Genomic DNA, 1002800 nt, shown 5'->3' with positions numbered 1-1002800 from the left:
CTAGAATAAAACACTCAAAGTCAAAAATGTTGCGGTATCACCTGGGAAAAAATATAATGGACAAAAATTTACAAAAATCATCATCATCATTAGTCAACAATCCTAAGATTGGTTTGACCCAGCTCTCCATTTCTCTCTCTCATCCGCTAACCTTTTCATAGCTACATAATTCTTCTCTTTTACATCCTTTATAACCTGTCCTATGTAACTCGTTCGGGGCCGTCCCTTGCCCTTTTTCTCTTCCACTTGTCCATCAACGATTATCTTCATCAGGCCATCGTGCCTAAAAATGTGGCCAACTAGGTTGTCCCGTACAAATATCATAAAGGATTGAAAATGAAGTGATTGAAATTGGAAATGAAGTGGGGCAATAGCGGCCCAGTGAGTAGAATGCTAGTCTACAGGCCCCAGGCTCCCAGGATCAAATTCGGGTGAATTAAATCTTTGAACGCCTCACCAAAAAAAAAATCAATGCGGAAAATGTAACACAAAAACTTAATGGTGAATTTTACATGGAGCCCTTTTGTACTGTCCCCCGCGTAATACAGAAAAAAGTGTTATTGATAGATTCACTGGAAGGCATCAACAATAAGGTAATTAATCCCTTTCAATGAAGTAGTATGGAGCCCAAGCTAAGGAAGGTACTTAAACTTTGAAGTCACGATAATAAATACTTCTTCAGATGACAGCTGAAGCATTTGGTATGTGAAGTTCACAAATAATTAAATTAAGACCCTGCCCATAGGAGATGTGACCGAGGAGTGAAATCTTTAAAAGCTTTCATCTTGATGAGATAACATCGTGAAGAAAAAAAGAAATATTAAGGTGAAAAAACAACTAAACAACAGCTGGAATGTAAGGAATGTAGCCAAATATTAGAGCTAATATATCGACCTCAATGGTGGCGGGTAGAAGTCCTTGCTCAGCATACCGAAGGCCGTGGGTTCGAGTCCCAGCTGGATAGGTCGCCCCCATGTATGACACGAATGTGTATTATCATCTATTGTGAATTGTCGAAATTCCCGATATAAAGGCCTTATTGTGCTGGTTTCGGGGTAATTGAGATAAATAAAATATGCAACGGGAAAAAGACACCAAGCAAGATATCATGTGACAAGAGTGGTTCAATGCGGAAATTAATCGCGGAATAAACATATATCGTCCCATTTCCAAGGGAACCATAGCTATTTAATCTCCAATTACCATGAAAACTGCACACTGCACACGCCAACAAATGAATCAATATTTTCAGTGTCTAAATACGATTTTTAGAATTTTTATTGCGATGTTTTGTCTTTGAAAAAGCCAGATTTCAAATCCACATCAGGGGTCATCTCCCCTCAGTGTCAAAATGGGTAAATGTATTATTTTTCCGTTTTCGATGCTACATCGCGGCTCGGTTTGGAGCAAAAAAAAGTATTTCATCGTGTAAATGTATCCGGTCTATTTACATTACAACTGGCCATGTCGAAAGCTTGGATACTATGTTCCAGTCCCTGAATAAGGACGAAAATTGAAAAAATGATTTTAAATGCGCTCGGTAAGGATAAAAAAAATTATGTTAATGAGTTCGGTTAATGAGTAACGGTTTAGGTGACATACGCTGTCGATTTCTACTACAACAAAAAAAGTGATTGCATAAGAAAAACAGACCGTACTATCAATTTTACTAGAGCTCGCAAAAGCAGCACGCAGCTCGCTGCATCAATATATGCTAATAGCACATATTCAAACATTTATTTGAAAGTTTTGGAACAAGCTATGAGTTAATAATATGTTTCCTGTTCAAATGGTCTAGTAACAAAGAGAATCGTTACACACTGATATTGGCGGTGAGAGGAAAAAATCTGAGAATCATGCTGTAATCGAATACAATAAATTAAATGTAATAGTAAATGTAAATCTACTCTAAAAAAAATTCATTAAGAACAAAATCACTTTCGGCCTCTACACTAAAAAATAAACTTCGCTCACTTGAACAGAGGTTAATTATATACATTTCGACTTAACGCAACATTAAAGATAGTCTGGTATATGTTATGTTCGCCAGATATTACAGAATAGGCTTGCCTAATTATACTGTCCCTAGCAATTTATTCAATCTTGAGGTTGGAATTAAATTATCGGACACAGCGGTGCGTATCAAATAAGACTTTCAATTAATAATACATTAATATTTTTATTCAAAAATGTTTCCCGGGATTCGCACCGGGTGATGCTTGGAGACGCTTTAACAAAGTATTACCCGAACTCTACAAATCTCTAGAAACATTTTCACATCCATTTCCTCGATAAAATCTAAAATCATTAATTGATATTATATCCCTTTTTCTGAAAATATTCTACAATTTTCCATTTTCTAAATCTCTAATCTGCGGGATGAATAATGTATATAACCTTACAACTTGGTAAGAGAATGAAAGGGCCAACGTGCACGAGTGATAAACATGGTTGAACGTATCCATATACTGACACCGAAAAACGATGAAATGCCTACCTAATATGTTAAGCATACTAGGTGAAAAATAATATCTTTTTCCAAACACCCCATAAGTGAATAAGCATGGTACAATATAACCGTAGACATTTGAACCTGATAGTTATGATTACGACAACGTGATACTCGCATTTCCACTACAATATGGACACTGCTATTAGTAGGCGAACTAAGAGATAAATTCATGCGGGGGCAAGAATAGAGAGGAAAGAGAAGTTCCATTCCGCCATCGGCCTCGTGGTTCCGCATCTTCAGCGTTCCTCATTCCCCGAGAAGGATCTTCCAAAAGCCCTGTGGAAACTGGAAGGATGAGGCGTCAAGGGTCGGGGGTAGGGGAAAGCGGATCATGGGGAGAGGGAGATAGAAGAGCAGCTTAACCAAACATCCTCCCTCATTTCCTTCTGTCCACACTTACATGGAGATCCTTCCTCACCTCCATTACCCCTTCCTCCACGGCCACAACAAAAACGAGAGGCGAAAAAAAAGAAGATGGAAGGCGTCAAGTTTACTTTCCCCTTAATCAAGTTGACAAGTAACGTTAAATGAAAATTATGACATTATTATATTGCCTCTGCCCTTGTCCTCCTCCGTCCCCCGTTTCAACACATCCCGTCGTCGCAGGAACACGAGTAGTAGTTCGTTTCATGTGGACCGTTGAAAAAAAAATGAAGACCTCTCCCCGGCCGCTAGGATGGACCGCTCTTTGTGTCTCGCAAAAAAATCCACTTTTCGCTCCCTACTTCCGGCATTCTCGTTCGTGGAGTGGAAAAAAAAGCGAGGGAAGCGAGGAGGTAGGCACAAATGCATAGAGTTTAAAATGTATGGCGCGGTAAGGTGGGAAAGGAGGCGGCGCGGATCTATACCGACAACATTCAATATAATGGACACAAATATAATTACCGTGTCTTGGTCGGAAAGAGTCTCTACAAGTAAACGCATGATTCCTAACCTCTCTCAGATTTTTCCAACGTCCTAGTAGCAGTTCCTAGGCTTCGCACGTTTTCACACAAAAAAACAAAGATTATTTTTGTAAAAACAATTTTTGTTATTGGGTATAGATGAGGCAAGAACCTAAAAGTGATACATAAATAATTACGGAGACTTCCGCGGTGAGTTGATTGGTGATAGTTTTCCGGGTTCATTCCGCGTTGATTCTTATTTTTTCGTGCGTTCCATCTCCCGAAACTGTCGTCCATAAAAATAAGAATCAACGCGGAATGAACCCGGAAAACTATCACCGATACATAAATAACTCTGTTTTTATTTGAGAAAGGAAAGAAAGCCTAAAAACCCGAGATTTATACCTTTAATGTCATATTAGCGACGTATAGGTCGTATAATAAACTTTGCCATAACAACGAGTCCGTAGATACAGTACGGTGGGATCTTAAATGAAGGGTGTCACTAAGTGGATTATTTACAAGTCGGACGGTACATAGCTTCCGTTGGTTTTTCCACCAAAATGACAGAAAAGCGACGATGAGCTTTCAGAGAAAACAATTTTTCCTTGTATTGCATTTACGTACTAATCACTCGTTTAAGTTCAGCTTAACGCCATTGTTTACGGGTCAATGTCGCGAGACAATGATTAATAAAAATATTTATTTGCCTCCAAAGAAGGATATTCAAAATATGAATTCTCTACGTATTTCAGAAACATAACTAGACGTCACATTTTGCAGGTATTCATCTCATCTGTGCGTGAATTGAGAATAAGAATGTATTTTTAAATATGTGCGACACCCTTTCGGAAATAAATATACGATAAAAACATGAAATTATCATTTCATTCAAAAGGGTCCCATCATTTTTTCTCCATATAAGCAGAAGTAAAGTACTTAAGAAGTCACGAAGTGATTCAGAGTGAGATCCTTTCATTTAAAGCGATTTCAAACACATCATCTGCGGGATCACCCTTCCAGCGGCACCGAGAATATAGCGTCTATTTGTGATAATGGGAATCGTCACATATTATCTCCTACTAAGCCGACAGGGAGTTTCCCACACAAATTCATCGTCCAAGCCTTCCCATAATGCACATTTTAATGGCCACTGGGCCTCCCAAAGAAGGTTCTAATACAGTTGAAATTCTTATATGGGGAAGAATGACTCACTCGGTCAGTTAACGATCAAGTGTCCTCATGAGACGAAAATGGACTCGGGTGCCATCACGTCCTAAGGCCGAGAGGTCGAGATAGCAAAATCCCCTCATCCCAATATCCTACACCCACAACATTTCACCCTGCCATGAAGAACAAACCCGGTTCTCAGTCACCGAAAACAACATACCTTTATCAAATACTATACTGCGAAATGGGATGAATAGCAATTTCAAGCACACCTACTTCTATGAATACATGAATCATTGATATGCAGTATTTAAACTATGCTTCAATCGTATATTTTATATATCTATAAATATAGTACAATCTAATATAATTTATCAGTAATAATTTATGTATCTATAAATATAATCACTGTTTAAACATAATCGCATGATGTCAGGTTTCTATTCATATCGTTTTATGTTACTTAGAAAATATGATCTCTAACAAATAAGATATAGACATAACTCAGGTACTACAGAAGACGTACGGACTGCAATTACGAAAAATTCCCAAATCAGTAGAGAACGATAATGCTCCACAAAATTGCCAAAATCTGTTTTTAACGAAAAACTTCCTCTCTTAAGAAGAAGAATATCTGAGCTGACTCAAGAAATGTTGAATGGATGAATTTACCCTGTTTTCGAAATAATTGGGATGATCACAGTAGCTGTAGATTCACTGGAGGCATCGGCAACATTACGATATCCTTATTTTGCAGTTGTATGAGAAGTATAAGACTTTCATAAATGATAATTTTGAATGGCAGTCCCAGAAGTAAAGATTATTTTCCAGTCGCACGATTTTCTTGCAATACAATTCACCAAACTCTCTATTTCAAAAATATAATCAATTTAAATGCCAGGACCTTCCAAATGACCTCCAGCTCCATGGAAAAGCTGCGACGATGGAACTCACTAGACCAGTTTTATTTTTGTCTTAATTATTTGACACATTTCAAAAATATCCTGTACTTTAGATATGAAAAAATATATCTTAGCACCAGGGCCGGTTTAAGCGGTAAGCTAAGCCCGCGGCCGCGTGGAGCGCCAATCAAAAGGGGGTGACTAAGATCTCAGTCCAATTTTCGGTTGTAATCAATCTTGAAAGCTGGCTTACGCTGTATTTATTGATTTTTACACATTTTGTACTCTGAATTTTCGTAAGTAATTTGTTTCTAAGCTCTAAAAATATCACATTCAATATATAAAAGCAAGCACTTTATAAGTTCACGCTGATATTTAAGTCTCGGCCCTTATTTCTAAAGAATTTGTATTTATTTTATAATGTATCCATAGAGAATCCCTACTACCTCTCTGGTTATTTTTTAGGTGGGGTGCCGCAATATTGCTCGCTTAGGCACACTAGAAAAGTGTCTAGAAGCTCTGCTTAGCACCTGTACTTTCAGGACATCAATAGAATATAAGGTTCTATTTCATTCACCCAGAAAATTTCAAGATGTGAGCTTGAACTTTAAACAAGTGATACAAGAGAATCAAAACTAAATTAGACCCGGTGGAGCGGGAGTGATGCGTTCTCCCAAGGCCGCAAAGTTGACCGAAAGATCGGGCATGAACGCTACCACTGTCGCCGAATAAACTGCATGGGGTATAAATTCAGAGGTCAACGCATAGTTTGGAGCACCTAAAAACTAATACTACCAGAACCACAAGATGTTATAACCTTTCCAGTTGGGGGGAACATGACCCAAGAATCCTTCACTATTCTCGAGAGACAAAAATAGAACCAGTCTAACGCCTTTAAAAAGAGGGGAAAGGGATAGAAGAAGATAGAGGTTGACGGAAGAGGCGTCACCTACGGTAAACGGACAGAAAGGGTTACATGGGAGAAAAAAAGGAAGTGGGAGATGATGGAGTAAGGTTGTCAGCAGTAAATCCCTCCGTGCTCTAAGTTCCTAAGAGGAAGCGGAAGGAAGGGTGCAACAAGGCGAAGGAAGGCATAGTGAAAATGAGGGGTTGGACTACGGGGACCTCTTAGCTTTCGGGAAACGATTTTTAAGATGCAAGAGCGGATAGGAGGGGAGAAACGGGAGTGACAGATTAAGGGACATAAAACGAAAACAGAGCTCCTCTTTCAGATGCACGATATGCCGTTGGTTCTCCCACGAAGGGAGAGGAGGGCAGACGCCGTGAAGACGGTAGGGCGGGAAGGAGAGATTGGACAGTGGTGATGGGTCCAAGTCTGTCCTTATACCGATGTCGGTCAACGTTCGCCCGAGTGAATCAATCGCGAATGATCGATCACTCACGGTGTCCAGCCTATCAAACCAGAAAAACCCATGTATAATTCCATGTTTTCCTGGGAAATTTTGCAAAATGCAGGTTTTTTTTCAGGTTAATCTTACGAGATTACTGCGACGGATAAGAATTTCAAACTCCCAAAATTACTTCAATACTTTTAAGTCATCATTATCATCAATAATCAACAATTCTAAGATTGGTTTGACGCAGCTCTCCATACAAACTTTTAAATAATATAATATTTATGCATTATTTTCCGTTCCTAATTTAAAGACTTGCACTTAATGTATTCCCATACCACTGAAAACAGCACATTTGGCCTTTTACATCGGGATGTTTAACACATTTAACCATTACACATGCACGAACATCCATGCCCCGAATAGGGGCAACCAACCCAGGAGGGACTGGAACCCTCGACCTCTTGCTTGGCAGGCGAAGACTGTACCCAGCCACCACCTGGCTGGCTAATTAATTTATGAATGTCTCTCTTGCCACCTCAAGACATATATGGATAAAAGAGTATTCTAGCGCTTGAATATTTCAAGCGGGTTCGAGAAGGCGGTGGGAATATTGTTGTGTCACGTGTTTTCATTGTTCGTGTGTATAAGTGATTTAAATATTCGGAATTTACCCCAGCATCATTTCGGAAGGGAATGAAACTTTGATGTACACCGTCAAAAACGCTTTAAATATTCAAAAGTGTTCCATTTGACGGATGAGACATTGTTGAGATTGGTTAAGTGGCGCAATGAGTCAATATTGTATTAAAGTATTCTAAATTTCAAAAATACAACGATAATGTGGTTATTTTTCAACGTTATCGAGAAATCATACAATTTATATGCATTAATAGGTATGCATTTCGATCACATATTTAATGTGACACATGACAACTATGACTGTATGGCAAATGCCAAAAATGTCAGTCGTGCAGTTTGGCAAATGGTCATCAGAGTATCAGAAAAAATTCTTATATTTATGTATTATTTTATTAATTTAAAAACTTACACTCAGAAATAGAAATTTTACACTTAATTTATGAATGTCTCAGTTGGCACCTCAAAACATTTGTCATGATTGAAAGAGTTATTAATATAAATATATTTTTCCATGAAGTGCAATTTAAAATGTAATCAATGCATTGTAAAGCTTACATAAACATAAAATTATCTTTATTAAATTACGATAAACACATTTTAGGCAAAAAAATGGGTGTTAAAGTGGCAAAATTTTATGTGAAATGAATTTGAAATAAAAGATTGGGCCGTGGGTCAATATTCATCTCGATTGCGACTGATTATGTTCTAATCCTACAACTAGCAATAGATGAGCTGCTTTTGAGTAAAATATATGCCATAATTATAACATTATTTAACCATCTAATTTATGGTATATTATGAGCTAGTAACTTAATGGAAGTGTTTGACATGCCGGAAACAAGCCCAGAATTGACTTACGTTATTCATTATTCTCGCCCAAAATGAAAATTTCAAAAAAAGAAAGAATGAAATAGAGGGAGAACAAGGAAAAAGTACAGACAATATGGGAATGTAGAACACAATTCGAGTGAAATCTCTAATGGGATTTTCAAAAAACAACTTGCACAATGATACGAAATAAATACACTTCAGGGATGTCCTAAAAAGGACTAGTAGGATATATACGTGAACTCACAATATGAAATACCACGATTGTCCAAGGCGTCTTTTTTTCGGATAATTTCACCTGCCTCCCCGATCGCGAGTAACTGAGCGACCATTACCTCTCGCGAAGGACGAACAAGAATGAACAACGTCCGTTGTCTATCACGAGCGACAAACGATCACTTTCGATAGAGACTTTCCAAACAGATCGTCCCGTTCCCTGAGTGAGTCTGTTTAATGAACGATCACACAGACGAACTCAGTCGCTCATTTCGGAGGTTTGCGACCGACCCGTTGCAAGTTGAGAGGGTACCCGAGAAGGTTGCGGAAGCAGGACCCGCCTCCTTCTTAACCCTTCTTCGGCGAATGTATTATGAAAATGCTCTTGGCTTGATGGCCGTCGCATGGAGAATTGATGGATCGGGTGACCTGCTGGAGTCGAGTTGCCCGTGCTCGAACAAAATGAAAGGAGAATGTCTAAAAGAAATGATCTTAGGCGGAAGCGGCATAATTTAAATTGAACGAATCTTACCAAGAGGAATTTTAGCCATTTTATTTCAAAAATATTTTTTTATTCCAACTAATTATCAAATGGATACAACAAAGTTTAGTTGACCATTATGACGACAATAAATTATTAAATACAAGAAAGGCATTCCCTAAAACGCTGCGTCATTCTCCACATTTCTCCAGTAAAATTTATATTTATCTCAATTCTCCATAATAAATAACCACCTCCATTTTCAATGCACTCACACTCGTAAAATACCCAAAATACATATCCTATCCAAATAATGTTCAATCACGCAACACAATTGTAACAGTGGGTGACCGAAAACCATAGATATGAAAAATGATCGTGATAAGTACGGATTTAACGCGGCGAATCCTAAACCCTTACGTGAGTTAATGTTTGAACTTGATTTTCAGCTTATTGAATGGTCAAATTTTCGACCTCGGCTTCACCCCAGCTGTTTTTTGTTCACAAAGTTATAACTGATATTACATGAATTGATATCAAACTGACAGTACAAGTTATGAGGTCCAATATTAATAGAGATTTCACAACTCTGAAAAGCCAGCCGGCTCTCTCTACGTGAATGGGAACTCTACAGCAGACACTGATTTCAAAGAGAAAAGGTAATAATGAAATTCTAAACAGCTCGCAACTGCGGTTCATTTCTCTTCAACCCTTTCAGTCATAGTGTCCACTAAAAGATAATTTAACATTGGGGGATTTTAACCTCCCAATGCGAATGTATACCTATCCATAATTCTGGGCAAAGGCCACAAAGTTTAGATAGCGAACCATACCAAAACATTTTGGCAAAAGATTTCATGGAGCCATAATTAAGGTTAATAAGCGAAAAAACAATAATTTTCATCTACACAGAGAAAAAAATATCTGACTCAAAGGGTTAAAATCTGGCACATAATGTGACTCCTAAACCATTAACAGAATCCATTCGTCTTTTAACCAAGCCGTCACCCATCTTAGCACAAAGAATGGGTGAAATAAATAGGAAGATCTTTTCTCCCAAGAGTATAAATATTACCGTTTCCAAACGCGGGTGATAAAATCGAAGAAAACCTTCTTCGATTAGATAGACTTCTTTGGATAGACATCATTTAAGCTCCTTCTGGGTTACGACAAAGGAAAAGATGTTTTAACGGATTCCAATCATTGGTATGGTAAGGAGGTGAAGGACATTCTCGGTAAATTGCTATACGAGGTAATGGTGGAGAGAAAAACGACGCTGGTGTAGGCCTTTCCTATCACTGAAAGTCACTAAGGGAACCACAACTTAAGGAACCCACCAAAAGACTTGCTGTACTTGTAGTGACCTTCGCATTACACATATGCATGAATTCCCTTGAAAATGCTCCACCATTGCCGCGATCTGAACTCGGGTCTTCAGGATACTACGCCAACTCTAACCACTTAACCAACCCGACCCCCTCACTAGTTCCTCTTCCGAAACGTTTCATTGCAATGAATACCATTTCGGGGTCCACTACGTGGATATTTTCATATAAATACGCAATTATGGATAGAATAAGTAATTTTGCGGACTTATAACTACTAAGAACTACGATTGATGGATACTCACAATATCAGAAACTATCATGGCGAGATCATTACTGTTTCTAGTGTTTGATTTGTCCTGAAAAAAGATAGTTAAATTTTCAAGTACATTATAGAAATTTACTCCAACGCACCTTCAATGCAAACCGAGCTGCAGTTCTTCCCTCCTGTTCTTTCGCTCTCTTATCTAGCTAGCTTCCCACTTAACATCTCGGGGAGAATCTCCCTTAAAAACTGGCAAATAAAGAAATACACTACCGGGAGACAAAGACCATAAATATTATGTAATAGACTTCGCTACCGACTACCTTACTTCTGAGACAACAATGATATAGCAAGAAGCTACAGCCACGGGTAACTTTCTATTGCGATGAAAGTGAGTTACAGTTAAATTAACATATTAGATAAACATATAGTGGGTGAATAATTTGACGTGCCGCAGTGAAATTTTCCTAATTTTATACCACCTACCTTTGATCTACATAACTTCAGATCGATTAAAATAAGGTTAAGTTTTTAGATATAAGCAAAATGAATTTTAACGTTAAATAAGGCATGAGACCAACGAAAATCCCGCAAAAATTAAGCAAAGGACCAAAAGCGAAGGGCAAAAAAATCTCGATTGCCATTTGAGAGATGGAAAATGAGTTTTTTCGCAAAAATATAATACAAAAATCTCAAAAAACTATAACTGAGCTATCGAAAGTCAGTAAATTGATCTTAAAAATCATTTACAAAAGTTCAAATTCCATCCACCACAGTTGAAAACCATTTCCTAGAGTGTGGATGATTTTAAGTCAAACTAGTGACTGGAAGATTTTTTCTAAAACAATTGGACGATGAAACAATTACAAAGAAATTCCATGAATATTATATATGACTAAAGCTAATATTGTGGAATGAATATAACTTCAAATTCACCGCCTAAAAGTCACATTTAAGAGCGCCTGGCCTGCCTACATTGCGACTAAGTCCGTCATAAAATCGATTCTGTTTACGCAAAAAATACGAAGCCAATGGAGGCTTTAAACGTTAATCCTCTACCACTCCCCCAGGAAGAAAAATGGTTTCTAAAAATCATGTTTTTCTTAATTCGTGAAAACTCGTGTAACAATTGATGAGCAACACGAAAAGTCTTCCTTAACCGCACTTCCCTGCCAATTGACTTACACTTCTTTGTTCGCAAGTTACATAAAAAGCGGTATCACTATAATGGAAAAACTTAAGCAATAATGCACACCCAGGTATATTCTTAGAGAATATGCTGTAATATTTGAACGCATTTAACGGTTGGCGAACTTAATCAATAAGCTAACATACAGAAGTGTATTCCCATCATAGAGAACAAAATTGAAACTCGCAAAAACGATAATGCGTATCCACTGACTACCGCTTTTTATGGCAAAATAATCTTAAATCTTGTTAATAAAATACGGCGACCCAAACATACATGAATACGACTGCTGTTAAAATAATTATAGAAGCAGAGTAATTGGGAGGACATTAGGATTCCAGCCTTTCATTCAACGGCCACCAAACGGTAACCGCCTTTCGTGCGAAAGTCACTGTTTTTTACCAATATTTAAACAATGATAGGCGCATCAATATATTTATCGTTTCTTAAATATACCAATAAATTACTTCACTAGACTTATTTGGACTCCGGCTTTTTCTACATTTATCCTTCCCTAGCGTGCCCTATTGAGCAAAATGTTCTCCTTTTTTGGCCTCATTATAACAGGCTCGGATTATAATAAGACTGGCTCAAAAAGCCTATCATAGAGTTTAAAACAAACTTCAAAAATATCACTAGTTAATGAAGCATTGATTACTAAAATAGGGCTAATTAAACCACTTTCCTCATAAGACGATGGATGAAACTCAAATGCACTGTATTCCTAGACCATCAAATTTGAAGCGTTTGAGAATGAAATGAGGAATATAAAAAACCCTGACATAATGCAATCCATGATTCAGACTGGCAGATTCTCAAACCCTAAGAGGTCAGCTAACAACAACATAAATAACACGTTCAGCCAACAACTGCATGAATTTTAAATAACATTACATTAATGTTGCCCTAGATATTGCCAAATGGGATAAAATTAACCTAACCATCAATCACGGCTAATTAATCATAAATATTTATGCTCCCTTTCCACCTTTCTCCTAAAAAGGAGTCTCATTGCTTTCATTTCCTCAATTTTCCGTCGACTCCCACGGTTCAATGGCACCTACTCCCACCCATCCCAAATCCTTACGTCATATCCCACAAAATACCTCGGCACACACATGGAAAATAGAGCAGAGGAGGCTATTTGTTCAGCGCAGTAGCAGTGTGCCATTCCCAGGAGATCCTAGCCGTGGAGGCAAAGATAGCGAGAGAAATATTTACGACATGCACGATAAGGCGAACTCTGTGTCTCGAGAAGTTGAGATCCCTACATCTTCCACTCCACAGCACCTTCGCTAATGTTTGATCTAAGTTGCAAGAAATGTTTCCAGCCTTGTTTCGTCGCCTGGATACATTTTGCTTGGTATTTTACGTAAATCACCCATTTCCTCATCAGTCAGGTTAATGGAAAATTATAACGTGAGAGAACATCCGCCAAAGGACTACCTGATGCGGGAAATGGGTTTTAGTGCGACAAAACCTTGCAGGATCCAGACTGAAGCAAGAAAAATTATATGGACTTAATGTAAAATTCAGAACAGGTAAATTGATGTCGAAACATATTCCATTTCATATGTTCACAAATGTTTCAACAAATGCTTCCAGCCACGACGAGTCACCAGGCTACATTTTGCAATACAAAGGTTTCATTTCCTCGCTTTTCAGGCTACAGGAAAACGTAGACATACCTACCGACGTGGGCATCATAAAACTGAAGCCATCGATTAAGCAAGATAGGAATTAAGAATAAGGTTTCCCTGCAGTACCCTCGAAGTTTCAGGGAAAACAAAGAAAGGATCAATTCATTTAATCAATTCAAACAATTTGAAATGCAAGGTTGAAAACATAATTGATATCTTTTCTACGAATTTTTTACATTGATTTTCAAAGAGGGAGACCACCAAGCGCTTTGATAATTGAGGGATGTCGTAAAACTTTTTTTTTAAATGAGTATCAGTGCTAGTACTAATAGCGACGTGATTGGACAAATAATGATTGTTAAAGAGCTTCATGCTGGCAATATCATAAGAAAACACCGAGCACGCATGATAAAAATTTGCAATAGGGCTAGTTGAAAAACCAACGAGTGGAAAACTACCGCATTGAGGAAAACGATACACATTCTAAATATAATTCACAAAAGAAATTGTTGTTTTGAAAATAAGAAAATGCAATGTATCCACTCAATTTATTTTAGCACGGCGCGTTTCGGTGGTGCGACAAGTTCCAACGGCATTCCCAAAGTAAAAGGCAGCTCCCTCCGATACTAACCAGAAAAATATTCGACTATGCATGCACATGATCAAAGGGTTAACTTTTTTCCGCATCAGCAAATAAGACAGTACATTTGAATCATAAAAATTAACTGTGGAGCAGCAAACTTAACCTGGTTTATCTTGGTTCTGGATTATAATTTAATACTTGATTGAAAAATTGCAGCAGAATTCCTACATTTAATCTCCAAGGAAAGCCCTATGACGGAAAAAGGTATTCCGAATTTTCATTACATATTGCCGAAATAAAGAGGAAATTCTGTAGAGGGAAATTACAATAATGGACCTTTCCCCACTTTATACAGAGATAAATCTATGGCGATGTCACAGCTGGTTTCATTTCGGCAGCCACCTGACTGACATTTCTGAAAAAGGTAGAGAGGTGTAGCGAAGATTCTTTGAAATCAGGGACGGGAAAGAACAAAAAAAAATATTAGACTAGATATTACACCAAGACATACTCTGAGATTAATCACACGCCGAGACACAGCCTCGAAGGGGGTGATTGATATGATAAATGAATGATAAATTGATAAAATGATAAAATTGAATGATAAATTTGATAATAGGCTTAAGTCATTAACTATTGATAAAAACATGATTTCTTGAGGTAAATACAACGCCATTCAAACATTCAACTCCGGGTAAATATGAAAAAAAATTGGCAATGTACGTGGAAATGGAGAATACTTCCATTAAACTTTAACCAATCAAAGAAAGTGCAAAACCTATAAGAGTATTGAAATAATTTTTGGCTATCAAACGAACCGGGGAAAATTGCTGTAAGGATTTTCCACAATGAGGTTCCATATTCCAATTTCATTCGAAATATAAATAAATATTGCAGGATAGAAATATTCCTACATTTAATCTCCGAGGCAAAGCCTGATACGGAAATAGGTATTCCGAATTTTCATTTCATATATTGCGTAAATAAAGAGGAACTTCCGCAAAAAGAAATTACAATAATTGACCTTCCTCTGCTTCTTACCGAGATAAATCTATGGTGACGATACTCTTGGTTCCATTTTAGCTTTTACTTGCTTACTGAACAGTAAAAAACGCACACATGACCTCCTTTGTCATTCACCTCTCCTGATAATCATTCAATATCATTCTGCGTTCCAAAAATAGGCGTCAGAGAGCAAGGTTTTTAACTTCAGGACTGCAAAGGGTAAAACATTATTATGCGACCAATTAGCATCTCGCGAGGGGAAGCAAGACCAAAAATACCATCCACAACATCACGAAGGCAGACGGTGGGCAGCCGAGCATTAATATTGATGGGACCCCCCAGCCATCATCTGCGAAGCCGGTCATGCGCCTGTCCACTCAATGCAGAACAGGGTCTTTTGATCTCCGGGGTCAACCAATGCCCACGTATGTTCCACGCTCCAGCTACGCTATTCTTTTCCTCCCGCCCTCTTAATCCATGCACACGCATCTGCTCTCCAACCCTATCTGCATCTCCGATCGGCAAATGCATTTCCGGATCGCGTGAAGTGACATCCCCCGTCACGAAAACCATTGTACCTACCAGCCCAACGCATTCACTTCCACACGAGACAAACCTCTCAAGATGGTAGTTCCGCGACTATGAGATTTAAAACAAATACTCTCTATCTATCTATTTTTTTAAGTGCTGCCATCACAGACGTCATCAATCGGGGTTAAACACCACAATTTGAGTACACAGAATTTGGATGATTCTATCCCTACGTTTTCAAGCTAAGATTTTCCCAACAATTTGAGCCGTCTGTAGTGAATTTCCCAAGTGACTAAAGGGATATCACTTCAATTACAGTATTCATTAATGGATAACTATAGAAGTACAACATTAACATGTCTCATCATTATCACTGGTCTACAATCCTAAGATTGGTTTGACGCATTACCCGCTCAATTCTCCTATCAGCTAATCTTTTCAGACTTACATATTTCTTCTCTTTCACATCATTCTTTACCTGTTCTATATATTTTGATCGAGGTCTTCCTGTTCCGTTCTTGTCATCAACTTGTCCCTCGACGATTGTCTTCATCAGGCTATTATATATCAAGATGGTGCCTATAAGAGGTTGTTCCGTCTTCTTATCAAGGTGATCACAATGCTTACAGCCTCTCCTTCTCTTCTTAAGACTTCCTCATTACTAACTTCGCCCATCCATTTGATCCTCAGTAACATGCCTACACTTCATTTTTCCCTGATTCAGATTCCAACTCGGAAATAATAACGGTTTTTTGTCAGGATGTGTCCAAGTGTCCGACAGAAATGGAATTTTTAACCCTTTCTAACCCAGAGCTACTTCTGGGAGAAATAAAATTTCACGATTTTTCATTTTGAAAACTTGAAAAATTTGCCCTCAATTATAATTATCTTGGCTGCTAAACATTTCGTCATTAAAATTTACACCACGAAATAATGCGTAGGTAGTTTAGATATTTCCTAAATAGAGATGAAAATGTATACATTTTTGATGTTGCTTAGAAGCAACATTGGGTTATAATGGGTTAACCCGGTGGAAATAGCGAGAAACATTTATCGATCTATCTAGTATTTGTAGTATCATAATGCTCTTCTTGTCGCCCTGAAAGATATCAGATTTTCATTGCTTTCGCAATCTAAGCCTCGCTCGTAGCCTCCAGCCGCTACCAGCCTAATTCGTGTAAAAGCTGATTGACGCCGAGTAAGTTTTGCGAGCATGCCGTCGATAGATGTATGGATATTATTATTACAGGTAATCGAAAGGTTAAGGTCGTTTTAAATGGAGTAAAACACAATCATTCTACGAATATTCCGGCATATCACCATTCCCACACTAAATTTCCTTTTCAGCGGGGCACGAGGTATCTTTCATATCATGCACGCGCACTGTTCTGCTGGAATTTGAATTAAATAAACACTAACTCTTAATAACTTGAAGCTCATGAAGGTAAAAAGGGGGAAGAATGACAAACCAGTCTTCCTGTCCACACAAGCTACAGGGAGAAAATTTTTAGCGGAAAAAATGCATCAAAATGATTTATTTTAACGAAAAAGTTTAAATTTTACGACGCGGCGATTAATTAGTTAATTATAAATGCTCGGTAGATTTTTTTATTTACTTAATAACGTTAATTTATTTGAGTAAGTATGCCTTTGTTATGGTAAGTTTGTTAAATCTTTGTTTGGAATGTAGCCATTTTGAGAGTGAAATAAAAGAACAGTGAAGAAGCAGATTGTGTTTGTTTAAAAAAACAGAATATTTGAGAGAGGAAGCAGCTGATTCAGTTTTAAGAAGTTTTGTTCCCTTAATATTTGCTAATGATTATCTGACAGCTACTTTACGGCGATACTCGAATATCGAATGGCTGAAGTATCATTCATTGTCACCGCTTCGTGAGAATCAAAGACAGAACTTCACCCCGTCTGACGACTGATTGATAAAAATTGAAAGACTGATTACTATCTGGTTGATTATTTCTGTCAAGCTAAATGACATTAGTTCTACATCTAAATCTATATATTACCCCCCGAGCCGCCTTAATAAGCGTATGGCGGGGGATGTTGAGACAACAGCCGTTTACAAATAAAAAGGAACAGCTGTAACGAAATTACGCCTAGCATTTATTAAAGTCCTTTATAGTTCGGGGGAAAAATGAATTCCCATATCTATCAGTTCAGCTAAACATCTCTCTTAATTTACAGTTTCTGTCGGATCATTATTATACAGTGGGGTTCTAATATGATGTTCTCCGTGTCGCTCCTAAAGATATCTATTCTGAATTGCTCAAGCAATCTAAACCTAGCGCGCAGCCTCCAAGTCTCTAGCGGCTCCCAGCCAAGTTCGTCAAACATAGGGGTAACGCTTTCTGTACGCCCGTGACAGTTTTTGACGACTCACGCAGCTATAATTTGCATATTTTGTTAAGTTCACGGAATAAGTCTTAGTGAGCCGGATGCCATATGCTCTCTATATATTCAAATAGTATCCAGACGAGTGCGAAATAGAACCTCTCTTTTACTTTTCCATCCGAAAATCTTCCCACTATACGCCTGACGAATCCTAGCTTCTTCAGGGCTCTGCCACAAATATTTCTTATCTCCCCACGATAGGTTCGAAGTCATCGTAATTGAACTAGTTATTGACTCAAGTAATTCTTCGAGGATGAAAAAATGATCGACCCAAATACAATCACTTTCGGTGGCTCCATTTGGAAGATTAAAAACAGAATTTAAAGAGCATTTAGATTTACCTAGAGAAAAACTGAAACACCAACTTCAAGGCGTTAAGTTGAAGGCTTTATATAGAATCCTCTTAAAAGGAGAATAAACAGCGATAAAGGCGTCGGAGACAGTTACTGATATCTTGGGAGATACATATAAGCTTTTCAAAACGGGGCAAAAAAGTGGCAAAGTGGAGAAACAATCCGAAAGGATCAGGCAAGGGAAGGATTGGGAGCATGCCAACAACTGTGAACACAATAACTCAAGTCGAGGGTTACACGGTGCGTTAGTATCAACACATCTCCGTGCATAATCGAGAGACATATAAAGGCAAGGTCATGTGGTATGATAAACGGTCCAATTTGGACACAACGTAGGCATACCAATCCCACACACTCCAACGATTAAGTTACCTTGGAGACGCTAAAATACGCTCGGATAATTTGTCACGCCTACTTTCTCTACGCACACTCCCCGTCACTCGAGACGCTAAACATATTCCCAGGCCGCTACTTCAGATTTTTTAATTATATTTCTGAATAACTATAAACTTTACGCCAACATACAATCGATTTAATAGTCGAGATTTAAGAAAGAATTTTCGAAATGAATATTACGATCATTATACCATATTAAGTATTATTAATAATTGCTATCAACTTAAATTTCATAAAATCACAATGGCCTACCTTTAAAACTTGATGCGTTTGCCTTTTGGAGTCTCGGAGGAATTACCAAGCATACATGAGATTAAAGAGAACCTAGAGGAAAACTGTAGCACCAACCCCAAAGTGTAAAAGACATTAAATGAATAATAACGACATATAATACATAAGGCATTAAATAAATAATAACCGGAACTCAGCAAATTTAAAAAAATGCTCTTCATAAAAATAACTTTTGCTAATTTCTATGCTCTTAATTATTTTGACGACCCTAAATTAAAAATTATTTGGTGCTGAAATTGTACAAAAATAATATATGGAAAGGATTGATTTCACTAACTAAGACAAAACAGACAAAGGACGGACGGTTTGATTAGAGTCTGAGAAAGTGGTTTACGAACAAATGCTAGAGAAATAAAACCAATTTCAGCAGTTCTTAAATCCTCTCTCCACAGTACCTAATGAAATCAATAAATGCCCATTCCAGGATCCACGTTTTATAATCCCAAGTTAGATCTATTTAGCATCAAAAACCGAAGTAAAGGAATACTAATATTTATAGGCTTCTCGTAAAAGGAACGTTAGCCGCCGTTAAACTTGAGCGGAGTAAGCAGTAAGCAGGACGACAAAACTTTTTTTGGGGTATCGCCCAATGCTTCCCACAACGGCGCCATCTTTAGGATTCACGCCACCTTCACTTATTATTGCCAAGAAAAAGTGACCGGCGTCGATCAGGAAACGTTGGGGTATTCTCAACTCCGTCGACTTCAAGAGGAATAACCCTCAAAGTTTCATCATAGAGGCCTCATATGAATCGGCAAAAATTTCATCCACATTCAGCCAAGGGTCAATACAATATATATTTTACGCTCTAGGTGTACTAAGATTACAATCTACACGAAAACAATTCAATTTGCACGAATAGGTCAATTTACAGCAGATATACATCGATTTTTAAGGGGCGTTCGAAGTTTCACCAAAGGAATTCTGCAGTAATAGGTCGGTTAGGACCTTATCAGGCCATTATGATTATGCAATAATCGGCATAATATTCGAGTAAATAATTATAACTAAAACATGGTTACGTTAAAATACTTCTAGGGATTCACCAGCATTGTTGAATCACCCTTTTATCACCTTGAGAAAGTAAAAGAGGGAAATAAACATATTCCGAGAAAATAATCTTGAGGAATTGGTGTAAAAACGGAGGCTATAGGCATTTATAATTTAGGTTATTATTAACGTTTGCTTACTCAAATTAGCGAAAAAATTATCGACTCTCACTCCGATTGTTTTACTGCCTTCTCATCTAATTTTAGCTACGAACCCTAACTTTTAACCAAAAGCGACGGAAGAAACGCCCAGCTCGCAATTTTCGAAGATAATAGATAATTAATCATTCTAAATACACATCGAAAATGGATACGTAGGATACATAAGATCCATGAATATTGCCACTGTGTACGATTTATACACAACTCATGAAAGAACCTAATGCGTTATTATGCATAAAATAATTTGAAACAGCTGCACACAAAAATGCATACAAATAAAAGGAAACCAGGAAGTAAAATCTGAGGCTCGGTAAACCTTAAGATTGCATATAAATGGTGTTATCAGTGGTCCACATACATGACCACATGGAAATATTAGAATAAAAGACAAGAACTCCAAAATAAAAAAATATTAAGTACAAAATTCACTAACTCTTTATAAACTTTGTGGTATTCCATTTTAAGTAATCCTAATTAACTTAAAAGTATTAAGTTGTTCGAAATGGCCATGGCCCGGGACTAACTTCGATGACTTCGGCTCCGCATCAAAACACTAACGAATAGACATAAAAGTAAAGGAATTTAATCCGTGACGCGAAAATGTAAATTGCACTTCTTGCACGAATTTATCGAATGACTCCACTTCAATATTCTGTCCATAATATTGGACGGCATTCAGTTTGATAACCAATCCATGAGCAGATATTTCGAAGGGGAAAAATCATTTGACCATGGGATGCGAGTCTGTACCCCAGTCTACGAAAATGATTTCCAATGAGGTGTTCTCGCAAAGAGTGCATTTGCGAGCATTTATGTTAACAAAGGGTTTACTTCCGTTCAACCAAGACGAAGGTTACCACTGTTTCCCTAGTTTTTTCTTCCGTCCAAAATTCTTTGCTATTACATACACTGACTAGTTTGGCAAACACAAAATGGCACACTAAATTCGATTAAAATGGAATTCTATACTTTTCGAGGAAAAAAATAATTACGGACCTACGGTAGGTAAACGCAGGGCAGGTATGTCCCTCCGCATGCCCCTATGATAGAGCCATCCAACCGTGGTAAGAAATGAAATGTCGCCAAAGCAGAGGATCAGTGGGAGAGGATTATCGGGAATTTAAATAAAATAATTGACCCAGAAGAAACAAAAGCTGCTATAAATAACGTAATCGCCTACAAGAAACTTGCCAGTCTCGACGCGACGCTGTACTACGATGCTAAACATGTCAGATGTGAAAACGAACGATGCGGAAATATAGTTGCCTACACCGATAATGTCATTTCTTATAAATTTGAAATGATTTTATTCATTATTAATGTAGAATTTGAGTTTAGTAGTCATTAATAATGTTTCTATTTTTTGTAGTGCGGGTCCCTCCACGCGCTTTTATTTAGCCTAGGAGTTATTTCTGCCCGAGTGAACCATTTGTCATCATAAATACCACAAACTGGTGGTAAAAACTAAACTGGAAACTAAATTTATACTAACTTTCTTCCTGTAAAACACAGGCCATAGCGTGAAACAGTCGGACATGTTTCCAAAATCAAGTATCCATCAATCAATCAAGAAACAATTTGCTGCCTTAGGGATATGTCTCCATATCGTCCGCCTCTCTCCTCATAAAACCGAAAACGTGCACAATTGTAATGTGAAACCACCTTTCGCCAATTCACAAGACTGAAAACGGGAAAAAATAAATGCAACCATCTCGGAGTTAAAAGTCCTCGTTCCAGAGGAAAATCAGTCAAATCCGAAACCAAAAATCAGATCTCGGACCTTATATATGAGACCAAAAAAATTTCCTGGAAACGCGGCGATATTAATATTGGTGGAAAAAAATTTGAGGTCCTTCTCTCGAAAGAACCGCACCCAGCTCGAAAATTCTCAAGGGTGAATGCCAAGACCATCTGTATTTTATCGCCGACGAAAAGCAGGAGGTGTCGTGGATGCCATGTCTGTCCTTGAAGATCCTCTGCGGGAGTGGCCACGAGGTAGGCGGGACGTAGTGTGTGGGGGGAGGGGATAAAAGAATTAAGCGGAGGTAGAAACAAGAGATACGAAGAGAGAGAGGGGAAACGAGGCTGGCACGTTCCGAAATTATGATTGAATGGGAGCGGTATGGGAACGGAGAACGGGTCGTATTTCCCACACCGCGAATAACTTCCTGTGGATAGCTGTTTGAAGCACTAGGATTCGCAAAGCAGAACAGTGGAAACGAATAAAGTGTGTTTTTGTATGTAAAGCAGTGACGCCGATGTGGGGTGATCCGTCCCATTTCGGTTTTTGAGGCTCAAATTCCCAAAGGGCTAAAATGGATATTCGATATAATTCAAAGGTGACTGATGCCCTATCAAGGATCGAAGAACTTAAATTATTACGAAAATAATGTTGTTTAGTACTAATAAATGGTCATTTATTTTCAAATAAATTTTGATTTTTGATAATTAGGGTTTAAGGCTATGTAAAATAAAGCCCCAGTGATAAGAAGAGTGGGAAATAAGGGAGATATTCTGAACATTCTGCAAAGAAGACGGGACAACCTAATCAGCCGCATCATGATCACGAAGAATGATTCTCTGATAAATAAAACTGTCAACGGGCAAACGGACGGTAAGATCTCCGAATGAAAACCTCGAATTAAATATAAACGATGTGATATCGAGGATGTAACAGAGACCACATGCGTAAATAAGAAAAAGTTAGCTGATGGGAGAGTTGAAAAAAGAGGTACTATAGGTTCCAAAAGCATGCATCTATGCTCCACTAACAGGTTGAATTAATACGGCGAATTTCAGGTAAAAACTCAGGAGGGTTGGAACACAATGCGCAAGAACTTTGGCCCTCACTCGAATGGGACTGCGTCAACGACAGCCTATGAGAAAGGCTTGCGACGGGATTATAATTCCTAGAGTCAAAAAGCAGAACAAGGAGCCCCAGCGAAAGGACGAGGAGCAGATGATCCTCGTGTCCACGCTCGCAACAATCGGGAGTTTTATCTCTCGGGCTCTCAGTCTAGACAACAGCTCTCATTCCCTATTTAGATTCCAATTTAACACTACCTTTCTTCGATTATGGCTAATTGACGCCACGGACTAGACTGTGGCGCGGGCAGAGTGGAAATCATTGATGACTTATGATTCGGCACCAAGTCCACCTGAATATAGATTTTTATGCATTTTTTCGTCTTCGATGATTGCCTGAGCATCGATTTCATTCTTTCAACCAACACATTTTTTGCGTATTTTTTCATCCCGTGGTTTCTCGAAAAATACGTAAGAACTCATAAGTCGTATTCTCCTAAGCAACACAATATAGACTGGTGTCATTATTGTAATTTCCTGATGTTTTTATATGCATTCTGGGATTTTGAAGTGACACTGGACACCATATATCTCAAGAGTAAACGAATCCATCGGATCTAAGTAGGGTTGAGTCGATTCCAAATGTCGATTCCACCGATTCTCGGGTACGGAATCGGAATCGAGAATCGATCGCCTAAAGTCGATTCCGATTCCATCGATTCCAGGAAGATAAATATTTAAAATAGACTATAAGTTTGGGGCATAAAGACCGCCACACACCTGAGCCATTGTGCACTGTGCATTTTTAATTAATAATTTGCCTGAAACAGTTTGAGTGTTTATTATTTTATTAAAGCTGAGGATATATTTTAATACTAATTCGCTATTTTTAATAAATATACTTTTAATTAGCCACTTAATTGTCTTAGTGATTGTATTCCATTCAATTCTTAAATTTTAATGACAGCAATGTTACAAACAAATCAATATCCCACCAATTAGTATAAATAAGAATCGATGGAATCGGAATCGAGAATCAATTTGAAAGAATCGGAATTGGAATCGACTCATCCCTAGATCTGAGCATATTCTACGAAGATACATGTAATCACTTGCGCTGGCTGAGACGTAATATAGGATTTTGCCGATTCGAGAACGCTCTGAAAATCGCTCTTTTTACACTAACCCTGAGGTCAGGAAGAAACGAGGCAAGGGTCAATCAGGCCCGGAACTAGGGCGGGGCAGAGGGAGCACGTGCCCCGGGCAGCAGGTTTCAGGGGGGGCGTCATAATTTGTGAAAGTTTATTATAAAAATGTCATTTAATTATTCTATTCGAAATTTTTTAACAATAATTATTATTTCATACACTATTTTGCAATAGTACAAATAAAACTTTTCAATATCAAAAATAGGTTGCGTAATTTCAATTACAGCATCCCAAAAAATAGCTTACGGATGTAATATATTTTAGTGTTGGGGAAGGAGGGAGCGAGGGGAGATAAGGGGAAGAGGGGCGGCAATTCATCTTTGCTCCCCCTGACAAAACCCCCAGATTCAGCCCTGATGGAAGCAGGGATTTTGCAGTGGCATTGGAAAACCATATCTGTCAAGAGGGAACGCATCCATCGGATCTACGTACATTCTACGTAGATATGAGTGATCAGTTGCGCTAACTGAGACGTGATAAATGGTTTTGACGATTCGATCTCGGTAGTATGCTCTGAAAACTACTTCTTTTAACAATTACCCTGAGGTCAGGATGAGGCGAGGAAAGGGTCAAGAATAAGTCTGAGCACTAAAGAGCAAACTAAGCTGGCACTGAAAATCCTTCGAGAGGTTCATTAGACCAACAGCTCCCTCGACCGCCGAGCTCAAGTCTTATGCCAACTCCCATCCTTCCCCAATTCCAAAAGCCATCACTACCTTCCACCCACTCCGTAATCCATTGTTCTTGGCACGGCAAACGCCCAGTAACCCTGCCCGACAGCCCTCAAAGGTCCCGCACGGGAAAAAATACGTAAAAGTATTCCCACTCTGGACTTAAATGTGCGCCTCAAGTCCAAAGCGCTTTCCCAGGACCCCCTAGAGCGAGGCTAGAGAACAATTATGCTGGGCGGACAGCTGAAATGATTGAAGTAGGACCTCCCAGTGAAGCAATCTTCTAATGCCTCGCCCATTCATATGCGCTCACTCAAAGATGGCTCACTTGGCCATCAAAATCCGAGACAGAGCAGTCCCCACGCGAAGAGTTGCGAGACTGTTTCATATTTAATTCAAGCAGATTAGGTGGGGAGGTCCTCTCGAGGAACTTGCGAGGCTGGAAACAAAAGGCTAATCTGCAGGCAAAGAATTCTTCGAGGATGGAGGTTGACCCTAAACCAAGGCCGAAGACAGGAAACCAAGATGAATAATGCACCTTCATCGTTCAGAAATCAGTCAAGACTAAACTTCCACCAATGACGATAGAAACGCATGAATTTCTATAGCGAACGGACACCATTTTCGGCATTTCTTATTCCATTGACAGAATTGCAGAAAACGAGCCAAAAATTGTTTCTGTCTGATAGTTACGGAGAATTAAATTGAAAAAATAGGTCCGAATACTTATTGATAAGTATAACGAAATTACCTTTTCAAATCCACAAAAAAATGACAAAAAGCTATCTGATTTTCGATGATGAGACTTAACGATAAGAATTTTTATAGATAATATCCGCGTCTAAATAAATTAGAAGAATCCCACTCCAGCAAATATCTAATAAAGGGTATGAAAAAAGGTTTTTGTTTTCTTTCCACTAACTTTCCAGAAGTTAAAACAAAAAAAATATTTTCGATAAATTAATTTCGTATTAATAAGCCATACCTACCCCTCAGCTGTTATCATGCCCTGACAGTGCTCCAAGAAGAAAATAATGCAATAATACTACTATTATCCTGAAGGAATAATTATAATAACTCTAAGTCCACTACTTTTACTACTGATCTTTCTACTAAACACAACCAGAGATAATCATAATTTCACTAAAAGTGAAATATTATTCGCCGCCCTTCCTCAGATACATAGGATAATAAAGCCACAAAAAGAGGTATTCGTGACTTCGGCGGAGAAAAACACAAATAAAAGAGGAAATTGGAACAAGCACTTTGGATTGGAGAATATCGACTCAAAATTTAATGCTAGGTTTTGAAGAATACCGTTCATTAACTGAAGGTATAACTAGATCCAAGGGTGAATAGGATGAGTATTATCGGTAACATTTGGGATAGTGCCCACTTAAAAAAGCATGAAATGATCACGGTTAGGGTAGCGAAAAGTAAACTACCGTTTAGGAGAAATGAGATGGAGATATTTCAGGGGAGATATTAATACGAGGATGGGCGCCGATTTCCAAATTTGCTGCAAAAAACTGAAATAATTAGCAGTGAAAAAGGCACAAATTTTGAAGGATAAAAAATAGCGAATATGCTGAATATTACTTATGGGTATAGTAGTAAAATATGAGAGATGAAAAAAAATATTAATAAGAGAAGGGATTTAAAGAACTCATGTTTAAATAACCTGGGTACAAGGAATGGCGTAGCTTCTTTTTGAACCCATATTTTACCACGCATTACAGACTAGAGTCGTCTTAAATACGGATGAAAATTTCCCTTGGACTGAACAGAGTAATACAACATTACTCATACTCATAACGAATAGTCACGAAACTGTACCGGGATATGAGAAATTCCTTATCTTCGATCTAAACCATGGATCCCAAATAAAATTATCTTTTTTATATATCCCTAAAATGTAGTAAGTACATTACCTTACGCAACATTTACAAATGCATCCAGTAGGTACCTTGCGCTATTCATTCGGAATGAACATATTGAATCCATAGATGAAGTCGATATATTGCCAAGGGCTTGCAAAAATGATTTTCAGAGAGCCAAATGAATAAAAAAAGCTTCAAAACATAAAAATGAAAGCTCTAAAATATTATAATTTAAACAAAAATGACGACGCAGGCGTGAAACATTTCGAAGCCAACTAATTTTCATGCTGAGCCGAAAACAATTATGTCTTCATTGGGAAATTAACTGCTAGAGGCTATCAACAGAAAAACGAAACCTCTATAGAAATATGCAAATCACCTAGAGGAAATGCCACAATGGGCTGGAGATGATGTATTTTAGCAGCAGCGCCGTAAGCAACTTTTTCTGCCCCAAACAAGTAATTAACGTCCAATACAAAGATGTGAAATAAATATCCTAAACGAGGGCTCTATAAACAGTATCTCAAAAAACTTTCACGAATTATGACTATATTCATAGATCCAATTTACAAAAGAAACAAACTTAACGATATCGATAAGTTTACTTACATAAAAAGATAAGTAGATTAACGTACACGAGAAAAAAATTATTTTTAACAATTCACAAAAGAATGATAATTATTTTTATCAAAAGAGAATAAACTGATAACAAAAGAGAGCCAGCAAATCCAATTTATGAAAAAACTACAACGGTCATTATCATGCCATAAAACCATATGATGAAAATTGTCCATAGAAACAAAAACCATCCGCTACGAACAAAGCAAAAAATTCAATGAATATGACTTTTTGTCAGTGTTATGACACTGTCAAAATTGCGTGAAATTTGGGATTCTATTTGAAGAGCAAAGTTAAGCACATAATTATTCCTCAAAGAAATTGTACAGATCACACATACCCACATCATTAAGGAGCGCAGTATGTTACTCCATTGTTCTTTCCCAAAATATTTCAACTATTTGTATCCTTAGTAAATAATTTACACAATCGAAATTTTGGTGAAGACGAAATTTCTTCCTTAATGAGTACATACATGGAAAATTAAATCACCCTACTAAACACACGTGTCCTGCTCCGATTCCTCCACGCGCACGAGCCTCAAGAGAGGTCATTCCCCATTCGCTCTAATTAAGTCAATTAGCTATTTCTACGGACGAGGGGTCAATAACGTAACCACAGAATATCTAGACTGGCATGCAACGCACATCACGGATGATCTCGTTACCGCAAGATAAAAGGAGGAAGTACTGCTACGCTCTTTTATGCCTTGATGAAAGTGATATCTGGGCCAAGTGCATGGATTCCACTCTTTCTTACAGTCTCTTTCACTCACGCCCAATCGTATAGACGAAACAATTATCCTAAACAATTTTTTCAATGGGAAAACCAGAGATAGAGAAAAAAATAGATTGTTTCGAGAGTATTATGCGCTATACAACAATATTAATAATAACATCCCTCCACCATTAAAATTTTAAAACTTTTCGTCGAGAAGTAATTTTAATTCACATTAATATTTCAACCCATGATAGAGTAAAATAAAAATTGAAGAAGGTAAAAAATTTAACCTTTTCTTTCGAGATATCATGAATAAGAGATTATACAGGTTTTTAAAGGAAAGGTATAGATTCTCGACCAGAAAAAATACAAATATACTCTCAGGATAATAGAACAACTTAATATCATAAATATAAGTTGAATTGTAAGATAAGTGAGCCCTGATGATCATCAATGCAGGTTATAAAATATTATGACGCTAAAAACCTTTACCTTTAAAGTTGAATTTGTTGAACCAAAAAATTTGAAAACGAAAACATTCTTCACAAAGACGGTATCGAGCTTTAACTTATTATACTTCTCTTAACATGCAAGCGTATCAATTTATATTATTACAATAGCCTCACTTCAATAAAAAAAACCTTAACCAAGAGCAACATCTATACGGAGTAGAGTGGAATTCCAATTACGTAACCTCTCTGAGAGATAACTCGATACTCCTCTAAGGCTACCACCGCTTTTCAAGAGATAACGCTACGCCAGTAAGCTAATTCCATATGCTTGAGAAGACCATAATCGACCACAGGATAGCGCATATTGCAACAAAATTCAAAGAAAAACCACAGAAAACGTGGGGGTACGCCTCGAGCTGCACTCCATTTCCTGAGCGTACATTTACCCACAAGTAGCTCCTCAAGTTTCCGCCGCACCCGATTTTCCATTATGATTCATTTGATTTCTCAAACCTTCGCCTATCTAGAACTGGTAGTATCTCGCAAAAAAAACAGGCCGCTGACAAAAACCCAACGAATTACAGGGGCGGATCAAAGATTTTTGAAGTGAGGAATCGCAAACTCACGATTTTGAAGACAAACAGGACAGGACAACAGAAATAATTTAATTTAGCTCTCCTCGGGTAACAGATATAGGATGGAAATAATAAAAAATCAACACAACAAACACTTTCTCAAAATTTAAATCGAACTTCCATCATTTGTATGATTTTCACAGATTAACGTTTAATGAGTCACCCGAGAGAGCACTGGAAGAGCGAAAAAATTCCTCTGTGCGAATTGTACGGAAGTAATACGAATAATACATATGAAATCGCCGCAAACTGGACTCGAATCAGGTATTCCATCAATTTATATCGAGGTCTCGATTTAATGAAAAAGATATTAAAAAACAACAAATTATGGTGTTCATTCGACTAACATAGGTTAGAGTTCGGCCAAGCCGACTGTAAAAATACACAAGGTACGTTCCGCAACTGCCTTTTAACATGATTTTCTGAAATTAATCCCATTACAATGTCTTCAGCGGCTATTGTATCATTTTTCAAACATTAGCTAAATATACCAATATTTTGCTGTTATATACCTACCTCAAGTGTACTAAAAAATGAGCTAACACCAGTATAGCTAACAGATTTTTGAAATTCATTGCACAGGAAGACAATAAAATTACTTCTCTTTATAGAGAACCAGAATAAATACAATTCCTTGACTCAGTGAATACACCAAATATATCCTTTTATCCATAAACTAGCAACAAGTCTAGTTGGAAAACACTAAAATTATTTTATGAAGGCACCAAGGAAAAATTCAAGAACACGTTTAAGTATCATTCACAGGCAAACGGAAATTCCTAAATATTTCACAGGAGCTCACAACGAAGATTAACATTTTTATGATGATTTGGAAACGCTCCCCGGCACATTAATCAATGATCCGTAATTCATTCCACAAATTGCACGAAAACCACTTTCCTGGCGCTGAATTCGCGTGGGTAGCCACAAAGTCCTCCGATTTTTTTTAACCTATGCGGCAGTCGATAATTTGAACGAACCTTTTCAGTGTAAATCCCTCAGAGAACAAATTATCCAAAAAATTGTAGCGCCTCAATTTAACAAAACACACCCCAATCTTTCGTTACCTTTTATAGACATGGTGGCGACATCACTAATCAACTAATAGGACCAGGATTTTAAAATCAATTAATGTAATGACACAGAAGGACGTTTTTTCATTTTCTAAACAAGAACCTCAAGGGGGAATTTTTTTTCAAACTTAATAATACATTAAGAGAATTTAAATTTCAGGCATTAGATTACAACTTCCTCGCACATGTTTTCTGTTTTAAATAAAATTCTTCAACTCAATTCTCAGCCGCAAAACCAAACTTTTGAAAATTAAGGCACGTCAATTAATGATACTTCCAAGTAACAAACTTTGAATTGACAATTGAGAAAAGCTGTAGAATCAATAAACTGCACTATTAAATGCATGTTAATAATAAACAACTATTTTTATTCACCACAAAATTTCGCTCAGAAGACTTTTTCTACTATCAGGTGTCAACTTTATCAGTGATGACCGTTCACCACGCATCGGACGAAAACGGCATGTTCGACAGACTTTAGAATGCAAAACAGGTTACAAAAAAGAAAATCGAAAGAACCTTCCCCGATAAAAATAAGTGATTTTAAAAATAGCCACATGATAGAAGGGCAAAGTAAACCCTAGAAAGTGGAGATGCTTGTAAGACGCCGACCGGAAGTGGTCAATGGAATCTGTGAAGTTGTTTCACCACAGTAATGGAACACTTACGAAAAGCCATCAACCGATACAGTTAATAAGCCGAACAACCGAACTAAGGGTTTCCGCGGGCGTTCCAGGATTCCAAACCAATCACAACTCTTGCGGAAGGCCAGCTATACCGTTAAATCCCGTGGGGGAAAAAAACAAACTTCCGCCAACATATCCCATGGCTACGAAACCGCAACCTATATAATGTCTTCCTGATCGAGTTTCATAGAGGGTCTCGGAAGGTCTGTGACCTCATAATATGCACGTACTTTCGACGATCGAACTCTAGTAGGGTAAACCTCGAAGAAAACCACTGCCCCTTATAAATTTGTTCCGTATCGCTAGTCACGGGTGGGTTATAAGATCGGCCCGCAGGTCCGAGTAAACTTTACACTTCGACCGCTAAATAAACAGCCCCAATGAGGAAAAATAAAAAAAAGCACGCGCAACCATGATTCATCGGTCTTCCATAACAACCCAACATCAATTAAATCGATTCATCCACCATGCATTCTTTTCTTCCACTGTTTTCGACGGTTTAGTCAGCTTCAATTTGGCATTAAAAATAACCAAATATTAAGGTCCTTAAAATTTACCTCACCTAAAATATAATTCTACAAGATCATGATTATTTAACTTAACAAATTCCAGCCAAAACTGAGAAGTTACCAGAAAAAACTAGCGCCAACACTCGAGAAGACCTTTTCATAAAATTGTGTTCATCACCGTCTCCACCTAATAGGTGACAAGATTAAAAATTGCCACCATATTTCGCCATATGTACGGCAATATATTCCGGCTATTAATGGATCATTCATTAATATTTACAAAGATATGGTAGAATGAAGTTGTGTGCGAAAGCGCGGTGTGGTAATGGGTAAATTATAGAGCTACTGATCAAAAGGTCCCAAGTGAAGCCTTATAATACGCAAAAACAAAAATCATTGCAGGACGAAGATACGGACCCTCACATTCAAATTATGAAAATGAGTAGGAAATTATATTATTAAGTCAAAATAGTAAAATTCCATACATCCTCTGATTCGAAAGATCCGTCACCTATCTTTCACAGATGCAGTATATTTTAAAGACTCTTGGCAGATGAATAAAATTATAACATCAAACAACATCTTAGCATCTAACTTCATCAAGGGATAATTCAGAGTTGAAATGAATTCCATTGTGATCAAAATTTATAAAAAAGTAAACTCAGCAAATGAAAATTTACAGCACTTAATTAACAGCATACAAAAAACACACATAGGAGATCAATTCACAATTACAGAAACAAATAATGAAACCCACAATACACTACGAACACTTCCATTCCAACATCCTTGACAAAGAACAGCTGCATGAGTTAGTTGCAGGCAGACTCAATGATGACAGTCAATTCACTTCACCAGAATGGCGAATCACATGGTATGATTTCAACATAGGGAAATCAAGTCAGAAAGGTGGGATGTCGACACGGAAAGAAGAAAACGAAGACGAAAAAAAACTGATGGAGTATTGAACGAGTTTTGAGAGATAACCCAAACCTCGAGTGCTACAGTCAATATCAGAAGCGTCTGACAAGTATTCACACTAGCCCTCATTAGAGTAGATAATAATGACTTCTTTCGCAATTTTTAAAATGACGATTGTAATAGTTTTTAAAATATAGAAAACCTTTTTTTCTTTTTCAACTTATCATCTACATATTTCATAAGCATTAAATTAGGGATATTATCTCTCCCCCGCGTAGGCTTATATCAAGTAAAAGTTCATTATTGCAGAGGATAATTATTGTAAATAACTACCTTGTAAGAAAGTAGGTACTTACATTGGAAAAGCGCTGTCGGTATATATAAACTCCACCAAATGCTGGCATGGGGTAGATCCATTGGCAAAATAATCATAATTTTGAATAGGGTCACAATCAACGTAAACTTGGGATCACTATTTCTTTCCGCTCACTGATTAGTGCAGTAGAAGCAAAATCATTACGCTTTTCATCAACCTGAATAAGAGGAAAAAAATTCATAAGATTTTTTGTGAAACTTTCGAGCATTTTAATAGTAATTATCGGATGAAAATTTCTTATCATATAGGTAAACTACGTTTAACCGTTACTTAGAGATATTACATGATTTTAAACCGACACTAAGTAAGATATATTCGACATTTTTAGTTTACCCTTACTTTAATTTCAACAACTAAGGGACAGAGGAAGTCCCTACGGATTAGTATTACCGAGTTGCAACCTGCTGGATATAATAAAAAAGTGAAATGTTTCCTGGGGTTCATTCATTTCAATAAAATCTACCGCAAAAAATAAAATAAGTCATTATTTAACAGTAAAATTGTTTTCATAGAGTGGATTTTCTATATTCTTTCACCGCCTGAACAGTTTTCAAATTATTTACATCAAGGATGATGTTCGCCATAGTAAATATTTGGCTTATCCGGGATCCGAACCCGAATTTCACACTTTAAATACTGTTAACTATTACCTTAGACTGAAGTGCAAAGCATTGAACCGCTTGAAGGGCTAGCCTGGAAATTTTTTCCATTAAACGCATAAAGATTTTACAAACCGGGCAACGAACGTTACGGTCATAATTTTTTATACGGGTAGATTTTTTTCTACACGTATGGCAAGGCCGTAGCAATCGGAGAGTCTAGGGGTCCGAATCCCCCCGAAATGTTAATAACATACGGACTAAAAGTTAAACCCCTCCAAAAGCATTCCCTCCCCAAATACCCGTGCAATATTTTATTGACAACGGTCTTATGGTATACCGACAGTCCCTTTAATGAAAATCTAACAAGGTCGTTATTAAATCAATCTAAGTACAACCACCAACGACTATGTCGATTAGCGCTCTTGCTATTTCATGCATATTGGTAATTCAAGACTCCAGAAGCATTGAGCCACGCATTTAAGCTCCATTTATGTCAGTGATTCATTGTTATGCCATAAATAGGTACCTATTCATCTGCGAAAAAGACAATCTTTAAACTAAAACATGGAAGCCTTTATCATAATTTTAAGTTCAAATTATAAACGTCAATGAGGTGATTGCGCAATTATCTCGTTAAATGCAACGGTAAATACTGGTGCCCAAAAATCTGAACATTTGTTTTTAATTTAAATAAATATAGATCCTAGATAGAATCTAGATAAGAAAATTGAATTTGGTTGAAATTTTCAAACGGTAAATTTGAGAATTAATCCTATAATGAAACCGCCTTACCCATGGAAGTAATAAATGCAGGTGTATTTTCCCTATATAAAGAATTTTTCTAATTTTTTCCACGAATACCTAGATGACGGATACTAGTAACAGATAGCCTAAAATTTTTGTTTCCTATTTAATGGGTGGAATAAACTCTACAATAAATGCAACTCTGTAGAAGTTGTAGATAAGAACATAATTCAATTAAACGTGGATACTTCCTAGTTCAAGCCCCTGCGATGATTTCCTCAAAAACTGTGGCGGGAATGAAACGTTAATTTCTTGGGATCAATAAGAGTAAATTCAGAAATTCTTTTAGTTCTTTGAATTCAACAAATTAATTCTCAACGATTCATGAAACGGATTCTGGAGTTGTGAAATGACATAGTGCTGAAATCATAATAATTTTCAGGTATCAAATGCAAAATTATCTGAAAATTAAGACTTCAAAAATAAAGTCATTTATATTTTGCCTTTCGGTGAAGGCAGGATAGAGGAGACCTTTCTCGGCTCTCATAAATTAATATCTCGAGTCCATACAAACGACGTACGACCCTTTCACCTGAGTTCATTACCGGAGCATCCATTCCAGTACTTTATGACCTAATTACAGCAATCTCGGTATCCGATTACCAGCTATCAACGGTAGTCGTTCAATAGAATGAAAGTAATATTTTACACACGATGGAACCTTTTGTATTCTAAGAAGTCTTTCTTATGTAAGCGCCTCCTTCTCACATGAATCTAATGGCAGAGAAGTGGAACAATAGTTCGAAAGTAGTGAATTAAGTCAGCAAATGTTGATTCCAGCTCTAGCGATCCAATATCAAGTAGCTTGGAGGCGGAAAATATCACCAAGGGAGGAGCAATATACATATATTAATGTTCTATGTTACAATGTGAAAACGGGAGCATGAACTACTCCATCCTATGTCGCTGGCATTTCACCTTTATCAAACAGAGGTGGGGTTATAAGCAGATAAAAGTTTTACAATTACTAGAGGAAACGTTAAATGTCAGTTTATAGCAACGATGGACAGTTTGGCCATCTTTAAATACGAATAATTCGAAAAAAATACTTATCATTGTCTGAATATTATTATTATTCCCCCTAAAACAATATAGATACTATTTTTTCTTCGTGAAGAATATTTTTCTTGTTATACATTTACGGGTAATTAGATAAATTATTTAAGAGCAAATTATGAAAATAAAGACAATTACCCGTGGCTAAAACTAAAGAAAAAACAGAAATTCTAACGATATGTAAACCATTATCATTGGAGGTATCTTTGACTAAGCACCACGGTTCTTAGTACCGGGGTTTTAACTTTTGATGACCAATCAATACTGTCCAAAAGATCAAATTGTTTCTTGCTCAATTTATCAGTTTGACTATTTTTAATTGCAATACTACCTACGGCGCTATTCTGCGACAGTTACAGTCCCAACATTCAACGCAAAATATGTGTACTCCATTCATACACCCCAGTAAACACAATGCATTGCGGAAACGTTGCAAAAGGGTTCCGCGAGATTGCAGGATGCAGCTAGGCGTTGGGCAACATTTCTGCGACGTCCTAATTACGCCGCTGATACACTCCTTTGGTCTGAAAACTTTATAACGTAATATTTTAGCCAGAGGATATACATATTTAAATCCGATTCATACTATTCATAAGAAAATGATTGTATGTGAGAGAGGAATATTCACTAGGTTGCTACATGTTGACGGTCGCTTAGCGGTGTTATTTGGACATAGTTTTCTCCAAAGATATATTCAAATATGGGGTTATTAAAACGTTTTAAATCTTCTGAAGCAAATTGGCTCTTACAAGAAAAATTTTGTTTCTCGCCCTTAAGACAGTTAGTAAGAAGAGGTTTAAATAACCTCACCAATGGAGTGTTTGGCATGATGTACTACATCTTCACGGACGATATTGGGAGGCTTTTTTCATACTTAGGGAATTCAAAGACTGACATGAGAAAAAGGTAGTTTAGCACCACGTTAACCTGTGCCTGCATTTTTGGTGCATTAATTGTCATTGAATGGGTGCTTATTTGGGGAATAATAATTATCACCATCCTGCAATTGAAATCGAAATCCTTCATTTCATATGCATTTCGTTTAAAGCCAATGTTGGCATCTTGCATCCAAAAAGATGTTAAGGAGAAGGTAATATATTGGCTGAGACATGCCAATTCAAAGCAGCAAAGAAATGAGAAGAAAGTAAAAAATCTGCTTTGTCATAAATAAATATTTTTTTCTTTAAAGGTACATTGTATTATTTTAAAGGGTCCATAAATTTTGCAAGTACGCTGCAGGAGTTGCCTAAGTGCTGCAAATATGTTTCACCAGAGGTTGCAGTTACGTTGCAAAAACGTGGGAGATAGGACTTTTGACTGGTTTTGCAACGTTACCAATACGTTGCAGCAACTCCATGTTGGTTGCAGCGCAATGTTTCTGGAACGTTTGAACAACACTTTTGGTTTACAGGATTCAGTTGGCCTTCAGATTGCCTTCTTTCTCCTAGCACTTCCTTTTATGTCGATCAAGCCACTAGAGGAGAATTATAAATCCCTTCGAGAATCTAAAGGGTGGAACATTCAACAGGAATTTGGTGGAAGGGTAATTAATCTTTACTTGTGAACATGAAGGGGGAAAATCTACCTACAAAATCCTTTGTCTTAACAAAGTAAAAGGACCTATTTAGTCGAAAAAATAAAATAAAGTGGATGAGGATATGAAATTGCAAAAACACATTATTCACCTTAGAATACAAACAATCGCATTACCTTGATAAGTGCCAGAGTATCAGGATTATCACAATACTCAATTAAAGCGCTACCATAGCCTGAATGAACCACGCTTAATTCAAGTTTTTACCACCAGCTGTCCTGGGATAAGTTGTGGCTCAACAGAAGGTGAAAAACAGAACCTAGAAAGATAATTACTTGAGTTAAAGAAACATCCTCCAGCGATGATGTAAGTGAACGAAAAGCCTAATCATTCGCTACTGTTTCGCCATACAATCTACCACGCACTGGCGGATTAAGAAGGCATATAATTTCTGGGACATTGAGGAGGTGATAATTTTTAAGGTGGTTCTCCAATAAAAGTTTTTATTTCGCTACCTTAAAAATCGATCAGAAAAAGTAATCCATGAATACGTAAAAAGCACTTGCATATGCATTTCATAACTCAGTCGCATTGTCGCCGATGGGTATTGCATACCACCAATGCGCCGGGAAAGTAACTCATGATCTCCCACCAAACAACGACCTTAATCCGCCCCTACCACCGCACAGTGGCGAATCCCACAGGAGCGAGATCAAAGGGGATCAGTTGAACCCCCGACCCCATCCCTACTGACAATAATAACAGAATAGGGTAGTTTCCTTCATCAAAGAAAACGAAAGGCATGGATTGCGATTCGTTACCCACCATCAGTGCATTCATGATATACAAATTATTTGGTTTTAGAAATACGGGTTTAGATGAATGGCATTGGTCAATTTTATCCTCATTTGAAAAAGGCCAGATTGGCGCCCATGCGATGCCACTCCACGTGACGTCACAGGGACCAAGTTTCTATGAGTAGATAGGAGTTCTACATCGTCTGAGATTACCAATATGCATGCATGCCCGCATGCATGAGGCACAAAGCTCAGGGAAACATGTCTTAATAATCACCTATTAAAACTGGCTAAGGTCGGAAAGTTTTCTTCGTTTGATAAGGCATTAATAATCCTTATTTAAGCCAAGCGCTACCAGCTAGCAGAGTATTCTGCTACCTGCTAGCATCCTGCGTCGTATCAGCGCTCAAAGCCTCGCCCCAAGGTCACCTCACTTGTGGCAGCGGGAACCAAAACGACGTCACACGGAGTTTTCCCAGCATTCATACTTAGCCGTCGCGTTTTCGCGCGCTTGAAAATTTTCACTTTTCATTTAATCGCGAAAAATAGATATCGTCATTTAAAAATCGTGAAATACGTACTCCGGGGAGTAATAATCTTTCGATTTAGGCAATAAAAAAATAATAGGAAACCACCCTATTGGCGGTATTCCATTATTTCCAAAATTTCTCAGTAGTATGGTACATACTCGTACATAGGCAGGTTACCCTTAACTCTCTTAACTTTGCTGTATTTCGCCCTTTATTTCTAATTTCCTACATTCAGACTCAGATAGGCAGAGGTAAATAATCCTCAAAGTATTAAAAACATTACAATATGACCACCAAAACACTTGCCCGACTTTATATGACCTCAAAAAGGTCTATGGCAGTCTGTGTTATTCCACGTTATAAACATTTTGAAATTCAAGATCTTGAATTATAAATTCATGAATTCAATGAGTCCTTCAATAATTTATTTCAGTTCAGATCTCTCGAATTAGATAGCGTAAAAATATCTCATAAACGGAGATAAAAATTTGGATACTTCTGATGGTCACGCACAAATTTCTAACCCATAACCTTCCAAGGGGCGGATTAACGTCGTTGTCATAGTGGGGACGGTTCAATAAATATCGTGGCGCCTTGGTGGTATGCAATACCTCTCCGCAACAGTGCGTCTGCGGTCTGATACGGGTAGGAAAGTGGTATCCAGTCAGTCATAAACTATTTTACACGCTTTTTCTTGATTTGCTTCATCGATGGAATCTTGTGATTGATTTCTAGCCCACTTCCCCTTGACGTATCGGCTTGATTTTGCACACTTGCTCGCTTCTGATGACAATACAGTATGTATTCAGACATTACAAATTTTGTTCGTTGTGTTCTAATCCATTAACTAAATTTCCACATGAGAATAATTTTCAATTTTCTCAATAGATGGCGTCAGTTATAAATTTTTCGCCAAAATTTGCTTTGACAGCTCTAGTTTCATCGATTATACGATTCACCACTAAAAAGAAGAAAAGAAAATTAAAAATGATTGAAAGACACGCTTTTTCAATAAACAGTACGAAATGCACTAAAAAGTAAAAAAAAAAAGGGTTTCATCACTCGGAAAATATATACCAACGTACAAGGCTTTTCTACACTAATTTGTAATGGATCTAATCAACACCTACGCTTTACTCCCCGAGTGATGAAAATCTCATTTTTTACATATTAGTACATTTTATAGAGTTTCTGGAAAGAGCGTAATTTTTAATCTTTTTTTTGCCTTATTTTAAATTTAACATAGTTCTTTAAGCTAATGAAATAAAAAATTTCATTGGAAAGCTTCCTTCAAATTAAAATACTATAACTTTTCCAGAAGAAATGGGGGACGGCAGCCCTCCCTCCCCCATTAATCCGCCACTGAACCTTACCGCGAAAAATTGGAAAACTCTTCAACAACCGTATATCAGACAGCGCGGCGTCACAGACTATCCCGAACACGAGAACACCCCGAGGAGCCGAGAGGGCTATGTGGTCGCGGTAAACGGGGTTCTTCTCTTGACCATCACGAAAGGTTAGTACGTGAACAGAAGGGGATCCACCGCTGCCAGGGAACTAAAGAAGAAAAGAGCCGCTACAGCGGTCAGCGGCTACCCATTTGTTGGGTAAGCCAAGGGTTCCTCCGTTACATCTTGGTTTCAAGAGACATTATTGCAAGTCACAAGGAAAAGGTTATGAGCAGGGAAAATATTATTAAAAACGTACGCGGGTACTGATGGGTAGTTCGGCTATGAAATCTGAAAAACGGGGACCTTGAAGCAACGGAGGATTGAGTCCTTTTAACACTTTAGAGCCATCGGAAGATGCTGAAAATAAGGTGGTTTCCAAATATTTTTTATTGCCTAAATCGAAAGATTATTACTCCGGGAGTACGAATTTCACGCTTTTAGATTTTTAAATGACGATATCTATTTTTCGCGATTAAATGAAAAGTGACAATTTTCAAGCGCGCGAAAACGCGACGGCTAAGTATGAATACAGGTAACTCCGTGTGACGTCGTTCTGGTTTGTGTGACGTCGTCGTGACGTGTGACGTCGGTCTGGCTTTAAGCGCTGATACGACGCAGGGTGCTAGCAGGTAGCGGAGTACCCTGCTGGCAGGTAGCGCTTGGCTTTAATAAGAATTATTAATACCTTATCAAGCGAAGAAAACTCTCCTACCTTAGCCAATTTTAATGTGATTATTAAGACATGTTTCCCTGAGCTCTGTGCCTCATGAATACATTGGTAATCTCAGACGATGTAAAACTCTTATCTACTCGTATAGAAACTAGGTCCCTGTGACGTCACGAGGAGTGGCATCGCTTGGGCGCCAATCTGGCCTTTTTCAAATGAGGATAAAATTGACCATTGCCATTCGTCTAAACCGCTATTTCTAAAACCAAATAATTTGTATATTATGAATACATTAACGGTGGGTAACGAATCGCAATCCATGCCTTTCATTTTCTTTGATGAAGGTAACTACCCTATTAGTGGGAAAAAGAAACAACGAACGTAAAGGTTTATCATAAAATTGCATAAAAAATGAAATTAGAGGAGTAAGAGGGAAAATAGGATATGCCTTATAGAGAACATTCCGACCCCCCTGAAAAATAAAAACATAATTACTTTGCTTCAGAAAATATAACAACACATTGAAAAATCATGAATTTACCAAATATTTATTTGAAAAATGAAGTTTTTTCGACTATGAAAAGTGTTAATATTAGTTTAAAACCCTCTTCTTAGTATCCTGTTTTTCAAAAATGTTCCCCAGTGGTTTTGGACCCCCCCCCTCTCCCGAACGAAATTCCTGGCTACCCAACTGCTGAGATACGTGGGTATATGATAAAGATATTAAAAGACATGACAGGGGAAAAAGTGTAGGGAAGACTTCGGGTACACAATGTGAACCGATTACTGAAGGGCATGACCGGCACAGCAACGATTTGATAAGAAAGCATTAAAGTGAGTCGTTTGGAAATCTCATGTAGAATTTCCTTAAATCTCTGCCTAAAGAATGTTTTCTGCAGCGAATCAACTAATGAGTCACGTTGCCGTAATGCAAACCCCCTGGTGAGGTTGGCTGATCCCTGAGACGCCTCCAAAAATGTGGTGGTTTTTTTTAGTCGGAAACGGAAGCAATATTCACTGCTGCTTCACGCTTTAACAGCTTTCCGGAATGTTGTTTTGAGATAAATCTCAGTAAGTTGAAGAGTAAGAAAACTATTACACTACTTCAATTGAAAATATCAATCAAAAATATGATCTATAATTTTGTTGCAACTTTAAACAAAATACCCCCCCATAACGGAAAACCTAGTTGACATTAACAGTAATACATTTAAAAATGCATAAAAGAAGTTTATAATGACACTCCTTAATTTAAGCACAAAATAAACAGCAAGAGCTTGGATTTCGAAGTTTCAAGAGAAAATCGTTAACTGAAGATTAACAAAATAATAGTTCAACTGTGAGCCACAGCTAATTATTCATCCGGATCAACAAAAGAAATGAATATGCGACAAGCCGATGTTCTGAAACTGATTAAAGTAAACAATCCAAATTTCTACTTCCGGCATGAAAAAAGTATAGTTGAAAATTTGGTCAGTTTTTTTAGATTTCAGTGATGGCAAGAAATGGAGAAGAACACCGCCTGCAATACGCCCGGGAGGAAGAGTTGCGACCGCCGACGATGAACGGCTATTCCTCCGCCATCATGAGAGGGCGATTGGGGGACCCGGAGAGTGGTTTGAGGATGAGGCCAATGACGAAGAGATTGCAGATCCCCTACGACAGCCGTGAACGGTCGACAGACGATATGACGGCAGACACCCGACGCCGCTCAGTTGGGAGCCTTTCCATACGCGGTCTGCACCGCAGGAAAAAAAACATTACCACCACCACCGAGCGACCATACGGAAAAAGTCCCGCGGGTCGGCGATGGCTATAAGATCTTAACTTTCCCTTTTATGTCTTCCGATCCGCGCGGCAGCGGTGCCCGTTGATTGAAGGGTGGTGAAACGGTTCTCTAATTGACGCAGATGCTCATTGTGGGCGAGAAGAGTTGGCGAAAGCCACCCTCCCTACCCCGAGAGGCATTTTAGGTCAAGATTTCCAGCTGGTTCGTGTCTTATGGGGTGGTTAAATACGTCCCTCCGATCGCGACCGTCATTTCACTCGATTCGGCGCCGGGATAATTTGAAATCGATGGAGTGAAGTCTCTGATTAGACGATCGGATATTCAAAGATAATGGAGTTGCTGGAATGAGCGACTTTCTGAGTAGGACGAGCGTTTCAACCTCATTTTGCCCTTTCAAATTCCTTTCAGAAGATATACGGAAAATATGGTTCCGGGAAATGGAGCTGCAGCCCATTATTATCTTCCCCAAACAAAGGCATGGTTCCATGGGAAATTTCCAGAAAATTTTCACCGTGATGCTAAAAAAAATTGCTATCTTAACCTCAAAATATTAACGCATCAAAGCTTGAGTAATACGTCGGAGTATTTTCATTTGGAGCTCAACACCTAGATGTTCTTGAATAGCACTGTATGCTCTCTATCGCAATTAATTATGATTTCTTTTCATATAAACTATATTCAAAATGTAGTTAAATTTTATCTTCAATTTACTATACCGTATATTAAAAATTATTTTGTACTGTTAACTCATAAATAAATTTAAATAGGTAACATATATCAACATTTGCTATCTACATAGGCATTCTGAGCCGTAATTTCCTTGAATAACAAGGGCTGAATTATTTATGACCCTATGTGCCCCCGCGCACTGTCAACTTTTACAAAGCAACTATTCAGTAGCTTTGTGGAAGTTCAAATGAAACACACAGCATTGTAAACAGTAAAAGTAAAAGTTGCCAGTGCGCGGGGGCCCTATAATAGAAACAATATCTCAGATATTATGCATTCAAAATGTAATTCAAATAATAAAATAAGAATTCCTGACATAAAACCTACTGTTCAGTTAAAGCTGTTTCAACAGTCTTGCAATTCTGGAGAAGAAAATTATTAAGCATTGAAAATTGTTATAATATGGCATTGATGTCTGAACAAGGTATTATTAACATGCATTCAATATGATTAGAAACATAATATAGAAAAATTTGGATAAAATGAAACACTATAGACAAGATAGTGGTATCAAAATGATGAGCTGTGGATTAAGCTGCAGCATTTTCCTCATAAAATGCATTGGAAATGTTTGGCTAAATAAGACAACTTAAATAGGTGCATTAAATTTTTCACTAGGATATTTTGGTGATTTTTAGGACCGTAATTTCCTGCAATACTTCAGCTGGGACAGAAAATCTGGAGCCAGAGAAAGAACTCATAAAATGGAATTAAGAACGAGAAATATTTTTTGAAAAACCGGTATATCCCAGGTTTTTTTAAAATTCAAACGAAGGACTTAATTGGTTCCATTGCTGCAATTTAGCAATTTCACATTCATCTTGGTTGCATATTCTCATATTAATTTAAAAATAGATATTACTTTAGATTATTAGATATTTAATGGAAAAATTTTTGGAAACATTTTTGCTTGGCCCATCACCCCTAGATCCAAAGCTCAACAATTCATTCTCTGTGCCACTGAAATGATAAAAAATTCAGGATGTTACAATGCCAAGTATGTCGGCCTAGTTCACAGATGACACCAATGACAGCAAACCCCCTTCTAGGCAAAGTGCGGGCAAACATAAGTTTAATACATTGGTGATACAATTTGTAGTTGGTCTTATACACATTGTCGAAATGTGAAACCTATAATTGAATTTCACCGGTACAGATGGTATGCAGTTTGAAAATTTCTGAGAAATTTTACATGGGCAAATTCTTTGAAGATGGACTATTTAAAGAAGTTCCTGAGAAGAAATCAGATGTCAATGAGCTTTGCTTAAAAATTTTACCACCACGGAACATATCCCTTCAGTGACAACATTACTGAAAATATGAAATATGTGCTATGAGGAATCATTCAGCATAATGTATCACCCAAACCAAATTAGTAAATACTGCTAAAATGAAAGCCAGAAAAAATAACTTTACCATCAAAGGGCTGGTGAGTAATTACATAAATAATTTCTTGATAACGTGGCCAATACCTTAAGTTTGCGAGCCATAATCAGGCACCACCACCTCTAATGGTATAACAATCATATAAAATTTGAGTAACTGCAAAACCAGGGATTTATAATGAAATCCGCCCTGTCTACCAATCATCAAATCTTCTTACAGCATGTACCGTATTTCTCCGAATATAGTCCCCCCCCCCTAATTTTGAGGCTTCAGTTTCGGAAAAAGTTAAAAAAATGGATTTGAATATAGTCCCCCCCTTTACTTTTACCACGGGCATTTTTGGAAAAAAAGGGGGGACCATATTCAGACATATACGGTATGATTTAAATCACGTCCACAGAAAAAATGAAAACAATCAAATAAACAATGCAATTTTTTTCCACTTTTCCAGGGGTAGAAGACTACATTACAATACAAAAACTACTTCCAAAAAGGAGAAGAACTACAATTAATGCAGAAATGTTAATTACCAAAATCAGTGAATTAAATTCACTTCTGTAGGTGGTGCCGACATTACTACAGTTCACTCTCAAACATCTGGGCTAGGAATTTCTATTTTCTTCGTGAGAATAGACCATATGTGCCACCTATGAAAAACATCCTAAGATTAATAAATTATTTATGATTAACATAACTTATATGCATTATAATACTCATAAAATCAAAGTATTGTTATACCATGAATGTATTCCAACGCTTAAAAGATGAAAAAGCAAAAGCTGCAGCTCCGTTTTCATGAGTTGGTGTCTTAATTAGAGTACTAGTTGATTTATTCAATCAGAAGGAATCTATCAATATTAGAAGGGATCCCTCAAATTCGTTTAAACAACAATGAACCATAGGAAGCTGAAGCAGGGGGCCACAAGTAATGCAAAGCTATGATTACCTCAGGATAAGTTTGTGACATCAATTTATCTGCAAAAGGGTTAGGGCCATCAGTTTTAATTGGAAATAGCTCGAGAAATAGGCTACAGATCAAAAAGCAGAAAAATATGGGTCTCTTTATTTTTTCTAACTATCAAAATTGATCACATAACAAAATTGGTGAATGAGCTCACTCACTTTTCACTTCCACCATATAGGTGGATGACCACATTTTCACTTTATGCCTATACATATGTTCAGCTATCTCCACAGCATAAGTGCAAAGGGACATTATGGGCCAAAATGAGGTCAAAGGATAAGTGATCCTAGGATGGGTGAGTGGATTCCCAATAGGAGTGAGCAAGACTCTCGACCACCCACAAGTCTCAGCGGTCACGACGAGACCTAAATTTCTCGGCATTGACGAGACAGGAGTCTTGGAGCGGCGAATCTAGAGACTCTTTGGTCATGGCAGAAATTACAATATCTATTTTAGATACTGATATTAATTTAATGAAAAGGTAATTTAAATAAATGATATTTCCTAAACCAACAATACATAGTTATAATAAAAGATCGACATGGACAATTTAAGCAAAATAAGTTGGTATTTAATTGACTAGAACTGACTGGTTGTATTATATTACTGTAAAAATAATCATTGATGTAACACTTAATTTTATACATCAAAACTGTATACTAATTTTCATTTCAAGCACCTATAATGGTTTACAAATAAACCAAAATGTAGAAAAATGTTGTGCTTCAATTTGAAGTCCTGCACTTCAAGATTCAAATTTAATATTAAATATAGAGGTCAGGAAAAGAAAAAAAAACTCAAAGTATTTTTCAAACCTCTTGTTGAGTGCTCAATTAACATCAAACACACACACATAAAATATTGAATGTAGAGCAGGGACGGATCCAGTATTTCTTTCTGGGGGGGACACAAGCAAGGCCGTATCCAGAATTTTGTTCAGGGGGAGGCACAAGGATATCTCGTAATACAAAACAAATGCAATGATAATGAGACCGTATTAAAAATCTTGCATATTTTTAAGGGCCTGGGGGGGGGCACGTGCCTCCGTGCCCCCCACCCCCCTAGATCCGCCTATGATGTAGAGGATAAATCATTAATCATTTTCATTGGGTGAATAAATCCATAAATATTGTGAAGGATAACATAGTGAACTCTATCACCAATCGATTGTGATAATCATAGGAAATTCTCGCCTTACCAGGGAGTCTCAACAGGTGTCGAGAAGTTTCATGAGGTCAAAACTTCTTGAGTCCCATCAAGAGTCCCAACTGAGAGGCAAGACACTCGCTGCACTGAGAAATTAAAGTCTCATCTTGACCGCCGAGATAAGACTCTCACACAGCACCAATTCCCAAACCTGCTGTCTGTCAAGACTATTATGCATCTTCAAGATCCATACTCTCCAGACCTAAATCTGGCTAGTCGATAAACAGCACCCTTCACTAGAGTGGACCTCGGGGATAAGATGATTGGATCTGCTGCACAAGTCTTCATCAGGATTAAGCCTGGCTACCATATGACCTCTGGTTTTATTTAGCTTAACCAATGCATGCAAAGCTCGCAGGTACACCTCATCTCTTGACTGTTCATGAAATCAGCGTAGATCAATAAGGTAAAATTAACACTTCTTCTCGGTCTACATAAGGGAGAAAGGTCTCTTTGCCTATTCCTAGATTGATGGAGGAGGCTATGTTGAAGAGCACTAATTGAGATCCAGAGGGGAGCACCTCAGCCATCCAGGCAGAGGCCAGGATATTCACAAACCCGGCCCTGCTTCCAACCCTACAGGAAAATAGGAGGGCTTTCATAGAACTCCTTGGAGTACCCCTTATAAGAGGCACCAAGGTCCATCATGGAGGCAGGTATGCCTACTTACAAAAAATTTTGGGGGGCCCAAACCGGGGATCTTACCCCAGGAAATTTTATAAGTAGTGAGTTTTAAGTTTTTTGAGTATTTTAGAAGAGTCATATGATCAACATTAGAACCCTGATGACTCGAATCTCAGTATCTGGACACTCCAGGGAATATCGACAAGCCTGACAAATTTTTCCTCACACCCAAAACGAATTTTTGAGGGGGCTCGGGCCCCCTTAGGCCCCATGGAGTCGGCATCACTGCATGGAGGTAATCTCCAAATTATTGCAGTGCTGATGAGCTGCTTTTACTTCCCACTGACAAGGGGAGACCACGCACCTTGCTCCGCCTTTTTCAATGCCATATTATTTATGGCATTCGGAATGGCAAACACATCACTGAACTGATAGGTTTTGAGGATGGTAGAAAGTGTAGTCTTTATATCTCTGCGTTCGAAATAACACTGCTTTAATACCTAATCGCCGTTATGATGCTAAAAAAATTTTCTCACGCCTATGTTTGCTGCAATTAAAATTAGTGAAATACTTGTCACTGCATGATCAAAATGAAGATTACAAAATATACTGCCCAGAACCCTGGCCCCCCTGATGACAGCCGGAGACACTCACCTCTAGACCAACTGACCCATCTGTATGAAGCTGCGTTATTTTGGGATTATATAGCGCTTGTTAAAAATACCGCTCGAAAATTAATTAATTTCAGTCAAACTAAGGCCCATTCAATGGAACCACTTGCCATAAAAAATACAGAATTGAAAAAGGCAGAGCAAGGTACGTGGTCTCCCCTTGTGAGATAAGAAGCCTATTTTAGCAACCTAAGCATAGCTTGGCCACCAGGAGGGAGAGGGAAGGAAAGGAGAAGGGAGAGGAAAAAGAGGGAGAGGTGAAGGGCTACCAGAACTACCAGGAGATGCCCTTCTCACCCCTCTTCCCAACCATTGAAGTGTGTACTGCTTGCAACATTTGTGACCAGCAGAGGCCCTAAACTGGGTGCAGAGGATGCAGGGATCCTGAAGGTTGCTACAAAATGGAGCCGAACCTCTTGGAAAATTTCTGATGGTGAGCACCAGGAGACTAAGAAGGCAAGGCCCTCCTATGCTGAGGTCATCAAGGGCCTCAAAAAGATGGCCGCTGTGTCTCACAACTACACAGAGAAGGAAGTAAATGAGGAGTATTTCCCAAAGATTGAGGGGAAGTTATGGGATGCTATTCCATAGGGCCAGAAGCTCTAAGTCTTTGAGAGCACCACACTCATTAATAGGGCTGAGGAGATCGCCCAAGGCCATTACTGCCACGTGGCTGGCAGAGGCCTCTGAGCAGATTAGTGCTGTTGAATGGACCATGCTCAAGTGCAAAGAAGCACCAACCCCATAAAGAGGAAGCATTTTATGGTCTGGGTCCGAGCGAGAGACCAAATGCTTCTTGAGCAGCTCAAGTTCATCAGAGGCAGGTGATGCCCAATGACATGTGTTTTACCTTGGTTGTGGAAGAACCGTCTGCTTAATTCATCATTGGGGCTAGTATCAGGATGTCCATTGGCCTGAATAAAGTTGATATCACCTTCTCCAGTGAAGTAGGAGGCATGGATAAAGATTCGAAGCCACCTCAGGATGAGACTGCTAGGAGCAGTAAGGAGGAAGGAAAGAAGTAGCCATTGTGGTCATTCTTATGTTCCAAACGAATTTCCAGCATTCCAGGGCAACCTCAGTGGTCCTGTAAAGGTTCCCTAGCAAAGGTAAGCCCATCACTGTTCTGATTTAGGAACCCTGAGCTTTCCAGGTTAGAGCCTTGGGAGTAAATACAAGAATGGGAAACATTGTCTGTCACTCCAATGTTGATAGACCTAAGGAACGTGTCCATGTTCATGGGTGGAGTGCAAAGCACATATCTGAATATACCTTTGTTGACCAGACAGCCCATGAGAGTCCCTAGCCAAGCTATCAAATAGCCCATTGATAAGATGTGATTGGACTGAGGCACAGGGTAAATACATATGTATAGTAACTTTTTTTCGTCAAGAATCAGTAAAAAAAATGGCTATTGCATAAATGATTTTCAGATACTTTTGTTGTGTCAAGTTACCAGCTAGTTACCACTTGAAAAAGAATAATGATCACAAATGTTTATTGATAAAATTTTGTTTTCGTGGTACATACTCTTCTTTTATCACTAGCAGGGTTACCACTCCACCTAAATAATGAAATTCATTGTTTTTTCCAGGTTTTTACGGTCTCAATGTCAAATTCACGGTCCGCTAATAACCCAACAATAAGACAATCACCGGCCGTATATTAACTAAAAATTAACGTACGCGACAGACGCCGTGAATGTAAACATAGCAATGAAAAGTGATATGTGTTATGACGTCACCTATCGTTTGCAAAATTCAGGGCCGACTAAAGGCCCAACCCAACCATGCTCTTACCCGGATGCTGAATATCATGGAATCCTTTAATATGCGAATGCCCTAAGGACCTTCTTCCATCTGGACACCGGAAGTCCTTTTTAATTCCTCGCCGAGAGATTGTTTTTTGTGCACCACAATGTTTTATTACCACACAGTAACCAAATTTCCCTTACCCAATCTTTCAGAGATCCCGGAAAATATTTTATTAAAATTGTTTATAGAAAGTAATAAATCGAAAAATCAATTTCATATAATTATAATGCACTTGCTTTGAAATATATAAAGACAAAATAAATACCTGCTGAAACACATTATTTTCACTTTCACTTTATTATTCACATATACTCAAACGACAGTGGCGTAGCCAGGGAGGGGGTTCGGGGGGGTCCAGACCCCCTCCCTGAAATATAAAAATATATATTTTCTTTCATTAACCCTTTCGCACCAGGCTCCTTCACGGGAAGTTGCTTTTGGCTGTACGAAGGCTTTGAGAATTTCCTTTTCACCCTGTACGGAGTTTTTTCTCGGCTAGGAATTGTCCAGATAGTCACTTCCTCCACTTAATGACCTTTCCTTGCGGAGTGCCGGACCCCTTCCTCAGCAACTGGGCAAACATAATCCTCGGCCCTTTTCCCGAAGGCAGCCCATCATAGCGTTTTTTTGCGGTCAGTTTATTGTTACGAGTGCGATTTATTTTTTTTTAATTGTTACTATTGCAGCAAATGTCAGTTCATCAATGTATACCTTTCATTTTGCAATGCCTATAGAACTTTTAAACGAATTTCTACGGTTATTTTTAGGGTTTTCAGCAAAAGGGCATTATATCATAGACCAACAAATATTTTAAAGGGAATGAAATCTTTCAAAGTTCCTAGCATACTTCTAGGTGTTTACGATTTATGATATTAACATATTTTAGATCCATGATGCCCAAATCCACACTCTCCTCATTCCCGTCTGCTCTCCTCGAGTTCTCTGAAAACATGAGAAAGAAACATTTCAAATGTTTTAGAAGAATATTTTCCGAGATTCCGAGAAGAGTGAGGTTATCATCTTCCACATACATATTTCAGTATGAGGATACTTGCACCAATCTACTCTTGGGTGTGCCATTTGGAGGGTAATAAGTTTTTCCAAGAAAGCATTAATGCACTAATGTGTCCCAAAGTAAGCCTGTGAGGTGAACAGGGCAGACCACCTTAATGTAACCTGACCAGAGAACCAAGATATGAGAGTAATTACCAGGGTAGAGCAGTTCTCTTTCCTGCAATGGTATGGAATGCTTCTCACAGCATGTACCAACATAAAACATTCCTTATTTGTACATTAAATTTACAAATTATTAGGATATGCATTAATTACTATTTATAGCGAAATTCATTTATAATTCATTTGTATTCAAAGGCTGATAAGAGGTTATTAAAATTGTCACTGTAGTTTTGGCTCACGACAAAAAACTGAGAGAATCATATTTTATTGCATTATGAGGGCTTTTTTTTCATAGAGGAGTTAAATCGGATATTGTATCGAATTTCACCGCAAATGTACACTTAGAATGTGGCCAACAGAGTAACGTATATTTTTAGATGTAAATCATTGCAATATCGGTCCTATAAACTTGCTAGTAAGTTTTAAAAATAACAATTAAACATCTAACCTTAGTGTCTCCAAAATTTGTTCTAGGTGATGATCAACTCCGTTACTGTGAGCGCTGGAGTTCCGTTTAAAATTTGGAACCGATCAGCAGAACATCCAGAATGTGATTCTTGGCAATGATTTTCAATAAATGCAACATGTACGTTTTTAGTTATTCTAACTTATAAACAAATAAGTGACCATGACCACCTTCCTTGAGTGGGACACTAAGTGCCGGAATGGGCCGAGATAATCCCCACTTGGACAATAGGAAAGGGTCAGACCTCTCGCGCCTAGGGACCCTAATGGCGGTTGGGACCCACTTGGCATGCTCGACTGCAAAACCGCGAAAACACGGCCTTCGGCCTTTTGCTTCGAAAAATTCAAGCCGTGAATACACGCCCTTCGTAGGGAAAAGGTTAAAGAAAGCAAAATATTGAAAAATCATGAATTTACAAAATATTTCTTTAAGAAATGAAGTTTTTTCGATTATGAAAAGTGATAAAACTAGTTTAAAACCCATTACTTACTACCCCGTTTTTCAAAAATTTTCCCCCCAGGTTTTGGACCTCCCTCCAAACAAAATTCCTGGCTATGCTGCTGTCAAACGAGGTGAGCGCAGTCATAAATTGAAAGCCAATTTACCATAGAAATGTTTTCTGAAGTAAAATTCCAATGGCAAACTCATATTTCGAAGCATATGGCATATGCCCTCATTTTGTGTGGGAACCGACAACCTAGTTACATAAATGGTTCATTCTGGGTCTATCAGAAATGCAAGTTATTTCATTGTACTTTTTCGAATACAAGTCCATCCCAAGCTATCACTAAAATTGAGACGCTTAGACAAAATAACAGACTTCCACCATTAAAATGGAAAATATCAGTCAATGTATCGTCATATAGCACGGACCAATTACTACACTTCGAATATTTGTGTGTAGATAATTGCATAAACTAAGAATCTGCACGTACTAGTCCTTGAAACATGTTTAACATATCAAATTTGATCAGTCAATCATAGCATTATTATCAACATTAAGATATTTTTAAGGTTTCATGACAAAATTCACGGCTTTTTCCAGGTTTTTTCACGGTAGACAAAATTCACAGCTTATTCACGGTTTTAAGGTTTTAACGGTAGAGTGGGAACCCTGACTAGTTTATAACACTCTCATTAGGATCAACATGCTCTTTGACTGGTAAAATAGGCATTGGCTGATTGTAATAAACCAAGAAATTTGCCATATCATTGCAGCTGCAATGAATTAATGCAATGACTTTAATAGACCACATAAAATGACAAATTTAAGACATGGGTTTAGGCATAAAAGTATGTTAATTTGACACAGGATCATAAGATTAATTCAGTCCTCTACTAATAGGATTGATAGTGTGGCATTTTTTAGTGTCCCCCCCCCAGAAATTCCTCCAAACTTATCCGCAGAACTTCTCCCGCTAAGGTTTTTCGCGCAAAGGATTTTCGCGCAAAGGCCCTTCCACAAAGGCCCTGTCTCGGAAAATCCTGTCTCCAGAAAATCCTGCCACCGGTGGCGCGTCTGGTTGCCTCGGCTAATAGGGGCCTTACTCTAAGTTACCTCTAGTACAACAACACAGCATGCAATATCAATGAGACTACCAAAGATAATAATGCCAACAATAATGAAATACCATAAACATTTTAAGTAAGATGAAAAAGCGATTTCAAAGCTAACATTCAGGGAAAATAATGGAAAAAAACTACAAATTGAATATGCACAGTAGGCTAAAAGATTATAGTAAGGTAAAGGAATGAAACCATAATACATATTTGAATGCAGAATTATTTTAGAAAGTTGTCAAGGGATTACAGTAAAACCTCTATGTAGTGAACCTCTTTACATCATAAACCTCCATACTTCATACCACCCCTACGGTCCCGTCAGATTTACATGTAAATTTATAGGCAAACCTCTATGTAGTGAACCTCTTTATCTCGTAAAACCTCCACTTATCATTCCAAGGAGACACCCCTGAGACAGCCTAACTACCTCTGCAAATCATACAGAGACAACTAGAGACCATTAATGCAGCCGCGACTACGTACATGGAATGACATTTTCAGCAATAAATGTTTCAACCTTTTTTTTTTCTTATACACCTTTAACCCTTGAACGTACCTGGTACGTTTGCACGGCAGGCTGCTGTGAACGTACTTTTTCTTCCTCCCTGCTATGCACTATCGCCGAAGCACTTCGAAGGGTCCCTAATCCGGGACACTTTCCTTTACGAGCTCACCCTCGCTGGACCCTCTCTTCGACCCTCCGAGCCAGGGGCCTCCTTCCCCAAAAATGACCGCTCTGACTGCATTTTGAAAATCTATCAATCAATGCGATAATCAAAAAATGATTGTTTGCATCGCACTCCTGCCAATCAAGCAATCAAGTACGTCTTTGAACCGTGTTTCTGCGATGAGAAATAATGATTTTGTTAACTTTGCTAAAATGGCCAATTTCCAGTGGTCCGCAGCCACGTTTTTAGCAAAGTCATTAAAGCCATTTTTAAACCACACACCCAAGTACGACACCTCTTCAGAAATGCCAAGGATAGGACGCCACTTCAAATTGAAGGAGTATACGAAATCCCCTGCTGATCGTGTGAGAAGAAATACATCGGGGAAACCGGACGAACAGTCAAAACTCGGATAGAAGAACACAAGCGGGCCATTTGACTGGGTTACCCTTCAAAGTCAGCCGTAGCAGAACACGAAGCCACCGGACATGCGATCGATTTCAAAAAATCAAGAGTCATCGCGAGGATTAAACATTTTAAAACGAGACTCATCCGCGAGGCCATAGAAATAAAGAAAAACAAGAACAACTACAATAGAGATACCGGATTAAGAATCAGCAATACTTGGAACCCAGTCATCCGCAACATTTCGTTATCTTCCCCCTCCAGTCCTAACTCCCCACACCCTCCGCCCACCCCTCCCACCTGAAATATAAAAAGGCAGCAAAAACCCAATCCTAACATTATTCCCTTGAAAAAGTGACCAGCAGTCGGTCGCGAAACGTCGGGGCTATCTCCATCACGACACGCGGCATACACCCGTATGTGACTTACTTTTAATAATCATGAGCCGCGAAAGCTTCAATCAAGAAATAAAATTGTTAATTTTCATCACAGAAACACGGTTCAAAGATGTACTTGATTGCTTGATTGACAGGAGTGCGATGCAAACAATCATGATGCACAAGGGTTAAGAAAAAGTCTTAACCTTTGTGCATCATGAAGGAGTTCCACCATGTTACGCCAACCACCATCGCATTCACAAACAATCATTTTTTGATGATCGGATTGATTGGTTGATTTTCAAATTGCAGTCAGAGCAGTCACTTTTCGGGAGGGAGGTCCCCTGCTCGGAGGGTCCAAGAGACGGGCCAGCAAGGGTGAGCTAGTCCAGGAAAGGGTCCCGGATTTGCAACCCTATGAGGGTGTACCACGCCCATCCTGGAAGTACTTGCTCCATGGCCCAACGAAATGCATTTTAACCTTTTCGCCGCATGAGAGGAGAAGGTTTTCGGAGATTGAACGGCAGTGAAAGGGTGAATATGCTGAAATTTTCACGTTAATCATTAGTTGTGGCCATTTTGTTACAAATGAGAGCAAACCTAACAGTAAATAAGAAAAAAGGTATCCAACTATCCTGATTAAGTGACTGTTGAATTAAGAGAGATCACATTGTTTTCTCTTGAATCATGCAATAGCACTCGCTTTCTGTAATTATTTAATAATAAATACATGTTCGCTAATGCATGCATGTTTGTTTAAAAACATAAATATAATGGTTTGAAAAACAAAAGTGCATACCTTGGCACTGGAAATTCATTAATCTAATATTAATGAGGGAAGATAGTCACCCTATGTAGCCTTCACACATCACTCTCAACACTGATGAATAAGTCTTTCAATACAAATGCAAAATATGACGAAAAACTCTCATCAGACAAACAATTTTATACATCCATTGACAACTTATAAAAAATAGAAAGTTTTGAAAACCATGCATGGTTTATACATATGTTGACATAATATGAACAAAATAGGAATAAGTATTACTGAGCAGACACTTTTCACCATTAATCAGCCTGATATGGGTAGTTCAAGTCCATTGATGTCAGCCTGACTGAATTCTGACATCAACTATATCTACCAGAATACAGTCTGTACAGGGCCGACTCACTTGGCTTCACGGAGAGCATACACTGATACTATTTTTTTCTTTCACTGACGACAGCCTGATGTCAAATAACATCTGGCAGCTCTAAAACGATTCTATGCGTGATTAAATAAAAAAACGCAAAGATATCAACCATGGTATGTACCTCTTGTGAAAGTCTACACTCATGATACAAAAAATTCCACCAGCAATATGTCCAGCATATTATAATGGTTCTACCAGGCCACCTTTAATTTCAGTCTTCACTGATAAAGCATTTGTTATCCACCACAAATAAATTTATTCCACACTTAAAAAAGGCATCTTACTGGTGGTGCACATCTACTGAGATAACATTTTCTAGATGCAAAGCAAATACATATATTGATTCAACAAATTATAAATTTCCCTATATTAGAGCACCACATGCACACCTCACTACATAGAATTAAGTTACTACCGCTCAGAAATCTCTGAACTAGTTTAAGTAACACTAATTAACAGCATTCACATTTTATCCCAACTTGTTCATTTAGTTACCTGTCTTTCCTGTTTCCTTCCACTGCAGATTCCAAAGCTGGCCAACTGACACCATTTCGTGGAAGTTTGGACTGAGCAAATGGATAAATCCAAACTAGAAACCACTTATCACCGAGCAATTCCTTAATATTTTGCTCAACCCCGTAATCATAATCCATTATATTGTGTCTTTTTTCATAGGTAACGATTCCCCGCAATAGAATTGTTCCATGAATGTAGAGAAGTGAACCTGAGATAAACATGCCAGCCACATTTACTATATATAGGAAGACAAAAAACGATGACGGTGAGGCATCGAAGCCATAGACAAGCATGGCCAAGGGGCAAAGCACCTGAAAAATCATAATATTATTAATTACAATTATTGGTCCACACCGCTCACACTAATAATCAACAATGAAAACTGAATTAATGGTACTCTAAATGAATATTAACCTTCATTATTGCGATGACGCCCCAGGTAAAGTGCTTCCATATGAAGGCATTGTTGAATATAGTTGCATACATTGTGGCAATGAACAAATTCAGAATGAACATTAAGTAATACCTATGATTGTAGTGTCCAATGCAGCATCCCGTGAAAGGACAGTGATGCTCCCTTTTAAGAATGCAACATCCACATATGTCACAATGCCAAGATCTTGGAGGAGCAGGTAAGTCGCACGACTTGCATAGGTGCCAACCTCGATACACAGAATCACTAGTTTGCTGAGCAAAATTGTCCTTGCTCAGGCTCGTATCACATAGAAAAGTGGCCATAAAGTTGCTTGTAACATTAATCATGACTAGAGTGCCACAAAGAAAGTGAAATGTATGCCATAGAGACCAAGGTGTGTAAACCGTAGGTAACACGATAAACAACTCAAACCAATACATAACAGGTATTATAAGGAATATGAATGAGAATGACAATAGGTCCATAAAGGTCTTTGGGTAACACTTTTTCCGTATCTTCATTTCTTTATAATTGTAAATACAACACAATGTAGCACTAGCTTTAACTTAAAAAATAAATTTCTACATTAAACTTACACGGAGAAACATATTAAGTATTCATTCCAGCCGCAGTCAATAAGTAAATAATTTCAAAAGAATTAACACGGTTCCACAATTTCAACTTTTTAATGAGACCATTGTTTACAGCAGCCTCCGTACCATTATGTCCACAATAAAATGTAAAAACAACAACTCGACCGTGGAAGCACACTTGAATCTGCTTGGCATCTTTCCACTTACGGCAAGGTACGAAATATTCCAAATAATCTCTTCTCACGCTATCTAAAACGAAAATTATCTACAAAGGCAGCCGCCAAGATCATTTTTAAGATAATAAATGAGCATCGTTTTAAGACTTTCAAATTTAGCGCGTTGACATCAACTTTTCGAACAAACGATTTCTGCGATCATTCAGCGATGTAAGAAAACGGAGTGGAAAGATATGGTTGGGTTAGTTTTTACATAATTTTTTCGTTATATATTCTTGATTTTTTATAAAGGAATGCGATATGCATAATTATTAGTGTCTCATGATTTGACTGAAGCATTAATTCTTCTAGCTCGCATGTACGCCTTCCTTCATACAGTTAGCACAAATTAGTGACTTGCAATAACATTGACATCAATAATCGCTCATACATTTTTTCTTATTTAATATTTACATTGCATTGCGGAAATTTAGCATTTTCATTAGCTAAACCGAGAGTTTTTGACACTATGCCTACTTTGTTCCAAATGCAATTGATCATTAACTATCTCCTTCAACATAAATTTGTTTTTAAACGAACGTGTCCCAACTCTTGCAAAAGAGATTTTAATAAGTCAAATTTCACAGGTAGAATTATCGGGATAAGTTCGTTTTATATAGTATAGTTGAAAACATCGTGACTTCATAACCAATCTTTGAACATGTGGGAAAGGTAAGATAAGGTTTAGGACATGGTAAGGTTGTCATCACTTTTAGGGTGATATGGAAGTGAAAGGATTTAAGACAGCCTTTAAGTCGATTTGGCTTCCATAAAGCATTTTTTAATTTTATTCCTTGCCATATTACCAGGGAATAACGAAAGTGGACATTGAATCAATAGGGAATAATGAAAGTTATGCCTCGAAGTAATTGCAATTTTCTCATTTGTAAGTTATTTTAACAGGCTTTATCTCCCTTTTGAAATGTGAAAACTGTGATTTCATGGTTGATTTTTGGCCTCTTATACTTAAGTCTCACACTGTAGGGAAGGCAAAAATATGAAATTACAAATACTGGTAACACAAAATTTTATTGGTAAAATGATATTGATGTGTCTTAACAAACAATATAGCTGAAAGGCTGTTTTATTTTGCCATTAAAATGTCATACTACATGAGAGAGACAGAGATACCACACTTTGTTGATGTGCTCTTACACCTAAAATGCAAACTGATGCCAATCACCTAGGGTGCATCTGGTCTTTAGCCCTGTTCATCACAGTTTAACCTGTTTAATTATGAACCAGAACAATCCATAATAAGTCTCATCAATAAAAACTCCAACTGAGCATCAATCTTATGAACCATGGATAAGAGCCTCAAGATAATATTTTTGACTAGAGATGGATAAGGTTCTTTGCCATTAGCTATGATTTAAAAAAATAAGCTTTCCTTAACTAACGGTATGGTAATATCAAGTCAATTTACGAGAAGAGTCTATCCTTGAATCTTGAAGGTTCTCACTGAGCTCTTCTGGATGAATATTTTTAAGTATTTTTTATCAATTTTTACCTTTTTTCCTAATAATCCATGAAACATATATTTATTAATATATCCAACAAGTGATCCTCATCATAAAATTATTACAAACTGTCACATTAACCCTTTCAGTGCAGTGGGTCATTACATCAGCTTTTGCCGCTCGGGTGAAAAGTGTGGTGGGCCGGCATATCAGCTCTTATGTAGTACATTATTTAATTTGACCTAACCTCTGACATTGATATATTTTATTTCAGTAAAAGTAATATCTACCTATGAAATACTTTATCATCAAAATAAAACTCAGTTTTAAAAAAGTTTAAGTAACTAATCTACCAGGTGAGGGTATGGCTCCAACATAAATTTTGTTTATTACCATGGCCTTTCCCTTTCTCTCATGAATATCTTTCTTCAACTCCATATTAGAATTCATAGTTTTCATTTTATCCATGAGCTCCCTTGCTTGGGTATTCTATCAATGAGCTTCCCTACATTTTGAATGTTTCAACCCTGTGAAGTGCTGTTTCAAATCAGACTTAAAACCATCTTTTTATTTACACTCTTTCATAATCCTTCTATCAAAAATGCTTTCCTATACATTATACGCTCCTTGCCAAACAATTCTCTTCTTAATGTTCTAAATGCTTTTCTAGTTTTCCTCTAATCATGGTTCCCACCCAAACTGAAATATAAAATTCACGGTTTTTTCCAGGTTTTCACGGTCTAGATGTCGTCAAATTCACTGTCTACAGAAAAACCATTTTAGGCAGAAATATTGATCGCGTAACAATCATCAGCCGCAGTTTAACTAAAAATTTAACAAACGCGACAGACGCCGTAATAGCAAACGCAGCAATTATTTATTAATTATTATTATTTTTATTAATTTTATTTGTCCAGAAGATCATATATTACAGTGAGCCACAGAACATAGATATAGGACACGTCATGAATGTTAAATGAATCATAAAAATGTAGCATACTGAACAGTACGTAGATGTAACACTATGAAAGTGCTACCTCTCTTGACGTCGCTGGTAAAATTCAGCTCTGGCTTAAGTTTGTGAGCAGGAATATGGAGGGACCAGGGTGCCAGGGGATTTAAGAAGTGTCTGAACTTTCACCAGGGTTAATGAACACTTTGGTTACCAGTCTTCCGGCTTTGGTGCAGGCTTAAAGTCAATGTGTCGCCATGGCACACGGACTAATAATTACGCTTAGAATATACGTGCACAGATAAATGTGTGGACAGTGTCTACGCATGACTGACTTTGAAACATGATCAACATATCAATTTTTCTTTTGCTCTTTCAATCGTAGTTCTAAAATCAAGTTTGAGAGATTTTTAAGGTTTTATGATGAAATTCACTGTAGACTAAATTCACGGCTTATTCACGGTTGAGTGGGAACCCTGTCCAATTTACTGCCTCCATAGCTACAGTGTTTGGGGAAGGCCTACAATATTTTTCCTGACTTTGAAGGATGGATTTCCCCTTCCTGCCTGAATCCAACAAGTGATCCTCATCATAAAATTATTACAAACTGTCACATTAACCCTTTCAGTGCAGTGGGTCATTACATCAGCTTTTGCCGCTCGGGTGAAAAGTGTGGTGGGCCGGCATATCAGCTCTTATGTAGTACATTATTTAATTTGACCTAACCTCTGACATTGATATATTTTATTTCAGTAAACGTAGAAATAATTTGTCAATATTAACCAGTTTAACCTCAATAATAAAAAAACACACTTATGTAATGTATATGTTATAAAATAGCGCTGTATTTTTTTTACCTACTTGCTACATTTTATAAAAATACCCTCCACATTTCTCGCCAATATCCCAAGAAGAAGGATAGCACTAAGAAGGTTAAATCTCTCTCACGATTTTTTACAGGCCTCAGTTATGAAGAACAAAGCTTAAAAATGGGTTAAACCAAAACCTTGAAACCTAAAACCTCATCATCATGAGTCAAAATTCCAGGTACAAATTTTCCGAACTATGTGGCGTTTATACAATAGGAAAAAAAAGAAGTGAGGGCCGTTTCAAAACCTACATATCAAATGTGGACATTCGCTCTTGGAGTGCAAGTAAGAATGAAAGAAGAGAATTTTTTCAAGAATTCATCATCAATCCAGAAATTTACTCAAATGTAAGTTCATACTAAATAATGTCAATTTCAATGCAAACATTACAGAAAATTTGAATTGAAATAATTACTAACAAATCTTAAGCATTGCAAATATCTTAGAGAAGAAGTGTTGTCTTGACCATTAGTATTAATGTAGATATCTTCTTTTCTGGGGTAACCAACCAACCTCAGACAAGCATGTGCATACCAAGATATTATTTTAATTAAGCAGTGTTATAAAAGCTTCCATACAGAATAAATTAAGGTGTATAATTTTAAAAAATGAAAGGTTTAGGGAAATAAAATAACATGACAGAAGACACATGAAAAAATTTATGCAACAGCTGTTTCAAAATCTGGGAATATTCATGAAAATTTCCATTGCTGAAGATACAAAAAAATTTTTAATTGCTTACAATAATATCCACTTCTTCTTTTAGGAGTTTGGAGACATTTATCTGCCATCAGCTATTGCACTTGCGGGTGCATTACTTGCAAAAAAAAATTCTGACATCAGGAAACTGTCAGCAGCACTAGCTGCGAACGGTATTGACGTAGATGGAGTTTTGGAGGTAGGTACTGGATCAGTTATTGCATATTAAGTAAAGCACAGAAGGTATTACATTTACATTTATTTTATTTACATTTCTTGCTTTAGATAAATAAAACATATTCATTAAAAATAATACAGTCCTTGATTTCAATGACAGTCTGAGTTGTATTGCAGCTGCGTTTTCCATGATTTAAGAACATTCATTCCATATTCCATGCTGTTAAAATCAGGGGTGCTCATCTCCCCTATTATGAAGGGTCCACTCCCCAGACTAGATTTGGAAAAATTAACTGATGAAAGTCAAAGCTAAAACAGTAACTTTTATGCTATACATTATTTATTTATTCAGATCCTTTAAAAAAAATTCATTCACCTTAAAAATCTACTCCTTTCCAATTTTGATAAAATACAAGCATAAATGCAAACTTCAAGTTCAAGAATATTTTTCTAACTTTTCATTAAGAAGTTTGTAAACCTTAATAAATTCCTTAATTCAGAATTGGTGTTGGACATCCATTCTCTCCTGTCCAAAAAAAGAAGTCCTGCAGGACTAAAAATCCTTTCACATTGTGCTGATGTAGCAATACCAGTATTGTAATCAATACAGATATATCTGATATTGGTTGAGAGTTCATCACCAGTGATACACTAGTGAACATATCTTACTGCTTCCTCATCTGCGGTTGAAAGCTCCTGCCTTTCAACCGCATCCCAAATCTTTGAGTGGTCTCATACATTATCATCTAAGGTGTGTTCCTAAACTTGGGTGGTCAATCCACTGAGCCCAACTTTTGTTTGGATGCACAACTACACTGCTATATTGCTTTCTTTGATTAAATTTTATTTTCCCCTTTATGCTGGACAAGCTGTGTGCCTAAATTCGAACAGAACGACATATACCAGAATTTAACTAATAGAATTTATAAGTTGACCCTAATAAAAGCTAATAATTAATTAAATAGTTAAGTACATTTTTACAACTAATTTTAATTTATAAAATTGTCAATCCGAAATTTGCCATAACGTAGTATAGCATTCACCTTTATAATTCCCCAAAATATTTATACATACTTGTAATTTAGCACGGCATTTAGCAACAGTTTAACCCTGGCAAAAAAACCACCTGAAGTTTTCACACAAGTTAAAATCTGCCTATCTGAAGTTTTTCTGCATAAAAGATTGGTTTCCATTTTTTCAAGGTTCATTATTAATGTATTCAGCAATGATATCAAAGATTTTGGCAAATTCAGAGTTGTTTCATCTACGTCTACAAGCTAACCCGCTACCTGCCTCAATAGGAATGTGGCAGGAGGCGTTGGGGCATCATTTACATATAGGAAAGAAATGCTCAAACCATATAACAGATATTTATTGAAGTCCTTTATTGATTCAGGGAAAAACAAATTCCCAAACCTATCCGTTCGGCAACATATCTCTTCTAATTTATTATTTATGTTTGACTGGGAAATGTGGTGGAATTCTAATGTAATGTTCTCCGTGTCACTCTTGAAGACAACTATTCTCAATTGCTCAAGCAATCTAAGCCTAATGCTCATCCCCCCAGTCTCTAGTGGCTCACAGACTAATTCGCTTAGCATCTGTGTAATGCTTTCTCATGTAATTTTCTGAGTTTTTGCCAAAATAGGGATTGCCAAACAATGTAAGGATAGGCAGTCTGAAGACACCCAGGCAGTACATTGTAAATCATTGAGGTAAACTGGAAGGAAAAAATAAGGGAAATTAAGCACTCTTTTCTTATGGGTTTCTTGCAACCATGCTGACAAACATCCAGGGTAGGGACAAAATGGAGGCCTAACTTTAGCACCTCCTTAGATATTGTTATTATATCGTTTAAGAGAATTAAGGTACATATTTATGAACATGAAGAATGTTTCTATTCCTATTTCTACATATTGAGGAGAAATTACATAAGACCATTATTTGAAAATCATTCACATTTATACATAAACTGATGGCTACAGAAACCAAGGTCATGAGAAAAAAAAACATGTTCTTATACAAACAGCTATGCATACTATTACCTACTTATTAATAAATATCTTGTAAGGAAATATTAAGTGACTTGCTCAGTGCTGACAGATTATGAGATGGACAGTTATTAACCCATAAATTTTCTATCCCGTTATCATGAGATAATGATCCATAAGTACTTCAAATCAATTATCCAGGTAAAAAAATCTGTCGTGGCCTTTATACAAAACCAAGTAGCGGTGATAAAATCAGGGACCAGCTGTGAGGAAGCAAGAATTGGGAAAGGAGTGAGACAAGGCTGTGCTTTGTCACCCATAATTTTCAACATTTGCACCGAGAAAGCCATTCATGAAATCAAAGAAAAGTCCTCAGGAGGGAAATAAATGGAGAAAAATTAGCAAGCTAAGATTTTCCGATGACATAGCCATCATAGCAGAGACAGAGAAGGATTTGAAAAATATTCTGGTTTAAATGTGTAGGATACTGGATAGATATCAGTTGAAAATAAACACAAAGAAAACCAAGTATTATAGTTTGCAGCAGAAGAGAAGAAGTCAGGACTAACATTAAAATGGGGAAACAAAAACTGGAGGAGGTGGATGAATCTATTAGGAAAACTAGCAATGGGAAAAGCAGGAAAGAAATTATCAGCAGAATAGCTGAGGTGATGAGAGCATTCCACCAAAAGAAATATCTACTTACAGCGAAAAATTTAAACATAGAAGTAAGGAAACAGTTTATCAGAGCTTACATTTGGAGTATGTCTCTGTGAAAGTGAGGAATGGATAATGATAGCTGCGGAGAAATCAAGGATAGGGGCCTTCGAAATGTGGTGCTATAGGAGAATGATGAGGATAAAATGGATCGACCAAGTCAGAAATAAGGAAGTCCTAAGAACAGCAGGGGGAAAGAGAAGCCTCATGACTTTATAGAACATATCTTGAGACATGATTGCCTGATGTAGACAACTGTAGAGGGAAAGGTAAATGGCAAGAATGGAAAAGGAAGACCTGGAATGTAATACATGGAACAGGTAAAGGAGGATGTGAAAAGGAATAAATACATAGGTGCGATAAGGTTGGCTGATAGAAGAATCGAGTGAAGAGCTGTGTGAAACCAATCTTTGGATTGATGACCGGCGATGATGGCCTATATTCAAAATATTTGGCTTCCGTTAATACCCTTAACAATTATGTTTGAATCTCCACAGTTAATTTGAGAGAGGGATAGTAAACCACAAGAGTGATTTTAACATTAAAATATTGCATAGGTACTTATGATAAAAGTTGCAAATCCCATTATCTAGAAATTGGAATATTTTTAAGATATTTGATTTCACCAAAACCATGAACATATTATTAACGACTTGACAAATTTAAAATCTTCCCAGATGTTTCAACACTTTAATAAAATGTGAATTGTATCTTAACGCCAATTGTGCCTCTACTGCTGATCTTGGTAGAATTTAATCTCCTTCCTCCCTCACCTACCCCACACATTCACTTCTGCCTATTATCCTAAATGGAGGGCCGGTTCTAGAGATTTTTTTAGGGTAAGCAAAAAACATTCTGGCCCCCCACCCCAAAAAGATAAACTGAAAGGTAGTATGGCTTCTCTCTGGCTAAATTCAAAATAAATACAAATATCATAGGAATAAGGTTTGAGACTAAAATATCAGCATGAACTTATAACATCCTTATACATTGAATATTATATTTTGAGAGCTTAAAAACCAGAACTTTAACACCCTCTTTTTCCTGGCACCCTAGGTGGCCGAGTACTTTGCTTACCTCTGAGTCTTCCCCCACCTCATGGATATTTATGAGAGGCTTGCACAAAATATTTATGTTAGTTGGCTCTCCCCCCTTAAAAATGACACATTATTGTTGAAATCCATCGGGGTAATTAAAAAACTGTGTAGAAAGTACAAAGTAGTTGCCTTTTACCATGTTTGATTTATATGTCACTACATCCAAAATATATGCATTTAAAAGCCGCACTACATGAATTCCAAGGATTTTTGGGGACATTAATTACTAATTTTCATTAAAAGACCCCGCACCAACCAGAAAGTGGAGCGGAGCAGACTGAGGATGAAGGCACAGCTTATTTCCCTGAGCAAGAGAGCATAGAAGAGCTGGTCTCCTTTGAAGCACCTGAGTCAACAGAGGTTGAACAAGAGCCAGAGGACAGTAGACGATCCTCTTCAACAAAAAGTCAGCAATTAGAAGAGAAAAGTAGCAGATCTTCTTCAATAATAAGGGAACAATTGGAGGATGCACCTAGACAACCTTCAATTGAAAGTGAGCAACAACCTGATGATTTAGAAGAACAACCATCAACAGAATTTGATACTCCACTTGAAGGTCAAGCGACAGATTCATCATCCACAGATAAACAAGAACCTAAGGAGCAGATAAGGCAACCTTCAATTGAAAGTGAGCAACAACTAGATGATTTAGAAAAACAACCCTCAATAGAAATTGAATCTCCGATTGAAAGTCAAGAAAGAGATTCACCATCCACAAGTGAACAACAGCCTGAAGAGCTGAAAAGGAAATCTTCAGAAAATGTTGAGCCACCACCCGAAGAACTGAAAAGGAAATCTTCAGCGAAGGTTGAGCCACCACCTGAAGAACTGACAAGAAAATCTTCAGAAAATGTTGAGCCACCACCCGAAGAACTGAAAAGAAAATCTTCAGAAGATGTTGAGCCACCACCCGAAGAATTGAAAAGAAAATCTTCAGCAAAGGTTGAGTCACCACCTGAAGAACTGAAAAGGAAATCTTCGGCAAAGGTTGAGCCACCACCTGAAGAACTGAAAAGGAAATCTTCGGCAAAGGTTGAGCCACCACCTGAAGAACTGAAAAGAAAATCTTCAGAAGATGTTGAGCCACCACCCGAAGAATTGAAAAGAAAATCTTCAGCAAAGGTTGAGTCACCACCTGAAGAACTGAAAAGGAAATCTTCGGCAAAGGTTGAGCCACCACCTGAAGAACTGAAAAGGAAATCTTCGGCAAAGGTTGAGCCACCACCTGAAGAGCAGAAAAGGCTTCCTTCAACTGATATTGAGCAAAAGTTAAAGGATGAAAGAAGACTGACCCCCAAAAGTGAGGAATCATTAAAAGGCACATTTCAACAGCCTGAAACAAGTGATGAACCAAAAATGGCTGATGAAAGCCAACCTGTATCAAAAGAGGTGAAAACAAAAGAGAGCATTTCAGAAAATTCAAAGATATGTGAACAGGTTCTGCAGGAAATCAGAAAGAGCATGGCAGAATCCTCACAGCAAAATGAACAAGCATTAGAGGATATTAGAAGGAGCATTGAAGAATCCTCACAGCTAAATGAACAAGCATTAGAAGATATTAGACAGAGCATTAAAGATATCTCACTCCTAAATGAACAAGCTCTAGATGACATTAGGAAAAGCATAGCTGAATCCTTACAGAAAAGAGAACAAACTCCGCAAGGCATTAAAAGACTGCCTTCAACAACAAGTCAGACCGATTCAGAGAAGGAAGAAACTCCACAGGATATAAAAAGACAGCCTTCAACAACAAGTCAGACCCATTCAGAGAAGGAAGGAACTCCACAGGATATAAAAAGACAGCCTTCAACAACAAGTCAGACCCATTCAGAGAAGGAAGGAACTCCACAGGATATAAAAAGACAGCCTTCAACAACAAGTCAGACCGATTCAGAGAAGGAAGGAACTCCACAGGATATAAAAAGACAGCCTTCAACAACAAGTCAGACCCATTCAGAGAAGGAAGGAACTCCACAGGATATAAAAAGACAGCCTTCAACAACAAGTCAGACCCATTCAGAGAAAGAACAAACTCCACAGGATATAAAAAGAGAGCCTTCAACTACAAGTGAAACATATTCAGAGAAAGAGGTTGAACCACAAGCATCTACAAAGAGTGAGCATGAAATTGAGGAAGTTGAAAGTGATCTTTCATCGAAAAGCATAGAAAACACAGCCGATGATGAAATATATCCTACAACTAGTGAAGATGTGCAGGAGGATTACGTGAGATATCCTTCTGTGAAAAGTGAAAAGGAACTAGAAGACTATGCAAGGTCTTTGTCTATGAGTGAACAAACATCAGAAAAAGATATAAGGCAACCTTCAACATTCAATGAGCTGGATGTGAAAGATGATGTTGAGTATCATTCAGCAGTAGAAGAAGATGAGATAGAAGAGAAGCCTCCCTCTACTCCTCCTGAGCAAGAATATAAGAAGACACCAGATTTAGATTTACAATCAAGAATAGACTCCTTAGAGAAGGAAAATGAAGAATTACACAGAATCATCTCTGATATGGAGTTAGAACGAGACAATTTAAGGAATGAGGTAATGAGTTTAGAAGAAATGACAAAGAGCCTTCAAAAACACGATGCTGAAAAGCATCAAAAACCCGATGGAGATGCGGGTATGAAGGGTGAAATGATGATTGAGGATTTGATTGCCGCCAAAGAAAATGATTCAGAATTTTTAAAAGGGCACATATCCAGGCTACAGTTATTTATGGATACTATCGCATGCATAAGCAAGGAAAGAGATAGCTTGAAAAATTATGCTCAGAAATGTGAGTGCATGGAACAGGAAATCTGTAAATTGAAACAACAGAATTGTGAATTAGAGAGAGACCTGGAAGAAGCTGACGATGAGATAGAAGACTTGGAGAAGGATCTTAAGGATGCCAGGTGTGTAGAAAAAAACCTACGAGAAAAACTATGCCAATGTGAACAGAAAGTGAATGCAGAACGGCGGAGGTCAACTGATTTAGAAAATTCTATGTCAGGGAACAGTCAGAGAGCAGATGCACTAGAAAGGTAAGCAAAAATCACAAGAAATATGAAACCATTGTGTTTCAATACTAGTTCTCAAAGATTATGAGAGAGTCAACCTCCCATTATCAAAGAGTATTAAGAGAACAGAATAATTAAATCCAGAATATTCAAGACATAATGTACGAATGAAAAACAGAATGCTTGATGCTAATTTGTATTTTTATTAAATTCAAAACTAGACAGTTGATTCATAAGAGCAGTGGCGTAACTAGGAATATGCTTTGGGGGATAGGATGGCCTGGGGTGGTGACCCCTCTCCCCGGGAAAATTTTCGAAAAATGACTTGCCTGGAAATGCATTTTACATCATTTTGGCTCTTAAAATTTAACTTCCATCAGATGAAGTCAGTGGCATAGTCAGGGGAAGTGTCCGGGGGGGACCAAACCCCCCTCCCTCCCAGAAATATAAAAACACAATTACTTTCCTTCATAAAAGAAAAAACAAAATTGTGAAAAAAGATGAATTTACACAATATTTCTTAAACAAATTAAGTTTTTTTTTCAATTATGAAAAGTGTTAAAATTAGCTTAAACCTTGACTTAGTACCGTTTTTCAAAAATTTTCCCCTAGCCTTGGATCCCCCTGAACAAAAGTCCTGGCTACACCACTGGATGAAGTTATTTTAAGTCAAAACTAGAAAATAGTTTTAAATATTTTTTATTTCTGTGAGACTTTGGGGGGTATCTATCCCCCAATTCCCCTCATAGTTATGCCACTGCATAGGAGGATGACTCATAAATCATAATTAATGGAGGTTTCTGAGCTAATTGATGAAATATGTATCTAGCAACTAGATGATCTTTTATCGTTTTTTCATCACATAGTGACTTAATTGTACGAATGAATGAATATGTATACCATTTGATTCTCACTGTCACATTCTTCTCTGAATTTTTCTCATTTTAGTCATAACTTCCAAATTTATCATTCAATAATCAACCTTAAGGCCCCTATTAGCCGAGGCAACCAGATGCGCCACCGGTGGTGCGTCTGTTGGCGCGTGTGGTTGTCTCAGCTAATAGGGGCCAAAGTGGACTGCGCGGTTGTGGGGCTCAGGCGACTGGTTTCGGTGGAAAGTCTGGTGGGGCATATGGTTGCCTCGGCTAATAGGACTCATTTGATTCTATGCCCCACGACTGACCAGTTCCACCGGACGCGCCACTGGTGGCGCGTCTGGTTACCTCGGCTAATAGGGGCCTAACTTCACAGCTTCAATTAATTCCTTAACATAGCAATTATTCATTGCCATTGTTTGATAAAAACAGAATCCATCATGAATAAAAATCTTGATACATAATACCAAAAAAGATAACAATTTAAATGCGGGTCACTTTCATTACAGAGAAAGAGATAAAATGGCAGAGGCACTGAAATCGGTAGAAGATGAACTGGCAAGAATGAAAAAGAAAGAAGAGGAGGAAAATGCAAGGTGGAAGAAAGCCATGGCAGAGTTGGAGAACACAGTGAAAGACCAAGAATCTGAAAGAAATAGGATGTCCATCACATTACAGAAAATGATAGATGATGAACTTATCACATTGGAAAGGGTAAGTTAAGCAGCTCCTTAACATCAAGACTTATTTAAAAACAATCTTTACAAATTGAATGAAAACTAAACTATATATGTTTTTCCAGATAAAATATTTATTAGATCACTACCATGGTTTCAACGCACTGAGTCATCCACAGGCTTGAGGATGGCGCAGTGCGTTGAAACCATGTAATTGATTGCGTTGGTGTCTCATAAATATTTTATGTGGAAAAAGTTGATTTTCATTCAATATGAATAAAGTCCATAAAGTAACGCCTCAAACCATCAACATCTCTACAAATTATGCGAATATGAAAAGTAGAGCAACAACACGATATGCAATTGTGCTCACAATTTAAACCATTACATGGGTAAAGACTGATTATACAGGTAGTGCCGGTGTTACGAGCAACCTGTCTTTCTTTAGTGAAAATGGGTCATTCATTGTAGGCAAGGAGGTTGGAATATAGTGGAGGGGGCACCAATGGTTCCGAGCGTGGAGCAAAGTGTGGCAGGAATGGGGGTGCTTGGGTAGGATAAGCCACACCTACTTTGGCCAAAACATTGGCAATCTCATGAGGGTTCATGAGTATGTTTTGGTGAAATTTTTGGTTATAACTCGTTAATGCATTAAAATACTCTATGGAACACATGTAGTAAATCTACTTTAATTACTTTATTGGTAGGCTTCGCGAGGCTATGTCTCAAACATATTTTCCCAGGGAAAATTTATTGTCAATCACCACGGTAATGTTCTACAACCAGCTAAGCTGAAAATAAAATTACGCACTTATACTGGCATTTAATTTTATTACAGCCAATTGAAATCTAAAAATTACAGTAAAAACGTACATTTTCAAGGATATCCCCACCTGTCAAGTGGCTAACAGGACATATTTAAATTAACAGAAGTATCGCAAATGATGGAGCGCTTCGATGACAATCACCAGCTAAATACTAGCAATTATGGTTGTATATTTCACTTCATGTAACGCATTTGTAGAACAAAACTTAGCCAACACAAAACATCAGTCAATAATTCCAAAAATTGTCAAACTAAGATGGCGAAACTGTGACACGCTAAAAACTCAGAAACGGTGCCTCCAGATATTCCAACCCCCTTGATTGTAGAACTTACGAGCTAAGTACAAGCTGTACAAACCGTCAGAACAGATAAGGAGATGTACAGGAACTGTACACGAAATTGCAGCCACCAATTCACTAATGCCTGATGAGAAGCTATCAAACAGAACAGTTAACACAGTTTCCATGAAAACTTCACTAAGAGTTGGTGAGCTGCTCCTGAATATGCATCCCTTATTTTTTAAAGGAGTAATTTGAGAATAGCCGAGCATAAATAATACAGACCTTGAGCAAAGTCCCAGATTTTAAATTTTCAGATCAATGAATCCTCAAAGAATTTATCAACCTTTCAGAAAAATGATATATGACATTATTGCTAATGACCAGTGATGCCCAAGGTTAATCAAATACTGGTCCGCTTTGATCAAACAATATTACCGTAAATGAAAGGATTCTAAGTTTCATATTTCTGAGCAAAGCCGCACTGGCTTTGATGTTTTTGAAAGATATCTGAGAATTTATCTCCCTTATGAAGATTTGAAATAGGAATTTTCCTTTTGCTACTCAAACTATGTGAACCAAGCTTAGAGCATTCACATGGAATGCTCATCTGGTAGCTTGAGATCCTGGAATGTACTGTGTATGATTACAGAATACATATTTAGGAAATCTCATGCATGATTAGTAAGATAAACTCTCTCATAATTCTTCATAGGATTATTAAAAAGTTTCCTAAATATTTCAAGACCTTACTTCAACACTTGGTAAACATTTCATTGACAACTTTCAATTTCAACAACAAGTTGGGCCTGTGTACAACCATGAAAGGCTTGAAAAATAAATAGCAAAGTACACTGAAAGCTCCTTCATGGCCTCCTAGAGGGGGATAGATGGCAGGTTGCGCAATGGAAATAAATTTACAGGAAAAAATTTGGCGGAATTTTTAAAATGATCTGAAATTATAAGAGCTATGATAACAGCATGATCAAAACTGTTTAGAGTCAATTTTAAATATTTGAAGACCTCAAACATTTGATGGTGTGCTTATTTAAGGAATTCACTATTATCAGCTAATGGAAGGACTACAGCCTTAGCAGGACTGGTACCACCCACTGCATATATGTAATATCTTCACCCATAAAAACACTTTAAAATGCTGAAGAAAGAATTAAGAATTATTTTTGCTTTTCCATTGAATAGATTGAGTGAAGAGTTCTCGGGATTGCCACTGGGTTAGGAACTGCATTACTGCCAAAATTTCTAAATTACTGCAGTGCCTGACCTGGTGGCTATACCGAGAACTCTTCAGGCAAAACACTGACATAATGTTAACATAACAGGTCAAATGACCAAGCTCTTACTAATATATAACATTCCAATCATCTCTAGTATTAACCTCAATTATTTATTTCCACAGGAAGCTGAGCGACAGGAACTATGTAATTTGAGAAGAGCATCAGTGGATAATGAAAATTTGATGGAGAAATTCAAACAAGAGATGGAAATATCTAAATCTACTTATGAAACTGATGTTAGCCATTTACGAGAAAGCTTAACAAGCAAAGATGGGGATTTACTAAGGATGATTACGGAGATCGAGAAATTGAAAGAAATAGTAAAATCTCTGGAAGATAAGAGGCATACACTTGAGCAACTAGTTGGGCACCAGAAAAGAGAAATTGACGAACTGAAAGATAAACTAGATGTAAAATCGAAAATCGAACAAGGAAACATGGAGCTTTCAGTTGAAGACATGGAAATAAAAATCGACTATGGCGATAAAAATAATAGCAGCTACATTTTAAAAGCCTCTTCTTCAGAAATGGAAAACACTGAAAAACCTTCCACAAGAGAAAAAATGTTATCAATCCCAGTAAAGCTGGGTCCATGTGCTGAAAAGAAATTGCTGAACAAAAAAATTTATGAGGCCAATATTTGCAACCAAGCATTTATTTCCCGTTTTAATTGCTTAACCAAGAGCCAAAATACTCAAGCTGTGAAATTTGAAGTATGGGAGAGTGAAAAGATTATTCTACCAAAATGCATTTGATTGAGCTAAAGAGTGTGAACACAAATATATATTTAGATCCTTTTCATTTGTTTTTTTTTTTTTGCTTTCAAAGGGTTTCAAGAGAGAACAATTTGTATAAAATGTAACCACTTTCAACGCAGTAATTTATATCTTTAAAAACTGAAAAATACAGTGATGATATGAAATTGCAATCATTTTTAAAGCATCCCTTTGAATCACTTCTTATCACAAAAAGATAAAATAACAGTACCACACAATCACACTTGGCATTAGATGGCTGCTACAGGCCTAAAAACAGGCAGAAACCCCAATGGTCACTGTGACCAACATGTTTCTGAGACTGCATGTGGATTCACCCAGTTTGAAGAAGTACCCATCTAGGACAGACTAGCCAAATAACCTCCTGCCTACTGAGTAGTCAGCACTGTAGTAAATTCAACTTCGAAAGGTCAGGGTGATCACGCACTTCGTTACGCAGAAAAGTGAAAAAAATAATGAAAATATTTACAATTTTCACCTGATGTAAGACTTATGGCACTATTTATATATTACTCAACATTACCATTGTTTTAAGCTGGAACTCTATGTAAATTTGCAATAATAGGGATAACAATATGCAGAATTGGAAAATGTAAACATGCATTTCAGATTTTAGAATTCATAATTAATGAATAAAAAAAAAATTAAACAGTCAATTTAAAAACCAAATATCACACATGACAATTACTCTAAATTCAGCTGATTCAGGAAAGATATAGCAGATGTTTGACATAAAATAAACGATCGCTTTTCCACAAATATCTTAATATGCATGATGCATTTTGTCTTACAGAGTCATCATCTGGTACAAGGCATCATTGTATGTTAGAACATCACATTTGTACATTTTGAGTATGAAGTGGGGAGGATTTGACAAGTTTGTGGAAAGGGAGTGAAATGGAAGAGTGGTGGGGAACCAGCGAGATAACAGAAAACTAAGGAAATATGGAAAAACCTGGGCAGGATGAGGGATATAGTAATAGGTGTAGAAGAACAAATTGGAGAAAAAAACAGGGAATTGAGAAGGCCAAGGGGTATCGATAAAAAGGGGAGGGATGAATAAGAAAGGGCATCCTTTCTTTCATCCCACTCCTTCAGAATCTTTCCCTTTGGCCATTTCCCTGTTTTTTCCCCATTTTGATATTCCACAATTCTTGAATTTAAAATTATTTTCATATGTTTTATATTAACCATCAATTTTTTTATTTAGTAGTCTTGTCTTCTAGAATCTAAAATACATGTTTCATTTTTCGAATTCTGTTGTTATTCTCATTCCTGTTACTGCCACGTTAAATAGAGTTCCAGCTTATAATAGAGCAAATGCTGTGTAATAGCATAGAGCAAGTATATAGTTCGGTAAGTATATAGTGCGTAACGGCACTCCTTCTTTGCAAACTTTCAGAAGTCCGTAAAGTCTGGGTAGTTTAGGAGCACTTTCAAAAAAATCACGAGAATGCTTAGGAGAAACCTTGTGGTGACCAGATACACCTCCGTCACCAAGATAGCAGATTTACTCAGTAATAGTGAAGACAAATTGCCCGAAAGCAACCACGAAGGGGTATATGAGATGAAGTGTGATTCTGGCCAGGCATACATCGGCCAAACGTCTAGAGCTCTTAGATGCTGCCTTCAAGAGCACTGGAGAGCCATTATTAACAGGCAGTTTCGTACCTCAGACATCGATGAACACACAATCTAAATGTGGAAGAAGCAAGATTGATCACAAAAGAAAGATGCTATTATTAAGCGTCCTGCATTCTACACTTCAGACCTGTAGAAGCAAACAGCAACATTTGCAAAACATGTCATTGAGAGAACCTGAAAGCAGTCAATCATCAATTACAACCAGATTGTGCTATTCCAGTGCATGAGATAAAAATATATTTATTCACCTAAATATTTCTTATTGTGTCCACAGCTTCCAGGTACTAAGAGCAAGGCCCATTTCAATGTTCTGGCCACAGCTTTCATGAACAAATGCTTCAATGAACTCATCCACCACTAGCCGCATACGTAGCCGTTGTGTTTTTGAGCGCTTGACAATTTTCACTTTTCATTTAGTCGCGAAAAATAGATATCGTCATTTAAAAATCTAAAAGTGTGAAATATGTACTCCTGGAGTAATTATCTTCAAATTTAGGCAGTAAAAAAATAGGAAACCACCCCATTATTGCAATATATTTGTAGGCAATAAAAAAAACATTTTTAACTTAGGTCTTTATTATAAGCACCATAGCAGACTGGAAAAACTTATTTGAAACAGTGGTAAAGAACTTAGATGAGTGCATTAATATAGATACAAAATTTAAAACAACAAATTTTTATTGGTTTATTGCACAATTTTCAAGGTAAATCAGGTATGTTTACCACAGCTCAGGGAAATGGAATCAATTTTCAATTGAAACCACAAGGCTTGAATAATTCTGGAAATACTGTCGCAAAAGCCAAAGAACAAAAAGGTTTACAGCCCATTACTATAGCATGAATGGAATGAAAATGACATCATACAAGCACCACTTCTCTACACAAAATTATCAATGTAGCCTTATTCCCCCAAAAACAATATTTTACAAATACATTATTATAACATGGAAACTTATAAGTAGGTACTCAGAGGATAAATAAAACCAACTTTGACTACTTCTTCTGTGATGGAAAATATCATTTATAATGATTACAACACCAATCATTTTCAACTCAAGCACTTAATCACAATAATCAGAGCAGATATGGTACAATTATTGGATGAAAAATGGTTTGCACACCTACGGACCCAGAAATGAATCCAGGACAAAATTAAGCTTTTTTCATGAAACGCCTCATCCATACTTGAGAGTTCTGAGGAGAGTACTTCATAGAGCATTTCAAGTGCAGGGGGATATAAAATTGCAGAATCCATGGTACCTTGAACTAGGAAGAGATAAATGTTAATGGACTGCAAATCTCAACCCTCCTTTCATTTCTTAAATAATACTTCCTTGACCTCCATCTACATGTCAATAACACAATAATAATAATAATCGCCTTCACTTACAGCCAAGCAAAAGTAGGCAAAATTTCAAAATTAATAAAAGAATAAAAAAAACATGGTATAAAACAGAAGCGTATTCAATGAACGAGGAAATAATTACTGTTGGTGGCATACAATCACTTGAGTAATCACCTCATTCTGAATCATTTATTTTTTATAATGAACAAGCTTTTTCTCTTATCCATTCTGGATATTAGCATGTACATTAGATAAACTTTGGTGCTGATTAGTATGTATGTATTAAAAATATGCAAATCACAGTAAGAAGCACAAGAAGCCATTGACATCACAGCAAAACCTCTGCCAGCCAATCGGGGATGGATACATATATTCATTTGATAAATACTGTAATGTTTAATGTGTGATTATCTGTAAGAGCAAAACCAACCATGGATGCCCACATAAATGTAGCTTTACTTGTAAAATTGAAGTACTTGAATTCATGCATCACACACCGATGAAAATTGGGTTTCTGTACGCTAATGGTTTGCCCAACAAGAGCCTATCCAGCACATAATAAAAGTACATATGTAATATTTCAGTCATGCCATGTGAATGGCAATAAATTCACATAGATTGCAACAAGAAAAATTTCCCTGGACCGGGAATCAGACAATGGATTTCTATGACATTCCATAGGAATTCAGGAATATCAGCTAAGTCATTCATAGGAATAGCATAGTGGTCAACTCACTGGCTTAGAAAGCCAAAAGTCTGTGGTTCAATTCCGGGTCCAAAGGAATATTTTCCGTGGCAATTTAAGTGAACAGTATTTTACAAGGCCATCAAACATTGAAGAATCAAAGACTTGTGAATCAAACCCTCTATGGATCAGCAATGCATAGATGCATACCTTGCCAAAGGTAGATTAACATGGTACCATATACGATTCAATTTTCATTACGTATAGATATCCTATCGGTACTGATGCTGCAGTGTTCAACATAAGTAAAGCTTATATACATTATCAGTTTGCATGGAAATTTACACAAAATATTTTAGTGAAATTAAAAAATGGGCAATAATATAACAAGTATAACAAATGTTGGGTTATCTGTCCTCAACTAGGTATCCAATGATAGTGGGTACAATCATATAAATAATAATAGAAACCAGGATACAATAGAGAAATGTGGCAGAAATATATACTCGACAGGCTTTTATGTGTCACACAATTAAATGCATCATACCTTTGAAGCCACTCTTTCAGCATTAAACTTCCAAAAAGTTAGCATGAATATCTCACTGCTATTACTACTTGGTTCAACAACACTGAAGGAAATTCAGACAGTTGAAAACCTTACACATCTTTCAGGGTACAACATACAGTAAACGGAAACAATATCACTTAGGTGAGAAAAAAATTTAGCATTTCTCAGTTAGAAGAGAAAATTAACAGTTCTCAGTTAGCTCTTTTTATGCACCTATATTGATTCACATGGCTTTATTAGAACACATACTGAAAACTTCTTCATAGGGGAAGGTTTCCCTACAAGATATTTTATTCAAGATACTATGTAAACACTATTTTCCTCATCTCAATTTTAAGTTTTCCAGATTTTACATAACTTTTATTGGATCTGAGCACAGAGTAACTCTATGGTCTGAGCAATTAATTCATACGAAAAAACTTCATCCATTATACCCTTTTCTTGATTTGCTTTTTTAAGCGAGTCATTTTAAAAGAATAGAAAAGAAAGAGGCATAATAATTGTACTAACTTATGAGGCTAAATTGATTAAAAAAAAGAAAGCAGCACAACATAATGTTGAACTCTGATATCAAGAGGTGAATCGAAGATGGTGTGATAAATTCTGAGTCAATTTTTGAGAATTACCAACAGAATGTGTAAAAGCTGAAGCAAATGCATAAACAATATTTATTTTATCATCATGATATATCCTCATTTTCGTATGTTCCTTGCATCTTAATTTCCTCAATATATATGATTAATGAATGTAAACTTAGACCTCTGGCACAGTGATCTTTACAGGCATTTGGCCTATTATTAGCCTATCTTAACTTCATCTTTTTAAATCCAAATCCTAAAAAATATGAGCCCAAAAAACACTCACTCAGAGATTCGACCAGAAGATTGGTTCCTGAAGGACACATTGGAGGGATTGGCACACACCAGACAGCCCCAGGCATGTGACTTTCAAACAGGGGCTACTCCTTTCCCTAGCCGCCCATGCATTTCAAGGATTTTTGTTTGGAGGTTTCTGAAGGCTTCACCCCACATTTTATCCCTCTAAACTTCTAAGAGCAGCCCAATGCTCTACCCACTAGGTCACCATGCTTCCCATTGAAAGGTTACACCATGTGCTTCCTACCCTGATAGAGTGATATCCACACACCATTGACCTAGTCTGGGGTCAACACAAACCAACCTTCAAGTTAAATCTGTGAGTGAGCAAGAATGATAGAACAATGACATGGCATGAAAATCCAGATTGTGTTCCTAGCAACTAACAATGGCATAAGAACGGCTTGAAAACAAGATCAGCAACATCAGTGGACAAACAGAAAACCTCCAACAGTATGATTTTGCATAAAATTGACACAATAAGAAAACTGAGCTCACATCTGCATCACACCAAGCATGTAGATCCAATGCATAAATCAACCCAAATTAAATTTTCCAAATGCCGAATAAAATTTAAACTGCTAGCAAAACAGAAAGGGGTCAAACTAGGCATAGGGTATGAATTTGAAGATCACATCGGATCTTACCATATTCATGAATGCATGAGTTGATTCAATCTATAGCTATTCAAAAAGGGAGGGAGTAGTATTTAGATGATTTGACCAAATTTATAAATTAGACTCAACTGATTCACAAGTTACCGTTGTTTACTAAGTTTACCAAATGATATTAAAGATCTTTCCAAGATTTTCATGCACACTTTTCAAATTAATTTTAATATGTATTTTCTAATCAATAAGAAGTGGTGTGCAATTGAAATGCCTGCTGTAAGAAATCATTCAGGATGTGAAATATGGATCAATTTTGCACACAAGTTTGGCACTAAATATCAAATCATTTCCTAACCTTTTTTTGACGTTTCTTCGTAAGCAAAACACCATATGCAAGTGTGCCAACTTCAGACATTGCCATATGAATGAGAGAATAAGTATAAAATTTTATAACTAACTTGTCACCGTGGTATCAAATGGAAATCTTATGATTGAATGTTGGCTTCAATTTCATGTTACTGCAAGACCAGCTCAATACCTGACCACGACCAGTGCTCTAGATATTCCTACTTATATGGTCACCACTCACATACCTCCCGACAGCCAGCAAAGGCACTTCTGTCCCTGCCTTGATATGCAAAAGGTACCATTTGAGATACCAAGAAAAGAATGCCAGAGAAGTAAAAGAAAAATAAGATAAACCATGGGGAAGCAATTACAATATCACAAGGTAAAAACTAGGCACTGGAACTAGTAACAGAGTTATGTTAATTGAGAAGCAAATCAGAGAAAACAACAGCCACTCCTCTGTTAACCCTTTCCTGCAGGTAACTACGAGAGGAAAACATTTTCAGGGCTAAGAGTAGCATAAGAATATTATAAACCTTTCTGTATGGAGCTCTTTTTTGGGGAGGAGTTGCCTTGGTATTCTTGCCTCTCTGAATTGGGACCCAACTCAATGGGTCGCCCGGCCATTACCACGACTACTGAAGTAGACCCTCTAACCCCATCTGGGCAGAATTCCACAGTCAGCTCATTGTGTTAACAGTGTTTTTTTTAACCAAAAGTTGCTTTTGATTTCAATAATTTACTCTTCTATAAGAAGGACTAACATTTTTTAAGTATTGTGAAATTTTTAACAGATTTCTAGCATTGTTAAAAACAAAGTGAACAAAAGGTACAAGGACTATGACTACAAGACTAATACTGCACAAGTCTGTTATTAGTACTGCTAAAACTTTGTTTAAAAATTGCTCACGCACAGAAGAAAATGATTTCAAAGTATTGACAGTTGGAATATGGAACAAAATGTTTCTTAGCAAAAATCATTGGCAATGTAACCACTTCACAATGAATCACTGCAGAGGAGGAGGATCATGAGTAGGAGGGTCAGACTTATTTACCAAGGAGCGGCCCTAAGGTCTCACTAAACTGGGTCCCAGGTAGGGCTTGAATGCATCTGACCATTGCTACCCTCAGCTGTCACTTCCTTTCCTCCGAGCAAGCTATAGCCCACGTACGATTGTTTGCATTGAAAAATCCAAGCCAGCTAAACCCGACGTTAGGTCTTCTGCATATAAAAATTCTCATCAGCTCCACCCAACATTCGGCATGTAAGGGTTAACAAGAGAAGAATAATTTTACCTAATAAAGCACTCAATATAAATAAAAGTATATGGGTAAATAATGATATTAGAATCAAGGCTGCAAAAAGTTTTCTGGAAAGATTTGTACGGAGTTACATACACCAAGGCAGAATAGCCAAACTTGAAGTAGCAGAAATGTAGTTTTAGGGATCTTTTACAAAAATTAAACAATGGAAAAAATTTTGAGCTAGTACTGAACTGAATCCATATAGAAAGAGAACATTGGAAAAAAATGGAAGATAAGAAAAGCAACTGGCTCATTTGACACTCCAACATGATGCCTTCATAAAAAATGCAGAGGGATATAAAATAGTAGATAAAAGAGGAGGACCAACAACTTCATACCTTTAAGTACAGGAGATGCAAATAAGATGTGCCATATTAAGTGAAATGAAGAGAGTGGATGAAGAGATGGACGGTTGGAAGAAGTTGAGGGTGCAATGACAAGGATAAACCTTGATCACAAGAGAACTATGTAGGAATGTTAAACCTAGAGATAGTACTTTAATAGGAATTGCCCAACATATAGCTGATAACCCCTAACCAATTAAGAAAAAAAAAGATGGAAAATATTTTCCCATTATTAAAATAGTGGTGCAGAATTTATTTATCCTCTTCTAAAATCAGGCAGATAAAAAATCCTGTTCCCATGAAAGTATACCGGGACTAGCCACGGTGATAACTTTTTAGGGAGTCACCTGCAATGCACAAATAGTGCGAAAAATCCACAGAGGGATCCGGAAATCGAGGGATCCGGGTTCGAATCCCGGTCAAGGCGAATGATTTTTCCTCTGTGGATTTTTCGCACTATCCTGTTCCCAATTTTACAAAATGATAAGTCTAGTCAGAATTACAGTGTGCTCATTAAATAGGAAAACATATATTGAGTTGAATTGGGTTGGTTATACAAGGGTTGAATTGAAAGAGAGCAAACAATTTGTTCTACAATCATTTTGTGTAACCTCAGATTCATATGAATTTGATCACTAAACCTCAACTTATTCTAAGGTGATGTATGCATCAAGGCAGTGGCAGATCTATGGGCTCTAGCCCATCTCCTGGGGTATACAATTTACACTAGATAGAATGGTAATTTTTTTCCGACCCCCACCACTGCTGGAATATTTAACCCCACTTAGCCCCCCTTTGTCCCTATCCTGGATCTGCCACTGTATCAAGGTATATTAGTAATCAGCAATAGGGATATACAGTGCAACCTCGATATAACGACACCCCACGGTGCACTAATAAACACTCGTTATAGCGATTTGTCGCTTTACCGGAGGTGGAGCAAATAATAGCCAATATACCTCTTGCGAACAGATATACAGGAACAGGAGTGGTGCGGCGACAGATAAACATCTATCCGATAAACGTAAGCATAAATCCAGACGAAAGGCGATGTTTTTTTTGCATCACTAAATTTCCTTACTCAAACAACGACTAACTATTCGAACAATTTATAAGCGCCGCACTGAATAAAAATCATGCAAAGCATTGTTTCGTCAATCATTATATTTATCGAAAGACAGTTTACCACATACATTTGAGACTGAGCACTCCATTAACTTCATTTCTAACAGATCGCTAGCAATTACAGAGGTTAAGGAGTCTTGATGAAAGTCTTCCGGCGGTGAAACCCTCGCTATGGCGAGAGCCAACACCGAAAGGGTCTCGTTAAAACGAATTTTTTAACACGCTTATTATAGGGTCAATTGACGGTGCATCGGCTATCTCTCGTAATAGCGGGGGTGTCGCTATAGCCCGTACTCGCTTTAACGAGGTTCCACTGTATTTACAACTTTTAAATCATTAAAATGTCTTCATGTATAGAAATAGAATAAATATTGTTCCCAAAAAAATAATCACGAGGAAAAAAATTACTAATCAATAAAAAATTTATCAAATACAGCAGAATTTGCTCAAAATACTGATTAGAAGCAGCAGAATTTTTACATTTAATCCAGACATAATTCGGTGGAACTTATTTAAATGAAAATAAATTTATTTGGTGTTTCCACAATAACCTCACATTACAACAACCTGGGTTTTAACGTTCTACAACATATGACCACAATACTATTATAGAATTTCAAAATGGGTTATTTTGAAAGATTAATGTGGAATGAGTAATATAAAGATTTCATGTCCACCCAGTATTAACACGGATTAAATTAATAAAAATATCTAATTAAAAATGGACAAATTTTCAAATAAGATTTTTAGCCACAACTGAAGAGAAGTGATTAAGAGAAAAGTCCTAAATTTGAGATTTTTCAAATTGCGAACATGTAATGGTGCATTGATAACCACAGGTATATGGCAGCCATATACTAGAAATCTATGCGTACAACAATATCTACTTAATAGTCGATACAATCTAATACCTGAGCTTCCCTCAATTCACATATAATTATAGAAACTATTCGATTAAAATTTTCAATATTATTGAAAAAATATTTAACACTACAATAGAAAAGACTCAAGTATTGCTCACTATTGACTTCATGGTCTAAAGGTAGATAACATCAGTAAAAAAGTCTACTAACATTATTGTTAGAATAATGCTTTTGTAGCTTAGCCAAGGGCAGTACATGGCTTTTCAGCTACACTACAGAGGATATGACTACACCCTAAATTTTTCATGCGTACAAAGCAGTATTAAACATATATTGAGATTTTAGTGAAACCAACACATTTACTTCCCACAAGATGCAATAAAAAACTTAAAGACTTTCAAAACAGTCGTACCTGTAGGATCTATTTTAGCACGAAGAAAAACCTTTTCATCACTCTCAATGATAATTCATGATTGCAATGATAATTTTGGCAAATCAGCCTCAGTCATTTGGGCCTGTGCCTCTACCATAAAAATACTGATTAAGATATTATGTAGTAAAATATTTACTAGACACAATGGCCATCACACCTCTTTTAAACATTCCCGCAACTTAAACTGAATTAATCTATAAGAGTTATGATAAAGCTTTTAATGCCTTGAGGCATTGTTCGGGTAAAGGCATCATAATCAATCACAGGCTACAGCAACAAGCATAACAAATGGAAGCTCATTCAAATTTAAAAATTTCATATGATACTACTCCTATTCAGTAAAAATGACTTCCTCATACATTTATGAAGACACAAATCAACACTGTATCGATCCAAGGCATCAAGTCTATCACAATAACGGGAATATTCAGATCCTTATTCAGGTGGAATTTTTAGAAATAGTGATATATGAAAATTTATGCACAGAGAATGGCAATTTACAAAGCATTATGGACTCACAAAGAATTATGCTGCATCATACAATGTCAGCATCAACCCTGAAGAGAGCCTGATGAATAAGCCACTGCAATTAGGAGAGAAGGCTCCCGAGGATAAGCCTTCAATACTCCAACACCTATTCAGTTTCAACATCACACTGAAACGTCCGGTACGCATCCTCCATGAACTCAGTAACAGAATTACTGAGGCAGCGGATTGCTTGGAAAAAGGCAGCCACAAGAAGGGAAAGGGACAAGGAAAGTAACTTGCTTGGAAGTAAAAGATCATTTGCAGATGATTCCGAGGTCTCCCCATCAATAGAATCAGTGGTACTTACTCGATGCCTCAGATCATTTTGACTAGCACATGATGATTCTCTTTTATGCTTCGAACAACCTAAATGACTGCTGGGACAGCTACTTGGTCCACTGACATCCCTCTCCACCAAACTGTCCACCTTATTCATGTCTTGCTCAGAGCTGCATGGGCTCACCGATTTTAGGCACTCAATTCTGGAGTTCACGGGGCTGGTAGTGGCATGGGGAGGGCCTAAGCACACCACAATGCACTGTCTACATGTCCCATTTGGGTGAGCAGCAGGATTGATTTCGAATCAAGGCGGCAACTGAGCGTTACTCTGAGCATACACTTCCTCAGCAGATTCACTAGCACCAATGAAGGCCTCACCACTGATATCGGTAACATATGGCCGCATCATTTCAAAAGCAACCGTAACCTATGAAAAAGAAAGTTTGAAAAAATTAAAAATTAATATAATGGACCATTTGAGCTTACAAACTTACTACAAAAAGAGCACTACATAATATCTTCAATGGTTTGCTAGCCAACTCAGTAAACCTCAAATTCACATTAAAACTTAAAAAAATAGATTTTATAAACCCTGACCAGTTTAAACGCGAATCATTCCTAAGGGAATTGAGAATGATTTATGAATGCTGAAACCAGTCATGGTTTAACAAATAAAAAGTTCTGTGAAATTTAAAAATTTGAATCTATTTATAAAGATTAGGCAATACCCAATTTAATATCTTGATAAAATTAATAAATCTTTTGCCCTACGATTAAAATTGAGGAAATAGCAAAGTCTGAGGGCTACTAACAATGGAAGCACAAAATTTGCACCTATGAACATAGGCCGCTTCTAGCACTAGCGCATGCCCAATAAGTTAAAACCAGATACATAGGTGTTAGCATAGTCCTAGTCTAACTGCCAAGATTGAATAACATGATTTCCATAATCAAAATTCTGTCCTAGCTCAAACATGTCTACCACGTCGACTCACATTAGACTGAGGAGTATTCAATAGACACACTAGGGATACCTTCCTCTGCAATGCAGTATGTCTTCCACTTCCCTCCCTTCCTATCCCTTTCCTTCCCCTCTTTTGATGGCTTAATCCATTGGGGAGCCGCCTCGTTTATGGTGTATAGTTACATTGCAGCATATGAGAGTACATACTAGGGATTGAACTTTTTCAATTTAGTTTCTGTCCAGTTTTTCACTAAACCTTTCCAGAAATAATACAAATACTTCTCTTGCGCTCATGGAAACAATTAATGAATCGTGGCACGATGCTAAACCATCTTTTAATACCAAAAATTGATTCCATTCGTCTAAATTTGCTGATATTAAAGTGATGAAATGTAATAATATTGCATATTTCATTAAGTCTCGAATTTTTATTTTATTTTTTATTTTATTCTCAAACCACCGGATACAGCTCTTATTGGCCATTTTATACCGGAGTATTCAACAAATGTAACAAGTAAACGTACACGAACAACCATGCCCTAGACCGGGGAAACCTACCCAGGTGGGACTCAAACCCGCGACCTCTTGTTTGGCAAGCAAGGCGAGGACATTACCCCGCCGCCACCGAGGCCGGCGATGTTTCAAAATGCATACAAATGACGAGTATTTTGTTAATAACTAAAATTATATTGTTAATATGAACTGTGCTTAATATAGTCTTGGGGTGTAAGTCAGTGAAATGAAATGCAAAATGTTAGCTGATGTTTCGAAAATTTCATCAAGGCCATGAATAATTGTTACCACAAATTAATACATGAAGAGATGAACAATTTTTACAATGATATTTTTTACAATAATTAGAAAAAAATGCAATTGTACATAAATGAATATGAAAATACAAGAATTTTGACATACCTTATTTGTGCTTTGTGTACTGATTGTAGCAAGGTTAGCAAAATATCATGGATACCATCAACTTGAAATAGGTAAATAAAAATAAATTTTACTGAGGTTGTTGAAGTATGATCGTAATGTAAAAATTATCATTGTAAAAATTGTTCATCTCTTCATGTAATAATTTAAAGTATACCGGGACTAGCCACGGTGATAACTTTTATGGATGTCACCCGCAATGCACAATCGTGCGAGAAATCCACAGAGAAAAAATCATCCGCCTTGACTGCGAATTTAAGTACAGGCGGTCCTCGACTTTCGTACACTCGACTTTCGTACAATTCGCACTTTCGTACGTTCAAAATTGACACCTTTTACTCGACTTTCGTACGCTAAATTCGGACTTTCGGACGTTGGTCTGCAATTTTTTTAAAATTCCTGCGATATTTATTGCGCATCCCAACATTCAATTGTTTCAAATGCCAGTATCGGCAGTACATATATGCAAACAATACGAACGTATATAATGAAGGGAACTGTTGGTAATTGACTCTAATCTAGGTGATTTATTTGGGAGAGAGACTGCCTGCTATAGGCTCCTTTATCAAGAGAAGGAGAAAGCCTTAATTGAAGATATTTTCAAAAGAAGTTGACTAGACATCATCGAATAGCTTTCAATAAAACTAGTAAGACCTTCTTTCTAATTGTGTTTTTTCGTTTGAGTGCTGTTTCATTCATGTAAACCTTCAGCAACGATATTGCACGAAATATCACCCGAATTCCGTTTGTCTTTTTTGAATAACATGCGGAATATACGCGATCACGAATGTCACCTGCCAAATATCGAATTTTGGTGTAAAAATTAAAAGGTATCCAGAGTGCGGGTTCAACAAATACATTTTGTTATGCTTCTTGATATGTCCTTTTATTTATAGTGGACGTAATAAGTGGAATGTCAACTTAAACGCCAAGAGGAAGTTTCACTCGATAGCCAACGGAGTTCTTGTTTTTTGAACTTTTATTTGCATTTTCTGCGTATTTTCGAAAGAAATTAGATGATTTGAGGAGTTTTATTAACATATTATTAAAATTAAGTCAATTGAAATGAATTCCGTGAAAAAAAAGGTTTTAGTACGTATATTCCGCTCTTTTGGAACGTAACCCCTAATTAGTATGGGAGTATATGGTTCGACTTTCGTACATTCGACTTTCGTACAAGTTTTTGGGAACGCATTGTGTACGAAAGTCGGGGACCGCCTGTATACCGGGACTAGCCACGGTGATAACTTTTACGGGAGTCACCCGCAATGCACAATTGTGCGAAAAATCCACAGAGAAAAAATCATTCGCCTTGACCGGGATTCGAACCCGGATCCCTCGATTTCCGGCCGAGTGCTTTAGCCAGTTAAGCTACCGAGGCGTCATTCTTCCCTGTGGAAATTTGTGGACTATACCGGACAAGGTGGTATGGACTGCTGAGCATATTATGCGACGAGCAGTCCAAATCGTGCGCACGGTGCCACAGCCAGAGAGTATGTGGATTTTTCGCACAATTGTGCATTGCGGGTGACTCCCGTAAAAGTTATCACCGTGGCTAGTCCCGGTATACTTAAATTCGTCAAAGAGAGAACACCTATATGTGTTCAAAGTTCAGACTTTACTCTCCGGCTGTGGCGCCGTGCGCACGATTTGGACTGCTCGTCGCATAATATGCTCAGCAGTCCATACAACCTTGTCCGGTATAGTCCACAAATTTCCACAGGGAAGAATGACGCCTCGGTAGCTTAACTGGCTAAAGCACTCGGCCGGAAATCGAGGGATCCGGGTTCGAATCCCGGTCAAGGCGAATGATTTTTTCTCTGTGGATTTTTCGCACGCCTTGACTGAAATTCGGACAAATATCCGTAGTGTCCAAAAATATACACAGGGAAGAATGACGCCTCTGTAGCTTAACTGGCTAAAGCACTCGACCAGAAATTGGGGGATCCGGGTTTGAAGCCCAGTCAAGGCAAATGATTTTTTCTCTGTGGATTTTCGTCTTCATGTAATAATTTATTGTTACCATTACTCATAGCCCTGATGAAGATATTTAAAATATCGAAGCATCAGCAAATATTTTGCATTTGATTTTACTGACCTACACTCCAAGACTATACTAATTACAGTTGAGGACTTCAAATCTGGAAATTTTGTCGCACTCTGGCATGTAAATGCCCTGACTAGTGTTGGCGTCAAAATGATGTGCCGCTGCACTTTGAAAATTTACATCTAGACTTCAGTGCATGCCATAATAATGAATAATACGTCATTTTAAATAAAATTTTATTCTAAATTCTGATTTGTTTTTTGTTTTGTGAAAAATTCAAAAATCAAGACATGCGTGTGCAATAAATAACCCCGCGAACCATAAAATTAGCCGCTTTGTCAACTTCATGAGCTTTGTAACTCAACCCAGGGAAAACTACTATGTCTATAACATACAACTTCCACAACAAGTTGCAAACATTAATGTAAATTAATAATGTGGCTTTTATGTATTTTTAGGAAGCATATTTTGCTGTAAAATAATTAAAATCTTTAAACAATATCTAGTGCTACAGTTTAACGCGAAAGAAAAAAATAACATTGATAGAAACACTTCTCAATTTATTTTAAATTTTTCTATGATCCATAATCTATAAAAATATTGATATTTGTGAATTTTTATAACTTCTATTAGCGCCATGTTGCCAAACGGGGGCACACCGGTCCAGTGCTGATTACCAGGAAGCAGTTTCACGCATAAGAAGTGGCAACGCAGCATTTGTTTGCTCCGGCATATTTTTTTTAAAGCCCATATATAATCTATGCTACATAAAAATCAAGTAATTTCGGATTGCTGCACGGTAAATGATATCTGTGAATGATTCTGGAGAGCACTAAAATAACAGACAATGTGCAAAAATAATATCAAATTGTTTGATTTACATGAATCATGAAAATTACATGAAATTTTTAAGAGTGAAATATTGGATTATTCGTGCTTTCCATAATTCGTGCCACCTCTACCCATCATTAGCACGGATAATTGTAGTAGGATGTATGATATTTTTCTGCAGCCCTCATTTTTGCTCTCTGACAACGTTGCTCATAATTTTGCAAGTGGTCAATATTCTAGTCCTAAAACAACATAATTTCATTAAATTCAAAATCTTCCAATGCAAAAATAAGAGGAAACCAAACTGACACGATAACGGGAACCCTCTCCTTCATGTAACAGGCACAATAGGTACTCAATTATCCAAAGTGCTCATTTATTTTTATGTCGTAAAAACTTACTCTAGGCTCCTCAATTGAGATTCGTCGAAACTCCGGAACAAACGAGAGGATGTACAAACAGAAAGCACAGGCAACCACCCATTCGGATGCTGTACTGGCAACATGAAGGCCCCATCCTCCATCTTCTGGATACCACTTCCTGGGATCCGATCCTACAAAAAAAATGGTATTAGGCATCTATGGGCATATTGTTAAAAGGTAAACAAATCCTAGCCCATTATTGTAATCAGAATTAATCATAGACATTCCAGTGGAGAGAGAATTTCTTCAGGGCTCAATATAGCAACCTAGATTACTTACACGGGAAAAAAAAAATAGGTCTCAGAATTCATTTAAACTTTGAAGTGTTATCCTCCATTATGACCTGTCCTCGAATCACCCCCCATAAGGGATTATATAACCACTAGCTTAAACAAGAAATGCAGTTAAACATTTGCTGTTCAAATGTATTCCCATAAGAACAATTTCAGTATACTGAACCGTAGTCCAGAGCTCAATTGCCAAGCTGATGTCCCAGGATAGTCACGTATACTCTACCCATATTAACCAGAATCTTATTCACATCCTTCTCTGTCTCTGCTATGAAAGCTATATCATAGGCAAATTGTGGCATGCTAATTTTTTCTGCATGGATATTCACTTCAAATGCATCTCCTGTCATTGGAAAGTTTCTGAGTAATTTCTCTCAATATTTCAAGAATTGTGTACCAATCCACATTGTCAAATACCTTCCCTGAGTCCACAAAAACAATGAATGTGGGGTCGTACTTTTCCATTCTCTTCTCAATGAGGGTCCTTACCCACGTACTCATCTGCTCTTTGTTCTGTTCTTCTATAGATAATCCTGGAAAGTATCTTCAATGCATGGGTTGTCGCACTTATGGCCCTAAAATGTTCACAGTTCTCTGCTCTTTGTCTCTTGGGATTAAAATTTTCCTCTCAAAGTCCTTAGGTATCTCACCTATTGAATATGTACTTCACACTTATGATTTTGTTCAACACATTTTCTCCTGTATTTTTAACTAGCTAACTTTGACTTACAAAAAGTATTGGGGGGGCCCAAACCGGGGATATTACCCCCGGAAATTTTATAAGTAGTGAGTTTTAAGTTTTTTAAGCTTTTTAGAAGAGTCATATGATCAACATTAGAACCCTGATAACTCGAATCTCGATATCTGAACACTCCAGGGAAAATCGACAAGCCTGACACATTTTTTCCTCACACCCATAACGAATTTTTGAGGGGGTTCGGGCCCCCTCAGGCCCCATGGAGTCGGCACCACTGCTAGCTACACTGAAATATCATCAATTCCACGTGCTTTTTCCATCTGCAGAACTTTTACTGTCAAATTAAATTCTTATCTTTGGGGCTCCCATGTCATCTTTATCAAATTCCCTTCAATTTTCAATAATTTCATTTTAGGCTGTTTCCTTTGCTCAACTCTTCCAAATATTCTTTCCATCTCTTCACTTTTTCTTCATTTTTAATGATTAGTTCTCCATTTTTTCCATTAATTTAAATTTGCATCTTATGCTCCTTTCCTCGAAGAGGTTCCTCACCATCCTGAAGGCAACCTTTACTTTTCCATACACAAGACACTTAACGTCTTCACAGAAATTTTTCATCCACACTTCAGTAGCCTTGTTTGCTCTATGAAATATCTTGTTTCTTATTCTCTTGTAACAATTCTGTCTTTCCTCAGTTATCGGATCTTGTACTGTGTTCTTTCTTCAATGAGATTTAAGACTTCCTGTGTGATCCGGGTTTTTTTTCATAACAACTTTTCTTCTGCCAAGAACTTCTGCAGCTGCTGCCTGTAGTCCACTTCTAATGATTACCAGCTCTCTTCCACTGATTTTTTAGTCACATCCTCTCCAATTTTGTTTTCTACAGCTTCTAATAATGCCAATGTTTTTCACGGTTTTCTTCAACTTTTTAAATTTTAGGAGGAATTTAATCATAACTCGGTTATGATGATGTCAATATCTGCTAAGGAGTTGCTTTTGCAGTCCTTTACCTGATTCCTGAATCTTTGTTTCACTATACGGAAGTCAATTTTTCAAATTTCTAATATCTCCCTACATTTTCAATTTTTATCTTCTCAGCACAGGATTTTAGATAATATGCAGGTAACTACTATCCTGTGTTCAGTAAAAGGCTCATGTAGCCTTTCCCCTCTTTCATTTCAGTTTCCTTATCAATATTCTATGGATATTATTCCATCCTGACCTTCACCAATAAAGGCATTCCAGTTGCCTAAAACAATAAAAAAATTGCACTAAAATAATACAATTTTCATCCATAAAACTTTCCCCGTGATTATTTCATTTTCTTTGCGAAAACAATTATTTCTAATTTATTGCACATTTTCTTGATAACATTGTATTGTAGGTATTTTATGAACAGGCACTCAAACCAATTTTTCAATGCCTGTAATTTCATGAAAAAAAGGTCTTACTGGACCACAGCAATATATTTACTCATCAACATTATTATGCAGTCAAACAGCTAAACCAATCTTAGTACATTACATTTACAAAGAACTGACACGCTTCTACATACTATTTACCTTCCCATTCCAAATCAACAAGCTTTTCAGCTCCTAAGTTATAAGGAAAGCATTGTTAAGTCTTCCACATGAAGGAAATGTACAGGCTATAGCACATTAAATTATACTTACCATGAAACAACAAGTGGGAAGCAACACCTGTAATACTGAGAACCACAAAGAAGATGGTGCATATCACAGACAAAATTATTCGCACATGGGCCAACCACAATCCATCAACAAATGGGTGTATATGATATGAAGCAAAGGCCTGAAAGATAGAAGAAAAATGCAAAGCCAATGAGAACAAAAGCTAACGATTTACATAATAAATTAATCAAATAACAGATTAACATTTTTAATATCATAAAGGAACTAGAACAGAACCAGTAAGAGATATACCTGCGTCCAAAAGTACAGAGTTCCCATTCCAAAACAAAGAAATGCTCCCGTGAGATGAACAACAATAACATTCGTTTCCTGAAAATTGGCCACAATGCTTAAACCAAGGCAGGAAATAAGACCTATACACAAAGACCAGTGATTAAGCCGTATTGACAAAGGTACAGGTGATGCTGGCTGATAATTATCAGCTTCCATGCGAGGAAATTCTTCTATCTCTCGATAGCGAACATAAACACAAGCAGCCACTGGAAAAGAAAAAGACTTAATTAAGGACATAAAAAAACAATTATGTATCACCAATTCATCATAGACTATTTTAAAGAAATATAGCATGAAGAGATGGAAGAAGGTACAGGACATTATAGGGTGTGGCTTATCATTTTTTTCAGATTTTAGATTCCAACGTTCTAAAATATACTAAAGGTTGTGAAATGATAAGGGTCATCATTTCACCATGTCATTTTATCCAGGTATGACACCTACTGACTTGGATTTTGATGAAACTTGGCAATTTTCATTCTTCCACGTAGATATGAAACAGTGTAAAATATTTCTTGGCTATCTGTGCTAGTGTTTTTTTACATGACTTGCTTGATTCACATATTGCCTCAGGTCAAAATTTGATGTTTTATAGAACCATGATTTTGATACAAAATTTTCTAAAATCTTATGAAACATCCGAGTTTGGAGAATTTTCAGTATCCCTTAGGATATTTTTCAATTAGTATTTGTAATCCTCATGGCTTCTACAGTAAACCTCAAAATTTCAAAAGAATTGGATGAAAAGTATGGTGGAGACTAATTATTTCTCTCTGGAGGTACAATTGCCTCTGGAAACTGCATTCATTGAAAAACTGCAGTTTCACCCAAACTTCAAATGGTCATGTAAAAAACACTAGCACAGATAGCCAAGAAATATTTAAAGGCGATGTCCCACGGTCAAATTTGCATCAAAATTTGATGCAACTGACGCACACCCTGTCCCACTGTCAAAATTTCATCCAACTGGCTTTTGGTCCTATCGTTTGTACAAATCACCGTTTTGTCCAAATGGATAGGACAGGTTCTAAATTTTCATCCAATTGGATGAAACCAACAAATCACAGGGCCTTTGACAAAAAAGCATTGCCAAGCGCTGACACACAGGCCACATAGGTTAAACTTATTTATTGTCTGCATTAGCATTTTAATATATGTATATGTATATATGGACACAAAAATAAACTTTGTTGTATTCCACACAGTATGCATTAAAAACCTAACCGATTTTCACCTTTTCAGGTCATTATCATTATCGTAAACCTCTAGATAAAGACCTAAAAAGATCGAAACCGGTTGAGTTTTTTCATTAGTGCTGTATGGAATACTAAAAGGTTTAGTTTTGAATTAATGTCATCATACCGCGAAGTGGATTCTTAAAACATTATTTCAAATATATATACGTTCGTGATTGTCTATTTCATCGCCTGGTGTGGTGCTAAAAGTAAATATGAGCAAAAATTGGTCTTGATAGACGATGGAAACTCTCAACTAGGAAATCCGTAATAATTAGTTGATCTTTAATAAGAAGGAACCGATCTTTAGAATCAAAATACAAGGAGGGATGTTTTGGAAAGTATAAAACTTAAGGTATCGAGGCCGAATTCTACAGGTTAGCTTTGTGGAGGGCATACAATGCGAGCAAGCTAGCAGCTGGAGAAATGACTAATATGGACTGACGATTAACCTGTGAAACACTACAGCTGCCCGTTTCTATCTCTATGATTATAGGATAAGGACCTTATGTATGCAACTGCTAGATTAGGAGAGAAAAAATGTGATTTAAATGCACGTTTACAGCACTATTCATAACATCTTCTCAACCACAATGTCCATCATTTATTAATAACATTTTCGCCGCGGGAATAAACTGCCTCACGTTTGTATCCTGCCGTTTTATTCCGCCCTCAACCTTGCTGATAAGGGACATGAAAATATCATCAATTATCGATAACATCGGCGACCAACTCCTTCTCCAACATGTTTAGCATGCTTATTCCAACGCTTTCAAATGTTCAAGAGGTCTGTTCAGACAATTTCGCCTGCTAAAAAATACAATCCTTCACTTCCACAAGCTTCCAAATTTGTTTACATAAATATCGTCTTTCGTTTGTTTTTCGTCCAAATGAGATGCATCGTGGGACACCCCCGTCCAGTTGCATCAAAATTTTTGGACAAAAATTTTGATGCAAATTTGACCGTGGAACACCGGCTTTACACTGTTTCATACCGACATGGAAAGATGAAAATTGCCAAGTTTCATCAAAATCTGAGTCGGAGGGTGTCATGCCTGGATGAACTGACATGGAATGACCCATAACCTAAAAAAATAATTTTGATTGTTTAACATTAGAGGTAGCTCACGAGGCCAAAATGACTTAATAATAATTTTCTTCAAAAAGTGAAAGTATGGGAAAAACCAGAGTAATTGCCTTTAAACTCAGTCAACCAAGAAAATTTTTAGCCGGCAATCTGAAAAAGGGACTACTTTTTCTGCCATATGAATTTGGTATAAAACTCATTAAAACCCAGCCTCTTATATCGGATATATACAAAGCATCCCAAGGTTTTTTGGACAAATTTATAAGCTTTACTTAAAACTCAATGAAAATTACTATATGAATGTGTTAAAAGTAATTAATTGGAATTCAAAATTTTACAACATTATTAAATATTTTACTATAAATTTTAAAATATTTTAATTATTTGCTTAAACCAGCTAATAGATCAGCCACCGGCATTCTTTGCACCTACCCCTAGACTGATACATCAGCTGACTGGCAGTTAAGGGGTTAAATGTCGAGAATACACATCCTTTGCCATCTAAAGGCCTGTTTACACGGTACATTAACACATACGGGTTAATGTCTAAATGTATGAACGCCAATGTGCACCGTGCAACCACCCAACTTGTGCGAATGCATGGACAGAAAATAGAACCTGTTCTAATTTGGTTCATGCATTCGTACATGTTCCGTTCTGGTCCACAAAAATCATTCACGCAAACGTACTGTAGTATCCAGCAGCCATTGCTATGCGTGAGCCGGCACGTAGGCATGCTAGTCCAAAGCGCAAGTCTACGATATGACCCGCTCGTGATCGGCAGATGTCGGTCCAGGGGTAGATAAGAGGGTTTTTTGGACCTTCCCTTGGGGAAGATTAAAAGGGTATGCCTAGCTTGGCTCGAGGCTGAGTCGTGGCGCGGCATCTCGCTGTGGTGGTCACGGCCAAGAGGCCGGGGACATATTTGTTCTTTTCAAATTACTTCATATTTATTCTTAAAGGGAATGAAGTCACTGCTTTTTATTCAGAGTGACTCCTTTTTATTTCCGCCACCTGATCCTTCCATTCGAGAGACGTTCGTATTGTCGCTAATATCTCGTTCGAAGACGAGCGGGATACGACATAATAAAACTGGTGTCAGGTGTTCGAGGAAGCGGATTGATTGGCAGTCTTAATTGGCGTCGCAGTCGAGGACTCCATCACTCCCTGAGAGCTGTCGTCTTTGGAGAACACGGAAGGATCAACAGGAGTCGCCCGTTATCAGCCAGGAGGGAGCGTTGCCTGTGCCACCGAGGGGACCTTCAGAAAGAGCCGGACGCACCAGAAGAGAAAAAATTGTGAGTAAGCCACACTTGGTCCTCTAATTCCCCGCAATTCCCTCATTGTGTAAAGTGAAGTAAATAAGAGTGTTAAGATGGCCAACGCGTTGCTATCTTCTGAAAATGGCGATTATTGCAGTATCGCAGAAGCGATGAAAATTGTTAGTCAACCCTTTGATGGAAATAAAAGTAAATTACGGGAGTTCGTGGAAAATGTGGATGTAGTATTTGAATTAGTAAATCCCTCTCAGCATGATAGACTTTTAAAATTTGTGAAGGCGAGAATAACCGGTGACGAGATCAAAGTTAATGGTGCGAGACCTTACTCATACATGGGCGCAAGTTAAGGCGATTTTAGAAGAGAATTATGTAGTTAGGCGAACTCTTGACTTTTATGCTTGTGCCATGTTTAATGCAAAGCAGCACAAGGGGGAGAGTATTGCGTCTTGGGGCTCGCGCATTGATGCTATGCAAACGGAATTGCGTGATGCGGCTCGCCCTGTGTTGAATGAGAGCGAAGAGGCTGGTGCCGTAGCATTGGTGAATCATTTAGCCAAGGCCTGCTTCATTCAGGGGCTGGAGAATGAGCGGATCCAAACCATAGTGCGAAGTAAAGGGGAGGCGCTGCTATTGCCAACTGCTGTAGAAGTAGCTCTAGAGGAAGAAAGCGCTATACTGTCTGCCATTGAGAGGGGAAAATCATCTGATGCTCGAAGTCAGTTACACTGCGATAATTGCGGAAAGCGGGGCCACCTAGCTAGCAAGTGCTATTATAAAAATAAGAAGCCCTGCGAAGAAAAGGGGATAAGGAAAATAGAGGGAATGAAATGCTTTCGGTGCGGGAAACAGGGGCATATGGCGAGAGAGTGCCGTTATAAAGTGAGCACGCAAGGGTCCTTCTCCGCTGGAGATAAAGAAGAGATAAAAGAGGGCCCGAGAGGTTTCAACCCGAAAAAGCCTAAGCAGATACACGTCGGCAGCATATCTGAAGTCGGCGATGGAGATTCGATAACGCTGCACTGTCCTGAAAGTAAAAGCGGAAAGTTGTGTCTTTTGCTGGACACAGGTGCTGACGTAAGTTTAATAAAATCGTCAGTATTGAAAAGAGGGACTAATTATTATCCCGCTGAGAAAGTGAGGGTGAAAGGCATCACAGAGGATCTCATTGCCACAGAAGGAAGAGTGACCTTAACGCTAGAAGACCAAAATAAAGAGGCCATTTTAGATTTTCAACTCATTGATGGCTCCCGTTTCTCTCTGAGTTTTGATGGAATTATTGGAAGAGATTTACTGAGGGAATTAGGAGCTGTAATATACGTTGAGCAAAGAAAGGTTTTCATGAGAGGGTTGCAACTTGAGATGGATAAGAAAAAGAAATTGGAATGTGATCCCGTCGTGGAGCGAAGGATTAGAATCCCCGCTCGCTGTGAATGCATAGTAAAAGTACCTACTACTTCCAAAGGAGAAGGAGTATTAGCAAAGGAGAAGTTAGAAGATGGTGTGTATCTGGCTGAAGTTCTGACCATAGGGGTGGACGGAGAATGTACGGCCAGCGTAATGAACACGACCGATAAGGAGGTCGAGTGTAAATTGTCTCCAAGGGTATTGCAAAAAATTGAAATAACTTCCCAAGGCGCTTCATCAAAGCTTAAAGAGGGTGGAGCCAGGAGAAATGAAATTTTAAAGAGAGAATTGCAATTAAGCCACCTTTGTGGAAGGGAATCGGAAGACTTTTTGGATTTATGTCAGAATTACAGTGATGTATTTTTCTTGCCGGGCGATAAACTAACCGCTACTACGGCAGTGGCCCATGAAATTCCTACACCATCGCGAGAAGGAAATAATGCCATTAATACACGCCCTTATCGCATCCCCGAAGTGCACAAAAGGGAGGTAAGCTGGCAAATACAAGGCATGCTGCGAGATGGAATAATTGAACCCAGTAAGAGCGCCTGGAATTCACCTATTCTGGTAATTCCTAAGAAGGAGGATGCCTCCGACAAGCAGAAATGGAGAATTGTGGTGGATTACCGCAAATTAAATGATGTGACGGTGGGAGATGCATTTCCGTTGCCCCTCATTACGGAAATATTGGATCAATTGGGAAAGGCCAGGTATTTTAGTACATTGGACCTTGCTAGTGGTTACCACCAAATCCCTATGGCAAAAGATGATCAACACAAGACGGATTTCAGTACGTTTCAAGGTCACTATCAGTTTAAGAGGATGCCGTTCGGATTAAAGGGAGCGCCTGCTACTTTTCAAAGATTAATGAACACCGTCCTAAGTGGCTTGCAAGGCTTACGATGCTTCGTGTATTTGGACGATATTGTGATCTTTGGCAATGATTTTCACTCCCATAATGACAGGTTAAAAGAAGTCTTTGGGAGATTGAGGGAATATGGGCTTAAATTGCAGCCTGAGAAATGTGAGTTTTTAAGAACTGAAGTTAATTATCTGGGGCACGTAATTTCGGAAGAGGGCGTGAAACCCGATCCAGGAAAGGTGGAAATGATTCATAAGTTTCCACGGCCGAAAAATACTAAGCAGTTGCAGAGTTTTCTGGGATTAGCCGGTTACTACAGGTGATTCATCCACAATTTCAGTCAAATTGCGAGGCCCTTGCATGAGTTGCTGAAAAAGAACGCGGAGTTCGAGTGGGAAGGAGAGCAAGAAGAAGCTTTCCAGAATTTAAAGGGAATTTTGATGACGGAACCGATATTGCAGTATCCGGATTTCTCTCGCCCTTTCCTATTGACTACGGATGCCAGCAATAAGGCATTAGGAGCCATTTTATCACAAGGTACGCCGGGAAAAGACCTGCCGATTGCATATGCATCGAGAGCATTAAACAAGGCCGAGAAAAACTACTCCACCATTGAGAAGGAGTTACTAGCTATTGTTTGGGGAACACAATACTTTCGGCCATACTTATACGGCAGAAAGTTTACAATAATAACTGATCACAAGCCGTTGACTTGGATTTTTAATGTGAAGGATCCAAGTTCGAGGTTAATGCGATGGCGAATTAAGATGGAGGAGTATGATTATGAAATCATATACAAGAAAGGGAAGCTAAACTCAAAGTCGCATATGGGCGATAGAAGCCTCAGAGAACGAGTCATCGGAGGTCGAGACTCGTGAGCAGATGAGCAAGGAGAGGAAGGAAGAAATTCTGCGAGAAATACATGATTCACCCGTGGGCGGCCACCAAGGAATGAATCGTATCGATCGAATCGAAATTGTATCATAAGTGGCCAGGGATGAAGAGGGAATAAAGTCACTGCTTTTTATTCAGAGTGACTCCTTTTTATTCCCGCCACCTGATCCTTCCATTCGAGAGACGTTCGTATTGTCGCTAATATCTCGTTCGAAGACGAGCGGGATACGACAGTACATTAACTTGTACGTATTAATGTATCGTGTAAACAGGCCTTTAGATGCGAAGCCTAGACGTGCATACCTTGTTTAGAATGCGTAGAGAGTCATTTTTTTGTCCAGTTTTTGCACGTGGATAACCATTTTGCAAAAATGAAATTTTTTTTTAATAACACACCTGCCTGCTTTATTAAATTTTATGGCAGGAATGAAATGTAGTAAGTTTTGTCAAAATCTGAGTCGGTAGGTACCATAATGGGTTCACTTGTGAGAAAATAAATACCTACATTGCATTATTATTGTGATTAGTCCTATTGTGAAACCCCAATATGTAAAACAACCTAGCTGATTAAAAAAAAACAATGCGAACCTCTAGCATATTTTCAGAGACTAAGATCGAAAATGTGAGAAATCCCCTGAGGTTAAACTAATAAAATTCTGTGCACAGGATACGATGGTGAAGCTGATGCTAGAGAAAGAATATAAGGTGAAGAAGACAATACTGGTTTTACTATAGTTAATATGAGAGAGGTTTGGAATGGAACTCGAATGGTTCTAGGATAACAAGGTTTCTATGCCAGTACAGATAGTCTGTGCGTTACTTAATGCTACAGCTCCACGAGAGATCATTAATATTCACGGAAGGAAGTTAACATATTGGCCAACAAATGTACACGCAATCAATGACTCCATTGCAAACTACTACATATTCCCACATACGAAACTTCTCAAGTATAAATAACCGAAATTCTAAACTGAGAGCACTTCATATGTTAGAATAACAACGATAACGTATTCAAATGCTTACCTTTTATTGTAAATGCATGTGCCAGTAATTTAAGCCGGGATATTATATAAATTAATGCAAATTGACAATGATGAAGCATATAATGTTAATTATAACAAATTTAAAACATTAACAATCGGATTAATGGAAATCAACAACTCTTTTCTTAGGTATAAAGTGAATTATCAACATAACTAAGTCCACTTACATAAAATTGAGCCCATGTTGATCAGCTGACCAAATACACAACTCTCCGGGGAATATGTTGCTGCATCACTGATGTACGGGAAATTAGGCTCGACATGGCCTTGCAAAACTGCAGCAATGTAGCTAGGGTAGATAAATCATAGAAATCAGTCAACTACTGCAAAGTAGTCTCATGGGAAGCACGGAATACGCTTAGAGAGCTACAATTTAAAGACTAAGCGGGATAAAATGGAATGAGCTAAACCATTTCAGAGAAAGATGAACTTAATTCAAAACGCTAAACTCATCTTCACAATTAATTAATCCATTGAAATAAGATATACGTACGTGCCAAGAAACGTCGTGGGAAAAAGAATAAAAACAGCAATTGGTATATAATGCAGTTTCTCGAAGGTCATTTTAGGGGCAGACTAAATGTCACACGGATGGTAAGCCAGCGTCGACCTTCACAGGAAAACGATCGTGCATAAAATCACTTAATACTCATACACCCTAAGCACCGGCAACAACGGCATACTTATCCACAATGGTGTATGACTATGACATTCTAATATATAAAAGACGACAGAAAATCTGCACAGTAACGGACAAGAGATTGCCGGAAATGCATACCACACGTTATTCCCTCACGAGTAATCACTCATTATGACAGCACTGAATGGAAATATTAGAATTGCCATAATTATGATATTCTATCACAGAAAGATAAGAAACTCTCTGACGGATTCCCACTTCCAGCACCCTTGCACCAATGTGGCGAGGACTCCAATCAAAGAGCATTTTAATGAATCACGTCAGGTATTTGGAGGAGTATATGGATGTTGGAACCACAACATTTTGGATAATCCGTTAAATGTTTACATTAAAGGGAATTTCGGCAGAAAGAAACATATTTTTCGGGAACAGTAAAATTTACTGCATTGTTGACCACTCACTAGTCCTCTGGATTGTTGATAATACAATACAAACTAAATGAGGGAGTAGTGTAGAGAACTGCCATCCAGAGGACTCTAGTGTATAGCGATATAATTTCCCATCTTACATCCTTGTTTGCATATTTACTTCTTTGCACTGAAGAAGATGCCCTCTTCAGGGTGAAATTGTAACTCAATCGTATTTCAGTTGTTTACGTAGATGAAGATGGGAGAAGAGATTGCTGAATGTAAATATATAATGTATTTCGAATGTTATTATTTGTGAATCGATGCATGGTTTCGCAGAAACGTTGAATATACGGCCTTCTCAATATTCTGGGTTTTTATATTTATTGTTTGTGATCCAAGACGACTGAGGTTTATAAAATGGAGATCAGTGGTAAAGAACATTGTTTACCCGTCGAGATATTGGACGATTTAAGCAGGTTTGGGATTTTGCAGAAATTCATTGCCATTTCAAAATAGCTAAAGTTTTAATCGCCATGACTTTTTCACAATTGGCTCTATTCTTGTAGTCGTTTCATCATTAACGTCCCTGAAGAAGAAAGGAAAGATATCGTCAGGCTTTGTTTTCAAGTAGAACTAGCTCATTGGTTCTATTTAGATTTCTACTGTACTACTGATCCAAAAACTTGCAAACCCTGTGGAATGAAGGAGTTTTGCACGCATATTTTCCAGGTATGATGACGAAGTTATATTCTAATAATCATTCAACGTGATGTAAAAATCTACACTCTGTAGAATATTTACCTTCCAAACGTACTTTTCTCTAATTTCAGCATATCCCAACATTGAATCCACATGTGAAGGATTTGGATTCTGTTTTGGCGCAATGGAGAGAATACAAACTGAATGTGCCCACGTACGGTGCCATCCTGTTAAATAAAGACTTATCTCAAGTGCTATTAGTTCAAAGTTATTGGGCCAAAGCATCTTGGGGATTCCCGAAAGGCAAAATCAATGAAGATGAAGATCCATCACATTGTGCTATTCGAGAGGTAAATGTTTTCATTTGCAGTACCATTTAAATGTAATTGAAAAGTTTACTTAAATGTTGTTTAATATGAAAGTAGGAGTGCTTGTGGAATGGCAAGGTTTACCTGAGAACGGGAAATGGTCAGAGAAATAGTGGATCTTTAACTTTTATTTATTATGATGATTGGCTCGAGAGACAGTAATTTTTTATAGGCAAATGGCAGGTATTTTTTAGGTGCAAAAAACCATGAGAAGGTAAAAAATTTCTCTGATTCTCACATTCGTTATTGTTTTCCAAATTATCTTTAATAACACGGCCTCTCATGGCAGACCGGCCTGATAGTAAACATCGACGTAATATTATTTGCTTGGATTTTTATGAGAACGATGATATCGGTCCAATTGAAGCCCTTATTTTCTCAAAACATTAAGAAATGATGGGAAAAATGTCGTGGCTGCCTTCCTTGTAGCCTTTGGTTAATAAAAGAAATGCAGCTCAAGAATTTGAACTTGTATTAGTATTGATTAGTTATAACTCTACCACTGCCCTGCCAGAGTGGAAATCATGAACTGGTTCAAGGCTGGATTTTAATCTAAGGTAATTTGTATCAGGATTTTTCTCAATAAAGAGATCGAGGAGGTCCAATATGGTGGAGAGTGGAGGCAATTGTATTACCAACTTATAATATTTGGTTTTAAGTATTTTTCTGGAAAGAATTTCTTGCTCAAATGTAGTTAAAATCATGGTTGGAAATTTTAATTTCTTCAATTGAAATTCACGTAGGATTAGGCCCATGCTGGACCCCTTCTTACGGCGGGGGATGGCCATGGCCAGAGGGCATCAGCACTATGCAGGGGGAGGACTACGGAGGGGTCGGGATGTGGAATATAATAAATAAATTTTAATCTTTACCCTCCTGATATTGAATTGAATCTTACCAGATTGAATTACATATGTTAAATTTAATAATTATTTTGTGTACTCCAAACGGTGTTGTGTAATTATGATGTTAAATGAGACTGGATTGAAATCAAGTTAACTGCTCAATGTTGGTATTCTGACTGTTAAATTTGTCAGTTTGGGAACTGGAGGGTGCCAAAGATTTCCAGGCTGGAGGGTGCACCGGTATACGTCCAGGCAGCTCAGCACGGGCCTGCATAGGATAGGACAATGGCAAGAGATATTTTATAAAATATCTGTTATCCTTTTCAAACATGCTCCCTGTGTAGTTTCAGAAAAAAAGTATCATTTGAGTTCCAAGCATAATTCTCGTGATGCCTCCTTGCCAGAAAATAAAAAACTATCAGCCCTCTCTGGCTCTCTTTTTTTAATAGTGTAGTTTCCTTCATCAAAGAAAACGAAAGGCATTGATTGCGATTCGTTACCCACCATTAGGGTATTCATAATATACAAATTATTTGGTTTTAGAAATACTGGTTTAGACGAATGGCAATGGTCAATTTTATCCACATTTGAAAAAGGCCAGATTGGTGCCCATGCGATGCCACTCCATGTGACGTCACAGGAACCTAGTTTCTATACGAGTAGATAGGAGTTTTACATCGTCTGAGATTACCAATGCATGCATGAGGCACAGAGCTCAGGGAAATATGTCTTTATAATCACCTATTTAAACTGGCTGAGGTCGGAAAGTTTTCTTCCTTTGATGAGGTATTAATAATCCCTATTTAAGTCAAGCGCTACCAGCTAGCAGGGTACTCTGCTACCTGCTAGCATCCTGCATCGTATCAGCGACTAAAAGCCTCGCCCCAAGGTCACCTCACTTGCGGCAGCGGGAAGCAGAACGATGTCACACGGAGTTTTCCCAGCATTCATACTTAGCCGTCGTGTTTTCGCGTGCTTGAAAATTTTCACTTTTCATTTAATCGCGAAAAGTAGATATCGTCATTTAAAAATCTAAAAGCAATAAAAGAAATAATAGGAAACCACCCTATTAATACTGCTCTCAATGTTGCATGGGGAATGGTGTAAGTCAATGGTAGTTGTGAAAGTGGTCTCCATCCCTATACTGGAATTTTGGAAAAAATGTGAAATTTCTGTATGATATTTGTCATTTTCAATTGCTTATTTTACCATTAATTGATGAAATTTTCCTTATTGTAATATTAATCAGTAAAGCCCCATCCTGGTTTTTCTCCTTGCGCCTAACTGATTCACATTTAAAACAGGTCTTTGAGCAAAAAAAAAATGTTTTAAGGCTTCTAGATTTACCCTAGATCTTTTATGGGGGAGGGGCTGAAAAGTATAATATGCATGAACAATCAAGTCAGGGGTGGATCCAGAATTTCTTTCTGGTGGGGGGACTACAAGCAAGGCCGTATCCAGGATTTTGTTCCAGGAGGGAGGAGGGGGGGGGGGAGCACAAGGATTCCTCGTAATACAAAACAAATGCAATGAAAATGGGACTGTATTAAAAATCTTGCATATTTTTTAAGAGTCTAGGGGGGGCACGTGCTTCGTTGCCCTTTCTCCCCCCCCCCCCCCCCCCCCCCTTAGATCTGCCTATGAGTCAAGTAGCGAAGTTGCGCTATTGTAGGGCATAAACTTTGTCCGTTTGGACATATCTTTTAATTTTAAGTCACAAATAGACTACTTTGAATGTATGGGTGGGCAACCTCAACAAGCATGACATGACATCCTGGAGGCTGCTCAAATCTCCTGCTGCTTGCTGAAAATGGAGCAAAATTCATGTTTCATGCATCTGTTGATGATGTAATACTTAATTGCTAAACTATTGATAGGGAACAACAATTACAAAATATTATTTTAAATATAAATAATCAAATGTCTACAATGAGTTTGTTTACCTAGACCTGAAATCACAATTTATTAAAATGTTTGATTGATGGAAAGAAACATAAATTATGACAAAAAATAAATTTCAGGCAATTATTTTGCTTTTGCCAATAAATTTTTTAGCTATTGAGTTATAGATCATTGGCAAAAGAAGCAACATGAAAGATGGTCCATTCCTGGCTGGCGGCTAGGAGATGTAACTAGCCTGCCCACTGAAATGTTCAAAATAATCAATTTGTTGTGTAATGGTCACTTATACTCCAATGGATGAATTATTTATCCCACTAAAACATGGCTAAACTGAATGTATTCAGAATGACCACTTATTCATGTTTAAATCGGTTTTCAACCCCTGTGTCTGACTGTCCCTAAACTTTCACCAATGAGGGTTAATTTAGAGACCTCAGATTTTTTGGTACTAACTTTGGGTCAACTCCACGACTTTTTTCATTGGGATAAGTTTACCCAAAAAAATTGATTTCTGTGATCTACCCCCATGTGCACCAATGTATAAGCCACTCACACATGCAAACCTCCCTGAAGACTACATAGTTACTTCTGATGGAGGAGACTTGTCATATTCTTTCTCAAGTTTCCCATGTAAATTTTACTTTACTCTAGGAATTATTTGAGAATTTTCATAAAAAGTCTGAAGTGGCTTTACGGTGAATCCAAGGTAGAAGTAGCAGTGTTTTTAGCTCAATTAAATTATCATTATGTTTGTTGTGTAGATGCACTCCACTCAAAAACTATTTTAATAATTTTCAGGTTTTGGAGGAGACTGGCTTTGACATTAGTTCTTTAATGGACAAAAATGAATACATTGAATCCACTGTGAATGAACAGTTGATTCGACTCTACATAATTGCTGGTGTGCCTAAAGATACTGTATTTCAACCACGAACAAGAAATGAAATTAAAAAGGTAGAATGGTTTCCAGTTGCTGATCTTCCATCTAACAAGAAGGATATGACACCGAAAGTTAAGATGGGGGTGGGGCCAAATTCATTCTTCATGGTGGTGCCATTTATGAAGTGAGTCGTGAATCCACAGCTATTTATGTATTTATTTTTATGTTCTCCCACTAATTCAAGGGAAAACACTTTTACAATACATTGATTACCAATTAGAACATACAAAATACAATGCCTATTGTCTAATCTTTACCTTGGGTGAGTTTTTTAATGAGTTACTTTTATTAACGAAAATAATGCCCCTTAGCTATACTGTACAGTAAGTCCTCTACTTACCAATATTCGACTTACGAACTTTCAGAGATTTTAACATTAAAAAATTGAAGCGTGTGTGTAATTTCAAATTTGACGTCCTTCATACGCAATGCGGTGTGGTGTAGAGGAATTTGCTTTTTGGGCACAGTGTTAACAAAGTACAGCAAACTCCCAATTATCTAGGCGATTGATGGGGAGAGACAGCATGAATAATCAGAAAACGCAGATAACCCAAGCTTTCACTTAAATAACTTGTATTATTCATAATTTATGTAGAACAAACAATATATGTTATTATTTATTCTGTTATTTTAGAGTGCTCTCCGGTCTTAGTTCCTTATGTTCTCTAACTTTGTCATTATTAACACTAGAAATCTGTTTAAAATTCCACAATGCTTAAAAAAATGTTGGTAATTCCTTTAGAAGAGTAAATTATTGAAAATCAAATACAATATTTGGTTGAAAAATACACTGCTAATGCAATAAGTTGACTGTGGATTTGTGCCAATATAGGGTTAGAGGGTCTAGACAAGTCAGTGGCTGGGGTAAGGGACAGGCCTTTAAGTTGAGTTGGGTCCCAAATCTGAGGAACGAAATACCAGGGTAACTCTGCCCTAAAAAAGAGGTCTGTACAGAGAGTTTTAAAATATTCTCATATTACTCGTAGCATGGAAAACGTTTTCCAATAGTAGGTGCCAGCAGGAAAGGGTTAACGCAAAGTTGTAATGCTGTGTTGCATTCTACAGGATAACTTCACTTTACGTCGCCTTGCTTAGGTTTTTAACGCACGAATAACTTCAACTCATGAACAAGGTCTTGTAACACATCTTGTTCCTATGTCGAAGGCTTACTGTATATAAATATTGGGTAAGTTAAGGGATGGGGAAGGAATGGAGGTGAAGGAAAAGCTGCGATATTCAGCATAATGGGACTGGAAAACAAAAGAAAATATGCTAGCTCATTCACTCAGCTAGCGGATTTGCCCACAGAACAGATTTTTGAGCAAATGTCTCGAGCAAACCCTGGTTAGTAAACTTTTCACTTATGAAAGAGGTTTATTTTTTTGTTCTGATTATGTTTAAAAGAAAGTTACCACATTTACTGTCCTTTTTTTGGTAACAAAATGAATAGAAAAAAGTAAACTACTGTGTATGGTGTGACTAAAAAATTAATGACACTGATAGAAAATCTTGCTGTGGCAGTGTGGAAAATAGAAATTTTGTTCATGAAATTCATGCCATCACAACCAATGATCTGTATTTTCAGTTACAATATTTTGGAATTTCAACTCATATTGTCAAGGCTATTTCTTATCTATCATTTTAGTTATTTTGAATGAATATTTAATTTCTAATTTTTTGACATTGATTATTCATGCACACAGCAGCATTACCTGCTACTATGAACAAACAGTGGCATGATGCCATAAACCTGCAAGAAACAAGTATCTTGTAGGCAAAAATATTTTGCTGAAAATTGCAGAAAAATTTAGCTTTGAATACTTAGTTGATCAGGTGAATTCAACTGTCTGTCATTTGAGTTGTGTACTAGTTGAAAATTTATATTTGTTTTCCTACCAATATACCCTTATACGTAAGAAAATCTTCATTTATTTTTCAAATTCTCGATTTCAACTTTTCCCTTAAACCATAGCTATTTGTCCCACGTCCTAAGTCCTAACTATATGTTCCAAATGTGCTCTTTCTATTTTTTGTATTCTTTCATTTGATAGATGAATGGGATAGGTAAGTTATTGCAAGAAAGAGTCTTCCTCGTTGAGCCATTTTCTTATAGCTTAAAAATGAAAAAATGCATAAGTTACCTCCAACTTTTTGTGAATTAGTGATGTCATTTAAGTTTTAGTTCATTAAGTCATTTAGAGAGATCCAATCTTTGACAGAAAGAATTGCTCATTTGTGTTTATGACAACAAACCTCATAAAATGCATACAGAAGACCATGAAGTAGGCGATGGATTCAAAAATGGATAAGATTGGTTGTCTCTGTTTTTCAAACCCTATTGCAATGGACCATAATGAAACAAAAGCGAATAAGCCAATCTAATTCTTAATGCCAAACTATCATTGCCATTAAGTAGGAGAAAAAAATTTAGGTCATTATGAATGAATACATATTTTGTATCACAGGAAATAAGATAACATCTTTATGGTGTCACATGTTTTACTCGCTTATAAAATCTAGTAAAATTGTGTTCGTTAATATGTAAGCGTGCATGCTGAAAACATATCTCCCATATCCTTGGAATCATCTTACGTTCTTAGCCCAAAATCAAATACTTTCCACCTTTACTGAAAGGAATAGTGTTAATGAATTCAAATGTTGAGGCCTTCACTTTGTAGAATTCCATATTTAATGTTTGGAAAGGAAAAGCTAAGCAATTTCCTTTCCAAACATTAAATAGCGTTAATCCTTCTTTATGGCATTTGTTTGTTACCTGATTAATGAAAGGCCCAAAATAAATGTGGGGACAGCTTTTCTTAATGATTGTTTTAATTTCAGGAGATTAAAGCGATGGATCAGTGATAAGCAACAAAAGTCCTCTGACTCCTCTAGGCGACGCAATAAGTCAATGAGTGATACTGAACCGACAGCAAACAAGTCAAAGAAGCAGCAACAGCAGTTATTTGCAATGGCCTTACAGGTACATCTTTGTTTCTCAAAGTACTAACTTGATCATTTTCTATATTCAGACTGTCCCATAGGTCGTGTGTATATTCATGCTAGGCAATGTTATTTTTAAGTCATTGGAAACTCCTATGTTAAGTATGTCGATAATTATGTCAGAAAAATAATCCAGTGAATTATCCAGTGCCTGTGGTTAGGGTTACCTCACATTTGCAACTCACAGCAAGACAGTTTTTATGAGATGGTGGAGTTCTCGCCTTAGCATGACTGCTGTACTGAGCCCCTAGAGATTCTTCTTTATGGAGCATCTTTAAAGGACATTCATTAAGAAGGATGTCGCGGATAATCACACACTCTCAGCACCAACCTCTTTTGACCCTTCCTAGCGGGGACTCCGCATTACCACGGAGTCAGAGGGTAGTTGAGCTCCCTCCTTTTGGGGTTTATAACCCTACCAGCAGCATTGGTTTGCGGTCAATCATGCTGTGTTTATATGAATTACCAATATGGATAATTGTTGCGTGAACGTAAATTGCAGACTTCAAATTGAATTCCTCATTTTATTCTGAGAATTGTCAAATTTTGAATGAAGCTCTACCATCAATATTAATGCAGCAACAATTTCCATGTTGATGTTTATACTGAAATCGAGATATAAGTTAATATTTATCGTAGAATTTCGTTTAAAAAATTGTAAATGCTGCTGAAAAGACAAAGAATTCAATTCTTAGTTTATAGTTTTGAGAAAGGAACAAATATTTATTTTGCAAAAGTCTGGTTAAAAAATTGAATGACCACAGTCCCTTACCGCTAAGAGGGGTAACATAAGACAAGGGGTCTGGGTACCTGCTCCCGGATTTAGGGTAAAGCCTAAGCCCCTCAGTGGTGTTGGTTCCCAAAACAAAGACATCGCACACCCGCAAATAAAAGGGGGAGAGCTAGGAAACATACATATTCAGCATTCATTCACCTGCAAAGGAAAATCTCTGACGAAAGTTTGCTGCTTTCGTCTCCCGGGTCAAGAAACGTCCAGACACATATTTTCGTCTTAAGTAGGGAAAAGGTTAATCTTGGTTATAGCATATGTAAAAGATGGACGTTGAGTAAAGGCATAGCCATATTAACTGACCAGTTCTTGTAAGATCGCTGATATCAAGCAATGTTGGATGGAACGTGATATAAGTGTACTTAGGGAGAAAAAGTATCTGAACACATTTTGTATTGCCATTATTGGTCCTTGAGAAATTTATTTCCTTTCTGTTTAAATATCATTATTAGGTTGATTTACAACCAGAGGAATTAAAGCATTCCACTCAATCTTCTTCTTTTCACTGCACATTCAAAGACAATACTTGCTGCTGGGATACCCTAAGAGGGATTTGCATGGGTCACCCGAGTGCTGACATATTAGATAATCCTTAAGATAACTTTGAAATGTCATATCTAACTCTTATGTCAACTATTCTTCACATTTTTCCTTTACCGATCCATTCATGTTCAGCTTTTTCTTCATACATAGCACTTTCTCTTCCAGTCAGGCAGGGTCTAACAATTCACTTGCTCTTAACCATACAGGAACTAGTGCAAATGACACTCAGGGCGGGCAAGTAGCATGTATTGTATAGTCTCTGCCTTAAATGGTGAATAGAGGAAGATGATGTGACGTGCTGGAATTTCCCTTGACAGAATTTGACCTAAGAGTGGCATGCCTTCATAAAGGATACTAATTTATGTACAGACTGAAAGTGGCTATCCAAACTTTGTTGCTATACAAGAATGGAAACCAGCAAATAGAAAGGTGTACCCATGCCAGTGATGACCATTCAAACCTCAATTACAAAGCCTTTATCCTTTGTCAGATAGTGACGGGCTCTTTAGACATGTGGTTGGCTGAATGAATCAGGAAAGGTCTGGGCTACTGATCAAGGCCCCCAATGATTAAATTATATGCAAAGGATATACATTTTTTCTTGAATGTGACCGCTAGCTTCCTGCTATTTGTGCGGACTTTTGGTATTTCAAGATTTTTATTTGATGCCTAGACTTAAAAACATTTGAGTCATATTTGGCCCTCACTTTTCCTGAATTTTCTCCATCTTCGGGTCTTCCTCCAATACACCATAATTTGAAGGGTAGGAAAGGTAGCTTGGCCACGGGTGAAAGAGTGTCTGAAGTTTGAATGGTGCTTTTGGCCTCAAAAATTCCGTAAAGAGCCCAAGAAATCATCTTACTCTGAAGAAGTTCAGTGAAAGGCACCTGCCTACCTGCAGTGAAAGTGTGAGATTCGATCCCTGTGGCTTGGTCCAGGGTAAATTTTAGCCTCATTCAGCCATACATACCTTCAGTTTGAAGCTCTGAGCGAGTGTCCCTCTAGTTATTCAAATATCACAGGATTACATTATATCATTCCATGTCATTAATATTTTATCTACATCGTGTTTCATGCTAAAAAAAAGCTTAAAATTTCTACCAACTCATCGCAGGTTCAGTTTCAAGCTCGACCAGTTTGAATGATTACTGATTAAATCTTTTATTTGAAATCTTATTTTGTATTCTTCTTTGAGTAGTACTACATAAACCCTTAACAGGTAAACTTTGTTGCTCTGTTGATTATAACTGAGCTAAAAAATTGGTGTTTCAATCAAAGCCTTTGAATAGGCAGCTAAAATTGATCGTAAGATCATTTCACTGGTGTTCCCTTCATATGTTATGTGAATGAAATTATTTAATCTCGTTTATTATGAATGTATTTTCAGTGTATCAAGAGAAAAGAGTTAATTTGCTTTCTTTAGACCCAGGTTGAAATAATTGCTTATTGCCATTATTCAAATAAATATAATCCCTGTGATGTTATGGCTGAAAAATAAAAATTATAGAGTGTAAAATTATTTATTAATTGCTGCATATTTTTTCCCCGAATCTAGAATGAAGTTATGGAGTCTCAGGCTAATCGTCAGCACAAGGTTCCGAATAACTCTCCAACTCAAAGAAATGGCCGCCGTCAGGATAATTCAAAATCTCATGCTAAGAATGGTTTAAGAAGACAGCTATTCAATGGTAATTATAGTTATTCAGTGGGATTTGTATCTTATGTTTTTTATTGTTCTGAATTTCTGATTCCATATCAGATATACTGTAACAATACATTTTTCTGTTAACAAGTTGACAGCCACGATGATGTGGAAATTTTCTTGTGGTGCAATTGGTGTGTATATCAGTCACATAGCATGGGTTCATGACTCAGAAGTGTAATTACTGATGAATCTAACATGAATTTTACTATCTCATAATGACCACTTTGGTCACAATCCATGCCATAACAATTGGTCCTGGTCACCTGAGGTTTCAGGAATCCTCTGGGATTTAGTTACTCCAGGGCCGGTCACTTGGCCAGATGGCATATCGGCAACTTTCATGGCCAGTCACTGTGACCAACATGTTAATGTTCTCAAATATTTTCTCATGCAGGTTTTGGGCTGGTTTTATAATTGTGTGTCCAGTACAGAAAATTAACTTTTCCTATGTCTGCCATTTTAATTTATAAATTATTATTATTTATTATTATTATTTTTAAAATTTATTTTATTGCCCAAGTTTTACAGCATAAAGCATTAATTTCAGTCAGGGTTTTGCAGTGGTCCATGACCTGGCAGACTTCCAGGTTCTGCTGTATCTTGCTTTCAGAGGCTTGAGCTTTTGCCTCCATTGCAGGCAGCATTGATATATTCAGGAAAATGACCTCCTTTGAAGTTCGTCAAGAATTTAACCACCATGACATACAATGTAGAGAAACAAGTAATGAAATTCCTTCATCTGAAGAGAGACAAAGAGTGGAACAATGACCCTGAGTAGGAACATGAGAGCACACAAGGGAGAGAGGATGTTGGCTTTTAAATCCTTGATGAGCTCCGAAGGAAGTCATAACCCTGAAGATGCCACCTGCAGCAGAGGCGAAAGCTTGAGCCCGTAAATTCAAGATGAAGCAGAAGCAAGCAGAACCCAGAACCCCTCCAAAGCATTAAGCTTTCTTTTTGCAAACTCGAACATTTCACTGATGATGACAAGTGAACTGGAAGAAAGGCGAACTATGGTCATTGATGAGTTACATAGGACAGGTTATTAGGGGTGTAAAAGATGAGAAATACATTAATGTGAATAGGTTGGCAGATAGGAGAGTTGAGTACAGAGCTGTGTCAAATCAATCTTTGAATGGCTGACGCATGATAATGATGATAAGCAGTTGTTGGCTGTAATATAGGTAACCTTGTTCCTGAGCGCAAGTATGATATAAATTAAATTGAAGAAAATAGTGTGTTGTGATTTTCGCTCAAACTATTTTGAGGTTGTATTATTTTTACTCTTTCAAATATGCAGACCTAAAAATAATCCATAAGTACGTAATTGGTACAAAAAATGTGCAGAAAATTCTCTTTTAATAAATGTGAACGAATAGGGTGGTTTCCTATTATTTTTTTATTGCCTAAATCGAAAGATTATTACTCCTGTAGTACGTATTTCACGCTTTTAGATTTTTAAATGACGACATCTATTTTTCGCGATTAAATGAAAAGTGAAAATTTTCAAGTGCGCGAAAACGCGACGCGTAAGTATGAATGCCGGGAAATCTTTCCGTGAGGCATATTTCTGGTTTTCGCTGCCGCCCTGAGAGGTGACCTTGGGGCGAGGCTTTGAGCGCTGATACGACGCAGGCTGCTAGCGGGTAGCTGAGTACCCTGCTGGCTGGTAGCGCTTGGCTTAAATAAGGATTATTAATACCTTATCAAATGAAGAAAAATTTCCGACCTTAGCCAGTTTTAATAAGTGATTATTAAGACATGTTTCCCTGAGCTCTGCGCCTCATGCATGCATTGGTAACCTCAGACGATGTATAACTCCTATCCTCTCGTATAGAAACTAGGTCCCTGTGACGTCACGTGGAGTGGCATGGCATGGCCACTGTACAGTGGAACCTCGTTAAAGCGAGTATGGGCTATAGCGATACCCCCGCTATTACGAGAGATAGCCGATGCACCGTCAATTGACCCTATAATAAGCGTGTTAAAAAATTCGTTTTTACGAGACCCTTTCGGTGTTGGCTCTCGCCATAGCGTGGGTTTCACCGCCGGAAGACTTTCATCAAGACTCCTTAAACTCTGTAATTGCTATCGATGTGTTAGAAATGAAGTTAATGGAGTGCTCAGTCTCAAATTTATGTGGTAAACTGTCGTTCGATAAATATAATGATTGACGAAACAATGCTTTGCATGATTTTTATTCAGTGCGGCGCTTATAAATTGTTTGAATAGTTAGTCGTTATTTGAGTAAGGATATTTAGTGATGCAAAAAAACATCGCCTTTCGCCTGGATTTATGCTTACGTTTATCGGATAATGTTTATCTGTCGCCGCACCACTCCTGTTCCTGTTTATCTGTTCACAACAGTTATATTGGCTATTATTTGCTCCACCTCCGGTAAAGCGACAATTCGCTATAGCGAATGTTTATTACTGCACCGTGGGGTGTCGTTATATCGAGGTTACACTGTACACAAATACGATCAATGTGTAGATGCCAGATATTCATTCACTGAGTAAAAACATTTATCTTGAAGATAAGAGCTAACTTTTGGTTTGAACACCGAAAATCTTTCTTCCTTTTTTATATTTAGTGGCAGACCATTATATAACCTTACACACATTGCATGGGGCCCTTTCGAAGTTGCACTTAGATTTGACAATGAAGACAAAGAGCGTGGTCATAATAATTTTATAACAAATAATGCAAGAATTTGGTGCTGAAAACATAAAACAAAATGCACAGAGTGGGCATGAAAAAACAAAAAGCAATATTGAATAAAATGGCTTCATTTACCCTTTTGCTAAAACAAAGTACAATAAAAGAATATCATGATAAAATGGCTGAGGACAATGTTATAATTTGTCTTGGAAAAACTTCTCCACATAATGGCAGACTTTATTATGCAAACACTTGTTGAGTTTTCTCTTGAAAATTGTGAGGGTTATTGTGTTTTTCAAGGATTATGGCATATTTCATGGGAAATATTATAAATCTTTGACATAGACTGGTGAGTTCCTCACTCAGCTGAAGTCAGATTATTACTTTATCTGTGGCTATTCTCTTTTCCTTGTGTCAATTGGGTACGAATTGTGCAATTTGTGAGAAAAAAGAAGAATTCTTTATAAATATAGCACATTTTTAAATATAAATACTCGGAATAGGAAGTATTCTGAGATCTCTATGTAACATCTAGACTGTACATAGTATGTTTTCTTCCAATGCAACATGGAATATAATTTTTCTTATATCTTGTTGTAGGAGATGAAGACAAGAAGGACAAGGGTAGACAGCAAAATCAAACCCAGAGAAACCTTAGTAATGCCAACATCAATGACTTTCGGGCTCCCTCGTGGATGAATTTTAAATTCAACCGATCTGCGATATTACAGTGCATAGAGTGATTGCTCAAAACAATGGTCATTTATTATGTGATTGGATCTTTTCCATTTTTTAAATTTTGTGTATGTGATTGCTCTCTGACAAGTGTAGTCGTATGCATTTTTTACAGGAAGATTAATCTTTCATCTAAGATGATCTGGAAGAATAGTTTAAGAGTTAGTACTAATCCCCTAAGCTAACTTGCTGGATCATGCTAGTTAGTTGCTTACAGGTAGAGAAACTTTGCACCGTATGATGTTTATGTTTCTAGACTAGCCTTAAAATTGCTAAGAATTCCATCAATTCTCTATGGATAGCCTTCTAAAGTAATTTATTTAATTGATTTTGTGCGAGGTGTGGTAATTAAAAAAAATTTTTTTTGGGCTTCCACTTCCTCTTCATGTCAGAAGTTTCTTGAGGTCTCTTGCGACCTAAAGAAGCTGGCAGGACTTCCAGAAAAACTTGTCATTAGATTTCAGACAATGTGGTTGAAGCCTGGAAAACACCATGGCATCAATTTATTTATCACAAAGCATTCACTGCTATGTTGGAATCACCAGCATAATCCATAGTCTTAGCAATTTGGGTTGTCTCTATACAGTCTGACTTATGAATTTCCCACCTTTGAAATGTGATAAATCTTAACATTTTTTGCTTATTGTTTTGTGCATAGTTGCATTTTGACTTTCATCAGTATTACCTCACTAGATTGTAGTGAAAATATTTGCCATTGAGTTTATCCAAATGTGCCTGTGTGCAAACTTAATGCATTTTTTGATTTCTTGGAAATTTTTCATGATTTTCAAGGAAATGTACAAATTGTAAATAATTTGTCAATTCAGGAGATTTATTTTTTTATCTTTAACCATTGATCCAAATCAAGCAGCGGTTATTGTAGTATCTCAAGTTTTAAAGTAAGCATATCACTATTTGTTATTCAATCTTTTGATTGCTCTCATTTACATTGAATTTTATTTTTACGGCAAGGAAGTCATGAAATTTGCTGTTTTATCATTTACGTGCCTTAAATATTAACTCATGTGTTAATTTGAAGGTATTTTTAATCTTAAGGGTTACATTATATGCTACAATGTTGTGTTATCTAGTTTACGGCAGCAAATATCAATTTAATTTGTATGCAGAATATAACCACTTTTCAAATGAATTATGTTGCTCTATACATTAATGTAACCTAAAAATTAAAGAAAAAAATATAAGGGCAATTACATAAAAGATAATAAATGTAATTTTGTCTATTTTTGTGATTGTGTATGCATATACCTATGTACTTAAATTTTATTGCATGTTATGAAAGCTATGAATCGGCAAAAGATTGAAATATTATATATTGTGAAATGTTGCTGAGTTTCATGTTGTATGCATATGATCCTTTTTCTTTCTCAAGTTTTGGTGAAAACTTCAAAAATATTTAAAATATTTCGCTTGAATATTCATCTTCTATGATTTGTGTATGTTCAGCATTTTATAATATATTCGCAGTGACCAAAACTCTGATCAAGATCTTAAAGTATCTGAAAAAATTCAGTTTCTAAAGTATGATTTTATTTTTTTTCGCTCAGAAGTAGTCTAAATACCTAACAGGAATAATTAATGTTACTCACATCCTGGTTGACTCGTGAATTTTGTTACTGTGCGTTTGAAGAATCTGTAGAGTTATATTAATTCTTTCTTTGCATATCTGGTTTTTCATGTTTTTGAAAAATTGCCATTTTTAAATGAAAATATAAAAGCAATATTTGGTTCCTAGTCAATCGTCCCAACTCAAGTCAAATCAATTATTTGTGCATGGGGTTTTTACATTTTCCTGAAAGATTCTTTTATGATGATTGTATCTAAGTTGATTTTGACTCCCTAGTAAGTCTTGGTTGCTCAATACATTGATTTTCAAACATCTGGGTTGGAGTGAAACTCTGTGGAAATGAAAAAAAAATATATCAATTTCATCAACTCTGTCCTTTTAAGGAAAAATAATAGTTCATAGCTTGCTTCTCAGTTGCAAACTTAACAATATACTATCAACTAATTGGTGGGTCCTCAAGATTTGATTATACTGAACTGAAAAGATGTCTGCAATGGAGGATCAAATTTGACTGTTCTTGTGGGACTGCTCTTGTGGGACTTCTTTAGGGAACTGCTCACACTGCAATTTTGAATCTGCAAAACTCTGGGAAGGTTGTAGATAAACCCAAGCAAGAGTTCTGGCACACGAGGGCTTATAATTAAATAATATGTTCACTGTCGAGGAAAACTTTGTAGTAGCTGCGGTAAAACTGCTCAAGTGACTCAGAAAACACACTGACAGAAGCTACTCCAAAAGAGTGATATCAGTATCACATGGTAAGATGGTAGCCAAATTTTAAGTTGGAATTAATTTGCAGGAAAATGTGTTGGATTTTGGTCATGTATTGGAAAGTAAGCGGCTTGAAATTTTTTTCTGTTATATTTGGTGAGTTTTCTGTGAATCTTGGAAAGTTGAAAAAAATTATTTTCTTGACGAAATAAAAAGTTATCAATTAAAACTGCCATTTCTTGTATCTTTTTCTCAGGGCGTTGTAGAATTAGCTGATGGTTTCCCTTAAGCCTTTTCCTCAGAATGCTATTTAAAGTTTAACCCATAGAATCCTGGAACATTTTTATGTTTTGCAGGCTGACTGCATTATTTACCTGAAATTTTTATTGCTACCTGCATATCTTGCACTTGGGCACTTTTCCTCACTGAAAGGATTGCTAAGGGGCTTAACTCTACCAGATTACCCCTCATGGCCGGGAGTGCCCCCCGCACAGGGTGTCTCTTTTTCACTGGCTGGCAGCTAAAATTGTGAATTGCAGCAACCCACGGGTTAATTTAGCAAGCTTATTTCAGGGAACTTTAGGTTTGGTACGAAATGTTATTTGTCTTGATATTTATGTCTATGTATAAAATCCATTGATAGGCGACATCACCACCATTTGTTCAGTGGTTGGGTTACAGCTGACTAAATATACATTTTAAAAAATTCCATTTGATTTCTTATTGCACCATTGATTTCCAACTTTATCGAAGAATTTTTTATATACAGAAAGATTTAATTGGATTGATATTCCTTGGATACATTTCTATGCATACATTATACTAAATAATACATCCCCAAGTAGTTGGTCTTCCTGCAAAATCATATTGTTTTCATAAGGTCAATAGCATCCATTTAATTATGTTTATCCAATTGATCGATTTGTCTACAGCTCCTTAAATTCCTCTTTTCCTTGAGCCAATGTGTGTTTTTTCTCCTTTCACTGCCAGCAGGTTTCGGTATAGTATTAATTAATCGGCCCGTATGATATGAGTAAGAATTGGCATTAGCTCATTCACCCTACCAACAATTTACTGAAATAATTAGATTTTGTTCCTTTATAAAAATTGTATTCATCATTCATTAGTCTTCCATGGTTTTAAGCCCCAGTCATATCTTAAACATTGGTTGGCAATCTAGATGATACAAATCAAATTAAGTAAGCACTAGAAATAATTAACAATTTGAAATAAATACAAACTTTCTCAAAACAGTCAGCGGTCTACCCACATTTCAGTCACAATGTCTGTTTCTGTGGCAATAAAAGGTTTTATATAAACGCGTTGCTGGTTCTAAATCTTGTTATCATAAGGTTTTACAAGTTGGGGTATGATCTTGGACTTCAGTGGAGGAACTGGGTGTTTTCTGGATAGTGGAAATTGGAATGTTCTTGAGAGTATATTGAAAAAATTCTACCAGTATGGATAAATTTAACTATTTATGATATATGCGATGCAAATGGCGCATACGGTTGCATATATTGCGCAAGAGAATGGAATTTGGAATTCACTGATTTAAAATTAGGCGGGAACTCTGCTCAGAGGGGCGGTTCATTGAAGTTTTGTGGAGGGAGGTGATAGTGTAAACTTCTCTCACTCGGCAAAAACGAAAGGTTTACCAAACATCAACATTTATTTATGGACTTAAAATTCTAAATTATCTAAATTCGTCATCTGCTGCACGTCTTGAGCTAACGGGTGGCTTGAATCCGACGTCAACGGTCAACCTTCGTTCTTCGCCGCACTGTTGATATCGGAGATTAGGCATCTGGGTTGGAGTCTACGTCGAGTCGACGGAAAGATGGCTGCAACCCTGACGGCGGAGCAAGAGCAGGTAGGCAAAGTTTCATTTTCTTAGGTTATTGCGCTAAATTCAACATTGTGAAGAATCAAAGTGTTCACTATTGTGGACGCTCGTCATCAAGCCCTAAAATTCGCGGAGCGTAGATTCTGGGTAAAGATATTAACGTGATTGCACTAGTAGTGTTGATCATAGAAAATATTTTTTGTATCTGTCTGCCGTCTCAATTTTTTTCTGTGTGTGGAAGCTTACTGTGCGAGCACTACATACGTAGTATTTTTCATTCTCCATGGGTTAATTCTTTTCTCATGTAGTTGGTGAGCTGTCAGTTCTTTAAAGTACTTGTGATTTAGTTTATTTTCGATGTACCTTATTTATTTGAGAATTTAGCATTGAGTTTCATTCTAAATAAAAATGGGATATTACTCATCACAAGCGGAAAAACTGTCTATATTCCTACGTTGACTTCGAAGCAGAGAATTTCGTAGGAATCTGAAGCTCGTCTAACGGTGCCTAAGAGACCATCAGTGGTTTGATAAAACAATTAATCGTTTTTTATGCATGCAATTTTTGTGTTGTTGTTTTGAACGTGTGCCTTGATGATCTTGTTCATTCGAAGTTGCAGTCGTGAATAAGTTCTTGGGATTGTCATTGCTCGCCACTCCCACTTGGCACGATTACAAAAACAACCTGTTGTAAGTCATCGCACCGTTGCTCATGCTTCTCCCCCGTACCGATTTTGTAATCGTCTTTCTTTGTTTTATTCCGTTGTGGTATAGGCTGGAGTCTTCATTTTTTTAAACAATAAATGTGTAATCCTTTCTTTTTCGCATAATGTGTATTATGTAGGATAATAATTGAAAGTCTGCCCTCCCTTCTATCGAGTTCTTTCTTCCCCCTGCTCCTTCGATGAGTCCGACAGCGCTTTCATCATTTTCCCATCTGCGTCCGGTCATCCCATCCTTCCTTTCGTTTCATGAGCGTAAGTTAGGTTACACCTGCCCTCTCTCTCTTTACATACGGTCTGATGGGCTGGCAGAAATGTGCATCAACAATCACTGTATCCCAACGTTTCCTAGCCTTCCAAATGATATGGTGTCCCAGTTATTTCAGCACGCGTTTACTCATCGTCATAATTGCCAGTCCCCAACCCAAATTGACGCAGATCTCCTCACAGCTCTCGTAACGTGTAATATTTTCACACTACGTGGTTCCTCTCTTCCACTAAATTCAGCTTATGTTCCATGTATTTCATCGGAGGACTTCCTTTGCCGTATTTTTACGTCCGCTTGCCTATTGACGATTGTCTTCTTACGGTTGTCTTAAGTCTTACCTTTTTTCAGTATCTTTCATAACTTCTTCATTATTGACTTCCTTGATCAATTTTATTGTAATCACTCCTCTATCTCGGAGAAACCTTAACATTTCGGAGTTCATTCATATTTTAAAATTAATAATGCCTTAAATCGACCGTCGTCATTGCTACTTCCGGTGTATGTACTCCCATATTTTATAGTTCACCAGTCTTCTCCTAGATTTTGAAGCTCCGCCCTTATCCGTCCTCTAACTCCGGAAGTTGTCATTCACACCCCCCTCTGGGCTCCCCGCTTCATATGAGACACCAATGTAGGTTCCGTCTTTGTAAGGTGACACGCCGTCCCTTTCCTCTGCCCCCCCCATGAAGGCAACGTTATAGTACACCGAGCCATCGTCCAAGGTTCTTGTCACATTGTAGTGAGAAAAGATTCGGCGTGGCCGATTGTCGCGGACTTGCCTCGTGGAATGTTTTCGCGTATCCCTTTTCTCGTCCTCATTAAGTCGACGATAGCGGTGAATGTCCGCTTAGGACTTCATGTGTAGCCCCCTTTTTGTTCTTCATTTCTCTTGTGTGCTAATTGAGGTATAGTAAGAGCGTCACGCGAGGCCCGACATTTTTTTTGGACGTTTTCTCTCTCTGTCTTGATGCGTCTTCGTGTCTTTCGCCGTAAAATTCACAAAAAACCGTGTACCCTATTCTCTCTTCCATTGAGAAAAAATATCGCGTGAAAAATTCGGTTCATGTTCCCTCTCCAAAGAGAATCCGGCATGCTTTTCGAAATTATCTCGCAGGAATCCATGGAACCTTTACGTCGTGAACACTTTAGGTACCCAAGACAAGAAATGATGGCACATCGTGAATCTTAGGATTTGGAGAGGGTCGTCAAAATTTCCGCGAAGCAATAAGGACTGTCCCCCGGAGTGAGTCCCCACACTACAGGCTACAGATAGGCGGTATTCATATTAGTACATCATTTTAAATACTTCGCGGACAAGTTTCGCAGTGACAAAAGAGGTGCAATGTGCTTATTCATGTGATATAATCTCTAAGTATTGCGTATAAATTTATAGCCGCAATTATACCTAATATCCTACCCATTCACAGCTTTTTTAAGAGAACTGTCAAAAAATTATTTTCCATAATTCGTTTATTGCTGTGGTATAGTCAGGAATTTCTTTCGGGGGGGTCCAAAACCAGGGGAGAATTAAAAAAAAATACATGTTACAAAGTGGTGGATTTAAAACTAATTTTAATACTTTTCATGATCGAAAAAACGTCATTCTCCAAAGAAATATTTTGTAAATTCATGATTGTTCAATATTTTGTGATGGAAATAATTGTTTTTTATATTTTGGGGGGGGGGGGGGGACGGACGGACCCCCCTGGCTACGCCACCGATTGCTTTTTCGGGAAGATTACAGACTGCTGTATCGAAAGTTGTTGGAAAAACATTATTGAACGAATATTTTCAAGTGTGATTTACTATTAATCCATATTTATGCCCTCGTATTCCTCATTTTCCCTTCCATCAGAATGGCAACATACTGCTCTGTCTGGTGTTAAGTTGGTTAAGTTAAATAATTCTGATCACAAATTTCCAAATATCCCAAATTCAGTATTCAGTTGGGATAAGAATTCTTTTTATCTAGCCACAGAGGTGACACTATCCCATCAGCAGGCGTGTGTCAGCTTTGAACCGTATTTCTTTGTTGTCAACAAAGACTCAAAATCGCATATGTTAAAGATTATACTTCCCTCTCAGTTATGGCTTTTGGTGCTTAACGTGCAATTTTTTCCTGCAGTAATGAGAGATTGCCCGCATTTTATAATATACTGCGTGTAACTACAGTTAAAAATGTTTTTGTGGGGGAGGAAAATCTATTTTCTAACGTGCATTTCAGCTGTCGATCCCGTTTTATTTATTAATAATGCCTGCATTTTTTTGTCTATGTGCGCATGCGGATTCGCACGCCAGGTTTGGGGTAAGCGGTCCTCGAGTGTTGTTTCCCTTACCTCTTTCCATTTATGAGAAAAGTACATTTAGATATTTGTAAAATAAATAATTGTTCATTGTAAAAAAAATTGTATCTATAGTTTATTATGGAAAGGTTAAATTTTTGTTTTTATCCCGATTCTGGAAATACAATAAGGGATTTAAAATTTACAATAAGGGATTTTGACGTATATTTTCAGAAGGGTTTTCTTTTGAGGAATTTAAAAGAAGTTGTCAAGAATTAGTAATAGAATTGAGAAAATTGATGGGAAGTAATTTGTACTTGTGGTCTTTGCGTGGTAATGGTATTTTTTGTAATATGGATGGAAGGCAGCACTACCAACTTCACTCCATCTTCAGTCTACTGCCGTCGAAGTAGGTCATTCTGTGCTGAATATCGATGCTTGTGCGTATGTCTGCGTGACAAATCAAGAGGGGTCGTCCCTTTAATTCCTGCAGTATTGTAGACCTATTTTCCCCTCTCGTAAATGGTCTTCGAACGCCGGTCGATATCCCATTTTTCCCCATGTATGATGCATACGTTTTATTCTTCCTTTCGTCCTATCAACCTGTTTGAAATATCTTCGTGAAAAATATTACCATCTCTTCTTCGTCTGCACTAATATTGTAACAATGGTAGTCGCGTAAATGGAAAACCTAGAAAGTTGGGGAGTGTTCCGGACTTATCCCTTGAAAATAAATAATTGCCAGGGGAAATGACGAAAAATCTGAAATGAAAATATTTGCTATGGAATATTACAAATTTATTTTTCGTCATCTTTTTACTCAAATGTTAATGATAATTAAATATCTAATTCCCAGCGTGCCATTAAAGTGGTCCCCAACAACTGTTCAAATTAATTTTTTGTTATATCCTGATTTTACTCAATATGTTTCAATTTAACGCTTCTAAATCGAATTTTTATCTCCTGGAGGAGGGATTGTGAAAAAAGTAAGTTTTATTTTCATGATTTCTGCGAGGAAAGCTCTTCTAAATCGTTAAAAGAATTATTAATCATTAATTTTAAGAGAGTAAAATAGTAGAAGTTATCACTTTAACAACATTAGCGTGATAATATCTCCCTAGCAGAAAATGCGGCAGCTATTGCCTTCAAATTAATTCCAATCAGTAATTAATGGAGTCGCCAGTAATCAATTACTTAATACCTGTATATAATTATCAGCGTTAATTTGCTGCTTCGTTGTATATGCTTTGGATACAACCGCGTCGATTTTGTTCATTTAACACGAAAATTTTAGTTAAATTAATATGATTCTGAGTGATAGATAAATAGTACTTACCTATGTAATATTTATGCCTCTTCTCCTTTAATATCACGTTTTTATCACTTCATGAGTTGAAATCTGTGAATATGTTGTACCAGCCAAATCTTTTTATCATTATATCGCATCAGGAATTTTAATCCAGTCTCTTTTGGTTAATTCATTCAAATAATGAACTTGATTGAACATCAAAGTAACCATGAATTGAGCTATTTGAATGATTTTACGGAATTTACGGCGGCACAATTGGCCAAGTGGAGATAATCTTTGCGTTCAACGTGGAGGTCAGTGTTTTTGGGCGTGTGGTTTATTGGCTCTAGTGCATCTTCGGGAAGCGTGACCGTTTGGGAGTCCTTCGTTTCACATTTTAAAAGCATGCTATCTGATCATTTAGGGATGGCGTGACCATGAATGTTGGCACTTTTCACGGGTGTCGCCTATTTTTCATCTCCAATGAATTCTTTTTTCCATTAGTACCTTTTTTCTGGAGGAAAAATTGTAAATTTTTAATTATGAAATTTGGTCACCTTAATTTAATTCACAATCTCCCCCAATAATTACTTGTTTGCTGACGAGCCCTAGTTCTTTATCCTACTGCATTAACATGCTCCGGCGTAGGTTAATTAGCTTATTATCTACCAATTGGCTTTCTTAATTGGCACGGGAAGTAAACTGCTACATAAAAAATAAATAAGCATTAAAATTAAATTGTGTGGAACAAGTTTACTGTCACGTCTGAGATTAAAAATAACCCTGTTTTAACTCTCAAAAGATGAAATAATGATCAGTTGATTCTCTTTCTGCAATTCTCGATTAATCTCGGTTTAATAGGGGTATGGATATGGAAACTAATAGTCCCAGTGGATTAATTTATAGATAAGGAACTGTAAAGAAACAAACCTATTCGAAGTATTTCATTACGAAGTATTATGTTGTGCGTTGACTGAAGTAATGTTTCCGAGGCACAATCCGTTGTTATTTGTTGTTATAAGGGGGTAACAATATGGAAATTAGAAAAATTAGCTTCTCACAAGAAATCAAGATACCGAAGGAAACAGATCAATTGAAATTCAATAGTGAAGCTGATTTTTCGTGAAATATTGAATTTAAATTTGTGCTAATTCATTTAAGGAAATAACCTTAAGAATTTTTTAACGTTTAATTCCAATGTACACGCCTTTTCCCAATTTTATACTTCTTAATGCTTAAATGATATTGTATTTTACAACCATGCTTACAATTAGACGGGCCGGCAATACCATAAGTAATTATGTAATAATTATGGTTTTCAAATGAAAATCCCTGAAATAACATCATGGGAAGCCCAGTTTTTTTGCGTGAATCAATGAGGCAGTATTACTTTTAGATGAGCGTATTTTCAAACTTTCATGAATATTTCTTTCGTGTATTGGTGGAGAGCCTTGAAGCTCGCGTTGGAGAACATACCCAGGCACGAGGACTTAGTTGCGTGCGGTATCGAGTGAGTTTTCGATTACATACTCCTAAGGCTCTGTGATCACATGACGAATTCTAATTTACGACTTCATGAAATTTTTTGCTATAAGTATGTACTGCTTCCACACTATGTATCCTTACGTTATCTATCTAAATTAGGTTACATATGATACAAACTAGTCTGTAAATTAAATGTTCAATTTATGACTTTTTCCAACATTATTAGTCGTTCCATTATTAATTAGTCGTCGTCATGATCATTTCAATTTACATGTTAATAATTCAGATGTAGGAATAATTTTTTAATGACTCTGATAGTAGTGCGGTTAAAGTGTCTTCATTTATTTCCTCCGTTATTGTCAAATTATGTACTACTTTTTCTTAGTTTTTTTCCTCAAAGAGCATTAATGTTTTAATTTTCGTCTTCATTTTTTTATTTTAAAACGTCGCTGTCTGAAGCCAGAGAAATTTGTGTGTATTTTTTGGGGAAATTTTTAACAATTAACGTGGAGATACCGATTTTAATGATCATAGACGACGTAGTTCAATTATAGGGGTATTTTTCAATATTTTCCTTTCATAGTATTAGCTTTATATCTCTTTTGAACGTTATTGAGAGGAAGCATGTAACTTCAGGTCGTATTTTGTCTTTTTCCTGACTCGTTGCTCGTTTAAAACTCGAGTTATCATCTTGATAATACTCGAAAGCATGATTGGACATTTATTAGTACATATTTGCTCATACTGAAAAGTATAAATTTTGCATCCAATAAAATATAAAGCTGACATTTTCAATGTATATAGTTGTTTCAGTATCAATGTGGGAGAATTCGAGCATATTACGTAAATTAAGAGTTACTGGCAATTTTCCACTAATACTTTAATTTTCCTTTCGTGACCGGTGTCAATATTGTAACATGCGGGTTTGTGTTATCTTCACCTGTAGTGAATATAATGCAGGATATATCGAAACCGGTCGTGAAAGAAAAATTAAATTATTTATGGAAAATTTCATGTAACTTTAAATTAATTCACTAAAATTTTCAAATTAGAGATAGATGCAAATGCTAACAAGGTTCAAGTTTGCTTTGATGAACACATAGAAATGTATTGATTAAGATCAACGCGTTTGGCTCATTGGGTATGTGAAAGGGAATAGAGATAGGTAGGTACTCATTATTTGACGTGCCGCAGGTACGTTACAAGCTGTCCCGGTAAACCAAGTTCACCCCAGCCAACCAGTTAACAATTCTAACATTATTCTGCTCATTAGTCTATGTTGTGGGTGTAATGTTTAAATGGAATAGCCTCTTTTCATCTAAATCCGGCCCTGCTGATAATTCAAGACGATAGCATTAGTTTCGAACGAGGAAGAATCTTTTATAAGATTGGCGCATATGTTTCTGTTGGCATTGTAATGTGATGTTTGTGTGAAAAGGAAACTTAAATTGAACTATTTTTAAACAAATTACATGAAATGATTTTACAAATTGCATATAAGTATAAAGATCAAAACATTATTATTTTTTGAATTACCATATTGGATTTTTGGATTGGATATTTGGATTTTCTCATTTTTTTGTTTTTCTTTTTGCTTGAAATCTCAGAAGCGCATTTCTTTAATTTTTCCATATTTTTGTGATCCTTTCTTTTTTGTGAAGTAATCACCCAAATGTTAAAAAATATTATATTATCTATACTTAAGATAATATATACTACTAATATATGTAATAAAGATAAATAGATATAATATACTACGACTCTAATATAATATTATACTATCTATGCATGGCCTATGATTAGAAGAAGACGTACGAAAGACTCGTAGAATAGGTGAGCATTGAGGCAGTGTATAATCGATAAAACATTTTCAAATTGGCACCGGGTAAGGCTGTTGAACGCAAGCGTATCGATGAGAAACTCCCTCCAGTCTTAGCCCTGATGACGATAAGATAGTTTCTCATCGATACGTTGGCCTTAAACAGCCTTACACGGTGCCGAGCCCGAGAAGATTTTACCAATTGTATTCGCCGGACATATTTGCGATCCTTTATTACTTTATAATTGTTAATTGTCTCTAAAGTGTAAATTTATGTCCTTAAGCATTGAAATTTTCTCTGTTTGAAGAAGAAGTAACTGCTGTAGAAGGAATGATTTCTTTACGTTGATTTGTTAACTGGTTGACAGCTTATTGTAAACGCGCCCTTGGCGCGGCCATACGGCTGGTTGGATTGAACGAGGAATACGTCGCTGAAGAAGACTGGTTGAGCGGGAGCGATTCGTCCCTGAATCTCATGAGTTGAGTGAAGCTTTGAAGTAGAGTTCCAGGATACAGGACCAGGCTGGATGTGGTATCGACTGACTTTTCGGCAGCTCTTAAAGCATCGCGATAAAAAAGACTGCGAAGAGGCCGGCGCGGTCGCGGAGCATGATTTCGAAAGGGCGGCCTTCTGCCCTCGCCAACCCCGAGGCTGGAGTGGGGAAGGATGCACCAATTTAGCACCCAGAACCCATTCAAGGGGAATGGGGAGTGGTGGGAGGGGGGGGGGGGAGGGAAGAAGCGTGTTCCTTTTCCGCTACCGCAGGAAACATGCCGTGACGGTCTGATAAATATATATACGAGCTTTTTTGATGGATTGCGAGCCAATGCTTCCTCTCTTGCAGGCTTGTGCTGCCGCGCAACGTATAAGCGACCATTGCACTTGGATATGCAAGAAATTAAGGTAGCACAGTACTTCGGCGAGAAACGTCTTTGTAGACCATTTCCTCTTCGTTGCATAAAGTTTGCGTAGGTTCCCTTGGAATTTGATATTTTTGATGGATTGCGAGCCAATGTTTCCTCCCTTGCAGACTTCTGTTGCCGAGTACGGGGTAACGACCGTCGTTCTTGGATGTACAAGAAATTAAGGGGGCACAGTAGCTAGGCGGGAAGCGAATTTGCAGAGCTGTACAATTTACTTTTCATTGCATAAAGCTTGCGCGAGTGCCCTTTACATTTGATGTTATTGTTGAGTACAGTGGCGCAGCGAGGGGGGGATTTTGGGGGTAACCCCCCCCCCCCCAGAGCTCAGAGAAATTTTTAAGTTTAATCCATTTTACTTAATTGCATTGATATTACTAATAGAATAGTGTAAGGATTTACAAAATATCCCTCAGAAAACTGTAAAACTCACCATTTTGACCAATTTATCTTAAAATTCCGCAATTTATTAATTTGACACCTACCGCTTATCCTGGTGGGTATTCTATACCACACACCCCGGTATTAGTTGCACCTAACCCCCCCCCCCCCCCCCCCCAGCCTTAATTCCTAGCTGCGTCCCTGGTTGAGTTTATAGGCAAAGAGTATATTGAGGAATTTAAATTTCGAAAACTGCCAGAAGGAGAAGAATCTAAGCTGAAAAAATATGTGCATTAAAGATGCATAGGTCTAAGCGTGTAGACGGTATAGTATACATGAGTATTGGGTGTAACAGTAATAACCATATCCAATGCAAAGGAGGGAAGTGTGCTGTTGTTACGGGAGGATTTTCAAACTTTTGACATAATTTAAGCGGTGGCCTTGTGGAGAAAGAGACTATAAAATATAAATGAAAGTTTTTGCAGTTTTTCAACGTGCTTCCTTCGAATTTTCGCCCCTTAAAAGACAGGCCCTACGTGATAGGCGCAAAGATTGGTCTATCGCATTCCTAGTAAAATCATAATACGCCGCAGCATTTTATTATGATTTAGCTTCATCATGGAGTATACGAACGTATGGGTAGAATTTTTTTCTCTAATGTTTCCTCGCCATTTGACAAAAACAAATAGAAATGTTCATTCTCATAATCTCTGCTGTATATTTATATATTTATATTATGATTGTAGTATTGATATTTTTCAAGCAAATATCGGAACCATTCTTTTCTATTGTTTAGTTAGCGTTACTCTCTCCGCTGAGGTAATATGCCCTCGTAAAGGCCAATGTAATGCGCTGGAAGAACATTCGATATTTTGACTTTGGTGTGAAATTGTTTCACCTGTATAGTTTTTAGTGTTGTTTTCGATTTTAGAGAGGACAACTATTATGGAACGCTAATGTAATGCCTACGTATGCAACAGGATCAAGTTTGTTTGGGAATGGAAAAAAATTATTTTTAAGTTGCTTCAATTGGATTCTTGCGTAAAAAAATTTTCCGATACCTCTTAGATATTAACTTAGCTTGCTTGGGAAAGGTGCCAATCATTATATTTACCCTTAAAGTTTAAAAATAACGCGATTTTTTTGTGCCATGGAAGAAAATTATTTAATGGAAACTGCTAATTCACATTCTTTGTATGCGGAATGTTTGAATCGTTTTCAACAGCATATCATCTGCTGCTGAAGTGGCAGTCACGGTGTTTGAAGGAGGTGGAAAGCATTCGAATCTCCTAAATTACGGTAGTCCGTGTATTATCATTTTGATTGTCCTCGTTTCGATTCCATTGCAATGCATCGCCCTTAAAATGTTTGGAGGTGCGTTCAGGCTCTTTAGCCTGTTCACATTCATTGTCGAATTAGAATAACTCTGCAGAAAATACCACTAATATCATCTTCAGATTCTAATAGCTCTGCTGAGAAATACAATTGTCAGTTGCAACGAAATTATGAATTTAAGTTCAAGTGGCGGTATTCCTCATCGTTTTTATTAAGATTGCTTTTATCTCCATACGACTGCTGTGAAAATTAGATAAAAGGCTTCGGAGAGGGTTTCTTAGCATAAAAGAAGCTCAATTGAAAAGATTTCAGTTTAGGTAATCTTTTCTCATAATTGTTACATTTTTAAGATTTCCTTGGCATGCACAGATCTCATCGCCATGTGCCGTCCTGTACGTATTGGGGAGAAGACCGCCTAGTATTCAAGGAATGTTGTTTGCCTTTTTTAAGGTCAAATTTTAATAGCTTTCACGGGAATGCAATAACTTCTGTAGCGCATTCTTAAGAAATTGTCTGAATGAAATCACGCATTAAAATTCGGGAGGTGTAATTTCCGAGAAATGTTATTATGTTTATTTACCTTTCCTTATGACTTCGGTGATGGACGAGAAAAGACTGGATGGGTTCGAGATGTGGATGTGGAGAAAAATGGGGAAGGTGAAGCGGGCGGAGAAAAGAAGGAACAACGGAGTGTTGGACTTGGTGGGTGAGGAGAGAAGGCTTTTTGATGAGATACGGAGGAGACAGAAGGTATTGATGGAGAGAACGGAGTGGGGGGAGTTTTGAATCCAGTGTTAAAGGGTAGAATGTTGAGTTAACGGGCGAGAGGAAGGAAGAGAATAGGATTTTTAGATGGAATGAAAGGGAGGAAGTGTTATTGTGAATTGAAGAGGGAAGTCCATGAAAGGAAGGGATATTGCCAGAATACCCCATAAATATTCCAGGCAAACCCTCCTTAATGGGTGGAATACATCAATTATAATAACGACGTATGTGAAAGTATAAATCAAGCTTGGTTTCTTAGTTAGGCTTGGTGCCCTAACATGAGAGCCGAGAGGAACTCGGTTACTGCGTAAGATAGCATTTTAGGTTGTATCTAGTTACGATTGTTAGGCAAATTTTTAAAATACAAGTCCTTCTATATATCTCTTCGCTATTTACCGCCCTGAAAATAATTTGGAGAGGAGTGGCTGGTGTACAGGAAATGTTACCCGCCTTTTTTAAACCGTTGAATTTTAATAACTCTGTGAGGAATTCCATTATTTTTGTGGCGCACTCCTAAACGATCGTCGCAACGAAATCGCGCATTAAACTTCGGGAGGAGGAGTTCTCCAGGGAATGTTATTACGATTACTTTACTTTCCTCGTGGATGCAGTGAAAGTGGAAACCTGTGCTGGTGAGTGGGATAAAACGGCCGCGTCGATTCTTGCGTGGAAGCGTTTAAAGAGAACATCCTGCGGAGGATATCCGCTACTGCATCTGCTCTCCTCTTTTAAATGCTTCCCCTTCCGCCGACCACCGTTCCCCGGTCTCCGAAGTTTGGAAGTGCTCCCGTGCGTTTAGTGATTTTTTTCCCTGTATGAGTTTCCTGCTTTTTCATCGCCACACGAAATGGACACGTCGAATATGTGCCGCAGTCCATTTACTCCAAAGCAAGAGGACGTTCGATACTTCGTGATAATCCGCGAACGGAAATCCGACATTCGATCGAGCATTTGCTCGAAAGCCTTGAAACCCCATCCTAGCGTTTCGTGTCCTGACTTATATCTTGTTGTTTGCCATACCGTTCGATGCTGAGCGAAGTAATGTTTCGGAATTCAATAGTTGTGTAATAGGAATGAGAGTAAATCGAAATTATTTGTTCAGTCACTTTAGAGATTGCAGCAGCGCTCATACATCTTGCTCTAATTCTCGTAATACCTTTGTTTTTTTATTAGGCAACCATTGATTTTGTGCGTAAATATGCGGTGGAAAACAGCATTTAGATTTTAGAGGAATTCAATTTCTCCAAGGTTATTTTCATGCTTCTTTAGGAAAATGATTTACCTTATTGGACGAAGAAGACTTTAATTTTTCCGCCGATTCGCCTACAGCTATTTGATTCTTTCTTTTCGCTAATCATTTTTATGCAGTAATTATCTCGTCTTCTTGAAAATTACTTGGCTTCTATCGTCTTTTGGCTCACTGACTGCATGTGTGGTTCACTGAATAGTATGACCCTTGGTTGATTTAAAAGTCTCTTGTTTTGTGTCCTTGTGCCATAATGGCGCCTTCGCTTGTATTCTATATCTCCAGGTTGATTTATTTACTTTTACCTTTTTTCATTATTTTGGAATTTGGGTGCGTTTTTGGCTTCCTGGGGAAAATTCAATTGTTGGTTGGATATTTTTTGGTAGCGAAGTTTGGCGTCCAATCCTGAATGGGTATCATTAATTCTCTCCTCCCTCGGGTAAATACTTAGGCTTGTATTCGGGTGAATGAGTGTGACGTTTCATTCGGTCCGAAGTTGTCCGAAGAAGCTGCGCTGAAGTATCCGGGAAAATTTATTTGCTGGACGTTGCATTGAGTCTGTTCCTTTCGTAATCCTCCGTCCCGTGGATCTTGTTCACCGTTATTAGCCATAATTTCGCAGGCTTCGTACGGAAATATTTACCGTATTTCGCGAGGGAATGGAAATATGAACTCGCCCAGGTTTTACATAATCCATACTTGACTTGAGTGAAAGTGAATCCTAAATTTGAATTTACTATATCTGTGGCAAATATTTCTCTATATTTACTTACGACTTGAGTGAGAGAGAATCCTAAATTTGAATTTACGATATTATCTGTGTCAAATATTTCTCTATATTTCTTGCCACTTTTTACCTTTTCGGAAATGACGAAATTTTTAGAAATGTATGTTAACATGCCATTAAACAATGAGTGCTTCTTTTTTAACAGCATTAGCCGTGAAACATAACCTTTAGTGTGGTATTCAGAGATGAATTGATAGCCTTTAATATGTTTTTAATATTTGGAAATGGGAATTGGAAAGATAATTTCTAATAAAATGTAGGCTGGGAAGGGAGCGAGTTATTGAATGTTTCTTGTTAGTATGCTGAAAGTTTTGATGGTAGTGTACAGCAATATGATTTTCCGCTTCTAGAATTTGATAACCAATTTCATGTTTATTTTTGTATCATTTTTTAAGTGTTGGCTTGAATCTGTATTGCATTCATGGTAACACCACGTCCTTGGTGTGTCAGCAAGTTTTATCGCTTTAGGAACGTTCGATCATGATTAGTCGGTGAAGAAGTCAACTGAATAATGTTTTGAATGTCCATTTTTTGCATTTTTATGATTTAAAATGAAATTATTTTATTTTACTTCCTTTTTTCCCGGGTTTAATATAGCTTTGTGGCTTAAGAAATTAATAAATTCCAATTTTTTACGTGTAGTTTGTGAGTAAAATATGCTTCTTCAAAAGCGCAGAACATTATGGTGTGAGTTATGGCGTACTCCTCCGACCTATGCTTTTCTGAGAAGATCCCTGATGGGCTGATTTTATTCGATATTATTTTTTATATTTAGCAATAAGATTTTTTTTACTTAGAGCGAATTTAAATTCCGGTCCTATTTAATTTAAGATTCTGGAAAATGGATTTTTAATATTCATATTTTACCAGCATTTTAATTAAACCTATTTCGAAGGTTTTAAATTACTTTCTCCTATTTCCCTAATGGTAACGGCATTGTGTTTTAAAATCACGAAGAATGAAAGGTATCACTATAGGATATAGTTCAAGGCGTTAATGTATTTTATTATAGTTTCCATAAAAATTGTATTTTAATAAATATTTGGGCTTGATTTAATGGTAGGCATCCATTATAGGAAGACTGGTGGACTTCTCCATATGATTCGTGGATTATAAGATATTGTGGAAAAGTGCACCAGTTTTCTATTATTTTCCAAAACAATATTACCATTATTAGGAAGTTGTTGCGTAGCCACATTCATAACTCTGTTTATTTTTACTGATGCGGTTGAGTTGGCGGGGATTGCATAAATATTTTATAAAGCATAAATATTTTATACAGCATAAATATTTTGTAGTACCGCCGACGAGACTCGATCTTGAAATCTAGGCATTGGAGCAGAACACCGTAGCCACTGGGCCATGGTAACATACATGTATTCGCATGATGGTGTGAAGGGAATTCAAAGCCAAATGCATTGATAACTACCGATCCTCGCGCTACTAGTTACTGTATTTGAAGTGCGATTTAATGCGCGGGGACCGGGTTCATATTAGGAGTCCTATTGTTACCTAGTGGAACCTCCTATAGCCTATATTTCTGAGTACCTCGATAGCCGAGGTTGTTAGGGCGCTACTTCATCATCCTCCAATATGTAAGTTCTTGGTTCAAGACCATGTGAAGGCTAATTTTTTGCCGGCCTCGGTGGCGGTGGGGTAAAGTCCTCGTCTGCCAAACCGTAGGTCGTGGGTTCGAATCCCACCTGGGTAGGTGGTCCCTATTCAGTGCATGGATGTTTGTGTTGTGTATTGTTTATCCTCCGTTGTAAAGGCCTTAAAGTGCTGTTTACGGGCAAGTTGGAAATAAATAAATGTATAAAAGACGATGCCTGTTTGCCTGTCCGATAAATATGTATTTCCATACGGCTGCACGGATTGCGACCGAAGTTAGTGCATAGGTAACATCTCCTGCTCCCTAACCCCGTAGTGTTACTTTCGGTTGCGTCCGAAGCGTCATTTGCGTCGTTTTCCCATTGTCGTTTGCAACGTCACGTCATACAGCTTCTGCGGTTGGACATCCTGCCGGGTAGGCACACCTATTGACACGCTCATAGAGAGAACATAAAAATCCTATGTTATCATGAAATCCAAGTTCCAAGTTTCCCACTTCTCTTGGCACTATCCTTCCGGAGCATTGCCGGGTGGCCTGCTAGTAATATACAGGGTGTCCCATTTATCTTGACCACCCGAAATAACTTCTTGTTCAGATGCAAATTCAAAAATGTGTCAAGCAAATGTTCTTTAGCCGTCAGAGGGACATTAATTAGCATGATTGCCTTCCTTGTAGATTTGTTATTTACAAAGATATGATCAGCAGTATGTCTTTTTTAAATGGCACCCTATATTTTTTAATTCGGCAATTCATTTCCTCTCCTATAACTCCCCTGTTCATATCTTTGTAAATAACAAAGCTACAAGGAGGGCAATCATGCTGATTAATTTTCCCCCTGACGGCTAACGAACATTTGCTTGAGGCATTTTTGAATTTGCATCTGGACAAAAAGTTATTTCGGGTGGTCAAGATAAATGGGACACCCTGTATAAACTATATGGCAGATTCCTTCCGTGGTGCATCTTGTACATTCGATTGTTTTGACGGCGAGCTGTCAGATTTCGGGGCGCGGCCTTTTTGCTCTCACTTTCTGCGGCGAAGAGTCTTATGAATGGAGGCGAGAGAGTTTTCGGGTAACGAGGTCTTCCGTGGCTTGGCACTCGGCCTTTTTTTTCCTCGCTCGTCGCAGTTGTGGGAGCGAGCCAAATCCCTTCTCTTCGACATTTTTTGTTTTCGAAAGAATGAACGGTGTGCAGAGGGGCGTTTGGGGGTATCATCAGTTAGCGCGGGGATGATGCCTTTGCGATGTGGAGTCAGTTTCCAAAAGGTCATACCTTCGTGCACATCAACTCTCGGTTTCTTCACCACCGCTCTTTGTGTTCTCGAAGGTATTCGCCGTAGTGCGTCTTTTGTTTACTTCTCGTCACTCGCTTACCTACCGACAACCGTTTCTCAGTTGTTGTCGTCTGAGAGCTGTGCAATATGCATTATTACTCCGTTTCGAATCGTTGTCGATACTTTCTATTTTTTTTGTGGAAATCAAATTTTTTATTAAATGTAAGTAATTCCATTGCCTATCCATATGAGTAGACCGAATTTGTGACTTCATATAATTTATTTTGCTTTGGTTATTTTTTTAAATAAGTGATGCTGTCGAAGAAAGTATACAGAAGTGGTAGATGTACCTTTTCACCACCACTATATAGCTCTTCAAAATTACTCGTATATGCGTATTTTTTTCCTTTTCTTAACTTTCATAACAAAAAGTTACTGTCCAGATGTACCCATTACACAGTGGCGTATTTTTAATTAATTTTTCAAGTAGCTTTTAAATTCTTTCGTGAAATTTTCGAGGAAGCTGATTTATTTCTTAAAAACTCGATGCGAATAATCAAATTTCTAATTGATATGAAGGGACTGATTTTTTGACTTGGTACTACACTTTACTGCGTACTTTATTTCGAGGTAATATTAGCGGATGTACTCAAGTAAGTGGTTGGGTATCAACTGTATGCATGTCCTGTTGTAATGCCTTCGCGATGTAGCGCCGGTTTTCAAAGGTCATACCGTCATGCACGCCACGTCTCGGTGTCTCCCCTACCTCTTGCTCTTTGTATCATCCCAGGCCTTCGCCTTCGTGCGTCTTTTTTTTCCTTCTCATCACTTACATCTTGTTCTTGTGACGGAGTTGTGCTTTGTGACTTCATTTTTCAAGTTACTACTACCTACTTCTCTTTTGATGGAACTGATTATTTTATTTAGATGTAATTAGTCAAATTACCGATCTGTGCGAGAGGGCAACTTTTGTTATTAATATGTACTTACGTATGTATATTTAACTGTTTCTGTAAGACAGTTTCTCAAATGTTTTTAAGAGTCTTATGGTGATGTACTTTGAATAAAACTGTTATTTTTTAAGTAAATCTTTTAAAAACCACTTTAGCAGATTTTACCATTAGGTAAATCTCCCGAAATCGATTTTTATTAAAAGATTCATTTTCCAATCCAACATATTATGCAATGTATGGTGCCAAATTCTATAGATTTGGTCTGTGATGTCTGTTGAAATTTTTTATTAATTACAGTATGTGTAAAAGTCTGTTTCCGTGTAGGTAGAGGTCTCAGGATTGATTTTAGAAGAGTCAAGGGAAAATTTGTCCGTTTGCATCGTTTGGTCTATCGATTCTTATGCTTCTCCGATTCCCGTCTGCTGCCTTCTGAAGTGTTGTGACTCTCACCGATTCACTTTCTCACGTATTTTCTTTTGTTTTGATTCCGTTTGATGCGCATTCTTCCGTTTCGCGATGTCTGCTTTTCCTGTCTGTTTTATGCTCGCTTTTGTGAATAATTTTTTTGTGGCTGCGTTTCGAGCCCGAGAAATTTTGTGAATAAACTTCCAATCGATGGTTCATCGTATGTTATTCTATGCTTATTGATTTTTAGAGCTCGACCAGTTTTATTCAAGTTTTTTTTTGCCTTGCAGTGGATGTGCTGTGTGTGAGTTTGTTGTAAATTTGTATTCATTAGAGGATGCTTGTAGTGATGCATTTTAATTTAAGAGGGAACGCCGCTGCCTCCTCAGCATTTTATATATCAATAGCTCTGTTATATTTAAAAAATCAGTACTTGTAGTGACTAATAAAGCGGTCGGAGTAGCCCAACGGTTAGAGCATTGGCTTAACTACGGGGAACGGGTTCAAATCCCGGCGAAGGAAAAAGATAGAGGAATGCAAACGACGGACTTTTCTCTTCCCCACCATGTATCCTATATCAATATGCGGTTACCTTTTCATTTTCCGTTTTGCGTAGAAGTGAATCGGGCCCATAACTACGACAGCTTTGTTTTAAAACGTCCCGTAAATACTCTATCGCATGTTTGAAAAGACTGCTGGGGACTTTTAAAAACTTAATTCTTCGTATGAATAAAACATCAATTTTTTTTCAAGTACGTTCAGTATATGTACATGCTGCCTTTACGGCTGATGGGCACGAAAAAATGAAGTGGTAGTGCAATTGAGGTAATAATTATGGTCGAATACGGAACGCTTTTCATAGGGAATCATTAGGGTGAATTAATAGTATGTTGCTATCATTAAAAGAAAATATTGTTGCGGTTGAGGAAATATCCTTGTTTCTTCGGTGAATTTCAGAGAGTAGTCGGTACTTTGGAGCGTTAATATTTAAGGAACTGGAGAAAGACAAGGAGACATTATTTTTACCTTAGTTTTTGTTTTAGTCTCTAATTCTGTAATTAAAACGAAGTTTTACCCAACTCCTCGATAACGTATCCCTCTGACTTTATAAATGCCATTAGTGCCAATGATGTTAAAATAATATTTTTTCTATTATTAAGTGAAATATTACTGCTATATATAAGTGTTGTTTATGGTTTTCTTTTATCCATTTTCGTACAATTTTCATCTTCTTAACGTTCATAGTCACCTTTTTTGATAAATTGATAACGTTTTACTATCTATCTTATTGGCAAATCTGTCTGAGGCTGTCAGTTTTCAATGGCCGTAGCTCTAGAGTCCCTCTCGCGTTTTGTACCAAGGTAATTGATCTTTAGTGTTTTATGAGGATTAATTCGGTGGTTTGGTCGTCTTCTGTCCTTATTTCGGATGCTAAATTTAAGCCGCTGTATTTGTGTATGATAGAAATTTCATGGCTTTCCTCGGTGCCTTAATTTGATTCAGTTTTTCTCAGCCCGACGTTTCCTAAGTGATGACAATCTTCCCTTTGTATTTCTCCACTCAATATTGGCCAGGCTTTCAAAATTAGGGTCTGAAGGTGAATTTTATCCACGGAACAGAGATTAACTTGTTTTCTGATAATTGAGGAAGAGCGAAATTAAGTCCTTACTTCTCAAAACCCAATGTTTTTACTAAAGAAGACCTACTGGAAGTTTTTGATGGTTTTAAATTAAGTGCAGTGTCACCATTTACATTTCTATATTTACCTTTGGTTCTTTTACTTTTCCTCGTTTTTAATCTACATCGCCAGAGGCACATTCCATGTTTTGTGTCTGTTTGTAATTCGTTTAGTGAGAGATGTCTTTGCATAGCCTATGCATTTGCAGTATTTTTTCAGACTCTATATCCGCGTCCTAACTCGCCAGTTAGGTGCCTTAATACTGAGGATTGTTTATTATGCCATATTGGAATGTGTCCTTTACCACTTGGGTCTCAGAATAAATATAAACACTAGCGTTCAAATAACCAGAAGCCAAGGCCAACATTGAAACCACAACTTCAGTATCACTATGGGGAATGGAGTATTTTTCCTTTATTGTGAGTGTTAATTTAGTGAAAATGAAATTTCCTACGGAATTAAAAAGTTGAAAACAAACACTGTTGGTGTAATTAGTCTGTCAGATCCATGACATGAACTCTATTAAGCTGTTTCAATCTTGGTCCCTTACGCAGTAGCAGATTGTCCCCCTTGTTCATATTTTCTCCTGTTCATATTTTCTTTTCTGTTTGGTTGAATCAATCGCCAGAATTGGAAGTGTATCCTTTTTTGTGTTTTCCATTGCTATATTTAAGAATCCTACGATGTGAATTATTTAAGTATTACTTGACCGAAGCAAAGGTAGATATTGCCGGATATTTTATTGTAGTCCAATGTTTAATATGAATGTGCTGAGCTCGATCCATTGTGCATTGTTCCGTTTAAATATTGAGCCTTTACAACCATAAATTTCATGGCATGGGAAATTGAGCTTTCAAGGCTTCATTATGAAGTTTATTGTTGGGTATTTCGTGTCAGAAAAATTAAGCTTTGTTATGAAAGTGTATTTAAAATATTTTGACACTATACAATCGTTTATTTGCGTAAATGTTTAGTAAAAAAATGAAAAACACTTTTTACGCATCGAATGTGTCCAAATTCAGTGCCAATTATCTTAATAAAATATTTCCCAGATAGCATAATCTACCAATCCGTGCATATGAATTATGTCGTGATCATACAATAGATCGCAAAGTCCATGAAATAATTCCTTTTTGAAGTATTTTTACTGAATTAACCTTTTTCAAAACTGCATAATTCCCCTATAAATCTCAACCAATATTTTAAAATTATTTCGCAACTTATATACAGACGATGGCTTATTGTGTGTTGCAACAAACTGGAATTATGCTATTCGCGAAACCGACTCTTCAATTTTAAAAATCATTATAAATACATTATGTGCTAAACTATTCGTTAACGTGACAGTTAATATTTTGGAATGAGCAAAATTTTATTGGAAAAAGAATCTCGCGGGAAAATTTAAGTCTGACAGTGCAATGCTAACCTAATAAGGTTGTTTAGATCCTTGTGATTCATTTATCTCCCTGATGACTGCGTTGGTGGTGCGCGTTCGTTTGCTATACGTGCATGCGGCTACCTTTAGAGACTGTTGCGAAGGTGTTCAGCAGGTGTCCGTTTCCCTTTCCCCATCTGGTGTCTTTGTGGACCAAAAAAGACCGGAACAGCTGGCGACCTAAGGGGCGTGATGCCATTTGCCTTGGCACATGGCTATTTCTTTTTCAGTAAGCATTTTGTGCGAAATTATTGGAGGGACTATACCTTGCGTATGTCTTTTAGATAAAGGCATTTGTGTTGATGTTTCACTTGAATTTCAGATTATTCTTGCATTAGCGTATTGAGTGAGGGTAAAAGTTACATTGAACTCAATTTATGATATTTTGATGTTTTTATTGTGTTCATTCATAGAACTGCAATATTTAGGAAAATATGGTTTACATATCTTCTGTGAAGCCTTCGGAGGCGCCTCCCGGATCCTTGGTGAACAAAAAAAAAAAGAGATAAAAACAGTCCTCTCAGTACTAGGTAAACTCACTGAGCGACTGCATTTCTTTGATTGATATTCAGCAATACTCTTCATCATTACCCAATCGAGTTGTTTTAAGTCGAGTTTTTTAAAACTGATGTTTTAAGAGGACGTTCACCTTCCGAAGTGGATATCTCGACCTTAAGGACCTTCCACTAATCCGTATCCCCATTTCTTTTTCGCGCGTTCTCCAAAGTAAAAAAGTTGACAATCATAATAATTTATCGCGCGTGCTTGACAACAATGTGCTCTTAAACCTCATTGGGTGCTTTCCATTCATGCGACTCATGAGTCGACTTGTGTCGGCTCGCGGCATTTGTTTATAACTCTCCTATTCCTGTGCGTTACCGTTTGTTGACTTGTGTCACAACAGTCGGCGACACACACCGAATGGAACACGAAAACTGCGACGCAAGTCGACTTGTGTCGACGTGTGTCAATGAATGGAAAGCACCCATTAAGCTTCCTATTTCAAAACAGGTAGAGCTACCTGTTTAAAGGGATTGTGTTAGTCGTGGGAGTAAAGCTTCAAAATTTCACATGCGGTTAAGTAACACCGTCCTTTCCCTCTCATATTAGGAGGTAGTTTAAATGAATAATCATCATGATGATATAATTATCCTCATATGCTCGATGGAATGTAGCTGCAAGTGATTGAATTAAATTTACCCTTAAAAGATTCCCTGTTCGAGCTCCAGATTAAAAAAAATAAATATTATCTGACATAAAAGTGGAAAAATACGAGTTGCCCTGTTTGATAGTATGGAGGACTAGATGGATTTGTTTATCGTAAATTTTGATGTTCAACATAATATGTAGTTAATACGAGCATCAGAATATGATGCCGATCACCAATGTCGCATTTTTATTGTGACTAACAATCCAAAATTTAGATAGTTCTACTTGCATTATTTGACATTGAATTTGAGATTAAATTATTAAATGAACAAGTTGTTATAATTAGTTTAAAATATTATTTTCAAAAATAGTTATAAATAGTATGCGTATTTTGTGTTCATCTATATCCCTTCGTGTTTCGGAGTTAAATATGTCAATTAGCCTTTTTAAGGAACAAATTCCGGAGTGTTCTTGCCGTGGAATTTATTGGGGAGTTGAATTTGTGCGAGTAAGCCTTATTAATTGCTATATATTTGTTTTAATGGTGGCGTTACTTTAATTTTTGTTTGCATTGGGTTTCTCATTACGTTTATTTCTCAAGCCCTAAGTCCAAACGTCAAACCGCCGACTACCGCTGAAAATCAATTAGAGAGATATTGCTGCATCATGTGACGTGGGACGGTGACGCACTTGAGAATAAGTCGCTCGAGGAAGTAACCGGAAGATGAATGTACAATGGCGTGATTCCTTTTATTCATACAGCCATCAAGTTGTTGCGCTTTTTGTGTGGGTTGTGAGTAAAACGCTGGATGTGACCGTGACTTACAAGGTGTATACTGCATAGTCGACTTGTTAGTGGAACTCCAGCTGTGATTCACCCAAGTTTTTTTGCCTGAGTAGCTTGCTTTTTTCAATTTGCAACATTTTTGCGTGGTTCACAAGAGTATCATAATTCATAGTGACTAGAAATAGAAATATTTGACTGATATGATTTTCCGGAGATTGAAAATTCTAACAACTTTACAATTATGCGAGGAGAAAAGGCCTGTTATCGCCAATTTACAAGGGTTATTCAAGGCATTCCTCCGACCTTTCTTGATGATGCAAGTTTATGTAAATGATAAATTTCTCCTAGTTGTATCTTCGCGCTTCATCGCGGTTAAATATTTTTTTTACGTGTACGTGATAACCGACCCACAGTTGAGCAAAATCACAATTACATAGCTGCTAATTCAAAGTAAAATATGGCATAATTAGAATCCCTTATGGGTACCGCGAGTATTGGACAGTATTTTTCCATCATAGCCATGGTTTGGGGGTCCCGTTCCACCGTGCGGCGTTCCTATTCATCAACGACCAATAGTGCGAAATAATCATAAAATCAACAGTTGACAATTATCTCACAGTCAGCTGCTGTCTCGTTCATTTACATCGTTGTTGATGTATGTGGTTTGTAGATGTGGAGTATTGAAATTCATTTCGTTCCGAGGAAGAAGTCTTTACGGGAGAAAATTATTGCTTTCTCTCTGCATTGTAGAATACCTATTGGCTGGTCTTTGCAACTAGCTTAAGGTGATTTGTGGGTTTAGTTCCTCAGGCAGAGAAATATTCACGAGCCACAGGTCCCTAACCCCTCCACGCATTGAGTATGCAAATTTCGTTCGGCTCTCGAAGTGTAGGTATTTATACATCAAGGTCTAGCGATCGTCTGCACATCCTCATCTCGGCAGGAGCCCGGCTTCAAAAACTCACTATTCAGCACTGTTATTCTTTATTGACTGTTATGAATTCCATTCGCGAATTCCTTTTTCGATGTTCATAATATTAATAATTTTATGCGGCGTAACTCTGCCAGGGAATGTACCTACAATGCATATTTCCTCTTTCTTGTGCTCATGTTCTTAATTTAATCTGCCTGTCCTATTTACCATTTTACGATGATGTACATTTTTCCGCAATTTCGTCGTCCAAGTCAAGTTATACTGGAACATATTATAGAAAATATGCAATGGAAATGGTTTGTGTAATAAAATGGAAGTGGACATTTTAAAATTCATTTTATACCATTGCAAAATCTCTTGTAACTATGTCGATCTCATCTTAGAGTGGTTTAAATGAATTTATCGCATCAACCACCACCTAAAGGAATTGTTAAATACGTGGAGAAAATGTGATGTAATTCGTTTAAGGTGTACATATTTATAGTGGCAGATGTTGTTCAGCCCTCAATGGTAAACTGTGACCCTCACAAAAATTCTGTGCAGCCGTAGTATTAAGGTATTAATTAACCAAAGGTAGTATCGGACGATTCCCTTGTCGCCTTTCGTTGAGGATAGTGTAATGCGGACGCAGGGTTTCTCTCCACTTTTTCTCCCGCATTCTTCTTTAGGATATCGGTCGCCTCTTTCGCAAAGTACCAATACCTACTCAACGTAAATGCCGGAGGAACCTCAGGCGCCGACATTAGTTCGGAGCGCCAAAGATTCACTGAAATCGTCTGGTTTCGAATGATATTAATATAAATATACCCTCGGTGATGAAGTTAACGCCCCTGTATTTCGAAAAATTTTGAAGGGACGATTCTTCAAAGTAGGTGAGTACTTGTACTGTCTTGTATACTTTTTCAAAAAGGGTGCCCCGGCAAAAATGGTGTTGCTTTTCGGTGGCATTCCGAATAATTAAGGGCGCGGCGACGCGTCGTCACGAACTGCCCGCGGCGCTATGAAAGGTATATCAGGCTCTAATTATATTTTACATTCCTATCGCCACGGTATCAAATAAATTTGTAAGAAGCACGCTGTCTCCCAAGACGTCGTACTTAAGTGTGTGAGTAGTGGCGATTTCAATTCTGCTTTAGTTTTTTTGCTTCGATTAAAATAAATACTATTATAGAACACTTCTTATATCGATATGGGCAGTGTCTTTGTGTGGAAGGAGTGAAGAGAATGCCATAGGCCTCACTCGCTCGTTGACTCAACCCGAAGGTTAGTTTGTTGAAGTGAGGGTAGAGCTCACCCTGAACTAATCCACAGCCGTGTGAATGTCTCACTTTCAGGGTAGGGTGGCCTGTTCCTTTCCTTGAGCCTCCTCGTACTTCTAGGGTTTTTGTGTGGGGGTTTTCGAAGTCTTCGTTCAGATCTCAAGGCTCCGCAGGAGATATTTGAGTTGTGTTTTCCCCAGCAGTTTGAATTTGCTTGCTAGGGCCGAACTGCGACTCAGAAGATAATCTTGGACTTAAATATGTACCGAAAATTACTTTTGTGTGTGATGGATGCCTAAGCTTTTTATTGATGTGGGAAGTATGAGGATATTGAAAACGGATCTTTGAATGCGATATGGGAAATCGAAGTTTGTGAAGATGATGGCATATTGAATATTCGGGTTGTTTGAGGAAGGGAGGGAAATATTCGGGTGACGTACGGAGACGCAATAAGAATTTGAGGTAGGCAGGAGAGGGTCGAATACGTAAGGGAGTTGGAAGAGAAGGTATTGCGGTGTCTGAATGGAATGGAGGGATCGTAAAGGAAGGAAAATCTCCGGTTGGAAAAGTAGTAGGTTAGAAGGAGTGCAATAAAATGGATGTAAAGGACCCGAAAAAGTGGCGGAATTTTTGGCAGGCTCCGTCCCAATTCCTTCCTACCTGTGCGTGTGTTTGGTGAAGGTGGTCTGGCGCGATTCCCGGAAATTAAAGGAAGACTACGCGCCCTTGACGAGCGATGACTAAAGGAGTAAAAATGCAGAGCTTATTAGATTCTCTTGAAGGAAGCCGACCTCTGATTACTCGGCAACTACCTACCTCCGAGGTTCTTTTAGCTTTCACCGCACCTGGAAGATTGGCCTACGTTGAATGAATGTGTCACTAAAATTCTCGTTTATAATACCATCCGATACTGGCGAGTTTCGACTGTTAATCCACGAGGAGAAGGAAATAGGAACTATACATTTTTAAAAGTATTTTTTGGAACGTGATAGCTTTTAAACTGCAGCACAGTGTCGTATATAATATTTCGGAAATGTTTAATGAAGCATTAAATTTGTGTACTGTCACTTAAATTACGGCATTGCACGAAATTGCATAATTTTTAGGCGACAGTAAGTGGTTTCAGTATTCCGGGACTAGCCAAGGTGATAACTTTACGAAGTCACCCGCAATGCACAAATTGTGCGAAAAATCCACAGAGAAAAATCATTCGCCGTATCCGGGATTCGAACTTGGATCTCTCGATTTCCGGCCGAGTACTTTACCTAATCAAGCTACCGAGGCGTCATTCTCCTCTGTGGAAATTTTGTTTTCGGATATGGTCGTCAAATATCCACAGGGGAGAATGAAGCCTCGGAAGCGTAACTGGCTAAAGCACTCGCCCTGAAATCGAGGGATCCGGGTTCGAATCCCGGTCAATGTGAATGATTTTTTTCTTTGTGGATTTTTCGCACAGACAGTAAGTGCGTTAAAATAACGTTGTAAAAAATTCGTATATAACCGTGGAGTAAAGGTAAGGCGGTAGAAATGGAATCGTGTGACAAATTAAATCATTTCATCGCCACTAACCTTGAAATTAGGTGTGAGAATAAAGATGCACAGGTTCAAGTCCCATTTATTTTAGGTACCCCTAGACGATGAATCAAAGACGACCAAACAGGCCATGTAACTAATTCACGTAGGTATGCCAATGAAATATACATATGTGCGTTATAATATGATATACCCTCTTGAATTTTGAATTTTTAATACCATATTGAGTTATGTACTCGGCCATTTCAAAAGAATACAATAATAAGTGAGATAGGATTTGTTTCACAACTAGCCAAGGAACGCACTTTGGTTTTTCAGTAATAATACGTTAATTGTCCGGAATATGTCGGAGATTTCGAGTCTCGACAGGGAAATACCAGGGGAAATAGTCGTGCTGTGAGGGAAAAATCGTGCAAGGGAAATGGGATTCCTGAACGACACACCCAAATTGCTCGGAAATAAATTAATCCGTTTATTTTGTCTTCTATTCATGTGAATTTGTCTATAAATTGATAATTGAAAGTTAATTTGCCGTGAAATTAAAATTAGAATGTTCAATTTTTCTCTCAGCATCATGTTACTGCGGAAAATAGTTTCTGTCCAGGTAATGTCATGGAATTTCTTTTTCACAATATTATCACAATTAGGAAATAGATTGAATAAAGATCGTAGACTTTCCCGGCGAATAATATTGATAAAATCTTCTCGGGTAAGGCTATTCAAGGCCAAAGTTTCGATGAGAAACTCCCTCATTGTCATCAGTGCCAAAACTGACTGATTTTTTTCATTAGGACTTGGATTGATTATCTCTCTTATGAAGTTCTTATCTTTCATCCCGTTTTCGGAGACCGTATTGGTGGTTCGTCTGGTTGAGAATAGCATGTGAAATTGTTTCCGCGAGTAGGTGAGGCAAGGGAGGAAGGGCAGGGGGCGCCACTGAGCTGGCTTCCCTCTCTGCATCCGCTGGACAGGAGGAGTGGGGCCAAGTGTGAGAGAGACTCTCCGGGAAGCCACCGGAAGCGGCGGCGGCGGTAGTGCTTCCGAGAAATAGGCGCGGGGGGATGTGGGGGGGGGGGGGAGCGGGGGAAGTGAGGCATCGGCCCCTGGATGTGGCGCGAGGGGGCGTGTGCTCAACTAAGAGCCTTCTCCAATGTCGCGAAAAACTACGCACTTAAGCCCCCGTGATTTTTTCCCCATCTTAGCTCCTCTCCCAGGTTTCGTCTTCGGTTACCCGGGTTACCTGTGATTACCACTGTTTCGGGTTACGTTGACTTAAGCCGTTTCGGAACTTTCCGAGCGTATTGTTACCTGCCTTTTTAATTAGTCTGTACGAACCGTATTTAAATGTTACTGTCCGCTCTCGCTGTCGTTTTTAATTTCAGGTTCTTCATTTAGTGCATGAATCAAGCGAGATATGCCTTGGAAAAACCATACATTGAAAATGATTGATGTGGTATAAGGAGGAGGCGACCGACAGCTAATGTCATTTTTCGCCGTGAGGGAAGGGTGGAGAGAAACCCGGCGTCGGCATTAGCTTACTCCTAACGAAAGGCGCCAAGGGGACCTCGGTTTAACGTCCCATCCGACGGACGGAGTACTGCACATGCCATCCGCAACGCACTCAAGCAGGGATCAGCCAGACCCAGAAAAATATCTGCTACCACCGGGATTTGAACTCGGACCGACTGGGTGGGAAGCCAGCACACTAGCCATCACTCCGACCCGATCCCCCAATTTGAGAATGAAATGGTTTTGAACATTAAAAATAAAGTTGTTTAACAAAATACACGAATGAAGATAGTTGGAAAATTTGTTTCGCGAAATTCAATAAACTTTGTGTAAGAACCAATCGAAGTAGCGTGCCCATGCCATCCCGACGGGCTTTTGGAAATCTTAGGTGAGATCTTCTCTCATCATTAAGTAGCCACGAACTTTTTTAAAACTCTAAATTCTTTTTAATGAGTGTAGTATCAATAATCGAATTTTATTTTTTATAGACCCTGCCGACTTGCCGTTAGTCTGTGTGCGTTTTCATCATTGTACTGAAAATGGTTTTTTGTTTCATACATACGCGTATGTTAAAAAATGTAATCAATTCCGTTTATAGTCATCAAAGCGTTGGTTATGTTAAGGAAGCGTCTTTAAGTGTTGGGTAACTTGCCATCAATTAGGTTGTGAAGTAATGGATTTACTGTCGATTATAAGAACAATTTGCTTATCAATTGGTTTTATCTCAAAATTCAGGGTTCGATACGTGCCAGTTAAATCATGCTAATAGAAATATCTAAATTTTGGAGTGTTAGTTACAAGATAAAGGGGAATTTGGTGATCGATATCATAGTATGATATTCGTGGCGGTGTTCCAAACGAACTAATATTCGTTAAATATTATACGTAGTAGATATTTTTTAATTATTGATTAAATTACTATTGATTAAATTTGATTATTTATTTATTATTGATTAAATTTTCCTCTTAGGTTACATTACTCGCTCCCTATTATTTTTTGATTCTTGGTTTGTTTATGATTCTTTGTCTTTTTAGATATACTTCTTATAGGTTGGTGTGAGGCTTAAGATTCTTTATGGTCTAAATCTGGACCGTAGTCTCCCCTATCATTGTGGACAGCTTTGATTACCTGGAAAAAAGTCTCCTGTCGAATCGTGAGAGGGAGTGAATAGCTTTAATGGGAGTGAATTATGGGGAAGAGTTCGTGGTAATATTGGACCAAAATGGATTAATTTTGTTGCTCGTCCATCTTATTCCTAGAATCTGTCCATCTATTACTCCCCACCTTCCCTCATCTATCCGTCTCTTTCTCCCTAATTCTCCGAATTCTCATTTTAGTGACAAACAGTAGCCGAATAAATCTTGCCTATCGTTTCCTGTTCTTTCATCAGTTCTTTCCTCTCATTATATCTTCTTCTTTCTTCCAATTACCATCTTCTTGTGTCTTTCCTTCTGTTCTACGGCTCTTTTCCTTTCTCTTCCATTACCGGTAACACGTCCAGCAATTAACCTTGGTCTTCATCTACTTGGGCAGCTTTTACAAGAGTTAACCCCATTACCTCCCGGTGATCTTATATGAGGGGTGAGAAGCCAAGGGGTACAAGTGATTTTCTTTCTAAACAGAGTTTGGTACAGAAGTTCATAAAAGAAATTTACAAAAACCAGGTGGGCAGGGGATACGAGTCATTCTATGTTCTGTGCCGACATTGAGTGGAAGATCAGATGCACTACTAAATATTCATTTTGTCTCGCATGTTTTCTTTACATAATTTCTGTTCGAACTCTGTTTAGAACAAAAAATCTCTTGTACCCCTTGGCTTCCCACCCCCTCATATGAGATATTTTAAAATTAACAGGTTTCGTAATTATCTGTAAGCATATTTGCATATCTAACCCCCATGCTATGTGTATTTGGTATATTTCTCTGATATCCACATGAGATTTTAAAACAAGGGCGTACCCAGGATCCAAAATTTGGGGGAGGAGTGGGGCAAGCCATGGTTGTTCAAGTTGTTGGTAAGATTTAAGCATGGAAAAGGTGAATGAATCAACATTTTAAGGAAACTGTAACAGCTCTGTATTAGTTTTTAAATTTAGTTACTTGAAAAAATATTATTTTCCTTAAAGACATTTGCGATTTTTGCTTCTAAGGGGAGAGGGGGCAGCTTGCCCCCTCCTGACCCTCGCTGGGTACGCCCATTTTTTAAAATTTTTCATTTTTAATTAATTGATATATGGCTTTCGCCTGAAATCTGTTAAATTTTTGTGATCTTATGTGATATCTCAATCGCGATTCACCTTACGAAAATTCGTATGGTGAATCGCGATTGGAAAATTTTTTAGTTGGTTGAGAAAGGAAAGGAGGTAAAAACTATTTCCATTTAATGCAGTTGTAGCTTTTTATGACTTTAAATTAGATAATTGAAAACCCCGTAGAATTAATGGAGTTACGCATAGCTTCTTTCGAGTTTACAAATTTAGTAGAAGTGTGTGGGAAAGATAAATACATGAATGTGTTTGATGAGAGGTGTGTTTGCATACCTTTGAAGCCACCGTATATTAAATACCTACCTCATTTCATTACTCACTCTATTTGCAGTTTAAAGAGGTCGCGCCACTGACGTTTTATACCAATTATGTCTTTTTGCTTCCCACATCCTGCTACCAGCGTTCGGCATGTAATTAGACGTTCTGCTTTTCCTCTTACCGTTCAATTTGCTGCTAAATACTCAGGGATCATTCCCCCATCCATTAATATGGTTGTGTAAATTAGTATTCCCTCAGCTCTAAAATTATTTCAAGGTTATATGTGGCAGTGTTATCATGACAGTTGAATAGTCTCATGCTGTATAATATCCCCGTTGCAAATACATCACGGTGAGAAAATAATAAAAGGTCAAAGAACTAATTCAAATAAAAGTTAAATGTTGGGTGACAATTGTGTAGTAAGATTGGTGGAGTATAGTGATTAACTTTAAAACCACACAGTATTGTAATGTCCACATAATGCTGTGAAAATCATGTAGACAGCCTTGCGTTCTTTTCAGGTAGGCACTCAACCTGATGTTGTCGGAATACTGACGAAAGAGTAATTGGAGGATTAATAAGTAAATCTTTCGTTGCTCTATTATTTAGTTACTTAACGTTTAATTTTTGCGCTGGGATATCAACCAAAACAAAGGCTTTCATTCTGGAAGGCACTCAAAATTTCTACCGTTTTTTCATCTCGTTTCTCACTTTTAGCTATTGTTAATTGAAGGCCTAGTAATTACCTTTTTTGTTCCTTGTTGTTGATGTTATGTTTATTTGTTTTTTAAAACATTAGAAGTGGATATAACATAATATTTCATCCTTTAAATGTATGAGAGTTCAACGCTGCGTTTATTAGGATACGTTTACGACAGTCATAATTTTTGAAATTGCTTTTCTCGAGTAAACTGGACGAATTGGCGTGTTTATTTAGTTAAATCATACACCTTCCAGTTGGTGGTCCTGTGGACCTTAGTGTGGATGAAATTCTGCCATTATATTCCTTCCTTCGTTTTCCCTCAATTTATTCCTCCCAGGGTTCAGATTTGTTTTCATTCCGAATGGATTCAGAATTTATCGTCGTCGGTAGTTTACCAAGGTCTCTCGACATTGATCAGAGCCGCTGTAATGTTTATTTTATTTTTAATTCTGAGGAAGCTTCTCGTTGACCAAGGTTCTCGCTCGTGCCATGTTAGGAATGTTAATGTTAGAAACGAGGCGTCGCACGGCGGTAAAGCTGCGTGATTGGGATGGAAATCCGCTTGGGTAGTTCGTCTGGGAACGGCCGGCCGTTGGGCCTCTCGGCGCCGCTATGAGGAATGTAGCGAAGTGAAAATTAAGGCGACACTGCTTCGATGAATTCAGCGTGAGACGGCGGGAGCCCATATTTTCCCTCGTGTTTCCGCGAAAAATATGATTTATGACGGTGTTGGGTTAGTGATCAGGTGCAAAATATTTTCGAGGAATGATACTGTGTGAGTGACGTGACGGATTATCCGAGAATCATATTCCGCCTCAAGGAAGGATGAGGTTGTAGAAATATGAGCGCGAAAGCGTCATATCACGCTAATATGGCATTCACCATTGGTTCATTTGCGTATATGTCTATCATTTTGAATCGTAGGATGGCACGAAAACCAAAGGTTGAATTTATCCATACGCTTCTACTTAGAATTCATTATGAGTGCTAAGTTTGTTTGGTGTTGATTATGATTGATGTCTTAAATCACGAATGTTAAAAAAGAGGATCCTCAAGTTGGCCTCAAAATGTGTTGACACTCACCGCGCGTTTAAATGGGTTTACAAAAGTCGCCACTCGCGTCGCTGACGGACAAAGTGATCCGAGTTTCGCGGGAAAATGAGGTATAATTAGCGGTATTAACCGAAATATGTATACATGATGATGTGATCTATCATATTAATTAATTTTCAAAGCCATTCCTCGGAATCAAAAGCACTATACTGCAAAATATTGGAAAAAAGTGGATCGCATTGCAGTCATCATTACGCAGCTGACATTTTTGAATACCGATTGAAATGCGACCGATGTGGCAACAGAAATCCGCCTCTGTGAGGTGGCGTTGGGCCTCCTCAGTGCAGTCCGCTTGTCCGAACCGTTTCCCAGCGTGTGCCATCAGTGAAGGCTTTACGAGTTCTGCATCGGATAATCTTAGTGGATGCCTTGGCCATTGGAAAGTTGGTTGCAGTCGAGAAATATTTTTGTTAGATTCAGCCGTTGAAAACCCCTCATTTTTGTGAATTTTTCTCGAAATATTGATCTATGTTAAAATTGCATCTCATTAATAGCGATTTTTACTATTTTAATAATTTTATTCCTACCAATGTGGTTTCGATTACCAAGTTTTCACGAATTTCACTTCAGTTTTCTCCCGTAAGTTCCCTTCATCGTTTATTCCGTTCAAATATAAACATAATTCGTCTCATCCTAGTAAGTGACTTCAAGGATCTTTTGTATGTTTTGTTTTGCCACTAAAATATACAAAAGACCTATTTTGTTTTGTTATTGACTAAAAATTTGAAGGAATCTTTCTCTGGAAAATTTTTAATTTTGAAGTCGTTTGCAATAACGGTACTTCCTATCGTCATATTTGATCTTGAACGTGTTTCTATTTGTTTCTCTATAAAATTTTATTTAAGTAATTTCTTTTCAAATCTTAACTATTTTGAGGGGAATATTACGTTCCAAATAAAAATCTCTGTTCCGAACTATGAAAATTAAAGGAAAGTTCTGTTAAAATTATAAATTTCGAGGCACTAATGTACTAAGTGGATATGTTTGTACAAATCGCAGGTAAAGAATTGAATTGTTCTCTAGCTACGTTTATAAATTTATTTTACGACGTACTGTGATAAAGAGCCTTTTCAAAAGGTCCAATTCGAAGAAGTAAGTTAACTTTAACTTTGGTTCATGGTGAAACAAAGCCCAGTACTATTCCACAAACTTTTATTAAGACAATTGTCTTGATAATGACGGTATAAACGTCGAAACTACGTGACAGATAATAAAAGTTTGTGGAATAGTGCGGGGTTTTGTTATACCATGAACATTTCATCGTTCCACCAAGTAGCGCCCAAATGAGTTGATTTTATTTCACTTTGGTGATGCAATTTTTTTGATGTGGTTAAAAATAGCGAAAATTTACGTGCACAGAAAATCAATTCAATAGTTAAATCTGTAAGTGACGCCATATTCAAATGATGTAGTACTTGGTAGTACTTCTATACTTGTGACAGCTATTAATTAATGGGCTACATTACGTGTCTTGTGACCTCCAAATTAAACCCCTGCTGCTTATATATGTGTGCTGAAATCCCTGAAATGCCACATTTGTCTCTTAATATCTCCTTTCTCTGCTTGGTTAAGGTATTTAGCATAGTATGGCCACGTGCAAAATTTGCTCAATGCCAGTGCACAAGCACCCGTTGATTGGCAAGTACTACCTGTTCGTTTTCTCTCTGTGATCATTTGTCTTACGGTTTGAAGAAGTCATTGACGTGCTGGTTCATCCCGTTGCCAATCGCCAACTGGTACCCCCTACATTCTTCGGGATTGTACTAATTGACGCAACGCGGACGAAAGTTTCACACACATACGATCGCGTGAGAATTTTTTTCGCGTCCACGGTGGTGCTAGCGTTTGAGAAATATTATTGGTGGAGAAAGGATGTCGTCACGAAAAACGAGACATGCATGAGAGAGCTTATTTTCGCGTGATGTAATTAAAAAGTCGCGGAAGGATTATTGACAGCTTAATTTCGTTGTCCACTACCGTCCCGTGTTTTGTTATTCATTAGTCATCCAATGAATAAAACTCCAAATTCTACAGATGAAGCATTTATAAACGAATATTTGTAACATTTTTGGTAGTATAAAAATCTTTCGTTCTCTACAGTTACCGCAAGATCAATTGATTAAATGATTTGCAATGTTATATATGAAACAGTGTCAGCATTTCTCACTGGTGTCGCTTGTCTCTCTTGTTGGTGGTTGGTATAACCTGCGGTCATGAACCGATACGCCCCTTAGTTTACTCTAGCACTTGTGCCCGGGTAAGCATAGTGACATTTAACTGTTTTCTTGATTGCGGAAAATATTTTCAAATTGAATTCCTTACCCTTTATTTCATCCCGTAATATTTCATTTAAATTCGCTATTTTGGAAACTTTCGTTATACAATGCATTTACACGCGCTACTAAAATACTCATGCAGTTGCAACGATGCTGTCGTTGGAGTATGATGCGGATGGTGCGGGACAAACAATCCATGAATTGAAGCTCTTCACGATCTCATGTATTGGTACCTATATACATAGCAACAAAGCATGTTCTATTTACGTCCAGGAATGTTATTACGGATGTACACTATTGTGCTAGGCCAGTTGCTGCCGGGCAAAACTTGTACCGTTATGTTGTATATGTTCGTCTTCTTTACCTGTTGTAGCTTTTGTGTATGACCCACCCTCTGCCGATATTACTACTGAATTGGGTGCGCGCGTATTTGCCTATGGCTTCTAGATGGTCGTCTTTCGCTATGGGGTGCGATTCCATGACCCGACGTAAGTCATCTGATAGCACCTTTCCAATTTGGGAGGAACCAGGATTAAGGCAGATTTTCGTCTCCAGGCTCTGTATGGGGATAAGGCCCGGTTTTTTGCGATCGACTTTTTCGTTCTGAGTTGGCGTTGGGAGGGTTTTCGGGTCCGAGTTTATCCCGTGGGATATCTCACGAAAAGGGAAGTCGTAACTTACTTAAATATCTGGTGATCCGAGCGTGCTCGGATACTTCTAGGGGTGTGGTCATTGAAGAGCCTCTGCCGATAAACGCAGTAGAGGTATACTTATAATTCCCGTTAAAGTTCAGGTTATCCATGCGTATTGGGTAAACGATCTTCTAGGAGGATCATAATGAAAAAAATGCATTTAAATGAGAAAAGGTGGCAGTGATTGGTTATGACGATTGGTGCTACGCAGTTAATTTTCTGCAATTGAGTCAATTAAGTTAATGCTTTTCGTTTAAAAAATCTAAAGTCAATTATGTGTAATAGTTACAATATCTTTTGTTTTTCAATTCAAAAAGGTATATTTTAAATTATAGATTTCTAAGATCCCCTTCAGGATAAAAATTTTTAAATGGAAAATTCCTCTTTACGTTATCGATTGCCATTAAAAATATTATCCTTCTATATATAGTGTTCTTTTAGATAATGTATTTAAAAAACGTATTTTGTACAATATCATTCGGAAATGATTACATGCAGTGGAGAATTTTTAATTTCGTTTGAAATTTAAATAGTTTTCTTGATGATCTAATTTGTGCAAAAGTAAATAGTATCGATAATAGTTTATATAGGTGTATTACCTTGTACCTTTTAAGTACTCATTGTTTCAATCTCTTAGTTTGTTTTGGATTAGTGAGGATTAAGCTTATTCCAGAGTTAACGGCAGCGCGTGATTTTCTCAAATTCCGAGTAGAATAAGATTTAGTTCCTTTCCATGGGTCATATCGCTCCTCGAATTAAATTTATTTTGGAGTACGTGAAGACATCATCTTAAACTTTAAACTAAGAACCTTCCCGCCAGATGCCCACAAGGTTAAAATTCCTCTTGCGTTTCAGAACGAGACAATGAGTTAATAAATACTGTCACTGAAATAAAAAAACGTCATAAGTTTACTGAACATGGCGTTAAAGTCAGTGCAGATCACTGAAAGATTTATCTTCCCATTATTGTTTCATAAAAGCTGAGGTCATGGATTCTGTCCGTGTAAAGAGGGGTATGTGTTTTGTTTCTGTAAGAGGAAAACTAGGGAAGGGTCTTAGGTCGGGAGTGGATTGCGGTGACGTTGCTTTGTTTTTGACTTTTTGATCGCTCTATTGATCGCATAAGTAAATTGGGAATGAGTTTGATTTATATGTTGAGGTGTTACGTTCGCGGAGGGTGTTCGGTCATCGAGAGTTTGGAAGTTAATACATCGTTGGTGCCTGAGTTATGGGTGTGGAGAAGGGTGGAGAAAGCGAGAAGGAAAGGCGGAAATGAAGACAAATGAAAGAAGAGACAGGCGGAAATTGAGAAAAGCCCCAATCGGTGGGTTTGGTCAGGAAGGGACTGATAAGATTCGTAGCGGTGATGTTCGGCGGAGCTTTTGATTATAGTGGGATGGGTGTTGGTAGCCGTCGTTGAAGATAAAATGCCGGGAAAAGGGTGGAAAGGGGATGGAAATAATGGCATGCCAGCAGGCCCGTAACTAGGGCGGGGCAGAGGGGGCACGTGACCCGTGCGGTAGATTTCAGGGGGCGGTATAATGTGGAAAGTTATTTAAAAAGGTTATTTAATTATTCTAATTAAATCATTTAGCAATAAATATTAAAATATCAATTATTAAACAAAAATATTCATTAAACTTTTAAATTGTAAGCATTCAGTGTGTTATTCCAACCACCGCATCTCAAAATAATAGCTAACGGTTTATTATATTTTAGTAATGGGGGAGGAAGAGGAAGGGAGAAATGGTGATCAGGGTAGGGGGGGCGACAAACTGAATTGCCCCCGTGACAGAAGTCTTAGTGGGGACCTTTTCATTTGCCTTTAGTATCACGCGCTAGCGTAGCATAGTAAAAAATTCGTTTGTATGGTGTCCAAAAGGGTGCGCAAAGTATTTGAAAATGGTGTAATAGCCGAAACCGGTAATAAATAGAAACTGTGTATTTTGTGGAAGTAACAAAGTGTTTTCATTGTTAATATGGAACCCCTCCACCACGTAAATGCTTCAAGTTTTGATTTAATTACCTGAACTGTTTCGAACTCGGGGAAGCGTATGGTCATTTTGGATTTAATAAGTCTTGGCGGATCTCGTTTTTTTGCGTGGTTAAGCTGGTGGCCCGGGAAAGGAATTGGCCTCCTAATGTTTTAGCTCCGGACCAATAATGTGTGAATACTCGCGAAAGGAACAGAAACGGGTTCTTGATTCTGTTTACGGGTTACGGGTTCTGGTGCCAAATTACGGTCGAAAAACCGAGGGTTATAAACGAAAATGAGTCTTTTTTTAGGTGGGGCCTAGATAAGATACGCTGTCTAAAACTCTTTCTCCCGTCAATATTAACGTTATCATTTTCTTTGGTTCTGGAAATATGATATGTATGAATGACTTGAGGCCGTTAAGTTACTTGAAAAAGTCTTTAAAAAAACTCAGTTGCCAACGCGACCGAGGAAATTGAGTTGTCCTTACTTCTCTCCCTATATAATTAGAATAAATGTAAACGCTATTTCAATTAATGCGCCATTGCTACTCGTAAGTTATTTTTTGCCTGCCTTTACTTATTTTAGTTCGTCAAAAGGGCCGCATTAGCTTCACCTGGCTTTGTAGTTCATCTCGAGTAATTAAGTGTCACCGAGGACTCAAAGGCTACCTTGCATCACCCTGTGTGATTATATCTTGCCGCTCGTAGCTTACATCACGGCTTCTTTAAGGAGAACGTCTTATTTCTTTCATGTCCTCGTAGTAACACTATGCTCAGTGCTTGAAAGGTACTTCATGCGGGTTACGTCTTATCGCTATTTTTTTAATGGTGATTTGCATCTCTGACACCACTTCAAAACTTCTGCACTTAACTTTCGTGAAACGTTCGTGTAGTGAAGTAGGTACTTGATTTCGTCCGAGAATTAAAGCTGAAGGCAAAAATTTCTTAATTTTTGTCCCACCTAGTATATATGCTTTTATCTTCATAACTATTGAACTGAGAAATAAATTTAATTCAAATTTTCTAATCTCCGCATTTTGAAATTGGCATTTTGACTCGGGTTATTTTCCATTGATTGTTTTTTGATTGCTGTGGCTAATTTTGATCTGCCACGGTTCGAGGTAAACAAGCTATCTTTGCGATTGAAATTTTTTTGTATTGCTAAGCACATTGAATTACCACCCATCCCAAGACCATTGTTTACTTGGAGATACTTCCTGTAGCATTTTAATAGACATGTCTCTGGATTAATTTATTTGTATTTTATTTTCCGCGTATATATTGCTATTTAAGTCCCATCCAGCTTTTATACGTTAGCTTTTATTGTTCGCCTTCATCTACGTACTATCCCGCGAGTGGACGCAGTAAGTTTAAGGTAGGGGTTGATACGTCACCAATTGAACTTTTCAAGTTATTTATTAGTTTGATTGATAATGAGGAAGTGACGAAGCCGGTGGGCATCTTATTGGTAACTGTGAATAGCTGGGAATATATTTTGTTTTTATATGAGGTCATTGATTTTCATTCCTAATCAAGTTTTTGCGCACTCGGATATCATCTTGTGCCCCAATTGGATAATGGCTGGGAAGTATGCCAAAGGCCGCTCGGGCCGATTATGTGTGGATAAACCATATTTAATAGGAAGATGCTGATGATGCCGAAATTGTAGTCTACAAGCCAACTGAAGTGGAAGGAAGCCTTAGAAATATACAGAGATTAAACCAGAACACTGTTTCAGCACTGTTCAATGTGCGATCTGTATTCGGTACTTCTTCAGTGTTCATACCGGTAGGGGAAGACATGGATATTCCAGGGTGATAAAAGTAGAGATTGGAACTCATTGGAATGGAAGGGTAATGGTCTGGGAAATACTTCAGAGGCATAGAAAAAAATTAAAATCGTGGTCGAACGGGCGTAGTGTTGCTCCGTTCGAGTGGTTAGGTGGTCGTTTTATTGACTTCCCGGGTGGGCGGCGGTGGGTTGCGCCTACTTAGCGCAACTTCACTTTATTTTTTATACTTCTGCTAATGCTCGATTTAAATTTCACAATAAAACTTGCGATATTATTCCAAAAATCGCTCTTAACGTGTGGTTTGCCATTCATAAAAAATCGGAGCAGTTTTTAAAATTCTGACTAGAAACTAGGGAAGAGTCAGAAATTTTTTTAATGGAAATGTGTTTTTGAAGCCTGTTATTTTCCACTGTGTGTTAACAAACATCGTAGGAGTAGTTCGAAGGATTTGCTGACGTAAGGAAGTTGTTTATGTGGGAGTAGAGAATGCTGAATGGGCAGAGCTAGCATATGGTCGGAGTTGTGGTCTTTTATGAAGGATTAGGCTTTCTAGTGGATTATTCTAAAGTTTTGCGTATGCGATGGTATTTAATGGTCGATGCTTGCATCCCAGTAGTTTGTTTACGGAGGGATTTGGTTCGGGTTCTTGCGCGTCATGGTTGATGAAAGAAATACCTACTGCTTGCTCTTTCATTGGGTGCATACTGGAATGAATTCTATGGTCGTGAATTGCAATTGTTGTTAAATTGATTTAATGTCAGGAATCATTGTTAATTAGTGAGATTTTTGAGGTTTTCAATGCTTTGACTATTATTCCATCGCTCGAAACGCTGAAAAGTCTACTTATCAATTCCTATCTTATCTCCACTTTAGTCGTGAGGTAAGTTAACGAACCTTTTTTCACTATGGAGGGTCCACATACTAGCCTCTTGCTTTAACGACGATTATTTCAACTTTTCAATGAAAATTTGATTTATTTAAAATTATGAGAACATCCTTTTTATGAGAATTCATAGTTATTAGTCATCATGTCGTTGATTGTTAGGGCAAAAGTTGCTGCATTTCTCGTTTTTAATGCTAGAAGATCTTTGTTGAGCAGAAATCTCTCGTACGGTTATGGAGGCGGATTGAAAGAAGCATTACTTCATTTTTAAATTATTATGTCCGTTTTCGATGTTAAGCTAAAGTGGAGTTTCCTGGAAATTTCCCTTATATTCGATGCGATAAAAAATAAATTTTATCTCTTTATCATCAAATCTGAAACGCTTATTTAGTACAGTAATAAAAATCTCGAACAATTGTTTTTTCGATATTGAGGCTTTTGTTGTGCCCCGAAAAAAAGAGTCGCAGAAATGCTGTCTGCTGTTTTCGACAAACATCTACCAATAGCTGACTACTCGTGAGCATTTTGTACTCGGTGCAGATTGAAACACTATTTACTTTCTGGAGGCTTTCCGTTATTTTCTTCGTTTCAAAACGATTCTCCGTACTTCGATTCGTGCTCATGGTGGCATTTATTTCTGGGAAGTGCTCGGGTGCAGTTTTTATTCCGTTTAATCCGTCTACTGTCTCTGTCAGCCTCGAGTGAGAACGTTTTCCTCAAGAGACGCCTCTGACGTGCATGATCATGCGAAGAACTCAGCAGTCATGCGATGTATCGTGGTCGCGGGTATTTATCGGTTTGAAATCTATGACATCAGTTAGGAATGGCCTGAAAATTGTGCTTATCCCTTATTCCGAAAAATAGTTATAATTTTAGCAACTATTTCAATATTTCATTTTGATCTACCGATCAGCTCTCTTGAAGAATGAGAAATCATTCTGCTTTAAAACTCTAGAAGAAACTTAGATTTTTTTATATTTAATAATTTGCCTTTATTGCATTTTTAAATCAGGAACTTCTAAGCCGCATGGCTTGTCAGAAGGCTCCGTAGTATTCATATCAGCGGCATGTTACATAGTGGAAAATAATATTAACATACATAAAACAGAACTCAAAACACATCTCATTGGAAAAAGAAAAACTTAAAAAACCTGTAACATGAATACATTTGCCACAGTATAACATAATATTGCAATGATATAAGTAAGAAAAATTCACAATGATCACAAAAATGTAACATATTCATAAATATAGTGCTAAGTTTTAAGGGATTACAAATTCACAATATCATTAATTAACCACTCCTTGATACTTTTTAAAATGTCTGCCATTCTTTTTAAATTTCTCAATTGGTTAGGCATACAATTAAAAGTATATGGTATAATATATGTAAGCAACCTTTTTCCATATAAAGTTTGATAATTATAAGTTATCAGCATATGAGTATTTCTTTTAGACATACAATGGGTATTCATTCATGGAACTTGATATTCTTTCTTAAAATAATTTTACACAATGATTAACCATTTAAAATGTATCTACAGTTAAAACATTATATTTTACTCAATTCAAATCAATGTTACCACAATATGAAAACCCAGCCAAAGCAATTGATTTTAAAATTCTTTTTTGGTTTCTAATTATTGTATTTAACAGTGTATTACAGGCCATTCCCCAAACTGTGATTCCATATCTTAGTATGCTCTCAACCATTGCGAAATAATCATTAATTTGATCTTTTTAGGTACAATTTGTCTGAGCATAAACATTTGATAAGCCACCGTTCTTAATTTTTTATTAATTTTGATAATGTGAAGAGGGAATTTGAAGTGCTCATCAATGATCACACCAAGATAAGTGCACTTTTCTGCCTGGTCCAATGATGGACAGTTGCAGTTATTAACAAGATCAATATTATTGTCATGAATGCATTTGTGGGAATGGATTTTTACATTTACCTGTTTCCTCATTTTACTCATTGAGGATATATGCATCATCGACGTTTTATCTTTATTTATAATTAAATTATTGACAATTATAAAACATAGAGGAATAGTTATTATGTGAGAATCCTATTGAATTCGAAGTACGTTTGCAGGAAAAAAAATGAGTTACGGCGGCCTCGAATAGTTCGAAGAAATGGTAATGTTAAAGGAATTAAATTGACTTAACTACTTATATTGCTGCAATTGCGTTGAAAGTATTTCACATGTGAAGGCGTTAAAAATTAAAAATTATCGGCAAAGTTACTTGTTTTGAATTGTGTAGACGTGAATGAATATCATTTAAGTTCTACTAGGCTGTCTTTCTAGTTGAGGAATGCAGAAAGCAGCGATGAGGGCATGCCTGATGAAAAAATTGCTCTAACAGTCTAAGTTGGATGGATCGTTGCGTAACTCGACAACAAGCCATCAGATCATGTCGTTAACTATGAGCGCAGCAATTGCTGTATTTCCTTTTAATGCTTGAGCAGTTTTTACGAATTGTCTATAATTTTTATTAAAGGTCATAGATGATGAAAAAACGAGTAAAACTCAGTAGCCTTGGTAGATGATATAAAAGTAAACTTAGCAACGCTTTACCGACGTCACAAATCAGGGATAAAATTTGAAAATTCACTGAAGGTAGACTAAAACTTGTTCATACTCTACTTATTTCTAGAACCACTGGTATTAGTAGTATTAATTTTTTTGGCTGCATCTTTTATGATTATATTGAAAAAGAATGTGTCTTATTATTGCCGGGTGAAGTTTTGAGAGTGAAGTTCGTTCAAATGATTTTCAATATTCGTGGAGTCATCGTAATCGGATTTACAATTCCAGGCTAAACAGTTTTGCCCATTTCCTTCGTAACTTTTGAACTTCAGTGTTTCAAACAAAATTTTCTTTAGCTTTCTCAATGAAGCATCCTCGTATTTTGAGTTTTTAAGGTCGCATTCTCTCTGTTTTCTATTTGACAAATTGCAGTGACGGCGGAAGCTATTTTTTGTGAGGAGGAGGATGACTGTGACTTGAACTCTTCTTAATCGTCTTAAAAAGGTTTATGAAAGTTTGCATGAGTTTATTCAGTCCAATGTGGACTTTTTACTGGAAGGAAGTTTTTGACGATCCCAAGCGTCAGTTTAACTTACCTACTTTGATAAATATTCTATTAATTTCTTCCGTCTTTTTTTGACGATTTATGCCGGATCGGGTTTGACAATTTCATCGCTTTAGTCTTCTTATATGTAGTTCTTTATCCTTTGATGGCGCAATCCTATTAAATGACTTCTTTTCGTACTGTAAATAATCCAAATTTGGCTTCCAGCTACTAATATGTAGATGGAAATGGCTAATTAACTGGACCCACTCAATTTTATTAGTGCCCGTGCGCGACATTCATACTTTTTGGGGTGTGCTTACAGGGGATCACTCATAGTGTTTACTAAGTTGGGCCTAAAATATTTTTAGTATCGAAGTCTTGTTTCCTATTGTTGATGATAAATGGAAAATAGAAAAAAATCTTAAAGGCTTATTCAATAAAAATCCCGATTGACTCATTCAACAAAGCTGAAGCATTCTCAATTTTTGGTAAATATACATGAGTCTGCCTTATGGCCAAAGGTTCAGCGTACCTTACATTTCATGTATATTATGGGCCGGATTCATCGTATTCCAGAATGAAGATATGAAGAATGAAATTCCAGAATGGAGATAACAAGTGAGAACAAGTGAGATAAAAGTGTGCTTACTTTTTCATAATTTTCTGTAATTACCATTAAATGTCTATTGCTACTCCATTTCATGGTAGTTCTCTCACAATCAGTTTTACTATATCATTTTTTTCGTTTATTTTCACTGTACGGATTACTGGCATGTCTTATTTTGCTTGTTATGAATTTGATTCTGAATGACGTAAATAGGGCAAGTTTTTGTAATGCTTAAAATTGGAAATATATTTTTTTTCCTTGCGCTTCTATTTGGGCTACGTACTCTTTCTTCCTGAATCTCTGGGTTCGTTAATTTCGCTGTATCCTCACGGATCAATCTCTTACCGTTGAGGTTTATCATGCTCAGAGTTCATTTTTTCTCTCGGTTTCCTTTTTGGAAATTGCTGCGAACTGAAATCAGGAGCCCGAAATTGTGTTCTTCTTTCATCATTCCATTACCTTCCCTGAGTCTCAACGTAATAATCTCCCTTCTCTCTAGATGAAGCATTTTATTTTCTTTCATTCCAATTTTGCTTGCGCTTCCTCTTATTGATTTTGTTTTCCTCTCTCCGAGTTATCAATATTTATAGTTGGTTTAGATTCCGACCTCCTTGGCTTGGCTCATGGTAAAGTTAATGCTGGATCATTTTAACTTTTATTTTACTATCGCGCAAAGGACATTTTGTTGCCTTTTGAAACAGTTTACTGAATATGTGATGTTCTTCTCAAGTGTACATGATGGTAACGTGGCCCTGAGATTTATTGCGGCTGAAGGTACGGATATGTGCGAATTGTTCATAATAAGGCAGTTGAAAGGATTCGGAACGATAAATTACGATTGAGGTAATTAAAGAAAGTAATAATTGCTTAATTAACTTTTCTATGAACTTTTCGATTTCGCTTAATGGCAGGCATTTCCAATATTCCAATCAATTCTATTCCATGGATTGAGTTCTGCGTAAGATGATTTAGCTGGTTTCATGTAAATAGCTAGTCGAATCAATACTCCCCAAGCCTTATGGTGCTGGATGATTTGAGTTTGAGAACTGATCCCTTTTCAATTGAAAACGGATATACATAAGCTTTCCGCTTCGTATTAAGCTGTCTAAATCTACTTCCTCATAGTCCCTTCTTTATAACCACCCACGATCCTCCTCCCACTTCTCTTTGAATGTTCTGCTTAGGATATATTTTCGTGGACTGTGACAATCTCGTCATGTTTGGTTATGTCAGTCATCATGCAGTCAAAGAGCCATATTGTTTTCACTTATTTCACATGTGCCGACGATTGGCTTCTTTTTATTATATTTGATCTGTATTTAATATCTTTCTTCTGGAACTGAATAGGAAGATAATTAGGTATTCGATGATTTACTAACGAAATGCATTCATTAAAGAACGACGATTTCGAACAAAAAATCTGGTTGTTTTACTAGCAGAAGAGAAAAAGCCGAAACCAGAGATCGTAGGCCATTGCCCTAGTTAAGCGAGTTTTTTTTTCAAAATTACCTGCAAAAAAGGTTATTGCGTAGTCAATATGTATGAAAAATTAAACTTTGTTTTTCCACAGAATATTTTTATTAGTACACCACCATGGTTTAGACGGAAAAATTTTAGGAAAAATTTTCTCTGGAAAAACAAATTTTAATTTTTCATTCAAAATGAGTAAATTCCTTAAAGTTTTGCTAGAAACCATCAACTTCATCTAGTCAATATGAGTTGTTGACATGTAACGGATCAGTACTATGAGAATTAATGACTTAAGAGAAATAAAAAGATCGATATTAACAATCTCATGTTAAATATATGCATAAAAAATAATTACACAAAGAATAGTGTTTAATACAATGACATTTTGTTTGTTACATCAAATGACTATTAAACTGCTTGTGGAACTGATTTACATTCACGTACTCGTGAGAATTTTTCATTATTATAAATTACTTAAATACGGTAATACAGAATTTAAGTACTTAAGGCGAACCGAAATTTTTTTATTAGTGTTATATATTTTTTCTTTCTCTCCTCATTTTTACACACATACTTTTACAATTTTTACATTTTCGGTTCGTTTTTCAAAGTTTTCTCTTTTTGTTAAGGCTACAGATTCATGTTCCCTAGTATAAAGATAAGAGGTTATCATGTAAAGCAAAGGTTCTCAACCGGTGGTACGCGTACTCCTTGGGGGTACGCCGAAAATAATCGGTAATGGTGGACGCCAAGAACTTAGTATCTCTTAATCAGGAAATATGTATGCATATAATATGGGGTTTTTAAAACGAAGTTTCTATTGGTACAATTATTTATAGCTATAAGTTTCACCGACCCGTAGTGAAAGTATGTAATAAAATGTGCTCGTTACATTTATGGGGGTACAATAGTTAGTTAGTTAATATTAGTTATATGCATATAAAGGGGTACGGGATGGAAGAAAAGGTTGGGAACCGCTGGTGTGAAGTAACCCTTTTCAGGTGATGTGGCAATGATTATTCTCATCCAGTCGGTGACTGTTGTCTGGGGTAATTCTGGAGCATTTTGTATCCTCGCAGTCCATTTGAGAAATGCACGAGCCAAACATCGCCCTATTGTGTTTCCCACACGATATTCCCTTCCAGCTTTTCGGTCCGCTAAGGAATTCATGGAGTGACGTAATTTAGTTCCTGGACCAGATTGAGTTCGTCAATAGCATCAGGTTCAAGGCAACTCTCTGTTCAAGGAAATGAGTGTGCATTTTGATTGCTGGCGTGTATAATGTTTCCCCCTTGATAGCTTTTCTTTTTTCTAATTGGTTTATTTTTGACGTTCAGCGATGCCCTCTGGCACTCTCAAATTCTTTAATAGCCGTCGCCGCTATGTACCCGGTGGTAAAAGGAGTCAATTGAGGTCAATCGGGAAACTGGCCGGGTTCATTTAGTCCGTCCAGTATTCACGTGTACATAAACACACGAAATATGCCGTTCTAGGCTATTATTGTTCTCAGGATGTGCATATTGAGGGGTTATATATTGTTAGCAATTATACTTGGAGATCTTTTGAACATTTCGTATAAATTTGGGATTGTGTGAATAAGGTTTCATTGCCCTTTTCCTGTGTTTAATTCATTTTTATTGCGTATCAGTCATGGAAAATGTGCATCTAATTCAAATTTATTGCCTTTAATGTTCACATAACTTTGGCTTGGTTGGTTTCATATATCTTTCAATTTAATTTCTGTATGTGGTATTTTCCGCGTTTAGTATTTATCATTTTTTCGGCTGAAATTGGCGGACGCTTTTTCGATCCTGTAAGTTTAGTTTTCTGTTTTTGACGGAGTAAGTGGAGTCTTTTTATGTGATTTATTTTACATTTCATGCACCGTAAAATAAAGACTTTGTTGTACAAAAAATAAGTAGGTTGGCATTCAAGCATATGCCTTTTATCTTATTTACGCTTGAAATGCAGCGAATTTCTAGACCTCTTGCGGCCTTATCCCTTCTCTGGAAATGATGTATTGGCTTCATTTATCTTCGTCACTGGGAGACGGTTAAAAAAATGCCAATTCGTGTCTCGTTTGCCCTGGCACAATGACACAGTGATTGAGGATTTCCGTGTTTTCTTTTTTTACCTCTCAGGATTTTAATCAAAATATTTTCGCTGTGGGTCCCTTGTAACTCCCGGAACTTAAATGCGTAAAATATATATGATCTAACTAGTTATTGACTTAAAGCAACCGCGTAGGCTGTGTGATATGAAGCCAATTGTAAATTTCAGGTACCTCAGGTCAAATTATCAAGGAACTTGTTTTCATGAATGTTCGTTTAAATTTTTTGAGGTTTCCAAATCTTTTTAGGAAAATCTGTCGTTGGTTTCTGCTTGCGACTTTTCACGCTAGGCGAAGTTGCTGTATCGAAATAGGAATTCTTCCTCTTGGTAAAAGACTAGGGCGCCATGAAAAAACGTCCGGTTGATCAGGAGAACGTAAGGCGATTATGTTGCGTTGCAAAATTTTATGCAATGGAAACACTATTAATTGCTCATATTTTCCATAGAATTGCCCTGAAATAGGTATTTTTGTGCTAATTTTATTAGCCATTATTTTTTCCATTCTTGTGAAACTTTCCCTCATTTTTTATTTGGAAACATGAGATTAAGATTTAGGAATACAACGGGGTCATAAATTTATTTAATATACTCCGAATTATTTTTTTTGTTTTAATTCATGCGGCTATTTATGAACGTAACGCTGTGTTCGGTTTAGAGGTTCAGACTTTTATATTAGACGTGAGCAAGTTCTGTGATGTATGTGAACACTGTCATTTGAAACCATTGAATGGTGACTAATGGAGATGCTTTCATAAAAATGCTGTAGAATTGCATTTATTTGATGTTAGATTTACGTATCTATCTATATATCATAAAGTCCCCTAACGACCACTCATTCATTCACTCACTCATACAAATGTTTGGGGTGAACGAGACGAGACACGACAAAAAGTCTTATGAAGACCCCCTCTAAAATTGCCTGGAACCCCAGGAAAAATTATGAAAACTATAAATTTCCAATTATTTCTCTGTCTATTCATATGAAATTGAGTATGGGGATTAGTTCAAAAAATGGCCACCAAATTCCAGTGGCGGCGTGTCAGTCATACAAGCAAACAATCATAGCAACATATTTGTTTATACAAACAAGAGGAGCTAAATTGGGAAAGAAGATAAAGGAATTAAAACGAAAGGATGATAAAGATAAGGTAGGATATTTACTTAGTAATTTTTGAAAAGTTAATCTTTTAATGGCTTCTTTCCGTATGAACAAAAATTTAATCACATCAAAGCGTATTCAAAGGAAAAGAGGAGAAATACAAGGTAAACAAACCTTCCTTTAAAGATAGGTAGGTAAAAATGATTTGATTTTCATTCGTTGTGATGGCGATAACGTTTTATTTTTCTTTACGTCCTTTTTCTTTTACTAACCTTTTTAATGTGCAATGTTATCCGTGAGCTGGTGCATCAATGACAGTGGATAATAGAATATGGAGAATACGTGCGATTATAGAATCGAAAGTGTGGTTGTTATTAATTCCATAGTTTACAAGTGTACATAATGTAGTTCCCCTCTTGTTGCCAATACACGGTTGCAGTAGAAAGATATCTAAACAACCTTTCCTTAAAAGATAGGTAGGTAAAAATTATTTTTAGCGTTTTATTTTTCTTTACGTTCTTTTTCTGTTACAATTTTTTTAATGTGCAATTTTATCCGTGAGCTGGTGCATCTAAGGAAGTGAATAATAGAATATGGATGATAAGTGCAATCATAGGTATTTCTTATTCAATTATTTGTCTTACGAAAAGCACGTTTCATTGAGTGACTAAGTTATTTAGCTTAAATATATTCTAAATCATGACATTTATGATGACTTGTTCATTAAAAGTTGTCATCTGCTACTCACCAGATGATTTAATTTCGCATTATATTGCATACTAAAGCTGTAAGGAGATGTTTGTGTATACCGACTCATTAAAAAATTTATAGAGGTTTTCCTGGAGTGGTATCATTCGCGATCATGACGAATAATTGTTCAATAAAATCATCATTTCTAAATTAGTCACACTAAGCCCAATTCATGCTAAGGATCTCCACTTATCAATTAAAATGTAGTTTACTGTAGTTCATTGTATTTCGTAAATTCGTTATGTTATGATATTAAGTAGTTATAAATTGAGTGTTACAGGGGAACATGCTCTCGACGTTATTTTGTATTTGAATTGAATAAGTTAGAAACTCTATCAGACTCATAAAAATCCATTTTATTTTCTTAGTCCCTCAGAAAAACGTTCCTCTTCAATAATATTTTACTTTTTATTGTAACCCACGTACTATACGCTCGTTTTACTTGAAAGTAGAAATATTACTTATATCTAATCTAGCCAATTGAAAAGTAAAAGATCCGTAAGTAGCAAGCGGCATACAAAAAGTATAAGACCTTCCATAGCGACCAAAATAAGGCCGAAGGGGGTCTGGGGGGGCAGAGCCCCCCCAACGAGCAAAGCGAGTTTTAATATATAATTGTCTGCTTTTTGATAATGATATCCGCTGAAACTTATCGTGGGTTGCCAAATGACCCATGGTTGACCCATGCTTATTTATTTACTCATCACAGGGAAGAATGCTTGATAGGCGGGGGAGGAATAGGATTATAGGATAGGATTTATAGACAGAATCAAAGGGTCTAGGCCGTATTGTGATTTGATGAGGGAGATCCAAGATGATAGTTGGGACTCCAGGGGAGCTTTTCTATTAATCCATGCGAAACTGGTAGAATAATTAAATGATAATATGATAATGATGCATTTACTACTACGTTAACCGTGATTTTTTTTTACATTGATACAATTGATTGAACGTTTTAAGCTATTGGATAGAATACTAGGGCATATTTTCCCTTGATCACTCTTATTAGCCACACTGAGTGTCTTTGTTTTCCTTTCGGGAATGACCCAAAGCACTCAACGAGCGTAGATCAGTTGGCAATAGAATCAAATACCTCGAGTTCGCATCGGCACAAGGTTACTTGCCGCGTGTACGCACGGCAGTTCTCATTCCATTGGCGTCGCGTGCCGAAACACATTCTACCCTCCGTGCATAATGGCTTAGTGCATGCGTGCCGCAACGGCTCGCAATCATGCCGGATAAAGCGTGCATTCATTATTCGTGCGCGATCGGCCTAATCTCACTCATCTGGTGGAAAAATCTCGTATATTCTGTTTTCCCCCCGCCATCCGACACGGAAACAATAAAATTCCTCTCTACAAAAGGGAGTGATTTTTTTTAAAGTGATGGAGTGTTGAAGTGTTTTTTTTTTGGTGAGAGGTTAAAAGTGCGTTTTCGATACGATCATCCAAAAAATGTATAATGAAATATATAGGGCAGTTCCTCTTTTCAAATCGTAACCCCCGTCTGATCTACAGCTGTGATTTATCAGCGCACAGCCCGAACTGCTGGTGATGGGTCCTTGAGATTTTGAGAAAATATTTATGCTATGGAGAATAGGCGCGCTTGGGATTCGTACAATAATCAATGTTTTGGATTGTTTACTTTGTCAACTTTATTTTCAATAATAATGTTTCCTTGGAAACGAGGCGGTACTATGCCAATCTTACTTCTTGTTTTTAAAGGAATATCACCGTCTGCAACGTATGTGCACTTCCACGGTTATTTTTTTGCTAATTTTTACAGTGCCTACTGAAATTGTTCATCATCATCAATAGTCAACAATACTAATATTGGTTTGACTTAGCTCTCCATTCCCCTCTCCTAAGCGCTCGCCTTTTCACAGCGACGAATTTCTTCACTTTTACAATTGAAATTTGTTGACTTTTTTTAATTTATAAATTATTTTTACTATCAACACCATTAGCTTATTGAGCCCACGTAAACAACAGTTGCCTTTTTAATTAGTTTTCACCAATTCCGGCATCGGTGGCGGCGGGGTAAAGTCTTCGCCTTCCAAACAAGAGGTCGCGGGTTGAGTACCGCCTGGGTAGGATTCCTCTACCCAGGGCATGGTTGTTCGTATATGTTTAATTGTTAAAGTTGTAGAATATCCCGATATAAAATGGCCAACATGAGCTGTATTATGTGTTTTGAGAATAAAATAAAAATAAAATAAATCGTACCGCTGCTCCTTTTTTTACTCTGAATTTTTAACACCCCCGCTGAGAATAGGTGGTGATTTTGGATCGGAGCGTCCGAGAGAATGGATTTCAATGTCGCTTTCGCTTTTAAAATTCCGCCTCGCAACCGCCACACCCTCCGCTCTTTCAGTCCTCCTCTATGTATCCTACCCCCACACCACTTTTCATCCCCCTCCCCCGCGCCTTTTAAAGCAATAGTGGACGCATGCGCACTGGGGCTCCCATCATTTCGACACGGGGTGGGGGTTGGGTGTCGAGGTCTCGGCGGGGCAACTCGGGCTTGTGCTCCCACGTCTACGTCCGGACCTCTCACGTGCTGATGCCAAAGCGTCCATTCCCGCGTTTTCGCTCGCCCATAATCTTCGCTTGATCCATCTCTGTCGAATTCCCATCGCTTACGCCCCCCTTTGCTGTCTTCCAGGGAGAGGGGAGGGTGATCTAAGAGGTGGAGGCGTAACGCTGGACGCTAGTATTAAGCCGTTTGTGGAGTACGAGAGCGTGGGGGTTGAAGGGGGCGTTCTCTTCCCCGTCGGACTGCTCCAGGCGGCGTCTGCTTCGCCGTGTTTTGCGAGTGGGAGTTTTTCTTGCGGGGGCGGCGGGGGGAAGTGTTCCAGGGGAGGATGACGGCTCGTTCCCCGACGCTGTAGTGTGCTGGAAGCGCGCCTGTCGTCAGGTCGTGTCCGTGTTGGCTTGGTGTGTTATGTGTAGCTCTCGGGTTTCCAGCTAGGAAACAGCTCCGAACTGCTCCGACGTTTCGTTGACGTAGCTCGTTGTCATCACAGGGTGGATGTATTGTTGCCGGGCGCGTCTCGCTGAGTGTCATTGTTGTGGGTGAGGTCCCATTGTTGAGAGAGTTGTGCTGCTTCCTGGAGGCTATTGTTGTTGCAGTCGTAGCGTGATTTCGTTCGTGTTTCGCTTGTTTTTGTCGCTAAACTACTCCGACGTTTCGGTGACATAGCCTGACATCATCTGTGAGGGTGAATGTGTTGCACGTGTTGTTGCTGGGTGCGTGCCGCAGGAACTCTCCCGTGCACCATTGATATCTTTGGTGAAAACTCATTGTTGAGAGAGTTGTGAAATTTCCTGACTATTGTTGCTGGTTAGGTGTGATTTTGGTCGTGTTTCGCTTGTGCTTTCGCTGTCTGAAGGTGTCACATCAAGGCGTAGATATCACACCTGAGAGTGCAGTACTGCTCACGTGACGTGTTTTCCCCCTTCCCCTGTTTGTGCGTGCTTATAGTGCCACTCACGAGACTGGAGTTCATTGTCGAGATCTAACGCCGTTCGCGTGACATAACTTTCGCTCTCTCGACGTCTTTACGTTCGCCCAATGCCTGGTATCGTGAGTACGTTCTAACGCTATCGAGACTTATCGTCATAATAACCTTCCAGTAAAGCGAACTCCACTCTTGCACATCGCTGTGAATGCTGCGTATCGTGCATCCGTTTATTTTAGGCTGTTCAGGCGTCACTAGTTTTGTCACTGTTTAGGACTAAGCATCCGTATTTACAAGCACTCACTTTGAGTTGTGCTCTTAATTGACACCGCAAGTCGCATTTTCCCCTGTCTCTAGGGTAGTGTCGGTGGGCACCAGTGAAATTAAACTGAATTTAGATGTATCTCACTTCGTTTTGAGCATCCACGTCGTGTTCATTGTTAACGCTGCAAGTCTCATTGTTGACGCTGTCGTTAGTTTAGTCACGCCTTAGTTTAAGGCACCCGTGACTAACCTTGCTTGTCATCGTTTTTGTGTCCTCAAGACGTCTGGTCAGTGTCGATTGAGCATCGGTGTCAATTGGTGGTTCTTTCCCAGTGCTCGTTTGGGACCCGCTCCCTCGTGGCCTTGTCACCCGGCAAGTGGTCGGGACCCAAGTTCCGCCTTTGCGCATTCTTTCTTAATCTCCTCCCGTCCCGGTGGATTGGTCCCCCCTCCTCCTCCTCATACCCTCCTCCATCCGTCCCCCTTCTCTAACCTTTCCCAACTCCCGAATCAATCCGAGGGAGTCTTTTTTTCCTCCTCCGGAAACCACGAAACTGAAGGGGGAGGGATAGAAGAAACTGACCGTATCCCAAATACGATAGGAGGAAGGACAGATAGAAATATACATTTTTTCGATATCTCTTCCTGCATTAGTCGCCCATGAGCATTCCCCAGAAAGGAGTGGACTATAAGAAACCGTCATACGAGACATTATCCTTCTTGAGAATTATTGTTTTGCAGTGACACATCACTTCGCGTTCTCGTGCAGTCGAGTCTTCTGTCATCGTGTGTGTGAGTTTTGTGTTATACTTTCTCATATTGACTCAATTCTGGGGTGAATTTTTTTCATCTTTAGGAAACTCCTCGAAGAGCGAAGGAAAAGGGCAGGAAATACTGACAGTATCCCAGATAAGGTTGGAGGAAGGACAATATATATAAGGGCAAACATTTTTCCTTTCCTACATATTCTGGATGTCTTGATCCCTTCTTCTGTGTGTTGTGAACTGTTGTACTCCAGTGATGCATTAATTCACATTCGCAACAGAGTCAAGTCTCGTGTCCAAGTGTATATTCAGTGTCAATAGAAGAGACAAGATCATAGACACAGTAGGAGGAAGGATATATATTTCAGCTTCTTTTCCTCCGTATGTCGACCAGAGCAAACCATCCGAAAAGAGTGAACTGGGCCATTCCGTCTTAGGGAACTTTCCCTTCTCGAGAAGGACATCGGCTCCTTTTATATAACAGTGATATTCATAAACGTTGAGGGTCAAGTCTCGACGTGTGCTGTTAAGTGGTTGAGTGTTGGTTCGTGAAGTTCCCCTGATCACTTCTCCGGCCTGTCTCGCGATGATGGAAGCCAAGGAGGTGGACGAAGAGGTGGCATGCCTGTCGGGCAGCGAAGGCGACGCGACCGGAGATGACTTCTCGGACGCAGAAGCAGAGCCTCCGCCTCGGGCCGAAGGCGGGGACTCCGCTGCCGACGGGTTGTTGACACCGCAGCAGAGAAGGGTCAGTCGCGTCTCCACTCAAATCCGCGCGTGCCCCCCTCCTCTATATTATATTTACGTCATGTGTCGTGTTAGAGCGTGCGCCATCGCCGCTGGTTTAGGAATACAACGTGTGCCGGACGCCTATCGGAAACTCAACCGCGCGATCAAAGTGTTGGGGGATATAGTTTGTTTGAAAGTTCATGACCCTTTAATGGGTACCATTGAAAAATATAGCAAATAATATTTATAATATATTGTTTTTAAAACAGTTGAATTAGTCGTACCTTAATCTTTGCAACATCAGTTATAATTGGGAGCCCTATAAAACGTTTATTATGACTACCATCGTTTGATTTTTGGTAATGCATGAAGTTAATATGATATTGCACGGAAAATTGATACATAAAGTTTTTATGGTGGTATTAGGCCCTTGAAAATATCTAGTTGTTACGTTAAATATTACAAGGTAGTTCTCTTTTCTTCACTCAACCGCCAATTTTATTTACATATTTCAGTATGTAATACTGACAGACTCCGTTATAAATAAACGGAATGAATCGTGTAATTTCGGTCTCAAGATGGATCATTTTATTTCATTTATGATGAGAATTGTTCATTACGGTTGATTTTGAGCTGTTAATTTTTTGGCAACGGCTTAACCAGGTTCGTCTTTTCATAAAAAAATGGAAAATCGTATGTTGACGTAAAAATTCTCTCGGCCCGTGTCGTCACTTCGGTCTTCTTTTCTTTAGTTCCAGACCGCCTTTCCTTACTCGCTCCCTGTTTGAGCGGTGAGAGAAATAACGCAATTAGCGCACATTGGACAGCACCGTTTTTTTCTTCCCTTCACCCGAATTTTAAAGACTTCGGTATCTCGTGGAGTTTAGGGGGTTGAAGGTGGTTATTTTAGAAATAAGCCGTTTAAAAGGCGTCCCGAGTAATGATATTATGATAATCCTGAAAATTTCCTTTTGCACTGTAAGGGTAGGACGTAATAAATGTATGTAGGAAAAGTTTATTTGGTATTGTTAAAGTCTTCAAATTAAACAAATACTTAACTGTCACGCCCTTAGGTCACTCGCTGCAATTCCGTTGGTGCACATTATTAGTCCATTCCGCGAGGAATATCGCATTGATTAAAACTTGTTATTTTCCTGATGAATAAGTTGTTAAGTTGTTGAGGATATTTAGTTATTTTTAGTGGTATTGGGTACGGAATTCGTGTATTTGTTTGGAAAATTTTCACGGGAATAGGCATTTTTTGAAAATTTCAAGAAGAAAATATCTACCTCGTTTCTCGTAAAGGCGTCAATTTATCACTCCTAAATTATCTATTTTTTAAGCCTTTCTTTTATCGAGTAATGATTTTTTAAAGTGATTCTCACTTTTAGGAATACAGATTCATTCCATCATTCGCATGCAGTTTTGGGTGCCAGCACGCTTATTTTTTAAAACTCCTCTCCTTTGGAAAAGGGTTGCCTTTTCGACATATCTCTTATCTGTTGGATCTCGTTCGCAGGCCATAAGATCTTTCTGGAGGCAAAGTGGGGCCGCATTGAAATTCGTAAATGAGTTACGGTTGGGCAAAACGCCAGAGGGACTCGAAAGGAAGCAAAATGAGACGGATATATGTTCACGTTACTTGCTATGGCAACAAATTCCCCTGATACGGAAATCGAACCAAGGACCTTTGCATTTCCGAAAGCCATAGGTCCATTGTTCGATTCAGAGGAATTTTTCCGATAGCAATTGATTTTAATTTGGCCGTTCAAGCAGCAGGCTTGAAATTTCCACTACCTATTTTCCATATCCAGTTGTTCTTTGTGAAATTGTATGCATTTTAGAGAGTTTTTTTTCAACTTTGCGTGTGAAGTACGGAACGTATCTCTCATTTTTTACCATGCGATTATTGATTGTTATGCCGCCGTATTTTTTTCGAATACTGTGTCAGTGATTGTATGAAGTGGCAAAACATTACGTACTAGGAGCTTAATGTTATTATTTTTAATTTTTTTTTCGAGTTCTACTCACTTTTTTATGTAGAAAAATATCTGACATTTGGCGACTTAAGTTCCTGAACTTTTTAGAAGTTAGAATATGCAGGTATACTTTCAACTTTTTACTTAATCCGACAGAAGTTAACGTACTTACTAAGTGTACTCTTTTTTCAGTAAAAGTTTCAGTACTCTTTTTTCGAAAGCTAGCGGTAAAAATAAAAATTTCGCTGGCACAGACAGCGTACCAAAGAATCGCAGAGTGATATGATTTTGCCTGAAGATCAACTTTTCGAGTTGAATTTGTTTTTTATTTCAAAGGTTATGAGTTGCGATTTAAGATCTAGGATTCTAGGATCTAAGATTGAAATTCATTCCATCTGGCAAGCGGGGAAAGACTATGTTTGAAAATTGTGCAATCTAGTTTTTCCATTAAATGACATCAGTGGCCGTTTTTTCTTTTTTTTTTCTTCTTTATGGTTCTTTCTCCAAAATTATATTGGCTTCTCGCAGAGAAGACTGCAAAATGCACTTACATCCTAAAATTTTACCACAGAAATTAGAAGTTTATAAATTGTGCTTAAATATATATTATGGATAAATAATTGAAAATTTGAAAAAGATGTCTTAATATGTTTAACATCTATTTTAGAAAACGTATGAAAATTATAATGTATATTTTTTTTAAAGATTTTCTGAGAAAGGCTATTAGGCGTTGATTAAGTTATCCCACTGTGTTCCAGTCCGAGATGGGTCGAGTAACGTCAGGTAATAGGTGGAGTATTTCTCCGTTCTTTTTTCCCTCTCTAATGGTGGTATGAGTGGCAGCGATGCATACCTCTTGGGAAACATTTCATTTTCCCCGGAAACCACTTGACAGCTGCTTGGTAAATTACTTCCATAGACATTCATTTTGGATCGTTCAGCTTTTCACTTTTTTTTCTCTTTTTCACTAAATTGAAGTACCTACTCGAGAGGAAAAAATGAACTATAGAAGAGGCTGTCGTTACAAATTACATCCCCAACTTTATTTTCAATCGTACGAAATGTTTTTGCTCACTTAATTGTATTTTTGTTTTCAATTAATTCCCTAACGTTGCTTTTTCGGATCAAATTATTGTTTCGGCCAAAGTGGTCGGAGGAAATTGGATATCTCATTCATCCGGACGTGAATTTGTCTGAGTGGGTGTCTTATCCATCTCCTCAGTCGTCTTGAGTTCTTTCTTTTTTATGTCTGTCGTGTGTTTGTGGGCCTTATCTATCGACACTCATGGTTTATTTACCAATTCGATCGATGAGGATGCCCAAAATACACTTTCAAGTTTGCCTATCCATGATATTCACGCCTCATCTGTGGTTTGGGTTCCTAAAGAATTTGTTGTTGATGGATTTGACTTTAGAGAATCTATCGCCGTCGAAGGGCGAGGGTGCGGATTAACTAGATACGGAACCTATCCCGATGGTTTCGTTCCTGTAGCTAGGTTCCCTGTAATAAAAGTGTGCGATTTATATCCAGGATGTATTGTATTTGTTTTGTATATTCCAATTGACGTTTGACTTTCCTAACTATTGAAAGTACGTTCTGAATTTTCGTTAATGTATTCATGCTCCATACATTTTGTTTGACGGTATTTTTTCATTTATCACTTTTAATGCATTTCTTGAAGTACAAAAAGTGCCTGGTTTATTATATTTAAGGGATGGCCTCCGTGTTCCCACTGCTTAAAAAACTTTGCGCTGTTCAGTCTTCGTCTCAGAATCTTCGGTGTTGTTTCGTCTTGTCAGTGGAAGATTAATTTCGAAAACGTTCCTGTTTTCTTCGCTAGGTCGAAGTCATCTTTGGCCTTAGTAAGAATAGTGGAATTTTATTTAACGAACTAAATAATGCGGAAGGGAACACGAATGCTTGCCTTTTGTACCCATTGCCCGTATTCGTAAGTCCGTAGCCATAAATATTTTTCGGAATGGGGGATGACCTGGGGAACAGATACATCATTCTGTTATTTCATTTGGAGAGGATACACCATTATGTCTTCCAAACATTTCGAGGGAGAAGGGGGGGAGGAGTTTCGAGCCCCTCTACCTCTCGTAGTGGCCTTGATACATGATATATTTTTCATTTAATCAATGTGTGAAATTGTTAGCAATGTCGATTTAGTCAATTGGATCACAGGTATTGAAGAATTTCAATGCAATTCAAATATCTATAATTTGCTAGCAATGTGAAATTTATTTACAAGTTGGTACATGTAAAACTTTCGTATAATTTAGATTTTTTACTCGTCTCTACTTTTAGGTTATTTCTTGGATCATAGGTCGTAATTATTTTAAACATTGGTTTAAAAACCTTTTAAGGCCAAGTTTCTTCTTCTTCTCTTCCATTATCAAGTGCAAGGAGATGTTTGCTCTGAATTACTTGCATTCCCTGGAGGAGTTTCATTTGGGGGGGGGGGGAGGGGGTGAGCACGTAAGACTATATTTCCCAAGCATTCCTAATTAAATTATGAACTATTTGGAAGTTTTTCTTTTTTTTCAGGTAATTTTATTTTCTTAAAATTTATGCAGCTTGTGCCCAAATTTATTCAGAAATATTTTCCACATGGTATGAATTTGGTTCGGGGCAAATCAACTGTTCGCGAGTTCACGTCGTGGAATGGTGACGTGATGGATTCAAAAATAAAATTTGTTATATTTCACGCAGTATTTATTAAAAACTCAACCGGTTACGGCATTAGGTCATTATCAACAATTAATAGAAACTTTCGTCGATAAAAAACAAAGTTTATAATAATATTTTTATATACTTTATTTCCTGTTTGTCATCTTGTCCGGGTCAAATCTTGCAACTCAATTTAAACCCACTTTTCGAATAGCTACAAAGCTGAAATTTCCATGGTAACTAAGAACCAGATTAAAATTCAAGCACTTTTTTATAATTTTAACAGTATATCGATTCTTATTCAGAATTTAAAATTGATTATGGAGATAAATCCAAAAAATTGCCACCAAAATCGGATGTCGTTGCTGCGATCATAGAAAGGAACAAGAATGATAGAGTTATAACAACAAATTTGTTTACGAATTAAGTATTATCGTAGAAACGTACGCCCAATGTTATTCGTTGTATATGGGGCAAATAATTTAGATACTCTGTCCGGCTCATAGGAATTTTTTTGCATTCCTTTCTATTCGGGATAAAAACGTTTTTTATAAAAACTTATTTTTATTTCGTATTGTTATTTTTTAAATTTATCTTGGTGGGTGAGGAGAGGCAGCTTTTAGAATAAATACGGAGGAGACAGAAGGAATGGATGGAGTGAGTACTGAGCGGGGAGGGGAATTTGAAAACAGTGTTAGAGGGTAGAATGTTAGGTAAACGAAGGGGAGGAAGGAAGAGAATAGGATTTTTTGATAAAATAAAAGGGAGTAAGCCTTATTGTTTAGATTGAAGAGGGAAGAGCTTGAAGGAAGGGGAGGCTCCCAGAATTCTCTTTTAATTAGTCCATGGAAACCTACCTTGATCGGTAGAATACTTTAATAATAATAATAATATAATTAATTTATCTGGGTGGGTGAAAAGAGGCGGCTTTTAGATGAGATACGCAGGAGACGTAAGGTATGAATGGAGCGAGTACTAAGCCGGGAGGGAATGTTGAAAACAGTGTTAAGGTCGTTTTACACGGTACATGGAATTGCGCAATCTGACGTACGTGCGAGGGCGCAATCAAAATTGCGTCGTGTAAAACGGTGAATTGCTAGAACGCATGCGAGAATGCGTGGACTTGAGATGGAAAAATAGCCCCTGTTCTAATTTCGTTCATGCATTCGCGAAATTCTACGCCATTTTAGAAATGAATGCAGCTCTAACCTGCGCAAATCCGTGCCCCGTGTAAAACGGCCTTTATAGGGTAGAATGCTAGGTGAACGAGGCAGAGGAAGGAAAAGAATAGGACTATTAGATAGAATGAAAGGGAGTAGGCCTTATTGTGGATTGAGGATGGAAGAGCTTGAAGGAAGGTGAGGCTCCCAGTATACTTCTTAATTACCTCATGGAAACCTACGTTGATCGGTAGAATATTTTTATAATAATCGGTTCGGATCATTTCACTTGCACTGTGTTTGCGGCCCACCCAGCCCCGCTTCGTGCTTTATGGTGGCGTGGTCATTCGTCTGGATGCCACTCTCACTCGGCTGGCGTGCGATTAGCGTCTTTACCGTGTGCGGGAATATCACTCGCCCACTCGTCTCGTCCCTCCTCACCGGTTTTCGTCTCGCGCGACGCCAACGGTGTGCTCCGGAGGGCGTGTTCCTCTTTCTCCCACGCGCCCCGCCGTGTTGCTGCCTGCCCCATCCTCCTCCTCTGGCCTTGCTCCGGCCTCCTCGGAATTCGTAAAGTGTTTGAAATGGGAGTCTCAAGTCTGTCTCCTTTCCTAGCTAATTTATCAGCTAAATTTTTTAACCGGCGGATTTTTTTAAAAGTTTTAACTATTTCTGTTGGTCATGTGTATTTTCATCGTGAGATAGTGAGTGAAATGGAAATTTTACCCCTTTTCTGTGGAAAAACTTGGAATATTGGAATTTATTTTCCATGATTTGTCATTATGTAATAGTGAGTGAATGAAATTGAAACTTCCCCCCTTTTCTGTGGAAAAACATGGAATATTGCTATGTATTTCAGTTTCGTTGTGAAAAAAGTAGAAAGTTGACTTAACGTCTACTGGTAGATGACAGGATTGGTAAACCTGCAAAGACGTAGAATATGAGAGAAAATGAAAAAAGCTAGAAAAGAGATATTTGCTGTCCAAGTACAATGGTGAATTTTTCTCAGCCTCTATTGCATCCAGATACATCTTTGATTTTTGAATACATCATTCCCGAGACGTCACCAAGTGGTGCTCCATAACAATTGAAATTCATTTTTATATCATGATTATATTTCACCTAAGTATAAGATCGGCTTTACTTCAATCACGTGCTTATCTTGTGTGAAGATGAGTATTCGGTCAATTGAAATTTCCAAAAAGGAATCCTGCGAAAGAAGTCGGACCCTTGTTAATGTATTTTACACTGCTATTTGAAAGACCATGTCGGATTTTGTCTGTATCACAGTATAAATTTGTCTGTTGTAGTCAATACTTTTCTCTCTCTAATGCCTGTTAAATTTGGAGAAATCAATTTCTTTGATTCGTTTGATATGGTTGAGTGAAAACTCAAAAACTATTACAGGCATGTGGCTTGGAAGTTTTTTGTGGATTTATTTACCGTTTGTATTTAAGCGATGTTTATTTTTCGATCGCGAGTTTTAAATGTCATTTGTAAGAGTTTTGCCTAGTCTCACCGCCTCGCTAACACTCGTACTTTGCTTCAACTCGTAGGTTAGTTCGGGTCAGTGAAGTTAGACCTCATCTCGCACTGAGCCAAGGGAGTGTGTTTTCCTCTCGTATAGGATAGATGGGCCACCTCTCCACGCGATGCTTTTGTTTGGGAGTGTGAAAAGAGTTAATCCGGAATTGAGCGTGGAGTTCTTCGATTAGTAGCCATACGTTCTATGCGTCAGGACACCACGACCCATTAGCCGATCTTATACCCTTTCAATCCAGCTTCATTGTTTTGCGGATTTAAGAGTCAATGTCATTCCTATGCGGGCATTTGATAACTTTTACGCTTGCTCTCTGATGTGTTTGAAACTGTATAAGTTTAGAATTTAGTGGAATTGGAGCGACTCATGAAGAGAGGTGTTAAGACGGTTATAAGCAGTTGTTGACTCGCATTGTAGTCTCTCGGACGAGATTGATGCATTGCGATTTAAAAATAATGCAAAGGTGTATTTTTCGCGGAATGAATAACCGTTAAAAATGTTCGTTTCTGATGAACTACTATGCATAATAAGCCTAAAATTTTACGTTAATTTATTTTAATGATAATTCATAGTTTTTGGAAATGTAATGTGACTTACATGTTAATGTCAATGTAAATTATTTGATATCAAGGGGATTTACTGTTTTAACGTACATCTTCGCGTCCATCCATTCCTTTTCTTGGAACGGCGATTTCGGCCGATGCATATGGCAATATGGGTGTGATAGTCGTTCCTGTTAATGGCCAATAAAACCCACACATGGGATCCGAATCATCCTTTCGCTAGAGATGTTATTGGGTCGTTCTACCAATAAAAGTAAGATCTGGCAGGCAATCTGTCTTTTATGCAACGCGATGCTCGTAAACGTTACTCCCTCGTTTTATTTCATTCTTAAGTTGGAAATTGTACCTCTCACTTGAAGGAATTTCAACATCTCTTTCAAATCGAGCAGAAACACTATTTTCCGGTTCTTGGAATTCTTTTACCGATGTAACCCCCTTTGTCTATACTACCTAACTCTCTGGGGTACCTGTAAGTGTAAATAGTTTTCTTTCATTCCATTTAACTCTTTAAAGCTCACCTTTTGGCAGTGGTATAATTCTCAGAGTAAAACAAGAGCAATACAAGGTATAAATGGGAAAAATCCCACGTCACGTGATCTCGGGTGGGTCTGATTGGCTGATTCTGACGATAGCGTTTCGTTCCATGTCGTTTCTTTTGATTGGCAATTTTATTTCCATTGAATTTAATGCTCACTTACAGGAAGTATTGGTATTGTATCGATGTATAGTTGTAAATATTTCGCTCGCTCATTTTTCCATGTCCCATGTAATACTTAAGTTGATGTTGTTAATATTAGCCTCAGTTTTTTTACATAATGCAATCGCCTTGAGTGTTCTTGTTATCTAATTATATGGTGTACTACCTTACCCATTAGTCTCTCTTTATCGGTTTATTCAGTCCATTTTCGCTGTCTGAACCTCGTTATTTTCCTCCTACTATCCTCTTAATACCTTAAAAGAAAAAGAGAGACGAATTTGCTAGTAGTAATTAATAATGAAAAACACTTTGTTACTTCCACAAAATTCACAATTTCTATTTTATTACCGGTTTCGGCTATGACACCATTTTCAAATACCTAGTAATACCTAGTAATAGCCGAAACCGGTAATAAAATAGAAATTGTGAATTTTGTGGAAGTAACAAAGTGTTTTTCATTATTAATATGGAGCCCTTCCACCACGTAAATGCTTCAAGTTTCGATTTAATTGCCAGTAGTAAATAGGCTTGAATATTTTATTTATTGAACCTTTTGGGCTACTTGAGCTGTTGGTATGAGTTTTTTTGTACTAATGGATATTGCCAATTGTGGCTTATCCATTCTTGATAGATAGTGGAAGTGATATATTTTAGATGTACCTACGTTCAAAATCTGTCACTTTGACCTATCGGAAAAAAGTGAATCTGAACCTTACTGAATGAACTTGCGGTGAATTTAAATGAACGGATTAATTTATATTATAGTTGTAATCAAAATTCGTAAGGTTATATCGATGTTATCATAAGACCCTATGTGAAAGCTCAATATCAGGTGTAATTTATTTAAAGTATAGCTTGGGAAGTCCAAATTTTCGTATCGTCGTTATTTACAGTGTATTTAGCAATTTTAAAACAATGACATTTAATTCCTTTCTCTTGGAATCTCATTAGTTGGAAATGGAAAAAAACGTGACGTCCTCTCAATATTCTGCCTTCATAAATATTCCTTCCTTTTCTGATCTCACTGACGCGTCATATCTATCGTTTGATTGGTCAGTATCAGACCCGGCTCTCGGAAGTGTGAATTTGGTTTGCGGCGAATGCGAATTAGTTTGCGAGTCATCGTGAAAAGCGTCGATTGCTATATCCGCGGCATTTCCTGTTCCCGTTGCGGGAAATTATAATTCCTTCCGTGCACGAAGGGAAATGAATCAGTTGACCTCAAGTGATGCGGCGGGTGCGTTTATTTCGTGATAGCGCCGCGTATGGAAGTTCTCTTCGATCTAATTTGGTTTTGGTGCGCCTCTACGTGACTCACTGATAGTGTGATGTTCAGGATAGTGGTTTTCTTTCGCGATAGTCCGACCACCAGTGCGAAGAGCCGCCAGCTTTCGCTAATGGTTTTCGAACTTTTTTCTTTCTCTGTTCTAAAGTTGCTTGGATAGTAGGTACTCGTACAAAAAGCTGTCACTGTAAATCCGTCTTTAACTATAGTAAATATGATTTAAATCTTCACGTTTGCAGGAAGTTCTCTGGTTTGGCTTATCCGATCTAATTAATTATCATTTTAAGTAGTGGCTATATGTAGGGGAACTTGTTGACTTCGTTGTTATCCTATAATAGTTTCATCATGGCAATATAAAACTGAGGCTTAGCTTAGTACTTCGGTAGGTTGGACGTTTCTCTTACGCACACGAAGTGTGTGAGGTTAATTTGCCGGCCACGCAGTGGCTTTCTGTTAAAGGGTGCCGAGGTTGTCTTGCGAAATCATTTCTCCGTATTAAATTTCAAGTAAGGTTAAGGGGTACACACATTTCGCATTCGATGACAGATCCTGAGAATAAGTACAATACACTATCTTAAAAGTGTTCAGGAGAGGTAGAAAGCGGTGGAGCAGCCACGTTGCCTGAGGGAAACCAATTGCTTCGATAGTAACTTCGGCAGCCTCCGCCCCTCCAAAATATTATTCTCCTTGTGGAAACTACCTACGATATATCTTCTGAGGAGACTATTTATTCGATTGGCATCTATCCTCTGACTCTCCAATTTTCGATATTGTTACCTTTCATAATTCCTGCTTATAGCTAAGGATGAATTTCACTTGCAGCACTATGAACAAAAAGTACATAGCTGATTTATTGAAATTTATGGTTTTCCTGTTGTGCGAATTGAAACCAAAATATCATTATAGAAAACCCGCATATCAAAGAATACCACTTTAGTTTCCCCCTTAGCAAATTTCTGGCTGCTTGCCTGCGGTTGAGATATTAAATAAATGTGTTTGGAAAGAAGAAAAGTGTTAGCTTTAAAGCAACGAAAAAGTTGTCCTGTCTTACCTATTTTCTCATTGCTCTACTGCGTCTTCATCTGACCGTTTTTTCTTGCTGTTAATCAAGAATACTCTTAACTCTTGTGGTGTAAGAGTAGATGTTGTTGTTAGTCGGTCAACTGATAGGGGTTGGGAAATGCTACGTGGGATCGCTCGCTCGCGTGGAGAAGGTTGTGGGCGGGAAGGAGCCGCAATTGAATCGGCTTATGCTCTTCTCTTACTTACAAAAGAGTTTCGAAATCATGAGGCGAGGGTCAGCGGTAGGTGGTGCGCATAGCGTGGAAAACAGTCGACTTACGTTTGTAATTCTCAATTCTCCGCTCATCCGCCTTCCAGGTCGTTTTTGAAGTGAAATGCCTTATGCAAGTACATTTACTCGACTGGCCTTGTACACACACGCTTCATGCACTCGATTGGACGAAAATTGCGAGGTAAAATCATTTTCTCTTTCTGGTTTTGTATAGCCTAACTGAATGAAATTTTTTTCAAATGAAGTAAAATAAACGAATTTTAAAGTATGGGAAATTTATAAAACTACGAGGCGTGTCTTTAAGTATTTTTTAAGTTTAAGTTTTGAATTAAAATAAAAAAGCAGTACACTTTTTAAAACTTATTTTTGCACAAAATAACATACTTTAACCTGTTTTTCAACGTAATTTCCGTTAAAGTTATGGCACTTATCGTATCGAACAACAAGCTTTTGTATACCGTCGTCATAGAAAATTGTCGTCTGAGTTGACAGACACTGCAAACTGTTGTTTTTACGCTTTCCTCGTCATCATGGCGCTGACCCCCTAGGTGTTTCTTCAGATGAAAAATATACGTGGTCACTTGGCGTTAGGTCGGAACTGCTTGGAGCAATATCAAATTGTTACCAACCAAATGATACTATGGTATCTTGAGTTTGGTTGGCTGCATGTGGACTTAAAAAATGTGCCTCATGTTGTAGAAGGGGGAGGTGGTTGTGGAAGCTCACTTCGCTCCAATAGTAGATTATGAAAACTAGCGCCAAAGCGTAGCGCCGGTTTAGGAGAATTTTAGTCTTAGTGTAAATTGAAGCTTGTAGCCAAAACATATTGCGGGAAATAGCTTGGAACATTAAAACTCACTGAAAGCATTCTAAAAATTCCAAGTTAGCGAAGAGAAATCGTAAACAAGAGAGGAATATAAGTCATATCCTTCTACTTCTTTTCGAAGGTGAAAACCGGCTTTTAGGCAGTAAGCATATTAAGTCTCAATGAAGTCTACTCCGCAACGTAACGAGGGGGCCGCATTGTGGCCTCACCTGGGCCAAGTTGAATAGAAACCAAAGTCAAGTCTGCTAATATCATTTTATTTTGTCGTTGTAATGTGGAATATTTCAGCTCTGCCGCGTAAGACGCGCTGAAATTCACATGCATTTTCATGGAACAAATTCTCGGGAGTCAAACCACGGACGTTTCTCTTACTGGACCACTACAATATCCTGCTTTCTTGATTGCATGGCAATTTTACCGATGTCCGTGGTGCTAGGTGCTTAGGTCCCTTGCTTTGCCATCCTTAATATACAACCAGGGTTGAATACCTAGCAGGATAAACCTCGGTTAAAATTACGATAGAATTATGGAATATGGAAAGTGCAATTTTTTGCACAGTGGGCCGTAGAACCAAAGGTCTGTGCGTCGATTGCCGGTGTAGGAGAATTTGTTCGTTGCAACTTTTTAAAAATTTTTAGTGAAAATTCTCTCGATTTAAATTATAAGCTGTCAGTACTTGATGTTTCACTTCCGGTTACCATTTCCGTGAATGACACATTTCCTTCCGCGTCTATCCATTTTATTTTTCAATGTTTCGCCAACGTTCCAGTTGGCGGAATATTGTCCAGTGATATGAATTAACACGGAAGGAAACCCGGAAGAATCGCTGCCTACCGTCATAATGTCCGTGGAAGCCTACTTGGATACTTTGGAAATGACACTTTTCTTTTATGTTTCCTGGAGATCTAGTAGACGTAATTGACTCCGTCTTCAAGTATCCCAGCAGCGGTGAAGGAAATGCCTCCTCACATCTCTTACTGTGAGTGCGTTGCTTGGAGACTTCTAGAGCGTTATTGCCGACACTCATTGTCGCTGCGTCCTCGGTCATTAATCCGTCTACGTCGAATTTTGCATTCAACTGGTGGGATGCCGTGTGTGGCTCTGTCACGTGACGACGCGTCTGCTCTCCGCGGAGGATTACGATAACGGAGCGTGCTTCGAGTTGAATAAAGCGCACCTGTCTCTAATTAAGACTCCTGGGAGGATGCGGTGCCTGCTACGGAGTTCTCAGCTGGGAAGTTATATCGCCGCGGGATTGAAGACAGGATGGAGTTCTTTAAATAAAAAAATGCCCTTTCTTCATATCAGGGTATGACTTCATGAATAGTCAAGACAGCACGCGGCTCCAGACGTCTCAATTAATTTGATTTTCTTTCATCACTTTTTTCACTCGGTTTCTACATCACAAGTGATTCCTCCTTTGTAAAGTGTACGTGACTAATAGAAGAAATCCCGTCAATATTTTGGAATTCTCCCTGAAAAAAAACCATCCCATCTGTTTGACGTGAAATACGAAAAGAATCACGATTTTCTATTCTTCCCCTGGAGAATGGGGTTAGATAGCGTTCGAAAACTTACCTACACCTGTTCTTTTCTTAGTCATGGAAGTTTATTTGGGTTTCCGACTTAATTAATGGGTAATAAGTTGCCGATGTTCCGGGGTTCGTTGGACTCCGTTTTAGGACTCGAGTTTCTGAACTTGGGTTACCGTGATATCATCTACTCGTCGTGCATGGAACCGAATAGCCTTCTGTAGCGCAATGCGCAGCCACCAATTTAAAATAATAAAAAAAAGCCACTTGGTACTTTTCCACAATAACTGTCACTTTCCCGACTATTTTGGAATTGTCTATCTCATACGAATGTAAAATACTCGCGATCTGTTTTTCTGATTTCCGTGAGCAATCGTAGGTAGGCTGGGGAAGATAATTGCCTCCCTGTCAGTGTTTTCACACTAAGGGTTTATTTCGGGTTGAGTAATACCCTCGCGTATATAAATAAACTTCCGAGTATAAATTCTGAGTGAATGAGTGATGCGTAAATGATAGAGGTGTATTTATTGTAGGACGCGACTAATGGGCTCGTTCGGACAGCTCCTCCGGAGGGCACGTAGCACCAAGCTAATGACCAATTTCTTCGTAAAATTCCGTTTTATTTTAAATAAAATGATACACGTATAGCAAGACCGCCAATTTACAGTGCACTTATCATAAAAAATGAATTAATGAGATAATTATAATTACAAATCAAACAGTAACAAAACAAATCAATAGCAACATAACGATTACGTTGACCTCAGTATTAAGCAAGTTATAGAGTCATTATGCGTGAAATGAGATGATGCCAAGTGTGTAAAAAATTTTATTGCTAACAAAAACTAATCACTGTTAGTCGGGAGAGAATTTATCAGGAGGGAAAGTCGGTAGAATAGAGAGCGCTTATTTACTTAATTATAATAATTTTCAAATCAATGGTCGTTCATCAAAATCATAGTATATTTTTTCATTTCTGTGTATCAATTTGGTTTACAATTTCAAGTTTTCTATGGCTCTCGGGGTTATTTCACAGGGTTTGGTCCTATGATATCCATCGCGTGTTATCATCTTCAGTGGAGTGTTACAAATTTACCCGGCCAATTTCACCTCTTTAAGCCTTAATTTTTATAGGATTGGTGTTAATACCAAGTAATTGGCTTGCTACACATTCCTGTCCCACATTGATTCCGTTACCGCCTTAATCTTATTTTTCGGGAACACTTCTTGAATTACCCTTGGTGCTGTGCGTCTTGTTGGTGCTCTTGAGAATTCCTTCGTTTTTCTCCGTTATGCTTGTCATAAACTGAGGAAAAAGGAAAATATACCCAGTGGCAGTGTACAATCGGCTCATTATATTTAGAATAGTCACTTATCAATAGCCTGAAAAATCAAGGAATGAGCGAGTCTGCTCTACTACATTATGTTTCAGTTCCGTCTTCTCTGCTACCGTTGACCCCGAAAAAAATATTCGTGAGCAGTAACTTAGCGTAGCGTCGGCGGCGTGAAGGAATTCATAGCCGTTGATCCTTGAACTGATATCACCCATGTCGTGTTCGGAAGGCGGAAAATTTGTCAGTATGGCGTTGATCTTGATTTTCGAGCCAGCTTCGTTTCATTTTCTTTGTTTCACTCTCACAGCGATGCTTTTTTAGATATTATGTCCTAAGATATAGTAAAGATGTTCCTGATTCATGATTACGACTGGATTATTTTTCACTCGTATACCCTTCAGACGCTGACGAATTGCGGTACTTATGCGTTGTTTGTGGTAGACATTATTTCGCGGAAAGCATGAAAATATCCCATTTAATGTTAGACAACGGAAAAAGAATTGTATTCGCGGAAAATTTTAATTTCTTGGCAAATGTTTGGATTTAATGGGCCTATTATTGAAATTCTTTGTCCTATATTATATTTAATTACTCTAGTTACTCGAAATGTCAGGGAATAGACGTTATAACAAGTTTAAAGAAGACCATACCTTCTTTATTTTCACAGTGACGGTCAGTTTCATTGACTGGTGAATACACCGTTTACGCTTCATTTAATTCCTATAGTGCTATTATCGGATCTTAATTTGTACTTAATGCTGCGAATTAGTTTCGTTTCAATTATTTCGGATGCATATTTTTCATCATTTATTCTCGTTACCAAGAAGGAGTTTGTATCACTTTTTATAATTTAGATTCTTCTGTCGATTATTCTGTTTATATTTCTCCCCTCTGATGTTTTTGACGTATCTGGTGGCCTTATGGTAGTAGTAGTTTGCCCTAATCCATGCAAAAAGGGTTAATTACTGTGGCAAGCAGTATCAGTTGCGTGGCAGAGTGATTGCCTATTTGGTAGAGCATTTACCCTAGTCCAGGATGGACCATAATTCTATAGCCTTAATCAACCATCAGGTTGTAACCCTGATAGAAAGCCTGTTAAGTAAATATCATTATAGTATTCAACATTTAATTTTTTATTGCATCAGTCTTTCATATTCGCAGTACTTCTTTGTCTGTTGTGGAGGCTCCTGATATTGTGCAAGTGCTTCTTTTAATTTCGGTTATTTTACTTCCTCATTTCTAGCTACCATTAATTCTGTAGTGATCGAGGTTGTAGGGGTTCAAAGTTCCTGTGATAGGTTTGGGATGGCCATACCCTAGAGCGAAGCCATTCTTTAATATTTTTTGGCTTTTTCTAATCCCATCCTCGGGTTCATTTGAACTAAATTTGACAAATTTGTATTAGTGCACCGTTGTTCTATTTCTCAACCTTTTAAAAGGGAGTAGTAAGTAAAAGTACGTTTGGAATCTAAATGTGACTCAAATGTTGAGGTAGACATAGTATTTGTATAAAGCCAAGCTCTTTCTTACCAAGCTTTCCCTGCCCATTATTGAAAACAATATCTGCTTATAAGTATTTATTTTTGTTTAATGTCCTTATGTAAGAATGAATCGCATCTAAAGCCACAAAGCTGTGTTGTATAAGCAAAGATAATGAAAATGGAGTAGCGAATCGACCTGATGGATATCACTTATCGTATTGCCTGTTCCAGTTTCTGTCGCACAATCAAAATGAAATGATGGAGACTTGGTTTCTAAAATCAATATTCCATTTGTAAATTGAAAACCGGCCGCTCACGCTTTTGCTAAAAACGGCATTAAATTAATTGGCTCCAATACATCGACATTTGTGTCCATGATTAAGATAACATGGCTGTGGATGGAAAGCTTTTGTTCCCTTAGCTGTCGATGTTTTTGTAATTTTACTGTATTTCCGGGGCCGTATCTCTTCATGATTCAATCTCATTCATTTTGTTCATGGCGTTCTCCTCATCCCAATCCTTATGGTGAACGCATTTGTGTGATCAAAGTGCGGTTGTACAATAACGAGATGTTCAATTTCCCACAACTTCACTCAGCTAATACATTTATGAAAGTATTTTCTGTCCTCGGTAGCCACTCCTGTTTGACGACGATTCTCCCAGTCCATTCCATCCTTAGCTACCGCAGTGTTCACCATTTCTTTTCAAATGCTCTTCTCTGCCAATCCATCTCTTTCAATGTAAGTCCCAATGCTTTATGAAGGAAATATAGATCTGGAATACCAAAAGGCTTGCGTGAGGAACGTGACGCGAATAGTTTATGGAAGGATCGGCAAATCTGAATATTTCATTCATTGGAGATTTTAATTGCTTCCATTTTACGTGGGATTTGTGCCATGAATTTTTTTTTATATTTTTACTCCATTCAATGTATTCTGCAATTTGAGAAAATCTGAAATTTAGCCTGTGTTCATAGTTGAAATTCCTGGTTCGAATTTCATTAATTTGAAAATTCGCTGAAATTTGGACGAAATAAAACGCTGAGGTTGATGTTTTTTAACTCTTTCTTTTAAAACTCTATTGCTGAAGTAGGCATCAAATTATTAAGTAAATGTATTTGAGTCGAGATCTCCCTTTTCCATTCCTTCCATCCATTTATCCCTCGACAATTGTCTTCACAAGGCTGTTATGCCTCAGAATATGGCCGAAGAAGTCGTTTCGCCTTCTTATTAGGGCTTTCATAATGTTTCTCTCATATTCTTCTTAGGACTTCCTCATTGCTCAATCGGTATACACATTTGATTTTCTTCATTCATCTTTTGCACCACATTTCGGAAGCCTTCGCCCTTCATTTCATTGTCATGCCTCACTTCCGAGGGGAAGTGCACTCAAAAATATTTCTGATATATGTGTCCTTTCGTATGTGATTAAATTTCCCGCTAGGCGTTGATACTTCTTTTTGTGGAATTCTCTCTTCGCCTGGACTATTCTTCTAATAATATTTTCCTGCTTCTTCCATCGTGTGTTATTCTGCTTCCCAAATAACTGAATTAAATTACTTCTTCCAGATTTTGTTTCCCTGTTTTATTGTTAGTCTTATATTTTTTCATCTCACGACGGCAGCGGGGTGAAGTTCTCGCCTGCCAAACAAGGGGCGCGGGTTCGAGTCCCTAGGCGCCCCTCTAGGGTGCCCGAACCCAGGCCATGGTTGTTCGTGCACGTACAATTGTTAAATTTGATGAAAACCCCGATGTAAAAGGATGGAAAGGATGCAATATGTGCTGTGGGAATTAATAAACAAATTTCTTTGTCGACAACGGTGAGCCGCATTTAGCGTTTTGCTATACTGCGCCCTGAACGCCGCCAACTCTCTGACCGAAAGAATAATGGAGTTAGCAATGGTGTAATCATTTATTTTTCCCGATGTCGTATGGTATCATTCTTATTTTTTGGACTGCTTGTGCTCCCTACCCCATGGCTTCCGCTCGTGTCATTTAATTCATCCCTCCCTCTCCCGTGAAACCATATGGCGCGCTTTTATGCGGTTCGTATTCTATTCTCGGCGCCAAATGGTCGTGATCTGTGGTTTCCTCGGTTTTGTCTCAGGGGGTCGGTGAACTGTGGCAAGCCAGCATAGTGTTGTTTTTTGTTCACTAATCATGTGCTATATTTTATGAATTGGATGGATGAGGCAGATACTTTGTGGAGATCCATAATGAGATATGAAGTGAAACACTTTGCGCTTTCCCAAAAAATAATAATTTTTATGTTTAATAACCATTTTTATGTGGAAAGTACAAAGTGTATCACTTCATATCTCTGATATATTTTAACATTATCGGTTTCATTTTTAAAATGTCATGTGGCTTTGTCACAAAAAGTTGATCCTTTAATGAATCTAAATGAACCTGTTAGTATTTTTTTCTATTAATATTAATAATAGAAGATATTATTATTATTGATATTAATATTTTTATTGGTTCCTGAGAACAAGTTTTACACGAGTATGGAACAAATCATCATGCCTATTGCCAGGCAGCGCTGTAAGGGGTGCTGGGATCGCGCGCAATATATAACAGTAAAATTTTACAGAAAATGGGCCAAATAATATAAGCACACCCAAGTAAACAGAAATAGATTATAAACTATATTGAAGCATTGAATGGAACATAAAGTAGTGCAATAAGAAATTCATTTTTCATCTGGCAGTGAGATGAGTTCATCAATGGCGTTGCATTGATGGTTTCATTGATAAATATGTAATTTCGATTTTATAGTGCTGATGTTTAACATTTATTTCAAGCACCTGAGTAGATCACACAAAATTTTTACTCCAGTATAACCCCGGCTCCTTGAAAACAAGGGTGAGTTGAGGGTTGTTAACACCCTCTAGTGCTATGCTGATGAACATCAGCGTTTATTGGTAGATTGAGCAAAGCTTTATTTTGAAGCACAAATATTATGATATCAATATATACAAAGATGGAAGAGGGAGAATGTTAAGATTTTGGAAAATAAATGGACAATTGCTTATTCTTGAGATCTTTGTCATAATTTTTAGTTCCTAATTTTGGAGATAGAAAAGGCGATACATATGACGTGAGGGTCCCCATACAGTAATGAAGAATTTTAGCCGACTGTGAATAAATGCATGGTATACCTTAAAAGCTTAGACAGTGTCAACAATGATCACTATTTTCCTAAGGCGGTAACAGCCTGAGGTAACATGAGCACATAATTATCCACCTGAGTTTTCCAGGATATTACAGGAAAGAGTGGACGACTTAAAAGAAGATCCATTTAGTTTACATAGTATTCAGGAAACAATCTTTTTTTGGCGTTGGTGGAACAAGATGAATGTAGTTCTTTCATTGTTGATAAAAACCAAGTTGTCATTATCCATTTGCTCATGCTGACGATTTTCATTTGCACCCTGGCATGATTTAGGGTTGTGGAGGAGGTAAATTGTGCAGCATCATCAGTGTATGTAAATACTTAAATTACGTTGATGACATGGGAAACTCCGAAGAATTAACTCATTTGCGCCTAGAAAGAGAGCTCGAGACCCTGGTCTAAGAAAGCTTTTACTCCCCCTAGCTAAGCAATGCGGTCCCTGAGTAATAGCTTGTCTTGCACTCACACTGATAAAAAAAATCTCCGCTCAAAACCACAACAATGGCGTCGATATTCTGTTCTAGCCTTATCGCGTTCATACGAGTGATACGTCCCGGAAATCGATTCTGTTCTACTGCGACGCTGGAAGGGCATTTGTCTCCGACGGTCGTAATAGAACGAAATAGCTGTGTCTCCTCGTGGAATGGCATACCATCGCTTGAACCCTTTTTCCGACATGGAATGCAGTTCTCGTCGTCGTAACCGTGTCACCTCTTCTTTTGCTCGACGTTGGCAGGTACGTTTTGGATCTTCGAGTTGACATCCGAATTTGAGCGAGCGATTTAGTGATTATAGGAGGTCTTTCTGGCGTTATGTGGTACATGTACAACATAGGTATTAGCCTACACGAACGAGTAGATGTACAATTTCTGAATTTTAGAATTGTCAAGTAATGTGACAGTGTCTGGAAAGTCTTGTTATATTGGGGATAATGACAAAATCTTATTTTTGTGAAAGTCAAAAACTGTTTTTCTTCATCCTCTTGCGCTTAGTTCTGACATACCTTAAGTTTGCTTCATTTGATATATGGTTTTAATTTAGTGCTAATTAAACAGTTCTGTAATATTGGTAAAGTACGAATATTTTGCTTAATACGTGTTATCAAGCAATATGAGAAACTGTATTCAGGGAAGTTCTGGATCAGTCGAGGGAATTCAGATTGATATTTGACCTTGTTTTATTGACAGGTCGCATCGAAAGATAGGTACTTAGCTACTACAATCTCCGAAGTTACATGAATTAATAATCTAACCTTTGACTGTGGTAAAATGTATGACTCTAAATTTCAGTGGAAAATTATAATAATATTTTTGTTTGTTCACTATGCGCAACTATTCGAATTCGTCAACGGTGATTTATATTGATAAGTTATGATCAAATTTACCTTAAACTATTTCGTATGATAAAGCGGTCATTATAATTTATTCGAAAAACAATATGCTGCTTCTGAGCTGCCTCCCCGATACACATCGCCATCGCGCTGGCCGTAATGGTCTTTGGATCGAATCTCGCGACTTGCAAATGCATCTCGACGAATCGTTACGACACGCCCTTTTTCCTTTCACTTCATCCCTTTCGGAGGAGCAATGGGAGGTGAGGGGGAGAGGGAGTTCGTCTGCTCTTCGCCTTTAAAGATGACTTTTGAGGAAGGAGAGTGGAGGAAGGGAGAAATGAGAGTGGGGATCTGAAGGAAGGAAGGAGAAGTGTGATGAGGAATGGTGAGGAGTATAGCTGAAAAGAGAGGAAGAGGGAGACAGAAGCAGGAGTCGAGAAATGCTATGGCAAAAGGAGAAACCTGCGCTTATGACGTAATCTATTTCTTTCTTTGTTTTGCCTTTCTATCTTTACCTTCTTTTGAATTCTATGGCTTTCTGTCTGTAAACGTTCCTTCCTATTTAGGCTTCCTTCTTCCATTCATTACTATTCAAAATGTATACCAAATTTTGATCCCTCATTTCATCCCTCATCTACCTCGCACCATCTCTATCTCAACTTTCCCCCTTCTCCTGAGTCTACCATTCTTTGTTATTTACTTGATAATAATGTTGAATATTATCTTGTATATTGTTGTTTACGTTTTGCTTACTATTAGTCAATTGGTTTCTTTGTTATTGTGATACCTCTGTTATTGGCCTCATTCTTTTTTTGGACTGCATTAAATAAGTAAATTCCCACAATATCTGGAGTGAACGAGTCAGCCTTGGCGAAGTGGTACCTAAGTATTTGCAAGCTTACTTTCAAATTAACTACTAATAATTAAGTATTGATATCTAACATTAAGGTATTTTAACTGTTTTAAGTCAACCACAATTACTGCATCGCCTCATTTTCAAATTTGTTGCAGAACTTCTTGTAGGGAATAATTATCTTTTAGGGCAAAACATTTAAACACACGCAATTCAATAATGATTCCATCTAAATCCATTTAAGCTGTGGGAGGAATTACATTTCGCTTTTAAATAAATATTTTTATGTTCCTTTCCTCTGGTAGTGATATGACTTCACGTGTGCCCCACATAAAAGCTGTGCTCGATTGAACCTAGATGCTAAGCGTTGAAACCGGTCAAGCTTTAATGAATAAGTACGTCGAATTTTATTTTTCCACATACGATTTGGTGTGCCTGTATGGCGTGACGTATTGTCTTGGAATCCCAGGAGTAACTTTTGTTTAGGTTTCCTAAGTGCGGGACCAATAGGAATTCACATATACCATCGCCATAGGGTGGCTGTGCATATACGCACGCGCAATTTGCGTTAAAAAAATTCGTTCCTATAAAGCAGGTCTTAACCTGGAACATCAACATAAGCAGGCGAGTACTTCACTCCGCCATCACCGATGTATTGAAATTATACGTGTAAAAGCATCTTTACTCGGTGCACGTTATTGTGCAGGTTAGTACTGCATTAATTTCTCATTATGGCATGCAATTTCGCTAATCCATGAACGAAATTCGAACGGGCTGCGCCTACGCCTTTGACTTCGCCTTCGTACACACGTCAGACTATTGAGCTATTACGTGAAGTGGCCTTAACATTATCCTGGGTGGCAAAGGTTCTGGTCAACAAAGTTGAGCCAGCATTGGTTGAATTATTAAGACCGTTTAACACGGGGCATGTCATTGCGCAGTTTAGCACTGAAAAGATATTATGAAATTGCGAGAATGCGAGCTCAGAATTAGAGCAGGGGCTATTTTGCCAACTTGCATCCATGCATTCTCGAATACGTTCTTACAATTCACCGCTTTACACGACGCAGTTTTGGCTGCGCCTTCGTACACGCTTCAGATTGCGCAATCACGTGCCCTAAGTAAAACGGTCATAACATTCTACAGCATGGCAACAATGCTGTTATAAAAATTTAACCTGCAGTTGTTGAATTTTGACACTCGTACAGCTGCCTAGCCAGGGGGAGGGTCCGGGGGATCCGGACCCCCCTCCCGAATTATAAAAACAATTATTTTCCTTCATAAAAGAATACAAAATATTGAAAAAAGTTTTTTTCGATTATGAAAAGTGTTAACATTAGTTTTAAACCAATTACTTAGTACCCTGTTTTTCAAAAAATTTCCCCCCTGGTTTTGGACGAAATTCCTGGCTACGCCACTGCACTCCTAGTAGGTTCCTCCACGTGGATGACTTGATTACTGAGAAGGGAAATACCTGGAAGGTTTTGGAGGTAGGCAAAGGGGTGTGAGATGAGGTATGGTGATGTTGGGGTGAATGGGAGAATGGAGGGAGGGAGTGAAGCAGGAGTCGAGTTAGTCGTTGGCTTAGCGATTTTCGCCTCCCCAGCACCCTGCCTCCAGCAACAAGGCTTTTCTACCTCCTCTTCCTCCTCTGGGACTAATGAAAAAATTACTGTTTCACGTCGTCGCCAAGTTGGGGCACCTCCTCTCTGTAAACTTTTGCCGCAAAAATAATACGGGGAGCAATTAAGGTGGATTCAATTTGGCCCTTGGAGCCACGAGACTGAAGTAGTATGCTGTTGGCGTGGCGGAGTGCTTTCCAGCGTCGACTGCACAAGTGGATCACTTTTAAAGAACTATAAACTCTACGTGTTACCCGGTGTAGCCACGCATTTGCAGAAAAAATATGTTTTCATGTTTTGACGAGGCGATTTCATTTCTTTTCTCTGTTATTTCGCCATGACCTTTTTGCGTTTTCTGTGACGATGAAATGCACGAAAAGCGTGGAGATTATATTTTAATAGATTGAGCGGATGAGTTTCATTTGTTCTAAGTACCCATATTCTGGAATGACTTAGCAAATGTTAAAAAATGGGCAGGTAAGGTGAACGGTTTACAGAGGTGTATTTCAGGTAGCATAATTTCAGGCAGTTAGAAAATCCGTAAATGTCGATATTTTCAATTTTATATGCTTTTAAGTTTGTGGTTGGTAAATGAATCGTGAAAATTAGTATGCGTGCTGTTTTATTTTTTATGAAAATTTCTCTCGAAAATGCGATTTCCGATGAATAACTCTTCTTTAAAATTCTCTTAAAATGTTTTAGGAGTACATACGTATATATATTGTGAAATATTTCATTGTGACTTTGGCAGCCTTTAATATCAGTGTATGTTATCTAGATAATAAGGAACCGTGTAGGTTTTTAGTTCGAAAAATTGGATTTGTAACTTTGAGAATTTCTCCCAAAAAATGCGATTTCCTATCTACAACTCTTCGAAAATAGGCAGGATTTGTTTGTTAGCTAAAATTGACCTATTTCATTTTGTTCATGTTTAGAGCTGCATAATGCCTCGTTGTAGGGGTACATATTTTGCAATATTTCTTTAAGTCTTTGGCAGACTTCAATGTCAGTGTATGTTGCCTTGATAATATGGAACCATGTTGGTTTTTCGTTCGAAATGTAGAAGTTATAACTTATATGCGAGGATCAATAAGTCAGTAAGATCCCGTATCCTCCTCGGCCATGGCGTGTTGTATAAAATACGTCGACTTTTAAATTTTTTACCGCTTGGCTAAGTGAAATGTTATTCCAATTTGTTCAGTGCTTCCTGACAAATGATAGCATCTTAAAGAATTACAAATTAATCGCTAATGCTGTTTGTTAACATCTAAATAAGATATGAAATGATGGTACTTTGCACTTTTTCATATAAAACTTTATTTTAACAGAGTCGACATGTTTCACTGCACTTGAAGTCTTGATTATGCTGCTGTGGTAGCTGCAGCTGGCATACTGTAGTGTATTGAAACATGCTGACTCTGTTGAAATAAAGTTTTATGGGGAAAAGTGCAAAGTACTATCACTTCATATCTCATAATGGATCTCCTCCAAGTATCTGCCACTTCAATTCAATTTAACATCTAAATAACCCGTAAACACGAAAATCAGACCAAAAATAGCGGCATACGTCCCGGGACTGAGAAGGTTGTTATGGCCCGTTGATCTTTTTATCGTACGTTGGCTCGTGTTTGTTGCTCGATTAATCCTCTCCTCAAGATTATCCCTTCCTCCTCTCTTTACTTTTTATCTCTCCCGACTTCAAATGGTATCGGAAAAGAAAGACTGAATGCTGATCCCTCGAGTGAAACGGATCGCTCTTATGCGTTCTCGCGACGGAAAAAGGTCTTCCCCAGACGGCACGCGGCTTGTCTTCTCAGATTCTGGTTCGAGCTGTGATGATCACGGTCTTTCATCGAAAAACAGGGCTTTGAAAAAATAAACCGCCCGTGCCGCCGTCTAGCGCTCGTGTTCCTACGTGTGACGTTTCCTCTGCGCGAGGATGAGGTTCTTCATCTGTTGGTGCGCGGGAGCGTGGAAAAAAAAAGAGTCGGCAAACCTGTCGTGTCCCGCGAGGGGCGTCCCTGAAATTAATCTCACGGGCGCCGATAATCAATCCCTCCGAATCGCAGATGAGTCCTTCCCTCTCTTGTTGGCCGTGTTCCGTTGCGCTCAGCCGATGCTCATTTGTCTCTCGTCCGTATTTGCGAGCGCGCGCCATTGTCGACGGCAACGCGTCCGAAAAATGTGCAAGGATCCTTCTCCGACTGGGTCACAAAAGACTCTTTTGAAAAGAGGAAGCCGGGGGCGATGAAACTCTCTCTTTCCTCGCGTTTTATTTCTCTCCAGCACGTTCCCTTTCTCCTTTTCGATCCTTTCCCTTCGGTGGACGGTTTAGAGGACTTTGTCCCTTTTTTCGATCGCGCTGGGGTCGTAGGAAAGTTGCGCGTGTAAATTAGGTACTGCACGCGTGTGTTACACTTGAATGAATTCTTCTCGGGTCTCCAGCAGGTTCGTTCCTGCATGTTGGGGGCAACGTTTCGCTGGGAGACTTTCCCATCATCTTCAGAGCTGATGTATCATCAGCCCTTTGATTCAATTCTTCTCGGGTTTCCAACCGGGTTAGTGTCCGTATGTTGTATGCCGACGTTTCGTTTGGAGACATTCCCAACTTCAGGACTAATGATAGGGCTGATTATTCATCAGCCCTGAAGATATTGGGAAAGTCTCCCAAAGAAACGACGGCCTACAACATGCAGACACTAACCTGGTTGAAAACTCGAGAAGTATTCAATCAAAGGGCTGATAATTCATTCAAGTCATTCACAGAGAATAACTCAGATTATTCATGTGTTACATTTGTAATATCCACTATAGAGTAGTTGTGATTGATGCAAGATAATGCACAGCAACTTTAATTTTTTTATTTTGAGCTCCTTTTATCGCACAAGATCTGAGGCTTTCCTGGCGTACAGCTTGGATTTTAAACCGTGCCATTGTTTCCATGTTTCCTGTATTTCGTTGGTAAAGTTTTTTGATTGGAAAGGATTTCGTTTGAAGGGAATTCCTAAGATACCGTGACGAAAATGGAGACTTTGATGCGGTGTAAAACCCGTGAGTAGTTTGCTCAAGCGATAGAAATCTAAGTTATCGCTCAAGTACCGCATGAACGTTGATACCTTGGTAACCAAAGGTTTCAAATGAAGCTACACGTTTTATTGACAAGGAACCCGAAATGAAGTGAGAGTTTAAGATTTTTGGGAACTTGTAGCATTGAACAATATCCATCTATAACAAGTAATTATTGCCAAACTCTTTTCTTTTGTAGGACGTCTTTAGGCCTTTAAATTGTAGCGCTTTCCAGGTTAAACAAATCTTATCAATAACTCAATTGCCGTCTGTAACATACAAGAGCGGTCAGGAAACGAATTGCGGTTCACCAGTTGGGGGCCACTGTGCTATAATGTCAATATCCTCGGCAAGGGACTATACGTATTCTGCATCAAGTGACCCGAACCCTTTCCAAAGTCTCAACACATTCCCTTTAAAGAGGGAGAAGAAGGCCTTTCTCGTTTTTTTTACTGCAGTCGTGATTTCTCTCGTGTTTATATCAGTCCGTTTCCTTGGAGAAAAGGGTTCTCAGAGTGTCTGTCGCTCTTCGGCATCGTCCTTGGGGAGGAGATTGGGGTGGGATCTCTCTGTTAAAGGATTTCGGGACCCTTAAGGAATTTCATGCGGCGAATGGGAATGTATAAAAAAGGAGGGAGAAGTGGGAGAAAGCCTTGGAGAAAGGAAGGAATGGGGAAGGAATTATATGGGAGTCCCAAGAGGGAAGGTCACGCCGCGAAATATTCGTCATTCTCTTTATTCCGCCTGTTTTCCGCTGCCGTGCTATCTCTTCCCTCCTCTTGTCTCTGTTGCAGCAATAAATTTTACTGCCCCCGTAAGGGATAAACTTATCCTCCCTTTTCAATAAAATGGGACACGTTTGAGTGCATATTGTTGATAAAAACAGTATTTAGGGTATTAGAAAGGACTTAGAAGTGAAACTCTGTTCGTTGCGAATACGCCAACATAAATTTTCTTTTGGGTCGTTTTGTATAGGCCTTTCGGAATATGAACTATCATCTCAATGGTTCCGCCCCTCCTTTTTTGTGTTGATGTTGGTTTTTATCTTTCCCATCAACGTTACATGCAGAAAATACACGAATGCACGTAGAATGCAATTATTGTGTGGCGAAAGGCACCCTTGAGTTAATGCTCTCGGAGGGGTTTTCACCGATCAGGTTAAAAATATAGCAGGCTGGTACATATCAACAGCATAAAAATATTTTAGTGAATTTTTAAATAAAGCCCTGGTGCAATAAAATTTGAAAGTCTGCTCATAAACTGCCACCAGATAACATAACAGAATCAATGATGGGGTAATACAAGAAACAAGGCATTGATGTGAGATAAAAATGTGTATGTTGTAAAGCAGCAAATTTACCACATACATCCCAAAGTTACGTAAATGACCTTATATTAAAAATAATCCGTAATATCTTTTCTGGAAAACAATCATTTTTGTAATTATTTTAGAAATATTTTCTCCGACTTCAACGCGGAAAGGCTGAGTGGATGGCAATTAAATGTATTTAGGGCACTCTATTACAAAAGTATCCCAGTGTAGCTTCATTAATATATGTTTGAACATAAACTTTATAGCTTGAAAGTAAAACGTTACATTGATAAAGTCAAAAAATTTCTCTGTTTGAAAAAAAACGTAGATATCTGGAAGAAAATGATTGGAGGGATAATGTGCAGTATGGTTTAAGTAAAGGAAAACTGATAACACTTTATTTTTTCCCATTACCAATCTAATAATTTTTTCCACTAAAACAGGGTACATATGTATATACGTCGTAGATTTTTCGTTATCAATAGAAGTTTCCCTCTTCCCCTAAGCCTTAATAACATAAATCGCCTAACCGCAATTCCCTTCTCTGATTCCGAACATCCATCCCCTCCAAATGTGACGGTACGTCATGATATCCGTTTCCGTTAACTTTTCGTTTCTCTGGTCGATTCCTTCCGGAGGAATTTCCGTGAGGCTTGATAAAATTCCATTTCGTATCTATCTGCGTGAATCCGCGTGGTTGTCGTCGTAACGATTTCCCTTAGACCCGATGCCACGTGCCACGTATGCAGCTCTGTGTCCTACATCCTCGAACTACCTCACGTGGCAACGGAGGAGGATAGAAGTTTATTATCAGTTGCTGAGGTACTTCGAAAAATTGGACACATTCATCTACATGTGCGATTGAATCAAGGCTAATGCAGATCGTAATCAATTTTGAAGGTTGAAAGATTGATTGGACCAATATGATGATTAATTGATTCATTGCAAATTTGCGATCTAATGATGAGGAGATCTCTTACTATGCCTTGCTGACTCAAATTCCAATAATTATGTTCGCAATATAGGTTTTATACATGTGTTTTCGACGTGGTGTTTATGACTTGTAATTTTCTACTGTTAAATGATTAAACGCTCACACAGGTTCCGACGCATTTATTTCATGATAATCACGTTGAAATTCATTTATAAAATTTCAATTTATTGAAATTCATTGTTTTGAAGTAAGTCATTTTTTGGAGAAAAGTTGCCCAGTGTTCATGATCAAATGCAGCGACAGTGGTTTTTCTTCTAATCGGTTGAAGGTATGAAGAATCAGATCTGGAAAGAGATCCGATTTAGTAGGCAATATTGAAGGAGGGTTATTATCAAATTCATAAAGTTTTTTAAATCATGGATTGAATCATGGATGGGAGGGCGCAAAAGGTACCTTGAGTTACCTTTACTTTTATCGTAATAAAAAATAATCAAGTCACATCAAAGTTTAAGAAGGTTTATATTAAAGTGATTAGGCAAAAATACAAGACATTGCCATCTTATGATACAAAAAAGTTACAATTGTGGTTCTTCAATGTTTGGCAATACGGGCGGCCCCATAAGAGGGGGGGCGCCCACCATCTGTATCCGCCACTGGAATAGCCATCAGCATTTTCATCGGTGATATTGTGCTTTTATCAGGAAGAGTCCTACGGGTCGGTTTTGCAGAGAGCAGTGGGTGGACTGGGCTTGCTTCTTTTCTAGCGAGTGTACTTTTGAAGAGCTTATTAATTAAAGAAGCCGGATAATGATCAATAATGGAGATCATAAATACTATTTTACGAAATTCTTGGCGTAGAAGGCGGTGGTGTGTTGTGAGTTAGATAGTCTCCTCAAAGACGAGCTCGGTGCCGTCGTAGAATCTGAAATTTTTATTTTTATTATTACTTAATTGCCAGTTAATCGTGTAATTTTTTTATTTTATGTATTTATTTCCACACTTCCGAGAACTGCACTATTGGGCCTTTACATCTGTGTATTTGATTACCTTTACAAACAAACGTGCTCAAATATCCATGCCCTGGATAATGGTATCTTACCCAGGCGGGACTCGAACCCGCGGCCTTTGGTTTGGCAGGCGAAGGCTTAAATCCCGTCGCCACCGAGAAGTTTTTTTCCGTTAGTTTTGTGCGAGGAGCTACCTTTATAGGCCGTTTTACACGGGGCACGGAATTGCGCAGGTTAGAGCTGCATTAATTTCTAAAATGGCGTGGAATTGCGCAAATGCATGAACGAAATTAGAACGGGCTATTTATCTCGCATCCACGCATTCTCGCATGTGTTCTAGCAATTCACCGCTTTACACGACGCAATTTTGATTGAGCCTTCGCACGTACGTCAGTTTGCGCAATTCCGTATACCGTGCAAAACGGCCTTAATGATACGTCGACCTTTGAATTTTAAAGAAAATTGTTTTATGCTTACTCCTAATGACAGATTACCGTCTTTCATGTGCTGTATCGTATCTGAGTGACTTAAATGGCTACCAAAGACCTTCGGGAGCATCCGAGCGTTAAGGGTTACAAAAAAAACAACCTACGTCCTTGCTTGGTTTGCCATTGTTGCCACCTTAACTCATTGCTCGATCCTCCTCTAATTTATATCTATCGTCCATTCCCCAGTATCGTGATAAATGGACTCCCACTTCCTCTCCGTTTCACTCAGACCCGCATTTCCAGAGGCCCTTCGACCCTTTCGCCTCTTTGGGACCATTTATTTCCTCCCCAATCCCGCGAGAGAAATGGACCAGAAAGGGCCACTTGTTTTTCCTCGCTTAAGTCGATCCTTTCAAGCTTCATGAAGATGGAAAGGTATAATTGTGCCTTCTCCTTTAAAAAAGTTTTTTTTCCGCAAACGAAAACACGGGAGTGTTTGGGAAATAACTGCGATATTTTTCAATTTATTCGCTATTTTTCTGTCAGAAATCTCCATTTTTTTATAATTTCGATACTTCTCACCTTCTGCCTCTAAGTACAGGGTTATCGTAAAAGGATGGTGCCGTTTTAAGCTCGATTTAAATGAAAACAGAATTACTCACGATTTGTGTTTTCTATTTTTCGAGCTTATCGTCTCCATTCTTGCGAAATTAATAACTTTAAGTATGTGCGCCCTTCAGTCGTTCGAAAAGAGAGAAACCCGGCGTCGGCAATAGCTTATTCCTAACGAAAGCTGCCAAGGGGACCATGGCTTAACGTCTCATCCAACGGACGGAGTGCCGCACTTCCTCAAGGCACTCAAGCAGGGATTGGGAAGCCTCGGGAAAAATCTCCGTCACGCTATCCCTACTAACTTCCTATGGATTACTAAAAACCGCACGATTATTTTATGATATCCATGTGTAAAGATCATTCACAATAGTGTAGTTTCCTTCATCAAAGAAAACGAAAGGCATAGATTGCGATTCGTCGCCCAACATTAGTGTATTCATAATGTACAAATTATTTGGTTTTAGAAATCCCAGTTTAGACGAATGTTAATGGTCAATTTTAACCTCATTTGAAAAAGGCCGGATTGGCGCCCATGCGATGCCACTCCAAGTGACGTCTCAGGGACCTAGATTCTACATGAGTAGTCAGGGGTTTTACATCCTCTGAGATTACCAATGCATGCATGAGGCACAGAGCTCAGGGAAACATTTCTTAAAAATCACCTGTAAAAATTGCCTATGGTCGGAAAGATTCCTTCGTTTGATAGGGTATTAATAATCCTTATTTAAGCCAAGCGCTACCTGCCAGCAGAGTACTCTGCTACCTGCTAGCAGCCTGCAGAGTATCGGCGTCATAGCCTCGCACCAAGGTGGCCTCACACGGGGGCAGCTGGAACCAGAATGACGGCACACGGGATTTTCCCAGCATTCATACTTAGCCGTCGCGTTTTCGGGCGCTTGAAAATTTTCACTTTTCATTTAATGACGAAAAATAGATATCGTCTTTTAAAAATCTAAAAGCATGAAATACATAATCCAGGAGTAATGATATTTCGATTTAGGGGAAAAAAATTAGGAAACCACCCTGTTATTACAATGAGGTTTTGTAGAACATTGCATGAAAAGAATTTGAGGCTAAACATGGAAATGGATGGGTTCATGCTTGAGCCCGTGGAACAGATTAACTATTTGGACACGGTATCATACGAAAACGGACTCAGAAATAATGGTATCAGAAAAGAGGCTTGCGGTAGTAAAATTGGTATTTATGAAAGGAAACGGGATGATGGGAGGATTGTTGTGGAAAAGTGTACAAAAGGGCTATTGAAGAGCCTGAACGCAGGAATGCAGTTCTTTTCGTTGCGGATGGATGCTGACGACGGAGGGCTAGAAAAGAAAGACTATAGTCTATTCACATGTCTCCGGGTGAGCTTTCGTGAGAGCCCGGTCACTCTCGGATGGCTTCGCTGATGGGGTAGGAGTAGTACTGAGAGAGAGAGAGAGGAGGAGCGGACATAACGTTGCCAAATGTACATAGCCACTCTACTGTGTCACTGAAAACGTGTGAGTCATGGGTGGCCACAGGCATTTTGGCCCTGGCGCCGAGACAGTATACCTACTCATTTGGAAGGCTTTGGAGATAATCCTTTAACAGAAGCCCATGATATTGTTAGCCATGGCGCTGAATTAGGCACCGTTGGTGGAAGGCATACTTAGTCACATACAGGGAGAACGCTTGAGGTTTGGCAACATTGCTCCACGAGCAGATTCACTATGTTCACTCGGCGGAGGTCTGAGAGCGACTCACTGAGGCCACGCCTACTTTTTGCTGATTGGCAAAGGCAAAGTCACATGTCGAGAAACTTTCCCTCCCCTCATCTCCACTCGCTTTGGCCTCACCAGCTCACCCACAGAGATAAAATGAACAGAGTATAGTGGCGTCCGAGATGTACGCGTGCAGGATAATGGAAGTTAAGTGGACGGAGTAAAAAAGAGGAAGTGCTAGTCCTGGAGGAGATACGGAGGAGTTTGAGGGTTTGGATGTTGAGAGTACTAATTAGGGAGATGATGCTGTAAGCTGTTTTTGAAGGATTTATAGGTAAGCCGGGAAGAGGGAGTTATGGAATCGAGTTTACAGATGGTACGTAAGGGAATAAGGTTTATTTTGAATTACGGAGGGTAGGCAGTCTAGCTTGATTCGCAGTGTTCTACGTACGTAAACCTATCGTCACCAATAGAAAGCATTTATCGATAAAAGTTATGAATATCAAGCGTATCCACCTAGGAAGGCTTAAGATCATTAATTTTACTAGTAAACGCCGAATCAAATAAAACTATGGAGATTGATATGCTTGATTTGTTTGTTCTATTCTTGCAGCCTGTCATCATATATATGGCCACTCGTGCCTCTCCATTGACAGACCTTGATCGCATATGGACGCTGTTATTCGTACCGTTTCATGGAGGTGTGACCTTTCTCGTCTTAGTTCATCCTAAGCTGTAGGTCAAGTGCAAGTGTCGCCTTTGATGAGTGGAGCTAAGGCCAAGAAGACGAGATTGAATTCGAAAGACATAAATCACTATCCAGATGCCATACGATCGGCATGTGCCGGCATTCTATTTTTCCATTCCAAGGTATCCGGTCTCCAAGCGACAGACGGTGGTGCAGAGCCTTTGATTCATGGCTATTCGTGCTAAAGATAACTCATTGGAGTAATTGGAGAAACTTCAAAATATTTGATCACGCAATTTAAATCAGGCCAGACTCTCATATTTCCTAATTTTATTGAATTCACGGTCATATTGTATTATTTTCGGATATTAGAAGTAACTGTTAACTATTTGATTCCGGATTAAAAGAAGCGACCATAATCTAACGATTTTCCCTAAAGTTACAGCAATCAACGTAGTCTGTAACGTGTCTCTGCTGAAATAACACGAAGAATTAAAAATTGTGTAATGAGGGATAGAAAAACCTCACGACATGTGAATATTAATTTTCAATCTCAGTGATATCGAGACGCATGTATCGTATTTCGTATTAAGACGAAGATCGTTGCTGTGTGTCGAGTGACGTCCTAGTAAATGCTATGGAGGAAGTAACATCTACCACTCTTCAGAAGCGTGCTTCCTTACTGGGTGTAATCATTCATCTTGATTCATGGCCTATGTCCCCTCATAATCCCAAAGCACTGATTATCTTCCCTCCTTATAGCAAAACTCCAGCATTCCTCCCTTCAACGAATGATTTAGATATTCCTTCGCCTCGCTTTGCGTCCTTTAAAAGGGGGATTCTACGAATTTAGCTCTTCGAACTAGCCCTTTATGAAAACAATATGCATGGATTTGCATCACTCTGATTTAAAATTATATTAATTCTCATTTTCGTTGAATAATTTTTAGTTAGAAATATTTAGGTGAAATCGTGGGGGAAATACTTTGACCGAAAAATTTCTCTGTGTTTAAGTTGCAGCCTACAGCTTTTTTTAATGATGTTTTCGTTACACCGTAAGTTATTAGCGCACGATATTACGATCGGATTCAATAGTGCCACACAGTCGAAATCCGCTGTATCCAAGTCTAAAAGAAAACGTAAAACCATAATTTTTTTGTCTTGGTTACCACTTGGACTATGGTATAATAAATATTTGTGTAAATTTTCTTTTATAAATAACTATGGACTTGTTCCTCTTATGAGTAATAATTGTAGGTAAGGCTATGAGATATCTTCAGGTTCACGTTTTCTCAAAGAGGGACACAGTATTTTATGTTTTTTGGGAATGAATGCCGTCATGTTCTTCCGTAACTGTCATGAGAACATTGTACTTGCAATCGTAGGTACCCTGTAATGTCCCGTGTATCTGGAACTAGTCAACTACTTCCAGTTTTTTGTAGGCCTCGAATCGCTTCCTGCAACGACGGACCAAGTTCTTTCGGATCACGAATATATTTCTGGTGATTCCGAACTTTTCGGGACGACGGCCAAGTTGTATTTCCCTTCTCCATTTGTAGGAGCAGACTTCAACAGGTTTATACTCGTAGCCAGAAACTGAACCATTCGAATCATGGAAGGTAGCCTACCTACAATGTAAAATTGGGCGCAGTTTTACCTTACCCTGATTGCGCTGAGTATTTCATCCTCTTCCATAAATTTTGGCTCGATAGTGAAATGGGGAAGGTTGGGATGATGAAGACAAAGATAAAGAGGCTGTGCTGGGCGGTGAGGGTGAAATGGTGGAAGAAATAAGTTGCCCGAGTTGGTGCCTGGATGCCTAAGGGCGAGGGGAATTTGGAAGTCCCTTGTGATAACGATAAGAACTACGCGCGTTTATTGGGACGGAATCAAGACCAGTAAGTCCCATCTTCAGTCAAACCCCGCCTCGTTCAGTGTATATTTAGTATGCGCTTTGGAATCCATCTTTAATTTTAAACTTCGCATAAGAAATACTGAAATAGTTACACAAAAAAACGATTAATTACTAAAATTAAGTTTTTAAGGTGAACTAAATAGCAATCGTTAAAAAATTGCTGAGTTAGTTATGTATTCATATCATTGAAAAATATCTACTTATTAGGGAACGCGTTAGTATTAAGAGTTCAGTCCTTTCCGGAAAAAATACTCCTGGAAAACAACCACGTGAGAAGCGGTATCGTGGAACTTACTTATAACGTGTTGATTAGAGCATGGTTACGCATTAAATACCTGGAAATGCACTTAATATCCAGGAAAAAGAAACAGGTACAGATGTGGTTAATGAATTCGACCTAACGCGAGAATTATTTAACTATAACTAAAATGTCCCAACGCACTTTGCTTCCGTCCCAAATAGTGGCCTCTAAGGGTAATTTAAGATTTAAATGCATAAATTTTGCATATTTATGTTTGCTTTGAATTATACCTGTTCCAATCCATAAGTTTTAACGGGTTGCCTCTAAATGTTTAAGTCATGCAACTTCATTCACCAATATCATTTGGGTTTATACGTATCTGTGGCTCAGAAGCCTATCTCAGGGTCCGTATTTAACTTAGGGTTGGTTTTATTATCATGTCTATTTAACGTTTTGGGTTGCGGGAAGACAGTAATCTTATCAATTGGGTCATTAGTCCAACAGGCTGTTATATTGAATTTATTTGATTTGCTGTGGTTGTCAAATTTTTAAAAGTTTTATAGTTATCACTGAGTCGTCTTACAGTTAGCGCTAACCAGGTGTTATAAAGGTGCCCCTTTGAAGTTAATTTTTTTACTGAGTTCCTCAACGAGGGTATGTGCAGAAAAAAGCACTACGTTCGAAGGTTTACGCTGATGGAATGAAAGGTGTCTCGAAATTAATGGACCCCACTCTGCCCCTAATGCTGTGGACTCATGGGATAGTAATGCGTGGATCCCTTGCTCGTGGAGAGTCTCCGAGATCGATAGCGACCGTAACAACGGGAGTATGAAACCTCGTGGTGGCCGAAGGTAGATGTAGGCTTTTCCGGTAGTTTATACTGGTGAAGTTTACGGTTTCCCTTTTACCAGGTATTTCCCATTCCGTGACGGAGGCAGATGCGTTTCACGTCATTATATGACAGAAATAAAGTGTGTACGTTGACCAATTTGGTATTAAGTATGTCTTCATCAAAACGTGGCGTTATGTGCCGGCATAAATTTTTTCATTAGCTACAAGACTCCCATCCAGTGTCCAAATAGATTTTTGTGGCTGTATAAAATTACTTACGCAAGTCGGAGAACTAAATAGTTGGGGCAATTGATGACAGAGAGGCTCAATGTTTGATTTGGACGAATGATCCAAATTAAAAGTTTAATAATCCTCTTTAGCTAATATGTTGGTACCAATAACTTATTGTTGCGTAATTTTAAGTGCAAGAATACTGTGATTAAAAATTTATTGAAAAAAGTTTAAGTGAGGGCTCGCTTAGTTAAATGAAATTTCATGGTCTGATTACATAAGCGAAAGTTCCTTTTTCCTGGTTCTCTCCGGAAAATTGTGCCGATGTTATTTAATACATATTAAAATAACGAACATGTAGCGATTTTTGAAATTTCAAATGCGGAGTTCATTCTCTATTTTATTTATTTAGCTTCGTTGCCCTGAAAAAAGCAAAACTAGGCATTTACATTGGGAAGGGTTAGTGGCATACTATCACGGATAATTACGTTTAATAAATTCCAACCGCAAATTACAACGGACGATAACAAATATCTACGCCCTAGATTGGGGCAACCCACCCAGACGGGACTCGAACTCGCGACCCGTGGTTTGTCAGGACTTTGTACCGCCGCCACCCTGGCCAGCGGAAGGTGGAAGTGGAGGCTCTAGTATTTGCTTTAGTAATTTCATGTATGGAAGCAATTATTTTTGTAGTCTTTTCTTTTCCCTAAATACTTTATGTAAGGTCATTTCGTATGTGTTGACTGATTAACTTGGTTGTTGTTGGAGAAGTTACAAAAATCTTTTACTGATTAAGCTGAATTTAATGTTTGAAATAGTAGTAGGTCAAAGTTTTAAGTTTCTTTCTTTAATAAATATTTTGGTACTTATTTAATTTAAGATAAAAATTTAAATCATGCGTTAACAGTTACTACTTTCAGAACGGATTTTCTTAATTCCGGAGATTTTAAGAAATTGCTACCTCATTTTAATGCTATACTTCTAGATCCATGTTTTTCACGGAAGTCTTTCTTGACGAAAGAAAGATAAGGTGAAAACAGAGAAGCCTGTCTCACTTCCCAGTGGTATTTTGGTTAAATTAGGAGCCCAAATTCGATTTGGTCAGCATTCGGCTAATGGTCGAATAAAATCATCCAAATATATCAATGGCGAGACAATGAATAATTTTAACGATTGAGAGTTAAAATCGAAGTTTAGACAAGGCGAGACAGAGATCCTTTGAAAAATGGAAGCTATATTACATTAACTGATTTTTAACGGGTCATTTCAATCGCCCATGTTACTACCGTTGTAACATCAGACAATTGTCTCTTCCAAAGACCTCTTTATCCCTTTCAAATTAAAAGTTTATTTTCTCGTTTCGCTCCTTCAAGCTCTTTTTTCAATGGCCTCCCTCCCAACAACTCCTTCGCAACATTCCATCAGCATTCATTCAAGATAAACTGTTTGAGAATTTGAATTTCCCACAGTCATTGTATTATGTAGTTATGAGTTGTTGGCGCCAAATGTATTGAGTGATAAGCGCCACTGAAGCATTGCATTTTTTTGTTGTATTCCTCCATTTCGTCTTCTCTCGTGTCAGATACCTACTGCCCTGCCGAGAGCAAACATGCGGAGCTACCAGAAAGAATAAACCAGCTGCCGGAGAAATGTCTTTGCTTATTCCTTTTAAAGAAACATTCATTCAATAACAGTATTCAAATGAACAAAAATAAATATCAAATGTTACATCGTTAATACCAAGTATGGAGGTTGTGGTTAATGTTTAAAATGGTTCTTTTTTGTTCCTCTTTCGATTTTCAGAAATGGATTAATGTTGTTGCCAATACGTTCTGGCGAAACGAAAGAGAACACGGTTACCAACCGAAGCGAAATGTTTCCTTCTCGACTCTGTTTTCTGACTGCCTATGTGGGTATCTTCGTGGAAGAGTAATTAATATAAGCATGCGGAAGGGCTTCGCTGCCTCTTAAGCACTTAAAGAGTTACGACCACGCAGCTCGTGATCGTTTCCCTCGTAGGAAGACGCTCTTTCAATGGCATGGCGTGCCGGAATGATGAGGCAAATGTCTTACGTTGCCTTGATCTCAATCGATCAAAGGAAATTATGCAAGTTTGGGACCTGGTGGAGAGCGATGCAGTTTTTCTGGATGTAAAATGTTTCCACTAGTTCCGGGCTGAGAACAGATTATGCGCACTCTATGATGTGCCCATGGGGCGCTTACCTCGTACTCCTGCGAGAAGTTCTCTGCAAGGAAAACTCAGTACAAACAATTCTATCAGTAAGAATGAGGAAGTAACATGACCTTTGGATGGAAACTCAGCTACCAGCAGGGATGCTGACTTACAAAAAATATTGGGGGGGCCCAAACCGGGATCTTGCTCCGGGAAAGTTTATAAGTGGTGAGTTTTAAGCTTTTTAAGCATTTTAGAAGAGTCATATGATCAACATTAGAACCCTGATAACTCGAATCTCGATATTTGGACACACTGGGGAAAATCGACAAGCCTGACACATTTTTTCTTCACACCCATAGCGAATTTTTGAGGAGGCTCGGGCCCCCTCAGGCCCCATGGAGTCGGCGCCACTGGCTACCAGGCCTAGTTTATAGGATGCCTGTTTAAGCCGTGGGTTTGGAGCACTGTTAACGAGCCAAATAATTACATACACCCTATGGTAAGCATAAAATTGGTAGCGTTCCAGTATTCATTTTTGTTCTACTTCTGATTCACTGATATTTTACTTCTAGAAACCTGCTGGAATCTCAATATATGAATTTCCAGGTCCGACGGATGAAATTTAATGAGAGAGATACTTTGCCGACAGAACAGGAATAGTTAGTCGTTTTTCCCTCGAACAATTTAGGACATGTTTTCTTGCACCTCCCACCATATGCTTGGTGAGGCAGGTTGCGGGGTAGTTTGTAGATGTAGCATCCCAACGGTTTTCCTACACGATGATTGTTACCGAAGTCGGTGGGAACACTGGCTACAGAGTGAATTAAATTTTTCCTGTTGACTCCCAGGACTGCTAATAACATTTTTGTGAAACTTTCGTATAATGTGTGGTACCCCGTGAATTAAGTGTTGAATGCCATAAATACTCCACTATTTGTTTATGCTGGAGTTAATCTTAGCAACAAAGAGTTTTTTTTAGAATATGAGGTGTGTTGCTATAATTTAACAGCCTTCGCGTTGATAGCCTCTGAAGATGATGGTATTCGATCGATCCATGCTGCCTGATGATGATGATATGTGCGCATATCTTTCGATTAATCTCCATTTATGGCACTCGGTATTGAACCAACCCTTAACTACCATGAGCATGATCCCACTTCTCACTCCAGCTCTAGAATACGCTTATATCCAGCCTCAATGCAGGCGTTCTTGCCAAGGAGAAGACACACAATTTATCGGGTTTAAGTTATTTTACCTTGTAAATTCTCTGATTATGTCATGTAGATGCATTCACTGATAGCCATTGATATAACAGTGAACTTGGCTGAGAATCTCTGTGTGCTGTTCTCCTAAGTAGTAATACAAACCCTTACCGTTTTGATGTAGAATGATTATATGTATCGTCTATTTAAGCGGTATATTTTAGATATTGTTTTCCTGTAATATTTTGAGTAATTATTTTTATTTGCATAATCACATCATAGTCTCCTTAAAATCAAATGTATTTAGGATGGAACCGATAACCTATGGCGCTCTCCACGAAGGCCGAGCTCCTTAGTTGTCGTGGAAATTTGACGCGCCGTATCGCACTGAATCTGAACACGGATACTGCAATAGTTGATTCTCCAGTCGTCCGCTATATGTGCTGTCAACCACCTCGCACTTGAATGGGTTAACCAAAGTCGCCTCTCGCGTCACTGACGGTCATAGAGATCCGAATTAACTTTGGAAATAAGCTTTAATTAGGTTGTTAGAAATTTATGTTCGGGATGACATGATCTATCAAATCCATGACATTTTTATGCAATTCCTTTAGGTGTCAAATTTTGGATGTTAAATATTGAGAAAAATAATGAATCGTTCTACACTCATCGTCGCGTTGAAAACCGATTAAAGTGTTCCCCGAAGTGGCAACAGAAGACCTATTCTATTTTGTTACTTTGGCTGCCAATACAATGAATCCTTCTTAACAAAGACCAATGCCTTCCGCAGTGTAGCGGTGATATAAGCTACCGGGATACACGGGTTCAAACTTTTGTTTTGCCGACGTTTTAGGGTACAAATCGCTCTCCTTCTTCATGATTAATACTGATTACTATGATTTTGGCTCAGAATGGAGAACGGCACGCTCTCTGTAGCATCGGCGACTATGCAAATTTTGATCCAGTGCTAAAATCCAGCATTCACAACCTTCTAATACTAAGCGAATGAAAAAACCCTGGCCTCGACAACGAACGGCCGCTTCGGAAAGAGCAAATTTTGTAATATTCAGTGCATAAATTGGATCTGTATTTTATTAAAGTTATTTTCGCAAAAAAGTCTGTTTTTAGGTTTCTAAGATACGATTGCGACTCAAACTTTTGTCTAGTTGTAGTAAAAATACCTAATATCAATCGTAACGAACTTAGTTGATGTCTATCACTGCATGTGCATTTGATATAATTGCAACTTGGTTGTTTCCAGATCTGCCTTAATGCCATATGATGTTTTGAAACAGCCTACTATGAATTTTTTTTAACACTAACGAAAATAAAGTCGTTGGTATTTTACGAATGACCCAAGTCATCGGTTAAATCACCGAACCAACTTTATTGTCAGGCCGAAATTGACTCGAATTAGTGATTGGCTGATTAAGAATCATACGCAGTAGGATTGGGCGCTGGAATTTTTTAAAGTGTCCGCATTCCCTCGGTGGTGGCACGTGTTGTGTAGGCAGCGCGCCTTTAAAACGCGGAATATTAGATCTCCGTCATATCTGAGTCCTCTCTTACGGCATCGATCTACACTCAACTCTCACCCACCCCTGCCCTCAAACCCCTCTCTCTTGTGCTTTCTCTCTGCTCTGTCACCCACCCTCACCCCCCAACCTCTGAATATTAATCAAATCCCTTACAGGAGGTCCACCCATTTTGTCCCGCGAACCCCTTCATGCCGGATCTCATGTCTTCATTTTTTCACCCGTATACCATTACGTCCGCTCGGTTCCTTATATGTAAAAGTCGGACCCATGGAGTTCAGCGAAAGTTTGTCGTGCGTCCGCTCCTACTCACTCTAGTCTGTGTCACCCTGGTGGACTGAGTTCAATTTAACTCTTTTTTCGCTTATTTTGTCCTTTTCTTCTGCATCTGTATTGTTCTCTCCATTTGATTTGGTTTTTCCCTTCTCCCCTCCATGCCTACCTCCTGAAAACCTGTGCACTTTTATAAATTTTCCTTTTCGGCGATCTTCTTCGAGTGACTCCTCGATAATCAGTGGGCTTCATATTTCCTCTTTACGTTTTGTTTCTTTCTTTCTTGCTATTTTGTAATTTTCTCGTAGTTTAATTAGTTAGCCCTGCTCCGCTCCATACAGGCCCGGAACTAGTGCGGGGTAGGGCTAACTATAGTTTTGATCTTTGTCGTAATAATAGGTATATTGCTTTCTCTGATATTCTTCGGGCCATTTTAATGGAATAACGTTCCTGGATGGAGAAGGGTGGGAAAGGAAGAATTGAGTTTTGCGAATTTTTTTTTCTTTTGAGATCTTAACAACCCTGGCACCCACCAAACTTGTATTTTCATCATCTTTATAGTAGTACAATCCTAATATTGGTTTACTGTAGCCTTCCATTTCTCTCTTTTCCGAGCTTTTATCTTCAGTTCCCTGATTTTCTTTTTCCTCGCGACTTTATTTATCTGTCCCAAGTATTTATTTGTGGGTCTTCCTCGCGGGGCTTTTCATTCAAATTTTCCCTTTCCTTTCAATTCCTCACGTAATTACACTTGCCTTATGACTTGCCAACCCACTGGATCATTCTCCAACGTATGGTGCTCCACAATGCCCTTTCTTCTCTTATTCTTTTGTAAATCTCCTCGTATCGCACCCAATCCCATCGTATGGTCTCCTGCCCCTCCTAGTATGCGTAATTTACATGGCAACAGAAGGGAGCTCATAGTAACAAAATATTTCCGAGTTACGTAGCAAGTAAGTGCCTTTGTAATTTTGTTCGTTCGGCATCGTCATTGGAGCCCGTAGCAGTTTTTGAAGTTTTAATGGTATTTCTGAAAAATGTGAATTAGAAAGCTAAAGCATTTTAACGAAAGTCAGTGAAGTGCAGTGGGTGGATCCGGCACTTGTGGCTTATTTTTTTTTCTCGATTATCCCCGAAAAGAGCACATTTTGGCAATTACATCGGGGGTTTCAACAATTAACAATAGACAATCACACACATCAACGCCCACGGTAGGGGCAACCTATCCAGACGGGATTAGAACCCGCGAACTTCTATATGGTTGGCTAGTACTTATCCCCACCGCCACCGAGGCTGATACTTTACATTGATCCCGAGGTAAGTATAGTCGTTAGCGCTTATAAAAAATCATTTCAAGCGGAATCAATCAGTAGCGGAATAAAAAAAAAACATTTCAAGTAACGCAGAATTTAAAACATCTATAACTTAAATTATTTTCGCTTGGTGAATTCTACATCGTTTCTCCATGGTATCTCGACAAGTTCATCTCTCAATGTTCGTAATACCGAGGCCGATACATGTCTGTTATCCCAAGGTAATTTATTTCGTTAGGGCTCATAAAAAAATCTGCGGATTAAAAAAAATTCAAGCAACGTAAAATCGAAAACGTCTATTTTAAAAATTGTTTTCCCCGTATTACTTACACATCGTTTTTATATGGAATCTCTTAAAGTTCTCTCAAAGTTCGCCTACACCCTCCTATTACAGTGCGTATGCTTCAATCTGTCTCCCTCCCGTCCTTCGCTACTCGGCGGGCCCCGTCACATGGCAACAGAAGGGGTAATATGTACTTGGGTGCAGCCGGCGCGGCGCTAGCAGCGGGTGGCCATGTCAGAATCCTTTCCAGATCACTCCTCCTTCCGTACCCTGCCTTCCCTTCCCTTCACATATAACTCTCTCCGCTCCTTTCTCTTTCTTTATTTCATTTCTCCTTCTGTCTCGAAAGTTCCGAAGGCCATTTCGCACCATGCTAATTTCGGTATCTGCTAATCATCGAAGTGATTTCAGCATGCCATGATGTATACCAACTATTAATTATTATCATAAAGTATTTTACTGATTAAGGTAGATTTCCATGGAGTATGTAAGAAGCATTCTGGCAGCCTCCCCTTTCTTCATCTACTTCTGTCTTCAATTCGCAATACGGCCGGCTCTGTTTCATCTTATCTTAAAATCCTATTGTCTTCCTTCCACTCCTTCGTTTACCTAATACTGTTTACTACATCCCCTCTCCGCTAAGTACTCGCTCCATTCAGACCTGTTTCATCAGTATCTCATACCCTGAGGAAAATTAACACGTTTCCTTAGGAAATTCGAATTAAAACTGAAATTGAGCCTTTTGAAGCATTTAAGTTCTTGAAGCACAATGAGATGTTGAATATATCTTTCCAGTGATTATATTGAACGTCATATAACCTCACGCATTAGGCTGCGGTTAAGTGTACAGAATTCATAACTTCTCCCTACCCTGGAGAGTGATTTCATGAAGAATTTCAACTACTCTCATGACTCCAGCATTGTTAGGGAAATATGAATTTGAAGTAGTTTGGCAAGTCCATTGAAAATTCTTGGAAAATCCCGAAAAAGAGCTTGTATTTCATCTTCTAAAATTAGTGGAAACAATGGCACCCTGAAAATAGCTCTGAAGGAAATGTCTTCATATCCAAAATTAAGGAAGTAATTTGATTATCAGTACTGAAACGAGGGAAAACTGGGATAGCCATTTTTCATTGGATTTTACCGGTGCTGGCGTTTTGACATATATCCTGATCTCTCATATCGTCATCACTCAAGCAATAATTCCTTAGATATTATCCTTTGTATATTAAATCCCTTACATTAAGTAGATCTAACACAATAATATGGCGAATTTTACATGTAATGCATAGCTCCCTGAATTTACGGATAGCGCCACTATGCACTGAAATCAATGTCGTGTAAAAACTCATTCCAAAGAAAAGAATTATATTTTAAATCTGAATAAAGTCCCGAGTGTTTACTTACTCATTTCAGCATGTAATGTATTAGTGTCCACTTATCGGATTTGATCTGCTGTGTTTCCACCATGGGGAGAAATGTTTTTCAGTGGAGAAAATTAACTTTTGGAAAACTCGGAGGGATTCGCCAACTTAATTCGCCGGTGAAACACAGGTTGTAATGTATTCATTAGCATAGTGTAAAATGGCCTTACTCGTTCCGCATTCAGAATCCCTTCTCTGGTTCGCTTCCAACCCTTTGGAGGTCTCTTGTCTACCTTCCATCTGTCGTGATTGCCTGAATAATGCTTGGGTAATCTGCATTGACAAGAGCCTGATTTCGCGCCAAAGACTGGAACTCCGTGAGTTAGGGTTTGCCCAAGTCCAATCTTGGATTCAGAATGGGTACAGCCGAGTTCCAGCTACGGTTAATTATTCACTGTGTTAACTTTCGAAAGAGTTGAGGGATGTCAGTGTGATGAAAGTCCTTATGGTTATCTCCGAGCAAACAGTCGACATAATATTATATGCCCTACCAGAGTCTGCCTTATCCTCATCACCTTCGTTTTTTCCAAATTGTGGAATAATACAGGTATTTGGCGATTTCCTATCCTAATTCTGTGATTTATCAGAAAAACACATGTCATCGTATATGGAGGCCTGTAATAAATGAGATATTTTTCCCTTCAATATTCCTCGGCCCTGTTAATTTCCTATTCAACCGTTTTTATGGATCTCGGATACGTTTAGTGCGTATAAATTGTCTCTCATTTAATCGATCCTTGCATTTTATTCTGAAAAAGATGCTTAGCGAGTGCAGATATTGATAATTTCCCCTACTTGTAATTTTAGGAATCTCAAATCCGGCCCCGTGTATATTGGGGAAAGGAAAACAGTTTAAAATAATATTGAGGTTCAATTTTTTATAATCGCATCTATATGAGCGTGTCGGAGAAAATATGAAAAACAGCCTATTTTTGTATTTTATAGTCGTTGAAGTTTAATCTTTACCGTTAAAAAGCCTGTAATTATCGAATGTCTCATTAATTTTTTGGGTGTGGCGTTAATAAAAATCCTGTTAATACAACTACCGAAAAATTATAATTTGCCGGTGGTCGAATGTTGCGTTTTTGGAAAAATGTCGGTCACGAATCTCCTGGTGTTTCCTGAAAACTAAGGCTGACTGTAAATCCTTTCCCTTTCTATATTCTTACCTATTCATCATCCCGCTCCTTGTCCCTTTCGTATTTTTCCAATTATTCTAGTGTTTGTTCGCTAGTTTCCTGATTCATCTTTAAAAGCGTTTAGTCTTCCATCATCTAAGGACGAACTGGGTTGTGGCAAGCTTGGTAATTTTTCTCTGAAATCTTTATTTTTATTGCAGAATGTTGGAATTTCATCTGCTAAGTTTACCCAAACCTACTCAAGATTCAGCCAAATATTAGCGGAGATGGGATGAATATTGTGCGCCCTAGCTTTGGAAGGGTCTTGCCATTAGTGCCGATGTGCGTGGAATTGATTCTAAGGAGTGAATATTGGTAAATAGACAGGATATTACTGTGGCGAAATTCAATTTTAGGCTGTTTCCGAAAGTGTCAAGGGTTCTGTCGTCACGGGGTAGAAAAACTTAAGAAGATTAGAAGAAAGAAAAAGATGTTACGTCAAAATCATATCTTCAGTAACAACTTTGGCAATGAAAATGCAATTGATGACACGATTTTGACGTAAAGGAGTCAGTGGAATTATACAAGAATACAGTTTTGCCACCTTAGGAAACGAAATAAGTGTGAGTTTTACCGTCACTACTTTCCATTGATTAGAAAATTAGGAGTATTCAAAATACGATTGGTTTAGCCGTAATGAGGCATCAACTTAATTCTTATTGTTCTGGCTATCGATTTCTTTTTGGTATGTTGTCAGAAATTATGTTTAATTTTACTTAAAAATTTTCATGCTGACATTTCACTATGTTTAACTTACTATGTTTAATAATTTATTGATTTTCATTTGATTTGAATTTTATTGTTCATGTATGAGAAAAAAATTAAAATTTGTGTGCACATCGAGTTCAGCTATCCTCATGGAAACTTTGGCTGCGAAATTTTCCGTTTGAAATCAAAAACTGCATATTATGGCTGCGGCATGAAGTCCGATATGTGCTTGAGTGATTTCTGTTGACAAAGAAGCTTGTGGCCGTGAAGGAGGTGGAAAGAATTTTCCGTATAATGCTCTAGCATATCCAAATCCGAATGAGAATTAATTCTAGTTAATGACAATGTCGCTGTTGATTTCCGTTACTACTCCAGAAACAAGCGTGTTTAAAAAGTGTAGTGTGATCAGTGAGGGGTAAGAAAAATAGATACGACTCGCAGTATCTCCACCGCATACACGGACGATGTAAACACAGCCGGTTTATCTGCATTAATCAGTAGGAGCTTTTCTTGCGACGCGACAGACGTTAAAGCGATAATGTCATTCCTGCTTCAATGAAAAATCGATCAGGAGAGCCCTTTCTCAAAAAATCTAATTATGGTAATGCCGTTACGACTTCCTTTCCGAGTTGATGGGAGAAATGAGTTATCTGTTTAAAATGATGAGTCTTAATTTTCCATATTTAAGTCTCAAATTGATGATCCTTTGTGATTTATTTTTGAATAAGGTTTCTTCATCTCATTGACTTGATGTTTGTGAGGAAAGTAAAATCTGCAATGCAGGCAGTAGAGACCGCTACAGCGTATATCCATTTATGAGAGTACCATCATAGAGTTGTAACTATCATTAAAGTATATTTACGGTGTTTGATTACTCCGAGCGTCCAGGAAAAAGTTTCTAGAATGAATCGTGTTTGTAGATCAGAAAAGGTTTCCATGTCAGTAGAAGCTAAGTATCTAATATCATCGCTTGATGTATTGATTCACCAATTATGTTTGAATGTAAATATATCAGAAAAAATTTATATAAAAAGCGATTAGGGCCAACCTTTGATGTATGGAGAATGTTTAGGGATGGTATAAGCATAATTCAATGAATGTATTTAAATATGAATAAAAGTATTATCAGAGAGGTTCATTCAGTACGAAATTACTTTCTTGAGACTTTTTTTAGTACCGCATTTGTTAGTAACAATGCTTGGTTGAATCCGCATTAGTTGATTTTGTTTACGCCCATATTAAATGTTTGATTCTTGTAAGTGAGTGTATGTGAAAATTTAACTGCTCTAGAGAAATCCTTGTGAAAACGTTTTTTACAAAACAAGAATCAAATTTTTTTGAAAACTCATGGCTGAAGGAAATGGGATTAATGGTTAAAGGAAGGAATTTTTTAGCTTTGTCTAATTTTATGTCCTCATTTCGTCACTGAGACAAATATGGTATATTCAGTGAACAAGAGTCTTGGCTTCGAATGTGCTCAAATTTCGCAAGCGTTACCTACGTCTAAAATCAAGCTAATAGTAATGGTTTCAATAGCATCTTGTAAATTATTCGTGGACTTCGAAATCACGTTATTTTCCTTGCTCATAATGTTAAGACCAATAATAATACTTTAATTTGGGATGTTGAGCTATTGAAAATGGAGTATGTTGGAATTTTCCAAATATGGAAACTATTGGGATTGAATCATTCACAAATTTTTATTATAGTCAGGGCTTTAAAAAAATAATATCATTGAATGGTTAATGCCCGAAAAAATTACCTGTGAATGTATGATACTACTTGTACTATTAGTCCTCTTAGAACTCCTACATATAACTTACTATCCATAACATACTACATATGAACTGTTTTATTTTCGTTCCAAAATTTCTTTCCGTCTTATTTGCAATTTTTATGGCTTTTTTCATGGGATTTTGTGAGTTATTCTGCAAAAGTCCGTAATTTGCATTATCCTTGAAATAGGTTGAATAAAATCAATGATAGTGTTGCTTATATTTAATTAATTATTACTACCGGGATAAGTTTTAGACTTCGAAAGCCTGAAATTTTGTTTTAATTTGTGATTTGATATTCAGTTCATCCTGTTTATAAATTATGTGATGCTTGAAAAAGAGCCGTTATACGTAATATTTCGAACTTCAGAAATTAACGTTTTTTAGTGGCCACCACGTGTATTTACGGGCAAGTTTACTCCTTTCCGCAGCAAGCATACCCTACCATCCTCTCACGTTTTCACCGTTTCTCTTCCACGTTCCTCTAATCCTCCTTCCCAAATTTATCCGCACCCATATCCCAGCGCGTTTCCCAAATCCCTCGTTCCCACCCTCCTTTATCCTTCTCTCTCTCTCCATGTTCCCATTCTTTCCTCGTCCTTTCCCTTTCTTCTCCTGATTTATTAATGCGGACGCTCAACGCGGGTTACGCGAGACTCAATTTTCGACCCATTCGATTCGTCGTAAAAGCTCCCGAGAAAATAAATTCTCTTGTTTTTTCTTCTTTCTTGCCTTCGTTCTTTTTTTTATTTTATTTTATTATTATTTTTTTTTTTTAAACATCCTCTCCACGTGGCTAATAGAGGTTCAACGACGTGCTGGTGTTCCGAATGGGTTGTAACAGGAAGAGCTAAAACTCTCATTTTTCGCAAGCTCCACCCTTGGATTCACGTCTATGTCCGCATAGCTGACAAGACTGCGTGCCACTTAAACGGGAAAGGTTTTTTTTTGTGATAAAAAATAAATTTTTTTTTCTCAAGGATAAAAAGTTTTTTTATCCTTGAGAAAGTATAATATTGTGGCAATTGTGAATTATCATTTTAGGCTGCTTTTAATTCAATTGTTAAATCATATCTTTTAATTTAATTTTGGATGTTGAGCAATTGAAAATGTAGTATCTGGGAATTTCCCAAGTAGGGAAATGATTGGGATTGAATCAATCATAAATTTTATTACAGTCAGGGATTTAAAAAAATGAAATCATTGAATGGTTAGTGCCCGACAAAATTAACTGTGAATGCATGAGACTACTTCTACGATTAGTCCTTAGAACTCCAACACATAACTTACTATCCATTACATACTACATATGAACTGTTTTATTTCGTTCCAAAATTTCCACTATACAATAGTGAATTATTCCACATAAGACCATAATTTACATTAACCTTGAAATAGGGTGAGCAAATCGGTGATAAATGTTGCTTACATGTAAATAATTAATACTACCGCGATAATTTAAAAGTTTTAGAGCTTTTTGTTATGTTTTTCATTTGATGTATGATGAGGCCCGTCATTTCCAAGTGACCGGAGAGAGGCAGATGATATTGCTAATACTTGAATTATAAATCATATGTACGTTTAGCGATAAAAATGTAATTTTTGTGTGCCTATAAAATTATAGTGGTATAACATATTTTTGATTTTTTATCGATCGAAAAAAAATCTTTTTCAAGAAATTTTGTGCTCATGTCAATCTACTTTATACTAATGTATTTCTTTTTCATTTTTGCAGGTGAGTCTACCATTCCCTTGTAGATCCTTAGCTGTTGTATTCCCTGGGTGGTTTTGGATTCGGTAAAGTGGTGGCGCACGCCATTCTATGTTACTATTTTTTTAGACGTATGTTTTTCTTGAAATTTGTCGTTTTTTATAAAAAGTTCTTGATTTTTAATTGGTTTTTTATCTGATTTAACTTTAAAAAGTTAAAAATGATCTTTGCTTCTTAAATAGTCCCTACGCAATAAAGGTCTTAACGGACAGGTTTTTCAAAACAGATTTTGTCATTGGTATACAATCTAAATTGTAGCTTTAAAAATGTTTAAAAACGGCTTTGTAAATTGTATGCTTGGAATTTAAACAAAATTTCACGGCATGTTTTCTAAAAAATTTTTGTAACGACTTCTTTTAATAAGCAATTTTAGTTAGTAATTTTACTTTGATATTTATCGATTTTTAAACTTTTCTTTTGAACTCCTGAACTAAGTTGTGAGAGCCGTTGTAACAGTGGTTTTCAGTATTTGCATAGAAAACAGTGAAGGGCTTATTTATCTCTCGTTAGTTTTTTTGTGACATTTAATTGAACCGAGCGTAGCAGCTGAAGCTGAGAAATAAATCTAGTTTGCTATCCTTCGCATAATCTTAGCGCCGTCTTCATCGGTGACGCATCTTCCGTGCCATTTGGCTGCCTTAGCACATTAATATCCTGCTCACGTCGCAATTAGTCTTTCATTTTTTATGCTTACTTTGAAATCTCTTTGATAACGTATCGCACGGTCGTCCCACGTAGTCCACTCCACGTTGTTCAGCTCTGCATCCATGAATAATTGATGCATTAGCTTAACTGCTGGCCATCGACGTGGGGCGAATAAAAGTGGGCAGCGAGTGTAAACTCCTCTCACTTTCCAATTCTGAAGCACTTTTCCCGATCTTCCCATTTCGTCGGTCTAATAGAGGAAGAATCTCCCCATTTCACTTTTATTACTCCCCTACGCCGGAGATGGCGATTTTTTTTGGTGATGTGGATTGACAAAATCACAGAATAAATGGGTACTTGAATGATTACTCGCGAGGTATCTCATCGAGTGATAAGCATGTAAGAGTTTTTATTTTTATAGAGGCATGCTTTAATAGAAGGTAGTAGTAATTTAGGCAGTTCAACTCCAGTAAAAGGTAGATCAACTCCTCCATAAATGAAACGGCAAGAACACTCCGGAATTTGTTGCTTAAATTGGCAAATTTACATATTTACCTCCAAGACACAATGGAATATAAAAAAAAGCCGAACAGAAAATAAGCATACTTTTTTTATCTAATTATGAAAATAATATTTTTAGCTACATATTTTGTGTTGAAAGCAAATTGAACACCAAAATTGACGACAAACAAATCTATGTAGCTGAAATAAAAGGTAGTTGCACTTTTCCGCAATTATTTTATTGCGTATGACGCGTTTCGGATCACAAAGCCATTGTTTGGCGCAAGACCTGATGGACCTGACGTCGAAGGTCTTGTACTAGATGATGGGTCTATGAGCCGAAACGCGTCGTACGCATTAAATAGTTGTGAAAAAGGCAACTACCTTTTACTTCAATACGTCGGACATCCACTATATCACGCGTTAATCAGTTGAATTATTAGTGCAATTACCTGCAAAAATAAACCGTGATAGTTTTGCTTCCTTGACCAGTTGGTGTTTGATTTTTTTTTGGAGTCATGACTGTCTTTTACCATGGCTAAGTTTCGAACTAATTGCGTCGAAACCGTCGAAACTAATTTTAAATTAATCAATAATTAAACATAAACGTATGAGTTTCGCCATTTTGCTTTGGTATCCTCAGGGATTTGAAGTTTTGGGCTGAAAACCGATTTTATGCATGAAACATAAGTAACCAGAATCGTAAGTGGTTAGAGTAATCACAGTCATCAGCCCCGGATTTTTGTTTAAACCCAGCTCTCTCCTCTCATTGTCTGTCTTCCGTCCTTTTCACTATAACGTGGACGTATTATAAGTATCTTTTAATTTACTTCCTTCATCTACTGTTCTATGTAACTCTCCCGAGGGCTTAGTTGGCTCTTATTCCCTTCGTATATATTTTCTATAATTGTACTCATCAGATCGTCATGTCGTATCATGTGAATAGGATGAGGTCATTGCATGCCTACTTTCTGCAAACGTTGAAACCCGGATCAAGTTATTAATTTAAAATGGATGTTTTATACGGTCTATTCAATCCATTTATTGTTATCAAATTCTCGCGGTACGAGGTGGTTTAGGGAAACGAGAAAATCTTTCTACCTTTGAAAGGTAAAATTGATACGCCTGTAACTAAGATCGGGGTGAGCCCTACCCTCCACTATCCAGTCCGAAGCCGTGGAGTTGGTTGATACTAATTATTTTACTCCCTATAATTCTCCGCCTCATTATTTTTCTTATTTATTTAAGACTTCTCTTAAGTCGAGAATGTAGGACAAGTAGTGTTCTATCGCTGCGGAGAAGAGAAAAAATCGTTTACTTCCAAGCCCTGGATGGTGGAAAATCTACTCAGGAGGGATTGGAACCCGAGACGTTATATGTCAGCAAGGACTCGAGACTAAGGACTTGAGATGATGAGATACGCCTAAAAGGACGCATCACCCTCGCTGTAGCTATACTTTTTTTGGCGTGTTTCTTGATTAAAATATTCTGGCATCTAGAAATTTTCAGGGCATTTAGAAAAGATTTGTCTACATGTAAAAACTATCTCTAATACGAAAATTGGCCTCACTTTTTTCTCTCTGATATAAGTTTTCTGTACAGGGTACATCACGAGGAAACTGAAATACTTCAGCAGGTGATAGGAGAGACATTTTTAAACAACTCCTTAGTTACTGAGTTACATTTTTTTGGATCCACATTGCAGTTACCGTGAAAACGATTATTCTTGTGTATCCAGCCTTTTCGATATTTTATTTGATATTATGGATTATTAAAGACATAAAATAATGATTGTATGAAAATGTGCGATTGTAATTGTCTGAAAAAATTAATCTTTGAGCTTAATTATTCGAGAGTTATGAGCTAGTATCAATTCGATACGATTGCGCAGTCGTGCCCATTTTGAGATTGTTTCAGACAATTATGATAGCACATTTTTGTCCAGCGTTAATGATTCTATGTCCTTAAAAATCCAGAACAGCAAATAAAATATCGTAAAGGCTGGATACGCAAGAAACACCGTTTTCATGGTAACTACTAAGTGCATCAAAAAAAGTTTACGTTGCCACAGCTCAGTAACTTAGGAGTTAAGACCCCATGTTTATAGGACGAAAAATGCTTAACATTCTTTCCCGTACCACCTCTTAAAATATTTCAGAAACCTCCTGAAACACCCTGTGTGAGTTTAGGGTAAATTTTAAATGTTTTATTCGCTTATCCTTGGAAATCAGACCGGTCGAGTGGGAGTGATGCGTCATCTTAAGAAATGTCATCCTGGAGTCAGTCAAGGGTTTCACGGGGAGTATGTTTTGCGGTGTTGGATGTCAGGGATCAGCGGCACTGCCTTCTTGTCTTCTAGTCACGTGTGTCTGGGAATGAAGGGAACGTGTATCCTTAAGCCCTTATATCAATGTTACCTCCGCGTCGCGTCGCCTGGGGCATTGACTCAGGGATTCACTTCCATTTCCATTTGCGAGTCGAGCGAATGCCGAAATCTGAAAGGATGTGCCTGGAATGAGCCTCGAGTAATCGTTTCGGTTGATATCCTATTTCGTGGAATGCTCGCGATGCACGTAAGCAATTTTTAGTAGAGCAATGCCATGTATCAGCGTCGAGAGATGCTTTTTTTCGGAAGCGCTCGAGTTTTATACGATGCGCGGCGAAAATAAAAGTTTCTTTCTGAAACATTATACCTATTGGGTAATATTGTTCATCTACATCTACAGACTTCCCCGTAAGCCGCCTCAATTGGTGTGTGGCGGGGGATGTTAGGGCACCGGCCGTTTACCCATAAAAAGGAAACGGTCTGACGAAGTTAGGTATACTAGCATCTGTTAAATTCCTTTATCGTGGTGTGGAGGGGGGAAACGTGGGGACATTGTTAGTGTTAGTTGTTTTGTTTTTTGTCAATTGTTAGGGTTAGTGGCATTTTATTTCGACGATTTCAATATTTGCCGTAATTTAGGTTAGTTTAATAAAGTATTCCAAGGAAATTATTAAATTGTGTTTGTGATAACTGCCTCATATTTCGTAAATTAATCGTCTTATATCTTAAAGGGTATACCTTCTAGGCTTTTTACTGATTGAATTTCTTCAACCATGATCACTCTATTTAAAAAACCTGCTAAAGGAGCCACTTTCATTTAATAAATAACTTTTGTAATTCGAACACCAATAGATTTCTGAAGATACTTGTTTAGCAGCTAAAATCAGAGGCCGTTATTAATTCTTTCCCCGTGGTCTTCTTTCTCATGGCTGTCCCTGTGGAATAAATCGGTGAAAAGTTTTTAAATTAAAAACTTCTCAGAGTTTTCCAGAACTAAGAAAGTTTTGTTTTTAATGGATTACGTCTCCTGCTTGGGAGACGTTCAATTGTCTTTGTGTACCTTTATTCACCGATTTTCCGCTCCCCAGTTTAAGTGGCTTATCAAAGGCTTGTAAGTTTTGAACTTAGGTATTAATTTCCGGTAAATTCAAACTCCGAAAGAAAGGTAAGGAAAGGGAACCTTTGGTTTTAAAAGTCTTCCTGGCTAGCGAAAGTCAGTATAATAGATGCTGACCTTTATCTGGCCTGTTTCATCATATACTTATATTCATCCGTCATTTCGCGAGTTCCTTCCTCGTTGGTATTTGTTTGGCCTGGAATCATTTAAATTCTGTTTCACTGAGAACTCCTTTTGGCCTACAATATTTTTTTCGCCCGATCAATCTATTGCTTTCACTCAAATCTTCAGTATTATTTACGCGCCATCATTGAATTTTGTTGCGCTGTTTTAAATTCAAACCTCATAGTGAAGCTCGAGTGAATATTTGACGTTCTTATTCGTGTTTCTGAAGTGCGTGCTAATTTTGTGCGCCAAAATATTTTTTCATATCACTGAAGTTTTTTCTGACTTATGATCTCTTTATTTTGTCTGCCTCTTCATTTTTTGCGGCAATACTCGCGCAAATGCATAGTCCTCGGGCTACATGGGTAAGAATTGAAATGCGACGCAGCCTTGAAATAAGACTTCTGTTTTCTGGGACGAATTAGTCGCTTTCATGGGAACAGCTCTCTGTTTTCTCTTGTATATTTTTTTCATTAGGCGGGCTTATTTCCCTCTCCGCTGTTGCTCTCCGCACAAATGGATTAAAGACGAACTACTCTTCCGGGAGTTGACGTATAATCCAGGCTTTTCTCTCCCGGTTGGAGGCGTTGTGCGAAAGAGAGGAAAAAAATCATCATTTCACCCGAAGTTTGGACTTCTAATCCTGTATTTTTTTGCTTTTCGTAGCCTTATATTTTTACGCGCACCGTACCGAACTCCACCTAGCTTATCTGTTGAGGTCTAAAAAAGGATGCTGGATAGAGTGGTAGGACGACGTGATGGGTTTGCGAGAAGAGAAACACTCATCAATTGGTGTATCTCCATGCAGCCATCTGGACCACCTTCCATGGTTAAAGCCTATCTAGGGCTCTCGTTTTAATAATGACTTGGTGCTAGGGCTGTGCGAGACTCTCGACCACCCGAGAGTCTCGACGGTCGAGACGAGAATTTCGTTTCTCGGCATTGTCGGGACGAGACTCGGCGCGGCGAGAGTCTCGCCTGGGTCGAGAGTCTTGACGAGAGTCGAGAAGTCTCGCCCCTTCGAGATTTCTCGACACTCGTCGAGATTCGAGGCTCCTCCAAAAAAATAATTCTATTTCTATTTCACACATTGAAATTAATTTAACAAAAAGATTATTTTAGGACATGTTATATGTTTCCAAAACCAAAAATAGTTGTAATATTAGATCGACATTGATAACTGAAGCATATTTTATTGTTTAATTAACCAAAATTGACTGGTAGCACATGCACCTTAGTTACCATAAATAAACATTGCAGAAATAATTATAAAAAAATTCTATATAATTAGACTATGATCTCTTCTTTTTTGTTAATTTACAAGCGAATGCTTCCTTTTTATTATATTACTCTAGTAAGAAACATTAATGTAACCCTTTAACATGCCTTTGTATCAAAATTATATGCTCAATTTCATTTTGAGCCCTTTATGGTTTGTAAATAAACGGAAACGTCGGCAAAATTTTCATTTCAATTTAAAGACCTAAGGGCCAAGATTCAAATTTTATATTAAATATTGAGGTTAGGAAAAGGAAATAATTTTTTTTTTCAAATTTCTCGTTGGTAACTCTATTAGCATCATGCACAATCTTTAAAAAAATTGGATGGAGAGGGTAAATCATTAGATTACATATTTTTATAATTTGAATAAATCCGTTCAAGTCGTAAGAAATACCTTAGTAAACTATATCGTCGACTGATTGCGGTATTCATCGGAAATTCTCGCCTTGCCCGGGAGTCTCGACCGGTGTCGAGAAATCTCATAGGGGCGAGACTTCTCGACTCTCGTCAAGACTCGCCGCGCCGAGAGTCTCGTCCCGACAATGCCAAGAAATGGAATTCTCGTCTCGACCTCCGAGACGAGACTCTCGCACAGCACTACTTGGTACTCAATGCGATGAAAATTATGGTTCCTGTGCGCGTTGAGCGGGAGTAGTTGAAGCTAGACGGAAGTCCGTCCCAGCCTTCCAAATATGTCGGACGTTAGTAAAATACTTCCATCGCGATATGATATAACACCTCAATTGCATTTTTCCGACAAAACTGTTTAATAATGATGAATGAATGACAACGTTAATAATCGCAATCGATATAGTCAAGGGATTCCGAAATCGGGATTCGAACCCAGGTAGCCCGCACTCATTTAATTTTATTATAGCAACGGATGTCTATCGATTTACAGTAATAAAGTATATTTTCAATGATATTCCCACTAGTAAAGTGGCTAACAGACATAATGTTAATACGTTAATAGAAGTATCGCGAATGATGAGAAAAATCCATAAACAATCAAGGGCGAAGTACTTGTGATTGTAGTAGTATTTTTCACACATTTTAGTGCATTTTCAGAACACAACTTAGCCGCATCAAAGTATCAGTAGGAGACTTAGTCCAAACACTGTCAAAGCAAAATGGCGAAACTTTGACCGCGCTAAATACTCGGAAACAGCGCCTCCAGATATTCACAACCTTCTTGGTTTAACTATTCCGCTTACATGTCCATTGAGGCGGGTTGCATGGTGGTGTGTAGATTTATTGCTACGTTGTGCCCTTATACTTCGTCTACTTTTCTCTCCTCACCTTCCGTTCCATCTCCGAGTCTGTCTGATTCCTCTCCCACGCACTGCTTCTCTCTTTACTGTGTGAGCCCCTCCCTGAGAATCCTCGCACTCCTACACATTTGCCCCGCCCCCGAAAGCAACCCACACCACCGTTCTTTTATTATTTTGACTCCCACTGCTCTTCCTGGATCACCTTGCCCGCCCTACCCATTCATTCCTTTGCGGGGTCATTGTGTCTGACTTCCAGGCTCAGAACTTGGGCGGGGCAGAGAGGGCACGTGCCCCGGGCGGCAGATTTAAGGGGGTGGCAAATTTTGAAGTTCATTTTTAAAAGTTATATAATTATCCTAATTAAATTATTTGACTACAAGTGTTAATTTATAAGCATAATAGTAAATAAATAATAAAATAATAAGTAAAGTTATGTTAATAAAACTTCTTAATTGCAAACGTACGGTGTGTAAGATCAGCTACCGCATCTCAAATTAACAAAATATAAATAAATTTTTATAAAAAAAACTAATATGTTTTTATCGCGAACTATAAAGAATGCTAGTTAATTTTTGTTCAATCAATTTTTCAATGAAATTTTATGTGAACAAACTTGTGGTAATGACTATTATTCTCGCTCCTTAAAATGATCTCAGCGCTGCCATCGGACTTTGGTGGTCATTTTTTGAACTAATATCCATATTTATTTTAAATTCCGAATAACAATTGAGAAACTGTTAAAATCACAATAAAAGCGTCAGAATATTGCATTGTCAACTGGTTCTGAGTTGTCCTGATATTTTCAGCTAAATAGCTAATCGGAAAGTGGGTAAAAATTGAGTTGCAAGTTTTGATCCCGACTAGATGACAAACAACAAAGCGAGTTTATTAAAACGTTATAAAATAGTTTACTTATGTATCATATTTTAGAGGTATGGGGAGGGAGGGAGGATGAGGGGGGCGTGGTCGGTAAACTGATCTATGTCCACCCGACAAAACTCCTAGTTCCGGCCCTGCTGACACCCGAGAGCTTTCCTTCCCTCTGCGGCGTTTTCTAATCGCCTAGCGTGTCGCCACATCGTCTGCCACCGCCTCCGCCTCTTTTCTTGGGAGTTGTGACTTCATCGATGGATACTTGCTTCGTCACTCTTCATTTCGATTCGAAGCGAGAGAGTCAGTTAGTCAAGAGTCTTTCGACCCGTCCCACGTCGTGAAGCGTCCTGTATCATCGCCATTCTCAGTGTGACGCGGGATAGTTACGTGTAGGCGTTCTCTTCTCCTCAGAAGCCTTATGAATGTCGTACGCATTTGGCGGAGAGCATTTATTTTCTGGGAAATTGGAAAATATACCTACCGTTAAATCTGAGTCTGTGTATTTTAATTAGCTCCGTGGGTTTCGACTCTCATGTTATAGCTGATGTTTATTAATACTAATTTTGGAAGTACGTAAATTTCTTTGCAAACCTAAACGTACTTATTAATTTCAGTCAGCTGTATGTTTGGAGTTCCTCCGAGCCCAGGCAGTCTTATCAGAAGGATTGCCTATAAATAAAGCCGTCAGTGAAACAGTTTTGGTGTAATTACGAAGAAAATCGTGATCTCTATGAACATAAATAAATACCTGTATAATTTTTTCATGTAATATTTTTGCGTGACGCGAATCCAGGTATCGGTTATCAGTATTTTTACGTCCAAATTATTGATGCTCCATTTTATATACATATGTTATTTCTTTTTCCGCTTGTTTCTCGTCCATACATTTTGTCTGTATCGATTGCATGTTTTCTTGAGTTAATGTTCTGTTACCATTTGGCATCGATACAAAATGTCATTTGCTTTGCCCTCCTGTGTTTATGTGGCTATCCATTCCGATGTGTTTCATTAGTTGAAAAATTAGAATACTGTTGGCCCGCTATGCCATATTTCCCATTTACATCACAAGGAGCATTTATCTCTTGAAATAACCTGGAGTGTTGTACTTGATGAGAATGTAGGTCAATTTCTTTTACCTGTTTTCGGTGTTTCGGTTGATCATTTTGAATCTATTGTAGGCGTGTAATTCGTAGAGAGAATATTTCCTTCTCCCCGTTTATACGATCCCATGGGAAAATCGCTTTTCTATGAAATTTCTCGTAGTTGGAGGAACGAGTTTTTTTTACTCCGTTTTACTTGGGAAATCCCCATAAGAGTTTTTATCCCGAATGTTTTATTTTTGAGTTCATTTTAAGCCCACGTGTGCGCCGGTTATCCATTCAGCAGAGGTTTTCTTCTCGACCGTGGAACCTCGAATACTGGAGCCGCTGTTTAGTGCGGACTCGATGGTTTTAAAATGAAACCCACGTTCATGGGAGATCCTTTCATGTTTTTATCCCGAATCCAATTTTGTTCTCAATTCTTTCAATTATGATCCTATACGGTGAATTAGCGCGTGGCGGTTGCGTTGACCTCCTTATCGTGGATCCATATGCTTCATTTCATGCTCTATCGTTGTACGCTTCGTATATTCCTGGCATGCATGCACTGTCCGCCTCAGTTTTTCCTCAACGCACGGATCAGGCCGTCATTTAATTCCTTTTCAGTATTTAGCCGTTGTTAATCTTGGTCCATAATTTCATCCCACAACGTAACTCCTCAAAGCTCACCATTGAGAAACTCCTGACTTTTATCAATCAAAATATACTGCTGGCCTGCATACTGCATGGGTATGAATCTTTTCTTTGATTATAAATCTCCCTTTTGTTCATGTTATCCTCATCACTTAACTTCATGGCAATATATGATAAGGAGTATAAAATTGATGATCGCAGCTTATAACGTCCCCCCAAGGAATGTGGGGATAACTTTTTATAAGTAAATTATGCTTATGTTTAATTTCAACATTTAATTTTAATATCAAAATGCTTATATTTAAATTCAACTTCCAAGACTGGGCTCGTGGTAGTAGGAGCACACTTTTTAGTTGTAAATACGTTCTCGTGGTTTCTCCTGTACTAATTTTAGCTAATAATATTTTTGAAAGCTTTTAGTTTAATTTCATTTCGACACAAAGAAAAGTTTCAAGTAATTAGGCACCACCTGGTAATGGTGTAACCAATGTCAGGGAATTTTAACTTGAATAGAAAGCCCCGTTCACAATAACTTAACTCTGCGTTGCTGAATTGGAAACCACACCTAATAATATAGATAAAAAATTCCGCCATGCATAGCTCAGACCGTGTATTGGTCGTAAAATATTTTTAGAGAACTTTTCATAGTTGATATCAATTCCAATAAATATTTTTATCTTCCGTGTTTTTGTCTACTTTCGAAAGATATTTGATTTTATCTCTACCGATGTCTATTCCAAGTTGAGTTTTGCCATTGAGAATTGTTGTGAACGAGTCTTTAGGGTCTTCTTGAGTCTTTAACTCCATAGTTAAGACAAGATAGGTCAAGGTAGTTGTTGTGAATGAGACCTAAAGTTGTTAGCAATCCTAGTTTATTTTTACGTTTGCCAAAGTTTTTGTTTGTTTGAAAAAATGAAGTTTTTTTTAAATCCCGGATTTATTTTTACGTAAATCGTACTTTCACAAAAAATTATGTCAATAAAAATCCCGTCACCTCGTGAGGTTCGTTTAGAAAATTGTCCACATTTAACGTGTTAAATCTTATTTTTCCTTTCGAGAAAGAATTGCCCGTCTCCTCCTCCTGTCTCATCTTGGCTGTCCTCTCTCTCTCGCCCTCCTCAAGTCCTCCTCTTGCTTCCCTTGTCTCTCTTTTCAATCCCTCTTGTCTCTTCATCTTCCTCTGCCTTTTCTCCGTCCCTCTTTTCTCTCGCCCGCCCTTTAGAATTCATTCTTTCGTGTGCCTCCCCACTGTTCCCTACTGAATCCTTTCCATTGCTGCCAAGGCCATTTTAACGCCCTCCTTCCACCCTTCCCTTTTTTTCATTTCACCTGGAAGACTTCGTATTGGAGGTGTGTCGTTCACAAACGAATCTTTCAAAATGATCGACTCTTGTAAGCGAGCTAGTGACTCTTGTAAGTGAGTTGACTAGTTTTTTTGAGTGTGGTTCCTTTGCTATTTTTATATTCATGAAGAACTGAATAGATTCGGGTCATTTTTATGAGGTAGGTTAATTGCACGACCTATTTTAATACATTTTGTTTTATCCTCTGGTGCACTATGTCCTTTATCTCCACCTGAAGATAAAGAAATGAATTGCAACAGTTAGTGATATTGTAGTGCCTGTGTAAAATTGCCATAGCTTTTATTTTATTAATATGTAGGCTGGCCTCGGTGGCGGCGGGGTAAATTCCTCACCTGCCAAACCGAAGGTCGCGGGTTCGAGTCCCGCCTGGGTAGGTTGCTCCTTTCCAGGACATGGATATTCGTGGACGTATAATTGTTAATATTCGTATCCGATAAAATTTATTCTAGGTTTCGTCATGAGATAAAAATCATTTTATAAGTGTGGTATCCGTATTACACATGGAAATATAGGTCACAATACGACGAAAAACCTATGTTAAGTTCAAATAGTGCTTTTTTCGGTGGTATGGCAATAAATAAAAATAAAAAATTTCGAAATTACACGTAATGAAGCCTCAAACAACTTTCCAAATTCGTTAAGAACGATTTGAAGAGCCAAATCATTGCCGTGAACCAAAAAGAAGAACCGAATCATCTAGATGACCCAATATTCGTACCGCTACTGCTCAGGGAGGAAACGAAAGGGGATTTCTCATTCGCGACGAGACCGTCTTTTTTTCTCCTCTCCCTTCGTCCGCCTGTCTTCGGGTTTTATCATCCGCTGCCGGGTCATAATGAGGCCCTCTCGGGTGGCTTGTGTTGGTTAATCCTTTACGGGGAAGGTACGAGGAGGGTGGGATGTAATCGTGCTCGCGGATGGATGAGAAGACTTTGTGTCTCACTCGGCGACCGAGATTCTTCCTTGAATGAAACATCCTCCCTCTTTCTCTCCTTTTGCCCTTCTTCTCTTGTCCAGGGTGGCCCGTCTTACAGAAGTGAAATTCCCGAATTTCTCGAGATTTTCCCGAGTAAATGGATTTTTTTAGACTTAATTCCAGAAGTGTTTGTTTTCCTAGCTGTTTCGCAATAAATACTAACTTGATTTCTGTACTAAATGTAATGTTACTGTGAAGGAGTTGTCAAAAGGTCACTGGAGGAAACGTTTTGGGGTTTTGTTGATGCATTCCTCACTGTCGGTTTTTGGGGTACTGAATCGGTTTTTTTTCTCATTGATTTTTTTGCTTACGGGTGAAAAAGTGAAATGAGCTTAATAACTGTTATGTGTCTCTTGTAGTCTATAAATCAGAGCAATAAAATTTTCATTGGTAACGCTTCCATTCAAAAGTAAAATTAAAGGTATTTACGAGAGATGGCGAATATTATTATATAGGAAGTATAATTTCAGGGCCCACAGCCGTTTGTATAACGAGAGTGAAGAAGTTTATGAAATCTTAGTACTTCTTAGAAGGTATTTTCTTAATTTACTCTTTTAAAACTTAGAAAAAATGGACTTCCGTTTGTAATAACATATTTTTTATGCGATGTATTCAGCGATGTTAGCGATAAAGTGCCGCCGGCAATATTAATTAGTGGTTTCAAGCAATTTTCATAAACAGGATTATCGTTATTTTTTAGGATATCGTTACATTTTAATAGGATTGTATGTATTGTTTTAGAGCTTTAAAAATTCTTAACATGCACATTTACATGCAACCCCGCAAGCCGTTTCAATGTACGAGCAAGGTGAGGACGAGTTTTTGTACACCAATCATTTATAAAAAAACAGAAGAGTCAAATTGGAGTGATATTTAGTAATTTCACCTAGCAACGAATTCCTATACCTATCCCTTTGGTAAAATATATCTCTTAATTTATCGATTGTCGGACCTAGAAACAGTGATGTTCTTCTTGTCGTTATGAAAGATATCTGTTCTCTATCGGCGATAAAAGTTTTTTTTTATTTAATCTAGCTTTCTATTATAACGGGAGCTTTGAGTTTCTAATTTTCTCCCAACATGTCATGAAATTTACGGATCTGTAACTTCCATCGGAAACTCGAGGGAAGTCCCGACTTTTTCCCGGTTGTCTGAGATTCCTGGGCGTTTTCCCGGTTATCCCGTATTTCCCGAGTGGGTGGCCTCTTTGGGTGTGACCCTCTCGCTCTTTCCACTCACTCTCCTCTCGGGCAGTCCTCATTTTCCCTGAAAAAAAGATGCTCTCGAATCAGGAAGGCACGAACGACGTCTTGACCCCGAACTAGTTCTCGCTCGCTTTGATCGTCTTTTATTTTTAATCGGTTTGAATGCGATTTTCAGTCCTCCTCATTGGGCACAGTGCTGCTCAAGTTCGCATCCTTTTTATTCATACGTTCGAGTCGCTTTAAAGCCATTCGAAAGAATTCTTTTTATCTGCATTCAAGTCCAGGCGCTTGAGTGGAGGGTTCTCAGCATCGCCCTACGCTTAATGAAGTAGAGGTGTCCGGTCTTTGGTAGACTGATAGATATGTGTCTTTATACGGGCGAGGTTGAGAAAAGAACTCCCCTCTTTTATCTAACCCCTCTTTAATGTCATTGTGTACGTATAAATAAAGGCAAATAAACATTTACAATGAAAAATATACAAAATTCACTATTTGTGAAATGTCAGACCAGATAAACAAGATATTAATGATGAAAGGTTACAATTTCACTTCTATGTGTGGAAATTTTGTGTTAAAAAGATTTCTGTTTGTGGGGAAAAACATGTGGTTGTAGGGTCTCTGTAGGAGTAGGTAGCTGCCTGTGACGTCATGTTCGGGAGTGCAACCACGTTTATGATATTATTTTAGACATCTAAACATAACAGTTAACAATCATGGCGCTGGTCCTCACTCAATTCACCTATCAGCTAATCTTTTCACTCCGATGTAGATCCTCTGCTTCGCATCCTTCACTAACTTTCCGTACATTTTCTTCTTGGCCTCTCTTTGCTGTTCTGCTGTCTATTTGTCCTTCAATAAATGTCTTCATCATATCGTCATGTCTCATGATGTAGCCCAATATGTTTTCCCGTATTTCTGTTAAGGTTTTTATAGGGATCCTCTTTTTTCTCATTCTTCTCATTTCTCATTCGACTTCCTCACCACTCACTTGGTCGATCCATTTTTACGTCATGAGTTTCTGAGTGTGCATTTTACGTGTGTGGCACTAATCTTCCTCAGCTCGGACTGCTTTCCTCATGGAGATTCCCCGGAAACAAGCTCAGCTTCATCTGGAACGTTTCCGTGTATCATAAAGTACTCTATGTCTGTATTTACTTGTTGGGCGAATCTCTACTTCAGTCTGTTAGCTTATTCTTAAAGAAGATGATGGTAAAATAATTAATTGCGAGTAGCGTGTGTTGACAGATGTTCTAATTCTCGTTTGACATCAGGGCTGGGGCGTACTATGCTTAACCATTCGTTTGTCATCTCTTTTATTATCTTGAATAGCTTTTGCTTGTATATAATATTTTACAATTTTTCATGGTCATCCATTCCGTGATTCATGGAGATGATGCGTCTGAATTTTTCTTGTTGTTACCCCCTCTTGCTTTAATTTATCTCCCGATTTATTCATGTGGCGTGTATTTCTTCCACGTGTTTAACGATGCATGGACGAGATGATATGAATTAATGCGTTGGCTTGAATTGATAGTGTTGGAACGAGTGTTTCTTGGCTGGAAGCGTCCCGCCAGGTCGATACCACGTTTGCATAACAAGCGGGAGTCTTTCGCATTCACTGAGTCATTCTGATCTCGTTGCAACTGCTATTGATTTGTATTCATCATCTACTAAAACATGAACTTATTCTTCCGCAAATGAAGCACTTCGTAATATTTCGTATCTCTGTTCTTTGTCCAATTGGTTTTATCGCATACGTTATCAAGGCGGCTTTTATGAAGACACGGTTCCCTTGTCAAACGAGTGTGTTGAAATCTGTCGGGCGAATCGAATATAAGGGGAATGCTACTTACAATTACTTGTTAGTATTTAAAATACAGTCAGATTACTGTGTATATTTAATTTATCCACCGTTTAAAATGTAGAATCAGGCGGCTCTTTGAATTACGTTTTGTATGTTTGCACGAGTGTAGTCCTTGAGTTAGAAGTATGCCAAAATGTTTGAAAACACTTTAAATACGTAATAAATATTGAATGGTTAACCTTTTGTTTTGGACCTTGAAGTAAACGGGAGATGGCTCTTCTCCGGCTTTTGCTGCATCAATTCGCGCTCTATCGCGCATGTGGTAATAATTTCCAAACGGCCGTGCTACACCGGCGTGAAACTTACCGCATAATTACTCCCAATTAACTGCGCCTCATCGCCTCCTTGCCTTTGATTTATGAGACGAGGATGGGGCTCGAAGCTGTGTCGGTAGGTAATCGTTAGATTAATGTCTGTTGGTAATGGTTATAGGCAGTGTAATCGTATTTGTGGTGTCACGTATTGGTTGGAAAAGGTTGATAAGTGTGAAATGTGGATACTGTACCTGAAGGAATTCCATTTGTTAGGCGACATAGTGTGACTCTTCTATTGCCTCTTTTTGTGATTATCTTAACAATTATATTCATTCGTTTTCACCCTTAAATGACTACGTTGTAAATTTTAAAATTGCGAACGAGTCAACGTAGAATTGAAATTAATCTTGGATTATGGTCTTCTATTTAATATGGGATTGGATTCTTGGTTCCCTATTAAATTGATGGATCTAGGAGTTAAAGATTAGCTAATTCATTTTTTCTTATATTCAAATTTATTTACCGAGGGTCAATGTTTCATATTCGATATGTAAAAGTATGGTTAAGTATAAGGAAGGAGTTGTTTTTGGAATTCGGGGCGAACAAAAAATATTTTAATTATGTACACGAAAAACTTGAGTTCTGATATTTTATCTTTCTTGTTTTATTCCTCAAAAAGATATTAAGTATTCTGATGTGTGGAAAAAAAACGTATTTATGCTATGGATATTGCTATGTCTGCTCCGTCTTCTCAATCGATAAATAAATCGCACTTATACTCTGGTTGTGAAATAAAACTTTAATTTTCACTCGGCAGATGCTTTGCTGCGCCGTCTAACGGGCGTCATTATTTTAACTGGAGTGATAAAATTTACTAGTGGGTGTCATACCTACGGTCAGTCCGCGCGATATTAACCTAAAAACCACAGGTGGCTTGATGATTAATTTATTCTATTCCGTCAGAATTTTTTTCTTTGCTCTCGACGTATTTTTTTGAGGTAGGCACGTAAAAATGTCAGCAATGAAAATTTGTGGTCACGGTATGAAATGTGGAAAAATAGCAATTTACACACCTGATTTAGTGGTCAATATCCACTGATCCTTCCAAAAACTTGTAAAATTTTTTGAGTGGTTTGTTTGTTTATTCGCATTTGCCTGTGATCTCGTAAAATTCAGCCGATCATTTTGTGGCGATAGTTTTAATGGAAATTTCCCTTTATTTTTTGACCACGTTATTTACAATTTTTGTTTACACTGCTTTCTTCAGTCTCAACGGAAAACTAGGGGCTCTTTTCTAGTTTTAAATATCTTCATACGCTAATCCCCTTTTACTAGTGTGTGATGATTAACTCGGTAATGTCAGGTTATTATGATTACCGCTGCGTAGCTGGTAATGGGTTGTATTTCTAGGCACTTGTGAATTTTAATCCGCCTTAAACCGATCGTTGAAAATAATTATCGATGATATTTTTCACTTTGGATTATTATTTTAATTTTTGTAGGTGAATATTATATCAATTGTCATGCTATTTCAACCAGACCGTAATTAATTTGAAAGTTTTCACTGGAGCGGTACTTTTTTTACACGTTCCGTAATTATTAGCATGAGTGGATTCATCTACAATTAGCCTTGCGGAAAAAAGCGTCATTTAACTTCGTATTGTTGTTACACTAGGATTATCATCTGGGTATTAAATTACTCCATTTTTATTTTCATTAAAAGCAGGGAACTGATTTAATGAGGGATATTTAATTAGACTTTGTGATATTATTCTGCGCTTATGGTGCCAGTATTTATAACTTAACTTAATGTGGCGGATGTTTTTCAATTTAAAGCTTAAATGAAAATAATTGTTCTGTCTCGTTCATTTGCATTATGTGTCAATCCTCGCAATCCCTTTCCGTGAAAGAATTATATTACTGTGATTTAAAAGCTTATGATGTTGCAAAGTAAACTCTTGCTATAGAAAAAGAGTGCTAGTAGTGTAGGACACTGAATAATCATCTCCCTACTCACCGATATTAATTAATTAATTTTTCTACATTTGGTAGTTGTTTGTATGAGGTTAGAGATACAGTTGTTGTCTGCCTCAGTTACTTATATAATGTTTGGAATCTAGTAATATAACTTAGTGATAGCAGCTTTTTAGTCGAAGGTCGCCGGCTCGATTCATGTAACATGAAGGACTCAAAAATAGAATTTTCATGTAACATTTCAGCTTTATAGATCTAAATATTTCTTCCTCTTCAGAAAGACGCTCTAGATCAAGGGAATTCAACCCGCTGCCCGCCGGCTAATTTCTCTCAGCCCCTTGAGGCCAAAGAAAATATTGTATCTCGCCTCACAATATAAAATATATATCGACGCGCTCATAAAAAGTAATCAATGTCAAAAATCACATTTGTTAATTGAAATTTTTAACCAGTAAAGTGTATTGCAATTTGAAACTATATGTTTTTTAAAATTTTATTGATGCGGTGGTAATGTGGAGCATTGTGACCCCCCGGACATTGTGAAATCGATATTTGGGCCTTGCATTGAAAAAGGATGAAGACCCCTGCTCTAGATAATTTCTTTTTCTTTTCCATCGTCTTGAATGCCAACGTGACTTCTTGAGAATTAAATTGGTTATTTTAGGTGAGATCTGGTGGTACCCTTCCAGTATAAAAGAAATATATTTTGCGGGTTCCGATGAAAAGATTTTGCGTAAAAGTGGAAAGTGCGAACTGAGTTTCATTTATGGGGACTTCTCACTATATTTGCGTATACAAACGGAAGGAATTTGTCGTGTCAAGGACTTTCGCATACCGTTCCCATTTTCCATGTCCCGGGAAGTCCTTCTGTGGGAACTCGTATCCTGGCCCCTTTATCAGCTGATTATGCACCGTGTCGTGCTCGAAGTCGGAGCTAATAAAACCCTTTTTATGTGGCAGACAAAAGGGGTGAGGAGGGGAGAGACAACCGAACCGATTTCGCGCTCTCAAAGGGAGAAAGGTCCCTGAATTATTCCGCCCCCCTCCCTCCGTGTACGTTCCCGCCACTCTGACATCGGAGTCTACCAACACACAACACCAGTGCTCTCGCCGTCTGGCTCCCTTGCCGTGTTCCGTGTTGTGCACTCGAAGCCAGCGCGCCTCCCACTGCCGCACTCCGCTCTATCCCCGCTCTGCCTCCTTCAAACATAACGTGAATACGGGGCGATAAAAATAATTGTGTATGTGCCTAGAAAAATTTATTAATGTAAAGGGATTCATTCACGAAGCTTTTCTCGATAATATGTTTCGAACTAGTACAAGTTGCCAACGTATATACAAGAATTGCCATGAGAAAAAAATCCCCTGGACCGGGAATCGAACCACGGACCTTTGGCTTTCCTTTCGATCTAACACCTAGTGCCATGAGCATCGGTATAATTGCCATGGGAATTAAATAACCTGGATAGCGTGGTGGTCTGCGCAGTGGCCCGGAAAGCCAAAGGTCCGTGGTTCGATTCCCGGTCCAGGGGAATTTTTCCTCATGGCAATTCTTGTATATTTCACCGCCGTTCACGCGGCAGGGTTAGAAATATTACAAATTGCCAACTTATGTTGTCGAAAATTTGTATGCATTGAAAAAAATTTGAAGATACAAGCGTGATGGAGTGGAATTTTTCCATATTGAAAGAAATACTTGCAATATTTCACAATTATTAAATTTATTCCGACCTAGGTTTCGATGCTGCTCTGTTTCTGGTCTTCTTAGTGAGCCGGGAAGCCTAAGAGTTCGTGGTTCGATGCCTGGTTGAGGTAATTTAGCCCACGGCCGTAATCATTTATTGTTTTTCAAACTCTTGCCAAGCTTGATGGGAAGAGTTATCTTTCAGCTAAAGAAGCTCCGTTGATCCATTGTTATTACTTCTCAGTCTCTGTTCTTCGTAATGGGGTGGAAGGCGTGAGGGTACAAGGTTCAATTCCCGGTTCGTCTTAATATTTTCCCGTGGTAATTAGCATTCGTTATATGCCGTTTTCTTTCCCGGATCGAAGAATTTTCTCTTTGGCAAATGAAGCTCTGTTTATCCATTGTCGTGCATTGCGTGTCCACCCCCACCGCGAGGTCTGCCGCCCGTAGCACGGTCGTCTACTCCCCCCCACCTACCCTTAACCCCGTCGCGTGTGCGTGCTGTTGCCTTTTGGAGCAATCCTTGCCCCCGTATTGATTGCGCTCACTCGGTTTCCACCTCCCCACCCCCTCTCTCGTATTCCTCCCTCCACTCCTCCCCTCTCCTCCTCCCCTCGCTCAACCAACACTCCCAACTCAACCACCTCTCCCTCAAAGGCCCAGGCTTTCAGTCCCAACCACTCGCCGACGCCGCCGTGCCCAAAAAACCAGGGTTCGAAGGGTAACTAGCGGTACTATGTGGAGCGTTACCGGTTGCTATCAGTGTCCCCCTCGAGAAGCGCTACTTCTTGGAGTGGGCAGTTCGGCGGCTGCTTTGTAGTCGCTACTCAAGGTTAAGAGCTTTATGGGAGGATAATCGTACTCTAGCAGCGGGCTGGCGACTTCGATTGGAAAGTAAATTACAGGGATGATATAGTATATCGATAGCTATGACTACATACGACAAATGAGTACATTATTGCTGCGTACGGCACAAAGTGCCCTCCTTAGAAGTATGTTTTGAAATGCTTTTAAAAAATAGCAAAATAACAACTCGGCCACATTTCAATATTTTGTTCAATTTTATATTTATTTATTTCTTTGAGTTTCTCTTGGCCTCAATTTTTAATCGTGAATAGTGTATTGGAGTGAGGTATTTAAGAATTGAATGCAAAAATTTTACATCAATATTGATAAACAAATCATATTAATTGCAAAAAAAGCCCTGATGAAGGTATAAAAAAATACCGAAACGTTTGGCAAAAATCTTGCATTTAATTCTTAGAGACCTACCCTCCAAGACGTTATATATTTAATGAAATTTTTTTCTCAAATTGCCGTGGTGGATCCTCACAAATGAACTTGATATCACCGTGTCCAAAAATCACGGTTATGGGCAGCATCCGGGATTACTTGGGGCGATACCGTTTCCTTTCGGCGTCAACTGGAAAGGACTGGCTACTTTCACAAATGATAAAACGACTTTATTTTCTTCCACGAATTTATTTTTTTGGTACAACATGTTTCAACCTCAAGAGGTCATTTTCAAGTACAAAAATGTTTAGCGTGTCGTGTAAATTTATACCCGGAAGGTTGGACGGGGAAAGTTAAGTCCCTTAAGTCCTCCTTAAGTCCCTTCTGGGTATAAATTTAAACGACATGCTAAAAACTTTTGTAATTGAAAATGACCTCTTGAGGTTGAAAAATGTTGTACCAAAAAATAATTCCGTGGAAGAAAACGAAAAGAAAACGAAGTCATTTTGTCATTTGTGAACGACAATTTCCAACAAGTTGAGCCGGGAACCATTGAAGGACTTTCGTGGAGGTTGCTTTGTTTTACCCACTCAATGGTTATTAACACCGCGCTTGATTTGCAATGGTAATATTTTCGTGCATTTAATTCTCTAAATAACTTGCTGAGGAATTATGGTCGGCTAAAAATAATTCTTGCTATTTACAAGTTACTATATGCTTCCGCAAGTATCTAAAAAGAATCGTGTAGATTCATCTCGGAAGTCGCTATCAAGAGGAAACTTGCACCAGGAGACATTCCAATGTCATGAGCCAACTTGATGATAACATTATCGCACAATATGGGTTCGTTTACGGCTGTGTTCCCTTTTATCCATGAGCTTAAGCAAGCAACATCTGTGGAGTAAAAATTATAGAAGTTTATAAGGCTTTTAATCGATTATTCATTCGGATTTCGTCCCTCTAGGTGATTTTTACTCGTTTTCAACTCACGCTATCATTCTGAATTTTTTAGAATGTATAAAGTAAACCCTTTTTTATATTTTTCATGTATCTCAAAAATAAAAAAATGTTAAAATACCGAGGTAACAGCTTTCAAATTTAGACACAATCCAACGTTGACATTTGTCTATTTTATGTTTCTTGAACATGTCTTTTTGCATTTTTTGTTGTTTTTGAAAGCCTACTTCTACGTCTCTTTTATTATAATTTTACTTTATTTAGTTTCAATAGAAACTTGACTATGTATTTCTATGCAAATATTTAATGTATTAAGAAGGATTACATGGAAAATGGGACTTTCTGGTCCCAACCTCGCCCATTAAAGATGAATTATTACTATCAAGATGTTAGAATTGGTTTTTAACGAGTAATTAGTGACGAAAAAAGACGGGTCTGGGGGGAGTGGTGCGACCTCTTATGTCTTTTGTTTGAGAAGCGCTCCGTACTGCATCGCGATAGTTGAGGCGACGCCTATGGAGTAGCGTGCGGTAGCGAGTAAGCTCCGTTGCCAACTTTCACCCCCGAACTCCACCCAAACCCCTCTCTTGTGAGTGCCCGCGCTGACCATTGGTTGGGGAGGGGTGGCTCCCAACTCTCTCCCACCCCTTCCGCTGGTTTTTCGTGGGTGGGTCCCGGGGGAGGCCGCGGCTGTCGTCAGGGACCCATCCCCCGTGAGAAGCGCACAGTCTGCCGCTCCCGACTATCTGCGGTTGTCTTTAGCGCCGGCGCTATTGTCTCCGCTCGTCCCGCGTGACTTCAATTAGCCCACCGCCTCGCTCCGTCAACCAACTTCGACTGATAAGCCTCCTCCTACCTCTGCACCTGCGGCCCATATGGGATTTTTCCCTTTTCGTGGATTGTTTCGGAGGTTGCTTTGTTTTAGCCAATCAAAGTTATCAGAACTAAGCTGAATATGAACTGGAAATAGTTTTGGGCGTGTAACTCTCTAAATAACTTGCTGAGGAATTGTGGTTGACGGAAAATATGTAATTCTTGTCGCTCTTTACCGGCCGCTCAAGCTGGATTGGAAGCAAGATTGTGAGATTTCGTTGTGTGCTCTGTTAATCTTTTTGTGTGAAAAGTTGAAAAAAATATAACCAATAGCACTGCTGCATTCTCATTATAAAATGGAACTAAAATTTAAAATTATGTATGACGTTGGTAGGGATATACCTAACATGCTCAGCTAGTCGATCAATCGGCCTTTGAGATTATTGTGAATGGTAAATGAAGATCAGCGTTATTTTCCGCGAGATTTTTGAACGCTAAAATCCCGCCCGGTGTCTATTTTTCTCTCTTTTTCAAGAGAACAAACAGGTGGTGGTTATTTGTCAATTAAAGCTCCATCTGTTGGCGACCCTCTAGCCAATGGTCATGTTCCTCCAAAGACCATTGTGACAAAACAGTAGTTTGAAATTAAATAGGCCCTGTAAATGCGCCACAAAACTTCCCAGGGATGTCTCTAAACCCTGGGAAATTTTGAGGAATGCGAAAGGGAATATTGCTCATGTCTCAGTCTATTTAGGTTTGCCTGTAGCGCGGGCGCCATTGTCACGGCTCATCCAATCCCATGCTTCCTTCCCTCGTGCGTCTCGATTCCAATTACTCCTCCGCTCACCGTCAACTAACTTCGACTAATAAGGCACTGGCTTCAGCGCCCATGTCTATAACCTACTCAGCTTCTACCTAATTCATCATAAGTTTGAGTTAACCTATCGAATTTCATGTTTTGTAATTTTTGTCCCGAACAAAAAGTTTTAGTCTCAAATGCAATTTTGAGTTCGTCTTGAGAATCCATAGATGTTTTCTTTGCCTTGCTGCCTCCAAGGATATCTCGCTACGAAGCGTGTTGCAGTCTTCGAAGCATTTTAATTCAGCCCGTAAAATGTATCTTCTAATAGTAATTTTATAATTTTACATAGTTGAAACATTGTGGTGAGACTGTGTAGCTTAAAGTTTGTCATTTTATTATTTATCAAAATGTCACAGTACAAAGTGGTATTTTCGTGCGTGCTAGATTTGCCACTTCGAATATGCGGTCAGCGGGCCGATATAGGCTGCCAAATTCTGAGAGCCGATGTATAAAAAGTAAAATATCATCTCGAAATCATTTGTCATCTATTTTAATGTAAACAATTTACTTTTCTTGCTACGAAAGAAAAGTAGATAGAACGGCGATGACGTCGACGAATGATGTCATCTTTGGACCAATATAATTTCAAAATTTGCTATTTCGTTAGTAGTGATATTAAAAAAACATGTCAAAAATTAATTAAGAAATGGCAGAAGAAAAGAGCTAATCATGAAAAAATAATTGTGTACTTAGCGTCATCAACTTATTCATTAGGCATCTCTTCATGTGTGAAATCCGCAACTTATATTCCGGATCTTCATATATTTTTCATCGTTCTGAAATTGCAGCATGTGCTAATAAACTTAGACTTGCATTTCATGGATGATCAAGTATGGACTGTTAAGTTTCTCCTTTCCGTGTATTCAATTTCCTTTAAAAAAATTTAAAAATACGCCCTGATTCGTAACACGAGTTCATAAAATATTGAAAAAATCAAAGATGAGACCATTTCAAGCGGGACTGAAAAGGTATATCTAGCAATAAGTGTATTACCCCGTTTGGAATCTGGCGATGAAGCGATCCTTGATCTGGAATGTATTTTTCGCTCCAGTATGTGACGAGTGGACGTGAATAGAAGTGCTGCCGGCGTGAGAAACTCTTTCGGCATGGCGATAGAGTGCGGGAAAAAAAAGAAGTCGTGCGAAAGGTATCCCCCCCCCCCCCCCCTTATATCGATTGGTTCAATGGAGTTTCCTCGTGCCAAATGCGTGCGTGATTGGCTCTCGGTGTTCAATCCATATCGATCGAACGCGTGGTGCATCGCCGTCTCTCATGGCGAAAATTCCGTGCGAGCAGCTGATTAAAACTTTGTTCCATGAATAAATTACCTACGCGTTTCATGCATTATAACGTTAGCGACGTATTCACGAGGTATTCCTGGGTATTCATGCGTGAAATCCGTATTGTGTGGGATTTTCATGTTTTTTGCTACCCTGCGCTAATGTCTTTTGTTGGGTAATATGCCTCTTTTGTATTGCGATACAAACCGCCGAACAGGTATGAGCCATACTACGTTTTCATAATAAAAAAGGAATTAAAGTTGCAAAGAAATGATTTGGGAGAGTAGGGCCACGAGCAAGCTATTTTACAACCCAATTTGAATTTTGTTTCCTCTTTCTTTTATTGCCATGGTTATTAATGATTTGTTGAAAAAGATTTTTGAATGCTTCATAACGGCGTTTTTTGGCATTGGTTCCATTTTTGTATCATCGTTTGGTTTTAATAAACAGAGGTAATAAAGTAAACCGTAATAATTGTCATTATGTCATGTCAACCAGAAAAATTCCATTTTTTATATTGGTTCATCTATTCACTCTTCACATGAAACGTGAGCTATTTACTCATAATCAATATACTCTTTTTATGTGAAGGTATTGTTTCAACTTGAGTCTCCATGGCAAAAGTTTTAAGTTTTAACGCAACTTTGAGTTCGTCTTAGAAATTCGTAAATGTTTGGTTTATCCTAGAGTGTATGTCGTCCATATTTCGCATAGAATGCTGTAAATAAGTGGATCACCTGTCATCAAAAATACTACGTACATGAAGTATGGATACGGTATTATGCAAATGAACGAGGAACTTCTTAAATGAATGATGTTCCCAGTTCTTCTTACTCAGTCCCACGTGTCTTATCCCCTTAAACACAAAAAAAGGAATGACATATCTGAATTTAGTCCACTGCGATTTTGGCACATGAGAGAAAAACTGGTTCTTATAGTAGATTACTTCGTGGGGAAAATTGCATTTCCTGTGCCGGGAGAAAAAAATGTTTTTGCTTTAGTAAAAAGCGGTGTGTGTCAGATAAATCCCGTCGCTGGGGCAATTTATTTATGCCAGAGAGATCATCTCGCTAGGGAAGCTTTAATAAAAGCGCAAAACGAGGAAAACATTACCGGATTTCACTTGCCGCTCTCATATATCTCCGGTGAAATGAGGATCCTACGCTTTAGACAGTTTTTTTCAAGTGAAAACATCTCTAAGCTCACCTAGCACTTCATATATGAGGAAAAAAGGCAAGCTCGTGATACGTAGAAAACCCGTAACGCTGGGCTTTCACCTGTTTGCTGCCCAACCTACTCGGACGAAATAGTATATTGTGTATCACGATAGTGGAGTTATGCCTACCAAAATAGGATTTTTAGAGTTAACAATGGCTTAAAGTGGTTTTTTCATAATCATATTGCAATTTTACTCTTATAAAGAATCATTGACTATCGTGTAATGGTTTTTCAAATTACATATAGATTATTTCCTTATAAAATACCCGATCAAATAGTTTGCTGAATGGAAAAGCTCTGCAGTGAGTTGTCCTATTATTCGATTTTCGTTAATTATTCGTAATTCTCCGGAAATTACATAATATTCTCAATGTCTATCAATTTTTTCTTCTTCAAAAATGGAGATTTATTGGTCACGAGGTTGGAGTATGCATTTAAAATTTGAACTCATGAGTTTTAATAGAAAGTTGCCGTCTGATTTTCATTTCATTTTTTTGGCTGCTCGATTTGCACCACTTCATATAAGAGGGAGGTTTGGTTTGGTCGATTCGAAAAATGCTACGTGTAAATACAACTTCACCTGTAGAATAACTTAAATGATATTATTAGAATGCTTTCATTATTATTCGTATTAGCTCCTCGCATTTTAAAGAAAGTAAATTTTTTTAATTGCCTTGCGGTGTAAGCCTTTATATGAATCTTCATGTTTGAAAAGTTCCCTTACGTCGGCCAGTCCCGTTTTTTAGCCGCTGCGTGTGGGTGGATGGTATCAAATTGCCCGCACTAGCAAACGAAGAAGCGGCTCTTTTGGGGGGAAACGTCACAAAACATCCTCGGGTTCTGTCTTCCTCAAATCCAAAGCTTCTGAGTCGCCCACGCCAGCGCGCGTCCATTGTTTACGAGCATGACCACTTCCACCTCCTCGTTCCTGAGCCCTTCCTGTTCTTCCCGCCTCGGGGGATGATACGTCTCCGCTAAGTAGTGCATCATTCACCCCGGACAGTCTCTCTCGGATGAGTAGAACAAAAAAGTAGTACTCAATTCAGCCCTTTGGCGATAGTGCGAAGCAAAAAAAATAAACTGCATGCTTGGAAAATATGGAATAGTCGGTCTGGTGCTCCACATTTCGGTAGCCGGGTGCAATATCGAGCCAAGGCCTCCGGGAGGTTGATGTTCGAGAGAGAAAAAAAAGTCCTTTTGTACATCCTTTCTCCTCATGCAGCCCCGTCAGTCATTCCCCTACCCCTCACTCCAATTCTCTCTACATCCCTCCATCCGCTGTGTATACAATGGCCCCGCAAAACAAACCGCTTCCCTTATACCTTTGTGCTTGGGTCGATGGGACAAAAAATCCTCCCTGCAGCCACCTTTCCCCTCTCTTACATCCCTTGAGCAAGTAAACGTCACACGAGTGGTTTTCCCAAATTGGGTGAATCCTCATCTCATCCGTTGTGAGGAAAGGAAGACGAGAATGCGAGTGACTTGGTGTGTGTGTGTGTGTGTGTGTGTGTGTGTAAAGTGCGGAATCAATTAACTACCACCCCGAGTTCAGCGTTAATGGATTTTTCAGTGAAGAATATGAGGAAGGGAAAATCATTGTTGTTTTCTTCACCAGAGCACGGTCTCCTGTCGTGGCAGGAGGGGAAGAGATTTTGTTATCGATTCGGTCTTTTTGCGTCCCGAGGAAATTTTAATTCATCCACTGCTATCCAGCCTCCCTTTCCACTCTGCACCGGCGCCGTCAGTCTATCTATTCATTTCCGGAGCGTTGCTCGTGTTAGAAGAATCATCATCCCACTGGTAGTGAGCATTTTTGAGGACTGTCCCTTGTTCGCCATGCTCGCAGAGGATTTTGCAGCTGCCTTGTCTGTTTTGCTTTTCAAATGGATCGTAAGCGCGGTAGCGTTTTTAAAGCGATGTCCGCATTCATTCTTTGTAATTTTAACCGCTAATTTTCCTTCAATTTTTATTCCTTTTTATTTTTGGAAATAATTTGAGTTGTTCTCATGTGTTTTTATGGCCTTGTGTAGTTATTTAATTTGTTTACTTATTCGTGTAAAAGTATCGTATTACTGGTGTGAAGATGAGAAGGTATGAATTATGAATTCAAACTTTTTATATTTCTCAAGAATCACTCTATTGTTCGTTGGAGGTAGAACATATCTTGCCAACTTTGGAATCGCAGTCGCAGCACGTCTATAACCAACTTAAAAAATTGGGCTGCCGTTTTCCAAAGAAACAAGCTAAGTTTTGAAATCTAATTACTTCTTAGTGATATTGTTTGTATTGATTTTTTTATTACTTACTGTTAAGAAGAGTTATTTTCCTTTTGATTTCTATTATTCCAGGTTATATATTTTTCGAAGGATCGGAGAATATTTTTTTCGCGTTAAGTTTCGATTAAGTTCGCGTAGAAATCCTATCAATGTTTATTGCCATTTGATTGAAATAATTTTACTATATTTTCCCATCAGATTTTCCTCAGGTAAATAAAAACCATCTAGATTTCCTAAGCGATAAAACGAATAGTAGCACTATGTCAGAAGTGGAATAGTTAAGAGTTCCTCAATGCATTTTTAAAATTAATTTTAGCCCAGCTGTATTTTTTCCCGTATTATACAGTTGAATTCGAATTCATTTTCAACCCAAGTATTTTTAAAAGCAGTTATTTGGTAGGTCGTGTGAGTAAGTCGAACTTAGTTGGTGACATAGTATTCTTGACCTGATTTCTGTTATTTGTGGTCTCAGTGATCTTAATTTATACTAGTCTGAAGGTGCAACCTGTATAGTGCGAAGCTATTGGTCAGGTGTGAGTCGAGATGTTAAGTTTTTATGAGCTGATTCAATTTTTTTACGAAAAAAAATTCTATTTTCGCACGCCTGCTCTCGGGCTGATTTTAAAACCAACTATGGTACCTCTATTTAGTAGTGTTTTTAAGTGTGTAATAATCGTCAGTCGTAACCAAAACAATTAATATTTGTCTTCTTCGCATTTTTTTTCTTTCGCACGGATTGTAGAATCGTGTCAATTAATTCACTGAAACTTAGCTGAGGCTTGAGAACAAATTTCTACCGAGTTCATTTTTTTTTGCTGGTGCAGTTCATTACGAACTTCTTGCGTTGTTACTTCCTTGGATTTGTCCGAACTGTATCTTTTTATGAGGATTAAGACAGTAAATTTATTTTCAAAGGAACAAAGAAATTCAGTCTACCTTTTCGGTCCATAGCGCGACATTTCCGTGGGGCTGTGAATTCATATCACCTCCCACCGTGCTAACCCATTCCTTTCCCTTGAGAGATTTTCAATAGGTGTTTATTCAGCGACCGGAATAGGAGTTATGTCAGGGAATAGAGTAATGGAATCCCTTCTCCTTTGGAATATGGGTTTATGTGCGCATGGTAAGTTTCCTAGCCGTAGTGCCTCACACCAAATATAAACGGAGTGCTTGAAGTAGCTGTGCCTTATGCAAAAACTATTGAAAAAATTCTGACCTACTACTTCGATATTTTCTTCTTCGTAATGAAACATAATCTGAATCTCAAAATGGGTGAAATTGCGCAATCGCATTTTTCTTACTCGCTCAAAGCTCTCGTTTAATTACCCTCAAAGATTAATTATTTCAGGCAATATTCGCACATCCAACCTTAATTATTTAATTTCCTTAAAAATCCAGAGTATTAAATAGAAAGTCGATAAGGCTGGATACCCAAGAAGCACCGTTTTCACGGTAACTGTAAAGTTCATCCAAAAAATTGTTTGCGTTGCCTTAACTCAGTAACTAAGGAGTTTCGAACCTACGTTTATGGAATATATGGAATTTGAACCCCATGTTTATGGAATGTCTTTTTTAAAGCTTAAAATTGTCATCCCTACCATCCCCTGAAGTTTCCTCTTTAAACACCCTGGAAATATTGCGTAAATTTCAAGGCGATATCGCAAATTTTAAATGAATTATACATCACCAAATAGACAAAATACGTTCTCTCGGGCGGGCGGTATGTGTGAAGTGTATACCCTTAAGCCTTCGCGTGAGAACGGTACTCGAGGATTGTCTTCAATGGAAAAAGGTGTTGTGTGCGAGGGGAAATGGGATTGCGGAATATCTTCCCGACACGTTTATGTGCGCATGGTAGGTTTTTCCCGCATTAGTGCATGGGAGTAGGTACCCGCGCTTCGGTCGTGGGAGGATGGAACTCTCGCCAAGGAGCGATATGCAAGCGGAAGTTACGCAGTTGCCCCTCGCTTCCTCCCGCCTCCCCCGGCAATGACATTGTGACTTGAAATACGTATCTTCCGTGGCATGACTCGACTTCCATAAAAACCCCTCCCTCTCTTTCGACTTGCTCCCCGAGTCGTTAAGAAGTGCTCCCGTATTAAAAATACACTGCTCAGGTTCAAGCGGCAGGTGTGACGACCTTTTAAGGACTTTCCGTCGCGATTGAACTGCTCAAAACGGCGGTGGGGATTGGCTCGCCTTATTTCTGTGAACCGTATATAGGGAGGTGTATCGTATTTTGTGCTTGATTCAAAATGCTGGGAATAATATCTGCTAGGTTGTGAATGAGGCTCCTAGGATATTTTTTACGAACAGTTATTTAGATTTTAAGTTTCCTCTTCTCACAAACAATACAGTACACAAGCCACGCAAACATCCGTCATTTTTATTACTTTTGACAACATTGGTAGTGGTGGCAATTAGCTACCGGGACAATTTTTTCATGCGCCTTCGGCGCTTCAGATCGTCTGCAGAGGCTCCTAGGATGATACAGAAATGTTGGTTTTTTCATGCGGTTGAAAATTTTTTGCTTTTGATTCGGGACTATCCATCGGGACTAATTGTAAGAAACTCAAGACAAACGCACGTATTTTTTTAAGGGTAATGTAAATAATATTTTATCAATATCAAGTTTTGATTTCATTGGTGAAATCTGTTTATGTTAAAAAATAAGTAGTGGTGCACAAAATGTGGGAAATATTATGATTTAAATAATGTTTTTTCCTTTTTTTTGGAGTTGACGATTTCGCTATTTCAAGTAACTAAAGTATCTTGACTTCAATGTCAGTTTTCATTCGATAATTACTCAGAAGTAGCGTGGAAACGTGCTCAAGTTTTCTTTTTATCATGATGATAATTGTAAATCGAACTTAATTTTTTCTCACAACTACGTATTCTTGATGTAATCAGCCTTTTTTTTCTGTATTCAGTCCAGAATCACCGTAAGAGATTATGTAAAAATTCTGATTTCCCAAAGAAGTTTCCCTAAATTATTGCACGGAAAGCATTATATTTTTATTGCCAGCCGGGGAAGTAGAAAAGCATGTTTTGGAATTTTCATTAAAATTGCAAGCCCTCATTCCGCGATAGAACATGAAAGGCATGCAGGTGCACGAAAAACCTCGCTGCAGCTCGTCTCAATTTCCCGTTTCGTCACTTAACGTTGGCGCTGGGACTCTCAACATTATCAGTGAATTCCGAGGAAATGTTGGATTTTTTCAGTTATTTTGAGATATTGTTTGTGTCAGTTTTTGTAATGGAAAATCAGACTTAAAAACTCGCTTGATTCGTTCTTCAGTATGCGTTCATGCTGTTGGTTTTAGAAAAAAATATTTCTCGTAATAACTGAGAAGATAAGAGTCTTTATCGTCCGATGCCGACAGACCATCTTTCCATGTATATAAATGAGGATGTATGTTTGTCTGTCCGTTATGTATTTCCATACGGCTGCACCCATGGCAACTAAAGTTTGTACGAAGGTGTATTTCATGCTCCCAAAGCCCATAGGGCTACTTCTGGTTGTGTCCGACGTATAATTCGCGTCGTTTTCTCATTACCGTGAGTATATCACGTCATACAACTTTTTTTGTAGGACATCTTGCCTGGTAGGCACACGCCTTGGCACAATCAAAGGAAAATATAACTCAAAGGATTCTACACTTAACCATTAATCCTCTTGGTACAAACCTTTGTGCTGAGGCATTCATTCACAGGACAATTTAGCTCTGCGCACTTACGGACGCAAATAATGATCAATTTTGTGGAGCGGGGTTTAATCCCATCCGTAGTATACGGAAATCGTTTTTCCATTGTATCCTGTTACATACGTGCCATACCTGCTTTGTTCCTTTGCCTGGAAATCCTGTCATGTGATCATGAATTCAAAGTTACAAGTATCCCACTTCTCTGGGTATTATCATTCCCGAGCTACACCGGGTGGTCTGCTAGTTATCAATAAAAGTAGCATTCATCAATGCACAAAACTGCAATTTGGGTTAGTTCACTATCGTTTCCGCGTTGGTGAAAACTCAAAAGTAGGGTAAACTACCCAGTTATTGGCACTTTAAGGACCTTAACGAAGAAAATTAACTCTTGTGACCGTTGTGTCACAACTTCAGTTTATTTATAACTTGCCTTAGATCTGAGAGACATGTTGCTTTAGTATTCCCATGTTAGCGATTTATATTATACATACTACTATTTACTAAAAATAATTGTTTAAAAAGTACCATAATCCCAGTTATTGGCACACTTTATCCAGTTATTGGCACACTGTATTCCAGTTATTGGCACACCAGATTTTCATGCACTGCTTAGCACATTTTCTTTTAAGTTATAATATAATAATGAAATATAGCCTTTTTCAGCTACTGAATCGATAATTATCTTACCTGTAAGTATATTAAAACAATGAGAGGTGGTTAAATATCTTAAAATGAAAATCCAATGATTTAACTCTAAAATTTTGCGTTTTAATGATTTTACGCTCAAAACAAATTATTTTTGGACCGTAAAAGTAAAACTTTACATGTTTAGTATTTATTTAGATTAATATTTGTTTTGTCTTTTCAAAATATCTATAGATCACTTTGGGAAGTACTGTCCTCAGGAAACTCATAGCATTCATGACAAATATATAGATTAAAGACAGTATCATCTGAAAGATGCATTTGGTGTGTTTTTGGGACTCAATTTAGGTGATACAACTTCTTGCAACTACTGCATTCAATTCCTACCTTCTTTTGCCCCACAGTGGAGTTACACATACCATTGGTAAATTCCTTCCACTGACAGGTGTGAGTACGACTTTTCTTCCAATGCCAGTGAACGATGAGATTCAATGGCGAAAGACTTTAGACATTGTTTTTGTGATAGATAATAGTTGGTGAACGGGGGAAATGATCTCTACGGCCTCTATAATAGAGGATTCAAAAGGGGGTTCTCAATTGTGTGTGGCGCAGCAGGAATTTCAGATAATGCTGCCTCAGTCTCCACAGAAATCTATCGGTAGTCGTATATTCTGTGTTATGCTGGTTATGTACAAGTACAATTACTTTCTCACCCGTTCCTTCTTCCTCATTCTCCATCAATTTGCATTGTAATTTGATAGCGCTCCCACAATCTATATAGAACTCTGAATTCCTCTCCTTTTCCCAAATTTTGTTGAATACTTTAAAAATTTTCACTTTGCTCTTCCCCAACCATCAAAGAAAAATCATCTTATGGAAGTGGATTCATCTTACAAACTGAGATATTCACACTGACTTTGGATGAACGCTTTCCTAGGCACTTAGAATAATCTATTGCGTCGGCATTCCATGTATATAGACCTAATGCCCTGAAACCATTCTTAACTATTCTAGACAAGTCAATGTTGTTCAATATAGCTTAAAGAATGGGAACAAAATCCTCTTTTTTATCGGCGTTAGGGTTTTTGGTCTATTCGAGTACGGCATCCTTCCGCTTAGTCTTTATTGGCCTAAAGGCAGCCACATCAGCGGGTTGCAATATTTTTGTAGAATTTTGGTACAGAGCAATTAGAATAATTTGAGATTCTTTGCATAGCGAACTTCGGTGGCATAGCAGATGGGTTTTGTGGCCATCTACAAACAACACTACTGGTAATGGGATTTTATTTTCCAAAAGATAAAGATGAAAAAAATTCCCAATAAATTTAAAAAACACTTCTGACCTCATCCACCCATTGTCACTGCGCCCTATTCCCCATTTTTTAGGAACCTTTTGGACTATTTTATTAGGGATCCTCTGAAGAAGGTAGATGACCATCGGAGGACACGTATTTCCTGAGGATGAAAAGGTACTTATGACGGTCAGCGTTGCCTTCACGTGACGGTGGGGGTAACTTCATATACATTTTTTGATTCAGAGGGGCAAGCACTAAGTTCTTTTCAGGGCATGACATGAAATAAGTTTAGTCGCCAATTAACACGCTATTCAGATCAGAGAGGATATCAAACTTGCTTTGTTCTTTAAGAATGTTCTCCACAGTTTTAAACCAGCCTCTGATATATATAGGATATCGCTCACGCATGCACTTGCATCAGTTCTTCTCCTTCAAATGAACGGTAAGAAATTTCAGAGTATCTGCGTAAAAAGCCATGGTACCACTTATTATCGGGAGTATTGCCCTTAAAAAGATTTCCGTGATTATTTTGCTCGAATTCTTTGACATTATCCCTTATCAATTGTTTTGCTTGGAATTCTTTGAAATTATTAATTTGACTATATCCAATTATTGGCACCCATTTTTCTAGTTATTGGCACCCATGCCAAGTACTGGTTGCACTCATTTCTATGAGCCAAAATATAAAATACACATTTATACTAGCAATACAATGCATTTGGCGAACAAAATAACTATATAACTGTAGTTGATGAAATTTCCAATACTTGGCACCCAGTGCCAATCACTGGAATATAACAATATTTACATACCAGTGATTGGCACCCCATAAAAATCAATTTTAATTACGATAACAGGCTCTAAGTAAAAAACATCCTCATTGAGCTATTACTATCACTACAAATATCTAAGTTTCATACTATTTAATGGTTTGATATTGATAAAAAACGCATCCAAATGAAGTAACATTCTTAATTTTCCGCTAAGAAAACCTCCAATTTCTCCAAAGAATATGCAGCACTTGGTTATATGGTCCACAGTCACTTCTCAAATGGTGTAAGGTGGACGGAACCGCTGACACATATTAAGTAAACTTCTTTGCTTCTAAATACAGAAGCATCCAAAATGCAATGCATCTCTGTCTCTTAATATCACACAGTTAATTAAAGAGTGCCAACAACTGGGGGGGTGCCAACAATAGGGTGTTCTACCCTATGTCTTCGTATATTCTTTCCTATGTATCTATATTGTAAATGCCGTAACGCATTGTGTTTTCACGCAAAGATAGAGGACCAATCCTTCAATTGGGAGTGGTTGATCACCTATCTTTGTATGAAATAACCAATCTCGCTTTGGAAGCGCTGGGCTCTCCTCCGATGTAGTGTGCCCATATATAAATACAATGTTCCGGTGCAAGCTTTTGCTAAGACCACCCATGAAACCGTCGTTTGAGCCGTAATTATCAACGTTTATTCTTTCCGCCCGCTTCCCATTCCTCCTTAACTCAGATGAATCCATATTTCCGAGAAACCTGTTTTCTTGAAGGTGACTTCAAAGTCAGTTAAACGAGATTATTTCCATAGGCGTAGATATTTTTGAGTCGGTAGAAAAACTTGCTGCAGTATATGCTTATAAAAAACAGTTTATGACCCGAGAATTTTGTTCTGAGGAAAGAATGTACTTTTTTACGCAATAATATATTTTAAATTCTTCATTTATCTTAGATATTCTCAGAAGTTTAACTGTCAAGGGAAGCTAATGGCTAATTTTCTTGCGCTTTTTTATTCAGCCGGTGAAAAAATATTTAGGGAGAGTGTTTTTGACTAAAGATAATTGCGTGCTTTTATTTTGCATACCTAATAAGTTTAATGTATGCGAATGAATGTGAAATGTTTCAGACTCTACCGGCCTTTCATGAATACTTGGGGATTGTTGAATTAGGCGCACACTTTTTCCTTTGTTTGTAATGAGACTCCTGTAGTTGGCGGGTGAGATATTTTTTTAGTCCTCTACTCGCATGAATGTGACTAAGGACTCGGCTTAATCTCGTTTCAACTCTGCACGCCGTGTTGCTCTTTTCAAGATTTCATCTTTAACCCGGTAAATATTTATCAGAGCCCATTTTCCGCGTGGACCAACGCATAAATGTGTTTTTCTGGTCGAATCGGCGTGGCAGTGTCTGGCCATTACGTGTGCATTTTACGGGAGTCGCTTTTTCCTCCGAGTGTTTTTTTATCACATAAAAAAGGATGGGAATGTTGAACCACTTCTGGTCATAATTTTTTGGCGAGGTAAAATATCTCACAGCGGCAGAAAAAAATTGTACGTTTTTTTTGAGCTTCATGCCAAAGATTGAGCGTGATACTTAGAGATATTTTTTCAAAATTCTGCGACGTTGCTTACCTTTATTACGGTTCCTCCGGCTACGTTTATTTTTCTACTTTTCCCACTTTGCATAAGAGCCATCGTGTTTATTTTCAGAGGATCGGAGTGCCATCTCAAGTTAATATTGGGAAAAAGTTGAATCTCTCAAGAATGTTCCTTAAGTCAAAAACTTGGATGGAAGTTTCACAAAAGTTCCCTCTTTGGTTGTTGTTGGTCCAGGGCTTTCAGAGTAGGAAAATTTCATCAATGCCTTTTCATTCTCTCTCTCAGCCTCTGTTGGAATCGTATTCCTTCCTAATCCCAAGGTTGCGCGTGTCCCTGCCTAGAAGAAACCGCTATAGAAAGAGCGCGAAAAGAGGCTTGATTCTCAAGGTACGTGTTTCGACGGTGTATATACCTTTTGGCGTCTCTCAATGAGTGAATGTGAGAAATGAAATAAAATTTGTAATACACCAAAAACTTAAGGTGGTATAATAAATGCTAACGAAGAATAAATAATATATTAGTACCAAATTTAAGTAAGCCATTGGATCGCGTGGTAAAAGAATATCCAAGATAGAATTGCAAAATATATTTGAACTCACAAGAGAAATTTCGCCGTGTTATGGGGGAAAATTATTCGTTTTTGGTAAAGTAAAAATAAAATAAGAGGTATACTGTTAGGAAAACCACAGAGACCACGGCCACCACACGGAACTGTATCTGGAGATATGTCACATTTCCAAGAGCCAGATAAACAAATGCAATAGGCTTTCACTACTGACTAGAACACAGGAACTTCACTACTTCACCAAAACCAAGCTTAAACTGGCTGTAAAAATATATATATATATATATTTTATAAAGGAAAGGTGCCACTGGAATTACCCTCTCCTTAATGCCTGTTTACATGATACATTAACGCATACGTGTTAATGCCTGTTCGCATGAATGACTTTTGTGGACCAGAACGGAAAACGTACGAATGTATGAACCAAATTAGAACAGATTCTATTTTCTGTTCATGCATTCGTACAAGTTGGATGGTTTAACGGTGCGTCTTCGTGTTCATTCGCTCGTTCATACATTTAGACATTAACTCGTTCGTGTTAAAGTATCGTGTGGACAGGCGTATACAGTCAGTGGCAAAGCTATTTTGGTATTTTGTTCGGCGATTTTCTATTTGAAACCACTGTGCGCCGACTCTCGTACCCGACAGAGAACCCATGAAGACTTAATTGAAATTTGTAGTCATGTTAGCGATGAACGCGAAATTTCATAGCATCTCTAAGTTCATGGTCCAATGGTCATGTCATGATACCCGCCTGCGGGCAATGTCAGGTTCCAGCTTAAGAGCGTCTACAGCCACCGCATTACGCGTGAAGATTAAATAATGCTTATTTCGTTTGTTAAGTGGTTGGATACCGAAGGAAGGATAGATCCGTGGTTCAAATCTCTGAGAATGCATCGGCGAAAAAAAAAATCCGTAGCGCGAGGCGATTCAGGGAAAGGAGCTGGCCTCCTAACAGTTTGTTCATTATATTAGTTACCCAGTTATTCAACCGAAGGTTGGTTATTTACAACCCCATTAAAATAACCACGTTAACGGAAAACGTGAAGTTACATAACGCCGCCATTTCGTGACATACGCTTTATGTTGAGGATCTTTCGATAGGTAGCGATTTGCGCATCGGAGTATTCTATGCCGAAGCGGAAGTTTGGCGCTTGAATCTTGAGTGATGGTCGTCTTTGAGGCGTGTTTTTATCCCCACATCTCCTATATTCCGTCCCTGGAGCAGACTGCTGGAAAATTAAGCGTCCCCCACGGAGGGATGAGAGATTAAGGCCCTTCCCGAGGGTATTTAATTCATGAAAATCGCCCTTCCCACGGAGTAATTAATGGCTGGCAGACGTCTGCCGCCTCCTCATCTCGTGTTCGATGTAGCGCGAGATGCTCCTTGTTTTGGTGGCGGAGCCGGTGTGTAGCGACTCCAGGGCTCCGTGAACCCCCCCAGGGTCCCTCGGGCAATCTTCTCATCTAATGGGGTGCCCCATCGCTAATTAACGTGACTTCATTTGCGGTGCACGTCGCGAAAATCCAGGTGAGCGCCACGATTCTATTATAGGAAGACCCTACTTGATTGAGCAATTCAAAACTAATTCTTACGTTGTGTTCACAATGAAAAATGCTCGTTACAAAACCACTGTTACAGGATTTTTGCGGAGGATAATTTTAAATTATTTAGCTCAACTACATTCTCAGTAATTTTGTACTTAGCTAGGGCAAAATATATACTTTGAAGTGCTGCCGTCAGCTCCCTCTGCTCCCACCTGAGAGACTGCAGTTCCTGGAACATCTGCTGGAACAAATTCTTCAATCCATGGTTGACTCATTCTAACATAAGTTCTTGCTAAATGCGATGGTGGTTGGCGTAACATGGTGAAACTACTTCATGATGCACAAAGGTTAAGAAAAGACTTAGCTGTTTCACAAAATAAAATATATGATACGCCAGATGATCGAAACCGGTCGCAAATATATTTTATTTTGTGAAACAGCTAAGTCTTTTCTTAACCTTTGTGCATAAGTTCTTGCTCTGTGGGCTTTCCGGACGATTCTATTATAGGAAGATCCTACTCGGTTGAGCAATTCAAATCCAATTCTTACGTTAGAATAGACCGTTTCTTGAATTCACAATCCTTACAGGCACATTGCGTTTTGTTTTTCGCTGGGTGTTTTAATTCTATAGATGATAGTTTACACGAGGACCGTGAGACATATTAGTTATTAAAGTTGTCCATAATGGAATTAATAAATTATGAGGATATTACTTGTTATTGATAAAGAGGGTTATGGCCTAGTGGGTAGAATGCTTGACTGGTGTTGGAAGGATGCCTGGTTCAAATCTCTGGGAAGGCTTCGGAACAAAAGGGTCCTCGTTATGCTATGTGGCCTTGGGAAAGGGCCTGGGGCAGTGTGCTTGAAACCATTTGGAATTATTCCGATCGCATTTCATTCCGAATGGATGATTCTAATTGGTTTCAAGATTATCGGAATTTTTTGCTTTTGAAAATTTTCACTCCTAAAACTCACTACGATAGCTCATATCGTCATTGGGTTGAAATTTTCCAAGCAAAACAAATTCCGCTCGCATTGCTAACTAATCTGAATCAACCGTTTGGAATGAAAACCAATTGGAATAATTCCGATCAGTTTCAAGTCCACCCTACTTGGCCCCCTACCCTGAATTTGTGACTATAACTCGCAAGGAGTGAGATCTACCCTCAGCTAACCGAACTAACCAAAGGTTGAATCACTGGGTGGGTGATTTGTGTGTTGAATACCCAGCTGTTTCTCTTTTTGTCATCTACTTGTGCTAATATGGCGTTAAGTTCAAGTTTATATTTCAAAAACGAATAGAGGTATGGATATGTAGGGCGGGAAGGGAAGGTTTGTCCAGGCTGGAGATGGTGGAAGGTAGGGAAGGGAAGAAATTAAATACAAGAAAGTTTCGAAATTGTACATTTTTAAATTCCATCCCAGAAAATGGCAGTGTGGCAAGCAGTGGACCTCGCTATATTTTTTAACTACAGATGGTAAAGGACATATGTTTGTTTCTTGAGACCGACTTTTTATTTATTTATACCAGGATCCTCCATTGCGTGAAATCATTTTCTTTGCTTGATTATACATTTCATGTGAAGGCTTGAATTTCATTAAACTATTCAATATTAGGTCTCGGAAAATTCGTAATATTTATTAGTTACGGCCTTTTGGACACACGTCAAGGTATTTTTTTAAAACTGTAATGTCCACGGCAATCTAAAAATTTTGGATACGTTAACAAGTGTCGCCAAAGGAACCTGTGTAAAAAAGCTGATTTTCAAAGACGATTTTCCATAAAATATAACTTGGAAAGAGTATTTAATGTGATGCATTGTCGATACAGTGCATGATGCGCGTATTTTGGGAGCATCATGAAAATGACAACTTCGTATTTCGGTAGCTTCGTAGGATTTCTACGTGATGAAGTACTTGTGTATATTACCACTCCTCTGTAGTTTCAGTCGCTAATTTAGCGGGGATAAAGTCATTTTTGTTACTTTAAAAAAGCAGGTCACCCCCAGTGTATTTATATCGTCATTTGAATACTTTATCATGATTGATAGCTTTGACACGGTTGTAAGTATTATGCACGGTTATAAAGTTACGCCTCTCGACGGCCGACCCTGTCCCCATACCCAGATGGTGGTTGACCCTAGTACTAAAAAGTACCTACAAGAAAGTTGAAGAGTCGTGGAAGGTTATTCGGGCATTCCACCGGGTTAGGTTCTCCAACTCCATCTCGGCCGACGTTTCTATGAACGAGTTGTCCGTCGTCAAACGAGTCATCCAGGACATCATGCCCTGATGACGGTGGACAACTCGTTCATCGATACGACGGCCGAGATGGAGTTGGAGAACCTGACCCGGTGGAACGCCCGAATAATCTTCCAGGATTCGATACGCCGGGAAATCCTGCGATCATTCTTCAAAGTTGAAGAGGCTCAAACTGAAAATGTAAGCGGGTTAATTTTGCCAAAATTTCTCTGTAATGTTCAGACATATATTTATTTAAATACAATAACTTAAAGTGGTAAATTTAAGATATGATATTAATTAATTAAGATATTATAATTTGATTCAATAATTTAAGATATTATAACAATTTATTCTTTCTGCCTTTACAAATTCGTTTTTTTATCTCCCCGTGCATTGTCTGGAACTAGGCGTTGTTGAGGATTTCCTACGTGACCCTTCTCTTACTCCCCGCTCTGTGAGAGGACTTACTGCTGGGAATGTTTGTGCTTCCGTCGATAACTGGGTGCTCTGCCCTCTCGTCAAAAAAAATTAAAAAAATTCTCGCTGCTTACCTTGCATAATATGTGCTTTTTTCAAGGACTAGTACATTACGAGGAGCTGACTAACAAAGAAAAAAATCACGTCCATTGTTCTTGGTTTTTCTTACCGTGTGGTTGATTCCCCTTGGCTCCTCCACCGCGATCAGATAACTGGTCGGGTTACGAAAGTAGGACCCGCAGGGAACTCCGACCCACTTATCGTCGTGGTTACATTAGTGTCGTCATCATTTCTCCCTGGTCCACTCGTGACGCTAGCTGAAGTGGGGTTGCTCTGGGTGACTATTTGTTTTTTTTTTAATTTCACGTACGCGGGACAGGCGTTCAGGATGACTTTCACTTCAAAATATTAGCGGTAAATATACTATATTGCAGTATTAAGTGTTGACTAAGTTAGTAGCTTTGCGCATCGATTATTGGTCAAGTTAATTAGTTAATCGAGAGTATTAGCATGTTTTTCTATAACATTAAAAGGGAATAAAATGTACCAGTTTAAGTGACTCAATATTGCGATCCAACGACCACTATTTTTTACTACATTCCGCTTTAATTACTGTTATTATGGCATATTTACATCCTTTCAGGATATATCAATAAAAATGCTTTACGTTTTACTTATTGCGCTGTTTTTCTAGAAAACTACAAAAATATCAAAATAGACCAAAAATTATTCTTGTGTATAATATTTTCTCCTCATAGCTGATAGACTGTTGCAGTGTATGGGAAGATTCCTTAGTTTCGGGGAATCATTTTGTGTTACAGTTCTAAAGAGAAATTTCCTTGGATTGGTTTGGAATATTTTAAGCATTCCTTCGTAATTACAATGCCACATATGTGTTATAGATCAGTGTCATTTGCAGCATCATTTTCTACACTTTATTATTATGCTACCGCTTTTGGTATCACATATCCGCGAGAATAAAAATGGGGAGCTTAGTGGCCTGCTAGGTTCGGCGTTTGCCTGTCGATCATAGGGTCACAGGTTCAACTATCGAATGAATCTTTCGGACATCCTATACCGGAATCCTCATTGTGTGAGGCGACCCAGGGAAGGGACTGGGCTATTAATGTGGACAAAAATATTAATGTTCACTACTCTATTTACCCTTAAATCTTCATGGTCATAGCTTAATTTGTAAATGAGCAATGCGGCAGAAAGAAATGACATTCCCTTCTGTAGCATGTAATAAAAGATGCAGAATCGCATTCGATCATAAAATATCTTCCACCTCTTCGCAACCATTGCATGATATCTTTGTTTTGGGAGTGGAAAAAATGGACGTAATACGGGAGTTCTTGCGGGAGTTATACATCCTCTTACGGGGCGCTTTCTGAGGACGACGTATCCTGGATACCTCAAGAGGAAGTATCACAATAGATTGTCAACTTTAAGCCCTCCTCTTGTTGTTAGGGCGGAAAGCTTTCTTATAATGGAAGAGCGTGGGCCTTACACAAATGACGAAAGGATGGCGAGATCATTACTGTTATCCACGGGTAAGAAATTGAGCAGAGAGGGAGCTATGACGCTCTGAAAAAGGTATGTTTTAATTAAGCTTATCATCCAGAGTTATAGACAACATTTAGTCCCTTGGATTGGTGAGTTATGGTACAGTTATTGGAGTTATTACCTACCTTAATGCTTAAAGTACTCCCACCGAAGATCCTAAATTATCCTAAAATCATTGTTACTTTTTGGTATCATAAAGTTTAATACGAACAGTACTTCCTTGATTGTCTGTTCGGTGTCACGAGTTTACGTAATATTTTATCCTTATGTTGTTATATGTGTGTTATAAATCTCCATTTACTTGGCGTTACCATGATGATAATATCTCAGGTATTTAATCTTTATCAAAAACTCCCTTGAAGACGTTTACTAGGTTTTGCACGTAGTGCACTGAGAAAATTATACCCTATATAATATCTGAGAATGATCGAATATAGGGACGTAGTCACGCAATGGTTAGACCTTGAATGCAGCTCAATTGTATCCAATTTGTGTATGCACTGCGTATTTTTTGTTCCATATTTCCATCAACCCGATCATAAATGGTCTCCTTTCAGCTTCCTCTTATCACATTGTCATTGTCGCTGCCTTAGCATGTCTGTATTTTATGACTACCTTAATCGATTGAAACGCTTCGTATCCCAGAAAGTAGATTTGGTCGTTAATCTGCTGCGACATATCGGTGTTCCTGTCCCATAACTCTTGAATGTAGGGTATCTCGGAGGAAATAGTTCCTAGTTATCTTCAATGTGACGCTTGATAACGACAGACGGTTTGTAGCGCGTTTAAGCTTCCTCGCGCCATGCAATTATTGCAACTGCTGAGAGCGTGCACATAAATCGTTGCTACCCTTATCGTGAGTGAAGTAGTGAGGAAAACAATTAATTCAATTGGTGTTCAATTAATTCCTGGTTCACAGTCAAAGTTACGAAAACGTAAGTATTTTCATCAGGACTAAAATGCAGAACAGTTTAGGTATAAACAGTGAAGTTCAGGCTTATAATAATTTTTAAAAGAATTAAAATTACGTGACGCGAATATCAGTGCATGAATTTTATGGCAAAGACTGTAGTCTTGTATGCATAAATAGATTTTTCTAAATAAAAACTATCAGTTGGCATCTAATGCTCTATGAATAAGGAACATTTTCGAAACTTTGACTATGATTATGTGATTATGAATTAATCAAAGACTGATGAGTAAAACTCAAGAAAGTGAGAGTTGTATGGATAGTGGCCTAGAACTAGTGGCTCTGAGACGCATAATTACAATGTTTAAAATTTTAAGACGTTTCGTACTGATTATTATACAATTTACAATAAGCTTTATTTTATACCGGAGTAATGTATTTGCCTCGGTTATAAATATACCTTTCGTATCCTTTTTTCTGGGAAGCCCTGCGTATCTAAATATGCTTAATCGCATCTGCGGCCTGGCTATATCCCTGGAAAATTACTGGGTGAGAGCTTTCTTAAAAAAAAAAAAGAAACAAAAAAATACGAATCGAGCGTTGGAGCGCTCGAATTTCCTGGTTTAAAATCAATCTGTAAATAGCTCACTCACTACTTGTTGCTCTACAGCTTGTTGATTCAAGAAATCCAACCCTAGGTCTCCTCTTCGTTCCCCTGTACGACAACGTATTTTTTTCCTCAGTCTCCCTTCTCTCACTACTCCCACATGAATCTCTTCCTAGATAGACCCCATTTTTGGCAACACTCGGGAAATTCAATTTCCAGGATAATGGTAGAGGCGATCCTCGGTGAGATAAACCCTTTCACGGTCGAATAATGGGGATTAATATAGAGATCTTTACCCGATACTGCAGAGGTAATTGATGCATTTAGTGAACGATAAATATTTATATTTTCGAGATCAGTTTGTTAGATGATAATATGTTAGTAGTCGAATAAAGCAAAGCGCCTCGCCGCGTTATTCCTTAAATATTCAAATATTTGAAATTCTCGGAATGAATGAAGTAGGTTTCATCATTTTTTTGCGGTCCTTTCAAACCAACACCAATATTAATTACAATCGCCTAAAAAGGCTGTATTTCCTGGAGCATAGAGAAAAAGCATTGATCTCTTATTTATCTGAAGCTGTATTAAACTGTATCATATGTTAAAAATATGCAGGAGCATGCAAACTTCTCTCTGCAATTTTCTGTGAAGGACATTATTTATATGACCGAGGTTATGCATACGGTTATCCATATTTCCGGTGAGGTAATTAGATTGTTGAGACTAGCCCATGATATAATTGCATTGTCGACAACTCAGTACCCTTGGATCCCGGTTAATCCAATTTATTTGATTTATTTTTCGAATTAATTCCCTAGGAGAGGGTGAATTTCTAACATTATGTTCTCGGTAATTAGATTGTTGAGACTAATCCATGCTATAAATGCAATGTCGACCTCTCTATACCCATGACTATTGGTCAATTCATGTGATTTATTTTTTTTCCCATTTCTTCCCTTGGGGATTGGTATAATATGCCTAAAATTATATTCCTAGGTAATTAGATTGTTGAGACTCACCCATGCTATTATTGAAATATCGACAACTCGTATCTATACTAATAGAACCTGATCAATTCAATTGATTTGATTTTTTGCGAGTTTCTTATATAAGCGTGAGTACATATCTAAAATGATGTTCCTAGGTAATTAGATTGTTAAGACCCACCCATGCTATAATTGCAATATCGACAACTCTATATCCATTGATCCCGGTCAGTTCAAATGATTTGATTTTTTTACGATTTTCTTCCCTGGGAGTGAGTTCATACCTAAAATTATCTTCATTGAGGTCTGTTGTTTTTTCGCTATCTGGATACCTGGGCGAATGTTCGTGAAATATTGTTGGTTTATTAGTTCGCATTGGGGAAGCCCCCTCATTCCTTCAACAAACGGATTCTCTCGCTCTCAATTTCCTCGAGAGCCTTTCCCGCTGTTTCCAGATAGGAAAATGAAATTGATAAGGCCGCTCACGGAGCGATGACCTCAACTCTTCCCCTCTCACTCCCCTTTGATCCCCGCTTCAATCTTTCCCTTCATCTGTGTTCTAAGCGAGGATCGCGCATGTCGCCATTGTCGAGTGCTCTTGTCATTACTGTTGAAAACTCTTGGCACGCGGGCCCTCGGTGTAAACACAGGGTGAATCTGCAATACTTCAGGAGGTGGTAGGGGAGACAATTTTAAGCATTTTTGTTGGCAAACATGGAGTCGCAACTCCTTAGTTACCGAGCTATAACAACGCAAGCATTTTTTGAGTGCACTTTTCAGTCACAATGTAAACGGTTTTTCTTGGGTATCAACATTATGTTTAATACTCGGGATTTTTAAGGACTTCTAATAATGAAGGTTGGACGAAAAAGTGCGATTATAATTGCCGGAAACAATTCATATCGAAATGGGTGAGATTGCGCAATCGTATTGTTGGTACTCGCTCAAAGCTCTCGTTTGATTAGGCTCAACACCGTGCATACGAGAGCGATTTTCGGCGTCCTCGCATGGGACCAAGATTGGAATAAGAAAATCCGGGTTTGTCTCGCCTGGTTCCTTCTTGCTTACGCTTTAGTGAGCGTTGCCTTCCTTCATTAAAAGGCTCTCCCTGAATGAGTAAATTAATCAGAACTTAACTGACTTTATCAACTCATGAAACGTGGGCGGTAATTTTCTCGACGTACGAGAATGACTGAATGAGGAAGATTTTTACTTCATTGTAAACTATCTCTCTCCTCTGTCAACTATCTCTACCCTCTGTCTACCGAACACTTATAATGAATTGCGATATCTGATCAGAATGAACGCTCTCATTTCATTTGCTATTCTTTTCCCATCACGGAAGTTGGCGTTTCATTGCTGACCTAACCCTAAGGCTACTGCAAAACTACATTGAGCGCTCTTGTTTATATTTGCTGTGAGTGTTTACCTCTTCAATACCTCTTCAAAGTTGCCAACTTCTCTAGTATCTCTGCTCCTTCGGAGCAGTTTTGATGGAATAGAAATATAGTGACGCCAGAATAATTTTGCGCTAGTTTTTTCTGGCGCTGTCAAGTGACAAAATCAACCTAAAAGTTGTACGGAAAGATTTTTATTCATAATAATGTTCATAATTTGATTAACTAATGCAGTAAACCTCTATAGAGTGGCTGAAAAAGGTTAAATAAATGGGCTTCCTTTTCTTCGAAAAATTTAGCGTTCAGCTAATTCGATGCCAACCTCAGGCACTCTTTGACATATGTTTTTAAGATTTTTAACGACTATTTCTTTTCGTTTGGGATGAGGGTTGCCGCATAAATATCGATCTTATATAAAAATGCTTTCGCACCTCGCAATATTCTTGCTGCTAGAAGTCGTTGAATATCCTTTCAGGGCGCCTGAGCCCGCAGCCGTAGGATGGAGTGAGACGGATTTCCTACGCCGATTGTTTCCGTCTCACAGCTGCTTAATTTCGCTCGCGTTAATCGTGGAAAAGTCTCTGCACCCCCGCTGAGCGTTGCCTTGACCCGGCAGTGAACGGTGCCCGTGAAGAGAGAGCTCTTCTTTTTTTCAAGTATGTACTTGCGGAATGGAACGAGGAACGTGCTCGGTAGTTTATTTATTTTTATTTGGCTGCCGACGTCTCCTTGCATACTCTTGTTCTCATTAACCTCGAAATCTTTGAGATGCAACGAGACGCAGAGACATGTTTGTAGGAATCATTTTCTCTGATGGTTATACTGTTTGGCCGATTCCTTCTCGAGTGTAGCCAGCCTTACAGAAAACCTGTAATGTGAAGGAATTGTATCGTGTTAGAAAAGTCCACCAATTTTACGGGAAATAAAAAATGACTTTACAGTCTTCAAATACTTTTATGTTGTCTCAGTTTTATCTCGTTCAGATAATAGGTTCATAAGATTTTAGTAAGTTTTGCATATTTTCTGCGATTCAGGCCCTAAAAATAATCAGTGTATTTATATTTTTAATCTTGAACTGCGTGTCCTAGTATTTTCGTCAATCCTAAAGATCTTGGTATTCCGTAAAAGTTTATCACGAAAATTTATGGAAAATTGTGAAATTGTTTTGTTAATACTAATGAAGGTGGGGAATTTTTAGATGGATTTTTGAGTAGTCACCGTGTTTTTGGTGTAATGAAGATTACACGACTGATTACTCTTCATATTCTTCCTGGTTTGCGTTTTCTGTGTAGAAGTCGCCGAGAACACAAACCAGAGTTAAAGATCCTCTGATATTTTCCTCCAAATTACTCCGAAAGTAAATAGCACGAGGGATTAATTTTTCAAGAAAATTTAAACCCTCGTGCTAGTGTCTATAAAGTTGACCACAATGGCTGTCTTTGGCGATTAAACTTCGAATTCACTTTCTACGTGTCGCGTTGTCTTGTGTGCGATGAGATCTTTACTAACCGTTTCTACTGGACCCTTACCAGGCATCCTTCGAGAAATAGTTTCGAACTGTTGACCAATCTTGCGTAAAAATATCGTTGAGGTTGTTATTAGATTAAGGTGGATAGAGTGGAGGTCTTTAACTAGACGATAGTGATAATAAGTCTCGTATCGGGCGTTACAGTGACTGTAAACCTCATGAGTTAATGCGGTCGTCGGCAAATTAATTTTCAATCGCGGAAGGTAGGAATCCATTTTTGCCTAATGTCGAGAATGAGGAAGCTCATTATTGCTTCATAGTGTAGGTCGCGCGACCAGATCACGTTGTCTGCCATCTTCCCATTGGGTAGACATGTGAGGGTGTCATTTATTTGCGATAAGCTTTCTTTTTAAGCCTTATCGAGAAAATATTTTTTCACGCTCTCAAGCCCCTACAGCTAGAATGTCGGGCTAAATATAAGATGTGATCATATGAGTGAATACCGCTTTAGAGTAGTTGCCTTCGCTAAGTAGTTGTGAAACGAAATATACGTGGTTCTGGATTTTATCCAAATAAATGAATCCCGCGTGAACTTGATTTTCGTTTGCACATTTATCCCCACTTAGCGCCTTTCCTACAATCACGTTGTAGTATGATCTCATATAATTCATATTTGACTATGGGGATTTGATGTCCTCGGTATCATGTAAATTTGGTTGGTTGAGCCTAATATCTATTGTAATTGAAGTTTACAAGTAAATCACATACATCTCCATCGACCATTCGTCATGTGTGGCCTTCACCCTGTTCTTATCTTCCTTCCGTGTTTTTTATATTCTTGTACTACTCAGTTAAACATTCAACGGTTACGGAATGTGAGACATAGCGCAATATTGTGTGTATTTTGTCATCGGACCAAGTAGAGCGATTTTATATTTTTTCGATTAATAGGGTAGTTTCCTTCATCAAAGAAAACGAATGGCATTGATTGCGATTCGTTACCGTCATTATTATTATTATTATTATTTCGTCTTATTTTTTCAAGCGAATTTAGGACATTGTTGTCCTCTCTTCCAATTAACTTGATGAACAATCACAAGCATCCATGCCCTGGATGGTGATCAATCCACCCAGGCGGGATTCGAACCCGCGACCTCTAGGTTAGCAGCCGGGGACTTTACCCCGACGCCACCGAGGCCGGCAATTAGTGTATTCATAATATACAAATAATTTGGTTTTCGAAATCCCAGTTTAGACAAATGTTAATGGTCAATTTTAACCTCACTTGAAAAAGGCCAGTTTGGCGCCCATGCGATGCCACTCCACGTGACGTCACAGGGACCTAGTTTCTATACGAGTAGATAGGAGTTTTGCATCGTCTGAGATTACCAATGCCTGCATGTGGCACAGAACGCAGGGAAACATCTCTTAATAATCACTTATTAAATTTCTCATGGTCGGAAAGTTCCCTTCGTTTGATATGGTATTAATAATCCTTATTTAAACCAAGCGCAACCTGCTAGCAGCCTCCATCGTAGTGGCGCTAATAGCCTCGCACCAAGGTGGCCTCACACAGAGGCAGCCGGAACCAGAATGACGTAACACGGGCTTTTCCTAGCATACATACTTAGCCTATGTTTTTGCGCGCTTGAAAATTTTCATTTTATCGCAAAAAATATATATCGTCATTTAAATATAAAAGCGTGAAATGCGCACTCCAGGAGTAATAATCTATCGATTTAGGCGATAAAAAAAAGAAACCACCCTATTACTGTTTTTATAGTATCATAAGTGTGGTGGAGTCCCGCACTATTTCAATATAATTCCTGCCCTTGTGTTGGTCTTTAGGCAAATATAAAATAAGAGCTTGCCTTGCTTTGAAGTAATCGGAAGCGGAAGCCCGCATTGAAACGGCATGTTGTTGTTTTCGTAGAAAAATGAATTTTTAAAGCATTGAAAATTTTTTTTTATAACAGGTTCAATATAATAATCATTTGATAATAATCATTCATCTTACGATAGTACTGGATGTAATGGAAAAAAATTTCAATTGGTATAAACGATCTATATCTCCAATACAAGAGAAAAGGGTGTGTGCAAACATTTTATTTTATTTTCGAATGTGAAAGAATTTGAAAAATTAAAAGAAACTCATATTCTACCGATTTTCGATCAGTCACTTACTTCTTGAGCGACGGAAAATCCACGGCATTGATCTTTTCACTAATAAGTTGGTGACTTCACCAACCCATGTCGAGCAGGTCGCCGCTTCTCCCCCACTAGTCGGCCTTGTCCAATGGCTGCGTCTGGTTGTTTTACAATATTTGGAACAATTCCTAACCTCAATTAAATGTTCACCCAGAAAGAGTACAATAGCTGGAACTCTAATTACGTCACCAACTCATACCTAGCAGGTCGTCGCTTCTCCACAACCTCTCGGCCGTGACCACGCCTGTTTCTTTATTTACTCTATCTTTTTAGCAATTCCTTACTTCAATGAAAGGTTCACCGAGAACGATTGAACAAACTGGGACTCTAATGATGTCACCAACTCATGCCTAGCAGGTCGCCGCTTCTTCACCACTACTCGACCTTGTGGAATGGCCGCGTCTGGTTCTTGCAATTCTGGATCCTTATAATCTTTCGAGAAATCCCAACTTATGAAAACTGTACGGCATTTTTCGCTTTTTCACGTATTGCACTTACGAGCGTATGTCGGAATGGAAATGGTTATTTGGCGTAACTTATCTTTCCCATCCAAACGCCTAATGATTTTAATGAATAAGGACATAGGTTCTTGAGTGAATGTCCCCATCATGTTCTCGGTGGAGCAGCATCATAATCAGAGATATCTTGTATGATATGTGTCACTATGTGGTTTAAGTCCTTCATATTAGTTGAATGAAACATTGTAGTATTTCCTCAGGATTTATTTGAACACTTTTTTTGTTTCGTTATTATTGGTAATGTTGAAAAATTATTAGTAATGTTGTTGTGACAACGACATTCTTATTTCGGAAAGGTCGGGTTGGGGAAAATCGCGTGGATTCGCATTATACTGTTGTGCACACTTGCAGAGGAGCCAATTGTCAATCACACCCAACGAGGCGCCATCCAGTCGTATTGCTAACGATCGTTTTCTGTTTATTTATTATTTTGGCGAACGCTACCAGCAGCAAAGGCAAAGCGCTATCGTGAAGGGAATGCGAAAATATCGTCTGATTGATAGAATCGTATTCCCTGCTGCGAGAATTGCTGGCATTACGAGACCGGCTTGCTTCGGAAAAAAACATGTTTCCGCGTAATGGATTCTTACTTGTCTCATTGAGCGGTTCATTCTCTAATGCACTGTCCAATGGATATCTTATGTATTCTCCGTTGTGGCGTAGCACAAGTTTCTTCCGCCTGCCGTAGTGGCCAACTTTGCCTTTTCACTGCGAACCATGGTAGTATTCGAACGACCAAGTTTTCTGTAAACAGGAAAATATTGAGTTTCTACCATTTTTTTCGTTAAAATTTCAAATTCTTGCTTATTAAAAGTTAATTTGCCGAAACCAGTTTTTATCCCTTATGAAAAGAGAATCCTTTTTATCAGTACATTCCACAGTAAAATATGCATCTCCGATTGTTACTTAAAGAAAATTTGGAGTTAATTTTGGCTCTCAATTCTCAGTATTTCAATTCTCTTGTGTCACACAGTGGGTTAAGGAAGCAAGTATTAATCGAAACCTATGGGTATCATATATTCATTCAGTGATAATAGAAAGTCATTATGCAAAGCATGGAATATGTATCATTGTGCCAAATAGTAAGTGGCTCAGTCGCTAAGAAACGTTTCAAACAATTTCGGTACTATTACGGTAAAAATGGGTAAAATAATTCATTTTTTCCGCCGTTTTTATAGATTTTGATGTCCTTTCTTGTGCAATATTTCTATATTACAGGCTAGCCACCGTATTTTATCATCGTAAGCCACGCCCTGAGGCTCAATAGGTTCTATGTGAGTGTCTAAGTGTCGCAAGGTTTTCGTCTGCAGATTCGTGTATTCTCTCACGCGACTCTTTCAGATGCGTCGTTTCCTGGAAAAACTGCGCGCCGCTTGATGAAGGCATAAGGGACTCGACGCTGCTTACGTCGCCATTCTCAGAATGTTTAATAACCGTGAAATTCTTCCGAAGCAGATTCGCTGGTGAAATAAGAAATACGCAACTCTTACTGCAAAACACGTGATCAGTATTAAAAAGATATATTGGTCATAATGTAATTATGATTTTGTACAACTTTGATATAAAATAAGTGTTGCGTTTGAAACTCTTACCCGGCCTTTAACAGTTTTCATCTGGTTTATTCTCCAAATTCTATCATAATTGCTGATGAGTTGGAATCTTATTTATTGATGTTTTTAATACTTTTATCTCTTCTGATGACAACGTAAACATTATTAAAATCATAAAACTTAAAGCTTACTTTTGCTGTGGAAAAGTTTAAATTTTTGATTAATTTTGGTATGTTCCTTATTTGTCAGTGGTTAGAACAAATATCTATCCAATTCAACAAAGTGGATGTCTTATTTTTATCGTTTACATGGGACGTGAAAATGTATTGTGGTTCCAAAATTCCGTACGTGACGCAATGAAAGATTTCTGTTGTAAAAAAACCCATCTCAGGATATGAAATCAACCCCCTTGTTCGTTGTTTTCAAGTTCATTCCAATGTTCGGTAATGAATTTATTAATGATGGTAGAAGGAGGCATATTCCTTTTCCTAAAGGCATATTCCATATTCCTAATGTGTTATAGCTATGTATTTCCTGTCCTTCCCAACTCTTGTGGTTTTTTGAAGGTCTTAAATTTTTGCCGGTGAGATAAATGAATTTCATTGAAGAAATTAAAATCTCTCTTTTATAAAGTTTAGTGACAGGGTGGGCAAAGCATCTATACCTGTACTCATCATTATCTTCTTTTGCTTAGTGTTTCCTCATAGGCGTGAAGAATTCTTGCCTTAGCGGAGCGGTTAGATCTTTTTCCTCGTAGAAAAATTGCCTTAAAAGAACTCCGGAAATGGCCACTTAGATATTTTATACGATGTTAACTGTTGCCCAAGCCAGATATTGGTGTTAAAGGAGGGGTTTTAGTATATCGAGCCCAAATATCTCGATATTGCGCGTAGGTTTCTAGCTAGTCGCGAAAGCATAGTATACATCGGCACCTCGTTGCTCATTCGAAGCACCTGTGTGTACATTTAATAAATTAATTAAATACTTTAATGAGGTATTTTACGTCGATAATAATAACAGCACTATTGTAAATTGTATTGGCTTATTGCTGTTTCTGCCGGGCGGAAGTCCAAATTATTGAAATAGGTAATTAATTTAAAAAAATGTTTTTTAAAGCTTTGTGCTTATGCAAAACGCTGTTCCAAAGCCATAATTTATGATTGAAACAGTAGCACGATCACTCTCGTTCTCAAAATATTACCGAAATTATACTTTAATACCTAGAAATTGATTCCAATATCGGGAATTCAGGCTATAAAAATGATTGCGTCCTTAATTTCGATTTTCTTCTTGATAAACTTTTTGTTCTTCCAGTCCAAGTATCACAGCACAGTAGATAATTCTATCATTGCTATCGTTGCATCTACGATTATCTTTCGCTGTGTTCGTTACTGTTACTGAATGATCGAGGAAAGGCTATCATTGATTCGTCGTGGATTGTTGATATTTCGTTAAGCCTGAATCACACGATCATTTTATCCGTCATTTCCTAGTGATCACTATCGCGATCACTGGAGTGATCACTCGCAAATGATCGTCGCCGGCAATTGTTTTTCGTGATCACGATCGTGATGAGGATTCCCATCACTATTTTTCATCACTCGTCCGGTCGCTTTTTCCGTCGCTAAAACCATCACTAAAACCCCATATCAGCCAATCGGAACGCATATCCGTATGGAGCGATTGGAGCGCAACGTTTGACAATATTTGGAACGACATAGATAAACAAACATATAAATTCATTATGCGGGTCCTATGAGAACGATCTGTGATATCGAAAGCGATGCGAAAGGCGACGGCGGGAGGGACCGTGTGATTCAGAAAAATGATCACTAGAGCGATCACTTTTCCCGTCGCGATGAGCGATCGCTCTAGTGATCACTTTTCGCGACGAAAGAAAATGATCTTGTGATTGAGGCTTTATTTAAGTGGTCCATATTCTGTCTCCATTTTGATGGATTTGTTTTCCATTTACGCTGGGTGTGGCGCTTGATAGCGGTTGGTTTGGACCAGCTGCCCCGAGTGGGACGGGCACTTTCCTATCATCGACTTTCGAAAACTTTCCGATAAACTGGGCCGGGAGATGAAGTCGTTCCCCATCCAACATTAGTTGTGTTTGAAATTTTTTTCTGGTAGTCAATATGGCACATTGATTGAACTGTATTGGGAACGTAGTTCCCTTCAACATAACTTAATAATCATATTTATTTGGAGCTTTGTTATTCTTTTCTCCATTGCAGTTAATTCACTATATTTTTTTAGAATATTTTTTAGCTGTGCTGAGGTAACAATGTTTAATATATAGTATTAGTGTTAAGCTTTAACAATGCCTCCAAACCTAGAGTTATAACGGAGTTTATACAGCGTTTAGAGAGGTCATTGTAGCCAATATTCTGCATATTTTATTCATGGATGGGCTTTACGCACCGTATATTTAGAATTTACTTCGTTTCAAGAAAGTAACTTATCATTAAAGGGTCTGTACGGGTTGTGGTAGTCTACTATGAACGTTTTACGATTCACCCGGGTCTCTCCTCTTCACATTGATCGAACCTTAATTCGCATTAATACCTATTCCCTTTCATTTTATCAATACACCCTTTTCTCTTCCTCTACTACCAACGGTTAGCTATAATCCTTCTTTCTAACTTGGTTCTCGTCATTTTCTCCTCTCAAAATTTCCTTTCATAGCCCACTAAGTCTAGCTATATCCCTTATTAGCAATCCCTTGAAAATATTTTAAATTTTCTCCGTGATTTTAGTCATGTATTAATTAATTTTTAATGATCTTTTCTGAGGTAGTCCACTTCGTCCTTGAATCGGGTTTGAAATTTATTCTCCACTCGTACGTGTGTCCTTGGATATTATTATTATGGTACATCCCAATGAGAATAAAAACAGAGAAGTAGGGAAACAACTCTTGAGATGCTACAAATGGATCATGTTTCTCTATGGAATCGAGGCTTGGACGTTGACTGCAGCAGAGAAGTAAAGAGTGGAAGCATTCGAAAGGTGGTGCTAACGAAGAATGATGAAGATAAAATGGATCGACCGCGTAAGTACTGAGGAAATGCTAAGAAGAGTGGGAGAAAAGAAAAGTCTTCTGAAAACCGTAATGAGGAGACGGTAGAACTTACAAGTTGGCCGCATAAAGAGACATAGAAAACAATCTTAGAAGGACAGGTGGAAGGGAATAAGGACAAGGGACGGCCCAGAATGAGTTACATACGACAGGTTATAAAGAATGTAAAAGAGAAGAATTACGTTATGAAAAGGCTAGCGGATAGGAGAGAGGAATGGAGAGCTGCGTCAAACCAATCTTATAAGGCCGTTTTACACGGTACACGGAATTGCGCAATCTGACGTACGTGCGAAGGCGCAATCAAAATTGCATCGTGTAAAGCGGTGAATTGGGAGAACACATGCGAGAATGCGTGGATTCGAGACGGCAAAATAGCCCCTGTTCTAATTTCGTTCATGCATTCGCTCAATTCCTCGCCATTTCAGAAATTAATGCAGCTCTAACCTGCGCAATGCCGTGCCCCGTGTATAACGGCCTTTAGGATTGTTGTCTAATGATGATGATGATGGAAATCCCTATTGGGATAGTCAAAACAGGTAATCTTGCAGTGCTGTTTCAAGGGATATTGATTGATTGCTCCGGCTCGCTGGCCTTTTCAAAAATCAACAAGTGCAGATCACGATCTTAATGGAGAAGTTGAGCCAGGCGAGAGGCGTGAGCTATGAGGAATGTGGCCTGATTTTCGAAGGTGTTTGGCGTGGAATAATTTATCAGTCTGGAGTGTAGACTAGAATTCATTTTTCGGAACCTGAAAGGAGTTTCACTAGTTAAGAGTCAGTGTGGCCTCAGGCTATGTGAGTGAAATTGGTTTCGTGGTTTTAAAGTTAGGGAAATAGCTCGCCGTACAATGGAGAAAAAAATAAATATTTAAATTCTTCTGTCATAGATCCTAGAATTTTTGCTTTTAATTTCGTGTCCTGCGTTTGAAATATATCCAGAGCTTTTTTGGTAAAATCAACTGAGTAACGATTTGCGGTTGCAATTTATGCGATAATTATTTGTAATCGTTTTACTATCATAAATTTAACTGTTATTGGTATTCCACTCATCGCTTCTGAAAGTAATCGGTAATTTCTCGAATAATCTTCCTAAAACCATGAGCCATTAACTTCGTAAGTGTATCTAAAATAACTATACCACTTTTCCTTCAGGCAGTTATAGGTAAATGCATCTATCATTTGTTGCTATCACATTGCAGCTGAAAAAAAACCGAGCGATACATTCCCTTGCGTTATCCTGATAATACATTTTCAGAAATTTCTTTGTGTAGGAACTGAAGCTGTGCCAGCAACTGTGGTCATTTCATTTTTGAAAATGTGATTACAACTCGTGAAGTGTGGAAAACTAGAGAATGTGTTTATATCCCTTCACATTAATTATTTTACGCAAAGTGATCTCGTCGATCTTGTGTGGCCCTATTAAATCCCAGTTTTTATTTACTTAATAGTACGTGAATATTCCCTTTTACACGTCCGGGCGTTCTTGAACCCTGCATTACCCAATTGGATGTTAATTGCTCTCGAAACAGTCTCCGAGACGATGCACGGTGATGAGGAATACACTTTTTCTTATTCAGGGTTCACACTCAACCGTGAAAACCTTAAAACCATGAATAAGCCGTGAATTTCGTCTGCCGTGAAAAATCCTGGAAATAGCCGTGAATTTCGTCATAAAACCTTAGAAATCTCTCAAACTTGATTGTAGAACTACGATAGACGGATTAAAAGAAAAAAGGATATTTCGATCATGATTCAAGGGCGAGTCACGAGCAGATACTGTCCACTCACTTACCTGCACACGTGTATTCGAAAGTGCAACTATTAAATGATCCGTGTGTGCCATGACAGCACATTGACCTTAAGCCTGCGATTGGAAGACGTTAACCCTGGCAAAAAATCAGGCACTTCTTCACTTTCCTGCCACCCTGCTCTCTCCATTTTCCCACTCACACCCTTTTAGCCGGACATGAATTTTGCTAACGATAGGTGACGTCATGAGAGATAGCACTGTCATTGGTCCGTTTGCATTCAAGGCATCTGTTGCGTTTGTTACATTTTTAGTCAACGTGCGGCCGATGATTGTTACGTGATCAATATTTCTGCCTAAAATGCCTTATCTACAAACCGTGAATTTGATGACTTTTAGACCGTGAAAACCTGGAAAAAAACCGTGAATTTTATAATGTAGTTAGAGTGGTAACCCTGTTATTGTTCCTCCATTGTTAGTTGTTACGCCTTCTCGCCTAATTTTTCTTCGCTTATCTTCATTGACATTGTGACCGACTCCCTCGTCCTGTTTGGTATTCATGAATGCAGATTTTTGACGAAAGAAGTTGTTGGTTCCACGCCGGAAAGACCGTCCATACTCGTGAAGCTGATACTTTTCTTTCTCATAAATTCTTAATTGGTATGATTGAACCTCCCTTTTTTGTCATTCGCATATTCTATTCTTGCATGTACCTCTTTATGCTGTAATTTTATTTATTTTTCACGATTTCAAAAAAGCGTCGTGAACCCTCTCGATACTACGAACGTTTTTCCAGTAGCCTCCTAACTCACTTCATGTATTCAGTACCCTTGTATTCTCCCCATGATTCGCCCTCATCATTGGAAGTTTCTGTGAAGTTTGCTGAATTGTTTTTAGAAGCATCACCAGTGTAAAGTATTTTTAATTCTGGAAATAAGTGGGAGGGTTTAAAAGAAATTTTATCGGCTGGCTATGTACAATTTGAATGGGTCGGTATTGTGATGACCTCCGTAAGACTTATGATATAACAAAGTAGAAAGAATAGAAAGAAATAACTAGGAGCCTTACCTTCGAAAGCATTGTCTAAATGACTAAATGTGCAATTTTCTGGCTTTACTAGTGGCAAGGTATCTGCAATCCGTTTTCCGAACCCTGAATATCTTTTATCTTCGTATGAATATCGTCGTCGCGTCGAGACAAAATCTCTGATTATGAGTATAAAAATAAGTTCATAGGCGTTTCTTGGTTGATATTTTAATTTTACTGAGAATATAGCGAGTCTGTTAGAAGAAGCTTTTATGTGTTTCCCTTTTCAGAAGCTTTTATGTGTTTCGGGTTTGTGAAAGCCATTCTCAAGGATATAAAAGGGTGTCTTAGAATTACTAATAGTCGACACTCACTAGTCCACACTAATAGCCGTGGTATTTTAATTTAAGTTTTTTTTTGTATTCATGAAGAGATTTTTTTTTTCTTTTTTTAAAATTTTCAGGGTAATTTGATGTTGGGGTCACCTCATACTTCCGCGGTGGAATCGTGACCTCATAAGGGCTCTTCGTGAAGCATAATATTGTTAACCGCTAATGATCTGGCTATTCTTAGTGCTTTCCTGCGTGCGAGGAACGAATTGCATATTACATACGTTAATGGCAATTCGATGACTCTTCTGTCTACATATTACCCTTCAAGCTGCCATAATGACCGTTTTTTATGGCGTTGTAGGACACCAGCCGTGTGCCTGATGAAGGGAACATGTAATTATACTTGAGGTGTGCTTTTGGGGTAATTTTACAGCACCCTAATGTGTAATTATTTTTTATCGACTTTGAAATTAGATGAAATTTCGTTTCCTTCGGCTCTCTAATTTAATGCGACCTTAAAGTATGGTTGAATGCAAAATTATATCCTTTTTTGTCGCAAATAACTAATAACAGAAAGCCTAAGCTAATGTATATAATCTAAATCTAACCCTCTCTGGTATTAGAGCAAATACTTAAGATTACTCGATGGTCTCGTTGCTCCCACTTGCTACGAAGCAATCTCCCGCGACCTCGATTTCCCGCACCGGAAAATTGGCGTCAGTTGTCGAAGCAATTTGTTCATCGAGTCTCCTCCCGGCATGCCTAGATGTGCGCTTGATGATATCGCTAAACGATCAAAGATTCATCCTTCCGTTGGAGCGCAATATTTCACGGTGACGTGGGAAGGGAAGTGGTCAGGTTATCGGGGTTTCATTTGTGTATATACGTCCCGGGGGCACAGGCCGCAGACAACCGGTAATCTATAACTCATTGGGTCTACCTTCTCTTTTTCACTCCGAAAATCGCCCCCGGCGACTTGAAATATTGAAATACTTTAGTTTATGCTTTGGCAGGCTTGGAGCGATTGCAGCAAATTTCGAATTGAATCGATGGGTGATGAGGATCGATAATTCATGCCGTGAATTCTCTGCTATTTTTCTAATTTGGCTCTAAACCTGCCATAAATCATATAGGACGTTCAGCCTTTACCTATAGAAAACCTGAAAAGCCAGGGAATTTCATTAAGTATGGAAACCCATGCCTTATCTGAGAAAATCCCGAAGAATCATCTTTGCTCTTTAAGCCAAATGATTATTTTTCCTCAGCATTGGTGTCTATGAAACTTGGACGTAGAATTCTTTTCATGTCATTTCAGTGATGCTCCGTTATTTTTGCTATTATTTTAGTGCCTTAATTTTTTGTATTTGTGTCCAAAGTTAATAATTAACTGCACTTAATCACTCTTCATCTCCTCTCAAGATAAATATTGGGTATTGTATGTTATTGATCAGAGTCACCACCCTGTGTAAGTAAGGATACATATTCACTTCTTATGGTTTATGTATCTTATGAATGCATATTTCTGTGTTCTTAACGATATGACTACACCAGGAATTTTTAGATGGTCTTTGCTTACGCCGGCATAGCCTTCGTAAGTAAAAAAATATTCTTTAATGTACTCGTTTCATTGAAAATACCGAAGGATTTTATAGAATTACGTAGTGTTGGATGTAGCTAAATGCTTTATGGTGAAACTTTTGAGTAATAGTCCAGTTCCACTTTATTCAACCGGCATAGTATTTATTGTCGTTCACGCATGAAAGAAATGGCAGAAATGCGATGAGTAAGCGTGATTTTTCTTGTAGACTGCCGAACTTTCGCGCCGTTGTCATAAGTTGTAATTCACGACTATCAGTATTTTATACCGATGTAACTCAATAGGCTAAGATCTTTCGGTTTTCATACTTGGTGAGGTTTTCCATCTCTTCTTTCAACGTTTCGACGAGCGACTCGCTCATGGACGTCTTCTTATACTAATCAATCCCGTGAGATCGAAAAAGAAGTTGCGTTTTCTCCCAGTGAATAATGTGGTTATCATGGATTCTGTGCTTAGCCACTGCACATCTCAACCGGTGTGAGACCCGAGAGAAATGCACATATATTTTACTTAAGGCATTATTTCGAATTTAAAGGTAATATCACGGCTTTATAAATGCTTTTGCATTGCTTATTGGCGCTTAAACTTATTCATAAAAATAGAGTATTGCCCTTTTTTCCATCCAACGACAGTGCCAATCCCTGGTATTAGGTTTCGAGATTAACGCTCTTGGCCGAGGTTGTATGGCCTCTACAGTTATCGAGAAAATAATATAAGGCAATTTGTATTCCGACTCCACTCTGCAACTCAGCGTCATGTTACAAAAAAATTTTTTCTTTACTTCCAATGAAAATAAAACCTTTTATTTTTTCGCTTGAAGACCTAAAGCACTCATTGATTTCGGGAAATGAAATGTGGTGGTGACGCCCTTGCATCCATACACGGGTAATTGGTCACGAACTGCATGGAACCGAGCTATTTATATAAGGTCTCCAAGGGTTGTAGTACCTTCCGCTGAGCCAGTATCACATGATATTTCTTCGCTCGCGAGACTTAGCGTATACAATGGCGAGCACTTTATATACCCAAGGACGTAACCTAGTGCGATTGGAGTCGTCCTTGAATAGTTCTCGCGATCATTCAGCTCGTTCGGGGAAGTGGTTTCAAGATGGCAGAGTTCCATTGAAAAGGAAGACATTCCTTTAGAGGAATACCGTAATTGCTGTTATTTAGTCGCTGTGTCTTTATAGTTGCTCTGTTCTAGCCGCCGCGTCGAGGCGGATGAATTTGTTTATGTCAGTTCCAGTTTATGGGTCGTGGAAATAATTGATTTGTATTCAAAAAGCCATCTTGGGTCTTCTACCGGGATATTATTTTTTACTCTGATGTTTTATTCGTCTGTAGAATGGATCCAGAGTTTCTCTCCGAAACGACAGCGAAAGCATTACGGCGGGACACCCGAGAAGAATTCCTGAAAATGATTCCCCAGGATAATAATAAATCATGTGTTACTTGTATTAATGATTTTTTATGAATGAGAATCATTGATACGTAAACCAAGATGAAGTTCACGATGCTACGTTACCATGGAAAGGTTGACGCTTTATAAAAGAAATGCAGAAAACATGGACTATTGATAAAACTCAAGAAACTTAAGAGGTTGACCTGGATAATATAAATGCGAGGATTGACATGATACTGTCTGGAAACGTAGTGGAGGAGGTATATCAGAATACCTAGTTATCAAGTGTTGCTTGTAGAGTATCGGTTACATTGGTCAAGACATAATTATTTTAATGTCCTTACAAAAATGAAGAAATTGCTATTATTTTTATGATAAATTATTTTTGTAAATATATGGTAAAAATCTGATAATGGCAACTTGGTTTCAAATCTTACTGGATGCGTGTGTCAATGTTATTGACAGAAAGTCGTTTTTAGCATAGTATGAAGTGGGAAACTTCGGTTTGGGCTATCGGCGAATGCGTTTTACCATAATACGAACGTGTGGATTTTTGTCTGTTTTTTGTACGAGTCCTATGTCTAATAATGATGTATTTTCACACATATGATATTAATCCTGTAATATCTTTCGGAATATATGTTCTATTAGTTTTTATTTCCGTAATTTGCGTATGCGCCGATTGGGTGTGTCTGTATCGAGTGCTCTATGCTTTAGTGATCTATGCTATGAAGTACCCAAAGTGAATTAACTTATGCATTAATATATATTTTGATATCCTGTATTTCCTGTTTGAAAGAAAAATAAAAAATCAATTACTTTTTACTGTTAAACGTAGTGATGTATAAAGAGCAAAGGAATATGATGGACATTAATTTATTATTATTTTTTATGATGGACATTAACAGGCTACCGCTATTCCGTATACGTTTGAAGTGTTCTCGTGAATCAGATAAACCCATTCACGAGATAAATTGAGGAACTGGGTGAATCATATGTTTGTGAGCCACTTGAGGCTATCACTAGCTCAGTATGGATTGTTGAGTGCATCGAACTGTTTTCCCTGTGCCCTTCCATCGTACATCTTTTGCGACGTATTTAATGGTAAAGGTAGTTGAAATTGGAGCCGTTTTACTGGCTTCATTGGCTGCGATTTATGAACTTACTTTTCTCGTAATTTTAGATTATTTTAAAGAGTAGCCTTCGTGCCTCAATCATTTCGTGTCTAAATTTATTGTTAGTATCACTCACCATAAACATTCGGAATTTACTAAATCTGATTTATTGAAGATTCAGTTATTTTCTGTCCAATGGGATATCGATGAGCATGTTTTCGGTGGCTTGTTATAAATTCTATTAGAAATAGCGCAGAGGTTTCTTTAACGCCAATCGCTTAAAATTTGGATAAAGATTAGTTACGTTTCGATATCTCAACGTTTTATGGATAAGAAAATTTCTGTCGTTAAAATGATGATTTTTACCTTCATATTAATTAGAAAATAGTTTTTAATGACATATTTTTAGCGTGAATGATATAGTTTTTCAAAAAATAAGAAATTATTTTGAACGGAAAACGTATTCAATTTTTTAACTTCGGCTTGTTTATTAAATTTTTTTTGTTCCTGTAGATTATCAGTGGTAAACAATTCACACTGCCTCTTCAAATAGAAAACATTGATTATGAAAGGGCTTCATTAGGTTTTCTGCCTATGTATGTATGCCGTAGAAGGCATACTAGGCGAAGAACAATTAAACTGCATCTGACTGAATTTTACGTATGCCTTGGGGAACTTGGGAAATATCGTCTGCATTAATCGCCTTAAGGGATATGCTGGTCGAGAAGTTTGATACCACCTTATACCTTGTAAGTGTGTCGTTATCGGAGCCGTAAATTGTTTACCAAAGTCGTTATTTCCAATCTTTTGCTGTAGCCTCTTGTACTCTGCCGGTAAGACTTCTTTCATGGAAGGACTCGCCTTCTCTGTACAGTGCAGCGGTATTGGTGTCGCTATCTTTTGGTGTGCACCATTGGAATTACAACCAAAATGTTGGTTTATCGGAAAATATTCTTACTCGATTCTCTTGGAATTCGTTAATTTTGTTGGTATTGAAAGATTCAAGATATTCGAATCTGCATAGTTCATAGTCAAATGGAAACATTAGGATTTTTTTGAGCTGTGAAGTTAGTTTTGCCAGTTGCCTTTTCGAGGAAATTTCCCTTTTGTCGTCAGTGGTTCCGTTGTATGCTCCATTTTTTACTTATTCTGCGTGAAAGTTTATATTCTATTCCGAATTTTACTGGATTTTTAAAAAATTTTATGTTTGATTTTCATTCGGATCAGAATGTTTACGAGGTTCGTCTTCAATTAGAAATTTAGTATACAGGAATAGTAATACAGAAATTTAGTAGTAAAATACATTGTGTTTAATTCGAAATAGGGTTAGAATTGGGAATAGGATTGGAATAAAGAATTCGAATCCCCACTGAAGCATTTAATGCCTATCCTATTTTGTTTACACCTTTTCTTTTTCTCCCTCCTCATTATTCTATTTGACATCAATGGCTCACTATGTATAAATTATTTTAGTATTTGGTCTTAAAAATTCCTCTTTGGATGTCGTTGTACGCAAATAAATGGCGTGAAACTGTATATTAATATCATGTTTTTTTCCCACGAAGTTATTCACAATTCGGTCCGCAAAACTTTTTATGAGGGAAGTCTCGGAAATTAGTTCCCAGACGGAATCATTTCGATTGCTTTTGTCGCATTCCGTAGGAAATTGTTGCTTTCGATAAGGGGCAATAAACACCTTTATATTTCGTTGCCAGATTGGGTGTTGGATATCCGGCTTATCGTGAGGACTCGCTCTTTTTTTTTTTAGTTACGTTTTCTATGTTTCTTTTTGACCTGCTTCCGCGAAAGAGGCGTGATCTATGAATAGGGCGCGGTGGAAATATCGTCGTTTTATTTTTGGAGACCGGATGAGTGCTCTCTGGATATATGAATGGTGGAACCAGCTGAAAACCAGACTCGGAGGCTGCGTTTGTTTCCCGCTATTATGCAAGTTCGCGTGTGGTGATGGTTCTTTTCGCCGGAAGTTCGCTGGAAATGATAGTGAACTGTAAAACAAAATCGTGAAAATTTGTAGCAGAGTTGTCCCTGTCCGCGACAATGTATTTTCTTATTATTTTGGTCTAATAATTTTCAGTTAAAATTTACTCATTAATTTAAGTCATTATTAACCGTGAGGCATTCCATTGTAAGGTTTCTTTATTTATTAAATTCGTTAATTTCTTTTCAATTTTTGTGCATTAAATAATTTAAGTAACACTTCCGTGACTCTGCGGGGTAACTGAGTTGAAATTGAATAAAAGTACAATGCAATAAATTTTATTATAATATAACTTCAATAGCGCCTATATTCTACATGGTACCACCTTTTGTACTTGTATTTATTTTCATAGCTTGTTAGTCAATGTACAGTTACAATAGCATAATATGAAAGATTCCTGCCATTTCGCTCAAAATAAATCTAAAAACCTAAATATAGGCTACAATTTATTTATAAATTATACAAAACAGGATATTATATCATTAAAAGATGAGCCATGGTGTTTAATTACAGGAAAGACTATAATAAAACACATAATAAATGGGGCACCTGAGATACCGCACACAATCGTTCGCGTAAGTTTTCTTGGCTCAGTCACGGAAGGGTTAATATTATAAATTCTTTAATTTACGCCTGATGATAATGATTACTCATCGAAACCCTTCGTCGCTTTATTTAAAAAAGAAGTGATATAAGTAGGAGTTAACTAACCAAGAAACTTTGTAATTATCAGTCAACTATTAGACAACTCCTTGCTTTAGCTGCCATTGATAGTTGATTGTTTAAGTCGCAAGGACTTTAATAACGAATTTAAGTATACCTGGACTAGCCACGGTGATAACTTTTACGGGAGTCACCCGCAATGCACAATTGTGCGAAAAATCCACAGAGAAAAAATCATTCGCCTTGACCGGGATTCGAACCCGGATCCCTCGATTTCCGGACCAGTATAGTCCACAAATTTCCACAGGGAAGAATGACGCCTCGGTAGCTTAACTGGATAAAGCACTCGGCCGGAAATCGAGGGATCCGGGTTCGAATCCCGGTCAAGGCGAATGATTTTTTCTCTGTGGATTTTTCGCACGACTTTAATAACCACGGTGCATTAAATACATTCACTTTCCTACGCTTGTCAGTACGATTCCAAGCAGTTCATAGAATTATTAATGCATCAGTAGAAGTAATATCGTCAAGGAAACGGCATCGGAGTAGTATGATTTACCTTCGTGATGAAATTGTGATTGATTGGTACATTCCACTGAATATGCAATATTTCTATGCCAGTTTTTTTACTTACTCGGTCACTTTTAAAAACCGTTGTTCCAGCTGAAACCCTATTTGGTACTTCATGTAATAAAATATGAAATCTCATTCTAAACGTTATTTTATCTTAAATGGATTCCACAAAATTACGTTTAACGTTATTTAAAAGAATGGAAATATTGTGATGAGTATCCGTGGGAATAATTGAAAGGATTCTTTATTTTCTTACCTGTGAAGATTGGATAACTGAACGAAGTATTTTGTGGTGATCTCATCCTTATTTCCTTTTTTTAGGACATTAGGAGCAAGGCTTTGGCCTCAAAATAATTTAGCTACCTCAAACAGCCTCGTTGTTTTAAAATAATAATATCATTCAAATACGGATTTAACTGAGGCATAGAACAAATCTGGGAATAAAAAGCTCTCGGGAGCAGTATATAAGCTGTAAATTGGAAAAGAGGTGCGGAAAATGTAAGTGACAGTTCTTGATGGAAAAGCCTCGGGTGAATTTCTTTGCACGTGTGGGAGCAGATAAATGGAGATCAAAAGGAATCGGTTGCGTTGGGTGAAGCAGAGAGATGTATTTGACGGATTTTTTAAAAATTTACATTGTCTACACAGTATATCATCTCTGAATCCAAATTCCAATATTTTCTGCGCTTACCAATGTCTTATGCAGCCTGTCATTGTGGCATAAAATGCTAGCCTTGAGAATAACAAATTATTACGTGCTTTCATTTCACTTTATATGCATTAATCTCAACTTATTTGGAATACGTTATGTTTTTTGATATATGAAATTCAGTTTGTTGTTGCCACTCACTCTCGACTAGCTGCGCTTGCGGCCTGTGTCATTTGTCGATGAATCAATCTGCGAATATTTTCATGTCATTACCCTCTGACGAAAAACATTTTTTCCTGAGGGTATTGTCGCATTCGGGAAACGATTTTTAGTTTAAAAAAATGCTTATCTTTTGTGGCTTGGTAGCTTTGGCTGTGCAATAGATTTTTTTCCATATTATTTCACTTAGAAGTCAATTAGTCGTCTGTGTATAATAATCTGTGTGTCACGCTCTCCCTTTAGTGAAGTTGCGGGAGTTTTCCTCAAAATGATTAAGACATCATTTAAAAGCCTTTTCAAACCTTTTTGTATGTTTCCATTGATGCTCGCGCTAATCCGTTTCTAACGAGTGCCTCTCTCTGATGCCTTTGAATATGGTGGACTGCCTTCAGATGTTTTAGTTGTTAGTTTTTTCCTGGAAAATTCTCGTATCAGAATACGTCCTTCAAAAACGCTTCGAAGAAAGTGAATGACGGCTGACTGACTTCTCATTAAAGTAGATTCTGCCGAGCGCACTCCGCATACACGCCAATTTTTCAAGGAAGGGCCCATCATTTTTCGCTGATAACTGTGCGCAAAGCTTCCCAAAGGTTAGCTGAATTATGTCAGATCCATTTTTTCTTCCTTATTTTAATGGCTTCCGCGGTCTCAGGGAAGGCAGCGATGGAGAATTTACTAAGAAAAGGTAACCGAGTCGGTGAAAGTAATTCTAAAATTTAAAAGCATTAACGGGTACTCACTACTCATTGAATTATGAATAAACTAGTTTTCTGTGTATAGTTACTTCTCATAGAGTATTTTGAAACTCAATAGGAGGTTTATGAATTATTTAAGCTACAATTTAAACATATTATATTTAGTATTCACAAATGATGATTGAATTTTGCGAACAAATCCCTGGTTAAGCATTGAGATGAAGGGATCATTTAGGATAATCATTAGATCTAACTCGACTTTTTTGGCTTAGTTTGTTTGCAGGGTAATGGTGATAAATCAACTATTAGAGGAAGTTGTAGAGTAACTGTAGAAAACAATGAGATTAACAGTAATACTTGCGTTTTTGAAAGTGTAACTACCAAATTCCCTAAAATATAATCGCTACCCTTAAACTCCATACTCTCCATCTCTGTTTCCCTTGGAATTTTTAGGGTCAAGCCATCATAACATTTCTAATTATTTCCTACGCATAGAATGTCGGTTTTGAGTTGATAATCTTTCAAAATGTGTTTCACACCAATGGCTATGGCAAAGAGCCTGCGTTTATGCACACGCTGTGCGTACATAAAATAAATAACGTTAACTTAGAATCTTTTGTAGGAACTCCATGTGGAGAAAGTAATAAACGCTTAAATGCCGTGTTAAATAAGTGAGGATGTCGCCCAGTGGACGCACGCTGGAGAATAGAAAATAATAAACCCTTTCGTATCTCTCCCCTTTCCTTTCTCAATCCCTTTACATGGTCTTTTAATCTCCCGTCGTCGTCGCATGTAGAGGTCTTCTCTCCTCATATCCCTTTCTCCATCCTTTTACTTTCGTTCGTTCCCCCGCGCTTGAGGGGGAAAAATGCGCTTTATGCACGCTTTTCGGAGTGCATTTGTTTACTTCCGCCGCCCCGCGTGAGTGCAGGCGCGAACGCTCTGCCGAGCGCCCTTCAATCCCGAGTGTAAAGCGTCCCCGAAAATAGTGCCACCTCAAGCATGTGTGAGATGAAATCTATACGTGCTAGGGTAAAAAAGTCATCCAACGATGAATGGGGGATTGTCGTGAAAACATCCCGTATTTTCCATTGGTAATGAGAGCGAACAATCCCCTAATTTTTTTCGTTAGGTTTTTTTTTATATTTTCGTCAAAGAAATCCGTATGACAGCGTGGATTAGGCATTTAATTTTTTCTTTAAATTTTATTTCCAAATTTGGTTTAGATTCAGATTTTCATGGAAAAAAATTTTATGAATAGTAAATTTTTCTTTCATATTCATTTAGTCTGCAATGTTTTCAACCGTGACAAAATTCAGCTTCAATATTGTATCTTGCATTTTTTGTATAAGCGTGCGACAAATCGACATTGGTAGGTTCCTGCATTAAGTTAACAGACTGAAACCTTCATGGTGGGAAAAGAGAAATATTTGTTATGACGCGAGGAAAACAATGACCGCTTATGAATAACCAGTTAAAACATTATAGTTGTTGGCGCTGAATGTTCGGAGGAGGGGTGTTTGAGAACTTGCCTGCATTGTAAATTAAGAAGGATATGCTCATACATCTCCAAGGCTAAAAAAATGAAAAACGTTATTTCCTTGATTCCTGAAAGTGTAATCTGATGTTAAATCTCCAAAAGAACAATATATCCGAGTATATTTTGGGCGGTGTCATTTTGCGCATATGCTCTCAAAATCAACTTTGCTATTACTTTCTCCTTGCATTTTAGGGGTAAATGATTTCTACCCGTGTTTAACACTCGAAGAAGTTGCATTATTTCGAGCTTTCTTGGTATAGAGCTTCCTGTCTCCACGGGGTCATGACCTTCGTTAATCCCATGAATCCGCCAAGGAAAACTGGAAATTTATTAAAATATTCTCGTGATTTAAATAAATAGATTGATTATATTTTTCAGAACAAATTTATCATATTGTTTCAAAGTGGATTTTGTCTATCCAAATATTATTTTGGGCGGAAACTTTTTTTATAATGCTGTAAATATTTTAGTTCTAATAGTAAGTGTCTTGAAGCGAAGATTGGTGCATCTTTCTTTTTTCTCTGACATTGAAGCGTACGTATGAATTAAATACATATTTTTTTGGCATAGAACTTTTTAACATTTATTTTTATCAGTACTCTTATCACCCGTTTAAAAAAATCTAATTCTGAGGCCATTTGAAAATCTTTTCATGTCATTTTTATTAGTAATTTAACTACTATTTTTCAAATATAAGAAACAGTCATGAAAGAAATAATTTTTCTTCTAAGCATAAGCGTAAAAGACTAGGGTTTCTACCTCAGATACGTGAGTTTTCTATTAAATCATATTTAATCCTAAACATGAGAGATGTTTGAATTCCTGGAATGTTTTTATTTTTGTGGAGATCAATGTATTTTCCTTCTGACCATAAGTACAAAGCGGTGTCGTAACTAGGAATATGCTTTTGGGGGCATGGGATGGACTGGGGTGGCAACCCTCTCCCTCCCAGGCAATGGGGGTCCGGGAAAAATTTTGAAAAATGACATGCGTGGAAATGCATTTTACATCATTTTCGAATTAAAAATTTAACTCTAAGCAGTCGAGTTATTATGCGTCTAAACTAGACGATAGTTTTTAATAATTCTTTTATTTATCTGAGGCTTTCGGGGGGGGATGTCTATCCCCTCATCTTCCCCCATAGTTACGCCACTGGCACAAAGAGTTAAGGGTGGGAGGATAGCATAGTGAATTCAGGAGAGTGTATCTTAGTTGCGAGGTGTAAGTTTTCAAAGTCCTTAAATGCTTTTATTTAATGGCTCATTTTTTCACTGATTTAATCATTTTACATATTTATTTTCACAATGCTTTTTCGCATGTATGAAGCAGTTTTTTTTACGTTGTCGTTCAGGACGTCAGCCTTCGTTTCTTTAATGCAGAAGTGCAAAGAAGTGGGAAGTTTGTGTAGGGAATGCATAAAGGCGTACCTCAGGTGCGAGGGTATTTCCCTCGGCTGAATGTGCACGGGCAGTGCAAGGAATAAAGAGGGAACGAGACTCATTCGGGAAAGGCTAAAAGAGGGGTGGTGTGGGTTTATAAAAAGATATGGAGAAAAAATCGTGTGAGTGGAAAAGCCCTTGAAGAGAGGAGGAGGAAGCTGCGTGAAGCACTTAACCCTTCCCACCCCTCACCTGGCTCACCTTCCCTTCAACCCTTTAGCTGCGTCTTTTTCATCCCTCCCCTTCCCCCTCGTCCCTCCCTCCCGGACAAAGGAAAGCTGATAAGTGCGTGCTGTATATGAGGAGTTGAGGGGGCCGTACTCCGGAAGGGTGTATGGGAGGGAAGAGCTATGCTTATAGACCCCAGGGGAATTGAACGCGTATGTTCTATCCACGTCGTTTGTGTTATACTCTGGGGGAAACTGTGGCTATTCCATAATACGTGGCCTGTTCGAAAATTATGGTCCAATTATTAATTAGTAAATAAGTACTCAGTACCTTTATCAGACAATTTTTGAGTATGTTAAAACGAAAATATTTTTATCGATCAAATGGTTTAGCAAATACATAACTATTTTTTATAAACAGTCGCCGCATGCATAGTTTTTATTTAGAAAATCATCTCTTAGTGGAAAGATAATTTAATTTAACACACGAACAAATAACTGAGTGTATGTTCATCAAAACCTCAATGGTACTTTCAGAAAAGTTTCCTTTAGGATGGTCTCGCGGGACTCACACTTCGGAGGACTGTTAGCTGGCTTTAAATAGCTTGCATGACCATTTTCACCATCATGTGGTATTTTTAATTATTATATTGGTTTTCATCGCTTAAACGTCGTCCACATGACAGCTTCACAAATCAGATGCGAAATTTTAGTGCTCGATAATATTCGGGTGCCTTCTAAAGGAGCCGTAACGTTTTGATTGCCTATATATCACTACTTCGTTTTATGTGTGCATCAAAAGTTCTATTAATGTATGTAGAAGATTTTTTGTTGTTCAAATATATTAGTATTACGATTTCTTTATGAAGATGATCCCATCAATAGGCAAAAGTCTCTAATGTCACCGAAAGCTGGTACCTGGTTTTGCATCTAGCAAATAGATGTTTAAAATGTTAAAGGGGTAATAAAAATGTATTATTATTATCGTTATATTTCCATGAAATCGTTTTACATAGCCAATTAGTGAAGCTACCCACCGCGCAGATAATAACGCACTCAAAGGATGCGAAGCGACGAAAAGCCTTATAGACAGTCGCCCCATAATATAGTTTTTATTTATTTATTTAGTTTTAGTGATCATAACTCATAACATCCTTAAACCAAATGGAACGTATAAAACATTTCCCTCAAAATAGAAGAGATATTTCTCGTATCTACTATGATATTTTAAAACTTATAAAGAGCTTCAGGGTTGCAAAAATAGTCTTGACCACCCTTGATTTCAATCCCATGCCCCGCGAAAGCCTTCACATAGAAATTAGTGTCGTTTTGAGTAATTCTCTGCAGGGAGTGATTGATGGGAGTTGAAACTTGTGCGATCCGTGATTTTCAAGTGATCTCAGGCTATCGCATTCTGCCCGCACCCGGTACGTCTCCCGCGGTTACGAAAGAGGAAGGAGGTGGGCGGAAGGTGAGGGGAGGGATTTCTTTGAGGACGATGCGACACGTTCCGTGGGAAACGGAAGGTCCGCGTCGTTCCTGCTGCGTGCTTCGCTTCGTCCTTTTGAGGAAAGGAAGCCGAGAGAGGGTCGGAAAAAGAGAGGAGACGAGAAAAGGGGGCGTGGCCCTCGGGCGAAGGGAGGGAATTCCTGCGTATGAAAAGGGTACGGCCAGGGTTAAAGGGGGTACTCTACCAAGGCGGAAAGAGTGTCGCTCGGGATGTTAAAAGCGGCGAATGGTCCATTATCTTTGCACAAAAGCATCATGCCGTACTGATATGTTTAATAAGTAAGTTTACAGTATAGAACATGAGAACGTATGTGTCGAGATATTTTTTCACTTATGCTGCCACTTATAAAAATGTAAAGCGAAAGAGACATGTGGCTATAGTAACTACTTCTAGGCCTGGCCTGTGAGAGACATCATATACAGTATTGCACAATATTTGATTCGAATATGGAGGACCCAACCAATATTTTATGCATTTACAGCGTACCAATGTTTGTGATGAAAATCTGTATGAAGTCATCTTGAAAAATGAAGAAAAGATACTTTATTTGGTCGTTATGTTTTCCCCCAATATTGACTCTAAAATGCAAAATTTTTCTTAATGACTGCATCGATACACCCTAGCCTCTGAATATCCTGAAAATTGGAAGTACTCCTGCACCTAAGTTACACCGCAAAATGTGGTTCTTCGGTAGTCTGAAGAGGTGGAGTCCCCTCTAAAGGGATGCTATCATATTCGAAACGGGATGTATTCATGGGCAGAAAGGGGTTTTGTGATTGAAGAAAGATTCGAAGAAGTGCTATGAGATATTGTGGTGGTCTAGAGGGACGCTTTCTGCCAAGCTCCCCTCATTCCATGCTCTGCCTAGAATTTCGAGTATCTTTGTTGGGGTTGTCCCTGGGCTTCACTCGGGATTTGAACCCGGCTCTCTTTGGTGGTGGAAACTCTTCATAGTTGGCAGCTGCAGTCGTAAATGGGACAAAATTTATCTCAATTATCTGAAAATAAATACTTTCTCATTGTACAGTAAACCGTTTGCCTACGGGTGATGCAAATTTTGGGTATGCACTGCAGGTTACCGAAGTACATGAACTCGAGTTTGAGCCTCAATTACTAAGTAACCAATGTGAAATAAGAATTAATAATAGTAATAATGATAGTAATAGCTTGCTAATAGTAATTTAAAATTAATAAATAATATCTTTACTTAAAAATCTGAAGAATCAATATTTTATTTGGTTTATTTTCCATTTCAATGTTAGTTATTGTTTTTATTCTAGATTGAATATATGTTTCTTTATTCGCTAATGAAAAAATGGCCGTTTATTGTTATATTTCAAAAGGGATTGGCCTTTAAGAATAGTGTTCTGTTTTTATTTTGTTGTCAGACAAATACAAGTATCAACTTAAAAATAAGTTCATGTTTGTATCAGCTTTTGAAGCAATGTTTTTTGAAGCGAGGAATAGTTAAGGATTTGAAGGAGGTGGGTTTTATGTGCGGAATTGGACGGTTCGTGGGTTGGGGAAGGGAAATGCGAAAAAAGAAGGCGGAATGTAAAAAGAGGTTGGGGGGGGGGGGGGTGCGTCGAAGCACGCTCTCACAATTGGAGGAGTCCTCGAGGTGCAGCGGTTGTCATGGCAACCCACCCCGTGCGTGCGAGTGCCGCAGTGGCAAGTCTCATGTTTCCCTTTCGTTCGTTCTTCCACTTCAATCCGCGCCCTCCTCTCTTCCACCACAACTCAAATACCCATCCCTCATTCACCCTCATACCTCGAGTGCCCACATAGTATGTATGTACATGGATAAGTATGCATACTTGCGACAGTTATTAAACCTTTCTAGCCTACAGCATGCTTCTGGGAAAAAATGAATTTCAAGACTTCTCATTTAATAGAAGTGAAAATTTTCTACTCAATTATAATTATTGTCGCAGCTAGATGTTTCACCATTAAATTTTACAGCACTAAAGAACACGCAGTTTAAATCTTTTCTGAGTGGAACTGAAAATGTATAAATTTTTCATGTTACTCATTGCTCAATCTGACGTATGAACGAAGGCGCAGTCAAAATTACGAGAATTCATGTATGCGCGATGGCAAAATAGCCCCTGATCTAATTCCGAGCTTGCATTACCGCAATTTCAAAATGGTTTCAGTGCTAACCTGCGCAATGACATACCCCGTGTTAAACGGCCTTTACAAATTCGTATACGTGTTTTTAAAGTTTCTTGCAATAATTAGTGTGAAGATGTAACAGACAGCACTGTAAATTTATTAGAACGAACTAGGCCTTGCTGAAACCTATTGAAGGATGTGAAACAGAAGGAATACGTAGGTGTGAAAAGATTAGTAGATGGGAGGATTGAGTGGAGAGCTGCGTCAAACCAATCTTAGGATTGTTGGCTTATGATAATGAAACTTACTGAGAAAGTGAACAGAGTGTTCTGTAAACATTTTGTGTATAAATGTCCCCAGTGAAATAAATGTACCTACCATAATTCTTCAGCGAATGCATGAGTACATTTTTGTGTCTCTTTTTGCGATAGCAAAAGTTAAATGCATTTATTTAAAATCAGTTATAATCTGAGATGCTTTATGTAAGTATAAATTTTTTGCATACTCTTTATTAATTTATTACATTGCAATGGTTACATGCTTCGAATCGGCGGTTATAAAATTCTTGAAATTAATCAAGTACGTAAGATTACGTACCAATGTTGTCAAAATATGAATATTTAAACTGCATACACTTTCTGTATATATTATAGAGGCCATATTAAACAAAGATTTGCAAATGAATGGCATTTTTATGAAAATGTATGGAACAAATTTGCGTACATTTTGTCCAAGCATAGGTTTGCACTGAGGAAGTATATTTTATGGTAACTTGCGTAGAGTATCTAGTTTCGCACATTGTATTTCCTCTAATATCAACTGAATGTCTAATAATCATTGATGAGCACTCCTAGACTTGATTTGACGCATCAGTCCGCTCAGTTCTCATACCAAGAGTCTTCCTATCCTACGTAATGTATGTAAGACTTTCTTAATTTTTATTTCTCATCCCCGCGGAAAGATATTAAGTCCGATCCCACTCTCTTAGTGGATGCGACGGGAGAGATGAGATGGCTGAGTGCTGAGTTTTATGTAAAATGAAAAAGAGAAGAATCCTCCAGGATACGCTCACGTTGCGTGAGTCTGCCCTCATTTTTTTATCATTTATTCGCCGTTTTTTAATTAGTGTCGCTCGAGAGGCGTGATGCGTGCCGTGTACACACGCCAGAACACGGCTTTTAAAGGGCGACGGAGTTTTTTTTTACTCACTGCATCTTTGGAGGTCTCGTCGTCATGTCTCGGCGATAACTTTTCCGATGCGTTCTGAAATCTCGCTCGGAATGGCGTGCACTTCACCTGCGTTTAGGGGTGACTGGCGATCTTGTGTGCATGATACTCCGTTCCCCTCAAATTGACTGTACTTGTCGTGTTCATGAATTGATAACCGTCGAGTAGCAAGAGGATGGAAGATAGGTGGAAGAAAGTTTCGACTTCGTCAGTTATAGGTTTTGAGGAAACTTAGAAACAGTCCCTTAAATTCATGAAGGAAGATTAAACTTTATCGTACTTTTCTACAAAATATAATGTGATTGACCGGCGCGGCGTGCTTCTGTACCAATATGTACTAGGCAGTGAAAAGCGTCACGCGTACGTAGTAATTCAATATGCCTCACAAGAGCAAAAAATCTTAGTCATTGAATGGTTGTGACTATCTTTGATATTCTGGTACTACCATAGCGATACCTCCACTGCAAAAACGCTCAACAATCGCTCACCGAATCAAATCCGCTCATCTAGTAGCCCAAAAATACGAATCCGCTCAGCTAGCAGTGTCCGGAGCATAAACCCTCATCTCCTATTCTCGAAGCTTGGAAAAGGAGCGGATTTGATTCGGTGAGCGATTGTTGAGCGTTTTTGCAGTGGAGGTATCGATAGGTAATCCACCACTACCTTTAGTATTTTTTTCTGTTGAGGCGCCAGTTTAAGTTTCACCTTTGCATTTTTATTGTTAGTTATTTTTCACCTTGATTTATTAGTTTTTCTGTTTCGTTTTCACAATTGATGAGTATCGAAGTGATTTTGATGTGAGCGTAGTAATCGATTTCTATCACCTAAATTCCTCTAAGAATTATGGCTGTGCTACATGCGTTTGCTTCTTTTCCTTAGTTATAAATATATTTCGATAAGATACCGAAGTGCGTTGAGGCAGCATAGGGGCGGGGAAGAGAAGCGCCATGCAATTACGTAACGCAAATTAGAGAGAGGAAAACCGAAGCTTACTTATCTTTTAAATTAAATTTTACATACAATGCTTAAGTATATCATTTTAATTTATTTTTAAATGTACCCTCTTTTCATTTTTTCTGGGACTACAGACTTGGACGTATTAATTGCGTCCTCTCCCTCTTGAAGATATTTTATGGGCGCCAATGTGTTTATGTGTAGTGAGTTGATTGTGGTCCATAGTTGTCCCTGATGCGGCGTGGCTTGTATCAAGTAACCACAGTCGCTTTGTCTTACGCTCTTAACCTCAGCATCCTTGAAGTGAGTCTCCTTCAAGCCCCTTGAAGGATCCCATTAGGGTGACTGAGTATGTCGTGTGGTTTCGTCGGTTACGAGTTAATTTTCCAGTAAATTTCCATATTCTCTGTGCCTGTATTCATCGGCTGTTTCCCGCTGTATTGGTATTGATTTGGTTTGCTTTTCTTGTAAATCTACCTACTTTTACAGTGATGAAGAGCTCATTACTGTTAAAGATTATGTATATATTTTACCCTCTGATTTCTGGCTTTTTTCCAAATACCACAGCACTGTTGTCCTCGTCCTTTTTCCATTATATGTTCCTATCCCTTTCTTTCCATACCTTGCTCAATGAAAGTAGTATATATATGTATTTATTGACCGAACCTCCAGGTAAAGTGAAATAATTCTATTAACTCAGTCGTCAATAAGCATACTCATTAAATAAAATAATATGCTGGAATAACCATTTCCCTTTTTGAAAGGTGTTGGTTTTCTTTTCCACTTTATTGATATTATTAGATAAGGTTAAATTTCATTTTAGTCAGTGTGAAATTTGGATTCATGTGTTTTAGACTACGTGCGTCACAACTAATACGTAAAATTCTAATAGCGTGATTCAGTGTATGAGCTTTCAATGTGCGGAAGGGATTTCGATTCAGACTTATGTTCTATCAGTTTCTTTTGCACTCGCTGCCATACACCTTGGAGAAGACTCTTTCGGGACTGTATGGAAGAAGTCGTTATATAAGTGGGAGTCGCCCTCATAACTCCCTTCGCGTCCGAATGTGGGCCGTTCCATTCCCGCCATTGGTTCGCCCGTTGATGAAATGAATCCGAATGAGGGTGCACGCAATTATCGCCGGGGGCCTATTAGGTGGCGCTGACTCACCGTTCGTCGCCCACTGACCTTCGCCGTCGGGAGAATGAAATGCTTCGAATTGCGACGTTTGTCGTGACATTTCACGGAAGGGGAAGCGCTCGTCGGTCCGTGACGCCACATCCCGTCGGGGCGCCTCCAGTCTGTGATTATTATTTTGTGTTGTTTTTTTTTGCGCAAGAATCCTCGTCTTTCGCCTCAGAAATCTCTGCGCGAGAATTTCCTTCGCGATCGCTTTCTTAGGAGAGAGCGTAAAATTGATATACGTGCTAACAGGTGTTTTCGAAGTATTGGTCAACTAAGGGGTGTGAATAACAAATAAGTTAATTTTCATTAAGTACTTTTATATTAATCTATATAACTCTTTAAGTATATTAATGAGGATATCTGTTTGTCTGTCCGCTATGCCTTTCCATACGACTGCATGGATTGCGATCAAAGTTAGTTTATAGGTGCTTATCATGCTCCCAAAGCCCATAGTACTACTCTCAGTTGTGTCCGACGTGCCCTTTGCGTCATTTTCCCATTACAGTTTGTTGCGTCACGTAATACAACTTCTGCGGTTGGTCATCCTGCCGGCTGGGCACACCGCTTGACACGCTCAATGAGAAAACATAAAAATCCTAGGTGATCATGAAATCCGGGTTTACCACTTCTCTGGATACTGTCCTCGAGCAACGCCAGGTGATCTACTAGTTGATAATATATATTTACCTATCGCAGCTCGTATGGGTAAACATTTGTTTCCTTGTAATATTTCGAAGACTGCCACGTGAATGGCAGTGAAATATCCATGAATTACCATGAGAAAAAATTCCCCTTGACCGAGAATCGAATCACGGACCTTGACTAAGTTATTTTCGTGTTGTAAGTATGTAATTATCCCTGAAAATCGTTTAGCAGACGTAATTAAAATCTAACGAGTGACGACCTAGGTAAATCCAGGGGCGGTCTGGCCAAGTCGGCTGGTCGGCGATCGCTTACTTATCGCGAACTTATGGGCCCCACACAACGCTCGCGTCTATTGTGAAGCGTGTATGAAATGTGCAATAAATAAAGACTCGGATGTTACTTGAAACAAAATTTTTTTTTTGCAATTGTGAAATTCTAATTTTTCATTTATTTGCTTTATTTACAAAATACTCAAAATAGAAAGGCCTTAAAAAATTAATAAAATAAAGTAGTCAGAAGAATAAAGAGAACTTGATTCTTTTATGCAAGGGTTATTCGAGAAGCTTATTTTAGAGTTTTTTTTTAAAGATTTGTAATATTCAATTATATAATCTGTGAAATTTCACTTTTGACAGTATTTTTTTCTGACGAAATATCTATTTTAATCAACTTTTATCTAGTTTATAAGAGCCAGGGTAGCGTCAAAATACATTTCCGGGCATGCAATTTCCTAAAATTTTGCCGGGGAAGGGCCCCATCTTGAGCCCGAGCCGAGGGCCCCCATTCACCCCAGACCGCCCATGGGTAAATCCTTTTAAATCCGTGGTGAGTGAAGGCATATTTTGTGTCCGACTGGGGGAACCTCTTTGGTGATATTCGTGAATTCAGTCATGAATTCCAATACAGCCCAAGTCTACTCGGAAGGAATTGTGGATGAGTGGTTTTTTGTGTATTTTTGGAGATTCCAGAGATGTTGCTTCGATTTTATTTTACAATTGGTGGACATTGTATGAAGTGACATGCATTGGGAAAAGTCGTGCTGTTGGTCTGTATAGGTTTGATTATGGGCAGGGAAAATAGTTTGTTTCAAATCACAGCTGAATGGACATGGGCTGTTTTTACACAGCGTTAATTTATAATAGTACAATCGACACTGTTATTTTTGGTGAAGTTGAAATATATCTCTGCTCTTTATCCACTTCTTATTGTCTCTTTGGTTGTCATGTATAGTCCCCGCGACAGTATTGCGGTGTTAATTTTCAATTACCTTTATGTTCGTTCTCACTGTTATATTTCTGTCTCGATGACTTCATCACTTCAATGTTCTATTCATTTATAACATAATTTTGGATTGTTATATCCTCCATTTTATTAGTCAATGATCATTAACTTTCTGATTCTCTGTGTATCGTGTAGTAATCGAAATACGGCGGAGATCCCTTGATGTGACTTTCCCTTAATTTTAGAAGTGCAGTATTTAAATTATTCTATAATTGCCCATGTCTCTAAAACGCTAGAGCAAACGCTTGAAAATTTTGAATCAAACTAGTGTGTTGTAATTTGAACAGTTTATAAGTTTTTGATGCTAATTTCTTATAACTTTAATCTATTGGACGATCCTGTGAGCCGTTTGAATTCCCGCGTCTCATTTCGAAAGTGCAGGCGGTCTTGCGCTTGGTCCCGTGAGTTTTACTTGTGCTGCCATCTCACGGGGAGTTCTCAAAACACGTGCACCACGAGCCGCCCGAAGAGGGCGGTATTAGCGGGAGCGGTTTAGATGGCAATTTCGCAGCGATACTAAAATTGTTGCGCGCTCTTTTGAAATACTGAGGCCGCAAGCATTGCCTTTAGCATACCAGTTAGAGGAGTGTTTTTGTGAATCAACCACTGGCTAATAATAAGTAATTAATTGTAACTAGAAATTCAGTGCCCGTTGAAATGTTAAAAAAAGGATTCTTATTGAACATTAGTGGATGGTGGTCACAGCAAAAATTGGTGCTTTTTTATGAATTAATTAATAAAATTACTACAGTTATATAAAATAAGCACATATTCTGGCGCGGTGTAGTTACGATTTTTTTCCTGTTTTGACGAGTCTGGGGTAAACATAAGTGATCAGAATTGTATTTTAATTTATTAATCACCTGCCTTGTGACGCATTCTGTCTATGAAAAGCTATTTGTTTTTTTTATTGACATCATCGATCATTTTGAGCGAATTAGAAAATTAATGCAATGATTCAATACTTTGTTACTTGAGTGGTTTAAGTAAATTTCATAGACCACTCCTACCAATTGATTGCTCCTAGTGCAATAAGGCATCTTATTTGAGGGTAAATTCACCCTCAATTAATTTACAGATCATGCATTAAACACATATTACGCGTGTGTTCGTAATATTTTGCTGCCCTGCTAGTTCATCTATGATGTTATAATGATTAATAAACCCATGGATATAAAAATTGTGACTATTTATGAAGTTTTCTATGCATAAATGTGATGAATGTATTTTCTTAGTTTCTAGAATTGTTTGAGTCACAAGCAGGTAGAATTCATGAAGGCTATTGAAATTACTCATGCTGCTATATGCCACAGATATGTTTCAAAACTTGCATTAAATAGTTGCTGAGATAAAATTAAAATGGGTGTTTTTGTACTACTGCATTTCTTGTGATAATATTGTAGCTCGAAAAAAGTTGCCCGGTGAAATCATATTAAATATATCACTGAAAAATATTGCAATGTCTTCTTTCATCAGTAATTTTTCTTCAACTTAACTTTTTGTGCAGATTGTGAATTCTTTGATTAAGTAATGGAACTGTTGTTTCTACCCCCTCCATACTTGGTAGAATGTGACCCTTGCTATTAAATGTGGACTGCATGTGACTATATTTATAACAGTATATATAAATATACTATTGTGATCATTCAAAGTTTATAAGTAGAACTTGTTGTTTGTTTTTCAGGCCACGAAAGAATTTTTGGAAGCAATCAATTGCATCCGAGGAAAGAGATCTGTCAGCCCAGTGTCATGGGGGACAGCTGTTCGGTTTCTGTGGGCCAGGAAATGGGATGTTGGCCGTGCTGTGGCCCTCCATGAAGTTCATGAAGCCACCAGGAGGAGAGAAGGCTTAACCTGTTTCCATCCCGGCCATGAGCCCTTGCATTCTGAACTTCGGACTGGAAAATTCACTATCCTTGTAAGTAGCCAATACCGCTGTAGTCCCTTATACAGATTCAAAGCCAAAAATTTGCTTTGAGGGGTGTTTGCTTGGTGTGTGGGTTGACTATAATGGTAATGGTAATTTATTGTCTATTTGCAGAAGTTGGAAAACCATACAATTCATTAAATAAGCTATTAATTTTGTTGCTGAAATGTATTGCCGTTTTTGGATTTTACCAAAGGGAGTCTACACTCATTCTACCTGCTAATGGTGTTAGTGATAGTTAGCTCTTAGTGATTTTTATTCATCAGCTTCATACTCTTTCTGCATATTTATCACTAAATGTTGTCCTGTTGCAAAGGGGATTTAAGCCCTTTTCCGAACTGACGGCGGCTGACCTTGAGCGTGCTCGAAACCCACCCACTCTTCTAGCCAATCACAACAGAGCGACAGGAGAAAGTGTGTTGGAGCCCGCAGTCTCTCTCCGAACTCCGAGCAGTGAAGATCGCTCTCCAGCTAGCAGTGTTGCCAAATCGAATCGCTCAGCGTTCGTCCGAGAATCTTTCACTGCCCCAAAATTACCGTTATTCTCAAGGCTGGCAACGCTGGTCGGCTCGATTGAGGGGAGTGGAGCAGAAAAGGGAAGGGGATGGAGGGGAACGGAGAGGTGGAAGGGGCAGCGCTTCTGATTGGCTACTTGCTATTTTCCACCCAGCCGCCATCAGTTCGGAAAAATGGTATAATTATGGATTTTTTCCTCAACATGTTTTTTGGCAAACACTATGAAATGTAACTACATATATATGGAAAAATGGAGCATCAGAGAATAAGTGCCTCTGGGCTAGTGGTCTCCTCAGAAGATGTATCATGGTTAGAGGCCATAAGAGAAAAAATTGGGTGTAGAGGTGGTTGGAGGTTCCCAAACCCCTATCCCCAGCTCTGTGCCTGCCATAATCTTCCATTTTTTTCTTCTCCATTATCAGAGTATTGCTGTATAAATGATATATTGCATAGTAATATGTGAATTTTAGTGTACTACTGAGTTACATCAATAGAATGTTTGAAATGAGCATATGAATGCCTCTCTTGTTATATCCATTGACTGGTTAACTCATTATTGTCCTGCAATTTCATGGTTGTCTTGGTTAGGCAAAATACTGGGTTCCAAAATTTTATTTCTCTATTTAATTGACATTTTTATTTTCATTTCTGGGATTTATTTGGTGATTTCATGATGAATATGACTGCTAATGTGATTACTGGGACATGGGTGGCAATACTTAGCCTGAATAGTTAGGGACTTTAATGAGACTGTGACTATTTCTGTAGTAAAAGTGTAGTTTTTTCTTTATATTCTGCCAGTTTTGATTGGCAGATGGAAATACCTAGCTTGGCAACCAATCTTACATATTGTAGCTTGGTGGGTGAATTATACAAATCTTTCATAGTGTGGGAATGCAAATTCCATTATTTTTTTGGGTGAGAGGCAGCACCGAGAAACTGATTGGTTTGGGTAGTCTTTATGTACACCGAGTATCATAGGCTGCCATAGCTTCTATTCTTCTTCCCTAATACATCCAGGAATGACAGTTTTTCCATTGTGAGCTTTATAACTGGCAATTCTGATATAGCAATTTCAGGAGTTCCCCCTAAAACTGTGACTAAATGACAAACATGTTTTCCTCACATCACAGCTATTTTGATTGTTATTTGTCATATATTGAGGGCCTCATTTTCAAGTTACTCCATGTAAAGATTTGCTGTTACTGGTGACATGGGTGAGACCAAGTCCATGTGTTGCATTTTAGTCCTTAGTACTTTGTAATCTACAGAATAAGTGAATTTTAGTGGCAGTACTAATAAGGGGTTTTCAGCTAGAATTACCTCTGGGATGGGCTTTCTAATGATATCCCTTTTTCTGGGGTCAGAGCCTGTTGGTAAGTGAGATGACCTCGGACATAACCAAGATTTTATCTATGTTGATGGTGGTGCATTTAAATTTATCAATGAAATTGGAGGAGTTTTTAACTAAGGACTGAATACTCCCCACACATAGTTGGTTGAAATGACTTACATTTGGGAAGCTGATTGGCTGGGACACCAAATCTTCCCACAATTGGACATAGTGAAACTATTTGCTTATTACTTTTCTATTGACCATATAATCTTGTTGGTTAGGCATTAGGGAGGTGAAGACTGATTTTATCTTTTTTGAGGAATGGGTTATCTCTTGATAAGCTGTTTTAACCTTCCATTAACGTGAACCTTAGAATATTGTAAACCTAATGCTGCCATTATATTTTAAAGTAGGGCTGACTTCAGATACATTGGGTCTGTTTGGAGTCGAGAGACTTTCTTTTTGTAGTCCTTTTTTCTATCAATTAAATTGATGGATTTTCTAAAAATTATTTGAACTTCTCATGAGAGAGAAGAAATTGTTGGACAAGGGCAACTTGATACCTCGTATAATAGGGTAGTTTCCTTCATCAAAGAAAACGAAAGGCATTGATTGCGATTCGTTACCCACCATTAGTGTATTCATAACATACAAATTATTTGGTTTTAGAAATCCCAGTTTAGACTAATGTTAATGGTCAATTTTATCCTCATTTGAAAAAGGCCACATCGGTGCCCATGCGATGCCACTCCACGTGACGTCACAGGGACCTAGTTTCTATAGGAGTAGATAGGAGTTTTGCATCGTCTGAGATTGCCAATGCATGCATGAGGCACAGAGCTCAGGGAAACATGTCTTAATAATCACCTATTAAAACTGCCTAAGGTCAGAAAGTTTTCTTTGTTTGATAAGGCATTAATAATCCTTATTTAAGCCAAGTGCTACCTGCTAGCAGCCTGCGTCGTATCAGCGCTCAAAGCCTCGCCCCAAGGTCACCTCACTTGCGGCAGCGGGAACAAGAACGACATCACACGGAGTTTTCCCGGCATTCATACTTACAATTAGCCGTCGCATTTTCGCGAGCTTGAAAATTTTCACTTTTCATTTAATCGCGAAAAATAGATGTTGTCATTTAAAAATCTGATAGTGTGAAATACATACTCCAGGAGTAATAATCTATCGATTTAGGCAATGAAAAAATAATAGGAAATCACCCTATTCTATGGAGAAATTTCTTCTATTCTTGGGCTATAAGGGGTACTGCTTTATCTTTGGGGTTGTTTATAAGGCTTTACCTTGCGGTAGATGGGTTCTTCTACAGTTATAAAAATTCTGAAAACAATATATGCATCTTCTATCATAAGTGATTGGTGGGTCAGTTCTTTTCTTAACATTTGGGTACCTAGGTGTCCTGTGGTACTAAGTTGAGCTCTGAATGTTATTGTATCTCAAATAATCTCTCAAAATATGCATTACTGTCAGTCAAGTTTCATACAGGTGGGTATTTGCCAGGAGTAAATTTCAATGGTTGAGCTGAATAATTGTAGGATAATTATGTTGACTTTCTAATTTACTAAAGTGAAAATATCTGAAGACAAGAAAATCCAAATGCTTATTCTGATTGGAAAATATTAATATCCTTAGAACTGGTTTTTCGATTGATTTGGCAATTACAGTAAAACCTCTTTACATCGTAATGGAGGGGACCAAAATTTGGGCAATTTGATGTATGGAGGTTCACTATAGAGAGGTTTTAGGGGTAGGCACCATTTTTTCATATCCTTGGGAAATGAAAGGTGCTACTGTCTTTTAAGCCATTATATTAATATATTTAAATATATAGGTATGCATAAGCGAACATATATTTACAATTTAATGATTACACAAAGGTAAAAGTAAATTGTTCAAGAGGCCTTTTTAGAAAATAAATTAGTTAATGGGTTTGCTTAAAATTTTTTTCGAACTCTTTCGAAATAATGTTTTCAATTCTATGAGCACTTTTTAATGTCATTTTCACCATAAATAAATCACTAGCTATTTTCGTTAATGCCTTTTGACCTAAGAAATAATTTGCTGGTCTATGAGTTGTAATTTACTAATAGTGTTCGGAGGAAAGAACAATAGTTTTATATTTCTAAACATAATTTCTTCATCCTCGTATTTAACTGCCTGAGTTTTTTTATTTGTGCAGCCTATATATACAGTTTCTTCTGTTTTTCCTCGGTTGTTTAAAATAGATGTGAGTGTGAATGAAGGTATTCCAAAGGTCACTGCCTTCTGCCTGTCCTCGTTGATGGCTAGGAAAATGGCTAATTATGTGGTAATGTCAAGCAGTCGCCTTCTTTTATTTCTCGAAACCATCATCAGCCTATGATTAATTAAGTAATTTTCATAGTTTATGGCAAATAATTGAAAATACTCCTTATTATATCTTTAAGAATTGATTTATCATTCTTATAACATGCGACTTGTTAAAGAATATAAAAAAATAAGTAAACACGTGACAACTGCAAAAAATAGACAAAAAATTGAGCGTAATTTTGAAAATTTTGTTGAATTCCCTCTCTCCAAAATACAATGCATGTAGCGTTCCGAAGAAAAACTCTGTCGAGGGCACACAGAAACGCTAGGCCTGCGAAAGGACGTAATTTCCCGGTGAGAATGCTGGGCGAACTACTTCAGAATGCGGCGGCGACGGTAAAAAATTTCATTGCCCTACCGCGTTTCAGCTAATTAGCTGTCTCCTTCACCTAACATTGTCGCGCATGGATTGATGTTCGTTCAGTATTGCTAGAAATTGACGTCCCAGACTCCCGATGGAAGAGTCAGATTTCGCGGTATAAATACGCAGGCAAGACATATGACTGTCGCTACGCGCAATAAATTTTAAACTACGATCGTTCACGAAAGCATCGAAAAAATTACCTATGCAGTAGTAAGAAAGTGCTACACCGGGAAATATGGGAATAAAATAATTGCGAAACTGTATTTGATTTATTTCAAGTCGCGGAAAATTCATGAAATGTTTTCATTTCAGAAGCGGAAGTAGCAATGCGGTCGAGTAATTCTGTCTCCATGGATGGAAGTGAAGTTAGTTGAAATATTTCCGTCAGTAAGTGATTATAGGCTGCGCTGGTCGCCTCTTTTATTAACTGAACATAGTATGTTGTAGGCACTTACAAGAAAATAAAGCCATCAGTAAAAGAAAGCGAGTGCTATCGCGCGATTTGGACCATGATTTGAGAGAAAACGATGTGTTCCGTCTTCATTTACCGTCACTTAATATATGATTAGGGTAGTTGGATACCCTAAATAATGGTTAACGTGAAAATTATTAAAGGTGTATAAGAAAAAAAATAAGCGTGAAACATTTATCGCTGAAAATGGCATTCCACGTAGGTAATCGCGGCTGCATTAATGGTATCTAGTTGTCTTGGTACGATTTGCGGAGGTAGTTAGGCCGTCTCGGGGCTGTCTTGTTGGTACGATATATAGAGGTTTTACGAGATAAAGAGGTTCACTATATAGAGGTTTGCCTATAAATTTACATGTAAATCTGACGGGACCGGAGGGTTGGTACGAAGTATGGAGGTTTACGATGTAAAGAGGTTCACTACATAGAGGTTTTACTGTAATACTGAGTTATTTCTAAGTTAAATTTTTGCATTACGGGTTAGTGCACTTATCATTTCCAAATTCTTCAACACTCTACATTTTTTTATAAAATACTTTTTTTTAACTTAACTTTGAATGAATACATATGAACAATTTACAATTTCCATTGGTAAATTATTATACAAGTGAATGCCCATTTCCTGTGGTCCCAGTTTCATCTTTTGTGTTCTTACGGTTGATTGGTGTATTTTGTTGTGACATCTGGTTGAGTGAGATTGGTAATTCAAGTTATATGAGTATTTATTTATATTTGTTCTTATATATGTCAATAATGAAAATAAATAAAGACAGGGAAGAGGTTGTATTTTAAGACTATAAAATATTGGAGTAGTTCGTGAGCAGTAATGCTGAGAAGCCATAATTCTGATAATTTTTTTATGTTTTAAATATAAAATTTAATAGGTGGGAAGACCCCAAAAAAATGATACTGGATAATACTTTAGAATAGAATTCACCATAGTAGAGTTTTAACGAGATATCAATACTCGAAATTGAAATATCATTTTGAGGATATAAATGTCTTTTAACTGTCATTTGCATTTGGATTTTCTTTCCCCCAGAATTTCTCCTTACCATTGTAGTTCATACTCTAAATTCATCCATTTTTTATTTATACAGCCTACAAGGGATGTGTCTGGAGCCGCCATAGCTGTGTTCACTGCCCGCCTACACTACCCTGTTGTGTCAACACACCAAACTACTCTTCAGGTGAGGATACGTTGTCTTCAGTCTCAAAATTATCTATTTGATTGAGGATCAATATTTGGTTCCCTATTTGATGGCCCTAAATTTAATACCTGTAGATTTTTAACTCGGCTGTTTTCATGAACCTGATGCTCAAATTTCTTTTAAAAAAACTATTGGCAGAGGGTAAGAAAGGACCTTTGATAATTAAAAATCAACCAGGAATATCCATCTAATTTAAAACGATGATATCCAGGGGTACATATTGTTAGCTTGTTATACTTTTAAAGTTTTTATTGAAGTGCTGCAATAATTCAAATTTCAACTCGAGTAAATTTTTTAGAGATATGTTTCGATTACAATTTCACCCATATCAAATGGTTGCACTGCAACTCTTTAGTAGTTTAGATTAATGTTATTATAATCTGAATCATTATTATTTCTACTAAAGATATAGATAAGTTTATGTATGGATAAATTCATGTCAGTGTGATAATGTGTTTTCCTCTTAGTAAACGGAGTATGTAATGGATGAAGGAAAAGATAATTTTCTTGCTTCTTTTTGTTCATTCTAATTATATAATGATAATTAGAGGCAAATGTACTGAGATACTTTGGAATAGAGGTTATTTTACATTTGTTATCAGAATACTGCATTTCTGGTGGCAACGGGAGTCGATCAAATAATATGCATAACAATCATAAAATAATTGTAAATACATTGCACTGTCAGATGTTTTAGTAATTTAAAGGTATGTATAGTTTTTATGTTCATGAATGGAAATAATCAGTATCTCTTGGAACATTTTCATATATTTTTTTGGAGAAGTCCCTTTAAACCTTGTGAGACAAATTTTTCCAATCACCTCAGTTTCAATCAGGATACAGAATTATGAGGATTTATTTTGGCACAAGTAAAGATTATGCCTCATAGAATGTAGTGGAAGTTACATACAATTGAAAGAGAATAGTTATAAAAAAGGGACTCCAAGGTGGAAATGCTGATGTGTTGGAAAATAAGGGAAATTTTCCAAAGGAGACAAGAATCACAGTATAAGAGGTTCAGGCAAAAGGTCCTAAAAGTAAGGTTGCCCCATATATACCTCTTTCACCTGTTAAGTGGCTGACAACCAATAGCTTTTCTGCAACTTGTAATCTATGGCATAGCAATATGATTTCGTTCTTTCTAATTTGCTGTGGGATGGTATAACTTAAATTTTTCACTAGGTGAGCGTTAATTATTTTCATGGGTATCTAGGAAAAATCAGTTTGAGTGAAATAGAGTTTATGTAGAGAATTTTTTATTATTTTCATAATTTGCCTTTTAAATTCTTTGGCGCCAATCTATTAATGCACAGCATCTGATTTATAAGGCACTGTCATGCTATTTTTTTGATTGATCATGATTTATTATGCTCCTCACCTACATCTTGAATTCCTCCAGTCTTTTCTCATCCTCTTTCCTCAGTGTCCATGTTTCCACTTAGTAAAATGTTTCCCCCCAGATCAGACTCTTCACTTGGCTACTTTTCTTTTTACTCTCTTACAATCAGTCACTATTTCAATATTATCAGTGCTTGCAATCCTTTCACCAACTGGCCTATCAATGACTGTTTATCTGCCAATCTTTCCATTTTAAACATGAACTTAACCCCCTCATATAATTCATCGCACCCCCTTCCCCTCACCATTTCCTCTGCATGCTCGTTAAGCAAAGAATGTTGTTGTGGACAGCCTTGTCTCATTCATTGGTCAATAAATGCCAACCCTCTCTGCTTTGTTGGAAGCCCTCTCCTGTGCAGTGTGAGCCTTATACAGATTTTGATTGAGTCCCATATCTCTTCATTTGATGCCTATTTTCCTAAAAATAGGTTCCAATGAAATTAACCCAGTTAATTTTATGGCATGCTTTTATCAAATCCATGAATATCATTGTATATCACGGTGATATTAGACTCTCCTGGAAATATCATGGTCATGGCTCAAATAGGTATGTAATTGTTCACCTTCATCTCCATTCATGAATTATATTCCTCAGTACCTTGTTTTTCCAAATTTGGTATGAATTAATCGGGAAAGCCCTTATTTTCTGCCTCTTGGTCTGAAGTACAAGGGAACCAATTAGGCTTTTTACTGCAATCACTCTGTAGCTTCATGTTAGAATTTACAAATGAAAGGATGAGGGTGGGAAACTGCTCCCCAGATAATTTCTGGCGGAATAAAAAATGGCTCTGATAAATTATATTTTGCTGTGTAAGTTTTTATATCTCATGTTAAAAATTTCATGCTCATGCATTTTGCAATGGTATTTCTTTTGTATCAATTTTTCTGAAGAGATTCTCTGCATCATCATCCATTCTCTCTAAATGCCTTGTTAATAGGGAACTGCCCTCTCTATCCCTCCCTTCTATTCAAGGATCTTAATGTATTTCTACCCGCCTGCCATACATTTAGAATTATCCAGTCCTTACTCTGCCATGGATTTTAATCTTCGAGTCTGTGTGGCCAACTTTTCTGAAAATAAAGGGTTCAGGGTTCTTTATCTTTGAGAATAACTATAATTAAGGGAATAAATGCCAAAGAGCTATGAAATGAAAAGTTTGAGCATGAGAAAAACTTGAGTATCATGCAAAATAGATCACCAGTGTCTACAGAAAAAGACAGTTCTTCCCCTAGGAAAAAAAGCTTTGGAGGTGATGGTATTCATTAAAAGAAATAATCATCTAGCACTTAGGCTTTCCTAGAATCCTGGATCTTTGGTACAGCGGTTTTCAGGATTCATCCAATGTATTGTTTTATGTGAAAAAATTTGTATAGCTAGACTTGCAGCTTTCATCAGGTTAACTGAATATTTTTTGATCTTACGCTTAATATCAGTTTTGGACCTGCATAGTTGTTGGAATCTTAATTTTAAAATCCATTTAAATTATTCTCTTGTTTTTGGGATGATGTGGGGATGAAGTTGGTACAATTGGCTAGAGTGATGATGTCTTCTAAGATGGAAATTTGTATGTATGTTTTCAACGATGAAAGAATGGACACTAGTGCCATTAAAAATTGGGCTGGAAAAATGACTGGAAAAGATTGAAAATTCTTGATGAAAGAGTATTACCTTCAAATATTGATCAGCTGTATGTAGATGTAGAAAGTATGGAGATGTAAACGGACAGCCAAGGCATACAGTGTAAAAAAATGTGCGAAAATATATTTATTTAGTGTAATATAAGTACATAATTGTATTTGATGATTTAGTGTCCTATATAGTAAATATGTATATATAGAGAAAAAGAGGTGAAATCAATTGAGGTAGGTGCTGTGATTCCATGTATGAATAATGAGATAAGTGAAGCTTTGAAGGTTGAAAGTATGGTGACTGATAACTGTAATTATGTATGGTGGCATAACTCAAACTTTAAGGATCATGCACTTGATGCCATTCAAGCCTTACTTTTATTTTTGTTTTATGCATTGTTTTCTATCACAAAATGATTGTAGCCAGGAGGAAATACAAACTTTTTGTTGAGTGGATGTCTTTTGGGAAAGCCCAGAAAAGTTTGAATTTCTTATTGATTGATTTGATTATAATCAAACCATTGATTTGATTATAATCTTATTAGAATTATTGTCTGTCTACTACTGAAACTAAGGTGTCCTTGTAGGGTACATCAGACTGCAGCAAAAAGTCCATGGGCAGCATCTTTCCCATCTTCTAGGGATTATGTCAATGACAATAACCACTTTCAGAAACATGAGGGAGGGTGACCAATGGATTTTGTTAAATCTATAGAACGCTTTATTACCATCACTATGTTTTCTTTTGGGAAATATTTGGTGTATTTTGTGTAAAAACTGGTTAATTGCGGATCAGGAGATGGTATGATCACCTGTTATTTTATTCATGTCATTTAATACAGGAATGCCTTGCGTCTTAGTGATTGCGTTGGAATTTTATATTTTCCCTGATTTGATGTAATTTTTTTCTTAATTTTTCTACAGGGTGTTGTTTACCAGCTTGATGTAGCCCTGGAGAGTATAGACACCCAAAGAAATGGCCTTATTTTCATCTATGACATGACTGACTCCAAGTACTCCAATTTTGACTATGACCTCAGTCAAAAAATACTCACCCTTCTAAAGGTAAGTGCTGGAGATGCCAGTTTTTTTCATAAGTAATAGTTGGGCCCCTATGAGTTAATGTTCTGTTGACTTGCTTAAAATATCACTTTGGCGGATGTGTTAACATTTTTTCCTTGAGAATTTTATTGGTGTTTCTAATGGCTATTCTTAAGCAGTAGTGATATGTATGTGTCAAAATGCACAGAGATTAATTGTGGATTTCCACACAATTTGTGCATTGCAGGTGACTTCTGTAAAGTAATCACCTTAGCTATTTATGGAAAACTTAAATTAAGTAGAGAATTCATTGATAGAATTTCATTGGAAGGTGAGGAAGGAATGAGCGAGAAAGGTTTAATGCTAAATATATTTTGCATGGAACCAAAACAGACCTTCATAAGAATGAGGATGGAGTGCAGGGATATAAACACTAAAGGAAGATATTCATTGGGAGAAATCGTTTGACTTATCCAATATTCAAACTCAACCCCTGGGATATCTAGAAAAGGACTCTGATAATAACGATCAAACTACAAACCATCAGTGTTCTAAGGGAATTTCCAAATTTATATTTCAGGGAAAATCTTAATTAAGTGCAGTGATAATTGTTTCTGTGACTCTCTTACTCTGATCTTATTTTTTCATTATTGCCATTGGTTCTGTGGAAGTCACCTATTTATAGGCAATGCGTAAGTAGAGTTTAGAATTTTTTCATGATTTTTTGGAAAGATTTTGAAGAGTCAATTTACGAAGGATTAGCAGCAAGTTCTTTGATTGGCAAAGGAGAATTAATGGTGGTTGAGAGATCAGCTAGAGGGAGAGTGGATTATCGAATTACATTCCTCCACAAGAATTTGACCACCGACCTCTTCATTCTGGTGGCAGTGTTTGCCTTTTGTTGTTTGGTCAAGTGACCAGATCACAATGTAATGATTTAGGCAGATTTTTCTTCATCTTTTTGATTGTAGGTGAAGTACACATCCCTCACAAAACCAGATTCTTAGAACCTTTCTGTGTGGTAGCTACCGAATCGTGCAATAAAGCTAATAAGGTGGTGGTGTAAGTGTATTCTTTACTCGATATTGAATGGGTAGTAAGTCAATCCATTTCTTATTGATTTTTGTTCCTAAGTTTTAGCATGAGAAAATATCTTGTCATTTGTTAGAAGAGGTTTTATGTGCAAATTGGTAGCATATGGAGTCGTTAAATATCATAGATGTTCTACTATTTGTGATGCTTTATTTGTCATCACTTTTACCTTAACAGTACCACATCCATTACCATTTTGTTTCGAATTTGAGGGAGGCACCTGAAGCTAAGATAATTTGCAATGTAAGGGAAGGGTTTTGTAGGATCTTTGAATAGATATTCACCATTAGCATGCTTGAAATGTCAGTTTTAGAACCAAATCTCCAAATAATAAATTATATGCTCATATACCACAATAAAGTAATATTCTTTGTTATCTCGGAGGTGAAATGTACTGGAAACTCAATGTATGCATTTGTATTTTATGTCATAGGGAGGGAAGTAGGGTCTGGAAAGGGGACATTTACCCTCCCTGTTGCTCTCCCAGTAGGTGTGCTTGACTTTGATCATAATTATTCTAATCAGTTGTCATTGTGAGCAGTTGATTCCTATTCGTAGCTACCTGATTGGAATTAGGGTACATATTTGAATTTTTCACTTGTCACGTAATAACAATCGGTCTGTGTAGTTCTAGGCTAACGTCAGGGCTAACAAGATCGATCACCATTCTACAGTATTGTTTCTGTTTTGGAAATGCATACGTTGGTAAGTCCCCCAGTTCCTAGATGAATATGCTGAGTTTGGAATAATTTTACTATGGTATTTGTCTGGGTAATCATGTATTCAGTACTCTAATAATCTTTCGGCCCCTGAAGATAGTAATGATTATTTTTGGCAAGCCCTGGATATGACCTTGTCTCAGTAAAAGGAAAGCACGGAAGGGTTTATGAATGAGCATCCTATCCAATGGGAGTGTGTAATGAAATGCCTGCATCTTAGCACGTACTTTGGGTGTAGGCTTCATCCCAAAGTCTCTGTCACCATTACTATTTCAATCTGATTCTTTCCTTTAAAGCCAATTGTTAGGCCATTATTCAACTTGGACTTCTTACTATTTGCAGTTTTAATGACCTCTCCCATTGCCTTTGTTGATGTTGAGTCAGTGAGAACTTCTGGAATATAATTGTGAAATAAAATCCGAAGATCCAAATTTGATGTAGTGGAATTTTTCCATATTGAAATAAACACTTGCAATTTTCGGTGATTATAAAATTTGGAATGAGATTTTATAATCGTGGAAAATTACAATTGTTTATTTCAACATAAACATTGTCATACTTAAGACCTTAATGTATTTGGTTTGGTTTTTAATTAATTAATGAAAAAAATGTTAATGACAAGGGTATTATCGATGGCAATTAAAATTAGTTGTGGACAACTGGCATCCATTTTTAAATGTTCAGTTTGTGTAATGGTGCTGGGTGTTAGAGGAGTGGTATGAATGTTAGAAAGAAACTTGGCATTTGTTCTTGTTTAATAAAGGCAGGAAGTGCCGAAGCATCCACTGTTTTACCTTGCTTGAGGGGGAAGATGAGAAGCTTACTTACATACTTTTAGAGAAGCTGAAGTGTTTTAATGAAAAATCTCCATGATTCCATAATTTTACACATTGCATAGCTAGCACAATCAGAGCTATATTCATGGGGATCGGGTTGGTGTGGTGGCTAGAGTATTGGCTTCCCACCAGGCAGGCTCGGGTTCAAATCCCAGCAGTGGTAGAGAATTTTCAGAGACTGCCCGATCCCTGCTTGAATGTTGTGTGGAGGACATGTCAAGCGCAACACTCCGTCCGTCGAATGGGACATTAAGCCGTGGTCCCCTTGGCGCCTTTCGTTAAGAGCAGGCTAATGCTGATGCCGGGTTTCTCTCCACCCTTCCTTACCTACCCTTCCCTCATGGTGCAAATGACCTCAGCTGTCGGTCGCCTCCTCCAAATACCATACCATGCTATATTCATAATGGATACAGAGAATGCAGCGAATGGGAAAATCAGGAATTATGAGTGAATTTTTTGTTTGAAATGTTGATACTCATTGATATTCAAAATGAAAAATAAACAACCTTGGTAACTTTTCACTGAAAATTTTTATTGGTACGACGCGTTACAATGCTGAGTACCAGAAAATGACGCCTCAGTGTTGAAATGCATCGTACCAATAAAAATTCCTAGTGAAAAGTTGCCAAGGTTGTTTATTTTTCATTTCAACATGGATTTTCACAAAGTTAAAGCTTAATCAAATGATTTCAACGTATCAATATTCGGTTGTTGAGTAAGGTTTTCCCAGTGCTTGAGACAGTTTTGCGTCTGTAGACTCATGAAACACCCCCTTGAGCCCACGTTTCCCCATTGTTTCAGATGCTCTGAAAATGTCTAGCTCTCTTTACTCAAGTAAAATTCAAAACACGAAGAATAGTAATATTTCAAACCCTGCTGCGTGAACGGCAGTGAAATATACAAGAATTGCCATGAGAAAAAAATTCCCCTGGACCGGGAATCGAACCACGGACCTTTGGCTTTCCGGGCCAATGCGCAGACCACTACGCTATCCAGGTTCTTTAATGCCCATGGCAATTATACCGATGCTCCCTCTTTTATATGATCTATATGCTTGGCAAATAATTGCATGCATTTATCGCCTGCATGATATGTGAATGAAATTAATTGAGACAAACCTCAGTCATCCTCTGCCATTCCAAGCCAGGCTCTAAGCTGTGGCTGATTAAGGGAGGGGGTTATCAATCCCCAGAATATCAGAGAATATGGTGTCAGGGTATTTCTGATGAGGATTTCCATAGTGAGGTTTAATTCGACTTCTTCTATTTATGTTATTTGTGTTTTTCATTGCATTTTATTTTCTGAAGGAGGTCCCGCAAAAGTTCGTTTTGTTAAGGTGATATGGCTATCCCCAATGTGCTCTTTAAAGTTTTGTGCACCGAAGCATGGACCATTATCCACCCCTGTTGGTTTCTTGTTCATTTAACATAGAGCGTTCCTCTTTGTAGATGACCTCTATACCCATTAGAAAAGCCTGTTTTGTGGATTTTTTTTCTTCTTGAATGAATGATATGAATTGAATGATATGTATTCATTTAGTTCGTTATCAAATTTTGGAGGTAGGAATGCATTAATGATGAATAATTTTTTTGTTGTATCATATCATGTTGAAGTTCAGACATTATTTTAACTTGAATCATAAGTTCTGTAATGATATAACAGTCAGTTCTTTGCTGTAGGGACTGCAGGACAGCTTAACCATCAGGGAATCATAATTATACCCTCGTATGGTTGGAAGCGGAGTTATAGATGGCTGGATGCATGTTTATATTGTGTAACTAATGAAGAAACTGCATTCAGTGTCGATATAAAATTTTCAGGAAGAATTTGGATTGTCACCTCTCAAAAAATCCATATTGACCAGGGAATAACTCTTCTAAATATTCCGTGATGGGAATGGAAATTGGTCATTTCTGCTCTTATTTCCAGTAATTACCCGTGAGAGGGTTGGTCTTTATATACTCTCTAAGGTATTTACTGTTTTATTTCATTTTGTGAACAGTCCAATGTGTTTTCTTTTTCCCTTAGAATAATATTTTTCAATACCAGTGATGAGGAAATTTCAGGTTGGGTGGTGAGTGAGTAAATTGGGATGAATTGGAAATTTTCAAATGAAGCTTTACTGCTTTTGGGATTTCATCCGTGTGTCATAATTGTGTCGGGTAACATATTGGCTGGCTTTGCAGTAAGCTTCTTCAGGTGCATGAGGATAAGTTCGAATAGTGATAGGTACGTGATTTCCAACAGTAAAACAACTTGCAAGCCCTTTTTTTCTCATATTATAATTCCATTATTTTTGGAATTCCATGTGGTGTTATAATAGATTGTTAGTTATTGGCAATTTTCAAAAAAATATTTGTTTGTATTTATGGAAGATTTCCTGGAACTTTTAAATTACTAATATACTACTATTCCGCCCGATTAAGCGTAAAGCCTGGCTCCATGCCTCTGTGGTATAGTATTTGTGTGGTGGTGGTAGTAACGTTAAGCCATTATACATTGAAGTTAAGATTATTTATTGAAGTTAAGTGCTCACCGTGACCTTGCTTAAAATTATTTCGATGCATATTTTTTAGGATCGGAATAAGAGATTTTTTCCAGAATTATCTCAGTTTTTTGTTATTTTCTCTTCGTGCTAGATATTTCTATATCAATTGATGACACTGATTTTGTAGTAGTGGGATGCTTACCTCCTCGCAGGTTCCTTAATAACCATCTTCGCCGTGACTTCCCTTTCCTCCTGAGACCCCTCCGGTCAATCCGTGATACCCGCTGGGACGTAATAGGGTGGTTTCCTTTTATTTTTTATTGCCTAAATCGAAAGATTATTACTCCTGGAGTACGCATTTCACACTTTTAGATTTTTAAATGAGGATATCTATTTTTCGCGATTAAATGAAAAGTGAAAAATTTCAAGCGCGCGAAAACGCGACGGCTAAGCATGAATGCCGGGAAATCTCCGTGTGACGTCGTTTTGGTTCCCCCTGCCGCAAGTGAGGTGACCTTGGGGCGAGGCTTTGAACGCAGGATGCTAGCAGGTAGTCGAGTACCCTGCTAGCTGGTAGCGCTCGGCTTAAATAAGGATTATTAATACCTTATTAAACGAAGAAAACTTTCCGACCTTAGGCAGTTTTAATAGGTGATAGGCGCCAATCTGGTCTTTTTCAAATGAGGTTAAAATTGACCGTTATCATTCGTCTAAACTGGGATATCTAAAACCAAATAATTTGTTTATTATGAATACACTAATGGTGGGTAAGGAATCGCAATCATTGCATTTCGTTTTCTTTGATGAAGGAAACTACCCTATTGATGGGATTGTTGACCTTTGAGAGTTTAATCCCTGGTGCAGTCTATATGCTGCCTGCGGTGCCCTTTCTTATCTGCTTATTGTCAATATACCGACCGAGCGATGCAAGCTTCCTCCTAATTTAGAGCATAAATTGCATTCGGAGATCCAAACAGGTAGGTTATTTTTGCGTACTACGTTGAGGAATATTTCAATGTTATCTTCGGTTCTATTCAGCCTGAGCATCGGTAGGGTATCTAGTTTGAGTAGTCAGTGTGACAGTGTTTGAAAATAATTGAATCACCTTGGAGATTTTAGAAAACTGTGTCGTGAAAATTACCACCTCCGTTTTCGGTTCTAACGATTTCGATTTTCGTTCCGGGTGTGAAAGATTGTCCTGAAGATGTATCTGCAACTCCCAGAAACTTCACTAAATTTCGTACTTGCTCCGCTAAAACTTATTTTATTCTGTCTTATCATCATTGCCTGCCGTTAAACACTAATATTGAGCCACTTACGTGAGAAAATATAAGATAAAATATCGGAATGTAGTACGTATTTCAGTACCATAAGCCGATGATTATGATTCTCACTTGAACCCCTCTTCTCGTCTCGGATTTCAGTATTTTTTTCATGCAGACTGTGTAATTCTTTCTAACTGCGGGACTCCAGTTACGGTTTCCACAGTCCTTTTCTCTCTTATACACGTCGGTCTTTTTTCTCCGATATAGGTAACGTACTTAGTACCTCCTACCAATCGAAATAGGATAAACCGTGATGATATTATGCATGAATGGTATGGTGTGGTATTTAGAGGAGACCATCGAAAGCTTAGTGCCATGAGGAAAGTCAAGGGAGGGGTGGGTGGAGAGAAACCTGGCGTTGACATTAGTTTGCTCTTAACGAAAGGCGCCAAGAGGCCACAGCTTAACGTCGTATCCGACGGAATAGTGCTTTAGGCCCGTTTCACATGGATGCGGACGGTCCGCGCTACGCGCGCGGATGAGGTTTCATTGATCTTAATGGAAGCTTACACGTGAGTGCGGAACGTCTGCACGCAGAGGAGCCATCCGCGTGGCCCCTCCGCCCCGCCGATCATCCGCGCGCGTACGGGCCACAGAGAGAGGTTTGTTCTTACACATGAACGCGGACGGCTGATGCGGACCAAGCAGATATGTCAGTAGGATCATGAAAATTATATTTCGTATCTGTGATTACTTTCATGGGTTTCGTTTTGTAAATAAAGTATAGAACTATTTTTAAAGCGAATCGCATGACTTGTGTATACATTGGTCGTTAATTATGCCTTTTCAAAATTGGTTATTTTCATTAGTGGTATTGGTTTTTTTCTGTAGTGAGGATGGAGTTTATTCGATATTATCCCCTACGCTCACTCTCCAGTGCCAAATGCTCATTTATTCAAAAGATCAGTTTATATTTCGTCGTTAAACTATTTTTTTTGGTCAAGTGTACATTTACTTTTCAAGCAATAGCAAAATTTTGTGGTGTGTTCCCATTTGGGAACATGATTGAAAACGCTTGAAAAAATTTTTGTTCGGGTTTTCTAGCATAATATCTCAATAAGTTCTAAAATAAATTCGCATTATTATAATATTCTACCGATTAAGGTAGGTTTCCATGGAGTACGCAAGAAGCGATCTGGGGGCCTCCCTTTCCTTCCAGCACTGCCTTCTTTAACTCACAGTAAGGCCTACTCTCCTTCAATCTATCTAAAAATCCTATTCTTTTCCTTCCCCTCCCTCGTTTCCCTAACATTCTACCCTCCAACACCATTTTCAACGTCCCCTCACCGCTAAGCACTAACTCCATCCATACCTTCTGTCTCCTCCGTATCTCATCTAAAAGCTGCCTCTCCTCGCCAACCATATCCAGCACTTCGTCGTTCCTTTTCCTCTCCATCCATTTCACCCTCTCCATTCTTCTCCATACCCACATCTCGAATGCCTCCAATCTTCTCTCGTCTTCTTTCCTCAGTGTCCACGTTTCCGCACCGTAGAGAGCTACACTCCAGATCAAACTCTTCACAGGATATGCAAAAAAATCATAAAAATCAGTTGGTAACTTAGTTCAGTCTTTAAAGGGTTAAGGTCCATAGGTTACTCAAAGACATTCCGTCTCGTACTAACGATACCAGCCGCGTCATATGCTTTGGATGCTATTGTTTTCTCATTGGTACCCCAGTCGTCAAAATCTTCTCCCAATATCCATCATTCTCCTTTTGGCCCTCACTGTCCTCCTGGACTCTGCAGAAATAGAATTCTCGGAATACGAACGTTCGTGGGACCGTTGATAAAACATTGGGGCTGCATCCTGCACGTTGTCGGACCTGTGAATCTCATTTAGGATTTAAACCTCCACCTTGACTTCCTGACCGCGATGCCAATGCGCAATGGTTTCGGAGTTAAAAATATCCCTTTCCTCCCGCTTGGTACCGCATGCACGCAAAATAGCCGGCCAGCTCATTTTTATTTCAATCATCAACTCAGGCTCATTTCCATAAACTTCTCTTACATTTAAGATGCCGATCGTCTATCGCGATGTCTGTTTCTTGATGAGCTGGCCTTATACAGCCTCCCATGACCATTCTGGTGGTGGCATTTCTGTGATATATTGAATCGATATGTTTTACGTTATTGCTATCACGATTTGAAGGTTCAAGGTGACCAGTCATCAGAGGTGGGTTCTGAGAACTTTTCATTGGTGGGACTAGGGGAGTCAGGGGTGGATCAGGCAGGGCCCTACAGTGGCGGATTAAGGGAGGGTGGAATAAGAAAATAGCATTACCTTCAAATATAAAAAACATGGTCTTGTTACTTATAGGTTAATCATTGAAGTCAAGGTTTGGAATTTCGCCTTATTAAATCACTTACTCTTTTAGTACATGGTTAATATAATGGATAGTTTCGTCCTCAACTTTGTGAAAATCCATGGTTGATTTTAGAATTAAAATTTGTACATGACCTATACTCCAAAATCATAAACACTACATTGTTGTAATAATAAGGAAGGTCAGGAGAAGAAACTGTATTCATTAAAATTTGTACACGATTTTATCTTTACCCACGTAATGGAAAAATTGAGAAGATGGTAATCTCTCAGGAGGCCATCGAATTCAAGCTTTTATTTTACATGCAGAACGAGCAAAGTTTTAATGATAATCATAAAGCAACTTGTGTACGCGTGTCAATTCTCAGGCGCTCTTTCGCAGAGAGGTATTGCATACCAATTAGGCGCTACGGAAAGTGATGGACCCTTCCTCCAAAGCAACGAACTTGTTCCGCCCCTGAGGCCCTTAGGATTTTGAATTCATGTAAAATATAGTGCTGTCTATATTTCTACTAGTTGGAGCCTGGTGACCCAGCAGGTAACACCCTTGTTTACAGGTTCTAGGGTCCTGGATTTATAGACTTCGAACAGCCCAAAAACATAATCTTCGCCTAGTGGCCCAACCTCATGGATAAAATCCATTATGAGCAAAATAAATGAACGGTGCCAATGGATTTTCTGAAGCTCGTCTCCATTGCTCAATAGCCCAACCATTTCAGTGTCCGCGCGTGGTTTTTCTTTGCGGGTGGTTGGAGAATGAAAGTGGAAAGTAGCTGGAATGTTGCGTGGGAGGTGGCAAGTGGTGGGGTTTAGATTTCCGTGCGTCTCGATTGCCGCAGGAAATAATTCAGTTCGCGATTCGAGGAAGTCCATGCAGCCGGGTGGATGGAGGTTGGGGTGCTCTCGGGAAAGGATATACTCGTCGCACCCTCCCCACTCTCTCATGAAGTCAATACAGTCCATTCTGTTGCCGTTTCCGAGAAGCACCGAAAAAGCTTCCTCCGTGGAGAGCGTAGGAGGAGGAGGTATGGAATGGGATGGTTGGGCAATGTGGGATAGAATGAAATGCGACAGTTTTCCTGGTTTCTGTCGTCTCTCTCTGGGATACTCTTGTCTTTCTTATCATGGATATTACTCCCACGAACAGCAATCTTTTTTGCACAAAATTTTAACATGTACAAGTGAATATTTTTTACATTTCATCCTTAATATCTTGTTTATCTGCCCTGACATTTGTCTTATAGTGAATATTTCAATTTTAAAATCAGAAGAATTAAGCATGATGGGGTGGAATTTTTCCATATTGAAAGAAGCATGAAATTTTCCACCATAAACTTTTACTCCCGACCTAGGTTTCGTTGTTACTACATCTTAAAGGTAAAAAATAGTTTCATATATTTGTACTATTTTGAACCATTTTTTATCTTGAAGATGGTGTAGTAATATCGAAACCTATGTTGGGAGTAAAAGTCTATAATCATGGAAAATTGCATGTGTTTCTTTCAAAATATTTGTATTGTATATTTTTATATTGCAAATGTTTGTTTACCTTAATATGCATGTATGCAATGACCATAAGGGTTAGGTGGTTGAAGGGATTTTCTGTGTCAACCTCACCCGAATAAAGAGATCTATCTATCTTCTTAAGTTTTATACCCACAAATGGTATGCTGTATTAGCACACCCTCCACCCCCCGGGTTTCGGTAAATGTTGGATGCTAAATTTGCACATCCCGAATTTGGCGGTTGAGTGCTGATTCTGTAACCAGGAAAAGTTAAAAATACACGATTGGGGGCATAGTTAGGATTTGCAATAATTATCTCATATAATGCTTGAAGAAAAAGGGTTCATGCCCATGCGATCTTTCCATTGCCGATTTCAATGGCGCGGAATCCAAAATTTGCTCCCTCACGCTTCAATTGAGTTTAGTTTAGCATGAATGTAATTTCAGTTTATAGTAGGGCCTTTGTGTATGCATATACGATCGTATGCCATGATCCATTATGACGTCAGCATTGATCTCCACAGTAAAAAGAGTAAATGCAATTCGTTATTTTCATGTAGCAATTCAATTTGGTTTGTCTTCCTCTCTGCTTCACGTGTGTATCTTTAGAGCTCTAGTGTTTGATATTTCTCGTCGTCGAATCAGACAGTATGGAAGAAATAGAAGCTTCTCTTTTGACTGAGGAGGACTCAGCTCAATGTGTTTTCGGAAGCGCTTTCCGATTGCGCAGAGGTCGGGATAAGGGGCGCAGTAAGTTCTTCCCCCGTTCTCAAAATAGAATTCGGAGAAACAAGGAGCGGTTTTGGAGTTATTTATTTTGCGTAGCCAGGTCTTAAGCCTAGGGTAACATAAGAAGCTTTTGGTCCGTTTTTCGTGTCCTTATGCAGATTGTAATTCTTTTAGATACATTTTTCCCCAATACGTTTCTAGATAGAGGTACCATAGCGCTTCATAATTAATTTACTTTGATTGTTGGCAGGCCCACGGCTGCTTTGCAGAGAACTTCCTACTTAAGAAATAACAACGTAGTCTTCTTTTTCCTTATTTTTAGCGGCATCTTACCTTAGTTACTCTCTTCGTTTTTTACGATGCCAGGTACCGTTATAAATCATTTCTTACTTGCATATTTGTCGATTTAATTTGTGAGTCTTGTATCCGCGTAATTCATTTTTGATGTATAACGCCGGCTGGGTATTGTATAAAAAATACATTGTTTTTGTATCCATTCTACTCTTAGCAAAACATTGAATTAAAGAAGGCCTTCGGATTAACAGTGGATTTTATGATATTGAATAAATTTGCGACTATAAGATTATAGTTTGCTGGGAGACAAGGTGAAAGCAGCCTCATTATGTAATGATCTATTAATTTAGGATAGGTCATTAATAAGTGGGATCATCAATATCAATAATACGAATAAATAGCACATTCTAGGGAATCATTTTAAATGGACTTATCAACGGTTGTTTTGAAAATGAGTAAATTGATTTTTAGATTCAAAGAATCATATGCCTCCACGGTGAAAATAATTAGCTAACAATTGCGTGAGATGATAATAATGATGAGGAGAAATTAAAATATTCAATGAAAAGACATTATCATGATCGCAAAACGTATTTGCTTTTCCTTTTTTTGTTAATAGTTTACTCATGATTTAGTTGTACTAATGCTTGAACTTAATGGATTGTTTTGTGTATCCATTCTCTTAAATTATCTTTAGAATGAATAGATTTTCCACAGCTTTACAGTATCCAGGGCATTGCATCATGACAGAGCTATAAAATGTCGTGGCCTGCAAAGTCTTTCTTCTTTCTGATAGACGCGGTTATTTATAATGTGGCTATAATATGTTTATTTTAGAAAATGAAAATTTTTAGGAGCTCAAAAAGGAAATTAATGTTATTTTGAAAAAAGGATTCCTTTATTTTGCTGATTCAAATAATCATTTATGCATACTTCGAATATTCAGTTGAAATTTTTATCCAAGAAAAAGGAACTGATAGTTTGCTATTATTGGTATTTATTTTAGTGGAGTAATTTAATATTTCCTCGTTATAAATTTATTACCCTAGTTTTGGCTGATTCTATATCAATGCTAGAGTATCAAGATAACTATTCACATATTGTTCTCGCTTTTAAAGATCCGACCAAATGTGTGCCGTGTGTGGGAAAAGTACTGTTGGGTTCAATGACTTGGCTCGCAAAAAATAACAGAAGCACGATTTTTTCCGCCCTCGAGGATAAAAAGGTGACTATCGGAAAAATTTTGTTCGATAGCCCGTCAGGACTGAGAGCCTAGGGGCGGTCGAGGGGAAATGGAGGGTGGGGAACGAATGACTGGAACAAAGGATCGGACAAAGTAGGCAACGTGTTTTATTTTTTTGATCCCTTTGCGACGACTCGTGGTATTGTTCGAAAACCGCGTTTTTACCCGCAATTTTTTTCCCCTTAAAGAGCTCCAGAGATAACGTGTTCACTGCAGGCCCGCTGAAGAGTTCTTCTCTGTTTGGAGAAATGGGACGTTGGACTGTTTTAAAGGACGACTTGAAGACGGATTACGTTCTGAACGCCGACCAAGACTCTTTATAGGAGTCGTGAATGGCTTGCTGTGCCGTGCTTTCTGCCTCTTCCGCATGTGGGTATTATTCGTTGGGAGGATTAGTCTGTGGCGTGTGTTCTTATCCCCCCTTTCGTTGGGGAACCGTTTTAATTATTTTTTTCAGTAATTGGGCTGGGCGCAGGTAATCGAGAAGATCCCTGGGGTGTTGGAGATTAGGATATTAATTTATCTCCTGCCCGAAGAGAAAGGGAGATATTGAAAAGGGTGCGATAACAAATGCGATCGTTTTTTTTCCGCGATTCCGCGATTGGGAGATGGAAGCGCAACAGATTCATCCGTAAAAAGAAAAAAATAGTCCACGCAAATTTCCATTTTTATGTGGAAATTCCTATAGAGATTACTCATTTCAGCGACGTTTCTGATAGTGCTTCCAAGTATTTTTTTCTTCGAGTGCTTTAATTAGCATCGGCCTTTCCTTTTTTGCCCATGGGACAATACGTTAGAATTAAATTGAAAACGGTCATAATAAAAGAATAAAATTTCAGGATGAAGTATTTCACGTTCATTTTTTTGCGTAGGTGGGCATTCAATTGATCTGTTTTCCCTTATGTTTTTATGAATAGAATTTCAGGGAAAAGGATTCATTATTCATTTTTTGCTTACAAGGCATATTGAAAAATGCTTTGCTTTTGTTAGGAATAGGCATTATTGAAGTGCTAGAACCCACCCATTTGATATTTGTAGAGCATTCGCTGTAAAATGGAACAAATTACGTCTTCTGGCAGTCTCGTCGGTTATTCTGATGGAGCCGGTTCAACTTCTTGTTCTCTAGTTCTCCTCTAGTTCTTGACGGAATCAGCTCTGATGAAGTGGCATCAGGTGTTCCACATGGAAGCGTGATCGGCTCCCTTTTGTTCATTATATACATTAATGACCTCTGCTCCCGAATTAGCAGTAAAATAAGTATATTTGCAGACGACGCTGTCATCTATCTTGAAATTAGTGATCACTCTGGCTATGAAATTCTGTCGGACTTGAACAACATTCATTTGTGGAGCCAAGAGTGGGGATTCGAACTTATTCTGAGCAAATGCATATCGGTACATTTTTTGCAGAGTTCTCACAACTATAACCATACTTATGCTGTGGATGGTATTAGCATAAAAGCGACATACGAAGTGAAGTACGTGGGAGTTACGATAACCTCGAACCTCTCGTTGGGAACTCATATAAGAAATATTTGCGGCATAGCCCTGAAGAAATTAGGATTCGTCAAGCGTATTGTGGGACGATTTTCGAATGAGAAAGTAAAAGTAAGGTGCTATTTCACACTCGTCCGACCACACCTTGAATATGTAGCGAGCGTATGGGATCCGGTGCAGAAAGACTTATCCGCGAACTGAACAAACTACAAACGAAGGCTGCACGGATCGTCAAAAACCGCTACGGGCGTACTGATAGCGTTACCCAAATGCTAAGCGAATTAGGCTGAGAGCCACTGGAGACTTGGAGGCTGTGCGCTAGGCTTAGATTGCTTGAATAATTGAGAATGGATATCTTTAAGAGCGACTCGGAGAGCATAATATTAGAGCCGCACTATATTTCCAGGTCCTACAGAAGCGATAAATTAAGAGAGATGTTTTGCCGAACGGATAGATATGGGAATTAGTTTTTTCCCCGAGCCATAAAGGACTTAAATAAATGCTAGTCATAATTTCCTTATAGCACTTCCTTTTTATGTACGGCTGGTGTCCTAGCACCCCCTACCAAACGCCTTATAGGCGACTTGCGGGGTATTATGTAGATGTAGATGAACTTATTGCCATTTTAAGTGCAACTTAACTGTCGTTTACTACGACCATAATTCGTGTTAAACCGTGAGCCCAATCGTGGTTAAGTAAATATTCGATGTCCCTCATCCCCTTGATATCTTCCCGGGTAACAGTACGTATCGAACGCGTGCATTGAATGTCTAAAAATGTCAGCCACCACCTCAAACGCGCGAAAAGTATTTTTGTCGAATCATTATTTATTATTGACAAATTCATGCAAAATGCTGCCAATGACCAAAGTTGAATGTAACTTTCAGCGTTTTCCAAACAAAGTATACTCTTCGCTAATTTCATGAAAGGTATGGACGATATTTTCCGATGCGTGCAAATGGACGGCAAAATGTATGCTATCCACCATCCAAGCCCTTCCCGAAGAAAATTTCTTGCTACATGCCTATTTTTGTTGCTTAATCATTCATTAATCATGTATTTATGTTTCGTGATGAAAACAATTACTTTTTCAATCTCATTATATACTCGTCGGTGTGTGATAATTATATGGCTTGAAAAAAGAGTTGATTACACGTATTTTACGCTTATTAGTGGGCACTTATTCATTTATGCCAGGCGCATTTGTTGTTGAATAAATCGTGGAGCAATTTTAATTTGCCATCCCCATACTGTCACTGTAATGTTCAGTCTGGACTATCTTTTTCGTGTCAAGTTTTTTGGACACGCACTTAGCTAACGTATTTGCATGTGGGGCCATGTCGCTTAACGGGGTTGGTCTGAGAAGGTGAATAACATGTCATTTTCGTGAAAATTCAAAAGATTACTTTTGTAATGGTATCTCATCTACCGAAGGCCACAAAAATAACTTTCCGTGATTTATTTTCTGGAAATTTCATTTTTAAATAAGTGTTATTACTCCTGCTCTTGGGGCGATACTTGTTTAAGTTTGCGAAAAATATTGATTATTTCCATAGTATGTGTGTCTTCAAAAAAAACGGACGCAATATTCTCAATTCCATAAGGATAAATATAAAAATCATACTTTCATTCGTCTCCGGATTACTTTATTAACGTGTTTTTAGTTAGATCACGTTTGTTAACATGAAAATGGCGGTGTTTAACTGTAAAAGGTATTGACTAAAATATAATATAATGGTCTAATATAATAATACATAATAGGGTCTAATGATCCGTGTTCCCTGGACCCTAGTGTCGTTTTTTGACCCCGGTGGAAATGTCTATGGTGGCAAAACATTTTTTTAGCATGTACGAAAAGTGTTTGTTTTGCACCGCGCATTCGCGTACTTACCTCCTTAAGAGGACACTCACTCCCGGTATTTTTAGCGACAAATTAGTCGTTTTAAACTTACTCTTTTTATGTTAAAATTTACAGTGTGCATAGACTAGACCCTTGTTTTGATTTTCTTGCATCTGAATCTTTAAATTTTACATAAGTATATTTTCAGATGAAATGTTATTATTTCGAATGAAACTGGTAGTGTCTGGTGGAACCGATGCATCATAAATGAAAGATATCTTACTAGTTTCAATGAAAAGCTTCATTTACTACGCGACCGGTTTCGGTGCTTTCATAGCATTTTCAAGTATCACTTGCAAGATCTCTTTCAATTATAGTATTATTTTTTAGAGAAACCGGCAAACTTTGAATAAGATAAAATGATGACTTTGTTCCACGCACATGGCAAGTACCATTCCTTACTACGTATATTGCGGAAAAAGGCTCCTCTTAGGAGGAACTCTTTCTTGGGGTCACTGACTCGTTCCCACCTGTAATTATGCTTTAAGTGTGTCACTGCACAACCAGACAACAATGCACAACGCTGGTAGAGGCACAAGAGAAACTTATACTGTCCGGAGAAACCAACCAATATACATTTCTTTATTAATGAAAAAAAAAGAAAAAAAATTAATTCAAGATAATTGTCACTGCTCTGAGCTACATTGTTTTACGTGTATATATGTACTTTAATTACCGAGAGGATTTCAAGAAAGTAACGTCAGTTTTGAAGGAATAATCCGTCTCGAAAAAAAGAGGAAATTCGACGTGTCCAGGGGGAGTGATGCGTTCTCTTAAAGGGTGTCAGCTAAAAATACGGATGCAGCCTGCGAGGTGACCAAGACCTTGCGTTAAACAGGCGTGGGTGCAGGAAAATAGAAACACCATCTGTGCCACGGACATCCGCGGGAAAAGAAGGCTCTTCGTCAATTAAGCCCACTTGCATAAACTCCGCGCGGCTGTATTTTTTTACGTAGGGGTACGGCGTTTCCACGGTTAACCATGACACGGAAAATGAGCGCGTGAATGCGGAAAATTGCGTGGTAAATGTTCTCAAGGAAGGAAATAGGTGGGAACCGCGCTTCGCTTCAGCTGAATCGAAATGCAACGCAAAGATATGCTTGTAGCAAAGGAATGGGTATGAAGTTATCCCAAAATATAAGAAGCCGGGAATATTTAAAGCCGGAAATGTCAATATGAATGGCTGGGTTTTTGCTTCTTCGGCTGGTAGGCTAAAGCTTCTTTATGCATTTCCCTTTGTTTATTACAAACTATTCCATCAATTCCATCTCCTAGGCTGTACTTTTATTGTTGATTCCTTTTACACGGCCATCATTAAGTAGTATCTTTCCCCAGAAAAGGGTTCATCTCTTTTAATTTTTTTCGTTGAAATTGTTAAATTTTTCGCCAAAATTCTTAACGGAGACATCAATCGATTTGGAAAAAAGTGTAATTTCCCAATTTTTGAGGAAGCCTTGTCGGATTTTCGATATAAATCTCTTAAAATATACAATTAGGATTATGAAGAATATTCTCAAAAATCAGGTCATTTGTGTAAAATTTAGCGCACTTTCAAATTCCGTATATGCAGTTACAATTAATTTTACCAAATAAAGGAACACATCATTTCTTGGTGTATAAAGTTAAGTAACAGTGCCTAAGTTATATTCTCCAAGGCTTGAGATGGCCATGAAAAAAATATTTGGCATAACTAGATTGGAACCCGGATCTCCCTATTGCCGGTCAGGTGATTTTTTTTCATTTCAAATTTCATCCTTGTTGTATACAGCTTTGCACCCATGCGCGCGACAGCGTACTAATTAGTCAAGTACTAGTAAGCCAATTTTTTCATGCAGTGCTTTGGAACAATACCTAAGGTCTAATATTCACCTCGTTTTTAGGTCCTAGCAACCGTTTTCGGGGATTGAAATATTTTAGCCGGGTGCTCGTGAGCCGCAGGCATTCATGGCTGATTGGTCATGCGCCCCCTCATTGCCCTACGCTTTCCCCGCCAGCAACTTCTCTGAAAAGATGCGAAAGGGCAATTTCCTGGTGGCAGTAGTGGCAGAATGTGAATTATTCGTACCCTACTCCCCAAATACCTCTAATTTACTCATGTGTGTATTGAGCCGTGGGCGTTAATATATTTACCGAAAAATTAATGCTCGAAATGATGTACTTTTCATTGGAAATAACATAATAGTACGCCACATTCATAAGAAAAAGTTCCTGATTTCGTTAATACCGGCGACGGTAGCGGTGGGGTAAAGTCCTCACCTGCTTAAGAAGAGATCGCGGGGTCGAGTCTCGCTTGGGTTGGTTGCCCTCATACAGGGGCTGGTTGTTTGCGCTCGTACAATTTTAAACTTCTTGAAAAACTCTGATGTTAAGGCAAATAAAATGAGAATAGAAATAAAAATAATAAGCGAATTCATTTAAGCAGTCGCAGTGGCTACAATTGCAGTGTGTAAAAAGTTATTTTACCAAATGGTAGATCAACATTTTTCTCATAACACCCTACTAGATAATCTTTGGGTTCCAATGGTGATCGTCCTGAGATATCAGATTATCTTCCTCACATAGGTACGTTTTCGTGAATGCATCTGTCACGCACGCGCGCGTCTGGACGCGTCGTCCTTCGCGTGAACTGTTCTCATGAAAGCGATCCTATGCGTAGGCGAACCTACGCGTAGGAGACTCCCGCCCGCTATCTTCAGCAGAGAAGCGACAATAAAACAAATGAAACGTGACGATCGTGAATACTTCCGCTGTAGCAGTACTGTAATTATCTTTTGGGGATCATCTAACCTTATTAAGTATAATTCTTCCATTTTCTCTGCGAGCCCATTGCTCTCATCCATGTGTCAATATGCAGTAGGTACAGGGTGTGATATTTGTCTCATAGAGACTGCCGACACATATTTCGCTGCGAAACACATTGATGTTACTACTCAAACTTCAACATTCGTAACCTCTGAGAATCATCGGAAATTATAGTTCTCCTTACCTTCCATTCCAAGAGATACTCCTATCTCCTCCAGGCTTTATATTTAAGATTTCTGTTTCGGTATCTGTATTCTCTGAAATTGTTTACGTAAGTATATTTCTTTCTAACTTCGGATGTAATGAATTCATCAACAGAGAGAAGACTCACGCAAGCAGCCATGTTGGCGAGTTCAATGCGTTTCGCGCGTGGATAGTTGAGAGGATTTCAACTTCGGGCGACGCGTCTAGCGCGAACTCACGTGGAAGATTCCAGGCTTCTGATTGGCTAAAGATTCCGTTTTCTTCGTCTCAAACGCGTCCATGAAAATGTACCTTTAGGGGTTTTAAGGTGTGTTTACACTGTGTAACATGTTATATAAACATGTTACATGTAGCATTTGTTTTATCTAACATTTGTTTTATAACAAGAGTCCAGCGGAGCCAAAAATGCACAAATACGAGTAACTTGTTACAGATTCACCCGTCAACTGGCTATCCCCACCATGTGCCTCACCTCTTTTCTGTAACATGTTACGCATTTTCCCACTTCGTGCGGAGAACCAAAAACTTGTTATGTAACACGAATTTTTTTTTGTAACACAATATCAATGTAACTTGTTACACTTATCTGTAACTTTTTCGTACAAAAATGTTGTATGTAACTTCTTTATATAACATGTTACACAGCGTAAACGCACCTTTAGGGATGACATGGTGTTTCAGGTATCCCTTGTTGTTCATCCTTAGGCGTAGCGGAAATATGTATGAGCGTAAACCCTCCCGCCAATCCCTGGAACAATATCCAGGAGTAGATTTTCTACCAGGAAAGACGCACCGAATAATAGGCTGTCGCAAATACTCCCTCCACCTTCCTCCAGATTAATTCAGTTATTCTGCCACACGATTGATCCCATGGATAAACATGGAAATTTTGCTTCCGCCCACATCGAGTTACACATGAATAGGGAACGCTAAAATAAAACCGGAGTTAGACCTGTATCTGGAGTTTTCCTGTTAGGAACATAATTTTCCACTCCCCAAACGCGGTCATTACGTTGCGGAAAACCATCCGTGTGGGAGACGCTATTTCTTTTCAAGGTATTTCCTGCCTGTCCCACGGCAAGCTGCTTCTCAGATTGTGAGAAATTATTCTTGAATAGAGTTGAGAGATTCAAGTTCGAAGTATTTTACTTCAGTAACTTATTCAATTGATGCCGATAAAAAAATAATAGGGAATGAGAGGAAATGTATGCCTTGCTCTTTTGAAATAATCAGCGAGTGGCGTGTAGAGATGCGAATTTTGTAAGCGGGATTACCTTACCTAACATTCGCCCCTGATTGGACTACGATTAGGAACTCTTTAGCTTTGGTTTGGCTCGATCGCGGAGCGTATGCACAATGACGAGAGGCGATCACGCCTGTCAGGACACTTAAGTAAAATATCCGTCAAATTCAGCCGGGTTATTTCCTTTGGCTGAGTAGCAATAATTAAAAGTGAAGGGTTGATAATGGAAGGGGGGAAAGCTCAATACGAGTTTAGATTAACTCATTGAAAAACACCTATTCCGGATCATAAACATAGTATTGTGTATGGAGGCCATATCCTCGCGCATGATTCATTAAATTGTTTCACTCTACATAATTATTTTCTCATTTTCCTTATGTTACGTGTTGAGTAAATACTGAGGTAAAGCTATCATATTTAAGATACAGGTATGTGTTTATTAGGGCCTACCGTATTTACGAAGAAAATTCTAAGATGATGGCCTAGATTTTTTAGCGAGTAATACGCCACGGAAAAAGGTTGAGCAGGAAAATTGCATCACCGTAGGGACATCAGTGTCTGACTTATAATTTTCGTTGTGAGATTTAGTTCCATTCGTCTCGCACCTGGCTTGCCGGCTCTTGTAAATTTATACGATGAAGGTTACCACAATTAACTCTGTTCATTTGAGTTGAGTTGAAATTAGTCCCGAAAATAAGAAATCTAACTCAAACTCCTACTTGCTGGCTCTTAGAACTCAACTCTACGAGGAGACACCTATAAGGCGACTCAATTTGAGTAGGGACTCATTAATCACCTATGAGGAACCTAACGTTATAACCAAGTGGCATTTGAGTCGGGATCAAAAGTAAAGTACTGGAATACGCCCCACGGTTATCAATCGATGTAGGGGAATTTTGGCGCCATCGGGGGTGGTGGGTCTGGGCTCTGCCATGTTGAAGGGTTGGGGGGAAGGACTCGAAAGACTGTGACTCCACTTAATGGCGAAATTGAGTCCAAGCCTCCATTATATACTCTCCCTTCACCCCAACAAAATATCCTCGCTTTTTATGCCTCTGTTCGCGAAGAGATTTGACAATGGGCTCCGCGTTGGGGGGGGGGGGGGGGGGCGAAGGTATTCCGGGTAACACTGCGAGGGTAGGGGGTGAGAACATGGTGGAGTATTTCATTGGGGAGTCGTAGTATAGCAGCTAAGAGGCAGGGTGGAGTGGAGGAAAGAGCCACTCCGTGAGGGTGGCCAAGTTTTTTAATCGTCAAAAGGGATTTTCCACGGAATAAGTAAGCGCGTAGTTAAGCGCCCCAAGGGGATAAGCAGAGTCCATAATAGGTCGCAAATACACTGAATATCTCTCTTCGCGTCCGCAATTGGCCGGAACTTGAGGAAGCTCGATATTGGCCGGATATTACACGATAATTATTGCTAGCCTCGGTAGCGGCAGGGTGAAGTCCTCGCCTGCTAAACTGACGGTTGCGGGTTCGAGTCTCGCCTGCCTCTATCCGGGGCATGGATGTTCGTGTACGTTTAATTATTAAATGTTATGAGAATTCCGATTTAAAGGTCAAATAGCGCTGTTTTCGTTGGTATGACAATTAACAACAACAGCAGTAACAATAATAATAATAATTAATTAGAAAAGAGGTTATGGTATAAGGATATGACTCAGAGCAATGAGCGACTTACCCCCTAGATTTTTTTTCCAGTTCTAGTCGGGTGGTTTGAGGATTCGATGTTGACCGTAGCACGGCGTTACAGCTACGGAGAGCAGACCTCATAAACCAAGGAAAATATTGTTGAACTAAAATAATTGCAGACAGGTGTCGCCAAAAAGGCACAAATGTCTCACTGCCCTCTTTCGGCCATGGAAATGAAGTTCGCTAGTGGCGCGAATACCAAACGTTGAGGTTAAGAAAAATGCGGAACGAGCGCGGACATTCCAAACATGGAAGTGGCTCAGCAGAAACCTATAAATAATTATAAAATACTTATTTATTCTATGAAAATGATCCCGGGTACCTAATGTAGAAATATGTACAGTAGAGATGGGGAGTTTCCGAACTTGCTCACTTAGTTATTCAACCCTAAGGTGGGTTTAGACAGGTGAGAGTAAGGATCACCCCAGATTAAGTCAGAGTCGTGTGAATTTCACGCAGGGTTGGGGACTATACCTTTCCCCGGGTCACCTCGCATCTCGAGAATTTAATTTGCCAGTTTCCGAAGGCTTCACCCGTCTACTAACTACGCTACCCCGTTACTGGATTATAGGTGCAACATTTCTGCCGCTACCGGGATCCGATCCCTGACCCCAACATGATGGACCTCTGACTCAAGTACTTCAGGGTAACACAGCTTTTCGGAAGTCTGGGTAACTTTGGGTTTTGGTGGCAATGAAATGTCAGAGAGAATGGATTATTCATCTGGAAAAAACGTTTATTTTGACGTTTAGACAGTTTAAACATACCGCCTTGTGCTAGTTGTCATTTCAATGTCTCTTCGTGTTCATTCTGTTAGTAAGGTAGCTGAAGATAGTCCAGTCTCACTCAAACTGAAATTGGTATTTTTCGTTAAGTAATAAAATTAATCGTGTGTTTACTAGTTTGTTCAATATTATTTTATTCAAATGATACTCCAGATTTGTTAAATTCGTTTGATTAATACTTCTAGTATTATTTTCGTGTTTATAGTTAAAAGCGCTCAATCATATTTTTTTCGATTGTAGATATTTTAACAATCCGACAAATGCATAATATGAAACGGGATGAAAATTTTTGAAAGCAGCCTGAAAGTCGGGTAATTTCGACTTGATATTTGAGTAGATATTACTTTTACCGCACCCATACTTACTATACTACTTCGCTTCTCTCAGCAATAGTAGAGTGCGAATTGTTTTGCCTCTCAAACGCGTGATCAATCTTGGACATCCACACCGGAAGCAAAAATCGCTTCAATTATCCTTACTCCTAGGTATTTTCGTGTTTTGTGGATAGAATGATGGAAGAGAATAATTTCGGATGTTTTAATGGTATTGTGTTAGCGGTGAGCTCGACACCTGGGGGGTTAGGAAAATGCCATTAAAGGGGACCATTGTAAGGTATTCTTTAAAAATCGAGAGAGGGATTGAAATCCGTTGGGATACTTTATCTTCAAGCCTTTTCGCGCATTTGGGTGTCCTATCTTATTCCACTCGATGGATTTCTCTCCCAGGATACGTGTGCCATTAGTCTTTATCTCTCGTTAAATGGAAATAAATGGTAAAGTGAACAGCATATGAGGTAATGGTCCGGAAACTTTCGTATTTGCTGGGAATGTTAGAAAAAATATTTTAATGGATTGTTCCTGGTGAAACAGTTACTCTTTCCAAATGAGTTGGCATCTTTTTATTATTCATAAAAGGATCAGATCCTTTTTAAACTCATTAGCAGTTCGTAATTAATATTCCTCTTCAGTGGAAATAGGTGCTGTATGAAACGATGGTGAAGATAAATCGTTAATAGTCTTTAAATTAGCGTACTTTTGCTCTCTTCTGCAGATTGAATTGTTTACCTTCAGCTCGTTGGTAGAGGTCATCTCACTTGTTATCGTGAGGAATATTAATCCCCGCCATCTGACGTACTGAGGTACTTGTGTAAAACGATTTCTAGTCTCGTCGGGATAAGCTTTTCTTGTACCGTATCCTCGAATGAAGTTTGGTGATTTTATAGGGACGTGTAGTTCTTTGATTAATGTGGCGATACGCTTGACGTAGGGTTAGTAGAGATGTTTGCTTATTTTTACTGCTGAAGGCTTTTCCAGACCCTACCCAGAGAGGCAGTTCGCTCACAGCGTACCTTAAAAAACAAGTATCTAATAAAATTGATGGTTTGAGCCGTAACTTTGTGAAATCGGTTCAATATGACAAATGAAAAAGAAGAAACTTTGTTCTTTCACATGAAATGTTTATTCACACATTTACACGACCATGGTGTCAACGTAAGACGTCATCATCAGGTGAACTCTACAGAGGTCCATCACATCAATTTATACCAGGCTTGGAGGAGGAGGAAGGAAGGTAACTAGGCTGAGTTCACCTGATGGTGACGTCTTGCGTTGAAACCATGGTCGTGTAAATGTGTGAATAAATATTTCATGTGAAAGAACAAAGTTTATTCTTTTTCATTTTTCGTAAGTATCTCATAATTTTTGGCAATTTATTCGCGAGTAAGGTTTCAATTTGCTACCTTCCCACTTCCTTCAAGCTTGTCAAACGTGGAGATAAGGTAACACTCAATTTTTTTATGGAGAGAACATTGGAAGTTGTGTGTAGTTTATTAACATTTTTGCGGAGTCTTGCAAATAAAGTCATTAACATTTATGAAAACGCGTGATTGTAATATTATGTGAAGCCTATGGCCTTAGCTTAATTGTTATTAAGACTCGTATAAAAAATGTGTGGGGAACTTAGGTGCACTGTAGGATATTGAAAGGCATCCTTTCAATATGTAACTAATCCTGTTCGCGAACATTTGCACCTGTATTAAATGGGAACATAAAGGCCTCATATTTTTTCCTTCGTATAGATTCCCACATCATCAGCCATAATGCTTACTCATGTGCGTGTTCATGAATAAATACGCTATAAAGCCGTTAGTGATAAGTGGACGAATGCATACGTATCGCCGATCACGTCTACTTTGTATGCGCTTTTGCCTTATGCTGTGGCACAATTCTTTCCTTCCTAGCCCATAAGTGTTGGAGTTAGAATTATTTTATGATGCTAATGAGAACGATAAACGAAGGGACTTTTTTATTGGATGCGTTCGCCTTGAGCGTTCTACTCCCGGCGGCATTCCTCCCGCTCCCTCGGCTGTGTCATTGACCGCATTTCTTTGAGCGTATCACGCACACGACAATAATTCGCCCTTGCGCCCGAGTGGTAGCCTGATTTGCATGAGAATTGCATCCGATCTCCTCAAGTCTTAAATGTCCTCGCCGGTAGTGGTGTCTTTCCGTGAGTCCGCTCATAGTTTTCGACCGCAAGGTTGGCCCACGACACCGTGACCGCACGTTATGTCTCGCCCGCGTGTAACCGCGTGTTGAGTGCGGTGTATTTCCGTTGCAATTCATCTGTGCTCGTGGCCTGAAGTCTTCATTTCAGCTTATGCGCGCCCTGATTTTTCATTCCACAGTATAGGTAATAGTACGGTCAAAACTCGTTTTCATTCGATCAATGGTACGGCCGGGCCTAGCTTGAAAATTAGCGATGGAAGGAATGGCATTTTTTTTAAGACTCACGACACCACGATTACCGAATCAAGTGGAATGTATGCTACGATTGGCTCAGTAATTTGGAGTATGGAAGCAATTATCTCAAGGGATCGGGTTGGTGTGGTAGCTATAGTGTTGGCTTCCTACCCCGTGGGCTCGGGTTCTAATCCCGGCGGTGGCAGAGAATTTTCAGAGATTGCCTGATTCCTACTTGAAGGTTGTGTGGAGGACATTTCAAGGACAACACTCCGTCCGTCGGACGGAACGTTAAGCCGTGGTCCCCTAGACGCCTTTCGTTAAAAGCAGGCTAATGCCGACGCCGGGTTTCTCTCGACCCTTCCCTCATGGCGCAAATGACCTAAGCTGTCGGTCCCCTCCTTCAAATACCATACTGCATTTATTTCTGCGTTTAACGAGTTTTCCTAAGCTTTTGCGTTCACATTCATAGTATCTTCATGTTTGTGTTAGGGCTTAGCCACAGTGGCTTATCTGTTCCCTCAATAATAGTGTCGGCTAGGTCTTGTGGGTCACCATAGGTAGTTAGGTATTTGGAGAGATCTGCTGACAGCTTAGCTCATCGCTGTGAGTGAAGGGAAGGAAGGGTGGAGAGAAACCCGGCGTAGGCATTAACGTGTTCTTGATGTAATGTGTCTAGGGGATCACGTCCTAACACTTCAATTACTAATGATGCAATATTACGTTCAGGCAAAACTTCGTGGAACTACGGGCTACGCAGTATTACCTCTGTTCGAATATGATCGTCTTTTATACTAAAGCCGTAATATTACTGTCGGATATTTACCGATAATTGTTGTTTAGACGAGTTTGTGCATAGAAAATACACTACCTACATGGTAGAGTCTTAGGTATGGCAGTTTGTGTCAAATGTCTATGTGCTGTAGTAAAATTACTAAAATTTCCTAACATTTTTAGTAATTTTTAGTAATACGTTATATACCTATGTAAAATGTTAACGTACCAACCGACCGACGGAGTTTTGCGCTTGAATTGCCCTCCACGCAATACTCAAGCAGGAATCGGGCAACTTCTGAAAAGTGTTCACCACCGCCAGGATTTCAACTCGTGTCGTGAAACCATTACTCTAGTTACCACACCAACCTGATCCCCCTAATCATGCTTTTACCGTAATTCTCTTTTTCCAGTCTGCTAGTGGCTGGTAGGATAAACAGGTTGACGCAATGGATCATGAAAGGTCTAAGTGTCAGGACACCTGACGGAGGCCTTCCCAACGAAGGCAAATGACATCTTAAAGCTTCACAGAAAATAAAATCCAAAGATTCAAGCGTGAAGGAATAGAATTCTTCCATATTGAAATAAATACTTGCAATTTTCCACGATTATAAAATTTATTACGACCTAGGTTTCAATGTTACTACATCATTTCCAAGGTGAAGGTTTCAATGGTAATACACCGATAAAAAATACACTACATAAACGCTCAAATATCACCCACCGAATCAAATCCGCTCATCTAGGAGCCCAAGAATACGAGTCCGTTCAGCTGGCTGTAGCCGAAGCATAAACGCTCATTTCCGAAGCTTGGAGAATTGGAGGTGAGCGCTTATCGAGACCTCCACTGCACAAACGCTCAACAATCACCCACCGAATCCAATCCGCTCATCTAGTACTATTAGGGCTATTAGATGAGCGTATTTGATTCGGTGGGCAATATTTGAGCGTTTATGCAGTGGCGGAATCGGCATATTAACATTGAAATCTTCACCTTGGAGATGATGCAGTAACATTGTAACCTAGGTCGTAATAAATTTTACAATGGTGGGAAATCGATAGTATTTATTTCAATACTTTTCAGAAAAAGCCCGAGGAGAACAGAACCTAACAATGCTTTTTTCCGCTCATTTTGCTCAATCTGCTAATCAGTAGATTTTTCGGAGGTTTACAAAAAAAATATTTCCGTTTCACATAAAAATTTTTCATTTTCGTGGTGGAAAGTTCAGCATTGATGTGAGCAGTATTTATGCGTAAGAAATCTCGTGGCTTCAAATGCTCACCCTAGCTATTTGACATAATGCGGTCGCCTCTATGATTATTTTTGTTTGCATTGCCAACGCTGTATGTACGAATGGGGTGTTTTTCTCATCCGCAATCTCAAAAAGGGATTTTTCTTTCATCATGTTGATTTTTTCTTCTTTTGCGAGTAAGCAGCAGCTTTATTTTTTTTTCCTCCCAGAGAAACCCATTTCGTGTAGACTTCGTGTGAATGAGGTTGTTATCGATTTTGTGATGGCTGAGTTTGTCGAGCGTTTTTGTTGAAAACGTCCGAGAAATGTGCAGTCGGAGTGTATGCGGACTCTATCTAGGCCATGGAGAATTTGTTTCATGTTAATTACCAGGATTCATTAGTAACCTCAACATGAGCTGCACCCTTTTACATTACAGTAACTTTTTGAATACTCATCGAATCTTAGGTGTTACACCAGCTTCATTCGAATATTTTTCTGGATGCGGTTTTTTTTATGGTGATGCATTTTAGGAATATGAATTATTTATCCTCAAAATGTTGGAAATCAGCTGTTTGCTGAAAAAAAGCGTTTTCTGCCCCAGCCTAAGCGTATATTTTGTATTGGAGCATCATATTTGCATTTTAGAATCATCTCTTTGAAAGGAAAAATTCTTAATAGAGCATTTCGTGATTTACTTGGACTGAAAAAATAACTTTTCGATGTTATATGTTTATTGAAAATGTAGAGGCATTTGCCATCGGTTGAGTGGCGTATAAGAATATTTCAGAAAACAGCATCGTTTTGTCCATTCCACTATTTAATTACTCTGGTAATATTTTCTGATTTTCATATTATCAACAAGAGAATGGCGTCTTTGCATTATTTTATGAAAAAATCAATACCTTATGCTGAGAACGGCATGCTCAATGGGTTAATTTGAAATCATTCTCGGAGGAATAATTTTGTCACAAATCACATAAATGGCTTAAAAACGCGGAAGGAAAACACATATTCGAAAAATCGTTTGACTTCAGCGGGAGGAATAAGTGGTTTTCTCGATGAGAATTATTCGGTGAACATCTCGGACAGAGTTAGTGACGTCATCTACTTTTCTGTGGAAGAATTACGGCCATCGATTTTTCTCCGCGAATATCTAAACTATCAGGCGAGGGATCGAGAAACGATAAAACAGGGTATTTTTATAACGTGCTTATAAACTCGTCTTGTTGTTTGTCATCTTGTATGGTTAAAAATCTTGCTACTCAATTTTAACCCTTTTACCGATTAGCTATCTAACTGAAATTTCCAGGATAACTCAGAACTAGGTAACAATGCAATATTATAACAGTTACATTATGATTATAACAGCTTATCGATTTTTATTCAGAATTAAAAATTAAATACGGAGATCAGCTCAAAATGGCCACCAAAATTGCGATGGCGGCGCTGCGATCATTAAAAGGTAGAGGAAAGATTTACAAATTTGTTTACACCAAAGTTAATTGAAAATTAGTCGCTATTAAAGCGTTTTTAACAAATATATCATTTTTATTATTACAGTCTTTATATCAACTCACCAACCTGTCTGTTTGTTTGTCTGTTTGTTTGTCTGGTACAAATCTTGTAACTCAAATTTGACTCACTTCCTGTGAAGCAAAAACGCTGAAATTTTGCACACTTCTTCATTTCCGATGACAATACATGAAAATATAACTTTTTCTCTCCAACCCCCCTTTAACCACCCCCCCCAAAACATGTTTTTGATCTAAGAAGTTCCAAATGGTCGATTTTCGTGTTTCGTGGCATTTTTAACATAGGGGTAGGCATTTAAAAGCATAGGGGTGGCATTTTGAAACATAGGGGGCTTACCATTCACTGAAAATTTAATAAATATAGTGACTTTTTTAATACGTCACTTTTGGTTTTTCGGGGTCACTGAGTTTTTTTGCTTTGTGTCATATATAAACGTTGCTCATCCCCTGTAATCTAAATATAAAGGCTGGTTTTTAAAAAATTTTTTTTTATAAGAGCTTATTTTTTGTAATATTATAATTTAAAATGTGTTGCAGTTGGGAAACAAAGAAAGAATTGAACGCGCCCATTTCTCCGTTAAAAATCTTACTTGCCCGCTTAACATTTCATTTTGTATTTCACTCCTTTTGTTTCCTAACGCTCACTTGTGTGCGCTCTCAATAGTTCATTTTTTTGTCATTGAATATGAACGTCGTTGGCGTTTTAAAATGCTTCTGCATCTCTTTTCGTCTTGAGTGGGATGATATGCGCCCGGTTTGTTTCATCCCATTCCTTTTTTTCCCCTTTCAGAAATCTCGGCTTTGTTCCAATTCCTCCAAGACGCATGGCAGGCTAAATTGCTTTCCGTAGCCATTCTGATGACGTCTTTCTCTTCAGATATTGAGATGGGGATTTCGTGGGGGAATGGGCAATCTCCCTGTCTTCGGATTCCTGTGATGATTAATGGTGTATACACCACAATGAATTATTTAACTCTGGCTCCATTTTCAAGCTTCACTCGCTCAGCTAACGCTTTTGAACTTATACTGTAGTTTCTTGCAAAGAAAAATCCCACTGGAAATTGCATGAGTAGAGTATATTAAATGAAGAATTATTTATAGCTTCAGTATCAAGAAAACTTATTGTAACATTTTTACATTGAAACATTTTTTTTTTGTATTTCCGGTGAACTTGCTAAATTGTTGGCACAGAGTGTTAAATAGGATAGTGATAGCAGGTGAATTTGGCTCCTATGTATATATTTAGCTTTGAGAAGTCAAAAAAATTCAATTTCTGTTAGTTCATTTATGGTGCGACTTGGAAGATGCGAGGTAGTAATTTTTTACCTTGCCATGCAGTAAGAATCTACGCAGGAATTTCTTCCATGATTTGATATCTGCATTACATTAGCAGTTTCGCGCGTTACTTAAACGGAGTTCAATTTTCAAATATGGTATTTTTAGTAAAATAGGTTTTCAGATTCATATTCCATCACTTCGCATTCAAGGCTTAGAAGTTTTAATGCATGTTCCCACTACTAAGGACAGAATGGGTCGAATCAATTTAATTAGTGTATAATTTTCTTTAAATTTATGAAATAATTGGATGAATAAATTAATCCGGTGTTAAAATTAAATTTTTTTTTATTACGCTGCTATTATAGTATTTTTTACGGTGTTTTATTATTACTAGGAATCAGCTACTGTGAAAAAGTATGAGACCGTTCTTAAAAGTAGGCGATTTTGTTCGCCAGTTCTCTAATGGAGGAACAGTATTGCATAACGTCGACTACATATTCTACTTCGTCATTTTTTCGTGTGGTGACCGTGGCCCCTTATCTTTATTTTAGCCTAGTATTTTTTCCTCTTCTATACGCACCCCGGATTATTCCCTTATTTTTTTTCTGTATTTCGCCACATTTATTTGCGCTGAAAAATCTTTACGGTTTCAAATACAAACAGCACTTTTGGTAGTGTTGGTATTTTTCTGCTGGAAAGATAGAAAAGATGTTGCGTTTTTAGTCTTTGTATCATTAAAAAAATCATAGCCGAAGTCTTTTGCGCTCCGCAAATCCAAATCGCAATCATCGAGGGTTGTATGGAACTGAATGTTCTGCTCGATATCTTTCCCGCATCCCACGCCGATAGCGTTACTTTTTGTCCATATTTATAGACTTCTCCGGTTCTCGCAACCGAGGGCCCTCGCTGATTATTCCTATCAAACATTTTGGTTTGCGTAATTACGGGATAATTGGGTGAGCGGTTGATCGGAATCGTGTTACCGGCTTTAACGTTGACGACCCCGAGGGTCTCCAAATATCAGAGAATTTCTCCTAAGAATTGTTGTTCTGGGGTCACATTGGAAGGCTACGGTTTATCTATGTGGGCTGCTCGTGTAATTGAATCTCGGCAAATACGGAGGCTCAGTTTGGGGGAGTGAATGGATCCATCAGTGACTGCCTGTTACAACAATGGGGATCGTGTTATCGTGGTATACTATACATACAAGGGGAAATAGTTTTTCATAGGTATTAATTCGAGAATAAAGCTATTTCGAGTTTAAGCCTTTGGGAGAATACTGACCAGTTAGAAGCTGCGCTGAAATTTCTTTCACGGCATGATGTTGGCATCAATTTGAAATTGTATGAATAGGGAAATGTATTTTCAGATTCATATTCCACTAAATATTGGCGTAACTTTTTTTAAATTACTAAGTAATTGGAACGATAAATAAATCTGGAAATCTTTAAAATTTATTCTTTAAACCACATTTTACCATTCTCGCGGTGATCGCATCTATTTTCTTTTAATCATCGTGGTTCTCTTTTCAGATTTTTTCTGAAATTTAATCTTTCTTCCCTCCTTCTATTTTCGTAATCAAATATGATTTTAATCATTCATTTTAGTTTCTCAAGTACAGTGGTAAAATATGGTAAAAAAAACTTATCTCTAATTCTTTTTTCATTTTTCGCTTGACCGCTTCGAATAATTGTCTGCTCCACGTTTTCTGCCTGCGTTAAATGCGGAGGTTCAAAAATAGCAGTCATCATGCTATCCTGCCTAGAATCTTCCTCATAACCTTGATTACGTTGTATTGCAGCTGAACTTGTGTTTGCCGTAGTTAATGAATATTTTGAACTATTAATCTCCTGATAACCTATTTCATTAAATATGGGTGTCACATTTGTTCTTCCTCAAGCAATGTTGATTTTTTTTTGTTTCATACACACTAGTAGATTCGAAGAAGAGTAATTTATCCTATAATTTCGAATATTTATGTTACTACTCCCAGTAATGCTGCTAATTCCTATGTTCTACGAATGTAATGCTTGGTAAAAGTCTTGAGGTTTGCTTAGGCTACCGAGATCTTTAATTATATCTTGGAAAAAATATAATAGCCATTGTTAAGTATTTTTATTTATTGATTTTGTCATACAGGACTATAAGGATGGATAATTTTGACTTATTCTTACGCTATTGTGCAAGAAATAATTATTTTACTATCAAAGGAGGAGTTTATGAACAGGAAGGAGCTTCTGAGAGGTTCGCTATCTATGAATTTAAAGAAAAGGTTAATGATGAGTCTGATCTAGAGTGTAGCATTCCTAGGTGGCACTGGTGTAGCGCTTTACGGTGCAGAAACGTTGACACTTAGGAGGACGAGAAAAGACTGGAGGCTTTGGAGATGTGGGTGTGGTGAAGAATGGAGAAGGCGAAGTGGACCGAGAGGAGGAGGAACGATGAAGTGTTGGTCATGGTGGGTGAGGAGAGGCATCTTTTAGATGAGATACGGAGGAGACGGAAGGTATGGGTAGAGCGAGTACTTAGCGGGGAGGGGATGTTGAAAATGGTGTTAGAGGGTAGAATGTTAGGTAAACGAGGGAGAGGACGGAAAAGAATTGGATTTTTAGATAGAATGAAAGGGAGTAAACCTTATTGTGAATTGAAGAGGGAAGTGGTTGATGGGAAGGAAGGATCCCAGAACTCTTCTCATGTACTCCATGGAAACCTACCTTAATCGGTAGAATACTTAATTAATAATTGCAATTTCTATGAACTGGAGACTTCAGTTATTTATAGAGATGCATTTTTTATATGATAGTCTAGCTTCTAATCATAGGGAGGTATCCAAATTAGTTGACTGCTTTCTTTGTTTTCCATGTTTAATTTGGGGCTTACGTTTTAATCTATGAAGGGGGGAATGAAAGGGGAGTATTACCGGATTTTGTGAGCTGAGACTGGGGGTAAGGGGGTGAACGGCCTCAAAGAAGCTCTTTACGAGTGGAGGAAGTGTACGAGTCTCAAGAAGGGGTAAGAGTGCTCGAAACATTCATGGACGTGGCTGAGACAGAAGGGGCATGCGAGGAATTGGGCATTGTGAAGGCAGTCGGATGAGGGGATTCTGTTTTCTAAGCCTCCCATTGCTAATTGGGCTATTTTGACTGCTCTCACGACGGTTGAGAGGTTCAATGAATTAACGGTTAAAAAATAACACATTAATAGGACTACACCCATATTTATTTTGTCACTGAATGCTATTGTTTTCACGGCTTGGGGCTACGTGTATTGCTAGTAATTAGTGTATTGAGGTGCAGTTATGATAACTTCCTGCTAACTTGTTTGATAAGGGCAAGTTGAACCACTTCCCTGTATTGTCGACTTGAGGACTATAAATATTTCTCAGCGAAATATTTATATACATAGTTGCTTTTAATATGATAAAATATAAAATCCTGTCGATAGTCAATTTATTTACCTTGCATGATTGTTACATTATATCACTTTTGTGTCATAATTACTTGTTTGGGTTTTTACCTTGAATTCAATGTACTCGATTTTATGGCATTCATCAATGAAAGAATTGATTATGTTTTCTTCTAAAACTTCAGAGAATGTTGTTGTCATTCTTTGTTCTGGGTCTTAGGAATTCTTGGTAAACCTTTAAAATTAAATAAAAAGGTAGCCACTAAAATGCATTATTTTCATGTACTTCTCAGAGTATTATTTGAGGGGAGTTCGATATATTATCCTTAAAAAGTGAATCCAACGTCAACGACGCCTGTACAGGTAATTATAATTATAGATAATCGAAGAGATACTAAAAGTAATAAAATATTACACCCGCTAATTTTTTTACGCCTGAAATGGGATATGAGCGAGGGCAATCAGGTAATATTAACCGCCTACATAGCATTACCGCTCCAAAATCATGGCACACCCACGCTTGTGAAATGATTGCGCAGTAAAAGAATTAAATTCAAGGTCCACTAAGGTCATGTAACAAAATCTGGATCCTCCCCGAGTCGTTTATGGTATCTGAATACCCTTTAGCGAAGGAAGAGATGGGAAGAAAGCATTTAGATGTCCAGGCCATGTCCATGGAATCAAATTCCCTTTCAATTAAGCCATATTTTCCGCTCTGTCGCGAACGATTTTATATTTTTTTCATCTCTTCCCAATTTTATTTTTCCGGGTAAGGCCAAAAGGCATCCCAAAAAGACCCTCGTGGGCGTTTAGAATGATATCTTTTTTTGTTCTTCAGCGAAATAAGAAATCGATTTCGGATCGTCACCGCTAGTTGGCTTCTGAGATACGAACCTTTTGCGATGGAAACGGATGCTATTAATGACCGAGAGGGAAAGGGCGGTAAGAACTGAGGGAAACTATGGTCGAGGTCGTGTTTCGGATTGGGAATCGGGAAGAGTGGACGGGAGGTGGTCCATCTATCCGTGGAGTCATTTCTGTGGTTAGACCCTCGGCCGAAAGGGGAAGATAACACCCCAGCAATCCGCTCCAAAATCGCTCTCTCTTTCTCTAGGCACTAATTTCAGCCCGCGAGAGATGACCGAAAGGATATCAGACACCCTACCATGTATTGGAAAGTTATTGACGTACAAAGGCATTGCTTTTGACTGCGAACTACTCCGATGAGCGCCAACGGATCCTGAGAATCGGTACCGCATGAGAATATTTATAAAAAAAGTAATAATTACCGCACGAGTTAATTATAATTTTGTATGTTTCCAGGTTAGGCATTTTCTTGCTAAAATTTCAGTAATATAACATATATCAGACTGTTTCCCGTTCCTCGCCTGAAAACGGAATGACCCTTTTGAAGCTAGCAAATGGCCGCCATTTCTAAAAGTTTCTTTTTTTGTTTATTACTTATATTTTGAGAATAAACTTTCGAATGAAATATTGACGAAATATTGTAATTATTTTCATCCACAGACTACCACGCAGGCCGCCTCAGGCGTGTGGCGAGGACATAAGCCGTTGACAAATAAAAAGTATATGCTACATATATAATAAAACTTGCATTTATTAAAGTCCTTTACTTTTAGTTGGAAAACGACCTTCCAAACCTATCATATGCGACATGAACATTCAGTACTGGTTGAACAGTATTAGATATCATAAAAATTTGAAACGTAAATATTGTGTTATTTCTACGAGTTTTAAGGTAAAATACACTATCGTGCGACAGAGTTTTGTGGTCTTGTCATTCCATTTCAATTTCTGCTTTAGATTTAAAAATATTTAAAGAACCGTGGTATTTTAATGTTTATGACTGATTTGAGATAATCCAAACGAATTTTTTTATTGTTCACCCAAATTATCAAATACACCAAAGAATGAAGTTCGCCACGAATAAATATTTGACTTAGCCAGAATTCGAAATCGGATCTCCCAATTGCCGGTGTTGTAAGGAAGGTGTCTGAGTTTTTCTTCTCTTCATGTAAACAAGTAATAACCCGCAGAAATGATGATTCGTATTATGAAACACGGCGCATTTTAAAGGACATGCGCTCAAGCTTAAAAATGATCAACTTTGCATCTAAAGTAGATGATATTAATACTCTTTGGAAAAACTTTCAAAATTAGCGCGGCGGAAACTCGGAAACACATCGTTATAGAAATCTTATCATGAAAGGGTTCACCGTGCTTTGTTGTCGCCCTCGCAAAATGGCGTAATAAAAGTAAGGATGATCACATCAACTAACCCTAGGGAAGCTTGCCAGGCTAACAGCTTAAACACACTTGTTATTTCTGCCCTTTGAATAGAGGACATACCGGGATCGTTGTCGGAGATCGCGGATGGTGGTCACACGATTCCGCGATCAACTAACAAGCACTGGCTTCGGACAATTTTGAGACGAAATATGAACGTAACACGGGGACGAACCTTCGTCATTAGCGAAGTAGGCCGCCTCGTTAGTTTTACCAGGAAAGTCTAATCCGCGAATGACGGAATCGTTAATCGCGTTCCCTGACCGCCTTCATAAGACAAAAGGACAGTGATCCCCGCTCGATGATAAAAATTGCGCGGAATCTCGACCTAAAGTTATTTTAGGCATGTGTGGAGGCATCTCAGCTACTCTATTTTCATGTTTTAATTGTGTAATTTAATTAATATTAAAATTTTTGGAGTATGAAAAGCAAAGTCGACGGCACATTTTCTCATGACGGCTAGTTATCTTGCTGTTGTTATTGTAACTACTTTGCTATACAGTAACCAATACAAACTTCATTTTCGACTGACTATGTAACGGTCTGCATCAACCTTACATTAAGGTACCTCTACAAATGCGTGCGGTGCAAATTTATCAACTCCGGTAATATTATACTGAGAGAAACGTAAATTAACTGCAAAGTTTAATTAATTTTCTGTTGTGATGAAGTTCCACAAAATTTCGGCCGTTTCAAACCTTTTATCAATATTATTCGGTGTATAAACCGTACTCAGACCAAATTAATTAGTTCACATTTGAAACTGGCTGCATTAAAACTAATTCCTAATGCCTAAAGGAAATGACCTCTACAAACAATACCCGCTACATATTAACAAAAAAACAGATTGACATTATATTAATGTTCGACGTGGATGCTTGAGTCCTGTATTTTCGTAGACATTGACTAGATAGACAGAATTTTCTTAGAGGATTGCTTTTAAAACCTTTGGAGGACCCAAAGCTTGTGTGGTGGTTTCTACTAGGTCAAAAATCCCGTGGACTGATAGATTTGAAAAATATGTACTTAGGTAAATGTTAATTGGTTTTCCACTGGTATCTATTCAATTTTTTTCATTTTGATTATTACTTTGTCGTTGAGAAAAATGGCCAGAATCGGTTTATTCATTTATTCAGTTTATTTATTGTAGTCGTATTCATGTAATAAGTGTATTTATGTTGGTCTAAGTTTAGAGGTGTCATGCAGAAGATACTGTTCCCTGAGGATTTCCATCTTGTATGTGAAGTTGCTCAGTTTACCGATCGCCTGTCGCCTCTTTGCTCCGTGATTGACCCCATAGAAAAACGAGGGGAAACGCGGCTAGGAAGATTTTTTTGACGCTTAATTGCTGCTCCTTAAAACTTAAAACAATAAGTGAAATGTTTCTTTCCGTGCATAGTCTTTAATCGTGAGATGAAATGCTATGTATTCGCTAATGATAATAAAAATGAGTAATTCTTATGCCTTTTTCTAGCGGGGCATTACGAGGTTGGCACATTTAGGTAGTGGCGTAGCCAGGATGTTGCATTGAGGGGTTCACCGGAGACTTCGGGGCCCTTCCGAGTTGTATCGAAAACACCTCAGGGCTAAGTGGGTTCCTCCCCCGGAAAATTTTGGGATTTTGATGCTGAAAATGTGATTTTTAGGACTCAAAAACAGTAATATTGTGCGAGTATTTATTAAGAAATGTGTTAAGGTCATCTTACTCGTTTTTAGCGCCCCTTTTAAAGGCTCGAGGGGGGTGTTATAACCCGGAAACCCCCTCCCCCTGTGCATTGCATCTAGGCGAGGCGAATGCATTTATTGAATAGCTCTTCGACGAAACTCCTCTTTGCCATCCCTGTAACATAGTGAATTATGTATTAATTATATTTTTATGTGTTTATTTCGATGTCCTTGAGTGATTAATTTTTTTTTCTATTTTCAGGTAAGTGTGATCCATGAGTTTTCATTAGTGATTGAGAGTTTCCAATGCTTGGGAGTTTAAGTCTGTGAGTATAAACAACAGTTTTTCGCCTTTTGCCTGACTGAAATGTATCCAATTTTCTGCTCTTTGATGTGACAAATTCTCTCATCTTAAATTTGGTACCCTCGCATTTCAATGTATTGATTACCTTATCATCATTCAGTTCACATATGTCTCCCTCAACCTCATGTCCGTGTTTTCTTCGGAATAAATGACAGTTCAACCTTTGAAACGACTGGTACTTGACGTAAATGTCTTCTATTATATCTGGATTTGTAGTGTTCATATCTTTTGATGCATTTTAATAGTTGCGTTCCTAAATTTCCATTTTGAAGAGATTTTTGTGAAATTTACTCCTTGTATTTCCTCTCGGAATTGAAAGTATTTTTCCCACCCTATTTGTGTAGGAAATGCAGATTTAAATTTTTAATTGAAGATTAAGTTAGGTTTTAGAATGCGAAGATTTTCGTGATTTATTTCCTAAAATAGTATTCCTCATAATCGAAAACAGTATTGAGGTATACATTAGTTTTCATAGGTTGTCACAAATAGTCTACTTCAGTTTCTACTAACAATAAGTTTCCAAATTTGGCCTGAATAATCGCAAAATTTTAAAATAAGTCTGGTGGCAGTGGTCAATGGTATGCGATTTTGAAAAAAGTTCAGCTCTTAGACCCAGATATCGATATGCAGGTTTATCAAATTTTATCCCGAAAACAAATTTTTTTCGTACGATGCCATGAGCATCGTCAAATTACAGTATGTTTTTTTTCACACAAGCTATATTTTGTAATTAAATCAACGAATTCGGTGGTTGGAAGTGAAAGATAGGTTGCAAAAAATATTTCGCCTTAAATAAATTAATGAATGATATAAAATTCGAATGTTGCTGCCCACTTATAGAGTTTGTGACGTCATTAGGCATCTGTGTCACTCACTCGCTCACAGGGAACCGCTCACTGAGGGAAGGACTTGCTCACATGAGTGTAAATGACAGCAATTCAAATTAAGTCAGTGCTGAAGGCCGAGGAGTAGTGAAAGCGCGGTGACATGCTCAGCAAGAGTTCCTGACGTCATCACATTAGCTGAGAAAGTGTTAATGCCAAGTATTTTTCATCGCAAATTGCTGGAGAAATCGGTGACGATAGATAAACGGACGAATACAGGTCTTTTTGTTGAAGTTCTTCATTTCCGGTTACTACCGCGTCTGTTGCTTTGGCGATAACAGTTTCGCTAGCACTATTGCCAACGCCTTTAAGTCGAAGAAGATGAGAAACTGTTTGGTAGTAACCTTCACGGTATAACCGGAAATGAAGAACTTCATCGCACTCCGCAGAAATCTCCGTTCTCAAGTATTTTTGTTGGAGCAGCTTTGCTTCCGGGTTGTCCTCCGCGTCGATTCATCTTCCTGAGACAGTTTCGCCGGCATTGTAGAAGTCGTCTTTAGGCTTGAAGTGTCGGATGCAAGTTTTTCCCGTCTTATATAAGCCTTGGTTTTGGGCAGGTTCGTCACAATTGGTGGGTTTTTGGAGTAGTTTCTCCAGGCGTTGGAGAGCGGTTGTCCTCCCTCTTAAAATTCGGTGTTTTGGCTATTTCGAAAGCCTCTCGACTTAGAAGAGTGAATGAGCCACTACTGAACTACTACGCGGAAGCTTCCATCAACAACTGGTCTTTTTGTTCTTTATACTCCATCATGATCGAATATGGAGAGGAAACTGTTGTACCACCCTATTTCGACACAATTTACGAGGAAATTAACACCTGGTTAGGCACGCGCATTCCTCCCCGCGGATCGAAAGAGGCGTGCGAAATTACGCCCTTCAAGCGGATCGTGTCGCTTCCTCCTGGCGTAGCGTCGCGGCGTCCTCGGAAGATGCCGCTATGGTAGGCGGCAGCCAGCCTCCCCCTGGGGCTTCGCATATTCGCAGAGCAAAGATGACGAGGCATTCCGGTGCGTGTCATGAGGGCGGTGAAAGGTGCGGTTGCCCCGAGGCGGGGGAGTTGATATATTTTTATTTTTTTTCGGAGAAAAGTCGAGAGGGAGGATCAGAGTTAAGTGGTCGTGGGCGGGCGTGGGATGTGTATGCGGCAGCAGCAGCGACGGCGGCGGCAAAGCAAAACATGGGAAATAAAGCGTGGGGATTCCGGGGCACGCTGTGGGTGTCAGCGGCAAAAACTCGGTTCGGTAAAGCCCGTCACATTTTGATGGCAGAGGAGGGAAATTTTCGTCTTTCATCGTTTTTTTGGCGAAGAGGAAATAAAAAAATGTGTGGAAAATGCATTTGTGTGTCAAATATAAACGCTAGCAGCAGCTTTACCTCCCGTTATTTCGCACACTAAGCTCTCAGTGATGCGGTATTCGTTTTGCAGTTTGTTTTCGCCCACAAATGTTCACCATTTTTTTAATAACTTGGGTGCCATCCCTTATATTTCCCAATCTGATGGTACGAATGCCAATTTTTTTCGTGCGTATATAAACGTAAGGAGCAGCATTAGGTACCCCCCCCCCTTATTTCGCCCACTAAGCTCTCAAAGTGCCCAATACCTTTTGTCATTTAATTTCGGCCGCAAATTTTCAAAATTATTTATTTAAAAACTATTGTACTATCTACTTGTTAGCCTAGCAATAAGAGTCATCAATGCCATACTTTTATCAAAATGTTATTTATTAAGAGCATAACATTTTTTTGTATTTTTTATAATTTTGATCTTATAGCTTTTACCTAGAATGTAATAAAAATATTCATTCATACTATCCCTGATCTTCCTCAATCTGATGGTATGAATGGCGATATTTTTTTCGTGCATTTGTGTGTCAGATATAAACGCAAGCAGCAGCATTACCTCTCCGTTATTTCGCCCACTAACCTCTCTGTGTGCGCTATACGTTTTGCAATTTATTTTCGGAAAATGCATTTGTGTGTCAGATATAAACGCTAGCAGCAGCTTTACCTCCTGTTATTTCGCACACTAAGCTCTCAGTGTGCGGTATACGGCAATTTTTTACAATTTTTCAAATTGGGTGCAAACCCTAATATTCCTCAATTTGATAGTGCGTGTGGCAGTTTTTTCGGTTATTTTTTCACCGAGCTTTCTGCGTGTTCTATATTTTGTTCAATTTGTTTTCTAACGTGAGTTGGGGCCAATTTCATATTACTAAGCTCCGCCCCTTTTATTCCAAAAATATAGTGCTGTCATATGCTTCTGATCATGGTCGATCTGTTTTGTTTAAATTAAATAATGACTAATGCCAATTTTTTCTGTGTGTTGCATATTATACGACGACGATTAAAAATATTATTAACAATATTTTGTTTAATAGTATGTAATGTAGTGTGGCCGTTCGATATAATCCAGTCCTCCATCCATTCAAATCATCCAGTCAAATATCTCTTGAAGGTTTATACCATTTCTTTTTGAAATGTACCAAAATAACATTGTCATTTACCTTGTATTTAGTATATTTTCTCTTTTGCATTCAAATCGCGGAGGAACCCGTACGGCTTTATTTAATGATATTATCTATTAATATTGTAATTCATACTAAACCACGGTTGAAGAGGTGGACTAGTCGATATTTATCGTAGATATTAAAGAGTTTATTTCTTAGAGTATTATGAAAACTCCTGAATTGGTACAGCAGCCCTCCAATTTCTCCTACTTTACCCATGCGGGTTCCTTCCCCAAACTTGTTGACGTACTGTTTAGAATTTTGCTTATTTTTCCTAGTCTGCAATCGATAATGCTGCGATAGCAACCAGTGTGACATTTGGTCTCTTTCCAAGAACGAGAATTTTTACTGTGATATACTTGAATCTCGCACGATAAATTGCAATCTAATCACATATACTCATACGTTTCAGTGTCCATGATGATACCATTATTATTAAGTTCAAGTTTGGTTTCACAATTTCACATGCACATTGTTTATGTAGCGTTGGAAAATAGAGATCTTCGTAGGTTGTGATAAATGCGTACGTGTGCTACATTTTTGAGAGAGTTCTTGGAAAGGCCTAAATTCTATAATGTCAAAGTGAGCCCCGTGTTACTTATTTTTGCGGGGTAAAGGAAATGGGTATATCTGTGCCATAGGCTTTTGGAAGTTCTCTCCGTAAAATACATCTTCCCTTTTTCATTAAGGAAATCTTGTCGATTTCATCGGTATGGAGTTCTGGTGACTCAAGGCTGTTTGTTTGTATTTTTTTTTGAAAAAGGAGTTTGTTAAAAAGGACCTATCTCATTCCCATTTGCGCTTTCTTTCTGTCATAATAAAGGTTCGTATTATATTTTTTTAATTTATTTTATTTTATTCTCAAGCCACCGGATACAGATCTAATTGGCCATTTTATACCGGGGTATTCAACAAATTTAACAAATAAACGTACACAAGCAACCATACCCTGGACCGGGGAAACCTACCTAGGCGGGACTCGAACCCGCGACTTCTTGCTTGGCAAGCGAGGACTTTACCCCGCCGCCACCGTTATATAGAAAATCTTGCCGTTTTCATCTTTCTCTATTGGTTACTTGGTCCATGTTCATGTGGAGCTAGTGGGCTCGCTTTGAAATCGTTCCGCTGCATCCACCCATGCGGCTCGCCTTTGGTCCAATTTGAGAAAGTATCCCGAGTGGCAATAAGTATTTCTCGTCGGAAACTGGACATCCGAGTGCATTAAAAGCTTTAGTAGGGATTTGGGTCGACAGGCAGACTTCAAAGTGGATTGAAGGCAAGCAGCAGTAATAACAGCTCTGGCTTCGTTCTCATTTTTTACCAACGTTCCCTGTGGATTAATGGAATTCTCCGAACCGATAAATCGAACGTCTGAAGACCAGAGTAACGCGGCAGGAAAAATCATTGCAGCCCCACGAGTAATGACCCTCGTTCTAGACCTTTTTCGGTTCGCCTCCCTCGCTCTAGTGCTCTACGAACCTGTCCATTTCGGTGCAAAATGGACGTTTCTTTTTCTTCACCCTCTATTGCCCGATCGTGGTGGATATGACTGATGTAGTTCTCTCTTCATCGATTTTTACATGCTTATCGTGTAATAGTGAGTCCCGCAATCGGCAGGTTGTCGAGCTACCTTGACTTATAATGAGGGTTATTTTTGATTTTACTCGCAATCCACACCATTAATATTGACATTGACTATTATTATAAAAAATATGGTTTATTTTGGAATCAGGATAAAGAAGCTGGTTTAGAAGTTAGCCAGATGTTGCTTAACTTATGAAATATTTCATAGTATTCTGAACCTTGCGTGGTATTGTGAAATGATTGGGTACTTATCAAATCAGCTGTTTGTGTGAGTTTACGCCGTTGCTGATTCCTACATTAAGCCTTCACTGTTGTTAAGAAGTTATTTGCCACCTGAAATGCGATCAATAATAATATATGTAGTTATTCTCTTAATGTATTGTTACATTCGTATCATATAGTGTGTCGTTCGTATCACATAGTCGGGTGCGTATTCGACGAGTTTTCTACATTTCCTACAATGCGATATGTTATTTTTCGTTTTAATTATTCTTAAAACGATGGTTCACTATTATTATTATTATTGAAAATGCGATATTTTCAGGAATCAGGACATTAACTAAACAATTAATCGTGATAACGTATGAAACCTTGCGTAGTATTCTGAAATATTTGGTTTCATATCATTTCGTTTTTGTGATTTTTTTATGCAACAAGGCTGTTACCGATGCGTTCAGCCTTCGTTTACTGAAGTTAATGTCTCAATTGCCAACCCCAATGGGATTAATACGAGTCAACGTGGTTGCCGGTATTAAAAAATAAGTTTATACGTGTGTATGTTTAACCTTTTACATATCTTGACCGGATATTTTTTACGTTAAAATATGATCGTAATACCATAATAGTCACCTCCTCCTCCAGTGTAGTTTCCATAATTTACTGAATGATATTCGAGATATAGATCCACAATGTCTGCAAATGTTCGTGTCAAACTTGTTATCACTTTTTCAGTTACATCAGACCGGACTGGGTTTCTAAGGTAGGAAAAAAAATAATCTCAGCTCGACAGGAATTTAGACCTACTTCAGTATTGGTATTCAGTATCTGAAAAGAAGAGAGTTGCTAAAATTACCCTTAAAGTTAGTTCATAAGACGATCTTATTTCCGTCGCAGTGCTGCATCGTGTGGTTCAACTTTCTGCGAAGCGGTCACTGTCGCGGATGCAAAAAAGGGGAATGGGTAGGATGAGGATTAGTGAAGGGTTTTAAGTCCTGTGCACGACTTAGGTCATTAATAGGGTGCGGGGAAGGCGCTGCTTTTGGTGTTTCAGGTTCAAGCAACGGTGGGCAGGCGAGGCTCGTTCATGGGAAGAAGTGAATTTGTAGAGCACCAATGCATTAAGTGTTTCATTAACGATTTTCTTTACACGACGAAGATATTTATTTATTTAAACCAAAACAACAACAAGGCCTTTATATTGTATTATATAAAAATAATTTATTATAAATTATTTGTAATTTATAGTATATTGTGTAAATATGATAAAAACAAGTATAAAAATAATCTCATGCATAGCAATGATTTTTAACAAATGCATTATATAATAAAAGGGGGTTATCAGGAAGAAAGGGGTTTGCAGTTGACTGTTGAAACTGCTTGCGGAGGCAAAGAGGTCAAGAGAAGAAGAAATTAATCGAAAAGGGGAGGTAAAGGGTAGAAAATGCATCTTTACCAGAGTGATTGCCGCGTAGATATTCCATTTTTTCCTTCATATCATACCCTCCCTTTCTTCTCCTCATGTAATATTCCTGTAATGAAGTTATTGTGTTGTTTTGTGTCTCTTACTGATTGCAAATGCTCACCGATGTTGTGTTACGAACTAATTTTATAGTCAATGAATAATAATTGTTCTTTTAGAAAGAGAACAGTGTAATTCCAAAACACTAACACTTTGTCCACACTTACGGTTTCTTTGGGTAGAAGTATCCTCTGGTGAGGAAATTATGTATGACAGAGGAACAAAGGAACAGCAAAAGATGCCATTTCCTCGCCCGATGATGCCAGTTCGTAGGGGTACATATGATCTTGAACAGTATTGGTTAAGTATTTAACCTACAAATTAGATTACATGCTTTGCGTAATCAGATACAATTTAGAAATTCTATTAAGTGACGGATGATAAGTTTATTTTATATTGTTTGAGGTCGGTACGCATGGTATCAAATAATAATTAAATATAAAAATAAATATTAATAAATAAATAATGATAAAATAAATATTTAGACCAGATTTAGAATGACGAATGGAAGATTAACCAAAGTGAATTGAGAGAGCTAGCTTGCGAAAGAGAGTAATGAAGGAGAGAAGTCTATGTATTTTTAAACTCGCCGAGTGATTCAATGCGAAAGTTAGTTTGGATAGGTGAGAGTAGAGCTCACACCAGACTTACAAGTTGAAGGCTTGTTAGAAAGAGGCATGTATATATCACACATTCAGGATAGGGGGGGGGGGGGGTAACTTCTGTCCTTGGGCCACCTCGCTTTTCGAGCATTTCACTTGGGGGTGTCCAAGGCTTCACCCGGGATTAGAACCCGAGACCCTTTGATCAGCAGCCAAGCGCTCTACCCACAGGGCTACCGCATTCCCCCGTTGCCTGTCTCAGCACTGCAATTCCGTGAATGAACGAGGTCCATCCGGGCATTGTGGGAACGAGGCACCGGCGGAATGACGCGCGTATTCCGAGTCGATACATTTCGATAGCCCTCGCCTGCCAATAGGCAAAACGAGGCTGGGGAGGGGAGTGTGTGGGGAAGGGGAGTAGGGGAGGGTGAGGCGGAAGTGGAAGCTCTTGCGTGGGAGTCACAGAAGAGAAGGTTAGCCAGGAGGGAAGGGGGAGGAGGGGGGTGGGAGAGAGAAAGAGAGAGGTAAGAGGGGCGAATAGTTGAGAGAGGGGGAGGATTGAGTTTTGGCGTACGGTCGTCATGACAACTCGTCGCCTTGGCAACGGGAGGATTGTAGTGGGGGGGGGGGGGCGTGGGTTTACTCTTTGTGTGCCCCTGGCTCCATCCATACCCCTCTCCACCCTCCGTATCCCGACAGCAGCTCAGGGTAGGTCTCCCGTCGTTGCCGTATCGCGGGCACCGCCTGCCTACATGTTCCAGTTCCCCATCTCTTCCTTCACATCGGTTCCTCCATCGCCCCAGTCAGATGTGTTCGGTCGGTAGCTTCGCAAGGTATACCACTCCCCACAGATTCGGCTTCAGACAGGAAGCAGGTGAGGAAGTCGGGAAGCTCCTCATATTTTGTCTAGTAAAGCGATAAAATACACACGTACTGGTGATCAAGCATCGTTCATAAATAGAATACATCCTAAATTATTTTTTATAATAAATTTATTAATGTTATGTTTGATTAATGTTATATTTGTTATGTTTGTTAATTCCTTCTGCATAAATGTAAACCTGTAATTCCTGTGATTGCTGAACAGACATAGTTTCTCAAATTCCTTTTTGCTCCATATGAAACTAGTTCCTGTTTCATGTCTAGTTATATATTGAGTGGAAGTTGTTTTTGTAGTATGCAGAATAGTATTTATTTTTTTGTTTAATTTAATGTTTCTGTTGAAGTTCTTAGGAGCCGATTATTATTTATTCTACTTTTATAATAGTTAACGCAAGCTAAATTTTTATCAAAACATTAATGACATGGGAATTTACCAGCACAAAGTACAAAAAATGAATTCACATATGCGTCTAACTTTCACAAAATCATGAACCTTCAATGGGTATGTAATGGGGAGGGGTAAACAATGAGTCTATTTTTAAGGGAAGTTGCCACTGTTGAATGACATTTTTTTAAACGTAATATTGATTAAATAATTTGGAAACGATGCATGAAAAATGTTCGCCCTCTTCGGAACGATTTATTACTTATGCTTGCATAATTTTGCGTTTTTTATAAAACTCATCAAAAAATATGTGCCTTCGTTTTAGATATTATCTCAGACCGAACCTGGGAGTACAATTTACAAATATGGATAAAAATTATCGTTACTGTGCGCTGTAATTAGCGTTTGTAATAAATGAAGTTCAGCACAGTTCTGTTCGTAATGTTTCTGCGAACATCTATGTGCCTAAATCCAGGCTCTCAAGTTGCCTACGAAAGGTAGTTTGAACTGTACTATTTTATAAAGGAATTCTCTATAGTCTTCCAATGTCACTATAGAAAATGTGATTTAACAAATCTCAAAATGGGTGAGATAGCGCAATCTTATAGTTGATAATCCCTCAAAGCTCTCAAACCGTTTTCATGGTAACTGTAAAGAACACCCCAGAAATGTTTTCGTGCCATAACTCCGTAAGTTAGAAGTTGCAACCCCATGTTTATTGACAAAAAAATGCTTAAAAGTGTCTCCTAAAGTAATGCAGATTCCTCCTGAAACACCCAAATCTTAATTACCTCACTCATTGGATAAATGCCCAGAGCACCTAGCTGAACCTATTTGTTTATTTATTCCCATTCCATCGAAAACAGCTCATATTGGCCTTTTTCATCGGGATTTTTCAACCATTTAATAGTTATAAGTGCACAAAAAACCATGCCCTAAATAGTGACAATCTACCCAGACGAGACTCGAACCCGCGACTTCTCATTTGACAGGCGAGGACTTTGTACTACCTACACGTGCCAGTTTTCTTTGCGCCCTCTTCATATTTCTCTGCCTCCCACATCGTGCTATTCAGACCCGGTGAAACTGCTCTTCTTGTGTTCGCTGTGAAGCTCCGCAAGGAGAACCGCCGTCGATGGTAAAGGCTTCGGCGCTTGAGGAATCCATTATATACGCTCTCGTATTTGCCGACGAAACAGACCTCGTTCCAGGAATTCCATCGTTCCCTTCTCTCTCTCTCTCTGTGCTAATTAAGTTTCCTCTTTTTATAACTTCTGCAATTCTTCCCACGCATCGAGTCCATTGGGGGAGAGATGGGAATTTATCAAAAATTCATGGCTGTTGAGGAAAATTTGGATTTTGCGGTTAGGCGAGACTTGATTAAGATATTTGCGTGAAGGTGACATGATATAATTTTTCGTGGAAACGATTCAGTTTGTTAGGAGTTATGCACAACATCTTATGCTGTGGACTGTGTGATTGATGAAGTGAGTGATTTTGTTACACCACGTAATTTTGGAGTAATGTAGTGATTCAGTAACTGATTATAGCCATGACCATCTAATACAAAAAACTTCTTTTTATGGAAAAATTTCGCGTATTTTTTTAACCTTTATAGTGTTTCCACTTATCTTGCTGGAGGCTCCGTACTCTTCAGGAGAGCTTAGGAGTTTGAATCAACTCTCTCGGAGCCTCTAATATGAGAGAGGAAACGTTAGTTAAGTGATCAAAATACGCGGTAATTTGCTGGGAGTGGGATGTTATTCTGTTGTTTCGACTTAAGTCATTCGTATTGATGGTGAGGCGAGACGAGATTTCTAAGTCCTTTCCTCCATTCAACACCTTGTCCGTTAGTTATTATTTTTTCACAATTATCTTTCAGAGCGACAAGGAGAATATCATATTGAAGCCCCACTCTTCTTCCAGGTCCGACAGAAGCGATAAATTAAGAGAGATATTTTGCCGAACGGATGTTTAACGAAATTTGTTTTTCTCCAGAACAATAAAGGATTTTAATAAACTCTAGGCGTAATTGCGTTAGAGCATTCCTTTTTATTTGTTAACGGCTAGTATCCTAGCAACTCTCGCTCCATGCCTAATGAGGTGGCTTGCGGGATGTTGATATGTGCGTGGAGAAGAAATCTATTCTTTGCGAAATGTGAGTGAGTGAGAACACAAATCCAGTAATTTTGTCGGGAATAAGATGTAATGTTTTTGTACAATTGCTCGATAAAAAAATAAAAAATAGCTAAAAATTGAATTATTAAAAGCTGAGGAGGCACATTAATGAGAAAAATATTGGATTATAATTTGTGGAAAAAGGTCGTACCTCACGATGAAATACTTAATAGTGTATTCCGGGGTTATTTTGTTTCGCAGGGTGATTGTTCATTTCCTTGTTTGATTTGGAGTTTGGTTTTTCTCTTCACTCTCGGTAATAGTAATGTTTGTCTTTATTGTTTCCATTACAGCATGTTATTTTCATTTCTTGAAGCGTGGGTAATGAAATCTCTTCCCTTGAGCCCCTAGTCCTGGGTGTGACGAGAATGGTCGTTAGCTTGCTCTTGTGAGATCGTGTGTTTTGCACAAATGCATGTGTGTATCAGAACGCAAGAAAAGAGTATCGTTGCCCTTACTTAATATCTCTCGTTTCATCGTTGAATTCGAAGCTGAACTTACAAATCTTGTGCTAGGTCTTGGAAATAGTAGGTAATTTAGCTGGCGAGTAATGGCCGTAGGATCGCTTAATCTGCTTTGTAGTGCCACCTCAGATATTGTGATTCACGAATTTTTGTGTCTACCGCTATTTATAAAAATATTTTGATTCAAGACTCAGCACTTTAGTGGATAAGTCGATAATTTCTTAACGTATGGTGAAAGAAATGGCCTCACTTAAAGTATTATTATTATTTTTTTTTAGTCGCTGCCATTTTCAATTTTTATGTTAAAATTATTACGCTGATTATTTTCTTAAAAAATTAATGCATGAGGCTGTTAGGAGTGTGGGTGAGAATTCTTTGATGATTAATGATTTTAATTTTGTTCTACTAAAAGTGAAGAACAATTTATTCGTTACCATTGTTCTGTTCAATGCTGTGGTGTGCCTTAAACTCCCTTTCTTTCTCGTCTTGTCTAGATTTGTGTTGTTTTTTCCATTTCCTAAATTATTTTATGGCGTTTCGTTTTCTTTTAATAAGTTTTGAAAGTTCTTGAGGCCATCAGCGTAATGGATTGCTTTCGGGGAGCTTAGCTGTCATTTACACTCGTAGCTTAGTGCTACGTCATGTATTTTACTGGCTTTCGTAAGAAACCTTTGTATTGCCTGACTATGAAATTTCTTTTTTTGCCATTTCAATTCTGTCGAGGGCAATCGTTGTTTAATTTTGAAATCAGGGGAACCCGGATGTTAATTCGGTACGTACGTCTTTGAATAAAAATACCATTTTTTGCCTTTTTTCTCAATATGTACTGTTCCGTTTTTCCATTCAATAAATAATGATACTTAGTATTAGAGTACTTTACCACTAGGAAATGTTGACTCACATAATTTGTAACTCTATAAACGCCGAAAATCTCTATTTCTTAGTATTTAGTTTTTAGCCAGAGCAATTGAGATTAGGTATTTCCTAAAACCTTGGAAAATCGAATACAGTTCTATTTGTTTATGTATTTGTTTAGTTAGAAAGTTCAATAGCTATTATTTCATAAGGAAATCCATTGGATATGGTCGTGTATTCTTTCTTATACACATCATCAGTGATTTAACCCGGGGGTTGATTGGAAATATGCAGTTAGAACTCACCCCAGATTAAGACGAGCTGTATCACACATTCAGGGTAAGATGGCGAGTGAGTTCACCCGACTCTCTCTTATCCCAAGGATTTTTTTTGTGCCTAAAATTTTCACCTGGATTAGAGTAGAGCAACCTTCGATCAGTGACTAAACTTACGGTTTTCCAATAGATAATCACGCTCCCCATACCCATTAATTAATTTCTTAAATAGCATGGATATCATGAGAGTAAAAGTTCGTTAGATCCTGCATGTTATTAGAGAAGCAGTAAATAAATATCCTGCCACCAAGGTGGCCATTATCGTTACCTAAAAACGACATGAAGTGCTGTGTTTATTGATCTGTTATGCCTCGTTCAGATTACGATTGTCCGAGCGATCGTTCTAACGATAGTTGACCGAACCCTGTATGCATTTCCAGGCAATAGTTCACGTTGCCACTTTACGATGGTTAGGCGCTGGGAGACCGGAAGAGGAAGCGACAAGAGAAAGACGAAAATTTCGTGAAACTCCCTTCGCTCTATTTCTTTTCATGGATTTGTCCAAGAATGTGGCGGAAGAAAAATTATTCGTTAAATACACGTTGAACACCCTTCTTGAACACAATATCTTGACCCTGCATTCCTCAACAGCCTTGCTAATTCGTCAATTTCTCGTTCACTTTAGATGTCAGCACAGCAGTCCTACGATTGCTGGAACAATCGTAATCTGAACGAGGCATTAATGCTGTCGGCTGTGAGCACAATAATTGGTAATAAAAGGGTGGGAAATAGCTTATTTTGCCATATGATAAAACAAAGTCGGTTCATCATGACAAAAGTTATAAACAGCAGGACGTTTTCAATTGGAATCATTCATCAGTATCAGCTGTAGGATCCTGAACTTCTTTACTATCCCGTGCGAGCTAACCACCCGTGCTTTAAAGTGGCAACGACCGCAGCTGCCATATGTCTACCCTAATAGCCGTCCGCTGGGGATGTTTCTGCGACTGGACTTCCTAGAGCAGAGAAACCATAAAATTAGGGGCTGGGGAAAGAGATGAGTGGCGCAGAAGGTATCGCTGTAACGCTGTAAGAAGGTAACTAGAAACAAATGATCCGGTGACGGAAGTAGACACGATGTGGTAAATAGATGAAAATACGAAACATTTTTTCTCGCCTCCTCCATTTAGATTCCAGATGGATAGAAAACTATCTTTACAGAATAATTTTTTAATGCGACCGGTAGAAGGCATTTGTATGTGCAGATTTGTGTTTTACTCTTATTTCTCAGTGAGTCCCTTGAGATAGGCAGCACGAGTGGAACGCATTTATTTATTTATTCATTACCAACGGATAACGCCATTTTACAATTGTTATCAACTGAAGAAAGCGTCAAAATGACTACTAAAACATTGAATAAAAACTAAATTCACAGTACTTCACAAAAATAATTGTACAATAATCAAGTGACTCCAAGCAAGACAGGGGAGTGGATGATGATTGTGATTAGTTAGATAACATTAGGTATAAAAATTTTGACGCATGTACAACAATCTTTCTGATTTTCAGAATGAATTACTTTCCTCTTTATTAGGGATCTGGCTGTGAGTTGGTACTAAGTGGCGTGCTTGCTAAGGTTCTGCTGTGTACTTGCATGAGGAGCTCATTAACGTCGTATCGCAGGTTCTTATTTTTTGTGTATTTCGCACCTGGAGGTCCCTCGTCCTTTCTGCTTTTTATGGAAAATGAGGTTATCACGAAAACTTTTTGAGTATCGTTGAATGCTTTTTTGCACATATGAATACTATTTTGCTATTCCAAAACAACTTTGATCGTCGAAATTCTTCTCTTTCGTTGATGGAAAGTAAAAAAAAAATAACTGTCTATAATGGGCAACTCTTTATTTCCCAGGCAATAAAATATATACCTAAGCCATGAAGTATATATTGTGGTTAACAAGAAATGACTCGCCTCGTATTATGAAACAGGCTAAAAAAATCACAAATAATCCGTGTGGCCTTCTCGTAGGATTTAAAAGAGAATTACCAAAAAAATACATCATGAAGCCGGACGGGGAAAAGCGTGTAGAGTTCGGAAAGAGATTATGTATTTAAAAAATAGTTTCGGAGTCATTTGAGAGCAAATACAAAGGGACTATGTAAATTTTGAAGACTGCCATTTTTTTTGACAACCCTGGTGAGCCACATCGGATTTGTCCTGGGGATGATGTGGAGGGGGTAGGCACTAGAGAGAGACAGGGGGCCGAGCTAGGCTGAAGCAAAAATACGAAAGCGTGACTCGTGCCTACTTGGAGAGAGAGAGAGAGAGAGAGAGACCATTTTAACGGTGGACCTGCGATGTAACGCTCCGCGAATAGCACTTTGAAGAACTGGGTCAACGTACCCCAGGAAGAAGAAGAAGATCACTTCCTATGTACTTACGTAGGTACGTTTGGGGTGGAGACGGCACGTCTCGGGTGAAGGATTCGTACGTCCCCAGTAAAACTTTCGGTTTTCGCTTCGCGGGTTGACGCCGGTTGATGGAACCGTTAACGCGCCTCGCTGCATAAATTTCAAACCTCTTCCGACCGCTTCTGGCGCGCCCTCAATCCGTTATCATCACGGTTCCCCTCATCTCCACGCTTCACGCGAAATGCATCGCGAACGGTGAAGTACCACGACAGAATTCGTCTCTATTAAAAAAAAAAAAAAAAAAACGGTCCTTAGGTAGTAAGGCAGTTTAGTGCGATCTCAGTGGCGTTGCCACGGGGGTGTGGTTTTCCAGGTTCCTCCCCTCTTGAGCCTTTAAAAGGGGAGTCAAAAATATTGTATACTTCATTTCAATTTATTTACTCGTACATAAAATTACTGTTTTTTCAGTCCTAAAAATCACGTTTTCAACATCAAAAATTCTAAAAATTACCCCGGAAGGACTCTTTTCTTCCTTTTTAGCATCTCACGAGGCATTTTTCTTCTTCCTTCGAGTAAGTATGGTGCTTTTGAACTTTTTGTTTAAGGTTTTCGGCTAAACTTTGTGGAACCAAGGCAATTTGGTTTCGCTATTTATATATGATTACCCTACCTGGTTACCTTGATAATAATACAACTTGATGATCTCCCCTCCCAACTTGATATAGTTTCCTTATAACGACGACGTCACTTAGTTACTCAGGTTTTTCCACCGAGTCACGAATGGCCATTTCCGATCCAACCACAGTCTTCCAATGTTCTCCCTCCGTGTTTTCTCCCGTAAAACACGGAACTCCTCTCTTTTCCATATACATTACCACCTGTGTTTACATGTGACTCAGAGATCCCTAACCTACCTGTTACCGACATTTTCATCAAAGCTAATTCTCTGTTCATATAGCACCATCTATGTCATAATTTACAACTGCCATTAACAAACTTACTCTTTAAACTCCTCTTCTTTATCTCTTCACACCCTAAATTACAAAACAGAGCGGATGAGGAGGTCATGTAAGTGAAATAATACGTGATATCTGAGTGCATTTAAATTGTGTTTTTTGTTGTTATTTCTTGTTGCACTTAATTATTAAAACTTATGTTTAAAAATCCAATTTAAATGGTCCTATATACTGTTTTTGTATTTAATTAAAATAAATATAGGAATTAATAAAGATCAATATCGAGGCCATCGTCGATGGTAATACATTGCCGGTGTGTAACGTATTACGTGAATTTTATTTCCCCCAAAACATTTTTTCCGATTTAATACACCCACAAAATGTTCCCATTGCCTAATGCATGGTCAATTTGTAACGTACAACGTGAATTTTTGTATTTCCCTCAGCACTTTTTTTTCGATTTCATAAACCCAAAATTTTTGTCCGTTCCCCGATGTATGCATGAAGCATCGCATGATTTTGGTCAGATTGATATGCGGCTTCATTTTCCTCCCTCCCAAAAAAGGATCGAAAACTTTTCGTCACGTAGGAGACGTCTGTCGTTTGCTTCGGTAAGATTGAAATTTTCTTCCAACTTTTTTCCTCATTATTTCCTCTCCCCTCTTAGTTGCTGGAGGCTCTGGAGTTTGAAGCACCCTCCGACCTCGAAGGTTCCCGTCTTCTCCTTTGGTTCGAGCCGCCTAATCCCCTCTTAGAAGTTTGTCGTCTTCCGTATGGTGAAGATTCCTCTTCGTCTAAAGCGACATACTGGGTGTCTTCGCCTCCCTTTTTTTATTCAGTCTCCAGGGTGATCCCAAGCTGCTGCGTTTGAGATTTTCTCAATCTTTCCCGAGTTTATCTCTCGTGATCTTGCGAATTCATGGCTCTTCAATCGCTAATTAATCTTCTTTCTCTTTTCAATTCACCGTCGCGATGGCTGATTTACCCTGGAAAGTTGGCCAAGAGAAATACGCCCGCGTATTTAACGAGTGAAAATGACATAACAGTACGGGATGGATGTTTTCTCGTGTGGGCGTGGTTTTCCCACCGCACGCATTAATGACCGACCGCCTTCGTTTTTCACAACGGCGAATTTACCCAAGTTTACATACCCAGTCTCTCGCGGATGAATTTTTAAGCGCGTATTTGAGATTTGTTTTACTACCCTCTCTTATCCTTTTTGATTATAAATTGGTATAGTGCGAATATTTTTCGCGCGGTGACAAAACTTGATAAACTGTACGCCAACTTATGTAATTCCTAGTTTCAAACCTTACTTTGCCAGTGTAATATATTTTTAATTTCAATAGGGTAGTTTCAATCGTCAAAGAAAACGAAAGGCATTGTTTGCGATTCGTTACCCACCATTAGAGTATTCATAATATACAAATTATTTGGTATTAGAAATACCGGTTTAGACGAATGGCAATAGTCAATTTTTTTCCTTATTTGAAAAAGGCCAGATTGGCGCCCATGCGATTCCACTCTAGGTGACGTCACAGGGACCTAGATTCTAATCGAGTAGATAGGAGTTTTACATCGTCTGAGACTACCAATGCATGCATGAGGCACAGAGCTCAGGGAAACATGTCTTAATAATCACCTATTAAAACTGCCTAAAGTCGGAGAGTTTTCTTCGTTTGATAAGGTACCTATTAATAATCTTTATTTAAGCCAAGCGCCACCAGCTAGCAGGGTACCCTGCTACCTGCTAGTATCCTGCGTCGTATCAACGCTCAAAGCCTCGCCCCAAGGTCACCTCACTTGCGGCCGCGGGATCCAGAACGACGTCACGCGGAGTTTTTCCCGGCATTCATACTTAGCCGTCGCGTTTTCGCGCGCTTGAGAATTTTCACTTTTCATTTAATCGCGAAAAATAGATATCGTCATTTAAGAATCTAAAAGCGTGAAAGACGTACTCCATGAGTAATAATCTTTCTATTTAGGCAATAAAAAAATAATAGGAAACCACCCTATTCAATCCTTTTGTGAAAATCTAGCTGTGCCAATTACAAGGTACATTTAGTGCAGAGTAGACGAGTAGATGACATTTTTGGCCCTTTTAAGTGGCAATGCTTAATACCAGGGTTGGAATAATTAAATCTGTCGGTTAATTAAATTTGCCGGCTCCATCACAGATCAGCCTCTTTAGATTTCTCATTTCATCACCTCAACATGTTTTCTTCTCTTTACAAACCGCGCTCTTACCTACCTTAATAGAAACTCTTAAGGTCAATAAGTTTACTATCAATGCATTGTTATTTATTTAAATTTATTATGTGTAATTGTGTTCGTACTTTTTAAGTTTTTTATACTGTGCCACTATAAATGGCAACTATGCTGTTTGTAGACTATTTTATAAAAAATTAAATAAATAAAATGTGCTGCAGGAAGAGTGGTATTGTCATTTTAACTTGTAACATGCATGATTTCAGCGTTAACTCTTCTATTTCAGACTTGTAAATTTACTGAGGTTTTATCATGTCTTAATTTTGCTAAATTCCTCTTTCCTTATTAAAAATTCGCACACTTACTACGAGAACACCTTGTGTTGCGCGTTTCTCTGCTTCAAAGGTTAGGAGGTGTTGAAGGTGTTCTTAGTGCCATTATTATAAGCTGGGAAATAAGTCGACTTCCTTTTAACTTCCAGTTTCCTCAAGTCCTTTCTCAGTGTGTAGCTGAGGAATTTCAGTGTCAAAGGGCTTGCGGATATCCCTTCAAAATTTCCCTACAACGCGGCCTTAATATACGCGTTAATCTTGTTTTCTTGTGTATTTTCAATGGTACTGCATACTGGAGACCCAATTCCATCCCATAGAAGGCTGATTTCTGTTGCCACTTCGGTGGCATTTTAATGCTTTCAAAAATGTCCGCAGCGCGGTGATAAGTGCAATGCGATCCACTTTTTTTCCAATATTTTGCATTATACTGTAATGTTTGTAATTGGAAGGAATGACATTGAGAAGTTATGAATTTGATAGATCACATCATCATGTGTATAAATTTCGGTTAACACCCTTAATATAACATAAATTAATATCCCCGTGAAACTCAGACCACGTTGTCCGTCAGCGACGCGAGTGGCGACTTTAGTAAACCCAAACCCTTTCTAGCCCAGAGCTGCTGAACACGTCGTTTAAATCTTTCCTGAATAGAGCTGAAAATGTATAAATTATTGATGTTTCTCCAAAGAAACATTGGGTATTAATGGGTTAAATGCGCTGAGGGTGACAACACATTTAGATTCCAATTTGAGAATCGTCTTTTGTAACATTCGCGCGTATTTCCATGGCTTTATGTGGCTATCGCCTGCATTGTCTGTCTTTCTACCCTTCGCATCGTGTTCCATTCCGTCTACTCTCCCTGCTGTTCTGCGTGGATCATTTTCACTTCCGCCTGGCCTCTTCGTCAGCCGACCCCTCATTTCCTTTGCAGTTCCCCTTTTCATCTCTACTTTCACCTCACACCTACCTACCTCTGACTTCTCCTCACCCAGTGCCATCTGTCTTTGAAAGGGGACTTTATTTCTTCTTCTCTGCGCTGTTCCTGCCTCCTTTGTTATGCAGCGACTTATGGTTTCCATATTTCCACAAAAAGGGTGTGTTATGTTCTATATGTACATTTCGCTCTTTACCTAATATATGTTCTTTACATCCTGACACCTTAAATACTGTACACATTTTCAATTCTTTTTATTCTTCTGTTTCAACTCTTTAGATGGCTGCAGACCACTCTTCTCTACTTTCCGTTAGTTCATATACGCCCTGCTATTCGTACATATGTCATAATTCTGCTCATGTAGCTTGATGGTAGTCTTCAAGGCACTGAAAACAATTCGTACCATCTGTTTTATCCAGCAGTCATTCTTTTCACTTGACTATCATGGTATTGGGAATGGCCTATTATCAATACACCAATAAGTACCACCTCTACCAATTGATACACCTTGAAAGGAAAATGTTATGCTTGAAGAGCATTTGTTCTCCAACAGTGAGGACGCAAAAATTATCTAAAGAGGATTTTTGTGCCGCTGTCCTACCATAAAATAGAGCGCTCCGGTTTGTTCCATCTCGCTGGGTGTACATTAAGCGCATACGTGTGATGAAGCGATGCAGTATGTGTCTTCATATCATAAATTTACGAGACTTGGGTGCTGCAATTTATTCGAAACATCCGATAAAGCTCGTCTTTCCTGAGTAAAAAGTCTATTCTCCTGGAATTATTTTCATTATTTAAAAATTAAAAATCCTTAAATGCCGCATTATACCACCCATTTGTCGTAAGAGGTGGAATTCCTTGCTGGGGTTATATTATTGGGACAGACCGTTTTTTTTTTTAGCATCATTTTATTCCTTGAAAGTTGCTCATTAATATTTCACATTGCAGAAAAATTCATCTCTTATGCTCACTCTATCATAATGAAGGCAATCACTGTAATAATCTTTTATATTTTATGTATATTGAGCTGGTTGACGTGAGGTATGGAATAGACCTTTCCATCGTGAACATTTAATTGGATTCCCGATCCGGTATGCATCGAGTCCTACCATTAAGAAAATTGGCTCTGTTGGTCGAGTATTTCGAAAAGGGTAAAGTATTTCTAGTCGACGGATTTTCGTATACGCTCCCTGGAGTATTATTAATTTCTATATCGCCATTAGGAAATGTACGTAATTGGTAATTGGCATCACAAAATTCGTGCTATTCCCATCGTAGCGTGGGTGATTGCATGTAAATGTGAATGAAATCACTTACGCTGCGATGAAGAAACGCACGCATTTCTAATATGAAGAATTATTGAAATTTTAGGACATTTCAAACATCATGATAGCCAAGAAAAAAGAATTATTGAAAGAAATAATTATGAAAGTTGCATCTCTCTCTTTTTATAAGCATTGTGTTTGTGAAAATACATTTGTAATTGCTTCTTGTTGTTGCAATCGGATCATACTAGGCTGTCATATCAACCTTGCGACGGTAGGGGATTGGTTATCCATATTAGAATTTATCCACGGTTTTCATCAGTGAAGTCTTTTAATAGTTTTTAATACTTATTCGTGTTTGAATGGATGCGAAACACCCTCGCATGTTTGTTTTTTGGAAAAGGATGCACAAATTTGGATCTCCAAGGTAACTTACATCAAAATCGTTACTATGAGATTGAGGGTAAATTCTTTGCATCACATTTTAGAATGTACCGTCCGATATATACTGATTTCACGCATGACCTACTCCGTTTCATTCGATGATAAACTAAGGATATACACCATACAGATTAGTCATGAAATGTTTTTTTTCTATTCACGCTTTTCGAGATCTTTTGCTGAGTTTATCACCATTTAAATTATCTCTGGCGATTTCTGTTGTAGTATTTCGTACCTAATAACGCATAAATTAAGATTTCGGCGAGAAGTTCATTTTACGATTCGTTAATAGCAAAGCTCCTAATATCAGTTGTTTGAGAGAGTGACCCCTGTTATGCAATTGTAATACACGCATTTTTAATGCTTCGACATGCTTCGGAAGATGAGCGAATATAAGTTGCGAATGGTTAAAAATTATTGATAGGATAAATAATGCGTGGAAATCCTATTTTTTAAATTAAGAATTGGAACAGCACAATAAGCAATATTTTTAGATTATTTCGAAAATATATTATTAATTCTCACGTGGTTGAATTAGAAAGTTTTTTTTTCGTTCTAATAGGTCTTTACCTTCCTTTCACCGGATGCTCTTAATAAATTTCAAATTCTAATCTGAGTGAATGGCCCCATTTTCTGCGCTTCGTGAATGTATCTTCCCTAATATTACATTTACGTTAGAACTTTCTCGGTAGGTTTTTCACGCTCCCATATTGTGTGGGCGTTTTCTTGCAGTTGAGTTTTATGCAATAAGGAAGAAATTCAATATCCTTAGCTTTTCCCACGTTTGTTCCCATCTTTTTACGCTCGGTAAATGTAACTTTGATCACTACGCATTGTGTTGTTGTTATTTTTAAATCATACTTATATTCCTCTATTGTTACAATTTTACTGCATTTAAGTTCAAGATTAACTTAACGGTGTATTCCTCTGCAAATATTCAATGTATGACGAGGAATGGCTGGGCAGTATTTAAATTTCAAATACAAGTATTTTTCATTATGTATTTGCAATGATGACCTGATGACCTGATGATGACGTCTAACGTTGAAACCATGGTCGTGAATAAATAATGTGAAAGCACAAAGTTCGTCTTTTTAATGTTAATTATGAATCGCTTTCAACAAGTTACGCCTCTAACAATCAATTTTTTGCAATGCATTTGTTATTTGTAGTTGATATTTCATGCACGACCTGAATTTATGTAGTATTTTGTATTTCAAATACCTATTTTTGGTATTTTCCCAATATAAAATATAAAATACATCTGCAACATAATTTTGGAGTAGCTCTGATAACACTTAGATTACTTCGTTTTCGTTGGAATCGATTTCTTCATGTTTGCGACCATCCATAACATGCCAAGGCGGGCTATATTTTTTATGATGTCATACAGTGGCGTAACTAGGAATATGCTTTGGGGGATATGAGGGAGGTTAGTGGCGGCTCCCCCCAGGAAACGGGGATTCAGGAAAATTTTTGAAAAATAACATGCCTGAAAATGCATTTTACATCATTATTTTCTCTTAAAATTTAACTTTTAGCAGACGCAGTTATTATATATCAAATCCAGACAAGATTTTCAAATAATTTTTTGACTTCTCTGAGGCTTTCGGGGGGTGGGATACACCCCCTCATCCCCCCCATAGTTACGCCACTGATGTCATAGTTTCCATACAAGTGTATTTTATGTTTTAAAAGGTAATATTATATTTTGGAGTTTATTTTCAAATGCCCAAGTCAAATTTAACTTAAGGATGGACGGCGATATTTGGTGACAGGAAACATAATAAAGGTACACTGTTGTATGATACAACTTCTGTGGAACATACAACAGTGTATCTTTATTATGTTTCTAGTCAAATTTATTTTATATTTTGCATTTCAAATTCATTTGGAGCGGTATTTTGAATTTCAAATACTCCTCGGCCTGTATTTTTCCCAGCCCTGTGACGAGGGTTAGACGGAAGATGGAACTATTTAGGCTCAGTGTCGCCCAATAAAGTCGAATTATTATCATAAAATTGAGGACGCGATTTGCCTTTTCGTTCTTCTGTCTTGGATGGCGATTCTATTCTTTCGTTCCACTCCCCTTTCTCCCGGTCCTGTCTCTTTCTCCCTTCGTTCTATTTCCGTATTCGCCGACCTTGGCGCAAGTGAGTGTTGGGGAAGAGAGGGACTCATCGGAGGAGCTAAGGAGTGCCTCTCTCTCTCTCTCTCTCGCGCTCACATGCGCTAACTCACTCGACGGAGGGACAAGTGTGAGACAGCCTCTTCTGCTTCCTCATGTCTCTCTTCCCTCGTGACACCGGGGAGGCGGTCGGGTCACGTGGCCGTTGCATCCCTGACCTGGCATCACCGACACGTATTCTGTCCGTCCATGCGCGCCTGGTATGCACGGTGGCGCCTGTATTTCACCTCGTGCATTAACACATCATCCGTGAGATTACCGCTGCGTTATTCAAAGTATTTTCTGTGATTTTTATCTAGTCATAGTTACTGGGATGCCGACTTACAAAAAATATTGTGGGGACCCAAACCGGGGATCTTGCCCCGGGAAATTTTAGAAGTAGTTAGTTTTTAGTTTTTTTAAGCATTTTAGAAGTCATGTGATCAACATTAGAACCCTGATAACTCGAATCTGGGCACTCCGGGGAAAATCGACAAGCCAGACACATTTTTTCCTCACATCCATAACGAATTTTTGAGGGGGCTCGGGAACCCTTAGGCCCCATGGAGTCGGCGCCACTGCATATATATTACCTCTGGATGGTCATCGCTGATAAAATACCCGAAGTTAATATGTTTTTGGGAATGATAATAACAATTGAATTTTTTAACAGTGGTCCTGTGGTTGGTCGCGCTTCATTTCTCAGATTACCTTCCACAGGAGCTTCTGATGCTCGATTAGTCGCGTGGAGCGTCTCTTTTAACTAGAGATATGCCACGGATGGTAACATTTTACAGTAGGTACATACTCAAATTATATAAATAATAGTCGCTTAAGAGAAGAAATAGGAAATGTACAAAGTAGGAAAGATGGCATTAGCTTCCCTTTTGAGTTGAAAAGTCACCTCGGTTGTTTATTGGAGATTCACCAGCCTTTTAAAAAGTAACTTATGCTAGATGGTGCCTTATGGAACTCCTGCTTCAATTATTCACTCGGCCGGGATTTGAAATTGCAAAGTGACCAATATTTTCTGTTCTAAATAATTTTCTAAAACTGAACTGCATCCTTTTTTCCGTGTAAATTTTCCACGAATACCGAAACACAGCTGAAATAAATGTGAATCGATGACTTGGAAAAATAGGAGTTGCTAGAAGAGGTAATATTGACGTTAAATTCTCGCAAAAAGTAGAATCACCACAACTTAAAAAGGACGTGGCTACTCTACGGAGGCTCCAACGAGAAACAGAGAAGATAATTTTAATTACAGTCCTAACTTAATTCTAATTCCAAAACGCTACTTAATGTACTTGCTCCATCTACTCACGATAAAAAATAGTAAATTTCTATTTTATGTAGTTTCTAACGTCGATCACTGTCTTATCTTAGGAATAATATTTATTGCTGGTAAAAGGTGAGGTGGGACATATTAATCATGATAAAAATGAAAGGCCTGCTATCTTCGTACTTTTACTTTTTTGGCGAATTAATCATGTGGCTGAAGTCAAATCACGTTAGTTACATGAAAATAACTTTACGGTTGGCTCATAACGCATAATTTTATACAGTAATTGAGTTGAATTTTCCACGATGTGAGTTCAACGATTCTGCTTTTTGTCATCATCGGATTTCATGTACGTAATAACAGGTATTTTAAAACAAATACTGTGATATTAAGTGCTAAACCCTCACGTCACCACGAAACCTCCTTAAAAAGTCACCTTAGACTTCGAAGAAATTTTCACGATGGACCTTTTTCTTTGAAATCTCTGTTGAGCGGCTTCAAACTCGTTATATCCGCAGAGGTAACGTACACTCTCCGCTTAAAGCCTGTATCACACGGTACTTGACCTCGTGCAAGTCTGAGTATTCTCGCGTGAACAAGATTACCATACCGTTCATAGAATACTCGAGCCTGTCCTTGGTGATATCGGGGGGTACTTGGACTCGATCAAAGCTTGTGTGTATGTTGCGATGAAAAGCTTCATTTTTCACCTTAGAGTCCGGAAGCGCTGATACAAACACTTGACGATCGAAATGGTTAGATTGCTAATATCGAACTCGATTGGTCCGCATGAACTAATTCGTGCTCTATGCAATGCCAAATTAGCAACGCGCTATTTGGAATAACTAGGTTACCAGATGCCATGGATAAAAATAACATTTGACACCTTCTGACACATGAAATAAGGAAAAATATAAAGTGGTAATGAGGATCTCCACTGAAGATGTAATGGTGTTGGGAGAAGATGTACTAGAGCCTTAAATTGCATACAGCATATGGTGAAAATGTGAAAAAAAGATGAACCTCTGCGCTATCCTTTAACAAGAAAAACAAGCCTTTCTCATCTAACCTTAAAAAATTACAGGCTAAGAGAAAAAATATAAACTTATATTCAGAGTAAATTAAATTTTGCACGACCGGTATCGTCGCGGTATGACATCTCTAAGCGTTCTGATTATTGCTAGAGAGTTGTAGCCATTCAAGTAGCCGAAGCTCAACCTTTTCGGGAGCATGATATCATCTTCGACAAATGTTAAACGAAATTCTTATAAAATTTTGTTATGGTAACTTATTTTTAGACGAAATGGGCCATTGACAGAAAATTCGACGATGACGAATAATGAAAAAGGTGTAGGAATCGTTATCATTTTCTTTATCCGTGAGCATGATAATGTCTGAAAGCCATCAATTGACCCATTTTTTATTTATCGATGATCTTTTCCATGAAAGGTGGTCGTGTGATTCAGACAATACCGTGGTAAATTTTTACTCTTGATAATTACTGTTTGACCTCCATCTAAAAACTTATACTTTTTTGTCCAAAATTTATGTTAAATGTAGCTATTTTTATAAAAAAATGTTTGTTTTTATCATCAACGTCATTTTTAAATATTATTTTAGGTATACGTTTTCTATTCACATTATATATTCGAGGAAAAATGAATTTTTTTTCGTTTAAAAATAGCTTTGTGATAATTCTATTTCTTTTTCACTAGCTTGCTTACATCGAAATTATAGCTTATGGTATTATATTTTAATGTGTCCATTGGAAACTGGTAAAGATCAGGGGAAGTGGGAAGAGTTCAGACTACTACGTTTGTGAACTGATATCATCAGGACCATGATGGCAAGACCGGATGGAATGTATTGGCAGTCAGGTCAAGGGCCGAGTGTTTCACACTACAGCATTAGCATGCCGCCTCGGACAAAATCTCGTGAGCATTCTCCCTTCATTTGACAGTCAAATTGACGGTCGACTTCTAGAGTGATCTCTGCTTACCATGCTTCGTTTTTGCGAGAAGGGAAAGATTTCTCGAGACATCTGGAAGCCCGTGACCGTAAGTTGTCGCGTCACCGGTCTGTGGTCATGGGTGAGGCGCTTTAGGACTTCAGAATATCTAGACGGAGCGTCTGCACCCTTTACCTGTGGTGGAATATCATCATTTAACATTTCCTCATATCTAATTGATCATTATTATTATCATTATTATTGACCAACCCTGATATGCTATCGACAGATCCAACAATTTTATTTTTCACACTCAGCTCACTATGTCATGCATCTAATAATGACCCCGCGAGCTTAAGCGCGTATTGTGTTTGGTGCAATTTTGTAAAAGTTCTTGAAATATTTCGTTAATCCTGATTAGGATTCGGCAAGGCTCTCCACAGATGCTCCACCAGCTGATATTGGCATGTTCACTAATTTATTCTCTCGTCTTTCATCACTTGTCGTATGTTACTCAAACGGGAACAATTTCGGCTCTTTACCCATCCCCTTGTCGTCTGACTATTATCTAAATCACTGCATAATGTCTCACGACGCAGCCGATTGAGATGTCCCGTCCTAGTAAAGGTGTACGTAAAGTAAAAGCTTATCTCAAGTGCACTCCAAGAAAAAGGCAAGAGATATTTTCTAAGATGCGAATTAAAAGCTAAATTTGGGTCAATAGTGTTCTCCTCTAATTACAATTTTATTCTTAGACTTATTTCGGAATTTATTCCTCCTCGGCACCTTTAGGATGTGTGGTAGATGTTGCGAGGTCACATTATGTGTCTTTCACCGCAGTCAGTTTAAGTAGGCCACGTTTTTGAGCTTCTGAGTGACTTAGTGATATTTTTACAGCGGATACTTCTTCATTTAAGTATACGTTCATTCCCCCAAACTATGAATTGAGTTACTATCTGCGATTGTATGAAAGATCCTAGTTCTGAAATAGAGTTTTTTGTTATAAAAGAAGCAATTCTTTATTAATTTCATTATAGCTATTATTATTGAAGGTATTTACATACCTGTATTTATTTACTTGGAAAATTGTGCTAATGCTCCCTATTCGTGCCAATTTTCACGTATAAATTCCACATTTAATTCGCAGTAAGGCCGATTCCCTTTCAGTCTAAGAATTATGTTTAAAATGGAAGTTGAATGGAGGTTATTGTAAATTATTCGTGGAGCTTCTGTGTCGGAAGGTTGAGAGGCCTGGGTAATAAGTAAAATGTTGCATGTAAACCTTCTTGAAACTCTTTAATACCCTTAACAATTATTGAAAGCAAATAAAATTATATTAGCCCTATCTAAGGTGTATAAATGTACGGAACGTTGACAAAAGTTTGCATTTAAAAGTCTCCAATTCCTATTTTCCCAGACACTGAATCAACGTTGAACATATAGGTCAAGGGAAAGAAAAAGTAACTCTAAAATATTTTTTCAATCGGTGTTAATCATTCTATGTGACATATATTCCCTGATACTTAATACTTAATTTCACTGTGTAATCTAAAAGAACTTTGAAGTTGAGGGCTTTATGGTCTAACGAATGGTTTAGTATTATTTGGAAATGGAATTCGTAGCCTTTGGCCAACCCGGACGAGGGAAGCGGCATCCGCCTTCGCTGATTCTTTTGCCTTTTCTCCCTTTCTTCCTTTTGGCGTGGTCTATTTGAGGATGATTTGCGAAGCGCTTGGGGTGTAGCGTATCCTACTGAGCTTTCGCTGCTACTATCAGCATGGACCTCAGATCGAGGGAAGGATTAAACTGCTTGCTTGAATTATTTATCCTGGGATCGATTGAAAAATAATTTTAACTCATTCGGCCGTCCATTTCCAAAGGGAGTTTTTCACCTTCTAAGGGTAGAAGGTTTAAAGAAATACATGTATATTTTTACGAGCGTGCTGCGCCCGCTCCCAGCGGGCTTCCCCCGCTCTTTTCAATGCAGGTCCACAGAGGGATAGGCACGTTTCTAATTTTAAAATGTAGAAAAAAAGGCAGGGTCTTATGTACAAATTTAATTGGAATGTTCATGTACAAATTGAGGTCAGAGGACATCTTTAAACACAACATTGGAAGTAATTACACTATCCTCTGTTAAACGCTCATGATGACTCATACTTACGTATCAACAGGAGACTTGAATGTGGAATCAGCCGTATTTTGATAAAAGTTATTTAAAGAATGCGAGATATTGTTGCAAATGAACAAATGTATGAGTTCGTGCGCCGTTAACGTCAGGAATATTTACCGGTTTTTGTTTTTTTGTTTTTTTATTATTTAAAAACCAATTTTAGGAAACAATAGCAATATTTGCGAAGTAAGATATGCCGTCGCATGTTCTCTGATAAATTCTGTGCATTTTGGTACCTTATTTGTAGAGTTTGGTTGCGTATAAGTTGAGAAAAAGGTATCTAAACAGTATAAATAATATAGAAGATTTTTATCTGTTGCGCGCTGATGAGGTTATGTACTTTTAATCGCACTGGCGATGTAAAAATAAGAATCCCTTTTGATTTGTCGCAAGTACTCGTCGTCCAGGTAGCCGTCGAATATCACTATATCCTTTGAATATGGTGTTTCAAGCTTTCATTAGTCCTTTGAGGGCGTTTGAATCTAACGAATGACTAAGTATTTTTGTTTGGAACGGCATCAGTGCAGCCAATCAGGTCCTCGCCTTTTGGCCAACCCGGGACGAGGGAAGTGGTATCCGCCTATCGTCAGCTCTCTCCTTTCATTTCGTTTCCTCATTTTGTCCTATTGCGCGAAAGAGACGGACAGTAACTAAATTTCACGTTTTTGGTTCGTTAACTGTAGTTGGACAGCGAGTGGGCCCCTTTCCCAGGTTGTTTTTAGCTGACTTTCTATTTTTTCAATCAACTCCTATTTGCCTGCGAAGCACTCGTATTTTTAAAAGTATTGATGTTTAAAGTATTGACGTGCAGAGAGGATGGGTCGTTGACGTTGAAACACGTTGTTAAATTGGAGGGACAGATCTCACACTTTAAAGTCACACTTGAAGTAACTTAACTTATTTTTTCCCAGATTGGTTACTAAAATATTCCATCCATAACAGCTCAGTCTGCGCGTCAATTGTGACATCGGATTGTGAAGATTTTCATTAGACTATGTGACTCAGCGACGTAACGGTCTTTGTTGCTGCTGATTAATTTCAAGAGAAATGTTTCCTTTCCTCGACTAATTATTGTGCAAAGTCAGGCTTCACTTTTTTTTTAATTTTCTGAAACAGCAGACATTGTGCAATGTTTTCAACTGCATAGTTACGCCAGGTAACGCCCGTTCATAGCTACTTAAATTTGCGTAACTTATTATGAACCAGGCCAGGGCACGGCAGATCGCGTCATATTCCTTCAATCACTGCACAAACCTCGATTCAATGTGGAAATCGATGTTAGAGGACGTATGATAGGTAATTTGTCTCTCTATGACTAAGTATATCTTTCTTGGTACTGGTAACTCTCAAGAGAAAGGCACTTTCTCAAATAATGACTAACTTGAGTCATGTGACGCTATTTTAACTGATAGTGAACCAAAAGACGCTCATTTTGTACTTGTAGTTACGCCAGCCTGGCTTAAATTGGCGTAACTGTGGAATTGGAAGCTCACAAAGGGTGTCTGTTGGTTCAAAACAACTTACGGTGGCGTAACTCGGCTTTGTTTAGTCATTAACAGAGAAAAATTCTGTTTCTCTCGACATCAGCCAATTGCAAGGAATAGTATTTGTCTATCGAAAGAAGAATGAATTATCTCAACTTAAATCGATTTGGCGGTTGATGCGTGGATCGTGATGCGATTGAAGTAATATGTCATTTAGTAATCTGGTTCATGATACTTCAAATTACGCCTAGTTAAGTTGCTATGAACGGGGCATTACATATGAATGTTACGTTTAGCTTAATCTATGGGCGTGCTTTCACCTCTTGCTAAATTAGTAGGCACCAACCTGCGATGGTTAATTTTATGCGAAGTTAGGGTTGTTGAAATGGAACGATCGCCCAGCGAATCATTTTGGCAGGAGCCTCGAGGTGAAATCACTCGTCTTCAGTTTTGCAATCCGAGAAGATCTGTATCTCTCTACTGATTGTATCTATACCTCCAGACAGATTCGGGTGCCAATCTTAACCCTTACTCATTATGCGTGGCTTGTATTCGTGTTAATTAAATTTCAACCTGGCGATACCATCTGATTCCTGCATCTCCTTGAGTGTGACTATGGTGCCATTGTATCGACAGTGTTTTTTTTATCCGATCGTCATCAGCCAAGTTTCCCCTAATATCCCGTTTCATAGCTTTACATGGCGATGTAAGACTGATTCTTATGTTATGGCCCTTAATTTCTTACTTTGTCGAAATTTCATGCAGATAAGCACTTCAGATTTTGTCGGTCCGTTTCCTCTCCTGAATTTAGCTCATTAGCATCTTGTGCTTGGTATCTAATTTAGCGTGGATCTGTGTGAAAAAATAGTGCTTTCCCTGCGCTGAGCGTTTCCATCTTTAGACCTCCATTCTCATCTTTATGGCCGTGTCATTAATGCATTCAAGGCAAAGTAATTTCTTCTTAATGTTTTCGTAACATTGAAGAAACTATTTAAATGTTTTCCCAACGTCTTCCGGGTTTCCCTTGCGACGTGCATTGCTTAAAGATGAGGACATATCCGGTGGCTACTAGGAAGGCGTATCGTTGGAGAGCGAGAAGAGTTCGTTGGACGCTTGTATGGTATGGTATTTGGAGGAGGCAACCGACAGCTTAAGCCATTTGCGTCATGAGGGAAGGTAGGTAAGGAAGGGTAGAGAGAAACCCGGCGTCAGCATTAGCCTGCTCTTAAGGCTCCCGTATACCTTGACCGAAAACTACGCTGCAGACGTCTGGGTAAATTCGTCTGAGGACTCTGTTATTCTTCTATCCACATGATGTTTGAATGTTTCTTTACAAAGAAGAAACATTGATATTTAAAAAGAAAATCGTAGTTTTTCATTTCTCGTTTTTCACGCTGCAATATTGACCACGGAAAAACACTAAATTCGGCTAAATTGGCTGCCTGCGAAGGCGTGTATGATGACAGAACCCAAAATTTTTTACGTACATTTGAAACAATAATCCTTTATCTTCATATTAATCCATACCATTTTAATTTACTCCTCATAGTAGAGACACTAAGTCAATTCATGCGAACCTTTGCACGCTATTTTGGGTATGGAGGGAAGGGTTGAGAGAAATCCGAAGTCGGCATTAGCCTACTCTTTACGAAAGACGCTAAGGGGACCACGGCTTAACGTCCCATCCGACGGACGGAGTGTTGCGCTTGAAATGTCCTCCGCACAACGTTCAAGAAGGGATCAAGGGCAGTCTCTGAAAATTCTCTGCCACTGCTGGGATATGAACCCGAGCCCAGAGGGTGGGAACCAACACTCTAGCCATCACACCAACCCGATCCCCCTTGGACGCTTGTAACATGCTTGTATGTTTTGGCTGGCAGGGTTTCCATCAGGACTGAAGAAATCGGTGGCTGACTGAACTTGGACCTAAATGAAAATCCCCATTGATATTTTCTAATAGGTTTAATGCGTCAAGTTAGTTGAATAGTTTTTATGTACTTAAAGAGTGGCTAGATCTCAGATAAGTTAAAAAGGGAAATTTAGCATCTTCCCGCGGACTTTTTGCAGTCTTTATCTCAATATAAAAACGCCCAATTTTTTGCCTAATTTCACATGTTCTTCCAATCATTTTCTGAAAAAACAAATAGGAGTAATAATATAATAATAATAATAATAATAATAATAATAATAATAATAATTTTATTTCTCCACACACAAATTACATGACAGTAACAAATTTGAGTAATTTTAGGTAGCCGCGAAGGATAACCTGTTTGAGGCTACCATCCAAAATAATAATATTTATGCTTTACATATAGTGTAGTTCATTTTGTGTTACCTTGATAATCTATACAACCAAAGCTTAAGTGCGTACATGAAAAAAAACAACCAAAGTACTATTTATAATTCATTTACAACAGTATTTGTTCTACACTTTCTTTAGTGAGAAGCCAAGAATGTACATAATTAAAAGTAGCCGTTAATTAATAAAGGTTGCATCTCATGTTTGGATATGGCTTTAATAGGCTGGATGAACGCGTGAAAGTGAAAAATACACTTCGTTGTTTGTTATTTAGGAGCCGAAAATACTCTACGTATAAGATGTATGTGAAGACACATGCAGCTGCAGACAAGGCGAAAATTTATCAGGGTAAACATCATTTGCCTCGATCGGGATCTGGGTTTGAATCCCTGCAAATTATGTTCCCATCTGTGGAATCCTCCTCTATTTTCTACGGCGAACATCGAGGCATTGTATGAAAAAAATAACCTTGAGTAATTATGATAGAGGGGAAATCGGCCTCTGCGTTTACGACCAAGGTTGAAATGACAAAATTAGACGTCTGGTAATGAATGGGCCATGATGATTCCTATTGGCTTAATTCTCTGATAAGTTTGTTAACATGTTATTTACTTCGATTGGTGCGTTTATTGGATTGAATTTAATGAAGGGTGGATTGTAAAGATGTTAATCCTTTTCGTGCCACTGGCCGATATATCAGCTTTGGCTTCACGGGCGAAAACTACCAAAAGCCGATATATCAGCTCGAGCTCAAGCACGATCTAAAACCGTAATAAGTTAATTTTTCTTTTATCCTTTATCCAGTGTGAGTATTAGTATATTACATCGAACAAATTATTCCTTATTAGAAAAAAAACATCACATTTTTATCTAGAATAGTAACATAATATCGTTTTTTTAAATAACGTTCCACAAAATTCTTAAATTTGCAACGGCACTTAGTATCGCCTAATTTCGGTGGGACTAAGAGGGTTAATGAAAAGCATCTATTTATATCATTCCATTATCTTTCCCATTTCCCGTGATAATACCAAAGTGTCAATGTCGGTCTGAGCTCTTGGTTACCACGCACCTACCTTGAGCGCTCTTGTAAACGTTTACTCGAAGCACAAACCCGGACGTTTGAGCCCTGTGCGTAACGTTCCTCAGCAACTTCTACCTCATCACTAAATGCTTCATGAGTGGTCGTCCGTTTACGCTTCTCTTTCGCTTCGCCTTTGACCTCCGTTCGCCCATATGCGCCGTGTTGCCGACACCTCTTAAACGCCCTTCTCATCTTCTCGTCTCCTCAGTGTTCCACTCAGGCCCTCCCTCACCATTTGGCGCGACCGTTCACAAATAGAACCAACCCCCTCTCGATGAACGGAAAAACTCGTCGGAAAATTCCGAGGTGAGTTACAGCTGGATATTTGGCTTTTGTTTTCCCAGAAGAGAAGGCTATATTTTGTCCTATGCCTGTTTTTTTGCGACAGTCGTCTTTTGTCGTCATTCATTTTATGTTTCGTAGTGTAGCTGTATATATGAGGCTAAGGCAAAATATTGGTTCCCTAATAATGACTAAAACCCGGACCTACCGCGTCACATTTTTTCATGTTTTAGTTTTTTTTAATGCTTTCTAATCAATTTTTACATCAGTAAGCTTTGCCATTCATTGAGTTTATCTTCCTTTTGAGTATTTACATCAGCTGTTCTACGTGTAACAGGGAAAGCTTGTGAAATAAATCCCAGTTTGGCATTTCATATACATCATCCATATTTGACATTTTGGCAGAGGAATTATTGGATAGAAATTGAAACTTTAAAAAAATCATCCGCATTAATTGATAAAACAAGAAGTAACCATTCAAAAAGATGGCGACTATTATGCATGGGTTGTAACCGTGCATTAAAATGCCGTGATGGCAGTGGTCCGAGTATATGTTTGTACTAAATTCCACTATGATGATATGTTCAAAGGGGCGTATCTGTCACTATTGGTGGGGAACGAATCGCAATCAATGCCTTTCGTTTTCTTTGATGAAGGAAACTACCCCATTGCGTCGACCAATAACGTCGTATGAACGCATGTTCCTGAAAAAAGACGTACAGGTTGAATTTTAATTATTAATTGTAGTAATCCTTCGAGCTGTTTTTTCCCCTTCAGAAAGTCAAGAGGTGTGCCTACCCGGAAGGATGCACTACCCCAGAAATTGTATGACGTGACCTAACAAGCGGTAAAGAGAAAACGACGCAAAGGACGCAATCGAAAGTAGCACTACGGGGTCCAGGAGCATGAGATGATGCACCTACGTACTAACTTTGGTTGCAATCCGTGCAAACGTATGGAAATGATTTACGGACAGACAAACAGACATCCTATTTTATATATATGTTGCGCGAATATTTTGGCCGCCGTATAACACGCAGTATGGTCCGTAAGGTGACGGAGGAGGGAGAAGGGAAGAACTGTGGACTTGAGGGGACTTGACTTTTCGTTTTATTCGACCTGGCCCGGGTGAGGCCACAATCCGGCCCCCTCTTCCCCCGGGCCAGGGCTCTCATACAGAATGTTCAGTTCATTTGGCGCGCAGGCCGATGGACATTGTCATGTTAATTTGCTGATTTAGCCAAGTCAGGAGGCAGGTTATAACGTAACACCCTCTTTCCCCAACACCAAAGGGGAGAACTGGTGGCCTCCAGTAGAATATATATCCAACAGAACATATAGCAGAGGGGAAAAGAACATTTAAAAAAAAACGCAAAATAAGACTGAAAAAATTGAAAAAAAAAATATATAAATATTTATTTATTAAAAAAAATCCACTGCAAGGGGGAAAAAAAAGAAATAGTATATACTATATTCCATTAGACTATGCTTTAGTATTTCTCTATTTTTATAATATTCATGTTGTGGCAATAACAATGCCACCAATTCTCAAAGTTATTCTATTGTATTTTCAAATAATCTTAAAATTATGCCATGTCTACTGTCTTTGAGTTTCTTTTTTCTCGCGAACAAAACACTACACAGACAACGATACACACACGCCATTACGATTATTACTATGTCAACTGGCTGGTTAGGGTGAGCAATCGCTCACCGGTACAGCTGCAGAGTTCGCGCCTTCGGCGCGGTGAATCCATGTGTTTGGCTTAGCAGAGGGGAAGGACGGTGACGGAGGGGGGAAGAGGGGAAGGGCAGTGAGGGATAGTGTGCGGGTGGACGGTTGTAGAAGGAAGTCTGGATAATAAAAGTGTGAAAATAAGTGTTTTTGGTGTCCTTCATAACATATACATATATATGGATGGGTTTGGTTATTATGGACACGTAACTTTTATAACATACATATTTACAAGATGTTATTTTCAATGTGATTGCTTAAGTTTTAGGAAAGCATGCTTCAGAGAAAAGGCAAAATACGAGTGGTCGAGCGAGAGTTGTGCGTCCCCTTAATACGCAGCTTCCGTCTGCTCCTCTTTGCCCAGTCGTCTCTCCGGGGCACTGCTTCCGCCCACTTCATCTTCTGTGGCTCGCCTTCCACTCTCCACCTTATTGTTGTCTTTGCCTCCCACTTGTCCTCCACTTCCTCTTCTTGCTTCTTCCCCTTTCGCGTAGCTTTTGAGAGAACACATCTTCTCTTCCTTATTCCTTTCCCCGGGGCTCCGTCCATTGAACCAGGGTGGTTACCCGCTCGGAAATTCCAGGAAAACCAGGAAAAAACCCGGTAAGTAGAAAATAGTGCCCACTCGAGGTAATTATAAACTAGAGAGCTCAAGTTGGCTCTCTTCATCATTAGTCAACAATGCTATGATTGGTTTGACGCAGCTCTCCATTCCTCTCTCCTATCTGCTAGCCTTTTCAGAGCGACATATATCTTCTCTTTTACATCCTTAACAACCTGAACTATGCAGCTAATATTCTGTGAAAATTATAATAAATTAAATAAAATAAATTATTATAAATAATTAAAATAAATTTAAATATTTTGTGAAACAGCTAAGTGTTTTCTTAACCTTTGTGCAACCTGAACTATGTAATTCATTCGGGGCCATTCCTTGCCCCTTTTCCCTTCCCCTGTCCTACTATGATTGTTTTCATCAGTCCATCTTGCCTCATAATCCTCCTTCCCTCTCCTCTACATCCGATTTACTATCTCCATTCTTCTCGAACGCCTCCTGTCTTCTCTCGTCCTACTTCCCAAGTGTCCATGATTCTGCTCCGTATCCAATACCTTAGACTAACTCTGGAACCCCCAACTTAGGTATTGTTATGGGGCATGGAAAAAAGAGCCAATAGAATGCTTAAATCAGATTATCGCGTCCTCATACTTCTCCGTTGTGATCATTAAATTTAATGAAAATAGAATTTTCAATCAAAATATTCAATAAGCAAAAGCTATCTTCTTAGTCAGTCATTAAGATTTATCTGGGATCGCATAATCTGGAATTTTGTCATTTAATTCTTAGTTGCATACGCAGTTGTCCATAATCGCTCTTTTATATTTCATATTTACGTTTTTTCTTTCGTTTTATTTTCTCTCTGGATGGCCACTCATCTGGAAAACCTGGAAAGTCAGTGAAAGCTATTGCGCCTGGGATGACATGGAACTTAAGGGAAAAAGACAAAAGTAACCTACTAATGATATTTTTCCACTTAAGACAAATGAAGATTTTTCCTAATGATAATACTATGTAATCCCAGGATTTTTCTCTATAGTCTCAACAGGTTAACCTCTCGAAGTCCTTTGAAAATGTTATGGTATATAATTGATATTGAGACATCGTGTCATTCTGATGCCACTTCTTCATTGTTGAAAATGTACTACCACGTAAGTGGCATTATTGATCTCATTTTGTTGACAATCGTGTCGCATGCAATGAACATGTGGGTTATATGATTTATTGGCTCTAGTTAGATATAACTGACGTGTATTTTTCCTTGTGAAAAGTGGATGAAGAAGGCTCGTAGCGCTGCGAGTGGCGACTTTTAAAATTTTAATGCGCGCGGAGAGAATGCAATTCTAGTGGCGGACTTGAAAATCCTTTAATGTAATCTGTATCATCTCAGGCTCAACTTTGTGGAAGTTCATTTTAACGCAAATGAAATCAAAAAGCTTTTTTTATTCCACACATTTAAGGCATGACTATTTTCGACGCAAGATCATCAGATCATCATCAGTCACAAAGAGTCGAATCGAAGGTATGGTTCTTATACATGATCCAGGTGATGGGGGAGGTGGAAGGAAGGTGGAGGGGGTGGACACTTGTGGGTTTGAGGTGTGGGTAGGAGAGGAGAGGGTGGAGCGGAATACCGTTGGTAAGTTTGAGTTTTGAAGGGTTGTTGTTGACTGAGGTAGCGGTGAGGGTTTCCATGAGAGTGGGGGGCGGTGAATAAATACGGGTGAATGCTATTTCTGTGAGGGTTAACAAAAATAACAATCATTAAATAGCTTTGATTCGGCCCTTTTCATGTGATGATGACGCCGCTGCGTCGAACCTACTGGCAGTCATACCTTAAAACAGCGGTTCCCCACCGGTGGTACGCCGAAAATAATCTGTAACGGCAGACGCTGCGTTCCCTAAAGGCTGTTTTACGCGGTACACGGAATTGCGCAATGTGACGTACGTGCGAAGGCGCAATCAAAATTGCGTCGTGTTAAGCGGCGAATTGCTAGAACACATGCGTGGATGCGAGAAGGCAAAATAGCCCCTGTTCTAATTTCGTTCATGCATTCGCGCAATTCCACGCCATTTTAGAAATAAATGCTGCTCTAACCTGCGCAATTCCGTGTACCGTGTAAAACGGCCTTAAGAGTAGCCTGGAAAAAGTGGCTCGTCGTAAGTCTTAACCAGGAAATACAAATGTATACATAGGATATGGGGTATTTAAAACAATTTTTCTAATTATACAAGTATTTATAGCTAAAAGTGTCACCTACCCTTAGTGAAATTATGTAATGAAGTGTGCGCGTTATATTTTTGGCGGTACAGTATTAGTTATGTACAAATTGAGGGGAACGGGAGGAAAAAAAGGTTGCGGACCGCTGCCTTGAAAGTTGACGGAATAAAACAAAGTATTTTATTATTATTATACATTGCTGCAAATAGGCTATTGCCTGGTAGCAGCATTAGATGTACATGAATAACAAATGTGTATATACCAAGTTTCTACCTATCTAATACAAAGTTTAGAAACAGAATAGACACCCACGGTAAAAATAATACTCTAATTCTAATCTCATGCAGCTAAGAATTTAACATTGTCCCAGTAAACCAATTTCAAACGATCCATTAATTCTAATATAATACAACTAAAAAATGAACATTCATTAACGCTCAAATGTAATATTCGTGGCCTTGGCTGTCCTGGCATGACTTCGCCCACTCGAGTACTAGCAGAAAACTACGGCGCCATTCCCTTTGTCGTCCCCCGTGCGACGAGATATTCGGATCAAAAGGGGACTGGCGCGGAGTGGTCGCCGCGCGGACGGGTGGCAAGGGTGTAGCAGTGGCCCTTAGGGGTGTGTGCGTGAACTCGCCCACTCTCTCGTTCGCCCACTCAGCACCTTTTGTGCCCTACCTAACCCTAACACCGCCCACACGGGCCGGTAGTTTCCGCCTCGAAGGGCGTTTCGGCGAGAGAATTAGCGAAAAATTAAGTTATATAAATGAGGAGGTCCCTACGCGTAATTGAGTTTATGTCATTCTGATGACAATTTCAAAATTTTCTCTTCTAATTCCGTTTTAATAAATACCTATCAATAATTTGGATTTTCATTCTGTATTTTCGATTGTTCGAGGATATTATATGGAGCAATTAAGGAGGTTCCACCTATACATTGAGTACATGTAATGTATGTGAAAATTGAATTTAAAAAATTTCTATTCTAATAGTATTTCATCTGCTTGTGTTAAAAAAATTGGGGCTCTTCGTGTTGTATTTTTTAACATAAAATTTGAAAATCAAAATTTTTTCTGTGGCTATTCCTTTTTGCTTAAAATCTTATTAGCGGAAAAAACCTTGTTTCCGCAAAACCAACAGCAGCATTTTCCCCTAAAACTAATGTTTACAATTATAAGTTATTACAATGACCATGATTAGTATATGAAGGAATGAGTTTGAAATGTAATGCCTTTTCCATTCGTATTGCGTTGAGTACTGGACGTTCGTATGAATAGCCATTCAACTTTCGATGAGCGTTGTTTTGCATTGGTAGTGAGATAATTAAACATTTATGGATAGGGCTTTGCTTTGGTGAGCAAGAAAAATGTAAATGTATTAGTATATGTGGTGTTCTTCTTCACCACTTCTTATAATTCGGAATTATGTTATGGAGGGTTGGTCAAATAAAAGCCTTTCTTAAAAACCTTCAGCGGAAGGCTTGGTACAGTGAAAACTTACTTCTTTCCTTCATCCAAGTCTTCGAAGGAAGGTTAATAAGTTATGCTTAATTTTTCCTCCATACTACCGAATGTAAAAAATGGGATATTATTTTTGTGTTTTATGTGCCGTAATTGATATTTTTTTCACTCAATGGATTTTTATAAATGAAAGCAAAATTTATTCTAATAATATGGGCAAAGTTTTGAGCAATTCAGTCAGAGTTTAGCCTCTAAAATCCTGGACGATTTTTGTATTGCACCTTTCATGAAATTTTTACAATACTCTGTTTGGGATGGTTTTGTATTTACCGTAAATATAATTCGTACGGTCGCTAAGTTAATTTTTGCTAATTTTTGAAACTTCGTTTCATTTGCTCTTTGCATGTCCATTTTCTGTCGCGTTCAGCATTTCGTTCCTCTCCTTTTATATTTTTCCAAGTGAATCTACTCCCTATGCGAGTCCTCTTTCCATTTTTCTCTTTTGCCTCCCACGTGCCAACCTCTTTCCCTTCTTTTCACTCCGTTCCAATATCCGAAAACGCCAAGATCAGCCGCTCTTCCTCTTACACATCGGGATCCGGTGAAATTCCCCTGGGGGAAGGTTTCGCTCACAGATATTCCAGGACTTGCAATAGAATGGAAAATAAATTAAAAAAAAATGACTGTGGTTGTATCGGAAATTTCGCCTCGAGCTGGGAGTAGGCGATATTTTTTAGATTTGTCTCACAAATTAATTGAATACTCTGGGCCGCAGTGGGTGAATTTTAGCTACCATAACTGCGTTTGTTTCTGCATCTTAGTTGCTCCATTGAAATTAAAGATTGGATGTAAGTATTTTATGCTTATTCAGGAGCCAAGTGGTTTGAATACGAAGTAGTAGCGTTTTAGATCTTTTCGAAACATTTTACACGCTATTTAATGCGTTAATATCTTGCAGAGTTATTTTTCAATTTTCATTTATTTAGACCGTTTACGATGCTGTGTCACTCAATATAAATTCGTTCGTGAATTTGTTGTTCTAAGGTGGAGGCATAGAATCAATTGGAGGGACGTGGCTCTCTAGTCCTTACCCGAATAATATAATTCAAAGTAATTTTTTTACAAGTTATATTGCTATTGTCTATTACTATCATTCAATGTCATAGCTCTATTAATCGGTGGTTTTGGGTGTTAAGTTTCTCAGGAGGCAAAATTCTCACTAGTAAAAGTTACAAAGAGGTATTTTTCTGTATATTATTGAATTACGAGTATATTGTTGGCATGAAAGTTATTGCGCTTATCATAAGTTTTCCTCCAGTTATTATCGGTTAATTTGCTGAAGTCATTTCTGGCCAAGTCACTTTATTAACCATTCCCCCTTTGCTGTAAATATGGCGTTTAGCGTTGTAAAATGACCTTACGTGTAATCAACATATCCGTCATTAGCAAATTTATGTAAGGTACGGTCAAAACTTGTTGGCTATTGAATGCGCAGAACTTCAGCGAGTTGAGGGGTGCCAACTGACAACCGCTCTGGGGCCCCAAAGTTTTAAGCAGACTTTTCACGCTACCCTCTTCCCTTTCCGATGAACCTCCTAGAAATTTATCTCTTAACCAGGAGACGCTAGTAAACCCAAGCATAATTTTTTATCTGATTTTACTAGCACTTATTAAACATAATTTATTTTTCATTCCAATCATATTTACGTAAATATGTCAATTAATCATTCCGAATGACTTCCAGGGTTAATTTTACGAGTGCTATACGCAACTGTCTAACCCGTCCCTTTTTCGTTAACCCTTTATCTAGGGTTCAATTACCCCTAGTGAAATCAACCCTTCTTCTAGGGTTAATTTTGTGAATACTCTACGCTTATGTCTAAACCGCCCCTTTTTCGTTAAAATCATAGAGTTGAGTGGTGCGGAATGGCTCTATCTTCTGTACACTATCCTTGGGTTCATCGTTGTACTGACGCTGCGCAGTATTTGTCCTAGTCTACTTCCGTTGTTTCCGTCGAAGCCAGGGAAATATTTTTCCCGAATTTCCCCGCATTTTTATTTGTTATTCCTTACAACCCTTCTTTAGTCCTCTCCTCTTTCCGAACACCCTTCTTCTGTCCGCGCTCTTCACATCCCACGTCTCCTTCACTTCCTCCATTTTTCCCCTGAGAGATCTCGTACTCACTTCCTTATCTTTCTTTTAGATGAACTCCTTGTAAATTTACCACTGAGCGAGTACACGCGAGTCGTACCATGTGTGTTTATTTAAAGTAATATTATTATCCATCTGACGTCATGATAAGACACTATGCTGCGAATATTGATATAGAATTTTATAGTGTAAATCATTGACCTGGTGTTAATTACGGAGGATTGTTACGAGCATTATATGCTGATGGAGCATCATTTTTATTTATTTGCATTTGTTTACGTATTGGCCGTAAGGTTTACTATATTCATAGAAGTATATGCACACCTGATCAGTATAGACCAACTGAAGTCAGCTTTCGTTTATTATCCGTGATAGTGAATGTAGTACGAGTGCTGAAGTGGGATACCCCGAAATCAATGTTGACGGATTTGAACCGTGAAAGATTGGTAATTTGACGAGACCTGAATAATCGAAAGAGACGGATAATAGGCAATACAATATATGTAGCCGGAATGTGGACATTTTGCTTCGTAATGTGGAAAATATTTGTAGGATTTACTTGTTTTACTTGTTGCATTATTTACGCACGTATTTAGATTCATATTATTGGGATTATCGTCCTGTTTTTGGAGCTTCAGTATTGTTTTCCTTCAGAATATTCTTCGAAATTTTTTAACGAGGGAGGAGGAAAGAGCGCCAGTACCGCGTAAACTGGATATTGGAAGCCGAATAATCGAGATTTTACTGTAGTATTTTGGACTTTTTTAATCCGATCATATGCAGTAAAAGTATGCCCAATCGTCATAGCGAAACCGTAGTTACGACTTTTTTTTTGCTAAGATAAGGTGTAAATCATTTCCGTTTTGATATAAATACGGTGTGTAGTGGTATGAAAATTGGCTGTATCGAATCCAGATTTACTCTTGTCGTTTCTACTGATTCCGGAAAGGTTGTCCTGTCGGAATTTTCATTCATCCATGCAACCCCTCCCCCCTTGGTCATCATTCCTCATCCCCTTCTTGTGTTCGCGCACTTCTCCTCCTCTTTCGTTTCTCCTTCTTCCTGTTTTCCTTCCTTTGAGAGCTCATTCACATTTCCTCGTATTCCTCCCTTAAGAACCCTCCAGGAGTTTACCACTAGCATGAGCGAGGAGACTGAGAGTCATCACTGCATGTTTTAATGTAATGTGATAGTACGTGACGAAACCTGCTACGTCGCCATGAAACTTACTGTGGAGTTGACCAAAGTGCTGCTGTTTAACGCATTCGTTTTTCGTTATGAACATATCTGTACCTCGGAGGTAAAGGGCACTGTCTGTTTTCCTTTTTTTTCTGGAGAGCATTTTTAAGATAAAAAATGTAATCAGCAACTACTAGAGGGTTAGGTAAAAAAATAATAAGATTTTTATATAACAATGTTATTGTTATGGTAACCTAACCTTCTAGTAACTTCTGATTATTATTTTTTAATCGTATAATTACTCTCCTGAAAAATTAGGAAAACGGACATATTGTGCTTCACCTCCGAGGTGTAGATAAGTTTAGTGCTGAAAAATGTCTATTTCGGAGGCACCACTCCTATGGAAAATCCTCATACTAATCCTGCGCAATGTTATGTCCCTCCTGTTGTTTCTCCTGATGCGGTCTGAATTTTTCCACCATTTTTATTTTCATACAAACCAATTGCTCTTCATTACCGTCCTTTCCACCCATCTCTTCCTACATGCTTACACCTCACCTCCATTTACTCCTTCACTCCTATTTTTGGGAGAGAACTTGTATGCACTTCCTCATCTTTATTTTCGATGAACTTCCTGGAAGTTTACTGCTAAGCGAGCCATCTCATGCCTGAAGTTTTAAATTTAAGTAACTACCATTCATCGAACTAATGTTATCGGTTTTATTTCGATTATATGGAGGATAAATATCCTAGTTTATGTTTGAGAAACCTCTCTAAGGTCGTCTTTTGCCTACGATAATATCTGGTGCCTTATTCGGTTCAAATACTCCAGGAACTATACCTTATTCGTTATAAACATGGTTCCAGTGGTGAAAAATTGCTACTTGGTCGACGCACCATTTAAGGGTACCTTCGTATATCACTGAACATGCCAACCTCTTATTTTTCTCAATTCTGCTGATTCTGGAAGGATGTTCGTATTTGAATGTTTCCACCCTTCTTTATTCTTCCTTTGAACCCTTCCTCCTCTGCTCATTATTACCGTCCTCTCCTCATTCCGCCCGCCACTTCCTCTTGTCCGCACACTTCACTTCCTCCGTCTCTGCCTCCTCATTTTTCGGGGCCTTCTTCTCCCTCTTTAGAGAGGGCGCGCGTAAACACTTCCTCATCTTCACGCACGCCCTTGTCGGTTTGTTCCGCTCCATCCAACGCGCCTCTCTCGCTGACACGACGACACTTCGTGTGGCTCTCCCTCTTTAAGTTGCGGTTTGCCGCCACGCCCACCCCCTCTTTCGCTCCAATTCCCTTCCTCTCCGGCGGCATTGTCGCCTGGAGCGCATCACCAACCCCGTCTTCCTCGTTAATGCTCCTGAAACGTAGGCTGCCTGTCATTCGCACGTGTCAGGCCCGGATATCAAGTCGAGATCGTCAGCAGGGTGTCCGGTGACCGGTAAAACTGGGAGAATCGGGAATTATACGTGAACATTTGGTCCCTGGAATTATGCATGAATTCTTCATGAATTTTTGCTCCGATCTGGAATTACAAAATCTTTTATTTCAAATTCATTTCACATAAAATTTTGCCAGTTTAACATCTTTTAATCATTTCAAAATCTTTTATTTCAAATTAATTTCACATAAAATTTTGCCAGTTTAACATCTTTTAATAATTTCAAAATCTTTTATTTCAAATTAATTTCACATAAAATTTGGCCTGTTTAACATCTATTTCTAGTTGTATCTTTATTTTATTTAATTTTTATTTATTTAAGACAATTTTATATACACATATGCTGTAAAATGTTTTGATTACATTTTAAGTTGCACTTTGTGAAAACATATATTCATCTATATAGCGCTATAAATTATGACTAATGTCTTGTGGTGCCAAGTGAGACGTTCATGAATTAAGGGCAAAATTCCTATTACTAACAATAAGTGTGTCGTTAAATGAGGAACGTAAAATATAATATTATTGAAAATTATCGAAGTAGTTTTTGGCATTTTAGAATCCTTATCTATCGCAGTATTCAAGTATCATTAACAGGGAATATTGTAAAATTTCCCTGGAAAATCTGAAAGTATGCGTGAATTTTTCCACTTTGATTGGTTGGACACCCTAGTCAGGGTATGTAATCTCTCAAAATGTCATTCATTATCCCTTTGCGGTCCAATTTGTTTTATTTCACGAAGTCTGGCTCAAATTGATTTTTAGGAAAAAAAAGAAATAATTGATAGGATTATATTATGATAATAATATATTTTTATCGCTCCTAAAACATTTTAAAATGTCATAGATACTAAACCAAGTTAGAGTTACCTTCCATTAGGCTGAGAATTTGGTTTGTTCAGTGTTACACGAAGATTCCCTAAAATGGTGACTCGACGAAGTAGCAATTTTTCTCTACTCAACTCCATTCATGTAACGAAATAGGCATGAGTAATGCATTTCGTTATTTTTGGCGTTTTAAATTTTCCTATTTTCATGTTAAAAGTAAAAAACCACTGTTTTTAATGTTATGCATTTTCAATCAGAGAGCTATTTCTTTTAAAATTTTCTGAGTGTGATATCTCTTGAAACATTGCCCTTGCATAACTTGCCTTGTATAATCACAGTGCCTTGAGATATCGAACTCAACTCGACGTTGGACCTGAAGCTAGCTCAAGGCCTGGCTAATCGGTTACGATGATGCTACCATTCCTTCAATGTGTAGCGTACTCTGAAGCAACGAGGCTCTTACTTTTTTAGGCAAAACTTCGCTAACTTCCTTTCTGTACCCGACCTTCCATCACTTCCTGCTTTCCAGTGACTGACTGAATCAACCCCGTGACTTATAGGTCTGTGAGTTTCCGGCTTCCAAAAGCGTTTACGAAAACTGTGCTTTGTGGAAAGGGCAGGTTAAACCGGACCGGCCCGCGTAGTAATCTGCGGAAATTTTATAGATGCAGTTGTTCGTGGTGAGAGTGGGGAAAATGACAGGTTGTGAGATGGACCGAAACTTGTTTAGCGAAGCTGAAGAGCCCTTCCAAAGGTGAATGGCAGAGATGGTCTCATGGAGTAAGCAAAGGAAGCGTAGATGAGATAATAATGTCCATTCTGGATGTCATAATGCTGAAACAGAGGGAGTAAAATGCTATGAGTGATTCAATATTCGTTTGGACGACGAGAGACCGCTGTTTAGAAAATAAAAATTTGATCAGAAGAGATGGGAACAGAGTAAAGAGCAGCTGAAAATGTATTCCTAGTAAACAAAGATCCTATTTTTACTAGATAAGGACTCTTCATTGCGTCTAAAGCAGGTGATTAGTCGCAAATTCAGCACAAAAGTTGACGTAATTATTATAACGTAATTTTGACGTAAGAAAGAGTCTAGGTATCTACTAGCTATTATGCCATTTGAGTTTATTTTAAACGGACTTAAGGCTGAATTGAGTTTGCGCGTTAGGAGGTGCATGAATGTGGATCCATAGCTAAAGCCATTAAATAATATGGTACAAAGTTCACGGACCTATCGATTTTTAAAGCATTTTGTGGATTCGTAGTTTTAGGAATTCCTTCCAAAGGGTAGTGGTAATTTAATTGGTTAATAAAATTGGTTTAATTGGTGCATGGAGGAAGAAAATAAAGAAAAATCAAAGATGAAGATAATTTTAGAAAAGAAAATACCAAAATTGAGGGAGCAAAAGGTTAAGAGTTATTAGCTCGATGTTTGGCTGCTGAGCGACCGCTCTTTCGGTGCTGAAATTGAAGAATTGATGGAATAATTTGGGAATGTAAGATGGTAAGGAGAAGTTAAATGTTTAAATGATATTACGCTATAAAAGGAGCATAAATGCTAGACCTCAGTTTAGCCCTTTGACTCAGTAGGCATTAATTTCACAGACCCATAATTTATTGAAAAAAATTGTGGATAATTTATTTTTTAATCATACTGAATAGTATGAAATCCTATTATTTGGTGTTCATACGATGATACTGGACCCAAGCCTCGTAGTTCGGCATCAGGGGCTGTGTTTTGAATCGCCTTTTAAATGATATTACTCCCGTAATGTCGAGACGTTCGGTATCATGTGAGCCAGTTTATTGTCTTATTTAAGTCTTATTAACCTTTCACACTAACATAAGAGCAAAGTACGGTTGAAAATGATGATGTGAATCTGTTCTCCAGGGACCCTATGGTTCCAATAATCAACCCAGTATTTATTAATTCCCATTAGTTGAAATATCTCGATTTTCTTTAGTGTAATTAATTCTCTCGTAATGTGTATAATACTTTTATAATAATTAATATATGTTTTCCTTTATTCCAGGTAAGAGCATCCATTTTCTCTTCCGCGAAATCTAATTCGTAAGTACTCACCCGTATGGGTTTGCTATTCTCCAGCTCAATTGGGGTTTTCTGCAGGACCAATTCCGCATCATTACTGTTTAGATGTTGTATAAGTTTTATTGTATGCAGCAATTTAATGATAGAGCCAAAGGTTTTGATTGATAAGTCATATTTTTTTCAATTTTTTTGTATTAAATCTGATTATTTTTCTTTTTTTGACATTTTTTTGTTATAGCGTCTGTCCTAAAATCCGTTACAGGCGATATTCATCCCATTTATTTTGCGAGATTGATGATATGCTCGACATATTTTTTAAGTAGGTCCAGTGGCGCCGACTCCATGGGGCTTGAGGGGGCCCGAGCCCCCTCACTAATTCGTTATGGGTGTGAGGAAAAAAGTGTCAGGCTTGTCGATTTTCCCTGGAGTGTCCACATATCGAGATTAGAGTTCTCAGTGTTCAAATGTTGATCATATGACTCTTTTAAAATGCTTAAAAAACTTAAAACTCACTACTTATAAAATTTCGCGGGGAATGATCCCCGGTTTGGGCCCCCCCAATATTTTTTGTAAGTCGGCGTCCCTGAGTAGGTGATAGGATTATTGAAGAAAAGGTAATGCACGATTCGTAGCATCCACCTATTTTTAAATGCCTTATTTCAACATTAACTTACATAATAACTAACCATAAAAGCGGTACTAGAATGTATCAATGGCTGCAATTTCCACGTAGGTATTTATGATATCTCATTCTTTAACTTAAAATGATTAAACATTATGCATAGCTTTCGCTAAGAACCGATATTTTATAGACTAGGAGAATCGATATTTAATCTTATTCCATCATCTGCATTTATTCCTCTCCACTCGCTATCAATCTGAATGTTTGGGAATGCAAATATTCTGCAAATCCTGTTAAAATACGCGGATCAAACAAGTTAATCACTACCTCTTTTCACTTAAGTAGATAAATGGTGATAAAAATATATAGATTTGGAAAAGCGCAGTGTAGAAGTGTCTGATTTCATTTTATGACGTCGCGTATTTTCTCTGCAACAACCGTTTCAGGCAAAGTTTCACTTTTTTATTCGCCGCTGGAAATGAAATTGATGTTTTTCATATCGTCCCTTTTAATGTTTTTTTTCTGTAAGCGAGTCGCGCTGGGGTGTGTTTGATCTCTGTCCTGTGTACATTTCGAACCCATCGCCAGGACACTTCGAATGTTAGCCTCGGGATCTCGTGTCATCCAAACCTAAAAATAGTAGGTACTTCGTGCCTTCATTTTGCATGCAAATTGTTTGCTGACATTTTTTTTCCTTAATTAAGACGAAAATTAATATTCTCCGACATCAATATTATTAATATTGATGCTTGGTTATCTTGATGCAAAAAAAATATTATCTAAGTGTAAGCTTACGAATTTACCTTGTTTTTCCATGCGTTTATAAATAAAAATCTATATATTTGTGCATAAAACTACAATGCATTATTTTTTGGCGTTGAGCGTCAATTATTTTTTAAAATTTTTTAATATATCTCATAATAATATATCTTATGTTTAATATATCTTATAAAATATATATCAAGTGTTCAGGCTTCACTTGGTGGAATCACATTTTGGAGTGCGTAATGACTCACTTTTTTCACCAAGACCTCTTTAATGACTATCTAATTGTCGGAGTAATTAAGTTTTGTGTAACATTGCAAAGTGAGCTATTTCGCACTACATTTCATATAATCTTTGGTGTAAGTATTTTTGTTCTGCTTCGAATTATTTGTAAGTGCCCATGATAATTCTATTAAAATCGAACTGTGTCGGAAAAATCTTAAAGGATGTTCAATAATACGCTAGGGATTCTGTTTTTCTGTCAGTGATCACGTGACCTTAGGGCATTTCTCACTTTTATTTTTAATTCTACGCTCCCATTTCCAAACCCGCGCTCTATATCTTCGCCTCCCTCGAGCGGAAGTCTAATATCTCTCTTTAAGAGAGCTGCCTAGTGTCTTTCTCGCCCCTCTTCTATTCGAGGGAAGGGGTCGAACGGTGTTGGGGGATCCCCAACGAGGGAGGAAGTCGATTATGTGCACACTTCAGCTCCAAATCCGGATTTATAAATCCTGGTTTTATTTTGAAAATTCTTGGCGGAAGTAGCTCGGCGCAGTTCCCCTATTTCGGGGTCCCCGTCCGCTTGAAAAAGTGTCTCGGCCAGCCGGTTGAATTATTCAGTGGACCGCCCTAGAAGTTGATGTTTTCAGTGTGGAGACTGTCAGGAGTCGCGGGGGGAATTTTCAACATTCGTTCCCATTTTAGGAGCGGCGCGTGTCTAATGCCACCGGCGTTGATGTCTTGCCATTGACGTTTTTGTCCTCACCGGAAATGTTTCGTGCTGTGGTACGTCAGCCACTAGCTCAAATGAAGGTAATTCTTGAAAAAAGAAGATGAAAAAAGATTCCAGTGACTCGGGAATCAGTTCCAAATAGTTGCAATATAAACTTGCGGGACTCGTCATCACCATATGCTATCTCGCTAGCCATCTTAATATTCATGTGGCGGGTGTTTGGACAGTAGTTAGTGTGCGTAAAAATAAAACATATCAAATATTTAGGTGATTATTGTGTTTTGCCTTTGTCATTATTTTAATTTAGTCCTTTGTGGTCCGCGGGAAACAATAGCACTCTTATATATCGGTGAAGTCTCTCTTTTACGAAATATCTTTTGTCGGACCAGGAAATAGACCGCCTTTCCATGATGTTGTCTTGAAGGAAATGTACCGCCTTTTTTCAATCTGGATTACGTCTGTTCTGATTTGTCCTAATAATCGGAGTTAATTGCATAGCCTCTGAGTCTCAAGTACTTTTCAACCTTGGGCTTGCAAAAGGTGTGTAACTTTTGAGGTTAATATAAATTGACAATCGAATATTGTAATGTATGTAAATATTATTTCTTCAAGCGTATGCATTATTTTAAGCGACTTCTTTTAGTGGAGAGGCTAATTATTTTTATCAACATTAAATATGGAAAGAGGAGAATAAAATACAAGTATTTAAATCTGACTATAATCTCTTCCCTTTTTTGTTATATACATACAATGTGGATTTTTTATATATTCTCATTCAAATGGTGATGAATCCTTTCTTAAAGAGGACAAACTTAAGTGATAAATAATGGATTCAAAATCAGATTAATTTCAGACAGTGGTTGCTTCAGAGTCTCATTGAGATCTTTCCGAGGCTCGTAAATGCCTTGAGGCTTCATTAACTCAGCCTATCTCGTCGAATTTTTCGGTCTTATTTCGAAATTGAATGCATTTCGGTTGCGACTGTTTTAGAGCGGATATTTTTGAAATCTTGGCTCGCGAAAAAAAATTCTGGTTATCTACCAGCTCGATGACTTGTCGGGAGGAAATTTTTCTCGAAGTTTTGTGTGGCTGGTGCTCTCTCCCATCAGAAGTGAGGAAGTTTAAATATAGACCGCGTGCGGTACTGGTTTTTCATCTGCCTCTTCATCGGAAATATTGCCACGGCCAACGTTTGGTCGGATGTGTCAACTTGTGCTTTTGTCGCGGAAAGGTTTCGAGCCATGGCTAACTAGCACCAAGTCCATGTCAATAGATAACTGTTGCTCTACAGTATGCGTCGAACCTCGGCCAACACGGCCGGACGCGTGAATAAATACATTTAGCTATTATTACGGGAATAGGTATTTCTGAATTACTGTTGATGTTGACTGAACAACGGTCAAAACCGGTCGAAAAGGAGATGTATAAGATTTTTTTTACCCGGAGCGAAGAAGCTCTTTTATTTTCTTAGCTTTGTTTACTCCTTTTTGTAATGCCAAGAAAAATACACGCTCTCAGTTGATAACATTTGTTTTTGATTCTTCATCGGAGATATTGCCGCGGCCAACGTTTGGTCGGATATGCTGATAGATAACTTATGCTGTTGTTGCGGAGCCAACACGAGCCATGTTTATGTTAATATATAACTGTTGCTGTTGTCTAGAGTAGGCGTCGAACCTCGGCCTGACGTTTGAATCAATACATTTATCTGTTGCCACGGTAATCACTATTTCTGAATTGCTGTGAATAAATAAAATTTGCCGTTGTCACGGGAATAACTATGTCTGAATCATTGCTGATGATAAATGGAAATGGTCAAAGCCGTTAGAGTAAAACATGCATAATTTTTTAAAAGTCTGGAGTAATAAAACTTTTTTTATTGTAGTCACACTGTTTACTCCGTTTGAAATGCCGGGAAAAATAAACGCTCTCAATTGATAAGTTTTGCTGTTGTCTCTTGAAGGCTTCGAAATGGAGGCGATCGATGTCTCAGCCTCTGGGGAAATGATTGCGCTGGAATTATGTCCCATATTCTGTCCCTTTCATGTACGTGTGTTTGCTCCACTTAAAAAAAGAGGAGGAGGAAAAGGCGTGGTGTGGCTAGTAGTTCGCCGACTCGGATGCAGGGGAGGTCCTGTACCAATGGAATGTTTGCTCCCTGAATCGTCGCCGTTCATTTCGTCCCTGGCCGGGAATACGCCCTTAGGGCCCCTGGCCTCCATAGGGAATGAATGTGCTGGTTTGGCTACGACCCGCATGTATATATGTGTCTCTCGTGAGAACGTGACCTCTTTCAGGATATTATTCGAGTTGCACTTCATCTACCTTTTCATATATCCTGCTGCCTAACCTTAAGGGTATGTGTCATGGGGTGAATATTCGCTAAAAAGGCTCCGAGATACATGTAGCGAAAGGAAATGGTACATGCTTCGTCATAGTTGCCCTACATTACACAGTTAGGAAGTGGGGTCGTAAATATATTATGACGCGTTCTCAGTCATGGTCTGGAAAAACTTATTTCATGCATGTTTCTTTGAAATGTTTTTGGATCCTAAGAAAATTACGAAGGTACTACGTCAAAGTTACGTTTACTTTGTTCGAATATGAAGTAGGTGCGGCGTATCCTTCAATTTTTCTTGAACGTGGCCTTTCAGGCCTTACGTATCTCAGCTTTCTGCGAAACATTGTGAACATTTTCAGTTCTTTACGTCATTTCTTTATGCTGTGTCAAAATCGACTCATTTTTTGAAGAATTGTGTAGTATGAACGCGATTTTGTGCAAACTTAAAGTTTCGAAACACATAAGTGTCATAAAAATTACATCAATTGTATGAGTGGGTTAATGACGTCAGCACTTAGTCTTTCTCGTGGCTAGGAAGTTTCATGGATTTGCTGAACTGTAACCGTCTGTCGTTTTTTTCCCAACGGAATACTCCGCTTATCATTCTTCTGCGGCGGGTAACCATTGGAAGAGTACTGGGCCGCGTGGCTCAAAGAAATCCTTGACGGTATGGATTAGTGGTGGCTGGTAGGAGGATCTGCTGTCACCACATTCATTCTCCAAGGTCTCCTCTTTGTCGGTAGCAGAAGACTCCCGGCGCAGGATCAAATGTTTTCTAAGGGATACGGTAACCAGGGTTCCCACTCAACCGTGAAAACCTTAGAACCGTGAATAAGCCGTGAATTTCGTCTACCGTGAAAAAACCGGGAAATAACCGTGAAATTCGTCATGAAACCTTAAAAACGTCTCAAACTTGATTGTAGATCTACGATTGACGGATCAAAAGAAAAATAGGTCAGTCACTCGCAGATACTGTACACGAATTTATCTGCACATGTATATTCGAAGCGCAAATATTGGTCCGTGTGTCATGACGACACAGACCTTAAGGCTGTGATTAGACGACCTCTAACCAAAGTTATCATTAACCCTGGCGAGAAATCAGACACCTCTTCACTTCCCTGTCACCCTCCATTTTCTCACTCACAACCTTTAGCCGGCCCTAAATTTTGCTAACGATAGGCGACGTCATAAGAGTACTCTCATTGCTGCGTTTTGCATTCCCGGCGTTTATCGCGTTTGCTATATTTTTAGTAAACGTGCGGCCAGTGATTTTTATGAGATCAATATTTCTACCTAAAATGGCTTATCAAACAGACCGTGAATTTGACGCAATTTAGACCGTGTAAACCTGGAAAAAACAGTGAATTTTATAATTTAGTTAGAGTGGGAACCCTGAGTCACGCGTCCCCGCCCACAGAATAGACGGGAGTGCTAAGTCCAGCCTTCTAATTTTCCATTTCTTCGGGTCGCTAATTTCATTGCATCTTATTTGTCGTGGAGTGAAATCGAAAAAAACGGAGAAAATTCTTAATTGTTTGTTTAACTAAGAAGTTAAAAATTAGTATTTTTACTCATAAATTATTGGCTATCAATGAGTGGAGTATCAATTTTCATATCCATTCGCCGTTGCCTAACTACAGGGACGTAAACGTGACCTTAATTCCAAAGAGGCTACTGCATTCAGTTTTGATCGAAAACCTCATAATTTAATTAGATGTTGACTGTCTTGGAATTATTTTATTGGCTAACAATGTTTACTTTTTTATTAGAGTATTTTTTATTTTAATTTATTTTAATATATTTTCAATTTTTTATGAATATCCTTCTCAAAAATACTGATGTGGATTTCAGGCGATTAAAAAAATGCATGTATCTTACTTTTAACGAACTTCTATGTTCCTGTCGAGTGAATTATGCCATGAAATTAATTGCAAACTTATAAAGACGAATTGGAAGACATAAAAAATCCGTTCGCAACGGCGAAAGTTATTCTTAATCTATATATTGAATGTCCGGAGCTGGTATTCATGCCCTAAGTTAAAAATTCTAAGCTCAAATAAAAACAGTGTATTTTAGTTTTTTTTCGGACTATTTCGATTTCAGACTCCTTTGAGACGGCGGAAGTTTCCATGGTGGCTTATAGTTCTACTTCAACCGGCATATAATTTATCCGTACGATACAGTATAATCCCGATTTCATGGAACCGAAAGCGCTCATGATGTAGGGGTGTGATATCTATCGGTTGTATCATATTTCTTTTAAAGCAAGTGGCATTTATTTAGGCAACATTGTAAGTAATTGAGTTTTCCTGGTTTTCATTTAATTCATTTTAACTGGAATTGACGCATTAGTTCACGAATAGCGGTGATAGCTTTTCTAAGGAATGAAAAAATTGACATTACAATATTTTCCCAACTATAATTTTCCTTATTCTAGAATGCTCGTATTTTTTAGCATTGGTAACTAATTCATTTCATTTACGAAAGCCGCTTACGATTGAAATTATTATTGTTTTCAACTGTTATGAATTTTAACTATATTAATTTTCCAAGAGTGCGCAAGGTCGGTGTTTCTTGGAGAATACAAGGTATTGTGGTTGAAGATAGCGTTTAATCCGTCGGAATGTTTTCAGATTCCTTTATATTGTTATTCACAAGAGTTTGGGTTGGTCGTTGATTAAAATAGAGACAATTCATTACTGTATATTAAATTCATTTGCTTAATTTTCTCCGGATTGTGTAAATTGTATTAATTCCATAATCATCATATTCCAAGCTTTTTTAGAAATTAAATTCAGTATCTGCGTACTTAATGCTAAATTTCATTTTTGAATGTTGGATTGGAGATTGCTCTAAAATATTTTCTCCGAATTAATATCGGCTAATTAATTAACTCGTAACCATATTTTCCGTTATTGGAGTTTGCTTGGTTTCGTTTTTATTTATCCTGTGTGATATTTTCCTCTCAATATTGGTATTAATTATTCCAATATAATTCTAGAGGCCTTACTGCTTCACATTCAATTATATAAAATATTTGTACGATTTCCTTCATGTAAGCATATTTTAATGATTTGCGTCGAGTGCATTATTTACTTTCACATCATATTATTGGTAAAGTTAATAATTAATGAATTTAGGGCATATTGTACATCGTGAGAATTAATTTCTCTAATATGTTTTCGGCGATTGACTGCAAACAGGAATTAATCAGAATCTACTTGCTAATATTACGTGAGGTCAGTATTAGTGTGAAATGGCGATTTTATTTGAGAGGTTTGACAGGCTTTATTTTGAATGCCCAATGGTATCAGTTGGTAGAGGGCTAACCAAATGCGGTTGAAATTAATGCTTTGAAGGAACCTGCTGGTACCTACTGTCACGTATTTGTTGTATTTTGTCAAGTGCATTGTTGTATTTTTTAAATCCTTACTTTTGGCTAAATGTGTGGCTAAAAATGACCCCATAATTTATTTACGTACGATATTTTCAGTGGCAGTTCTCCGAACTCCTTACATTATTTGTAAGAAGGAATTGCAGCTCCTTATTTAATTCCGTAATTAGTTAAAATGGTAATCTGGATTATTTCCTTTGAAGTAAACGCTTTGTGTGTGTGTATACCATCGTATGAATGTTTTGTTTTTGTGTTTTAAAGTAGCTGGGTAAAATGTCAAGAGAATTATTGTGTTTCTTAATCCATATTGCTTTTGGGTTTTGCAGCATTCTGAATTCTTAGATTGTGGGAACACGTGTGTTGCCTTTTAAGCTTCTTAAACTCCAAGTGACCTTTCGTATCCTATCAACTTGGGGGATTATTTTGGCCTGGTGGTTCAAATAAAATTTAAGGACAATGCAGGAAAGGACTTCTTGTTTCGTGGTTCGATCATGGTGGGTGGGTAGATCTGCCAAATTGCAAAAATATAAGGTTCTGTCGTATAGTTATCAATTCCAAGAAAACCTTTTCTTTTCTCTCTGTGCAGAAGCCGTAGTCATTTTTTTCTATCTCGATAGCATTTCTCAAAAACTGTCACCATCCTTAACCGTTTCATACGAATACATATTTATTACATTTCTTCGTCATTTTTGAGCTGAATCAAATGAAGAAATATTTATTTTCTTGTTTCCGCTATACTTGAAAATTTACTGCAGTGCATGGTTTTATCAGAATCTACTTGCTAAGAGTTTTTCTGTCTTTTATAAATGAGACACATTAGTCACTCCCCATCTTTCTCTCAATCCGAAGACTAACCCTACGTTTACAAAGCGCAAGATTCATGGAAATCGCTTATTTACCTCATTTGCCCAAGTTTTGGGATAGTGATTTGATAATCAGTCACCCGTTTGGACATTTTACTATCCAAATGATGCTGGTTAAATTAAATTCTAAGTCTTTTATATGATGCTGAATATCAACACTGTGCCACGTTTCAGCCTTGAGGTAAACCGTGTGTAAAAAACGTCCATTCAAATGGCCGCTAGGTCGTCGGACGTTTATTACGATGTTATTCAGTGATTTACGACGACAGTTGTTACTCAGTGATTTTTCTCTAAAAGTAGTATTTTCTTTGTATTTTCGAAGCGAAATGTATTGCAGCAGGTTGCCCTAAAAGATTCTTTCCCGTTTAGCTCTCTGCATTCCTTTTTGATCTCGTTTTAGTGTCTTATACTCTTTGTTATCGTCCTTCTATTCTGCTGTTCCTTTCATGTTTTGGTGGAGTCCTAATTCGCATCCATTTGTGTTGCATTTGCTTTGCCAACCCCAAAATCCAGGCAGTGAATGCCGTTGTCGTTTGCCGCTCGTGAGATCAATTTAAGTCGTACAAATTGGGTGAGCATTGGCCCAAATATTTAACTAAAGAGAAAATAAGGAAGTTCGTTTCAGAGCGATTTAATTTTTAACTGTGGAAACTTTATTAATGGAGCTTAGTTTTATTCATGAATATTATCTGAAATAAATTTTAGGCCATCCATACAAATTGGTATCGGTCTAGAATAGCATGTTTATTAGAATATTTCGAATGAGCATGGATTTGACATGCTTTGAAACCTCACACCGTACATATGTAGTCCCTTCGGAAGATGGCCTGATGCGCTACCTGTTAGCTTAACCTTGGGAGAGGGTATCTTTATTCTATTGTGTTAAGTGTGTTGGTAGTATGTGATCCTAAGTAATATCGTGTAAAATCGTGTATTTTAAAGATAGTTTTTTGTATCATAAATGAAATAAAAGCTATTGAAGGTATTGAGCATGCTAAATACTTTATAACTTTAAGAAATAAATTATGGAAAGTGACATATCAAAGGCCTTCTTCTCATATAAGCTATATCCTTAAACGTTTGGTCATGTAAAATGGATTAACCTATTGACAATCTAGATAACCGCATTTAAATTTATTAAAAAAATCACGGTTTTTTAAACGGTCGTATCAACCACAAATGTAATATATATAGGCAATCGTCATCCTGAAACTTAGCGTCCATGTAAGGACAGTTGAATAATTAAACATTTCATTCTCGATGTTGACATTCGTACATTGTATTCAAATATGTGTGAATAAAGTAGAAGTGCGGAATTTTTGTACCCAAAACGCGGCATCCCATCCAAAGCGACATGAGGCTCTGACCGGGAAGGAATGCTTTGGTATTTCCTTTGAAGTGGATCTCATCGTCCAGCCTGTCTCCCATCGTTCGTTGCTGTCACGGAATACTGGCAGATCTTTTCATTTGCTGCCCACGCTGTGCGGATTACATTATTTCGTGTGCGTCTGCTTTGTTTTCCGGTGGAACCCTTTCAGCCATTTGCTCCCTAATTAAATTCCCTGATTAAAACTGTTCCTCTGTTCGGAGTGGGATGGTATCCAAGGAAGCGCCCTGCTGGGGACGGAAAGCCGTAAACGCCGAAAGCCCTTATATGCCCCCCTGGTCACGCGTTCGCATTGATTGCGTGGGAGATTTTCCTGATGTTTCTTTTTTTCCGTCCTCCTGTCGGGCGCTATTCTCGCTAATCGAATGTGGGGCCTCGGAATGCATTCGATTGTCTCGCAGAATGCAATTTGGAGAATATTTTCCGTGCCACGGTCTTCGTCGGACGCTCGGGGATATGATTGTGTAACGTAGTATCCAAAGTACGGCATGGAACAAGTGACTTTGTACGCAGTCACGCGACCAGGAGTAGTTATGTTCACCGAGAATGAAATTCGCCATGAAAAAATTATTTGACTTTTCCGGGATTCGGACCCGGATTTTCGCCATGGAAGAAGATGGCTTGATTATGTAACTGGTCGCATTCCTACCGGTAATTTACATCTACATAATACCCTGCGAGCCACCTCTAGGGTGTTTGGCAGGGAGTTATCAATCACCAGCATGCAATAGGATTCCCACATGCACACCACATGGTACAGAAAACGTCACACATAATAACAAATTATACTACCACATTCATTTATAGGCAAAACTTGCCATCTACTCATTAAGGGTATCTGCCAATGAAGGTAGAACACTCATAATATGCTGTTAGAAATAATAAGAAAATTCAGAAACATGCATTAAAGTATACATAAGTTAGTAGGCGACAATACAAGTGCTCTAATCCATTTGTGAGTTCTAACGCTGCCGTAATAGTCTCTTATCATCGGGTTCGAATCCCGGCTTAGCCACGTGATCTTTTCATAGCGGATTTCATCCTTCGTGAATATTGTGAGTGGTATGTTTGGGCAAAAAGATGTCTCCCTCTTGCCAGTTAATTGATAATTTGGGGTGACAAAGTTTGAGTATAATTTAGGAATATGCGTTGGTGTTATCGTAAAGTTACTGTAAAATAGTATTCATTTGTCGCTTCTAAATTTTTGTGGCTCAAGGCGAGATTAAATATTTTAATGGTCCTCTTTTAATTGAAAAATGAGTACCGAAAAGAGTATTTGCTGCACGAGTTGAAATTTCTCCATGGCCACGGTTACCTGATTACAATTCCACAAGCTCCTCTCCATATTTCTAATAATCCTGAGAAATACCCATTTTAGAGAGAAATACCTAATTACCATCGGTTCATCTTTGAATTGGCCTACATAATGACAGGGTAAGAAAACACCATTGATGAATTTACGTTTAGTAAGATCATTTTTCGTCTTTATCCTTTTTTACCTTTTCTACTGTCTATTACCATCAGTAATCGGTGACTAAAAATAGTGTGTATTAATAATCCAAGGGACGTCCATGATGACCTTAGAACTGTAGTATGTCATTGGCCATTGGTTATTCATGTTCATAATTGTCATCAATTGTCGATAACCAACCACATTCTTCTGATGCAGCTACGATGGTCAAGTTTTAGGATGGCAGTCCAGATTTCCCTTGTTTATAATCATCTTCTTTCAATTGGAAGCTGGTATACCAAAAATTGACAATTTTAACAAGTAACAATGGCATCCATGGAGGAGATTACTCCGGCATTCGAATGGTTGCCATGGAGGAGAGTACCCGGTGGAGCCCCCGAACAGCCCTCACTACCAGCACACTCCGGGAAAGCATAAGATCTTTTTTCATTATCTTTTTTCAATTAAAAGCCTGTGTTTCATAGATATAAAATGTTTTGACCGTTAATCAGCGGTAGATCGTCGTATAAGCAGATCATCAACAGTTGATTTACCAGTTGCCACGGAATTGATGCTGTCGTGTCGTGCCATCAACATCGAAGGACATCATCGACTAATCGAACCATCGAACGAGCCCACATTCCTGCGTGTGTCGGCGGTGGGTCAGGAAGCCCCCCTTCGGTCCTCAACCCTGGCACCGACCACACTAGGCGAAGGGTGTTTGGGAAGGGGTTTCCCCGTCCAAACAGTATCATCAGGCCAGCCAGCGGGGAAGTTCTAGATGGTTTTGGATCCATCCAGCAGTGAGGCATTTTCTCTCCGCTTCGCCCCCTAGCGTATTGATTTCGAAGCGAGCAAGTTGTACACAGAGGGCGAGGGAGGTCGGTCGGGTGGTAGGGGGTGAGTGTGGGGAGTTGGGGATAACTTGCACGGAAGGGATGCGAGAAGGCGAGGGTGGCTTCGGTGTTTCGCGCCCGTCCAAGCGGGGGTTGGCTTATCCGATGCGGGGTGAAATATCGCCACGTACGATTCGATACGTATCGACGTATGATATCGATGCACAATGAAACCTACTTCCGACCACTGTCTGACTGACCATTCAAATTTTACAGTGTGAGCAATACGAGATACAAGAAATAGCCTTAGAATCGAGTCCCTGTGTAATCGTCTGACTCCCTAGGAAAAGAAAAGTTTCTCGGGTTTTCCACCGGTTAATATTCTTCATGTTGCGTATCTCTTCTTAATACGTAAGAATAATAAGTTAATGTTCTTCATGTTGCGGGGCATGAAAAACATTAACCGGTGGAAAACCCGAGAAAACTTCCTGCACCCGGTAAGCCGGAAAAACCTACGCCATAGGAAAATTTTTCTGTGTTGCCAACTGCCTCTATGCCTCTTCTTTTCGGGGGATTTGGGGTTTAAAAAAATCGATTGTAATCGGGATTTTTATCATCGCGGATACCACTTAAAAGTCGATTAGTTTCGATGTATGATATCGCTACTATATTAGACCTACTTTCGGCAACTGACTGATGCCTCGTTCAGATTGCGATTGTTCCAGCAATCGTTGGAACTCTCGTGCATTCACACAACGATTGTTAACAAAAACCTGTACTGCCCTCTAGTGCTGACATGTAAAGTGATCGAGAAATTGACGGTTAGCAAAGCTGTTGAGGTATGCAGGGTCAAGATATTATTATGTTCAACGTTTTTTTACTGAATAATTTTTCTTCCGCCCATATTCTTCCTTCGTAGGATAAATCCACGAAAAATAGAGCGAAGAGAGTTTCACGAACTTATCGTCTTTCTCATGTCGCTTCCTTTTCTTCCCAGCGCCTAACCATCGTAAAGTGGCAACGTTCGGAACTACGTAAACTATTGCCAGTGCATGCATTCACCCCGAAACGTCGGCAGCCATGGTAGAAATTACCCGGTGGGGTACCTGAAATGCCTTCTCTACAACTGAAACGATTAGTTTCGGGTAGATATATCGATATATCGACCGATGCTGCATTCCCCATTTGCGACTCTTTCAAGGTTGTGAATCTTCTTCGACTCAGCGCAAAGGAAGGTGGCGTCGGATGGGTTACGTCGTCGTCGTCGCCAGGGGAACGCGGAGAGGGATGGTGCAAGGGGTGGGTTTCAGGGGCGTGCGGGATGAGGGATGGTGTCTGCAGCCTCGTGTGTTGTATGGGAAAGAGGAGGTTGAGTGAGGGAGGGTTGCATTTGTGCGTACGCATGGGGGTTGTTCGGCGGGGCACTGCAAGAATGAGTAATGAATGGGCCGAGAGAGAGCAAACCCAGTCTCCAAACCAGGGATCCTCGCTTTAGTCTTACCCTCACTCCTTGAAAGGCACGTAGGCAGAAATTTGCTTCAGTGAGTGCTTGGGTGGTGTGCGGGGTACCTAGGTAGGCAATTCATTGTCAATTCCTACACATCAGAAAACAATAAATTAATGTATAAAATCGTTTTAGGATAGATTAAGTTGAAGTTCGATATATCATGAATATTCGATCTATTCGTGGAAGTTCGATGTATCATGAATATTGGATGTATTCTTGGAAGTTCGATATATCATGAATATTCGATATATTCGTGGAAGTTCGATATATCATGAATATAATGAATTACGAATAATCATGATATATCGAACTTTCACATGTGATACATATGATAAAATGTGATATTGAAATATATCATTAAATAACAAAAATGGTAATTTCCACCCTTTTAATGCAAAACTCAACAACCGATCATGGTTCCAACACATTTTGTTATTTTCCAGGAGCACCTTGAAAATGACATAATGTTAGATGACAAAATGGGTGGTTACCGTCAACCAGACAAGACAACCATGACAGAATGTTCAAGGAACTCCTTGAAAATGACACAAAGTGTTGAAACCATGGTCAGTTGTTGAGTTTCGTATTAAAAGTGTTGAAATCACTTTTTATGTTTTTTATCATGGCCATAAATTAATAATAAATAAAGAACAACTCATAAAGTTGATAAAGAGCCGGCGGTGTGCATATATTTCACCAACTCTCTTAAAGGACTACATTTATCCATCTTTTTCCCCTCTTCGAGCGTCCATTTCAAAATTCATCTCTTCTTCCGTTTCGTAACTAAGGTTTCAGTAATAAGATATTTATGAATTTGCGCCTGATTATGATGATTATTCATCGAAATCCGGGTCGTTTTATTTAAAAAAAAAAGAGTGGTGTAATTAATAGATCGCTGAAATCAATCGAGTACTGCGCAGGACGGCCAGATTTGTGATGAGTTGTTACGACAAAAAGTGCTGCGTTTCCAGTATGCTACACGAGTTAAGATGGGACTCTTTACAGGAGCGCAGATTCATTTGTATAAAAAGTAAAAAAATAAAGGAATTCTCGGTAAATGCCCAAAAAAGGTGAAAGAAATAAGCTTATATAACTTGGAATATGCTGCTAGCGTATGGGACCCTTACGAAGTAGGACTAATAGCTGAAATCAATCGAGTACTGCGCAGGACGGCCAGATTTGTGATGAGCTGCTGCGACAAAAACTGCAGCGTTTACTGTATGCTACACGAGTTAAGATGGGACTCTTTACAGGAGCGTAGATATAAGTATATGATTAACTTAGTTGGGAAATTCGAAGAAGATGTTTTCCCAGACGAAGTGAATCATATCCTTCGTGTACCATCGTACAATGGTAGACGTGATCATGAGAAGAAAATAAAATGAATAGACTGCAAATCAGAGAGATTTTAAATGCCATTCTTCCCTCGTATTATTAAGGATAACAACGTTGTCTCAATTGATAGGATTAATGGCGTCACTCGATAGGGTGACTCATTGCATGTTTTTTTCCATAGTTCTAACATTGCATGTATTTACTCTAGGAATTACTTACCATTTGCAAGTTTTTTTTATGAATAAGCATGTTTATTTTGCTAGTATGCGTAATATATCTATGACCGTACGGTGTGCATGTGGCGGTCCCCTTTCATACTGCATGTTGGTGATTGGTCACCCCCTGCCAAACTCCCTAGAGGTGGCTCGCAGGGTATTACGTAGATGTAGATGTAGATCCAGGAAACCGTTAAGCAAATTAAGTTAGCTCTAAGTTTGCATTTCCTCGAAGTCTGGATTAATGGAAGGTTTGTGCCAAAACACCTTTTTCCCATCAAAAGTATATTGTCATCTCTGTTGCATGCTCAGTCTCCATTACCTGTATCTCCATTTCAGGACACGTAGCACGAAAAGTTCGCCTCGCTTAGCATCGTATTAGGCGCGTGGCTACCGTTACTCTCTTCAGAATCGACTCGGGGCTCGAAGGGTTTGGAGGACGAACCCCCGTGCTCCATCCCAAAGGGGTAGGGGTGGGTGTTGGGGGAAAGGGGTTGCACATCCCCTTGCGACCCTGAAAGAGGGGGAAGAGGTGGCCACGCTCGAGACGAGACAACCCCTCCAGGAATACAAGCGCTGCTCCCCCGTACCCTTATAGGATGAAGAAAAGGTTTGGCTGGGAACGAAGGGGGGAATATGGTTTTAGCATAGGGGGTGGTTGTGACTCGAATCCCTGAAGTCTCCCCAACACCAATTCACGGTTCGTGATCCTGGCTGTTGCGTATTAACGTAATCAGTTTGTGGTATCTCTGCGTCGTCGCGGAAATAATTGGGGCTGAGCCGTAAAAAGGGAAACTACTTGAGGGACTGGAGAAGTTCAAGGTGTCGACGATGATCGAGGGAGTAATGAGAGGCGAAGGATTATGGCACTGCGTTTGGGATGGTAGTTTAATAATCACCCTCTTGTTGGCTGTAGGGTACCATGATTCATTTTTTTGGAATTATTGTTGTCATGTTCAAGGGTGTAATTCGTAAATATTGGTTTGATGTTGATTGGGATTGTATTATACAACCACCTAATTATTTTGTTATTATTGTGTATAATTGTAACTTTATTAAATATTTATTGCTTGTTGAGTTCAGCTTTTTATTTGTGGCGTTCTTCCTAAAGTTAATGAATATGCTTAGCATTTTCCTTTATGTTTCTTATATTGGTATGTTGTTTTGTGAATGGCGGAGCCTTTGGCAACAAATAAATAAACTAAGGAAACCGCGGTTGGAACCGGCCCGTTCTAACGATATGCATTAATAAAAAAATCCAATTTATTGCTGATGAAGTCTTCTCGGGAAATCAGCCGGGTCAGGATGGACATTGCTACCAACGTTTCGACGGCCTTCTCTGCCATCGTCATCAGGGCCGAAGCAGGACGATGGCAGAGAAGGCCGTCGAAACGTTAGCAGCAATGTCCATCCTGACCCGACTGATTTCCCGGAAGACTTCCTCAGTAAGATTCGCCGGGAAAGCACCAAATCCTTCCCAATTTATTTGATGAAGACGTTTTCATTTTTTCAATAGTCACTTTTTTTAATTGTTGGTTTAATATAAATTATATTCCTCTGCTTGCAAACTTTCACTCATTGTTTCAGTCTGAAGGTTGGTTGGAGTAAATGGGTTCGAGCCCGCCTATAACCGCCTGTGGCCTACCCTTATAGGGTAGGCCACAGGCGGTTGAATTTCATACGTTCGGTGTAGGAGCATTCCCTTTCTTTGGGTCAACTCTCACGGCGGGGATATCCTTAGGGGTGTCAAAGGGATTTACGCGGTTCTCTTAGGTAAATAGCCAAACGTTCAATCCACTGGGCTACCTCGTTCCCTTTTGCAATCGTTAGCTATGTAATTACAGTTTTCAAGTATTCCATAATGGCACCCTTAATGCTGATTTTCTTTTTACTTCCTCGCAATATCCAACAGAACTCCGCTAAGGCGTCAACGAAGAACCGTGTGGATAATTGGAAACTGAATCGGTTCAGGAAAAGTTAATTGGATATGCAAATGAATTGCATTTTGATACCGTTAGATTTGAAGTACCCAAGTCTGCAGGATTCTTTTTTAATCGCAACATAAGGGGCTCGTTCTTTTATATTTAAAGTCAACCGTTGCTTAGGACTCCGATGAAATTTTCCTGTCCTCACAAGTAATTCCTGTATACTTTTATTAGCAGTTATATTCTAAGTCTACTTAATTATTCTTATTTCTTTGAGATTTAGTCATTCCAACCGTAATGTATCTATCAAATAACGTCACGTTGTAGATTGTACTCCAAAATGTACGAGATTTATTACGTTACCATTCGGCAATTTTCAAGATTTTATTCGGCTCGTTTTGGGATGAAATTAGTTTTTGATATCTTTTCGGTGCCCGATTTGGAATTACTTAAGGAAAAGAACCTAATGAGGTTCGCGCTGTTTCTCGTGAATACGGAAAGTTAGGATTTCAAGACAAACGGCGGCGATGCGGCAGGCAGAGTGGCTTAAGTTGCGAAAAGGATGGAAGGAAAATGTAGTGGGAAATAGGACACAGTGATGAGGAACCTTTCAAGTATATTTTTAGTTAATTCTTATCAATAAGTGAAAGACTTTACTAGTCCCTAATTAAAAGTCTCCTGATTAGAATGTTGCAGTGAATAGTTATGTACCTTTTGGGTTGAATGCTTAAGTAACGCGTGTACGCTGAACTATAACTTTCATCAGATAAGTATGTCTTGAGCTGGTACCAAGAATTAGCTTGGATGAGTTTCAATAACTCATTAAAAATTTATTTATAGCTAGTTTGGAGATCCGGCGACAAGTTAAAAAAAGGCTAATGACAGTCGCTTCTTAAAAATAGTTAATATTCATGGTGTTTAAAAATATTCTCCAATATTTCATTGATGAAGTTCTATGTTTTTTCAGGATTCCCCATATTGCAACCTTAATTCACTGTTAACAAGTAATTAATACTATTTTTGCCTGAATTTTTCCCGCTGTATATTTCGGTTCCCTTCGCTGACGAATCCGTGGTCTTCTAAAATCAGATCACGTGGATTACCTTCCAGAATAGAGTTTTTATTTATCTTGCGGAATTAGGATCAAGAAATTAACTATTAGAAAACGGGGAGTTGAGACTTCTAGTAATTGTTGCAATTAGTAACGCTGCAATAACTATTATGTCGCAAGATAATCGCCACTTGTAAATTATTTGCTTTTACCCAGTTACCCCCTTGATCTATCCTTCCTTCCGACTGATTTCCTTGAAGATTACGGTCTCGTTTGCCTTCTTTTATATGTACGCTGTTGAGGAACGCTAGTAAAATCTGAATTCAACGTGGGAATTAATTGGAAATCCTTATTATTAAAAGAGATAATTCAATGGTAATGTTTCATTCACAGAGGAGGCAGAAATGATAATTTGAGCATGAAGTACTACGGTGATTTTGGAAGAAAATTAGGCTATGAACGTAACGATCTAGATCACGCCCCATGGCACTTAAACAACCTATCATTCTTGGGAACGAATGAACTTTCGCCAACTAGAAAATCAAACAAACATCGGCCCATTGTTATTTTGGATTTTTTTCTTTTGCCTGCTGGTTTGTGATTTTGTGAGTTTTTTTTGCTGTGAAAACCCCTGTAGTGTGGTAAAATTTTGAAATCCAAAGTTTGGAGTTTCGGGAAAAAAATCGGAACGGGAAATCTCTCCAAGTCTACGAATGCAACGAACGGTATTTTTTTTCTATCTTCTTGTCTATGAGCAGCCCAAGAGCCAAAATATTTCTTTTGCTTTTCCTGGAGTCATATGTAGGCTATTTGGGGCACATTTAATGATTGTCCATATGTACCCATATTCATAGATTAAGTATTAGAGGTTGCCATATAGTATGCTACTGATTTTTTGTTCCTACCGCGCATCGTTTGAATCGTGGCCCACGCTGTCGCTATGAACATTTTTTCCCTTTTTCTCTTCTAGCCTCAACTTCCTCCGCGGTCTCCATTCCCACTATTCTTATTTGCTCGCCACCCACCCACTTCCCTCCCATTAAAAAAATATTCATAGGGCCACGTGTTTGAATCGACGCGCGGCATGGCTTCCGTTTGCGTTTCCAAGGATACGGAGAAAAATTTGAGGGCCAGCAGGCGTCGGAAATGACCCGCGCGGAGAATTGCCACTTGCCTCCCCACCTTCGACTGCTCATAACGCGCACTCCTTAATTTCCGCGCTAGTACTATTGCTCGTGTGATGATCGGGAGTTCGATTCCGTAAGACGTATTTGCCGTTACTCTTGTTTTTTTTTGAATGGGCACATAGTAGCTCAGCATGTTCATCAACATTGGTCAACAATCCTTATATTGTATAAGATTTCTTTTATATGGGTGTATTATATTAACTATATAATTCAAGAAAATGTGTTTTGGGGCATATGTATTGGGGTCGTCTCCTTAAAGAAGTTATTGAGATCAGGCTGGAGAAGAAGAACTTGAATCGCTAGTATATATATAATAATCGGGGCTGGGCAGTATTTCGAACACAAGTATTTTAAAATACGTAATTGGAATACATTTGTAATTTGTGTCGGGTATTTCAAGGACACGACCTGAATGTATCTTGTATTTTGTATTTCAAATAAGAAATTTGGTTTTTCCCATTATAAATTAAAAAATACCTTTGTAAAATACTATTGAAGTAACTCTGATATTTTTTCTGTTATTCTATACTTTTCTATACTCTATTTCTGTTTCATTATGCTTAAGAGATCACTTCGCTTTCGTTAAAATCGTTGTCTTCATGTTTGCAACGGTGCATAAAGTGCCAAGGCAGGATATATTTTAAGGTCTCTTAGTTTCCAAACAAATGTGTTTTTCATTTCATAAGTTATTCAAAATTATATTTTTTAGCTTGTTTTTCAAATATCCAAGTAAATGGTATTTTGTCTTTTGCATCTCAAATACGTTAGGAGCGATATTTTGTATTTCAAATACGCCTCGGTCTGTATTTTGCCGAGCCCTGATAAAAATCAGAGGTTGGAATCCGTTTATTCGAAAAATAACGGAAATAAGGAGAAAAAAATGCCGCCCGGATTGATTGAATGGGTAAGCGCAGGAAGGAAGACTGTACGTGGGTGGTTTCCTATTATTTTTTTATTGCCTAAATCGAAAGATTACTACTCCTGGAGTACGTATTTCACGCTTTTAGATTTTTTAATGACGATATCTATTTTTCGCGATTAAATGAAAAGTGAAAAATTTCAAGCGCGTGAAAACGCGACGCGCAAGTATGAATGTCGGGAAATCTCTCCGTGCGACGTATTTCTGGTTCCCGCTGCCGCCCTGTGAAGTGACCTTGAGGCGAAGCTCAGCGCTGATACGATGCAGGCTGCTAGCGGGTAGCTGAGTACCCTGCTGGCTGGTAGCGCTAGGCTTAAATAAGGATTATTAATACCTTATCAAACGAAGAAAAATTTCCGACCTTAGCCAGTTTTAATAAGTGATTATTAAGATATGTTTCCCTGAGCTCCACGCCTCATGCATGCATTGGTAACATCAGACGATTTATAACTCCTATCTTCTCGTATAGAAACTAGGTCCCTGTGACGTCACGTGGAGTGGCATCGCATGGGCGCCAATCTTGCCCTTTTCAAAAGAGGGTAAAAACGGACCATTGCCATTCGTCTAAACCGGTATTTCTAAAACGAATTAATTTGTATAATATGAATACACTAATGGTGGGTAACGAATCGCAATCAATGCCTTTCGTTTTCTTTGATGAAGGAAACTACCCTATTCATTACCGCTCTGAGGACGATGGAAGAGTATTCCATTGAAATATCATCTAAATCTTTTCTTACTCGGTTAGACACCCGAGAATTATTTATTAATCTTGACATGATTTTGACGCAGCTCTTCACTCAGTTCTCCAAGCAACGTATCTTTTCTCACGTACGTATTTCTTCTCTTTCTCATCTTTATTTAACTGACCCAAGTATTTTATTCTAGGTCTTCCTTTTCCATTTTTCCAGCCTTTATATCAACTCACCAACCTGTCTGTTTGTTTGTCTGTTTGTCTGGTACAAATCTTGTAACTTAAATTTGACTCACTTCCTGTGAAGCAAAAACGCTGAAATTTTGCACACTTCTTCATTTCCGATGACAATACATGAAAATATAACTTTTTCTCTCCAACCCCCCTTAAACCACCCCCCAGTCAACCTATAGCCCCCCAAAACATGTTTTTGATCTAAGAAGTTCCAAATGGTCGATTTTCGTGTTTTGCGACCACAGTAAAAGTTATCCACCATAAAATTTCCCATCTTTTGACAATTTAAAAGCATAGGGGTGGCATTTTGAAACATAGGGGGCTTACCATTCACTGAAAATTTAATAAATATAGTGACTTTTTTAATACGTCAATTTTGGTTTTTCGGGGTCACTGAGTTTTTTTGCTTTGTGTCATATATAAACGTTGCTCATCCCCTGTAATCTAAATATAAAGGCTGGTTTTTAAAAAAAAATTTTTTATAAGAGCTTATTTTCAGCTATTTGTCCCTCGAAGATTGTCTTCATCAGGCCATCGTGTCTCAAAGTGTTGCCGATGAGGTTGGTCCGTCTTCTTACCAATGGTTTCAGTAGTCATCTCTTCTCTCTTGTTCTTATTACGCCTTCTTCATATTCACTTACTCCGTCCATTTGTTTATCATCATTCTTCTGTAGCATCACATTTAGAATATATCTGCCCTAATTTTTATCATTGTTCATGCCTCTCTTCCGTAAAGAAGCTTACTCCAAATGGAATTTCTGATGATTTTTTTTCTTACGCCTTTGCGTTGATTTCCCGCTGTAAATAGGTATTTCTTTTTGTAGAATACCCTGTTCGCCTGAGCTACTCTAATCATAATTTCTTTCGTTCTTCTTTCATCGCTAGTTATTCCGTTTTCCAAATAACAAAATTAATTCATATCTTCGAGTTTTAACGTGCTTATATAGGTGAAACGTTAATATTTCGCTGTTTTCTTTTGCGAAATATACTCTGCGTTTGTTGTGTTGCTGTCTGAGCATGCATTGGTGTGAACAAGATTAGGTCTGTGAACATTCGGCTTGAATGCTGAAATAATGAATCCCCCGATCACGTGGTTCCCACCCTCCCACTTGTATGGGAGGATCGCTGATTGACTTTTTCCAGTAATAACAAAATATTTTACTTGCATTGACCGTTGAAAATTCTACTTTCATTTAATTAAGCCCTCACGAAATAGGAGTATCAGGATTTTAATTAAATCTCTTTATAAGTATTTGTGTACTAAATACTTCCGATTTCCAATTTGATATACTATTAGAGTATCAATGTTGACTTCAGCTTTTGTCTTTTGCGTAATCACCCTATGCTTATTGTGAGCGATGATCACTTGTAAATTTTCTTTCACTATACTGAAATTTCATTCGTGCTCGTTATTTTTTCAGTTTGAGTTAGTAAATTCTCTTTACTTTTGCCTATATCTCTACCGTTGTATATGCGGTGCTACATTCGTGATACTCATTTTAATTGCTTAATTTTTATTTAACACATTCTTATCTTAAACCCTCATCCATTTTTTAAAATCATTTTTAATCGTCTTGCCTTTGATTCCTTCATTTCTCTCAAGAAAAAATATTTAATATCCCCAATTTTTTCAATGTAAATGTCCTTTCCTCATCAATCAATCATATTTAATGTGTTTGTTCATTTTTTTAGTCACTCGGTCACTGTCAAGATATTGGCTCAACTCACTCCTACTTATTTTCGACTGCCTTATCCTCTTTCATTGATTTTTTTCTTTTTAAAATTATTTTACCTCCAGTGCATACGCCGCGAGTAAGCAGTAGAGGCTCCGCGCAAAAATAGATCTATTTTATGCTATTACTATGAATTTTTTATCTGTTTTTTTTTGCCAATCTGTTATTCTTAAGAAACAGGCTGAACATACTGGCCCTCATCCGTTCTTTGCCCGAGTATGTATTAGCTTGAAGTGGTGAGTTCTTGGAATCATGTCGGCTGCATTTCCGTGGAAGAGAATATTCGTTCGTCCCTCTCCTTTCGGTCCGCGGTTTTGAATCTATTTAATATAGTGAGGTCGCCCATTTCTAAGTGCACGGAGAAAGATGTGCGTAAAGATCCTCTTCATTTACTATTGCGGCTTTTTTTTGTGGAAAATATAGTATGAAATTCAACCCCCATTTTTTATATTCCTTGCGATGAAAGAGGGGTGAGTGAAGAAATATAACTTAAGTATACATTACTGCGAAAGATATATGCATCACTATGAAAATGAGAAAGAATGAAGTCCAGGATTTTATGGAATGCAATATAGCTTGTACTCTCAACGGTTCCTGGTTTATAAGTTCCACCATAACCACACACTAAAGTGGGATGTATTCATTGGTAAATTTATCCTACTAAAGGTATATTAACTAGAATGTTTATTTTTTAAACGATATATTGCATTAAGTATCATGAGAGATGAAGCTCTCAATGAATTCTAACATCCAATCAACGTTTGATCGACGACAAAGTGTGTTATGTGGGGTCTAGGAATAGTCAAGAGTTTTTCCTGTCCAATATTATCCCCTTTAGTTGTTCCTGTTCGAGTGTTTAATTTGGAGTCTAGTTCACTCTCCTCAATGTATGTATAATCCCCCTCTTTTCAATGTTACGTCATAACTCTCAGTCTCGTGGGTGCTTTCGGTGAATTCAGTTACTCTGGTCGGGCGTCCAATGAGGGGAATTTTCATGCGCAATTCAAGCGTTAGATAATTCTCATTTGATTTTTCTATATTATATGTCCATCTAATGTATTTTTATTCATTCGAACATGGTACTATGCCCAAGATATGAGGAAAATGTCGATGTAGTTGGACTCATCTGTATTTTGTTTTGTGATTACATTTTTCGGACATTGAATGATAATATAGTAGCATTACTTTGTTAAATACATATGTTTTTTAGGAATTTTAGTTTTAGTGAATAATTATAAACCAAAGGCAATTCCTTGGCTGGATTGACTATCGTAATTATTTTTTGGAATAATATACACGTAATTTATAGTTTTATGAATCATCATTCATCATTTTCATTTGATAAATCAATATATTCCTTCTTTGTGCGATTAGGCGCTAATTGTGGATGCGTTGTGAGTAGTCTTCCTTAAGAAACGCTTTGTGGACTTGTACTCATATCGTATTTTCTATTTATCATAACGATAGAAATGGGGTAAAATGCTAACAAATATCAAATAAGCCCTATATTTTTTACCGCGCAAGAAACCCAAACATGATGGTAAGCCACTCGATAAGATGGTTTTATTTCTCTCGAGCCAATTTCTTAGCAGAAATTTATGATCAAATTGCAATACGTAAATGGTAACTTTTTTCTATCGTTAGATCCGGCTTGAAAGAAAAGTCTTCTGCCTATTCTATTTTCCTGCTATCCGGCGTGTTTTTATTTTGCCTATGCACAGGTTCTCAAACGGCACGATGTGCTGGGGAATGTGAGTCGAGCATTCACCGAAGTTGTATAAAGTTACTCATAATATTCTGACTTTTACTATGGGGAATTAGGAGTCTTCCAGTAAAATTTCACTAGGTTTCCTGTCGCAAGTATAAGACGAGGAAGTAACCATAGTAGATGAGTTCCGGGAATAGTGCTCTTCTCAGAAGAATTCCCAATACTGCATTTGCTTCGCGAGTCTTCTACGAACTCAAACCTGGTTTATTTCGTCCTCTGGTATTGAAATTAGGATAATTCGTTGTTATGTGAAATCAATACATCTTGAAAATAGTATGGTAAGGGTGTTGTATTTAAGTTGAAGTCTGAATTTTTCTGGGTGGATTCATTCAGTGAGGTTGTATTTATTTTGCGTTGTTTTCATATCCTGTGGGGATGTATGTTATTCAAATAATTTTTTATTACTTTTCTTTATCTACGATTTCTATTTCCTTTCTCCAATGGCAAAGATTTAAAAAAATTGCCCTAAAAATCACCCCGTGAATATGTCTGTCGGATCCTCTTTTCTTATTGTTGTTATCGTGTATTGAATTCGAATTTATTGTAAAATGTCATGCTCTGATTTTGAGAGAATTAGTTTTGATTGTGTATTTTTTTATCGATTTCAAAGGGCTACGGCTCTAAAGGTATTAGAATGTGATGTAGTTACTCGTTAATATTCAATTTAAATTAGTGTTAATTTCCTCTCGCATGACGGAAGTAATATCTTTCTATCGATCTATTTATTACTGTACTTAATTCATTCACACGACGCCTTAAGCGCAAACATTCAAATAAATTCGGAGGTAAGGAAAGAGAGGGAGGAGCATATAATAGAAAAAGGAGGAGGACAACGGTGCTATGTATGTGTATATTGAAAGGATGTATATTGAAGGGAATATAACCTTATGCTTCTTTGAGGGCTTAGGAAAGATAGTGTTGACAAAGGATGGTAAGGAATTTCTTCAGTTTCGGATTTGTAGAGGTTTTGTCGGAATTGGAACCGGGGCCACGCGCTTGGTAACTCAATACAATACCCATTAGTTCATCACCTCGTAAATAAATGGTTTTGTTTCTGTAAAATTTTAGAAAATAAATATTTTATTTTAATCAATCCTCCTCTTTTAATTCCATTCATGATCGACGTGTAGTAATCATATTCTTATGAGATACAGTGTTGAATTATGTGTCATAGAGGCATAAGTATATATGCATTGTAGAGTCTTACCATATGAGTTTGGACGTTGAAACATATTGATATTGGTTTGCTGCGCTAGGACTTCCGAGTGCTCGAGACAGTTTTGCTTCTATAGGCTATCGAAACACCCTTATGAGCTCACGTTTCTCCATGGTGTCCGACCGGGAAAATCATGACTTTTTCTCCAACTTTGAATTTCAAAATCGTTTATTTCTATTTCATTTACATAAATGTTTGCTTGTTCAGCACCCATTTTCTGGCCTGAAATGTGTTTGTCGCAATTTTAAGAGCAGTAGGTCAGTAGAATTTTTACAGCCGCATCGAAACGTGGAATATCAGACATGACAAGGGAATCAAAATGTCTTGTGCTCTTGACTCTGGTAAGATTCGAAATCGTGAAGAATAGAATGCCAGGTGGCGTCAACATCTACTTATGAGTTTAAAGCAGCTTTTTTGGTTTGCATTGAATAAATATAGATGAAGTCTTTAAATTAGGAACGTAAAATAAAACACAAATATAATTATATTTTAAAGTATTGAAGTAATTTTGTGTGTTCTTAAATTCCTATCTTTCGCAAGTATTCCCATAAGATTAATCTGAAATTTTGTACAATTTCCACAAAAAATTTGTTATTATGCATACATTTGTTCAGCTTTTATTGGCTGAACTCCTTTTTCCCCCTCAGTATGGACCTGAATTTCCTTCTCAAAGAAGCAGGAAGCCATATTCAACCATATTTTCACTGCCAAACTGTCAGCTCGGCGACGAAAATCCCTCAGGCTATGCTCAAATTTAGCTAAACTTTTTCTGGCAATTTCCTCAGGGAACAGATTTCCTTCAAATTGCCATAGAAATGTGACCGGAATAAATATTATTTAATTAAGTCTCCGAAATGGTTCTCAAGATTAACCTCTCGAATGAATCCTTAACTCGTGCATGAAATTTAGCCCAATTAGTGACGGGTCAGTAGCCACAAGTGTAATTTCATCCAACCATTGATTCGATCTGAACTTTCTATTAGAAATATTTTGAAGTGCTCTCATGAAAAAGTCTTACGCGGTACAAACACTCCGTTGCTCGTAACGTCACGCTAGAATCTTGAGATGAAAATATCTCCCATCGCATGAAGGGAATCATTTCTTTCTATCGTTTTATTACTGAATATTTTAAATGTGTATTGAAGGGAATATGGCCTTATGTTTCTAAATGGGCTTAGGGAAGATGGCTCTATAAAATTTGAATCAATGAAGTGCTCTTAGACTTCAACTACATACTTTTCGTAGGTACAAGGAGAGAAAGGATTGTCTTACGTCGAAAATGACTTCGTCGTCGTCATTACCTGTATATTATAATGATACCAAGATTTTTTTCATGTAAGGATACATTTCGTCTCACTTGTTTTTATGTTTGATGAAGTTCGTTCCTTTAGAAGGCAAATGTAAGTATAATAAGTGTGCTCAACCCAGATTAAAATTTTGTGTTCAATGTAATTACCGGCCTCGATGGCGGTGGGGTAATGTCCTCGTCTGCTAAACCGAAGGTTGCGAGTTCAAGTCCCGCCAAGTGGCCTCTATTCAGGGTATGGGTGTTTCTGTTGTGCATTATTCATTTTGGAATCCCCGTAGTAAAGTAACCCTCGTTATGCACTGTGCACGGGGAAATTTTAAAATAAATTATTTTCGTTGAAAGGAAAAAGCCTAGCACCTCTCTTCGTTTTAGTGGACAACTACTGAGAGTGTACCTCCTTTTTTACGTGGCATCCTTAATGCTGATGGCGTGACTTGAAACTTTACGCCCACATGTTCAGATGTTCTTTTATAGAAAAGGGTATAAATTTCCCCTTGAGATGTTTATGCTCTGCTATTAACCGTTCAGAGGCATACCGTGATAGGTTTTTTTTTTTGGACTGATATTCTATGAGGAGAACCGGGCTCCGTAGACATCAATCATGTTCAAGGGTCTATACGTACCTACTAAGTAAGCATGCGGAAACATTTCCCTTGTGTATCGACCAGTCACAAGATATTTTAAAATCTTTTTCCACCTAGATTAGATGGAGGCGTTAGTCATCTCATGACGGTACTAATGCTTGTTCTCAAATTTGTCTTTTTTTGTTTTGAGTTATCTCGGCAATATATAAGCCCGTTTTAATTTCCGTTTTAAATCGAAAATGTACCTTGGACTATATTCTGGATATATTTATTGCCTAATTACCCTTCGTAGTGATATCTTCCGCCCTATTGTTAACCCGATCGTAGAGGTCAAGATCTTGGCCTCAGCTTTGGATGACCCAATTACTACTTATCCTCCACCGTTTTGAAATAGAAAGAAATTGTATTGCTTTCCTTAGCTTTATTATGATCTTATTTTTATTTTTGTGTATTTGTATCAAACCATTCCATTGGTGCTCCTTAGGGATTATATTTTTTTCCCGGAGTGAATACCGGAGGGAAATCACGGTATTTACATAGTAGACATCTGACGTGAAATCTTTTGTATTGCAGTAACAACTTTTTCCCGTAGTATTCAACTGCATGATTGGATTTCGATTGGATACGTGAAAATTGTTATTTTACCGCTATTAGATTCCATAATTAGCGAACATTTCATTGTTTAGTGTCGCTCAGAATCCTCTGGATTGTCGATAATAACACACAAAAAACTGGGTCTATCTCACTTTCCCCCATAAGAAAATTTCTCCCGTTTAGGAAACAGTTTTCCAAAAAATGTTGACTTCTTCACCACGAGTTTGTGCAAATTCAAAAAGGATTTATTTGCATGTTCTAAATGAAGACTTTTATAAGACTGATATGAAGACTCTTATGAGACTGTTACTATGAAGTTATCTGCATATATTTTGAGTTGTTGCCATGCAGTGTTCAAAATTTTTTATGAAATGGTGTTGACCGTTGAATAAATATTATTATTATAAGACTCTATGGAGACGGAAGAACAAAGATGGCGGATTTCTCAATTCCCATAGTGGAAGTACGACTCAACCTTATGAGGGAGTGGTGTAGAGAACTGCCATCCAGAGGACTCTGGTGTAGCTTAATTACCGGATTATTTTGGCTTCTGCATGTATAATACCATTCCATTGATTCTCCTTTGGGATCATGTTTTCTCAGTGAGGATACCGGAGTAAACCCACTTTTTTCATGCAGTACCTGAAATCATATTTTGCGATATTTTAGAGCCAGCTTCCTAGTACGAGCATTCTTGGAGCTAAAGCTTGAAATATCGAAAAGCGTTGTGATAACCTCTAGGGGATATTATATTCCATCAAGGATATAGCTCGTGGTATTACTTGGTTTTTCATTTCCGAGTTTCGATTCTGGTAACACACCTACGTGGATAACGAAGTGCTTAGTTTCTACCAGCATGCATGCTCTAGTTCCTTGATGGACCTTAATCAGCCTTGCTCGAAACCTTCATTTAGTCTGTGGTGCATGATCCTGTCACAGTGATATAGATGATTCAATTAAAATCTTACCCCTGGGGATCAAAAGCTTCTCGTTTTCCAACGCCCGAGTGTAACGTATGCAGCAAGTTTCCGGGATAAAGGGAGGCTTAGCCTTTATGTTCCTGTAATCTGATACGCCATTTTCCTCTGCAATCGCCTAACGAGAGCGTTCCCGTCATGCGATGTGGTATTCCCTTGCTTTCCGGGAAGAATATTGTCGAGCAACCTTCCTCTCCAATTAGATGGTAAATTTTACTTCCCATACGTTATTTCGTCGTCAGGCCATTTCTTTAAGTAAGGGAGACACCAGGTGTCTGAATGTCTTCCCAGAGTGCTGTAAATTGTACAAAATAGTCTTAACCTCGCTTAATTCCGCTTTCTACGTAATGCCGGATTAAAGAAATCGCGAATCTACTTATAAAAAAGATGGTCTCAGGTTTAAAGATTTTACCGAAGTACCTTCTCTGAGATTGAATTAACATTTTCTTGGTACAGGTAAATATTGAAGGAAGTGTTCTCCTTATTCCGTAAAAAATTCGAAATGAATGAGAGTCAGTTTTAGACCGACGCACACCTGAGCCATTGTGCACTTTAAATTATTAATTTAACTTTTTATGTCGGAAACAGTTTTATGGGTTAGTTATTTTATTAAAAAGTTTATATTAATATAATACTAATTCGTTATTTTTTTAAATAAACTTTTTGGGTCACTTAATATCATTGTTATTTTTTCCATTCAATTTTTGAATTTTGAACACAGCAGTGTTATTGACTAATCAATATCCCAGTTGTCAGTATGATTAAGATTCGATCGGATCGAGAATCAGAAATCGATTTGAAAGTATTGCAATTCGAATCGGAATCGAAAAAAGTGGAATCGACTCATCCACGTTTTAAAATATTAACCATAGGCGCCGCGGTAGAATAATTTTCGGTTGGTGCATTCTGTGCCGCCCTTGAGGCGTTTTGTTACTAGATCCGGCGATGAAGCTTTTGTTCAAGCAGTAAAACAATAGTAGTTTTGTTAAAAAGAACTTTTTTGTTGTTCATATTTGTAATTTTTTCCTTTTTTTAGTACGCTGTTCCTTTTCAAATTTTAAAAGTAGTCGATACTATAATTTCCCACAATTTTCAAGTTGCCGTTCCTTGCACCCTTCTCCCGGCGCCCATGAGAGTAGTCCTTACAGAAATCAAGAAAAAATACGATAGATCGAGAGGAAGTTATGCGTTGGCCTAATGATCCCAATATTTTATTTTCTATTTAAATTAAATATCAGCATCTAAGCTTGAAAGTTTTTTTTTTCAAATTAACCTCATGGCAAAAGTTAATGGACGTGTGACCTCCATAACTTAAAATTATTTTATGTCCCCGGATGGTGTAATTGTCATAGTTTATATAACGAGTTCTCGCTCAACCATTGTTGGTTTTAAGGAGCGGGTTTGTTGAGTTGGATACGTTTTTGTGCATTGACCGTTGGATGAGACTTGCAATTTTATTTTCATAAGATTAGGTCTTTCATGCGAATGTGATCATTCTCATGATTTCTTTTGCGCTGGCATTGTGCCTATCCTCTTGGACATTCTTAGCCTGGTCGGCCGGTGTTGCAAGATTTCAATATTCCTAGAGGAGAGATGAAAATTTACATTCAATAAATTGATAGAGGTGTGGATGTTAAGTTAGCGAGCAAGTGAAAGGAAGAGAATAAATTTGCCAGATAATATGGAAGGGAAAAGCCTCAGAGTGAATTGAAGAAGGAAATTGATTGCTGGAAGGGAACGGGCCTGGCTAAGTTGCAAAATGTTCATCGTAATTTAAATTTAGCGGTATAAACCTTTAGTAATGATGATTCTTGCTCAGGGATTCCATCCGAAGGTTGGTTGGGATAGGTGAAAATGGACCTCACCTCCGATTCTGCCGCAATCTTGGTGTTAATTTAACTCAGTAGTCGCGATTGGGGATGGAATTCTCTTCCCCGGGCCACATTGCGCATCAAGGATTTCATTGCGGGTTTCTGAGATCTTCATAGGGGAATGATCCCGTAACCGTTTAATCAGTAGTCGAGCGCTCAACCCTATCTGGGCTACCGCGGTAATAATGATTCACTAATGCACTCCCGTAACTCTGAAGAAGAAAAGGTGATGCGTGAAATGGTAGAAAAATTATTATCAATTTTGATTCACCCGATAATACTGTCCCACATCCCAATGTTAATTGATATAATCGAAGAAAAATCCTCGTTTCCTATTCCGATTATAAATATTTACCTTTTTACATTGAATGGCCATTTGATTGGATAGTTATAGTTATTGTCCGTGAATTTTTAATTTCTTAATCTAATCTCTAATTGAACGCTCAATGACGCTATTTTATTTGACCTGTAACTATTATGTGTATATCTTTCCACATCTTTCTCCAGTGCTCCGATGCACCCGTACATGCCACTTAATGGATTAAATTACTTTCCCAAAATAAATGCAATGCGTTGGTAGTTGTGCTGCCCTCTACCGGTGGAAAACTGAGATAGACATCACCAAAACGCTTTTCTTCGCGAATTTTATGGCCTTCATACCCACTATTGTACTCTCGATTTGCACTCAGGAAAATTAAATCTGTACTTAAATCGATCTTCCTATAGAGCGTATCTTTCCACTATCTACCCTCTGTACTAATGGATGGATGGACTTCTCCCGAATAGAAATACTTTACGTTGGCAGTCATGCAAACCGCTATTCGTCGAAAATCATGAATATTAGTCACCATAATACTTTTTCTCGATCTATATGGCCTAGTTGAACGCTTAAATACTTTCTATTTGAGCGTGATAAAGTGATTTTAAAGATCTGTATTGTAATATATTTCCAAAAATGCGTCCCTTAGCAATCCATCTCAAACATAACATCTGAACTAAATGTTGGGAGTATAACGCATCATTCTGAATCTGAACAGAGCCTTTGACACGGTAGAAATGCCCTAGTGTAAGCACATAACCAAAATTCTTTTTACCCCTCGAGATTTCATTGATCACTCCTGCCTTGATTAGATCAAAGCTTTTCCTCTCTAAAGGGGTGGGGGTAGAGCGTCTGGCCTTGCACCGAAGGGTCCCGGTTTCAGCAGTCTATTGAAGCCTTTTGGCACACGCTACTACTTCGTGGTTTGGTGGTAAAGAATGCCTTGCGGTGGTAGAGAATTGCTTCCCTCATGTCGCGAAAGCATGCAATTCGCTCCCCTCTGATGTTGTCAAGGGTGAGCTCTACTCCATTCCAGCCAAACTTGGAGTAGAAGCGTTGAGTGAGTGATGTTTTCTGTGGTCTATATAACCGGTATTGCCCTCTCTAATTGAACTCGAGAAAATGACATTTTAAATCGATCCTTGATGTAATATCTCTTTCTGCAATTTATCTCCAAGGTTCAATCTTTTACTGATGGAGGAGTTCTAATGGACCTATCTTTTGAAAAGGAATTGAATGCTTGGGCTCTTAGTATTTACTCTCCCTCGTTGAAGACTTCGACCCAACGAAAAGCCCGAATGGATATAGTTCTCTCCTTGAGTTTTATACTCTTAATAACTCCTGCTGTCATTATCCCTGTGAGAGTGTGGCAGCTTAGTGAGTTTAGCCACCAAACTAATTATCCTTCGTTCAAATCTCAAGGTTTCTCACAACAAATTCCTCGTGGTGAGCGGTGACTTCTGTGGCCGAGATAACCGATATTGTCTTCTCTAATTGAACGGGGGGAAATTATATTTTAAATCTATTCGTGATTTATTACTCCGCAAATGGTTATCTCTCCTCAATTTATCTCCTTAGTTCCATCTTTATCAGATTGAGGGGGAGTCTTATGGATCTACCTTCTTCTGAAAAGGAATTGTGTGCTAGTACACTAATATTTACTCTGCCTCGTTGATGAATTCTACCCGATGGAAAACCCGAATGGATATACTTTTCCCCTTGTGCTCTTGATAACTCCTGCACTCGTTACCCTTGTGAGAGTGCGATAGCTTAGTGAGTTTAACCCCTTGCGCTGAAATGACGAGTCTAGTTCGTCATGAACTTCCGGCGCCAAATCGCGCAATGACAAGTGTAGCTCTTCAGAAGATTTTATTAATTTGATCACCACTTAGGGGAACATTATGAATATTTTAAAATTTTAACAGAGTTAAAACATCCACAATTTTCATAAAAAAAAGTCGTATTCCTTGAAACATGATGCATTGGAAATAATAAAATGATTTTATACGAGTAGCGATAGCTCTTTCCTCGATGTATTTAACTAGATACTTTACAATTTGAAATAATAATCACTTTTCATTTCACTATTCTACGTTGATTACAAACAAAATAAGACTTCATTACCAAATATTACATTTCAAAAAAGCAACGGAAAAATAAATAGAGGATAGAAGCACGATATTCAGAAATTAATTCAAGTGGAAGGGGTTAAGCACCAAACTAATTGGCCTTCGTTCAAATCTCAAGGATTCTCACAACAAATTCCTCGTGGTGAGCGGTGGCGCATGAAAGGGAACTGGCTCCCGCACCATGAATGGATGAAATTCGCATCCCTTTGGCGTACCCCGTGGCGAGCTCTACCCACATCCATGCCATCCTTCTCGTAGGAAGTATTTTTGTGAACGATGATTTCTGTGGCCTAGATAACCGGTATTTTCTTCTCTAATTGAACGCAAGAAAATGATATTTTAAATCGATCCGTGCTTCATTGCTCCCCAAATGGATATCTCTCCGCAATTTATCTCGAAGGTACCATCTGTATTAAGGCGAGGGGATGTTCTAATGGATTAAAGTATGCGCGATTCCCATGAGTTTTCGAGACGTCAACCCATTTTGCATTTGCGAGAAAAATGAAATCCCCGAGACGGTAGTCGTCTCGAAATGCTCTCGCCGTCTTATGATCATTATTATTTTTTCAACAGTCGCATTCTGGAGATCGTTATGCAACGGGCTGACACACTTTAGATTGTTTTCACTCACTGTTCCTCGCGTGAGCGCCATGATGATCTACCCGCCCACCTCCTCGCATGAACTAACTCCTCCCATGAAAGCGGAGTTTTTATCCGCCTAATTAACGTCTAAAGTCGCAAATCGCGATTCTGCTGCCCCGCGAACCGTCTCGAATGCTCATTGCTCCCTCTACCAGTCGCGACCCATATGTTTCTCTACCCGCTGCTATCATGCTTTTGCGCGAAAATATCTCTTAAATATTTATTCAGCTTTTTTTTATTATCTCAGCGAATATACCTCTAGCCAGCAATGGTGTGGGGAAGCGGAATAAAAGTATCTGTTTCACCGGTAACTATTGGATTTTAGTTCATTTTACCGTAAATAGTTACATTTTTTTTGAACCAATGTATCATCAAGGGTAAGTAAGCTGCAAGGCTAAATCATACGGCCACGTGAGACTAGCTTCATTAGCTATTAGATGATGCTGTTGCCGGAAATCATTTAATTTTTATTAATTATAGGTTCGGTAATAGGGTGGTTTCCTATTATTTTTTTATTGCCTAAATCGAAAGATTATTACTCATGGAGTACATATTTAACGTTTTTAGATTTTTAAATGACGATATCTATTTTTAGCGATTAAATGAAAAGTGAAAATTTTCAAGCGCGCGAAAACGCGACGGCTAAGTATGAATGCTGGGAAAACGCCGTGTGACGTCGTTCTGGTTCCCGCTGTCGGCGTGTGAGGTGACCTTGGGGCGAGGCTTTGAGCGCTGATACGATGCAGACTGCTAGCAGGTAGCAGAGTACCCTGCTAGCAGGTAGCGCTTGGCTTAAACAAGGATTATTAATACCCGATCAAACGAAGGAAACTTTCCCACTTTAAGCAGTTTTAAGAGATGATTATTAAGACATGTTTGCCAATCAGGCCTTTTTCAAATGAGGTTAAAATTCACCATCAACATTCGTCTAAACTGGAATTTCTAAAACCGAATAATTTGCATGTTTTGAGTACTCTAATGTTGGGTAACGAATCGTAATCAATGCCTTTCGTTTTATTTGATGAAAGAAACTACCCTATTGACGTTGAAATTTATAAACGACCATTCAATCTCGTTATACAACTTCCAACGACTTTTCAAAATGGTTAATGAACTGCAACTCCAACTCTCTTAGTACCTTTTTATTTTTTAAATTGTAATCAGTACTCTTAATTGATTACATTTTTTAAAAGTAGCTTTAATTAATCCACAATTATGTATTTGTAATTTTCCAATAAAATTTAAAGCGTCGAGGAAAAGGACAAATATGTAATTATGAATACAAATAATTTCCATGAAGTGAATCCTGACGTTGCTAAATATGTACGTTATTAATCCCAGTAACTTTTTGTCGTTACATCACTCATCTTTGCTTGCCAGGTGGATTGTCGCGGTTCTTTTGTGACCTGATAGATTGGGCCAGTAGAAGTTTAAGGAAACGGGGCTAGAGTATAAATCTCAGTGACCGTGATGCGCCAGAGGATAATGCGAGTAGAAAACACGGTCTCGTTAGTTTTGATGCGCACGAATCACGAATTACCCCAATTTGGGTATCCACTTGGATCCTATTTATGGGAGAGCGTTAAGATTTCGAACAGGTTTAGAAATTTTGAAAATAATATACGTGTGGACGAACAATTTTTGTGATTTTACCTGTTTAATACGTGTTGCGCGTGAGCTAATTTTCTTGCATGCCCACTTTGCGTTATAATTATGAGTCATCCCATCACGGTTCTTCATTTCAACTATTCTAATGGATATTTTGGTCGCAGGATTTATCAAAATTTGTGTACGAGTGAATATTCACCTCAAGCCAAACTCTCAGTCTTCTTGCGAAAATAAAAAAATGCGATGTATCCCGTAAAATTCATCTGTTCATTTCCTAGCATTCTATGATGCACCATTATTTTTATCCATTCCATTTTCAACGAGAGATATTAGTAAAACGGATGTCGCATTAAACTGGAAATTTTAACTTGAAACAATCCTTTCTAAATTGGCAATCGATCTTATCACAGGATAAGATTTTTCGTTGTCTTACCATTTACACTATCTAAACTATTTAATTCAATACAAAATATATTCATTATTTTTTAAGATATGTTCCCGCCTTATTTTCTTGAAAATTGCGCTAGAACGGCTTTACTGCGAGATCTTGAAAGATTAAGGCAAAGAGCTCATCCAGGCGTGTTACAGCACCTACCACCTATGAGAGAAATCTTTTTATTTAATTTATATATTCTGATTTTGTTCTACAGCAATTCTATGTGGTCAAAAAAAATTTTATACGGATCTATGAACTGAAAAACTGACTTTGGCACCCTTTAAAACCTCAGGGTCGACAAGTTGGTTGTCATGATGGCCCGTCGTTTAACTCTATGACCGTTGACCCCCATTGTGCCCCTAGGATGTCAAAAAATCAACAATACGGGTCTATGAACTGCCTAACCGACTTTGGCACCCATCAAAACCTATGGTTTGACACGTTGGTTGTCATGATGGCCCGACATTTAAATCTATGACCTTTGACCCCCATTGTGATCCTCGGAGGTCAATTATTGAATAATTCAGGTATTTGGACAATACCAATGACTTGGGCACCCTATAAAACCCATGGATCAACACCTTAGTTGGTCTATTCTCTTTGCCACCCTTATGACCTTGACGGTGACCTTACTGGGTCAACGGTTGAATTTTCGTATATAAAAGTGTTATTTTCGGGTTTCTCGTGTCCGAAAACCTAAGAATTGACATCTTGGTAAATGAAATTCAGGCTTTTTTCTATCTCGATTTTTTTAGCATTGAAACCCCATAAGGCAAATTCAAATTTTTGGTTTGGACCCACATTGTGAGGTCAAGAGGTCAAAATTGTAAAAGTTTGCTTTCATTCAATAAAACTTAGCACCTTTCCCCATAAGTGTGCCAATTTTCATGAATATTGCTCGTTGCAATGTCACTAAAATTAAAGTTCAAAAATGACACACGACCCTTGGGACAGTCTGTATAATTTACATGGTATGTCTAGAAGAAAATAGTGTTTAACCTAACGAAATACTTATGTAATTTACGTTTCTGCAGGTTGCAAAATAATGTTTGTATTTGACACACTCATTTCATCAAAATAGAGTGGTTTTTATTTGACGTATGTCATTTTTTTAAAAGCTGTGTTGGAATAGTGGGTGTTAGAACTGCTTTCGTGTTCAAGGTTCATTTTAATATTTCCCTAAATCTTTTTTGTGACATTTTTAATTATCACCTATAATGTTGAGGCATAATGAATATCGGAATAACGTGTTTGGTGGTGTGGAGGCTCAACTGTTGTATTATGAAGTCATACAAAAATGCCCTAATTCCTTGTTTAACCACCTAATTTTCAAATCTCGTCTTCAGTATCTACGTTTCAATGTCGATGGTGAATATTTAGATTTAGCAGTGACATATAGTTGACGAAATATCGCGAGGATAAGGGTAAGAGGCTTGACGTAATACATGCAGGGTTATAAAATTATAATTGAGTGTGAAATATTTACGCAGGAGAGAGGGAAGAAAAATATGTGACGAAATGAGGTCTCGTCCAGATTGAAAGTCGAGCGGACATTTAAAAAATAGCAGAAAGGGTGTCACATAAGTAGTCCAATGCTAAAAATATAAAAGCCAATATCTGCGTGTTGATTCTTTGATTCTAAGGTTTCTTCTTTTCCTCACACATTATCCTACGCTTCGGCTACAAAAGCTATGCCTTTGTACACAAAAATACACAAAAAGCCCATGTCTCTTGAACTTAAACTGAAGAACCTTTTCATTACATATCTTAAAGCATATTTTTTCGGATTGTACATGCACAGTGCTGCTCGTGATGCGTGTGACGCTAGTGATGCCGAACAAACTCCTCATGAAAAAGCATTGATTCCTGGGAGGAAAACTTTTCCCCAGAAAATAATCTTATGTGCATATACGTCGAAGATTATACGACAGCCGAGAGTTACCATTCTATTGGGAGCACGAGCTGTTCACGCTGCTGATTTTCGATCTTCAGATTGAAGTGCTCTCACTTTTAAATGTTATTGACCGATGCCCACGTTTTTCCTGGAAACTTTTCGCAGGATTTTCGTACATTTTTTAACATAAGTGTTCAATTTTTACAGTATCTTATTAACTTAAAAAATGGGGCTAATATTAGTGCTCTAGCGTTTTTTGGTCGAAAATCTAGTTACTTTTGAGAATCGCGTCGAGCCGCGCTGATTTTTACGTAAAATATTTTTTATAATTGCTAGGTATAGGGCTCTAAGGATCCATTTTCTGGGAATATCCTGAAGAAAAGCCATAGTTATTGAAATTCGACAGCACGCGGCACTCAAACTCACTATAATAAACCATAGCTTAGTTAGCCATTGATGCTAAAACTCGGTCACAATAATGGAGCTACTTGACAGACGATGCTGTACGCCGCTCAAGGCATCAGCTGAAGTCCTCTGAAAATGACTGAATACCAATATTTTATTTTATATCGGAATATGTGCAAAATTTGAAATGTGATGATAGTCCTTTTTGAAGTAAATTAGCTGTCGCTCAGGGAATCAATATTTTGTAATCTAAATAACAGTTCCTCCCGAATAATGTGAGGCCATCAAAGCATTTCCTAGTTTCCTCCCAAGATTTTTAGATGCTTAATTTCATCGCTTCACTCGGACAGGGAATATCATCACACCATCGTTTTGAGTTCATGGAGTCAAGTAATTTTTTTTTTCCCCCGTGGCTGAATGGCTGTTTGCCTGTTTGCAGAGAGATGTTGACAGTCCTCTGCTGTTACTTCAGGGTTACAGCAGCTACTATGTTCAAACAGATCATTATTTAGTGCAAGCCTGAGGGAAGGCAAAAGTGATTCACCAGGTCAGTGGCGTAACTAGAACTTGGCTTTGGGCGCTGAGATTGAATATCAGCTTGAATATCGCTCTACTCCGGGAATTAACACTTAAAACTTTGATTCATTTTAGGTATATTATTTAAAGAAACCTCTTATAATTCGTTAATAATGCTGTAACAATTTGAATAAGTTAGAGAGGCTATTAAAACATTAAATTATTGGATTTAAAACAAGTAGGATTTCTCTGATAGGAATACTTTTTTATTTTTAGGGCTCTAAAAGGGGGTGCGGAGGTTCTATTGCTGTCATAGTTTGGCCACTGTACCTTGTAGAATAGACCTCTGAGTACCATGTTTCTGATTGACTAACATAAGGGTCTCCAAACTTTTCAATGTAAGTGCCATATTTTATATTTCCCGTATTTATGCGGGCCGATGGATTAAAAAAAAACTCAGTGCCAGTAATTTCATTCCAAAAATTAGAGTATAAACATATAAAAATTTAAAAAATATCTTCTTGGATACGAGCAGGATACACTAAATAGAATCCTGCCTTTAGTTTACGCAACCGAATTAGTGTGACGAATGAGGCTGTCGTTTTAACTTATTATTTTATTAAAACCATGTTCCAGAATATATGAGCCAATTGTAAGAATTGTACGTAAACGCAAAGGGATTTGTTTGGTGGGCCGGATGAAATTATGTGTCGGGCCGGATGTGACCCGCGGGACATAGTTTGGAGACCACTGGACTAACACAAAGGGAATAACCCGCCGAAACATGCAATTGCCACTGTGTGTGACGCACAGAAGAAGAGAAGACCCCCTTCTGTCTGCCTTCCAGATCTCACGTCTTCCCCTCCTAACTCATTAATAATGTCACCCCGCTGAGAGGCAGCAGCCGTGTCTTTCCCTCGACTTTCCTAATTCCTTATTCTTTGAGACCATATTGGGGCACTTCGGCGTCCTTACAATTAAGGTCGTTTCTCCTCGCCCACCGTCTACTCCCTCAAGAGGCGATTTCCCAGTCAGCCTATCTGCCTCCCACGTCCTGGTCTTTGGAGAAATTCCGCCTTTTGTGTGCAAAATAAATATAGCCGCATTCTCGAGGGATGGGCGAAAACTCTCTTTCATTCTGGCAACTCCCGCCTCGTCTCCGTTGGTGGTTCGTTTTTCCTGATTCATTAAAATAATTGTGAATGGAAGTACGAGACCATCTTTACTTGAGTTGTTGTTTCGCCTTATCATATTGATTTTGTATGACTTAAGGGAAGCAGACGTCGGAGTGCTTCTTCAGTTTATTTATTCGGAAGGAAATAGGCAGTTAAAGAAAAAGGTTTCGTGTGCTCTCAGCTTTCGTACAATGTCTTTATCTCATGTTGTATACCCTGAGCAAACAGCTAATAGAAGCATGTACTATAGATTATCGTCCTTTATTTCATATGGATCGTATTTCTTAGATTAACCTATACATACTACCCCGCAAGCCGCCTAAAAAGGCAGGGGGTGTTAGGACACCAACCATCAACATATAAAAAGCAAATGCTCAAACAAAATTATAACTAGCATTTATTAAAGTCCTATATATTTGAGGGGTAAAACAAATTCTATCTATCCGTTCGGTGAAAAATCTCTCTTAATATATCGCTTCTGTCGGCCCTGGAAATATAGTGGGACTATACGAGGATGTTCTCCGTGTCGCTATTAAAGATATCTATTCCCAATTTTTCAAGTAATCTAACCTAGCGTGCAGCCTCCGATGGGCAGGGTGTGGGTAATTGGGAGCGAAATATTATGGGATTTATGAAATGGGAGTAGTCATTTGAGTACCATATCTTTGATTTATTCTCTCTAGTTTATTTCGATTGCAGCTGTTTGCATCCGTTTAAAATCAATTGAAACCTGTGTAGATCTATGTGGGCTGTAAGATTCAGACAAAGAGCTAGATATGTTGTGTTTTCGTCCAGCTTTCATGGAAATATATTTTTATTTATTCATGCATTGCGTCAAACTTTCACAGCCTTGGTGGCGGCGGGGTAAGTCCTCGGCTACAAATTGGGAGGTCGCAGTTTCGAATCCCGCCTGGGTGAGTTTTCACCTCCAAGGGCTTGCACATATATGCACATGTCAAGGAGGTTAAAGGCAAGAGGGGGGCCTTAAAGGCCCAAATTCGTCTGATGAATAAAGACAAGATCATTTTATTGTTATCATTGCCGTTGAGTAGTGTCTTGGAGTATAGGCGTCGAAGATTTTAAATCCAAAATTTTTGCCAACATTTCCTTATATTTATGCATCCTCATCAGGGCTTTTTTTTGCAATGAATTGGATTTCTTTATTTTCCAGTTTCCTCCATGTCTTCAATGAACTAATCCAATTCATTGCAGAAAAAGTCCTCATGAAGTTGTATAAATGTGCCGAAACTTTGGTAAACATTTACTTTAAAATTTTTCAAGACCTATACTCCGAGACACTAATCAAAGTTAAACATTAATCACGTCGAGAGAAAGAAAAAAACTTAATTATTATTGTCTGCTCCGTGTATTTGTTCGAGGTCTTCCTTCTTCGTTCTCACCCTCCACTTGTTTCGTGACGGTTGTCTTCATCAGAGCATTACCCCTCAAGATATGGTTGATGAAGATGTTCCGTGATCTTCTCAAAGTTTTCGCGAGTCTTTTCTTCTCCTCTCCCACACTTAATACTTATATTTTGATCGTAAGTAGCAAATGTTGTGCCCACCTGGAGTGAAGTTCATTCAAATAGGGTGGTTTCCTATTATTTTTTATTGCCTAAATTGAAAGATTATTACTCCTGGAGTAGGTACTTATTTCACGATTTTAGATTTTTAAATGACGATATCTATTTTTCGCTATTAAACGAAAAGTGAACATTTTCAAGCGCGCGAAAACGCGACGGCTAAGTATGAATGCTAGGAAAACTCCGTGTGACTCCGTTCTGGTTCCCGCTGCCGCAAGTGAGGTGACCTTGGGGCAAGGCTTTGAGCGCTGATACGACGCAAGACGCTAGCAGGTAGCAGAGTACCCTGCTAGCTGGTAGCGCTTGGCTTAAATAAGGATTATTAATACCTTATCAAACGAAGAAAACTTTTCGACTTTAGCCAGTTTTAATATGTGATTTTTAAGACATGTTTCCCTGAGCTCTGTGCCTCATGCATGCATTGGTAATCTCAGACGATGTAAAACTTCTATCTACTCGTATAGAAACTAGGTACCTCTGACGTCACGTGGAGTGGCATCGCATGGGCGCCAATCTGGCCTTTTTCAAATGAGGATAAAATTGACCATTAACATTCGTCTAAACCGGTATTTCTAAAACCAAATAATTTGTATATTATGAATACACTAATGGTGGGTAACGAATCGCAATCAATACCTTTCGTTTTCTTTAATGAAGGAAACTACCCTATTCTCTTGGAAGGAAGCACCCCCGTTGTGTGGCGTGAAACTTTGTGTCGACCGGTTGCGGTCTATCATCATCCACGTGCTGCGTTCTCTCTCGCCCTGATGAAGCCGTTAGCCTGTTTGTCGCCTCCTCCCTCTTCCGGATTTCTTCGTCTCCTGCTCACCCCTTTCTCCCTCTCCATTCCTTCCCCTCTTCGATGTTATTTTTTTCCATGCTCCACCCTCCATTGCCTTCCATTTTTCACTTCCTCCGCGCTATTTTACCATGTTCTATCATACTCGCTTTCTTGTTTGTCCTTGTTGGGGGCGTCCATTAATTACGTGCGGTGATTTTTTCGATTTCTGATATGTTTTTCGAAAACTTATTTTCGTTTTCTCAACGATCATATTTGAAATTTTCCTTAATGAGGGCATTTTTCTTCTTTTTAATAAAACGTAGGTTTTTATAAAATATCATTTTTTATATTGTCGTATTAATTTTTTCTTCCTTAACCTTTTCAACTTATGAAGGTTTCTCAATTAAGCGAAGGATATGTCATTTTCACGACTATTCCTATATATGTGATTTTTATGTTTATTTACCGGCTCAAATTTCTGGAATATCATGATGATGGGGGTAATATCGACTATAATTTTCTCATCATCATCACTTGTGAACAATCCTAAGGTTGATTTGGCGCAGATCTCCACGAGGGAAAAGTATTCGTTTTGAAAGTTTCATTCGTAACTGAATGTGCTTTAATTAATGTTCTTTACCATCCTTGGTTCTCTACTTCCTATTTTCATTTTCATATTAAAATTTTATTACCGTTTTCTTTGATGATACGTAAGGATGAATTGGAAGCAAAGGCTTACCTATGAGGATAGTGGATGTCGCTATATTTTTCTTTCTAGCATCAATGAATCTCACGTATGGAAGCATATTATTGAAGCAACGTGAAAGAAAAGTTTTGTATTACTTGTCGTGAGGGAACCTTTTCTACAGTCGGCGTCAAAATGATGTGCCGCTGTACTTTGCAAATTTATATCTGGACTTCAGTGCATGTCATAATAATAAATACTACGTCATTTTAAATGATATTTTATTCTCACTTCTGATTTATTTTTTGTTTTATGGAAAATGAAATATGTAGACACGCGAGGGCAATAAATGACTCCGCGCACCATAAAATTAGTCGTTTTGTCAACTTTGTAACTCAACCTAGGGAAAACTACTATGTGTACAGCATTCAACTTCCACAATAAGTTGCAAACCTTAATGTAGATTAATAAAATGGCTTCTGCGTATTTTTAAAACGCATATTTTGTTGTAAACTAACGAAAATGTTTAAAAATTATCTAGTCCTACAGTTTACCCTGAAAGAAAAAATAAAATTCATAGTAAAACTTCTTAATTCATTTGCAATTTTTTCATGATCCGAAAAAACATGATTTTTATGTAGTATAGATTATTACAAAAATTGCCTGCGTTTACAAGTAGCCTATCTACGACAGCTCCCTTTAACCCACGCTTAGTGAATAGAAAAGTGATCCAGTGCCATAATGCAGTATCCAGTATTAGTAATTTATTTTCTCACGATTGTTTTTTTTCATGTTATTGTGAAAATGACGTGCCAAGATCCTGAAATATCTGACGGAACAAATAAAGATATTCTAACCTAGACGTTTCCATTTCTGATGACTCAAAGGAAAATTAGTGAGTCCTATTTATCCTTCGATAAGGTAGCGCTATCCATGTAACCTTTCATATACCTGCGATGCTGTCGCTTTTTACTTATGACAAGATATCGGTTCGTCCTTTCTGCGTGATGAAATAGATTCGTGGCAATGGTGCGTCGTTTTCTGTTTTACACTCCATTTCTTTCATCGTTGTCATGAGATTACATCGCTTTAGAAGGTTAGAATGTTTCCTTTTTCAGTCTAAAATGGAAAGTACCATCAAAATGCTGTGAAATCTAGATCTTAAGTCACAAATTTTGTAGAACCTGGCACTACACTTTCATCGTCCGTTATTAGCGTCAAAAGACAAGGTCAAATAAACTAATACTGTATAAAATCGTTTCGGGCTTAATTTTGTGGAGGTTCGCTATATCCATAATGAAGAACAGAAATGGCAATTTCCACACCTTTTTAAATTTAAGACTCTACACCGACCATGGTTTCAACATATTGTGTCATTTTCAAAGTTTTTTTTTCCCCTTGAAAATGACACAATGTGTTGAAACCATGGTTGGTTTTTGTGTTTTGTGTTAAAAGTGTGGAAATTACCATTTGTGTTCTTTATTATGGATAAACTAATACTGAATTATTATTAACTATGTCGATATCCATGTGGACATATGTTATCGTCAATGTCGAGCGATTCTCACTGCTGTCACTATTATTCGGGAAAAGATATCGATTTTGTCCTTTCTATCTTATGAATGGAATCACCGTCAACAGTGTGTCATAGCCGTATTCTGTAGGTTTTATGCTCGCCATCTACTATCGTCTCCCAAAAGATAACATCGTTCCAGCTGTGAGTAAAATTTGCAATTTGTTTTGGGGAATGAGATAGGGGTGGGAGTAAGAGAAAAGGAAGAGTGTCAGCGATGCTTTGAGGGGTTGAGAATAGTATCTCTTGCCATCTTTTCGAACGGCATGAAAATAGCTTAAGAACCGGACGGTATTCTGTAGTATTAACTTATAACGAACGTTATTGTTCCCATGGTTGCACCACTCGATATATCCTTTTCCCCTGACACTAATCCATTCTGATACTTTTTGAGGAGTGATATGCGTCCATAATTTCTTCGATTCCCCACCAATAAATGGAAGAAATCTTTGGAAGAGTGTGTGAAATTCTTAAAAATAATTGTCATGTGAGACATGACTTTCCGTCTCGTTTTAGGTTTATTAGTGAAAAATGAGAATCACTTTGTAAGATTTCTCATTATAAATGGAACTCGAACTGTGCTTTAATCTTCTCCGGAAGCAATAAATATCGTATGGTGGGACTCTACCTAGTTATTTTCAGTGTTCATAATGGGCGTTAAAATAAGCTGAAACGAAGGCTACAAGGTATTTTTTTTTAACTTCGGTTGTGTTCGTGTGAACATGTTTCCTTCAATTTTCAGTATCAGACTACATGATACCAGAGAGGAGAATCCTCGATGATACTTACTGATATTTCAGTGTAAGGCTACGTTATATTCTCGATAGTACATCGATTGTTTTGCATTCTGTGGATTGAATTGGGAAATCAGCGCAATTGTGCGTCGTTTTCGTGTTATTAAGGTAATATTTGTATCTGCTACCGTCGTTCCAGAAAGCGTACATCGTTCGAGCTCTGGTTGCGTGGAAGAATTTGAAGTGCTGGGATGAATTTAGGGAAGAGAGAATTTGAGGGGGGGATCAGCGTTGTTTGGGCAAGAGAGAAAAATGGGGATCGATACATATTCTCCACTCTTTTTGAACAATTTAATCGGATATGCTCTTTTGCACTTATATTATTGCCGAAGAGCAGACATTTGCGGAACCTCAGCAGCGCATTTCAGTATGTACAGGGGTACTCCCGTAAAAGTTGTCACCGCGGCTAGTCCCGGTATACTTAAAATTAGCATTTCAGTTTGCCGGTAACTATTCTTTTCCCTCCTTCATTACCTTCCAATGGACTATTTCGGTGACAAAACCGATTTTAGTGACATAGCTACGTATATAATATCGTCAAAGGGTCAGCATAAATATTAAAACGTCAGTGGAAGAGGGGAAAATTCCCGAAATGAATTACCATAATAAACTATCTCAGCATCCTTAACTTTGAATTCTGGCCATATAGACACATTCCTTTCTTCGGATTATAATCCTTAAGATACACTTAACATTTTTGAAAAAAAAACCTGCAAACTTACTTATGAATCAAGGCATAAAACCGCTAGTCGAGACATCTGTCTCGCTATCTGGTTGCCGAATAACGTTAGCACATTTTTTTCTTTTTTATTACCAGATATCGATTTTGTCAACTCTGCGTGATGAATAAGATTATCGGCAACAGTGCGTCGTATTCTGTATTATTCTCCCCTGCTGACATCGCTGCTAAAAAGTTAATATCGCTCCAGTACCAGTTGCGTGGAAGAATCGGAAGGGGTGGGCATAATGTAGGGGGTGAGTTGGGCGGGGTCGCATCTCCCTTTTTATTACATTATTATGAGACACATATTTTCCCTCGAGTGCTTTTGCTCGTCCATAAGGTACTGCGGAGGAAGTTAATGTAGTCACGAGCAACCTTCTTCTTTGTTGCCATGGTTTCGCTACTCACTGTTATCTTCGCGCCTGGCGGTATATTCCGTTGTTGAAGCGACGTGCAATCGTAAAAAGTGACCTCAAAAAATGGACAGTAATGAGATGTATCAGTCTTAATCTGGTGGAATTCCCTCAAATGAAAATGAAACCAGTCGTGTTTGTAAAAGTTTGTGGAAAATTGCCAGTTAATTTCATTTTGCAACGGATAATGACGAAAAAAATAAGTAAAATACTTTAAGAGGGGCCTAATTTCTCGAAATGATCATTTATCTACCGATGAATTTTTTAGCCCCACCTCTGTTCTGGTGGATATATTTTTCAGTTTTCATTGAATCACTGCGTGGGTGTTGTTGTGTCAATTATTTTAGAATAATTTCATTCCTTGAGGTTTTTATTGCACCAAAAGTGTCAGGAAATAGGTACACCATGTACGAAATAAGGAGCAGGTACACACACCCGTCGACACAGTCGTGCTATTTGGTTTTTGAGACGCTATTCAATTCCACCCGTCTGAGTTCGGTCACTTTCTCATCACATTAGCAAATTTGTCATTTCTCACGAGATTGGTATCGATTTTCTCCAGTCTGCGTGATGAATGAGATGAGAAGCAGCAGTACGTCGTATGTTGTACCCTCGGTTGTACTTATCTCTCTCCTTCTGACATCGTTGCCAAAATGTTAACATCGCTCTAGTCCCAGTTGCGAGGTGGGCGGAATGATAGGGGAGAAGAAAAAGTAGGTGTGGAAGGGGTCAGCGTTGCTTAGAGAAGGAGGGGTTTGCGAGGGGAGGGGGAGAGTAGCATCTAACCCATCCTCCTCTCCCGTTCCCACGTGCGGACTCCCCCCACCCTCTTTCGCGTCGCCGTCTGCGCATGTCCGCTTATCCAGGGGAGTAGCGGAGAGATGTATTCCGCGCGGAGGGGATAGGCAGCCGAAGTGAGTCAGTCAGTCGGTGCGAGTTGCGCCGAATCGGCAGCCGTGGTGGTCGTGTCACCCCGTGCCTCTCCGGCCCGTGCTTGCCGTGTGTGTGACCATAACGTGTGCTCTGTGTGTGTCTGTGCTTCTCTCTGCGTGCCAGTAAGGCCACGCGTCCAGCGTGTGCTGGGGTGAGGACCATACCAGGAGCGGGACCCGGAGGGGAAGAGTGTAGTTTGGGGAATGGTATCCTCGATGTAGGAGGGAGGGGTTTACTGTGCTAGTGTGGTACAGCTTTGGAGTGGGGTTAAGGGGGGTCCGCTTTACGTTTTCGAGGGGGGCATTAACGGCCAGGGGTGAGGGCGGCCCAGGGTTTTTCGGAGGGAGGATTTTCGGCTGGGGGGGGGTCTGGTGGTAGGATACAGTGCGTCCCTTTTTCCCTCCCTGCCGTTTCCCAACCCTCTCTCTCTGCGCAACACGGGGTGAAGGTTTCCTCCCCCCGTCCCAGGTCCGTTTCCTCCCCCCTCAGCATCACCAACCTCCCTGAGTTCCCCTCTAGCCCTAACCTCTTTACCCCTCCGCCCCTGTAGTTTTGCCACAAGGGAGATAGAACGAAGGCGAGATCCAGGAGATCAATGTGACGGGGTCGGCTGTTGGAAGATTCGGTCCGAGTTTGTTCCCCTTGCTTTTTTTTATAGAACTGTTACCAACTCCAGTGTGGGACTCTAGTTCAGAACTCGGGTCAAAATTCGTCCCATTCTCTCTCGCGCCCCTTCTTCCTGTTGTGCGTGACGTGTTGCTCCTCTTCCGTTAAGCACGTGACGCTCGAGGCACGCGTCTGAAAGGTGTCTGATGACACCTTAGGGAATGCAGTCATCCGTGTTTTAGTTACCATATCACTCGCAGCTTCTCTACGGAGCCAATTCATCTTCGGGCCAAAGTTTATCCGTTTCTCAAAAAAAAAACCTTTTTTCATTTTTGAGTTCCCTGTTGCTGTTTGGAGGTGAAGCACGTGAAAACTCTACTCTCGTTTTTAGATGTTTCTTAACTGCTAGGTATGCAGCCTTTCGTGTGATAGCTCCCAACCGTTCGTTCCAAACTCATCATCTAGCCAAAGTTTATCCTTTGCTCTCACTCCCCTCCTTGCAGTTCTGCATGCCGTGTTGCTGCCTGGCCGAGTGGAACGTGATACCATTAGGCATGCGTGTAAGGGGTGTTTGGACATTTAAGGGATACAGTTTTTTGTGCTATAGTCACCATATATCTTCTAATTCTCCCTTGCAATCTCGTTCATAGCTCGTGTTCGGATAAAAGTTAGCCCTTATCTCCCAAACCTCTTTCTTACTGTTCCAATTACTCCTGAGGTAGATGAAACTCAAGCCCTAAGGGTTTGCTGGAACAAAGGGGGTGCTATAATTCGTGTGTGATGTGCGAAGGAAAGCCCTCGTAATATTTTCCTCAACTTCATCCCCAGTTTTCCGTTCAGCCTTTCGTTGATGTTTCTGTCGGGATATTTTCAACGCCATTCCCCCAGGATTCCTCCCCGATTGTGTTTGTGAGTATTGAGTGTGGATTTTTCAAATATAATCTTACGGACGAAGCTTAGAAGTGTGGCCGGTGTCTGGGGCGTATTCTCCCGACGCTGCGTCCGTTTCAAGCCCCGTGCTTCAGGATTGCGGCTCGTCAGTGGACGCGAAAGAGACGACGCTCCACCGCCGATTTTTCTCCGTGCGTCGCCGCTCCGCGTGTTCTTTTGAGAGCGTCGTTCCCCTGTGGTCGGCCGACGCGGAAAGGTAAGCCCCTTGTTTTTTATTCATGCGTCCCATACGCGGCTTTCTGTCTCCCCCTTTTTCTTTTGGCATCTCTTTCGGGATTGATCCCACTTTCAATGATGGAAGTTGCATCATTTTTTGGACGATTCGACTCACGAAATTCCTCGTTAACTTGTTACTTTGCGAGCTCCTTTAAACACCATGAAAAATTATAATGTGCCGTTTTGGAAGAAACACTTGCAATTTTCCATAATTATAAACTTCATAATTATAGGTACAAAATAGTTTTAGCTAATACTAATAGGGATATTTCTAGGAACTGTTTTGTGCCTTGAAGGTGATGTGGTGACATCGAAACCTAGCTCGGGAATAAAAGTTTATAACTGTGGGAATTTTCAAGTGTGTCTTTAAATATGGAAAAATTCTACTCCATTGCGCTTAGTTCTTCTGATTTTATATTATATACCGATTATTCCTCTTTTTCGAATCATGGAATTGTTCACACGTTTCCCCTTGCCACATTTCATAAACTAATCTGATATGATAAACAGTAAATAGTGTGTATATAGCCTTAAACTGATGGAAGCGTAACATATTTTCGCAAAAACTGGCAATTTTTCTCGAACGAGTTTCATTACTCCCTTTTTGATGCTTATTGTAATCATTGTCACGTCATCAGTTGACGATATTCATATTTATATGAATAGAGACAAGAGGTTAATAATCCACCAAAATCGCTTTATTAATAAGAAGCCGCATGTACTGCCGTCTTTACGTTTAACTGTTTGTATATTGTTGATCCCAATCCATTACGTTTGCTCAGTTTCATTTAGATAACTTAAGAGAATACCGTTTACTTGATTAGTAATCCATCGCTGCGTACTTTAAGAATTTGCATAGAAAAATGTGGAACTGAGGGTGTAACTTCCGGTTCCCGATGTATTTCTAGTGTTTTCCGTAAAACATCCGTTCGATCATTGTACTTGTCCCATCAAATTCCGTTTGAAACTAACCTTCGTCTCACGCATAATTCTTAGATATTAATATTTACCGTTCACATCTTCAGCATCTGTTGATATATCGAGCACTGGGTCTCCTGGAATCTTATTCTTGCCTGTCATGCTGATGGCCCAAGTCTCGGGCCTACAGGTGAATTCCATGGAATGAAAATAGGTCTAATTTAGGAGAGTTTATATTTTATTACAGTTAATCACAAAAACACTCGATAAGCAATCATAAATTCAAATGAAATCCTCTGAGCGAAGGTTACGGTGTAGTCTTACAAAATGCAGTGAATTTTTCTCGGGTTTCCCGAGAAAACTTCACTGCAATTGTTCGCCGGGAAAAAAAAACAAAAATTATCTTACAAAATGAACTCTGCAATTCAAAGAGGAGAACATCCTGCGATTGAAGGTTATGTTGGATTGTATCCATTCAAGGTTCACTCATGCGAATAGAAGCCGCCATGCAGTATGAATTTTTTTACTCATACTGGGTTCATTCTTCCACTATCCTCTCTTTCAGGGAAAAACGAGCCTTTTCACCTCTTGAGGAAGAGTCTTATCTTTCATAAGCTCCGTTTGAGCCAGGTGAACAGAACCGTTTCCTCCTCCAAATATTTTTTTCTATATTCTTGGAAATATCATCGTCGGCTTAAAAATAATCTGTTGAAGATCCATTGCACCGCGTGTCCTGATAGTAACGTTGGTGTAGCGGTATGTATTTGGAAGGTAACAGGCAGCTTGCTCTTAAGCGAATCTCATTATTGACTTCCTTGAATGTAATTGCTTATTTATGTCCTTATATTTCTTTGAATTTTATCGGTGATTAACATATCCAAACCAGGAAACGTTCCTATTTTTTTCTTGAACGGAACAGTTGTCATAGGCAGGTGCAGTCCTTTTTCCATAACTGCCCTCAAATTGATGCCGGCAGGTGCATTTGATATTTATTCCATAATTACTATTTATAAATTTCAGTGCTATTGTTGAGAATTTCTTCCCATTTCAATGGCTTCATACTACGCGTATCCCCAGTTCCAATTTTCAACGTCCTTATCTGAATTTCAGTATCCGGGATAAAACTCATTAAAAGTGCAGTAATGAATTGAGGTGTATTTCAAGTACGTCAACTATTTTTTATCATCTACCCAAATCAAATAGTGCTAGTTCAAGTTTATATTTGTCGCGTGCCTAATGTGAACCGTACTAATTACGCTACGATGTTAAAACCTCGGCTGGTCTATGAAAAACTTGTGAAACTCGATAGTTTCGATTTTAATTTTGCTTCAGCCGTTTCAATAAGTGGTGTCTGTATTCCCTAATTACCGTCTCTCTCCTCCACTGCTCTGTTCTTTTACCTCGTATCTGTTATTAACTGTATGTACCCTAAAGTTTATGAATAATATTTTAACTAGACCGGACGATGATAAGTTAATTTTTGCTACTCATGGTGTCTATTTTTGGTAAAGGCATGCATTCGGTTGAAGTTAGTCTTAATGGAATATTATGCGAATTTCACCGGTCTGTCCTCCTCCCTCATTCGACCTTCCTTTTTGATACCAAAGAAGGCCTATTCCCTTTCATACTGCATGTTAATCGTATTCCTTCCCTCCCCGTTCCTTGCTTTCCTTATATCCTTTCAACACCAACACCTTTCTTTATAACCTCTCCCCCTGTAGTAATCGCTCCATGCAAATCCCCTGCCTCCTCCATATTTTCTTTTGAAGTCTACTGTCATCACCCACCATGTTTAGCACTTTCTCTATCCTTTTATTTTCTGTAAATTTTATCTTTTCCATTCTCCTCGGCACCAACATCAATAACGCCTCTTTAGTATTTTCTCTTCCTCTTTCCTCAATGTTCACGTTTCCTCTTACTACTGTGATACCCTCGATCAACTAATTGGAATGGTGAACAAAACTGCTCTGTTTTACTATATTTTTGAACAGCTGATCAAACTAATCTCTCCTCAAATGGTGGAATTCTTTGAGTCTACTGATTTCTCGTTTGCTCTGATTTTTTTTTTTTTTTTTTTTACGCCTTGGGGTTCCTTCGCTGGAATCCAACGCGTGGTACGCGTCAGCCACAATGGTTTTTTCATCTCGACGCCAAGTCTCACTCGAGTTCAAGAGTGTTAAGTGGAACGAGCAGGTGTTGCGGTCGAAAGTCTTATATTAATTTCACTGTAAACTGGAACTGCTGTATTAAGTGACGCATGAATGAGTTTCTACGTGTTACTCATCGTAAGCGTCAATAAAGGCTTAGGTAAAGTTTTCAATGCGGAAAGTTCGTGAAATAAGCTATACTCGATTCAATTTCTGTCCTGGTCATTATTTTACGACGATAAGTTACCTAACAGGATTCAAAGGCAGTATTCAAGTACTTCGTTGACAATAAAATGGTGGCAAATGATATAGCTGTATATAATCCACAAAACTATGTATTGAAACTATAATTCCCCGGTGAAGTAGTTGAAGTGTAGGCATTCTCGATAACAAGTCGTGTTCACTCCAAATATTTGGCAAAAATGCGTTACAGCTGTATTTGAGTGAAAGTAACGATTACAATCAGGAAGCAATGAATAGATTACAAGTTAGGTATTCAATCTTTGTAAGTCTTCGTAATTCATGATCGTTGAATTTTCCATAAGCGAAGAAAAACTGTTATTTGTCGTCGACCTAATGCCAATTGACAGGAGATCATTGTTAATGTCCGCCCCCTAATGCATGCAAGTCTCCGACTCGTCCGTTCTAATGTTTTGAATTACATAGTTTTAGACATATGTAATATGTTGAACTAAAGTGGACAAAACGTCTGAGGCAATTTGACGAATCGATTAATATTTACATATTTATAAGTTAAAAAGTAAAAAAAAAATCTTGTATCCATTCACATTGAATGCTGATTGATGTAGATACCTTTTAGAATAATAAGTTTGAATAAATAAAGTTTAGTAGTAGTGAAGTGGTAACATTTAAACCTTGGTTGAATTATTAGTCGTTTCAGGCGTGATTTAATAGAAGTTTCCTTTACTTTTGATTGCCTTGGTTGAATAATAAGTTATTTATGCGAAAAATTTCCACTCCGTTACGAAAGTCCTCGGATTTTTCGAGATCTTTTTATTTTGAGCATCATCGAAGCTAATCCTTATGCGATTCGTTAAGTTATATATTCCAAAACGTAATGATTATTCGCAAAAATTACGAAAAAGGGGTTCTTTACCGGTAGCTCCGTTTTAAGTCTCCCATCGTATCTGGTCACAATGGCTTTTATTGTATTGGCCATAGGTCTCACTCTAGCTCGAAAATGTTAAGTGGGACGGGCAGGTGTTGCGCAAGGCACGCGTCGCCTCTTGTCCTAGTAGCCGCTGACCTCTCGGCGAAAAAGGCAATCGAAGACAAGAGGTGAAAGTGATCTTTGGGGGATGGGGCCGGGTGGCTGCTGCCCGCCGCGGGGCGGCCTCGTCAGCATCGGAAGAAACTTCGCATCTCCACCTCGGAGGAGGCACGCGAGTGGTCATATATGAGGCTATCATGTCGGCAGGATGATTTATCGCGAGCGACCAAGTTCCTTCAAGGACGTTCCTTCGCAACTGAGCTATTCAAAACAATTACTTTTAGCATATTTTGTAAAATTATTTTTGCCTCCATGGATCAGTGATGGAAGCATCCATCGTTTCTATCCTTGATGGACCGCGAGGGCCTAACACCTAGTACCATGAGCCTCGGTATAATTGTCATGAGAATTAAAGAACCTGGATAGCGTAGTGGTCTGCGCAGTGGCCCGGAAGGCCAAAGGAATATTACGGAGGGAATTAATCAATGAAACAGCAAGTGAATTGAAATAAAAGCAGTTCTTACGGGCGGCAGTTAGTGGAACCACTACACAATGAAGTAATACTGTAACCTTCTAAGTTTCACAGCTATAAGTTTTGTTGTTCCAATCCGGGTTTCTCCTGATACGGCATCATCGGTTACACTTCTCTATATAATAGCATACCATTGGTTTGCTTACTAATGCGAACCCTTGGTAGATACATTAGGTAGCTATTATATTTAGGGAAAATACATATATGTTGTTTCATTTCATTTGTGGAATGAAGCTATTCGGTATCTGTGTATGTACACGGTGGTATTGAATAATAGACTTTCAAAAACATTTTTACTGTGCAAAAGTTAAAAATGTAAAGCTACTTTAATCAGGTCATATTATAGCTGGTAAATAGTTATTCATGACCACTTTTCATAATGGGAATTCTCTAAGTCTTCATAGAAATGAGATATTCTTTATATTAGTATCAAACGGTAAAGAAATAGTGAAGACCGCGTCCTGCCTAGCGAAAAATATTTTTGGCTGCTTAAGGGGGTTCCACCGTGTCTGACCTACTCATCTTGGATTCTATTCGCTTATTTTATTCTAATTAGTCAAGCTTTCGTGTATAACACCCGTAGAAGTTTCAAACCAAGAAAGTGCGTATCTAATGTGGTTAACGTAATGGACGGACTTAAATTTTTAACTTCCGTCCTTCAAGCTTAGCCCACTGTATTGATATTTTATGTGAAAGCGTGATTTAAAAATGACATCATTAGAAATCCATTAGAGCACCTAAACGAACCATAGCTTAATACTACGTATGTATGAACGCATGCTCTGTCTACTTTTCCTCTGACTCTTCTATTGTGTCTGTATGAAAAATTCGAAAGATGCCTTCTCATATTGTATTCTTTATATTTATATTTTAATTCATCCTCGTATTGTGTTCTAATGGAAAGATAAAGGATCGATCGTTTGAATTATATTCATAGCTTTAAGGTTTCGGCTGAGGTAGCCAGCCTCCTTAAAAAAGCAGTTGCCCGGGGGGAATCTTTTTTGCGAAGTATTGTTGGAGAGCGGACGATGATCTCCGAGGTCGGATCGCTGCCGAAAAAGGCGAGAGAGATGGAAGCAGTCCGTTGCTCATTCAAGAGTCCGGTCGACAGTCTTTTTAAAGCCCTTAAGCCGAACCATGTTTACCTGGACGGTCTGATCTCACCATTCTTAAATTAGCCACCTGCGATGTGTTGGTATCGTATTGATGTGTGTATTTCATGTCTTAATGAAATGCAAAACCTACGACCATATACTAAGTGATGAAGAAAATAAGAGACGATCTAAATGAACATTTTATAAGGAAGCAAGCCAAATTAAATAGATTAGCGGATGGGAATATGGTACCGTGCTCAGGTTTGTTGACCAATGGAGACCAGCTTGAAAACGGCACTTCTGTCCAGTACGTTTTATTCTTTTAGCGGTTCGTCACGAAGGTTGGTTTGGGTGTGTGATGGTGAAACCTTCCCCGGTATAAGCCGCAGGCGTTTGAATTTTACACATTTGTAGCTCCATCCTCTTGGCCACTTGACAACGCGGAGACATTTTTTTGGGGTGTTCAATGACGTCATTCGAGTTTTGAACCCATAACCCTTCAATAGGCTAGCGCTTAACCGACCTACCACGCTCCTGTGCACCGTGGTAATTGGTAATTATTAACTCCAAAATCCAACACGACAATATTTTCAAGGTATTTTCGAACCGGTATGACTGTGTGCAGTTACTGGAATGAATGTTATACTTTTGTAAAAGAGAGGTTAATTTTATAAAAGCACTCTATACTTTGGAAAAGTATTTTAACTATCTGAAGCGTCGGAGTAATGACTAGCCATCGATGTAATAGCCAGTGATAGTGTTGACTACATTAAATGGTTGCGAATGCCGCATGCTTGCCCTGGATATATTAAATATATTTATGAAAAAATGAAGCTCTAAGAGGCAATTTGTATCCACTAGAGATATTTTTCTATGGAAACAGGCACATTTAAATGTGTCTTGAAGTTATTCAGCTTTTAAATTTACCTCAATTATCGTTTCGTATTCTTCCTTTCCTAGATCCTCATCCGCCTAGGATAGTTTTGTGTAGATATGTAAGTAGTTTCAATCAGTAGTGAATGAAATATAATTTTCATTTGATGAGCTTGGAAATCGTTGACTAAAATCTCAATGACCCGAAAAAGTTTTATTTTTTCAACCATGCGAGAGTCTCAATGAAGGACTAAAATCTACTTGACAATCGTTTTTCCATTCTGGGGATATGGACTGCATATCTTTCCATTAGTCCGTTCTAATTATTTATTTTAACTTCAGCTTTTTTAAGGTTCTTTTTTTCTTCGACAGGCTTTTTGCTTCAATTAGAGATACTTTCTCCTTTACGTCTTTCTTGGTTTTGATAATTTTTTTTCCAATTTTTTTCCGTTGAATCATATGAGCATGCAGTTCTTGCTTTGCGTTTAGTGTATGTACTCTCATGTACTCTATTCCGAAATCACGCAAATCCGTCTGCGTAGGTGGGTTAACATGTGCCAAAAATGACTTTTATATTTTTACAGTATCTTTTTCTAGTTTCCTCTCTTCATTCACTTCTTACGAAACTTCAAGGACTTGTTTTCCTTTCCTTTCGGCTTATTTTTAACCCTATTATTCACATTACTGTCGCTTCTATCCAAGCATTCACGGTCTTCTCGGCAGTTGGCCATTCTGAGCTCCAGTCGTAGGTGCTCAGGGCTAAAGTTTGCTAAGCTATTTTTTCATGCGTTGTGTAACATATTTAGTAAGATCCCATCTTTTTCTGTCCTTTTCTTTGCTGTGCAATTATTTAATGATTTTCCTTAGCTGTTTATGAGATAATGGTTTGAAATTCCCGTTGTGTAATAAAATGTAATAGATTTCATTACATCGTATTAGAGGATATTTGGAAATGGTTGCTTACGTCTTGAATAAGGTGAATAGCAATCTAGAAATTGTCTCTTCTCATTAATTATAGTTGTTAGATTAAAAAAGGAAAAAAATCGTAGTTTTAGTGCAGTAGGCGTATCAAATAAGCATTGAATGTGGAATTGAACCCTAATATCTCAATTTCGCAATCCCAATTATCTATCCGTCCCGTCATGTCCTTACTCTGTCCTCATCGTTTTCATCTGCCCTCAGGGAGCTATTTTATAATGCCTGTAGGACGTAGGTTCGTTTCATTCCTCATCGTAAATACACTTCTAAACCCTCGCAATCTTCCTGAATCTTAAAATCTACTGGGTTATTAACTTTCCCCATCGTATCTTTCCTTGTCCTCTTTCCATTTTTGATACCCTGGCTGAACTTCGCCAAAGGTCTACTTCTGTGGCTCGTAATTTATCTGTCTCACACTCATTATTTTGCGTTGATTAGTGTTTTTGAGTATAGGTCTGTAAGAATTAAATGAACAATATTTGGCAAACGTTTTATGCCTTCATCTGGGATTTTTAGCAATGAATACGATTTGTTTATTGATACAAAATTTTTGATTTATTATTTGTTTATTTAAACAAATCGTATTCACTTAAAAATACCCAGGTGGAGGTATAAAAATAAACCGAAGCGTTGGCCAAAAATTCTTTAGTTCTTTAGGACGTGCACTCCAAGACACTAAGTAACGTTAGTAATTGAGGTCAAGAGAAAGAAACAAAGACTCATCTCAAGCCCATTTTTCGCTTCCAGAAAGAATTTTATATCCCTCTCTTGGTTAATTCATATGATTTTTCTTTTCTTTATATTACTGCTTTCTATTTTGAGGTACAATATTCCATCCACTCTGTGATACACGCAACTCCCCTTGTTGAGCGTAAAGCCGTCGGAATGACAATAGACACAAGTTGTGGTCTGTGAATATGGGGATTGGCCGGGAATCTTTACGGCTGTTATTGTCCTCCCGGGTGGTGTAGATCGCGTGCCAAGCCAATCGTAAACCGTGGCACGCATTCCTTCTCTGCGGCATGCGGGTTTTGTGAGGAGGGGGTTGCTCCCAACCCCCTTGGTTTAGCTCCCTCTCTTGGGTTGCCAACTTACAAATTTCTCTCGGAGCCACCCTCCACAAAATCGCCTGGAGGAAAATCTCTCGACATTCGGGAAAAGTCCTACAGTGACATTATACCCTGCGTAAGGGCGAAAAACTACGTAAGGGCGAAATGATCAGCCTTAGCTGAGTGGAGTGCTATCACAAACCAATCTCAGGATTGTTTACCAGTGATAATATCTACATCTACATAATACCCTATAAGCTACCTCTAGGGTGTTTGGCGGGGCATTACCAATCATCAACATGTAGCATGCAAGAGGACCACCACATGCACACCGCACGGTCATAGAAATATTGTGCATATTAGCAAAGTATGCGTGTACATCCATGCAAGGTTAGAATTATGGAAGGAAAAAAACATGCAATGAGTCGTACTAGCTAGGGACGCCTTTAAATATATTATTTGAGACACCGTTTTTATCCTTAATAGTACGGCGAAAATGAAATTTTAAATCTCTCCGTTTTACGGTGTATTTCTTTTATTTTCCTTTCGTGATCATGTTTACCATAGTACAATGGTGAACGTTGGATATGTTTTACGTCGTCTGAGAAAGCATTTCCTCTGAATTTACTATTTAGTAAATTTAGCCTATACTTCGATCTAAGCTCCTGTAAAGATTCCCATCATTACTGGCGTTAAGACGCCAAAACTCTTAAAATGTGATTGTATATGATATTAGTATGTAAATAGGGAACATAATGTGTCATCGTAATCCTATGCCTTCTCGAATCAGACGATTCTTGTTAGCAACTCTTTACCTTTGTAAGTTGGCACCCCTGACCTCGCGAGTCTGATTGAGGTGCTCGCAGCACGCCATATGGCATGGTCTCCCCTCTTCTGCGATTGTTTTCACCTGTCACCCCCTAACCCCTCCCCCAGCTCCCACCCATCCCCCCTCTCGCTTTAACGTGAGCGCGTGGGACACGCGTGCCTGGACCGGTGGAGTGAAGGCCATTCAAAACGAATTTCGGGAGAGAAAATGTGGGGAAAAAACTCGTCACTGTGATGATGACAAATGGGCGCTGCGTACGCTGCTGTGCCGTCTCATAACGAACGAAAACCACAGCAGAATGTAGTGTGATAGGTGCAGTAGACAGTATATTAGTCGTGGTACTGTGAAGTACAATGAGCCATAGAAGAACGGTGGGTTTTTATTATCTTGAAAGTGAAACTTTACGTGGGAACTTAATGATAGGAATAAAATAGAGTTGAGACAATGCTGACTTCGTAAAATTATAATATTTATAGTTATCGTGATGGCTGAAGGAAGAAGGATTTGGGTTAGGCGCTCCGTTTTTGGTTCACTTTGGCTCCATAATGCGATATTCTAGTGTTGACTGAAGATTTTATATTTACCCCATTAATTCCCTCAGTTAATTGTGGTATGGTTTCGTGGGAGGACAAATGCGTTGAATGTTACGGTCTATGATCACTTATTGATGGTCTTTCATATTGCGGCAAATATTTGCTACTATCAAAATACTATTATTGTGACGTGCCGAAGTTTCGATTTTTACTTAACTATACCCATGCATGACATTTAAATTTTGCAGTTGCTTATTTTATAGAGACTCTTGTTGGGATGTGCGGAAATATTAATGAAAACAATGTAATATACCATATGGATTTCGATGCATTTAAAACATCAACAGTGAAACACCTCCATTTGAAAAAAATAACGAAGTATTCTTTTTATCATAAAGGAGGCCAGGTTTAAGGTGATGTGAATGAATTTCTATAATTTTATGCCGTATTATTTCATTTGCTTATATAATGCCCAAAAATTGGATGCTTGTAACCCAGATGACTAAGATTTATCAGTTGATATTCAGCATTTAGTTTTGGCATGAACCCTTAAGTTTTGTTTCATTTGAGAGCAAGAAAGAGATAGGACGGTATATCATAAGTGTTACGTTCTCTCTTCGAGGCAAGTTCACCAGTTATCCTTTGGCTAAGGAAAAAATTTATTCGATATTTTCTGAGGTTCCTTTGCTCTTGAACATCTCATGACGGAACATTTTCGCATATTAGGTTTAAAAAACAGTTTTTCTTTCATGTTTGATGCACATTGTTGCTAAAATGCTTGGCAATAATTATTAGAATATGAAATATTTGATGCTTTCATACCACTCTATCTTCTTAATCTGTATAATCCGACTGTAGTGCCATCATCATGCTACTATCGTGATTTGGCTTCAATCACAGCGGTGTCAGTATTCATTTCATAATATTAAAAAGAAATACTATTGTGATGTGCCTACGTTTCCATTTGAACGTAAGTCGTATAGTATAATTAGCTTTATGTCAGTTTTTTTTCTGACAAGAGTATTTTATATTCTAGTTATACTCTGCATTTTTCCTATACGTAGACCATCATTTATGTTAGAGCCATTAAACAAATTCTGATTTGAAAAATTCAATATCCAGGTAATGTTGCTTTCGAACCCCAAGTTTTAAAAAATCATCATTCGTTTAAGTACAATCAGAAAGCGTCTCTTTGAATTTTCATGAAAATAACATTCCCTCCTCTCCTTGATGGAAGGCTCCATCAGCAGAGAACTTGGACCGGCGCAGCTGTACCTACGTGACAACGACCTTGCCAGGACGGGTGTGGAATCTACCCCAATCCCGTTTAGAAGCAGGCCAATAGCCACCGCTGGGAGGGGGAGAATGGGATTGGATGGGCGGGAGTATTTTTGGTGACTCGTGCTTCGTTTTCCTCATTTCCATAGTCTCGTCATTAGTATCTCGGAGGGGTTTCACTCTTTTCTTTCAATCGCCAAAATGGCTTCCATTCGCCGCCTTGCGCCATCCTATTTCGAGATTCGCTGACACTTTCAAGCAGGGATGGCAGTCGAGTCTAAACGAGAGTAAAAACCAGTAGGATTTCAATAGTTTCTACATCTACATAATACCCTGCGAGCCACCTCTAGGGTGTTTGGCAGGGGCTGATCAGTCACTAGCATGTAATTGGACTCCCACATGCACACCACACCGTCCAAAAAACGTCCCGTATAATAACAAACTATACTACTATATGCTGTTAGAAATAGAATATAGAATAGAAATTCAGAAACATGCATTAAGTTTTACATAGGTTAGTAGGCTACACTACAAGTCATGCAATCTATTTACGAGTTCTATTGCTGCCGTTATAATCTCTTATTGATCGTGGAAAAAATGACATTCGGAATCTGTCTGTTCTGCAATCTATCTCTCTTATTTTATTTATATGATCTGATCTTCCGTAGTACGTTGGCGTCCGCAAGATATGGTTAACTTCGTCAGAAAAGACAATGCTCTTGAATTTATCTAAAAGCACGAATACAAGGATCAAGAACTTTGCTATTTCTTGATCCTTGTATTCGTGCTATTATGGATTTCCACCAAATTGCGCCCTCTACGATTAATTATCTAAAAGGTTTAGTCTATATTTCAATCTACGGTCCGACAGAGATTCCCATCCGAGTTTATCTAAGAGGTCAGTTACACTAGCAAGACTATCGTAACGACCTTTCACATACCTGGCAGCTCTTCTTTGCACGCGTTCTAACTCTGTTATTAAGCCTTTTCATGAGGGTCCCAAACACTGGCAGCGTATTCCAGATGTGGCCTAACGAGGAAAAAGTAGCTAATTTCTCTCACTTTGTCGTCGCACATCTACATAATACCCTGCGAGCCACCTCTAGGGTGTTTGGCAGGGGTTAATAAGTCACCAGCATGCAGCATGCAATTGGACTCCCACATGCACACCACACGGTCCAAAAAGCGTCACGTATACTAACAAATTATACTACCGTGTGCTGTTAGAAATAATAATTGAATTAAGAAACATGCATTAATTTTTACATATCTTAGTAGGCTACACTACAATTCATGCAATCTATTTACGAGTTCTATTGCTGCCGTTATAATCTCTTATTGATCGTGGAAAAAAAGACATTCTGAATCTGTCTGTTCTACAGTCTATCTCTCTTATTTTATTTATATGATCTGATCTTCCGTAGTATGTTTCGTTTCCGGGAGCGAAATGTAGAAGCGAATCGAAATGGATTTAAACCCGGGGAGCTAAACTCAGGGTCGAAACGAAATCGGAAACAAAACTACTGCGGGTCGAAACTAAACTAAAACTCTGGGACGCAACGAAACACTGATAATGTTTCGCACCGGAGGGACCACGTGATTCACCTTCGAACGGTTTAGTTTCGGCCCACATACTGAGCACAAAGTATGGTTGAATGAAGCAGAGGTTCGGCCTACCGCCACTAGATATATAGGGCATTCATATATTTCACACTCTACAGTCTGCCATGAAATGGGTCGAAACTATTCCTTCTTACCCCCCTCCACTCAACTTTTGTGGGATCGAAACTTAACTATGAGCAGCAGAGTTTCGATTAATTTAGTTTCGCTTCCGGAGTAAAGTTTCGTCCCGGGTCGAAACTCAACTCCAGGGTGTTTTTAATTTCGTGCGGGAACGAAAGTAAACGCAGGCCGCGTATTCTCGTTTCGCTCCGTGTCGAAACGAAGCGTTTTAGTTTCGTTTCACTTTCCATCAATGCTTTCAAGCCAGTCGAAGTGTGTATGATAAGGATCTACGTAATTCATGTTTGCTTCTGTTTATAATTTTTTTCCAGAGTATTATTAATGCTAGTTATTTTTGATGATACTATTGAGGTAAACATAGCACGATGTCATTGATGATCCGTAACATAAAAATGTATTAATAATAATAATGATTTATTCACTCCCAACATTTTGATTGTACAGCTGACAATAACTGAGGAGAGGGAGATTTAGGTGGCCTCCAAGGTCATAGGACCATAATTGAGCCACCGGCAAAATTGTTTGCCAAAAAGATAATGCCGTTAATACTACGTGTGTTGTTAAGGAAATAATATCAAAGTAAGTGTTCTATAATTTCTTGAGAGAAAAGCCACTCTTTGGCAAATCTTTAAATTTTATTTGGGAATTTAATTTATTGCAGCGGGCAGTAAATTAATTAACATGATTACTGTTTTATTTGACCATTTCCTAAATCAAATTACTCTTTTTCCTTTTTAATGGTAAATGTGTATATTATTGAACAAATTATAGTTGGTTTACATTGGTAGTAAGTGAAATAAATCCTTGATTCTCATCCATAGACTCGCGAATCCCATCATAACGCTGCTCATTTCAACAGATACATTTTTTGACGCATTTGATTATAGGCTTGTATTATTTATTGATGGTAGTATGTAGAAGAGTTTCTCAATATAAGCATTTTTCATGACTTTCCTTTAGTCATTGAAGCTATGAATATTTTTATGATACAAGAACATGGGATTTTGGAGGGAATGGGATATTTTTGCAGATAAGGCGAAAGCTGTCCTGAAGGAAATTATATTTCACTCAGAAAGCATAAGTTCCCTCAAAGTATGATCTCAGTGCCGTATTGTATGCGTAGCGATCGCTATGTTATAGCTTCGACGTTGTAACGGGCCATTTGAATTGAAGCTTTTGGTGTCACCAGTGGGCTTGGGTGGAAGATGCAGTGTCCATATTTGTAATGTATACCGCAAAAGAAATACCGACGCGGATTTTCTCTATTGTCTACATTGTGTTGAGTACCGTAAAGAAATACCGACGCGGAATTTTCTTTTCGGGTGTTGTGTGCCCCGCGAGAGTGTTTTGTTTCGTAGGTTTTCGAACGGACCGTTCTCGGCGCTGCCAGCGCTTCCCCCGTTTTCCGATTCCGTCCTCTCGCGGTGACGCCATGCGCATCCGGAAGGGAGGCGTGAGATGAAATTTAATAAAAAAAAGAAGCATCGGTGGCCGAAGGGGGTCACGGGGGACATGGCGGAAGTGGTTTCGGCGGCAGGGAAAGAGGGCGTGTCGCAAAGGGGTCTTCCTCCCTCTTCGGACACGCTTGCTAGTGACCCGCCGTGCTCTTCCATTCCATTTACGTCTTTGAGATTCGGCCACCCCTTTATCTCTGTCCCCTAAGAACCGTCCCGGAAACTGTTGGTGGGACGACAAAAATTGACCTTCGTATTGGATATTGGTTAGTGAAATGAACTAACTTGTTGCCTTCGATTTTTTTAAAAATTTTCAGATAAAAATATTTTGGCAATAGAATTATTTTTTGTCACCCATGTTGTCATTCATGATGCGTTGCAACTGTGTACATATATTACATAAAGTAACCTATGCTAATTGTCCGTAAAAAAAATTTATTGATGTAAATTTATACTTCTTGTAGTGTAAATACGTCGATGAAATGAGTGAAAATTAAAGTAGAATTAGGGATAGAGACGGAGGAAATGGGATAAAATCTAATGAATAACTGAGGATTTAAGTATTTCCTAAAATTGGTTTCTTAATTTTTCCGGAGCCAGTTCATGCAAATTCCGTTGTGCTGGTAGTGTGATTAATAAAGTTCTAAAACTCACCTACGCAGCAGAATTCATAGTAATAGCACCTGGAAAACGAACGAATCCTTGAAGTTGTTTTTATGGTGAACGAAAAAAATGCTGATTCCGGCAGAGGAACGAAGCATTCCATTACTGATTTTAAGGAAGCGCGGAGGTGAAAGGCTTTTTTTTGAAAGGATTGATCATTTTGACTGAGCAGGGAGGGGAGGGCGATGGGGCAGGTATATGTACTTCGATTGAATGCTCGGCCATCTGTAAACGATGGGGATAGGTGGTCCAGGAAACCGGAAGTGGACGCGTATATGTGGGCTCGGGCACGGATGAACTGGGAGCAGTCATGAGGGGGAAAAGGGCGTAATCGAAGTATCCGGTAAAGGGGATGGAGTAAAGACTTCGCAGGTTTATCGGAGCATCGGATGGGTGCGTGGAAGAAAATATATTAACACCGGCTACTGCACGACGCCTGGAAAGGTGAAACAATCAAATCTGTGCGGCAATGAAAGCGAGAAGGGTGGTTAAATGATCAGTAAGTGCGTAGCGCATGGCGTCCATCCCTTTTTATGATAACGAAATTAGCAAAACGATGATGAGCGTCGAATCAACAATGTCTTACTCCTGGTTATAATTCACCTCGAAATACCCCACTTTGGGAAGGTATTATAATTTCACTTTTTCTAGCCCTTGTTGTTTTTTCGTGACGTATCACTATGATAAACTTAATAATAAATATTGCTCCACTCCACTCATGATTTAATGACTACTATACTGGTTTCGAACTTTTGAGGTCATTATCAAGAGGTAACAGAACAAATCGATAGACAGACTAGGAGGTATACATATGCATGCAAATACACCGCCTCGTCTGTTTTCAATGAATAATGTGTGAAATATATCAACGTTTATTTTTAATGCATTTTGTCACCATTTTACGAACCACTGAACTCGCGAACTATTGATTTCATACGTATCGTAATTTTTAGCTGGCGCCGTGAAATTTTCATGGTATGCAGTGTAAGCTCCTGTCAACGTTTTTCTTCATATCAAATTCGATAATATTACTTCAAATTTTCTCAGTTTAAAATTTTTGTACTTGTTGTTCAGGAAAATTTTGGCGAAGGTGAAATCTATAGTCCCTGAAAACTTCAATATGATACTTTAAGTTTTTAGCGATTAATAACTCAAATCAAAGTTATACAGGTTAATCGAGATTGATGCGTCCTCTTATGGTGATTTCAGCGTAAAGCGAAGTATGTGTCATTTTCATGAAAAATATGAAATATTTTATCATTTTTATAATTTAACCCGGACTTTTTTTCGATTACGGTTCATTTTCCCCAAAACTGGTGTTCATTTTCATATTCATTTAAAATACATCAATTCTGCTTCGAGTGTGGTAAAAAAGGAGACTTTTTTCGCTTTTATCTTTTGGATATTATACTTTAAAATCCACAGCATCTAATGTTTATTAATTTTACAATCGACACGTTTCGCACGTATCATTCTTAATTTTACGCTTATTTAAACTGCAACATGAAATAAATGTAATAAGAAGTTGCACGAAGTTTGATAGATTTGGAAGTTGTTCATGTGAGTACAAACAGTGTTTTTTGATACTTAATACTTTCTTGAGAAACGAGGCAATAATTATTATGCTGAGGCCTGATGTTCATTGTTGGCTATTTATGCATGTGACACTCGGGGTGTTTGGAATCACTCAATCCTTAAAGGTTGCAGTAAGAATACATCTTAAAGCTTTTTATGTGGTGTTAAAAGGCTGCATCAGGTCGCCATAAAATTTGCAAGTAAATAAGGAATTTCATCGTATTTTTCCTCCTCCTAATGCAAAAATACGCCCCACGGATATCGTACGCACAATTTTAAGTGAGCATATTGCAATGGTTTCCACGAAACAATACTCCTTTGCACTAAGGCATTTAACTTTCTAAAATAATAATATCTTTCGTTCATTCAGGGATGTTTTCGAGAAATAAGTTTCTTTGTTTCGTTAATAACTGCAGAGTTCAGAGTATAATGGACGGGATGATAAAAAAGGGACAGAAATAATACTTATACGGCAAACCGGCCATTTTCTGCATTGTTCCCGTGTATGAAATTCCTTTTATGAGGAAGCTATATAATAAAAAGGAAACGGACTGGGGATGATGATGGTTTGCGAGGGCGGGGTTTTAAAAAAAGATCCGCAAACCGGCCACCATAGCTCGGCTTTTCCACGCTATATCCCATCTCTCGCGGTGCGTGAAATTGACGGAGAAAAAGAAGCGGAAGGCTCGGGTCACGAGAGTCGGCAAAATAAATTGCGAAGACAAAAGAGGAAGACTGCCCTCCGGGAAAACAGCAGCCCAAGGGGACTGCATAGAGGAGGCCCAATCGGGTAGTTTCCTTCATCAAATAAAACGAAAGGCATTGATTGCGATTACTTACCCACCATTAGTGTATTCATAATATACAAATTATTTGGTTTTATAAATACCGGTTTAGACGAATCCGGCAACGGTCAATTTTATCCTCATTTGAAAAAGGCCAGATTGGCGCCCATGCGATTCCACTCCACGTGACGTCACAGGGACCTAGTTTCTATACGAGTAGATAGGAGTTTTACATCGTCTGAGATTACCAATGCATGCATGAGGCACAGAGCTCAGGGAAACATCTCTTAATAATCACACATTAAAAATACCTAAGTTCGGAAAGTTTCCTTCGTTTGATAAGGTATTAATAATCTTTATTTAAGCCAAGCGCCACCAGCTAGCAGGGTACTCAGCTACCTGCTAGCGTCCTGCGTCGTATCAGCGCTCAAAGCCTCGCCCCAAGGTCACCTCACTTACGGCCGCGGGAACCAGAACGACGTCACATGGAGTTTTCCCATCATTCACACTTAGCCGTTGCATTTTCGTGCGCTTGAAATTTTTCACTTTTCATTTAATCGCGAACAATAGATATCGTCATATAAAAATCTAAAAGCGTGAAATGCGTACTCCTGGAGTAATAATCTTTCGATTTAGTCAATAAAAAAATAATAGGAAACCAACTTATTCCATCCCACTGAAGGTTGATTTTTGTTGCCACTTCGATCGCTTGTTTAATCGGTTTTCAAAAATGTCCGCGGCGCGGTGATGAGTGCAATGCGTTCCCTTTTTTTTAAATATATTGCAGTATAATGTTTGTAATTACGAGGAACATCAATGAAAAGTTATGAATTTATTGGAGCACACCATCATGCATATAAATTTCGGTTTAAACACCTAATTACACCTTGTTTCCCCGTGAAACTCGGTCTACTATGTCCGTCAGCGACGCGAGTGGCGGCTTTTGTAAACCCATTCAAATGCGCAGTGAGTAACACCACATTTTGAGGCCGACTTGAAAATCCTCTGTTGTAATATTCGGGAGGTGAGATAGCAATAACAGGTCCGATTGTTTCATTACATTGTTTCTTATTTTTGGGGTAAAAAATTTATTTAAAAAAACGATTAACGGCAAAAATTTAGCTATTAGCCTTTTTTTTTATTCGATTTTAACTTTTTAACGTTCAATTGAATTTTAAATGAATGCCCAGACTTTCTTCGGGTAATCTGAAAAATAAGTTTGACTTCTGCGTTTAACTGGCTGTGTCAACTTTTAACCAGGAAAAGTGGTGTTGTGATTTCTGCAGCAACGCTATTACACCGGAATGGTTTAGCTCCCATCAAAGCTAACCCCGTTGTAGGACAGAATGGACGTACATTCACTTTTCCTGCTCTACGCTTTTGAATGGCTGCTCCGCTGGAAGTTCCCAGCTCAGTCCGCGAAACTAATCCACACCAAGCTCCGAGTTTTGCGATACAAACCCCAGGACATCAATAGCGACAAGACCAGTCACTGCTTCCAAAACAACTGAAGCTGAACAAAAAGGAAATGGCAACGCGCGCATACCCAAGAAATACCTACATGCCACTCTCAGCAGGAGCTGACTATCCCATTTTAACTCTCTTTAACTTTTTTTTCAACTTCAACTGATTCAGGAGTGATACAATGAAAGTTCGACACATTGAAATGAAAGGTCGTTGCACTTTACCACCACAATAATTTAATGTAATTGTCGTGGAAAAATACCGTTACATTTCATTTCAACTTGTGGTTTTACTTCGTGGAACCACGACTTACAAAAATAAAGAGTAATCGGTACAGTCCATGGTTTATTATTGACCAAGGCTCGGACTCTCTTTCGTTATTATCGAGGTATATATTAAATTCACATAAAAAAGCTTTTACTCTTTATATGATCTAACATTTGCAAAAGTCACATAAATGCCAACCTGTTTTTCCTGTTATGTTCATCTCCTTACATTCACCAGTTTTTGAAATTTGTGAAGAGTGTTTTGACTAATTATAAAATGTTCCCCACCTCCAAGTAATTTTCAGCATATTTTTCATAATTTTTGATCCCACTGCTACACTGGAAACGTAATCTTCTCATGAAATTAAATCTTCATACAAAATTGAAAGCCACCTACTGGCCTGGATTCTGCAATTAATGCACGAACGAGGAGAAGCAATTGAGATCACCAGCTTTTGTTCGCCAACAATGACGCATGAGAGTTCATTACGTCATTACTACTTTTGTGCCTGAATTTAGGCCACAAATTTTCGGTTGAGCCCCATAAGAGTACGCGACTCAAGACAATAAACAAGAACAACCTCGATTCCAAAGGATTCAGAATTCGCGGAGCAATTGACGGGGTACTATTTTTTATTAAAGGACTCCGTTCACTACTTTTTTTTTGGTCCTTTCTGCCACTTTTTTGCCCTATTTTTTTCCAACTCAAGCACGCAATCGAGGAGCTATGGGCGAAAATGAAAAAAAGAAACATGATTCAGAGCGCGCGAGTCGGAGTAGGTAGACAATACAGTGATCTCGTAATAAAAAAAATACCAGTTGCGACTTCGCAGAGCGGGCTCCTGAGAGTTGGCTAAATGGGCGAGGGAGATGGGACATGTGATCTCGTAAAAATGCCGTGGAACGATCGATCCTTGCTACTAGGGTGGGTGCAGGAGGATTACGTAAGGGTGTGCGGGTGAGATGTTGAGCTCGGGGGGAAAGTAGATGCGAGGGAAGAAGGCTAGAAATTGCCTGCTAGGGATAGCATCAACCCGTCCCGAGCGCTAGGAAAATGGGTTCTCCAGGTTGTGTGAAGCGTTCTATGAAAGTGTGGTGAGAAAATGTAGCAGTCAGGGGAGTGGTAGACTGAAGTGAAAAAAGTTCATGGGGATACTGATGTGACTCTTCCATTCTCTATTATATATTGTGACCCATATTGTTTAAAAAGGCTTCTCTATAACAAATAAAATCCATCTATGCTAAATAACAAAATTAAGGAAGAAACTTCATCATTATTTTCTCAACCCGTTTTTCGATATATTTTTCAAGCAGGCCGTATCGCCATTTCCATGTGTCTTGCGCATAATGTGTACACCAAATGCAGCTGCTAATAACAAAAAAAATATGGCTTCATGGCGAGTTAAATCAAATTATGATTTCTATGCTATGGCGTTCTATTTCAAAATGAGATAAAAATTACACAATATTATGTGTATATCCTAGCATTTGTAGACATTTTGCGGATACTTAGACAAGTATGGCCATAAGATCTTACGTATAATGCGTATCTTCGATGCAGTTTTCATAAAATATTTCATGGAATGTCTCTCGGTTTGTCCCTTCTTCTACGAAGTACAGGCACGGAAGCAATTGGAATAGGGTGGTTTCCTATTTTTTTATTGCCTATATCGGAAGATTATTACTCCAGGAGTACGTATTTCACGCTTTTAGATTTTTAAATGACGATATCTATTTTTCACGATTAAATGAAAAGTGAAAATTTTCAAGCGCGCGAAAACGCGACGGGTAAGGAAATCTCTCCGTGTGACGTATTTCTGGTTCCCCCTCCCGCCTTGTGAGGTGACCTTGATCGAGGCTCTGAGCGCTGATAGGACGCAGGATGCTAGCGGGTAGCTGAGTACCTTGCTGGATGGTAGCGCTTGGCTTAAAAAAGGTTAATTAATACCTTATCAAACGAAGAAAACTTTCCGACCTTAGTCAGTTTTAATGTGTGATTATTATGAGATGTTTCCCTGAGCGCTGTGCCTCATGCATGCATTGGTAACCTCAGACGATGTATAACTCCTATCCTCTCGTGTAGAAACTAGGTCCCTGTGACGTCACGTGGAGTGGCATCGCATGGGCGCCAATCTGGCCCTTTTCAAATGAGGATTAAAATGGACCATTGCCATTCGTCTAAACCGGTATTTCTAAAACGAAATAATTTGTATATTATGAATACAGTAATGGTGGGTAACAAATCGCAATCAATGCCTTTCGGTTTCTTTGATGAAGGAAACTACCCTATTGAATTCCATTCCTTTATATCTAGAGACTGCTTCTCATCACATAATATCATTCTTCATATCAATGGAGTAAATGTAATTAAGATTGTTTTTTCATGGTCGAATGATGAAAAATGCACTCATCTCTTGTGATATGACGCATCTTCTCAGAGAAACATAATTCAGGGCGTCCAAAAGATTTATTTAGAGATGATTCGTTTCAAAGTAACCTCCCCGAATCATTCAATCACTCACAGAACGGATCATCTCTGAATCGGATGGAAAACGTACCATCATTTAATTCGAAAACATAGGGAGGAGACGAATACTTGTCTTCTCGTCCCTCAAGCGGACTCGTTCCGAATGAACGGATCCACACTGAATGGTCCATCTCTAGCTGCTACCTTAAAGGCCTTTTATGCCCCAATAAAACTGAGAAAACCATCCTCTGGCCCGCACACCCGGCCCTTGCGCCATCATCTCGCTTGAACCATAAAGCCTCCTGCCGGCCCTTACTCTTTTCCACCAGCATCTCCTCTGCTCTCTCCCTTGCAGTTTGGTTCGGGCTCAACCCTGATCCCTTTCCGGCCAAGGGGCATGAGATTTGTGTGTACCTTCCTTGCCTCTTCTGTTTGACTTAGCGCGTGGGTTTGGGTTACGCCGTCGGGTTTATCCCTTCAAGGGATGATGCGGAAGCTCCACGCGCTACTGCACTGCAAATCTGGCCATCTATAGGGTACAAGCTTTAGCTGAGCTAGGGTTACTACAGGGAAGTTTTGGTCGAGAAACGTACTTGCCAGGATGGTCATTTGTGGTACATATTCAGCGTAGATTCTGATCGTGCGTGGCAAAGCACTATTTCATGCAACAGCGAACTAGTCTGAAGTGCTACGGAGCAACGTGCAAATTTGAAATTGGTATGTGTCGCACGAGTGTAATGTAGTTGAAGATTCAAATAGAAGGAAGATGTCTTATGGGTGGCATTATCAATCGGATATTTAATTGTGGGAGATCTAGGTTCCTATCCCGGATAAATGAAGTGATTATCTCCGTGGCAAATTCTATCCTTGGTGGAGATAATTCTACGAATAATGCTTTAAGTCATCCCATGCGTATTTTTTGCTCTTTAATTTGGCACGAGATGGCTTAATTTTTAGCTGTTTTCATATTCATGAGGAGTAGGTAATGCTTCGGAATATTGCGCTGAAGCTCATAATTATGACAACCGCTTCATTCCTTAGTGAAATCCCATATGTTCATTTTTTTCATAATTTTACCGAGGTAAACATTCTCTTCACCGTCAACCACCCATTGTTTTGTGATTTATGCCTTCAGGGCTATCCATTCCACTCCTTACGTCGATTACGTAGCCTTTAAACTCGGTCTAAAAAGAGGTTCATTAAGTCTTCTATTCATAAACGCCTCTTTTGCGAAAACTATTTCTTTTTTAATTCTTTCTACTGTGTCCCTTTTCATTTTATTTGCTGCCTATATTGTTTACTTTTTCCAATTGAAAGTTTGCTGAGCCTCAAATTCTGTAATCTCGACAAGCGCACAACCGCATAACTTTGTTCTCTTGAGGATATAATTATGCATCGGATTAAACCCCGAGTCACACGTGCAAGTGCATATAAAACCGCCGGACTAAAGTCTCGTGCACGCCTGCAGCGACTTTTCTGAGTAGACGGAGGTGTGAGAGGGAGGGTTTGAAGGCGAAGAGGCAGGAAAGAGGACTTCGCACCCAAAATTGCTCCGCGGGAGCAGTTATATTGGCGGAGTGGTCCGCGAACAAAGGAAAAGGGGGATGATTGGAGGCAAGGCTGGGAAACTTGCGGAGGCGAAAGTGAAGAGTTGAGGGGAGAGAATGATTTTGAAGATACATTTTATCGCGTGGAAGAGAGTGAAGGAAGAAAGGTGGCTATTTTTCAACATTGGGATCTCGTAATGGAATTTGGAGCAGAAATACTGATATTTTCTAATTTTTCATTTCGGAATTTCGTTCAGCATTGATGCTGTGGCAATCAGCTGAACTGATGAATTGATTTTAAGTGCGAAAAATATCTTGTGATTTTCAAAATTAAGAAAGAATAGGTGTGGATGCCATGAAATTATCCTGCTCTCTGTGCAAAAACACGGCTATACCTACTGAAATCATGCTATCTGCAGTACATTCTGATGGATTACCTGAAATTATACCATCTCTACTTTTTCAAATTGTTTTTTTGTTATTCTTGTCTAACAGCTGTACATTTTACCGATCCACTCCAATCGATTATTTGGGTATTATTGCTAAATGCTATCCCCCTATATTTAAGGAATATTATAATAATTATTCCCATGCAATGTAGGATATGGAACCTGTGAAGAATCATCGCGAAATAACTGCAGAGAAGTATAAATGCGCTCGGGAAAAACCGATAAAAACCCGGGAATTTCATTTCCAATCCTTTATATCGCGCGAAGGAGTGCGAAAGAAGGGGCCGAAGTTGGGAGGTTGAGCACCCTCGGAGGGAAGGATACAAATGGGGGGCTCGCGAGATGTATAAGGGCGGCGCCGGAAAAAAATGACGATCGTTCCGCGAAAGAGAAGTCTAAAAAATGCGGAAACGGTGGAAATGGAGGGCGACTCATTCCTTATTTCCGTTCCGTCGCCTCAGTACGCAATTCCGTTGGAAGGCGTGGCATTGCGACACTACGCAGATAAAAAGCATTCCCAAAAATGTACCCATACAGCGAACCTACTCGATATGGTGGCCTTCATTCTTTTAGGTAATTACAATACATGTCAAGAGAAGCTACAAAATGCGTGTTTTTGTCTCCTTTCAAACTTTCGATCATCCTGAAATTCATTGAGCATTTATTGTAGTCACCAGTCAGCATAGCTGAAATATGAAAATTTTTAGCATATCTCTCACATAAAATTCACAAGTTTGAGATAACGGCAATTGTTTTCGTGGTTATGATGTGTGTAATCTGAATATTTTTTTTGTAATCTTCCCCCTATAATCACAGAAACGACTTGGCAAATTTTCACAGTAATTTTATTTTGCCGGATAGGTTTCTTCAAGAGGATGACGCTATCCAGTTGATTGAGAAATAATATTTACCTGAATAATGACATCCATGATGATTGAGGAAAACTTGAGTCGGAATTATAAAATTACTGTGAAAATCAGAAAAATTGTTTCCATGTTTATGCTATTCAGATACTTCTTCACTAGTTGAAAATTGACTCACTGCATATGTTTCACGGAGCTAAAAGCAGCAAATTTTCCCTTAGTAAATCCATGAAATTGTAGAAGCCATGACGAAATATACCTTGTTGCACGTATCGTATGTTCAGTTTAAAATATTCGGAAACTGTTTTCATGGATGATCAAATTTTATATCCAGTCATCAATAACTTTAGAAAAGAACGTTTTCAACAGTTTAATTAAAAAAGGCTTTATGCGTGTTATTATATTACCATTTCGACTTTAATCCTACAAATTAGTTTATCCCATAATCTGACACACACATTTAATATTTATTGAATATTTCGTCTATAGTTTGTCATAGGAATGAATATTTTGTTATTTATCCTGGAAAAGTTTTTATGTGTTCAAAAAGTCGCATTCTGTAAGCAATATGCTTATCTTCTGATGACGATACGATGTTTACCAAAGCGTGTGCCTCGTGTAATTTAAAACTCCGAGAAAAGGCATGGTTCATCTTGACCGTATTTCTGCGGCATTCCCTTTCGACGAGTTGTATTTTTGTTTTTATTTCCTGAGGTTGTGTTTTGTCTCCTTTCAAACTTTCGTACATCTTGAAATTTTTCGAGCATTTATTGTAGTCACCAGTCAGCATAGCTGAAATATTAAAAGTTTTAGCTTATCTCTCACGTAAAATTCACGTGTTTGAGATAAAGGTAATTGTTTTAATGGTTCTTATGTGTGTAACCTGAATATTTCTTGGTAGTGGCGAATAATTATGCGTCAGTAAATTTGAATGACCAAGCGGGACTGATGTCTCCTCTGAAAGCAGTAACTTTTTCTTTTATATTTGTACGGTTTCGTTCATCGTAGACCAATGAACGCGCGGGTTGCGGAGTAACTGGGTAAATTTCAAGTCAATCCTTCGAAGCATCTCGTCGAGTTTCCCATCATCCGAAAAAAATGAAATCCAACTATTATAGATGTCCCTGGTGCAAAGCAATAACGGGATAGTCACCGCCTAAAAAAACTCCGTCACGAGTTCTGGTCCGAGAAAACTGTCGGTTTCGCTACTCTCCTTCACGCCTTATGGCTTACTCATCCATCTCTCCACTCAGTGAATTCACTCATTGCTCCAAGCTAGACCCTCCGATGTAGATACTCTTTCTGAATTATGTAGCATCTTACTAACTTATCCAGTAAACGACTCTGTGGTTATTATCTTGAAATATTCTTTCATGATCATTTGATTTCCGATTTTACTCGTCAAAGTTACGATAAAAAGTAATTATTCGTAATAATCTTACTAATAATTGTTTATTTCAAGCTTTTAAAATGATAATGGTTGTATTTTTATGTATGACTTTGTATTTATTCGTAAGTTAAAAGGAGGAACACAGGATTGGTAAATTGCGAGGAGACAGTTTCTGAAGGTTAGAGTTAAAGAGAAAAGGTCGTATTAATGTGAATGTAAGAGTAAGCACGTTTCTTCGCATTCGTGTTACAATCAACTGTTTCCTTAGCCGAGTAGCATTTACGATTTTTTCTGGAGTTTTTATTTTTTCCGTATTCGTGCATAAACTTCTTATGGCAGTTAAAAGCCAAAATAGGGAATTGCATGTTTAAAGATGTCAGCTATTGTAATTTATTTTTTGCCGAAGTGAAGCTCGTCAACACCAAAAATTGAAGAATCAAAGAGTTTTCGAGCGTTTACTTTTTCGGAAAAATGTTATTTGGAACTCGTGGAAAGTGTGGAAGACGTTAGAATTGTAACATTTCTGTGAAATAGTGTGGAAGGCAAGGGAAGTAAAATGAAGGTAATTTGGCCCCCAAAAGAAATTTCGATGAATCCAGACTGTCAGCCCCCGATGCACATTACCAGCTGTATCCATGGGGGAGCTGGGTGAGTTTAACCCTTAACTACTGGCGCGAGGTGATGGTATATCCCCAGGCTGGTAAATTTGTTGATGTCTCCATGCTTCTGGGTTTCACCGCGTGGATTTTCTTTGCGACGACAGTTTCTCCGGTATTCCAACCGGCGGCTTCAGGTTGATCAATTTTTGGTGACTTATATAGTGCATTCTTGTCGCCAATTTTCATGCTGGATGCTGATTGGTCCACCTCCTTTTTTCTCGTCTGGCCCTCTTCCACGAGTTGTGGAGAGGGTAGCCGTCTTCTATGTTCATATTTTCAGGTGTCTTGAATATTTCGATAGCCTCCTTTATTAGTCTGGGATAATATCTATTTTCTTTTGCAACAACTGTTGCTTCGTCAAACAGTATCTGGTGTCCGGGTTCACTCCATGCATGCTCCGCAATGGCAGAGAGCTGAAATTGCTCATTTCTTGTGGCTCTTCTGTGTTCCTGGATGCGCACTTTCGTTGATCTACACGTCTCTCCTATGTAGTCTTTGCCACATGAACATGGCACCTTATAGACACCCTCTTGAATGTCGTGTGGCAAAACGTCTTTTGGTGAATTTGTTGTTTACTTCCAGAGTGATTTGGCAACATTGCTTACCTACTTAGTAGCTTCCAGTCTACTCCCCCCTCCCACCAAACTGGTTTTTGTCAGTCTTCTAACCCTTTTGAAGGGTAAACATTGTGCAAAGTATGGACTCCGGGGACTCGGTATGTCCCCGCACCACTAGTTGCATTATAGATTCCTCGTTTTTTTCATTTAAGTAATTACCATTGTGAAGTGAAGTGGTGTATATTATGGTTGGAAGAAAATTACTTTGCTTTTCTACAAAACACACTTCATTGCCGACTAGTTTCGGTACACTGTACCATTTTCATGACACTAGTCTTCAAGACTAGACACTAATGGTACAGTGTACCGAACTACTAGTACTAGGACTAGTCTTTAAAATGGTACAGTGTACCGAAACTAGTCGGCAATGAAGTGTGTTTTGTAGAAAAGCAAAGTAATTTTCTTCCAACCGTATAATGGAATTCTACAAAGTAAAGGCCTCAACAATTCAGTGCACATGGTGTATATTACTTTTATTTTGCATTTTGTTTTAATAATTGAATTATGAGTTCCCAGGACCTGAATGAAGAGAAAATTAAATATGAGTTTACGTTTTCACAAAAAATGCAAGGTTTTTCTAAAAATATGAAAAAAATGTATTAAAAATTGAAAATATCCAAATCTAATAATCTACATCTACATAATACCCTGCGAGCCACCTCTAGGGTGTTTGGCAGGGGGTGATCAATCACCAGCATGCAGCATGCATTTGGACTCCCACATGCACACCACACCGTCCGAAAAACGTCCCGTATAATAACAAACTATACCACTATATGCTGTTAGAAATAGAATATAGAATAGAAATTCAGAAACATGCATTAAGTTTTACATAGGTTAGTAGGCTACACTACAAGTCATGCAATCTATTTACGAGTTCTATTGCTGCCGTTATAATGTCTTATTGATCGTGGAAAAAATGACATTCGGAATCTGTCTGTTCTGCAATCTATCTCTCTTATTTTATTTATATGATCTGATCTTCCGTAGTACGTTGGCGTCCGCAAGATATGGTTAACTTCGTCAGAAAAGACACTGCTCTTGAATTTATCTAAAAGGTTTAGTCTATTTTTTAATCTACGGTCCGACAGAGATTCCCATCCGAGTTTATCTAAGAGGTCAGTTACACTAACAAGACTATCGTAGCGACCTTTTACATACCTGGCAGCTCTTCTTTGCACGCGTTCTAACTCTGTTATTAAGCCTTTTTCATGAGGGTCCCAAATACTGGCAGCGTATTCCAAATGTGGTCTAACGAGGGAAAGGTAGCTAATTTCTCTCACTTTGTCGTCGCACTTTCCTAATATTCTTTTAACAAAATCCATTTTACGATTAGCAAACAACTGTTTCCAACAGTTTAAACTTTCAAAAATGCATGGTGGTTTTGAAAAAATATCAGTAGTTAAATTTAAATAAAAAAGAAATTAAAGAAATAATTTGGGGATCTGCTATGTCCCCACGCCAGTACTAACGTCTGAAAAAACCACGCCGGTAGTAAAGGCTTAACTCTTTTGGCGACCGTGTATGTATGACGAGAAAGGGTTAGGAACAGAAAATCGAGTTTAGGGGTAGATGGAAGCCACTCTCTGTCCCCCCCCGTTTGAAGGGGGAATCAGGATCGTTCGTTGGCGCAGGGAGGGTAAAGAGTTTTATGGGATAATCGGGTCGCTTCCAGAAATACGAGCGTTCCCGTGAAGGGTGTGCGAGGGGAGATTTTTTAATGCGCTCCTAGAGTCGCACTCGAAAACGGGAACTATTAATGGACTTTTTTCTCTCCGGTGAGGGTGGGATCTGAGATTGGGACGGTGGAGTAGCAAGCATACGAATCAGGCAGTGAATAGCGTCGTGAGAATTGCTGGGAGCCAAGGGTACTCCCGTAAGAGTTCTTTTTTTCCTGCACAACAATGAAAGAATGCACGCGTCCCTACTTCTACGTCTCAAGTTTCCCACACACTATCCCAAAAATTCCCAGTATTTCCTACTTTGAATATTCCACATTTCCATGGTCCAATCGTAGTCTCCTCGACGTAATGTGTGATTTTCATAGAGATACTGAAGTACTAAACGTACTAATGCTAGTAGTAAAATAGACGATGCTTGTTGCAATTTTTTAAACCTTAATCGATGTCTAGGGTGGCGCCAATCTCTTTTAAATAGTTAATTTAACACACCATGTTATAAATATCATAGCATATTATATATTTTAACCAAAATTTATTATTGTTGTTGAAAAGTTAGTATTCCACATATCAACCAGATGGATTGATAACCTGGCCCTTATGTAGTGTCGAGTGTATTGTAGTGTAGGACCTACTTTTCAGGAGGAACCTTGAAGTAAAGAAGAGCGTGCATGATCGTTGCGCCGTAATCAGAGGCAGAGACAGAGACTATTGATGGATTTTTTTTCAATCAATTGATGGTGGGATCGAAGTTACAGTAACAAGGAGACGAATCGGCTGTGAATAACCTCTTAAGAATCGCTGCTAGCTACGAGTACACCTGCTAGAGTTTTTTTCTTAATAATGAGAGATTTCATGCGTCACTACTACTTCGACTCAAGTTTCTCGCACACGATCTAAAAAATTATCATTATCTCCCGCTTTCCCATATTTCTCCGTTCTAATCCACTCATCTTTAACATTTTTGTGGGGAAAAAAGCCTGTTTATTACAATTTCAAAAATTTATTCGATTTATAGCTTAGCGAAGGACTTCTTGAAACTGAATATTGATTACCTTATATTATTAAATCCTTAGTATTGATTATTTTGAGTTTCATTTGAGTTTATTCGTTTGAAGTGTGTATTAATCTCGTGGTTGCCAGGTGGAGTGTTGCTTTGCTAAGCGTGGATAGTAATTGACCTTCATATTAAGAACACGCATTTTATTTATGGAAGTGATTACCGACACTACAATAGCCGATAAGATCATAGCGTATGAATATTAAAAAGTTTATATAACGGTATTAAATGTGAATAGAATGTAGTATTGAGGCAAGTTCAGTTTTGCGTGTAGAAGTCCATTTTTATGAGTAAATTTAGTAATTGAATTATTTCTCCCTGATAGCACCACTGATTTTCCGTGGAAAAAAAGGGAAAATTACCCCTAAATGGAAATAATGACGTTTTAAATTCACCTGTAATTGAATTGCTCGGAATAGCCAAAGGAGAGGCAGTAAAGGAACACCTTACGCAAGGCGGTGCTTTATGAAACGATCAGGCGAGATGTAGTTTAGGAATCCTGAGAATCCAATCAAATATCCGTTTGCGTGGCGATAAACTTGCTCTCGAGTTTACGTTTTATTTTCATTTCTCGAGTAAAGTCCTCGCAGCCTCTTTCATCATCTGGACCCACTCTATAAAAATCAATCAGCCGTCCTCCACACCGCTTCTGATAAAAGCGGTCCCGCTCTCTGAAGAGCCATGTTCGATTGCGGGAATGTTTACGCTTCTTTCTTTTTTTTTATTAAGCGGAAACCTGTTTTCGATGAGCATGCCGGAGCGCTGAAATTGGTCCTCGGGAAGATTCCTGCCAGCGTGCTTTATCGGAATTCGATTTTGATTCCAGTCTCGGGCGTTGTACTGTACGGCAGCGCTGGGGTCGTCATGCCGGCGCTTAAACCACTCGAGTTGGGGGAAAATTGAAGGAATGACGGTCATAAAGTCATTCAGCGGAATGTTTCCCAGAATTCCCTCGTCCGTTGAGGCAGTCGAGAGGGGTCAAATAAGGGAAGCGGAATGCCTAAGGCGAGGCGTATGATGACACTGCACCCACGTCCGTCATTACAAGCGTTCTAAAGCAAACAATCATTCGCCCACGACTATTTGGATTCCATATTGTTTTCCATTCAAGTAGATGCGAAAATCTTCGATCGTCAACGTTGGCAGAGGGAATGAACCGTATGAAGACCGTATGAACTCTTCGTCTTAATTACTTCTGGTCTCGGCACTAGCTCATAACTGTGGTGTCAAACTACTCTTCTTTGTTCCGAGGCGCCCAATCGTGATGGTATTAGCGTTTTAACTGGTGAACTATTTAATTTGAAAATTTCCCGATTTTTTCGACGTTGGATACTTCACCATGATGGCATTTGGTCCTAGCTCTATTTAGTTTCAATTCGCATTTCCTAACAAGGCTGATGCATGACGTTCGCCATAATTTTCAAATACCTGCTTTTTTCTGGAATGGTGAAAATATTTTTATTGCATTACTTTTCCTTTATTAAGATTCTATAGTATAAAATTATTATTTGCTGTGGATGGAATGCCGCATGGAAATTTATTTACATGCCCTATGCTACACTTCATGTAGACCTTGGATACGTTGTGCGCTCCTGACGTAAGCGTGCAACCTAATTCGAAGTCATTTGTCGAATTATCACAATTTTCCTGATAATCTCGAAGGAGCGTGGTTTTTGGTTGCCCGGTTACTGCCGTTATTGCCGTTATTTCATCTCCCACTTGATGTATTGCTGATATCATTATCACGCATTAAAATTATGCGTTGAAAATTACTCGCGATGACCTTGTCTAGACCTGAGCGATAATACATCAATTTCTTTGGAATTTTTAAGCATCGCGAAGATGATATTGAGTTTTGGAAACTAAGATAACATCGAGCTATCACAAGCCATCGTCTTAATCGCGAAATACCGTATTTTTTTCGTCATTCTCCTATTGTTGCGTTTTTATTTAGGACTTGGTAAAAATCGCTGCCATCTCGATGTATTAAAAGCGTCATATCGGCATATCAATTTTCAGGTATTGTCAACATTGAAAATTACTCACGGGGACCTTGTCCAGACCTGAGCGATAATTCATCAATTTCTTTGGAATCCCTCAGCATAACGAAGGCGGTGTTAAGTTTTGGAAATCAAGGTATCATCAAGCTATCACTTTTCTGTTGTAATCGCGAGATAACGAAATTTTTTGTTATCCTTCTATTGTCACGATTTTATCTCGGACTAGTTAAAAAACGCTGCTCTCACGATGCATTAAGATTATCATATCGGCATATCCATTTTGAGGTAATTATCGCCATGTCCGTAGGAAGCTTAAGCCTTATCATACGATAATTTTTTTCACTGCCTTAAGAGTACAACTCCAGTGAAGGCGGAAAAATGACCGTTTCCAGCAATCATTTTCCCCGATGGTTCGAGGGATGGGATATCCATTTCTTTTTCCATCACGGAGCACGTCCCTTTTTCCATCGCTGGAACCATAGCTGGCGCCGTCCCTCAACCAATCAGAACGCATGGTCACTAACACGTAATTCCGCAATCCGGCGAATTGCGTAGTGTAAGGCGGTGAAAAGTTTAAACGCATGCGAGAATGCATGGATGCTTTATGGCAAAGCAACATTAGACCCTGCTCTAATTCCGAAATCACATTCTCGCAATTTCAACAAATGTTTTAAGTGATTACCTGCGCAGTGACATGCCCCGTGTAAAACGGCCTCTCAAGGATCTATTGTTGTGCTACGGGTCGCATAAATTTAGCCTTTTTCCTGTGATCGTGTGATTCGGGCTTAACTCCACAGGAGACAGTCCACATGCGCGGTTGCACTCCGCATCCCTAAACTACATATTCCGCATCGAGGATTTCTCCATCTTTCCCTCCCTCTCTCCCTCCCTCCACTCGCGGCCCCTAGCCAGTAAATGAGTCACTAGGAGCGACCGTGCGCACTTCGCGCGCCTTTAGCCGTCGCATAGTCTCCCCTCTTCTGCCTACTTCTTATCCTCCCCAGCTGACGCACGCCTACCCACCTTCTTTCGTCCTCTTTGTCTCTTCTTCTCCTTGCTTTCTCTCCGCCCAGTCATCCGTCACTTCCCCGATCCAGTCCTCCTGCAAGCCGTGCGGAATAACACGTCCGACTTAAGATGATGCGGGTGAGCAGCAAATTGTCTGAAAGGCGAATTTTTCCGAATCGTGTATCTTATTATCACGATTGTCCTGATAATCGCGATAAAACGTGATTTTTTCGTTAACCGGGTATTGTCCCTATTTTACCTCCTGCGTAATGTATGGCTGATATCAGTGTCGCCCATTTAAATAATCATTTCGAGTATCAACATTTTCAGGTATCAACGAAGTTGAAAATGACTCGCGAATTGTGTGAAAGGTGAATTTTTCCGAATCATGTATCGTATTATCACGGTTGTCCTGATAATCGCGATAAATTCAATTCAATTTCAATTGGGAGTCAATTGCATCCTGCATGCTGGTGATTGATCTCCCCTTGCCAACACACCCTAGAGGTGGCTCGCAGGGTACTATGTAGATGTAGATAAAATGTGATTTTTCGTTAACCGGGTATTGCCTTTATTTTACCTCCCGCGTGATGTATTGCTGATATCAGTATCACCCATTTAAATTATCACTTCGACAATCAACATTTTCAGATATCACCTACATTGAAAATTAATTTCGGGGACTGTGACCAGGCACGAGCTATAACACATCAACTCCTTTGGAATTTTTGAAATCTAAATTTTAAAAATCGCTTAAAAAGCAAACCCTGAAATCCAGTCGGATAGGAACAAATCGTTCATTCAATCAGGTAATCGTCGTCTGATTTAATAATTTTTCGGTGTCAAGAATTTTTCAGCGCCTTACTCTTTATTCAACTTCGGTCCTTTTTTGCTGTTGCTTTTTGAACGTTTAATCTTTCCTGCTTTCTCACAGGTTCATTTTATGATAATGTGTGGAATATATCACGTATTGGTTGGGTCATTTGATGCGTAGGAGCACCTAGGAGGGATCGTGGTAGCCTAGTGAGTCGAGCGCTTGGCTACTACCCAAGGATTCAAATACTAGGTCTTAGAGCTATCTTTTGGAGGAACTGAAGATATTTTTTTCATTTTAGAATTGGAAACGTAATTTTATTTAATAAGCACCTTTCGGTTATAGAAGCGATTAATTGGCATGGCTATATAATCTTATACGTTTCGCATCGACCTATTTTGAAGTTATTTCGCATTAAATTTATTATCCAGATGCATTTCAGTGCATTCTGACCACAGAGGACATCATTCACTTAGCGCCATCTCTCGAAATACACGAAGTGTCAGGTGGACATCGAAAAGAACCCAGAATGGGTGAAATTCCGCACGTCTGTGACTTAGTCTTGGGAGAGCTCTACTTTTACCTATTCACCGCCAACTCCCGGGTTGAAAAACTCGGCATTTAAGCCGTGTTACGTTAAGTTATGAAGTAAAATTTCTGGAGTAATTATCCTTTTACCGCTGTACCTTTAATTATTATTCATTTACATCAAGGAGAAAGACACTAATATCACATGTAAACCTTTGAGATTGAGAAAAGTCAATATTGGCGCAGTTTGACGACATTTCATTCATCTAAAATCAAAATTTGGAAGTTGACTTCTAAAATGGATATTCACCTGTACGATTACGCCGGAATGGCGTGATAGTAGGTATACCAGTATATGTATAGGTTTGGATATCTCAAGCTCCAGGGAGGTGGGGGCCTCGCTGCGGGATTTGGGCTTCTTTCGGCACTTTCCTGTCAGTCACGACGTTGAGGGAGAGAGGAAGCAACTCTATCGTCACGTCCTCGGTTTGATTTCGACTCAACCGCGCGCGTGCACCGACCAATTTAGTCTGCTTCATCAGCGGCCGGATCCGACCGTCGCAAACCCGCGTCAACAATCTAATGGATTGAAGACGACCAATTTCAGTGGTAAACACTACCTCGGTGGGAAACGTTTCAAACGTTAAAACCGTAATAACGAAAAATAATGACAACTATGGGTCCTCTATCTTTGTATTTAATCTGTACAAGATTGCACTAGTGAAAATAACAAAAACATGCTTTTCTATGTTTCATATTGCAGCAGGCATCGATGAAAACGGAAAGTCAAACAAGGGCAGCATATACATAAACATGGGAAAAGTATTGATTTAAAAAAATGAGTATAGTGTCCATAAAAGCAGTGCTGCATACTCCTTTCATTCGAAGGTAATGACCATTGTGTGAAGCTTAAACGTGATACTTTTCTCGTTGGGGCCAAATGCCTACTGCTGTATGCTGCTGGAACACTTGTTGAAAAAAACTGAATGTTTACTAATTTTGCCTCAACTTCAATGCAATAATGAATTGTATTTAATAATGACAGCGCGTATATGTCTAGCTGAAAGCTAAAATTACCCTAGCGTTAATGGCAAACAGTGAAGAGAGGAATAATAATGCATCCCTTTTCTTCGTGATAGTTAGACCCCTTAACAGTGTATTTCAGCTGGCGGATCTGGCTGCGCTTTATCCGGAAATCTTTACGCCCTGAATTTTCCAAGCCTGAATCACGCTATAATTTTTTTCTGTCCCTCTGAATGATAGCACCCATTGCTGTAGTTTATTTGGGACGGATACTGGGATAGCTCTTATCAATTTCGTATTTTTTTGCTCAATGGTCGTCTTTGCCGTGTTTTTTTTTTTTAACGTAGTTCGTCTTTTTTACCTTATTTCCTCCGTATTTACCCTTCTCCTTCCTTCGAAAGCCAAGCTTAGCTTTATAATCACTCTTTGATATATTTAATACCCAATTAATCGCGTCCTCAGATTTGAAAAATAACGGAACTTTCAATTATAAAGAAACGTAAACAAATCCATCGTAGAATATTTTGCGCCTTAATCGATGTTTATTCTTGTGTTTAGAGGATGAAGTTGGCGTGAAAAGTAATATTTAGGTTAATATATTTTTCGAGAAGTCTTCGGGAAGTACATAAATAAACCAGTATGCTTATGGTATGATATAAGTTAAACTAATCGGCTTTTTAAAATTCATACCCCACTTTATATAATCTCCCTGCATCTATTTACTACTGACCATTGGCTTTTTTCACCAAAAGGCACTGCAATTTGTCTGAATTATATGTCGTCTTTGTCACTTCGGCGGATATTATCGCTGTTATTGTCACGAGTTTTATCTGAATAACTCTGATAAGTTTTAAAAGGTCTCCCCAACCCCGTTTGACTACAAATTTGCGGAATAATTTACCCAAGGGTGAGTGTTGTACGCCCTGATTTTAAACTCATTAAATCTACCACCTTGGCTATTCATCTTGTTTTATTTACACTGTATTTTGTCTTGTGGGGATTTCCATAGTATTCAGGTCCCTGTTGTTTAAATACCTGTTGGCTATGATGCCTTAAATAGCAATGCTACCTGTGCTTATAAAGGAGCATGACAGAAAACCGTAAATTAAAATGTATCTTGATCTGCCTCTTTTAGTTAGTCTTTCTTGTCGCTTTGTGACGGTCGGAAGAGAAAATTGTGAAAATCGTGCGTGCTAAGCAGCATTAAAAAAAAACTGTATTTTCGTGCGGATAACTGAGAATTAACTTCCCTGCGTATATTTTCCTCTTTGATATGGAGAATGTATGAACGGTTGAATAAAGAAATTTCTCCGTCTGCCTCCCGTAATTAGGCTTTCTTGAATGTGTTTAGCGTGTAAGGAGAAAGGTATGACTAGAATGCATGTAAGTAGCATTCATACGGGTCATTTTTTGCGTAAAACTATGAATTAACTTTCTCGCGGCAAATTAACCTCATTTCCACTCGGTTGACTCTTGGCGTGAGTTAGAGATTTGATGGTTCACGTGCACTCAGTGGGTAGGCCCATTGTCACGGGCAGACGGGTGTGCTCTTGTAGAAAAAAATGCACATCGGAGCCCGCTCTCCTTACGGCCAGATTGCGAAGGTTTCGCTTTTTTTCGCATTAAATCCGTTTCAAGAGGGTTGCGTGGAGACTTTCCTCTCTCATCTGCCCCCAAAATGAATATGTATCAGCGTCATGCTTGGAATTAACCGTTGCAAAAAAGTTCCTACTAAAATTTAAAATTAATCGTTGATAGAGATGTTATTAGCCTGAGGAAACGTAGAATTGTCATAGAGTTCGAAATTTGTGCGTGAAAATTAGTCGATGGAGAAGATCTATGAATTGGTCCCAACTAATGGTCGACCACCCCCAACTACGCAATACTGATGTTCTTACATCCCCCGCCATACACCCTTTGAGGCGGCCTGCGGAGTAGTATATGGATGTATTTCTAAACTTCAACCATCGATGTAGAGCATGGAACCGAAAAAATCATGAGGAAGGGCTCCGTTTTCCACCAGCAGAATATACGCTTCTGTTTATTTAGTTGTCATTCAATAAATGTCTCAGCAAAATTTAAGAGTGATAGTGCTATTGACGTGTTTTCTTAACTTCATTTGTACTAGAGTTTTAACTGCTCTTGTAAGATCACACTTCTATAGGAAAATGGCATAAAATTCTTTTCCTCAAATTTCGTGCCACGGTGGTTAAGAATTTAATCACATGTTTAATTTTCACTGATTACCTCTTTACAAACGTGTTGATTTCTAACACCACGAGACCTGTTCGAATTCGGGTTTATAATTTTCCTCTGTGCAAGTAAAAGTTACTACGGTTTATTTCTTTTCTTTGTCACTAAAGTTAATCATAAAGATAAAGAACCTGGTACATTAACTACCTGCCTCGAGATAAAAAAATAAATGGGAACATTTTTACTTTTGACTACAATTAGATACTTTTGTAAAAATTATCTTCTACCTTCGACTAGTATAATTTTGAAATCAATGGTTTGCGAGTTCACTTTGTGGAATTTTGACATGATAGATTAAAAAGTTGTAAGTAAACTTTGTTGTATTCCACTCATTATTTATTTAAAAAACTTTCAGTAAAAATGAAGTTAAGAAAACACGCCAATATCATTATCTGTAATCAATTTTGCTTATTACGTACTATTATAAATTTTCAGAGATCAACTTCAACCTAAATGTGTTTGGGTAAAGTTTCCGTCTGTGGTTATCGTTGAAAAAAAAATGCGCATCAGAGCGCGTTCCTTGCGGCCAAGCGGTGAAGGTTTCGCTTTTTTTCCCGCATTCAAATCCGTTGGAAGGGTTGCTCCCGAGGCTTTCGCCCTCATCCCCCAGGATGAATATGCATCCGCTTATAACATTCGGATCTCGGCTAACGGTTGTTTAAACTGTTCCGCGCCCTGATACGATCGCTGCGCAGGAAGGTAATCCAATTAAAGCCGAGACTTCATTAGGGTCCTTCCCTCTCCCCTCGAGTTGGGTTTGCAAATTGCAGTAGGCCAAGCGGGATTGTTTTTCGCCTCGCTGGGCCCGAAGCTATCCCATCCCACCGTTCCCTGACCCCCATCCTCGGTTCTGGGGACTCGAATCGCGATGTATCGATGTGTATCGATGCTGCTACGGCTACTGTTCATTTGGGATCACTTCTTATCGATTCTGATACCTGTACCGAGGATGTCTGCATTGCTATCTTATGAGTTTTAAATGGTAATTACAGGGGTTGAAGGAATAAAAACTTTGCCTTTACCGCATGGTGATCTATTTTGTGCGACCGTGGTCAGGCAAAATAAATAACCATGTGGTAAAATCAAAGTCCTACTTTGAAGGATTTCCACCAAGTCACGCGCGCTACTATTTTTTAAATGGTAATTATTGTGAATATTTCCATGAGTGGCGAATAGAAGAAAATATGCCCACTGTTTTTAAAGGACACATACACTAGTCGTATTTTGACTCATTAGTTATTTTTCTACTGATTGGATAATTGGACTATTATGAAGTAATTTAACGATATTAATAAGTACGCCGTTTTCCTGATGAGAGAGATTGGCATGTTGAACTCGGAAATGGCATGCTATGTAAACTTTTTATGGTGTGGATTCTGGTTTATAGAAAGGAAATCGTGACCTGATTGAAGAGTTGCATCATTTGGTACCGTAATGATTTTCACTGTTTTAAAACGCTTTTGTTGGAAAAATAGCCTGGAAAAGTCAGGGATGTTAGTTAGATGCTTAAGCGGCCACCCTGCATTTCATCAAAAAGAAAATTTTTCCCCAACAATGTAATTCGTTTGACCACTTAACAGCCTACAGTTATGCATCCCATGTTTCATAAATATGGCATATGCACGTTCCCATACCGTATTTCCTACTGATTCCAAGATGTTTCCATGGAAACGACGCGTTCACCACTGTCCAGTTTCTGATCTGACTTATTTTTTGAGCGGGATGTTTTCGTAGCTTCTTTGTTGCTTTTTTTAATTTAAGAGGTAGCGGTTTGAGAAGGGACTGAGCTGAATAAGACAGCGTAGCTACGGAATTGGCCCGCTCTTTTTAGGCCCGCTCCCCAGTTTGTCGCCGGGCAGACAAACGGGAGCCTCCTATTTGAAGTGCCGTCCACAGCACCTAGATGGAGAGGGAAATTGTTTCCATGGAAACGACGAGTTCACTACTTTCCAGTTTTATATCTGACAAATTTTTTATCGGGATGTTGAGGTAGCTTCTGTGTTACTTTTTTAATTTAAGAGGTAGCTATTTGAGAAGGGAGTATGGCAAAAAATACAGATTTGCTTCGGAATTGGACCGTTCTTTAAGGCAACCCCCCGGTTTGTCGTCCGGCAGACAAACGGGAGCCTCGTATTTGAAGTGCCGTCCACATCACCTAAGTAGAGAGGGAAATTGGTCTAACCAGGGTTTTATTCTCCAATATGGATTGAGCAGCCTCCTCTGAAAAATCGTCGTCACAGGGATATGAACTCAAGCCCTAAGGATGGGAAGCCAACATACCCGCCACTACTCCAACCCCACCTTCATTGCTCAATTGACGCTAGTTGTCACCTGCAAATACCAGCCAGTCAACCTAATTCCGATCGCCGTTGTTTATAATGATGCAGTGCGATGCGTGCCACCGTGTTGAGGCGAGAAATATCCAACCCCGGTGCGCGATATTGGCATCGCGTTTTGAGCCCACGCGTGTTGGCTTCCTGCCATTGTGTCATCGATTGGAGAGGCGTGCCACTCGAGGAGGCGTTGCGTGCCCACGCAGGTGAGCACGCGCCAAATGCGTGCCAGCCATGAATTAATATGCCCCGTCGCCTCGCGCGGGTGACGTTCCGACCGATCGAAGAGCCGCCAGTTCTAGGGCGCGCTGTCGAGAAATTCCTCGCTCGGTTCCGTAACACCACCCGCATCAACCCGCCAGACTCGGCTGTTCTATTATCATTAAAGCACAGGTTCTCCCCGACTGAAGAGCAGGGTGCGACTACGTGTTTACGGAACAGGTCCCGAGTGCTTGTTCGTAGGCCGGATAGGTCGCAAGTCGGAAATGATGCACACAGGAGTGAAGTTATCTACAAGCCAAAGTCCAGCTTAAAAAGTTGCTGTGCCGACTGGCGTAGATTCTCTTTGTGAATTACACGTACGTTTCACGCACTATGCTTATAAACTCAGTCTTTTTCAGCCATAACGCAAAAACTTTAACTAACAAGGGGAGACCACGAAACTTGCTCCTCCTTTTTCAGTGCCGTATTTTTTATGGCCTTCGGAATGGTGAACACATCCCTGAACTAGTAGTGGTTCCGTTGAATGGGCCTTAGTTTGGCTGTAATTAATTAATTTTCATGCGGTACTTTTCACAAGCCAGGTATAGTTTCATGATATCGCACAATTCAGCAGGCGGGTCAGGTGGGATAGTGGTAGTTTTCGTTTTTTTTTCGTAGGCGTTTCCGGCTACCACCCAGAGAACCAGGGTTCGGGGCTTCGTGATGGATGTATGTTTTTTTGTCTTCATTGTGATCATACGGCGTCAACATTTTCATTAAGTTTAATTGCGACAAGCATAGACATGAGACGTTCATCATCATAATGGCGTTTAGGTATTTAAGCAGTGTCATTTCCAAATAATGTAAGATCTAATCATTAAAAGAGAATGATTTGGCTTACACCAAGCATGAAATTTCTTTTTACTTGCCTATACGGGCTACGAAACGTTTGAAATTCGTATTCACCTAAGGTAATCAGGTAGAATTTGGTGGAATGATATAATTGATAGTAATAAAAGTGGCAATTTTCCGTGAATGACGTAGTGCATCGAAGCCGTTCTTATTAACTTTATATTTGTGGAAAATTGCCAGTTTTATGATTATCTTCCGTATTCATTGATTTATGTACACCATAGATTTAAAGGGTGAACTAGTAACAATAATTTTTTAAATTTTTTTGTAATAGTGACCCACTGTTTTTAAAACCCATGATCAGCTGGGAAGCTTGGAAACTCATAATTATCGTTCAAACAGATACATCCGGAAATCATTGAAACAGCTTACATTTCTGATACAGTCATTTAAGCATGTTTCTTTGGTTATTCCTGGTTTTATTTAATAGTTTTTCGTTGCTGCATAATGGGTGTTTTGCATTACTTCTGTGTAGCTGTATCGTTTTCCAAGAATATTTGTTAACTTATTGTTTGACCTATGGACTGAAATACTATTATATATCTTATTAAAATCTAATTAATATTTGAAATTTTAATTATGTTATTCATTAATTAATGATATACTTTCTCTCTATTTTCAGGTAAGTTTTATCCTTGTGCCGTCACTGATTGTGGAGAATTTCTTGACCTGGGCAGTCATTAATATATGTGAGTACAAAATAGGAATCAGTGGAAAGAAAATTGTAAACTCGCGATAAGAAGAATACTGATGTCAAATCAAGTTTGAGTTAAAAATAAAGTTATTTCTGTATCCGCTAAATTGAATCTGTCGGAGAGAAGTCTTGCTCTCGTCATTTTCGTTACGCCATTCCGTACGCTTAAATGCTCTGTGACTGCTGGATTCCATTTCTAAGGAGACTCATGCAGTCATTAACAGGGAAAGCTTTTTTGAGGCGTTTGTTTTACGGTCTTCCTATTCTAAGTCGATCTATTTTTTTCTTCGGGTATTCGGTGACTGCGTTCCCAGTTCACCATTGTCGACATTAGCCTATAATTAACGAATATAACTGAACCGAAATTCATTATGCTTAGTTAATGAATTTTTCGCAAATGAAAGCAAAACGTCAACGATTGTAAGAGTAAATGATGAGCTAGACTTCCCGTGTCCCGACCCATTATTCTATCACCAAGATCTGATGTTTTAATAGGCCCTCGTAATGTTGATGGCTATAGATCTTTTTTCATCTTTGATCGCAAGTAGTATTCTCGGGAATCAATGTCAATGTGGGAATATCATACTAGTCTTGAGGAACTAGACACATTTTTAGGTTGTATATACGGTACCTTAAGGGTCAGATTTGTGTCATTATGATATCAATACGTTGTTTATTGTGTCACAACGCTTTGGATGAAACGGAGGAGCTATCTCAGGTAAATGAAGTGAGTGACATCTTAATTAAATGCAAAATATCTTCTTCACTATATTTTATGGGCGGTCTCGGAAGTAAAAATGAGGGTTTTAATGAAGATAATTTGGAATACGTGTCGATAGCCAGCTAAATTCTACGAGCAGTAATGTAAGTGTGCCTGCATGCGCTATTGCATTATTTTTGTACTGATAAATCGGAAAGCAATATGATGGGGTTCAAACTACTCATTTTTGTCATAAGACTGAATGCTATGTAGTTCATTGAGAGTACCGCTCCATTGATGCGAAGTTAACAAAAAAGGCTTAAATGGTAAAATGTATCGATTGTTTAATATGCAGTCTGCGTAGCTTAAATATAATTTTTGGGACAAAAACGTTTTCCGTATGAACTGACTATTTTTAACGGTAGGTGTCACCCTTCGTTGCAGCTCTTCACCACTATTCTGATTATTTACCCCTTGGTTCGAGAAGCTTATGTGCGCTTAAGTAAAGCTTCGCTCGATCAGAGGGAAATGTGAACTTAGTAGCATAAAAATATCTTAGAAAAGAACAACTCATTAATCGAAGTTTTCGATAATTAAATGTCAGCAACGGTGTAACACATTTAATATAAAAATGAAGAGCTCATTAGCCATAACGTTAATTATCCGAAATGAAACCTGCCTTACCAAAAAAATTGTAAGAAAATTGTTGCTATGTATTAATTTCAGTTATATTTTCTTTAATTACCTTAATATTATTTAGATTTAAATGTTTTCTGGCAAAGAGTTCCATGGTTACCGAGTGAAAATAAAGAATGAATTTTCATTCAGTGTAGTTCAATTTAATGGAATAGGTCTTCTGCCTTCCGTGTTACATGTTTTATGAATGGTATTAAATATTATCTGTGCCAGCAAATAATATCGTAAATGGTCATCGTTCATTTTACATGAAAAGGTAGATTTCATCTTGTATCACATTCGTGCTTTGCTAGTCAACCATATTAGCGATCGATAATATAGTCACGTATTATCTATCGGTAATGTAGTAATGTCATTTTTCACGTATAATAGAGAGCGACCATTAGCATTTTAAGTCGCTGCATTTTCTTATCAAGGCTACTTTAAATATCAGCGCTAAATATTGATTATTTATAATTAAGGTGTGGATGCAATAGCCTTTGTACTAATTTTACCGTAATCTTACTGGCATTTAATTTCAGTTGCGCTTTTTATTGTGATTAACCCCTTCAAGCCCAGTGTTGCTCATGAGCAACGTGAAGAAACATCGTTTGCAAATCTGTGCACTATGCATTATCAAATGTGTAAGGAGATAGTTATGAACTACCGGTCATTTTATGTTGCAAAATGGATTGGTCAAATATAAAGCTGCTGTTGAAAATTGTGATTGACCTGGAAATGTTCATATTTTCCAAATGACAAAACTTCAAGTACGATATTCCCAGAATTAACGCTGGTTTATGAAGGGTTTAAAAACGAAATATTCTCATTGTTATTCAATAAATTCCCCCAGTATTACACTTACCGTTCTTCTCCTGACCTTGGGGGGCTTTGTGCCCTTTGACGAATCGGAAGCGATGACCGTTACGTGGTGACACCCTTATGTTCACGTGAGCTGCGCTTGTCCCCTTGAGGGAGTTAGAAGGGCTTCGCATTAGGGGAGTGTTATTTTACCCTCACTTTTTCTTCTTCGCAAGCTTTCACTTCCCTGGGAGACGAAAACAAGGGATTACTCACTTTTTTTGCCGCCAAAACTCCCTCATAAGGGTTTCCTTCGCCAGCATTTTGGCTGAGGTGACCATCAGCCGGAAAAATGTAGAAAATAGCTACCTTAGCAGGAGCGAGGGTCTATCGTGCAAGGCTTTTGGTTCACCGTTCACTTTCTCTTATAAAAGCTCGCTCTATTTGTAGCTGATGTAGTTTACGCTTTTTTTGTCGTATGAATAGCTTAACACTTAAGGTATCGTCAAGGGGACTGCGTAGAGGAGGCGCAATTCTATTCCATAGAAGGTTATTTTCTATTGCTAGTATTGGTTATCTATTACTATTCGTGGTTATCTAATTGAAAATTTCAATGTATAGAATAGCCCTTTGTCAACATTTCCTTGTCACCCAAAAAATTTACCTTTGAGAAAAAAGCTGGTTAACTGGTAAACTGAGAGGTTAACCTCTCCTATTTAAGGTACCGGCAAGTATTGAAGGGGTTAAAATGTATGTCCTGTGACAATTTTAATGTGAAAAATTTAGTTTTAAAGAGAGGTATTCTGTACCAGAAAAGGCCAGTCGGGTGGGAGGGATGGATCCACATAAGTCTGTTAATACACGAGGAATTCATTTCACGTACATTACGATGCGTGCAGCCATTTGTGCACTCCAACTTGCCTTTGAAAAAGTTACTGCTGGCACTACTTCTTCTTCACGAATTTAACCATTTTGAACATTTGGAATCACAATTTGTCACGCATTGCACGGAGTGGACGTGCATTCAAACTAAAAAGACTCGTGAGATATGAAGTGAAACACTTTGCACTTTCCACATAAAAATTTATTAAACTACAGTATGCACTGATTGTAGTTTAATAATTTTTTATGTGGAAAGTGTAAAGTGTTTCACTTCATATCTACTTCATATCTCATAATGGATCTCCACAAAGTATCTGCCTCATCCAACCAATGCATTAAAAAGACTCGTGTCGACCCTTTAAGGACGTATGGAATTTATGTTTCTTGTAACCTATCACCGATTGATGAAAGATCATACGCACCTCATCCCTCGTGATGCCAGTGAAAAAATTCTCGCATATGTGATTTATTGAATTTCGTAGGGTCATAACGCCTCCAGATTGAATGTGTCATGTTATTATCGTATTCGGGCCTCTGAAATTAAAAAAAAATTATAAATTAATGCTTATATTTCCAGAACTGACTTCATCCTTAAAGCCATTGAACGTAGCCTAAAATTGTGTGGAATTTCGTTGAAATAGGCCTGGGTGATATCAAAAGTTGAATACCTGGACGCGAAAATTTAATTTCTATTGGCGATTACGATAGCTAATTTCGGGACGATAGCTATCGTTTTTTTGTGCCGGATAAATGTAAAAATATCACGATCAAAATCGTAGTATTTCAACGGATAAAAGATAACCTGCCCGATGTGTGAGATGCATATGTAACTTAGTATTTATCGGGCGGAAATTTTTTATCAGATGATATTTCACGATATTTTATCGTTATAGATTTATCTCAGGAACTTTTAATCTTGCTATCTGGCGATGTATCACGACTTCCGGTCAGCCACGCAACGTCATTGTTACGGCCGATAGTCTAATACTCGTCGTGGAGTTAATGTTTCACTACCAGCATTTAACCGTTATGGGAATTGACAGTTTTGCATACCTATAGCTTAAGTTCCGTCTGTGATATTGTCATCGATGAAAACAGGGGTGATATTTTCCTTTCCGTAAATCTCTTTGGAGAAGTTACTTTTCTGTATTCGAATTTAATTTTTTTTAATCCTTTCTGTGTATTTTTTTCTTAGATTTTAATCTTTACATGTATGCTTACATCCTACATTGTTCTATTCGTTCTTGCTCACTTTTTTCCCTTTTTTATCCTTGAAGTCCTCGTCCGCGTTCCTGTCTCTCAGCCATAAATGGCCGTCTTGGCTGCGTCTTGTTATTTCTCCTTTTCATTTTCACCAGCAGCCCTTCCTACTCCCTTACAGTGCTGTCCTCTTAATTTGCCTTGATGTCAATCCATTGAACCCTCCACATTCTTTTCTACGCTCGCGTTTCAAACTAATTCAAAGGCCATTCGCCATGTCGGAATCGTGACCTATCTATTGTTGGCATCTGTAATGATTGTTTCCTTTCTTGAAACGTCACTGCTTAGATTATATTCTTCATCTCTAATGATTATTTATTTCTCTTGACCTCTACGAGTATGAAAAGTCGGAATACGTAGACACATGCGGAAGAGCGTGGTCATAATCTGAAGTTAAGCTTTCTGAAAGCTCGACTTGATGATGATAAAGCGATTACCTCCTTTATTTCCTTAATCCATCGTTTTAAAGAAATAATCTTATTTTCTTAAGTCGTAGCTTTTTAGGAATTTTGAGGTAGTAATTGTATTCAGCAATATGGAATGCTTAGACGCGGTTTTCCGAAACTAATGGACCGTTTAATCGATTGTATTTTTCGATGATATTAAAAATATGTATAAACTTACAATGTTTAGGAGCGTAGCTCGTAGGGTATAGCGTCGATGGGTTGCGGGTTCTTAGTTCGGATGAAAACTATGGACGATTGAAAGTTTTCAAATCATTTGGTGGCTCAGGCAAACGCGAGAGCCTCCTACTCCTGATGTGTTAAATTACATTCCAGTGGGTTTGTCTAGAGTGAGCTCTACCCTCTCCTGTCAAAACCTACCTTTGGGTTGATGGCCTGGGTAATATTGACTTCGCGCAGTGGCAAATCAAATATTTCCTGTTTCGTTGCTTTCACAGCTACTTATAAGCGATTCTGTGATTATGTAACCATTGTGTCGGCACTGGTAGGCATAGCGTAAATATCTTTTACTTGCTCTTTCTTGCTGCAAATTGTTTGATCATTGCGTAAATAAGATTCAGATTTAAAATAAGAGTTAAGATTTTTTTAATCTGATAATTTGTATATGCAATTAAATTAATATGTGTCGTTAATTTTTTCAGATTTTTAATAATTATTAAATCCAGGTTTCTACTGCTCTATAGTCATTACCATGGTCGGTTATATAAAAATCTGTGAAACGTCACCACGCTGCAGCGTTGATCTTATTAGCGCTAGATGAAAATCATAAGCGCCCTGGTGATTTGCATCTATCGGGGAGTTTCACAGAGTAAAGCCTGCCACCCCTAAGTATATTCGGTTTATTCTTTTTAGAACAGCCTGTATTTTATCTGGAGGATTAGTAAAAACATTTCTGTCACCATATGACCGTAATAGATAGATTTGAGATTAGGCTCCGATGGACATAGACGGAGTTCATTGCATCGCCTTTTCATCTTAAATCGTTATTGATTCCTCGTCTCTCAAGTTGTATTATCAAGATAAGTATTTGGTTTATCTATTAGCTTTAAAGATTCCAACTTACGTTAAACTCTCTACGTTAAAATCTCCCGCTCCCAAACTTTTTCCTGTGCGAATTTCAACCTTTTCATTTGCAAAATTTTCTTTCATGCTCTCATTGACGACATGGTGATTCTTTTCAGAAGTGTGGCAGTTCGTTCACAAGCTCTTATTCGTTAATTAAAGACGTCGCATATGTCTTATTCGCATCATTCTGTCATTCGTTTTGTTTTTGTTTTAGCAAGAGGTAATCGAATTACTGTGATATCATGTTTTTTTTCAGTTACCTCGTAAATTTGTGTGGGAAGTTGCTTCCTGCGTATTCCGGAGGCTGCTTTCTGTTGGGGCAAAACGTAGCGGATCTTTTTAATTCAGCGTCAATTTCAGAAATTCCGTAATTCCATTTGTAATAACTCTTGATTTTTAAAATTTTTTACTATGTACTTCTATTTAGATTCGGAGATTATCGCGGCGTTGATTAGATGATCTCTGCATTCCATTCGGGTTTTCACCGCGTCCGTTGTGTTTTGGCGACAAGTTTCATCCTTCGACCTGAAGACGCTGACTGCAATGTCAGCGAAACTGTTGTCGCCAAAACACAACGGACGCGGTAAAAACCCGAATAGAATGCAGAGATCATGTACTTCTATTTATTTTCCCCCCTTACCGATCGGCTTTATTCGTTGTATCGAATTCATGCCTCGCCAAAATAAGGTCCCTCGAACTGCGCTATTATTTACCCTGTCAATACTGTCTAGTGCCCAGTACTTTAGCTTATACCGACGTAGGTTTTCTCTACGTTTTCCTGAGAATTGGATATGGAACTGGCAGGAATGGGGGTGTGATCCAATTGGCTAATAATGGAAGAAATGTTTAACAAACTTCATCACTAGTAAATAATGCGCCATCTGTCGCCCATAATTTTTTTCCTCCAACAAGAGTGGTGGAGTTTTCCCCGTATTCTTAGGCCTCAGTATGTCATCATAGTGCATCATGGAAGGTATACTGGGAAAGTGAATGACTTTCGTTATTCTGCTACAATTTTGCTTCAAAGATCCAGCATTTTTCATGTCTTCCGTAGTTTTTGGTCATATTGCTCTCATATTATACTGAAGAGTGTATTTTAATGAATGGGGTAGTGTTATTGTTCGTATTTGTTAGCATTTTATCTCAAGCGCCGAAGTACCTACTCTATGTTCGCTCGTTAACAGACTAAAATAATTTAATGAAATAAAATATAATGTGATTTTTATTTTCTTGACCGAAACAGTGTGATCACTCAGAGTAATTAGTTCAATACGCTAATTGTGCAAAATTTTCTGATTTTGTTAAGTCTCAGTGGTGCCTTCCACATAACGCGAAGCATAGACTTGAAAGGAAATATACAGTCAAAAGAAATCAGAGAAAATTACATTAAAAATGCAATACATGGGTAACAAAGTGTGTTGGAGAGTCAACATGGCATCACAACATTTTTTTAAATTTATATTATGTTGCTTAAACACCAACCGTCGCTGGTCACACAATGGCTCGCACGTGAAGGCCGATGGTTTTCAAGTGCTAATTTTGAATTGGCCATTATGTTCTATTCGACCAAGACTTCTACACTCCCGCTTAATTATAGCTCTGTTGAAAACGTTGAAAAAGGCTATCGATAGGGCACATTGTACTTGGACTTTATCATATATCATTGAATATTCTTGGAATCACTTTGAATAGTTTTCTAAATGATGAGAAAATTTGCTCAAACTCTCATTTCATTCCTCACTACCGGTGATTAATGATTTGAAAGGGTAGTTTTGATGAAATTGGGAACCTTTTTGACTATCCTTATAACTTTTTCCATCAGATAAATGGTGTGAAAGTTTCATCCCTCCTATTCTCATCTTTGAAAGCATTGAGATCTATCTCCATAACGACGCAATTATTCGTACATAGACTTTAATCGTGGCGAAGTCTTTCAGTCCTTTGTTATGATTGGATCGCATCTGCGAAGGATTTTTTTTTTCAAAACAAAATTCAACCGCCCTTTTAACGGCTTGAAGAGGAACTAAAAATATTTTAAGAAGTGCATGTCTGCGTTCGTTTCTATTTTCCTTTTTGTCCATGGCTATTATTTTAAGTTCTCTGACTCTCTCTAGATCAAATGGGTTGATATTGAGTCCTTTATTTGCGTTCTTCAACCCCGGCTTTACCATTTTTTGTAATGCGAGACACGCGGTAAAAATATTCTTAGATGAGATGGCTTTCAATTTATTCTCCGAGGAAGTTTGTTTGGTTTTTTTCCGAGCGCTGTATGAGGTTTCTCTAGCTCTGGTGAGCTTACAATCAAATTTTATTAATTATATATTTGTAATGACTTTTTCGTTGATATTTTAACTTTTCCATATCATTTCGTTGGATTGCAATAACTTTTCCTCGAGGTGAATGCTTACGTTTTGTGTGTTATATCCAACCAAATATACCTCCTCCCTCCTCAACTTCTCTTTTTGTAGCATTCCTTAGTTGTTCGAACAGATAAATGGAAATGGAATATTTAAAGTGACTGTCTCTCGCGATAAGTGCCATAGCACGATGGCGCTCCTTATGCGAGTCTATATTAATGTCATTTTAGGATTGTATATTTTGTATAAATTAGTACTGAACTCCTAGCTAACTCAAGTAGTCTAGTCATAAAGTAAAGTCATACATTTAAATGTGAAACCTCATGTGTTAAAATTTCCCTTGAGTTTTTTTTTAATATTTGCATTTACTTGTAATTGAGACATCATTTTTTTCCTATGATCGAAAATCCCTCGGAAATTTTTAGCATAGCGCCTATAAAACCGGTTGGCACTCTTAAGCCACAATGCCGCTTGAGTTTCCACGATTTTCCTCCTAAAGATTCCTTCCAAATAATTCTTGACTTTCTTTATTGTAACGCAATTTTAAGGCTATTCAAAACTAGCGAAATCATAGGGGAGGTACGTGTGTTGTATGTAACAACCTTCCGTCGGTGATACTTATCGTGATTCACTTACCTATTTTGTTCTTTTTTATAGCTAGAATTTTTTCTGCAAGCCTGGTGTTTGTCGGTCGAAGGTGGATATTCTTCAGGTGATTGCTATACGTAATTGGTTGCTTGTAAAAATGTAGAAGCGCTAGGGATGTTAATATTATTGAAAAATGTTGGGGAACAGGAAATCATGAATTAGCCAGGGAATATGTTCGCGTCTGGCAGATGCCGTAGAAAATTGTCCTCTGTTGGGAAACATTTGGTAGGGTCAGTGTATTGGTCAGCGGCCAATGCACCACAACCATATGAACTGTCATATTTCTGCTCACCGTATCTTCCTTTCGTTATTTTTTAAAGTAATTAATTAACACGGATGTTTTTTCTGTGCTTTCATAAAAATTAACATTCTCCCACAATTCTCACTGCTCTGTGAACGATATAATTTGCAGGACTCGGTGGGGGCGGGGTAAAGAACCCGCCTGCGTAACTGAAGGTCGTAGGTTCGAGTCCAACCTGGGTAGATTGCCCCTATCTAGGTCATGGATGTTAGTGTACGTTAAATTGTGATTTTTTTCATAAATCCCGATGTATAGGCTAAGTAGCGCCGTTTTCGGTTGTGTGGCGATAAATAAATTAATAAATAATCTACGAGGAAAAATAATTTTCCGGAATATTGTAGTTACAATGTGTATACATTGATTAAATCTACGACGAATAATATTCTCATTGTGTTGTTGCTTCCAATGCGAAATGTTTTGGTTAATTGCGCAGCGTGGCCGAAACACCCTTGTTCTATAAATAAACACGAGATACTCGCCTTTATCTCCATCCCCGTCGCCCCTTCCGCGGCCAGAATCGTGTGCATTTTGTTCCGCTGCAGAATCGCAGTGCTCGCAATGAGTGAACACGGAAAAGGTGTCGCGTCCGGAAAGTGAGGATAAGAAATACTTATCGACAATGTTTCGGAGAAAGAAGAAAGCATCGACCCGCGATGTGTGCTTGCCGACAGAACAGTCGCAATCTCTCCCTTTCTTAGTGAGTAAACATATTGTTTTTTAATGGATAACTTCAAGCGTAACTGCGTGAAACCTTTTCATAATGGAAAATAAAAGAATAAAATTGTTAGGTTTACTAATGCATTTAAAGAATCGCGACCCGGGTCTGATAACATGGTTGCATCTTCAGGTCTGGAGATGTAACTATGTTATAAAACCCGAGTCGTGAGTTAAATATATTAGTGAACCTAACAAAAGTTTATTCTTTTACTCTCCATAAAGTCTTTTTAATTTACTGACTGGTTTCAGCTACATGCTTTTTATCTCAGTCGGTCGTCAGCTCATCCTGTAAATTCCTGTGGTTTGCCTTTAAATTTGGCTGGTATATCTGTCTCTTTCACCAGTCCTGTTTTTATCTCTTTCTCTCTGTATATTTCCTTCATTAGTTCTTCTTAGTGTGAAATATCGGCGTAAACGTTTTACTTGTTATTCTACGTTTATTTCCCGAGTAATCTCACAAAGTCTATCGCCCTCATCCCAACCTTGCTTTTTTATCATTTTCCTAGGAAGTGTTCTATCTTCTCTTATTGTCATTTGTACTTCCTTATTCCTCTTTAATCTGTTAGAAATTGGGAATGGATTACAGCTACCCGTTATGTCAAATCTTCCATAGTTTTCTTCCTGGCTTGTCAGTTATAGGTATATTGATTTTTGTGTATAATAGGCGGGCTGTAATAGCAATACACATTTTCATAGCATACTTGAGTTTCCTTCTAGGTGAGCACTCCTTGTAATTGTCCATATCCTCTAATGAAAATCGTCTATAGCTAATTACTATACCGGGGTTACAAGCGGATGGCATTGGCGGAAATAATTTGTCGGCCGTCATTCGGGACGTGCGGTTGCTCGTGGTTGGCACTTGTCAGAGGGCCATCGAAACATTCTCCAGAAGCCAGCCATTTGGCAGCCAGTTCCAGCCAAATCCAAAAAGCTATTTAATTTTAACATTTTCATTCCTTTCATCGTGTTTTTCATGACGAGGAGTAGAAATATGCTTCATAGGTATCGACGTGCATCAAATAATATTTCCCATGGATCGGAATTTATTTTCTGATTTTATCATTGAAATGTGTTGTGATAACCACATTTAATTCAAAAGCATATCCTATTCAAATTAAAAAAAAACTTTTGCTTTGTATTTGTGAACATATCAACCCACAACATCTCGTTTTCCTAGCGAAGTGCTAAAAATTCGATGCTCTAAGAATCATTCACCATACAATATGAAGTTGAGTGATGATTTAGGTATGGTTTTTCATTTGGGAATATTCTTATTTCAACAGACATGACTTAGAAAGGTTTTTCCGTCTTAAGGTATGGAAGCTCTTCTGCATTTCGGTTAATTCTTCAATGACATTGAATGTACGTGAGCAATCCTCATCAAGTTACGCCTGTGCCAACTCTCGGAGTCGGCGTTTTGTGTTCTCATGCCATTAGTTTTATTGAATTCAATCCGAAGACTTACGGCATTCAGTACGGTATTGATTTCAGTATCATATTCTTTATCTTTCGAGTCAATTTAAGCTTTGATTGCTTTCTTCAAGGTACGGTGCACTTCGTAGTTAGGAAAGTATAAGTGAGGTTGTATTAAATAAATGAAACAGAAATAAAACTAGTTCTGGTTCGAAGGAGTCCGTAAGTGCTGACTTGATTTCATTTAACGTGCTCGAGAAAGGTATCTTTTCCTTCGCATTAGTCGCATCGTTAATAACGATTCAAAGTAGAATTAAATGAAGGAGATAGGCAGAAATATAAGGTCAATATCATCGATCCGCTAAACGATGCTTTTTTCATGGTCATGCTTTATGGGTTATGTACGGAGTCGTATCAGGCGCCGTAGAAGTTCAAAATAAAAGAACACGATGATTGCTAATGGGATTTCGAATATTTTCCTGAGAAAGCGGCTCAATAAATGGGCTTTTTTTTCTCGTATTCCGTCATGTCTTCATGCCACTGATCAGTTTTCCAGTCATTTGTTCGTATTTTTCTATGTTCAGTTGGATTTTTTGCCCATTTTATCTGATTAGCTGCTCATTACTTGGGAAGTGACCTTTATTTGTCGCATTAAGTTTGTCATTCACTTATGTTTTTGTACTTAGCTTCCCACTCTTTATATGGAAATGAAAATTTCTCTTCTATATTTCGATTAATTTTTTTTTAGAATGATATATTTCTCTGAGATTAATTGGCAATTTGATGTGTTCGAAATCAAATTTTCACGGCAAGAACAAGTTGTCTTTTCAGCATTTTAAAATGATTGCTGGGCTTGTCCTTTTAACTTTGCGGTTATGGATACATGGATACGGATTTACATAATATGAAAAGGATTGTTATACATTTACGTGATATCAAGAGCAGAGAACTACGGACCTGTGGCTGCGGAAGTAATAATTTTTTCGAACTGAATGGAATTTAATCGTGAAATAAATCAAAGGCTTTCTCGTCAATGATTTAAAGGGTTTACTACTCCACCACAATATTTTATTTTTATCTTACTATGGCGCACAAGTCGCGGTATTTATTTACGTACCTTGGGTTCTCATTTTCCCATGATAGACGAAAAAAGCTTACACGTAAATGACTCAGGACGAAGGGATATTTTACATTCCAGTTTTCATTGATTCTTGATAAATTGTAATAAAATTAAAGGTTCTCGAAAAAAGGACTAGTCTCGGGTATGAGTATTATGAGCATTTTCGGTATCGGGTTGAAAAAGAAACATGAAAATGTGTCAGCGTAGTACTTAAGGTTTGAGACAGGCATATCGTTGCGCGTTGGAATTTATTAGGAATAGAGTTAGCCTATCGGTGATAGGCGTGTCTATTACTTGCATAGTACTACCCCAGAATTTTGTCAGTTATCTTTTTTACCTCTCAAATATAAATATTAAAATTATATTTAACTAATTGCTTTATTAGTATTTTTTCCAAGGTTTTGCGAGTACTTTCGGTAATCCAATGTAAAACGAGTAAAATATTAAGAGAAGCGGGCGAGAGCGGGCTCAATCTGCAATCGCGTTAGTATTTATTGGCATATCATGCAGTGTAGCTGTTCACAGTTTTACCACCTGGAAAAGGACCACACATTAACCAACGTTTCAGTATTAAAATCGTTCATCAAGTCCTGACTTTTCGGAATCGGAGATGGACATTTTAGCGAAATTTGTTCTCTTGATCTGATTGCATACTTGAGAATGACTCTTTTCAATTAACTTGATCGGTGTTAGTTTTTCGGAGTAAACTTTATTGTGGTAGGTCCATAGCGACTGGATCTCCCAAAGCAAATATTTTTCGAATATTTTGCCAAACGGTTTTTATTTCACATGTATGAAATTATTTTTTATGTTAAAAAGAAAAACAAGGGTACCCTCTCATAATGTGGACAGTTTAATATTTTTAGCTTCTAATAATACCTTGTCAAGCTGTATGAGCTGAACGCAGCTCCATTTTGATAAGACCGAAATGATCTGACTTCATTCATAGAAATCACTTCCTATTAACTCCATTGTACTTTGATGTTTTCAAAACGCTTCATTATTCCCGTTAATCCTGTTCCTTTACGAAATTTATGTAGGTTATTCATCAAAGCGAAATTTAAATTGTAGTTGTTGAGAACAATTAGTTCAGCATGTCCCTTTTAGTTCATTAATTCAATTGATAGGATGTCGTCCAACATCGCCACAAGAGTGTGTGTAAAACTTCTGATTTTTCGAATGCAGTTTTCTGGGGAAAGTGGAAAGCTCAATTTTCATCGGAGGTATTTGGAGCACTATAATGGGAGCATATTTTGGAATTTTCATTAAAATCACATTTCCTTTGTTTTTCTATGGTACCTTCGTTAGCAAAGGGTAAATAATATTATCACGATATTGATGACCTCTGTGAGGTTCGGGCTTCGGTTTTTCAAGTCCCTCTGCCTTTCTTGGAAGGTTGTAGAGCATTGACCCTGTTGAAACGTCTAGGAGATTCCTTTTATTTTGATACCATCTCCTTTTTTCAGTATAATTGTACATAATGCGATATTAATGTGGGCGTTTGGGGCCCATATATTTTGATTATAAGTTTTCTTGGAATTCGTTATCTTGAGTTGGTGAAATGTGGCCGATTCTTCGAATTAATTGACGTGCGCTACCAAATCAACGTAAAATATCTGAATCTATTCTCACGATTTTTTGGAAATCTGGCGATGAAAAATTTTATCCAGTTGATGTATGATTCATTTAAGTCATCACTTTTTTTCGAGGCATTTAATCTTTTTTTATTTACTGGAAGATTATTTTTGCGTTCAATTTTTATCACCATTCACGGGATTGCGAACAAGGACATCGATTTGCAAAATGTGTAAAGTAGCCAATTCACTTGTAACATTCATTGGCCAATTGCTATGGAGTGGTGGCCTTGTGGTTGAAGATTTTTTGTTCTAGGAAAGCGTCCCGATTTTACATAAGCGTACTTTATAACTGCAATAAAATTGCAACTGCAGCTAAAACTGCAGTAAATTTCAGTGCAGGTTTTCGCGGGTAATTTTCTTCTTCGAAGCTAAGGCTAAACAAACATATTCTAAGATAAATCTTTGATACCTCGGTGAAGTCAAAATTCAGTATAATAGTAAGAAATATTTAATTGTTCTGCCTCAAAAATTAGTTTTGTGTATCTCTTTTATGCCTTAATGTTTACTGGTTGATATCTGATTTCATGATGGTAACGGAAATGTGGATAATTTTTCTTTTCTGTAAATATATTTTCAATGTCAAATTTTTCTTTAAAAATGCATCAAATTATGCTTGGGTTGAACGTTTGAGAAAATAGAACAAATTAAACACGTTTTCTAATACTGCCATTATAATTTTCGCATCCCATCTTCGTGAAAATATATGATGCATGGCGATAGGGTCTTCATTGTCAAGCTCATTTTAATTTGGTTCGCTTTTAATTGATTCGATTTTAAGGTTTGTTGACATAGAGTAGGGGTAAACAATTTCTGAATGGTTTTCGTCACTTTTCGGTATTACTTATTTTATACTGGACGCTCAAAATAGCACACACAGCACTTGCATTGGGTTAACAACAGTTAAAAATTCTTTCATAAATAAAAAAAGAATAATTATTGAAATAATGCATAGAAACAATAAACATACCATGGAAACTACAGAATGTATCTTTTACACGTTTCACAATGTATCTTCTACTCTTCTCCTTCAAGATTGTTTTTTCCTCTTGCACTTACAATTAGAACAAATGTGCTCAAAGTGTATCACTCAACTCCTCCTGAAATCTGGATACATTATCCTGAGGCACCCAATATTTTATGTATCGATCAATAATAAACGTTTGGCTCATCCGAAACCTTATCTGGTTTACGCTCAGTTGTCTCTATGAGGCTCAATACCTCGGTGGAAGTTAGTGAGCTCTCACATGTCGGATATGGTGCTGTAATTTGGGTTTCGATAATTTATCGCGGTACTTGGAGCGAGTTTTGACGCTTCTCCTTGCATACTAAGCATTCCTCATCCTTCAGCGATGCGGCTGATATTCTCGGAAGTGACATTATCTTTTATGTCGCATGCAGAGGGCGCTGCCTCAACCTTATGCCAGACAGTCAAAGCTTTTAATCTACGATACCGTTCTCCGTAGTCTGTGCTTTCGTCAGATTTTTATGAAGCCGCTTTTCTGTGAACCCCCCTCTTTTTCCGACAGTGTTAAACCTGGCAATCTTTGTGATCTCTGGAAAACTATAACCGCCTCAGCCGCTTCCTACAGTGGAGCAAGAAAAACTCACATAAATCGCGTACCACCATAGCAACCCGTAACCTGTGCAAAAGTTGAGAAGTGGTATTTATTTTTTCTTTTCCAGCCCTCGTATTAATTTCGTAAGTAATCGTTTCTTAAGGGTTTATCGGATATACTCTGTTAGAAACATGGTAACCTTTTATTTTTTAGAAAACTTTGGGCTGCAATTTAGAACTATTTTTCTAAAAGAGTGTTTGGTATATTATTTTCTGTGACCGCTTTCACTCTGTCAAAAACATTTTGGAGTAAAATAATTTTTAGATGGTATATGAATTTTGGAATGAAAATGACATAAATTATGTGGTTTGCTGTCACGCGCTTGGTTGCTAAGATTACACCAAAGGAAGAAATTCGCTGCCAAACGATCATTATATCTGACGTGATTACAACCAAAATAAAAACTGATAACTGGGAAATCCGTTTGCGAGTCCAGGGGAAGTCGAATAATTATTGTGGCAACGAATTTCTTCCTTCGATGGTTATTCCATAGCTTTATTTATCAATTAGCACATCATAAATACAAATGAAGGTTTATTTTGATTTCAGAATAATCTATTTCCGATGATCGTGGCTAGAATTACTAGAATTGTAACGGGTTAAGTGTGCAGCGTTGGTTAAAATAAGGATGAATTGATTCAAAGAATTACTCTTTTGCCAAAAACACACGAGAAGTAATTTTTTAAATTACCTATAATGTCAATAAAGGGAACTGGAATTAGCATATGCTTCATTCATATGCTTATGGAATTAGCATATGACTGAAGTTTTCCGCACATACGCTTAAGACTTTGAAAGACGCACTCACACGTAATGATGTAATCAATGAGACATGAAAGTTTCGAGTGAAAACAAACCCGTCAGACTAAAATTCACTATTGCTGTAATGACTGAGACTTAATTATTGGAAAAATCATAATCAAATGGTTATTTACATACTGTTTTGGGAAACCAATCGAAATTGTGTGCTTAAAAACATTGAAGAACATTACGAAGTTTCACCTTATACCTATCTGACGAAGCATGCATTTATATTTAAGGGAGTTTACGATTGAAATGCTTATTTTCTGATGTTTCAAGCCTATATATGAGCCAATAGTGAAGCGTGGATTTGTATAGACGCGAGCATCGACGTTAATGGATTTTTCTTTCGGAATGGGGGTTTGAAAATTTCTTTTGTATTGGAGGGATACCATTGGACGGAAAATAATCGAGTTCCAGTCCCTCTCATTTATTAATCGAAGGTAATGGAGCAATCAATGCACGTTTTAGAATCTGGAGAATTACCATTAGTTAAATTTAAAAGAATTTTTCTCAGGTTATGTTTAATGTTAAAGCTTTTGTTTTGTCGATCAGTATTTGATTTTCACCTGGTATAACTTAAGGGCGTCTCACACGAAGCTTGTCAGTATTGTAGGTATGGTTAGTGGGGATACTTATCTCTCAGCCTTAGTATCGCTTCAAAATCAGTTTTTCATATTAATGTAGTATCTATAGGTATGTATCTTCATGTAGTATCTGTACTTTTACCGCTGCTGCGTATCCCTGTATGGCCTATCATGAAGTTGTGAAGATAGAAAGCAATGGCGTTCATTGCTAAGTGAACTGCGCACATTAAGCAATGGAAAACTCCCATTACTTAAAGCCCGCGATCAAGTGCGTCTGTTTGCAATGACTATTGGATCGATTCCAAGTAAGTTAAAGTATCAACCATGGAATTGTTCTCATGTGGATTTTTTGATGGTTGAATATTTTTCATTCTTTCGATTCGTTAGAATAATCCATTTTGCCCACGGGAAATCCCATATGCAACATTACACGTTCTCGGATCTGTATGCTATTTAAATTTCCTAATTTTGGTGGTCAAATTTGTCCCAATGGCTTCCCAACTTATACTCTTAGGTATTTTCCATTTAATAGTTTCCCTTAGGATCATAATATAACTCTTGTTGCGCCAGGATTAGTAGATCCCTGTGCACTTCGTAATTACCTACATTGCGAGCCATATTTTGTTTAGATTTTCTCAAATGTAGGAACTCCTCACACCCAGTTGTCATTTTATAGACATCTCATCATTCAAGTCTCGGTGGCTGACTCTGGGAAATAGATCCAAATAAGAATGCTACGAATCGTCATTTTTTTGTAATCCCCAACTCAAAATATTCGAGTTCATAGTTATTAGTGATAATCAATCCCTCGTAGCGAAGGTAAATTAATTTACGTTTTCGGGGATTCTCCATTAGACATGTCAGAATTGCGACTGTGAAATCGACAAATTTGCCGACTGGCTGAGAAGGCTTTGAGAGCCTCTTAGGCGAAGGTGGATTGTACGTTCCATTTATATTATTTTCAAAACTTTTTTGAAGTCTTCATACCAAATGGAGAGGATTCGTATGGGTATTTTTTCGCATTATTTACTTACCTTGAATTGATCGGTACTCTTCTTCATATTTTTCTTTGCTAACGTGAACTCTGGTCCTTAGTTTCGGGTGTTAAATTCTTACGGCTTTTGTTTCAGCTGTTATTCGTGAGTAGTATACGCAGTAAAATGTTTCTAAATTAGAACTAAATGGACAGCCTTCAGATGTTATGAATTCATAAGACTTAATTTATCAGATAAATCTCTCTAGACTGGTGATTTGATTTTTTTAAATCCCTAATGCAACGATCCGAGCTCTTGGCTGAGTGATTATGAACCTCTCAAAGCGATGGTAAATTAATTTATCCTTCCGGGAATCCTTCATTTCGCATTTGAGGATTGCGAGTGTAGGGTCGATGAAACCGTAGGCAGGCTTGAGGACGTTATTGGAGCCACTTTGGCGAGTGCGGGTGGTTATCCGAGGGAATTCTGGGAACGGGGGAGGATATGGTGCGCTGCAGGGGGCTCACGGGATGAGGCGAATTGGAGAGTAGGGGTGGGGGAGGAGTGGGAGTGATTCTGGGTAAGCCTTTGAGTGAAGGGTGAGCAATTTTTAACTGCGCCCTCGAGCTGTGACGACGATGAGGAAGAAGAAGAAACATCCGAAGCAGAACGTACGAGGGAGGAGCGGGTTGGAGAGAGAACGGTATAGGTTGCCAATTTTGTTCTGGTTAATTCCTTCTGAAGACGCATCACTCCCTTTCGACCCGTCAAATTAGTCCTTTTTAGAGTAGTATTGCTCGTTTAAAACTTTTTCTATCATCTTGAAATTTTCGGAGTACATCTTTTTATTCATGCATCTGTTACTCAAATATAGAATAATTTAAGTATACCGGGACTAGCCGTGGTGATAACTTTTACGGAGTCACCCGCAATGCACAAATTGTGCGAAAAATCCACAGAGGAAAAATAATTCGCCTTGACCGGGATTCGAACCCGGATCCCTCGATTTCCGGCCGAATGCTTTAGCCAGTTAAGCTACAAGTTTCCACAGGGGAGAATGACGCTTCGGTAGCTAAACTGGCTAAAGCATTCGGCCGGAAATCGAGGGATCCGGGTTCGCATCCCGGTCAAGGCGAATGATTTTTCCTCTGTGGATTTTTCGCACAAATATAGAATAAATGAATCTGAGCAATACAGGAGTATTACTCGTTAGAAACCTTTTCTATCATCTTGAAAATTTCGGAGTACATTTAGCTCATCTTTGTCTTCATTCACATGTTTTCTTAATAATTGAATATGAGAAATACTGAGAGGAGTATTGCTTTTAAAAACGCGGAAGTGTCAAAGGTTCGACCGTGACTGAAATTCACAAAAAAAGTTGCTGCTTCTGTGTATTTGTTTAGAGTTTTTCGTTAATGGATTATATCTGAATGACAGTAATGAGAAAATAAAGAGACACGGGATGAGGAAAATTTGATCCTAATACTTTAAGTAAAAATATAGCGTTTGTGAACTTTATGAAGCGTTTGTCAGAGTAGTTTGTAATTTTCGATTTTGTAATGAAAGTAAAAGGAACAGATCGTTTTTCGCATGTCTTTCAAAGGGTTATGGTAAAGAAGTTGGAGCAAAATAATTTTATTCTTCAATATTTTCTTCCATTTGGCATCTTCTCTTTGAAAAATTCCTTGAAACGATGTGTATGATGGTGATTTCTGTTGAGCAAGAGAGTCATTTCACCATCGTCATTATTTCGAACGTATTAGGTCTGGGATGAGAATTTCCTTTCATTCGACTCGCAGAGGCCACAGGGAGGCACTGCAGGGAAGTTTCGGGGAAGTGTACCGTGGGGGAAGTGTACTTGTGAAACCCGTCGTTTATCTTTGCGAATCATAAAATCATGACCTCACTTAGAAGTTACATTCTTAACTGGCATTCTTCAAGCGAAAGCCGAGAGAAAATAAAAGATGATACAAACTCTCGCAACTGTCGGCTTTCAGAATTCCTATTGTGGTGATAAAGTAATGTTCATCTTCCTTTAATTTAGTGCCGAGCAATTGTGTGAAACTTAAGGCTATTGTAAAACTATTTTAGGCAATTTCTTAGTGATGGCAAAATACGAGATAATGATATATTCGTATATTCATTGCATATCGCGTTCGCGAGAAAGCGAAGAGAATTTCAATTCTCCATTAGTTTCCTACCTCCATTCGTGAATCTAAGTTTCGATTCGTGGATGGAGGATGTAATTTTGTTTATAATTCGTGATTTATGCGTTTTGAGGCAATTTTCAGCCGGGGTGAAGAGGTAGGTACAATCATGGTTGGGAAAGCTGGTAGTAAATATCTAATTTTTTCCATTGGATTTTACGTTTGCAGTGTTCATTCCTCACGCGAGCACGCCATATCTTATCGAGCATTCGTTCACTGATTCCTGCTGAACTTGAGGGTGTGACAGGAAGGAGATGGCTTGCAAAGTGATGTAAGCGGCGTTAGAGAAGAGGCTTTTAGGTGCGTTATTCCATCCATTCCGGGACGCGAGCATTTCCCCGCCTTGATTTCCAACCATGAAAAGTATGGAAGATTGCGTCATCTTTCTTCGCAATCTATTTTTTCCAAAAGGGAAGGATTCAAGGATCGAAACGACGTTTCTGGAAACATGGAGCTGACTCATGGAGTGCTCACGCTCAAGAAAGATTATATCCAGATGGATTCATGCATTAGATTTTGCTTGCAACAGCTGTTTACTACTTGCTATGTCTAATTCTTAGGGCCAAACGTATAAACGAAGCGTATGTGAAAGGTGCAATAAAAAAATGCTCAGATTACTTGAAACAAAATTTTCTGTGACTATAAAATTCTACGTTTCCATTATTTGCTTTATTTGCGACAAACTCAGCGTAAAAAAAGTATATAAAAATAAATTAAATAAAGGCGTTATGAGATAAAAGAAAACCTGATACTTTTTTGGAAGGGTTATTCGAAAAGGTTATTTTGGAGGTCTTTGAAATTTCAGTGCAGTTTAGAGGAACAAATTCACCAAATAGATATTAGAAACACAATAAATTATTAAGTTTTATAAGCTGTGTAATCCCCACTTTTCATTTTTTTAATTGCTTTTGCTAATTTTTAAGTGCCAGAATATCGTCAAAATTCATTTTTCGGGGACGGACCCCCGAACCTCCCAGTAAGGAAGGCGATATGATGAGCCACAGTCGAGGGCCCCCAATCACCCCAGACCGCCCTGCGTATGAGATAGATATTTTCGAAGCATATGGCTTTGGTGTAGGCATACTCTAAAACACACCAAAATCGCTCTCGCCATCTCTCGGTACGAAATTAGAGCATCATTCTCTCGTCCCGTGGAAGCGAGATTAAAATTTGGAACGGAATCCCGGGATTGTGATGCCTGATATATGGAGCACTTCCTTCTTCATTGTTCTCCTCGTTTGTCGAGTAACTTCTAAAATTAGTCATCTTATATTTATTTTAAATCGCGATGTGATTCATCTTATCGAAATGCTTTTGTGAGATATCCTTTTAGGTTTTTTTTGCGAAATTGTGCTGGTATGAATGGGAAAATTGCTAAATTTATTGGGATCTTATTATTAAATGTAAGTGTATCACTAAAACATGCTGCTTCGAAAATCCTGACATATGCGATGTAAATCATAAGAGAAAATGAAATATATCGATTTAATTTCTTATCGATATATCTTCATTTTGAAGACCAACTGATCAATATATTTTATGTCCATTTGGTACATTGCTGTCATAACATTTTGTATATGTTTCTGACCTGTAGCCATCATACTAACGATGCAAATTGCATCGATCGATATGCACATTTGTAAATTATAATACGCTCAATTTTATTGGGTTCTAGAATTGATTATAAGTATATAAATTGCAATTCGCATCGTAATTCCAATTCTGTAATGGTCATTATTAATCGTGAAAATATTTTCAAATGCTGTGATTCGAGTGCAAAAACTAGGTTAACTCATTCATTTGGAAGATACACTAAGACTGTGGCGAAAAAAAGGTTTACCCAGCCGAGGATGAGCACATCGGAAGAGTTTAATTGGCTTCGCGCAAATTATTCGCCTCAAGGTCTGACCTGGCCCTGGAATCTGCACTCCCCAGTGTAGTGTATTTGCTCCCATGGCTCCACTCTGCGAATTGATCCTGGGCGCCCGAATCCAGGACATTCCCTCGAGAATCTAGGGTGTATCTATTTATCTACGCTACGGGGCAGCAGCAACTAAGCGTTTGCTTTCACGTTGATGGCGTAAACATTTGCGTCCAACTCGAATACCCCTCCGATGTTTATTCTCGGAAAATGACGACTGTTCGCTTCTGACCTCGTGAAATTTTCTGCCCTGCAAGTTGAGGAGGTGCTAGTTCATTCCAAAGAAGTTTGATTTATGCTACCAGTTGTTTATATTTTGAATCGGTTTTCATAAATGTCCGAAGGGCGTCGAAGAACGCTGAACGATAAATTTATCTCCAATTTTAGCTATGTGGTATTTGCTTTCGCGATGAATTGTGTTAAAAAAAATAATCATTCGATAAATTTTATCATTTCGAATTCAAATTTCGGATGAGAAGACCTAATTATAACTTATTTTCCCGTGAAATGGATATTTTTTAACCGTCAACGTCGCTATTGGCAACCTTGTGAACCCATATAAATGCGTGATGGGTGGCAGCACAATTAGAGGCTGAACTCTAGAATGCACTGTTGTATTTATTAGCATCCTTTAGCTTCAGTAGTATCTGATTTAGCCATAAAGAAACGAATGTAATGCCATTTCCTTTAAAATTTCTAAGTAGACCCTACCCCATGTCTTTTAACGATTGCTATTTAAGTTAATCGGGCTTTCCAGATTATAATTGCTTGTCTTCCGCGAAGTTTTCAATCGATCATATGGAACCTCGTGAATAAGCTCGAAAAGATATTAACAATCAGAATGCACTCATCGTTTTGACTGGAAGTTAAGGCATATTCTCCCGTAATATTAAAATAATGATCAAAATTCAATTATGCATCCTCACTTTACTATATTTTGTTTACTTTTTTGCTGTTTATAAATTGGTTTTGGTAATTTTATCCAAAAATAAATTTATTAAAATGAAGACAGTGCTTGAATATTACATCATCATCATCAGTCAACAATTCTAAGATTTAAACTTGATTGTTTCCGGCTTTACTTTGTGAAAATCCATTCTTAATAATAAAACGTTATTGTACTTTTCCACACGATTTAATTAATACGACCGGTTTAGTCGCAGAGGCGACATCATCAGGTACATAATCCGTTATAATAACAGTTATTTTGTTCTTGTTTATCTGGTTGCTATTACGTTGGTAGGGGAGGGTTAAATTCATTCATCCATTCATAATGAGCATAAGAAACGCTGGTGCAAACTGAGTTATTATGGAAATATTTCACAGGCAACCGCAAACCTTTTTCCCAGAGAAGACTTTAAAATAGCATATTATAACGCATCTAATTTAATGGCGTTATTATGCAATACAAAAGATAAAATTGACTTAAATGATAGAAGTGGCATTTACAGACTCAAGTGCAGTGACTGTGAGACCTATTACATAGGCCAGACTGGACGTTCGTTCCGAGTAAGAGCAGAGGAACACGGAAGGCATTTGAGAAACGGGGAGTTAGAAAAATCGCATTTTGCGAAATATCTATGGGAGAGTGACCACAGGAGCAATTTTGTTCCGGAAATTCTCCACCTTGAGGGAAAGGGAAGAAGGATGGACTGCTTGGAGGAGTTGGAGATAAGGAAGCATATAAAAAATGGAATTTTAGCAAATGAAAATATTTTTGTAAACTATTCCCCGCTCTTGGAGATTCCCCTGAATCTGAGTGACGCTCCAACCCCAACGCAACCCTCCCCTACCAACGTAATTACAACCAGATAAACAAGAACAAAATAACTGTTATTATAACGGATTATGTACCTGATGATGTCGCCTCTGCGACGAAACCGGTCGTATTAATTAAATCGTGTGGAAAAGTACAATAACGTTTTATTATTAATTCTAAGATTGGTTTGACGTAGCTCTCCATTTCTCTCTTCTATCCACTAACCTTTTTATAGCGACGTATTTCTTCTCATTTACATCCTTTATAAACTGTCCTATGTAACTCATTCGGGACCGACTCTTGACCGTCCCTACATATTACATGTATGAAATACTAATGTGTAATGAATTTTCTATCTGTTCTTCTTTTTCTATATTCTCATATTTTTTGCTATCGTCATATAACATTGTTTTTTTAAGTCCTTGCTCTTTGTATTTTTTACCGTGAGCTGGAACTTTATTTAATTTAAGGGGTATGGGCCGAATACGAATAAGAAATCTGTCTATGTGCAAAACGTTTGAATTAATTTTGTTTCGATTCTTTTAATCGCCATGTGGCAGCCTTTGTCGCTGTCTGATATGCAATTTTCCGTGTTCTTATCTTAACATTGTTTCGATCTGCGACTTCGCGAAAAATTTATGGGTTGTGATACCAAAAGCAAAAGTGTACACAGCTTTCGCGGATGGCTTCCTAGGATTTGTGTTGCGGATCATGCTCCTCAGCCGAAGAAAAGCCTTGTCCAGTGAAATTTTCGGCCGCGGTCTTTTCTTTGACCTTGGCAGGTGGACACCTGCATAAGGGAAACGTGTGGTAGTGTTCTGATCAATAAATATTCTGGGGAAGCACGTTGATCAATTCCTCTAGTGGATATTAAGTCCATCTTTCAGATTCTAAAACGCATTTTAAGGTCATCTTCCCTTAGTAACTGGACTTGAAAATAGGTCATGGTTAATTCCAAGTGTTAAATTGATTTTTTTTGCCTCTAAGTAAGCCAAAAAGGTTGCTCTAGAAAAAACTAAGTTCATGCTGTACAGAGTCTAAGATAGTAAACATGATGTAAGTTGGTCGGTTTCTCGTATATATTTTTATTCAGTGGTCATTGATGCGTGAACAGGCCAAGGATTATGCCTCACAACGATTAATATACGTAAGAAACACCCACTTCGTGACTTGACTAGCTTTCAATGAATTATTTGATACATGTTTGATTGTAGCCGCCTTTTAAGGCCCGCTGGTTACATAGGAATAAGTATATTTTTTCTCGCCTTTTATGGGACCGAAATGAGACAGCCTGAGTTGTCGTTTATGGTTAGGTCTCAACATCTATGGATAGTCATATCATATCTTTTTGTTTAATTTTGGTTTTTGAATTCTGTTACCTCATTCTCGTATCCCTTGCTGTTGCCAATTATACCCAGAGTAGTATAGCTAGAGTATTTTACGTGTGTGGTGAAATTTCCGTGCTTGAATGTAGTAGATTAATAAGATGCTTTTACAGTATATTGAGGAAAGGTTTGGAACTTAGTTTCATTTTCCTTGCGGCATAAAGTAAACCGTCTTTACTATATTTTCCAGAACGCTAGTATATAATGTGTTTTCATACCTATGTGAATGATATTATCTGTTATATCTTGGAAAATCTACCTGTCGAAGACATTATGTCTCCGTCAAATCGAGTTTTAATTGGTTGTATTGCTTTTCAATCGTTAACTTCATATCTAAAAAGTCCTATACGTTTTCTCAAAGACAGGTACAGGATACCGCACGAAGGAAATAAATTATAGAGAATGTTGCATGGGATATGTTTGTTTCTTTATATTCAGATCGTGAAGACTCGATGTCAGTTGTCTTGGAACGAATCATAGCCACAATCCTCTACAATCGGAATACCAGGGATGAATAACTTAGTATTTAAGAATTTTTACGGGAGGAAATAACAAAACTCCGTTGGGAACAACCAAGCGAGTCATGCACACTGTTTGATTGAGTATAACATGTGTAAAAATTGCCCAAACTGCGATTTAGCCGATACAGTGTAGTAGCTCTGGCATCAGAACCTTCCAGTGATAAAAAATATAGGTATCATGGAACCAATCTGTGTATTTTACTTTCATGGGCACGATTATTTTCGTTTTGCTATTTACGTTTCGTCTGAACTTATATTTTCATCGAAACATTTTGGCTCACGTGTATTAGTCGTGGTTAAGCGTTTAATAATAGACGACTCCGACTAAAATTTATTTGCTCCTGAATAACGAAAGTATATTTAAAATTTTTGAAATGTGTTCCTTCGAGTTATTTTTTTATATATTAGATATATACCCTAGCTCACAGAGTCATAGTACTCTCACTCCCTGTTCATTATGCAGCGTATTCTGAAAAAATATATCTGTTCTTCCATATAATCTTTCGATGTTTTGCGGTGGTTTTGCAGAGTAAAAAATAAATGAACGAAAAAAATTGAAACCCATCTTCATACTATCGTTAGCAATCCCAATTAGCCTGGAGTTTTAAAGTATGCTTATTTTGAGCAGTCATAACGAGCACGTATTTGGTGCGCGCTGTCGTTCAATGGTGGAGAGTGTTCAGCTTTGTCCTAAAGTGAAAGTCGCGCTTGAGTTTTTCAAAAATCTCGCTGTGTACGTAGTGGAGTTTTTCATTCTCAGCTCCTCCCTGACCTTTCTTTTATAGATAGTATACTCGAATAGTTGAGTACTCGATTGCCACGAAGAGAAGGCCGAAATTAGCGGGGAGAGAGGGGTAAGGGGACGAACCCCCCCCAACTTTTTTTAGAGATTCAGTCCCATCCCCTCCACATGTTCCCCCCTGAATGTACCACCTCTCTAGTGGATCCCCTCCCCCCCGGTAATTTTTCTGGATATGACCTTGCACGTATATGCGAATTCTAGACAGTTCAGTAGTCGGCTTCGAACGCTTGTCGCGCTGAGACTGATTATTTCTCCTGCGGCTGGCTCCGATGTCCCTTCAATAAAACTTTTATGTCACATCCGCCACTCGAAGAACACGATTGGCAAGGGATTAAAAATTATTTCGAAGATGACTTTCATGTGTTATGGTATTCAAGTATCTAATTAAAATATATTATAGGCAAATCCGATATTATTATAGCTGAATTAAAATATACCTATAAGTATTCTTATTGTTATTGAGTATTAATATTAGTGTTAAGTATCTTTACTATCAACCGCATGCAACATGAAAAATACGTACTTCCAAGCCCAGGCGTTGTGTTTGAACCGCTCAAAATTCATTCCTTCGAGAAAAAATGACCTTGGAAGGGTTTAAATACTTTTTTAAGTGCTTTATTATCTCAAACGCCGCAGCTTAGTACCTTAAGGACCAGTAATTCTCGCTTGGATTTTTTTAGATTCGAATTCGTAGGCAACCTCCAAGGTTTTATACGAATCCGAATCTAGATAATTCCGAGCGGGGTACTTCCACTAGACCAGGAATCTAACCTCTGACCACGGCACAATTGCCATGGGAAATTAGGAACCTAAATGGCTTAGTTATCTGCGCAGTGGCCAGAAAAGCCAAAGGTCTGAAGGAGAATTTTTTCTTATGGCAATGTCTAGTAGCTACAGGTTCTAGAACAGGGCCTTAATGATAGTCAAGTACCCCTTGGAAATGATTGGAGAAAACTTAAATTTTTGAGTGAAATGATATCTTATGATTGGCATATTAATTCCCAGCCCACGTCTAATTTGAACTCGTTTTTCCTTCTCTCTTGTCTAAAGGTAAAGGTAAATATCGGTTAAATTCATAGGTAGCTGGGTAGGTATCACGCATTTCCTTTGTTTTATAATCTTTAATTGAAAATTACGTAGAGTATGACAGATTGATACAAGTATTTGAGTTTCAAATCTATGTGTACGGAGATTACAAAAAGATTTATTGTTTTTTCATTACATTATAAATAAATGTGAATGTAATAGTCTGGATAATGGAATATCTATGAATGTTCCAAATAGCAAAGTAAGGTAAAAGGGGACTTTTTACATTATGAATTTTAAAAGTGGCTTTCGTAAAAATGCCCCTTTAAAGAGAATTTGTAATCCCTTTAATACACTGTGAAACAACCTGAATTTATTTGAGCATCGAAGGAAATTTTGCTCGGAGGTGATGGAAATTTCGTAAAAAATGAAGTACTGAATCAAAAAAATATATGTACATTACCAGTCAGAGTATATGTTATAGAATTGGTAAGTTTGTTATAACAACTCTTCCTGTAATTGTGTGTGTAGGTACATTGGACGTGCGTTAAACGCAATAAATAAAGAAAATAGTGGACCAGTGGACTGCAAGAAATGGTCCGAGCAAAAGAGGAACTTTTTGAAATTCAATTCATTCAGAAAGCCAGGGAAATGCGCAGTTATCCGTGGAACTCCATTTGGGATCAAGGTCGGATAATTATTGATGCCTGCAAGCGAGGCCCTTCCCAAATTCTCCGTCCGAAGACATCCGCTTTAATGCACTTCACGCTATCACAGTTCCCAAATTTGATCTCCTAAGTAGCTGGAGGATAAATGTCGTGTCTTTCTTGATAGCCGCTCTGATGTAATTGCAAATATGTTCACTGTCTGGGTTCACAGCTTACCCAGCGAACGCTTTAATCTCTATTTTGTCTTCTCAAATCCAACGAACCTTACGTCGTGGGTGTAGCTCTTGGGCGCTTCAAAACAAAAATATGTGCTCGAAATTCTAGATGGCATAGGGAAAGTAGCTGGCCTCCCTACCCTGAATATGCGACATTCACATGACTTCGGCTTACTGTGGGGTGAGCTCTACCCCTCATCTATGCAGACAAACGTTTTAGTTATAGTAAATCACTTTGCGTGTGAGAAGCACCTTGGATTTCTTTTAATCCAAAGATAAGGATAATGTTCGTATCCAACCAAATTTACCATCCCCTCAGTCGATTTTGCCGACATATCGTTAACATTGTCCACTGGAGGACGAATTTCGAAGAAAGAAACCATTTCGTATCACCAAGATTCGAAGCCATGAATCTCTTCGTGTTGCCCTGCGAAATGTGCTTCCAAAGTGTTCGACATGAAATCTAGAGGAGGTTTTTTGAACAAGTTGTTGCTGGAACTATTGCATGACCGTGTAAAAAGTCCTTTGTGTTATGTGAGGTTTTTCGAATGTTATGTTTTCTCACATTCCGTCATCATCTTTCTCTAAAATTCTTTTATTTTGTTTTGAATTTTTATTTTCAAGCCATATATTAGAGGCTTTAATTCATCTGCGTCATGAAGAATGAAATATTAGTGACAGCGTATGAATTTAGCTTCAGATAAGTACAGAAAATTTTCTCGGGTTTTCCACCGGTCTGAAATCATTCAGAAGATCCCCTGAGGATGAACAGAAAGTCGCTGCTCGAAACTTCGGGAGACATGGCGAACATCAACCGGTGGAAAACCCGAGAAACTTTTCTGCAGCTGATACGCCGGTAAAACCTAAGGTCATACTTCAGACATGTGGTTTGAATTTCGAGGATTTCTTGAAAATCACCCGTAATCTGGTTTAACCTAATTATTGTTTATAATATAAAAGTAGCTGGCTTGTAGTACGTTTTTTTCTGGAAGCAACTGGTGCCAAATGTGTGCTTCGAAGGAAGCATGTGCCCCCACTGGCTACTGCGATTATATTTATCGCTTTTAATCATCGAAAAATATTATTCTCTAATGTATTGGTAGTTTAATTAAGCAATCGTTATTAGTTCATTTTATTCGTTCGATTTAGGGGTGAAAGGTATGTATTTTAGTTAGTAAATGTAGTGCTGATTACGTTCTAGGCTTTTAACCTCATAGGACCAAACCTTCAATGGAAGCTTTCATGGCAATGACTTTTCTTTTTACTTCTAAAAGCTTTATGCAACTGTTGAAAGGCAAGCCTCATCGATGCTTACGAGAAGAAAAAAAGGAATCATTTGTCAATGAATCGTCGCATTGCCTCTCTCATACCATCAAGTGAATAATGGGACACTTTTTCAAAATTGGATGGCTTCTGCTGTCTCCCTTCGTGCTGTTATTCATGGCCTTTCGATTAGTCTCTTCCATTATGATTGCCCTTGACGTCACCTCGAAACGTCAATAATTTCAAGGTGTCTTCGATTCCTTTATAGATCCTAGAGCTGTCGATTTTTGGAATTCCGAATAATAAATGCGACAGATCAATACTAACGCTCTACTCCTCTTACATAAATTATCTCCTATATGACGACTCCTAAGTATATGTTACTTTCGTTTTCGAGGAGAAAAAATTACGGAACGCGATAAATAATTTATTTGATGAGCAAAATTGTATCATAGAACTGATGGTTATCGTGATGTGCGTTTATTTTTTCAGTTAGAACGCAGGTTGGGAGTTAAAGAAATGTTAAAGCAGACGGATTATCCCATTTTATCAACAGAAGGGTGCTTATGTTATCGAGGAAAGTGGAAAAAAAGAGCAGAGTGCATGGATAGAATGAAGAAGAAAAGGTTTTATTGTGTTCTTATTGTGGAACTTTAATTGTAGATAGGGGCTCTTAGGTTGTTTTTCTGTCGTTAACATTTCAAATAATGCGAGATTGACGAAATCGCTCCCGAAATGTATGGGGAAATATTCCTAATGGCCCTGAATGACGTAAGGCGGGAAATTCATACTTCAGAATGAGCTTAAGGACTAAAATCAATAGCAAGAAGTTAACTTCGCAGATTTTTATGGCACAAATAAAAATACACTTATAAAGTGGATACTTACATTAACCTTTATACCATAATGAGTAGGTTACTCAAAGGGTGTGATTACATAGTCCTCTCCTCAATTTTCCTATCGCTTAATCTATCATATTACCATATTGCTTCTCTTCTACATGCTTCATTTCCTAATCTGATGCAAAAAGTGTAATACAGATCTTTCTTTTTCATTCTTTTCTAAACATGTAATTCCACTATTGAATTCATAAATAGCCGATGCATGTACATTTTATGACTATGATTATTGCACATATGTCTTGAGCCATTCACCTGACAATACTTTGTGAAATGGGTAATATTTTGTGAAAAGAGATAGAATTTGACTTAAGATGGATGCACTACGATAGCTTACATTAATGTCAGTGCTTTATTTGCTCACTTCGAGTTACGCTTGCAGCAATGTAACGAGCGTGAGAATGCACTTCACGTTTCTCCGCTCAATTCGGTGACTTTATTCTCTCGACTTCGCGTTCTATATCGCGTCTCCACGGTCAACAAACCACGAGCCTCTTTTTATTCACGGGCGAAGAGAGAAGTTCGCTATAGTGGAAACTATTTTCGTCGGTGTCGGCTCGTCTGCGATCCTTGTGCGTTTCGTAACAATGGAATTGACCCACATTTCTGGCATCCCCGGGGGATGGGGCATAAGATAACTAGTGGGAGGGGGTGGCCTCTCAGTCAGTAGCAGTGACCTTTTTCAACCTTGAGGTGGCGTTATCTGGTGTGGACCCAGCGGCCCGTGGTTTTTCGGACCGTCTACTCAACCTCGCGTCCCGCGTTGCTCATTTCTCTCGCTGCGATCTCTCGCCGGCACCTCGATCCTGTAATGTCGCCAGAAAACAACTGTGCGAGGTTTTGACCACGAATTAGAGAATTCTCCAGTCCGCCGCTAGAATTGTTGACGCTCCGCGCGCATAAAAAAGATTTCAAAATCGCCACTCGCGGAGCTATCAGTCATCTATATCAACTTTTCACGAGGGTAGTAATAATTAACTGAACCTATAAATCATATAAACCACGCACTTAACGAATGCGAGAAGGTAGTAAACTAAAAAGGACTACTTCCACCTCGTTTAATGGCGAAAATTACACTTATACATAGATACAGCTTTTTATTAGGCGGCGCCTAGTGGTGGCCGCCTAGTGGCGCCGCCTAATAAAATGCGCGCGAAACGGCAACAGATATAACGCTTAATTGCCAAGTAAGGAATACCCTTGCCGAAAAGAATCACTGAAAACTTGTTTTTGGCAGCGTTTAGCTTCGTATTATAGGTGGGCTAAACGGTTGCTTTCCTGAATCGAGTACAAATAATCCTGGTACATTTCAGTATCAAGCACTGAGTAGCGATCTCTTTCCACTCGCGATTACTAATTTTATCAATACCACCGACGATTCCTTGTTCTCGCTTGTAATTTGTACTCGAACTTTAGTTTTTAATTATTTAGGTAGATCTAAAAAAGCGAGTGCACCCAACAAACCGAGGTAGATCCGGAAATAGACAATTATGAGCTAAATTAATAGTTGATACTCACTAAGAGCTCTTGGAATTATCAAGTTAATTTGGAATATTTTCTCAAACATTAGGAATAACGATAATATATGACTTAGCTTCCGATTTTGCAGGATGGAAGCCCCTAGAGCACAGCTCTTCAACGAACACAAGCCATCGCAATAGGCGTGTGGCGGAAGGTGTTAGGGCACCAGCCATGAACCTGCGCGATAAAAAAAGTTTTGTGTTATGAGGTATTGTTAATATCAGCTGATATGGTACATTCAGGGGTGGTTCCAGGAATTTGATCATCTGGGGTTCAATAGGCTAGTTGGGGGAGAGGCTAAGTAGGAATCTGGATCGAGGAGCTTCGATTTCATTTGTAATGAGTACTCGACCGTATTTGTCGTACTTTAAAAAGTATATCATCTTCGTTAGTTATATCCATACCCTTTAAGTGTATGAAATCATAAAGTAAACGATGATTTTTTAAAGATAACTTCATAATGATTACATATATGGGTATTTTGTAGGAGACCATATGTAGCTCTCCTGGTCACCTGCTCACTTTTTGCTTTGATGAATAAAGCGTTCGTTGGATTTTGGTTCAAAATGGGTAAGATTGCGCAATCGTATTGTTGATAAACGTTCAAAGCTCTCGTTTAATGAATCTCAAAGAATAATTGTTTCAGACAATTGTGATCGCACATTTTCGTCCAACCTTAATTATTTAATGCCCTAACAAATCCAGAGTATTAAATAAAATGTCGGAAAGGCTAGATACCCCAGAAAAATTGTTTTCATGGTAACTGCAAATTTCTAACAAAAAAATGTTTGCGTTGCCATGGCTCAATAACTAAGGAGTTGCGACCCCATGTATACGGATAAAAAGTGCCTAAAATGGTTTCCTTAACCACCTCTTGAAGTATTGTAGATTCCTCCTGAAACTCCCTGGGTATAGGCTTTGAATTCCGAAACTCCTTGCTTGTAACATCCTCTGCGTGCTACTAATAAGTTGTCCTAGGGGGTAGTTAAAATGAGTTGTCATGAACTTCATCTCTTCTCCAAGGCAAAATTAGGTCTCGGATGGAGACCATTTAATTAAAAAAAACAGAGGTTTTTAATGAAAATGTTATTTCAAAATAATTTTATGACTTCTCGTTTGTCGAACAGTTCAATTTTTATCAATCATCTCCCTTCGAAATGTTGTAATCATTAAGAGTAGGATGAACGTAGTCAACACTCATGTTTTCCCCAGAGTATTAGCGTGCCGCATGCAGCTGCGGTTCAGTAATGAATGTTTTCCCGCCACTGCGGCGTCGACCCCGCATTAATTACGGCATTTCGCAATGCGTTATTCAGATTTAAAAATTTTCCTCCCTCTATTGCCCCGGCTGTCTTTTCCCAACAAACAAAGGTAGATCCGGAAATGCACATTTATGACCTAAATCAATAATTGATACCTACTTGCAAGCTCCTGAAATAATCAATTAAGATGTAGAATATTTTCTTCTACATAGTACATAACGCTACATGACTTTGCTTCCGACTTGGCAGGATAGAGACCCCTACTTCATGTCTTAGATTTATGTTGTGATAGTATTTCCCTCTCAATGTCAGGATATCTTGTCTTCCACATGTACCTCTTGGATGTCGTTAGAATGTATGGACGTATCCCTTATTTTAAAAATGAAACCGTTTGGTTCGGTATCAACTTTTGATCTCGAATGAAAAGCGCATGAAAACGAATGTGATTGAAAAGAAAAATTAAACAAACTATACTATTACATATTCATTTAAGTCAACACTTTTAAATATAGTTAGCACTTTATATTCCATTCAATCATAATATGCAAACGAATGAATCAAAGGCAGTTACCGCTCGTAGAATTTATTTCTGGGGGTGTTGTAGCTTACGTGATTTTCACGAACACTCCTCCCTTGTAGTGCGGCAATTATACTCCAATATAGACGTTATATAGGATCTATATGTAAGAGTTAAAGGAAAAGGTTAGTGAAGAGTCTGATCTGGAATGTAGCGCTTTACGGTGCGGAAACGTGGACACTAAGGAAGGAGGACGAGAGAAGACAGGAGGCCTTCGAGGTGTGGGTGTGGCGAAGAATGGAGAAGGTGCGGTGGACGGAGAGGAAGAGAAACGACGAAGTGCTGGGTATGGTGGGTGAGGAGAGGCAGCTTTTAGATGAGATACGGAGGAGACAGGTGTAGGTGGGGGGAGTACTTAGCAGGGAAGGCATGATGAAAACTGTTATACGGTAGAATTTTAGGTAAACGAGGGAGGGGAAGGAAAAGAATAGGCTTTTTAGGTAGAATGAAAGGGAGTGGGCCTTATTATGAATTGAAGAGGGAAGTGCTTTATGGAAGGGAAGGCTCCGAGAATTCTTCTTTAGTACTCCATGGAACATTACCTTAATCGGTAGAATACTTTAATAATAATAACAACAGACGTTCGAGTACTAGGATACCAACTTTGGTACCCGATTAACCTGAAAAGTACTTAGTACCCATATATATCGTCGGGATACCTGAGCAGCATGGTGAATTCATGGATACTGAGACGAGAAGGCACTTGTCAAGTCAATTTTTATGTGTCAGTTGTTCTTCTTTACTTAATGCAGGTACCTGAATGCCTCCTTGACCACTCCTACCTCACTCGACCTAGGAGTGAGCGAAATGTTTTCGAATTCCTCCTGAATAGGCGAACAGGAGCACTACTTCCCAGAGACACCTTAATACCGTGACTGATATTTGAAAACCAAGGCGATAAATGAATGCCTTTATAGGTGGACCGATACCTCCCAAACTAATGTGGATAGTTCCTGAGGTTCCTGAGAATGCCTCTAAGTACGCTCTATAGCCTCGAAGAACTCGAGAATACTTTCGTACTTTCGTAGCTCTCATTCGCCCGCATAGGCTCTCCTAACGCGGGGTTGGCTGTTCGTTGTTCAGAGTGCTCGAAATCCGGAAAAAAAACTCCCAAGTGTCCTGAATGTCCTTTTAATTACTGGTCGTGGCCTAGTCGTGTCGGTCGTCTAGTCATGGTTTTATTTCACAGCGTCTTATTGCCAGTGACGCGAGATTCGTCGTGGGAATAGCCATCTCTCGGTGGTATTCGCTTCAGTATATTTATACACATCCAGTCGGGAGGTATTCGTTCAACTGTATGGGTATTCATGTGTTCTTCTAGGTGGTCGTGTTCCTATCCGTGTACTTAGGAACCAACCTGGACACTCGAGTGGCATCTTACTACTCGAACCCCTCTCCTCGGAAACATCTGACACACTACGAATACAGCGCGGATGTCTGGATTATTTCCGCTGCTTAATACTTTATTCCACTTGATTCTCAGTTCCCTAGAGGAATTCGTGAGTATCGATAGTACATACTATCATGTTTCGGCTGTTTTATGGTGCCATTCCAAAATATGGGAATTGAACACTCTGGTATCCGGTGTCAGGATATATTGTGGCAGTGCGTGTCATTATCATGGGGCAGTTTTAGTGCCATGCACGTGTTGTGACCGTTAGGTAATGAAATATTGCTGCGTGTTTAATTAAAAAATCATGAGTACTTGAGTACCTGTATGGGTACTCGATTACCTGTGTGGGTACTAGATTACCTGTTTTAGTCTCGAGACTGTCTGGGAACTTGAATACATGCACTCTTTTTACATTTGGCACAATTCCGCCCCTCTCGGCGTCTCGACTCTTCATCTTGTATATAGTCCGGTTTGTCTGCCGCTCTGCGGCTTTTCCGCGCTCCGCGTGCCCCGTGGTCGTCCTTCGGGGCCGTAAACTGATCGATACTCTCCATAATGTGTGCTAGAGTGGTGTTTTCGCCTGCGAGTGCTGGTTGGGTTGTTGTGGCCCCAACGCGGTGAGCGTGTGCGGCCGGCGGGGAGAGATTATACAAGTGTGGGCATTCACTGTTCCCTCCGCACTGCTTACGTCCATTGTGCGAACGTCAGCGTGAACATTGAGAGGTACATGGACGATATGTGGCTTGTCGAAAAACGCCTCAAACATGATACCGCGATACCCACAGGGATATCCGAGAACTCTTCTCATCCGAGTGTTCTCTTGGGTATTCGAATACATGGGTAAGCGTTAGTACTCTCCCACTCAGTAGTCGAAGAAATCTAATCATTGCTGAGGTATTCAAGAATAGATCTTTTATCCACGTCAGGTCGGGAGTTATTCGTCTAATAGTCTGTATATCTATCAGAGATACGAAGTAGCGGAGTTAAAGAAATAGAATTGTCGGTGACGATTACATTTCAGACAAATTGTAATTGTATCTACGTTTACCAAAATTAACTATTGCTAGTAATATAATCATTAATGTATGAAGTAACTCATTTCTTTCTCTCACTTGTTGTACCATCAACCGTAAGCCAAAGACCTCGTGTGGATGCGTAAGATCATCTGTAATCGCTATACTGTAGCTTAACCGAAGAATTATATGTAAAATTATGGATTTGAATTAAATTCTGAATATTTTTTTAGTTGTAAGTATAAGTAATACACCATGCTATAGGTCTCCATCAATAAACCTCGTAAAAAATCATCGGAAGGCTTTATGGCAAGTAACTGTCTATTTAGTTCATTAAAAATATTTGATGTTCGCACTGATACAAGTTTAAAATGTAACTGTAACTAAGCTAATTAACTTTTTCTTTTAATTCATCATATGGTATATAGGTATTCGTATGGTTACCCAAATATGCATTGATTCTTTATTACGTTCCTCGAAAATTGAACCCTTGTACTCTAGTACATATGGCACCCTCCTGTTCTCATGTTTCCCAACTCGCAGCTTTTGGAAGTTAAAGAGCGAGTTTCGATTGAATTTCGTATTATCTCGAAATTCATGGAAATAATCTCAGTAAACGTGGCGAGAAATGCGGAAAATCATTTTTTCTGGTACAGTATGCGTTGATAAATCTTTGAAATTTGAACGTCCCACTTTAAAAGTGTCATTCAGATGATGCTCGATAATTAGTGAAGTTAATTTTTATCTTGTGATTTTATTAAAGTCGATAAAAAAATTATGCTTACCCGATCCTAATAATGTGTCCATCGTCTTCGAAGATGAGTAAATCGGTAAAATACTGGTTGCGAAATAATGCGGAAAATCGTGAAATTAGACTTGAAAGGCTGGTAAAGTCATGAATATAAGACTAAATATATATATATATATTTTTTTTTTGATCATAAGGTCAAAATCAAATGCCGGGCGCAGAGGACCAATGTTAAAAAATTTTCATACCTGAATAAAACAATTGAAGATTGGAACAGATTGCCTGCAGAGTTATTTGAGCCCTTTCCTAATAATGTAAAAATATTTAAGAAAAAGCTGAAAAAGTATTTATTTTTTTAGAAATTTTAATTAAATTTTAAAATTTGTACAACTGTCTAGTTGATATGTGACTTTGTGGGGATGTTGTGTTTTTATTTTTTGTATATACATGTTACCACCTGGCCAGTTGCCAAATTGTAACTTATGCAATAATAATAAGAATAATAATATTAGATTGATACTTGTGTGGTTGAGGCAGTAGACAGAAATCAGTTTCGGAGTGGGGGTTTATTAGGCGGGGTACACTTGAGAACGTGTCTCCAAATCTTTTGTGGGGGTTTTAATCTCTTGACCGCTAGACCTACTGCCTTGCTTCAGCCTTCTAAGTGGTTACCCTGAAATGGAATTTACGGAGCCTGGATATTCACTGATCCCTTCCCCTCTTTAGCAGTTGGCTATTAACCACTATGGTTCGCTTCTACGGGTGGACAGGTACTACGAAAACCAATCAAGTGGCTAGAAAACGTGGCCGATCTTGATTCGATCTGAAGATGGGACTTTCTAGTCTCTATCTCGACCAATAAAGACGAATTATTTTTATTTTATATTATTATTATCATCATTAGCGAAGTTGGAGCGCTTCAGCTATGAACGCAGTAGGAATCGATTGTAATGGATATGACGCAAGCGGCAACGTTGGTTTAACTAAGCAGGCAAAGAATGTAGGTAATGCTTGCCTTTGTCTCCAATTTTTTGCTGTTGAGGGAGCGATCGTAATCCAGAATGTTAGTATATTCTGTCATAAAAAAGAGATATTGAAAATATTTCCCTTCGCCACCAGTATTTCTATTTTTACGCCTCTGGCATCATGAAGCATTATTGCACTCTTGGAAGTCTTTTTGTGTGGATAATAGTGGAGAAATATTGATTTTTAAGCTATTAACATTGCATTCAATTGCGATGTGTTTACCCAGCTTAACATTAATATTATTAGGAATCGATGATTATTATATGCCCTAAGTGGCAACGTTGATTTAGCTGCGAAGGTCAAGTGTTTAACTACTGCTTACCTCTCTTTAATTTCTTGTTAATTAGGGAGCAATCCTGGCCCAAAAGTATAGGTTCATTTTCTTACAAATAAGAAGAGATGAAAATATTTCTCTTTCGCGCGTGGTATTTATATTTTATCCACCTCTGGCATCGAGAAACTTTTTGGCACTAGTGGGGGACTTGTGTTGATAGTAGAAGCGAGATATCGTTTTGACCTACTATCATTGTTGCCAACTTCAACGTGTGAGCCAAGCTTAAAAAGACTTATGCCTCCCGTTCTACTTGCCTTTTTGGCGACGTATTATCGTTTAAAATTTTCGCTATAATCCTGAATTTTGCTGTTATAATATTTAAAGTAAACCCCCATTAACATTTGCGTGTATCTCATATTTCCAAAGAGTAGAAGGGCATTTTCTCGTATGCTTAATTTTTATATTTGAGGTGCAGTAAAGTTTTTGAATTCAGATGCTACCATCCGAAGTTATTTTGAAACATAAGTTAAAAAATATCCCTAAAATTTCTTCTTGAAAATGCCACCACTTTGCGGAAATGCGTTCGAATCGCGACATTATTTACAGGAGCGGGTTCATCGCAATTTTGCACGTTTATGCTAGATTCTGGCTGGTAGATGATTGAACCCAACTATGTCGTTACCAACTTACGACCGATCCGACCTCTGACCAAGTATTCGGAACGTATCCTGCTCGTAAATCAGGCCCTGCACGTTTTACTCTGTACGCTATGAAAATTGAGCAGAAAGAAGCTTACGAGGGGATATTTGTGTTGCATTTAAAAGAAAAGGCTACAATGCCTTTGTAGTGAAAAGTTTGATCTGGAGTGTACGGCTTTACGGTGTGGAAACATGGACGTTTAAGAAGGAGTATGAGATGAGACTGGAGGCGTTCGTGATGTGGGTGTGGAGAGGAATGGAGAAAGTAAGGTGGACGGAGGAGGAACGACGAAGTGCTGGACCTGGTGGGTGAGGAGAGGTAGCTTCTTGATGAGATAAGGAGGAGACAGAAGGTATGGATGGAGCGCGCACTTAGCGGGAAGGGTATGTTGAAAACAGTGTTTGAGGGTAGAATGTTGGGTAAACGAGGGAGAGGAAGGAAGGAAATAGGATTTTAGATGGAATGAAAGGGAATAGGCCTTATTGTGGATTGAAGAGGGTAGTCCCTGAAGGGATTGTAGACTATGAGTACTTCTAAAGTACTCCATGGCAACCTATGTTATCCAGCAGAATAAGGTTTGCTTCCATGGAGTAATAAATAAATAATACGTCGAGTTATGTGAGAAGGTATCCAGATGGTACATGCAGGCAATTGTTCCTCTCAGCTTACTCATATTTGGTTCTTTGGGCCCTAATAAATTATAAAAGTCTACCAATGCGAAGTAACGTATCGTGTATAACTATTAATTAGAACTAAAAATAAGGACCTCCAACTTTAGAATGCAATCACAATTCATAAACTCAACCTTACTGAAATTTGACATTCCAGTGAAGACCATGGGCGTCCCTGTCAGGGGAAGGGGGCAGCTGGCCCCTTCTAGAAGCAAAAATAAGAAGTCTTTAAGGGAAATAAGGACTGGATGAAACGAAATTTTTAAAAAAACTTTAAACCCGCGAAAAATGATAATAGTAGTTATAAGCATGGTACTAAAATAAAAATATATTTTTTTCAAGCAAGTAATTTTAAAAGCTTATAATGCGCTGCTATAATTTTCTTAAAATATTGGTTTCATTCACTTTTTCCTCGCTAAAATGTTACAACTTGAGCGACCATGGCTCACCCCTCCCCCTAGTTTTGATCCTGGGTACGCCCTTGGTGTAGACTGGCAGAATATATCTTCTCCAATAAAATACCCCATTCAAACCTACTTAAATCGGTAGAATACTTTAATAATGCCATGAAAATTTCCAGATAATAGTGTAATTTTTTTAAAACGGTTGACACTTCGTGAAAATAGGCAAAATATGAGGGACAATATATTATATAATCGGGATTACGTGAGGCGTTTATGGGGGTTGGGGATCAAGCTGATTCTCATCTGATCTCTCGTGGGGGAGAGAAGGGGTGTGTCACGTAATTTTTTTCCGCAAGAAACAGTGAAAAGTGCGATTATAGGATACGATCTAAGTAATCATAAATACAAATAATTAAACAAAGTGTTTATTTTTATAAATACAATGCAATGGAGTATAGATTATGTAGCGTATTTACACTGAAAATACACATTTTTAAATAATCTCACGTGAGATTGGAGGGACATCTCATCATCTCCAAAATCACCTCACGTAATTAGTGGACGCCCCCTTACGCGTCCTCATGGTAGACAACATCTGTTGTGCGGACGTTACGCCCCCCTCTGTCCAACCATATCTTCTTGTCCTTCTTCCCCGCCGTCATGTCTCGCAGAATTGATTCGTAGAGCAGTCGTGGAAATAGGTCGGCCGAAAGGAGAGGTTTCGGTTGAGGCCACAAGAGGCGAGAGATAGAGAGGTCTTATCTAGGTCACGATCCACCTCCTATCTGGAATCCCAGGCTCATTTTTTTCTCTCTCCACATACGTATCTATTTATATGCAAATCCACCCGCCTCGTTCTCGGCTTTTTGAGTCGATTTATTTCGTCTCCCCGCCATTCGCTCGAGAGCGCACTTACGTCTGGTGGTTTATTATTTTCATGGTCTCCCCAGGGACGCGTTCGCCATTCACTGTATACCTCGGGAGCGTCCCTCGCTGTTATATTTTTTTTCTTTCACATTCAGACTGCCTCGATTAAAAATTAAGTTCCGCTTATGTTCCTCCCTGTGCAGCGAACACATCCTCTATGGTTTTTTTCCCTGGTGATTAAGAGTTATGCAAGCGAGATCGTGTGATGAAAGTTGGCATTCGCTTTTCATGGATTAAGTTTCATCTCGCGTCTCCAGCGAGCGTGATAGTGCACACATTGTTAATAACCGGAGGTAAAAATGTGGTAGCACATCCGTATGGATTTTCTAAATAGTTAAGAGAGTCCATACGGGCAGAAGTCACATTCCACATTCGCCATAATTTTTCTCCAGCTCTTTTTGAAGCGATCCACTTTTTCAACTATACTTTGAAATGATTATGTTGCAGTTTCTCATCTCTCAATTAATTGAACACCAAAGATTTTTCAGGTCTCTCATCTCCTCGATTTGGATCGGTGAATTTAGAGCTCACCCCGTAATGAGTCACAGGGGTGTGAATTTAACATACACATTTAGAAAAAGCAGGCCAGTTATTTTCCCTGGGCCGCTTCTTTGCGCGAGGAGCGTTTTGTAAGAGGTAGTAAGAGGTATATCAAGGCTCTCGACAAGTGCGTACCCAGGATCAAAACTAGAGGGGGGCAAGCCGTGGTCCTTCAAGTTGAAACACAGAGAAGGTTAAGGAAACCAAAATTTCAAGGAAATTATAACAGCGCTTTATTAGTTTTTAAAATGACTTGCTCGAAAAAATATTTTTATTTTAATTACGTGTTTTATACTAATATCACTTTTTTGGATTATAAGAAAATTTGCTCTAAAACTTTCGTTTTGATCTAAATTTACTTTTGCCTCTTGGGGGGTGGGGGGGGGCAGTTGCCCCCCGCTGGGTACGCCCATGACTCTCGAGACTTTAACCTGGGACGCTTTGGTCGTATGACAAACGCTTTACCAGCTAGGCAACCTGGCTCCCCCATTCTGCTTGTGAATGATGCATACTGTGTAAATTCTGAGGATGTCTTCCTGAATGGCGTGTAATTACTCTTTGTACATGTTTGCAATTCCCCTTGTTTTAGAACTCCTCAAATTGTCTATTTCTTCGAAAGTCATTGGTTTTTGAACCTGTCCTATTTCTCCAGGAGGAGATAATTTTGTCAGGAGTGGGTACCCTTAATTATTCGAAAGTTGTCAATTAACTCTTTTCGACTGACAACTTACAATTAGTATGTACGTATTTTCATTCTCACCATATTGAGTTTACCGCACGTACGGCCTTCGAGAAAATATATTCCTTCATCTCCTGTGTCTAATATCATCACCCTTCTCGTACGTTTCTTAAAAGTTCTCTTGGTATTTTTACGTAAAAAATCGTGCTCTTCGTTATAGCGCGGAATACTTTTCAAGATCCTGCTGATATAATTTCTCTAATAAAATAAAGTTCTGAATTATAAACACGTTTTCCACCTTTTAAGTATAGATGGTGTCTCATTACCTTTTCGAACTCATCACCCTACGCCAAGAATTATTCACGTAATTGTACACCCAAAAATATTTAAAGATTGACTGATGGAGGAAACATAGGTATTCTTTAAACACTGGGTAGATAAGCTATCTAACCAATTTCTCGTTTGTGTGTTTACCTTATCTAAATATCCTGGTTCCAAGGGCTTGTTTATCGATTTCGCTCTCGCATTCAGCTGTGGATATTTTTAAATATAGGAAAAAAGGATTAAAGTTACAATATTTTGGATTCAATGGATGTGCAGTTAACTTCCAGAAAGGCACTTAATCATAAATTTGATTCATTTTGGAGCATGGGTTAGTTTCATTCACGATGTTATAAATAATCCTTCCGCTTTTTTCGCTAAACCTAAAAAATGCCGTAGTTAATGTACGAATAGCTGTGTAAATAATCGTTTTATTGACAAGGGTTAAGGTTTAGCAGACAAGTGTTTTTTAAGACTGCGGATTAATTTTCCTCTCACCAAGAATGCACCATTCAAACTTCTAGACCTCGATCTAGTACCTTAGCACCAAACTAGTACATACATCCTCTACCTAGGACTTACTATCTACCCAAGGTAACCCAATATCCGCCTTCATATCCATCTTTATTCATTACGTTCTTATACCAATCATTCTTCTTTCAAAAGAGAAATAGTCTTACAACTTTTCTATGCTAAATTAGTGACCTAAATAGAACATAATGTATTTTTGAAGGTAAATCAGTTAGCCTTATCTCTCGGAGTTGGTGTAGTTATTCTTTCGTCTTTCCACTTGAGCCTGTGAAAGGAACTTTCTTATTAGTCGTCGTTGAAATATCGATTCACGTCGGGTCGTAACAGCTTCTCTCTTTGAATGTCCAGCATTTTATTTTTTTATTCATTCCTTCTCCAAAGAAATCTGAAGGCTGCGAACGCTGTCAGATAAAGGGCTGTCAACATTCGTTCCATCGGCTCTGACGGGCCTATCTCTCCATTTTCAAATTTTTTTTTGTTATTTCCTTTTTCATCCAAGAAATAATTTCGTGTCATTGTGATGGCACGAAATACCTGGGTGCTCGCCTCATGATAAAAGTTCTGTATTATATGTCTTTGATGGATGTCATTGATTAAATTTTCGCTTACGCTATCATTCATCATTATCTTAGCAAAATGAGTGGCACATATCTTTTATGGAATATTTGGAAGTGAATCTTTAAAATCGAGACAAATTCTCCTCTAAATTTTGCGTTTGAGTTACATTCGAGAAATATTCTGATTTTTTTAGTCTTGCTCAATTGAAGTTCAATTCATTGACAGCCATCGAATGTTGTATTTGACATCCGATAGTCTGTGTCCGCATGTTTTTTGTTGTTCCTGTGACCCAAGAATTTACGCTGTAGCTTTCGTCGCCATTGCAGGTGAAATCATCAAATCGTCGAAATAGGCGGTTCAAGGCAAAATTCTCAGGAGGCAGTTGAACCCAAAAATCTGTGAAGATATCAATCTCCGCGAAATACTACGATTGATATTATCAATTTTCCTTGCTAATTTTGCTGTTGAATCAGTTTTTAAAATTCTCTGCCTCACTTCGGGTAACTATTGTTCAGTTTTCTTCTGGTTCGATCTGTTGATTCCGTCGGACCAAAGTCCATTTCGGAAAAAAAGAAAATGTATTGCGTTAGGTTATATTTAAATGTTCCGCCGTTGTGTTCAATATGGGTTCCATGCTGTCCTCATGGCTAGCCAATGTCCTGTGGTCTCTCAGAAGAACCCTCAAAGTTAGGAATATGTATGTGTTGGTTGCGGACATTTTGGGAAGAGATAAAGGAATAAAATCATTTATATGGGAAACCGTATAAATTTTGGGGTTTCCTATTTCGAGAATGGAAAAGTGAGGGAGTAAATAACCGTGTGGATATTTAAGGAAGATACCTACCTAAAGATCGTCTAAATGAATACCGTGCGAATATGAATATTAGGGTGTCACAATTTTGCTGGGGATGATTAATCGTCAGCGGCCGTTTCATTTTCAATGGTTATTACATCCTCGAATCAGGATATGCTCACTGACCCCGACGAAGCAAAAAGAAAATTTTAGACCCAGCATTGATGAATGCCTCAAAATTGAGCTCTATTGTTGGCTTTGAGGGTAAAGCTAAGGAAATAACCCAGGAAACTTTGGGTATTAGATCAGTGAAGGATAGATAGGATAAGTTAAGAATTCCTGATTATGGCAATTCGAAGAGAATCACCGTATTTTGTGGCTATTATTTTTTATGGATATTGGAAAAAAATGAATTGCAAAAATGAGCCTGTACAATTGGAATTGGTCCAAATTTATGAGGCAAAACTCCATTTAGAGCCTAGAAAATTGCCATAACTACTAACATAAAACCTAGAAAAAACGGGCAAGTAATATTTGTTGGACACCTTTCTGGCGTAAAAGTAAGATTTGTGATTTTTTGCCATATTTGCAATAGGTACGACCTATAGCAAGTAAAAACATATGCGGCGAAATACAGCTGCCCCACCGCAATTCCGGTAAAATAAGGCATTGCATCGTGTAGGAGTTGAATTAGCCTACGTGGTGCAATTTGTTTGCTCTCCCTCTGAGGAAAATTCAATTGTCGCCGCGAAAGCTTATTAATTTTTCCACTCAATTCCATATAACGCACTTCCCTTTTACGTAAAAATAAAGACGCCGCAATCTCAGATTTCATGCGCGTCAATTCTTAACGTTTTAGCGCCGTGGAAGACCTTTCATATTTTAGAAAAAAATCCGCGCACCGTGGAAGGTTTTCAACTCCGTCTCGCCTATTTGTTTAGTTTTTTTTTCGAGCTCCAAGAGAAGAAAATAAATAAAAATTTGTCCTCGTTTTCCTTCAAAGCTCTGCGCCATTTGGTTTCGTAAACTTCTGCGCTTCGGGAGGAATAAAAAATTTATATGTATGGAAGGGAGAGAGAGAGAGAGTCTTTGATGCGGTATTTTGGAGAGATTATTTCTTGGTGGAACTGCATGTGAATTCAAAGCGCGCCGTTATAATCGCGGGTCTCCACATCGCGAAAATCATGCACGGTTTATGTTTTCGTCCGTGTTTTTTTTCTTATGTACTTCCAATTCCTCTAGCGCGCCGTGTCGAGGTATTCGTTTAGACCGCGCGGTTGAGCGTGAAAGCTTTGTCCACGGCGAGTCATTCGCACCTGTGCCCTACGCTGATTGGCGCGCTTTAGCCATTGAATGGCCGCGCATCGATCCAAGTGGGAGCACGCAGAACCCGCGCGCCCAATGGCGTGGTGCAAGACTGCCGCCAATGTCCACAGGAAAACACCGTCGCATGCTTCTCTCGCTCTGCCTCTGACGGGTAGTCCTCCCACCGCAGACGCCAAAGATCCTCTCACTAGGTCAGGGATCGCTTTCGGATCACCCATTTTCATCAGCAGATCATAGTCGGTGACCGGAAATTTGAGCTAGAGTGGAAAGGAAATATCTACATGGAGAGTATGCGTTCTATCTCTGACGGCCGGAGAGTATACGTTGTATCTCTGACGACTGGCCTCCCACCGCAGATGCAAAAAATTCTCCTGCCAGGTCAGGGATCACTTTAAGATAACCCATTTTCATCAGTTGTTTATTGCAGTTTATAGGGAGTTTTGGCGAAAGTGTAAAGAAAATATGATAGAATGCATTGTATATTGGAGGAGGTGGGATGATGGACTGATTGACACAGGGGCGCAGCAAGGATTTAAGGTTAGGGGGGGTTTAGGTGCAACTGATACTAGGAGGTCTGGGGGGTATGGAATACCCAATGGGGTAAGCAGGAGGTGTTGGGACCCTCCCCTGAAAATGTTTTATGTAAATGGTTCAAAATTGAGTTTTTAAGCTTTCTAAGGGATATTTTATTGATCCTTACTTTATTCTATAAGTAATATTGATCCAATCAAGCAAAATGGATTAAACTTAAAAATTTCTCTGAGCTCTGGGGGGGCCAGGGGTGATCCCCCTAAACCCCCCCCCCCTCGCTGCGCCACTGGATTGACGGTGCAGTATTTAACTAGGGAATCGATGTTTGTTGTATCATGAATCACCAGGGAATCATGGCAAAATAATTCACCAAATGGGAGCACTTAAAACTCCCCAAACCTGTAAATATTTTGGCACCTATGAAAATATTCTTACTTTCTGAAGATTATTCGTTGAAATTTTCACTCCCTTTTGCTTCCTAGACAAAGTAAATGGGTTAAAATTTGGTATATCTCACCTTCCAACTCTCCCAATATATTAGCATATCACCCCCAAAATTTGGTCCTGGGGCCCTATAATAGCGGGTCATGAAATTCTTGAGTCTTGTAAATGACATGATCCAGACCTCAAGCTCTCAACATTTTATAAGAACGCCATTCTATTTCATGAGGTTTTTCAAATACTCCCACAAATATTTTGTGAGTCCTCCACTTGTAATACTATTGGTTACGGCTGCTAGGCATTGGCATTGGTTTACTCACAAGACTAGTTTTGTTCAAGTAGGTCTCATAGAATGGTAACAGGCCTGCTTGGTCTTTCCATTTTATGTATTCAATTGAGCTTTCTAGCACCATTAAAATGTGTGGTCCACAGGGAAGAGTTGCTTATGGAATTTCCATCACCATAAATTTGAATTGTAGTCAACTAATGGTTTTAATATCACTGGTGAATGGAATTGTCAGTATCAATGGCCACTTATTCTTAGAACATAAAAGATGGGGAATCTAAGTTGCATAAAAGATGGGTTTTGCAACGTTAAGGTTGATGCATTTCTGTCACTGTTTTTTGTTTTATTGAGCTTGTGGAACTTTTATGGCTCACAATATTGTTGAGAGTTTTAGTGGGGCTTAGTGGGTGCTAGTATGTCACTCAAATTCATAATTATTAAAAATTTGAATTTCTTAATATTTTGGAAAAAATATTGTGTGATAAAATATGTATGACTGTGTATTTATACATTTTTTTTTTTACTTCTAGGGAGGATATCCTGCCAAGCTGAAGAAGGTGTTAATAGTCACTGCACCTCTTTGGTTTAAGGCTCCCTTCAAGATTCTAAGGCTCTTTGTGAGGGAGAAACTTAGAGACAGAGTCTACACAGTCAGTGTGCCTCAGGTAATTCAACTTTCATTCTTCTCAGTGCCATTTTTCTTGTATTTCTAGATACCCATGTTTACATTAGCTCTTTCTCAGTAGGTTTTCGCAGGTTTTTCATGCCCCTTCTTGTGTGGGCATTTTCTTGCAGTGGGTTTTTCCAACAAGGACAAAAGTCAATATGATTAGGTTTTTCCCACGTTTGCTCACATCTTTTTACACTTGGTAAATGGTAACTGTGTTAACTTTAATTTTGTTTGTTGATTAAAAATCGTACCTCTATGTCTCTTGATGTAATTTCTCTGCATGTAATTTCATGAGCAACTTGACAATGTATTTAATTGCAAAAATTTTAATGTTCGACCAGGGGTGAGATGGAAGATAGGGAAATAGTCCCAATCTCACCCATTAAAGACGAATTACTGTTGCAATTACCACTACTACTACCGTATTTACTCCTGTAAGCTGCATCCTCGTGTATCATGCGCACCCCCATTTTTGGGTCAGCTCGTCAGGAAAAAAAATTTCCTAATGCTTTTTGGGTGCGGTCTAATCTAGGAACTCGTGATTTGTTGCTAAATCGATAAATTTACGTTTCCATGGTTCCAAGGTTGAATAATGTTAGAAATGTAATTCCTGTGAAGGTTTTTCTAGTTTTAATGCTAAACTCTGGAGAAATACATTATAAGAATTTGAGGGAAAATGGAACTCGGCTTAGATTAAAATTTGGAGGATTCGTGGAAGCCGTGCACCCCATTTTTTTCCCTGGGATTTCCGGAAAAAAGTTGCGCGGCTTCTACGGGTAAATACGGCATTAGTATGGTGATTGGTGTGATTGACGGAATAATTTTATGTCAATAATATTTCTTAGCTTAGTTGTCTTAGCACTAGATTTTTGTGAGTGATTTTCTGATTGAGATGTTCCTTTACATTTCAGATACTATTTCATATTCATAGAATGTATAAGAGGAATTGAATAAGTAATTCAACACTTTTTTTTCTGAAACAGGGGTTATTTTATTCAGCATTCAAATTAACCTTGTTATTTCCCAATCTTTTGACTACGCAACACTATTTTTCAAACTAATCTCCATTCAATGCTACGGCTTGACAGCACCTTGAAAGAAGGGCCTCTGTGCCTGCACAATGCCATTCCACTGGTAAATGTCAGAGCCAACACGTATATCATCAATAACTTCTTCATTATCCCTGTTGTGGCAATGATGAAACATGCATTGCTCAACAACTCAATGGGCTGTTGTCCACTACTGTATCACTGTCAGTGGCGCCGACTCCATGGGGCCTGAGGGGGCCCGAGCCCCCCTAAAAATTCATTACAGATGTGAGGAAAAAATGTGTCTGGCTCGTCAATTTTCCCCGGAGTGTCCAGATATCGAGATTCAAGTGATCAGGGCTCTAATGTTGATCATATGAATCTTCTAAAATGCTTAAAAAACTTAAAATTCACTACTTATAAAATTTACCGGGGCAAGGTCCTCGGTTTGGGTCCCCCCAATATTTTTTGTAAGTCGGCACCCCTGATCACTGTAGACTTGCTGCAAGCACATGGGCGTACACAGGGTCAAAACTAGTTTGGGCAAACCGTGGTGGTGCAATTTTTAGCATTTTAGCACAGAAAAGGTTAATGAAACCAAAATTTTAAGAAAGTTATGACAGCGCTTTATTAGATGAAAAAAATATTTGCTTGAAAAAAACTAATGATTTTTATATTAGTTCCATGTCTTATACTAATATCATATTTCTTCAAAAGAAAATTTGTTCAAAACTGTTGTTTTGAACTAAATTTATTTTCGCTTCTAAGGGGGGATGTTCCCTCCCGCCCCCTGCTGGGTACCCCCATGTGCAAGCACCTATTAATATCTGATATACTCTGGTTTTCGCTAAAAGAACCTTAATCATTGCATGTTGTTTGGAACATAGCTCCGTTACAGATGCTATTTTAACAGCTTGGTATTACGTGGACATCTATTGGAAGTTAATGCAACTATACGAGATGATGTGTGAATGTTTGAAAATGTTCTGCAAGAAATGCAGAGTTTTTTCAGCAAAATTTGCCGTGAAAAAAATGTGTATTATTACTTATTGAACTCACCTTGTTTCTTACTGGGTAAGAATCTATTTTTCTATCTGATTTCGATGTCCATTAGTGACTATTAAAAGAGGCAACAAATAATTTGTGTTGGTTGCGTCAATCTAAAAATTTTTAAGATGCCCATTATGGAATAGTTGATTTTGGGTAGATACCATGAAACTATTTCTGGGTTAGCAGTGTCATTTGACTTTAATAATATCTGACTTTCCATAATGATTTCTGAATAAAATAAAGTTGTCTTGAGCAGTAGCATCCCAACATGATTGTGACCCATACATACCAGCATGTTTGAAATCCTTGCCAAGACTGTCCTAAGGACTATCTAAAGACTATGTTAAAGGAGTGATTTGGAGGAGACTAGGTGGAGAAGAACAAAGAATCTCAGGCTTGGAATGTTAGGATAATGGTGACAGCTGGGAAGTTATAAAATACATACTGCATCTTTTCATGTACCAGGGGCCCTATTCTTCAGGGCTATATGTCATACACGAGGGTAAGGGGGTCCTATTGTGGTGGTTCCACCCACCAAAGTTGCAGTCATCATCGTTTATCTTGTGCACAAGCAAGTTGCTGATATTGGTGGCCAGAAATTGAAAAAGCATGTTCATTATTACTTGGGTAGCAGTAGCATTCTGTTCCATTACGTGTAATAATTTAAATGCTCTCATTTTTTCCTCTTTATTATGCATGTTATGCAGTGCCATTTTTGTATTATTATTTTTCTGAATTCATTGCCTATAAACAAGGTTTGCCTCATACATGAAAGTGTTTGTACATAAGAGTATAAGGCAAGAGGAAATGGAAAATACAATGAGGAACTTGCATGGGTCGTAGATTGCTCTAAAAACTATTTTGAATAAGTCAAATGGATACATTAGGTCGCAAAAATACCTTCAGTTTCTCCATTCAACATCAAAAGAAATAAAAAAATTGCATTTAAAATCGAGAAAAATTTCTCTGAGCCGACCACTGCGCGAAGACACCCGAGCGTTGCCGAGGCCAGGCGTGACGTCATAGGTGCCTAAACAACCGTAGGGAGTAGGGAAATACGCTGAGCGCATGGTGTAAAATTTGTTTTGAGGGAGTATTTAGCCGCTCATCGTCATTTTATTTTGTTCTGTTATTCTTGGGCAAGTTTTCCTATTGCTATTGTGCCTAGATTATTTCTTGGGATATTAATAATGTGGCATCGGGATGATGAAGTACAAGCGTTTCACTTCGTTTGTTTTGGTTATCAGAAAAATGGATGATAACGTTGCCACTCGTTCGAATAGTACACCTGAAATTCATCTACGTCTACATAATACCCCGCAAGCCGCCTAAAAGGCGTGTGGCATGGGGTGTTAGGACACCAAAAATTGATGCCACGACCCTCATGGAATTTGTTGAGACAAATTATTGCTATACGTCGGCGGCAAATCGAGTTGTAAAAGAAACTTGTAATACTGGAGGATAACGATCGTAAGCTGTGCTGTTGACATTAGAGTAAGCTGTGCTGTTGAATTTGGCAACGCCGGATTAACGGAGAAGGTAGTCCTATCCGTCCTACGGTACGAATTCACAGCAAAACAGTCTGCACACAATCCACATGTGAGATCGCGAATCGGTTCCGCTGCCAACACACACAAACAAGCTACAACCTATTTCAATAATATAGGTAAATCCATAAACAATATTCTAGCATATACCATAAAAATATAGTGGGGAATAGGCAAATACTCTTATCAAAAACTGGATGTCACTATCACATTCTTATATTCATCACGTACAACTTACAATAACAGAACTCGTTATGATGAATACAACTATTTATTCACTGATTTAAACCCTTAAATTAGCCCACACAAGTGACTCTCACTACTATTCGTTGAAATAATGGAATAACAAACTTCACACACAGCTTTTATTTCAATAGCGTGATCGTGAAATGTCATATCTACGGTGAACAACGGAGATTAGCACGCCACTGACAATTTTTACACTACTGTTAGACATTTATCGATAGCGTAATAGCACTTTTTACAATTCAATCACGATGGAACACTGATAACTCTTGGCCGATATTTTTCAACCTTGTCAAACTTTGTGCATTACAACCACTGGCACTGTGATTATTAGCAGTAGCTTAACGGGAGATGTCACGTTGAAAATAACACTATTTTGGCACAAAAATGTTCCAAGATGTCTCCAATCAGCGAGCAAAAGTTGCATTGACTGGAATTCACCCCATAATACAAGCACAGACAGTCCTAAACCACGAATTCTCCGGTACCTACGAATAAACGGATGAAGTTATTGTATATAAAAGCTGAGCGGACATCAGTAAACATCAAAATCGTTCTAATTACATACTTAAATGAATGATATGCCGTCGATAACATCAACTTACAATTAACGTATCCCCCTTCCAATGGCCTTGGCTCAGACTCCTACAACGATGTTATTTAGGTATTATCAAATTTTTGGTTTAACTGCTCCAGTTTTATATTTTATGCCCTTACTCAGATATTAATATTATAAATAGTGCAAAATACGAGGGCTTCCAAGCCTCTATCGTCGGATATTTATCTTTAAATATAAAATAATCAACACGTCTAACAAACGAAGCTCTCACAACTGCTGGCAACTATTACAAACAATCACAACAATAGCTTCGCGTGATGTTTAGGCACCTTTGACGTCATCGAGGCTTCGTCGGCAGTGGCTTGGGGGGTGAGGGAGTTTTTCCCGCGCTTTAAAATTCGTTATATTTATCATTAAATATCTCGCGAACGAAAACTCACATTTACATGCGGTTTTCTTTGTTGTATTCAGAAAATAATTTTCTGTCCGCCTATGAAATAAAAAAAATTCATGCAAGTTCCCCATTGTATGTTGGGGGTTGTGTGAGATCAGATGGCCTACTTGAGTGATGGGTGCATAGGTAATACTAATTGTGAGAGAGAAAGGATTTGATGAAAAGTCATGAAGTGTGTATCACATAGGAGTGAGAGTTATGGTGTTTAGATGATCATGTGTTTTCTATTATGACCCCTAGTTTTCTCTGTGATCCAGCCCCCAACAACTCCTGAATTTTCTTTTTTGTAGCTGAAATTTCATTGCATATTATGTTAAGCTATATCACTTTCTATTTTTTCAGCAAACTTTAACTTTTATTTTTTAATATTCACTTTTATTTTTTTCCACAGCTGACTGTCCATATTGCTCGAGACGCACTTCCTCTGAGTTTGGGAGGTACCCTGAAGATTGACCACGATGCTTGGCTCCTCCAGTGTGCCAAATCCATGACCAACCGTCAGCATGAAGATGCTGAGACTCTCCATGGATCCCTGGAATCTGTTCTGTCTGGGGATGCAATTAATAACATTAATCGTTCCGAATCGAATGTGCCGTCCATGACTGGGGATTATCTTGTGAAGAGGAGGACCTATCAGGTTCGTGAAGTGTACTATTATGCTAATTAATTTGATGCATGAGAGTTTTTTTTAACGTAAGTTCAGTTTCGATATTAAAAACTACTAAATTATTTGACAGAATCTTTCTTCTTTGAAATAATGAGCATTGGTACATACTTCGTAATTCCACGTAAAAAACTTTATTACATGATCCATGATTTGTCAAGAATAGGGTAGTTTCCTTCATCAAAGAAAACGAAAGGCATTGATTGCGATTCGTTACCCACCATTAGTGTATTCATAATACACAAATTATTTGGTTTTTGAAATACTGGTTTAGACGAATGGCAAGGGTCAAATTTTATCCTCATTTGAAAAAGGCCAGATTGGCGCCCATGCGATTCCACTCCACGTGACGTCACAGGGACCTAGTTTCTACACGAGAGGATAGGAGTTATACGTCGTCTGAGGTTGCCAATGCATGCATGAGGCACAAAGCTCAGGGAAACATGTCTTAATAATCACCTATTAAAACTGGCTAAGGTCGGAAAGTTTTCTTCGTTTGATAAGGCATTAATAACCCTTATTTAAGCCAAGTGCTACCATTCAGCAAGGTACTCAGCTACCCGCTGGCATCCTGCGTCCTATCAGCGCTCAGAGCCTCGATCAAGGTCACCTCACAAGGCAGGAGGGGGAACCAGAAATGCGTTCCTACTTCCGCGTCGCGTTTTTGCGCGCTTGAAATTTTTCACTTTTAATTTAATCGCGAAAAATAGATATCGTCATTTAAAAATCTAAAAGCGTGAAATACGTACTCCAGGAGTAATAATCTTTCGATTTAGGCAATAAAAAAATAATAGGAAACCACCCTATTGACCTCATGTGTTTCATTCATAAGACTCATTCTCATCATTTAAATAGTCAAGCAAAGTCATGGGTGGGAGGAGAGGTAATTGGGAGGTGTTATAGAATAAGAGTTATGGCCTGGGTCCAAATCCTGTTTCATGTATGTCACCATAACCCCATGGGGTTGTAACGAATGATAGTTCGGAAATAGCAAGCCTGTGCACTAAGCTTCGAGTTTATTTTCAATCGCATGGTCAATTACTTCAGAGTTTTCTTATTATTCAAGAAAAAGACTCGCTCAGGTGGTATAACATATGCTGCTTTATCAAAGAGTACAGCATTGTGAAGATATGGAATGGGGAAAAATGTCATTGAGGTGAAAAGGTTACTAATGATAAGGCATAGATGAGAGGTTGGGAATTACGGAGGGTAAAGAACTACTGCTGTTGCATTGTATGTGCAACAAGAATGGTGCACATGTTCATGAGAGCAGAACACCTTGTGTAAAGAAACTTGTTGAAAAGGGTGTTTGTACTCAACAGTTATTAATGAAGGCTGCATTTTCTGGGTTTCACCGAGTCGTCGTTGTGATGGAGACAACAATAACATCACAATGATGACATAGTGAAACCAATAAAATGCAGCCTTCATTACCATCACACTGTGGAAGCCTTCGCACCAGCTCAATAGATTTTTTTGCTCCTTTGCTCTTCCCTTATGCCTTTTCTACACGCTTGCCTCAGGGCCTGGGATCAGCTGTCCTAGCGGCTGATCTTGCCATGTAGAGGGGTTACCACGGCTCAGCTGAGGGGGTTGGATCATCTCGCCTTTTAGTTAAACGCTGTGCTGTTGTCATCACCTCTCTCTCATATGGCGTGTGTATTTGGTTGCATTTGGTTTTCTTCTGATTGTGGTTCTTCTCACTGAGCTCATAAATGACGAAGTCAGTGGTGCGTGCTAGAAAAGGAATTTGTGAATGAGACAAACACCCTAACTAGAATAGTATAATACGTTCCCAGTGAGCAATAAATTTGAAAGCCTTTACCGTTGTTGCCTTCTCATCAGCAGTTGTGCCATATTCTCGGGGTTACCTTCATACCTATTCCATTGATGATCCAAAACAGTCGTAATATTTAGTTAACAGAGCCATAATATAACAAATATATATTTAAGATTCTTTTTGATGTAAAAACTTCAAAACTCTCTACTTAATCGCATACAAAACCTGAGGAAGCAATATGTTATTGTTCTAGCCTACGAAAAATCATCTTCAATTATTCTAAATTCATCTCCTTCCAAAGAAGTGCCTCAGATATCAACTCGGGAATTCGCTGATCTGCCAAAATAAATCTGGTAATTATCTGCTTTGCTAGAACTTTTCCCCCTTTTCCCGGAAAATGCTTCAGCACTCACCGATTCTCAAGTGTTCTTAGGCTTTCGGTTCTTGCCATCAGATGGCGAGGGGTCAATTTAAGCCTCTCGTTAAGAATGGGTTCGCTCTGAGCGATTCAGCTGAGCTGATCCGAGCATGTAGAACAGGCATTAAATATTTTGTGTTTTTCAAGGGAATGTGATTAGGTTATATAAATGTGTATGATACATTTAATAAGATCAAAGAGTAAACACTTAGATAACTTTTCCGCAGAAAATATTTAAATAATTTAACTGACCATGGCTTCATCACTAAGTGCCACTATCGAGGATTTAGTATGCCGTTATGCAAAGGAGCATGACAATCTTAATGGGTAGAGCGATTTGATGCTCTTAGGGTCTTCGGTTCAAATCTCCGGTCTATGCTTTGGACACACCATCCAAAAATCCTTTAAGTGCAAGGTGTCCCAGGGAAAGGAACTAGCCCCCTCACACTGTATATGTTAAATCACATGCCTCTTGCTATAAATGGGGTGAGCTCTACCCATACCTATTCTAACCAACCTAGGGGTTGAATCTCTGAAAGATAGGGTAAACTGGAATTCTGTTTATATCATTAATAGTGGGTTTGGACACTGCGACTGTGGTTGATTAAGCTATTTCAATTGCTTTTGCCGAAAATTTGCCATAGCTGTTAATTTTTGACCTATTTGATAATTTTTCGGCGAAGTTAAGCCTAATACTTTGATATACGTGCATGTAGTATTGATATTTTTTTTCTGTGCAGGCAAACCAAATGGCTTCGGAAGTGACGTGCCACGAGGAGAAGATGGAGTGTGTTGTGGGTGAGGGTTGCCAATTGGCCAGGGGGCTGGTGGATGGTGAATCTGAAAATGGTGTGGATCACGAGATGGGAGAGGACCTTAAAAATGGTGCCAACACGGCAAAGAGGAAACACCCCAATTTCCCTCCGCCCTTGACGTGTGGTCGTGATGACAACATTGTTGGGCAGAGGGAAGAGGAAGAGGAGGAAGAGGAAGACATGGAAATGTCTGCAAGGGATATGAACAATGGTAATTTTCTTTTATTAATTGGGTTCCATAGTGACTGAACAACTCAAAACAAATATTTTGTTCTCACTTTCATGGATGTTAACCATTTACAACTAGTGCAAGTGATAGTATTTTAATTTTCATCACTGTATATGGCCTGGTTGCAAATTTCAATATTGTGTTGCTGTTGCCCTGTTTCCTATTCGGAATGGAATAATATCACTTTACCTATAAACATTGACAGACAATGCACTACCTTTAACTCCTCCACTCCACTCCACTGACATATGTTAATACAAGTAGGAGAGTGATAATACCACATTTAGCAATGCTAATACTTATGTTTATTGATGTATCTAGATTCCTATTCCATCCACATGTATTGGTGTCAAATTTCAAGGTAGTGCATCGTCTGTCAATGTCTATAGGTATAGTGACATTATCCATTCCGAATGGGAAACAGGGCAACAGCAACACAATATTGAAATTTACCACCAGGCCATATACAGTGATGTTTCTTTGTATCCAGACACTCCATCAACATTGACAGGCAACACTCATGTGGCAATACATTGTCTTCAACTTTTGACCTGTGTGAATGTATTTTTAAACATGAGAAAGGTTTAGAAGTACATAGGTCCTGCAGGGCTATTCTACTGAACGGGGCCATACGTATGGCCGGCCGTAACTTTCTTATGGTCTGACCCGAAATTACGGCCTAAACCGATTCCACTCTCGAGGGGCCATATCGTATGGCCCGGCCAAAAGTCTTAACGCCCTTTCTGCAGGCGAGTATGAGAATTATAATTGGTACTATAAGTTTGGTTCACTTTTTTATATACTAGTCATTTTTTTGAGAAGGAAGTTTGTTCCAACGTGAATAAAATATTAATTATATGTTACTTAACCGAAATGGACTCTTATTAAAGGATAAATTTGGATTTTCTTTAAACACTAATCTAGCGGCAGACGCTGAAGATCTTTAAAACAAGTGAAGAACGCAAATCACGGGCGAGAAGAAGCAGAAGAAATTTGTACCGTGCAGTATTATAATATTCGTGAATTGTGCATGTAATGGATATAGTTAGAACATGACATCCTATTGTAGTTCTAACCCCCTTCCTCTCCTTCCAATGGTGTAACTATTGTCTCATGGCTGCAATCATTTGCCCCCAAAAGCCTTATAAATCCAGCCAATGCACGAAATCTAAAGATGAAATTGAAACTTTAAGTTTCATCAATTTTATTATCAGAGGCTTAATTTCGGTAGCTGTATAAAGTTAAAACATCAATATGAGACTATCATTCTTTCCTTGATTTGTGGACGACATTTGTCCTTCACGCATCGACTTACTGAAGATTGCCTTACTGCCAAAAAAAATTCTTGCCCTATGTTTCTTAGATATCCTCCCTCATGAACCGTTATGCTACGAGAATCTTAAAATATAAAACATATAATAGCGGATATTTCAAACTACCTACATCTTTTCGAAACAAGTAAGGAATCTGCTAGCAAATGTAGCACAGAAAGCAAATAAAAGCCGGCTCCGGGAAGAGGAACGGGCCCGTTCCTCCGTTCACTTTAGCAGAGCATCCGTTAAAAGTATTCCTAACTTTTTAACTACAAGCAAACTTTTAGTTCATCCGCTATATCTACTTAAAAATTAAGTAACAACTTTTGACGCACGGAAATAGTTAATGAAAACATCATCATCGTACGCGAACGGATTACCTACACGTATCCCGTATCCTCCTTATGAAATCGACGTCTTTTTTAAATATATCTAGCCAATGCCCGTTGAATCTGTATGTGCTCACCCACAATATTCATATATTTCTTGAAACAATCGCTATGTAATCGATGACACTTCGTAAGTTTCTTTTATAACACCTTAGGCGAGCAATGTTATTTCGTATGGCCCGTGTTATGACCGCCTCCTAGGCAGGCCATAATATTACGGCCTTTAGGCCATAGCTACCGCCCGACTTATGGCCTCTCGCTCAGAGTAGAATCGCTCGAAGCCATACGTATGTCTCGAGGCCGTAGTTATGGTCGATTTCGACTTATGGCCCGGCCATACGATTAGTGGAATAACCCTACTGGTATCAGTTAGTGTACCTGTGGATGAATAATTCTCAATGAAATCTTGTGTTGTAATCTCCCCAAGCTGTACTTTATAATCTTTGTACTAAAAGTAAAAAAATCTTTCTAATTTATTTCCCAATTCTTTTAGATAATATTTAAGGATGTGCAAGTACTCAAAAATTCAAGCTGAGTCGAGAAGCTTGGTACTTGATTCGAGTGTTTCAAGTACGTTACAAATGTCGAGTAGTTTTGGTTACATAGCTGGCGAGGCCAGTAGGTTCAGAAATCTGCCGACAGGAGACGCTGTCATCAAACTCATGTAAGAATATCACTTGCTAAGTTTATAAATAATTCTATTGCCTTGGCTTGAGAGTTTTAGCTTGTTTTACAAGTGACAGTCAACTGCTATAGCAGTGGACTTGGGTGCCCAATATCTTTTCGCCAGTATTGGTGGCCAACCCTCTTCCGGCCTGGCTGCGGTGTATTCGGAGTGTACTGCTGCATCCATCATACTTTCATAGATAATGATAACTTCAGGCTTGACTTTGTGAAACCTTTCCATATTTGAACTGAAGGAATAAAACTTTGTAAGGTTCACTATTATATTAATATGGGCACGACTCTGGTTTCATAATGTAGTTACATCACCCGTAATGTAGTCACATAACATAGTCCAGTCACCTGAAGATGTAACTACATTACCAAACCCGGGTCATACCCATATTAATATAATAGTGAACCTTTCAAAGTTTTACTCCTTTATTTCCTTCAAAGATACTATGTATCATTTTGTTAGTTTTACGACTCAGCATCACCACAATTAAATTTGCACAAGTGAATTGAGGCAAAGTTATTTTCTAAAATACAAATTCTTACTCAAATCAACTTGAGTCTGAGCTCTGGACCTCAAGTTAGATTGAGAACTCAAGACTGAACCAGGTTCTGGCATGGTTCCATGAGTGACCTTCCTATCAATTTAGCCTCTTGTATCAGTGATGATGAAGCAAGTGTCCAAGTAAAAGGTATGAAATATATACTATATACGATTTCAGAGGTCTTTTTTCTATGTCTTATGTTGTGTTTTTAGATGCCATGCCACGCATGCCTCCATTATATTCATGTCTATGCGTACACAATATTTGTAACTATCTTGACCGTGTGTGTATACATTCTTATAATGACACGTGGAAATTTAATAGTTATTGTACCTGCTAATGAGACTGCAATGATGTTTTTGAGAAAAAAAAACATGTGAAAATCTTTCATTGGTCATTATAGATGTAATAATTATTTCATTCATTGAAAAGGTATAACCTTAAATTTCATAGTGTATTCTTGTTTTCTGTGTTGAATTTCTGGTTGAATTTCTGGTTGAAGGATGGTTTGGTTAGACCAAAGCTGATCCATGGAAACCAATGTTTTGTCTGCTATTTAAAACTTTTTCTTATCTTATTTTTTTGGCTAGTAACATTCCTAAGCTTGAACAGGAAATTCTTTCCTTTATCTTCCATTGTTGAACTTTAATTTCATTGAGACTGTAGCAACCGGATTTTATTTTCCCTCTCAGTAGCTATGGCATTCTACCCATGTTTTTATTGTTGCATTAAAGGTAAAAACATTTTAGAGCCCATTATTATATTTGATGGTGCTGGGTATAAGGCTTCTACTTTCTTATTTTAAGATGAAAGGTATTTGTTCTAGTAGAATTAACTTTATTGAATTTTCTTCATGGATTCAATGAGTTTAATTTGCATTTAAGAGGTTGTTTCTACATGACCTTGACTAGATGGATTAGAATGTATGCATGTAATGACATTTTGTTTTTCTGAAAATGATAGGTTACTGATTATATTTTTAAACACCCTGGCTCTATGTGTTTGGTCTTAATATTGTACATTGTTTTCATCCTATATTTCAGAATTCCTGATTGTCACTAATGATTTTATATATTTATCATTAGGCACTCCATCTCCTGCTCCAGCCCCTTCATCTGCCAGTAGTGGCTTCTCTGATGATGACAGCCTTCACTGTGGTGTTGGGGGTCAGGATGGACGTTCTGGGGGTGGTGTGGCTGGTGGCCATAGTGGTGGGGGAGGTTTAACATTAGAAGAATTTGTGGAGCAAGTTAGGGCAAAAGGAAGGGTAGGACTAATTCAAGATTATACCCAAATTCGTGCCAGACCTCCTGATGGAACTTTCAACCATGCGAGGTAAGAAGAAGACTTAGGAAGTGATATCAAGTTATTGTTTGTCCAAAGTTTGCTGCTATTGTTATTGTCAAAACCATAGGTTGGGATGAAGCTATTTTTTGACAATAATTACCTTTTTCCACTCTTCTAAAGTATTGACGGATGATTTGAAAGTAACCATACTTCTACACTCCCATGTTAGAGGGTATAGTAATTTTTTGTTGCATTAAATGTGTTACTTGAGATTTGCTTTGCCTAGCAGCGTAACAATTATGATATTTCCCTTATAGCGCCTGTGGGACAATCCATCAGCTTGGGGGTATGTGTAAAGAGTGCCAAGGGTCATTCTATCGGATGGATTTTTTTACACTCACGCCTTTTATTTTTTGTTTCATGTAGCTTTGGTAACTATTTTTAGTAACTGTCATGCTTTAACATACCCGTAAATTTTGGGAGAAAATGAAAAAAAAAATAGTTTCTCAAAATGCATATCAGGCTTTATGTAAATTTTTAAGTGCAAACCTACAAATTCACCAAAACAAGCCGTGGCATTCTTCAGCATACCGGGCAAAATAGGCTGGCACTAAAAGGGTTAAGCAACAATTGATTGCTATTAATTACAAAAATTCAATGCCTGAAACATACAGTAAAGTCCCTGTTATCCGGTCCAATTGTGGGTAGAGGCGGTACAAATATTTCCGAAAACCACGCATCTGTGGCTGCGAGATCACGGATGCAGAAAGTTTGCACGAATGCTTCAAAAACATCTGTGCGATGTCGTAAACTACTCTGTCAGGTTGTCACATCTCGCTCAATAGCCTGAGATGCAATCAACCTGGGATGACACAACTGCAGCGGGGCGCAGTCTATGCAGGCGCGTGCCTGGATATGACTCATGATGCCTGTACTTCCACTTCTCCCGCTGCCTTCACTTTTAGTATTCCCTTCCTCCCCAGTTTGACCTTGACAAGTCACAGCATAAACATGCCCGAGCACAATGTAATCTCTGGTTTCCTTGGGCCATATTCAACCCCATGCAAGGCCACGGTAAAAATCGCGCATTTATGATATGAAATATACATTAAAAGATCATATACAACAATTTTTCTTGATTTACAATCAGTTAACCATTTAAGAATCTTCTAAAATCAATCAAGATATTTTTCTAATCCTAATAACCTTGAAACATTCCTTGTCAGCAAGTAAATAAAATGATTCCATTTTATGAAGGGAATTCTAATAGAAACGGTAATCCAGGTGTAGCCTTGCATTAAAATGCCTATATCCTGGTGCTTTTGCGTCCATTTTTTTTCTGTAAAGATTGTGGAAAATATCGAAGGAGTGTGAACGTATGCATGGATAATCCGCAACACGGATTAACTGCAGCTGGATTATCGGGAGTCTGCTGTATTTAATATGTACAATCCTTCACAAGTGTAAAATATTCTAAATAAATGTAGTATAACATGAGGTAACAAAATTGTTGTACATGTAAATAAATGGTTTGTAATCAAACTCTAAAGTTGGACGCATCTTGTTCGTGTAATTGAAATTTGACTGTAGTGATTCAGAGATTCTGTTATCTACTGTTCAAAGATTCAGTCTTTAGGTGTGTGAACAAGGTCTTTGAAGTGCTCTAAGTTTCTGTTTACTCTCCAGAGGAATATTGTGGACACAGTCTATTTTTTTGTTGAAATGAGCAGTATGTCATGATTATGTTAAAATGGGAAATGTAGTACTCAAAGGAGGAATGTTACACAAATTATGCCTCAATATTTTTCATAGTTTAACCAATTATTAGTGTGTTTTTGGAAGTGCCAATACATGATCAAATTTACTTGATTTCCTGTTCGCTTGATGACAAAGGACAAGAATCCCATCTGAATACATGTTTACTAGGGATGGTTGGATTGGATGCTTCGGATCCAAATTTGCTGAAGGCATCTGATCTGGATCAGAAATTTTAAATTTAAGCTACAGTGAATGCAGTATCCCATACGAGGGAGTGGAAAGATTTTCGATTCTACCTTTGCATTCGGCGTTGCACTGCAATGCTTGGACTACTTATGAACCATTTTGTTTAAAAGCTCTCGTATGAGTTATGCTACAGAATTTCAGCAGCAAAAATTTTTATGCCAAAATACAACTGGCATTTAGTGTGATTCTTACAAAGAGATTGAACAAATATCGGATAACAACCACGTCAAAAGTGATTATGTCGCAGATAAAAAAACACCCTCAGCCATCCATTACCCCATGCATCTGATATTTTATTTCCTTTCCAGGACCACACAGTCCATAAATCATTATCTTAATGAAAAATATCAAGTTACAAGAGAACAATAGAAGGGTGTTTCATAAGTACCCCATCTCACCAACTGACCTTTTTCATCTTACCTGCTTCAGTTCTCTGTTTCTGGAGAATAAATGCTAGTTGTGTCACTTACTGGACCCGAATATGTCTCGATAGTTTTCGGCAATTGGATGACGTGCGTGAGATTCAAGAAAGAATGAGAGCAAAAACGTCGCATTTCTAGCATATTTATTTTTTTAAGCTCAAATTAATTGTCACAAGGTTTATTTTGTTACAACGAGACCATACCAATATTCAACATTGTTCAAGCAGCACAATTTTCAAAGAAACAGGGGTAGCATCAGTACTGTCAAACAAGAAGATCCGGCCTGGAAACGACAACTTTATAGATCACATAGGTCGCCCGGCTTCCCATTGAAGGCAACGACGTGACAAAATAGCAAGATCTAACATGTTCGTCCTTGACTCTCTCATTCATCGTGACGTTGCGTGAAATACGAAGGGATTGCTTTCCTTCCCCTCCACCTCTCCTTCACCCGCTTGTGCTACCCACCCTTTCCTCTTGCTGAGCGGTCGCCTTGTTCTGTTCCCACAGCTCGTCGCACGTGGTGCTAATGTTTTTCTAAACATTGTTAATTGTGTTGCAGATTGCGCAGTTGCTATTTAATTGAATGATATACCGATAAAAATGTCTTTCATTGCGTAGAAACATTTTTATTGACTTAAAGAGACATTGGCATCATGTGCGTGGACTGTGACATGAAACTATCGCGAGGAAGTGGAAAATCCACCTCACCGCAACTGAAGCATTTGTGGGTGAAACACAAGTCAGTATGCGATGAGAAAAAATAAAATTCTGGGGAAACTTATGTGAGGAATATCAAAAATCAGTCAATGGTTTATCCGAAGATTGAAACTTCTTTTCATTTCCAAACGCAAGCGTAACAGTGTAACATGAGTGTGTAAAGATTTTATTGTTTTTAAAAAATAATTTGAAAGCTTATAAAAACGATTTTTAATCAGTAAAATGTTCAGACGTGTATGTAAATCTAAATAGCATTCCTTTTATTGTATTTACCCAGAAGAAACTTGAATATTACTTCGTTTTATGGCAGACTATTGAAAATGCATTAGGATCGGAAAATATCCGAAGATCTGGCTCCAAAAATCAAGGATTTTTGGAGCCAGATCTTCGGATATCCGATCCGGATCCGGGTTTGAAAAAAATCCCGGATCCGTCCACCCCTAATATTTACAAATTACCTCCAAAGAAAAAGACATCTAGCATTTATTGCCAAGTTAAAAAAAACAGCATCGAATTTTCTATAGTGCCCATAGTACTTAAGTAGATGCTAATGGAAGTGAGATATTTTCTTCATTGGAGCTCATTTGTGAATTGTCATGTAAGATTGTGGTCATTTCTCATCAAATTAACTTGCCTATTGATGCTTTCAAAAATATCCTTCTGTGGTTTTTTCTCCTTTCATTTTTGATTGCTATGCAATTTGCAAGGTAGAATTTTCAGAATAGAATGTAAATCATTTTTAAAATTCTGATATTTTAATCACAGCTGTTGCAAATTATTGAAGAAATCACATTTTTTTAATCATCATTTTTTATAGGCTCAGGGCCAACCAAGCGAAGAACCGGTATACTGATGTTCTTTGTTATGACCATAGCAGAGTTCTCCTCTCCCAAATAGATGAGGATCCTTGTAGTGATTATATTAATGCTAATTTTGTGGATGGGTACAAGCAAAAGAATGCATTCATCTCTTCACAAGGTAGGTGATAGCATTTCATGTAGTGTACTATTTTTTACATTTTCTGTGCTCTTAGATAATAGGAGTACTTAGATTACTGGATAAAATATAGCCTCCTGGTGTGTTAATAATACACTGCATATGAATCTTACCTCTTTTTGATTGAATTTAAATGAGAATTAAAAATTGCTATGATAAATTATTTATTTTCTATAATTATTTTAGTGAAGCGACTCTAATATGTTTGTTAATGGAATTAAGGAAAGAGTAAAACCTATTCTATTATGTCTCAGGCAAGATGGTGTGGAAGCAATATATTACTTCTCTTGAAAAAGATTTATATTTAATCTGCTATGGTACTTAGAAACATAATTAGGTCAATATGATGTTGTAAGAAGTGAAACTAGTTGGATTAAATAAATTTTAAATTATAAGTTTTATTGTAATATTTCAAGTTCTGAAAGGGAGAAATGCTAAGGGGAATGTTTTCACTTATTGAATGCTCAAGGAAAAGTCAGTATAATAGAAGTAATGAAAAGGGTCTAAAGGATACTCGCACAATGGAAGTAAATGGCATCTTTATCAAATTATGCTAAACAAATGATAATGAATTTATCATCTTAATGAGTTTGTTTGCATATTTCATTGAATGGATTCATTCTTCATGAATTGCATTGGCATTCAAATTCAATCTCTCAAAGCTCAATCAATCATTTTTGAAGGAGATAGTTGAAAAAAATGATGAGTGCTGGGAAATTTGACAAGAGAGCTGGAAAAGTGGGATTTGGGTGAATAATTGTGATATTATTTAAAGATTTTATTTAGGAATTTAGCTGTTTAGAGGAGTACATATTTGAATTTTTTGGAAACTCCCAGGGCATATACTTGGTTCGAATAATATCTTTTTCAAAGATCCTAAAGGAACATGTCACCTTGTTCAAGATGTTTGCACACTGTCTCCACATTTGCTATGGATTTCTTTCTGATGTGAAAATTGGGGGCAAACACACAAATGAGCAAATAGTAAATAAGTAACATCCAATACCCACAATGTATCATAATTTATGTAAATCAAATAACATATCATTCATTATACATATAGCCATATATTTTGTTTTGCATCAAGGACTCACTGAGATCTTCTTTTTAGAGGTGATAATATCAATGTACTCATATTCCGAATGCTCCATGCGCTCCAGCAAACTGTCTCCACTCAGGCGAGGCTTGGCTGATCACAAGGAGCTATGCAATCTCTATGTATGTAGACATGAAGCTGACTCCCGAGGGTTAAGTGTAACTATGTATATGACTGTACTGCAAAATTTTCAGTCCTAAAGAGAAGGCAACTTAGCCACTCACTTCTAACTAGTGAAGCACTAAATAAGCAGATCAATTTGAATAGCTGGTAGGGAGTAACAAAATATCCTGAGAAGATATCACTTCATCAGTAACCTGACAAGCGAGATTTATAGCATAACTTGTAAATTGTTACCTAATATTCTGTTTTTGGAAAAAAATGGATGGATCATCTGCCAAGAAGCTCAACTGTGAGGAAATCTAGTTTTGCTAGAACGCTGAGTCTTGGTCGTACATATTTTGCCTTTTATGACACATAGTAAATACTTGGTTTCATTTTTGTCAAATAATAGATGCCGGAAAGTGATACATCGAGACCATGATCTGCAAATGATCAATGCTAGAAGGATAGATCAGGGTTACATTGTATTCTGTAAATTTCAATATTTTTATCATCTTTTAAATTTACTTTCTTCTCCTTGAGAAAAAATATTTTTGTGGCTCATTGATGTGATAGCAGCACCCAAAAACATACTTTTCTTCATGACTCTCCGTTGTACTCTACAGTAGCTATAAGGAGTAGTATGGGAAGAGTGGCTTTTTAGTTAGAATTGGGCTGGGGGAATGCACACTCAGAATACTACCGCAATATCTTTGGAATATTCCCTTGAATGCGACCATGGCATTGTAGCTCTGTGAGTGCTCAGTCATTTATCTGAGAGGTCTTTTCAGCCACTGCTTGCCTGAGTACACATCGCTGATTGATGGGAGCTCAAATTTTAGTTCTAATGGCCAATGGTATGTTGTTGAATGATTCAAAAGCTCCTACATAGTGTTCGAACTACATTACCCTTTCAGGGAGACTGAGAATATGCTATGAAGTGGTCTGCTTCCATGCTGAATGAGAGCCCTGAGCTCTCACTCCCTCTGAATGAACACAATTTGAAATTATATTGCTATTGAATTATCACTGGAAATGGTTAATTAATGTACGGCCAGAAAAATAAAAAAGAGGTCTGATTCTGTTTGCTTGAACATATTTGTTCTTGTCATTGTAAGCAGTTGCAATATGGAAATCAATATCATTAAAAAAGTAGTAATTATTTGAGTGACACAAGTATTGAAAGCACAAAAAAATCATGTTCATTGATATTATCATGTGTCTGGCATTAGCTGATACCAAGAATTGACAACATGAGAATAATACCAACATTTTGTTTGCTTCTTCTAAAATTTTAGCCACATTAATTGCAAGTGCAATTGAAGGCTTTGAGATTTTTAAAACTATTTTTCAGTTGTTTTTGATATATCTATCATGAAACATTCAGTATCCTGTAATGTCGTTGATACTGCCTGCTTCTATTTAGTCATATTGCAGTTTTGTGTATTCCACGTATACATATATGTTAATGTTGCAGCAAAGATTGGAAAAAAATCTAAAACTGGGAAATCATAAACCAGGGTCTGCTCAATTTATTTTTACGTTATTTAGAAGGGTACCCAAGATTAGTATTCTACTGAAATTAAATAGTGCATTTAATAAATTGTCACTAACTTAGATTTAGATTTTCTTTTTTTTTAGCATTGTGATTAACTAATTTCTCTGCCCTGTAGGTCCATTACCTAGGACTTATGAAGATTTCTGGCGAATGATATGGGAACAACATGTGCTAGTAGTTGTTATGACTACACGTGTTATAGAACGTGGTAGAATTAAGTGTGGACAATACTGGTCTCCTGAGGAAGGTTCCTCTGTAACCCATGGGATGTTTGAAATTACTACAGTCACTATGGAGCAACATCCTGATTACACCATATCTTCTCTCCAACTGAACAATACCAAGGTAGTGCAAAATATTTATTTTAATCACTACATTATCAATAATGGCTGAAGTGGATCATATCAATGGGTAATTACTGTAATTAGCCATTAGGTAATCAAGTAAGCCTTATGTCACTATGAGTTTGTAAAGATATTTTTCAAGTTAATGCATTATAAAGTGACTTTGGCCCAGTCATGTCAGCCAGGGCAAACTATTCTTTTGTAATATGAAGCAAAGACCACAGAATTTTGCAGACACTAAAAAGCTTGAGCAAATATAGCTCTTAATGTAGTATTTTAACTTTTAATGTAAGTAATGCATTATACACTAACGTAGAAGATTTCAGAATAAAAATTTTGAAGACTACAGTAATCAGGGCAGTTTGCTGTACACTTAATAAAAAAATGGTTCATCATAAAATCATGGCCATGCTTATCGTTTTATTTCTAGCTGGAGGAGTCCAGAGAAGTGCGGCACCTGCAGTTTACCTCATGGCCTGATTACGGTGTCCCTCACAGTGCTCTGGCCATGCTGCAGTTCTTGGAATGTGTCCGTCTTAATCAGAGTGAAATGGTCCAAGCGCTTAGTGATACTTGGGCTGGCCACCCTCGTGGTCCTCCCATTGTTGTGCATTGCAGCGCAGGCATTGGTCGAACAGGTGCGTTTCTTATCCAGTTTTCAAGGCTACAGAGTTAGAAATGTGACTATGCTACCCTTTATATGTTAGGAACAATGTAGGTATGGTAAGTCCTGAGTAAATGCAATATCCAATCAGTCATTGTAGCTTATTAAATTTCGCTCCTTATGTTGTAATTTTAAATGATTATAATTTTTTTATTGATGATTAATTAATAAGTTTTCATATTTGATCAGTTGTGTAGGTATCTGGTTAGTGAAAGCAATAAACCTCTCGTAGTTGAAATTTAGTGTATAAACCTTTATGAAGGAATTGAAATTTCAGTTTTCTGCAGAGAACTTTTTGTTAAAAGCTGAAATTTATCTTTCTGATGTTTTTTAGCTTTAATGGTGGAATTATTGAAGTTATGGCTACATGGTACATTCATTTCCCATAATTTACTTCCTAAAACAAATACTATCGTATCTAGCAACAATTTCCTGGTAGCAAAGGGAGTTGGATTAGAGTTTTCTGTAATACGAGTTTGTCCAGGCTAGACTTAAAGCCTATCTCACAGAACTATTAATTTTTAATGGTAGAGCTTAAGCTTACTCTGAGGTAGTACATACTTATGTCTTACTGAAGTTATTTAGCTTCTAAATTTCTTTCTTGGACTTTGGACCCTCTTCATGTGATTTGTCATTGTAATAATCATTTTCAGCAGTACATAATTACCATTCTAATTTTAGTAGGTATCATTGAATTGGTGTGACAAATTTGTTCTAAAATATTTTCACTATCTAATATTCGACTATTATTCACTTATTTAATTAGAAATATAATCATTCCCATTTACAGGACCCAGCTATGTCTACATGCATGTATGTTTATTGCATTGTATGAGAATGTATAAGATGTATGAAATCTAATCATGTTGAGTATATGTATGCGGAATTCAGCAGGTCAGTTTATTTACGCCATTGTGCACTTTGCATAATGGCTCAAAAAAACTGACTGCATAATTTGATCCAATGAGAGCAGTTGTCAGTTATTTTGAGGGTAGGGAGGAACACTTCAAATTTAAGGAAACAGCAAAAACTCAGTTCCCTTGTCATATGACCATCTATGATCCAATTACAGTGTAGTTGGCATGATGTTATCCCTCATAAATTTGGTTACTCTCAGATGACATGAATCTGCATTCTGTGCTTTCAAACCTCAACTGCTTTTTCAGCCCATGATATGCTGTGCTTTTCTGTTTACTTAATCATCTCATAACCTATTTCCTTGTACTTGATAACTATATAGTCATTCCCTTCCATTCACTCTCCTTGTACTAATATTGATTTCAGGTACATAGCAGGGGGAGGAAGAGGAGGCTTTTGGGGCTGCTATTGTCTGACTCTGTTTTTCGATGTATGTCGTTACACTTCATAATGTCTGCCAATGACCAGTGATGATTATAACTTTTAGCATTATGCAAACAAAATTTATAGCTGATTTAATGAAATGTATGGTTTTCCAATGGGTGAATTAAACAAAACATCAGTAGAAACGACCCGCATACATCCAAGTTCCTCCAAAGCAAATTACTGGCTACGTACCTCATTCATTGAGGTTGATGACATCACCATCTCCTGACTAGTAGGTCATTGCATCTCAGCCACTCCTAGGTCTCGAGAATAGGCATTTTGTGGGTTGTTTTATACACTCTTGTCAGCATTCCCTTCCTTCAATGAGGGATTCTCTCTGAAGAAATTAACAAGCTGAAAATCTAATGATGTCTCTAACTTATGAAAATTGGGCTGCAACTTCAGCATTGTTTTATTTTTAAATTATGGTAATCATAGAATTAGAAAGGTTTATTTTTCCTCATGTCTAATTGTCCCTTCATCTACTGAATTCATTCAATACATTGTGATTTCAGAGCTGAGTTGACGGCACCATTTACTCCTCAAGAAAGCATTAATGGAAACTGATAACTGTCTAGCTTCTGGCTAATTGTTATCATACAAGTAGAATAGTGGAAAAATTTCTGTAATAGATATCCTGAAGGCCTAGTATGAAGCCCATTGAGGCTCAAATTCAAGGGCCTTTATCTTAAACCTGAAGTAAAATAATACACAACATTAAACTAGCCTGTAAACATTCTATTGTAATATATTTACTTACTCCCTAACCACATACTTATGAGACTTTTTAAAAATTCACAGTTTTGAGGCCTCAGGCCCTAGAATTCAAACCTCCGAGGTCATTTTAATATCCACGTAGCTATGGATAACATGTTTGAATAAGAGAAAAAAGTCTCATTTGACTCCTCACTGGAGGTCTTATAAGTTTCTATGGGCTTAAAGGACCCCTGAGGCAATTTTTCGTGCATAGATGTGAACCATGTATGATAGGTATCTTCCAGATTGGGTTGGTGTGGTGGCTTGAGTGTTGGCTTCCCACTCTGTTAGCTCAGGTTCAAATCCCAGCGGTAGCAGAGAATTTTCAGAGACTGCCTGATCCCAGCTTGAATGTTGTGTGGAGGACATTTCAAGCTCAACACTCTGTCCGTTGAATGGGACGTTAAGCCGTGGTCCCCTTGGTGCCTTCCGTTAAGAGCAGGCTAATGCTGATGCCGGGTTTCTCTTCACCCTTCCTTACCTACCCTTCCATCATGGTGCAAATGGCCTAAGCTGTCGGTCGCCTTCTCCAAATACCGTACCATACCATATTTTTCAGCAAAGTTTTGGCTCTGTGGTGAAAGAAATAAGTTAGGAATATACGTACCTGAAAATGAACATGAGGCGATTGCTTGCAAACCATGGAAAAAATAGAATTAATCAAAAATTAGATGTGAAGAGGAGAACTCATCTAAAAATGCTTTGTAAATCATTATTTGCCTCCTTTAATGAAATTATTTGCCAATGCACTGGCAGTTATACTGCAACCATGCACACCCCTTATTTCACGTTTACCTTTTTGGAACCATCCTTACTATTCCTCTTGACATTTTTTTTCAACTATATTAGCAGTGATCACACAATGCCGTTCTCCACTGCAGGTATTTTTCAGATGTTTCAGGGGAATTTCTCCCGTATTATTCATTAAATTAATGAGTAATGAGTGTCATGGAGATATTCTTTGGTGATAAGGCTATGTTAGACTACAATGGTCTGAAATGTGTATCTTGCACCGAGATATTTTGTGTCAGGTTGGAGTTCCCCACTCATGCCAAAATGTCTAGCACCAAGGTCGGCCTCAGCATAGTTGTTTCACGCTAAGATGAGTGCTCTGAGATAGCTGTGCCAAAATGACGTGGCCTAAGGAATATTGAAGTTTGCATACTTTAAATGTACTACATCTTTAAAAAAATGGAAACAATTCCTTTTTAAACTTGATCTGGCATGACAATGTTATGAAAAGGGGCTTGATTTATGAGCATATTTGGAGTAAATTATCGATTTTATCTTAGTCATAGGATGTTAACTTTAGTTCTCTTATGAATATATATCAAAGATATATTTTTTGAGACTGATGCGATTTTGTTACAGTATTTTCTACAATAGGATACTTGTTTTTTCTGAAGCACGTCTGCTTGGTCCAAGAACTTAACAACACAATGGGAGGAATGCTTGGCTGGGTGCGGTCAAGCAGTCAAATATGACTCTTCAACAGTGTGCATAAGCCGTGGTAGTAAATCATGGTAGCGCCCGCGTTACAATGTTACTAATTTGAGGCAATACAGTCCTGTGCTGAGGATAGAGGAGGGTATACTTCAGGAGGCTCTCTCATCAGTTCTTTCATTTACCAATAGGCGGTAAAAACTCATAACAATTGAGTCATATTCATATATTCTAGAATCAAATTATGTATGTTATTATTTCGATCACATATGGGATCCCTCTCTACCCCAAAATTCAATTTTTTAGGAGCAGTCAAAACTTATTGCCATTTCTACTTATGTCAGTCACTGTTTTTGAGTCAAACTGATTTATGAGATTTTTTTCTTTAGCATGCTGGAACAAGCTCCATGATGTTGCCTGTTTTATTTTCTTCATTTGGAACCTACACAAGTTTTCCATTTTTAATTGATACATATATAGGGGAAAAATAGGTGTACTATTTCTCTGTGACCAAACCCAAGTGATTGAGTTTTTGTGCGATCTAAATTGACTTGTCGCTTTGAGTTCTTTTCAATGGGTGGGTCTCCTAACATGAAGAGATCTTATAATCTCTGTGTTGGTGGGTTGTAGAGATTTGTGAGCACTTAAAGGCAGACTTGTGCCCATCCTCTTCTGGGACCCGTATAAATGCAGCTTTTGGGACTATTTCATCTCCCATTCTAAGAACATGCCCAAACCATCGCAGCCCACTTTCTTGTAAACTTTTCTTGGTATCCTTTGACAATCTTCATGGTTTTCCACATCGCTTTATTCCCAAACTTCTTATTTCCTGACTTTTTTTAGCAATGAATTCTGTCCCTTGCGCTCATTTGAGATATTATATCTCACAGTTATGACCGTAGATAATGTGCTGCTTCTCTGTGACAATGTGTACAGTCAGGGCACTTCTTCAGTATTGATGTAAGTTTATATATATCATTGTCATGGTACTTTCCAATGATTTTGAAGGATTTCAAGTGGCCATAATCATCATTATTCTTTATTGCCTCATGGAAAAAATTTGGTGATTGTGCTGATGTCTTAAGTTAGTAGTGCATGTTTGTTGGTAATTGTAATCATAAGAGACAGTCAATTCAATCAAGGCTGATGATATTGCGGAATTTCTGTTTCTTTTCTTAAAGAGATACTTCGATTTTGATGAGATTTTTTTAATTTGATGTAATACTACCATGTTGTGAAAGCTGTGAAACGTGTTCATAATGGAGGTTTCTTAAAATTATGCCTTGTGGAAGACATAATTCTTTCCAATGGTAGATGACAGTGATTCCTCATAAAACAAATGCCAAACATGAGTGCACTGTACATATACCATCCTATGTGTTTCAAATTTCAAAGCTTTTAAAAACTTCGATAAATGATTGAAAAAATCCTTTGAGGATTTTCACTCAAAGTTGTACACATGCAAAAAATATAACAATGTGTTTCTGATAATGATTGACCCTGGAAAGAGACTCAGGAAAGGAAAGACAAGGAAAGAGTTTCAGCATTCTAGGACTTCAAAGGAGGAGAAATTGGTTAGCTTGATTCAATGTGTAGTGGCTTTATGTGGGATCAGGGTATTTGCAGCTTTGTTGAGGGGATCAGGTAGTGGAATAAGGGTCCTAGGGTGCAGTAGGAGATTAAGGAGAGAGGGCAACAACCCTCACAATTTATGGAAAAATTGAGGAAATGGTAATCCTTGGGATGACTCGTTAATGAAAGATTTTATTTCTCTTCCATAATGGGCAATGCTCAAAAACAAATAGTGAATATATAATATCCACTTGTCTCATACCACCAAGGCACCAGAGAAAGTAATGAAAAAAACAATGGCCTTATAATCCACTTCCAGCAATAGGCCATAGGATTTCTCCTTGCCAGGAAATTTCTTGATCATCCTCTTGACAAGGTGAAGGTGGAATGGTAGGACCAAGGAACACAGATAATTAACAAGGAACACAGGAATGGAGGAGGTAGAAGAAATGGAAAAGTAGAGTTATAAACAAATTTAATAGCAAAAATTAACTTTTACTATATCGCAGTATCACATAATAACACATGATGCATTTTTAACAAAATTACAGCCATCATTAGGCCTCATATGTGGTTCTCTTCTTATTTCCTTAAGATTATTTTTTTTCAGTAGATTGAAGGTAGAGTTGTGGGATTTACTAATGTTGTCAAAACGTAGCCTTGAAAGAGAGAAAATATGGGATGATTTCTTGAAGGGGCTGGACATTGATAATTGGCATGCTAGGAACTACCTCTTGTCACGACCCATGGAATGCACGATTCAAGCCTAGTCATCAAATCACTTAAGCCTTGTGTCTCTACCCCACCCTAATATTTTAGTTAGAAAGATAAGTATTGCTGATACTGGTGACTGGTAGGAGTTGCTGGTATAGGTTGTGGACTCTGTCAATTGTAGTTCTGCCATTTTTGCCATTTCTCACTACATAATTGATTTGGATGCTTTTTTGCTCAAGTGTCCTAAGCTTGATGTCCTGTGTGGCTGTCCTATAATTAGCAATAAATCTTGAGGCTAATCGGTCTATGGAGGGGAAAGTGTGCAAAGGGTGAGAACTTATGATAAAAATACAATGAGAAGGGAGAATGTATATGCCGCAAGGGGAATTTATTCCTTGAATTAAATTTATTTGAATGGACATATGGCCATTGAGAATAGATACTGAAATTTGAGGATCGCATGCAGGAAAAATAGAAAATGGTTTCAAATTTCAACAAATTTAAAAAGTAATCTTTAAGTTTTCTTGTAATCATTTAAATTTAGCTAAAATTAACTGTAATTGACCCCAATAATTTTTCCAGTAATGAAGCCATCACTATGGATTTGAGCATAAGTAGAAAAAGTATAATTTTCTGCTGCTCCTTATATCTGGTTCTGATTCATTGGTCATATACAACCTAAAGTCATTGAACAGTGTTGAAAAAGTGAATTGTAATGGTGACAGAGGGATATTAAATTTTTGATGTTCATAAACAAATCCAATGAAAGTAAAATTTAATAGGAAATTGGCCGTAAAATTTCAATAGCTTTTTCTTGTGATATTAAAATTTGTAGGCCATATATGGTATGTGTATGGCTTCCCAAGGCTATTGATTTAGTATCTTTTCAAGGCTATTGATTTAGTATCTTACCAAGGCTATAAGTAATTATTTTCAAATTTAAAACGTATAATTATTATGCAAGGCTAGCCTTCGACTGCAGCCTAGATAGCCCTTTAGTTGACGAGGCCCTGACTATCACATCATCTGTATCACCTAGTGGTCTCAAAAGATTCATTTGTTTTATATTGATTTGCTGTAAACATACTTTTCGTGTTTCTGTGTTATTTAGGTGGTGCTTAAAAATGATTTTATGGCCTAAGAATGATTTGCATTGTTAGTGATAAAATATGTTTACAAGAATGGAGGTAGTGGTGTCCTCGCAGTTACTTCAAAAAAATGTTTGGGACAAAGAATTCTCCCCTTCTATAGAGTTACGGTTATAACCATAATTTTGTTCAAACACTACACAAATATATCCAACTAAATGTTTTTGACTGAATTTATTTGTTCACTGGGTGCATTGAAGGGTAGCGAGGATGAAGAGCTCTTGTTCACTACGAGAGCTGACCACTACAAAGCATATTCTCAGCCTCCCTGAAAGAAAAAAGTGGAGTGGGTGCTACATAGGGGCTTTTGAATCACGCAGCAACACACTGTTGGTTGCCTAGAACTAATAATTTAGCTCCTGCCAATCATCAACCAGTGGTCAGGCAAGTAGGAGCTGAAAAGACCTCGCATAGAAATGATTGAAACTCACAATGAGCTGCTATGTAGCAGTCGCATTCAGGGGGAAATTACACAACTGTTGTGGTAGTGGTCTGAGTACTCAATCTCCCTGAATGCTACCACCTAATACCACTGTTTTTTCAGAAGTTTGTTGACCTCATCGTAAAAACTTCACTAATACAACCAGTCATGATAATCTAAAAGTTTTTTATTTTCCCCTTTATTGAGCAGGTAGCAAAATATCGTGATTGATGGTGGTCGGTATATCTAGGGAATACAGATGAGAAAAACTTATTCATATGTATTTATATAACAGGGTAACTTCTTTTTTGCATTGTTCTATTGTATAATATCCAATATTTTACATGAATTTCATCTGGTCCGTTCCTTTACCACTTCATTCTCTATTATTACCACGTTATTTCTCTATTTCACATTTTACTTGAATTTGGGTTTTTGTTGGCAGTTCCTTTAGAAGTATGAAAAAGAGGTTTCATGTAAGAAATTTGCGTTATCATTGTGATAAACTTGTTATAAAGCCTGTGGCTTATGCACTGAAACCTTTGGTGAGATAGGCGAGTCACTTACCTCAAATGGCTATTTCTCTGGGGCTTTCTTACTAAAGAGAGGATATGATTTTGCCATCTTCACCAAATTTCATACCCCTAGCATAGCATATTCCCTTGCCTCTATTATGTGCAACAAGGGGTCGTCATTTTTTATACTCACTGTACTGTGGAGCTTGGATTATCCATTTCAACGGAGGACATATAAACAGATTATTGAAGGAGATTGATGGTCTATTTATGATATCTTTCCTCGCTATTTTTACTTTGGTTTCTGTGTTATGCTTTCTCTGCATCTTTGGCTCCTATTCGATTGCAATGTTTCACTGCTTTTAGGTGAGAAGTGTGAATAGATAAGGTTTGGGGGAAGGCAAAGGAGTAAGTCCACGGAGGGAGAAGATAACTCGGTAGTTCGATAGTAGAACACCTGGCATGAAATCAGGATATTTGTGTCCAAATCCCTGGCAAGGCAAATTTTTCTTCCCCTTTGGAATTTTTGAACTTGAAGTGCCCTTTTAGGTGACGTCATAAAGGTACACTGCTGGCTAGTCTGTGGATATTTCCTTGAATAATAGTCGGGGAGTGTGTGGGAGACAGACTGGGGAAATGACAGATGTACAATGTAAGGCATAGTTCATAGAATGCTGGATAATCAAGTCTCAACTGTACTGTATTAAGCTTCTTCAAATGCAGAGCAGCCACTCTGTGGTATTGCAGGACATCATTTTTATATGCAAATCTAACCCCTCCTACCATTTGTTTTGGCCTATGAGGAAAGAAGCCAAAGCTATCTATATTTGTTTGTATTAATGTTGTGATAATTTATTAGTTTGACTTGGGATTGAGTTGTTGGGTCCTTTATTTTATACATCTCAAAAATTGAGGGCTTTTAGTCGGCAATGATAATGACATTTTTGTTCTTACTTTACAGGCACATTTTGTACCTTGGATATATGCCTCCGTCGTCTTGAGGAAGAAGGAACTGTTGATGTCCAAGGAACTGTTGAACGCATAAGAGCCCAGCGAGCCCACAGTATACAAATGCCTGACCAATATGTGTTCTGTCACTTGGCCCTCATAGAGCATGCACTTTCCCAGGGACTTATACCTCCCCATATAGATCTCTCAGGCTTTGATGACTCTGCTGATGTTGACTCAGAGTGAATGAAATGAGTGCTACCAAGACAAAATGGTTCCTGTGGATGCTTAGTTTCAACACCTGTTTTGCTAGAGGTGTCGCAAGGTCCCTGAGGTTGTGATTTATTCCATTCTAATGGGATCAAGAAACAAGCACATTCTTGTCCAAAGTTTGTATAAGAACAGCAATCAATATAAGTGTGTGAGATGGACTCATTAAGAAAACAGGATGCCTTACGATGTTGCAGCATTTTTTAGGGTGAAAATTTTACTTATGGAATGCAACCATCTTGTTTGGTGCTCTGTGAAATGATGGATTTTTATGAGTCTCACTACTTTGGCATCAAGAGTTACGGGCCAATTAAGATTGTGATATCATTTCATATAGATTTGAGGAATCTCGTTCCTAGACCCATTTAAAATTACTTAAATCAGCGGGTTCGATGATTGAAGAACCTGTACCATTGGTACATCTTGTGTGTTCTGTATATTTATGTAAATATGTCATACTTCATTCACCTTATCTTTTCCATCACATTGAATTTATTTTATCTTAAATATGTAATTTATCATATCATATTGTGAAGTACATTAATGTTACTTGAAAAATATTTGTAGGAACTCAGGATAGATACCAAAGTTCCTTTCTTGGGTGAAGATATGAACTAATATTTTCATTTAACCTTAATTCCTGTGTACCATCATTGAAGGCTGTTCCTGGCAGAAAATTCTAAGCCTCCATGGATAAGGATTGTTAAAATTCCTTGCATATCAAGTAATGATGGCGTGACCTTTGTTTTTATCCATAGTTTTTAATTCAATTTCTCCGGCTACCATTGCAAAAATTTGTTTCCAGTGTCCATTTGCTACAGAATAAAAATATTTGTTCATAAAATGTAAGACTGAACAGATTTGATCATAAATAATTTATTATGAACATGTGTAGCAATCAATATTATTATTTATATATTTTAATAAAATATTTAAAATGTCCGGAATTATGCACTGACTGTGAAGTACCTATGTTGAAATAAGCATTCAATTTATATAGAAAGGTTATAAGTTGGTGCAACCTTAACATGTTAAATGGCATTGTAACTATACCTAGTATATGTGAGTGGCAGATGACAATAAGTGTAATGTCAATTCAAATTTGAGGATGACTGGAATGCAATTGAGATTCCTGTAGTCATCGTCGATTTTTGTCCACTTAACATATGGTGTAATTGTACGTCACCTCCAGTGAAGAGAAAACTGGCAAAACTTCACCACAATATGTGATTTTTCCTATCCGTGTCAGCCATTCCTGACGAAATAAAAGTAAAATATGAAGTTCCAATTTTTAAATTCACTGTCTTTGACTCCACAACTGCCTTGAATATCAATTAGCTGCGTACCTCGAATTACGTCACATTAGTCTCGCTAATAATATGTATAGAAGGCGCAGAATATATAAATATTATATACGCATTTTAACAGCACAAACGAAGGACATAATGTGGCACTAGGATGAGAGCAGTTTTTTTCGTCGTGCTTAAATTACACACTCAGAAGGTAAGACGGACAGATGACTCCGAGATATGATTCATAAATGTTATAAAAACTCTAGCAGAAAATATATAAATCAAAAATAACCACTCATTAATAAGATTGCTAATGCTCTCGAGACTGTGAATCACAAATGTCAAGTGCATGTCAGTTAACGTGCAGACCTCGCGACAAATTATCATCGAAGAGAGAATAAATACAACCATAAAGTAATGCTAATTAATTTTTATGAGGTAAAGTGGCATATATCCTATTTTAGAGTTCTATTTTCATCCCATTTAGAAATTTTAACACGAAAATTTCCTCTGAAAAACATCTTGCGCTGAAAACAAATGAGTTGCGAATTGTGTGGGAACCTATCCTTCGATAAGAAAGTGGTAAATATGGCAGATAGTGAAGAATCAGACTCGAGTCCTCCCAATGAACATCAAATAATGAGAAGTAGTAATGGTACTGAGTATAATATGTCAGGACCTCGTGTGGTTACAATTTACAAGACAGAAACTGGATTTGGATTTAATGTCCGTGGACAAGTTAGTGAAGGTGGTCAGTTACGAAGCATAAACGGAGAGCTTTACGCACCTCTACAGCACGTCAGCGCGGTGTTAGAAGGAGGAGCTGCAGAAAAAGCCGGAATCAGGAAAGGAGATAGAATTCTTGAAGTGTAAGTCATTTTGATTTTCTTTCTTTTGAGTGATTTATTCATTTGTGCTGTGGAACGCAACTGACGCAGGTAGTAAGACTTGACCGTTGTCGCCTGAGGGTTCAGTGCACTTTTAGGGCTTCACTCAGACCTCTAATAGTTTTTAGCTAATAATGGCATGAAAACCCTGTGGATGTGTAGATTTAAAGTATTATGTTATTCTTCGATGTTATTTCTGTTACAAGTTCTGTTTGCTTGTAACATACGCCCGAGTACGACATATTCTTGGTTGCACAGTTGCCAGTTTTTTAACATTGGAGTTTATCATATAATACATGATTGGAATCTGCATCTGTTGAAGTGAACATTTTTATTTTTGTTTCCCTGTCAAACGTAAAGTAATCTTGAATTTGATTGCCTATTGGCCAACGTAGCTAATTGGCATATGATTACATTGGCATGTGAGCTTTAAAATTGTCTCTCAGCAAAAGTCTTCGGTTTAGGTTTGTGATAGATTTCGAAAGTTATTCTGTTTTGTTTTGTACCGTAATTTTATGCTTGATGAGTTGTGATAATGGAAAATATGAGTTTATCTCTTGTCATTTGCGAAGACATTGTTTGAGTTTTCAGCATGAGCATTTTTCTGTTTATCTAATTTCCTCTTGGTAACTTGTATTTATATTTCCATTAATTTGACCCAAGTTAACAATATTTAATGGCTGCACCCCATGTTTGTTACAGGGCGAGAATTTATGACATGAACATAATTTTGATTTTCTTATCACCATGATGTATTGTATAAGTCTTCATAATTTTAGTCCATAATTAATATAATGTGGTAGAATGCAATATTTATAACGAAAAATTGCCTTTTTACCTTGTGAATAGTTTGAAATAGCATTTTCTTGTGGCCTTTAATTTCGTGATTACCTTATCCTTACCTCGTATTACCTTATCCCATGCGTCACAAGTATAGGTATGAATTTGTATAATTACCGATTTATTATTTGTTAAAATAATATGTCAAGTGTTGTATGGATTTCCATCTTGTTTTATGTATGATTTAAGTATTTATTGTTCTTAAAATCAGTTGGTTTTATGGTATAATTGTAAGGGCTTGGTGAATCATTAGGAAAGGTTACCCTACCCTTCCTCTTGTAAATGAGGCATTGTTTACTAATTTTCGAATGTTTTCTAATTGCTGTTGTACCTTGAATTCTTAGGTTGTTCCAAATCTACTCCAATCCTAGTTTGTTTGAAGGAGAATAGGACAGTTCTGAGACAAGGAAGTTATTACCACGAATCTTTAAAAAATATGAAATTAGAGATGTTTTTCTAGTCATTTTTGGGACAGATAAATTAAAATTTATGTCACTTTATAATTTTATCCTTGTTTTATTTAGAGAAAGCCTATCCATTGTCGTCAATTTTGCCACTAGGCATACCGAAATCCATTATGCCATGTCACGACATGCACCCTATATTAGAATGTTGTGTGGATTTTGCAGTGTTGTTTGTGAATTTTACACTTCTAACTGCCTATCGATAATGTAATCATTAATAATCAGCTGGAAGTATTTGGCATGCAGGCCACCGGCTGTTAGGCGTATTTTCTTTGCGGAAGTTTATTTCGATCATGTTCATGCCTTAAAGTTTATTGTATTTTCCGCTGTTTCTCCAGAGTGGTTCTTCCCCAATGCATTGTATACGTTGAGACTTATGATCATGGCATTTTATCTCACCCTTATTGTTTTCGTTAAGTCTTAGCCCCGACTTTTCATCTTCAGGCCAGCGTTGGCCCTTATATCGATTGAAACCACCCGCAGCCCCGCCCCCAGCATGTGACGTCACTTAAGAACGGCAGTGTAATGCATAATGCTTCCCAAGACGATAAGAAAATAATGCTCGAAAAAGCTTCTCTGCTGGCATGTCTGGGATTCTATCCGTCTTCATCGAAATCTCTAAGAAGCGATCTAGCCGTCCGATCTTCAAGCATTCATACTCATGCATAGGGTGTCGTATTTTTTATTGTGATGTCTCCTTTTCCCCGCGGCAATATATTCAGAAACGTGTCTTACCTGTCTGCATGGTTATATGTTTTGTACCAAATTCGATTGTTGAGTCTCTTCGACTGTTGTTACTCTTCAGTCGCTATTCGATCTCTTGCGCTGGAATATGCTTTTTAAATGACCCATTCTCTTCAATGAATAGTTTTTTTTCATGGTGAGTTTACGTGAGTACGTTTACTTAAAAAAATGTGTCTTCACGCGAACTTTATGCAAAATAAATCATTTCTTAAGGGATAAAGTGTGTAGGTACCCATTTTGTTTGGCTACTAAAGGTTTCCCATAGGTATTCATTCAACTTCGGACTTTCTTCGGAGTTCACTTCTTTGTTTTCAATCTTTCGCAAAGGGAATTGCCTATTCCTGTGGTGAAATCTCCCGGGGTAGAAGCTCGAACTTGATTGCCTTACGTTCGGAGATTCCTTTTAATATTCAAGAGCGAGTGTTCTAATTCCTGAAATCCGCTTGGCTTCTGATTTTTTATATTTAACCCTGTGAGCAATTGTATTTTAACCATATTCCACGGGCTACTGTGTATCATAATTTGCGTCAAAATTCGTGAGCCTTACGCTCCTTTATCATCGTGAATCACTTAGGAAATTACGAATGCCGGTATATTCCGAATTATAACTAAGAATTAATCCTTAGCATTTTCCTTTTTATGTGGTTTCTTCACTTGCGCAACTGTTATATTAGTATTGTTTTGGATGCCCATTTTTGTTAGAAAGGGGATGTTTGAAAGATAACACAAATTTTTTTCTCCACCATAAATATTATGAAAAACTTGTAAATCTGAGGGAATTTTCAAATTGACGCTAATTGGCCGCTGGACACCCTAAATATAAGCATCATTTGCTATGCCAATTGTCATTACCTCATGAAGGAATCAGCCAAGTTTTACAGAGTTTGAGTATTTATTAAAATTATTGTTCAGGGAATTGTTTTGGTCTGAATGGAATAAAAAATTGAATGAATGCTTCAGCATTTGTCTAAGTATCTGAACGGTTAATAGAAAGTGCCTTAGTTTCCTTGCAGAAAAATTATAGTCTTTCGATGTGTCCTCCTTAATTGTATTTTGCTGCGAGTAAGTTGACCACAAGTCGTATTTACATTGCAGAGGAATTGCAGACCATTGTTTAGCTGGTGTGGAGGATACCATTTTGATTTGAAGGTGATATATTATAATGTCGATATCTTACAAATTAGAGAAATAACATTTTATGATATCATACAAATTACAGAGATTACAGCTTATCTACTGGCGCACAGGAAGTTTTACATATATTTTAAGTGTATATGTTTTATCGTACACTTATACGAATTAGGCTGGGTGTCGCTTGTGATTCGGGGATTACGCGCTAGGCTTAGATTGCTGATCAATTTAGAACCTATATCTTTCAAATCGACAAGGAGAACATCATATTAAAAACTCCCAATATTTCTGGGTCCGACAGAAGCCATAAATTAAGGGGGATATTAGCCGAATGGATAGATGTAAGAATTCAGTTTTTCTCCTGCACAACATGGGACTTTAATGGGTACGCGCTTCCTTTTTTTTGCAATGGCTAGTTCCTAACATCCTCCGCCACACGCCTGTTGGGGCGGCTTGCGAGATGTAGCTGTATATCTGCAGTGATTTGTTTTTTATTATTTCCTCCATTGGGGTTTTATCTATGTTAATTAGTCGAGTGCAATATTGTGACCGTTTTGACTGGGAAATATGAATAATTGATATATTTTCAATTTCATTTTTCCACCTGTGCGATAAATACTTTCAATCAGGGTATCTGTTTCCTCTTTGGCACAGCCAGGGTTTGGAATTAGGGTGCGCTAAGCCTTCTGAGACCGGGGCTTTCGATTGTTTCGGTCGTTTTAAGTATGAGAAAGTCTTATTTTGCATTTTTAAACTGTTATATAAAATGATTTAAGTACATTTTTCCTTTATTTACCTATTTATTTCCATTTTGCTTTTATTTAACGTTTCCTACCGTTTGCATTGAAAAGTTTAAAGAACCTTCACCTTCGGCTTTGCTTGTGCATATGTTAGAGGTTTATGCATGGGATATTTCTCGGTTGATTTAAATACTATTCAATCACTAAGCAACAAATATAAAGTTTTTGCATGCAGAGCTTTCTTGATAACTCGAACGTTTCCATTCAATCTAGCTTTTAGATAGAAAGTACACTTCATGGTACTCTCTGCCCACCCTTAATTTTAGAGAAGTTGATATTGACGTAATTCTATTGCCAAAGGAAATTCTTGCACGAATTTGCATTTACTAAAATTTTCGTCATTCCTACCGAAAAAATACGTGCGAGACCGAGAATTGATTTCCAAGTACCTTGATAGAAGTCTCAGGCTAATATTGATCTCTATCGTATGAATTATCTCTTCTAAGATATAAGGTCTCCTTTACACCCTGCGATAGTATCATTTATCGCCTTCCTCACGATACCTACCTGGACTATCGCTTCATGTTCGTGACTACATTTTCTGCCTCTTTATGTATGTTTGCGTCAAATATTAGGATTTAGCTGAATGCAAAGTGCGCTTACGTCTTCCGTTACTTTTTTCTGTCAACTCAGATAATTATATTCAATGGAATATATTTATATAATGCCCATCTTGACGGAAGGGAAATTTAAGTTAAACCTCGTGTTAATGAATTATGACCTTTTTCCCTTACTCGATGCCGGTAAACAGCGAAATCTTCCCAAAAACTTCGACTAATTATTGATGCTTAAATTTAAGTCTTTGTTACCCTTAGCGTGTTGGAAAGGTCTCCAAAACAGGAGAGTTATTAATGTTTTTAAGTAGAAACATGTGCATATTTCATTGTCGGTTTTGATGTAATTTCGGTCGTTTACAATAAATATGCGCAAACATTTTACAAATTGCCGCAACAAACACGGCGTTTAAAAAACTTAGGAATTTTTTTGATTGAATTTGGCGAGCGATCATGGAAGTCCTTCTCCTGAAGTTACTTTTTGTTTACCCTAGAATAATTATTAAATAAGAGATAGTGGTGGTCCTTCAACATCGAAAGATATCAATTGAGTGGCAGGTACTCGTCAGATCATCATCAATCTTGTGTGTGATTTAATAATAAGTAATCTACTATATTAAATATCAGCATGATAATTAGCGATACCATCAGTTAAATTTTTCTTATTTCTGATTCCAATTATTATCTCTGCGGTGGTGCTATGAAATCCTACATTGTGATGGCGTGGTTTATAATAATTTAAATTTATAACGCTTTCACTCTGTTCTGAGCTGTATATATCTGTTGTTGTTCTAGTTGGTACCATTTCCGTTCATCTCCCCATGCAAATTACCTATGCCATGGTATTAAGCGTTTTGTGTCGGGTGTATTTTGTATTAAAAATGATCTACTGACATATGGAGGATTTGTTCGACAGCGGTGGTCATGTGAGCCGTGTTTGGAGGAAACCTGGCGTCGTCGTTAGCCTACTCTAAACTAAAGGTTCCCAAGTGACCAAAACCTTATCATTCAGTTCGACGGAGCGTGCTGAATCCTGTTCTTGAGGGAATCTCAACCTGGGATCGGGATTACACTGATAAATTTCCTCCACAGTCGGGACTTGATACCGGGTGATCCGTTTTAGAAATACGTTACGATATCATATTCCCTTTGATAAATTTTTCGTTTTTATTACACCGATGTTAAAACCTGTATTTAAAACCCTGTATTTCATCGTGCCAGAATCAATGTCCTCGTTCGTGCTGTGCAAACAACTACCATTGGCCCATTCAGTGATGCCACCCAAAGACTGACTTGGGTAGGCGAGGGTTGACTTTACCCTGGAATATGGCAAAGGCCCATGAATTCCTCACATTCATGGTAGGGAAGCCAATTCCTTTTCGTGTCCCATCTACGACTTGGAGGATTTTAGTTTTTTTTCGTGTTCAAAGGCTTCATCCGAGATTTGAACGCGAGACTCTTCGATCAGTAGCCTTACCCACTAATGCAAACATGTTTGTAACGAGCACATTTGGATTTTATCCTCAAACTTTCGGTAAGTTTCGCGAGAAAAATTCTTTTTCGCGTGTTCCCCTCGATGATATGCGATTCCCCAATGGAACTTGCGCGCTGCGTCACTCTTGCCAAAAGTCTCCCGCTCCCCTTGATTTACGCACGTGCCATAGAAAGTACAGAAAGCAGCGTTCGGTTGGTAATCACTGAAGACCAGGCATCTGGCTGTGATTTTTTTTTCATTTGCCCTAGACGAAACTGGGTATCGAGTTCCTGTTGGAACAGCCGAAACGAAATGCTCTGCCGAAGAGATGACTACAGTCCTCACGCAAGTAATGCAACAGTCGAAACTTTGGGAACTTAATGAATTAATTTATGCAGTTATAATTTTGTGATATTTTGTTTATACCTGAATCACACGATCATCTTTTTTCGTCGCGAAAGTGATCACTATCGAGATCACTTTTCCCGTCGCGAAAAGCAATCGCTCTAGTGACCATTTTTCTGAATCACACGATCACTCCCGCCGTCGCTTTTCGCATCATTTTCAATATCACAGCTCGTTGTCATAGGACCCACATCACGAAATTATATAGCGTGTTTGTTTATTTATGTCGTTCCCACAATTGTCAAACGTTGCGCTGCAATCGCTCCATAGGGGAATGCGTTCCGATTGGCTGATATGGGGCTTTAGTGACGGTTTTAGCGACGGAAAAAGCGACCGGACGAGTGATGAAAAATAGCGATGGGAATCCTCATCGCGATCGCGAAAAACAATGCCGGCGACGATCATTTTGCGCAGTGATCGCGATAGTGATCACTTTCGCGACGAAAAAAAATGATCGTGTGATTCAGGCTTTAGTAAGGTGTATGAAGAAAAATATAAGTTTTCAATTCCGAAATACCTATGCCACCCGTGATGGGGGCAAATAAAACTTCGAAATTTGTTCAGCTTTCATTATTTTTGTTATTTCTCCCAAATTACGCGTTTTATTGGAGATTATTCAATTATGGAGGAATATGCAACCCCCAATATTTTTAAAATTCATTCAAAAAATAAGTTTGTTATTGCCTACTGAGTTAAAAGATATTCAAATACTATCTTTATGCAGCAAAAGTTAACTTCTGGCTATAAGTTAGTCAGAACCTTGCCGAAGTAGTCCGTAGATGGTAGCGCGTGCTGTAGATCTCTTATATCTTAAATATCTAGTGGAATATGGGGCAGTATATCGGTTCATTTGGTAGAACTTCGGCTTTGAAGAAGGTGTGTCCCGGGTTCATCTCCCACCCAAAATCTTGGCCCTACTAGGTAGGAACTGTGAAAGGAACTAGGTAGGCTGTGAAAGGAACTCCCCCATGCCTTAGTGTGTTGTATTTGATTTGATTTTAAGGCAGTATTTACTCAATGGCTTTCGAACCTTTGTGTATCCTTGAAATTGTAGTGTTTTCCATTCTCTTGACCTCGTATTGAATGGTGTATTTTCGTGATGATTCAGGTATTTCCAGTCGAACCCTTATAATTGATATCCTTTGATCTGCGACAAACGTTACTCGTGATGAACATAAATTGCGGCAAGTTCTGTCGCCTTGGCTCTTTAATTCATACTGTGGTGGTGTATACGTACCTGTTGTGAAAATTTATCAACAGTGGCTGTTTAATAGTTGTTTGCCGTAATCCAGATCGGTTACATAATAGTGCATCAATTTAATCATAGAAGACGGTTGGGAGGGCAAACGGAGAGACAAACCTGCCGTGACACCTGCTGTTTTCTGTTTTCAATGCTGTTGGCTGTCAGTCGTAGAAAGAGTCATTTACTGATTATAGAACGAGTAAATTAATCCAGAAACTTATCCTATTCACTTATTCACCTCAGAATTCTCTTCTTATCTTTCGTAGATTCTGTCTTGAGATATTCACCTTTCGTGAGTAGCTCTTTTAGTCTTCGTTTACTTTAAGCTCATGGTTTTGAACCGTTATATATTTTTTATATTGGTTATATTTATTTGTGATTTGATACAAGGGCGTACCCAGGGTGAAAACTACGGGGGGGGGGGGGCAAGCCATGGTTGTTCAAGTTCTAGGTAAGATTTAAGCATGGAAGGGGTGGATAAAATCAACATTTTAAGGAAACTGTAAGGGTTCCTTATTAGTTTTTAAAAATCATTTGCTTGAAAAAATATTATTTTCCTTAAAGACATTTGCGATTTTTGCTTCTACAGGAGGGGGGGGGGGGAAGGCTGCCCCCTCCTGCCCTTCGCTTGGTATGCCCATGATTTGGTATAATTTATTTATTAATTTTCTTCAGGTCGTTTCGGAATACTTTTGCTGAAAGTATATTTGTTTCGGTGGCTGTTTGATATTCATCTGGCCCTTAAAACTTCCTTTTAGTCGACATTGAATGTACTCAGTAAACCCGGTTGGGACACTAGCATAATGATCTACTCTAAGGAGAAAACTGATGTAATTAAACCAATCGTGACTGAGCAAGGAATTGTATAATGAAAATAAATGATTCCGTTGTCCATTGTTATGAAAATATTTCTTAATCTCAAGAGTCTTGATAAAGCTTCTCCTCTTTCTTTGACGGTATTGGTTTTGGATGTTGGTTTACCGCCAGCAAATTCATTTTTGGAGAATTTTGTAATGCAACGGGCCTCTACTTAGGTCTTTGGAGACTAGATGTTTGTAAATGAAACACCTGAACTATTCTAAACGGCCTGAAATTGATAGCTGCCTCAAATGATTACGTCTAGGAAAAAATATTTTCTTTGGAAAACAGACGGTGCTATAATTCATCAGTTAATAGTGTTAAATGAGTGCATATTATTAAATTAGTACATAATGTTCATTTATAACGTGGTATTTCATTTCCTCTCAGTTTGTTGTTAAGTTTAAGGCAATCAAATTTTACACGCCATTACAAACTTTACCGGAGAAAGATGGAGAAATATACCTGGGTTACAATTATTGCGAATTTGGCTGGCGGGGACTTCTTCGAAGACGTCGCATCACGTACGACGTGGTTCAGTCGTATGACTCAATTGTCTGCTGGCGAACTTCTTCCAAACTCAATTTTCGCAAGGAGTTAGTTGCCCCGTTTGAATTGAGCTCAATTTGGCCTTCCTGCCGCAACTCGCTCGTCTCAAGCGTCGTGGAGATATACGTAAACATATCACGTGCCAAATACGCGTCTATTATTGATTGCCAAAAGAAGACCATTTTTTTACCTCTACCATTATTACACTTGTATTGTGAACGATTATTTTGTATTATAGTATATTTTGTTAAATGAACGCCTCACTCCTGATCCTGCTTTTTCGTGGCGTTTGTTTATTTGAATCTTAATCCATTATCTTGAAATTATCAGGTAATACATAGAGATACGTTCATCATCACTTGTATCTCTTGTTGTAAGGAAGGCGTTAATCACGAAAAACTACCATATACGATCGGTTGAGCAGGGAGCGTTGCAACTTCTTAAGCCTGTACCAGATAATGGCTCTGTGCGCCGAATCGCGTCGTACGAATTAAATTTTTGCGGTAATGTGCTACTACCTTTCATTTCAGTAGTCTGGTTTTATTGTCGGTGACACTTTTTTATTTTTTCCTGTCATGTTCGAATTATGCACCTGTTCAGCCATGGATGGAGGTGTAAAGCTTCCGTTACTAGGAGGGTCTTTTATCAATCTGTGGTATTTATAACCTAAAAAATGTAACATAATTGTTCGTTTTTGTATCGTATATGTTTCACCATGTTGACTTAGTTACGTGAGCGTTTGGGTTGCGACAGAGGGGGATTCCTAGTGACGCATTCGGATTGTCCCGGTAAAATCATTTCTAGGCAAGGTGGTCTAAGAAGGGAAATGGGCCCCATTCCAGGGCCCCTACAAATAGGACTGCATGGTACTAGTTTTAGCTTGATTTTGGTTGCCTCTTCTGGCGTTTTTTAATTGGGTTCCAAAAGTGTCGACAGGGTGGCTGTGAGTGCATAGCGATACACTTATTATCAATATTTAATGTATAATATTTTCAATTATAAGGAAAAGCATTGAAAAGTAATTATTTTGGTAGATCACAGCATTACAAATGTGAATGTCAGCCAAAAACCCGTAGAAGAGGTTATCTTCGTAGAATTCGGATCGCTCTGGCTGGAAGCGGTACAGGTGGCGACTTTAGTAAACCCATTTAAATGCGTGGTGGGTGACAACTCATCCATCATAATCCCTAGTGGTGATCCCTACCCTGGCTTGTGGAATTCACACACCTGTGGATAGGATTGTGTGGTGGCCTTGTGGCTAGGGCGGTCGGCTTCTGGTTTGTGCTATGATATCCTCAAAGAGTGTGTGCGAGGTGCGATTGGGAGAGGAACTGGCCCACTAACCCTGAATTAGTTTTTTTCTCACTCAAGTTGATTAGAATGAGGTAAGCTCGTCCTTCCTCTACCTTAAACTTGCGAGTTTTCTTCCACTGACTGTGTGCCTTATGTGGGTTGGAGCATTATTAGTATTTTATACGCCGTAAATAAATGGTGCACACCATATTAGGCCTCGTCTGATTATAAAATCTATGAACATACATATGGAACGTACGCATAAAGTATGTACACGCATCCACCTCTTAAATTTCACCCATATTTCATTCATAAAATTCTTCAATTGAGGGAAAAGCTGTAATGTTTGGTGTCAACTACCCAAAAGGTAGTTTCCTTCATCAAAGAAAACGAATGGTATTGATTGCGATTCGTTACCCACCATTAGTGTATTCATAATATACAAATTATTTGGTTTTAGAAGTCCCAGTTTAGACTAATGTTAATGGTCAATTTTAACCTCATTTGAAAAAGACCAGATTGGCGGCCATACGATACCATTCCACATGACGTCACAGGGACCCAGATGCTATACGAGTAGTCAGGAGATCGTCTGAGATTACCGATGCATGCATGTGGCACTGAGCTCAGGGAAACATCTCTTAATAATCACTTATTAAAATTGCTTATGGTCGGAAAGTTTCCTCCGTTTGATAGGGCATAAATAATCCTTATTTTAGCCAAGCGCTACCTGCTAGCAGCCTGCATCGTAGCGACACTTATATCCTCGCACCAAGGGGGCCTCACAGAGCGGCATCCGGAACCAGAATGACGTCACACGGGCTTTTCCCAGCATTCATACTTATCCGTCGCGTTTTCGCGCGCTTGAAAATTTTCACTTTTCATTTAATCGCGAAAAATAGATATCGTCATTTAAAAATCTAAAAGCGTGAAATACGTACTCGTATGCGTATAAGGAGTAATAATTTTTGATTTAGGCAATAAAAAAATAATAGGTAACTGCCCAATTGCTCTTATTTTCCAGCTTCGACCGTTGTGATTGATTGCTTCTCAAGCCAGCTGGCGGTTTAGGTGGGATATTGTTGTCGAAGTGGGAGACGAGAAATTTTGACGCGTCCTTGCTTTCTATTTCAAAGTTATCCGCCTTAAGGGACGGATGCTGCGAGATCTTTTGTTCGACCTTGGAAGCAGGTGCTGTGTTGTCTGGTTGGGGGAAGTGCAGTCCGCTGGCGATTAATGGTGGCTTATTCCGTGCACGTATACCCGAGTCGGACTCGTTTCAGGCGTTCGAGATGCCGTTTCCGTTTTCTCAAAAATTTCGCGAGCATCTTGGATTGTTTCCGCGAATAAGTAAATCTGCTTTAGCTTTTTCAATGCATGCACAATTGCTACTGAAACTGCTTCCCTACCAATACGTTCACTTCATGTATTAATGTTAAATTGGATGTGGGTGCAAAGAACTTTGGCGAATTCCTTCATTTAAAATTCAATGCTTAGAGGTGGTGGTTTCCGGCGACACTTGTGGAATTTGTTGGATATTTTGAGTGAATGACTTGAACTTTGTTTTTCCGCGGTCATAAACTATGGTCTTGTTTTAACAAAAAAAGTCTGTGGAAAAACGAAGTTAAATATATTCATTCAATGTTTAGAGTTTAATTTTTTATTTTGGTGATTTTCTGTATGAGTGGTGGTGAATAATTGGATGGAATCTATGTAACTAACCGTTTAAGGTAGGTTGGTGTGGTAGTCGACCGAATTCTTTCTCCTTGAAGAAAGGTGCTGCTGAAACTCCAATATTTCTGTTAGATCTTATTTTCCCAGCGCATCACGTGCAGAAAGGATTCTCGGTGATTGGATACATATCTCCCCGCGTATCGAAGAACGACTTGTTCTTCGAAACGTCGGGGGATGTGCAGCCAGTTACACGGTGGAGAACCCGAGAATCCTATCTCCTCTATTTCTGTTGGTGGCATGTATCCTAACTCTCAGTTTCCCGTCCATTTTCGTATTCTCCTTCTACCTTTCTTCTCGTGCTAAGGCTGGACTAAAACTATGACTTGCACTACACGTGAATCTTGGATATCTTTCGTGAAATTTCTCGCTGTTACTTTATAATTTCCCCTCTCATGCCATTTAATAATTTACTGCGTCGAAATCTATCGTGTATTTAGTAATTTCTAGGTTACTCGTAAATTTTATCTGAAATTCTGTTATACAGCGTGGAGTTTTAAATTATTTTTGCCTTTACGTTTAAAAAATTTATTCATCGCATAGTATTATTCACTGTCATAAAAATAATGCTGAAAATGTACAATCGTGGGCACAGAACGCATTGGCTCTAGTTAAAGGGAAGCCGATGTATCATTATCTTGATAAAAGTGTTAAATGCATCGTGTTTGTCGAATCCCATTCAAAATATACTCCATACTAAGTGTTCATAGTTTTAAATTGGAAAATCACGTGATACTTTTGGATCGACATGCTGTAAACAAATATTTTTTCTGACATTTCACCTCATAGTTGTGCATTTCCGTCAATGAGTATGAAATTACAGGTATAATTTTATTTCGAGTCTCCTGTTATGTCCTATGCATCCATAGCTGCATCTTAACTCGCCTTTGTTTTCCTGTGAAGAAAATTTCGTGCAAGTGAATTATTCCAGAATTTTCTTTTTCTCGTCTAGAAGTAGCGTGTTTGTAGACCGACTTCTGTGAATCTCTTTGCCTGTGTCTTGTAGGAAGTAGGCGATTTTCTTCTTCGCTCGCATTTGCCCTCGCGGACCATGGTCGTGTGACTGGTGTTTAGTTTGAAAAAAAGTCCATTTCTTGCGATGGTCGGTCTCCTTGTCAGCTGGTGTTTATCTCCGTCTCAACGCTACCGGCTCGAAGCGACTTTTGGACCGTTCTTATGGAAACTGAGTCGTGAAATAAATTTCTAGTGGTACCGATTACTCATGTAGTGGACTGCAAACTTCTTGTCACATGCATATTCCTCGAAAAAAAATTTTATGAAGTAGCAACTTGGACAAAATTGGAATGAACTACCTTCTTTACAATGTCTAATGCTTGGACAAAATTGTGATAAAATAACTTATTTACAAGATCTTAGGAATACCTACTTGTTATTAGTTCAGTACCACAAAGTTGAAGGGCGATATATCAGATTGCCAAAAAATTAGGCGCGAAGTACCATTGCTATTATATTAGCTCTCAGCATTATGATGATTGAAAAACACATAAACCACCAAAACCAATGGAGAATGTTTCCTGATTAACTTAATGGACCCCGAATCCTGACTTCTACGTACCAGAAGTCAGAAGTCAATTGCTGTTTTGGATTTGCTAATGTAGAACAACATGACCAGAATATTCATTCAAATTCACAAACGCTGAATAACATTCATCAAGACTCCTTTCTTTCTCAAGTCTTTCAATGTTAGTATCACATGAGAATCTCCAAAACATTTTTCTCAATCTCTTCGTTTGGAAATGTGTTTACGTCTGCTATCTTTGCACTCTGAACTTGTATTTTGTAGAGCTGGATGTTTGTATGTACTATATCAATGCTCTGGCATCTTTAGCAGCAAAATTTGTTCGGTGGGAATGTATTTCTTGAACGTGACTTATAAAATTTGGTATTATTTTTACGAAATTCCAGTATTTCTGATTCCTGTGGATCATGTTGAGTTTTGATTGCATGAAGGCTGAGTTTATGACATGAAGAGCCTTGGGTTGAAGCTGTGATGCAGTTGTCGGAATTTGTATGCGATTTCCCACTGTGAAATTCGAGGTCGGGGTAATTAATATTAAAATGGTGGTCCTCTAAAACCAGTTTTAAGACCACAATTAAACCAGTCTCTATTAAAGAAAAACTTACGATCGAATTGTAGATAATTAGCCATTTTCCTTCACATCTTGATTTCTGAAAATTGTTTTTGTCTGGAATATTTGTTGTGAGTGTCGCTAATTTGCTGTAAACTTGATATTTTAATCTCAAATCAACGTCCGATCATGTTTTAATGCAAATGACAATCTATTTGAAAAGGTGTATTCTATTTTACCATTGTACATGATGACAAACGTAATACCTATAAAGATATTTTTTAATTTTATTCTGTATGATCATGCAAATGTGTGTGATATTCGCCATTCATTGTAGATATTTAAATAAATAAAAGATCATAGCACTTTTCCGCAAGAATTTTTAATGCGTACAACGCGTTTCGGCTCAATGAGCCATCATCTGGTACAAGGCACTTCAAAACGAACTTCAGTGAGCCGAAACGCGTTGTACGCATTGAAAATTCTCGTGGAAAAGTGCTACGATCTTTTATTTATTTAAATATGTTTAACTTCCACCAATTGAATCCTGAATCTGTTGAACTTATTCATTGTAGAATTGACGATGGGCATTGTGAGAGTCAGTAGTCACAACCTTGCCTTACTGATGGCACAGTAAATTCATTTTTACATAGCCTGGGCGAAATGTTTTGGTGCCATAGTTGACCTTGTACATTTACAGTGTTCACATATTTCTGTTGACAATCCGAGCAGAATTAAAAAAAATTGTTTTGATTTATAATATCTTTATATTATATGTGTATTGCATTTTGGAGGAAGACGATATAATTAGGACTTCTCCTTTGCGCAATTTCATTCCATCTTCGCACTGGTCTTTAATGGTTGTTCTCTCATCATCAGCACGTGGCAAATTGGAGCATCGAAGGCTACGATCAAGCATAGATGCTACCAGATAGTTTGATTAGTTCAGGTTTTTGTTGTAAAGCAGGTATTTCATCACAACTTTTTCGAGTAAATAACAATGACAAATAGTTGGTATCTAAAATAACTGATTTTTTTCAAGGAATACGTGTGTGATAAGAATTTTAATACCTCTGGATTGGCATTTATTTGCCCTAGATTAACGGCTGTAAACCGTGGTAAACTCTAAGGAAATCGTACCTTCCTTTTCTCAGGTAAGCGTAGCTCCGGACTATCTTCACATCATTCATGAATCCGATATGTTCTCTTCCCTCCTAACTCAGCGTTTGGTATTTTCTTTCATCACGGACTTCAGCATCCCCTCCCCCTTCATTATCTCCTCCATTCAGGAACGGATTAAGGTTGTCCTTTCAGGAGAGCTTCTCAACTTTTTTGGACCCCTGAGGGTTGTACAATGCCTCCACGAAATGAGGATTCGGCAAGACATCCCTCGGATATCAGGGCTGGAGATGCATTCGCGTCGTGCAAAATCATTGTAAATTCCACCGGTGGAATAAAAATTCCCTTTGGAGGCTAATGATTACCTTCTTTTCTATTTACTGAGGAATTGTGGATTCCTGGTGGGAGGGGCGGTCAAGTCTCGGCTTTCCTTCATTTATCTTACTACCCTGCCACATACAGTTTGTCCTCTCCTTATCGCTTCTAAAAGTTTCCTCTCTCCCAATGGGAAATTGGGAGGGTAAAACTACGCAACGGGAATATTCAAGAATATTTTTTATTGGGCCCTGTTGAAATAATTAGGGAAGTCGTTCCGGGTTGTGAAATTTATCTCTGTTTTATGAAATTTCATAATGTGCTCTTCTAATTCTACTTCGTCGAATGACTGTCTAAAACAGACTTACTCGCTTATTTTCGCTACGGTAAGTCCACGAAAGTTTGACTAGACACCCCTCGAGAAAGAGGAACAGGAAACGCATGTGCGTTATGTACGACCATGTTATTTCAACTAGTGGTTTAGAAACTCGCTTTATACCATTTTTATGTAGGCTTTGTACTTATTTGTCGTATTGGGGTGAGATTCTTGATTAATTTGTGTTGCCTTTGAAAAACATTATATATGTCGCAATATAACATAACCTGATGAAATAATGTGTAGGCTCGTACAGGACTTCTTTTTGAGTAACTAACAAATGATTGCTGTAAGTGAAGTTCAATCACATTAGTTATATGAGAATGGCAATACGGTTGGATCAAATGTTTGAAGAAAATCAGTGTCTGAAAAATGGAAAGATTGAATCACATGTATTTTACGGTCCTTAATTTTGTTTTTTTTTTTTACTCTGTTGTGTCCCATATACAGCAAACGTTTAAAATATTACCCGCGAAAAGTATTTATGTTGAATCTTTCTGCCGTGCTCCTGCCACAATAATTGAGACCACCGTTGAATTAACGTCTTTTTCTACGTATTATCACATCATCCTCCTTTCATTTTCTTATGTTTAAAATTGCCGATGGCTATTCGTCAGTAAAAACGTCGAACTTACCTCTTTTGGCAATATTAAGATTCTTTCTCAAGGAATTTTTCTCAGATTGCACCGTCCTATATAATTTGTCACTATTCTTTTTACTAAATACCCGAATGCATTTAATTCATTCTGCGTCATTCTTAATGCGTACGTGACTGCACTCGGTGTTTTTATACACTGAAACAGTTGGGTAGCCAGAAAGCATACGACAGAATATTTCTAAATATTATTTTTCTTCAACCTACATGGCACGATGCCAGTTTCTATTATGCACTGCTTTTTTTGCTATTACAAGCGCGGCTTAAGTCCTGGTATAAGGTTCAACAGTGCTTGTGGCTTCCTTGAAGCCTTATTTCCCTTACGTTGCCAATGTTGATGAAAGCTTCTAGTACGTTGAACCTTCGTAAAAATGCTGTAGGAATTTGGATTTGTAGTTGTCTGCGCATTTTCCTGGAGCACTAATGGTCTCTGGTTCAATTCCCGGTATATATATTTATATCTTTTTCATGGTATTTGGTGTGTATTAGCGAGTTGAGACGAGGTTTCCGTCGTAGACTTTGATGTCAACGTGTGAGATGAGGAAGTTAAAATGATTTCATTTCACTAAGAGGAACTTCATTCCTCAAGTGGTGTTGGAAGTTCCTATGTCCATGACGGAAAGTAATAATAATGGTTACTTTCTTCGCGAAACAATACTTAGTAGTGTTACACCTTTCCAAATAGTTAAGCCTTATGCGCTTATGCACGTAACTTATAATATCGCTTTTTTCACTAAACAGATCGATCCCGCGCCATAGTAGGAATCTTTAGGGATCATCGTCATCATCCCTATAATCTAATCCAATCCATCATCCAATCGTCATCCTTAGGGGCCCTTGTTTCAGTAAATAGGTATGAAGCGGGTTATTCACAATGTGAGGTAAATTACTAAATTTCTTCTAAAAATCTTCATCCGTTCCATATCTTACGAAGTAATGGTCAACGCTGATACCAAACGCATTTATACAATTCTAAATTTTAACGCTGACTGCTATGAATTAATTGCATCAGTTATGTGTGCACTCACTCACTCGTATTCCTTATTTTACCTGCCCATTATCTCCCATATTTATTCAAACATTTTTATTCCTTTGTCTTCCTCTTTTCCTGGCTCTCTCCCGGATAACTCCAATGCCATGGAATGTGTTAACTTTTTAAAATATATTTTCGCTATTTTAATTTCAATCAATCTATTGTATATTTTAGGGGTCTATTCTTGTTCATTAGTTGGTACTCAAGGGTTGACCTTTTGAAAAACCTTCAAACGAATATTTAAGTGGAAAGCGATCTCTGTTGCCTTGCTTGAGTGGTAACTGAGGTTGTGTTGCGAACTAGAATTGACCCCCCATGTCCTGTTCGCTGTAATTAAATCCTTAGTGATTGTCATAATAGCCTATAATTGTACCCTTAATAAAGAAACTCATAACCTTCGTTTTTTGAAGTTTAACGTTAGACGTATCACTGGCTCTTTGGGAAATGTTACTGTGTACATATGCATTGGAAACAATTTTATTATTGTTCTTCCTAATATCATAATCAATCCATCCATTTACTGTGAATAGTAGTTATACCTGTATTTGGTCAGCATCACTTGAATGCTGCATAAGGAAAACGGTTATAAGGTCATTACGAATTAACTGTTAAACATTTAAAATGTAACTGATGAAACCTATGAAAAACATATAATCTCTATGACGAAGTGGCTGTCCTGAACTGAATCCATACTTAATCGTATTGGCATGTGCCGAGTGTTGCATTTTTAGAAGCCAATTCCTGCTTCTTAAAAAATGGCTTACGAATTCAGTTATCAATTGTAAATGTATACATTTCAATATCCTTCAATATTAAGCCATTGAAATCAGTTAATTCTCTTATGGGCAATTTGTATATCATTTCTGATAAAATTTATGCTATAGTGTAAGTAGTTCGTAGTCACGGAAGGGTTAATTGTTATTTTCAGAGTAAATTAGTACATAATAGGAATTTTCCAATACCATTTTAATTCATATGACCGGTATCCAACCACAGACCAGGTAGAATAAAAAATGACTGACTCTAATACGAAATGTATTGAAACCGGTCGTGTGAATAAAAGTATTTGGAAAATTCCGTGTTAGTTTTAATGTGCTACATTTTAGAAATACACCGTATAAAGCATGGATTGACTCTTAATTTGTAGTCATAGGTTACCAAAAGAAAAAAAAATCTTTTCTTTGGTTAAAACTAATGCTACTTTTTCGGTGTAAAAATACGAGTATCGATGCAATGACAAAGCAATTTGACCTACCAATGCAAGAAAATTTCTCAATGCATCCTGAAGGCCTTCGAGGCGTTGTTTTGTGTGATATCAAGCTTTTCGTATTGAACCGCTGCGCTACCTCCATGATGTTGAGTGTGTTCTGCAATATGTTGTGGGGTGTGTTGCAGCATCCATCTTAGGTTCGGCAGTGGACACTCCTTCCGACCTAATGATAGGTGCTATGATGCACTCAAAGCGTCGTCGTGGTGAAGACACGACGCTGTGGAACATACCGGAAAGCTCGACTTCATGGCACAGTTACCTGTGGAGTGCAACGTAATGACGACTTTTGAAGCATAATTTAATTTGAGTGGGTTGGAAGGCAAGGGGTACAAGTGATTTTTTTCTCAACAGAGTTAGGTAAAGTTAACGGTAAGAATAAATACACAAGGACTTGGTTGCCAAGGGAAACGAGTGAGTCTCTGTTCTGTGCTGACTTTGATTGGAAAATCAAATGCACTACTAAGTATCTAATTGATCTCGTTTGTTTTCTATGCCTTATTTCTGTACCTAACTCTGTATAGAAAAGAGAAATCACTTGTGCCCCTTGGCTTCCAACCCACTCATTTCTGTGTTCATTCTAAGTCCCCTTCCCTAAATGTGTGGCACATACTAGCCTGTGGTTTAATTCGGGTGTTGATCTGTCCTACCTAGACAAAAAAAAACCTGTTCGAATCACCGAGTGAGTGAGTGACAATTTATTGGTAGGTTTGATTTCTCAGTCAAAACTGTATAGTGGAGAAAAATTGTGTTACGAAATTTTAACCGTGGATAGCTGATGCTAGTAGGAACTAAAATTACCAATGATTAGAGATACGTGAAAATAGCACTTTCATTTTAATTTTATAGCACTTTCAATTACAGTATAGAGCATTTAGTAGCATCAATTTTTTTAATTTTCATGATGTAGCACAAGTAGTTGACGACAAAGTGTGTGAAACTCAGTTAGTTGAAAAAAAAATACGGAATAGTTTAAATAATTATGGATATAACAATAACAAATTAAGGGATAAGGCATAAATATACTAATTAAAAATGATATTAGTAGCCTGAATACCATTTACACTAGTTGAACATCAACATTGAACAAGTTTCAAATCTTTCTTCCTTCAACCGGTCGCGTCTGTCAGCCACAATTAGATTGTAGTGGCTGAAAAATCTCTCTGCACCCACGATGTTTACTAGTGTCCAGATTGTGTGGAGTGCAGCGTTATCAAACTCAGTTTTTTCTAGGCAGATGGCAAGAAATATTTGCTCAACATCGCAGAAGCTACCAGGGTTCTCTCTCAACCTCTCTAGTAGCTGCCGATAAAAATACGTTCAAGCATCTATGAAGCAGTAAGGCCCAACGTCCTGTGGCGTACCGAGGGGTGGGCTCGGCACTAAATTTACGAATTTTGCCATCGAAAAGGCAAATTTGCTGTTTGAATATATTTATGTCCAGTCATCGCGCCATTATCGCATTTATCGCATCTGCGATTTTCACGTATCACCACCAATGATGTTTAGGTCTAAAATGCAGCCTTTTTTAACTACAGTAACTTTTAGCCAAACGCTCCGATTCCCCGCAAGTTTGCTTTATTGCCGAATGCTGTGAACAACTAATGACCTCGAATGCTTTGCCTGTCAGAGATGGCGATGTATCCAAGGCATCCGGCAACACGGCAAACTCACGGCCAATCGAAGCGTTGGCTCAAATTTTATGTAAATATTTTCCACCTTAACATCATCAGTAATGTGAGTTCCTACCGGCATCAGCTACTCAATGTTAAAATTTCGTGGTACAATTTTTCTACACTGCGAGCATTCATACCATCCTTTAATCATTGTCATCATTCACCAAGCCGAAGATTGATTTGACACACCTATCTATTATTTCTCTCATCAGCTAGTGTATCGACGCACAGTTCTTCTGTTCCATTTCCATCACGTGCAGCTCTGTGTATCTCATCCTAAGCCTTTCTTGTTCTTTCCACATCCAGCCGTCCTCAAACGATTATTTTCATCAGACCATTGTGTTTCATGATGTGAACGATTAAGTAGTCCCTTCTTCTTCCCAAGGTTCTTTAAATACTTCTTTTCTACTCCTTTTAAAACTTCCTCCTTATCCATATAATCTATCCATTGGATGTATTAGTCGTTTAAGTGTAACACCGCATTTCGAAATCTTCCAACCTTGATTTTGCAGCTTCTCGTCATGGTGCATGCTTCACTACCATACGGAAGCTTGCACTGAATGGAAGTCAAAGCAATGAATATCACTTCTACGCTTGTTTAGGTAGACTTTTCCTTTTGAAGAATGCCGTCAGCGGTTGGGCTATTCTACTGACTTCGCTTGTTCGATTCTATTGTTATCATAAAAATCTAGCTTACTTAGTTATTTCATGCCATTTTAGGTAATGTAGTTACTTATTTCTTGGCGTAATGTCTATTATAGTTCCCCCAGTCTATGAATTTAGTGGAAATTACTTATTGTAAAGGCCTGTTTACGCGATACGTTAACACGAGTTAATGTTTGTTTGAATGAACGATTGTTCTGGACCGGAACGGAACATGTACGAATGTATGAACCAAATTAGAACAGTTTCTATTTTCTGTTCATGCGTTCGCGCAAGTTGGGTGGTTACACGGTGTATTTTCGTGTTCATTCACGCGTTCATACATTTATACTTTAACTCGAATGGGATAATGTACCGTTTTAAGGGGTTTTTACAATATGTGGGCACTGAAGCCTTTTTATTATAAAAACATTCTTCGGGTTATGCCTTCAGTCGGCGTTACCAGTGGAACTCTCCCGAGTGTATGGAGCCGCCTTTAGTTCAGTGCTACTGCAGCACAGGGAGGATCGAAACGGGATGCGGTCTCTGCTTTCGGGGACTCGTCAATTGTGGCCCGTCTTGAATTGGAGGGGGTTTTCCGCCGCGGGAGGCGGGGGCGGACCGCTTTCAATCTTGATTGGATTGGCGGACGACCTGATGGGACGAATCACTCCTCTCCGTCGAGGGTTGGACTCGTTATTTTCATCCGGATTCGTTATTTATCCTTAATAGTAGTATGAGATTACGGAATAATACACAGTATTTATGCAGCGAATGAAGTAATTAAATGAAATATCTTCTGTAAGAAATACGCTCGATAGTTTCAGGCTCAATTATGTGGTTCGAATGATACCTTTCCGGGGAATTGATAGTTGGTAGAGTTATAGGGTATCCCACCGCGTCCAAGGGTCGATGGGCACCTGCCGTCGTCTTCATGGTCTTCCCCCTGAAAATGATGGCAATATATGCTCTTGGAACGTTGGAAGAAATCAATTCATGGACCCGGTGTGATACCCGAGAACTCATCTTACTAACTTAGGAGAAGTTGAATTTAACATTAAACAGTAACTTGGTTTCCTTCCACAGATGTATTTTCTTGGTACAGCATGATTCGACGTATTGGTTCCATCATGTGCTTCAGGTACCAGATGATGACGCAAGTAAACCAAGTCACTGTTGCATTTGCAGTGGAGGAAAAATTAGAATTTTGATTTAGGGTATTCCATACTATGTAATTAATTTTGTAAATTCCTCCGCGGGATGGACTTTCTATAATAATTCTTCCAATCACTATGAGTAAACTTTCACAATCACAAAAACAACTCATTTATAATAAACCATGTTAACATTTCTGGAAAATCAAAAAGTTGTTCATGTGTTTATGATTATTAATCCCTTGTAGAAGTTGGTTCGTAAATGCTTTGCGTCAGAAAAAATACCCCGTGCAGTGTATTAAAATCGTGCTGTTCCTTTGCTGTCTTAATTTCTAGTCCGAAGCCTATTTTTCTGTTATCCATGTTATTTTTCTTTCTGAGATACTTTCATCCATGATTCTTGGATAAAGTTAACGTAAAGATGTAGGAAAGCGCTGATGCAAATGACTATGTCACAGCGCATTCGATATAGGCCGTTTTCATTTGAAATTAAGGAAATAGCCCGCTAATTGTTCCGTTATTTTTTCTATGAATGTAGTTAAGAGGACTACAATTTAACTCTGATGGCTCTAAAAGGTTACTCCTGTAATTTATTGCATTTTCCCCCTTGATTGGACTTGAGTTACGTAACCGCTAACATAGGATCTTGTTGATGCAGAATTTTGTTGATTTCGTCTATTTCCTAAATTTTGCCTTTGGTGAAATATTACCTCTTCAATTTGGTGTAGTAATTTCATATTTTTATATACATCCTAAGACTTGTACAAAGAAAAATGCGAATTAGGGGAGGTCTAGTCGAGTTTTAGCGTCATGGTAGTACCTTAGGTGTGACAGAAAATGAAATAACCTCTAAATTTCTGATTATTATCTTTTTCCTAGGCTTTACCATTTTGTAGTAGTATGTTTGCTTTACGGGTGCGTCGACATCAGAGGTCATTTTGCACCGCACTGTATCTAATGTTAAAATTTTTATTTACATCACTTCATAAACTCGAGGAATCTCGATATTCTTGATTTTTTCAAAATGGAAAAATATTATAGAAAAATGTATGCTTACTGAATTGTATACTTAGATTTTGTACAGAAGACCAGTTATTTTCAAAAATTTTATTACCCGGGTAAGGCGGTCAGGGTCGTCACGGAGCATGTTTAATCCCACAAGCTCCATCCTATTGCGCCATATTCGATACAAGTCATACTCTGTCAGGAAATGTCTCGCCCTGATTACGGAGTAAGGGGGAAAAATGAGATATCTGACAAAGAGTTTCATTGCTTGTTTATAACTTTTGAGCAGGTTATGTTCATCTCGCTTCATATTTATTTATTTCCCACTTCCCTGTAAAGAGCGCATTGTGGCCTTTACAACGGGGTTTCAACATTAACAAAGGACAACACAAACATCCATGCCCTGGTTAGGGACCACCTACCCAGGCGGGATTCGAACCCACGACCTACGGATTGGCAGGCGAGGACTTGACCCCATCGCCACCGAGGCCGGCATCCGCACTTTTGGTGTTGAAAGCATATGGGAATACCGTTGGACTACACGCACACCTTTAATAGTAACATTATTAATCAAAATGCTGTAGGCAGTGAAATTCGAAGTTATAGCGGCGATCATTAAATCTCTGCAGTCAGAAGCGCAGTCGGAAACCTCATCTCGTCGGCCCAGCTCCATGGCTCGGCAGTAGTTTCCACAAGTCATCGGCGTCGACGGGATTCTGTTATTTCCTGCTCTCCTTCGCTGGCGAAAACCGCCCGTTAGGAATACGCCCCATCCCGGTCGCCTCTGGAAAATATCGCCCAACTTCCTTAAGGTTGCCATTAAAGGGAGAATGCTAAGTTGGCGAGCGAGTATGGGCAGACGTCTTGATCCAATTAAACCCGTGTAACTTGGCGCAAGTTTCGCACCAGTGATGTATAGCACGCAATTAGCGATATATTTTCCGCCCAGTATTTCTTTCGGGTGCATTCCTTTGTTGCCAGGATGCAGTATTAGCTTTCCAAAAATTTAGATTTACCGCAAATTGGATTTTTGTTATCAAGTTCCACGTTAATGATCCATGGGTTTCTAGCGGTACTCCTATTTCTTAACGATAAACGCACGCTATAAATTTTTATTATTTAGCGTGACGAAGGATGTCGTGTTTTTTTGACGATTCCAAAATTTTACCTTCGCGTCACGCACTATTACGTTTCTTTATGAAATAGGGTTCGCCCCGTAGCATTTTTTTGGAATTATCCTTGAAAATTGACTTATATGTAATTGCTCTTATGAAAATGCTTGTCCTTATGTTTAATAGGTATTAGCATTTAGAATAGTAGTAGAAGTCGCTTCGACTGAGAAAAAAAGATACTAAGTCAACCGTAAGGTATGAGTTGGGTTAAAACGAAAAGGGTTGCCCAATAGCTAGTTCAAACAAAAAATAATTTGGTTAGTCATGAATTTATTGCTCAGGATACCTTTTACCCTGTATTATCAAACGGTATCGTCTATAAAATAAGGATTAAAAAATACGTTCGAGAAGTAGGAATTAAATACATAATTGTTTTGAACCAAGTAATCGCTCGTGAGGAACCTATGCATGTAAACGATAACGATTTTGGGACTGGAATTGTCTAGCATCTAGGTGCTAATGGTCGAAGGACTTCGCGCGGAAAATAGACTGCGGATAGTCTTTAAATTGGAAATTTTTGCCATAGAAAGTTTATCTCAAATTTTCTGTTGTTACATCACACGTATTTCATGTCGTATAATTCTAATTTATGATTCATAGATGATATGATTAAATAATATATGATATAGAATCCGCGCGGAAACCCAAGAATAGTTTATTTTGCGATTTTATGTTGATCCATTCGGCTTAAATGAAGAACATTATGTTAGAGGTAATCATGGAGTATACACCAATGACAAGGAATATGTTTGCCGGCCACCAAAGCTTCAGTAATGGAAGGATTAAAACTATCTGCAATCTTACTTTGATTAGGGTGGTAGGATCTTTCATTATTCAGTGCATTCATTTCATATTAAACTTATGGTATTTTTAGTTGTTATGGTCATTGTTTGGGGGCCAATCGGGTAAGGAGTTCACCAGCTCAGTTATTTTGTGGACACCATTTTTAATCCTTAAGCTATCGAGGAGGAAGACTTCAAGATTTCCGCGTTGTATTTTTTTTTCTTATTCGCTATTCTTATCTTACTTTCCTGGGCCTAGTTTGTCGATTTTTTTGTATCAAGAAATATATTTTCCTCGAATTTTAGTACGTTATCGTTTTATCTACTATTTCAATCTACTTCCTCGTGATTTTATCAAGTTTCTTAAGCAGTCATGGAGCAATGATAAGGTTACGATAGCTTTGAGGGAGAGTAATCAAGTTCATTGAGCTCATGTTAAGTTCATGGAAGTTGTATTTTCAATACAATAGTATTCAATTGTTCATGGAAGTTTCCCCGGTGTTCTGATCGTTATTATCCGATGGCATACATGAGAATTAATAATTGAACAATTTTCAGTCAGGGCACTTTTTTCAGCGAGACGAAATCGTAAAAAAAAGGGGATGAATGAAAATTTATATCGTGGAAATATCTATGAGACCATTAATTATACCGTGTTCTAATATATTTTTCACTCTTATATTCTTAATTGTTATTTGATGGTAATGAAATGATGATCTTGGTTGTCGGTGAGTTGGCAAGCTCGAAGGGCCAAAATTCACGAATTAAATTGGAAAAACTATTTCTATTTATGTCCTGATAGCAGTATTTGCTTTCCGATACGAAGATTATGCTCTTCCTCGGGGTCAAACCTATGTTTAGAGGTGCTAACGACAGTCCCCTCTGGGATGGCTATTGATTAGCCCCCCCGAATGAGGGTCTACGTACGCTATAGTTGAAAATTGATGCTTAATTTATTCATGCACGGCTTACATTCCTAGATAATCATTCTTACGCTCCATCTTCATATTACGCTCTGATTAACCGCGGTCTGTTTTGCCAAACTTAGTCGTCTAGGGAAGACATTTTATAATCATCGGAATTATACTGAGATTCGAACTCGGATCTCCCAATAACCATTTAGGTGTCCGTGTTAACTGTTACTGCGCCAAACCATCATTCTGTGAAGCGAATTTCATTTTGGTCTCCTGGATTCACATCTAACCTAAGAGTGATGATTAGCGTTTGTAATTGGTGACGTACATTATCTACATAAGTGTGATGTGGGTTCCTGGTCTAGTTATTGTTTGGCGGCAAAATTTTTTACCCTTTTCCTCTCTTCATGTGCTTATGTCCTTGGTCCTTGCTTGTGACGTCGTTCAACGTCATTTTAATGTAGCTGTAAGATTTTGGCTTACCTGGCCCGGTCATTGGCCGAAGCGGGACTTCCTTGTTAGCAGCTTACCCCGGAGCAGAAGCGAGCCTTTAGTTCTCCATGGCCTCTTGTCTCGTCTTGGTAAACATGAATCATCAGCATTCTAGCTCGGGCGAGAAATCGCTTTTGCAAACATCACGCGCGGGTTAGTGTTTACCGGGTATTTTCTGATCGCTTATTACAAAGATTTTTAAATTTCATGATTAGTGTCTTTGACGTTGCCTTTAGGTATTTTTCGTGACGCTCACCCCGTTTCTGCACAAAACTTGACCTCCTAGACGTGGAATAAAGTTAATCGTGTAATATTGTGCGCATTTTTTCGTATGTTAAATACTTAGTCTTCATGTAAATGTCCATCGGTTGGTAATTGTAGATATCCTTATGCTTGCTTAGGAAGAAGGTTATTTTTCTGTAAAGATATTTCTTTCCCATGATATGCAAATGTTTGCTAAGTACCTAGTAAGTGGGCGATAATTAAGTCTCAGCTGAACGGCTGGTAAACATCTCCTATGGTAGTCGTAGGCGCTTATTTTCTAGAAGTCTTGGGGCTTATTCAGTGAAGGTATTTCATCGTTGGCGAGTGAAACCATTTAAGTGCCTTTCCATTTAGTTTTTGCTATAAGGGCATTATTTTGTCGGTTTACTGTAATGAGACTCTAGGGGATAGATTGAAGACACTTTTTCGTTTCCTGAATCGACTTTCCACGGTCTCTCTCTCATATAGTGTATGGAAATTTTTTAATTATATTTAGAGGCGAAAAAAATGCATAGTGATTTTTTCCAATGGTTTTATTTATTTCAAATTCGGAGGCTTTCAATGCTATGTTATCGATGAAGAATTGCCTTGGACGTTTATGCCCTTAATAATGGCGCCATGGATTCGAAACAGGGCTGATATAGGGACCCTAAGTTTTGTGATAAATCAATAATTTACGTATTTTTCATACCAATACGCTTGTAGTATATTATAAGAGTATGTTTTTTGGTCATGTGCGTTAAATTCCTTTTCGCACAAAAATGCTTACATCCAATGGCGTTCTACTTATTTGCCAGTCATTTGATATTATCTTGTTAGTCTGCGGTATTATGCGTTCCTTAGTGCAATATATTTTCCTTAAGAAAGAAGGTGAAGTTTGTCATGAAATAATGTGGTTTACTTTGCTGGTGAAAAAAAACTTAAGCTTGTTGGGTTGTTATCTCTCAAAGAACTAGGCCTTGTAACTAGCTTATCAGGAAGAGGAATGTGGATGGGTAATTCTTAAGGAAGAATTATCGGTGGTCACCATACGCGAAATAGATAAGAAACGACTGGAGTGTGCATTGTGAATTACAAAATTTTGCTGTCAAGGCGTGTGCATGGTGGGGATCTGAATACGTTTAACCTGTTGGGAGCAAGATCAGCGTAGACGGAAGTAGCGTTCTGTTAGCTTACACTAATCCTCTCTGATATTATGTATTGGAGGAGAGGGGTCATTCCATATATTTATTGACATGTAGCGTATTCAACTATTTCAATTTTTCCTGGTGAATAATATTCAGGAATTCTCCTCGGGCTGTACACCAGGTTAATTCAGTCGCATCTGCCGACGTTTCGTAAAACGACTTGTCTTCCAATCTCAAGGCGTGTTACTGTCTGAATGTCCAAATTCACATTCACATTCAGACAATAACACGCCTCGAGAATGAAAGAAAAATTGTTATCCGAAGCGTCGGCCAATACGAATGAATTAACCTGGTGTACAGCCAGAGAAGAATTCCTGAATGTAGCGTATTCGTTTTTAAAGCTTTTTTTTCCTACGAGATCCGATATTATATCATTAGCATGTTAGTCTGCATGGATTAGCTGTTCTTTACTGTAAAGTTATTATTTATAGTGAATATTAGTTGTAACTATTTAAAGGATTTCTTAGTTTTTTAAATCACTGCACTAACAATCCTCCATGTTTTCATTAACGACTCAAAATCTCCCTGGTTGTGAATCAAGCCCGCCGTTAAGCTGTCGAAAGAAAGCTAAGCATTGTGCGTAATGCCCAAAATTGTCGTGCCCTAAAATTTTATGAGGATTTCAGTAATGCAAATCTTTGTTGATGTCATTTCATTATGCTTTTTATTCATCGTACAATGTTGAATTTTGATTGAAAATTCTTGATATCTCGTTTTATTTTATCTCTTTTCCCTGCTTGGAAAAATGGAGTAAATAAAGTGAGATTTTGATGATTATTATAAAGGAGTTCATCACTTTGAGATGCGTTTAGTCGGAAAATTGTAAATACGGTTGCAGCGTGTCAATATAAGCTCCCTTCGGCAGGGGCATCATGCGACCACTGCTGCATACCTTGCTCAGCATTTGAACGTGAGCAAGCCTTGGTTTATTTTCCTGCATTTTTGGTGTTACTGAATAACTTTAGGTTAGAAGTAATACTTAGCGTATCTTTTCCCCTTAAGATATATGTTGGCAGCCTGCCGATTATTCGTCTTCTTAATTAGATAACAAGTACATACATCCAGTTATATGTTATCTGTCACCACGTGCATGAGAAATCGCAGGTCTTTCATCATTACATATCTATTTATGCTATATTTGGAAGTATTCGTTGCTTAAATTTGAATTTAGCTCACTTTTTGTCACTAATCGATGGGCATAGTACGCCTTTTTATCGTAATATAAATTGGATATGTCGTGTTTGAGCGATTTTAACTTTTTATTTTTCGAATTTCTTCCATTTTACGACCATAAATTAACTTCTGCTTGCTTTTCTTAACGCAGAGCACGTTGATCACATTAACATTCTGGGCTCAAGTAAAAGATCAATTGTATACGAAATATTGTTTTCACTCAAATCATCTAGTTAAGTTCCCAATCATTTTATTTTAGTTTTCTATATCTAAGTACTGTCATGTGGATGCTGAAAGCAAACTTCCGAAGATTATAGATGACAGAATGTTACAAAGTATAGGTATTTTATTTGGTGTACATTTTCTTTTGTGGACTATTTTTTTATTCATCGCGTGGGTAGATACTTCGCCTTCCCGTTGGAATATCGGAGCATCGTATGTAACCGCTGACCCGAAAGGTTCCGCGTTTCAAAGGTCAGTGCACAGTGTCAAAGCTTTGCGGGGGCCGCTCTGTGGCGGTTTCCTCCAATTCGGGAAATCGGATTCGAGGTGGGTTTAAATCCTTATGCGTATGGCGTCGAGTTCATTTCAGCGCACTGAGGCCGTTTCGTCGCCCGTGTTGAAACTCGTTACGGGTTTCGGTTGATCGGACTACGCCCGTTCTTTCGGCCAAGCCGCGCGACCGTGAATGAAGAGGAGTGTATTTATGAGAGTTTAAATAAAATCCGAGGATGCAATACTACTGTTATTACTATACATACAAGAGCAGATGTAAACTTCACCTTCTATCCTGCTCATCGTAAAACTTATTTCCAGAAATCATTCCAGGTTGTAGGATCCAATCTCTGGAATAATCTATCAGATTAAATAAAAAATAATCTTTTTTTAAATAGCTTAAGGCAAAATTTTGTTGCTTACCACCTCATTATAACATATTGGTGATATGAATAAAAATGTACATTTTTTAATATTTCTTTGATGGCTTGTTCTTTTCTTCATTTAACTTATCTGTGGCCTAACCACCTGAGCCTAGCACGTAGCGGCTACCAGCTTGATTCATATAGTTAGCTGTGCAACTCTCCCTGTTCTTAGCGCAATACTAGGCAATTTTTTTATTTTTAAGGAATCTATGCATAGTATGACCTGAGATAAATGTTCATATTTAAGATCCTGTTTATTATTGAATACACACGTTATGAAATCAAACTGGTCGAGATGAAGTGGCGCGTACTTTTTAACGCCCCTGTAACTCTGAATTTTTAATCACATACTCAGTCGGTCGTGCGACGTTATGCGGGAGATGAGGGAACCACTGCCGCAGACAAATGTTTACGAGACTTTTTTTTGGTATATTGTTGCAAATTATGTCGGCCTCAAAGAAGAAACATCGTCCGTAGCATTAATTTTGTGGTGTAAATCGTTGTCCCCAAAATTAATTGATGATTTACTCATTATTAGCCAACAAATCTCATTTGTAGGCTATTCGTTGAAATAGTCCTACCTTCGGACGACAGACAATTGAATCCATTCGCTAACCATTCATGGATGGGAGAAAGAGTCGAAAGACAAGATTGTAACGAATGGAGATATGAATATTTTTATTGCTTCAAAAGGCAAGAATCTTGAAGTTCTGCTAGTTAGGGAAATGGCTGTTTTATAAAGTGCTTGCGTTTCTTTTAAGTTATTCATTTCTTCCGATCATCTCAGACCATCTCCGACCTTGAACGGCATTACCTAATTCTGGCGCGTTCGTCACAACAGCTTTTGAAACTGTTGACAAACCTGGTTCTGATTTATTCCGCGCAGCGGCGTTTCGGTTAGTAGTTCCTGCTTTGATCGCTGCTTGATTGTCCCACTGCAAAAGGTTTGGGCTTGCAGATTAATTTTTCGATGATATATCTATCTCTATTCATCACTTCTACTCTCAAGTCATGATGCTTTCAACTATTTTTCTCTACGTGCATTGTACATCAGAACAAGTATTTTACCTGGAAATTACGCTTCAAAGTATGTATTCATAGAACATGGATAATTTAATTTAGGAATAAGCCTTGGGAAAAGGATTCATTTTTACTTTTTTTTTAGCAGGTATGGGAATTATCGATACGGATTTTTATCAATATGTCACTACATCAAGGGTGAAATCAGTATGTTGATGAAAAGGTTGACGCTGGTATCATATTGCAGCTAGACATTGTGGATTTACCAAACGAAGGTTATTTTATTTATACGTAAAGATGTATACATTCATCTGTAGTTTGAATGTAGGGTGCCTTCGGGAATAAACATGATATCGTATGGGAATTGGAATGGGTATTGAATTGGTGTCAATGGAGATAATAGTAACGGGAAAGCACTTCTACCCAATACATTGAATTTTGTTTCATAAATATTTTCTTATCGAAGTTAATCACCAATGCATTGGATCTTTGCTTAGAACTAAGAACTACCGATTTTAATTTCCTGAAAACAAAGTGTCTCATTTATTCCAATTCACGTACATGAAAGCTATGTTATGAATATTTATTCTTATATTTAATGATAATGCTAGTAAAAAAATCATCGCATCGATCTTATCAGATTTATTTCTTCTGCATATAATCAATTAATGAACTTTTTATCTAATTAATCTTTAAAGGGGCTTATTAGCCATTCAAAGTATTATTTGCTATTGCAATATTTCCTTTTAGTTATTATACCTCATATGATGCCCTCGAATTTATTCAAATATCCTGTCTCTTTTATATATATGTTACTTTTCAGACGGCTCTCGTGAATACATTTCGTATTTTCGCAGTTTCTGCCGCAACTTTTTGCGATTTAGTTGTCAGGAAAAGCTGAAATGAATCAATTATAAGATTTCTTTGTATACCCTGTCATTTCTTTTCTGAGTTTATTGCCTATTTTCCTCAATCCTTTACCTTGATAATTTAATTTCTCTGTTCATGAGCCTTTTCCTTCGATTTTTTGCTTATTAGATAGTCCGCTAGTTACTTTTCTCTTGATCACGCTCTAATAGTCGTTTTAGGCTCCAATACATTACACTGTTACATTGGTCGTTCGTTAGTATTCATCTGAAGCGGAGTATATTCAATATATATATTCAGTTATTCGTTATTGTTTTGTTTATGTTGCAGGTTCTATCCGTTATTTTGAATTGTTCATTCTAAAGATAGATGATTTAATTAATTTTCATGTCATTTTGTTAGCCATATTTTTATTGACCAGGCGTGAGTGGAGATGACTTTTCTTAGGTTTGTAGACTTGAATTTCTCAGCAGCTTCTTGATGCTGTTGAAAAACTTCACCATCTTTCTCTTATAAATGCGCAGTTGAGCCGTCCTCTATGATCCCAATTATCGGTAATCTACTGGGAAATATTGATATTTACCCGTTACTCAGTTTGTTCCATAAACCTCCCGTCAACAAGAAAATGTAGACTCGAAATGGAGTACCTTTCAAAGAAGTTATGGATTTTGCGTCGTTTAGATTAAGTGGTCGTTCCTCTACTTTTTATTTCCTAACTATTTTTTAAAATTATGATGCTCTAGGATTAAAGGGGATCGGGTTGATGTTATGGATGTAGTGTTGGCTTCTCACCGTGGGCCTGAGTTCCAATTCTGGGGATTGCGGAGATTTTTCAGGTACTAACCGATCAGTTTTTCAGCGCTCTTCGAGTACAGCACTCCGTCCGTCGGGTGGGGTGTTACGCCTTTGTCCCTTTGGTGTCCTTAATTAAGAGCTGGCTAATGCCGACGGACCTTCAGGTTTATCTCCACCATTCATTCCCTACCATAACAGGTTTTCGCAGGTTGTTCACACCACTCTTCTTGTGTGGGCGTTTTCCGGCTGTGAATTTTTTTCCAGTTAGGACGAAAGATAACATCTTTAGGTTTTTTCCTCGTTTTTTCGCACCTTTTTACCCTTGTAAATGTAAAATCGTGCACTTTGCATTTTTATGTTACTTTTTAAAAGCGTACTTCTATGTCTCTTTCGTTCTAATTTGACTGCGTTTTTTTTAGAGTAACTTGACAGTGTATTCCTCAGGAAATATTTCATGTATGACGAGGGGTTAGATGGAAGATTGGACTTTCTAGTATATGTCTCGCCCAATAATGAGGAATTATTCTTATTATTATTCCAATGGCGCACCTAAGCTGTTGTTTCCTCCTCCTATCATCTACTAACCCCGTGGCTTTATTCTCTCTGGGCACCCGAAGTGGCGACCGCAATAGCAGCAATTTGGGAAAGTCAGGGATTCCCTGGTGACCCCATGGTTTTCTTATTTTTCGATTTTTCCCTCTATTTCTTTCCAATTTTCTGCTATCTGGCCTCCATCAAGCGTCGCCTGTTCGTCGTCTGACGTTAATTGCTACCGTGTCGTGGCCGATTGCCCGGGAAGGGTGTGGGTAGGAAATGATATGAAAAAGGAAACGAGTGGGTAGATCAGCCATTAATGACTTAGATATCGGATATCGCGTCAGTCATCGCTGTTGTTTTTGTAAATACTCGTTCGCAGCAACTTAAGTCGGCGACGTAGTTGAGGCCTAGGTAAGGGCGTCCTCTAGTTCGAATTAATGACGTGCATCTCCTCTTCAAGTAATACCAACACTTGGTTCTAAGTCTTCGCGTGAAATCGATAAACAGTATTTCTTGATTGAATATTTCGCGGCTCATGGTTGTAATCTGATATACGGGTGTATGCCGCGTGATGCACGATGAAAATTGGCGTAACGTGTCGTGACTTACTGGGAACTTGGTCACTTATTCATGGGAAACATATAGTTTTTCCCGTGTATTAGTGACCGGCAATGGGTCACGCAACTTCGGACCAAAAATTCTGGTGCATCACCCGGCACAAAACCGTCTGTCTAATTATCAGTAATCAATTATGTTTGTAAATATTAATGAATGAAACTTCTTCTTACCCTAGGATGGGCACACGAAAACAAGATGGTAAAGGATAAACGAAAATAAAAAGATTCCTGTTGCTTCCTTCTCTTGAGAAAGATGGGTTGCGTCCCATAGAACTTTGAGTCGACTTGTACTAGAGTAATCTCCATATTTTTATTTTTTTAAAAGATTTTCTATCTTTTTTGTATGCCCACCCTAAGGCATGAGGAATCATCATTTATTGCGCTCGAGTGAGTCACTTTCAAACGTGTTTATGTATTAACATATGGATATAGTATACTATGTGCAAACGAATTCTAATAGGTTTTTCGAGGCGCGTTGGTGAAAGAACTGGAAACATGTATTCGTACATTCCATACTCTATCTGGAAATTCATATTGTTTCCAATCAAAGTTTTATGACTGATTTTTACAAATTATTGCGTGGCGTATTTCTTTTTAGAATGGAAACAAATGTTTTTCATTTTAGGGGCAGAACTACTTAAAAGCATGTTGAAAATCGAGAAGAAAACGTTAGTCGGAAGTCTGGTTTTCCTCAAATCCTGAGTTGAAATGAACAATACCTCGTAATGACGGCTCAGATCTTTCTTTCCTATTGATATTTTGCAAAATGGAAGTCCCTAGAACCAATTTTCAGCTGCGGAATGGGGTATCGTGATGGCCAAGAGCGACGCTTTTTGCCGAGGAAGTGAACCCCCTTGAAGAAGCATTCAATTTGAATTATTTCCGGTCTGGTAAGGAAAATCCCTCAAGTTTCACCGCCAGATCTCATTTATATTTTGCTAAGTGATTGGAAATGGATACCCATGAGGTGTAGTTTTTGTTTCAGCCAATGACGCTCAATACTTTTCGAGATACTTGCGACGGGAAGTGTAGGAAAAAAATTCCTTCAGTATATGCAACCCTAAACGCAACAATAGACCCTTATACTCTGTTGCTACGACGAAAAGCACATACTTTGTATGATGGTGCAGCGGACTGCATGAATAACTAGGCGTTTCTTTTACTTTCCGTCGCAAATATCTCGAAAAGTATCTAATCCTTGCGAATGGCCAGGATGTCATTATCTATCAATCAGTCATGTCAGTCAATGTCATCATCTATCAATTGTCCAAACGTTTCCAAAATTACTAGGTAATCGATGACGCTGATATGTGGTCCGTGCTGTGATCGGTGGGAAATCGAATGACCCGAGTAGGAATAAACCTAGTCACGTGAACCGTTGAGGTTCTGGATGAGGCCTAAGGATTACTGCCAATTTAAGAAGTCTCGACTGTACGGATTATTGACACTATCTTGTAAAAATGGGCTAATTAGAAAGGAAAGGAGCCTCGAATAGAAATATGCGTGCTCGTCTCGAATCGATAATGCAATTCGCTTTCGAAAAATCAGTGCAACTCCAAGCAAAAAAATTCAGCAACCTAAAGAAAGTCAACTCAAGTGTTGGTTTGACGCAGGTTTCCTGTCTATTTATATTTCTGTTTGGACCTTGAATAAGGAAGATGAGAATAGGAATGAGGCGGTCAATATTTAGGAAAGGCGGGTATCTCTGTATGCGAAGAGGAAAACGGACGAGGATGTTCTCGATAATTGGCGCTGTGCAAAACTATCGTGTGTGCTTTGGAGACAAGGCGGGTAATTCGTAGAAACGCTGACTGATGTGGGTGCAATGAAATGCGATAGGAAATTTTCCATTGGCGGAATTGGGAAAGGAAAAGAGATTCTTTAACGATGAATATTGATATTAGTAATTTACACATATTTTATCCTGATGCATGTTATTGATTTTTAGTTATTCTGTATTTTACTTTAATTTATATATTTCTTTCTAAGTTTACTCCTGAATTAACGATGAGTTCGGCGAGAGAAATAAGGTATTTTCATGCTTTCAAGGCAAAAGGAAGCTCTATGAATGAAATGGCAAAGTCAACGTAATCTCAGGAAAAAGAGACGCACATGGTTACGGTGCAGGAAAAATGATATATATAGGCATGTATATCAGCAACAAAGATAAATGTTAGCCATATTAGAGCATCGCCTATGCTTAGAATGCTTTGATTTAGATTAACTTCAATTATTTCAGCGCTAGCAACAGAGACCAGACCAGAATACTCACAAGAAACAAAGCAGTTATAGCAGATTAACACCAACCTGAGGCATTTTTATAAAATTTTACCCGGTGTGAAAGAAGTTCAAGGTCGTTGTGCATATGTATGATGTCGAACTTACCCGCATGAATAATTTTCCTCTCAATATTCGTCTTGGTTATGAAAACATTCCCTTGACTGCAACGCATTCTAAGCATAACAATGCTCTAATATGTCTAACATCTATCTTTGTTGCTGATATACTGTACATGCCTATATATATCATTTTTCCTGCACCGTAACCATGTGCGTCTCTTTTTCCTGAGATTACGTTGACTTTGCCATTTTATTCATAGAGCTTCCTTTTGCCTTGAAAGCATGAAAATACCTTATTTCTCTCGCCATCAAAAATTTAACGACTGGTAGGCAACGATTTTCTGCTCCAAGTCTGTTGTGAAACTGCTATAGGTCTGTATTCTCGTATTCTGTGTTTTATGTCCTATCACGGGGTTTTATATGACTCAAATTGCTTCTGTAAGGTAAAGTGTATTATGCCGTTGACGTCTTAGGGAATGCGAAATCGATTGGCGTGCCAATACAGTATAATGGAAGCAAAGGTATTAATCAACAGACATATTTGTTCATGCAAAGTTGACACTCTCAACAGCAAAAGTAAATATAAGTTTTTTATTTACTATTAAGCTATGAAGTCCATTCAGAGCAGTGATAATTTATGTAGATTAAAAAAAAACTAAACTTCTCCTCAAAATTTAGTCCTTACTCAGTCAAATGATTAATCGCTTCTTGTGAAACAATTTCCCGTGTGTATTCGAATCAAACCATCGATGTATGGTAACGGTTGTCATAGTTTTAGTGATGTGTTTTTTTCACGTCGAAATCTCTTCAACCTGTCGTTATGGTACTACGAAACGCTGCTATAGTTTCTAGTATTGTACTGATCATAATCCGATTTTTATCTTATTCGTATTGTAGCAATTTGTCGTTCTAATAGTTTATAGGATTACAATTTGTTAGTTCATTCAAATTCTTTATTATTTAATTCATTTATTTTGCACACTTTCCTAAAGCATTTTTTTCAAAGCTTAATTCTGCTGAATCGGGTGTCCATAAATGAATGCAAGACCGTGGATGAGATGAGAAGGTCATCTTATTATTATTATCTGGACCTTAACTCGGGTAGGCTTCGCAAAGCCTAGTTTTGTTGACGAAAAAGCTATAAAAATTATCAGGAACCTGTGAGGAATGGAGTCGAAAGGAAATTGGGTGTGTGGCGAAAATTTTTGGTTGATTTCCATTGCCCTAGGTTGTATTTTATTTAGCAGGTACCTACTCAATTGTCATTTGAAATATCTCCCCTTAGTGTTAAATAATATGTCTTCTGTGTTCAAATGTCTGTGAGCTACGAAAAACAGGCAGGAATCGAAAATTGTCCTTTCTATAAAGTGTGCTTTGCATATTTCATACAATTAGTTTTTGATTTCATTGTTGGCTTGCTTGTAGAAAAGGTGGGCTCAACATCACTTGCTTCGTCATTGGCTCTCGGAATTAGAAGAAGTTTCCTCTCTTAAAATTCATAATTTGGATGTTTTATGCAGGTAATTTTCCTTTTGTGACCTATATTCCATCTATTCTTGGTCCAATAGAACAATATATCCGTAGGTAAGTCAATGTATAGGCAAGCCAAGCCACATCTTCGCTTCTCAATTTTTTTTTAAGTTTCAAGTGACGTCGAATGTGGGGCTTTGTTTTTGACATAATTTTGAAAAATCCAACTCACATTAAAAAAAAAACATTTTACGTATTAATATCAACCTTTTTCATTACTGAAGAATGATCGCAGGCTTTCCCTGCGTATCGAATCGTGGAAGATTATTCGGCCATTCCACCGGGTCAGGTTCTCCAACTCTCTCTTCTCAGGTTCTCCTCAGCCGACGTTTCGATGGGCAACTCGTTCATCGAAACTTCGGCCGAGATGGAGTTGGAGGACCTGACCCGGTGGAATGCCCGAATAACCTTCCATGAATTTGATTACTATTACAGGCACTAATAAATCTTAGAATTAACACGTATAAAAGTCAGCTAGAATCAATTTGAGCAAAATTATAGGAATAAATTTTGTCTTCGCTCACCTCGCTTTCACAGGCAATATTGGTAGAGCCGATTTGCAATTTAATGAAATGATGTCTTGCAACTTAGTTGAGGTAATGACACCATTGCATTGAGTTCAAAATGAAGCTAGGATTAAGAATAGAAGGATCAACAACTTTGCTATTTCCACATAGTAATTTATTAACACCGACCATGGATTCGTTACAGAGTAACATTATCAAGGTGATAATGTTACCTTGATAATGTTACCTTGATAATGGTACTCTGTAACGAAACCATGGTCGGTGTTAATAAATTACTATGTGGAAATAGCAAAGTTGTTGATCCTTCTATTCTTGCGATTATGGATTTCCACCAAGTTACGCCCGCTACGATTAATTATATGAAGCTAGGAGTGTAATTAACGACCCAGCCTTCCTCTGTGAGAGAGTAATGTGTACGTAAAGTAGCCCCGAAATCTGTCATAGTTACCATTGATGTCACAGTAACCCCGTTTTACTGTAGGTAGTGCTTGTAATCGTTACTTCTGAGGGATGCGAATTAAGGTTCTTCAGGTATGGTACCGAAACCCATGTGAAGGCGAGAGTAGGTTGGAATTTTGGATTGGCCTTTTGCGTCATGCTCATTCTAGGAATATACCGGAAGTGAGCTGTTGGAGATATCTCTTATCGGAATATTTCGGGGTATTTTACGTAATACTTGCGCAAGTAAGGAAAGAGCTTCAAAGTCGCACGCTCTAGGTCCAGTGTATCTCTAATCTGTAAGCATGTGATTTGTGCCACTTCATTTTAAGCGTCGAGTTATTAAAATAGAATTTTGTTTCTCTTCGTATGATATTTTAAATGTAAGCCCTCTTAGGTTGAATTTAGACGTGGTATTTGCTTTTAATTGTATTTACAGCGAGAGTAGTCATCTTATTTTATCGATAGGTAGTTACTTTCAAATCCTAGCGAGAATAAATTTTAAAATATTTTATCATGCAAAGAATACACTGAACTAAAGAAGAGTATCATCAATCCTAGAATAAAATATTGAAAAATACCGGAAAGTGAGTCAATGTCATTAATCTCCCAAACTCCGTCACTAAACGTTCCTCGACGCATAGGTATCACTTCTGGTTTTCATTTGACGTGAAATCCTCTGTTGGCATGAATAGGGTCACTTATTGAGGAGTAGACTACATACATAAAACTAATCTGTTGACTGAAAAATGTTGAAAATGATATTTATGTGCACATATCTGGTGTTTTTCATTCTAGAGGTACAAATTCATATGATTAACACGTTAATACTGCAGCGCAAACATAGGAATGTCTTTTTTATTGAACTTGCTTATATATAAAATGTCACTCATTTCCGTTATTTTACCATAAACGTTTTCCTTGTAGACTCTTCAGCGACACGTAATAGTTGGATTTGACTGGCCATTTCATGGAAGCATTGTTTCAGAGGTTTAAGGGTTTGTTTTTTAATCTACGCGCTGTTTTTCGCTCTAATGCAAGGCATATCTGTTGGCACGAAAGAAGAAAGGACTTGTGTATACTTTTACTTTTAAGCGTTTTTTTTCAGAATTTTGTGATTTTAAGGAAATCGGAGTTTCATTTGTATGCTCCTAAGACACCCCCATTTGTTTAGCACATTAAAAGATTTTTGACCATGGTCTGATGTTTTATTATTCATTACACATGAAGGTGCATTATTGGGGAACGTGGTTTTCGTGTGTAGTGTTGGATTACGGATCGGTCCTGATGTTTGCATTGTGGAAATTCACCATTTTTTTCGAATAGAGAACTTGTGGGCCGTTTCAATTTTTGTCATTCTATATAACGTTAAAGCTGGTTTTAGAAGTTAAGTTATGATAAAAGACTCACACTCAAAAAATTTTGGATTCATCACCACTTCATTACCTTTGAATAATTGGTTTGTGTGGTTATAAGATCGTCTCTACCTTCCGTCATTGCTACAGAAAACATCTCCATTTTGTTCTCCGGACTATAATTTATTGATTACATCGATTTTGAGAGGAGATGACGGAAATTGTCCTCCGTAGTGCCGAGGAAAACAATTTTTTTCTGTGTCCGATGTGACCTCTGGAAAATTTAATGAATTAATCCTCTGTGCCTTCAGAATTAAATATGCACGCAGGCCTGAGAATAGATTCAAGGCCACGAGTCGATTCTAAGAGTTGCCAGATTTTTCCCCCGGCCCTTCTTCCCAGTTGTCATTCTTTCAGATTGTGTTTTTCTTGTGAATGGTTGATGATAATTCGTTGTAAATGTGGTATGTTTGGCTGTGTGAGTTTAATAATCTCCGGAAATCGCATAAGATTGATGGAGTAAATTGCGTTAAATTGAAAAAAAAAATAAAATAAAAAAAATAAAAAAAATGGTTGCATAAATTCACTTATTCTGTGCTCGATATAGCAAAGCACTTCGATTTTAATGATGGGGCTCGCTTCTCTGTGACTTCATACACCATTTTTCCTCTTTCAATATTTTCGCCGATTTTCCATATAAATCCTAAGTTTTAATGCTATGACGTTAGAATCTAAAACTATAATTGTCGAAAGACTAGCTGACGGCAGGAAGTAGTCCGTGTGCTGCTGGGGAATCGGAGAGTACACATCTCCCTGAAATGTCTGAGAAATAATTCAACGAGTGTACCCCTCTGAATGTACCCCCACCTCCAAAATATAACCCTTTCCAACGCTCCAACATTTCTCTGACTACGGCCTTGGGTAAAGCGTCAAGGCAACGCCATATTGGGTGGAATGTATGGAACATGTGATTAAGGATGTGAAAGATAACTCCTTATGAGTGAAAGAGGTCGGACAATAGGGTAGTTTCCTTCATCAAAGAAAACGAAAGGCATTGATTGCGATTTGTTACCCACTATTAGTGCATTCTTAATATACAAATTATTTTGTTGTAGAAATCCCAATTTAGGGCCCACGCGCACTGGCAACTTTCATAAAGTTTAAATGAAACACACGGAATTGACTGCGGCCCCGCGTACGGGTTACTTTTTAGTTGCTGAACTAAAAAGTCGCCCGTGCGAGGGGCCACAGCCAATAGCGTGTTTTTCATTGGAGCTTCATCAAAGTAACTAAATAGTTATTTTGTAAAAGTTTCTAGTGCGCGGGGGCCCTTAGACGAATGTTAATGGTCAATTTTATCCTCATTTGAAAAAGACCATATTGGTGGCCATGCGATGCCACTCCACATGACGTCACAGGGACCTAGATACTTTACGAGTAGATAGGAGTTTTACATTGTCTGAGATTACCAATGCATGCATGAGGCCCAGAGTTCAGGGTGGCACATCTCTTAAGAATCACTTATTAAAATTGCCTATGGTCTGAAAGTTTCCTCCGTTTGGTAGGGTAATAATAATCCTAATTTAAGCCAAGCGCTACCTGCTAGCAGGGTTCTCTGCTACCCACTAGCAGCTTGCATCGTAGCGGCACTCATAGCCTCGCACCAAGGTGGCCTCTTATGGCGGCAGCCGGAACCAGAATGACGTCACTCGGTCTTTTCCCTGAATTAATGCTTAGCCGTCGCGTTTTCGCGCGGTTGAAATTTTTCACTATTCATTTAATCGCGAAAAATTGATATGTTTTAAAAGACTATAGGCATGAAATACGTACTCCAGGAATAATAATCTTTCAATTTAGGCAATTAAAAAAATAGGAAACCACCCTATTGCGCTGAGAACTGCGTCCAATCAATCTTAGGATTTATACACACTAAGGATAAAGTTCGCCTGGAAAAATATTTCACTCAATCTGAAATCGAACCCGGATCTCCCAAGGCATATGGCCAATTACATCACCAAGCTCCCTTCTCAGATTAATTTCTGGCGATGGTGATGAAATGTAGGTATATTGTCTAATGCTGTTGGAAAAACACACCTTAAGGATTCGCATTCACTACTATTGGCATATTTGGATTCAAGATACGCAAAAGATACACCATTCACTCTTGCTATACGTAAATTTTCTAGCCTAGCGTGCTGGCTAATTACACCACCAAGCCAACTTCTCAGATTGCTGTCTGGCGATGGTGTAAAATGTATATTGTCTAATGCTGTTGGAAAAGTACACCATTCATATTTACACACACAAGTTTCATATTCATGGCTATTGACATATTTAGATTCAAAGTAAACGAAAGTGAAACTATGCACACTTGATATCCGTAAATTGTATAAGCCTTATAGAATGCTTCATTGAATGATTAGAATGAGTGGTGTGCAGTCTCTTGAATACGTATAGATAGGGTAAGGGTTGGAGAGATTTGAGAGGTTTGGAGAGGGGTAAAGTGGCTACCACGAAACTCGAAGAAGGGGCAATGAATTGTAAGATTTTACGCGTGGATGCTGAGTGGATGAAGTTAGGGTTAGAGCTCGGGCGATGATGTGTCCTAACCGTCCATGTCCAACCCAGAAGTTTAATTTCGGCTGATGAAGCTCTAAACTATGTACGGAGTGGCCCATCGGTTGTAATTTGTTAGAATACGCTTGAAATAGTTCCTATTTTCGCTCATATCCACCACATTGTACACATAATTAAAAAAAAAGATGCAATGGAGACACAAACTTTTTTATTTAAATAATCTTGGTGTATGTGTAGTGATAAAATCGTTTAATAACAGCTCAGCTTGGAACTCCTTACGAGAAAAAGCGTATCGGGTTGGATGATTATTGTGAGAACTGCGTCATATCAATGTAAAGATTGTTGTCTGGCGATGATGATAAAACATATATCGTCTAATAATGCTGCTGGAGAAGCACGCCTTTAGGTTTAAAAATAAATATGTGCTTATTCATTAAAGTCCATTTCAATCCAGCCTTTGGTATGGAAAAACGTATCTGAGTATTGGCAGTCAATGTAACTATCTTTTCGCCTCTGTGACATTGTTTGAGTCAGTGGCGTAACTGGGAATATGCTTTGGGTGGGGATGAAATTATGGTGATGAGCTGATGCAATTATTATGCATCAAACCCAGACTATAGTTATAAATATTTTTTTTATTTCTGTGAGGCCTTGTTGGGATCTATCCCCTCATTCCCCCATAGTTACGCCATTGGTTGGAGTATTTTATATTTTTAGGCAAACAAAGACTTATATTAAGACCTAAACTGAATTAAAATCGTATGAACAGAATCAAGTGTTTACGATGCTACAGTATTTATGATAAGTCGAAAACGAGTTTTGGATTTGCATCGCGCACTCTCGGAGTAACCTCCATAGCGCGATCTTTCAAGCACTTCCGCGGCCTTCCGAAGAGCTGAGTGGGTGCGTCTGAGAGCCACTTCCGGGGAGAAAAAACTTCCCCTTCCCCACAAGCCGTCTCCTGGCCACTCCCAGTCGATGCTCTGCTCCCGTTGTCTCTCATTCTGTGGTGGCCTATCGTGCAGAGAACTTTTTTCATACACTGACGGCCAAGGTACTCCTCCTGGACGAGCATATGGAGTCGCTCCTTCAAGGGCTACCCATAACCTTCACTCTGAGAAAAGTAAATGTATGATCCTCAGATAATTTTGAAAGGGAAATAATCTCCTTATATATTTCTACTGTATAGATACCTTTTTCTCAACTTATACGCAACCAAACTCTACAAATGAGGTACCAAAATGCACAGAATTTATCAGAGAACATGCGACGGGATATCTTACTTCCTAAATATTGCTATTGTTTCCTAAAATTGTTTTTAAAAAATGGCCCTTGATATTTCTCTTAGGGGTTGAGGCGATCCGCCATCTTAACGTCACGCACTTGCTCCATGGTGCAGAGCAAACCTTTATTTCAGGATATTTAATTGATACAAATTTAGTTTCAGATGCATATTATTATATTTATTGCAATATAACGTGCTTTCAACGTATTATTTCAAGTTAACACAGAAAGGTTTTGGACTCAACACGTACTCAGTTTATGGCGAACCATTTTCTGTCTCTCTTTCTCTGGCCTTAATATTTTTGTAAATATTATGGAAAACGCTAAACAAGTATTAACAGAGGATAGTGTAATTACTTCCAATGTTGTGTTTAAAGAGGTCCTCTGACCTCAATTTGTACATGAACATTCCAAATAAATTTGTACATAAGACCCTGCCTTTTATTTCTGCATTTTAAAATTAGAAACGCGCCTATCCCTCTGTGGACTTGCATTGAAAAGAGCGGGGGAAGCCCGCTGGGAGCGGGCGCATCACGCTCGTTTACTTTATTTGCGTATACAATTTGGTCCTTCTAAGCCACAAGAAGTGTCAGAAAGTTCCATTTATATTACATTGTGGCATATTGCTACCATAGCATTTATATGAAGTATAAAATTTTAATTTTATAATTTAAATCATTAAAAAAGTATGGTATTAAATTTTTTAAGTTATATTGAAACTAAAATAGGAGGAGAAGGAGTTAATGTTGCTTACAAATGTCAGTTGATTATGAGAAGTTGCATGTTCATAGTTACGCTAATTACCATTGTTTCTCTACACACAAGTGTTTCACACAATATCAACAAAAGCGGTCAAATTGGCTATTGTAACTCTTTAAGTCTGAATGTTTTTAAAAATGGAATCAATGGGACCCAAGATACCATGAGCCCAATTTTACCTTGAAATGCTGGGATCCTTTCTTTTTTGTCAATTATTAATTCGCAGGCAGTGAAAAATTGTTCTGTTGAAATTTTCAAGACTTACCTTGATTTTGATGTTGTGAGTCTCGTCGAGGCTAATTGGTTCATCAAGGTGTAAGGTTATAATTGTATCGGAAGAGGTGGAGGAATTAGGCGCCATATGTTGGCATTCGCTATAACAAACCCTAGTCCTGTTAATTTTTAAAATAAATTGAAAAAAACAAAAACAATTGTTTCTTGAGTACTATCGTTTATTGCGCTTCAAATAAAGTTCTGATTTTGTAACACAGTCAATATTTTCTGAATTTGATTCGTATTTTAGTGATTTCTTTGGAGACCTTGCCGCAAATAAATGAAATACCATTGCGGTTTCTAGTTTCCATTTAGCATTGGTAAAATTGCATTGATCCCTCTTCATGAAAATAATAGATTTTTAGGATTCTCATTATTTTTGTGTTTAGTTAGCTTGTTTTAGAAGTAGTAATTTTCATCTGAGAAATTTTTTTGTGTTTGTGTTTTTGCGCATTAATTAAATTCATTCGAATCGTAATGAAATGAGGTTATTATGTACATTTATTTTGAATAAAGTAATGAGATATTTCAAACATTCTCGTCACCGCTGAGTAAATATTTCGTTTTGGAAAAAGAAGGATTAATTAATGACATTTCATTTCTTTTTATGACGGTATTGACGAGGAAATGAACGGATAAAATCTATTCTTGCTTTAATAATTCAACGAATCGAAATTAATAATGATATATTTTATTTCCTGTAATATTCCCAATTCCCGTAGTATATATTTACACTTATTGGTGTTTTCGGAAAACCGGTGAAGCCCTTTTTTTCATGGTTTTGGTTTGTTTACATAAAGCTGATGCATTTCATCCTGTCCTATCGTTTTAGATTTTTCTATCATCTTTATAATTACGGCAAAATGGGAATTGGACGATATGACTGTGGGTCAGAAAGTAAAGCTGGAAACCTTTTAAGTGAAAATCCAAAATATCCTATGAGATGTATCACTATCTCTTGAATGGGCTCGTTCTTTACCCCGCTAAGGTTATTTCATTCGTAAATATTTCATTTCTGCGTCATTTTTAGGTTATATTTTACATTTCACTCCTCACAGGGGGCACATTGAGTGGATGGCGATTCGTAGTTACAGAGCAATGTGAATGTTTTGCCATTTCTTTTACGTTACTTGGGTTTGCGACCTTGCCGTTGTGGAGTGGCTTGCGCGTTCTTATGATCCTAGAGCTGCACTGGCGGGCTTAATTCACAATTTCTCTTGTTATGGCCACCCATACCTGAATTGTTAAGGGTAAGAGATAGGCGAATGGTAGTCCGTGCGATTGTTTCACGAAAGAAAAACATGTTGAAATGGGTATGGGAAACCCTAAAAACTACCTCTTCCCTGAAATCATGATGGATGGAATATTTGAAGGATCTGTATTACAGTAGGAACAGGCAGAAAAGATTGAAGTTAAAAGGGAAAAGTGCAGTGGAGGAGGATAGTCTTGGACCGGGGATATTTGACGCAGAAATCGAGAGAGCCCTTCGTGATATAAATGCTAGGGAGCGGTGGGCGTGGAAATTATCCCGTGTGAGCTTCTGAAGCATGTAGGGAGGGATGGTAAGAGAGGGTTTTTCGAACTAGTACGCAGGATCTATGAAGAGGGATGTTTGCCGAAGGATTTCGAGGAAACTATTCTAAATCTGCCAACGAGAAAGAAATAAGCTGCAGAATGCGGAGATGGTAGAACAATTAGCTTAATATTGCACGAGGCAAAGTGGAACTTAGGATTTTAAACGGATGAATGGAGGCTATATCAGTTTGGTTTCTGAAAAGTAAAGTGAACTCGAGATGCAATAGCGGTAATGAGGTCCCTAATGGGGAAGAATCTAGAATATAACCAGAGCGCCTGCTTCTGGATTTTGAAAAAGCTTCTGATAAAGTGGATTAGAAAGTTAATGGACACACTCAAGAAAATAGGCGTAAATCAGAGGGTTAGGCCACTCATTCTGTATATGGCCTAGACTGCGCTTATGGGGGCGGCGGACGGAAAATCGGGGTGGACAGGCATTGGGCGAGGAGTGAGGCAAGGCTGTCGACTATTGCTGTTGCTTTTTTACGTGTACGCTTAGGAGATGGTGAGGCAGGCGTGGGATGAGCTGAAAGCAGTAGTTAATGCCGGGGAATAATGTTTAAATCGGTGAAGTTCGCGGATGATCAGGCGTTGATTAGCCAGTCAACGAGAGGGGTGCGGGATACGGTGTATTCGTTGCGAGGAATATGTCATGAGGATTAATCTCAATATGACCAAGGTAATGCGGCTTAGTGAAGCATCGCGAGCTAGGAATGACAGACTCAAGAAAAAAGTAGGTGGGCAAAATCTTGAGCAGGTAAAGCAATTCAACTGTTCGGGCACAATTAGAGGAAAACGGATGCTGCATTAAGGAAATGGAAAAGTGTCGGACGTGGTGGTTGAGGAGAGGCAGATTCTAGAAGAGATACGGAGAATACAGGTTCGATTGAGGCGAATACTGAGTGGGGATGAGGTGTTGAAAACTGTGTTGGAGGGTGGTGTGTTGGGTAAACGAGAGAGAGGAAGGAAGAGATTAAGATTTTTGATAGAATGATAGGGAGTAGGCCGTATTGTGAATTGAAGAGGGAAGTCCAGGGAGGGAGGGTGGACCGCCAGAATACTAAATTCTCAATGCGAACCCAATCCTTCAAACCCAAACCTCCTTTAATCGGTAGATTACTTTAACAACAATAAATCATTGTTGAAAATTATAAAACAAGTATCAACAAAATCGATTTTTTTAAACAATGCCCGAACTTGAAATAATTTTTTTACGGAATTGATAAAAAAAATATGTGCTCAATATATATGATAGCGTTAAGGCCCTTGGGACGCATTTGCTTAAACTTCCTCGAAGTTCCTCCTCTTTGAATAGAAGTGAACATATTGCTACAGTAGTGAGCAATGAATACGTTGGGGTGCTTATTCGAATTTCCGGTCTTGCGGAAAATTTTATCTATCAACTGGGAGCTCCAATGGATTTCGACTCTTCCCTGTAAATATGTATATTTTGTTTTTTGTCCATGATTTTCCGTGATTTAACTGCATTTAATCGAATTTCTATTATCTGTAAATATGATTATGCTCCGATGCCGCCTATTTAGTCTTCATAAGAACTCTGCATCCATGTCTATGTTATACTTGTACGAGTTATATGTAAAATAAGGGCGCTACGGAAGGATAAAAGGAAGTTTTAATCAGCTGGTGGACAGCTGTCTCATCGCTCAGTGCGTTATATTTTATGTGCGATAAGTTTATCTCTTCCTGCCAGAAGTTAATCTTGGTTTAAAAATAGATGCGGGTATGAGCAATGAGTGTTTATTAATTGATGCATGTTATTTTATTGTATCTGTAACACCCTTCATTGATGACCTTCAGTGATGGCATTTTATTTTCAACTTCCCCGTAACATCATATAAAGGCCTTTAGAACGGAGGATTTACAAAGCAAAACACAAACATCCATGCGTAAAATTGGGACCACCTACCCAGGCGGGATTCGAACTGATGACCTACGGTTTGGCAAGGGAGGACTTTACCCCACCCCAACCGAGAACGGCATCCCCTTATCGTAAAATTTTCTGAAATTACTTTCGTGTCACTCATAAGCTCTTACCAGTCATATTTCGTAAGGGGAATGAAAATCAGCAGGATGAAATTTTATGAAGCATAGGTTTCAATTTAAGTGTTTCATGTTTACATATTATGGTGTCGTGTTTTTCGGATAAACATGACTTTCAGATCTGAAAATCTTCCGTAACGCATTTTTATGCGAAACTATTTGAAAAGTGAAGATTTGAGTTAATGTGAATGGTATTGCTAATCGCCAAAACTTTGAATTGCCTTAACTGTTTAATCTCTTTGACTTTTGCTTGCGGTTTTGAGTGTTTAAGGAATTTCTTCTCATCTTAAGGGCTTTTAATTTTTAATTGATTTTAATATATTAAATACATTTACAACACTTTGTGCGGGGGAGGTCTGGGGGCCCCGGACACCTCCCACCCGAAATATAAAAACACAATGACTTTCCTTTATAAAAGGAAACAAAATATTGAAAAATCATGAATTTAGGAAAGATTTCTTTGACAAATTAAGTTTTTTCGATTCTGAAAAGTGTTAAAGTTAGTTTAAAATCCTCTACTTAGCGCCCTTTTTTTCAAAAATTTTCCCGCTTGTTTTGGACCCCCACTCCCGAACGAAATTTCTGGCTACTCCACTGTCTGAAGATAAGGATTAAATTTATTAACCGTTAGCAGTGATAATTTTGATGTTTTAATCGATAATGACACTCATGCGTTGAAACTGGCGAAGTGAAAAGTATAAGTTGTTGAGCATTGTAGTTGCTTTCTCTCAACCCAATATCACATCTGTGCTGACGAATTTCCCGGAAAAATGAAAAGTATTCAATACAACAATGTTGTCGTTCATAACTCAATAGGCCTGAAATTGCATTTCAATAAATGAATTCGGTAAACGGAATGGGAAAATAAGCTGCAGCGAAAATAGTCCTCGTTCGACCAATCTCTGGTATGATTAGAATAAAAAAATCGTGAAAAAACAGCCCACTTTTCTTGAGCCGATGTCTTCATTATCCGGACAACCCGGAAACCTAGCTGCGCCGACTTCATTAGAGTTTGGATTCGTGTATTCGTTGGGGGAGAACCGCTAATTTAGGGAAGGAATTGCTCACTCGAAACAGCAGCGAACAACTCAATGCCGATGGAAGAGAAGTAGCTGAAAAGCGGTGATTCGGTAGCTTCGTGTGACATCATCAACTTCTTCTGCGTTTTAGTAAATTAAAAATTGCCTTCAATTTTCCACTAAAACTTTAATTTCACCACCAAGGCAGGCATCGGTGGCGGTGGGGTAAGGTACTTGCCTTCCAAACATAAGGTCGCGGGTTCGAGTCCCGCCTGGGTAGGTGGTCTCAATCCTGGGCATAGATGCTTGTGATGTTTAAAGTTAGTGCTGTAAACTCCTAGTGTAAAAGGCCGGTATGTACTGTTTATGAGGCTGTTGGATATTAATAAAAACACGAAAAAATGGGTCTTTTTTTCACAAGCTGTTACAGTTGACAGTAAAAAGGCGGTTAACCAGCCTATTCAATGATGTCTCCATGTTCCTGGGTTTCACCGCGTGGATTTTCTTTGTGACGACAGTTTCGCCGGTATTCCAACCGGCGTCTTCAGGTCGATGTCGTCACAAAGAAAATCCACGCGGTGAAACCCAGGAACATGGAGACGTCATCTAGACAACGCCGCGGAAAACTACGCATCAACAGCCTATTCAATGCTGGATATTAATGGAAGGAATTGAGTAGCATTATCTCAATGGCTTACTTGGGAAGAAGTTTCTATTTGATAAAAAAGTAGCGAATGAAACAAAGATCGAAATGATGCCAGTGATGTAGGATGTAATTATTGAGACACACTAGAAACATCTGTTTTTTCATCGCCATCTTGACTGCGTGGATATAATAAACACTGAGCACTTTAAAGCGTAAAATATTTTTATGTTTCACACTTTTTGTTTTTTTACGATACGCATGCTATGCATTGTTAAATCCACACTGATTTGTCTTTAAAAGGGTGTACTTCTAATTTTTGGGGAAAATACAATGGCTGTTTGCCTTTATATGTGGTCGAAATTGGAATATTCTTCCTTGGTTCCTGTGGCGTATTTCGATTTTCCTGCGCTTTGCCATGCTCACTGCAAACTTCCTTTCTTCAATCTGTGAACATCAAGATATCGGAAACGCATTTTTATGACCGGTTTTTCGCTTGGCCCCCTTTCCATCTTCTAACAAGTGTGCAGATGGCAGATTTTGTCTTTCCTATTTTTTTGGACCTTTATACGGACGAAGAGATCTCTTCTGTTTCTGGAAAGAAGTTGGAATTGGCCTGTTACGCTGACATCTTCTGTCTTTCTGTAATAAATTCTCTTTTTTATGGTTGGTCGTCGTCTGAGGCTATCCGTTACATGAAGCATAGACGTCTAGGCTGTTACAGGCAGGATTGCTTGGGCATAGAAAGGTGTAGAGAAATGCTTTGTCAGAATCAGCCTCGAATTCATAGTCGTTGAGTTTAATGCTGATTCGAATGGTTATCTCCTTGCCTGTTTAATGCAAATGGATAGCTCCTTATTTCTATGATGAGTAATGTATAAGTCTAAATTTTTGTTCATCCTTCATTAATCATGTTTTATCTTAATTTGGTGGTGCTGATTATCTATATTTAAATAGTTTTTTAAAGTTTCAATACTTATTTTCAGGCCCAATTTTATGGCTCCGTTGTTAATGTCCATTATAATTCCTTCAAACCTAGCTGGAAATGTCAGTTAACAACGGGAAACTTCTGAATTTTAAACTTTACTGTAGACATTCAATGCCGAATGACAGTTAGACATTCTGAGAAAATACAAGGAAATATATTGATGCACAGAGCTGGATATTTTATAAACCTGATATTTTCAATCTTTTCAGGTGTATTTCGATACATTTGATGCATTTCATTTGTGCTAGCAAGCGGTGATCACCTTGAATCGACTACAATTTGCGGAAATGTGGCGAATGAACAGCTTTTCAAAAATCATGAAAATATAATAAAAAATTGGCATTTCTTAAAAAAATCTTATAATCTCTTACTCTTCGCGCTTTTTATGCAATTCACTAGGGATGTGCGAGTAGTACTTTTTGACCTCGAGTGGAGTTGAAAACTACTCGCGAGATTGAGTCGAGTCGAGTATGGTAACTCTTGAACTAGGCAATACAACAACTATTCATGCATACAATGCATATTTCAAGATATTCTCATTTATTTCAATCCCCTTTCGAATTTTCTATTTTAAATGCTTAGGTTGATGTGAAAAGGAAAATATTACAAGAAGGTAGATGGTAATGAGTCAAATTCAGGAGATTTGTTTTTTGATTTGATCCTTTCAAATTCTCATGTAGAAAACCAATTGTTCTACATGCTCAGGCAGCAGGTTTTGACGTCTCCATTTTACATTATTACTGTCTGCAGAAAAATTTCTTTCGCAACACACTTGTGAAGCTGGACAAGTACTTCCTTTCCAAATTTGCAAGGTTTGGGAACCTTGGAAAGTTTTGTTAAAAGTTATATCAACGATTTATATGGATCTTGAATATTCATGGAATTTTAGTGGACGAAGCGAACGAACTATAGAACTTAGGCTTACCTTTGTAGATCAAAAAAGAAGTTTTCTTTATTTCTTACTTAGGTTAATCAACCACAGACTCTATTTTCTGTTAGTTCATGAGGAAACTAAACGCAACATTGGAATAAACGAAAATTAACATTGGACGTACTTAGTGCTCAACAAGGCTAAAAGATAGCACCACTTGTGACGCCAAACACCGGGGAAAACCGCCATTGCCCGCCGAAACGTAAAAGTTGCATTTTTTCCATAAAAATCCTAAAAAAAATTAACGTATTCCCTCGGCGTTTGAGTAAAGACAGTATGTTAGGATATAAAAGTATTGCATAAGAAAGTATGGGTGATGCTGTAGGCCACTCTGATTACTACTCTACCGGGGCGGAAGACAGTCGGGCGCCGCGGCTGACGAAAAGGTATTCGGCTCACACGTCGACTACTACAGTGGCTGATTGTAACGTAAACAGCTAGCTGAAACTCCCAGGCCAAAGCATTAGAACAACGTATCGACCTTAAGAACGATATTATTACATGAATTTCATGAGGGCGCTCTTGTCGGAAGTTTTCTGAAATTACTGGCATTGACAGCTCTGTAACCGAAACTACTCGACTCGACTCGATATTCGTAATACTACTCGAATCACTCGAGTCGAGTACCAACTACTCAACTCGACTCAAATTTTCGAGTTCTCGCACATCCCTACGATTAGCATAAATTATTTTTTGTGCGTGGTATATCAGTCGAATATTCCCTCAACGGGACTGCCGCATTTTGCCATCTTGTCAACCCTATTTATAGTGAATTCTTTGATAGAGAAATGCACGCGAATTAGTAAAGAGATTTTCTTCATAGAATAAAGCAGCCATCTGTTGCAGGAACAGTGGTCGCTTTCGACATCGTGTATTTCAAGGTACTAATTTTTCCATCGTGCATCGTATGCAGCCAAGCGAAAAATGCACGCACTATTATACTACCGTGTTGTTTGTTAGTGGAAGCAGCGTAATTTTCTTCGTACCATGTTTGAAGGTCGTCTGCCTTCGAAGCGATACCTTCTCTTATTGCGAGTCTGGGATGTATTCATATTAACCTATAGTCCTAGAGGGAGAAAGTACGAATATTAGTTGTGGATGTTGGTTCTTGGGAAATTTATTGGTTACGATTCAATTGTATTACAGCTAGGAAAATGCACTACCAATACAGTACCAATTGTGTGGTAAGAGATTGATCTATTGAGTATATATCCAGAAAATATAAATGCATTGACTACGATAATCTGTTCATAAGTATAACCATAATGTCCATTGACACTGTTTGAAATATGACTGTGCAATCTCATGTCATAATTTTTATGCATGAATATGTTATTTCTATTATTTTTACATTTGTATGAGAGGTTGTTTTTTATGCATTATATATTCATTAGCATTTGTGTATTAATTTTCTATTTATCAACTGTGCGTTTTTGCAGAAATTTATATTTGACTCTATCTTGTAAGACTAAGAGGTCCAAAGAATTTTAACCGTTGTTCTAAAAACTTTCCTTTATCTAATTGTGCATTATGTTAAGTGGCAGTCAATCCTTCAATAAGCTTTATTATTATCATTTATGAAGGGATGAAATTTGTTTACGAGGTATTTTGTAATTTTGAGGCTGTCCAATCCATGCATTGGGAATACCTCTTTACATACAATGTTATTTAAAATTCATTATTTATTCCTTCACGTATTATGTTCATTGGCTCTTGTATCGCAGAGTGTTGTAAAATTGTAATGATTAATCCAATTAATCCAATCCATTGAATAGGTGAGGACAGTATCATCCGCATCATTGATGTCCCAAATGCATGGAAGCTCATAGGCCGGTATATTTAAAAATAATATCAACTAATTTAAACCAGCACTTAACGACAAATTAGAAACAGCTTCGGAGCGTTCATAGAAAACCTTGACGTGTACTGTACGCCATCTATCACTCTTTAAAGAACTAACAGTAAACTGCTGGACGCAAGGTTGAAATTGAGTTGTCTCTTAGCCGCATCGATTTCTTTTCCCGAGGTTGCTTCTCAATTCCGTATTATTATATATATTGTTTTCCATCCCGAAGTGTCTTCTCCATGATTCACGGCACTAATATTACAATAGAGGATTCTCCAGTCGAAATATAGATGTGTTGTCACCCACCGCGCATTTAAATGGGTTTACTAAAGTCACTACTCGCGTCGCTGACGGACGGAGTGATCCGCTTGTCATAGGGAATTTAGCTGGAATTATGACTGTTAACTGACATTTATATTCGTAAGTATTGAAAAGAAAAATGAATTTTTATAATGACAACGGTTTTTCTTGCCACAATTGTTCAATAAACTATGATGTAAACGTTGTCGTTATAATTTTCTGTCGTTCTCCTTTCTTTTAACGGTCGCAGCGTCGCCATACGATATCGTGGCCTTTTGTGAATTAATCTCATTATTTTATTTTAAATTCTGGATAACATTCGAGATACCGTTAAAATCATAATAAAAGTACTAGAACATTGGATTGTCATCTGGTTCTAAGTTATCTTGAAAATTTCTGCTTGATAGCTATTCAGAAAGTGGTTTAGAATTGGGTTGCGAGATTTGACCGGACAAGTTGACAAACAGCAAGGCGAGTTTATAAAAAAGTTATAAAATCGCTGGTATCCTTTGTTGATCGTGATATGGCGGTGTGATGGTCCGTTGGTGTATGATAAAATTGTGGTATCGAGAAATTGTGCGCTACCTTGCCCCTTGCTTCTCGTCTCTTTTGTCATATCGTTGTCTGAATTACCCACAGTTATTTTAGTCACGTACCAGTCTCACTTTTATGGCAGATAAAATAGTATAACATACACTTTTCTTGAACAATGTTGGTAAGTCTTCATTATATTGCCGCAATCACAACCTCTACCAATATTCTCGGCCATTTGCAATTTCAATGATTGAGCAAATAGGTTAAGGACGGATATCTTAACCCCGTTTCGTTCTCTCAATCTGATTATCACTTTCATACTAGGTCTCGCGCTGAGTGTCTCACAGTTTGATGAGGTCTAGTTACTCTCCTACGAATAAACTTTGCACCGTATTTTGATTACAATCGTCCCTTTGGTTCCCTCTCGTAATGTTTGGCAATTGAAGAAGTAACTTCTCTCCGAAGCTGTGGTCATCCCTGAGAATCTTTTTCAGTGATTCTTGGGGCATAGTATTTTTTGGGCTTTTGATTGTTTGATCACTTGATATATGTACGGCATTATCCGTGTTTCTCCATATTAATATCCAGTATGCTGTTATATCTATTTTATTTTCAATGTATTTGTATGTAACCGGACGCAGATGGTAATAATGAAAGCTAAAGGTTAAAAGGAATTTACGAGAATAAGGAAGCATTATGTACACCAACATTATAGCTAGGTGAAAATGAGATTGATTAGGATTAAGTATGTGTGTTTTATGAAATAAATGGTTTGTTTACGTAATTCGGATTCGTTTAAAACCAAATATTCGATCAAATTAATTACTCGAGTAATCACAAATGGTAATCATTATCGTAAGCAAATCTATTCCGTGCAAACTGTTTATTTCTGCGTGATAGTAACCGATGAAGTGTCATGAGAGAGTATCAGCTTATATTCCTAATAACTCATCGCTAGAGAAAGTGTGACTAAGAGCTGTGTGTAGATTTGGAGGAGATTCTTCGCCTAAGGTCAAGCCGCTCCCCAACCCTTGCCCACCAAGCAAAACGTATGTAACGAACGCCACATTGCATGCGGAGTGAGAAGATTTAGCTCCTTTGAGTTGGCCAGTGAGCATGGTGGTTTAATCTGGTTGCTGAATAAAATATTGCCTGTGTGCCAGCCAAAGCTTCCTTGGCGCTTAGACGAGTAGTTTTCCATCTTGGAAAGATAACCTCGCTCGTAGTTCTGCAGGCCAAACTTTCGATTACTTCAATGGAATTCATTGGTGGGCATCTACTGGTTGTAGTTGCAGGAATACATTTGGATATCTGAAGTTTAAAGTAGAACATGTTTGATCGCGTTACAATACAATAGGAACATACGTATTGAATAGCCGGTACCTCATGGTGACTTCTGTTTTCATGCGTAATTGCCTCCCGTCTTCCGGCCTATTTCTCAGTGAAGTAGTGGGAAACGGCGGGAAAATTAATGGAACAGACCTGGATGGTCATTTTAATGTGGACTTTGTAATTCAAATTAACTGTCATGTAAAATTTTCATGAGCTGCAACTCTTTGTAGAATCTTGTAAATGACGTATTAAGAAAATGTCCTTATAAGAAGCGTTTTTCCAATTGGAAGTGGCAAAAATTATTTACAAATTTATCCAGAATATTTTTTTGCATTCTCTCGAAAATATTTTCCTAATGACCTTTATTAGGGTATTTCCATCATAATTAATCCATCCAATTTTGGAACTAGACTTGAAAAGTGTGTGACTAGCAGTAATGGAAGTTGAGTATCTATTTTTTTAAATAAATATGATTTTCTGAGTATTAATTTGTGGGTTCATTTGAAATTTTCTTCATTTTCAGTACTAATAGTATTCCTTTTAACTAATTGTAATTATATGTATTTAATATTATCAATTGATTGATAATTAGGAAGTGTATGTTGATAATGTGGTTAATAATTGTACTTAAATATGAACTGCAATTATTTTATATTCAAAATAGCAGCCATTAAATGAAGATGACTATCACTTTCTTCTTGATTCGTCAAATGTTCTTCGTTCCGATGTTTTTCATGCGATTTTATATCATTGATGTGAATTAAGCTGCAGCGCGCTGTGTGATCTGTATTTTTTTTAACGCATCCTTAAGGCCACAATTTGTCTTCGCCTAGGTCGCGGAACTTAATTTTCAAACTCGGTATTTCAATCCGCTGAGCTTATTGTTAACATAGAATCGTGGGAGCTTCTAAATTTCACGGTCAAAAAGTATCTCAAAGAAATTCGGGATGGGAGCATTGGCCTCCTGCTTAGCGATAACAAGGTCAGACGTTTTGAAACATCGATTGGATGCTCTAAATGCTTATATAGCCTATGAGCCAGTCGGTATCCTCCAAGTTGCGGATGAATTTTACCATGGTTATCAATGTATTGATTACTAGAAATAGTAATTTCATTGGAGATTAATTCTCTTTTTATGTATTTCATTGTTAAAATTTTCTTCCGTTCTATTTTCCTAATTGATTGTAGTGATAACATATGAGGTTATTGTCAAAGTAGAATCTTTAAGACTTGTAAATTAGATAACATGGTCAGACGTTTTGGAGCAGGTTGCAATTACACCTTGAAGGTTATATAGCCTGAGAGCCAATCGGTGTCCTTCGAGTTGAAGCTGAATTTTATCGCAGGGGTCTATATCCATTATTAATTTAAAATTTTTCTTTATTTCTTATCTGGGTAGTTTTGTTTTAAAATAAATTTCCTCGTCATAAACTGCATCTGTTAGGTCGTCTTAATTTTTTGGTGGCATCAAAAGAGCATGTACTTAAAAATGTAGAATCGTTAAGCTGGCTAAACTTGGCGGTCATCCTAGCTCCGGAGAAATTTGATTGTGGGGCATTGTCCTCCTTCATGATAACAATATCAGACGTTTTGGAACGGATTGTATATACGCCCTGAAAGTTTATAGCTTGAGAGCCAATCGGTAAGCTCCAAGTGGGAACTGAATATTGGCATGTCTGGCTGTTTATTTTCCGCTTTGTAGATTTTTTTCCTTAACGACTAATATGTCCACGTAATGTTTTCACTTATGTGATTAATGGATCGTCGCGATGTCAAATTGTTTATGCTTTATGCTTGATGAGCTTATTGTTTACGTAGAATGATGAAGGCGTCTAAAATTTCATGGTCAAAATGCTAAATCTAAAGAAATTCGGTAGGGGCATTGGCCTCTTGCGTGTGGAATTCAAGGCCAGACATTTGGAACATTTACGCGCTGAAGTGTATTGTATGAATGGATGAATAATCAATAATGAATAATGAATATTAGTATTATATATATAGTATAGAGATCGATCTATGGAAAATAAAAGATTAAATCAAACTCTAAGCGTGAAATTAGCTGAATGGCTCAGCGCGTTCATGAAAAAAATAACGCGTACTGGACGCCATCTATCAGTCTTCTGCTGATCTAACTGCAAGCCGCCGCGCACGTGTGTATTTAAATTGCTCCTTAGCTGCCTTGATGTCTTTTCCGGGACGTGTTTCCCCATTCCATACTTATTGCATTCGCGCCCTGAAAGTGTTAAGTTTTAGGAACTATTTATGGGAAAAAATTAGCGAAAGAGAAAATTAAACTCTTAACGAATAATTAGCTTAACGTCTCTTGGGCATCTATGAAAAAAATAACTCCTTTTTATATCCGTGTTACTTTCATTATTTCATCTTCCATCATTAAGGATTGGAATGAGCAAAGAGTGAAAAGGGAGAGGGGTAAAAATGACTAGGACGCCGTATGCACCGAACTTTCCGCGTTAATTCAAAATCGAAAAAACCTCGTGCTAAAACCCCGTTAATATAACCAGGTTCCTCGATAAATTTCCCTGCTATTGACTTTAGGATACTGTAAATTTACACTTACAATATATTAACTAAGTTTCTATTTTATTATTCCATGTAATATTTTTGGTTGTTATTATTTGAATGCTTTCGAATATCTTATATGATCGTGGTGATATCAAATGGTAATTAATCTAATGAAAACGGCATTTCCGTAAGTGTTTCCTTTTGATGAAATTCATCCTCTCTGATAACTGTTACCAATCATTTTTTTCGTCTCTCCCACCGCTCGGGGTGTGAGGTTCTTTTTTTTTCCCAGCCGTGAAGTTGATCACAAGGTCAACTTGTTTGATCCTCGTTCAAGGTCAGCCGAAAAGACGAAATCTTCCACTCCCCTGGCGTCTCAACTGTTTGCCGGTCGTTTCCTGCGATTTTCACGTTATATAAAATCCTTGAAAGTAATAATTTGGCCCGCCTTAATTTCTGCTCCACTTCCTATTACTCTTCCGGTTTAGATATCGCCATCGCTCAAGTCGACAATGGCAAATGTCAAACTCAAGGATATTCAAGGCCAGAAATTAAACGAAGTGTTAGCAAATGGCTTTTGGCATTTCGTTTCGAAAAATACTTTCCTCCTCGGTGTTCTTTTCTCGTCTCGTGTTGCGGACGGTTACGAATTTGGCCGGAAATTTATTACACTCCTAATATAGTATAAGTAAACATTATAATTACAGTATTAATAAATTAGTATAATTAATTCGTCAAACCTGATAGACACTAATGAGGTAGTTTTTTTAAAATTATGATGTAATGTAAATTTAGCCACATGGAACGTATTATTTCCTGTATTTCTAGGTTGAGGGAAAGATAAAATATTCGCTTTAAGAAAGTAATGCAAATGCTGAAACACAAAGCATTTAAAAATATCTGAAGCAATACCGGCGGATGATGTTAATTAAATGGATTTGCAGTCGGGAGGGGAAGGAGATACTGAACAGGCCGCAAACCTGGCAGTAATTTATCGACAAAGAATGCACATTATGGCGCTTTATTATCCGCGGACAGCGATGAAGTTTTTCTCGAGATTTTACCTCAATCTGGAATAAAAAAAGGTACGTTATCCAAGGCATTGGAACTGTCTTTGGTATATCTTTTTCATCGTTAATGGAGAAATAGGAAAATAATGTACTTTCCTTTTTTGACAAAAAAAAATTCATTCAATGATCTATTGGAAAATTTGTTTTTGTTCACTTTTATGGTTTTTTTTGTATGAAGTTTTATTTCTACTATTTCTACAATGTGCAGCGATAATTTTGAATTACGAAATTTAGTGCTTTTTATTTAATTTAATTATAAAATGGAGTTGAAGAAGTAATCTTTGAAGAATTTGATCCAAGATGTCGTAAGTAGTAAATGTGTTTTTATCTTTTGACTTCGGTAGAATGAAACTCGAAAAATGTGTTTTTTTTTAGAATTTTACGTCAAAAATCTTTCCAGGGATTATGAATGTAAGGCAAAAATGGGGGAAGTCCATAGATAGTTATTCATAACTGCTTTAGACACAGCAGTATAGGATAACACAATAACTAATACGTTGAATAGGTGCATATTGATAGAAGTGATTGGTGTAAATTATGAAGAATTGAACTATCAAAGAGTTTGAAAATGTTTTTTTCCATTAAAATGTTTAATTTACCGTTATCAAGAAAAAAATGTCGACTACCACTGCCTTAAATATGGTGCTGGGAGTAAATACCTGAGATAACACGGTTTAACGGTCCGCAAGACACTAGCAGAGGAGGAAACAACAATGTACCTACTAACTTTTGCGAAAACATTGTAATTACTGTGGCTAAAAGCTGTGGGTCAAGCATTTCTCAATAGGGTTATTTAATTCTTTTGATAAGTCCTTTGGTGGATTAACGAAAGTAATTATAATGCAAAATATTTTGCTTTTTTGCACTCCACAGCGTCAACACTGAAAGGTATCATACGTTTATTTTGCTTGCTGAACAAAGTCAGGATCTTCATCTGAAAAATTCAAATTTATTAAATATTCTTGCGGATAGATTGTGCCTAGATTCCTTGGCATTTTATGTATGTTTGGTTTTCAAAGCGCAAAAAACGCTTGTCTTCTTAGATTTATTTTGATTCCGAATAAGGATTGGGAGAATAGTTATTATTCAACGACGCAATTGAAGAAGTATCATTGGAAGCCGTCAAATATTTCAGTATATATTCACAATGTCGGATAGATAATCGTAATGGATGTGTGAGCCTTTTTTTGTAACTTACATTTGTCGTATTAGGGATGCATATGTGGATTTTTTTTATTAATTCTGTGAAATTAGAAGGATTGTACGAAAATATTCATGATTAACGGCAAATCTGATTAAGATGAATTGTGAATATCAAGAATTATATGGATAAAGATTGAGGGAAACAGTATCTTTTTGTGTTTTGATTTTTACACCGTATATAAAACAGAATCCTTCGAAAGCTAGATTATTTATGCTAATGCAAGATAGAAATCGATTGTGGTAGAGATAAATTTATTACCGTTTGCAAATAGAATAGAATTATAGTATTATTGTTCAAGTTATACAGAATACAGTCAAATAGGCGAAGCTCATTTTCCCATCCCCAAGCCTATCTCTTCGTCTAGCCTTTGTTCCTAGAGAAGTCACAGTTCAAGATAAGACGGGTTGTGGAAGGCACTGACCTGGATTTGAATCCAGGACTCGCCTCTTTCATCAGCCAATCACATAACCGCTCATATGGCGCGCCCCCTTTGCAGTGGCCTTTCGAAAGTGAGACTGGAATATTTTACTGCGATAGTCCCCCCCGTGGCTCCTTCTAGGAGTACCTACTTGCAATGACTGCACTGGATAATCGTATGCGATATTGTTCCCAGCCTTTTTATTTACACATCCTCTAGTTCTCGAAAGTATCGTGTGTGTGAAATTAACTTTAGGCATTTGCAGTTGGAAAATTTCGTCTTTGGTCTTTACTTATGCGAATTAACTGTTTTATTATCCAAAATTATGACTAATTTAACTCATGGTGATGTGTATGGTGATCTAGCAGGTAAGTCTTTGTTTTATAACAATTCAGTGTTCATCAGGACCAATGACCTGTGGAAATAAATTAGATGTTACTTAGAGAGTTCGTTCAAAAATACTCGTCAAATACCGCAGCCGATATTCTGAGCGTAAAATGAGAAGTCAACGATATGTAATGCACGTCATCTTGAATTCGCAATTTGATCCCTGAATGAATTAGCTAGATATTTTCCGTTAATGCGTTTTTTGGGCTATTTTGAGAAAATATTCGTTTGCTGCATTTGAACTCCTGTGCTTGTGATAGAAAAACTTTCCATTTTTCGTGATTGATTCCCCCTCAGCCAAGTCGTTTTAGGATCAGGAACGATGGGGTTTGAAGTACTCTCCAATTTATTCTGTATATTTTTTATTCATTTTTAAAAATTGAAGATAAAGTTGGGAGGTAACAAATAATTTTTGTGGGTTTTTTCAATTTTCATTTATTCGAAAAATTTTCACTTCTCTGTGAGCGTCATGCAACTAAAATATAACGTCCGGAAATTTACAATTACTTTCTGATTTCCGTCCGAAAATAACTCTGCTGGTGTTTTTCTTCCCTTAAGCCATTCCCACCACCACGGATATTACAGAGGAGGATCCTCAAGTCTGTGTCTAAATGTGCTGTTAACCACCGCGCATTTAAATGGGTTTACTAAAGTCGCCACTCGCGTCGCTGACGGACAAATTGGTACGAGTTTCACGGAGTAATGAGGTGTAATTAGCGGTTTTAACCGAAATTTATGTACATGATGATATGCTCTATCAAATGCTTAAAATCTCAATGCTATTCCTCGCAATTACAAACATTGTATTGCAAAATATTTGGAAAAAGTGGATCGCATTGCATTCATCACCGCGCCGCGTATATTTTTGGAAACCGATTGAAATGCGACCGAAGTGGCAACAGAAATCAACCTTCTATGGGATGGAATCGCAGTCCCCTTACTCACCGCCGCCCGCTACCGTTGAATTCCCCAGAAAACTTGAAATAACTGTCCTGATTTTCTTCAATGACAATTGCTTTAAATTTTAGTGAAGTAATTTTATGCGTTAACAGCTGCATGGTGAGAGGGGATTCTGTGTTCCGACTTCAAAATGAGTTTCGAAATCGATAACTCGTGAAAACGATATTGAAAAATAACGCATTACGATTTTTTAAAATTTGCTCCCTTTGGCTTAGTGTGATCTCGATAGATTACTTTTTCAACATCTCTTAATTAATCCTCCCTTCACCGGTGACATTTTGTAGTGAAAGGCCTGTTAAACTCTTTAATATGAACTCCAGCTATTCAAATCTCCCATAATCTGAATGGCTTTACGATTAAATCTGCTTTGAAATTATTAATTAACCAACGAATAATGTTTCTTTGAAAGTTGTTAATTGTGGCTACAATAGTGTTTTTTGCCATTGTAAGTAACACCGCACTCCTCTATGGTACTTGGTACAATAATTTTGTTTCCCTCCTTTGAAAAATATTTTTCCCCTTTTTTATCTGGAATATTGGAGCTGGAATTGGTCCCAGTCGGGTTCCAATCACTCCAGGTTGTTGGAGCTTTGTGTACTTAGCTTTAGTTTCAATCTCGATGTTGGAATGTTTTATTCAAGGCGTAATTGATTGACTGTCCGGAATGTAGTCTTGTATAATATGAATATAATTTTATTCTGGGAAACCGTTACGATAGCGGATTCTCGGAGGTGCGGTAGGCACAAATCCCTCGGAGGTAACAGCGAGAAAAACCTGGGAGATAGAGCCAACGATGCATCAGGCGGCGCCGCGTCCGATATGGGTTTAATTTTGTTATTCCTATGGAAAGAGTGTATTACACCATATTTAATATTGTTTTTTTTAAATTAGTAAAGGTTATTGCTGGAAAAGTTGCCAAAAATTTGAATAATCAAGGCTAAAGTTTATCACCGGGATAATTAATTATTAAAAACTTAAAGGTACTTTTCTGAAAAAACTTGCCAACGTGGAAGTTAAAAAATAATACATTTTACGTTTGAAGTTCATTTCAGTTACTTTTGGTTAGTTTTTTTTCAATATGCTAATGAGTAACAATTACCTTGTCCTTATGCTTGTCCTGGAACCATATGCACACCGTTGTTATAACGGATGAGTACTTAGTGTTGACAAATAATTTTAATTTCCCTCCTGTCAGTTGGCTTAATACAGTGCCTTAATTCAGCCAGGTTATCATTCCTCAAAAAGTAGCCGTCTGAAATAACGATAACTGACGAACGTACTAACTTATGCTCGTCATGATTCGCCAATGGATGATTTTTATTCTGATTGGTTATTATTTTTTTATATCGATTATCTCAAGTATGGTCGGAGGTCACATCTAGAAGAACCCCTAGAGATAAACCCCCTCGAGGCGTCATGCGGCATCCTGCACACGTTTTTTTATTTGTACCGATGTAACGAGTGATATATCTCCACGAAGCTCGTCATCGTCACGCCTGACGTATCGAAGGGGCGTGCGTATAAAAAAAGATAGCGGGCTTTCTCCCTCTCTCCGCTTGAGGACGGAGGTGGCTCCAGAGAGGGTGGGGGTAGAGTGTGGGAAAAGTGGTGGGGAGGAATTCGAACGCTTGTGTACGTACAAATACCATCTGGGGGAGAGAAAGTTATTCGCCCCCTTCGGGTCTCCAGAAGAGGGCCAACCCTCACTGCGTACTACCTCCTCCGGCATGGTGGCAGTCGGGCCCAGGCAGCCCGCCAGTTGAGTGTGCAGATCGAGTGTGTCCCTCTAGGTTCGTCCGAATTCGATCGCCCTCACGTTCTACCAGTGGTGTTGATGGTCGGTGTACCCTGTGTTTACCACCGAAGCACCCTAGTGGCATCCTCCTCTCTGAATTGAGGTATATTGAGTGTGTTGATTGCCAGGGCGTTCCTCTTCGTGTGGCCTGGCTGCTGTTGATGGTCGTTGATCACCTTTTCATACCACTGGAGCATCTAAGCAGCATCCTCTGAAAGGCTTAGTTGATTTATTAGCGATAGTCAGTTCGTTTGATATCCCTCGGACTAGTTGCTGTTGATGGCCGGTGTTTCGTGTGAATTCCACTGAAGTATCCAAGCTACGTCGCCCTCTGTTGGGTGTGGTCGATTGACTGGCGATTGTCACTTGTTTGCCATCCCTTGGACTGGCTGCTGTTGATGGTCGGTGTCTTTTGTGCTGACCACCGAAGCATCTAAGTAGCTCCCTCTTCTTTAATGTGTGGTGGATTAGTGAAGCTATTGTTAGTGCGTTCACCATCACGTGGACCGTTTGTTGCTGATAGTGGTTATCTTCTCAGCTTACCAACGGAACATCTAAGTCGCGTCCTGTTACGTGAGGTGTGATTACTATACTATGGCGATTGCCAGTAAGTTAGCCCACACGTAGTTTGATTGCTGCTGATGGCCGGTGTCCCCAGTGCTAACCATCGAAGAAACTTTGTTTGTGTGGCCTGCGGTCATTTTGGTTTGCCACCAAGCCATCAAGTGGCGTCCTTCCCTGTAGAGGTGTGGTCGATTGACTTTGGTGATCTTCAGTTCGTTAGTCCCCACATGTTTTGATTGCTGTTGATGGTCGGTGATCCCTTGTACATCGAAGCATCTGCAGAACTCTGTTCAATTGTGGTGGAGTGAGTGATTGTCGGTTCGTTGGACTCTGACTCGCTGGCAATGCTTGGATATCACTCCTGCGTTCATTACCCCTTTCCTCTGGGAGGCGTTGGCGTCCGGGGGAGATTGCAGGTGGACGTGAGGTTCGTTGTCAAGTTTATTTTTAGTGATGTTGTTGTATGATCAGATAGTACTCACATTTGGTGTAGTATAATAATATTAATAAAATGTCTTTATTCGGGCGAGGTTGAGACTAAGAAGTCCCCTCTTCCACCTAACCCCTCCATAGCGTCAATGCAAACATATTATAAAATAATAGACAAACGTTTGCAATACAAAGGTTATACAATATACAATATTTGTGAAATGTCAAAAATATGAACAACTGTATGTGAAAATTATATGTAATGGTATGGTACCAATATAAAGTAACTGGACTAGTTGCAGTTACCTTTTTTAAAGCTTTCATCACCTACAATTAGCAATAACTATCCGTAAAAGGAACTAGTTACAAGTGTTCAGTTACCTCTCGTGAAAGACTTGAATGAGGTCAGTGCACGGAAAGGTGGTTTTTAGGTTTCATTTCTAACACACTGTATTTAATAGTTGTGTATACTTAGTTAATTTCTCCAGCAGTTATAATAATCTCCTGAAACAATAATAGGTAGCTATTGTATGAATCTGAAAAAGAATGGCAGTGTAACGACGAAAGCAGTTGAGATTTTAAAAATTGTGTGGAAAAGTGTCATGTTTAAAACACCATTTATGAGTTCTATAATACTTAAAACCCTACGTTCAACTTATATAGAAGCATATATTAGCTACCTGTAATATTTTTTGCCACGCCCTTTTCACGGTGAACGTAACCTCGCCCGAATCAGAACGTTAGGTATGTCATTCCGTTGTCTTCTTTGTTTGGTGATATTACTGTGTGTTTGGGGGACTTCCCCAATTTCAGTGCTGCTGGTCCACTTTCACTCCAGTTTAATAACCCCCGTCTTTTTATTGGAGGAACTTTAATAATCGGATTTCCATAAATGAGTCCAAATCATTATGAATATTTTTCCTCTTTTTCCATTGATAGTGGTGATAATCTATGTCTTTCAAAAATATATGCGGTTGAAATCGAATTCGTGGATGAATTTTTGGTTGGAATCTTCCAAATTGGTATAGCTAGGTCCGATTCCATTTAAAGGTGTAAAAATATAAGGATGAAATTTGTACGAGATAATAACTTCATTAAATCATTTAATACACTTTGTAATTGAATATTTACCGTTAGTGTTGTCTATCGAGAAGGTATCTCAAAATATCGAGGCCGATGTCCGTGCGTGATTAATCTTATTCACGCACGCACAGGTGAGCATATGTAAGCTTTAAAGCAGGTTAGCTTATGTAAGCTTTAAAAATATTACTTAGGTATCCGCCTAATCGTCGGAGCGTTAGGTCGATATACTTTGCGTAAAGAATGTTTGCCGGCACAATAATCTGGATATGAAGTACAAAATTCTTTGCACTTCTCCTCATAAATATTTATTTAAAAAGGAATCTACATGTTTATTTGCTCTGCAGCATCATCTGAGCATCCAAATAATGCTGTAGTGCGGTGAAACATGTTTACTTCTATTCAAAGAGACACTCATGTGAAAGAGTGCCATGTATTTTTACTTCATATCCTACAGTTGATTTCCACAAAATAATAGTCTCCACCGTTTATTTCAACAATAATGTGGAAAAATACCCCGAATTAAGGTCATTACAGGCGAAAAAATAAGTCCCGGAGATTTTGATGGGAGGAATGCACTAATTGTAAGACACAAATGCTGCAATCTCCGCCGGTCTCTTTTGATTAAAATCCTTCAGATACCAGTGTTTTGGTTCGGCGTGTTTGCCTTCCTCAATTAGCGCCCCTCACGGGAGGATGATTGATCCGCGAACGGAATGCTTCTCGCGTGCGCCCGCGAGCCTCTTTTGTTTTCCTCTCGCTGCAACGGCATGTCCTCCCCGCTGAGAGTCGTTGTAGACAAGAAAGCGGGACTGAGGTTCTCACCTTGAGAGTTCCTAGGGACCTTTCCCTCACCCAACAGCCATGCGATGCTATCGTTCTTTTCTTTTTCTTTCTCCATGGACCGCTCTAATGGCCTCCAAATTCCCCGGTTTTATTCTATGCTACGCGCTCTTTTACCTCCAGCAAGAGGTTCACGGGCATGGTCTCACGCTCCTGGCGACTTCCAGAGCGGCTTCGTTCTATGTTTTCATTTCAGTTTACTGTCGTAGTCATTCGTGGCCCGTGAGATATTATACGTTTAAATAATATAAAATCTATTATTAAAGGTCGTAATCCTACGTTTACATTTAAATTTATTTCAAATTACGCATTTTAATGCATAATGCGTTGTCATTGAAGATACCTGCTGCCAGAGACTTTCGTGGCTCGTGGAACAATATGCGTAGTGCATTTACCCAGATGTTAAGCGAATTAGGCTAGGCAGCCGGAACCAGAATGACGTCACAGGGGCTTTTCCCAGCATTCATACATAGCCGACGCGTTTTCGTGCGCTTGAAAATATTCACTTTTCATTTAATCGCGAAAAATAGATATCGTTATTTAAAAATCTAAAAGCGTGAAATACCTACTCCAGGAGTAATGATCTATCGATTAAGGCAATAAAAAAAAAAAGGAAACCACCCTATTAGCAACTATAACTCCGGTCAGTCTTCTTACCGACATTCAACTTTCCTCTTTAATTTTACGTTTCAACGTGTCAATACTCTCATCAACTTCTTCCTGATTACGATGCATATATAAACAGAATTTGAATCATATATTACAGGTAAGGGACAAATAATATGTAGATACCTATATCAGAATTATATTAAAGGAAAATTAATTATTTTAAATCTCATACTTGTTGATCCTTTTGGTAAAATAGTTCCCAGGAATTCTTCTCGGGCTCTACAGCAGGTTAATTCAGTAGTTTTGGACTAACATTAAACTTAACATTAGATCATCAGCATTAATTAATATTAAGATTAATCTTTGATGTAAAGATTGTAAAAAATCCTAAATATTGCCTAAAAATCAATCATTTGAGCATAAATTCCAAGTTCCAAGTTTCCCTCATCACTGGGTACCATACTTCCCGAGCAACCCCGGGTGGGCTGCTAGTAAAGAGTAAATGTTAACTAAAATAATTAAAAGCGAAAATAGCTACGTCACCACTTTGGATTCGTTTAGTATACACGTATACTTTTCAGTCCCTGCCTCTCTTTCCTCGGCCAAGTGAAAGTGTTTATATGCCCACGTTGGGAGTCCGTTCGTGTTACCCTCCAGTCGTCGGAGTCTGTCCGATCGTGGCACCAATTCGCTTCGCGAGTCGCGAATTTATTGGATAGTGTGTCGTAATACTGGTTCGGCTTTCCGCCAAATCGGTTGAGCCTGGCGTCCTGTTTTTTGCCCGTTGGATATTTTATTCGCGTGGATTGCCGTGCAGAAAATATTTGTTTTTATTTTATTTTATCGTGGAAACGTTCGCCGATAAAATTCATTAATTCCCATTTTTTACTCTTTTTATCTACATTATTCATTTCACACAGTTATTTTTCTTGTGAACGGTGAGAGTTTACTATCTTTTTAAGGCCATCGTTTGTGTCCGTTGTGTATATTGAATATATCAGTGGCGTAACTAGGAATATGCTTTGGGGGGGATGAGGGAGCTTTGGGGGGACGAGGGGGGCTAGTGGGGGCTACCCCCCAGGAAACGGGGATTTCAGGAAAAGTTTTGAAAAATAACAGGCCTGAAAATGCATTTAACATCATTTTGGCACTTAAAATTTAACTCGTAACAGATGCAGATATTAGATATCAAATCCAGACAGGATTTTCATATAATTTTTTGATTTCTCAGAGCCTTTGGGGGGGATACATCCCCTCATTCCCCCCCCCCCCCCCCATAGTTAGGCCACTGGATTATATCTTTGGCTTAGGGGACGAGATTAATGTATGGTTGGGTTGATTCAATCTTAGTGAGGACACCCCTTGATATTTTACAATGAAATATTTACGAATAGTAGTATAAATGAAGAAGTATCACTTCATAACGCGGTCATATCCTCGAGCATGATAAGTTGAAGCATACTACGGTGCGTAGGTAGAGTTTTCTGCATTTTCTACCTCGAGTCCACTGCCATCCTTTAATCTCTGCCTCCGGCTTGTGGCGTTATAGTGAATCATTCGTGCAGCCAGTCGAAAGCATCTATTCTACATCTACATCTATTGAGGAATCCTCCGATGAATACCGATGCTGATGGATTTTGTCATTATTGGGCAGGTTGATATGATTTTGTCCTACGTTTTCTCTATCTTTACAACCTCTTTGCAACATGTATTCGCTCTTCGTCGATGACATTCCGATCAACTGTCCGCCGGTTCTCTGCTAATTCTCAAATTTTAATAAATCCGCCGGTATTTTCGATACATATTTATGTCATCCATTAATTTCATATCTAATTTGTGGATTCAACCAGACTTTTTGATACAGGTTAACGGTTAGAATGGATATTTCATTTGGCCAGAAAGTGGTATTGTTGAATTACATCTGCGGCCCTACGGACGCCATTCCTATGGACATATTGGCTACTGAAGTGGGGAAAGTCGGCTTTGGCCTTGCAAATTCCTGGCTCTTGATCTCGTGTGACGGAACCGGTCGGTTGTATTCTGCAATAACTCTGCTATTTGGATTTAGTACTGTGTTTTATGTCATCAATTAAGCTCAATATGCATTGGCTCTGAAATAGTTCCTTTTAGGTAGCTGATGAATAATGGGGGATTCTTCTGCGCGCTTATAATTTATTCATAAAGGCATTTGACAATATTGTGGGATTATATTTCGTGGAAATGCAGCTAATATCGCGGCGGAATCATTTACCCTTGCTGTTACGGATGAGTGTCAAGAGCAGAATTTTTTATTTTTCTGTCATTGATGAATCATGAAATTACTAGCCAAACTAACTAGAAAAGAATCGGGTGGGCAAAATATATCCGACGAAATACGCTTATGACTCCATCTATCCATGTAATTTGTTAGTTAGAAGAATTCATGTTCATATGAAATTTGTTGTTGATGTTTTAGAGATAGTCTTTTGCTGTAAAAACCTTCCCTGTTTTAAGAACTGTTTATAATCCTGGCTCCAAAAGGGAATTTAAAGCAGGATATAACCGTGCAGGAATTGGTTGATTTTTTCTTAATTTTGACTCGATAGAAAACGTAGTTACATGCTCATCATAAGCCATTGCTAGAATAAAATCAACTGATTTGGGCGTTACTTGGTGGAACGATGAAATGTTCATGGTGAAACAAAACCCAGTACTATTCCACAAACTTTTATTTTAACTGTCAACTAGTTTCGACGTTTAAACCGTCATTATCGAGACTTGAAAAGATTTGAAGCGAAAGTATCCTAAGAAGGGAAGTATTAGATTTCTAATATATGATATCACTCTCTCGGTGATTCAATCCATTCGTTGGTTTGGTTATGTAACATAAGGACAAGAATAAAAGTCTTGATAATGACGGTTTAAACGTCGAAACTAGTTGACAGTTAAAATAAAAAATTTTGGAATAGTACTGGGTTTTGTTTCACCATGACCATCGCTAGAACTTCCTAAATTATGCTTTCAGAAGGATATCCTTACTTACCTAAGTGATCGTAAAGTTAAAGAAATTTACATCATATTCCTTTAGCCTGAAACATAAAAATTATTTTGGAGAATAATGAGGGATTATGAAGGATCTAAGGTTTTCCCGGCGAATAGACTGGAGGAAGAGTTTCGGGTTTCCAGCCGGGTCCAAGGGTTTTTCTGCGCCGACGTTTCGAAGGCTAAGTCTGCCATCGTCCTCAGGGTGAATGAAACGTCGGTGCAGAAAAACCCTTGGACCCGGCTGGAAACCCGAGAACTCTTCCTCCAGTGAGGGATTATGATTTAAAATTGTTTATTTTATCCTATTATCGCTCTGAATAGGGCTTTTGGCACGCAAATTTTCAAGCAAATATTAACGAGGAAATGGTGCGGGTCCAGCTTCGCTCAAAGCGTATTCCCAGGAGGACTGAATGGCGCCTACGCTGTTGATACTCGTGGTAATCATCTGCGAAATTTCCTTATGAGAATAGTCCTCGACAGTGTGCTTTCCGTTTTAACGAGGCGAAAGGTCAGATCTCCTCTCGGGTGACTCGAGTGAAATTTTGCCTGCTCTCCAGCAGTAAACATTCGCTTATCATGCTCAAGGGTGAGAGAGTCTCGTATAACCCTTAAATTAATTCATTATTGTGTATTACACAATCCAGTCAGTCATCGACTCGGGAGTACTCGCATAAAATGCATGAACGTATCCGATCGTACGCAGAGATTAGCAGTGTGGCGCCACGCTATGTGGCTATAGGTCCGACAAAAGGGTGCTACTAGCTGCTGTAGAAATTGAAATATTTCGAAATCGTATCGACTCAAATCCGATATCATTCGATCGTATTATTCATCACTTATAAGTACCGAAATATTCGAAACTGCTGGATTCATTTTCGATTATCTACAGGATACATGTGCTTTGTTAATTGACCTAACTTGATAAGTATTTCCATTATTAACTGTTGTTTTTATACTTTGACGCCGCATAAGATTATATATGATGGTTTCTGGTTCGACTTAGTGGAAGCGATGATGGTAACAGCAATACACATAACTGTGTTTTCCGTAAATTCTCGTGTTTAACTGACACGACGTATTTTATCACGATGCATGTTACGCCTAGTGGTGTCACTAAAGAGAGATGAATGCAGTGAAAGATTTGAAGCGAAAGTATCATAAGGAGGAAAGTATTAGATTTCGAATATATGATATCACTCTCTCAGTGATTCAATCCATTGGTTGGTTTGGTTATGTAACATAAGGACAAGTATAAAAACAGCTTCAAAGAAGAAAATGAGGGATTTAACAATCCAACAATTGAACTACGTAACGTATAGATTTTTTTGCCGTTTGAAAATTAATATCATTCAAATAATCAAATTTTTGTGAAAAAAATCACCTAATTCACCATCAAATTTTAAAATATTATGAATATTACAATTTTATCCATATTTCATGCACGTATTATTAAGGTTGAAAGTAATTTTTAAAACTCAAAATTGACCCAAACTCTGCGATTAGAATTGCCTTTATTGAAGTTGTTAAAACCGAGACAATTTTGCCATCACCAATATTTTTAGCCACCCTGAGGTCATGTGACTTCGTAATCGGGGGCGGTTTTGAGTCCTCGTCTGCTAATTTGTAAGTCTCGTGTTCGAAACCCGCTTTAGATTATCGCCTCGCGAAAAAATTGATGCTGCAGTTTTCTTTTACTTTTTTTCAGGCTTACATTGTTAAACACTGTGCGGTAAATACCGCAGTGTGAAATTTTCTGTTGATATAGGAATAAGTAAGAAGGTATTCGGGTAAATAAATGTTTCGAGCAAAAAGGTCATGTTATTAGATTACCTGATTAATTTAGTTTCATCAATTTTCAGGGAGTGTTTCTATTTTTTTTGGTTTATAAATTGGTATTAACTAGCTGTTCATCATGGCAGTTATATGATATAAATATGATTTTATTTTTGTAAGGGTCAGTTGAAATCATTTTTAGACTTTGATTTTCCTGTTAGGCGCATGCAATAAGGAGGTAGGTGATCTGAAATTCAAAATGGGCACATAGTTTGATTCTTAGTTTCGGGCTTTACTTCCCCTTGAACGGAAAAATAGATTATCAGCCGTGAAGCGTTATCTAGTGCCAGTCATTTTCCACTTCACCGGCTTTGTTTTATTGAGATAAATCTAATGTGTCCGATGTGTCCTCTGAGAAATTAAGGTTGAAGTTCTTATCGGGGTAATCGTTTTAAAATGCCCTTTATTTTTATTTAACGTGATAATGGAAGATCATGCGAGTGGCATGGGTTGAAAACGTGGCTTTATCCTTGTCGTGAATAACCGTTATGATTTTTCTCTCGCTTGGAGAAAATGCTGTGGAAAGGTCAAACGTCAACCATGCAAGTTGTCGCTATTCATACCTACTCTCCTCCACTGGAGTGTTGAATAACCTAAGGCTGTTGGATCTCTATCGTTTAGTCATATTCGTTAAAGGCGTAGGTAGTTGACTTAATGGTAAAGACCTCATCGTATCTAAAACAAAAAAATAATGTAATATTGCTTTGATCTATTGAGGTATAACTTTCCTTCCAACACACACAGTGGTGGGTGCTAAATGACTCTGCGCATGAGGGAAATTTCTCTCTTTAATTACTCGTGGCAACGTCTACTTTGCATTTACTGGTTTATTTTGAGTTTGAGTGTTTTCATGCTTTCCTTCATGAATTTTTATAAGAGTTCGTATCGTATGGAAATTAGTGCAAAACATGCTTGTACTTAAACGAATGGTTATTGCTATCAAGCCTGATATTTATAATCACTAAATCTTACAACTCTCGCATTGGAAATCCGGTATTTGTTTGAATAATCATCCGATTTTTCTTTCCATTAGTACTTTCTTTCTTCCTCCGCTTGGTTGTCCACCTAGGCCTATTTTGAGTCATTTATGACTAAAAATTAGTTCATTTCCGGCGCGTTTGGTTATATATCCCAATATATAAGGAAGATTTCCTTCTACTTATTTTAGGTGGGATGTACGATTTTGAGAGAATGTGAGTGGGTAGTCATGGTTTTAATGAAGTCCTGCATTCATCTACCCGTTTCTAATAAAGGAAGATTTCTCCCTCTAGGTTTTCTTTGATGCTGAGAATGACAGTTAAATTCAGAAAATGACGGTTAAATTATTGAACACAGTTTTTGGGAAATGGAAAGAGTGTGTAAATCAATTGGTAGGAATCGGGTAAGTTTGGTGGCTACAGAGTTGTTGCTCCACCTTGTGGGCTCGGGTTCAAATCCCGTCGTTGGTGGTGTTTTTTTTCAGGAAGAGATTGTACGAGCTCTTAATTAGTACTTCGTGGAAGGTACCCCAAGTACAGCATACTGATCGTTGGATTGGACGTTAAGCTATAGTCTTTGACGGCGCCCATCGATGAAAGCAAGCTAATGTCGGCGCCGAGTTTCTCTCTACTCTTCCTTCCCTCATGACGTAAATTAGTTGCGTTGTCAGCTGTCTCTTTCAAAAATCTACCTACAGAAATCAGTCAGTTTTCCTAATAAATCAATTCGTTTTTTCTCAATTTCAAATGTGCTTTTGAGTGCCTAAGTAGTTGTCTGCATTGAAAGTTGTTATTGAGTGCGAATGGGTTTTGCGGCAAATGGATGTTGTTTACTGCAAAGTTTATTTCTCAACCGAGGTCTCATTGTGGGGTCGGTCCTCGCGGAAAATACATACTTCGCAAGTGGATTCTCTGATTTCGCAATCTGGGAAAAAAATTCAAGTGGTTCTTCTCGAAGGTGAAAACCGTATCATAAGCTGCATTTCTGTTTTAAAAAAGTCCCTTGGTGACAGTATCTAGAAATTTAAAGGACGGCCATGAAAATTATCATCTAAATTTATGATCTTGAGAAATATAATTTCAGGTGTTTACTTATATCGTCCTCCCCGTCGTGAGTTTGATGACTTAATATCCAGGAGATTTTCGTACAGTTTTCTATTAGGATGTTTGAATGTTTAATTTTTCAGATTCATTTACGGATCTATACCCAAAAGAAACCCGGTACTATTTATCTAGTTTTTATATTTATCAGTATTATATTTGATTTTATTTTTTGTGTTTTCCTTTAATAATTACTTGGTTTGCTTCCTGTTTAGCTGAAACTAATCGTACCTACTCCTTTTGATTTTGCTGAAGGAGAATCGGAACTTTTTCCTGGGATGCGTTTTCCATGAAGGTTTATTTACCTAAGGCCATTGGCATATTCCCGCTTAAATGTGTAGAACAACGGTGGGAGATATTGTTGTTAAATTTATGAATTTCATAGTGATATTATTTCTCTTGCTTTGTGTTTTTTCATGTCTAACTAGAGGAAATGTGTTTTAAAGTAAAAGTTAGGTAATTTGGGTCTAAAATTATTTTGCATTAGCTTTATGATGCAAAAATATTTGTGATGCATGCAAGAAGCAGTCTAATTGATTGTTCGTCGCTGATCGGGACTCTCATCACAAGGCTTCAAATAGACCTATGTAGCTGGAAAGCACAATTTTCAAATCAAGTAGACTTTTCCATTTGGATCTCGAATGTATTATATATCAGTTCTTAATATATTGCGATGTATCCTCGCTCATAATCCAGTGTGATAGCTAGTATCCCACATTTTCTACAGGAACCATAGCAATTATCTTTCATGAGTGTTATTATTAATTTATTCCAAAGGTAAGGTAAAAAATGTTGGTTAATAATCTGTAATTACAGCGCAATGGTGACCTCAGGCGTAATTTATCGTAATGTGAATCGCAGCGTTCTATATTTTGATCAGAAGGTGAACCAATTAATGCAATACAAATTTCGCAAGGCTGATTGTCTTTGAAATGATACCATTACTCCCTAAGTAAACGACCGTAGCAAATATCGTTCGTTCAATCAGTTACGGATGAATGGCTGGCTGAGTGGATCCAGATTTTAAGTGCTCGCAAAACACGCAATTTAAAATGGATTTTTATCTGCCAATCATGATGTGATAATCATTACAGATATTTCGATTCTCTCCATGCGACTGAACACTGAAATACGTTTTGAATTATAGATGTGTTTTTTTCCCATTATTCCATGGATACCGGTCGTATTTTTTTCAGAAGGGATAATTATTATCCTCGAGTGTGCTTTGCATTTACCTAATATAATTTAAGGTAGCCAAGCAAATATTCTATTTTAATTACTAAATTTTTTATGGGAATTCATCGTCATAACTTTCAAAATTCATACATTTGTGCCATCCCCAATTTGAATACTTCATTGAGCCAGGGGCCGTATTCTGTAACTCCAAACCGATCGGTGCGGCACCGATTCGTCGGGTGCGACGTCACACCGACTCCCGGTAAGAAGTCGTGCGATTCTGTACGAACCCGATCGGTGCGGCACCGACGTGAGGGCCAGAGATCGTCGGTACCCGTACCGACAGCAAAAAGGTGTCGGTACGGCCACCGACTTGTGGGTTTCATCAACTCCCCGGTGCGCATTGTACGTTTTATTTTGTTTTTATCTCATCACCGAGTAAATAATGAGGTTTGCTGCAATGTTATCTTTTTCTGCCCCTTCGAATAGGCCACTATAATTCACTGTGTCATCATCTATATTGATTACCTTGACATAAATATAAGATATTGGTTAATAAACATGAGGTTTGCCACTATATAATGACTTTCTCTCATTTATGTTACCACTTTCACTCGCTTGTAATAGGATTTCTTTCACTCTATCATCATTTATTTGCTCATTTGACATAAAAAATATATTTTTGATTAAATATGAGTTTTGCCGCAATGTTATCACTTTGTCTCACTCTGAATAGGCAACTATTATTTCACTCAATCATCATTTGGCGTTTCTCTCGGCATAGAAATAAGATCTTTTTATTTAAGTATGAAGTTTGCCACAACGGTATCAGTTTCTTTCATTTGTAACAGGCAACTATATTTCATTTTATCGTCAGCCATTGATTCCCTTGACGATAAAAGAAGATATTTGTTAATAAGTATGAGGTTTACCGCAATATTATCATTTTCTCTCACTTGGAATGCGCAACTTAAACATATGTATTTCACCCAATCACAATTTCTTTACTTCCTCGTCATTACACTTCTTTTAATTACACCCAGTTCCATATTTTTATAACAATTTCCTAACTTGTTCCTCTAATATGACATTTACATTTGCTTTTGAATCCTACGTTCACGTTCCATGGTATGTTATTTTCGTCTGCTACGGTGCCAATGGCATAACCTTCCGTTGATAACATTTAGACGGAACTTACTTAATGACAACTATATTACCAAATCATGAATAAATAGCAATATACGGAACCAATATTTAAAAAAAGAAACTACGATCTCAAGGATAGTTTCAATAATTCATTCCAGCAACAACAATCTCCATCATCCAATCTCCAAACTTTATTGTGATGTTGTAATATTGTTTCCTTCGATTCTGTAGGTACAGCATTACTACCACACATTATATCAGCATTGTTAACAACTTATCCAATATCGTTTATCTTAATCTAGCAATAAGTCGTAATTTCCGCAAATAAAAAGATTGAGAATGACGACACAAACTGTGCCAATGAGTCTTCACTTGTTTTTACCCTTCTTTCATTGGTGGAGACACGTTAGATGACTTCTAACTTCGGATGTATTCGGATTTTCCCTGTTTGAGAAGGAGGGGGAACCGTACCGACTGGTTTGATACCGACGACCATACTGAATCGCTGAATTAGCCGTCGTCGGTATGGAAACCGTCGTCGGTACGGAATGATGTGCTGTCGGTGGGCTGGGTAGGGAAACCGACCGGTGCGGTACCGACGAAATACAGAATACGGCCCCAGGTCGGAGTAGAGTTAGCTTTATCATTTTTTAGTTTGTTTTTCTTTCAAGTCAGTATCTTTCTTAGCATATTCCTCTTTATCTATATCGTCTTTTGCTTCTTTAAGGTCGCAATCGAACAAACATCCCCTAAAGTACCGATTAATTTTCCCTTTGTGATTGCATGACATTTCCCTAGCAATCAGGTTACCCTAAGTCATTTTAAATATGCGATAGAGTTCAGTTGATACCACGTTATCTTTATTCCATTTCCACCTTTAGAAGATATCTTCAGATTTTACTACAATTCTATATATTTCATTATGCCACTTAATGCTTTACTAAAGCCTAAATCCTAAAATTTCCCTTGGAAACTGAATAGCGTATAACGCTGCATTGTAGCCTGGAAAACCTTAGTTCCGTAGTTCGATTCCTAGACCAGGGGATTTTCCCATGAAAATTAGTGTGAAAGACCTGTCTTATAATTTTTAATTTCAATGTGGCCGTTGGACTATTATGTAAGGAGTGGTTTTTCTTTTGTCATGTAAATTACATGGTCAAGGCTTCATTCTTATATTCTAATTACTCATTTACATTCATAAAATCGAAGTCGGAATCATTTTAAACGCTCTTAACGACGCAGGAAATAATACTAATATTAATTTACTCCAGCGTATTATTGGTCAGTCCTACCAAGATCATACTGATTTATTAGGAAGTTGGTTTATTCTTCTATTAATTGACAAATGCACGCAGTTTTAATGCTTTTTATAGTGTGGATGTGTTGGTTGGAAAACTCGGAAATCTCGTAATGTTGTGGATGCTCCGATGTTGAATCAGCAACTATGAAAGCCACCGTAGGAAGGTCTGTCATTCGTTTGATCTCGTATTATCCATCTTTACTTACTGCCGCTTTATCTAACAGAACATTGAACTTATATCTGAAGTAGCTTCAGATAAATCTGAACTATGGTTGCAGCATCTGTTGACCCACCCCTGATGGTTATGTTGAAATCTTGCGTGTTATTCTTCGTATTTTTTTAAATTTGTCTATTTACCTTCCTTCAATTTCACGTCACTCTTATGTAGCCGTCGTTGGTTGACATAGATTGGTTAGATGCCATCAAGTTTATTCCAGATCCATTGCTTCGAACGGTTCTCTAGTTCCTTGTCCGGACACCTGTCATGCAGCGCACTGTCATTAATCTTGGGGTTAAAGGATTGCCTTCAAGGAATCTCTTTAAATTGGTCATGTACTTACGGTGAAGTCATTCACCTTTTCTTTCATATTAAAAACTTCTGACGCAAATGAAGATTCGTCTTTTTCGGCTTTAAATCTGTCAAGTGATTTGAAGAAACTAGCTATTCCTCTCGTGCATCACAGTGTCAGCCTGCCTCTTATTTTCACATAACTTTTGCATACTAATTTCTTCATTATCTGTCTCTGATACAGCAGGTGTAGCATTCATTTTTTTCCCTTCGTTTTGTTAACCTCACGTGACTAACTTCGTTTTTATTAATTACTTTGGCGTACAATAATCTTTATTTGCTTTTGTATAAATGTTTTTTAGGGTGCTTATTCCTACTCTTATCCTTCCTCCGGGAACTATTCCTTCGGTTTATTCCTCCACTATATTTCTCATGTAATTACTGTTTTATGAGCTTACCTATCTTTCTCATTGCTCGAGCATTTATTGAGGCCTCAGTCTTCCTTGAGTCATCTATGATAGTAATGCACTCTATGGCCCGGCGATTGTTTTAATTATTTAATTTCACGGGCTTTTTTATATTAAATTTGCGCAACATCGTGATTTTTAGTAATATAATTGCCTTTTCGGGTTTATTTCCAATTCACTCTTTCATTAATTATTTTAATTTTTCAAAGCTATGGAATCAGATGCGATGAATTGCTGGTTCGTTGTAATTTTCGTTGCAATTCATAGGAACTGCCGTTACTCTATTTTGTAAACCTAGTTAGTATTTTTGATCGTTAGTTAACATTTTAACCAAATTACATTGTTCCACTGCCTTTTTTTATTTTACCCGAATTATCATCATCATGAAATCAGTGAAGTTTAATTTAGAAATGGCGTCAATTAAGCAGTGATTCAGTTGACGCCATTTCGAAGATGAATCCGTAAATCGTTCCAGATTACATTCTTAGTCTCATCCTCCATCGAGGTACGTCCGTAGAGCTGTCTCTCTCGAGAAATCTTTCACATCCATGCCGACGAGCGCTCATGCTGATCTTATATTGAAAAGCGTTGGCTAATATAATAGGGTAACTAAACTAGTTTCTCTTTAATGCTCGTGCTATCGTATGTCCTGTTATGGGGCAGCGACCTGCAGGAAATACCGAGTGCTTTGGCCTCATTTTATGACTGCTTTCCCAATAAAGTTTTCTTTAGTAGCAGTCTTTCTGACAGCAAGTCACAGTATAAATACCATCAATGTCAATCATCATGCATGCCATCGACTTCGAGAGTTACCGTAGTTGATCAATGCTTATTTCTTCGGGAACAATTGAAAGTATGATAAAAAGTTAGATATGGATTTTTTCATTCCTCTGTGGTATCACCAGTATGAGTAAGTTTGTTATGATGAATTTATACTATAGAATTTTCCAAATGTAATATCTCCTGCACTAGCTCCTCAGCATTCCATCAGTGTCATTTCCCCTCGAGTTTCTCCGATTAACATGAGATTGCAATAGAAAATAAAATATCATACGAAAAACTTTTTTAATTTTCCATCGTGTGGAGATGGCGTTACATGAAACGATTTAAGAACAAAAGAAAATAGGAGAAAGTGTTCGCATGCTGGAAGTCAGTTTGTCTGCTCCCTGATTAAATGAATCACACGCCAGGAAACATTTTATTATTATAATTATACGTAATATATGATAATAGGTACGTATTATTTTGTTCCGTTCTTGGAAAATCTCATAATTGCGATTTTTTGTTGCTTAGTTGTGTTAGCATGTTGATGTAGACCTTTCTAGTTAAGTACAACCTATTTTAATTGCATTAATGTAGTACCTAACATTTTAGTGTTCATTTTGTGTAGGTAACATTTTATAATAGCGTATAAATTCTCTTACCATAACAGCGATCCATCGAGATGTTGAGAGTGGTGGAAGAATTTACCGGAGAGAGAAACCAAACGGCCTCCTCTGAGATCATACCATCTTCCCATCTTAAACGGAAGTACTCTAAGTAACTTTCGCTGTAACTTAAAATTTCAACTGAAGTTTCGGATTTAAAATTAGTGGAGCCATGTAGCTGTGATGTCAGTGTGAACTTTCATCCCTAAGCGCTGCAAAAGTTAAACCCCTCGTTTAGCAACCGTGGTAGCAGAAAAAATACGGAAGCTCTTTCCCATGGTGGCACTTGGTACCTATGATGCTGCACGTTAAATGTTCGCTAAGTAGTTCAGGCGCACGGAGCTGTATGGTAGTGAAGCCTGACATTCGACAAATGAGCGTGAACTCTCCTGACTACGTTGACTGCTGACTGGAGTTGCGAAGTGGGTCAATTTCCCTCAGTGCTCAGCAAAAGGGAATGCACTTTATGTTTGCTTCTTGCTCTCAACTCGTTCCTGGAGAGAACAGCTATAAATTATCCGGTTAAAAACGAGTGAGAAATTTCGCTGTTATCCTGTAAAACCTTGATTGAAATGAGGACTGCTTTCATCGAATCTGAGCTTGTGTTCATGAGTGATATTGGGATAGCAGTTAATTATACGCATGTACCTCGCCATGTACGTGGATATGTTATGAAATATGCTACTGTATTAAATATGCTCGAAATATGTTACGATTTAGACATAGTTTATATGCTTTATTACTAGTGTGGATATGAATATTTTTTAAATAAACGTTACTTGAAATTGCTATTCGCGAAAATTTCGTGCGTCTACTAATAGCAGTTTTGGGTATCATTATTAGCATTTTTTGATCTGGATATCAGTATTTCCTATTTTTTACTCAATAATTTCGCCATTAAATATTTAAAATTACCCGCATTTTTAGGCTTATTTTCCGTGATATTTTCTAATCTTGGTTGGTATCCTTGGTTCTCGGTTGTAATACCGCTTCATATCTCACCCCAATTGTTCTTCGAGAAATAAGATGAGTATCTCCGAAATATAGTCGATCAAGGTGTCTCTTTTTTAGTTTCCATCCTGTGGAGATACTTCTTTCCGTCACGTAATCGAACGTCTCCCGTCTGTGTCCATTTCATATGATCCTTTTCTGTGACTAAGACGCATTCATTTGCTACACGCCATTTTGTTACTCGGAGACAGAGTTACTCGCTTCTCAAGCCCATCTGAAAGACATGATTGCTATGAGTTCGAATGAGGGCATCGTTGCAATTTCATGTTGCTGGCTCTGCGTAGATTTCGTTTTTTTATTAGGCTTTTCTATTCACAATAACTTACTCGCTAATTCTTAGATACTTGAATCTTCAGTTTGTTGGAATCAGCAGTTGCACATTTGATTACAATTTGCAGTTGGAATTTCTCTTAAGGAAGTAATGAGATCAGGTCTCCCGGAGGAAATTCGCGCAGCGGGAGCATTTGATTTGTATGGATTGCCTCAGTGCCGAGCGCGCCATGAGAATTTCTCCATTTTTTCAAACGAAGGTATAAACTCGTACATTTTTTAGGCGCGAAATCCTATTTGGATCATACCCTTTATTTGCCGGTCGTCTTGTTTGGGGTGTTCGTTTTTCGATTATTCCAGTAATGCAGAGCTTTGGATACTGCCTTGTGCATGGGTATTGCGTTCGTCTCTCGATTTCATTTATGCCAATCAAATGGCTATCCTCCCGTGGTATCAACATATCCACTTGAGTTCTCTTTAAACATCCTCCTACAAAACCCATTGTATGCTATGTCCTCGACTTCATAATATTATCTCTCTATGATAAATATAAAAAGATACTCCGAGATACATTGTGGAAGCTTTGAATCGATTGGTAATGCATCACGATAAAATTATCAATGCAGTGAATGGCAAATTCCTTCGTTCAAATATTGTGTGTGTTCTGAGGACGCCATAACAAGATATAAGTTATAGTGTGTACATGGTCCTTATATACAGTGTGTATACCGTAAATTGGCGGTCCCGCGAAGTACCTGAGCCGCAAGCAAAGGAGGGGAGGAAAGGACCGACAAAAAAACTGTATGGGACCGACACAGGTAGCTGGCGGGTCCGTTCGCCCCTCCCTTTCCTTTCCCCCCCCCCCTCCCGACGAAGGCTACTAGCACCTCGAATAGAATTTTTAACTTTTTTTTCTTTCATAAATAAGTTAAAACAAAACATACAGTATAACGGCTAAAAAATAACTTTCGACCATTTCGTTATTTATGATCGGAGCACTTCGAGTTTCATATCATTCTTCTTAGCTTTTTAAGTACTTTACAATTATGCTATTTAGATTGAGATATTATGAGAAAGTAAAGAAAGTTAATAATTCTATTAGAGGTCCTAGTTGCCTTCGTCGGGGGGAAGAAAGGGACGGGCGAACGGATCCATTACAGTTTTTTTGTCAGTCCTTTCCCTCCCCTCCTTTGCTCGCTATATGCTATTTAGATTCAGATATTATGAGCTTCGACCGAAGACCTTTCTTGAAATTTCCACTGCGTATCATCTGGGATCAGGATCCCTCGGAAAAATTTGCTCTTTCTTTTGGATTTTAACCCAAGCCCTCAGTACGGCCACTTTACTGCAAGTCAGGGAAAATCGGTAAATGTCGGAGGATATATAAATCTTGAGGGAAATGTCAGGGAATATCGTCGAGCTCTCAGGAAAAATTGGAGTTATCGTAAGGTTCGTGCAATGGACGGTTACAAATCTCCGCAAATACATGAAAGGGTATTTTTTTCATTTTTTTATTCGTCTCATAAATTTTCCATCAATTCGATGTGTAAAATTAATTTTGGTGTTTATTCTCTCCGATGGTTTTCTCATGGAAGAAACTTCTTGGCCTCTGATCGCCGTACTGGTTTAGGAAATGTCACGGAATATGGCAATTTTAGTGAAGGAAATGCAAGAGAAATATTTTACCATAATCTTTCGGCTAGAGTTATGACGATTCTCCTTGGGGTATCTGTCTTTCAAATTTCATTGATGAGAAAATAATCTCCGTTTTGCCGGTTTCTGCTTACGTTAGTGGAGTAAGGGCTCTTGATTGAACCCAAAAATTATGCGGAAAACATGACGTACTGCCGTCTATGTCATAAATTGACCTCTCGGAGATAACGGGCAGCTTGGGTCGTTCAAATGTTCTCGCTTTCGATATTTGCTTCCCGGCTGTATCCCATATACGTCCAAAATTGTGTCACCTCATTTTTTGTTGCGATATTGCCCCTCTTACGTCTTAAGAAAATACGCATGGGTGGTTCTCATCCCACTTAGGACCAGATTGCCGCGGGCACGATCTTAGTTTTACGACGGGACCACTATTATTTCGGACGTTAGTGGATTTTCTGGGAGTAGATACGCCCATCGTGTGAAATTTTTGTATTATAGCCTTCGATATCTACCAATTTTAATGCAAACGATGATTTTTTCTTCATCCTTCAATATGCTATTCCAAACGCGGAAATCAGCTGGTGTAATTTAGATAGATTATTTTAGAAGTCGTAATGACATTTGGAAAGTTTCCTTTACATACTTTAAATTTCTCTCGTATTTTCGAGAGTCATCAGGACTACATTTAAGTGCATTACTTACGATTCGGTTCCAGTAAGTATTGAAAACTACGTCGTGAAAATATGTCTTTTTTATGGAACAGTGCTTGATTTCGTTTTGACTGTTAACATTACACTCGGTTTCCTCATTTTTTAGAGCTTATATGTAGGTGGTGATTGTGAAAGAAATGAAGAATGGAACAAATGGACTTATAGTTACGCAAAGTTAATGTATTTAAACTCTTGTAGATACTGAGGAAGAACGAATATATATTACACGGATTAAGGAATGTGTGGGAAGGTTGTGAATGGCATAAATTGGTGGCTTTCCCTTAAATAAATGGTTATCATATGAAGGTACGAGGCGATGTTAGAGAGAGAGATTGTGCGTAAAATGAAGCTAAGTGCGTCAGAAAGGATATTAACAGCAATTATGGATTCATTAAATGAAATATCAGGGCGGTTAAAATTGCCGCTGGGTTGGTGAAACGAGCATGACCATCGCTCTTTACGGGTTGAAAAAGACCGTGAACGCTCCTCCTGACGTTTCGAGTTCTTTTAAGTATTGAATTTGCCCAGAATGCTTTCAATGAAAGTGAATTCTGAAGGTCGATGTAGTTAGTAAAGAGGGTTCAATTAAAAAAAAAAACGAAAACAAGAAAGTGGTTATTTTTGGAGGGAATAATTTTGCGAGACAAAATTTATTCGTTGCATGTTATGTCACCAAAAAATATCCAAATTTTACTTAATTTTATAGTTTCATTGTTGGGAAACGACATGTTGAAAGTTACATTTCTTGACCTTGCGACTGTTTTCATGGCTGGTAGGACACCCCTGCCTCTCGACACAAACATTCGTTGTTCATTAATTTACTCTCGGCCTTCAAACATCTTAACATTCCGTACGTTCTCAACCCAAAGAGTTTTCCCCCGTTTCATCCCGTTCCTCGTTTAATTTTAGATATGTTGAGGCTCTATTTGCTACTATGGGTTACTTTTGGTAGACTTTAATGTTGATTCAGGGTGCAAGGCACAAATTGTGGACCAAGGTCATGCCCTGAGGCTTGATAAAACTTTGAAAGAGAAGCCTAGATTTGCGCCCTATGAACTGTTAGATTCCTGCTGATCTTTTGGGATAGGGAGATGAATAAAAAGCAAATCCAGAGAGCAATAGCAGTTCTGGGGCTAGCAAAGATTTTTCTCTGCCCTCTCTGTTTGAATATCAATAACCCGGAGGGGTCTTTGCCCTAATCCCAGTCGTCCCGGTCCGCTATTGTCTGACTGTAAGCGGCATGGCGGCCAAAGTATATATGAAGGAATGTGCTCGAAAAAGAAAATCTTTTATTGCCCTCTGGAAAGGGTGGAGCCTTCTCGTCGATAGCCTTGAAACCGGTCAGTCCTGTGTCGCTAAGAGTCGCCCATAGCATGTTTATAATGCCTATATGCGCCTTGTGTTCCAGTTCTCCAGATAATTTCATTTGGTGTCGATTTCGTTTTTATTTTTTTCTTTCTCTACGGGCAGTTTTACACAGCGCACGTAATTGCTCAATCTGACAAATGTACGAAGTTACAGACAAATTTGCGTCGTGTAAAGTGGCGAATTTCTTGAACGTATGCGAGAATGCATGGATACAAGGTGACAAAGTAGTCCCTGTTCTAATTTCGTTCAAGCGTTCGTTCAATTACATCCAGTGTGCAGAAAGAAATGCAGTTCTTACCTGCGTAATTACGTGACCCGTGGAACGGCGTTACTAATAAATAATTGGTAACAAGAACTGTGAGGATGTTGCGCTTATCAAGTTGAAAAGCAACTTTAATAGTATGCTGGTTGGTATCACTTATTTTCCCTATTGTTTATACAGGCGAGGTTAGAGCTCCTTGGACTATATCGCAGAACTGTGATTTCCTGTGTTCGGTGAACTTCCATTCCATGGGTTACCCCTGAGAGAAGATTTTTGCCGAAGGTTTTCAAAACCTTTACCCTAGATCTGAACTCGAGACCCTTCTTTCTGGAGCTAAGAACTCTACCTTGTAGACTACCACCTCACCTTAAAAAAATATCTATTTGATTAATGAGGGCAGGCCTCACCCCGAAATAAAGTACCAGCGTGATAATTTAAAAAATTAATGGTAGGGGGCGCAGTTATTTTCTCCATGTCATTTCGCTCCGTGTGTAATTGAATTTGAGTGTTAGAATGCTTCAGAATTTGAGCTCAGGGCCCTATGAGCAGTATACATATGTGGATATAGCTATTTCAAACAGAAATTATCGTCATTCCATGGTTTTCTTAGTCTTTCACTGCATCTTACATCTTTCTCGGGCAAAAAATTGGGATAACTACCAGGCCACCCGGCGTTGCTCAGGAAGGATAGTACCCAGAGAAGTAGGAAACTTGGAACTTTGATTTCATTTTCGTTTTTTCTCTCTTTGAGTGTGTCAAGAGGTGTGCCTAACCGGCAGGATGTCCAACCGCAGAAGTTTGATGGCGTGACGTAACGAACAGTAATGAGAAAACGTGGCAAAGTACAAGTCGGACAACCAGAAGTAGCACTACGAGGTTCAAGAGTATGAGATGCACCTACGTACTAACTTTGGTCGCAATGTGCAGCCGTATACGCATCGGTGACAGACAAACAGACATCCTATTTTATAATGTAGATAATTCATCTCTATTTGGGCGAAATTTGGACTCGTCGGTCCCTTCCTCCATATCAACCCTATCTTTAAAAAATGTGGTTTAGGTATATAACTGTCTCGGTTCGGACTTTCATTGACGTGTATATCGGTCGTTCTGTCTTTTTTAACCTGACTACTTGCGGAACAGTACATTTTACTCCTACTCTCACTCCGTTCTCCTCACCTCGTCCTCCACGGACTCACGCCTTATTCCATCTTGCTCGGCGTTGACCTTTCAGTCGCATACTCCATTATCCCATTAACCACCCTCTTCGTTCTGCATCCACTTTTTTGGCCTCTTTGTGGCTTCCCGCTGCCCAAATTCTGCCGTTTTCTTCGATGCGTTTCTCGTAAAATTAGTAAACGGTATTCCTTTTTCGTGGGTTTTAGTGGAGAGGTAAATACTCTTTGATCCTACCCAGTTGCTTAGAGGATATCACTAGCAGGTGTCATCAGATCATCTTACGTTGTTGTATACTTTTTTCCTTGTCGTTGGTCCTTTTCTCCTCTTTCGAAATACCGTTGATTAGTGCCTTCCAGTGAAGGTATTGAAGAATTTAAATGCAAATTCATGCCAACGTTTCGGTACATTTACTTACCTTCTTCAGGGCTATGAATTGATGTGTGTACATTAATATGCTACATTAAGGCGTAAAAGGTTGCAAAAAATTGCAAATTTTATTGCATTGCAGCAATGAAACAAATAAAGAGGATTCAGTTTGAAATAAATTAGAAAGAAGAGACAGGGGACTTAATTATTTTTTATTAATTTAAAACTGAATTATCTTTTGTTTTTTTTTATTTTATTATTGTGAATAAAACCTTGTCATAACCTTTTATGCCTTTATGTATCCAATGTACTCATATCAATTGATAGCCCTGATTAAGATTTGTAAATATACTGAAACATTGGCAAAAATTAGCATTTAAATTCTTCCAGATCTACACTCGAAGACACTAATCAACGTTAAAAATAGAGGTCGAGAGAATGAAAAAAACTCACAATTTCGAAATATCTTCTTTCGGCGTTAATCAACTATCTATCCATTTTCATTTTCAATTTTCCCAACTCACTTGCTGATCACGGTGGCGGAGGGTTAAGGTCGGACTGCTGAGCTGAAGGTATGCTTAAATGTGGCTAAGCTATGTTTAAATATGTGCTACCGTCAGAGTTGAATGTAAATATGACTATTTAGTCTGAATTCCGCTCTAAGTAAGACGATATTATTATTATGCCTTCTATTACCATCAGTGGCATCGACTCCATGGGGCCTGAGGGGTCCCAAGCCCCCTCAAAAATTCGTTATGGGTGTGAGGAAAAATGTGTCATGCTTGTCGTTTTTCCCGGAGTGTCCAGATATCGAGATTTGAGTTGTCAGGGTTCTAACGTTGATCATATGACTCTTCTAAAATGTTTAAAAAACTTAGAACTCACTACTTATAAAATTTCCCGGAGCAAGATCTCCGGTTTGGGCCCCCCCAATATTTTTTGTAAGTCGGCATCCCTGATTACCATTCCTTTCATTATACGTCGTAACCCTCCTTATGCAAAGAGTATTAGCGTGTGATCATGTGTCACTTATATGTTTCTACGAGTTCACTCTAGAAATTTTATCTCAATCTGTTTCTCTTACGTATTAGAGTTCCATCTGCCATCCCAATGTTTGAATTATCACGTTTTGTACCAGACATTTTTGATATTTATAACTTTATGTTAAAATTTTTTGCCATCAGAATTAATCGTATTATTTTAACTCTGCGTACTTCTATTTTTGATGAGTCATTATTTGGAGCTTCTTTTGTTATCTATCCCAGTCGCAGAGCTTTGAAGAGTCTGCTATTTTTTTCCAGGAAAATTCTTTTGACTTGCCATAAGTTCACTGACATTTCATACTGATGTTGCCGCAGCGAATTCTTTGTTTGTCATGTTATTTTCTCAGTAATTTGGTTTCAGTACAATTCTTATTGTATATTCATTATAAGCTTCATCTTGCTTTTAGCCTACTTTGGAATGGTTACTATAAGGATATTTCGGTAAATATTAACCCTCCTAGATTGTAATTAGTCGATAGCTTTGGAAAAATACACCTTTAGTTGCACTTGCATTTAGGATTAGATGGAATAGCAAGTTAAAGTCGTCATTGCATCGTTAGTCATTTATCTCGAAGTATGATGCACGAAGAATCCTCATACGATGATTCCAACTCTGTGTCTTGTGTCGAGTGAATAATCACATGACGGTGCGCTTGAAGTCAACGCCCATTCAGTGACGTGGCATTAAAGAAGTAGTGAAAAGTTCCTTCATGGTGACGATAAAGTTTTTCACCAGAGGTGATAGAGTTGGCCATGAAATAATAATTTGTAATTAGTCTGATCATCTGAACTTGATTTAGGCTTTTATAACTGAACAATATGACATTAGTGCCTTTTTTCATGTGTATCAGGTTTTACATATCATAATGCGTGATTTACCTTCATCTTGTGTGAAGCATCAGTCAAAATTTTAACGAAGTACAAATCTACAGTCACGAGGAAGGAAATAAAAAATTTTAGTACTTACTATTATAAAATAAATGCAGAAAACCTTATCAAATGATACTATTATCTTGAAAAATCATAAAAAGCTTAGAAAACGGTAAATGTTTTTAAACCAGAATTTTTGTTCACTTAATACTTGAATACCTACATCGATCGAGAACTCTTCCGGTCAGGTGGAAAGGAAATCCAAAGTGTTGTTCCTGCACAAACAAACTAATTTCAGAACAGCAGTTGTAATTCTGTGATTCGGTTGTGTAAGATCACTTGGTTGATTTCCAGCCGTCATGTCGTGGCTCCGTCTTCTGAAAAACATATCATTCGAATAAGCTACTTCCTTGCCAGCAGGGAGAAAAAAGGAATATAGAAAAAAATATTTATGACGTAAGCTGATCGTAGGCCAACCTGGATATGGGTGCTCGTTGTTTATCTTCTATGTATATAAAAAGAGGATGTATGTTTGTCTGACCGCTATACGTTTCCATTCGAGTGCACGGATTGAAACCAAAGTTAGTCAGGAGGTGCATCTCATGCACCCAAAGCCCGTAGTGCTACTTCTGGATGTATCCGGTGCGTCCTTTGCGTGGTTTTCTCATTACTCTTTGTTACTTCACCTCATACGACTTCTGCCGTTGGACATCCTGCCGGGTATGCACACCTCTGGACACGCTCAAAGAGAAAATATAAAATTCGTATATGATCATTAGAGATGCGTGAAAATCGCAAATGTGATAAATGCGATATGGATGCGATGCGCGCAAATAAATGCGACATAGATGCGATTATTAAATGATATTTTTACGCAAATTTGCCTTTTCGACGGCAAAATTCGTACATTTTGTGCCGAGCGCAGTTTAAATGCTCCGCCGACACTCACCGCTGTGAGCGACTGGCCAACTGCTAGTTGGCTGGGACTCTACGTGGCCGCGAACTACAAGTGGGCGCGAGTAAGCTATATCTCCGCCACTATATGTCTTATTCCTTTATTTATTATTGTTCTACAACATAATTATTTAAAATATTCTGTATTTTGTCATATAGCTGTGTTTCACTACATTTTATCGTCATCAACCTCATTATGAAAATAAAAAATAGACGCTACAAAATGCGATAAACTGTTATTGAAAGTGCGATAAAATAAAAATGAAAGTGCGATTTTCACGTATCTCTAATGATCATGAAATGCAAGTTCCAAGTTTTCCACTTCTGTGGGTACTATCCTTGATGATCAACGCCGGGTGACCTGCCAGTAAGAATATAAATGAAACGCACTTAATAATTGAGGAGCTCATAAATGACGGTTTGCAGCTCAAGGGTATGCTAATGTATCATGAGTTTCTAAGAAAAATTTTCTAAGTTAGGCAATGATAAGAAGTTATTTGCGTAGCGTCAATAATGCGCAGGGGCGTGGTCGCGCCCTAGCCTGGGATCATGGTATGCATACGGGTCAGGGTCCTTTAGGCTCGAAATATTCACTCAAGAAACGATGAGAAATATACTTATTTTAAAACGGATTGATCATGCTGCGTAAAAAATACTTCGCGGTACCCAGGTCTTCTCAGCTTTTTTTCTCCACACGACGTAAAACAAATGTTGTGTAACTGTTCAATTAACCAAAACATCCTTTCACGTTGCTGCATACAATATCATTGTAAATTTTCCTCTTTACTAGGAAATTATCGGTTCATTTACTAGTGCTTGGAAAAAACTTGTTGTAAGAAACACCAACGTTTACCATATTTGAGATGGGAATAACTCATTTCGATGATGCATTGCCTTATCAGAGCCGCCTCACTCGGCAGCACAGTGGACTTAGCGCTCAGTAGTTTTCTGTACGAGGCCTCTTCCAGAGATGTAAGTAATTATTCATATCGTAATTACCCTTCACTTAGGCCTTTGCAAACATTAATTTGCAGCGTTTTGGGTACACCCCTTGCAGCGGTAATTGGATGAATGGCCTATTTAACAGTTAGCTAGAATTTTCAGTACTTACTGTTTTATCATTTAACATACGCTATGTGCATATTTCGCGGAACAGACATCTAGGCTGCTATTTTTTTACATATTTTAAAATAAATATGTTTTATAGGGAACAGTATTTTAGGTAGCCACGGAATTTTACCAATCTATTTGAACTGAGTAAGTATGCCTCTTTCTTTTATACGCGATGAAGGCGCAATTTTGTGTTAGTTTTGTGGTTTTAACTGTTTATTTTTCATCCCTAAGGGACTTGGGTACGGTTTTCTGAGCTGGAACGGACTTTATTTGGATGAAATCCCGCTCTCTTATTGTGTATCGTAAGGAAAAAGGAGTACCTCTTCGTCGAAGTTAGTGGAGTACCGAGTCGAGTATGAGCTTGTTCAGTGGGCGAAGTTTGCTTTTGACTTTCGATTGATTATATTTATCTGTGGAATCGATGTCGATGATTGGCATCGAGCACTGGAAGATATATCGTTACTCAGCAGTAGTTGCTGTATGTAAATATTCAATGACCTTTGTTTGACGAAGGATGGGTTGGTAATAAACGTGCATTGTCTGCTCGGTGTCTACTTCTCAGAAAACGTGGGAAATGTTAACAATCATTAAAAATAATTTTTAAGGAAGGTTTGAAAAAAGGAAATAAACCAGAATCGAACTACAAGCCCTCTAAAAGATGCGTAAATTCATTCGCGTTTCGTTCCATACGTTCATTCTTTCCTGAAATGTGATATGAAGTCCCTGGTCAATAACCGCCGATATCTCAAATTTGAAATATTAGTTCCGTCAGGTACGGATGAGAAATAACGAATTACGCCAAAAATCTTGTAAGTATTTAAAGCAATTCAAACTCAACTCAGTGCTTCAGCCTTAAGTTTGGATAGGTGAGGGTGGAGTTCATCCCGAACGAAACCGCCAGCCTGTGCATTTTTACATACATGTATTCAGCTTATTCAGCTCAGCTTGAACAATTTTTTTACTTTGGTTACCTCGCTTTTCGAGGATTTTTGTCTTGGAATTTCCTAAGGTTCTCTCGATATATGATCCCGGGACAGTTCGTTCAAGAGTCGAGTGGTATACCCGATAGGCTACCACGCTCTTATTTTTGGAATTAGGCGATATGACTTCAGTTGTTATTTTACTTTGACTTAAACCTGTCGAGTGTTATTCGATTAAAGCGCGAAATATCAGATCGTATTGTTAGATGTAAAACATATTTCACTCTCTTTGAAGTGTCAAAGCCATTTGATTAATTTGAAATTACCATCACTCAGTTAAGTCGTTGCAAGCCGAGACCTGCATAAGGCTGTCATCGTTTAAAGTTCCTCCCTCGCGCCCCATCCCCTTGCCGTACATTTCCTCGCAAATGGTCTTGCGTTAAAAATTTATGTGGAGGATGTTTACCTAATTGAAATTTAATTCGTTCGGAAAATGGAGCCCCGGTTGATGAAAGGTGAGGTGGCGATGTGAAAGCTTAATGACTCGTGCTGCGTATATTTTTTATGTCATGAAATTGATTAAAAGCTGATTGATTGGAAATTTCAAACCTTCATAACCTGAAGCGGTGGTATATTTTCTGGTAAACATCATGGTAAATTATGTACATATTTGCTTTTTTGTTTCAACGGGGTGCAATTTAACGTAGTACTTACCCAGTCATTCAGAATTTTTAAGTACCATAAATATTTGTTTTTAATTTTTGAAAATGTTGCGTGAGAAAGTTTTTGATAAATAATTGTTTTAAAAAACTCCTGCGGTATTATGATTATCTCCCTATTTTAATAATTATTTTGTCACTTGAAGTAGCTATGAGTATAATTATGATTCAAATATTGGAGTTGAGGTCTTGGTCCTGTATTAGTTTTAATGTGGAATGATTTTTTTTAATTACTCAGCGTTATATGAAGCTCGTTTTCAGATTCTATGTGAAGGTGGTCTATGTGTATGATCGCAAATTTAAGAAAATTGTTTTGAACATTCATTGAAATATCACTGAAACTCATACCATTTTCTGCATGATGGGTCGTGAAATATATCATGGTTTTGCTTCGTTCTTGCCGCCTTGCACAGTGTTTGTAATTGTTGATTCGTAGTGAGGGTATTATTACAGACTGTGTTATTATGGAGTGAGTAGGGCGCCTAACTTCACTTCGGAGTCGTATTATGCTCTATTCAGCGCAAATGTGCAATGCACTGCTTCCTGACTGCTATTCCGTGTTTAATATCATGTTCATGACGTTAGAAATGTACTCGACATGACACGCTGTTTCATACGATCAGTGCATTTAACAGCTCGAGTGAAAAAGAAAGCTTGAGAGCCTCTGCGTTCTCCACATGCCTTTTTAATAAGTTTAACTATTAAGTACAATGATTTCTATTGCGTATATATAGTTCTATTAGTGTCAGATCGACAGCGAATATAATAGCTTGGCAAGTTATGGTACCTGGCATGTCTAGAACTGAGACAAAACAAGGCTTTATCCATGTTGTGAAAACTATTTTTCCTTGCTTTCCTCGAAATAACGAGCACAAAAACAGAATGAGCTCTAAGGTGATTTTGAGCTCTAATGAGCCCCGCAAGAAATATAGTCGCGACCACGAGGCCTCAAGCTCTCTCTTATTACTTACCTGTTTACGCCGGAAGAGGGAAATTGTGCGTAGGCGACCAGAATGGGTAGGGCATAGGAAGTGAGGGATGCATTTACAGCCAATACAGTGAGACTGTCCGAAACCTCATATGTTTATATATTTCGACTGAAATACGATGAATCCCTTGTCGGGGGTCAAGTATCGATTTCAAAACTTGTGGGAATGATATTTTATCGAAAATATGGAGATATTGATGGGTATCTTTTATGCTACCCCCTCCAATTCCTCTTCTTGGCATGATACCTCCTCCTGCCAGGTAGTATATACCCTCGGGATTTGGAGGAAGGGAAGATGGTAAAATTGCTCTGCCCCCTTCCACTTCTTTAACTCTGCATAGCCCAAAAATAATATTTATTTGACAAACCATAATCATATGGAGGAATAGGATCGTAGTGGTAGGGCAAATTAAAAATGTGAATCAGTGGAAAGTGTATTTATATATAAACGTTTGGCGGTGTATGGAGTAGGTTATCCATGATGGGAATTGGAAAAGAAATACGTATTACTTTATTTTACTAGAGTATGACTCGATAATGAGTACGAGGAGAGCAGTTTTGTATGTGCTTATTCAAATAACCAATTTATTTTGACACACACATTCTAATGAATGACATAGCGACCACCCTCATTGTGAAATTAAAAACTCTGTGACGATTTTCCATTTGTCATACAGACGTAGTTCATTCCAGAAAGAAAGAAGGCGCAACTCCGTTCATTTAATGAAGGAAATAGTTCTTGCCAACATAAAAATCCTCTACCTGAATTTATTGGAATTATGTGATGGTTATGGTATTACTTATCAGCGTTACACATATTTGTATATTGCCCAACCGGTTTCATCTCAACAGTGCTGTTCTCAAGACAATGCAAGTGGCGTAAAGTGTCACTTCTAAATCGTTAGGAATGATACAATATGCAACAATATTTTAGGAAAAATATTTTTAATTGAATTATTTTAATGTTAATGCGCTGCCAAAAAAAGATATAGGAAAAGGTTTGGAAAAATGTTTATAAAAACTGTGGGAATTATTAATTATAAATGTGATACTTTATGCATTATATAATTATGAAATTCATCGTTTTTATCGATATTCGGCGCAGATTGTATGTAACGAGAAATAAAATAATTTTTTACCTCCCGATAGTGACTTCTATCTGTCGTTGCGAGTCATCTCTAACATTTTTGTGGAATTTAAATACTCAATTTCATTTTCCTTGTGGATTTCATTTTTCTGTTAATTCAATTAACTTGTGGTCAGTGTGGATTGGTCGAGAATGGGGGGGTTTATTTAAAACGTCTGCTGGCTGTATCGTCGGATGGAGAGTCGGAATTGTTCGTTTCCGCTCGTCCTCTTTAAATTCCTCGCCAAGGGAATCGTGTATGTGAGAGGTATGGGAAGGGTTTGGAGTGGGGGCAGAAGGTGGAAAGGAGAAGGGAAGCCGTTAAGTGATATCTGCGAGTGATGGGGCCTGAGTCAGCTTGTCTGTCAGAAGCTAAACCCTCCGATTAACCCGCTTATGCTGCTGCCTGGTGCCTAATACCTTGAACTTAAGTTTCCCATCGCCGATTTTAGTCGCAACCCAGAGATAATCCTGTGTACAAAAATGAACCTTGTATTAATCTGAGATTTGAACCTTCTGTTAATGAGAATTTTGTTTGAGAAATTCTGTTTGAGAATGAACCTTCCGTTAATCTGAGATTTTTCGCCATCCACAACACTTTGTTTTAGATGCATATATACTAATTATAAATGAATGCGATTTAGCAGGTTAATGTACGTATATCGGGAGTAGCCACGGTGATAACTTTATTGAGTCACCCGCAATGCACAAAAGTGCGAATATTCCAGTCAAGGGAAATGATTTTTTCTCGAGAATTTTCGCGAGATTTAGTAGGTGTCTCTTAAAAACATTATTCACTACACTATACTTTGGGTCTCGATGATAACGCATCATTTTAATTTAGAACTTTAAAATGTTGTGAAAGCATCGAAGCGCGTTGTGTAGTGTAGCGAATCAATGTTTTGAGCGGAATCTAGTTAATCTATTTCATTTATCTCATCTGAAATAACCAATCTTCATCTCACCTGAAATAACCAGTTTTATCCGAAATTACTCCTTAATAGTTTATTATAATAATACGTTAGATGAAAGGAAATTGTCATTCTTTAATATTCACGGACTAATGTACTAATATCTCGTAAACTATACTAGTCTATACTAAAAGTATTGCTATCTAGTGCGAGCATTAAATGGAAAGACAGGGCCGATTTTAGTCGTTGCCCAGGGATTACCCTCCCCCCTGCCGGTCCTTCGAAATGAAAATGAACGTTAAATAGAGTGTACTTTCAATCGGAGATTCCTCATTGTTCACTGCACTTGGCAGGAAATGAATATGTACTCCTAAATAGTTTATTTTATTTTTTTATTTTTATTTTATTTTCGAACCACCGAATACAGCTCATATTGGCCATTTTACATCGGGGTATTCAACAAATTTAACAATTAAACGTTCACGAACAACCATGCCCTGGGCAGGGGAAACCTACCCAGGCGGGACTCGAACCCGCGACCTCTTGTTTGGCAGGCGAGGACTTTACCCCGCCGCCACCGAGGCCGGCATTAAAATAATTCAATCATTGAAAATTAATTTTCTTTATTTACTGTTCACGGACTAATTATGAATCTTGAAATTTCCATTTTATAGAAATCAATTCGTAATTTTTGCGTTATTTCACTAATGTTAAGGCGTATTTCGTACAGCCCACTCAGGATGTTTTTTCCGACTGAAAAGCGGACATGAAATTCACTATCAAGGTCCTACAAGGCCATAGTCAACTCCCTGATAACGGCTATAAATAAAGTCTTTTGCTCATGTTACAGCAGATGGAGTTGTATAATGCTCCAAAATCCTAAATCATTTTTCTCTTCCAATTCCTTTGACAGCGGCTATTTCATCTCAGTCAATTTCTCCCGGACGAGATCATATTCAGGGTTAGTGGCAGTGATACGGATCGGTGTCCCTTCTTTCATCATTAGTTTGAAAAATTACTGCCCCCACGCAGTGAATGGCAGCCAGTTTCAATTTTTTTTTCTGCCTGTTAATAGAGCAGTAAACACTTTAAATCTCAAGCCAGAAAAGTGGAATCACAATTACGAAAAAAATGAACGTGTGACACAATAAATGATGGCTGAAGCTTTTACTTTCCCCTCCTTTGAAAAGCGTAAATCATATGATTGATATGCAGACTCGTGAGTGATCGTGCTACTCAGATTTTTGCACTTAGTTGAAGAAACCCTTGTAGGGTTGTCCTGAGAGCAGCTGTTATGTGCGCGCTGTAATGACTCAAGCTTTCTAGTTCACTACTGGAGGAGTGATGAGGAATGATTAAAAGATTTGAAAATCCAATCTTTTAATCATTCATGATGATGCGTCTCGCACCGACACGAAAACTCGAGTCATAGCAGTGCCTGCGCAGCAAAGCTGCACCTAAAGGATACCATGGACTGCCTCAGGAACATATATTAACATAATGTATGTTCATGGACTGCCTTAAGCAACCATAATTTAACTGTGTGTGAAATACGCCCTTCCGGGGGTGTAAATTTTTTTAGAGACACTGAAACAAATACTGTTCTTCAGACTTATTTTTTGGGAATTCGTACGTTACAGTTTGAATAAAAACAATTGTACGTTTTGTTATTTTTTTGTACGAATTTGTGGTAAATTCTTTCCCAGAATAAAAACAGGCGCGCCGCTTGTGGCGATGATATGAACCATGCCTTTGGAAATAGACATCGTAGGCATTACCAGCTAAGAAAGGCGTCTTTTTGAACTCCAAATTGTTACTTTGTGGGCATCATATTCCAAAGGAATGGGTCTTTCCTTTAACTAGTTTGCCAATGATTGTTTGACAGTATGTTCTACCAAGTGTTTACCTTTTCGGCAAGAAAGGCAATTTCAAAAACTATTTCGCGTGTATTATTTTATATGTATACGTTGAATCTCTCAATAGCCATTAGGAATCCACCGGATGAGTTAACTCCTTTTCTAAAGATATTAATCTCTCATCATTTGCTGGTATTTTTTTATATAAACTAATTAGAGCTGCGTTGAAAATGAATTACCATAGCGAAGACAATACCTACACTGTGAATTCTCGCTGACGAAATATGAGAAATCGCTCGCAATCCTTCCCTCTAGTAAATCTCTGCTCTATAACCACGTATGATTGAAAAAATGAAAATAAAACTATCCAGATCTTCATTCTATCGAACTATATTGTTTCCAGACGCTTCAAGATAACTTTCGCGACGACAGCGTGAGCAGAAGAATAAAAGATGATGAAAATCGAGTTTTAAAGTGTTGAAATTAGCGTTTTAGTTTCAAAAACCCCTGAATTCGCCTAAAATTTCGCGTTACCGGATTCGCGAATTTTTTTACCATATAGTTATGAGTAGTTCATTCACGAAGGACCTCCCTTAACATGACATAGCCATTGCGTAAACCCATTACGGACAGATGGAGGGTCTAAAGGTAATATCAGGGTTCTTAGAATATAAATACTTGTTTAATTATTCACTATACAACTGTTAATTCTATACTATAGTTTTAGGTGTAACTCTAAAACTTTTAATTAAACAAGCTTTCGAGATATGTCCATAGCCGTTTTGTACCACTGATACTTGATGGAGCATAAAACATCCATTTTTTTGTATCGACAAGCGCCATCGGCCGATATCTAACCAAAATGCGGATTCCTCTGTGGAAGATATATATGCGAACATCAGAGGCATCGAAAATCAATACCAATAAAAATGAAATCCTCAGCAACCAGATACGTGAACATAAAAACAGGTGAAACGAAAAGGGACAATTTTCACACTCTCGTCACATTCCCAAGTTACACGTTTGGCCATAGGAAAATAAAATGAAAGACAATTAAGATAGAAACCAAGCTTTTTCTACTAACCTTAGAGGCTCTTTCTAAATTGTCAAATGACGAACACTAACGTACATTGCGCTAAGAATATTTTATACAGATAAATTAAAAACAGCTTAAAATTTTAAGTATTAAAAAAAGCTGGGGGTAACTTTATAATACACTCAATACTTGCAGGTATAAGTCTTCATGCATATCATCGAAGGCCTAGTTAGTTGGTCCTTACAATGCGGAAATGAGAGACACAATGTGACGTCAAAGCGACTGGAATTAGGCATTATTTGATTCGACTCGCCAGCGGATTGAAATTGGACACCGAAAGATTCCAAACAAATCTGCAATGTTTTACCAATCACAACATCCGGCGTTCGTTCGAAAACATGTTGCACATTTAAACTAACTCTATTACAAGATTTATGAGCCGACTGCGGCACCATTCTCATGCAACTAACGTATTTGATTTTATTTTTTGACAAATCAAAAAGCTTGATGGTGTGCCTAACTTTTACATTTACCTTGGTTCCCGTGGTATGTGTATGTTCTAGTTGATGTCAACATTTTTCCTAATCTCAAATCAGCATCGCCTAATTAAAATTTTGAATAATCAAATTTAGTCATTTTTATAACGTTTTCATAAAGTCGCTTTCTTGTTTGTCATGTTGTCCGGGTCAAATCTTGCAACTCTATTTTAATCCACTTTCCGATTAGCTATCAAGCTGAAATTTTCAAGATAACTCAGAACCAGATGACAATGCAATTTTCTAACGATTTTGTTCTAATTTAATCTGTACCTCGATTGTTATTCAGAATTTAAAATAAAATACGGAGAGTAGTTTTAAAAATGGCCGCCAAAATCCGATGTTGTCGCTGCGATCGTTAAAGGGAAGAAGAATGAGAAGAATCATTGCAACAAATGTGAGTGCATCGAAGCGTATTGAAAATTTGTTTCAAGAAAAACGTTGCTTTTTATTAAAAATTTATTTTTAAATTGCATTATTTTCTAATTCACTAGGTAACCACGGATTTTAGATTTTCAATAATCGGCTTCTATCAATGATGCAGGCCTTTGGTCCACGGTTTCAGTGCTCAATGAAACGGTAGCAATATGAGTCTGTGGCGTGCTTGCGTGGGCGTTTCAAACCTGTTGACATTACGGCGGCGGCAGCGGAAGGAGGGAGGATCCGTTACGTGGTGTGCGTGGGATTCTTGGTGTGGGAGAGGAGATCGATCCACCTCGAGACGCACGGTTGCTATTTCAATTGGGCAGTTTCCTTCATCGAAGAAAACGAAAGGCATTGATTGCGATTCGTTACCCACCATTAGTGTAATCATAATATACAAATTATTTGGTTTTAATAATCCCAGTTTAGACGAATGGCAATGGTCAATTTTATCCTCATTTGAAAAAGGCCAGATTGGCGCCCATGCGATTCCACTCCGCGTGACGTCACAGGGACCCAGTTTCTATACGAGTAGATAGGAGTTATACATCGTCTGAGATTACCAATGCATGCATGAGGCACAGACTTCAGGGAAACATCTCTTAATAATCACCTATTAAAACTGCCTAAGTTCGGAAAGTTTCTTTCGTTTGATAAGGTATTAATAATCCTTATTTAAGCCAAGCGCTACCTGCTAGCAGGGTACTCTGCTACCTGGTAGCAACCAGCATCGCAGCGGCGCACAATATCCTCGCCCTAAGGTTACCTCGCACGGCGGAAGCGGGAACCAGAATGACGTCACACGGGGTTTTCCCAGCATTCATACTTAGCCGTCGCGTTTTCGCGCGGTTGAAAATTTTCACTTTTCATTTAATCGCGAAAAATAGATATCGTCGTTTAAAAATCTAAAAGCGTGAAATTCATACTCCAGGAGTAATAATCTTTCGATTTAGACAATAAAAAAATAATAGGAACCAATATTGTTTCCTGACGTTATTACTATTTGCATGATGGAATTCCATCCTCCAGGTCATTGAGGATTTTCATGGAAACTACCAATAAATGTAAATAAATTAAAATTTATAATGATAAACTTTTTGAAAAATCTGTAGTTTCATCGCTCTGTCCCTAATTAAGGTAAAAGTTAAATTTCTTCCAAACAATAACCTGATAGCAGCAATTGTTTTCTCAAGGATCTCTTTTTACCTAACTTTAAGTGTCAATGTCTTCCACTGACTGTTCAGTGTCAATACATATTGCAACACTTCAACACAACAATTTTTTTATTAATAATGTTTATAGTGGATCGGGTTTGTGTAATGGTTGGTGAACTGGCTTCCCACCATGTGGGTCTGGATACAGTTCCCTTCAATGGTGGTGTTTTCTTTTCAATGAATTCCTGATCCCTGCTTGAGTGCCTTGTGGAGGCCACTTTAAGTACAGCAGTCCATCTTTTGGATGGAGTGTTAAGCCATGGGTGCCTTTCGTTAAGAGCAGGCTTATGCCCATGCCAGGTTTCTCTCCACCCTTCCCTCCTTACCCACCCTCGTGGCACGAATGACCTCAGATGGCGTTCACCTCCTCCAATTACCATACCATACCAATAATGTTATAGATGTCCTAGATTAATATTATGCCATTGATTTTCTGCAATTTAAAATTGGGTAGTTGAAATTTTTAAAATATAAATTAAATTGAAAATTTAAAAAAAATTATTTTTCCGTGTGCCAAAATTTCTCTTTTTACTGCCTCGTGAATTGTCATTCAGCCTACAACTTGACAGTTTTAAAGAAAAGTTTCAACAGTTGTATTATATGAATATAGCAGCTGTCGACATTCTTACGCGTTAATGATGAAGCCCTGTTTCCTAAGTTGTGGTTGCATTTTAAATAATTACTTTACATTTTAATTTCAATATTTTACCATTTGACAGATGGAAATGTGTGTAAAAATTTATAGTGATAAGCTTTTTTCAAATGTCTGTAGTTTCATCACTCAGTTCGTCATTAAGGTATGGGAGAAATTTCTTCTGAACAATAACCGAACAATGCGCATTGATTTCTCAAGGTTCTCCTTCCACCTAACTCTTAGTGTCAATATCTTGGGCATCTTTCAGAATTCAACTTAGTGGTTCAATTAGAAATGTTTATTTTTAAGGTTCTTGTACCCAATGGAATAATTTCAATGCATCATAAAAACATCCCATTTACCTACTATAACTTATTCTACACCTTTTATTTTGTTGTATTAATTTAATGTTTATATTTGACCGTTGACAACGTATATGATACAAGTATGTAAGATATTATTAAAGTGCAATTGATAGAAGTCAAATTGGACCACATAACGTAATAAATTTAAACCACTCTTTGATGTATTTCAGTTTTATTTGTTTCTTACCATGTTTATTGTTCTTTCTCTTTACAGTAATGGGGTGAGCGTTGAAGGAGCTACTCACAAGCAAGTCGTTGATCTCATTAAATCTGGTGGAGATGTCCTCACTCTGACTGTAATTTCTGTTACACCTCAGGTAAGAGCCATAAAATTTCAGAATATTGTGTCCCTATTTATTGAAAACAAGTTTCAAGTGAGAAATTTAATGTCTGTCTCGTAACATCAGAATATTCCTCAAATTCACTGAAAAATGCTCAAACTTTAGTGCTAAAATTTTAATAAAATCTGTAAATATAATAATTTTTTGAATCATTATCTATTGCATGTGTTAATAGTTTTACTATCAATTGCAGTGCTGACGTTTTTAGTGTTCAAGAAATAGCTCATCAATAGCTCAAGCTCAATAAATAGCTACTTACTTGGTTTCATTACTTGAAAATTACAGATCAGCAATACAATTGCTAAAATATGTGCCGATGTATGCAAAAAATGTTATGAAACTGTAATTTCATTTATGTATTTATTTTTGATTGTAGCCACAGTTTGAGGCTGACTTGCACTATAAAAAGCAGCCGCTAAAGAGTTACCTTCAGTAACTGTTTAGTATATCATTATGTATTCTGTTTTCTGATTATTTCTTCTTTTTGTTTCTTTGGATATAATTGATTTTTACTTGAGCATATTGAATTTTCTGGAAGTTAATCAGCATAAAAATTTTTGTTTGAATAATTTAATGCTTTTCAAACCACTTATAGTTATGCTTCATTTCTTACTTGTTTTGCAGGAGGCAGAAAGACTGGAACCAAATGAAGAACCTGTTGGATACTCATATATTGACTATAGTGAGAAACGCTCTCTCCCCATTTCTATTCCTGACTATCATACACTGGATAAATCGGGTGAAAGATATGTGGTAAGTTGGATCTAAACAGATGATTGAGTATGTAAGTTTTATAGGGTAAGAATATTTTGCACATGCCTTGTTTTGAAATATCCAATACTAGCTGTAGTAACAAGTATTATGTTGATGGAAAAAAGATTAAGTTTTTAATGCATATTTTCTCTCTCTTGCATTCAGAATGGAAAAAAAAATATTTACATGGTGAACGTGTGGTAATCTACATACATTTCAAATATTTATTTCCAATTTAGCCCCAACAATCCTATCACGGAATGTATACAGAGTAGGACTAGGGTTGTACTAGTTCTTTTACAGCAATTCAAGGGCTGGAGTCTCTTTGCAATATAAGTAAATGAGTTTGTGATAGCTCGAACACAAAAAACAAGCTGCTTGGATGATTCTCATCAATATGTATGATTGATCACAATTGATTGATTAAATTTTAGGTTTAATGACTGATGAAAGTGCTCTATAGAATGTTTTAAGAGTAAGAAAATTGCTGTGATTGTTTTGTATTTTCGTGTAAAAAAATGACGTAACTCAGATATTTATGTTTCAGTAATTAATTTCTGTTGCTGGGATTAAAAAGTGCATTGCACCAATTTCACAAAGTGGCATAGTAGCATAGGCTGGAAAGTTTTTGTTTATCGTATAATCTACACCCATTGCATTCCCTAATGGCATTACAGGTTCAAATATACTATCATAGTTTTCATAATTTTTTCTCTGGAAAGCAATATGAGAAAATTATTTTGTAGTTTTTTTTTTAATTCATAATATTAACACATTGTAATTTGTATAAAAATAAACCTTTTTGACTTGTGATTTCCTGTTTAACCAGTAGAATCACTTGACTATTGATATTGCTGGAGCAATAGACTTTGAGAAGTCCTTATAGCTGTAGAGAATTTGCCTAAATTTAGTGTAGCTATATTTATTGTGTAAGATTCAGATTTGTGAATCAGCCATTGTTGTGAGAAGGAAAGTAGTTGGCAAGTGAAATTTAATGTTTAAATGCAGCTTTGAATGTAAAAAATTGTGCTGGACAATATACCACTTAGCCAACTTAGTTAATTTTGTTATTGATGTACCCTCCTACTCCACTGATGTACCAGTGAATGTATTATTTTTTATATTCAATATGTGTTTTTATTTTTTATGTGGATATTATTGTTATTTTTTCTTTGAGTGTACTGCTTGACAGTAAAAAATTGAGAGAGGAATAGATGTGATACTACAATATGCACTGATTAAAGAAAATTATGTATTCCTTTGGTAGATTTTTACCTTGAAAGGATCATGTTGCTTTTAGTACTCAGCAAATTGTAATATTTAAGGATTAATTAATTCTGAAGAAGTCAAAGACTGCACCTAATATTTGTTTCATCATGTTGGCTTTGTGTTTCATTCTACATTCTCTCTCTCATATTTTAGCCACCTTTGAGTCAGTGCCCTCTAAAGATACATAGCATGCGTCTAACAAAAAATGTAAACCTACAATATAAAAATATGGTATTGAAATAAATTGTGAGTTGGTTGGATATTTTTCTATTGAAACTTAGTACATTGGTTTAATCAATAATGCAGTACCTAAAGGTATTATTTTTAATATTTTAGAAAACATAGTAAATTATTTATTATTTTTTTTCCAAAGGTGTACAACATTTATATGGCTGGGCGTCACTTGTGCTCTAGGCGGTATAGAGAATTTTCAACCCTCCATCTTAACCTCAAAAAGGAATTCATAGGTTTTAATTTTCCCAAATTGCCGGGGAAATGGCCTTTTTCGTAAGTATTTGCATGTGGATTTTTAGTGAGAACTTAGCATAAAATTAAACGGATGCTGTAAAAATGTAATTATTTTAAATGAAGTGTAACAGAGTGTTACTTTTTGACTTAAATAACTACCCTATTTTGCTTTCTGAATACTTGCTGAAAAAAATTCCGTAGCAGTAAGAAAGTCCTCCATTGAAGAAGTGGTACAAAAGATAGTGAGATGAAAGATATATTCAATGAGAGTACACTATGACATTATTGTGCCATTGGATGATTGTGCCTCAATTATCAGTCGTTCATTTAAGTGTTCATTTCTTACTCTCCTCTACTTTCCCTCTCCAGCTAGTACTTGACTCAGAGCAGCTAGTTTTTCAATGGAGTGAGTGCCATTTATGTAGAATAATCCTGATAGTGGTCTTGATAGTAGCCAAATTAAAAATTACTGTCAGTGTGATTTAGAATGTATTTTATGTGTCTCTTTGATTATAATAATAATTATCTATTTGAACTTTTCTCTTGAGTAGGGTACACAATCTAAGTTGTTATTGTGTAATGATGAAAAAAATTAATATTTATTGCAAACGTGACGAGTACTTCCTTATTTTTTTAATATTTTTGGCAAAAGACTACTTTGTAATATTGTGTCAAAATTTCAGAAGGCTTTTTCATAGTAATTCTTTTCAAAATCATGTGGATAGAGAAAGAGGCATTTTTTATGCCTTTGCCTCCTTCTGCGCAAGGTTAAAGAGAGACGAAACTATTTTCTTGTATGTCTGTAAATATTAGACACTTGATACATATTTATTTACTTTTGCAGCTTAAGTGAGCAGCAGCTTGATGCTCGCAGGCGTGGGCTAGAACAATATTTGGAGAAAGTTTGTGCTGTCCGGGTAATAGCAGAGAGTGACATTGTTCAGGAATTTCTTACGGATACGGAAGATGATCAGGTAATTGGAATCAATTTCTCATTGCCGTTTAATTTAATTAATGTTAATTTTGTGTGCCAGCCAGGGATTTCCAGAGTTGGGCTACTGGTTATTTTTCCCCTGGTCTTAAATTTAAGGGATCTCAATTAGAACCCACAAAGCATTTTCATTCTCTGTTCTTAACTATAGAGGGAAGTAGGAGCCTTATAAAACATCACCCTAGGTACCACATAAGTCAATCTGTGGCTGTGTATGTAATGCCGACCAACATGATATGAACTGTATGGGTACTTATTTCAATTGAAGCATTCTTTATGCACCCCACAGTAAATGATTTTTATAAATTTAATGAAATTTTGTCTCTTCAGCATTTTGGAATTATACATTCGTAATCATCGAATTATGGTTCATTGACATGTTTACTGTTATTCTTTTGTATTTAGGGACATAAGATGGTGAAGCTACATGTATTTCACTTAGGTTTTAATATCTGTAGCTTTGACTACAATCCCTCTGATTAATAATTAATTGTCTCCTCTGTCAACTACAAAATTTGCCATTATTTTTTGTCTGCTAAAGACCTGATGGTATCCTCCCTTTCACTTGAAAAATGCTTCACCTAAAAATTTCTAAAAAATGAATTTGTTAAGTGTAAGCTTTAATGTATGTGTTAGATATTGATTCATGATGGAGATGATCTAGTAAAAATTGGTTGCTTAAAATTGTAACTAACATAATTAAAAGTCAAACTAATGCTCAGAATTACATAGTTGCTAATTCTAATTATGGAACATGTGTTTTAGGTGATTGTTCAATTGCCCGTAAACTTGACGAAATGGTAATTCAAGCTTATTCAATCCAAAATCCTAGAAATCATGTTTAACTTAATTCTGGTTATGATGATCATTTTAAATAGATTTTAGCTAAGAGAACATAACTCCTTGGAAATTAATTCGGCCAAATGAACTTTCATTATTGTTGTTAATGAGTGTTTATGGTTTTTATGAGCTAAGGTAGTTCATATTGTATATGAGTCATATTTCAAATTATAATATTTCAACCATACATTGAAGTCAATAACTCTTGATTTGTTTCAGGGAAATGCATCACCAGTAGACTTGAAGGTATTAATGCCTGACCGAGAAGTGATAACAGTGTCGGTGAAGAAGAATTCTAACACGGGTGAAGTGTTCTCAGCGGTAATTGAGAAAGCGAGGATGAGTAAGCAGTCTGCCAAGTATTTTGCTCTTTTCGAAATTGTGGAGTATAATTTTGGTAAGTTTTAAATCTTCATTCTGCATGCAAGTGCAGATATTTTACCAAAAATTGAAGTAAATTTTACTTTCATCCTGCTCAGGGTTTATAGTTTTCGACTGACTGTGGTCACAAATTCCTACATTTCCCAATTATTATTATTATTATTATTTTTTAATTATTCTGGGACTTTCATGTTGTTGATTCAAGAATGGGTTAAATAAGGGGAAAATTATGCATAATTCATCTGCCTTCAAAATGATCTGACAAGAACTCAGATTTATGAGTTTTTTGCATTTTGGTCAAGGTGGGCATAACTGTTTGTTTCAATTTCTTATTGCCTGACCCTGTTGCCTGCTATTAAGGTGCAAGAAAGGTAATTTGGAAATTACCTTAATGGAAAATATGATTTCAAAACTAATGCATTTTGTGCTGATGGGCCAGATTGTGAGAAGAATTCTTTTTTAGAGATCCAATCAGTTGTGCTTTTTTATCTTGGAATAATTATAATTTGTAAGCATCCTACTCCTTGGAAATGTTCACTCAGTAAATATAATGGATCTCAAAATAGCAGCACAGTTTAGCAGACCTATTAATTATTGTGAAGGGTCAGTGTAAAAAGGACTGTCATGCCGAAAGGAGAGCATCTTTTATCTTTCACGGTATAAATGCATACACGGTATAATATGCAATTTTCTCGACAGTCATTTAAAATTACCTGTGCTTGTTATGCCATGGAATGTGATGCAAATGATAAAATTGGGTTTTCCTTAGGTTTTTAGCTTTCAGTGATTTGCTGCAAATATAAAGATCAAAATGGATTAGTTCCATATATGTGGTACTCTAGTCTGCTAGATTATCTGGAAGTAAAGAATGAGTCCTCATGATGAATAAATTCCAGAAAATTTGCATTAAATGGATTTTAAATTAGTTTTCAGTACACTGCAGTGCAGATTTATACTGTCTTTGTCTCGAGGGGATCCCATTCCTAATTATCCTCTGCAAATATTTCAATATCCTCCTATGTTAATACCTCTGAAAGAATTGATGGTTAATTTGGATCAAATAATAATTGCCGGAAAGGCATAACTAATTTAATGAGTAATGTATGATATTTTGTGCAGTTGGTATTCATAATGTTACTGCTGCCTATATTGCCATTATCAGAATTTGAAGGTCAGAATTATATTTCCTTTCATACTCAAAATTAAGTGCATGCATTTTTATGTATTCTCTTATCAATTAATTCAAATGTTATTGTGATGCAGTGGCCTAATAAAATTTTATGTTAATTTTGGTAGTTGGATGAAGTTCTTCTATGTTTCAAAATTCAGAGAACTTTCTTACCTATTTGTGTTTTATATTATTTTTTCAGAACGCAGGTTGTTGCCAAATGAGTTCCCCCATAGTTTGTATATACAAAACTACAGCACAGCTACATCTACTTGCCTCTCGATTCGGAAGTGGCTCTTTTCCCTTCAGCGAGAGCTTAGGCTTGCGTCAGATGAACAGGCTACTACCTATATATTTTGGCAGGTAAGGAAAATACTCCTAAATGTTATTAATATGTAAAGATATGCATTTATCACCCTCTATATGTATTCTTTACAATGGGCAACTTGTAAATTTGCTTGCCTCCAATTTTTAACTTATGTTCAATTGAAGTTATGGAATTAAGGTTTCAAAAACATATTAAAAAAATCACTATCTAGCCATAATTATGTTATCATCTTATTACAAGGATTCATTATGATTTTGCATGCCCTTCCTCTGTGTTAGCTAGACTATTGAAAAAGTCCTTCCTTATATATCAAAATGAAACCTTTGAAAACATAAAGGCCATAAGAATTTCTGGTTTACAAGAGTATCAGTTACGTATTAGTGTTTATTTAGCTGAAAAAATCAGTATTTTTTTTCTCCTTTCAAAAATATACCCAAGGCAAGGAGCCATAAAATTATTCATTGTTGAAGCTCAACCTGATAAAAATGCAGATAAAATTATTCAAATGCTTTTTATGAAATAGGGTGCATTTTTAAACATCAAGTAACTTGTATATTTGTTGATCTGATAATAAGAAAATTCAGTTTATTCCTAGAGCACCTTATATGTTGAACATTTTCAACTTAAAAGCTTTATCTGTACTGAAGATTTTTTTAAATCTAGCCTCTGAAATTATGGGGGGCTTTACATGGGGAGATGGACTATATTCGGAGAAATATGATAATATCAATCATTACCAGTATTTATAAAGCATATAATAGTGGCAAAATTTTATTTTTTTCCTCAAAATTATTTTGATTATTGGATATAATTAATCATTGAATATCTGAAATAATTCATTATTGTTGGTAACGAAGTTGCCCAACCCTAATTAAGTCACTAATATGGTTCTCGTCCATCCATCTCATCCAGCCAAACATGATGGATGAGAAACATATTAGTGACTTTACACCAGATATTCTATTTTTAGAAAAAAGGGATCAAGCCTTTGAGCAGTTTGAAATTTGAAGGAGTGTCAAAAATAAGGAATGAAATTTTGTATCCTTCCAACTCCCCCCTCTAGATATTCCCCTCTTAGACACTGATAAGAAAACAAACCCTTTTCCTGCCTTGCCTCCCCTACTACCTCAGATGACTATGTTTTTATTTACGCTGTAACAAATAAAAAGAGTCTTAGTCAAGAGTGCTTACCCACTTAGCTCCCTTAAGCCTATCGAGGGGTAGTGGGTAGGCATCTTTCCGGCTCAAGGTATTCACCTTCCGAAAGTCTACCACAAACCTACGCGACCCATCCTTCTTAGGAACCAAAATAATTGGGGACGACCATGGACTTTTAGAAGGCTCAATTACGCCGTCCCTCAACATTTCATCGACCTGGGCATTGATTTCGTCCTGAATTTTGGGAGAAACAGGATAATACCGTTGCTTAACGGGGACTGCGTCTCCGGTATCGATCCGGTGGCGAATTACATCAGTTCTCCCAGGTACATTTTGAAAAAGTGCCAGTTCCCGCTCCAAAAAATTCGAGGTTTCGTCACTAACTTCGACAGTTCCCACGTCGTTGCTCACAGCCAACCCCCTTTGAGGCGGGTCTTCTCTTAATGTCATGACCGGGACTTTGGTTCCATCAGCAAAAATTAATAACTTTTCTTTACCAAAACGTATTGTTGGCCCACATGCGAAAAAAAAGTCTGCTCCCAACAGAACTTCGCACGGCATCCCCGACAAGACATATAACTTACTTGCCCATTTAAAAGAGCCAATTTTTACAGACGTACATATCGGTGGGTCTAAAGGTACTATTCGACCGTCCGCAACCTCGACGCGTTTGTTATGGCAATGAGAGACAAGTTCACCCATATTGGTGAGATAGTTTGCTATCTCTTTATTGACTAAGGAAATAGATGCCCCATAGATTTTCAAATGGTGTCTAATAGTGCCTTCACCTTACGCCCTTTTAATTCGACAACTACAAAAAAAACGTCCCTCTTTCGCGTAGCATACACGATCTTGGACTTTAGAGTTCATGAAGCCGCGAACGTTTTCCACCCACACTTTCCAATCTTTGTTTCTAGATGACGGGTTGGAGTAGCGACTCTCTGACCCCGTGATCAGAGAGTCGCATTCTAGTTTAAATCTATGCTTGCGACAACTGACCTCTTAGATATATTGGTGGACTTCCGCGGCTCAGGGCACGAACGAGTTATGTGTCCCGTTTTCCCACAGTGCCAGCAATTTTCAGCCTTAGTCGCGCTAGAGCCTCCTTGCACCTCGCGTTCGCCCGTTGGGACATAGCCAAACTCGCGATCAACCATTTGATGGGGCCGTGGAGGAGGGCGATAAAGTTTACAGCGTTCTTGTCGCGCCTCAATTTCTGCGCCCACACTAACAAGTTCGGTAAAACTATGAATGCTTAGCGATGTTATCTTAGTTAAGTAGAACGGATGGAGATTATCTAGCGCTAAGGAGAGTAGTTCCCCTTCCTCCAATGAATTTTCCAGCCTAGCATTCATCGTTCTGAGCACTGTAATGTATTCATTTATCCTCTCCCCTTCGCCTTGCGTACGGGCAAACATATCCTTCTTTAGTCTAATATCGTACCCGACAGGCAAGTACGCCCTTCTTATTTCTCTTTTGAACTCTCCCCAAGAGGATATACTAAATAGGTTTGCTCGGAGCCATTGAGTCACCTTCATGCCTATCATTTCCGGAACTAAACCCCACATTTCCTCGTCCGAAACTCCCTTATATTCTTTAAAGGCGTCGGCGCGTTCCAAAAAGAGATTTACCCCTTCACCCTCATCACCGTCAAATCGTAAATTCCAGCGGACAATATCGTTTGTCAGCCCTCTTAAACATGCTTCACCGTGATCGGGACCCTGAGGAGAGAGGCGCGTCAGGGCTTCTATCAATTGTGACAATTGGTCTGTTGCACGTACTGGTGTTGAAACCCCTCCAGCTTCTTCCTCGGATACACTCGCGGCGTGAATTTCTTTCACTCGATCCCTCAATCGCCGCCTGACTTCGTCCAAAGTTCCGGAATGGTCTAACGTGAACCTGTGACACCATTGCAACGCGTCCTCTTTCGAAAGGACATTAATCCAACTAGTTCCTTGTGGAACTGCCATTATTTGAAAATAATTCCCTATGCAAAAGGATAAAGGTAAAGGTACTATGACTTCTCGCCTCCGAGGTCCGTCGGGGCATTAATCTACGGGATGGGGTTGGACCGTGGTAAAGGAACGAGGGGTTTGGAAAGCGAAAAACTAATTAGAACACCGAAGCTGCTGGCAGTCCCACCAAAAACACTTAATGGGTAACTAATTGTAAATTCGTACTTACAGAATGATGTCGAGCCCCCACGTCGGGCGCCATGTAACAAATAAAAAGGTTTATTCTCTCCGATACAAAATCACAAGTTCAATTGCTATCACAAAACGGTGCCGTGCACACGCGGCCAAGCTTCGACCGCACTCCCTGGCTCCTCACGACCCACTGCCCGCGGCTCCTCCCAGCTGACTGCCTACACGCCGCTCACCAGCCCTCACTCCTCCAGGCAACCGGTCTTCAGGCGTTGAGCGCCAGCCCCGAATCAAGAGGGGCCCAAAAGGCGCACTTTACCCGTTACAACGCACTGGAATTTCCCTCTTGCCTTTCACCCGAACTACGTGCTGCTACATCCCCCCCTTATTTTGGAAACATTGTGAGCACAGAAATCCCAATTCCTCTCACGCCCATTCCCTCCTTGAGAATTCCATCCCTCTCCTCTGGCCATTGTGTTTTTGAGATTTTAAAAAATAGTTTTTGTGCATGACTGTTTATTCTCCGTCTTCATCTACATCTACATAATACCCCGCAGGCCGCCTAAAAGGCGTGTGGCAGGGGGTGTTAGGACACCAGCCATCTACGCATAGAAAATGAAGTGCTCTACGAAGTTGGGACTAGCATTTATTAAAGTCCTTTATGGTTCAGGGGAAAAACGAATTCCCATATCTATCCGTTCGGCAAAACATCTCTCTTAATTTATCGCTTCTATCGGACCTGGAAATATAGTGTGGCTTTAATATTATGTTCTCTGTGTTGCTCTTAAAGATATCCATTCTCAATCATTCTTAATTCTTCGATCAATTAGTCTTCTGTGCATCTGTACCAGACGATGGCATGGCACTTCGAAACCTAGGTCGTACATTAAATGCTTATGTGGAATTAGCAAGTTTTCTTTACTTTTCAATATGTCAAGTAGATTCCATAAAGTCATGCCTGAAGTAACTAATAATATTAATTAGTATTGTATGATTAGCTTTGAATATGAAATGCTTTGCAAAAAATACAAGGGTGACGTATATATTTTCAGGCTGTTGATGATGTAAATAGGGGGCACATCCGTGCAGATGACAGGCTGTACCAGCTAAAGGCTCTACAAGATGCTGCCAGAAAACATGAGGTATGTTTATTATAATTTCAAGCCATGAATTTGGATTTGTATAGGATGCATGACAATCGCAGATTAAAACATGCATCTTTTCTTACCTTGTCAATAATTGTTTCTCCTAAGAGCTTTTCATTTTTCTATATCCTGAAAAAAATTCAATATCAAGAATTCAGAAAAGGGGTCATAGCTGAAAACTTTTTTGTGGAGTCCTAAAACGTTTTGAGGAACCTCCCTTTTTTGTCTTTATAGCATATTTTTTTTTAACTTAGTGTTTTCTGTAAATCAAAAATATGAATAAGTGATTATTGGTCAAAAGAGAAAAATGCATACTTCATTGTCTTTTTAAGTTGGTATACTAAGTCACAAATTTCTTTTCCTTTGAATATATAATTTGGTGGACGTTTCTTATCTAATAATAATTTTGAGGTATTTTAATTCTATTTTTAGCAAATGATGTGTGTCATCAAGCATTTACGTAACTTTTTATTCATGATGACTCCAGGGGTGGATTACGGTCGTTGTTTTGTGGGGGGGGGGGTGGGGGGGAAATAAGAGGGGGACAGTTCATTACTTACCGTGGTGCCTTCATGGTGTGCAATAACTCACAGCAAATATGAATCTGAAATCTGATAAACATTGACTAGTAGCTTTTGGATATTCATAAATTATTTTTAAACAATTATGTGTAAATTTTCCCTTGATCAGTTTCAGGATGACAAAGTGACAGGAATAATATTGTAATGTAAAAATACTCTCTCAGTATTTTTGCCTACTGGCTTACTTTTTTTGGGCCATATCTTTAAAACTGAATGCAGTGACGTTTGGTGGAAAAGTTTTTTTTACTGGACCAAATGGGTTTTTACATTTATTGAGGTAGCAGCTGTAGCAAGTTGTTTGCATCAACCATTTTTTATCCTTCCTTACATAAATATGGAAATCCTTGATGCCGTTGTTCCAAATAGAGTATTTTCAAATAGCTTATATCAATCTATCCCAAATATATCTTAGTGCTCTTGTTTAAATTACAGTATTGTACTTATTATCATTAATCTTACAGTATCTACAGTTGGCGAGAGAGCTGGATGGCTACGGTGAGGTAGTGTTTCCTCATTGTGCCTGTGATTCCCGCAAGGATGGGCATGTAGTTGCATCAATTGGAGCCAACTGTTTTAAATTGCAAGCGTGTGCTGAGGATGGTTCTCTAGAAGTATGTATTCAACCTTATGTCCTCCCTTCTTAAATGTTTATTAGCAATCATTTCATTAGTTTGTACCTTGTTGTCTTGTCCATTTGCTATACTTGAGTCACTCACCGCCTAGCTTTATAAACTGATTTTTTCTGCTTGTGAGAGGAGGACATTCCAAATTCCAGGTATCATAATGTACACTTACGAAAAGCCAACTGAAATGTCATGAAATACAGATGGCCCTTAACATAGTCTGTTGTTTGCCTGTGTCTTTCTTTCCCAATACTTTTGGTTATCTTGCATTTGTTGCTGTGGGCAATTAAACACAATGAGCAGAAACAAAAGATTCATGCATTTTTCAAATAATAGGGGAGGACCACAATATCCGAGAAAAAAATGAATAGAGGAATACACAGGCATGGAAACCTTAAAATGCTTACCAACTTCTAGCTGATGGCCTTCACAAAATTTTCTCCCAAAAAAATTACTGCTGCAAATATTCCTAATGGCTCTTGCGTATGAAGTCAGAGTCACCCTAATGTTTATTGGTGAAAATTTATGCCTTTAAAAGAGTATAATCTCCTAAGCTATCTCCCAGGTTTTTGGCTACTCATTGAGTACCCTAACCAATTTGTGGCACAAAAGATTTTCATAGGAATTTGCATGCAGCAAATGAAGGTAGTATTCAAAATACAAGCACTGGGACAGTCTCCACTGAAGACTTTATTGTACATGGCTTTTCCACTCCTAAAAATGGATAGATGAAGCTATGGTATGAAAAAGGAAAGTGTGCATTCACAAAAATTAATATAATTCAATTTAACAAATGCAAAATGCGGAGGTGATGAAAATAGATGTACATTAGTGATGTATTCGGAATGATCGTCCATTGGGCTGTTACGTGAATGTTATTTACAATAAACTGTTTGGTATACAACCATTCCTTTTGCATATTCCTTGCATTTACTCAGATAGTTATACTGTGAAGAACACAAAACGTGTGCTTTAGAAGCCCATATTATTTATGATAATTTATTTAAAAAATGCTAGCTCGACTTGAGAAAGGTTAACAATCATCAGCTATGATGATAACTTAAGTGGGCAGAGTCTTAAATATAGGGTTGTTAGCTGTGGTGTCTCATCCACCCCCTAGCCATGGTGTGCCACTGCCTAGCAGCCAGTTGTAACAGATTTTGGGGGGTTGAGAAAGCTCGTACAATACGGAGTCTGCCAAATGAGGTGATATGTTTGTATATAATAGGCCCCCTGTGTCCTTGGTCTATGTTCTACTTGCTTGATACCTCTCTATTTTTCTGCAAAATCAGTTTTCAAATTAATGAAAATATGACATTTCCCTCACCAAATTATCTTTTAGAAATCTAGCATTCTAAAATGTAACTATTTTATTGATTTTAATTTTTTTTCATTAATTATGCAAATCAGAGCTTATTTTATTTTCCTTAACTAGTCTGGTATTTAAATGCTTCATTAAATGCTATTATTTTCTTTATTTCCCTGTCGTGTGTTTCTTTCCTTACTCTAATTGAGCTTGCTGTAATGATCTGAATGTATTGCCTTGGGCAAAAATTGCTTTAAATAATTATTACTTTGCTTTATATATATATGCATCATTAAATAATGTTTTATCTGTCTTGCAGTCTCAAGTTGTTGATTTTGCGTGGGGTAGTATTAAGGAATGGGAAGTTGATGATGAAGCCATGGCTTTCTGCTTTCGATATCAGCGTCCTGAAAAGAATCCACGATGGGTTAAAATTTTTACTCCTTATGTAAGTATACTTCATAATTAATGACTTTGTTTATGCCCTGTTCATTAACATAATTATCCCTCTTCAGTAATGCCAACCAGTGAATTAATGTGGTAATGATCATTTCAATATTGTTATAATCTATTTCATTGTGATTTTAATGATGCTCGAGGAGAAGGTGCTCTTAGTTATAAAGTTTAAGTGTGCCCAGTAACGTGAAGTAGATTTTTACCATAAATCAAATATTTTTACCATAAATATGTTGTCAAATGTCTCATGTCTTTTGCCTACAGTCTAATGTGTTGCAATTTTTCAAAAGAGATATTTTATGAAGGATGCTAAGGTTTTTATTCCATCTGGTAATTTGGCTTAAGTCCAACTTGTTTCAATGTCAAAGTATTTAACCCCACTTGAACTTAATTCCGGTGAACGTGAGGTTATATCTTGGTTCCTGTGGAGCACTAGATTTGTGGGACTGAAGTCAGATCTCAGAAACCTTTTTCTACTCTCCCTGCATTTTTGGAAAAATGTGGTACCTCACTAATCTAGTGCTTTTTTTAATATTTCTGTGTTTAAGCCACCAAATGGGTACTCTAAAGCTAAATAGGAATAAGCTTAAATCAAAAAATGTATTCTTGCCTGTTTATTTATTATTTTTATTTGTTGCTCATCGGCTGGATCATAATGGATAATTTTTAAGGACATTAAACTACTGATTAACTTTTTTAAACACCAAAAACTGTGCAGTCAAAATCCAATCAAATTTTATTATTCCAATCTGATTGTTATCAATTAATTGTTAATCAATCCTGTAGTACTTGCAAGGGAAAAGATGAAAGAAAATTTTATGAAAGGGGAACAATTTGCTATCCCCTTATTATTTGGGAAATTAAGTCTTGTCTATTAAAACATTAAGTGAGATCAGTGAAATACATTGGGTCTTTGTTTAGTGTCAATTACAGTTCCTGAAAAATGTTGAGCATGGATAAATGGTGTTTATCAAAGCATTCAGGGCCTTGGAAAAATATAAAAATTTGTTTCTTAATCTTGCCTTATTCAAAAAATGATTTTGATGCCATTTTTTGGGGAGGAGTCATAGGATAACATAACATGACTTAAAATTGACAACATGACTTCTTCAGGGATGGTGGCAGTTATATGAACCCTATCCATTCGGTCATCATTTGAGTATGTTCATCTTTCTGCTTCTCACTGTCATTAGCCAATTAAAATCCGACAGTGATAAAAGTGGAACTATGAAAATTGTGAATGATAGATAAAAGTGACAATGTGACGTGACTATGTGAGTTGTAATTTGATAGCCTGAACTCTCATTTTCATGGTCCCTGTATGCTATTTGATTCAATCAGAGGCATATATAATAGGAAAGACCCAGAGAGCATAGGCTCCCTAGGAATCTGGAAAATATAGGTAAAACCAAGAGCTGTAGTCTGAATTACTTTAAGGAATCATGGCTGTTTCTTGCTGTGATACTCCTTCGTATACAATATTTTTTGTTTAAATTTTATTGTAATTTGTGATGGATTGAGTAAAAATAAGGGGTCAGGTGGACTACCCCTTTGCAAAATAAGGATTAACATATCAATGGCTAAGTTCTGACAACACATCTCCAATAGCTAAGTTCTAACAACACATCTCGTAAATAGCAACTTTTCAGGAGAGCAAAAATGATTTATTTTTTTAATTGTATGAAATTTTAATTGAAATCAAAAACCAAACATACATAAAAACTGATAAAGGAGAATACATTTGTGAACAACGAGTCGTTTTTTGCTTGGAGTTTATTTTTTATTGACAGTATTAGCAGTATTAACCCATTAATCCCCAGCGTTGCGTAAACGCAACATTATAGAATCGTAATTATTAGAAAAAACCTTTGCGTCAGGATAACTTTTTCTCTGGTTTTCTGAATTCCTGAAATACCTTTTGTTCTTATTCAGTCATTTTTGGAAAAATTTTCATTAAAGTAATAATTTTTATTTTACTTCGAAATTTGCCTATTTCGAAGAGTTGAATTACTAAATATTGTAAATCATTTTTTACAAAGAATTATTGAGTATTCTTACTGTAGGTAATGTTTTCTTTTAGTTCGAAGTTTCTTTATTTATCATGTTCATTTTTGTCACAAATTTCCGTCGTTACTGGCATAAATATGGTTGTTGTAAATAATGTTGCGTTTACGCAACGATGGGAATTCTCTGGTAGACCAGAGGGCTTTTCTCAAAGCATAACGAAACTCGTCAGCATGGCTTTTAATCGACAACTTAGTCTTAGTGGAGTGTTCCTCTATTCACTCATTGTAATTTTCTCCGTGCAATCCTGAGTTACCCATTTTTTCTTTTATCGCTTAGGTGATGTAAGGCTAATAATCTAGCTTCAGTTGGATTCGTATCAGTTAGATAGTCCTCTGAAATGCATCTTTATCTCCAGTAATTCTCCATCTCCATCCAGTAATCATATCAATAATACCGCAGTAGTTTTTGCTCGGCGTTTTGCAAAATGATTCATCCAGGGGTTTCAATCAGATTTGAATGTGAAGAAAAGTTTACCCGTTATTTCTACGCCTCAGGCGTATACTTTAGAAGAACAGTCAAGAAGGTACCTGAAGAATATAAATTAACAGGAGAGGTGATGTATAATGTTTTCTAAACTTTTGAACTACAATGGGGATTACCTCTTCTCAGTATTTCAAATATGGATGATTGCAGTAGGCAATTCAAGGCAAATCACAGTTTACTCAAGTAGTATCTAAAGAAAAATCGTCCAGTTAACACGCACACCCAGGCAAAAGATGCAGAGAACAAACAGGTTCATCTAAATGTGAAAAAATAGATTCTACATCCGTAGTAGCCCCGAATTTCTGCGTGAAAAAAGTAATAGAAACACTAATTACTCAGTATGGAGGCCAGTCACCAATCTGTCACTTATTTCTCAGTTGAAAATTACTTGAAATAATTTTGAGCTACTCAAATAACTACGATGAGGAGATAAATAACCATGCATTTACTCAGAGTAAGGCAGATTAAAAAAATATAATTGGAATCATAATGTTGGCGGGGTATCATGTATTACCGCGCACTAAGTTGTACTGGACAAGCTAAGAGGAGATGTCTGTCGCAATTGTGAGGCAATGTATGACGCGGATTCGGTTTGATAAATTACCTAAATAACTATCGACAGCTCTCCGATAATCCTCAACTACACAAAGTGATAAATTTTTGAAAGTCGGATCTATTCTCAACAGACAAAACGAAAATTCCATTCAGTTAGGAATTTTCCTAACAAATGGTTCCATATTTCAGGTGGCACACAGCTAAAATGTTATTCGTTGGGAACAATTCAGAGTAGGTTATACATAGTGGTGTCTGGTCTCTTCTACAGGTTATTTTTATCAATATTCGCCATATGGAGAGGCGGAACTAGAAAGTGATATTTCGTGAAAGGTGTTCACGAAGATTCCCGAGGAAAATCGAAATATCATCAACGATTACAATCAGGAAATGGGAGGGGTAGATTTACTCGATAATTATGTTGCATGTTACCATATCCAGATTTAGGGCAAAAAACCTCTATTCCGAAAAGAGGTTGATAGTCGAAAGGTGATTCCGTGGTTATTTTACGCCAAAGTCACGGGCAAAGCAATTCCTTTGTTAGAATTTCGGTCTGAGATCGTAACATTTTACTGAGGCAAGTAATCGTTTCCATTACAATGCTGATGAATATGCTGATTTGGCATTAAAATCGGTGCTCGCTGGCGGGACACATTAGGAAAAATGAAATACCAAGAGATGCCCGTGAAGGGAGAATTGGGCATTTGATCCGCAAGCATACTTATAACTCCCGGCAAAGATGTCGAGTGTGCAAATGAAAGATAAGTTATGTTGTGAAAAGTGCTACTTTTAATTCCACGCTGAATATTATTGAACATTACATCAGAAAAGACGATGAAAATAAAATACGCAACCTAAGTTTTAAAAAGTTATTTTTTGTTTTTATTTACCGGGGTTTTCCCAGCGTTGCGTAAACGCAACATTATGTAAATCATATATTATGATGAATATAATATTTTTTTCTGAAAATTAATCTTAATTAGGCCAAAATAAACCGTAAAATACGAAATAATCTAAGGTAAAAGCCCTATATGCAGTCTGGGGAATAATGGGTTAACTCAGATCAGCCAAATTTTGAGATATGTGTTGTTAGAACTTAGCCATCGATATGCCTCTCAATTAATTGATATCTCATCAATAATGCAAGATTGATTAATATTGGATTATTGATTTCCGGCCAATACAACTATAAAATTGTCAATATGTTGAACTCCCGCCTTATCATGCCTGAATTGGTTGAACATTATAAAAGGTTGGACTTAAGGGCATAAATGAATAGAAAGTAAACTTAATTGTAAATGTAAAGAAAAGCTTTGTTATATTCCACCAATTTATTTTCAGATACAAGTAGTTTTGATGCAGTGGCATCAGGTACTTACAGTACTGCTGGGACAATATAACAAAGTTTTATTTGCATTTACGATAAAATTAAGTTCCACAAGGTTGAGCTGGAAAATGGAAGAGTTAATGAGAAAGTAAAATTCTTGACAAAAACTCGGGTATATACTACATCAGACTCCTGATTATCCGGCTTTGGTTTATCCGTGTTGCGGCTTATCCATGCATGAGTTTTACATTTCTTTGATGTTTTCTGCAATCTTTATTTTAAAAATTAATCAAACACAAAAGCACCAGATTATTTGCATTTTAAGGCAAGGCTACTCCGGGCTTATTATTTTCCATTAGAATCCTCTTTGTATAAGGGAATTATTTTATTTATTTTTTGACAAGGAATGTTTCAAGTTTACTTGTATGTTTGCTCTAGAATGCAGACGATGATTAGTGGTGGGAAAAACCCCTTGATTAATTTTAAAAGGTTCTTCAATGGTTAACCAATCGCAAATTAAGAGATGTGTTGTCTGCAATCAATAATTGTATATCTCATATCGCAAATGCTCAATTATTGCCGTGGCCTGCATTCGGTTGAATATGGTCCAAAGGAACCGGAGATTTCGTCACACTCGGGCACATTTATGCCGTGACTAGTCAAGGTCAAACTAGAGAGGAAGGGAGTAGTAGAAGTGAAGGCAGCGGGAAAAGTAGAAGTAGAGATAGCATAAGTCATAGCCAGGTTCTCGCCTGCATAGACAAATTGCCAAAAGTATTGGTTTCATATAATCGCTGCTGCGGGATGGGGTAATCGCACCCATTATCTTCAAGGAAGCTACGTATTCGTGTTACATAAACATCAAGGTGCGTGATCGCGTTCAGTGATCACGGAACCACGTCCCTCAGCAGTAGCATCTCAGTCAAATTGCACGAGACGTGACAATGCAGCGTTGTGCCTGACAGTATAGTTTCCGACGTTGCGCAGTGGTTTTGAAGCATTCATGCAAACCAATTTTCTGAATCCGTGATCTCACAGGCACGGGTGCACGGTTTTTCGGAAACCAGGTATAACATGGAGTAGTAGGAATACGAGTGCAATCATGTTATTGCCGCTAAAAAGATCGCAGTCAGGAAAAGCTACCTGTGAACAGTGGTACCAACTCCATGGGGCTTGAGGGGGCCCGAGCCCCCTCAAATATTCGTTATGGGTGTGAGGAAAAAATGTGTCAGGCTTGTCGATTTTCCCCGGAGTGTCCAGATATTGAGATTCAAATTATCAGGTTTCTAATGTTGATCATATGACTCTTCTAAAATGCTTAAAAAACTTAAAACTCAATGCATATAAAATTTCCCGGGGCAAGATCCCTGGTTTGGGCCCCCCCCAATATTTTTTGTAAGTCAGCACAACTGGCTGTGAATGATTCTGGAAAGCAACCTAAAATAACAGACAATGTGCATAAATGACAATAAATTGTTTGATTTAGACGAATTGTGAAAATTACTTGAAATTAAAGTGAAAGCGTGGATTATTAGTGTTTTCCGATTGTTCGTGCCGCCTCTCCCCATCATTAGCCCGGATAATCGAGAGCTTGCTGTATATTTACTCTAATGTCAAATAATAATTTTTTGTTCGGGAAAATATGAATCGGACATATGCTTCCATTATATGTATTTGATAGATATTTTTGTGCTTTTGTAAATTTTGAATGGCATTTTTGCAAAATATTTACATACTTAATTTTAGGTCGTACTGTATTAATGGCAAAAACTGACCTCCTTGTGTAATATAATACGAGGTGAATTTATGTAAGTTTTTCCTGGATGTACACAATTACTTATACCACTTTTTTATGTATAAGAGCGCAACCTGGGTTTCAATGAATAATCATCATCATCAGGCGCTAATTATTCATTGATGATGATGATTGTTCATTGAAACCCAGGTGGCGCTCTTTTATATTAAAAAAATGGTATAAGTAATTGGGTACATTCCAGGAAAAACTTATAATGGAATACCACAAGGTTAACCAAGAATTAGTGAATTTTGAGTTTATGTACCTTTGTATTCAGCCAGAGGCTACTTAGTGTTATTCTGAGCTGCAACCACATGTATTACATGGAGATTACAATTTTTTTTTCAGTATGTCTTCATGTTGGATTGTTTTGAGAGAATACTGGAGGAGAGCAAGTGGACGGACACAGGGGAATGACGCAATATCAGTGGATAGTGAGTTGACTATACTCACAGAGGCCTTGACTGTCATCGAACCCCACAGCTGCAGTGAATCCAAGCCAACCGTCATCACTACGGCTTAAATGCCTTTTGAAGCAATCAATGGTTTTTTTTTACTATCATCCCATTTTTTTGTCTGTTGAAATATTCCTTGGGCATACACAGCTCATCGTTCCAGTATTCCTCTAACAGCATTTTGTCGAAAAAATAGTTTTTGATTATCATCTATTCAGTTTTATCCTAGTTTTGTATTGATCCATTGCAATTGTATCTGTCTAGATTATCATCCTCATTTTATTTATTATGTAAGGCCAATCTGTGTCCATTTTTTGCCATCCCAGAAATGTATTTGTGTCCTGTCTTTGTTGTCCAAGGATTTGAAGGAAAGGATTGTTGAATAATAAGCATAGTATGTTAGTTACTGACTGAAAAAAGATATTATAGTTATATTTTGTCCAAGGTTTGTTGATTACTCATGAAATTGAATTGTGTAAACTGGCCTGTTATCGTTTGTGTACTATGTTGCATTAGTTTTTATGAATATTCGCCCTGCCATGTGAACTATTATACTTGCAATGCCAGTTCCACCCCAGTTAATTTATTGCTGATTCTGGGACGTAGAAAAATCCTGCACGTCTGATATTAGTGGAAATGGTTGATTGAATGTGAAAGCATGTTAATCTGTGATATTTGTTTTGAAGTTAGGTGAGTTGTGGATTTTGAGCATAACCTGGTTTAGAGTGGCTTATGTTTTGTTTTGGCATTGATTCGAATGGCTCAGATTCCTTCTGAAATGTGGATCAGTATACTCTCCTGCCTATGGAAAGACTTAAGTTGATAAAAAATCCAAAAAATTCTTGATAAACTTTCACTGTTCTCCTTGATGAATCTCGTGATTTATTTGTTGTCTATGATAAGGCCTAGATTATTTGCTCATGTTATAAAAATTGGTTTCTTCATATTTCCAAAGTTTATTACATTTCAGTTACACTCTTGTTGTAAAAATCCATTTTCCCTGAAGTTTCATGTTCTATTATCAATCATTGGAAGATTGGTCTATCTAAAATTTTAAGAAACATGCTCTAAATGATATTTGTTATATAATTCAAGATAATGAAGTTAAATGATGTTTCCTCATTATTGCACTCAATCATTCCAGATAAATGTGTATTATTTTCATTATTAATAAATCATGTAAAAGAAATTTTTATAAGGAGAAATGAAGAAATGTACATTTTAATGTATACTACATTACATAAACATTCTCTCTGTTAATTGATGAATGAGTATGGCATTATAACATAAATGCATGATGAAAAGGAGAGATTCCTTTGGATATTTCTTATATGATTGTATATAGCCTGTATATTTACTAGATGGTATGTAAATATAAAACTGTATATTAATGTGAATCAATAATTTAGACTCATGGATGCTACTGACTTTCTTTCTGCATGATCAAATGTAATATCTGCATTAAAATGACTATGATATCAAAAGGAAAGGGTGAGTGTGAATATAAGTGAGTTAGCTGTGATTCTGTGATTATTTTGCTAAAGTTTATGTTTAAATATTTTCAGTTGTAAAATCTTCACTTCCCGTAGCTAAAATGGTTTATCTAACAATTTCACCAATTTTAATTCCCATAATTGTCGCTGTGTGAGCTTGTGGTGCTATAGATTTTGGAAATCGGCAGTTTTTAGTTTCTAGTCAACTTTGGGGTTCTCTAGGTTATTGGCTGTTAACAATGTGCATATCTCTGGTTAAATGGCATTTCCATAGTGGCCACATGCTGAGATTCAAGGTACATCAGGTGTATATGTTTGGCACAGGTGTTATTATATTATATGTTGGAGGCTATCTCGGTCGGTCTTTCAGGAGGCTTATGGAAAGTTATATTGTCGACTATATCTTACAATGAAGAGTGGAGGTTGATAAGTTGATTCGGAAAGATGTTAAAAATGGGGAATATAATGCCTGTTCCTGTTGTGTAATACAGGCAAAACCTGAACGTAGATATATATGACTGTTATGCCTACTCCTTAGCTGTATTCATTGCCAAGTGAGAGGTAATCATGAAAGGAGACCTTTACAGAATGTTGTATGTTGGTTTTGTATAAATTTTAGAAGTAGGCAATAGAGGTTTGAATCTGTCATTTTAATCTATCAAGCCACATAATGCATTCATTGAAATTCCAGTCAAGCAAAATTGTCATAATTTTATTTCACACCAACTTCCTTTTGTTCGTTGTTTATATATGCTGGTTTACTTTTATTTTAATGTTTGCAGAAGCAGTATACATATCTAAAACTGATATAAGAGTACACTCAGAAATTGATATTTTATAAGTACATGCATACATGTAGTGAATCCTCAATTTAAGTTATAGCCTTGTTACCTCTGTGCAGTGCAATAGTAAGATGTTACAGAATGGATCCTATTAGAGATAAATCCTTATACTTCTTGCAAAATCTCTATAATTCCTTTTGTGTACTTTCTTGTTTTCAATTTCTGTGGTCCCCTGAAGATATGATTATGTATTTTCTTTAATGTGATAGAATTGATATTGCGATTATTTTAACTTTTTATGGCCTTAGTTAATTCAGTAAATTCTTGGGATTCATTGAGAACTTACTGTACAGTTTACAGTTCATATCTATCAACGTATCAGAGTATTACATCTGCAATAATATTAGTTTTACTTACCCCCACCGCTACCTTAATATTTTATTTTTATAAGTCTAGATTCATTGCCTTATGATCAATAATGCATGTTTGAAGAAAACAATAAGAAAATCATCATTAAGTTTCGTGTTTATCAACGAGAGAAACTTGTAAATCTTGGATTATTATACATTGCCATCGTCATGGATATAGTAATATCCAAATAAATTAGTTGATATTCACTTTGAAAACAAAAGGGATGGTTTCTAGTTATTTATTTCATTAAGTTGATGCAAATGAGTCATGAATATTATTTGGTAATGCCGATGTTAGCTGTAAACTTTTATGAAATAACACCAATTTCACAATAACCCCAGCATGTAAAGAATACTGTAAAATGTAAATCTTAAAATATTTTACAACAAAGGGAATAATTGCAGATCCAATAATTATGTATATGTATCACTCAAAAGTATTTTTCATTATTGTAAACAATATAAAATGCTGCTGTTTTTCTGTCACGGTCAGCAATAAAAATTACAATGCAAAATTTTTCTCTTTACCAATTGCTGAAGTTCATCCCTAAAAACCATCAGTCATAGATTAAAGTACCTAGTTAAGTTGACCAAACATTTCTGAAAACCTTTGAGAAGGTTGATCATCTGGGTTCAGGAATATACATAAGGGAGGAGTGAAAAGCTGCACCTTTCCCATCCTCCCTCCCTATCTGTACCCCAGAGAGGGGGAAAATGCTTAAGCTGCCAACTCTTTGCTGAATCTACTGCAGGGCTATCATAGCACAGTATAGCCATTGCCACCTAGAGAGAAGGCCTGATCGCTCGCGTGTGACGTCACTCATTGTAGTGCTACCGCCAGAGCAAATAGCCGTGGTGCTGTCTGCGACGCTGGTTCAGTCTCCGTAGTGAAAAGATAATTTATGCCTATTTTACTCAGTCAATAAGAAAATAGTGTGCGGTCTTTCAGTGCTGGAGTCGTTCATCAACATCCCCAAGCCACATCTGGTTAGAAATTATCTCCAAATAATTACAGCGAGAAAGGGTACTGCATGCCTACTGTTTTTCTCGGTGGTGAAATTATCTCTCGTGATCGCCCAATTCCACTTGGTCTTCAGCTCAGGATCTTTTGGAAAGCTAAAAACTTGAACTTAGGGTCCATTCCGGGAGTATTCTTCGCATCCTGGCACTACACTCGTGGGAAGGCATTTATGTTAAAAATGGCTCTCAAACAAGTTTCTGAAGCCGAAGTGAATGAAATTCAAGGATAAAGGAAACTTCACTATCCTCAGAAACTCCAATTTTCACCAACTGACACCACAAAAATCCCAGAAATGTGGTTAAACATAACGTAAATTCACACCTAAACAACGTGGTATCCAACAGAAGTCAGCACTACTCGTGGTGACGTCAGAGCCAATCCCGTCACTTGCGATCGGGCCTTTTTCTAGGTGGCTATGGTATAGCCTCGTATGTGAGACCCTCAGTTGTACAGTGACCTCACCGCAAGCAGCATCAATATCCCAACAACATTGTTGACATTAACTTATGACGTCTGTGCAATATCCATGTTAATCCAATTATTATTGTAAGGATATCTGTCAAATACCCTAAGGACCAGCCAAACCATGTTGCAGTGATGTCCAATAGTGAACATTGAGATCCAAAGTACAACATCTCTAAGGTATTTTCACAACATCTAATGAGTTGTTAATGATTGTGCTTGTAATGGTTTTTGGTTATCTCCATATATACATACAAAACATTTGCCCTATTCAATCATATACGTGGTACGTTGGGAAAGAAAGTTCCGTTTTGAAATTAAAAAAGAAATTAAATACAGATATTTCAAAGAAATTTATTTAACACATATCTAACACTTGTCTAAATGTATGAACGCGAGAATGAAAGTCAAAATGTAGGGGAGAGTGGGGCAAAACCGACCAGGCGGGTCAAACCGACCCCTTTAATATTTCCTAGTAGGTGATGATTTCCACCGGCAAAACCGGCAAAACTATGAACTAGTTAAAGAGGCCGCCATTTCGAGCAGATCGAGCTTGGTTTCGTTGGCATGCTTGACGATGTTGGGGTTATGTAGAGTTCTGAAGTTTTAACCAGTTTATTTTACAACTTTAATGTCATATTTATTTTGATTTGAGAAGTGTAACCACAATATGGTTTACCGAAGGTGAGTACATGTGTTTATTTACTGTGTTGACTTATATTTTAACGTACGAGTAGCTTAGCTAATGATTTTGGATCACCTCAAATTGCCATATTTGTTTTACTGTGTACCTAGGGGCAAAACAGAAAGTGGGGCAGAACCGACCGGGGTCGGTTTTGCCCCACGATATTTCAACTTATCAGCTGTGCTTCACTATACCTAATAAAATAATAGAACCCAATTTATTAAGTACTAGCTGTACCCGTTGCGGCTTTGCCCGCATTAAATTGAGTTTTTAAACTGCGATATTACATTTCACCAAAAAACTAATCTTGCCACCTCCACAAGAAAAGGAAAGATTGAAAAAGAAAGGAGGAAGAAAACCTGGAAAGACAGCCACACTTATATCGTCACCTTATAAAGTAGAACTGGAGGAAGACGAGAAAAAAGGAGGAAAAGAATATTAAAAAAGAAAGAATGAAAGCTAAAAATAAAGGAACAGTGGCGAAGAATGATAAAAATAAAAATCCTAAAATAAAGCTTGCTTTCCAAGCCACAGCCCCCAAATATACAAAGTGAAGTCGAAGAAAATGAAAACCAACCAGTGTTTAAACTGTAAAGGATGGGCTCATTAGGCGTGCGCTAATTGTGAAGAAGAAGATGACAATTTCATATGTGACTTCTGTTCCTAAAATGCAACTCTAAACTCACAAAGTGTTAATTTCTTATTTTTCATTAATAAATATTGCTATACATTGTAAAGACAGTGAGTTTTGTGATATAAATTTCCAAAAATAGCATTATAAACTTTTTATAATGTAAAACATATGGGTGTCGGTTTTGCCCCACAAGAGGGGCAAAACCGTCATTTTGTCAGTATTGGAAAAAAAAATTCATATAAATTCAACCTGTATCAGTAAAGAATAATGCATCAGTATTTTATTTCTTTAAATAGTAAACGTTGCAATTACGCTAATTTTGTGCAAATATTTGTACCAGAAAGCCAAATATCTCATGAAAAAGCTTAGCAGATCGGTTTTGCCCCACTCTCCCCTACCATGTAACCACGAAACCTTGTGCGAATGCATTCACAGAAAATAGAACCTATTCTAATTAGAATGGACGTGTACACGAGGGGCTTTTAGAAATCCATCAATGATTTTTTAGCATTGTTTGCTAAGCTGGTGAAATAAAAACTTACACCACCATACCATATTTTCAATTTTCCAGAAATTTGGGGGGGGGCGCTGCCACCCCCTCTCCCTCATAACCCGCCCCTGGTTGAAAGTTGTACAATTCTTTGGAGGATAGGCGGATTTAGGGGAGAGGGGCACGTGCCCCCCCTCCCAGACGCTTAAAAAATAGACAATTTCTTTAGTACGATTATCATTATGTGCATTTTGTTTTGCGTGCACGAAGCCTCAATCCTTTAATTTGATAGTGATAACTTTCATGTTAAAATAAAGAGAATATTTCGTACAGTAATTGCTGTATCTTGTTTTTATCTCAATTATAAGAAGACCGTTTGGCTGTCAGACCCTTGTACACCCCCCCTCCCAGAAAAATCGTGGATTCGCCCCTGCTTTGGAGTATATGAATTTCCCAGCGTAGCGACAACCCTCAGAACATTGAGCACTCCAGAAAATCTTGGGTTCCAATGCGGTACGGACGAATTCAGTGGCGACGGGTTGGGAAATTCATTTAATTCCTGGGAGAATAGAAAAAATGCAGTCATAATGATTATTTTCCCTCGCAATTTCATATTTCACCTGCTCAGTTTTCAATGCTCTTGGTATTACGCGTATGCGTTTGACGTCTATTTATTTTCCTAAATAGATTACTAAGAGAAGAATTGGGTCTTTTACTTGTCCGCCCTTGTTTTCATGAGTTTTTGATGCCATTGGATTTCCGATTCTATTACTCCTTCAGGGGAAAACCTTCCATTGAGGAAAGGAGTTACCCGCAAGAATGTAAGTAGCAACGAACAGCACGAGGCCCATGATCAAGGGCGAGGAGTAGCGGAGAAACGGTAACCTGATCGCCATGAGTTCGTGACGTCATAAATCTACGTGCGAAAGTTTAATAGCGTGTGATTTTTCATCGCGACCATGTCGAGAATTAGGCCAAGGATCGTAAAACGGAATAATATCGGTTCTCTATACTTTTCAAGCTCTATCACAATCGACATTTAAATAAAATTGGCGAACGACCATATTGCATGCCTTCCAGGAGGAAAGAAAATTAGTTCCCAATCAGTACCTTCGCACTTAAACGTTATTAACGAATGCCGTATAAAGGTTGGATTACTAAATTGGTCACATCATGAGACATGATGGACTGATGAAGACAATCATCTGAGGACTAGTGGACGGGAAGGTAGGCAAAGGGCGGCCCCGAATGTTCAGTTACATAGGAAAGGTTACAAGGTACGTAAACGGGAAGAAATACGTCTTTATGAAAATATCATAGCGGATACGAAGGTGGAGGGGAGAGATGCGTCAAACCAATCTTCGGATGACTTACTTGAAGTGTTGGCAAAAGTATACTAAGAAAAAGTAACTGTGCTCGACTACATATAGTTACGTCGTAAAAAAATAATCAATTACGAGTACAAATTACTGATTTTAAAAAGTGATCAGTAAAATTACATGTACAAATACAACTACACCTTTTAAGATTGTACACTCGAGAGCCCACCTGGCACTGTGAATTGATGCAGTAAAAATATGGAATGATTGAGCCATAGAAAATTGGTTAAGTTGCAATTTCACTTGCGATACATACATTTATAGTAAAGTCTAGTATAGCTGCCTGAAAGTAATTCAAGTTTACTTGGGAGCGAGCAAAGTAATCGCCGATTACGAGCAAGTAACGATTACTGCGAAAGTAGCGAAACAAGTAACAATTACTGCGAAAGTAGATTACTCTTTAACCTTAAGGATTAAATTATAAATAAAAGTAACTTTTTGTGAAAGGTATTCGTTACTAGAACAAATTACTGCAAAAGTAATCGTAATAAGTAATCCGATTACTTTTACTCGGTTACTTACCAGCACTTCTTACTTGTGATGATAATAATTAACGAATCCTATGAGATTTATTTATTGAATGATGTCCACGCCTGTAAAAGTTGAATACAAATCCCCCCCAAAAAAAAGCCATTAATTCGTCCATGGAAATCAGCGTGGTGGTACGTCTGGCTTTTTTCCCACTTAGCATCGACCGGGAAACAAGCCGTGGCTATTGTAAAACAAACTGGCGTTGCATTTAGGCGCGATAACCTGCCTCAGGAACGAGAAGAATTCTTATGGGGGAGGACCACCCTTGTTTACGTGCTATTTCGGTCTCCCAACCTCCCCCATACGCAACGGCGTAGGTGGTGCACTCAGATTGCCAGGCAACGGAATGCATTCTTCCTACCTCATCGAATGATAAAGAAATAAAGATTATTTCAAGGCAAGCGTTCGGAATGGGGGGCGTGGTATTTTAGCGGATGGAGACCTTGCGATATGATTGAAAGGGTCCGGGTTCAAATCCCCGCTAAAGGTCTTACGTAGACGTAATAGATTAAAAAGTAAACTTTCATGTATTCCACACAGTATTTATTTAAAAAAAACTCCTCCGGTTTCGATCTGTTCATGACATTATCAAGAGGTGTGAACCAACTTTCACCTCTTGGTAATGACCTGAATAGGTCGAAACCGGTTGAGTTAAAAAAAAAATACTGTGTGGAATACAACAAAGTTTATTTTTTAATCATTTACGTCACAATTTCACAAATTGAACTCGCATACCATTGATTTCCTACTCAGAAACCTTTAAATGAAAATCCTCTCCATGATAAGTGTCCCAGGGAAGGAACTGGGTCCGCTACGACCTGGAATGTGTGAAATTCAATCACATGCGGCTTGGTATTAGGTGAGTTGCATCCTTACCTATCACCTATCTAAACGAACCGTCGAACCCAGAGTGAGTGATTGTTTACAGTAACTCAGGGGTGCCCAATCCCACGAGATATATGGTCCCTTAACCACAAAAACTGACCCCAACTCACATTAGAAGATGCGTCACTCCCGTTAGACTGGTATTTCCTGACATATCTTGTTTCAAACTAGCGCTATCCTATTAAAATATTCAAGGCACGTACGTAACTATTATCGATTCTATCTCAAGCATAAAAAATTTCATGAGGCACAGAGCTCAGGGAAACATCTCTTAATAATCACCTATTAAAATTGCCAATGGTCGGAAAGTTTCTTTCATTTGATAGGGCATTACTAATTCTTATTTAAGGCAAGCGCTACCCAGGGTACTCTACGCTACCGCCATGCTCGGCAGCAAGCAGCCTGCATCGCAGCGGCGTTCATAGCCTCGCACCCAGTTGGCCTCACATAACAGCAACCAGACGTCACGCGGGCTTTTCCCAGCATTAATACTTAGCCGTCGCATTTTCGCGCGCTTGAGAATATTCACTTTTCATTTAATTGCGAGAAATAGACATCGTCATTTAAAAATCTAAAAGCGTGAAATACCTACGTACTCCAGGAGTAATAATCTTTCGATTTAGGCAATTAAAAAGAATAGGAAACCACCCTATTGCAGCAATGGATACGGAGATCATTGCGCCAGGTTCCTAAATTTCCCTGGCCGGGTCCTGTCCAATGTATCACACTTATCCAATTCTGATATCGAACGTCAGAGAATTTTCGGTAAACTTTACTTGGATGCACTTCAGAGGGCGTTAATTTGGAGGGGCTACACTTAAGACTACGTGCCTCACGAATATTTATGGGGGATCGCTCCCCAGCTCGCCATGGTCCTGGACAGTGGCGGATTCAAGATAGGGACAAGGGGGATGCATGGTGGTGAGCCTGGGGTATCGCCTCCCTGCAGTAGTGGGGGCCCGAACAAAATTGCCATTTTATCTAGCGTAAATTGGGCGATGTAGCCTCCCTCACCCCTCACTGGATCCGCCACTGTTCCTTTCATTACCTATGGGTAAGAATTCTAAACCCGAGCGAAATCAAATTTTAGAAAGAGCGGCGTTTACCTAATCATAACAAATTTGTTGCGAATTTATTTTGAAGACGCTGATTTTTCTTCGACTCTCGATATTGAAATGCGTTTCACTTTTTTAGTTTTCGAGTGAATTCTGTAATATAAATCTTATTTAACTACCTGCATATTCATATCGGAGCCATCCGCAAAAGAGAAACCATCATCTGTCACAAAATATGATATTGTGGGAGGCAATTTGACTCTTGACCGGTTTGTATTCGTTTGGTGAATTGTGCTTCTGGGATATTTTCCTTATTAGAATGATTTCTTTATGACCGGGATTAGTTGCTGTGAAGTTTACCGATTAAATTCCTCCTTATTTCTATTCTGTCGAGATATTTTCACGCCTGGATATGTCGTCTTATGACATTTCCTTAGATATTTTGACCCAGTTATCAAGGCTCTTATCAGATATTTCGCATAAATGCACCGGCGAACCGCATGGCTTCACTAATGCGTTCATGAACGATTGTCATTTCTAGGTGATTAGCTAGGGGTTATCTACTTCTTCGGTGCAGATTTGCGGTCATTCAACTTGTCCTTAATTGCAAAGAGTGAGAAAAATAAAGTCCAAGCAAATTACACAGTCGCCGACGCTCCGCTGATTTTAAATTGTACAATATTTCCCGTGTTTGAGGATATTTGCGTGAAAACGAGCTTTAAAAAAAGTATTACTGGAAAATTGGATCAAAGACGGAAATATCCAGGAATAAATATGGTAGCGCTCAAGTAAAGGTAGCCAAAACTACGACGAGGGTGCGCGGTTCGTCAAAAACTTCTATGGACGTACAGACGTCGTTACCCAAATGTCAAGCAAATTAGGCTGGGAGCCGCTGGAGACTCCGAGGCTGCGCGCTAGGCCTAGATTGTTTGAACAATTGAAAATGCATATCTTTAAGAGCGACATGGGGAACATAATATTAGAGTCCCACTATATTTCCAGGTCCGACAGAAGCGATAAATTAAGAGAGATATTTTGCCGAACGGATAGATATGCGAATTCCTTTTTCCCCCGAACCATAAAGGACTCTAATAAATGCCAGGCGTAATTTCGTTAGAGCATTTCCTTTTTATGTGCAAATGGCTGGTGTCCTAACACCCCCTGCCACACGCCTTTTATGTGGCTTGCGGGGTAGTATGTAGATGTTGATGAGGGCACCCAGGGGTGGTCTGGCCAGGTCGGCCGGTCGGCATCGCCGAGGGCTCTCACAACGATCGCGTCTGTCGTGAAGCGAACATGAAATGTGTAATAAAAAAATGCTCAGATCACCTGAACCAAAGTTATTTTACTGTTATAAAATTCTTCGTTGTTATTAGCTGATTTATTTACAAAATAATACAATGTGGAAAAATATTATATAAAAAATGAAATAATAAAAGTATCTGAGGATGAAAGAGAACCTGATGGTTTTTTGAAAGGGCTATTCGAAAAGGTTAATTTAGATGATTTTTAGATTTCAGCGCAGTTTCCAGGAACAAATTCACTAAATAATAGATGATTGAACCATAATACTACTTGATTTTATAAGCTGTGAAATTATCACTTTTCATTGTATTTTTTCTTGCGAAATTGCAATTTTTATTAACTTTTATCTGTCCATGATTATAGCCCAAATGGTAATATAAAGTATTTTAATCATGTACATATCATTATTCCACTAAATTAAGCCAGAAACGATTTTAAACTTTTATCTGGTTTTCAAGAGATAGAACAGCGTCAAAATCCATTTCCGGTCATACAATTTCCAAGTTTTCCGGGGGAGGACGCCTTAATCCTCCGGTAAGAGGAAGCCCTTCATGGGCCCCGGCCGAGGGCCCCCAGTCACCCTAGACCGCCTCTGAGGACACCCGTGAACAAGAAGAGGTAACTCATGCGCCGAAAGAAAACATGGATAAATACAAAATAAACGATTCCCTATAATCTTCTGGAACATAATTTTACTTAAATTTTTCATTTCATTTCTAATGATTAATTTCAGGAAGAATGGGATTTGTACACTTAATTGAATATGCGACACGCAAATAGAATTGATATTATAAGTACGAATTTTGTAGATAGAATCAATAAGTCTTGGAGGAGCAGAAAACTGGCCTTCACTCGCTTAAACGCCAATGATGTTAAAAGTGGTAGTTAAGTAATTTTCGAAGGCGCTTTGTTGCTAATAATGGTTGGCTTAAACTCAATAAAATTTTATTTTGACCTCATCGTTTCCCGGCGAGTGATGTCTTGTTGTTTAATTGGGGCTGTCCACCGGGTAAAGAGCCCGAGTTAAACTACAAAAAATTTTTTTTACTAAAAAATACTTGCTTTGGTGTTGATTGCATTCAAGAGTCGCAATTTCTGGTATTAAAACGGCTACTAAGTTTATTATTATTTTCCTCAAGATTCCCATTCGTGGGAAAGGCTGTCATTAGGCTCATTTTTTGCCATTTTTTTAAAGCACCATTTTAATATTTATGACATTGATAATTTTCACGCTTTATATGTTTAGTGTCTTTATTTCATGGGTGAGTACAATACTTGGTGGATGACTTATACCTTAGGCAGAGCGCTAGGCCACTGACCGAGGGCGCGACCGCGGTTCTGGGTTCACATCCGGATGTAGTCTTTGGACATTCTCAAACGAAAATCCTGGGGTGGCTCAGGGAATTACCCTCTACCTACCCTGAATATGTAATGTCTGTGGCTGGTTTGGGATGAGCTCTTCCCTCATCCATCCAAACCAACCGGCGAGTTGAAGCACTAAGAGAAAGAATCTATTCTGTATTTATTTCGTGAGCTTTCAGGATTAGGTGGTATGGTGACCTAGAAAATAGGGCATTTGGGTAGATACTGATCGTAGGGTCTTGGGATCAAATCCCGGATGAAGCCCAGGGACGGATTCATCATCAGATTTGGAGGGGCTCATGCCCTGGGTATGGAATACCCCCCCGGGAGTGAGTGGCAATATAAACAGTAGGGAGTGCTACGCTCTACAATAAATACAACTCAAAATTTTCTCAAGTTTGGGACTTATAGACATGCAATTGCATATACCTTCCATTTACTCCTTTACAATCATATGTAACTATTGGAAAAATAAAAATAAATAAAAACTTTGATGAAATATGGGAAAATTCATCACTCATGTGACTCCTCACTCCCAAATCCGCATCTGGTGAAATCTATATACACCCAATGCAAAATCATTGCGGCGCGAGATGGCCGAGGGAAAGAAACTTCCCACTAACCGTGTAAGAGTGAAATCGCACAACTCTTTCCTAGCATGGGATGAGCTCTAACCACACCTATTCCATCCGCATTTAACGTTCAAGTATTTTTCCAAGGTCTAAGCTCTAGAGGGAGGGGATTAAAATGTTAAAATCCTCAGAAATCTTGGGAATAGTACTCCCTCCAAAGTAAATCCTCCGAAATGTACCCCTCCTCCAAATGACACCTCTGGAAAATGTTTCTTACCTCAGGTTCATATTTAGTTTGCGAGTTCAAGATTATGGATAATTAATGAATGCCTCTCTTCAGCCATAAGTATTATATTTATGTTTTTATTGTTAACGAGAGTTGACCAATAAAAATGTATAGTAATTCTTCACTAATGTTTCGACAGATATATTATCATCCTCAGGGCTGGGGATTTATTTAATAAACTGGGAAACAATATTTATTTATTTAGCATTTGAACCAAAATTGTATAGCAACAATTAAACTCAGTCAACCAACTATTGTCCAACGCTCATGAAAAATAAAACCAACATCATCCTCAGGGCTGGGACTTCAGCTAGGAAACTTGGAAACAACAATTACTCCTTTAGTATTTGAATGTAAATAGTATAACAAGAGCGAAGCAGCGAGATAACCCAATCGATCAACGCGTCCAAATCTCATTAAAAAGTAAAACCGTGCATATCAAGACAATAGAGTTCTCTCTTGTGATTGACTGGTTAACGCTTCCACATGGTCATAAACAGCGTGTGGAGTGCGTTGTCTTGCCTCAATGTTTGTTCCCCTCCACGGCCCCATTCTCCGGCGAGGAAACCATCTGCCTCGCCTTTCACTCCGTCGAAGGGAGGGGATTTTAGAGGGGGGGATTGGGAATGGGTGGCGCCCCCCCCCGTTGAAGTTACGCGCCGCGATGGCTAAACAGTCGCGGGCCGCGGATGCAGTGTATTCCTGCCTTCCGCGCCGGAAAGGTGCGAAGCTGCCCCGTTCCGAAGCGATCGCGAGCGCGCTGTTACCACCTCTCGCAGAAATTGGTGGCAGACGGTTCCTCTGAATATCGCGACTATCATTTAGTCGAAATTAAGTGAGAAGGAACCTTTTTCGTCTTGAAGGAATGCATCAATTCATAAGTATGTTGTGTGCTGATGTTCCAAGACTATAGTGGGCGTGGTTTTTTTTTTTGCTGTCTGCTGCAAAAATTGGTGGCAAACGGATTTTCGGGCCGCTACTGCTATGATCTCCTTGTGGAAAGAGAAATGACTGGGTGACTTCGGTGAAGTGAGCGATTGTCTTCAGAGTTTGCATATTGGCTGTGTCCGTGCGCGTGTTATTTAGAATTATCGCAATACTCGGTGGAAGGGGAAGTCGCGGATTTTTATGATTAGTACCCAATGGAAAAAAGAAGTGAGATAGGGCCTTTGGAGAAGTGATTAAGTGGTTACACACGGAATTCTTGTTTGACCAGCCGAAAAACTACGACAACAAGACGGCAGTCGCAGAATTCCGCCACCATTGCCTTCGACAACTTTCCACTGGCTGCATCCATTTGTATTTGGATCCGAATATTCGGTGATGATACTTTTCAACGCAGCCACCCAATAAACGGGAACTTTTTCCAGCATAGATAAATCTGTTCAGTCTCCTTCATATCGCTCCATTTGGACAAGAGTTCACAAGCCCGAATTGTTCACATTTTTTAGCGAAGTGCATCTGTTTGAAAGTGAACGTGACAGAGTTGCTAGCACCTATCGCAAAATTTTGTGGCATATGAAATCGCGTGAGGGTAGCGTTCACATCAAGTGGAAAGAGGGTTGGGAATGGAGGTTAGGTGAAGAGATAAAGTGCTTGCCTCTGTAATCCTGGTTTGCACTGGTGATATAATATCCAAGCTCCCAAAACTTGAAAGAAATTGTCAGCGCAAACAGGAACCTAACTTCCAACTGTCGTATTTTCTTTGGGAAATCTTTGACGCATAATAATACGCGTCGTTACTCCATCAAGATTTTACTCGTCCAGTTTCCTATTATTTTGATACCATCTACTCTTGTTATTACTATCTCATTTTAGTGCTCTCCATTGTGACTTTCCCACGCATTATACTAACAAAAAGTGTTACCTAGTGTACTAAGGTCTCCTGGGCTTTTTGATGTGTGTGTTTATCCACGAGCCACTCTGATGATATATATGCCAGGAGGATATTCGAATGTGAAAGTGATATGAGTCGATGGGTGTGCTGTGATATATATATTTTTTAACTTTGAAAGTTCTCGGAGTGCATAAACAGGGGCGTGGGACAGGTGATGAGTGACAGGTGACGACCACCCGCGATTCCATCGCTCCCACGAACAAGATAGACGCGAGCCGGCGTTTGGGATACGGAAACTTTACGTGAGTAATCGTGTTTTTACTTTCTTAACCCAACCATGGGGGACTGTATTAAGAAAATTCTCAAGCAAGGAGGCATAGAGAAGGCTCCAGTTCATCCTGTATATATAAAATAGGTTTGTATGTCCGCTAAGCATCTCCATACAGCTGCACGGATTGCAACCAAAGTTAGTAGGTAGGTGCATCTCATGCTTCCTAAGCCCATAGTGCTACTTCTGGTTGTGTCCTTTGTGTCTTTTTCTCATTACCATTTGTTACGTCACGTAATACAACTTCTGTGGTTGGACATCCTGCCGGGTAGGCCCACCTCTTGACACGCTCAAAGGGAAAACGTAACTCACAGGATTCTACACTTAACTATTAGCTGTTGCTGAGGTATGCGTTCATACGACATTTTCGGTCAATGCACGTACAGATGCACATAACGATCAATGTTGTAGAGCAGGGTATAAGCTGATACCGTGGGCAGAACACAGAAATCATTTTTTCCATTGTTTTTGGTTACATATTAGGGGGTGAGAAACCAAGGGGTACAAGTGATTTCTCTTTCTAAACAAAGTCAGGAACATAAATTAGGTCAAGAAAAAAAATTAGATGAACTAGTCATTTAGTAGCGTCTTTTATTTTCCATTTGATGCCAGCACAAAACAGAGGCTCATTCGCATCCCTTAGCAACCAAGTTTTTGTGTATTTATTTTAACAATTTCTGTACCCGACTCTATTTAGAAAGAAAATCACTAGTGCCCCTTGGCCTCCAACCTCCTCATATGTATGCCATCATCATACCTGCTTTGTTTCTTTACCTAAAAATCCTGCTATATGACCATGAAGTTTACCACTTCTCTGGGTATTATCCTTCCTGAGCAATGACGGGTGGCCTGCAGTCCCGTGTAAGCTTGATTCATACTGTCACTTTGGTCGAATTATAATCGGTTTCCAAAAATGTAAGTGGCACGGCGATGAATGCAATTCAATCAATTTATTTTCAATATTTACAATTGAGTGTTGGCAACCGCAAAGAATACCATTGAAAAGTTATGAACTTGATAGGCTACAACATCGCGAATGTAAATTTCGGTAAACATACGCAATAAAAACTTATCTAACCTTGCAATTGGTACCATATATTTCATTAAAATAAATATATATTTCTTTTATATTATGTTGCAAGTTAAATTCATCGTTTTTTGGAAGAGATCATGAATTATTGCTACAAATATAAAAAATGGAGTGTTAAAGGATAGATGATCCTGGATTAGTGTGCCCCCTCAGCAGATGTATTGCGGGTAGTCACACAAGGGAAAAGGGGAGCTGAAGCCCCTAAGGCCCCACCCCCAGGCTGAATACATGATATTTATGCATTAATATAATTTAGACTTTATTCAAATTGAATCCTTAATATTTTTTGCCATCTCCAACCACACCCCCACTTCTCCAAGAATTCTTGGAAATATCCATGGCCACTGGAGAATGTACTAATTAAATATTGGAACGATTGAATTTGCAGCTGATTTACTAATTGACTTCTTTTAAACTAAAAATTCATGTTTTCTGTTGATTTTCATGCTAGTGAATTTGGGATGTTGCGAAATAATTTAGCCAATAATTTTAAGATGAGAAAGAATTTAGTATCGGAGGTGACATATCTAATTGATATCTTTTGCTTTCTATGCCTAATTTCTGCGCCTAACTCTGTGTAGCAAAAAAATCACTAGTACCGGCTTCAACTTCTTGGCTTATCACCTACTCAATTGTCTTTCGCAGCTGAAAAAACTAAGAGGAATATTTGTTTGTTCCTTTTTTTCTGTATGGAGATATCTTTAGATTTTATGCCCGTTCCACTACGTTCATCGCCAAGCTTGCCATCATATGGCCTTTTTAACGCGACTGCTTGCAGTGTCAGCATGTTTGGTCATGGGTTAGGTGTCCGTTTTTCATTCATTTCTGCCAGAGTGTATTTCAAATATCTTGGACGCTGTGAAGCGAACCGAAAAATAACGAGCATGAATTGAGCGAAAGTCTTAGTAACGTGACAGTCTATGACCCATTTTTAAGTGCAGTAGGCGATTTTACGGTTTTATTTATGAGCATACGGCCAGGACTCAAACATTTATCATCGGCCCGTTTCACTTAGTTCTTCGATGCAAAGGTTGGTTTGGAGAGGAGAGGGCAGAGATCATCCCGTAATTAGTCACCGGTGTGTTAATTCTTCACATTAAAATTGGGGAACCAATCTCTTTTTCTGGGCCCTCGAACTGTGGGGATTTTTTGGTGTATTACTAAGCTTCAATAGGAATATGAATCCGGGATCCTTCGCTCAGAGGTCATCGAGTGAAAGCTAGCGTTTCATTTCGTAATGACTCTCATTTCGTGACTTATTTTAGGTATTTATTTTTGCCAAACGACATTTATTTTATCGTTTAACTCATATCTTATCGGATCCTGTAGAAAGTTGGTGTGCATCCAAATGCCAATTAAGAATGTATACCATTTTTGCGTACGATAATCGGTAAAGAACGTTTGGGAGTATTTCGTTCAATTGTATTAGGCTCAACTATGTGGAAGTTAACACTCGAAAATGAAATGGAGACCTCGTTGATTTTTGGGAGTATTTATTTTGACATTTCAATCGAAGCGATTTCATTTAGTGACACGATTTAACCCGCAGCACACATATGTACATGATTTAGCTCTCTTTGTAGTTCTTTCATGTCATCCCAACATGCCGACATTTTGGATACTCTACGTTTTTCATTGATTACAACAAATGAGGGAGTCATGTTAATTTTCACTCTCATGTTCCTACTACCTGAGATGGCGCTGAGCAAGAGAACAGCAATCCTTCTGTATGCTGACCTTTTGCCATCGAGTATTCATGAACTTCTCCCGCGTTTCTTCCAGTGACACTGATTTCGTACTGAAAATATTCAGAGGCAACCTAAGTGCTTTCTTATCTTTAAACAGAGAAAACTGAAGGAACAAGTTTGACCTTTTGCCATCGTGTCTTTATAAACTTCTCCCTGTTCTCTTCTAGTGATACATATTTCGTACTAATAATATTTGGAGTCAGCCTAGGTGCAGTTATTATCTTTAAACAGAGAAAACTGGGGAAGAAAAAAGTCTCTTATATAAAATGGATTTTGTTCATATTTTCCTGTTCGAATCTGCTGAACGGGCCAGACGAAAAGGGGCATAGCACCCCTCCTAATTTCATCATCAATCCTAGCGACATCTCTCTACCGATAGTCCGTGCCTCTTGTTTTTATAGCGACTCTTATTTCAAAGCGCGCCAAATTTTAGTTTTTTTTCTTAATAGTATTCATGTTCTAGTTTTAAACTAATACTTTTCAATACAGATAAGCATTGCCGTTAGAGCACATTCAAATATATGAATTGTTAAATACTAATTCTAAGAATAAGTAAAATGTAACATTGCAATATTTCCAAAAAATTAATTTGAGCAATTCCGCTGTTACAAGAACATTCTTGAGTGCATCATGTGTGACGACGAAACGCGTCGTTCTCATATGAATTTTGTGGAAATAGGTATTGGAATTGATGAATTCTTCTCGGGTTCTCAGCCAGGTTAATTCTGTCGTATAAGCCGACGTTTCGAGAGACGACTTATCTCCCATCTTCAAGGCCGCGTTAATCTTTGAAAGTCCAATTTCACGCAGTAAAGAGTAAAAAAAAGAAGAACAAAGAGTAACACGGCCATGAAGATGGGAGACAAGTCGTCTCTCAAAACGTCGGCTTATACGACAGAATTAACCTGGCTGAGAACCCGAGAAGAACATCAATTGTATTCACCCGGAGAAATTAAAATCGTTTAGGTATTCGAATGTTTCATTTAACTAGTGTTAATGACTTCAACCATATCGTGCCACATATCATAATAGTTAATTCTAAATATATTAATGTGGAAAGCTCAACTTATTAAACAACAATTAATATGGCTTATTTGCGAGGGTAGATATATTTTGACTCATATACAAAAAAAACAGTGTAACTTTAGTAAATTTTTAGCACTATTAGTTTCGTCGAAATTTCGTTATATAAGGTATGTTCTACTTTTTAGATGAAGTATATTAGATGCAGGAATGATGATACTTTTCAGTTTTAAGTTCCTACTCCTCTTCAATGCGCTCAGCAGTAGCGCTGCATTCCTTGCGTGTGTCGATTTTTTGCCTTCGAGGTTTTATGGCCGTCTCTCCAGCCTCTTCAAACAAAGAGTTCGAGAGCATGCTGATGTTGGGCAACGCGCAGTTGACACGAAGGAGCTCAAGGAGAAAGTAGGCTCGCCAGCGATGAATACCATCTGGGAGTGCCCCACGCACATGAGAATATTTCATCTCGCGTAAAAATAATTTTTTAGCCCGAGAAAACCCGATGGGAATACATATCTCTTAAGTCAAACCCATTCCTACGCCAATCAGTTTTACTTTTTTATTTATATCATTGTTGCACATAAGATTTATAACGTAAATTAAGCAGGCACTTTGCCAGAATAGGGTGGTTTCCTATTATTTTTTTATTGCCTAAATCGAAAGATTATTACTCCTGGAGTACGTATTTCACGCTTTTAGATTTTTAAATGACAATATCTATTTTTCGCGATTAAATGAAAAGTGAAAATTTTCAAGCGCGCGAAAACGCGACGTCTAACAATAAGTATGAATGCTGGGAAAAACCCGTGTGACGTTGTTCTGGTTCCCGCTGCCGCAAGTGAGGTGACCTTGGGACGAGGCTTTGAGCGATGTTACGACGCAGGATGCTAGCAGGTAGCAGAGTACCCTGCTAGCTGGTAGCGCTTGGCTTAAATAAGGATTATTAATACCTTATCAAACGAAGGAAACTTTCCGACCTTAGCCAGTTTTAATAGGTGATTATTAAGACATGTTTCCCTGAGCTCTGTGACTCATGCATGCATTGGTAATCTCAGGCGATGTAAAACTCCTATCTACTCGTATAGAAACTAGGTCCCTGTGACGTTACGTGGAGTGGCATCGCATGGGCGCCAAACTGGCCACTTTCAAATGAGGATAAAATTGACCAGGAGAGACCAGTAAGTAATTTAAGTATTAATAAATAAATGAATAAATAAGTTTTTCCGTTTTACAATTTTTTATTGAGTTTGTGTATTAAATTACATTGAATGAGTGGTATGGATATTTGGAAATAGCGTCACAGCGTGCATGAAGGCCTTTGTAGCACTATGGCTCCATCTCGTTCCGTACACAAGCATTCGAACTCAGGCAATCGAAAGATAAAAAGAAAATACATCACATCGCCTTTTGGAGTTTCGTGGGTGACGTCGAACTCGGCTATCAATTCGTAAACAGAATATCTATGCATGTTTATATCTACCTGAATAGCATCACTCTTCCGGCACATTTATTAGTGCCATTCAAAATTATTTTTGGCATCTCCTCCCGCTCAATACCCACATCACGAAAGGAAGTCGCTATAAATCGAGAAGTTGGAAGGTTATATGAGTGGCGTCATGATGCCTTGCATAGCGATAGCGTCATAGCATTCAAGCAGGCCGATGTAGTACCATGGCTCCATCTCGTTCCGTACACAAACATTCGGCCTCGCTTTCCTTTTTTTTAATCTTATTCTACATTCCTTCGTAGATACAGCGATTTATTTTGGCTTTGTTACCTCGAAGTCAATGGGTCCAAGAATTGTTCAAAACGTTACTTATATGAATTAAAAAGCTATTCTCCTATAATTGTTCTTCATTTACTCACCATGAGAAATATTGGACAGTATTATCTGGAGATTGCATATAATAATAAGAATTTTTCACCGGCGGTTATTGCGATTCTGGTTTAATCGTTAGAGACTTTTCTGATTATAACTGGAACATAAATCCAATTGCTGCAAAAACTAAAATATCTAATTTATAATTAATTATCTAATACACTATTTGCAATATATCTCGAGAGAGATGCATTTAAAAATATAATTATCATTAAATTATCAAAGTTCTATGACCTCTCATTTTGCTTCTTAATATAAATGAAAGTCTTATAAGAAATCAATTTATTTTACGAAGTATGGGATAAGCATTTGTTTTGAGTCATTGAGTCACAGTGGTGCCTGCTTAATTGTACTTATTTTCTCCAACCGTATAAATTACCTTTTGATCGCAGGTGTAGTCTCTCTCCTCGCCCTAACTTTATGATCAAGATTCTTAATGGCCCGGAATTAGGAGCCTTCTGAGTTGTTTTTGGCTAGCCCTGCCAGAGGATAATGCCTGTTTATTTATTGATGTGAACAGTGGGTTATGATTTTGGAAGGGAAAAAAAACAAAGGGCGTGTGGAATTAGAGGCTTGTATTTTACGCCAAGCAATCTTCCTACTCACTTGTTTCAACGTATTTTATTATTTTTATTCATTATTTTTGACTTTCCGGTCGATGTGATAGAGTAAGTTTTCTCTTCCAAGTTCCCTTACGTACTCCCTGTATTCTTAGTTAATATATGAATTTAAAAGTATATCAAAGAAATAGGTATCCTTCCATTAGAGTCAATTTTATCACCATATTTACCTCCCTAAAGACTTGAAATTTGTTCATAATAGCCGATTTTTCAAGCTTGTCATATTGTTTTCATAATAATCTCCGTGTCACTTCAGCGTTCTCTCGTCTATTTCCAGTCTTTCCTTGGATTTATTCGCACGGTTTAGTATTCCCGTGGATGTAATGGCGCACTTCCAACTTTGAACTTGGGAAGGCAAGGACTTTCGAGAAAGTCAAGTCCGGGAATCTTTCCCCGAAAACTTTAAAAAAATATTAGATTAAAAATTAAAGTTTTCAAAGGATTTTCATGAAATTTTCCAATTTATTACGGCAAAAATTTCCCTTTTTTACTGCTATCATTCAATGTTAATTACTTGATTACAACATTTTGTGAGGGCAGAAGAACGGGGGTGGACAAGTTTAAAGGCCAACTACCTTCAAATAAAGCCTGTGGGTGGATGCAGAAACTATAAACCTAATGGTAATGTTTTTTTCCAGGGCCAGGTTGTCTCGACTAAATACTTATAAAAATTTCATTCTTATGTCCGCATTGATCATTCGAGACTCATACTAAAAAGTAACCAGAAAAACATGTAGTGCAACTTCATGAGTTATTTTAGCTAAATTATTAGGAATAAAATACTTATATAATAAGAAATTTATGCATCGAAACGAAGCAAATTTTATTCTCGTGAACATGGTGGATGCAGAAACTATAAACCTAATGGTAATGTTTTTTTCCAGGGCCAGGTTGTCTCGACTAAATACTTATAAAAATTTCATTCTTATGTCCGCATTGATCATTCGAGACTCATACTAAAAAGTAACCAGAAAAACATGTAGTGCAACTTCATGAGTTATTTTAGCTAAATTATTAGGAATAAAATACTTATATAATAAGAAATTTATGCATCGAAACGAAGCAAATTTTATTCTCGTGAACATTTCATAATTTTGCTTTCAAATTGTACTGCCGGCTGACGTTGAAAAAAATTGGTTTTCTACACCGATGTTTTATTGAAATAGGGAATTTAATTTTAAAATGCTGGTCTATTGACGAACTACGGCGAGGTTAATTTCGCGTGCCTATGAAAACGTAGATTGCTACTGTTGAAGTTATCATGGACAAAATTGATTTCATATGCGTTATGATATGCATCATAAAAAACATAAAAAATATAACATCACTGTGCACTTAATCGGGTTATTAGCGTATCGAAGCTGCTCCCAACCGAGATAAAATGCATTATTTGAATAAAGATGGCCTCACGGCCGACTCGAACTTCGGAAAAACGTTGCGAATATTGGTTTTTGTGGTTTCTTCCGTATAATTGATTTTGAATAATTTTACGTCAGCGTTACAGCTTTCTTCCTAAAGTATCAGTAATCGACCCGAAAGCGGGAGCTGGAACGCGCCCGAAACTGTCGTCCGCCAAAAATGAGTCGACGCGGAATAAACCCGGAAACTGATCATCTATCAGTAAAAAGGCCCGCAAACCAGTCTCCACAACTTAGAGACTCCGTTGAAGTCTTATTGTGAACTTCTGGTAATCAATTTAAGGATGGATGGCGATATTTGGTGGAACTGTGGAACAATAAACATAATCACATACACACTAATATTGTAAGTTCCACAATTTTTTTAATGGTCTAACCCAGGTTTTGACGCTATACGCTAAATCATTCTCAAAGTTATTCCTTTAAAAATTCCTTTGAGAATGACATAACGAATAGGGTCCAAATCTGGGTCAGACCATTAAAAAATTTGTGAAACAGACAATATTTATGCATCAGTGATTATGTTTCCAAATTCCGGCAAAGTAACAATTAACTGTAAAACATATTCTTTGATTTATTTGTGTTCTTATTTGCTTTTTAGCATGTTATAGTGTAACATATATATGAAAAATAAATTTTTAGCATTGTTTTAAGTGGCGAAAACCAGTTTTACGGAATGTAAAATCGGCAACAGGTACCTCTTTTTATTGAGGAGATCCTTGTGTCCATAGTGTCGGACGCCGCGCCGATGATCACTTAAGGTCCGTAGTTCCGTTCGTCGCTATCCTCTATGCATAATCAAACTATGGTGATGAATAATGTATATTTACGAGCCGGAAACGACTTGGTTGGCGCTTATTTGAATGGATTCTGATGCATGGCGAGCTTCCCCTCATGGCGCAAGGTATATTAGATGCCTACGCAACGCATTGTTTTAATTGTATATTTCAGTTTTACCTGCCTAATATGCATGATAAACATAAGTTTCGACTAAACCTACCGCTGCTTTATTAATACCATATTTCATTTTCACATAAGAATCTGTAAATTAGGTTATTATTGAATTTTATTAGGCTTCAATCGAAGAAGCTTAGCAAATTGCAGGGCTGATGCTACTTTTTGCACTGCGTAAAGAAAGCTTAGCGAATATCTGGCTTCATTTTTCCTTTCGCTGCGCGCTATTGCAAATGGGTTTTTATTTCCCGAATTTCTCACTGAATTACTTAAAACTGAGGACGAATAACGATAAGATGTTGAATTTTCATTTTTTCCATCAATTATAATCATGTTGATATGTCCGCTAAATTTTCAACCTGTTTGCTTTAATAATCTAGTTTTAATGCAATTTTTTTAGATCACCGAATTTAGCCAATAAAATTTACTTTTTTCAGTATGGTCTTAAATATTAATAGAAAATAATACCCATATGTTTTATGAAAGTGGGTAGAGCACAATGAGAAGGTAGCAGTCTGTGAAATTTTCGGAAGAATTACTGCCACCTCGTCTTTCCGGTGCAACCACCTTAACACGGCTGTCGAGGTTACCTCCTGCTGTTCTCTCCTTATCTTCATCGACAAGTGTATCTTCCGTCTGCCATAGAGCTGGCTTATTTGCTTCATGAGTCTTTCCTCGCTTCTCACATTAGCCCCGCATCGAAGTTGAAAATGAGAATGACACGAGGAGACGGCTGGATGAGTGAACGCTCTGGTCACTGAGTGTTTGCCGTTGCCATGGTGCTAATGGACGAACTCAAAACGTCAGAAACGAGAAACCGTTAGACTGCGGCGTGGCGTTGATTTTCTTGATATCAATTTTTGACGCTTATGACGAGCATGTGTGCCTAATATTATATATTATTTACATATATACGTCAAAATTTACATTTATTTTACTATTTAACATCGTTAAGGCGTCATTATACATATTAATTATTCACGTCAAAATAAATTTTACTCTAAAATGACAATCTTTAAAGCTTCACTGTGGTGTTTATTTTATTTCTAAATATCAGTTTTACCATTAAAAAAGAATAAAATGGGAAAACTATAAATTTTATTGCAAGTTTCCAGATGTTTTGATGACATACGGGATTCCTACACATTATTTTGGCAATTCGCACCCTCCTTAAGGCCATTGATTAGAATTAATTATCTCTAGGTTACTTAAATAAAATTCTGGAAGTCATAGTTATTTTTACCACTGACGTGACCTTATATAATAATACTTGCCTTTTTTCCTGATTTCGCCTCAATTTTTGTTAAAATTTAAAACAGGTGGCACGTCCTGGTGGTAACAGATAATAGAATCAGATTTTGAAAAAAATCGCATTTGAGACCCTAGTATAAGCAAACAACTTTTCCACTCAAGGAATTCCGAAAAAAATTATTTTTTCGACCCACCTTAAGGCATAGTTTGTCTACGCAATCAGAACGTGAATTGAGTACTGAGAGTTGAAACTCATATAACGTCTGCGAAGTGGTCTCCACTAGCTTTATACCTATTGATTCAAGTGACATAAACATGATCTTCCTTGGGAGGGTATCAGCTATGAGTGGGATTGGTATGTGGGTACCCAGACTTAGTGGCTACACGCTAGGCTTTGATTATTAGAATCACTCATATGAAACGCCCTTCAGTGTTGGTGGCCGTTAATCCCAAATCCCAAGATTCAAATTGGTATTACGATTACTAAAAGCTTCATTACATTGGAGTTTGATAGAGGAAGAATTGATTATTCTTGCTGTTAAAAGTAATTCACGCCTTCTCGTGTCTTACGTTGGTTTCAAGCTTTGGAGAACTAGCCATCCTCCCTAACAATGGTAACGATGGAAGTACACGGTTTATTCTATGCCCATGTGGATTTCATTAGCGCCATACTCCAAGAATGTGCGAGTTCTTATTTAAAATAATTTTATGTCATTTTTTACATAATAGTTGTTTAATTGGTGGCGGCCTCCTCGCCTGCCAAAGCGAAGGTCGCGTGTTCGAGTTCCACCAGCGCATAGGAGTTTATGATTGCCCGTTGACACTTGTGGTCTAACCCACACACAAAGGCCTGGAATATTATCGGGTAATGACGATAATTGAAAAAAATAAATAAATGAAAAATGTTTGGCAGTAAATTAATTCCTTCATTATTTTGGGTCGTCGATGTTATCGCGAATATAATTTAGCGCAGAGAATAACTTTTGGATGGATCTGGTTACTCTAAAATACTGAATTCGAGCTCTAAAATCAAAGAAAGGTTTTCGTATACCTCACAGACAAGCAATGCAAGGGAAACATTCAACCGCTCAGGGAATTTGAATTATGGGGCTGTGATCAATAAGTTTTAACTTCAAGCAAATATTTTTTAGAACGGTCCGTCCTTACTGAAGAAATCGTAAGAAGATTCGTGAAACCTACCTGAGTGATGAGCGTCGTTCAATCGGCTGTGGGTTAGGGCCGCTTCGCAAGCAACAGAACTGGTAATAAAACTTCATGTGCGACACTAATCAGTTGCATAAGACGGCATGAGCACCTGTGCTTGGTAATTAAGAGTGAATACAAGCCGATGTTTACGCAATATCCGCAAACGTTTTTGAAAACAGTCACGTATTATTTCATCGAAGCATTTCCAGTCTCACCATCCTCAGAGTCCAAATTATTTCTTTATTGATTTGGTCACTGATTAATTTAGTATCTGTCGATGAAAAATAAAGCGCGCGATGTTCAACTCTCAATTTCTGACGAATTCTAATTTAAAAAGTACGCATCGGGTGTCGAAATTTTCTTATGCCAACTGGTTATACTCAAATTTATGCATTCATTTGACAGCGATTGAAGACCCGCAAAGCCAAGTTGTAGAAAAAATTACAAAATATAATTAAAAATTACGACAGTGACAGAATTAGAATCTGAAATCTTCTGATCCTTGGTCCAACGCATTATCCGTTACTCAAAAGAACATCTTGCAGACCGACGAAGAATCAAATCGTGAAAAGTTACGCCGCAGCTGAAGAATCACTTCAAATGTTAATTTTCGAAAATTGCAGCTGACTCTGAAGATTAAGAAATATCATAAAAATGCATTAACACCTGGTTCTGATCTCTACTGAGAATTTCAAGTCGATAGCTAATCGGGAAGTGGGTTGAATTTGAGTTGCAATATTTTTCCCGGACGGAAAAGCAAGTGATGGTAAACGTGGAGAGAAAAAGTAACTGTGATCAATTATAGTTATTTTGTAAAAAAGCGACCCATTACGAGTAAAAATTACTGATTTTAAAAATTTATCAGTAAAATTACATTTACAGTTAAAAATTACATCTTGTAAGGTTTTCCAGTATAGAGACCACGAAGCAACTGTCGATTATTGGGGTGAAAATTTGGAATAATTGAGTCATAGAAATATGTAAAGTTGCAATTTCACTTACGATACATATAACCGCTGTAGTAACACAAAGGGTGTCATATTTTGTACCATCATAAGTAGATTACAACATAAGAGTGGCTAAGCCTACAAGAGCAAATTATGGTACTTAGGGACCAGTGGCGTCATGGCAAAATTAGTAGTGCCGGAACGCACTTTCCTTAACTTTTGTTACAAGTGAAATATTGCTCTGTGTGTTTTTTTATTACGACTTATTATTTACATTCATTATAGTTTTTTGTTTTGGCTACGAATTTATGTATTAGAAAGTTTGAAGCAGCATTGTGTTGTTTGAATATTATGCCTTTGGCTAACCAGTGCAGGAACGGTGTACCGGCACCATGACACCACTGTTAGGAACACGAATTATCTGTAGGTCTGGGTAAATCAGTGAAATCAGTAAATTAATCGTCGATGACGATCAAGTAATGATTACAACGAAAGTAACGATTCCTCTTTCACCGTGAGGAGTAAATTATAAATAAAATATCATTTCGTAAGAAGTAATCGTTTTAAGTACAAATTCATGCAAAAGTAATCGTTACAAGTAATCCGATTACTTTCACTCGATTACTTACCGACGATGAAAAACAAATATACATGATAGAAAGTGACTGCATAAAATCGTGGTAATCACGAGACTGTAAAACCCATCGCTGATCCTTTAAACACTTTTCCTGGGTATGGTAGTGCTTTCGCAGAATTCATGATACAGCAATGGTGCCTTCTGATAGAAACATTTAGGAATATGGAGGAACTATCTGCTTTGATATTAAACTAAATTTCGAACCAAGAGTCCCACGCCCTAGTTCCAGAGTCCTTGGGTGAGAGCAGTCCATCCTAACCTATTTTTTTTCCTGCAAGTAATGGAGCAATCGTTTCTTTGAGTCTGAAAGACTATCCCTTGTTTACGAGTCCGATTGCGTTCCTTCACCACATCTGCATTCAACGTGTCCCACATGCTCTAGCTGTGGTTTCGCAATTTTACTCCAATTGTTTTATTCCCTTTTCAGTGATCGGCTTAACTCTTTTTTAATTTCTTCTTTGATTATGTCTCAGTCATTTGTCACAGTAGTTAATACTATCTGATTGAAGTGAACTCTAGGAACGCTCATAATGGTAAGAGAAAACATTTAATGTTACACAAGGAGCCTCGGCGTGCATTCAAATATATTTATGTGCCTTTTGAAAAGTGGGAGGGAGAGTGGTCAGGTAGCTGGTAAAGCGGTAGGATATTGATCGAAGGGTACCAGGTTTTTATCCCGGATGAGGCCCTCGAACATCCACGACATCAATCCTCGCTGAGCGTGGAGGCTCAAGAAAAGAAACTGGCCACAATAGGGTAGTTTCCTTCATCAAAGAAAACGAAGGCATTGATTGCGATTCGTTACCCACCATTAGTGTATTCATAATATACAAGTTATTTGGTTTTAGAAATCCCAGTTTAGACGAATGGCAAGGGTCAATTTTATCCTCGTTTGAAAAAGGCCAGATTGGCGCCCATGCGATGCCACTCCACCTGACGTCGCAGGGACCTAGTTTCTATACGAGTAGATAGGAGTTTTACATCGTCTGAGATTACCAATGCATGCATGAGGCACAGACTTCAGGGAAACATCTCTTAATAATCACCTAACTGCCTAAAGTTGGAGTTTCCTTCGTTTGATGAGGTATTAATAATCCTTATTTAAGCCAAGCGCTACCTGCTAGCAGGGTACTCTGCTACCTGGTAGCAACCAGCATCGCAGCGGCGCACAATATCCTCGCCCTAAGGTTACCTCGCACGGCGGAAGCGGGAACAAGAATGACGTCACACGGGGTTTTCCCAGCATTCATACTTAGCCGTCGCGTTTTCGCGCGGTTAAAAATTTTCACTTTTCATTTAATCGCGAAAAATAGATATCGTCATTTAAAAATCTAAAAGCGTGAAATACGTGCTCCAGGAGTAATCTTTCGATTTAGGCAATAAAAAAACAATAGGAAACCATCCTATACCCTGAATGGGTATGTAAAATTAACATCACTACGACTACCTGGTGGTGAACTCTACCCTAAACAGAAATCTTTTTTACACAAAATTTCAACGCATACAAGTGACATTTTAACCTTTACTCCTCAATGTATCCACCTGACATTTCGCAAATAGTGAAAATTGTTACTGTAAATTTTTCTATTTACCTTTACATACTATTTGTTTGCAATAACACCAACGTGGAGTTAGGTGGAAGAGGGGACTTTTTAGTCTCAACCTTGCCCGAATAAAGACATCTATCTATGAAAGTTCAAGCTAACCTATGAGTTGAAGCGCTGAGTGAGTTTAAAATTACCTATGTGTGTAGCACTCTCTCTTTGTATACAACCTTGCCACGGTATTAAGGCTTGAGCGTTCCTATGACCCCCTAGGATCCTTAAGGATGAGGGGTTCTCTCAAGGATGAGGCGAGGCAGCTTCTAGATAAGATACAGAAGGTATGGATGCAAGGGCGTACCCAGGATAAAAACTAGGGGGAGCAAACCATGGTCGTACAAGTTGGAACATTTAAGTGTGGAAAAAGTGTATGAAACCAACATTTTAAGCAAGTTATAACAGCGCTTTATTATTATTTTTTATTATTTGTTTGAAAAAAAGATTTTAGTTACATGTCATGCACTAATATCATTTCAACTAGCTTTAAAGGAAATTTGTTGAAAACTTTTGCTTCATTCCAGCCCTGATTTTCCTTAGATACTTTTGTGATTTTTGCTTCTAGGGATAAACAGGTGCACCCCGCTTGGTACGCCCATGCATGGATGGAGCGAGTACTCTGCGGGGAGGGGATGTTGAAAACAGTGTTGGAGGATAGAATGTTGAGTAAACGAGGGAGAGGAAGAAAGAGGATAGGATTCATTTTAGACGGAATGAAAAGGAGTAGGCCTTATTGTGAATTGAAGAGGGGAGTATATGAAGGAAGCGGAGTCTGTCAGAACCCTTCTTAAGTACTCCATGAAAACCCACCTTAATCGGTAGAATAATTTCACCATAGTAAAAATTTGTGCATAAAATAATGAGGTTTTCAGTGTCTCCATGACTTTTTTTTGCTATTTTCGACCATAATTCTTACGGGTATCAATAAGTAATGCTTTCGTGTACCGAGGTATAATTTTTATGCTATCTTTACCGGTGAGTATTGACTAAAGTCCATCCCGTTTTTACTGAATGGTTCATGATGGTAAATTTTGAAGTGGTAATGCGTGAAACCATCAAAACATTTGATTTGCTGAGCGGGATTGATACTCAATTAGAGATTCAAGAGATATGATTGGGGGGGATGGGGTTCGTGTGGTGACTAGAGTGTGGGCTTCCCACCCGGAGGGCTCGGGTTCAAATCCCGGCAGAGAATTTTCAGAGACTGCCCGATCCCTGCTTGAATGTTGTGTAGAGGACATTTCAAGCGCAACACTCCGTCCGTCGGATGGGACGTTAAGCCGTGGTCCCCTTGGCGCCTTTCGTTAAGAGCAGGCTAATGCCGACGCCGGGTTTCTCTCCACCCTTCCCTCCATTCCCTTCTCTCATGGTGCAGGTGACCTCAGCTGTCGGTCGTTTTCTCCAAATACCATACAATATACCCAAAGATTGGTATGGACATGTGAGTGTAGAACTCTCCCCAGACTAAGTCACATGCATGTGAGTTTCACAAATTAATGGGTAGGAAGCCAGTTCCTTTCCCTGGGTCACCTAAGAGGATTTTGATTTGGGATGTCAAAAAGCTTCATTAGGAAAGGATTAGAACCAGGGAACCCTCGATTAATAGCGAAGCGCTCGACCCTGTAGGCTACCACGCTCCCGAGGGAGTGATGCGTCCTCTTAAAAAGAGATATATTTCCGAAATACGGGGTATTTTTCGGAAGAATCTGCAATACTTCAGGAGGTAGTAGCAGTGGCATAGCCAGGAATTTCGTTCGGGGGGTTGGGGGGCCAAAACCAGCATGGAAAATTGTTTAAAAAAAAAGGGTATCAAGTAGAGGATTTAAAACTAATTTTATCACTTTTAATAATCGCAAAAAAATAATTCGCGAAAGAAATCTTTTGTAAATTCATTTTTTTCAGTATTTCTTTTCTGAAGGAAAGATATTTATTTTTATACATTGGGGGGGGGGGGGGGGGGGTCTGGACCCAGATCCCCCCTCGCTACGCCACTGGGTGGTAGGTGGAGACAATTTGAAAATTTAAAGCATTTTTGCCCATAAACACGGGGTCGCAACTCCATATCTACTGAGCTATGTCAACGTAAACATTTTTCTGGATTCACTTTGCAGTTACCATGAAAACGGATTTTCTTGGGTATCCAGCCTTTTTAATACTTCATTTAATGCTCAGGAATTTTTAAGGACATTAAATAATTAAGGTTGAGCGAAAATGTGCGATTATAATCGTCTGAAACAACTAATCTTTAGGCATAATTAAATGATTGCTTTGAGCGAGTATCTCCAATACGATCGCACAATCTTACCCATCTCGAGATTAATTGTTTGAGACGATTATACTCGCACATTTTCGTCCAACCTTCAATATTTAATGTCTTTAAAAATCCAGAGTATTAAGTAAAACGTCTAAAAGTCTGAATACTCCAGAAAAACTATTTTCATGGTAAATGCAAAGTGAATCCAAATAAAGTTTGCGTTGCCATAGTAACCACAAATATACTTAAAATTGTCTCCCCTACCACCTCCTAAAGTATTGCAGATTCCTCCTGAAATACCCTGCCTATACACGATAAATCCATCGCCATATGATCACTGGGTTTGTCTCTCAAGGTAATTGAATGTGCACTAGGTACAGAGATTCTCGGGGGGAATTAATCTCGCTCTTCCTGCACCCAGTGCGTCCTCCTATTCACGTAAAGGCCGCTGGCTGCGTCACCTGGATCGCTTCCACGGTTTCCTCGTGACGGGGAGTGTGGCTGGTAGGCGTCCGACGCCGCCTAGGCGCCGTCCTTTGTCTAAAGCGTGCCAGGGGTCCCTTTTCAATGCCGTTCCACTTCATTCCCCGCACTGATTGCCTTCTTATTTTTAATCTCACTTCTCTCCCATCACCGTCGGGGAAGCTGCTTTAAAAAAATAGCTGATGAAAATTGGAGTTAATTAACTAGTTGGGGTAAAAAGTTGCTTTTCTGAAAAGTTAACTGATTAGAATTTAAGTCAAACAAGACATTTTAAGGTATTTATATGTAAATAACACCAACCCACCTTAATGAAGTAAAAAGAGTCTTGAAAGTAATTGAAGAAGTAAAGTTTAACCTAGCGTAGTAAGCATAATGTCGGGACATGAAATAGATTTTGAAGGACCAAAGATATTGGATACGGAGAGTCACTACTTCACCAGATAAATAGGGAAGTCTCAGAAATAAGTGAGCATCAACTGAGAAAATGTTCCACCCTCAATAAGGAGTAATGAACCTTCAGCACGACGCAGCAGGACAGTCATAAAAATGCGAAGAGTATTGTCTTTTCACCTTAGACCACAAGGGAAAAGCAGCCAAAATCAGGTGGCTGGTGTATCCTTACCCTTCATCAGTGTCACAACAATAGCTGACTGTTAGATTATATTTTCACTTCCGTAAAAGTAACCGTACTTTGAGCGGCTCTAAAGATGTTTTAGTGTTTCTTTTGCAGTTCCCTTTTGGTAGCTTTTATTCTCATTAAGATACAGGCAATTAAAAGTTAATTCTTCTTTTTCGAGATTTAGTTTCTGATTCTCTTTTTGTGACAATTGTTTATAAAAGTATTGCTTGATGGCATTCCTTAAAATTAAAAGTATTTCTAACCTACAAATAAAAAAAATCAACCGTCCTGTTATACCTTTTGCCCTCAAGGAAAGATGAAAGTTCGGATTTCTGCCAATTAGATATTCGCAAAAATTAAATAATTTAACTAATTGCTTAATTCATGGTTTCAGAATAAATAATTTTAACTATTAACATTTAAGCTTCAATCTCTAATAAATGATGAAATATTTGATGGAAATGAAAATTAGAAAAACTTGATAATATTACACTGACTTTACCCCTATTAAACAATGTAGGCACGTATGACGGTTTCCCATATTCTACAGGAAATTTTGGTGGTTATTACAGCTCAGTCGAAACCTAGGTTGATATCATTTAAAAGTGTGTGGAGTCTTGCGAAATTGATTCATTTTCACTTTCACGGGTGTTCACAGTTTCATGCGTGCCATCATCTTAAATAAATAACTAAAATGCCAGTGAATAATTGCTATCGCATTTTTTTTAAAACTCCTAACTGTGCGACGTGGCTGAGGGGAAAGAAACTATTCCGCCTACCCTTGACGTGAGATAGGTCCGTACTTTGGCCTGGGGTGAGCTCTACCCTCGCATATGCAAACCAGTCCCCTTGCTGTATCGCCGAGTGATTTAATTCCAAGTATGTGACTGTCTTCTCTTTTTTTTCAATTACAGCCGGCTGACATCACCGCATGCGACGGGACGTCATGATGAACTCGCCCAACAATGGCATGTTGACGGAGTGCGTGGTGGAGGCGGGAAGAGGAAATGGCGGCAGCAATGAGAGAACAAACGAAGGTGCTCAAGCGGCGTCTTGCAGCGGGGGAGACACGGGGGCGAAGAATGGACTGGAAGGGGCGGAAGACGGCGAGGGGCCTTCCGATCTGAGGACGAATGTGCCGAGGATCCGGATCACGCGGAGGAACTCCGTTTCGCTGCCAGCGGAATTGGAGAACTTGGAGACGATTGAGAAAGAGGTGAGACGGATGCCTTTCCATTGTTTTGATTTGGCGCGGAGTGGGGAGGGAAGGGGATGAAGATTGATTGAGTGAGTTAGGGATCCAGGGGAGTATGATGTAGCCAACTAGCCACCGTGGCGAAAGGAAAAAGGCTCAATCCTAAGGGAGGAAGATATAGGATATCTCAAGTGCTTGTTATGCTTTATTTGGAAGCCTTTCCTTATCCTTGAATTTTTTTGCATGGCGGTGTTCAGCTGTTGCATTAAAAAGTGTGATAAGCACGGAGATGGTTGAGCAATTGAATTAGCAAGTGTAAAATTTTTGAAGCCATTACTCGCTCCTGTTGTAAACACTGCTAATGCAGCCCTGAATGCACAGATTCCTCTCGCTATCCCTCGCCGTTACATTTCAAGGGTTACCTTACTATCATCCTGAAAATAATAAAAAATAACCGGCCGTCATTTATATTTTTATATGAGTGATAATAAGTGAAAGCAGGGGCGCAGCGAAGAATTAAGGCTAGGGGAGGTTTTAGGCACAAATTATACTTAGGGGTGTGGGGGGTATTGCATACCCGCCAGGGCAAGCAGGAGTTACGAGGGCCCTCCTTTAGAAAAATTTTAAGAATAATTGTTCAAAATGGCGAGTTTTACGGACTTCTGATGGATATTTGATTAATCCTTAAGCTATTCTATAAGTAATACTGATCCAAATAAGTAAAATGGATTAAACTTAAAAATTTCTCTGAGCTCTGGGAGGGGGGGGGGTTAACCCCCAAACCCTCCCCCTCGCTGCGCCCCTGAGTGAAAGACCAAGTTTTTTGGCTAGTTGAAATTCACTCGAGTACCTTTTATAAATATCTAAGAATTTTTGATATTTTAGATGTTTAAATTCCCATTTTTAGGAAATATTCATAATACTTAATATTATTCATAGGGCTATGATGAACTTTTTACTCAATTTGAATTTCCTTAAAGTCTTGGGATTGTAAAAATTGGTTTGAAAAAGAAGCTTCTCATACATGGATTCATTGCGTCATTAGTTTACCTTGGTCCCGGAATTCTTAGTTTTATTCTTTTTATTATTTTAATTCCTTCTTTCTTAACAATACACGCTATAGCTGAAAATCCAATTCACATTCCTTTTCGATCCATTTCTTAATTACTTTTCCTCTCTATTTATGTTTTTACCCTCTTAACAAGTGGCATGATATTCTAACAATTTGGTGTACAATATATCGAGGGATTAAAAGTTGCTGGTCATACTTGCGTTACTGCATTAACGCGTTATTCGTTACTGCATTTGGTCTTACATAAAAAATCCAAACCAATCTTAAAGTTGAATCAATGAGTGAAAGAATGTATTAAAAAGTACCGGACCACAAAATTTTCCCAAGAGTTAAAGGGGAGAACTATTTTTCTACGAATCTACGTATTGATTACTGCTTACTAGCATCCTGCTGATAACTTCTGAACTACATCTGGCTTAAATGTAACTTGGAGATGTAATCGGCTTTGACATAATTTTTTCTGACGAATAAACGGATAATCTATTTTAGAACTAAAGGTAATTATGGGTGTTTATCCTAAATTATTAAGCAATTAGTTTATACCAAAGTGCAGAAATCACAAAAAGCAAGCTTCTAAATTTTATCATCGGGGCTGCTGACTTCATCCGGTTTCTCTAGTTTTAGGTCAGGCTAATGTGAAGGTAAACAGCGCCGCACATAACACTAACACAATGCGTGTCAGTTGGCCATTCACGCGTGGGCAATTGCGCCAAGGTAGAAGGTATGCGGGAGCATTCCGAAGCAGGCAGCAAGCACATGGCAGGTGTGCCTTTGATCTCCCTCGGAAGATTTATGCCAACTGACTTAAAATTAGCGCTTAAACAATGAGAAAATGCGAATGTTACGTCCATCAATTGGTGTTGGAGGTGCAAAGGTGGTCACTTAAACCACAAAACTGCAACCGGCGTGAAAATATATCCGGCTTTTATGAGAAATTTATAATACTTATATTATGAAAATTCCTACTACTGCATGTAGAAGGCAGGTTTCTCTACAATTTTTCCATTAAATTTATTTCTTGGCCATTTTTATTTATTATCTGTTGTATTTTCACTTTTTACTTTCCTCGCAGGTTGTTTTAAACTGCACTAGAGGAGTTTGAACTCTGATAATTTGAATTACAGGTCTTTTGAAGAGTCTCCGGGCTAATTGTAGCTGTACTCTTTGTTTTCATTAGGGTTAGCTTTGACTGATATTGTTTTCACCTTCAGTTGGCTCATAATTTAATGTTTAATTTTATTCTACCATGCTACAATAATTTTATAAATATTAGTATTATAATTACTATATTTTTATGCTTCAATTTCATCATTTGATATGCGCGATGTCGAAATAAACTAATATTTGTGTAATTTACGTTTAACTAGAAAAAGCTTCGCAAAATTCCACAGGATGATTTATCATACTTTTCCCGGGTATTATTATTATCAAATTCGAGCGAAGAGAGGAATTCATTATCAGTTCTCGTGATAAGATACTCTCCGAAATGACTTATATTTGAAATCACTAGACAGAATTTATTTCCAAAGAATAGTTTGAAACGCTTTCCGATACATCGTCAATACGAATGATAACCATGCGTATTATTTTCGTCTTACATGAAACTGTTGGAGTTCTCTCTAATTTAATACAGGATCATTATTGTGCCAACAACATAAATTAGAAGGAAAATATTTAGTTATTTGAATGCACAAAACTTTGTGGTTGGTAATAACGTAAAGCTGACTTGTAATATTAAATAAACGCGTGTAGTAAAGAAATTCATATTTAAAACGGTCACTAACGTTAAATTCAAGACACAGGAGCTTTAAAGCTACAGTAACATCATTGGCCTCGAGGGAGTAGTTAAGATCATTTTTACTCATTCTCGCTGTCATATTTTACAGCATTGAAACCATCGAATGCAGCAAGACAATTACTTCTTTCATAGGACTTCTTTAATTGGCAAGGTATAAATGTATTGATACTTATCGTATCATCTTAAAATTTTCAGGTTATATACACGAGACGTTTGCTAACATTTCCTCCTTCTCAAAAAATAAAATTTAGCACCTGATAAAATACTGAAAGCAAATTTTCTATTTTGTAAATCAGTTGAGTGTTAACCAGTGTGTACTTTATATACCCTGAATATTTCAAGGTGATAGCTTAAGCGTGTTTACTACATAGTTGGCTACATCATGAGACATGGTGGCCCGATGGAAACAATCGTCTAGGGGCAGGTGGAAGGGAAGAAGGGCAAGGGACGGCTCAGAATAATTTAGATATGACAAGTTATCAAAGATATATAATAGAAGAAATACATCTATGTGGAAATGCTAGCAGATATGGAGATCGGATTGAAGAACTGCGTCAAACCATTCCTAGGATTATTGACTCTCGATGTTGATTATAAAAATAGGTTTTCAATATAAATAATCGGTCACAAAAAAGATAGGTAGAGTTGGAGGGATACATTCTCGTAATGATATGGTGCATCGTGTCTTAGGAAACTCATTTGTGTAGCAATGCCTTCCTTTTCGCCCACTTTTCGAATGAAGCGCTCTTTGTGACCTTCGGATTATGAATTTGAAGCTCGTACTCACGTCGAGGTAGATGCGTCGGCACCTAGCCATAAATAACAGGCTGAATGAGTTGTGTCCACTCGTAGCTGTTTCAATTTACGGGCCACGATTTCGTAACCGTGTGTCCAATGCGTTTTCTTTCGGAGTGAGGCGAGACAGGCACTGAAAAACAAAATCTTATCACGCGTTGGTATTCAGCTTGTTTAGAGATTAGTTTGTTTACGGTGTTTCCGGCCTAATTGTGCCAGTCCCATTTTTTTCATCGCGTTCAGCGTTGACAGATATTCTTTCACCCTCAGTCAGCTCTTTAATGAAACCGTTCTTTTTTTATTAAAGATGCTATTGTAAATCTCTTAAGTTAATGCACCCCTGAAACAACTAATAATACTCCAATTATTGAATTCCGTACTTTGGGCTAGCAGAATGATATTTGGCAACTTTTTATATTTGTTTTAAATCTATAATATCATAAAATAAATTATTCGTTTCTAAAACGTTGTGGCATCACCATCATGCAATACAAAAGTTGACGAAATGGTTTAAAAAATGACAGCGAGAATGAACAAAAGTGATGTTAACTACTCCCTCACAGCCAAATATGTTACTGTAACCTTAAAGCTTCTATTTTTTTAACTATCGTTAGATTAACCGTTTTAAATACGAATTACGTACTCCTCGTATTTTTTTAATGCTACAAGTCACCTTTACGTTTTTACCATGAAATTAAGTAGCACGGGCTATTTACGATTTATATAGGTATTTTAACTCTACAATTATTTAAGAATCATTGTAAATCAATCACGACATATCTGTAGTCATTATCTCTTATACGTAATATTACTTTGAATCAAGACGTTATTTCTGAGCAGTAATTAAAATGGGGAGAAGTATTTCTCTGGTACGAACCCTGTTAAGTGGACAATTAGTTTCGAGGTGTGGATACTATGGCTACAGTCGGTTTATTTGCTATAGTTTCCAGCATCTGTTTCGCAAGTGTTGTTTATCACTTTACTCATTGTTTTCAAGTTCTAGGCTCTGTGCGAGCTTAAGATTATGACACGTCGCTTGAACTCTCGTCTTACCCTTGCTTTTTACGTAATGTGTGAATTTCCGCGGGAAAATTATTATTACAGTTATTCATGTAAAAAATAGTTGGTAGTAGAGAGTTTTACAATATCTATGAGAGAATTTAGAATATTAAAGATTAGTCTTTGTAGCGTAGATGAGAAAATTGACCAATTCATAATGGTAAGTGCTTGATTATCCACAGAAAGCATAATAAAGACGTATTAAAGGCTTTTGATTGCATTTAAGAGCACGTTTAACCTATGTACCCTTTATTTGTGATGTAATTTTTTTCATCATCCTCCTTCATATATTACACTTTTGCTCATATTTTTAATTCCCAATCAATTACAGTTTTATTTGATTGGTAAAATACGGGGATAAATGTTGGAAGGAAAGGGGCCATGAAGAATATTTAAAGAACTGAATTGTGATTAAAATATGATACAAGGGAATAAAAATTTTGAATTAAGAATTTATGGCGAATGGAATATGGGAGGTATGACACTATCTATGACAACATTTTAATAATATAGTAATATTGTCTATTATTTCTAGGAATAGTTGAAACCGAATCTATGGAAAGTGAAATGGTGCAAGGTGATTTGGATGCCATTGATTTGAGACTTATGAACATGTTGCATTATGTTTCTTAATATAACAATTTTTAAAATTTCCATATTATTTATTACCCTTTGGCCAGATTAGAATTAGGATAAATATTTTGCCGTAAACGTCATTAGTTACAAGACAGGAACTGGAATTTATATGTGAGAGTATACGTTTGAAGCTGGAAAATTGTCAGCAGTCGAAGTATTCGTGTATTTTTAGTGGATGAGACAATAGTTGGCATCTGAGGCTGTAATATTTAACCGGGGATGGAGTGGCTTTATTAATTATTCTCATGGAAATGATAAAAATATTCTCTTATCCAACAGATGTTATAGCTCACATATAATTATTAAATTACGTCCCTGCTTAGTTGACCCGTTTTATTCTGGCAGGCTGTATCCTCATTATTAACCGTTTTTATCTGTAGAAAGTTGTGCTTGTAATTCACTGTCACGGCTCAGGAGATTGCGTATAAAACATATTTAACGAAGTATAACGCGTAGTTAAAACACCTCGTAACTCCTTCGCGAGCTGAAGTGAAATCATCGCTTAATGTTGTGTAAAATTAAATTGGCTCGACTCTTTCACACGTTGAGCGAAAAAAAAAGAAGTTGGGAAAGCAAAAAAAGTATTGCGGGCTGAATAAGATTTTTTTCTGAAGGGAGATGGCAGAAATATAAGTGCCAATTGCTGTGCAAGGTTCAATGTGTGTGTCTGGGTAATTAGCACGGCTCGGGTCACGAAACTCGCTTCTCAACACTCCCGTGATAAATTTATCACTCGCTAGACAAAAAAGACGCGTTTGTTCGGCGAAGCGCATAATCAAACTGCCTAAAGTACTCTACAGTCCTACTCTGAATAAATAAACTGACATTGAAAATTTTATAACGTAATGTTCACTAAAAACCCGTTACCTATTCGATATCAGAATTGGCGTAACTAGGAATAGGCTTTGGGGGTGATGAGGGGGTTAGTGGGTGCTATCCCCCAAGGAAACGGCGAGTTCAGGAAAACTTTTGAAAAATAACAAGCCTTAAAATGAATTCTACATCATTTTGGCACTTTAAATTCTACTTTAAGCAGATGAAGTTATTATATATCAAATCCAGATAAGATTTTTAAAAATATTTTTGATTTCTCTGAGCCTTTGGGGGTGATACATCCCCTCATCCCCCCCATAGTTACGACACTGGATATAAATCTCTCTTACGGGTGTCCGCGTCAATAATATTCTAATTGTTTATCCACCCAATCTCAAAGAAATGCAAGAATTTCATGTCTTTGCTTCAGAAATGACAACGGGTTAGGCTACGAGGGCCCTTCAGTCCTAACTATACCACTGTATCTACCAACGAGTAAACTAGAAAATCGGGTCACCGCTGAATGTTTCCGAAAAGCAAAAGCCAATTAAAATAGAAAATATGGTCTTCAAAACCAGCCATCCGTCTTACCATCGCAACCATCTTTGAGGGTGAGTATTTCTTTTTAACCTGTAAAGAACCAGGCTTTGAATATTATTCTATTCTTGAACAAATTCTTGAATTCTATTCTACTCTAAACAGAGTGGATTTATTTCAAGTGTCGCTCTCGATGAAATACCACATTTAGTAACTCTCTTTTCCGTAGTATAGAGCTGAATAGAACGCATCACTATCACTCGACCAGTCTTTTATGCAAAGTATTACTTGTTTAAAACTTAAGCCACTGAAATGGTGCATTGCCTAGACGTTTTCAACTGTGTTTTTGGGATGAAAATTTTATCTCAGTAATTTCTCGGAGGTGAATTTTTTATAGTGGTAAATATCTTTTTACTTCTTCGAGGCTGGCTGCCATTGGTTGGTAGAAATACTAATTTATTTTTACTTTACGAGGAAACACTCGCCTAAAATTTTTGTTTGAGATTCTGGTAAATGTACAAGTTCATGTCAAGGTTTTCTCTATCCACAGTGAAAATTTCAAGATGACGGCGACGAGAGAGCATTTTGAACGATTAACGTGCCCCTAAAAAAGAAGTTAAAATACGACCAGTAAAACGAGAGCGACATGTCCTCTGAGAACGGTCGATGTATCGCTTTAAGATATTTCATTTCCTTTTTAAAGTCACTTTTGGTTTTTAATGTGGATCGTGTGAATAATGCGGAAGTTCTCACAAGAGTAGGAGAAAAGTCTTTAGGAAAACCTTAGGAAGAGTGTGCGACAAATTAACCGGCCATATCATAGGACACGATCAATAGCGGATACATATGTTGGCCCTAGGTGCGGGGCTGCCCGCATTGCTGAGTATTGCAGAACCACAATTGTAACTTTTTTATCATAAGATAGCATTTCCTTGTATATGCGTATAATCAGTTCAAATAAAACTATTATTAAATTATTAAATCTTTAACTAAGTCGTTGATTATTTTGACATAGAAAAAAATCATCGCTTTAACTTCAATTCAGGGCCGAAAAAACAGAAGAAGTCCCTGAATTCTCTGGTGTTAGGCCACAAATTTTACTTTCCGGGCTCATCTCTATAAAAGTCGGTGTGAGTTATTTTTGGTAAAAAGCCAAAATTCACATTTTTTATATTAGAGTCTGGTAACAATATATTTCGTTCAATTTCTGCAAAAATGAGGTTTCCTGATGGCTAGATTTTTGTAAATTAGCGGAAGTGAGCTGGATTTACCGTTATCGTCCTTCTTGGTTGAAATAAGTGAAGCAAAATAGGGAGTCTGAAAATTCATTTCATAAGATGCCCTAAGCAACTAGGAGCGTGAATTTTATTTTCTCGAGAGATACATGAATAGTGAAAATATCTACATTTCCTAGGAAGGAAGCGGAAACATAAATTCTAGCGTCCAGTTTACGTGTTGAGTATAGCTTGGGAATAAAACGTCACAAGTAAGCTTATAATGGATTCTAGGAAGTGGTAAATAAAAAAGATAACGGGATAGCCAGCAACGTTTTAGTACACGTTTCGGTCTAAAGAGATTGTTTGATATTATTGCCTGGTAACTTTGAAAAATATGCTTTTGGTAATTGCGTTTTGAGTTACATATTTCACACAAGTATACTACTTCTTCGATATTTTAATCGTACTACGTATTATAATTTATTTATAAAACAACCTTTGATAGAACTATTCTGGATAAATGCGATGGTGGATGGCGTAACACGGTGGAACTCCTTCATGATACACAATGGGTAAGAAAAAAAGACTTTGCTGTTCCACAAAATTAAATATATATTTGCGACCGGTTTCGATACGGCGTATCATCATCTAGCTAGATGATTATTCGCCGTATCGAAACCGGTCGCAAATATATATTTTATTTTGTGGAACAGCAAATAATTATTCTGGCTTGTTGCATTCATTCATTAGAAAATAAACTGTAGAAGCCACCATTGCAGGGATTCTATCAATTGGCGGCAGTGTCCCCAATATTATCCCGCAATTATCAGTTAGCGTCATTTTATGACGCAGCAATCTACTGCAGATCTAACTCTGGGCTTAAGTGAGATTCACATGTTTTCAATTAAGTGTTTTCAATAGTAAGGAGGGATTGACGATGACAGGAGTTGAGTACGTCAAAGTTTTATTTATTAACAAAAGTTTGGTGGAAATTGATTCAGAGATGCAATTAGATAACCTTAAGAATGTCCATAAAATTGAATCAAAGTAAGGCGCGCCATTTTTTATGTATCAAGTGTACAACGAGGAATTACATTTATTGATTAAAACTACGTACCAATTAAAACTACCGTATCGATTAAAACTACGTACACACCCACGAAATGTAATGAAAAAAAAATGGATGAATATAGAAAAAAGTTAATGAAAATTAGTAATTTCGTAAGAAAAAAAATTCTCTGAAAAGTTTTTAATTTCACATATTATAAAATTTAAAAATGTATCATGCTCTATTATCTAATTAGCAGTGACGTCATGGCAAAATTAGCAGTGCCGGAACAGCGTTCCTGCACTGGTATTTAGTGAATATTTAGTGAAGAACACCACTGTTATTTAGTGAATTTGTTCGTTGAAACTGCACTGAAATTTAAAAATAAAACCTCTAAAATAACCTTTTTGAATAGCCTTCGTTTCAAAAAAGCATCAGGTTCTCTTTTGTCTTCTAACACCTTTACTTTTATTTTTTGTGTAATATTTTTACGCTATCTTAAGTAAAGCAACGATTAACAACCTAGAATTTTATAATAGCAAAACAATCTTTGGTTCAAGTAATCCTTATCTTTTTTTCTATGCCTTTCATATATGCTTCACGATGGACGCGATCGTTGTAGGGGCCTCTCTATATAGCCCACCTGCCCTGGCCGCCCCTGGGTATGCTTCATTCAAGATTCAACTCAATCCTGAATGGCGTTGTGGTGGGTTCCGCGGAGAGGCCATATAGTAAAATTCAGTATTCACATTTATGAAAACATCTTCCCTTCAATCCTATGAAATATATAAGCCAAGTCTTTTTAGAGGCCACTAAAAGAAATTATTAATCCTTTGAAGGTTATTTTTTAATGTTATTTGAAACTTTCTCAGCATGGAAAACTACTTATTCTATCGGTGGATAGCGATAAATTGAAAAAAGTTCTATTCTTTCTCGGAAATGCGACGACTATCATGTGTACGATGGGCTGACGGTGCATAAGTGGATATAATTTTATATTTTCCAAACACCGCTCTAATTTAACTTCATTTAAAGAAATTTATGAGAGCAGTTAACTTTTGTTGCGTGATAAACCGGATATTGTGTCTCTGAAGCATCTGAGGTGTAATTTATACGAATGCAGTTACACGGCGATAATGATTTTTGGCCGTAATCTAAAGCTTGGAAAGGTCTTCACCAACGGGGCCCAAGGTTTCCATACCTAAAGGTTATCTGTTTCTTGGAGAGAATAGTCCGGCCAGCCCTTTGAGTGACTTTTCTATCGTGTCTCCCGGCTTCTCTGCACCTTTGCTTTCGAACAATTTAGCGGATACTCTCTATTCTAAAGAGAATCATATAGTAAATTGAATTAAAATAGTTCTTTTGCATTCTTACGAAACGATAACTAAAATAATCCATTGGCAACAGTGAAATATGTTTTTATTTTGCCTTTCATTTATTTGAAAATCAACGCAATTTACGATCTGAGTTTAATATTGTTTTATCACCGTGATTATGCGGCATTTAATGGCAGTAGGAATAAAATAATTTGTCGAAGGAGTAACGTGGTAGAATTTTGTCACAAACATGGCAGTAAATTCCACGATACCAAAAATTATCTTTCGACTCGGTCATTGATGACAAAGGAATCATTTTCGGGTTGAGTTGGGGTGGGTAATTAACGTCAGAGACACAAGTCATAATCATATTTGGTAATTTGAGGAAATGGTTGGAGAGGGCAGGGGCGCAGCTAGGAATTAAGGCTGGGGGGATTATAGGCGCAACTTATACTGAGAGGGTATAGAATACCCGCTAGGGTAATCGGATGGTGCGGGGGCCCTCCCCCAGAAAAAAATTTAAGATACGCGGTTCAAAATGGTGAGTTTTACGGCTTTCCGAGGGATATTTTATTAATCTTTACACTATTCTGTAAGTAATATTTATCCAATTAAGTTAAATGGATTAAACTTAAAAATTTCTCTGAACTCTTGGGGGAGGGGGGTGTCATCCCCCAAAACCTCCCCTCGCTGCGCCAACGGGAGAGGGGTGTTGATAATAATAGAGGAAACTAGGAGGGAAAGCAAATATGCACGATCATCACCTCTGGTCAACAAAAATAAGATTGGTTTGACGCAGCTTTTCATGAATGGGGTAGTTTCCTTCGTCAAAGAAAACGAAAGGCATTGATTGCGATTCGTTACCCACCATTAGTGTATTCATAAAATACACATTATTTGGTTTTAGAAATACCGGTTTAGACGAATGGCAAGGGTCAATTTTATCCTCATTTGAAAAAGGCCACATTGGCGCCCATGCGATGCCACTCCACGTGACGTCACAGGGACCTAGTTTCTATACGAGTAGATAGGAGTTTTACATCGTCTGAGGTTACCAATGCATGCATGAGGCACAGAGCTCAGGGAAATATGTCTTAATAATCACCTATTAAAACTGGCCAAGGTCGGAAAGTTTTCTTCGTTTGATAAGGTATTAGTAATTCTTATTTAAGCCAAGCGCTACCAGATAGCATGTTACTCTGCTACCTGCTAGCATCTTGCGTCGTATCAGCGCTCTGAGCCTCGCGCCAAGGTCACCTCACTTGCAGCAGCGGGAATCAGAACGACGTCACACGGATTTTTCCCGGCATTCATACTTAGCCGTCGCGTTTTCGCGCGCTTGAAAATTTTCACTTTTCTTTTAGTAGCGAAAAATAGATATCGTCATTTAAAAATCTAAAAGCGTGAAATACGTACTCCAGGATCTTTCGATTTTGGCAATAAAAAGATAATAGGAAACCACCCTATTCTCCGATCAGTTAATCTTTTCACACCTACCTACTTCTCTTTCGCTTATTTCTTTGCCTATTCCTTACATTTCATTGGACGTCTTTCTATTTCATCCTTGCCATCTACTCGTCCTTCGACGATTGTCTTCATCAGAATGTCATGTCTCAAGATATCAGTGGCGGATACATTGCCCCTCCTTGCGGGGCCGCCCGTATTGCCAAACATTGCAGAACCACAAGTGTAACTTTTTTTATATCATAAGATATCTTGTATGTGTGTATAATCACTTTAATTAAAACTTTCTTATACTTTTCATGCGACATGATTATTTTTTTACGATAAAAATAAAGGTAACTCAAGATATATTTTGCGCCCCCCCTTGAGTTTTTTCTGCATATGCAACTTATGGCCTATAAGGTTATTCTGTCTTCTTGTCAAGGTTTTCATGAGGTTTATCTTCTCTCCTACTCTTCTTATGAATTCCTCATTGCTTACTCAGTCGATCTCTATGATCCTCATAATTCTTATGTAGTACCAAATTGCGAAGGCCTTCACCCTTGATTACTCCGCCTCTGTCATTATCCACGTCTAATTTTTGTGGAGAAGTGTACTCCAAATGCAAGTAGTGATGAACTGTTTCCTTACTTCTACGAACAGCAATGAACAGCATGACCTATTTATTGTTGGACTACTTATTGGACAGCATGAATTATTTATTGTTGAGACCTTTAAATGTTTCAAGTTGCTAAAGTCGAATTTGTCCCCATATTTTTCAGTGAATAGCACTTCAGGTTCTAATCAGTCCTCATTTTTTTACTCCACAATTCAAGGGGAGAAGAATAATACTCTCGTGAATGGTCATTTGTTAAACATTCATATGAATTGCCATCCGTCTTGATAATAACTCTTTTCGAAATCCTGGTTTAGCAAAAAATTGAACCTGCAGGAAACTTTACGTGCGATCATATTTTTCGTAGCGCCGCAGCCGTCACTTGCTATAACGTGCATTTGAATCCTCAGTTGCCTATCAGGTGAACATTTTCGTTTGATGGCTGATACTTGAAGATAAGATGCAGCATACAATGGGCTGAATCCAGATTACGGAGGCGATAAACTTTGATTTTCCTCTCCGTAAATGGGTGAAGGACTTCGTATGGTGGCGCAGTCAATTTTGAGCTGTTAAGTTAGTTATTCATGTTTTCCCGAAGAATTTTGGCAATCCCATTGGCTTCACAACCTACTATCACAGGCATATTATTGGATAAACCTTGGACTGTGAACACTTGACTGTGTCAACCAAAGGCGTCTGAATGTAGGTATTTTACATATTCTTCATCCTAAAAAGAGGTCTTCCCGTGTAACTAACGGTGTAGGAACGCTATATCCACTGGATTTTTCTCTACGACCATTTGTCATAAGTGTCGGGCTACTGGAGCAAACGGTAAGAGCAAATGACAGTTCCATTATTAATAATAATATATAATATAACTTTATTCCGTTTACATTGAAATATATTACATTAGAAAACACTTAAATAATTATGGAAAATATAGGTACCCCTTATTGAATAGTTATGGGGCTACCATCTTACACTTTTTGCATAGGTCTGGTGCTAGCACACATGAGAAGTAAATTTATTTCTTTGCATTCAGTTATTTGTTATCTTACCGATTGCACTCATTATTATAATATAATATTTCAAATATTTACACAAGGATAACTATCTTTCTTATATAAACGCATACAAAGCGTCTCTGTTGCAATGAGATTTATGATTACCTTAACTAATTTTCACGGCACAACTGGTTTCGCTTGATTTCCCAAACTTGGCTACTGCTCGACAAACAAAACCGGTTGTGCATTTAGAATGTATTTTTGATGTCGTGAAGTTCATTGGTCTCACCTAGTTTTGCAAGTTTTAGAATGCCAAGAATGATGTATATATTCATGTGTTGATTATTTCAACTCTGCCACGTGGAAAGTGGTGAAATTTACAGTAATTCAGCATATTTAATCAGCATAAATACGCGATGTCAAATGCGTAATTAGTCGTTTCACCGCGGTTTTCCTTACTCATAAATATTTCCTCTCTTTTTCCTTATTCATAATTATTTCCAATTCGTGCTATTTTTTTGGTTCAGGATATTTTCGGATTTATCATCCGCTGAAAATTTCTATTTAAATTAGAATTTGATACAAATATATTTTTTGGAAGGAAAGAATAGGAAAAATCCCCATGGACGGAAAAGAAACATGGACCTTAGGTTGATGGTTTCTAGAGATATTTTATGGAATTTACTCATTTTGAATGAAAAATTAAACCTTGTTTTCCAGAGAATATTTTTATTTGTACACATTACCATGGTTTCGACGGGCTTGCCTTCGATTCAGAAGAATCAACTGATGGTAACGTTATGTTAATCAAAAGTTAATAGCCGCGGAGCATCGAAACCATGGTAACCAAAACAAAGCTTAATTTTTCATTCAAAATGGACCTTAGGTTTTGGCACTGCGCTGACCATTATGCTATCCAGGGTCATTAATTTCACTGATGGCGCTTAATTGCCATGGAAATTAGTAGCATGGTTAATGCAATGGTCTGTGGTTTTTCCCGTAAAGCCATTGTCCTTTGGTTCAATTCAAGGTCGAGGGGAATTTGATGCACTCTTAGTGATAAATTTGCTGCCAAAAATTTTATCCAATTACTATCCATGCGGAAATCAATGTTAGAGTATTAATATCGTTATCTGGGGAATTCGAATGGAATTGCACGATTCCTATCTTTTTATAATGCTGATATCAATTCCAAGGATTTCCAATTCCAATTTCGCTAAAAAAATTAGCGAAAGCTTCTTATTTGAAAATCAATTTTCATATTGACGCCGTTATTTTTTGCGACATTAGAGCAATCTTGAACGGTGTTCCTAAAGACTGGATATTTTGTTTCTAGAAAAGGGGAATTTCATTTGCTCCTAATATGTTGGAGTAGTCTGAGTTCAAAGGGGGAAAACCACTGGAATCAAATCAGCCAGCAATGTATTGACTGCTGCTTGAGTAAATCAAGATATAATGGATAAAATCTGTATAGAAGATCTGACAATAGAAAAGAAGGAGAGGAAGGTGAGTTTTAAAAATATAATTAATTTTTAAATGGTGTGAATGATAAAATGAAATGCGAAGAAACAATAGCGGATTACAGAGAGGCTATTAGGGATAAAATCGTGTTTTACGGCCTTCTACTCCGTTGTTATTTCTGATGACGACAGTTTCGCCGAAATTTCGCAAGCTTCTTCAGGTTAGAATCGGAGTTATATGCACATTCAGAAGGTGGTGGAGGGATTAACGGTAAATTGATCATCATCAGCCGAAAAACAGCGCGGTGAAAGTTCAGAAAGCATGATCGCATCAAGCGAACTTTCTGAACTTTACGGAATCACGCGCAAGTGAACTCAAAATGCGAACATTTCACGAAGGAAAAACATTGTGCCTGCCCTGACTTGGACTCGAACCAGATGCACTGCATTTCAGCCGACTGCAGTAACGGGTCCATCAACCGAGACGTACATAATATTCCCTTTTGTTAGTGAGCTGAAAATTTTATTTCTGATGCCTACTGCCCGCGGTCAAATTTTAGGAAAATTAATTACATTGCGCACTCACGAAGTGACTAAACCCAGAAGTTGGTTTGGAACGGTGAGGGTAGAGCTCACCTCGGACTAAACTACAGAATATATAGCTACCAATATTCAGGGTGGGAGGCGTTACCTTTGCCACTTCGCACTCCGAGGATAAATTTTTCGAGTGTCCGAAGGCTTCACTCGAGCAATAAACAGCCAAGCGGTCTACCTACCTGGATAACACGCTCCTTTGCCTCCATTTTCCCAAATATTTTCTTAAATTTCATCAATTAAATGAGATTTACATGAGCTCTTACCCCTTCAAACTTAACAGGGGACCTAGTTCCTTATTAACCCGTGCCGCAAGGATTTTTGCTTGGGGTGTTTATAATTTATTTGATATATTCTTTTCTTTATAGAGACTGTATATATTCAATTATTAATGGTTCTGCTTAAAATTACTCACTTGCATTTAGGTTAGAAGGTGAAAATAAATTGGGAGAGTCAAATTACCCGGTTCAACCACTGAAATATACCAAGAAATCATTCCTTATCGGAAGATGCATCAATAGAAGAGTTAAGCCTATAGCTCTCACTTCATATGTGATCCATGTAACCGAATTGGGATCTTTCATATGCAGAGCCACGTATTGAAGCGGATATATTTTAGATATCTTGAATTATATGAAGGATACAATATGACTCTTCGTATTATTTCTTATATTAGAACGATTTGCTTGAGCGAGGCACAACATGCATTCAATTTCACGATATCCATTAAGAATTGGTATTTGGAGGACGCGACTAACACCTTTTGTGTATTTGTAGTAAGGTAATAATAATAAAAATAAAATACTGGAATGCAGAAATAAAAACTGACCGAGCAATTAAAAACAATAGACCGGACATAGTTATAATAGACAAAATAAAACGGCACACTACCCTCATAGACGTGACAATTCCCTTAAACCATGATGTACAGAAAGCACAATCCATCAAAATTAACAAATATGCAGAACTTGCAGCAGAGATCAAAGCCTTGTGGAAGATGCAGTCAGTAGATATATGCCCAATAGTGATAACAACAACAGGAATCACACCGTGTGAAGTTCTACACCTGCTAAAAAAGCTAAACTTGGATAAAACTCTACCAAAAATACAAAAATCAGTCATCCTGGACACCTGTCATATCGTCCGACGGTTCCTTTCAATAGAATAATAACGGAAGTAATAACAAAACACAGTTGAACTTGACTTGGTCCGTTCACTGTGAACAATCCTTGTAAGATAGCAAGAGGGAAAAAGGAAAATAATAATAATAATAATAAAAGTCTTTCTTGGGCGAGATTGGGACTAGAAAGTCCCATCTTCCATCTAACCCCTCGTCAAACATGAAATATATGCATTTAAATACATAATGAAGTTGCTCATGAAACTACATGTAGAAAAGAAATTTACAGAAAATTACATGAAGAAATTACATAATGAGACATAGAAGTTCCATTTTCAAACAACAAATAAAATTATAAGTTAAAAAAATACCATTTACCGAGTTTAAAACGATGTTAGCAAACGTGGGAAAAACGAAAGGATATTGATTGTCGTCCTTATTGGAAAAGAAACCCACTGCAGGAAAACGCCCACACAAGAAGAGGGGCGTGAAAAACCTGCGAAAACCTAGCGAGAGAGCTAATGTAAACCTATCTACAAATACAATAAATTAAAAGGAAACGTCACCCAGTACCTGTAAAGAAAAAGAAAATTAGATGAAGCCGGAGGAGATAAGTGATGAATCTTCCCTACTGTTCCCATGATTTTGCATGTCTCGTTGTTGTTCTCTAAGAAGTTTTACGTGTAGTGCCTTTCTGAAGGAGCCGAGTGATGATGATTTACGTAGCGGTAAGTCAATGTTGCTCCATTCACGGCATGCAGTAACAATGAATGATTTATTGAATCTGACTGTCCGGTGGTGAGGCATAACGAGTTTTTCATTTCCCCTCGTATTTGAGTCGTGTACTCCACTAAGTGTTTGAAATTCGTCTCTGAGGTACGCTGGTGTATTTGTTTGTAAAATTTGATAGAGAAGACCAAGGATATGCAGCCGGCGTCGTGAACTAGGTTTTAACCAGTTGAGATTGTTAATATGATTGGTGATACGATCTGATATTTGTAAATTAAATACGAACCTAATGTAGGCGTTGAAGGAGCTAGGGTAGGGAAGGTATGGAAGACAAGGGGGCTAGAAATTCGGGATTTGAACCCGGGTCGCAAAGATCGCGCAAACTTCGTGCTATCTTCACGGTTATTCCTTTTAAAAGTAATTAATAATTTGTACCATCATCTATAGTCAACAATCCACTGATTGCTTTGACGCAGCTCTCCAATCCGCTTTTCTATCCGCAAACCTTTTCATAGTGACGTCTTTATCCTCTTTTACATCCTTAATAATATATCCCATGTTTTTCATTCGCGGCCGCACAGTGGTCCCAAATCGAAAAAAGCTGGCCAAAAGTCGTTTTTTCGAAAATTTTCAAGGAATTTTTGAACCTTATTTTCGGATTTTACAGGATATGGTCTACAAAATACACTACTAAGTTAGTATTTTTGTTCATCAGAGCGGCTGCAGTGATCCGTCAAACATGGAGCGTTCACCGTAAAAATCACAGTTGCGTGAAATCGGTCGATTTTGAGGAAGTTCAGCGTCATGCAGGACAACTTTTACGCGATATATTTGGCAAAAAACATTTTTAACTACAAATATAAACATTATTACATAGTGGGACATAAATTTTATTCGGATTTTACTATGTTTACTATTTTATATATATTTTGTAACTTTTAGTGTTTTTTACCCGAATTTTCAAATAAAATGTACAATATCGTTTAGAGAGGCATGTGAATGCACGGTGTCTTTTGCACCAATACAAAGGGAAAAGTATATGGAACGCAGTAGTGAAGAAAATTTTTGCTACTAGTTGCTACTCCGACCTCAGCATTGATTTAACTATAATGATGCAATGCGCTGACGCGGGCGGCGGCCTGGCTGGCATGTGGTAGGGCTCGAGGAAATCCAGTATTTATGGGTGTTATTCAACATTGTTGGATATTTTATTTCTACAAAAAATATTTACCCTATGAATAAACATCTCTTAACAAGAATAAAGCATCAGGGATAGATGATATTACAGTAAAGCTAATCATAAAAAATATTTTTCTACGTTTTTTAAATTTACATCGTTCGGGGGAAATAGATAACTTTCTATTCTGGAAAATATCTGATCTGGTATTTATTTAATAGGGTAGTTTCCTTCATCAAAGAAAACGAAAGGCATTGACTGCGATTCGTTACCCACCATTAGTGTATTCATAATATACATATTATTTGGTTTTAGAAATCCCAGTTTAGACGAATGGCAACGGTCAATTTTAACCTCATTTGAAAAAGGTCAGATTGGCGCCCATGCGATACCACTCCACGTGACGCCACAGGGACCTAAATTCTATACGAGTAGATAGGAGTTTTACATCGTCTGCAATGAAATTTGGATGTAAGCATGAGGCACAGAGCTCAGGGAAGCATTTCTTAATAATCATCCATTAAATTTGCCTATGGTCGGAAAGTTTTCTTCATTTGATAGGGTATTATTAACCCTTATTTAAGCCAAGCGCTAACTGCTAGCAGCCCGCATCGTATCAGCGCTCAAAGCCTCTCCCCAAGGTCACCTCCCACGGCGACAGCAGGAACCAGAATGACGTCACACGGGGTTTTCCCAGCATTCATACGTAGCCGTCGCGTTTTCGCGCGCTTGAAAATTTTCACCAATAATTTAATCGCGGAAAATAGATATCGTCGTTAAAAAATCTAAAAGCGTGAAATGCGTACTCCAGGAGTAATAATCTTTCGATTTAGGCAATAAAAAGTAGGAAACCACCCTATTGTCAGCAGCTCGAAAACAGTACGTTACAATACGCGATACGTTATGCGTTACAATACGCGACTCTGCTGATCGAAGGTCGCAATTCGGTTACATGGATCATATATGAAGTGATAGCTCTACGCTTAACTCTTCTGTTGATACATCATCTGATTAGGAATGATTTCTTGAAATATTTCAGTGATCTACCTTATATTTTTCTATCCCAATTTATTTTCACCTTTTAATATAAATGCTATGGAATAATTCAAATCAGATTTCTTCATGAGTGAATATTTAAAGTCTCTGGTGAATTTGATTGTATTATCAACCTGCCGGGATACATAGCATTATGATAATTTTACAAGTTTTGTATTCAAAGAAATAGGCGTTCAACTGGAGATATTTTCTAAAAAGTTAGGGTGTATTGAAATCGTACTGATTAACTCCAACAAAACTACAATCGTACTGATTAATTGCCATTTTTCTCCCCTAGAAATTGCCTTCTGGTATCATAAACATATTCTATTGGAGCAGGCTCTGCATTTTTTGTTATTTCAGCAATGACCTTAGCCGTAGTCCCCAAAGACGCACATTCGCCGTGAGCCTACAAACATGGAGGAATTGAAATATGTACTCAAGAGTTAACGGTGGTCTATTGCCTAATAGACCCTCTCCCTCTTATCAAAGCTCGAACCGGATAGGCTGGCTTCAGTTTCAATATTAGTCTAAAGGAGAGGTCGGCAACCTTTTCATGACTGCGTGTCCGCATTGGCTTATAGCAGTGGACCATCAACCACGGTCGAGAACTTTCGGTTTCGTTTGGCCAGTTTGGAAGAATACGAAGAAAGAGTCTCGGGTTCGATTCCTGGGTTTCTATTTTTTGTTGATATTTTTCAAGCACTTAAAAAAAAGCATTGATACAGCGTCAAATTGACATCTTGCGGCACGATATGGAGATAAAATATGCAATATTTGGCAGGAATTCGTCACGATGGATGCTCATGTTTATGAGTTCCTTGCACCGGGTTTCCGTAAACTGTGTATGTTTTCCTTACGTGATTATGAGAACATGTGGCTGTGGCTTTTACGAGTCGCATCCAAGAAGTTTCCGTGCAGAGCATGTCATCATGAAAACGGATTACGAAGCAGTTACGTAAATTTCAGACAGAGGTAGATTAAGCTGGTTGTTTTAGTGGTAGCTATTAATTACTTTCCGCTGCGACTTGTTTCCATGCAAAACTTCTAAAATGTAATGAGTCTTCAGGTTTAACATGGGTAAAGAAGCGGATTTTGAATATTCGTCAGTTATTTTTAACAATGTTGATTAAACTGGTTAACAACAAACTTTATTTGGAGAGCCACCGAAAATGTCACCATAATTTCAATTTTCAAGAAATTACGGGACTTGGGGTCCGTCAATGATTCCATATGAATTCAAGGTAAACTATTCATTTAAGCCGGGTGAGGAGTACTATGGAATGATGGTAGACATAAGTAATAAATACTCTCAACATGCAATCACAGTATTCTAAGCACAAAGCAACTGATAACCATTGTAGTTGTGCGATAACTAGCTGGCGACCCGCCTGCTATCATGACGATGGTGTATGCTTGCGGTACATGGATAAGATTTCGAATTTGATTTAGATGTTGCGGGAGCAGATATTTCGACTATTAACGTTTAATTAACTTAACGTAAGCATCAGTTGATTCTTCTAAATCGACGTCAAGTGCGTCTCCAAGGGGGAGGGCTGAGCGATTCGTTATAACCGTTACATTTTTTACCGTTGAATGAATAGTTTTCTTATGAACTAGTGTTTCATTATAGGTTAAGTTCCTCACTGATTCGTTGTTTTTAAATGGAAAATCTTTACAGTGCCACCGCGGTTACTTTCAAATTCCTTTGACAACATTGTCATTTAGCATGTTATTTGGTATATAATAATAATAATATATATTTAATATAATATTATTATTTAATAATAATATTTATAACTTAATGTATAATATTAATAATAATTTGAGGAGGCGAGGATATACTTACTTTCCGGAACTTCACAGTAAAATATGTGTATGATTGCGGAAGCAAATGATTTTTATGCTATGCCCGATCGTCCGGAAATAAAATAATACTGTCAAAAGTTTGTATTTTTATCACTTTTGAGCCTCAAAACTGATCATTTCTGTGGACGACAGTTTCGGGCGCATTCCAGCTGCCGTCTTCGGTTCCGTGGTGGGCACAGAAAAAGCTCGAGGTACCTTGAGCTACCTTTATTTTTATCGCAAAAAAAAATCATCAAGTTTCATGCAAAATTTAGGAAAATTTTATTTAAACCGACTATACGCATATACAAGACAATGTCATCTTATTATATTAAAAGTTACAATTATGTTTCAGCAATGTTCGCCTTGGCGGGCGGCCCCGTAAGGGCGTGGGGGGAGCGTGCGCCCCCATATGTATCCTCCACTGCTTCAGGTCCAAAGACGCGTTGGCGTAACTAGGAATATGCTTTGGGGAGGATGGGATGGGTTCGAGTGGCGACCCCAGGTAATGGGGGAACCGGTATATTTTTTTTTAAATGACGTGCATATCATTTTACATCATTTTGGCGCTAAAATTTAAATTTTAGTAGATGCAGTTATTAAATTTCAAAACTAGACAATACTTTTTTAATATTTTTTTATCTATGAGGCTTGGGGGGGGGGTCCATCCCCTCATCCCCCCCATAGTTACGCTCTGCAAAGACGGGAGCTGTAATGCGCCCGAAAGTGTCGTCCACGAAAATGAGTCAACGCGGCAGTAACCCGAAAAACAAAACAATCAATTTAATCACCGCGGAACCCTCCGTATATATTCGTTATGATCTGATGCATTTGCACTTTGTGAAATCTTGGACGTCAATATTTGACTTGCAGCAGCGGTCATCCCTCAATCCGATTTGAAAGCTATTTATGAGCGAGGGAAGTTCCAATGACACCACTCATCTACTTCCTCGTCACGCTCCCTCAATTCACCACCACCACTCCCGCTCTTTCATAGCCCTCGAGGGACGGTCGTTGATGCCCATTAATTTCGGGTCATGCGGCGAGTGCAAGCTGGCAGGACGGCCGCGTTTGGCACAAGACTCTGCATCTCGTGAGAAGTTGTTTTGAGTTTGAACGGGATTCCGGGAAAAATCGCTGCAATCCGTGGTCACCGCATAGAGAAAACAGTCATGGACATGGTCATGGATTAACCGGTGGAGTGGATTTCAGTTGTCCATTGAATTCTGCGGTCTCTCTCGCGACTGGATTTTCCTCCATCCGATTTCCTTATTCTTTGGCATCGTTGGGAATTCGGGTGCAAATATGGCTCTTGTCTCGAGCGATAGGATTCAAGCAGATCACATTCAAGTACGTGGGGACTGAGAGATGCCAATCATACCCACCTGCTATCATCCCGTTATGTGATTGAGAAGCTTGCTTGCAGTGAATTTCTTAGTCTATTTCATAGTAACATATTACTCTTAATTTTAACGGAGATCCAATATCTCTTATAGGTTCCATCTGCCAGAGGGGCCATCGATGACAGCTCCAGCGACGAATACAGTGATGGGCTGTCGGATGACGATATTCGAAATCGCAATAATTCGGTCAGGTAAACAGAAATTGGCCTCTACCTTATATGATTGCTTATGACCCTATTTAGCAGAATAATAAGTTTTGAATAAGATAATTGCCACTTCTCACGTGATTGATGATATTGCTCAAGTTTATTTTGCAGACATGGCAACGCTGCATTCTTGTGTTATGAGAATTTTGAGAAATAACAGTTGATAATCGAAATGTTGCCAAAGGAAATCGTATTCATAATAGTTTGATGTGGTATTTATTGGTGTTTACATTCATAATGGATGACATATAAAAGGTCTTCGTAGCGTTTTTTTCAATTTGTGGAAATATTTAATATAAAGCAGAGCTTCCATATTTGAGTCTTCCTGTGAGTTGGTTTTACGGACGAATTTGTCTGGTTGTGTATTTCAGTGAAGTAACGTTGTGAACTATTTGATGATGCATGCTAAATATTTTTATTTTGCAGGGTTCCATTGCGAAATGCTAGAAGGAAATCAGTCATGCCTTCGCCATCCCTCAAACTTAATGACTCAGACTTGGAGGGAGAGCAGTCTCCACATAACTCAGTTACAAGCATTAACAGCTTGTCTAGCTTACTCAAGGAAAAACTTGTGGTAATTTGAGCAATGGATTACGATATGCCTTTAAGAAACGATTGTTGGTGTGCGGGTGTCCTCTCTCGTTTATGTTGAGTATGACAGTGCGAAATGTTCTCCATATTTCAGATGACATTTCCGGGCGTTTTGAGGAAGAAACGACCTCGTGAATACAAATTGAGGGCATTTGTTGCTGTATTATTTTTGTGTATCGTTTTCTTGGTGGGGTTTGCCTACATATTTTATCACCAGCAAGTCCTACAGGTATGTCCTTGATCTCCTTTAGTTCATATATTTAGCATTTATCTATAACAATTTTTCTTCACTGCTTGTATCAATTGTATTTTAGCAGTGATTAGAATTTATAGAAAATATAACCTTGGCATCTTGGTATCAATAAGTTTGTCAATACTTATGTATTATCTATATTTTGGCCTTTAAACTTTAAAAGTGTACATAATTTACATGTCATTTTTGAGTATAGATATAAGATAGTATGACAAATATCAACAGAGGAGATGTGATGCCGCTGTAAAATTCTCTCATAAATGTTTACACGTCGTGAATGTAGGCTGATGCTTTAGTCTTATTGCAGTTCTTGTAAAATACACTCGGCTGACCGAATGAATCGATGGCTGCTCTTGTGCTTGTAATTTAATGTTAAGGATGAAATGGGGAATAACGTACACTGGTTGGCGTTGTAGAAATTTTGACATTTTTGGGGTTTAAGTCGTCATGAATCAAAAGTTCAGTTGAACATGAGATTCTAAGGCCATCAAATATTCTAATTTTTGTTGATGTGCATTACAGTGACATATTCTGAAGATTGATCTGGGAACTGTTAGCATATCTATATTTTAAATGATCTTTCACTTTTGCAATATCCCAATTTTTTTTTCTCTAAAACAGAATTTTGGGCTGTCCTTGCTTTGATCACATGTTACATTTGATTTTATTTTGTCTTAAGCTATTCATCATTTTAATACAAAATCTTATTTCTTCTAGCGTGCATATTTTGATAGGATCCGCGTCAACAAAGAGGAGAGGCATGTGAGAGTGTTCAATGAACAAGGACAAGAAATCCTGCAAGGATGGTTGGGAACATTCTTACAAGATATACCCCACTTTGGTTTCCATGAAACTAACATAGCATATCCCTGCCTGCCTCGGGATGCTCCTACTGATGGTTCTCTATGCTTAGAGTGGATGCATAAGGCACGGTTGTACATGCGTTACCAGGCTGTTTCTCCCAGTGGTGGAGGTGATATGCGCTGCTATCAAATTGAATGGCTCAGTCTATCAGAGGAGGTAAATTGTAAAATTAAAAAAAAATTTTTTTGCAATGTATTGTCAGTTCATGTAATTATTGATACTTCCTTGTGCATGGATAGTTAACTTTGGATGACTGTATATCATTGTGTAGTTTTTTTCAAATTTTTTTGTTATATAATTTGATTTTTAAAAACCCTTTCCGAATGAAGTACATTAGAATATTTAGTTACATTTGGTTCAGATATCATTTTTTGTTTTAATTCATGTTTAAATTGTTACTTGAATGAACTGTATTTTTAACGCTCTTTGTTGCCATTAGGAACAGTTCAGTAAGTATAGAATTTTATATTAACCTTAGTAATTCTTTTCAAAGCCCTGTGGGCATTAAGAGGTTGCCTATTACGAACAGGCATTTTTGCTTTGCATTCTTTACTCAACGAGAAAAGTGGAAATGTTTTAGTGATCATAGGTAACTGATGCCTAAAACGTGAATATAATAGGTAATATGGAGCTTCCATTGCTTGTTAACTTTTGCTATATTGTTTTTTTATATAAAAAAACAATATAGCAGAAAACTGTTACTGTTTATATAAAAAAACTGTTACTGTGAATTCAAGTTACTGGTGGCTAAGTTTTTTTGCTTGATGAAGTGCCATTTTTTAATGAGAGTATTGCTATGAGGTCATTTTATGTCAGTTCATCCAGGCATGACACCCAATGTCTCTTATTTTTATGCAACTTAATATATTTTATTATGTAACATTATCCTAGCTCTCTCCTCTAGTTTTAGCACAAATAGATTTAAGTTAAGTGAAAGTGCATTTTTTCTAGAAATGAGATCACCTAGGGCACTTGTACCTCTTGAGGGATGTAAACTGTCTCAGTGCAATTTTTCTTCCGATAGCTAATTTTTCTTATGATAGCTTCTTAGATAGGTTTTTCATAGAATTCTTTGGGACTCTCCAGTTATTAACTGAGAAATATCCTCACAGATATTGAAAATTCTCTGAACACTTATGTTTCCTTTAATCTCAGAAATTTGTTCCTCAAAAACACAATTGTAAAACAATAAAATTTGCTATATGACATTAGATAGAAAATCGATACCTTCCCTGCACAAGCACTCAACAATTGCCCACCAAATCAAATTCGCTCGTCATGGATTCCAACAATACAAATGTGCTCAGCTGGCAGTAGCCGGAGCATAAACGCTCACCTCCAGTTCTCCAAGCTTCGGAGGTGAGTGCTTGTGCTCTGGCTATTGATGGCTGAGTGCATGTGTATTGTTGGGCTCCTAGATGAGCGGATTTGATATGGTGGGTGATTGTTGGGAGCTTGTGCTGCTGAGGTATGGAAATGGCTTGCACTTCTAGTTGAAATAAAAAGTTTTTGGTGGGCGCTTTTCTTTTTTAGACTATTAAAAGAGTGATCGGAAAGTTATACATCATTTTTAAAAATATTGTTTGAAATCCTCTCTTTACATGTCAGGTTAATCCTACTGATTGCTTTGATTGGTCCTCCGGTCGAGGACACTGGTATGGTGGGGGGAAAACTCCTGGTATGGCCTGGCCAATGGAGCTTGGTGGGAATCTGAAGGAGGCACAGAAAGATGGAACCATTGAAGATGTGGGGAAGTGGAATCAGAACTCTGACAGCATGGCTCCATTTGTGACGGGCGACGCATCTGGAGGACTGCGGTATTGGGGAAACGTTCTCAATCGCTACTTCATTAATTCCCGTGGTGTTGCACTGTCTGTGGACCCAAACACTCCTCTCTACACGTCTCTGGAGAAGGGAGAGACCACTGGTGGACGAACTGGGAAGAGATTCTGCTTGCAAGCCCGATATGACGACTTTGCCTTTTCCCACAAGACCTCTCCACTCCCTCGACTGAATTATTCCATATGTACTGCATCAAATGTGAAGTCATTGCACTCCTTCCTCTCTGAAAAGGTATTTGAATAAGGCCATATTTTTTAGGTACTTATTTAGTTTTGTTCTAAAAACTTTTACAGATGTAGTACTCTAGATATCAATGCAGCATATACCTCGACACTAAATTATAAAGTACCTTTATAACCTGATATGACATCATAATCACAAGCCATAAACATTTTATTACAAAAAAATAATACCTACGGCTTGTATTCAAATCTTAGTACTTACAATTTTATAAAAACTGTATCAAAATGAACTTACTTTGCTGACAACTTTTTCTCTTTTTAATAAAAGTTTTAATTTGTTAAAAATATGATAATGGTAAAAAAATAATTGAAATAGCCATACTATCATTGAAAATCACATTTTATCCTTACAAATACAAATACTGTTAGCTGTGTGAAAACAATAGAATAATACCTAAAAGTCAGTGCAAACATGGGGTAGTTAAATAATACAGTAGAATGGTTAGTAATTTGGGGATTTATTTATGTTCACTGATTCTTTCAATTTACTTGCTCACTCAATGCTTGTGCTTAATACCCCAATATCCATTATAAAAATATTGCCTAGCTTTTTATTTCAGTTGAATTAGGATTAAGTTTAAATTAGTTTTGTTCATTATAGTGATTAATTTGAGATGCTTAAATTTGAATGCTATAACCATCCATTGTTTATGTTTTGAACTACACATGTAAGTTTCTTTTAGCAATAATGAGCTAAATAATCAATTTTAATTTCTTCCTTGATCACTGAATATCAGAAGTCCCTCATTAATTGAGATACATATTCGAGTTTTCAACTGTGTATTTCAGTTGCCCATCCCTAATTATAATGTTTTCTTTCTAAGGCTTGTTTGCTCATGGTTTACCACCTTCTATCCTCTTTATGCTATAGCTGCCACTAATTTACACATCTGTTATAAATTTATTTTTAAATTACTAATCTATTTTGTAATTAATTTCAGAGCTTATGGGATGGTCTGAAGAAGGAGGATTTAGATGTTATCAATACTATGCTGAATGAGCCAGTATGGAGGTTGACTGATAGCCCTGGAGGGAAACAGCTAACCGAACAGGCTCTTGTGGAGCGAGCTGAGGGTGTGGTTGGTCTTGGCTTTCTGAGACAGGTAAGAGACTGTTGTTCTTCATATCACTGCTACATTTCTTCATAAGTTAGCCAAAAGACTTATCTCACGACTGACAAAAAGTCTTACGCAAGGTTTTTTGAAGATCCTATGTATCCTATGCATTGGATAATGCAAGGATATCTCAAACCTGATCCCTCCTAGAAAATCTTATAGTGTTGTTACAGGTCAGGGAAAAGTCAGAGGATTTGAAATGGATCCAGGAAAACTGATAAAAGTCAGTGAATTTCAGTCATTATTTCAGAGAAAATTTATGCCATGATGAGAGGATCAAAATAACCTCCACCACACTGCCAGCTAGCTTTGGGCTTGGTATTTGATATGGAAAGATGCTGTTCATTTTCCTTTGAAAATATGTAGATTAATACCATGTAAAACCATTTCAATTGTTGCTTTAGGGAAAATAACGTTCTGATAACATAACATTGCATTGTTTATACATTGCCAAATATTGACATACAATATACTCCCGATTATCCAGACTAATGATGGGGAGAGGCAGCACGAATAATCAGAAAACACAAATAATCCAAACTTTCACTTGAATATCATTTGATTTTCATAATTTATTTAAATCAAACGATTAATTATTATTTATGCACATCGTCTGTTATTTTAGATTGCTTTCCAGAATCATTAATAGCTTTCTTTTCCTGACCGCAATCTTTTTAGCGGCGAAAACGTGATTGTACCCGCATTCTTACTGCTCCGTGTCATACCTGGTTTCGAAAAACCATGCATCCATGGCTGCAAGATCACAGATTCAAAAAAGTGGTTTCCATGAATGCTTCAAAACTACTATGCAACGTCGAAAACTACACTGTCAGGCACCACGCCACGTAGTCGCATCTCGCACAAGTTGTCCGGGATGTAACTGCTGTGGGATGAGGATCCATGATCACTGAGCGTGATTGCGCACTGCGATGCTTAGAAAACAAGAACATGGAACTCCCGTGAAGGCAACGGGCGTGTAATCACGCCATCGCACAGTAGCGATTATAGGAAACCAGTACTTATGGAAAATTGTCTACGCAGACAAGTGCCCGACTATGACTCATCCTATCTCTACTTCCAATTCCATTGCTGCCTTCACTTTTACCTTTCCCTTTCTCTTCAGTTTGACCTTGACAAGTCATAAACATGCCTGAGTGCAACGAAATCTACGGTTCCCTTGGGCCGTATTCAACCACATGCGAGGCTACGGCAATAATTGCAAATTTGTGATATGAAATCTGCAATTAAAGATCTTAAGTAACATTTTCCTAATTTACGATTGGTTAAACAATGAAGAATCTTTAAAAATTAATCAAGAGTTTTTCCCATCGCTGATCGTCATCAGCACTGCTAGAGTCGACGTCCAAGTACACTTGAAAAATTCCTTGTCAGCAAGTAAATAAAATAATTCCATTTTACAAAGGGATTTCTTATAGAAATAATAGTTTCGGTTAGCCTAGCATTAAAATGCAAATCCTGGTTTCCATCATTTTTATTTTTTTAGAGATCGTGGAAAACATCAAAAAAGTGTAAAACTCAGGCACGGATAACCGCAACACGGATAAATCGCAGCCAGATAATCGGGAGTATTTTGTTTTCACATCTTCAAGAAATTGTGGAACTCCATAATTTTAGGAAAAATCCCGTGCTCCTTACTCAGCTTCACCATGCTTATCTCTTTTGGAAAATTTGTTGGCAATCGGTGCTACTCCAAATATGTAACAGTAAGAACTATATTGAGCATTTCCGGGAAAAATTTATACGTAGGTGAAGTTGGCCATTATTGACCAAGCAAAGGGAAGAAGTAATGTCATGATTGAAGGAAGAGTGCAAAAAAAGGAAATGAAGGTTTCTGTGGGGCAATGGTCTGTATATGAAAATGAACCTCCTATTACCATGTCAAAAACACAGATGATTGAGGAATCTTGTAGCAAACATAATACATACATGTTATGAAATAGTTGAATGGCTCTTGACTTTTAATTATTTTACTGTCAGTGATGGTAGCCTATTATGCACCACATTTAGTTTTGGAATTCCTTTGATTTTGAATTTCAATTACAGTCCTACTGTTTGTTTCTTAATGTTGAGTTATTTTTTGTTGACAATAACAATATTTCTAAATTACTCTCAGGGCCATGTGGTTCTGGGAGAAGGATGGCAGCGTCACCCTGGAGACTTCACCCTGGACCCTAGTCGCTTTCCAACCATGAGAGATACTATCAACATAATTCATCGTCGTGGTTTCAGGATTGCCTTAACGATATCTCCTTTTGTTTCCACGGAAAGTGAATCTTTTCAGGTGGCTGTAAAAAATGGCCTCCTAGTTGCTGAACAAGGGGGTGGAGCGTGGCACCAGGTAATATTTCAGGTACCATCTCTCTTCTTCTCTTCTTCTGTGTTGTGTCTTTTTTTCGTATCTGTCTCATAATGTGCCTTATATTCCTTTACAATTATTCCTTCTTCTTAACTCTTTGATATTTTTCTCAAATAGCTTCTTATTTTTAAATTTCTTATGCTCACGTGTGACGTTAATGGCAAATGTTAGTGCTAAATACATTTCAGAATGATTGATGAGTAAGAAAATACTTACTCATATGTGGTGCAATCAAGCACAAGTTTCTCCTCATTTCGCTTCCCAGCTATCACCAAAGTATTACTGTCATGTTAGGAGAGCATACACTAAAATTGAGCCTGGTGAGTGTTGTCCCATCACAAGTAAGAATTGGAAGAGGGTTGGCTGAGCAACACTTGCAGTCAATAAGTTTTCTCATCCCCCTTCCTACATTGATGGGACGGCTCTGGTCGCTTCAACTCTATGTAAAGATGAGAGCATATAATCCTAGTGATATCTCATCTGTTGTCTCCTAAGTTTGCGTTTTATCATTGTTGTGAAGTATTGAGTGCTCTGTGAGTGTCAAGAAATTGTTTGAAATTGTTTGTCCTGTTACAATAGGCAATTTAAAGTCATCAGGTGCACCCTTTTTCACTTTCATTTTCATTTTTTGGACACTTAGTGCTTTATAATGCCATTTACTCTCTGGTTTGTTCGATTCTGTCAACTTGCGCTACTCTATACTGAAAATTATATCATGAAAAAGCAAGCATATTTTTGTAACTTTGTCCAAAAGGAATTGTATCTTTTGAATTATCTTTGTGTGAACAATTACTGTAATGAGTTGCCAACTAGCGTCCCTTTTTAAAATCCAAGCAGCCCTTTACAAATTTGTGACCAAAATAATGGTGCCTTTATGTCAAAATAATCACTAAATTTGGAAGACAATACATACATGAACAGTTTTCTTGTTTCATATTTTCATTAACATTTTCAGAGTCGCAATGTTCCTGCCCTCACACGCTATGGGAATACTGCTAGTGCTGGTGTCCTGGATGTTACGAATACAAATAAAACTGTGCCATGGCTCAGGGAAAAGCTTCGAGCATTAGTGAAGGCCTATGGAATAGATTCATTCTATTTGGACGTGGGCACTGCATTTGATATGCCTAGGTTCCCTCGTCTGGAACAGCCAAGGCCCAATTTGGATTCATTCAAAACAGCGTTTTTGGAGGCTGTATTGGGAGGAGCTCCCGTCTTGGGAATGTCGGGTGCTGTCCAGAGACCCAGGCCACCTGCTTTCGTGTCACTACCCGCAGCTCCATCGTCATGGGAAGCGTTGAGGGCCATAATTCCCACCACGCTAACCTATGGAGTGATCGGATATCCATTTGTGATGCCGGGACCAGTGGGAGGAGATTTTGATCCAAACATTCCTGAAGAGGAAGTGACCACTTTACCAGCAACAAAGACCACTGAGGCTACAGTGGAAACCACCACGCCCCTTTCGACCACAATCTCTAGCAATGATGAGGACAATGTAAGTCCTTTATTGAGTGTAAGTCGATAGAAGTATCTCATGAAAACTTTACTACATTTTATTTTGTGAATATAAGTATGTATGTATAAGGGTGAATTCTTCTTGGATTTTAGACTGGGTCAGATACACCATGGTGGCTAAACATGGGCTGCTGGTTAGATCTCCATGGGTTACATAGGCTCACATGGTTCATGTATGGGCAGCATGGATCATTTGTCCCAGTGTTAAATTCAAGAAGAATTCAATCAGGCCCAGGTTGTAGTAGCACAATTTATTTTCTGCAGTGGATCTAATTAAGCTGTTGGCTTAACCTTTTAAAATTGATATTTTTCTGCTGCCAGAGAATGTCCTGCATTTGCATTCTTAGCTGTTGTAGGGAGTGGTTCAAAACTCCTGAAATGTTAGGAGATACAGTTACACTTTGATTTAACACCCCTTGATTTTAATTAGATCTTGATTTTATGAGGTGATGTCAAAGTCTGGCTGGTGCTCCTTATTTCTGATCACCTCTTCAGGAACTCTTGATTTTACTAACTTTGATTTTACAATGTGCTCCAAGTTTGGTCCCTCCTAATGCATAAACTAATGTGGTTAAATGCAAGCAAAATTTTATTTTGCTCCTAATGTGTAATGAGAAAGAATATAATTTCTTTTTGTAATGCGTGTTGAATTTGCAAATACATACTCAGTTTAAGTTCCCTATCTGTAAATGATTGGATCATCTCTGCTTACTAAAGACTGAATATATTGAAGTCAATGAATTTCCTTGTGCTTACTCCATATTTCTAGATTAACACCATAGTTTTTGTTTTTGAGTAGACAACATTGAAGGTACATAAACTGGAAATATGCAGTAAGCGCTCAAGTACCATGAGGGCTTTCCTTTTTAAATCAAACTTCCTTTACTAGATGGCACTAGATTTTTACCAGTTATTTATTTATCTTCTCAGCAAACAGAATTTTCGTCCAGTGCAATGACCAGTGCATCTCCTTCCTCTCCGTCATCTGTGAGCGACACTACGTACGAAGATGTGCCATCTTCATCAGCTGATTCTCCCTCACCAACGTGGTACACAGATCTGTCGTCCCCAATGCCATCAGTGCCAGCAACCTCCACAGCCTCCACAACAACCACGACCACTACCACCACCACAACTACCACCACGACAACACCACCACCAACGACTACTACCACAAGCACCACGACGACCACCACGCCCACAACTCCCATCCAAACGTCCAGCACGGTTCCCACGACAACGGCAACCACTCGAGTCCCCCTTCTCCCTCCTCCCCCTCGAGAGCTCTACCTCCGTTGGTTGCAGCTGGCGACTTTCCTGCCCGTGGTGCAACATCGACTTCTTCCCAGTCAGTACGAGGATGAACAGTTGCTGGCAGTTGCCAGGGAGCTTGCAGCTCTAAGACATAAGGTAAGGCATACATCTTAAGGAGAATGAAGGGAACTGTTGAGTACCACATGCTGGTGAGGGACCCGGTGAATATTTGTCGTAGGACAAAGCAATTACATCGTCATTATTTATCAATAATCCTAAGATTGGTTTGATGCAGCTCTCCATTCTGCTCTCCTATCCTCTAAATATTTTTTTCTTCTATTCTCCTATCCTCTAAGTCTTTTTGTAGTGACATATGTATTACTTCTCTTTTACATCCTGTATAACTAGAGGCAAAGTTTATCGGTGAATAAAAACTGTGAATTTCGTCATAAAAATCTGTCAATTTCGGTTTAAAATTTCGTCATAAAACTGCAATTTCGTCATAAAAAAATACAGTTTCGTCATAAAAATTCACTCGTCACAAATATTCTTGTTTATCCCAAGAACAATAATTTCACCAATAAAAATGCTTACTGGCATCTTAAATATATTTTTAATCGTAAAAACCTTGACAAAGAAGGGACAAAGCAAATGCTAAAGGAATAAGTTAAGCATTTGTTAGATACACATACCATAAACACTCTTCGCTATGTATGTATGTATTTCAACCGCATACCGCTTGACAAATACGGGATTTCTATACATGGGGAATATTTTTGATTGGTCTAAATTTCATTGTCTCATTGGCCTGCATGAAGTAAAAAACTTATAGTTTTTACTTAACACATTGATAACAAAAGTCTTTAAGGTCTTACACAAAAAATATAATATCAACACATGCAAGTATGTGTTTATCTATTATTTATATTTTTTTTTAATATGCCCTCTGAAATTATTCACACACTGGAATTTAAAATTGGCTGAATCCTTCTTTTACTGGAATTGAGATCCATTGGTCAAACTTGAATTTAATTCTACATTTTTGGAAGTTTAGTTGTTCTTTTATTTATATTTCCATGCATGGAAAATCCTCTTCCTGCATCTACATTTGCCACAGGTATTCACAGGGTTTTCACACAATTTTCTACAAAATGGGGAAAAATCATTTGAAAGGGCTAGAATTAGTGGAAGTACTGAAAATTCTTTTCCTTCTTCCTGAACGGATCTAACAGAATCCTTCAAAGCGGAATAGCCAAAAAGTTCTTGAGTTTCTCTTAATGATTATATGAGGACATAAGCAACAATTGTGCTTAAGTCCTTCACATCAGTTGTCAATATACACCTTGAGTTAAATAATCTTCCCATGGCTGTAATAATGCTCCTCCCTGGGTCACTATACAAGGAATGACAACTTGATATTAGTCTTTATCCTATTTGCTTCAGGACCTCACACATGGAAAATTTCACAGATTTTTTGAGACTATTAAGAGAAGATTCATTTTCTTTTCCAAACTGTGCATTGCTGACTAGGGTAAAGGAATTCTAAAAATTAAGGTTGAGTCGGTTCTTAAATTTTTTCGGTTCTCGGTACCGTTCTGGTTCTCCCCCATCAGTTCTCGATATTCGGTACCAAGGATGAACTCTATTTAAATTTTCCATTAATTCAGGTAATTAAACAACCACAAGAAGTGAATGAAAATAATTTCACGAAAGATGTTAATTATCAGGAAAGGTCTGTTAAAAAAACTCAAGATCGCCTCCATAATTTTATTTACCAAGTAAAAAAGTTAAATAACACATTGTTAAGAATGCATGATCGACCAACATGTCTCATTGATTCAGGCATCCACTGGTTCTTTCTCCAGGTTTTTTATGTAACTTCTAAGTGAGATTAAAATACATTCTGTGATGTAACTAGCTTAAATTGTTACTTTAATTGACAACTGATTTGCATGCTTCACTGTCACAGTTCTTATAACCTCAACAATAAACTGCTCAACACGCCGGTACAGCGACAACATCCATAAACTGAGCGGCCAAGAATTAACGTAAAATTGTAATGCGGGGTTGCATTCTGCAGGATAACCACACTTCTCGACGCCTTGCATAGGTTTATCAACTCACGAATAGGCTCTCGAAACGCATCTTGCTCGTATGTCGAAGAATTACAGTCAGATCAATCTTAAGACCACTCTCAGACGAAACGATTTTCCGCTGGTGCCGTTCACGGCACAGCACACGGCGTTGCAGAAAGTCGTTTCGTCTGAAAGCCGCCCGAATTTCACGTGAACGGCGGCCGGTGAAAAGTCGTTTCGTCTGAAAGCGGCCTCAATGTAGCATAGCCTATATTTCACGCCGTAGACGGAGCATCGCCGGGCCGGATTGAAATGGGCGCCGTGCCGTCTACGCAACGGTGTGTGGTTCGACTCGTTTGAAGACATCCATAGACCTATAGTATGTTGAAAGAACGTCACCGTGCCGTGGCCGGCGGCAGGCGAAAAGTCAGCTTGTTTGAAAGCGGAAATGCGCGTGCTGGGGAGCAACTCTCAAAAGAAAAAAAAACATTGACGCCATGCAATCGGAAAGTAATATATGCGTTTTCAAATCTTTTTTTTTTTTTTTCACTTTTTGGCCTTGAATACGCTGCGAACCATTTCGGATTTGGGCGCCAAATTCAAATCCTCGCAACAGTTCCGAATCGGTTCCAAAGCACCGACTTTATGCGATCGGTTCTTGATACCGGTTTTTTAAGAAAACTTACAGTAACGGGGTATTTTTTACCGGCAACGGTGGAAAATATCGCGCCAAATTCGCAGAAAAAGTGCTTAAACGCGAAATTTCGTGGAACCAAGTGAATTTCGTGCAACCTTGGAAATTTCGCGTTATATTTCGCGTTTCGCGGTTCGCGAAAATTCGGTGCCCCTATGTATAACCTATCCTTTGTAACTCATTCATGGCTGTCCCTTGCCCTTCTACCCTTTCACCTGTCCTTCTACAATTATTTTCATCAGGCCGTGTATCTCATAATGTGGCCAACTAGGTTGTCCCATCTTAAGGATTATAATGAAAAGAAAAATTAAATGAAAGGTCTCTTGATCTAGAGATACATAAGTACTTAGGGCAAATAAAGAAGGAATCGAGACAGAGGAACATCAGGGAAATGAAGGAACTAGCTTGGGAGAGGGGGAAATGGAGTATTGCAGTAGACCAATCTTAAGATTGTAATACAATGATAAAAATATTTTGGGCTTAACCCTGCGTACTGAGCATTCTCAATTAAATCTGTATATGATGCCAAGTACACTTTCTGCATCTGTATATGCAAAAATTTTACTTTTGATAAAATTGCTTGTTTTATTTAATTATTTGGTAGTGCTTCCTGATAGTAAACTTTGGCTTTGATTTTCTGTATTCAAATTAAATTTGATGGTTTTATTTGCGATCAATGTTATCCTTTTACATAGTGACTACCATTTCTTTAATACCTTATGTACAGTTGTGTATGTAAGTGAATAAATGCTAAGACAGGCCAAACACTTTCACTTCATATGCATGTTTTTTAAGGATGTGCGAGTTGTACTTTTTGATCTTGAGTCAAGTATCGAGTCGAGTTGAAAATTGCTTGCGAGTCGAGTCAAGTATAGCAATTCCTGAACTAGGCAATACAGCAATGCTCCAACGTATTCTCTCTTTTCAAATACCTTTGTGAATTTTCTATTCTAAATGCTTAGCTTGATCTAAAAAGAAAAAGAAAATGAGAAACTGTGATGGTCCATAATTGTGTCAAAATTAAGAGTTATGAAAATTAATGTGTCATAAACAGTTCCATAAGCGCAATTGAAATGAAATTACCTCTAGTAACATGTCATCAGTTAAATTAATGTATGTATCCAAACTGCTCAGATGAGCCCTCAGTAAAAGCATTTGTACTATTATAATAATGATTACTTACGTCAGTGAATTATGAAATATTCGATCCTTTCAAATTCTCATTCAGAAAAACTAATTGTTCAACATACTCAGGTTGCAGGTTTTGACATGTCCATGTTATAGTATTACTGCCTGCAGAAAATTGTCTTTCGCAACACACTTGCGTGGCTGGACCAGTATTTTCTTGCAAAAGTTGCAAGACTTGGGAACCTTGGGAATTTTTATTTAAAGTCATATCAATGATTTTAATGGATCTTGAATCTTCTTTAAGTGGACAAAGCATGCAAACTATAGAACTTACTAGTAGCTCTAGCTTTGTAGACAAAATTTTTTTTCTTTATTTCTTACTTGGTTTAATTAACCATAGCAACTTTTTTTGTTAGTTCATGATGGAAACTAAATCACGAAATCTTACACAATTGCTTCCAATCATGAAGTCCTACAATTTTGTCAAGAAATTACTTGTCCTGACACACAAGTGTGTAGAGAAAGACAATTTTCTGCAGGGAGTAATGCTGCAATATGAAGACGTCAAAACCTGCTGCCTCAGCATGTAGATCAATTGGTTTTTGTGCATGAGAATTTGAAAGGGTCCAACTATACACGATTCCTTTACATTTAAAATCTTTATTGCCAGTGTACAAATACCTTTACTCAGGGCTGTTCATAGCAGATTGGATGCATATAATAATTAAATTGTTGACATATTACTAGAGGTTAATCCATGTCAATTGGTCTAATGGAACTGTTTAAGATGCATTAATTTCCATCAACGTTCCTCATTATTTTTCTTTTGTACATGAGGCTAAGTATGTATTCAGAATGGAAAATTCACTAGGGGATAGGAAAATGAGAATATGTCTGTGCATGTGTTACTTTATTGCTTGGTCCAGAAATTATCATACTCGACTCGATACTCACAAATAGTTTTCAACTTGACTCGATACTCGACTCGAGATCAAAAAGTGCTACTCGCACATCCGTATAATAAATCCAATAAATCTCTTTTTGTATGGAATTCTTTCAGTATCACCTTAAAGTAAAAGTGAATGTATCCAGGAGAATTCCTTTTTTTTATGGAGAGCTTGGTAATGTGGCATCCCACCCCCGACTCGCCCGGATACCACAATAGAACCGGGGGGAGACGTCGCACAAAAAAAATAAAAAATACAAATCCGCGAAGATCCCTCCCGCATGGGACCTACGGGACCAAACTATGCCACTCACTTCTCGTAATTCAAATAAATAAAGAAAATATTCCCCTTCTGTGAGGATGATTGCGGGTGGGGGGTCCCCGATTCAAACTGATGGGTGACGTTCGGGCGCTGATGCACTCGTCCAACACGCATTTACGGGAAGGAAATCAGACGGGGTGAAAGGAAGGACGAAGGATATTTTCAATGGGGTGACCCGTGGAGGAATCAGGACAAAAACACTCTCTCAAACACTTTCAATTAAACAAAATATAATTCACACAAATAAGATTGCATATGACAAAACAAACAAAATGAACCCTCTTATACGCTAATGAAATATGAATTGGTGAAAGCCACTTATGAAACATCGATGATAAATTACAATAAAAAAAAACAACAATATAACTTGGTTTCTAGATGAAAATCAATATAGAGAATGATGATAACAAATAAAAGTTCGGTGGTGAACACGTAAATATGATACAAATTCAGTGATTTCTTGACTGGGGAGGTAAATGATAGTCCATCCCGTCTCTTGTAAATTTGGGGTGCGAACGTTAATTGTACTTGGTGACTGATTTCACTTTCACTAATGTAACGGGTGCGTTCCGTGACAGTTTGTCTTAACTTGGCTTGGCAGGAGACACAAGGGGGCTTTGGGGGGGGGGGGGAATAGCTGCAATCTTACTTTATCGTAGTCCGAGTCTGGACCAGGTTGGATCCAACACTCTCTCGTTCCATTTACTGCACTCCTTTCTCCCTTGCTGGAGGAAGCTGCATCCGGAACGGAGATAATGCGTCCTCTTCAGCTGGTCCTTTGCTCCTTCGGACGGGGGGGGGATTCTTCTTCCAGATCAATCTTTCTGGAACACTTGGGCCCCTTGTCTCCTCCTGCCTTGCGTCGCACTGATTTTGGGCATAGGCTCCGCCCGACAGTCACTTTGGAATTCCTCTGGTTCGCCTACGCGCACCACCTTTTATCATACCTCAACTAGGGGTGGGGGTACTGCACAATGAAGGGAGGGAGGAGTACTACGCCACTCACTCAGGGAAAACCCGAGCTCCCCTCCTCCCACACACACACACACACTCACACACAACCATACAAAAATCGGCGAAAACACATTCATCCCCTCTTACTCATCCACACCTTCCTCCACGGGCCATGGTTTGGGGGTGGGGTTTTGGAAAAAGGTCGTGGAACGAGCGGGTAAACTGGTAGGGAAGAAAATGCGCCGAGTAGAAATGCATTGTAATGGGGCTTGAACCATTACAGTAAATTCACTGTCAATGAGTGAGATGTCCTCCCATTTGTGTTTAATGGCTGGTATTTTAGTCCATTATGATACATGTTTCATAGTGTTACATTTATCTTATCCAGGTGGTCAGTCCATTGCTTAGAAGATCTGCCAGGGAAGCTTTGGACAGTGGTCTTCCATTGATAAGGCCATTGTGGATGCTTGACCCAACCGACCTGTCATGCCACCTGGTCTCTGATGAGTTTTCAGTCGGGGAGGAGCTGATAGTCGCCCCCGTCCTGCATGAAGGGTCTCGCGAAAGAGAAGTTTACCTGCCTGCTGGAGTTTGGAAGGATGGCATCGATGGAAGTCTTCGGAAGGGAGATCGTTGGATTCACAATTATCGAGTCAATGAAGATAAAGTGGCTTATTTTGTAAAAATGCCGGATAACACAAGGTTTTAATGCCTCTTGTGAAAAAATTGCCAGAGAAACTTGCATTGACAAAAGCCACTGGATTGAATATTGGGTAAATGATTCAGCTTTCATTTAATTGGAATTCCTCATCAAGGTTGGTAGTAATGGGTCAATTTTAAATGTTAACATTCCTTCAGCCATTTCTTTCATTTTTATTATTCTTCTGTCACTTCAAAAACAATATATATATTGTTCTGATTCTCATTAGGAATGTTCAGGTCTTGTTTGGGGAATGAGGGGAGTTTAAGACTTGGCTTCCTTCTGCTCTGACATTTAAAACAGATTAATATCATTCTGCGGGGGTCAACTTTATTTTGACAGTTAACCTAATTTATGTTACTCCTGTCAGTGGTGCAGCGAGGGGGGGTTTTGGAGGTTAACCCCCCCCCCCCCCCAGAGCTCAGATAAATATTTAAGTTTAATCCATTTTACTTTACCATTTACAATACATTGGATTGATACTACTAATAGAATAGTGTAATGATAAATAAAATATCCCTCAGAAAGCAGTAAAACTCACCATTTCATTCCTTATGATACACTTTAGTGTAAAATATTTGGATTTTACTTTATGAAGCTAACGTAAAAAATCCTAGGTTAGTTTTTGGAGGGATGTGAAGGGTTTGGCAAATTCTTATTTTTGCTCACAAGTGGGTGGAGGGGTCAAAAATGGGTAAAAATATGCTTACATTGTACCTGAACACCACCTAAGATGTTTTTTTTTTGCCAAAGTACATACATACATGGTTTAGAAATACAGAAAATCCCATGGTGCTCTGCTCATGGGTTCAAATATGAAAGAAATAGGAATTGATAGTTCACCACTGGAAGTATTCGATTTCAATTTTTTATTTATGGTGTAGAATCAAATTGACCCATTACTACTTCTCATTAGAGGTGAGTTCTATTATTACCTCACAATAATTCAATGCAGTGTAGGTTTCTGGCTTATTTAATTTGTTTGGTCTGAAAGCTGTTGACTGAAAATATTCTTCGTCCCTCAGAAGTTTCCAAACTTGTCAAAACGTGGATCAGTATTAATTTATTGCGGAGAAAATGACAAATGAACTTCTTATATTTTCATGGGACCGAATTTTGTAAATAATTGTCAGGTAAGAGCTCGTTTGCTCTTAGGCTATAAGTTGCTTATCTTTTAGGTAGGTGCTAATATATGTTGCGCAAACTGCACAATGATTCCAATGAGATAAATAGGGAATAATATTTCAAAGGTGGCAGCTCAATAAGAAAATAAAGAGCAGCCTCATTTAAATATTCACCATACATATCTCTGATTTTTCTTGTAGTTATTTTTAACAGTTATTTGTTGCATATGGAATATTGTCTGTTATCTAATTTGTTGACATTATATCCATCTCAGTAGGGTTCAGTTGATAATTTTTGCAGATATATGTACCTATATTGTTAATCCTAGTGAAGTACCAATCACAAACCAACACGTCTACATTAAAGTGCTAGCCATCTTTTCTTTGATACATTAAAGTATAATTCCTGCTATTCTTTTCATTGCACTAATAGAGAATGATGGGATTTGTACTCTGGATTTTCTGCAAAAATTAATGAACAGCAAAATTTTTTGCCATTCAGTTGTAGTATATTTTTGACTCAAAAGTACTTTATCGATTTAACTGAATTATTTTTTTTCCATATGAAAAGGTGTAATTAATGGAACTCTGCAACAATGCTGCTTTTAATAGAGCTATGAAATTGCTGTGATAAGAGGGAATGATTTTACCAACAATAAATCTATTTTTTTGAATTAAGGATATTTTTCTTCATGTATGAGTATACTAGAAACAATTTTAATATGACTAGAGATAAAATAGCATTTTACTGAAGTGCAACATTTGCTACTCTATCTAAAAAATTGAAAGTGTTTTTATCAAACTGATGAGGTGCTATGTCACTTCCCAAAAAGTTTAGGTGGGATAATCTCAGTTGTATTTGAAAACATCTGAGATATTATTTTTAGTACAAGAACTGGTATTGCAAATCATAATCATCCGAATACATATATAATTTTTAAAAGCTTTTTAAAAATACATGAAGGGCTTTTAATGGTTCTGGCTGTTTACAGTTCATCTTGTATATGAAAGTGTCTTTTGCGCTACCATTTCTATGTGTAAACTGGATCATTGTTCTAAAAAAAGATCATCTACCTTGGCAACGGTCATTTTTTGTTAGTTTTATTTCTGCGGTGCATGATTAAACTTTGATTAACTCACACCTTCAGAGCATTAGCATGGTTCTAAAGTACATAATTATTTTATTAATAAGGTCTAATGGTAGAACAAATTGTTTCATCCATAGTTTAAAATTGATGCTATTATAAATTTGTTTGCCCCGTGCTAGTCCGTCGTCACTACTTGATGCACTGTCATAAGGTATTTTATGCGGCAAATGTATTCTTTGACTTAACATTTTTTTTATTTTACTCCAAGAACCATGCAATTGAAATAATTTAAACCAGTTATGCATTTCTAGTGAGGCTTAAAAAAATTATTTTCTTTGTGAATCTCTATGATGAATGTTGAGGTACCACAGTGGAAAGGTGATAAGTTCAAAAATCGAATTTCATTTCCCTAGTAATCTTGGCTTCCTATATAAGTTTGGTTCTGAAATGTTATTGCATATGGTACCTATGGCAGCCCTAAAGTCACTCATCTGGGATGGAGCACGGGTGATTGACTTTATTCAGTTCATCACCATAACATATTCTTTGCTGCTACCTTTTTCCTTCCATTACTTTTCTGTAATATCTCTGTGCCTGATATCTGTATTCTCTCTTCGATGAGTCCTTTGACTGATTGCCAGGTAGTTTATGGATGTGTTAATCTTTCAGAATAAAACGTACCAGAAAGGCAACTATTTTTTGAATTATGCTTCAAATAATACATGTTAAGCAGCGAGAAAACGTTTGTATGATGGGTAATCATTTTGTGGAAATGCTGCTCTGTTGTGAGTATGCTGGCCATACTGGTGCTAATTGAATTTTACAGTGAGCTTACTTAGCTAAGCACTAACGCTTTCGAAATTGATTCCTGGGATACCGGAAGTCAGATGTTTTTGTACAAATGTGATCTTATTTCAGTTTCAATAAATATTCGGAAATTTCTGTATCGTATGTGGACAGAAGACAAGTACTGAAATCAAATGTGGGGAAAAAAGACAGTGATTTATCAATCGTGTTTGACCATCTGTTTCTCAATCACTCCAATTAGTCTTTTATTGTAATTTGTTAAAATTTTATGTAAATATGTCAATTATTATTAAAATAATTGTTAATTTAATATGAAATTGGTTTGTTTTGATTGAATACTAAATCAACTCTAATTTCGTCACAATTGTATAAATACATATGTATTTATATTACCTAATCTGCTGTTTATGTAGTGAAATACTGTACACTTTTACACCAATTTTATTGGCATACGGTGTGTTTCAACTTTTATTTCATTATCAAGTACAGTACGTCTTCTGTACTTACGTTCATGAGTACTCTTTTGAGTACTTCTCGTAATGAATTGTCATGATTGTTTCAGTTCAGGGAAATCATGGTATCAGAGAGAAGCTACAAGATTTGAATCCGAGAGTCGGAAATCTTGTCCATGGCATAAGGAAAATATTGTCATCATAACAGGGTTTTGTAACTGTCTCCATATCTTTTGAAGAAAGGCAAAACACCTAAGGAAGGTGTAATATTGGTAAAAGGGTTATTGCCAATTACTCTCTCCAGAAAAAAAGGTATTATGGCGATAAAGATATAAAGGGGCAGGAAGAGCAGGTGAGAAGAATGAATCTTGCATACAAGAAATTTTTCCTCCACTTTACTAGGCACATGTGTTAGTTACTCTAGAAGTAATGCTCCACATTAAAAAAAAGCCATTTAAACACAGGCAAACGTCTTTAACAGTTGATGCTTGATCTCTGCACTGGTGAAGTTTCGCTCCGTTCCAGCAGATGACAGGGTCATTGTATAGCATCAAAATGGTGTCTACATATGACTCACGTTACAAGCAGTGTGCTGTTATTGAATTCATTTGTGCAAAAAAAATAAACCGTCGTGAAAATCAATGTTTTTTTGCAGTGTATGGCAGTGTTGCAGTTGATAGGAATACAGTTGGGGATGAGTAAAGAAAGTTAAAATTTGAATTTACCAAGCCTCAGTAAATACAGAAACAGAGCTCTCTGATCAGGCACACTCTGGACATTTCACGTGCTTGTATGTACTGACATTGGTTCACATGCAATGGCAAACACTTGGTAAATTATTTCTCTTCCCTGTCTCACCCTTGGGTGGCTATCTTGTACGAATGGAGTTGGCAACACTGCTGGCCATTCCGCCCTATCCTTCCTATGGAATGAATGCAGAAGATGGACTTCATCTCCTGGTTTCCTCCTCCAAGTGCGCACTCAACTCCGTTTGTGCCAGTGAGCCGGCATTTCAAGGTATGACAAAATCTCTTCTACTTGGAGGGGCATGGCAGGAAGACAACACTTTTTATTCCTTCCTGACCCTTATCTTGAGGTTCCAGGGAAGAGCTCTGGCCATTAAGTGATGGATGAATGGGTGTTCAAATAACGGTGGGAAATTTTACTGTATAAATGCATTAGTAAACGATTACAGTCAAACGTCTATTAGTGAGAACTGGATAAGTGAGAAACCTCTATGAGTGAGACTAATGGCCAGATCCTGTCATTTTTACCCTCGAAAGCCTCTATAAGTGAGAATCAAGGAACCTCCGTAGGTGAGAGTTTTTTTATGACCTACTTCAGATGAGGAAATATATGCATGCTGTGTCGCTGTGATGCACTCAATACCCAGATGGCATGGGTGAATACTATGGATTTTTGTATCTGGCGACAAAAGAGATACAAGAATTCTCACATTTGATATTTGCCTTAAGATTATGGAAATACTTAGCCTTGTTTGATTAACAAATTATCGTATATTGAAAGAAGAAACTTGCACATCTTGAATATAACAGCAATCGATGTACAGCGGAATCTATTTTTTTATTAATGACAAAATTAAGAGACAAGATAAAAGGTATCCATTCTGATGGTATACTAGTATCTCAATTTGCCTTGACTCATGCATAGAACTATTTTTTGTTGGTAATGTGGTAGCGGCAGCTGCGGCGGCTTACCTTATCTACTGATCTTTGTTACAGTCTAAACATGGTTTAGACTGTAACAAATATCTCTGCTTTGCTTCTGCTCGTTTCGCCTCGTGCTGAATTTCTGGTGGTTCACACAATTTATACTCATCATTTAATTGCTCATTTAAGAGCATTCATTATTATTATCATACATTTTCACTATCATCATCAAAAATTTAGTAATACCTTAGTAACATCGTTGCAGCAGTGAGCCACGACCGTTGGAGGTGGACACATTAATTATAAAATATATTGAATGGTGGGAAACCTATTCTACTATCAAACTTTAGATTTGTATACATTTTAGTTTACATTGACTTGAATGGTACGTATTCTTCATGACTCTATCAATTCCTAACACACAAGTAAACAAAGTTAAGAAAGAAAGACTCATATTTTTTCAAAGAAAATATCAAAAGTTTACACTGCTGCATCTTCGAATCCAGTGAATCGAAAAGTTGTAGAGTCGTTTTGAAAAGATAACAATGTATTTTTGGTAAGAGAAATGAGATCAAAAGCATAGTAAAAATTCCACAAGATTATTTCAAAATACATCAACTTATTGATCTTTAAATAAACAATGTAAATGATAAAAAGTTATAGTTAATTATAGACATAATAAGTATATAATTGTGGATTCCTTGCACTCTCTGCCCCTTACATCTTTATTTTTACCTCCATAAGTGAGAGCAGGGGCAACAGCTAGGAATTAAGGCTGGTGGGGCGGGGGGGTTTAAGTGCAACTAATACCGGGGTGTGTGGGGGTACGGAATACCCAACAGGATAACTGGCAGATGTGAGATTAATAAATTGTGGAAATGGTTGAAAATAGTGATTTTTACGGCTTTCTGAGGGATATTTTATTAATCCTTACACTATTCTATTAGTAATAGCGATCCAATTAAGTAAAATAAAAAATTTCTCTGAGCTCTGGGGGGGGGGGGTCTTATCCCACAAAAACCCCCCTCGCTGTGCCACTGAGAGAGAGAGGTCATTCCGGGACCTTTGTAAATGAGAAACTTGGTAAGTGAGAAAAAATGCTGGTTCGATGTTTCTTGTTATAAGTTTTATTCGTATATTTGTTTAATTCAATCCTATTGATGAAGATAAATCTATTGATAGACACTTCTAATAATGAGATTAATAGGGTACATTAGGATTTTTAGAAGGAATGTTTGTAGCTTATATCAATGGAAAGCCCCTAGAGGGCTAAATAAGAAGCTTATAATACCCTCCCCTGGCATTAGAGAAAGGAAATATTTTTCTTTTCTTTCCTTTCCCTTTCATTCCCTCTAACTGAAGGGGTGAGATAGTACACTTCTTAAGGGATGGTTGTTCCATGGGTGGACAAACAATTGTCTTCTAGGTCAACTGAATACGACTCCTTGGCAAAAACTAAGGGTTCATGTGTTAATAAATTTAAAGAGACCTTTGATGAAATTTAAGATGCAAATGTGGCATTTTTAGGTTTGTTTTTTCCACATTTTTCAGTACAATAAAAGCATGGGTTTGTGTGAATTCTTCTTGTATTTTACATCAATTCCGAAAAGGGATGTTGGTTTGAAGTTTTCAGTGGGAATACTGGTTAATAAGACATCTTATATAATTTCACCCGAGCAATTACAGAAACTTAATAACCATTTGCAATGCAAATATAATAATTTTATTAACCTAAAATAACAAAATATAGTTTCAAGGAAACATAAATTCCACTTATTAGTCTTAGAAATACTATAACCGTAAGTTACAAACTTCCAGTTTAAATTTGGCGGTAAAGCGAAGGCACAAGCTTCAATATTACTGAAATTGGTCAACATGATTTTAATTTGAAATTTAGGCTATAAGGAATAAAAAATGATTTATTTATTGTTTTACTTTTTCTTGAAATATAGCAATATATATCAGAGAATTTTAAATTTTGGAACAGCAGCTTGGAGAGAACCAAGGGGACAGCATAGAGGAGAGCCATTTTTATCAGATAGAGACTGATTTCTGTTGCCACTTCGGTCGCATTTTAATCGGCTTTTAAAAATGTCCACAGCGCGGTAATGAGTGCAATGCGATCCTTTTTTTCCAATATTTTTCATGTTTATGTTTGTAATTGAAATGACTAGCATAGAAAAGTTATGAATTTGATAGATCGCATCATCATGTATATTAATTTCGGTTATTACCCCTAATTGTATCTTATTTCCCCGCGAAAGTCGGATTAATTTGTTCGTCAGCGACACGAATGGCGACTTTTGTAAGCTCATGTAAATGCGCAGTGGGTGACTTCACATTTGGAGACATATTTGTGAGTCCTCTTTTGTAGTATTCGTGGATTCTCCATTGGGATTCTCAAATACCTCAAATACCCTCAAGAAGAGCTGTCACCCACCACCAAAATTAATATGTCTGATGATGTGATCTATTAAAGTCATAACTTTTCAATGCTATACCTCGCTAATTTCTAATAATATACCGACTATACTGTAAAATATTGGGAAAATGCTGATCGCTCTGCAGTCATCGCTACGCTGCGGACAAATTTGAAAACACATTTTAGGAGATGGAATCGATGGAATGGAGCGTGGTGAAGACAAGTTATAAATTATGGAAAGAAGCGCGGATGTTTATGCATTTAAGTTCCCAATAAAGGAAGTTATCTTGAAAACGAGACAAGGAAAAACGAACTTGCGGGAATTGTAGCTGCACGCAGCTACAATTCCCGCAATGACGTTGAGATTCGAAAGATCGAACGGAAGTAGAAACAGTGGGTGGAGCCATCGTTCAGTCGAATGTCCAAATTCAAGTAAGCCCGAGGAGTTCAAACACTCTTGCTCTAACGGTAAATCGCTTTATGCTGGCTGATATGAGTAGTGAAGATTCAGGATGTGATAGGACAAGTTTCTTCCACATATTCTTAAAATTCATTGGAGATTTCATATGTGTGGTGTCACGAAGGAGGAAACTGTGGAATTCAGCATTCTTGGGAAGCGGAGATGATCTCGTAAGTAGAAGAGCTGTATGGGAGCATCTATGTCATCTTTCATGGTATGGTATGGTGTTTGGAGGAGGCGACCGACAGTTAATGTCATTTTTGCGATGAGGGAAGGGCATGGAATTTATGGCGGAGAAAAACTAGGCGACGACTTTAGCCTGACTTAAACGAAGGGACCAATGGGACCGCTGCTAGACATCCTACTTTACGGACGGAGTGTTGCGCTTGAAATGCCCTCCACACAATTGTGTTGATCGATTGTGTTCTCGATCTCTGCTTGACTGCAGTCAACATGTTAACAGTTAACAGTCAAGCAGAGATCGATAAATTCCGCTGCCACCGCCAGGATTCGAACCCGTGTCCTTGGGGTGGGAATCCAACACACTATGGTGTATAGCCACCACACCAACCCGATTCCCTGTTATTTACCAGTCATATTATACTACTGATTCGCAGTATATCAATGCTAATGGATGTCAATTTAGTTGGACCACCTAGAGGAATTTTCGAAGAAGACATACTTGTCCGAGGCAGCCTCATAGTACATGTCTATCCATCCGTCCGCGAAAATCAGTCTTTGACTCCAACATAGTGGTGTAACTATGGGGGGGATGAGGGGGATAGATCCTCCAAACCTCAGAGAAAAAAATATTGTAAAACTTTTGCTTAGTTTTGATGTATAATTACTTAATCTACTTAAGTTAAATTTTAAGTACCAAAATGATGTAAAATGCATATCCAGGAATATCATTTTTCAAAAATGTTCTCGGACCCCGATTGCTTGGGGGAGGGGGGGGGAGGGGTGGGTAGTCGCCCCCTAGGCCCATCATCCCCCCTGAAGCATATTCCTAGTTACGCCACTGCTCCAACACACTCCAACTCTGGGTGGGTATGTGCTCCGCATACACAATATTTTGCATATTCAAGAAGTGCCTTTATAATTACTGCAGTATGGTTGAAATTCCTGATTTTTCATGTAATGGTGAGTTGATATTGAGCATGGAACAAACTATTTCATCATTTCTCCCCTGAAATTGGCTCTATTGTGGTTGTGGATTCGTTGGAGGCTGAGGGATGGAAATGGGTGGTTTCCGTTGATGAGCGGTGTAAGTTATCACCGAGCACAAGCACTAGCGCAAATTACTCATAATTCTTAGTTTCATTTTCTGTTGGGTGTACTATACGCATACTTATTGACAATGATAATTCTTTCTCAGTAGCATAGCCAGGACTATTGAAATGGGGGGGTTTAATGGGTGCCCTTCCCCTTTGGGTTGTATGGAAAACACCCCAGGGCAAAAGGGATGTGGGGGGGCCCTGGAAAATTTTGGGATATTTGATGTTGAAAACGTGATTATTAGGAGTCAAAAACAGTAATTTTCTTCGAGTATTCATTAAAATACAGTATATAATATACATCAAATAAAGTGATAAAGGCTCAAGGGGGGAAAACTGTAACCCCGGAAAACCCCCCTCATGGCTACACCACTTAATTCTATTGATATTATTTAACCATTTTAGTTGCATTTCATGTATGAGAAGAAATGAAGTTTTTAAGTGAAGGGCATATTGTGAATATTTTTGTGAATATTTGAGGTTTTTTGTATGAGTTTTAAATTAATTAGGTATGTTGAGGATATATTTGGTTTCGGTTCTGTAGCAGTGATTCCATAATACTAACTGTAGCCAAGAAAAAAAACCATGGATGATGAAGAAAATTAGAGAAAATGGAGTTTAAGAAAGTGAAAACTGAAGGACAGAATTGCTAAAAGAAAATAAGGAATGTAATGTAAAGCAAGAGAAATGTAGAATTGAGTAGTCTAATCTGTCTATGTGCTTTGAATTAACAAATTTCTTAAAAACGCCTGTCTCTTTTCCAATAGTCTTTCTAGAAATTTATTATCATCTAAATAATTTTTTTTCCTATTCGCTAATAATATATGATCTTTATCAGTGCGTAAGGATTACACTTAGAACTATTTCAATATCTGTTAGGTTTTCACCCCACACTTTATCAAATATAAATGTATTATGATTATGTACCCTGTCGATTTCTGAAACAACAATGCCTGTTCGCTGTCCGTTTGAAGTCTGTTGATAGCCTGTTGGAGATTAGTGAACAGAGTATAAACAGCCAACGAACAATCTCGGGTCACTCACAAGTAGGAACAACTTACGAACAGCCTACCAACAGTTTGTACTCTGTTTGCAGCTTGTTCCTTAACAGGCAGGCAACAAGCATTTCGGGAACAATAGTGAACAAGCTTTTAACAGGCAGGGGCCGGTTGGTAGTATGTTTCACCGAACAGGGAATGAACAGACAACAGTGAACAAACACTAAACACCCTATCGATTTACGTAAAAATGATGCCTGTTCGCGGTCAGTTTGGAACCTTTTGGAGATTTTGAGAACAGATTATGAACAACGTACGAACAATTGTTTTAAGTTTCGGAATTTGGACAACAATTTGGATTAATCCAAATTTAATTGAGTACAAGGAAGTTTGATTGAATCCAAAGAAAATATCGTCTACTTAAACAGTAATTATATACGGTTGAATTCATTATCACGATTACCATCAACCACGGATGACGGTTATTGAAGTGAGCACGCAAATTATATTAGCTATCTGCTCGGCTTACGCACGTTAAATACTTTACTTCGCCAATTACAGGCAGGGGCCGTATGTTTCAGCCAAAGAGTATGTACTCTGTGGTTTCAGCGGACTGGGAACGAACAGACAACAGTGAACGGACAGACAACAGTGAACGGACAGTCAACAGTCAAGGGCCGGTTCATAGTCCGTTTCACGGTACAGGGTACGAACAGAAAACAGTGAACAGCTAGTGAACAGGTTCTCAACAAGGACGGAAAGATAGCGTGGTGCTGCTACCTACCTATAGAAGATAGCAAACGCAAACAATGACGCCAATAACCGATACCGTTATCCGGACAGTTTACGAGCACATGGTCGACTGTGTTGTGGTGAAGTTGTTGGTTGCGGAGAAAACAGTTATTTATTTGATTATTATTTAACCTGTGCTAAATGCCCGCAGTGACGAAATTAAGTAATTCGTGCATCCATTCAGTGATAGTGAAAGTCGTGAAGTGATATTTGTTCTTGAGTGTGTTTATTTAATAATTTATTGTGTCTCTTAAGTTTTTGAGCAAGTACTGAGATTTGTATTGTATTTGCATTATGCGTATGTGCGTTACGTCGCCAATAAGAACCAACAAACATTGTCAGAGGACTGTCTTTCTTGTAGGTTTGTTTGTGAGAAGTGAAATCATCGTGTTCATAAATATTCTTTAAAGGCGTGTTTCTCTTTTAAAATCACACGTATTATATTGACATAGTGCAGAATCCGAGTTGTATTAATTTAAGGAAGTACATATTTCTTTGATGAAGGCATGTGAAATATTTGTTGATGTAGTGGTTGTTCTGTTAATGATGACAAAGCTTGCTTTTCTGCAACTATTCAAGATTTTTATAACTAATGGAATATGTGGAAAAGCACAATAAAAGTTTTTCTTACAATAATTCAAATGAATTTCAACTTTTAATTCTATTTTAACATAAATTATCTCTTGTCTATTATGTCCAACTTAGCAACAGCGAACAGTTAAGGAACAAAGTATGCGCATAGGGAGAGAACAGACAAATAACCATCTTCCCACATTGTCACAGACAAGGAACAGACAAGGCGTTCCAATTTACATTCTACGAACAGTCGCCTGCCTGTTCTCTCTTGGTCAAGGAACAGGGAACAAACAACCTAAGAAAACAGGCAATGAACTGACAGCGCACAGTCCCCTGCCTGTTCATTGTCTGTGGTCCAACAGGTAAGGAACAGAGAATGCCGCTTTCTTAACAGGGAGGGAACAGACAAGTAACCCTTTTCTCACAGACAAGGAACAGACAAGGCGTTCCAATTTACATTCTACGAACAGTCGCCTGCCTGTTCTCTCTTGGTCAGGGAACAGGGAACGAACAGCCAACTGACAGACAATGAACAGACTTTATTGTTACAGAAATCGACAGGGTAATTGGCCTCTTACCTTATATTTGATTAGCTGTTTGCTGAGTTCAGTCCCTAATCACATGACTAAAGTCCAGTAATATCTCTCATTCTTTATTTGATCTTTTATATCAGAAACATGCAAGAACATTATCTTAGGCATCCCTTTTGCTTCCAACTTCAGTTATTGCGGAAGACTTTGATGCCCATGTTACTGTTTTCCATTATTTATTATTATTATCATTACAGTGTTACAAGTAGGTCATTGGCCAGGTGGTAACATGAATATACGATGCAAATTTTTTTTTTGAAAACTTCATAACGAAACCATTGCTCCCTTTCTCTTCAACAGCTTTTTAAAAATGTATGATATTTTTTGGGAAGACCTCAAATAGTTCTGCTGGTAGGTCGTTCCAGTCCCTTATGGTCCTATTTAAGAAGGAGAACTGCTTTGCAATTGTCCTTTGTGATCGGCACTTTATCTTGAACTGGTGATCATTTTTTCTAACGAAGCTGGATTTTGTAACATCCTTCCCAAACTCTTTCCATGCTTTTTTCCCACTTATTATTTTAAACATGCACCTTCTCCAAGTTTGTCACCTCTCCTTTATAATGTGGGTCCCAAACAAGAGATGGTGTAGCCATGGGGAGGGTTTTGCAGTTTCACCCCCCCTTGAGTCTTTAAAAGAGATGCCCAATCCAGTTAATGAGTATATGCTTTATTTCAATAATACTCATACAAAATTACTGTTTTTGAGTCCTAAAAACAATTTTTTCAACATAATTTTACCCAATATTTTCTGGAGCTCCCTTTGCTGTGAGGTGTTTTCCATGAGCACCAGAGGGGCCCCAAAATCTCCGGTCATTACAAAATCCTTGCTTTGATTCAGCCTTACGTGGATTATACATATATATTGGACTGATTTTACTAGTTGGGAGTCTTAAATTTACTAATACCCTATTCTATTGTTACATTCAAATACATCTACATAATTTTTCATGTTTTTAATTTGCTGCTATCCCAACACCAGCTCTTCTGAAACCAGCATTTCCCATTCCAGTAAAATCTGCCTCCTCAAGTAGATCCTTTTTTTATACATTTGATGTTTTGGCAAAGATCTCTACATGATTATTGGTTAACTATCCTACGATTTTTTTGATGCACTTCTCCACTCAAATCTCTCATCAGCTAATCTTTTCACGTCAAATTATTTCATCTCTTTCATTAATTGTTTCTTATATTTTATATGAAGTTTATCTTTTCTGTTCTTGGCATCCACTTGACCCTTGATGATTGTCTTTATAAGCTATCAATCCTCAAGCAGATTAGTTGGTATTTTCCTCAAAGTTTTCGCAAGGCTCTTTTTCTTTCTTACTCAAAATTGGACTTCCTCGTGCAATCCATTTATTTTTCATTATTATCCAATAGATCTATGTTACAAATGCCTCTATCAAGCAATTAAAATTTTCCCCAGGTATTTTCACTCCTGACACCTTTTCTTAGGTTTCATTAATAGCTTTTTACATCTAAACATTGACAATTATGGCAAACCAAGCTCAGCTTTGTCTCAGTCCTCTCCCTATTCTTGCTTCCTCATGACTAGGCCCTGATTTTATCACAGCAATTTTTATTTGTCAAATGTAGATAATCTGCTAATTGCTGTTAAGCACTCAATTCTCTTTCAGGTTACATAGTATGTATTGAATTTCAATCCACTCGGTAAAAAGCCTACCCATGAATCCCACAAATAATGCAAAAAAGTCCACAAATGCAAAAAATGCTGGCTTATCCATTCCATTTCCTATAAGCAGCCTATGGGCCTACATTTCTTCTCTTTAGCCCTTGCTTTTTCTGAGTCTGGATTTGTCCTCATTCTTTTCTTTCTATTCTCCTGTAGATGATTATTGCCAGAGATGGGCAAAATACAAGTCAAATGTATTTTAGATACAAAATACAAATTACTTTTAAAATCTGTATTTCAAATACAAAATACAAATTACTTCTAAAAATTGTATTTTCGTTACTAAATACAAATGTAATTTCAAAATACATTCTTAAAATACAAAATACATACCTTCACCGAAGTTTTTATCTAATAAAAAATTAAAATCAATTCAAATATGAACTATTTTTAGAATGAGAGGCTCAAACATTCTTACAATGTATTTATAAGTAACTGGCAATCAGACCATTATCCAGGGCAAAATCATTTAAATAATATGGGGAATATATGGTAATAATTTGTTTATTTCACTAGTCTCACTTACTCCTCCTTAATGCTCCTTTCCCTTCAAAAGCAATAATGTTTCAAACATAGAGACTGCTAAATTACTTCTTTTGCAATTGTGAATAAATCCTGCAAAAGAATCTAACCTTTCCACTGGAGCACTGGATGTGAGGCCAGAGTTATAACGTACAAACAACTTTTCTACAGCCGGATATGCACTTAACGTTGACAGACATTTCGATTTGTCACCTAGAAATTGCAATACTTCAATTTCATTCCTATTTAAAACATTGAATGAGGAATGTCCCGGGTCATCTGAAAAGGTTTATACAGAAGTAAATTAAGGGGCAATTTATTTATCGGTTCGGTATCCCTGCCATATCGTCGCGCGCTCTTACAAATTACACACAAAAAAATTATTTGTATTTTGATTTTGAATGTATTTTAAAAATACAAATTACTCTTTAGATGTATTTTCATTACAAAATACTCTCAGAAAATGTATTTCCGATACAAATTACAAACTAAAAATGTATCGAAAATACGTATTTCAAATACAAGTATTTTCGATACTGCCCATCTCTGATTATTGCCAGTATCTTTAATGCATGTGTTGTCACCCAAATTTTCATAGTTCTCTGCTCTTTTTTTTGGAAAAGGGATGGATGTTCTTTGGAAGTTCTTCTCGATGGATGTTGTTTGGATGTTCTTCTCGAAGTCCCTTGATATCTCACCTCTAGAATATATTTTATTCATAACTTTATAAAGCTGGGTTATGGTCTTTTCACTTGCATTTTGAATGAGTTCTGTTGGAATATCAATTCAAGGAGCCTTATTCATCCATTGTGCCCTTACTGCTGCATCAAATTCTGATATTAAAATTGGGGATCACATGCCATCTTTTTCGGCTTCACTTTCCTTTTATTGCTTCCATGCTAAGATAATCCCTTTACAACTCTATCATTACTCCATTATGTATTACATGTAAATCCCTTTTCCTAGAAATGGTTCCTCACTATCATATGGGCCACTTCCAATTTTCCATGTACAATATTTTTCATACATGTTCGTGTGTATCCATCATCCATGTTTCTCTTGCCTTCCTTGCTTCTTAGCAAATTGCATTCCTTATAGCTAATCATGTAACTATCCTATCCTTCAATTTTCAAATTATATAAGTTTCTTAATTCTCTAATGAGAAAGACTTCTTCTTCCAGGAACTTCTTTACCCACTTCCTGCAGTCCACAGCTGAAGATTTTTCAACGCTCTTTTACCAATTTCTTGGTTACATCTGCTCCTATTTTGCTATCGTCTGCTTCTTGAAATGTCAGTTTATGTTGAACTCTCTTCAATTTTTCTAATTGCCAGATGATGGTGACAAATTCCTCCTGATTTTTAAATGTTAGACGGCATTTAATTCTGTATCGCTATATATTGCTCCCTGTTGTTATCTTGATATTGTCGTTAGCTTTTTTTAGTCCTTCAGCTGGTTCCTGGCTTTATTGGGATTTGCCAATGCCCCATGAATGGCAAACCTAAAAAAAGTTATTATTTCTTTCATATTTGCAATTAGAAATTAATGCGGTGGATTAAATTACAAATAGACGTGACGAAAAATATCTTTCCCAGTAAGCTCTTGGCTGGTAAGTGCAAAAAAGAAAATTCTAAAGCTGCCGCCCACTTTTTATGAGTTGTTGATATCATTACAAGCCTAGTTCTCAAAATCTTTCATAGGGAACCGCTCATTGAGAGATCGCTTATAATAGTCAGCAATGAGCCACAGGAGACCCGTACAAAATGTCGAATAGTAGGGGAGAAGAGGTGACCTAGTCGGCATGAGTTCTTGACATCATCAACTTATCTGCTTAAGGGTTAAGGCCTTTGATTTTTCGTCGCGAGAAGTTGGCGACTGATCGAAAAACCGACGAATACGTTTTTAAACTTAATGGCAATGGGCATGCACAGAAAATGGGTGATCGATCCCACAGCACTTGGACACATGGGAATCCGGGCAATGCGAGGGCCGATGCAACGGCTAAAAAAATCATTGAACGATACCACTGCTGTCTCAGCGCGGGTACCACGTCAGGACCTTCAATCCCAACTTTAAAGCGTAACCACTGGTAGGAAACTTAAGCGCAGTGGCGGATACATGTAGGGGGCTTGGGAGGCGCGCCCCCACTTGGGGGCCGACCGCATTGCCGGACATTGAAGAACCACAATTGTAATTTTTTACATCATAAGATGGCATTGTGTTGTTTGTATGCATGTATAATCAGTATAAATAAACTTTCCTAAACTTTGCATGTGATTTTGACTATGCATTTGATTATTGTTTTATTTCGATAAAAGTAAAGGTAGCTCTAGTTACCTTTTGCGCACCCCATCGAGTTTTTTTAAATGTATCCGCCACTGCTTCAGCGTCCACTTTTAATGACAAACTCTGACACCTGAAGCCTGTTATCTTCCTGTGGCCCGCAAACACTTAGTTCGGCGAAGGGTGTAGCGCACTTGGATCGGGCCCAGCACACTCACGCAGTCTTTCCTTTTAAAGAAGGAAAAATTACCGCCCAGTTATCATACCTGTTATTCGCTGCTGACGGTGATGCATATCTTAATCGAGTGCTATCAGTACAGGTTTTTGCACGGAAAATGCAGAATGAGCGGGAAACTAGAGGATATTTTTGTAAGTAATAATGAAGCAATTGATAGCGTAATATTTTTTTTGAAAGAACCAGATCTCTTTAACAGTGTATATATTCAGCAATATGGAATGAGTAACTTATTGATAAAAAAAACGGAACTAGTAAAGTTGAGAGAGAGGCGGTGCGAAATGACCTACTGCGTCAAAGCACCCTTTAAAAACCAACACAACAGCTACTAGCACTGGTTTCTGCGAAAAATAGCAATGAATTCGAGGCTCCACAAAATGTCTACACTATGTTATTACTTTTTATAGCCATGGGAATGATTTCGATTCGTCGTCCCCCCCATTGAGCTTTTATCGAATTTGAGATTTCAATTCACCCAATTTGTATACCTTATTTTAATAAATACTCGTACAGAATAACTGTTTTTGAGCCTTAAAAATCAAGTTTTCAACATCAAATATCACAAAATTTTCCGCGGGAGGACCCCCCTTTGCCCTGCGATGTTTTCCATGCATTCCGGAAGGGCTCCGAAATCTCCGATAAACCCCGACCCCATTTCAAAATCCTGACTACGCTGCTGTTCTGGTCATCACCGTTTTGGTATAAATGTATTACTAAAAATGCACCATCGATTTTTCTCTCGATCGCTGTCCCAGACAGAAAGAAAGCTCTTTCCGGAGAGGCCGCGCTGTTCCAATTCCATCTTCCCCAAGTCTCTCGGTGCAAGGGCTCAAACATGAGAACGTGCTCTTTCATACTCGAAGGAGTGGAATGGGTTGGACAGAGGAGGAGAAATTTACAGCCCTACTTCGAGGTACAGTCAACTCATTGCTGTCGAATTTAGGGTGCTGCCTGTGTCACTCTCAACCATTTCCGCCTCTCATATCTCCGGTCTCGCTGTCTTGGCGAACGAAAAAGTCATACGCTCTTGCCAAAACGATGCGACAAGCTGCAGACAATGGGTCGTAATTGTGTTAGCGTTACTTTCTTCCATGTCAGTCATTCGACGCCATGCTATTTGGCGTGCTCATCGACTAGTACAGTTCACGGCAGTGTTATGGCCGTTGGTCACTGTAAGTAAGTACGGGACTTACTAGTTATTTAGGTTTGCATAAATTTATGTTCATAATTCGAGGCATTCGGGAATTGAAATAAATTTTTCTTGACTTCATCAATGCAAGGAAAAAACGGAATCACGGAATATCACTTTGCAGCAATCCTTTCATAAGGTCTGTATATACTTAACCCAGTGACGGATCCAGAGAACGGCTAGGGGGCCATACCCCCTGGGTATCCAATGTACGCTAGATGAAATGGTAATTTTGTTCATATCCCTATAACTACAGGGAGGTTACGTCCTTCACCTAGCCCCCTCCCTTGTTCATATCTTGGATACGCCACTGACTTAACCAGTGGTGTCATATTGCCGGAAAGCCATTCCGGCACTGGTTAACAGAAGGCATAATAGTCAAATAACACTTTTATCAATTTTATTGCCTCAAAATTTCTTATATACACAGTCGTAACTAAAGCAAAAAATATTATAAAATTTAAATAATAACTTGCAATAAAAACACACAGAGTAATATTTCACTCCTAAAAAGAGTTAAGGAAAGTCCGGTCCGGCACTGCAAATTATACCATGACGTCGTTGGACTTTACCTTATTATGATAATTGAGATACGGAGGAGACAGAAGGTATGGATGGAGGGAGTGCTTACCGGGGAGGGGATGTTGAAAACAGTGTTAGAGGGTAGAATGTTTGGTAAAAGATGGAGAGGAAGGAAGAGAAAAGGATTTTTAAATAGAATAAAAGGGAGTAGGCCTTACTGCGTGTGGAAGAGGGAAGATAACATGGTCGGATTCAGAATTTTTCTGTGGTTGGGGGCATAAGAGCCTGGCAGCCAAACGGTCTTCTTATATTTGAGATCAATATAATAATATAATGTATAATTACCGTAGAAAATATTCTCTTTATTTTGATATGAAAGTTATTAATATTAAATTAAATGATTGAGGCTCTGTAATACACAAAACAAAACGAACGTAATGAAAACCGGAATTTTTATATTTTAAGCGTAGAGTGGCCTATTCTACATCTACATCTACATAATACCCTGCGAGCCACCTCTAGGGTGTTTGGCAGGGGGTGATCAATCACCAGCATGCAGCATGCATTTGGACTCCCACATGCACACCACACCGTCCAGAAAACGTCCCGTATAATAACAAACTATACTACTATATGCTGTTAGAAATAGAATATAGAATAGAAATTCAGAAACATGCATTAAGTTTTACGTAGGTTAGTAGGCTACACTACAAGTCATGCAATCTATTTACGAGTTCTATTTCTGCCGTTATAATCTCTTATTGATCGTGGAAAAAATGACATTCGGAATCTGTCTGTTCTGCAATCTATCTCTCTTATTTTATTTATATGATCTGATCTTCCGTAGTACGTTGGCGTCCGCAAGATATGGTTAACTTCGTCAGAAAAGACACTGCTCTTGAATTTATCTAAAAGGTTTAGTCTATTTTTCAATCTACGGTCCGACAGAGATTCCCATCCGAGTTTATCTAAGAGGTCAGTTACACTAACAAGACTATCGTAACGACCTTTCACATACCTGGCAGCTCTTCTTTGCACGCGTTCTAACTCTGTTATTAAGCCTTTTTCATGAGGGTCCCAAACACTGGCAGCGTATTCCAAATGTGGTCTAACGAGGGAAAAGTAGCTAATTTCTCTCACTTTGTCGTCGCACTTTCCTAGTATTCTTTTAACAAAACCCATTTTACGATTAGCTTGACCGGTTATTTCTCGAATATGTTTATTCCACGATAGATCATTATTGAGTCTAACCCCTAGTTATTTCACGGATTCAACTGCCTTTAACTGGGTGCCCCGAATGATATAGTTACGCTGTAGGGAGTTATTCTTCTTCCAGAAATTCATTACGACGCATTTTTCCAAATTTAATTCTAACTGCCAAGCATCGCACCAAGCTTGGATAGCAGCGAGGTCATTCGTTAGTTCATCTATATCTTTGCTGGAACGAATTTCTCTGTAAACTACAGCGTCGTCTGCAAATAATCGTAACTTACTCTGCACTACTTCGCCAATGTCGTTAATATAAAGAAGGAATAGGAGTGGGCCAATGACACTACCCTGAGGAACGCCAGAAGTGACTCTAACCTCATTGGAGACTGCACCGTCTAATACTACTCTTTGGACGCGGTCGCTCAAAAATTCTCTAATCCAGGAAATGACATCTTCGTCTAGACCATAAGATTTCAGTTTTATCATTAACTTTCCGTGGGATACTTTATCAAATGCCTTTTTGAAATCAAGAAAAATCGCGTCTACTGGAATGTTGTCTTCCCCGGAGACTAAAATATCGTGGGCGAAAAGCGCTAACTGAGTTTCGCACTATCTGCTTTTCCTGAATCCATGTTGAGTTCCCATTAATAAGTTTTGCGCGTCTAGGTGTTTCATTACCGAGCTGACTACGATGTGTTCAAGGACTTGGCAAGAGATGGACGTTAAAGATATCGGCCTGTAATTAGATGGCTGTTCCTTGTCTCCACTTTTAAATATTGGCGTTAAATTAGCGATTTTCCAGTCATTAGGTACTTCGTGTTGCTTGATGGATTTACTGAATATTAACTGCAAGTAATGGGCAATTTCAGAGGCTAGTTCTTTATATACGCGAGAAGGGATTTCGTCTGGACCAGGTGATTTATTTGGACTAAGCGATTTCAATATATTTTCTATTCCGAGCGTACTAATGTCAATAGCTGGCATCTTATGTATACAGGGATTGTCATCGGTCTCGGGTGAGTTTTCGGAAGGCTCCGTGAACACGCTCTTAAAGTAGGAATTTAATAAATTGGCTTTATCGTAACTGCTTGTCAACACATCTCCATTGTCGTTTCTCAGCGAACATACGGTAGATCGTTTACCTGATTGATTTCTGACTATTGAATCCGCCTATTGAAGTATGTAAAGGAAGTATACCAGAATGCTTCTTAAGTACTCCATGGAGACCTACCTTGATTGGTGGGATACTTTAATAATAATATTGATAAATTCAGTCAGGACCGTATGTGAGGGGGGGGGGGGGGGGCAGCCCCCACCCCGAAATAAGGAAATTAGAGGAAAAATTAAATACTTAGATTTGTTTAATGAGTCATGCGCGAGGGAATGGTCGCGGTATGCATTGTCAAAAAGTTGCCAAAAAATTGCTGTGCTTGAATAATACACTACCGGGTCTTTCAAAGATCTCTCGTTTGATATTTCGTCCGTAGAAGGGTCATTGTGGTGACTGTTTTCCTTAGTGGGAAAGTTATTTTATTAGTGAAACTGAATAGTTTGTAAGGCCGAAAAAACAATCGTTCTCTTTTGCAATAAATTTTAACCAGAGGTTTATGGAAGTATATATTTTTCGTTTCTCATGACGAGGAAAGAGAAATTCCGATATTGCAGAAAAGATGAATCTTTAAATTCTATTTGCGGGTATTTTCCTTGTTAATTTGAATTTGTTTTTCATCTGAAGGATGGTTATTTTGAGATGGTTTCTTGCGTTTATTTTTTCTACAAATACTCTGTTAAAGGTGTTAAAGGACTTGAGGCACGTCGAAGAAGGATATTGTTTTTAAACTTAAGACTTACCTTGATGAAGTGGAATATGGGGTCCCAAAAAGATGTTGATGGTTTTAAAATGTGGAATTAAATGAAAAGATAAAATTTACGAACTAATTTATTGTTTTTATATTACAAATTCGATGAAAAACATTTATTTACACAAGACTATTTGTACTTACTTTACATAAGGCAAAAGTATTCGTTGAGCCGTTTCGACTTTGCATTCGATCATATTTACAAAATGTTCATACTGTCAAACTCCGACCCGCGCCTGCGCAGGATAATGTTGTTTGTACAATTTAAAACTCCTGACTGCTGGACGGGTAATGAATCGTTATTTAACCGCAAAATTTACAGATGCATTATGATTGTATTTATAATATATTGGCCGGAGTCCTGACCCTATCAATGAAGTAAGTCCGTTTAATCAACCAAGTTAGTCCTTTAGCAAGTCTTTGTTCTAGAATTTTTCGTTGGAGTCTTGCATAAACTACGGGAGGTGAGACTCAGTGAGAGGTAGTCCTGTAAAATCCTCCTGCGATTGAAGGGGGCTGGAATAGTTCACTCAAAATATCATAATACTCTTGTTAACGGGACGACTTTATATAATTTCTACCCATCTTTAAAAAAAACTTTTCAATAAGTGCAAAAATATTTTTCCGTTGAAAGAATCATTTGTAGCTCTAACTTTACGGAAGAAGGGGGGTACCTCATCGGCTATCAACAAAGGGGCAGGATATAAAACCCACCAAAAACGGTGACTTAGTCTATGCAGGAACCGTTATCCATTCGGAATTCTTTAGATTTTGCCGCGTTTTAAATACCTATTTTCTTCAGAATTTTTTAATGGTGGGACCGTGAAGATCGTTGGCAACCGCGTTTGCGTGACTATTACTTATTAGCTGAGGAAAAATTGTTCGCCAAAATCATTTTGGCAATAAGAAATCGAAATAAATTAACTATGACTAATGGGGGCCTCAAATCTACAAAGTGAGAGATATATCTTGCAATGATGGGGTGAAAAATTGACTTACAATTATTCTACATTACTTACACAGCGTATTGTCTTACTAATCGTACTATTGATAAAGTATATTTACGATTGTGTTCCATTTGTCTAGCTGAAAATCATAACAATGATTCATAATTCTGTATTTCGACTCGGTTCAGTATACTTATTGATACTTACTTTCCTTTCCCTACGCAAGACAATGTGTCCGTCCTGAAGTATCTCGATTCATTTTTTTAAATTTGCGTGATTTATCTATAACGCCTGTTTCCGTACGAATTGTAGGTAATGTAGTGTATTCAACAGAGATTAACGTATTCTATTCTAATCTTAGACTCTCTTGATGCTGGTAAAGCATATTATTCTTTTTCGCCACATCTTACTCGTGCGCAACCGTGAAAGTTTCGACTTCATTCATTTGTTCATTCACATATGCACTGACGCACTTTTTCGTTGACTTGACCACAACTTCGAAGTTATTTTATGTGGAGGAATTGGGAATCTTGGCTTCAAATGCCATGGAAAATCTCTACTATGGCAGGCTGTCACTATGTTGGCCTTTTCCTGAGAACGATGTCGGTCCATTTTCTGTCGTTATATCTTAAATGCTTCGATTACTCAAGTCTTGATGCGCTGCAATAATAATAATAATGGAAAATCTTGGTCTCAGCATCTCACTCGTGTCATGATAAGCTCTTCTTTATCCTCGACGTTACAAAACTTCTTACTATTCCCACGCATTACGCACCTATTCATTAAATTGAAGTTGGATGGTATGAGTGGAATGTATAATGTGATTTTCCAGGTTCAAATCCAAGAGAAACCTTCACGCATCACGGATAAAAGTTGTCGCCCTGCCTGAGGCCTAGAGAAAGAAGGCGGACATCCTGTCCTGAATGTGTGAAACACACGCCTGTGGTTTTCTTCGGGTTGAGCTCTACTCTCACCCTTTCCATCTTTCGAGTTGAAGCTCTGTGTGAGGGATAGAATCAGCTTAAATTAAAGCATATGTTTGCTAAGGTATCTCATGCATCCGAATATGACTTAAATTAAAATTGTTAATGGTCTGTGGTGTACGACAGGGTTTATAAAAAGTGTATTGCTATGTTGTACCTACCATGTGGACGTAAATATACGTTACACTTACTAGGCAATGTGGGAAACGAAGTTCACTGAGCGAAGTGTCCTGCAGGTCGTGTCTTTGACGTTATTTGCCGAAGATGAAGCATTTGAACACCCCAAACAGTAGCCCTCGTTGTATGTGGTGGCCGAAGGAAAGCAACTGGATTGCCTGAATTCGTGAAGATCACGCGTGCCTCAGTCCGGGGTGAGCTCTAGCTTCATCCAAACTGTCCTTAAGCTTGAAGCACTTTGGAGTGGCATATAAACAATAACTCTATGAATAGAATATTTTTGGAATCGAAGTGTCGTCTGCATCAAACTATGAGGCAAATTAAAATTATAAATCTTCTTTTGTGAAGGGAGCACATGGAAAGTAATCGAATTCGTTTTTATCTCTCAAATAACCCTGCCTTATAAGCAAGGCCGTAATTAGAAAAAAAAATTTGGGGGGTTCTCTTAGAAAGAGGGTTGATTTCAGAGGGGGGCGTGGGTTCATTCAGGGAGTTACTCTTTAGATCGTATCTCCCAAAGCTATCAGAATGGTTTGATCACTTAGACCGCTATCCCGCGTTCGCTTGCGTGTTGACGGAAACTTAGCAATAAGTCACATGTGTTGGGTAATCTTGGGACCAATTTCACGCGGTCCAAGGGGGTTCACAAAGGCGTGTCATTGACGTTGGCGATCGAAGCTGAAATGGCTGAACTATGGAAGATTTTGGCGATTTGGGTGGTGTATGCCGTTCTTGGTTCACAGGACGTGGTGGAACTGGTGGGCGTATATGGGGACCTCTTTGGAGTCGACGAAGTAGCGGACACTCTGCACGTGCGTCTTGTGGAGGTTGACGTCGTAGCCTCCCGATGTTAGCGGGCCGTCCTTAGCCTCGGCGTGTCCAAACTCCCCCTGGTGGTCTCGAACCCGGTACTCGAAGTGGTACTTGGCGTGCGCCGGGTTCTGCCTCTGTAAAACGGCAGAAGTCGCTCCGATACCGCCCGTGATGCCCACCGCCTCGCCCAGTCGGATCTCCTGCAACACATGGAAACATTCAATTTTCACTCCATTTTACAAAGATAATAGAATTTAATCTCGCCGTAAACTGAGTCACACTTAAAAAGATCGAATAGCCTTTATTTCACCCCATTAAACTTTCAAAATAATGATGTGATAATTATGTCCTCTCGCAGCTAAGCTTGAAGCCGTCGAGTCCGCAGCACTGCGGAAGGTGGGAAAAGCTGTAGATATATATACTACATATATGTGATGGTTAAATAATTAGAGATATTAATTTGCGGTGTAAGCTGGTTTATTTGTCGATTCAGCCGCCGAGTGCGAATAGCCACGGCATTCGGAGGTGATATGGGTCTATCCCTCGGTAAGATAGGCCATCTAAATGATACAAGTGAAATGCAATTGTATTACTGAATAAAAATACATGGATACAAGTAATGGTGAATGCTCAAGAGTTACATTATTAATTATAAGGAAGAACCAATTACTTGATTTGGGTTTGCCTTTCCTGGGTTTTTGTATTCACAATGTATAAAATCTAGTATTTAGGGCTTTGTACTACGTATATACACTCTATCATGACAGGAATATATGTTGACTTCACTCGAAGTAACATACTTATCACGAAACATTATAATCACGCACACCGTGTATAATCACACCGTAATTTTTGACTGATACTATAAACTATTCCTCTGTAGCAACCATAATCTCTCAATTTTGATGAAATAAGGATTCAGAATACCAAAAAATCATCCATTTTGATCCATTCGGATGAGGTTGTAAATATACTAACTACTGTATGTATTACCTAGATAGCGTAGTGGGAAAGATTTTTTCGTCGCCATCTATCTTTATTTTCATCTACCGAATGAATTGACATCCGTCTGAGGCAGCGGACGAGAGAAAATTCGGAGCTGCGGCTACATTTCTCCCGAGACATTAATCGCCAGAAAAAATCTCAGTGGCCGTAACACTTGTCAACATTAGTCAATGGTACATACCGAACTACTGTGTTGGTTAGCTGGGACAGTCGATATTTATCGTCAAAAGGAGATGGTCTTCGATTTATTATAATTATTAGTTATTTTTGAGGTTTACCTGTCATTATTAGGTGAGCTAAAATACGCCGCGAAAGCTTTATGCACGAGAAGTGATAAGTAAATCTAAGAAAACTGAAAGGTATCAAGCTTGATTAGGGTAAACAGTTAAATATAACTATTTTCTCACCTTGAAAACATTTTCAGTTAGACCTAGTGTAACATTTCGATGCAGGGATACACAATGCCTAACATGCATGGCTGATAACAATCTTAAGATGGTTACATAAGAGAACTGTCCATCATAGTGCGAAATAACTCACCTTGTGATGTGCCAAAAAACTTTATAATTCCTAACTTGGGTTTCTACTACTAGATAGTCATTATCAATGTCATTTTTTAGGTATATGAACCTATCTTGTCTTCTTCAACTCTCTAGTAAGTAGTTGCAAACCAGGATCGGAATTATAAAGTTTTGTGAAACAATACAAAGTGAGTTATTTTGCACTATAGATATATGTGGTTCCACGAGGTGGAGCGTGAAAACTTGATGTATAACTCCGTAATTTTAAGATTACCCGCCTCTTTATTGAATGTACCGGCGTTTTTCCATCTTCTCTTGAACCCTAGTCCAGGCTAACTCTATGGTGTCTGGATAGCTTATAGTTGATCCTTATGATGCCTCTTTTCAAATTATTCAACTTCAAAAATTCTCAACCGTCAATCAAGGAGGAGTTGAGTTAAGTGTATTATTTTAGTTTATTTCCAATACATTAAACTTAAAATAGTCATTGAATATATATTTTCTCGTTCTTCCTCAAGTCATATCAAGTTTCCTTTTCGTATTCCATGACCCTTGGGCCCTCATGCCGGGAAGAGCTAGTATCTCCGCAACATTTCTTGGTGTTCGTTGGGCAAAGCCGCCGCATATTTTGATTTACACTGGGTCCTGAATACAAATTTTGGGGAGAATTTGACTCCCTTGTGGGCTCTCGCTAATAAATCAATCTCTTGCGAACGACATGGTGCTGCAACGACTTTGGCACTCGTCCCAGCTACGCCCGTCGTAAGTCAAGTGAACCGCCGAAGAACGGCCAAAAACAAGGAGGATTCTGTAATTTTAATCAAATATGCGGATTTTGTCAACGCTGTGGAGTGAAAACTGTACCCATGGTGATCTTTCTCATACCTTACGAGATCGTGTTGCGCTGCAATTCAATACGTCTACTTTCATTTTCCGGGTTTAATTTGTTGCCTTTCCACTGTATTAGTTGCACCGATTTTAAAGACATTAGATTATACTTTCCTATTGTTCACCAAAATGCCTGTGTACTTTTTTATCCAAAACGTTAAAATATGATTTGGATCGCCTTGAATCTCAAAATTGTTGAATATATCATTGTTTTTTGAGGTTCTTTAAGGAAATTAATTGGAAAAAATTTAATCTGTACCATTTTAGCGATAGAACTGCCTACATACTTATCTAAAAATCAAGCATTATTTAAAAGGAGAAAATAACGGTATACGGACCCTTAAATTTATTGAAAATTTCAAATGTATTTGATGAGAAAGTTACAATAAGTTTAAGGAGAAAATTTTAGATATGAAAAACGGAGAAGTGGTGCGCATGTCAGAATATCAAATTAATACTTGCTGATCAATAATATCATCCTTGTCTCTTCGTGAAAGCGAATATAATCCTATGACATTTTCATTTTGGTTCTCATGTTTAATTCAATCTTTCTTAAAATTGTGTCTTAAATATAAATTACTCATAAAGCACAGAAAAGCGCAAACTTATTTTTGGTGGTTACATACACCGGCTTGGGTTATTGTTGAAAATTTGCTTGAGTATTTTTACCATCAAACATTTATGGTATTATTTAGCTGAGACTGTGAGTATTACATTTCTAAAGGCCTGTTTACGCGGTACATTAACCCGCACGAGTTAATGTCTAAATATACGAACGCGAGAATGAACACCAAAATGCACCGTGTAATCACCCAACTTGTGCGAATGTGTGAACAGAAAATTGAACCTGCTCTAATTTGTTCCATGCATTCTTACATGCTCCGTTTTGGTCCACCGAAATCGTACATGCATTCACACATTAGCTCGTACATGTTAATGTGCCGTATAAACTGACCTTAAAGGCCTGGTTACACGATACATTAAGACGTATGGGTTAATGTCTAAATGTATGAACGCGAGAATGAACGCCAAAATGCTCCGTGTAACCACCCAACTTGTGCGAATGCGGGCACAAAAAATAGCACCTGCTCTAATTTGGTTCATTCATTCGTACATGTTCCGTTCCGGCCCACCAAAATCATTCACGCAAACGTACATTAACTTGTACGTGTTAATGTAGCGTGTAACCAGGCCTTCAGTTATGATTAGCACTTAAAAATTCATTCTATTTTTGGGGAAAGTATAACAATTTTATAGGTTGGTATTAATGCTCTTCGGGAAAGTTCATAGTAAGAATACATACTATGTCAAAGCGGCGCCATATGTAAAACGTTTATTATTTCAGTGTGGGTTGTCGACCCGCGCTCCTTATTACATTAGTCATATCAACTCTTGAGTAACTTCTCCCGCGTAATCCATGGGAAAAAAATCACCGGGCATAATCACCCCGCTAGCACTCGTGGAAACTATCACCTTTGGATCTCATCCGCCACAATGACGATATAGTTCTCTCGGGCTGCTTTGTGCTGTTGCGTTAATGCCCGAGTCCTCAATGGTAATGAAACTGCATCGACCATGATTGTCTGGGCAGTATTACTCGTCGCCGAGCAACCGTAGAACACGGGTACATTCGATGAAAAAATAGGGCGAGAGTATTAGCTCATGTCCTTGGGTTGGATTCAACTTGTGTCGGAAAAATGTCCGTCGCGACGGGTCTTAATATGCTTCCCGAGAAGTTTGAGCTTTGCGGTTCGGATTTTATTTCAAAGCTCAGTTGATCTGGAACGCAAGAAACGATATTGCAAAATTGTGTCATCCTAATACCTCGGAGCTTTCTCAAGAGTACAATGCAATGCCTCGTAATTTTCTTGCCATACCTTTTATATTGAGAAACCCATGTGTGTTCCTATAATTTTTTGACTTAAAACTGGATAAAGAAATAAGTTAAAGGAAGAGATAAACGTCTGCTCAAATTTCTCTTGGGTTATTTTATATGACCTCGAGTTTAAGTTAAGATTATCAGTCATTTCAGTCGGTATTTAAATTTATTTGGAAAAGCAGGTCGGAAATTTAGAGGAGAGGTTCTGCTTGGGAAACTTGAGAAACGCTCTGATTTTATTCTTTTGTGCCCGTTCTGAACTAGGGAGGAAGTGTAAATTTTCGTGGTGACTGCGCGAAATATCCTTTGACATTACGTTTGGAAGACGTGCTTTATGAATGGCAATTACCCCTCTATAACTTCAAACTAGCTATCTGTCATACTTAGTTGAGAATAACTGGGGACAAACGTATCTCGAAATGTCGGAGACGATTTGTGCTGCTGAATTCCTATTTTATGCTCACATCGTTTTTATCTCACGCTTCTAGATTAAAATCACCTCTTCAGATGTTGATTTAATTAGTCCAATCTCTCTCTATATCCATCCAAGTACATATTTTCATCTAAAAATATCCGTAATGTTGTATATATTTGTGCATTTTCTTTCCATTAATTGGAAATTTGGTTTTCTCTAGTTCCGCATTTTCCAAGTTGTGGATATCTCTTGCAGTGTAGCATTCTTTAGAAAAAACAATTAAATATTACTAATTTAAAAATCACCCGTTAAAATTTGGCATATCAACGGTGGGATTATCTCGAAACCTCGCCAATCTGGCATATTTCACTCATTCATTTGCATCTCCTTCGTCTATTCTTCAAAGCGCACCTGGGGTTAAGATTAGCACCCAGATTAGCGGAACAGGAGGGGGTGGGAAGTGTTGCAAGTAGAGACTTGGGAGGAGTTAAGGTGAGTGTTTGGCAGTGGGCAACCAGACCCCTTCTTCTGGTCTGCTCTGACCCAGTTCGTTCGGAATAAAAAGCGGCTCGAGCCGAGCGAGAAGACGATCGCCCTGCGTGTGTCTTTTTTTCATTCCGGCGGTTCTTGATTTCCTCGTCGTCTCCCGGGTTGCCTTTCGCCGCGGAGGCGTCATTACGCAACAACAGCGCGTACTAGATGTGGGCGCGCGTATTATCCTCATACTCCCCGCCGATATTGTGCCTTGCTCCCGGTGGCACGGCTGCCAGTCGTCACCCTGGCAGGATTCAGCGTTCTTTTACCGAAAATCACGCATCGTTCTTTCTGTGTTTTTTTCATCCATCATTGCTTCAACCGCTGGACGCGTGAAATGGATCAGCCGGGGTGGTCTGTTTTTTTTTTTCGGAATTCAGATACTTTCATCATTTCTACATCTACTTACTACCCCACAAGCCGCTTAAAAAGGCGTGTGACAGGGGGTGTTTGGACACCAGCCGTTTACTATAAAAAGCAAATGCTCAAATAAAATTACGACTAGCATTTATTAAAGTCCTTTATGGTTCGGGGGAAAAACGGATTACTATATCTATACGTTTGGCAAAATATCTCTCTTAATAATCGCTTCTGTCGGACCTGAAATATAGTGGGGCTCTAATATGAAGTTCTCCGTGTCGTTCTTAAAGATTTCTTTTCTTACCCGAGCAATCCAATCCTAGCGCTCACCTTCCGAGTCTCTTGCGGCTACCAGCCTAATTCGCTTAACATCTGTGTAACACTTTCTGAACGCCCGTAACTGTTTTTGAAAAATCGCGCAGCTTTCCTTTGTATTTTACTCAGTTCACGGATTGTCATTTCAAGGTGGCAACTGGTGGCAAAATTGAAAAATTCTGTGTAAACGCTTTTTTTACGCTATTTTCAGCTTTTTGACTTGAATGTGGAGTTATTGTTTCAACCAAAGTATTTTGGCTTAAGCTACATCTTAAATTCGCCAGTAACTCAAAAACTTATATGGTCAGGCGTTTATTTTTAATTTTTTACGCGATAATAACGCTATAACTTGAATATTTTTTTTTCGCGAAATCGACATTTATATTCTAGGTTTATGTGAACGTTTTCATCTCACGTTCTACTATATGTCTTATGCTTCTCCATCTTCGTGAGTATTACATTTTATGGAAATTAAATTTACAATCGAAATAAACATTATGCTTACAAAAGCTAACATTTTTTTCTATCAATAAAAAACCAGCAGACCCGAAACGTAATGTCAATTTTGCCATTTCATTCATTGCCTCTTACGCAGAACTCGATTATAGCACTCGTTTATTTTCTTTCTAAGAGACAATCTCGGCTACTCCCGGCCTGCGTACCTATCAAGTTATTCACATCAAGATTTACTAAGTTGAAGAAATAAAGGGAACGATTTTAATTTTTCATGGTGAATAATATTCAGGAATTCTTCTCAAATAAAAAATAACAGAGACACAAAAATTCTTTGCCATTCACAACGCTACTGGGACCGCATAATTAAGTTAGCCATCCAGATCCTCCTTAATATAAAAATTTCAGTCATGATACTGGCTTTCATCCAACCAATATTTGGGCACTGTTAATCAAAAGGGTGGTTTCCTATTATTTTTTATTGCCTAAATCGAAAGATTATTACTCCTGGAGTACGTACTTCACGCTTTTAGATTTTTAAATGACGATATCTATTTTTCGCGATTAAATGAAGAGTGAAAAATTTCAAGCGCGCGAAAACGCGACGGCTAAGTATGAATGCTGGAAAAACTCAGTGTGACGTCGTTCTGGTTCCCGCTGCCGCAAGTGAGGTGACCGTGGGGCGAGGCTCTGAGCGCTGATACGACGGAGGATGCTATCAGGTAGCAGAGTACCGTGCTAGCAGGTAGCGCTTGGCTTAAATAACGATTATTAATACCTTATCAAACGAAGAAAACTTTCCGACCTTAGTCAGTTTTAATAGGTGATTATTAAGACATGTTTCGCTGAGCTCTGTGCCTCATGCATGCATTGGTAATCTCAGACGATGTAAAACTCCTATCTACTCGTTTACAAACTAGGTCCCTGTGATGTCACGTGGAGTGGCATCGCATGAGCGCCAATCTGGCCCTTTTTAAATGAGGATAAAATTGACCCTTGCCATTCTTCTAAACCGGTATTTCTAAAACCAAATAATTTGTATATTATGAATACACTAATGGTGGGTAACGCATCGCAATCAATGCCTTTCGTTTTCTTTGATGAAGGAAACTACCCTATTCTTCTCAAATAAAAAATAACAGATATAAAAAATTCTTTGCCATTCACAACGCTACTGAGACCGCATAATTAAGTTAGCCATCCAGATCCTCCTTGATTCAAAAATTTCAGCCGTGATACTGGCTTTCATCTAAGCAATATTTGGACACTGTTAATCAATTGCATTAAAAACATAAGTAGAGTACATAAAGAATATCAAAAGACCTACAGCCAATCGGGCGAAACCTGACCCTCATTTTTCTACTCGCCAAACGGTCAATTCGGTGAAATTGGATATTCAGACATTAAAACGCCTTGAAAATGGAGGACAAGTCGTTTTCCGAAACGTCGGCAAATACGACTCAATGAACCTGGTGAAGAACCCGAGAAGAATTAATGAAAATACAAGGAACTTAATCATCAGTGAGAGAACTTAGGCGGTACTTATGTCAACCAATTTTTTTCTGCAAATCCAGATACCCACAGTCAGCGGATGAGGACCCAGGGTACGCACTTATAAGAATATTTAGAATAGAATAGAATATTTTTATTATGCTCTAGGTAAAACCTATAAGAGCAAAAAATAGAAAATACAGGACTCATTCGCTTTTTCATCCTCGGGTGGAGTTTGGAGAGGAAGGAACAACAGGAAAGAAGCGCCGACGCGATGGTGAGCCCACCGACGCCTCCCGGGTGAGGATAGGGTTGGAAGAAAGGGGATAGGGAAATCACAACGTCGTCATCAAGGCGACGTGGGCCACTATTCACTACGAGTGAAACCATAATTTAATGTTTCTTCATAAAGGAAATATTTTCATATGGAAAACATAAACCCTACGATTTTCCGTGGATTAGGGAACGATTTTTGGACCACACTCCTCCCCCCGTAGCGAGATATCGTGAGATTTGGCTCGACTCCATCCCTCTAATCTCACGTGGAATTTTTCAAAATGCCTATTTTCAGTGTAAATACGTTAATTTATGCTTCATTGCGTTGGATTAAAAAAAACAATTTGTTAGATTATTTTTACGTAAGATTAGTTAAGACTAGTATTTAAGATGATGAAGATCGTAGTCTAGAATCACATTTTAACTGTTTCTTTCGGGCAAAAAATTACGTGATACTTGACAGGACCCCTTCTCTCTCCCACGCGAGATTAGGTGAGAGTCGGCGTGACCTCCTCGCCCCCAAATGCTTCACGTAATTAATAAGTGCCCCCTTACCCACAGTAAATGATTTTTTTCCAGTACCATGTAAGCGATGTGGCGATTGTTTATTGTATTGTTTGTAGTGGATACGAAACCCTAGGGCGGGCTCGCGGGGTTACTCTCCTGCGCCGAGGTCTGAAGCGGTCAGCTTATCACCTCTGCACCGCAGAAGGGGGGGACAAGGCAGGAAAAAGGAAGGAGGTGCCGCGGCGATAGGAGCCCGACGACGCCTCCTGGGACAGGATAGGGAAGGGAAGAGGAATCCCGCACCGTCACAGAGGCGGGTGGGTCCTACTACCAGCGAAACCTGGAAAAACCATTTCTCTCCCAGCGATTTTAGAGGATTATTTTATGTGGAAGAATACTCCAACGATCAAATCGCTATATTGTATTGTTTAAAGGTAAGTTGAGAGATTTTAATTGGCTGAAATCGAAAATTCAGCGTCTGCATTCATGTTTCAACTGCCGAACGCTTGAAATTGAACGTCTGTCTCTTTTTTAGGGACTTACATTCCTTTCGCTAATTTAAGTGGCCGGTTTCTCGTGCGTCTCCTATCCCACCGTAACTGAATGACCGGTGTCTTCTTTTCATCTGAGTGGTTTCCAAATATCAAGTTGTCCTGTTCAAATAATATACCGGTTTTAGGTGGAGTTGATATCATCCTTTTCCCATCAAATCCCGTTGATTGTCGTAAAAGTAATACAATTTTAAAGTTGACCCTGTTCAAAGCGCCAGACTTTTATGGTGACTGGGCTTTAGGAAAGTAGTTTAAAGTGTTTTTCTCTAAATATATTGATTTTTGCTGTCAAAATATTATGGTTTGAAACTGGAAATTTGGTTATGAAAGAAGAAGAAACTTCACCTCATTGGTACAGCTTGGAATGATTTTCCACTCCGGAGACTTGTCGTGGTATTTTTATGATGTATAAGTAGGCAAGGAATTCCTCTCTAACCTTTTTGCTACTTTTTCCACTCCCCTTATAACGAAAGTTTGGACATAAGAATGAAAGGAATGCCTAGTAATGGTTTCTTGCCAAAATTCTGCGAAAAAATTTCATTTTGAATGAATTATTTGATGAAAATGTAATTTATCGTAGGTTCACCACCACGGCTATTCGGATGCTATGCCTTATACTAAACGTTGTTTAATTGCTTAGGGCTTCATTTCCATCTTCGTTTTGAATGCAAAACAACATTCGTAGGATTTAAAATTCAAGGTATCATGACAGTGTCATTGCAGGATTTAGTTTATGCAATTATGGTAGGTTTTATAAACCAAAAAGCTATTCTAGCTTTGTTTTGGCTTTTCTCCAGTATTTTTTAGTATAAATCACATGAGCTGAGGAGCCTTTTGAGGAAGGCACTCAACATAGTGACAGTTGTGGTAGATCGTTTACATGAAACTGCCGTTGTAATCTACCCGGTTTAATGCATACCATGACAAGTATTTTTATATCTATTTGTGACAAACTTTAACCAAGTTTGCAGCGTAAAACATGGATTTCAATAACTTAGTGCATATGGTCTATAATTTTAGATTTCTTTACTCTATTTTGGAATCAAAGTGATGGTAATCACGTTATTAGTGTTGGTAATATGTGTTGTCGATACGCATAAATAGGTACTTCTTTTGAAGTTGGGGCGATTAAGCAATTTTGACCATACTACTTACAAGCGTAGAATTCGAGCCTGTTGTTTTCACGGATATCATCAGGTTCCATTTTGTACGTAATTTAATTCGAATTCCTGCGCCTTCAAGAAATTATCTCGGGCTGTTGTAATGATTCCGTTGCTAAGACTAGCAGAAATTACGGTGCTGATTGTCCATAATTCCAGTTGATCTGACGAACACCATGAAAATAATTTGGGCACGTGCGACACGGGATTTTATTTTGTAATACCTTGTATTAGTCTTGATAGCTTCCATCTGTGATTTTTTCCTTCGTTACGAAGCTATCTTTCCGCGTGGAAATTACCAATTTTTTATTTAATTACTCTCTTGTATGAATTTGAATCTCTAGTAGTCACAAAGCGTTGATATCGTAGTAGTCATCAAGTTTATCTCATGTTATGCTGCTAAAGTTAATTACCAGCAGCTGCGAGGGCATTATTGAATTTGTAGCGGCGCTCTTCAAACGGCATTGCAAATTTGGAAAGTATCATGCCTCAAGTTTTTCAATGTTTCATTCCCAATATTGAGGCCATGTGTTCCGTTTAATAAAAAAAGTGAGATGGAAATTTTCCACAAATTTATTTATTAATGTACGACGCGTTTCGACCGTCAGCTCATTCACAAGTACAATGCCCTGTGAATGACCTACGGTGAGAATGTCAAGAGAATGACTTGACGGTCGAAACATCTACGCATGTAAAAGAGGATGCGTGTTTGTCTGTCCGCTACGAGTTTCCATATATTCCACGGATTACGACCAATATTAGTACATATGTGCATCTCATGTTTCAGAACTCCGTAGTGCTACTTTCGATTGGGTCTGACGCATCCTTAACGTCATTTTCTCATGACCGTTTGTTACGTCACGTCATACAACTTTTGTGGTTGGACATCCTGCCGGGTAGGTGCACCTCTTGACATCCTCAAACGCAGCTTAAAGGATACTACACTTAACTATTAATCCTCTTGGTGCAATCCGTTTTGCTGGGGAATGCGTTCACACGACGAGACGTTTTTGGTCTATGCGAGTACGGACACGCAAAAAGATCAATGTTGTAAAGCGGGGTATAAGCTGATCCCGTTCGAGGTTTACGGAAATCGTTTTTTTTTTTACATTTTTTGCTGCTACATATGCATATCATCGTCATTCCTGCTTTGCTCCTCTGCCTAAAAATACTGCCACATGACCATTCCAAGTTCCAAGTTTCTCACTCCTTTGGGTAGTATTCATTCTGAGCAACGCCGGGTGGGCTTGTAGTTATTGAATAAATTTGAGGAAAATTGCCATTTCTCTTTTTCATTAAATCAGAATGTCATTCCACTGCATCTCACCTGCCTCAGTTACTTTCATGTGTTCCGTAGTGATATCTCTGAATACTTTCTTTATATCCTTAAACTGCCATTGCTCCATTATTTCCGTGGTCATGATTTCCGATCCAGAGATTATAAAAGACAGAATCAATCATTATCGACGTTCGTTGTCAAAATTTTGCGAAACTTCCGCGTGCTCTTTCACTTTTATATAGTGGAAACATACAGTGGAATTACGAAAAATAATTTTCACCCAGTGAACCAGAAAGTGAAAAGATACTTAATGATCCATCGATTTTTTCACGCCCGGTAACATTTTTGGGATTTTTTTTCCTACCTCACAAGTTTTATCCACTCAAAATCGCGATGTCCCATATTTTTGTGGCAGCGTCAGTTTTTCCTGTGTAATACTCCGTAGTTACAATTTTCACCTTTCGCACACCTCTACTCTCCTCGTTGTGCATTTTTTTCCACCCATCTCGTATCGGTGGAAAAATTGACAAATAATCGACCGATTCTTGTTGGATCAGATTCCGCAACGGCCGGCATCGTCATATAGTCTTTCCTTTTCGTGTAAGTATTCGAGAAAGGAGAAAATTATTTCTCTATGGGAAATGAGCGTTATACATACTACTACATATTACTAGGGTACGAAGAAATAAATACAGTTCCATATAGCAATGGGGCTCAAATGCCTTTTTCCTCACTATCGAATGCGACTGTCAAATATTTCATTTTATCTCGAATATTGAACTCAAATTCCGAATAATAGTGTTTTAGTACTTCTTTCTCCGCATTTGATTATAGCTACTGGCGGATGTGAGTGTTTTTTTTGTTAGTTACCTTAGCTAAAGTTCTGCTGCGAAAATTGTGATGGTTCGCAACACATGGTTTTAAACAAATTTTCAGTCATTGTCGAGCAACACCCGTTTATGCTTATTCCAGAGTTATTGACATTTATTCCTCGTGCGATACCTTTATATCCAGTATTTAGCACTCCTATCACCTCAGGCAATTTTAAGTCACCAAAATTGAAAAATGGAGATGATTGAGACCGGCACATAACGCATATTTGCTGCCATGCTTTGATAATGTCGCTACCCCAGAAAATCATAGCGTTAGGGTGGTCTCATTTGAGCCGTCATTGCCTTAAAAATACATTGTCGAAAACAGTTTGTTTAAAGGGCTACTTAGAAATTTCCTTCCGAAGAATTCTTGATCCAGTAACCTAAGGCGATTCATTAAGTTAGTATTTCCGAGCAAAATCTTTCAACTCGAATTTGGACCATTTCTTGATTACAAAGGCCAACAATGAAAAAACTTTTTTAATGAAAATACCGTATTCTTAAGTATTTAAAGTTGCTGAATCCAAATATGATGGTTTTAAAGTTTTATCACCCACCATTTATTCACACTTTACAGTTGAATTTATGAAATCAAGCATTATTTTTAGAATTTAACTGCTTTTTTATAGTTATAATAAAATTGAAAAAGTAGGTCTAATGAACGAAGATAATGGGGATTTATGTTGGTACTTCACCGAGAAGTTCAGCAAGCGATTCATCGCAGAAAAAACTACACAAGAAGCTTCAAGGAAAAAAGGGAAAGAAAATGTAGACCAATTCCAGGTGACAAGTGAACCCTGTATTATCACGCTGTAAATTCAAACAATTTTATCGCGATGTAGTGAACAGTAAATACAAACAATTTTATGATGTAACACAGTGTTTCATTGATTTCTCTGTATACCGTATAGGGGTATTAGACTAAATATTAAATACATATTGCTTGGAAACTATGGGTGATACAAAAAAACTAAGGCCATGTTTGGATTCGGCACATCACAATCCATAAAGTTCAGCTATTAAAATAAAAAAAGTTTTCAAACAAAATTTTTTTGCTGGCCTGTGTTATCTGATGCGCTTTAATTTCAGGATAGCTCTTAACCCGATGACAATGCTGTATTATGCAACTTTTATTAGACATGCAGAAGCAGTATGAGCTGCCAATTAAGACAATTACCATTTAAATTTATCGCTCAGCTCCAGAATGAACTGTCGACTGTTCGTGGCATTTTAAAACTGCTTCCGGCTGAACGGGGCTCCATCATCCACTGTATTTGTTTTTCAGTTAAGTGCAAATTAGAGAAAATCAAATTCAAAGCAGTTTTTTATTAAAATTCATAAAATTAACCAAAAGTTTGTTACAAAACTATTCTAAATTGAAGATAATTGAAAAAGGATTTTCATCACTAAAGAAAGGAGAAGAAAGAAAAGTGTCAAAACAAGAAATAAATACGGAAAATAATGAAAGTGCGAAAACAATTTAAGTGTGCAATGAAAAGAGAAAATGAAGAAATAGATAATTATACATTCTGTTACGATATCAATTTCAAACATCAGGACAAAGTAGGTTCGCAAGATGAAGAGTTAAATTAGAATATTTTATCAGGTTAGCGCACTCGAACCAATTCGTTTGAGTTAATTTTAACGTTACAAATAAAGTGGATGGCGTGCATTTACGGAGAGTTCATTAGGAAACTCTTGACAGTTCTTGTTGAAACTGTTGCGTAAGGTCTTGAAATCTCAATTTTACAATGATAAAAATTTTAATTTAAATTCCGGCCTACGGCCCCATATATTGTTGAACATTTCAAATATGTTTGACGAAAACTTGACCATAAGTTTTGGAAGAATATTTCAGGTATCAAAAACGAGAAACGTGGCGCATATGTTAGATTATGAAACTAAATGTCTCTTAAGGCCTGTTTACACGGTACATTAGCACGTAGGGGTTAATGTCTAAATGTATGGACGCGAGAATAAACGCCAAAATGCACCGTGTAACCACCCAATTTGTGCGAATGCATGCATAGAAAATAGAATCTGCTCTTTATTTGGTTCATGCATTCGTACATGTTCCGTTTCGGTCCACAAAAATCATTCATGCAAATAGACATTATCTCGTACGTGTTAATGTATCGTGTAAATAGGTCTTTAGCGAAAGCTAAGAGACAAGGATGCAATATTACTAGCACGTTTTTCGGTTTTTGATAGCTGGAATGTTCTTCTAAAACCTGTTGCAACGTTTCATCAAACATATTTTAAATTTTCAGTAATTAATAATGCCATAGAACGTTATTTTCTGTTTTAAAGAAAAAGTGTTTTTTTTGTAAAAAGTATATTTTAAAATTGTAACATTATTTTGAAATTATTAATTGTGCAGAAAATCTAGTCACTGATGGTAAATAATGTTCACTTCCATTTCTCAATCGGCCATTTTAAGTTTTCTCTTAAAGTAAGTATCGTCCTTGAAACTGATATCGTGATCGAATGTTTTTTGTCTTTAACTGTTATCTGATAGTCTTATGGATACATGTACTGGACCGCGTAGTTTTTTTCTATCTGTTCACTTTCCTCTTCTTGTAACACATAATTAAACAGTTGAAAGATTTATTGTCTATTCATAAACTCTACCGGTCTTTTGTGGGCCGTGAAGGACGTCGACCTTGCCACAAAAACCTAGTCCAAAAATGGTATAGGGTCCGATTCGTGTTCTCGAAATATCTCATTTCAGAATGCGGGTTTCGTGTTGTGGACTTATCGCCTACCTCGGGGGAGGTATAGATTCTGGAGCAAAGACGGCCTTCGCTCTGATTTCTCCATTCAAGCCAGAAACCGACTGGGATAGCCAATTATCGAGATGTGTTGCGAAAATTCCTCTCCATATACGACTACTTTGATGTGCCCACCACGAGTGAGATTTCTATACAGTTCCCTTGACATTGAATCCGCGAAATTAATTCTCAGAATTAATAGTAATTGCCCGTCCATTATTTTGTAACGGAATTTAGGTTCTTTTTATCACTAAAATTAGACTTATATTACGCAAAACTCACGCAGCTACCATTTGGTCATACTACCAATTGGGCATAGTTGGACTTACGCACTTCACTAGAATAACCGTTATATGGTCATTATCCTGTCGTCCTTCGTTCTTAGGTGTTTTTGTTTATCTCCTGCTGAGCAGTGAAGACATGTGAAGCCTGATAAGGGCGCAGAAATACATATCAAAATAATGTAAGAATTGGCCGCTTAGTAAGTTTTATATTAAAATTTCAATAAGCGTTCTCTCCTCGAATTCAATAGGCAGTTTATAAAATCACAAATGCATGAATATCTGAACATTAGGACATTGATTTAAAATTTGATTGGTCGGGATGAAAGTCTTATTTAGTTAACATGTAAAAGTTTCATTTATATTTACTGAGCCACAGATATAATGACCACTCAGCATTAAATACCAATCATAATTTACTCTGTTCTTCATATCACGTGTAATACGTGCGACACTATTTTGGTGACGGCATTACAGATGATCCGGATCCCAAATCCGTTATCCCCGTCGGCGGCTGCTTGCGAATGTTATTGTCTCTTGAGAGCGACCGGTGAATGTAGGTTTCTATTCTCAATTATTTCTTCTTTAGTCCCTGAATAAAGCTCCATCTGAATTTTCACCTACCCTTTTACTTTCTGTGTCCTAAAGGCCAACGCTAAATACTTAGATCTCCGTACAATACTCAACACAATTAATTTATGGGTGGCCTCAATTCTTCCTCGCGACAAATGGCTTAACTCTCCGGACTATTAATTTTTGACGACTCTCGATTTCTTAACCTGGCTAACTATCCGTTGAACAATGGCTCATTCTCTTGTTTGCATTGTTCCCAAATTATGGGTACCTGGTGACACGGACATGCTTAAATTTGGTTGTTTTAACCCCGTCTTTGGGCACGTATTCGTTTTAAAATTTTCAGTGGATCGTGAATAGTTCTTTTACAGCCTTCATCGAAGTTTGTTCAGGTAAATAACCGCGGAATACTCAGCGATGAACTTTTATGAAGCCTCCAGTGTATATAAAGTGCAAAAATTCCTCGATAATTTGCCTTGATCTGGGTTTGAATGAATATTTGTTTAATTGACGATAGGCAGAAGATGTTTCCATGATGGTAGGGTGTATTGATTGGGGCCACCGTTTTTACTTGGATCATTCTATTATTGTGAATACATAACAGCATCCCTGGAGTATAAAAGTTTAATGGGTATGCCTCTCTATGCTTTCGGGAAGCTCTGGTCCACTCGGCCTTCATCTCTTTACGAGTGATGCTAAATTTCTTGGGGTGATTGACTGAGAAGCTTACGGAGTGATTGCGCCCCACATCTCTAAAATTAACCTGTGCAGGAGAAAATGGGAAGTAAAATAATAGTGGTTTTAGATTTACGGAGTATAATATATTTTCCTAGCAGGTTCGTTGGGGGAGCGGTAAAAATGGACACAAGTCATCAATGGAAAGAATATATAGTTACCACGGACTATGATTGGTTGTTAAAATTATCAATGAGTCCACTAAAAACTAGATAAAAATTTAATTTTAAGATGAGAAGGAAATCCTCGAAGCCCAATGGAAGCAAATTATAATCTCCGTTAAACCCATTTTTTCTTACGCTTGATGATAATCTACATGGGAGGAGAATTTTTCGATGTCAAACGGTGAAGGGCGAGACATAGGCTATACATTATTTGTGAAAATGAAGTTTAATTTGAAAATTGTGCTAATCCTCTGTAATAAAAGTATGAGAAGAGGTCTATGGTGAGCTAAACTAAAGTTGGGGTTTTCTCAACTCTAGTGAATTTTTCCGTTTTAGAGGCTGAATCGTCTTTAGTACAGGAAGTTATAATCTGGGTATCAGGCCACATGTACGAGGCAACAGCGCTACTTAACGGAGGCCAACGTAAGGTCGTATTGAATACAGGAAATGTGCGCTCTTTGAATGTGATTTCAGAATGTATCGCCCAATGTAAGAAGCCAACTAGCGGAGGGCGTAATGGAAGCATTCACATGTGATTAATAGGAAGACGAAGGAGAAAAAATGTTTCTATTTGACCTAGACTATTTCTTATTGAAATGAAAACGTCTAGTTGGCTTTGAGGATAACCCTTTATTTGTCGACGTCTAAGCTGTTAACATGGAATATTATATTTCGATGAAAGGTATGATGATTTTTGTGTCGGGGCATCAAACAGAATCCTCATTTAAAACGGTGTAATTGGTATTGGCATTGAAATGCGAATAAATGATCTTCTGTCTGTTGCTACTTAAGTGAACTTAGTTCAAATTTTTTAGCCTTATTCACCACATTTATTTGGAAATCAATTTTTTACACTGCATATTTGTGAAATCGCATGTGGCTGTTTTGGTTCATGAATAAAAAATTAGAAGTAGCATAAATTAAGCACCATTAAATAGATGTCATGTAACTGATTAACTAATTTTTATTACGCCATAATTTGCCGTAATCCACGATTAAAATACAACATGGGCATTTCACCATGTTTTTTAGTTATTGGCCAATTAATAGCTGTTTTAGTTGATCCCAAAATGAATAAAACAGGTGCAAAATGTGTCAATCGAAAGAAATACATCCTTTGAATAATCCACTTGCCCTAATTAGCTTTATTGCGTCGAGGGGTGTCACATATGATGGCGCACCGTCCGTATTCCTATGGCGGTATTTTAAGAAATGCGTGTTTGATATACTTACTTATAATTCATCGTTTTTTATGCTATCGCCATAGGCGGTTCTAGGGGGAGGGCACGGGGGCACGTGCCCCCCCCAAAAACTTAAAAAATATGGAAGATTTTAATGAAGTCCCATTATCATTGCGTTCGTTTTGTATTAAGAGGTATCCTTGTGCCCCCCCCCCAGAAACAAATCCTGGATCCGCCCCTAGCTATCGCCGAGCGGGGTACCTCCTTCTGAGGCGTAATTCGTCCGTGGTCTCTTTTTTTATTTCTTTATTACTTCAATAATCGTCGCCGCGCGAGGGGAAAGTTGTCTTTGTTGCGACGACGACGGCCGAAACGGGAAACGCAGGGAAACCACGTGCTCCTTGTCCCCTTTCATTTTGTCGGGAAGCCGGGCGCGATATGTTAGTGACCTTTTATTACCGAGTGCACGGATAAGGAGTGTGCAGGCGGGGTGGGTTGAGTTGGTGGGAAGGAGTTGGCGATTTGGCTGGTCTAGATTTTTAAAGGACCGCCTCAAGGAGTAATGTGAGGGCGGAAGGTATATTCAAGCCGAAAGCCAGGTCAGGCTTGTATGATGCTGGCCATTTTTTCCGTCGACTTTTTTCGATTCCTTGAGTAAATTAAAATTGAAATTAACAACAAGCTAAGAAAAAATTCCAATTGAATGAATCATATCAAAACTCATGTTATTTCAAATATCTTATTGAATGATATGACATGAATTACTTCAAAAACGCTGAACAATCGCCCACCGAATCAAATCCGCTAATTTAGTAGCTAAAAAATACGAATCCGCTCAGCTGGCAGTGTCCGGAGCATAAACGCTCATCTCCTATTCTCCAAGCTTGGAAGTATCGAATGTTTATAATTTTTAGATTGAATCGGTGATAAGATATGGTCTAACAGTTTAGGGCAACACTGTAAACATACATTAAAAAACCTCTGATCAACTAGAAAAATAGAATAGTGAAAACGATATATAGATGTTAATACTATTTAGAAGAGTATGCGGAGATTTTTGAACATGTACTCATAACATAAATTTATTATGATAGTGAATATTGGGTTAAAAAGTACCAAAAATGTGCAATGAAGTTGAAACATATAGAATTGTATGAAATTCCAAAGACATACACAAACTTCTAAGCTTACTATGTAGTAATACACATTTCAGGAGAAACATTTTTGTGCAGCTAATTGATGCTTCTTTTGTGTGGTTACTGCGTTTGTGAAGATTTGCGCGGAAGGGTTAAGGAAGTTATGGCTGCTTGATGACTTTCGTTTTTCCAGCCGCCGACTTTCGGTTTTCGGTACCATCTTATGCATTTCCAATTATTATTCCCGTCGCAGCTCGGTTTTTTGCTTTGAATTAATTTTGATCCAAGTTAAACTTAAAAGTTTTAAACTAAAAAAGTTATCTTGGTGGTACATCACCTTGGTACCTACATGGGTTTTAGAGCTTGAAATACGTATTCAGAGGGAGAAACATTACGAGGTAACTTATGAAATCCGGATATGATACAAGGCAGTTTGGAAAGTAGAATAGAATAAAAAATTGATACGTTTGTGGAATGCGAGTTCAAAATATACCACATATAATCGGAAACTAGGAAGTATGTCCGAGTCTTGAAGAGAGAAAAAACGAGTAGGTATAAGTCTGGGGTAAAGAAAATTCCAATGGGTTTCCCTCTTTTTGTGATATAATGAAAGTGACAGTATTAACGCTGGAATAAGAATCCTCTTAGGAGAAAAGTGGCTATTTGGTCTCATAAATTCAGGAGGTGGCCGTTATCCAAGCGTATCACAATTCATCTTGCGAATGTTGAGGTAGATTTGTTCTTGACGGAATGTGATGTTATTGTTGCATCACCAAAGAAACCGGAGCAGATGCGACTTCTTCTGGATGGCATTCTGCATTGAAACTGCGTTTTTATCAATTACATTGTGAAATTGGCATTCATTTTCTCTCTATCTCTCTCGCTAAACAGCTATCTGCGTGAATGCAGCTTTAAATTAGTTTTGGCTTAAACTTCAATTAAAATTACTGCCTCAGTCCTCAATACACTTTCTTAGTGAGTAGTTCAATGCTGTTTCGAAAGGTAAATTTTGTTTTTTTTTCTATCAGAAAAGTTTTCCACCTTGGCTGAACTTAATTGTCATTTCCGTTTTCAAAGAATAAATACTGTGCACATCAAATGAAACTTTTTAGAAAACGATCGTAGCACCATTTTCCAATAGCTAAAGTTAATTGACTTCAATTACAATTCAATCTTATAGCTCAGAAAACAGTCCGATGACGAACCTAAGTTTTATTGTCAATATGGGTCTTAAAAATATTACGTAAATGACCTGAGTTTATTTTAGTCATAACGGTAAATATATATTCTACCATTGATCAAAAAATTAAAAAAAATATGTTAAAACAAGTATTGCCTTTAATAACAGTAATGCTTATTTTATATTTCAATTTCCTCATCAAAAATTTTGGAAGGCCTATAACGTATTTGTTGTTATCATTCAATTAAAGACCATATGAAGATATCGTTTGGTAAATTTGTGCGAGTATGACTTATAATTATTTAAAGTGACGATTAATACATAACTTGAAGTTTGTACATGGTGGAATCACTCCATATTAGCAATGAAAGACACTTCGTTACTTGCACGATTTATTTAAAAATTACTACCGGTTTTGACTCTTAGATAAGTATATTGATGGCTAAGTTCTAATAACACGTATCTCAAAATTTGGCCGGTTTGAGTCAGGTATCTTAAACAAAGTGTAATGGCATTAAAAAAATAAAATTCAAGCAAAAAACATATTTTTTTTGCAAATGTGTGCTTCTCTTTCAGTTTTATGAATTTTTAGTTTTTAATTTCTGAGTGCAATTAAAAATATAAATCGTTTCTTTTGCTCTCCTGAAAAGTTGCTGTTTTTGAGATACGTTTTGGTAGAACTTAGCCATCGATATATAGTTATATAAAGTACATAAGTTTATATAAAGTTAATACATAAGTATATATGCACTTGATATTGGCGTAACAGCAGAAACCGGTAATTATTTAAAAATAAATTGTGGAAGTAACGAAATGTCTATCGTTGCCAATAAAGTGACGATCCTCCTCAATATGTGTGACTTCTGATCATCGTACTCTTACGTCCATCTTGCGTACTCGCATTGTTACTTCATTGTCCTCGCGTCGGCGTGGTCTGACATCATCGACCTCCTTCTTTGCTCTGGTCCTCGAACTGGCTCCAAAAAATCACCTCCGGTCGTAAGTCAACGCCACAAACGCGGGCGTCTCTTTTGGGAAAGAAAAATAAGGACCCCCTCCCATCTGTCCACGGCGAAGCGATGTCTGTCCGAGCTGAGCCCGTGTGCGACGGGAGGGTCTCCGCCTCCCCAAGTCCCGTTATTTCGTCACTCATGCTGTCCGGGTCCACGCAAAAAAAATATATTTCGGAACAAAACAAATGCGGCTTGAAGGTGGAGCGACAGCCCAATCAAGAGTGTTACAAAGGCAGTCACTCGGGTGGAGTGGAGAGGAAAATACAGTGTGGAGAAAAATTTTGTAACGAAATTTTAATCCTGGCTAGCTGATTCCAGTAAGAACCAAAATTAATTACTTATTTTATTTATTTTTATATATCCCAACTACCCCCGGAAGCAGCACAATGAAGCCTTTATATCGGGTGTTTAAACCATCAACAACAGACTATCACGAATACCCATGTCCTGGAAGGGGCTGCGTATCCAGGCGGGACTCGAACCCGTGACATACATTATGGTTGGCGAGGACTTTTCCCCGCCGCCATTGATACTGAAAAATTACTGTTGGTACTTAGGTCGAAATCGCTAAATTTTATACTACAGAAACTTTTAATCAAGCACTCCTATTGGCCGCGAGTTTGCCCTGTTGCCGGATGCTCTGGACAAAGGCTAAGGTAAATGCTGGCCTAGCATTAGAAGTCAGAACATCCGGCAACAGGGCAAACCCGCGGCAAATCCTCTTGGCTCAACGGTAAAAGTGGTGCGTTTTCGACGTAAACGTCATTTTTAATTTTTTTTCCTTCTGGCATCGGCTATCCAGGGTTGAAATTTCTTGGCACAGTTTTTCTCCACCCTGTATAAAAGGCAGAATATTAACTTGCTTGAATCTGGGTGGTTTTTTCTAATTCCATACAAAGACTTCTTTGGCTCCACCTCAGAGTAAATGCAAATCGGCTTTCACTGCGTAGCAATAGTGATTTGCGGTCGAGTTCAATTTCGTGAATAGTTCACTAGTTTGAACTGCTCAACTGAATGAGTAATTTAATCTACATCTACATCTAAATACTACCCAGCAAGCCGCATAAAGGCGAGTGGCTGGGGGTATTAGGACACCAGCTATTTGCACATAAAAAGGAAATGCTCAAACGAAATTACGATTGCCATTTATTAAAGTCCTTTATGGTTCGGGGGAAAAAGGAATTCGCATATCTATCCGTTCGACAAAATATCGCTTCTGTCGGACCTGGAAGTATAGTGGGGCTCAAATATTATGATCTAATGGAATTTTCTAATGTTAATATGGCTGTGTACCATCTGGGCTAGAGCGTTTTGAATTTATGCATGCCTTACTAAATTGAATACAATCACTTCGGCCTTTTGCATCCCTTACTTGTTTTGGTATGCTTAACATAGTGAAAAGGACCTCGATTAAAAATCACAGGAATACAAATATTTTAGATAACATTATTATTAAGGTATTTCGCGAGCCATTTCTATGGATGTTACGTGCAGCTTAATAGAGAAAAAATAAATAGCTGATGAACAATAATGATAACTAGGCAACCCATGCGAAAATTTCGTACTTTCACTGAGATTGAAAGAAAATATTTTTGCCTGATTGTTACGTTTCATTCGTTTATTTATGGATTTAACGGGTTTTTTACACTTTTTTTTTGGAATTATAGATTTTAAAAGAAAGTGCGGAGTCGATATGCCTCGAGAGAGTAATCGACATGGAAAAATGGAAACTTTAAAACCAAATAAATGCATAAATACTGACATTTGAGATTGAAATTGTAGTTTTCGTCCGAAGCCAGTGGTTCAATGTTTAAAATAATACCTCATTTATCACTGCAGTGCAGTATTGACGGAGTAGATACGGAATGAGAGAAAAAGACCTTTCAGTAATAATATATATGACTGAGAATAGGTAATGATCGATCAATGTAATAACCGCTCGTTAAGCTCTTTTTCTTAACTTCCTTCATCTTTTTGTGTTCTATATCGCTGGAAATTTGTAATTGATTTTTAAACCACATCCCATAGACTTGAAATTTTGCGCACTTGGTTGCTCCTGATGACTTATCAATATTCAATAATCAGGAATCTGAATTTTAATCCCATTTTGCTCTAATTTATTGACTACATTTCCATATGCAAAATAATTTACAATTCCTCGTTAGATGGCGTTGGTTTCTTCCAGAACTTTTGGTACTGAAAGTTGTGGGAGGAATCGAGCGCAGTCTATTCCAAAATTTTGTTTTTCAAATTTTAAAAGTTACGTTTTAAAAATCAGGGGTTTTTATCAAGAGCTGATAACTCTATTAAATCTGCCAACACTTTTCGTATTGATTTAGTTATTATATGCGCGCATTTGAAAAATGCTGCGGATGAATTTTTTCAGACGAAATGTTTGAGAATCATTTCCGCACTAATATTTTACTAAATATTTCTTTAACATCTCTGGGTTTCAGCGATTTCATTATTCACCATTATAAGGGAGAAGATACAATATTAAAGATAGAAAAACACGCTGGTACCAAAATAGTCACAGTAAATAAATAGGCTTTTCAACTGTCAGCGTATATAACAGCGTGGGTGATGATTAGGTTTCGATATTAATATTACGTGCGAATCCTTACTCACCTGTCAGGCTGGTCTACACTCATCTATATAAGCAAAAGAGAATGCCTGTTTGTCTGTCCGCTATGCATTTCCACAAGGCTACATGGATTGTGACCAAAGTAAGTGCATTTCATGCTCCCAAACCCCGTAATAGGGTGGTTTCCTATTATTTTTTTATTACCTAAATCGAAAGATTATTACTCCTGGAGTACGTATTTCACGCTTTTAGATTTTTAAATGACGATATCTGTTTTTCGCGATTAAATGAAAAGTGAAAATTTTCAAGCGCGCGAAAACGCGACGGCTAAGTATGAATTCCGGGAAAACTCCCGTGTGACGTCGTTCTGGTAGGTAGCAGAGTACCATGCTAGCTGGTAGCGCTTGGCTTAAATAAGGATTATTAATACCTTATCAATCGAGGAAAACTTTCCGACCTTAGTCAGTTTTAATAGGTGATTATTAAGATATGTTTCTCTGAGCTCTGTGCCTCATGCATGCATTGATAATCTTAGACGATGTAAAACTCCTATCTACTCGTATAGAAACTAAGTCCCTGTGACGTCACGTGGAGTGGCATCGCATGGGCGCCAATCTGGCCTTTTTCAAATGAGGATAAAATTGACCCTTGCCATTCGTCTTAACCGGTATTTCTAAAACCAAATAATTTGTATATTATGAATACACTAATGGTGGGTAAGGAATCGCAATCAATGCCTTTCGTTTTCTTTGATGAAGGAAACTACCCTATTCTACTTTCCTTTCCGTCCGACACGTCCTTCACGTCGTTTTACTATCACCGCTTGTAACGTCACGTCATACAACTTGTGCGTTTGGACATCCTGCCGGGTAGGCACACCTCTTGAACTCTCAAGGCGAAAACAAAAAAATCTTATGTGATCATGAAATCCAAGTTCCAAGTTTCCCATTTCTGTGTGTATCACCTTCCCGAACAACGCCGGGTGGCCTGCTAAGGATATCATATAATATTTATTTTATTTTTATAATCATTTTATAAACGGCCGATTTCATTAAATTATCGAAAAATAATAGATTTGAACCACATTTAACTATTGAATTAATTGAATGGCGAATTAGAGCTAGCCGAACGAAAAAAACTGAATCCTTGCATCACTGACTATCTAACGGGATGAAATTCAAATATTTGTCGTGTTTGAGTAGTATATGTTGGCACTGTTCGAGTGTATTTCAACCTGATGAAGGCGTAATAGATTTGAGAAATATTTCATCGGTCATTATGAGTTAATTGCATTTTATATATTTTCTCTTTTTTATATGTTTTCGTATTCAGATTTTTCAATGAATAAATTTTGATATTTTTTTCTGGATCAAGTACTCGTCAAGGCGAAGTATTTTTTTCTTTCTCTTAAGAGGTGATCATTATATTTCAAGTATGAGTGAAATTAAGGCCACCGGGTGTGGTGAGCATATGCAAATCACGAGAAATTCTGGGGGTCGAGATTAGACGTACTAAACCTGATTTTCGCGAATAATTTAGGCGTAAATGTTTAAGAATTGCGTCAATGGCAGGTCAAATAACTTCTTTGGATTACCCCACTCCATCTAAAATTGAAAGGGAAATCATCTGGGATTTAATGTATTGGAAATAAATTCTCTTTATTAATTTTTTCTTTTTGTTAAATGACCTGTGATTTTGCCGTTTTTTTATTCTCAATTTAGCCAACAGAAAAGATGAAAAATATATTTTTTGAAAAAATTAAGAGTTGATTTAAAGGTAAGCGTTGATATTTTACGTATTACATTCTTGGTGAAAATTCTGCACGTGGTTGCAGTTTTCTTGCATACTTTCTGTGGACTGCGACTTAGAAATGGAAGGAGAAATTAGCATTTAAATAGTGTCAGCATACAATTATCTGTCGCCCTTAATGGAGCGTAAGATAGACTCTAGGTCGCTTTCAGCGTCACCAATGGGAGCATGGCATTCTACGCACACTCTCCCTTAGGTGCGTAATTTTATATCCATTCTTTAAATATTTTTTTAACATAGTACAAAACTTAGAAACGGAAAAAATTAATTAAAACGGATTTCTGCCCGGAATCAATAAAATCTGCTAATCGATTATTGACATCATTTCTGCCGAAAATTTCTTTCACACTTTCGTCAGCTTATGAGCTTATAAGCTCGTATTTCCTAATGATCACGTAATTACCACTTTCAGATAGACCAGCTTATGTACACTGCTCTATCATTGCATGATCAATTTGCAATAACTTCTACATTATTCTATCAAAGACTTGAAGTTTCGATTTTAATAAAATTTCCTTAGATTAAGATTTCAGGTCGTGTTCCAAGATGGAAAAATTAATTGATGAAGGAGCTGAAGAAATGCGATCATACACGTAAGCAACTTACACTAAACCAGCGATACTGTTAATACCAGGAGGCCACTTACGTCTAATTAATTATTTGCATTTACACCTGACTATTCCATCCATGAAATGGTTTTCTGAAAAAAAATTCCTGTCATCGTCCTGTGGGTATTTAAACGTCTCGAAATTGTAATTTACTTGACAATTAAAATCAGGGTTCATCGGATCATTGGTTCAATGGGAATTAGAACAACAAATGAAAAATGGTATCGTATAATATACTGCTAATTGCCAATATATAAAAGATTTGGAATATTTATGACCACATAAGGATGATGTAAATTTTTACGTTTCTTTTTCCACCATGTAGTTTAAAGAGTAACTCCCTGGGCAAGGAGAGACGTACTCTCGGAACTTATGCTGAACTGATTGGTGGATTAGGTCTTATTTTAGCCGTACGAGAAGAGAGGAGAAATTTGAATTTAAATAATTTCATTATTTCAGCATACAATTATCCGTTGTCCTTAAAGGCGTGGAAAATAGACTCGGTGTTTTTATCTTCACCCATGAGAACATGGCTATTCTATGCACAGGCTCCATTAGGTGCTTAATTTTGAATCTAGCTTTTTTTTAACCAGGCACAATAGTTAGAAATTATAAAAGATAATTAAAGCCGATTAAATGTTAATTCGCATTCCGTTTCCGTTCTGAAAGGAACTATGACTAATGACTTTGGGTCACAGACTGTGCACATATGTATTTCGGCTGATTTGGGATGCTAGTCCTGAAGGAAATCGCCTTTAAATTTTTATTTAGTCCCGCATCCCTCTCACTTCCGCTGCTTTCGTTGCGTTGAAATGGAAACGGAGAAGGAAAGTGTATTCTGTGACATCCTCTGCGGCGACTTTTACCGTTGAATCGCTTAAATGATTTGGTTCTCGAGGATGAGTTCGCGGAAAGTTTAACAGGACTAAATCAATTTCTGGTTCGGGAAAATGGCTCAAAGCGTACGCTATTAGAGGTGAAATTGGCGAAAAATTATCGAGGTTTTATGTACGGCCTTATAAATTATCTTAGTGACCTTAAATTTTGACTAGTAATTACTTCGAAACTAGGTTAATATATATTTGGATAGTTATCGGTGAAATACAAAAGGTAATATCTAAGCTCTCCTGGGAGAATATTACTTGAATGACAAGTGCCCGTAGGAGACCGTCAACTCTTATTAAATTACCAATAAATACTTCGATACTAGTCTTCGACCTCTGTGGATAGTTATCGGTGAAATACCATAGGTAATATCTTAGATCTCCAGTAAGTATATCACGTCAGTGACCCTCAGGGGGCCCTCAGGAGATCATTTACTCTATTCATAGCTGCTGGCTTCCTGGTATTATTTATTTAAAAGTTGTACCTAATTGTGGAATGAAAATTTAAATGTGGTTTTTGGACAATTTTCACACCCATACGTCTTATATACAGAAATAGTTTTATGTTTCAAGCCTTCATAACATATACTATTATCATTTGGTTAAAAATTATGTGTGCTAAAAATATATAGGGAAATGACTCGTATTTGTGTCCACATTGTGTTGGATAAAGAAATTTTGTCTAATGAGCTGATGTGTTGAAAGTAGCTCTTACTCAGTTTTTGGCGGAATATTTCAAAATTCATAAAAAAGCATTGTATTGCCACAGCAAACACGAGTAATTTCACTGTTTGAACAGAGCGGACGCTGACCGAAAATCAGGTCGCTGCTGTTTTTTTGGACGTAGTGCCGTTTCGGTTCACGTGTCTCTTTTGTTCTTTGGCGGTCGTTAAAAAGGCGACCGTATGTCTTCTTCAACACCGGCACGTTCCACCTCCAGAAACCTCTTCCGAGAACAATTGTCTGCGTAGCGAAGTAACGGGGTACGTTCCAATATTGAGGGCTGTCGTAGGCATGCACTGGTTTCTTCTCTTTGAGGTTGTTTCACCTGCGTATATGCTTCCTTCTAACTTTTCCTAACCATGATTTAGTCAACTCTGCAATGCATGCAATCCTTCAGTGTAAAGAAAAGTTAATATACAGAACAAGCATAGTAGTCTTCGAATGGATATTCGATTACTTAGTTGTCTCACCAGTTTGTGAAAACCGATAAAAATACGCCTTATATGTAAACTCAATATCAAGCTTAAAGGAGACAGAATGGCACCTCCTGTCTACCTGTTTAGTTCTCTCATCTCGGAGGTAACCCCAGAAAGATATATTCCCTGACACTCAATCGGTATTTTTTTGGCGGCTTATAATTTATTAGTTAAATGAAAGATTTCAGTGTTTCCACAGAATTTATTTAAGCGCGACGCGTTTAGTTGTTACAACGAAGTTCTCAGGTACATCATTTCCAGCCAGATCCCTTATTAAATATGTCCTGTGTCCTGCTATTAAAAAGGAGAGGGAGTTAAGAGGAAGGATGAGGTTTGGGTGTCGGAAAGTTGGGGTACATAGTTAAAGAAGGACTTGGCTGCACATGATGCACTTGAAAATAATGTTGTAACAACAGAACGCATCGTGCTCAAATAAATTCTATGGAAATATTGCAATATTTCGTTTTAGTAATGTTAATAATTTCCTCCAAATCGTGCCACACATCATACAACGTATTATTTGCTTTCGAATTGCGTCATGATATTATGTAGAAGCTGGAAAACAATTGGCTGTCACATTTAAAAATTTTACCAATTTATTTTTTCAGAAATATTATTTTTTACATAACTGATAACTTCAGGCTTTACTTTGTGAAAATTCTCCATACTGGAAATAAAGAAATTAGACTTTCTAAGGATCACTATTATTTTAATATGGGCACGACCCGGGTTTCGTAGCATTAACAATGATTTCACCTGACGATGTAACCACGTTACGAAACCTGGGTCGTGCCCATGTTAAAATAATTGTGAACCTTACAAAGTTTTGTTTCTTTATTTCCAATAGTATTTTATATTTGTTATACGAGAAAGTGTTGGCGAAATTGTACTGTGCATACTCTAAAAATCCAAGATGGTAGCGTTATTTTAAAATGAGTAATGCGACACCAAAACAAAACTATCAGAATGACGTAGGTGTAGTGGGAGGTATATACCCTCTCAAGAGAATTCTGCGAAATTTAATGTTTTTCCTTTCTCGAGAGACAAGAGACGAGCAAACAGCTCGGTCGACAGACGCAAGTGGGTCGTGACGTGTGGGTCGGAGAAAGTTTTTTTTTTCGAGTCTTCATTATATTCAACGTCCACTTGGCTCAGCTCTAAAAATTCATCGCGCCCTTGTGCTAAACTCCGGACTCAACTCCCTCGCAATCAATAATTTCTTGATGTAATCTCGAGGCTCCAACCCTCGTGTGCAAGGTCGCGTCTTCAAGGTCTCGTCGGTAAACAAACTTCTCTGAAAAATGGGTCGGCTGGTAATAACAAGATGCCTCCAGGGAGCAGCCGCTGTTTGAATCAGATACGTTCGTGTTCCAGCGCAAAAAATCTTTTCAGCATAAAAAATGATGCCAATCTCCTAACTTTTTTTCACTCAAGAATATTTTATCCTTAAAATTGGTTCTCCAGGAGAAATAATTTGAAGCAGTTATTGCTTAATATCACCATAATTGTTTTTACAAGCATCAATTGATGAACGTGAATTCGTTTGGTAAATATTTTCTAAATATTTCTGAAAGTATCGTATAAAATTGTGAGAGGAATGTTAAAAATTAATACTTGCAATTTAACACGATTGTAAAATTTATTGCGATTTACGTTTCAATGTTACTTTTCTTTCGTCATCTTCATAGTAGAAGTGTCATATACTCCACATTTGTTCCTTGAATGTGATGTGAAAACATTGAAACATAGGTCGTAATAAATTTCGTCAAGCTTATGAAAGGAACACTTAAATCATATTTTGTATGTGCTACCTTATGATTTTACACGGAAATAGCGTAATGATTAGTTAAAATAAACAATTAAAAGTACAAGAGGAGGTATGACGGTTTTGAAGTATTTAATATAAGATATTTTCGTTTATTTAAATGTTCCGTCATCTAAAAGCAACGTGTAACCTACATCATTTGAAACGAAGAAGACTATATTGGAAAAATAAATTATTTGGAAAGTATAGCATATATCAATTTATAAAAGACGGTTTTAACTATTGTAGAGATAAGACCGTCTGAACACGTAAGAGCTCAAGCTTTCCTGGCACATGATTACACTCAACGCCCTAAGGACGATGTCAGAGTTAGTCGCCGAAACGTCGTCCAAGCCTAACCAAATAACCTGGCGGTGTGGATGAGAATACTTCAACCAAAACATCAGAATGTTGAATTTTTTACAGCCTCTTCTACACTTTTTTAATCACCGTGGGAAGGAATATAAGCTCAAAATTTAAATTTTCAAACCCTTGTTTTGTGGGGCAATCGCCGTTACATCCAAGAATTTCAACCGTAATGACGGCTACACTGTCGCCAGCGCGTGGAAACGGGTGTCCCAAGATATATACCAATCAGGGCACGCCTCCACAAAATAGGCGCCAAACAGGGTGTATATAAAGACGACCAAATTCCTGCATCGACACTTCAGTGGACCTGAGGAAGCCAACTGGAACGTTGGCGAAATATTGTCCAGCAAAAATGGATAAACGCGGAAGGAAACCCGGAAGAATCGCTGCCGACGTCATAACATCCGCGGAAGCCTACTTGGAAACTTTGATATATTAGGATTGTATATAAATTAAAATTATTAAATTGGGTATGAGATTTATGTATCTGTGGAAGATCCGAAGTATTGTGAAGTGCGTAATTGGAGTGTGACGCTTCTTATACCGCACGCAGTCGCTAAGTTAAATATTCTACGTTAGTGTGCTGTGAAAAGCTCGCTCTTAAGCCTGAATCACACGATCATTTTTTTTCGTCGCGAAAGTGATCACTATCGAGATCACTTTTCCGGTCGCGAAAAGCAATCGCTCTTGTGATCATTTTTCCGAATCACCCGGTCTCTCCCGCCGTCGCTTTTCGCATCTTTTCCAATATCACAGCTCGTTGTCATAGGACCCACATCACGAAATTATATAGCGTGTTTTTTTTATTTATGTCGTTCCCACAATTGTCAAACTAGCGCTGCAATCGCTCCATAGGGGAATGCGTTCCGATTGGCTGATATGGGGTTTTAGTGACGGTTTTAGCGACGGAAAAAGCGACCGGACGAGTGATGAAAAATAGCGATGGGAATCCTCATCGCGATCGCGAACGCGAAAAACAATTGCCGGCGACGATCATTTTGCGCAGTGATCGCGATAGTGATCACTTTCGCGACGAAAAAAAATGATCGTGTGATTCAGGCTTTATCGTTGTGTCCTTGCACTGGAAATGTAATAATGAGACATATAGGCAGAAATTCATTTCTAGGGAAGGGCTCAGCTTACTGTCAGTCAACCGGTCCCTTTATATTCTATTGGACCTTATTTTTATATTCTTTCTGTTAATAGTTAACACATTTTTGATAAATTTCCCTAAAACTGTGTAAATTTGGATTTAGAATAAAGACAAGTTTTGATATAAACGATCAAACTCCGGCTTGCGGGGTGCGTAATCAATCTCACGCATTATTTTCGGGAAAATTGAATTATTCTCGGGGGATTCGTAAGCCTCCTTAGCTACGTGCCTAATAGCAACGGTCTCTTACATTTTGGTTTATCATTCCCCATGCGTGATAATAGCGCATTTATTGCCGTCAAAGAGAAGATCTCAGTCTTACCACATCTGCATTTTCAAAGAGAATGGTATCTGGATAAGATATTATGTTAGGCTGGCGTAGCTGAGAAGCTAAAATCAATCGTGGGCGAATATCCATTATGGAAGTCAGAATAAGTTTGAAAAGAATGTGTGTAATTGTTATAACTCGCACTCGCTCAAATGAGAACGTATCCACTAAATGAATAATTTACTTACATACTAATTACATACTACTAATTACGTACTAGTTACATACTACTTACATACTGGGTGGATGGATGAGAAGACACATGAAATCCTTAATGAGAACATGAGTACAAGAATGAATCAAGTCCTTCCCATGCGAATGAATGACGATAGCGTTATTCGCGAATATTTATGTATGCGAAGGGTGGGGCGCTGAATTAGTTCATCCATTAAGCAAATTAGTTGTTCAGTTGTTGCTCGAGGTATTCATGTACCTACTCATCCAGGTATTACCACCCCATTTAGGCACTCGTTTATTTGTGAACGACATTGTTTACGGGTATTTGGACGGGTAAACTCGCACTCAAATCAGAGCCACATTGAGTTTTCGATTGAGTATTTTTTTAAACCGAGCTTTCAGCTCTCCTTGCTCTTATCGGAAATTATTATAAAATTATGAAATAGATTTTTTTTGCAGATACCTCACACTGGTGCGTTACTTTGAGGTACCTCGTTCGGTGGAAAGAATGTCATATTTACAATTCAGTGGAAACTTAATTGATAACTTCAGGCTTTAATTAATGTGAAACCTCTCCATATTGGAAATTAAGAAATAAAAACTTTGTAAGGTTCACTGTTATTTAATTATGGGCACGACCCGGGTTTCGTAACACCTGACGATGATACCAAGTTACGAAACCCGGGTCGTGCCCATAATTAAATAACAGTGAACCTTACAAAATATTTGTAAGAACCTGTATTTGAAAATGGTGTACTAGCCGAAACCGGTAATAAAATAGAAACAGGGAATTTTGTGGAAGTAACAAAGTGTTTTTCATTATTAAGTTTTTATTTCTTTATTTCCAGTGGAAAATTGTTTAGGTGAATTAATTTACCAATATTTTTAAAAATATCATTGATAATTGCTATGGATTTCTGAATGAATTGGTGAAATAATTTTATAACGAAGCTCACCCTGTAGTTAGTTTTTTGCACTCGCAGGAACTGATCACAGAAATACTTGGCACATCAACTTGAGAGTTCCCTATTAATTTTTTGAAAATTGTATGTGCCTTCGAGTCGAGAAGAACTGATAAAGGGAACATGGATGTTTTTCTTCGCTACTGATTGAACAAGTGCGTTATTGTTCATTTGGGTGAACAGTGCCCATGATTGAATACATTATCTCCAGCCCCAGCAGTATTTGGAATGACTCGTCATTAACCGAACGATTTCCACGGCTGATTAATTCTAACGTGAATCATTTTAAGGGTGACGGGTGGATGGTCGACAGGCATTTTGAGTACGGGAAGAGGTGGAGGCACTCCTGTGTCGACCAGCTGTCGGCCGGCGATTGCGGCTCCTCTAGTGGCGATAGGTGGCATTCTCTTCCTTTAGCGGAGAGCGCGATCTTATTAAATCTCAAGGGCAGGGCCGAGGGAGGAGAAAGCGCGACATGTGTCTTGCATCCCAGTTCTGCTTCATTTTCTCGCTGACGCACCCACGTCCTATCTCTCTCCACAGGTTTAGTTATTATGGGGAAAATGAACGGAGGAGAAATGAAAAAAAAAGAATTATGAAAATCGCTCCAACATTCTCTAGAATTCGCGAAGAAAAGCAACGGTTGTCCCACTTGCGATTCCCATAATGTTTTATTTGAACTTGGGGCGAAGCAATTTTCGAGCCGCTCTTACTTTCTTTGTGGTTTAAATCATGCAGCTAAGGTTTTCGCTGATTTTGGCAATCCGCAGAGAGAGAGAGAGAGAGAGAGAGAGAGAGAGTAAACATCCGTTGTCATGGCAAAAAGTGAGATTAACGGAAGTTGACTTCGAAGACACACTGTACCTCTAGGGGAAAATACGGAACGCGTTTCATTTGTCATGGAAGAATTAGATCACAAGTTTCGATTTCTGAAGGGTTTGATGGATAATGTCTCCATCACCTAATGATAAAAACGTGGAAAATATATACCGAGATTTTGTATTACCATCATGAATAAAACTTCGAAAAAGATTTCTTTTTAGGCTTTCACTTATGAAACTGCACTTGCTCGGTTAAATGGGATATGTATCGATAATATTTTCACGAGTATCATCGATTATCGCCGTGGGTAAGCAGTTGTATAACAAAGCTCACACCGTAATTAGTTTAATTTAATGCTCGAAAGAAATAATAAAGATTTTTAATGCTCGTATTTTTCACTAGTTGGCTATTTACTTTCATCTACAGCTATTTTTGAAAACCCTAAAAATTATCTATATCTAAAAATTATCTTATTTTTGTGACTACATGATATGTGTACATTATATTTTATGTTGTGTTGTTCATTATTTGAAGTCTGCCCCACCAGATTCATTATGCCTGATTCATTAGACCTATTCCAACTTTGCCGCCGTAATCGCTTGGTGTATTATTTATTTGCTTTCTCAGGAAGGTTGCATTAGTTTCTGATACATTTTAGAACTCGTAGGTACTTATAGAAACTTCTACTGAGAAATTTTAATATGAAATGTAATTATTTATTACTATTTTTATTCTTTGTCATCTATTTGAAGCTCACAATCGAAGTGAAGGCTATCATATCAATGACTGTACTTATTACATTTGTCTAATGACAAATCAAATTCTCAGACATCATAAAATATTACCCATGGTTAGTGCTCTTTTTCTATGCAATTTTCAGTGTAATATTGTTTGCACTCTTACAATTCTATGGTTGAGCATAGGATTATCTTTCACGGCTGTCTTTCAAAATCTCCTCTGTTGGCCAGAACCTCGAGACACCTCGAAAGCTGTTGTTACGAACTAGATGACTGCTCTGATTGGGAGTTATTTTATGAAATTCAGCTTGCAGCGTTATCTTGACTTATTTTTTGTGTTAATATTGAGTACGAAATTTGAAAATTAAAGTGATGATTTTATAAGCGCGTCTGGAGCGGGCTTCGCTCACTCTTAGTAGTGACTGCTTTTAGTCCATTTTCTTCTTGCTTTGCAATCCTAGATGGGGACACCAAGGGCTTTTTAACTGCACCATGAATCAAGGAGCATAGATAGCAGTGGGTTTGTGCGTAGTGGTTTATAAAGTCATAATGACTTATAAATTTTTACATTCGTGACAGGGAGCTAAAGACGGTCGGGTACCGTCCGACTCCGAATAAACATACTACCCGGGGAGTAATCTTTTAATTTCCGAATTAGAGCTAAAATCCAGATGACGTCTTGGTTTACAAATTTATTTGGTATTTTTTGGAAGTTCAATGAGTGACTGCCTACGTTCACATGGCTGCGGCGTAAATGCCCAGTGGGGTGTTGCTTATTTTTTATTTTTTTTCTCGGATTTTTGATTTATACCTCTTAAAATATGCTTTAGGCTGCAGAATCAATATCCTAAAAATTTAAGCTCAATTTTTTAACATTTAGAGGTAGCTCAAAGAGCATAAATGCAATAACATTAAAAATTTCCGATATTTTTGAGCAACAACATTTTCAGGGCTAACGCACACTTTTATAGTTCTGTAAGGGCCAAACTTCGCTCCATTTTAACGTTCACTCAGCAGTTTTCCAGGAATACAATACTTTTCCGCGAGTTACAGCCGCGCGTCACATCCCTGACGGCGAGCTGTTCGCTCGCAGGTCGCATTCACGGTCAGTGACCGTCATTGCCTTACGACCCTCGCGCCTTCCCTAGCGAAAGTCGACGGAAGAAAGGAGGAGTCGAATACTATGTTGACGTTTTTCATACCGCGTGTTTGCTGTATATTATCCTTTAAAATAACTACATCACTGTTCTCCGAACCTAATTAATGATAAAAAAGAAATTTTCATGTTAAAAATCCAAAAATTAGGATAGACTGAGAACCCAAGATATGAAAACAGTTAGTTAACTCTATTTACGTGCAGTGGCGCCGACTCCATTGGGCCTGAGGGGGCCCAAGCCCCCTCGTTATGGGTGTGAAGAAATAATGTGTCAGGCTTGCCGATTTTCCGCGGAGTGTCCAGATAGCGAGATTCGAGTTATCAGGGTTCTAATGTTGATCTTATGACTTTTCTAAAATGCTTATAAAACGTATAACTCACTACTTATAAAATTTCCCTGAGCAAGATTTGGTTTGGGCCCCACAATATTTTTTGCAAGTCGGCGTCCCTGTTTACGTGGGCATTGCCCATAATATGAAGCGCACCGCCTACGCTGGTAAAGGCTCACATTAAGGGCTCAATTCCACGGAAAAGGTTCATATCCATAGTGCCATTCTTGCTGCCCCGTCCAATGAATGAATCATTGAACGGTTCATTTGTTGATCCAGCGGCTCTCCGAGTGTGCAAATTTTCATTCGGAGATGCAGTAAGAGTAACTCATTAGCACTTAGAATCTCTGATCCACTCATGTGAGTCCACTGACCTTGATGTGGGCCAGCTCCGGGTCTGGGATGAGTGGCGCCGCGGCGTACTCTCCGTGCACCGGTAGTGCCACCTGCAGCTGCACCCCTGGTCCAACGTGCACCGTGGGCTCTGGTGCGATCGGGGTCGGCGGCTGTATTGGCTTTGGCACCACGGAAGGCTCCTCATTGCCATACTCGTGCACCTGGGGTCGTGAGGGAAAAATCGATTTCGATTAAAATCGAAAATAGGGTAGTTTCCTTCTTCAAAGGAAACGAAAGGCATTGATTGCGATTCGTTACCCACCGTTAGTGTATTCATAATATAAAAATTGTTTGGTTTTAGTAATCCCAGTTTAGGCGAATGGCAATGGTCAATTTTAACCGCATTTGAAAAAGGCCAGATTGGCGCCCATACGATGCCACTCCACGTGACGTCACAGGGACCTAGTTTCTATACGAGTAGATAGGAGTTTTACATCGTCTGAGATTACCAATGCATGCATGAGGCACAGAGCTCAGGGAAACATGTCTTAATAATCACCTAATAAAACTGCCTATGGTCAGAAAGTTTCCTTCGTTTGATAAGGTACTAATAATCCATAATTAAGCCAAGCGCTACCTGCTAGCAGGGTACTCAGCTACTTGCTAGCAGCCTGCATCAGCAACCTTCGCCTAGCGGCGCACATGTCCTCGCCCCAAGGTCACCTCACACGGCGACAGCGGGAACCAGAATGACGTGACACGGGCTTTTCCCGGCATTCATACTTAGCCGTCACCTTTTCGCGCGCTTGAAAATTTTCAGTTTTCATTTAATCGAAAAAAATAGATATCGTCATTTAAAAATCTAAAAGTTTGAAATGCGTACTCCAGGAGTAGTAATATTTCGATTTAGGCAATACAAAAATAAAAGGAAACCACCCTATTGAGTTATAAATGCCAAAGATCGAGGTCACGTATGTTACAGAAGAGGATCCTCAATTCGGCTTCTGAACGTTTTGCTACCCACCGCGCATTTGATTGTGTTTACAAAAGTCGCCACTCGCGTCTCTGACGGACAAAGTGATCCCAGTTTCACGGGAAAATAAGGTATAATTAGGGGTGTAAACCGAAATTTACATGCAGGAGAATTTGATCTATCAAATGCATAACTTTTCAATGCTATTTCTTCCAATTACAAACGCTATAATGCAAAAAATGGAAAAAGTGTACCCACGGACATTTTTGAAAACTGATTAAAATGCGACCGGAGTGGCAACAGATATCAGTCTTCTATGTGATGGAATTGGGCCTCCTCTATGGAGTCCCCTTGATCGAGTTTATCGAGATGGAGCCTTGATCTTCTAGTTTCGGGGATAAAATCGATTTTTCGCTCTCGATCTTGACCATTTCGTTTGATCTAGCAGCGTCACTTCCGGCCTTTGATAACGTCGTTCGCTCCACGTGAAACACTGTTCTGTAAGGCCAGTCAGGTTAGCCTCTAAATGTGTTGTCACCCACAGCGAATTTAAATGGGTTTACAAAAGTTGCTCGCATCTCTGACGGACAAAGCGATCCGAGTTTCACGGGGAATCTCAATCAGTTGATATTTCTAAAAAAAAAATTAATGAAGACGAATGGTTCCGAGCGTTAATCCCAAAAACTTTAATGGGCGTGCATTTGTATTTTTTTCACTATTAGTAATTCAGTCATGCATTCTAAGAAGACTTTGGGATTTTTATCTACATATCAAATTTTTGAGTATTTTGAGTGTTTTTCGAATTCGTATTAGGTAAACATGTTATTATACAAACTTAATTTAATAAAAGAACTGTCGATTTTTTCGATTAATTGATCATAAGGTTTAAATTTCGATTTTTGTTGAAAATTCGAGAATTTCGTTTCGATTTGAAATTAATGTGCTCGAAAAATCGATTTTGGCCGACATGTCATAACGTTTGCATGTACTCGCTCTGTTGTTTGACATCTCGTCGGGGTCAAATCTGGTAACTCAGTTTTAACCCACTTTGCGAATAGCTATCAAACTGAAAATTTCAGGATGACTCATAACCAGATGACATTGCAATATCCTAGCACTTTTATTATGATTTTTAACTGTATCTCATTGTTATTAAGAATTTAAAATCATATATGGAGATAAGTTCAAAAATGGCCACCCAATTCCGATTACGGCGCTGCGATCATTTAAACGAACGGAAATGATAGAGAGTCATAACCATCATACTTAGCAGCATGACTTAATGAAACAACGAAATACAGTGAACTGCTGTTAATTACATTTTAACTAACGTGAAGTATAAATTGAGTTTTATAGTGTAACATGCGCACTACGTTTTTTTATTGTATATGAAGCTATTTATTTAGAAACAATATCAGACTCGTAGAAAAATTTAGTACATTCTTCGCGATAGAAACGTTGATTTTTATTAAACTTTATTTCCATCACTAACCTGGGGTCCATCGTTTATCGGCTCGAACAGTTGACGGTTGCCGTATCGGGTGCCGGCCAAGCCCCTGCCCTGCGGTGCCAGCGAGGGCCGTGTCTTCTTGCCCCTGTATGTGTCGCCCAGGTCCTCTTCGCTGAACGGCTTGATGGGAGTGTAGTGGTAGACGGGCTTCTTGGGTTGTGTCAGGCGATGCCGCTCCCTTACGGGTGCGGCCGCGATGAACGAAGGGGTTTCCTCCTCTGCCAGGGGCGGCAGGGGCGTGGGCAGGAACGCGGGGGCATAGAGGGAGGAGTGGGGGAATATCTGGCGTTGGGAGACCTTGTGTGGCTGCAGTGGCGATGGCCTTCCGGGGGAAGCGGTGACTGCAAGCACTGCGAATGCGGCGGCGAAAATGCCCACTATCTGCATAGGAGAAAATGCAGAGTTGTTAATAAACAAGATACCCTGACCGTGAATGTACTCATGGATTTTTTATCCTCCAATGTATGGCTATAAAAGTATTTCTACAATTTTAAGATTTATAATCTCATCAAGGAAAGAATTTATCAGATGCTACATTTGGAGCATGTTTCTCTATTGAAGCGAGGCTTGGACGTCGGCGGCAGCAGAGAAGTCAAGTGTGGAATTTAGGGATGTGCGAATAGTACTTTTTGATCTCGAGTCCAGTTGAAAACTACTCGCGAGTATTGAGTAGAGTCGAGTATGGTAATTTCTGGACCGGGCAATACAACAGTGTATGCTCCTGCATATTCTCTTCTTCCAACCCCCTAGCATATTTTCTATTCTGAATGCTTATACTGATGTAAAAAGGAAAAAAAATAATGAGGAACGTTAATGATAATTGTGTCAGCATTAGGAGATGAATGGAAATTTTGTGACTTCAACAGTTGAAGCTCCGTTTAAATGAATTAACCCCTAGTAATATGACGAAAATTTAATTAATTTGTGTATCCAAACGGCTTGGCAGAGCCACGAGTAAAGGCATTTGCACAATGGTAATAAATATTTTAGAAGTAAATCAATCACTGGCTTACTGGCCTCGACAGCTGTGTAACAGAAACTACTCGACTCGACTCAAATTTTCGAGTACTCGCACCTCCCTGGTGGAATGAATTTGAAATGTGAAAAATGATGATCGATTGATGAGCAATTTCTGAGAAGAGTGGAAGAAAAGAAAATTCCGCCAATGTTTGACTGCATAAGAACCGCAAGTAGGGAATCAGGGGTACACCAGGGCCCTTTGGTTAATGGAAAATTAAAATATGTGCGCACCGAGTCTGTTGGTTAAAAGTAGCCTTATTAGAGTACCAAACCTGCACATACATTATAAATTATAAAATAGACAATCAACCCACTCGGCACCTCAGTGGACCATCGGCAGCACTGTATGTACTCATGATAATTTTTCCGCTGACTCCCAAGTTTTATTGACAGTCTTACTGCTTCATAAGAAAGGTTACATATGAATGATATTTTTGAACTAAAGTAAGTAATTTTTTCCCCTCAAATGGGGAATGGTTTACGGTCTTCCAGCTAGTAATTTCTCCCCTTTCTACACAGTCCCGTAGCCTTTTTCTTTGATGAAAGAGTTTTTCATACTTCACAGGGCTATCTGTTTTGAGGGGTTGGGCAATAAATAACTTCATCCCTTCGTCGGCGAAGATCTTGAACCTAACCCTCTATATAGCCGAAAAGGAATTCGCCATGCTCTTAAAGCTGATTCAGAATTCAGCGATTACAATAATTGATGGACTGGGTGTCTCTGCTGTGCTTTTTCGTTATGAATTTATCTCTCAGACCTTTCTGCTTCTGTATCGTCTCAGTGGAAGGCCTTGAACGTCATAACTCACCGTGGAACTAATTGGAGAGAGAGTATAATCTGATGGGAGTTATGATGGCTGTCTCATCCGCAATCGTTCTTTCGAGATGAATCAAGGATTTCGTGTCTGCAATCAGATTGATCGCTTTAAAATTCTCTTCTCAGTCGGTGTCTGCAAAGTGGGCGACCGTGAATTGGCCATACGAGCGACATGAACCCGCCCGAAAATGTGACCGTGAGAGCGTAACGGCTCACTGGTGTGTGTAGGCGTTCAAAAGAAGAAAACATATAAGACCACCTTCATTCCCTGGTGGAGTATTTGCTCTGATGAGTTTAAAAATTCGAAGCATGTAGCCTGAGATTTATATAACGAAAATTACAGTCACAGAACAATATATCAGTTTCTTGCATTTAGATGAAAAGATTGGCATCTTGATATAGATGAAAGATTGTCATCTTATGGTAGGGCTATTGACAAGGTAAATGGTAGGATTTAATCTATGAGTTGTGGTGAGACTTCCTTAAAAAACGGTGGACAATATAGGGATTCTATCGAAGCGCACTCATTTTACTTCAAGTATTAACAGAATATGTTCATTAAAAAATCGTTCATCTATTCAAGCCCGTCCGTCAACCCAATTTAAGCTCTGTGATGCAATGGTGTAATTAATGTATTTCACTTAGTATTACGTGGGCACAATGAAGTTAATGTGCGTAAATAAATTCATGTTTTTTCAGAATAAATATCACGGACAGGAACAACAAAAAATTTTGATACAAGAATGTAATAGGAAAAAATAAAACGTGAAAATTTTAGTGACATAGATAACATTGAGTAAATTTGTGGTTGGTAGTTACAGAGGGTGTAGGTAGGGGAAGAAAGGCGAAGGCGGGACCCATCCCCTAAAATATTCATGTAGAAAGTATCTTTGAATGGGAAGTGTCTTGCATATTGAACTTCATTAATTTTACTTGCTTCTTTGAAAGGGATCAAAATCATTTATACTGCAGCTATAATTTGATTCCTAAACTTCATATTTTAAACAATTAATTGCGGGTGAAACTCTTTTTCCATTTCTCTGATATCCTTATTATTAAGAAAATTACTTATAATAACCACTTTGTGCCACTTAGGAAGGGTACGCGACAAGTAAGTTCCCATCCGTTTGTGCAGGGTGATTAGCCTGCGCTTACCAATAGTCCCTGTGTTACCCCTTAAGCGGTGACGTGCGGTCTGAGAGACCTCTGCGTTTGTTAAATAATGAATGAATATTTCAAACTGGATCTTATCGCGAGTCCTCACTAGAATTTCGAAGTCACACTCAGAAATCACTCGTGGGTACCACTGATAGCAGTGACGGCAGATGTATTGGCGAGGAATTTCATTCTTTGTCGGAAACTTTTCAGTCTGCTTCTCGCTTTCTTCGCTGGTTGTATTGATTTTGGTTTTCTAAGTGATGTTGAAGCTAGATAATTCAATCGCATGACAAACATTTTTGCCGCCATCATAAAAGCTCTCACTCATCTTCCGTGTTTAATAAGCACATTGGTGAGGAGCTTGAGACATGAAAGCGCGGAATGATGCCTGGGGTTAAAAAAATTTTGCGCGATGCATGTGAATCAGGAAGTTCTTTACAGATACGAGTAACTTTGGAAATTAAGCGTATCAGTGGAGGGGTAGTAAGGAGTGTTTCGTAATGGAGACGTTGCGCAATGCATTATACCTTAAAATTTGCCGGCCATTATTCGAAGTCCATAATCTTTGGGACTTCTGTGATGGAATCGGGCAGACTCATATTTATCACATGGTGTCAGTGTGACACTTTAACGCGTTAACGGATTATGCAACCATTGGGTAATGTTGTACATCTTATGGTTAAATCAGCTGTGGTGGCTTCTTAAAATGTACTTTAACTCTTTAAGACTCCCGGTTTTATGTTTTTTGCAATATTTTTGATCATATTAATTTATTGCATAGCCATCATGCTATCCTGGACACTACAAGCCCTTTTAGAGAATATTTTTATATATCCAGTTATTATTACTTATTTTTGCCTTCCATGGCTACGAAGTTGCTGAATTTACCTATGAAAGACTTATTTTATTCTGATTTTAAATGAATGAAATGGTTGCCGGCGTGACTCCGTGAAAATTTTCCATTATGGATGCAAAGTATTTTTTCGGCCGGCTTCGTTGGTCCTCGCGTATAAAAGCGAACGCCGCGGGTTCGACTCCCACCTGGTTAGGTGGTCCCTATCCAGGGTATAGGAATTTGTGTCTGCGTTGTTAGTGTTGAAAACCCCGTTATAAAAGGCCTTTCTATACTGTTTACGGGGAAGTTGGAAATAAACAGGTAAATTAATTAAGCTGCCATTAAACAATTCAACAAAAAAATAAAATAGTTTATGGTGTTATCTGGGTTTCATTACAGCGTAGTATCTTCAGGGCTGGAATTGGAATATCTGGAATCGCAGCTGTAATTTATTCCGTCTTTATTCTAATTTTCTTTATTTAATTTTTCCAACCTAGTCGTATTCGCTAGCATTGTCGTTTGGAAATTACTTTCTTTGTTCTTGTCATGGTAGAATAATTTTTATGAGACTAAAATGGAATATTTATCTTATCATCATCAAGAGATTAATGCTATATAAAAGTCGTCATGATTCAAATAAATTTATTAATTAAAATCGACTGTCATTGAAGATCCCAGACAATGAAACGAAAATTAAGGTATTCCGTAGGTTTGTATGGGTGAAATTATTTTTGATTTTGGATCGAACGTATGGAGAAGAATATGCACTGAAAAAATCAAATGAATATCTACTTAATATAAATCACAATGGGGAAGTGTGAAGAAGAAATAGAAATGCATAATTATGTAAGGGAAGGAGAATTTTATACGGTGTGAAATGGGACTTGTTTCTTACATCACTGTTGTAAGGCAGGAAAAAAATTTAAAATTGGTATGTAGTTTGAGAGAAACCAAAAGAAAGTCCAAGGAAAAGATAAGGGTTGATTGTATGGAAGATATGTGAAGCATAGACCTAATAAACTGTAGAAAATTTGCATTATCCTCAAGGAAATGAGCGAAAGTTTTCCATGAGGCACTGGGAAGATGGAATGTAACAACAACAAAAAATGTAATAATATCAAATTTTTTACTTGATTATCATGCTCTTATGACATACCATCAGTTTTTACTATTGGCCATATCAGATTTCCTTCATGTATATGTCCGTTAATTACTTCTGTGCACTCGTGATTTGAAATTTCTTATTAATAAAATTAAAATGGAATGTTCTTTAGGATATCCAAACTCGAACTAATTGAAATGCAGGACCAAACTACCCCATCTTTTGGCAGTAGCAGAGTCCATGGAAATAGGGAAATACAATAACAGTTCCAAACCTGAATAAGTGAAAATGGAACCCTTGAAGCACTTTTGTACAACTGTATGCCAACTAAGTTACGCGTTTTATAACATATAGCCATCATTATGCATTTTTCCAGTATGGGTTCTGATCCAAACCGATAAATCATCATCTGGGGTAGGACCTGTCGAGTCTAGCACTTGATGGTATCTTTGTGACTGTCACACGTAGTGTGTTAAGTAAGAATACAGGAAAAGTGCATAAAGTATTCCAGTAATAAATAACAACATAGGAAAAGTGGATAAAGCACTCCAGAAATGGGAAAAGGAATGGAAGGGGTATAACAGGGGAAAGTGACTCAATTCTTGGTCTCACGAGGGGTCAGTGAAGGGTCACTGGCACCAGACCACTTCCTTGCGGTACCACTCAATTTCAAAACTCACCGTTGTCTTCCAAGTGGACGCCATGTCGTAAAGCGTGGGTGGGGTTCTTCCTCCTGTGCCCACACTCCTGCCAAGTCCTCCGACTATCCCGGAAAGATAACGTTGGGCTCTTCTCAAACCCTCCCCTTCCTCTAAAAGCAGCTGACAAAGAAGGTGGTGAACTCGATACGAGAGAATGAGCGAGGATGATCCCTCCGCGATCCTCCCGAGGGAAAAGTCTCCGGGAAAAATCTCCCCTGTTCGACGTCTCTCTATACGAACGTTAAATCTCAGTCCTCCTTAGCGCACGCTCTCTCTCTCTTATCTCTTCAAAGAACTCTTTCCTCGAGAAATTTTCACACCGTCTGGGAAAACATTGGCTCTGCGCCGTCCTTAACTCTAGTCCCTTTTTTCACTTTCGGTCGCGGGGAAAGGCTAGCGTGGTACTGTGGAGGACCGCGGTGGGCCATCGACTCTTTATAAGCTCTGTTGGAGAGTGAGAAAGAGAGAGAGAGGTTACCTCCCCTCCGCCCCTCATGGATTCGCCTCCCTCCTCCGCCTCCTCCTACACCTCGTGTGTGATTTCACTCTCGTCAGCCGACAGCAGTCACGGATGCGTACGACTCAAGGCGAACTCTGCTCTCGCGCCGAACCACACCCCGACCTGAGGAAATGGACCGAGTGATTTAAGGGGGTTCCTCTGCGACTACATATGATTGAATAAAAAAACCTTATGAGCATATGTCGTGCCAAAAATCCCTGGTTAGATACCGTCTTGCGACGCTGTCGTCCGATCGCTTTCTGAATAAATTTTAGCTAACAAGGGTGCTAAGTCCCCATAGTGTTACCACCGAATCTCATTTAAATTTTGCTAGGTGATTGGAAATGGATACCGATGAGGTTCAGTTTTTGTTTCAGCCGACAGCGCTTAGTGCTTTTCGAGATATTTGTGATTGAAAGTAACAGGAAAACGATTTATGCAACCCGCAAATTATGCAAGTACGGCAATGGACCCTAATACTCCTTTGCTAGGATAAAGAACACACTGAGTTTTTGTTTTGTGACTAGAGTTGCATAAATTTAGGCGTTTCCCTGGTACTTTCCGTAACTATTATCTCGAAAAGTATTGAGTGTTGGCTGCTGAAACAAAAACTGCATCTCTTGGGTATCCATTTTCTATCACCTTGCAAAATTTGAACGAGATCTGGGTGTGACACTTGAGGGACTGTCCTTGTAAGCGATTTTCGGCTTCTGCGCCTGCGAAAAAGGTTAAATAGATAGAATTGCAGATAACGTGATCCCTGAATGATTTGATTGGCGGTTTGGAGGATTGAGCGACACGGAGAACATAATGTTAGAGCCCCACTATATTTCCAGGTCCGACGGAAGCCATAATTTATGAGAGATGTTTTGCCGAAGGGATGTGGGAATTCATTATTCCCTCGGACCATCAAGGACTTATACTACAAGCCTTTTAGGCGGCTTGCTGGGTATTATGTAGATACAGATGCAGATTGAGAGATTCCAACGATGATATTTGCTTGCAGGATTTTTATTGTAGATATTTATTTTGCACTGAATGGTTGAGGCCTTAACTTTGTAGAAATCCATTGTAAGGTTAGGAAAATAACAGCTTTGTATTTCTAGAAACACTTTCTTCTTTTGGCGTTTGTAAAAAGGCTAAGTTGTAATTTTTCCTAGCCTTATTTATTTAGCATCCATTTAATTTAACTCGCTCGAATAAGGAATGGTATTAGGAGTTTAATAAAAATCTACCAATCAGTATGAACGTCCTCATTTTTTTCCATTTTTTATAGCGATATTGATGTTAGGGGTGTTAATGTTGTCCCTAGGTTTTGGCTTCTGAGCAACTATCTTGAGATTTCATGTTAATGTCCATTCCGAGGAAATAACCCAAAGAAATTGGACGGGGTTCCGCGGTGAATACATATTATAATTAAACCAAGTACTTTTCGCGTATGCTACCTAACAATCTCGGCTGAAGACTTCGGACACTCAGAAATAAAAATCCTCATTCAGCAAGGTGGCTCTCGGAAAGGAACTAGCCGTCGTACCCTGAATGTGTGAAATTCGCGCACCTTTGGTTTCATCTAGAGTGACGTCTATCTCACCTACAGTTACTTACCCTAGGGTTGAACCGCAGAATGTGTGTGTGAAGAAACTGTTTTCCTTCAAAGATGTTAGCCCTTGATGCTCACCCGCTCAGGTTTCGACCCGAAGCACAGTGGTCCGAAATCGGAAAAAGCCGGACAAAAGTCCAAAATAGCGTTTTTTGAGGTAGAGACTTGAAACTTGACGTATATGTTCAAAAATAATTGATTATCATGAAACAATAACTCATTTGTCATAGATCTAATCTGTTGCTAAGATACAGAGGACTAAACACGACCAAATTTCCAAAAAAACTGTGAGCTGTGGAGATCACGTCTCATTTTTCTTCGAAAAACTTAGAAGTTAAGCTGCTCGTAGAGTTTTGGAAGGATTTTAGTGAAGTAAAAAACATTATATTCCACTAATATGGTACTTTGTCCACATTTTCCATTATTTTTAAATATTTTGGTTTATATCAATGTGGTACAATGTCGCAAAATGGTGGCTCCATTTTTATGGCAAAACCTAACATAAAGTAGCCATTATCTTTAGTTTAAGAAATAATTGTTCTCCAATTTTTATTGAGAGTATTAACTGAAGATAGCTTAAGAGTATAAAGCAAAAATCTTGGAAATAAGTTTGCAGCTGCAAAAATGAACGCAACTTTTCGATCGCGCTTCACGTCCCGACTCCGCGACGCGGAGGCTTAGGGACTCGGCGATACCGATGGATATTTCATGTTGTTTGGCACTTAATTATTTAAAATCTTTGTTTTATGCACACTATGCAGTATACCTTCGTCAAAAGTAATTTGAATACAAATTTTGCTATCCAGAGGACTTAAAAAAATCTTCATCTCTTTATCAAGGGCCTAATTATGTAATACCTTAGGTTGAGCGTTGGAAATCAAAATGAGGATGGGCAATTTTGAAACCTACACTGTTTCAATCTTTTCTGAGCAGGGATGTCGATAGAAACTAAACGAAAGTCAAAAACCAGTAAAATTTTAGGTAATAGTTACGTTCTCAGGAGCGAAATGTAGAAACAAAACGAAATGGATTTAAACCCGGGGAGCTAAACTCAGGGTCGAAACGAATTGATCGGTTTGTGGAATTGTATCCCAGGCGTTGGTGGGCGAATAGCTGTCCTTCCTGTTGAAATTAGGTGCTTTGGCTATTTAGATGACACGAGATCAAAGATCATCGCAGTAGATCTGGCGAGAGATCTCGCTAAGCTGTGGAGATCATGTCGGCTGTGAGAACGTTTTGTGTTGTTACCAGTACCATTTTTCCATGAATATTGTATAAATTTAGTTGTGCATGCATAGTTAAATAAACTCCGTGCATATTTAAACGATCTAAAACTTTCCTGGTGAATAATATTCAAGCATTTTTCTCGGGCCTTACACCAGGTTAACACAGTCTTATTGGCCGACGTTTCGGAAAGCGACTTGTCTTCAATTCCTCAGACTTGTTACTGTCTGAATGCCGAAATTAACATTCAGTTTTTCAGTGAATTACGACATTCAGACAGTAACACGCCTCGAGAATGGAAGACAAGTCGTTTTTCGAAACGTCGGCCTATACGAGTGCATTGACCTGGTGTAGATCCCGAGAGGAATACCTGAACTTATAATTCTTGAATATTACAAAAGGGGATCCTCGATTCGGCTTCTAAATGTGTTGTCACCCATCGCGCATTTGTATGGGTTTACGGAAGTCGCTACTCGCGTCGCTTACGGACAAATTGGTCTAAGTTCTACGGGGTATTGAGGTGAAATTAGGGGTGACGGCCGAAATTCATATAATTGATGATGTGATCGATCAAATTCATTAACTTTTCAATGATATTCCTCGCAATGACAAACATTGCAATGCGAAAAGTTTGAAAAAAGTGGATCGCAATGCACTCATCATCTCGCCGCGAACATTTTTGAAAGCCGATTAAAATGGGACCGAAGTGGCAGCAGAAATCAGCCTTCTGTGGGATGGTATTGGGCCTTCTTTATGCAGTCCCTTTGCTATACATATTTCTTTCCCTTTGCATCGTATTCGGTGCATTGCGACCTCATGTCTCATTTCCATGTTGTCCGTCCAACCCTCCCCCTTTGTTCGAATGTGGTCACCGACTCGACACTTGTCGACAATCCATATGCCGCAATAACTCTCGGGGCGCGGCGTTCGTAGTAGACGGAATCCCACGAAGGAAGCCGATCCGACCAACCGCCCACCGAGTGCGGGTCCCCTCGCGGTCATCGGGCGCACCTGTTTTACCGTCCGTCGCGGCATCGGCCCACTTGGACCGTGTTTTCGGTCCTCCAGTTACTTCGATAAGAGGAGAGGAAGGAGACTTGATTTCCCTCGGGCTGTTTACGCTGCGGACGACCTTATTTTTAATTCTCCCATGATAGTTTTCGTTTTTTCGCGAATGGTAGGGTGAGCACTAAAATTTAACCCATACATTTTTAAGATGGATATACAATGGAAGTAAACAAGCTGGAGCCTGAATTCCCGCTACCATCGTGTGGTAGCTTTTGACGTAAGGGGGCATATATTAATTACATATTTAATTTTATATTATTTTCGGTATAAATACGTTAATCTACGCTCAATTGAGTTGGATTTATAAAAAAACCATTTATTTGATTATTTTTATTTAATATTAGTCAATACTAGTATTTAAGATTCCTAAATCGCAATTTTGCAGGGTTTCTTGGGCAAAAAAATTACGTGACGCTCTCCAGGATCCCCTTTTCTCCCTCATGAGATTGATTGAGAATCGGCTTGACCCCCTGCTCTCCCTCCCCCTAAACACCTCACGTAATTAATGGATGCCCCCTGAAAATCATTGGGAGGAACGGGTCTCGTCAAAAGAATAAATGTTGGCCTATGAGACCTTAATCTCCCTAGTAAAAGAAAGCTGTGGCTTACATTGAACCCTGTTCCCTGACTCCAATACTTCTATGAGGAGAAAGGAAATAGAATTGTCAATTAAATGATTAGTGATGAATTTTCTTGTAGTTATGACCATTTCAATCTTCGTGAGCATTAAATTTAATGGAAATAAAAAATATGCCAGTATACGCTAACGTTACAGTCAGTCCATCAGACCCGTGAAGGATCACATGACCTGGCATTTTGCCATTTTAAAAATATTGGTCCCTTAGGAAATTTCGTTAAAACACTCATATTTATATGCAATATTTGGGCATTCCCCACCGAGTTTTCGGTATGCTCGACCCAACAGGTATAAATTGTTGCCCATGGCGTGCAGATAGATCTTGTTGAGGTTTATGCTCCTGGAGCTAGTCGAGAGAACGTCATCTCGCTTTTGCTGGGCTTAAAGAGACTCTTCCCGTGATGATTCCTGCTGTAAAATTAATTGCTTTTCTGATTTTATGGTTTCAATTCGAATTTATGTTCTTTCTATTGGCCGCAAGAAAGGACACATGAGCATTATTTAACAACGTTTAAATTATTCATATTAATGCCGATACGGAGGCATATTTCGCTATGAAAAAACGTTCGTTTTTCAATGCTTAATCTGTTCGACTCAAACAGGGAAATAATGTTTGTCTTTGAAGCGCGCTTAATGATTATGCTAAGATCTAACGTGGTATGTGACTAGTCAAAGGCCAAACCGTATGTAATTATTTCTTTGAATTATTTTGGGTGCATATTTATTGTTGGCCAGATGTATGCCTCAGTTCCTCTAAAATTTTAATGTGTATATAATTCTACTATAAAATAAAGTTTTCGATCTATACTGACCCACGAAAACTCCAGACAAAAAGACGTTCTTTGGAACTCTTTCATAATACCGATCGCATACTATAAAATTTCGTGAGCATTTTCCAAGTTTAGCTCTCACTGTGACAGGTATAATATCTAATGCTATCAATATTACGGAAACAGCTCGTTGAGATGATAACATTTTTGAGGGCTCCCTTGTTTCTCACACTTAAGGAGTAGTTTTCTTCAGAAAGCGCTTAGGGCACTTCGGCATCTGTGATATACTGGTCTGCGATCGTTCGTTCGGCAACGGTGCGATTCTATCTCACGAATCTTCACGGCTCCCGTTCAAAAGTGAAATATGACCATAATTATCCGTTTCTGCGGCATCCGTGTGTGTTACGATTTTCAAAGGTGGCCATCAAAGATCATAGAGATTCCATCATGTCTGAGAGATAAATTGATACGTATTTATAACTTTTCTAAAAAAACAACTTTGACTCTTGAAGTATTTCGACTCCAAAGAGTAAGATGATTTATATTGGGTTAGGGCTATTCAAAGAGTATTTTTATCTCACGTATTTATTATTTATTTAATATTTTTTCTCTTTGATTTTTTCCGGTCTCTTACAATTACCTTGAGCCAATTTCATTCGTAGTTTGACCTCATGCATATTATTAATTTACTTGTTACTCCTCCAATGCAATACAAATATTACCTGTGAGCGATTACTTTGAAATCAGTTCTATTGAACACTTTTTTCTATGTTGATACGAATTCAGATCATTACAGCTCAATTTTTACAGTCATCACATTCATGGCACATCGTCGTATTTCTACCTTATCTTGATGGAATATGGACCTTTAATCGATTCTATAGCATATCAAATTCACCTTTATTTATTCCATCATGTTAAAGTAGAAAATTACTCAGCATGTCAGCATTTTCCTTTATATTAAATTTGAAAATGTTGGTGAAATTTTTTTATACTTTAGATGCAGGTAGATATTGATTTAATATATGCACCTCGATTCCACCCTAAGTACATACCTCAATTTTTGAATATTGCCTCGTATTTATTTTGATCATTGGTTACCGGTGGTTAAAACGAATTCCTGTAATTTTCCGTTCGAACAAGTATCTCTCTTATTTCATTGTTTCTTAATGACCTGGAATATGCCTCGCGGGACCAAGAGGATATGCTAATTTAGTGTAACACTGAAAGTTTTTTTTTCATAATTCCTCAAACACTTACCGGCAGTACGTGGATTATCATAATTCCAGGAGGTGGCTTGCCTTGCGCATTGTGACTGTAGGAAGACTTTTGGGGCTGGTCACGTTTGTTCTGTTTCTCCTCTAATCTCTGGATCATTTCCCGTCGACCGGGTCTTGGAAAGGGAAAGCAGTCATATCATCCTCTGTTTAATTTTCTCTCTCGTAGCCTTTCTCTGCTTCATAACTCGAAATTTGTGTCGAATGCAGACAAAAACTGAGGCTGAGATGTGTTTCTCAAAATTACGTCGCCCGAACATACGCATTAATGCCAGTGGTGATCGCTTTGTTTTGCTTGAGCTAATTATAGACATTGACAGTGCATACATAAGTATCTTTTTCAATCTTCTTGAAACTGTAACATATGAGACACTGTGAAAAAAATGCGTTTGTTTTGATTGTTATTTTAAAGCATTGCGCCTTAATTTAGAATTAGTGCTTGGTCTCAAAGAATGAGTTGAGGTGAGAATAAAAGTTTGTAATATATGTTTCTGAAATTCAGCGTCTCATCGTTTCCTAAGTCTTTAAGCTACCGTTAATGTACCCATTTTTATCTTTGCCTAACTGTACCTACTTTAATATATTAATTTCTTTTATTTGATTAGGATTCCAGGTGATGAAATCGCTTAGTGCGCAAAAATTATGGAATGCATTTGAAAAAAGAAACAAGCATGAACTTATTTTGAAAAGGACATTGATAACTTACCTTAGCCATCATTTACCTTGTGTTCCATAGTGAAAAAATGGGTAACCACCTGGATTTTGAGGCTCATTGAAAACCTTTTTTTAAGCAGTACCACTGGGAAATTTTTACCCGTTTCAAGTCTCAAGTCCATTTAAGCCCTGTGTCCTTCATATCACCGATCAATATTCCCACTGGCTATCAGTAACGATCTAACGATTTGATCGTTGGATTATTCTTCCTCATAGGATAATCCTTCAAAATCGTTAGAATAGCAATGGCTATTGCCTTTGCTATTCTAACGATTTTATTTATATTATTTCTAATAGTTTCGCTGATGGTAGGACCCGCCCGCCTTTGTGACGGTGCGGGATTCCTCGTCCCATCCCTTCCTTCCCAATCCCGTCCTAGGAGGCGTCGTCGGCTCCTATCGCGGCGGCGCCTCCTTCCTTTTTTCCTTCCAGCCCTCCCCCCTTCTGAGGTGCAGAGGTGATAAGTTAACGCTTCCAGACCCTGCCCCCAGAAGAGTAACCGGCGAGCCGGCCCTAGGGTTTCTTATCCACTGGCTGTCAGTAACGTGCAGCAACCACAACTAGGTTTAGATGCCTATGCAAGACCCTTTTACTTCTGCGAGGCGTTTTACTTCTGGGTGTGTTATAGGTCATAGAGTTGTTTCGGAAAATTTTAACTATGGCAAAAGTCGATAAATTGTAGTGGTCGGCTCACCATAACTAGCGAAAATTATTACATACACGAATGCATTCATATATTTCTAAAGATACGGGTCACCCGGACTTAATTAACTCAGCGTTGTTGAATTTCTTCTTTTCTCATAGGTCCAAAGAAATGGACGACTCAATCCCGGAATATCTTTATCTTCACAAACAGCCACCCACGGAAGCCTACATAAGGGTAAATATATTTATGTTTATTCTGCCTTAGTTACATACCTATTCCAGTAAATTCGATGGTTAAAATAGTGTGCTTACTTAACTATCATGCGATCTCAGAATAATGACTGGTCTCTGAACGTCATGCTTGTGAAAATTCTCGGGAAAGCAACAATTTTTGCCTGAGAAATTGCCGCTTAGGAAATTGTGCTGCAGTCTCTTAACAAGAATGCCTTCCATTGCACATGGAAGATGTCTTAAAGATAAAGCTTTGTGGATTCCAAATGACTACAAAAATCACACCATAATAATTTAATTAGCCGTTGCACTCTGAGGAGTTCTCTAGAAAGATAGGGGAAACATCAGTAAAATCAATAAAAAATATGCGGAGTTCACAAAAAATTAATTTATTCGGAATAAAAATATGCTACAAAAATTATTGAAAAATAGAATAATTACTGATACTTTTGCAAAATATTACTAGCTTTACCGAAACATTATTATTTGTTGTAAGATTAAATGAACGAATAAAAAATTATTCATTCCTCTTGCTAATGTTTCAAAACCATGTTTGTCACCACCAGTGCTTGAAACTTGAGGACCCAACAACGAATAATCTTTTTAGCTTGACGGGCAGTTTTTAGAGAATGAAAATGGATTGCAATTACTATTGGATCAAAAATTGCAATGACCATAAATAATGAAGCGGAACTTTCAATTTTTTGCATTAACTTGGTCCATTTGTTTATTTTATTACGTAAACGTAACATATTTTCCTGAAAGGGAGAACTTAATATATTTCCCTGACCAACGTTACGATTGCGATTCTACTTTTAATAATCATCATCACTGGTCAACAATCTTTAGATTGGTTTGATGAAGCTCTCAACTCAATTCTCTTATAAGGTAATCTGTTCACACCTGCTTATTTCTTCTCTTTCACGTCCTTCTTCACCTGTTCCACATACCTATTTTGTTCGAGGTCTTCGTTTTCCGTTCTTGCCATCTACTTGCCCTTCGATTATTGTCTTCATCAGGCCATCATGTCTCAATATGTGGCATATTAGGTTGTTCCGTCTTATTATTAAGGTTTTCATGAGGCATCTCTTCTCTCGTACTCTTCTTAAGACTTCCGATGGGTTATCATCATGTGAAACAGAACCTATTACCATGCTAACAAATCACTTCTTCTGGAAGCGCCATCTTTTTGGCATCTGAGTCTGGCGGATGTGAGAGGAAATAAGGAAAGATTTGAACGTAGAAAGTTCGTTTTTTGTCGCGCATCACGGGAGATGTCGCGGTATAGGCGCTTATGCCACTCTCGAAGCTCATCTGCCCTCGAGCGTTGTTCGACGCCAAAGACTATTGTAAAATAACTTTCTGCGAGGGAAAATCTCTCCTTCTGTCGACAGCGCCATGTGCTATTACGTGAGAGCTCATCATACATCCTTTCGGGTCACTATCCGTGAAAATTCACGGTTATAACCTCGTTGTTAATCAATGCATAAGCTTCAGGTGAATTTTGTTGTACCTGGGTGAGATGCTCCTCTGAGAAACCCATGAATGACAGCAGGGTTCTAATGTCTCGCCATGGACGCATGTTATTGTAGTGGCTTTTACTAGGGTCCAATCAATGCAGTCTTTCCTTTCTATTCCTTGATAAATGCCATGAGCATTTTAAGGTATAATGTGAAAAGTTACTTAATATTTATGCGTATTCCTTAGTGTGGCGTATTTGAGTTCTGTATTTGGATTCGCGGTTGGGGTTTCGTCAAATGTCCTGATGGGAAAAAATGAAGATAAGGATGGGATTTCTAAAAAGACTTTATGTTCATTATCTTTCAGTTTCTGACCCTCCCCTTGATTGCGCTATGAAACGTCATTTGGATGCAGATGCTGTGAAATGGACACAAGGATTATATAGTATTTGAATGAATTTTCTTGCTTTATGGATGTTAAAAAAGAATGACTACTTGGTACATAACTGAATACTTATTTCACCATTAAATATTTACTCAAAGATATTGAACTGTTGTACCATATCTAGGGATCTGGATTGACTCTTCCATCGATTCCCTGCTTGGTTGCCTGTTGCTTCGTTTTGGGATTCTTAAGATTTTATGTATGCTAGTTATGTATGCCTGTTAGAAACCCTAATTTTAGACTACGGGATCTGATTGAATTCTTAGCGATAATGCTTACTCCCACCATTTTTTTACGTAAGTATATTCATGCACGTACGTATGTAATTTCACTCATAGTGTATATTGAATATTTATTGTATTGTAAACGTTTATTTACCGTTTTTAAGAATGTTTTCATTGACGCTATCGAGGGGTTAGATGGAAATGGGGACTTATTAGTCTCAACCTCGCCCGAATTAAGGCATCTTATTATTATTATATATTTTGTGCTCTTGGGCTTATAATTTCAGATCTTTAATCCTAGATTATGCTGTGGTAATGGGTAAAAATTTTGAGACTTTTTATCGATGTTGTGGAGAAATCAATCGATTCTATAGTGCCTGGCTTGAATATTTCGCGAAATTTTTCTCGCGGATGATAAATTATTCGGAGTTGTGCCGAAGCCTTCTCGCTTATTTGAGATGCTTTTCGATGATGAATACATAAAAAAATTGATGATTTCAAGAAAGAGCTGTTAACCATAACCTACTTGCCTTAAGTGCTGCCTCGTCTCGGTGGCTTACAGAGTAGATGTGCCTTCTCAAGGTTAACATTGTCTTTTGTATTGCAGATGAATTAATTTTCCCTGCGCGAAAATTCTCGAGAGGATTTGGACCATATGAGCTGATAGAGAGTTTTTTTTTTTGCTGCATCGGCTCGTTTTGAAATCCAACCCAAGGATTTCGCCCATTTGCGGCTAGGTAAATTACCCAAGTGCATTATATCATTCTAGGGTATGACTGATCGTATTAATAGTTATGAGTTCTAGGGAATGTATGCATGGGGAAAATTGTGTTTTGATTTGATTAAAGGAAATGACTGCAGAATAGAGACCTTAACGGAGTCATTCGCAAGTTCACTTCAAAGACGACAATTTCAAGAGGAAAAATCATTTGTCTTGTCCAAATCATTAGTTTTCGAACTGGTATATCCCAAATTTTCGTCAGGAGTAATGGCTCTTGAACTAACACAGCACATTCTCCCCTGCTGAGTTTTTTTGCCTTCTTAAGGACGAGATGTTTTATTCTGCGAAAATACAATGCCTTGAGGCAGAGTGTTTATGCGCATAGCGCCACAGTCCTGAGGCTAAATCAAGAACTTGAAACAGTGTGTAGGCAGTTGATTTACATCAATTGCCACGGGCAAAATTCCTCTGGGCTAGGCAAAGAACCCACCACTGGTCCAACTCGGATTCAAGGTTTATCACTGGTTGCGGCTTCTCCCCATGCGTTGCCGTTCTTGTTTGACCACGAGGGGATAAAAATTAGCACCATAAGATTAAACCAGTAAACATTGCCATGGATCTGCCAAAATTATGCCGCCATTCATGTGGCAGGTTCGAAATTTATCTAAGGTATTTCACTGCTTTTGGAAAAACTCTCGACATGGTATACCTATTACTTTTTCATTTCTCTCTGATGGAAAATAAAAAAATAAACTTTGTAAGGTTTACTTTATATATTTAAAAAACACGACCTGAGTTTGGTTTAGGTGAAGGGTTATCATGGTTATATCTTCCGGGTAGGTACTCCTAAATATGTAACCATGTTACGAAACCCGAGTCGTGTTTTTTTAAATATATCAAGTGAACTTTACAAAGCATATACTTTTATTTTCCATAATGGATCGGTTTCACCTAGCTAAGCTTGAAACCATAAGTTATATTTCTCTCTGACTTGAATAATACTTTGACTCTTTCGTGATACCCTCTGCATCGTCCTGATGGACCTATGTATCATGGTTACATCTTCAGGTGAAGGGTTATCATGGTTATATCTTCAGGGTAGGTACTCCTAAATATGTTACTCACTGCTCAAACCATCGCGTGACTTTCAAGTCTTTTGAGGTTCCCAATCTACCAGTAGCGTAACTATGGGATATACCCTCCCCCCTCAGGGAAATATAAAATTATTTAAAACTATTGTCTAGTTTTGACTTATCGTAACTGCATCTGCTTAAAGTTAAATTTTTAGTGCCAAAATTATGTTAAATGAATTTACAGGCTTGTCATTTTTCAAAAATTTTACCAGATTTTACCTGGGGGTAGGGTTCGCCACCCCGGGCCATTCCATCCCCCAAAGGCATATTTCTAGTTACGCCACTGCTACCTGCTGTGGTAAAAATCTCTCATAGAGCCATATAACACACACCTTTCAGCCGTTACAGTTTTTAGTAATTCGTTTTTTGGATTTAATTCAGGGATTGATTCTTTCAGCAATGTGTCTCATTTGCTCACTGCCTATTTGAGGTCCTGTCAAATCTGTTCGAATAATATTCTCTCTTTCACCTCTTCGTCTGAGGATCTTCCTACCATATGCTAGAATAAATCCTACCTTTAATAGCTATGACACAAATATATATAATTCTTGCTCCCTTTAGATGATTTTAAAATTATCCTATTTTCCGGGAATTTGACTTCGTTTGAACTCTATGTATTCGCAACACTTATGTGGTATACACGTTTATGGTGAGGCGTTTGCCCTTTCATAATTGTGGATGGGGAAATGTTCTTGAGACATAGAAAATTTCCAACGGCTAAATAAACCTAATTAGGTGTTTATGAATTTTATATAAAGATGATATGAATTTGTATACATTTCCTGTGTAGATTTGTTGTTGCTAATAATAAATCATAATAAATATCCAAAAAATAGTGAATATCCATCATTCGTGTTTACGAAATACGTAATAATTTTTTCCCGAGATCCATTATCATAAGTCCTCCTTCTTTTAAGAATTAATGCATTCATTTTTTTAGTCAACTGTTCACTCAATGGCAGCGCCGAAGGCGCGAACATAGAAATTGTACTGCTGAGCTAATCTCACTTCAACCAGTCAGACAAAAAAGTATAAAGAAATGACTTGCCCATATGTTCTGTTGTCGTCTGTAGTGTTGTTTGCGTGAAAATGAAAATTAGAATCTAAATAATTAACAGGATCTTTTAATATTGCTATCATGAAAATATTTCACGAAAAAAACCTTAAAATAATCCAGGATATTCTGAAAAAAAAACCATTTTCCAAAAGAACTTATACATTCTATACTTCACACAAACAACGCTATATATTCACATACTCAAAATTCACTAAATAAAAAAGATTCATCAAATACAGCATCCCCATACCGTGGGATCATCTATATTGGTAAATTATCTGAACAAATTATGAAGGTATTAAATGAAATAAATAATAAAATTCACATAAAAATCATAACACTCTAAATAAGCTTCTTTACACAAAATTAAAATCAGAAAGCCCTAAAGATCTGAAAAGTAATATAATACATAAAATTTCATGCCTCGATTGTAACACTTGCTATATAGGACGAACATCACAGTATTTAAAAAATAGGATTTCTCAATATAAGTCGTCAGTAAAAGGTGGTATAACCCTGAGTGCTCTTGCTAGCCATAGCATAAGCAATGGCCATGGTTTTGATTTTGACAACGCCGAAATTTTAGATCATGAGGTTAATTTGAAAAAAGACTTTTCAAAGAAATGGTTCACATATCTAAATCAATTAACAGTTGTAATAAAAAAATAAACATTGAGAATCTTAGCAAAATTTCTTTTTATATAATTAATCAAAATTAATGGTAACTAGGTTTGGTAATAGCTTAGTAACGTAATAGGTATCAATAAATATGTGCGGAGCTAAGGCACAGAGTAGATGGCTAAGGTATGTCAAAATATTTTGTATTTTCCGTTCTTACAAATAAATTCACAGGTAAGGAAAGAAAGGGATAGGAACATGGAATAGAAAAAGGACGAGGACAACGGTGCTGTGGTAGATGGAAAAAAGCCAGAAATCAGAGGGTAAAAATGCATATATATATATATATATATATATATATATATATATATATATATATATAAATAAGAACGTATATAAATATATATATAAATAATACCTATTACTTTTTCATTTCTCTCTGATGGAAAATAAAAAAATAAACTTTGTAAGGTTTACTTTATATATTTAAAAAACACGACCTGAGTTTGGTTCAGGTGAAGGGTTATCATGGTTATATCTTCCGGGTAGGTACTCCTAAATATGTAACCATGTTAATAATAAACGTATATAAATATATATATATATATATTAAAAAAATTATATTATAGTAAAAAACTATCGTAACATTTATTTATGTGAAAACATTGTATATCATTGTATTTTATATTGTTCTTATTTTTTCTTTCATTGCCCTGATGGTGATTTAAAATAAACTGAAATGTTGGCTACAACTTTTTTGCATCACATACATTGGACCTATACTCCAAGAACTATTTAACCATTAATTTAAGAAGGTCAAGATAAGAAGAAAAAAAATTAGCTATCATAAAAGGGAATAATAATTATTCTTGATGTGAATTTAAATACATATTCCTGAGACACATCCAATTGTCGGAAATTATCCTTTCTTGTAAGACTAAAATAGCCTCGCGCTCAACTTGAACCACCCTTGGTGTGCGAAAATGCCTGCCGCTGGCGATGGCTTCTCGCGAAAAGGAAGTTCTGCGCCCTGTGGTAACATGCTGCTAATTGGAAAGATAGCACCGTCCCGTCCCGATCGCGGATTTTATGTAGAAACCGTCCTTGTCGAATGAAGTTAAACATTTTTTTAGTTTGTTAATGAAGTACCTTTTTATGTTTCTGTGAAAATTTAAATTCTTCCTGCCTATCTCACATATGTTGTGTGAAGAATTTTGGGTGCCTTGATGCATTAGAGAAATGTTAATTTCTTTACTCCTTTTTTGACCTGCATCAGCGCATTATTCGTATTTCTTGGAGTAAATATCATGTCTCAAAGGTTGATAGAATTTTATTTTCTTTAAATTTTATGGAGTCATGAAGGAGTAGAGAAAATGATTTGCCTATTGCAGATTTGCAGATTTTGTTCCCCGGAATCTAATTCTGGCTGAGCACTTTGGATTTTAAAAGTTTTTTTGTTTATCAATCAAAGTAGATTAACGGTAGCTTGCTAATATGCCATTTTATTCTAGACTTGGTTAACTGGAAAACTTATCCTTACAACTCATTATTGTCACTTTCATAAGTTATTACTTGTGGAAAGGAAGCAGCTGAATTTGACGTTTGGTAGAAAAATTCTACGTTTTCTAAGAATACCATTATCTATGTCATGACTAAATGAGTAGGAACCTGAAAGATCAGCTTGTAAAAGTTTTGAATTTTTTTTGGAAATTTTTAAGTAATTACTGAAAGTAAACAAATGGACGAATCTCTGGTGGAATGCTCTTTTATTTGTCATTTATTTTGCTTAGAATCTTTTTTATTAGTCATTTATGCGGGCGAAGTTTTTTCATAGCCATTGTCGGTAGTTCTTTTTTATTTTTATAGAAAAGAGCTTATGGGTGAAATGTCTCCGAGAAACATTTACACTTAACTCTTCCATCTTCACATATTGATCAATCTGAGACATTGAAAATAAGCCGTGTTTATAAAATCATCCAGTTATAAGCGTTTTTTTTCTTATTAATCGATTCCTCATATTAAAACCTGGGAAAACTAAAAGTTTTTTATGCAAGTATGATTACCTCTTGCCGATTGCTTGCTGCTTGCGGGCAATTTAAATACAAATAAAGCAGAAATCAAAAGTCACCCTTATCGTAACATTTTGAGCGTTAATAATTACCTGTTTTGTGTTAAAAAAAACTCCGGCAAATGCCCCTACTTAATGAGAAGTGTTTTTAATTTGCCCTTATGAAATTGAAAGAGTTCCAGATCATTTATTTTTCCTTTTGTATTTTAATATTTCAATTTTATCTAAATTAATTGAAAAATTCAGTCGTGGAGTCGATGCACATCTTGAAGTAATGTAACGGGAATGTTTAAATATGCAGAACAGATGCTGAAGTACCTAATTTCAAACCTGCTCCGTTATCGACGATAAAATTCATTCTCTCGGATTACCACGAGAATCTCACTAATGCTTTTCATGGAGTGCATGATAATTCCTAGATAATATGCCATTTAGAATGAACTGATTTCCTCATAGAGCGATAGTAGCGGTACTCCTAAGGTTGAGAAAGTCTAGTCCCCCCTAGTGAACCATTATACAGTATCCTAAGCGTATACAAATCATTTTGCGAAACTTGCGACAAAAGACTTTTTGTTTGAGGAGTTGGTGAAATTCATGTTTAGAAATGAAGTTAGTTTCACTTATCCACTTTTAAATCAACAAAACGTCCCGCTATCGATCTCTGAGAATCATCCTCAGTTCTTTCATTCTTAAGTTTTCAGTACGCTGGTTAACGTGGCAGAAGTCTCAGTCTATCGATCACTTTACTTTAAACTTCGTACTGCTGTAAAGATTTTCCTTTGTGCTGACCGATATTATGTACTGTTAGTATGAAAGGAACTGGTCTTCGATGTATCACTGAGGGCAGTGATGAACCAGTAAAATCTGAACTGGGATTCGTTGTAAGTAATTCATCCTTTTGTTCCTACGTTGAAAAATATTCTCGCAATATCTGAGTTACTTCTTTCACTCTCTTTTAGGGACTACACCTCGTTTAATGTGTTCTTTTCTATAAGTTACCGAGTGGTATGCCATGCGTGACGTTTATGCAAGGAAATTACGGCTTGCCATATGCGAAGTAGATTTCTTCTAAGTAGAAAAGTGATTATTATTTCCCTCTATTGAAGCTCAGCCTCCAATTCAAAACAGCCGGCAGGCCGTGGCGCTACATTGTCTTAGAGAAAAAAATTATAGCTGCATCAGTATATCCTGCCTAATATTGTTCCTAAAACGGCGACACACGCAAATAGTTTTTAACCTAAAAGTATTATTGGTTAATTAACGTTATAAGGGATTTTTTTGTCTCCAAAGTTGATGCAACTGGTGGTGCTGTATCCTGATGTTATAGTTAGTAACTATATTGTATCGGTACTCGATATTCTCTTTTATTAAATGAGAAGTTAAAAAAGGAAGTGTATAATCCGTTTTCACATCTCATATAGGTCAATACGTACAGGCTTATTGATATAAAAGATAGTGGCCATCATGACTTGTACCTGATGACGGCTCTGTTAGCCGAAACGCGTCGTAAGCATTAAATGAATACTTGTGGAAAATTGCAAATACATCATACTTCATGTCGAACTTCCACTATACCACACCTGAATCGGTTGAATTTATACGTATAGCATATGACAGAGCCTCTCTTTGGCTCTGGCGCAGATGATTGTAAAACCATCGTCCGTTAGTCCATCTCTGTCCAAATACATGTCGCTCATGTAGAGAGAATATCGGAAAACAAATGATAGTGGATTCCCTTCTTTCGTTTCCAAGCCGACCCAATTACAAAACAACGCACCACCTCTTATTCTCGCAGAATGTGTTCCTCCGACAGGTTTTTCTGGTCGTCGCCTCGCGTTGACTCCTTACCCCTTTTGCATGTGGGGTGGACGCTTATTTGCCTTTTTTATTTTATCATTCGCTCCAACCAGAAATGCGCTCTCTATTTTTTTTTCTCCGGACCTAAATATCGATTGCTCATATTCCGCATTTTTTTATTCAACGCGGTGGCTTACATTTGACATTAGTTTCGAAGTTGGTTCGTGACCGAAGACCTTTACACCTGAATGGAAAGGACTGTCTATCAAGCGGTGATTTCAGGATCTCTGCGTGGTGTTGAAATATTTTGCACGGCATTACGTTTTCAGGTCTTTCATCAAACCGCAAAGATGGAATTTTTCATCCAGGACATTGTTTTATCAGCCATCTGTCTGGTTCCAAAGCGTGCAATGCGAAGTGTAAGAATCAAAGATCGCTTCCGCAGTACTGATTTCAAGACCCACCTTGACCGTTTCTGAGGGATAACATTTATATAGTACAAGTTGCCTTTAATGCTTACCAAAAAATTTTGGAGGAGCCAAATTGGTCGTATACCTACGAGTCCTATTTTTTACGGAATGATTTCTTTCTTAGTTTAATAATAATGGAACAAATGTCTTTTTACCTTTTTTAGTTGCCATGTAATGTCGTTTTAAATTCTGTTTATAAGTGTTGAAATATTTTGCAGCTCATTCCATTTTCAGGTTTTCATCAAACCGCAAGAATGGAATTTGTCACCCTGGATATTGTTTTATATGCCATCTGTCTAATTACACATCTAGCAATGCGAAGCGTATCAATCAAAGATCATTGCCGGAGTCTTAATTTCAATTTTAACCTTGTCGGTTTCTCAGGGAAAACATAAATATCGTCCAACTTGCTTTGAATACTTAGCTACTAATTTTGGAGGAGCCTAGGTCGTAGTATCATTTAACCTTTAAGTCGTATCTTTACCGAGTGATTTCTTTTCTATTTTAACGGTAATTGAATAAATGTCTTTCTACCTTCTTTTAGCTGCCATGTAATATAGCATGTACAAACAACATGTAAAACAACAATGTGTATTAGCTGCGCAACTGAGTTTCCGCTGTTTCTCGGAGCTCCAGCAGTTCGAGCTGTTCGATTTTGACTTATCGGAAACGTCATGAATCAAGCTTAGACATTTGGTAAATAAACTGATCGATGACAATGTTGAGTTTTTTTTTGGCGTCATATAGGTAGTTATTGTTGAGTTAAAATGTCAGAGTTTTTGCCAATTTACCGTAATTTGTGGGAAGAGTTGATCTCCTCTTTCATTCGAAGAAAACGGCGGAATAAGTGCGTAGAGAGCTCCAAAAGGTTTACGGAGATGCTTCTCTAAGTAAAAAAACGTGCCGTGATTGGTTCCCTCGCTTCAGAGTCGGTCATTTCAATATTGACGACCATCTGCGTGACGGAAGACAACCTTGGAAGGAAGAAAAGCCTTCGAAACGCTGATTTGGAGACATTGCTCGATGAGGACCCATGCAAAACTCAAGAAGAGCTTGCTTATGCATTAGGAGTTATTAGCTAGGCCATTTCCAAGCGATTACATGCGTTAGGAGTATGCCAAAGCAAGGAACTTGGGTTCTTGTGATTCGAGAAAGTAGTCTACAACATGATAACGCTCGACCTCGCGTAGCGAAAGCCCCTAAAACCTATCTGGAAACGCTCAAATGGGAAGTGTTAACCCACCCGCCATATTTCCCAGATATTGCGCTGACCGAAACATTATTTGATCCGTTCAATGGCACATTGTCTGGTTGATCAGCAGTTGTGCTCCAATGAAGACATCGAAAAATGGCTTGAATTGTGGATTGCCTCAAAAGATGAACACTTTTACCGTTACGGTATTCGAGCTCTACCCATATGATGGGGAAGAGTTGTAGCTGGCGAGGATCAATACTTTGAATGATTTATTTACAACCATTACTTCACAATTTAGTTGTATTTTTATTGAAATAACAGCGAGAACTTTGTTGCTCTCCTAATACGATCTTTATATAGTCTTACTATTTCTCGTCGAATTTGCATTTATTTTTACAAAAAATTACTGTAAATTAGTAATGGCAGCTTTTGCTTTTTTGCCGCAATTTCATTATTTAGGGGCTAAAATTCTGAATGAAGGAATATCTAATATCTAATATGGATAGGAAATTTTGACGGGTATGACGGTTTAGAGAACAAAGAAAAAGACGCCATTCCCTGGTGACATCTCTGGAAAACATGTTGAGTCCGAAAATTTCATTGAGTCGGTAAAAGCATGTAATTTCAGAGAAAAGTAATTTGTTATTCAGTAAAAATACACCCTTCCCATGAAAGTAAAAAATTTTGATGAAATTTGTCATACACAATCCTCATATTTGAAAATTCCATATCCCACATATTATTTAAATAGTTTAGGTTTAATGTTTGCCCTTCGTGAATGGTTTTCAAATTGTATATAATTGATAGCTGTAGTTGATAGGTATAACATTGCTTCAATAACCTCATTTTCAGCTCCACCGATTCCAGGATGTAATGTTAGCGTTTGGTATCATTAGTCGGCACCTCATCCCCTATGAAAAAATTGTATAAACCTGTTTCAAATTTGTATACATTCTTATACATTACCACGGCAATGTATAAGAATGTATATAAATTTGAAACAGGTTTATACAATTTTTTCATAGGGGATTGCCAAACAATATCTTGGGCTAGTGGCATTATACACAGTCTGTATGTAACATATTAGGATTGAAAGATTCAAGTGTGATAATGAATTATCACTTCAAAAATTAGCCGCTTCTACCTCAAAGCTGGCGTGTCAACAGTCAGCTGTCACTGGTAATGTAACGACAAAATAAGTATAGAGCCGCGTAAAATTTCCCTGAGATTTTTGCAGGTTAAAATAGCACATTTGAGCTGTCTAAACTGAAGAGCTGTAATTGCTCATTAATGATGGCAATGATTCTTTTACCAAAGGTTTAATTCTTAATAATGCAGAAAATATTTTTATAAAATATAATTAATATGAACCTAAGAATAATTTTGGAAAACAATCACGGTGGTGACACCTAGCGGTAAAAAAACTTCTTTCCGAACTGTATGAATGTAGCTCTATGTCTTAAAACATCCTAAACTCCGTCAGTACGTCTCCCTAAAATGCTCCTAATTTGCAAATTTAATGTGTATTAATAATATTTTCCATGATTTTTAATTGTCTTAGTTTAATTTCATGTCTTACGTTTGACAACTTCGATTTTCATTCATTTTGCGCTATACTGAATAAATTATACTTGACAAAAACTTTCATCGTGTGAAAAAAAGATGGAATTAAAATGCAGTCTTCATTCTAACAATAAATGTTTTAATAATTATGAGAGTTTTTTAAATGAAATATCTGCATGCTAAGGAACACTTGAAAAATGTCTGTAACCTGATGGATGGGAATTCGTTATGAGTTATTTACGTTATGAGTAATTACATTTCGCAATAAATTAACCGTTGACGACTAATTTTGTATGGAAAATATTCTGAGAATATGAAGAGGTTTCAAATCTGAAAAAAATTATGGATATGCATTTGAGATGAAAAATTATAATCAATGCGAATGGCAACCCGTCATATCATTTTAAATGCAGTTAGTTGGCAGATTCACACTGATTCGAGGTTCACTTGGTTCATTATGAACGGGTTAGTATAGTGGCTAGAGTGTTGGTTTCCCACCCCGTAGGCTCCAATTCAAATCCCGGCGGTGGCAGAGAATTTTCAGAGACTGCTCGATACCTGCTTGGATGTTGTGTGGAGGACATGTCAAGCGCAACACTCCGTCCGTCGGATGGGACGTTAAGCCGTGGTCCCCTTGGCACCTTTCGTTAAGAGCAGGCTAATGCCAACACCGGATTTCACTCCACCCTTCGTTACCTACCCTTCCCTCATGGCGCAAATGACCTCAGCTGTCGGTCACCTCCTCCAATTGCATACCACCGTCATTATGAACTAGTGATGAGCGATGTATCGCTGTGATTGAATCACCGTTATTGAAAAGTGGCAATCACCGTCGGTGACTTAATATTCGAAATCACAATGATTGGATCTCTGGATTCGGTGAAGATAGCACTGGCTGCTACCAAGTGATGAGCGATACATCGCTACCTGTGATTGAAGAGAAGTAGCCGATCGCTGACATGGCAAAATCACTGAATACTTGAAATCAATGCGACTGTGAATTGGTGAAGATAGCTTCGGCTGCTACCACTGCTACCAACAGTACAATAAAGGATGTCTTATTCATCTTTTATGATGCATTATTTACGAAAAACATCTATCGGTTTGAATCATGATGGTTTGCATATAAAATGTGTTCAAAAAAAGCCGACGGGATTTTAATGATTGCTAAATATCAATTCCCTTGCCATATCAAATTTACTTAATTATCGTAATATTAACTCAGTATCAGAACTATTCCCTCAAAAATATTTTGCCTAATTTTCCAATTTTCAATAAGTTTATTCGTTCCATTTGCGGAGAGCTCAAGTAGCAGGAATAGCAGTGCCACGAATCACGGCTGACTTCTATGAGTGATTCTCCTCTGTGATCGCAATCACAGTTTAGAATCACTGTTACTGATGAGCAGCATTCACAGACCTGTAACGAAGAGAGTGGAATATCACAGTTCCACTCATCTCTATTACGAACGGTTTAGATAACTTATTCATTGCCACGAATCAAATCCCATTAAGTTAATCTTCACTTGGAAGGGAAATTCCCATCCCTAGTGGATTACTCAACGTCGTGTTTCGTGGGTAAGATGGAAGGGTAAACCTGCATTTCTTATGGCTGTACACCATTTCAAAAATTGCCATTGTCCTCTATGAACGCTGATATGCTAATGGCATGTGGTTAGTGAGAGTTGCAAATGAGCAAATAAGTATATAGAGCCGCCTAAAAGTTTCCCGGAGATGTCAGCATGTTAACATATCGTTTATCAGTTGTCTACAATGAAGAGTTGTAATTGTTCATTAATAATAGCCTAAAATTCACTAATGATATTTTTAAAATCCTATTAATGAATTAAATCCTTCTTAAAAATGTAATCCATTTGAACCTAAGAATAAATTTGAAAAAATGTGAGTTGTGACATCTAGTGGTAAAAAAATCTTCTCTCCGAAATCTATGAATGCAGTTCTTTGTCCTAAAGCATCCTAAACTCTGCCTGTACGACACCTAAAAATATTCCTAATTTACTGTTGTATGGTATCTCTATGTTATTTGGCACGATTTTTCATTGCCTAGTTGTAATTTTATGCCTTACGCGCGATAATTTCTATTTTCATTCATTTCGCGCTTTATTGAATAAATTATGCGTGGAAAAATCTTTCATCCGTGAGAAATAATGAGATTGAATGTTTTTTTTTTTTACCTTGATACGTTTCAGAAGGCAAAGTTGATGCTTGGTCCTGAAATTTTCTTCAAATTGGAGGAGTGTGCAAGCATGATATAACAGAGTTGGATTTCTGATTCTATTTTATTGCTATTTACTTTTCTATGACTGCTTATTTAATGGAATGCAATTTGATTTAGCATTTACCGTGTGTTATTCTGGCCTAGTAACGTGGAGGGTCCGAAAATTTCATTGAGTGGGTAAAATCATGAAATTTCAGGGAAAAGTCATAGGTAATTCAGAAAAACACGAACATCTCGAGAAGGTAATAGATTGTAATTCTTTCCTCTTTGCACTACACAATCGTCTATATTTGAACATTCCATATCCATCATGCGATTTTAACGGTTTAGGTTTAATTTCTGCCATTAATTCGTGAATCGTAATCTGTTTGCATATAACTGATAGTGCTATGTTACGTTGTTACACAAACTTCATTTTCAGCTCTACCGTTTCAGGTGTATGAAGTTTGCGTTTTTTTCCACAAGGCGGCATCTTGTGACTAAGGTATTTTTTTGCTGTGATGAATTGTGGATAGTGTTGTGATGGAATCACCGTTACTGAAAATTAGAGGTCACTGCCGGTGACTTAATAGTCGATATCACTGTGACTGTGGACTCGGTGAAGATAGCTGAGGCTGCTACCAAGTGATGAGCGATATATATCGCTACCTGTGATTGAAGGGAAGGAGACGTCTATGCCAGTGACTAAATCACTAAGTAATCGAATTCACTGCGACTGTGCGACGAATACGGTAAAGATAGCTTCGGCTGCTACCATTGCCTTCACTGATACCAACTACGGCAATTTTATGCAAAATAAATTATGTCTTATTCATCACAAAAGATTACGTACAAAATATATAGCTAATGGTTTGAATATAAAATATGTTACAAAAATGCCTCCGGGATTTGAATGATTTCCACGTATCAATTCCTTCACCATATCAAATTTGCTTAATTATCGTTATGTAAACTCAGGAGCAGAACTATTCCCTCAAAACATTATTTTACCCAATAATTGATTAATTAATTTTTAATGATTTAGCATTTGACGTGTGTTACTCTGGCCTAGTAACGTGAAATGTCGGAAAATTTCATTGAGTGGGTAAAATCATGTAATTTCAGGGAAAAGTCACAGGTAATTCAGAAAAACATATACATCTCGAGAAGGTAATAGATTGTAATTCTTTCCTCTTTGCACTACACAATCGTCTGTAATTGAACAATCTATATCCATCATGCGATTTAAACGGTTTAGGTTTAATTTCTTCCCTTAATTCGTGAATCGTAATCTGTTTGCACATGACGGATAGTGCTGTATTGCGTTGCTACACAAACTTCATTTTCGGCTCTATTTTCCAATTTTCAATAAGTTTATGTGTTCCTTTTGTGGGGAGTGCTTTCTTTGGAATTGGACAAAGTAGCAGGAATAGCAGCGCTACAAATCACGGGTGACTTTTATGAGTGATTCTCATTGGTGATTGCTATCACTGTTAAGAATCACCGCAAGTGATGAATTTTAGTCACAGTTAACGAGGTGATTGGAATATCACAGAACCACTCATCACTAATTGTGGCTACTCCGCATCACAGGATTGGTTTTTTGTGACATTTGTGATGACGAATCATCACTTCAATGTTTGGTAACGTTTCTTTCATGTAATGCTGCGCTATTATCCAGCTATTGATGGTGATATAACGAGCAAAAAAGTATAGAGCCGCTTAAAAATTTCCCGAAGATTTTTGCAGGTTAACAAAAAATTTTGGAGTTGTCTACACCAAAGAATTGTAATTGTCCATTGATAATGGCCTAACATTCATATATCAGCAGTCTAATTCTAATCAATGAAGCAAATCCTTATTAAAAATAGAATCCATTTGAAACTAAGAATAATTTTAGAAAAGAATTCAAGTGGTGACATCTGGAGATCGTAGATATCTTGTGGGTAGAGAATCTTCTTGTAGAACTCCACGAATACAGTTCTTTGTCATAAAACATCCTAAACTACGCCAGTACGACACCTTAAAATTCTTTTGAGAGTTTTATGGTATATTCGTGGTAATTTGCACGGTTTTTATTGCCTTAGTATAATTTGATGCCTTACGTGTGATAATTTCGATTTTTATTCATTTCGCCCTTTATTGAATCAATTATGCCTGGAAAAAACTTTCATTCCAAGGAAAAAGTAAGAATGAAATTTTTGTACCTCTATACGCTTCAATAGGCTAAGGTGATCCTTGGTCATGATACTCCTTAGTCATGATTTTCCTATCCCTTGAATAGGAAAAATGTACGAATATGATATAACAAAGTTGGAATTATGATGTTAAAATAGAATGGAAAATGGAAAAAACGTACTTAATGGAATATAATTGCTTTGTCATTTAACGTGTGTTACTGTGTCCTAGCAACGTGGAAAGTCCGAAAATTTCATTGTGTTGGTGAAATAATGTAACTTCACAGCAAAGTCATTTGTAATTTGGAAAAATTTCATCCTTCTCGAGAAGATTAGAAAGTGATTTTTTCCTCTTTGTCCTACAAAATCTTCCATGTTTGAACATTCTATATCCAACATACAATTTAAATATTTTACGTTTAACATCTGGCCTTCGTGAATCATAATCCGAATGTATATAATTGATAATTTTATAATACGGTGCTACACTATCTTTGTTTTCCTCTCTACCGTTTCAGGTATGTGAAGATAGCGTTAAATTTTAAACGGCGGCAGCTGGTGGCTAAGTGATGTTTTGTTGTGATACATCGTGGATATTCCGCATCACGGAATTTGAATGTACATATTTGTGTATGTGTTGACTTATCATCACGTCCAAATTAAGTTTTCTTATTCTTTTTTTCTCTCTAATGTGGATTTATCCAAATGTAATGAGCAAATAAGTATTTACCCGCCCAAAATTTGCCGAGAGATATTTGTAGGTTGACGTATAATTTTTGTGGTGTCCAAACTGAGGAGTTGTAATTTTTCTTCAATGATAGCCTAAAATAATATTATCATAAGTTTATTTCTAGTCAATGAAGCAAATCATTCTTTAAAATATAATTCGTTTGAGCATTAGTGTAATTTGAAATAAAATCATACTCGTGACATCTAGCGGTAAGAAATTTTATTTCCGAATGCCATGATTGCAGCTCATACTGAAACATCCTAAATTTCGCCAGTGCGACACCTTTACATTCTCCTGACATTGCAATGGTATATTATTGTCGGATTGGTATGATATATTGAGCCTTAGTTTAATTTTATGCCTTTTGTGCGCTAATTTCGATTTTCATTCATTTCGCGCTTTATTGAATACATTATGCATGGAAAAATCTTTCATATGGAGGGAAAAAAAGAATTAATGTTTTTTTTACGTAACTTGATAGTGGTGGTAGGCAAAGAAAGTGGGCAAAGTTGATGCTTGGTTTCCCTCGGATTGGAAAAACATACGAACGTGATATGACATAGTTGGAATTCTGATTCTAACTGCTTATTTAATGGAATACAAAATGCTTTATTATTTAACGTGTGTTACTCTGTCCTAGCAATTGCGTTGAAGTATATTTCAAGAAAATGGGTTTTTACAGGTCAGGGGAATCCGGAGATTCAGGAAAATGCATGGGATTTGAAATGGGTCAGAGCAATCAGGGAAAAAACCGGGACATAAAATTTGGATTTTTTTCAACAATCCTGATGATGAAAATTCCACTTTCGAGTATTTCTGTAATAATATTTCTGAGATCTCAATTCAGACGAGCAACTATCGAATCATTTCCTTTTCAATGACTATGTCTCATACCCTACAACACTTCCTACCTTAAATAGCCTTAAACAGCCTCAGTCGTAATCTGTATGCGAATTGGTAACAATGAAAAACTGAACATTTGCTTCGACTCCAACCTGAATTTTCCTGAATCTGTGAATGATTTTAATTGGCTACGGCTCGAATATATACTATAATATATGTATCAATACGTGCGAATAAAATCTCTATTTTATATGTTGATAGTCTATTTTCTTAAATAAATTTCAACGTTTTCAAAGTTTCCTAGCCCTGGGAAGAACGCCATATGTGCCGAACATAAAGAAATTAGTATTCTCATTCTCTTATTATTCAGAATTGTTTGGTCGTTCCTACCGCGATTAATTTATGCTCTTATTGTTTATTTTGGTTTTATTATATGATTATAATGTCAATCAATTGTTTCTATTAAATTAAACTATGTCTCCAATCTTACAAAACTTAATGTTCATAATGACGCAGCTCTCAGACATGTCTATTCATCTACATGTCTCCGATATTTCCAGGTTCCATCTAGGAAAATAAAATGGGAAATCTATGATAGACAAGCTCGCCCTATGTTGGGAAGCACATTCAAAGATCCTTCCTTCTTCCCGTAGCACAATCGTTACTTTATCTCTCTTATGTAAATTGGTGAATTCATAAATTTGGATTTACTACGTTGAGCTGTTCTTGACAACTCTTTCTACGATTCGGAATTACGTAATGGAGGGGTTTCCTAAGTAAAATAATACTTATTAACGTTTAGCACATGTTAGACGCACACAATCTGGACGCATAAAGGGCTATTGAAGCGCTACGTTTAACGCGACAAGGAAATTGGAAACCAAACTTGGAAATATAAAATTTTTGTGGCGTTGATTGTTACTTGATATGGTATTCTGAAACTGAAGGTGCTTAAAAATTAATTTTTCCATGAGTGAATAACACAAAATTTATGTTTATATTTTATGCTGTTAATCACTGTTTCTTACGTTTACTGTTGTACTAAAGTAATAGCCTTCAAGATACTCTTACTGGATAAAGGCTGAAATAATGCCTCAAAATTAACGAGTATGAAATTCAATTGTTCAACCGTCCACAGGCTAGGTAATCTGGAGCCTTTTACGTTATCATCTATGGCATGTCATGAAAATGCTTTGGAATATTAATTTTACTACCGAGTAGTCCCAATTGCTGATAGAAATTTGGTCCTGCTGGATGTGAATGACCAGCAAACCAGTTCTCTCCGCAATATTTTTGACATCACTCTTGAAGGTGAGATCCGTTGTCGTTATTCATGGCCGCAGGTGATTTAATCGCCAGTGGTGGGTACCTACACTCTTCCTATCTCCACCTTTCTCCTCGTGTCCTCGAATCAAGAGGTCATTACAGTGAAGTGTGCACCGTAAATAAGGTGCATAAAATAGGTTGACTGGCATTCGGTCCTGATCTTTAAACCAGGAAGACCGTTGCCTTGGTATTGCTTAATAATGAAACTCTGCGAGAAAAGTGGGTGACTTGCAGCAAATCAAACGAAAATAACTGCAAAAATTAAAGGTTGTATCTCGCTTTTACATGGACCGATTGTGAAGAATTCCCACGAAAAAGGCACGTTTCAGGCGAGGCTACCGATTTTATTTTTGTTGTAAATCTTAGCGAATGGTATCTTTTGCTGTGGCGAAAAAAGGGGAGGTTAAATGGCTTGTTTTGTCTGCTCTTATGTGCAAGTGCCTTGTCTATAATATTATATTTGTTGTGCTGTATATGTTTTAGCAGAGTTCCTTAGCCTTTATTTCTCGTGAATGCTTGTTGTATTTAAATGATAAGCAACGATGAAATCCACTAACTGAGTCCTGACATGCAATAAGGTGAGAAATAGTTAATGATAATTTACCTGTCAAGTCTTCAATTTCCATGCAGGAGCATAGATATACCCTATTCTGTTAGATGTATGAACAATCTTACTTAACCTGAAGCATTAAGGAAGAATATGGAAATTTAGGATGATGAATGCTATATTGGTGATATCTAGCCACACGAATACTGTGATAGTATGCTCCAGAGGTTCAATACAGTGGCACAGTGCCCCCTTTGAAATCAAAAGTAGTGATATTATTTACTAAAATGTAACGAGCTTTTTCCAATTTCATGATATTTTATTGATAACATTCCCAGGTTATGTGTGCGGAAAGTTCCCAAATCCCACTTCATAACCCTGAATTTGACTTTTCATTAATTTGATAGCCAACACTTGTTTTAAAAATTTTCTAGTGGACAGGAAATGAGTACAAATACTCGTATGCCCACTTGAAAATGGCGGATTGAACAGATGAAACCTGTTTTGGTGTCTTACAGTAATTAATTGCGAACATGTGCGAGGCTTATGGAATCCTCTTTGTAGAAATACTTTCACTAGGTAAATTCACCGATAATCAACGTCATTAGTATTGAGTTTATCGAGAAGTATTTGGTTCGATTTGTTTTCATCTCAATGCCTTCGAACATGAATTTAATTTTTCGCAGAATACATCTCATCGTGGATTAAATTTATTAAGGATTACGAAGATATATGTAGGTATTCACTATAATAAAAAATAAATAAATTCCACGTTAATCTTATACATTTCTTAAACTTTTTTTTGTAAGTGTGAGAATGTGAATCGTGAAGGAGGCATGTTTTTAAAGAAATCATTTTCATATTCCTTTTTTGTGGTGGGTGACTAGAAAGATCAAGGTTAATGAAGCGAGACGAAGGAAGACTGCCCGTTTCGGTACCCACGCCCAATGCGGCCATTTCCGGGTTTCGTTTAGGCCTGTTCTACAATGAGATACACGCCGTAAGCCATAAGGGATCCGAAATTCCATTCTTTAATGGACATAAACCGTTAGCCGTGAGAAAGATTGTTCATGTTCATCCTTTTTACTTTAACCTAATTTAATATTGTGAAAAAGGAGTTTCTTGTATAAGGGACCAACATGGTATTATATCCTACCACATGCTATAAAAGAACTTATTTGCCTTGATAAGCTCTTTAGGTTGATAAAAAAAGGTTTATAACTTTTGAGGATATCGACACGTTATTGTAAAGAGTATATCGATGGCTAAGTTCTAACAACACGTATCTCAAATTCGGCCGTTTTGAGACAGGTATCTTAAAACAAAATGTAATAATATTAAAAAATAAAATACAAGTAAAAAAAACTCTTCGTTTGCAAATGAATGCTTCTTTTTCAGTTTTATGAACTTTTGGTTTTTAATTTTAGTGCACACGTAAAACAAATAATAGTTTTTTTCTCTCCTGAAAAGTTGCTATTTTCGAGATACGTGTAGTTAGAACTAGCCATCGATATATGCCTACGTCTTTTGTAAATTAATCTTAATTTCATATGCGTTATTCATTCTGAATTGTTATTTATTTTAGTGTTTCTACAGTTTTGAATTTTTATTCGCGCAAAATTCTTTCAATTTTTTTCGTTAGGTAATGGGTATTTATGATTTTATATTTTTTCATTTCCGCATTTTAGAAATTTTGAAGTTACGCTAAATTCAGGTTTATTGCCTCACAGGCTACATTACTTCTCTGAATGGAAATAATTTTCTGTATGTACGTACATATGTATGGAAGAAAATGTATAATATTATTATAGCTTACGGATAGCCAATTTGAGCCCGTTTTGAGAGCACAACTGCTGTCAGTGCAGTGACTGCGCGGCTTCGTTAAGTTCTCGTTTGACTTCAATAACTTCCGGCGAAGATCTAAGGACACGACGGAGACTAACAAACATGGCGGAGTAAGACACCTCGCCAGTAAATGTGGATGAAATTCTTGTGTAACTTGTTCGTGGGCAAGAATGCCTTCACAACAAGGCGTAGAAAAGCAGTTGTAAGACTAGTCCCGAAAAGTTGGAGTTTGGGAAGAAATTTACCCAACTATAAACGATTTCTTCGGGACAAAAAGTCGGTTGTGTAGTAGTTACCCTTTGGCTGAAGATTTCTAGTTATTTTATCGTGTCCCAGTGAGCATGATTTATGAATATATTAACCTTTTTTCAGGGGGTAGTGCTTGAGAAAATAGTTAAGTCGGAACTGCTAAAGGGGTCCGTATTTGCTGGACTACGGGGCAATTATGGTGCCTAGATGGCTCTTATATCGCCCGATGCTCCTCATGACGGAACATATCCGCCATCGCTAGTAAGTGCAGGGTGCTGATAGAGTTATTTGTCATGCCCCTTTAGATATTTTTTGCTTATTTGTGTTGTAATATACAAATTATATTTCAGTACGAAATCCTCCTTTGTGGTGATGCCGAGGCCATGGCCATGGGGTGCAGACGTAAGCAACTTCTGTTGGATGACGGACGCGGAAGGTGAGTTCCGTTAATATGTAGCGGATTCTCTCCGAAATTTTCTCAGAATGGGGTAACGGTAACGTTAATGTATCTCTTGATTTAAAATTCTCTCTTATCATTAGTGTCTGTTGACTGAATTCATTCGCATGATTTCCGTTTGTGACAAATTATTGTCATTAATTAGGCCTCATATTGTATTGAAAAATTATGATTTATCCATCATTTTGAAGATTTTTGGTGAGGCTACACAACATTATGAAAACATAAGAAACTCATCCACTTAATGTGGACGAGTTTCTTATGACTGGTGTGCATTTTACTATGTTTTCATTTATTCATCGTCAACGTCAGCAAGTGGAGTAGTTCCAATACCCGCGTACATGCACTAAGCGCTAGAGAATCAGTCATTTTCCATAACACCGAGTTTATTCTAATGGTCCACTGTTCTACATTTTTGAATTAGTCTTTAGGAGAGGAAATGAATTGCCGAATAAAAAATATAGAATGCCTTTTAAAAAAGACATACCGCTGTTCATATCTTTGTAAATAACAAAGCTACAAGGAAGGCAATCATGCTGATTAATGTCCCCTTGACGACTAATGAACATTTGCTTGACACATTTTTGAATTTCCATCTGGAAAAAAAGTTATTTCGGATGGTCAAGATAAATGGGACACCCTGTATTTAAAATACTCGTGTTTAATGTCCAAAATACAAAAATGCACGAAAAATAAGTTGTACGTAATGTCATTTCCTCGGTACTTCCCACTCCGAAAAGACGGAGTACTCAGCACGAATGCCTCTAAGCTGAGTGCGAATGACCCATGCCATATTTACTCCACGCCTCGCTATTCTTCGCAGCTCATGACTCCCAACAATTGGCCTCCATTTCACAAACCACTCCATTCAGGTTCCACTAAACCCTCAGGCTCCTCAGAATCAACCAGCCCATAATGGAAGTAGAAGTTGTCGATATTTTCCCTTTCCTTCATGAGAAAATAATGCACGACCACCAGAGCCTGGACGAGCTTCACCATATTCTCAGGCTTGAAGGAAATGCTACCATTATGAATTTTCCACCTGGTACAGGGACTGCCGAAAGTATTCTCTAATAACACCCTGACCCTAGAAAGTTGATAGATGAAAACATTCTCCCTCGCCTCAAACATATTTCTTCGGGGATGGGGGCGCATGAGATATTCTTTAAGATGGAATGCTTCTTCGGCTACTTAGGAATAGGGGAAAAAGATTCGGAGTTTGGAAGAGCTGCGGGTCGACAAAACACAGTTTCTCCTCTCTCTTGTGCCCTCCCAAAGCCGCTGCTGGAGAAAGTACCTCCACTACTAAGAGCCTGGAAAGGAAGCGTATGAAATTAAGTTTGTCTCACCAACAACTTAGCATACGTGTTGCATAAATATTTCCTTCACTTTCCATAATCACAAATTTCCACCAAAGTGAACTTGGAAACACATGATACCATCAATAAAATATCATAATATCCCTTATAATTATAGTACGGAGTACCACTTTTTTATAGAGTCGTAATCCGTGTATGCTTGAAATGCAGAACCCAAAGGCAATTTCGAAACTTACACTTTCCATGGAAGGCAGTACTGATTTTATAAACTCAAATATATTTATGCCAGTACCGTTTGAAATAAGCCGTAAAAGCAGGTTTTTTCATCCGTAATATTAACTTTTAAGTTTTTGGCACCACGAGGAAAGCTAAAAACTGTCTTAGGCATTGCCAAAAGGCGCAATTCTAGAGGTAGTTGAGTGCTCATTTTCACTAACCGATCTCAAACTGAAGCTTGCAGTAGCTGGAATTGGGGCACAGAAATTCTTGTTGAGTTCCTGAACTTGCGCTACTGCAAAAAATTGTCGATTTAAAACCAGTTGCGCTTCTCAGCTGTCGGTAGCCTCCTCCAAATACTGTACCCATTAGTATAGAAAAGTGCCGAATCCAGGATAGGGAGGGACAAGGGGGGACAAAGTAGGGGGTAATATTCCAGCAGTAGTGGGGATCCGAACAAAATTACCATTCAATCTAGTGTAAATTAGATATCTTCCCCCCCCCTAATCTAGTGTAAATTATCCCTCTTAGCCCCCCCTCATAGATTCGCCGCTGATATAGAATACCTTCCTACCTAATGAAACGTGAAAAGCCAACACGGATTGAATTTTCAGTGATTTATTAGCGGATGGTTAGCGTTGCACACCCTACGTTTAACTCCCTTCCGCCAGTACATCGTACCTTACCCCGCCCTCAAAAGCGTCTGCGGGAAGGACGGTGAAGGCCGTTGCTTTCGTCAACCGGAATGTTCGTTCGCATTGGAGGAAGAATGACGGTCGCGGTTTGTATGACGGAGTTATTCTACTCACCGCGTCATTCTGAGAACCCAGGAAGTGCGGCGAACTCTGATCGACCTATCGAAGGACGCGTCAATTACGCCTCGGAACGACAAAATCGAAGACACGCGTACAAATGTGGACTCGGTCTTTGTTGGTAGCGGTCGCAGTGTCAGCGGCTGATTATCCTTTCCAACACCTTTCGTGGATGTCTCCAAGGCCGTGGCTACTTCTAGTCTTCGCACGATTTACGCTAAAAATGCCTTTTTCGTTGGAATGGATAGAACTAGGAGTGATCAATGAGATTAATTATACCCGAGTGGTCATTTCCCTGCAACGACTGGAAGGTCAGGGGATTTTATTGTCCTTGAAAAGTAATGCAATCGCCGGGAAAATTTTAATAATTCAGTGGATTTAACTTTCTTTTTTGCAAATGTCTTATAGTGGTATTTAGCTTATTCTATTGCACATGAAAATCCTCGTTATATCTTACGTCTTACATCTATTTCATCTTAAATCTTTATCATTGGAAAATTTGTTTCCCGGGATGTAATTCTGGTGGTACTTCAATTTCTAAAGCTGTTTTTCCGTTGTTAATTTAGATTCGAGGCTAATATTTGACCGCTCTTTATCATATTTTGGTCTCATAAAATAAATGCTTATTTGTTGAAAGCAAATTTTTATCAAACAGTTTTGAATACCAGGGAAATAGTTGGAAAAGTTATAAAAAAAGGGAATTTCTGTGGGATATTCAATTGACCATCCTAAAGGAGTAACTTTATAATCCTGAAGTCATTTTCCATTTTACAAGAAAGCATTCAATTTTTCGGCCGAAGTTTCGTGATGTCGCGTATTGGCGGTGAAGCGATCGCCACAGAATTCAAAATAGATTCATTTATAACAGAAATTCTAAGATCACATCACGTGCAGTGTAAAAAATTCAATCTGTCTTGGTATTTCTTATTAAATATTTTTAAAAGATAAATTATCGGTGCTGTGCTAATGATGGCGGTGTATTGAAGTTACGATTGCCATTTTACCTTCTCTCGATTCGGAGCTTATTTGAAATACATTTCGTTTCGATGCTTGGGGGAATGTTCCTTAATGAGCATGCATTTTCAATCCTCTTCTTCCTTCCAGGATTAGGCTACTAAGGTTGTTCCAGCTCCACATCACCATCTTTTTCTTGGCCTTCCTATACTTCCTTTGCCATATGGTTGATATTCCATTGCTTGTTTTGGAATTCTTTCATTTGGCATTCGAAGTATATGCTCCTTCCATCTGTGTTTTTAGTCTTGTAGTTTATCAGTGATTGCCTGGACACCCAGTTCATCTCTTATTTGAGTGTTTCTTAATTTATTGAATCTTGTGTAGCCTTTCACTGATCTTAAAATTTTCATTTCCGATGATTCTATCTGCCTTAATTCATTCTTTTCATTCATGGATTTTCAATGTCACCATAGTTTTGGAGAAAAGCTGCTTCGAATAAAATACACAGATATTCTTCACAAAGGTATGTTCCGAAACTTAAAGTTCTTTTCACGCTGTTTTCTTCGCTATGCCATGTATGATACTACCCTCATCATTCTTTTTGAGAGACGACAATAAATTTCGAGACCTGCGGGCTAGCCAAAGTCTAAGAATTCATTTCGTATGTGAATATTACAACAAACAGTGAAAATATTCACACACATGCGTCTCTGTCTTCAGCCTTTCCTGATTGTCTAAACAATGATAACCTTCATATAGAAATGTCAATTTCCCAAGCACTTCCCGAGTTCCAGGCGTCGTGTATATCTTATGAGAACGAGCTATCTTTTTCATTTTTCCCTTTCTTTTTTCTTTTATTAAATTTCATTAAGGATAGAGACCTTTTCCGGAGACTTAGTTTTCTTATACGAAAACTATTGTTTTGGAGAAGATCACAATAACGGTGTGAAATATAATTTCTTTTAGCTTTCCAAGTTCCTAAATAATGTAGCATTGGCTTTAGTTGCTGGAAAATGTTTTATGTTATTTTCCGCCTGAGTCATTGACCTTATATTTTTCTGTTGCAAGAAAGTTCGTTTTCAACTCTAGGATTTTTATTTACCTATGCTTTGTGGAAAAAACACATTGCAGGAAAACGCTCGCACGAGAAGGGGGATACGAAAAACCTGCGAAGACCTACAAAAGAAGAAGAAGTTTTCTTAGATTTATACAATAAATAATGTATACAACCAGTACCAGGAAAGAGAAGCAAAATAATTGGATTTAATTTAAGAACCCCACCTAGCTCAGTACAGTTTTCATTTTAAGCTGTTGCGCTTCGAGAAGTGTTCCATGTAGTGCACTTTTTGAGGCAATTGAGTGAGGGGGGGCTTTACGCAGCATTACATCAAGATTATTTGACTCGCGATCGGCGGTAACATTAGATAATTTGTTGAATCTGTCTGTTCGGTAGCGAAGCATTGCTAGTTTTTCATTTCCTCTCGTGTTTCTTCCGTGAAACCTACCCACTGGTAGAAAATCGCCATTTAGGTACAATGGTGTTTCAGTATGTTGAAATGGATTGAGTACATATAGCAAATGCGGTAGCCTTCGTGGTCTAGGTTAACCATTTAAGATTGAGCATTGAGTAGCGATGGGCATTTTTAGTTCGTTAGTCAACCTATGGGTTAGGAAGAGTTGTTGAGAGCTTATTGCTTTTTCCTCTTCGTACGCCTGTACTTAATCTATGGTGCTTATGCCCATCTTCTCTGGCTGTCTGGAATTGAGACGTCATCATCTTGCTCGGATAACCCAATCTTAGATGTCCTATGTGTGGTGGTGTAATTAGTCGCATACCTGACCGACAATAGGGATATCAGGGTTCGAATCACGGTTATGCCCAATGATTTTTTTCATGGCTAATTTACCTCTTTGTGCACATTACTTTGCATTTATGCACTTTGGACTGCGTACAAAGTCAATTGTCACATGCAGTTCTTGCTCTTATGCCTGGATATGGTGAAATGTCTATTAAAATTTTCGACTGAAGTGAGGGCCGAAGTTTGCTCCGACTTTCATTATTGTGCTTCCAATTATAAATTTTTAGCGGCGACAATGTCACTTTCTATTCCATATTAATTTGATTACTTTATGTTTATCTCCTACTTCTCAATCTCTTTCTCTCAAGTGCCAGAAATTTGATTTTATAAATTTTTGCTTGCCTTATGTGAGACCAACTAAGGTAAAATAGTGAAACGATAAGCTTTGCATACGTTTCAGGCTTCTAGATTTCAACTATCTTGCCGTATTTATTTTTAATTGTACATAGTTAATTCTTCTTTTCCCATGAGTGAAGTGGAATAGTCACATGCTGAAGAAGTTCACAGGGAGATTTCAATGCCTGATCGTTTAGTATGTTGCGATTGTGGCTTTTGATATTGTTTTTGATGTGCTCATTTTTGTTGTTAAGGAAAGTTTTTCAATTAATTTACTCGATTCACATTCACACCGTTTAATTGGGTGGCGTAATACCCCATACATATTGCTACTCGCCCCATCATTGTCATTATTCCAACCCGCTAATTCCTGCTTAGTTTGAAATCTTCATATTCCAGTATAGCTTATCCTCACTCATCGAAATTTTTGCAATTTTTTCGTATCCTCGAAGTTAAGCCTCGTAGACCTCTGATTGCATTCTAATAAGCTCATGAACTTATATTTAAATTGGTTATTTATAACGTTAGTTTTTCTTTTCAATTCATATTAATTTCTATGAAGTCATTGCTATTATCTGCATTGGTACTTAAATAAAAATGTCGGACTCATGCTGAAAATGAGTGTTTTCTTTGTAAGATTAATTTCAGAACAATAGGAGAGAAATATATATTATTATTATATATCGGCAGGAATGCGTTTCGTAATCAGAAGTAGCATTTGCATAATGTAGCAATGCGAGTATTGAAGGCCATGTCAATTGGGCAAGTACCTTTCGCACTCCCGGAGAAATCAGTAGGTGCACCTCAGGTTGCGTGAAACTGCTCTCTCATTCATCTGGCGCATTCTCAAAAGGTGCATCATGGGAGAACGACTGGCGCATTTAAAAGAGAGTTTTACTGCTAAAGTTGGACACTCCATTAGTTCACGTGACATTCAATAAATCCCTGCGAATGATGTCTGAATTGAAAATGAAAACCATGCCCATTTAAAGGGATACTTTTGGTAGCATGAAAGAGTTTTCGATGATTTTGGCGACTCAAGATTGACGCGATCAATATTGGTGATAAGCGACATAGAATGATATCAACGTTGAATTGACGTAATCTAACCGTAACTTAAACAATGTAACACGGGTATTTTGTGATTTTATTGATTAAGGCTATAATATAAATGCAGTTTTGAAAAAATGTATCCTAAAGTCAGTTAGGAATCAGGATAAAAGTAAGAGGTAGTCACGTCACTATTCATTTGTGAAAGATGAGGACATCAATAGTGTAACTGACGTCAAATCACAGTAGTTGCATGAAAATGGCGCTAAGGTCGACTCACATTGCTAACACTATTATGAACTCAAAACTGTTCGTATTCTTCATACCGATATTTTGATATCAATGGAGGTTTTCTACGAAAGAAACATGTAAAACTGAAAAATAGTTCGTGTTCATACGCGTCAGGGAAATGTTACGGAAATAAAAATCGGGACTGGAAGTAAGGTCGGGAAAAAACATCAAGGGAGGAGCATAATGGCGAGAATACTAGTTAAATGCGCGGAGCATTGCTGGGTTCTAGGTGGGCATTTTGTTGTATTTGGGTTCAGAAGAAAGAGAGAAGAAAGTAATTACAAGGCATTTTGGGCAAAATTTGGCTGAACCGAAGGCCTAGAGGTCTAAGTTAGCATCGGAGAAGCTTGCAATACTAATTGAAAACGATAGCCTAGTGGCTGATGGAATAATGGAAAGTCAAGGATAATTTTTTTGTGAAGATTTATTTTTATATTTTTTTAATTTTGCCTTTATTTTATATTCATCTGCGGAAATATAGAGTAGTATTTGGAATGCAGCTCTATTACGCCTTTAAATCGGAGGACTACAACAGATAACAATGGGCTATCGCAAAACTGCATTCCTTGGAGGGGGGTAACTTACCTAAGTAACTTACGAGTGGGTTGGCATTTAAATAATATCGTGGGAAAATTGGAATGTAAATAAGGAAAAAGTCAGGGAAATCGAAAATGAATAGCTGGTATGAGCTCTGTATTTTTATAGTAATCAGTCAAGGATGAAGTTCCATGATGAAAACCAATCCCCTTCAATTAAAGATTGTTGATGATGCGCCAGATTATGAACTTTTTATTTCTTTTAGTAATTCAGTCAGCCGCTTCATGATGCAAATCAATCCCCTTTTTTGAAAGATTGTTGATGGTACGTCAGGGTATGAATTCTATATTCAGTGGCGGATACATACGGGGGCGCGAGGGGCGCGCGCCCCCCTTGCAGGGCCGCCCGCATTGCCTAACTTTGCAGAACCACAATTATAACTACTTGTTATCATAAGATGGCATTGTCTTGTTTATGCGTGGAATCAGTGTAAATGAAACTTTCATAAGCTTTGCATGTGACTTGATAATTATTCATTACGATAAATGTAAAGGTTGCTCAAGATATCTTTTGCCCTTTGAGTTTTTTTCTGCATTCACTACTGTCTGTATTTCTTTTAGCAATTCAGTTAGACCCTTCATTATACTAACTAATCCCCTCCATTGAAAGATTGTTAATGATGCGTCAGGATATGAAGTCTGTATATCTTTTATTGATTCAGTTAAGGCATAAGCTGCATGATGCAAACCAATCCCCTTTATATTGTGATTGACGGTGATACGTCAGGAGTGGTGGGCCCTTTCGTGCCAAACAGAGGGGTTGCTCTCTCTCTCCCTAAGTAACGGATGACGCATTGTTGTTACGGTTTCCAGACGCTCTTGAGCCCTTGAGAATTTGCTCCACGCCCAAATTTCCCACGTCTCCGCGCTGTTTTTGTCGCCACGGGGAAAAGGTAGGGCTTCGGGGGCGTCGTAATGTCGACGCCTTGAACTCGATTTCGCACGCGTGCATCGGAACGACGCGGAGGGTGGCGGTGATGGATCCGATTTCACCGTTTCATCACATCTTAAGGATCGTATGTGCACGGAGGTGCGCTACTCTTTGACTTGTGACCGACGGGTGACACCATGGAGTAACAGAAACATAGACTATATGGTTCTCATAAGCTAGAATATTAAGTAAATCGACATCATATAGAAATAATGAAATTATTTTCCTTCATTCTGTATAAGTTCTTCTTAGGAGATGGAATTGGGATGAACTTCAATTTCGACTAACATGAAAGGGGTGACAACATAGAGTTAATAAATTAATAGGATAAAATTAACGAATTTATTGATTAATATTTTAATAATTGGATTGTTGATTTATTAATTTAATCAACATTCAGCCCTGATGAGCGCCGGGATGGAGCTTGAAACGTTGGTCGTTATGAAAGAATTAACCCGGTAGGAATACCGAGAACAGTTTACCAACATAGAGTTATTACTAATGTATGTAGCAACGTATGGTTCTGAGGAGATAGAATATAAATTTATTTGGAGAGGCGTTTTGGAAAAATATATGGTTTTCCGGAGGTATTGTATGAAGTGAATTTGAGCAGACATTGGGAAGTAATTCTGAAATTGTCATTCCGGATAAGTTCTCTGCATGAGATGGAATTGAGATGAACTACACTTGCGAGTAACATGGAAGGAGTGACACCTTTGAATTTAATACTGATATACACATCAAACGTAAGGTTCTTTGGCGTTAGAAAATAAAGCTAATTGGAGAGGCATAGCGGAAAAATTATGAGATAGGGTCGTTTACTCGAGACGGAATTCATGAAGTGGATTATATTGATGAAAGGGAAAGGCGTGTTGCGATTAAAAATATCTTCCTCATTCTGTCATCTCGTCATTATATTAAAATAAACAAAACGTGACTTATACCTACTCTTTTTTCATCTGATGGTGACGCTTTGAGATTTCCGGCTCATTATTCCGTTCAAAGAGAACCGCTCATTGAAGGATCGAGCCCTTAACAGGGTGGAAACAACCACAAGAGAACGATGAGTTAGGTCCAGGGGTAGCTGACCCGTTCGGCAGGAGTCAATGACGACATCAAATAATCCACGAAATGGTCAACACAGTAGGTGTATGGCAGCAGCAAATAGCTTGATAGGTAGGCGGCGGATTGACTGACAGGAAAAACAGTGGACTCGTAATTTTTTAAACTTTCGACGTTAAATGAAGTGGTGAACAAGCCGATTGTGGTAAGGGTAGTTGAATGAAAATTTAACTTTGTTTTTCCACATATATATTTAATTAAACACCGTGTTTAAATAAATATATATGTGGAAACAACAACACAGTGTTTATATAAAAATTATGTTGAAAAACAAAGTTCAATTTTCTGTAGTAAAAAAAAGTACTTTTTAAACAAAATAGGTATATGGCCTCAATTTTGAACGAATTGCAAAAATTTCAAATCTCAAAAATTGCTCGCATTGAAATTTTTCAAATTCGAGCGTATTCAAACTAATGTCACACCTTTTGTAGTCATTCATTAGCAACAAAAATTAACGCGATTGTTAAATGGTTTGTTATTGTTAGTTATCATCAAATTTCACTGCTTAGTTGTAGTATTTGTGGCCAATACGATACTGAATGTTGGGATCTGTTTTTCGTCGAAATTTCTCATTAGTTAATTATTGAAATTATTAAAACCATTCATACAATAAATTCTGTCGAGTGTGATTCTCAGTGGTTGATTGCGACCGCCTGCGATGCAAAAATTAAGATCGATTTTTCGAATGTGCGGCGCAGTCTGGAGCTTGCTGCTAGCCCAGGGGAATGCCGTGCTCGATGGATGTTAGATAGTGAATTTTTTATAGCAGGTGAATTGCATGAAAGCTAGTGCCACATTTGTTTTCCATTTCTTATAGCCTGATTTCTTCACTGTCTAGTGATATTAATCGTCGTTACATTACAAAATGGCGGAAACATCATAAATTGATTTATCCTGCGTCAATATTATTTTAATTCATTATTTACCGTTATCATTGGTAAGTTTCTTGATGGGTGGATGCGTGTACCATAGATATACCGTACTGTCCGTTACTTTTGTCATTAAGGAACCATCGGGGCTGTATTTTAGCTCACCCGTGCACCCACTCTAAGAAATCAATCCGGAACCCAGCTGTTTATTCAGAAAAGACGTACCTCTTGATTCAACGAGAAAGTATTTTCGCAACAGTGATATTAATTGGCCATGCGGTGAAGTGCCTAATGGGGTTGAGATCCTATTTTTTATTGCATCCCCCACCATCCTTTTCGAGACCAGAATTTGGGTATTTGCAAAGTTCCTGATTTGAAAGTTTGTCAGAACACAAAAAAGATTTGCTTATACTAATCGTCCCCAAAGTTTTCCAAACCTACGCGAACACCTCTCGAGCTAATCCGAATTCGCTTGCCAGATGCTGAAAAAATTTTAATTAGACACCATCACTCTGATATTACTCGTAAATTATATATACTCGTAGAAGAAAAATGATCTTTCACTTTTGTAAGTCAGCGATGTGCATTTTCTGGTTTACGCGGCGACTACTCGAGACAAACGTCTTTAGGGTTATCGAACGCGTTTTTGTTCCGGTACGGCTCGTCGGCTTATAATTTATCGCACATATATTCCTCAGTCATAGAAGTGCTTCAGGTACTTATTAATATACAAGTCTCACATAACTGCACTCAACAATCTTGGGATTAAGAAACATTTTGTTAAATATAAAAGTTCGTTTTAATACTCTAAATTTTTTGACGCATGGTATTTGCTTGGAAATGGGAAATAAAACCTTGTTAAAGGGCTGTTTATGTCATCACCTTTGCGGAAGTGTAACCTGTAAAAATGAAGTGTTAATTCTATGCATTGGAGCTGGGCTGTCAATTGGAATCAGCTCGTCAATTCTGTCGCTAAGCCGCTTGGGCGATTTCATTGTCGTCGCTGGCGAGATTCGCTCCTGGCGAATGTTTAAGTTTGCTTTATAATCGCCAGACAGAACGAGAATAACTATTTTGTCGCCAGAGGGACGCGAATCATCCATGGCGAAATAGCTTACGAATAAAAATGAGAATGCGAATGCATACAGCTTTCGCTAATCTTTTCGACAAATCGCGTTGGCTGTAGCCTGAAAGAGCCAGAATCAGGACCCAGGGGTGTTTGTGAGCAAGGAAGCTGAGGGAAAAATGGAAACATTGACTACATTTATGCTGTCAGTTCAAAGCTTTGCAATACCTCGGGTCGTCCATAGAATCAACTGCAAAGTTAACCTACAGGAGACTATGTTCTCCGTATTTAATGAGAAATTAAATTAATATACATTTAGGAGATGAATTTTAAAGTGAAGATATTTTGAGGTTGAAAATAAGTCATTCAACGGTGTAGTTGTTGGTCGAAGTCGGTTTTGAGGAAGGAGGAGGTTGAAAGCCGATAATGACTGCGTTCAGTGATGGTGGAGTAGATACGTTTCGGTTAGCCAGTTTAAATTTTTAGGGAAGCGATGGGCAAAGGAAAAAAATCAATAATACTCTAATTTTTCATGGAAAACTAAGCTGTTGAATTACTATATCTTGATGTTAACTCCGTGTAACGCTTTGTCCTCTTTCATTTCCTTTTACGTCAAGTACGTTTAAAAATGCTCTTTGAAGTTTCATCTTCACGGACTATCCTAATGTGGCGCTGAAACACTTTGAGATTAAAATTAAATTTTGAACAATAGAAACCATATTGTTACTTTAAAATTGAATTGAGTACGCTGATGAAAACAAAGGACTCAATTTTCTAATGGATATTTGGATTTTTTTTGCAGTTTTCCTACTCGTAGTGTAATTTGTAGACGTCAGCAGGCGACACGACGAAGACATAAAGGTGTAAAAAAATGTACAATATCACCTTTACATGGAACGACTAAAGTACGGCTTTCATTTAAATGTCACTGTCTTGCTCCTGCTTCTGTTTCTCAGCATGTCTTCTAAATAACCCATACGCATGAGTTATATTTATGCAGCTTGCACATTTTGAGAGAGCTTGAAAGGTTTTGCAACCAAGTCAATTTTCGATTTCTTGTGTGAGACATCAATGTCTGTTTTAAGTCTTGCATTTTACTGTCCTTGGTGTCAAGCGACTTTCGAAATTCAAAAGGGCAATTGAAGTTCTGGACCATCGACTAGCGGAACAACCCTACTGCATTGTACTTGATGTTAACGAGTGGCGATGAAAATCCATCGATAGCTTTCCTGAAGATAACAGCTGAATGAGAAGTAGAGTTTCTGCTATGTGAAACACAACCTTTCTTCATAATAATTTTCTCTAACTTTTCTAGTACTAATAACTTTCTAGATACCAACTTATAGGTAGGTGGCGTTTTTTGTTAAGTCTTATAGCAGTTAACGTAGTCAAAAGTTTTATTGACGGACACAGCTTTCGACATTTTATGTCAATTTAATCTTCGGACCATACAAGTGCATATATGAAATGATGTTACCTCTCAAAAGAAGGGCAAACAGGTTTTTCACCAGCATGTTTTAATCGTGATTTTGCATTCTTTCATAAGTTCATCATTTTATATGTTAAATATTTTTTTCCTCTTGGATTCCTAACACCTTCTGCTACACGCTTATTGAGTAGATGTAGTATGCAGTGGCACCGACTCCATGGGGCCTGAGGGGGCCCGAGCCCCCTCAAAAATTTGTTATGGGTGTGAGGCAAAAATGTGCCAGGCTTGTCGATTTTTCCCGGAGTGTCCAGATCTCGAAATTCGAGTTAAAAGGGTTTTAATGTTGAGCATATGACTCTCCTAATATGCTTAAAAACTTAAAACTCACTAATTATAAAATTTCCCGGGGCAAGATCCCCGGTTTGGGCCCCTCAATATTTTTTGTAAGTCGGCGTCCCTGGTAGTATGTATATATAGATAGATGACGTAATATAATTTAATCCGTAGCTGCTGCCAGAGTTATTTCTGTTCGCAGTACAAATTCCACTGGTCTGTGTACTGTACACAGTCACCTCGTCTTTCTCTCACCTTGCAAACTCATCTCCTCCTACAAGTTATACATCACTTCCTCGTTCCTTCCTAACGACTTCGGAAGCTTATTCATCGTATATAATACCCTTTTATTTTCAATGATTTCTTTCATATGGTGTAGACCGGGAATCCGGTCAAAGTTAATATTTTTCTTCTGTGGGATCTTCTTACTTTACGTGCTCTTGCGGGCGACTCGATAAAGGTATGCCGCTTGTAAGCCCGAGGTTATTACCTGGTCAAATTTTGTTTTCTGATTGGTTCGATTTGTGGTGTCGTTATTTTACTACTCGGTATCGCACAAAAGTAATGACCTATGTTCCTCTACCATGGTATTCATTTGGAATAAAATCTGTATGCTTCATCTCTTGTCCATAATAATGGATTTAGTAGTTTACTGCTGATGATGCTATGAGCCACAGTGGCGTAGTTTTTTTTTACAAAAATCCTCCTGCCGAGCCGGTGTTTTCGGTTCTCCTATTATGAAATGTGGATTCGATTGAAAAAAAATAGGAACTTAGATTAATATTACGTGTGTGCCGCTCAAAGTTATGAAATCCATTCCGAACATAAAATATCGTTTATAATTAATAATGTAATTAATTAAATATAAGAAAATCATTTTAAAATTATCCCTGAAATATTCAATTAAGGAGTAAATCCGTGATGATAGAAATTTGCATAAGTTGGTGAAAAGGTTCATTTATTTATTCATTATTTTTCCTCGATAAATTTCTAAAATTGGTTTTCCAGATTTTATCGTGTAGTACGATAAGCGTATCGATGCATTAGGTCAACACAATGGCAGACTACGAGCTGAGATGTTTTCTAAACGATTTTGGAATGTACTTGGATATTAAGGCTCAAATTGTCGTGAGGCGTAGGGTATTCCTGTTGGCTTAAATCGATCAACCCATTTCATGAAGAAAAAACATACCCCTAATGATTATCGTAGAGAAACTTCATGAAATGGAAAGCCTTACATAGGTACTTAACGATCGTAAATGCGAACACCAATTCGACTCTGAAATAATTTTGAATGTAACGTTATTTTAACTTAAGCTTTTCCTCACCATTGAAACTAATGAAAGTCGAAGGATATTCCCAACCTCGCATATCTTCTTCGCGTCTGGTCATTAGCTTTTGTTGTGGCTGAGATAGAAGCTTTGAAATTTCCTTAGGTAATTCGCCTGAGGACTTGTTTTTTGCATGGTGTGATCGTTTTCAAATAGTTCAGTCGCGGTGAAGTGAAACGAAAAAGAAATTCGCTACTAAGGGAAGTGGGTTTTCATTATTAGTCTTACATTCTTTTCTTTTGACTCCGAGAAAGTTCTCTATAAAAATCTTTGAAGGCACAACACTTTATCAAAGGTCTAGGCCTATCACAACACTTTATCTACATAAGGTCAAGGATACGGATTAGGATATAAATTTGTTTGCCGTTAAATTTCAGATCATACCTCGTGTCTTTACACTTACCGCCAAATGCCTATCGAGACAGTTTGCGGGTTGGTAGTTGTACGTAACCTTAAAACTTCATCCAGTTTTATGATTATCTAAACCTTTCGTCAGGCGCAATTTTCCTGACAGGCTCAGATGTGAGAAAAATCATCAACTCTTAGCATGGCTCAGTGGTACACCTTTAAAGTTTAAAGCACCATTATTAGTGTAAACAAACACTAAAATGATGTCTTATTTGCTACGTATAAACCCCTTTACAAACCGTCATACGGCCGATCCATCAAGGTGCGATTAAACGTGCTCTTTCGGCTTTTAAGTATTATTATATGTAATGCATTTTAGCATGTGAAATATTGGATCAATGTTTTTTATTTTGCTATCTTATTTATCTAATAGTGCCTTTATTTTGTTTTATTGTGCCATTATTTTGATGAATTATGCCGAATAATCCGCCATTGATCCGTCGGCATAAATGCGAAAAGTAAAAGGCTGCACAGAGGGTGTCAAAACAAGCAGTTACTATGAGCGCCAAGTGGCGCCGAGAAATGAAAAAAAAACTCGCGCAGTGCCTATCAGATCCATTGTGCCCCACTGAGGGTTAATTGATTCGAAGAAGGAATCTTAAGCGACACTCAATTATATTTTTATCTTCGCTTAGTAAAATTGCGCACCTGACCGGAAATCATGATATCTAGGCTCGAATCGCGGTCAAGTCAAAGTTTTTTTCTCGATGCCTCGTGAGGTTTTAATGGATTGCCTGGAGTATGTCTGTATGTAAAGCCACTTGGGTGCGCCGTACCTTGAATCTGTGAAGAACTTATTTATCCTTAAAGTGTAAGCCATTATCGGCCTAGATTTCCGAAATGTCACAGTGCCACTTGGTAGAAACGTTTTCATTTTATGTCTTTGAGACTAATTGGGGTGTTGTTTAGATACATTTTTATGTAAATGGAAGTTACGTTGTGTCAAGCATTTGTTGATTTGGCTTTATTGATGTGCATGGAAAGTGGTTAGTCTCGAAATTTTGCAAAATGGACTAAGGTTTCACGGCTTAAATTGTGACCGCAATCAGGAATTAATGTAAAAGTTTGTGAGAATCTCAGCTTGATGTTTGAGTGGCCAACGTGATGCTTACTTTTGTGCTTTAGCTGGCTTTTTTTTCTATTTAACCCACTTTGAAATGGCGTGAAAATATGCGGTCGGAAATTGAACTTCACACCGAGCGCGTTGACTCATTAAGCTCCGCTTCAGTCGCGTGCCTCTGGGTTCTGCCCGAGGGAGTCCATTAGGTGGGCAGCGAGCCGCTGATGAGGGACAGCGTGTGAATAGGAGGGTGGGGAAATCCGTTACTCCCTTCTCCTCGTCCTCTTTCATCCGCCCCTGGCGAGGTGATAGAGATTGTGTTCCAGTATTTTGTGCTCGATAAGGAAAGAAGGACGCTTGGTATCAACGAACGATAAAATCACGGTAAAAATTAACCGTTACGACGATTTAGTAATAAATTTTAACAATTTAAGGTTATTGTAGGTCCTGTTATTGTAGTCCTCTGTAATTGGCCTCGTGCTGTTTTTGGACTGGATCAAATAAATAAAAAAATCAAATAAATAAATAATTAAAGACTTCTAAAAGGTGACGTTCAAAGGGTTACACCGGTAAATCAATAGAATGTTAATTTTATGAAAATTCAAAAACATGATCTTTTGGTTATACTTTATCCATTTAAGAGACCAAACCATTCGTATTCTTTTTTGCCGAATTTATTTTTTAAATACTCAAATTTCACTTTTAGCTCCCCTGCCGATGACTTCCTAACCAAGCAAAAACTTTTGATTATAAAGGGAACCTAAATATCGTTGTGACAAAAATCTTAAATTGAATATGCCATAACAATGCGGAGAGAAAAGTCTATGCTCATTTTATAAGAAATATCCATGTTACCTATCTCTTGAAGCCCTATTATACATTGATTTCAGGTTTTGGTAGTATTGTCTTGCACCGCCTCGATTATGGGTGTCACCAAACCTCCCGTACCGTCCTGATTATAGAATAATGGTCAAAGTTAACCGTTGATTTTACGTACCTATAATAAAATAATTAAATTTTGTAGTTGCGATGGTGACTCAACAAATATAGAAAAAAATTGTCACAAATTTTGTTAAAGTAGTTTAAATTCATTAATCAATAATGAAATCTACTTATTTCGAAAAGAATAATTTGTTAGGGTACCCAAAGTTTGGACATTTAACAGCTTATATTTCTAAACTCAATATTTTCATGAATCCATGATGGATAGATGATTTGAGTTTTTAAGTAAAGATCTCAGAAAATAGAATACGAATAGCCAAATAGTTCTAATGAATCGATAAAATATAATTAGAAGTACAATTTTTTGTATTTTCCATTACCCATTTGATTCACTTACCGATGTAACTCATTGATAGTCACTTTTTATATGCGCGTAAGTGAAACCTTAAATTGTTAAAATTTCTAATCAAATGGTCGTAACTAACTATTTTTACTTTTATTCGTTGATTTTTGGTATTATTATTGCATATTTCTGCAAGTAGGCAATTTTTTGGTGGCAGCATTAGATTTAGATACATGAATAACAAATGTACCAATCTAATAACTAATTAAGAAACAGAAAAGACACCTATAGTAAAAAAAATAATACATCAATTCTTATCATACAACTAACAATTGAACTATGACCCCAGTAAGTCAATTCCAAACCTTCCATAAAATACATTCATTCTAATATCGTACAATTAACAAATGAACATTGACCCAATTAACTCGATTGCACACACTCTAACCTAATAACCCACTATGTAATTAACCAATAAATGATGAACACTTATTCCTAAAAATTTTCGCATTTGCGGGGAAGATCTTAAAAATAACTTCAGGTAGATCGTTCCACTCCTATATTCCTCTATGTAGGAAGGACTTTTTTCAAAATGTCTGTTTTCTGTTCTTTTAACTTAATTTTGAATGTGTGATCTTTCCTTCCTATGTAGCAGGGTGAGTCCAGCTTAAGTCCGATTTCTTTCGAACTCAGTTCTTTAGTAAAGGCTTTGTACACCCCGCATAACCTATTTATGGTTCTTATCACTTTTAGAGGTTTCCATCCTAAACACCTTAGCATCTGTTACACTTGCCCCACTTCTATGTTTCCCTAGAGTATACCTGACTGCTTTTCGCTGAAAATTTTCAAGCTTTAAAGATTTATTTTTACAATGGGAATCTCACATCGAAGAAGCATATTCTAGTTCAGGCCGAACCATGGTCATATAGAAACTATGGTCGTAAAGAAATTCTCGTACCTCAACAGGACGATTACGGAATGGAATAGACTCCCTGCAGAACTGTTTAAGCCCTACCCTACTAAATTTAAGTGTAGAGGATTAATATTGGAAAATAATATCACCGAATTTTAAATATTCACTTTCTAGTTTCATTTTGGTAATGTATTTCTCATTTGCAATATTTTTGTTTTTCTTTTTATTTTGTATAAACTGTTACCACCTGGCAAATAGCCAACTTGTAACTTGTACAATATAATAATAATATATATAGGCCATTTCTTTGGTTTCATTTTTACTCTCTTTTAAATTTCTCATCGCCCAATGCAGAGATTTAAACGATATCCGTACCACCTGATCAATATGCATTCCCCAGCCAAGTTTGGAATTGAAATTAACCCCCAAGTATTTTAAGTCGTTAAAGTTGGAAATATTTTCCCCGAGTAAGATTTATGTCCGATTGACCTTGTGTCGTTGTATAGAGTGTGATCGAAATTTGTTACAAGATGATTTGAATTTTTAAGTAAAGATCTCTGAAAATAGAATACGAATAGCCAAATAGTTCTAATAAAACGATAAAATATAATCAGAAGTGCATGTTTTTGTATTTTCCATTACCCATTTGATTCACTTACCGATGTAACTCGTTGATTGTCACTTTTTATATGCGCATAAGGTAAACCTTAAATTTTTTAAATTTCTAATCAAATGGTCGTAATTAACAATATTTGCTTTTATTCGTTAATTTTTGGTATTATTATTACATATTTCTGCAAGTAGAGTCCAAGTCTTATAAGTGTTCAGGGGTGCTCTTCCTCACATATATTTGTATTTTTTTATGGAAATCAATTTAATATTTATCTAATTCATTCTATTTTTAGCTATACTATTGGCGAAGGATATATCAAAGAGGTTTTTTTCCGAAAGCAGCGCTGCAGGGAAAAATAATCTCCGCTAGCCTCTTCGAGTGGGCCGGTCTCGTGTCCAGCGGGACATTTTTTTGACCTCTCCTTCTCGCCGTCCAAAACTGGACGCAGGGAACGGGATCTAGGTTACATTCCGTCTCGTTTTAGTAGTCGGACAACAGGCCACCAAAACTCCTTTCCTTTTTATTTACCGGCTAATGCTTCAACTTGGATTCAGACTACTCAATAAAGGCAACATTTTCAGGCCATATAAATAGTCTGGAGTTTTACCTTATCTACAGTTTCGCCAGATTCTTCGTCCTGAGATGGATTTTTGGCTTTTTATTAGGTATTTTCAAATAGAAAAATTAATTTCATGTGCTCTCTCTTACATTAGAACTTGTCATACGAAAATAGGACTGCACCAAGCAGCAAGTTTTGTCTACTGTTTGCTGCAAAAATCAGCATGACTGAATGTGATGCAGGGAAATGTGAATTATAAATATTTAAATTTTGAGTGATACCCCAGAAAGAAAATGTTTTTATAACCAGGAAAAAAACAAAAATTTGGCAGTACTGATTTCTATCGTATCCGTCTTGCATTTTCCTGGAAAATGAAATGTAAGGTAGTTTCTCGCTTTAAGAGTAAATGATATCCAGATAAGTTTATTATATTTTTTACCTCTATGAATTTTGCACCGGAAAGTAGGTATTTTTTAGGAAGGAGGTTTTTGAATGAAATTGGACAGTATAGAGGAGGTGGTATGCGATAAAAGTAAACTTAGCAGTTGTCTCCCTCGTTGAAGTAGAATGAAGACTGTGAACCAAAGAGTAGTTCACATTTTGGCTTAACATCCTAGCTAGTGGAGAAATAAAGTTCTTTGATAGTTGGGATAATATTTATTGGTGAATATTTTAGTAATAATTTTCCTATGGCTAAAAAACATTCAATTCAATATATTTTGCACGCTTTCATTTTTTTAATTAGTCCTGAGTAGTGTGGAAAGGATTGAATATAATGGAAGAAATTTTAAAATTGTTCGACTCTTCCTCTTTCGTTAAGATTGATCCATTAATATTTAAATTAATTATTTTTCCTGCCTATACATACGAGTTGAGAAGTTGAATATTGACCCGAATACCGAAGAAAGGCTTGAAAAATTCACTCATGTAGGTGTTCAACCGTAGCGCATTTATAATCTTCTTGTGATGCAACAAGTTGCGCATTATTTATAATTTCCCCTGGAGAGCAATGGATTATTTCTCAGGTCTATCCAAACTTTCGCTCATTTCATGCTATCTGACTTTGCTCCTATTATTTTCCTCCTCGAACTCTAAATTATTGCTTCCCCTCACCCCATCAATCCTGCTGTGCCTAATTTTCTCGCTCATTCAACGAGTTCTGCATGCATTTTCCACACCACATGTCGGTATTTAGCTTTCCGTCAGCACCATCCGAACTTGTTTTTTATGGCAAGTCAATTTTTGTTTCTTCTCCACGACTCGAAGATTTTAATTGGAATCTCCTCCACGGCAATCTGTCTCTGGTAAATATCTCTGAATTCGATTAGTTACTCCTAAAATGTTGCCTATAACTATTTCTAACTACTCCTGTCTGAAATGAATTGACAAATTCGGCTGTCTGCTAGATAATGGCATCGAATAAATTTATAAAAATATGAGTAGGTACTGGTAGACTGAGCGGTCTAGCGGAATAGACTGACTGGTCGCGCCACCTTCATCAAAACACCTACATTCAATAAAAAACCAGCCTTTAAACCAGCATTTATTTTAATATGCTGAAATATAATAATATATATTTCAACGAAACCAAGAATGTTTTTTTTTCGACGGGACGCGTGGAATAAACATTAATATATAAAATTCCTAAAACGTTTATCTAAATAAATAAAGTTGTTCAACTTATACATTCAGAGAAAAGCGTCAGTACCGCTGCGTTTTTTTTTAGATAAAGCAATTGTTACCGTGCAATATCCCTGGATTTTTTAACGTGTCCTTTCTGTAATTTTCCTCTTTTAAACGATTGGTTATAATATTACTGTGATTTAATTTAGAGTGGATGCACCTCTGTGTGTGACAGTTATCCAGATACTATACGTTAGTTATCGATGTGTACGATAGTTATCCAGAATTCCTGATTCAAATCGCTTATTTTAAGAGTATAAAGTTGTATCCCCGATCCGCTCTTTATGTCGAAGAGGAAATTGATATAAGATACATGATAAGAGTGCGGAAAAATATTTTCCTTTGAAGATCTTAGGTGTTTTTCTCGCGTACTTCTTTCTTGTATTTCACGTTGTGCGTTAAATATCCTGTCTTTTTCTTGTCTGGAAAATTGAAATCATCTCCTGAATGTGGAGTTTTTTAACTTATTTGATATTTTCGGTGTTCGAACAAATAATTCTCAATTACCGGTCAGGTAATCTACCTATCGCAAAAATATTTATGAAGAATTTTTCTTGATTTTGTGGCAATACCTACATTGCGATTCCGAAATCCGGATTCGAATCTAGATTTCTAGGGTGAACAATAGACCCTTGCGTGCACAAAATAATCTCTCTCGGAGTCGGGGAGGGTAAAAAAGGTAGCATAAAATCTTGTGTAGCACCAGAGAGTCTCCTTATTATGTTTTTGAAGAGAATGATTGATACCCAATTGTTTCTCAAGACTCTGCTTTCCCCCAGGTTCTTGAAATGATGTGATCATGTCAAAAAACAAGGCAACGTGCGTGGGCGCGACAAATGAGAGTATACGAGTTAAGTAATGCATTTTAAGCATAAAAATAAAGTGTACCCTGTAGGAGAGTGGCGGGAAGTTTACTCCAGGTGTAACCTTTCTTGTGGACCAATCTAGTGGCCTTGGTGAGGAGGTATTTGACAAGGGAGAGATGATTGAGAGGCTGCTGGAGACAGCAACGGAACGTTCGGATTCACGTATGGAAGTGGAAGATGTATGAGGCTACAGAAAGAGAAAGGCTGTCGTTCGTTAATACATCTCGTAGGTTGTGTTAACGAAGTGGATCCATTCCAGTGTAACTTTTGTAGCCAAAAATGAAAACAACACATGACCTGGATATCTTCTTTTAAGCACGATCGTTAGGTTTTAGTGTAATCTTAATGCTGTTAAAAATAAAAGATCAACGCATTTCCACTCAGAAAAATGTCTGAAATTCCAATTTGCGCCCGTCTCTTTAAGCCAGTAGGATTATGTACACCAGCTTCAAAAATAAACCATTAGATGGATTAAGTCAAAAATCATTTATTAGCACATTTTTAGCAAATTGAAAACTAAATAGAGCGTAGTTTTTCATCCAGATCCTCATATACCCAGAATGGTAGGGTGTAGCCATATGGCTATGGTGGGCGGAAATGGGGGAGGTATAATTGTTATAATCTAAAAGATCGTAGTCTTTTTCGGCGAATACTATTGATAAAATGTTATACATCTACATAATATCCCGCTTGCCGCCTAAAAGGCGTGTGGTAGGGGGTGTTAGGACACCAGCCGTTTACCAATAAAAGGAAGTGCTCTAATGACATTACGACAAGCATTTATTAAAGTCCTTTATGGTTTGGGGAAAAACGAATTCCCATATATATCCGTTCGGTAAAACATCTCTCTTAAATTATCGCTTATGTCGGACCTGGAAATATAGTGGGGCTCTAATATTATATTCTCCGTGTCGCTCTTAAAGTAATCCATTGTAATTTGTTCAAGCTATCGAAGTCTAGCGCGCAGCCTCTGAGTCTCCAGCGGTTCCCAGCATAATTCGCTTAACATCTGGGCAACGCAGTCCGTACGCCCGTAGCAGTTTGTGATGGTCCGCGCAGCCTTCCTTTGTATTTTATTCGTTTTGCGGATTAAGTCTTTCTGCACTGGATCCCATAGGCTAGCTGCATATTCAAGGTGTGGTCGGACGAGTGCGAAATAACACTTTTCTTTTACTTTCTCATCCGAAAATCTTCCCAAAATACCCTTGACGAATGAATTCTTCTTCTGGGAATTGGCGGCGGGTAAGGCTGTTTAGGGCATATTGGTGTCCACTTATTTGCCTTAAAGGCTTACCCGCTGCAACATCCGAGAAGATTTTATGGTGTTATACGCTATTTACTGCTTTTAAGTCTAAGTCTCGCGAAAACTTAATCTCTCGCGTACGACCCCTAGCTTACTAACGAGCACAGCTAAGATCGTAAAAGTGGCATACTTGCAGCTGTCCTTTCATTTCTTTCAAATCGCTTCATTCTATCTGTACTTGAAATTGTGCAAGGTTTGTTCTTATTCAACTTATATAAAATTCATCTCGTGGGAGTATAGAAATTCTGCTGCAAGATACTGACTGTCACGTAGTAAACAGTGAACGCGATTGGTCTTCGAATACAAGAACACATTGGTAGCAAATATCAAATAATGGGATTGCTCCAATAGGGTAGTTTCCTTTATCAAAGAAAACGAAAGGCATTGATTGCGATTCGTTACCTACCATTAGTGTATGCATAATATACAAATTATTTAGTTTTAGAAATCCCAGTTTAAACGAATGGTAATGGTGAATTTTAACTCATTTGAAAAAAGCCAGATTGGCGCCTATGCGATGCCACTCCACGTGACGTCACAGGGACCTAGATTCTCTACGAGCAGATAGGAATTTTAAATCATCTGAGATTACCAATGCGAGCATGAGGCACATAACTCAAGGAAACATTTCTTTATTATCCCTTATTAAAATTACCTAAGGTCGGAAAGTTTCCTTCGCTTGAAAAGGCATTAATAATCCTTATTTAAGCCATGCGCTACCTGGTAGCAGAGTGCTCTACGCTACCGCCATGCTCTGCAGCAAGCAGCCTGCATCTTTGCGGCGTTCATAGCATCGCACCCGGGTAGCCTCACACAACAGCAGTCAGACGTCACTCGGGCTTTTCCCAGAATTCATACTTAGCCATCACGTTTTCGCGCGCTTGAAAATATTCACTTTTCATTAAATCGTAAAAATGGATATTGTCATTTAAAAATCTACATACGTACTTTTAGAGAAATAATCTTTCGATATAGGCAATAGAAGCAAAAGGAAACCACCATATTACAAGAAAATGCGTAAAATCCTGAATGGTAAAAATTAATCTTTCCATGCTAGTTTTGTATTGTTCAACTCTTGGCCTTGAAAGAATCGAATGGATTCAATTATCTCAGAAGTTACATTATTCCAGTGAGAAAATTAAATAACACTGTACAATTCCGTTATTAATGGTTTCTATTACTCTCTCTTTACATTCCCCGAGTACTTATTCGAAGTTGATGTGGGTTTAGCCGTTTACAGTTAAGTCAGATTATGAAATCCACCAAAGGCACTCATTTCACAGAGAAAATGAAATACCTTTGTACAATTCCACTAAAATGGTTTTCATGACTTTCCGTATGCATTCCCAGGGTAAATGTGAGCAGTTGATATGGGTTTATCCGTTTACGGTTAACTAAAATTATGAATTCCACCAAAGGTACGAATCCCATTAAGCTAGCCAGCAATGCTAAGCGCAGCGTCAGTACCTACCTTTAGCCCTTCCCACCGTGTCGTTTCTTGCGCAATACTTGTAGGACCACCTCGCTATATGTATGTACTCGCTTAGCTCGCTGGGGGGGCTCTGCCCCCCCTAGGCCCCCCCGAAAAAGGCCTTCGGCCTGTTATGCTCACTGTGGGAGGTCTTACACTTTTTGTTTGCTACTTGTTACTTAAGGATCGTTTACTTTTAAGCTGGCTAACTTAGGTATAAGCAATATTTCCACTTTCACGTAAAACGAGCGCATGGTACGTAGGCTTCAATGTGAATGTAAATATTTATAAAGAGAAACGTTTTTCTGAGGGGCTAAAAAAGTAAAATAAATTTCTACGAGTTTCTCTAACTTATTCAATTCAAATACAAAAAACGTTGAGACCACGTTCCACTGTAACACCCAATGCATACGTAATATCATAACATAACGACTTTACGAATTACAATGAAAAACACGTTTATTAATTATTTTCCACAAAACAACCAAATTCTTGATATACGAATAAGATGTAACAGCTGTTCCCCTTCGTAAGCGAATTACGTTGGGACTGAATATCAATATCTAGAAACAAATGCGCCTTAGCATGAATTGGGGCTAGTATAACGAATTTTATCGAAATATTATTTATCGTGATCGTGAATGATTTCACTTCAGAAATGCCTCTATTTAAAGTTTTAATGAATCGGGATACACAAATATCTCAGCTTTAATATCCAAAACGCAATGCGCAATAACTCTGGTGAGAACGGAGTGAGTAACGGATCACAGCCTTTGGTTTACAAGACATTGTGAATGTCAAGATTTCGATAATTTTCACAGTTGAATAACTTAGTCACTCAAGGAAACGTGATTAACGCAAGACAAATAATTGAATAAGAAATACCTTTATTTGCACTTATCTTCCATATTGTATTATTCACTGCCTATTCACTCCTGCAGCTCACGGATAACATTGTACATTAAAAAGGAAATTAACGGAAAAAAGAACGTAAACAAAAATAAAAAGTTATCACCATCACAAAACACGATAATAAAATCATTTTTACCAACCTATATTATGTAAGACTTGTTTAAAAGTCTTTCTACTACAATCGTGTATCTTGTTTTGAAATTAATAACCACCACACTCTCGATGCAATATACCAAAAACAACAACTAATTACTTACCTTTTGATTTGAATGCGCTTTGATTTAAACAGATGTTTGTTCTTGCGGAAAGAAGACGCAAAGAAATAGACACTTCAATTATTACTTTCTTAATTTCCTACCTTATATTTATCAGTTTTTCGTTTCATTTCCCTTATCTTCTTTCCCAATTTAGCTCCTCTTGTTTGCATAAACAAATATGTTGCTATGATAGTTCGTTTGTATGACTGCCGCGCCGCCATTGGAATTTGGTGGCCATTTTTTGAACTAATCCTCATACACTCAATTTTATATGAATAGACGGATAAATAATTGTAAATTTAGTGTTTTCATAATTTTTCCTGGGGTTTCAGACAATTTTAGAGGGGGTCTTCATTAGACTTTTTGCCGTATCTCGTCTCGTTCACCCCAAACATTTGTATACGTGAATGAATGAATGAGTGGTCGTTAAGGGGCTTCATGTTATATAGATTACCCAATTTTGATAGCGCTCCGCTCTGGAGTGTTTCCACAGAAAAAACGTTTTTTTGTGACTACCTACTCATTTGATACTGAGCAGAACTGAAATATGGACGTCTTGAAAGAAAGAGCACGCATAGTTATGGGTTGGATTAACGGCCTGAGGACCTAAAATCAGGTTCTTCTCCGGGCGGTCACTTTCTAAGCGCTGGAAAAAATACCGTTGTTCCGTTACAAGGTCACTCGAAAGAAATCCTAATGGGGAATTAGCTAATTTTTTCTTTTCTATTCAGTGTGTATCCATTAAATGATCACATTTTTCAACTATTTTTTGTGTGGCGATTCCAGATTTGTCGAATGCATTCAAAGTTTATGAATCAAGTTGACGTGTACAACGTGACAATGAAATGGGATCTTGAGGTATCCTTTCCATTCTTTTGGTATAATATATCCTTTAAATTTAGAACTGACAGTGCAATGTATTTTTTTACTTAAGTTTTAATGGCTTGTCTCTTTGATAGTCACGTTTTCTTACCCGGCTTGGTATTAATTTCACTGTGATGTTGAAAAGAAAAAAATATATACCACCAGTCGTAAGGTTTTTTTTTCTGAATGGGCTTCTTATATGAAAAATGGTTTGTTATATGCGCAGTCTCTGGACTAAATCAACTTTCTCATTATATATAAGAATTTTTTCATATGGAATTGCATAATTTTATTCGCCCAAATTTCTGTTGCATATTCTACAACAAAGTATCGTGATATCCAGTATCGTAATTTTACAAGAGATAGAATCTTTTTTATCATTTCCAATATCTCTGAGAATAATTATCGTGGGTATTTGAAACACATTATCATTCGTATTTGAAGCGCAGGTCCCTTATATTTGAAACGATGCAAACTGTAGATTGGACTTAGGAGAAATTTTATCAGATCCCAAATGTACTATTTATCTGTTAAATCATTCTTCGGATTATGCTGAGTAGGTGATGCCTCTACGTTTCTAGGATGTCACTGAGATGTTGACTTTGTGCTGACGACATTTTCGTCACTATTCCAGCTGCCTAAACAGTTTTCTGTAAAAAGTAAAAAAGTGAAAAGTATTTATGATAAAGATAATTGGCTTATAGAAAAAAATGAATCAATGAATACTGTTCCTTGAAGCAACAGTGTATATCAAATCAATTTGTAAAAAAGTAATTTAAATTGGCTGTTTTGACTCCTGAATGTCATTTAGCCGAAAAATGTTGGCAGCATATTTACGTGGAAAAATGAATTTGCAAGTTTCCTTGTTGCGAAGAATCTTACCAATTCTTAATTATTTGTTAGTCAGAGATAAAATACTATTTTCGTTAGTGAATCAGAGCAGTGGTATCAAAAGCGAATACTTTACGTTAAGTGCAGAAAAATTGTTTGATAACGGCGTTAATAATAATAATTATGCAAAATATTAAAAACAACATTAAGGACGTGGTATCACAATCCAAAAACATCAATACTCCCCGCTAAACATTGAATCTTTTTGATTTATGTTTTATAATTTTCAGGTCCTATCTACTCCTTTAATTTTTGCGTGAAGTTTTTTTTTTAAATGAAGTTTTTTAATTACAAATTGAATTACCCTGATTCTAACAAGGAATTGAGCCAGTAATTTGACAGTTGGAGATACAGTGAAGTATTCTCGGGTTTCGCATCGGGTCAGGTCCTCCATTTCTCCTGACCCGGTGCGACACCCGAGAAAACTTCACTGCAATTGTTCGCCGGGAAAAAACCAAAAATTATATTAGTTGGAGATACATCTGTCTGCCTAGTTGAGGTGTAGCTACCGCACCATTAGGAATAACTATCTTACCTTTAGAGTGTCATGTTATTTCATATTTACTATACTATTTTCTGGTAGGAGCAGAACTATATGAAATTTGCAGATGAAATAAATACATAAATTTCGTAAATTCACAGATTTAAAAAAATTAATAATGCAATGGCTCGTCTTTCACACCATTTACCTACGGATATACATAATGAAATAAATTCAAATTAACTTTTGTGGATAAATTTTTCCACAAGATATAAACTTCGACTTTGGAAATAATATTGGAATAAGAATAGCGTTGCATGCTTCCAGCGATAGAACAGTACCACTATGGCTCACGGAGAAAAATATTCGTGAATTATATTGTAGAGTGGTAACGCTTGTTTATAATAATTTGACAGGCAGTACTAGTTAGATCACATTTTGATAAACGAGGGTAACATTAAGTTTCTTCTTTGCGTGAAAGAGATGATTCAAATAGGAATTACGTATTCTGGTCGATAATCCGTAGATGTTATCATTTATTTTTTGATGTGGAAAATTACATTAGTTTACTGTACGTTAATATAGTGTCCATCTGATCCGATCGATTTCCATCGCATATCCAGTAATTACCCGTCTCTATCCTCTCTTCCTAACTGTTCTTCCCATAGGCACGAAAGGTAGGTCAAGGTCATGATACCAAGGTCAAAGAACTTCGTATCGTTTCCGAGGAAGTTTAGCGAGTAGCAAGCAGAAGCTCTTTCAGCGGGATGACCGCGTTAAATTACTTGAAATATTTGGAATAAAGAGGTGCAATCTTCTACAAAAATAGCTGTGGTGTGTTACGTACTCAATACTTCTTAATTAACTGTATTGAATTACTTGATAACTCTATTATTTTTGTGGAAAATTACACCCGATTTTATAGTTATGGAATAAATTTACTCCTTCTAACTAGAATCCTGAGATTTAATAATTTTGAGATTGGTGCCAGAAGAAAGGTAGTTGATCGAGAATATGTCCCAGTTAAGTTATGGTTTATTGTTTGAAGTTCAAATTCTATGGGGATAGGCACTGTTCTTTAGGAGTTGACTTTCTCTTATGTTTTTAATGCTCATTTGTGTTTACCTGGGCTGTTATTAATTATGGTAGTGGTTGAAGGAATAAAAACTTTGCTTTTCTCACATTGTGACCTAGTGGAGAAAGCAACACATCATTCCTTCAACTCCGATGATAAAGGATTTCCACCAAGTTGCGCCCGCTACTAATAATTATGTTATAAATTAATTTTTGGGGAATCTCCATGTATTTGGCAAGAATCGTGTGCTAAAATTACATTTCCACTAATTAAATTAATAGGAATTTATGGCATTTAAACTTAATAGAGGCACTTAAATTTTTATACTTATTTTAAGTTGTAGGAAAAATTTTAGACAATGGTTTTTTATTAAAAATAATAGTACAGTTTGACGTCATATATTCAGCTGCTGGAGATGTTTTTCGGTGTGCCCCGAGTATTTGTTCGGTTTTTGCCCGGCCTTTTGTGGCCGTTGCTTGTCACTTTTACATAGGGAATCTTCCCATGTTGCTTATCAATTTTTCTTAGGGAAGATTCCCTATGAAAAGTGACCAGTAACGGCCACGAAACGTCTGACAAAAACCGAACAAATACGCGGGGTAAACCCGAAAAAATTCACCACCAGCTACAACGACCCGCGAAAGCTGCAACCAAGTCATGTATTCAATATAGGTGGTTTCTAATGCTATAATATTTGTCTTATGAAAGCGTTATTCTTTTCCAGGGATTCCGTTTAGACTGTTACGCGCTTGGTTACGCTTCCCTGGAAGTGAGAGGTGGCCAACCGAATCAGGAAGAGAATTTTAGCTGGCGTACGTAGACAAAAAGTTGGGCGCCAAATTCATTTCACTTTCGTGAGTGACTTTCAGTCTTTCACTTCATTTTTCTCGCGCTCACTACACGCTCGATTCTCTAATAGGAATTGAGTTTTCCGGTTTTGGAAATATCGCCGATGTAACGCCTCTCCTTGATGGTTCATTGCGCATGTAACTTGAAGAAAATATAATATGAGGAGGTGAGAAGCTAAGGGGTACAAGTGATTTTTTTTCGCAACTGAGTTTGGTGAAGTTAATTGCTAGAAGAAATACACAAAAACTTGGTTGCCAAAGGATACGACTGAGTCTATGGTCTGTGCTGACATTGAGTGGAAAATCAAATGCACTACTAAATATCTAATTGATCTCCTATGCTTTCTTTACCAGATTTCTGTACTTAACTCGGTATAGAAAATGGAAATCACTTGTACACCTTGGCTTCTCACCCATTCATATCTGATTTTGCTAACTCTCTTTGTTATTTACACCTGTTGTAATTCGCTCTTCTTCATCATTGTTATTTTGATCCATGGTTCCAATCCAAAATTATAAACGTGACCATTAGTTCTTACGCTAGGCGTTAAATCTCCAGTCTGTGCCAAGTAACTCGTTCCAGAATTGTGTAATTTAGATTTTTTTGATGACTGAGTCACAAAAAACAGACTTCTCATGGTATATTACACTTTTTTTCGTAGCCATAGGTATCACGTGATGTTGTTAGTACGTATCTGGGATTGTTTTAATAGACGAGCTTCAAGCCCCGAAAATGGGCTTGCAACGTAAGATAGCTTATGACGCTAATGATGAACTGCGGCTTTTCGGGAGTATATTGCTACGAATGGAGAGTCATAGGAGAATTTGATTTAAGAGCGTGTGATAAAAGAGTCCTCCGTGATGTATTAGTTTCTCAGCAATCGTAAGCGCTGTCATGTAGCTTATATTGGTTCGGTGCCATATCATTAACTTCTTTAAACACCACTAAGGAGAGAAATGTTTCTAATGTCTCATATTTTCTAAATGGAATATTATTCATGCATGAAATGACTTGAAACTCCCTTTCAAACTTTTGCGTCGTTAATTTTTCCCTATCCGATCAATCCTCTAGTGCGTAGCAGCCGGAAAATTTATAGTAATTATGAATGCGGGTAAAATATAAACCACGAACCATTGGAAATTATGACACCGTTAACTTGTATTTAATATTACCTTTGCGTGTGATTTTGAAGGTATGTAGAGTATTTGGTAATCGGGTCTACAAAATCAGAAGTGGCCAGTTTGAATACAAGCAAATATTTTGTGCGAGATTGCCTTTGCTCCATTTCATATCTTGATAATGGCATGGTCGCAGACTCATCGTAATAGAATTATTGTGATTTGAGGAATCGATTTGAAATTATCAAGATTTACCTTTACGGACGCTTTGTATGTTGCATTGGTAAATGGAGTAGTTTTGTCTTGAGTTTTCGTTAATAGCAATGGAATTTGCCTAAATACTTTAGCTTATGCTATTGATGTCTACCCGAAATTCGAACATTCTAATTCCCTATCGGTTTTTGATTGTAATTTTGTGTCTTAGATAATACCAATCGTGACTTTGTCGCCGGTGAGCCTAAAATGAATCGATTTTCGGGCGTTTGTAATAGTGGGGAAAATTCTGTGAAATGGAACCATTGCTATTTGAATTCATTTGTAGCCCGATGAGAATTCCATTTCGTGGAAAATTTTGTATATGAAAGAGGCGTATTACATGCAAGCTTATCACCACCACGCTTTCTACAAATACATTTTCTTCATATTATATAGACTACTCCACTTACTTTTCTTGAAAATAGATAATATTATGAAGAGTACTGGAATAATCCTCAAAAATATGCTTTTTTTCGATCACAGGCAACTATTTAGTATATTCAAAAACCATTCTTCCATATATGACCCTTCGTAATGGAAGCGACGAAGGGTTATCACTGCTCTCCATTCACAATGGAAATTGCATCAAGTAGTTTCAAGTGCGAGTGAACCTAACGCGTTCCCGCTAATGGTTCACGGTGATCGCATCACCGCATCATTGTGGCAATTGTAGCCTCTAGGCTTTATAGACTGGCCGCTGATGTGGTCATAATTGTAATCGTCGTAAACCCTCCGTTGTTGAGCCAAGATCAAACGGGAGCGAGATATTTATATATTGATACGTTTGATTCGCTTTACCTGCAGATTCTTACAATTCCCGAGAGATTCAATCTAGGATACAGATTAAGATGCCTGGAATTTATTTATACTTAACGTTTTTTGTTTAGCTTTGTATCAGTGACGTCATGGAAAAATTAGCAGTGCCGGAACGCACTTCCCTTAACTCTTTTTAGTAGTGAAATACTACTCTGTTTGTTCTTTTATTACAAGTTCTTATTTACATTTTATAACAAAAAATTTTTGATTTGGATAGGAAAGTAAATATTAAAAATTTTGAGGCAACAAAATTGATAAAAGTATCATTTGACTATTATGTCTTTTTTTAACCAGTGCCGGAACGGCCTGCCGGCACCATCACACCACTGCTTCGTGTGCATTTTCTCTCTTATTATCGTCGTCTTTCCCCTTGTTTTTTATCTTAACAAATATTACGAAATAGGGTCCTCAAGTCGTCCTCTAAATTTGTTGTCCCCTACCGCGCATTTTAATGGGTTTACAATAGTCACCACTCGCGTCTCTGACGGACAAATTGATCTGAGTTTCGCGGGGAAATAAGGTATAGTTGGGGGTATCAATCTAAATTTATATACATGATGATGAGATCTATCGAATTCGTAAATTTTCAATGACATTCCTCGCCATTAAAAAAACCTTATACTTACTGCAAAATATTGGAAAAAAGGGGATCGCATTGCACTCATCACCGCGCCGCGGACATTTTTGATAACCTCTTAAAATGAGACCGAGGTGGCAACAGAAATCAACCCTCTATGGGATGAAATTGGTCCTCCTCTATGCAGTCCTCATTTTTATGTTACACGCCATTTTTTTACAGCCAACACATGGAGTATATTGGCTTTACGGACTGCCTCTGCGTGATCATTGTAATCATGTCATCTGTACATTAATATCTTTCGCATGACTGATGTTCCCATCATAGTTAGCAAAAACCACGCTTCAATGTCAGTGTTAGTATGCTATATCATAATTATTTTAATGGAAATTTAATTAATTTAATGATAATCTCATGAAGTCACCAAAAATTTCTTATCCTAATATCTTGGTTTCTTCGCAAACATACCTTTTGCTCAGAATTTTGAGCATAATTTAGGATTTTAACGGATGCCTACCGCAGCAAAATACTTGCATGCAATAGAAATTGAATTTATCAGGTCAACTTTGTGTATTAGTGTATCTAAGATGACTTTAATATGTATTGGATTAAAAAACTAGTCGTGTGAAAATTTAGCTTTCTCAGTTATTTTTGGAATTGTTTAAACTTACCGTACCCATGGTAACCATGCTTTTCAGCGTTCATTCTCAGCTGCTGTCGATGACAGAAAATATAGCCTGTTCATTTATTAAAACTTTATTCGATACATAAAAGTTGAACACTAGTGAAAGTAATTGAGTAAATATGCTAGGAACATAATAGTGTACACTTGATCATGATGAGATGGTAAATACTCGTAATAAGTTGAGACATGATTTTAAAAATCAAAATTTAATGCTCAAAATAGGGTGAATTATTACCCAAGTATTTCCTTTTGAAGTATTGGTACGTAACAATATAACTTTATATTATGAGCGATGATTGTTATCAGGTAAACACACGTTTTTTAATGCGTGTATTATACATTGTAATGCAATTTTAGACTCGAAAATGATGCAGGTCCTCAGTACTCGTTTTGATTTTGGATAACCTTGAGATAATGCGGACTCCTCTTCGTATTCCTATCAAAAGGGAAAATAGTCCACCAACATTTTCTGCATCAAATGCTCCGGAGGACAAATTGTTAAATCGCTTTCATTCGTAAGAGGGTAATCAAGACTGCTCACGTAATAACTCGTTATCTATCATAGTCTTACATGAAATAATTTCGAGCACCACTACTTTATTGTATTTGTTTTCCGTATAAACGTCACCACACATGGAACTCGGGGGATAAATAAAGTAAATGGCAAAGCGCTGGCTAACACTTGGTTAGCGATCCTCTGCTCCTGAAAGGATAGTTTATTGTCCTCGAAAGAAATTATATGTACGTGGCTATTATTCAGTGTCACCCTCTTGCCACTATTGAGCTTCCTATAGTTGCTATCCAGTTCAATGTTAGTACAAAAATGTGTCATTCTCAACTAGTAGGAAATGATAATCTTTTTATCCTATACGGGCGGCACTGGTGAGATTTTACAACGCAAGAGAAGTGAGGTTCTCCTTGTTTTGTGTCTTGGTAACTATTATTAAAGTAATGATTATTAGTAACAAAATTCACTAATTTATGCTTTACTTTGTGGTATTCCATTGTAAGTTTTCCTTCTTATTTTAAAATAAGTGATATAAGTAATTGTGTATATCCAGGAAAACTTATAAATATTCTTAGTTTTTGCAATTCTGTGTTCAGGACAGGAGGGAAAGAAAGAGGTGTTGGACATGATAATGCTAGGTAAATGTTTGTGAAATGTGATTCCTCGATGAAATAGGATTGATAAGTCCAAACTCCTCTTCACCTTTATCACTTGAAGTGAATGTCAACGCTCTAAATCAAGTTCCAATGCTGTGTTCGATTACTTTCGCAGTGGAAGTCTTCGACTCTCCGTCGCTGTCCATGGCACACGATCGCTTCCGGCACATGCCTCATGATTTTTTTTTTTAACCTTTTGGTTTTTGAACTTTGGCAGATAATGAGTGGTAGTCACCGGTTCACTTGTTATCATCGGACGCTTGCGGTCTTCGCGTTTGCATCCGGCTCGACCCTCGGGGTCTCGCCCACCTCAGTGCATATTCCGTGACGGGGATAGGCCTCAGAGCTTGGCGTTGGGAAGAAGACCTTCCTTCGGTATTCCTCGAGGGGGCGCTGGCAGCGATCTGGGTTGATTGCGAGCCCACTGTGGAACTCCTCTTGGTTTGTAGTGATACCCTAGGGAAAGAATCCAGGAGGGCCTGCACCAGGGGCGACTGTTCCTCGCTTGCTTTGGGCTTCTGGTTTATCTTCTGTTCCTGTTTACCCCTGGCAACCAGGCGCTCCTTCTTGTAAAGTCCGGCGTCATCCCAATCTGCATTGGCCTTGGGTTCTCCGGCGTACTCCACCTCGGCGTGGTACCCAGATTGGTCCACCCAGTAGCGGACCGTCTGCAGCCTGCCGTCGGATAGCTGCTGGAAGTAGGTCCCCCAGGTTCGTGTCCCGTCTCTGGATTCTCTGTGACCGAAGCCTCGACGGTCGCCTCCGTTCAGCTCGGGATTGCCAACCTCGTACACAAACTCGTAGATGGGATGAGTCTGTTGGAGAGAATAAATTCGATCAGTTTTGTTGGTTCCCTAGAACAGGGGTCTCCAAAATACGGCCCGCGCACTCGCGCAAGATTCTCGCTCGTTTAACTCTGTGAGACGCCGCTAGGAGCATTTCAGCGCTGTACAGTACGTCAAAGTCGCCTTCAACTGTTCGTAAACAAGAAATACGCCACCGGATACTTCAGTAGACGTTGGTATCGAATATTTCAGTGATCGGCACCTTTTCTATCCGGCCCGCAGGGCGATTCGGTACTTGGAATGTGGCCCTCGTGGCCTAGTAAATTGGAGACCCCTGTACTAGAATATTCAATGGTAGAAAATGTTATGGGGACATTTTAAAACATGACCAATCATTTGGTATGGTATTTGGAGGAGGAGAGCGACAGCTGAGGTCATTTGCGCAATGAGGGAAGGGTGTGGAAGGAAGGATGGAGAGAAACCCGGCGTCGGCATTAGCCTGTTCTTAACGAAAGGCGCCAATGGCTTAATGTCCCATCCGACGGACGGAGTGCTGCGCTTGAAATGTCCTCCACACAGCACTCAAGCAGGGACCGAGTAGTCTCTGAAAATTCTCTGCCACTGCCGGGATTTGAGCCCAATCCCGCCGGGTGGGAAGCCAAGACTCCAGCCACCACACCAACCCGATCCCCACCAATCATTAAATAAGAAAATGAAAAAGTAAAATTAGGGTGACCACATTTCCTGGAAAGTTAAGGAATATAATTTTGCCCAAAATGTCATGTACATTTGGGGCAGAAAATTGGAAGTCTTTTGAAATGTGGTCAAGGAATCATTGCGTTAACGTGCGAGGTCGTAGTTCGTAGGTCCAATCATTAATATCACTTGGTATTATGAAGAATGAAATTGGTGTTTATTCCGTAGATGATGAACTTTTCAGGGATTAAAATGAATGTGTTTGAGTTGGTATTTTCAATTTAACTCGTTCAAATGTTCTTCTATAGGTGTAAAAATGAATTGATACCGTATTATACAGAAATAATTCCATGATAGGGCTAATCGTTAATGATACTTAGGGATATTTTATCATCTCCAAAGGTTTAACTGTCTCTGTAATAAATACTGTGAAGTGTGCAATCGTCTGAAAAATTTTGTAAGAGGCCCAGAAATGTCGGAAAATTTCACCTCGATATTTGAGTGACCTACCTAAAAATTCAGTATTCATGTCATCATGTCGCTTTATTGCTACATGTTTCAAAGCAGTGTAATTTATCAAGAGGAGTTTATCGTCCAACGTGTCGAATTCATAGTGTCTTTAAACACATCGAATTTGTAAAAGGTGTCTTTATTATGAAGTTAACTTGAAAGTAACGGGCGTAATTAAGGCATCAACGTCATTATCAAGGTGAACGTTGTTTAAAATTGATGATCGAGCCTGGGTCGATAGTATTTTGGTAAAATGACAGTGGTGTTACTAGTCAAAGAATTCGGGGAAATATTACGAGACATTGTGGACCTGTAATAGAAAAATTTAAGTGGACCTACGGCAGATAAATTGATCATTTAATAAATGTTTCAAATAATATGACTAGTAAAAGTAATATCGGTATATTTCTCAAATTTTGGCTACTGTATAAAGTTTCACTGCTCTATGAACGTCAATCTACTCGCGGAAAATGACAGTTTTTATCAGAGAAGCCGCAGGAAAATGTCATGGAATTTCATTTATACAATACTGTGACAGCAGTCGTACTGCATTGGATGTTATCCATTCCAAAATGAAACACATCCACATTGTAAAATGTGAATCCTTGAAATCGATTCAGAGATCTCTCCTTTCGAGGTTTGGATGTCACGTGTCAGGAGCATCGCCACCCAGCAAGTGAAATTTCGTCTGCTTTCGTAGAATCGTTTCGCAGACGATGGCGGTGACGCCTTAATCATTTCGCACGCTCCGCTGCACCCGATTCCCGCTCCAAAACAATCTACTGGGGAGTCCCTGAACGTATCCCAACTCTGTTTCTTAGTACGGTGGTATTGGAAGGGGTTGTCTTCACCATGTGGTGGTAATTTTAATTCTGCCTTGTATATTACAGAAAAACTCGCTTTTAACGAATTTTAGGGGACCATCGTCCTATTTTTTTTATGAACGGGATTTCGTTAAATCGATAATGAAGGATTTTTTTAATGTATCACAGGATTGCCGGCTGATGTGTCGTGAATATTCATTATTTTAGCAACTGATCCATAACATTTAACCAGCGTCCCACCCTTTCCATCAAACGGCTGTAAAGGGAAGGATTAAAAATTAAGGATTAAAAATTGAGACAAGATTTAAAAATTAATATTTAAGAATTATTATATTTACTGCCTCTGTTTATTAATTACTATTATGTATAGTCCGCTTTACGCAGAGTGATATTTTATCTTATGTTGATGTCCACAAGGACTGCATTACATAATGTCATGTACGCATAGTGTTTTGTTAAATATTTTGTCTGGGTTACGCATGTTTTTGTTTTTGAAGGTAGTCTTACCTCGGGAATAACCCTGAAGATTATATAAATCTCTCAAATTCGATGTTAATTTAGTTTTGTACGTTATTTGATGGAAGAATAAACAATTTAATTTCACTTTCACATGACTATGAGATCATAAGTGGAACTATGTGGTAATGACCTCACGGAAGAACAGCTGGTAATAAGGTAAGGAAGGGTTAAGTAGCCAAGATGGCCGTCATTTCTTTATAAAAGAGAAAATAATTTCCAAAGGACCAATGAATAGTTCTTAATTGCGGTGATTCCGTGTCATCCGAACTCGTTACATGCGGGGACGTTAACAATTGCGATAATAGGAAAGCCCAAGGGACCGCGAACTCACGTCGTTATAAGCGGCATTTCGTTACATGCATGATCGTTATAAGCGATTTTTACTGTGTATAAATGAGCTGACGAAGTAACCCTTAGGTTTTGATGAATCCAGGCGATTAAGCCTATACCGTACAAGCCTAGTCAGCCTTAGAATTTTAGTATACCACGAACATTCGCTTACATTGTATTTTGCGAATAATGCTGATGTTAAAAAAATCGAATTTGGCTTTTTTTATTCTGTTCACCTCTCATGACTATCGTACGTATGAAGAGCTTGCATAACATAGCTATAACTTCTTATAAAAATATATATTTACATATTGATGGTTAAGTCATGGTGTATTTTTTTGTCTATTTCAATGAACATTTATTTGGTGAAAATTGGGTGAAAATATAAACTGAAAATTCATTCACCAAAATTCTCACAGTGGGTCCAATCGGCTAATATGGGACCATTTTATTAGAATATAGCGATTAGTTTGCATTTAATTTTTTTAAGGGAAGGCTTTTATTAAGTCCCAATGTTTGAAACGTGTATTACTTTTTATTTTGGAATGAACTGTTTGTGGCGAAGGTTTTCTTGTGGACATTTTCATTGGATAATCTTCAAGCATAACAGAGCGACAAGCTGTGGTGTTGAGCGTCGTGTGAGTATTGGCGCCAACTTGGCACGATATGGACCGTGCACGCACTTAACCCATTTCCCAGTCAGAGTCCTGATTTCAAGTAGGACGGATTCCATGAAATACGTGACCTTCAGGTGTTGATGCTATGTTGCAGCATGTTTTCCGACGACGCCATGAATCAGTTAAGGTACTTTAATTTCGTAAGAGTATTGGATCAAGTCCAAGGTAATGAGGGATATCTTTTAGAACTCACATATTACAGTGGACGAGGAAATTCAGAAATACAACATGGAAATCAACTGGAATGACAAACTACGATATAAGTCTCAGTGGAAAAAATGCCGCTTATTTACTTTATGAGCATGACATGGGAGACATTAAAATTGTTAAATCTGCATTTGGAAATTATCACCGGACGGACCATGAATATGATTCCGATCAAAGTAATTGAGTCGTTTTCTAGAACTGATTCAGTAGAAGATCTTCTTGAAAATGAAATGAAATAAAATGTTCGAAACAAGGAGTTTAGCGGAATGAGAATAACATAGCGGAATACTAATAGGTGAGTAAGTATACTTATTTGGAGGAGGCGACCGACAATTAAGGTGATTTGCGCTCTAAGGGAGGGTAGGGCGGGAAGGGTAGAGAGAAACTAGGCGCCAGTATTGTTGTCGACGAATGGCACAGAGGGTACCACGGCTTAACGTCCCATCCGGCGGACGGTGTTCTGTACTTGAACTGTTCTCTACAAAACACCCAAGCAGGGTCTCTGAAAAATCTTTGCCGCCGTGGGAATTTGAATTCGGGCTCCATAGGTGAGAAGCCAACACTATAGTCACCACGCCAACTGTAACCCTAACTGACGGAATACTGAGCAGTGAGCACGGTGGAAATGCAAGATAGTGACTTGGTGGATTGACTTCATCATGAGAGACATAAGTAGTGTGTGGGAGGCGTGATTAAGGGAAAAATGGAGGAAGTTGGCCTCGGTGGCGGTGGGGTAAAGTCCTCGCCTGCTAAACCGTAGGTCGTGGGTTCGAATCCCGCCTTGGTAGGTGATTCCTATCCAGAGCATGGATGTTTGTGTTGTAATTTGTTAATATTGGAAACCCTCGTTGTAAAAGGCCGTCATGTGCTGTTTACGGGGAAGTTGATAATAAATGAAATAAAAATAAAGTACCTTGAGGATGACCACGAGAAGCAAATTTTGACCATATGATGGAGGAACTTGAGGAAAAGAGCCATAAGGAAATGGGGATTTATTTTCTACACATTGATGGTAGCGATTCGGCAGGCTCAGCCTCATTGCACAAAAATTCTTTACAGTTTACCAAAAACAATCAAAGACAGTAGCAACATATATACCTTCCTGAAGCATGTGAAACGGTGGCATTTTGGAACAAAAATGTTATAGTCGACATCATATATAAGTATTTTCAAACCATGTATAAATTTTCATTATTTTATTTTGTTAATTTGATTTTAATTCCTTTGTTTTTTCTTTTATGTATATTTATTGTATATTAAATATGTATCAAAAGTATATCTAAAAGAGATTTTAAGTTATGGAACTATATGCACAGTTTTGCGAATGCATCTCTAAAAATGATCCCTCCTACAAACAATAGCCTCTGGAGTTACCTTCAGCTCCAAAATTGGTTTTATGTCTAAGCTATTTAAATGTTTAAATTGTTTAAGGAGCAATGAATATATTATATTATTATGTCCGACATCTGTCTTCATGGCTTACCATCCAAGGAGCGCATTCAAGTAATTGGCGACTTTTCTATCGCAGAAAGTTATTTCCTGTCCTTTCCGTAACCTTCAGATAATTAATATCAGTATCGCTGCCTAATGAAAGTGGTAACAAGTTAACACTCCCCTCCACCATCGCTTCTAACTGAAGGGGAAAGTGAAATGGAAGGAAGACCATGGGACACGGATTTGGGCCAAGTGATGGAGTGTATCGGATAAATTAACTAATGAAAGGAGATTGGATTTTTTTCTCCGACTCCCATGGTATTAGCGGCAACGTCGTCACGCCCGACATCTGGCTACTGGTCACCCTATCTCAGTGGCGCATATAGGAAATTGGCGACTTTTCTACCGCAGAAAGTTTTCGTTCCTGTCTTTTTCGTAATCCTCAAAGAGATAAGAGTAGTCACTCCTGCCTATTAAAAGTGGTAACTAGTCAACACCCCACACCTCCTCTCTTTCAAGTTGAAAATGAAATGGAAAGCGAACCATCTCCGGGAAGATGGTGAAAGCCGCGGTGGCAGATGATCAGCGGATCCTGGCCTTGAGGCGTGGGTCCACTCTACTCCACCCGCCGCACGGTGTGCCTGCTTCTGACGACGACCGTCGAGAAGAATCTTTATCTCCTCCGCGGGGACGACGCCCTCTTCAGTGTAGGAGGAGGCGAATCTGGCTCACCCACATAGCAGGGACTTTCCCTCTTGGAAATGGGTGAGAATCAGCTCATCAGCTACCAGCTCACCCACTAAATCTTCCCTCATCCGTCCTTCATGGGTCTTTGCGAAGAAGCGTGCTTCGAGAGTGGAAGAAACCTAGCTAACGAGTGTAGCGATTCTGTCAGTAGCGGATCCAGGATAGGGATAAAGGGGGGTTGTGGGGAGCATGGAAGCAGGAATGAGCAACATAGAGGCCGAGGAGTATTTGAAATACAAAATACCGCTCCAGATGTATTTGAATTACAAAATACATTTGCATGGAAACTAAGAGATCTTGTAAAAAATATAGCCTACCTTGGATCGTTTTTAATTTCATAAGCCAACACTTCGATGTCTATTGCTTACGCGAGCTATCGATGTTTATAAATAATGGTTGTAAAATCGAAGAATGACAATAGAAATTAATAATTGAGTATATACTAACTACTGTGTCAAAAGAGTCGCGTAAGAGAGGTGATGGTTTATTTTAGTCGAAACTGGACATGTTTGTTGTGAGCATATAATTTCAGTGGAATTTTGATTTTTATTTGTGTAATGAGACGTTTATGTTCTCAAGTTTATTGTCTCTATTCATCGTTTGACTTAAAGAGTTGCAAACATGAAGACAAGGATTCCAACGTAAACGAAATATTCTCTGAAGCATAATGTAACAGATGTATTATCAGAGCTGCTTCAAAAGTAATTTACAAATGTATTTTTTATTTTAGAATGGGAAATACCAAAAATCTGTATTTGAAATAAAAAATACAAGATACCTTATATACGTATTTGAAATGCCTAATAAATATTACAAATGTTTTTCAGTTATGTATTTGTAAATACTTCTATTTGAAATACTGCCCAGTCCTCAGCCCAGGTCCTCTGAATAAATTCAGAATGAATTCCTTTTCCTTAGTCACGTGGCTTTGCAAGGATTTATTTTATTTCTTAAGGCGTGTGCTTAGCTTTCAGCCTGTTTAAAACCCTTACCATTTCCTCGAAGTACCCTGGATCTAAGAGCATAACCACTTCGGTCTCAAAAATCTATATTTTTGGGAAATTTGCTTGGTATGTTTGATCTTTTATGCGAGAATGATTGCAAATTTATTAGAAGGATTAGGAAATGATCTTACCCATTCTTTGAAGCTTCGTAAGCTATGAATATTTTTTGGTGCTGTGAATTTTAAATGCATTAAATTTCATGGACATCTTATATATATTTTCCTTAGTTTTAATGTATCATATTGACACTCGTTTGAAATATTATGCTGAAATGATTATTTTATTACTAAGGAGGTGAGATAGCACTGTTTAAACACGTTTCTAATTTTTAAATGATACAAATGAAATTTATTGAGAATTGTTGCCTGTGGTTTCAATATACCTATGTTGCAACTAAAAACTATGATCGCGTCTTTTCAATACATGTATTTTTTAATATATATAACTTTCGCATTTGAATTTTGGTGTACAAAATCATTATTTTTATAAAAAGGAATTTTTGTAATGACGCATTTTTTCAAAAGACTTTATTCTACATTTACTGTGTTCGTTATCACCTGAATTTGATAATAACTAGTTCATTCACGAACGCAATTTTATAAAATTTGTGCACTACAAGGGCGTGCTAATGTCTCTTTCTTAAATATTTCACTTTGATATATGTAAATATAAAGGATATGATATCTCACTTCTTCCTAATAATCCGGGTTCATATCCGGACGAGACATTAACATAACGCGAGCTGGGAAACTAGATGTGTTATCTCAACATGCAACTGACACACTTTGAGAAACCATTAGCGCTAGGAAAACAGGAAGCTGCTCTCTCTGCCTCCATGGATTAATCTCAACACGAGGATTATTTTTATTTGGAGGTGATCTGGTAGTGAAATTTGCCTGTACCAATGAGGACGACCTTCATGTGGAACACAAGATTTTTTGCCCGACTATTTTTGTTGCAAACAGCTACAAAAACGTTTAACGCTTTCGCCTTACATTCCATTGAGCTGGATTTAATGGAATCAGTTTTTTTTTTGGCCTTCGTTTTATTTCACACTTATAAAGGCTAGGTATGTTGTGCGAATACGCTTTTCATTTTTCGAAGTTATAAATACATCAGATTATATATATGCATATATCTTTGCCTTAGTATTAATTAGGTGGGCTTTCTGTAATTTTAGTCATTTTGTACATTATTTGTAATTTCAAAAACCAACACTTCGATATTACATGCTTTAAACAGCTATCGATGTTTGTAAATAGTGATAATAAAAGCGAATAATAATAATAACAACTACAGAAATTAATAATTGAGTACAAAGTATATATTGTGTCAAAAGAGGGGCGTAAGAGAGACGATGCATCGCCTCTCTCACGCATCGCATCGCGATGGCATATTTTAGACGAAACTGGATCTGTGTGTTGTGAGTATACAATTTCAGTGGCGTTTTTATTTTTATTAGTGTAATGAGACGTTTATGTTCTCAAGTTTATGGTCTATATTTATCGTTTGGCGAAAGATCTTTTCCCTTGTGTTACAAAAAAACGGCTCTGCGAATATGCATGCAAGAACCAGTTCTACTCTGAAGAAAAGAGGATTTGAATGTCAATAATTGGATCGTTTTCCAAAATAAGACAATTCTTGCAATATTTGGAAACAGAAATGAGCCCAAATAATGTACACGAATGTAATATCCTCTACATATGCGTATTTGAGGTAGTGCCGAAATTGAAGCTTAAACTTCTGGAGGAAAAATGTGGTAATAAATTTTTCTCGTATTTATGTAAGTAAGTCAGCAATGCAGTTCCAATTGTTACTGGGGTCATGACCCTAATAATTTAATATTTTAAATTTTTGAAAAATTATTCTAATAGTTGTTGTACTTTTAATATCTAAAATTGTTCAATTTTATCTGTTATTAAGAATAAATATGAAATTTTAAGCTCCAAAATGCATTAAAAATGTTTTTTAAAAATTTAAAAATACAAGAGAACACCCCTCTTTCCCGGGGGTATTTTTGTACTCCCTGGACCCAGGTCATGATCCCCCACCAAGTTTGATGCTGAATCCGCCCATGGTTATTACACCATTACTGTTTTTCCGAAAAATGAAATGTTTCTCACCTATTCCCTCATTCTTTTCCCTACTGCTCCTGCGATGTATTAAAAACTTTCCTCTACATATTGTTACTGCGCAGTTAAACCATAATTTTGAAGTGAAGTGATAATTAAAAAATGAATTTTCCTTTGGATTCAAAGATTGTGGATTTCGGCTTAGGGTCGGCTAAGTTTATTTTGATCTTATTTGATGGATACTACTTTCATGTTTTCTTAATAATTACTAAAAATTGCTTTTATAAGCATAGCAATCCTTCGTCTGTCACCTAGATATTCTCTTTTTAAATGGATAGCCGTTATCCATAGTGATTGACCTCCGCCTCCGAGTAAAGAGAGATAAAAGTGATATCATTCGACTAACGTATTATAGACACGTTATTTAAAATGTGGAGCACGATTGAGTGCATAAATGCCATTGATATGTATTCATGTGTACAGTCACTATATCTGAAGGTACTAAACGTGTAAGATTGTCTTCGGAAACAATCCTCTCCTCGACACGTTTAACCTGCAGCCAACTTTCCACAGATTCCACCAAGTGATGACTAAATCTGCTCATGTAACAGCCATCCGCAGTGTCTCAAGTTAACCGTGTAAGTGACTTTGTTCAATTTCCAGGCTTGACATGCATTTTGTTAAGCGGCCTTCGTCTTCCTAATGAGGTACCGATATTCTCTGATCCTCCCCCGGCCCACGCCCACTTTCCATTGATGAAGGCCGCGAAGGGGTGGGTGGGTTGGCGGGGTGGGCATGCATTCAGGCGGTCGGGGGTTTATGGAGGAGGTAAGGACGACAGGTGGCGGACGACGCTTCTGGTGGTGAAGGGGATGGGGGCTGTGTCGGGTGCTGTTTAAAAATTAGTGGAGAAAGTCCGGAAAGAGGGGTGGGGGTACGTTTGGAGTGGCATCTACAGATATATCCATTCTATTCTCATGGAAGTCATTCGGCTACCTTATTCCTCTTGTCATCCCTGGTGGCAGCAATCTGTTTACATGTCCGTACGTTGCGATCTCGGTGATCCGGCACTTATTCAGCCGTGGAATAGCCAGATTATCGAAAACGCCAAATTATTATACACGTAAAGGAAACAAGCACAATACACAAAAAATTTTACTTTTAAATACATATTGTGACGCCAACTATCCCTACTGCTTGGGGTGTGAGTCAAGGTAGATTAACAAATTAATATTAATAATATGTAACCAAAGTAATAATAACGATTATGGCCGATAATGGCAGAATAAACCCTGGACATTACTGTGACTCTGCGAAGAATATTCCTTTTCCCGATTCAATAGGTCACGTCATGAAAATTATGAACTGACGAACCCCCCTACGCACAATAATGAAACAAATACTGGCTAAGAATTGAAGAATCTTTTATTTAAAGCTGACAAAAATTATATTAGATAAAAGAAGGTCGCCAGCCCTGCACGCCGGATTACTGTACGTGTCGGACTACCGCAAGGTCGTATTACAGAAATTGTTCTGTAATATACTCATTAGCTTGCATTTCAATGGTATTGCACCAGAGATGTGTTAAGTCTGGATTTCTGCATATGTTCAAATGCGAGCTCTGATTCAATCCTTACTCAATTAAATGGAAAGATTTAGTCTACTTTGAAAATAAAATTTGTCATCCGTTACAGTAGACATACATACCGCTACATACCAAATGAAATTAAATTAGCTAAGATCCAAGCAGAAGGGAGCTAATTCAATGCAAGTACATGAGACACCTCATTATCACGGACAAATGAAGGGTACCTAGTCCTTAGTTTAAAAAGTCTCGCAGTCTTCTAAGAAGAAACAAATGAATTTTAGATTAGTCAACTTCATTAATATTTTACAATCGCCGCATGACATTTACAACCATCTAACAAACACAACATTGGACCTTCTAAAATAAGACTTAGCGAGAAAAAATGACTGTGGGCCTGAAAGAACTTGAAATCGTGAAGCTAATTGCTTTAGAAACGCTTTTCTACCGCGAAAATCCTGAAATATTCCACCGTTTCATGAAAGCATTAATGCATGCCTACCTCTCTTAGTATTGCTAGGGAATATTTTTAGGTTTTGTTATGTAGCTTCAAGGCTTGATGCTCAAGAATTACTTAGGGGTAGCTAAAATTTATGTTATTGAATACTTTGAGTGCATAGTCTTTTATATCTCCCAGTTGTCTTGATATTGACCTATGTTGGAAATTACATGAACGCTTTCCAAATATCTTTTAATTTTTTTACCACCCCAGATGTGTCTTGTTTAGTAGTCATAAACCTGATTTGAAAAGCAAAAGTTTATAGCTCTTGTATTTCTCCCAAACCGGTGCTACCTTATGTTCAGATTTTATGACCCGAGTGGGTGGTTTCTGGTTTTTTTCCCTTGGCTATGAAGCATCTGCATTGGGAGTAAACCCCTTTAATGTCTCTTCAGAATTGACATCAAATATAAAAATTACCGAGAAATGCAATGTGAGTTTAATAGTGGAATTTTTACCGCGAAAGTAGTCGGAAAATTGTATTTTTGGTGTCCCATCGGTTACTTTGTTGGCGCATTGCACGTAAAAAAATATTTTTCGCTGTTATTGGCTATTGGATATTTATAATATTGGACATATCCGGCAAAACATGTGAATCAAATAATGTACTTGTTACTAGGAAAGTCGGCGAAAAAATAAATTTTTGGTGTCCCATCTGTTACTTTGCTCACGCATCGCGTATTTACAAATAAATATAATGTGTTATATACAATAGTATTCGCTGTTCGGAATAAAGTAAGCAGATTTTCCTTTTTGATGGCCATAGTCTAGGTATGAGAATCTTTTTGTAAACTAATGTCGACGTAACAGCGGTAGATAAACCGAAAATGACCATGACGAATGTTCCTAAAAGGAAGAATCATTCGCCATGAACTCGCTCAAGGTTGGGGCGAGTGATTAGTGTTCATGGCCAGTCAAAGTTTTGTTCTGAGTGTCGTTTTTTTAATTTAAAATTGTTCTCAGTGTCGGTTTGGTATTCTTTTCCTATCGATGGGTAAAATGTTATGCCATTTGAAAGCACGAATTTTACCTCAATTCTCTCCTTAGTTTTTGGTCCAGGATGATTAATCGCTGTGAAGATCAAGGATTAGCCATATAATTATGTTTGATAAATCATCATCGTCAGTAAACAATGATGGTGGACTAATTTAAAACGGGTATACGGTCAATTTTCCTATCAGCTATATTTTTCTGACTCCCATAATTCTTGTTTCACAGATTTCATCACTTACTACGCATATCTCATACGTGACCTTCCTCTGTTGATCTCCCCTTCCTGTTGCTCCTCGACAATTTTATTCATGCAGCCGATAGTAAAAGACGTGGATTAATTCCACTGTTATGTATAGTATCATTTGTGTTACATGTCACCGTACTTCACGTTTAAATAATGCCTCGTGCTGGAATTAGTAGACATATTTTTCCGTTGATATGGTTACAAGTGTTTTGGTAACTGATGCAGAGTGCCCGAGTTTAAACTCGAGTGAAGATATGTTAGAGGTTGTCCATTCGCCACTTGATTGCCGAATGTGGAAGGAAGTTACAGTATAGCATTTGGTTTGTTCAATGAATCGTGAAACTGCAGTCCTCTTTGTGCCGAAAGTCCTTGCCCTACACTTACTTCATATTGCATTTGCCTTCAGCCATTGTTCGCTTTCAACCTATGATGACTATTCCCAAACAATTTAGGAAGTGTTGTAATGCAGTTATCACCCGGCCATTAGGGTGAGCGTAGGTAGAGTAGTGACAGCCGCTCACTTGGAAAAAATCCGCGGAACAAAACATTATTGACGAATTATCTTAAGTTTCCTCCGTTTAATTGGGACAGAAAGCCGGTGGCATTTACCCAATAATTACGTGAGTATTGCGTTTTTTCACAATAAAAACCAGTTTTGTCTATTATCCCTCCGTATCGAATTGTCCTGTATAAGTATATTCTTTCATAGTTTGTCTTGCCGTTGCTGATGTTGCATGATACACAGGTGGGAGCTTCGAGAAATATGTACAAATTGCATCCTATTCTCAGAATTTCATGTAAATGTAACTGTCTTAGAAATTTGAATAAATTTAATATAAATAATTGATATTGTCTATAGAATTAAATGTATTAACTATCATTAAGTCGGAAGCATCCCCTTCCTGGATTCCTCCACTCGCCAAGTGATTTCACCTTTTCTCCGTTACCCTCTCCGTGTACCCCTTCCAGACAGTCTTCACAACTTCGCGGCTTTCGCAGACGTTTGTCATCAAATTTAATCGCCTCACTGAGTTCTCGCGCGTCACGTCATCTTCCAGCTGTTTCTCCGGCTGAAGCCCACGTCTGCCACCAGTTATACGCGTGAATTTCCTCCTGTTTGCATTGCTCTATCTGTTTTGCATCATAACTCTGTTTAGGTGGAGTTATGTGGAGTTTAAATGGAGTTTCTAATATGTTATTCTATTTTTTTAAATTCAGCCCCACGAATTCAAGAATTAGTCATAGCATTGAAGAGAGTTCTTTTTTGGCTTCTTAAATTTTTGAAATGTGTACTGTTACCTTGAGAATGATATTTTAAGCGAAACGGTTGTGAAATAAAATGCTAAAACTTTTTCAGGTTCACTGTAAATGTGAACCTTAAAAGGTTTTCCGCGAACCTAACAGTATTTTACTCTCTAAATAGAAAGGTTTCAAAAAATTTCGAAAATTCCACAGAGAAAATAAATCATTTGCCTTGATCAGGGAATTTTTTCTGTGAAATTTTCGCACAATTTGCGGATTGCTCTGTAAATTGAACACCCCGTCATTCTTTAATTAGTTCTACTGAAGTGTTTTTCGGACGCGTTTAAAATACTTTTTTTAAAGGTTCCTTCTGTGGGTGAATTTGTGTGTGTTAGCATGGTCAGCGTGTATTTGGGTTGCTATCGAATTTGTATGTAATATGATACTTAGAAAATTGGTCGTGTCTCTCTAAGTCATTCTCCTGCGTACTTTCTCAAATATTTCCAATGGAATTACAGTGTGCTCAATGTTAATGATTAAAGGGTTATGTTTACTCATAATGTGGAACTCGCTTTTGCATTCTTGAGTCAAAATATTATCCTACTTCTTTTCTGAATCTTATTCAATTTAGAATTTACAATGCTAAGTCTCCTTAACAATGACTGCCATAATGACTCTAGCTAAATTAATTACTTGTTGCCTGGGTAATAGTAAGCATTTGTCGGACTCGGTGGCGGCGGGGTTAAGTCCTCGCCTGCCAAACCGAAGGTCGCGGGTTCGAGTCCCGCCTGGGTAGGATGCCTCTACCCAGGGAATGGTTGTGTGTGATAGTCGTTGTTATATGTTATTTCCCCCGATGTGAAAGGCCTTCATTAAATAATGATGTAATAGGGAATATGCGGTGCACACATGCGGGCCGTTAATAAGGAAAATGAACATACCTCAGCACCTAAGTAAAGGTAGAATAGGAAATCTAATCTTAAAGAACACTTAAAACTCCCCTGTGCAAACTGTGCAAATCTCAGACAAGTTATTTATGTGTCAACAGTAATGTTAATCTTTATAGAGAATTTTTCAGCACATTTCATTAGAAGTGACGTTGAAAAATAAGAGATCTTACATTTTGATACACGTCGTGTATTTTTATCTGAGTTTCCCCGGCGTTGTGAAAACGCAACAATACGTAAATCTATCATGAACAATGCTTTTTTGCCGAAAAATAATCTTAATTGGGCCAAAATAAAACGGGAGAAAGGAAAAAATCGTTAATAAAGTCAGGGGAGTTCAATCTACCAGCTGTCATAAAATGAGGGATAGAAATTTTTCTATTATATCAGTAGACGACTATTTTTGGACAAAAAAGGTACTGCTTAGTATTAGGTCAATAAAATTACAACTGCCGTACAAATGTTCAAGGACAACCTCTTAATGATGATGGACTTACACAAAAATAAATTTGTCCTAAATTTTACGTTTGCTATGCATGTGAACGCAAATGAAGTAAATATTCTCCATATTTGACCAATATATCATTGATGGTAATGATATGTTTCTATGACAGCTAGAACATAAACAATATAGGAGGCTACCTCTGGCTTTGACTGCGTGTTGATTCGCAATAAGGGCTTTTACCTCACTAGCGGTTCTTTTGAGTAACATCATAAATAACCAGAATTAAAATAACTACGAACGATTAAAAGTAGTTTTTTTCATCCGTTTGGATGTTCCCACTTGTTAAAGCCTTTATTATATCACTATTATTTTTATAGCAACTGATTAGAGATTTACGAGTCCTTTTTATTTTCTCCTTTCATCGGTACCACTACTGGCTTCTGAAGTCGGCTGAGTTTAAATTTTAGTATGAGAAGAGCTCAAAGAGTGATTTTTTTAAAAGTCAGGTTTGGCCTGAAGCAATGCAATTAATCACCAATTCACCTATGATTTCCTTTTAATTCTAAGCCTTCATCAGTGGGTCTGTATCATAAAATTTTGTAATGAGCATGCCAGTATGGTGAGGGAAATTTTTTTTCATTTTTCTGTTAGCATAGTGCACAACATTTGTTGGTGGAACGTTTTTGCAAACCCTACTACCATGAATCTTTTTTTCTGTGCTTGGATTCTGTTTGAAAAAGAGGTTTTATTTCTATACATGAAGAAAGCAGTCCTGATATATATGGCTAGCTACAGTAATAAGTGGAGATGTAGGCGAAATGTTTCAAAATTGTTAGTCATGTACTTTAATTGTTATGGACCGAATGAGTAATAGATAAGAACATCTAGTTAATCTTGAAGGAGAGGTCATGTACCCATGAGAGTGAGTGATTGAACGAGGATATTTTTCGTATTTGATCGTATAATTTTTATTTGGATTCTATATTCCGGAATTGAATAAATAATGCTGACGTCAATATGAATTTAATTTTTATGCAGTGCGCGGCATTTGGAACGAGGAAGTTGGTACTCACAGCCTCCGCATCGTCGCTGTTGTCGTTGATGACCTCTTCCACGCGCTTGTCCACGTCGTTTCCCTCGGCCGCCACCTGCGACGCCAGCGCCGCCACGGTCAGCAGCACCATCATGGGAGAAAGTGACATCTGGCGTCCCATCGTCCAACTAGGTGAGGACGATTGCTGCTGGTGCCCACCTGTTGCAAAAAGGTGCGTGAGAGTTCGTTTGTTAGTTTCTCATTAAGTTCGGTCCTTGATGGACCGAGAGCCTGCGAAAGGTTTCACTTCGCATCGCCTTTGATGCGCCGAACAATCGCGAATGCTCTCGTCCTTTTCAAACAGGTGCCAAGTGAATGTCGGGTCGAATTTCAATATGCACTTTTAACAGCATCTCCGAAACTAATCGGCGGAAATTTCTTTTCATTGTCGTGCCCTACAGTTTTAAAATAGCGTGCAGTTTTTATTCCATCATGTATTATTAGTGTTGCCTTTTTTCTGGATGATAACGTAGTTATATGTGAGTAAGTATCATCATATGCGGTTATCAGGATTGCTTTAAGCAACAATAAGACTCATTTCAGTTTAACTTTTTATGACATTTCACCGTTGGATTTGTTGATAAAGTGTTATTAATGAACCTATATACTCTTTTCTGGTTTTTAGTTGATCATATCAATGTACTTAAAGGAAAGATAATTTCCCGTTCAATATTTTTAAGTTCAACATGTTTCGGTATGTTACAATATCACTACCATCAAGATCTGCGTTATCAGTATAAAGAAGGAAAAAATATCAAGTAGGAATATTTTCATCTTTGTCGTCAATACGTCGTAGCTACATTCCGAATAGCTGGATGGTATTTCGAAAAAATAACATCTTTAGTTAAAGTCTTTGTCATAAGAATGCTAATGTAAATAAAGTCGACTTCATTGAAGCGTAGAATGAATGACTGGGTATATGGGAGTGAAATGTGATATCTATTAAGCATGCGAATAACGTTGAGGACGAAAAAGTGTGGATACGCGGTAGATAAACGAGCGATACAGCAAAACTCAGTGACTTAAATAATATTTAACTGAGATCTGTGCGCTTGGAGGAAAAGTATCCCTGAAGGTAGGTAATCAGGTTCGGATGAAGTTTTTATTCATTTGTAAGAGTGGATCACATCAATGTATATAAAGGAAAGATGATTTCCCTTAAAAATTTCTAAAATCCTTCCCGACAAAACAGCGCGATAAATCGTGTTTCACGAAGTATGTTTTACGGTCAAAGCATATTTATCTTTAAAATTTTACCCGGCTTGGAATTCGTTTCTTCTATATCACTATCGCATGTGTCTACAAAGGCTTTCCTCTCTCTAAGAACAGATTTTCGTCGAGATATTTATTCCAAAATAATAAGACGTTTGCTTAGACACCGAATCTGGTACGTTATTTATGGGCTCAGGAATAGTGTATCCTCGGAAGTGATGCATGAATCACTTCCCTTTAGGAAGTCGATGAGTGACTTGTTGCAACTGTCAGACGAAGCCACCGTGGCGTATGAATAAGTGATTGCATTATAATGACGGAAAGGAACTTCTGAGATATTTGCCTAATGATATCAGCAATTTCTGCCCGAATTCCTAGCTGCAAGCCTTGCTAAAACTTTGATTCTGCCGGAAGCCACTCGAAACGATGAGCTTACCTCCCTCCAAAACAAGATGAAGTACTTCCTTACGAGCTGCACTTGGACGCTGGTAAATTGAATCATTTCGAGGAAAGCGTTGAGCTAATCAACTTTTGTGGGTTAAGGATAATTTAATTTATGGAAGGTAAATATGGCAGTTTAATGTCTTTCTCTGCGAATAATTCCCAACTATGAACTAAGGTCTGTCATTAGCATTCATTCCATCATTTATTATGTAGAATATATTTCATGCTTAAAGTAATGGAGGCACGATGGTCTGATGAAGACAATCGTTGAAGGACAAGTGGAAGGGAAAAAGGGCAATGGACGGCCCCGAGTGAGTTATATAGGACAGGTTATAAAGGATGTAAAAGAGAATAAATATGTAGCTATGAAGAGATTAGCGGATAGGAGAGAGAAATGGAGAGCTGCGTCAAACCAATCTTAGGATTGTTGACTAATGATGATGAAAGTAATGGACCAGCGGGCGTTTTAAATAGCATTTTATCGAAATATTGGCAACATGTTGTTGCGAAAAGCTAGGTTTTTAGAGCAACCCATTCTTCTCGTGAAGAATAATTGAAATTACGCTATTTCGATTTGCCCCTTTTGTTCTACTTGGTCATGAAACTTCATTAAATCATGCACGTTGAGCAATATGTAATGTTCCCATCAAGTATCAAGGCTATCCAAAGGGTGTAAAAGATAGAAGGACGCGCTTATACTCTAGAAAAACAAAGCTGAAGACGAGGGAAAGTGTCCTGATTGAGCGGTACCTTGGAAGAAAAGATTTTTAACCTGAAGAACTTACGGGTATGGCAATGAAATTAAATGAGCTCTTTTTTAAGCACAGAAGTTACTCGAGAACAGTAATAGCTAAGTAAGTTGATGATGTTGATGAGCTTTAGACGAGGTTATCCATTCGGAATGTTTAATGCTGGCGTATGTCCTTCATTAAAGATAGAGGAATGTTGTGTCATCCTACAGAATTGCTTTTCCCATTAAGAGGGAACAAGGCTTCAACTTTTATTCCAGGCCGTTATTCTCATTCACAGCTTTCTCGCAGTTTGTCCTTGGGAGTTACAGTTTCTGTAAATCCTTTACGCCTCCTTTTACGAAGGGTTAAGTGTTGCTACTCTCGTAGATTTATCCTCCAGGATAAAATCAGTTTGACATTGAAATGAGAGGCTTAGCAAGGGGAAAAATTACTGCGAATAATTCCTTAGCATGGTGTCATAATTCGACCCCATTTATTCGAATCAAATTCCGAACGGTGTTTTGGTTAACCATCTGCTCATTTCGCTAATACATGACTTCTACTCTTAGTTTGGTTAAATAGGGTGTCATGGTTATACTAAGGGAGTAATATAATCGTCTGAATGACAAATATTTCATCCATAAGGATGTTTTGGACGGCAGCGGCGATAACGGCAGCGATAGAACTCATAAATAGATTGCATGAATTGTGGTGTAGCCTACTAACCTATGTAAAACTTAATGCATGTTTCTTAATTTTATTATTATTTCTAACAGTATATAGTAGTAGAATGTTTTAGTATGCGTGACGTTTTCAACTGTGTGGTGTGCATGTTGGAGACCAATTGCATGCTGGTGATTGATCACCCCCCGCCAAACACCCTAGAGGTGGCTCGGCGGGTATTATGTAGATGTACAGTCGCTTTCAAAAGTCGGTCCCCACGGACAGTGCGAGCAACCTTGTCCTCCGCTGAGCTACAACTTCAGGTACTGCCTACGTCATCTGTGCCTTGAAAGGGCCAGTTTGACTTAGTCTCCTCACCGTCCGCGAAAGTCATACCGAGGCATTCTTCAGTATTACTAAATTCTTCGCAACTTCCCCAGCTCCCGGTTCCAGAGCACAAGGCGACGCATAAGTTCTCAGTCAGGCGATTCTCACCCTGATAATATTCTTATATAGATGATCTGAGTGATCTAGCTTCTATTAAAAAATACCGAGACGTATTAACGCCACAACGCAAATACAAGGAAGAAACGAAAATTGGAATTGACACCTGAATGAGTATTCTAAAATGACCGTCTAGATTATACCTTTAACATCCCATTGCCAAACACCATCAAAGCATATTGCTCTATATTTTAGACACTCTGTTAGGCGTATTCATTATTTCTGAGCATTATCTTGGGATATGTACCATCCTGCAGTTTTCTAAGTGTCTCATTACACGATAAATCAAAAATACTACTGTGCGATAAATTATGGTGTTAACTTCGGTATTATATTTGTATCTGTTACTAATAATATTTCCCTAAGAATATAATGGGATGTAGCGCCTTACTGTGGGGAAGCTTAGACGACGACGAAAGATGGACAAGAAAAGAATGAAGGCATCCGAGATGCGAGTATAAAAAAGAACGGAAACGGTGAGATGGACGGAGAGTAAATGAAACGAAGAAGTGATATCCATAGAGGAGGGATTTGAGGTACGGGGTAAGGATGAAAGTACGGATAAGGTTAGATTGAAAGGGAGCAATGCGAATGTGCGTTACTGTTAATTAAAGTGGAAATTTCAATTTGGGAGGGGCGCAAGCGATGTGATTCGTAAAATCTTCATTGTAATCCAACATTCCAAGGATACGTTAAATAATACTCAAATACACTTCCTTTTCCATTTCAGGAGGGCAAGTCAACTCCGCTTTTTCCATGACCATCATTAATGGTTGACTGGCAGTCATAATGACGCGCTGAATTTGCTTGCATTTTTTTTCTTAAAAAAAACAAAACACTGAACGATACTAATGTACGAGTATTCCCCAAAACGAAAAGGACAACGCACCTATGATTGGACACAGTGTCGTCTAAAATATTTACTCATATACACACAGATATCTCTGTGCTCCTTTCATTGTAAAATATATATTTATCTGAACAACAATTCAAGCCAATCCGAATGCTCATCAGGAAAATACAATGCAAAAGTAGTCTCCTCTCATGGAAAAATTGCCTATCGTAATAAACAAACTTGGAGAGTAACTGCTATTTCACTTGCAAACATTGAAAAATGATTAAAAAATCCTTCGACGCCGGTAATGGCGAACTCGAGCCTGGATGGTAACCGTGACGCAAACGACAATATCAACATTGGTGTACATATTTACGTGTTTTTCACATGACGATGAGGAGAAACATAAGTATTGAAGTACATGCTCGAAACGCTCCGGAAATTTTATTTGCACTATATATGTACTGTGTAAGTTTACGACTCAAGACTCCCTTCCTCGCGGGACGGGTTAGTCGCCGGAAAAATCCTTATTTCCTCTCCGCTTTCTTCGATGGTGGAATTGTTTTGCTGTGTCTGGGGCCTTCCTACCTCTGAAAGCGTGCTCTGGGCGAGGGTTAGAGTAGTCAAGTTGCACCGTTTGCACGATCCGATCCAGTCTAATAGATCCCCAGCGGACAAGGGACGCGTAAGCAATACGCTAAGGTCGTCTCCGGAGAATAACAGAGACAGATGCGCCAAGCATGTGGACCGACTTTTGAAAGTGTCTGTACATTAAAACGTGCGATTTAATGTGTGAATGCATGAATGGTTATGGTGGACCGGAACGGAACATGTACGAATGCATTATCAAATTAGAACTCGTTCTATTTTCCGTCCATGCGTTCGCACAAGTTGGGTGGTTACGCTGGGCATTATCATATTCATTTACGCCTTCATATATTTAGATATTAACGCGTGCGTGTTAATATACCGTGTAACCAGGCCTTTAAAAATGGGAGAATGCATTGACTTTGGTCGTGTTCACGAATATTACAAAAGAGGATCCTCAAGTCTGTCTCTAAATTTGTAGTCAACCGCCGCGCATTTAAATGGTTTGACAAAAGTCACTAGTCTCGTCGCTAACGAACAAATTGACCCGAATTTCAGGGGAAAACAAGGTATAATTAGCGGTTTTAACCGAAATTTGTACATACGATGATCTGATCTATCAAATGCGTTGCTCCTCAATGCTATTCCTCGCAATAACAAACATTGTACTACAAAATGTTGGAAAAAAGTGGATCCCATTGCACTCATCTCTGCGCCGCGGACATTTGTGAAAGCCGATTAAAATGCGACCGAAGTGGCAACATAAATCAGCCTTTTACGGGATTGGTGGTGTTACTCCGCTAATATTTTCTCTAGACATCTCAAAACTTGGTTAAAGTAAATTGCCTCGTTGTTATTCCGCTGAGCATCTCGCTACTTTCACTCAGCTCGTGAAACGCGGCCGTCATATAATCCCCAAAGAAAAGGGAAAATTAGGTCGTTCTGTGAATGTGACGCATGATAACGTATCATTCCGGACATATCTAACTCGTGCGTCATGCGTTAGACGGGTATTTACGATGGGCTCATAGGGAGATGGCGGAGAATTCCTTAAAAGACCGGGGAACGGCCGAGTTCTTTGTTTCAAATTGTTGTCGGCAGGGGGTGTTGCTATGAGGATAGGGAGAAAGTGCCCCTGCTAGGGAAAGCATTACTCGGCTGTCAGCGGAGAACTGTTTTTGGCCCTTGGCCCGAGGTCATGAATTATCCTGAAGTTCATTCTGCATATAATTCTCGGGTATCCTCTCAATTTATATTTGGAGCTCGGTCGTGCCCATGGTTGGAATGAAAGTCATAGCCATAAAGTTCCGGATAGCGTTTCACTAAATCTCTCCACATTATTTCATCTCTCATGCTTTCATTCTTATTCTGACACGCGGTAGTTAGGCGTTCCTTGCCCTATCCAATGCTCTTTCGAAGAATTGTGGAGGTTCGTGAAGTTTAATGTATATGTACCCTTTGTTTTATTTTTCTTCCCAAACGGTGGCATGAATTCTCCAGAATTTAAGTAGATATTTAACACAGACATTTTGAGAGGGTATAATTGATCGAGATCGAGTGAAAAACAGGCTACCTGTTGGTATTGTATGCCTGCCAGCATCTTTTATTCTAATGCTAAAAAAAGATCCACGAAAATAGAACATATGTTGGTAGTACGGTACACCGGGCGTGATTTTGAACATCCTGGCTCGTATCCAGGCCATTGCATTTTTCTTGGTGAATTTTTGCACTGCAGCGTGCACTTGCGGGTGTCTCAATAAAGCTACATCACTGGCTAGTCCACGATTATTTCCTTGATTAAATACCATGATGACCAATGATATATATATATATATATTTCATTATTCGTCTGCATATAACTTGCAGATAGCACCACAAAATGAATAGCCCAAAAACTTGATGAATTTATTCCCTTTTCAAGGATAAAGAAAGAACTACAATCATGAGTCGAAAGATTTACTATTAATTCCGACTTCCCCGGCAATCTAAAAGTAACACTTGCGAGCACATGAACTTCTAACATGTTACATAAAGAACGGTACATGCATGCTTTCTCCTATCTTTGCACACTTATGAAGGCTTTTGCCGTCACTGGTTTTCAGTTCATTAATGGTTGGAATGAAATTCAAAGCCATTAAATTCCGAATTACGTTTCACCAAATATCTGGACATTATTTCATTTCCTACGCTCAAATGCTTATTCTGACTCGTTTTGGTCGGTGTTATTTTCTAACCTATTCTTTCACGATGAATTAGGGTGGTTAGCGAATTTTTATACACGTGTATTTCCGTCTTTTGTTTTATTGTCGTGATCAAAATCATTCAGAATTCATAAGGATGTTTCTCAGGAAGGACATTTGAGCGGATTTTTAATTTAGTTAAAATTAGCTATTTTGCAATTTATTTAATTTGGCTAAATTGTTTTCAATAATAATTTAGCTTTTAAATATAATTGCAGATAGCATAGGAAAATAAAATAGAACTGAGAAAATTTTTAGGTATTGATTAATTCTTTTCCTTGGGAAAAAACTCATCTCAGTCGAAAGACTCTTTCGACTGAGAAGAAAAGAGTCGTTACTTCTGACTTCGTTGTTTGAATTAGCACGTCTAAAGCATTTACTTTATTCTGAATTGTGGATTTTCTATCATATTTTAAAAGGAGCTGTTTGTATAAGCTTTCTCATGCCGCGAGTGGAAATGCTATACTTTACTTGTGAAACGCTGATGTGAAGATATGTACCTTCATTGCCTTGCACTTTATAATTGCAAGGTAATCTTTGCTTTTCACCTTCAGAATTTATGCTCGAGAGTTTCTGCATTTTAAATTGCCGCATAAACTTATCAGCAGTTGTCTTTCTTGCGCTTTCTTCGAGGAAGTTAAATTTGCTAATGCTTCTCGTTTAAATCGATTCGAAAATCCGTGGAAAATTTAGTTAGATGAACATCTCAAATGCTAATTTATATCTTTCCTTCTGTTGATACTTAAAATGGATTTTCCCAGTTTGAATTGAGTTTCCCGACTTTCACCCAGAGCTGCAGTTGAATTTTGCCGAATATTTCTTGATAAATAGCTGAAAATTGAAGGAAAAATTAACTTTTACGATACATTTGACGGAGAAGGTATTGCTAAGGTAACGAAAAAAACACGCTTACTTATTAGTTTTTTCATTTAGTTTCAGTTGAGATAGTCGGTTGAAATATTTAAATTTGTACCCGCGAATAAGTTGAGTTTTATGTGCAATGGATTAATTTTTTCGTTTAATTATTTTCATCGAAGGTATCAACTTTTAATTCTACTTACGTATTTTTTAAATTTAGCTGAAATTTATGAGACAAAAATTGTAACTTTAATGAATTGGTGAATCATTTTTAAATTTTGTTTTGCATGCCATTATGTGGAAATGAAACTTTATTTATGATTGTCTCTCTATTGTTAATGCGCCATGCTTTATTAGAAGTATTGCTGGCAAAAATCGTAACTATAATGTATTGGTATATCATTTTTAAATTTTGTTTTGCATGCTGTTATTTGGGAATGAAACGTTATTTATGGTTGTCTGTCCATTGTCAATGCGCCCGGACTTGCCTGAACTAATCCCTCCAAACTTCGTGACTTAAACCTTTACTTGCTTTAACCTTAGCGCCCTATCAGTATCTAGGTATAATACCCTTTGATAAAAATAGTTTCCTCCTCATCTTTATCAATTTTCCAAAATTCTGACTTTATTTTGGCCCTACCCTTACCCTTAACCATTGTTAGCTAATCCTTAGCTGTTTACTTGTTTCTTTTCTCTTTCGTACTCAATTTCTCGATTTTCACACATCTCGAAAGGCCTTTCTTTACCATTACTCTTGTCCACTCGTTCGTCGATAATTGTCCTCGTGTCGTGAAGTGGTTGTAAATGGTATTTGGAAAAATATAAGGAATCAAGCTGAAACTTGGTTGCCCCAAGCATTGTAGGCTATAATCAGCTTTCCACCGAATCATCACATTCCAAAAGGATGGCCGCCTTCTGCATTTGTCAGGAGACCCCCTGTAATCTAGTTAAGGCACTGTTACGGTCATTACATTCACTGCGGGTTACCCCGCAAGTCGTTCCAACTGATGTTTGGTGGGGTATTAAACTAATTCCTTTGGTCCACTTGCTCATTTATGATTATTCTCATGTATTACGATGTGACCAAATAAGTTCTCTTGGCAAAATCAAAAAAAATTCATGCTAAAACTTTCATTACCCTAAAACAAAATGCTGTCCATAACAATACGATGAGTATCAACAATACGATTGCCCAATGTCACACATTTTTAGATTTATTGTTTTTACAAATATAAGAGCACATTTTCGTCCAACCTTAATTATACAATGTCCTTAAAATCCAGATTATTCAATAAAATGTCGAAAAAGTGGATAACTAAGGAAAACCATTTCCATGGTAACTGATAAGTGCAAAAAAAAAATTCCGTTGCCATAGCTCAATAACTAAGGAGTTGCGATCGCATGTTCATACACAAAAAACACTTAAAATTTTCTCTCTTCCCACCTCCTGAAGTATTATATTCCTCCTGAAACACCTTGCACCATCTAGCCCACAATAACTTCGCAGGATATCCCGGCTTGTTCAATAGTGTAATTTCCTATTATTTTTTATTGCCTAAATCGAAAGATTAATACTCCTGGAGTACGTATTTCACGCTTTTAGATTTTTAAATGACGATATCTATTTTTCAGGACTAAATGAAAAGTGAAAATTTTCAAGCGCGCGAAAACGCGACGGGTAAGTATGAATGCCGGTAAAACTCTGTGTGACGTCGTTCTGGCTCCCGCTGCCGCAAGTGAGGTGACCTTGGGGCGAAGCTCTGAGAGCTGATACGACGCAGGATGCTAGCAGGTAGTAGAGTACCATGCTAGCTGGTAGCGTTTGGCTTAAATAAGGATTATTAATACCTTATCAAACGAAGAAAACTTTCCGAACTTAGGCAATTTTAATGGGTGATTATTAAGAGATGTTTCCCTGAGCTCTGTGCCTCATGCATGCATTGGTAACCTCAGACGATGTATAACTCCTATCTTCTCGTATAGAAACTAGGTCCCTGTGACGTCACGTGGAGTGGCATCGCATGGGCCCCAATCTGGCCTTATTCAAATGAGAATAAAATTGACCGTTGCCATTCGTCTAAACCGGTATTTCTAAAACCAAATAATTTTTATATTATGAATACACTAATGGTGGGTTACGAATCGCAATCAATGCCTTTCGTTTTTTTTGATGAAGGAAACTACCCTATTTGCTTGGTCATCTCGGTGAGGGAGAACGTTCCAGCAGCGGATAAGTCGTGATGTTGACGTCCACTTAATTAGGATCCGAATCCGTTTTATTAGGCGCTCTCCTTACTTCCCCTTTCCCTGACGCACGTAAGTCACGTCGTCCCACGAATGAGGCAATTATCCTTTCAGATGCGCTCTAGAAAAGATGCTTCACCTGCGCTGGTCTCATTCGAATTTATGAGCCGAAGAAGCTGCTCACTAATGGGAGCTGAGTACCGGAGTTGTGTAATGGAGCCACGGGGTCGGATGACCGGATCGCTGCTAAGCTGGCGGTGCATTACTCCAGGGGAAAGGGGGTTTTAATGCTATTCTATTTTCATTCTTGCGTGGTGAATTATCTCTCGGCCGCTAAGTGAAGTGGATAGCTTCAGGTTTCGATCGATTTATTTATGACCCGATCATAAGCGATATCATTTCTGAGATCAGGACACTCAACCACATTACGGTATGTATTACTAGGGTTGTTCAATAAATCCTTAAGGCCGTTTTACACGGGGCACGGAATTGCGCATGTTAGAGCTGCATTAATTTCTAAAATGGCGTGGAATTGCGCGAATGCATGAACGAAATTGGAACAGGGGCTATTTTGCCGTCTCGCATCCACGCATTCTCGTATGTGTTCTAGCAATTCACCGCTTTACACGACGCAATTTTGATTGCGCCTTCGCACGTACGTCAGACTGCACAATTCCGTGTACCGTGTAAAACAGCCTTTAGAATTTAAGAAAGATCGCTCTCTTAGGATCAAAAAATAATTTTCCTCAGAAGTAGCGCTTTGACTAGCCTGCTGTTAGAGTTTCAACTGTATCCATCCCATAGTTTCTGATTTGCTGCCGATTTTAGTGAACAACTTTTATTTGTATATAAAAATGGATATAAGTGAGTTTCGTGCAGTGATCAAGCACTTGTTTTTGAAATGGTTAACGCCAAAAAAATCGAGCCTAGTTTGAATGAAGGTCATGGAAGATGGTCTGGTCTGTGTTTGCAAATATTTAAAATTGTGTAAATTAATGTAAAAGTGGCCAGGCATGGAAAAAAGGAACATCGCTCCGGACGCCTCATGGAAGTGTATACCCTCGAAATGATTGGCTCAATGCGCGATATGTTTTTAAGCGATTGACAAATTAAGTTGTGAGATATAGTAAATACCAAAGTCTCGTATTTATCGCGTAAAGGATGGGGATAAACGTTTCATGGCCGAAAATAGCGGTATAAAAATGTGAACAAGAATTTAGCACAAATATATTTAACGATTCTCGTCTTTGTTCATTAAAAGAAACATTTGTTTGTCGAAGAAGATCGATGAAGGTTGGAAAGGCTTAGTAAGATGCACAAAAATACGATTTCAAAAGAACATCTTATGGATATGTAATATTTTTATTCAAAATACTACTGTTTTCAATCTGCCATTGAGCAATCCGAGAATATTTAAGTATTATCATTCACGGGGAAAGCATACGTTGGGAAGCATATTACGAGGGCACATATGTGTAGTGTGCTAACTTATAAGAAAACTCTTAGAATTACAGGAAGATGATTGCAGTGTTCGATATGTTGCTGATGATGCTAAAGTTAAGTAATTTTCCTCCCTAGTTCTTAAAGTCTGTTACCTTGATCGGTAAAAATTATGAATTCAATCGAAGAAAGATAATTTTATAGCTGTGAATGTGAATTGTGTGGTATTGAATTCCGTTCCTCCATTTGTTCTCCATTCGGGCTCCTCCTGAATGGATGGCCCTTCCGCGGTGAAGTCTTGTCATGTCCGTGAGAAATCTTCAGAAAAGATTTTCTAGCTGTATATTTGGAAAAAAGAGGGCGTAATTGGAGGCTTTTTGTTTTGCCTAGCCTAGGCGCAACCGTCAATTCCTTTTGAATGTGCTTTGAACATTTTTTAAAAACAGATTTACCTCCTGTATACTCATCTTACTAGCATGTAATAAAACTAGTTTTTGGATTGTATTAAAATATAATGATTTAGCGGATAATTGGTGCTATTTCATACCTGTTAATAGCCACTAACTGCAAAATTGCAGCAATATAGGCATTACGAAAACTAGGCGGTATTCCACCAATTTTCACCAATGTATACTGTAAAGTGATCTTCATATGCTCCTGGAAAGAATTTTTCGCGAAAAACTCAAGAGGCAGCTTTACGGCTGGGAACTGTGGATTGAAAATCACTAGCGATATTTACATGGACTTGGATATCTTTTCACCTTTTACAAATCTAGGGAAATAGGATTAATGAAAAGTTTAATTTTGCAGTTGCCAATGGGAATTGTTCCGTTCTCTTCATTGACTATCATCAATAGCCTTGTGCTCCGTTCGCGGCTCTTCGTGAAAGGAAGAGCCTTCTTCGGTGGTGTCAATCACGTACACCGTTACGACATCCCATCCTCCCAGAATGCAGTCGAAGAAGCGTTTGTCCGAGATCAACTTTTTTCCTCCGCGGATGGAGAGAAAGGACGACTCGGTTTGCGAATCCCCTTCACTCCTTCGAAGACTTCTCAAGCTGGGTGCTCGTCCCTGATAATCTGCGGAGGAGCGCCCGCCGCCTCCGGTCAACAGGAAAAGCTGCCTACGGGGTCGTCTCGGCCCATCACGCGGGCTGACGTAACCTCCGGCTGGGAAAGGCAATGGCGTAAAGGGCTAAGGGAGGGCATCCCGGAGAGGTAGTTAGCCTCCCGTGTGGGCGTGTTCTGCCTGCGGCCAGGTCGTTCATCCCTGCACGGTGGGAACGCTTCTGTTTGCTCTTTTGCGATCGGTTCTTCATTTTTATGCATCGGTCAGCAATCCCGAGATCGGTTTGACTTATCTCTACTAGGGAACTGCATATAGGAGGTCCAATTCCATATAGGAAGTCTGATTTTAATCGGTTTTCAAAAATGTCCGCGGCGCGGTGATGAGTGCAATGAGATCCAATAAAAAATTGCATTATTATGCTTGTTATGGCGACGAATAGCATTGAAAAGTCATGAGTTTAATAGATAAAATGATCATGCATATATATTTCGATCAATACCACTAATTATACCTAGTTTCCCCGCGAAACTCGGATCAATGTGTACGTCAGCGATGCGAGTGGCGATTTTTGTAAACCCATTTCAAAGCGCGGTAGCTGACAAAACATTTTGAGGCCGATTTGAGGATCCTATTTTGCAATATTCGTGCATCATTAAATCTAATTCCCTTCAGCTAACCTTTTTTGCTCCCCCACACATTCACTCTTACAATCTTGAAAAATTATTCCGCGTAGCTAATTTGGGGTATTCCTGCTGTTCTTCAGTCACTCGCCTTTCAGCGTTTATTTATTAGGTATTTATTTTAATCACCACAAGCACAGAACTAAGTGGCCTTTACATAGGAGATACTGAAAGAAATAACAAAGGACGGTTACAAATATCCATTCCCTGGTTTGGGGACTCGAACCCGCGACCTTCAGTTTGGCCGGTGAGGACCTTACCCTGCCGCCAGAGGCCGGTTTGTCTTCCTAGGCCATTGTGCCTTCTTGCCAATTAAGATGTGCTGTCTTCGTGTTATTTTTTGTTTTTCGAAGACTTATTTTTATCTCCCTCTTCCTAGCATTTCATTAATACTCAACAGGTTACTCCATTTAATTTTCAAAAATCTCATACGTTTCTCCATGCATTGAATTGTTTTACTCGGACTTCCATGCTATCATCTCCGTCTATGCTTCTCTCCCATAGCTCTTTAGATTAATGCTCCAATTATATGTTTTAATGAACCTTTTCCTTGCTACTATTTATTTTTAGTACTTGTGAGTTAATGAGTTAGATCACATCATGAAGTTTTCGTAAATGAGCGATTTATACCGCAAGGTAAGACCTCACAGTAACATCTGGAATACCTCTGAAGCTCTTAAATGTAGGACAATGGAAAGGAAATTCAAGGCACTCTTTCGCAATAGCTAGGAAATCAACTCGATTGAATTATAGGTATGTATAAATTATATTTTTTTTACAAATCTCGCGGTACTAGGTTGGACTAGAGAAAGGAACTGGCCATCTTCACTTGAATGTTTGGATTTTTCACGGATGTGGCTTAGTTTGCGATGGTGATTTATACCTTACTTTTTCAAATAGAGTTTCTTATTGGCACATAAAGTGAATTAATGAACTTGAGTATTCATATTTTCTTTGATGAATGTTCGGAAATTATCTGCGCATATAGTTTTTCTTATGATGAATCTGAATGCTTGTTTTTTTATCAGTTAAAGGCGTGGAAGTATTTCGGAAAATGCTCCCGAATGTATTGGTAGTATAACTTTAATTAGAAAATATTTTGTTATCCGGTAAGGTATTATCGCTCTCTAAACCTAGTCAACAGTTCAATTGATATTTTAATTTCAATTTGCAAATGGTAATCATCTGCCGCAAGTAAATTAACTGACGGGAGTTGGAGTTCACAACACACTTTTAATTGACGTATGGCTCTTTGTTAGTGCGCTGCTCGAAGAGTAACTTTGATTAGGATTTAAACACCATTATATTCCAAGTTTTGCCAGCCGAAGTTCTTATAATATTTTCTCTTGTATTAATTGTGCTGTATTATTTTGTATAATATATTTTAAGTCGAGCATTAGGCCTCTTTTCACCAGATCTCAATTGCAAGAAAGATCTCTCGGAAATTATCCGGTGTATTATTAAGTGGTGTACGTTTGTATTGTATTGCCAATTGCTCTGTGGCAATTTTAAATGTAAGTACATTTACTTCCGAGTCAAGATTAGCCAGTACTCTAGAATTGTAAGTTTTTAAGTTATCTTTATACGTAGATGTTTAATTATTTATGGTCCCATTGGGTGTTCTGAAACTGTATAAAAGTGAGGAATGGGAAAGTCATTCTCAGTAATCTAATGCTATCATATCACTAAGGTTAAATTCGAGTTCTCATTCCTATTCCTACCACTTGGAGCTCTATTAAACTATCCATCCTCTGGTAGTCGATGCGTTGAGGTAGTAATTATAGCGGCATTGCCATTGGTTTTGGCGTACGTTCATCACCATTTCTCCGAGCAAATGCGAATTTACCATTAAAGTATAATTAACTTAGGTTCACTGGAGAAAATAATCAAGGTTCTCGTCATTAACCATAGTAATTAAGAATGTTCTGAGCTTTCAATCTTCATTAAAAACTGAAAGTCGGGTAAACCCAGTTACTTTTACTGTGCCTGGAAGGTCATGGGATGTCATTGAACGAAATATTATTTTGGAAAAATCATGTACGCGGTATTAATAAAATTGTAATATTCCATCATTCGGACTTCTATGCAAATATATATTCGAATACTCCGTTCCCAAAATGTCATTCAAATGTTGCTCTTGAATTGCAAAAATTCATTTTACAACATTACTATTTTCCTCGGCGTTTACCTTGAGTAGCATTCATAAATGTTGTACTATGACTTATTTATACACTGCTTATGAATACTCTGCAAACTTCATATATAACACATTTGCAAAATGTGTTAAGTACTCTGGCTAATAAAGAAAAATGAAGCAATTTTTGCGCAATAAATTGATTGTAGGGTGGCCATCCCTTCATTAAAAAAAATTAATGGTGGATTTATTTCAGGTTTTATGATAAACTCTTCTTTAGAAAAATGTGGTCATGAAAGATCCATTTCAAATCCCTCTGAGCCACCGGTATTTGATTTCTCTACCCCACTGTATGTATAATATATTCCATCATAAGCCCCATAACTTTTCCGTAATGAAAGTTATAATAGAGTAGTTTCCTTCATCAAAGAAAACGATGGGCATCGATTGCGATTCGTTACCCACCATTAATGTATTCATAATATACAAATTATTTGGTTTTAGAAATCCCAGTTTAGACGAATGTTAATGGTCAATTTTAACCCTATTTGAAAAAGGCCAGATGCCACTCCACGTGACATCACAGGGACCTAGGTGCTAAAGGAGTAGTCAAGAGCTTTACATCGTCTTAGATTAACAATGCATGCATGAGGCACAGAGGTAAAGGAAACATCAGGTAATAATCACTCATTAAAATTGCCTATGGTCGGAAAGTTTCCTTCGCTTGATAGGGTATTAATAATCCTTATTTAAGCCAAGCGTTACCTGCTAGCAAGGTACTCTCTTACCTTCTAGTAGCCTGCATCGCAGAGGTGTACATGTCCTCGCCCCAAGGTCACCCACATGGCGACAGCGGGAACCAGAATGACGTCACACGGGATTTTCCCAGCATTCATACTTAGCCTCGCGATTTCGCGCACTTGAAAAACTTCACCTTTCATTTAATCGCGAAAAATAGACATCGTCATTTAAAAATCTAAAAGCGCGAAATGCGTAATTCAGGAGTAATAATCTATCGATTTAGGTAATAAAAAATTATAGGAAACCACCTTATTGGTAAAATAGCCCAGCCATTTCACTTTCAGGTCACTGACGTTCACGTTTGCCCTTTCTCCGTTACGTTCACTCTTTTCCATTACCCTCGAATGTAGATCGGTCGCAGAAAGTTTTCGGAGCTCTGTCTGGCGAAAGATCACGAAAAAAACTTTCATCGCTCGCTGAAAACGGTGTGTGCGTCATTGAGTTCCTCTGATTTCATTTAAAAGGAAGTTAAGTTCGTTCAACCGTACCTCGGTTCGGTTCTCACGGGTTTTAAATTTATGCGTACATTTAATACTATTTGTTCTTTTGGCCTGCAGGCTGTTTATGAGAAATGTGTCCATCTCCTCCTATCATATTTACGAGTAGGTGTAGTAACAATCGCTATAACAAGTGGTAGAGCAACCTGGATCGATTTTAACGCATGCTACCTGAGCATACAGTTGGAGTTTACTCGTTTGGCCTTGATAAAGCCGTTACAAAAGCCTATGAGTAAAACACAATCTTGGAAAACTTTGTGGTATTCCATCACAATCTTTATTAGGTGAGGAAACGTCTACTAAACCACATAACATATTCATGTGGTTTAGTAAGAGTTTCCTCAACCAATAAAGTTTGTTACGAAAGCCATTTGTGTCTCAGGTGGCCCTCATTGCAGTTCATTGTTCAAGAATGTTTCTCTGTGGTAATTTTGGGATATTATTTTTCTCTTTACTGGAATTTTTATCGTTAAGTAATAATTTTTAATTAAGTAAAAATTACGATCTGCGATTAATCTTCCTTTTTTTCTGCATTTTCCTAACAAGGAATAAATGAACTAACATTGGAGAGGCATATTCATCGTGAGACCTTTATAATTCCCATATTTTTTCTCTGCACACCGCTACGCCTGGGAGTTGATTTATGTTTCCTACCGCTGACACAGTTCACCTATGATATTACCTAGCTGTTATTAGCGTGTGAGGCATATGGCTGCAGTTTTGTAAAGTTTTGAGTGTCATCCTAAGGCCTCTACCACTCACAATTTTCTTAGTAATTCCATCTCTGTTTCTGAAGTTGCGTCTTTTATACTCTGTGAATTTCTCGGTAAGTCCAATCTTAAAACGGTAGGTACCGTCAACAATAAAGCCGTTTTAATTACAGCTATAAAACGTAAAGCTGAGACTTATACCCTTATAAAAAGATTTCTATCGTCATGAAATCGATGTATGAAAATAATACTTAGGAGAGCTGTGCATCACCGTATTGGCTGATATTGATCATGGCAATGCTGTATGGCTTATAGCTCCTGGGATGTCGAAGAAAATATTTCTCTTTACATATCAGTAAAAGGAAATAAATAAATAATAATAATGGCTTTGAATTGTAAAGAATTAAAATAGCATTGGATGCAATAGTCACCCAGGCTCATCAGTTCATCGTTAAATGTTTCCCTGTGGCAGTTTTTGCTTGATTTCATATATTTTTCAGTGTGGGCGTTGAATGCGTCTTTTAAATGAGAACCTGATGTTTATGTTTGGTTTAATAACTACAGACAAGAGTTTGAAGCGCTGGTATCAATGGTAACAAGAATATCTGTGATACAAACTTTGTTTGTTAATTCCTTATACTTCTATCGGCGCAAAAAAGATAGAAGCATTTGTTAAAAATCCTGCCGAATCTCCATAGAGCCGTGTCATATATCGTTTTGCTCATTGTTTATTCGACTACACCATCGTTTAAACGTGAAAGTTTACCTTCTACGGTCGAAAGAGTCAAGAAGAACACGCAAAGAAATGTGAGAACGGCGAAACAGTCGTCTTCTTCATCTCGTCGTGGGCTAAATATTTGATAGGTGTATTTCATTGTATTTTTTTATAGAATGAACGATGTTTTCGAATTACAAATACCTTTTTAAAATTAAATTTAGCTTATTCTTTCATTATTAAAATGGCTGAAAGGTAGATTTCAATTTCAGAGTTGTAGAAAAGGAAATAAATATCGCAGTTACGTATGCTCTTTGTAAAAATATATTTCTGAAGTCTTCATGTAAGGAAATTTTTATATTGTTTTTCTTTCTTAAAATAAAAAAGACGAAAATCACCCCGCGGCAATGCTTTCTACCAAAACGACGATTTTCGTTTTTCTGGTTTATTTTTATTTTGTATTCTGTAATTAGAAGACATCGTTCTCTCTATAGAAAACACAATGAAATGCACCAATGATCAATGTCCATACTCAGTGACACAACTCGGAAACATTGCGAGAAGTCTACTTTTGAACTCATTACACCAGTGGGAGATATTTTTTAACGAATGGTATGTTTCGTACGGTTATGAGTAACATTAATTATTCAGTGTGTTATAGATTCCGGAACCGTGAAACAAAATATTTGGCGCTAGATATCCCATTTTACTAACATTATCCATTGGAAATTTTCTCCTAATTCCGATTCTAGATCTCAGTGGGATCACCAGTATTATCTCTAACGTATTTGGAATATTACGAGTACGTCGTTTTCTAAATGGGTTTGGAGTGCTATGGGGAAATTTAAAAAAATGTATGGTTTTTTCCTTTAAATTTATGAAAAGGGAAAATGTGTGAGTAAATTGCAGAATTTGGTTAAAGTGGATAACTTTTAATGTTAATGAAATGAAAACTTTGTATTATCCCACCAATTTATTTTTATGTACGACTAGTTTGGACGTTGCGGCGTCATCCTATGGTAAAAAGAGTCAATCAAAGGCATGACCTTTGTATATGATCTAGGTTCGGGGAGGTGGGGTAGGAAGACGGTAGATGGAAGTGTCTATCCCTTACAACGCAGTGCAAACAATTCAACGAAGTTAGGGGGGAGGAAGGAGAAGGTAGGTGGAAGTGTCCTATGTACTGTACTGTATTTACAGTAGTCGAGTCGACGTTCTTGACGTTTGCATTGTACTGGGGAGCAAAGTTACACTCACATTTCATTTCTTTTTACGTTTTCTATTGTTTAAATTTTTTGACGTCACTTTTGCGTAAATAATAGGTAGTCCGAGTACATCAATTGACTTCAGCCGATGCCGCTCTAACTACCTAAAGCTTATGTAATCAGGAAAAATTTGCGAGTGAAATGCAGCATTTCGTTAAAGTGGAAAACTTTTCCTTCTAGAGTTTGAATGAAGCTGGAGCGGGCGAGTCCTTTCGGAGTGTGGGGAGATAGAATGAGTAGGAGATGGGTTCTCGGAACCTAAATACATGCATTGGGGACGTGCGTCTTTCGGATTCGTATCCTTCCTCTCGGGTGGGGCAACATAGAAGCAAGCCTACACGAGGTTCGGGTCGGGCAGATTGATATTGACTGCGGTGTGGGTAATTGCGTGTGGGTTTGTGTTTCGAGCGTTCATGTCTCTATTGTATCACTGAGTTATGTCGTCATCTTTTGTTCTGCATATGTGGGCATTCATATTGAAGATTTTATGGAAACGATTCCTCATGTTTATCTAATCCGAAGATGTGCGTAGGAATGTAAGTAACTGGCTTCTTTCATTTCTTCCATAAAAATGTAATAATATCCATTGTTCTGAAGCCTTATTGGGTAAAATATTACATCTTGGTCTAGGTTATTAAATGTCATACGCATGCTTTCTCTAACGAGCTGCTTGAAGATATTCTTAATATCTTCCCCGCAAATAGTAAAAAAAAAGTGTCCATCGACTCTTGGCTGATGACATTGTGGTTCATTATTGAGAGTTTGAAATTTGGTCATTTGGGTGTATCTTCATTTGTTAGTTGTGTGATGTAAGGATTAATGTATTTTTTATTCTATAAGTGCATTTTCTGTTTATTTACATTGTTATAAGATTGGTAGACTCGACATTTATTTGTTTAAATCTAATGCTGCCACCAGACAATAGCCTACTTGCAGTAATATGTAAATAAATAAATAAATATCGTTTTTGGAACTATTTTTCGCTAATATGTAGCTTAAAGCGTGATAAAAGCGATGAATCAATTGTTTACAGAGGCTCGCAATTTTTAAGTTTCTTATGAATCAATTAAAATGAAGGAATTATCGTTTGGGTTTGAAACCGTTATTAATTTGATAATAAAGAAGAGTAAACGAAGACATAAAATGCATATTTGGGGAGGTCGATGGAATGTCTAAAAAAGAGCGATAATTTTAGAATTCTCCAGAAAATTCCTTATTAATAATTCCTTATGTATTCCTAATTCTTCTCTAACGCTTTGTGTAAATTTTTCCAAATTAAACTATAGTTGATTCTCTCAGTGGGCTATTAATAAATCTGCTTTAAGGTAAAGAACCCAATAAAAAATCATTAATTGTTCGTTATATCTCTCTAAAAACCTCTCACTCTTGATAGGTATAGGTCGGGATATCGACAAGCTGGGTCTCATTGAAATTTATTCGAGATCGCTTTAGAGGGTATTTTACTAAGTAAATGAGGACGAAATAGATTGTACATCACTAAATGACTGTTTTGTGAACTCAATTTTGGATTAACTAACAAGGTTGTCGACGCATTTTATATCATAGAATCAAGGTAATCCATCTTTCTTGGTAGCAAGGATCGCCCGGGGATGTATATAGCTTTGGGACATGCGCATGTCCCCATTGCAAGAGAGCTTAATTTGCTGCAAAGGGAAGTGATTGTGAGCGTATTTCGTGAAATATGGTTCCATTGTGCTCAACTACTTGCATTGAATCTTAAGCGAGTCGCTACACTCGTGGGGTGTGCCGCTAAAGATGGAATGGGGTTTAACTCGCTTGGATGTAAATGGTAAGTAATCCTCGGGTAAAACCCTATTTGAAACCAGCAATTATGGCGCTTCCCCTTGTTCCAACCTCTGAGTAAATTTCAGATAGAGTGTTTAAGGCGGATGCGCAAAAACCAAATTCTTAGGCCAATATTGGAACTCTAGCATTACTACAGGAAATGAAAAATTTAAGCAAAATACAAGTTAATAAATGGATTTTTATCAAAATCCTATTAATTCTGTACCTTCTTGAGCATTAAATATACTGGAAATAAAATGGACAATCGCAGCAGATGGCGTGTAAACAAACATTATCGTCCCTGTTAACACCCAGGTATTTTTAGCCTCGTTGCTATGGAGCGGAGTTGTAACTTTTAATTTAAGGTCATAAAGGGCCACTTCATGCTGTAGTATGAATATATATTATAAGTTATAAAATTCTAACCGCTTTACCAGCATTTAATTTGGAAATGTGGGCATTGGTTTAATTGAAATGCCGTTAAAAGCAATAGGGTGGTTTCCTTTATTTTTCTATTGCCTAAATCGAAAGATTATTACTCCAGGGGTACATATTTCACGCTTTTAGATTTTTGAATAACGATAGCTATTTTTCGCGATTTAATGAAAAGTGAAAATTTTCAAGCGCGCGAAAACGTGACGGCTAAGTATGAATGGAATTATATTAGGAAATTGCGGCGACAAAGTGAGAGAAATTAGCTACTTTTCCCTCGTTAGACCACATCTGGAATACGCTGCCAGTGTTTGGGACCCTCATGAAAAAGGCTTAATAACAGAGTTAGAACGCGTGCAAAGAAGAGCTGCCAGGTATGTGAAAGGTCGTTACGATAGTCTTGTTAGTGTAACTGACCTCTTAGATAAACTCGGATGGGAATCTCTGTCGGACCGTAGATTGAAAAATAGACTAAACCTTTTAGATAAATTTAAGAGCAGTGTCTTTTCTGACGAAGTTAACCATATCTTGCGGATGCCAACGTACTACGGAAGATCAGATCATATGAATAAAATAAGAGAGATAGATTGCAGAACAGACAGATTCCGAATATCATTTTTTCCTCGATCAATAAGAGATTATAACGGCAGCAATAGAACTCGTAAATAGATTGCATGACTTGTAGTGTAGCCTACTAACCTATGTAAAACTTAAAGCATGTTTCTGAATTTCTATTCTATATTCTATTTCTAACAGCATATAGTAGTATAATTTGTTATTATACGGGACGTTTTTTGGACCGTGTGGTGTGCCTGTGGGAGTCCAAATGCATGCTGCATGCTGGTGATTGATCACCCCCTGCCAAACACCCTAGAGGTGGCTCGCAGGGTATTATGTAGATGTAGATGAATGCTGGGAAAAGCCCGTATGACGTCTGGCTGCTGGGCTGTTGTGGGGCCACCTGGGTTCGAGGCTATGAATGCTGCTACGATGCAAGCTGCTTGCTGCCGAGCGTGGCGGTAGTGTAGAGTACCCTGGTAGCAGGTAGCGCTTGGCTTAAATAAGGATTAATAATATTCTATTAAATGAAGAAAACTTTCCGATCATAGGCAATTTTAATAAGTGATTATTAAGAAACGTTTTCCTGAGCTCTGTGCCTCATGCATGCATTGGTAATCTCAGACGATGTGAAACTCCTTACTACTCGTTGAGGATCTATGTCCCTGTGACGTCACGTGGAGTGGAATCGCATGGGCGCCAATCTGGCTTTTTTCAAATGAGGTTAAAATTTACCATTACCATTCGTTTAAACTGGGATTTCTAAAACTAAATAATTTGTATATTATGAATACACTAATGGTGGTTAACGAAATGCAATCCATGCCTTTCGTTTTCTTTGATGAAGGAAACTACCCTATTGTGGATCATAACTGAAGCTTTGGTCGGATGTGTATTTCAGCCATTCATTCCGTGTTGTATTTCGTTAAGACCGAGTTAATATTTGCATAGGGTAATGTTTTACACTTCTACCTTATTTTTCATTCTCATGATGGCAACTTAGCGTCCTAGTCTAAGGAGTTATTGCGTGTGGGATTGGATTAGGGGTATATATTGCATAAGTTTCATACGAACGAAAATGATGCCAATTGTTTTTAGTATTTCTGATGATTGCAAGTATAGTTATCACTAAATCAGTGCTACTTTTGAAACATGATACATATAAATGCCGTGGAAGTATTTTCATATATGATTTTAATGTAATGTACGATAATTATAATTTTTCGCATTATTTTGAATGATTTTTATGCGATACACTTTGATTTACAAGACTCTAATGGAATTAGCTGAAAGTACTAAAAAATTACTTATCTCTTTCTATTAATACCATTGAATTGTCACAGGGAGAATCATAGCCTATCAATTTCCTTCATTTATCTACTCTTCCACTTTAAAAAATATCATTTATGTTTTCATGCCACTGAAATAGCTGAAGTTCATTCGGTGTAGCTTCATTCTAAGAGTTGAAACTGATATATGAACTTAATGGCCCACCATTCAAATGAAATACGCAACTCATTCATTAATATAAAATCAATATTTTTTTTTCACTTGTGGCACATTTCAGCCAAAAATGTAGAATTTTCTGTCATAATATTATTCCTTCTGTCACGAAAGACACTAAGAGCACTTAATAGAAATCGCGTGAATGTTAACGCCGAGCAAATTCATACATAGGCATCAAGCAAGCACTTTCTTTACTGAAATTGTTATTTGACTTATTGGTTGAGGGCGTATCACTACCGTTCGACCGGTTGGATTTGTGTTTTTATTTCGTGGCCAATATTTCATTCAGTAAAACACTATCATATCGAGATTTTTCGGCTAAATTAAGAGGACTCTTATCAGCATTTAACCGTGTCTAAAATAAAAAATATGTTAAATCCGAGGATAATCTGAAGTAAAAGTTTAAACTTGGTGGTAAAGGGAAATATTTGACCGAGTGAGGAAACGAAAAGGTGTAGTAAAGAATAGGAGAATAAGGGGTAGTTCCTGTGAAGCACTCTGTACCGCAGAAGGACTCTAATATTGGCCTTTTCACAAGATAGTAATTTTGTGAAAATATGATCAAGGGAAAAACTGAAGGATATGTCCCCCGAGTAAGAATAAGTGCTTGGAGCGAACAGAGGAGGACACAAGGGAGAAGAGCATCATGGAACCAACGAAACTAGCTTGGAATAGGGTGAAATGAAGGTCTGCAACATACCAGTCTTAGGATTACAGCCCAATGAATAAACGACGTGACAAAAAAAAATACTGGTCGAGTTGGAGTGGTGCGCATTCTTAAGGTAGTTGGTTATGACGGGACTCACTCAATCACTGGCGTGTCCTCCTAATGGTCCGATGTTCCCGGCACTTTATTCCTGGGGATGCCGCAGCTTCACTTCCCGCTAAAAAATCACTCCGATCTTCAGCTGTTTTGATGATTTCACCTTCTGTTTACCCGAACTTTTCTGGCAGGAATGAGACAAGGTAGTTGCGGCTCGGGGCCTCTGTAAGTCAATGTGCCATAGGATGGGGATGCTTGGCCTTTATATCCTTTCATCGGAGCGGGGGAGTGGAGTTTACTGCTGGAGGAGAGTGGGAGGGGGTCGTACGTTTAATGACCGGGGCTGTTGGGTGAGGGAGCGGTGTATAATGGTGATTTTTAGGTGGGGGAATGAGGATGTGAAGACTGCGGGAAACGTGTATGCCACCAAGGGATGAGGCAACTTTCACTGCCTCCCTCCGCAGCCACAACAACATTATCCCTCTTCGCCGTGAACCTTCTTTTCCCCCTCTGCTCGATTGGACCCCTTCTCAAAAAAATATCCGAAGAGAAAGAGCTCTTCGACTCTCTCACGACTCGCGGCCGATGGACGAACTCTCCTCGTGCTTTCTAACCTTCTTCCCCTTCTGTTTTGGCCCTAAGCCTTGCAGCGATCGTTCGAAGCCGCGTGAGATTGTGAGTGAGGTGTCACTGGTATTCATTTCGGGGTTTGATCGCAAGAATGCAATTTATACTAATAACACTTATTATTATACTTAAAATTATTACTTATATAAATAATAATATACTTAATATTTGAATTAGGCTGGGAGCCGTTTGAGACTCGGAGGCTGAGCGATAGGCTTAGATTGCTTGAACAATTGAGAATGGATATCTTTAAGAGCGACACAGAGAACATAATATTAGAGCCACACTATATTTCCAGGTCCGATAGAAGTGATAAATTAAGAGAGATGTTTTTTCGAACGGATATATGTGGGAATTCGTTTTTCCCCTGAACCATAAAGGACTTTAATAAACGCTGGTCCCAACCTCGTTAGAGCACTTCATTTTTTTGAGCTGTAATCGGCTGGTGTCCTAACACCCCCTGCCACACGCCTTTTAGGTGGCTTTCGGGGTATTATGTAGATGTAGATGAATACAGGATAGAATGCAATTTATACTAATAATTTATACTAATAAAGGCTTAATAACAGAGAACGCGTGCAAAGAAGAGCTGCCAGATATATGAAAGGTCGTTACGATAGTCTTGTTAGTGTAACTGACCTCTTAGATAAACTCGGATGGGAATAAGTTTCCCTGGATATACACAATTTCTTATACCACTTATTTTTTACATCAGAGCGCGATCCGGGTTCCAATTAATTATCATCATCTTCAGGCGCAAATTATAATGCATTAAGTTTTACATAGGTTAGTAGGCTACACTACAAGTTATGCAATCTATTTATGAGTTCTGTCGCTGCCGTTATAATCGCTTATTGATCGTGGAAAAAAAGACATTCTGAATCTGTCTGTTCTACAGTCTACCTCTCTTGTTTTATTTATATGATCTGATCTTCCGTAGTATGTTGGCGTCCGTAAGATATGGTTAACTTCGTTAGAAAAGACACGGCTCTAGAATTAATCTAAAAGGTTTAGTTTATTTTTCAATCTGCATTATACAATTATAATTTGCGCCTGAAGATGGTGATAATTCATTGAAACGCGGGTCGCGCTCTGATAAAAAATAAGTGGTATTAAGTAATTGTCTGATATCCAGGAAAACTTATAATGTAATACCACAAAGTAAAGCAAGAGTTAGTGACTTTTGTTCGGATAGGAATCTCTGCCGGACTGTAGATTGAAAAAAGACTAAATCTTTCAGATAAATCCAATAGCAGTGTCTTTTCTAACGAAGTTAACCATATCTTACGGACGCCAACATACTACGGAAGGTCAGATCATATAAATAAAACAAGAGAGATAGATTGTAGAACAGACAGATTCAGAATGTCTTTTTTTCCACGATCAATAAGAGATTATAACGGCAGCGACAGAACTCATATATAGATTGCATGACTTGTAGTGTAGCCTACTAACCTATGTAAAACTTAATGCATGTTTCGTAATTTTATTTTTATTTCTAACAGCGTATGGTAGTATAATTTGTTAGTATACGTGACGTTTTTTGGACCGTGTGGTGTGCATGTGGGAGTCCAATTGCATGCTGCATGCTGGTGATTGATCACCCATAGCCAAACACCCTAGAGGTGGCTCGCAGGCTATTATGTAGATGTAGATACAGGGTCGTTTTTTTTCAACCCCCAACAATTCAACCAAAACACCATGCAATTGAAATGAGGGTACTGTGCGTCCTCCGCACCGCACGTCATTTCATTGCTGACCGCAAGTTGTTAGTTTAACGTTAGTAGCAATCTCAGTAACTACACTGCCTCAATTGATCCTCCCGTCAAGTGTGCTCTGCTTCCCTTCCACCTGTCCTTTCCTAAGTAGCTGGAGAGCGTAGTGAGCTTGTGGGTATACCATTCGGTTCGGCCACTTCTCAAATAGTCCTAGTAGGTTCAAATCGGAGTGAAATTGTTGCCACCGAAAAACATAAATTGCTGGTGAGCCAGGGAAAGGAACTGCCCCGCTCACTCTTGAGTTTGAGTTTATGCATTTGTGATTTGGTGTGAATTGTAGCCTCACTCATCCCACCGAGAGAGTCAAACTCATGTTTATAAAATTATTTGATTTCATTCAGCGAGTTACCGACAATTTTATCGTATAGAACTGGTATAAGGATGATAAAAAAAAATGTAAGTTTTTTTTGGATCTCACTGCGTTGTTCAGGTTATATCCCGACGTTTCGCGACCACTGCTTATTCATAAAATATTATATAACATATCCATAAAACCCAAGTACCTTCTCCGCTTACACCTAAAATTCATTGGGAACTGTTGAACCGTTACAGGATTTACATGCATAGCTCTTGCTAAGGTATTAGCGTGAACTAAGGGAACACAGGAGTAAAGGTCGAGCTATAAGATAAAAACGTTGGAAGGACTTTTCTTAGATATAACATTTAGCCAAAAATTAAGGCAACTTAATCTCATCGAAAAAAGTGAAGGGTCTGACAGGTCTTCTCATATTTGAGATTGAAAGCAAAATGCTACAATTACTTTAGACTATTTATTTTCTCTATTTTGATATGAAAGTTATTAATATAAAATTTAATGATTGAGGCTCCGAAATACACAAAACAAAACGAAGGTAATGATAACTGTATTAAAATCTTGTGTATTTTTTAACCATCTGGGAGGGGGGAGATGTGCCTCCGTGCCCCCCCCCCCTAAATCCGCCTATGCTTGCTATGGTGGTGTAATTAATTGGGGATCTTTTTCCCATCTTCTTTTCCTTTGAGGATTGCCTTTTTCAGTTCACATATCATTTTGTGGCCGATTGGATTGTTTTATCGTCAGGCGAAATCGTGTGGGAACGAGGCATCGCTTATAAATCACTCATTTGACAAGTCTCACCTGTAAGAAAATTTATCACATACAATCAGAGTTTCGCTTGAAAAAACATTTCACGATGGTGCTGTGCAGAACGAACTCGAAGTGAAAATCGTAAACTGTTATATTGCGCATCGTATTCAGTGTCGAGTGTTGCGGTTGTGATCTTCTAAAAATGGCCTCCTTAAATGTGACAATAGTCATTTGTGCTGTATGTGTAAAAATGGTTAATCTCACTTCGTATCTATATTATTTTGGAAATTGATTTTTACTCTGCTTACTTACGCATAAGACGAGGGATATGGTGACCCTTGACGTGCTTGTCGACAGAAAAATTAGTTAAGCTGTGGTCGTTTTGGAATTGATTCGGTATTTATATCTTTGCTTTTTCCATTGAAATGGCATCATGCTACCACAGATAATTTAGATAAATATTTATCCGTTCGACGATAAGTTTTTAAATAAATATTTTTGGGCTTTCACTCGATTTGGTACTTTCAGCTTTGCTTTTTCCATTGAAATGGCAGCATGCTACCACAGATAATTTGGATAAATATTTATATTTCATTTTGTATTTTAAGTGATCGATTCCATCGAAATTATTTTTCTATAATCGTAAGATTTGGCTGTAATTTTTACATTCGCGATGAAAAAGGCTGGTCAGTGGCTGTAGAAGGGTGCTTAATTTATCATAATTTACTATGAACTTCTTGACCAACCGTCTCGTTAAGTTGGATCATAGCCCGCAAGAGCTGGGATTTGCTTCCCGCATCCATGCATATTAGAACTCTTTCATGGCAGATGGGAAGCCGAAGGCCGATGTTTGTTTTCCATTTAAAATATCTACTTACTCACTGGCGGAATGGAACGTGTTCCTCTTCACGCGTTCATATTTGTATTTACCCATGCTGGCAGTCGGCGGAGATTCCAAAGGCGATAAAAATACCGTAAAAGGGCTGTGATGGTCGACGAAATAAATTACCTACCCTTGAGGTGCTAGGTTTATATTTTGGCAAAAAGTACGGGAGCGGAGAGTGGATGTAGCCTTATTTGCGGATTTACTTTCCGTACTAGCTGTTATCTTCTCTATCGCTAACAACCTGTTTTCCTTGAATTTATGAGTGTCTAGTTCTATCACTTGATTGGGAGAAAGTGAGCGGTCTCATAGGAGGGACCTATTCTTAGCAATTGTGCATCTCTGTGATAAAGCTGGCTCCAGGGGAAACTGAAATGTTAACGAGCTAGGATACAGGTTTACTTATAGTGCCCTCTTTGGCCAAAAGGTTTTCATTATGTCTGTTTTCCGTCTATTGCCTCTTATTTATTTATAGACACTTTACCGAAAACGGCGGTATTTGGCCTTCACATCGCACAGTGGTCCGAAATCGGAAAAAGCCGGACAGAAGTCCAAAATTGCTTTTTTGAGGTAGAGACTTAAAACGTGGTGTATATGCTCACAAGTAATTGTTAATCATGAAACATTAAGTTATTTTTCATAGATTCCATCCGTTAATAAGATTCAGTGGACCAAATATGACAAAATTTCCAAATCACCCCCGATCTCGAATTTTTTATAAAAAAATCGAAGCTAAGCTGCTGGCAGAGTTTCGAAAGGATTTTAATGAAATAAAAAAATATTATATTCCAATAATACGGCACTTTTTCTACATTTCCATAATTTTTTAATATTTGGGTTAATATTGGTGTGGTATAATGTCGAAAAATCGGTGCATCGGTGTTCCAAAGTATTTAACAATTAAACCTGCAAGAATTTCCATGCCCTTGATAAAGGAAACCTAACCAGGCGACATTCGGTTTGGCAGGCGAGAATCCGTCCCCCTCCGATGCCGGCAATATAATTTTGCAACATTTTAAAGTAATCCCACCATAATGTCTTCGAGAGTAAAAAGGAAACGATATTTGCCGTCAGTTGCTAAGTGATCACTATCAGAATATTTGGATTTGCCTCTAATCTCAATTATTTTCTCTACTCTCAATAGGTTAGACGGAAGATGCGACTTTCTAGTCCCAATCTCGTGCAATAATGATGAATAACTATTGTGCCTCCATTGTCGTCTACCCTTCCACTCTTCAATTGTTGACTTTACTGATTGTTATAATATAATTTTTATTTATATTCGTCACCCAGAAAACAGGACTATTTGGCCTATATACCGGGGGCTACAGGAAATAACATTGGGCAACACAAACAGCCATTCGTTCAATTCAATTGTATTCAGTTCAATTGTATAACAATGTGGAAGTTAATACTCGAAAATGAAAAGGAGACTTCGTTGATTTCCACTGATTTATTTCGTCCGACGACAAGTAGTACTTAATAATGACCTCTATGGTTCGAAACATGTCGTACGAACGAAATAAATCAGTGGAAATCAACGAAGTCTCCTATTCATCTTCGACAAACAGCCGTATCCTGGTTTATAGTAATATCATCCCCCGGTGGGAGTTGACCCAGAGGCTTACAGTTTGGTAGGCGAGGACTGTACCCCGCTGCCAATGAGGCCGATTATTTTATTAGTTCGGTATTATCGATTCATTTATTTTTCATTCATTTTCTTTGATTGGTATTATTGTTTCTTTTAATAATATATCCATATTATTCCAAAACTACTCGGGTTTCTCATCGGGTAATTGCTGACATGGCTGCCGTCATCATCATAAGTCAACAATCTTAAGATTGGTTTGACGCAGCGCTCCATTCTTCTCTCCTATCCACTAGCCTTTTCATAACGTATTTCTTCTCTTTTACATCCTTTATATCCTGTCCTATGTAACTCATTCGGGGCCGTCCCTTGCCCTTCTTCCCTTCCACCTGTCCTTCTATGATTGTTTTCATCAGACCGTCATGTCTCCAAAAATGGCCAACTAAGTTGTCCTGTCTTCTGCTTGAGCTTTTTAGAAGATAACTCTCTTCTCCCACTCTCCTTTTGACATCCTCATTACTTACTCGGTCTGTCCATTTTATCTTTATCTTTCTTCGATAGCGGCATATTTCCAATGTTTGCACTCTCGACTTCCCTGCTGCTGCCAACGTCCAAGCCTCGCTCCCATACGGAAACATCCTCCGTAAATGGCATTTGAAGAATTGTATCCTTACTTCCATGCTTGTATTTTAACTGTGAAATTTCGGAAATGTATAAGACACGGTCTCAGGCGTTAATTTGTGGAACTGCTTCATCATAAAATAAAATAAATTACTTTGTTCTATTCTACACTTTATTTTAAATAGCACGACCCGGGTTTCTGCATCTTATGATATCACCTGTGAATGGTTATACCTCAGGAATACCACTAATTAAAGTTTTAATGTGTCGTAATACACAAAAATTGTCCTTACAGCTTTAATATCCATGATAATACGCTACTCAATCACTGTCTTTGATGCACCAGGTGATAGCACAAGATGCAGAAACCCGGGTCGTGCTATTTAAAATAAAGAGTGGAATAGAACAAAGTAATTTATTTTATTTTATGAAATCGAGATGGTTCACACCTGGTTGGATTATATAGGTCGGTTCTAAGTGAGTGTCTTTTCCCGAAACGTTGGGAACCATGTCAAAAACACCCAGTGATAACTCGAGTAGCTTTCCAATTCGCTGATCGCTGGGAAAACATCACAGAATACTGTATAACCACTCTTACATCGAATGCCTTAAAATACCACTGCTATCTTCAGGTACGTAGTGGAAGCTCCAAGCGTTTTTTCCTAAAGTTTAAATATTTCAGAATTGTTGAGGTTTTTCTATAAAAAATGACAAAAAGCCCAAGATTTTTCAATGGACTCAAGAAGATGCAAAATACTTTATAATGGACTTTTGGTGATGGACTATAATTTCCTGGTAACATCCAATGCGTCATTTCGGCCATACGAGTGGCTTGAGATGTGAAGAGAAATCAAGAAAACTTTGTGCAGATCATATGAGTCGGGACTAATGTACTCATATCTTTTATTTTTTTACCCATTCTTCGTGACGCATGGATTTTTATTCAAACTGACTTCAACCGGATGATACTTTCATGTATCGGAATGGGCAGTTTTTTTCCGTATTGATGTTTTAAAACCAGTTTGGCATGCATGTGATGTAATGAGTGTGCCGGATTCATCATAAATTTCCCTGATGGATCTTACAAATCTTTGCGGCCTGTTTAGCTAATGGTGACTTCAATAACTCGTTTATTCTTTGTGCGAATTAAATACTTGTCGACAACTGCACTCGTGGAATGATGTCATGATTTTAGATACCCGTGCTGATTCTCATGTCAGTTTTCTTTTTCTCGATGGGAGATTTGAAAACCAATCGTCCCGTCCATTTAAAGGAGATGCTATTGTCTTACTGCTATCCGTGTGGTCTAAATTCGTCTCTCTTTCTGTATGGTGAGAAGAAAACCTGATTGATCTCAACTATCAATCCACACTTACAGTCATAAAGGTACCTCGGTATTTTAGAACGTGTGCCCGAATGTAATTATCGCTACATGACGGCGGTGGTTTATCTCATGGGGTTTCTACGCCGATAATTTCCTATTAATTGCATTTTCAGTCGTGGAATAATTATGTTCTGATTCAGCCGACATTTCCCTAAGTTGTACTGGGATAATCAGAGCCATTGTGTATCTCCTACCAATTAACAGGTCATATTAATTAATTCTTTTCGATAAGCTTTGTAATTGTAAATGAAGTATTTTATATGTACCGTTAGAGTACTATTATAAATATTGGTCAAGATCAGCGCGCTTATTATCGATTTTAATAGGTCAAGAAAATGAATATCAAAACTTAAGTATGTATAAATATACGTAAATAATATACACAGCACTCCCCTCGCGCCAATAATGGTGTGGCGTTGGTCTGTGATCGGTTTGAAGTAGGCGGCAAATTGTGTATGCCATTTGGTTTTGATATATTGTCTAAATGATGTTAGTTACTTTCGCCCAAATGGTTGAAATTCAAATTTTAGATTTTTATTGGGACACACGACTACGGTGAGGGAAAGGATAGGATGTTCAGAAATACCTTCTCGATGTGATTTAGTTTATCGTAGCTCAAAACCCAATGTGTCCCCTCAGCATGTAGAATCTATGTATACATTGGTTAAACATTATCGTCAATATCAAATAGGTGGCACTGCGCAATCCTATTGTTGATACCAGCTCAAAACTCTCGTGTGGTTATGCTCAAAGATCAATCATTTTAGGCAATTATAATCGCACATTTTCGTCTAATCTCAATTATTTAATATTCTTAAAAATCCAGAGTATTACATAAAATATCGAAAAGGCTGGCTACCCAAGTGTAACAGTTCTCATGGTAACTGCAAACAGGGGCACAGCTAGGAATTAAGGCTAGCGGGGGTATAGGCAGAACTAATACTGCAGAGTCTGGGGGGTATGGAATGCCCCCAGGGTAAGCGGGAGGTGCGCTGGCCTGGTGGAAAAAAATAAGCTAAATGGTACAAAATGTTAGATTTCACGGATTTCTGAGGGATATTTTATTTATAGTTACAATATTCTAAAAGTAATATTAACCCAATTAATTAAAATAGATTAAATTTAAAATTTTCTCTGAACTCCGGGGGATGGGGGCCTTTATCCCCGAAGACTCCCCTCACTAGGACACTGACTGTAAAGTCTATGCAAAAAATGTTTGCGTTGCCATAGCTCCGTCACTACGAGAACTCGTAAGAAGTTGAGTCCCCATGTATACGGACAAAAATGCTTAAAATTGTCTTCCCTACCACTACCTGAAATATTGCAGATTCCTCCTGGAATATCCCGTATTGGTTAAAGATTTTGGTTAAAGGTTTGAAAGATTAACGCCCCTTATACAGGATTAGCATTGAATAATATTAGGATGCGATTAACTTCCAACTGCATTGATTGACTCATGAATAATCTTTGCATAACTTAGAGGAAGAAAGCTAATAGTATTTTCGAAGTACTGGCTACGTTTTCTCTAGAAACTATCTCGAAAAAGGAAATTTGTTGTATAAATGGCCGGGTAAATACAAAATAATTGGAAAATTGTCTAAACCCCATATATTTGTGGAGACACATTTCTGTCTTGAGAACTCTTTTGCTGAGATGGAATATGGGTAACGTTCAGGAACTTCACGTGTAGAAGTATCTTTTCTCCGAGCGTAATGCGAATGGAGTTTCCGCTTGAAGAAATTTCAAACTAAGTTCTTCCCAAGGGCGAAGGAAACTTTTTTCTGTTTAATGATGAATTACTATAGGCATCCCTTATAGGCAGATGTTTCTCGGTGAGAACTCAAGTTCATCTGTAAAGTATAATTCATGGATGTGGGTTATCATTTAAGACTGGATAGGCTCAGGAGAGGCAAAAACAGTTTTTCCGAATGAGTGCATTTTGAATTAAAGAAATAATTGTGGTTTAATTCTTATGAAACGTAAGCTCTCCTATGGAATACCGCTGTGGAATTCCTTGGAATAGAAGAATTTATTCCAAATCTTGCGAGTTCAGATATTTTGATATTTTCCCTGTTTTCTATGAAATGCTAATAAGTTAAGAATAAGTACTGTAACGAGTAAAACATGGCGTTGCATTGTCTTACTTTTGTCTCATGAAAATGGTTCAAAGGTGACATTTCAAAATGATAGGGGTATTTACTTAAAATGCTCGTTTCACTGTGGTAAATGTTTATGTTGAAGCATTAGTAAATGTTTATGTTGAAATTCAGTTGGTTTATTTTATGTCTTGTTCTTATGACCATAGGCTATTGGCAATGCTTGTAAGGAATTGGCAAATTAGTTTTGTTCACGACTACTTCGACTTGTTTTTACGCCACTGTTGAATTTCTCTTTCGTTGTATTAGATACTTTTTTAGTTTCTAAGCTATTTAGACATTTGTTAATCAAAAGTTGCATTAAGTTTGTAGCAATGTATTAACTGTAGTAAATGAATGAGTCTGCAGAGATTAATAACAGTTTAAAATGTGTAAAATTTTGATAGTTTTTCCCTTACATTTTTTGATTGGACTTCCTGATGAGCAAAATATTTTACTTATTTCCGTGGAAAATACCTTATTATGAAGACAAGGCCTCCGAAGTTCAAAGACACTGAAATCCATTTCTTTTGCCGAACCCAGGTTATTATCGATGAAAGGAAAATATTTATCTCTTAAAACGTGTCTCGATTACAATTCATCCTTTTTGTTTTAAAATTGGATTTTTTGTATTTGGTTGTTATTTGAACCCCTCAGGAGCATATCATTGCGTCATACAGGTAACAGTATAACAGAACAACTTTCGTATGGTACACAGAATTTTGTTATTGACTGACATAGTTTTCCACGACGTAAGCCATTTTCAAGGCAGATCTTAACATGATTCCAGCAAATTTGTGCAATTTTTTGAAGGTGTAGGGGGTGTTTAGAAATTAGGGTACGGATAAGCTCCCATCCACCTTCTAAAAATAGTATAAAATTGCTCGGAACATGTTTAAATATACCTTGAAAATGATATTGGCTGTCGAAGTCTTGGTCTTTTAATAAAAAAAATTTTGTGGGCCATTCAAAAATTTTTCTGTAATTATACTTGTTTGGAGTTTTGAAAAATTTTCTAAATAAAGCCGGCATCTTAACTACCGTGTCTCCTAACCTTCAAACTGAACATTTAAACCCTTTTTTTGTGAGAAAGATATACAAATACTCATAAACCCTCCTCATGTTTAAAAAAGCAAGACCCCGAGTTTGAGGAGCCATATTGTTTAATTGAGGCAGTTAATTTCAATACTACAAAAATCACACGTAAGTGAATTTATTTCTACGTGGGATCATTTACTTTAAAAAAATCCACCCCTTGGTATTTCCTGTACTTAATTTTTTCTAATAAAAGTACCCGTTTTTTGCGCGTAAAATCAAGTGCCCAACTTTGAGCGCTTGGTATTCCCGTAGTTTTCGTTTCAATAACTTGGAATTTTGATATAAGAAAGCCGGATCTATTATTATCAGATTTTAGAAAAACGGGTTCTTTTTTTAGAAAAAAATAAGTACAGGAAATATAAGGGGCGAAATTTTTTTAAAAGTAAATGATCAGACGTAGAAACTAATTGTCTTTCGTATGCTTTTTGTTGCATTGAAATTGATTGCCTTGCTTGGACGGTAGAGCTCCTCAAACTCGGGCGTCTTGCTTATACCCCATTCTTTCTCAAATAATTGGCATAAATTTGTTCGAATCCTGTTTATATTTACCTTGAAAATGACATAAGTTTCATGGGCGTACCCAGCGAGGGGCAGCTGCCCCCCCTAGACGCAAAAATCGCAATCGTCTTTAAGCAAAATCAGTACTGAATTAAAACGAAAATATTCAATAAATGTTCTTTAAACCCACGAAAAAGGATATGTATTAGTATGGGATATGCATCTAAATTAAAACTATTTTTTCAAGGAAATAATATCATAAACTAATAAAGCGCTGTTATAATTTTCTTAAAATATTGGTTTCATTCACCTTTTCCATGCTAAAATGTCACAACTTGGATTGCCCCCCCCCCCCGTAGTTATGATCCTTGGTACGCCCTTGATAAGTTGTGAAAGACTTTACTTTCTCCCGGCGAATCGCTGACGTAAACAGTTCTCGGGTTTCCATCCGGGTTAGATACTACATCTCCATCCTTTCCCGACGTTTCGATGAATAATTCATTGAACTCATTCATCGAAACGTCGGCAAGGATGGATATGAAGGATCTAACCCGGATGTAAAGCGCGATAACTGTTTGTACGTCTGACTTAAGGTGTCGAAACCTTTGTGTAATGATAAATTTTTGTGGGCCATGTGAAAATTGTTTTGTCATGACGTTAACTGCTACACTGTTCCACAATATTTCGCCATTTTCGGTTTTAGTTCGATTGCGTTGTGCCGCGGCCGAGACGTAGTTCCGCCGTAGCATGCCACAGTTCGTGCGTGAAAATGGTGCTTTAAGGAGTTGCTGGCGTGCAAGACGAGAGGAAAAAATGATAGATGGTATGAAAATAAGGGGTTTACATTGTTGCTCCTAAAGGGAATTAACGGAGAAGGTCCTATTCCACCCCATTTTCATTTCTGTTGCCTCTTCGGTCGCTTTTAATCGGTTTTTAAAAACCTCCACAGTGCGGCGATTACTTTATGGCGATCCACTTTTCACTAATTATTTGCAATATAATGTTGGCAATGGCGAGTAATAGCTTTGAGAAGTTATAAATTTAATATATCACACTATCAAGAGCAGAAATTTCAGTGAGTAGCCCAAATTTGAACGTATTATTGAACATTAAGTAAACGAATCTACAAAAAATAAAAAATATAGGAAAAACATAATAGTTGAAGGGATTGAAGGTAATAATGTTCTAAAAATTCAAAATGAGATCATTTTTTTAGCTTCAGTTTAAAAATAAAGTTGAATTTCCATTTTAACTTCATACTGCTCTCCTGAAGAGTAAGCATTTTGAATTTGGCCTTTTTAGCATCAAGCCATAGAAACGATTACGTTAGGAAACAAATACTATTGCCAGCCAGTCTTTGTCATAGTTACTCCAATGAATACAGGTCTTTAAAAGAAAATTAACCTTACACTCTCTGATTCTTTATTTATGCTAGGATTTACTCTATGACCCTCATCGGTGTATATGGTGCACCTGTCTTCCATCGGCCAACGCTGTCTTTTGACTGCAAATAATTATTCTAAATATTGTTGAAATGGCACATTGCAATATTTCCACTGATAGATTTATTTTACACTACGCGTTTCGTCGTTACAACGACATTTTCAAGTGTAAAATAAATCTATAAGTGGAAATATTGCAATGTGTCATTTCAACAATATTACGAACTTCCACCACATCGTGCCTAACATTATACAAGATAAATTATTCTAAAATTTATTTCGGGTTGCCGTGATTAAATAATTGCGTTAGGAAACAAATGATACTGCCATCGTGACTACAACGATGTCAGGGTTTAAAAAGGAAAATTTGCGTTACCCTCTCTGATTCTTTAGTTCAGTTAGAATTTACCCAATGACCCACATCGGTGTATATAGTGCACCTGTCTTCCATCGGCCAACGCTGCCTTTTGACTGGAAATAATTGTTCTAAAATTTATTTCGGGTTGCCGTGATTAAATAATTTGCGTTAGGAAACAAATGATACTGCCATCGTGAATGCAACGATGTCAGTGTTTAAAAAGGAAAATTTGCGTTACCCTCTCTGATTTTTCAGTTCATTTAGGATTTACCCAATGACCCTCATCGGTGTATATAGTGCACCTGTCTTCCATCGGCCAACGCTGTCTTTTGACTGCAAATAATTGTTCTAAAATTTATTTCTGGTTGCCGTGATTAAATAATTGCGTTAGGAAACAAATGATACTGCCATCGTGACAACAACGATGTCAGGGTTAAAAAAGGAAAATTTGCGTTACCCTCTCTGATTCTTTAGTTCAGTTAGGATTTACCCAATGACCCTCATCGGTGTATATAGTGCACCTGTCTCCCTTCAGCCTTTGTGCCCGCAGCATCGTGACCCGCACTCTTCAATCCTGCTGTTTCCCTTCGCCGCCGTTGACGGCGCGTGATTGGTCGCGGATCGTGGATACTGAGGTGTTTCGGAGGCGTTCGCCGCAAGGGAGATTGATGCATCCTTGCGCTGGCAGGGAAGGTGATATAAGGACCCACGCGGCGGGAAATTGGATAATGCGCAAGGATTCCCGCGCGTACACCTCCTACCCGTTCGTCCGAGGCGGGAAGCGATGGCAGCGCCGCCGATAAATCCCGCGGCGGAGGCGCGAGGCAAACGGTCCCATATGGCGCGCTGAGATCAGCGGAATGATAACCGAATATGGCGGCCGATTCTGGGTCACGCGGCCTCGCCGGATCTCGGAGCATATTGATGATAATCTGCCCCCTCGACGAATGCTGCCCGCAAACCAACCGCCGTACTCGCAATACATCTTACCATTCAGTTTTGCTCCAGACGGCATTTTTCCTGCCCCGGCCCCCGTTTGCAGCTGGTCCGAGTTTTTTTACGCTCTAAATCCTTTTTCCGTTGGGTAAATAGGTTTCGATTGGATAAATATTAAGGCTTTATTAAGCCTGGGGAAATGGAATCTCTCGAAAATTGGAGGCGAAATTGTTGGCCGTAGATGAAATGCAGGGATTGAATGAGGAATTAGGTAATAAATTAAAGAGAAGATGAGGATAAAATAAATATTCTACCTTGCGATAGGTTAAAACCTAAAAGTATGAGGTTGACTCATCTTAACTTTTGGTTTTTAGAAATCCCTACTCTGGGCATATTGATTCCAAAATTTTAGTGCATTTTGCATTTAAATTTCTTTTGAGCCCTCCAAAAACCCTTGTATTAACTGCAGTTAGGATTTGTTCTTGTAATCTATATCGGTGGTCATGGGTATGTTTGAGGTGATTGTTTTTAACATTGATGATAGAGCCGTCGTCAAAATAAAACAACAACCAAAGCAATACTCTATCCTCTTGATAATTTGTTGACGTTAGTTGTGTAGACACTCAATATTACTTGTAATATATTTCCTATTGAGCAAATAGGCGATGAGAATTGGCGAAATTCGACCATCTTTGTTGAATTAAACAGCGCTCATCTATCAGCTTAATAAATTAAAACTTGAGTACGTTGAAGACATGTATATAAGTAAAGTAAATGCTCATAAATTGAATTCGAGGGTATATGAAATGGTGAAACACTATTTGGCATGGTACAACTTTGCATTTACTGATTATTTAAATGAATAAATTGATGACATGACGCATGAAGTAAATGGCTGTGCTCCTATTTTTTTAGCTAAAAGTATTTACTGCTGCAGAATGCACCTACAAAGAGAGTATAAAATCCCGAGATGAGTTATATCCTAAAAAAATTACGTGGTAGTAATCGCACTCCTGGATATTCATCTTTTGATCAGCTTTCGTCGGAAAGCGAAAGTGATAAATATAGTGATTTTCTGTGGCCGCTTGAAGTCATGTTGTAATATAAGTTTGAAAGCAAGTCTTAATTGATGAATTTTTATTTAGTAAATTAAGTGATTTTGTTTGGATGATATCCTCAATAATTTATTTTATTATTTCTTATATTTATTAATAATTTTATAGTTTAGTTATTATTACCATTGATGTTCTGATTTGGATAGAAAGTATCACATCAGTGCGATAAATGCGATATACTCATGCGCCCAAAACACGTTTGCCTGTGCGGTACAGTGGAACATGTGAAAATGTTCTCCTTTCTCTGCATGATTCTTTAGGATGCACGCGTGTACGTGAGGAAAATTTAGGCTGGCAACATCTTTATTGAGTCGTTACCATTGTTTCGGAGAGAGCTGAAATCGTTTTGTAGAGCCCTCCTGCTTTGTATTCGTTCGGCAATGACAGTTCGTGATTTTGTTGTCCTTTTCATATGAGCATTACTATGGAATCTGCCATATTTATTCACGCTAGTTTTCTTGTTTGATATTACATTTGTTACTTCGTGGCTAATAATAATTTGTCATATAAATTAAAAACTGTGGCCCTGGAAGAAATGTTGACGATCAATATTGGGGTACTCGTATTAGCATTCCACGATGCATAATTTTTGATTCTATACTTGATATTTTTATTATCCTTTCGTCTCCTTTCGAAGGAAGTATTCGTAAGTATATTTGCAGTCTCATGAAGGCTATTGCCGTGTTTCACGTCCAACTTAAATCGTGTCAATGTCTATTCATGCCGGAGCGTGATGCCTTGGAGGAGCGCGATTTCGTCCAAAATATTTTTAGTATTCGTTTTTATTGCTTAGTAACTATTTCTAGGACAATCAACTTCGAGAAACTCAGGTGTGGTTGCCATTCCAACCAGTGATTTGACAGGAGGTCTTTAACTCGTTTTTACATTTTTTTAAGCAAGCAGGTGAATTTGCCTGTAAGTAGGTTGAAAGACTTTATACATAAATGATACACACGGAACGTACACGAAAAACTGAAATCGCATCGTGAGAACAAAAAATATCGATTTAATACTCGTAAAGGATTAATTTGTGGCTTGAGAGTTGGATTCGCTTCGGTGCCTTGTGGAATGTAATTTCCGTACTGTCTGTCGGATGGGACTTTAAGCCATGGTTATAGTTTAGAGTAGGCTACTGCCATAGACCTTGAATAGGTGAGACTGTATTCTAGATCTATGGCTAATGCCGACGCCAGGTTTCTCACTACTCTTCCTTAATGACCTAGGATGTTGTATACTTAGACGTGCCTCGTCCAAACACCATAGTATTTCTATTGACACTCATAGTCTTGTTCATGGCATTTAGAGAAGGGGGTATGGGCATTAAAAATTCCTCTACGGTGAGCCAAAATGAGTTATGATGCGAAGATATGCATAGGTTGTAATTAAACATTGATTAAGTATCTTTATTTTACTAGTATCTTTTAATAGATCGATCGTGATAGAAGTGTTCATTAAAATAACCGTAGTAATTTTTCAAAACAAACATATAAAAATGTATGGTTAAGTATAGGCGTTAATTTTTTCTATGGCTTGTATTACAACGAGCGTTACAACAAGCTTCACTATCTGAACTTCGCATTTTATTTTTAATTCTAGCATTAATTTTTTTGTCGTAATCTACACATTTCCTTTGGATTGTAGGGAAATTCGCTGATTTTCTAAAGCAATATCAACGTAGTATGTCGTGAAATTTCAATTTTTGAGTGGTGTTTTGTAAAGTGCAATAGCAATGGCACTCTTGCTTTCACAGGTGGCGTTTACTTCCTCCCTCGTTAGAACTTCCTCAAGTTGACGTCGTGAATATTATACGTATAGGTGTTTAAGTTATATGTGTATTTTTACTTGTTAAATTAAGTGTGAAATCTTCATCTGTCAGCCCTTGTCAGGCCATTTCACGGAAGTCCTCGGCCCGAAGATGAGCTTCCGCGTCCAGGAGCGGTTCTTTCTCTCGCTTGTGGATGGTGGATGTTGTTGAACCCTCTGCGTCAGCAAAGGTGACCTCGACCTTGCGTGGCGCCCGCTGACTTTCGCCTGCTGCCTGGAACGATGAGGTGTTGGTCGTGACGACTGAGAAGGGAGAAAGGCGTTGGGAATAAATTCTCAGTTCCTCGTTGCTCAGCTCGACTCTCCCGTAAGTCACGCCTGGCCGGTCCACAGGTGAAATTTTGGCTGCAGGACGCGGTCGACGGCGATGACCTTTGTCACACACGTCGCATTGAAGTTCGAGGAACATTTATGCCGGAGCCAAAGTCATGAATATTTTTCTGGCGTATGAATGTCACGGGGGGATTGGGTTGGTGTGGTGCAGTCCTGGGCAAAATACAGGTCGAGGAGTATTTGAAATGCAAAATACAATAGGGTAGTTTCCTTCATCAAAGAAAACGAAAGGCATTGATTGCGATTCGTTACCCACCATTAGTGTATTCATTATATACAAATTATTTGGTTTTAGAAATACCGGTTTAGACGAATGGCAATGGTCAATTCTATTCTCATTTGAATAAGGCCAGATTGGCGCCCATGCAATACCACTCCACGTGACGTCACAGGGACCTAGTTTCTATACGAGTAAATAGGAGTTTTACATCGTCTGAGATTACCAATGCATGTATGAGGCACAGAGCTTAGGGAAACATGTCTTAATAATCATCTATTAAAACTGCCTAAGGTCGGAAAGTTTTCTTCGTTTGATAAGGTATTGATAATCCTTATTTAAGCCAAGCGCTACCAGCTAGCATGATACTTTGCTAACTGCTAGCATCCTGCGTCGTATCAGCGCTCAGAGCCTCGCCCCAAGGTCACCTCACTTGCGGCAGCGGGAACCAGAACGACGTCACCCGTGGTTTTACCATCATTCATACTTAGCCGTCGCGTTTTCGCGCGCTTGAAATTTTTCACTTTTCATTTAATCGCGAAAAATAGATATCGTCATTTAAAAATCTAAAAGCGTGAAATACATACTCCAGGAGTAATAATCTTTCGATTTAGGCAATAAAAAAATAATCGGAAACCACCCTATTGCATGGAAATTAAGAGATCTTAAAAAAATATAACCTGCCTTGGTACGTTATGGATAGTTGCTATTATGAAGAAAACTATTCTAACGAAAACGAAGTAATCTCTGAAGTATAATGTTACAGAAGTATTATCAGAGCTACTTCAAAAGTATTTTAAAATTACATTTAAATTTTAGAATTGAAAAATACCAAAAACCTTTATTTGAAATACAAAATACATTCAAGTCGTGTATTTGAAGTATCGAGTAAAAATTACAAATGTATTTCAAATACGTATTCTAAAATACTGAAATATCGCAGGTTGGGTACACACGGTGGAAGACACAATCAAAGAAAAACTCAAAAATCTAAATTTTTGGTGGAAACTTCCACCTTCCTCATAGTTAGGGAAAATACTCATTTTTCCTAATTCTGGGGAAGATCGACGGTACCACGGAAAATTTAGTTTTGTGAGCCTTTTTAAATTATGTATTCTACTGTGCATACCCAACCTGGGATATGTTCGTGTTATGTACCTCATCGTGGAACATCATAAAATATGTATTTTAAAATGCTCGTATTTAAAATACTGCCAAGCCCTGATGTGGTGGCTAGAGTGTTGGATTACCATCCCGTGGGCTCGGGTTCAAATCGCGGCGCTGATGGAGAATTTTCAGTGACTGACCCACGAATATAACAAAAGAGGATCCTCAAGTCGGCCTTTAAATGTGTTGTCACTCACCACGCATTTTAATGGGTTTCCAGAAGTCGCCGCTCGCGTCACCGTCGGACAAATTGATCTGAGTTTCGTGGGGAAATAATGTATAATTAAGGGTATTAATCGAAATTTATATACATCCAATAGATAGATGATGTGATCTATCCAATTCATTACTTTTCAATGCTATTCCTCGCCATACTAATAGCATAATAAGGTGGTTTCCTATTATTTTTTATCGCCTGAATCGAAAGATCACTACTTCAGGAGAACGCATTCACGCTTTTAGATTTTTAAATGACGATATATATTTTTCGCGATTAAATGAAAAGTGAAAATTTTCAAGCGCCCGTAAACGCGACGGCTGATAATGAATGCTGGGAAAAGTCCGTGTGACGTCAGTCTGGTTCCCGCTGCCTCATTGTGAGATGACCTTGGGGCGAGGAATGAGTGCGCCGCTTCGATGCAGGCTGCTAGCAGGTAGCGCTTGGCTTAAATAAGGATTATTAATACCTTATTAAACGACGGAAACTTTCCGACCATAGTCAGTTTTAATAGGTGATTATTAAGAGATGTTTCCTGAGCTATGTGCCTCATGCATGCATTGGGAATCTCAGACGATGTAAAACTCCTATGTACTCGTTTAGCATCTAGGTCCCTGTGATGTCACGTTGAGTGGCATTGCATGGGCGCCATTCTAGCCTTTTCCAAATGAGGTTAAAATTGGCCATTGCCATTCATCTAAAGCGGTATTTCTAAAACCAAATAATTTGTATATCATGAATACACTGATGGTGGCTAACGAATCGCAATCAACGCCTTTCGTTTTCTTTGATGAATGTAACTACCCTATTATGCAAAATATTGAAAAAAAAGCGGATCGCATTGCACTCATTGAATGCCGATTAAAATGCGGCCAACGTGGCAACAGAAATCAGCCTTCTTTGGGAGGTTACTGGGCCTCTTTTATGCCGACGGTGGCAGAGATTGCTCGATAACTGATTGAATGATGTGTGGAGGACATGTTAAGCGCAACGTTCCGTCCGTCGGATGGGTCGTAAAGCCGTGATCCCCTTGGCGCCTTTCGTTGAGAGCAGGATAATTTCGACGCCGGGTTTCTCTCTACTCTTCCTTCAAAACCCTTCCTTCATGGCGCAAACGACCTCAGCTGCTAGTCGCCTCCTCCTAGGACCATACCATACCGTGTGGACTGGAAGGGGCTTCATGCTGGTTTAAAAATTTTCCAAGAAAAATTAATGCGATTAATTTGCCTGGAAGTAGTTTTTCAAGACATTTTACTTTTGAAATAGTCACTATGTAATGCGACGAGAAAATATTTTTTATGCAAGTTGAATTTATGTTTGTTGAGATTGTCTGTAAATATGATTCTAATTAAGCTAAAATCTACTCAGAGCAACAATACATTTTTGCACTCCTTAATCAGAAGCTAGGCAAGCTTATCAAGCTTGAAAGTTTGAAGACGATTGTTTGAGGCTTTTATTGAAGATTCTTATGGGAGAATGGTAGGTCATAAAAGGGTGTCTCATTGCAATAACTGAAAAAATACGAAAAAAGGAAATGAAATGGCGTCAGTAGAAAGCAATGGAGCCAGAAAGGCATTCAAGCTTGCATCTAGTGCACACAATATCGCAGCGGCTCCATGCGGTGTTAGAGCGAAGCCATTCTTCGTTTTTGCGAGGAATCTTGAAAATTTTATTCCTCCTCATCTGAATTTTGTTTGAAGATTGAATAAAATTGCGTTACTTGTCGTGTAGGGAATTTTTATTTCTCAAAAGAGTTTTGTTCTTACAATGTCGTAAAAATGGATGATATCATACGAATGCCACCGAAAACAGCTCGATTTGGCATGTATAGTCTAAAATTCAATAATTTTTCACGATCAAGTTCAGGGATAAGGTGAAAAGTAAGGATCGCCGTCACTTTTTACATCACATTTGCTACAGTCGCGTTTTCCTGCCCATATTAGGTTACGTGAAATTGTTGCGGCGAATCAGTGCTCAATAGCCTATATTTGTGCGGATGAGTATATATATGCTATTAAACCCAATTCCGACGACTTATTCACTGACTCATTCACACATACAAATGTTTGGGATGAACGAGATGAGACGAAACAAAAAGTCATAGAATCGACCCCCTATAAAATCGTCTGAAACACACTAGGTAAAATGTTAAATAATGAGATTTTGGGCTATGTGACCGCGTCAATTTTTGGATGGCCCCAAAGTTTCCCGACCGATGCTGGTCGCTTTCTCCGAGGGAATCTGCTTTTGAGACAGATTCCCTTGAGAGAGTGACCAGCATCGGTCAGAAAACGTTGGGGCCACCCAAAAATTTGACGCGGCGACATAGTCCAAAAGTTTTTATGTAGCATGACGAGTGCTGGCGAAAGTTTTAACGAAGGATTACTTGGTAAAATTGTCGAAACACAAAATTTTCTTTCCCTCTCGGACAGTGTTGCCAAATGCCTCTTCTTCAATAAAGATCTGATGATTTCCCGGCGTATGTAGGTAGTGAGGGTTGCTCGAGATCTCCACCGGGTAATCTCGTCCATAGCTTCCGACGTTTCGAGGTACGAGTCGTACTACTTCATCAGGACTGAATTTTCTGCATTTTTCATGCAGCCCTGATGATAGAGTCCGAAACTTAGGCAGCCATGAAGGAGATAACCCGGTAGAGCACCATAGAAAACTTCACTGGTTGCCTCAACTCATTTGAGAAATTTGACAGTAAAAAAATCTATTTTTCAAAAATGTTATTTTTCGAGGCTTTGTCGCGGGTTCAGCGACCTCCGGAGGTGGTAGGGAGACCCACCCCGGTACACGGGATCGGGTAAGCATCTTGGAAGGAAACTACGTTCAGAGTAGTTTAAAACACCCCGAGGGTGTGTTTATTGATTACTTTCCCTTACAAGATTGAGTGCAAAGGTGGGTGGCGAGGTCCGCGGCGCGGCTACTGCTTCCGCGGGGCTTGGGCTGGATCGGTCCGGAACGGCCTCTCTGGGGATCGCCGGGGATCCACGACAGCTCTGGCGGGGGGTTCCGGCGTTGGCGGCGGGTCCACGAGCCGCAGGCGGGATGGCGGCGTCAGTGGTCACCGGCCAAGTGCTCCGTCTCAGCTCCGATCCTCTGACTCCACGGGCGGCTTCCGGCAGGAAGGAAGGCCGACGAGGGTGTCAAATCGGCTGCTTCCGTACGGTTCCGTTAAAAAGGGAAGAGGACCGACGAGGGTGTCAAATCGGCTCTTGCCCTAGGGTTTCGTTCACAAGGAAGGAAGGCCGACGAGGGTGTCAAATCGGCTACTTCCGTACGGTTCCGTTAAGAAGGGAAGAGGACCGACGAGGGTGTCAAATCGGCTCTTGCCCTAGGGTTTCGTTCACAAGGAAGGAAGGCCGACGAGGGTGTCAAATCGGCTACTTCCGTACGGTTCCGTTAAGAAGGGAAGAGGACCGACGAGGGTGTCAAATCGGCTCTTGCCCTAGGGTTTCGTTCACAAGGAAGGAAGGCCGACGAGGGTGTCAAATCGGCTACTTCCGTACGGTTCCGTTAAGAAGGGAAGAGGACCGACGAGGGTGTCAAATCGGCTCTTGCCCTAGGGTTCCGTTCACAAGGAAGGAAGGCCGACGAGGGTGTCAAATCGGCTTCCGTTTCCTAAGGCTCCCGTCTCCGTACTGCTTTCCCTGGTCTCGGGCTCCTCCTTATATACCCCTGCCTGGCCGCCCTCCGTCCAATGAGGGTGCTCCGCTGGGACACGTGGTGACGCGTTCGATGAGGAGGTGGTGTGAGGGCAGGTGCGCCAGTAGATGCGGGAGTGGGGGAAGCGCGTGGTGTAAGGGGAAGGCAGCGGGCCGGAGTGGGGAAGGTGTGAGAGGAGATGAGGGGAAGATGTGTGGTGTGAGGGGAGGTCACGTGGTGCCGTGTTCTTCGCTGTGGCGCGTGCTTCAAGTGGGTTTTGCCCATGTTCTAATGCAGCACAACAATCCACCCCTCCCCTGATGGCGCAAAACCCGCGAGAAGAAACACTGTGGGGGGATTGTGGCCGTATGGTGTCGGTCCATATAATATCCCTTTGTGTAGCACTTTCCACTTGGCCGTATGGTGTCGGTCCAAACGATATCACATTGTTCATTTGTGTCACTTTAGCACTTGTTGTCACCTCTGAGGTTGAAGTCTTATCTCTTGGTGGTGGTGGTGGGTTTGGTGGTGATCGTGGCGGGGGGGCGGGTCGTAGGTCATCGGCGTGGACTTTTTGGCGACGTCCCCCTTTTAGTCGCACCCAGTAGATGTTTGCGCTGATCACTTCGTCGATGGTACCAGGGCCTTCCCATTTTGGAGCAAATCCGGCATGGAATCGGCGCGTGGCATCGGAGAGCGGGTGTGTCCGGATGAGTACTTGGTTGCCGAGGCGGAATTCCGGAACGGGTTCTCGTTTGGCGACGTACTTTTGCTGGTATTTTTCCTGGTTTCCCCGTACTATTTCGGCGCGTTCTTCGGCTTCAGGTGGGATCGTGGTGTCCTCCGCTGTTTTATCTGTTAAAGGTGCGAAGGCCCATTCCCCTGGACCCTTTATATTTTTACCGAACAGCACTTCTGCTGGTGAGAACTTCGTTGCAGCATTTTGTCTTCGTCTCATTGAGAATAGGATAGCCGGAACATGTTTGTCCCATTCTGTGTGCTTGTCTTCCAAATGTAGCCGTAGTCCACGTTTTATCTCCTGGTTTCTTCTCTCCGTCGGATTTGCCTGTGGATGGTAGGTGGGGGTTGTCCACGGCTTTGCTCCCCATCGGTCGCAGGTATCCTTCCACAGGCGGCTTGTGAATTGCCGTCCGTTGTCAGTGAGGATGTGAGCCGGATATCCCCAACGCGTAAAAACTTCATTCTCTAATGTTTTAATGATTACCGGTGTCTCGGCGTTGCCAATGGGGAATGCTTCCGTCCACCTTGAAAACAGGTCTGTAGCTACTAACAGATTAACTTTTCCTCTCGCGGTGCGTGGGTAAGGGCCCATTAGGTCTACCGCGATGTTTTCCCATGGTCTCTGTGGTTTGTGGGCCGTGAGTCCGCTTGTCTTTCCTCCCTGTCCTCCTTTCTTGCAAGCACACTTTATGCAGCTTTTTACGTGATTGCGGACGTCAGAGAGATCTGCGCGCCAATGATATCCTCTAGTTAGGGCCGTGTAGGTGGCCTTTATTCCCGGGTGTCCTTCCAATGGCATGTCGTGGTAGCGTTGAAGAATTTCTTCTCGTAAGGCGAGTGGTACCAACAGCCTCCAAGGTCCTTTTTGGCCTGGTCGGGACCACAGGTACCCGGTGTCTTCCTTGTATTTCTTCAGGAATTGCTTCTGGGTTTTTGTCTTCGAGGTGGTTTCCTGGGCCTTAAGTAGCTTCTGCCTTATATCGGCAACCTCTGGATCTTGTTGTTGCGCTTGTTGGACTCGTTCATACAGATCTGCTTGTTGTGTGACGGCATGGATAGAAGGTGGCACCATCCGATCCATATCCGGAGTTAGAGCGTCTTCTGTTCCAACTGGAGTGCGGGAGAGGGCGTCGGGTAATTCATTCTTGCTGCCAGGACAGTGTTCGACTGTAAATGTGTATTCTTGCAACAAGAGAGACCACCGTGTCAGCTTGGCGCGATCGTCCCGCATGCGTTCCAACCAGGTCAATGCCCGACTATCAGTGCGCAGTAAGAACGGTTTATCGGAGAGGTATTGGTGATACTTCTTGATGGCCCAAATGACGGCGAGACATTCTTGTTCGTTGGCGTGGTATTTTGTTTCAGCGCTCTTGAGTTTAGTGCTGGAGTAGGCAATGATTCTCCGCTCTTGATCTGAATCCTGTTGATATAATACGGCTCCCAATCCAGTACTGGATGCGTCGGTCTGCAGGATAAATGATTTTGTGCAGTCTGGGCGAGCCAAGGGGCGGATATTCCTGAAGGCTTCTTTGAGTTTATTAAAGGCAGCCTCTTGTTCCGATCCCCAGTTCCATCGTTTCGCGGGGCTGAGTAACGCCGTGATTGGTGAGAGGATTTCGGCCATGTGCGGGACGAAATCTCGGAGCCAGTTGCACAAACCTATAAATTGGCGTGTCTGCTTTCTTGTGGTTGGTGGCATGGCTTCCAGCACCGCACGGACACTCTCCGGTCGCGGTTCGTTTCCCTCGATGGTGATTTGATGACCGAGATATTCCAGACTTCGTTTTCCAAAATGGCATTTCTCAGTGGCACAGGTCAGTCGATGAGTGCGAAGCCTCTCCAATACCTTCCGTAGGTGACAAAGGTGTTCCTCGTAAGTTTGTGAGTAGATAATAATATCGTCTAGGTACGCTATACAGAATTCCCCAATATATCCGCGGAGTACTTCCTGGGCCATGAGTCGCTGGAACGTGCTCGGAGCGTTTTTGAGACCAAACGGCATGACTCGAAATTGGTATGTGGCGCCATCAGGTGTACTGAATGCCGTCAGTGGTCTGGAATCCGGGTCCATAGGTATCTGCCAGTATCCTGTCTTCAGATCCAACGTTGAGAAAATTGTTGCGGGTCCAAGATCCCTGAGAGCGTCATGAATGTTCACCATTGGTTGTATTACCTCCTCTGTGACTTGATTTAGTCGACGGTAATCTACACAGAACCGAGGTGAATTGTCTTTCTTTCTCACGATCACTACAGGTGAGGCGTAGGCGGAGATACTGGGTTCGATGATCCTTCCCCTAAGCATTTCCTTTACTTGTTCTTGGATGACTCTCCGCTTTTCTTCACTATATCTGTAACTGGGAGGACATTTTGGCAGGTTATTTTTGAGCTTAATACGGTGTGTTACCGTTCGCGTCTTCCCGGGTGCCATGTTTGAGGAGAATACTTTTTTGTGGTTACAAAGGATCTCCTGGAATTTTTTTTGGTGGATTGGTGGGAACTGCTGTTGGAAATGACTTGGTAGTTGCCATTCTACTGTTGTTTCTCTCCCTTTTGTCCAGGCGGCGGTGACTCGGTCCGTAGTGCCGAAGGAGATTGTTCCCTGTGAGTAATCTATGACGGCTTCGGCGCTTATTAGCCAGGGGTGTCCCAGGATGAGGTCCTCCTCCATATCCCGTGTGATGTGCAACGTTACTGGAAGGTGCAGTTTTTGGACGGTGACAATGGTTTGTAGACTCCCCGTTGTTTGGAATGTGTCTCCCTTTACCGTTCGTAGAGTAGTGGGTTCTCCTTGGATTAGTTTCTGGAAACTTGATGTCAGGCAACGTTCAGCAATTAGGTTTACTCCCGCTCCTGAATCGATGAGGGCTGGGAGTATTTCGCCGCCGAGTTCCACCTGGATTCTGGGGGTGGATTCCGTTTGTTCCTCAGGTTTTGTGGCCCCTATAGGCGGTTGGGCGGGCCGGAAGGGGTCTTGTGATTGTCCGCCCGAGCGTTTCCCGCCCGAGCATTTCCCGCCTGATTTTCTGGACAGTCTCGGTGCAGGTGGTATCCTGGACAGCTTGCATTTTGGATGTCCAGAAGGTCGGGTGTGATTGACGTCTTCAGCTTGGTCGGCTTCAATGGCGCTGGCTAACCATATGAGCTCTTCAGTGTTCCGTGGTGGACAGGCTCGCAGCATTTGTTTGATTCTTGGGAGGAGTTGTTCTGTCAGCGTGGGTAAGATGGTTTCTTTATCTCCATCCGGGAACAGTCTTCGAAACAGCTGTATCTTCCGAAGGATGAAAATCTCTGCGCTTTCCTTCTGTGTCTGCATGCTCCCATAGAGTTTCGCTTGTATCTGGGCCCTCCGTGCAGGTGTGTCGAATCTTCCTTTCAGCTTACGCTTGAATTCGTCCCACGTGAACGAGAATTCCCGGTACGGTGTCCACCACCTTCTTGCTTCCTCCTGGAGTTGTTGCTCCGCTCTGGGGACCCACCATGAGGTAGGTATCTGGTCCTCGTGGAACCTCGTCTCCATACCTCGAAGGAACATCTCCGGATCTTCCGCTTCTCCTCCGAAAAACTCCGGCCACGGGGGACGGTAAGCTGGCTCCGGCAAGGCCCGAGGACTGATGTTCTGAGGTTGACGTTGGCTGCATGTTCCGCATATGAACTGTAGTCCTTCAATGTTCCTGGCTTCGTCCCTCCAGCCAAGGCAGAGGTGATGAAACCATCGTTGGCATCTGGCACAGGAAATTAGGTGCTCCCCTACTCTGGTGCAGGTTGTAGCCTCGCATTGATCCCTTGTGCGGGTGCGAGATGGGTTGGGCGCCACCGAGTTTTGTTGAGGCTCTCTCGGAAGAGCAATGTTAGGTGTAGCGGGCGCTCCATCGACGGGTTGAATATCCATGGTGGAGGCGTTGTTTTGCCAGGCGTTGTCAGTCGGAGGGTCCTGTGGGTCCCGGCTGCTATCCATGCTGCCGGTTGATGTCCCCGTAAGTTGGGCGCCAATTGTCGCGGGTTCAGCGACCTCCGGAGGTGGTAGGGAGACCCACCCCGGTACACGGGATCGGGTAAGCATCTTGGAAGGAAACTACGTTCAGAGTAGTTTAAAACACCCCGAGGGTGTGTTTATTGATTACTTTCCCTTACAAGATTGAGTGCAAAGGTGGGTGGCGAGGTCCGCGGCGCGGCTACTGCTTCCGCGGGGCTTGGGCTGGATCGGTCCGGAACGGCCTCTCTGGGGATCGCCGGGGATCCACGACAGCTCTGGCGGGGGGTTCCGGCGTTGGCGGCGGGTCCACGAGCCGCAGGCGGGATGGCGGCGTCAGTGGTCACCGGCCAAGTGCTCCGTCTCAGCTCCGATCCTCTGACTCCACGGGCGGCTTCCGGCAGGAAGGAAGGCCGACGAGGGTGTCAAATCGGCTGCTTCCGTACGGTTCCGTTAAAAAGGGAAGAGGACCGACGAGGGTGTCAAATCGGCTCTTGCCCTAGGGTTTCGTTCACAAGGAAGGAAGGCCGACGAGGGTGTCAAATCGGCTACTTCCGTACGGTTCCGTTAAGAAGGGAAGAGGACCGACGAGGGTGTCAAATCGGCTCTTGCCCTAGGGTTTCGTTCACAAGGAAGGAAGGCCGACGAGGGTGTCAAATCGGCTACTTCCGTACGGTTCCGTTAAGAAGGGAAGAGGACCGACGAGGGTGTCAAATCGGCTCTTGCCCTAGGGTTCCGTTCACAAGGAAGGAAGGCCGACGAGGGTGTCAAATCGGCTACTTCCGTACGGTTCCGTTAAGAAGGGAAGAGGACCGACGAGGGTGTCAAATCGGCTCTTGCCCTAGGGTTCCGTTCACAAGGAAGGAAGGCCGACGAGGGTGTCAAATCGGCTTCCGTTTCCTAAGGCTCCCGTCTCCGTACTGCTTTCCCTGGTCTCGGGCTCCTCCTTATATACCCCTGCCTGGCCGCCCTCCGTCCAATGAGGGTGCTCCGCTGGGACACGTGGTGACGCGTTCGATGAGGAGGTGGTGTGAGGGCAGGTGCGCCAGTAGATGCGGGAGTGGGGGAAGCGCGTGGTGTAAGGGGAAGGCAGCGGGCCGGAGTGGGGAAGGTGTGAGAGGAGATGAGGGGAAGATGTGTGGTGTGAGGGGAGGTCACGTGGTGCCGTGTTCTTCGCTGTGGCGCGTGCTTCAAGTGGGTTTTGCCCATGTTCTAATGCAGCACAACAGCTTGACCACGTGATACGCTGAGAAAATAATTTTCAGACCTATTGGAGCACTTTTACGAGGGTTGTTTTTTTAAGTAAGGACCTTTGTTTATATAAAATAAATCGAAATTCTTTCTTTCAAAATTCTTTTGTTTTTAGAATTTTCATACATTTCTTAATATTTCCACATAGTTAACTTGTTTGTTTAGGCACTTATCATACCTTAAAACTAAGTTTTGAAACCACTATTTAAAAAAGTTTGCCGCCTGCCCTGGCAACCAAGAGTTCACATGAAATGCCGCGTCTTTTGCTCTGAATGGCGCGTCGGAGCCTGGCCAGGGTTGCACAGTAGGCTGCTGAGTTGATCGTAATGCCTCGTGTCATCCGCGCCTGTCCTAGAACGCCGTTGACTTGATTTTGCAGCGCGACTACGTTTGTGATCAAAGATGGTCGTCCTGAGCGATCATCACCGTCATCGAAAACATTTTTGCGGCCATATTTGAATTCTCCGACCCATTCCGCACTTTACCTTCGCTCATTGCATTAGCAGCATACACTTCACAAAGCTGAGGGTGAATGTCTGCAGCCGTCATGTTCCTTGAAGTCAAAAATCGTATCACTGACCGAATGTCACACGCGGCGGGCGATTCAATAATGTTAAACATTTTAAAGATCCACAGTAAAGCCTAAAGTTTAGATACAGAGCTGCAACTGACATGTTCGCAAGGAATGCCGGCAGGCAGCGCGCACACTCGTTACGGACGGCGTACGAACTGCTACAGTGTACGGCAAAACGGCCTTTACTTAAAAAACAGCCCTCGTAATTTTGACCAAATCCTGCGCTTTCACTATTTCGTGAATTATTATCTCAAAAATGGCGGGAGATAAGATGCTGCGTCATAGAGTGTGGCCAGAAAGGGCTTCAGGCATAGGTTAAGCGAGAAGTGGGTATATAGAAAATTCCGAAAGCCTTTTTCCGGGGTGGAGGGCTAAGAAGGGGGGGGGGGGTGCAAAACCCCTTGAGCAATAACGAGTATTAAACGTGTGCATTTTGAATCGCAGGTCTGGGTGGGAGGGATCGAATTTTCCAAATATAGTTTTCTTTTCAGTTTTTGCTATGCATATGATCTTGCAGTATGTTAAATGGATGCCTTCAGCTAAAAGCTTACTCAAAATATAAGTGATGAGCGGAACTGTGATATTCCAATCTCTTCGTTACGTGTGACCGCTACTCATCAGTAACGGTGATTATTAACGTAAAACTCAGCCGTGATTTGTGGCGCTGCTATTCCTGATACTTTGTCCATTTCCAATGAATGGGCTCTCCGCAAAAGGAACGAATAAACATATTGAAAATAGAAAAATTTGGCAAAATAATTTTTTTGAGGAAATAGTCCGGATTCTGACTTTACATTATGACAATTAATTAAATTTGATATAGTGAATGAATTGATAAGTGGCGATCATTTAAATCCGCTCACCATTTTTTAAACATATGTTATATTCAAACCGGTAGCTGTACATATCGTAAATGATGTCTTATTCATCATTAAAGATGAATAGCATTTATTTATATATATATATATATATTTATTTTATTTTATATAATAGCGATATACCGCTCATCACTTGGTTGCAGCCTGAGCTATCTACCGAATCCACAGTTACTATGATTTCGAGTGTTAAGTCACCGACAGTGACTGCTACTTTTCAGTAACGGTGATTCCATCACAGCTAGTGGTATATCGCTCATCACTACAAATGATCCTAGGCTTTAGCGTGCAAAAGGAAGGTGTTAACTCTTTATGAGGATATACGATTTAACACTTTCCCGGCGAACAACTTTTGAAAAATCTTCTCGAGATACCGCGCGGGTTAGATTATAATAGAGCAACAACAACAATCGGATCTCGACCAATCCGGCCCCTCCTAACGCTGGGCTTCAACGGTCGCTTCGAATTTTCTATCAGTAGCCGTGAGAATGGGTAGCGAGTCGGTACCCGAAACGTCGGTGCTCTATTATAATCTTACCCGCGCGGTATCTTTATGAGGATTTTAATGCGGAGGATATTAATTTCTCTTTCTAATCGCACTAACTAGTGTGACAATATTACCTTTTGTTCCCTGAAATATTAATCGTTTAAATCTTACATCTGTTACCTTGAAAATTTTTTGGAACGAAGAGCCAATCATTTAGAAGATTATATTTTATCTCAAATATGAAAATTTTACCTCAAATAAAATTCTAAAATTAATTTTTTTTAATTCAGTTGCTGGCACATTTTCGCTTTAATTAGTATTTGCTAGGGTTTAATTAGTATTACCAGAAAATGTTGAGGTAAGATTTATGCAAATAATTTTGCAGGAAATAAGAACGGGCGAGTGGAAGAAATGCGTAGTTCTAATGGTCAGTTGCCGAGAAAAAGAAGTAGTGAGCCTCTTAGGTAGCTTCGATTGGTTATTAGTATTCGCTGCCATTTTCCTTTAATCTCGACAACTTGTAACTATCCAACGCTGTAAAATGCCCCAAACCGTCTTACTTAATTCCAGTGAGTTCACGGAGGTGCGTTTTTACAGAATCTCGTATATGACTGTAGTATACTATTTACTGTTGTATATGGATTTTATTCTCCTTTTAAATAATTACGGAGATGAAGAGTTGATTCCCAAAGAATATTGGGAACGTTTACTGTTGAACAATTTTTCAATTCACTCCAAGTTTATTGTCTGAATGCTTAATGAGTTTATCGCATGACTAGCTGTCATAAATCTGAAAATGCATTTACAGTAGTCCTTCGCCCCGCTCAACTCTCCGGTAATATTTTTTTTGTTTTTGGAAGTCATTTCGTGATAGCATCTCTTGCAACTTCCCTGATGTTTTGTCTTCGTTTAATGCCAGTAGTTTACCAATGGAACACGAATCGATTTAAAAACTGAGTTGACATGAAAGCAAATTATATTGCACAATTGTAGGTGTTAATTCTTCATCGATGATGGAAATTCTGTTGGGTTGGCAAACAAGTGATGAGTTTTCTTAGGGATTGTAAAACTAATTGCGCTCGTGGTGGTGATGTGTCTATCTTTTTTATCTCATGACTTACATATTTAGTGAATGACTATTTTAACTTATATTTTTTAACTAAAATCTTTCCACCATACATACCTTAAGATATTTGTTTGATACCTCAAATTCGGTAAAATAGTTTAGTGTCCAATAGTATTGAGTGATCATTTATAGCTACCATCATACTTATCACCTGCTATACATGCCATAGTTAGTTTTGTATTGAATAAAATAACGTGAAATGGCAATATCTGTATGCTTATTTCCAATTAAATCGTATAGTATTGCCCAGCATTTTAGGTATCTAATTTCTGATGGATTTTGTAAAAGTAGTAATTACCAAATCGCGCAGATGCACTTGAATCCGCGGTTACTTCTTTGAATTTAGCGTTCACTTTACATACATGGTTATTACAGGATGAACAAATCAGTGCAACTGTTAACATTTTATCTAACAAAACTACATTCAGGATATTTTTTATTATACTCGCTTTCTTGTTTGTCCGCCCGGAAAATCTTGCACTCAAATTTCGACCACTTCTCGATTACCTAGAGCGCTGAAATATACCGGATAGGTCAGAACTTGATGACAATGCAATTTTCCTACTCTTTTATCGCGATATGAACAGCATTTCATGCAATATTTAGGAATAAATTTCAAATCTGGAGTTCCAAAAATGGTCACCAAAATGCAGGCGCTGCAATCATCATAGCTATATTTAATTGAATTTATAACGTAACTATAACAACTTACGCCGTAGTGTAGTTGTTATAAGATGAGACTGCTGTGCGGGGGAGTCTCAGATAGAGACTCTGAATAAGTATTTCTTATATCATATTTTGTTATTTATCTTTCATAGAAGCCTGTGATTTTCTGTTTCCTTTAAGTTTTGAATTCAGAAATGTCTATCATTATTGCGTAAACTGAAGGCTTGAGAAGTTATGAATAATTATCCGTTATCTTTTGTCCGATCTGTTCAAATTTTGGTTTCAACGAGGCATTTTATTCGTGTTTGGCAGTTATAGGTGAGATGATACGAACGGGCTGATTAAAAATGAAGAAAATTGAAATTTAAAGGATAGTAATAAATGTTCTACTAGATGTCTGTTTTAAGCTTTCAATAAACAAACTTTCATGGTAGAAATGGCGATTGTTGTGGGCAAGTAAACGTGATAGATGGTGCTCCACTTCCAAACATGCCCTAGAAATATTATGCTGTACGATTGTTGGCCTTGGTCTCCAATTCATTTCGTCCACGTAGTGAAAATGAGTAAGATAATTCGTCTAAATATTGAATGCAAGATGAGCTTTTTACATTTTTAGAATCTCATAATATACATTGTGAAAAAAGATTTTTTAAAGACATAATTCAAACTAAGAATTCGTAATTTTAATATTTTTCCGTTACATTAATTGTGTTTCTCTGTTAAGTTGTTGAGTAATTAATAAATCCTACGTTGGCTCTTGGCTTCTCTGTACAAATACAACCAAGCGGTTTGCGAATCGCAATTGTTTCCAAATATTTTATATCACGTTTGTGCGTGTTGAGGCACAGTTCATGGGTAAGGAACAAAAATTTAGCGCTTTAGCTTATGTAATATTTCGTGCCTGACGAGTAAACGGCGGTAAAATGTACACGAATTACCACGTTGCATCTAATACCTTGAGCCTCGGTAACATTGCTATGGTATATCTCGTATCCATTTATGTTCGAGGGGTTCAGACATATGTTCGAAGGGTCTGACATATGTTCATGGGATGATTTAATCGATTTTAACCGTGATAAAGGGATTGGATGTCCATAAAAATTCTTTTGAACAGTGGATTGTTATTTAATGTGTGTGTTTTTCCTTTGTGGAACGTTGTAAACTCATCGCGGATACTCGGTAGGAAATGGTTAATGGCTAATATTGGTTTATAATGAATTAAATGGACATCGGGTTGGATTTTATTTTTACATTTTTGTTCATGAACAAATACGGATACTGTGAACGGTGCATTGGTTAAGATGAGAGACTGTATCTTGATGTTGCGGGCAATGTAATGTGATTTAAGGAGATGTATTGTAAAGAGTTATTCACTTTGATAATAAGATTAAGACCGAAGAATATTTATGGGCGAATCAGTAATTATTTGTACATATCGTGACAATACTTAAATTAGTATACTCGAATATTTGCCTGATTTTACGATAGTTACCTACTTTTTATTCCGTGTGATTATTTCTTCAGTGCAGACATGAGAACCTCGCCCAGTGCTATTACTTCTTTAATTAAAATGAATTAGCATAACAATTTGTTCATGGGTAGATACGCTGCTTACGCATTAAAAGTTGGTTCCTTACTCTTTCCCTATTTATAGAACATAAATTTGCTTAAATTACATTCCATAAATACTCTAGTAATGTAAACTCTATGTTACATTCATTCAATTCCATTTTCTCTCATTCATCGAGCCTCGGTCTTGCGCGCCTTGTACTGACGCGACATCTATCGCACTTGGGCTGAACCGATTGGGAGTGTACGAAGTTGAAAATTTCTCCGCGCGGCTAATAGCGCCCGCGCCAATTTACAAAATTAATCCGTAGTCACCGATGTACTGTACGGAAGTTGTCATATGTGGCTTAATTCCTGGAGAATTATTACAATTGACAAATTAACGTCATGGCAGACCTTTTGGCGATTAGGATAAACATTTATGAAAGAACTTGAGTTCCATTTATATGGGTTTTTCCCACGTCGATTCATTTTTAGAGGGCTAAAGTTTTGTCTGCGTTACAGATTTGGTACTTTAAACTAATAATACGGTAGGCACCTGAAATCAATAATTGTCTCTAAAGGCTTCATAAAAGAGGAAGGAAAAAATGTAACATCTTAAACGAAGCTTTTGTTTCAAAATGGTGGGAGAAAAACGGTTAAAATACGCGAATTATCCCTATACATCTACATACTACCTCAAAGGGGTCTCATTCGGCCTGTGGTAGGGGATGTTAGAATGCCAACCGATGCAGTGAAATTAAGTAACAGCATTATAAATTAAATTGTGCGATCTGCTCTTGTCCGCCATGGTCACAATTTTATCATGTACCTTTATTGTCCATGAAGTCCTCTTCCTATCAGTTTGGGCATGTATATTTATATTTTTATAGTTTTTATCACTTCTGGAAATGCGGTGTGGTACGAACCTGAAGGGATAACTTAGAAATAGGATTTATATACTACACAACAACCTGTTGTGTCGTTAATAAATCCTTCGTTCAGGCTCTCGGGACCTCTGAACAAATACAACCAAGCGGTTTACGATTCACAATTGTTTCCTAACCTTTTCCATCATGTTTGTGCGTGCTGAGGAACAGTCCTCAGGTAAGGAGTGAGTCTATTGCACTTACGCTTATGCATTATTTCCATCCTGTCATTGAAAGGCGATGAAGTACAGGGTTTGTCCGGAAATTAATAGGACTGAGTCGATTTAAAAAAATGTATTGAGCCAATCGTTACAATTCATTAAAAACTTTAAAAATTGGCTCCTTCTGCGTCTATGCAGCGCTGCCAGCGCGATTTCCAAGCATTGAAGGCGTCACGGAAGGCATTCTCCGGTATAGCCTTGAGAGCCGACGTGCAAGCTGCTTGGATCCCCGCTGTCGTCTCAAAATGCTTGACTTTCATCAGACTTTTCACGCAAGGAGACCAAAAGATGTCCGGGGGGGCCACATATGGGCTGTAGGGCGGCTGCAGAAGCGTTGGGATGCCGGCCTTGGTTAGGTAGCTGTTCACAAGAAAGGCGATGTGAGCCGCAATTTCTTGTCAGTGAGCACTTTGGGACCATCTTCGCGCCTTGTGCATGTTCAAATACTCTGTCACAATGTCATGAACCACAGATTTTGATAAATTTAACATCTGGGCAATTAAACGAATACTTAGTCGACGGTCTGAGTTCGATACTTTGCGCACATGAGTCACATTGTCGGTGTTTGTCGAAGTCGCAGGTCTTCCAGCACGGTCTTCATCAGCGACCTCTTCCCGGCCCTCCAAAAAGGCCTGGTGCCACCGAAACACACCACTTCTTGCTAAATCAACATCTGGGTAAGCCTGCTTGATCATATCAAACGTCTCTGTCGCAGATTTACCGAGTTTCACTCAGAATTTAATCGCGTACCTCTGCCCCAACGAATGCTGTATTTTCGGCTTGCACCACTCACAGAAACACGTCGGGCAAAAATGTCTGTCCTGACTCTCCAGGTGCGCGGAGACAAACGACCAGCCGCTCGTTCGTTAGCTAGAAAAACCCTCTATCGAATCCAGTCGGTGCGCGCACGCTCCGAAGTACAATCGCGGCGGAAAAAAATCAGTCCTATTACTTTCCGGACAAACCCTGTATACACGAATCGCTATGTTACATCTGATACAATGAGTCTTGGTACCATCTCCGTGGGGTAGCTCGTGGCAATTCATGTATATAATTTTGCTCATCTCTGTTAGCTATTTGGCATTATAAACAGATCGATCTGTAGTATGATTTTTATAGTTCCTTTTACTTTGGCACGAAAGTAGTCAGTCTGTCGGCTGCCACCTTCGTCGATATAAAATTGGGTCAAAATTCCGCGCTCTTAGAAACGCTAATTAAAAGATAAGCGGCAAATATTTGTGAAACACGCTAAAATTACGGGAATGCGTCAATTAACTTCAGGATTCTCCATTCCAAAACCTCTAGCTATGGGTTTCGTCTGTCCAAATATTATTTTCATGCCTGTAGGCGCGGCATTTTTGTAATTAAAAACAGTTTTCATGTAGCAATGCAAAAAATTAATTCAGATTTCAGTATGAATTTAGAGGGAAGTATTACGCTATTATTGCGTATGCTGCGCATATATAAAGTGGGAAAGTAATTCATTGATTGTGTGATTGACACAAATTAGTAGCCCAAACTGTGATATTTATGGGTATATGGAATATTGGACGTAAAAGTAAAAAAATATTCATCGGAAGGAAAAATCTGAAAAGTTGAAAAAGTCGATTAGTTTTCGAGATATATCGACTTGAATTAACATGGGAGCCTTATGGGACTACAACTTTTTCGCTTTTATTTTGTACTTTTAAACGTCCGAGGAACATGATATTCAATGGACATGGACTAGATTTTTTGGTCAATTTTTTGGTGTGGTTGTCAATGCGATGAATTGATATTTAGTATTTTTTATTACTGTTTGAATGCTCTCAATGCTTTTCTTATGGGAAAACTTTGGGAATTTTTTTGACCAACTTGCAATAATCGCACGACAAATTCCTTTGCCAAAAAGTTAGATAATTCTTTGGTTAATTTTTTGGCTATCTTAAAATTTTCGTACGTCGAAACAATTCCGAGGAATAAACGATTTCGATTTAACATTGTCGTGATGGGCGAATTTTCAATCTTGGATTTCGGCGTTGAGACATGTGCCATATGAAAATTTGGAATCTCCAAGAAAAACCGTTAGAGGGTTCTCCGAACCCTCACGTTTGAGCTTACTTTCGCCGTAACCCTCTTGGTTAATTCATAATTAAATTCCGAAAAATGTCCTGCACGCGAAAAATCATTGTCGCCATTTTTTTGTGGAGCATGCAATCTTGAATATCTTAGCAACCGTTTAAGCTAGAGAAATGAAATTTTCAGAGTAATACTTTTATCACAATGGTCAACTTTTGCAATGATGACCATTTCGCTCGATCGATTCATGTGCGAGTTATATCGATACCAATCTCCTTGGTTACGCTTAAATCGCTAATAACTTTTTTCTTAATCAAGGTATGAATGTGAAAGTCATATATAATACTACTGTTAATGTCTTTTTTTCGACAAAAGTTAAATCAAGCGAATCGAGCGATTACAGTCGAAGTTATGATCGATAAAAGGTTGCATTCGATTGAGCCATTTTTCAGACCTATTTACATAGTTACGGGGATAAAAATTATAAAAATATGTAAGGGAAGAAATGAATTATGCGTACACATAAATTATTTAGATGAGTATTGTTTCCTAACGAAGATATATCAATATGAATTTATATCTTTTTGTATTAGTTCCCCATAAGAAATACACGCATCGCCCTATATACGTCACCAATATAAGAACATAGGCGAAATTTTGAAAGCGGGGATAGTAGAGAAATGAGGGATAAGGGTATGGCCATAGAATGGAGGGGTTATCAAAAGGATGCGAATTTTTCAATACAGGTGGCAGTATAGTCGAATGTACGATTCGATTTTTATAGCAAATGCGCAAATTGGCATAAAATGATAAGTGTATACGTTGGACCAATGAAATTTAGTGAATTGGTACATCATGGTATTCCTCACAATGTGCAATGGAAACATGTTTTGTATATAGTCTCACGCTCGATATATATCGAATCTACTTTTTCTTAAAATATATCGAATTGCTATAGCATATAGGATTTTACATCTAAGGACATAGTAGACCAGGAAATATATAGTAGATACCCATAGACCAGAAATTAAACCAATAGCATTGCGGATTTTACAGTACAGATGTCAGTATGATCGAAAAATCGATTCGATTATTATAGCAAATATGTTAATTGGCATAACTTCAATAGTATTTCCGTTTGACCAATGAAATTTTGTGAATGGGTACATCTTTGCATTCCTCACAATGCCCAATGAAAATATGTTTTGCATGTAGTCTCACATTCGATATATATCGAATCTGCTTTTTCACAATTTATATCGAATAGCTATAACATATAGGATTTTACACCCACGGGCATTGTTGACCAGGAATTATATAGTAGATGACCATAGACTGGATATAAAAAAAATGTCATTGCGAATTTTACATTACAGATGTCAGTATAATCGAAAGATCGAATAGATTATTTTAGCAAATACGCAAATTGGCATAACTGGATTAGTAAATACGTTGGACCAATGAAAATTGGTGAATGGGTACATCTTGGTATTCCTCACATTGCCAAATGGAAATATTGTTTATGTTTAGTCTCACGTTCGATATATATCGAATCTACTTTTTCTTAAAATACATCGAATTGCTATAACATATAGGATTTTACTCCCACGGGCATTGTTGACCAGCAATTATATAGAAGATGACCATAGACTGGATATTAAAAAAATATCATTGCGGATTTTACATTACAGATGTCAGTATAATCGAAAGATCGAATCGATTATTGTAGCAAATACGCAAATTGGCATAACTGGATTAGTAAATACGTTGGACCAATGAAAATTAGTGAATGGGTACATCTTGGTATTCCTCACATTACCCCATGGAAATATGTTTTGCATGTAGTCTCACATTCGATGCATATCGAATCTGCTTTTTCACAAATTATACAACATTTAGGATTTTACACCCACGGGCATTGTTGACCAGCAATTATTTAGAAGATGACCATATCGTGGAAATAAAATCGATATTTTTGCGGATTTTACAGTACAGATGTCAGTATAATCGAAAGATCGATTCGATAGTTATAGCAAATGCTGAAATTAGCATATTTTGATTAGTATATACGTTGCACCAATGAAATTTTGTGAATGGGTACATCTTGGGATTCCTCACAATGCCCAATTGAAATATTGTTTATGTTTAGTCTCACGTTCGATATATATCGAATCTACTTTTTCTTAAAATATATCGAATTCTATAACATATAGGATTTTACATCCAAGGACATAGTTGACCGGGAAATATAGAGAAGATTTCTATTAACTGGAATTAAAATCCACGGCTTTGCGGATATTACAGTGCAGATTGCAGTTTTATCGAAAGATCGATTCCATAATTGTAGCAAATACGCGAATTGGCATAACATGATTAGTATTTACGTTGGACCAATGACACTTGGTAAATGGGTACATCTTGGTATTCCTCACAATGCCCAATTGAAATATTTTTTGTTTATAGTCTCACGTTCGATATAAATCGAATTTACTTTTTCTTAAAATATATCGAATTGCTATTACATGTAGGATTTTACATCCGAGGACATAGTTGACCAGGAATTATGTAGTAGATACCCATACACTGGAAGTTAAAGCAATAGCATCGCGGATTTTACAGTACAGATGTCAGTATAATTGAAAAATCGATTTGATTATTTTAGCAAATATTTAAATTGGCATAACTTGATTATTGTATCCGTTTGACCAATGAAATTTGGTGAATGGGTACATCTTGGTCTTATTCACAATACCCAATGGAAATATGCTTTGCGTGTAGTCTCACGATCTATATATATTGAATATGCTTTTTCTTAAAATATATCGAATCGTTATTACATACAGGATTTTCTATCCACGTACATAGTTGACCAGGAATTTTAGGGTTGATGATCGACGACTGGAACAGGATTGCGAATTTTCAATACACGTGTCAGTATACTTGATAATTCGATACGATAATGATAGCAAACATGCCAAAGCTATTTTTTCAAATTGGAATATCTTGAGAATAACTATTTTTTAGTACCAAAGAAATTTGGGGAATCGTTACAATTTAGTATTTTACACACTGCATTATGGACATATGTTTTGCGAGTGGTATGTATATCTTTATATATTTATCTAAGGAATCTGCGTTTCATTTTCAAGTTTCGCTTATCACAACGCTTTTGGGCTTTAAGAGTTGAAAAATATCCACAAAATCAGCACTGTCTTGAAATTTTAAAAACCTTATTCCAATTATGTCTTAGTGCTAAACTTAGCCTATTAAAATAATGAACTATCCGTCAAATGAAATCATAATGAAAATAACAAATAATTATAAAAGTAAACAATTAAGTTCCTTACCCTTTCAAAAACCGGCAGGGAAATTTTTGAATATTTTAAACACTTATGGACACAATACTCGACAACACGTGACACAACAATATTCCCACCCTCCTAATTACCCGCTTGAAGAATTCAAGCACCCAATCGACTCGTTACATATATAAAGTGGGAAAGTAATTGATTGATTGGGTGATTGACACAAATTAGTAGCCCAAACTGTGATATTTGTGGGTATATGGAATATGGGACGTAAAAGTAAAAAAATATTCATCGGGAGGAAAAATCTGAAAAGTTGAAAAAGTCGATTAGTTTTCGAGATATATCGACTTGGATTAACATGGGAGCCTTATGGGACTACGACTTTTTCGCATTTATTTTGTACTTTTAAACGTCCGAGGAACATTATATTCAATGGACAAGGACTAGATTTTTTGGTCAATTTTTTGGTGTGGTTGCCATAGCGACGAATTGATATTTAGTATTTTTTATTACTGTTTGAATGCTCTCAATGCTTTTCTTATGGGAAAACTTTAGGAATTTTTTTGACCAACTTGCAATAATCGCACGATAAATTCCTTTGCCAAAAAGTTAGATAATTCTTTGGTTAATTTTTTGGCTATCTTGGAATCTTCGTACGTGGAAACAATTCCGAGGAATAAACGATTTCGATTTAACATTGTCGTGATGGGCGAATTTTCAAATTCGGATTTCAGCCTTGAGACATGTGCCATATGAAAATTTGGACTCTTTAGGAAAAACCGTTAGAGGGTTCTCCGAACCCTCACGTTTGAGCTCACTTTCTCCGTATCCCTCTTGGGTTATTCATAATTAAATTCCGAAAAATGTCCTGCACGCGAAAAATCATTGTCGCCATTTTTTTGTGGAGCATGCAATCTTGAATATCTTAGCAACCGTTTAAGCTAGCGAAATGAAATTTTCAGAGTAATACTTTTATCAAAATGGTCAACTTTTGCAATGATGACCATTTCGCTCGATCGATTCATGTGCGAGTTATATCGACACCAATCTCCTTGGTTACGCTTTAAACGCTAATAACTTTTTTGTAAATCAAGGCATGAATGTGAAAGTCATATATAATACTACTGTTAATGTCTTTTCTTCGACAAAAGTTAAATCAAGCGAATCGAGCGATTACAGTCGAAGTTATGATCGATAAAAGGTTGCATTCGATTGAGCCATTTTTCAGACCTATTTACATAGTTACGGGGATAAAAATTATAAAAATATGTAAGGGAAGAAATGAATTATGCGTACACATAAATTATTTAGATGAGTATTGTTTCCTAACGAAGATATATCAATATGAATTTATATCTTTTTGTATTAGGTCCCCGTAAGAAATACACGCATCGCCCTATATACGTCACCAATATAAGAACATAGGCGAAATTTTGAAAGCGGGGATAGTAGAGAAGAGAGGGATAAGGGTATGGCCATCGCATGGAGGGGTTATCAATAGGATGCGAATTTTTCAATACAGGTGGCAGTATAGTCGAATGTACGATTCGATTTTTATAGCAAATACGGAAATTGGCATAAAATGATAAGTGTATACGTTGGACCAATGAAATTTAGTGAATTGGTACATCATGGTATTCCTCACAATGCGCAATGGAAACATGTTTTGTATATAGTCTCACGCTCGATATATATCGAATCTACTTTTTCTTAAAATATATCAAATTGCTATAGCATATAGGATTTTACATCTAAGGACATAGTAGACAAGGAAATAAATAGTAGATACCCATATCCCCGAAATTAAAACAAAAACATTGCGAATTTCAAAGTACAGATGTCAGTATGATCGAAAAGTCGATTCGATTATTATAGCAAATACGTTAATTGGCATAACTTCAATTGTGTTTCCGTTGGACCAATGAAATTTGGTTAATGGGTACATCTTTGTATTCCTCACCATGCCCAATGGAAATATGTTTTGCATGTAGTCTCACGCTCGATATATATCGAATATAATTTTTATTAAAATATATCGAATTGCTATAACATATAGGATTTTACATCCAAGGACATATTTGACCAGGAATTATATAGTAGATACCCATAGACTGTAAGTTAAACCAAAAGCAATGCGGATTTTAAAGTACAGATGTCAGTATGATCGAAGAATCGATTCGATTATTCTAGCAAATACGTTAATTGGCATAACTTCAATAGTGTTTCCGTTTGACCAATGAAATTTGGTGAATGGGTACATCTTTGTATTCCTCACAATGCCCAATGAAAATATATTTTGCATGTAGTCTCACATTCGATATATATCGAATCTGCTTTTTCACAATTTATATCGAATAGCTCTAATATATAGGATTTTACACCCACGGGCATTGTTGACCAGCAATTATATAGTAGATGACCATAGACTGGATATTAAAAAAATGTCAATGCGGATTTTACATTACAGATGTCAGTATAATCGAAAGATCGAATCGATTATTGTAGCAAATACGCAAATTGGCATAACTGGATTAGTATATACGTTGGACCAATGAAACTTGGTGAATGGGTACATCTTGGTATTCCTCACATTGCCCAATGGAAATATGTTTTGCATGTAGTCTCATATTCGATACATATCGAATCTGATTTTTCACAAATTATATCGAATAGCTATAACATTTAGGATTTTACACCCACGGGCATTGTTGACCAGCAATTATATAGAAGATGACCATGGCGTGGAAATAAAATCAATATCGTTGCGGATGTTACAGTGCAGATGTCAGTATAATCGAAAGATCGATTCGATAGTTATAGCAAATGCTGAAATTAGCATATTTTGATTAGTATATACGTTGCACCAATGAAATTTTGTGAATGGGTACATCTTGGGATTCCTCACAATGCCCAATTGAAATATTGTTTGTGTTTAGTCTCACGTTCGATATATTTCGAATCTACTTTTTCTTAAAATATGTCGAATTGCTATAACATATAGGATTTTACATCCAAGGACATAGTTGACCAGGAAATATAGAGAAGATTTCTATTAACTGGAATTAAAATCTACGGCATTGCGGATATTACAGTGCAGATAGCAGTTTTATCGAAAGATCGATTCGATAGTTATAGCAAATGCTGAAATTAGCATATTTTGATTAGTATATACGTTGCACCAATGAAATTTTGTGAATGGGTACATCTTGGGATTCCTCACAATGCCCAATTGAAATATTGTTTGCGTTTAGTCTCACGTTCGATATATATCGAATCTACTTTTTCTTAAAATATGTCGAATTGCTATAACATATAGGATTTTACATCCAAGGACATAGTTGACCAGGAAATATAGAGAAGATTTCTATTAACTGGAATTAAAATCTACGGCATTGCGGATATTACAGTGCAGATAGCAGTTTTATCGAAAGATCGATTCGATAGTTATAGCAAATGCTGAAATTAGCATATTTTGATTAGTATATACGTTGCACCAATGAAATTTTGTGAATGGGTACATCTTGGGATTCCTCACAATGCCCAATGGAAATATGATTTGCGTGTAGTCTCACTATCTATATATATTGAATATGCTTTTTCTTAAAATATATCGAATCGTTATTACATACAGGATTTTCTATCCACGTACATATTTGACCTGGAATTTTAGGGTTGATGATCAAAGACTGGAACAGGATTGCGAATTTTCAATACACGTGTCAGTATACTTGATAATTCGATACGATAATGATAGCAAATATGCCAAAGCTATTTTTTCAAATTGGAATATCTTGAGAATAACTATTTTTTAGTACCAAAGAAATTTGGGGAATCGTTACAATTTAGTATTTTATACACTGCATTATGGACACATGTTTTGCGAGTGGTACATCTTTATATATTTATCTAAGGAATCTGCGTTTCATTTTCAAGTTTCGCTTAATACAACGCTTTTGGACTTTAAGAGTTGAAAAATAACCACAAAATCATAACTGTCTTGAAATTTTAAAAACCTTATTCCAATTATGTCTCAGTGCTAAACTTAGCCTATTCAAATAATGAACTATCCGTCAAATGAAATCATATTGAAAATAACAAATAATTTTCAAAATAAACAATTAAGTGTGTTACCCTATCAAAAACCGGCAGGCAAATTTTTGAATATTTTTAACACTTATGGACACAATGCTCGACAACACGTGACACAACAATGTTCCCACCCTCCTAATTACCCGCTTGAAGAATTCAAGCACCCAATCGACTCGTTGCGTCTATAAAGTGGGAAACTGACTCATTGATTGTGTGATTGATACAAATTAGCAGGCCAAACTGTGATAGGTGTAGGTATATGGAATATTGGACGTAAAAGTAAAAAAAAATTCATCGGGAGGAAAAATCTGAAAAGTTGAAAAAGTCGATTACTTTTCGAGATATATCGACTTGGATTAACATAGGAGCCTTATGGGACTACAACTTTTTCGCTTTAATTTTGTACTTTTAAACGTTCGAGGAACATAATATTCAATGGACATGGACTAGATTTTTTGGTCGATTTTTTGGTGTGGTTGCCATAGCGACGAATTGATATTTAGTATTTTTTATTACTGTTTGAATGCTCTCAATGCTTTTCTTATGGGAAAACTTTAGGAATTTTTTTGACCAACTTCCAATAATCGTACGACAAATTCCTTTGCCAAAAAGTTAGATAATTCTTCGGTTAATTTTTTGGCTATCTTAAAATTTTCGTACGTCGAAACAATTCCGAGGAATAAACGATTTCGATTTAACATTGTCGTGATGGGCGAATTTTCAAACTCGGATTTCAGCCTTGAGACATGTGCCATATGAAAATTTGGACTCTTCTGGAAAAACCGTTAGAGGTACTTCGTACCCTCACGTTTGGGCTCACTTTCTCCGTATCCCTCTTCGTTAATTAATAATTAAATTCCGAAAAATGTCCTGCACGCGAAAAATCATTGTCGCCATTTTTTTGTGGAGCATGCAACCTTGAATATCTTAGCAACCGTTTAAGCTAGAGAAATGAAATTTTCAGAGTAATAATTTTATCTCAATGGTCAACTTTTGCAATGATGACCATTTCGCTCGATCGATTCATGTGCGAGTTATATCGATACCAATCTCCTTGGTTACGCTTAAATCGCTAATAACTTTTTTCTAAATCAAGGCATGAATGTGAAAGTCATATATAATACTACTGTTAATGTCTTTTCTTCGACAAAAGTTAAATCAAGCGAATCGAGCGATTACAGTCGAAGTTATGATCGATAAAAGGTTGCATTCGATTGAGCCATTTTTCAGACCTATTTACATAGTTACGGGGATAAAAATTATAAAAATATGTAAGGGAAGAAATGAATTATGCGTACACATAAATTATTTAGATGAGTATTGTTTCCTAACGAAGATATATCAATATGAATTTATATCTTTTTGTATTAGGTCCCCGTAAGAAATACACGCATCGCCCTATATACGTCACCAATATAAGAACATAGGCGAAATTTTGAAAGCGGGGATAGTAGAGAAGAGAGGGATAAGGGTATGGCCATCGAATGGAGGGGTTATCAATAGGATGCGAATTTTTCAATACAGGTGGCAGTATAGTCGAATGTACAATTCGATTTTTATAGCAAATACGGAAATTGGCATAAAATGATAAGTGTATACGTTGGACCAATGAAATTTAGTGAATTGGTACATCATGGTATTCCTCACAATGCGCAATGGAAACATGTTTTGTAGATAGTCTCACGCTCGATATATATCGAATCTACTTTTTCTTAAAATATATCGAATTGCTATAGAATTTTGGATTTTACATCTAAGGACATAGTAGACAAGGAAATACATAGTAGATACCCATATCCCTGAAATTAAACCAAAAACATTGCGAATTTCAAAGTACAGATGTCAGTATGATCGAAAAGTCGATTCGATTATTATAGCAAATACGTTAATTGGCATAACTTCAATTGTGTTCCCGTTGGACCAATGAAATTTGCTGAATGGGTACATCTTTGTATTCCTCACAATTCCCAATGGAAATTTGTTTTGTATGTGGTCTCACGCTCGATATATATCGAATATAATTTTTATTAAAATATATCGAATTGCTATAACGCATAGGATTTTACATCCAAGGACATAGTTGACCAGGAATTATATAGTAGATACCCATAGACTGTAAGTTAAACCAAAAGCAATGCGGATTTTAAAGTACTGATGTCAGTATGATCGAAGAATCGATTCGATTATTCTAGCAAATACGTTAATTGGCATAACTTCAATAGTGTTTCCGTTTGACCAATGAAATTTGGTGAATGGGTACATCTTTTTATTCCTCACAATGCCCAATGAAAATATGTTTTGCATGTAGTCTCACATTCGATATATATTGAATCTGCTTTTTCACAATTTATATCGAATAGCTATAACATATAGGATTTTACACCCATGGGTATTCTTGACCAGGAATTATATGGTAGATGACCATAGACTGGATATTAAAAAAATGTCATTGCGGATTATACATTACAGATGTCAGTATAATCGAAAGATCGAATCGATTATTGTAGCAAATACGCAAATTGGCATAACTGGATTAGTATATACGTTGGACCAATGAAAATTGGTGAATGGGTACATCTTGGTATTCCTCACATTGCCCAATGGAAATATGTTTTGCATGTAGTCTCACATTCGATACATATCGAATCTGCTTTTTCACAAATTATATCGAATAGCTATGACATTTAGGATTTTACACCCATGAGCATTCTTGACCAGGAATTATATAGTAGATGCCCAAAGACTGGATATAAAAAAAATGTCATTGCGGATTTTACATTACAGATGTCAGTATAATCGAAAGATCGATTCGATAGTTATAGCAAATGCTGAAATTAGCATATTTTGATTAGTATATACGTTGGACCAATGAAAATTGGTGAATGGGTACATCTTGGTATTTCTCACATTGCCCAATGGAAATATGTTTTGCATGTAGTCTCACATTCGATACATATCGAGTCTGCTTTTTCACAAATTATATCGAATAGCTATAACATTTAGGATTTTACACCCACGGGCATTGTTGACCAGCAATTATATAGAAGATGACCATAGCGTGGAAATAAAATCAATATCGTTGCGGATTTTACAGTGCAGATGTCAGTATAATCGAAAGAACGATTCGATAGTTATAGGAAATGCTGAAATTAGCATATTTTGATTAGTATATACGTTGCACCAATGACATTTTGTGAATGGGTACATCTTGGGATTCCTCACAATGCCCAATTGAAATATTGTTTGCGTTAAGTCTCACGTTCGATATATATCGAATCTACTTTTTCTTAAAATAGGTCCAATTGCTATAACATGTAGGATTTTACATCCAAGGACATAGTTGACCAGGAAATATAGAGAAGATTTCTATTAAGTGGAATTAAAATCTACGGCATTGCGGATATTACAGTGCAGATAGCAGTTTTATCGAAAGATCGATTCGATAATTGTAGCAAATACGCGAATTGACATAACATGATTAGTATTTACGTTGGACCAATGACACTTGGTAAATGGGTACATCTTGGTATTCCTCACAATGCCCAATAGAAATATTTTTGTTTATAGTCTCACGTTCGATATAAATCGAATTTACTTTTTCTTAAAATGTATCGAATTGGTATTACATATAGGATTTTACATCCAAGGACATAGTTGACCAGGAGTTATGTAGTAGATACCTATAGATTGGAAGTTATACCATTACCATTGCGGATTTAACAGTATAGACGTCAGTATAATTGAAAAATCGATTTGAATATTTTAGCAAATATTTAAATTGGCATAACTTGATTAGTGTATCCGTTGGACCAATGAAATTTGGTGAATGGGTACATCTTGGTCTTCCTCACAATGCCCAATGGAAATATGGTTTGCGTGTAGTCTCACGATCAATATATATTGAATATGCTTTTTCTTAAAATATATCGAATCGTTATTACATACAGGATTTTCTATCCACGTACATAGTTGACCAGGAATTTTAGGGTTGATGATCGAAGACTGGAACAGGATTGCGAATTTTCAATACACGTGTCAGTGTACTTGATATTTCGATACGATAATGATAGCAAATATGCCAAAGCTATTTTTTTCAAATTGGAATATCTTGAGAATAACTATTTTTAATTACCAAAGAAATTTGGGGAATCGTTACAATTTAGTATTTTACACACTGCATTATGGACATATGTTTTGCGAGTGGTACATCTTTATATATTTATCTAAGGAATCTGCGTTTCTTTTTCAAGTTTCGCTTATTACAACGCTTTTGAACTTTAAGAGTTGAAAAATAACCACAAAATCATCACTGTCTTGAAATTTTAAAAACCTTATTCCAATCATGTCTCACTGCTAAACTTAGCCTATTCAAATAATGAACTATCCGTCAAATGAAATTACATTGAAAATAACAATTAATTTTAAAAGTAAACAATTAAGTACCTTACCCTTTCAAAAACCGGCAGGGAAATTTTTGAATATTTTAAACACTTATGGACACAATACTCGACAACACGTGACACAACAATGTTCCCACCCTCCTAATTACCCGCTTGAAGAATTCAAGCACCCAATCGACTCGTTAACGTCCCTATAATAGCTGCGATTTGATTCACTGATTGTGTGATTGATACAAATTAGTAGCCAAACTGGTGGTATGTGTGGGTATATGGAATATTGGACGTAAAAGTAAAAAAAAATTCATCGGGAGGAAAAATCTGAAATCTTTAAAAAGTCGATTAGTTTTCGAGATATATCGACTTGAATTAACATGGGAGCCTTATGGGACTAAAACTTTTTCACCTTTATTATGTATTTTTAAATATGTGAGGAACATGAAATTCCCTTGAAGTAAACTAGATTTTTTGGTTGATTTTTTGGTGTGGTTTTCAATGCGATGAATTAATATTTAGTATTTTTTATGATTTTTTGAAAGTGCCCCATGCTTTTCTTATGGCACTACGTAAAGAATTTTTTTGACCAACTTGCAATCATCACAGGACAAATTCCTTGAAACGCAAGATACAAGATTTTTTGGTTGATTTTTTGGCTATCTCGGAATTTTCATATGTCGAAACAATTCCGAGGAATAAACGATTTCGATTTTCCATTGTAGAGGTGGTCGAATTTTCAATCTTCGATTTCGGCGTTGAGACATGTGCCATATGAAAATTTGGAATCTCCAAGAAAAACCGTTAGAGGGTTCTCCGAACCCTCACGTTTGAGCTCACTTTCTCCGTATCCCTCTTGGTTAATTAATAATTAAATTCCGAAAAATGTCCTGCAAGCGAAAAATCATTGTCGCCATTTTTTGTGGAGCATGCAATCTTGAATATCTTAGCAACCGTTTAAGCTAGAGGAATGAAATTTTCAGATAAATAATATTATTAAAATGGTCAACTTTTGCAATGATGACCATTCCGCTCGATCGATTCATGTGCGAGTTATATCGATACGAATCTCCTTGGATACGCTTTAATCGCTAATAACTTTTTTATTAATCAAGTTTTGAACATAAATGTCATACAAAATACGACTGAAAATGTCATTCATCCGACAAAAGTTAAATCAGGCGAATCGATTGATTAGACTCGAAGTTATGATCGATACAAGGTTGTATTCGATTGAGCGATTTTTTGGGCTTATTTACATAGTTACGGATATAAAAATTTTAACAATATGTAGGGAAAAAAATGAATTATGCGCACACATAAATTATTTAGATGAATTATGTTTCCTAATGAAGATACATCGATTTGAATTTATATCTTTTTGTATAAGGCCCCCGTAAGAAATACACGCATCCCGTCTGTCTACGTCACCAATATAAGAACATAGGCTAAATTTTGAAAGCGGGGATATTAGAGAAAGCAGGGATAAGGGAGTGACCATAGAAGGGATATCAATAGGATTGCGGATTTTACAGTACAGATGTCAGCAGTGTCTAAAGTACGATTCGATTAGTATAGCAAATACGCAAATTGGCATAACTTGATAAGTGTGTACGTTGGACCAATGAAACTCGGTAAACAGGTACATCTTGGTATTCCTCACGATACTCTATGGTAGTATGTTTTATATTCAGTCTCACGTTCGATATATATCGAATCTACTTTTTCTTAAAATATATCGAATTGCTATAACATGTAGGATTTAACATTCAAGGACATAGTTTACTAGGGATTAAATAGTAGATACCCATAGACTGGATTTAAAACCAATAGCATTGCGGATTTTACAGTACAGATGTCAGTATGATCGAAAAATCGATTCGATTATTATAGAAAATACGTAAATGGGCATAACTTCCATAGATTTACCGTTGGATCAATGAAAATTGGTGATTGGGTACATATTGGTATTCCTCACGATGCCCAATGAAAATTTGTTTTGTACGTAGTCTCACATTCGAAATATATCGAATCTACTTTTTCTTAAAATGTATCGAATTGCTATAACATGTAGGATTTTACATCCAAGGACATAGTTTACTAGGGATTAAATAGTAGATACCCATTGACTGGATTTTAAACCAATAGCCTTGCGGATTTTACAGTACAGATGTCAGTATGATCGAAAAATCGATTCGATTATTATAGCAAATACGTAAATGGGCATAACTTCCATAGATTTACCTTTGGATCAATGAAATTTGGTGATTGGGTACATATTAGTATTCCTCACGATGCCCAATGAAAATTTGTTTTGTACGTAGTCTCACATTCGATATATATCGAATCTACTTTTTCTTAAAATGTATCGAATTGCTATAACATGTAGGATTTTACATCCAAGGACAAAGTTGACTAATGATTAAATAGTAGATACCCATAGACTGGGTTTTAAACCTATAGGATTGCGGACTTTACCGTACAGATGTCAGTATGATCGAAAAATCGATTCGATTTTTATAGCAAATACGTAAATATGCATAACTTCAATAGATTTACCGTTGGTTCAATGAAATTTGGTGAATGGGTACATATTGGTATTCCTCACAATGCCCGATGAAAATTTGTTTTGTACGTAGTCTCACATTCGATATATATCGAATCTACTTTTTCTTAAAGTATATCGAATTGCTTATACATGTAGGATTTTACATCCACAGGCATAGTTGACCAGGTATTAAATAGTAGATACCCATAGACTGAAAATTTAACCAATGGGATTGCGGACTTTACCGTACAGATGTCAGTATGATCGAAAAATCGATTTGATTATTATAGCATATACACAAATTGGTATAACTTGAAAAGTATACCCGTTGGACCAATGAAATTTGGCGATTGTGCACATCTTGGTAATCCTCACACTGCCCAACAGAAATATGCTTTGTATGTTGTCTAACGTGCGATATATATCGAATATGCTTTTTCTTCAAATATATCGAACCGCTATAACATATAGGATTTTACATCCAAAGGCATAGTTGGCCAGGTATTGTATAGTAGAGACACAGACTGACAATTAAACCAATAGCATTGCGGATTTTACAGTACAGATGGCAGTGTAATCGCAAGATCGATTCGATTATTCTATCAAATACGCAAATTTGCAAAACTTGATTAGTTTATACGTTGGACCAATGAAATTTGGCAAATGGGTACACTTGGTATTCCTCACAATGCCCAAATGAAACATATTTTGTGTATAGTCTCACGTTCGGTATTAATCGAATCTACTTTTTCTTAAAATATATCGTATTGCTATAACATGTAGGATTTTACATCCAAGGACATAGTTGACCAATATAATTTTGTGGAAGATAGCCATAGACTATAAGTTAAATCAATAGCATTGCGGATTAAACAATACAAATGCCAGTATAATCGAAGAATGGATTCGATTATTATAACAAATACATAACATTGGCACAAGTTGAATAGTGTATCCGTTGGACCTATTAAATTTGGTGCTTGGTACATCTTGGTATTCCTCACAATTCCCAAAGGTAATATGTTTTGCATGTAGTCTCACGATTGATGCATATCGAATATGCTTTTTCTTAAAATATATCGAATCGTTATAACATAGGATTTTGCATGCACGTACATAGCCGACCAGGAATTTTAGTGTTGATGATCAAAGATTGGAAGGTAAATCAATCGAATTGCGTTTTTTCAATGCACGTGTCAGTATACTTGATAATTCGATACGATTATGATACCAAATATGCCAAATCTTTTTTGCAAATTGGAATATATTGAGAATAACTATTTTTTAAGACCAAAGAAATTAGAGGAATCGTTACAATTCAGTATTTTACAAACTGCATTATGGACATTCGTTTTGCAAGTGGAATATCTTTATATATTTATCTAAAGAATCTGCGTTGTATTTTCAAGAGTGGCTTATCACAATGCTTATGAACTTTAACAGTTGAAAAATAACCACATAATCAACACTCTCTTGAAATTTTTAAAACCTTATTCCGATAACGTGTCAATGGTTAACTTAATGGATCAAAGAATCAATTATCCGTCAAATAAAATCACATTGAAAATAACAAATATTTCTAACAGTGAAAAATTTAGTTCCTTACCCTTTCAAAAAACGGCGGGGAAATTTTTGAATATTAAACCACTTATGGGCACATGACTCGAAAATATGTGACACAACTATGTTTCCACTCCCCCTAATTACCCGCATGATGAATTCAAGCGCCCAATCGACTCGTTAACGTCCCTATAATAGCTGCGATTTGATTCACTGATTGTGTGATTGATACAAATTAGTAGCAAAACTGGTGATATGTGTGGGTACATGGAATATTGGACGTAAAAGTAAAAAAAAATTCATCGGGAGGAAAAATCTGAAATCTTAAAAAAGTCGATTACTTTTCGAGATATATCGACTTGAATTAACATGGGAGTCTTATGGGACTAAAACTTTTTACGTTTTTTTCGGTATTTGCAAATACGTTAGGAACATGAAAATCCCTTGACATAAACTAGATGTTTTGCTTGATTTTTTGGTGTGGTTGTCATTGCGATTAATTGATATTTAGTATTTTTTATGATTTTTTGAAAGTGCCCCATGCTTTTCTTATGGCACTACGTAAAGAATTTTTTTGACCAACTTGCAATCATCACAGGACAAATTCCTTGAAACGCAAGATACTAGATTTTTTGGTTGATTATTTGGCTATCTCGGAATTTTCATATGTCGAAACAAATCCGAGGAATAAACGATTTCGACTTTCCATTGTAGAGGTGGTCGAATTTTCAATCTTGGATTTCGGCGTTGAGACATGTGCCATATGAAAATTTGGAATCTCCAAGAAAAACCGTTAGAGGGTTCTCCGAACCCTCACGTTTGAGCTTACTTTCGCCGTATCCCTCTTGGTTAATTAATAATTAAATTCCGAAAAATGTCCTGCAAGCGAAAAATCATTGTCGCCATTTTTTTGTGGAGCATGCAATCTTGAATATCTTAGCAACCGTTTAAGCTAGAGGAATTAAATTTTCAGAGTAATTATATTATTAAAATGGTCAACTTTTGCAATGATGACCATTCCGCTCGATCGATTCATGTGCGAGTTATATCGATACGAATCTCCTTGGATACGCTTTAATCGCTAATAACTTTTTTATTAATCAAGTTTTGAACGTGAATGTCATACAAAATACGACTGCAAATGTCAATTATCCGACAAAAGTTAAATCAGGCGAATCGATTGATTAGACTCGAAGCAATGATCGATACAAGGTTGTATTCGATTGAGCCATTTTTTGGGCTTATTTACATAGTTACGGAAATAAAAATTTTAACAATATGTAGGGAAAAAAAAGAATTATGCGCACACATAAATTATTTAGATGAATTATGTTTCCTAATGAAGATACATCGATTTGAATTTATATCTTTTTGTATTAGGCCCCCGTAAGAAATACACGCATCCCGTCTGTCTACGTCACCAATATAAGAACATAGGCTAAATTTTGAAAGCGGGGATATTAGAGAAGGCAGGGATAAGGGAGTGACCATAGAAGGGATATCAATAGGATTGCGGATTTTACAGTACAGATGTCAGGAGTGTCTAAAGTACGATTCGATTAGTATAGCAAATACGCAAATTGGCATAACTTGATAAGTGTGTACGTTGGACCAATGAAACTTGGTAAACAGGTACATCTTGGTATTCACCACGATACTCTATAATAGTATGTTTTGTATTCAGTCTCACGTTCGATATATATCGAATCTACTTTTTCTTAAAATATATCGAATTGCTATAACATGTAGGATTTAACATTCAAGGACATAGTTGACCAGGTATTATATAAAAGATGCCCATAGACTGAAAATTAAACCAATAGCATTGCGGATTTTACAGTACAGATGTCAGTATGATCGAAAAATCGATTCGATTATTATAGCAAATACGTAAATGGGCATAACTTCCATAGATTTACCGTTGGATCAATGAAATTTGGTGATTGGGTACATATTGGTATTCCTCACGATGCCCAATGAAAATTTGTTTTGTACGTAGTCTCACATTCGATATATATCGAATCTACTTTTTCTTAAAATGTATCGAATTGCTATAACATGTAGGATTTTACATCCAAGGACATAGTTTACTAGGGATTAAATAGTAGATACCCATTGACTGGATTTTAAACCAAAAGCCTTGCGGATTTTACAGTACAGATGTCAGTATGATCGAAAAATCGATTCGATTGTTATAGCATATACACAAATTGGTATAACTTGAAAAGTATACCCGTTGGACCAATGAAATTTGGCGAATGTGCACATCTTGGTAATCCTCACACTGCCCAACAGAAATATGCTTTGTATGTTGTCTAACGTGCGATATATATCGAATATGCTTTTTCTTCAAATATATCGAACCGCTATAACATATAGGATTTTACATCCAAGGGCATAGTTGGCCAGGTATTGTATAGTAGACACACAGACTGAAAATTAAACCAATAGCCATGCGGATTTTACAGTACAGATGGCAGTGTAATCACAAGATCGATTCGATTATTCTATCAAATACGC

General features: G+C 38.0%; 9 protein-coding genes and 1 non-coding gene across 21 annotated transcripts; 5 read left to right on the top strand and 5 right to left on the bottom strand.

The window, feature by feature from the left end:
* Nucleotides 1–54944: 54944 nt before the first annotated feature.
* On the bottom strand, nucleotides 54945–56674 carry LOC124167104 (probable palmitoyltransferase ZDHHC24). Its single transcript, XM_046544896.1, has 2 exons — nucleotides 56142–56674; nucleotides 54945–56038 (listed from the first exon to the last, which is right to left on the bottom strand). The coding sequence occupies exons 1-2, from the start codon at nucleotides 56661–56663 to the stop codon at nucleotides 55703–55705; spliced, it is 858 nt and encodes a 285-aa protein (XP_046400852.1). The 5' UTR covers nucleotides 56664–56674; the 3' UTR covers nucleotides 54945–55702.
* LOC124167103 (trichohyalin-like) lies at nucleotides 56272–72793 on the top strand. 3 transcript variants are annotated; one of them, XM_046544895.1, is made up of 6 exons: nucleotides 56272–56359; nucleotides 60323–60578; nucleotides 60998–61129; nucleotides 65156–67944; nucleotides 69305–69509; nucleotides 71994–72793. In XM_046544895.1, the coding sequence occupies exons 2-6, from the start codon at nucleotides 60393–60395 to the stop codon at nucleotides 72624–72626; spliced, it is 3945 nt and encodes a 1314-aa protein (XP_046400851.1). In that variant the 5' UTR covers nucleotides 56272–56359; nucleotides 60323–60392; the 3' UTR covers nucleotides 72627–72793. The 3 variants fall into 3 exon arrangements, with proteins under 3 accessions (XP_046400851.1, XP_046400849.1, XP_046400848.1); XM_046544893.1 differs by lacking the exon at nucleotides 56272–56359 and adding an exon at nucleotides 56862–56948; XM_046544892.1 differs by lacking the exon at nucleotides 56272–56359 and adding an exon at nucleotides 57069–57152.
* On the bottom strand, nucleotides 61177–100672 carry LOC124167105 (DNA damage-regulated autophagy modulator protein 2). Of its 4 annotated transcripts, none has more exons than XR_006866612.1 (7): nucleotides 100071–100672; nucleotides 99745–99866; nucleotides 91728–91975; nucleotides 91458–91596; nucleotides 88777–88928; nucleotides 83629–84027; nucleotides 61177–61381 (listed from the first exon to the last, which is right to left on the bottom strand). XR_006866612.1 is itself a non-coding variant. In XM_046544898.1 (7 exons), the coding sequence occupies exons 2-7, from the start codon at nucleotides 100139–100141 to the stop codon at nucleotides 83905–83907; spliced, it is 855 nt and encodes a 284-aa protein (XP_046400854.1). In that variant the 5' UTR covers nucleotides 100142–100187; nucleotides 100356–100672; the 3' UTR covers nucleotides 83067–83904. The 4 variants fall into 4 exon arrangements, 2 of the variants coding, with proteins under 2 accessions (XP_046400854.1, XP_046400853.1); XR_006866611.1 differs by lacking the exon at nucleotides 61177–61381 and adding an exon at nucleotides 74952–75557; XM_046544898.1 differs by lacking the exon at nucleotides 61177–61381 and having other exon boundaries at nucleotides 83067–84027; nucleotides 100071–100187; nucleotides 100356–100672.
* Nucleotides 100673–100857: 185 nt separating this feature from the next.
* Nucleotides 100858–117346, top strand: LOC124166686 (m7GpppN-mRNA hydrolase). Its single transcript, XM_046544332.1, has 7 exons — nucleotides 100858–101103; nucleotides 101194–101356; nucleotides 101458–101676; nucleotides 105240–105505; nucleotides 108220–108361; nucleotides 111270–111402; nucleotides 114681–117346. Exons 1-7 carry the CDS (start codon nucleotides 101045–101047, stop codon nucleotides 114821–114823), a joined length of 1125 nt encoding a protein of 374 aa, XP_046400288.1. The 5' UTR covers nucleotides 100858–101044; the 3' UTR covers nucleotides 114824–117346.
* A 1557-nt stretch (nucleotides 117347–118903) lies between these two features.
* Nucleotides 118904–570834, top strand: LOC124166716 (tyrosine-protein phosphatase non-receptor type 9). 2 transcript variants are annotated; one of them, XM_046544372.1, is made up of 12 exons: nucleotides 118904–118984; nucleotides 303815–304048; nucleotides 310203–310292; nucleotides 314265–314405; nucleotides 539371–539505; nucleotides 544786–545031; nucleotides 547997–548282; nucleotides 552308–552557; nucleotides 556473–556633; nucleotides 559523–559752; nucleotides 560182–560389; nucleotides 569290–570834. In XM_046544372.1, the coding sequence occupies exons 1-12, from the start codon at nucleotides 118952–118954 to the stop codon at nucleotides 569520–569522; spliced, it is 2247 nt and encodes a 748-aa protein (XP_046400328.1). In that variant the 5' UTR covers nucleotides 118904–118951; the 3' UTR covers nucleotides 569523–570834. The 2 variants fall into 2 exon arrangements, with proteins under 2 accessions (XP_046400328.1, XP_046400327.1); XM_046544371.1 differs by lacking the exon at nucleotides 118904–118984 and adding an exon at nucleotides 170785–173101.
* Nucleotides 317954–318026, bottom strand: Trnas-gga. Its single transcript has one exon. It is a non-coding gene; the product is annotated as a tRNA-Ser (tRNA).
* A 511-nt stretch (nucleotides 570835–571345) lies between the features above and the next one.
* On the top strand, nucleotides 571346–696617 carry LOC124166718 (sorting nexin-27). Of its 2 annotated transcripts, none has more exons than XM_046544373.1 (11): nucleotides 571346–571707; nucleotides 674777–674879; nucleotides 675528–675656; nucleotides 677299–677432; nucleotides 678238–678367; nucleotides 679444–679621; nucleotides 680976–681136; nucleotides 685456–685545; nucleotides 686591–686740; nucleotides 688378–688506; nucleotides 695087–696617. In XM_046544373.1, the coding sequence occupies exons 1-11, from the start codon at nucleotides 571376–571378 to the stop codon at nucleotides 695153–695155; spliced, it is 1605 nt and encodes a 534-aa protein (XP_046400329.1). In that variant the 5' UTR covers nucleotides 571346–571375; the 3' UTR covers nucleotides 695156–696617. The 2 variants fall into 2 exon arrangements, with proteins under 2 accessions (XP_046400329.1, XP_046400330.1); XM_046544374.1 differs by lacking the exon at nucleotides 571346–571707 and adding an exon at nucleotides 636444–637542.
* A 12626-nt stretch (nucleotides 696618–709243) lies between these two features.
* On the top strand, nucleotides 709244–772759 carry LOC124167320 (myogenesis-regulating glycosidase). Of its 5 annotated transcripts, none has more exons than XM_046545297.1 (12): nucleotides 709244–710684; nucleotides 729349–729650; nucleotides 752443–752540; nucleotides 752982–753129; nucleotides 753241–753375; nucleotides 754117–754419; nucleotides 755872–756336; nucleotides 757289–757450; nucleotides 759597–759821; nucleotides 760795–761337; nucleotides 762288–762767; nucleotides 769119–772759. In XM_046545297.1, exons 2-12 carry the CDS (start codon nucleotides 729366–729368, stop codon nucleotides 769437–769439), a joined length of 3165 nt encoding a protein of 1054 aa, XP_046401253.1. In that variant the 5' UTR covers nucleotides 709244–710684; nucleotides 729349–729365; the 3' UTR covers nucleotides 769440–772759. The 5 variants fall into 5 exon arrangements, with proteins under 5 accessions (XP_046401253.1, XP_046401252.1, XP_046401254.1 ...); XM_046545296.1 differs by having other exon boundaries at nucleotides 759597–759833; XM_046545298.1 differs by lacking the exons at nucleotides 709244–710684; nucleotides 729349–729650 and adding exons at nucleotides 742546–742810; nucleotides 744320–744489 and having other exon boundaries at nucleotides 759597–759833.
* Nucleotides 772760–791256: 18497 nt separating this feature from the next.
* On the bottom strand, nucleotides 791257–839419 carry LOC124167197. The gene is made up of 4 exons (XM_046545040.1): nucleotides 839007–839419; nucleotides 833377–833775; nucleotides 830950–831132; nucleotides 791257–794314 (listed from the first exon to the last, which is right to left on the bottom strand). Exons 1-4 carry the CDS (start codon nucleotides 839028–839030, stop codon nucleotides 794039–794041), a joined length of 882 nt encoding a protein of 293 aa, XP_046400996.1. The 5' UTR covers nucleotides 839031–839419; the 3' UTR covers nucleotides 791257–794038.
* Nucleotides 839420–904622: 65203 nt separating this feature from the next.
* On the bottom strand, nucleotides 904623–947212 carry LOC124167014. The gene is made up of 3 exons (XM_046544777.1): nucleotides 947044–947212; nucleotides 922287–922465; nucleotides 904623–906268 (listed from the first exon to the last, which is right to left on the bottom strand). Exons 2-3 carry the CDS (start codon nucleotides 922425–922427, stop codon nucleotides 905693–905695), a joined length of 717 nt encoding a protein of 238 aa, XP_046400733.1. The 5' UTR covers nucleotides 922428–922465; nucleotides 947044–947212; the 3' UTR covers nucleotides 904623–905692.
* Between the last annotated feature and the right edge of the window lie 55588 nt (nucleotides 947213–1002800).

Source organism: Ischnura elegans, chromosome 10 (assembly GCF_921293095.1).
Source record: "Ischnura elegans chromosome 10, ioIscEleg1.1, whole genome shotgun sequence".
NCBI classification, from domain to species: domain Eukaryota; kingdom Metazoa; phylum Arthropoda; class Insecta; order Odonata; family Coenagrionidae; genus Ischnura; species Ischnura elegans.
This window is presented reverse-complemented; position numbering and strand designations above follow the sequence as displayed.

Excerpts from the sequence above, each read along its gene's own strand:
- LOC124167104 (XM_046544896.1), bottom strand. The coding sequence starts at position 56,663 with ATGAAGATACGGAAAAAGTGTTACCCAAAGACCTTTATGGACCTATTG. Across the intron at positions 56,039-56,141 it reads GCGTCATCGCAATAATGAAG|GTGCTTTGCCCCTTGGCCAT; the intron begins GTTAATATTCAT and ends ATGATTTTTCAG.
- LOC124167103 (XM_046544895.1), top strand. The coding sequence starts at position 60,393 with ATGAGTCAAAATTCCAGGTACAAATTTTCCGAACTATGTGGCGTTTAT. Across the intron at positions 60,579-60,997 it reads ATCCAGAAATTTACTCAAAT|GAGTTTGGAGACATTTATCT; the intron begins GTAAGTTCATAC and ends TTCTTCTTTTAG. Across the intron at positions 69,510-71,993 it reads AACTTATCACATTGGAAAGG|GAAGCTGAGCGACAGGAACT; the intron begins GTAAGTTAAGCA and ends TTATTTCCACAG.
- LOC124167105 (XM_046544897.1), bottom strand. The coding sequence starts at position 100,141 with ATGACCTTCGAGAAACTGCATTATATACCAATTGCTGTTTTTATTCTT. Across the intron at positions 99,867-100,070 it reads CCCACGACGTTTCTTGGCAC|CTACATTGCTGCAGTTTTGC; the intron begins GTACGTATATCT and ends TATCTACCCTAG. Across the intron at positions 91,976-99,744 it reads CAACATGGGCTCAATTTTAT|TGGCTGCTTGTGTTTATGTT; the intron begins GTAAGTGGACTT and ends TTTCTTTTCCAG.
- LOC124166686 (XM_046544332.1), top strand. The coding sequence starts at position 101,045 with ATGGAGATCAGTGGTAAAGAACATTGTTTACCCGTCGAGATATTGGAC. Across the intron at positions 101,357-101,457 it reads TTTGCACGCATATTTTCCAG|CATATCCCAACATTGAATCC; the intron begins GTATGATGACGA and ends CTCTAATTTCAG. Across the intron at positions 101,677-105,239 it reads CACATTGTGCTATTCGAGAG|GTTTTGGAGGAGACTGGCTT; the intron begins GTAAATGTTTTC and ends AATAATTTTCAG.
- LOC124166716 (XM_046544371.1), top strand. The coding sequence starts at position 172,940 with ATGATGGAAGCCAAGGAGGTGGACGAAGAGGTGGCATGCCTGTCGGGC. Across the intron at positions 173,102-303,814 it reads TGACACCGCAGCAGAGAAGG|GCCACGAAAGAATTTTTGGA; the intron begins GTCAGTCGCGTC and ends TTTGTTTTTCAG. Across the intron at positions 560,390-569,289 it reads CGCAGGCATTGGTCGAACAG|GCACATTTTGTACCTTGGAT; the intron begins GTGCGTTTCTTA and ends CTTACTTTACAG.
- LOC124166718 (XM_046544373.1), top strand. The coding sequence starts at position 571,376 with ATGAGTTGCGAATTGTGTGGGAACCTATCCTTCGATAAGAAAGTGGTA. Across the intron at positions 571,708-674,776 it reads GGAGATAGAATTCTTGAAGT|TAATGGGGTGAGCGTTGAAG; the intron begins GTAAGTCATTTT and ends TTCTCTTTACAG. Across the intron at positions 677,433-678,237 it reads CCGGGGAAATGGCCTTTTTC|CTTAAGTGAGCAGCAGCTTG; the intron begins GTAAGTATTTGC and ends TTACTTTTGCAG.
- LOC124167320 (XM_046545296.1), top strand. The coding sequence starts at position 729,366 with ATGCGACGGGACGTCATGATGAACTCGCCCAACAATGGCATGTTGACG. Across the intron at positions 753,376-754,116 it reads ATCACCAGCAAGTCCTACAG|CGTGCATATTTTGATAGGAT; the intron begins GTATGTCCTTGA and ends TATTTCTTCTAG. Across the intron at positions 756,337-757,288 it reads ACTCCTTCCTCTCTGAAAAG|AGCTTATGGGATGGTCTGAA; the intron begins GTATTTGAATAA and ends AATTAATTTCAG.
- LOC124167197 (XM_046545040.1), bottom strand. The coding sequence starts at position 839,030 with ATGGCGTCCACTTGGAAGACAACG. Across the intron at positions 833,776-839,006 it reads CGTCCACTTGGAAGACAACG|ATAGTGGGCATTTTCGCCGC; the intron begins GTGAGTTTTGAA and ends TCTCCTATGCAG. Across the intron at positions 794,315-830,949 it reads CGGAGCTGGCCCACATCAAG|GAGATCCGACTGGGCGAGGC; the intron begins GTCAGTGGACTC and ends CATGTGTTGCAG.
- LOC124167014 (XM_046544777.1), bottom strand. The coding sequence starts at position 922,427 with ATGGGACGCCAGATGTCACTTTCTCCCATGATGGTGCTGCTGACCGTG. Across the intron at positions 906,269-922,286 it reads ACAGCGACGATGCGGAGGCT|ACTCATCCCATCTACGAGTT; the intron begins GTGAGTACCAAC and ends TCTCTCCAACAG.